Here is a 1,141,946-nt window from a genome sequence, read left to right as displayed (position 1 = left end):
CCTAGTGAAGTTAAAATGCATTAGCTAATGCAACTGATTTTCCTAGTCTAGGTATGTCCCTCCATTAGGATAATCATCATGCAGTGAAAGCACAGTTTAGTGCTGGAATCCATCATTGTCAAAGATAAACCCCTTCCATGGAAGAGGCACATATTACAATTCTTGTTATATTCTAATAGAAAGCTGCATTTCAAAAAACAGCTGTGGTTGCTAAGTGACAGCATTTGTACAACCCTATCTGTAGCGGGGTGGCTACCCCACTCCTAGAATAGAAGGGGTTAAAAGCAGCCTTGGAAAGGGCTGTGGCTGGGGATGGCTGATTGGGGAAGCAGCTGCAGCTGGGCCATGCCCCAATCAGGCCCCAGCTGGCCTGTATAAAAAGGCTGTGAGCTAGAGGCCTAAGGAGTCTCTCTCCAGCCTGGGAGAGAGCAGGGCCTGGCTACCTGCCCGACGGCGACAAGAGCCAGCTGAGTGGGGGTGCTCCAGGCTGGCAACTTCCCCAGGCTGTAGGGCCTGGTCCAAGGCCCATAGAGGTACTGGGAGGCAGAGGAAGGCAGCTGGTCTGAACCCCCTTGCCTATGATGAGTGGCCTTTACACTACAGTCTGCCCCAGGGAGTGGGGGCTTGGTGGTAACTGGTAGTAGCCCAGACTGAGGCAAGGTGGAGATATTGGTTTGGGGGTTCCCCAGGAAGGGGAGATGCAGAGGCAAAGTGTGGGGTACTGCCAGGGGGCAGAACCCCAGAGAAAGGATGGATCACTGGCCTGCAGAGGGCACTCCAGGCTGGAAAAGAGCTAATTCCCAATAACCAGCAGGGGGCGCCACAGGGGTAAGTCCACTCCTTTACACTATCCTGTTCATCAAACAAAGGAAATGAATAGCTACAACCATCACAAACCTGAACATGGCCCACACATAATCAGACACGTTCTTATCAAGCACAAAGAAATGTGTATTTCATCATAACCCAACATCCTTAACCCATTGCTATTCTTTAAGGTTGTTGAGCTGTGAAAGAAAGAAAGGAGGGGAAAAAAAAAAAGCAGGTCCACAACTCTCATTGAAATCAGTGGCTGTAGGTTTGGGCTCTAAGGTCTTCACAGCAAAAACTGTTAATTTCATTTCATCCTATTTTCTTGCAAAAATAGCTGCTGCATAAATTTTCAAGATGAGCTGACAACATGGCAAGTTTAGTAGCTACAAGCCGTTTCTGAGCAAGAGAGACACAAAAATCAACATTTCAAATTAGGGGTTTTGCTTGTTTGTCTTTACTTACTTGCAGTTCAACATTCTTGGTGTCCAGGGTCAATCTGGCAATTTCCAAGCCAAGCCAGAGTGATAGTGGGTTCTAAAATAGAGCTTTACAATAGGTCAGGGGTGGCCAAACTGAGCCTGAGAAGGAGCCAGAATTTACCCATGTAATTGCCAAGAGCTACAGTAATACATAATCAGCACCCCCCTCCCCAGCACCTCCTGCCCACTGGCATCCCTGCTGATCAGCACCTCCTCCTCCCTCCCCATGCCTCCTGCCCACTGCGAGCAGCTGTTTTGCAGTGTACAGGAGACTCTGGGATGGAGCGGGGAGGAGCAAGGGTGCAGCAAGCTCAGGGGAAGGGGCCATAGGATAAGGGGTGAAGGGGGGGGGAGGGCAGGGCAGGGTCTGGGGTTGAGCAGTGGAAAGTTGGCACCTGTAGCTCCAGCCCTGGAGTCAGCACCTATGCAAGGAGCTGCATATTAACTTCTGAAGAGCCGCATATGGCTCTGGAGCCACAGGTTGGCCACCCTTGCAATAGGTGGTGGTTGCAATCTCACCCCAGGAGAGATTACCCACAGCTTTCTATACAAACTACATTTCACAAGGAAGATTCCTGCAATATTCATGACCTATGATAAATATTCCAATAATCTCCTGGGTTTACAGGAGCTCTGGGGGACGCATGCTGGTTTCCTCCTTTCATCCCAATTCCCTGAGAGCCTGTTAGAGGCCCAATATCCTCCCAGTCAATGTTGGTAACATGATACATCTAAAATACTAAAGATGATTTTCTAAGCCAAGGGATAATTGTGCTCGACAGGGTCTGATCCAGCTGGAGTCTTTTCAGTGAGTAATGGAAGTCAGATCTGACTCTTAGCAAACAACTTCTCTTCATTTGTTTTTTTTCAAAATGGCATCAGTGAGCCTCTTAACCCAAGTCTGGGGTGTGTGAGGAAAAAAAGAGAAATGAGTGAGTGAATCCTTCTCACCAATGAAAGAATCAATCCCTTAGTGTTTCTTGCAGTCCACATACACACAAATCACGGGCACTTTATACAAATGTCAAACACCTTTGAAGCCTGGGCCCAGTTTGGCAGTAGCATTTTCTTGGGATAAATAACAAATCCCACCAACAAGAAGGGCACTTCAATTTCTCTGTCTCAGGAAATCATCTTAGTATTAGACAGCATGGTCTAGTGGATAGTGCACTAACCTAGCACCCATGAGACCTAATTTCTATTCCCGACTGTGCCACTCACCTGCTGGAGCAAGTCATTTCACCTCTCTGTGCCTATTTCCTCTCACACCCTTTGTCAGTCTTGCCTATTTAGATTGTCAGCCTTTTGAGATAGGAATTGTCTCTTACATTCACTTGTACAGTGACTGGCACAGTGAGAAAGGGTCCTTTAGGTGCTATCACAATACAATTAACAACAGACAGACTGCTGCTGAGTTCTCAAAGGCTATTAGATACTGCAGGCTGTGAAAGGCCTATATGGTTTAGTGAAACTTGCATTGGTATGGACATGGGAGATCTGTGTAGCAATGCAAATTCCCTAATGTAGACAGGTCCTAAGAAAAAAAGCAAGTGTGGTTCTGATTGGGAGATGCCACCTTTTTGATGTTAATGCCCCTAAAGCAGAGATGTACAAATGAGAATTACAGGGGGCGGGGAGGGTCAAAATCAGAGTACACACAAAGCTCACTCATCCTGGGTATTACGCATCCGATGAAGTGAGCTGTAGCTCACGAAAGCTTATGTTCAAATAAATTTGTTAGTCTCCAAGGTGCCACAAGTACTCCTTTTCTTCCTGGGTATTATGCAACTTCACAACCTCACAGAAAAACCTTGCATGGCTGATGCAGCAGCCTTGCTGGAAGCAAAGATAAGGCAGTTGAATCTGTCCACATCCAATAATCAGTGGGACAGATAGGAAGTGACAAAGGAAAAAAGCACCACCTAGAAGTTAAGGGAAGTGAGAAACTTACAAATAGACATGCAGAAATATATGCATACATGCAAGCCTGCTGCACATGTACACAGATCCATGTATACAATACCCACACAGGTATTGTATAGATACTGCAGCTAGGCATTCAAGCCAATATGAACATGTTCATCTGTCAACATGCATCTTTGCGAATAGAATACACTGGCCCAGTGCATGTGGACATATTTCCTTCAAGGGGCTGATCCCAGTGTCGATAACAGCTCTGTTCTCACACCCCTAAAAACATTTCTAGCTAGATTACTTACTAACAGAAGTTCTGAGACTGCATTCCTGATCTGTTCCTGGCAAAAGCATCACCCAGACAGACGAAACCTTTGTTTCCATCTCCTCCCAATTTGAAAGTATCTTGTCTCCTCATTGATCATTTTGTTCAGGTGCCAGTGAGGTTATCCTAGCTTCCTAACACTTTACAGGTGAAAGGGTTTTGCCTCTGGCCAGGAGGGATTTTATAGCACTATATACAGAAAGGTGGTTACCCTTCCCTTTATTTTTATGACATGTATGACAGGGTTCATTATACATGACTACAGAGATATACGCACATGACCACAACCCCCATGTCAACATGGTAAATGTTTTTAAATCTTCTTCCCATACCAGTAAAATGAGAGACCCTTCTACATCCCATCCATAAAGGCAGCACTCCTCGTACAACCCCTCTGCACCCCATCCATAAAGGCAGCATGCCGTGGTATGTTCCTCATTCCCCAAATCACTTCTCGCCACTCAAGAAGAAAATCAGAATGCCCCTTACTGCCTGGTGCATATCAAAGCTCTGTGTAACACAGGTATCTATGTTCCACAGCACATGCTGGCTAATGCTTTGGGGAGGGTTGTACCTACAGGCATCTGGCTTGACCTCACAGCAATAGCAAATGGAACCAGCTCAAAGATATGCCATTTTTGTCTGCCTGAGGAAATACCATATGCCAAAATGTGGCTACCCTCCACTCATAACCTTGCATAGCACAGGCAGGAGGGCATCCTATTCTAATCACCACTACAGACCCTGCAGTATCACAAAAACAAAAAGTCTTGGATCCAATTGCTCTGATTCCCAACTACACAGACACGGGCCCAGCAGGAATGAGCCCTTTCTGCATTTCTAGATTGGGACTGTCTTCTCCTTTGTTTATTACTAGATCAAAGATGTGTCTCCATGGAAACATCTTAGCGCCAACAGTTTCAGTACTGTGGCTTTAGATCCTGCTTACTGTTTTCAGCTCTGTTTTTAAACTGGAGCCTTGAGATTAGATAGATCAGCATTCACTTCTCTGCATAAATGATTTGATTAGTAAAACTGAGCTAAAAATGTGAGCAGCATACACATGCATGGGAGTGTAATTAGTATGTGTGCATCCATGACAGACTGGAGCAGGGCCAAAATGCAAGTGTGCATGCGTTCCTATACAGATGTTTGTATACTTGTGGGTCTCCCCTCTGATCTGCACAGGGTACATAAGAGAATGGGAATGTGTGAGAGATTGTGAAGGCCCATGTGAGTTTTCATAGAATATCAGGGTTGGAAGGGACCTCAGGAGGTCATCTAGTCCAACCCCCTGCTTAAAGCAGGACCAATCCCCAATTTTTGCCCTGGATCCCTAAATGGCACCCTCAAGGATTGAACTCACAACCCTGTGTTTAGGAGGCTAATGCTCAAGCCACTGAGCTATCCCTCCCCCCTAGTTTTGAAGCTTGTGAGTTTTTGCATTTGGGTTTAGCTGGAAGGTTGTAATTGTTCTTGTTGCATCTGCACCTCAGCATGCATCGGGCACCTCTCGACGGGATTACTGTACCTTAAAACCACTGGGAAGCTTCAGACTGCACAGATTTGCTGGTACTCACCTACTCACTGAAGCATATTACAATCCGTGCTCCCAGGGCTGTTTCCTGTTTGCTTCCAGTGTAATTCAAAGTGGCGGTGGATAGATAAAGCCATAAATAGTTTGGGTCTGGGATCTAGGAGACAGCCTTTCTTTCTCTGCTTTGTCCCCCATAACTGAGATCTAGTTGTGCAATTGACAGGTCCCAGATTTGCTCTGTAGTTTGTCCCCACCTATGGTCTGACAGAGCCCAAGTCATGCAGGCCTTAGAGGAAGTGGGCTGTGAAGGGAGGAGCGCTGGGGGGGTGGAGAGATTGCTATTGCTAAATGAGTCCGGAGATGGTAACAGAGACAATCGACAGCAAAACAAAGTATACAGTGCATTAAATCCTGAGCTACAGGAAGAAGGGACAGCCAGCGACATGCATATTTGTGAAGATGTGCATATGCTAAAGCTTGGGACAATATTAACCCTTCTTGCATCAGAAGCAGCGTCCATGAATTCTGTATTGAGGCAGCCAGGTGCAAGTGAAGGCCAGTGACTTTCTCCTTTTCTTCCCCTTGAAGCCCCAGCTGTCATGACTTACAGACCTGAGCCAGCCCAGGGAAATCAGCCCTAGGATTCAGCAAGACTCCAATTACTTTGACTGAGCCATGCCTGAAACCAAAAGAAGATTTTTAATTTGGTTTAAATTTCTGAGATCTCCAAAAAAATAACGGCCCAGACTGAAGAAAATTCGAGTCCGTGTCAAGACCCACATTTTAAAATGCATATCATGAGATGAGCAAAATGGGTAGGAGGCATCAAGTGATTTAACTGGCTGATAAGAGTGCCAAGCCATACCTAATCAATCCAATTCACTACTGGACTGGATAATGCTCCCAACATTGCTGAGAGGCGGATCCTGCTCCCACCAAAGCCAGTGGGAGCCTTACTATTGCCTTCAATGGGCATAGGAGCAGGCCCTTAATTACCAACACAAATACATTTTTATAATCACATGAAGAAATTCCAGAGCAAAAACTGTGCTGTGTCAAATCAGGTTGCCAATACACAGCCTTATCCCAGGGCACAGGCAGAATATGCTAGACAGGAATGAAATTCACAAAAGCGGTACCCTGCTGTGTCTTATGGCTTCATTATGAAACAGAAAGCACAAAAATGAAGGGATCTGTTGGGCTAATCAATGTTCTGAGTACTCTGACTATGATAACAAGAGTTACAGTCAATGGTGGCCAGGCACATACATTTTAAAAGCAGAGTATTTTGTACTCACATGTGCTGTATTAATTCAATCTGGTTGCAATGAGTGCAACTGGGCATTATGCACCACACCAAGCACATCACCACTGTCATTGAGCCAAGTGCAAACTAAGGTGTAGGTTAATCTTAAGGAAAAATAACAGCCTCAGTTACATCAGGCCACAAGTGAGGTCAAAACAATGAAGACACTCAGACTGAAAGTGGGACAGGCCAAGGGTCTGATCCTCCACTCTTGTACCTTGTATGGTCATTTATATCTGCACCGAATGCACAACGGATGTCAAATGCTACACCGTGCAAGTGATTGGAAGATTTTGGTTCAGTAGCATCTTGCCCCCCAGCCCTTTGCACAGATGTAAATAACCACACAAGCAGCAAAGCAGGGGAGAAATCTGGCACTAGGGATATCCTGCATCTAATCAGTTCTCCAAACACCTGTGCAGTATAAGAGCTAGAAGTCCTAATCTTTCTCAGTGTCTACAAACAACTCCTCCATTACCTCACCTCAAACCAATTCTTATTTTACAGTCAGCTTTTCATCAGGGTTCATTTCTCAGTCACAAACCTCTCTTGTTAAACTGAAATTCTTCCATGAACAGCATTTTGTCTGACTAGACAATTTCCTGTAATAAACTTCTTGTGTTTCCACCTGAGCTAGAGAAAAACTCTCAAAAGGAAGCTTAGAGCAGGGACATTGTTAGGCAGAACCCGTCCACCTGCACCTTATATACACCAGTTAGTTGTACGATCTGAATTTCATGATCTCACTGAGTCAGGACCTTACTGTTTTGTTAAGGGATGCCATCAGCGAGACAGTCCCAGAGCTGAAAACAGTATTGGTTACCAGTTGATACTACGTACTCTGAGTAACAAAACTTAGAAGAATCTCAAACACTTGTTTCCTTTAGTTAAATAACCTGTTCTACCAGAAACAGCTTCTTTAATGCAACCCTCTAGCCCTCTACAAAGTACAGGATTCCTCTAAGAATTTCTCTGCACTAAAGATCAACTATCAAACAACAGTACTTCAAAGGAAACATCTATCCTGCCTGTCTCAAATTAACCATGTTCTACTTAATACTTCAATCAAAAATAAAAAGAGAGATGCTATTTCTGTTGTCTTCATAACAGATCTCTGCAGAATCCCTTGGATATGCAGAGAAACTTCTCAGAAAGTATATGGAGTGTCCAGTGATCACTCAGGCCCAGTACATAAGGAACTTGGGCACCTAACCCTAGATATAGGCACATAAGTCCCATTTTTAGGCCCTGCTACAATTCACAAAACCCCCATTCGGCTGTTGCCTAACCCAGTGGTGGCTAAACTCATGTGGAGCCTAAGGTTTTTGCTGTAAAAGTTCTCTAGGCACCCATGTTTCTGCCTCCAGGCGTGAACACTGCTGCCTCATTCTAGACGTCAGGACCCCTCTGTGCCGCCTGAGCTCCAGAGCGATCCACAGACTGGAGGAAGATAGATGTTCCTCTGCCTATCTCGCCTACAAGGCCAGTGGAGGAGGAGAAGGTGCATCCCTATAGCCCTTAGCCCAGCAGTTAGGGTATTCACCTGGAATACAGGAGATACCCAGTTTAAGTCCCCCCTCTGCCTGATGAGGAGAAGGAACGTGAACAGAGATCAGCCACCTCTCAGGTGAGAGCGCTAAACCTGAGGCTATGGGGTAGTCTGATATGAGTCTTCTTCCATCTCTCCTAATGAAGTTGTTCCACTTTAATTAAATATTAATTGGACCAGAGAGAGAGAGAGAGAGAGAGAGAATCGCCCTCCAGTCCAGTGGCTAGGTCCCACACCTCAGAGGTGGCAAACACTTGATCAAATCCCATCTCCTTATCAGGCAGAGGTGGGACTTGACTGAGGGTCTCTCACATCCCAAGAGAGTACCCTAACCCCTGGGCTAACGGTTGTAAGGGAGGTCATCCTCCTCCTGCCAGCCTCCTTCCCCCTGGCTGCCTAACCTTCTCTCACAAGAAAGTCCTTTGGCGCCCATAAGCTGCCTGACTCCAGGAGAGGGTTCCCAGCTGTGGATTGTAGCCAGAGACAGGCACGTCCCAGCAGCCCGGATTTAAGCACCAAATTCTGAGAGATGGGCAAGGCTTAGGACACACCCCTCATCAGCATCTCCCATTGGCTGGCTTTAGCAGCTCCCCACCTAGCATGCTGACTTTTGGGGATGCCACTCTTAGGCACCTATCACCCCACCCCCCATGCATTGTACAGGGAGCCTAGGTGCCTAACTCAGGCTTTGTGGATCCATTGTTGTTCCAGGGATTTTCTAGGCATCTAAAAATTAGGTGTTGCAATGCCCAGGTCCCTTTATGGATCCAGGCCTATGTACTTGCAAGAGCTCAGCTCTGTGTCCCAGTCTAAGTGTTCTGCATAACAACAAGAACTTCACAGCACCCCACCCAGACTCCCTGTCTAGGACGCTTAGTCCTTAAAAGGCACAGTCCCCAATACCACAAAAAGAAAAGGAGTACTTGTGGCACCTTAGAGACTAACACATTTATTTGAGCATAAGCTTTCGTGAGCTACAGCTCACTTCATCAGATACATGCAGTGGAAAAATACAGTGGGGAGATTTAATACCACAGGATACACATAAACAGTGCCCAAGCTGTAAGATTCCATTTTCCCCACCTAAAAATCCGAAACATTACCCATCCCCCCACCCCCAAAACTGAGTGTCTTATTAAGGGATTGGTTCTAGGATACAGGATCACCTCAAGGAGAGCGATCAGACCCAAAGTATCCACTTCTTAAAACACATCATGTTATGAGGAGCTTGGATACTACTCTGATGCCATGATATAAAAACCTGGATCAGTATTGGGCACCTCTCCAGAGGTACAGCCCAGGGTGGAGCAGAGAAAGCAAAGATGGCTTTAAGCCTCCTTTGGGTCTCTGGAATTCTGAGCCTGGATGGAGGCATATTTATTCCCCAGCATAAATCAGAGCAGCTCCAGAGGCTGCTCCGATTTAAAGTAGCTTCCCACAGCTGCCTATAGGCCATTCCACCAACCCAGCAGGAGAAAAGCGATCTCTAGCCACACACCCTCTTGCCCTACATTGCAGGCTGTACAGGGAACCAGGACAGGCTTCTCTCTCTCACACACCCTGCAGAAGATGATATCAAAGAAAACAGCACTTGATACATTTGCAAGAGACAGTCCCATGCATCAACAATCCTCAAAGAGGCATTGCGCTTTGTAGGCCTGTGGTGCACACTAGCTAATTGGCAGAAGGGAAAAAGCCATTTATTCCCAGGTGGGAGATTAGCCAACGCTTACAAATTGAACTGCCTCTTGTATTGCATGAGTTCTGGCCCCTCTCTGGCAGCACAGAGTCGCAGACATGCACGTCCACACCACAGCCAACATGGGTTCTTTACACTTGCCATGTCCATTACAGAAATTAAACCCAGAAGATTAAATGTCCCCTAAAAACAAAACAAACTGGGACAGAACAATGGTCCATCTAGCCCAGTATCCTGCCTTCTAACACCTCAGAAGGAATGAACAAAACAGGGCAATTTCATCCCCTGTCGTCCTATCCCAGTTGGAAGTTGAGGGACACCTGGAGCATGGGGTTGTGTCCCTGACCATCTTGGCTAACAGCCATTGATGGACCTATTCTCCAGAAACTTATCTAACTTTTTTCAACTGAGTTATATTTTTGGTCTTCACAACATCCCCAACGAGTCCCACAAGCTGATTGTGCGTTGTGTGAAGCAGTACTTCCTTTTGTTTGTTTTAAGCCTCTTGCCTATTAATTTCATCAGATGACCCTTAGTTCTTGTGCTAGGTGATGGGATAAATAACCGTTCTATTCACTTTCTCCACATCATTCATCATTTTATAGACCTCTCTCATACTCCCCCTTCGTCGTCTCTTTTCCAAGCTGAAAAGTCCAGTCTTTTTAACCTCCCCTCACATGGAAGCTGTGCCACGCTTCTAATCATTTTTATTGCCCTTCTCTGTCCCTTTTCCAATTCTAATCTATCTTTTTTGAAACAGAACAACCAGAACTGCACGCAATATTCAAGGTGTGGGCATACCATGGATTTACATAGCAACATTATGATTCTTCTGTTTCATGATCCATCCCTTCCCTAATGGTTCCGAACATTGTTAGCTTTTCTGACTGCCACTGCACACCAAGCAGATGTTTTCAGAGAACTATCCACAACGACTCCAAGATCTTTCCTGAGCAGTAACAGCGGATTTAGACCCCATCGTTTTGTTTGTAAGTAAATTGGTGTGGATTGAAGTTAAATGTGGGTCAATAATATTATTTGTATTATGGTGGCACCTGGAGTAATCAACCTGGATCAGGGCCCCATTGTGCTAGACGCTAACACACATAGCAAGAGCTTATTGTTCAAATAGACAAGAAGAGGGGAAACCAAAGCACAGAGAAGAAGGGATTTGCCCAAGGTCACACAGTAGGTGAGTGGGAGAACTGGGAAAGTCTCCTGACTCCCACATCAGTGCCCATCCACTAGTTCATGCCACCTCTACTAATGAGGGTCAGTTGAGAGGTACCATTCCAAGAAGGGTTTGTCACTTTTAATGTTTTTCAAGGTTGTTTAACTGCTGGTGGTTACAGTGACTCCAACAAAAGAGTAGTCCTCCAGACATCCAACATAGCACTTTAGAACTTCATGCCAGGGGAATTTCTCCTCAGAAGCAAGTGCTCTTAAGGACTTCAATGCAAAGTCTAAGGATCCTCCACCTGATGTTTTCTATTGACGTGGAGCAAATTTACATTTCATCTACCTTTCCTAAGTCCATGTGCTGGTCCTAGTCTTTGTGGTGTTTAAGCATGCCAGGGGAAAAAGATTGTACCTGTTGGGTGGCCAGATCTTCAACTGCTGTTAGAATCATGTACCATGTCAGTCATCTCCTAGACTCAGACGTCCAAGATTTCTGGTGGTGGCTTTAATTTGCTCCTGGATTCAGGCTCCCTACACATTGGTCTAAGAGGAAACACACACACAGCTGGCTACAGCACCTGACACACTGGCATCTCCCGTCCACCTTGTGGTGATCACCACCACAATTTTACAGTGAGCTCAAGTACTTCTGGGCACAATGTCCGTGACTGGTTTAGTAAGAGTCAAGTATACTTCGAATCCAAAGAGAGGAAAAAAGAGTGGATTGGGTGCACAGACTGCCCAGTCACTGTCTGACAATATCCACTCTGAAAGGAAATAGCTGCTGTTCCAGCTAATCACTGCCCTGCAATTAACTAGGTGCCTCTGATAAGCCAAGCTTTCTGCTGAATCAGGTACCACTGCCAGGAATTAAATTGAGTTTGCAATGGAAGAGTTTTTATTTTCTATTAAATCAAAGAAGGGCCAAATCATAGACAAATTCTCCTGGATGAAACTTACCATGGAGTATGAGCTGACCAGCAACTGATGAGCTGTAGCTTTGGAATGGCACCTAATTTCTTGAGGTTTGTAACAATGTGGCTTCCATCTTAGAAAGGAATCATGGGGTATGTCTACCCTGCATTTCAATACCCGCTGTAGTGAGTCTGGGGCCAGGGGCTCATGTGACAGCCTAAAAATAGCTGTTTGTAGAGGTTCAGGATCAGGCTGGAGCTCAGAATCTGAAGCCTGGGGAAGAGGGCGGGTTTCGAAGGCCAAGCTCCAGCTCAGTTCACAACATCTACGCTGCTGTTGTTAGTGCAGTAACCTGAGCCCTGCTGGGTCCGCAGACCTGGGCTCTGAGACTTGCTGCTGCAGGTTTTAAACCACAGGGGTAGACGTATCCACGCTGAAGGTCTTAAAGGACAACAGAATGGCACAACTGGCAAATTTACCAGCATTCTCATCCCCAGAAAAGGTCCATTGCACAGTCAGCTCCAGAGGAAAAACAAACACATTGAGCCTGATCCTCGAAGGGTCGTAAGTCAATGTAGCTTGTTGGAGATCAATAGAGCAATGCTACTTGGGCCAGAGTTTCAGCTGCTGTTAGAGTCCATATCCCAGATCTTGTCTCCAGTATCTCTCTCTCTCTCTCACGTGGTGTGAAAACAGGCCATGGAATGAGCCTTCTCTTCACTGCCACTTCTCCCTTCCACGAGCTCTAGCATTCAGAGCCTCACTCCCTCCGTCCCTATAGCCAGGATCAACACCCTGCCTAACCCACCTCTTGATTTATTTCCTTGCTCTCTCTTGTGTCCTGCCTACAGCTGAGGGTTTTTAAGTGTGGCAAGGACTGGAGGAGTGGGGGCTGGTTTAATTACCTGGGTCCACTGCAGTTTGTTAACTCTTTGCTGCCCTTACCCAGTTTGTGATTTCTGAACCCAAGGGCAGGTAGCATTAAGAGGACTGGGCCATGGAGGGCTAGAAAGGGTGGTAGTTCTGCCTGTCACCTTAGCCAGGCCGTGCCTTAGGCTTTGCAATGCTTTGGTTTGGCTGCTCTGATTAAGACAGAGCATTGTACATGGCATCTTGTCCTTTTCTGTGACCACACTGCTTGCACCAAGATGGAGCACAGCCTACCAAGCTCCTGTATTGCACTTTGAACTCTGGCAGCATTTGGCCCACAAGCCACACTTTGGCGACATATGCTGTGGTGCAGCTTCTCCTGGCAACCCTGCCTGCTACTTCTACCCATCTTAGACAGAAGGACAAGGCCCCAGTCAGATGCTTTCCCTTTCCTTCCCTGCCTATTAGCTTGCTAAGGTCCAAATGGGGGGGGGTCAGTGTCCTGAAGAGAGATGCACCACAAAGAGAATAAAGCAAGAAACGAGAAATTGATCTCATTTCCTTAACATAAGTAACATTTTCTAGAACAGCTATTAACTGACTCAGTGTTCCTGCTGTAAAATAATTCAGAGAGAGCGCATAGCCCCCAGTCCATGAGGGACAGAGGGTGGGAACGGTCCAGTGTATATTAGAGCCAAATGCACACACCAGCTTTCACACTCCTGAGGAAGTGATCCTGTTATATGCTGCAGAACCAAGTATCCAGCGCGCTGGTCTCCAGGCAGATGTGGCTTTGTTCATTTCTCATTAGAAGATGGAATTCAAGAGGGCTTTCGTACTCCTTCCGGCATCACCACATTGCTTAGCCCCAAGCTCATTCAGGCATACAGCTTCTTTGCTCTCATCCACCCCCCAGTCCCTGATCTACACCCACAGCTAGGACAGAATTGAGACTGTCCACCCTGGGCATGGTCAAGGCCATCCCTGCCTAGAGCCCCTGACTTGAAAGCCCCCTCACTAAGGCTAACAGGAGATATTGCTTTCCCCACATTGTTCCACCAAACCTCTTCCCCCATCATCCGGGCTGACGCCTCCCTGGGCTGAGAACAACCAGGGCACTGCTCTTCCACAAGACCAGGGATCCGGGGATGTCCTGGAATGACTATCAACCAGCCCTGCCAGGGATTTGTAATGGCCCCTCAGTTATCCTGTCCTTGGAGAGGTAAAAGTGAGAAAGCAAAGTCCCCTCCACCCCAGCCTGATGGAAATGCTCTTCTGACGCCCCACAGAACTGAGCCAGAAGTCCCGAGGATCCCCAGGGTCAGGTCAGACCCCATACACTGACGCCAGGCCGTCTAAACGGCACCCTCACAACCGCAGCAGCGCCGATGTGAACAGACCCTGCCCTGCAACCGGCTGCCCTGGGACCCTTCGGGGCTGGCGCTGAACGGCGCTTCCCCGAGGGCTGAAATCGCTGCAGACACGTGCTCCGGGGACCCGACCTGCAAGGGGGAGACATTCACCCCGCCACCCGCTTGGGGAATCTCCCGGGCGCTGGTGACCGGGGAGGGGGGGGGCGCTTCGTGGCCGGCGAACGCGGCCCGTTTCCTCCCAGGGAAGGCGCAGATTCCGCCCCCCCCCCCGCAGCACCTCCTCTCCACGGACCCCCCCCCCCGCCTCCCCAGAACAGACGTCACGAGCCCTGGAGCCTCCCCGTCCCCACTCACCGCCGCGTGTCCCTCGCCTCCTCGCCCGCCGCGCACAAGGCGCCGACTGCGGCTTCCCCAGGTACGTCCCGGCCTCTTCGCGACCCGGCTCCAGCTGCGCTGCTGCGGGCAGGAGGAGCGGCGGGGTCCGCCCCTCGGAGCTCGATAGCGGGGCGGGAGAGGAGGTGCCGCGGGGCTCCGTGGGGAAATGCAGCCACCGTCTCCCCCCCCCCCCGACCCCCGCCACCGCGGGGCGCCCGTGCGGCAGCTAGGGGGAACCCACGGCGGTGTGCAACATCGTGAGCTCCCGCCCCTCCCGGGGGGAGCGGGACCCCTCTGCCCCCAGGGGCGGCCGCTGCCACTGCAGGCTGCTCTCCACCCCGGCTCCCTTCTGCTCAGTCTCCGCCTGCTGCTGGAGGGGCTGTGCCGCCCCTCGCCCCTTCCCGGCCGGCGTGCCCGGGGGGGGTCCCGGGCCGCCCCCTGCCGCGCTGCCTGGCTGGGCTCCAGGCTCTCAGGGCGGGAGGGGGGATTAGGAGCCTGGTGGAGCCCCGGCGCCCTGCCCCGGTACCTTGGGCCAGGAGCTGCTGCAGGGGTTGTGCGCCCGGTGCCCGGCTGCTGGCACAGGGGTGGGGCAGCACTAGTGCTTCATTTCTGCCAGAGCTGAGGCCCGGCCCCCCTAAGCCTGGCAGTTCACAGCCCAGGCCCTGGGCTTGCTGCATCAGTTATGAATATTAAAAAAAAAATGCTTAAGTGCCAGCACCTCTTTCATCACACGTTAAGAGCAAGGAGCTGTACATTCCAGAATGGGGGTCAGAATCAGACGCATGGAGGCTGTCACCTGTAGGATTCCCGAGCCCCAGCAGGGATCAAGGCAAATGCTAGCTCCTTGTATGTAAAAGCCCCCTGATAAACCTGACAGGTTGATGGGAAACCACCCCCTTTGCTGCCAGGGGAAAAGGGTTGTGTGCGGTGTATCTATAGCTCCAGCTCCAGGTGGTACAATACTCCTGGGGGCTGTGTTTTGGGAAAACAAGAGGCTTGTTAGCCTCTCCCAGGGTAGAGGCTTTTCCCTGCAATAACGTTAATGCAAACATTTATTAGCCTCTTCTGGTAACTACAGGAGCCGAACGTTGCTGCAGCTCTGGGACTGCCTCAGTAAAGGGGAGATAGGGGAGGAATTGTTACATTATCAGTCCAGGTCCAATGGACTGACCCAAGCAGGAAGCCAGCATGAGCAGAGAGGCTCCAGCTGTCATCAGAACAAGCATGTGCTTTTACATTTTCAGTTTATTTAAAACAATCCTTTGAAGATATGCCTTATCAATTATGCTGAAGGGATTTTATGCAAGACAATGCCCTCCAGTGCTTAGAACACCAGGCTAGACGAGATCTGGGATTTTATTCCCAGGTATGCCACTGGCTGTGTAGCTTTCAGCAAGTCACAGAACTTGGTGTGCCTCAGTTTCCCAATTTGCAAAATTGGTAAAATAACTTAGCTTGGTGCAATAAGCAAGGATTAATGTTTGTAAAATGCTTTGGCATCAGTACAATGCATCTACATTTAAATAAAAATGAAATGTTACCATAACGACTGTCAAGGGGATAAGTCAGAGCACAGACATGTGTATGTTAAACCATTACGATAACACTGCAATTTTATTTAAAAACTTTTAAAATGTTCAGAAACCTCCTAGGGTCCACCTGTAGAAGCATTAGGTCTATCTGCATGCGTGTAGGGAAGACTAAGGTGCCCTGAGCGGTGAATGATTTGCACTTGGGTACTTCTCCAGCAAGATTTTTCTATTAAAAAAGTTCTGTTAGATGATCTCCCTGCTTGTGTGCACATTCAGTTGCTCAGTTATCAGTTGCATGTGAAACAGCCATAGTTTGCATGGGATGGGGGATTGCTCTTGTCCCCCGACTTTCCATAGGTCTATATGCTCCATTGTGTCTTCCAGTCCCTGCCTGACTTTGCAGGATATAATACACATAGCGTTCTATCCACTGACAACTTTGCCCTTCTCCTAGTTTTTCTGAAATGACACCCTGATATAAAGTAGCCAGCAGTATCTCCTATAGGAACAAGGAAGGGAGAATGCAGTCACACCACCACCACATAAATACACATGGTAGCATTTTCAAAAGCACGTAAGTGACTTAACACCTTCAACAGTGCCTACCCCTACACATTAAAATGAGCACTGGAAGAAATAGCCTATTAAAAACTGAATGAAATGATCTACTCATCAGTTCTTTTGGTGACTATTTGGTCCAACTCTATATAAAATAGTAACAGTGACAGTAAGTCCCCCATTTCATTCATCCTACCTGCTGAAGGGTTGTGAGGCTGCAATTAATGTCTGTAAAGTATTTCAAGCTCATCTGATGAAAGGTGCTACAGAAGAGGGTAAAGCATTATTATAACATGATCCATCAGGGAACACAACATATAAAACCCTTGAGAGAGAAGAATGAAGTTAGGGTAATGGATCTGCTTAATACATATTAATACCCAAAGGAGTCTGTATTGGAATCCACCCTTTTCTCCTTTTCAAGAAAAAAAAAAAAACAAAGCAAGTGGCTCCCCTTGAAACCATTCACTAGACCTTATCTGCATCTTTAGGCATCTAAATACTATTACAAATCTAGCCCTTAATCATGCAAACCTTTACTCATGAGGCATTTCTTTGATTTCAATGCAGCTAGCTACATGAGGATGATACAGTAAGAGCTTGGAGGATTTCCTTCCACCCTGCAATAATAAAACAGACTAATCACAGCTACAATGTGGCAGGTAAATTGTCTTACCAGTAATGCATATCTATGCATGGGAAACCCTCTCAGCCATGGGAATGACTCATGCCAGGGAGACTAAATGAAGCATAAAGAAAAGGAGTACTTGTGGCACCTTAGAGACTAACAAATTTATTAGAGCATAAGCTTTCGTGAGCTACAGCTCACTTAATCGGATGCATCTGTTTCAAAGTGACAAACATTTATAATGTCTCCAGGAAAATAAGTCTGAGTAAAATCAGGTGGTAACTGTGGGGATAGGACTCTTTAATTTACCCTTATGGCATGAAGCACACAAGGCCCTGCACCTTCTGTAGCCATTCACCCCAGTGCAAAGTGGGTGCGAAATGACACAGTCCTGACTGGATGGTACTTTACATTGATACAGTAATGATGAGTTAGGCCCTGGTGCATTTTATTTTCTCCTTGAGTAGAGGAGCCTAATCTTGCAAGGTGTTGAGCACCATCAATTTCCTCTGAAGCCAGTGGGAGTAGGAGGTCTTCACCACCCCTCAAGATTGAACCCAGCAGAAAGTTTGTATTCCTTTGACCTCAACAGCTGGGCTCACTTAGTGCAGGATGCATCAGCCTAAACATGGGAATACGTGTAGGCAAGTACCATCGGGGCCAGGGGAATGCGAATTTTGTTTGCATAAGGGTTAAACACCCTGGCTTCTCTTAGTGCCCTCCCTTCCTCTCACAGACCTTGACTCTCTATACATCAAGAGTTCAGCCTCTTAGTCAAAAAGTTTTTTTCAATACATGTCAACAAACAAATTGAGAAAATTGCCTTCCGCCTTGCATCTTCCTTTGTACTGGAAATAAGAGGATTATCTGAAAGCAGCAGTAGCAAGCAGTGATTGCAGATCTTGGGAAGGGACCTACTGAGTGATTAGAGCATTTGCCAATAATTAGCTAATGTTCTTTATATGCACTCTGGGCTTTTCATTTAGGTTGACAGGCTATGAATTTTCTGCACTATGACTACTTATTTACAGTAGAGCACATAATTTAACCAATTAATCAATCATTTTTAACAGACTCAACTAGCATCCCTCAGATATTCAAAGTGCCTAGTTAAATTAATTAGTCTCTAAACACTTCACAGAAATTCAGAGGGGAAGAAACAAAATCCAAAAGATTCCTTCTCGGAATCTGAAATCCATAGTTTGTATGAAAGTGAGTTGAATGATGTATAAAAGAAACAGCTTAGATGGTGGTTTTTAAATGACCTAAACCCAGGTTAGGGCTAGATCATGGAAGAATGCTGAGACAATCCCATGAGGTTCTGGGCATTTTTTCTCCCACTAGATCAACACTACATATAATCTGTTCACCCAGGGCCCAATCCTGTCTCCTCTCAGTACTTGTGCTGTTTTATTCTACAAATGTTCTCAATTATGCCGTTACTGTCACCTCCAAAACACATCTATCCTAGGGAGCAATGTTAATATATTGAGAATAATTTATAGAATTAGAACAAGAATAATTCATAAGTAATTGTCAATTACAGGGAATAATTTATAGGTAGCCAATTTACAAAGAGAATAATTTATGAGCAACTGAATTGCATGTAGAACCATTTACGGATAACTGTCAGCTCTGGAGGGAATATACTGACTATACCCAACTGAGAGATGAAGCTGTATTTTTAGGGAGCGGTCCTGGGGAAAATATCAACCATTAGAATAAAGTTCAAGTCACAAACTCCCCAGTAAAAGTAGTTGTATAATATGTACAATATAGTGTGAAGTCCCGAGGTACCACCAAAACCACACTTACACCACAAACAGCTAATGTTCTTCTCAGAAGGTCCCATCTTACGGCATCTGCTCATCCAGATAACAATGCCTGGGTTGGAGTCTTTCAGCTCATCTTACAGCTCCTGTAAGACTGCTTCAGTGCTCCAAGCCTCTGCTGGTCTGGAGTGTGAGAGATGGAAAGCCAAAGCCTTTCGTTCTAAGTGTGTGTATGTCTCTAGGCAACTGTCAATCCACTGGATCATGGTGTGCACGCTGGAGGTCTAGTTAGGTGCCTGACGAATCTTCTTATGGCTGACAAGCCCAATTTGAGAGTGGCCGCTTGTTACAAATTTCACAGATCCATGTGTTGTCTGAGTTGAAGACCAAGATTACAGCACGCTGCTCTCTTTTTTTCTTGCTTTGCTTCCATCCTCTGGATCAAAGCTGCTTCATGTTGAGCTGCAGCCAGTGCCAGATGTTCCCTCCAGATTGGATGGGATTCTGCGCCCTCCTCCCAGCTTTCTACATGGATGTTGAACAACTTCATATCATTTTTGTACACATTGTGGTATCGCCATATAGGGTGACTCCGCTTTCTAGAGCTGTCACGAATCTCTGGACAAAATATTCTTGGGGGTTCGGTCTACTCCTATTCTCTCGACATGATTGAGCCATTGCAGCCTCTTCTTAATAGTGGTTTCTAAGTGCATCCATGCTGCATGCTTCAGCACTTCTGTGCTTGGTATTTTGTCTTCCCACTTGATTTTCAGGTTCTTGCGCAGGCATCTCGTATGGAAGCTGTTCAGTCTTCCGACGTGCCTAGTGTATATCGTCCAGGTTTCTGAACCAGAGAGCAGGGTGACACCATGCAAGACTTGTAGATTTGCATCTTCACCTTGGGCAATAGTTTGCAGCAAGTGGGATGTTTTTCTAAAAGATCTGCTCTAGGAATTATTTTGGGGAAGTTCTATGGCCTGTGTTATACTGGAAGTCAGACTAGATGATCACAATGGTCTCTTCTGCCCATGGAATCTATGGATCCATCCCCTGGCAGATCCAGAGGGCTGGGCACAGTGTTGTAGATTGTTTCTGAATGTAAAGCTTTGATTGGAGTAAGCCTCCACTGCCTCCCTCTGTGTTACTGTGTCCTCTGCAATCCAAAGCATTGGGGCTGTTGGAATTGGAGGATTGCAGACACAAAGGGATACTGAAAAGGAGTACTTGTGGCATTTTAGAGACTAACAAATTTATTTGAGCATAAACTTTCGTGAGCTACAGATCGCTTCATCGGATGCATACTGCTCATCCCTTTCCCTCTCTGGAGCTCTCCTTTTCAGCCTCAGGAAGGCCACACAAAAATGAGTCACTGTTAATGCTTGTTTACACACATTTAGTCTTTCCAAAGGTTACTTATTTAGTTGTAAAGCATCTAGGACATACAGAAAAGTTATATATAAAATTTGGCCCATGGTATTTATTAACAATAATTATTTATTATTATTTATTATTATTTATTTATTAATTATTTATTAACAAATTATTGTTAGCACTACCCTATAGGGCCACTGATTGTCACTTTTACTCCACAGAAATATGACTGCAGGTGCCATTATCTAGCTGTACACATGGAGGTGGCATTGCATTTGCAAGAGCCAGTTTCCTGGGGCCATCCTCTGGTTCATTATCTATTAACTATTTACATATGCATAGACAAAGAGTACTCCTGTAACAGATATCACCACAAAAGGCAATGACTCCAAGCCAGCAGCACCACAGAACTCTGAGCACCCAGTGATATCTCAGCTGAAATCGTTCGGCAGATTTACCCAAGTGCAATTCCCCAAGTCCCTTGTGAGGCTAAATCCTTATGATTTGATTCACTTTCTACAGGCAGTGCCACAGCCCCAGGGCCTGTCAGCAATGTTGCAGTGCAGACATGCTCAGGAATTCAGCTTTGGGCCCCGAGCTCTGAAGGACGCACTCATCTCTACCAACCCTGCCCTCCAGGAGCTCTATGCCAAAGCCTTCTCCAGCGCAGAGAAACTTTTCCTCTCCGAAGCATACAATCCCCAGAGGACACTCTTCTGCACTCTGTTGATCAGGACTGCCTTCGACTGGCTCCTCAGCCACCCTGATGCCCCTGAGGACTTCGAGACCTTCTATCACTCCATGCTGACGAAGAAGCAGCGTTTCTGCCAGAAGCACATATACCTGCAGCCTATAGGTAACGCAGGCCAGGAGCCAGGGCATCTTTGATGTGGGACACCTTTAAAGAAATGGGAGTTTGTTGTTTTTTAAACATGGTCAACCCTCCATCGTTACCTCAGCCTCCTCTGTCCAAGGGTTGAGCCTGCAAAAGGCCAATGCCACAGCAAGGCCTTTTTGGGCAACCTTTACATTTGGGTAACCTGCGATTGATCATACATAGTGGTGCTAAGGGCTGCCTTTGATCCACAGTAAGGAGCCATTGCTGACTACTGGAGATCGGGTCCCACCCCGAGGACATTATGTGGCCTTGGGAGTGGTTTCTCAATGAATAACTGGAAATACATACATACAAAATGGTGAACTAAGAAAGTGGTCCCAGAGACCTCCCTCACCCCCCCTCCCCAGCTCTCTGCATGGCCTGCCTGCCCCCAAATGACTTCCCGGACACCCCACATAGAGCTAACTTCTTTCATTGGCCTGTCCTGTAAATGACTAGACAGATACTCCCCATAGCACCTAATCCCCTAAGCAGCCTGTCCCTGAGAAACACCCCCAGTCGGAATGACTGGCTCCAGAGAGACCTGGCAACACCCTGAAACACCCTTGCAGAGCTAACCCTTTACCATACCTTTGACTAGCCCCAAATAAATCCCTTAAGACATTTTGACCTGCCCCCGTGTACAAGTAACTGACATCGGTGCTTCTGCTCTTAGATCTAATTGAAGAGCCTGCCGGGATCTCGCTGCTGGATTCCCTCAGAAGCTGCCTAGAGTCTTTCTTCTTGGGCCTTCGCGTCAAGTGCCTTCCCTCTGTTCCCATCTCCTCCATCCGCTGCTGTTATCGACAGAGCCAAGATTCAGACAGAGCGCAGCTCCATGCAGGTAAGGAGGGAGAAGAGTGGAGCCAGCAGAGAAGTCCATCTGGCACACTGGCTCATGGCATCTCTCGGCCCACATTCGCTCCCTTAGGAAATGCCTGTAATATCACCTCGCTGCCTACACAGAGGAGGAAGGGAGGGAAGAGGGAGAAATCCTGTTTTCATGGAAAACGCAGCTTTTGGGTCTGGAAACCACAACAATAACTAGCCAGGAGGACAGTTATCATAATTTTCCTGTAGGTTTTTATTTTTTTCCAGAGTTTTTAATCTTTAAAGTCAGTTTTGCCAGGTCACCTTCCCTCAGCGAGTACAACATGCTTTTAGATTTCATTCTGTTTGACTATTTTATGTCATTCCCTCATTTGTTGCCTAAAGCCAAATTAAATGAATGCCTGGCTGGGTTAATGCACTAGCCTTTCATATGAGGAAATTTGAGTTCAAATATCATTTAGGTCTCAGGTGAAATGGGTTTGTTGATTGCCAGGCTAGTGTTGCGGGACCATTCGTCCACAATGCAAGACTGCCACGCTGCTTGGTACAGCTGGCAGCGCATGCTCCGGAAAGGCCCAGTGCTGGAACAGTAGGGCTGTTGCAGGTCAGGTGTGAGGTGCCCATAGGGAAATTCTTTGCTCTGACCCATCCTTCCTTTCTTTCATGTGTCTTGGCACAGGATTCACTCATTGTGTCTTGGCACAGGATTCACTCATTGTGTCTTTGTCCTTAGAATTCTCTTTCGGCTTTATTCTGTGCAGCAGCATCATCTCCAGGGAAGCCAGGTCTAATGGTGCCCAGAGTAGAGGGAATGGGTGATAAAGAGCAAGGAAAAGGACCACACCCTTCACTCTGGATATTGAGTTCAGCATTTCTACCATCTTATGGCTTGGATTCCAAGTTCCATCCCGGTGACAAGAGAAATGGGAGCTTTGGCATTGCCCTCTGGGCAGACTGGATTTTTACCTTCTCTCTTCCATTTATCCAGATGGAATCCTGACCTTCCTGAAGAACAACAAGCCTCCGGATGCCCTGTGCGTCCTTGGACTCACTCTCTTGGACCTGTACCCCTGTGAGACCTGGAGTTTCACCTTTGGCAAATTCCTGCCAGGACAAGGTGCAAGTGATGTCCCGTATTCTTCCCATGCAGGGAATGAACAAGAAAGCGCTTCACCTTAAATCACTGCTTGGGAGGCAGAGTACCCAGGCCTTCCCCACAATTTTAATCAAACACCTCAGTGGTAGGAAACAGGATTTCCCAATGTAAAGCATGAGAACTCAGGACTCAAAGCCACCAAGAGGCTGGTGGTCCAGGCAGGGAAGGCTGACTAGCTACAAGCTGGTGACTAAACAGTAATAAGTCACCAGGACCAGATGGTATTCACCCAAGAGTTCCAAAGGAACTCAAATGTGAAATTGCAGGACTACTAACTGTTGTCTGTAACCTATCATTTAAATCAGCTTCTGTACCAAATGACTGGAGGATAGCTAAATGTGATGCCAATTTTTAAAAAAGAGCTCCAGAGGTGACCCTGGCAATTACAGCCCGGTAAGCCTGACTTCAGTACCGGGCAAACTGGTTGAAACTATAGTGAAGAACAGACTTGTCAGACACATAGATGAACATAATTTGTTGGGGAATAGTCAACATGGTTTTTGTAAAGGGAAATCATGCTTCACCAATCTACTAGAATTCTTTGAGGGAGTCAACAAGCATGTGGACAAGCGGGATCCAGTAGATATAGTGCATTTAGGTTTTCAGAACGCCTTTGACAAGGTTCCTCACCAAAAGCAAAGTAAGCAGTCATGGGATAAGAGGGAAGGTTCTCTCATGGATTGCTACCTGGTTAAATGATAGGAAACAAAGGGTAGGAATAAATGCTCAGTTTTCAGACTGGAGAGGGGTAAATAGTGGTGTCCTCTAGGGGTCTGTACTGGGCCCAGTCCTATTCTACATATTCATAAATGATCTGGAAAAAGGGGTAAACAGTGAAGTGGCAAAATTTGCAGATGATACAAAACTACTCAAGATAGTTAAGACCCAGGCAGGCTGCGAAGAGCTACAAAAGGATCTCTCAAAACTTTTGGGCAACAAAATGGCAGATGAAATTCAATGTTGATAAATGCAAAGTAACACGCATTGAAAAACATAATCCCAACTATACATATAAAATGATGGGGTCTAAATTAGCTGTGACCACTCAAGAAAGAGATCTTGGAGTCATTGTGGATAGTTCTCTGAAAACATCCACTCAATGTGCAGCAGCAGTCAAAAAAGCAAACAGACTGTTGGGAATCATTAAGAAAAGGGATGGATAATAAGACAGAAAATATCATATTGCCTCTATATAAACCCATGGTATGCCCACATCTTGACTACTGCATGCAGATGTGGTCGACCCATCTCAAAAAAGATGCATTGGAATTGGAAAAGGTTCAGAAAAGGGCAACAAAAATTATTAGGGGTATGGAACGGCTGCCATATGAAAAGAAACATAATAGAAGTCTGTAAAATCATTATTGGTGTGGAAAAAGTAAATAAGGAAGTGTTGTTTACTCCTTCTCATAACACAAGAACCAGGGCCCACCAAGTGAAATGAATAGGCAGCAGATTTAAAACAAACAAAGGAAGTATTTTTTTCCACACAACACACAGTCAACCTGTGGAACTCCTTGCTAGAGGACGTTGTGAAGACCAAGATTATAACAGGGTTCCAAAAAGAACTAGATAAATTCATGGAGGATAGGTCCATCAATGGCTATTAGCTAGGATGGGCAGGGATGGTGTCCGTAACGTCTGTTTGCCAGAAGCTGGGAATGGGTGACAGGAGATGGATCACTTGACTATTACCTGTTCTGTTCATTCCCTCTGGGGCATCTGGCATTGGCTACTGTTGGAAGACAGGATACTGGGCTAGATGGACCTTTGGTCTGACCCAGTATAGCCGTTCTTATGTTCTTAAGCCTTGAGGGGAGCACATGCCCCCAACATTCAGTGCAGTGGAGTGTGAAGGGCTATATTGGATGAAGCTAAAGCAGTTTCCCGTCATGGGGCCTAAGACTAGAGGCAGATGCTGGAGGCTGACGTTAAGCTAAGAGAACCTGTCTCACTTTTATTTGCCTCTTTTTGTAGAGGTGGGTGTCTGCAGCTTTGCCAGGTTTTCTGGCAATTTCCCCCAGCCAGGCTGCACCACCTTAAATCCAGCTACTGGGCGAGAGGAGCTGCACGAGGTCACCGAGAAGGCCCGAGACCGGCCATTGCTCTTCAGTGTGCTGGAGATGGTTCAGTGTTGCAAGGTGCGGTTTAATCTACACAGAAGCCAATGTCCTGCAATGTGGGGTTTATGTGCCAGTAGCCTGTGACAGTTCCCTGAAAGAGGAGTGACACCGACCTAGCAAAAGCCATTGGCAGTTCCAGCAGTGTGCCTATGCTCACATAACACTTTACATCTTCAAAGCACGGCTTAACCATTCTCCACAACACCCCCAGGAGGCGAGTCTAGTAGTTAGAGCAGGAGCTGGGACTCCCCTCCCAAAGCCAAGGCTACAACCCATAATTGGGATCTGTCATCTCCATTTTAGAGATAGGGAGAGGTCATGAAATTTGCCTTACATTACATTGCAAGCGTATGGCAGAACTGGGATTATGAACCAAGTCATCTTTGACTCCCAGTCTCATGCTCAAGACATTAGACCGTGCTGCCTGGCAGGCACTGGGTGGATGAATGGATAATACCTTCTCTCTCCCCGAGTCATTGTTCGTAGTCTGGTAGTCTCTTCGCAGGCAGTGTAGCAGAGTTGCGTATAGCATGTTGTGATGGATTCAGGAGGCAAGGTGTATGCAATTGCATCTCCCTCCAGTGGCTGCTGTCCATATCTGAGGAAAACCTGGCACTAATCCCTTGCAGACCTGCCTGTGCGAGCTCAATCAAAAAGCCTGAGATAAGTTTGCACATATATTTATATGAAAATGTGCTTATAATCCTCATAGGACATATCCACTTCAGTGTTCCTTCCGAGACATCTCCTATGCTCTCTCCCAGCTGCCCCTTCTGGCCTGTTGTATTTCCTCACAGGGCTGGCCTCTGAGCAATAGTAGCAGCTCCTGCTGCTGCAGGGCTGGCCCTGTATCTCCCTCCCTCTCCGCTTCCCCAGCTGGCACTTGGCATTCCCTGCCCTGGGCTCCTTCCCTAGCTCCCTCTGGATTGGACTGGGAGAGGGAGGCAGCCTGACTGGCTGGCAGGGGAAGGAGAGGGACTGGGAAGCTGGGAAGTCAGAGCGTGGTGGCTGCTGACTGAGGGCCCAGCTCTGCCGGCAGCAGCAGAGAAGTAAGAGTGGCAATACCATCCCAGGCCATCCTTACTTCTGCGCTGCTGGTGGCAGCGGCTCTGCCTTCAGAGCTGGGCTCCCGGCCAGCAGCTGCCGCCTCCAGCTGCCCACACTGAAGGCAGTGCAGAAGTAAGGGTGGCAATACCACTGCCCACCCCTAAAATACCCTTGTGACCCCCCTGCAACTCCCTTGTGGGTCAGGATCCCCAATTTGAGAAATGCTGATCTCCCCTGTGAAATCTGTGTAGTATAGGGTAAAAGCGCACACAAAACCAGATTTCACAGTCCCTGACGTGTTTTTCATGGCTGTGAATTTGGTAGTGCCCTACCTATGCCTATGTGCCACCTAAAGGGTCTTCTCTCAGTTCCTTACTAAATCATCATCCAAACTCTCCCTTCTCAGCCCCAGACATTACCTCTGGGGATAGTCTGGGATTCAGGGTACTGAGTTCCCCTCACACCCCAGAAAAGGGTCCTCCTTCTATGTCAGGGTTGGAGTACATTAGTGGAAAAGTCTGGTGCATGTCCAAACAAGGAGCTTGGATTCCTCTTTCACCTCCCTGACTGAGGAAGGGTTGAGCAAGAGGAGGTTGTGGTGAAAGTTTGGTTTGTTTGTTTTTAACAAAAAAGCAACTTTGCTTTCTTGAAGGTCACGTGTCATGAGATCTGCCACCTGATTGGCTTGGGGAACTGCAGATGGCTACAGTGCATCATGCAGGGCGTGCTGAGTTTGGACGAAGCATTGTTGCGGCCCCTGGAGCCCTGCCCAGTTTGCCTCAGGAAGCTGCAGTATGTTGTGGGCTTCAAACTCATCGAGCGCTACCGGGTGAGAGATGGACTGCTGAGTGCTCCTGGGGGCAGAGGGGTAACGCAAGAAGTTCTACAGCCAGGTCGCCCATCTGTGAATCTCAGCCTCTTGCCACTGTGTTAAAGTAAGGGCTGGGCTTAGAATTACACAGAGCTCTCTCCTGGCACTGGGCATGAGTTAGCAAGATATTTAACTCAAGATCCAAAATAGAGAGTGTGGGCATCCCATACACATTCACTGTGACCAGTTCTTCACACTTTAAACACAATCTCCAAAGCTCTTTGCTAATAATAATGGTACAACACCCAAGCACAAAACTATTCTCCCTGTTTTACTAATGAGGAAATGGAGGCAAAGGGAAAGTGACACAAGCAGTGTCAAAACTGTGGTTAGTGTGTGGAAGTTCCTGGGTCCCAGTCCTCTGCTCAGACAGTGCTGTGTGATTTCCTGGCCCATCAAGGAAATGCTAATAGCACAACTAGCTTTAGACACCATCACTGCCCCTTAATGCTAGAAGGAGTATCTCCCTCCAATATTAAAGAGCTGGACTCTAACCATAGGACAGGTTTATTACATAAAGCATCAAAATAAGCAAACCTACAATTCATGCTCAGTGCCCTATTTTATTAGTTGCATCATCTTCAGAGACTGGATTTTTCCAGGCTTGCCTATTTTAAACTTCAGAGCATTGTATTATCACTTTGTATAAAGTTAGCTGTGCAGTTCCAGGAAGTTTTCTAGGTTCTTCCCCCCGCCCCAAGTTCTTGCTCATTCAGCTTGGAAGTCAGACACATTCAGACAGAAGGACGTCAACATGCTTGGGGGAGAACACACTACCTGGTTGTGCTGCCAGTCACTGAGATGATGAGGCTAGAACTAATGCTCTTCATCTAGATCTTGGGCCATGTGCTCTACATCCAAAACTGAGTGGTCCTCAGACCCAGCGTCTCTGGGCTGCTGTTAGCACAGGCCAGAGCAACAATAGCAGCAAAAGTGCCCTCTGCAAGGCATCTCTCTCTTTCTAACAGAGAAATACTATCTGAATTAAATGTTGCCATAACTGATTGCCCTCCACACCTGTTTCATTGCAGTAATTAGCTCAGCTTCTCCACAGCTACAGTGAAAGAAATCTTGAAAAAGAGGAGCCAACTCACTCCTCCCCCACAAATGTCTCAACTGCCTCCAGGACAATAAAGAAGGAACTTGAGTAGACTATATGCAGCGCTATATAGTGGGGTTGTGATAATCTCCATAAGAGTCTTATAGATAGGGCCTTCATCAATGCAGTAAGTGCCTAGAAAAACAGGTTAAATAGCTAACTTGACAGCAGAGGGCACTGAGCATATGGAAGTAAAATCATGTTAGAAAGCAAAGTTGCTTGCAAAGCACATTCTGAGAAGCCACATCTATCCAGTGCCGTGCGTTTGGAATCAGCTTTACCTTTCATTATTGCTTCTTCCAGTTGAGGAATCAATCTCCCTAAATTGCACAACAGCCCAGATCAGAAGCAACAAATATGGCTAATGCCTGGCACAAAGCTGTGCCTTCCCCATAGCAGATAATGCTGCCAAGGCCAGAAACAGCAGCGCAGAAGGGGCAGCAGGTGGAGTTAGGCAGTCTTTCTGTAAGAGGATGAACTCTTTGCCATTAATGGATTTGAGTTTGCACTCAAATATGCTCTATTTTGACATCAGTCAGGGTTTGTTTGATCTTGACAAATTTAGAGCAAAAAAATCCAGGCTGCACTTACGTTACACCAAGTTTCCCTGTTTCCCTTACAGTGTCATAGGCTGTTCTGCACCGTGACATTTCCCTTCAAGGCTCTAGTATAGAAGAGCAACTGGATAGCAACTAAGGGTATGCCTACACTACAAACACTCTGGGGCACTGAGTCTCAGAGCCTGAGTCTACAGATTCAGGCTTGTGCAATGACACTAAAAATAGCCATGTAGCTGTTCCCACTCATGCTGGAGCCTGAGCTCGGAAACTCAGGGTGGGGGTAGGTTTCAAAGAACTGAGCAGGAATGTCTGTGCTGCTATTTTTAGTGCCATAGCGCAAGCCCGAGCCTGTAGCCCTGGCCTCAGAGACTCACTGCTGCAAGCATTTCAGTGTAGCCATACTCTAAGGGCTTGCCTTCGCTGCAGCATAAGCTCGAGCTCAGGCTAGCTGGAGTGAGAGCAGTCACACCGCAAAACACTCAGGCAGCTCAGAGTATCTGCAGCCCCACTGCATTAGCACCCTCATGGGTCAGCTAGCTCAAGTTTAAAGCACCAACTCAAGCGAGAGATGTGTGCGCAAACAGAACCTGGGTCGGGGCAATGCTCGAGTTACAGTTCGAGTAGGGTGACCAGATGTCCCAATTTTATAGGGACAGTTCTGATTTTTGGGTCTTTTTCTTATATAGGCTCCTATTACCCCCCTCCCCCATCCCAATTTTTCACACTTGCTGTCTGGTCACCCTAAGTTTGAGCTAACACTGCAACGAAGATGAGCCCTAACTTACTGCTCAGCCAGTCCCAGCCATTGGGAAGAGAATTGGTTAATAAGGCCCATTAATGATGCTCAGATTGGGGTGTAGCAGGGTTTGGTTTGAAGCAGGGGATATCCCTGTCTCTGTGGAGTTTGTTCCCTCACTGGCTGATGTAAATCAGTGCTGCTAGGGATGACTTCTCTCTGGCTCACTATGAAAGATTTTTTTTTTCCTTTTTGCCTTCAGAATGCAGCAACTGGCAGCTAATTGCAGATGATTACACCCCAGCAGTCCCTAAGTCAGAGGCTTTATTCTCTCTGCCCTCTGCAAATTGCTCAGTGCCAGTTTTCTCACCTTTAAACATCACCAGATCAAACTGCTCCTGCTTAGCCTACAGTGCACTGATAGAGATGCCACTGATGCTGACAAGGACAAGGTGACCCTGTAGACCCGTTAAACTTTTACCCCCAATCGGGGAGATTGCAGATTATGTATTCCTTACGCCACCCGCTCCTAAACTGAACTTCGCACCCCTTGATAATCTGAACCTTATTCCCTGATAACCAGAAACTTCTATGCCTAAAAACTCTTTACTGTTTTCTTTTTACTTCAACATTATCTTAATAAAATCTGAGTAGCGCGGTTCCCTTGTAATATCAAAAAGTGGACTTCAAGCAGTGCTCAATTGCATCTTGAGCAGGTTCCATTCCATGGCCACGGATTTCCACAGGCTCCTGCAGATGAGAGAAGCGTGTGCAGCGTGCCCCCGTCTGGTTAAGCAGCAGAACAGAAAAATGAAGCTAAAACCACACAAACCCTTAAATAGCTTGTGTAAAATGCGCCACAGAGTCTGAAAGATAGAAAAAGATTCCCATCCCCACCCCACCCGCATTACAGGGATTTCAGAGACAGCTCTTCCCTCTTCTTGACTTGAAACAAACAAGACCTTAGAGTTGGTTGAATTTTTCAGTAAAAATAATAATGCAGATTTGGCAACACCAAAGCATTTTGTAACTTCATGTCAGTTTCACCTAATCAAAATGTTTCACTCACATTTTGAAATTCTAAGTTTTTTTGGTTCTAAATGACAGAGTTTTGAATTTTTCAATTTGATATAAAAATCAAAAAGGTTTTAAAATTACCAAAATCAAAAGTAAATGTTTTGATTTTGGTCAAAACAAAATGCCTTGATCAATCTGAAGTTCATTGTTTCCCCTACTTTTTGGTTTGCCAAAAAATTTTCAAAAAATTTCATTTTCAGGTAGACCCAAAATGTTTTCCCCCTGGAATTACCTGAAAACAGAAAAATCCCTTATTCGCACATCTCTACCCAACATCTTTGTGTGGATGTCCTGACTTCAGCTATCTTTTTGCTTGGATACACATGTTTTCCCCACCTTAGGTGCTTTTAGACTGAGTGGCAGTTCTGATTATTCTGGAGTTTCATTGATGTCTTAGGAAATTAAAGAGCCGTGATAAAACCCAGGGTGTAGCTGCGGCTTTCAGACAGCATCACTGCCCCTCCCTCCACTCTGGCCCCTCCGCAAGCTCTGATGCATGTTCCGTTGAACATGTTTAGGGGTGGTCAGGGGTATGTGCACAGCTGGCTTTAACTATATAATAGTGTTCACAGCAAGGCAGAAAGAAAGTCTTTCCTTTGCATTTTTTCTTGGCTATAGGGGATCTCAACTGTTCAGATGCATCCCTGTACACATAGGTGCTGCCGCAACCCCTGGCTTTAAGTGGTTTCCATTATATACACAGGGTTTACAGTTTGGTTCAATGGCTCTCATTGTACAATGGCTCCTGCTATACAAATTGTTCCAGCAGCCCTGTCTGTACAAAACTCTTTGCCAGGGCTTCACACAGAGACTGAAATAGGGAACATGGCTGCCTTGCCCCACCCACTCAACTTGGTCTCTGTACTGCTTCTGTCACTGGCCTGGGAAAAGAAGGCAACTATAGAAGGGGGAATGGAAAGTTCTGGGGAAAGGGACCTCTGCAAATGCCGATAAGGCCTGGAGACTTAGCCAGAGTGCAACACTGATGCCCTCTGCTGGACCATGCCCGGTACCATCCTCAGTAGGAGCAGAAAGCATAGTGCACTCGCACAATTAACTACCAGCCCCATGCTAGTATTTTCTAACTGCTACCACTGTATTTGTTTGAGGAAGTGTATAGCTTTGCAGAGATACCAGCTGGGGAGTAACAGAAAACAAAGATAAGATACATCAGTATGCAAGAAGATAGGAGTGGGGGCGTGAATGCTAAGGAACAAAAAGAATCAACATGTATGCCAACTAAATAGACAAGGAGACCAAATTTTATCAGTTGGCAACTGTCAAGTGCTATGATTAATTCCCCAAAGCCTAAGGAATAAGTGTGCCAGAAGCAAGCAGCTGTTTGACATATTATAGCATGAAAAATTTCTGAGATTTAAAAAAAATATTACTTTCTATTAATTCTTTGCTACAGCCCAGCCTTTCCTTATGTGTATTTCAAGTGAAAAGATGAAGAGCTGCTCTTGAGACTGAAAATGCATGCTAAATAGGAATGAATATGTTCGTGAAACAAGACTCCACAGCTTTGCCACAGGAGCATTTATATTCATGTAACCGAACTTCCCCTAGAGAGATGACACTTGTTTGTTTGTTGCTTTTACACAGATCACATGGCACACAGATTCTAGGGGGGGGTAACGCCAGGGGAATACACAGCTACTTCTCTGCCATCATCTGTAAAGCATTCACGGGTAGTTTACAAAAAGAAAAGGAGTACTTATGGCACCTTAGAGACTAACAAATTTATTAGAGCATAAGCTTTCGTGAGCTACAGCTCACTTCATCGGATGAAGTGAGCTGTAGCTCACGAAAGCTTATGCTCTAATAAATTTGTTAGTCTCTAAGGTGCCACAAGTACTCCTTTTCTTTTTGCGAATACAGACTAACACGGCTGCTACTCTGAAACGGGTAGTTTAGCGTCAGTCTTTTCTAGCAGCAATCACTGCAAGGAATGGTGCAGAACCACAGGCTGTGAAAGTAGTTTTAAGTGTTCCAGGCTCAGTCTCTCCCAAATAGGAATCACCACTGAACGATATTTGGAATGCTAGCAGTGTTATTCTACTCTTGTTACCCTACGGTCAAGATTTTAAAGAGTGCCTAGTGATTTGGGATGTCTGCATTTTGGGATGCCCAACTTGAAATGCTTTAAAAGGGGCCCAGTTTTCAGAGGGTGGGTGCTCAGCACCTCCGGGAAATCACACACCTTTAAAGTGTCTTACAAACACCTCAAAATTGAAGGACCTGAGATTACTTGGGACTTTTGAAAATCTTGGCCAATTTACATTGTTGTGCTAAGTTGCTCTAACATGAAAATCTTTTCCTCCCACCACAGAAACTCTATGCTTGGACTCAAACTATATTGTCTACCAGGCCTAGTCAAGAATCAGACCTGTCAACATCCGAGGACATCCTGCCATTCAGCTTGGACTCTGGGATGTGCTGTGAGAATGACTCTGAGCCTTTAACTTCCCAGTCTGAGCCATTGACACCAGACACTTCCAGTCAAGCCTTCTCCATTGGGCAGGAGCTGGAGCATGACCAACAGTTTGTTTCTCCGCCTGACACACACAGCCAGCAGCAGCTGGGCAGGACCACCAAGACCACAGATATCATTAAAGATTATGAACTATGGCTGGAAACATGCATCGCTGCCCTGGAGAAGAACGTCTCTGAGGAGGAGCTGGCCCAAGTGGACAAAACTGTGGATGCCCTGGCTAAGTGGGAAATGTTTACGGGGCAGCTCCCCACCATGAGAAAGGATCTGCCCTTCCCCAGGGACAATGCAGGGCTAAGGAAAGTCCTTGGAGACAAATTCTCCTCCTTGCGGAGGAAACTAAATTCTAGAAAACTGTCCAAAGCTGAATCTTCCCCTCATCACTGGAGTTGGGAGGAAAACTAGCGCTTGGTCGGACTTATCCTTCTGCAGTCCTTGCTCCTTTCTGGGCTAGGAAAAGCAAGCTCAGCTCATCATTTTGATTTAAGTTTTGTTACATGATTGCCATGCATTTGATCATTCTCACCAGAAGTTACTATCTGAGAAGGAAACAGAAACTCCCTACTGGAATGAAAGATGTTTCTTTTTCTGAGGTTCTGAATATGGAATTCGTTTCAATCATTCAGGCGCTTTAAGAGCTTATGTACATGAGAAAGTTGCACCAGTTTAACCCAAGATGTGAATCCAAACATGAACAAAGCCCTGTGTGGATGCTTATGTTTTGGTATAAAAGTGGTATATTTCAGTTTGGCTTAAGTTGGCTGGGAACTGGTTTATGTTAAAACAAGAGTGTCCACATAGGAGTATGTACCAGCTTAACTAAAACTGGTTTAAAAACTGATGCAAGTTAAACCCATGCAAACTTTCCAATGTAGTCATGGCCTCAGGCCATGGAGCATTTGCGCTCTAAGCATGGAAACTGTTTCTTCATTGTGTTTTATACCAAATGTCTATTTCCAGCCACGTCCCTGGCCCACACGTTGCAGAGTGCACCAAGTACAGGTGCAGAGCTGAGACTTTCTAACCATAGCCCTGTGGAGTCCAGGTGAAGAGCAGACACGTGGTCTGGGAGAAGCAGAGGGGAACAGGCACGTGCCGGGGGTGGGGGAGGGGTAATAGCAAACAAGCAATTAGGAAGAACCTTTTCTACTTAGCCAACATAATCAGTGGTGTTCACTTAAAGGGAACTATTGGCTCCCCTCCTGTTTTAGCTCCAGCAGCTGAAAAGCTGCCATCCCTTCCTTTCCCCAAGATCCGTAAGTCTGTGCTGCACAGGCATGGGTGCCTCTCCCGAGAGAGAGCTGCAGCAGAGCCTGCCTTTCAGTTGGTACTACATCATAACTTTTCAGTTATTTATAGCTCGGTGCTCGAGAGGCCGACAGTTTTTCAAGCCCTGGAATAGTGAGAGATGCGTGTGCTGGCGGAGGCTGACTCTCCTCATTAGAGTCTCAGTCAGAATTCCAACACTGATAATACACTCATCAACTTGCAGCTTAGTGGTTGGAGTTCAGATGGTTCTGATCTAAAAATACCTTGAGTTCCCAACTGTCCAAAGCAGAAAGGAAAGTAAAACTGAGTCCATTACATTCAGCGTGGGGGGAGGCGTTTCCTACCAGGCTGGAGCTTTGGGCTTTAATGAGAATACTAAGCATGTCCCCTGCCTGCCCCCCTACAATCTGAGATTGAGAAAGCCACAATAACCTGTGGATTCCATGGGGGATGGGGGGAAGGGAGAGAGGGGTTCAGGGGAAGACACCTGAGGAAAACTTGTGGCCTGCTAATGCGGGTGAATGCAGGAAAAAATCTGTAGTGACCTAAGTTAAGCTTGCTTAAAGAAAAATGCATAAAAAAATTAAAACCAGCATGATTCATACAAAGAACAATGGGGGTTCTGACTTCTAAAAGACTAATGATGTCAATTACTGGAAAGGCATTTTTTCCAGTCTGCACATCTGGAATCCATGTTATGTGAACACTGCTGCGGCTGCCGCCACCTGCTGGCTGTCTAAATACTAAGGACATTTAAAAAAAAAAATCAATCACTCCATTTAAGATTTTTCATACAAGCAGAAACTTTAAAACAAGTCATACTTGAACTATAAATCCATCCACTAGCCTAAATCTTGGTCTAGAGTGCTTCTTAAATACATTGACTATTTTTTGACAAGAGCGTATTCCTTTTTGCCTCTTTACTGCAGGATCAAGCAAGAGCCAAGTTATAAGGCTGGATTTAAGACAGTTTCCAGAGAGATAGTACTAATGAAAGATGGTGATATTGCTAGAGAATCCAGTGGGGAGTGTGGCAGAGACAGCTCTCAGCTCAGACACAATTGCGAAGGGAATACAGAAGAGGAGTGGCTAAGATGAAGTGCAGAGATATGGAAGTCTCCCTTGCAGACAATGACAAAATCAGAGGGAATGCTTGGCTATTCTCACTCACTATTTAGGATAAGCTAAAAACAGGGAGGGACAAGAAACCTTGGGGCGGGGGGCGAAGGGGTAAGAGTCTGGTTGCTATAGACACTTTTACTTATACAGTTATTAGTAACCTGTCAACAGTATCCCTGCTTTCATGGAAGAGTTTAGATCCTCCTGCTTCATGCTCCACAACCATGGAAATGTTTGCAATAGTAGAATCATGGATACAGCAACCAGTTACCAGTGCAGAGAATCTAGGATCACTCCAGGTAAGGACTAAAGGAGCTCTGGAACTCAGAGCTTCACACATCCACATAGATAGCTGAAGAGGATCCAGGGCCATAATGCAACTTCAGAGAGAGAGAGAGAGAGAGAGAGAGAGGTAAAGCCCCAATGCTGCTCTGCTGAGCCTTCAAGCAGCTGTACCAGTAGAGTCTGTCCAATACAGATCAGTAGACTTTTGTTCATGCAGAAGTATCACATTCCTTTGCAGAAGATTATACTCAGCACCAGTAGATAGATGTCCAGTGAAATCCCCTTCATCGGGGCACAGTCTTTCATTCCCATTAAGAAAATGTCCAGTTAACAGAGACTACTTTCATTGTAATGTTGCTAAGCAGAGAGTGCTGTGTAGCCCAGGAGTTCAGAAATTGTTACTGGTCAGACTCACGGGCAGCGTATGCGCCTGGGAACATCAACTGACAGACCCAGCAGTAGCCAACATACACCAAAATGGGGTGTTGACACCAAAGGTGCAGATCAGTAATGCTTAGCGTACTCACATAGCAGGTCTGATTACCAAGGTGAGCAAGTATCATTACCCACTTAATAGAGATGGAGAAACTGAGGCACAGCATGGTGAAGGGACTGGCCAAAGGTCCTGCAAAAAGTCCATTTCAGAGCCAGGGCACAAAGACGCCATTCTTGCCCTTTCTGTGTGTCACAGCTGTGGATGGATGGAAAAGGGGAGGAGCAAATAGCTGTTAAATTAGATGAAGGCTGCTCTGTTAAAAGGGGTTATCCTTCCCTTTAAGTATCAGTCAGTGCTATTGAGCACACACGGTTTTAAATTACTTCCCTCCTAGACATCTTGTTTAAGGAGAGTGTGCTGGTGAAGACATAGGTTTCAGCTATTATCTGTAGAGGGGCAGGGCACAAGAGGAGGGGATTTGGGTTTAGTAAGTTAATTTGAAGGACCCATAATCAGCAAGAGGTAGATGAGCACTTTATACATACTGTAAGCCAAGAAACTTAGTCGCAACCCACTAGTGGGGTCACAGAGTGTTACAAATGGATCAGGCACATACAGAGCTCCATTGTATTGTAAATAATGGGTAGGAGATCCTGGACCTTTTGTAACAAGTGAAAGATTTATACAGCACTTCAGACCTCAGCTGGGGAGGCTTTGCGTAGGGAAGCAGTGTGGAGCGCACAAAGCTTCATGACCGATGCAGCCCTCATTGATTATTTTGGGAACACCCTCCATTGCATCAGGATAGTGTAAGTGAAAGCACACCACCACTACACGAAGGCAAAGCACTCCTATGGATCTAAGGAGCTCCCCAGGATCCTAGGGAGACCATTTACAGTGGCTTGGTGGCTCATGAACAGAGCAAGGAGAGGGAGGTTGGCATACAGGAGCAGCACTGGCTGCTACCAGAGAAGCTTAAACTGCCCACGAGCAGAACTTTGCTTCTGTGAGGTTAAGCAGCTCCTTTTCGTTGCTGCCCAGCTCCTAAGCTGTGCAGGGCTCTTCTGCAGCTTAGGTAGCAGCATAGGGCAGGCTAGCTACAGTGTATAACTCCCTACCCCCGCAATAACAGAGTTCCACTCCTGCCTAGAAGTCTTCTCTGCCGTACTACCACTGAGAATATCTTGCTGTCCTGAAGCACAACAGGTTTAGAACAGCCTTGGCTACTACCTAGCCACCGTCCTCGTGGCAGCACCTTCAGGAAACCCACCAACTGCAGAGGCAAAGATACAAAAGCACGTAAAATAGCGAGAGGGGTGGTGTGCATGTACACACTGGAAGGGGATAAGATGCCTGCCCTTTGTTTTGGATTTATGCAGACATCTGCCCAGCTGTATCATCATCCACAAGGGGCCTCACTTCCACCTGCTTTCTGAAGTTGCCACTGCAATCTTTCAAATGACAAGCCAAGAGCAGAGATTTCAAGAGTGCTTTAGAGGTGGATCAGCTAAGTTCAACTGGTGCCACATTAAGTGTCTGAATTCAATATACTTTCTAGCCTATTACCCGAAAGTTCAGTGGTGGTTCCAGTATCCATTATGTTGATACTGATAAACACTAAAAGCAGATAGACTATTTTAAGCCATTCTTGGCTTTTCTTAAGCCTATAATTCTCCATCCAGCACCAGTGGGCTTAGTGGTTACTTGACCTTACAAGCTCAAGAAAGCAGAAGCCTCCGTTAGGAAGGACAAGATCTAATGGGTAGATCAGCCTTCCACTGCTAAACCATTGACACCCTATGGATTGTATTTACATCACCAATACTAGGAAGTTACTGTGCCCTACAAAGGCAGGGGAGCAAGAGAAAGGCATTAGAAGGATAGTTTCACCCAACATGGGTGCAACAGCTTGCAAACAAGGGTCTGCACAGGAAAAGAGGGAGGCTGCTTTTTCTTGTAGATGATAACTCCATTAGTTAAAGACAAGGTGCTTAAGGAATTATCTTTTATTGGGCCAACTTTTATGGAAGAAGCCAAGAAGAGCTTTATGGAGCTCAAAAGCTTGTTTCTGGCACTGTTCATTTAACACAAGTTGGGGTGGGTTTTGTTGGGCTCTTTGTTTAGGATGGGGGGGAGGAAGGTGTCATTTTTAAAAGATCCTATTTTTGAAACAAAACCAAAACATTCCTACAACCAAACTTCCTTCAGTTGAGACTACTGTATGGCTGTCCAAGGCTCCACAGTCAGGAAGGCAGAAGTATGGTCCTTGTTAGATTAATAACTGAATAACTCTCCTTTTCATAACCATCACCCACAACTTTAAGAACAGGAGTACCTGTGGCACCTTAGAGACTAACAAATTTATTTGAGCATAAGCTTTCGTTGGCTACAGCCCACTTCATCGGATGCATAGAATGGAACATATAGTAAGAAGATTGTGTGTGTGTGTGTGTGTGCGCGCGCGCGCGCGTGTGTGTGTGTGTATACACAGACACACACACAGAGTGACAAAGTTCTTGGTCTACCTTGGTAGGTCTTGTGCTTATTGGCGGATTTGCTCACCTTGGAGCTTCACGACAGCCCTCAGTTTGGCAGTTTTTCTGAACCCACAGTCCAGGTCGACTCCTCCTATGTCTGACCAGGAGTTGGGAGAATTTGGGGGGAACCCGGGCCTGCCCTCTACTCCGGGTTCCAGCCCAGGGCCCTGTGGAAAGCAGCTGTCTAGAGTGCCTCCTGGAACAGCTGCGTGACAGCTACAACTCCCTGGGCTACTTCCTCATGGCCTCCTCCCAACACCTTTATCCTCACCATAGGACCTTCCTCCTGGTGTCTGATAATGCTTGTACACCTCAGTCTTCCAACCAGCTGCGTTCTCACTCTCAGCTCCCAGTGCCTCTTGCTCCCAGCTCCTCACATCACAAACTGAAATGAGCTCCTTTTTAAAACCCAGGTGCCCCAATTAGCCTGCTTTAATTGATTCTAGCAGCTTCTTGATAGGCTGCAGATGTTCTAATCAGCCTGTCTTAATTGTCTCCAGAAGGCTCTGGAACCTTCCCTGTTACCTTACCCAGGGAAAAGGGGCCTACTTAGCCTGGGGCTTATATATCTGCCTTCTATTACTCTCCTATAGCGATCCTGACTGACCCTGTCACAATACACACATACAGAGAACATGAAAAGGTGGAAGTAGCCATACTAACGGTAAGAGGCTAGTTAATTGAGCTATTAGCAGCAGAAGAAAAAAAACTTTTGTAGTGATAATCAAGATGGCCCATTTAGACAGTTGACAAGAAGGTGTGAGGATACTTAACATGGGGAAATAGATTTAATGTGTAATGACCCAGCCAGTCTCTATTCAAACCCAAGTTGATGGTATCTAGTTTGCATGTTAATTCAAGCACAGCAGTTTCTCACTGGAGTCTGTTTTTGAAGCTTTTCTGTTATAAAATTGCCACCTTTAAGTCTGTTACTGAGTGGCCAGAGAGGTTGAAGTGTTCTATCAGTTTTTGAATGTTACGATTCCTGATGTCAGATTTGTGTCCCTTTATTCTTTTGCGTTGAAACTGTCCGGTTTGGCCAATGTACATGGCAGAGGGGCATTGCTGGCCCATGGTGGCACATATCACATTGGTAGATGTGCAGGTGAATGAGCCCCTGATGGTGTGGCTAATGTGATTAGGTCTTAAGATGGTGTCACTTAAATAAATATGTGGACAGGGTTAGTATTTTTGTTGTGGGGTGTTTGGGTGCTGGAGAGTATTTGCTTCAGATTAGGGGGCTGTCTAAGCGAGGACTAGTCTGTCTCCCAAGATCTTTAAGAGTGAGGGATCACTTTTCAGGATAGGTTGTAAATCTTTGATGATGCGCTGGAGAAGTTTTAGTTGGGGGCTGAAGGTGACAGCCAGTGGCATTCTAAAATTACAGTCCTCACTTACAGACAGCCCCCCAAATGACACCACCACCTATATTTTGGCATTATGTGCCACTAAAGTCTCATCTGTTATGGGATCTTTATATAGGTCCCTTGACCACCATTGCTGGATCTAGATTTCAAACAATGAATATGTTATGAAAAAATTGAAGTTGACCACATCCTCATCAGAAAATCACTCCACAGGTGAAATCTCTGGGTCTTTGGTGGTACAGAAGCACCAGCAAACTCAGACCATAGACTAGATGTCATGCAGCTCTCACTGCAGACATCCACCAACAGTATGATGTCCAGTGACTATCCAAGGATCCTTCTAAAGCTGTGAAATACACACATGCCATCCAAGATCACATATGTAATCTTGGTTTCATCTTGGATGGACTTGGACAATGGAATGAGTAGCAGCAGCAACCCTAAGTGCTTACTTGTGCATTATTCTGATCAAGACCTAAATATTTGACTTGAATGCTTCTTTGGAGGCACCTATATCCCTATTCAAGTCCTTGAAGTGAACCGATTTTCAGAAGCACTGAACACCCACAACTCCCAGTAGGCTAAATGGGAGCTGAAGATGCTCAGGGCATTGGTGGAAACAAAATTCAAGCCAATTCATATACCCGAACAGTGATTTCTCACCTGGGGCATCCACCATTTACAGTTAACAGCCAAGACTCCCATTAAAGAGAGTCAACGTGTGCTTGTACTGCCCTGGTCAAATGGCATTGGCAATGTAGTGTCCATCTACAATTAAGAACTGCGCTAGAAGTTTCAGTCATACAATAAAAGCAATACTCATATAAGGGGGGAAAAAAGCTATATATGTGACCTGCCAAAGTACAAGAGAAGAAAGCTTGAAGGGATTGCGAAGAGTAGGAGCTCAAAGCTTGGTAGAATTAGCTGGTGCTAAGATTGAAATACTGTAAAAGGAGGCCAATAAGGTAGATTATTAAAATTGTCCTAAGGTCAGTAGTTCTACATTAGTGATAAAAAGCAAGTGAGGCTGACAAGGGAGGAACTGGCACCATGAGAGAGAGAGAGAGAGAGAGACACACAGATCATACTGCTATTATTGGATACTACGCAGCTGAAGAGAAATTATTTCTAACAGGTGTTGTCAACTGAACCAGCTTAATCTTCCTTGGCTGAGCTTGAAATACATAAGCACAAGTGGTTCTAGCTGTACCCCCATCAAATTTTAATATTTATACCAGCTACTGAAATTCTACAGGATGAATCTGAATTTTAACAGAGTTCTAGGTAACAATTCATCAGCATTTCCTCCATATGCTATACTAAACGTTCAGTTCTTTGACAGACTCAGGAGCAGCAATTCAGAGGAGAATCAAGGGAAGGACATATGGAATACGTACAGGCTATGGGTAGGTCGGTCAAGCAATTAAAATCAATTAATCACAATTAATCGTGTGATTTAAAAAATTGTGATTAATTGCACTGTTAAACAATAGAATACTATTTCTATAAATATTTTTGGACGTTTTCCACATTTTCAAATGTATTGATTTCAATTACAAACAGAATACAAAATGTACAGTGCTCACTTTATATTTATTTTTATTATAAATATCTGCACTGTAAAAAATAAATATTTTTTTATTCACTTAGTACAAGTACTATAGTGCAATCTCTATCATGAAAGTTAATTCTACATTTGTAAGTTCACGTACAAAAAAATAACTGCATTCAAAAAGAAAACGATGTAAAACTTTAGAGCCTACAAGTCCACTCAGTCCTACTTCTTGTTCAGCCAATCGCTCAGACAAACAAGTTTGTTTACATTTTCAGGAGATAATGCTGCCCTCTTCTTGTTTACAATGTTGCCTGACAGTTAGAAGAGACATTCACATGGCATTGTTGTAGCCGGCATTGCAAGATATTTACATGCCAGATGCACTAAAGATTCATATGTCCCTTCATGCTTCAACCACCATTCCAGGAGACATGTCCATGCTGATGATGGGTTCTGCTCAATAACTATCCAAAGCAGTGCAGACCATCACATGTTCATTTTCATCATCATGAATCAGGTGCTACCAGCAGAAGGTTAATATTCTTTTTGGGTGGTTTGGGCTCTGTAGTTTCCACATCAGAGTGTTGCTCTTTTAAGACTTCTGAAAGCATGCTCCATACCCCATCCAATCAGATTTTGGAAGGCACTTCAGATTCTTAAATCTTGAGTTGAGTGCTGTAACTATCTTTAGAAATCTCACATTGGTAGTCAAATATAAAGGGTATTGTATAGAGTACTATAAAATCCCTCCTGGCCAGAGGCACAATATCCTTTTACCTGTAAAGGGTTAAGAAGCTCAGGTAATTTGGCTGGCACCTGACCAAAAGGACCAATACAGGGACAAGATACTTTCAAATCTTGGGGGAGGGTAGGGGGGGGAAGGCTTTTGTGTCTCCAACTCCATTAGAATTAGGAAGTACTAGCAAGGAAATGTGTTAGTTTACTTTTGTTTTGGCTTGTGATTTTCTCTGTCCTGAGAGGAAGGTGTATTCCTGGTTTACTTTTGTAACTTTAAAGTTTTTGCCCAGAGGAAAATCCTCTATGTTTTAAATCTGATTGCCCTGTGAGATTAGCTTCCCTTCTAATTTTAGAGAGATGCTTCTTTTACCTTTTTTCTTTCTAATAAAAGTTCTGTTTCTTTTAAGAGCCTGATTGATTTCTCTATTGTCCTAGGGGTTTGGGTCTGTGATCACTTTGTAACCAATTGGTTAGGATATTCTTCTCAAGCCTCGCCAGGAAAGGGGGTGTAAGGGCTTGGGGAGATTTTTGGGGGAATAGGAACTCCACGTGGTCCTTTCCCTGATTCTTGGTTAAATCACTTGGGTAGCAGCGTACCCTCCAAGGGCAAAGAATTTGTGCCTTGGGGAAGTTTTACCCTAAGCTAGTAGAAATAAGCTTCGGGGGTCTTTCATGTAGGTCCCCACATCTGTACCCTAGAGTTCAGAGTCAGGAGGGAACCCTGACAGGTACCTTATTTGCATTTTGTCAAATCTGCAGTGAAAGTGTTCTTAAAATGAACATGTGTTGAGTCATCATCCGAGACTGCTAGAACATGAAATAGATGGCAGAATCCAGGTAAAACACCGAGCAGGGACATACAATTCTTCCCCAAGGAGTTCAGTCACAAATTCAAACAACACATTTTTTTACTAGCATCATCAGCATGGAAGCATATCCTCTGGAATGGTGGCCAAAGCATGAAGGGGCATATGAATGTTTAGCATATCTGGCATGTAAATACCTTGCAATGCAGACTATAAATATACCATGCGAACATCTGTTCTCACTTTCAAGTGACACTGTAAATAAGAAGTGGGCAGCATTATCTCCCGTAAATGTAAACACACTTGTTTGTCTGAGCGATTGGCTGAACAAGAAGTAGGTCTGAGTGGACTTGTAGGCGCTAAGGTTTTTACATTGTTTTCTTTTTGAGTACAGTTATGTAACAAAAAAAAATCTACATTTGTAAGTTACACTTTCAAGATAAAGAGATTTTACCTCATACAAGTACTGCACTGCATTGAAAAATACCAATTCTTTTATCACTTTTAGAGTGCAAATATTTGTAATAAAAATATTGAGTACTGTACACTTTGTATTTTGTTGTAATTGAAATCAATACATTTGAAAAAGTAGAAAAACATCCAAAATATTTAATAAATTTCAATTGTATTTTATTGTTCAACAGTGCGATTAAAACTGATTAATCGCAATTAATTTTTGAGTTAATTGCATGAGTTAACTGTGATTAATTGACAGTCAGTTACAGGACAAGTGTTCTTCCACCCAAGTTTTCGTTGTATGACAGCGCTTGTCTTGTTTTTATTAATTTCTTAGAATCGTAGAAATATAAGGCTGAAAGAATCTCGAGAAGACGAAGTCCAGACCCCTGTGCTGAGGCAGGACCAAGTAAACCTAGACCATCTGTAACAGATGTTTGTCCAGCCTGTTCTTAAAAACCTCCAATTAGGAGATTCCACAACCTCCCTCAGAAGCCTATTCCAGAGCTTAACTTCCCTTATAGTTAGAAAGTTTTTCCCAATATCTAATCTAAATCTCTTTGTGGCAGATTAAGCCTATTACTTCTTGTTCTACCTGCAGTGGGCATGGAGAACATTGATCATTGTCCTCTCAGGTCCCTCCATAGTCTTCTTTTTTTGAGACTAAACAAGTCTAGTTTTTTTAAACCATTCTTCATAGGTCAGGCTTTCTAAACCTTTAATGATTTTCGTTGCTCTCTGGACTCCCTTCAATTTGTCCACATCTTTCCTGAAGTGTAGGGCCCAGAATTGGACACAGTACTCCAGCTGAGGCTTCACCTGAGCTCAGTAGAACAATTTCCTCTTGATTCTTATGTACGATACTCTTGTTAATACACCTGAGAATATTAATAATCTTTTTCACAGTTGCATCACATTGTTGACTCATTTGTTATTCACTATAACTTCAGATCCTTTTTGGCAGCACTATCATCTAGCCAGTTCTCTCCCTGTTTTATATGTGGGGACTTGATTTTTTCCTCCTAAGTGAAATACTTTGCACTTGTCTTCTTTGACTTTCAACTTGTTGAATTCAGACCAATTCTCCAATTTGTCAAGGTTGTTTTGAATTCTAATTATATCTTCTGAAGTGCTTGCAATACCTCCCAGCTTGATGTCATCTTCAAATTTTATAAGAATACTCTCCACTCCATTATTCAAATCATTAATGAAAATAGAGACTAGTACCAGATGCAGGACCCCACTAGTTACACCCTCCCAGTTTGACACCACTGATAACTACTCCGAGTATGGCATTTCAAACAGTTGTGCACCCATCTTATAGTAAATTCATCTAGACTGCATTTCCTTCATTTGCTTATGAGAATGTCATGGGGGACTGTGTCAAAAAGCCTTACTCAAATCAAGATATCACCCCTCTCCCCCATCCACTAGGCCAGTAATCCTGTCAAAGAAGGAAGTTAGGTTGTCATGATTTGTTCTGGACAAATCCATGCTGGCTATTCCTTATAAACCCATTATCCTCCAGGTGCCTACAAACTCACTGTTTAATCATTTGTTTCAGTATCTTTTCATGTATAAAAGTTCAGTCATCCTATAAGCCCCCAAGTCCTCTGTGTTCCCCTTTTTAAAGGCAGGTACTGTTTGCCCTTCTTCAGTCTTCTAGGATTTCATCCGTGTCCACCATGAGTTCTTAATAACTGCTAACAGTTCCAAGACTGCTTCAGTTAGGTTCCTGTATTATCATAGTAAGCACGTGAACAAGATTAAAATATTACCACAATTCAGGCCCTGTATTGAAAGATCCAACACTCCATAACAAACAGTATAACAAGTCAAGTTTTAATATTTATAAAATTCATATATACAAAACAGTAAACTAATTCACCAAAACTATAAAATACACTTTTTACACATCACAATATAATTTTATCTAGTACACAGTTTTCATAAGTTGAGACTATCAAGGCAAATAGGCCGCTTGTATGGTAGATGCTGTTCTGATTCTACAAAGACACTTTCATGAGCAATGCCTTTTTCACCTCAACTTATTTTAGTTCGTCACCGTCTTTAAGAAGAAGTTATGTGAATTGTTAGAAATTAAGGCTAAACTCAGGCCTTTCCTGCCCAATGCAGCAAACTCGTTTAAAACTAGTTGTATGATATTGCATAGTATGTGTGCTACAATACCTAGGCACTGTAGGGTGTTATAGCAGAGAAGGTAACATTTTAAAATAGATTTCCAAGATACAGGATTGTGTCACAAAATTAATGAGTGTTTTGTCATTTCTACGGCTATGATTTTGGCTCAGGTATTTTTATTCAAAGTCACAGATAGGATACAGGCGATAAACAATAAATGATGCTGAAGCCTGAGCTCTGCTGTGCGGGGCTGAAGCCCAAGCAGGGCTGAAGCCAAAGAACTCAGAGACCTGTGTTAAAATCACAGAATCTGTGACCTGTGTGGCACTTATAGCCATAATAATTTCATTTGTATGTGATTCAAATCAAATAAAAAAAAAATCAGACAGCTTGTTTAAAAGAGTAACACCACACTTGGCCAATTTTTAAGCATAGGTTTTAGAGACGTTGTGTGCAGTCAGTCATTAATAAAAAGGCGTATTAGCTGTTCTAGTCTATTGGGCAAATTCAAACAACAGAACAGGCTTATCCGGAAAAATGCGCTTTATCCAACAGACTAATGTCTATGAACTGAAACACAACTTCCAAAGCAGACTTTACCACGGGGCCTTTAAATCCTGTGGATTGTTGAAAGATCATTTACTCACTATTGTGTCAAGCATGTGAGTTTAACACGTCCGTGTGAAGCTCTACTGCAAGAGCAGCAGCTGGTTTTGAACAAGATGCCCTCATGTCTCAAAAGTAACCTGAAGCAATCTAACCCCTTTAAAGCTGCTGTCTCTGCATACTCCTCACAATTTAATACCTCAAAGCAAGGTTAACTAGTTTTTAAATTGGGGGAAGGCATGATGACTGATAAGAGGCTTCGATGTCACAAGTTAGGAGGGATTGAGTTTATAGGACCCAGTTACAAACGGTTGGAAACAAAGATTTATAATGGAAGAGCACACAGCTACAGCCATGCCAATGTGCTGGTAGATACACAGCCAAATAGCTTTCCTGGAGTCAGTTATCAAAGAATACGAACTGACTACTGACTGCATTTTGTTTCAATATACAGACAGTATTTAAGCAGAAGCATTTGGGATCTATTTAGAAACTAAATCGCCACTCTCTCCAACCCCCCCAACAATACCCTTTGGCTGTTCACCAGAAAGTCCATCTTGGACGACATCAGTGCAGCTCTTTCCTTCTGACTGTGGTTATTTCCAAGTCAATCAGATGAACCATGGACACACGCCAAGAGCAAGACTGTAGTAGTTTACAGAGTACAGCAAGGCAGCCACAGAACTGCTGGCACTGGAGCCGTCCCGTGTCTCCCTCCCCCGGACACAGAAAGGCAAGCATGTCAACACAGAGACAGAAACCTAAACACTGCTTTTAAAGATCCCATTAAAAAGAGATACAGACTTACAAAGAGCCAAGCAATTCGGAGTCAAGACTAAACTGACTCACACAGAGGCACCACTCAATTAGTTAACAGAGAACCAGCCTCAGTTCTGACTGTCCTAGCTGCCCTTCATCCTCGTTTGTGTTAAACAATTTAGTGTCATTGTTTAAAAAACAAAGTGAATTTAGTGCTCACTAAAAAAAAAAAAATCCGATTTACAGCACCAAGTGGGGGAATCCCTCCAGCTAGCCACAAGAAATACTCAACACTGATAGCAGCAACACAAACATGGAGCACAAACAGGTGCTGCATTGTCCTGTCAACATACCTCAGTCTCAGGCTGGAACATTCAAAAGTGAGAGTGGAGGGGACTTCACGCTTATTCAATTTAAGACTGGCACTGATGAAGCCAATCTTAAAGATATGTCCTAGGAATACAGTGTCTTCCAAGAAGCAGCCATTGTGGAAATCCTTGGATAATAATTCCCTTACCAAAGAGTATAATTGCTTTACAGGAGCTGCTGAAGTATCTTTCTATCCACCAACTATTATTGTGTTACAGAGTAAGGGAGAAGGGACACACCTGTAAACAGTTGGGCTCACAATGGAAGTGCAATCTGAACACCAGGCTCCTTTAACATGGGGGGAGGGGTGATCAGGTCTCAGGCCTACAACCTCACTACACACTTTAATGCATACTGGACAACTGATATGGGGAAAAAGACTAATACTAGCTTGCAAAAATAGGTACTGCCTTCATCATGGGAGATCAGCATTTGATTTATAGCAAGTTGCACTTTTAAAAAATTCATGTTTGTTTGTGTAGTTTTTATTGGAGGATGGCATACAGCTGGTTGCTTGACAGCACCAATAGCTGTTTTGATGTGAACATCTGTTGATAACCATCAAACATCATGCAGACCTCAAGGCTCATTCCATTCAAAAGTTGCATATAAAGGCCACCTTAAACATCTGAGGGAAGTTTTCTGCATGCAGCTTCCTTCAAAGTTAAGAAAAGAATCAAGGCCCCACCATGTAGCATCACTGCTCACAAAGGTAACTATATGGAGAATGCAAAGCAGAAGGCATGTTTTGTTACTGCAATAAAACAAGGGTGGGGGCTGTTCTCTAGACTGCTAAACAAGCAAGTTCAGCTGTTTCAAGGGATTTTCATGATCAAATGCAAGAGGGGCATATCAAATGAGGAGCATTTACATTTTACCTACTGTCAAAGCAACAAGAGCTAGAGGACTGACAAAGTTATAGTTGTGGGCATAGCCTGAAATTACAGAACAAGTTACAGTGCCACTGCCCTATTCACTGGTGCAAACAGAAAGGCCATATTGATATTATCTTTATCAAGTGGTGTTCAAGTGCTGTCCCCTGGCAAGTTTAGGGCACAAGTGGAAATGAACATGGACCTTAGTTTGTCTAAGGATAGGAAAAATGTGTGGCACGAAAGGGTTGCTGATTCCTTCAATGGCTCAGTCTCCATGCTGCAATTTCATTGACCAGGAAAATTCCTTACAGGATACCCCTGTGCTTCTGTCCATTCACCAGTACTTTTCAGTACCAAGTGGCTTATTAATGGGGAAGCAGTGCTTCAGAACATTAGCTTAGAAGCAATTTTGTAGCACCTGTTCTCCAGGGAGGTAGAGCTTGAGTGCATGGTTGGATTTTGAGGGCATGGGGACAGTTGCTCAAAGGCATCATTTCTTGCTGGTCAGTTAATTAAGCAGCCTCAGCCTAGAAGTATGACCGCTACAATCAGCCAAGATATTTTAAAGGAAGAAATAAAAGTTATTCATCCAGAATAAGGCTTGCAGAGATTCAAGATCGCCCCCCCATTTTAAACAACTTTGGATCACAGGTTTGGGAAAAAGCCCGGAGAAAATGGGCTTCACAGTAATAAAACACACCCATTATAAATCTTTACAAAGCACTAGAGGACCAGCACTAAATTGAAAGACTATCACAGAAGTAGGAAAGGGAAGAAACCCATACACAAGACACAAATGAGCTGGACAGACTCAATTAAATCCTGATTACTCTAGGTACTGCCTCATAACACACCTAAAAGCCTTGTGACGCTATCCTGGGCGGAAAGGGGAAATCAGTTTTGTGGATGGACAGATGGGATGCATTTCACATGTCCCAGACTCCATTTCAGCTGCTGTCACAGTGAAATTTTAGTCTTTGGCCCAATCAGCTCCTCCCACACTGTTTAAACTATAGCTCCTTCCATACCAAAATCTCCGAGCTACACAAATGTTCTCCATTCTGTTTGAACTTAAGCCAGCAAATCTGTTAACCCTTCAGTTAGCTTTGAAAAGCCTGAAGAAATGCGAGTCATTGGAAGCTCCTTCAGACACATTAGCAGCACAGTTCTAGGTTTGACAGCACAATTTTAAACAGGTAATTTACTATAAAGTTGGCAAGCTCAAACAGTCTACTCTGCTGTATTACAGGGAATGAGATTCAGATGTGTAGTGACAATGGAAACTAGAAATATTCTTAAGAGCTGTCATTTAAAATAGAGCAGCTGTTAATCAACTCCATTAAATCTGTCACCACAATACCTCGTGTTCCCCCTACATCAAGAATAGTGTTCAATAGGTTGTTAAAAATAGCAGTTACCTATTAAACATGTAGTTTATCAACAATTATAATTAAAATTTTAAAGATAAAATTGTTTAAGCCCAATTCACTTGGTAATTCTAGAGCAGTTACTGCCTTGTATGTAGCTAATTCAAAGAGCAGCTTATTGGTTAGCTACTTTGAGGGAAAGGCACCTACTGGTGACCTGAATGAGCCTTCAAAACATTGGCTTTGACATAAGACACCACAAGATACCAACATGATTTTCAGTATAGGTTCCCATCTGCCACTTTTATAAAACTGATAGTAGATCACATGATAGGGCTCTCCTACTTAAACATGCTGCAAGCATTTCCTCTTTGTCCTTGCTGGAGACAAAACACAGGGAGGAACCTTGTCAGTGACCTGCATGTGCCAAATGAGGGAGAGCGAAGAGCTTTTTTTTTTTTCTCTCTTTTTTTTTTTTTAAAGCATATGTTCAAGGCCTCCACCTGATTGTAGTCCTGCCTGTGATCCATTTCCTGACTAGTGAGTTGAATAATAACTTATGAAGTTTGTAAAAAAAAGAGCTGTCCCTCCCAGCTGTGTTTACCAGCAATCTCCATGATGTCACTGTAAAGTACAATTATTAGTTGTTTCTTGCAAAATAATTGAGCAGATCACCGAATCTTGCTAAAGATTGTTGCACAATACTGAGTTGTACCTTTTGAATTCTACACTAGTAATTACTAGTACCACAGATGACTAGCTTTATTGTACTATTTTTACATAGGGAAATTCAGTAGGGCTTGTATTTAAAAGTATGTTGCAGCCAGGTAAATGTATTTACCACTTTAGAATGAGGCTGACCTTGCAAGAGGAAATCCTGCTAGATTGAGGTTATTTAGATTTTCCAGTGGAAACTTTCAATGAAGTTTCACACTATGACTGGACAATGCATGTTATAACTACACCTGAAAGATGTATACTCACCTAACACAGTAGATAGCTAGTGTCTCCAAATTTCTCTTAAGATGGTTTAATCATGCACCAAACAAAGACACAGGTCCATTCAAACCTGTTTCAAACTAATTTAAGTATTGCACTAAAAACAGTGGTGCACTTGAATCCTTGAAGCAGTCAGTAATATGGCATAGCGTTAACTTACATCAAGGCGTCTCATTTTGCATTAAAGTAGTTAAGCACATCGTATTCCAGTCTAATTTTTGTTTGTTGTTATGGTCAGAAGAGTGACTAAATTACATTTTCCATTTACAAATACAGAGCCATATTGATTACTTTTGACAAAGACAAGTTTGCTATTTTTTACCGCTCTTTGTTTTGCAGAATACATACAGCTATGGTATACTGACCTGAATTGTTTTCTAGTTCCCACATCGAAACTGTTAACCAACTGTAAAGTCTTGATGGTTGGATGATAATGCTTGAGCAAGAAAGCTTGTTACGTTACAGAGCCTTAGTAGAATACACAGGGCTTGCAGTGAGTAAAACATGAGCTAGATCCTTAGCTACGGCTCAGAGGTGCAAAGCCCTATTTTGACTTGTGCTTCATGACTTGTACACAAAAAATTCTCCTCTGCATTTTCTCAACCACAGGGCTCCTGTGTAAAGGGATGGTCCCAGAGCAAAGCTAGGCTGCTCTTACACCTAATGGCCCCAAGGGGACAAAACAGCACCTGAGGATTGATGCAGTCTAGGGGCATCATGATCATGCAGCCCTATGTCCCTACCTTCCTCCTGGGGCCCTAACAGGCTAACGTTATGGTACAAAGCAGTCACACACAGCATGCCAGAAGAACTGGTTGTTTTACTATTACAAAAAAATGAAACTTGTTAAGAGTTGTCGATATTAAACATGGAAATACATGCTGCTATTTTTCAGGGTGCAACTGTAACAGTGAGAGTTTCTTTGGAGAAGCCCATATTTATTAGCTCAGTTCTTTTAAAAATCAATAAGGTGACCAAGAATACAAGACCTCAAATGTGCATTAAAAAGAAGAGTAGTTTCATGCTCCAGTATTGCAGTTAAAGCTATGGCAGACTTCATATGTAAAAGCGAGGCAACTTTTCAATAATATCTGGTTCTAAAAAGGGAATGTTTTCTCAAGAATAAAATGGGCAGCACATTATTCCAAATAGAATACTCAATAAAATAATAAAGTACACAAAGAATCAACTGGGAAGTTAGGCAGTTTGAGTTGACCTGCTATAGCTCTAAAGCCTTCTGTTGAATAGAAACTACTGCGAAGTCTAAATACAGTATCTGAATGCTTAAGTAATGAAGAGTAAACACCTTTAGATCTCGTTTAACCAAATAAAGAGGCATGCCCAGAAGAAATATATTCCACTAGACCCTTAAGCCACAATTTGTAACACCTCATGTTGAAGCATTTACCTTTCCAAATGCAATTACCGTAACAGAATCCTCATCTGTAACAATGCAGAACATTCAAGACAGGACTTGATATTTAAAAAAAAAATAAAAATCACTAAATGTTTAAAAAAAAAAAAAGGAGTAAAATTGGTCCATGGTGAGTAAGACTTTTCTAACTAGACAATTAACTACTGTTTATATTTGAGAAGTAGTGGAAGTGTAATTTTAAAATAAACAGATTTTCCCTATCTGCAGCTCCTAACTGGTTTACTTCACCATACATTTTATATGCATTATATATAACTAGAATACAACCACATCCTTTTCACTCTTGAAGCCAGCACAAAAAGCTACAAGGGCAGCAGACTTCTGCATTAGGAAGCTGCGTATACCACACACAGAGAAATGAACTTCTGCAAGCCACAAAAGGAAGGATTCTAGATTTTATCCAAGTTAAACATGCAAAAACTCCAGAGCAGGGTTCTTTTCAGACCAGCATTTCTCTTGGGATTAAATGCCGAAGTGTTCCTTTTTTGACATGTCATTACAGTTTTAAAAAAGGGACGAACTACAGAGATTCGACTGACTTGATATAGTTAGAGAAAGCCCTTCTGATTTTTTTTTTTTTAAAATAAAATCAAACTATGGTACCAATTGCACTGTAAACATTTGTGTTTGAAAGTTCCCTGGGAAGAAGAAGAAAAAAAAGACACTACAGCATTGAAATAAAAGGCAGATCTTAAATTTTGTTTATGTACCTCATTGTAGTAGACAAGGTTGGAATTATCTGTACACAAAGAAAGGCACCTGATAGTTAACTACGTAAGTTTAGAGAGCTAGAAAGTCAACAGTTCACATCAACATTATTCACAGCCTCTTGCAATTTCACACGTGTACACCATCATCTGAAATGGGCAACTAATTTTGACAGTTTACTCATACTATATATAAATTAATATAGGCTAAAGATCCCATTAACAGATTAAAAATGGGCTAGTTTACAGCAGGGTCCTGCTGTCCAAACCTATCAGTGCAGCTGTAAAATTGGGATCTCAAGAGTGCTGGCTCTTCTTGTGTAAGAAGTGTAAGGTCAGCTGTTAGGAAGTAATCAAGCAGCTGCTCTACCACCAAAAATTTTGCTAAAAAGTTTAATCAGCTTCCACACATTTGGAGATAGATAAAGCCCTATGATCTGAGAGACTGGAGCTTTACAAATACTGCCAACTGCAGGTGTGAGAACAGTGATGAATTTCCATAAACGACACTTCACTAGAGCACCCACTATGTGCAGATATGTGGTCAGATGTTCTAGTACATGCCTCAAGCTGTATTACTGTGGAAGTCAGTTTCCCATGATGTAAGACACTGTATATGTAGTGCAAAACAAAATCTTGTCCTCATCAGCCAGGCCTTAATTTTCTCCTCCATTTGACTTCAGAGTGGCAAGACAGAGGACTCATATAGCCTGGTGGGTTTCATTTATAGTTCTACTGCATTTCATTTATAGTCCTAGACTTGCATGTCTCAAGAGACTGATGCAAGACCTTCAGACAAGAGTTGTGCATTCACACTGATAAGTGGACTCCAGATCCTTGGCAAACACTGCACATGAAAGCAAGATCTGGTTACATATTTCAAGATTACATGTGGAATTGTGATTAATATATTGCCATTTATTCTCTAGTACAACTACCAACCTCATTATAATTTACATTAGTTTGACTGGTTAACTCAGCACCTCCAAACTGCAGAGAAAGGCAGTCTGTACAGTTACTGTCCTTGCAAACCAACAGTTTTCATTAAAAGTCTTCCTTACATAGTTTGTCAAAGTTAGATTTTTCTAAGATAGGAAGGTGATTGTGTTATTCAACATTCCAAACTAGGTGTCAAACCCTATAATGGCCACTTTTTTCAGTAGTGTTACTCGTCAAATGATTCAGTAGCTAACATTAACGTTTGACTCCTTCTGCCTCCATGACTGGCTAGTTTCAGCATTCCTGAGCCAAGTGAATAGCATGGGTCCTAAAACCACATGCAAGAGCCATAAAGATAAAATAAAAGCTTTGACTTATAACCCCTGGGTAGATTTCAGCAAGACAAGGGGTGCTCTTCTTCACTGCAACATAATATCCTTCAGATTCTCTTGAAGGATTGTGTCCTTCACTGCATGAAACACGAAGCGGATATTTTCAGTGTCTATGGCAGTTGTGAAATGATGGAAGAGTGGCTTACTGCGGTTCCGCCGCTTTCTGTCAAAACACTGCACCAAGTAACGCTGAACATCTTCTAGCCTGTGAGGATCACCCTTGAAGTCTGAGAAATACTTCTTAATGCTGACTGTCTTTACCTTCTCTACAAGGAGATCCATTTTGTTCAGGAATAGGATGATAGAAACATTAAAGAAGAGCTTGTTATTGACTATTGTCTCAAAGATGTTCATGGACTCTACCAGTCTGTTTGTGCGTCTGTCTTCCATGAGAACCTGGTCATATTCACTGGAGGAAACCATGAACAAAATAGAAGTTATCCCATCAAAGCACTGGAACCACTTCTGACGCTGAGACCTCTGTCCACCCACATCCACCATCTTGAAAGGGATTTTTTTAATGATGAAGTCATGCTCTACGATCCCCTTGGTGGCTTTTCTGGCCAACAAAATATCTTGTTTGCTGGGGAAATAATTCTGAAAGAGAAAGGAGAATAGTGTCAAATTGCCTCAGATCTTCCTTTTAAAATATGCAATATCAGCTGGCATTTTAAAAATAAAATTCATCATATCTCAATGTAATGATAGCTGTGGGGAGCTATAATGTTCCAGTTCTAGGAGCTCTAGGTGACATCCGATACTGAGTGACCAAGTGAAGGACTTGCTATACAAGGTTAAAATTAATGGACTTGTCAACCAATGGACTGTACATTGAAAATTTGCTGTTGAAAGATGGAGGACTGTGATGGAGCATGTGAAAGTTTATGTACAACTCCAGTACTATCCTTCAAAGTTTCATCCCTTCTGCATATTAAAATTCAATTCACCCGGAAACTACTGTACTATTAGGATATTCTTGCCCATGAAACTATTAATTTGTGTTAATGAATGCAAGTCTCCATAATGTCATTGAAATTATCTTTTAAACAGCTTGATACATTTACAACAACAAACAACAAATATCTTGCAAGCTGTAGTGACAGCATCCTTCCACAGTAGGTATGTGCTTTGACTACTATCACAGGTTTAATTCTGTTGTAAGTATTGGCCAGTCTCACTGCTACCTATGGGAACAACAGTGAAATGGATGAAATTCTTCTGTCTTTCTCTATGCTCAGGAAGATGAGCAGCAGTACATCCCCATCTCACCTTTTCTCCCCATTAGACCTTTTGCAAGAACCCAAGCTATTTTCCCCATTACTGTGGCCCTTACAGGTGGTGATAGTTCAATGGGCAATTCCTTGTAAAGTTCACACTGCTGCTCAGTGCAAATGTGAACAATAGATCAGCATAGGAAGTGGATGTGGTCCAAAGATGGTGAGAGAGGAGACAGAAGAGGAAGATGTGGATTTTTGTTTTTGTTCATGTAACTTTTCATTGTATTCCTGTTTACTTGTCAATACAAAGGCTTAGTAAAACGTCCAAACATATATCAAGTTGCGTAGGCCAAAGTTTAACACATTCCAGGGGAGCGCCGTTTTCTTGATTAAAATATTTGGAACTTATGCTTACTAGTTTTAAACCAGGGATATTAAAGCATCTGCAAGAATGCACTTCCTAACTTCAACCCCCTGTGTACTATAAATAGTTACATCTCACCAGCTGGCCAATCCGATCCAGGTTATCCAGGAAGTATTTCACCGATTCACCCTGTTGAAAAGGAAAGAGATGCTTCTTAAATCTTGTTTCTAGGCTAGCAAATCAAGCAGTTTATTGAATGAAAACCTTTTTTGCCCATTTGCTTTTCCACATACACTGAAATTTAAACACACACATACACAGAAAATTGATGTCTGGACTGGATCCTGATGTGCTGAGAGGCTGTAATGAGAAGAGCATTGTACAATTTACTTTGAAACAAACTGTTGGTAAGAATACTGGAGCAGCTTTAACATAACCATAAGACAGTACAGCACTTCAAGTGGAATGCCTGTAAAAAAAAACAAAAAAAAAACAAAAAAAACCAGACCAATGCACATTACTTATAAAGCAATAAAGAATGTTTACAGCAATAGGTTTGTACAATAAGTGCTCAAAATTCATATACTGAACATGAGCTGCTGCTAGAGCCAGCTCATGCTCTCTCTTAATGCACTGAGTCCTCTTTTGTATGTAGAATCCAGATTAAATATCACTGGGTAACAGTCAGTGGACTACATTTACTGGAAACCAATGCATTTTTGTCTTAAAACTCATGGAAGAGAACAGAAGCACATGCTACACATCATTTGGCAATTTTTGAAGTAGCAATAGGTTTAAGCAACCTGGGACATGTCTGGCTTAAATTTTCACTAAGGAGACAAGCTTGGCAGAAAAATATAGGTTTCTCTCTTTTTTTTTTTTTTTAAGAATTCCTTCAAAATATGGTCCCTCATGAAGGATAAAGTGGTTTTCAAAAATCTAACCAGGTTGTTTTTAAAACTGAAGCCTCTTTTTCTAAAAATATATCAGACTATTGTTGAATTGGGTATGTAATATTAAGCCTCAAGGGTTATTTATATGTATCTTTTAAAAATGCATTTCTTTGCAAGACCTCCAATAAATCATTTAAAATCAGTCAAATCAAAGGTCATTTAAAGTTGACGCACACGCAGGAATAAATTTATACTCCTTTAAGAAATGAAACTTTTTCCATTTAGAAGGAAGCTTCAATTTCACCCCAAAGGGAAAAACAGGAATCTTCTTCCTCAAACCCATCTGTCCTGGAGTACTCCACATGCTAGATTGAGAATCTAAATTAGCATCCACTCCTCTTTGCATCACTAGTCACCATCCTTGCACCTACAAAGTTGTCTGAAGTTTCCCTTCAAAGCCTATCCTTTGCACTCCTGAGGAGCAAAATGTATGCACTAGAGTGTGCTACCAGTAGACTGAACCAAGATTAAGATTGGTAGTTTGCGCTCAAATAGTTACATTCAGGATCATATTTATCCTAGGAGTATAACCTATTATCTCCCACAAGAAAGATCTACCTACTTATTTTTGTATGATCCCCATCACAATAGTGTGTGAGGTGAGAGAACCAAATTCCTTTCCAGAACAAATTAAAAAGGGTACCATGTTTGGAAGAGTCCCATGGAAGACTGGAGAACTCAATACTAATTTACTACAACTCAGCAAAAGCTTTCAGACTAAGAGCCCAAGGAGCCCCTCAATGCCAACTGGCAGAGGGCACACCATACTATAACTATCACACATTCTCCCAACACACAGTTATTGTAATATCTATCTAAAAAGTGTCATGTAAGGTATCATATAACAACTGGTAACACATGAGGTCCTGAAAATCATTTTGTGATGTATATACAGGTTGTGCACAAAGATATGTGTGTGTGTGTGTGTGTGTGTGCTGGAAATATGTTCTTAAAATGTGTTTGGGAGGCAGTGCATAAGCCCAGCCTGCCCAAAACAAAGGAATGTGTATTTAGCTGTCTGACCATCTTGATTACTGGCAGAGGACAATGGAAGTATATTTATATAAACGATAAAGCTATCAAGCAGCAGTTTAGTGAGCACACCAGGGGCAGAGTCTCCACCCAGGAATCCTTCCTGGCTCTTGGGACAGAGACCATGGATCTTACGCAATATAAGGGGAGCAAAGAGACTTTAGAAATCCATCACTTGAGGAACAAAGGGAACAGCACCCTTTGATTCTGTGTAGGTGGATCCCGGGCCTGGAGATGCTACTAACTTGGTATAAGGCAACTGCTTATGCAAAGATTACAGTGTGCTAATATTAGTGACTAGAAGCGGGATTTATTTTGTTTTGTCTGTAACCATACCTGCCTCTCTCTCATTTAGTATCATGAATATCCGGTCTTTGTTAATAAACTTATTCTTGTTTTATTACAAAACCATCTCGGTGCCGTATATTGGAAGTCAAGCACGAGTCTTCAGCTGTTCTAAAAGGATGGTGTGTGCTCCGTCTCTTTGGAGACAGCAAACCTAACAATTTCCGAGTGTTCAGTGAGGGGGATTGGACACTGCAGGGAGATCCCGATGAACTCGAGAACTGGGATTCACTGATTTGTTCCCTCTACAACCCCGCTACTAGCGGCCCCCCCGACCCGGGTCAGACCAACAAAGATGAAGAACATGCTAAGAACCAAGAATATACCAACATGTCATCTGAAGGCTCAAGTGGGGTATCTACAGCTGAACAGCCCAACACACAAATACAGCTACCTACTGAACAAACAAACAGTCTCCAAAACCTAAAGGCAGTTCCTGATGTTTGTTGGTCAAACTTTTCCCATTTATTTAAGTTAGAAAAGATGACTACTGGTGCACCTCTTGCAAAAAAGCTTACAAAGAAGGAAAGCTTCTCACTGCTTCAGTTGGTACAACTAGAGGAGCTTGGTTTGCCAGACTGATCAGCAAAATCAGTGTGAAACTATGTGAAAAGGCTGCAAAACACCAAGCCTCTGGTGCAGCGATATGCAGCAAGCCTTATAAGTCAGTCACTGTCAAAGCCAATTTTAGAAGTATTTAATGAGACTGTTAAGAATGCTAGACTCAATATAGTTTATGTGAACAAACATGGCTGTTGCATCATACTTTCACTTAAACAAGAGATACCTCACACTACAGACAGGAGGCCAAAGTTAAGTGCATTGTCACTAGTTAACCCTGAAGTTGGACACTGGTTCCGAACAAGACCAGCAAATGCTCACTATCTTTCTGCAAGAAACTCAACTGACTGGTTAGAAGCATGCAGTGCAACAGTGAAAGAGACAGCAGTTGAAAAAGTGAAGAACACTCTTACCACATTCAAAAAATCTGCATACATTGCTAATGAATACACCCCTGATACAAATGGGCATCAAGTATTAAGTCACTGTATACGTTATCTTGATGTCAGTGGTAGGCCAGGAGATGCATTTCTAGATGTTCAGGTTACAGTAGACACATCTGTGACAACCCACATCTTAGAATTAAACGCTTGTAAACTGGACCCCAAACAGATGGCACGAGCATTTGAGGGAGCTTCAAACTTCTCTGGAAGACATGATAGGATACAAGCTTTGCTCAGAGGAAAGTGTAACCCTAATCTCTCCTACCCCACACTGCAGAGGCCATCTTAACTTCAGTACCTGGAAAGATAATGGAGCAAATAATTAAGCGATCAATTTGCTAACATCTAGAAGATAATAAGGTGATAAGTAACAGTCAACATGGATTTGCCAAGAACAAATCGTATCAACCAACCTAATAGCTTTCTTTACCAGGGTAACAAGGGGAGGCAGTAGAGGTGGTATATTTTGACTTTAGTAAGGCTTTTGATACTGTCTCACATGATCATCTCATAAACCAACTAGAGAAATACAACCTAGAGGGAGCTACTATAAGGGGAGTAAATAACTAGTTGGAAAACCATACCCAGAGAGTAGTTATCAGTAGTTCACAGTCAAGCTGGAAGGGCATATTGAGTGGTCACTGAAGGGCTTCATCCTGCATCTGGTTCTGTTCATTATCTTCATCAATGATTTAGATAATGGCATAGAGAGTACACTTATAAAGTTTAATAGACAATATCAAGCTGAGAGGGGTTGAAAGTGCTTTGGAGTATAGGATTAAAGTTCAAAATGGTCTGAAGTAAATAGGATTAAATTCAATAAGGACAAATGCAAAGTACTCCATTTAGGAAGGAACAATCAGTTGCAGTCATACAAAATGAGAAATGACTACCTAGGAAGTAGTACTGTGGAAAGGTATTCTGGGGGTATCATAAATGTAAAGGGAAGTCTAACCACCTTTAAATCCCTCCTGGCCAGAGGAAAAAACCCTTTCACCTGTTAAGGGTTAAGAAGCTAAAGATAACCTCGCTGGCACCTGACTAATGAGGAGACAAGATACTTTCAAAGCTGGGGGGTGGGGGGAACAAAGGGTTCTGTCTGTGTGTGTGTTTATTTTTTTTTGGGGGGGGCCGGGAACAGGAAAGGAATGGAGTCTTAGAACTTAGTAAGTAATCTAGCTAGATATGCGTTAGATTCTGTTTTGTTTAAATGGCCGATAAAATAAGTTGTGCTAAATGGAATGTATATTCCTGTTTGTGTCTTTTTGTAACTTAAGGTTTTGCCTAGAGGGATTCTCTGTTTTGAATCTGATTACCCTGTCAGGTATTTACCATCCTGATTTTACAGAGGTGATTCTTTTACTTCAATTTAAATTCTTCTTCTAAGAACCTGATTGCTTTTTCACTGTTCTTAAGATCCAAGAGTTTGGGTCTGTGTTCACCTATGCAAATTGGTGAGGATTTTTATCAAGCCTTCCCCAGGAAAGGGGGTGTAGGGTTTTGGAGAATTTTGGGGGGGTGGAAAGACGTTTCCAAGCGGGCTCTTTCCCTGTTATATATTTGTTAGACGCTTGGTGGTGGCAGCAATAAAGTCCAAGGGCAAAAGGTAAAGTAGTTTGCTCCTTGGGGAAGTTTTAACCTAAGCTGTAAAAATAAGCTTAGGAGGTTTTTCATGCAGGTCCCCACATCTGTACCCTAGAGTTCAGAGTGGGGAAGGAATCTTGACAGAGGGTCACAGCGGATCACAAGCTAAATATGAGTCAGTGTAACACTGTTGCAAAAAAGATGTATTAACAGGAGCGTTGTAAACAAGACATAAGTAGTAATTCTCCTGTTGTACTCCGCACTGATACGGCCTCAACTGGAGTAGCGTGTCCAGTTCTGGACACATTTCAGAAAAAATGTGGACAAATTGCAGAAAGTGCAGAGAAGAGCAACAAAAATGACTAGAGGTCTAGAAAACATGACCAATGAGGAAAGATGGAGAAAAGATTGGGTTTGTTTAGTCTGGAGAAGAAAGGACGGAGGGAACATAACAGTTTTCAAGTACACAAAAAGTTGTTACAAGGAGGAGAGAGAAAAATTGTTCTGGTTAATCTCTGAGGATAGGACAAGAAGCAATGGGCTTAAAATGCAGCACACACAGCTCAGGTTGGACATTAGAAAAAACTTCCTAACCGTTAGGTTAGTTAAGCACTAGATAAATTGCCAAGAGAGGTTGTGGAATCTGTCATTGGGAGGTTTTTAAGAGAAGGTTAGACAATCACTTGTCACGGATGGTCTAGAAGGTAATCCTTAGTACTGCCTTGAGTCCCGGGAACTGGACTAGAGACCTCTCAAGGTCCCTTCCACTCCTACGATTCTATGATCTACTCAACTAGCAGTAGTACAAGTTGCAGAATCTTCAAAACCCATTTTAAAAGCCATTTAACGTCTGTCATCTTTTCAACAAGAGTCCCAAAGGACTGGAAAAACAGAAGATGATGGGACTGATGTGCATTAGTCCAACCTGGGAAAACCAACTGGCTTTCTCATGAGTGATCCTTGGCTGTTGTCTTAAAATTACTGGAACCAGTATTACAGGTTTTGGAAAGTATCTACCAAGACTGGACGGATCTAAGTAGCAAGGCTGGTGGGCTACTTTTGCTGCCACATTTAGAAAAGATAATTGCTATTCTCTCTCTTGTAATTCTACTGTTGACACCACTTGGGTCATTAAACAATACCATCCATGCATCTGCTACAACAGTAGTAGATCTTTGTCCAGCAACAGAAATTACATCTGGATCAATCAGAGATATCCATTGAAAATGTACTGTAAGAGGCAAAGACTTCAGTCCAGAAGTCGGCTAATGAAGACTTATAGTGACTCCTTAAGTGAAGAAGCCAAGAAATGTTTATTAAGCCAGCTGGAGAAAGACACAGACTTGATTCTTCAAATTTACAATAGTGACTTCTGGATTCTACTCAGCTTCTACGTAGCTTTTACAGATGCCTGTCTTATAAAACACTTTTCAGAGTAGCAGCCGTGTTAGTCTGTATTTGCAAAAAGAAAAGGAGTACTTGTGGCACCTTAGAGACTAACAAATTTATTTGAGCATAAGCTTTCGTGAGCTATAGCTCACTTCATCGGATGAAGTGAGCTGTAGCTCACGAAAGCTTATGCTCAAATAAATTTGTTAGTCTCTAAGGTGCCACAAGTACTCCTTTTCTTTTTATAAAACACTGACAGTTGAGTGAAGTGAGGCACTACTAGCAATGGGGCTGCCATGGGATCAGGACAAAATAGAGAATTTGAACACAAAGTGGAATGTCATATGACGAATGAACAAAGATTTGACTTCAACTTTTTTTTTTTTTTTTTAAATCACCGCTAGTGGCTTGATCTGATCTTTATGCTACGTGTCCTGGGATAAAAGAAGTAGGAATTTATCTCTTGGTACTCCCTGTCACGACAGCTACAGGTGAGTGTTTGTTTTTGTCATTGAATAGAAAGAATTTTGTGTTCCAGAAGAAGCCACCTTCTGCCTCATCTTGTGAATGAACTAATGAGCATATCTATTCAAGGATTGAAAGTACCGGACACATGAGAAGCCACCAAAGATTAACGCACTGCATTCAACAAGTTCATTAACAGAGTTGTGCAAAATTACAACAAGAAACCAAGAAGGACGTAGATGTAGTGCTTCATAGAAGACTTGAATATCCAACTTTAATTTGTGTGATGATTTTAAAACAGTTAAATCTAATAAAATGGTTGTGTAACGTTTTTCAGTTTTTACTTTGGTGCCATACAGCCCACCTTAGCCCTCACAGTCTCAACCCTCACCCCCCTGTAAATTCAAATACTTCCCCTAATTTCAATTCTTGGGGAAAGTTATGCCTGCAAGGGAAAGTTTAGACTGGCAGAATCTTGAAGAATTTGCTGGCAAGGCAGACAGGCTGATGTGTCAGGAAGCCGACACACAGCTTAGCAAGAGAGCTTTGCTGCTTCTAAGGCAGAGGAGTAATACAGTGGCTCAGAATTCTGGGCGTCATGAGCAGGACATCACACTAATGAACGGAGACAACGGAGCTCTGACTCATCATTTTCCATCTTCAAGTAAAATGGGAAGAGTTTGATTCATAAGGGATCCAGCACCTACGCACTAAAATGCAAATAGTCACTACTTGTAAGTGATTCTGAAGGATTTATAGATGGATGGTAGGGAGAAATTACTTTTTTCCAGGACACATTTTCTAAACAACAATTGCTAAAATAAGAGCTTCTTCCTTGCAGTCATGAATTTTCAGAAGATGAGTGTAATATCCTGCATTTTCTGGCACTCTTAAAAAGACCGTCTTGTCAAGGCAGCATGGGTTTATGCAGAAGAAATCTCAGACTCCAAAAATAAAACTTCCTGTAGAGCATTAGTCATATGGGGGAGTGGTAGGGCCCCCCCCCCAGAGGGAAAGGTCACTGAACTAAAAGTGTATCTTTCCCTATATCCCTTGTCCTTAACAATGTCTCTAGATGTACAGACTGAAAGTGGGCTGTATCTGAAAACTTCTTTTCTTCAATTACTTTGTACACACATCCTCCCACGCTCAGAACAGGAAACAGCTGTGTGCATGTAAACTGCTGGAATACATAAGTAAGTTTACCTGATTTATTGCTTGTGCCTCCCCATATCCCCCACCTTACACTGATTATTTTGTTACATGTACACTACAGTTTTAAAGTCAAAGCAAGACTGAAGAATAGGGTAGCATATTTAATAAAGCTTTCATCAGTGATTTAGTGGAAACAGAATAATCTTTAGCCTATTTTTTTTCCAGAGCTTTTCCAAAACCCTATAATTAAGGAACACAATTAATCGCTTTTTAAGGGGGTTCCAATCAATGATTTTAAGCAAAGTATTCTCTATGATAAATCCCAATAAGGAGTGTGACTACACCAGAGGGTTGAAGCCCATGCAAAGAGCATAGAAAGAAATGGACAAATCTAAAGAGTTCTGAATATTCTCTCCTAGAAAGGAATGGAAAGAAACTAAGTACTTAACACAAACTACATGACCTCCACATGGTTTCAAGGTAAGAATACCTCATAGCATTTAAAATGCCCACAAAAAGCTGAGGAAGGAGACAGTTTCTACCAGAATAACTTGTCTCATCAGTTTGCCAGTAAATTTTTTTTTTTTAAAAAGTGTTTTCTGCATAACACATAACAGGACCCAAATATAAATCTGAACTAACCCCACCAATTTAACACACTGGCAACGTAAAGTTACTGCAACATAAAAATGGAGGCCGACAAATGGTCCAGTGTTTAGGGCACTAGCCTCACACTCAGGAGCCCGGGTACAATTCCCCGTTTTAATCAAACTTCCTGTGTAATAGGAAGTCAGAATGTCACTGAGCCTGTGCCTAATCTATAAAATGGGGACAATACCACTCCCGTACATCACAGGAATGTTGTAAGAATAAATGCACTAACATTTTGATGTGTTCAGATACTGTAGTAATTGAGGCCATAAAAATACCTGAGATAGAAAACTCAAAGCTGTACATAACAGGTGCCAAAGTTACAAAGTAGCTTTTAAGACAAACAGTATCTATTGTACCAAGTTATCTGCTCACCTTATCTTGAAATTAAACTTCTTTCCCTACACCTATTAGCAGCAATGAAATCTAAAAATACAGACAGGAAGAAGTGTTCCAAATCATTTCATCATGTATGTCAACAGTCTCAACTCCTATCAGGAAGAGCTATCCACTTCAGGAAAGAAGTCTCTTCCAACAATACCTCAATCCTGCGTTCTCTCTAGAGATACCAATACAAACATAAAGCGTTTGGATATGAAAGAAGGCAAGCAAGGTCTCTGAAGATATGTTGTGTGCAAAACAAAAAAGATCCAAATTTATATACACAGACAGACATGTTTGGCTGTTCTACTGACTGCATTTTTGGTCCACCTAGTGTGTAACAGATTCTAACACATTATCACACTCCAACCTCCACATATTCTTGACTTTGCATACAGTTTAAGAAGCTAACAATGGACTTCAGCTCTTTACAGACCTAAGGCTATGCTGGATGACAGCTCTAAACCATTAATCTAGCCATTCTCTCAAATCCCATTTCACTGAGTGAAAATAAGCAACTTCAGAAAAAGCATGTATGGCACAGCCTTATTGAGTAATTGCTATGAAAAAAGCCAGAGAAGATGAATAGTTGGAGGAAAGAGGATGAAAGGAATGTTGCAATAAAGAATATGCTCTGTACAATTTTCTTGACACCAAGAAAAATCCCACAAACCAGGGGAAGGACAGTAACAATTAGATTAAAAAGTGAGGCCAGGCTAAGACAAATTTACACGAAAGGCTGCAACCTTCAGAGCTCACTTTAAAAAAAAAAAAAGTAACTTCCTAAACATTTTAGAGCAGTGGCTCTCAACCTTTCCAGACTACTGTACCCCTTTCAGGAGTCTGATGGGGGGGTCTAGTACCAGGTGACCCAATCACCTAACCCTGTAGTGTCAAAACAACCACCCCTGTATCTTCCAAGCCTTACCATTGTTCCTAATGGCCCATTGAAGCTGATTGGGGAGACACCCACCAGACAGTAGGCAAAGACACACAGTTATAATTGTTACATAGTCAATATTCATAACATCAGATACAGAAATGATACATGCATACAAATTGGATAAACACATTCAGTAAATCATAACCTTTCCAATGATACCTCACATGACTCATCTTGCATAAAACATTAATTATGCCATATTCATAATATTTCTATGAAGAATATGGGGTGCAGTGTCACAATAATTATAAAATAAATCAATTGAAATATAAATATTGTACTTACATTTCAGTGCATAGTATATAGAGCAGTATAAACAAGCCATTGTCTGTATGAAATTTTAGTTTGTACTGACTTCGCTAGTGCTTTTTATGTAGTCTGTTGTAAAACAAGGAAAATATCAAGATGAGCTGATGTACCCCCGGAAGACCTCTGTGTATGTGTACCCCTGGCTGAGAACCACTGTTCTAGAGTTCCTAACATTTGGGCTAATGAAACATTCTGAAAACAACTGCATATGGCAAAACAGACATGGAAATTAGCTTACATTCTACTCAGGGTTTTACCTAACTGATACCATGGTACTGAACACCTTCAACAACTAATTTTGGAATAAAAAAAAAAAAAGAAAAGAAAAAAAATCACTCTCCCTTTGCTTAACATTCTAGTTATGGGATCAAAATACAGAAAACAGATGAGGCCATACACAAAAGTCTTCCTACATTGTTTCAGTAACACCAACTGTATGCAAGGAAAAAGTAATCACACCCTTCTGACTCTTTAGTTAAAATGGATGAAACCTCTTCAATGTGTTTTTAACTCCTGAAATATTCCATTACTTATTTAGAATTAAGATCTTGGCATCATTCACAGTGAATTTTTAAATGCTGAATTTGTTTGTTCTACTTTAGCTGGCACTGTAATTGTGGCCTATGATAGTAACAGCTAGTAGCCTCAGTGAATTAAAGTGCAACACTAATGGGAATACAGTTTTATAGCAAACCCTATGCTCCTTTTTCACCAACACATTTTGCATTAATCTGTGTTGCTCAAAAGCTGGTCTTTCACTGACAGAAGTTGGTCCAATAAAAGATACTATCTTACCCACCTTCTCATGTGAACACCACCACCACAAACATTTAGCTTTAGGCAGTTATGTTAATGCTTGTGCAGCTCAAGATTCTTTATCTATTACAATGGTTCTACATATCAGATAATCCTGGTGAAGCAAAATATGGAGTTAAGTCAAACTGTTCAAGTCCTGCCCCTGACTCCATTTCATTTATTAAAAATAAAAATAAAAATCACAACTCTGTTTTTACTTGTTTTGCATTACTAGGCAACTCTTGGTTAATGCTGAAGTGTTGAACATAATGGCTTCTTAGACTAAGTCTTCCTTAACTCCTACTTTACCACATGGGAGTTATCACAAACACTTGGATGACTCATTCCAGCCCTGCAAATTTCTTCTCCCTTTGCAATGCATATCCTCTAACAGCTTTGCCAACTGGAACCAAGTGAAGGAATAGGAGATGCTGTTCCCATTGTTCAGCAGCACGATGAGTCACTGCACATCTGGGAAATGCAGACATGCAAAGAGCAGGCCTGAAATGAGCCACAAGTCCCACTGTGCAGCAACACGTCAGGTTTTACAGTTCGCTCTTTACAGATTTTGTGAAAAGTAAATTTGCAACTCTAGAAAACAACACAATTAGCTTAAAGGGTGATTTGCAGAAGAAAGGAAGATGGGCCCAAGTGGCCAAGCCTTTCTACTCCTTTATGATGTAATCAAGCAGTCCAGAAATGTCCCTCTCCATCCCCACAGAAGTTTTTCAATTTTAACACTAAAAATTCCAGGCCAGACAAGACCTGAAGACTCTATGGTAACTGGACAAGTGAAATTACATCACAAGACACTGAAAGCTGAAGAATTCAGAGGGAAAAGTTTAAAAGTAAATTTAAACAGTCATTTCCTATTTTGTGAACACCTATTTAAAACCACTGCCAAACGAACACCCCTCCCCGTAAGAATATTCCAGCAAAACCATAACACTAGATTTGATATCACTGATAGTTCTAGAGTAGGAGGCAAGCAGAAAAAGAGTTGGCAAGACATCCCACAAAAATTTTTCAGGCCTTCTATATACAAAAAGCGTACAACCCATTTTTAAAAGATCCTTTGCAGGTCACCTTTAACAGTCCCATAAAAGCTTCATACTAAAAAGATTTACTAGAGGAGAAAGAACAAAAGCATTAACTTAGCACTTGAAGCCTTGGCCAGAAATTCAAAGTAATGCTGGGTTGCTTAGATCAATTATAATGAAATATCAGAATTGTCTACACTATCTAAAAATATAGGTTAATATCAACAGCTACTTTTGAAAGACAAAGTCCTACTGAACTCTGCTCTGAACCAAGAGGACTCAAAATGGGACCCTCTGTTCTATATTTTCTGTTTTCCTTTGTTTGTCCCAAGGCCCCTTTTACACAAAATTAATTTAGCCCTTCCTGATCATTCTGTCTCTGTGAAGCCTAGCTGCTAAATTTAGATAGGACAATTTAAGGTACAGTCAGTCAGTCTTTGCCTGGCCCAGATAAAAAATTAAGCCAGAGACATACTTTAAGAAAGATTATAACAGCGACAGACTCCCTCAAATCATAGCAAAATATTCTCCATCATCAATTCTTCCTTGAGACAGATTGGAGAACAGGGAGAGTCACACTCCTAGACTTCAGCAAATACTTAAAAGCTCAAGGTGGACTAGCAATACAGTGATGAGAATACAATAGTGATGTTTATATCACACCTTGCATTCAGAGGGAACCTTTGTTTTGTAAGGTATTAAGGGGCAAGGAAGGACAGAGTCAGCTATCACAGCCAGCACAAATGACGAAAACTAGCACACCTCAAAAACAAGTCTGAGACTCAGCCTCCAAGAAGTGCATAGATTTCTATCATATGTATACCAGACTTCATATTTGGCTGACACGAAGGTAGAAAGAAGCTGCTCTATTAGACCATTCGTCCTAGCCTTCCTGGGATAACCCATTACACGCTGCACAATATGCGAGGGCCCAACTTCGGGGAAAGGTGCCATTTGTGTACTGTTTAAGTTTGTTTAAAGAAATTTGTTGAGAGAAAAAACAGGTATACATAAAAAAAGCAGGTAACATTAAATGCTAGTATTTCAGAGGTATGAGTATTGCGAAGTCCATTCCACCATACTTCCCAGCAGTCTCTAACTGCTGAAGCTATGAAGTTGGAGGTTATAAATGAGATGCGTTACAGAAGCAAGTATCCACGCTGGCCCACTCACTCAACCACAGTGGAAACACGGCTTGGTAAACAACCATGGGTATGTCTACACAGCAATGTAAGCCTAAGGTTAGTGGGACTTGAGTCAGCTGACCTGTGTCAGGGAACCCTGGACTTGAGCATCTAAACTGCATTTTAACCCTAGGTTAAGGATTTTCTTTCCCATGCTTGAACCTAGGGCTCGTGTGTCCATATAGCAGTGGACAGACCCATCAAAGTAACCCTATCCCAGGGTGCCTGGCATGCCCCTCCCCCACATCGACATTCAGCCTAGTGGTGGGCAACCTGTAGCCCGTCAGGGTAATCCGCTGGTGGGCCATCAGACAGTTTGATTACATTTGCACGGCCACCCGCAGCTTCCAGTGGCTGCAGTTCGCTGTTCCTGGCCAATGGGAGCTACAGGAAGAGGCATGGGCTAGTGGACTACCCCGACGGGCCAAGATTGCGCACTACTGCTCTAGCCCTACAAGTGTGCTGCCCACCCTATTTCCTAACAGTGAAGGTGCTACTGAGGGGATTCAGGTGCCCATAAGGAGCACAAATACATAAACTGCATAATTAGCTCCTTTGGGGTCTGTAGTTTGTGAAAGCTTTATACTGAACTACCATCTAATCTGAGAACTGGGCTGTGCACCTCTAGGCTGAGTTACATTGGCAAGAAAATGCCCATGTGCACCTGCTCTGAGGTTAATTAGGACAGCAGTCTCCAGGGCTGTCAAAGTATTACAATTAAACTTTGCAATTCTTAATTTTTAAAATGGGATATTCAATGAAAGTGATTTTTCTTATTTGTTTTTATTCATTTTTGGCTGTTTGAAGTTTGACAGTTTCAGAGGAAACGCACACACCCCACCCTCCCCCACCCAGCCTGGCTGAAGTGCAGCGCCAGGGGTTGGGGTGCAGTGTGCTCTAGCAGGCCCTGGGATCCCTTATCCCTGCCCTTGACCCACCCCAGAAGGCAGGGATAAGGGATCCCCAGGAGGCTGTAGAGAAGTTTTGGGGCTCGCTCCCGCTGACCGCCCTCAGAGTACATGCTGCCCAGGCGCTTCTGCACATGCAGTCTAGGGAGGATGGGGTGGGGTGAGGTAGGGCAGCACAGGAGCAAGGGACAGAGTGGAGTGGGATCAAGCAGCTGCCTTGCAGGGAGAAAGAGGGGCTGCATGTTGGGGGTCATCCTCCCCAGGCCATGCTAAGCCAGAAGCTTTGCTGCTTCCCCTCCCTGCAGGGCAGCCGCTTAGTCCCTGCTCTGCTCTCTGACCCTTACTCCTGAGCCCTCCTGGGACTACCTATGCAAGGTGCACTAAAATCTGGCTCTGCTCTTGTGACCAGGAAGCAGCTCTCTTTGCAAAAAGCTTCTTCTAATCAGTTTCCATCAAAAATCCTGTAGGCTCTCTAAGAGGGTGCTTGCAGACCAATGTTCAGATGGCAATGCGTTAACGCTGAACTGAGCTGCTGCCATTTGCAAAGGGAGGTGTGGCTTGTTTGCAATAGACTGCACCACAGATTGTTGGCATAGAGGACTAAGGAAGTTTCCCAAAGGAACTCTGGGATACATCCTAAAGACTTCCAGGACCCAAGTCAAGCTAGAACCACATGCACACAGGAAAGCACTAGACTTCAGACCATAGGTCTCCGCTTAATACAGGCTGAGATCCTCCAGCCCTGCAGGGTCCTGGGATCATAGGTTCACACAATTGGTGTGTGGACACAAAGGAGTTAGGCTTGAGCCCAAGCTCAACCCTAGGCTTACACTGCTGTGTACACATACCCAAAAGAGACTAGTGCCTACAAACTATGAAGACAGTGCTTGAGTGGGTGGGTCCCTTTAGTAGGGAATTGGGATTGACAGCATGACACTGCTATTCCTACTTTCCTATTTCAAAAAGAAAAGGAGTACCCGTGGCACCTTAGAGACTAACAAATTTATTAGAGCATAAGCTTTCGTGAGCTACAGCTCACTTCGAAGTGAGCTGTAGCTCACGAAAGCTTATGCTCTAATAAATTTGTTAGTCTCTAAGGTGCCATGGGTACTCCTTTTCTTTTTGCGAATACAGACTAACACGGTTGCTACTCTGAAACCTTTCCTATTTCAGTGACTGAAAATTAAAGGCCTATGCAACATTGCCTGTAGCTTAGCATCCTGCCACGATAACCCCCTTAGGCTCTGAATGCTAACATGCAGCCATGCCTTCAGCCTGTCCTCTTGAACCACCACCCATCTGAAACGGGAAAAATAACCAACCAACAGATGTCAGCAGAAACCCCTCATGAGCAGCAATTGTCAAGCTGCTTTCAACTGCATATGTCATATAAACAGCACCAACCAAAGCAGAACATTTACCGCTGTATAGTCAGATTGGTAATACACCTGGGAACTATGAAAAACTTTACTAGCCAACATTTCACATAAAGCAATACTCTAAATATGGTTTGTTTTGAATGAAAATTGATGGAATCTACATTAGCTATCTTCCAGGGGAAGAAGTACAGTAAAGATGTTTATATATGTTAAGTTAACCCCAAAAGATGCCAAAATTAACTAAACATGCATCTGAAATGTTTAAACCCATTCTGTATCTTATTTCTCTGCTTCAGTGCATTCCAACTCCTGTCTGTGCACTGGGATTTATTGGAACCAGTATGCACTCTGCTTTTCAATCAACAAATAATTAGGAAGTGGAAATTAACCATTTCTCCTCATTTAAGCCATACAGCATTATAACTGTATCAGATCTTCCCCAATACCATTTAGATTTCCTCCTTAACTGCCGACTGAGTTATTGGCTCCCATCCACGTCTCCAGTACTTATCCAAGTTGCTGCTATCTGCACCCTGCAAATACCAATTACAAAAAAATTCACTACTAGTTTCCAAATCCTTAACAAAAAATAAACCCCACCCACACACCACATCCCCTTTCCACTATGTAAGGACTGACAGTGAAGCTATCGAGCATCAGCACCTGCAGAAATCTTAGAAATTTGTCATTTGCCAGCTTGGTACAAATAGGCTATGCAAAATCCTGTTCATGCTAGATAAGCATACGGGCTCTCTGCAGGTGCAGCCATGGCTGCACCTTAGCAGACTTATCTAAGCATTTCATGATAGGGTTCAATGTCAGTTTTTAGTTTTCCAGTGTACAGGTTAACTATTGTGGACTTGATGTTTCAGATATTGGAAACAGTGACAAGTTGCAGACAAGACAAGATAGCACACCGACTGTACTGTGGGGGTCAGTGAGTCAAACCATGCCCCATAATTAAGGTCTAGAGCCATAAGTGGCCTTGTCAAGAGACTATCCCCACATATATATCACCTCAAATGATTTCATATGTTCCACAAAGCTTCTATGAATTGGGGTTTATCCCCCATTTTACAGATGGGTAAACCAAGAATAGTACATTAGCTTATCTAGGTCACAGTCTAAGAGCCAAGAAAAGAATCTGAAGTCTCATTCCTAGTACCTTGTTTTAACTGCTAAACCACAATTTTTTATTTGCACTGTAACCCTTCCTACTAGAACAGCCCTTTTCCCAGAAGTAAAACTGGGAAGAGGTGCCAGTTTTGTGTACTGATGTCTTAACTAATTCAGTCCTACATGGAGGCAAGAGCTATTAGTTCCAGCACAATACCCAGTTGTGAACAGATCAACTCTTTCGTCAAACAAGAATGCAAAAAAGAAAGCAACCTCTTACCAAACTGAGAGGCTGGAAAGTTGGCATTACTGCAATAGTAGAACATGTTTTAGATGTCTTAACTGTGCATTTACACACATTCACATTTGGGTCTCAAATATAAATCTTACCTCAATGTCCTGGGTTTTAATGGGAGTTTGATAACTACAACTTTGTCAGTATTGTACTACCAAGCTACTGATATGTTCTTTGAGCCCTCACTGTAGCTTGAAGTTATGGCTGAATATTCAGTTAATTTTCATTCTCAGTTTCTAGGACATGAGAAATTAAATGGTTGAATGCTATAGATCATTGCTAGGTAAATGATGTGAAGTAATCTGTTTGGTTTGGTCTCCCAGAGGCCTAATGGAAATGGAGACTACCCATTAACAAACAGTAATAGATCCTTGTGGGTAAGTATTTACATGTAGGTTTTTGGACCTACATCCAAAAAGCTTCTCCTAAAAACTCCACTGCAGATACTCAAGACTATCTAAAGAAAGCACTTTCTGAACAATTAAGTATTTCATAATGCTGGTCAAAAGCTTTCAGTGAAGAAGCTACACTTCAGGAGATCTTAGCAGCTCCTATCCTAAATCTTCAAGGAGATTGAGCACCCCTAAGATCACATATTGTAATGTAGTTACCAACACTGCTATTTAAGCAAGCAAGTTAGATTTGAACTGGATCTTTTCACTAAAAGTTAACAGCAGGAGCAGGTATTGGAGCGAACTGACCAGTCGGCACAGCCATGGATGGCCAGATGTCCTGCTATAAAAGCTCCTTTTTAATAGGGGCAGGGCATATTACTAAGCACACAACCCAGTCCACCGGTCTCACAGATATGCAGATTACTGAGTGGGCCTTAAAAAAAAAAAAAAAAAAAAAGTGCTGCCGCCTCCACACACTAAGCCATCTTCTTGCCAGGAGCAACCACCAACAAAATAGCTTTGCCGCTATCTCAGCTGCCACTGTCTACAAGCAGGAAATTGAAGAGATGTGTTTTATTTACAACCAAGAGTGGTGGGGATCTTGGTAGCTTCATAGAGTTTAACAAGCCATTTACATTAAGAATTTGGCATATGTAGCTGTCTTTAGGCCATGCAAATTTCAGAGTAAGGAAAAAGCTGTTCTAGTACTATTTTGTATAGTCTTTCTGCAATATGATGTACTCAACTTGTGGAAATCATTTAGATTTAAACATCTAAAAACAAAACAATTTTCACACCAAGTCATTAGTTCAGCTTCAACCAAAAATCATCACCCAATGCTTTCCATAAAATGAGTTAATGGCAACAGCCTGAAGGCAGGGGTCCAAATTGGCTTTTTGAAAGTCAGACACAAAGGACGAGCATGGAAATTCAACAACCCAACGAAAACCTGAGCTGTTTCCCCTGCTGCTCTTCAGCCATGCCTAGAGTGGGGTCTGCAAAGCCATTTCCTTTGAGGTGCCGGTTCCGAGTTCACTAGGTGAATTCATTCAAGGGGGTCAAGTCAGCACATCTTTCCCTACTAAGTAACCTTAAAAAACCTAGATGAATGTTTAGGACAGGGTGGCCACTAGTTTAGAGGAGGAAACTTCATACCAGATGAACAATATTAATATCCTGTACCCTACTTGAGGTGTGTGAATCCAAAGAATGGTAGACTCCCACCATTTTCTTAAAAAAGACACCCTCTGCACGTATGCAAAAGTAGAATCAGATTTTTACCAGCTGACTCAAAGATTAGAAAAAAAATTAAGTGGCTCATAAGCAGCTATAAATGAAAGCAGTAAAATGAGGTTAGAATGCTGTGCTGCTTTATGTTAATCATTAATTATCCTCCTCAAGCCATACAAAGAAAAATCCCCCGATGAATATTTCTGACAAATACTCTTCATTAGTCTTGAACTTGTGTACACACAAGCTGTAACAGATTTAAGCAAACCAGTTACTGGCACAAGATAAACAGATAATTGGTTTTAAATAGATAAAAACATGTCCACACAAGAATTGCATGTTTAAACGGGTATAAAAATACACTAGTTATACTAGCATAACTGTTTAGAGTGGGCCTTACTTGGTCCACAAGACTGCTCTCCTGAAGGGTCAACTTGAATGTTTTTAATTCATGATTCAAGGATTCTAAAATGTGCTAATTCTGATAAGAGTTCCCACTGAACTGTGCATCTTGATGCATTTTTTTAAATTCCCTTTTAAAAACAAAGGTTTTCTGCTCCACTATTTATGTTTAGAAAGACCTTTATGCAATCCTGAAACCAACATGACTTCACACCAACACGAGGCCCACCCCTTCTCTGTACATATTCCTGCGTGCTGCCTCTTGAGTTTCAGCACCGCTGCTACTGGTTAACACTATTGCTCAGATTGGAAGAAAGGTATGTACAATTAACACACAAAAGGCTATCACGTGCACAAAGCAAGCCCATATTGGAGAGAAAAATTATGTGTAGTCTTTATTCCCTTAATTGTAGAGGTTACTTTAAAGAGAAGTACAATATTTTCAAGTTAATGTGTTCCCGCCTCCCTTCCTTGCTCACAGCAAACAGAAAATGAAGATGACAGACATCTTGTGAGTATGACCGAAGCACAGGAATTCAGCAACATGTTAATTATTCCAATTCTAAAATGTTATTTCTGTATTTTGAAATCTCATCCTGCAGCATTCTGCATACCACCAGATTTACCCCATGTACAAATGGGATTTTTACTCAAGCTTGCAGATAGGTCATCTGGCTGCTTATATCCCCACATCCCCAAGCCTTCTGCTGACTTGCAGTTAAGGATTCAAACAGGATTATTTGAACAACACAGACAGTTTTGGGTATGAGGAGATTACATACCCAGTGTGTGTGGGAGAGATGAAATTGTTTTGGACACACTAACGCCTCATTACTGTATCCAACATCAGCAGTGTGCCTAGCTCACCCACTCAACCTGGTACAGACTAGAGTCCTAATCATAAGTATCCCATTAAAAGACTCTTTCCTGTTGCCCTGCCAACTATCTGAGCGAACACATTGTCTGCAATTGCTGCAAGAACCCTTTTTCTGAAGCACGGAGGTTCTCTGTGGATTTGAGCCATGCATGCCAACCCAACTTTTGATTCTAAATGACACTGACAAACAGTCAAATAAGCACGGAGAGGGAGCAACTGAAAGCAGCAACTTTGATGCAGCTAAAATAAAAACACTCCAAATCTAACTCAGAGGGTGTATCCCAGACCCAGGTTAATGATTGGCGAGTAAGTCTGAATTATTCCTAATCGACAGCTGCCAAGCAAAAATGAGCAACTCCACCTACTGCTTCAGAAATTTATGAAAGCAATTAATTGCTTTTACACAGTATCACGAAACATGCATAATAAGGTTATGAAAGGGAACCTGATCCCATACTTTAGGGTCCAGTTTTTAGCCATTGCACACAAAGTCAACACACTTGTGTGCCCTCAGATGACACTATAAAGATAGATTAATCTAAGACAGAAAAGAGGGTCTTAAGATAGACTGCTCTGTCAACGTAGAGATCAAACCTAAATCACAGCAACAAAGCTTACTAATCAGTTTCCCTTTCAAATTGTTTCATTAGGCAAAGGGATGTGAAATAAATATCCAGGGTCAACTCTCTTCCTCATGGACTGAGAAACAGCTAACACCAGCCATGAGAGAAGTTTGAGCTTGGACCTTTCTGTGGCAGAAGGCCAGCTAGCAAGTTAAATGCTTTCAAATTACTTGCAACGTGCACATCCCCGAGTATTTCACATAATTTTATCTAATCTACCTCTACGCCAATGCAATCATGTTCCCCCAGAATTTTCTAATGCTTTGTCTTATCCAGTTTTTAAAGATTACCGTCAATTTAAAGAGACATGGCTGAAAGTTTCACTACATTTATCATTTGTGCCTATAGTTACTATAACAAAGATTGGAGAGAAGTCTCTCACTTTGTAGATTTAAGATCATTTTTTAAAAAGTGAGTTTCACTGCTGCTTTCTTTGTATACTCCATTTCCCTTGTTTGTATGAGAGAGAAAAATCTGTCATTAAAAAGGGATGATGTCATTGTGAAGCCAAAACCTTAGGGGTAGGTGCACTATCTGAAGTCCATTAGATTTTGAGTTGGACATTCCACTTACATTTTCCTTTTGTTAACTGCACCCTCTTAGTCCTATTTATGCTCAGCTGTACTATCCTAAAGAATTCATCTCCTTCAGTATTTACACCATTCAAATACTTTTAAACAAGCAAAGTTTTCAAACGTGTCTAAGCCCCATTGTTGGTCAGTGAGACTTAGGCACCTACGTCACTTTTGAAAATTGTATCCTATATCCCTTCAGCCCCGTCAATTAATCACTTGCCCAACCTATACAGAGTTTCATTTTCAATCTCTTCAGATGAAAATCCCTGTGGCATGGTGAACTTTCGATTGTTCTTCAATCTATTTTGTATCTATTTGATAATAGTATCTACAGCTAACCACTGTAATCCCAGTAGTGTCTCACTAGTTGTAGAAAGGAACAGCACCTTCCTTTGCATAAACACAACTGGTCAGTTTAAATTACAAGAGTTGACTTATTTTGAAAACTGCTATCATGCTTGCTTCTCCAATAACTACTCAAGTTACCAGAATTTCACCAAGTTTGCTAGCCACTATACTCAATACTATGAGATGTACAACACCCAGACCTGATTTTCATTTATTCCTTACTTATGCTTTGACGAGTATTAATTGTCAATTTGGCGGGTGAGTGTGAACGCGCGGTGGCTTTACATTTCCCCCTCAAAAGCCTCAAGTGATTTGAAACAGACTTGTTTGGTTCCCTGTTCACAATTTCTAGTTTTCTTTTTACTGCAATATCTATGCAGTCCCTTGAAAATCATGTTGTAATCAGTTACACTGATTACGGTATCCAAGGGCTCTTAGTCATCCTTCTTCCATTGCACACAATGTTCAAGTTTGTTGCTTTTTAAAAAAAAAAAAAAAAGTTTCCAACACTTGCTTCCTTGAAACTTAATACTATTGATGATTTAAACCATTTCCTTAGTATGCAGAATTCAAGTAACTTGATCAAGCTCTCTTATTTTTTAGTTTGAAAATTGTTTCTTCGTCATGAAAGATTGAGGACTATTCTTCTACATTCCCTCACTCCCCTGCCCCACCACTTCCCAAAATTCATGCACTCAAAACCCTGAAGGGAATTGTTGCTATGAAAGAAAGTACAGATCATTTCAAACTGCTTCTGGTTTCAGCCTATCGGGAACAAGAGCAAGTGCTGTAGTAACACCTTTATGTTTAGGTAGTAAATTAAATCAGACAGAGAATTCTGCAAGACCAAGGGCTTGTGAGATATTTCAGTTCTCTAGTGGATGGACTAATCACTCAAACACACTATCCTGAAATGCTATTCATTAAAAAAAGGGAATTAATGGAACAATGAGCAATATTTATAAATGATATCCAATCAAAAAGCTCATGTGTTATTTATTCTGAGACCCATTTGCTTTACATATAACACACACTGCAAAAAAACAAACAAAACAAGCAAAAAAAAAAACCTAGAACAAGATTGAAGAAAGGAACTTTGAGAATAGATGAAATATGAATTACAGCCCCATCTGTTTCTTTAACCAAGCTGGTTAAAGTCTTAGCAGCTCATTATTTTAAGATAGAAATATATAGGAAAAAATTATACCATTAAAACTCAATTTATTCAATCTAAGATTTTACTGAATTATTTTCCAAGTAGAATTAAGTGAGCATCATGAAAAGTGAGCAGAATGAAGAGGCTTTGGGGGTGGAGTGGGGGGGCAGACCTTCTTAGGACAAACACCAATGGTTTGTTCGGGAGTGAAGCCAAGTGAAGCACAAGTCCACCACAGTCTGAACTGCAGGAATCTGCGTTGTACACAGAGGAGACATTTGAAAGGTGTCAATAAATTATTTCTCAAAGCAACATGTTTTCCACCTTCTCAAACAGAAAATCTTGCATGATGTTTCCAGGAGCTTTTTTTCAAAATGCTAAGTAAATAGAGTGAATGAAGTTTACTTCACACAGCCTCTTTTCTTTAAGCATAGCTGCAAACTAGTAGGAAGCAGAGAAGAGATTTTGCCCCATTTCTGCCTTTATACTAGTGAATATTCCCCGAGTTACTTTATCTCCTTTTTGGGATGTCAACTAATAGTTAGCCTGTGGAGTTTAGTATACTCCTTAGAGAACAGTGACATCCTAGCAGTTCTGCTCTCTCCACTGGGTTTAATCATCATCTGGACAGCTTGTGACAGTGTGGAAACATCTCAAAATATTTTCTGCAGAAAAATTATACCCATCCTCTTTACCTTTTAAAGAGAAAACCCTAAAAATGATGAGATTAAAAGAAAAAAACTTGACAGATGGATTGTAAACTGTCCAAGAGTTGAGGCAGGGAAACTGTCTGGGACAGCAGGAGTCCAAAACCTCCTTTCTTTCCCCCCAATTGAATACCATGAGGCAAGAGCCCTGACCCACAAGCTCCCATTACACTATTCCAGAGACTTCAGTTTCTCGAGGAGGTAGACTAGGGGTAGTGAATGCAGCAATATTTACAACTGAGAGAATCCTCACAGTACTGATACAGACACTACCAGAATGTACCTAAATTATGACTTAACTGACATCAGAGAGACTTCATGGGATAAGTTTCATCACTAGAATATTGGTATAGAGGGGCATCGCTTGATGAGGAAGGACAGGCAGAATAAAAAGAGAGGATTTGTTGCATTACACATCAAGAACAAACATACTTCTGAGGTCCAGAAGAAGGTGAGGCAGACCATGTGGAATGCAGTTCAGAATATCTGGGTAACGATAAAAGTGGGTAAAAAATAGGGATCTCCTTTATACCACCAAATCAGGAAGAGGAGACAGATGACCATTTCTATCACAAAGAGAAACATCCAAAACAAAAGACCTGCTAGTAGTGGGGGACCCAGATATCTGTTGGGAAAGTAATATGACACAACACAAAATAGTTATTGAAATGTACTGAGACAACTTTTTGTTTCAGAAAATGGAGGAAGTAATGAGGACGACAGCCATTTTAGACTTGATACTGACCAACAGGGAGGAATGGATAGTGAATCTGAAGGTGGAAGGCAATTTAGATGAAGTGATCATGAAGTGACAGTTCATGATTTTAAGGAAAGAAAAAAAAAAGTGAGAGCAGCAGGACAGGGACAATGGACTTCAAAAAAGCAGACTTTAACAGACAGAGCTGGCAGATAAGGTCCCGTGGGAAGAAAATCTAAGGGAAAAAGTTGCTCAGCCAGGACAGCTGGCAGTTTCTCAAGGAGATAGTTTGCAGTTGTTCCTTTTAATATTATCTCCATGTGAAGGATAAGTAAGAACAACAATAAGAGGCCAATATGGCTTCACCAGGAGCTCTTTAGTGACATGAAAGTCAAAAAAGAATCTTATAGAAAGTGGAAATATGGACAACTTGCTAAGGAGTACAAAAGAATAGCACAAGCATGTAGGGACAAATCAGAAAGGCTCAGGTACAAAAATGAGCTATGCCTAGCAAGAGTCATAAAAGGAGACAAGAGGTTCTTTAAATACGTTAGGAACAAGAAAAAGGCAAAGGAAAGTGTCCTCTACTTAGCAGGGAAGGAGAGCTAATAACTGGGGACATGAAGGCGGCTGAGGTTTTTTAAAAGACCAGAAAATGATATTAATGGAAGTGTTGTTTGAAAGACACAGAAGGTAACGGTCTCTTCCTACTTCACACCAGTGAGGCCCCTGCTGAAATACTGTGTCCATGTATGGGTGCTACGCTTTATGAAAGATGTGATCAAATTGGGAGTCCAGACAAGCACCACAAAAGTGAGAAAAATGTTTAGAAAAATCTGACCTATGAGGAAAAGTTTTTTTTTTTAAAAATTGACCATGTTTAGTCTTGAGAAAAGAAAATGATGGGGGAGGAGGGGAACCTGATAAGCCTTCAAATATGTTAAGGACTTTTTAAAGGAAACAGTGATGAATTGTTCTCCATGTCCACTGAAGGTAGGACAAGTAGTAAAACAGCAAGGAGATTTAGGTTAGATATTAGGGAAATATTTTTAACTATAAGGGTAGATAACAGGCTTCCAAAGGAGGTTGTGGAATCCCTATCACAGGTGTTTTTTTAAGAACAGGTTGGACAAACACCTGTCAGAGATGGTCTAGGTTTACTTGGTTCTGCAGGGGACTAGACATGACGACTTCCTGAGGTCCTCCCAGCCCTCTATTTCTAGGATTCTATTAACTACTTATTTCAGCACTGAAATGGGGGGAGGAAGGGGTTTGAGAAAAGGTGAAGGCTTGTCTACACTTTACAGCGCTGCAACTTTCTCGCTCAGGGTTGTGAAAAAACACCCCCTTGGATGCTGCAAGTTTCAGTGCTGTGAAGTGCGAATGTTGACAGTGCACCAGTTCTGGAAGCCGCACAGTGAAGATGTGCCCCGAGAAGAGTGATTTGTGGATGGCAAAGGCAGTAACTGCCTTGAGTGAGATGTGGTGGGGTATTAGAGATGAGGCTAGATTGAATGCTAGGGTGGAGAGGGAGTTATTTCTATCATGTAGCAGAGCAAGCATGTTAGAGTGTAAAAAAAAAAAAAAAAGGGTGGATTAGCAAGAATGATATCAGTAATAGAAATTGTACAGAAAGATCGGTTGATAGCTGGCAGGAACACAATAGATGAAATTAGGAAAATGATTAACGTTTCACTCCCACTTGCATAGTGTCTGAAGATTATAAACTCTTTAGGACAGGGCTTGCCTTGTGTCTGAAGCACGCAGCACACTTTCAGTGCAGCCAGTCATCACTGACATTGCCCTGACCCTTTTAAGTGTTTCAAACATCTGTTCTCATTAGAAAATAAGCATTTACAAATTGATATGCTAGTTAGTAATAAAAACTTAAGTATTTGCATGAGAGATCCTTGTTGTTTACATCTAACATTTATTCTTAGTTGTGTCTTTCTAGCCTATGTCAGGTTAGCCTTTTCAAAGGAGCCGAAGAGAGTTCAGTACCCAAAAATCCATTAAAACTGAGTGGGATTTTGAAACATAGCTCCTTTGAAAACTCCCCACCTTAACTAGTTAAGATTGGTTTCAGAGTAGCAGCTGTGTTAGTCTGTATTCGCAAAAAGAAAAGGAGTACTTGTGGCACCTTAGAGACTAACAAATTTATTAGAGCATAAGCTTCCGTGAGCTACAGCTCACTTCATCGGATGCATTTGGTGGAAAAAACAGAGGGGAGATTTATATACACACACAGAACAATATAAATCTCCCCTCTGTTTTTTCCACCAAATGCATCCGATGAAGTGAGCTATAGCTCACGGAAGCTTATGCTCTAATAAATTTGTTAGTCTCTAAGGTGCCACAAGTACTCCTTTTCTTTTTTCAGTTAAGATTATAGCAGAATAGCTCCACTATAGCTAAGGTTTATGTTTAAAGGCTGACTTTTACATGCTCTGAAGTCCACATGGTTATTTGGATTGCATAGAAACTTGCTGTACCTCACGGAGTGGCAGGTAGGGCTAGTGATCAAAATTTGGAGTCATTTTGATCAATGGGTTCCCAAGATGTAGCTTTTCTTAAAAGTCTGGAAATTTTTTTGTGCAGAACTAGAGATCAAACTATGGCTCTGATCCTAGACAAAATGTCTTAATTGCTAGATATGTACCTCAGCTAGTGTATGGCACCCACTATCTTTGGAAGAACAAAACTGAAAACAGTATTCAAAAATAGTTTCGCTCCAGCCCAAGAGCCTATACTGCAATTTTTAGCCCCGCAGCCCAAGCCTCACAAGCCTGAATCAGCTGACCCAAACTCAGAACTGCAGGTATTTTATCACAGTGTAGGTTTACCCTAAGAGTCACAGGACCCATGTAGCTTTGAGGGAATGCTATGGCCATCAAATCTAAGCATTATCCAGGCACAACAAGTTTAAATTGAAATCAGGGGAGAAATCGGAAATTAAAAAAAAGGAGGCAACTTGCTAGAATGTGTATTTATCATCATATTTGCTTTTTGGGGTGGGGTGGAATAAGTTTTTTTTTTTTAACAGAAGATCAGAAGGCATTCAAATTAAATGTGAAAAGAAACAAAGGGAGGACAGTGGGAATTACAGTTTACAGGGAGGACAGTGGGAATTAGGAAGCAGAGGACATGTGACGGTAACAGGAGGAGAGGGGGTTTGGGACTGCATGCGAATGAGTGACAGAGGAGAGGGGGTTGAGGTTAAGAGTAGGTACCAGGGCATGTGGAAAGAATTGGGCTGGGAAACCTGTCAGTCCCACATTCTCTCCTCATGTGTACCCCAGCATCTTGGGAGGAGGGGGCTAAGTCCCTCTCCCTACCCCTTTGGGTGAGCTGGAAGTGTCTGTCCCTCTTGAGGGTCTGAGCCCCTCTTGCTGTCACTCCTCAGTTAAACCAGGATTTAGGATGGCATGTCAACCTCCCAGCCTCATGTTGTCCCTCTAGGGAGGGTGTGAGTCCCTCTCCCTACCTCCCTTGTGAGCTAGCATCTGGGGAAACCCTTACTGTCTGGGTTGGGAGCTGAGAAAAGATATGCTGGGAGCACACACCAAGAACACAGTGCTGAGTCTGGAGCGAAGAGTTGAGAATAGGCATGCTTGCTTCATATTACAGGCTCTCCAGCACTGAGAATGGGAACACCAACCAACATGAATGGAGCAGTTCACACTTCTCAGAGGGATTGTTTCACGCTGTATTCATCTCCACGGAGGTGCTCTCATTCAGCTAGGAACACTGAGATGAATGGACCCCTTCTTCACACCTCTGAGCCTTTTATACTGCAGATGGACATGCAGAGCACCTCTTCCCTCCAATGTCTCTATCCTTCCTAAAAATAGGTCTCCTTTTTAAAAGGCAATTTCCCAAGGACATCATAATCCCGAAACAGCCTATAGGGTGGGACTCCCTGAGCTGTGGACACAGGAAGCTGGTCCTAGGACTTCCAGGCTTCCAATTCTAGGGCAGGGAACCTGACAGCCCAGAAATCCCCAACTCCAGCTAGGAGCCTAGCAACCCCAAGAGCGCCAGTGGGTTCCCTGCCATGGAGATGTGGACCTTCAGGTTTCAGTGAAAGTTTAGTGGAATCTGCAACAAATACAGTAAAACATTTTGCCTCAATGCATCAGCATTTTCCAAGGAAACCATTTGTTAAAAACATTTCTCGGCCAACACCTAATTAAGAATTTCTCTCTGTTTAAAGGTTGACTAAGTGCTCTATAATCTGCATGCTTACTCAAAATGGGGACACATTATAGGGTTAGTGATCCAAATTTTGGGTAATTTGGAGAAGGTGTTTCCAAGATTTGCCTCCCCCACCAAAAACACTTTTCTTAAAATTCACAGATTCTACCAACTTTTGGGAGGCACACCTGGCTTCTAAAGTTATAATGGCTTAATGGAACAGGAAGGGGAGGGTGAGCTGCAAGTGGAAGTGCAGGGGTGAGAGTAGACAAAAAGACACCACATGCTTGAATTTATTGTCATGACCACATAATAAAACTGTCCAATTTTGGACATAGACCATGTCTGGATTCTCTCACCAGCCCCGTTAGCAACTATGCACAGACAACATTATCCCAATTCCATGATAACGAAGTTTGTTTGGGGGTCAGGGGGCACTTAGGAATCACATAGCAACAATGTTTCATTGTAGAGAAAAACAGTGGACTCTCACTCAGAAAACCTAGGCTCTATTCGTGGCCCAGGTCAACTTGCAGGCCAGTGGCAGAGTCAAGTCACTTCACCTCTCTGTGCTTCAGTTTCCCCAGCTGTACAATGGGGTTAAGGATATTTTTGTCCTTGGTAAAAGTCTTTCATACTTACAAATGAAAAGTGCTACAGAAGAGCTAAGTAGCATTCTCATTACCTGGCCGTTGTTACATCTCAACTGCAAGCCTATATAAATACACCACCGCCATGACAACTAACTCCTACTAAAAACAATTGTCTTTTCTTTAATGTTAAAAAAAAAAAAAGCCTGACAAAAGCCTTCATTAACACAGAATTAAGGTTGCCCAATGAACTATAAGGTGGATAGAAAGTTGGCTAGATTGTCGGGCTCAACGGGTAGTGATCAATGGCTCCATGTCTAGTTGGCAGCTGGTATTAAGTGGAGTGCCCCAAGTGTCGGTCCTCGGGCCGGTTTTGTTCAATATCTTCATAAATGATCTGGAGGATGGTGTGGATTGCACCCTCAGCAAGTTTGCAGATGACACTAAACTGGGAGGAGAAGTAGATATGCTGGAGGGTAGGGATAGGATAACAGAAGGCCCTAGACAAATTAGAGGATTGGGCCAAAAGAAATCTGATGAGGTTCAACAAGGACAAGTGCAGAGTTCTGCACTTAGGACAGAAGAATCCCATGCACCGCTACAGACTAAGGACCGAACGGCTCGGCAGCAGTTCTGCAGAAAAGGACCTAGGGGTTACAGTGGATGAGAAGCTGGTTACGAGTCAACAGTGTGCCCTTGTTGCCAAGAAGGCCAATGGCATTTTGGGATGTATAAGTAGGAGCATTGCCAGCAGATCGAGGGACGTGATAGTTCCCCTCTATTCGACATTGGTGAGGCCTCATCTAGAGTACTATGTCCAGTTTTGGGCCCCATACTACAAGGAGGATGTGCAAAAATTGGAAAGCGTCCAGCGGAGGGCAACAAAAATGATTAGGGGACTGGAACACGTGACTTATGAGGAGAGACTGGGATTGTTTAATCTGCGGAAGAGAAGAATGAGGGGGGATTTGATAGCTGATTTCAACTACCTGAAAGGGGGTTCCAAAGAGGATGGATCTAGACTGTTCTCAGTGGTAGCAGATGACAGAACAAGGAGTAATGGTCTCAAGTTGCAGTGTGGGAGGTTTAGGTTGGATATTAAGAAAAACTTTTTCACTAGGAGGGTGGTGAAACACTGGAATGCGTTATCTAGGGAGGTGGTGGAATCTCCTTCCTTAAAAACTTCTAAGGTCAGGCTTGACAAAGCCCTGGCTGGGATGATTTAGTTGGGGATTGGTCCTGCTTTGAGCAGGGGGTTGGACTAGATGACCTCCTGAGATCCCTTCCAACCCCAATATTCTATGATTCTATGAATGGTATCTCATACCATTCCAGAACATCGAGTTCAGAACACTTCAAAAACTTGGAAAAGCAGGGAATACAGAGTGAAGGTATACAACCTTAACTCCATCCCCATACTCAAACTTGCCTTTCCACTGTCCAGAACAAGAGTTACCTACACCTGTTCTACACTCAGGCAGTTAAGCTATTTCACAGAAAGAATATCACAGCTGCTAAATTTTACAAATCTCTTCGTCATCCTGATGCGCACGATGCTATCCAACACTATACTTTCATTTACTCTTCGTTAAACTTCAGGCCACACTCAGCACCCACCGTAATTGCTGACAATCCCTAGGGTAAGACAACCCCTGTGCCCACTACTGTCACAACATGGCACTGTAAAGAAGTATACTCTCAAGGTACACATGCACCTCTTTCCTTTGATCATACACACAGCGGTCAAAGAGAGGGGCTCTCTCACACACACAGGGGAGCACCCCCCCCCAGATCATCTCATACCAGTCACAGGTCTGCCAGACTGCTCTAACTTACCCCTCTACCATTCAATATAGCTGCACCTAACAGTGACTGCAGCTGGAGCGTATGCAGATAATTCCCAGTAGCTACTGCTAGCTCAAGGGATAGTTAAGTTTCCATGGGTGTGTACCTTCACTCTGCATCCCATGCTTTTCTAAAGTTTAAACTTTGCTGAACTTGATGTTCTAGAAGGGCATGAGATGCCAGTGGGCAACCTTATCTCTGTTAAAGGAATCTGTCAGGGAATATATATTTTCCTTCCAAAGAAGCTTTTGGTAGTTTACACTTACAGCACCGTCACTCTCTCAGAACAAGAGCTCTCGTGAAGGGATTAAAATTTTAGAAGCTCTAATAAGTATCTTTGAAATGAAAGGAAGCATGAGGCTTAGTTTTCAAGATGCTGTAAGCCTCTGTAGCTCCCTCCAACAATTCAGCTTGAAGAAAAGTAACCTACCCCTCAACCTATTCCCTTCCCATAGCAAACAAGCAACATCTGGGGCCTGAGCCTTGCCAGTATCACTCCTCTGGCACCCAGCCCCAGCTTCCCACTGACAGGGCTGGACCTCAAATCCCCACACATGACAGCAAGTGGCCATTTACAAGAGAATGCCAATTTATCATGGTCAGTATATGGAATCAGTGTATAGATGACAAGCCCTCAACTCACAAGCTTGGAACTTTTTGAAATGCAAATGTGGGGCTGGGTATGCAGCATAGCTATGTCTTTACATTCTCTGACTGCAACTCCAGCCACCACTCAGTTCTGTTCACTAAGGTTATGGCGGTGCTTGCAAAAAGCAAATCTAGTGCTGTGACCATATGCTGATAGCTACTTCTGTGTACAGCTCATGTACAGTAAGTCTTTGAAACGTGCCCCTAGAGTATATGCAGCCATCCTTCAGTAGCCAGAATAGGTGTCATTCAGGGAAACATGGTACTAAAGTCTTTGAATCCATGAAATGGCAAAAGGCCATATAATTACAAACAAGATTTAGACAAAGCTGGCCAAAGAACTAAAACATTTTTAAAGCAGAGATACTTTGTGCTATTTTATGTGCATACAGAAAGATTCATTGAAGAGTAGGAATTACTGTAGCAAAAGTGACACCAGGATGTTATGTATCCAGTTAAAAATTAATCAGATTAACTGTATAGGCTCTTTGAAAGTTAACCAGCAACACAATTACATGAATGGAATATGAGCACATTAAACAGGAAAATGATTTTCATAAATTGGAGTAAATTCATTTTGTTTAGTAATCTGAAAGATGAAGGCCAGGCAAATGAAGTAATACTTCTGTAACTAAAGGAACAGAGAAGGTGAATTGCTTTAAGGGAACTCATTTCACAAATCAGAGGGTCCTGCAGAACTACATCTGGGAGCACTGAAAATGCCTTGAGAACCCATGAAGTGGAAGCAGCAAAAGATAATCAACTAAAACTGCTTACAAGTTTATCAGTTAGTGCTTTGAGACTGACCTCTTCACTTTGCAGCTTGGTTTATTTGAAGGAAAAAAAATAAAACCCCAAACAAACATACCACTGATGAACCATATTCTATAAGTGCCTTTAGATCCTCATGTAAGGATAAGACTAAAATTAGGTGTTTAACAGCCATATCTTTGTATAGTGGAGATATTACATGCCTGAGGAAGAAACTGGAGGGTTCCCAGAAGCTGCAGTTCCCAGAACACCCTGAAGGAAGGAGGGGGAAATGTGCAGGCATCTCCATGCAAGCCCGGGATCCAGCATCAGGCTGTTTCTCCCTCTGGATCCCTGGACTCTGGGGGGGCAGAAGTTGAGAGTGTCTGGGCTGGCGGAAGGCCTGCAGCTGGCCTCTGTGACAGGATAGGGGATGTAAGTGTCTGGGCTTGGGGGGCAGAGAAACAGGTACTGAGTTGTCGCAGGAGTTTCTTTAACTCTGTACTCCTGGGGGAGTGTGTGTGTGTGTGTGTGTGTGTGTGTGTGTGTGTGTGTGTGTGTGTGTGTGTGTGTGTGTGTGTGTGTGTGTGTGTGTGTGTGTGTGTGGTTACATACATACTTGCTGACTGGTATTTTGAAATAAAATTACCAAAATAATCAAAACTGGTGTTATTATATAAGGTTATTTTAACAAAAATTTGCAGAATTTTAAGTGCACAATTTAATTTTTTGGAGCAGAATTCTCCCAGGAGTAATATTAAGCATGCATTGGTACCTTGTGTTATCAAAAATGGAGAAATGCCCAAAACTAAGACTGAGACAAACAGGAAAAGCAATGCCATCGCCACACTAAGCTGAAACACACTTGCATCAATGAAAAGTGTAGTCAGGAGCAGATTCCTAGTGCAACTTCTTTATAATCTTCTGATCAGTAGCAGTTTAGGAGGATATTAGTTTTAAAAAACAAGTCTGAAGTTTCTGCCATTAAAAAAAAAAACTCTTGAAAGAATTCAAAATAGAAGATACATACGAGTTCTGGAAACACAAATTTCCATTTCTGCCACTGAGCGTTGACACTGATGTACTGTATGCTGTTTTGTGTGTTCACTGATTTTGTTCACCACAGCATTTCTGTGATCACCACCACTTCATACAAGAATGATGCAAGAACGTAACAGTAACACTTTCATAATTAGTGAGCCCAAGTAATTCAGCTTTTCCAGGACAAAGACTTCCTGTTGCTGTCTGATCAGCAGGCTTCTTTTAATGTGTAAAAAAATAATATTATTGTTTAAGCCTGTAACAAGTGTAGTTAATCCCTATGTTGGAATCAAGTGGGAGGTTTTTCACAAAGTGCCTAGGGACTTAGGCACCAACTTGCACTGAAATTCAATGGGAATTGTGCATCTACTTCCCTTAGGTATACAAATCTGATCTTAAAATGTAAAGATACTTCATTTGACCTCCAGTACAGGAGAATACATTCCTGAAACTATTTCAACAATTCAAGTATTGAAAATTAAGATCTATTTTAATTACTTCCTAAACATGGACACCAAACAGCTTTATCAAGAGCCAACTGGGCTGGATTTCGATCTGTGCAGATCTGAGTTTTCTTGCACACTAGAGAGCCGATTACACCAGTGGATTTTAGCCACAGTTGGGTAGTGGCTCAGTGAGAGGCTGAGTTTAAAGTTTCCTCCCTTGTTTCTCACAGCATATGCCAGCATTTCTTGATAGGAATGCAAAGATTAATTACAGCTGGACTTCCTCTGAACAAATCCCTATACTCAAAATCCTGCAAGATTTAGAGTAGGACTAATTTGTATTTTTGTCTTAATACTTAAATTGTTTCTGTACCTTGGTTGTATGCATAATAAAATTAGAGCCTTCTGCTAGGAGTAGAGAATGCAGTCTCAGGAATTAGGATCCCAAGTTAATTCTTCATTCTAATAAAATCTAAGATTTCATGCTTCAGCAGAAAAGTGTTGTAAGGGAATATGCACTGGTAAACGTGAAAGACTACAGCCATATAAAAAAAGAAAGAGCAAAGACTGGTTCAGCATCTAAGCTAGAAACCCTCACAGGTAATTCTGAAAGTCAAATGTCACTAGACATGAGCTGCAAAGGCAAACAAATGAATCCCGGATAAAGATTGGTAATGTACATATAAGTAGGAAGGATTTGATGACAGGAAGTATTTTCAGAGCAAAGGACAGCCATTATTATGCAAGATGCAAATTATGGTCACAAATTCTGAACACTGGAATTGGGATCAAATTACTTTCCACCCTGAACATACCAAACTCAAAATGAATACTCATCTGCATTTGAAGGGCAGAAGCAGAGACTCCTACAGAATTTATTTAGTGTTATAAATATGAAGCTTTTTACTTACCTCCAAGACCATACTATTTGAACAGAACCAGACAAGCTCTAAACTTTAGCCATTTGGAAGCAAGCAGCAAGCATTAATAAAAATGCCTGGAACATACTAGGTTTATAGACATAAAATATGGTCCCTAACCTGAAGAGTTTACAATTTAATTAGAAAGAATACAGATGAAGGATTGGTTTCAGAGTAGCAGCCGTGTTAGTCTGTATTCGCAAAAAGGACTGCGGCAGGGAGGGGCAAATACCATATAGAAAACCAAAGCAGCCCATCGGCACAGGTTCTCATTCCATATTTTATTTAAACATGAGCTATCCCCAGCAGCCTCTCTAGTCTCCCCTATGTCCATACCTGTTCCTTATTAGCAGCTCATGTTTATCATACAGACACATATTCCTTTTACTCTTTGCCTCATCCTCCCAATTCCCATGCTGACTGCACTTCATCCAGCTGTTGAATTTTGCTATAAACCTAGACTGGAAGCTCTCTGGGACAAGAACTGTCTTTGTTCACAAAGAACTTAGTACAGTTAGCTTTTAACCCGTAGTTGGAGTGTAATATAAAACACTGGAGAAAGGACACTGTAACACAACCATTCTCCAACATTTTAAATTATAGATAAAACAGCCAAGCAGAAGATAACCCTGAAGTCGAGCAAAGGGTAGAAACGTCACTTTGTTGCCCCTATTCTATTTACCAGAGGAGATACCACATAATTGCTCTGTTCATGGAGCAGCTTTTGTTGCATGTGCTCCAGCTTGGGAGAAGAAACAAGCCTCCCTCATGAGGGAAGGATATTGTACCAGTGTTTCATAACCTACATGGACTTCCAACTGATTTCCAGTGAAAGATTATTTCTCTTTGAATACCTAAATGGTTTGAGTCTTACCTACCTTAGAAGCAGGGTTTCTCCTCGTGATGTTCCACAGCATTTATGGTCCAGTGAGATGCTCAAGCTAAGAGTTTTGTTTAAATGAGAAGGGGATACTAAGCAGAAATTTCTTAAAAGTAGCAAGGGGGTCCTCAACTTTGGAGATCACTCCCCCTCAATCCTGAGCTTGGATTTTGGTGACCTTCAAGATAAGTTGCAAAGCCTGTTTAAGGCAGTTTTTGGGGTGGGAGAGTAAATACTGGGAGGGCTTTGAAGTAGGCTACTTGGGGAGGTTTCTGTTGGCACTAGGTCAGTTTGTTGATTTCATTTAATGACTTTTAATCCTGTAAATATACATAGGATTGCATGCCATAGAAGTACAATGCTAAAAGCATGCAAAGTTGGTCTATATCCAGTAATTTGTATAGAATTTTGCAGTTTTGTTTTACATGGTGTCAGCCCTCAAGTTTTAAGTTTTCAAAAAGATACTGCAAGTACAGTACTTTAGGGGACAGGACACCCAAACCCAGGATTTTAAGTCTTGGTTCTGTCATTTAATTGCGGGGTGGCTTTGAGCATCTCGCATTACTCCAGAATCAAGTAGAGAAGTAAAGTATCACTGCTCTCAAGGTCCACCCATAACTCAAGATCCAGCCACTTGTTATGTCAAAGCAAGATGTTTAGCTTGTTTAGATCTTAATATACAAAAGTGGAAGAACTGGAATGTTTTGATCAGCAGTTAAATGGTTAAGTGCTCACATTTAACTTCAGCATTAATGCCCCTTCAAATGAACAGGGGCCAGTTTACATCATTGAAAACTATTGTTTCAGTGCTGTCTGCATACACTACTACATCATATTACAGCAGGTTCACATTCTTCAAATTATTTTCCACAGACATGTGAGGTAAAGACAAATTTAAGTGAAAGTTTAGGTTCTGGAGGACAAGATGCAACCATCAACACATAGGGCTGCTAAGAGACAGCTTACACAGAACTTTACAAATACCAGTAACTGCAAAACATCAAGGCCAGTGCGTGACAAGGATGTTTCTGGCTTGTAGCCCTGTGCTCAACCACTAGGTTATGCTGCTTATAGGGACACCATAGACTTCCACATGGATACTAAAGTGTGGTGTTGAATAGAGATGTAAATGATGTTGTGCAAAGCTTCCCCATGATGCTGCAATTTCACAGAAGTTTTGCAAACTTGAAAAATCCTGGAAATTTTTTAAATAGTTTTGCAATGAATACTGTGTGAAGAAAAGGTTCTCTCTGTAGCTGGCACCTTGTTTAAATTATGCTCAAGATGAAGTAATGAATAGTTTTGTTATTTCTTTGTACATCTTTATCAGAAGCCTCCATGGACACAACTGATAGAATATATAAGAGTAACAGGACTGAAAAAGAGGTCAGTTACAGAACAAGCAACATTTGTAGCCTCTTGCGTAAGTTTATGATTGAACAGTGGTTTGGAGAACAGCAGTTTACGTGTAACGTTTGTTTTATGAACTATTGTACAACAGAGCTAATTCGGCACTTAAAATTCCTGAAGAGCAAATCCACAAGTATATAGAGTTGACATTAGATACACAAATCCTCTTCACCATGATTGTATATTATAGTTATACTATTTCACATAGTATTAAGAGAGCAAAACGCTATCTGAGTCATGCACTTATGTTTAAAACATAAAACCACTGAGGGTCTGAGATGGAGTGAGAGCTTTCAATCCATGTTTCACCTTGAGTACTGGAGACAGACTGCCATATCATTTACATAGAGCATGTCTATACAGCAACAAAACACCCTTGGCAGGCCCACATCAGCTGACACAGGCTCATGGGGCTCGGCGCTATAAAAGTGCAGTGTAGGTGTTCGGGCTTGAGCAGGAGTGGGAGCCCTGGGGACCCGCGGGCAGTCAGAGCCTGAACATCTACCCTACAATTTTATAGCCCTGCAGCTTAAGTCACCTGACATGGGCCAGTTGTGGTGTTTTACTTCAGTGCAGACAAACCCATGCAGTGTTTTGATAAACAATGCATACTACTGAGTTTTCAGATACTGGGAAAGCACCATAAAACTCCATTAGCCTTCACGTGAAGTCTGATATCCAATAGAAATTTATATTTATATTATCAGCAAGTAAATGAAGTGAACCTTTCGGGGAGACAGTGTTCCAAACACAGGGGTCCCATACAAAGACAGGGAATATCAAAAGAACCAATAAAAGAACAAAAAGAAAAGGAGTACTTGTGGCACTTTAGAGACTAAAATTTATTTGAGCATAAGCTTTCATAAGCTACAGCTCACTTCATCCGATAGCTCACGAAAGCTTATACTCAAATAAATTTGTTAGTCTCTAAGGTGCCACAAGTACTCCTTTTCTTTTGGTGAATACAGACTAACACGGCTGCTACTCTGAAACCTATAAAAACAGTTAAGTATTTTTCTTGAGCTTCTACCGCAAACTGCCCCCCCAAAAGGCTTCAGGGGTTCTAGATCATTTATGGCTCTTTGCACAAGGAATTGCATAGAACACTCCCATTAGTAGTAGTTTAACATGAGCACAGAAGGAAGTTTCCTCCTACCTCTGCAACCCGCACAACCCCTCCATACATGCCTCTCATGGATTGCTGCTTCATATAAAAGCTAATTATTTGGTGCTCTCTCATAGGTTCCAAGGTCAGAACAGACACTGTAATCATCTAGTCTGCATTCCTGTAGAACTCCCCCAAAATAATTCCTAGAGCATCTCTTCCCAATTTAAAACTTGCCAACAATAGAAAAAATCACCACAATCCTTGGTAAATTATTCCAATGGTTAATTACCCTCACTGTCAAAAATTTACACCTCCTTTCCAGTCTGAATTGGTCTAGCTTCAACTTCAGCCAGGTTATACCTTTCTCTGCTAGATTGAAGATCCCATTACTAAATATTTGTTTCCCATGAAGGTACTTACAGACCATAATCAAGTCACCTGTTAGTCTATAAGGTGCCACAGGACTCTTTGCCTCTCTTAAACCTTGGTTATTAAGGTAGATTCAAGGAGCTCAGTTTATTTATCAAGGTAGATTTTCTAATCTTTAAGAGGGCTGGGGTGCTGAGATAAAATTCACATTTACAATGACTGAAACAGGATTCAGAGTAAAGAGTAGCAGCCGTGTTAGTCTGTATTCGCAAAAAGAAAAGGAGTACTGGTGGCACCTTAGAGACTAACAAATTTTTTAGTCTCTAAGGTGCCACCAGTACTCCTTTTCTTTTCATGGGGAAATAGTTTTACTTTGTGTAATGACTCATCCATTCCCAGTCTCTATTCAAGCCTAAGTTAATTGTATCCAGTTTGCAAATTAATTCCAATTCAGCAGTCTCTCATTGGAGTCTGTTTTTGAAGCTTTTTTGTTGAAGTATAGCCTCTCTTAGGTCTGTGATCGAGTGACCAGAGAGATTGAAGTGTTCTCCAACTGGTTTTTGAATGTTATAATTCTTGACGTCTGATTTGTGTCCATTCATTCTTTTACGTAGAGACTGTCCAGTTTGGCCAATGTACATGGCAGAGGGGCATTGCTGGCACATGATGGCATATATCATATTGGTAGATGCGCAGGTGAACGAGCCTCTGATAGTGTGGCTGATGTGATTAGGCCCTATGATGGTATCCCCTGAATAGATATGTGGACAGAGTTGGCAACGGGCTTTGTTGCAAGGATAAGTTCCTGGGTTAGTGGTTCTGTTGTGTGGTGTGTGGTTGCTGGTGAGTATTTGCTTCAGATTGGGGGGCTGTCTGCAAGCAAGGACTGGCCTGTCTCCCAAGATCTGTGAGAGTGATGGCTCGTCCTTCAGGATAGGTTGTAGATCCTTGATGATGCGTTGGAGAGGTTTTAGTTGGGGGCTGAAGGTGATGGCTAGTGGCGTTGTTTTCTTTGTTGGGCCTGTCCTGTAGTAGGTGACTTCTGGATACTCTTCTGGCTCTGTCAATCTGTTTCTTCATTTCAGCAGGTGGGTATTGTAGTTGTAGGAATGCATGATAGAGATCTTGTAGGTGTTTGTCTCTGTCTGAGGGGTTGGAGCAAATGCGGTTATATTGTAGCGCTTGGCTGTAGACAATGGATCGAGTGGTATGATCTGAATGAAAGCTAGAGGCATGTAGGTAGGAATAGCGGTCAGTAGGTTTCCGATATAGGGTGGTGTTTATGTGACCATCGCTTATTAGCACCGTAGTGTCCAGGAAGTGGATCTCTTGTGTGGACTGGTCCAGGCTGAGGTTGATGGTGGGATGGAAATTGTTGAAATCATGGTGGAATTGTTGGAGAACACTTCAATCTCTCTGGTCACTCGATCACAGACCTAAGAGTGGCTATCCTTCAACAAAAAAGCTTCAAAAACAGACTCCAACGAGAGACTGCTGAATTGGAATTAATTTGCAAACTGGATACAATTAACTTAGGCTTGAATAGAGACTGGGAATGGATGAGTCATTACACAAAGTAAAACTATTTCCCCATGGTATTTCTCCCTCCCACCCCACCCCCCACTGTTCCTCTGATATTCTTGTTAACTGCTGGAATTAGCCTACCTTTCTTGTCACCATGAAAGGTTTTCCTCCTCCCCCCCCCCCCCCCGCTGCTGGTGATGGCTTATCTTAAGTGATTACTCTCCTTACAGTGTGTATGATAAACCCATTGTTTCATGTTCTGTGTGTGTGTGTGTGTGTATATAAATCTCTCCTCTGTTTTTTCCACCAAATGCATCCGATGAAGTGAGCTGTAGCTCACGAAAGCTTATGCTCTAATAAATTTGTTAGTCTCTAAGGTGCCACAAGTACTCCTTTTCTTTTTGAAACAGGATTCTCTCTTTTTTGCTTAACAAGTCCTATTAGGCCCACGTGTGTTAACGACTGTATCCATTGCTATGGAGCAACACCAAGATACAGATAGCCAACTGAGCTGAGGTATCCTCACACGTCAATTTTTGTGTGCACCAATTTTGGGTAAGAAGTCCCCCGTCCCCCAACACACACTAAAGTGAAGAGCAAATGTGTGCACAGGAAATAGCTTTTGCAAATTCTATCCCTTGTTGTTTGGGTGCAAGAGCTGCTGGATAAAAGGAGTAATCTGCTGCCAGTCTCTGAAAGTAAGAAGTGGAGAAAGAGGGTTGAGCCTATGCCATCCCATTGCTGCCAAAAGAGAGTTGCCATGATTTCCCCCTCACATGCACGGAGGATACCCAGTGCAGGAAGAGGTGAGAGAGTAAATCTACCACCATTTATTGCATCCATAGGGCAGCCACTATTCTTGCACTGAGTTTCCCTAGTATCTTTGACATAGAATGGAGCCTTCAGCTGGACAGGAGGCCACCAAGTACTCAGTCTGATGGACTTGGAACCAGTGCTGTCATGGCTAGCACTCATGGCTACAACACCTAAGCCCTACAACCCTGACATGTTGGTACATATGGAACTCCAGTTTACACAAGAGCACTGGGAATTCTTCACTTCCACGTATTAGAGACAAGCAACCAAGGATTCCGTAATAACAAGCTCCTTTGTGGAAGTAGTCATGCAAATCAAGTATTCTGTCTCCATCTGCTGGCAGGGAGGAATGTATTGCTAGCAGGGAGGAATCTGAGTTAGCACAGAAGACCTGAGAGAACAAGCATTACAGGGTATCTATAGTGAAATGATAAAATGTATTCCTTTCAAAAATAAAGACAGAAAATATGGGGGGGTGGGGGGTGGAGAGTCACATACTGATTACAAAAGAATTCTTATTCTTGTAGCTAAAAAAAAAACGAGGACAGCGACCTGACAATGTAACCAAATACACAATGAAGCTTTTGTCCCAGAACTACTTGCTTGCATACAAGGAACAGAGGAACTTGGGGGGGAGGGAGGAGGAAAGGAGAGGAGAGGGGGTGGGATGTGAAGAGAGTGAAATTGGTTAGCCTGCTTTAGAATGAGAGACACTGAAGCAAAGAAAATACTGCTATTGTGGAATCCACCCACTCAGTTCTAAGAGGCTCATATACCCAGACAGGGATTTACAGGCAGCACTTGAATGCATTGTGTACGAAACAGAAAGTGCTGATAAATGCCTAGAGGCAGCTCCTCTGGTCCAAATGAAGAAAATTTCAGACATTAGGTTATGGTCAAACAGCCATTTTATCCAATAAGCTTTCCACTGCTAAACCAATAATTAAAGTTTAGCATTACAAAGAAAGGCACCTATAGATTAGATTTTTTTTAGCTATAGGTAGTCAATCCATGCATCATATTTTACTTTACTTTTTAGTAACCACTATCTTTTTAAAAAAAATTACACAGTTCAAAAGTAGTATTACTACTATAGTATGGTTTGGTAGACAGGTACATTGCATAATAACTGTACAAAATGTTACTACACAGAGCTCAAGTTTAAAAAACAAAAGAAGTTTAGTGTTAAATCGACTGCAAGACCACCCTGAAGATATTTTACAGCGTTAAGGAAGGTCTTCACTGCAAGCATCCCTAACGCCTTGTTTATACACATTTATACCAGTTAGGTATTAAATGATTAAGTTAAACTGGTGCAAGAGACTGTACAGGCTCTTGTTTCAGTTAAGATTAAAAAAATCAGGCTTATTTCAGTTTAAATCTGTAATTGATTTAAACTAAAAAGAACTAAGGAGCAAATTTCTATGTGGATACTTCTATTTAACCAAGTCAGTTTAAAGTCATGCCTTTAGTTAAACCAATTCAGTTTCTCATATATACAAGACCTATAAATCAACAGACATGTTAAATCTGGTTTACATCTATTTAGACCAATTTAAGTGCCCACGTAGGGATTTAACCAAACCAGTGCACAGGTGTGGACAAGATCTAAACCAGTATCTACAATATGGGGTTATAAATAAGCCTTCCACTTAAACACAAAAAAGCCAGACCACAAGCTACTCCCAGTCTCCATGACCTCAGCTATCAGCCTTTTGCTACATCCTAATGAGATTAGGCATTGCATGAACAGCCCTAAGAGCCAACAAGAGGAAGCAAAATCATTCAAATTATTAAGCAGCAAGATTATTTTTGAAAGGACTTGTCTAGTAATGCATCAATCTGAAAACTAGTACCTATGCCCTCAAGAACATTTTAATTCCATGCACCACATATAGTAGAACCTCAGAGTTACAAACACCTCGGGAATGGAGGCTGTTTGCAACTCTGAACAAATGTTATGGTCTTTCAAAAGTTTACAACTGAACATGACTTAATACAGCTTTGAAACTTTACTGTGCAAAAGAAAAATGTTGCTATTCACCAGCTTAATTTAAATGAAACAGAGTAACAGTTTTCTTACCTTGTCAAAGGGTTTTTTAAAATATTTATTTATTTTAAGTATTTTACATTTAACACAGTACTGTACTGTGTTTGCTTCCCCCCACCCCCCATCTCTGCTGCTGCCTGATTGCATACTTCCAGTTCCAAATGAGGTATGTAGTTGACCAGTCAGTTCGTAACTCTGGTGTTCGTAAGTGTACAGTAGGAACTTCGAATTATGAAGCTTTAATGCAATAAACTACAATTTACTTATATTTAAGGAATCATACCGATTGTATCTGTGTGCCATATCATGGATTATAGTTGATAACTTTGAATTCCTGTCTTCTGTCTTAAATTATGTTATTCACAGCAGGCTGAGTTACAAGTAGTATTCTGTACTGCTATAGATTACATGTATGCCTTTATATACAAAATATTCCCAAGTAATAGTTCTGGGGCCCATAACAGTTTTGTTTCCCTTAATATCCATATAATATATTTCTATATAACCAATTTAAGTCATGGTTACATTATATCAGAGGTTCCCAAACTGTCGGGTACACTGATGAGTTTATTGGAGGACACAAGGACCTGATAGGTCAGCATTAAAGGGCTGGGAGTATGGAGGGGGCTCTGTCTGAGAGGTCTTGGCAGAAGGGACAAAGCTCCCTGCCCATCTCATTCCTCCATTGCTGCAGCCACCCACCAGCTGTCAACCTCCTCTGCTGGGAAGGCTGGCCGGGAGGGATGAGGGGGGAAGAGGATGGGATGGTCTCTGAGAACTGCAAGCCAAAGGCCACACCCCAGGAGTACTGATACTCCTGCCTGACACAGCCCCCTGCTGACTCCAACCCTTCAGTGTGCAGAGCCCTGTCCCCTTGCCTTTCTGGACAGAGTCTGCACAGGGGAAGCAGACAGGACCACGCTGAAAAGCCAGGATCAGGATGGGGCAGTATCCAGAGGGCAGGGAGAGGGACAGTACTCCACTCCCCTCTTGACCCCAGCCCTTCAGCACAGCCCTGTGAATCTTCTTCCCTGCAAAAGGGGAGGGAGAGGGGAGGAGAGAAGAGAAGAGCAAGGACAGGCAGGGAACCAGGACCCAAGAGCTGAGATCACCTGACCACTGCAGGGAGCAGAACACTTCCTCAACTCCCACTGGTGAATACCCCCATGGACCCTCCTACGGGTACTGGGTACCCCTCCCTTTCCCTCCCCATGCATGGGACATGACGCTGAATGGAGGAGCTCAGCAAAAAGAGTTTGGGAATCTCTGCATTAGATGTTACAAATATTATTGACTTCAACATACAGGTGGAGTTCTGGTGTCTTTAGCATGAATCTCTGCCTTCTGTTTGTTTAAAGCTTGTAGCTGAAGTTCAAGAATGCAAAAGCAGCCTTAATTTATAGTCTTGGAAAACGTCTTGTATCAAGGAACTAGTCTTTCCAATATAATAAATTTCAATGCTATTCAGTGATGTGGAGGGAGCATCTGACCTATGTAACAGTTCTCTACTCTGTCACTTGACCCCTCCCCCAGTATACTTAGTCACCTTGTAATATTCAAAAGGTTGTTTTTCTGGTAACTGGAAAAAAAAGTGGTTTTTCAGCCACTTACAAGGGGTGAGTTTCCAATCCCACTATCACAGCTCAAGTAGTCATAAAGTGTTTAGGTCTAAACAGTCTCAGTTATTTAGGATGAGCAAATATAACTAAAGCATTTTAAGAAGATAATAATTTACAGAGTTAGGCTGGCAAGCTGGACACCTGCAGGAAAGACTTCAATCTGCAAATTAAAGGATGTTTAGGTATGCTGAAAATATACAAGATTAATTCATAAATTGTTAAAATTTATTTATCCTAAATAAATTTCCAAGGACTATTAGTTGTGGTGCTGAGGTATATTGGCAAGGGTTTGGTTGTTTGTTTTGTTTTTGTTTTAAATAAAATCCCTTGTGGCATTACCACACATAGTGAAATAGAATATACAGCCTTTTCTTTGGGGAATGAAAAACAAAACAAAACAAAAAAACTCAAAAAGCTTACTAAACTGAAAAAGCTCTCTCACTATTTTGAGAGAGTCACTCCTGATCTTTAAGTCATGTTTCAGCAGAAGCACAATTTTAGAGTTAGAGTTAAAGTTAGAGACTTCTGGAAAAGGGATATAATGGAAGTACTCACAATCTTAACTGTAATGGCACAAAAAGCAGAGCGTTGACATTCTGGCATGGACCCTTACTACTAAAAGACACTGCTAAACAGAAATGTTTGTTTTAATCTTGTTATAAGCTATTCCATTAATTCCAGTTCTTCCTTTTAGGGCCAAAAAAGGAAGACACAGCAATGCTGTAATTCCTGCCCTTAAACTTCAAGCACATTCCATTTCAAGAACTTCAGAGTTTATTTATGCAATTAGTTTTCAGAAATGCTTTTCCAGAGTCAGGCAACAATGAGAATATAAAGAATGGCATATATTATATTTTATGAAGTTATTGAAATTAAGCCAAAAACTTGACTCCTTAGAAAAAGAGCAGAGCTATAGGGCCACTTTGCTTCCTTGTATGAAAGTACTAACAAAAACATTGCAGACTTGTGTATCTATCTGTGAGCACAAGAGCATGGTGCAAGGGAAGACAAAGAATAATTTCTGATATATGCAAATGGGTTTTAGTGCTATGCCTGGTCTAGGTAAATTATTAATGTTACATTACTGTCAGTTGCATTACATTACAATATCTGTTACTTTTACACATCAAGGCCTAGGATGTAAAAGGACAAAGATTATTTTGGACTGACTATTTCCTCCTTAACTATGAACTGACACTGTGTGGGTGGAAGTCTGCACAAGTAACAGTTTCCCATTCCAGACCTTAAAAGTACACAGACTAATCTCAAATCTGGAGAATTACAATCCCAACCGGATGGAAGAGAGGGGCTCTTAAACTCAACATTTTAAGATGTCTTGGATCACAGCAGCACCCAGGAGGGAGTCTTCAGAGTACTTCTCCATTTCCAATTTTTATGTTTGCTTAAATCTAAAACTCTGCACTTGACTTTGCTTCTTTCCCTGTCCTGTCAGTCTCAAACACTATGGTTGCTCAGAGATGGGAGAGGGAGAGATGGAATGGCATTTCACCTCCTGTCTGAGGAGAGTGGTAATACTGATAGTGTAATAGAGTAAGGGGAGGCCCCAACTTGGAATTCACTACTGCTGGGCTCACCTTTGCATCTGGCAATTCTCACATAAGAAGTCACATTCTCCACCACACAGAATTAAACTCCTTTCTTTGAACACAATGTTATTTATTGCAGCAAAGCAAGGAAAACACTATTTAGAATAAACGTCCCTCTTATGCCCAATTTTAGGAAGTCACAACATCTCTTTTCAATGAAAAATAGCAAGTGTTTTATGTGAAGTTACAGAGTGAGAAACATGGAACATAGCTTCTAAGCTTATATATTAAGTTAAGCCACTTAAGTGACTGGTCAGATTTTAGTTATACCACTGTTTGAACTCAAATAGGTAGCCACATCTTGAGGTTATGACAACCAAAAAAACCCAATAAACCAGAAGAGGTTATAGTCCCTCAACAATCACCTCATTATTTGGGGCTAGGGGGAGAGGGGAGAAGACAAGACAGGGGAATAAAGGGTGGTCATCAACTGCTCCAACAGGCATAATAAATACGCAAATAAATAAATAAATAAAATGTTTGTTCAGATCAAAGACAAAAATGTTCAATATCAGAAGTACTCTTATATCCACATTTTATATTGTGTAATGAGTTTTGTCCTGAACTCTAGAAGTCTGTTTGAAAAGAAAAACGGGAAAACCATTTTTATTTTTAGGGTGACATTCAAATACTGCCTCAAGTGCAATCTGCAGATATAAAAAAGGAAAAGGGAAAAAAAAAAAATCCAGGAACAGCTTGGAAAGGGATCACTAACTTTAAAAGAACTGATCTGCAAATAGTAATAGCCTGCCAGCATCAATATAATACAAGTTGGCAAAACTGGACAAATATAAAAAAGCGTGCATTAATCAGTGGCCTACTATGATCAGCCCAACTGAGCAGCTCAGGTTTTTGGGGGTTTTTTGTTCAATCATTTCCTGCCTTTTTTGGTTCCTCCTGTTCTTCCAGACTATCCAGTCTTGTCCACTCTTTCCTACTGCCCCATTTTTTTTTTTTCCCAGTTTGGCTCCAATTACTACTCATTCTTGCTGCTATAGCATGCTCAGATTTATAGCATTGCTACAGCTTGCTTGTATTATGGCCACACACTGGGTTTAGCAATCTGCTTTTAAACTGGATTCAGACTGAAAAAACCCTGTTTACAACTCTTCAATCACCATACAGTTGGATATACTTACCAGCTGATACTCACTCCGACGGCTAAAAGCTTCCTTGATCCCAGAATCCCTCCACAGTGCGCTCAGTGCAGGTACATACAACTGGAATGTGGCAGGCTCTATAGGCATTCCAGCTTTGTTTTCAAAAGCCATCAAAAACATTCCATGCTTCTCGTTCTCCGTGTACTGCCAAGGAATCCCTAGTTTGTCCCGTGCATCAACGAGAACCTTGCAGCCCTGCAGAATGATTCAGATAAAACAGAGTCAGTGATCAAAAAATAAAAATGTAAAGGAACTCAAACTTAAAAGTACATGAAGCTTACAGTGGCACAAGTCAGTAGTCCTGTGGGAGGACAATTCAGAAGGGGATCCAAAATATGCTCCATTGCAAGGAGCAACATATGAAGGACCAAAAACTTTCCTTGTTTCAGCAACTTAGCTGCTATGTATCTGGTGGGGGATGGGGAGAAACACTTTTACAATTACATGGTCAGACAGCAAAGTATAAAAATAAAGACCTATATCAAATGTATACTAGAATATTTTCTGTCTAGCATCTTATAAGCAACTCCCACACCATCACTGTATTATCCAAACACCTACTGAAGCAGACATGTCTGAAACAGCGTTAAGTATTAACATCTCTTTCCACCTGTCCTTAGCAGTTGGATACGGACATCTGTTCATGTCAGAGCCTGCCCCTGAGAAAGTCAGACTAACTTAGCCCCACAAAAGGCAGTTTTAATGAAGATTAATTGAAAGATTTGGCCGGACTGAAAAGCTGAAATAATTTTGGTTGCACACACCTGAAAGTCCTTCAATTCAATAGTACACTCCTATCGCTCAACCCAAATTATTTTTCCTCCCTAAAGTACTTCAGAGACCTGCAAGTCTATTCCGCTTATTAGCCATGACCTGAAATACACAATGTATTGTAAGAGCTACCAGAAAAGTCTGCTGGAATATGAAACTGGCTTAAAAAGGAGGAGATGGGAGCACTCTGGAGGTTATTTAATAGAGGGAGTGTTTTACAAAGTTTTCTTGCTACCGAGCCTGGGGGAAATACCTTAGGAAACTTTGATGGTTGCCATGTAAAAAGAAACAGGAACTCACCAAAAAAACATGATTGTTTGTTGGGTATGTCGCACATGGAGAGCTGGCCACACCTCCCCTCTATGCTTAGAAAGGAGTTGTTCAGCATGGAAGCCAACACCTGTTTTAGAAAGGGCATACAGCATAGACTACTGAAGTAAATTAGACTGGTTTACAGATTATTGTCTCCATGCTCAAGAACTCTAGGTCAAATAAAAAAATGTGAAGACACATGGGACATGTCTATGTGTTTACCACACAGCCTTAAAGAACTAGTGCCGTTTTGCTCAGTCACGTAGTTGGAGTTCACATTAGACGTTATCAATTTTAACTAATTTTAAATTGCCACTGACATTTTTAATGGACTCCTAAAGGCGTTCATGTTGCTGTGAAACAGGGCTTTGACACTGGCAGTGTGGGTTCTAATATAATACCATGTCATTTTCTAGTGGACTTTAAGTTAAATAGCTTAGATCGGGGGTGACCAACCTGAGCAGGAGCCAGAATTTATCAACATACATTGCCAAAGAGCCACAGTAATATGTCAGCAGCCCCCCGCATCAGCTCCCCCCTCCCCTCCCCGCCCCCCAGCACCTCCCGCCCACTGGCAGCTCCACCAATCAGTGCCTCCCCTTCCCTCCCTCCCTGCACCTCCCAATCAGCTGTTTTGTGATGTGCAAGAGGCTCTGGCAAGGAGGGGGAGGAGTGAAGGCATGGCAGGATCAGGGGAGGGGTGGAGTGGGGGCAGGGCCTGTAGCAGAGCCAAGGGTTGAGCAGTGAGCACTCCCCGGCACACTGGGGCTGGAGCTACAGGCTCCAACTTTCCAGAGTTGGTGCCTATACAAGGAGCCACATATTACTGAAAAACCGCATGTGGCTCCGGAGCCACAGGTTGGCCATCCCTGGCTTAGATCCCATTCTAAGTTTGCACTGTTCTCAAGACACCTTTTTTCACCAAGATGGCTGTCTCCAGCCAGTTTGTAGGCAGAACAAGACATTTCAGTTTCTTTGTAATAAATAGTTCACATTATCCTGTGAGTTTTCATACTGCAGGGCTGGGCAAAACAGGCACAGTTTGTTCTCTAATAGCAAGCTTCCTTTTAACTTGCCACAGTCACAAAAAGGGCTTTTGGTGAGCAAATTGCCACCTTCCGATTTCATTTTTCTAACAAATCAGATTTTGCGGGGAGGGGAGGGAGATATCTAGTTCTCTAACCAAATAGTTCTTGACAATACAGAATAGACCGAGTCAGTCTTCATGATTTGAAGTTTTACATAAGGCTTTTATTTCAGACTGAATGCACAAGATAAAGTTTAAATTTGAAAGGTATTTCAATGGCCATTAAAGCACACTCATGTTCAAGAGTTCCATGTAGTAGACATCTAGTTCTTAAAATCAAAAGCAATTTGAATGATGGATGTATCAAGTACAAGGTTTGGTTTTATATGAGCTAACTGACTCATTGGTACAGCATGTCATCTGTTGTAAGCCAATTTAAAAATGAAACTGCTTTGTTCAGAGACGTGAGGGGTTTTTTGTTTTCTTTTAATCACAGAGCACTGAAGTCTTTTTCAGCAGGTTTCAGCCCGAACTTCTAGACCAAGGGTCTGAAGATTCTTGTTTAGGATATTTGACAACACACACACATGCAATCTTGGATTACTTAACAAGTCTGCAGTTAATGTTGAAATACAGACATAAATACCTCATCCGCTCCAGTCCTTTAAGAACACACAGCAAGGATATTGTGTTAAAAAAAATTGGAGGGGGACAGAGCTGTGAGATGTTAAACAGTTTTAAGTGCCATAGAACGTGAGCTTATAATCAAAGTACCTCAGAAACCATTATATAGTAACATTCTTACTAGTGTGGTTTCCCAAATATAAACAGTTAATCTTGAACGACATTCATTTTAATACAACATAATCCCCCAGACATACTATTCAAAGAACATGTTTTTGTGACACCAATAAGAGAGTACAATTCACCATTTATATTCTCAAAATGAGGTACTAAAGATACGCATTTAGGATTTTGATTTATTGGATTGACCCAAAGCTGAAAAGCCTGTTCTCATTTCCAAATAGTTAATTCACCCTCTCTCTGATACATGTCTAAATCTGTTACTATATGTGAAGCTCTCACCATAACTAAGAACAAAGAAGACAACAGAATATACAAGGCTACCTTTCAGAATTGCACAGACTCTACATATTCTTTAAAACTAATCACTTACACAAAAGTACCACTCTGGGAGGAATTCAAAGTCACTACTACTTTTTTTTTCAGAACTGGTTTTGTACTGACCAGTGGAAAACTGCTATTTTTGGACTTAACGTCAAGGTTGTGTTTTATTGTCTATCAATATGCAGAGCAATGTTTGGGGGTTGTTTTTGTTTTTTTAAAGAGGAATGGTTATTTGGGCTGTTCTCCAGGGAAGCTATCCAAAATACAATCACATCAGTTGTTACCATTTCTATCTTCCACGTCTCTAAGTTTGGTTGCAAATATGCATGTAGTGTTCCAGCCCATGCAAGCCAGCTTTGACCTTTCACCTGCTTCGGCTCCAGCTCTCCAGAACCATCTCACTCAGCCCTTTACTATCTAGCTTCTCTATCTTACAATTTTAAAACAGTTTCAACCTTTACCCATCTCACTGCTTCAGCATTTACTTAAGACTCTCTCCAATGAAAGGCTAAATGATGTTACAACAGCTGCTTACAAGATAATGGGAATTCCCAACATCACAACTTCAGTATTTTTAAAAGTTTTTTAAATGTGATATACATTTTATTTCCATACAATTGTCAGCTCCGATTTTTCCCAATTCCACATATACAAAAATATCAAAGGAGTGGAGTTTATTCTAGTTAAGTTTCCCCATCTGTTTGGAAAACAGCCTGACAGCTGACGTGGAGATGTTTTGCAACTGTCGCCTAACAAATGTGACCATTAAACCAGTTTCAGATTCATCCATAGATGCTTCCCAAACTGACAAGTTCTGTAACCTGGGACAAGATTTTCAAGCACAAATAAGTGACTTCAGGCTCCAAAGTCCCAATGAAAGTCAATGGAACTTAAGTATCATTTTCAAAAGTGACTTAAGTGCTTTAAAATTTTTTAAAAACAAACAAACAACATAGCTGGAGTCAATGTACCTTAGGTTGAGTTATCACAGGGTCTACACTGTGGGGGGGGGGGTCGATGGGAGAAATCCCCATCGACTTACCTTACTCTTCTCATCATGGGTAGAGTACAGGGGTCAACTGTAGAGTGATCTGCTGTAGATTTGGTGGGTCTTCACTAGACCCGCTAAATCAACCACCGGTGGATCGATCTCAGAGCGTCGATCCCGGCTGTAGTGTAGATATAGCCTTTGTTAGGATAGAGGCTTTAGACTGATGGTTATAAACTTGAGGTCATTTTAGATCAAGCAATAGGCTGCTCAGACACTTAATACAAATAGTCAGCCAAGATAAGACTACTGTCAAGATGGACAGAAGTAACACCTAGTCACTGTAATCCTATCACTTCTGCAACTTTTTCCTCCACAAAGATGGAATTTCAGAAACAGATATAGGACAAATGCAACATAAGAGAAAGGCAGTCAGATTTTCTCTGTATGGCACAACAGGCCACCCCCTTTTAAAGTATATTCTTTACTACAGTAACTATCTCGGGGGCACAAGTGGAGTTTAGTCTACATATGCATTTATTCCTACTTGTGCAGAGTCTTAAAGATAGAAATGTACCTATCTACCTGTAATGTTGCCTTCTTTAAAAGTAGAACGTGGTGGTCTATGATCCACTATGACCGGATTCTTCCTCCTCCTCAACCAGCCACAGAGAGGCTCCCTCGTCCCACCCACAGTCCCTTCTCTCTCCAGCTCCAATGTAGTACCAGCATGAGTTGTTCAGACAACTGCTTGCCACTAGCTACCTATTCATCTGCCATAGATGAAAAAGGCAGACTGAACTGCAATTAAAATGAACAATTAACCATATCTTCACCTGTATACTTTCTTTGATCTATATATTCACTCATTATGTAATAAGCGAAGATTAAGATTTATGACAAAGCAAGATCCCAATAAGAGGGAATCCAATCCCAAGATTCTTCCATCTCCCTAGAGAAACAAATAAGAGAATGGGAGTGAATGGGAAGGGAAGGACTGAGATTTCCCCATCAACTGAAATTATTCAAGTTAAGTGATGCCCCAGGTTAAGTCTCATGGAGCACCAGGTGCCCACTTCAGAGAAGGCAAAAATGATAAGTAATATTTTTACCTCTCCTCTCTTGGGAACCTGTTGCCCCTTGAACCATTACAACTTGAAAGTAACCAGTAGAATAAGTTTTCACAAAGAATGAAATCACATTTCCCTCCCATCTCAAGGATTTTAAAGAAAGAGAACCAAGAGAAATACTGCAGAACCTTTTGTCCAAAGGTCATATCAGATGAACACAACACATGTAATTTATACCAGTTGGTGAAGGAATGACACAATTCCTTGAACTCTGTACTTTTACGCCCAGGAAGAAGCCATGTGCCTCAATGAGTGAGCCCTCACTGAAATGGAAGATATTTATAAACTGTATACGGGCTTGAAGAACTCCTGAGTTCATCCATCTGGAAAGAGTGAATATGGTTGCTTTATACCACTTTAGGTCCCCCATAAAATCCTAAAAATGGATCAAATGATTAGTTTTGCCTAACCAGAATCTGAATGTTCAGTCTACACCTAAAGTGTGCAACTGTTTCTCCTGGGTATGGACGGGCTTAGAACATAAAGAAGGAAAACAGGCTGACTTACTTAAAAATCCCCAATTTTTTTGCGAGGCAGAAATATTGGTGCAAGTCAGAGACACACTTCATGTGGACAAAACCTCACATAAGGATCCCACTTGGATAAAGATCCCAAAATTGAAATCTCCTGAACAATCTGATGGCTAACAGGAAAGTTACTTTAATAGGAAACATAGCCCTATATATAGTTTGTCAGGCCACCTCTGACCCTCCCATTAAAAACAAAATCAAGCCATTCTTTCAGGACTCCTAATAAAGACTCTTCAGGGACATAGCTTCAAGAAAAAGGAAAGTGCCAGGATGAAGGAAAAGAAAAAAGACAAGGAGAAGAAAAAGGCTGCAAAGCTTTAACTTGTACCTTCAAGAAGCTAGGTTTTTGACACAATCAGTAACCATCTTGATAGAACTCCAATGTGTCTCCTGCATGTGAGACAAACGGGATCCTACTATACTCCATCCAGTGCCTTATCAAATAACTTTGAATTTCCAGCTCAATGCCTGAATCTCTTAGCCCTGGTCTACACTACGGGATTAGGTCGATTTTAAAATGAATGCATCTACACAACCAACCCCATTCCGTTGACATAAAGGCTCTTAAAATCTACTTCTGTACTCCTCCCCAGAGAGGGGAGTAGCACTAAAATCAACCTTGCTGAGTCGAATTTGGAATAGTGCAGATGCAATTCGATGGTATTGGCCTCTGGGAGCTATCCCAGAGTGCTCAAATGTGCCCGCTCTGGACAGCACTTTCAACTACGATGCACTAGCCAGATACACAGGAAAAGCCCCGGGAAATTTTGAATTTCATTTCCTGTTTGGTCAGCATGGTGAGCTCAGCAGCACAGGTGAAAAAGGGAGTCCCCCCAGAATCTCAAATGAGCTCCAGCATGGACCGAAAGGGAGACACTGGATCTCCTGATATATGGGGAGAAGTATCTGTGCAGGCTGAACTACGATCAAAAAGAAGAAATGCTAATATATATATATGCCAAAATCATACAGGGCATGGTGGAGAGAGGCTACAACAGGGACACACACAGCCGTGCCGCATGAAAGTTAAGGAACTCAGGCAAGCCTACCAAAAAAAAGGAGGCAAATGGTCACTCCGGGTCAGAGCCCCATACATGCTGCTTCTATGATCAGCTGCATGGCATTCTAGGGGGGGACCCTACTACTACATCACCACTATCCGTAGACACCTGCAAGGGGAGAGTCTCACGCAACAGGGAGGAGAATTTTGTGGATGAGGAAGAGGAGGATGAGGAGGAGAATGCGCAGCAGACAATAGGTGAATCCATTCTCCCCAGCAGCCAGGACCTTTTCATCACCCTGGATCCAATACCCTCCCAAGGCAGGATCCCTGACCCTGAAGCTGGAGAAGGCAACTCTGGTGAGTGCACATTTGTAACTGTAGTACAGGAGTTAAAAGCAAGAGTGTTTAATGTTTGATTTGCCCTGCAGACTTGGGATGCATTCGTGGCCAGTACAGCTACTGGAAAAGTCTGTTAACATGTCTTGGGATGGAGCGGGAATCCTCCAGGGACATCTCCATGAAGCTCTCCTGGAGGTATTCAAAGCCTTTGCAGAAAGTTTCTCGGGAGGGCTGCCTTATTTCATCCTCCACAGTAGGACACTACCAAGCTAAGCAAGTAGTCTGGAATCATTGTAGCACAAAGCATGGCAGCGAATGGTTCTGGGTTTTGGTCGCATTCAAGCAACATTCCATCTATATCTTTCTGTGTTAGCCTCAGGACAGTGTTATCATTCACAGTCACCTGGTTGAAATAGGGGAATTTTTGTAAGGGAACAGTAAAAGGACCCCATTCATGCTGGGTTGTTTGCGCTTGGCTAAAAGGGATCATCCTGGAGAATAGCCACGTGGCAGGAGGAGGCGTGAAGGGATCATCCCAGAGAATAGCCACACGATGGGGCGGGGGGAGGCGTGTGCTGTACATCCACCTGAAAACCGCAGCCCCTCCTTTTAAACGTGAAACCCAACCAGCATTGCTTGCTGTGGGAAAGGATGGTGCTGCAGTTTGAAACCATTCCCACATGTAATGAAGGTGTAAGAAGCCAACCTCGCGTACCAAAAGGCTTACCATGGCTGCCTGGAAACCAAATTCTGTTGCCCAGCCGTTTGTGATGTGTCACCATACTGGCAGGCACTCAATATAAAAGGCAAAATGCGATCTTGTGCCTAAAGCACAAGTGCTGTCTGCTGTGAATTGCTTGATTCACTGTGAAAGAGTCTCCCTTTTGTTCTCAGAAATGTATCATCTTAAATTTTACTCTCCCTTTTTATCTCCCCCCAGGTGCAAATGTTTTTATGCTCTCCCTATCATCTCCATCCCTGAGGTTATCGCAGATTAGAAGGTGGGGGGGGGAAAAAAAAAAAACACACTCACAATGTCATGTTTTCCAAGCTCATGCAGTCCTCCCGCACTGATAGGGCACAGCTTAATGCATGGAGGCATTCAGTGGCAGAGGCCAGGAAAGCATTAAGTGAGCGTGAAGAGCAGAGGCAGGAGGCGATGCTGAGGCTAATGGGGGAGCAAACGGATATAATGAAGCATCTGTTGGAGCTGCAGGAAAGCCAACAAGAGCACAGATCCCCGCTGCATCTATTGTATAACGGCCTGCCCTCCTCCCCAAGTTCCATATCCTCCTCACCCAGATGCCCAAGAATGCGGGAAGGAGAAGGGGGGGTGTGGCGGCTCCGGGCACCCAGCCACTCCACTCCAGAGGATGGCCCAAGCAACAGAAGGCTGTCATTCAAAACAGTTTTGATTTGTAGTGTGGCTACAATAAGCAATGTGGCCTTGTCCTTCCCTCCTCCCGCACCCCATCCCACCCAGGCTACCTTGCCAGTTCTCACTTTTTTTTTTTTAAATTAAGAAAGAAAGAATGCATGGTTTTTATTTCCTTTGCTAGCTGTGATTGAAGGGGGGAGGGTGGTTGGCTTATTAAAAACAACCAAAGGGGCGAGTTTGCAGCAAGGAGAAACACACACACACACACAACTGTCGCACTGTAGCCTGGCCAGTCATGAAACTGGTTTTCAATCCTCTCTGATGCATAAGGCACCTAGCTGCGCTTTAATTGCCCTGGGGTCTGGTGTGACAAAGCTCTGTCCTTGCCGCCGTGGGTCCCACGTTTCCTGGGGGATTTTGCTAGCCTTAGAGGCTCACTGTGACCCTCCACGTAACCCTTCTCCCTCTAGAGACAAGAGTCACAGTCTACTGAGCTATTTTCATCATAAGCCAGCGAGGGAGGAGAAGTTATCCTTCCTTGCACAGTCTCTGTTGTCTTCCAGTCTCAGTGATTAATCAGGGGGCCAAGGTGGGGGGGAGCCCGGGCCCACCCTCTACTCCGGGCTCCAGTCCAGGGACCCTAATAGTATCAGCTATGCTAGCTGACCTTTTAGAAACATGACATGTACAATTCCCTGGGCTACTTCCCCCACAGCAGCCCTCACTTCCTCAAGCTCCACTTCACCCTTACCTCAGGGCCTCCTTCCTTGTGCCCGATATGGTGTGTACTACTCAGCCTCTCCAACCGCGCAACTTCCTCCTACAGCTCCTGACATGCACACCCACCTGACTAATTGGGAGGCTTTTAACTAGTTTCAGCCAGCCCCTGATTGGCTTCAGGTATCCCAATCAACCTAGCATTCTCCCTGCCTTCTGGAAAGTTCTTAATTGGCCCCAGGTGTCTTAATTGACCTGGAGCAGCTGCCATTTCGCTTATCCTGGTACCAGGGATTTGTTTAGCTTGGAGCTAATATATCTATCTCCCACTACTTTTCTATAGCCATCTGGCCTTGCCCCATCACACTGGCTGCTCAAAATTGGACGCCAAGCGATTTGCCTCAACCTCCCACCCCGCCATAAATGTCTCCCCTTTACTCTCATAGATATTATGAAGCACACAGCAAGCAGCAATAACAATGAGAATGTTGGTTGCGCTGAGGTCTAACCTAGTCAGCAAACAGCGCCAGGGAGCTTTTAAATGTCCAAAGGCACATTCTACCACCATTCTGCACTTGCTCAGCCTATAGCTGAACTGCTCCTTACTACTGTCCAGGCTGCCTGTGTACGGCTTCATGAGCCATGGGTGCAAGGGGTAGGCTGGGTCCCCAAAGATAACTATTGGCATTTCAACATCCCCAACAGTTATTTTCTCGTCTGGGAAGTAAGTCCCTTCTTGCAACTGCTTGAACAGCCCAGAGTTCCTAAAGATGCGAGCGTCATACACCTTTCCCCGGCCATCCCACGTTGATGTCGGTGAAACGTCCCATGTGATCCACCAGTGCTTGCAACACCATTGAGAAATACCCCTTGCAGTTTACAAATGGGTTGGCAAGGTGGTCCGGTGCCAGGATAGGGATATGGGTTCCGTCTATCACCCCACCAAAGTTAGGGAATCCCGTTGCAGCAAAGCCATCTACTATGACCTGCACATTTCCCAGAGTCACTACCCTTGACAGCAGCAGGTCAGTGATTGCATTGGCTACTTGGATCACAGCAGTCCCCACAGTAGACTTGCCCACTCCAAATTGATTCCTGACTGACCGGTAGAGGTCAGGCGTTGCAAGCTTCCACAGGGCTATCGCCACTCGCTTCTCAACTGTCAGGGCAGCTCTCATCTTGCTTCAAGGCGGGGGAAAGCAACACAAAGTTCAAGGAAAGTGGCCTTACACATGTGAAAGTTTCGCAGCCACTCTGAATCATCCCATACCTGCAACACTATGCGGTCCCACCAGTCTGTGCTTGTTTGCCGGGCCCAGCATCGGCGTTCCACTGTATCAACAAGCCCCACTGCCACCATAATGTCCCAATTGCCATAGCCCATGCTTTCAGGAAAGTCTGTGTACATGTCCTCATCACAGTCGTCCTTGTGCTGGCGTCTCTTAACCCAGTGCTGCACATACTCCAGGATAATGTGTGAGGTGTTTACAATACTCACAACAGCAGCGGTGAGCTGAGCGGACTCCATGCTTGCTGTGGTATGGCGTCCCAGGAAAAAAGGCATGAAACAATTGTCTACCGTTGCTTTCACAGAGGGAGGGAGGAAGGGGCGACTGACGACATGTACCCAAAACCACCCGCGATAATGTTTTTGCCACATCAGGCATTGGGAGCTGAACCCAGAATTCCTATGTGCAGTGGAGACTGTGTGAACTGTGGGATAGCTACCAATAGTGCACCACTCCGTAAGTCGATGCGCACCACGGTATTGAGGATACACTCTGCCGACTTAATGTGCTTAGTGGGGACAAACAATCGACTGTATAAAAACAATTTCTAACAATAGACTTCTATAAAATGGACCTAATTTCGTAGTGTAGACATACCTTTAGACTTGAGAACCTGCTTATATTTCAAAAAAGGCATTTTCTATCTATTTTATGGCTTAAGTATATTAAATCAAACGTTTAACAGTTGTGTTTGCATTACACAAATTGCACAGACTTGTGGATACTCAGACGATTTCCCGGCTTTGAGGGCGCTGCAATCTAACGAAGAACTAAGTTTCTATTGGATCCAGTTAGTCTGTTTTTCTATAGCTTCATTGTTTAGTTGTGTTTTACTATTTCCATACAAAGCCTTGTGAAAGGAGCTACCTTTAGATTTAGACATTCGTGAGGGGACGCAAGAACTCCCAATTTGTCCCCAAAAGTGTTAGTGAGGAAATGGCAATTGGGATCCATCTAGTTACATAAACAGCTTGCTGGGAGTTTGTACTGGTATACCATACATAAAATGAGAATTAGGAGGCATAAAGATACTTTCTAGTATCAATGCAGTGCGTCAGCATTCCCTACTTTCAAGCTCAGAAGCAAGTGAGTCACAAAGTTAGTCTTCCCAAACGTAAGGAGAGATCTCATTTATACATTGTTGTTCATTTGACAGCTATGTCTGAGAGAATGCAGATTTGCTGTACTCCAAAATACTTATAAAAAGTGGCTTTTACCACTTTTACAAGTTTTAAAAATTCTTACCTAACCTGGCCCTCTCAAGTCAATAAAGTTCAAGGTAAGGAACACCAAAATTAAACCGCAAGAAATCCTCACCACTCTGGAATGCATCAAAAGATCATATAACACTGTCCTTTGTCAAGGCAATCATAGAGTGACCCCTTGTCTGTCTCTTCCAGACCTTCGCTGGCTGAGCTTTCAAGAGCCCTCCAAGATGCTGTTACCTCTGCCATCACCCTCAGCAACAACATTCTATTTCTTCCTTGCTCTGGAGAGTTTAGTTTGTGTTCTTGTCATAGTGCTATTCCTTAAAGCACTGGTTTTCAACCAGCAGTTTGCATACCTCTGGGGGTACACAGACGTCTTCCGGGGGGGGGGTGTCAACTCATCTAGATATTAACCTAGTTTTACAACACGTTATATGAAAATCACTAGCCAAGTCCATACAAACTAAAATTTCATACAGGGATTTGTTTATACTGCTCTATATACTATATCAGTGTTTCTCAACCTGGGGGTCACAATTTATTTTATAATTATACAGTAAAAAACTAGAAAGTAAGCAAGTTTTCAAGCAAGCATAATGTGCTGAAACTTTTGTATTTTTATGTTTCATTTTGTAAGCAAGTAGTTTTTAAGTGAGATAACATGAGGGGTATGCAAGCCAAATCAATCTCCTCAAGGGGGTACAGTAGTCTGTAAAGGTTGAGAACCACTGCCTTAAAGGAGCCAATAAGCACCAACTCCAAATAAAGTCTAAAAAAAAAAAAAATTGATTGAATGCATAGACAACTTTTGATCATCTGAACCCTAGTAAACCCAGTTTTTAGTACAGCCAGTGTGAGAAAGCATTGCCTTATTAATTCAAATACTGTACTTGAAGAACCAGTAGTTTTATACAATCTAAAATGAGGTCCTCATTTTCAAGTACCGAAGACAAATGTAATTGAAATTCCCAGGCTATCATGGGTCATTGAAGACAATTACTCTTTCGCATGGTTTCCCTGTACACGTAATTCAATAAAAGTATCAATGTATTTACAGAGAATGAGGACTACACAAGCAGATAGCTAATTAACGAATTTAGCATTTCATAAGTTAAAAGCAGATACTTACTAGTATATTCAGGATTTGACCTTTAAATATCTATTACAGTTATAAAGGTTTCATGTTGTAGATAAAACAATGGGTTCTATAGCAAAACTGCTTGAACTAGAATTTGCAGAGCTTTGTGTCAGCCAACTTCTCTAGTTTATTTTAATCCTCATCTATTTGTGATCCATCCCAGGTTTGAATTTGCTTATGTTCACTTCGTGATCAATTTGAAAGATTAAAGATTTGATTAAGTTGGAAAAAAAAAAAAAAAGAAGAGGGTTATGCTACTTGTACAGATACTTGATAGTTCCTGATCTTTTCCTTATGGTGGAAATATTCACTAGCCTTAACAAAAAAACCACTAACTCAGAAGCTTGAGAGCATTCTCACTGAAAGTTCAAAAAAGGTAGATGCCAATGATGCACTATTTTCACTATATAGTATATTTCATGATGAACCCATGAACTCTATCAGTAAGTCAGAAGATATGGGGTACAGTGAAAATCATATTTTCAGCCATTTACTTTGAGACCAATTAGAAATCTCATCAGGAGCTCAATCGCTGAAATTGAGAAATACTGGTACACCCTTTCACTTAGTGCTTGTCTACACTTGAAACAGTGCAGCAGCATAGCTGTGCCACTGCAGTGCTTCAGTGCAGACACTACCTACACCGACTGGAGGAGCTCTCCTGTTGGCACAGGTAATCCTCCCCCCCACCCAAGAGGTGGTAGCTAGGTCAAAAGAAGAAATCTTCCATCTACCTAGCACTGTATGCTGGCGGTTTCGCTGGCTTAACTACATCGCTCAGGAGTGTGGATTTTTCACACCCCTGATCAATGTAGCTGGGCTGACCTAACTTTTTAGTTAGACAAGGCCTTGGAAGAAATGTAGTTTGTTTTGTCACCTATTACTACAGCATTCTTTCCTATACTCCAAATAAGAAGAGTAGACACTATCACAGATGTAGGCAAACTACGGCCTGCGGGCCACATCCAGCCTGTGGGACCCTCCTGCCCAGCCCTTGAGCTCCTGGCCCGGGAGGCTAGTCCCTGTCCCTCCCCTGCAGTTCCCCCTCCCCTGTAGCCTCAGTGCACCGTGCCGCTGGCGCAATGCTCTGGGTGGCTGGGCAGCACAGTTGTAGAGCCGCGGCCTAACACAGCGCTCTGGGCAGCACAGCTGTAGCACTGCCAGCCACTGGTGCTCCAGGCAGCGCAGTAAGGAAGCATGGGGGGTTGGTAGAGGGCAGGGGAGTTCGGGGGTGTGGTCAGGGGCTGGGGTGGTCAGGGGGCAGTCAGGGGTGGTCAGGGAGCAGGGATTGGTGGATGGGGCAGGAGTCCCGGGGGAGCAGTCAGGGGGCAAGAAGCAGGCGTGGGGTGGGGGGGGCGGGTGGATAGGAGGTGGGGGCTGGGCCGCACCTGGTTGTCTGGGGAGACACAGCCCTCCAAACAATTTTGGAAACCTGATGTAGCCTTCAGGCCAAAAAGTTTGCCCATCCCTGCACTATCATAACAAAAAAGGTTTTTCATTAGGAATTGACTTTTCAATTGACCTACCAGATGATTTTCTGCTAAGATCAGAATTTTAAAAAAAAAAATAGGCACAAGCCTAAATCTTGCAATGCATTGGATAAGGAAATCTCCAGATATTAGAATACAACATGCAAACTATGAATGCCCTGGAGGCAGACTGTTTGCTGCTGCCTATGGGCTTTATTTTAAAAAGCCTTTTTTTGGTCATTTGGAATAGATAACACAGGACTAGTTAAAAGTAGGATCTAGTTTGATTTACCAAGCTACAGTACTAACCTGAGCCAAAAAAGCTTGTTTTGTAACATTTTAGTTATACTCATGACAGCTAAAATTTCATTATTAGTATTTGTTTTACAGTAACACATGGGAGTCCGAAATCAGGACTGTATCTTGCCTATTGTCATGCACACCAGTTCACCTACAGAAATCCACATTCACATGAGATGGTGCCTTCCATAAGTCATGGAGAGATGAAAAACAGTTTCTTTATTTTGCTATGACAATTAGCATGGAAAAAAAGGATTATTTCTACTTGCAAGGCAAGTTCCCTCTCTCAGAATAAAGGAGTTTTTTGTAAGTTACCCACTGATCACATTTCTTTAGATAATAACAGAGCAAAATGTTTATTTTAAAAAGTAATTAATTAATTTGGTAGAAAGGAAAGATTGTTACACTGTTTTGAGATACTTCTAAAATGTTTTAGACAGACACCTTTCACATGAAAAGTTATTTCTTAGCTATAACAAAGGAAAAAACCGTAGCGTTTAAGATAATTGTTTATTCCGTTGGATGAAGTCTCATTATTCCAAAAGATCACATACCTTGCTGAAGACAGCCCTACAGATAGGCTGTGATTATAAAGGTGAGGGAAGCAGAGGTAAATACTACAGAGGAAAATAAAGCATTTTTGGCAACCACCAGCTCTTGTCCGTGAAGTCAGCATGGACTGGGAAGAACCAAACAACTCAAGTACCACCAACCTGATGGTTCTACTCAAGCACCTAAGTCTACTAACATGAAATACTATCCAGAGTTCTACATAACTGAATATTAGTAAAGTTTTCTCTATCTGACCGAGGAATTATCTTAAGAAGCCACTTCAAATGCATTTCAGTTCCCTTGTAATTAGCAACACGATTCATTTCCCTACTTTACAATGGATGGGCAACAGAATGTAAGCAAGCTACTCGTGAAGCAATAACCTTCTCCAGGCTTTTAAGCCATTTAAAAAAAAAGTTGTCAGACCTCATACAAAAAAACCTGTAGATGGCCAATAGTTTATATTACACCATTCAAGATAGTATATTCTACATTGAGGAACTGATGTGACAAATGAATGCAGTTCTGCCAACTCTTATGATTTCATCATAACTCTAGCCATGGTTTTTTTTTTTGTTTTTTTAAAAAACCTCTCATGAAAACATGGTGAAGAAAGGTTGCCAACTGATGAGTTTTCACTCATTCAAAATGGCCACCATCTCCTATTGCTGTGAATGGGGCTGACGCCAGCAAGATGGCTGCCACTTCATTACAGTCAATCTGCATGTGGCAATGAAACTGCCAAATCTTACTGTTTTCAATGAAACTGAAGTCATGCCCATGTGCAAAATGGCTATAACTCTATGGTTCAGTGGCCTAGACAGGACACAGGGACTGTGAGAAGCAGCAGACACACTGTACAAGGTAGGTGAGGAGAATGAGGAAGACCAGGAGGCAAATTAAGTGGCTTCAGGGGAACGGGGTGTGGAAATGAGTGGAGCGGGGTCTGGAAGAGTGTGGGAGTGCTACCCATCTCTGGCAGAGAAGTGGGAGAGAGGAGAGAAGCAGGGAAGTGTGCCTTTTTACAAAAGACTAAACCAATTCCATAGTCTGTACTGTAATATCACTGATATGACTAAGTTTTTATATCTTTATCTATAACTCATCAACCCTAAATGTAATATAAGTTGATGTACAAGTGTGAATCATGATGCATTAAGCCAGTGGTTCTCAAACTACTTACCATCCAGTTCTTCTTTTATCAAAGGGAATCAACTAGGAGGGGAGAGTAACAGGAAATGGGTCGTAGTTCCCTTATCTTGGGAGTGAGGGTAAGTGGAGTCTCCATCTGAGCAGCCAGGGAGAAGTGTGCATTTTAGGAGTGACTTTTCAACCTACTACCACCACAAGTGAATTGGTAGAGGAGTAGAGGACAGTTAAAAAGTCAAGACACACTGAAAAAAAACATTATGTTTTTAAAATCTCGTTATTTTTGTTGTCTTGATATTGACAATACTGTGACTGTCAGCAACATCATCACTGTATGCAATGTTGTTGTAGCCATGTCAGTCCCAGGATACTAGACAAGTTGCGTGAATTAATCTCTTATTGGACCAACTTCTGTTGACAAAGAGAGAGAAGCTTTGTTCTTACACAGAGCTGTACTTCCGCAGACCCAAAGAAGAGCTCTGTGTAAGCCTGAAAGCATCTCTCTCTCTCTCTCTCTCTCTTTCACCAACAGAAGATGGTCCCATAAAAGATATTACCTCATCCACCTCATCTCAGCAAAATCACTCACTGAAACACTGGTCTTCACCATGAAGAACTGCTGTAGTTTTCAGACTAGACTCATTTTCCCCATGCTGTATTATATTAAAAACTAATGAAGTGTTGCTCTAATAAATTTGTTAGTCTCTAAGGTGCCACAAGTACTCCTTTTCTTCTTGTAACAAATTAAGAATTTTTGGTGATTTAGTGTTCTGAAGCGGTTGCTTGAATTCTTGAATTTACTCAGAGTTAAAATTCACAAGCTTTTTCCATAGAGCACACCAATGGAGTGTTTAAAATACAGCTCTCTCATTTAATGGAGTGTTTGAATCAGAAAGAAATAGACAAAACCATTAACTTCAATTTTTTTATAGCTAAAACTTAGCCAAATAGATGTTTTACTCTTGATTGCTATAGAAAAAGTAGTAATTTATGAAGTATAAAATATTACAGCCTTCTAGAGAATGGAAGTGTTACTCAGTACAAGAGATATATCCCAAAATGCCAGAAAGATCTTTTAGCATTTGAGTCTTACCTCACCTTCAACATGAAACTTACATCAAGTACTTTATTTGAATGGTGGAAGGATAATATATGTAAATACTTAATCCAGTGCTACCCAGGTGACAGGAGGGTAAACAGTAAAGATGACTACTCTTCCAGACTGCCAAATAAAATATATGAACAAAGGAAAGTGTCATTTACTTAGTCCACAGGAACACAAACATTAAGAAACATTTGGATTAGCTGCGGAATCTCTGTATTTGTAGCAGCAGTGACGTCTGCTTGTCTGCAAACTGTGAAAAGACTTCTTGTCTCCAAATTAATCCAATGAGATGGAGAGATGCAGCAGAACAAAAACTTCTTGCTGCAAATGAAGCTTGCAACTAGAATTCAAGGTAGAGTGACTGCTGAACCCAGAGGTGCAGGTTGGCACAAGCCCTTTGAGAACTTTCAGAATTATGTTAGTAGTTTTTTCATTTAATTTAGATCTTTACAGATCAAGTGCTATGAACTTATGACTGACCTTTAGCGCATAATTGGCTAATGTGTTGAACATTGCTGAATCAGCTTCTAGTGTTCTGAATTTGATGTGTTGATTCTGATATATGAAGTGGATTGAGATCATCCCTCCCCTCATACTATACTGTCATAGTTGCAGTTAGCAGAGGTGCACACAGTGTTGCCAACTCTCATGATTTTGTCATGAGTTTCATAATTGTTTTCTATAAATCCCCAGCTCCTAGACTCAAGTGAATATGTGATTATTCCAGCCTTCATTCTTAAGAAAAAGTAAGTTTCTAGCTCTCGTGGCTGTGAAAAAAGCTTCAGTGTGAGACCCCAGTGTATTCTAAAGGCTCAAAAAGCAGAAGGCAAATAAAAAGAACACCACATCTATTATTTTTTACATAATCTCATGATTTTAAAGCCAATCATGTTTTTTTGGTGAGCCTGACTCAAGAGTTTTGAACATTTTGGGATGGCAATACCACCAACATGAACTCTTGATCTGAAAGGGAGGGGGACTGCTGGTGGAGCCCCCTTGGCTCTAGAACAAAGTCTCTCCTTTCCCCATTCCAAAATAGCCCAGGTCTATTGACCTTTAGAGCACAATGCCAGGTGTTTCTATTTGCATGGAATGATACAAACATAGGCTTTTGAGATGAAACAGATTTGCTAAAAGAGCTGTGGCTCTTTAATTTTGTTTCTGTAATTTACAGAAGGGGTGCTTACAGCCTGTATAGACATTCCTTATTTAAACATACAAACCTCCCCTCCCCCAGAAAACCCAATAAATGAATTATCACATGCACAGGAAGTCCCTGGTTTCAGAGTAGCAGCCGTGTTAGTCTGTATTCGCAAAAAGAAAAGGAGTACTTGTGGCACCTTAGAGACTAACAAATTTATTAGAGCATAAGCTTTCGTGAGCTACAGCTCACTTCATCGGATGCATTTGGTCTCAAGTTCATATTCTGTATGCTAATGGCAGCGACTCCAGCCATCACTCAAACATATTTCAATGGCTAGAGAATCTGTTTGAAATGTAATTGGGTATGGGGTGATTTCTACACCTTCTGTATTCCCTGTGGTTTAAAAAAATTAAATGTGAGGCTTAGACTGGAAAATGTCAATGTGTCTTTACTCTCCAAAGACTAATAATGTTCTGCGAGAACCATATGGGTTCACCGAATGCTATTTCGGATCAAGAGTGAATATTTATCAAATAAATAAGCATCGATAGTAACTGTTGATGGTATTCATTATCCTGTCAGCCATGATGTAGTCAGTTACATTGACCACTTTCTTCCTGATCCAAACAAGAAACTATCCAGATCTACTCAGGGTTGATGGAATTTGGGATTTATTACAGTTATTTTGCATTTTGCAATTTATTAAGTGTCTTATTGATTCTACTCCAAGTGCATTGCAAAGGGCACCTGGAAACAAATTTCAACAACAATGGTCCTCTACAGTTAAGTCAGGAATAAAGGTGGCAATGATTCAGGTAGTTTTATTACAAGAGAATCCATATCTTGAAGACATATTGAGAGAGGACTGAAGAGAACACTAATTAAGTACCAATTCAATCACAAGGTGTAAGGTCTAATTAATTACAAAGCCAGGTGCATACTTCCAAGGGCTGACAGTTCTATTACAGCACTTATCTACTGAATTTTCTTTAATTACAAAGTCAGCTTTAATGTAAGAAAATTCAATAGATAAGACTGTTGTAATAGAACCACATCAGCCCTTTGAGGTGTGCAGCTGCCATGATCGAGAAGAAAATGATATTGTCCTGTGACAGACTAATCAAGAATCAACCACACCTACGATAAATCAAAAAACCGCTAATCAAGAATCAATACCCAGAATATTTTACCTCTACAGTGAAAGACTATTGAAGGTCAAGTATTACTATTCCCTCACAGGTTGCTGAATTCACCCATATGCAAACCCAAAACATTGTGGATCAAGACCATAGCAGCTCGTGGAATTCCCAATAATGAGATGACATTTCTCCCTGGATTCCGAAACTAATATAAGGGCCAAGTGTGTCCAAGGAGAACAATCAGCTTGCTCACATAAGTGCACTTTACAACTGAATGCAACAGTATTCTCCAACTCCACCCTTTCTATTGCCTCATAAAATTTGCATGCGTTTCAGACAAACCTCTGATCAAGCACAAAACTTTCTGTTTGTGCAGCCATAAAGAGAGTGCACATCTGTACAGCATCCTGGAACTTTTCTATTCAAAGTCCACAACTTAAGTTATGGATTGGAGTTTCTAACAACAGTTTCTCTGGAGTCCCTTCCTACTCAAATATTAATTTTTCAGTCACTCAAATTATTCAGGTTGCGGACTGAAAAAAAAATCATCACTCAGTGCTCCTTACAGCTTTAATTGGTTTGGTCCATTTCAATACAGACACTAATTTGAAAAAGCTCCACAGATTATACTTTATGCTTTTTTTAAAGCTGAATTTCTGTTCGAAGTAATCACACGTGCTGGGACAGGCATTGCTTCGGTGTTAGTGGGTAATTTTAATTGTTTTCTCATGCAGTGAAGCCTGATTCATTTCCATTTTTGTGATGCTCTATTTTAACGGTCAAAAACAAACAGAAAATAGCAACAAAAGTACACAAGGAACATCGGAGTTATAACTCACCAGGTCAAAGTACAGCCAGAAGTCCCTAAACCTTCATTAATTGTAGTCAGAGGGAGCAAGAATGGGAGTAGTTATTTTATGTTTGAAGAGTAGTTATTCAGTTTGTTCTTTGAAACTCAGATGGGAACTCCAACAAACATTTTTACAGAATAGCAGCAGCCATTCACCAGGTCTGAAACTTGCAACATGCAAAGACTTCCTCAGTCTCTCCATACATTTGAGATTCTTCTTTAAAAAAAACACACCACAGCAGTTACTCCTGTACTCTCCATTTTCCACTTCCAGAGGGGTGTGCTGAAGTAATGGAGTCTGTGTACTCAAAGCAGAACATTAACACTACTGCTTTTCACTTCAATCAAAAAGTTTCAAAATTACTTTGAAACTTAGCCTTGATTAACAAGCAAAACCCTAGTTAACCAGTGATTATTTACTTTAAACCAAAGTAAGACTAACATATTTGAAGATTGCCCCACAATGCCAGAAAAAGCTAGCAAGGCTCTGAACCATCACCTGTACTATATGGAAAAGTAAATTTTGGATCACAGGTTTACTTATTTCAGCATTTTGTTTTTAAACCATACCTCCCAAAAGGAGAAGTCTAAGAACCATGCATTCATGCTTAATTTGCCACAAGATACAGGAAAAGTAAGAGGCTGTGAAGTCAGAAAGGAAGAAATGGGAGTGTTAGTAATAAGGGAAACAAACCAGTTGACATCAGAGTCAATATGACAAACTACCTGCATCAATTCATGCCATTTTCTTTAATCCATATAAAATGACCAAGTACTACTGTAAGAGGCACTTTAGAAAGTAAACAAGGCAAACCATCAGGAGGGCATAATCTATTCTCTTTCAGAGAGAAATTTAATCATATTGGGGAATAAAAGGTGACCGTTTAATCCAAGATATTTACACTACATTTCTAGCAGAGATCCCAAAACTCTAGAAGCTTTAACTGAACTGCTCATTGATAATGCTGAGAATAGTGTGGAAAAAGAAGCTAAAATGTAGTTCAACTGTCAGCAGTAGGGTCAAGCAGAATTATTATTTTATAATGTTAAAAATGCTTAAATACTGGAGCACAAGACCAGTTGTTTAAATTCACTTAATACATGTTTAAGATTTAGTGTTTGCAATATTGTTTAGATGATCTAGGTATTTCCATTTAGAGTTAATGGATGGTTACATTAGTTTGAAACAGTGTTCCCTCTGATTTTTTATGTCCGCGTGTGGAATAAATTTTGTTATGTGCACCAATATGGAGGTGGTGTGTGACATATCACCTTCATATTGGTGCACATAACAAAATTCATGGGGTGAGGGTGGGGCCAAGGGGTTTGGAGTGTGGAAGGGGGCTCAGGACTGGGGCAGAGGGTTGGGGTGCATGGGGATGAGGGCTCTGGGGTGAGGCTGTGGATGAGGGGTTCAGGGTGCAGAAGGGGGCTCAGGGCTAGAGCAGAGGGCTCTGGGGTGGGGGATGAGGGGTTCAAGGTGTGGGAGGGGGCTGAAGGCTGGGGCTGCAGATGTGGGGTTCAGGGTGCAGGAGGGAGCTCAGGCAGAGGGTTGGGGTGTGGGGGGGGATGATGGCTCTGGGGTGGGGCCAGGGATGAGGGGTTATTATAACCAGGATTTCTCATACAGTTCTGTCCCACTTCTTTTCCTACCCTCAAACATTCCGCTGCTCTTTACCATCATTTTAACTCAGTTTAAGGTAGCACTAAAATAAACACACTAATCCAAGATTCATACTACTCACTTTTGGGTATACTTGAAACCTAGTGAAACTCTTCTCTTCCTTCCCTCCTCCCCCATTCTGGAATACTAGGGGAAGAAAGAGAAGCAAGTTGTCAAGCTATGGATTTTGTGGCCTGAGCTCTCCTTGTGCATTATATGCGCCCACTTCTTCCTGCTGCAGTGGAGTGTAAAGCCAATTCAGGGCACTTGATACCACAGGGAACTCCTTTTTCCTCCCCTTCCTAAAAACCACTTGCCTCATGTTTTTGTAGCGCTTCTTAAAAGCGATTCAGGTAGCGGAATTAAGCTATGAATGGTCTTCCCATTCAGTTTGGATGGAAGCAGAAGCTTCTGAAGGAGTTCTAGACCGCAAGAGTCACTTCTTCAACTTGTGCTTAAAAAGAGAGCACTGTTATAAAAAGGTTATCCTTGGAAGCGCATCTTAAGACATGGAAGCAATTTTCCTTATCTCAGATGATGCACTGGCCCCTCCCTTGATTTTTGCAGGAAATCCTGCAGCAACTACAAGTTTCCTCACAAGTATGTGTCCATGCAGAAGTGAGGAAAGTCCTATACAGATATCTTTGAGGGAGCAACTTTTTTTTTTTTTTTTTTTTAAATGTAGGCAGGGACCCTTCCCCAGAGGGGAACAAGCCCTCTTAGTAGCCCTGCATTTGTATGGAGAACATGGGAAACAGCCCCTGTACACAGCATATATCTATTTTTCTGTGCACAAGGGCTCCTTGTATTCCCTTGGCAACCAGCTTTTATGCACCTGTAGGATTGTTCCAGAACAGTGGTTCTCTACCAGGAATCTGGGGTCCCCTACAGGGGCCACAAGCAGGTTTCAGGGGGTCCGCCAAGCAGGGCGGACACTTGATTTGCTAGGGCCCAGGACAGAAAGCTGAAGTCCCACCATGCGGGACTGCAGCCTGGGGCACTGAACCCTCCCACCCGGGGCTGAAGCAGAAGCCTGAGCAACTTAGCTTTGTATTGCCCCCTATAGTGTGGGGGCCCAAGCAATTGCCCTCCTTGATACCCCCTAACACAAGCCTGGGCTTTTATATGCAGAAAACAGTTACAGCACAGCTAGGCCATAGAATTTTTATAGCATGTTGGGAGAGGCCTCAGAAAGGAAAAGGTTGAGAACCCCTGTTCTAAAACATGACCACCACCTGGTTATTATGCAGAACACCAAAGGCCCCCAGGCAGAAGATGTGGGCAGTCAATTTCCTCAAGCTCTCTACACCTTGAGGATGTTCTTGTACATCATGGCCCTGAACTCCAGCAACTATTCTATCCTCTCACTAGGAAGTCATCATGCCATGCCCAGAGTGCTGGGGTCTCCACAATAAAGATGTAAGCATTGACTGAAGGCCCAACTTCTCCCCCAGTATCCCAATCGGGGTGCTCTCAATCTTGAGGCTATCATGCATAATGTCCTCAACAGGCCTTGGAGCAATCTCCTAGATACATCTCCACAGGTCTTTGGTGTTAAGATGCCCCCAATTCTCTTAAAAACGTTCCTCAAATTACAGCTTTTAACTCCTGTAATCTATGTACACCAATACAGGGGACCTCCCCCACCCATCTTCAGGGTCATCCTCCCGGAAAGGATCCTCAACACTCACTCCTCAGGGGGGAGATCCTTATCTCCCTTTCACTTGCCTTCTTCCAAATATGGGGGGCCCCAACTCCCCTGAGGACGTTCACATCATGGTTTCCCGGAACATAAGCCACCCTTATACCTCCTTCTCCTCTGGGTCTTAGAAGTCTCTCCAGAACCCCTCCATAGGTGTCTGGGCCCTTTGAGAACATCTTCTTGGATGACAATCCAAAAACCCAGGAGGCGCTGTACGCAAACTCACCTTTAGGCCACCCTCATTCATGGCACGGAACCCCTGTACCCCAGCAGCCCCAAAGGGCCAGGTGGCAGCCCGGAACTCCATCGGCCCAGCAACCCTTTGTCCTGCATGGGGTCCCCCCCTCCCACCTTGTCCCCACCCCCCTTGGGGGTGGCTCTCAGCTCGGCGCGAACTCCAGCTGCTGTTGCACCCCGTTCTCTGTGGCCCAGCCCGGGGCTCGCCCGTACCTTGACCATGTTCTCGTAGATGATGGCCCGGAACTCCAGCAACGCCTTCTGGTCGAACTCGCGGCCGTGGATGATCCGCATCTGCTTGAGGAAAGTGGACTTGCCGCTCTCGCCGGCGCCCAGCAGCAGGATCTTGACCAGGCGGCGCACGGCGCGCCGCTCCCGGGCCAGCATCGCGTCGATCTCCCGGCTCCGCCGCCGCGCCTCCCGCTCCGAGTCCCGGCTCCGCTCCTTGCCCTCCCGCCGCGGCTCCCCGCGGCTGGTGGCTTCGGCCGGCAGCAGGCAGCGGCTCAGGGTCCGCACCACCCCGGACATGGCTGCTGGGGACGGGATCGGCACTCACAGCCCCGGGGACCCCACCAGCGCCCCTAGCAGCGGGCGGCGGCCAGCCAGACGCTGGGGACAGCCGCAGCTGAGGAGGGGGAGGGGGATGGGCGGGGCTAAGGGCCGGGCCCGCCCATTCCCCCGCGCGGCGCGGCGCGGCGCGGCGCGGGCACGCTGCGAAGGGGAGGGGCGTGGCCCAGGGAGCCGCTCGGCGGGAGGGGAGCGGGGGAGCCGGCGGGGCGCGGCCCGGAGACCCTGAGCGGGGCGGGGCTGGTGCCGCGGCGCCCCTCAGGTGCCTGAGGAGAACGGGACACGGCCGCGGGAGCGCCGCCCACTCGCAGCCCCGCGGGAGAGGTCGGCCCGGCCCGCCGCTGGGGTGCCTCGGGGTGGGGAGCGCGCCTGCCGCTCCCTCGGTTACTACTAGCCTGGCTGGCCGCGAGGGGTGCGGGCGAGGGCGGGACTTCACTCCACCCACCCTACGCCTCATTGGGGCAACGGGGTGTCAATCAACGTAGCCCGAGATCCGACTGGACACGCTGCACTAAGGGAGAGTTGGCGGAGGAAGGCAGGAGGAGGGGCGAAGAGGAGGAGCTCCAAGAGGGGAGGCGGGGTAAAGGACAGAAGCACCAATAAGAGACAAAGGGGCGGAGTCCCTAAGGAGGCGGAGCGAAGAGGAGAGGCCTTAAAAAGGAGGAGGAGGCGTTGGCCCAGGGGAAAGGGAGGCGGTGTCAGAAGGGGGCAAGAAGGGTGGTGTCACCCCCTCTCCCTCAGCGTCTGGGTTTCACGGTTGTTCTCAGCGTTGGGCTTTTTGAACTCAGTGGTGGTGGGAAAAGATTTGTGTTAAAAAAAAATATATATATAAATATATATATATCTCACAAGCCAGATATGGTGCTCATTTGTCCCTGGATTGCTTTGGGGGGTTGTTCGTTGATAGCTGGAATCATAGAATCATAGAATATCAGGGTTGGAAGGGACCCCAGAAGGTCATCTAGTCCAACCCCCTGCTCAAAGCAGGACCAAGTCCCAGTTAAATCATCCCAGCTAGGGCTTTGTCAAGCCTGACCTTAAAAACCTCTAAGGAAGGAGATTCTACCACCTCCCTAGGTAACGCATTCCAGTGTTTCACCACCCTCTTAGTGAAAAAGTTTTTCCTAATATCCAATCTAAACCTCCCCCATTGCAACTTGAGACCATTACTCCTCGTTCTGTCATCTGCTACCATTGAGAACAGTCTAGAGCCATCCTCTTTGAAACCCCCTTTCAGGTAGTTGAAAGCAGCTATCAAATCCCCCCTCATTCTTCTCTTCTGCAGACTAAACAATCCCAGCTCCCTCAGCCTCTCCTCATAAGTCATGTGCTCTAGACCCCTAATCATTTTCGTTGCCCTTCGTTGTACTCTTTCCAATTTATCCACATCCTTCCTGTAGTGTGGGGCCCAAAACTGGACACAGTACTCCAGATGAGGCCTCACCAGTGTCGAATAGAGGGGAACGATCACGTCCCTCGATCTGCTCGCTATGCCCCTACTTATACATCCCAAAATGCCATTGGCCTTCTTGGCAACAAGGGCACACTGCTGACTCATATCCAGCTTCTCGTCCACTGTCACCCCTAGGTCCTTTTCCGCAGAACTGCTGCCGAGCCATTGGAGTTGCCAATGGCATTTGAAATCAAATCAAATCAGATCAGAGGTATAGTTAAGACTTAAGTAGAAACCCTTACAAAGATTAAGAAAACAGGGTCAGGATTGGTGTATTGAAAGCCACTCGTGAGCTTCTCATTATTGGAACTACACAAGGGCTTATTCCTACACCGAGCAGCTGAGGAGTATTGCTAACATATGCACAAGGTATTAAGTGATGAGCTAAGAGGAACTGCACAGTGCATTAGGTCCTGCTTTAGCAGCCCCTGACGTCAGGGAACAAATTCCTGTTATCTTTAATACATGCAGGATCAGTCCCTCAATGAGAATATCACTGCCAATTCAATTCAAAAGTTATTTGTTGAGTCAAAATGGTGTAACCCTTACAACAAATCTGCAGAGCAATTTTTAATAGACCCATCTCTAAACTGCCACCTAGAATCAAAAGCAGGTTCCTGAAACTGCAAATCTGACAACGTGACCTACACATCAGGAAAAGATAATGCTGCAGAATGAATGTATGTTCAACTGTCTAATGAGAAAACATTCTGCAAAATCTAGAGTAGCAGACACTCATGTACTTTTTAATTATTTCTTAGGCTACTCCTCAGGCCCTAATAAAGGAAGAAATTCAGATTGAAACAGCATGATTGTGACTTTCTTGTTGTAATACCAGTTACTTTTATATTTCAAGACAAAGACTCTAAAATAGAGTTAAGTTTAGGAGTACAGAGCAATAACAATGGTTAAACAAATTATACTTATCTCCAAAACCATGTATTACCAACGCAAGAAATGCAGAATTAAGACTTTAAAGAAATTCATAGAATCTTAGAATATCAGGGTTGGAAGGGACATGTTACATGTTAATGTACAGAAATGCACAGGGAAAACACACAATGAATGTTAAATGCCCTGTATTGACACCAGGCAATAACCATACAATTACGATTAAGGCATTTTAGTGTTTGTCATCCCAGATTAGAGGAGATGGAGTTTTTTCATTTTTTTCTCTTCACAGTGCCACTACAGAACCAGGTTAAAGTTATTAGTTTGCTTTAACTATGTGTTTCCATACACAAGTTAAAACAAAACAAATTGTAACCAGCAGTTAAGACCCTAGTAAACTCTAACAAAACAAAACTCAGTCCTCTCAAATCTCTCCTCTTTCAGAACCATCAGCCTCTATCAAGCACCCTCCTCCACCCAAAATGAGAGCAGAGAAATAGAAGTGCCATGATGATCGGCACATTATTTTGACCAAGGGAGGGGTAGATTCCAAAAGAGAGAGCCTCTCTGAAGAAGGTACCAGGGGCAGAGCAAACTCTTTCAAATCAAGGGGTTCCAGCTCAAACATTTCCTCCAGTAGCAACTGTGGCAGCATAGAACAAAGAGAGAAGCTGTCTTCCAAGTAGGCAGGTCCCAACCTGTTTGGAGTTGAGTTTTATAGGTCAAGACCAACAATTTAAATTCCCGTGGAGAGCAGTAATCAGCAAATGGAGATCATGGAGCACTGGTGTCCTATTCTCCCACCAACAATCAGACTCCAGTTTAAGTTTCCAGATTGACTTAAGGGGCAGCTCTATGTACAGTACACTGCAGTAATCCAGCGCTGAGGTGACAAAGGCATGGATTATAGGAGCAAGAGCTACATCTGAACAAAACTGCTACAGTCTCCTGGCCAAGCAGTGGTGGAAAAAAGCAGTCCTGGATCTGCTGTTTGTGATTCCCTGACAACAGCCAGGGATCCAATACCCTCTGGCTGCAAACTCAAACAATAAATAGCCACACTCCCTCAATCAAGATAGAGAGAGATGTCTCCATATCTTGTTGCTTCTCCCTCCTCTCTTGTGCCCCTCTCAATTATTGAATGCACGACGTACAGGGAACAATTAAAAACAAGCTCATCCTCTCTGGAAGTGTACAGACTGAACATTAACCACACATGATGCTGTTGTGAGCACTCCAAAAAAACCCCTTTTAGTCTTAGTAAGCACAAGAATCAGGAGCAGCAGAGCATAGCATTTTGTCATAAACTGTCCTCTACTCACTATTGCAGGACCTAATTTGGGGGTTTTGTCTTCCAGGACCTTTCCTCTTTATAGGGGTTGAGATGCTGCATTGGACCTATCTCCAAGGGCTGGATGACTCTAATATATTACATGTAATTCACCAATTCAGTCACCAGATGTCACCAATGTCCCACAAAGAAACGAGTCAAAAGAATAAGATGGAAAAATCCTATGGCCATTCAGAGCAGCTGAGAACACAGGTGTCACTCCAGCTGACATCAGTGAGATGTGCAGGTGCCCAGCACTTGTGAAAATCAGGCCCGAAGTGCCTATGAGGTGAGCAGCCTGGTACTTGCTCATTAGCTCCAGAACTCTCCTTTAGTATAATGCTGACACCACTTCCTCTCTGCACTCCAAGCTGATTCAGGGATTCAAGGGATTTAGAGAGTTCAGACAAGTACCAAGCTTAATTTCCCTGGAGACTATGGTCCCAGATGAATTGCTCAGCAAACAAACCAGCAGCTAGAGATCCTCAGCTCCTGTTACTGGATCCACATTAACAATACTCACTTGTGGATTGAAGTGGCTTGTCCAAAGATGGTTCTCGGGGAGCTGTTGGGTGATGTCACAGGGTGGCTTGCCCCTTTAGGGCAATACTGAAGGAACTGCTCCAGTCCACCTGTACTGTGCGTGGATGGGGCCTGATGGAGGACTGCTGATTCCCCTATAAAAGAACATAAGAACGGCCATACTGGGTCAGACCAATTGTTCATCTAGTTCAGTATCCTGTCTTATGATAGTGATCAATGCCAGAGGCTTCAAAGGGAATGAACAGAACAGGGCAATCATCCAGTGATCCATCCCCTGTCGTCCAATCCCACCATCTGACAGTCAGAGCCCTAGGGACTCCCAGAGCATGGGGTTGCATCCCTGACCGTCTTGATGAATAACCATTGAAGGACCTATCCTCCATGAACTTATCTCGTTCTTTTTTCAATCCAGTTTTAATTTTGGCCTTCACAACATCTCCTGGCAACGAGTTCCGCAGGTTGAGTGTGCGCTGTGTGAAGTAGTACTTCCTTGCATTTGTTTTAAACCTTCTGCTTATAAAGGCAGCAGGAAGCTGTGCATAGATGGCAAAGAGGATGGAAAGACTCTTGCACTTAAGACCCTGAAACGAGGGGAAGTTGCCCCACCCAAGAGGACTGGGAGTAGGCTGCTAAAACAGGAAGAACACCCTGCTATCAGAGCCTGAAGGCTGAGGTCCATCCACGTAAAATATGAGCACTGGTGAATTAAGACTGTGCTTGGAAGGAAGGCGGGGAGATCCCTACCAGAAGAAGAGAAGGAGGCGGGGGCAGATATTGAACTGGGAATTCGGCTTGGAGGGCCAATGTGAGTAAAAACTAAATAAACTGGATCCCACAAAGGGAGTGTTCTAATTACCTTTTGAACTGTGCTGTTGATTTATTGAAGCAGAGGCAGGGTCCTACAGAGTGACCTTTGGTCATGAGTGGGTGCTAGGAGGCAGCTGACCCACTACAGGGGGAATGCTGTGGATTGGAGGTTGTGAAGCAGTTGGGAGCTCAGTTGAATGAGGAAGAAGGTAGTAAGCTTGAACCCCCAACATCCCTGTTTTACTCTTCCAAGTTGACCCACTGCACCTAGAAGGCCCAGAAGAGGACACCGTCACAGAAGAGATCACAGGCACAAGGTAACTGAAATGAGGAAGGGTGGTGCCATGGTCCTGCCTACCTCCAGTGCATCTAACAAATGGGCCGGACATGGAGTGGGACAAGTGCTGCAATTCTTGAAAGAAGGCAAAGCTGCCACTTATGGCTAAGCCAGAATTCCTCATAGGGGACTCCATGGATAGCACAACCCCTCCACACCCATGCTGTCCTCTAGTGTTACAGAATTATCTGGAGGCAACATCATCCTATTGTGTCCAGTCAGGAGAATGAGGTGTCACTATCACTTCAGTTCAGAGCTTTGTGAACAGAATCAAAATTAGTAAGTGTTACTTTCATCACACACTGGACACTTACCCATACTGGGGACACTGATTAGCAAGAACATGACATTGCAATCACAGTTGTACCTGCCGGGTACTGGCATTACCAAAGATGCCACTCAGAGCTGCTGTGGAAGACATGTTGAAATGGACCAACAAACCAAGTGACAGCCAGTGTCTTAAACTTCTGAGCCATGTGGTGTTATAGAACTGGGAAACTTGAGAGGAGGAAATGACAGAATATGTAGCAATGGAATCCCTGTTGATAAATCACCTGAGTTGTTCTTTCTTGCCAGTGGTTTAGGCAATCAAACTGAGTCAGATTACCAGGCTATTACTACTTCAGGACAAAAGCAGTCCTGGTTTCTCTTAGTTTAGTTAAAGACACCATAGAATTGCTTTCAGAGTAGCAGCCGTGTTAGTCTGTATTTGCAAAAAGAAAAGGAGGACTTGTGGCACCTTAGAGACTAACAAATTTATTTGAGCATAAGCTTTCGTGAGCTACAACTCACTTCATTGGATGCATTTAGATGGCAAAGCTGAGATTTGAAGGAGTTTTATGATCTGAGCTCCCTTTGCTTCTCTTACATCATGGTGATTGTGGCTATCACTGCCCAGATGAGGAGGTGTTCAGTTTCCAGGTAAACTTCAAACACTTAACTAATCTGGTAGATTTGTAATGTTAAAAGACCAGGCTCCTGTTCCAGTCGCTGTGTTGCCTGTGGTTTTATGTGAATCTCTTGACAGCCTTCTCTCTGTGTATTCTTGATAGCTGAATAAAAAGAAAATGGTCAGACACAAATTAAACAATGAAATTTATGGGGAAGAATCAGAAAAAAATTGGTCAAGTAGAGAGGATGCTTTCTAGAGATCTCAGCAATGGGACCAGAGGCTCAAGTATGGTAATTCAGGCTTCTGGTATTGGAATCTTGACTGGAAAGTCTCCACATGTCTGATCATCCCTAATACAACTGGCTTTTTTCTTTCAGGCCCTATCCTTTAAAGCGCTAGTACCTGTAATCCCCAAAGAACTCAATGTAAATTGATGTCATTCAGCATCCCCAGGATATGAGTCTTAATTATGAATTTGGCTCTTAGCTTCTGCCTTTTTTCCATTTCACTTTATTTTCCCCTACAGTGAAGCCTGGGAATATTCAAACCCCATCCCACACAATTGGCGGTAATCTGGGATCTGAAGTTTCGCAAGATTTAATGGGCTCCAGGTTCATAATTAAGGGCTTCATTGAGCTATTGAGGGCAGGGGAAGAGACATTTGAAACAGGACTGGACAAAGCACAAGAGAACAGGCAACAATCCTGCATTGGTCACAGTAGACTGGATGGCCAGATGGCCCAATAGCACATTCTAACTCTGTGTGATTTCAATACATTTCTATGTTTAGTTATTCCTTCTTTCCCCTTTCTTTTGTTAAATTCACCAACACAGAGTCAGTTCTTGCTCTGTGTAATGTATTCCCAGCAAGCGTTATGCTGTGGATGGTGCACCCACCACTAAAAAGGGCGGGAGCTTGAGACAGGCCTGGAGGGACAAAGCAAGTCTGTTTCTTTTATAAAATTTGTAGCAGAGGGATTTTTTGTCCCCTAGGGGATGAAATAGGAATAAAAGAAATATGTAAGTTGTGGCTCTTTACCCAATTAATCTTCATTCGCAGACTAGTTGGCAGCAGCCTGTTCTTTCCACGCAGCGCCAGCCACTGTCACTCAATTAACTAATTAATTTTCAAAACCCTAAACCTCCTATTAGTCTCCAAATTATTAGAAGTTGAAAGAAGCTGATATTTTTAAATCTAATTTGTGGCTTCCCCATAGAATTTCTGCAACATGGTACGTATTGTGTACCCTAGCAAGTGTCTTGATGAGTATAAGGGTAGGCCTCGAGTGCTCACAAGGCCTAAGTTCTGAGTATAGGGATATCTTGAGAGCATACAGGGACTGTGACTTGTGGTTCTGAGTGCGGGACTATGTCTTGAAAGTACAGGGACTGAACTGCCAAGTTGTGCCGGGATGATGTGTTGTCATCAGAGTACATGGGCCTTTGGGGTCCAAACAATGGGCCTCTCTGAATGTTTGGTTATGTCCCAAGAAAACAGAGGCTGTCTCTTACGTTCTGTCTGGGAGGATGGGTCTTGAAAGCACACAGGGACTGGAATCTGAGAATGGGCATATGTCCTGGGAAAGCACACATAGTGGTGGGCTTGTGGCTTCTGAGCATGGGAGATGCAGCCCTAAGTAGTCCTGTTGGGTCACACTTGTCCGAGGCATGTCTATATTATAAAACCAACCACTTGGTAATAACATGAGAAACGGGGAGAAAAACAACATGGCAAAAATGACAAATGCAAGCTAGGGAAAAGGGAGCACCCTGAGAACGGAACTCATCACAATCACTTCTAAACTATGCCTGTTTTTTTCTGCAGTGTTTTTTAAAATGATTTATTTAGTGATGCCGAGCCAAATATCTCTATGGATAATATAGAGCTTCCCAAACCAGTAGGAAATTAGCAAGGCTTAATATGTGCATGACCTACTAGTGAAGCTCAAATATAAAGGGGACAACAGATGTTCTCTTTGGTTATTCTCTCTGATTCAAACAAGGGCTCTGTTAGTTACTTAAAAAAAAGAAGCCCCGTGCTAGCTGTAAAAAGGTTACAATGATGTCAGTTTTATTAATCTATTGCAGAGCTGTCCAGTGACCTGAATCTTGGAGGTGACACTCACAAATGCAGGGCCACCCACTTGCCTGTCACCTACTTCTTAACACCTACACTTTAGGAAGAATAAAACACTGTCCCCAGTGTTTGCATGAGGTCATTGATGGGCTGGTCTGTTGGAGGTCCAGCCTTGGTGTGGAGATCAATATTCTGCTCACTCTGCCTGGGTTCATTTCAGAGAACAGACAGAACAACCGGACCATGAAGTTGGGTGGTATTTGAGTTGCCACGGAGCAAGTCCATCTCTGAGGAGAATCTGAGCTCTTTTACAAGGAACTCCTGGCTCCCCTCCTCTAATTTATGGTGTGGAATCTGCCCACATAATTTTGCACTGAAAATTGCAGGTGGACAACCTTCTCTTTCCACTTCTACACAATATTTTCAGGGTGTGTAAGTGTTTGCCACTTGAAAGAACGTGCCACTGCCAGACTGTATGCATGTGTCCATGCATAGGGATAACCCTCATTTTTCACTTTATAGATGTGCATCTAACATAGATTTAAAATGCTAGCCCACAGTGCTTGAGAGTCTATTTGGTCCTGTGAAATGTTTATTCATTGTCCCCTGGATGAAGTGATTACCAGCCTTCTCTAGTCTTCTGCAGAGGTTCCTGTGGAAAGGGGACGCTTATTAACAGAAAAGTAAATTTCCAGAACAAAAGTGCAATACTTAGATATTCCTCCATGTACTGACCTGGCATAATGTTGCTTAGCTGGTGAACAGTTAGGAGGTCACAGACAATCGCATGCACACAGACAAGAGATTACCAGCTAATTTGGGATTTACTAGTCTCTGATGATGATGAGGAGGGGACTGTGTAATTTAAAGAAAAGGTAGTAAATGCTGCAGAACCTGGCCAGCTGGAAGGCAGAGGAGAGCTGGCAGAAAGCTAACCAGAGGAGTGATCAGCATTTCACTGAGATGATATGTCTGAGTCCACACAGAGGAGATTAAGTATCTCATCCCCTTAATGCAGAAAGGGATACATAAATCAGGCTTTACTGCAAGCAGGGTGGCAGGGAGTTAGTTAATAATGGAAAAACATATTTCAATTCACAAAGGAAAAGAAATGAGTGAGAAAGTAAACTGGAATAAACAGAAAGCAGTTTGAAGAGCACCTGGGGAACAGAGACTGAGAATCTGGCAAGCAGCCTCAAACTACTTACTCTACAGCAGGGGTCTGCAGCCTCAGTGGATTCACAAACCAGGTGCTGTGTGATATAGCCAGCTGAGTTAAGAACAGAAGCTACTAGTAGCCACTCCAACCTCCCCCAGGAAGAGAGTAAGCTGTGGACCATTCCACTTCAGCAAAGTGGTATTGCTCTGCATTGCCACATAGAAGCTGAAGCTTTTTATGTCCTGTCCAGCTCTCGCTCTCACCAGCAGCAAATCTGGTGGAAAATGGCCGGTTGTACAGACAAACCGGGTTCTGTTGTAAACTAACAAGCTTTTAAAAATAAAAAGCTGCAAATAAAGATTCAATTTAAACTTGGGGATAAACTCGCTCAGCTAAATCCTGACAGGTGCTGAGCGCAAAGCTCTGACTTCAATGGCTAGATTGCACAGAAGCTGACCTCTGGGTTTTACCCACAGGGCAGAATGTGGTTGGTTTTGCTACCAAAACAAACAGACCAACTAAGAGAATTGATAACTTGGTGTGCACCACCTAGTGGCAGTGTTAGAGGGGCAGCTGCAGGTCGGAGTATGGTGGTGAAGCACCTCCCCTGAGTCACTCAAGAATGAAAACTAATTGATGAGCTGCCACTGGACTTTTGCTGAGTTATACCAGCTGAACATATGGCCCTGCGTTTATATATATCTATATCTATATATCTGCCCAGTGGTACAGGAGCACAATGCATGGGCAAATATTCTTCTGGATGAAATCTGACCTGACTAGCCAAGTGTCTATGGTTACCACCCTCTAGTGTCTGGCCCACAAGGAGACTATAGACCCTAATGCTAGTGACAGCTTATTGATGGAGGTTATCTTTTACCTCAGTGGCTCTCAACCTTTCCAGACTGCTATATCCCTTTCAAGAGTCTGATTTGTCTTGTGTACCCCCAAGTTTCATCTCACTTAAAACTATTTGCTTACAAAATCAGCCATAAAAATACAAAAATGTCCCAGCCACACTATTACTGAAAAATTGCTGACTTTCTCATTTTTACCATATAATTATAAAATAAATCTATTGGAATATCAATATTGTACTTACATTTCATTGTATAGTATATAGAGCAGTATAAACAAGTCATTGTCTCTATGAAATTTTAGTTTATGCTGATTTCATTAGTGCTTTTTATGTAGCCTGTTGTAAAACTAGGTAATATCTAGATGAGCTGATGTACCCCTTGGAAGACCTCTGCATACCCGCAAGGGTACACATATCCCTGGTTGAGAACCACTGTTTTACCTCAAGTGATAAAAGCCTGTGTTTTGGGAGCAGAAGATGGTGACTACTAGGTCCCGGGCAGCGGTGTGCAGGATATCTGGTCACTGCTGTGTCTCTATGTAGCACTGTGTCACCTGCCAGTGACACATGAGCATGAGAGACCAGGTCTAGGTTTTCCTCCCCATTCATTATTACAGGAGCACAGCTGTACGGCAGCAGAGCAAGAGCACAACTGTGGGTGGAATGGTGCAAGAGGGAAGTGCGAGTGCTGCCTTGCAGCAACTAACTCATGACTCTGTATTTAGAGCTCTTATTTATGTTCCAAGTTACTTTGCTTGCAGCATTGTGCTGACAACTCCTTGATTCCAAAAGCATTTCAGCCTCTGACCGTGAAGCAGAACAATGCACTGTTCCTGTTAAACAGCCTCCCTACCCCACCACTGTTGTCAGAATGCAGGGATTAGATGCAGAATAATGCAGTCCCTGCTCAAACCTCCAGCTCTAACTCAGTCTCTGGACATTGCTGCTCAGGGATGCTGGAACAATTTGTATAGTGGGGGTGCTGAGAGCCATTGAACTAAACTGTAAACCCTGTATATGATGGAAGCAACTTCAAGCCTGGGGGTGGGATAGCCCTCCCAGCACCCCTAGTTCCAGCACCCATGTTGCTACTGCCATAATTTTGTGAGGAAAGTGCCGCTCAGCGGTTTGAGAACAAGAGCTGGTGAGTCCAATTGAATTACAGCTCTGGGAGGCAGCTGGGATTCCCCTGCGCAGGACTATTAGTGAGGCTAGCCAGGTGTAAGGAGACTGTTGCCCCCTTACTAACATTCAGTGGAGGTATTTTAGTTGCTAGCTCCCAGTACTAAAAAGGGGAAGGGTCGATGGGGAATCAGAACCCTGAGACTGACAGTCCCCAGGAACAATGGGGAGAGGCCAATGCTCCAGGTCAGCCTGAACGACAGGGCGGGCAGGCTAATCAAGGAGTCAGGAGGCCAGGGAGGTCCCGTCCTTTGTGAGAGCTGGATTTGCCTGAGTCAGACAGAGTGTCGCCGAGCTAAGGAGAAAACAGGGGCCCAAGCTGAGCTGGGGAGCAGAGCTGTGCCAGATCCAGAGGGACCAGAAAAGCAGCTCAGAGAGAGCAGACCCTGTCCTGGGAGCAGAGTTGCAGCCCCAAAGCCAGAGGCACAACCCAGAGAGAGCAGACTTGCCCTGGGAGCAGAGCTGCAGCAACCAGAGGCAGAAGGGCCAAAGAAGCAGCCCAGGGAGCTGGAGGCAGAGCAGCAGCAGCAGTGCAGAGACAGAGCGGTGCAGCTGGGGCTGGAGCACTCCGGAGCTGGGTGCAGTGAGCAGCTGGGGAGACGGAGGGGACCCTGGGCAGCAGGCCCAGCACAGGGAAACGCCTCAGCCAAGAGGCTCTGCAGGCCAGGCTTGGATCGTAACCCCGACAGGTCGGGGGCGACACTCTACCACTTAGAGCCTGAGACTGTGTCCAACCCACAGCATCCTTGCAGCACAGCCAGGGCCTGAGAAGAAGGCCTGGGACTTACAAGGAACAGACTGTGAACTGCCCTGATGTTCCAGAGACACTGTTTGTGATGTTCCCTGCCACAGAGTGGGTTGATGTGTTTCCTTTAACCTTTCCCATTTTTCCTTATTCTTTTTAAAATAATTGTTGATTAAATAACTTGCATTTGCTTTAACTTGTATGTAATGGTCAGTGGGTCAGAGAAGTGCCCAGTGCAGAAAGAGTACCCTGGAGTGGGGAAACCCTAGCCCCGTCCTAGGTGACCACAGCAGGGTTGGGGGTCAAGCCCCCCAGGAATCCTGGGCCCAGCCTTGTTGGGGTTACGAGGACTCTGCCAGACAGGAGAGTGGAAGGGGAGCCCTCAAGGGCATGGAGGCTCCTGGGTAAAGGAAGTGGGAGCGAGGACTCAGATCCTTTCACTAGCCCACTTCACCGGGATAGTGCAGAAGCCAGGAAGGTTCCCCACAATAGTGGGACTATTCCCCCGCTTACACAGGGAATTAATTTAATGAAACTGAGATATCATTTATAACCTAGGCTGGAAGAGGAACAGGTGACACAGAGGGGAGTTGGGTGTGGGTGGCAGGACCGGATAGAACAAGGAACCCAGAATAACCCAAATCAAAGTGCCTCCAACAGGAGGGAGCAAGATGACAGCGTTTTTGATAAATCTGGAATGTTTTAGCAAATGGCTGCAATGCAGTGTGGATCCAAGGAAATCATTCCATGTAAGGGTCAGATGACAGAGACAAGGCAGATGACACAAGTTACAAGATGGAGGTATTTCCCTTTGACTCACCACAGCCCGTTTATAATATTTTCAGTGTAATTTGCCTCACTGAGATTTTCCGAGCTGTTGCAAAAGGGACATAAGACCCTTTGGGGACACTTGAGCTACATATCATGCATAAAGGCTGCAACTAAACCTGCTTCTATCACTATGAAAATGTCTGGAGAAATATGATGGTGCTCAGAAGAAGGAGAGGGGCTCAAAAGTGTCCAAAACCATCATAGTCCATCATTCCAGAATCCAATCACCAGGATGTCATGAATAGATAGTATTGACATTCTCATCGGATCATCATGTTCAGCTTGTTTTATGAGGATCCAGTTTTGGCATTAAATGGATATTTACTGGCAGAAAAAAAAAGCAGACAATGCTAAATATCAGTTGAAACAGGGTGAGGTACGGTTTTGTGGCATTCCCAGTCTTGACATCCCCCCATTAGTTCAATATTCTTTGCAATACCACACTAGGGAATACAACTGGGCTCACAGTCAGGCACATGGTTAGCAGGGACAGGGAACTGCGGAGTTCATACCGGAGACATGGAGATGAGAAGATCTAGGGAGCAGTAAAGTGTTTGTTTATAGCCAGGAACACATGATGGATAATTAAGAGGAAGTTACAGTGGTGTTTACAGCAGAGGCTGTCGACTTGGGGCTCGCAGCTGGAGGCCTGCAGCTCAGGGATGATTAGAGTGATATGGGACACATAGCAGAAGGGATGAGTCTTGGAGCTGGCAGCGGGGGGGCGGGGCCCACAGGAATCAGACAGAGTTCAGAAGAGGCGGTGAAAAGTCCCTGGCTTCTTGGCTTTATGTACATTTTTACAGAAAGTAAATCAATATTGCCTCACTCCAGTGCACTTGTATCATATGGCTGTGTTACAAGGTGATCAGGGTTGGAACATGTCTCGTCTGAAATGAAAACAGCTTAACCCAAAGAGATTTTTTCTGCAAAACGTATGAAGTGTTCTATTATCCCATCCCCCCTTGGCATGACCCAGTATTTTATCCTATATCGCAGGAGTTAGGAGGGAGAAAAATCACGTCCTACGACTAAAATGGTAATTCATTGTCATTCGGGCATTTTAAAAGGCTGTTATTGCAACTGGGGCATTAAAATGGGATTTAATATACAACAGCTGGAAATCAAAGATAAGGGGGGTTTCTATGAGACAGAGCATTATAAAAGTAAACACCTAACACAGGGGCTTTGACCCCTCAGATTGGTCACATCATTAGTTCACATACATATGCACTCCTGTGCGCACATGTCTGCATGCCCATTGCTTCTGGAAACTGAAGTTAACCCCTTTCACCACTAGAGGAAGATAGAATTCTTTTAAAAAATCAGTAACATCTTTTGTTGGCATAAATGCACCAAAGAAAGAAAGGAGAGGAAAAATCTTGAAAACCTTTGTAGCTGATTCTGATCCAAGCCAACTGCAGTACATCCTGTACATATAATAACAATAATAAAAAAATATGAATGAACTCGTGCCAGATTTACAAAGATATTTAATGCTTTGACCAATACTGCTCAACTGAATCTTATCCAGACTTCTATACTTGGTCCTGGTTAAATCCATCACTAATGTCTATGTACCTCACCTCCTCCCATCACTCACAAGGCTGTTCTTGTAAAAATACATTTACAATATCAATTCCTCAAATGCTTGTTTCCTAACCCTGGGTGTGCAACTTCACGTGTGAGCAAATATTGGCTTGATTGATAGGATCATCTGAGTTTCCACTGACTGTGACCTGGTGGCCCATTGTGCAATCACTCAACTACTACCCCTCCTGCTTCTCCAGAAACCTGGTAAGAAAACAATTATTTGGTGTAGCCCAAGGACCTCAGCCACAGGAGGTGAAGGGACCATCATAAAAACTCAGCCACTCCACTCAGATGCTATGGGACAGCAGAGCACTATATGCATGTGGTACTGAGAGGCATCTCCAACTTCAGAAAACAAAGGCTTTGGCCAATGGGGCTAAAGGAGCTATCTGAGCAAGTAGCGAAAGAATGGTTCTCTCTGATCAATTCTGCCACACACTGTCAGAAGGTAGTGGTGACACACTCCTTCCCCCTTCCCAATCAGTACAAAACAGCATCTGAACAAGATAAAGCACGTGATAAGACAGAAATTCCTGTCTGAAGGAGACTCACATTTCCAGTAACAGTGAAGAACCACCCATGGAAACTTTCAAAGCAGCTGAATAGTTGTGGTTTCTTTTATGAACTTTATTAATGAAACGGTGCTAAAGGCTTTGTCACCTGACTGCTGCCCCCTCACTCCTGACCTGGGCTAATTATAAAATACAAGTAGAAAAACAACTCTCTCTCATCTATTTTCATTACTTCCCTCCACAACTGCCTTTCACACCCATGACTTCAACCAACCCTGGGCTTCCTGTTGTATTCCTTGAATAAGGCAATTGCAGAATAAGTGCAACCACAGGCTCAGATGATTGAAAATTGCTAGTGTGAAATCTTGGTCTCCAATAAAACCAAGGGGAGTTTTACCATTGACTTCAGTATGACCTGGATTTCACCCCTAGTACCTGGGGACTCTAGGTTCACCACTACTTTATTTATGGGGCTCAGATGTCTATTGAGGGCGATTTGGGGCCTGTTGCAGCCTCAGTGCTCCCTTTCTGGTGCAAATGTCAACTTCCATGAGAACATTTCACTGGCCACTTCACACCACCACCAGCTCCAATCTTTTGGATCCACCCTGCTCTGATAGTCTAGGTAACAAGGAGGAAATCTGCAAAATTTGCTCCAGTCTGGTTTGGAGGTTAAAGTCAAATTGCCATGAATGGTGATTTGGGAGATTAATGGAGATCCAGGGAGGAAGAAGACAGAGTATATTTCATCACCAGCACAGTCTCCATTCTTTCCACTGCAAGACAAAAGTCTCACCATGAAGCTGCCAGACCATCCTTGCCCTGAGCCAATTGTAACCATGCAAGTCCTACAAATCTCCTCAATTTATCCCCCACCTGCTGCAATCCTGGCCAATATAGAGGATCTCTCAGACATAACATCTTGGGCTACGGTTTTCAGGGCACCCATGGAGCTCACTGATTCCAGCAGGATTTGTGGATCCAGCTCTGAAAATCAGGACTTCCATATGTCTCAGAATGACTCCATTTCTATAACAACTCCACTACTCTTTCTGTCCCTTAGTAGAGAAGATGCTGACCCCTAGCCATTGGAGAACTAGTTGTTCTTACTGCCATAGTAGGAATAGCAGGTGCTAAAAAGAGAATTACAATAGGTACCCACCACACATTACAGTTCGATCTCTTTTGAGGCACACAAAGTAAATAATAATAATAAACTATGACGGGAAAATCAATCAGTACAAACGAAGCACTGTCCACGCTGTATTCCAGCCTTCTCTCTCTCACTGTTAGTGCTTTGATTAATGAACAGCAATCTGGTAATGGGGGGAGCAGCTCACCACCAGGGTGTAGAGAAGCAGCAGTGCTACAATGGCAGAGTTCAGACTAACCGGCATGAGGTTGTCTTTAGAAAAAGGCTCATTTATTCCAGGCTTCTAGAGAGAAAAAGACCATTAGCACAGGAGGGCCGGCGCATTCCAGGGCAGAGCTCACCGGGAGCAATGCCTATGGGAGCCACTTGGTTTTCAGTTATGTGTTCTACCTGAATATTTAGAGGCACATTCTGACCCCTTTACTCCCCCTAAATAGAACTGTGCCCCACTAGCAGCCCTATGGAGGGATGTGAGTACAGGAATCAGAATCTGGCCCTTACTACTGTATTTAATCATAAATTTACATTGGTGTGAAGAACTCAGGCTAGGTCAGAGAAGGGACTCAGCTTAATTCCTTCTGGACTATATTTAAGACCAGCTAGAATGAGGTGCAAATCAATGGAGTTATGTCCACTTACACCAGGAATTAATTGGGCTCTTTTCTCCTCTCTCTTTCATCTTATTTTGCTTAATTGTGAATTATTCTTTACTTTTTACAGCTTGGCTTCATTTTCTTCCTTCCTGCACATTCTGGTCTTCTCCGAGCACAATGCTAGGACTCGGTCCGTGTATGTTTTGGCCTTCTCTGAGCACTGTGCTGGGTCTTCGCCCTTGTACATTCTGTCCCTCTTTGAGCGTCACACCAGGAACTGGCTCCCTGCATGCATTGGCCCTTTCTGAACACCACACCAGGATGGGAGCCCTGTGAGTTCTGGCTCTACATGGGCTCTGATGGGACTTAAGTGTGCTTCCATGGGCATTTCCTCACTGTTTTGCTAGAGCCATAATAAATGAAATTACTGCGGGCTGTGCTGATGATTCCTTTTGGTTTCTCCAGACCCCTTTGTTGGCAAAATGAACCGGCTTGTACAGCACTTCTCTCCTGAAGCACAGGGAGCACCATGCTTTAGTGAGGTACTTATAAGAGGAATAGTTAGGGTGACTTTAGCTCAGAGAGGAAGGGACATTCTCCAGTGGATCAGAGGTACCTACCCCTTCCCATGAAGAAAAATAGACTCTGGAAGCATGTCAGCCCTGCAGTTAATGACAAGAGAAGCGAATGGGAGTCGGTGCAAGACAGACGCCATCCTTCTCCTAGATTGCGGTCTGAATTCTTCTACTCTCTTGTTCTGCATTTTCCCTTTTCTCCACCTTCTCCTGAAGCTGATTCCACTGTGCAGATTGAAATAGCAACTTCATGTGACGCTGGACACCCCCGACCAAAGCTGACAGGTTCTGGTGCAGAAAAGGGGAAACTAACTCTTTTAGCCCTTTAGTCTGGGGCCTTGCCCCGTGATGAACTGCGTAGGCTGAACTAGCCCACACATCCTTCCTGATAACCTCCAACCTGTTGTCTGCTATTTACATACTAGCTGATCTTGGTGCTGCAGTTACTTTGCTAGCTGGCTTGTCCTGGCTTGTTATTCCCCCCCAGGCCTGATCTGCACCCGAGGGTTTTCTACATGAAAGCACCACCTCTCCATCTCTCATGAAGTCTGTAGTTTGGAATAAAATCAATACTGCTGTTTGTTGCTAAATTGACAAACGGCTTTTGATGCTAATATCTGATGAAGCAGCTGGGCTGGTACAGATATTTACACTCAGAACAGTTTTTCTATCACCCACCATCTGTTTTTAAAGGGTCTTTTTTCCCTCCAGTGACTAATGACACATTTAACCCCCGAGAATCTGCTTGTGATCTGAACATCAGAGGGTTGCTGCAGCAGAGGAACAGAAAGAGACGGCGGGGGAGGAAGGGGGAGTGTGTGAAACAGGACTCATGCAGGAGCTTCCTGTTGTTCTAAACTTGGCTTACTGGTAAGGTTTTCAAGTCAAACTAGAAACCTCACCTGATAGGGCAGCTGCCACTCAAATGTGAGACAGGCGTATCAGAATTGGTCTGCGTGTTCATTCAGAGCCTTGAGCCTATTTCAATGTATCACTCTATATTAGTGACTCAGTATTGTCCTGTGGCTAGGGCACAAGTCTAGCAGTCAAGAGACCTGGACTCTATTCTTGGCACTGCCACTGGTTATTTAAGCTCGAGCAAGTCCCTTCATGTCTCTGTGCCTCTGTTTTCCCCATCTGTACGATGCAGATAGCAATACCTTCTTTTACAGATGGAAATCCTAAGAGCTAAGTGTTATTGTTCATCTTGGAGACTCAGGGGTGTGGGGTTGGGGCCAGAAGAGATTTCCCTAGAAAGACTCAGGGGACAGTCTCTGAGAGCAGCGGAAAGTATCACGTGGAAGGGTCAAGGATGATCCCTGACGGCTAATGGTATCTCTGCAAAGAGACTGAGCGCTATCTCCAGAAGCATAAGAAAACTCTGTGTGCCTTGCAAGATTCTATGAGCAGCAGCATTGCAGTGGCTGAATCAGATGATCTGCTCAGGAAAGGGACAGAATGGCCACACTGGTTCCATCAGGTATTGTGTGGGAGCTACAGAGCTCTGCCAATAGAACAACTACTACTCCAGACTGAGATGCCTCAACCAGATACTCTGTTAACATGTGGCTAAATGGCCATTTAGCAGCGAGGGCAAAATAACCTGATTTGTTTCACTTGTTGCAAAAATCACATTGGGATTCAGATCTCCCATGCTGAAAGATTGTTGCACTGACCCACAGTAGATTTGCCCACCCACCTTCCCTCCTTTCCTTGTGTGGATAAATCTGATAAAGCCAGTTCTCATCTGGGATTATTGTTGTTGATTACCCCTCCCTCATTTTAAGCATTTGGTGCCACAGACCGCCACACAGGACAGTTCTACAGTGGAGGACCCTGGGGCAATACAAGGGCAGTGCCTGCCCTGAATAGATACATTTATAGATTGGCTGGCCCACAAGAACTTTGACAACTGGAGAAGGCAGTTGCAATGGGAAAAACAAAAGAACTTGTAAGAGACGAACCAAGCATTTAGTGGCTGGCAGTTTTCTTGTACATTTTAATTTTGTTCAGTGGATAGAACAATAGAAACAGTGCTACATTAAAACAGAAATTGTAGTGCTGCACCTTGTTTTACAGGCCCTGTAACAAGACTGTTCTGATGTGTGTGCGCATGTAACTCACCCTCTGATTTACAGGGGGACTAGATGTACAGAACAGACCCATCGGGGCAATAATCCCTGAATAGAAATTGCAAGTGATTTGGGTTCCAAGGATGTTATTTCTCAGAGCTGCAAGTCTCTTAGCACACTTAAAAGGAGAAGTAGTGAACCAGCCACAAATGCAATCAGTAGGTCTAACAATATGGCTGGATTAAATCCCAGTGCTCCAGCTCATTCAGCATTGAACACAGATGCAAAATGCTAGATTGTCACTGTTGCAGAAGCCCTAAACCCCTGGCTGGGCCTTGCCTCCCCAGAGTCATCATGAGATGGATTAATTACTGCAGTTTAAAAGCCCCAATTTTATGTAGCCATTTGGCATGTCCTAATCCTCCTGAGAGCACTGGGTTTACACACAAATTCTGAATCCCACAGCACTGAATTCAGTCTGCCTGGATACAGCATTCTGATTTCAGCACCTGGTCACTGCTATGCTCCTCCAACCTCAGGTCATGAAAATGGTTCAGCATAAACCAACACAAATATATAAGTGATGTACAGACATTTCTATAATAACTGCAGCTGACCTTCATCTAAACTTTGTAGGGAGGAGTCTGCTTTGTGCATGCTCTCCCTCCCTGGCAAATTGTGCTACCACTGCTGTCTGCTATTGCAGAACAATTAACAGGTTAGCCTCCAGCCAGCATGCTGATGCAAAAGAAAAACAAATAGTGTAATAAAGTTTGCATGAAATTCTTAAATGCAACAATTCCCCACTGTGCTGACCTGTATGATACTGACTTATATAATACAGCATAATTTAAGAGTTAGGCAAAGCAGAATGGAAAGTTGTCTTTAGTTTGCTTTTCTTTATTATCATAAATATTGTCCCACATCTGATGACTGTAAACCACTATTAAGGTTACTTTAAAGCTATATAAATAAACTTTAATACCCCACCCATGACTTACTGGTACTTTACCAAAAATATAGTAAACAAAGCTTGTTTTACTAGAGCTCTGTGGGAACCAGAATTTTTGTGTGTGGAAAATTCCATTATTTTTGAGATATGTTTTTGTTCTAAATTAGAGCAAAACATAGAATTTCAAAATTTCCTGTGAAATTAAATTTTTGAAAATGTTTTGTTTTCGGTCAATTGAAACATTTCAATTAGATTTCAACTTAAAAAAATGAACATAAACATTTCAAAACCAAAAATCAAAACATTCCATTCTGAAAATGTCAAAATGGAATGTTTTAACATTATCAAAAGGCTTCATTTTGATTTAATGATATTTAATCAAAATGATCTTCCTTCTGTGGAATGTCTCGATTTTCATGTAATGCACTTTTTGGTGGAAAAACATACCATTGGAACATTTTCAACCAGCTCTTATTGCAATTACTTAAGGGTAAAGAAATAGATTTTCCAACAGTTCATTTTTTAAAAAGATTTTTATTTCCTGGTTCTGTAAGTGTTCTTAGAGAATAAATAGCTCATCAGGTGACAAGGCAATTACCTTGGATGTTGGAAATCTCACCTTTTCAATTTAAGATTTTGAAGAAAGTTGAGACATTTTCCAGCCTCCAATTACAAACCTTCAGCAACTTGTATTTTAAGAGTCTGATGTAAACTTTGCTTATTTACTATAGGCCTATACAAATCAGATGCATCTTCAGTAGAGATGGGCCTGAGCCAAATCTCAGATTCAAACCCTGGATTCCAATTTTAATGTGGTATTGACGCTTGAATGTTTCTTTAATGGACTGCCTTATTGGTACTATTTACTTGTATCGTGGAGCACCTAAAAGTCCCAGTATTAGACCAGGATCCCCATTGTGTTACGTGCTGTACAAATGAAGAACAAAGAGACACTCCTTGAGCTAAAGAACGAATACCCTGAAATTTGGGAAAGCTTGGATTCTACTCTGGATTTCAAATCCCCACACCCAGGAGAGTTCAGACTGGGATTTTTGGCCCATCTTTATTCTACAATAAATTAAACCAATTTCCAATTAGTTGTCTGGTGGGCAATTTGCTTAGTTATTGCTTCTAATCCCTTACAAACTCTGAATAAATGTTGTCTGCTACCCGAGGATAATTAACAGATTGGCTGTGCTCAAAAGAATATCTGGGTGACTGTGGGAGGTGGGGTTGGTAATTTAAAAAGATACATCACAAATAAGAACTAGATGAATCAAAAACCTGGAACTGAGCCCCAACTCCAAGGGTGGATCTCAAACCTATCTCTGGAGCAGGCGGAATCCGAACACAGATGCTGAACACCCTCAAATTTGGAAAAAAACTCATTCACATTTCAAGCCTGCATGTTTGCATATGTTTAGATACCAGAGGTTAGTTTGCCCCATCACAGAGAGGTGGCACTTGGATCAGGATCCAGATCCTCAGCTGGTGTATGTTGTCATAGATAACTCCACTGACTTCAATGAGGCTATGGCAATGTACACCAGCTGTGGCTCTGCCCCTTGAGTTCACATCTGGGGATCAGATGGGGAATAAAGCTTCCAGCCCACCTCCAATAATTCAGCCTGGAAAAATGGATGAGGATTACACATACTACACAGGTTGCCAGACACCTGTGTAAAGGAATTGGGTGTAGTAGAACTGGGAGCTCTGCCTATTGAACTTGAGATGACTCCACTAGTTCGCACCAGCAGACACTCACAATTCCTTGCAGTATCAACAGTCTTGGAAAACACAGTAGGTGCTTTAAGGTGTCAGGAGACTGCATCTCTTCCGTGGAGTCACTCTTTTTACAAAAAAGAATTCGTTCTATCATCTCATCCAACCTCAGTCTCTATTGCCACCTTCCCAAAGTCTGTGCATAAAGATGGTTCAACCCTTGTGGTCTCAGGACATTACAAATACCTGGAAAATGCCACTCTGACATGCAGCCCTCCTAAATGATATTGCCTTAGCTCTTGTAAATGACAGATGACCTCTAGAGAATCATGCAATGTGCTGAGTACCCCAGCTATTTGTTACCCCCTGCCACAGAATGGCTGCGTGTCATTGCATATGTATACTATAATATGGAAATAATTTTGGGATTACAAACTACTAGGAGTGCTATAATCTCTCTACTCCCCACACTGCAGAAGAGGGCAGATTCCCAGCATATGGAGTGGGACAGACAACTAACTATTCTCAGATAAATACTTGCTATGAACAGCTTTTCAAACATTAATGATGTGATGGGCACAGTAGCAGGGAATGAGAGGGAAAATAGGCAATGATTTCAGTAAGGTACCGTAAGAAAAAATAAATAAAAGTACACCACTGCATGTGTAGGCCCAGTCTGGCAAGCTGACCAGGACAGAAAAAAGTGCATCACTGTGGAGAGGCGCCCAGCACACATGAACATCAGAGACACCTCCCAAGGAGAATGCAGTCACTCATCTAGCAACTGTGACAGTGCCAGATGTTTTGCTTGGGCTCTGTGTGCCTTTTTATTACCAACTGCTGCATGCTGGCCTGAAGTACTGAAACCAGGGACTTTGGATGAGCACAGGAACAATGACAACTTTCAGGGTAGAATCCATCTAAAAAGGGAGGCGAATGGGGAGGCATGGATGACTCAAGGGAAAAGGATATACAGCCACAGGTCACTGTTTCATTTATTCCAGGTCAGTAATGGTGCACATCATTATTATTGGAAGGCTGCTGTGAACATTAATTTGGTGGTTTCAATCCAGTGCCTAGTGTACAGGCGTAACATTTTCAAAAGCACATAAGTGGCAAAGAAGCTTACGCCCCACTGACTCAACAGAAGGCAGTGCTTTGAAAATGGGGCCTACATTCCTAAGTAATTTGGACGCTTTTGAAATTTTTACCCCAGCTGTCTACAGCCAAGTGTGATACTCATTGGCTTCCAGTCTGGCAATCATGGCAGAGGCCAAGGACTGAATGGGTCATGAAAACTGAACTTCCCTTAGAGGAAGAACTTCCCCGATCATCCTCTAAAAATGGCCCCTCCCATTCAGAGCAGGCATGTTGACAGATGGCAGTGCTGGGGAAGCATGTAGGTCTCTGGGGTAAATATAGACATCCACTTTCCAGGAGTGTTAGTCCTGCACCCTCCCACAGCACTAAAATTCATCATCTTCTTTCTTGCCACATCCCTATTGGGAGTCAGCGACTTTTATAGCCTTCTTCCAAAACTCATGATTGTATGCCCGACTGTCATGCAGATTGGTCTCTCTGAGGTCTACAGATATTTGGTCTACATACCGAATCTTTGGTCTTCTCTTTTGTCCTCTTCTGTCTACAATCATTGCAAGAGCCATCCTACCGATATAGCTCTCAGGTCTTCATACTGACATAACCTAATCTTCCTCAATTTGTCTTCAATCATCAATCCACATTAGCCCCTTACAACCTCATTACATTTCCTATCATAGAGCATCCAACCATTTGACAATCTCAACATATTCATTTCCATGGCAGAGAACATACTGATTTCCTTTCTTGTGGCTGGCCAAGTCTCTGTTCCGTAGATTAAGATAGGTTGAGTTATAGTTTTATACACTCTACCTTTTAACTATATTGGCATCTATTTGTCACAGAGAACTGGAGTCAGCTCCCATCGTTTGCAACAAGCAGCTTTAGTACTAAAATATGCTTTTGAAATTAAGGATTGAAGTGGTGGGACTAGTAAAATAACAGTAACAGGGATAAACTAAGTGAAGTGTGGGCAGATTTGGAAAGGTTTGATTTGCCATTGGGGTGCTGGGAGTTTGCTTTGTTGAGGGTGCCATGACTAGGCAGGCTGCTGAAAATTGCTAAACAGAACTGAGGTTTAAAGATAAAGGGAAAATTGTCATTTTCATTCATTCCAGGAACAATGATTATTTTCTTTCCCTCCAACATGACTGCACATGCATGTACACACAGGGCTGTGTAGCTGCTGAGGGTATCAGCTGCAGTGTTTCTGTTGCTACTGGGCACCCTGCAGCTTCTTTAATGGAACTTACTCAGCTTCTCTCTTTGGCCTGGCGTGGGGCACTCCATAGATTCCATGTCCTTCAACCTGACCCTCATCCTTTATCTCCCTATAGATTTCACTACTCTGGTCACGTCAGGAGATTAAATGAGTCCATCTTTATACATAATAAATTACCTCAAGCTCCCTCTCGAGATCTTTGGCCTTCTCGTATGTTAAACAGCTGCCGACTCTGAGTGGGGGATCCAGCGCTATGCTGGTAGCAGTGTTCTCATCCATGTCCTAGCTACCTCGCATCTGTGACATTGTTAAACACACAGCTCTGATTCCATTCGACACACAAATTCTGCCAGCAGCAAGAGTCCCCAGCCAGCAAAGATGAAACAGGAGCGGCCGGCATTGTGTCAGAGAATTCTGAAAGCCCCAGCTCCACTTCACTGCGTCCTTTCATTGCCACTGAGCTCCACTTTATTTGCTGCTATGTTTATAGCTGATCTTCGTCTATCCAGATGGTTTTACGCTGCTCTTCCCCAATCTTCTCCTTAATTATTCGGATGAGATCCTCAATGCTGCTCCACATGTCTGCCTCTAGGGGGGCATAAAGGCATGGTAGTGCCTCCAGTTCTTTCTCCTTCTGGCGACACATGCGAAGGAACTCCTCCTCAGTCTCTGGCTTTGGCAACAGCTTCCTGCATCAGATGACCAAGCCGAAAATAAGCAAAATGGGTTTATGTTTAAAGTGAATCCCTACCATCTCCCTCTCTCCCAGCAAGAGTTGATGTAAAGAAGGGCAGAGGAGAGCTAGAACATCACAGCTACTTCGGCCATGTTCTCTCCCACCAAAACTGACATGGGGAACAACGAAGGCGTGCTCGTTGTAGGGAGATCATCACTACTCCAGACCCAATCTTTCCCAGCAGGAATCACTGTAGGGAATGGCACAGGAGTGCTAAGTATGGGGGAGCACATAGATATTCCAGTCCAGTGCCATCCTCCTGCAACAAACATTGCCCTTAGGAGTGGTGATAGAGTGCTGGATTTGGGGAAACTCATAGCTACTCCAGTGGTCATATTTCTAGGGAGGAGTCATGGGAGGAAATGGTGCCATACTGAAGTATTAGATTAGCAAGAAGAAGCTCTCTCTCTCAATGATAAAGTCATTGGACTAGAGTGTTATTCAGTGACAAAGACAGAATAGCAAATGTTTGAAAGATTTGATATGTTACCTGAACCTCTTGATGTTTTTCTCTGAGACTCTGATAAAGATAATAATGGGATATATCTTGGCTTTGATTAAATCCTTTGTGCAGCTTATTCCAGCTTCCAGTAGACAATGTTTATTCTAAAAACAAAGTCATAACAGGGTCATGAGGGAACATCCACAGCACTAATATATCTTGTGATACAGAAAGACATATCTCAACAGGGTCAGGTGAATTGCTCTTCATTCATTAGACCGGATGTAAAACCTTTAAATCAAATGTACATTTCAGGTCCAAACTCCTCCCATGAATTCAAAACTAGCCAATCAGACAAAAACTAATTTTAGTACTCAGTATGAGAGCTCTCCTTTTGCAAAGATTTAAAAATGAGTGACTTGATCTAAAGATAACGAACAAGCTGAAATACCATAAATAAAAAAATAAAGTCATACATATGTTATATATTTACATGCACAGGTGTGGTCTTTGTTCAAAGAGAACATACACTGTAATTTCTTCTGAAAAACAACCAACTACTCACTTTAATCCTCCTTTTTTTCTCCACTGTGTAACAAATACACTGTATTTGAAGCTATCTCTCTGTCTTTGACAATGTTATCTTTATACTGCATATCATTGTCTCTCTCTGTGTCCCAGTCTATCCTTTTCCTTGTCTAGGTCCCTGTCTTTCTTTTGCATTTGCACACAGATGAAATAAAAGGGGGACTGACTAGGGAAGAATGGATAGGAAATGAAAGGTTATTTCACTATGTCAAGGTAGGTCATCACAGAGAGAGAGTGCGAATGTAAAAGGATATGGTTAAGGATCAAAAAGAAAGGAAAAATAACTGCACAAAGCTAAAGCTATTTGGGGAAAGATAAATAGAAATCTGGGAATATGATGAGAAAGGAAGAAAAAAGAAGTTACTCTGAAAACATAAGCCCTTAATGTGGCAGTTAATTGACCACTTTGTTTATGAAAAGCAACCCGCTCTGTAGACAGACTCACAGACAGCCTAAATACTGGCTACATTCCACTCCGCTCACCTTGGCAGTGACGGCCTCAATATTGGCAGGTACAATGCATTCGTAGGTGTTTGGATTCTTCTCTCTGGAAAAGATGACAGTCTCCGTCCTTTGCTTCTTTAGGAACTCTTCCTTTGTTACAATATCTGGAGATGGAGGGGGATGAAAGCAAGGTTAGTAGGTTCACATAATATGTGCACCTTGGAAACTGTCCAGCAGGAATTCAAACAAGACTCTCTGATGGTACAGTGAAAGAAGACCAAGAGTATTTCTGAGTGCTGGTCTCATTTCATTCATTTAATTGAACTGAAGCTTTGGCTCAGTACCTCAAATATGGCCTGCCCCAGTGAATTTCTGAGCAATCACCACAACACAATCAAGGCTCCAAATGATGACAATATGATGCAGTAAAAACTATACCAACACCTAAGATGCAAGAGCAATTATGTTCCACAGCACCAAATCACAAGGCTGGAATATTACATAGTAGCTGAGACAGCATTTCACACAGTAATATGTTACTATATCACCACATTATTACTGATGTTGCCATGGGGCCAAGGCGTCCAAGTGCCGTTGTACTAGGTCTTGGACAACCACATAACACAAAGATGGTCCCTCCCCCAAAGAGCTTACCCAACTCTTGTACTCATACTAAACAAACACTGCAAACCAAACTCTATAGCATTGTACAGAGCCTGCAAATCTGAAAATCAATCTGACTAGCAACAGACAATTTCACTGTCCAAGGTGCATGAAATGCAGAATAGTAAACAAACCATACAAATATCAAAGAGTAAATTAGACTCTTAAAAATGCTGTATTTATATTAGTCTAAGTTGTTCATAACAACACAGACCAGGGTACTGGGATTTCAGAACAGATGGTTTTTAACCTAAGAGTCTCTCTTCATGAGAAGAAAAGCAGTACTTGTGGCACCTTAGAGACTAACAAATTTATTAGAGCATAAGCTTTCGTGAGCTACAGCTCTACTCTGAAACCTCTCTTCATGAGGTAGTTGTGATGGTCTGGGGAATCTGTTTGTATAATTTATTATTTTTGTGTGGGATTATGAATTCTTTGTCTGTAACTCTACCAAACTGCAAACTCCATTTTGAATGTGGGGCCTTGTTACCTTCTCTGTGACCTCTTTACCTCTGTGTTGGACTGAAATTTGAAAGGTTATTGATACAGAGCTGACAACTGTGGGTCATTAACTAAGATGGTCTTCTATTCAAATATAAACATCCTGGACAATCGACTGGTTCCCAACCAGGAAAACTGGTTTGTCAGGGGAGAGATCACCTGGCAATGAAGTCACCTGATAATGGTCTGGGATCATCAGAACATGCTGGTTGAGGAGTCACCTGACCAAAGAACTGAAAGGCTAGGAAAGGGCTCACAGGGAGACACACAGAAAGTGTGGGCAGGAGAGGGGAAGAGGATGGACTGGCCAGCCAAAGTTGGCATGGGTGAGCAGGGGGAGAAGGCTACATGTTTCTGAACACAAATCATGCACTGCAACGGAAGGATGCTGGATGGTCTCAAAGGACTCTGACTCCCTAATGGTGGAGAAACTAAGGCAGTGCAATGCACGTAGGGTTTATTATTTGTGTATAGGGATGTGTGTCTCATGCTATTAAGAAAGAGCAATAATGTGTTAGAATCCTGTGCAAAGTCTGTATGTGCTACACCTTACCATGTGCCCCCAAGAGGAAACCCAGAAGCCTCAAAACTTCAGGTGGAGTTCTGAAAGAGGGTGTATTTAAGCTATGGCAGGAGTCTGAGGGTGTGTTTTGATTAGTTGCTGTGGAATTGTTGCAACTTAAGCTGTTGCATCCCTACTGTATTACTCAGAAGCACTTGAGCTTCAGCCCAAGACCCCAACAATGGGCTAGCTAGCCCAAGCCGGCAGCACCAATTCAAGCTAGAGATTTATGTGTGTGGATGGGAATTGAGTTAGTGGTCACAGTCAAGTTATAACCTGAGGTAACTGTGCTGTGAAGACATATCCTGAAGGCCCAGCTCTGGTTCTAGGGACTGGGCTGTGCAGTCTAAGCTCTTGGGAGGGGGTACCAGATTAAGATCTGTACTCTGAAGGTGTGATAGGGACCCTAAATCAGGGTTGTGACTGTACTCCGTTCATAGTCTGCAGGCTTAAAACACAAGGGATTCAGCACTTGGATCCTCATAGCTGTCTGGTGAATGGAACTCAGGTGGTGCTTAATTGGAGCTGTGACAGTAGTATCCCAGAGCAATCACGGTACAGGATTCTGCTTTGAATGGTAAACAGTTAACAAGAAAGAGTTTCACTCAGAAACCCAGTCTTTGGAGAAGATCAAAAGCAAGATCTTCATGCCCTGGACTGGAAAGAAACCTATAATTGGTTGGAAGGAAGATATTCATCATTATAGCAACAGCTAGACACGAGCTGATCAAAATGTCACATTACCTAGAGTTAAACACATTAGTACTGACAAAGAGCACTCACAACATGCCAGCCCCTGGAGTGTATCATGACAACTATAGAACATACACATGTACAACATTCACAGACACAGCACCTCAGGACCATTTATGATGGATATCTCAGACACATTCAGAATATTTTTACAAATTGTCACATTGCAGGATCCAGAGCTACACTGTGTGGTGACATGGCAGCAGGAGTCCCCAGCAGTTGGCATTTGTGTACCTACAGTAAAAAGGCTTGCTAAATTTAGCATGTACTGCAATCTTTTACACAATTACCTGGCTTGCACATGTTGAATTCCAAGGCACCTCCAGAATTGAGAAGCTTCTGCACCAAGGTCTTTGCAAGCATAGTGGGAGTGAAGAGGACCGGGCGCCTGCGGTCACAGTGGATTGGTCGCACCAAACTATAGGGGATCAGACTTAGGCTCTTATTGATTTCACTTTCTGAATCCAAATCTGAGTAAAGAGGAGACCGTTTACAATCTAGTTTGTTCTTCACCAATACTGGGAGAAGGATGTAGAAGAATCACATATGTTAGAGAAGGGAATTGCATGTTTGGTCATTTTATCAATCCCTCCACCCAGAGCAGTACTGTCCCCTACAGTATATTCTCCAGTGCAATGTCCAGTCTAGTTGTAAATGACTCAAGCAATAGGCCCCTCATCATTTTCCTCGGGAGACTATTTCACAGCTAAATAGACCACTCAGTTAGACATTTTTCCTGATTAACAGCTTAAATTTTCCTTTGCTCAACTCTAATTCACTACTTGGAGTTATGCCTCCTTGCAGGAAGAACAGGAGAGAACCTAGGAACAGTTAACAAAATACGAAGTTTCAGTCCAGCGGACTTGTTTTCAAGTACTATCTTCCCCCTGCCTCTCCAGAAAAATCCAAGGATTTAGTCACATGCAGAAGAACATAAAAATTAGAGATGGAAAAGGCCTAGGGCCTGATTGTGCCCTACCTTTCACCTGTATAGTCATTTAACCTATGTCAAGTGGGTATAAAATGCTGTCATGCTGTTATGTCCTTACCTTCCAGTTTATCAGGCAACAGCTTCATTGCTTCAGAAGAGGTCCGGGCCAGACTGGAGGGATAGCCAGTGACAATGCGGACTCGCTCATTGCTGTTCATACGTTTGTATTTGTTTTCAGACCTGCTAACAAACTGAAAGGAGCAAACAAAAAGGCTTGACCCTCATCCATTCTATGGAATTATATTCTTTATTCTTCCACACATTTGTTTGCTCCATGTCCCCTTCCATTATCACCAGATTTGAATTACCTCAAAAACAAGGCTACAGGTTCACCAACCCTTCCACAGAGCTGCTGGCTGAATTCCAGGGCTATTTTAAACAACGTAGATCTGACTTTTAGCTTTTGTTATTCCCTTGTGGGATTTTTTCCCTCTTGTTCTCTCTACTTATGAGTCATGTTCTATTTCTTTCTCAAAACCCTCCGGCATCAACCAAGTTATTACAGCTGGACTCACTGGGGAGTAGCATGCCCACTATGAATGTTAGCACAGCAGTGCCAGAGACTCTCCCTATTTCTGTACCCTTAACTTATTGCAACTCCCAACTTTTAGCTTGTCAGCACTCAACATTTTTTTCCTATAGCAGAATTTAACACCTAACAAAATGCTTCTTTCATCCACCATCCACCCAAATATTCATTCCCCAACCTGGGCATTCTCTAACCTTCCCAACCATGCCCTTAGGGATTTTTGTTAATAACATGCTTTTCAGTCTAGCAGAGAAAGGCATAACATGGTCCAATGGCTGGAAGCTGAAGCTAGATAAATTGAGATTAGAAATAAGGTGCAAATGTTTAAGTGAGAGTAATTAACCATTGGAACAATTTACCAAGGGTCATGGTGGATTCTCCATCACTGACAATTTTAAAATCAAGATTGGATGTTTTTCTAAAAGATCTGCTCTAGAAACTGTCTGGGGGAAGTTCAATGACCTGTTATACAGGAGTTCATACTAGATAATCACAATGGTCTCTTCGGACCTCGGAATCTATGAATCAAACCATTCACCCACCCATTCTCCATCCTCTCCATGATATCTGCCCCTGCAATTAAAAAGCTATTCTCTTCTGGGATTTCATTCTCCTAAGTACCAAAAGAGTTCGTCCGGTCAAGAGAATTTATTGTCATGCTTCAGATGAGGTCCATTTCAGCCCCTCAGGGCAGGGCTGTATGATATATCCAGATTATATTAATAATGGAGATGAGAGTATTAAAAGCTAAAGGTCCCGCATGACAGGGACAGTTAGAAAGTATAAATCAATCAGATTTCTCATATGTTAAAGCTCTTTGTGACAATCATAAGCACTTGTACAATGTCTCCAACCTGGGAAGTTAGACTCTGAGAGAACATGATACCTGAGAATGTCACAAAGAGATGTCTGAGTCAAAGCTCCCAGTGAAAAATTACGCTCTGATGTTTTGTAGAGGAGAATTTTAACTTTATTACCTGTAAAATTTGTCCCAAAAGGAAGCTTGCACGGGAGAGGCGAGGGCTGGCTTTGGGGTCATTCTGTGGGTCCTCTGGCTGCAGTGTATTCTGATAAGAATTGTACATGAAAAGATCAATTTCAGTAAATTGCAGCATCCAGAAACAAAACAGGCCTTGAGCAGCTATTTGACTATTTACAGTTAAGGAGATAGTGACTCATTAGCATTCATATCCATTACAAAAGTCAAGGAGTGTTCTGTGCAAACTACAGACCTAGCACTGCCTATGATGAGAAACTCTGCTCCTGTTTCTACTTCACCACATGCCTCTCTTCAGAGGAAGCTCTGTGACTGTGTCTGCACTAGAGATTTGACCAGAGGCCACCTGTGCAGTGACTAGTTTGCTGTGGGATGGCAGGGCTATCTGCATCCAGTAACGCTTTTATGCCAATGATTGCCATCTACCCTGACCCTTGATCAGTGGAGACTGGAGGACCATCTAGTGCTTTGCCTTGTTTGAAGTCTAATCCAAATGGTGATTGTAGCATCTCTGCATTATTGGAAGCATTCTTATGTGTGATCCCAAAGTGTGTTAAAGGAGGGCTAGGTGCACACAAGGTGGCTAATACAGCAGAAAACTAATGTACTAGTGTAAATAATAGGAACTCTTGGGACTAAAGGAATAGACTCAACCCAGTATCACTGTGAGTAGGGGAAAAGGTCTGAAGACCTGATGCACAGAAGATACAGTAATCCCACTTCTCTGCACGGGATATACTTTTGGAGGAGACAGATTCTTTGGGCCTGGGACAAAGAGAACTCTAGGGGTTAGATGCTTGTTCAAGATAGGAGAGAAGAAATTCTGATTATTAGCTCTAAAGACATAGCTTCTTCCCCAGGTAGGATTGAGGGAAAGACCTGTGGGAGGTTAGAGGTGTGGAAGACTTAAAGAGACTAGAGACCAGGTAGAGTGGATATTAAACATATGGAGACTTCTCCCTGCCAGCATCAGGAGTTAAAATTACACTGGAGCTAGCCTCTGAGCAGGGAACACTGTGGGTAAAAGGAATGGAGACACAAGACAGTTACCCACAGGGTGGACCAAAGGAAGCTTACAGAGAATGATTCAAAACAGGAATGTAATGTAAAGATGAAGTAGTGATCAATAAAGAATGCTGGAACAATTGGTGTGGAAAGACCCTGGCTGTGGAGACCTACCCGGAGTGCTCGAAGAGTGTTGGATGAACTTTCCGTCTCATCCCTGCTGCCTCTGTGCATCAACCGCTGTAGCTTCACCAGAAAGAGTTGCTGGGCTCTGAAAGAAACAGTGGACATGTGGATCAAGACGCATTTGAGACCATCTAGAGGAAGAGTGGATGCAATGGTCAGTGTTTGGGAAAAGACTAAAGAGAACAGCAATGAGGAATGGCTGAATCATACAGTAAAGACATGGAACAAAATAGTCAGCAGGACTGTGGTACGGAGCTGAGGAAAAGGGGGTCTCCACTGTACATCTTCCTATCCTGCTCTCTGAGAAACTCAGTCTCTTAATAAAATCTGGGATCTCTCCCTCAAAACCCTTATGCTCACCTTTCAACCAAACACCCGTCCTGACCACCAACTCTGAGAGTTGCACCTCCCCCCATTATAGCAGGTACTGATTTACACAACAGTGCTCATATAGTTGCTACTCATGGTCATGGTCACTGTCCTATTTCAGCCTGCATTATGCTCACCTGCTGTAGCTGGGGATGGTCCCCGTTTCCAGGTTCCTGTCAGTGAAAGGGTCAACTCTGGCACACAGCCACTCACACTTCCCCTGGTACATGGTGTCAAGAATATGCACAATCTCATCACACTTCACCGACAGGGAGCAGCAGTCCATCTGGCTAGAGATGTTCAGATTCAGGCGGATGTGAAATGAGTCCCCTGACGTGATCAATCCTTCTTCCAGTTCTGTCAGCAGTTTCCTGTAACCTGTAGCAACAAAGGAAGGAGCCAAGCATGGTCAAGCTGTGGCCAACTGCTGCTGTATTCCTAGGTTTCAATGAGTAGGCACCATTGTGGTAGAAGTTCACCACACTGAAATCCTAGTTTAAATTGATAGGGCACTTCCGAGAGGAAACTCATACTTCTAGAGTGATAGATGGAATGGTCTGGGAGCAGCTCACGCTGCAGGTATCCCAGTCCATAAGAGAATCCTGTTGTAAGGATACATTTCTGGTAGGTTATATACAAAACATCCATAAAACAGTGAACTTCCCAACAAAAACACAGGCTGAAAAGCTTAAGCTGCAAGTATAACATGAGTTCTACCAGGTGGTCTAATGGCAGGCTATTCACTTTATTAGCAGCTGTAACTGGCACTCCCACAATCTGTAACATGCTTTATCTGCAGCCAAGCGGTGCTCAAAAAAGTGTGATATTCTTTTCTACTTAAACATCAAAGGAAAATCAAAGCAATCACTTCCAGCATGATTTGTACAACTGAATTCCCCTGACCAGGATAAAGAAGGGGCCAACATAGCTACACAAGTAAAAAATGAGTTTTGGAATGTAATTTTTAATCCAAAATATCAAATTAATACTACAAGCCATGATCATTAAAACCAAACTCCATTCACCATGCATGCACTTCATCTGTTAAAGATAAGATAAAACTGCAACAGTAATAAACAAAGCAATCTCCTAAGTGTAACTGTTAAATCAGACTTTAGAGGTGTAAAAGAAAACTTAGCACACCATGTTATATCACAGAATATAGTATACAAAAATCATCTGGCGCATTGTGATTATTGTTTCCAATGACCCACTCACTAAGCTCTGCAGACTCTTGGAATGACAGATGTATGGGCTATTTCTGCTTTCAGTTACACTAGTGTAAATCTGGAATAATTCTATAAAAACCAATGGATTTACTCCATGTTTACACCAGTACAACTAAAAGCAGAGTTTGGCTCAGTGGATTCTGATTTAGCAGAGGACTTGCCTTAACTAGAATTCTGGCAATCTGTGATGAGCCAAACTTTAGGTCTTACCTTCATGGTTTGGTTTATACTGGAGTGTTACTGGTCCACTGCACCTCTGAATTGTCCAGTGAGCTTCTTCCTTTGTGCAGGTATCCAAGGGAACGCTCTGATTTTCCCCTTTGATGCAGCCTTCCAACTAGATGAAAGAGAGACTCTTAGCTGTGAGCTCAGTGTGTGAGACAACTATGTCACCCATTACATTCTATAGTTTCTTTCTAGATTAAACAACCTGCCTATTTTTGCTAGCAATGCAATTACATTTAAATTATTTGTCTGTAGCTTCTTTTCTCTCCTCTAGAAATTCTAGAAGTTGATGGTACTGTAACTCCATGATAATCCATGTTTCTCCAGTAGGAGTCACTACTGGGAATGGTATAGGCATGATGGCTTTAGGTTAAGTTGGCAGCTATTCCTTTCCCAGCTTCTCCTATCAAGAGCGGCAATAAGGAAGGGTGTAAGACTCCTGGTGGTGGGGGGAAGCTCATAGTATGTCCAGTTGCTGCAGGAGTTATAGTAGGGAATGGTGCACAAGCCATGGGGCTGGACAAAACACAGAGCTACCACAATGACAGCTTCTCCAGGCAGAAGTGGCTACTGTGTATAACAGTTTTAAGGATAACAGCTCATAGACTTGTAGACATTAAGGTCAGAAGGGACCATCATGATCATCTAGTCTGACCTTCTGCACATTGCAGGCTGCAGAACCTCACCCACCCACTCCTGAAACAGACCCCTAGCCTCTGGCTGAGTTACTGAAGTCCTCAAATCATGGTTTAAAGACTTCAAGTTACAGAGAATTCACCATTTACACTAGTTGAAACCTGCAAGTGACCTGTGCTCCATGCTGCAGAAGGTGGTGAACCCCACTCCCCTGGATCTCTGCCAATCTGACCCGGGGAAAATTCCTTCCTGATCCCAAATATAGTGATCACTTAGACCCTGAGCATGTGAGCAAGACCCACCAGGCAGATACCTGGGAAAGAATTCTCTGCAGTAACTCAGAGCCCTCTCCATCTAGTATCCCATCTCCAGCCATTGGGAATTTTTGCTATTGGCAGTTGCAGATGGGCCACATGCCATTGTCCCATCATACCATTCCCTCCATATATTTATCAAGTTCAGCCTTGAAGCCAGTTAGGTTTTTTACCTCCATTGCTTCCCTTGGAACAACTTTATGCCTCTGATGGTTAGAAACCTTCACCTAATTTCAAGCCTAAACTTGTTGATGGACAGTTTGTATCCATTTGTTCTTGTGTCCACACAGGCATTTAACTTAAATAACTCCTCTCCTTCCCTGGTATTTATCCCTCTGATGTATTCAAAGAGAACAATCAGCCTTCATTTGGTTTGGCTAAACAAGCCAAGCTCTTTGAGTCTCTTCTCATAAGGTAGGTTTTCCATTCCTTGGATCCTCCTAGTAAGCTCTTCTCTGCATCTGTTCCAATTTGAATTCATCTTTCTTAAACATGGGATATCCAGTGTGACATTCTATACCTTGGGGGAGAGTCCTGTAATCCCCATATTCCTCATTTTTATATCATCATGATCTTACATATAAAGCATGCCTTGTAAGGTATCAGGGGAAAGATTATGATCTGCTGAAAGTAATTTCTCTATCCATATATGTATATCATTAATGCATATGAAGTTATGAGAATTGAGTTGTATGGTTGTCACTAAAACATGCTGTAAGTTGGGGAAACAACCAGATATTAGCTCCCCAGATGCAACAGCAAGGAAAGTAACAAATGCCTCAGAGGGTGTCAAACAACCATCAACAGCCATTGTCCAGCAAGGGAGCTACAATTCAATGACTCACCTGCATGAGGCTACACCAGGGGAATTGCTCAACCTTGCCTAGAGACTCAGTAATGCCCACCAGACATGCCTGAATGTGTGTGTTCCCCAAGCACATGGGACTGAGGGTATAAAACAGAACAGAGCAGGCCCATGCTTCACCTTTCTTCTGCCCCAACCTATGCTGCAAGCAACCAAGACATTCGGAAGAAGACTGAAGACTCCAACAGAGGAGACTGGTCCAGATTTAAGGGACAAATCTGTATATTAAGAACTGCAATATCCAGAGGGGTGAGAAAAACTGCTTAGTCTAGTTGGTGCCCAGTCTAATTGGGTTGAGAGTTTAGACTGTGTGCTTATATTTTGTTTCTTTTGGCAACTAACTCCGACTTTTTGTCTATCACTTATAGTCACTTAAAATCTATCTTTTGTAGTCAATCCATTTGTTTAATTGTTTATCTTTACCAGTGGGTTTGCCTGAAGTGTGTGGTAAATTTGCTCAGGTTTTATACAAAGGCTGGTGTATATCCACTTTCCATTGATGAAGAGGCGAACCAATTAATGAATTTGCACTGCTCATCTTGAGCAAGATGGTATATTCCTGAGGTACAGTGCTGGGTGCTGGGGGTATTTGGCTCTCGTGCCTTTCTCCATGTGATTCATGAGTGACTCTGGAAGCATTCATGCAATCTAACTGTATGCTGGGTCTCCACATGCAGTTGTGCTGAGTGATGATAGCCCTCGGAGGGATTTGCTGCAGGTCACTAGCAAGGCATTCTGAGAGACAACCCAGGCTGGAGAGAGTTCAGGGGGCATAGCGATCCCAGGCTGCACCCATCACATCCAGAATTGCACACAGTATTCCAGATGAGGTCTCACCAGTGCTTTGTGTAATGGTACTTCCCTGTCTCTACTGGAAATACCTCACCTGAGGCATCCTAGGACAGCATTTTTCATGACCGCATCACATTGACAGCTCATAGTCATCCTATGATTAACCAATACGCCCAGATCTTTCTCCTCCTCTGTCCTTCCAACTGAAAAGTCCCCAACTTACAGCAAAAATTCTTGTTGTTTGTCCCTAAACATGATCTTGCATTATTAAATTGCATCCCATTTCTATTACCCCAGTTTATGAGGTCATCCAGATCTCCTTGTACAATATTCCGGTCTTCCTCTGTATTGGCTATACCTCCCAAATTGGTATCATTTGCAAATTGTATTAGCACACTTTCACTTGTGTCAAGATCAGTAATAAAACTGTTAAGTAAGATTGGTCCCAAGACCGATCCCCGAGGAACTCCACTAGTAACCTCCCTCCAGCCTGGCAGTATGACGTGTTGTAGTCTCCCCTTTAACCAGTTCCTTATCCACCTTTCTATTCTCATATTAATCCCCATCTTCTCCAATTTACCTAATAATTTTCCATGTGGAACTGTATCAAATGCTTTATTGAAATCCAGATAGATTAGATCTACTGCATTTCTTTTGTCTAAAAAAATCAGTTATCTTCTCAAAGAAGGAGATCAGATTGGTCTGGTAAGATCTACCTTTTGTAAAACCATGTTGTATTTTATCCTGATTACCATTCACCTCTCTATCCTGAACTACTTTCTCTTTCAAAATTTGTTCCAAGACCTTGCATACAATTGAGGTCAAACTAACAGGCCTGTAGTTTCCTGGATTACTTCCCCCCACTTTTTTAAAAAATAGGCACAATATTAGCTATTCCTTTCTACATTGCTGTGTCCATTCTTACTTGATTTTCCTTCCTCTTAATGTTAAAAGCAGACATGGAGATTACATGAGCATCTCCCAACCATCTCCCCCTGAGTTCCTAGTTTAAAGCTCTTTTAATGAGTTGTGCCAACCTCCATCCCAGAAATCTATTTCCCTTCCTACTCAGATGGAGTCCATCCCATGAGAACTGTCTTCTGTCCATGAATGCCTCCCAATGATCAAACATCCCAAAGTCCTCCTTATAGCACCACTGCCTGAGCCATCTGTTGATCATCATAAATTTGTCTCGCCTTCGTTCTCCTCCTCTAGGGACAGGCAGAATCCCTCTTCACATCAAATGAGCCTCCATTTCCTTATATGTTCCAGTGAGAATCTAGCTGTGTCATTTGTTCCCACATGAAGGATAATCAGTGGATTCTTTCCTGCTTCCATTAGGATCCTCTTTGGCCTCAGGTCCACATCCCATATCTTAGCTTCTGGCAGATAGCACACATTTCTGTTCTCTGGTTCAGCTCTGGGACAAGCCTGTGTGTTTTTCTTAGCAGGGAGTCCCCAATCATGTAGACCTGCCTTTTCCTGGTGATGGTATGATTTTCTGGCCTTCCTCCTGTTCTTTCTGGCTACGAGTCCTCTTGTCTTCTGTTCTCCCTTACAATCTTCTGCAAGTCATCCTGTATCTTCCTGAGGCTCTGAACTCTGGCTATCTCCATTGACTCTTCCCCTTTTCTTGTAGGACTAGCAACTCTTCTCTTCTTCCTTGCCCTCCCTCCTTCAGTTACAGCCTGCTGTGCCCCTTCTTCATTTTCCAACTTGGCAAACCTGTTCCTGAGCTCTATTTCTCCTTCACCAGCTGGTCTTTTCCTCAGCCTGGTTCTTGTAGTCACATGCTTCCACTGACCACTCTCCTCACCCATCAGGCTCTGCTCTGAGTCCTTTCAGTCCAGCTTGCATCTGCAAGTCTTGACTTTCCCCTGCAGCCTCCTCTTGCCTTTGCTCCATCATCTTCTTGAATCCCCCTCGAAACTCAACCATAGTTTCCACCTGCATCTCCAGGCCTCGGATCTTCTTTTCCATCCGCTCTATCAAGTGGAACTTCATACAAACAAAGCTTTTTTTAGGTACCCGCTGTAGGATCATGTACACCCCACAGCTTCCACGTCCTGTCATCTTCATTGTCTCTTCCATGGCTTGGGTCACTACCACTGCTGCCTCTGTACCTGCCATAGCTTTCCCATCTAAATTCCTGTGAAAGAAAAAACAAACAAACGAAGACCCAAAGACACACCAGATCAAAATCAGAAGACTACCCATCCCTACACCCATGCTCCCCTTACACACTCCCACTCAAACTCCCCCGTTTACAGCTCTGTTTGCACCTATGCCGCTGGCTGACTGGCTGCCCAATCAGGGTTCTGTTTCTCTCACAGCATGCTGCCTCCTACCAGCCTCTACAGACTGAACAAGAGAAAAGAAACAAGCAAACACACAAGACAGAGATGACAGGGAAAGCTCACGGCCACTCCCGTGCTAGTCTTTTCCAAGGGGTATCACTATAACGAAGGGTGTAAAAGGAGGGGACAGTCACTCCTGTCCCAGCTTCTTCCAGCTGGAGTCATTGTAAGCTGTAATTGTGCAGGTGTCTGGGAAGCCCACAAATACCCCCACTTCCAGACTCTCTCAGCAGGATTCCTGACTGGATCTAAAGATGTAGGAATATCGGCTGCAGAGACACTCAAGTTTTGTCATTACTAGAGAATTAAAAGAAGAAAAAAGAAACAAAGGGGATTAGTGCAATGAGCACACACTGTTCATTGTTTATTTAATGCTCACCAGAAGCAGCTGATGTCCCTCCCGGAGACCTGCTTTCTCTGCTAGGGATCCCAGCTTGACAGAGCTGATGAAGGTTCCTTTGTCATTCCCCCCCAGCAGAGTGATTTCTGAGTTGAGGCTGTCTCCATTCAGTGTGATGCGCTGGATAGTGTGGCAAGAGTTCTTAATGCGACCAACAGACGTCACAGAAGGACGGAAAGGTCTGTGTTCATGAAACAAACAAACAGCTTAGACAATGCAGTTCTCAGCTTCTCTCAACTAGTCTGGGACCAGCAGAGAAATTCTCCACTCAGGATAAATGTGGGGAAGGAATGGGGCATGCAAATGAGCTTTCTACATTTATCAAGCACTAGGATCTAATACCCCTGAGAAATCTGTCCTCTCTGCTACAATACTACATAAGTTGTACTAGAGAGCTGCATCTGGGCACCTCCTAAATGCCAAAACAAGACTGAACAGCTTCAGATATATAATGGCACAGCATCCAGTAACTAGCAGCAGTGAGACAAAAAGGTCACTAGGATGAAGCTACTTTCTTCGTATCACTTGCCTCCCCTGGTTTTTCTGAGATAATCATGACAGTCCATCACAGCCTCAGTTTGCAGGATAAATGGTCCTAACATAACGTGTTGTGTTGCTGCACTGTGACATGAGGACATAAGGAAGCGAACTGCCCATGCAACATTGTGATATCACCATGCCATATGATATCTCAGCCTCTGATATTCATGGAGTGTTCTAATATCTTGCATTTAAAGATGGCAACCCTACCCTGGTAGCCTTTATGCCCCCAGATCAGCCTAGGGCAGATAAACCAGCATCTCCAAAATACCTTTCCAGAGAGAACTTCCTAAAAATGGAGCTGACGTGCTCAAGATCATAGGCTTCCATGCCTTCGGACTGGTGAGAGGAAGAGGAGGAGTGCACTGAGGGAGCTCCATGAGAGTATCTGTCATGACTGTCATCTGAAAAAGGACACAAAAATCAGAAGGAATTCCAAATGCCATGAGGAAACAGAGACTGGGGAAAGGTGCAGGCATAGTTGATCCCAGGGCAAGGATTGGGGAGACACACATTCTTTTGATTCACAGCAGGGAATGGGATCCACCAGCCCTGGAGGCAGGAATGAGAATCCCCCTCATCCAAAGTCTATCTGGTCACTCTCAGCTTCATATTTTTGTCATGCTGTCTATTAAGCTTGGAATAGTCACCTAGTCCTTACCAGCCAAATGCCCTCTCTCTCCTCCAAATCAAATCCCTCCCTAAGACCATTTCTTCAAGCAATCGCTCCCCGCTCCTTCTCATCACTAATCACCACCTTGCCTTTCCTCTTCTGAAGTGCAAACCTGAGCTTGTTCTTGTGCTTTTGTGTCCCATCTTATTTAGACTGTTAAATCTGCAGGACAGAGGATGCATTGATATCTGTAAGGCACCTTCTAAATTAGCAACCCCACAGAAATGGTTTTCCATAAATGCTCCTGGGCCACTGGAACAGTGAAAGAATGATGGAATGTAACAATCCCTTTCAGAAATTCTTTACAAACATTAACTAATGGTCCCAACACCCAAGAAGAAAAGCAGAGATAGACTGAAATACAGAGTCGTTCAGGGACATGCCCAAAGATCACACATCCATCCTGTACCAGAGCCAGCATGAGAACTCAGGAATTCCTGGTTCCCAGTTCCTTGCTTAGTCTACACTACCTCTTCCTCCAACAGCCAGAATCCATTCACCATTCCCTATAGCAACTCCTGCTGGGAAAGGCTGGGCTCAGAGAACTGCTCCACAGCCATTGCCCCTATATCACTTCTCATTGTGACTCCTGCTAAAAGAGATTTGGACTAAACAAGCTGCAGCTCCCTCTACAGCCAGTGCTCCAACACCATTTTCTAAAATACAAGGTTCAATTGTCATTTGTTTCCTTTTCAGCACTGAATGTCACTTCTGGTCATTACAACCCCTGCCAACTGGGGTCTATTCCATATTCCATATGAAAAAAAGAGAGTCTTGTGTGAATTGATTTGGTCTTAATTGTTACATTTTCCAAAAGGTGTGAGGGTGGGAGTCCTTTATATCCCTGCTGAGGTTCTACCTTTGTTAATGGAGGTCAGTGAACATCAGGCATCCCTCTCCTACCCCAGTTCTGCCTGTGATAATGGAAAGCCAGTGCATATCACGTATCTGCCTTCCTCCAACCCTATGTAACACCGACTGACCCTGGGAGCAAACCTCGGGAGCTAAATGCATGAGCCTTTACTATATGAGCTAAAAGCCACATGGCTGTTAGCTAAGACTGTAGCAGACTCATTAATCTCTTTCTAAGCGGTCTCAGTGCCATTAGATGGGACAGAAGACCACATCCAGGAGGTGTAACACCTTTATGTGATCATAGGGGCTGGTGGATAGTATCTGAGTCTGGTGAGTTAAGGAATGATAATCATGGCTCATAGCTAAGGTTACGGACTGGTATCCTCCCCTCACTTACCATCTAGTTCCAAAGTATCATAGGCAAAGCTGTCATTGTCCTCTTCAGCCAGGCTGGAATTAAAAAACAAAGAGAGAGAGAGAGAGACTCACTTTTCAAAATTCAGCCAGTATCGGTAGGCTCTGACCAAGGAAGCTCTGTGATGGAAGAAGGTGTTGAAGGTGGCAGGTGAAACAGCAGGACAGCACCAACAGACTAAGCTTTATAGTCACATGTGGCACAGGGACGAAGAAGGAAGGCTGCATAGGAAACATTATCTAGAGAGGCCTGTGGAGGAGAGAGAGGCGTGGGAAGCAGCAGGAAGTTTCAGAAGGAAGAAGTGTTAACAGAGAGGTATTCAAGGTTCTGACAGGTGGAAGGAAACTGTGGTCTCTGGTGGCCTGAACTGGTTGATCTGCACTTACTATTTCAGTTCTTCTTTTGAACAGTTTGATACAGTGCATGCATAGTACCTGCTTTAGATGGCAATGTGCTTTATTCCATACTGGGTCCAAAATGTAAGGGAAGGGCTTCAAGTAGAGCAATAAAAAAGATTTATTTTGGTTATACCTTTGAAGTGTACTTGCAGTATTATAACAGCTGCACGGGTCTTTCTGAGGGACCTTTGACAATGGAATGTCTGGTGAAATCAGAGGAATGTCTGGGTGTACCCGGCTACGTGCAGAACCTCCCACTCCACAACCATCGTCCCCATCCAAATCATAGAATCATAGAATCATAGAATCATAGAATATCAGGGTTGGAAGGGACCCCAGAAGGTCATCTAGTCCAACCCCCTGCTCAAAGCAGGACCAAGTCCCAGTTAAATCATCCCAGCCAGGGCTTTGTCAAGCCTGACCTTAAAAACCTCTAAGGAAGGAGATTCTACCACCTCCCTAGGTAACGCATTCCAGTGTTTCACCACCCTCTTAGTGAAAAAGTTTTTCCTAATATCCAATCTAAACCTCCCTTTGAAATCAGTAAGATACATCACTTCAATGGAAGTTGGATCAGGCACCATGACAAAATACTAGCCACTTCGGGTCTTGCTGACATCTTTACTAAAAATAAAAATAAGGGGCCAGATTGTGATTCCCTTACAGTTACTGAACAGCACCTTCCTCCACAATAGGTGACTTCACAGGGACTTCTTGAGAAGGGAGTAAGATGCTGCTCATCATGAAGAAGATCAGCCAAGATTAAAAACAATGCAATTTCCATTGGTGTTGACTCTGACTTGCAGCCTCACTGCTGGAAAAAACACAGGCCCAGCACCGAGTCTTATCAGTCACTCCGAGACCTGGCAAACTGGTACCAGCATTGGGCTATTTAGGGCATTGCATTAGTTGCCTTTTTGGTAATAGGCTTTCCTTATTAGACAGAAGGAAAAGGAGAGAGAGATAGGAAAGAGAAGAAATAAGGTGGGGAAGGAAAAGGACACACAGGAGATGACCAAGTCTCACACCAAGCTTGTATTTGGCATTAGCTGGAGTCAATGTAGATGGTGATGTCATCTGGTCCCTCTCTATTGGCCCAGTTAGGACATCTTTCAGGATCGGATGACAAAGGTCAGGGGTCCCAGGAGATGGTGGGGGAGGTAGCCATGATGATGAGGCTTGCTCCTTCCCTATCTCCTGTCTTTTAATCAGCTAGTTTTATGGTAGCCAGCTTACCCTGCTACCTCCAAAGTCTCTTAAGGACCCCAAAAGGGAATGATGGGTGGAATAGCCCATCCCCTTATTATTCTGTCCACCAATTAGGCCTAATTTCCAACACATCAACTTTGGTTCATTAATTTCCGGTCCCACATTTCTCTTGTTTACTAGGCATGATCTTAACAGGCCTTGAATTATATTAGTAGGACCTTTTGTTTAGACTAATTCAGTCTGTTTCCCTATTGCATCTTTTCTCTCCAACATTTCTTATTATAGGTTATTGTGACATTTTATGAACTTTCATTCACTTTTCACTACTGAACTCATAATTAAGGTAAATTTGTAGGCCCAGCCAACTGAGTGATCCAATTGGCTAAATATGTAGACTCTAACTCTGTTGGACACTATGCATATCTGTCTTGCCAGACAGAAACAGAATGTGCTGCTGGGACAGCTTGCATGAAGGAAATGTGAGTCTCTCTCTCTCTCAAACACACACACACACACACACACACAGCGCTCCAAAAATAAACAAACAAACACAAAAAAACACCCCAGTGCCATAACATCTGGAATGAGAGACAGTCATGGGTCCAAAGGTTTGCAAACATGGCAGATACCAGGATTTTAAGATGGCATTATAGTTTTTACTGCATGCTGCCAATGTTAAGTTTTCATTTGAAAAAACTAAGACAAATTTTCAAAAATGGCCACTGACTGTGGGTGCCCAGGTTGAGATACATTGGTTCTGCTTTTAACAGGCGCTGAACCCTCTGCTCCTAGTGACTTCAAATGCACAAGGGCTTGCTCCTCTGAAAACGAGACCCAAGCTGCCTCAGATGGGGCATTCAAAAACGGGGGCAGCCCAACTCAGTGGCCTAAACGTCTATCTTTTTCACATGCTGACACACAGCCGACACTTTGTACGCAGCTGGGCTGCTCGCTCCTCTCAGCTCAGCCATGCTGAAAACTGTCTCAAAGAGATGTGAACTCTGCTTCCTCTTCCACCCCATTTACCTCAATGAGGTGTGAACTTAAGAACCTCTTTGGGACCATTTATGTGTTAATGTTACCAAAGCTCTGGCATTTGCCTATTCTCTCTCCTTTGCCGTTATAGAAATATAAATAATAAATAAATATAAATAATAATAAAAATAGCTATCACATGCAACCCTCTGGCCCCCACAACAGCACAACTTACAGAGGGCACAGTTAAACCAAAGAGAATCAGGAAATGTGAAAAATTAAGTACCTATGGCAACATGTTGTACATTTTACAGTAAACATGTAATGAAACAACCAAAAATGTAATACCCTAGATTTTAAAAAGAAAAATAGAAATAAAAATGCTACGTATGTGCAATGTACCAAAGTTAACATTTTAGTAAGAACCTTAATTTCTGTATTTCTCGCTTTTTAAAATTTCCACTGATGTTAGGAGTGCTGGATGAGTTAGGATTACCAGTTAACATGAATAAATGGATTGCAGTAACTGTTTTTGTAGCCAAAAGAGTTATTTTGAGAAAGTGGAAATCTGCAATTCCTCCCTCAAACACAGACTGGCTTAGTAAGCGCTCTGCTACTGCATTAATGGAAAAAATGACTCTGTTTAATAGAAATGCTTGGAAAAAATTTGGTCACACATGAAACTATTGCGTACGTTAGCTGTTCAGTATATATCAGTCCCCGATACTCAGAGGTTATGTTCTCACTTATTTATCTAGATAGTCACTTTAAAAATTGATACCCTGCGTGACCTCCATGGGTTCAGGTTTGTGTTTTATTTGTTGGTTTGTTTGTTTCTTCCAGGTTTTACAAATAACGAACACTGAATTGTGTTATTTATATGGTATTTCCATGTTGTGCGTGCATTTATATATGTTTTGTTTATATAAAAATAAAGTTTAAAAAAATTTCCACTGTGTGTCCTGAACACTAGTGTTTTGCATTTCCTAATAAAAGACCAATATTTGGTGTGACAACAATAGCAGCAGTTGGGGTGCTACAATCCAATATGAACACATATCAAGGTCAGGTCCCAGGACTTCTGCTTTCTTTTTTTTTTTTTTAAAGGAAGTCTGAACTTAAACGACACATCAGCAATTATGATGAACTGGGAAGTATTTGTACTATTTGTTATGAATATGGTTCAGGCGTCTGTATGTTTGGTTATGATGGAGGTAGTTCCTATGGAGTTTAATCAAAGGAACCAAGAAGGACTGGTAAAACAATGATACAGATAAGAGTTAGTTGAGGAATACCCCCAACTGACTCCATTGAGACTGGAATGGATTACTCTTCCCCAGGTTAAAGCCTGGAATCAAGCCCTACCATCAAAGACCTTAGAAAAGGCAGGGGAGGGTTGCGGAAGCTAGGAGAGGCTGCTCACAGTGTGTCAATGAAAAGCTATCAGGCTGACAAACACAGCAAAAACTGCAGCACGGTCAGTCTGTTTCCCCCTGCCAGAGATGGAGAGAGCTGGGCTGAGGGGAATTTACAGAGGTGTAATGATAGCCATGCATAGGCAGGCCATTCATCTGGTTTTAAACCAGACAGCCCTGCTTTTCTAAATCTTTGTCCCCCGTCGAGTACTGAGACTAAATCACCCGTAGTTTTGTCCAGTATCGGACGAGAGACGCCGTAATGAAGAGTGCACTGCTCTGCCCTTGCCAGTGTGATGTCGCATGCACTGTGTGAGAGAAGTCACGCCAGCAGGGGCAGGGTTGCATGCGCTTCAAAATGGCACCCCCATGCGGCATGACCTGGCCTGAACCATGCACATGAGGTCACAATAAGAGGGGTAGGGTTATGCTGGCAAGGGCAGGGCCCATGCCATTCTCAGAAGTACCAGAATGTCCGCTACTCCAAGAATGTGTGAGTGGCCATCCTACCCATGCACGTAGGGGCTTTTTATTTTTTTAACCCTGGGTTGTATGTACTTTGCACCTTTGAAGAATGAATAAAGAAAGCTTTGTTCTGAAGATGCTTTTGCTGTATCATTGCAAACATATGCTTGTCACACGCACCCCAAGGGAAATTCGTACCAGTGCCAAAACCAAGCTGGGCCTGTATCATTAACATAGTAGGGAGCCATGCATCCAGTCTGAGTCTGGTTGGACCACAGGATTCCACTCAGAATGAGGTGTGGGAAGCCAGGTCAGTCACCTGAGGGTGTTTTGGGAAGGACTAAAAGGGGTAGGAGGCACAGTTAGTTCTAGAGCCTTAACAGCGTTTTTTACCCAGCTTTCACCAACACAGCTACTCACCTGCAATGAGGAGCATCTTCTTTGCACCGTCGGACAATTGAATCATTTCCTGGAGGTTCTGGAGTGGTGGACATGATACTGTGGTTGCGATTTCTCAGGGTTTGCTTTTATTTTAAAAAGAAAAAAAGAAAATCCATGTTAAGTGTCATATCCATTTCTCATTTTAAAAGTCATGAGTGTTTTGGTCTGATGCTTTACCGACAGTCTCTGTCTTATATGGACTAGGATAAACTCATTCCATGGTCACAGAATACAATGCACATGAGCACGTCTGTATGTTCCAACTGTTCTGTGTGTGTGTGTGTGTGTGTGTGTGTGCGCGTGCGCGCATTGTGTATAGACATGATATTGTCTTATGTGGCAATGCAAAGTGGCTGATTCACTGCAGAGTTTTAGCTTTAACCTTGTTAAGTGGGACATATGTTGCATTGTGAATACATGTATCAGAAGATACAGAAAAAGAAGGAAAAATACGTTTGCTCATTCTAAATAAACTAATAGTACCAGTTCATAAACTATTCTAAACTGCACTATAATCAAGACAGTCTAATTCATCAGTGTATCTGACTAATAGTCTCAAGAGTATCCCTATAAAGGCAGCTGAGCTTATTATGAGTGGCAGAGGGCCCCCCCACTGGCTAGTCTAGGCTATAATTTTTAAATTCCTGGGGGCAGCATTTCTTACAGTGCTCTGGCAAGGTGTTTTGTTCTTCATCAGGTCTTTTATTAACACTCGGCAAGATCATTCTAACTACACCTGCTGTGCCAGTGCTCACATTGTGTATAATGGCATGTCTACCTTGGGAGATTATGGGGCTACTGCAGAAATGGATTGGTTAGTGTGTGCAGAAATTAGCAACTACTAGCTGCGCCCCTTCTCTGACCCACTGTGGGTTATGAGCATGAAGGGCATGAGAAACTCCAATAGAATTTCAAATGTTCCACTAAAATCAATTACAAAGCAGACTTTGAAGAAAAGCCTCCACCTCCTACACTAAGTGTTAAATGGAGAGAGGAGATACTGAGAGCCTGTAAAATCCTGTTGAAATATCTTTAAATAAACACAAGCCAGGTATGTGATTCTGGGAAAGGTTAATAACATGGTTCTAATAAAATGCTGGTAAAAAGGATTAGGGAACTAGTGACAGGGCTCTGAGTTTGATCACAGCTGGGCTAGTAGTGCAGAGCTAGTGCTGGGGTGTGGGAGCTCTGAATCACATTACAGGGAAGGTCACAGACAAACAAGGGGCACCCGAAGGCTCCTTACAATTTTGCCAACTTCACAGCTGCTGACTGAGTTATTGATGGAAACAGGATTGGAGGAACTGGTGTCTGTGCGGCTGCTGCTGGCATCAGCCCCATCTTCATCCTGTGTTCTGATTGCTGTGCTCATGAATGACAGAGTCCAAGGCAGAGAGGAAGACATACAGCAGAGACATTTATATTAGATCCGCTTCAGTATAAAATTCTTCCTTACGTTCCCAACAAGACATAGGATTTTCCAACCATTCGGGCTTATCTTCTGTCTGTCCCTTCATTCTCTTTACTAAATGGGAGAGGTAGCTCTCCATTACCTTCTGATTCTATCACCCTTTCCTCCCAATCTTGTTGGGAGATGCTCTAAAGCAGGAATGTGCACACTTCTGGGGACCACCCTGCCCCTCATTCAACCCCCTCTTTAAAACACATTTCTCCTATGAGGTTCATGAACATTAAAGAAATATCTTATTTATATAAAAACTTAAATGAGCTGGAGCTGGTCATCTGCTCCATGGGTGGAGATTAATCCATCTGCTCATTTAACATATTGTGTGTCTGAACTCTACTGATTGTCTGCTAAACATGTAGGCTCCATGGAGCAGTGACCATGTCTTCCTCTACCTTTTGTACAATGCTGAGCATACTGCCTGCACACAAAAATAATGCACATACTCCCTGCTCAAACCATTACTTTTTGTTAAGTGTCTGTTAGTTAAATGCAGGGCACTAGGAAAATTCAGACAGCCAAGATGCACATGGTAATTTGGTAAGATTACAGCTAACTGATGAATATGTAAAAATTAATATCAGCAGTTAAAAATGAGTTAAAAATGGACTCCAGCTTGCCAACAGATAAGGGGACTGTTTAGATGACCCAGTAGATTAGGGGACCTTCTTACTCAAAGATTCCATCAATATTCAGAAACAGAAGAATGGTTTGATGATCTTTAAGGTAGATCTAATTTTGTCCCTTTTTAAATTATAATTAGATAGAAGATTCATGTTAAAAGTAGCTAGAAAGCTGAGACTGTCTATGGGACAGGATAAAGGAGTCTATAGAGTGACCATGGATGGAAAGAATGATCAGACAGCCTCTCGTCAATTTGAAATGATGATTAACATAATTTAGTGCAAAAGAAGACTGTTCCTTAGGTCTCTCAGGTTTAGTTCTGAGTTTGCCCTGTTGGCATGTTTGTTAGAACAAACTGACGTAGATGGACTAGATGAGACAGACTCAGACAGACAATTGGGACACTGGTGCTCTCTCTGACCTTGAAAATCTGATGCTTTGCTTGTATTGATGGGGGATTTAGCTCGTGGTAGCTGAAAGAAAGAAGACAGATATCAAGCCAAACTCAGGGTAGGTGTCATATTCACTGTAAAACAGAGACCTCCCTTCCTTGCCCCTTTGTCACACTGCAGAGCCTATGTGCCTTCATCAAACAGGGCCTGGAGAAGAGTTATTTAAACACCAAATGCACTGCAGTTCCCATATTCTGCAGAGGGAATGACAAAAGATGAAGTGGGTCTCTCGTGACTGGTTTCAACAGGCTGCTCATACAAGAAGCCTCCCTTTGCCAGATAAAAGGAAAAAATGGACCTCTACTGCTCCTGGCAATAAAGGCAGCCGGGGCTCAGAAAAGTTAGGAAAGGCAGAGAGAATTCAGATGGGGACACAGAGAAAGAGCAGCTCATACATTCTATACCAATCTTAGATGGTAGGTTTTTACAATTAATGAATGCAGTGCAGCCATAGTCAGCCCAGTAGTCAGGGAAGTCAAGGGCCTCAGTCAGGCTGCCGCTTATATTTGAATGAGTAGGACATGCTTCATGTAATTCTGAATTAGCTAGCTGATATTGCTCCAAATTTTGTTTATTTCTTCCGATTGTTCCTTCCAGATGATGCCAGCTTTTCCATCAGTGCTGCATTTCCCATCAGCCATTCCACATGTGCTGGGCTTAGGGCATTAAACCAATTTTCAAGACATACTTTTTTCACTACTATTAAGGAGGCAAAGATCCATTTTATTGAAGCCACAGTGAGAATATAAATGAGCAGCACGAGTACGGAGAGCATAGGGGAGGAGGAAAAGGGGGCAGCAATTGTCTCGCAAAACCCCGACAAAGCCTGACTGTATCTCCTCCACAACCCATCTGAAATACACAGTTCTGGCCTCAGATTGGGACACACCTGGATTCCCTTCAGGTTCATTCTTCTCTTAAGTCGAGACTGATCAAGGAGGAAGAATTTATTGTCGTCTGCTGACTCTTCAGAGGTGGAGGAGTCATCTGCTTCCTGACCATTGGCTTTGGGGCCAGGAGCACCAAAGGTCTGGGAAATCATGGTAACCGGCAGATTCCTTGGTAAACTCTAGACATAAAAGAGAGATTTTAGTGATCTTTTTCTGAAGGCTACTGCCAAAAGCATAGCACCACTTCTGGTGGCCTCCCTTTAGTACATCTGGCAGGGTTGCCTGTGGTCCGAGTGAGGCCTGCATGCTCAGTTGTCGTGGTGTTCAGGCCACAGACCTGTAGTTCAAGTGATTCAGCCGCTATCTATCGACCAAATAGATTGTGGTTCAGGTCTCAAACTAGAGACTGAAACTGAAATTCACAGAAATTTCTGTTCGTCTTTAGCAATAGTTCATGGTCCGTTAGCAGTTTACCGATTTGCAAACTTCATTAGAACTAGCTCCTCAGAAAGAATTGTTAGGAGTTTCCTTCCCCAGTATGCAGGTAATCTACCCTCTACATTTCCTCCTCTTCCATTTGGTGTCAAGGCTCAGCAGAAGTGAACTGCCAGTCTCTGAGAGACTATGTGAATGGAAGAGCCAAGTTCCACCCCCTAGCCCTGGAGGGCTTCTCACAGCATTGAAATTGAATAGAAGAGAAATTTTCCGCTTTTTTTCAGGCTGGCATTGCTGCTCACAGACAGAATAAAAATAAAATCCCATCCTCCTCTACATCATGCTGTAACTGAGACAGAGCCATGAACAGAAGAGAGCACAGCGAGCTCTCCCTGGACCTACCTGGTCATGACAGTTCTCCTTAGAGAGTCGTCGGAGTTTGCACTCCAGGTTAACAATGCAAGCCTCCTTTCGGACTGCTTCGATCCGAAGTTCATCGTTCTTCTCCTCCAGCTCCCGGATCTGCTTCCTGTACTTGTCCTTCTCAATCAGGCACTGAGAGTACTGGGTTTGTGCCTCATCTCGGGAACGGAATGCCTGCAGAGGAAGGAAAACACTGCTTCACACATGTGTGCCACATGGGTTCTCATCTTAATTTAGATTGCCCAGTCTTTGGGACAGGGACTGTCTATTGCCGTGAGTTTGAACAGCTCCTAGCACAATGTTTGGGACCTCTGTGCACTATAATAATACAATTAATGAAGATGATGATGGCTGACAATTTTTAGTTGGCAGCAAATGTCGCAGACTGCTTGACAAAAACCTTGACACTAATAAGCAGCTTACTGTGTTGCCATTAAAGAGTCAGCACACACTGGCAGCTGCCACAGAACCTCGAAGAATTTCCCTATACTTAGACTAGTAGATAATAGCAGTATTGCAAATGCCACTACCTAGCAAGTATTTACATTTTTTAATAACAACCATTATATGTAACAAATATAGTGACACTTTGGGTCCAATTACCCCCAATTCCCAGAGGTGGCTTCCAACAGAAACAGAAGAAAGAGAAGATCCAATTTCTCATTGTTACTTCCCCCCTCCAAATGTGACGTACCTGGTCTCGCTCCTTCTCTACCTCCTCGAGCTGTATCATCACTGTGGTCATACGGTGCTTGTACATCTCACAGTCTTTCCCCAGAGTTGAGCACTTTAATTCCAGGTCTTCTTTCTCCTCAAGATACTGCAAATGACACAGACTAATCAATACAAGCAGTACATCAAAGTAGAGGTCTACCCTGCAGCACGGAGGAGATTCCTGTTCACCTCCAGGTGCACACTAATCTATACATTTGCTTATATAAGACATAGACATATATGGCTAGAGTGTAGCTCCATGCTGAAAAGGCATGGCTGTGAGGAAGCTCAGACTACTGCAGTCCAAGCTGATGCTGATGGAGTCTTGTTGTAAATTACCCCCACAGCAGTGAATGTTGTCTATGTGAAAATTAATTGATTTCAAGGAATTGCACCTGCCCTGCCCAGATGACCCTAGACAGATTCATCTGAACAGCTCAGGATGGGAAGTGAGGACTGAACCAAATTGCTACTGCACTTCTCCATCAACAGTCAGCTGCAGGTATTACTGGTCATCGCAATCAGAGATCCCTCAAAGAGATCTTATCCCACTCTTTCAATCCTGTCTTTCTCTCACCTTGTCTCTCAGATCCTCCACATGACGGATTTCCTCCTGGAGATAAAAAATCTTGTTAACCAGCTCCTGGCGGTCCTCTAGTGCCTCCTTACGGTCATGCTCCAAGATATCCAAGATGGCTTTGTCCGAATCTGGCAAGCTACGTTTGCCAGCCTGAGGGGACAAGGTTTAAAGATATAGGATAGGAGGAGAGAGAAACAGAGGGGTGGGGAGAAGAAAGAAAGAAACAGACAGTAGAAGAGAAAATGAGATTGCAGCGGGAAAGTAGGAGAAGGGAGGGATATTTGTTAATGTTTTGAAAGCTGAACAAAGCCCAGCTCACTGTCAGAATTGCTGTGGAGAAGGGGTTGTTTTTACTGTATCTGATATAATTGGATACATTTTGGATGCAATGACAATGAACAGCCTCTCCTTTGCTCCAGGCCCTGCATTCAAAACCTCTCTCTATTAATCAGCCCACACTGAGCACAGAGTTTGCTCTTTGCCAAGGAGCAGGGCCCAAGAAAACATGCAGATGAATTTTTAAAGCATGCAGACTTTGCATGACTTTGCTTAATGAATATTAAACACATGCCTAGAGTCACCAGTGCCCCTGCCTAGAACTAATACTTCATTTTATACAATGTCCAGAAACTTTCTTTTCCCCTTTAGGAATTAAAGTTAACAAGAGGACTGTTGGAGAAATAAATTACATCCAAAAATAACTACATAAACCGGGAATCAAAGACAAAAATCTTAAGCAAGAAAATGCAAATTTATTTTAAAAATACTTATACTAAGTTGGAGAGTCCACTGACATTTTGGTTACTGAATAAAATAAGTATTTCTAAAATAAATTGGCTTTTTGTTATTTTGAGAGTGTTTTGTTTCCATTTTTAGGTAGTTATTTTTTGGTGATTATTTCCTTATTTCCTTGTGTGTCATAGTAATCATCATGTTAATTTTTTAACAGCATACGAGTCTTCAGATTAGATTGCATCTCAATGTAAGATTGGATATTATACCTTTTTTAAGATTTGAGCTTCACCTTGTAGAAAACTAAGGCCTGGTCTATATTAGGAAATTAGGTTGGTATAACCACATCGTTCGGGGTGTGAAAAATCCACACCCGAGTGACACAGTCAAATGGACCTAATCCCCGGTGTAAACTGCGCTAAATCAATGGGAGAATTCTCCCATCGACCTACCTCCTGGGAGATGGAGTGCCTACATAGCATAGGTAGCGTCTTCCCTGAAGTACTATAGTGGCGCAGCGGTTTATGGGTAGGCAAGCCCTAAGACTTCTTAGGCACTGCCAGAGAGGCTACAGATGTGCTCTGGCATAAGAATGAGTTGAGAATCTTTAAAAGGTGTCATTCTAAATTAACTTTTGTTCCTGCAAGGTGCTGAGCACTCACATGTTGCGATAGATCCTGGGGTCTGGCCAAGCCCTGCTTAGCACATCACCTGAAAAGGAGGGCTAAAGTGGCTGTGCCCTCCTTTATGCCCTTCCCTTACCCCCAAACCTGGAGTTGGCCACCCCCGGTGAAGCCCCCAGTGCAAGTTAGAGTAGTTTTCTGCAATAACCCACAAGGAGGTCATCTCAGTAGCTTGTCACTTCTGGAGAGCAGAAACATTCTGAACAGGCCTCCTTTCCCCAGTCAAATCCCTTACTCCAGCGTGGGTGATGACATAGGATTGGCTATGCAGACCCTACACCAGAAGAATCTAGGGAAGCTTGCTAAGGTGGTTTTGCATTGGTGAAGTTGGGCAAAACAACTCCAGCAGAGCAGGATTTGGCTCACTGATTTCAATAGGAATTGAGAGGGCTCAGCACTTCATAGCAGACACTCAGCACCTTGCAAGATCCAGCCCTGTATTTGCATCTAGCTTTACTAGGTTAAGAATTCCTTTTGCTTGTGCATCTGTTTTATACGGGATAATCTGCAGAAAGTTGGGGGCTGTGTAACCTTTTGGTCTTTGCAAACACGGTGATTGGGTTCATTGCAGTTTTGGGGGCACAGCTTCACCCCACATTTCCCACCAGTATAATGGGGGAGAGGGTGTACTGATTTTGAGGCAGAGAGTAAGAGGACGGGGCGTAATTTCTCCTCTGGTTTACCTGAATGATAGATTGTAACTCTTGGATTTTGGTCTTCATGATCTCATTCTCCCGCTCCAATTCCAGAACCTGTTCCTTTTTGGGTCGGTTTTCAATGTCATTCTTCAGCTTCAGTGACTGGTTCCTCTCCAGCTTGCATTCCTCCTCCATCTTATTCAACCGATGCTTCAGCTGGTCAATCTAGGACACCCCAGGAACAAATGAAAAGCAGAGAGAGGCACAGAAAAAAAAAGATTATCCAAAATCATCAAGCCTCTGGTATATGCTTCTCTAAATACACCCTCACCTCTAGCTGAGTGCATACAAAACACGGACTTCATGCTCTTGGAGTGGTTAATTCCCAACAGCTCAATACAGTGCTAGCATGGTATGTTGGAATCCTTGGATAATCCACCATGAAACGTTAATGCATACTTGGGTAACGGTCCCAATATATTACTGATGCTGAAAAAACAATGTTTTTCCTTTCTCCATAGGTTAGGAAGTGCCACCCCTCACAGGGAATCTTACACTAATACACATCATCTCAGCTTAACATTTCATTATGCTGTGAGCCTCTAACCTGGATAAGCAAACAAGTATGAGTTCTACACACCTTTAGCATAACTGAAAATACCACTGAGCCAACTGCCACACTTCATCCTCCATCTGTGATTTAGACCCAAACCAATCCAGAGCATCTCTTTTACCTCTAACTGGAGGTCCCGGCTCCTCATCACAGCCATGTTCTTCTCTTCGCTTAGCTGGGCGTATCTCATGGCCAGGTTGTAGTTCTCATCCTTCACCTTGATCAGCTCGTCATTGTAATTGTTCCTTTCCTCCTTCATCTTGTTGTATCTCTCCTGGAAGGTCAGTAACTCTATATTGTTCAATTTCAGCTGCTTCCTGTCATCCTCCAGCTGGCGGGACTTGGCCAAGAGTTCACAGCGCTGCACATCCTTTGTCTTCACCTGCTGCTGTAGCTTAATGATTTCATTCATTAGGAAATGGGTGAGACCCTCATGTCCCTCCTCCACTGAAAAGAATGAAACAGCCAATCAGTTCCAAGGTCTTTTGCACTGCTCTGGAGCAGGTTAATAATGTGGGTTCAGGCAAAGTTGGCACAGCACAGATGGGGAATAAACAAATGCGCGCACACACACACACACACACACACACACAATACACACGCACACACACACACAATGAAATATACAGACACAGTCAAACTCACTAACAGACACACAAATACCAAACAGAAAAGGAGTACTTGTGGCACCTTAGAGACTAACAAATTTATTTGAGCATAAGCCTTCGTGAGCTATAGCTCACTTAATTGGATGCACTTGCACGAAATGCTCACGAAAGCTTATCCTGAAATAAATTTGTTAATCTCTAAGGTGCCACAAGTACTTCTTTTCTTTTTGCGAATACAGACTAACACGGCTGCTACTCTGAAAAAAATACCAAACATAGACAGTACAATCATCCATATATGCACCCCATCATATATAGTCACTATACACTGACACATACGTATATTTATAGTCATGCATGCACACATTCAGAGTACACACAGACATCATATGCTACTGCATATGTACACTCAAACTCATCTAGTCAGTCTTCACACACATTCTAATACACAGGCATATATACTACAATGGTTAATACACACATATACATGCACCTGGTTTTGGACTTGGTGGAGCAGGTTCATGTATACCCATTGGACCTGATTCTGATCTCAGTTATGCTGTTGCAAATCCAGAGTACCTTTGTCTATTTCAACAGAGCTACCCCAGACTCACATCAGTGTAACTGAGATGAGATTCTGGTCCCTAATTTATTTCCGTGAGGCACCTTGTAATGACTACCATTCTAGAAATGGAGGCAGGCTGGGTAGCACTCCTACTGAAGCTCTTCAACTTCACTCCAGCAACCAGGGGTGTTGCTTTCACCAACAGCTTAGTCAATGCTAGGCCATACCAGACCAGAGAGTGAGAGGTGAGAATGAGCTACCACCGGTCACTACGCCTCATTAACACTTCTCATCTGAAAAAAAAAAATCGGAGTCTTATCTCATGCCTTGACTCCAGCCCTTATTTCCTCAGGGACTGATCCTACTCACCGACAATGGTAGAAAATCTCCGTGTGGGTTCCTTCCCCGTCACCAGTTTGTAGAGTTCAGGATAGTAAAACTCCAGGCTCTCTAAGAAAACTACATAGCCCCTTTGCCCCTTGGTATGAAGGATGTCCAGCAGTCGGCCTAGGGACAATCCAAAAATAGTGCAATGAGAGAGGACACAGGAACAGAATAATCAGATATTGTAACCCTGAGGCCAACCCTGCTTCAGATTTAACAGTCGCTGGCACATAAATACACTCTGGAAAAGCCAGTCTTGTCACACTGTGCGCAGCTGATCTCATGAAGCTATGCCATGTATTCTCTATGTTTATGTGGGCTGTTACTTTGAAGGAATGGGGTAGGGAAGGTAGCGTTTGGATTTGAACCTTTGAAAGACAGTGGTATTCAACACAGCCCACGCTGTACAATACTGAAATGCCAGAATGGCAAACCTTTCCACAAAAAATGATGCTCAAATCAAAGGGTTGCTGCTGACCAGCCCCGATTGATAGAGATATCTGGGCACCTGGCATGAAAGTGATTGGTGCCTATCATAACTGCAATATACTGGCAAATGTAGGAATGAAAGCTTGGTGAGCGCCATTCTGTACAACACAGGCTTGGCTATAGTCACTATTACCAAACAGCTCTTCATTTTTGTGAACATCAGATTTTTCCCCAAAAATCTAACTTAAAATGAACAGAGACCCCTTCGTAGATTTTAATTCTACGCTGGGGTCAGGTCAAACCCAACCCAGGCAATGCAGCACATAGTCTTGGCCATTCAGGAATGAATTACCTGCTCGGTTAATTTTGGAGAGCAGCATATGCGAGTTGAGCACCTCATCCTCATCTTGCTCGTCGATGACTTTACACTGACGCAGATACGGGGTCAACTTGGCTGGATTGATGTACCGGCTCAGCATGTGCCGATTGCACTCTACATTCTCCCACAGGGCTTCCTCCTCATCTTTCAGCATCTCTAGGCAGTCATCCATTTCTGGCTCAGCTCCTTAGGAAGGGAAACAAATCAACACTGACTCAGGGGGGTTTCAGTCCTGTTTACCATTCTGAGCTGTCCTGTCACATACGATGAACTTGGCTGCACCGCTCAGGAATGCTGAAATTGCCCTATATTAAAACTGTTTGTGCTGAAGTGCAACCTGTCTTCAGCTCATCTGAGAAGTGACAGCTTAGAGAGGTTCTAGCTAGACTCTGAACAACGGCATATTGGTCAAGTGGTGTTTCTGCATCCCAGTTAACTCTATGATGGTCCCTAAACATCAGAGAATTCCTCTTCTGAATGGTTACTGTGCTGCAGGAAGTGTAATGGAAGAAAGGGGCCTGAATTTGCAGAGCTCAGCAGCACAAAGACATGCAATCACTAAACTACTATGGGGCAGTCACTCTCCCCCCGCCCCACGCAGGTTTATCTCAGCTTTACAGATTTGAGCACGTACTCTTTCAGGTGTATGTGCCATGTGCAGGTACATGTGTAAGTGACTGCATCTGAATTTCCAAAAGTAGCTGGATGCATGTGCAGTACATGGTGGCTGTCTGTGAATCAGTGCGTGGGCATGAATGTAAGTACCTGTGTGCGTAAAGGTATCTATGTGTGTGTGCATGAATAAGTTTAAATGTGTGTGACACCATCGGAGCACGAAAATGTTCTTGACTCATGCAAATGTGGTCACATAATATTTGACCTGTTGCTAAGCGGTCTCCTGCCAGCTTTTTCTTGGTGACCAGCTCATCTGGGGAGGTTACAGGGCAGGCAATGAGGTGAGAAAACATGTAGCAAAGTAAGCCAGCACACAGCAAAAGAAATCTCCCAGGCATTAGGTAGGAACGCTAGGTACTCTGAATTTTAAATGTTTTTATAATGCACTCTAAACTCAGCAATCAAGTCAGAGTTAGCCATTCTCGATGGCTGGACTCAGCCTATCTTCAAGATGTTAACAGCAGCCTCCTATTATTATATCACAGTAGTGTCTGGTAGAGCCCATCCCAGACTGCAGATCCACTTTACAAACACATAGGGAGAGATAGTTCCCCCCCTGAGGAGCTTACAATCTAAACAGACAGGACAGACAAAGGCTGGAGGAGATGGGGAGCTGAGAGTACAGAGAGATTCAGTGACTTGCACAAGGGGCCATCCACAAATTACATAACTCATTAGGGGTCCTTAACCTGTGTGTTTGTTCCAGCGTTACAAGGGGGTGGGTGGATCTTAAAAAAAGTCAAAAATGTGTTATGTAATTAATGGACAACCCCTAAGTTCACACAGAGAAAGTCTGTGGCAGGAACTGAACCCAGCTCTCCTGACTCCCAGTACAGGGCTTCCAACCCAAGACCTTTCTTCCTAGCGATCTGTTTGAGAAAATAACTTTCTATGTGCGTGGCCTACAATCAAGTGTAATAAATGTAAAGAATGCTGCATACAGCAGATATATCATGTAAACACCACAACACCCTCAGATGGGGAAAGGAAAGGCAGAGACAGTCTCCTTAAAGCTCCTTCCATAGGGCTCAGATCGAGGATGCGGTAACAGATTTTTGGATGGAAGTAGGAGAAGGAAGTGCTCTGGCCCTACTGCAAGCAATCCCCAAAGCACCCTGTCGAGCCCTGAAATCCCACCAGGGACAAAAGGAGGTTAGGGGCTCTATCCAGGAGGTTTCCTTAAGCCAGATATTGAAGCTTTTAAAAGGATAGGTTTCAGAGTAGCAGCCGAGTTAGTCTGTATTTGCAAAAAGAAAAGGAGTACTTGTGGCACCTTAGAGATTAATACATTATTTGAGCATAAGCTTTTGTGAGCTACAGCTCATTTCATCGGATGCATCCGATGAAGTGAGCTGTAGCTCACGAAAGCTTATGTTCAAATAAATTTGTTAGTCTCTCGGGTGCCACAAATACTCCTTTTCTTTTTTAAAAGGATGTGATCGAACAACAATGTGCTGTTCTCCAGGTCTGAGAACAGAGTTCTGCTTTATGAGACTTTTCTTAGTAATCGACTTTTAATCAGTAACTAATTAGCTCAATAGCAATAAACTATGTTCCTTGGGCCAGAAGAGTTCTCTTCAGTGTGTTATGACTTCCTCAGCCTCCAGTTTCAGGAACTGCAAAACTGCCGGCAAACTGCCAGGGAATCACTGGGCTGAGCCAGCCTTTAGGTCTATGAAGCCTGGGGCTGAAAGTACCTTCAAATATGGGGGAACTAGAAATTTGACACCTTGTCTACGTGAGAAAGATTTTTCTGAATATGGTTTACTCTTAGAACTAATGCAGAATAACATTATGACATTCAAAAACCAGTTGGAGAACACTTCAATCTCTTTGGTCACTCGATTACAGACCTAAAAGTGGCAATTCTTCAACAAAAAAACTTCAAAAACAGACTCCAACTAGAGACTGCTGAATTGGAATTAATTTGCAAACTGGATACAATTAACTTAGGCTTGAATAAAGACTGGGAGTGGATGGGTCATTACACAAAGTAAAACTATTTCCCCATGTTTATTCCCTCCTCCCCCCACACTGTTCCTCAGACGTTCTTGTCAACTGCTGGAAATGGCCCGCCATAGGGGGAGGAGCCTATCACTACAAAAGGCTCCCCCCCCGCCGCGCTCTCCTGCTGATAATAGCTCACCTTACCTGATCACTCTTTTTACAGTGTGTATGGTAACACCCATTGTTTCATGTTCTCTGTGTATATAAATCTCCCCACTGTATTTTCCACTGAATGCATCTGATGAAGTGAGCTGTAGCTCACGAAAGCTTATGCTCAAATAAATTTGTTAGTCTCTAAGGTGCCGCAAGTACTCCTTTTCCTTTTACAGTAAGGGAGTATGCACACAGCTTTGTTGATGCTGTCTGTGGTCACTTGGGTGCCTTTGGCAGTTGTTACAGTGCCATCCAAGGCCTTCCTCCCCATGCTGGGGTTTGGTGGTGATCTCCCTTGCAAAAATCCAGTCCAGCTCCTCATAGTATGGACAGGTAGTGGGCGCATTACTGGAGGTTCCATTCTTGTCTTTTGCAAGAGCTCCTTTGTTTTGTAGCAGCACTGGCCTGTGTCGCAGGACTACCCCTTCTCCTCCATTTGTTTCTCCTTGCATCTAGTGATTGCTGTTCAGATCGGCCTGGATGATCTATTCTTGCCAGAAGGCAAGGAAGTCCAAAACTGCCAGATGGGAGCACAAGGAAGCACAGGGCATGGCTGCTATATTGGGTATGCGGCTCCAGGTGTGTGAACTCACCACAGGCAGGAATTGCAAAGGAATGCACTGGCCTGAGTGCCAGCATTTAAAAGAAAAGATGACATCCATTCAAAACAACCCCAGAACAGTAGAGGGCACACAATCCAGATGTGAAGCTATGCAGTTTCGACAGCAGTGGGAGGACTGCCTGATGCAAAACAGTTAATCCAAAATACAGATGTGTTCACAGGAACCTTACACTAAAAAAACTCATTCTGGAATAGTGGTATTTCACTTCCAAAGTAGAATAATAAGTGTGGGATACGATGCCAAAGAATTAAAACAGAAAAAAGTGCGTGTGTGTAAGGTAGTTTATCCCCACCCCCCCCGCAAAAAAACCCTAAAGTTATTCCATGCACACAAGGCCTAAGAGTATCTTAGCTTTCATTCTTTAAAGCTAAATTTCTAGCCCTTTTCCTTGAGAGGATGGACCAAATGTGGGCCAGAGCTTGGAACTAAAGATCACAGGGCTAGTCTTTTGCATCCAAAAGCCCAGTGCCCCAGATCCTTTGATTTTTGATAGGTTCCCAATAAGCTCACGCTGGGCCTTGAGGGAAGCAATATAAACTCTTCTCTGGAGTTCACAACACCCCAGAATCTCTTCTTGCCTGCTCTTTGGAATCAGGAACTGTTACATTCTTTGCCAGTGCTCCCTTGGGACATCACTGAGGATTGGATGATGATTCAGAGCGGAATTGACTCAGCAATACTCTATTGCAGAAATGTTTTCATAGGAATTAAAAAAAACCTCCATCAAGATCCCCCACATTTAGGAATATAAGAATTTCATTATAAAACAAGCATTTACTACACATGCACTGGCCATCAAAAACATCCAAGAGGCGTGGTCCTCCGTCTCCACACAAGAGCCTTTTTGCTTCTTTCTTTACATCTCCCACCTCTGAAGTCCAGCATGACAAACATCCTTGACTCCTCTCAGAGCTGCTGCTTGGTCTATTACAGGGGCTACTGGTGAGTAAAATACAGCACCCTCTTCCCTTCAGGAGCTCAGGGTTTTGCTGTCGTGGGATTCCTTGGGTCTGATTCTGTTCTTATTTACAAGAGTGTGAGCCTGGAGTAACTCCATTGTCTTCCATAGAATTACTCCAGCTGTTCACTGGAAAACTAAATGTGACTCTATGACAGCACCAAATGTCTATTTAACCTAATACTCTATAATGAATTAAATACTAGTGACAGGCTGGAGCCTTGGTGCTCTGGTCAGGAAACAGAGGAGCTCAACTTAAGGCCAATGAAAACTAACAAATTCACTGCATGAGTGGCTAAGCGTTTTAAATGGAGAAGAGACTTCCAGCAGCACACACTTCCTGCATGTCTGAAGTGCATTATTCCCTGCCTCTGCCCTTCCTTCTTCTGACACCTTTGCAGAGAAGCTGTTTTCACTTAAAATAAAAACCAATTAAAATGACAGATTTCAATGCCCTTGAAATGTGTAACCATTTATTGCATCTGATCTTTATAAGCATTCTCTAGCATCTGATTCCAGCACTTCTTGAGTTGTAACTTGACACCTTCAGAGACTATTAAATACCATGGTTTCAGAGTAGCAGCCGTGTTAGTCTGTATTCGCAAAAAGAAAAGGAGTACTTGTGGCACCTTAGAGACTAACAAATTTATTAGAGCATAAGCTTTCGTGAGCTACAGCTCACTTCATCGGATGCATTTGGTGGAAAAAACAGAGGAGAGATTTATATACACACACACAGAGAACATGAAACAATGGGTTTATCATACACACTGTAAGGAGAGTGATCACTTAAGATAAGCCATCACCAACAGCAGGGGGGGGAAGGAGGAAAACCTTTCATGGTGACAAGCAGGTAGGCTAATTCCAGCAGTTAACAAGAATATCAGAGGAACAGTGGGGGGTGGGGTGGGAGGGAGAAATACCATGGGGAAATAGTTTTACTTTGTGTAATAACTCATCCATTCCCAGTCTCTATTCAAGCCTAAGTTAATTGTATCCAGTTTGCAAATTAATTCCAATTCAGCAGTCTCTCGTTGGAGTCTGTTTTTGAAGCTTTTTTGTTGAAGTATAGCCACTCTTAGGTCTGTGATCGAGTGACCAGAGAGATTGAAGTGTTCTCCAACTGGTTTTTGAATGTTATAATTCTTGACGTCTGATTTGTGTCCATTCATTCTTTTACGTAGAGACTGTCCAGTTTGGCCAATGTACATGGCAGAGGGGCATTGCTGGCACATGATGGCATATATCACATTGGTAGATGCGCAGGTGAACGAGCCTCTGATAGTGTGGCTGATGTGATTAGGCCCTATGATGGTATCCCCTGAATAGATATGTGGACAGAGTTGGCAACGGGCTTTGTTGCAAGGATAGGTTCCTGGGTTAGTGGTTCTGTTGTGTGGTGTGTGGTTGCTGGTGAGTATTTGCTTCAGATTGGGGGGCTGTCTGTAAGCAAGGACTGGTCTGTCTCCCAAGATCTGAGAGAGCGATGGCTCGTCCTTCAGGATAGGTTGTAGATCCTTGATGATGCGTTGGAGAGGTTTTAGTTGGGGGCTGAAGGTGATGGCTAGTGGCGTTCTGTTGTTTTCTTTGTTGGGCCTGTCCTGTAGTAGGTGACTTCTGGGTACTCTTCTGGCTCTGTCAATCTGTTTCTTCACTTCAGCAGGTGGGTACTGTAGTTGTAGGAATGCATGATAGAGATCTTGTAGGTGTTTGTCTCTGTCTGAGGGGTTGGAGCAAATGCGGTTATATCGTAGCGCTTGGCTGTAGACAATGGATCGAGTGGTATGATCTGGATGAAAGCTAGAGGCATGTAGGTAGGAATAGCGGTCAGTAGGTTTCCGATATAGGGTGGTGTTTATGTGACCATCGCTTATTAGCACCGTAGTGTCCAGGAAGTGGATCTCTTGTGTGGACTGGAAAACACCATCCTAGCCACTATGGATGTAGAAGCCCTCTACACCAACATTCCACACAAAGATGGACTACAAGCCGTCAGGAACAGTATCCCCGATACTGTCACGGCTAACCTGGTGGCAGAACTTTGTGACTTTGTCCTGACCCATAACTATTTCACATTTGGTGACAATGTATACCTTCAAATCAGCGGCACTGCGATGGGTACCCGCATGGCCCCACAGTATGCCAACATTTTTATGGCTGACTTAGAACAACGCTTCCTCAGCTCTCGTTCCCTAATGCCCCTCAGCCATGCAGAACACAGTGCCATCCACAGCCTCAGAAACAACTCTGACATCATAATCAAAAAGGCTGACAAGGGAGGTGCTGTCGTCATCATGAATAGGTCAGAGTATGAACAAGAGGCTACTAGGCAGCTCTCCAACACCACTTTCTACAAGCCATTACCCTCTGATCCCACTGAGAGTTACCAAAAGAAACTACAGCATTTGCTCAAGAAACTCCCTGAAAAAGCACAAGAACAAATCCGCACAGACACACCCCTGGAGCCAGGACCTGGGGTATTCTATCTGCTACCCAAGATCCATAAACCTGGAAATCCTGGACGCCCCATCATCTCAGGCATTGGCACCCTGACAGCAGGATTGTCTGGCTATGTAGACTCCCTCCTCAGGCCCTTCGTTACCAGCACTCCCAGCTATCTTCGAGACACCACCGATTTCCTGAGGAAACTACAGTCCATTGGTGATCTTCCTAAAAACACCATCCTAGCCACTATGGATGTAGAAGCCCTCTACACCAACATTCCACACAAAGATGGACTACAAGCCGTCAGGAACAGTATCCCCGATACTGTCACGGCTAACCTGGTGGCAGAACTTTGTGACTTTGTCCTGACCCATAACTATTTCACATTTGGTGACAATGTATACCTTCAAATCAGCGGCACTGCGATGGGTACCCGCATGGCCCCACAGTATGCCAACATTTTTATGGCTGACTTAGAACAACGCTTCCTCAGCTCTCGTTCCCTAATGCCCCTACTCTACTTGCGCTACATTGATGACATCTTCATCATCTGGACCCATGGAAAAGAAGCTCTTGAGGAATTCCACCATGATTTCAACAATTTCCATCCCACCATCAACCTCAGCCTGGACCAGTCCACACAAGAGATCCACTTCCTGGACACTACGGTGCTAATAAGCGATGGTCACATAAACACCACCCTATATCGGAAACCTACTGACCGCTATTCCTACCTACATGCCTCTAGCTTTCATCCAGATCATACCACTCGATCCATTGTCTACAGCCAAGCGCTACGATATAACCGCATTTGCTCCAACCCCTCAGACAGAGACAAACACCTACAAGATCTCTATCATGCATTCCTACAACTACAGTACCCACCTGCTGAAGTGAAGAAACAGATTGACAGAGCCAGAAGAGTACCCAGAAGTCACCTACTACAGGACAGGCCCAACAAAGAAAACAACAGAACGCCACTAGCCATCACCTTCAGCCCCCAACTAAAACCTCTCCAACGCATCATCAAGGATCTACAACCTATCCTGAAGGACGAGCCATCGCTCTCTCAGATCTTGGGAGACAGACCAGTCCTTGCTTACAGACAGCCCCCCAATCTGAAGCAAATACTCACCAGCAACTACACACCACACAACAGAACCACTAACCCAGGAACCTATCCTTGCAACAAAGCCCGTTGCCAACTCTGTCCACATATCTATTCAGGGGATACCATCATAGGGCCTAATCACATCAGCCACACTATCAGAGGCTCGTTCACCTGCGCATCTACCAATGTGATATATGCCATCATGTGCCAGCAATGCCCCTCTGCCATGTACATTGGCCAAACTGGACAGTCTCTACGTAAAAGAATGAATGGACACAAATCAGACGTCAAGAATTATAACATTCAAAAACCAGTTGGAGAACACTTCAATCTCTCTGGTCACTCGATCACAGACCTAAGAGTGGCTATACTTCAACAAAAAAGCTTCAAAAACAGACTCCAACGAGAGACTGCTGAATTGGAATTAATTTGCAAACTGGATACAATTAACTTAGGCTTGAATAGAGACTGGGAATGGATGAGTTATTACACAAAGTAAAACTATTTCCCCATGGTATTTCTCCCTCCCACCCCACCCCCCACTGTTCCTCTGATATTCTTGTTAACTGCTGGAATTAGCCTACCTGCTTGTCACCATGAAAGGTTTTCCTCCTTCCCCCCCCTGCTGTTGGTGATGGCTTATCTTAAGTGATCACTCTCCTTACAGTGTGTATGATAAACCCATTGTTTCATGTTCTCTGTGTGTGTGTATATAAATCTCTCCTCTGTTTTTTCCACCAAATGCATCCGATGAAGTGAGCTGTAGCTCACGAAAGCTTATGCTCTAATAAATTTGTTAGTCTCTAAGGTGCCACAAGTACTTCTTTTCTTTTTTATTAAATACCATGGAAACACTTTGGCATCCATCACAAATCACAGGTGTAAATACACAAACTTGGGCTGACTTGAACAGTGATTTGGCCATAAAGAAATAAGACTAACCACAGCAGTTGAGGAATTGCTCTCTGCTGTTCCTTTCAGTGTTTAGTATACAAGATATTCTTTAACAGTAGGAGATCTTAATCCAGTAATAACCTCCAGCTAGTCCTAACTATTTCAAAGGTCTTTGTGGATTCAGAAGAATAAAAGAGAGAATCCCTTTTTACATTAAAAGAAGCATTCTCTTCCCCTCTCTCTTTCTCTCTCAGCCTTCTCCTGGCTGTTTCACACAAATGCACCTTCCTATGTGTTTGCTATTTTTTTCTTCTTGTTATATTTTTTGACTGAACAAATCGCCTCACAGTTAAAGCTCTTCTCTGGTCTCTCTCAGCCTTCCCTCTTTCATATGCCAGGGAATGCTCTCTACTGATCAAGGAGAAAAAATCACCTAGGCTTCTGAGCCAGGGTTCCATAAAGCACTCATCTCCAGGTCAGATCTAAAGCTTCATTTTTAGACAGATAAAATGCTTGGGGTTTAAGTCTTATTCTAACAACATCCAGTGAATGAGTTTAGTGTTGAATCCTGGGGTCTCTTAGTTAGGTGGAAGTCCAAAGGCAGGACAGGCAAGGAGCTTCTCTTAAAAGCAACAAGACCAGCATGGGAAAAATCCTGGGGAGGGAGGAATTGTTATTCTGCAATTCAAGTGAGCATTGCTAAAACACTGTTGTGAAAAAGCTCCCACGGCCAGACTTCTATTCAAAACAGGCAGCGTTCACCATGATGGTGCAAAAATTAATCCCTCCAGCCCCTTAATTGTTTCCATTACCTTGCTCTGAATTCTTGCCACTCTATCAGTCCTGAGGTGACCAGAACCAAACCCTGCTCTCTAGAACTGAGTGGGAGCAAAGTGTTCAGCTATCTCTGTGGGTCACTTGGTTGCTCCTTTGTGAGATATGAAAAAACACAGGGTGCCGTGCAAGTGAGGAAGAGGAGGAAGTTTATTCTGGAAGTGGTGAATTATCTGGGTCTCTTGGACTTCCGCATTTTGTTCACAGATGTTCACAGTGTGGTGGCAGTTAAAAAGAAACCACAACACAGAAAATTCTCATGTTAACTACACATTAATATACAAATGGGGTGGGGGGGGGGAGAGTGGGTTAGTGTTTGATGCTAAATAGTTGAAATAAAAGCAAGGTCTTAAATAATATTTATAAAAAAGAAAAGGGTTATATAAGAAAGATAACGTTTTAAAGCTGGAACCTGCAAGCTGTGTGCCTATTATCATCAGCAACGCTTTGTGTGTTTGTTTTAGCTCATTCTCTTCCTTTGTATGTTTCTTTGGCACACAAGGGACAGGAAGTGCCTTCCTAGCATGTGTTTGCAGAGCACCTAATACAATAAATCATAACTAAGGCTGCGAGTTTGTCACGGAGGTCACAGAAGTCACAGATTTCGTGACTTTCCAGGACCTCCGTGACTTCTGCAGCGGCCAGTGCAACTGGCCCAAGGGCCACCTGAGCAGCTTAGGCAGCCCCTGGGTCAGCCGCAATGGCTGCTGCTGCGGCAGTCTCAGGTCACCGAGCAACTCTCCCCAAGCAGCAGGATTTGGAAGTGGAGGGGGGGGCGGGCTCAGGGCTGGGGCATGGGAGAGGGTGAGGGCTCTGGGTGGCACTTACTTTGTTGGGGGGAGCTCCCCAGAAGTGGCTGGTATTTCTGGCTCCTAGGCAGAGGCGCGGCTGGGGCTCTGCGCACTGCCCCTCTCTCCTGGCACAACCCCTGCAGCTCCCAATGCAGCTCACAGCCAATGGGAGCTGGGGAGCTGGTGCTCGGGGTGGCAGCAGCATGCAGAACTGGCTGGCCGTACCTAAACCTAGGAGATGAGGGACAGGGTTGTCGCTGCTTCTGGGGATGTATGAAGCCAGGTAGGGAGCCTGCCAGCCCCACCAACCCCCCAGGACCAGCGGGGGTCCTGGGCTGCACGCCACTGCCGCCCTCCCCACCAGCACTCATGGTGTCCCAGTCTGCCCCCCTCAGCACCCATGGCACCCCTGGTCTGCCTTCCCCAGCACCCGCGGTACTCCCCGGCTTCCCCCCCTCAAGTACCCCTGGCACCCCTGGTCCGCCCCCCCCCAAGATTTTGTCTGGGGTATTATAGTACAAGTCATGGACAGGTCACAGGCCATGAATTTTTGTTTACTGCCCGTGACCTGTCCATGACTTTTACTAAAAATACCCTTGACAAAAACATAGCCTTAATCATAATAATAATGACAGCAGAGCACTTTTTTCATAAGCCCTCTCTTTGGATAGATGCAGCTTTGCAGTATCAGAGCAACATACAACAACAACAAAACACAATAAAAAGAGAAGGATTTAGTGCTATTTTTTCTCCTAAAGGAAAATGAGAGTGTGAAAAGTGATAGGGAAATCACTTCTCTTGCTTAAAGAACCAGGAAAAGTGTTTTTTGTCTTGACTCTGCCACTAGTTTTTCATATAGCCTTGGGTAGATCATTGAAGGCCAAATGTTCAAAAGTGGCCTCTGAATTGCAGGTGCTGAACTTTAGACAACCACAGTCTAGTTTCAGAGGTTCTGAGCACCCACCACTCTCACTGATTCCAGCTGGAGTTCTGGGTGCTCTGCACTACTGAAAATCAGGCCCCTTTTATTTAGATGCATAAATATGGATTTAGATACCTAACTCTGGGCACCACATTTGAAAAGTCTGTCCAGACAGGTGTCTAAATTTGGATACCCTAAAGGAGGGGAATCTAAAATCAGAGCCTGCTTTTGAAAATTTGAACCTTAGTCCTGGTCTACACTCGTGGGGCAGGGGGCAAATTGATCTAAGTTACGCAACTTCAGCTACGTGAATAACGTAGCTGAAGTCAGTGTACTTAGATCGACTTACCGTGGTGTCTTCACCGCGGTGAGTCGACTGCTGCCGCTCCCCCGTCGACTCCGCCTGCGCCTCTCATGGCAGTGGAGTACAGGAGTCGATGGGAGAGCGCTCGGGGGTCGATTTATCGTGTCTAGACTAGACATACCCTTAGTCTCCTTGTGTTGCAGTGTCCCCATCTGAAAATGAGGATAGCAATAAATACCAACATCACAAGGCAGGATTCATTAGTAACTGCAAAGCACTTTGAAATCCCAGGATGGTAGGTATTAGGGAAGTATTATTTATTATTACTATAATATTATTATTATTACTATAGTATTATTACTTCAGATTCTGAAATCCTCAAAGTATCTCTAGGAGGCTGAGAGCATTGCTGGATAATCAGAGTTGAAAATAGCTATGTTTCTGCTTTACGTAGTTTGGGTGGACACTGAAATAACCACTGCAATCAGCACTCCCTCTCTCTGTCTATAAGAGAGTCAACCAGCTTGCTAAATGCCCCAAGATCAGCAAAATGTAGAAGATATAAAATGACGGACCCATAAAAAATAGAATAGAAAGTTTTAAACACAATATAGTTTTCCATTAGCATAAATATCTTCTATCCACTTCTCTTACTGAGTCAGGCTTCTTGTTACAAATAACTTACAGAGGGAAAGAGACCATTACTAGATTTGCAGGGGATCAGTGAGGTAAAGCCGGGTCCTTGTCATAAGGCATGCCCCCATCCCAATCAGGAAAAGGCTAACAAGCTTCTCTGGGCTCAAATGGTACCAACTCGGCATACCTGCAAAGTGTGTTCCAGCTGAAGGAAGCAAGCTTAAAAAAGAAAGCTTGTCACAAGAAGTAGCAGCAACCAGGAGGAAAGCTGGTGTGTCTCAGAAGTAGTTGACTCTTGCAACAGAGCAGCTGAGAGGGAAACAACTGACTAGCCTCTGCTGCCTACAAGGACTTACTAGACCCAGGACAACCTGACCCAGGTCCATCTGTGCCAGACTGACATACAAATCAGACCTCTATAAGAGAACTCAGAGGCTGAATGTCCCCTTAAGCAGGAGATCCCCATAGCGCCATAGAGTTTGGAGTAAAGTTCCCAAATGGGGAAAGGACTTTGGAATTGAAAGAGACTCAAACTGCTTGAGTGTGACCCAAAGGAGAGGCCCAGACTATCACAGTCGTCACTGCGGACAGTTGAGAGGCACGCTCATATATCACTCAATTTCACTCCCAGTTCACAAGAGAGTTACCCGTTATTCAGTTTCCCTCTTGGTCCACAAGGGAACCAACTATAATTTTCAGTACACATCAGAGAAGCGAGGGAGAGACAATCCAAATCAAACACCTACACTGTGGTTCAGAATACTCTAGAAGCAAACCCAACTCACTGCTGGCAAAAGGAGAGAGAAAGAATTCCTCTTCATTTTCCATACTTATCACTTCCTCAAGAGATTCAGACCTAGAAGAATAATGTCCCTATATTCATGTTTATGTCCTTATGAAATATTAAACGAGTGGAATAAATCCCAGGAAATTAGTTCCTAGTCAGGAGTTGTAAACAGGAGAGAACAACTGGAATGAACCTCAGAAGAATTCTACTTTCCCAACTAATAACAGAACCACGTCAAACTCCATTCCACCAAAAGTGAAAGAATCATGCATGGATGAAGCAAGGATCAATTATTATCATTATTGCATAGTGCTCAGGAATGGCTTTGCACCTCACAGTCTAGAAAAGATGACATGCATCAGAGACAGAATGCTGGAAATTGTTCCACATGCCAAGATAATCTTGCTTAATATCTGAACCAACACACTCTTGCTTATTCCATTTAGTTTTACTTGGGGTTGCATGGGGATTCGCATCCCTAGCTTTAATCTATTTTGTGGAAGGGCAAATTGCTCCTTTACTGAGAACGCTGGTTTGTCCTATGAGATGTTGCGGTGGAGGTCATGTGTTCTCCTAATCAGTGCAATAATATTTAGTATGTCCCTGCAGTGACTTCTGTCCGGAACAAGATTAAGATCCATGTTTTCTGCAGTTTTCTCCATCTGGTAAGATATCTGAAGTCCAGGGCAAACCTACTGTACATTCCTCAAGTCTGTTAGCGTTAGCCCTTCAGAGTTCTTATCAAGTTCTCATACAGGAAGGAAAATGACTAATTTTGTCTGAATAGCAAAACCCACAACAGATTGTAATAGCCCAGACAGGCAGCATCCAATCAGATTTGCCTGCACAACATCCATTACCAATAATAAAAACACAGAAAATGGAAAAAACCCTCCTTCGCAAACAGCGGGGTAGCTATGCTTAGGCTTTTTTGCCACCCTTTCTGTGTGTATTCTCTTCTATGCAGGTATTTCTATCCCGCCCACCACCATAGCATCTGAGCACTCGTTGTGTGAGGAATCATTCTGAAAAGCATCTGTGAGTGACTTAGGAGTCTACATCCCATTTTGAACGCTGTGAGGCTACATCTGCACTTAAAATACTACACCAGCATAGCTGCAGCTGTGCCACTGTAGTGCTTCAGGGTACACACTCCCTACAGTGCCGAGAGAGTTACTGTAGTAACCATTACTGTAGTTAATCCACCTCCCAGAGAGGTGGCTAGGCTGTAGCTCGCAGTAACTAGGCTGACAGAAGAGTTCTTCCATTGACCTAGTAGTGTCTTTACACCAGAATTAGGTCTGTGGATTTTTCACATCCTGAGACATAGCTATGCCAATGTAAATTTTCAGTGGAGTCCAGCCCTAAGACAATGAGACTTGGGCTCCTAAGAGTCTAAGTCATTTTTGAAAATGGGATTTAACTTAGACTCTTCTGAAAGTGTTACTCGTGGCATTTCCCAATACATACTAAGAGAAAAGGTAATGATTAAACCTGTGATCTGGACAGACAACTTGACAAGTGTTACTCCTGGGGGAATTCTGCACCACTGCACAATGCAGAATTTTGAAGAAATTAACGTTGTGCGCACAGAATTTCCTTTTCCCCCCCACAGAAATGGGCTGCAGAGATGCTTGCTGCCATTAGGGCAAGTGCAGAGCCCAGCTCTCAAATAGAAGACAAGGCCGGGGGAACTGGAGGGTTCCCAGCAGCTGCAATTTCCAGTACACCCTGAAGGAAGGAGGGGGCAGTGCGCAGGAATCTCCATGCAAGCCTGGGACCCAGCATCAGGCTGTTTCTCTCTCTGGATCCCTGGCCTCTCAGGGGGGTAAAGGATAAGAGTGTCTGGGCTGGGAGGGCCATGGCTGGGCTCTAGAGCAGAGAGAGTGCGAGTGTCTGGCCCCCCGGCTGGACTCTGCGGGGGAGGGAGCAGAGAAAAAGGAACTGGGTTGTTGTAGGGGTTTCTTTAACTCTCTACCCCTGGGGGAATTTTTGTGTGTGTCTGTATTGTTACAGACATATTTGCTGACAGGTATTTTGAAATAAATTACCAAAATAACTGAAACTGGTGTGATTATATAGTGAAATTTTGACAAATAAAATTTGCAGAATTTTGAAGAATTTTAAAATCTTGCGTGCAGAATTTTTAAGGTGCAGTATTCCCCCAGGAGTGTCTGAAGAAGGAAAGGTGAGAGAGAGGGGAATGCAGAGAGAGACAAAGAGGAGACACAGAGAGATGGGGATGAAAGTAAGAAGGGTTGTAGTAAAAATGGAGAGAGGTGAGAAGCAATTGGGGAGATACAGGGAGTGTAAGATTGGGAGGTCCAGAGACAAACCTTGGCATGCTAAAGATTAGTGTTAGTTCAGAGCATGCAAATCAAGCTAATGGCACAATAATTTTAATAATTTACCACAGGAATTTACTTCATGCATTTAAAAGGATTTGAGAAGCAGCAAGCAGAGAGATGAAAGCTTGACACTTAGTAAGTACTTTAATTTACACATCCTCCATGCTACTGTGCATGATGATGAGGACAACAACAATGAGGATGATAGTGTAATACAAACATGTTTAAAAACTGGATTTTTTTGTTTGAATGCAGCAGTTAGGTGCTGACACAGACACTGTCTTTTTACTAGTGTGTGGGAAAAGCAGAGGTATAAAAAGAGGCTGTTGTCCTTGGGTAGTACCTGGCTCATGAGATACTTGATATAGGGAAAGGTGTTGAGATTGCGGAAAGCCCGTTGCCAGGCTTCACACTTGATTTTAGTGGTGATGAACAGTCTGCTTTTACAACTGGGATCTGGATTCCAACAAGGCTAAGAGGAGAAAGAGTTACGAGTTAAGAGGAAGAGGAGGACAAGATTTCTAGGTAGAGGAAGGTCAATTCGCCAACCTTTCAACTCAGGAGATCTGGGTTCAAAATTCACTTTGGCCACCAGTGCAAATGAGTCCGGTGATTTTAGCTTAGGTCTTATTGTTAAGGCTAAGATTTTGTCACACATATTTTTAGTAAAAATCACGGACAGGTCACGGGCAATAAAGAAAAATTCATGGAAACCTGTGACCTATCTGTGACTTTTACTAAAAATATGCATGACAAAATGGGGAACTGTGGGGTCCCCACACCATCCCAGAGGGCCCCAGCTTGGAGCTTTGGGGTCACCCCACTTCCCATGACTCCCAGCTTGGGGCACCTCAGCAGCTTGTGGTGACTTGGAGCTCCAGGGGAGCCTGTGGGGAGTTGTGTGGCACCCGCCCGCGATGGGTGGGAGCTCCCGGGGGCCCTGCCACCCGTTGTTTGCCAGTGGCTATGGGGCATCTCTACTGCCCATAGCAGCTGGCTATATGGGGTGGGGGAGGAGGGAACCCTGCAGCTCCCAGTTGCCGCGGTCTCAAGTCATGGAGGTCTCTGGAAGTCATGGATTCCGTGACAAAATCGTAACCCTACTTATTGTATATATCTGTGTGTGCGTTCGTCTCCATCATAAACTAGCACATAACTCCGGTACAGTGAGCCTTGGCTCATGATTAAGTTGAATTGACAGAGCTGTGTGGGAACCAAGGTTGGGAAAGAGGTTCATTCCCACATTAGCAAAAGCTCCCACTGCCCTTGTGTGCATTATAGCCGGTTTTCATCAGTGCTATTAGCATCTCCCTTTTATGAGTACAAATAGATAAATATTAAGAGAGAAAGAAATGTAATTGTACTATATACAATTATCATAGGTGTTATTTACTTAAGTTTTGGCTTATTGTAAACCCATATGTTACCTGGGTTAGAACATGCATCCACAAAATTCAAACTTGCAATGTTTCTCTCATCCAGTGAGGTTAATGGGATTCTTGTTGAAAGTACAGTATTCTGTCATTTCCAAACAACCAATTCATTACATGGAATGTCAGACAGTCAGGACCAGATTGTCTCATTTTCCAGGAAGTGTCCAAATTCAGCAAGAAATGAGCACAAACTCATGTGACATTCCAATGAGCAGAAAGGGCCAAATTTTCATCTGTTACATTCATGTAATTCCGCTTTCTTCATCTTGGCCCAGATAAATTCATGAATAATGCTTTACTCAAAAGACTGTATGAGATCCAATATTACCATACTGTTAGGAATGTCCTGTCACACTCCTGCTTACAAATGAGAGTACTACACTGTGGCTAGACAAAATACAAGTAATATGAGATATGAACAAGTGACAAGATGACTGACAGTTTCAGCAGACAGATGGATCTTCGCAGTCCTACTACTCCCAACATATAAGGCAATACAAGACAAAAAAACCTCACCACTAAAATAAAATATCACAACAATTCTGTCCTTTCATGGGAATATGACAGCTATTTCAAACATATCAAGTGCACTATACACAGGTATAATGATTTCACACCTAGCTCTCTATACAGAATCAATTACTTGTATGTTTACCAGCTAACTGTTTACCATTGAATTTGTCGTCCCACAAAAATGCTCAGCATCCTATGGCCAATGATCGTTAACATCTGTGTCCTACTTCTTGAACCTCAGATATATAGTATTCACCTAACTACTTACTCAATTTTGTACCTCCCTGTAATTATGCCTTCGAAATGCCAACAGCTGTAATGTAAAGACTACTCTTTGGTGCACCATCCACTAATTTACTAGTCCAGTTGCTCACACCTTTCTTTCTCAGATCTGCCTGAAGAATGAAGTATATGCCATACATAACACAGGCATCAGGTACCTTTCCAAGCCAGAATCAGTGGGTCAAATGATGGGATATGATGTGGTGCTACAACTTAGCAGAGGGTGTGCTAGCCTCTGGGGGGGGGGCACACACTTACTAAACTGGTGATAGGCTCCATTCTCAGTCATGAAGCTCCTTGGAAATGCCTCTTGATGGGCAGTGCCAACGTTCCTCAGACTGCCTTTGTTGTACCCCTGGCTTAAAGCTGGAAGTATAGCGCCATGAGCTCTTCCCAGCCAGCGGAGCACAAAGCACACATAGAAATCTGGATGTCACTTGGCAAGGAAAATTACCCAACAGATAAAATGCAACACTGCTGAGGAAGGACAATGCCCTGCTAGGAGTGAGAAGCAGCTCCTGGCAGGTTACCTGCTGTTCTGCTGGTTAGAAAGCTGTGCCTTTCATATAGAACTGGCTGAATCTTTTAAATAAGTTTCATCTCATTAAACTGGCTTCCCCCAGTCGTGACCCCCTCTGATCCCCTTTCCTTCCTCTCGCTCTGCGTCCTGCCTCTTCACTTGCTGTTGCAGCGGGACTGTGTGACATAGCTCCGGAAGTGCACACCCACCATCCTCTCTCAGAAATGCTGTGTCTATATATAGCAGGTGGAGAGGTGTTGGGGGCTGCCTCACTTCCCCATTTCTTCTAAACAGAGGCTGTGGGTGACTTTAAAACATGACACCTCTGTAGAGGGAAATCAAAGAGGAAGTGTCTCATGGAGATAGAGAGCTCTGCTCTGGATGTGATGGGGGAGACAGGTGTTACCTGAAAACAGCCCTCTCTTTCGCAGACCTTACAACAGAGGTCCTTCTGCAGTGACATATGCATCAGTGAAAGGGTGGGGAAAAGAGAGATGGAATGCACAAGACCATTCCCAGCCTGGGAGAACATTTCCTTGAGACAGCCTATTAGGGAAGCAGCATGATGAGCCCCACTGTAATGAACTCCTAACTCCTTAACAGGTGCGACTGTACTTTGTTCCTGTAAGCAACGTTCTCCATTAATCATTATCCCACTGCCAGGGAAAAGGAATAATAGCAATACTCAGGACTTTTATAGCAGGTTCTATAGCATCAAACATTACTGTTTGCACTGTGCAGACATTACTTAGTTAAACAAATACCTTTGTGCTGCTTTACCCTGAAACTGTACACATTGCTTTAGCCAAGGAGAATAAGATAAGGTACAAACTCCAGTATTCAGAGTAGCAGCTGTGTTAGTCTGTATTTGCAAAAAGAAAAGGAGTACTTGTGGCACCTTAGCAACTAACACATTTATTTGAGCATAAGCTTTCGTGAGCTACAGCTCACTTCATCGGATGCATCGGAAACTCCAGTATGGAAAAGTTGTTTCCAGAAGGACTAGTGAAACATGGCATGAGATGGAATTCCACTTTCACCACAGAAGAGGCCAGTTGGTACAATTCAGAGTCAAGTTGCATCACTGATGAAGAGTGGAGAAGCCAAGAACTGAACGAGTCAGAAATCTAACTACCGTTTTCTCCTAAGAGAACGTGGTCATTATGAGGAGCAGTATGGGGAAAGCCAGGATGAAGGAGTTGACTGACTATTGACTGAATTCCCCTTTCTCACCATAGGAAAGGAGCAGTGAGGAACTGCCAGATCAGATCAGAGCAGTGCTCCATCTACATGGACACCCTGTTTCTGAGAGTGGCCAGTACCAGTAAAACACCCTTTCTGGATAATACTGTAAAAAAATGACAGGGGACGCAGGTGGAAGAATCCCAATCCCAAACATTTAGGGAGACATTTTTTTAAAGACACAAAGTGCAGACACCTACATCCCACTGGAAGTCAATGGAAATTAGGTACCAGAGTATCAATTGGGCCTTTAAAAATTTCCCCTTTTGTATTTGGTTTCTCTCCTGAAACTTGAGGAACAACAATCCTTACCCATATTTCTTCTAGTTCGTGGAACTGCAGACATTGCCGGTACAAGTTATACGCCTCACTATCTCATTTCACCCACTACCAAGGGTTAATTATGTTTTATGCAAAAGAGCTATTCGCTTTCATTAAACATGTTGCCTTTGAGATCCATTGATGGTTACCTTTTTCTTGTAATCTGAGAATGGGTAAATAATTCCCACACTTGAGGATTGAATTCTTTCAACTCTCACCTCTACTCAAGAGCCTTAGGATTAGATTTTTTTATTTTCTTTCAACAAGTTCAGAACCCACAATCAAGATCATATTTTGCAAAGAGCTCAGCTGCCATGTAAGCAGCAAAATAATGGCTGGTGTGACCCAGGGACCCCTTGGTGTCAACTGGCAGAGGACATAAGGGATGCATAGGAGTTTACAGGGATAGCCTGGATCTGATATCTACATAATAGTGCACCAAAGGGTGGGATGTGAGGGCTTTACCAACAGCTAGTAACACACTGGTTGTCTTAATCATTGCAAGACGTATGTATGGATATTTAAGCAGCTATGTGTCTACACTGAAAACAATATTTTTAAGGTATGTAGGTCATAAGACAGCTCCCCAGAAGATGACAAACAGGTTTGCATCAGGCAGGGGGTAGTAGACACTTCTCTCTCCGGCTGATCATTGTGTGACTTGCAGTTTAATCTTGGCTGGAAAACACTGCAAAGACTTTAGATGGGCTAAACTTCACTAGACAGGAGAGTATATCAGTAATTAAGTCTTGTGTATCATGATGTTATTTTACATGTAACCTTTTGTTTTCAACACTTTGACTTGCTGCTTCTCAAATCTCTAAGCTTTGTTAAATAAACTTTTACTTGTTTTCACTTCAACCATATTTAAGTGCTGTGAGTTAAATAGAGCAGTGATCTGAAGGAAAACTGGTAAACTGGTGCACAATACTTCTTTGGGAGCAGCTAATCTGTGAATACTGTGAGTGTTCAGTGGAACAGGAGCTAGACACTCCAGGGTGGATGCTCAGAGGGCTCAGGGGTTGGAGTGTGCTGATCACTAACCTGCAGAGGGAATGTGGGGCCTGCACACATCTCGAGGGGAATGCTTGTATTGCCGGTGGAGTTGGGGAGCTGACTCCTGGTAGGCACAGACAAGAGTTCCTCATGCTAATGGCAGGTGGTGGCGGGGTGCCTCTCAACCCTAGATGCCCTCAGGAAATATCACAGCTGGACTTTTGAAAGACCTAGCACAGATGGCAAGGATATCTGGTCCTATGTGTCACAATGGGCGGGAGCTGCTGGGTACCAAGCCCTTCAAAAAATCTGGCCCTTATTTAGGTTCCTAAATTGCCTGAGCTCTTTGAAAATCTTGGCTCAATTATAGATGCTGAGCACTTGAAAATCTGTCCCTTAAAGCCTTCTTCAGATGTTCACTTTGCATGAATAGGATGCAGCTATAGAGCACTTCTTGCATACAAAGCTTGCTGGGAGTAGTAGTTTATAGTTCTGGTTTGCTGCCGTATAAACCCTCCACTACTACAGAAAAACTACAGATTACAAGAGGAAGACACTTGGCACCATGAATCAATGCTTATGTGTGGTAATATTTAATCCTTGGGAACCCAAGACATAGACATTCTACTGGTGAGTAGATGGTGATAATCATTGTCAATGGAGCAGACTAAAGTCTTTTTCAACATATTATCTTCCATCACAAACAACCTTTTGAGAGTTAGATTAGTATTTACATCCTGAACCCTTCAAAAAATCAAAAAGGTTCTTTCCCCTCTTCTCAGCAACACTGCTTTCTGAGAAGAGCAAACAGAATTGTTTTTCTTGCATTAAAAAATTAATATAGTGTAATAACTACATGGGGTTTCAGATTAGACTCTCCTTCCATCATTATTTTTTCTATTTATCTTCCTTGTGAAAGCTGGTAAGTTTCATCTTTGCAGACTCTGTACTGCTGACTCAGTGGCCTGAGCCAAAATGCAAAAAAAAAAAAAAAGGGACTATTTAAAAAAGGTTCAATGATTTTATTTTCTCATCATAAATATGAAATTTAATTAGCAGCTCACTGCTAATGAAGTCACCATGGAAAATGAGGTGACAGGCAAGCATAAAACACAACTGTGATGCAGCAGCCAATTTAACTCCTGCTTTTCTCTGCCAGAATTTCAGCTCTTCTGAGACTGTTGTGCCCCATTTTTCTTTCCTGGGAAGGATTCTCTGTCCTTGTGGTAGCAATCACTCCAGTGTGAAACAGCAACATAAACAGTGCAGAAGAACAACAGAAGAGGAGCACTGGGGGGCTTACCAGAGTCCTACAAAATATATAGAAACCTAGTATCCCTCACAAGATTCTTCAGCCCACATCCAGGCCTCTGTGGGCTGTGCACCTTTGCCTGAGGGCTTCCCATGTCTCTAGCTCCCATAGCTCCAGAGGGAAAGGAGGTTGTGTGAAGAGGTAGGGTTCCAGAACTTGGGCTCCAGCCTAAGCCTGAATGTCCATACTGCAATTGCCTGAGCCATCTGACACGGGCCAGCTGCAGTAAAGATATACCCTAAGAGCAAGGGGCTGGTTCCTGGGAGTGTGTGTACGTGTGTTATTCTGCCAGCTCCTCTGACGCGGCTCCTGAGCAACAGAAGACAGAAGTTCTTGCAACTGGGTCTGTGTATCAATGTGAGTGTAAGGGGGAATGAGTGTGCCAGGTTCCTGCACAATCACTCAGCCACAGCTGCCTGAGGTAAGTTCAGAGCAAGGATGCATAGGTCCTTTTTGCCCTGGTGGAGGAGCTCAAATTGCCAAAAAAAACCCCAAACAACCTTGTACAGAGTCATCACTGAAAAGCGGGGAAGCACTGTGGGAGAACACTGGGAGAGCTGAGTGAACCAGTGCAACCACAAAATCTGCACTTCCCACCTACTCTAGCAGTAAAAGGTTGGAAATGAATTGATTGGGGTGAAAATGTTCACAGGAGCTGCCCAGGCTAGTGCAAGTGAAATGATTTCTGGACTATTTGGGAAGGATTTTGGAGCAATGCTGTGGGTGGGCAAGAGTACTGCTGGTACTTGAACTAGCTGTAAATGACAACCTTTTCTCATTGTTGTATGTAGTGTTGTTGTAACCATGTTGGTCCCAGGATATGAGAAAGACAAGGCGGGTGAGGTAATATCTTTTATTGGACCAACTTCTGTTGGTGAGAGAGAGACAGAGTCGAAAGCGTGTCTCTCTCACCAACAGAAGTTGGTCCAACAAAAGATATTACCCCACCCACTTTGTCTCGCTAATATTTTCTAAAGCAGATGGGCCTTAACAGCACTGGCCCTGGTTATATTTAATTCTTCTGCCTTTGTTGCTGAGACTTCAGGGTGGGTCTTGAAATCCTGAAAGACGCAGGAATGAGGTTGCATACAAAACAGTTTGCCTACCAATGTGACATACCCAGTGGCAAGAACCAGCAGCATTCTACCTAGTGTGGATCTGCTATAGAGGTGGCTCGGGGCTCCTGACGATTTTCCAGATGAAACAGGATCTTGTCGTCCTCAGCATGGCCTAAAGGCAGGGAGTTTACATCTCTGATGTTTGTTTGGAAAAGTAAGAGCTTTGTAATGCTGTCCCAGGAAAGTGCCAGGTGCCAATACCTGACTGCTGGCAAAGCCTCTCAGATCAAATCAAGCTCACTGAGTGTTTGCACAGCGCTTTTCAATGGAGGATCACAGAGCACTTTACAAACATTGTTTAACTCTCACAACACCTCCATGGGGCACATAAGTATCATTATGCGCACTTTACATGTGGGTAGACAGAGGAACACCGTGAATTGGCGGCAGAGCCAGGAATGCATCCAGGAATTCTGATGCCCAGTTGCCCTGCTCTAAATACTGCACTGCCCTCCATTTCTCAACATAGATTTTTCCCCAGCTGAGATTGCAGCCCCTATTTATACCATGATGAAGAACAGTGAACAACAACTCAGATTCTGGATTCTATTCTCACCCTCCTCCCTGCAGACAGTAGCTGAAGCTGGATCTGAGCAGGTAAAAAATAAAGAAACCACCTGCCCTATTTTGGCATTCTGGCTACTTTTATTTCCTGTAATTAACCCTGTCTGTTTTTGTAGCCTGCCTGTTCAGAATTACTTCTTACCAGCTGAGGATGTTGGGGGAGAGGGCTGGAAGAGTGATAACACACCAGGAATAATGAAAATGGAGTTAGCAAAGATACAGGTGACTTTTCAGGTTTCCACTCACCAGCAGTGATTAATTTGAAGCTTTTATATGTTAATGTTTTCCTGCCTTCTGCCAGTAATAAATAACCAATATGCTTTAATACCTAGTTATTATTCATCCCTTTCAGATATTTGGATTTTGATTCTTTGCTGCATCTCAATCACATTGAATTTCTTTAACTGGGACAGCTCCATTAAGGCGCCTCTCCAAGGATATCCTGGCAGGGCTGGTGACAGTAATGGATAACACGGCACATGAAAGAGAGAAAAACTACAACACAAAATATTACTAGCCATGGGGAAACATAAGAGAAATCTCCAACATACACAAAACTACATTTAAATAATGTTAGGGATGTAATACAAGTCAATATAACGAGAAAACGCACAATTACGCCTGACACTCCATTCTTAACTTGCTCTATAATGTCTGGGTACTACAGCAAATAAATTATGCTACTTAACCACTGTTTGACATCCTTACACTACCCTAATATAATGTGGTGAGTTAAGAAAGCAATGGCACCATTAACTATGAATTTCTTTGGGTTTTTCTTTTAACTCATCTGTCACAACTTTAACTTTCGTGTGTTAATTTTTTTTGTCTTTTCAGAGGTTTTTTTAGAAGAAACAAAGGGTAACATTATCAAAAGCACTTGAGTGATTTAAAAGTCTCAATCCCATTTTCAAAATTTTAGGTGCTTAACTCCCATTGGGATTTTCATTAAAATAAATGGGACTTTAGGGTTACCATATTTCAGGTTTCCAACAAGAGGACACTGTGGGGGAGGGGCGAAGGGCTCTGGAGGAGAGTACATTTGAGGGAGCTGGAGGTGATACGTGCAGCAGGGGTACTCACTGGAGGTGGTGGTGGGGGACAGCGTCACTCCCTGTCATGGTGGCAGGGCAGCTGGCGCAAGTCCAGGATGCAGCAACAGCTGTCAATCAGCCCCTCTCTGCAGGCCCCCACCCTGAGCTAAGGAGCTGGGGCCTGGGTGGGCGGGATCTGCCAGCTGTGGCTGCAGAGGAATGGACCAATCGGCGGTCAATGCAGGGAAGGGACCCATCAGGAAGCGGTCCAATTGGGGCTCTTTCTGAGCTGCAGCATCTGGCTCTGAAAAAGTCCCAGACATTGCCTGTTATTTGAATAATCCTCCCAGAGAGAGGATGGAGGCTCAAAAACGAGGCAATGTCCAGGAAAACTCAGGTGTATGGTAATCCTACTTATGAGCCTAAACCAGTTAGGTGCTTTTGAAATTTTTATCCCAAATAACATTCATAATCATAAAAAAGCTGATTAATGGACATTCATTTCTAGGATACATGTTCTGCAGTAATCTGCCAATATATGCCAATCCTAACCAGCAACACTTCTACTATACCAGAGCTGAGGAGATCTTGGGAAAATTCAAATTAAATTTGGCAGCTTCAAATATAGATAAGAGTATGCTTATAACATTTGCAGATAACACTAAATGGGGAGGGGGAGAGGGGAAGGGTTGCAAACATGTTGGAGGACAGGATGAGAATTAAAAATGACTTTGAGAATTGGTTTGAATTCAACAAAGACAAGTGCTTAGCGTGTTCCAGATGAATGGAAGAAATTGAAAACAATACTATTGATGAAGAAAGGTGATACAAAAGAACTGAGCAACTACTGTCCAATCACACTCCTCTCACAGTGTATTAAGTCTTCACCCGTGTCATACTCAATCGGACTAAGCAAGATCTTGAAATGCACAAAAGCAGAGAACAAGCTGGTTTCCACTAAGTGTATTCAACAATTGATCACATCCACTCATTCGAAGGGAATGCAGTAGGAGGCGAAAGGTGGGGTGGCCAAGTTTCAACAAAATAAAGATATCCCTACTGAACAATGAACTGCCCATGAAGAAAAGGAAATAACTGTTTAACTCCACTGTTCTGCCAGCAATGATATATAGAGCAGAAAGCTGGTCAATGACAAAAGCGGAGGAAGAAAAATTCGCTGTCACCCAGAGAGAAATGGAAAGGCGAATGTGTAAGATATAGCTCCGTGATCATATACCAAATGAGGAGATCAGAAGGCATACAGAGTATGAACAATGTAGTGCAGACGATGTACGATGCAAAGTGAAGGTGGGCGTGTCATGTAGTCAGCAGGCAAGACAATAGGTGGACAACCCGTATCAGTGACTGAATCTCCAGAGACCACAAGTGACTGAGGGCAGACCGAAAATGCACTGGGCCGATCCCATGACAAAACTCTTTGGCCAGAAATGGAAAGAACATGCTTGCAGCAAAATAGAATTGTGTGGTATTGACTTGTGTTCGTAGAGGGACAGACGAGGACAAGCCAGACAAAGGTGACAAATGTAAAATACTTCACTTAGGAAGGAAAAATCAAAATGCACAACTACAAAATGAGGAATAACTGTCTAGAGGATAATACTTCTGAAAAGGATCTGGGGTTATAGTGGATCACAAATTGAATAAGAGTCAACAATGTGATACAGATGCAAGGTTAATATCATTTTGGGATGCATTACCAGTAGTGTCGTAGGTAAGACACGGGAGGTACTTGTCTTGCTCTACTCAGCACTGGTACATAGCTGGAGCACCAGTGCCAAGCCAGACACCAGGTGACCTCAACTGGAGCACTGTGTCCAATATTGGGCACCACACTTCAAGAAAGACGTGGAGAGTCCAGAGGAGAGCAACAAAAAAGATAAAAGATTTAGAAAACCGGACCTATGAGGAACGGTTAAAAAAACTGGGCATGTTTAGTCTTGGGGAAAGATGATGAGGAGACGGGGACCTGATAACAGTCTTCCAATATGTTAAGGGCTGTTAGAAAGAGGATGGTAATCAATTGTTTTCCATGTCCACTAAGATAGGAAAAGAAGTAATGGGCTTAATCGGCAACAAGGGAGATTTAGGTTAAATATTAGGGAAAACTTTCTAACTCTGAAGGTAGTTAAGTTCTGGAATAGGCTTCTAAAGGAGGTTGTGGATTCCCCATCATTGGAGTTTTTTAAGCAGGAGTTGGACGAACACCTGTCAGGGATGGTCTAGGTTCACTTGGTCCTGCCTCAGCACAGGGGCTGGACGTGATGACTCCTAGCCCTACGTTTCTATGATTCTATCAGTATTCACAAATTCAACCTTTTTTTCTTCTTCTTCTTCTCACAAATCAATAATGGGCCCATTAAAAACAAAATTCAGATATATATGAAATTCAGGCAGGTGAAACCTAGATATCAGAAAAAGAAACAGAAACAAACAATGTTTACAATTTGTCAACTTTTATCCAAATTGGAATTCTATCCCTTGCTTGCCTCCAATAGCTAACATTTCAAATATAGGCCCAGGATCCCATATAGGGTTGGTGACACCTGTAATTTAACAGGCTCAAAAGCCATTTTTCTGACGTTGTCCCTGGTGAAACAGCTTCAGGTTGACACACTATCAGGTTGTGACTTAGCATCAACGCCATGATGATGCAACTTTGAGTCATTGTGGCTTCCAAATTATAGAAAAAAGGTCAGAACCTGTTGCCAGAGGTTTCTGACAACTTGCCAGCCTCCAAAGCGATGGTTAAAATTACCAGCATTTCTGCCCAGACTGTCAGCCATGAATATCATTTTCTGATTGCTTTCTTCAAGTGGTGAGATCAACCTATCCTCAACAGTAATGTATATAAAAGGCCAGCAGATTCTCACACCTGCGCAACACCCCTGAATTCACTGACATTGCATGTCCATAACTGTCACCAGCATTTAACCAGGAGCTCCAACTGTCATTAGCCCCAACAAGCACAGGGGAGTCATACAAACACCAACATGTACAACAACACTCCAAGTGGAGATGCCTCAGAAGTCCCATCCTCCCTTCTGGCCAGAGAGTTTCAGGTAAAAATAAACTGATTCAGTGTTTCCAGCCCTATAGGAAACATAAGGCTCCTTTATTTCTTCTAACAATTAAAGCAGAAGAAAAAAAAAAGCACACCCTTTCTGACTTGAGACAAGAGTTTAAATACTTCGTGTTTCATATTGCACCAACATCTTTCATAGCAAAGGCTGCACAAAGAAGCACAATTCTCCCAGGTCACCAGTGAAACGACTTTGATAATCTCAACAAAGTGGATCTTTGGGTTTGCTACAAAACCATTAGAGATTGATGGGACTGCAATTCTTTGCTCAAGAGAAATCAATAAATAGAAGCTGCTGTGAGGGAGCGAGGTCTGGAATGGAAGAATTCATTCTTGTTCAGGACTAAGGTGCAGTAGTAGAGTTTTGGAAGAACCCATAGAGTGCTGCAAGTAGAAAATAAATAATCCTATTTAAAACACACACAGAGTATAGTGACTTCAGGTGTTTTCCCAGCTTACTTATGCTCAGGATTCAGAATTCACAGAGGGAAATATTTTAAGAGTTTCTTCATGGTTATTTCTAATCTTTATGGAAATGGCTCTTCTGCTTAGGTGTAGAAACAATATCCGGAAACCCATTAACCAATCTAGCGTTGCACATACTGATATTTGTCACAATGATCATTATGTAGAAGTATTTTATGTATCGTGTATAAATTTTTCAGAATTAGTTTATGAACATATGTCCACAACATACTCACAAAACAAAAGGAAAACAATCTGTTAACTGCTAATGGCATCCATATACATACTACCATCATATAGCCTATTCCAGCATTCACAGAGCAAATATCCTATTTTATCCACATTAATGAGGAAAACTTAATCACCAATGAAGGACCTGCTCCAGTGCCCACTGAGGTCAATGGGAGTCTTCCCATTGACTTCAATGAGGTTTTGATCAGGTCCAAAGTCTGTTTTTCTAACACTGATAAGGAACCTTCATGCTTATGAATTTTCTCACAACTTAACCAATTTACTTTAAAATGTTACTATTTAGGAGGGCTTACAGAATAGCGTGATATTCATGCAGAGAAAAAGTATATTTGACTATGCCAAACCAGACTTTAGACACTGGAATCCAAGCATCTGTCATCGCTATATCTATTTACTTTACACAGAGATTCAGTCACTGAAGAAACAAGTACTAAGCCTACAGTAATTTTTTACAGAGCTATAAATTTTAAACTAAAATTTAAACTAAAACCTCTTTAAACTAAAACATTTAGTTTGACATTTCTGATAGACTTCCAGGGATGTTTGACACATTCCTCTGTCCTCTTGAGTTGCTACACAGACCCATCACAGCTGATAACATTGGAAAGCAATGCAACATACAACAGTGAAAGCAGATGAGGTTTAGTGCGGCTTTCACAAGAACTATCCCTCTGCCACACTTGCACAGGAACTACATACATTATGCCCAGCTGTTAACGGTGCTCCTTGTTCTTTACTTTCATGAGCTTTGCAAAATTTACTAGGTTTTTTTGTATAAAAATGGAAGAGCCCTATCTGCCAGTGATTTTAAAGGCAAAACTCCCCACTGATTTCAGTAGATAGTTTTGCATGTGGACTGATGGCAGGATATGGCCCCCACGAAATTTTGTCTCTTCTGGAATCCAAATATTTGGCAGGAGAATGTGGAGGGGAAGAGATGTCTAGATTTAAAGTAAAATCCAAAAACCACTTTTAACTTCAACTGAAGTCATTGTGACAATCCTCCAGAAAGAAGTAATTCACCAACTAGATTTAGGACACGTCCTATGTGAAATGGGTATAACCCAGTTCTGCCAAAGCTGCAATTTAAACAGACTGACATTGTTTTCCCTTTTTGTCTGCAAGGGGCAAAAGTGAGAGGGGGCCAAGAGGAGAGAAAAAAGTGACCGAGGAAGCTAGAACAGACACACTTTTTATTACTTTGTTGGATCTGTGCCACAGACAGCAATCATATAAATCTTATAGCGATCATTATAACTCCTGAGCCATTGAACAAATCACAAGCAGAAAGGTTACTCTCCTGAAAATATTCACCTCCATTAAAACTACTGACCCAGAAAGGAGGGTGAAGGCAGCATTTCTGAGGAAATGTTGGGGCGGGGGAGATGGAAGCTGTTTTACGTGCACACTTGTAAAAATCCATCATCTGTACTGAAAATAAACTTATTCTTTTTCTTGTTTCCTTTTTTTAAAAGTACAGGTACTGTACCCTCAGCAATGAGGGCAGCACTCTATGAGCCCAATCCAGCTTCTGCAGAAGTCAGTGCGCAAAGCTCCTATGGGTTGCCAGGGAAAAGTCAAATGGAGAACTTTATTAAAAGCTGACCCTACTATCTTTCTAGTAACTGTCTGATTTACGGAAACACTTTTTGTCAGTTTCTGATGTGTCTTCATAAGTTCATCAAAACTCTTGACATTGGAGGATGGAGCATTACATTCTGGGGGTGAAATTCCCCTCTGTTACACTGTGGGAATGCTCCTGACATCAATAGAGTTGCACTGGCAAAACCATGGAGAATTTGGCCCAAGGTTTATGTTATAACCAATAAAGGGCTTGATCTTGCATTCCATGCACGCCCAAGGAGTTTGGGGTGCATAAGGAGTCAGGATTGGGCCCAAAATGTGCTAAAAGTCTGTTAAAGCAAAAATTCAAGATAGTTTTTTATTATAAATAGTACACTGGAAATACCACATTTGCTGTTTTTGCAGCATTGGAGATTGTCTATAGAGGGGGCTGGCGGAATCTTGAAGTTCTCACAAAATGCCTTGGAAGCTCGTCCCAGAAAACACCAGACTCCAAAGGGGATGAATTTGTATATAATTCAGAGAAAATAAGGTCTGGTTTACACTACGGATCTAAATCAGTATAACTGCATCACTCAGGGGTGTGAAAAATCCATACCCCAGAGTGATGTAGTATATTGACCTAACCCCCAGCATAGACAGCACTATGTCGGTGGAAGAGCTTCTTCTGTCAATATAGCGGCTGCCTCTTAGGGAGGTGGATAAACTGTGCCCAGGGGTGAGCTTTCTCCTGTTTACATAGAGCTTCTTCATTCAAGTGCTATCGAAATGCAACTGCACTGATGCAGCATGTTAAATGTAGACCTGCCTTAAGTGTTTAAAAAACTGTTATTTGCTTTTTAACGGGAGTCATAATTTGCCCAAGTAGCAAAATGAAGATTCAGAGAAAAACTGTCTAAGCCCCTCATTTTCATAAGTGGTCCCAATTGCCATGCTGCTTTCCCTTGGCTATGAACAGGCAACAGCTCTTGGTCACTAAAGTTAAATTAGTTGGGAGAGTTTGTTCAATGAAGGGTCCAAGTTTAGTTGCTGCAAATCAGAATGGTGATAAATTGACAGAGGTGCATGGATGAAGACTGAACTGTTTCCACATACATTCTAGGGTTTGTTATTCACTTAGTTCAGGGCCATCTCTTACTGGAGACAGTGACATGAAAACGTCTTGGAGTCAAAGACTTATGTCCTGATTTTCCATTCTGGAGTAACTGTTCTCAGTGCAGTGGAAGGGAAGGCAAAGTGGCTTTAACCTTTAGACCTATATTGGAGCAGACCGGGGAAAAGCTAGGGGTTAAGAGAAGTTGTCCATGCAAATTCAAAACTTCTACTAGCTACAATGACAAAGAGCCCACCTCAGACCCCTCCTGGTAATTAATGAAGCCACTGTAAGTAAGCTCATGAACTGAATAACAGCCAAGACAGATTGACAGAGCCAGAAGAGTACCCAGAAGTCACCTACTACAGGACAGGTCCAACAAAGAAAATAACAGAACGCCACTAGCCATCACCTTCAGCCCCAACTAAAACCTCTCCAACGCATCATCAAGGATCTACAACCTATCCTGAAGGACGACCCGTCACTCTCACAGATCTTGGGAGACAGGCCAGTCCTTGCTTACAGACAGCCCCCCAGTCTGAAGCAAATACTCACCAGCAACCACACACCACACAACAGAACCACCAACCCAGGAACCTATCCTTGCAACAAAGCCCGTTGCCAACTCTGTCCACATATCTATTCGGGGACACCATCATAGGGCCTAATCACATCAGCCACACTATCAGAGGCTCGTTCACCTGCGCATCTACCAATGTGATATATGCCATCATGTGCCAGCAATGCCCCTCTGCCATGTACATTGGTCAAACTGGACAGTCTCTACGTAAAAGAATGAATGGACACAAATCAGACGTCAAGAATTATAACATTCAAAAACCAGTTGGAGAACACTTCAATCTCTCTGGTCACTCGATTACAGACCTAAGAGTGGCTATCCTTCAGCAAAAAAGCTTCAAAAACAGACTCCAACGAGAGACTGCTGAATTGGAATTAATTTGCAAACTGGATACAATTAACTTAGGCTTGAATAGAGACTGGGAATGGATGAGTCATTACACAAAGTAAAACTATTTCCCCATGGTATTTCTCCCCCCCCACCCCCCACTGTTCCTCAGATATTCTTGTTAACTGCTGGAAATAGCCTACCTTGCTTGTCACCATGAAAGGTTTTCCTCCTTTCCCCCCCCTGCTGCTGGTGATGGCTTATCTTAAGTGATCACTCTCCTTACAAAGCATCCGATGAAGTGAGCTGTAGCTCATGAAAGCTTATGCTCTAATAAATTTGTTAGTCTCTAAGGTGCCACAAGTACTCCTTTTCTTTTTGCGAATACAGACTAACACAGCTGCTACTCTGAAACCAGCCAAGACATTGTTACCCTGGGGAGAGATTTTCAAAGGCCAGTTACTTATCAGATGTCCCAGCCTGCAACTTGGTGCAGTGAGAGGGAAACGCTCTGAAATGGGAGATCTGATTACCTATGGCGATTGTACTGTAGTCCCACAATCCTTGCAGGAGGACATAATTAAAGGGTACACGAGACATGCCAGGACCTCACAAAATGTCAGGTGTGGTGGCCCAACACACAGAAGAACCTAAAATGCCAGGTGGAATCATGCAGAATGACTAAAATGGTGCAACTGAAAGCGTGGGGTGGGGTGGGGGGTGAAGAAGGAGGAGCAAGGGGAGCTACTAAGACTTGGGAAGGGCAGGGAGCTGGCTCCAGTCTGGGAAGAGGCTTCCTGGTAGTTCCTACAGCTGTTCCTCTGTGGTTGGTGCCCAGTGCCCCCTGAGCTCCAACACACACTTCTTAGCTACTGGCCCTCTGCCGCCTTGCTCAGGTGCTGGTGCCCTGTGCTGTCCCCCACCCCAGCACCTGATGCATGTGTTCCTGCCCCTCCCCCATGCTGGGCGTCTCCTCCAGGACCCACTGTGGCTAGTGTCTGAAAGATACGCTCAGGCTGGGCTGGGGAGTCCTACCTGCTCCCCGGTGGCCAGCCTGATCTTGTGCACCTTGGTGGCCACTCCAGCCCCTCCTTCTGGTCCCCCTCTTGTCTGCATGAGATATTGTGGGGGTGGAAAACATCAGGGGGCAGAAAGATAGATCTACACCCCCAATATTTTCACTGTGGGGGCACTAATATCCCCCCTTCCAGTGCCCCTGACTCAAAGTACTTGTCATGCCTACAAAACTAGCCAACAGACCATGAGATATAATAGCATGAGCAGGGGAGAAAGGCTCCCAGAGAGTTGATTGCTTGTGATAATATTCTCAACTTGTAGAAATTCTACTTTTCAATAGGCCCACAAGTCAACAGGTGACAGAAAAATTAGACTGCAGTTGTTTCAGCATTCCGGAAGGAATGGTCACTGACAAAAGGCCAGATTGCCAGCTCTGCATCCCTGAAACTCTTGGGATGCTGTCACATTTCAAGCATGCTATTTGCAGCCCCTCCCCCCCCCCCCCCCCCCCGCCATCCACAAGATTCTACTTTAAATCTAGACATCTGAGAGAGCAGGACAGATTGCTAGAAGAATTCCAGAACACAAAGACCCCTTGTTACTTCCGCTGGGATACGGGGCAATTCCCTTGCTTTACACTGAGAAATCTGAAATCAGGACACAACCGCCAGCCCTGGAAGTAAATCTTCATCTTAAATGGCCCTGGTTTAAGGATGTGAGGGTGAGAGATGTCAAATCTGAGAAGCCTCAGGCCTTGCTTTTAAGTGTCACAATCCAGTCCAAAACGTATCCAACTTAAACCAGGACACAATATCAGCTGTTGTCACTGGGTGTACTTTTACCGCAATATCCTACCTGTTTGAGATGGATCAAAATTCTCAGTACAGAAGAAACAGGGAGCCTCTTCAGCTGTTTCTAACCCCTGCTGAATTGTTGTGAGGTTCTGGTAGCAATCACACCATAGTCTTAATGGAGAGACACACACTGATCGGAGTCTACATCTTTGGGATTTGATAATCCAAGAGAATCAACAGGACAACCTCCTCCTCAAGGCTCAGAAAGTCCTGAGCAGAACCTTTGCAGTCAGGCAGAGGGAACAGTATAATTGTTTTCTCTGTTTTAATTAAGTTCCTTGTCCAGCTTTTGAAGCACAGATCTTGTTCTATGATTCTTTACCATTCTCCAAGGACAATTTGGACCAAACCGTTCCCTTTCTCTGCCCACCCTCACTCCCACTGCTCTGCTCATACAGCCTGCAATGGAAGGGGAAAGCACAGATATTGCAGTACTTCCTCCAAATTTCCTGCAGGCACCACTGGGGGATGCAAAGGCAGGGAGGCAGCAGAGAGCTGGACCCCCCGGGTGGGCTCCGGTCCAGTATGGCAGCACCAGGAGTGAAAGGGAAGAAACCGACAAAGAAAAACTGGGGGAGAAGAGCAAATAGGAACATGGGGGAAGCAGGAAGGTAAGTGGGGGAGACAGGAATACATGGGGGAAGGGCTGGGCCAGAACTTGGGGAGCAATGGGAGGACAGAAAAACTGGGAGGGGATGAGGGTAGAGATAGAAACTGTGGGAAGAGGAGAACACTTGCAGCAGGAGAGAATGGCTCCTTTTCAGAGGAGCCCGTATGTATGTGCAAACGTGCATGGAGAGGAAGCAATGTGCGTATAAAAGGAGATACAAGAAGGCTCTGTGCTTGACAATCAGTCAGTGTGGGGAAGGGGGAGGCTGTCTGTTATGTATTAGTTAGAGAGTTGGAAGAAACCTGCAAAGGTGTGTGTGTGTATGTGAGAGAGAGAGAGAGAGAGATGGGGGGAATTTAAGGGGGCTGGGGAGCTTTTGAAACAAATCCTCCAAGTGTGGACAGGTGCAAAGGGAGGCAGCATGTGTTTGGAAGGGTAATTTTGGGGTAAAGCAAGAGCAGTGCACAAGACTGATTTTGCAGGGCAGGCAGCCCTATGTGTGAGAGAGATTTTAGGGAAAGGAAGTGGAGAGAGACTAGAGGAGGGGAAGAACAAAGAGATGGGAAAGGGGAACAAGACAGAAAAGAACAAAATAATAGAGGGAGAGGGGAGAGAAATTAATAACTTGGGGGAAAGAGGTACAGCCCACTGCAGAGGCTAAAAAAAGAGGAAGGTGATGGAGGAGGATGAAAGGAAAAATCGGAACAGTTGTCATATAATAGAGAAAATATGTTGGATGGAAAATAGACGTAAAAAGATGGCAGAAAAGATAATAGACGATATATCAGGGTCAAAGAAAACAGAGTGGAAGAAATGAGAAATACAACTATAAAGCAAGAAAACATTCAAAGTGGTTTTATTACTTAGAGGAAGCATAAATCCTCAAACAAGAGTTTTACAGAAAGGGGCAGGATGGATTGTACTGTGAGTGGGAACAGAAACTTCCCTAGCGCCAGCCCTGCTCAATCAATCTCCTTCCCTCTCACCTGCCCCCTAATTCTTCCTCCTGATCCCCCGAAAACATTTTGGTATGTGCTTGCACCTATGAATGCAACCTGGGCTTCATATATCTGTACATGCAAAGTGGAGCTAGACCTGCCGAGGGTGAGAAAGGAGCTCGCAGAAAGACTATCAAAGAAGTCTCCTCGGAGGTGGGGAGGAGTGAAACTGGAAGCTGCAGTGATCAGAACCAAGTGCCATCCCAACCGACAATGGTGTGGAGCTGGTCTGGCAGGTGGCTACTTTCCTTACCTTGGGTGCTCATGAGTGACCAGGCTCACTTGCTGTCCTGCCTCTGGGTGAAATTCACTAGGTCATCTCCACGCACTTGTCAGTATCCTTCTCCATGAGCCCTAGAGAGGTGAACCGTGCTCTGCATCTGCTGGGACGGAAGGGAATGGCAAGGGCCAGAGCCCTGCAGACAGCCAAGAGTCTAGGGAGAAGAGGGCTCTGGAATACAGGATGCAAGTGCACCAGTGTCAGAATGAGCAAGTGGCAAGACAGAAAGTAAGAAAAAGTGTGTCACAGGCTGGGAGGGGCGGAGAAGGAAAATGCAAAGACCTGACAGGAAACCAGACTCTATTAATCTGCACAAGGTTAAAAAAAAAAGAAGAGCATCCTCTGCTCTGCAGTATAGGGACCGCTTGCAAAGGCTTCTGGATGCAGGTGGAAGCAGAGCCCGGAGGTGCGCACTGCAAGCAAACTCCAGCCTCTAAACTAGAAAGGGATTGGGCAGCCCAGCAGCAGCACAACCACAAACTACAGCTTTGGGTGGAAGTATCAGATTGCCTCCCTGCCTCTTATGAGTCTGCCTGCATCACCAGGGCTCAGAGTCTGCACAATCTGTTCCCCTTTGATGCAAAGGCAGACATGGCAAATGCACATGTTTCAGGTACTGCTCCTTTCCTAGCACAAGGTAATACCCCTTCCCTGCCCACAGCCCATGCCAGCCAGAGAGGGAAAGGGAAAGGACGAATGGACACTTCAGCCTACAGTGAAAAATAAAAGTTTCAAGAGCAGCAGTTTCAGGTAGAGTTTGGGGGTTCCAGCGTTTCCAAGTTCCAGAGGCTTCTCCAGGAGACATCCACCTTATTAGCTGCTTGTTCATTTTGTTGTTTTTAAACACGGGGAGGAGAGGGGGAATTTAAATACTATTATTTTTAAAATAACATTTTACATGTTTTATCAAGGAGGAGAAAAATCTCTGTTGACTTCAGTATGAAGCAGGGCTTTGACTTGCCGAACCTCTGCAGGCTTGATGCTGGGCTGCTGGCTCAGGGCCATACGTGGGCAAACCCCCATATACTGGGATCTCACTGAGCACCTTCACCTTCCAAAATGTGGAAAGAGGCCTCTTACCATAGGCACAGCCATGAGGAGTATGGGGACATGTCCCCTCCATTTCCCTTCCTTTGCTGTTCTGCTGGTCCAATATTCCCAGCACTACCCTTCTTGCCACAGCTGACATCGTCCCCCAGGAATGCCCACACACAAGGGCTCACATCACCCTCTAGCCAAACATCCTCCACGTCACTGCTATGCTGGGGCCAGCACAGCCTCCAGGGGGAACAGAATGCAACAGATGGTGGCAGTATAGTAGTACACTAACTCCCCAGCAGGGGGCACTAGGGCAGGCATAGAGCTGGACCCACCTTGACGCTTCATCAGGAATCAGCACCAGGAGTTAAGTGGGAGTAAAGAGATAGATGAAGAGGAGACTGTGAGTATGTGCGTAAGGGAGCCACCATGTGTGTGCCCCAGTGTGTGGGGGGAAAGAGACACTGGTGTGTTTTTATATTTGCTGGGCGGGAAATAGGAGACTATGAGAGATGCTAGACTAGTGGAGAAATCAGAGAGACTGGAAATGGGGAACATAGAGAGAGAAGAGAGCAAGGGCATGGGGAGAGACCACTACATTGGAAAAGAATGAGGAAGGGAGAGAAGGAAAGAGGAACAGTTGGTATGCTACAAAGAAAAATACAGTGGACAGAAGAACAAATGTAAAAAGCCAATGGAAAAATACCAAGACACACAACAGAGTCACAGACAACAGTAAAGGAAGTGAGAGGGCAAAGTGAAAAGAATGATTAAAAGGCAGAAAATGCAAGTCTCAAAAACTTGTATTACTGAACAGAAAACTTAAATCCCTAATGAAAGTGTTTTTAGAAAGGGGCCAAATGTGCTCTGCTGGCTGAACTACATTTTCTTAGCCAGCAAAATGGCTAGGGCCAGCCTGCCTCTTCTTCCCTGTCCTCAACTTTAATTCATCCTGTTGGTTCCCCCACTTTGCATCCACACCTGTGCCTCTTTCTTTGATGGCTAGGGAGCAGTTGCAAAAGCTCCCCCAAGGGGAAGGAACCAATGAGGGCTCAAACTGAAGGGGAATCCAGTTTCCTGTTAAAATGCTGTAATTACTTTAATAAATAGAACAAGAACCCAAAGATCAAAGGATACTGGAGTTCCTCATTTTCAGCAGAGAGCTGCAGTACAGTACAACACACAGCCCAGTACACCTCTCATTACCGCCTTCTGTTCCAGTTTTAAATGAGGGCCATCTTTTATCAGACCTCTCACAAACATGTCCTCTTCAGCTTGTGGTGAAACCTCTGTACTGCGTGTGTGCATTTACAGAGAGGATTGGTGGGAGACCAAGGAATGCTGCTCAGCTGCATGCTTCCTTCTTTGAGCAGGAAGAACCCAGTTAGAGGACTTGGGGGATGGGAGCGTGAATCGACCCCACAATGTTTTGGCACTTGCTCAAAGTTCCATAGGCCTCAGAGCTGGAGGGGGCCATGACCCTACTATTTTTAAGCAATGGTCCTGTTCTACATCAGTACAACTGCTATTGGAGTGGTCCAGAGTGTCGCTCCGGCTGCATGCCACAACGCCACTGAAGTTGACCCAACTGCCCTTTCATATGGACAGAGGGGCAGCCGAGCCTAGGGGTGTTGTGACCAGGCGCATGGGAAATCTGCCTAGAACTTGACTCCTGGCAGCGCTGGCTCATGTGCTGGTGACTGAATTACAGTCAATTAGTGCCTACATGGGGAACAAATACTTAATAATGGACTCTTCAGTCTAACAGAGAAAGGTACTACATAATGCAATGGCTGGAAGTTGAAGCTAGACAAATTCAGAATGGAAACTTGTAAATTGTTTCAGGGTAGCAGCCGTGTTAGTCTGTATTCGCAAAAAGAAAAGGAGTACTTGTGGCACCTTAGAGACTAACAAATTTATTTGAGCATAAGCTTTCGTGAGCTACAGCTCACTTCATCGGATGCATTTGGTGGAAAATACAGAGGGGAGATTTTCCACCAAATGCATCCGATGAAGTGAGCTGTAGCTCACGAAAGCTTATGCTCAAATAAATTTGTTAGTCTCTAAGGTGCCACAAGTACTTCTTTTCTTTTTATGTAAATTGTTAACAGTGAGAGTAACTAACCATTGGAACAACTTAACAAGGGTCATGATGGATGCTATGTCACTGCCATTTTTAAAAATTAATATTGGATATTTTTCTAAGAGAGACACTAGGAATTATTTTGGGGGCATTCTATGGTCTATGTTATATAGGATGTCAGACTATATGATCGTTCTGGCCGTGGAATCTATGAAGGAGAGAGGGGAGGTTTCCTGGCCTAGAGAGAGCTGGACTCTCAGAGGGAGGAGGGAAGCTGGAATTTGCCTCGTACCCTCCCCAAATATCTGAATTGGTGCCACTGGCAGAAGTGCCATTTAAATACTGCATTCTAAGAGGTTCTGCAGCTTTTGGGGAAGTGTGGCCAACAGGCTGGGGCAAAGGAAGGAAATAGAAGAATATTTTTGAGAAAACAAGTATAGTATTAAGTTCTGTTTTATGCTTTCTACTCTTTTCACAGAGGAAGCTGATATGCAGATGCACCAGGGGAACCATTTGCAGCACAACCACTGGGACTAGTTATGCCTGTAGCTCTCACTTCCACACAAATACCAGGCAGTTCAGAGCTGAGATTTCCCAAAGATCTTTCACATAAATGCCAAACCATAGTTCCTTTACAACACTGATAATCCCTCCCCGACTCCCAGGGGGAAAATGGGTTGGAAATAGGGCATAAGGGAATTAGGATCTGTTCCTGGTTTGTTTTGCAAGGTGCTGTTTGGTAAACATAAACAGTTTTCAAAAGACTCAGTAACTTGTTTTAAAGAAGAGCCGAGCATTCACTGGGCTCAGAGTGGGGTCTTATAGACTGGTTAATTATCTGCTGGGGCTTTAGTAACCCTAAGGATCCTGTCACTGAAACCTGCAATGATTTAAAATTATCCTAATCATAAAATGGAAGCCCCATACACTGAGATTAGCCCAGTGTGATCCAGTCCCCAGACACAAGGTCACACTCAGTCCCAATTTCTTTCATTAGAACTTTTTTTTACCGTTGATCCCGATTTTCAGTGTCATGGAGAAGGCTCTTGAGCAAGTGGTAGTTTCTTAGTCCAGATTCACTCAGCCTGGTGCGGGAAAGTGTAAATTGCATCTCTCTGACAAGAAGGGATCTGGCATTGGAAGAGGAAATTCACCAAGAGGGAACATAGGTGGTGTGTCAACTACCGCTCTTCATCAGGATAGCTATAAGAGAAGAGGAGTTTTAGTTTCCTTTGGTGGCTCCATAGAAACCCTGACAATGGAGGCTGGTGAATGAGTGCGCCCTTCGGCTGCCCTGTCCATAACCCTTTCCCCAACCCAGCCCCACCCACTTTTGGGACTTTGCTCATGTCCTGCAGTATCCCACTATACCTTCCCTCCCTGTAGGACTTTATCCATTGAGAACCTTGTATCTGAGTTTACATCTTCAGAAACCAGTATAACCCGGAGGTGAAGCTACCTCATTTGGTCTACCAGGGTGGCCAAGCAATAGAGTGGATTTAGCACATTAACAGAGTCCCTTGTTAGGTTGCTGGATTTGCTTTGTATGCATCCTTCCCATTAATGCTTCCAAGACATAAACTAGATCTCTTGTGGTCTGTAGGGAGGCATCCTCTCTTTGACTAGGCCATAGGAGCTGTGCAAAGCATCTCTCTCCACTGGAAGATCCTCTTTGCACAACTTCCCAATGTTCCTCTCTTTCCATAGCAATTAGATCACTGGCACCCAGGGAGGCATTCTGTAGTCCAGCAATAAAGCTGCTGAATGTCTTTGGATATTCCCATGCTGGAGAGCTGACCAGAATCAGCCATGGGATGTAGAAAAACACTAAACTACCCAGCTCTTAAATTGTCATCTCTGTGCTTCTCTTCCTTCTCCCCAGACAGTAATCCCAGCCCATGCAAAAACTGCCCTTAACTTCTAGAAAATCTTTCCTTATCAGCATAATAGTTCTGAAAGTCCCTGGATATAAGAAATGCATTTCACAAGCTATTGATCTGAGAAATAATATAATGCATTTGTCCTGGAGGTCATAGCTCTGTGCTCCTGTATATATGGTTAACACAACTCCTTTACAGCAAAGAAAGAGAACGAATGAATACCTTTCATGTCAGATATGTCAATTTCCTGCAATATCCTTGAAGAGCCTTATTGTATTACGTTTATGTATTATTGTGGGCCAGGATTGTGTGTATCCTCTTTAGTGGTGAAATGTGACAGAGGTGAGACCCGGGAGTTCAAAAGACTATACTGAAATTGTACCTGAAAAGTATTGACTTTTGGGACAATAAGTGTTAAATCGATTTCCTGGGAAATCCCTAGGGAAAGGTTAACCCAAATTCTCCAAATCCAGTTATACAAAAATCCAGCCTTTTGAAGCAATGCCCGCAGAGGGTAATTGTCTGCTGATTATCTGTTACAGAAGGCCAAGAGCAAAGGCCAAACTATATAAAGAAATAGATGATCTGCCCAGATGTTGTTCTGGATCTAAGACATATGAACTTTAACCATGGGGAAAGCCCAATTCTGGGTTTTGAAGGACTGAAACCTACCAGAGTCCTAGTTTGGAGTTGGGTGTGGCCTTTGATAAGGTTTTAGCATGTGTGTAGGCTCTTTTATTTTCTTAATATGTTTGATCTGTAATGCTTTTACTGTAAGAATAAATGTGCTTGCTTAGAAGGAGCTGTCTAATAACTTATAACTGTGGGCAATACACGGGTCATAGTCCTAGGCCTTTTTAGGCTGTCTGGCTTGTGGAGCTATAACAATGTAAGTCAGGGAGCTGGAAAGCCTTAAAATCGCTGGTCAGGAGGGAGAGAGACATGGGTCTCCACCCGAGAGAGGTGATGGTTGGGAGCCAGAGGTCTAAAGTGGGTGCCCTTGGTAGACCATGAAGGGGGAATCCAGGCATATTTTAATATTATTAGTGCTTTTAATTATCCTAGATCAATGGTTTTCAACCTGTAGTCCGTGGATTTCTGGGGGTTTGCAGACTACGTCTAAGATTTCCAAAGGGCTCTGCACCTCTGTTAGAATTTTGTTAGGAGCTCACAACTGTAAAAAGGTTAAAAACCACCGCCTTAGAACATCATACTTAATTAAAGATATTCATAATTTATTATGTCCCTCTGGAGGTTTGACTCGGATGTATTTCCCCATTCATTTCACCACCCTGTGGACAAGTAGCTGTTAAGCCTTCAGCTCTAACATCAGAAATGCCCCTTGATCTTAAAAAGCAATATTCAGGTGGATTTTTGTAACACCTATGGGAATAATGGTTTAAATCCAGCAGGAAAATGTTCCCATCTGTATGCTTAATATACACATTCAAATAGTGTTTCAATTGCCTGAACTATGAAATATTATGCTAGTGAGGCATATATCACATGGGCAACACACAGTATAAAATTTTCTTTCATATGACTATACAGGATTTTATGTATTTTTGCACAAAATTTGTAGCCATTAGTGACTGGCACATTATTATTCAATCTAGCAGTATGTGCCTGTTCTTAGCACATTCACCCTTTTTCTGTAAGGTGTTGGGGTCAAATCCCACTCCAGGACTTTGGTTCGTATTCATCAAGACCTCACAGTAAAGTAATGATGGGTGGCAATTAGAGATGTAAAAGGTTAAACGGTTAACTGGTAAGCATTAGGCTTACCGTTAACCCTGGTGACCCTGCACCAACCAGAGGGACCCCAGCCCCGGCCACGTCAGTCCAGCGGGACTCCAGCCCCAGCTGCAGTGGCTGCTTGGAGTTACCCCAGCCCCAGCTGTGCCAGGCCAGCCGGAGTTACCTCGTTTAATGGTTAACCAATATCATTTTAATCATTTAACTGGTTAACTTTTTAAACCGATATTTACGTCCCTAGTGTCAACCTATCAGAAGAGCAACCCTCAGCTAAATGGTGAACTCGGATCCATTTGCCTGCCTCTGGGGTTGCATAGGTGAAGGTTTAAGATACTATGGCAGTCTTTCCAAAAGAATACGGGTTTATTAATGTCTGATTCTAGGCTAACAGCCCCATGCTGCTACACAGACATTAGTTACTAATGCTGTGTGTGAGCTATTTCTCAGCACGCTAGCTGCACTATTGGTTTTAATTATACTTTCTATAGGGCTTCAAATGCAAGGATCTTAGTTTTACAGATCAAAAATTTAGCCTCACAGCAATCCTGCGAGATAAGTATTTGTATCCCTGTTTTATAGATGATGAAGCTAACTCATACATAGGGAGGTTAGGAGTCTTGCCCACTCACCCAGGAAGTCTATAGTGAAGACAGGAGAAGAACTTAGGACTCCCAGATAGCATTGGTCAAAAATGCCAATTTTTTGGTCTTCAAAATTTCCCATGAATATATTTGGTGAAAAATGAAAAAAAAATAATTAAAAATAATAAAAAAAAAGTTTGGTTTCCAAAAAAATATTTTCGGTTATCTCTGCCCACACAGTGTGTGTTTGGGTCTTGTAAAACAAAAATATTGTCCAAAACCTGAAAACATCCAGTTTCCATTTTTCACTGAAAAACCTGAAAATGTCATTGTTGTTGAACCCTTTGTTGTTAAAAAAATGTTTCCACTATAGCTCTGATCAGCTCTATTCCCAGTCCGTAGCCTGAAGCACAATGCCATCCTTCTGTCTATGCAGTGACTCCACTGTTAATACATACTCTTAACGGATTAAACTGGGAAGAACGTTAGGACACCCAGAGTGAGAAGGCCACTCTATCAAAATCTGTCGAGCAGCACTCGGGCTTGGCAGGCTTCTTGTTCCTTTATGTTAAAGTGGAAATTTTGCAGTCTTCTTCACAGGTCAACATTTATTTTAATTAGTAATTTGCCTGTATTTTTAATGGAAACAAATTGAAAACATCTGCACAGTCTTAAAGATTGTGAGTTATTGTTAATTTTCTCTCTTTTTAATTCCATAAAGTTTGCATAAAAGATCAGGAGGAAGCAAATCTTTGCTAAGTGCCATACACAGGGAGATCTACTACATCACAGACATAGTCATAATAATAATAATTAACTAATCCAAACCCCTTTAAGTTCTGTGGGGAGGCAGGATTCAGTTTAAAATCCTGTTTCTGAGCCCCCCCGTGGTGTTAGTTCCAGTTTGGGTCTGAAATCAGAAGATACTTATTTTCTGGGCCCATTCAGCTGCAAATACAACAGCTGTTTTTATGAGAAATCTCTTGAGATCAGCTGATCCCACAAAATTTCTTATGTCAAATCCCAAAAGAGCTTGAAAATGTTTGCTTGCTCCTTATTGGACCCTAGTCTTTTATCTTAATTTAGCTTCCAACTTGAACCGTACTCTAAATCTATTTTGCATTTATAAGCAATTACGTTTTTAGAGGATCTAGCCAAATGTAAGATAGGTAGCGGGGAAGTGACTCAGAGAGAACTATTAATAGCATACCCAAGTAAAATCTTCTACAAATGCATCTCCAATGCAACTATATGAGTAAGTTTGGGGAACAAACGTGACATAACTCTATGGCAAATTGGAAAAAAAACCCAAACCCTGTAATTCCAAAAGTGGAATGCCATAGGAGTCTACCACAGAGCTGAAAATAAGTGCTATCTGAGGAAGACAGGAGCTGATGCAATTGTAAAGTTAAAATACAAGTAGATCCACCTGGCTATCAATTACTGTTTGAAAAAATAATTGTGTTTCATATTTATTTACATCCTGTCAGATTTAGACTTCCCTTGAATATCAAAATTGTAAACGTTTCTCTTTGTCTATAAATACAAAGGCTGAACTTCAGAGTTATAATGGGAAAATATCCCTTGTGGAAAGGAAAACCGATGAAGACAGGGACATGCAGTAGAAGTTGCATTAAGGTTGTTTGAATTTCCGTCATAACTGTGGAGGGTGATACATTCATTTTGGTTATTGATTGAAATATTCTCGGGGTGTTCCTGCTACTTCCCTTTTTTATTTGTGGGTGTGTGTTGTTTCAAAGCATGAAACTCTTCTTTTCCACCCGAGGATATTTGAAGTAAGCACTATGCTACCCAGCATCAGTACACTATGCATCAAGTGGCCTGCCAGGCTATTTTCTGAGCCGAACCTCTCATACGAAAAGCAGTAGCCCCAAATGTCACATATTCCTATGTCATATCCCAGGGCAACGGAAAGCCTTCAGGCGGACACTTACTGTTATAGCATTCAGAGTAGCAGCCGTGTTAGTCTGTATTTGCAAAAAGAAAAGGATAACTTGTGGCACCTTAGAGACTAACAAATTTATTAGAGCATAAGCTTTCGTGAGCTACAGCATCCAATGAAGTGAGCTGTAGCTCATGAAAGCTTATGCTCTAATAAATTTGTTAGCCTCTAAGGTGCCACAAGTACTCCTTTACTTTTTGTTATAGCATTGTCATGGGAAATCAGCAGAAAAACAAAAGGACTTAATCAGAAGTTTGTCACTTAATTTCAAGGGTGAAAAATGTAGATCCCTGCTTGTCCAGGACTAAAAACTGCGAAGAGGGCCTGAAGGTGAAATTCAATGCCATTGGAAAGACACTGAATCCCTGTAGTGGTCTGTAGTGGCCGCTCCCTCTCAGGCTTGGAGGGAGGCCACTCTGATTCCTGCATTAGGCAGAAAAAGCACTATTAATGAGCAGTGTATATGCCCTGACCCTTTGTGTGGGGCCGAGGAACATGTGGTCTTTAGCCCAGCCTCCTGGCTACGGCAGACAACAAACATAATCTGGGGCTCTGACCCTCAGGCTGGGGCAGAGCAACAAGCAGTCTTTAGCTTCAGCCTTCTGGCTGGGGCATGCCACTTACAAGGTACAGGCCTTCTGACCTAGGGTGAGTAGGCCACCATCCCAGGGGTGGGGTTGACAGCAGGCAGACCCTGGCCCACCCTACTCCACTAGGTCCCAGCCCAGGCCTGTAACAGAGGCAGGTGGTCCCACCAGTGGGTCAGCAGGGATCCCACCAAACCACACTGAGTCATTTCCCGGCAGCACAACTGGACTAACATCTGGTTCCCCGGGCTACTTCCTACTGTCCTCCGTTGGCGTGACTCCGTAGTCTGCAAGTCCTCAGACTCTTCTGGGTAAATGGTGGACGGCAGTCCCAGCAGGTCCTCTCTGCATTCAGTCCTCCGGGCACAGGGTGCTACAAGGCTCAGCAGCAGGGCCATAGCCCTGCACTGGGCTAGAGATATAGGCCTCCTTTCCTGGCTCCCACCCAACTGAATTGAAGGGCCCGCCTCTGAAACTGCCCGTCCAGCCGCTCTGCTTCCGGCTCTGGCTTGGCTCCACCCACCGGGGGGTCTGTAGTGGCAGTTCCCTGTCAGGCTCAGAGGGAAACCACTCATAGGCGCCGACTCTGTCGCTGCTCTGGGGCTGGAGCACCCACAGGGAAAAATTGGTGGGTGCTCTGCACCCACCGGCAGCTCCCCGTCCTGCCCCCCCACCTCAGCTCGCCTCTGTCTCCTCCCCTGAGCGCATCATGTCCGGGCTTCTCCCCATAACTCCCAGCGCTTGCGCCATGAAACAGCTGTTTCACGCAGCAAGCGCTGGGAGGGAGGGCTGAGGAGGGGAGGCGGGGTCGGGGTGGGAATTTGAGGAAGGGGTTCAATAGGGGCAGGGAAGGGGTGGAGTTGGGGCGGAGTTGGGGCAGGGACTTTGGGGAAGGGGTCGGAATGGGGACAGGACAGGGGTGGAGTTGCGGTGGGGCCGCAAGCATCCACTGGCGCCGGGAAAGTTGGTGCCTATGAAACCACTCGGCCTCACTACAGTCCTACAACTAAGGAAATACATTAGTAGCTTGGAGAAAGTAAAAAACCAAAGGAAGGAGAAGCTGGTCCATGTTTTGTTTTAATAAATCTATCCTACAGCTGACAAAACATCAAGGCACTGAAGTAAAAATGATCCAATATACACAGATGATGCATGGATGGTTGGGAGGCAAGAGCAAAGACGATATTAAAAAACTAAATGGAAAAGCCTGGCTTTGAAAATTCTGGATACGGGATATTAATATAAGAATTAACTTTATGGACCAATCTAGCTTCAGTAGAAAGTGCAAGAAACCCTGTAATGGAGTAACCTGCCCATAAATAGAATATAAATGGCAAAACAAAGGAAAGATGTTACATGTGCTGAGAACAAGCAGAATCTATTATCTTCCACTTTTCACCCTATTCCTCACTTGTAAAGAAACCATTGCAGGAAGAGGGATTGGAAGCCACTAGACCGCAGGGCAAATGTGAAGGGAAGATACACTTAGTTTAGGACCTGGAGTCTGCAGAAAAAATTTGGGATAGGTTAGTAACTTGACGGCAGTTATCAGGGTCCAGAGACCAGTTTTCAGATCTTTGGACTATGATATGAACATTTTGTTATAACTGTTATTTCTCTTTATGGGTTCATTAAAATAGGACAAGATTCAGGTAACAAGTTACAGGGTATTCAGAAGTCAGTTTAGATGCAGTATGTTTGATTGTTCTATGACTTGTTGCTTGTGAAAGATTTTATCGTATTTGGTTCTATTTGTTCTTTTCAGGCTCTCATGTTCACTTTTTAATTGTGTGCCCCCCAAGGGAATGAAACTAACTGTAAGTCTGGAGGAACTCTCAAATAGCTTATAAATAGCACACATATTTCACTCACTATTATACTTACATGCGATTAAACATGGCTGTAAAATTATATGGCTGCTATTTATAAACCCGTAACACCTAGTTTTACTTGTGTTTTGTTCTTATGTTTTACATTTTTATAGTCCTCTTTGAAACAATGGTACTGATAGGTAGAAGCTAGGCTCCCTCGATGCATGATATGTCTATGAAATTAAATAATTTTGTGTGTGTGTGTGTATGTGTATATATCATTTCCATCCAGCCTGGTTCCAATGCTTTTTACACACACTACACATTGTAGGCCAGATTCTGATCTCCATTATATACTATAAATTGATCGTCACTAGGTATGGCCAAGTGGCTAAAGCAGTGGACGGGGACTCAGGAGATCTGCCACTGGTTTTCTGGGTGACCTTTGGCAACTAACTTCCCTTCCTTGACCCTCAGTTTCTCCATCTGTAAAATGGAGGTGATGATACTGAGCTCTTTTGTGAAGTGTTTTGAGATTTAGGGATTAAAAGCCAGGCCTCATTATCATAATCTATGGAGTTACTTCAGATTTACACTGTGGAACAGGTCAGAATGTACTCCACAATATGTAACTGAAATCTAAATGTATACAAAGACTGAGCACAGGTGTTTTTTGTGTTCACTATATAACTCCAAGTTCCCTTTATGATGATGATTTATTACAGTAGTTCCCAGAGGCCCTTATCAGAGCTGGCGAGGCACTGCACAAATTAAGTCCCCAGTTCAGCAATTTATAATGTACAGGGAGACTGCTGTGCCCCTTGTGGCTCCCTGCCGGCACAACGTTCTGCCTGCACATTGTACATTGCAGGTTTGGGATCAAGGAGGTGGACACTGTCCCTTCACCTACAAGCTTAATTTCAAAACAGAATTTGTGCCTAAATTTGGGGTAACCTTTAGTGAAGCTCAAATGTTCTGGAGAAAACATACACTTGCCCAATATAACTATTTTGGAAAGACAACCATTATGCATCCATAATTTTATAGGTCACGTAGCTCTCAGAAGCTTCTCAGCAACCTTCAAGATCAAGCTCCTAATGAGTACAATACAGTGCATCTTGGGAAACGATTTCATCTTTGTCCAAGATGAAATAGCTTTTTCTCAGTATTTTATTTTAGTGGTTACAGCTCTGTTGCATCCTGTTTAGCACTACCCTTGAAGGCCACTCTGAAACTAAAATTTAGCATCATGTGGTTGGCCACCTATTTGGTGGTAATACCCTCAGAGAGGATAGTCCTTGCCAGCTGCACTGGCTTCCTCTTCTCTTTCAACTGAAATTCAAGATGTTTGAGAAAAACCTATATGGTTTGTATCCTGGCTACTTGAGAGAGCATCCCTCTACTCATATATTGGCCTCAGAGTTGAGGTCATCCAAGGCAAGCACAGCTATCTGTCCAAAGACTGAATTAGCAAATGGTACTGGTGTGATGTTCTCAACAATAAGTTTTGTTCTCTGGAATTTGCTTCTCTGCTTCCCAGAGCATGTTGACCTTTAGACACAAGGCAATGGGAGTACCTTGGCACAAGCTTTTACCTGGGAACAGTTGTATGGGGGATATTTCTTTCACTTCTGATCTCCATTATATACTGTAAATTGATCGTCACAAGGTATGGCCAAGTGGCTAAAGCAGTGGACGGGGACTCAGGAGATCTGCCACTGGTTTTCTGGGTGACCTTTGGCAACTAACTTCCCTTCCCTGACCCTCAGTTTCTCCATCTGTAAAATGGAGGTGATAATACTGAGCTCTGATACTGATAAAGAATATTTTTTTCACTTTTGGCTTTCATTAAAACTGTGTTCAGAAATGGGTTCATTTTATAAATTAAATACATATGCTGAATATGGAAATTCATTTGGAAGAAAGTTAATTAAGAGAAATGAACAGGTGGTTGCCTGGGGCAGCTTAATTTAACTGTGTATTTTGCAAGTGGCCGTGGGCTTGGAGGAGACTATATTTTCCAGTTGTATTAGGGCAACAATATGCTATAATGCCTGAGACCCCAAGGAGCCCAGGAACGGGTGCTCAGCTCTCTTTCATGGGAGTACACAGCTGGAACACCCTGTTAGACAAACCATAAAGTCCTCTCATTCTGTGACAGTTTATGCACTGTGAAGACATGGAGAGTGGGAAGGATTTATTTACAAGGAAAAAAAAGGTCTGCATTTTTAATGGGCTGGGAACCATTACATTGAGGTCAACTTCAGTCCTGACTGACAGAGACATGAGTGAGACAGATGGCAAAATTGTGACCAGCTTTGGAAACAAAAACAAACTACCACCCAAATCCTGCAAAGACCCCAGCAGATGCCCTCTCACCCGACCCCTAAAACAAACAGTGGTTTAGTTTAAGGCTTTATTTGAATCTGGTTTTGTCCGGCAAGATGTTTCTGAACAGCTCAGTAATATGTGACTGAATTTCTTGAACACTTGTAATTTAGTTCAAATTGCACACTAAAACAAACAAGATTCATACTTATATTCAAGTGTACTGCAATACAAGCAAAACTAACTTAGGTAAATAAGATCCTACTGTCACAGTGAGCATGCATGCATAAACTATTCTGTACAAAAAAAATAATCCAGAAACAGCAAGTACCCAGTAATAAAGAGAAGCACTACAGGTTTTATTTTTATTTTCATGCTGCAGACAAATAAAGACAAATAAAGAGAGGAGAGGAGGGTGGAGTCATTCTCACTGGGGTACAATTCAATCCAATGTATTTTTGAATACAGACCATTTAACAAAATGCATCACTTGTATTTGTAGGTAGAGACTGTAAAGTATGCAGGTCACAATATAGTATACAGGCAGCATCTGCAGACACAACAGCAGTAATGAACAAGGGTACAAAGGATAAAGCTATGCCTACTCTTAAACCACTACAGCACTTCTGTAGCTGCAGCGCTTCAGTGTAGCCACTCACGACAGCGATGGGAGGGATTCTCTCGTCACTGTAGTTAATCCACCTCCCCGAATCATGGTAGCTAGGTCAACAGAAGAATTCTTCCATTGACATAGCGTTGTCTACACTGAGGGTTAAGTCGTCCTAACTACATCGGTCAGGGGTGTAGATTTTTCACACCCGAGTGACATCGCTGGATCAATTTAACTTTTTGGTGTAGGCCAGGCCTTAATTTCATGGAAAATAACTGAACAAGGGGAAACAGCCAGACTGCTTTTGGAGCCTCTTTTGATGGTTTTATCGGCAAGGAATAGGAGCTGGGGCTAGGCAGAAGAGAGCGCACTGGAGATGGAATTTTAAGGGAGTCAGAAAGTCAGTAACAAACAAGGACATTCGAGGTGATGAGGGAAGCATGAGATGAAGAAACTGCTGCCCACTGTGGAGAGAGAGAGAGAGAGATGGGGCATAGAAAGAAATCTTGTACATAAAATCTCTACGAGTTGGGCTGGAGAACAGGAGGAGATAGTGAGGTATGAGAGGCTGAAGCTCAATCCCTAGAGAACCACAGAGACTAAGAGGAAGACTTTCTACCAATTGTTTGAAATGGACAAGGAGTTAATATTTCTGAACAGGAGACGGGCAACAACCGTAAGTAACAGTACTCTGCACCTCCATTAAGCCTTTCCTTTGAGACTCTCAAAGCACTTTGTCTCTAAATAAACTTCACCCTATGGGGCAGGTAGGTAACAATTATTCTCCTCCTGTCATAGCTGGGTAAAGTGGGGGAACTGATAAGAACAAAATTTGCAAAAGGCTGCATGGGAGAAAACTTATCTGGGTGCCAATACACGGGCACAAGCTGGAAAGATGCAGCTAGATTGTGTTAGATCACAGCCAAGTTCCCTGAGCATTCTAGGATTAGTGTTCTCCAGGTGAGTCCTGATTCCCAGCCCCTCCTCTGACCACTAGACAACACTTTTCTGATCTTCACAGAGAACACGCCCAAATTCCAAGCTGCTATTGTATAAGAACATGACGACCCTAATTGAGTCCTCAACATGTGTAATTAGAGATAATTACAGTCATACACAGAAAGAGATGAAGTCACGAAAAAAAGTGTTGACAGAGGAATGATCAGCCTAGGATTAGATACACAGGTGGGGGATCTGGAGCTGAGTAGTTAGCATGGTAGAACTGGGAGATGTGAGAAGCAAACGATATGTCAGAGTCAAACCAAACTCCCATGTTAGGTTTCTGGCACTGGGGGCAAATATAGCAGTGGAGGTAGTTTCACTGGGAGCACATTTATTGCCATTCAGAAGGATTTCAGTTTTGGATGTGTTAAGCCAAATAATCAGAAGATATCATCTGGGGGTAGGTCCCCAGGAAAAATCCGTATGAAAAATCTCTGGATTAACAACCTAACCCACACTGCACTAATTACAAATAGAAAGAGGGACTGAGATGGAACCCCTGGGATTTCTTTAGTGGCTACATATCTGGGATCAACTAAAACGTTCTGGGCCTGGCATATTAATGGAGTGCACACACGTGCACTGAACAGCTGGAAATGGGGATCAGTTGGCAAAAAAAAGTATAACTATGTGGACAGGGAAGCAAAAGCAAAGGATGAGGCAGTGGTCTCACAATAGGCTATTTTCCTGATCCTAAAAGCTACCCTAGTCTAGGAACAGGCCTGAGACACTGATTTGAGAAAGCCAAGACCCCTGTGCAGGGCTTATCCTGAAGATAATAGATTCTACCTCAGGAAGGAAAGAATTAAATGAATTTCTCTCTCATACACTCGGATGACTGAGCAAGAAAAACAGAGAGGACAATGGTTGCCATTTTGTCTCAAAGAAAGAGCCTCATTGATACTGACCTACATGTGTAGGAAAATGAGGACATGACACTTTGTGCAGAGACACATAAAGCACAGGAATACATAGTACTGAGACCTCCCTGCAGTGCCCCTATAAGACAAAGTACAGCTTGATACCTATTTGCCATATAGTTGTGCCCTGACTTTCCTTCAGCAGGGGAAACCATGGCTGACACCCCATCAAACTCAGAAAAAAACCCTAGGACTATAGCAAGTAAGTAAAGGATTAGTAGTGATGTATTAACAAGAGAGTGAGAAGAAAGACTTGGAAGATGTTCACAGTGCTTTCGGCTGTAATTCTCTCTTTGCAGAGTCTAGTCCAAAGTGACAGCCCTTGCTGGAAGCTAAAACACAAGTGTTCAAAAGGGTGGAGAAGTGGATTTCACTTTTATTTTTTGCTGAGTTGAAAAGTGTCACTTTTCATTTTATTTTTATAGTTGCTTGAGACCACTGCAGCTCGCCCCATATTGGCTGTCTCTGCCCTGGAGAAAGTGGATGACATCTGAGAACGCAATAACTGTGTGGTTTATCGGCCCATTACATGGTATCCTATGAAAACTACCACAGGCTTATCTATAACATTTGAGCTCTATGTCAGCTAGATGAATCAGTGAACTGGGGGATGGCTACATTTGTTTATATAAATCTTAATAATTTTACATTAGAGAAGCAGGAGGACGATGTCTGCTCTGACAGGTCTAATAGGAAACTGTGATCACCACAGAAGATGTTTGAGGAACTCAATGCCCTTGAAACGAGACAGGGGGAGGAAGGAAGAGGAACCAGGGATGTAGAGCAGAGCAGACCAACTTTATTTTTGGAGTCCAGAATAGACACATTTTTGGCTACTCAGAATGTCTCCATATGCTGGGGGTGAGGTGGGGTGGGGAGGAGATACTGATTATTTCTGGCATAACCCCAAAGGCAAAGTTGGGGCACTGGAACAGTCAAATAATTCGTTTTGATTGAAGACAGATCTTAGATTGACCCACTGCAGATCATTTGATGGAAGAGGCACCTTTGGGGATAATGGCACCTTTCTTTTCCTCCATTGATTCTCTAGTGCTCCCAGGGGAGAGAAAAGGGGGCAATGCCTGGCCATACTACTGGATAGGTCATGAGCGAAGGCTAATTAATTCTGTCATGGTGCAAATAAAGAGAGAAGAAAAACAGTAAGGAGAAGTGTTGGCAGCTACTCTGTGCAAATGAACTTTACCAGGGCTGCATTCACAAAGACCATATGATTTAAGCAGAAGCTAAATCTCTCGCTCTGCAGCTCTCTCTAATTGAGATGGAACAACTGTCCTAGACAGTCACCTGGGAAAAGATACAATTATAGTTAGGAAAATACAAAACCACAATTAATATTTTAGGACTTGATCCAGCAAAGATTTAGGCAAATGTTTAATTTTTCACACTGTGAACAATCCCAGTGAAGTCAGTGAGCTGCTCAGAGTTAAGGCTGTGCACAAGTCTTTGCAGGATGGGCACCTTGGTTTGGATTTTTAATATCATGTTACTACATGAAGGTGGCAGATAGACATGAAAGGCTTTAAAAAAAAACAAAAAAGTCTTTTTAAAATAATTAAGATTCAAGAACCCCCATAAGCCAGACTGATTAACGCTTGTTCCTCCCTGATGACACCTGAAGAGAGGATAACATTCTTGCTATAGTAAAGGATTAAAAGCAGTACTGGGAGGCAGATCTCTCTGCTGGAAAAAGGGAATGCAGTGTCATGTCTCAAAACAGGAGCATAAGGAATAAGGGCCAAATTCTCAACTTATTTACACAAGTGTAAATCCAGAGTTATTTCATTGGCTTCATTGTAGTTGCTCCATATTCACACTGGTGTATCTGAGATCAGAATCTGGCCTCAAATAAGCACTCATTCTGCTGTGGGTCATTTCCAGCACCAGACTTCACCAGTGTGAAACAACCCAAGGCCAGCTCAGGACCACAGTTGCCAACTTTCACGCGATAAATAAGCACAATAAGCCAAAAATCAAGCTAATCCCATTTCAAAACAAGGCCAAAACAAGCCAATCCTTAAGAACCCCAACGCTCTATGTCAGAGGTTCTCAAACTGTGGTCCGCGAGCTCCATTGAGGTGGTCTGTGGACAGTTTCCTCTAATGTGCACACCTGGGCGGCCGCACACGAGAGAATGAATGGCCACCCACTGAATTAGTGGAGCCTCACAGGTGTGGTTCCACTAATTAGGTGCCTGGACCCTGGAGAAGATGCACATGTAAGGTGAGGTGGTGGCCTTGGGGGGGAATAAGAGGTAGATGGGAGGGGGAAGTGGGGTGAGAAGAAAGGGTGAGGGGAATTTGGGACATGCAGGGCTGCGGCGGCCAGAGAAAGAGGCGACTTTCCCCAGCTCCAGGGCTGCGGCTGCTGGGGAGAGATGGCCATCCTTCCCAGCCCCAGATTTGTGGTGGGAGAGAGACCCCCACCTCCTTCCCAGCCCCACCTTGGGGGCTGCTGCGGCAGGGTAGAGAGGACACATCCATCACATTAGAAAGGTAAGACTACTGATATTAAAATATGAGTTATGTGCTTTTATTTGTAGAACAAAAAACCATTAATTATTATTAAGGGGTTTTTTTATATAGCACTTTTATCCAAAGTGCTTTACAATAGTTAGCTAATGGAAAGATCATTATGCGGTCCGCCGAGATCCTCAGCAATTTTCAAGTGGTCGGCGAAAAAAAACTTTGAGAACTACTGGTCTATGTGACTAGATCCCCCCCGGTGTGCAGTCTGGGACTGTGGTGAGCCTGCTGTGCACCCCTGACTCTCCCCCACTTGTCCCTGCTTGCCCCCGGCTCCTGCTTGCCCCCAGCCCCTGCTTGCCAGGAGCCAATCAAAAAAAGGAAGCAATAAGCTACAAGCAACAAGCTACAAGCCAAAAACTAGCCAACAAGCAACTCACAAGCCAATTAAGACAAAACCAAGCCCAACTTCTGCATTTTTTTTGCAGGCTTGGTATGTCTGCTCAGGACAGAATGAAGGAGAAAGAACCTACAGGATGCGTTTGTGCAGGTCTGACATTCCATCCAACAGAGGGTACCTGCCATACATACACACACAAATGTTTATTACCCATGCAACTGATGTAGAGGAAAGGGGAGATTTTTTTGCATGTGAAAAAATAGGTGAAAACCAAAGCTCCTTCATGCTGCGTTTGTAATGGTGGCTCCCTCTGTTGCAATGCCACAAAGTTCTGTTAAAAACAAACAAACAACCAGGTATCTTACATTATTTCCCTGTGGCTGTAGTGCAGATCATTTCAGACATTAGCTTTTTATTCAGGAAGTTAATAATTTCAAATACCTTAACAGCACAAAAAACATAACAAAACAAAACAAACACTAGACTGGAAGTTTGAAAGGTCTGATTTAAACTCATAAAAATTAGGAAACTCAGAGTCAGAAGGAAGGCTTTCAGGCTAAAGAGAACTCTAAGATATGTTTCACTCTCTGTTAATTTTTCAAATTTGTTTTAAACTAAATTATTGACTCTTCCACTTAAAAAAAATATAGTTGAGTTTAAACAAAGGCTTTCGCCCTAGAGGGCGTCTCACCCTCTTACCTGTAGAGCCCTGCAAATCCACAGATATCCACTTTATATCCACTTCTGCGGATCATTTGTGCGGACCGAATACAGGCACAAATTTTGTATCCAGGCAGGGCTCTACTTACCTCTACTTTCAGTTCCCATTTAAACCACATGGAAGGGGAGGACTTACCTTGGATATTTTAAAGGTATCCTTAACCTCAAAAGCTTGACATATGCTCCTCTCTGAGAGACAGAGTTGATGGTCCAGGAAAGATGGGGGAGTCACCTGTTGAACATACAGAGCCTGAGAATCTGAGTTATGCAGGTTCAAAGCCCTTGGACCACGCACGTGCAATGTACAACTGTCTCTGTTCTCTCTCTCCTACTAGTGGCAGGCAGCAAAGCTGTCTTAGAATGGTGCCTTGGTGATATTGGTTTCTCCTCTACTAGCTGTACCCATGTGACCCTGACTCCTTCTGCCTTCTCCAGGTCAATCCCTTTTCTCAGGTGCTTCCTATGACACATGGATGTGGATGGGTGGGGCTGGTGGCAGCTAAATGGTGGGAAGGAAAATTCTGCATGGTCATCTTTCCCACCAAACTGTACAATGGAGGGAAACAAAGTGCCCAGACTGCTGAATTTGACACTGCAATACTTCTCCATCACCGGAGATTTTTAAGAGCAGGTTAGACAAGCACCTGTCAAGGATGGTCTAGATAATACTTAGCTCTGCCATAAATGCAGGGCACTGGACTAGATGACCTCGCAAAGTCCCTTCCAGTCCTACAGTTCTATGAGTCCTGTGGCCACAAGCACATCAAGTCAGTAGAATCTCACAAACTCTCACTTAGCTACTCCAAAAAACTATTGTTACCTTGGACATTTCCCAGTTCAGGAAAGATGTGACAGATGAGAGCTCTAGCATGGTCTCTTATTACAGTGACTTTGTTACGTTTACAAAATATGCTGCAGCACATTTATTAGTGTTGTGAAGTATTATAAATAATTAAAACTAAGCCAAACTTGTCAGAAATAAATGAATAAAGCTCATTTTGCAACGCAGCATCCCTGATTTATTTTTTATTGTGTTCACTTACAGCACTTACTAATTCACAAAATTCAGTATTCCACAATGGGTCTCCCAGTCATTAGCGAGGTTCTGCTACACAGGATTATGTTTTCACTACAGGCTCAGCTAGGAGAAGTAGATGAGTTATGAGGAAAAAAAAGCTTTTATTCAGAAACATATCTTCAAAAATAAATATCGGATACCTAAAATTACCAACTAAGTTAATTGCTTCTTGGATAAATGTTCTATTTTTTTTTGCACCATTCTGGAAGCCTCTTGAGGATCTTATCTTCTTTTATCTGAGACTATTGTACTTCTGGGTATTGCAGTACATAAAGGTACATAATATCATGTAGAATCACATTCTAATAATCACACATAATATTAAAGACAACCACAGCAATATCTACACCTCGTGGGAGTGAGAATGCTTAATCCTGAATATCCAGGCTGCTGCTTGACTTTCAATGTGAGAAATATAATTAATGTTGCTTCTTTTTAAAGTTTTGTTTCACAGGTTTGTTGTGTCATTGTCTGGTTCACGGATATATTTTGCAAGACAGCTGTGCCCAAGCCTAGGAGAGGATAAATATGCATATTGCTTCTGTGATGTGACCAGTGATATGAAGTCATGTTGACATGGAAAAACCCTGCTTTTTCTGCTTTGTTTCATATTTGTACAAAGCAAATTCTGTCTGGATGCTTATGCAAACTCAGGGGCAACTTCTCTCAGTACCTGTGTAACCCAACTGAAAGCAATAAAGTCGCCCCGGTGTCAGTGAGGTTAAACGTTCAGCCCACAATCCTTTTTACACATGAACAGATCCAGTACAAATGTACTACTACAAAAGGTACAAAAGGTGAATGTACCATATATAAATGCCTAAGCATGCATGACCAGATGAGGTCCTGGAGTCATTTCGGACCCTTCAAACCCCATTCATTTCACAGCATACCAGCACCTCATTGTGGCTCACTCCGTACCAGAAGTTACACCTTTCACAGGAACAGCTCACTGGCCTTTCGCTGGAAAAATGCCCAAGCAAATTGGTAAGAGTCTGAAGTCCATGTGAGAAATGCAAAGTGCTAATTTGCTCTCAAGCTTCTTGTCTTATTCTGCCAAAAAGTTCCAAAGCTGCCACATGTTTTTTTAAAGCTGTATATTGAATTAATTCATTTAACTAATTCACACTGTCTAAATATGAATTATCCTACAAGAATTCTCATCTACCCTTTGTGAGATTTCTCAGGCTCATTTAGTAAGGGTCAGTAGTTTTTACTGCACATATGCAGCCCTTCTGCCCATCAGAGCTGGCAGCAACAAGGGCCGGGCTCAGTAGTTGGGCGCCTCTAAGAGGCAATACTTCCCCTCTCGCAAGCACAGAGTCTGAGTGTAGCAAAAGCCTTTTAACAACAGAGAGAAACAATGTGGCATTATGTTGGGGAAACACCACCAACAGGATTCATAACACAACACATGAGCAAAAAACCCACCCCAAGCAATTTGGGGCATGTCCTTTCCTTTTGGTTCTTGAGTCCAGCAACCCAAAGTCACCCAAAGTCCAACAACCCAAAAGTCTCTGGTCAGTGCAGCACCAGAGCTCAAAAGTTTATCTGCAGAGTTTTACCTCCCAACCTGGGTGGAGGTGTGTGTGTGTGTGTGTGAGGGGGTTAAGGGGCACCTTATGTGGTCCAAAGCTGATTGCCCCATCTCTCCATGGGGCACCGCTCCGCTCTACCAGCCATCCCAGGGAATCGCTCCTCTCTGCCAGCTGCGCCCCATGAGCTGCTCCAGCCATCCCACAAACTGCTCCGCTCCTCCAGCCGCTCTGCTCTGCCAGCCGTTCCATGAGCCGCTCTGCTCTGCAAGCTGTCCTGCAAACTGCTCCGCAATATATCTTCAGGGTCCCCCACTACTTAACACAACACTCAGTGATTTCAGCTCTTAGTAAGTTTAGCTCTTTTGTGATTTCAGCCTGTAGTAGGGGAGCATCAGTGCTGGTACACCATTGGCCCAAAGTGAATTCAGCTCAGCAGCCTGTAACTAGACTCCTAATAAAAAGAAAAGGAGTACTTGTGGCACCTTAGAGACTAACAAATTTATTTGAGCATAAGCTTTCGTGAGCTACAGCTCACTTCATTGGATGCATTTTTGCGAATACAGACTAACATGCTACTCTAAAACTAGACTCCTAATAGAATCAAAATTAGCTCTGATATGCCACAGTGAAAAGAGGAGGAAGTGCAATTAGCATGTAAGGCCCACACCAGCAGCCCCATATCACCAGGTATTAATACCTGTCCCCAGCCTCTTTCAATTCACTGATTTTGGAACCCATGTCCCTTGCCTAGCAAGTGCTACTTAGTTGATGGAGAGTCCCTCCATCATAACAAAAGGCCAAGTTCAGTTCCACTGTCCTTGATTCACATAATCAGGATAATTACAACTTATTCTTCCTGCCCCAATAACAGAGAAACCAGGGATCCCACAGTAGCCAAAGTGACCATTTGGGCAGCTATGGGCTCCAGCCAGGCGGGGTGGGTGTGACTATGCAAATGAGATCAGCCCCTGAAGTTCTTTTCCACAACTTGCCACAACTCACCACCAGATGTCAGGGTGGAGCTCATCCTGACTCTGCTTACACAGATTTTCCACTGATAGCATTTTTTTTAACCCTTGCTGAAGTTTCTCTGAGATGAGCTATTCCTTCATGCCACTCAAACAGGATAAATCCCTTCAGACACTAGGGATGGGAGTGGTCCGGGAACAAGAGCAGGGGAGAGGGAGTCCTGACTCCCGGGTTCCATAGGTGCTGACTCCGTGGGTGCTCCGGGGCTGGCATGCCCTGAGTGTGCCATGTCCCCACCTATCTCCCCGCATTTCCTGCCCGGCCGCCGCCAACAGCTGTTTGGCGGTGTTAGCACACTCCAGGGAGTGGGGGAGGGGGAAGAGGATAAGGAGCGGGAACATGTCGCACTCAAGGGAGGAGGATTTGAGGAAAGAGTTGGAATAGGGGCAGGGAGGAGGCAGAGCTGGGGCGGTGACTATGGGGAAGGGGTTGGAATGGTTTGGAATGGGGGCAGGGAAGGGATGGGGAGAGTCGGGGTGGGGGGGCCTCATGGAAAGGGTGGAGTGGGGGCAGGGCTGGGGGCAAAGGTGGGGGTCGAGCACCCAGGGAAAAGAGGGGAAGTCGGTGCCTATGCTAGGTTCTAGTTCCAAATCTGCAATTAGCTTGCTATGTGATCTCAAGTCACTCTTCTGGCCCTCAGTTTATCCATCTGTAAAATTACAGTAAACATGTATATCACAGGCCTTCTGTGAGAATTAATGGTTCCAATTTTGCAATCTTTGTGTTGTCATAACTCTTACCAAAGTCAGTGGCAGCTTTGCTAGCATTAGGCTGCCAGGCTGGGCACATAGGCCTCTCCTGCAAACAAACACTCACTAACCTGCATAGTGTTTTCTGCCCTGAGTAGTCTCTGCATTGACATCAAGGAAACCACTCGTGGTAGTAACCACTACATCCAAGAGTACACATTCACAGCATCAGGCTTATCATCTGGAAAACATATTGAGATCCTTGGATGAAAGAGCACTCTGGAAGAAATCCAGCCTTCACCTCATAACTGCAAAGGCTCCACCCAGTGGAACCAGTGTGCTCTGCTGTGCAATGGAAAGTGCTCAATGTAGGGAGAGTTCAAAGGAGATGATCTCCCACTATGCAGTATGGAGCTTGGTGAGCTGCAGGAGGGAGGGAGTGAACACTCATGGGGCTTAGTTGGCAAAATGTGAGCAGACTGGGGGAAGCAGATCATCCTGTCCTACCTCACAGTGGGAGACAACTGGCCTACTCCAGCCATTGGGCTAGCAAATTCTTCATGGAATAGCTGACAAGCTGGTCTGCATCTTGCAGAAAACAATTTCTTCCTCCCCTCTCCACACCTAGTACCCGATCTAGCTCCCATTGATCTCAACAAAAGGAATCCCAATGACTACAATGGGAGTAGGAGCATGCAGCTGGCTACTTGTGGCATGAACTGAGCTCTGGGTTTGAGCCTATATACAATTATTATTCCAATCTGATGATCTTTATGCAAGTCCTGGATTTATTTTATTCTTATGAGCCATTACGTAACAGAGCATGTGATGCAGAAATTAAGGAACTAATACCATTACTGCTGCCCTATAGTGCATGTTCATATGGCTGCAAATGTACAAAATGTCAGCTTATATCAAGTAAACTGAAGATGCTTCTGGGCCCAATGGAGCATTACAGTGATTTAATTTGTAAAAATTATCTTTCCCAATAATTACGTTTCTAGTGCCGTGCTTTCATCACTCAACAGTTTGTTTTTCAAAATTTTTCCTTACTGACTTTTAAAATCTACAAATAATTAATGCCAAACATTTAACAAAGCTACAGAGCTTGAGCTCGAGCTCTTGACACAGATAACAGTTTTTAAATGAGCAAGTTTATTATGGTTGAACTTTTACACAACCTCCAGCAGTGGAGGCATCTATTTCTTATAAACGAAACAGCTCTGTTATCTATTTCAAGGCAATTAATATTAGTGACTCAAATACTGAGATTCAGGCCTCTCAAATGTCCCTTATTTTGAGGGATGTCACTCAGTTTCAGTCCCAGAGTTCTCCGCATTCCCTTTTGTGTCCCTGCACTTTTAGTGTTGCAAATTATTTCCTCAGAAAGAATCATGAAACCAAGATTACATAAACAGCTATTTACACTACATGAATGAATCTCAGAGTTGTAAGTTTCTGCCACATGTAAATTTTTTGTGTCTCTCATTTAGAGTCTTTGTCACACACTGCATTCAAGTGGGGAGGTTGAGAGGTATGCTGATGTGATGGTCATCATCTAGGCCAAAACACCATGGCTTGAACTGGGAGCATTCAGAATTAAGTGCATGAGTCTTCAGAACTTGAGATAAAGATCTAAGCTCTCTGGGCAAGATTGTAACAGATTCTAATCCTCTGTGCATCAGGCATAGTGAAGGACACATCATATGCACTGAACAGTGGATTATATACTTCCCTAGGATAGAGGAAGTCCATCTTGAGGATGAGAGTCTCACAGCAGTTGAAATCCCAGATGAGCAGTTATGTGATGACCAACATATTTTCATAAATCACTATAGCTTGAACTAAAGAACCAGGCTCCCAAGCTAAGAGCTGTAACAGACTCATTGCACACAGAAAAGGGACACATAATACACACTGACTAGTGAGTTACACTGTGACTTTGGTTCAGTCAGCCATATTTATGCTATCATAGCTTAACAACCCACACCAGTAGATAGCTGCACAGAAATACACAAATACATTACAGTGTCCATTCTTCTTTGTTAAGGAGACACTGTTTTAACTTTTTTCATTCTAAGCTTTCTAATACTCTATTAGAACACTAGAAAAAATCCCACTTAAGTGGTGGTAAGATTTCCTTTGACAAACAGAAGTGGATCATATTATCAGATCATGTACATTGTCATATCTCCATTAAAATCAATGGACTTTTACAATGGTCAGTTTAAACCAGACGAGAATCTGGCCATAATGAGATTTATTTTAATGCATTTGTAATGCTGGTTGAAATTAACATGAATTTTTTCTTTGTTTGCTCATCTCAATAATAAATTAGGCCAGCATAATGTGCACAATGGGCCTTTCATCTATGTCCTAAATAAATATTAGCTTAAAAAAAAAAGTTTCTCTGGATTGTAGTGATTGATTAGAAATCCTGGAGCATTTTGGAGCAGATTATCCTATTTTTAAAATCAAGTATGGGGCCTAATCTACTTGACAGAGTGTCTAACTCAGAGCCCCTTTACATGTCAGAAGACTTATCAAGTTAAAAGTTAAAGTGAAAAAAGAGGGGTCACACATCAGCTGTAGATTCACAGCTGAAATAAACCACAGTTACTCAAAGTGTTTCAGAGACATCCCTTCCTAGGAGGCCTCAGCAGTATTCTTCAATTATAAAGAATCTCATAACTGGAGGTATTCAGAAAGCTTCCGGGTATAATTTATCCTGTTCTAATTTATTAGAATGTCTCTCTATATCACTTTTCTTATTTTAACAAAGAGGTCTTTAAACAAATAGAACTAAAGGTAGATTTAATTTATTTCGCCCAGTAAAGAATCCTTGAGAAAATCAATTCTCCTTTACAAGGATATCCTGGCAGGTTGGAAGCCCCATTATTACACTATTATACCTTTTACATCCAAGTTTATGTGACATATGGCATCGTTTTTCCTCCACGATTTCAGAAAACTATGTTTAAACAGCATTAAAGGTCTAACTTCAACTGACAAAAGTCAGGAAAAACAAAGTGAGTGCTGACAGCCTCTTTAACTTGCCTATTATAGATGGAAAAAGCAACATGAGTGGGTAAAGAGCAAAGTGTTGGCAATAACGTAGAATTCCCTAGCTTTTGTCAATTCACACCAAACCCTATATGTTATTTAAACAGAGAGCATTTTCTCTTTCCAATGAATGGGGATCTATCCATGTAACTCTCATGGAGTACTCAGTATCTGGGCTGTTAGGTCCAGTCTTGCAGTCTTTACACAGATAAAACTCTCAGAGAAGTTAACAGGCGTTTTGCCAGCCTAGGGACTAAGGCCCTGATTCAGCAAGCATCCTTGTTTAAGAATGCAGTTAAGCACATGCTTAAGTCCCATTTAAGTTGATAGAATTTAAGTATTTGTTTAAAGTTAAGCACACTTTCCTAAATCACAATCTAAGGGCTGCAGAACGGCGCAGTGGGACTATCATTAGAAACTCACTACCACTATCGGGTATCATCAACCCTGTATTTCTGCAGCCATGTGATCAGCTAAGTTTATGTTGTACCTTCCATCACCCCACCCGCACTCTGTCTACTAAGTCATTGCCACTGGCACTATTTCTGATCACCTAAGCCTCTGAGCAGCTTCCATTTCATTTAACCAAAAGAACCTTCCACAAAAGGTATTTTCTTCTTTCCTCCCATGTGTTTAATTTCCTAACCCAAAATTACACTGATCTAAGATCCAGGATAGGTAATATTTAGTACTGAACCAGTGATAGATTTTAAATCTGCTGGCTAGAAATATGTGCTGCATTTCAATAGGGAGATGGGAATCCCCATGTTCCAGTGGCATAAAGTTTTTGTTTTAGAGGGTTTTTAATTTTATTCTAGTTTTTCTATCATTCTGAGGCCTGGTAGATGGTAACTAAGGCAACTTGGCTACACAGGTGTAGGGATATAAAAATAATGCCAATGTGTGCCAATGCAACTCTAAGAACAATTTAAAATAACCTCTACAATAAAATGAGGCATAAATAGAATACATGCTGGTGAATGATGATATAAAAGCATTTGTCTGGGATGACCTGGTTGTATTCAGGGGAGGAATCCTACTCCTATGGTCCAGGCTGCGTCACCATAGTTGATCTCTTGACACCTCTTTGCTACAGTAACGTTGCTTCTGGCCTTTTACCATGCAGCACCAAGGAGCCAAAAATTATGCCCTATAGCGTAGAAGCAGTGGTGGGAAAGATAGTCTAACACAGGGTTTCTCAAAATTTGTTGCACTGTGACCCCCTTCGGACAACAAAAAATTACTACACGACCCCAGGAAGAGGGACCGAAGCCCGAACCCCGCCGCCCTGGAGTGGGGCTGAAGCCAAAGCTTGAGGGCTTCAGGCTTCAGCTTCAGTCCTGGGTGGTGGGGCTCAGACTTTGGCTTCAGCCCTGGGCTGCAGCAAGTTTAAACACCAGCCATGGCGACCCCATTAAAGCGGGGTCACAACCCACTTTGGGGTCCTGAACCACAGTTTGAGAACTGCTGGTCTAACAAACTAAGTACATTCAGGTTCCAATGCTACACCCACCTCCATGTCCACTTGATTGTAGATCCTGGACCAGGCTCAACAGGTGTAATGCCCAGGGTGGGCTAGGGGACAGTCCAGAGCAGCAGTCAAGTGTGTGAGGGTGGTCCGATAGCCAGTAGGTCAATCCGTATCAGAAGCAGTCCGGGGCAATGATCAGAGTTCTCACAGAGGTCAGTAGCTGGAAGATCCAATCCAAGAAGCTGGGTCAGCAGTTAGGGAGATGAGGTTAGGCAAGGCAGCAAGACTGGGGACAGTGAGGCAACAGGGCAAGGCACTCTAGGCAGCAAGCAATGGGCTGCTGCTCAGACAACTTCCTCTTCCTGTTTGGCCCTTTATATAGCGCGGGTACCCAATGAGAGTGCTGCCTGTCCATCCAATCAGTGACCTGGGGAGTGGCTGCTGTGAGTCTGTAGCCTTTAGCACCAAGGCTGTTGGTCAGGGGCAGCAGTGCAGAGACAGCAGCTCAAGATATCTGGTTTCCTCCCCAAGTTGTGACTATGGTACAGCATCACATATAACAACTCATTGTGCTGGAAGAGAGCCCAGCCCAATATCTGGAGGGCGGTCTACAATGCCTAGCTTGCCTTGATACAGAGATCCTCCTCTGGTTACAGAACCTGGACCTCGAGCTCTGATGCCTGCATATGAAAGATAGAGAGACCGAATAACTCATATGTGGCTCCCTCCACTTGTGAGAAATGCAGCCAGGATAACTGCCTCATGTCAGGGTTTCAGGATTTATTAGGTCCTAGAACAGCCTCCAAACTCAAGCCTTTTGGCACTAGATGCAGCCATGGTGGTTTCAGCCCTAAGGGCAGGGGTGAAGCATGGGCAATGTGACAATGCAGGTGAATCTCTGCCTACCCTGTGTACTGCTCGGATGGGCTCCAAGAAGCTGGGGGAGAGAAGTCATCAAATGCAAGGGTCCCTGGAACCAGAGTTACACAGATTCTACTGCAAAGCCCCACTTCCAGCCCCAGGGTTCCATCCCGGTGACTCCCATGTAGTTCCTCCACCAAGGCTTTGGGCAAAGTAGAGTACAAATGTGTAAAAGTTAATAAAACCATTCAAAACCTCTCAGCCACACTTATCAATCATTGTAAATTTCACGTCAGACTTGTAGCAACTGTTGCCAAGAAAATACATATTTGCATCTACAGTCACCAGACCTTGACCTTCTAACTGTAACAAAATAAGGATCCAAATCTGCAATCCCTTATGCGACTGGTTGACTTCAATAGGGCTTTTTACATGAGAAGGTTTTCAGGGTTGGGCTTAGCCTGACATAAGGCATGCCCCTACTTTCCCCTTGTTTTAAATCTACATTTGCATTATCTATTTTCACTGGCTTTTAAATGATTTTAAATAATTATTAGCTCGGCTGCCCCAGATGGCTTTTCATTTTAATGTTATTGTAAAGCAGTGGCCTTGGTATGATAAAGCTCTATAAAAGCTTGTTATTTTGGTTAGCAAATAAACCCAAGCATGGCTGTGATATTTAATTCTTCTGCTTCATATAATGCTCTGTTGAGAAAGAGGCAGAAAAGAAAAAAAATAGCTGTGTGAGGCATGCTATTAAATATAAAAAATACGTGTGCACGTAAGAAATAACAAGCAGCTGTGAATTACAGGGCTATAATTCCATCAGGATGTTCTGATGACATCATAAACCATGGGAGAGAAGTTCAAGTAGATTGTGTAATCAGCAGAACTCAGAGCAGGAATTATAGCCCTGTAATTCACAATTGGTCTGCTTTATATTTTACATAATACATAATACATATTTTACATAATACACTGATATGACCTGCCTCCCCCAGAGTCCTGGATTATGACAATTCTCCCCACTCCCATACTCTTTGATAGCTCCTGCTGAGGCCTCCCCAACTATAAACGCCATCCCCAAACGGTTTCTGTTTCTGCCTGCTTTCCACCAAAGTCCCCAATTATTATCACTACCAACTCCCCCATTCAAAAAATGACAGCAACCCCTACAGCTCCCTACCCCAAAAAACATTCAGTTTCTGAGGCTGCCTCTTTCCAACAGTACCAGAACTGGGCTACATTCTGCTATCATGCCACCAGTGAAAACTTGGGGAACACCACTGAAGTCAATGGAACTACCCGGGATATACACTACTGTAACTAAAAACACTCTGGCTCACTGCCTCCAAACCAGCCTACCCCATGCCTATGGCGGTTATCATTTTAGTGCCACTTCAACCTACCTCTCATTCAGTGTAGTTTATCCTGTCTCTCCAGCATCAGATCCTTGACAGGCACCAGACTACTTGATCTTGACTGCTCATGGCTCTTCTTCAAACACTGTTGGAGAGTTCTCATAGGTGCGATTTTGTAATTTATGAGTGCAACATCACACAGATGAACGTTGATTTGAGTGCATGCTATCACACCCACGATTATGAGGGCCTTTTCCAGGAGCTGCAGTGTCCACAGCACTGTAATCAATATATCATAGTTCATCCACATACTAAACACCCTGCCTCAAACCCCCCCAACACTATTTTTAGAGAACATTAAGGTTGCAAAGCTAGACACCCAACAGTCAAAAAATTACAAGGTTAAGGATGTCCATGAAACCTTAGTCCATGAAACCTTTAACTTCCAATAAAGCTTAGAGGGGGTTGGGTGGAGAACTTCCTTAGGACTTGTTTACGTCGGGGTATCCAGGAAAATTAACTCAAATTAACTAAAGGTGTGATTTTAATGTAGATGAGTTAAACTGCATTAAATCCCTGTATAGACACACTCAATCAGAATTAAAGTGGCCTTAATTTGGTTTATCTTAATTCATTTTAATTAACTTCCAAACTGAATTAGGAATCCAATTCTTACCTGTGAATTTCCATTCTAGGCTCTCCCATGGCAGACAATTTTCACAGTGAGGCATTTACCATTTCATGACAACTGGAGACAGACCAGATCTTTTCTTTGAGCCTGAGTATAGGACTGCCCCTCAGGAAGAACTCTTCAGAACAATAGCTTCCAATACTAGCTATATAAAGGTTCACAGGTGCTATTCAATTCCAACCATTTGCAGCAGAGCCTTGACATGAAATTTAGGGATTGCTCAGAGGAACACCCTTTTCCCTTTCAAACTACTTTACCAGCAAGCAGTAGCTAGAAAACCTCCCCTGAACATAATGTAATCCTCTGAGTGAGGGTCAGCATGCTTGATGTGGCAGTATCCTGGAATGAAAATTCACAAGTAAGTTAGAATTTTTCCTCTCTCAGTCCTCTCCATGTCATGAAATTTCCTTCACACTGGGATGTAGCAAACAGTGTCATTCCTAGGGAGAGAGGATGATTCAGTTTACCCATGTAGAAATGAAAAGGCATCTAGTGGTTACTGGAGAACCCTGTTTCATAACACCTTTCTACCAAATGCTGCACCAGCAGATGTGAGGACGTCAGTTCTATAGGATTTGAGAAAGTATGGAGGAGATGCCCCGTAGCACCCTTACTGATCTCCTCATAAGATGCATGTGATGTCTCTGCTTACAAAACAGCTGCACTTTTCACAGAATGCATAGTACTGAGAGTGTCGTACCTGAGGTTTTGAATGCCTCTTCTATATACACCTTTATTCCTTTGTAGACTCTGTTTCCATCTAGCTGATGCAGGTCTCCTTCCTTCAAACCAAAAGGCAACAATACCACTTATTATATGAGAAAGACTGTGGTGACGGAGATGGAGGCCGGGTTAGTTCACAGAACAACCATGTTTGACAGAATGTGTAACCAAGGTTTCATAAAGAGCACACCAAGTTCCAAAACCCCCTTTGGCAAGGCAGTGATGAGTAGACAAGCTACCTGCACTGAGAAAAGGACAAAAACTAGCAACGTAATGGAGTAAGGTAACTTTATTAGGACTTATGGCCCACAGATCAAACTCGTGACATGTATCTGCACATGGGGCCAATGAAAGTGGTAGCCCTCAGTAATCGGTTGTGTGCCAGTGACTAGAGATTTTTATGGGTTTCTTATTGTGTAATATATGCCGGCAGTTCCTGACTTGTCTTTCCAAAAGTTGATAGCCTTGAGCCCCAGGGGTAGGCCATCTTGTAAAAATGCAAAACTGTCCTTTGCGTCAGCTGACTTTGACTTTGTGTGTGTCCTTTATATCACCAACATCTAGATAGACCCCATTTGTGAATTTCCTCCAAAATGCTAGGAAGGTGTTTATTACCTTCTTAGAATGAGTGACTATAGTTCCTTCCTCTCAACTCCCCAGCTGACAACTTAGGCAGCGCTAGATATCGGTGCAGGATAGGTCCCTGTTATACTGTTTTGTATGGGTGTATTAGGAGCTTGAGAGGAAGTTCCAATTACATCTGACTAAGGTCTGAGAATCAAGATCTGAGGATTAATGAGAAGATGACTGTAGTCATAGTGGCCTGTTCCTTTACAATCGTCTTTACCATCTTTACTCTCACTAGCTGCAGGGAGGAAAGCAAAAAGGACACCTTTAGTCCACTGAGGTAAAGATAAAGCTACGTGATAAAGTGACCATAGCATCCACTTTTGAGCATCTCTTCCTCACACAGTACTTCCTTTGTTTTTTTAATTGAGTTTTGATGGAAATCAGTTCCATCACTAGGCTTCCAGCCCGGACAGTGATGCACCGAAAGGCTAGCTGATCTAGACTGCATTACCTCGGTTCTAAGTATGTCTTACTGAGCCAGCTGACTGTTCTGGGCCACGGTGCTTGAAGCACCACAGGTCTGGCAGGAGTACTCTGAGAAAAACGAGGCTTGCACACAGCTGTGAGTTATTGGCTTTACTGAAGGTTAGTGACTCACCTGCAACGGGGACTCCAAGCGTTGCAGTCTCGAAGGCGGGGAACCCAGCACACGGGAGCTCTGCCTGGGACGGAGTCCAACGGAGGGGCAGACAGTCAGCATTAATAAGCACTACACAAAAACAGCTCATGAATATAGAATTAGGTACTTCCCAAAGAGGGGGGCTTTCCGCTACCTGGCGAAGAGCCATGCAAAGTAGCTATGTCCTTCAATAACTATCTATATCCCACAATAACAAAGCAGCTGTGTCCTTCAGCACCTATCTATGTCCTACAGTAACCTCTCGGCTCGAGAAAGCGGAAATTGCCTAGCTAGGCCGTAACAAAGTCTTCCGCAGTCCCTTACACTGACCTTGACTTTTCTTTTTGGTGTAGAATCCTGAGGAATAGATAGAACTTCTGCCCAGGACATGAACAAGGCTACTTTCTCTAAGCAGTGCTGAAGGTTTGCTGCCTTCATAGTAGTTGTATAGATATCATGCTTAAGAATCATCTGCTGAAAATGGAGGACTGAGCTTGGGGGCCATAGTATGAGACAGGTTATACTATACAGCTCCTCCTTGGGCCACAACCTCCCCAGAATCACATCAGACTCCAAATATGTTCCCTCTATATGGAGTCTAGTATCTGCCCCGATGACCAGCTTCTCTGGACCTAACATCAAATAACATTAAGAATGAAGTCACCAATGGGTTCTAGTGACTATCTTCTTTATTAAAGAGGCCACAGCAGGCTTAACCTTAGGCAGAATAATGAAGATATTTTAGTACATTTAGGTACAGCAAGTTCCTGATAGGGAATTCCTACTCCACTTAAAAACCAACCTTCAAAATCCAAGTGAAGAAGAATTACACAGCTCTTCAACTTCACCTGGTCGGTGGGTGGTGTGTACAGCACTTCATTTTCTGAAAACATAAGACGTCCATGCATGCTTAATTCTGGGAAGCTTAGTTGAGAGGCCAAGGCATCTTGCTGAGAGCCCCAGCTTGAGAGAGCTCTCGTTCTCTTTAGAGGAGTTAGAGGAGACACTCTCTCATGAGAAGTTTTAAGACTTTGTGCTGCCCCTTAAGGAGCTGGTTGTGAGCAATATCCTTCACCAGTCCCTGAGCCAAACCCCTTCAAGAAAGAAGAAGGGCCCCTGTAAAGGCGACAGTGTGTTACTAGGCAGATTGAGAGTCTACAGGCATGCATCCTGTAAGTCTCCCTAAAGAAAATAGTAGCCACTTTATGACCTCCTGTGGGACCCCTAGAGGCTGGAAGGGGAGACAAACTTGGGCCATCTCCGAGGGAGGGGGATCTGAATCACTTCTCCCCATGCTGCCTGCTATGGGGTCTCAGCTGAGTGGGGCTCAACCACACAGAATGAGGAATGAACCAGACCCAATGGAGACAAATGATTCATTGGTATCAGCAAGGTTGTAGGAGCTGGCACCTGCTCTTTTGCAAGTAGAACAGCTTGTTGGAAAGGGGAATGAAGCTTTCTCAACCATCTCAGACCAGACTTTCCCTACGTGCTGGCTGGGAGCAGGAATTTCTTCCTCTTAGTTGCTATGGGACAACCTTGCTTTCACCTAATATTAGGGGCAAGAGAAACTTTCCTGCTTCTTCCACGAGCTGTGGAAATTGGGGTCCCATGCTGAGGGGAAAACTGGGGAGAAGTTTTCTAAAGCCCCCCTCCCCCCCAGTTCCATTCCACTGATTCCGACTTGGTCTCGCTCAACTACATCAGTGTGGCTCTTGCCCACACAACAGATGGGAGATGGGTTTCACTGTGTCCTGCTCAACTGTCTCAGCATGGACGGTGCCCACTGTCACACACAGAGCCCTCAGTAAAGCACCCTCTTCCGGACACTTACCAGACTGCTGTGTTGGGTCCCAGTCCACGGAACTCTCATGCTTTAAGCTTCCCTGGCTCTCAGCAGGCTGCAGCAGGTACATTTCCTGGGCACAGGCGCTCGTCTGTTACCCTTTCATGGAAATGGAACCACACAGACCAAATGCCCTCAGCCCCCAGGACTAGCGATGAACTCCGCCCTAGATTCCCTTGTAGGTTAAGCACACCCTTTCTCAGAACATTCGCGGTGAGGGTACTATGAATTTACAGTTTAACCTTTCAGGGACATCTGATAGCGAAAGCAAACATACATTAAAGGCTTGTCTACATGAACATTGAGTTCATGGCAAGCTGGAGTGTGAAATCTACCCTGCACAACTCTGTCTATGTGCACCCTGCTAATGTGTGCTAACATTTCACGAGTATGCTTTAATATACTCCAGTTTCATAGAATCATAGAAGATTAGGATTGGAAGAGACCTCAGGAGGTCATCGAATCCCATCTCCTGCTCAAAGCAGGACCAACACCAACTAAATCATCCCAGCCAGGGCTTTGTCAAGCTGGGCCTTAAAAGCCTCTCAGGATAGACATTCCATCACCTCTCTAGGTAACCCATTCCAGTGCTTTGCCACCCTCCTAGTGATATAGTTTTTCCTAATATCCAACCTAGACCGCCCCCACTGCAATTTGAGACCATTGCTTCTTGTTCTGTCATTTGCCACAACTGAGAACAGCCAAGCTCCATCCTCTTTGGAACCCCCCCTTCAGGTAGTTGAAGGCTGCTATCAAATCCCCCCTCACTCTTCTCTTCTGAGACTAAATAAGCCCAGGTCCTGCAAAAGGAGAGGAGGTCCCTCTCCTCATAAGTCATGTGCTCCAGCCCCATAATCATTTTCGTTGCCCTCCGCTGGACTCTCTCCAATTTGTCCACATCCTTTCCGTAGTGGGGGGCCCAAACTGGACGCAATACTCCAGAATTGGTCTCACCAGTGCCAAATAGAGGGGAATAATCACTTCCCTTGATCTGCTGGCAATGCTCCTACTAATGCAGCCCAATATGCCATTAGCCTTCTTGGCAACAAGGGCACACTATTGACTCATATCCAGCTTCTCATCCACTGTAATCCCCAGGTCCTTTTCTGCAGAACTGCCTCTTAGACAGTCGGGCCCCAGCCTGTAGCAGTGCATGGGATTCTTCCATCCTAAGTGCAGGACTCTGCACTTGTCCTTGTTGAACCTCATCAAATTTCTTTTAGCCCAATCCTCCAATCTGTCTAGGTCCAGACAGACCCTATCCCTTATCCCTACCCTCCAGTGTATCTACCTCTCCCCCCAGCTTAGTGTCATTGGTGAACACTAGTGAACACCTGGCCCACGTCAGCTTAGTGTCATCCGCGAACTTGCTGAGGGTGCAATCTATCCTATCGTCCAGATCATTAATTAAGATGTTGAACAAAACCAGCCCCAGAACAGACTCCTGGGGAACTCCATTTGATACAGGTGTAGCTGTCTCTAAACTAACTCATGGGAATGATGGTCAGGATACACAATAAAAATGCCTATGTATACCTCCTTATAACTATTGCTTTTTTATTTGCTGCAGCTAAGTGATGGATGCTTACAAAAATAAGTATTGTTAAGCCTGTAACAACAGTCACTGGAGTCAGTGGATAGTGACCTGGCCATGTGACACGAGGCAATAAACTATTACCCCAGCCCATGTCAGGTGACTAGGGCCAGGAAATAAAGAGCAGTCTGTTGCCAGCATTCCTCTGTGTCAGGCCTTTATTACAAAGCCCTATTTCCAGCAGCTCTGGATTGTAATTGGGGGAGGCAAAACATACTATATCCCTCATACAGAAGCACAGCCTAAGAATAAATTCCAGCAAATCATTAACTCCACAAGAATCAATGAAAAACCAGAGGCCAAGCTGTATCTATACAAGATCAGAATTTCTTTATCACTTGTCCTATATATAGACACACACTGTTAATTCCACACCAAAAGCTATTATCACCTCTCAAGCAGCATGTCAGAAGTGCTAAGCCAGTGACCACCATCTTTATCTTTGTCTCAGTCTTCATCCTTCCCTCCCCCACCTCCAGCCCTTACAGAAAAAGCAACTACTAGTCCACCCCATGAAGCCATGCTGAAGGCCTTTTCAGTCACTATTGATGGACCTGGACCAGTCATTTTTGCATTTTTCATCTTTATAGCCTTCACATCAAATTCAGAGTAAAAACCGAAGAAGGTCTAATATGCACCAAAGGCAGAACCAAAAAATGAAATCACCTTCCAACAAAAGGGCCTAGGAAAAAATATGTATACTCCCTCTAAATTCCCTGTCCCCACCTTGCAGGTTTGCTTTGACATCTTTAATCATTTTCTGTATATACTATTCTTTAATGAGTGATGCTCAAGGAAATACAATACCCTTGAGAAGAGCATGTGCAGTATTCTAGCATGAGGGCATAAAAGAACAGGAAGAAAGGGAAGGGCTGCATTTGTTTGTGTTGGGAAAGATCAAATAATAGGAAGACAGAGTGAAAGGGACTGGGGCATAGGCAGTCTTACTTAGCAGCTGCAGCTGGGTGGAGATCTGGCTACAAAAGGGACAAAAGTCACCGGGCCAGAGTTAGAGGGAATTGTAAGACCTGATTCCATAAACAAGAGCCAGGGTCAGAGACCAGAAATAGTACCAGGTTTGAATCAAGAGACAGGAATTGGGGTTAAAGTCGGGCTGGTGTCAGAGTCCAGAGATGAGGCAAAGTCCAGCATAGTAACAGGTCAAGGTCTGTATGGTTGCCCAGACAATTTCTGGGGGCAATCCCTGGGGTTCAATATGGGCACTGGGCCAATCAGAGGGCCGCAGGGTATTGTCATTCTGGGTCTTCCTGGCAGTACTTCCTGCAGTGCCTATTCTCCACAGTGCTCCCTTTGTCCCACTAGTCAGCACTTCCTTTACAACAGCACTACTCCCGAGAAAGCTGCTCTTCTATCGCTAAAACATGTGACACTTTTGTCACATGTGGTCTGCTGAGCTCAATTCTAATTAGGCTTAACTGGGGGGCCTCTTGTACAGAGAGAGTTAGGCCCAGAGGGAATGATTCAAAGCTAGGATGGGGAAGATTACAGAAGCTTTACACAAAGCGTGAGAGGATGCCTGACGATACTTAAGGAAAACATCCCTCCAGTTGTCATCACAGACGGTGTAAATATTAGCTATGTGAACTGGAATAAAAGGGCCATTGTCTGAGAGGATGCCAAGTGATAGATAAGAATGGGATCATTCTCAATTTGCATACAAATTAACTAATATTTTCCCCTTCTCACACAGAGTGTGAAAGGCCAAAGTCTCTCTTTCACCGCCAAAACCTTCAAGGTCTTTCACAGTTGAGTCCAGCTTATGTTTTATTTTTTAGACAAGTTGTTCATGAGCTTTGCTAGCACATCTTAATCCTGATGAGCAGTACCTGCCTTATTGCCAGCTCCATCAATTCTGCCAATATCCTTCAAGCAGCAGCTCACTTTTCCAGTCCCAGCACACCAGCTCAGTCAATGAGCCTCTACCCTGCTCTGGAGTACCCCTTATACTTCACACCCAGTCTTGCCTCCTCTTCCCCTCCACTCGGTCAGTAGCCTTCAGATCTTTGTAGTTCCCCTGCTGTTCTAACCGTAGTCTCTCAAGCTGTTCTGTCAATGCACCAAGGTACTAACCTGCAGGACCTATGTAATTTCAGCCCTGGTTAATCTTAAACAATCTAAATTCCACAATAGGATTGTATGTGATATAGTTCTGTGAGATCAGGTAATTTCCTCCCTGAGTTTATGATACATTTCAGTGATGTGCTTCATTGTCTGTTGCAGAGGCTCACAGCAGTAAGGAAAGAGGAGAGGGAGCCAGCTAGATGGAAACTTTTGAAATCCAGTGACAGCTCTTTTGTGCTTATTGATCCCTCCCTTAGTTAAGCCTGTAGCCCTTTCTCATGTTGTTCATACAGCAGATGGCTAAGGCTGAGAAGTCAGACACCATGTGGTTCCACTGAGAGCAGAAGCATTAGAGAGACTATAAATGCGAATTAGGAAAACTATCACTTTCCAGATTGATTTTTATAAAGTATTTTAATATTTCAAAGAATTCCTTCTAAATGTTTAAGAGCTTTAAATTAGAAGCTGTAACCTGATCATAAATTAAAAGCCAGCCTTTACCAGTGAAAAGCACTGCAAAGTTATTTATATGTTCATAATTTATTTCCATTTCCCACCAAGTTTTCTCTGGAGACTATGATTCTCATCTCCAAGAGAATTCTAAGAGAGAATACAACATTCATGCTAAATCTTCTACTGTACCTAATTTAAGTATCTGCAACACTTGTCATTTGTCCTCATGCACAAACATCCATCCAAAGAACATGAAATTTTAAATATCAATAAATATTCTGATGTCCACACAAGCAGAGCATCTAATTTCCACATCAGAACTCAGACAAGTAGAAATACAGGTGCATATTCATATCCAAAAGGAATTTCAGTTGATGCAAAATCTCAAGAGAAGAGCTCTAGGTGTGTGCAGGAGCAGTGTTAATGCAAGTTTCCCTCTACAGATGCAAATGAAGCTCAGACTCACAGTTGTGCAAACAAGGTAAGATTGAGTTCTGTATTATTATATTATTTGTATTACAACTCTCATCTGAGTTGGGCACCCATTGTGCCAGTTATAGTACAGACATACAGAAAAAGATAGCTGAACATCGGCAAGACTGGGGGGGATGCTGGTATGAAGAAAAAACAAGCTGATGAACTTGCCTCCTCTTTGATATACCCCACTATTGAGGGCACCTTCCCTCAGACTGTTAAATAATTTCACAGCCTTGGGATTTGCTTCAGGCTTCTCAATGCTAATGGGTGTCCTAATAGCCATTGCAACAAAACACACCCACTTCCATCTGTGACTGGCTAGAAAACTGAGCCCCATCCAACTGGCCACAGTGTTTCACACATTTCTATTCTGTAAGTCTCATGTCTGCAACTTGTTCTATTTAGGAATGAAGACACCCACCCTGAGTAAAGCCCAACTAATACAAACCATAGCAGCCCAGCTACTCAGCAACATAGGTCACCATTAACACATCTCCTAGTACTCTGCTCTCTGTGCTGTTTCTTTATTTACTGCAGAATGCAAATTAAGATCTCTGTCCTAATATTCAAAGTTCTCCATGGGTTTCACCTTAGCTATCTGAGAAACCTTTTCCTCTGTAATTATGACCTCTCATGACAGCTACATTCCACTAGAACAATGAAACTGTCACCAAACATACGAAAGCTTGTAAGAACAGGAGGCAGACTTTTCACAGAACCTGGATCTACACTCTGGAACTCATTGCCACCAGAAATGAGAACGACCATGGACCTCACCACATTCAAAACGAAATGCAAAACTTTTTTTTTAAACTTAGCTTCCTCTCAGTTTCTGCACTCATATGAGACACAATATCCAACTCATTTACAAACTCTAGATGCAAACACCATTTTATATAACCCTACTTAATCCCACCAATGCATTTGTATACATTATTTGAGTCTTCTGACAGTTGCTCATAATTAAACTTTCTAATTAGATAATATGATTAGATTAAACAAACACAGTTTACAATAACACCCCCCCACACACACAAAAATCCTCCACCATGCTAAGTACTCCGATATCGTGGGGATGGGGCCCATAGAAATAAAGAGTCAGACAGACAGCAGTTAGAATTACTAGAGACACGATTTTGATCATGCCGTAAGAGCTGGAAGAAAAGTACAGTCATTGGGTTTGCACACTACAAAATATCTACAAATCCTCACATTTAAACATCACTTTGTTTCATTTAAAAAGTCTCCCTACTTTGTTCCATATAAATTAAAAGGTAGATGATTCACCAATTTTCATCTTGGTTCCACAAGTTATTTCATGGCACACCATACCTGCCAAACCAACAGCTTTAAAGCGCCACCTAATGGCCTTAGAATCAAGTACATATTTACGAGACTTGCATAGCAAATAAAACCTGGAGAGAAAGCAGCCACATTGTTTTGGGATTTTCTTTGCATTTTTGTAAAGGATTTATCCAAATGCCTGGCATGTCATTAGTAATTCTGAAGGTCTTCAGGGGAATAATTCCACAGTGGCTCCTTAAAACTGTTTGATAAACAAGCATTTTGAGTATGATAATGAGGTTAAAGCCATAGAAGAATTAATTAGAGTGGTTACAAGCTGCTGAAAACTTTGATACTCAAGTTGTCTTTGTTTAGTTACAATTTGACTGCCAAATGACTGCAATTTCATACGCATTTGTGCTGAGTGGCAGTGACATGCTCAGCCCTGCTAAATTAATCTCAGTTATTTCTTTTATTTATTAAAATATTTGCACAGGGCAGGATCAGTTTAGCTGATTAATCTATTTAGCAATGCAGCCCTGTTTTCAAGGTAGGTTTGTGCCTTGAAAGGCATACTGAAAATACATATATACATACATACTGGAGCCATGGGATAACATTAACAACTGTGATATAACTCACAGAAACTACATGAGAAAATTATAATTACATTACAAAAGAAATACCACAGTAGCATACACTAATGCACTTAGCTGTCAAACAAACAAGGTTCTTTAAAATGATTGAGTATTGAAAAGCATTACAAGACTGATAAACAGATACAATTTATTTTATGTAACATCTTTCATACTGCAGATCACAAACTACTTTATAATAATTTATAAATGCAGGTATTACAAATGTTGTGGAAGAGCTACATGTTAAATAAATGACTTACATTTGGTTACGTACTTACAAATACAAAGGAGGTAGTAGAATTTGCATATACTCTGCAAATTAAGATACCTTTGGATCAATTCCAGTTTACTATCATTTGGGTACCTGGTTACATTTCGGGAAACAGGTTCAGTGGAAGATTTAGAAAATAGAGATGTTTGGGTGGGATTTCATGGGGTTTTATCACAAACAATACATCCCACTATATGGAATTTGACGGCAAGAGGTTCCCTCAACACTATATTTATTTCAAATATCGCAAAATATACATGTACATAATACTTTCCCTTTGTTTCCAACAACATACCTAAATGAAGCAAAAGCAGCCCTATACCTCCACAATAATAGCAAATGAATACAAAATCAGATAGTAAATTTAAGTCTGTTATTTATTTTGAAATAATTGATAGTTGTTTCCCATTTCCTTTCAAACAGCTCTGAGTTCTGTGTTGCTCTTGCTGAGACTTGCTTCATTATCAAGTTTAGGTTGAGCCCATTCAGTCTTTGGGTCCTGCCGAGTTAGTGCATGCCATCAGAATTGCTTTTTTTGGCTAGCGTTACCAACAGTAACAGAGCAATTATATCTGTTTTACGGAGTTGCAACACTTCAGTAATATCTATAGGATACCATTGTGATAACTGAGCCTACAAATTTGTTCTAATTGTGAGCTCAACTGTAAAAAGTATGTTAAAGTTCATAAGATTTCAGAATAGCCTATAACAACAAATATTGATGAGAAAAGATATGAAAAGGTGACAGAAAAACTGAATTAATGTAAACAAAAAGACCTACTAATATAACTAAAGGACTATGTGAAGATCACGCCTGGTAAACAAAAAAATGTGGGTCCAGAAATCAGTGAACCAAAATTGGTGTGTAAGAAACGAGGCCTAATTGGTGGGCAAGGTAATAAAGGGATGGGCTATTCCATCCCTCACTCTCTTTTTAGGCCCTTAAAGAAAGAGACTTTGTGGGAAAAATAAGAAGAACAGATGGAAGCTACTGAAGCAAGCTTCACTGTCATGGCTGCTACACCCCCATCATCTGCTGGGATCCTATGCCTTCGCCATCTTGGTCCTAAGGGATGTCCTGACCAGACCCATCCAGAGAGAGGAACCCAGATAACATCACTACCTATTCTGGTTCCAACTAAATCTCAAACACCACCTGGGATGAAATTGGATCGGACTTTAACAACAGCTTCAGCCCATCTCAACTAACTTCTTCTCTTTTCCCCAAAATGACAGTTATCATCATCTCTGATGCAATCTAAGAGACTGTCAAACAAGAGGCTTTTCCATTTAAAAACTCTCTCCACCTAAGGGGAAAGGGATGCTGTTAAAATGAAAGCCATATTTAATACTTACTCAAATTTTTTAACTGTTTTTACTTCTTTTCTTCACCTTTAATAAAAGGTTAAAAGGATTTTTAATGATGTGTTTGTCATGGTACTAAACAGGCTGAGGTCTCTGTATATTAAAGCCTGAACCTTGCTTAACATTGTTTAATGGTGCACAGTGACTGGGTTATGTTAACACCTTTGGCTCATTTATTCCATCTAAGTTAATACAACAATTGTGGTATTTTAGGAACAAAAAGTTCTATGGTGAGCCTTAGGCTTATATAACTGACACAAACACAGTAACACTGCATGCTTAAGCATTCCCACACTTGGTGGTAGTGACCTCCGATAGAATGGAACTTCATTTATAGTGAAGTAGGATGAAAATTCTAAATTCCATGCATTCCAGTTTGTGCATTTAATTCCAGTCTAGTGACCCTCTTCTGCTTATTGTAAAGTTCTTCTGTGGGGAAGAAAATGACAATTATAAGAGGTTTCACTTTGCTTGGAAGGAGACAGATGATCTTACTTAATGCGGCATTTGAAAGAGATGCAAAACCAAACTAAATTAATTCTGTGAACACACAATGAGATATGGTCCAGGCTCTTTTATTTGCTTAAGGATGCCTGTTAACTCATTACTGACTAATATTTTATGTCCTTCCATACTGATATTCCAAACTGGAGCCACATAGGCCAGGTCCTCAGGTGTGGCTGAGAAATGCATAGAGCAGGGGATGCAAAGGCGATTTTATGCCACATTCACATTCTCTTTATACCGATCCAGCTGTGCACCAGACCAGTCCACCACCATAAATTAGAACAGCCCTAAGACTACTCCATCTCCTATATAGGCAGCAAGGGATATAGGGGACACTGCTAGCTTTCTACCACTAGAGGATCTACCTTGCATTGGAGTGATAATCTCAGGGACAGCTTTGCTGGGTTCAGGGAGATACTTTGCCATGATCACAGCAAAAAGCAGCCATAATAGGGAAAATTTAGGCCACATATCTTAGGCTCCTTTACAGAGGATGGGACTCCAGTGTGGTCTCCAGCACAGGATCTCTCCTACAAAATCTTTAAGCACAAGGACAATGCCACACTAACAGAACTAGACACGCAAGGATGTAAGCTAATGAAGACTTAATTCCCTTCTTCTGCTGGCTATTGATCTTTGCCATGAAGATGGAGCTGGCACATGTGATTCAAACCATGCTGCAGGCTGCACTAACTGACGGGACCAAAGGGATAAGGAAAGAATGAGCTGGTCCAGAACCACAGCTGGATGACAGGGCTGGCCTTAGACAGAGGGAACTCAGCTGAGCATTTGTTGACACTTTGGCTTTGTGTTTGCTTTCTCCATTTCACCACATTCACACTCTGGAAGTTTTGCACTGATTCACACTATCCCTTCTCCAACAATAGCACCCAGGGGCTGCAAGGTCCCCTGCCAAGCCAAATAATCACTTCCCAACAAGGGGTGCCAGGCAGTAACTTGGGGCCTCACAAATTGTAAGCCCAGCCCTGTCAAAAGATAAATAAGGGTTTGTCTCCACCATAAATGGAGCATGTCATTGCAGCACATGTAGACACACTCAAGTTAGCTGTGAAGCCATGGTAGCATGGGTTTCAGTGCGTGCTAGCTACCTGAGTAAGTGTTATGCTATACAGTACCCAGAGTCCTAGGTGGGCTTGTACATCCTGCACGGAATCCCGTGCTGCCACATCTTCACTGCTATCGACGTACCTGAGCTTGGATATCTCTACATATGCTGCAATCAGACTGCCATACAGACATAACCTAAAAGGCAGAAAATTCCCCAAAGGGATTGAAGAGTCCAGGCTAGAGGCATTTCTAAAGAGATGCAGTTAAAAAAAACCAACATGGTATATGCATATGTGTTGTCACTACCTTATTACCAGTCAGTGCTGGTGCTACAGTCATGTACACTAAGCCTTTAAATGGCAGCAGTTTATCTAAGTATTATACTCAACCTGCCTTGTATTGCGTCACTGGTATATTTTGCTAACAAGTGGAAGATGCATTCATTACACCTCTAATTACAGCAGGAATTGAACCAAATGCTCAATTTTAGTGGAGACTAATTTCCACTGCAGGTGTCCGTAATTAGCAGAGAATGAGTCCGTTGATGTTTGCAGACACAACCTTTCCAACTTTTTATTTGGAAATAAACTTCCTGAATATACAGCTCCCCCTTAATGTATGTGTGTAACTTTCCACTGTAATTCTGCATAAATATTTTAAAATAAATCAATAATGGTTTCCTCCAGTGACAGAACATAAATGAAATTTGCAGGGAAAAGAAAAAATATTTTTAGTGAAAACTGCATGAGGTTTGCATGGAAATTCTTCTCACCACTTCCCCTCCTGTTTCCTATAATCATAAATAATTCACCACCAAAATCCCCTGAGCAGGGACTGAACAAATGAAATAAACACAAGACCTGTAGATATCTATGTGCTTTGCAAAAGATGTAAACAAAATTCTATTTAAAACTAGATTTTCACTTGTTGGGAAACTTGCATATAGATGGAATTGTGCTTGAGAGGCTGAGATTGATTCCCTTATCAGGCTCGGTAAGTTGGCTATAACAAAGCAGAGCGTTTGCAGTGAGCTCCTATATTTCAAACGTGGGGAAGGAAAAGTAATTGCACAGAGATGGTTACAATTCATAGTAAACATACGTTACTAAAACAGGTGAACAATTCAAACGTCACATATTTGCCAAGGTAGGGGACTGGGCCAAGCTTTCTGCTGTCAACTGCAAGATGTTGCTAGACCTTCCTGCGTCTGTCTCATCATTCTCCAAAGATCTTGAAGGCAAAGAACCTTGTTACTGAATAATCCAGTTTTAGATCAGTGGAATACAATTTGCAATTGTAGGATGATGTTGTATACTTTCATGCTACTGGTGTCAATATCACTCATCCCCTCCTCCCTCTCTCCCCCGCAGTTCAAACATAATTTCTAGTAGAAGAAACGAAGCCATCTAGACAGAATACTGTTTCAGATTGGGAGCCTGTTGAGGCCGCTGCTCCTGCGGTGACGCCTCTCTGATCTCTAGGGGTTAACTTGAGAATTACAGCTTGACAGTGGGATAGTATCTTCTCAAAGCAATAATAAATAATAATAACCACCAAAGTGTGAACTTGCTTAACTATTTTTAGTTCTCATTACAGAGACACAATTAGAGCACTGCCTGGAGACATGTACTGTGTGACAGGCACCGCCTCGGCCCTGTCACAGCATTGCATTCTCCCCTCACTGAAGTTGGTGTAAATCAGGAATTGAAGTCAATGGAATTACATCAGTGCTGAAGTAACTTGGAGGAGAATCAAGCCCAGCGTTAGGCCAGAGTGCATTAATCCTGACCTGCAGCTGCCTCTTTTAATCTACTAATGGGTGATACTGAAAGGAAAAAGAGTCAATAGAGATAGATAAGAAAGGAAAAGCAGAAAGAATATAACAATAGGAGGAAGGGAAGAGCTGTAGAAAGAGAAGGGTGACAGGCATCTTATCAGAAACACCACCTTTGGTTGCTCACATTGAGGGTAATGAACTTAGAAAATCCAACTCAGGCCAGGTGTCAGGAAGTGGGACAAGTGACAAGAACCACCTGACCTGGAAAATGCATTTGAAAATAATAGATGGAAAGGGCAAAGCATGTTGCATTTCTTGTGGCACAAAAATTCTCCCTGATTGAATCACTTTTTTTTTCCTCAGAAGGATTTAGCCCACAGCCCCAGAATTAGGGTTCAACCCTCGTAGCACATCCATTTGTTCCTCTCCTCCCACCATTTACCTGTGAATTAACCGCAAAGACAGCACGTGCTCAGCAGGCACCAATGGAACCTGCTCCAACTACTGCTTGTCACAGCCCAGTCCTGGGTTTTAACAACCTTTATTTCAGTTTCCTGATCTAAAACTTCTAAGTTACCTCTAAACCACTGGGATGGCCCCCAATAAGCTCTTCTTGTCACTTCATTCCTGACTAGCAACTCCTTAGCTGTTCTAATCTCAGGCCTCTCCTGAGCTACGACTGCCAGGCACGCTCAATACCTAGGCCTAGATTCCCAACAGGTATAAACTGACATAGCTCCACTCAAAACAACGAAGCCATGTGGATTTACATCAGCAGATGTTGTTTCTGATGTCAAAAATGCTTCCTAAGGGCAAATTCATCCATGTGACTTAAGCCAGACATGAACCTAGGTTGCCATAGATAAAAGGTTTATGCATTAAATCACAGCTCATCTACTCCTAAATACTGGTATAAATTCAAAGATCATTTCCCCCAGCATGTGCATTGTGCTTTGAGATAATTTACCAGCAAGTTAGGGGAAAAAAAGAAAACTGGAGTTCAGGTCATTACATTATTCTGCTGTTGACCCTATTTGTCCCAAAACAGCCTGTATGCTGAAGGACGCTTTTGTGTGTATTGTACTGGAGACAGTCATTACTGATTCATCTACAGGGCAAAAACACCAGTTTTGTGAGGCCACATTTATTGTGTGGTTTGGTATTATCTGTACAGGGGACCCCAAATCATATTAATTGTGAGACAACTGCATGAAAACTAGGGCTGTAGCAAGGTTCCATCACACAGTTACAACAAGGTTTTGTCCCATCTACACAGGCAAGACCAAATCACATTATGACACTATGAGGGGGCTATCATGTTATAATACTGTAGCTGTCCTGCTGAGTGCTTGCAGATGTTGGGGACATGCAGCTTGGTTTTCCATTGGAGAAGAAGTCAGTGTCATGGAGGCATTTTTAAAGCATACCTTGTTTTATTTAAATTATATACATCAGTTCTTGAACAGAGGTGGTCACAAATGGTATGCAGAAAACCCATCTTTAAGAAATCTCAGCCCAACATCAGTGCCCAGTTTTTAGGGAGCAATTCTTATGAATTATTTGCCATAAAAATTGACTAGCTAGAGAGATGAAGGCACAGAACAAACTCTCTTGATATTGGCAACAGCTCCTCCCAAAAGAAACTACAACCCAAAACAATCAAGAATATAGCATTTCTTCAAAGACTCAACACTAGCTGTTAACCATACCATATGATGATCAAAAATCCAATTTGTGGCATAAACCTGGTCTTTTGTAGGAGATGAGAGAAAACTGATGTCATCAAAGGGAAAATATCTCAGCTTTGTGAAAGATTTGCATGGGTAAATTCTGCAATTATTAAAGGTACCTCCAGGCAATCCAGTTAAATTCAATAGGGTTGCATGGGTATAACTCAAGATAGAATGTAACCTGCAATTCATAATCTATTCTGTATTCTCCTGGAGTCTGTAGCTGTGTTGTGCTGATATTTAGCTGTTCTATTATGAGCTTCTTACTTTGATATGAATGAATACATTGATGATAGAAAGCCTGGGCAAAGTTAAACTCAGGGGGACTGCAAAAGGGTTTTTTGTTTATTGTTTAAAATTACTTCAAATCCCTTCAGTGGTTTTATTTTGGGCACCAGGATTTTTTAAGAGATCCAGAAGAACTTGCAGAAAATATCAGCTGCCTATCTCACTTTGAGTTATTTTTTTTCAAGCAGTTTGTTGCAAGATAATTAAATATACCCCACGCTAACAAATTCTGTGTCTGTGGAAGCAGAAGTGAGAGAATTTGCTAGTGAAACAAAATAAAACAGTTGTAAAAGAAGATTATGTCAACGGGTTGTGCTGCAGCACTGATCTTTGGGAGATAACACCAGTAGCCCACTCCTCCATCCCAAAGTTTGTGGGGGAGAGGGTACACTGATGACCATCTTCTGAAGTCCAGAGATAGCAGGATCATAGAATGTAGCAATTCATTCAACACATATGCACACCATCAGTTAACTGTACATATGCAGCATGGGATATCAAGTCACAATATTCAGCCCTCGGACCATGGGTCTATACTGGGCCAGGTAAGACTGCAGCTGCACTAAATTTAGGTAGGATATTTTTTACTGTTCTAGAGCCCAGTGCAAAGTATCCAGTTGACAACAGTGAAAAAATATATGCTAGCATGGTTAAGCCACTATAGTGCTTTGGTATTACTGACTATTTGGCTGGGTGACATACTGGCAGCAAAATTGAAGGTCTGAATGAACATGGAGACTCAGTGCTCACTGGGTTGCATTTGAAAAGGGGATGCCTACCCTCAAGTCCATTGACACAGCAACAGATATGCTCCAAAGCCCCACTGAAGTCAAAGAAAGACTCTCAATGGGCTTTGAACCAGGCCCAGTGTGGGGAAATCCAGGAGGACTAATTCCCTTTTTGCTTCAGCAAAAGGTATCCCTGCCAGGTCGAGTTTAGGATTTAGTTGATGAAGCAGGGTTAGGGGAACTCAGGACCGAATGCACATAAGAACTAATTTCCGTTTCATCCCAGGACAAGATGATCCACCAGATGGGAGCTGGGGTACAAAGATGGAACAATATGGGGGAAAAACAATGCTGAATGCAGGGAGGCTGAATGGCCTTCTCATCCTAGGAGGGAGAAGTCACACCAGGTGAGTGGTGCAGTGCACTGGTAGAGGATTGTGAAAGCCCTTGGTTGATTTTGCTTGAAAATTCCCTTAACATCTGCTTTCTTCATGTATCCTTATAAAAGTGATCCTCAGCACAATGACAACAGCGCATCCTGTTTCTCTTCATCATTATTGTGAAGCTTTACTGGTGGGGAGGTGCAGTTATTGTCAGTCTTCAGCACTAGGTCAGGTGTGAAGCTCTCCTTTTCTATCCTCTCTCCTTGTCTGTTAATAAGTGAGAACCAGCTTGTGCTGGAAATGACTGATCCAAAAGACTGGAGAAGTTTCATCTCTCCCATCATTCCAAGTAACTATTTCTAACTTCCCTCAACAATCAGACAGCTCTGCTGCTGCTGCTGTATTGTTTGCATTTACGGCTCAGTCCTGCAAGGTGCTGAGTACTCCCAACTCCCATTCAGCACCACAGATAAGTATTCAGCACATTGCAAGATCAAACCCACAGAAAGCAATACCATATAAACTCACTCTCTCCAAAGCGTGAAATCTGACTACAGGCCCTGTGTGAAAGAGCCATTGCCCTACCCACTGCCTCATGTGTCTGCAAAGCCTTTGCTGCGTAAACAACAACAACAACAATCTCCCCCTCACATTTTGAACCTTCTTCTAGCCAAGCCATTGGGCCAAGTGAATATAAAACTTTAAACATAAAGAAGCAAGCAAGCTCTCATTTGCAATTTTCTCCCAGTAAACCCGCTAACACTGAAGACAGCGTTACAAATTCTCAGAATATTTAACTGCAATCAAGGGATTACCCTCCATCATTATCCTATAATGAAGAGAACAGGTTAATAGCTGTCCCTGCCATTTCTAAATAGAGTACTATATAATTATGGGTTGTTAACGCACAACCCTACCACAGCATATCTGTAACCTAACACAATAACAGCAGTTATGTTTCACAAGACACTTTGATTTCTTGTAGTCTTTATGAGATTTTAGTAATCACAGTATTTATGGGAGGTGGGGGGAGGAAGAGGGTAAATCTTTTTCTTCTTCTTTTTAAAAAATTTTTGTTTACCACACAGTTCTTACAACTTTTCTGACATGCGAGAACTGCCTGGGGGAAGCCAGTCTCTAGCAAAGCAGCCAGTAAGCAATTTATTTATGGTAAGAACCGGGGTGTAGTTACAAAAAAAAAAAAGGCACATCTCACTTCCCGGGTGTGTGCGCGATTATAAACAAGTGATAGAATGATGACCAGGAGCTGGCCTTTAATAACCCCCTTCCCTTCCAAGCACTTTAATTTCTTTTCCTCCGTATAATTCCCCTGACCACATACATCTTTCCTTTCCTTTCCTTTCCTTTCCTTTCTTCTTTGTAATGTTAACAAGGGAGAGGTGCCAGTTGACTCTTGTTATTTGTACCTTGCTCTCTGGCTCCTCCGGTCTGACAGCAGCTGTCCAGCTGCAGAGGGATTTGGGGTGGAAAGGGACATCTGCCATGGTCTGTAACCCGAGGGTCCCCCCACCCAGCACATGAGATGCCTAGTCAAAGGCCAAATGCTGATCTTGTTTGCCCAGTGCAATCCCAGTGACTTCAATACGGTAGCACAGGCTGCAAGCAAGGGTGACTTTTTGGACCCCAGTGGGAAATAATTGGGTATATGTAGGAGGTGCCCGTGTTGCATGGGCCTAAAACAGCATGAGCCCAATTGCCCAACAGAGCATAAAAAAGGTGCATACAAATATTCATGATCTTAGGGAGGGTTCAGTTTAACCCTCCTATCCCCTCACAAAGTAATGTTCAATAGCCCTTTTCACTGCATGCCCGAGTAATGAGGGATGAGATGAAGCTGCCATAAGTGCCTTTCTATTATGACAATTCTTAAGAGAATAAGAGGCAAGAGCCAGCACTAATGAGATTCCCATAGGGGTCTCCCCCATACCATTCAGGCAAAGTGTCCATTGGCTGCAGCAAAAGGAACACTGCAGGCATAGCATTTGCACTGGCCTAGATGGGTAGGGCATGATGCAAACAACTTGTCATAGGTGACTGCATGGTTTTCCCCACAGTAAAATGGGTGTTAATTACAACTATTACAGAGAGGCAGCATGAGCCAGTAGAGAGTGGCTGCCAGGTCCAGCTGGTCAACTTTTTTTTGACAAAACTTGCCCTTTTGTGCAAACTGAAAAGTTTCATGAAAACATATTGGTTTCAACAAAAATTTAAAATGAGATGATTTTTATGGTCGAGGATGGAATTTCTGGTCAAAACAAGAAACTGAAATCCCTGAATAGTCATTAGCCCAGTGATCGGAGCACTTGCCTGGAATGTGGGAGACTCAGGTTTGTGTTGCTGCTCCATATCAGACAGAGTGTGTGTGTGTGTTCTTCTAACACTACATAGCCAATGATGGAATTGCAGGGCCACTGTGCCACGGCCTACAAGCTTACTGCATAATGTATCAGAGTCTAGACTACAGTGTTCCCTTTGCTTCTTTTACAAAGGCGCTCCTCCTGAACCTGTCCCATGGATGGGTGAGAGAACCCATCTCCCCTACTACCCTATACCATGTGAGCAAGTTAAAACTGCTGGCAGCAGCTTTAACTTGCAGCCTCTGTATACACTGTTTTACATGGCTTTTGGGTGCAGCATGTAGTGACCAGTATGGACCCCACACCTGCTTTTGTTTGACAGTGTCCCCCTTCCTAACCAACAATTCTCTCATATGTACAAGTTCCAAGAATAGCTGTGGCCTCCCTCACCCCTCTGCTGAAGGAACAAAGGGTCTATCTTACATACTTGCCTAAATCGTGGGGATCAGCTATAGGTATTTTGTGAGCAGATACCCTGACTTCAATGGGAGCCAGACCCCTTATGCTAGGGTGGTACATACTTATGAATGTAATCCAGCGTTTCATCTGTAGCTTATTTCAAGGGAGGGTCTTTGCTGCAAGGAAATGCACTCCCACACATATTCTCTTTCCTCCCCCAGCCTCCTCACACTCTACAAATGCTCCTGCCTTCACATGACTCTTTGCAGCATACTAATTAAATATTTCAAATGGTTTTATCCATGGTTAAGCAACGATAAAATTTTAATGATTTAATTAGCAAGCTCCAGGAAAAAAAATAATAATGAAGAAAGGCGGGTGCAACTGTCCTGGGCTTTCAGTGTCTCTCTTTCATGTTGCATTAGAATTGCAGGAAGATGCAACACTTGACAACCATTCTCCTACTGTGCTCTGCAGCGGACACCCCATCCCAGGCCCTTGGGGAGATTGTATTGTAGTGAGTTATGCCAGCTCTCAGCTGTGTGTCAAGAAGGGCATCTCCCTAGCACAAGGCGGTAATTTGCCTGTAGGGGGAAAACAAATCAGCTCTCGTTTGGCCCATTAGCCTTGAACTGAAGTGGAAAAGCCTGATGCTATTTTCCAAAGGATAAACTGAAAACAGGTTCTTTTTAACATCTCCTCAAGATTTTGGTAATTTTCTTTATGGTTCACTGCTTTACTCTCCCAGGCCTCTGCGTTCAGGACTTATTAAAGGAAATTCCAGTTGTTCTGTGTTACATGTTTTGGTGGAAAAAACTAATTATCCTGTTTGAATAATTTACTTATTATAATTTGGATATTTTTCTTCCGCTTTCTTCTCTCTCTCAGATTAGTCTGTGCAAATTGCTGCACAGGTATTACTGACACAGATCACGATACAAAGACTGTCTGAGTCTGCCTCTGGGATACAGCTATTCCAATCAACCCTTTCTGCTTCCCCTCCCCAACCACAGAGAAGTCAGTTATAATATTCTTCTTCATAACATGCACTGTGCTCTAATATGCATATTGAATACCAAAGGCAGGCTAGGAGGGGGGAGGGCAGAGAGTCTGGATTGTTCACTCATTAGAAAGTGTCCCCTGTTCAGAGATGTTAAATATGCCAACAGGCAATCTTACCTCTCAGTAGAAGTCAGAAGGATGAATGGTGTGCTTTGCTACTGCTTTAAGAGTTAGAGAGGAGACCGAGCACAAGGAGGGCACAGAGAACATGCATTTTACAGCAATTAGAATTTCAGCCCATTGTAATTTATACATTTATTTAATCATTGTTTTAGTTTAGAAAATTTGCAGTTGGCAGAGATCTCATTCTGTCAGATGCCACAAAGCCTGCTCCAGAAAGACCAAGGCTTTGTTCACAACTGGTTATTGGAAAAAGTGGTTGCTGTGCAGTCACTCAAAGCACTGTGATATCTATATCTCATTATAGTCATTCTTGTCAGTCAGACTCCCCCGTAAGAAGGAATAGTTGGTTACGATCTATGTATGTGTGTGTGTGTGTGTGTGTGTGTGTGTGTGTGGTTACCTACATGGTACTCATTTGTTTTGCGCTATATTTTATTGAATCCACTCTATTCTAGTCTGGTTCTTATACAATGCTCAGGCGTAGTCTCCACCTAAAAATTAGACTGACCTAGTTAACATCACTAAGTGGGATGAAAAATTTTGCACCCTCTGCAACACAGTTGGATTCACCTGACCTGCACTGTGGACATGATTAGGTCAGCGGAAGAACTCTTCCATCAACATAAGCTACCACCTCTAGAAGAGATGAATTACCTACATGGACAGAAAAAACCCTTCTACTCTGACACTACAGTTGCACAACTGCAGTGCTCTAGCTGTGCTGCTGTAGTAAATGTAGTGTAGACATGTCCTCAGCACCATGACATCTGGGCATCACCTGTGCCTTTAGTCTGCAAGTCCTTTGGAGCAGGGATTCTATTCTACTTTTGGCACATTCAACCAATTGTAAACCACTGGATACAACTAATAGCACTATAGAAATTATTAATAATAAACCATTGTTTATTTATTGTTTACCACCAAGTGATAATATGGATGGTGAGGCATCTGGAAAGATAAGAAGAACAGCCCAGGGAGCAGCTGTAGAATTTATATGAATGTAGAGAGAGATTGGACTGAGTACCACGAGTTCTACTTAAAATTCAAACTTCTGGTTTTTGGCTTCAGAAGCAAACTGGGTGATATGTGTATATCCTAAAGTTCCTTTTTCCTGCACTTTTTTATACTGTTCCCTGACTATGAACCGCATGCTTTTCAACACCATTCTTTTCCCCAGCGGGAAAATGACAAGAAGAAATAAGGTGCACATATCAAAAGTGTTGCAAACCATTTTATTCTGTTCCACTTCAGCTGATATTTTCCAGTTCATCTGTTTTGTCCAGCCTCCCCCTGCCCAAGAGTCAAAGAGTTTGATGTTCTGGAGCCAATGGAATTATGCTGATTTACACTAGCTGAGTATTTGGCCTTTTATCTTTAAATATTAAGTAAACAAGAATCATGACTTATACTCCCAGTATTTAGACTGGATAAGACGACAGAAGAGCTTCAGGCCACACCAGACCCTTGTCGTCTGTTACATTTTTTTGCTGATCTTTCTCCAATACTTAATGGATCCACAACATCCCTGTCATTCCTAGGGAGCCTCTGTCTTTTCCCCCTACTTTAAATAACCCAAGTCATGGCTACAATTTTTGCATGAGAAAGACTAGGTGGGGTTTCCTTTGGAGACCCTCAGTATTAACCCTTAATCATCCGTAAGGGTTTTAACACAAGGCATGTCCTCCCCCACAAAGGATAGGTGCACAATCTCAGCATTGATCCTTACCCTGATGACCTGGGGACTGAAAAACAGGGATGGGGAATCAAAGTATATCTATCTTCCTAAGAAGAAAAGGAGTACTTGTGGCACCTTGGAGACTAACAAATTTATTAGAGCATAAGCTTTCGTGAGCTACAGCTCACTTCATCGGATGCTGTAGCTCACGAAAGCTTATGCTCTAATAAATTTGTTAGTCTCTAAGGTGCCACAAGTACTCCTTTTCTTTTTGCGAATACAGACTAACACGGCTGCTACTCTGAAACCTATCTTCCAAAGGATTTTCTTTAGTGTCTATCACTGTAACATCTAACTATTACCATGTAGCATTGTACAGCACTGCCACCTTAGTTCATTGATGCTAACAATGGATTGAAGCTTGTGATATAGACAGGCACACACTAGTCATTTGTGGCCTGTTTTTCAGAGGTTCCTAGTGTGACAGATTGACAATTTCCTGCAATGTCTCTGAATTAAGTTAAACCTTATTGAATAAGGGTTTATACCTTTGGGGTACATTGTATAAAAACTGAAATTGTGTATATGTTATTGTGGCATTGTACATATCTTCTCTAATAGGAATGGGGATGCTAATATATTTCCTCCATTATCAGCCCTTTGGAGCCAACCCCTGGAAGGTGCACATATCCTTGTTCAAACTGGATTCTCCAGGGACCAATAGACAAAGAAAGGGTTTTTGGATAAATACCCTGGTTTTAAACTGGCTCAAGTCCTTCTTCCTGATTCAGCAAATGGACAGGACCGCTGGTCCACAGAGGGCCACGATCCTTAGGTTAGGGTTGAAAAGGGCATACTGAGGTCCCATCAGACCGAGTGCTTGTTCTGAGCTGAAGCTAGGATGAAGTGGTAGCCACAAGGAATCTCCCGTGGGTGGGGATTTGAAGGACTACTCCTGCCAGAATCCATGTTAGGGTTGCAGTTAACTGTAGTAAACATATTAGCATGTGTATAGGTTCTTTTATTGTTTTAAATAAGTTTTCTCTGTAATGCTTTTTATCTTAAGAATAAAATAAGCTTGACTAGAAAGAACTCTGCGGTACTTAAAACTGTAGCAATTACATCTGTTGACCATCTCTGAAGAGAAAGCAAGCATGTGCGTTGGGCAACCTGTTTGTGCTGGGAATAATGCAATGAAGGCAGGAAACTGTACAGCCTGGAAATACCTCCGTCAGAAGGGAGAGAGATGCATATCTCCACCCAAGAGAGGTGTGGGTGCCCTTGCTGGACCATTGCAGGGAAATACAGGTACAATAGCCCTGTGACAACTAGCACCCAAAGATCTTACTGAAGCAAATGTGTGTTCTCTGTAGAGGAGTTGGTGAGGAGAGTTGGCAGGAGAGGAAAGAGGAGCCACAGAGATATAAAATATTTGGGATCCATGCATCTTCTCTGGCTTTCCATACACGTTAAAACACTGTGATTATTTTCAGTCCTTTCGAAAATGGAAAAATCTTAAATTACAGGTGAGATTGACACTGATGAGAACATGGCCAAGGCATGGAGACTCCACGCTAGAATTACTAACTACTTTGCTGCATAGGCATGGTCTGTTTTTAAGAACTAAGCTGGACAGAAGCAAACCATCAAAGTGTAGCGATATCTTTAAAAACCTCAAGCAGAGATTCTCAAAGTGGTTTGCTTTAGTAAAACATCTATCTGCATTTCCATTATAATCCCTGTTTAATTCAACTGTAAAAATTTTCTTGGTACTGAGACTTGTAATTTAAATTCTTAGCCTGGGAATAAATTTTTACTTTACACATTTTGAATATAAATTCGGCAATAGCTCAGTTAGAGGAGAACAAAATGGTCTCCTAGAAGTTTACCTGTTACAGAAGTTGGGAAGAAATGGGGGATTTGCACATTTGAACAGTGAGAAAAATCCCATTACCACCCTGGCTGACTTGTGCATATGCATGATGCCTGACATGAGGAATTAATTCAGAGGTTACTAGATATTCTACAGCTTTGTCAAGAAATATAGAAGGAGTAAGAAAATTTAATAAGCAAACCTTATGAATGAAACTATATTTGAGCACTTTGATGAGCTTAACTAAGAAATGCTAGAAAATTTCCATGGAATCAAGGTCTTGGTCTTTATCATTTACCAGTCTGAACTTGGGATACTGAAAAGATCACCTAAAATCTCCAGGATGAAGACTGTGGTCAGCAACTCCATTCCTCTGGAACAGTGGAGATTTATGGCGCCAACATAAAGCTCATTTGTGCAGGACTCAGAGCTTTCTCAGGGGCTGGTCTAAGATTGTGAGATGAACTCCCACAGGGAGTAAGAACCACCATAAACATCACCAATATTTAATTCTAATTGGGTCTTTGCTAATAAAAACACACGGCATGTCATACATTAATTTAAAAAAATCAAAATATTCAAAATATTGTTTTTTAAATCCACAAATGATTTTCCCCCTGAGGAGAGGCTGAGAGAAAGAAAGATCAACCATACCTGACAGAGGGTAGTTATATCAGTTAGTGGACTTCTAGAAGGTCTCAGACACTGTGATGATGGATGTAGTACAAGAACATTAATAGAATAGAACAGAACCTATTCATCCCTAACTGATTGGAAAAACAATACTCTCATCCATTATTCTTAGCATTCCTTTCTGATCTCTCTCTGGGTGAGGGGTAGGATGTTGCTTCCCCTCCAATCATGGTTACAGAGTGAACTGCACCACTGTCCCATCTCTGAGGGCAGTCCCCTCTCTCAGCCCAGGTGACAAGCCCCAAGCTTTCACCTCTCTCAGGGTGGACTCACATGGTTCTCTCACTCAGACTCAGTCCTGGCTTACAGGCCCCTGTGTACTAATGATTACCACCTCAGAATACCTGACTTAGGTTCAGTACCTATAGCTCTACTCTCTGGGGCTTATGAACAGTGGCATATACACAGGCTTTCTGATTTTTGGTTTTAACTGATAAACACAGATAAAACTTGCTAATACATACCCCCTCCTGCACCCCACCCCTCATCCCTGGCCTGACCCCAGAGCCCACATCCCCAGCCAGAGCCCTCACCCTCTCCCACACTCCAGCTCCCTGCCCTAGCCTAGTGAAAGTGAGTGAGGGTTGGGGACAGCAAGCGATGGAGGGAGCGGGGAGGGAGCGAGTGGACGCCGGACCTCGGGATGGGGCAGGACAGGGACGGGGCCTCAGCTGAGGGGCTGGTGTTCGTTCGTTTGTGTGATTAGAAAGTTGGCAACCCTACTTTGAGGGTGTCAACAAGGGTGATCCAGTTGGTATAGTATACTCAGATTTTCAGAAAGCCTTTGACAAGGTCCCTCACCAAAGGCTCTTAAGGAAACTAAGCAGTCATGGGATAACCCGGAAGGTCCTCTCATAACTGGTGAAAAAGATAGGAAACAAATGATAGGAATAAAAAGTCAATTTTCACAATGGAGAGAAATAAACAGTGGGATCCGCCAGCACCAAGGATCTGTACTAGGACCTGTGCTGTTCAACATATTCATTATTTCTGGGAGAGAAAAGGGAGAGAATAATGAAGTGGTAAAGTTTGCAGATGATACAAAATTATCCAAGACAGTTAAATCCAAAGCTGACGGCAAAGAATTATAGATCTCACAAAACTGGGTAACTGGGCAATAAAATGGCAGATGAAATTCAACATTGATAAGTGCAAAGTAATGCACAATGGAAAAAAAAGTCCCAAATACACATCTATAATGATGGGTTCTAAATTAGCTGTTACCAATCAAGAAAGAGATCTTGGAGTCATTGAGGTAGTTCTCTGAAAACTTCAAGGGTAACAGAATGTTAGGAACTATTAAGAAAGGGATAGAAAATATGACAGAAAATATCATAACATCACTATATAAAAGCCTGGAGTGCCCACACCTTGAATACTGTGTCCAGTTTAGTTACCCCTTCTCAAAACGGATATAGTGGAACTGGAGAATGTTCAGAGAAGGGCAACAAAGAAGATCCAGATTATGAAATAGCTCGCATATGAGGAGAGGATAAAAAGATCCGGGCTGTTCTGCTTAGAAAAGAGAGGATTAAGGGGTGGGATATGATAGAGGTCTAAAAATCATGAATGGTGTGGAGAAAGTGAACATAGAAAAGTGTTATTTACCCTTTCCCACAATACAAAACCCAGGGTGAAATTAGTAGACAGCACCCAATGAAATTAATAGACAGCAGGTTTAAAGATAAACAAGAGGAAGTACTTTTTCACACAGTGTACAATTAACCTCATGCCAAATGCCATGGGATGTTGTGATGGCCAAAAGTATACCTGGATTCAAAAAAATAACTAGATAAATTCATGGAGGATAGGTCCATTAATGGCTATTAGCCAAAATAGTCAGGGATGCAACCCCAATCTTGAGGCAACCCTAAACATCTGACTGACAGAAGCTGGGAGGGGAAGACCGGGGTGGATCCATGGGCACCGACTCCGTGGGTGCTTTGGGGCTGGAGCACCCAGGGGCAAAAAATGGTTGGGGGGGCTGCCAGTGAGCGCTCAGCACCCATCAGCTCCCCCCACAGTGCCTCCCACCCACTGCTGGGCCCCCCCAATCAGTGCCTCCCTCTCCCTCCCATGATCAGCTGTTTTGCGGCGTGCAGGAGGCTCTGGGGGTGAGGAGGGAGGAGCGGGGATAGGGCAGGCTTGGGGGAGCTGGTAGAATGGGGTGCAATGAAGCAGGGCAGGAAGGGGTGGAAAGAGGCGGGGCAGGGGTGTGGCCTTGGGGAAAGGAGTGGAGTCGGGGTGGGGCCTGTGGGCAGAGCCGGGGATCAAGCACCCCGGCACATTGGAAAGTCAGTGCCTATGGGTGAACCTCTCAAAAACTGCCCTGTTCTGTACACTCCCCTTGAAACTCTGGCACTGGCTACTGCCGGAGACAGGATACTGGGCTAGATGGACCGTTGCTCTGACCCAGTATGGCAGTTCTTATTGTTTAATTTTCTCCTTGTTTTTCCTAATAGCCCCTTTTGACTTAATTCCCTACATTCAGGAAACTTCCTTTACAGCTATTCGACAATGGTATAATATATGCAGTAGATGTAACTAATATGGAACAGGCCTATGTCCTCCTTCCCACTCCCTCAATCAATTTTATCTTCATTTCTCTATTGGATTATATTGATTACTTTAGAATTTAAAACTGACAAGATCTAAAAAGAATTTAAAATACAAAATTTAAGGTTGCATGAAGGGACAATTATGTCTGAGTTACCATCTGACTTTTGCCAAACGCTCAACAATCACTCCCAAAACATCTAGAAAGTGGTTTACACAGAAGCAGATCAGAAACTGGATACTGGCTATCACAATGGCTGGACATATGATCAGCCAATGATAAATTTAAGATAATTTTTTCATTTTCTTCTTTTGTAGAAATTGCTTTATTGGAGATTCTGTTAAAACTAATTACAAAAAAGAAAGTGTGAAGCGAGAGAATGGAAAATATTCCATTGAAAACCCCTTGAAAAAGTCAGAATGCACCTTTTCATATATGCACAGTTTTTTTTCTTTCAGTCTGTGTAAGTGGATTTTAATTTTACTGCAGTGACTGTCTATCATTGCTCTCAAAACATTCTGGTAGCAGCATGAGGCAACACAAAACTGGAAATGACATAGTCCTGGATATAAGACAAGTGCAGGGTTGCCAGGTGCCCAGTTTTCAACTGGAAAGTCTGGTCAAAAAGGGGCCTGGCAGTGTCCAGTCAGATGTACTGACTGGACACCAAAAGTTCAGTTATTGTGGGGCGAGGGGAGGCGCTGGGTCATGGTGCTGGGGCTGCCTCCTACCTGAAGGCAGCTCCTTGTCAGGCTGCAGCCACTCCTGTCTCAGTCCTGGAGCAGAGGGAATCCATGAGGTGGAGATGATCCAGTGAGGAACTGTGGGGGAGGAGCAAATGAAAGGTATGGGACCTTGGGAGGAAGAGGTGGAGCGGGGGGGTGGGGGGAATTGGAGGAAGAGATGGGAAAGGGGCAGGGCCTCAGGGGTCCAGTTACCAGCGATGAGAAAGGTGGCAACCCTAAACACATGACTGCAAAGTGCTGAAGGTGGCAGAATCCTGGACATATGGTATAGTCCCACAAACTTCTGGAAATTTGTTCAGGATGTTAGGCACATATTCACAAGCTGCCAGAAACGCCATGTTCCAGCATACATAGCATAGGCGCACAATTCCAGACATGCCAATATTCATATGTCCTCAGAAGAAAAATGTGTAATAAATCCTGAACAGCAACTGTGCCCATTCACCATACAAACAGCATGTGTGTGTTTTTCCACTGTCCAGGAATCTCATCGATAATCCTACATATTGTTTTCCATTTCCCCTCCAGTATTATAATTTCTGTCAAACTGCTCCATCACCATAGAGCCTAATTGTGAAATGATCAAACAAAGAATAAAGGGACAAACTTGCCAGACTTGACTTTGACTAGTTCCTATTTTCTTTGTCTAGGTGAGTGTGATAGGTATTTCTTCTCCAGGCCTTAGTGGACTATCGACTTGGGAACACACCATTATTTGTCTCCTTCTACAGTTCCCCACAGCTGAGAGCTTGCATTACAACTATTTTCAGCAAACTAGAAGACTGATATGAGACTTCGTGAAGGAGTGTGAAAGACTGGCTGAAGCCTACAACTGGGTTACCCGGAGTGTAATCAAGCAGGCCTTGTCCCACTCTAGGGCTCAGCAATTTAAACAGAAGCAGGAAGCAGCAGAGCTCTGGCGAGTCCAGGCAGGCTACAGTGGGTGGTGGTTTCTCTCTCCGGAAACTAGTCTTCAGGAGTCTATTCAGTGACTTGGTTTTATGGATTTTAAGTTTGGGATCTCTGAACCAGGGTCCTGATAAACTGTTTATTGTAATTATTCCTGTCTTGAAACCTTGCTAACCTAATTAAAGAGGGACATGCTATTTGGTTAATGTTTGGCTTCTCCTTGCCCCAACTGGGGGAAATTATGGCAAGGACACAGCTTTTCTGGTGATCCCTCAGCAACCTCCTCTGAAAAAGCCCTTGAGGTCAATACATTTAGGCTGGAATGGACCCAGAGAAGTGAATTCCAGAATTGAGCTTCTTCCATGGAAAAAGTTCTGGCCTCAGCTTCCATATGAATACATCTAGGGACCATCTATCAATTAATCCATCTCAGACTATTTCAAATGCCAGGGTAAGACATGAGGAGAGAAGTGGTTTCTAAGCTACCAGGACCCACACCATTACAGACATCATACTGTAGATCCAATTCAACACCTTGAATTGTATCCAAAGACTAGATGGATGCCAGGGCAATCTACAGAGAACAGGGATAACTTGGTCCATTATGTAAGTAGCAAGTGGCATTCTGTGATCTTCAGCTGTAGTCCCAATATAAAGTACACTGCAGACATCCATTCTGGAAGTGATAAAACTACAGATTATTGCTGTGAGGTCTCTGGATTATGATTCTCTGAGGTCTCTGGACTGTGATTATTTTAAAGGTAGAGGAACCCAAATGAAATTCAAGGAAAACAGGTAATATTTCAAAATTCTGAACACTTAAAAAAGTTTCCTCTGCTTAAATTAGTAAATATTTTACTTAAAGATTTACACAGGAAATTACATTTTCCTATAAAAAGTTACTGTGCCAAATCCTGAAAGTAAATTAAGTCATTAAAGTGTGAAAGTCTTTTTTATATTAAAATCTCAATGCAACCTTAACTACAGATTCCTGCCAATGCCTATAAAATATCTAATGTTACAAAACATTGGCCAAAATTTTCCAAAATGGGTGCCTGAAGTTAGACTCCTAAATCCTTTTTGCCTGAAAGCTACTAGGCACTCACCGCTTTTACAAATCAGGCCACTTACGTGCCTATATATAGACTTAGCCATTAAGTAAATAATCATCACAAGCCTCCCCCCTGCTATCAAGTATTAATATAATCTGAGTTAGTAATATTATCTTACGCACCTATAAGTTTTGTTTCCAAGTGCCAATACCCCCAGGTGTGTTGTGACATTTAATCCATCACTCTGCAAAGTGCTGTGAGATCCCTTGATGAAAGGCACTAAAGATGCGTTTCCAGATCCTTTTCAGAACTCTGGGAATATTTAAAAACCATTGGAGCTAAAAGGAAGAAGGGAGACCCCTGCAAAGCCCCTTCTTCCTCTGTGATTTACAACACATGCTCTCCAAAGGAAATATAAGCAATTCCCGTTTATATACACTGCCAATCAGAATTCTGCCAACCGGAGCTCTTTTCCCTCTACCTATGCTCTCTTCTATTTTTGTTTTTCTCTCACACTCTTTCTTCCCTTTAATGGTAAGGAAGGCAGACCTACTATAAGATGTGTACTTTTGAGGAAAACAACATACAGCACCTCACTTCTAGCTTATTAGGACTATTTTACTTTATTAGTCTCTGTACATATGCTTGTTTCTTTTAAACTTCTTTTTTTTTTTGAAAGATAGCATATGCTGAAAAAAGAAAGGAAAGTATATGTTAAGTCTGGAGCCACCAAAATGGGATAAAATAATTAGGCAATCTTCCAGCAAAGTCACAGTAGAAGGAAAGCACTAGCTTTTGTTGCATATTTGATCTGTCCAGAGCTTTTTCGTATATCATGACATCTGGTTTATAGCCTTGGTGCCCGATTTAGTGAATAATGAAGATTGTCTCATTAACTCTATTAAATAAACAAACCAAAATGTTCTAGTGACTGCACAGTTTGAAAAGGCTATCTCTACACTGAAACTAGAGGGGCTGCTCCTTACTGTAAAAAGCATGGCTGGTTTGCAAAGGTCCAGTTAGCCGGTCTCAGGATACTCAACTTTCAGTATAGAATGAAACTGGAGCTGAACTTCTGCAAAACAAAACTCCAGTGCCCTGTTGCTCTCACGCTGACTGGAAAACTTAGTCACTGGAGAAGCAAGAAATAAAATACAGGGGGAGGGGTAAGTAGACAATAAAACCTTTTCTTTTCACATATTTTCATTTGCAGATTGATATTAAAGCTTACCGAGTGGTTTTTAGTTACATTCAGACAAAACCTTGGCTTCAAGTTTTCCCTATGAAGCTTTAACTTCACTCGCTGAGAATAAATATTGCTAATTCTGCATAAACAAAAATGCCTCTTCTGAATTTTTTGTAATTTTAGTTTTTAAAAAATGACAATGGTGTAGCAGTGAGGCAGAGCAGTGCAGGGAGACCAAGTGGAGCACATGAAACTGTTCAAGCTTTCATGCGGGATTCTTGCTTAAGAAGAGGGAGAAGTGGGTAAGCAGGCTGAACTCCTAAGTACATTAAAACAGTTCTCTGCCAAAAGGAAAGCAAAAAAATTACACAGCACTTAAATGCTGGTATAAATCAGAGGAAAATCCTCTGACCTGAATGGAGTTACAGTAGGTAAAAGTGTTGTAAGAGACAGCAGAATAATGCCCAACATGTGCAAAACAGTTTTCTGCTGCAATACACAGAGGCCAAAGCCACCCTACACTTCCGTTCTAATATTCACATACATACCTACACAAAACCCCCTCTCCCAGGTGCACAATGTGGGATGGACAGAGAAGGAATTCCATTCCACTGAGATAAAAGGTCTCACTCCTTGTTGGCCAGGTGTTTCTGATAGTGCAGTGCTTTAAGCTCCAGGTGTATTGCAACAAATTAAAGCCACATTCAACCTATTCGTCATACTGATCTCCCCCGTCACCAAATTCTCCTCCTCTTCCTGATGAAGGCAAAAGATCTTTCAAGCAACAGGCCTCTGACATGCTGTAGTTTGTCCTATGTTATCTTTCCGGTCTCATTTTGGATGGGTCTCTGCTTATCTACACTGATAATAGGGTCTGACAGAGTTGCCATTTCTCGGAAGGGGTGGAAAGTAGGACAGAAAAGCCATGCTGGCTTCATACACATACACAACCATATAAAGGCATACACGCTTACATATAGAAACACACTACATAAAGAGGATGGTAGGAAGTGAGAGATATGAAATTGATAAAGTCACCATGCAACTGGTCTCCCACACATTTGTAATGTGGTATAATGGCCATAAATATAAGGATCTACCAATATGTTGCTTCCTGTTCTGTAGTGGGTTTCTATAAGACTTGGGGAGAGATAAGGAAAATCTCCCAACAGCCCTCCTTAGCACAGAACATATATGTTACCATATGGCTGCACTGCTACCCACACAACCTCCAGCCTATAGCTACCTCTGCAATACCTAATATTTCCTAAGATCTCTAAACAGTAGATTATCAAAAACCAATGCTAAACAGAACTGGGAAGGACATATGTAAAGGAAAAATGGCCATGCAACAGTAAGTCACAGAGCTATTGGCAGGAGCATCCATGCTACATAGGACATGGGGGGGGGGGGAGACACAGTGAGGAAAAAAATGTTGGCAGCCCTTAGGAAATGAGGAACGCTCACTGTATATGGTATGTCTCCAAATCAGGTTCGCTGACTAAGACAGCACTAAATACACAGACCCTCAGATGGAAGGTGCAATAAAAGTGCAAAGTATTGTACCAACGATTATGCCAGCTGTGTAAACATGAAACCATCTGCCACTGTTAGAGTATAATACATAGGAGATCTAGGACAGCAACAGGCTCAAAAACATTATCTTCCTAAGTAGATGAGGCTGGATTGGGTCCTAGCCTCACTGACAATAGATCTGTGGGTTAGGACACAGGCTCCTATGTCTTTCCCAACAGAACACCTGCACTTAGGGTCTTGGATTAATGGGTTTTATGATTATGCCTCTAATGCTCTCAGACACCGCATGAGGTACTTGAATCTCAGGGGATGACAACACTCCAACATAGCTTTGCCGTGGATGTTGGCTTTCTTCACAATTTCCACCATAAAGGAGATTGTGCACACAACAAGAGAAAAAACAGCAATATTGTTTTTGTGGCCTAATAGTATCTGATCTAAAAATCTTGTATTGCTTTGTTTCTGCTTTGCTAACAGTGCATTGCAATGTATGTCATGTCAAACTGTATCACATTAAAGTATGCCATACTCTTACAGTACCTAATATAATGTCACAGTTACTATAACAAATATACATTACTTCAGACTGACTATTCACCATCAGTGCATATGGGAGAGATCAAAACCTCAACTCATGAGGAATGAATGCAGCTCAGTAACATGCAGAAAACAGGAGCTGGGGTAGTTTCTATTACTTATAGCTAGGTTATTATTCTGTGTCAGTAATGCTGTCTTGCAGAGGTTACTGCAAACACTGACTATTAATTCTTGTAAGCAGACTAACCACTTGTGCAACATATTGGAAAATGTACATTATAAGGAAACAGAGAATGCTAAGGCAGACATTGATCTACAAATCTAAAAGGACTAAATCAGTTTCATATTGTGAATGCTTAGCACTTATATTGTGCCTTACATTTCCAAACACTGTACAAATATTAATTCTCAAGAATGACTTATTTTTGAAAACAAAAATAGTAACATCTCAGTGATATCTTGTGTCCCATTATTAAACTGTGGATGCTGCAAAGATTATATATTAATCCATAAAATTGTACAATTATGAAAATCCACAATCCACTTAAATGCAAACTGCTTATATACATAGCAGGCACCCACTCCAAATCTTCCTCTCATGAACCACATGTTGATTCTCCTTCATAAAATGTGTATATTGTTTATGTAAATAACCCAGTTAAGTGCTTGCCTAATTGTGTCACGATTTGCCCTCCCCTATACACTGTGACTGCATAAATATATAGGTAAAATGCACAACATTGGTGGAATGTGAAAATGCAGCACTTGCATGAAAAAAGTATCACATGGACTGCTAATTCATCAGTGTTATTGTGACATACTATGAAAATCAATCTGTGGAACTCATCGCCACAAAAATCACATGCCAAGAAGTTAGTAGGATTCAAAGAAAGGATCAGACATTTATAAAGGTAATGAGATCATCCACGATTACATTAGATAGGATAAAAATTATAAGGGAATATAAAGCCTCACGCTTCAGGGCATAAACCAAACAATTAACTGATGGGGGTTACTAAGGACTTTTTCTTACAGACAAACTATTCCTTAAATGTTTGTTATGGGCTTTCTTGCACCTTCCTCTGAAGTACCTTGCATTGGCTACTGTCAGATACAGGATATTGGTCCAGGTGGACCAGTGTTTTTGATTCAGTATGGTAATTCCTATATCCTAAAGAGCAACTATCAATGCTTTTGTAACATTCATTGTGAAAGCCAATATCAATCAAAATGAAGTCCAATACAGTAACTAATGTTTTTTAAAATGAATGTACAATAACATTGACAGTGTTAATAGTTTAACTGAATTTTTATTTTGAAATGTTTGTATTAAATGTGACACATGGGTACAATACACTACTATGGTTTAATTCTTTTTTTTTTTAATCTTTGCTTCTAAAAAATTCAGTAACCATGTTACAACACAGTGGTTTTTTATACAGGAGTTATTAAGTGCTCATTAACATACTGTATACTTTTGAGCTACATGTATACTTTAGTAACAACCACAATTAAAAATCTATTCCTTTTGGTATCTTTTCAAGCATGGAACTGCCTTATTTAGATGAAGGCACACTGTGCATATGTGCAGACTACTGCGATGGCTCAAGAACTATGCAGATAAGAGTGCACTGTATATACACAAGAACAAAAGAGAGTGTTCCTCTTCTCATGTTCATATACTGTAAGGCGTTTTCCATTGAACTGTATTCTCTTGATGTCTGTCTCTCTCTCCCCCTTTCACACACACAAAAGCACATACATGTTGTCTACATTTTTCAAACTATAAACTTTTCCCACCTGCAATGTAAAGTTATAAGTGATAGCCACTGGAGGCTAACTACTGAGAATTTCTTTATATGCACTGAAAAAAATACATAGTTTCTTGGCTAAATACTAAGGTTTTAATTAAATCACAGGGTTCTACTGACATTTATAACTTGCTCCAGCTTCTATGATTTCAGCACAGCACCATCTTTTGAAAGACAGACTGGTGCTCAACTATAAAACATGTATTATTCTAAACATACAAATATGGTTGTACCCACATGAGCATTAATCTAAAGGAGAGCTGTTCTTTCTGGTGAGAATTACTGATGCTATTCACCAGCATGAAACGTGTTTCCTTGGCTGTGGGGGAGGAGGCAAACCTGCCTTATATTAAAAGGCAAAACCATAATTGAAACCAGACCAAAAATGTTTCAGATCAAAGGTTAACTTTCTCTTACTACTATTGCAAGATCTTGTACTTTGTACTGTAAGGAAAGGGTGTTTGGGTTCTAGTAAGTCTTGTAACATGAGCTAGCAGCACCCTTCCCAGAGGGCAGTGTTTTCATGGGATATATTTCATTGTCATAAGCAGCATACAATTACAGCTAGAAAAACCATAAGCTTGAAAAAGCTCAGGGAAAGCTTAAAGAAAGCCAATGGAAAAGAATTAGGCCACCAGGGGGGAAAAATCCCTGATAATGAATATTAGAGGAGATAATGACAATAAGGAAAAGAAGAAAGAGATGTTATTTCTTAACTGTGCTTTGGATTTTTTTTCTCGAAGTCCCCAACCATCCTTAGTTCAGCAAGAGAAATGTGATGTATTATACATATAACTGCAGCCTCTCTCACATAGCTATATGTTTCTTGAACACACACATTTGTTTTTGTTCCTTCTAAGTAGGCAAAAGCGATGATATTTTGGGAGGGAGGGAACAGAGACAAATCACTTGAAATTAAAAGGGAATGGAGAAGAGAGTTCACTTGCATTAATTCCCATTCACAACCACCTTCATGCTTGAGCCAGAATCATTCCTCTCATCTTTATTATTATTGCCTCTTTTTCTGATACCAGAGTCCCATTCTGACACCAACATAGTCCCTCTGACAAGCAGCAAAAGGCATTGGAGCCTTGGAGGTCAGCTTCCCCATGGAGAAGAAATCAGTGATGTAAATTCTGGGTATATTATAAGCATAACTTGCTTTATTTACACACATATACCAGTCCTGAAATGAAATGGTCAATCAGCACGCAAGGCTATCCCTCCCAGAAATCTCAGCCCAACACCAATGCTCTGTTCCCAGGGAGCAACTCTGCCATAAGAAGTGACTTTAACAAGATCCTCTTTCCTCAAATTGCCTCACTACAAAAACCTTGTGTTACATAACCCAAAACTACGAGCAACTCAGCATGTCTTCCTAAGGGTCAAAACTTGCTTGGACACTAAGAAATATATCTTGAGATACTGTGCAACAGCTCCACCTGGGGACACCTGCCATTATATTATTTGCATGATGCCTTGCACTGACCACTGTTACTATGGGGTCCTTATGGAAGCAATAGGGGTTAAAGAGAATCTTGAAGGAAGAGAATGGGGCCCCTGTCATCACCAGTTTCTTTACACTTCATCGCACATGGATGGAAGATTTTTGACTGACACTTACCAGGCTATTACCAAAATGTTCAATGCTTCCATGAGTAACCTCTAGTGAGAGGTTATTTAAGTTTTTCTTATGTCAACAACTCTGCTTAGTCTTTTAACAGCTTGAGATAAAAAGGATGGCACTTGGTACGGTTCAATAGTTTCACTGGTTTCCCTATTTGGGAATTAGCACTGACACCCTATTGCTCTTCAGGGGAATTTTTTCCAGGTCAATTCCCAAGTAACACTTCAGCAGCAGCAGCAGCAGATCTCTCTTTCTCTCTCACTGGTCTTAGACAATTCCAACAGAACTTGTTAGGCCTAGAGAAGAGGGACTCGTAGTGGTTGCGGTCACCAATGTTTTTTAGAAAGTGTGCATGTGTGAGAGTTGATTTTTCATCCGGCTAGTAACCCAGGAGAATGGCAGAGGAGGGATGAATATGGGGATTATTGCAAAGAAAATCCAATAAATAAATTAAAACATAATAAAAAAAAGCAGGTTTCTTGGATGTGGTTAGGGTCAATACCATCCAAGAGAAACAATCACAAAGGAGAAAGCACACTAAGTCAAATTTTATACTCAGTCCCAACCATCTCTGTTGACTTTCAGGGGATTGTACAGTTGTAACAAGAACTATAATTTGATCCTTTGAGAGGCAATAGGAATCAGGCAATCTAGTTAATTTTTGGAGCGATATGTCCTCAGGAAGCCAACATAGGGCCCAGATATAAACTTTTATCTGAATCCAAAACCAGCCAAAGTACCCCTCCTCCAGCTGAATATTTCACAAAATCTATACAAGTAGGATGAGTTTGTACCTAAGTAAAGACAAATCTGATTCTAAATACTTTGAGCCCAATTCTCTACTGCCTTGCACCTTGTGTAGTTATTTATACCTATGCCAAGTGAGTGTAAAATGCCACTGTTGCCAATCACTTTTATTTATTAATTATTTAAATGAATCCTGTTTTGGAGGAGCAGATTTGATAGATGAAAGTCCCACCTGTACTTTGCATGCTCTGGATCCTAAAGACATAACACTATTGTATGTCACACATTCATCCTTCTGCACTGAAGCTCTGTCAGTTTTAATCCTAATGCATTATCTCCCCTTTTTGCTTTGCTTTACTATATTTGTTTTTTGTGTGAGCATATTTTTTAACTTTTAGTCAGGCCAACACAGAAGCAAGTCAAAACATGCTCCTAACCTAATGCCAGCTGATTTCATGTGGGCTGGCTAGTAGCCAATCTCCTAATGGATTTTTCTGTGGTTTGCATGAATAGAGGTCACAGGCTGAAATCCTGGGAAACCAGCAACATATTTCCATAAATGCTTGATAATCTAAATCCAAAGTAACTGAACTCTCTCTGTTTCCCCAAGATAAATAAGATGAGCTGCCTGACCTTGCTTTCCATTCCAAGTTTCCATCTGGAATAGGTCAGAGATAGGATTTCCTCAGTGGAGGGAGCCAGCCTATTGCACACCCTTCCTGGTTATTTGCAGTGCACCACAATCCCTGAGTTACTAACTTCAGATCCATGAAAGAGACTCTTTCCGTCACCACTTTTTTCACCACTTTTTAAAAAAAGTCTTATCTTTTTGTCCATTTTTTTGTTTGCAAGAATGGCTGATCTTTTTGGGGGGAACCATTGAGTCTGGGTTGTATATAAATATTATTTGAGTTTGTAACAGCAATCCTGATGCTACAGATGGATGTCACAAAATTGATAAATATAAATTCCATCGCATAGATGGACCCCAGCCACAGCAAAAAGTGGTATGAAAGTGAAGAATGAGATACCATACATCTTTTATACACAGGAAGATTTATGATTCTCTCTTCTACAAGGCATCCAAGCCTAATCAGATAACCTGATACTTCCTTCTCTGCCAAGGGCACCAGAATATCAAGAGACTCTTTCACTGTATGAGAAAACTGGACAATGAGGTCAAAAGAGGCAACTTGTCTTTCGTTATGAGCAACTACTTTCTCCATAAACACTATCTACTTGTTTCTCAGATAAATACAGAAGGCCAAATTCTGCCTGAATTGTACAAATGCAAGCCCTGTCACATTTTTTGTTGTTGGTTATTTGAAATCAGTGGGATAGCTGAGGTAAATGAGGTTAGAATTAGGTCCTGAAAAATATTTAACTGTCTAATGTACTAGCCCAGTTAACAGTTTCACGTTTGTTCTTCTACAGTATGGGGTAGTTCCCTCCTACTCACATTTAGCCATTTAAACTCTGAGCGCTACTTTCCTAGGCTTGGCCCCAACTGAAAATCAACCCTGAGGAACTCCCATCTTCTCGGTTCTAGAGATTGCCACTTTTTCTGTCATCAGATTTCACCACTCCAAAAAATGGTGGTTGCAAACATCAGATTCTGACCAGAGGAACAAGTAAATTGCTTCATTTGAGTCTGATGCCAACACCACTTCTTGCAAGGAGGACTTTGCACAATGAACAAATACCACTTCTTTTCCCTGTCACTTCACTTGGACTAGTGGGTGAGAAGAGTGAGAGGGAAGAGTGGTATTTGCTCATTATACAAAAAGCCCAAGTGTGTCATTCCTATTTAGTGCCTGATTTTCATCAATGTATGCAATAGAAGAATCCCACATCACAAGGCCAAAGCATTCAATCAGTCAGCATTCTGTGGTTTTCCTATTGATCCTTTTCAAACAGGGAGAAAATGTTCAACCTTGAAGTTCCTGCACATCTTCCCCTTTCTTTGCAATGAAATCATCCAAAGATATAAATGATTGTTCTAAATAAAGCTCAGCCTTGCTGTAGCAATATACATGTCTGCTAATGTATGTGACGGTCAGCCAAAATAAGTTAACCGCCAATAAAAGTCATTTTAATGAAATTAATTATTCCCATGTCAGCTAAAAGAGACAGGTGCACTGTCACTTTTCCTTCACCCAGACTTAGCAGAGCAGCGTGACAAAAGCTGGGAGTGTTCACCTGTACTGGAAATGACCCTAGCTTGTAATATCAGTCCCTCCCATTCATAAACATCAAATTTATACACACAAAACAAGTGAAAAAAATTACAGGATTCTTCAGGTTTATGTGCTAGGCAGCCACACCTCTAGGTATCTACTTACCTCACTAGGCAATACAGCAAAGCATACTAATGGAACTTTTAGTGCAGAGTAGCAGAGTCCAGAAAGATGTGTGTCGTGGATGGCAAGCTGGTGTGCTATGGACTTACACCTTAGCTTGCCGTACACTAGGTCTACCTACAGACAAATCCTGAATAAAGAATTTGAGAAACTGAAGGAGATAAGTAAAGAAGCCCCAATCCTGAGGTACTATGACAGTTGTCCACAGAAACCTCTAAAGAGCATATTGGCACAGTCCTCTTACAGCAGTTCGGTCAAAACTAGAGACCAGTAGCTCATGTGTCATAGGCACTAACAAAAACTGAGTGTCAATATGCTCAAATAGAGAAAGAGGCTTTGACTGTGCCCCATACATGTAAAAAGTTTCATGTCTTTATTTATCGAAGCCTATGTTAACTGAAGCTGACCCCAAACCATTTATTGCCATTGCTGGAAGGGACATGGCAAACATCCCCTTCAGAATACAGATATTATTTTTTCAGCTACAAATGCATGATTTTCAAATTAAATATAAATCTGGGAGAAAGTTGGTGGTTCCAGACACACTCTCTAGAGCTTTTGACAAAAATGCAATGGATAAAAGTCCAGAGCTAGATTTTGCATGTCAATCTGATTTAAAAAAACCCGTCCAACCTCAGACGAAATGTGGACTGTGATTGTCAGAGATACTGGTCAGGATAAAATCCTTCAGCAAGTAATTAAGCCTATTAGCACAGAGTGGCCAGGTCAGCAGGTTCTCAACCCCTATTATCAATTTAATGGGGAGCCTTCAGTACTCGATAGGACCTTTTCTAAAGGCACCAGGTTGGAAAGTCCTCCTAAAGTGTTACATAAAAATATGACTAATTGAACATTGTTTAGTTATAAGTATTTGTAATTGTGATATATTAGTTGTTCGGTTTTTTTAAAGTATTTATTGTTATTAAATTTTCAGATGGAAAGGAAAAATGTGGTATTAGGGACCACATCTTTCTCTAAGAGACCTTTAAGGGCTGAGTTTCCCATACAAGAACCTGGATGAGGTGCTGCAGAATTTCATATTGTTGTCATGCAGTCAGTTGGCACTGATCACAGAATAAAGCAAAGCTTTTGCAAGCACCTTGAACTGCACAGTCAAGTCACTCATGCCAGGCTTTTCACAGCACGGACAGTGAGATCCTGAGCTGTAGAGCGCTTCAAATCTGCAGATATTCGCTTTAAATCTGCAGACCGTTTTTGCAATTGCGGCTAAGATGCAGATACAAATTTTGTACCTGTTCAGGGGTCTACTGAGTTGAGATCCTGTGGTCTGAACTCCAGTAGTTCTGAGCACTCACAGCTGCAATTGAAGTATATGGGAGGTATGAACATATAAATTTGGGTACACAAAATTAGTGGATACTTTTGATCTTAATCTCTCTGTGCCCCAGTTCCCCACCTGTAAAATGGGGATAATGCCTCCTCATTTCACAGAGGTGTGGTGAAAATAAATTCATTAGTATCTGTGAAGCATTCAGCTACTATTGTGATGAGCACCACAGAAAAGCCCACAAGGAAATTAGTAATCTGTCCTCAGAGTGGGGTTTGAATAATGTGCAGTAAATAAGGCATGGGGCCACACATCGAACAATGAAAAGAAAAAAGTATATTGAATAGTAGCTTGTTAAGTGATCACTGTCCATCCTGTGCACTGCATCAGGTTGGGGTCTTATGTAAAAAATAGTATGTGATCATGTAATTAAAGACAGTAAAGACCATATTTTGTAAATTACTGGGCATATTTACAGTTCTATATATGGATAATTATTAATTATTTAGACTCTGGTTATGACTCCATAGTTAAGACTGAATTTCATTGTGCACCTAAAGCAGGGATTCCATGTCTTTGCTATGTATGAAAAATAAGTGTATCCTCCCCAAACTTACAGCACTTACTCTGTGTTCAGAATGAATTCTCAGAATTTACAAGTAAAAGCATTAATTTTTTTTATAAGTTAAAAATAATTAAAAACTGGGTCCTACACTAAGATAGAGTTTAGGTTGAGAGTACATATCAGCAACTTAAAGGTAAAACAAACAAAAAATGTTGTAATTATCCCAAAACCAAATATTACAAATCTTAGCATTAACCACAGTCTAAGAGGTAAAACTTAAAAGAAATCCAAACACGACAAGGTTTGGAAAAGAATAGTTAAGGCACCCACCCTTCATTCTTCTCTGTAGTGACACACTGAGTTGGAGGGAAGTATGTTAAAAAAATCAAATGCATCTTTAAAAGTCAATTTAATCTAGAACTACAAACATGAAAATCTCTTAATCATAATCATATAGCTATTGCATGGTGTCACTACACGAGAAAGTTAAGGTTGTTTGTGTACCTTCACTCTGCATTTTCAAACCTTAACATATTTGGATTTCTTTCAAGTGTATCCTTAATCTGAATTTTATAGATTTGTAATGCTTGGTTTTGGGATAACTACAACTTCACATCTAATAAAATAAATAAATAAATAAATAAAAATCTTTGACCCCATTTGCCTCTCCAACTACCACCTAATTTCTCTTCTTCCTTTTGTTTTTAATTTCACAGAATGTGCTGATTATAAGTGCTGTCTGAAGTTCCTCTCTTCCAGTTCCATCCTAGACTCTTTCCAGTCCAGCTTCTGCCCCTTCCATTCCACTGAAGCCACTCTTGTTGACATCTCTAATGACCTCTTCCTAGTAAAAGCTCAGAACCAGTACTCCATCCTCAGCTTCCTTGACCTGTGAATTGCCTTTGACAAAGTTGAACATGCTCTTCTTGAAATCTTGTCCTCCTTTGGCTTCCAAGACTATGCTGTCTCCTGGTTCTCCTGCTTCCCCTTCTGTTGCTCCTTCAGTGTGTCCTTTGGAGGATACTCCTAGTCTGCCCTCCAACTTTCTCTGGGGGCTCCACAGGGCTTTGTCCTTGGTCCCCTTCTCTTCTCCCTCTATATCATATCTCTGGGTAATCTTATCTGCAATCACAACTTCAGCTACCATCTCTGCTGATGACTCAGAGATCTACCTCTCTTTCTACTCCAGATCTGTCTTCTTCTGTCCAAATGAAAATCTTGGCCTGTCTCTCTTACATTTCGTTGTGGATGTCGAGCCACCAACTCAAGCTAAACATGGATACAGCAGAGCTCTTAATCTTCCCTTGCCCCACAAGCCTTCCCACTTCCTCCTTTCTGGATCATGGTGGACAACACCACTATCCTGCTCATCATGCAGGCCCATAACCTGGGCATCATCTATGCCTTGGACTTAGCTCCAGGGGTACGTCTACACTATGAAATCAGGTCGATTTTATAGAAGTTGAATTTTAGAAACCGATTTTATAGAGTCAATTGCGTATGTCCACACTAAGCGCATTAAGTCAGCGGAGTGCGTCCTCACTATCGTGGTTAGCATCGATTTACAGAGCAGTGCACTTTGGGTAGCTATCCCACAGTTCCTGCAGTCTCCGCTGCCCATTGGAATTCTGGGTTAAGCTCCCAATGCCAGATGGGGCAAAAACATTGTTGCGGGTGGTTTTGGGTACATGCCGTCAGGCCTCCCTCTGTGAAAGCAATGGCAGACAATTGTTTTGCGCCCGTTTTCCTGGGTTACCTGTGTAGACACCATACCATGGCAAGCATGGAGCCCGCTCAGCTCACCGTCACTGTACGTCTCCTGGGTGCTGCTGGCAGACGTGGTACTGCATTGCTACACAGCAGCAACTCCTTGCCTTCACAACAGACAGTGCAGTAGGACTGATAGCTGTCGTAAGTCTCCTGGGTGCTCCTGGCAGACCTCGGTGAGATTGATCAGGGATTCCTGGACAGACATGGCTATCCTCCTCTTAGTGCACCCAATGGGAGCCAGAGGCTCTAGGTCATTCTCTTCTTTAAGTTTTGTCTCATGGAGATTCAGTCCTGCCTAGAATATCATGCAAGCTTCTGCCTCAGGCTGCTCTCCCACCTGGCAGCACCGTGCGGTTGCACCTACCCCAGCCTACCCCTTGCTTCCGTGGCTCATGAAGCCTGGACAGTAGTAAGGAGCAGTTCAGCCATAGGCTGAGCAAGTGCAGAATGGTGGTAGAATGTGCCTTTGGACATTTAAAAGCTCCCTGGCGCTGTTTGCTGACTAAGTCAGACCTCAGCACAGCCAACATTCCCATTGTTATTGCTGCTTGCTGTGTGCTCCAAAATATCTGTGAGAGTAAGGGGGAGACGTTTATGGCGGGGTGGGAAGTTGAGGCAAATTGCCTGGCGTCCGATTTTGAGCAGCAGACACCAGGGCGATTAGAAGAGCAGAGCAAGGCACGCTGCACATCAAAGAGGCTTTGAAAACTAGCTTCATGACTGGCCAGGCTTTGGTGTGACAGTTGTGTGCGTTTCCCCTTGATGCAAACCTGCCCCCTTTGCTGATTTTAATTCCCTGTAAGCGAACCACCCTTCCCCCTTCGAAATAAAGTAACTATTGTTTTGAAACCATGCATTCTTTCTTTATTAATTAAAAAAAAAGAGATAACAGACAAGGTAGCCCGGGTGGGGTGGGGGTGGAGGGAAGGACAAGGCCACATTGCTTATTGTAGCCACACTAAACATCAAACTGTTTGAATGACAGCCTTCTGTTGCTTGGGCCATCCTCTGGAGTGGAGTGGCTGGGTGCCCGGAGCCTACCCCTGCATTCTTGGGCAGCTGGAGGCGGCTATGGAACATCGGGAGGAGAGTAGGAGGGTATACAATGGATGCAGCGAGGGGGTCTGTGCTCTTTTTGGCTTTCCTGCAGCTCCAACAGATGCTTCATCATGTACGTTTGCTCCCCCATTGGCCTCAGCATCGGGTCCTGCCTCCGCTCTTCGTGCTCACTGTAATCCTTTCCTGGCCTCTGCCACTGAATGACTCCATGCATTAAGCTATGCCTTATAAATGCGGGAGGACTGCATGAGCTCGGAAAACATGTCATCGGGTGTGAGTTTTTTTTCAACCTTCTAATCTGCGATAACCTCAGGGACGGAGATGATATGGGGAGCGTAGAAACATTCTACACTCTACGATTCTGGGGGTCTGCATGGTCACCTGTGCTGTCATTTTTAAATCGACCTAACGCGGCTAAATTCGACCTAACCCTGTAGTATAGACCAGGCCTAGGTATTCTCATCCAGGGTATGTCTAAGTCTTGCCAATTCTTTTTGCATAACATCTCTAAGATACAGCATTTCCTATCTATCCACACAACTAAAACTCTCATCTAAGATCTCATCATCTCAATTACTGCAACACCCTTCTCTCTGGCTTTGACAACTGTAATCTTGTTCTGCTCTCCACCACTCAAAATGCTGCTGCAAAGATGATATTCCTAGTTCATCACTTTGACCATGTCATAGCCAAGATGGTGAAGGACACAACCCCATGCTCCAGGTGTCCTTAAATCTTCAGCTGCCAGAAGCTGGGACTAAACGACAGGGGATGGATCTCTTGATAAACTGTCCTGTTCTGTTCATTCCCGCTGTGCCATCTGGCATCAGCCACTGTCGGAAGACAGAATTATGTGGGTAGATGGACCATGGCTCTGACCCAGTATGGCCATTCTTATGTCACTCATCTCTTTGAATCCCTCCTCTGGTTCCCCTTTCTCTGTGGCATCAACCTTTAAGCTGCTTGTATTCGTTTCAAGCAGAAGTGCAATAGGTGGGGGAGCTGGGAATCTGGGCTCCTTCCTTGGTCTCTGACCGGAGCTGGCTGATTTAATAGTTGAGCCCCTTCCCTGCTGGCTTAAAGCAGAAGTAGCTGGGCTGAATTTGAGTGGTGTTGTGACCCTGTGCACCAGGTCACAATACCACTGCTACATGGACAGCTGGGCCAAATTTGAGTGGTATTGTGACTCTATATGCCTGCTTGGCTCCCCCTACTTTTGCAGTCTTTCCAGCGAACGTGGACACCAGACACCCCCCAGTCCCTAGGGAAAAACAGAACAGGAGGCACCTGGAAACCCCAGTCCATAGGACTGAGAGAGGACTGGATCCAGGCTTTTGGTGCTTCCTGGAGAAGCAGAGATGCAGAAGGAGGATAGGGTCTGGGTTCCCAGAATTGCCTGGCACCTGGTAGGGATGGTGCTCTTCAGCCTTACCAGCTTTCTGGATATGAGCTCAGGGCTGGGTATAGAGTGGGGAGACTAGGGGCTGGGTGTGGGGCAGTGTCAGAGGAAGACCATAGGGCAGGATGTGGGACCGCAGGAGTGGAATGTGTGCAGAGCTGGATGAATGGGGGAGAACGTGGAGCTTGGTGCATGGGCAATGTAGGGGGAAAGCATGGGTCTGGTTGTGGGGACAACAGGCAGGAGTGTATGGAGTTAGGTGCAGAGTGGAGAGCATGTGTCTGGGTGCAAAGATAGCGTGGAGGGCTCAGGGCTTGTGATGGGAGAGTAGCAGGGGGAGAGCTTGGGGCCGGATGCAGGGGCAGCAGCGGGGAACATAAGGGACTGGCTGCATGGCAGTGGAGGGAGAACTCTTGCCTCCTCCTCAGGAAAATTCTGCTTGTGCCCCTACTTTCAAGGCCCTTCACAGTTAATCCCCACCCTACTTATCAACTTTCAGTTGTTATCGAGCTCTCCATGCTTGCCTCCAATTCAGCAGTCATGCCTAGTGATGAAAGCAACAGTTCAGCCTACTGGTTAGAACTGGGTCCAGGTGGCCAGAGTGGAAGAAATGAGTCACGAGTCAGTACTGAAAGAACAGAAGCCAAATGCTAGAGCCAGAGGAGGTAAATCAGCTCCTTAAGCCAGAGCTAGGGGTCAGGGCCAGAAGTCTGAAGCCAGAAGGGAGCAGGGGCTGGAGCGGAATAGAGACTGGAAGCAAGTTGAAGCGGGTGCAGGGACTGGAACAAGGGCAAGCTCAGCTCTGGGCATGGTATGCGTTGAGCAGCCACTGAACTGCTGTAGGGGCCAGGCCTATAAACAGGACTTCTGAACCAGCAGGGCTGTGGCCACCCAGAGTTTTAAGGCAGTGCAGCTGGGCTCATTAGCAGTCTAGCAGCACAGTTATTCGGGGAGCAGGCCAGCAGCTGTTCCTAGTTGGTCTGGTCCCTGAAACCCTAGATTCCAGCCTCCACCACCATTGTTAAATATTCAAACACTGTTGTGCTTTCTCCCATCCTGACCCACTTGCTTGGCAAATACTCCCCCTAAGCATTCACAAAGCCACCTCATTATTCACCTTCAAATTCCCCCTCAGAATTCTGCTTTGCCATGATGCCTACCAAAAAATTGACAACGATTAGGCTGCTACTGTGCAGCCTTTAATGTTGACCAATATTTGCCACTGTTTACTTATACTCCTCCATCTTTTTCTATCCATTTGTTGTCTTATGCTTACATTGTAAACCACTGGGGGAAAAGGACAGTCTTTTTGTTCTGTTTTTGTACAGCACCTAGCACAATGGGTCCTGGTCCATAACTAGGGCTTCTAGGGGCAATGATAATACAAATAATAAAATAAATAACAACAATAATGTTTTTTACCCTTAAGGTTACTGATCTGTACTCTCAATCTTAACTCCATTTTAACCTAGTTTTTTGTCTGGAAATATACAGATTTGCTGTATTATCATAATGGTATATTGAAGATGACAGCTACATATTAGTGGTGGAGGAGTTTAGCCATACAGCAACTTATATATGGATAGGGAAAGATCATAATGCTCTAGACAAGGCTTTGTTGCTGAATAGATTAATCTCCTTCTGCACAGAAGTACTTTCTTTTTATCACAACATTCCAAGAGAGAATTGGAGAATATACTATTTTATTTTGCAAAACTGTTGAATTGTGCACTTGAGATGGTAAATATGGACAGCATGATAAACAGACTGTTTTTATTCCAGGAAAATATTTTGTGTTGATGTTTTTTGTCATAAGATGCATAGAAATAGCTGTCCTGGGGCAGGACACCATTGCAATCAAGTTGTCAAGTTTAACACAGATATGCTATAGAAATATCTTTAATAAATAAATTAAGGGTTGTGGCTACTTGCAAAGTAGGATACTTGCTATTTCACAGGCAGTTCAGGCATTTTTTTTCCTGTGCAATAGCAGGTTGCCATAAGACATTTAGAGGGTGATTTTCATCACCTGCAGGATAAACAAACCCAAGTTCCCCACCCTCAATCTCTTTCCCATCTATGTTCTCACACATCAGCACACTAGTGAGGACATGTGCCCTGTCAATTTGTTGGGCTAAAGCACTGGTTCAAACAGATCTTAGAATACAACTTCAAGTTTACTTCATGCTGCTGCCTGTTTTATTATTTGGAGATTTGAAAAAGCTTGGGGGAAATGAACATCCAACTTAGAATGACATAACAAAAGTATTTCTTCCCTACCTGCTAGCATTTGCACCCTCTTAATGTATTTGCTTCACAAAGGATAAACAATAGGATTTTATAGAAATACTCCGTTAATTATTTGATCTGCATTATTCTCTTTTGCCTAATCTGATGTGAAGTATTGGGACACAACAGAAGTGTTAGGAGAAATATTCTTTTCCTTGTTGTCATTTTTGGGCAACAAATATACAGTGGGATTCTATTTGTCTGTGGCTAAACCACAGAAAAATGAAGGTATGATCAACAGTTAAATTGTGTAATATCAGCAAGGAATTCACAACAGTGGGTATTTTGTTCTCATCACTTCTACAGTTGGGAAAACTAGTGACAGTAATTAGCAGTAAGTTTGGTTTGCAGAGCAAGGGATGAAGGAAATAACGTCAGTGCAGCTGTCTTTTTCACAGGTACAAGGAAAGCAGAGCAGATGCTCAGCTAGGCTACTTTGTCCAGTTGGCTTCGTGGACAGCACTGGAATAGTCTTGACAGAGCTTTCAGTCATTTGGATGTTGTTATGGAACTGCAAAATTAGAGCCAAATTGGAGGTGGTGATAAAAGAAAAGAAAAAAATTGCTGTTTCTCTTCAAATATATTTTAGTTGTTCGCCGTATGCTTGGAACAATAAAAAACAATGGGTAGCAGAAATATTAGGAGCATTTAGCCATTGTCATGGATTATTTATATTTGATAAGATGGTTTAAAGAAAGAATACTGTAACATCTTATTTTCTCTTCTATGTTAACTTGTGAAAACATGCTGTAATTTTGGGTCTGTGAAGAAATTCAATACTGATCAAATATTTTGCTTTTGCTTTCACTTGTCACTTAAGCTAATGTAATATATGTCCAAACCTTATTATTTATTGTACTCCAACGACCCTTGTCCACATTTAATATTTTATTCAGAGTAGCCTACTGATTTCAGTACAACTGGTCATGGAGTAAGGCACCACTCATCATGGGTAAAAGTATCAGAATCAACTCCTTGGGGTGTGGATGGAAGGGAGAATGGAGAATAAAAGAGAAGAGCTAAATACTTTACTTTGCTGAATATAGGCCCCATCAAAAACACCAGCAAATATTATCCTGGAAGGACTGCTGCAATCTCTACTATGCAAATGAGTGCCCTACAAAAAGCTAATTACAGAAAACTAGTAACCAGAAGACAAAGGCAATACACTGTTTAATTTAAACAATTCTCTAATACTGTCATCAGCACACCATAGTTCATGCTTTGTAACTAGTAACTGCTCCAGAATTAAAGAATTATCATATTCTTTATCATATCATTAATCATATTTATCCACCCTTGAGTAAAGTTTTTCAGCTGAAGTTTTTATAGTGTGGCATGATTTTAAATGGAAGGAACATAATGGGGTTAACATAGCTGAGTGCCAATACTTAACAGCCTTTTAACAGAAACGTTTGTCATGAAAGAAAAGTATAAATGAAGAACAAAAACCCCTACAATTTGGATAGCAGTTAAGAGACTCTTATTGATGTGAAATTCTGCACTAAAATACAGCTAGAAAGCACTTGAACAGAAAACAGCAGTGGAATTTGTCTTTACAGAGAGCAACTTGTATGGAAAATAAATCACTAAGGGCCAGATTGTGCCACCCTTACTCATGTTGAGTAACACCTCACTCCACTAACTGTAACTGATTCAATGGGACCACTCGCAGGGTGACATACTACTATGTGAGCAAGGATAGCAGAATCTGTCCCTAAACATGGTATTGACTGCAAAATATTCTAATATATTGTTACATATTTCCCATGGGATGAAAACTTTCAGATGTTCTATATGTCTGTGGACATGTGTACAAGCTTTACACTTTTGTTAATTTTATGTCTGATTAATGCAAAACTTACAAAAACATATTTTATAATTAACATTTTTTGTCATTAGAGACACCCTGCAAAGAGACTTTGCAAACATATCCAATTTCATCTATAAACAGCACATTAAGTAATTTTAAAATCATTTGGAAAAAACCCTAAAAACTTAATTACAGAATTCAAATTACAGAACTTATTCATGCCAGCGTTAAAAAACAAACAGATCCTAAACAATTCTCCAATAGAAATTACTGACCCATTCTTGAAAAGTAAATCCAAGAAATACAATTTGTCTCGAGGCTTTTGATAAGATTTTAATCATTTAAAACTTTGCTCAGTAAGTAATGCTCCAAGACAGTTTTGATCCATTGATGAGTTCTATCTAATATATTCCCTAAAGTACAGTTCCCCTAAATCTATTAGACATTTACAGCCTTTCAGAATGTGCTGCTTAAGATGCTCTATCACACTGTATTAACTTGACAAGTAATGTAGTGCTATCTTTTATTTTCATAGAGAGAACTATATTTGACCTTGAAACTACTAACAGTAGTTTACTATAACCTCCCTTAAAGGGCCTTTGTGATATATTGCCATTAGATATCATACTGGACTTCCAAGACTTGAATATATCCTTATAGGAAACTATAGGATTTCTCACCCTGGACCAGATCATTGGTCCATCAAAATTCAGTATCTTGCTCCTGACCAATACCCAATGCTTCAGAGAAAGTCAAAACAAAAAACCCCTTCCCATGGTACATCTAGCTAATTATTCAACACTATATCCCTGACCATCTGTCTTTTGTTCTGTAGTTTCTACATAAAAAGAAAAAGAGTACCGGTGGCACCTTAGAGACTAACAAATTTATTAGAGCATAAGCTTTCGTGAGCTACAGCTCACTTCATCGGATGCATTTGGTGGAAAAAAAAAACCTACATAGTGCCTAATACTGCAGAATCTTAGCATTGACTCCTGTGGTGATCGCTTACCACCCGCAAACATAGATGCAATTTCTCTTCTCTTAACATATATGATTACAAATATTAGTGGTCATAAATTATCCTTCCCTTATTTGTTCCTCAGCAGCTTCCAAAAGAGCACCCATATATAACTGCACTCATGTAAACAGCTGAAATACATTAAGCATAGTTGTAAACTCACCTTTCAATGGCCTTTGTAAGTTTATGCCTCACAATAAGCTTCCAGGAATAAGAGTTATTTGTACATTAATATTCACCCAAATAAACCCTTTGTTCCAAATAATTTAACTATACTTAGCTATGTAGAAAGACAGTGAACTGCACTGACCAGGAAGAGAGATTTGCTCTCATCTTTGTTTTTCAGAACTGCTCTCCACTCAAGTGCTTATCAGCCAACCTGTGCTATCATGCCACCAAAATGCAAATAAGATTAAAAGAATCCATCTCCTTCACCTCTTAACTGTGCTGCTCTGAAGGAAAAAGATTTCAATGGATATAAAAGAAAATCTAAAATTAGAACCATTTAAAATGGTCTTTATTATGAAAATGCTGTATCTGCTGTGTTGGGTAACAATATAGGATTTATTGTTTGGTTGGTTTTCTAGGGAGTTTATGGTCAGCTATATTCTAGTAATTTTCCAAGGATGTTTTTAACTACTTGTAGCTAAGATAAAGAACCAGAAGTGACTATAAACCTGCACAATTTGTCACTGAAATCATCCAACATGTGTAAGTAAAGAACAATGTCTCCTCATATAGCACCAAATTCTGCTCTAAATGACATTGGTTTAAATCTCGAGTAACTCCTCTGAAATTAAATCCTGCAGAGATTTACACACATGCTTAATTTTAATCTTATGAGTAGTCCCATTGGACTATATGGGATTCCTCTGGTGCTTAAAGTTAAGCATGTGTGTTAAGAGCAGAGCTTTATTTTGGATTTACACCAGTGTGACCAAGTAGAAATTGTCTCAAAATTACTTAGGAGTGGCCTAACAGCTCCAAGTATGTACAACTGTTTGATGAAAACTCTTACTGATTACATGCAAGTCTCTCAGACTTCAAACATCCATAACAGGAGTCAGACTTCATTAAGATACTCAAATGTTTAAAGCTATTTGCTTGGGCCAAAAAAAGATGCATTTTGTAAAAAAACTAATTAAGAGTGAATGAAACAACTCTCTGAACATATGGTTTTGAGTTTTGCCAACATTCAATGCCAATTTATTTTTTATTAATCTATGCTTGTAAGATGTCTGAGCCACTCTGTAAATCCTCTCCTTTCGAGAGGCTAAAAACAGAGTGTCTCTGGAAACAAAAGTAGGACGGTGTCCTTGATCAGAGGATGCCACGTTAGGAATCGCACTGCAAAGCTGCTTTTGTCAAATGTCAGAACTAAAAAGGGAGACTGCAAAATATTTCTTTATTTACATTTTTAAAGCTCTACTTGTTTTGGATTTTTCTTAGAAGATTTAAATGTCTTCCTTCACCAGTTTAGTTCTTACCTTGGCTACCAACATGTTTCCCCCACCCCCCTAGATTTCTATTGATACATGGAATTAATATATCTTTCTTTGTTTACTTTGCTTGTTACCCAGCTTCACTGCTCTCTGAGCCCAACTGCAGTAGGTGCTGAGTGCCATCTATTCCCATTAACTTCTACATGAATTGAGGGTACTTAGCATCTGACAGTATTGGGTGAAATTCTGGCCCCAACGATGTCAATGGCAAAACTCCAATTGATAGAGTCACGATTTCACCCCAGGTTAACTAATTGCTCCTATATGTCTTGATCCTTCCTGTACCAAATGAAGTTAATGGCAAAACTTCCATTAAATTGCAGTGGTGCAGAATCACGCTCACAGAGCTTGAAGAGGAAACATAAACATTATTTTTATGTAGGGCCAACATATAAACATTGGATTTTGAAAAATTTCTTTCAGTAGGAAGGAACAGATTTGTTTAAACTTTTAATTTATAGAATTTTTATAAACAAACAACATATTATGACATTTCACAACTCCCAAAGCATGTACTCTGCATGCTTAAAGTGCTGGATTTAGCAAGAATCATAAATAATATCTTGAAGAAAGGGAGTACATCTATCTTATCTATTTCATAACTTTTAGGTCACTGTTTATTGCTGGGGAGAACAGAAAAAGAGAGGGGAAAAAAGATGTCAGTGATTAAAACAAATGTGTTTACTACAGGAAGAAAAAATAATAGATAAACTGAAGTAGTTACACATTAGTCATAGAAACAAGTCAATGTCCCATTAAAAAGTCTGACTTTTCTAACTTTATTGTCTCCTTTCATATGGTAACAGCGTCTACCCAGTTTGGTGAACATTCACTAATAACGTAAGAGTCAGTAGGCTGTATTCCTTCGTTTAAAAACAATATTTTAAATGTTGTACTGCTGCTTTACAAAATACCTGCACCTCAGGCAAAGTACAACTCCTGGGCTACTTGATGTATTGCAGTCAGTATGTCATAAGATTATACTCTGATTAAAGGGAACACTGGAACATCAGGGGAATGCTGCAGGAGTAGGGAAGCAGCAGCAAAACATTTTATGTGATGAGAAATAACACACTTAAGAAGTATTATAAAGAACACAAGTTAAAGCAATATATTTCTGCTTTGACTAGGGCTGCTTTTGGGTGCACAGTTTGTTTCTGCTAGTTTGTACAACGTGGTGAAATCTCTGCACAGGATCTCTCCTATACATCTCAGTAAGGCAGCAGCAAATATCCCTTGAGGGTATGTGGACATTTAAAACATAATGCAGAGCCTCATAACCCCAGCTCTTAGTGGACTGTTGGCTTCATGCTAAGCAGTCCATGATGAGAGTCTCCAACACTGGCATTTCAGCAATGACTTAGGAACAACTGCCCCTTTTCTTCACCACCCACTCTTATTCCTGACTACTCAAATGTATTATAGTTCTTGTTTAAAACACCCAACAAAATAAGTGCCCATACACGACTCATGTTGCTATGCCACCACTTTCAGCTAACAGCGGCTTAGAAGTCTGATCACTGAGTAGCCTAGCCTACCCCCATACTGGGATTCTCAGAGGATTACTGTGTCCATGGAGTGCTGTAGGGAATCATTTTCATCTTGTACTGGTAGATTTGCTCTTTCTCTACATCTTTACCACAGATACCCTGTTGTTATGGTTTGTTGCCAGACTGAATATAGACTCATAGACTTTAAAGTCAGAAGGGACCATCATAGAATCATAGGGTTGGAAGGTACCTTGAGAGGTCATCTAGCCCACTTCCCTGCACTCATGGCAGGACTAAGTATTATCTGACCATCCCTGACAGATGACTGTCTAACTTGCTCTTAAAAATCTCCAGTGATGGCGATTCCACAACCTCCCTAGAAAATTTATTCCAACACTTTACCACCCTGACAGTTATGAAGTTTTTCCTAATGTCCAACCTAAACTGCTCTTGCTGCAATTTAAGCCCATTGCTTCTTGTCCTACCCTCATAGGTTAAGGAGAACAATTTTTCTCCTTCCTCCTTGTAACAACCTTTTATGTACTTGAAAACTGTTATGTCCTCTCTCAGTCTTCTCTTCTCCAGACTAAACAAACCCATTTTTTTCAATCTTCCCTCATAGGTCATGTTTCCTAGACCTTTAATCATTTTTTGTTGCTCTCCTCCGGACACCCTTCAATCTGTTCATGTCTCTCCTGAAATGTGGCATCAGAACTGGACACAATTCTCTAGTTGAGGCCTAATCAGCATGGAGTAGTGGAAGAATTACTTCTTGTGTCTTACTTACAACACTCCTACTAATACATCCCAGAATTATATTTGCTTTTTTTTTTTGCCACACTGCAATCATGATTTTGTGCATCATGATAATCTAGTCTGACCTTCTGCACACTGCAGGCCACAGAACCTCACCCATCCACTCCTGAAATAGACCCATAACCTCTGGCTGAGTTACTGAAGTCCTCAAATCATGATTTAAAGAATTCAAGTTACAGAGAATCCACCATTTACACTAGATTAAACCTGCAAGTGATCCGTGCCCCATGCTGCTGAGGGTTTCTGCCAATATGACTCAGGGAAAAATTCCTTCCCAACCCCAAATATGGCAATCAGTTAGACCATGAGCATGTCGGTAAGACCCACCAGCCACACCTGGGAAAGAATTCTTGGTAGTAACTTAGAGCCCTCCTCCAGCATCCCATCACCAGCCATTGGAAATATTTGCTACTAGCAGTCGCAGATCGGCTACATGCAACTGTAAACACTCATCATACCATCCCCTCCGTAAACTTATCAAACTCAGTCTTGAAGCCAGTTAGGTTTTTAATTTAATTTTAAATCTAGAAGGGACAATTACGATCCTCTAGTCCAGTGGTTTTCAACCTATGGTCTGCTGACCCCTGGGGTACACAGAGGTCTTCCAGGGGGTACATCACCTCATCTAGATATTTGCTTAGTTTTACAACAGGCTACATAAAAAGCACTAGCGAAGTCAGTACAAACTAAAATTTCCTAAAGACAATGACTTTTTATACTGCTTTATAGACTACACAGGAAGATGTAACTATAATATTTAAATTCCAATTGATTTATTTTATAATTATATGGTAAAAATGAGAAAGTAAGCAATCTTTCAGTAATAGTGTGCTGTGACACTTTTGTATTTTTATATCTGATTTTGTAAGCAAGTAGTTTTTCAGTGAGGTGAAACTTGGGGGTAACACAGGAGAAATCAGACTCCTGAAAGGGGTACAGTAGTCTGGAAAGATTGAGAGCCACTGGTTTAACGGGTCTGCAAAAGGTTGTTGTTACCATAGAATAGTGGTTTTCAACCGGTGGTCTGTGGACTCTGGAGGTCTGCAGACTATGTCTAAGATTTTCATAGGGGTATGCACCTCCATTCAAAATATTTTATCGGTCCACAAACAAACAAACAAACAAACAAAAAGGTTGAAAACCATGGATCTAGTCTGAAATGCTTCATCACAAAGGACAAAGAACCTCACACAATAATTTCTGCATCAAATTCCTAACTTCTGTTACAACTATAGCATGTCTTTTAGAAAGGCATCCAGTCTTGATTTAAAGACTTCAGGTGATGGAGAATTTGTAAATTGTTCCAATAGTTAATTAACCTCTCTGCTAAAAACTTGTACCTTATTTGTTGTCTGAATTTGTGTAGCTTCAACTCGCAACCCTTTGGTCTCATTATACCCTTGTCTACTAGATTAAACAGCCATTCACTATCACAAATCGCTTCCCTACATAGGTGCCTGAATAACACTGACCTGAGACTGGGTCCCCATGAGACCCCATTAGAAACACCTCCAATGGATGATGATTCACTATGTATGATTACTTTATAAAATCTATCACTCAACCAAATGTATGATTTCATTAAAAAAGTATTAATTTGTTGGACAAGATAATTTTCAAAAAAATCATGTTAATTGGCATTGATTAAGCTACGATCTTTTAATTATTTACTAATTGCACCCCCATCTCAGCCTTTTCATAATTTTGTCTGAATAGATGTCAGGTTAACCAGCCTATGGCTACCTGAGACACCCTTCCCTTTTTAAATACTGCTACCACATTAGCTTTTTTCTAGTCCTCTGGAACTTCTCCAGTGTTCCAAGCTTTGTTCAAAATTAACATTAATGGTTCATAGAGCTTCTTGGACAATTCTTTTAATATTCTTGGATGTAAATTACCCAGCCCTGCAATTTTAAAAGTGTTTAACTTCCTCCCTAGTTGCTGAAGGAATAGAAAGTATTTCATTGTCACTATAAGATAAGAACTCATCATTCTGCTTCTTGCCACATAAAAAAGAGAACTGTAATAGAAAAGAGGGGTGACTGCAGGTCTATTGTGCAGCAGCCTAGATACCAGCCCCCTACCTTTTATCAGCCATATAGGTGAATGTTCTGGCATTTGTGGGTTGTTGCATTATAATCTTTATTTTACTTTAATATACTGTATGGGCATACATGTTACTATTGGGTATTGGAGTTAACCTACATTTGGTACATTTTTGTTCTCATAAGATGGACTCTGAAATGCTCTTCAGAAGATCACCATGAAGACCTGCAATGTGCACGCTCTGGAATATGTTATGGGCCTGATTCAAAGCTCACAGGAGTCCATGAAATGACCCCTATTAACCTAAATGGGCTTTGGATCAGTCTCTTCTATGGATATAAATCAGAAGTAACGCCACTGAAGTCCACAGAGTTGGATCAATTTAAACCATATGTTAATGAGAACAGAATGAGGCTCTATATTTTCTTAGTGCTCCAGACTTGGCTGGATCCTGTTTTGCTATTTGTTAGATGCTGCAACAGGTGCACAGCTGTGACTATTGAGAGATTTATACGTCAGGGCAGCTCCCCATGCAGTTTTGTAACGATGAGGGCTCTGTAGGACAGCTCTACTGGGGAGCTCCTGTACTAGCGATGCTTGATCTTAAAATACTTAAAAACTGATGATATATACACACACACACGCACACGCACACACAAAAAATCAGGAACTATATCAATTTTAAATATGAAACTTAAGGTTTACCATGATTATTTAGAGTGGTATGTTTTAAATGGAGCTTATGTTCATAAAGCAGCAACTGTAAAAAACTTCATACAGTTTCCCCTCAGAAAATGCTAAGAAGGCCAATGGCATTTTGGGGTCTCCAAGTAGGGGTATTGCCAGCAGATTGAGGGACGTGATCATTCCCCTCTATTCAACATTGGTGAGGCCTCATCTGGAGTAGTGTGTCCAGTTTTTGGCCCCACACTACAAGAAGGATGTGGAAAAATTGGAACGTGTCCAGTGGAAGGCAACAAAAATATCAGGGGACTGGAACACGATGAGGAGAGGCTGAGGGAACTGGGATTGTTTAGGCTGCAGAAGAGAAGAATGGGGGGGGGGGGATTTGATAGCTGCTTTCAACTACCTGAAAGGGGGTTCCAAAGAGGATGGATCTAGACATTTCTCAGTGGCAGCAGATGACAGAACAAGGAGTAATGGTCTCAAGTTGCAGTGGGGGAGGTTTAGGTTGGATATTAGGAAAACTTTTTCACTAGGAGGGTGGTGAAACACTGGAATGCGTTACCTAGGGAGGTGATGGAATCTCCTTCCTTTGAGGTTTTTAAGGTCAGGCTTGACAAAGCCCTGGCTGGGATGATTTAGTTGGGGATTGGTCCTGCTTTGAGCAGGGGGTTGGACTAGATGACCTCCTGAGGTCCCTTCCAACCCTGATATTCTATGAGCTTATTCATTCCTGTTCTCCCATCTTTCAGTCAATAACTGTTTCTGGCACACAGCTTTTTCTTCTTGATCCCTCCCCCCCGGGCCCAAAAGGTAGCTAGAGACATAAATGGTAACAAGAAAACATTCTACAAATATGTTAGAAACAAGAGAAAGACCAAAGACAGGGTAGGCCATTTACTCAATAAATAGAGAAAGACAATAACAGAAAATGTGGAAATGGCAGAAGTCCTAAATGCCTTTTTTGTTTCAGTTTTCACCAAAAAAGTTAGTAGCTATCAGATGTCTAACATAGTGGGGTTGGACCTGTGGGGAAAGAAGAAGTTAAAAATTACTTAGACAAGTTAGGTGTCTTCAGGTCAGCAGGACTTGATGGAAAACATCCTAGAATGCTGAAGCAGCTGACTGAAAAGATACCTGAGCCATTAGCAATTATCTTCGAAAACTCATGGAAGATAGGAGAGATTTCAGAGGACTGGGATAGGGCAAATATAGTACCGATCTTGAAAAAGGGAAATAAGGACAACCTGGGGAATTACAGACCAGTCATCTTAACTTCAGTTCCCGGAAAGATAATTGAGCAAATAATCAAGCAATCAATTTGCAAATACCTAGAAGATAACAAGGAGATAAGTAACAGTCAACATGCATTTGTCAAGAACACATCATGTCAGACTAACCTAATAGCTTTCTAAGACTTTTGATACTGTCTTACATGACCTTCTCATAAGGACACTAGAGAAATATAGCCTAGATGGAGCTACTATAAGGCAGGTGCATAACTGAAAAAACATTCCCAGAGAGTAGTTATCAGTGGTTCATAGAGAAGCTGGAAGGGTATATCAAGTGGGGTCCATGGTAGAGTTGCCAACTTTCTAATGGCACAAAACTGAACACCTTGCCCTGCCCTGCCCCCCTCTCACTTGATCTCCCCTCCCTCTGTTGCTCGCTCTCTCCCATCCTCACTCACTTTCACAGGGCTGAGGCGGGGGGTTGGGGTGTGGGAGGAGGTGAGGGCTCCAGCTGGGGGATGTGGCTTCAGAGTCAGGCCAGAAATGAGGAATTCAGGATGCAAGAGGGGGCTCCAGGCTGGGGTAGGAAGTTGAAATGTGGGAGGGAGTAGGGACTCCAGTTGGGGGTGTGGGCTCTGGTGTGAGGCTGAGGGGTTGGAGTGTCGAAGGGGGTGAGGGGTGCGGACTCTGGGAAGGAGTTAAGGTGAGGGAGGGGGTTCTGACCTGGGGTAGGGGTATGGGAGGCTGTTTAGGGTACAGGCTCCAGCCAGGTGGCACATACCTCAGGCGGCTCCCGGAAGCAGCCAGCATGTCTGGCTCCTAGGTGGAAGAGCCAGAGGGGTCTGTACACTGTCCGCACATGCAGGTGCCACAACCGCAGCTCCCATTGGCCATGGTTCCTGGCCAATGGGAGCTGTGGAGCCGGCACTCAGGGCTGGGGCAGTGTGTGGAGCCCCCGGGGCCACCCATCTGCCCAGAAGCTTGACATGCTGGCTGCTTCTGGGAGCCATGCAGAGCCAGGGCAGGCAGGGAGCCTGCCTTAGCCCTGCTGTGCTGCTGACCAGACTTTTAGTGATCTGGTCAGCAGCATGGACTGTAGCCGTCAGGATCCCTTTTTGAACAGGCGTTCCGGTTGAAAACCAGATGCCTGGCAACTCTATCCATGTGGGGATCACTCCTGGGTCCAGTTCTATTCACTATCTTCATAAATGATTTAGATAATGGCCTAGAGAGTACATTTATTAAGTTTGTGGATAATACCAAGCTCAGAAGGGTTGCAAGTGCTTTGGAGGATAGGATTAAAATTCAAAATGATCAGAACAAACTGGAGAAATGGTCTGAAGTAAATAGGATGAAATTCAATAAGGACAAATACAAAGTATTCCACTTAGGAAGGAACAATCAATTGCACACATAAAAAATGGGAAATGACTGCCTAGATAGGAGTACTGCAGGAAGGCATCTAGGTGTTACAGTGAATCACAAGCTAAATACGAGTCAACAGTGTAACACTGTTGCAAAAAAAGCAAATCATTCTGGGATGTATTAGCAGGAGTGTTGTAAGCAAGAGAGGAATAATTCTTCCATTCTATTCCGCACTGAGAAGGCCTCAACTAGAGTATTGTGTCCAGTTCTGGGCACCACATTTCAGGGAAGATGTGAACAAATTGGAGAAAGTCCAGAAGAGAGCAACAAAAATGACTAGAGGTCTATAAAACATGACTTATGAGGAAATATTGAAGAAATGGGTTTCTTTAATCTGGAGAAGAGAAAACAGAGGATACATAACAGTTTTCAAAATACATGAAAAGTTGTTACAAGGAGGATAGTGAAAAATTGTTCTCCTTAACATCTGAGGAGAGGACAACAAGCAACGGGTTTAAACTTCAGCAAGGGAAATAGGTTTAGGTTGGATATTAGGAAAAACTTCCTGTTAGGGCTGTCAATTAATCGCAGTTAACTCACATGATTAACTCAAAAAAATTAACTGTGATTAATTGCAGTTTTAATCACACTGTTAAACAGTAGAATACCAATTGAAATTTGTTAAATATTTTTGGATGGTTTTCCACATTTTCAAATATATTGATTTCAATAGCAACACAGAATACAAAGTGTACAGTGCTCACTTTACATTATTATTTTTATTGCAAATATTTGCACTGTAAAAACGATAAACAAAATAAATAGTATTTTTCAATTCACCTCATACAAGTACTGTAGTGCGATCTCTTTATTGTGAAAGTGCAACTTACCAATGTCAATTTTCTTGTTACATAACTGCTTTCAAAAACACAACAATGTAAAACTTTACAGCCTACAAGTCACTCAGTCCTACTTCTTGTTCAGCCAATTGCTTGAACAAGATTGTTTACATTTGCAGGAGATAATGCTGCCCTCTTCTTATTTACAATGCCACCAGAAAGTGAGAACAGGCATTCGGATGGCACTTTTGTATCCCGTATTGCAAGCTATTTATGTGTCAGATACGTTAAACATTCGTATTCCCTTTCATGCTTCCGCCACCATTCCTGAGGACATGCTCATGATGCTTGTTAAAAAAATAATGCGTTAATTACTTAGTGACTGAACTCCTTGGGGGAGAATTGTATGTTTCCTGCTCTGTTTTATCTGCATTCTTCCATATATTTCATGTTATAGCAGTCTCAGATGATGACCCAGCACATGTTCATTTTAAGAACACTTTCATTGCAGATTTGACAAAATGCAAAGAAGATACCAATGTGAAATTTCTAAAGATAGCTACAGCACTCCACCCAAGGTTTAAGAATCTGAAGTGCATTCCAAAATCTGAGATGGATGAGGTGTGGAGCATGCTTTCAAAATTCTTAAAAGATCAACACTCTGATGCGGAAATTACAGAACCCGAACCACCAAAAAAGAAAATCAACCTTCTGTAGGTGGCATCTGATTCAGATGATGAAAATGAACAAGCGTCTGTTCGCACTGTTTTGGATCATTATCAAGCAGAACCCGTCATCAGCATGGATGCATGTCCTCTGGAATGGTGGTTGAAACATGAAGAGACATATGAATCTTTAGCACATATGGCAGGTAAGTAACTTGCGAAGCCAACTACAACAGTGCCATGCAAATGCCTATTCTCACTTTCAGGTGACATTGTAAATAAGAAGAGGGCAGACTTATCTCCTGCAAATATAAACAAACTTGTTTGAGTGATTGGCTGAACAAGAAGTAGGACTGAGTGGACGTGTAGGCTCTAAAAGTTTTACATTGTTGTGTTTTTGAGTGAAGTTATGTAACAAAAAATTGACATTGGTAAATTGCACTTTCACAATAAAGAGATTGCACTACAGTACTTGTATGAGGTGAACTGAAAAATACTATTAGAATCATAGAATCATAGAATCATAGAATATCAGGGTTGGAAGGGACCCCAGAAGGTCATCTAGTCCAACCCCCTGCTCAAAGCAGGACCAAGTCCCAGTTAAATCATCCCAGCCAGGGCTTTGTCAAGCCTGACCTTAAAAACCTCTAAGGAAGGAGATTCTACCACCTCCCTAGGTAACGCATTCCAGTGTTTCACCACCCTCTTAGTGAAAAAGTTTTTCCTAATATCCAATCTAAACCTCCCCCATTGTAACTTGAGACCATTACTCCTCGTTCTGTCATCTGCTACCATTGAGAACAGTCTAGAGCCATCCTCTTTGAAACCCCCTTTCAGGTAGTTGAAAGCAGCTATCAAATCCCCCCTCATTCTTCTCTTCTGCAGACTAAACAATCCCAGCTCCCTCAGCCTCTCCTCATAAGTCATGTGCTCTAGACCCCTAATCATTTTTGTTGCCCTTCGTTGTACTCTTTCCAATTTATCCACATCCTTCCTGTAGTGTGGGGCCCAAAACTGGACACAGTACTCCAGATGAGGCCTCACCAGTGTCGAATAGAGGGGAACGATCACGTCCCTCGATCTGCTCGCTATGCCCCTACTTATACAACCCAAAATGCCATTGGCCTTCTTGGCAACAAGGGCACACTGCTGACTCATATCCAGCTTCTCGTCCACTGTCACCCCTAGGTCCTTTTCCGCAGAACTGCTGCCGAGCCATTCGGTCCCTAGTCTGTAGCGGTGCATTGGATTCTTCCATCCTAAGTGCAGGACCCTGCATTTATCCTTATTGAACCTCATTAGATTTCTTTTGGCCCAATCCTCCAATTTGTCTAGGTCCTTCTGTATCCTATCCCTCCCCTCCAGCGTATCTACCACTCCTCCCAGTTTAGTATCATCCGCAAATTTGCTGAGAGTGCAATCCACACCATCCTCCAGATCATTTATGAAGATATTGAACAAAACGGGCCCCAGGACCGACCCCTGGGGCACTCCACTTGACACCGGCTGCCAACTAGACATGGAGCCATTGATCACTACCCGTTGAGCCCGACAATCTAGCCAGCTTTCTACCCACCTTATAGTGCATTCATCCAGCCCATACTTCCTTAACTTGCTGACAAGAATGCTGTGGGAGACCGTGTCAAAAGCTTTGCTAAAGTCAAGAAACAATACATCCACTGCTTTCCCTTCATCCACAGAACCAGTAATCTCATCATAAAAGGCGATTAGATTAGTCAGGCATGACCTTCCCTTGGTGAATCCATGCTGACTGTTCCTGATCACTTTCCTCTCCTCTAAGTGCTTCAGGATTGATTCTTTGAGGACCTGCTCCATGATTTTTCCAGGGACTGAGGTGAGGCTGACCGGCCTGTAGTTCCCAGGATCCTCCTTCTTCCCTTTTTTAAAGATGGGCACTACATTAGCCTTTTTCCAGTCATCCGGGACTTCCCCCGTTCGCCACGAGTTTTCAAAGATAATGGCCAAGGGCTCTGCAATCACAGCCGCCAATTCCTTCAGCACTCTCGGATGCAATTCGTCCGGCCCCATGGACTTGTGCACGTCCAGCTTTTCTAAATAGTCCCTAACCACCTCTATCTCTACAGAGGGCTGGCCATCTCTTCCCCATTTTGTGTTGCCCAGCACAGCAGTCTGGGAGCTGACCTTGTTAGTGAAAACAGAGGCAAAAAAAGCATTGAGTACATTAGCTTTTTCCACATCCTCTGTCACTAGCTTGCCTCCCTCATTCAGTAAGGGGCCCACACTTTCCTTGGCTTTCTTCTTGTTGCCAACATACCTGAAGAAACCCTTCTTGTTACTCTTGACATCTCTTGCTAGCTGCAGCTCCAGGTGCGATTTGGCCCTCCTGATATCTTTCCTACATGCCCGAGCAATATTTTTATACTCTTCCCTGGTCATATGTCCAACCTTCCACTTCTTGTAAGCTTCTTTTTTATGTTTAAGATCCGCTAGGATTTCACCATTAAGCCAAGCTGGTCGCCTGCCATATTTACTATTCTTTCGACTCATCGGGATGGTTTGTCCCTGTAACCTCAACAGGGATTCCTTGAAATACAGCCAGCTCTCCTGGACTCCCTTCCCTTTCATGTTAGTCCCCCAGGGGATCCTGGCCATCTGTTCCCTGAGGGAGTCAAAGTCTGCTTTCCTGAAGTCCAGGGTCCGTATCCTGCTGCTTACCTTTCTTCCCTGCGTCAGGATCCTGAACTCAACCAACTCATGGTCACTGCCTCCCAGATTCCCATCCACTTTTGCTTCCCCCACTAATTCTACCCGGTTTGTGAGCAGCAGGTCAAGAAAAGCGCTCCCCCTAGTTGGCTCCCCTAGCACTTGCACCAGGAAATTGTCCCCTACGCTTTCCAAAAACTTCCTGGATTGTCTATGCACCGCTGTATTGCTCTCCCAGCAGATATCAGGAAAATTAAAGTCACCCATGAGAATCAGGGCATGCGATCTAGTAGCTTCCGTGAGTTGCCGGAAGAAAGCCTCATCCACCTCATCCCCCTGGTCCGGTGGTCTATAGCAGACTCCCACCATGACATCACTCTTGTTGCACACACTTCTAAACTTAATCCAGAGACACTCAGGTTTTTCCACAGTTTCGTACCGGAGCTCTGAGCAGTCATACTGCTCCCTTACATACAGTGCTACTCCCCCACCTTTTCTGCCCTGCCTGTCCTTCCTGAACAGTTTATAACCATCCATGACTGTACTCCAGTCATGTGAGTTATCCCACCAAGTCTCTGTTATTCCAATCACGTCATAATTCCTTGACATCACCAGGACCTCCAGTTCTCCCTGCTTGTTTCCAAGGCTTTGTGCATTTGTATATAAGCACTTGAGATAACCTGTTGATCGCCCCTCATTCCCAGTATGAGGCAGGAGCCCTCCCCTCACAGACCTTCCTGCCTGTGCTTCCTCCCGGTATCCCGCTTTCCCACTTACCTCAGGGCTTTGGTCTCCTTCCCCCGGTGAACCTAGTTTAAAGCCCTCCTCACTAGGTTAGCCAGCCTGCTGGCAAAGATGTTCTTCCCTCTCTTCGTAAGATGGAGCCCGTCTCTGCCCAGCACTCCTCCTTCATGGAACACCATCCCATGGTCAAAGAATCCAAAGCCTTCTCTCCGACACCACCTGCGTAGCCATTCGTTGACCTCCACGATTCGACGGTCCCTACCCAGGCCTTTTCCTTCCACGGGGAGGATGGACGAGAACACCACTTGCGCCTCCAACTCCTTTATCCTTCTTCCCAGAGCCACGTAGTCCGCAGTGATCCGCTCAAGGTCATTCTTGGCAGTATCATTGGTGCCCACGTGGAGAAGCAGGAAGGGGTAGCGATCCGAGGGCTTGATGAGTCTCGGCAGTCTCTCCGTCACATCACGAATCTTAGCCCCTGGCAAGCAGCAGACTTCTCGGTTTTCCCGGTCAGGGCGGCAGATAGATGACTCAGTCCCCCGGAGGAGAGAGTCCCCGACCACCACCACCATTGGTATTGGTTGAACAAGAAGTAGGACTGAGTGGACTTGTAGGCTTTAAAGTTTTACATCATTTTGTTTTTGAATGCAGGTTTTTTTGTACACAATTCTACATTTGTAAGTTCAACTTTCATGATAAAGAGATTGCACTTCAGTACTTGTATTAGGTGAATTGAAAAATATTATTCTTTTGTTTTTTACAGTGCAAGTATTTGTAATCAAAAATAAATATAAAGTGAGCACTGTACACTTTGTATTCTGTGTTGTAATTTAAATCAATATATTTGAAAATGTAAAATACATCCAAAATATTTAAATAAATTGTATTCTATTATTATTTAACAGTGCAATTAATTGTGTGATTAATCACGATTAATTTTTTTAATCACTTGACAGCTCTACTTGCTGTCTGTCAGGGTGGTTAAGCACTTGAACAAATTGCCTAGGGATGTTATGGAATCTCCATTATTGGATGTTTTAAAGAACAGATTAGACAAATACGTGTCAGGAATGGTCTAGTTATAATGTAGTCCTACCTTGGGTGGAAGGGACTGGACTGGCTGAGCTATTGAGGTCTCTTCCAGTCCTACACTTCTAGAATTCTATTTTCTTTTAAGGACCCTAAAACAGAGTGATGTGCGGAATAGCTTATCCTCCATATTAGTTTGCTTACCAATTACACCTAATTTCTGACACACCAATTTTGGCTGATTGATTTCTAGTCCCACACTTTTCTGGTCTACTAGGTGTGATTTTAACACAATCCTTGAATTACATCAGCAGGGCTTTTTTTGTTTGGAGTTATTCAGTCTGTCTCCATTTTGCCCCTTTCCCACCCATCAACATTTACTGTTATAGGTTATTGTGACATTTTATAAACTTTCACTCAATTAGGGTAAATCTGTCAGCTCAATTATTACAAGAAAACATTTTAAATTATTACTATATCTGGATAAAAAAGCTGTTCAGAATAAATTAAAGTAGTGTTATAAGAAGCGACCACACAGTTTCGATGCTTACTTTCTTTTTTAAGGATTCATTTTTACTTTTTTTACTGCAATATTCCCCCTTCATTTCATCTGCCTTAGTATTGTTGCAATTGCAACATTCTGCCATTTGGTTAAGTTAATTACAGTTGAGTATCGCTATGGCTTTTTCAAGGAACATGTATTTCAGATCATGTTTACTACTGAAAAGTGACAGTCTGAATTTGAATCAAATGTGCACTGCCAGATGAACTTTATTACACATTAAAATACATTTCTACAACTTACCTAAAGAATGTGTAGAAACAGCCCATTGGAAAATCTTTGTAATTAGCTACTTTTAAATAGATGACAATGGATATGGACAAGTCAGAATTTCTGTTACTGGGAAATATTCTTCCCTTCCAAAGCAAAGAACTGTCCTATTGACCTTGGGTCAAAGACTATACTTATTGGTACTCCTGAGATGGGAACCATACAAATGTACACAGCCTGAATTGCTATTTAAATTACTTTTCTGTATGTATGAGCAGGATACGAATGGCAATAAGTAATCAGGTGAGCAAAATTATTGTTAGTGTTCTTCTTGCTCTGACTCCAGGCCTAACTTGACTACATTCAAAGATATAGTCTATTGGCCACCTTTAAATGAGTAACTCCATGAAGAAGGGAAGAATCATGTCACTCAGAAGAGCAAGGCTTGAAAAGCAGAGAGGTGCTGATTAGATGCCAGGTGAATAATGGAGAGTCAGTTCAGAGAAGGGGTGAGTTGATGTGTGCAAGGATGCATCCAAGGAGAACAGTGGCAACAATTAAATTATTTTGGCTGCTAAGGATAAGAACCTGTTGGTGAAGATCCTCAGCACCAACTGCCTGGGAATAAATATACTAAATGACTTTAATATTGTGCCAACACCCCAGAACTTGTAAAGACAGCTAGCACATTGGCTTATCTGCTTTAATCCTCTGTCTTCATCTCCTCTGAGTCACACAATCCACCTGGAATTATGAGATTTAAGTTTGATGCCTAAACTTGAGCCATCAGTAAATTCGGAAAATTCTTGTATATGCAAGTATATGCACGCACAAAAGATTAGCAACCAACAGAATATAAAGCAACAGTTTAAATGCAGGTAAAAATCCTGCTGAAATCAACAATTCCACTGGATTTGAATCTTAGTCTAAATCACTACTAATTAATACCTTTTTATATCCTTCCAAAAGAAAAATAATTTACAGTTAGGTCAGGAAGCCTATACTGTAATTACTATAAACACCTAATGTGTGTTTAGAAACGTATGCTCTCATTTGATGATCCATTTATTGTTCAAGTCCTCATAATAATTGTTTTCATCTTTCTCTCTGTTATATCTTTATTACCTTGTATTAAACATGATTTTTTAAAAATTATTCCATTATAATCATGTCAACCAATTAAAATAATGCAGCCTTGTAATAATGGAATCAATGTATTTATTTCTGTGCATTTTTCAACTAACAATTACAGTAACTCTTTATACTTTACTCCATACTTTAGTAAGTATATACTACATTTATTTTAAATTATGTTTTCTTTGTATATGTTTATATATTTCTTTAAAGAAAAATACTGATAATGTAACTTCATAATATCAAAATTCAACAGGTATCCTTCCTTATGCAAGATAAAATATCTATGAACAGAACATATGTATATCATACATTTTGAAACAAGTCTTGTATTTAATAAAAATATTATCATTTGTACTTCTATAGTGCTTTTCAAAACACTTCAGAAACATTAACTGAACCCTCACAACACCCTTGCAAGGCAGGTAAGTGATACACAGGGATTATTTCTTCCACCATTAAAATGCAGCTCTCTCTGCGGTGAAATTCAGCACCTAACAGTGCAAATGAATACTCCATAACAGTTTAGGTCAGGAAATGAAGAAAAATGTGATGATCTGAAACTCCACTGGAATTAAGGTAAGAAGAATATAATCCCTGAGCTGCCTTTTTGCCAGAACACTGAGGTCACCTCTTCTCATATAGAAACTGCCATGGAATCTTTAATTATTACAAGTGGTCAAGACTTCAGTTTTGTGTCTCGCCTTAAAGACGGGACCTCCAGCAGTAGTACACTCATAACATTATGCTCAGGCATTGGTTCATTAATGGCTCAGGGGGTAAGTGTACTGAATCACCAGCACCTCTCCCTGCAGCCCTAGGTGTTCCTTGGAGGTCTCCCATCTGGCATGACCCTGCTTAGGTTGACATATTACTGCAATTCAATATGAAGTGGTATGACTGCAGGTTTAAATGCAATTTATTAGAAGCTTTCTCTTTTGTACATATGATCAATTTTTACTTGTATTTTAATCTTGATCAATAAGTAGATTCAGAGACCAGCAGGCAGATGCAAAAAGAAAGATAAAAATTTAAGAAATTTAATATGATGGAAGAAGTATGGTATAAAGGTTTGGTACAACCTATACATTTTGTCTGTGCCTATAGTACTTATGGACAATCCCAGCCATTGCTCAACTTGCTCAGGTCACCTTTGCCTGGGGCATCGTCTGAATCATGAAAGGTAATCATTGCTACCCGTTGCTGGATGTCCAGACCGATTGGTGTTTGAAGACTGCAGACTTGTTAAAATAAGTCTCTCTCTACATTTTATCCAAACTCGTCTGGAGTAGAATCATTAAAGCCCCTGTAGTCTTCCTCCTGGAGGCTCTAAGAATGTTTTCAAACATCTACATTTCAAAAACGCAGAACCTGTTGTCTTGATCCTTTATGTTACTCCACTAACTCTCTACTCCACAAAACACAGCAGGGAAACATGGCCAGGTCATTGTAAATTTCTTCTGACAGGGAAATGGGATGGCCTTGTGTTACATTGGCATAATGCAGAAGATGGGGGTAATTCAGAAGCTACACTTACCCTTTTCTAGAGACTGTACAGACACCGTCCAAATCTGCTCATCTGGCTTTTGAATATATTAAACACAGCTGTGTTAAAGCACTATGAGGATAGGTCTTAAACTCATAAAAGCCATGAAAAGTGGAGTTCAGTCAGTCTGCTCACTCTGCCCTTAACTCTTACCGCTGTGCCTTAGTATTGTGGCTCTACTGTTCTCAGATTCCTATGTCTTGGCACAATGGTACTACGCAGTACCATTAACTCTGAATTTGCTGGCATCTTGGAACTTAGGTTCCAATGCCATCCAGAGTCTGAGCCTATCTTCTATGGTTAACTGCTTTTTAGTAAATTAAAACTAAACAGAAGAAAACAGAAGACTGTTACTGTGTTTGTGTAAAAGGCATTATAACTCATATCATATTAAGTTCTTTAACCCCCTAGAATTCTATCTGAATTCTTATTGTTATTCCTGAGCTGTTTTCTTTGCAAAAGACACTTCCAGAAGTATGGTGAGGTCATTGTATAATGCTTCTCATGGGATTCCCAGCTATGTAATGTGATATTTTTTCATTCTCTTCCAATCTTTATTATTGATGTTGGAGCAGATTTACACCATTAAAGCAGAGCAGCTGGCTAGTGACGCTTGGGACTACCCCCTTGTTTAGGAAGATTTCAGACCCTCCAATAGTTTACTATACTCAGACTGATTTAGTGGGTTGCAAAATAATCCTGTTTTTAAAACAAGTTATTTTTCAATCACATATCTGTTGTTTTCTAAAGCTTTGTCTCTTGGGAAGAAAGGAAGAGTATTCAAAGTAGTATAAAATCTTTTGGGATAACCATATAGTTAAGTTAATGCAATTGTTTTTCCTAGTGATAAATTTGCACTGTAATTTTAGATTAAAGCAAAATCCAAGTCTAGGAATAAGCTCCAGCACTCAGGAAGCTGGGAATTCTTATTGTCACCATTGTACAGACAGGTGTTGTAGAGAACCCTTCTGTGTATACATCAGAAACTTGAATTGTTTAGCAGCTTATTCAAGATGGAGCAAGGAAGGCCTGGATGGAGATCAGAGAGCAAAATATGATGTTCAAGTACAAGAGGATAAATAGTGTTCTTGAGAGTCTGAATATTAAACCTATGCTGGTGCCACTTCTTTGTTCTATGGTATTACCTGTCAATGTAGAAGTGTCTTTCCTCTTATCTTTCAAAGCTATTGCTGTTTTTTTCTTTACCAGCTATATTTTCTGAGTACAGTAAAACGTCAAAGAAAACATCTTGGTGAAAAATACTATATGCTGGCATAAAATTAGTCAGCAATGCCTTTTCTAGAAGAATGTATGAAAGGCAATGACTAAGTTTAATTACAGGACTAACATAAGCAACCAAATCATAGTGATTTCCTGGTTGGAAGACTAGAATTTGGTGTGATTTGCAACCTTGCAATTTAGTATTATCCATCAGTGAATGGGATAGTTTTAGGAAAGTAAGATGGGATATATTTGTTGAAAAATAAATATAATCAGGCACATTTGAGATACTCTCTCCACAGGAGTCTGACTGGCTGACAAAAGTCACAGCTGTAGCAGTATTCAGTACAAATGTATGAGTCAGGACAAATTAACTATTTGTGACAAAATTATAAAATTTTTGTTAATGTCAGAAGCATAGTTACAACAAATACACCCAAGCCATATGAGTAACATAAAGATGCAAGTTGTCAATTTGTTGCATGGCAATTTGCTTCTCCCTTCTCTTTTCTACCAAACCAAGAACTGGGTTTATCTTTAGTTAGGTTCCTCCATAGAGTGGTTGTATGATCCTTCTTTTTTAGCTAAACAGCTGCCCTTAGGCAGCTGACATCTCTTCAGTAGGTGAGTTTTCTATTCCTTCCCCCACCTTTTCTCTGCCCTCTATTCCCAATGTTTCTCTATGCTCTAATCACGTATATAAATAAAATGATGCAATATTCTACGATGATACAAAACTATATAGCTTACAGTAGAATTGGTATCATGTTTGCATTTTAGTCATTTTTAAATTACAGGATCTGCCTCATATTTATCTTCTTTTCTCCATTATCTGCCTGTCTTTTTACACCATTGGCTCCATCTCCTTCTCTTCTATGCTTCCCCCCACTACTGGTTTGCCTTCATAAATCTCCAATAGTTGTCTTGGTTATATAGGAGAGCTGATCTACTGCCTTTCCTGCCACTGGTTCAGCAGTTTGCTCCTCATTCATAATGCACATTAGGGAGAGTGGAGAGCAGAGAGCAACTGGAATGGTAGCATGGAAACAGCAAAAGCAATATTACCAACATCCAGGCAGCCATCTCACATTGCAACACTTAAAAAACCCCAAAACCAATTCTCCAAAACAACAGAGCTGCATTTTAGAGACATAGATCTTGTGTTTAAGGCCAAAATGGTATTGTCTTAAATTGTCTTAGCTTAATACAATTTAAAAGCCTTCTAAACACTTGTTAAGATGAAAGCTAACATCTTTGAAGTCAGGCTGGTCATGTTGTAGCCTAAGTTCCGCTCAGCCCCATTAGCTGGTATCCAAATATGTTATTCTGTGTCTTAGCAAACCAGGTAAGAGGGCTGTTCAATTGTGTTAAACTAACAAGATTGAAGAAAACACCATTTTTGCCCTTCAGGAGACCAAAGGCACTTTACCAGATCAAAAGAAAGTGATCAAACACACACTGCCTTCCTACTGAAAATACAGGGGGGGAATAATTTTAAAGAGACATTATCAGGTTGCATAGATTTTTTTTAAAAAGCAGATGCCTTTATTTGTTACTAAAAGCACCCTGAAATATTAATTTTAAAATGTCTTAAAACTGATTTACTCTTATTTAGAAGATGGTGTGTTTATTTTTTTTAATTTCACTCAACTTCATATGCTTGGAGGATGAAAATTGACTAGTTTAGTTTAATTTTCCTGTTTTTAGACACCAGCACAATCCTGTGGGTTTGAGACGACTATAAATGAATGTTTAATTCCAAGGAAAAACATGGCTTCAGTGAAAACAAAATTATGAAGACAAACATATTAATGCTAGATTTTCTATAACTCATCTTTTATAAAGCCTTAATTTGGGGCCTAAACTGCCCGATGATTATTTTAACAACCGCTACTTCTTCAGTAATGATAACCACTTTCAACTTTACTAGAACTTAAATAGAGAGTACCTGAGCCTTTCTTCTTATATGCAGGGATGTCATTTCAGGAAAAAAAAAAGAATTAGGGTGTGTGGCTAAGTTGCATCAGCACACAAAATATTATATATCATATTATATCCTCCAAAGTCCAGGAGCGGAGCTAAAAAGTGGAGCACATACACCTATGTCAGGGGGAAGTTGCCCTATAGCAAATGACACCCACTGATTTCAAACTGACCTTAAAATCTGAAACGCAACTTCCAGACTTGTCAGGCAGATCTACAGTCATAATACTGCTTTGTAGTAATTAAAAACCCAATTAAGTGTATTATGCATTTCCAGTTAGGGAAAATTAGAGCTCCACCCCCCCTCCAAACAACTAGTTTTAAAACACAGTTTCTTCCCACTGCAGTGAATTGTTGATAGCTCAGCAGAAATTATAAACACAGTTGTACCCAGAGACCAGTTCTCTACAGTTTAAAACAGGCTTGGCTCAGCTTGTACTGTAATGAAAACAGACCTAAGGGAGGGATGAGTATAAAAGTAGAGCCTTGAGTTTTATAATTATTCACCTGTTTCATACCAGAGAGGGAAAATGTGCTGGGACACAGTTTATCATGCATCTGGTTGTTAATAAGGTTGGGGCTGAGATATAGCTTGTATCTTTCGGTTACTAGGGAGAGGTTACAGAGCACTGGGGTAGCCTAGATCCCCTGTTAGTGGATATGAACACAGTGGGATATCAATATCACAGAGATGTTAGATACTGGAGTGGAAAGAGTTCATTTGTAGGGGCAGAGACATACTATACACTAATTCAATAATGGAAACAGAGAAAGCCTGGAGAAAAGCTGGGATATATATAATGCATTTATTAGATAATAAGTGGAAGAAGCAAAGAATGTGCAGGGCACTGGATATCATGAGCCTGATACTGACTGGGGGTGTTAGCTGTAGCTCACGAAAGCTTATGCTCAAATAAATTTGTTAATCTCTAAGGTGCCACAAGTACTCCTTTTCTTTTTGCGAATACAGACTAACACGGCTGCTACTCTGAAACCAATCACCTATTAGTTACTGCATAGGGAAAAACGTGCACACGTGGCTATTAGATATCCATGAACCTGTTACACGTTAGGGAGTGGAAGGGGCTATAGATATATTGCACTTGTCGGATACTATGTAGGAAGAAGATTGCGCAGGTGTGGGGCTGGCAGATATCATGCACCAGTTTGTGAGGTGGCATGGGAGACTTTCCTTTTTATTATGCAAGAAAACAGGGGAGCGTGGAAAAAGAACTGGCTTAATTTAAATGCCTCTCATTTCTTTGCCAAAGCTTCAAGCCAACCCCTAATAAATACAAAAGCCTCTTACATTTGACATGACAGTTTACTGTGTGCCCCTGGTGAATCCAACGCAAGAGGTACCTAGCCGAGATATAAAAAAAAAAAAGTTGGGCGCAAACCTAGTTTAAACATTTGCTGGTATATCAAATAAAACAAAGCTCAAGAACTTTGCAGTGCTGCTAGCCCTTGCACGCTGAGAAGCACCACATAAAGAGAGAAAGGGGGGTGTTAATTTGTACCTCTAGGCTCCCTGGTTTTCGTCAAATCCCTCTTTTTGCTCGCTGCTGCAAAAAATTAATAGCTGCAGGGGATGCACAGACAGACAGATTCTTGGCCAGCAGCTACAGCAGTCTCACCCATTCTTTGCTGGGCGTGCCTACCCTGGCGGCTGCAGAGGCTGGCTTGCAAACCTAGGGGGCGCAGCGAGCGCGAGGACCAGGGGCAACGTTCCAGGGGGCTAGCGCGCGCGGCCGTTAAAGAACGCCTCCCCCTCCCCCACCCCCCACGCGTCTTCTGGCCAATCAGTCGCCTGGCTGGAGGCGGTGCCTCGGGAAGGGGCGCGGGGGAGGGAACAGAACCGGTGGAATGGAAGGTCGGGACGGCGAACGTTCCGTGCGGCTGCTGGACGGTCCCGCGCTCGTTGCCAGCCAGTGTGTGAGGGGCGGGGAGCTGGCCTCCCCCCTCCCCGCGCCTGTACAGAACGGGCGCGCAAACCTGTGTGAATACACCCAACCCCCGCACATCGCCTGCCTCTGACAGCCAGCCCCCCCCCCCCCGCCCCCCCACCACCTCTGCTTGGCCCCGGGAGGGATGTTTCCCCCACACAGACCCAGCCCTCCTAGGTGTAGGTCAGGGTCTGAGGGAGGAAATGGGGCGGCTGTGGGAGGGTAGGGCAGGTGGTGAGATGGGGTGTTTATGGCTGGGGAGGAGAGAGGGGAGGTGAATGTGGATTGAGTCAGAGGGGTTGGGGGAGAAGGGAGGTGCTGAGGTAGGGGACACGAGAGGAGTGTCCGGACGCAGTGTAAAGTGGGGGTGGGGTTGTGAAGTGTGGGCGAGAGGGGCAGGGTTGATACCAGGTGATACAGAGCGAGAGGCGAGGAAAGTTCAGGCTCAGGCTTGTGGCGGGCAAGGGCGGGAGCTGGCAGGGTTTTTGTTTGATCCGTTTCCCTCCTTGGTGATTTGTTTTACTTTTGGTCCTGATTCGCTTTTTATTATTGGTATTTTAAGAATCAGGACAAAAATCTGTGCAGGAAAAAACCTCTTATAAAAACTCCCCCCCCCCACACACACTCTCTTTAAGGAGGTGAGGGAGCAATTCCCACTGTTTGTTTAAATGTTAAACCTTTAGTGTTTACTTTTTATTTTTTTTTTATTGTGTAGGGGTTTATTGCTGCTGCTGCTGCTGCTGCGATAGAGCTTCCCCCCCTTGTGTTTACAGCCTCTGCGAGGGAGAGACATACAGGAAGAACCAGGAGCCCTGGGCTGAACAAACAAGGAACGTAGGAGGAGTCCATATAAGCAAAGGGACTGGAAGGATTTCACATTGTTGCTGCTTGTTTCAGGCGATTTTGCGTCCTCCTCCTTCTTGAAACGCCCCAGCAGAGGGTTTCTTTGTTGCTTCCACAACCGAGCAGAAGCAAATCCTTTGCATGTTTTTGGAGGTGGTTTTTACTGCGGTTCCCTTGCAAGAAACAGACCAGCACCTTCTTGCTAGGAGGGAAATCTGATCAACTGAGGTTTTCCCCACCTCCGGCTGAGTGTGAGAGTTCGAGTGACACCCCCACTGGCCTGTAGCTGACTTCAAATCTAACTGGAATCACGGCTAGGGCTGCTAAATTTACCTGGTCAAGAACCCTTCAAACCCTCATATTGATGACAGATTTGTAGCCAAAGGAAAATCGGATTAATGTAATTGTGAAGCACTGGGGGGGATATCTGGAGACTATTCTGTCTGCATGGCTAATCTCGAAATTGTCTGAAATAAATCCTTAGTGCGAGGAGTAGTGCGGTATTTCCCCTTCGTTTTAGGTTTATTTTCTTCTTATACAAGAATTTAACACTTCTGTAGCAGGGGTTTCACGCGGAATGGGACACATACAGAAAACTAACCTGCTCCATAAAAATCACAAGTGGGAATAGTTTCCGTCATCTTTGCGGTATGGGAAAGGTGCTCTCTGAATTGTCTGCTAGTGGTTCTCTAGATGGATCAATTTCTCTCTGGTTTTGCTAGCGATGTGATGAAGGATCCAGATTTATTGGAATACTAACGCCAATAAACTTACTCTCTCAGCGTTGAAGGCATTGGATGTGACAGTGCAAAGAAACATGTGTTTCACATTTCTGCCTGGTTGTTTCGGTGCAATCAATACCTCCACAAGATATATTGATTTAGATGGCGATTATAACACAGTCATGCACACGGCGTGCTGCCTTCAGGTTGCATGCAAAGTGAGCACAAATCACCGAGTCCTCCGTTCTTGTAAACCGGGGGTTTCTGTTCCCCCCAAACTTCAGGATGAAGGCAAAGGGCGATCTCCTCAACCCACCAAAGAGAACCCGGCCTCGGGGTGTGGAGTGATCAATGGCCAAAGAGCTGACAAAACTGTCATCAGGCAGTCGGATCGACTGGGGATCCGTGAAGAAATAATGGTTGGAAGAAAGGTGGATCGAGACATTATTGCACGAAGGAATAGCTGGAGAGACCGGATGATGATAAAGTTAAACTTCTGTTTCTTCTTCTGCCGCGGATGGTGGGCGTTTCTGTTGATTCAGCTCCACATGTTGCAAGCACTGGCACAAGGTAGGGCTCAGAGACATTTTTGTTTAGAGAAACGCTGCATCTGCCCCTTAAGACGTAGAAATCCTGTTAAGGCATGAATATATCCTTTTGCTTTAATCACAGAGAACAAACTTCAGAAATCGTAATTAACAATTGATTTACTATATAATGGTATTTTATTTATAAACAGCCCTTTCTTTATAGGAACAAGCGTTTACCCCCTTGCCTAATTCTGTTAGTTTACTACCCCGTGTCGACTCTCTAGATAAGTATTGATAGGTATATCGGGACCTCGCTGTTAATCGTCACACAACCTTGCCTTTTATTTAATCGGAGATAAACGTACGTTTCTGTTATTTCTTAGGCAGCAGAAGAGTTAACTTCTGTGTGAGTTTAAAAAAAAAAATTGTGACCGACATAAATTGTCAAGAGAAACGGACTCATAAATTCACCGACAAGAATTTAAATCAGGCATGTAAACAAAAATCTTTAAAAATAGTACCAATGCATGTGAACTTCGATTCGAGTCTTGTTCATTTCTTAGATTGTTAAAAAAACAACGGCGATTCGTATCTGAGTATTTTCAAATCAGAGATCCTTGGTGTCAAATGAGTGTCTTGTAAACAACCAATAGACTTCAAATATCAAGAGGCAATCACTTTCCATCTACATTTGCCTCTTTAAAAAAATATCCAAAGGCAGGGTAATTCTTAATAATCCTCTGAGAGAGTAAACAATAAGTGTTAGGCTATGGCATTACGGTTGGCTGAGCAAAATAACATGCAGAACAAATGCAGCTTTCACTTTCTTTGCTGTTTTGTGTTTTATTGTTGAGTGTATTGTGTGTGCTCCACTAGTGTGTTCGTCTCTATAGGGTGGGTGACGAGTCAAAGATTAAAACTCGGAAATTAATAATATCTTTAACAGGGGAAATGAGTCCTGTGAACAAATCTTTAAAATAAAGTACCCTCTCTGTTTTGATTAACCCTGTATTTAATAGATGTTTACCAATTTCATTTTTAAAGTCTAAAACAGTATGTCTTGATTTAGTCAACTAGCCTTTTACAAATAAAATCAATGCAATGGTTTGCTTCTCTTTGAACGGTTTGTGTGGGTGCTCACTAGCGCTTTAGTTTTTGTACATAGGGGAGAATGCTACAGCTAAAGTTTAATAACTGGATATTCTGTTGAGGGAGAGGGCTATGAAACCAAGTTTGCTGTAATCTGTCAACTCAGCCTTTACTATTGCACCCTTTCAAACATTTTCAGCCCCAGGGTATGGAGTAGTTCTAATCCAGTTTAAAAGTGAACTCCACCCTCATAAATCTGTGTCTCTTTTTTGAAGTTTTGTTTATGCTGTCATTCCTATTCCCAAACTACGTGTGCTGAGGCCTGCAAACCTTAACAGTGGGTATTGTTATAGCAAAACAGAATGTACTTAAATCTAGTTAATGTAATTTTCTGCAAATTATAATTCACATTTCTTCTCTTTTTTTGTATCCTTGATTAACGTCTACCAATGTGACCTTTTATTTTGAGAGGCAAATATTTTAAAATATCTATTTAAATTAGACTTCTTGAGACTAGCAGCGAAGCCAGTTTTACATGTAGATTCCTGAATCAATTAAATTGACTCTTTAAAAAAAGATTTTCTATGAATAGTAAAAGTAACCTTCATCTTGCAGTAAAAACTATGCACATACACGTGTACAGTACTTGAAATACTGAAACAATATTTGTTTTAGTGCTATATTTCAAAGTTTACTAAGCACATGCAAAATGCATCTTTATTGAATTTGTTTGGGATTTGTACAAAGTCTAGTGTTACAAACTATCCTAAACTTTAAAAAAGCCCTAACACCAAATCAGTTTATTAAATGTATAGGCAAAGCATTAATTAAATAAGCAATAGGCCTGCGAGGGGGCAGAAAGATAAACTACTTTCTCCTTCAGTAGAAAAGCACTTGTGCAACTACATGGGGTTGGGATTTAGTAACTATTAGTCCGTGAACTATGAACAATTCATTCAATGAGGTACCAACAAAGGTTGGGCTACAGGAAGGAACCTGGGCATTGCAGTGCTGTGGGTCTGGGCCCCTAACTTTTAGATGCCAAGAAAATCACAAGAATACTACTGTGATCCACAAAGCTGAGTTAGGTGCCTAGGTTCCCTGTACAGTAAAATGGGGAGAGATAAGCACCTTAGAATGCAATCCACAAAAGCCAGCATGCCAGATAGGGACCTGCTTAAACTTGTCAGTGGGAGATGGTGGTGAGAGTGGTGTGTCCTAAGTCCCATCCTTCTGTTGGAGATAGGTGCTTGAATCTTGGCTGCAGGGAAGCACGATCTCTCTGCTTAGCAATCCATGAATGGAAATCAGGCTCCTAAGGTGATTCTTATGAAAATGAGTTAAGCATCTGCCTCACGCCATACAAGATGGCTGCAGGAGGAGGTGCTGGTGGTGCTGCCATCCACTTTATAGCTTTTAGCCCAGTGGTTAGAGCACTCATCTGGGATGCAGGAGACCCAAGTTAAGTTCCTCCATCTCTGCCAAAGGGGAAGAAAAGATGTGAACAGGGGTCTCATCGCTCAGGAAAGTTTAGGGTGACCAGACAGCAAATATGAAAAATCGGGATGGGGTGGGGGATAATAGCCTATATAAGAAAAAGACCCCAAAATCGGGACTGTCCCTATAAAATCGGGACATCTGGTCACCCTAGCAGAGTTCTCTAACCACTGAGCTATGGGATATTCTGATGTGGGGCTCCCTCAGTGTCTCCTGCTAAAGCTGCTTCAGTATGGATGAACTATGATGCAGGGGGACTGGACCTAGGGTCACCCCCATTCCAGATTAGTAATCCTAATCCTAATCACTGGACTAGCGAATCCATCTCACATTTTCTCTCTCTCTCTCTCTGGCTCAGTGACTATTGAGGTATTTATCTACAGTGGAACAGCCATTGGGCCAAAAAGCGAGAGAGTATGTGAGAATGATTCTGTAGTCCAATGGTTAGAGCACCCATCTGGGTGTTGGGCAAGCCTGTGTTTAGTCCCCATACTCTGATCACTATTTCGTTATTTAGCCACAGTGGAAAAGCTTGAACAGGAGAGACTGAGGAAGCCCCACATCAATATATCCCATTGCCCACAGTAGTAGTCCTTTTAAAATGTGATGTAATAAAAAACACCAGTCTTAATGCAATGCACTTCAAACAGGTTATCACAAATTTTAAATTCAGTGACAGGTTGCTGTTCTCTATGCTTTCTGAATTGTATGATATATCCATCATTTTTATATCAAATTGAAAATTCACATTATAGAAGATATATCAGTTTATGACAAAAACTCATGTGTCTTGAAAATGAAAGTTCTGGTACAGCTACACAAGGTTTCTAATGGGATGATGAGTTGGTCATATGGACAAGAGTATTACATGATTCTCTAATCTTATTATCTGATAAAAATAAAATAAAACTTCTAAATATGAAGTCTGTGGCTGTTAGGATCTGAAGGTCCTGATCCTGCAAATTACTCTCGTTGGGTGGATCCCTGTGACTATGCAGAGCCCCACTGATTGAACAGAGCTCATTACAGGATTGGGCCATGAGTGTTTAATAGCCCTGGTCTACACTACGAGTTTAGGTTGAATTTAGCAGCATTAGATCGATTTAAACCTGCACCCGTCCACACAACAAAGCCATTTTTGTTGCTTTAAAGGGCTCTTAAAATGGATTTCTGTACTCCTCCCCGACAAGGGGATTAGCGCTAAAATCGACATTGCCAGGTCGAATTTGGGGGTAATGTGGATGCAATTCGACGATATTGGCCTCTGGGAGCTATCCCAGGGTGCTCCATTGTGACCGCTCAGGACAGCACTCTCAACTCAGATGCACTGCCCTGGAAAAGCCCCACGAACTTTTGAATTTTATTTCCTGTTTGGCCAGCGTGGCAAGCTGATCAGCACAGATGACCATGGAGTCCCAGAATCGCAAAATAGCTCCAGCATGTACTGAACAGGAGGTACTGGATCTGATCGCTGTATGGGAAGATAAATCCGTGCTATCAGAACTCCGTTCCAAAAGACGAAATGCCAAAATATTTGAAAAAATCTCCAAGGGCATGAAGGACAGAGGCTATAACAGGGACTCCCAGCAGTGCCGCGTGAAACTTAAGGAGCTCAGGCAAGCCTACCAAAGAGGCAAACGGCCATTCCGGGTCAGACCCCCAGACATACCCCTTCTATGATGAGCTGCATGCAATTCTAGGGGGTGCCCCTACAACTACCCCACACCTGTACATGGACTCCTGCACGGGAGCCTCACGCAACAGGGATGTGGATTTTGGGGAGGAGGAGGTTGAAGATTAGCGCACAGCAGGCAAGTGGAGAAAACATTCTCCCCGAGAGCCAGGAACTGTTTATCACTCTGGAGACAATACCCTCCCAACCCGGGCTCCCGGACCTTGAAGGCGGAGAAGGCACCTCTGGTGAGTGAACCTTTGTAAATATAATACATGATTTAAAAGCAAGCATGTTTAATGATTAATTTGCCCTGAAGACTTGGGATGCATTCGTGGCCAGTACAGCTACTGGAAAAGTCTGTTAACGTGTCTGGGGATGGAGTGGAAATCCTCCAGGGACATCTCCATGAAGCTCTCCTGGAGGTATTTCCAAAGCCTTTGCAAAAGGTTTCTGGGGAGGGCAGCCTTATTGCCTCTTCCATGGTAGGACACTTTACCATGCCAGGCCAGTAGCACGTAGTCTGGAATCATTGCATAAGAAAGCATGGCAGCGTATGGTCCCAGTGTTTGCTGGCATTCAAGCAACATCTGTTCTTTATCTCTCTGTGTTATCCTCAGGGGAGTGATATCATTCATGGTCACCTGGTTGAAATAGGGGAATTTTATTAAGGGGACATTCAGAGGTGGCCGTTCCTGCTGGGCTGTGTGCCAGAAATCATCCCCGCTGTTAGCCACATGGTGGGGGTGGGGTGTGGGGGAAGGGGTGAAGCGATCATTCCAGAGAATCAGGTGTGTGTGGGGGGGTTTAGTTGGGTTTGTGCTGCATGGTAACCTGAAAACTGCAGCCCCTCCTTTTAAATGGCCAACCCATTTTAAATGGCCAACCCAATGGGTGCTTGGTATGGGAAATGAGGGTGCTGCTCTTTGAAACCATTCCCACATGTTATGAAGGTTAAAGAAGCCAAAAGACTATGGCTTACCATGGCTGCCTGCAAGCTGAAGTCTGTTGCCTGGCCCTGCGTGTGTGAACTCTCACACCAAACCGGCAGGCCCTCAATATAAGAGGCAAAATGAGACCTTGTAAAGAAAGCACATGTGTTATGCAATGTTAACAGCTTGGTTCACTGTGAAAGAGTCTACCCATTGTTCTCTAAAATGTGTCTTTTTAAATACTACTCTCCCTTTTTTCCCTCCCACAACTGCAAATGTTTCAATGCTCCCCCATCATCTCCGTCGCAGAGGCTAGCACAGATAAGAAGGCGAAAAAAACACACTCGCGATGAAATGTTCTCTGAGCTCATGCAGTCCTCCTGCACTGAAAGAGCCCAGCAGAATGCATGGAGGCCGACAGTGTCGGAGTCCAGGAAAGCACAAAATGAATGTGAGGACAGGAGGGACGAGCGAGAGGATAGATGGCTGGAGCAAGAGGAGAGGTGGTGGCAGCATGATGAGAGGAGGCAGGAAGTAATGCTGAGGCTACTGGAGGATCAAACTGATATGCTCCGGCATATGGTTGAGGCGCAGGAAAGGCAACAGGAGCACAGACCGCCACTGCAGCCCCTGTTAACCAACTGCCCTCCTCCCCAAGTTCCATAGCCTCCTCACCCAGACGCCCAAGAATGCAAGGTTGGGGGGCTCCGGGCACCCAACCACTCCACCCCAGAGGACTGCCCAAGCAATGGAAGGCTGGCATTCAATAAGTTTTGAAGTGCAGTGTGGCTTTGTCCTTCCTTCCTCCCCCACCCCTTCCGGTCTACCTTGGCGGTTATCCCCCATTTGTGTGACAATTAATAAAGAATGCATGAATTTGAAACAACAATGACTTTATTATCTCTGCAAGTGGTGATCGAAGTGGGGAGGGGAGGGGAGGGCGGTTGGCTTACAGGGAAGTAGAGTGAACCAAGGGGGCAGGTTTTCATCAAGGAGAAACAAACAGAACTTTCACACCGTAGCCTGGCCAGTCATGATGTTACCTGGGGCTCTTTTAACCCAAAGCTCTTGGTAACTTTTATTCTGTGCGAGGTGGTGTCAGGAAATAAATCAGGGGAGATACGGCTGTCCGACCGATAGATGGCTGGCACAAACAGGACAACACAAGAGTGCTTTCACTTAAAGCTAAACTTTACTTAGTCTCAAGCACTTATACACACATCTGCAACAGGTTAGTAAAACACCTCCAACCCTTGATAATTACCAAAGCTGAGTGTGGCTCTCGAGTGGCACAGCGGCAGCCCTTCTGCTAGTGGGGAACACAAGATGCATCCAGAGGGAGAGTCCAGTCCTGAAGAGTCCCACTACCTCAAACTTTTCCTCCTTATTTATACATTAGTAATAGAATTACATGTCCCTTAAAGAAAACTTGTTAAGCAAGCAGTTCCAATGGGCAAGCAAGAGGCTCCTTCTGATTATCGATTAACCAGGTGTGGGTTTTTCCAGAGTTTGCAGCCTTGAGGCCCCAATAGACATTCCTGGGGCACATCCTGCTCTTCTAAGATACATGTATCGGCAACTTCAACAAAATTCTTATTAGGAAGGACATGGGATCAAACTGCCCTCTCTCTGGCACCCAAAAACCCCCCTCCCCTCCTGCCTTGGTTAAACTGAGACTGCTGAATGGCCAATTTACAGCCTGCTGACTTGGCTGCTTTTAGCAATAAGCCGTAGTGGTTTCAGGCACTTTACTGGTTTGCCAAAGTCTCCCTGTACAATGAAACTGGTTTTCAAAGCTTCTCTGATGTGCAGTGCGACCTGCTGTGCTTCTAACTGCCTTGGTGTCAGGCTGCGCGTATCAGTGGCCAGGTGATTTGCCTCAACCTCCCACCCCGCCATAAATGTCTCCCCCTTACTCTCACAGGTATGGTGGAGCACACAACAAGCATTAATAACAATGGGAATATTGGTTTCGCTGAGGTCTAACCGAGTCAGTAAACTGCACCAGCACGCTTTTAAACGTCCACCATTCTATACTTGCTCAGCCTAAAGTTGAACAGCTCCTGACTACTGTACAGGCTGCCTGTGTTTGGCTTCAAGAGCCATGGCATTAAGGGATAGGCTGGGTCCCCAAGGATAACTATAGGCATTTCAACATCCCCAACGGTTATTTTCTGTTCTGGACAAATGCTGCAGCCATTCAGACAGACCAGCGTTCCTGAAGATGCAAGCGTCATGTACCTTTCCCGGCCATCCCACGCTGATGTTGGTGAAATGTCCCTTGTGATCCACCAGTGCTTGCAGCACCATTGAAAAGTACCCCTTTCGGCTTATGTACTGGCTGCCTTGGTGCTCCGGTCCCAAGATAGGGATATAGGTTCCGTCTATCACCCCACCAAAGTTAGGGAATCCCATTGCAGAAAAGCTATCCACTATGACCTGCACATTTCCCAGAGTCACTACCCTTGATAGCAGCAGCTCAATGATTGCGTTGGCTACTTGGATCACAGCAGCCCCTACAGTAGATTTGCACACTTCAAATCGATTCCCAACAGACTGGTAGCTGTCTGGCATTGCAAGTTTCCAGAGGGCTATTGCCACTTGCTTGTGAATTGTGAGGGCTGCTCTCATCTTGGTATTCTTGCGCTTCAGGGCAGGGGAAAGCAAGTCACAAAGTTCCATGAAAGTGCCCTTACACATGCGAAAGTTTCGCAGCCACTGGTGATCATCCCAGACATGCAACGCTATACGGTCCCACCAGTCTGTGCTTGTTTCCTGGGCCCAGAATTGGCGTTCAATGGCATGAACCTGCCCCATTTCTACCATGATGTCCAAATTGCCAGGGCCCATCCTTTGAGAGAAATCTGTGTCCATGTCCTCATCACTCTTGTCACCGCGCTGCCATCGCCTCCTCGCCTGCTTTTGCAGGTTCTGGTGCTGCATATACTGCACGATAATGCATGAGGTGTTTACAGTGCTCATAACTGCCGCGATGATCTGAGCGGGCTCCATGCTTGCCCTGTTATGGTGTCTGCAGGAGAGCAGAGTGGCAGCAGAAGTGGTCGTTAGATGATGATGGTTTGCAGCCCTACTGCACTGTCTGCTGTCAGAGCAGGAGAGCACAGTGGCAGCAGAAGCGGTCGTTTGGTCATTCGATGATGATGGTTTGCAGCCTTACTGCACCGTCTGCTGCCAGAGCAGGAGAGCAGAGCAGCAGCGGACGCGGTCGTTCGGTTGTTTGATGACAATGCTTTGCAGCCCTACTGCACCATCTGCTGCCAGCAGCACCTAGGGACACAACAATGGTGGCTGAGCTGAGCGGGCTGCACGCTTGCCGTGGTATGGCGTCTGCGCGGAAAAAAGGCGCAAAACGATTGTCTGCCGTTGCTCTCACGGAGGGAGGGGCGACTGACAACATGGACCAAAAAACCACCTGCCACAATGTTTTTGCCCCATCAGGCATTGGGAGCTCAACCCAGAATTCCAATGGGTGGTGGAGACTGCGGGAACTGTGGGATAGCTACCCACAGTGCAATGCTCTGAAAGTCGATACTAGCCTTGGTACTGTGGACACACTACGCCGACTTAATGCACTTAGTGGGGACACACACAATCGACTGTATAAAATCGCTTCCTAAAAATCGACTTCTATAAATTTGACCTAATTTCGTAGTATAGACATACCCTATAGTGACATATCTACTAGTGGATTGGAATTGAAGTACTACTGTTTGTTTAAATATGTTGGAGGTTGCTAAAGGCTGGGATACATTTTGGGGAGTGTCTTTAAATACTAACAACAAATGATCTCACTTTTTATTAGGATTGAATGAATACCTTTTAAAATTTGACAGTAATGTGTAATTTTGAAAAAGATAAAAACCATTGCAAAGCTCTAAGCATTTCTTAAGAAGAAAAACAGTATCTTAATATTTAAAGAAAGAGAAGTTTGTCTAATTCTTAGTTTAACAGAGATGAAAGTGTAATTTTTCATGCCACTTTATCAAATTTATAATTTAAAATTGTATAAGAAGCTGAATCCTTATTTAAAGTGGTATTAATATCCATTATGCTTTTGATAGAACCTGAACGTGAAATGGATGGTTGAGGAATGTATTTTCATGGGGTATGGTTTTTGTTAATGCCAGTTTGTAATCTGGTGAGATTTGTAAACGTGTTAAGTGCAAAAACTTGTGAAACAAATTGTACACTGCATTTGATACCAAAAGAGGTTGAGGAACTTGCAAAGGATACTTAGCAAATTATGTCAAGAGATAAATAGTTGTGTAAGGGGAAAGACAGGCAGGCAGATGAAAGGATGAACTTATTGGAGAGCAGAAGGTATGGCAAGTTAAATGTTAGGAGAGGTATTTTTAGCCTTATGCTATTTGTCAGAGGGCCATCAGATCACAATACATTTTCCTTTTGTGTTTCCTTTTCTTAGTACAGTTTTTATGTTAGTTTTCAAATGTGTGAATTCCTCTTCCTGTACATTTAAATAGATTTATTAAAATGAATTCATTTGTATACTTTGCTAAAAAACTTAAATCTAATATTCTAAGCATCATACATAGCTGCTAATTTACTCATATTTTGAGTGAAGTGCCTCAGAAAAATTAATAAGAGAAGACCTTAAAGGTAGTGTGAGAGAGGATGGAGAGAGTATATGTAAGCCACACCATAGATATTGGTCTTGTTGGTTAATGCACTACTGGAAGGTGGATGACATAAGAATCCAAATGGAATTGTGTGATAATAGGGGTTTATACTCATGCCATTGTTCCATAAGCTGCATTTATAGGGCCAGGTCATCAACCCCCACTAAAGTCAACATGCACTACTATAGTGGTGCAAAGTGACTGTGAAGAGGTCCTAAAGGAGGAGCTGAGGATTCGTACATTTTAGGGTAATTGTCAGATGCCTCTTGTGGCATCATCAGTGCAGAGGGCATGGTTGGTCCAGCAAAGGTAGAGTATGATGCTCTTGACTGTTTTTGGACCACTGGAAAATAGGCGACTGTTTTAGCTGATGTAAGTTCAAACAGTCTTATGGCCTGATTCACCTCTGCATTACTCCGTTTTATGCTGATGTCACCGGTTTCATTGAAGTTAAGTTACAGTGGTGTAAAACTGGAGTGATGCAGTATTGAATCAGATTCTTTAGGAAAGTTTGAACCAAATCTGTTCAGATGACATTGTGATAAAAATGTTGAAAAAAAATCAAATGTTTTCTGCTTTAAAATGCCCTATTTGAATCAACATAAAACTTCAGATTCAACATATAAGAAAATTATTCCTCTTGTTTTCCCTTTCTCACCTATTGATGATATTCAAAGGAAACCAGCAAAGCTGGTGGCTTTTCTTCTTGACGAAACACCTACTGTAGGATGTTGGGAATAGACTGCGAAGTTAGTTTTGGGGGTTCCCCAAACCATCTCACGCAACTGCCTCACAAAGTTGTGATGTCTGCATCTTCATATCATGCCATTGCTTCAGTGTCTGATGGTTCTGCCTTGTTTTTTTTTTCTTTCCCTTGTGCACTGTCCTTTCCCTTGAGTAGCTGGGACTGTTGATGGTAGTGGGGGAGGGAGAAAGGTGGAGGTGTCTTCCCATGCATCAGATGCATTCAGGTGAGTCAAATTCTTCACGATTTTCCTCATGTTGTGCTGGAAGCTGCTCAACTGAAGAGAAGGAATTTGCAACAATCCAAACAGCCTCACAGTTTTGTTTTTACTGTTATGGCAGTTGCACAACGTAACTGGGAACCTATGTCCACAGGCTTCTTTGGCCCCCATAGGCTAGCCTTTGAAGGTTCTGTTAAGGACTGTGACTAACTCACAAGTTTCAGCAATAATCTGACAAATGTTTGCTTACATTTGAAGATTGTCTGGATGACAAAAAACTCTAGAAACTTAAAAAAATCTGATTTTATAACAAAACAACTAAAGTATTCCAAAATTAGGGGGAACTCATGATTTCAAGCTGCTTGAGCTTTTGTGGCTGTCAGTTTTTCAAATTTTGCCATTCTTAGGAGTGCATACAAGTATGTGCATCTCTATAACACATGTTCTGATCAAATGTGGGAGGACTTTAATGCATTTGGCAGTTTTGTATTTCAGCTATAGCTAAAATATGAACTGACTGTATTGTAGTTTTAGGCCCTACTGCTGTAATGAGCTTTGTGCCAATGGAGTCCCACTGAAGTTAGAGATTCTATAGTGGCTCTGGTATATGCCTATCTAGAGCTCATTGCAAGCATGCAGAAAAATTAATTATTTCAAAATAGTTTAAGGAGCAGATTGATGCTAAGGTTGCCCATGAAACCTTAATTTGCTCTCCTAGTGTTTGCATTTTTGACAGTCTTTAATTACACAGTCACTGTGTTGGGGTCCCTGGGGTGCAACTTGGACTATGGGAGCACTGAGCCTTCTGTCCCATCAACCTGGGCTGCCTCTCACACTGTGATGCTGTTGGCAAGCTACAAACCTCTGGCAGGTAATGCACTTACACAGAAAGGGACACATCTAACAGAGTTACATGAATGATCTCTCCACCACTCATGAACCAACAATAGAGAGGATCCAGCCAATTGCCCCTTGCTCCCGATCCTTGCATCTCAGAACTGTACCATCTTGCACTGGTCAGAAATGTGGCCAGTGTAAGTTCATTACCCAGTCCACCCCTCCTCAATGTGGAGAGGACACACACCAGCCTTTGTAAACTGAGCTGAGATTTCCCAAGAATTTCAATCAAAACACACTGTTGTAGGTATAATATAAAATACATTATTTATATTTAGATAAATATAAAAACAAATTTATTAACTACAGAAAGATAGATTTTGAGTGATCACTAGCAAGCATAGAGATCACAGTTGGTTACTTAAGAAATACAAATACATTTGCAGTCTAAATTATATAGGATTTGAATCAAGCAGTGTCTCACTCTGACAGATGGTATGAACAGGTCACAGATCCTCCATGCATAGGCTGGAGCTGCCTTCCAGCCCAGAACCACCCTCCTCCAGTTCAGTCTTTGTTCTTCAGTCATGTTTCTTTCCAGGTGTTGAGTTGTGGAGTAAAATGAGGCCAAGGATGATGTCACTTCTCCTCTTTTATAGTTTCTTCCAGCTTGTTGGAAAGATCTTTTGCTATGACATGAGTCAAGCAGTGTCCATTGTATATGTGCTCCCTCTGAGAAGTCTCCTTTCGATACAGTTTCTGGGAGAGTGGATTCTTTCCTTGATGTCTGTTGATGAATAATTAACTGCTGTCTGGTTACTCCATTGTTGTACCTGAAAGGCTGATTGTGGGTGTTCCCAACCTCACGACATATTTCAGTAACAGACACATAGCAAAACTTCATAACTTCACATACAATGATAGCACATACAGTCCAATAGGATATTAATGTTCAACATATCAGGACTTTTAAAATGATACCTCAAAAGGAATACTTTGTACAAAACATAGCATAATTATATGACAGTGGTGAATATGGAGGTTCCAGGGTGCTACTTTGAGGTTCAGAGTGTCACAGTCACATACTATTTTTCTTCCAAACAGGACTTCTGCCTCCTTTAGTGCACAAAATGGATGGTGCTCATTTAATGGGAAGCTATTCATACATTGTTTTCTCCTCAGTGTCCAAGATGTAGCTCTATGTCTTACTTACTGCATTGTACTCAGACAAAATTCCCTGATAGACTTTTCTGTCATACTCTTCATTATAGTATCTGAGTGCTTTACAAATATTTATTTATTTTCACAACACCCCTGTGAGGTGAGGGGATATTATCTATAGGTGAAGAACTGAGGCATAAAGAAATTGAGGTAAAAATTATCCACTAATTTTGGGTGTCCAATTTGAGAATATTCTGCTTTTTCAGAATATTTACCTTTATATAACACTCAAAGCAGAGCTCTCATTGATTTCAGTTGTAAGTGCTCTTATCACTTTTGCAAAACAAACCTCAATGTGTCAAGTCAGGTACCCTAAAAATGAGGAACACAAATAATGACCACTTGTGAAAAGTCTGGTTTAAGTGACTTGAATAGCATCACACAGAAACTCTATAACACAAGCAGGAATAGAATACAGTTATCCAGGGCAGCATTCAGCTGCCTTAACCATGAGACCATCCTTTCTCTTCCTACAATCCCCTGCTTCATTGACTTTATGCCTTATAACTTCTGCAACAAATGAAGCAGGAATCTATAGTCTGTTTCACCACACAGTCTTGATTTATTCCTCAGTGAATGAGGCAGGGCCCTTATGGAAAAATTAGAATGTGATCATGCAAATAAAGACTGTTATAATGCATATTGTGACAGGGTCAGGCCAGATGGCTACAGGAGAGTAATAGAAGGCAGATATATTAGCCCCAGGTTAAGTAGATCCCTTTTTCCTGAGTAAGGTAACAGGGAAGGTCCAGAACAATCAGGAACCTTCTGGAGACAATTAAGGCAGACAGGCTGATTAGAACACCTGCAGCCAATCAAGAAGCTGCTAGAATCAATTAAGGCAGGTTAATCAGGGCACCTGGGTTTAAAAAGGAGCTCACTTCAGTTTGTTGTGTGCATGTAAGGAGCTGGGAGCAAGAGGCGCTAGAAGGTGAGAGTGCATACTGTTGGAGGACTGAGGAGTACAAGCATTATCAGACACCAGGAGGAAGGTCCTATGGTGAGGATAAAGAAGATATTGGGAGGAGGCCATGGGGAAGTAGCCCAGGGAGTTGTAGCTGTTGCACAACTGTTCCAGGAGGCACTCTAGACAGTTGCATTCCACAGGGCCCTGGGCTGGAACCTGGAGTAGAGCGCGGGCCTGGGTTCCTCCCAAACTTCCCAACTCCTGGTCAGACACAGGAGGAGTTGACCGGGACTGTGGGTTCACGAAAATGGCCAAACTGAGGGCTGCCGTGAAGCTCCAAGGTGAGCAAATCTGCCAATAAGCGCAAGACCCACCAAGGTAGAGGAGGAACTTTGTCACAATATGTAAAAGGGGGAGGGGGGCAAATTAGGATTGCATAGGCAACCTTAATTCTGGTATATCCTAACTTTTTAAACACTTCATTTTGCAGTCTTAATAATGTTGTTTTAACTTAGGTTTATGTGTTTAATTTCCTAGGTTTTTAAGAAAGCATACTGACACCCACCCCTCTCTGAAATTTTGTGCCACAGTGCAGACATGTCCCCAGTACACTCCCTTGGGGTCAGCTGTGGTGCATCTGAAGAGACCTGCCTCAATTTTCCTCCAGCCAGAGTATAAACAAACCCCAAACAAACTTCAGGTATTCAGGAGCACCTTCCCCATAGAATTTATTTAACAAAAAGTCCAATACAAAGCCTCAACTTCCTGGCTGAGAGATTCAATCAGACCCAATCTGTCTGTCCCCCAGTTGAGTCCATTACTTACTTCCTCCCCGGGTCTTCATCAGGTTTCTCTCCTGATTAGTTCAGGCTCTCTTGCTCTAGGAGTACAGCTTCAACTTAGTTCAGGCTCTCTAGGAGCTCCCCTCCTCCAAAACTTTCTTTCTTCTCATGGGTCTCCTCTAACTGAGCTGTCATAAGCCTTTATTTAATTGGCTTCCTTATTTAATTAACTCACTGTCATACACCTAAGCAGTTAACTAGGGGATTAATTGGATTGGCTGAATTCCTGGGTGAAGGATGTCAGAGGTGGGTAGGGCTTCTGACCCCTTCACGTGGCCAACTACCCTATGTCATTATGTTAAGTGGCATCATATTGGTAGCCACATAGTTCAGCAGGATTAGAATCTTTAGATCCACCACACAGACCCGTCACTTGAACTAATGGAGAAACCGATAGCAGTAGTAGGTTGTCATCTTCAGTATGGATCAGCACTAGTATGGTATGGGACACTTTATCAGTGGATTTCACAGATATTAGCAGATGGTAGAGGAATGGTGAGAGACAGGAATCTTGGGTTCTTTTCCAGGCCCTGAAGTGGAGTATGATCTGGTGGACACAAACTCTTCTACCCATTTCTCCCATATGTGGTCCCTTTTGACCCATCTGACTACAATTTCCATATCCAGCATGTCCCTCAGGACATCCTGTTTCAGTCTTTGTTTCCCCACCTATCTCTGTTCCTGTCTCTTTGCTCAGTTGCTCCTTGTCCTCAATTTCCTTGCCTAGACTTTCCCAGTCCTGTCCCCAGGCCAGCTCAACATCCGATCTATTTCTCCCCTACTCTGGCCTCCATTAACCCCTCCCTGCCCACATTCCACATCCCCATTGGCTCCTTGTCCAATCTCAGTGTCCCATTCCCCTTTCCCTCTCTTCCCTGGCTCCTTGTTCCAGTCTTCTTCCCCTGCTAGTCCTAGTTTTCCTGCCCCGCAACCTGGCTCTTCATCAGATTTGATTCTCCTCCTTCCCTCACTTCCTTCCCCCTACTCACTGTCTCTCAGGCCCAGTCTCCTTGCCTAACAAGTTCCAGTCCCCTTTGCCTGGCTGTTCCTTATCCCACTCTCTCCTTGTCCCATATACTCCTCCCCCCCCCCCCACCCCGGGTCCAACTCTTGTTCCCTCTGCATCTGAATCAGGCAACTTTCTCCTCCATGTTGCCTGGCCGCAGCATGGGATCTGAGAGCACATGAGAGACAGTATCCTAGCTCTCAGTTCACATGCCCAAACATAGAGGTTACATGGCTTGCAGCAGCCCAGAGCTGCAGTGGCATAGAAAGCCCTGCTCACTTGGCTGAATAACGCCCAGTGCAGATGGAATTATTGGGGAATTTAGCTGCTAAATCTCAGAAGTCTCTACTGTACAAATTGTGATGATCAAAGTCTTATAACTTGGCCAAATTTGGGCAGATTTTCATGGGAACAGAGAAAGGCACATCTCTGATACTAAGAGCATCTATCCGTCTTATTTAACATCTTTGCTCCAGAGTGCTAAAGCTTTTCACAGAAAAGACTGCCAGAATTTTTTAACATGGCCAAGACATTCTTCCCCCCCCCCCCGCCCCCACACACATTGTTTTCAGAAACAGCTGAAACGTTTTGTCTGAAATTTAAAAAAAAAAAAATCAGCCTGAGGCAGACACCTAAAATAGAATAGATTCGCCAGTTGGTTAAACTTTAGCAAAGTTCTAAGCAACTGAAAAACAGAGTGTTGGGCAACCTTCTTAATAGGGATTGATGCCAGCTCTATTTATAATCCCAACTATAGCTATTTTTCTTCATACAGCTAATTTTTCTTCATAACTTACAACTCTGGAATCCTATATTCCATTGTTAAACAATTTCAACAGTGTCCTTTCTATAATTATTTTAGTTTGCTGTGAAAACATATAAAAGTGCCTATCCAAGACTGTAAGAGTCTTTTCCAAAAATTTAAAAAGCTGTTAAATCAAACATGGCAAACAGAATAGTTAATAGTCCACAGATGCTGAGGAGTAGTTTTTAGATGCAGATAAATTTTATAATCTTCAAATGTGCCATTATTATTAAGGTAAAGTGACCCAAGTTTTATAAGACCCAATGTATACTTTGATCAGTATCATCTCCACTTTCCCTAAGTGGTTGGAAATCAATTCTTACATTGGCTGCTCAGTCATAACAATGGAAGAAGCCTATCTATGGTGTGCCATGTACTTGAAGATTAAGAACATAAGAGCATAACATAGTCTATCAATCTGAGGCCAATTGTGTGTCAGCATGAGCTGCCAGAAGGCAATAGGAAAAGGTTTAGAAACATATCTAGAGGTGGTCTTAGCACTTGTCGGGATAGGACTGGCCAATAGAGCACTGGGAGGTGTGTTGGGCCCAGGTCCACAAAGGAGCTTAGATGCCTAAAGCAAAGATTTAGGTGCTACTGCCACCCACAAACCACTCTCATTCAGCTGTTACCTAAATCTGTAGGCAATTAACCTTATTAAGCACATACTTTTTGGCTGTAAAATTTCTCAAAGCACCTAAGTTTCTGCCTCTTGGCATGTGCATTGCTGCCTCAGGTTGATTCCTGGACACCAATGTCACGCGTGAGCCCCATCACGATCCTCAATTCAGAAAAGGTGGATATTTGTATTCTTCCTTCTATGTCGCCTGTGGGACCTGATCCCATAAGTATGCTCAGAGCATGTCTAACTCCACTCAAAATGACTAAGAGAAGAGGAGGCCTATCCTGTAGCCCAGTGGTTTGGTTATGGGAGACCCTGGTTCAATTTCCTCCTTCCCCCTGAAAAGGAGGAGGGATTTCCCAGGTGAGGGCCCTAACTGCTGGATTATGGGATATTTTGATGAGCTCTCTCACAGTCTCTCCTACTGAAGTTGTTCCACTGTGTATTAAATATGCAATGGACCACAAAGCTCACAAGAGTGACTTTGTAGTCCAGGGGTTAGAGCACTCACCTGAAAGCTGCTTAAATCCTTTATGTGGTGGGGGAGGATTGAATGGGGAGGGTCCTACCCCTGGGTTAACAGGGAGTCTGCCTTCCTCCCTCCTGATGTCTTGTGTAGAGTTTGGTGTATTTTGCTACCATTCTGTGGAGAAACAGCTTAGGCACCTGTTTTCAGGAGAGGGTTCTGTGGGTTGCAAACAGAGATAGGAGCCTCCTGCTAGCCTGGATTTAGCAGGACTTGAGAAGGGCAGGGTTTAGAACACACCGTTTTTGTCAGAAACTGTGATTGGCCAGTTTCAGCAGCTCACTACCTAGTGTGCAGGCCTTCCATTCCAAGGCCCCTATCTTTCTCCATGCATTGTATAGGGAGCCTAGGCACCTAACACAGGGTTTGTAGATTCCAGTGATTTTCATGGCACCTAAAAGTTAAGCATTGCAACACCTAAGTCCCTTTGTGGTCTGAGCCTTGGTGCTGAAAGAAGAGTTGTACTCTGCCTAGGGTGACCAGACAGCAAGTGCAAAAAATAGGGACGAGTGGGGGGTAATAGGAGCCTATAAAAGAAAAAGACCCCAAAATCGGGACTGTCCCTATAAAATCGGGAGATCTGGTCACCCTAACTTTGCCTGAAAACGTCTGGAGTATGCAAAGAGCGAGTGTGCTATTGTGGGGGAAGGGTCTTGGAGGAAGGAGTCTCGTAGACAGTGGCTGTGAACCTTTCCAGACTACTGTGTCCCTTTTAGGAGTCTGATTTGACTTGAATATCCCCAAGTTATACCTCACTTAAAAACTACTTGCTTACAAAATCAGTCATAAAAATACAAAAGTGACATAGTACACTATTACTGAAAAATTGCTTACTTTTTCATTTTTAGCATATAATTATAAAATAAATCAATTGGAATATAAATATTGTACTTTTACATTTCAGTGCATAGTACATAGAGCAGTATAAACAAGTCATTGTCTGTATGAAATTTTAGTTTGTACTGACTTCACTAGTGCTTTTTATGTAACCTTTTGTTAAACTAGGCAAATATTTAGATAAGTTGATGTACCCCCTGGAAGACCTCTGCATACCCCCAGGGGTACATGTACCCTTGATTGAGAACCACTGTCCTAAGACAGTGTTGCACTGGGGCTATGCTTATCATTTTGTCTAGGGGAGGCATCCAGACATAAAGATCCAGACATTATGTGAGGGGGTGTACAGTTCTTTTAGCAACTCTGGAGATTCTGTGGCTACAGTGTGTTCCAATCCAGTGGTGCTATCATGGAGAAGACCTTACGAAACCAGAAAATAGCATGGTATTTTTTTGGATTAAATTCCAGCATGGATATTCAGAGTCCTACCTTGGAGAGCCTCTCTCATATGAGGTAATTGGGTGGACGAGAATCTTAGAAAGAAACTGGACTGTTTTAATGCTGGAAGGAGAGAAGGATTTGTAAGCTTTCGTGAGCTACAGCTCACTTCATTGGATGCATTTGGTGGAAAATACAGAGGGGAGATGAGCTGTAGCTCACGAAAGCTTATGCTCAAATAAATTTGTTAGTCTCTAAGGTGCCATAAGTACTCCTTTTCTTTTTGCGAATACAGACTAACATGGCTGCTACTCTGAAACCTGTGAACAAGAAGTGAGCAGCATTATCTCCTGCAAATATAAGCAAACTTGTTTGTCTTAGCGATTGGCTGAACAGAAAATAGGACTGAGTTTTACATTGTTTTATTTTTGAATGCAGTTATTTTCTGTACATAATTCTACATTTGTAAGTTCAACTTTCATGATAAAGAGATTGCACTACAGTACTTGTATTAGGTGAATTGAAAAATAAATATTTCTTTTGTTTTTTTAGAGTGCAAATATTTGTAATAAAAAATAAATACAAAGTAAGCTCTGTACACTTTGTATTCTGTGTAATTGAAATCAATATATTTGAAAATGTAGAAAACATTCAAAAATATTTAAAGAAATTGTATTCTATTATTAACAGTGTGACTAATTGCACTATTTTTTTAATCGCTTGACAGCCGTAATAACAATACAAAAGTGACACAGCTCACTATTACTTAAAAATGCTTACTTTCTCATTTTTACCATATCATTATGAAATAAATCAATTGGAGTATAAATATTGTACTTACATTTCAGTGTATAGTATATAGTGTAGTAGAAACAAGTCATTGCCTATATAAAATTTTAGTTTGTACTGACTTTGCTAGTGATGTTTATGTAGCCTGTTGTAAAACTAGGCAAATATTTAGATGAGGTGATGTACCCCGGGAGACCTCTGCATACCCCCAGGGGTAAACGTAGCTCTGGTTGGGAACCACTGCCCTAGGGAGCTGCCAAGCATTTCTTAAGTTGGAGGCTTGAAGTATCTAGCTATGTTTACTTGTAGACACTTTATTGTTAATTAATTGGTTTCCACTAAATGCATCCGATGAAGTGAGCTGTAACTCACGAAAGCTTATGCTCTAATAAATTTGTTAGTCTCCAAGGTGCCACAAGTACTCCTTTTCTTTTTGCGAATACAGACTAACATGGCTGCTACTCTGAAACCTTTTATTAAATAGCTGTTACAATAAAATATTTTGCTCTAAATAGGGCTTCCATATGCCTTTGCAGATCTATGACTTGATCTGTGAAATGCTCCATTCTTGGAACTCTAATTGATTTCAGTGGGAATTAGTGCACAGAGCTTTGCAGGATTGACCCCACTGGGCTATAGAATTGGGAGGGAAAGAGTTTCTCTTAGTGTGCTTTTTACCTTTATTTCTTAACAAATACTTTATTGCATTAAAACTCACCTTGCTATTGCAAGACCTCTCTGCATTATTATTTGGCTTCTCACAATGATGTTGTGTATTGTATTTTACATATTACTATTCTCATTTCAGAGGTATTATTTTACTGTGTTTTGCTATAAAAATAGAAAATATTGTTTAATGTTACTAGAATATTTTTTGTTCCATACTTTGTTGCCAATCCTGTGGCTTACCTGTGTGTTGCGAAACATGTACAAAAATATATTTTGCCCATAAGATTCAATGTTAACAGCCTGCTCACTAATATTTAAGTATAGGTTTAGGTTTTCAAAAATGCGCAGTGTTGGTAAAACTCCCACTGACTTCAGTGAGAACAGAGTTAGTCCAACATTGTGCTTTTGAAAATCCCACCTTTTATGTTGCACAAATGATTGTATGTGTTGATGTAATGTAGTACCCTCTGGCAGTTCAACTATACTACAAGCTTATTTTTTAAAATTAAAATGATTGAAATACAGAGTGGACATTTAACATAATACATTTGGAAGTTTAACTAATGGAGTTAAGTGACTAGTTGATCAACTAAATCCTAAAAAATAAAAAAAAATCTTGAATGGATGTACTTAAATGTACGTTTGTGCATTTGAAAACTATACATGAGGATGGAATTCTGTCAACACATGTCCATTTAATTTTCAGCTATGTCTCAGGGCTGCATTTTCCCTTTTGGGGAGATTTTCCTCCTCAGCTCTGCTTCATTTCTGAAGTGTTTGCAATGGTTGGTGCATTTTTCTAATAAGGACAAGGCCCTAAGTTACAAAGTGTAGTGGGGAAGGACCTACCAATCTGAATAGGCTAGCAACTAAAAGCATTTATGAATTCACCTTTTATCTCTGGAGACTTCGTTTCAAAGATAGGTTAGGTCATAATTGAATGAGTTTGGTAGTCTCAAACTAGTCCCTATTAGACTTTTTTCTAAATTCCTGAAGTGCAGTATAAGTTGACTTGATAACATTGCATATTCTTGAAACAGTAGAAGTGTTGGAGGTTAGGAGGGGTGAAGTTTGTTGACAGAACTGCTAAAAAGAAACTAGCACTGTCTATACCATGCCTATTTCTAGCCAGTTCTGCCACTTCCATCACTGTGTAATGAAATTCACTCCCCAGCATCTCCTCCACCCAAAATAATTAATGGGGAATCAATTGTGTCAACAAAGTGAAGTAGTTAATTATTTTATGCTAAAGAAAATTTCAGACATGTAATTAAACAAATCCAAAAATCAAGCAGAACATATTTATCCATTCAGTCATTTAGAATTCTCAAGTATTAATGAACTGGAAATTGGCACAGGTAGTTTTTGTTTTATTTTTTAACACAGCTAATGTGTTACTTCTGAAGATTTGGTACTTCCATCTATACAAGCCATCACAGTGATATAAATTGTCCTACCAGCAGATGGAGAAGGGAAAACATTTCTGTGACATGGTCATCCCGCTCTCTAAAGGTGACCGACTAACCCTCTTGATTTGTTTTCAGATCTCCTCGCAATCTGGCTAAGCAAGAGTGCGCACACTCTCTATGTAATTAGAATTACCTTTGGTAATTTCCTCACAAATCTTTTACTTTTTAACAGGATTAAGTAGATTTGTTTTGGATGTTCTGTAATGAAGTTTTATTTTCCCCTCATGCTTTTTGGAACACACTGTGTGGAGGTAATTGTCCAGGTGCAGTGTGTTCTGCTTTTTCTTAAATGGGTAGAAGCTGAATAATTATCTCTTGAGTCAAAGAGAGGATAGCTTCTTGTCCATTGACTCAGTGGAAATAGACTTAGTGTGTGCTAATGCCCATGGTTGCACTGATTCTGCAAGACCCCAAATCCGAACATGACCTCCCAGTGTGATGCTATGGTGAAAAGAGCTAATGTAATCCTGGGATGCATAAACAGGGAAATCTCGAATATGATTAGAGAGGTTATTTGCTTGTATGTTTGGCACTCGTGTGATGGCTGCTGTAATATTTGTATCCAGTTCTGATGCCCACAATTCAAGAAGGATGTTGATAGATTGGAGAGGGTTTAAAGAAGAGCCACAAGAATGATTAAAGGATTAGAATGCACGCCTTATAGTGATAGATGGAGCTCTTTGAGTGTATTTAGATTAACAGAGAAGGTTAAGGGGTGATTTGATTATAGTCTATAAGTACTGATAAGAAGAACAAATATTTAATAATGGGCTCTTCAGTCTAGAAGAGAAAGGTACAACCCAATCGAGTGGCTGGAAGTTGAAGCTAGACAAATTCGGATTGGAAATAAAGCATACATTTTTAACAGTGAGAATATTAACCATTGTAACAATTTACCAAGGTTCATGGCGGATTCTTCATCACTGAGTATTTTAAAATCAAGATAGGATGTTTTCTAAAAGATGTGCCCATGGAATTATTTTGGGAAAGTTCTGTGGCCTGTGTTATACTGTTACAGGAAATCAGACTATAGGATCACAATGGTCCTTTCTGGCACTGGAATCTGTGATTATATGAAGTTGGTGTATGACAGAAGATGCTTTGAGCTCAATAGGTTGTTGGTACATCAGTTCTGCTATAGACGTAGTAGCTAGTGGAGTAAGGTGAAACCTTTCTGAAGGAAACTCCCGGATGTGAATCATTTCTGTTTTCTTGGTTGCTTACTATGCTGTTCCTTGAAGTTGATGTGGTCATATCAAACAAAAGATTAGTAACTGCCAGTGATTTTTGGGAAGGGAGTCCTTCATCAGATTGATACTTTAAAAAAACTCTGTTTTGCAATTTTTTAAAATGTTGTTGAACAAAATAACATGCAAAAGTTATAGGAAATGTAATAAAACAGCAAAATGTATCATAATACATCTAATTCATCCAAAAAACTGAAAACATTTTCCTAGTATAAGATTATGCTGCTGGATTCTTTTTTCCTTTGCATGCAAATAAGGTCCTGGATATTTTTGCAGATAATGACTTGTAGGCTAAGCTTTTAGTTCAAGACAGACCCACTTGGCAATGATGGTGATGACATGGAGAAAGGGGTTAATTCCTGCATGGTATATTTCCCTTATTTCATTTCTTTTGTGGCCTTGATCCTGATCTGTAAATGCAAAGTTTTGCCTGAAGTTTTAGAATTCTTAAAGCTCTCAGATGAGTGTGGCATAAAACACAGGGTGGATGGATAGAAAGCCATTTTGTTCTGTAAGTTCTATTTTCCCTTTTCCCAAATTTGTCTTGTTGGGGGGGGGGGTGTGTGTGTGTGTGTGTGTGTTGGGGGGAGCATATCAGCATATATACCACGGTGATCAGCTCTCTACAGGAACATAAATTCCTTTCCACTATTTCGGTGTCATCATGTGGACGTTGCTAATAATACAGCAAAATATGATAATACAGATATGGATGATAAACAGGAATGATGATAGGAGGAAGGATGGCTTTGTAGTGGAGTAAGACTCTGCCACAGGCTTTCTTTGTTATCCTAGGCAAAACACTTAATCTCTTTGTATCTCAGTTCCCCATCTGTAAAATAGGGATAGCATGTCTATTTTGTCTATTTAAACTGTAAACTCTTTGACTGTCTCTTTCTATGTGTTTGTATCGTTCATAGCACAATGGAACCTGGATCTTATTTGGGTCTCTGGTTGTTAACATAATACAAATAATAAAAAATGTGAACTCAGCAAATACAAGTGGTACAAGAACCAACAACCTGATAAGGGGGAAATCCTTTATGACCAGTTTATGCTAAATGTAAGAAGGGATTATAGTGTTTTATTATTGCCATACCAGATATATTTTGAAGTTATACTCTTTAACAAGTATAAGGTATATATGCTGATTAAGCACATTCTTAATTTGAAAGATGAGTTGCTAGAGGAGGAAGGTTGGCAGACAGAGAACATACCTTGGCTGGCCAGAAAAGCAATTCTACTTTTTTACATTTCAGCACACTATCATTACTGCTTGAAGAGAGAGTAGGCTGCTCCAGATAAATCATTGTCCTTTAGACACCTTGCAAAAGATAAGACTGATAGCCTTCAAGAGTAGACTCTTATGACTCAGGTGTTACCAAGAAAACTATTCTCCAAGTCAATTGGGTAATGAACCTCATAGACCAAAAGGCAGAGAGGAGTGTTCCAGGGTCTCTGTACAGATGGCCAAGGCAATGAGGTTACAATTAGAATTACAATGTGGGGGGGAGGAATGTTTACATAACTTCTTATGAGTGGTTTTGAATCTGTATGTGAATCTTTAGGGAACAGTATTGTACCCAGGGAGAACTGCTGAAAATTAGGCCATTTACCACAACTGAGGTACCGTATAAATATCTTCCTTATAGTCCCTTACTTACACTTCAGCACATACAGTTTGAGTATGTTTGTACTACTATAACTACAATATTTCAGTAGTACAATAAGTGTTTTATTACCTTTTTAATATACTTATTCTGTACAATAATGTTAACAAGACTACATATGACTTTTGACTTTTCTGAGCAAAACTGAAGAACTCTTTTCTCTGGGGGATCAACCCCTTTTATTCCTGGTACAGACTATTTTCTACTATGTCTCATAACTCTTCCATTCTGAGATTCAAAATTAGGTAAAGATCAACATCTGTTAGTTCAGAATGTTGTGGTCATGACAACAAATTCTTGTATCCCCTTAGTATTGTGTACATAGGAAACATGCCCAGTGCTTTTTGTGTGTGTTTTTTTTTTTTTTTTTTTTTTTTTTTTTTAAAGAAAATGTCAAGGAATTAATGAGGAAAACAAAAGCATTTAAAATTTTTTGAAAGAAAGTAGAATATATTTATATATACCAATTATACACACACCATACGCACACGAAATTTATACTGTTCAGTTATACGGTACTGTTTTTGTTTATAGCCATTTTTAAAAGAATGTTTATGGACTAAGATACTCTCAAGAAGATACAAGAAATGGGGCAAAAATAACACTTAATGACTAGCTGGCTTAAGTTACTGATTGTTTGTAGTGTGGCCTAAGGTATAGAGTGCTGAAGTGGGCCTCAGGAAATCTGAGTTCTTCTCCCAGAGCTACCACTGGCTTGTATGTGGCCTTGGGCAAGTCACTTGTTCAGTTTTGCCATCTCTAATATTGGGATAATAATACTAACAGCATTTGTAAAGTGCTTTGAGACCTATGAATGAAAAGCACCGTGTAAGAGCTAGGTATTATTATTACAGGGAGAAAAGAGAGACTTTTTTTTTTTTTTTTATAAGAAGAGAGCTATCATTTGAACTTACCTTAGTGTGAAGGCCCTTTGCACCATTTAAGCCTTGTAGTGGGGGCTGCCAGCAGATTGGCCCTACTAGGAAGTCTTCTCACTTCTTGTCCACTGTGGTGCAGTCTTCAGGCTGGCATCACATAGACTACTGAAGAGGGAGGCAATGGAGGTTTCAAAGGGGAGGGGCCACAGGGGATGCATTTATGCTGATACAATGTCCTAATGCCTTATATGTGGGTGTTTCAGTTTATAAACTGGCATAGCATCTAAGGTGGGGGGCTTACCCCTGACTTTTTGAAGTGGTGGTGAATTTCATGTGCCCAATACTTTGCCTGAATAAAGACTGATTACTTGGGCTTTATGAAAGTAAAGTGACTTCCACTTATTTATGTGCTTTTACATGTAAAGACATATTAAAGGTATATCAAACTTTTACGAGGAAGAAGTCTAAAATCCACTTCTCTTTTCAAGGTTTGGTTTGGAAAAATATATTAAACAAAAATGCTGCAAAGACCTGCAACAGTAATGCAGCCCTGTGCGCTCAGAGAATCACAGTTTTACCCCTGCTTTCCCCTTGCTCCAGGGGGACAGGCATCTGCACCAGCATTTTTGCTGGTACAAATTGCTTCTCACTCTGTGGTTGCTATAGGGCTAAAGCTCCACCCCCTTCCCACCTCTGCCTGTCCACTTCCCCACATGTGCACAGGAGGTGTAGTAGCAGCCTGATGGCAGCTGCTCTCCCCTTTGCACAGGCTCTTGTGATGATGCAGCCTGCTTGGGAGTGAGTCCTTATAGCTCTTTTCTCCTCTGTGTGGGTGTGCAATAAGAAATAAATCATCCACATATAAAAATATTATTTACTTCTCTTGTTTACAACAAGTTTAGTTTACTTAGATGCCAAGTAAGGCTGATCCATCCAACTTCCACATTTCACGGGTCAATATTTTAAGGCATCCTTGACACACATTTGCACTGTGCAAACTTGTACTAATAGTCAAAATTAAGTTTGTCATGCTGGTTTAAAGTCCCTTCTTCCTAGCTGTCGGACACAGAACTAAGTCGTTAGTCATTCTCTAACTGAAATCTACACAGAATATCCTATCTGTGACCTATCTGTGACTAACATTATCTGAAGCAGGACTGTTATTGTGCTGGAAGACCAAGTTCACAACAGATAATCAGAAAGATTGTTACATGATGAATTATCCCAGATGTTGTTTTTTCAAAAGTGTCAGATAACACTAAGAGGCAAAAGATCAAAAGCAGTAATTTCTGTGCTACCTCTCCTGTCAAGTCATTTTTATTATCTCCAAGATGTTAGATTTTTTCTTTTTTTTTTAAAAGGGAGTAGTAAGAGTTGCAGTATTTTTTATGACATTATGCATGCATGTCATTGAAACAATAGGCATGGCACACACCTGTTTTTTAGAAGTATATCACAAAATACTGTTTCAGAGTAGCAGCCGTGTTGGTCTGTATTCGCAAAAAGAAAAGGAGTACTTGTGGCACCTTAGAGACTAACAAATTTATTAGAGCATAAGCTTTCGTGAGCTCACGAAAGCTTATGCTCTAATAAATTTGTTAGTCTCTAAGGTGCCACAAGTACTCCTTTTCTTTTTACAAAATACTGTAATCGTCTCTTTGTCTTTTTTTAAACAAATATTTCCTAGCACACTAGGTATATTTAAAATAGTTAGGAAAATGATTACAGTTTACTTTTATCAAAAGTGCATCCTGAAATTCTCACAGCGAGATCTGATCCTGCTCAGTTTGTGGGGCAGTCTTTAAAGCTGTCAATCATAAGCTGAGCCTCTGGAAGAACTAATCCATTCGTTCATTGTGAAAAATTTTGCTCATGTAAAATCATCTGAAATTCCTGGTTTGTTTTTTTATTAGTGTAGCACCTTTATCCATCTAGTTACCTCCTTTTAACCCCAGTCTCCTTATGGATTTTGTTGGACAGGCCTGGGTTCATCTGGATCTTGACCCCACCTTGCACCTTCCTGGCAGAGTCACTAGAGCAGGTTGGAAGGAAAATTGTAACCACAGGGTAACCCTCACTTACTTGCCAGATAGTTGGATACTCCCAAGAAATAACACAAACACACAATATATATTCAACAGAGTAATTATATTAAAGAGGAAGTAAATATAACATGACAGGGTAAAACATTACTCTCAAGGTCACCAGTGCTTCAATAGAAGGTTCTGCCAGGATAGCCACTCCCATCTGAGCTTCTTGAGGTTTGGATGCTGGTACTCAGAACTGATCCTGTCTTCATACCAACGTTTAAACTCCAGGTTCTGGAGAGCACAGTAAATTGTCCTTCCATCCTTCTCCCCAGCTCCAGTGCAAAGAGAAATTGTGGCATACTTTGAACATCCACAGAGCTCTCCAAACATATATTCACCATGCAGCTCGGTTCAGGAAGACGAATGTTTTGTTTGTGCTTTCTTATTTTGTGTCAAAGGGAAAGGTTTCAAAATCATCCATTTTTAGGTGGCTGAGGTATTGTATGATTTTGACATGCAATTCAAAAAGTGTAACTTAATCTTCCAATATCAGAACTCACTCTCTCAGAACTGTGGCAACTTCATGAGCAGGAAGATTATATGCCTCATATGAGGAAATCTGTAAAGCTGCCATTTAGTCTTATGTTCTTCAAATTCAGCCATCTGAACATCACTCATTGACTGACGTTGTCCTTTGTACATGAGTGATCCTCCCTGTAGTAACCCAGTAACTATTAGGAAAGGCCTGTTGCCTTCTGAATCTCTTCATAACTATAGATAGTTGACCCACCTCCACTCCAGTGGACACTGCTGTGAAAATTCTACTGTCATGAATCTGTGGATGTTTTTATGAATAAAAATAGGAAAATTATCTCTGTCTTACTTGAAAATTTACTATTTTAGAGTAATGAGGTCCACAAATCCACCCCACCCTGAATGGGCTGTTACCTGGGGAATGATGTGGGATTATTAATTGGTACTCAAGAGTTTGGTTTTTTTCATTCAATTTGTTGCTCTGCAGGAGGATTGTTCTGTTTGTCATAATGCTTAATTTTTCCTTACCGATATAAAATGAACAGTTTTCCTAGGCTATGGAAATGTTTTAACTGGCAGTTTGTCAGAGGTGGAGCCATATCTCCCCTGTCACTGATTGATAGGTTTAGTCTGCCTCCAAGGTTTTATAGAGCAGAGACCCAACGTTATGGATTTATGGACCTTATTATTCCAAGAAAGGAAATTCCCAGGTAAGCAATGGATAAGTTTTCTTAAAGTATTGTTACCTGACAATTTTATTTCAAGGTCTCCTATGCTCGTCTTGATACTCACCCTTACAGGATTTAATATTGATTTTTTATTTTATTCTAGTGAAATAGAATAGATTTTTATTTTATTCTAGTGAATTTAATTGTACGCATATTTATAAATGTACTGTTTTCAAAACCTCAGCTGAGGATTCTATGTCAGCAAGTGCAGAAGGATGTCAAATTCAAAGTTCAAGTGCTGGGCAGTTTGGTATCAAAGGCACTCTGTGAATATAACATAACAAAGATAAGTTGGGTTTTCAATCCTGTCCCATCTTCCTTATGAACTTATAAACAGTACCAGCTCCTGACACATATATCAATGCCAGTCAGTCTGGATTAATACAATCCAGTCATAAATGAATTGTTGGGTAATAGATGATCAGGTAAGAAATAAGCCTATTTGAGACATGCCCTGCAGGTTTTGTAGAATTTAGCCCAAAGCGTTCATTCTGTATATTTGTACTGTACATTTTTTAGATTTCCTAACTTTGAAATGAGCAAGTGCATATCTTCTTTTAGGAACTTTCTGTATTTTTTCAAAGTGCTATTGTCATAGCACTTCTTGAATAAACCAGCTCTTGTATGAATGTGCACTATTGTGGAATAAGCATTGGCTGTCATTTTCTTTGTATTAATGGTGTACTTGTGGTGTGTTTACTTGGAAATCATTGCAGCAAGAAGTGAATAGGCATCAGTACTTTGGTAAATTATGGCATACTCCACAATCTTTATTCCCCATCTGTCAGTGATTGTTAGGGCTGGGTACAGCTCGCCCATTCAGTTGTCAGTTGCATTGAATATTGAGTTAATGCAACACCAAAGTCTATACATATAGTAAAACTGTTCTGTGGCACCCATCAATGAATGACAAAGTGGATTAATTCCCAGCTTGCAAAGGCAGTAGGCATTACATCATTAGGGAAAGGAAAAGCAATTTTATTATTTTTGTAGACAAATTATCTCTTATATGTAAGAGAAGCTGTGAATTAACTTATTTTATAGCTATTTTTGATCTCTTACATAATTCGGTTTTTGTTTCAAAATGATATTTTAAAATCTCTGACTGGCTCTTTAGTATTCTTGCTACACAGGTTGATTTTTCACATATCTTGAGGGATGTTTCTTGTCACGTGGGGTCAGGTTAAATAATTGTCTCTCTTTTGGCCTTTTTTATCATCTGGCTGTTCAGAAGGATGGCCTTTAGGGTGCAGTGTAAGATGGGAAATACTGTTCCAGCGGCAATAGCTTAGCATTCATTTCCCCCCAAACACTTGTCACTTGGCACAAGTAGAACTGAGAGAAGCAACAGGGGAACTGTCTGAAGCAGTGCTTTGAGCAAGGAAGAAAGAAAATACCCTGAAAGCAGAGTTAAGATGCAGAAAATGGCATTTGTAACCTTCAGATGTGTGCATAGTGTGTTCTCTTAACATAGGCCTTCTAATGTGTCAGTTTTCATAATATTCATTTTGAAGTCCTCCTTTCTCTTCATTTTTATGATTTGCTTATTCCCAGTTTGTTATCTGCTTTAACTTTTGAGAACTCTTACTGTATTAAGATTCTTCTGATAGTTACTGTGTTGAAACTTCTAACCTCTGCATTGATGATTATTAGTACTTCTTGAAGGATTGCTTATGCAGTGCTGAACTGGATTCTAGACACATCAAATTGCCAAATACAGTAGATGTTTATTTCATTTAATCATATTAACTTGTTTTAAATTAATCTCTTCAAAATTCATCAGCTATCTATTTCCTTCTCTTCTTCATTTTAGATGTCTATTTTGTAGAATGTGAAAAATTGCACTGTGGTTTAATAATTTTCCCATTATTGGCTTCCCATTTGGACCATAATAGCTATTATTCTACACATATACATATTCCCCCTGCTTCTTTGTTAGGTGTCAGAAACTGAGTGGAAGGAGTGACACTTGAAGTAATCAGCTGAAAAATTGTGACCATCATAAACAATAAGATGTCACTCAAAAGCCAAATGATATATCATAGTTTGGATTATTTTTCATTTTCATTTAAAATAGGTATGTTAATGTATTTTGTATGATATGTCATGGAGTAACGTGAGAAAGTAAAAACTATTTTTGTGATCTACATTTATGTACTGCTGGGTTTCAGATTTCTAAGCATAATTAAAATTTGTTAATGCATCTAAAGGAGGTTTCATTTTAGCTTATTTAGGGCAGAGCCAAAAGTATAAACTCCTTCTGTAATCATGAATGCAAATCCCAACTTTCATAAATCTGTGTTGTCAACTGTAATATTAGCGTAAAAACACTGGAGTGCTTATTGAATTATCCTTTGTTTCTGTGTGTGTGTGTGTGTGTGTGTGTGTGTGTGTGTGTGTGTACAATAGTTATATCAGAAACAAAAATTATGGGGTTGCGGCGATGCTTCCTTTTAAAGAAACAGGTAGCTACAAGGAACAGGTTTCAAACTTTTTTTAGCCTTGGCTATGAGTTTGATAAAGGAGGGCCTATCATGTTTGGTCATTGCACATGCTGTTAATGTTCGTAAAGAAATGAAAGAGCATTAAGTCCTTTACATATAATATTTGGAAACTTCAAATATTTTGCCTAACGCTATACACAGAAAAGTGAATGCAGAACTTGTATCTGGTGTGAACTTCCAGTAAAGTCTAGGGCAGTTCCCAATAAATTCTTTGGGCATGTGGAAACTAATGACATTTGAATTAGTGTTGTAAAAACAAAGATTGTGGCTTGATTTGATTAGCATTGTAATTGTAATATTTTCATTTGTAGTTTAAAAATGTAGATGATTTTAATTTCAGCTTGAATATACCCCAGTCAAACTGCCTCAGTCCAGGTGTTAAATTATCATTCAAAATAAAGTTTTTTTTTAATTTGAAAATATTCTTTTAAAGGATTATTTTACATTCTGTGAACTCTTTCGTTGATGGGATTACTGATACAGAATACTTAAAATTTTATATTTTAATAGGGAGTTTTAAAAGCATGACTTGCACTGGTCTGCAGCTTTTAAGCTCTTCATTTTTTGTCTAGATAATTAATTTGTAGAACAGGGCTTACTAATAAGTATCACTGAAGTTATACAGATTGATCCCAGTAAAGTTCCATTCTTTAATGTCAATGTGTAAATTGTTCTCCTTTCATTACTATTGTTCTGATCTAATTTCTTGCACAGATATAAATCCCTTTTTTGTGTGTGTGGAAAGGGATATGGTTCAATAGGGTTCAAGAAATGAAAAATTAGTCTGTCCACTTAAATTGTTAATGGGCACTAATTCTTTTTCCAAGTAAAGAGTAATTTTAAATGTAAGGAATTCATAATGGATCACTTATCTTTTTGGTCATGTAGATTTTATTGGTGTTCATAATAAAATAATATGGTCTTGCATTTATTTAAGAAAAAGTTATGAGATTCCTGGATGCTAAAAAGGTTCAAGGGGATAAAAAAGATTGTCAAATTTGGGGGGGAAAAAAAAAGTAAACATAGAGGAATAATTTATTTGCATGTTTGGAGCAGAGGGAAGGAAAGGGGAAGTTTATGAGAGAGTGTGTCTTCATATGTGTAATACATATTTTTAAAAAATGAATACTTAACTAAATTTCTACACTTGGCTGAAAATTAATGTGTTCATTGCAGAATGCACTGAACAGTTTGATGGCTCATTTAGTTCACTACCATTGTCTATTACTGCAGATAATTTTTTTACTAAATTAAAATTACCTGATGCACACAGTCATACGCTTTAACCAGTTCTACTGGGGAAAGTGTAAACTGTTGACTAAAATTAAATATTTTTTCCAAGGGTTATGTCTTAAGTCTTAACTTGAAATGCATATTAATGTAAGTGTCTTAGACAAATACAGTCGGTTGAATATTGAATGAGAAGTGTGTTTATTTAATGTGATTGAAAGGCCCAGTTTTAATAATTGGATCATCAATAGAAGGTGAAAAATTTTACAATGAAGAAATAAAGCAAGAGGATTCAGTACTCTAAAATCCATTTTAAATGTAATCATTTGGATATTTGGATTTATTTAAAAAATTTAGAAAAAAATGCAGGATATCTGATTAAAAACTGAAAACAAGTTAGTTGTTTTAAAATAACATTACATTAGCAATGGAAACTAATAAAGAACTAGCATAACATCTTAAAAATCAAAATGAAGTCTATCCTCTTTCAGAATAATAAAGAGGACACAGTCTGACTATGGAGGCAGCTTCCACTTCTTCATTGTCGGGCAGGTATGTCTACAGTGCCTCCTGTGGTGACTGGGTGGAAATCCAAGGACTGATGCCCATCCTGACAGGAGCAGCAGTGGGAGTGGGGCTGACCTGGGAGACCTAACTTTGCTTCAGCAGCTGAGTTCCAAGACAATTTAGACAGGGAAATGGAGGAGAAAGAGAAAATAAAGCAGAGGATTTGGCCTAGATCATGAGGAGTTCAGAATTTTTCTATACTTGGACCAGTATTCCAGGATTATTCTGATACGTGTGTCCCTCACTCATTAAAAAGAAATATTCTAGTCTCTTCCCTTCTCCTTTTCCAAGATCCAGAGAAGAGACAATCATCATTGTGATCCTTCAGCAACTCATTCGGATAGGGCTTATTACCCTGGTTTGGGTACATTTTGGTTCTCAAGAGGATGGAATACATATGCCTTTCCTGGACTGAAAGTAGCTAAACCAATTAATTAAATTATAAATGTTGAAGGTAGGCAGTCCTTTTACATGATCCTATCAGCCATAGATAAAGAGGAATTTCTTGCATAAGTTTCTCACTTCCCCATCCCCACTGCTCCTTTCTCCCACTCCCTCGAAGTACCTTTCAGTTACAGTATGGCATTTGTATTTCCAGAACCAGTCCCTTCTTTTCAGCCTGTCCACAGTTTCCTGTATATTTTACAAAAATAATGGCCCACCTAACAGAATGTTCATGTAGGAAGCATCTTCAGGTGGCCTCATCAGAAGATGAATATAATCTTCCTATTCAAGAACACAGAAACAAGATCCATGTTGTACTTATGTTTCCCATGAAAGGATCCAAACCTCTTGTAAGTTCTGTACCCACTTTTATTCCTGACCTTATAACAGTCCCTCCTGTCCATTCTTTCTTGGGCAAGACAGTTTGGAGAGACTGGTACCCTTCCCCTTTGGAGTAAAATCATTCCTGAACTGGTGGCTGGACAAATCCCCCTTCATTGTACTTAGCAAATTCACATTACTGTTGATGTCAGCTTCGTTGTGTGGGAGGCCCCATTCAGCTCCTATGTTAGTGCACGGGAAATCAGTTAGCAGGGTGAGGACTCTCCAAATCAATGCTCTGGAACTTTGAGCAGTCTACTGCACTTTTCTGTCCATGGAAAAAGTCATGTCAGCATCATTACATTTTGGTTCATGTGGACAAGCCTATCGTATTCCTTGTTCCTGCTTTTTGACCACAGCAGCTAGTCAATGTTTGGGCCTTGGGAATGTTTCCAGTTGGAAGTAGAAATTGGTGATAGTCAGGTATTTCTTTGCTACAGTTTTGTTTATTTAAAAAGAATGTACAAAGTCCTGTCTCTGAATACAGAAGAACTAAAGGAGCAGTTTCTTAGCTCACAGCCCCTCAGTCTTAGTCAACATTAGATCCTAAAACTCTCTTTCTCTACTTTTTTTCATACCACATTGTGCTTACAGGTTCCTGCTTGGCTTTTTCTTGCCTCTTTTCCTCCGCCTCTCTCTGTTCTTGTTTGTGATGTCAGTATTTCTGTTCTCTCACCCTCCCACATACACCTGTCCGAAACAATACTGAGCCCAAAAGCTCCTGGGTGGATTCACATACACCTTTGTCTTAGGTGAGTCTTATTTTTACAGTTATCTTAGGTGTGAACTCACCCTTCAATTATCAACCTTAACGGGGCTTTTAACCAACCCATAACACCCATCTAAATAGCCCAGGGAGAATCAAGAGTAGCCCCCTCCTATACAAGTTCCTTATACTGTTCATGTGATCAGAGAATAAAATGAAATCTTTGATGGCTCTGTATATTACAGTAAAGCAAGATCAATAGGAGAACAGGCTAATGAGTAGTTGTTTATTTCCGGGACAGTGATCTCACAGGTACATCATCTTGGGACTGATCACCAAAATGGGCTCTCTATCCTTGGACCTGCTTGCGTATCTTAGATATTGCCATAGATACCCTGGCTTGGCACATGGACTTAACCATATTCTGAATAGGGGAGTTTGCTTACAAATTTCCACTCTTCCCGCTAATCTGGAAAGACTTGGAAGATTGCCAATGGGGAGCATTTTTCATGGTTACTAACTATAGCTTCATAGTGGCTGAGATGGTCCTGGTTTATTTATCTTTATCTCTGAGGGCCATTGAATTAGCCAGCAAATTATCAATAGATTTGTTTAAGTTGCAACCAGTTACACCTTTGTGAACCCTGTGAAGGTAGTGGGGCAGCACAAATACCACTGAATGAGATTGCACAGGTATAACACAGGACCTAATTTCTCATGTATGTACTTTTATTACTGGTATTGGTGTTCCAAAAGGAAAGAACCCACGTTGACTTTCATCTGCTAGGTTGAGCAAGATTGTCAGTTACCAAAAAAAACCCTTTTTTATTTGCAAATAGAAATCATTGAAAGACAATAATCTTGGAAGCACATTACGAATTTTACAATCTCTTTTCAAAGTAGAACAGAGTTTTAAAGTTCAGGCATGAGCTATTTCAGTACTAAGGGACAATACTGGAAGGTTTCATACGGTGAAAATTGTTTGTCTTCCAAGGCAGTCACCTATCTTAGGCCTCCACTTATTATAATTTATTATTTATTTATGTAGCACCAAAAGTATGGTACACTAAGTGCTTTACAAATAATTTAAAAGACAAGGTCTCTAATCTCAGAGTTTATAGAAAACTCAGTTCCCTTCCTGAAGCCTAAATTCAATCTACCTGTAATGTTGGGACAAGATTTTAAAATGTGCATATACCTGACTTGCATATTGGGAGTTGCATATGTACAAGTTGAGCTTGGATAAATTTGCAAATGTGAAAAACTAGCCCTTGGAAAGTGGTTTATTTAATGGGCATTTATTGGCTAGAATGATGGAGTTATCAGCCCTTTTCTGTATTCTTCCTATTCTGAATTGTTCATTCTTTAGAACACTCTTTGTCCTTTGTACCAGTTTCCTCCCTAAAATCAGTCTCCCTTCCACTTAAAGGAATACTACCAATTTAAAACGCACATTGCTATCTAAAAATTTAATAACCATAGTTAAAGCAAGTAACACCTAAGACTTCTGGAGCTAAGAGAATTAGGCATTATTTCTACTTTTTTTTAAAAAAGTGCTTACCCTGTGCATTTGACATTCTGTATATAATTGGTTTCACTTTTTCCCTTATATAGTCAGTCAATGTGCCCTTTATTTAGGTATGTTCTTCACACAGCAACAAGGGAAAGTAAAACATTTAACAAAATAGGAAAATGTGATAATTAAATCAGCAACTTACGGGAGAACTTAGAGGCAGATGTAATATTTGATACCGCTAAGTTCATAAAAGTTATTAAATTTTAGATTGACAGATACCTTTAAAATAAGGAGCTGTTCTGCTTAGTGTCTATCCCAATCTGAAGGGAGGCTGGAGAGGAAAAAAAACCTGGTTGAGGTTAGACATGCACAGGATAGGGTTATTAAGCTTGAGCACATCAGAGTCCAGGAAATTGCCTTAAAAGTCACAAATCAGACCCCTAGAACTTATTTTGTTCTGGACATATGATAAGCTCTGTGAAGTTGTGGGCATCCATTGTTCCTGTCATAAATAAGGCTCATTTATCCTCTTTCATATCCTTTTGGGCTGAAAGGGGAGATGCTTCAGCTGAGTAACTGTGCGATGTTGTTACTTGGTGTTTCCACTCCATGCTTTCACTAAGTACTTTCACCTCATTGTGCTACTTTCAGCAGATGTCACCTTTGTGAATCATTACCTCTGATCAGTTTTTTAAAAAAGATTTGCTCTTTTCCTTTTAATTGGAGCCACAGGTTAATTTTGTTGTTTGGGGCTCCTTTTCTTGAGTTCTGAAGTAAGTATACGTTACTCCCACTCCCCCCTCAACTCTTAATTTTATGTAGGCTCTGTTTAACTAAGGGCTCTTTCTCTTCCCCTCCCTGCCTTTTTGTGGGTTTTTTTGGGGGGGGAGAAGGAAGGAATACTATGCCAATTCCATCTCTTTGCACTGACAACTAGGATAGGGAAAAGGAAATTTCATACTTGCTAACTATTTTCTGTGTTGTAGCTCCACCAATCAAAAAGATATGTGACATCAAAATAGTTGTTACTCGCTAATCTAAAATTTTACATCACTGTAAATCTTGCACTGGAGAAGAAAAGATGGTGAGGCTTGGCTCGCTGTGGGGAGTGAACTTGGAAGAATTCTATTGTGTGCCACTCTGCCTAGCGGATGGATAAGAAGGAGCCCAGCATTGCTGTGCAACTCATTTACTAGTTCACAGAAAATAATTAATAGATAAATTTTTTTATCAGAACCAAAGTCCTTTTTTTGTATTTAGCTACTGGGAATTATTCTAGTTGACATATCTTAAGAATTAGAAGGGATTTTTCTTGTCCTGTTTAAATTCCTGGCTCACTGTTGTGCTTAGACCACAGGTGGGTGGATGGATGTCAATGAACCTCTTTCCACTTTTGACACCTCTCCAGAGGTAAAAGTGTAGCACATTTAAAACAATATGTTACTAAACTCCTTGAATCCAGGTTTTAATTATGTGGTCTGACGTCATACCACAAGTTATCACTCAAGTTAAAAAAAATGAAAAGCAACACTATTAACGTTAAAGAGCAGTTATTCTGAGATTCTGCTGCCACTAATCCCAGTGAGTGAATACTCTCTTGTCATAATTTCATGCCTTCTGCTTTGCTACTTGTCAACATATCAGCAAATTTTACAGAAAGAACATAATTTTGCCATCTACAAGTATATATAGAAGCCTAGTGTTAGTGGTCCTCCCTGTTTAGCATATTCATTACTTGTGAAGGTTGCTGTAGGAACATGTAGAAATGTGGACTTCTCCGCTTCTATGAGTTGCCATAAAAATAGAACTTCTTTCTTCCTAGGTTCAGTTTGGAAGATTGAGGAGCTCGTGATCCTTTTATGTTAACAATCATGTATGTACCATTCCATGTTTTCTCTGAACTGTAGGTCAGCTTTATCCATTTTTTGCCTCTGGCGCTCCTCTGAATACGAAAGGATGTTACTCTTTCTATGAATTAATCTATTTTAAAAGTTCTGTTGCCTTAAGATGCTGGATCTAATTATTCTGCCTGTGCTGTTAGAAGACCGTTAATGTTAATTTTGTAGGTCCAGCAGTGCATCAACAATGAACTACAATGCTAAAATGAAAACCCAGAAAGATATACTGAATGTCCCCACTAACCAGACACTTTTAACTTTACTCTTTTATGTTCTTTTTAACTCCTTTTGTGAAATCTTTAACACATCAGCACTTTCTGGTTTGCTAATGACAACCTAGAATTCATCCACAGCATCACTGATACCTGATGTATCAAGTAATCTAGGGTAGTCAATTCTTATATTTAGCATGATTGGTCTCGGAGGAGAGCTGAATAATTTAAGGAAGTTTCAGCTTCAAGTAAAAATTTTAAAAATATATTGCATTAATATTATTTGGCATATCATTGCTTTTTCTGCTGAAATATTTCTACAGTTAAAAAGATAAGTGATAAATCATTCTTCTTTGATTTTTGTTAATAACTTCTTGTGTGGATCATTAATTCCTGCATCCCCTCCACAAAAAAATAAAAATAAAAAAGCTTAATGGAAAAAATGGTATTGAACAGAGAAATAAAATTTACTTTCCTTTTTTAATAATAAAAGTAAAAACCAAAAATCACATTGCTGCTTTTTTTATTATTATGAGCGGCAAACATTGTTTTCCTCATTAACAATTTACCTGGCAGTTGGCATTTAAATGCCCAGTGGATCTACTCATCAAGCCTAAAGTGTTTCAATTCCCAGCACTGTCATGACAACAGGCTGTAAATCATTGAACACAGGGCTATACCTATACAGTTGATGTTAATTATGTATTTACACAATTTGCAGTGTCAATAATATGGATTTAGAACTTCCAATTATTTAAAGGGATGTAAAAGATTCTTATAAAAAAGGATAATGAACATTCAGTTTCAGAAGAAGTTTGACAACATAACATAATTTTAAACAAAGAAAAATGGTGTTCAAAGGTTTGAAATAGAGATCTTATGTATTTCTATATTACTAAACAGTTTAGGAAAAAATGAAATAGGTTAGCTTGGGTTTGTAGCTAAGGACATTGTTGTTTTAAAAGAATTGCACAAGACAAAACGTCTATATATATATATATATATACTGCCCACTTTGTACAGAATAATCTTTTATTTCTATCATGCTGTGTGTGTGTGTGTATATAGTGCAACTTAGTGGGGTAGACATGAAACTACTTTTCTATTTAACAGAAAAAAAAATCATAAAACACAAAACTGAGGATTAAAACTTTGAAGACATTTGTGGTCAGAGTATACTAAAGACTAAACCATTCTCATTCATGCCAGCTCATGTAGAAGTGTTGATAAGGACATTTGAAAGGTGAATAACTTGTGGATTCTTAGAATAGTACCTGAGGAAAAGAGAACTTCAATGTCTGGATAAGCTGAGAGGAATTTTTTTAAACTTCTTCAGTAATTTTCATTAATAAGCTAAAATTCTTTTATAACTGGTCAATTTATACATTTTTAAAACAGTTAGGGACTTGTGGTTAATTTTGTATCAAGTGATTGGCTGGCATAAATAATACTGGATATAATGCAAAATGTACATTTAATTAATACTAGTAGTTTCTTTCTGAAAGATTGGTATTGTAGTTATCCTAATTTAACATCAGTATATATTGTCATCTAAGGCAATATAACAAAATACATGTGGAATTTTCAGTTACATTTTTATTGGAAAGTAACTGTAAAAGTTCATAGAGATTTGTTACTTCAAGGCTGAACACCCAATGGAGATGAATGCAGCCTGAGACAATAACTTTGAAACGTATGAATTACTCCATGTCAGTGGATATTTCTGTCCTCTCTCCCCAATGCTGGAGAGTTTCTGATATGTGTTAAGCAAGCCTGTTCTCAGCTCTTCACCCAGTGTCAGTAGTGTGGTGGTGCATGGTCTGAGCATACGTATTCTAAGCTTCCCACCTAGAGGGGCAGGGCTTCCCAAAATGCTGAATTATGTGGGCGGGAGCTCTGGGACCCTCCCACCCTGCAGGGTCCTTGAGCCCAGGCTCCAGCCTTAGCCTGGAAGACTACACAGCAATGAAACAGCCCTGCAGCCTGAGCCCCACGAGCCCAAGTCGACTGGCACAGGCCAGTCACAGGTTTTACTTTGCTGTATAGACATACCCTGGGTTCATTAGCTGTTGTTGCATAAACACTATCAGAAGCATCACTGAAATTGTATCTCAAATTGAGATGCAAGCGCACGAAGGTGCTTTTTCTTCTATGGAAATTTCTAGTCTTATTTTACTTTAATACAGACTGAGGCCTGGTCTATACTTAAAAATTAGATTGACCTAGCTACAGCGCTCAAGGCTGTGAAAAATTTAGTACCATGAGCACCTAACCTCTGATGTAGGTTGGCTTAACCTCTGGTATAGATGCAGCCACATTGACAGAAGAAGTCTTCTGTCGCCCTATCTACTGCCTCTTGAAGAGATGGATTAATTAGATTGATGGGGAAAAAACAACCCTTCTGTCAATGTAGGAACATCTGCACTATGGTGATACGTTGAACTGCAGTGCCGTAGCTGTGCCACTGCAGTGGTTGCAGTATGGACATGGCCTCAGTTGCACAATCACACTCCTTCAGTATGGCTGAAATAGATTTGCTTCATTTTGGTTAATTTTCTAAAGGCAAATTAACTAAAATACTACAGTGCTGCAATTCACTTCAGTCTATGAGCTGGTCTACATAGGGACACTCGGAAAAGTTAAGAAGAATTGACTAAAGGTGGAAAGCTAAAGTGCATAAATTAAAGCTCATTAAACCTGTGTATAGACATTCTCATACAAAAGAAAAGTGACCTTAAATCACTGCAATTTAATCCTCTAACGCAATCAGGCAAACAACTACACTGAAAGAAATAGATGTTGGATTAGAAATCTTCCTCCAAGGAGGATTAAGCTACAGTGAACCATGGCCATTTTATGTCTGAATGAGGAAATCCACACAGGGATTTAATGTGCTTTAATTTATGCACTCTAACATTCCACCTTTTAGTTAATTCGTCTTAACTTTCCTGAATATTCCATGTAGACAAGCATTATGAGCCTATTTACTTTTTCCTGCTCTACTACTCCAAATTCTCAAGATGGTCTTGCTAGTACACTACCTAGTACACTTCACCCTTCTATGTCAAGTAGCTTTGACAAACCTGTTTCAATTGCACTGAAATTTGAAGAGATTTACTAACTTCATAACCAGTTTCATTTTTCAGATGGATATGTAATTGTCCTTATCTTTTCTTCTTGAGCTGCCCTTTAATTGTGAAGGAGAGGGAAAAATACAAGCTGTTTCTTCAGCACAGTCTCCTTCTCCAAGCTTCCAAGATCAGTGTAACTAGCTGGATATGTTTTACAAACGAAATAATATTGTCAATCTGTCCAGGATTAAAAATCCATTCTTCCTATTCTGTGGAAGCCTCTTGGGCAGAGGTGAAGCTGGTCAGGAAGAGCTGTACAACATGGCAGTCTGAGCTTCCCTAAATATCTACATAAAGTACTACAGACTGGATGCTTTCGCTTCTGCTGATATGGCCTCTGGTCAGGGAGTGCTCAGGGTCTTTTTTTGCCCATTATAGGTTTAATCCTTCTCAATTTTGTGCATTCCCTGCATTTTCTGGTGTCTTAGTTTAGCAATCCCAGAAAGGGAAATATTCAGACCTCCATTAGCTTTGAACAAGAATACTAAAGATGCAGAAACAGATTTTACCGTGCAATTGGATTTCTATATTTGATTATTCCAATTTATTTCAGAACTACTTATCTGAGGATAGGCCAATAATTCATTCTTTAGGATAAGTTAAAATATAAGGTTTAGTTTTCTTAGCCTGAAGTTCAGCTGCATTCTCCTTAGTCTCTAGTAGTTAAGTTTAAAATATTTTGTTGTTGAGAGAAACTGAAAGTTAGTCACGTTTACAGACAGGTTATAAAGAGTATGTATTCTACCATATTATAGGATGTAGCTCTGGGAATGCTATATTAACTAGTATGAGCAACTCTTGGAAGGGAGGGCCAGCAGAGGACACCAGAGATAATGCCTGTTTATTGGTTATTTTCTGCTCAGTGCATGGATGAACTTCAAAGTGCAATCTGTCAATTCTGAAATTCAAAAGTCAATTATAAAGTAATATAATATTAAAAATATAAATGGCTTTACATACAGCACCCTCCTACCTTTTTTGGCAATGGTGCCTTATAAATTATCTAAATAAATTTATTTAATTTAGTTGAAGTATAATCTCTTAATAATCTTATTTGCAGTATAACCTGTCTTTTTATAATACGGAAAGGATGCAGGAGGACTAGTTTGAGGCATTTCAAATCACCACAGAATCACTTTACCCTTTACATTGAGAATAGTTTTTTAGGTTAATATTTATAAGGTATGCAAAAACAGTACGGCTGACATTTTTGAATATTTTTCAGTTTGTGAACATGCACAATAAAGTGCTCCTATCAGGCTGTGGGTCTCTTACCAACACTTTAAATTACAATCTATAATACATATCCCAATCAGCTTCACCCCTTTACAAAAATCTAGTATTCTTTAAATAAGACAAACCCACATCCCTTCCCATGTGAACCCTAACCCTCCCCAAAAGTCAGGTAGACTTTGCAGCATGCCCAAAGGTCAGCAGATAATGGGGCAATGAATTCCAAACTCAGGAGGTCCTCAGGAAGAATACCCTTCCAACCCCCTCTATTATACTATTGTTTTTCCAATAATAGCTTGTGTTGATGGACTTTCCAGTTGATGTTAGGAGAGTGTAAGAAGATTTATGCCACAAAACTTCTCATTTTATTGAAAAAAATTTCAACACTTTTATTGAACACTAACTTCCTACTGCCTATGCTTGGCAAAGGAGAGAATTACTAGTATGCTGTCAAAATCCATAGAGCAAAGATTATATTGTTTTACTGGTGCTTTGCATTTTTTATTTCAGATTCCTGAACTTGGCTCATTCTGTCTATGTTCTGCATAAGTTTGGGTTTTTTGTCCTGCATTTTTACTAAATATATTCTGCCACAGCTGAAATTGTTTCATGAGTTTACACAAAGTACAGCTTCTCAGTTGCATACCATGTTCCAATTTCTTAGGTCTTTTCTCCAGAAGCTCTGCTGCTGCAATACCATTGAACAACTTTAAGCAAAATGATAAAATGTATTTTCTTCCTAAATTTGTGAACTCTCATTCTAATTAAGAAATTTTAAAACAATATACTTATGTTTAATTAGGAACAATATAGTATAACTTATGCAGAAAAGTATGAAAAACAAACTTATTTAACTATTCAGCATCTCTGGATTCAGGATGCCATATGTAGACAAATTTCCTTTTTCTTTTTACAGGATACATTATGTTCATTTTAATTAGAAATAAATGGTAGTTTTCTTTTGATGCAGCCTTCTCACCTGAAGTTGTGTGTTCTTTTTACCTTGAGATTCAGTATTTTTTCTTCTAACTTCCCCATGTTTTCTCCACTGGCCTTTTAAAGAAAATATTGACAATATTAAAGAGAAGTAAGATGTATTCTTTCTTTCAGCTATTAGTCTACTTTATTATACCCAATTTGAGCACAGCCAGGCATCCTATAAGGTGAAGAATTCATCTTAAATATTTGAAAGTATGTTATAGTATTTCACTTAGCAACAGTACAGTTAAGATTCTGTTGATATTGCCACCACAATGCCACCTTTTTGATGTTTAACATATAACAGGTTAAGTAGTATCTTTATTTGAATTTGACCTGCAGGATACCAACTCTACATCTTTAAATTTCCATTTGTTACAGTGTAAACCCAACTACTATATGCTTCAATGCCAAGTCTGGGAAGTGAACTGACAACAGCATAGTAACAAGCTTTGACAGTGTCACATTAAATTTTGTTGTTTGTTATCCATATGGTTTTGTAATGAGATATTCATCTCCACACGTTAAGATTATTTCAGTTCTGACCATTTAAAAATTACGTATCACACTGGTGAATAGAACCAGGAGTACTTGTGGCACCTTAGTGATTAACAAATGTATTAGAGCATAAGCTTTTGTGGGCTATAGCCCACTTCATCGGATGCATAGAATGGAATATATAGTAAGAAGATATATACATACATACAGAGAAGGTGGATGTTGCCATACAAACTGTAAGAGGCTAATTAATGAAGATGAGCTATTATCAGCAGGAGAAAAAAAACTTTTGTAGTGATGATCAAGATGGCCCATTTAGACAGTTGACAAGAAGGTGTGAGGATACTTAACATAGGCAAATAGATTCAATATGTTTTGTAATGACCCAGCCACTTCCAGTCTCTAGGTAAGAATAGCAGTTAGTAGCTTTCCGGTATAGGGTGGTGTTTATGTGACCATTGCTTATTAGCACAGTAGTGTCCAGGAAATGGACCGCTTGTGTGGATTGGTCTAGGCTGAGGTTGATGGTGGGATGGAAAACACCATCCTGGCCACTATGGGTGTAGAAGGCTTCTACACCAATGTTCCACACAAAGATGAACTACAAGCTATCAGGAACAGTATTCCCGATAATGTCACGGCAAACCTGGTGGCTGACCTTTGTGACCTTGTCCTCACCTACAACTATTTCACATTTGGGGACAATATATACCTTCAAGTCAGCCAATATGCTAACATTTTTATGGCTGACTTAGAACAATGCTTCCTTAGCTCTCGTCCCCTAACGCCCCTACTCTACTTGCGCTACATTGATGACATCTTCATCATCTGGACCCATGGAAAAGAAGCCCTTGAGGAATTCCACCATGATTTCAACAATTTCCATCCCACCATCAATCTCAGCCTATACCGGAAACCTACTGACCGCTATACTTACCTACATGACTCCAGCTTTCATCCAGGACACACCACACGATTCATTGTCTACAGCCAAGCTCTAAGATACAACAGCATTTGCTCCAATCCCTCAGACAGAGACGAACACCTACAGGATCTCTATCAAGCAATCTTAAAACTACAATACCCACCTGCTGAAGTGAAAAAAAAGATTGACAGAGCCAGAAGAGTACCAAGAAGTCACCTACTACAGGACAGGCCCAACAAAGAAAATAACAGAATGCCACTAGCTGTCACCTTCAGTCCCCAACTAAAACCTCTCCAGCGCATCATCAGAGATTTACAACCTATCCTGAAAAAGGATCCTCACTTTCACAGATCTTGGGAGGGAGACCAGTCCTCGCTTACAGACAGCCCCCCAACATGAAGCAAATACTCTCCAGCAATCACACACCACACAACAAAAACACTAACCCAGTAATCTGTCCTTGCAACAAAGCCCGATGCCCACTCTGTGGCACATATTTATTCAAGTAACACCATCATAGGACCTAATCACATTAGCCACTCCATCAGGGGCTCGTTCACCTGCACATCTACCAATGTGATATATGCCATCATGTGCCAGCAATGCCCCTCTGCCATGTACATTGACCAGACTGGACAGTCTCTACGGAAAAGAATAAATGGACACAAATCTGAAATCCGGAATCATAACATTTAAAAACCGGTAGGAGAACACTTCAACCTCTCTGGTCACTCAGTAAAAGATTTAAGGGTGGCAATTTTGCAACAGAAAAGCTTCAGAAACAGACTCCAATAAGAAACTGCTGAACTTGAATTAATATGCAAGCTAGATACCATTAACTTGGGTTTGAATAGAGACTGGGAATGGCTGGGTCATTACACACTTTGAATCTATTTCCCTATGTTAAGTATCCTCACACCTTCTTGTCAACTGGCTAAATGGGCCATCTTGATTATCACTCCAAAAGTTTTTTTTCTCCTGCTTATAATAGCTCATTTTAATTAATTAGCCTCTTGCAGTTTGTATGGCGCTATATATATATATATATATATATATATATATATATATATATATATATATATATATATATATATATATATCTATCTATCTATCTATCTATCTACTTACTATATGTTCCATTCTATGCATCCACGAAAGCTTATGCTCTAATAAATTTATTAGTCTCTAAGGTGCCAGAAGTACGCCTGTTCTTTTTGCGAATACAGACTAACACGGCTGCTACTCTGAAACTGGTGAATAGATATATATTAAAATGTATACATTGAGATTCAGGCAACTGAAAGTTATATTGCTGTTCAGACCAATTAGTGTTTTGCCAAAGCACTTAAATGGTAGTGGCCCCACAATATTTTCAGTTTCTATCCCACTGAATTCCCTTTTTTGAAAACTTTCTCTGCATTTGACTGGCATATTAGGTTATACCATGGTGACAGGTACATTAGAAATACTTAAGATAGATACTTCAGATAATTATTGCAAACACCACTGAGGACAGATAAAATACAAAAATGGAGATAGCTGAGAAATGTAGTATAAAATTCATAGATTCCAAGGCCCAAATGGACCATTGTGGTCATCTAGTCTGACCTCCTCTATAACACAGGTCATAGACAGGTTTCAGAGTAGCAGCCATGTTAGTCTGTATTCGCAAAAAGAAAAGGAGTACTTGGGCACCTTAGAGACTAACAAATTTATTTGAGCATAAGAAAGCTTATGTTCAAATAAATTTACTCTCTAAATGCCACAAGTACTCCTTTTCTTTTTTCAGGTCATAGACTTTCCCCAATATAATTCCTAGAGCATATCTTTTAGAAAGACATTCAATTTTGATTTAAAAATTCAGTGAGGGAGGATCCACCACAAATTTTGGTAAATTCTTCCAATGATTAACTACCCTCACTGTCAAAAATTTAAACTTTATTTCCAATCTGATTTGTCTAGCTTCAACCTCCAGCTATTGGATTGTGTTATACTTTTCTCTACTAGATCGAAGAGCCTATTATTAAAGATTTGTTTCCCATGTAGATACTTATAGACTGTAATCAAGCTATCTCTTAACCTTGTCTTTGTTAAACTAAATATATTGAACTCTTTGGGTATGTCTACACTGGAATTAAACACCTGTCACTGGTCCGTGTCAGCTGACTTGGGCATGCAAGGCTAGGGTTGCAGTGCTACAAAATTGCAGTGTAGACATTTGGGCTCATGCTGGAGTCTGGGCTCTGGAACTCACGATGGGTAGGTGTGACGGGTTGGGTCACAGAAACCTCCTTGGGACTGCCACCTGATGTGCTAAGACTACCTCTGAGCCTGTTTTCCCTGCCAGCTTGGGACTTCAGTGCCATGCCTGGTTGTGCCAGGCACGCTAGCCTGCTACAAACACAGACCCAGGTCTGAACCATGTCCCCCAAAAGCTGCAGGCTTAACTGAAAACAGCTTAAGAAGTGCTCCTGTCTCCAACACCCAGATGCCCAGTTCCCAATGGGGTCCAAACCCCAAATAAATCAGTTTTACCCTGTACAAAGCTTATACAGGGTAAACTCATAAATTGTTTGCCCTCTATAACACTGATAGAGAGGTATGCACAGCTGTTTGCCCCCCTCCCCCAGGTATTAATACATATTCTGGGTTAATAAGTAAAAACTGATTTTATTAAATACAAAAAGTAGGATTTAAGTGGTTCCAAGTAATAACGGACAAAACAAAGTGAATTACCAAGCAAAATAAAATGAAACATGCAAGTCTAAGTCTAATACAATAAGAAAACTGAATACAGATAAAATCTCACCCTCAGAGATGTTTCAATAAGCTTCTATCACAGACTGGATGTCTTCCTAGTCTGGGCACAATCCTTTCCCCTGATACAGTCCTTGTTCCAGCTCAGGTGGTAGCTAGGGGATTTCTCATGACTGTATCCCCCTTTGTTCTGTTCCACCCCCTTATATATCTTTTGCACAAGGCGGGAACCCTTTGTCCTTCTTTACTTGTGCATTGGTTCCCACTCCTTCTAAATGGAAAAGCACCAGGTTAAAGATGGATTCCAGTTCAGGTGACATGATCACATGTCACTGTAAGACTTCATTACCCACATGCCAGCACACAGGTATACAGGAAGATTTACAAGTAAACAGAGCCATCTACAGTCAATTGTCCTGGCTAATGGGAGCCACCAAGATTCCAAACCATCATTAATGGCCCATACTTTGTATAATTACAGTAGGCCCTTATAGTTATATTTCTAGTTTCAAATACAAGAATGATACTTACATATAAATAGGATGACCACAGTCAGTAGATTATAAGCTTTGTAATGATACCTTACAAGAGACCTTTTGCATGAAGCATATTCCAGTTACATTATATTCACACTCATTAGCATATTTTCATAAAATCATATAGAGTGCAATGTCACAGTAAGGTCTGGGCTACAGCCTGAGCCTGGATGTCTACCACTGCAGCTTTATAGTCTCACAGCCTGAGCCCTACGAGCCCTAGTCAGCTGATACAGGCCAGCTGTGGGTGTTTAATTGCAGCATAGACATACCCTTTCAGTCCATCACTGTGCATGTTTTCTAATCCTTTAATTATTCTTGTGGCTCTTCTCAGAATGCTTTCCAATTTATCTACATTCTTGAATTGTTGGTAACAGAACTGGAAACAGTATTCTAGTAGTGGTCACACCAGTGCCATATGTAGAGGTAAAATAACTTCTCTACTCCTTAAGATTCTTCTGGTTATGCATCCCAGAATTGCATTAGCCCTTTTGGCCACAGAATCACATTGGGAGCTCATATTCAGCTTATTATTCACCATGAGCCCTCGTATGAGATTCAGCATGGAAAAATGCAAGCTAATACAGCTGGGTAAAATAGTTTGAAAATTAGATATTTAGTAGCATGGAAGTATTTGGGAACTGTAGATTGCAATGAACTATCAATATGATAAGGTAGTGAAAAAAACCCCAACAACCCAAAACCCAGTACAAAGAGACACCATTCTATAAGATACTGGTAAGATCACAACTTGAATTCAGTGTACATGTCTGAGCATCTTACTACCACAAAGATTGACTGATGGGGGGATATTCAGAGAAAAGAAATAATAATGATTTAAGAGCTGATGGGACTGATCTATGTGCAACAGAAAAGTTCTATGTATTTTAAAAGATTAAAATATATATGCTAATTAAGGTAGTGGGAGGAAGGAGTGAATATAAATATACAGTAATTAGGAGAATGCACAAGTAAAGAAGGACAGTAATTCTTGAGGATGACCTAATGGTTTGTAATGAAAAATATTCTGACAAAACTGAGTAAAGGAAAGTTTAAGGAATCACTTTATAATAGTGAAGTCTATGTTTCATAGTTGGTATCATTGTCCCAAGAACGGTAGTGTAAGTCCATCCCTTGAATAATATAAAACTAGACTGGACAAAGCACTTGAATGTATGGAATCTATTCACGCATTTAAAATTAACACTTTGTAAATGTATTTTTTTAAGTTTCCAGGTTGCTGCCTCGTATTGCAAACACAGAAGTCATTTGATAGCTTCTCCCTACTGTTCTTTAAAATGTTTCATGGAAACTAATTGGCTAGTTCAAAGAATGTCACCAGACTTTTTGGACTAATGACCTTCCTAATCCATGTGGTGTCCTTGATTAGGGTTCAGATATATAGGCTTAAATCGCTCTTAACAAGTAAATTAACCCAAACTAAAATCCTTAGAAAACCAGATGGAGATTCCCAGAGCACTCTATTTTGTCTTCCTTGATTGTTTGTTTTCTTCCAACCAGTCTGCTTAGATGATAAAAGGATTCATAGAAAAAAGGATTTATTATCTTATAAATTCTTTTCTGAGAGGCCTATGTTACAACAGATGTCTGCCCTACAATTCAGGGATTTTTTGTTTTGTTTTTAAGACTGTACTTAAATCTTGATGGATGGAAGATCTCAAATAGAGAGAGATGGATTATGTGACATTTCTCGCTTCCATTTGATTGATCATCAATGGAAAGTGAAAATAGTCACAACTTTCAAACATAAAGATTGTCTTGAGGGAACGGTGGATAATCGGTCTGTAGTTGAGAAATCATATTTCCAGAAAGGATAAAGGAGAGACATATTTTTCTTTACAGACTCACAATTGCACAATATTTACAGTGCTGTCTTAGCCTTATTAACATTAGTTAAAACAAATACTTACCTGGAGAATGATTGCAAATATAGCGGCTGCGGCACTGATTGATTGCAGCTGAGATGTATATGACAGAAAGTAGGGAGAAAGTGAGTAGACAGCAAGAGAAGCAGTGTGAGTTTAGCCCTGGGAGGAAGCCAAGAGAAAGAGTTTCTTTTGGATAGAGTACTTGCTGTCCTCTGGTGTCCGTGTCTTTTGGCAGGACAGCTTGTATGTTCTAATGATCTCCAAAGTCTGTGTCGGTGGGGGCTTTTTGCTCCTGGTAGGTTCAACCATGCTGGACTTGTCTGTGGGGGAAAGGCCAGACAAAACAGATGCCCTGGTCCTCCAGGTTGGGGATTTGGCACAGGGCTAACAATCCTATCCCGTAAAAAACAAAATATGTTACGGAAACAGTGCCATACCTGTTGACCATTGACAGAAATTGACCATTACTGTTTGTGATGGCCTTCAGGAGTCAATGACCTGTGTGATTGCCAGTGGTGAAAGCCGAAAGGAAGCCACTGGCATGAAGACTGAAGCGCTCAAAATCCAGACAAAAATCAAACTTGTTTTTTGGAATGTATGGACAATGTACGAAACAGGGAAGCTAGCTCAGGTCACAGCAGAGATGAGACACTTCAGCTTACACATCCTGGGTATCACCAAGAGTAGATAGACGGAATCAGGAAGGTTAACAACAGCCTTGGGAGAAACTTTGCTGTATTCTGGACAGGATGATGGACAACCCTGAGGGTGTTGCCATCCTTTTGAAGAAGGGAATGGAGCGGTCCCTGCTTGAGTGGAAATCCATCATCAGCAGACTTATGAGAGCTAGACTGAAAAGGAAACACAATAATATCACCCTGATTCAGTGCTATGCTCTGACAAATGACAGTGATGAATAAGCAAAGGACAAATTCTACCTTACATTACAGATGGAGTTAGAGAGAGTATCGTGCCATGACCTAACTATCGTCATGGGAGACCTGAATGCCGAGGTCAGTAAGGACAACATAAAGAATGCCAGAGCAATGGGAAGACATGGGTGTGGCACCATGAATGAAAATGGAGAAAGGGCTTGTTGATTTCTGCAATATGAACAATCTCTAGTAAACAGCCTCCCTCAAGCTAAAACTGAGACGTGTGGGTTCACCAAACAAGTGACATAGACATTATGACATTAACAAGCTAAAGTTCCCTGAAATACAGAAAGCCTTCGTTCTGCAATTAAAAAACAGATTTCAGGCACTTGAAGACCTTGATGAAGAGGAAGGGAATGCAGATGAGGAGATCAACAAGAAGTGGACAAAGTAACAACAATCTATAAACAGAGCAGTGAAGCTTTTCTAGGCTATCAGCAGAAGAGAAGAAAGGAGTGGATTACACCCAATACCATAGAAACCAGACGAGCCCTGAAGAAAAAAATTTTAGACACAGAAACCCAGAAGCTAAAGGACAAATACCAAGAGCAGTATAGCAAGGCATACCAGGAGGTCAAATGCCTTGTGAGAGCAGACAAATGACATTATATTGATAATCTGGTAACACGGTCAGAGGATACAGCTGCTCGTGGTGAACAAGGAACTATCTACAAAATGACGTGCTTTATCAGTGGTAAACAGCAGACACCAACAAATATTCTCATTGGGGACAAATAAGGCCACCTACTGACAACAGAAAAAGAATAAGAAATGCACTGGACAGAGCATTTCAAAAAATTGCTGAACAGTGATCCACCTAAAGAGGAAGCAAACATCCAGAAGGCAGAAGATCTTGATATTAACTCAGAAACCTCAACTAAGGAAGAGATCATTCAAGCCGTCAAGTCCTTAAAAAATGGGAAAGCTCCTGGCAAGGATAACTTTAATGCAGAATTGTTTAAGGTAAATCCTGAATTAGCAGCATCTATCCTGGCCCCTCTATTTACATCAGTCTGGGAAAGGAAAAAAGTGCCAGATGACTGAACCAATGGGGTAATAGTGAAGATACCAATGGAAGGAACTCTCAGTGATTTGTAATAACTGGTGTGGTATCACACTTTTATTTGTGCCAAGCAAGATACTGCATAAGATGATAGTACAGAGTATATCAGAGGCAGTTGATAGTATTCTCAGAAAAGAGCAAGCCAGTTTTCGGAAAGAGTGTGGATGCACAGACCAGATCTTCGCTCTATGAAACATAAATAAATAATGCTTAGAATTGCAACGGCAACTCTGCATAAACTTCATAGACTTTGAGAGAGCTTTTGATAGCATTCACAGGACCAGCCTCCGGTGCATTCTGTGGGCATATGGAATCCCTCCCCGTACAATCAACATCATTAAAAGCTTCTATTCCAACTGTACGTGCAATGTTGATCACAGTGAGCTCAGTTTTGAAGTCAAAACAGGAGTATATCTGCATTTCTGTAATCCTCTTCAACATTGCCATTGACTTCTATGTGAACTCCTCACATCTGAGGAGTTCACATAGGAGTCTCACATTGACTCACATCTGTGAAGTCCAGGTCTTCAAGGGATGAGAAGGGTGTTCATGCATTGGCATCCTCTTGGCATGTCTTCTGTTGTATGTCGCATTACCCAGTCAATCAAAGTTTGAACATTTTGTAAACCTCAGAAGGTGTTTGGTGGCCTGATTTTTAAATTGTCATAAAAGTAAATCTTGAGTATATGGGTACAGCGAAATGTTTATTTTCCAACATGATAATTATCAGACAAGAACTGTATTCCAGACAACTTGGCAGATGGTGCTCTCTTAAATATGAGTTGTGTCAACAAAAAGAGACAGCTAAACAAATGATAACCCTTAAGGGATAGAACAATCTCTGTCTTGCCACTGTCCCCCAACCCACTCTTCCCCCTGCCCCACTATTTTGTTTTGAAAAGAATATTGAAATGGTAATTTTGGTCCAATTATTGAAAAATATTGCATTTAAAAAAATTATCAGTGCAAATCTTTCCAAGTTCTCAAAACTCTCTAAAAAAACACAGCATACTTTGGAAGCTGATATTTAACATGTAGTTGCATAGATGATGTGTGAAAAATACACTCTGCCTCAGGTCAAGTGAATATCAATTGCAACATCATGAAGATGCTGACATACACTTAACAGAAATGGTTCTTAACTTGTAGTAGAATTAACTTGTGCAGGAGAAGAAAATTAAGTTTACTTAAGAGGTCTTGCTATATTTTGATGTTAGAATTATTTGGCTCTTAAATGCTTTATCAAGATCAAAAGCTTTGTCCGTTGCCTAGAAAGAGATAATTGTAGGAAATCATCAAAGTTATCCTTGACTGACAGAGCAAGAAACATCTGTTAAGAAAACTATCCCACTTTGAGAAGTCTTTGGTCTTTAAGAAATGCTCAGCATACTGAATATTGGATTCTCCAGTGTCCATCTATGCCATCCCAGTCAAGTGAGTATTTTCCTTCTTTTCTCAATGGGTAAAGACAAGGAAACAGTTTAATATTACTCTCTATTGGGGGGGGGGGCTTCCTCCTTGCCATACTCCAGTTATTCTTGTTTCCATAAGGTGAAAAAGCTTGCCTGACTTGAGTGTCTTAGCTTACTAGGAAAGGTAGATAACACTTCAGTCTCTCTGGTCATTGGATTACAGACCTGAGAGTGGCTATTCTTCGACAAAAAAACTTCAAAAACAGACTCCAACGAGAGTCTGCTGAATTGGAATTAATTTGCAAACTGGATACAATTAACTTAGGCTTGAATAGAGACTGGGAGTGGATGGGTCATTACACAAAGTAAAACTATTTCCCCATGTTATTTCCCCCCCCGCCCCCCACTGTTCCTCAGACATTCTTGTCAACTGCTGGAAATGGCCCACCTTGATTATCACCACAAAAGGTTTTCTTCCTCCCCCCCTCCCCCCCCGCCCACCTGCTGGTAATAGCTCATCTTAAGTGATCACTCTCCTTACAGTGTGTATGATAAAACCCATTGTTTCATGTTCTCTGTGTGTGTATATAAATCTCCCCACTGTATTTTCCACCAAATGCATCCGACGAAGTGAGCTGTAGCTCACGAAAGCTTATGCTCAAATAAATTAGTTAGTCTCTAAGGTGCCACAAGTAATCCTTTTCTTTTTGCGAATACAGACTAACACGGCTGCTACTCTGATACTTTGTTCTGTGTGGGGTTTTTAGTTTTAGATTAACTAACTTAAATTTTGTTTGCTCCTTTAATGGAACTTTAGTAAGCTCTCAAAAGTGGTAGACATTTCACAGAAAAAAGAATATCCGCCATCCCTGCCTTTAAAGCTTACAGTCTAAATTTGATAAGACAAAAGTAGTGGTGATTATAAACAGACAAAAAAGGGAGAATTGGCAGAAGGACAAGGGTTTAAATAATAAGATAACATGATTATTTAATAAGGCATTTATACTTCTCAATAGATCTATCTATTAGATCAGTCTGTGAATTCTTTTTACATCCTCTTCATAGGTGACATGGTGTAACTGAGTTTTTAGTGCTGATTTGATCCGAGGTGAGGGAGCTGGCATGGTGGATCACATCTGGAAGGGGCTTTAATGCATCGAGGGCAGCATAGAAGAGGCATGAGATGGAAGTAGGATATAGAAATGGGTCATCATGGTTGGCTTCACTGGTGAAATGGAAAGAACTGAAGCGTCTCTCTCTCTCTCTCATATATGGCATCTGCAGAGCAACATTCTATAGATGCAGTTGTAGGTCCATAAGCCATTTCAAGGCCTTCTCTGAGATGTTGTGGATATGATCTAATTCACCTTTGAATCCATATTTGGGGCAATGCATTATGATGTGTTCGATGGGTTGGATGTTCTCACCTTAGTTGCACAAAGGGGAGTCTTTGATTCTTCACTTGTACATCAAGTAGCTGCATCTTCCATGGTTTGTTCGGATGCAGTTCTATGTGGTGCAAAGTCTGTGTGGCAGGTTGAAACTGGGAGAGTGGCTTGTCGGGTCAGTAATAGTGTGCTTGTTTGGAATGATAGACGAGGTCCAGACACTTTGCCATTCCCTGGCTGGATGCAGAGACATGAGGTGATCACCTGTGGTCACATGAGGTGATCACCTGTGGTCCATAGTGGTTTTTGTGATTTGAGGCATTGTTGGGGTAAAGTGAAGGCTCGCATCAACATTATTCAAAAGTCAGTGGGAACAAGCTGGGGATCAAGTGCATAGCTGCTACCAACATGCCTTGGGCCTGGTGTGCTCAGTTGCAGAGTACTGTGCACTGGTATGGACAAGAAGCTGCCATGCCCAATTTGTGGACAGGGAGAGGAATCAGACCATGCAAATCATCAAAGGAATTTTAAAATCAACATCTCTACCATAGCTTTCTGTATTAGCAAACATTGAACCTCTAGCTATCTGCTGAGATATAGAAATAGCACGAGAACTTAAATGTACCAGAAACTATCACCCATCCATCTCCCTCCACCTCAGACTGGAGCATGGTGCAAAAGAAAAGAAAACGAGGTCAGAGATATAAGCTGACAATGTTTGCTGCTTCAGGATAGTTATCTGTGAGCCTAATGCTCAGAAAGAGACTAGCCTTGTTCCTCTTTTTTTCAACATGTGTAGGAAGTACCTCTCATGTTGGATGGAAATAAGTTATTGGCAGCTCAGTGGGTGAAAGTTCTACTGACTCAGGGTGGTAAATGCACCATTTTGAGATAGAAAAAATAATTTCCTCGTAAAGAGAGTGACTTGCCTGAAAGCTAGAAGCTCATGGTACTTTCCACAAGGGTGAAGGGAATCAGTTATTCAGCAGATGAGTGGATTTGTAGACATTCGGACTCAGGCTGGAGCCCAACCTAGGATCCTGTGAAGTGGGAGGGTCTCATAGCTCAGGCTGCAGCCTGAGCCCAAACATCTACATTGCAATTAAACAGTCCCTTAGCCTGAGCCCCGCAAGCCAGAGGCAGCTGTCACGGGCCACCTGTGGGTGTCTAATCTGTGGGTGTCTGAGGCATAACTGAGGAGCAACTTGTTGATGTTTTGAAATACCTTTAGTGGGGAAGTAAAGGCATGTTTAGGTGGCTCTGTCTTCCTGCTTTTACATAGGAGTTCACTAAAAACAGGAGGATCCTGTTTTCTATCATCAGGAAGCGTTTGAACCTTATTTTACATATGTAATGACCTCATTCTAATCCAGTGTCTCTAGTGGTGGGGGTACCCCAGAGAAGTCTCACACACTGTGGTCTATGTGAGCAGTGGTTTCCTAACTGAATTGGTTTTGCATCATATTATTTTAACATCATGTTATTTATCAGCTAGGATATTTCTTTTTATTCTGATCAAAGAAATAAGTCAGAATCTCTTAATGGGATACTTAGACTTTGGTGATAAAGACAGTATCTTAACTTTTCCATTTCTTAATTTCATCCCATGAACTCTTACTTATTCTACTTCTATCTACTTGGTGTTGTCAGATGCTTGTAGACGGTTATCATATCCTCCCACCCAGTAATAAATTAGCTAAGATTTGCTTATTTAATTCTCTTAATTATTCCTCATAAAACAATCCTCACAATTTTTTGTCATTCTTTTTTGAGCTTGCTCCAATTTGTGTCTTTCCTAGAGCTGAATGCAATATTGCATGTCCTGTGCCTTGGTTTTCTCATCTGTAAAATGGGGGTAATGACAAGGATCTCCTTTGTAAAGTGCTTTGAGATTTAAAGATGAAAAAGCACTATATAGGATTATGCATTACTATTGCATTCTAGGTGTGATCCATTGAAATCGTATAGAGGAACTTGCCTCAGTACTCTGACATAATATTTCAGTGCATGCAGCCCACAATTTCATGTTTTTTGTTTTGTTCTGTTTTTTGAAGTGCTGTTTTATTTTTCCTATTGACTGTCACCCTCAGGTCACTTTCAACATTAGTACTTCCCAGATTTCTTTCTTCTACTGAACATTTTTTGTATTTTGCATTTTTCCTAAGTTGTACTAACTTGCATTTTGTCAAGATGGATCTCATATGTGCTGCCTATATTTCCAACTTCTCTAAGGCCATGATCCAACAAAGTGCTTAAGCATGTGCTTAACTTTCAAATACATTAACTTCAAGGAACTAGTCGTATGATTAAAAGTGAACTGTGTGATTGAGCATTTCGTTGGATTGAGGACAAGATCTCTTTGTTTTACTATTATGAAGCAGCATACCACCACAGTTCAGATTGCATCCATTCTATTATCCATTTTGAGATAGATGATCAATTTCAAATACCTATTGTACTTTGTGAACTGCTTGGATTTTCCAGGACATTTTGAAGAAAATCCTTTGTTATAACTAGAACTATTTCAAAGAGCACCATATGACCAATTTTTTAAAAGGGGCTAATGTTTTCTTCAGACTCTTTTTAAAATGTACTAGAACAGTATGAGGTATTAAATGCATATAATGTTTTTCTACAAGAAATTGGGAAGAATGTTTATTAAAAGGCACACCATGTTTTGTATAAATAAATAAGGTTAAAAGTTACTATTTTGAATATCAACATAACTTGTGTTGACACAATGTTACTGATGACATAAAGTATGAGGACCTCATAGGTGTTATGTTGACACAATAACAGAGGATTTAGGATGAAACAGTGTATCAGACATACTATTTAGTATGATTTGAGAAGACTTCAGAAAATATGATTGTTACCCACCATGCAAGGATCTGATCCCAACACAGCCCCTCCTTGAGGTGTTGCAGTGGATTTGCATGAACTCACTCAGGTCCAGTTACTCCAGGAGGGGCATTCCATAGAACTCTGCCAATGATGGGTTCTGAGTTGTGTGGCCAAGCCCTTCTGGATGCTTCTCCCTCTTTTAAAATTCTAGGGAACAAATAAAGTGCTCAGTAGCAGCAACAGTAAATAAACAAAAGAAAAAAAGATACCAAGAGTCACAGCCAGGATCGCCCTTCCTGAAGAGGGGCCTTAGATGGGCCATAGTCCAACTCAAAGTCCGCTAGTTCTCTAGCAAAAATTATAGATTACAGTCTCCTCACTTCATCCCAAGAGACCTGCTTTCCTTTTAGTTAAGGGCATGGGCTCTGCTTGCTACCAGGCTTCTTCCTGGGAGCTGAGAAGCTCAGCAATCTGCTCCCCTCTCAGAGGTACTCCCTATGGAGCTGAGTCTTCTCCTTTTAAACTCCTCCTCCATTCCTACATGACTTGCAGATGCAGTGGGGCAGGGCTACTCCAGCCCAGAGCAACTCCTTCATTCCTGTACGCCCCATAACACCACCATAAAGTTATTTTTCCTCCCTTGGTATTCTGCTGTTAATTGATTTAACTCATTAGACTGACCTCACACTTGCTAAAGCAACCCCCCATTCTTTCATGTTTTTATACCTGCTCCTGTAATTTCACTCCATGCATCCGATGAAGTGGGTTCTAGCCCGTGAAAGCTTATGTCCAAATAAATGTGTTAGTTTCTAAGGTGCCACAAGGACTCCTCGTTGTTTTCACCCTAACACCCTGAAGAAATAAAGTGTCTCTTTATCCCTCTGTTGGGCTAGACCACAGGTAGTGATTTATGAGTCTGCTTCTGCCTTTACGTAATGAATCTGGTCCTTTAGCTCATACACTACAGACACATGCTTTTAGATCCAGATGGCCCAGATTTAATCCTTGCAAACATGTATGGAGATTTCATTTTTTGTGGACCTCGGATATTGGAATGATCTTCCCTTGCTGGCCTGCTTTGCAAGTATGCACTAAAACAATTAGGTTTTTGTGTAGCCAATAGAGTGGAGACAATTTGTAATTATGCCCCTATTCAGGTCTCTGGATTTAAAACCATGAGCCTTTATTGTTTGAGCTGAAATACCAGGTCCATTAACTCAAAGACAGTACCAGACTCATAAAACTCAATAGGTGATGTAGCTGTTACAGGGGAACAAAGCCAAACTGTGTTAGCATGGATTACACAACATTTTCTGTAGCAAAGGAGGCTCAGGGCATTTTGGAATAACCATTACATTACTATGGTGGTGTACAAAATAGGGTCAATGTATTATTTGTTGACAAAATTTTGTTCATGTATTAGGAAGCATGATTGATGTCATTCACTGCTGGCTCTGAGTGTCAGGAAGCTTGGTCTCTCCCATTGGAGCCTGTGCCTCTGTTCCTCTGTCCCACCCCTGTTTGATTCTCCTCAAAATCCAGATTCCAACCTCTTTCACCCCACCTTCTGCTTCTTCCTCAGGTGAACAAAAAGGTACCTAGTTTGTGTTAATGTAGTCCTATAGTGCTATGCTAGCAGGGTCTACACAGGACAGTTAGAGTGAAACACTTCAGAGCACTCTACAAATCACACCCCCATAGTCTGGACTGCAGTGCCATGTAGACAAGCATAAAACCAGCAATCACTCATGTAAGTGTAAGGTTTTACTGCCTTGGAAACTCTTCTGAGGAATGCTGCTAAAGTTAAAGGCTATTTTATGACTGGAATAGTTCAGCTTAAAATAAGTACTGGAAAAAATGCCGCTTCTCATTCCAAGTGTCCACCAGTCCATGGAAATTAGAACCTTCACCGTGAATACTGAAGGGATTTCTTAGAATTATCAGTGCTGGCCAACTAGAGCCCGCTCTCAACATGTTCTGTTTAGAACATTCTGCCCTTGTTGTGTGGACAGACAAAGCACTTCAGCTGATACCCAGCTTTTCCTTCGGGAGAATTTTCATATTTCTCTGCTTTCAGTTTCCCCCATAATTTCCAACTGTTATTGAGCCACAACACAAAGCAATCTGTCAGGACAAACTAGAAAAATTAACTGAAAATAAAAATCCCTAAATTTGGCAGATCAAGAAGATTCCACTGTGATAAATGAAGTAAACCTTTATAACCGTGTATAAATGGGTTAAATTTCTAGAGCTCAGATTTACACAGAAAGAAACCTTACAAGAGAGACAGAATTTTCCTACTCTGTCTTGTGTCCTGAAATGTTAATGGTCCAAGTATTGCTGTTTCTGAGCAAGAGTTGACCTCTTAAAATGCAGCTGCTTGAAAAAATACTCCAGGGAAAATATCTTGCAGAGAAGCTAGGCACATCAAAAAATATCATTAGAGTAAGTGAAAATATCAATTCTAATAGCACTTCTATTGCACTTGCATCAGGGACCTTGGTACTCCTTTCTGAAATTTTATGACAGGTTTCAGAGTAGCAGCCGTGTTAGTCTATATTCGCAAAAAGAAAAGGAGTACTTGTGGCACCTTAGAGACTAACAAATTTATTAGAGCATAAGCTTTCGTGAGCTACAGCTCACTTCATCGGATGCATTTGGTGGAAAAAACAGAGGAGAGATTTATATATACACACACACACACAGAGAACATGAAACAATGGGTTTATCATACACACTGTAAGGAGAGTGATCACTTAAGATAAGCCATCACTAGCAGTGGGGGGGGGGGAGGAGGAAAACCTTTCATGGTGACAAGCAAGGTAGGCTAATTCCAGCAGTTAACAAGAATATCAGAGGAACAGTGGGGGGTGGGGTGGGGTGGGGTGGGGGGGAGAAATAACATGGGGAAATAGTTTTACTTTGTGTAATGACTCATCCATTCCCAGTCTCTATTCAAGCCTAAGTTAATTGTATCCAGTTTGCAAATTAATTCCAATTCAGCAGTCTCTCGTTGGAGTCTGTTTTTGAAGCTTTTTTGTTGAAGTATAGCCACTCTTAGGTCTGTGATCGAGTGACCAGAGAGATTGAAGTGTTCTCCAACTGGTTTTTGAATGTTATAATTCTTGACGTCTGATTTGTGTCCATTCATTCTTTTACTTAGAGACTGTCCAGTTTGGCCAATGTACATGGCAGAGGGGCATTGCTGGCACATGATGGCATATATCGCATTGGTAGATGCGCAGGTGAACGAGCCTCTGATAGTGTGGCTGATGTGATTAGGCCCTAGGATGGTATCCCCTGAATAGATATGTGGACAGAGTTGGCAACGGGCTTTGTTGCAAGGATAGGTTCCTGGGTTAGTGGTTCTGTTGTGTGGTGTGTGGTTGCTGGTGAGTATTTGCTTCAGATTAGGGGGCTGTCTGTAAGCAAGGACTGGTCTGTCTCCCAAGATCTGTGAGAGTGATGGGTCATCCTTCAGGATAGGTTGTAGATCCTTGATGATGCGTTGGAGAGGTTTTAGTTGGGGGCTGAAGGTGATGGCTAGTGGCGTTCTGTTGTTTTCTTTGTTGGGCCTGTCCTGTAGTAGGTGACTTCTGGGTACTCTTCTGGCTCTGTCAATCTGTTTCTTCACTTCAGCAGGTGGGTATTGTAGTTGTAGGAATGCATGATAGAGATCTTGTAGGTGTTTGTCTCTGTCTGAGGGGTTGGAGCAAATGCGGTTATATCGTAGCGCTTGGCTGTAGACAATAGATCGAGTGGTATGATCTGGATGAAAGCTAGAGGCATGTAGGTAGGAATAGCGGTCAGTAGGTTTCCGATATAGGGTGGTGTTTATGTGACCATCGCTTATTAGCACCATAGTGTCCAGGAAGTGGATCTCTTGTGTGGACTGGTCCAGGCTGAGGTTGATGGTGGGATGTGCATCCGATGAAGTGAGCTGTAGCTCACGAAAGCTTATGGTCTAATAAATTTGTTAGTCTCTAAGGTGCCACAAGTACTCCTTTTCTTTTTGAAATTTTATGCAATGCCTCCAGCATTCAGCATGAGGAAGAAGACATTGTACCAAGTTTTTCCTTGGCTAAACAATCTGTCCTCAAAGAATATGGTCATAATATTACCATTTCCTCTGCAATATGAGGCTATATTGTCTAAAGATGAAGATATTCAGAAAGCTGCCTCATCCCGAATAAGGAATCTGAATTCCTAATTTTACATTTTCTGCTCTCTTCTGACAAGTCTTTTGGAATCTATTCACTCAGGAAAAAGTAGGAAAACTGGATCAAAAAGTAAAAATAGAAATAAAAGGTATTGATTTTTGTTTTTCTTTGGATATCAGTTTAAACGGAGCCATCAGTATATAGTAATTATGCCCAAACTTCAGCACAGGATAAGTAAACACATAATTAATATCCATGCACACTCTTCTCAAAGTGCACAAATATTTTGGGGAAAAAGTCAAACAGGCTTTTGAGAAGTTAAATTCAAGAGAGGTATCAACTCTCATTCTAGAATTTCTTAAGATGGCATGAATATAGGCTTGAGACATTGCACATATGGCAACACTTAGTATTCTTGGTGAACGTGGAATTCCATCCTCAAATTATAAGATTAATTTATTCTCTTAACTTACACTATCTTCATCTAAAATCTCTAGACACCATCAAGCTCTGAAAATAAATACAAATGGAGAACAGCCCAAAGTAAGGGGTGTTGTGGAACTCTCCTCGGGGATACAGTACTTGATCAAAAATTCACTAGAGTTTACTGAAACTCTGTTTTAAAATGAAAAAAATTAATTGAAGTATGGGACAGTGAGCAAAAGATCAGATTTAAATTGAAACTTTTTTGTGTTAAGCTATTTAGTTTTTTTTAGCACAAGTTAAATGAAAATTGAAGTGCTAAAAATAGTTTTAAGATACATATAGTTCTAATACGCTGGTCTAATAAAGTGTAATAAACAAATTATGAAATTTACATTCTAATACCTAGCAGTTACAGATTCATGGTAATATGAAGCTATTCAATTGCAATCCATCTGAAACACATTTTTTATTAAGGGATATACATATAATATGGACTTTGTGACTGATTACTTATGCAATTTGTTTCCAAATGAATACCCTTTATAAACTACAGCTTATGCAATATAGAGGATAACTTTACATTGACTCAAGAACCTCTGAGGTAATATTATTTGTTACATAACATTACTATTGACAGTATGTGACATAAAAAGGACCTTTAGAATAGAGCCGAAAGAATGTTTTTAGAACATTTACGGTAAATGTTCTTTAAATCCTTAAAACCTTTAAATTTAAAAACAATATTAGTGGCTTTTATGAACACAAATATTTGTTTTCTCTCATTCTTGATAACTAAAGTGTTATATGTTTGTGAACGTGAAAATCTTTACTGTGGGTTAAAAGTTTTGCTGTGAAGGACTGCTTTTCATGATTTGCCAAAATCCAAAGTACAATCAGTCTTTTAAAGGAAGGACTCCAAATCTGGTTCTGAAGGAATCCATGGATATATTTTTTAAAGCAAATTGTTCTTGTATTTACCATAATTCTGTGGTTAATTAGTGAGAACATTCATTGTGCTGATAGTTTTCACTCCTTTTGCTTAGCAGTAATCCTGCCTGTTAGCATGCAAAAAAAAAAGTGAAAATCATGATATTGTAAATGTCATTGTGATATGGATTATGCATTTTTGTTGTTAAATGGTTAAAGAAAAGAGACAGAAAAAATGGGAAAGATAAGTTTTACTTATACACATAAGATAGCTTCATAAGACATGAAGTGAGTTGACATAGGAAAATTGAAAGATAGTAAGGCAAAAACTAAGTTCAGAATTTAGAGCCCATCAACAAAACACTTCATAGGGTATCTATGGGAAGAAAACTTTCATGGTTCAATTTGAAGTGTAGAATTATTAGAAATGAACTGTATCATACGAGATCATAAATTTCTTTATGAATTGGTACCATATGTCAGCCTGTCAGTTTGCAAGTATTTACAGAATGAATATGTCTAACAGATACATCTCATTACAGCTTCTATTTTGATTATCAGAAAAACCCATGTAACAATAAATGGGTAAGAAACTGAATGAGTTTAAAGGGCAAGTGTAGTTTCAGTTGCAATTGCAACCTAAAAGCCCAAAATTGTAATTTTTAAAGCTTTTTATTAATTCTTCATTTTATTATGTGAGGTGAAAGAGATGGCAGGTTACATGGAATGAAGGAGTAAGAATTCATACAGGAGAAGGATTCTGTCATGAGAACAAGTGTTGTATGTTGCTTTGAAGTATTGTTCAATTTTTCTTTGTGGACCAAGAAAATAGCATTTCTTTGTACTGCACTTTATTTAATATTTTAACCAAATCTTACTACTCAAAACAAGATTATACAATCTGAGCTAAATTATGTAATTTATGCACTGCCCTCCATTGTGGGCAGTAAAGAGTTTCCAGAATGGATTGTCCCTCATAATAGCTTCCAATAGATGAGTGAATGCAAGGGGGGCAGGCATGCTACATCCACCCTTAGACTGATGCAACATGCTCCTCTCTCCATGTCTTACTGGAGTAGTTTGCTCCTTCAGAGACACTTAAAAGGGATCAGTCTCTGCATTCCCCTTATTATGGGGAATGTGATTTCCCGTAGTCCTTGCACAGCAGGCACAAAGCTGATGGAACCACTACTGTACTAGCATTCCCATCTCAGCACACTTGCATAAGGCTCAGGTATAATCTTAGCCCTAAGTGTTTTGGCTTAACAACTGGAGAACATTCTTTGTCAGAAAGCTCTTCAAATGGAAGCATTGCTTCTTAAATTATCTTTTTTTATTGTTTTCATAGTTGGTGCATTAACATTTTCTGATGATTCCTCCTGTACTTTTACTGCACCAGTAGCTTGCATTAGGGAGTGCTTTCTGTCCCATTGGCAGACTAGAAGCTTGCTACGGGCATATGCACAATTAAGGTATTATGTGTTTCTAAAAAATAGAGCTGTCTTGTGGGAGTCCTAGAAAGATACTGGTGAATCTCTTGGCAAATCACTACCTGATATACTTAATTGGTAGGCAAATAATTTCCCAGTAGCAAAATTTTATCTTTCCCATTTATCTTCAGTGAGCTAATGTATAAAAATAATCTAATTTAAATAAAAATATAAACAAATGACACAACAAAGAAAAACATAATGGGTTTGATTCTTGACTGACTTTCACTTTGCATAGTCATTTACCCCTGTGAAAAGTGAGTTCACCACCCATGCAAATTAGTGGACAGTTCTGGTCAGTTTTATAGTCATAAGTGTAGTGACTATGCTAGTTGCAAGGCAATGGAGAATCAGGCCCAATAAACTGGATTTTTGTTATTGCTGTTTTGTTTCAGCTTGGTATGTTTGGAGAACTGAAGTCCAGCTCTCCAAAAGTCAAAGGAGGCTGTCACATTCCAGGATGCAGTCCAGATCAGTGATGGGTTGTGTAACCATCTGCCCTGCAAACGTAGCTACCTCACAATGCTTTGCTGTTGTAGTCCCAACCTGGGTTGCTCACAAACAGTAAAACAGCATAAAAGTCACATCCTGAGTATCTGTGTATAGCTGCAGTCCTGGTACAGCAACTCTGATCCCAGCAGCCTATCAGCAATACATCAGCAACATTCCAGCATCCAATAGCCTTTGTTACTACTTGCAGGCTGAGCCCAACACACTCCCAGTCCCAAATTTTCCCCAGATTTGTTCTGAACTGTCCAACATTCTGGACAGTTCAGATATTAAAGGTCTGTTGCCCTGTAAGGGGTCAATATCCAACAGCATGCTCCTTTAAATGGAGTCACCAAATAGCTCACTTTAAACACAACACTGAATTAAGTTTGATTAAAAAATAAAGCAAGTTTACTTAACTACAAAGAGAGATTTTAAATGAGTACAAGTATAAGGTATTAAAGTCAGAAATGGTTACAAGAGAAATAAAAATAAATGGCTTTCTAGTAGCTAAAACTTAACAAATTAGATGTGGTTCAAGGTAAAATCCTTACCACATGTTCCCAGCAATATTGCTAATACAATTTTTGTGTCAGGATCTCCCCCAAAATCAAAAGGCTGGTTCCTTTGTCTTCTTAGGTGAAAGAGAGAGAGAGAGAGAGAGATAACCTGGGGTGTTTTTGCCCTTCACTTTTATAGTCCAGTCATCCATTGCAATGCATTTTCCTGAGGGTTACCCCTAAATGAAATTCCTTCCCTCTGTGAAGATGGAGACATGGAGTCTTAGGGTGAAAGAGGTTCCATGTTGTTGCTTGCTATAATGCAGATCAATCTCTTCCTGCCCCCCTTGGTTGCCAAAGAATGTCCACTTGACTGGTGATTGCCAGTCAACTTTGATACCTGGTTAGAGGTGTCAGCTTGTCCTTTGCCTTTGAGAAACTGGTTTACTCACTCTTGCTGTCCCAAGGATCCTGTTTACTACTTATATGTAAATTGAGGTAAACATACATTTCTTTGTTTAGATTTAGACCTGTTTAACAACTTTTGCCTAGTTAGGGTTATGTGTGTTTGAACATGGAGGGATCAGTTCTGGATCCAATTTTGTTCAATATCTTCATGAATAATTAGATAATGGCATAGAGAGAACACTTATAAAGGTTGGAGATGATACAAAGCTGGGAGGGGTTGCAAGTGCTTTGGAGGATGGGATTAAAATTCAAAATGATCTGAACAAACTGGAGAAATGGTCAGAAGTAAATAGGATGAAATTCAATAAGGACAAATGCAAAGTATTCCACTGAGGAAGGAACTATCAGTTTGCACACATAAAAAATGGGAAATGACTGCCTAGCAAGGAATATTGCGGAAAGGTATATGGGGGTCATAATGGATCACAAGCTAAATATGAGTCAGCAGTGCAACACTGTTGCAAAAAAAAAAAAGCAAACATCATTCAGGGATATGTGAGCAGGGATGTTGTAAGCAAGACACGAGAAGCAATTCTTCTGTTCTACTCCATGATGATTAGGCCTCAACTGGAGTATTGTGTCCAGGTCTGGGTGCCACATTCCAGCAAAGATGTGGACAAATTGGAGAAGATCCAGAGAAGAGCAACAAAAATGACAAGAGGTCTAGAAAAGATGATGTATGAGGAAAGATTGAAAAAATAGGGTTTGTTTAGTCTGGAGAAGAGAAGACTGAGGGGGGGACATGATAACAATTTTCAAGTACATAAAAGGTAGTTACAAGGAGGATGGTGAAAAATTGTTCTCCTTATCCTCTGAGGATAGGTCAAGAGGCAATGGGCTTAAATTGCAACAAAAGCAGTTTAGGTTGGACATTACGAAAAAATTCCTAACTGCCAGGATGCTTAAGCGCTGGAATAAATTGCCTCAGGAGGTTGTAGAATCTCCATCATTGGAGATTTTTAAGAGCAGGTTAGAAAGTTACCTGTCAGGGATGGTCCAAATCAGGGGTTCTCAAACTGGGGGTTTGGATTTTTTGCCTGGATTAAAAAACCAAAAAACTTTAAGAAATATGTTTTCTGGCACTGTCCCTACAGAACTCAGTAATTTCAGAAAGTTTTGTTTTGGAAAGTAAAAAGTAATTACTTTTCTTACCTTTTTGTGGACTTTGATCACGACTAGAGTAGTCAGATATTAGCAGGTCTGTGTATATTGTTTTAGCTTGGGAGAACCCTAACAGAAACTGGGAAGGGGGAATCTAGCTACCTCTATTCATTTAATATATTTGTAATAAGCTATTAAGCTCCTTTATGCAGTAGTCCCCAAACTTTTAATAGAATAGTATAGTAATAGAATATGTCTGCGCTTTCCCTGGGCCTCGAGTGAGGGCTGTGGCCAGGGACCAGGAGTGAGGGCCAGGAGAGAAGGCCGTGGTCGGGAGCCAGGAGAGAGGGCTGCGGACGGGAACCAGGAGCAAGACTGGGTGGCACTCCCTCCCTACTCCCTTGTGGAGGCTGGCCTGGGCCCTGCCATGCCTTTCCGGATTTTCCTCCGCATCCCCCTATGGGGGTGCATCCCACAGTTTGGGGACCACTGCCTTTATGGAACCAGGTAGCTGAAACAGTAGAGGCATCCAGCCAAAACACAGGCATATGTGGCCAAAACAAAGGCATGTGTGAGTGCCCTCAGGAATTTGAACTACATGGGCACAAGGGCATCCCTGGGGATTGCTTTAGTAGAGGGGAGTTGGTCTATAAGAGAAGCAGGAAAAAGATCCATAGTAGAAGAGAAAGAAAAAGAAAGCACCAGACACAGAAGCATTGGTAGTGTGACCCTGAGAAAAGCTAAGAGAACTTTTGGTTTAAGTGCTGGCTGACAGAGGCTTTGAACTATGAACAATAAACTATCTGCTGATGTTTGATTCCTCCTGTGTTCAAGGAAACAGGACTTTGTACATCAAAGAAATAACTGACTCTACCATCAAATCTTCTCATAATGGAAACAATCCACAGGTCCCACATCGTGGCTAACTGCTTGAGTCAAAAAGGGGTAATAGTTTTTTGTAGCACACTGGACCTAATCACAGTTGAGACACTCTCTTTTCTGTGATTTAGGGCATGTCTATACTTATGGCTAGACAGATACAGAGGTGTCGATTTAGCGGGTCTGGTGAAGTCCTGCTAAGTTGATGGCAGGCACTCTCCGGTTGACTTCTGTACTCCAGCTCCCCGAGAAGAGTAAGGTAAGTTGGCAGGAGATCATCTCTTGTCAACACAGTGCAGTGTAGACACTGCTGTAAGTTGACCTAAGTCATGTTGACTTCGGTTACAGTAACTTACAGCTTACAGCTGTAATGTAGATGAGCCCTTAGTAGTGCTAAATTCTGTGTATGTTTTAACAGGTTGCAAAATCATGCCTTCGTGTATGATTTAATGAAATAAATCTAATAATTGGCCACATTTTAATATATGTTTAACACTCTGTCAAATATTTGCTCTGTGAAGATGGCAAACACAGTAACATTTTCACAGTCTCTTCTGATTTGTAACAGAGAAGTACCACCTGCCATTTATGGGCTGCAAATAGATACCTTTAGCACTTCATATTCCAGATTTATGGATTTTCAAAAAGCTCCCTTTATCTGTACATTCCTGAAAAAGATGACAATGATCATATACCACATGTGAACAAAGGCAGGGGAAAACACATGAAACCAGTTTACCCGATAGGAGGGTGCGTGTGCGTTTGCGTAATATATATACTAGGGGTAGTCACATTAAAAAAAAAAAGGGAGGGACGGCAACAAGTACAGGATAAAATACAAATGAATTGACAGGAAATATCTGAAAGAGGAAAACATAACAAGTTAGTATGTTGTGGTGGAAAAGTATATAATTAGAGTGGGAATCACAGAAAAGTAAATGTTCCTTTTAAAACATCAAAATTCTTTGAACTTTGAAAAATAGTATGTAATAAAATTTAGTTATAAAATTAAATACAAAGAAAAAATAATCTATAAAATAGAAACAAATTTGCACCCAGAAGTTAAAGGAGATGGCATTTTAAAGTAATATGCCAAGGAACTAAAAAAAAAAAAGGCATTGTGCCAATTTTTGCTGTTTATGATATATTAAAAAGGTCTAAAAGGTGTGGTAGGTTTGAGTTTTTAACTTTTTCTGCATGGTTTTTAAACTTTGAAATAACAGGAATGTTAAATATACTCTTCCCCGATTTTGTTGGTGGATCAGTAGGAGGAACAAGATATGTTTATAACATCTTAACTGAAGTGCTTAGGCTTTTTGTATATTTTACAAAGGCTTCATTGATTCATAATGATATAACTGAAGTTAAAGATTTCAGAGTGGTAGCCGTGTTAGTCAGTATCAGACTTGCTAAGGTCAATTCACACTTGGTAAGGCAACTCCCACCCTTTTATGTATTTATACCTGTTCCTGTATTTTCCACTCTATGCATCTGATGAAGTAGGTTCTAGCCCACGAAAAGCTTATGCCCAAATAAATTTGTTAGTCCCTAAGGTGCCTCAAGGACTCCTCATTTTTTTTTTTTGAAGTTAAAGAGGTACGGATCAAACAAACACATGTGGAAACTGACAAAAATCACTTCCCCTTTAACCATCTCAGTTTTCACTCTTACTTGTGCTCTTATCATGTCATTATATTATTCCGATAATCTTAATATAAAGAACAGTTTTAGACTTTTTTATGCATAATGAAAAAGGATTCAAGCTCAGTTTGTTTATTTTAACTTTGTAGGTTACTTTAATAATTAAAAAGAAAAGGTGGACTTGTGGCACCTTAGAGACTAACAAATTTATCTGAGCATAAGCTTTCGTGAGCTACAGCTCACTTCATCGGATGCATCTACTAGTACTAGTTTTAGTATGGGGATGCTTCCTATGGTCATCTTTTGCTGCAGTAGAAAGAGGTGTGTAGCAAGCATTCCATATGAACTTATCAGTCAAAAGTTGGGGGGTCTTTGAACTGTTTTATTGACAATGTATAACCCAACATATATCCTTTGACTAGTGGAAAAAGCAGGACATGTAGGAAAGTGAAGAAGCACAAGACGGCAGCTGAAACTACTGCAAATGCAGCAATGTTGTCAGGAATTTCCATTTCCTTTAGCTCTTGCCCCCTGTGACGGTTGTCCCGCAATGGTACTGCGAGAGTTAACTCTACTGTCTGGGCCGAGGAGGTCACGACCCCGCAGCCCTGCTGGGCATGCTTCGGCTGGAGACTAGGTATAAAAGGGAGCAGCTTAGCTCATTCAGGCTGACTGCTGAAGAGAGAGAGGATGTACGGTGTGAGCTCCAGCCCAGGAACCACAGAAGCCCCAGATGGCGGAAGCCAGGGACGCTGAGGCTCTGGAGGACACCCAAGGAGTGGCAGAGCTGTTGGGAGCCATGCTGACCAAGCAGCGCAGAGACCCCGGAGATGCCGGGACCACGACGTCAGGAACCGGGTAGGAAGTAGCTTTGGAAGACTGGCTGTAGTGCCGAGTGGGGTCAGCATGTTTTGGGCGGATCCACACAGCCCCATGGAAGGGGTAGTTATATGGACTCTGGCCACTAGGCCTACGCAGCCCTGACAGCAGCCCTGACCGAAGAAAGGCCTCCTGACTTTTGCTATTACATATTTTGCCATTATCGAGAAAGTTTGCTTGGAAGAAGGCAGAGATAGATATGACTATCAGAAAGAATGTAGGCTTAATTACCTTAACCCTCTAGGTCAACTGTATAAGCAAACAGTATTCAGAATAAAGTCTTTAACCTTTCCATAATGCATTAGACCATTTAATTTTTTAGATACAGAAATCAATTATTTTAAAAAATGAGTAATTTGAACAATGGTTGATTGCTAAAATGTATTATTGCAAAGGGAATTATCTTTTTAATTATGATTTGGAGTTTGATATTTAACTCCTGATTCATCTGCTTAATGAAAAGTAGTTGTTCTAATTATGCTGTATTTTTCACATAGTGATGAGAAAAGGACCAAGTTCTCAACAAAATATAATAGAAAAAGTAATATCTAATATGTGTTTTGTGAGTTTGAGGGTTTATGCCAAACTGATACTGGTTTTTATTTTGAACATTCTGAAAGAGTATATAATCAAATATAATACATTACACTCATATATTTTTCTAGCTAGTATTTGGCTTCTAATTCAGCTTTGTACGAATGCTACAATTAAACATTTGGTATGTCTCTAAATTCCCTCAGTAGCTCAAAATTGGTATTCGGAAAACTGTAGAGTATGCAACTTCATACTTTTTAATTCAGATTTGGCTGCCAACAATAGCACTTTTATTTGTCCTTCAAGCAAAATAAAAATTCCCAATAGTAAATCATTGAACTTTCCGCCAAGATTAGTTGCAAGTCTCTGTGTAGTCAGTAGTTTTAAGTTGAGTGTTAATAAACCCATAAAAATGACCATAAAAAGTTTAAATTTAATTGCTGCTGGGGTATAAAAAAAGGATAATTATTCCAATGAGATTCCCTGCCCCAGTTAGCTCTAACTGAAGTGTGTATTCCCAGAAGGTATAGATTTTGTAAGGGTCTTTGAGAAAGCAGCCCTTAAATATGGTAGGGCAGAATCTCCGTTTGTTTGGTTCGTGCTGCTGTGGGGTGGTGGTGGTGTGTGTGCTCCCTGGTTAATTTCAGGTGAGGTGACCTTGTGTATTGCAATCTGTTCTGCTGCTTCCATCCAGCTGACTGACAATGCCATTTTCACAATATTTCTAGCGTAGACAGTGTGAACTTGATAGAGTTCAAATCCATGTCTCTTTTTGGTAGCGCTCTATAGCAGTTAATTTAGTTTGCCTAAATAATTCCTGATGTCATAGCCCAGCATGAATGTATGCAACAATTTGAGCTCAATTAAGTTTTAATTTATATTTCTATCCCATTTTAACAAGTAGTGACATCTTCAACCATTTGCTTTATCTAACTATTAGACTCACCCTTTTTCATGCCATAGGAAGAGGCCAAAATCTAAGTAGCCTGATCATATTTATCTATTAAATATTGACACATTGTTCTATATCAATGTTTTCTGACTGTGGGACCCTTTCTTCTTTAAAACATAGTTGGTGACAGTACCATTGCTTCTCAATCTCCTGCGCTTACTACCTCATTCCGTTCAATCGCATACACTTTTAAAAAATGTTGTTGCCACTGCTATTTAGAAAAATCTGATCAACTTTTGCACAATTGATCAGGGATCATTTAAGACCAAGGTTTGCTCCTTGGTACACAATTCCAGTCTTATATAGTTCCACCCCTCCCTGCCCCCACCATCCCCCATAGCGTCATGACTTCGCCTTCTGATTTCTAGTCATTATCATTTCAAGAGTTAGACACTAAAACTGATGCTAGTATATAGCTCTAGATGCTCAAGAGAGAGAGTAATAAGAAGGTAGGAAGAGTGTGATCAAGTGAAGCAATATTTTAATTCTCTCTCAAGTTAGCTGCCACTGATCCTCAACTGCTGGGTTGAGCCCTTTCATGGCAGTGTCAGGAGGTAAGTACAGCAATTAGTCTTCCTGAACCACAATGTGAAGCAGACTGCCCAACACCTGTCTGATCCACATTTTCTGCTCCCCAGCAGGAGTGCATAGCACTTCTGTGCTATTGCCTTTAGAAAAAGAAATCTTCTTCCTACTTTTTTTAATCCAATTTTTTTTAAATAAATCTCATTGCTTTTTCTTCTCTTCACTCAGCAGCATGCAGAGCTGTCATGTTTTACACTATTTTTAGAGCAGTAAGCTTTCAGAATTGTAGAAAGTAGAAAAAACAGCCAGGTATAAGGCAATCTCTCTCAGTTCTTAAGGTTCATCTTCTTGGATTCAACCTAACACTCTCTATATTAGGGGATTTTTCACATCCCTTAGCGATGTAGCTGTGCTGATGTAACTTTTCAGTGAGACCAGCCCTTAGAAAGTAACAGGAATAAAACCATGAGTGTTCTGCAAATATCCTGCTTAGGGCATGTCTCCATGAAGACACTTAGGAAAGTTAGGGCAAATTAACTAAAGGAGTGAAATGAAAATCCATTAGTTAAAGCCCATTAGACCCCTGCATGTTCACTTTTCATTTACAAGTACAGTGGCCTTAGGCCTGTTCTACACCTAAAATTTAGGTCAACCTAGTTATGTCGCTCAGGGATGTGAGAAATTCACACCTTTGAGAGATGTAGTTAAGATAATCTAAGCCACAGTATAGACAGTGCTAGGTCAAAGAGAGAATTCTTCCATTGATTTACCTACTGCCGCTTGGACAGGTGGATTTAGTACAGTGACTGAAGAACCACTCCAATCACTGTATTTCTACAGCTGCGCTACTGCTGCATTTCTAGTGTAGACATAAATTCACTTTAGCTTAATCCCCTAAACTAATGCCTCTCCACTTCCGAATAAGTGTCCACACTGGGGTATAATGTGCTTTAACTAATGCACTTTAACATCACACTTCTAGTTAATTCATTTTAACTTTCCTGAGTGTCTGTCAGACCTGCCTGTAGAAGCTGAACTTTGTATGTCAAGCTGTTACAGCTGAACCATTCAAGCCACTAGTGAACACTGAATATATAAATGAATGGCTAATGTCTTCAGGAATTGGAGTCCCTTCACTACCTTAGCCTGCCTAAAAGACGAATATTAATTTCAAATGCGGCAAAGACTAAATTAAAGAGAGGAAATTTTACCAAATGTTTCTATGAATGTTTGAGGATTTTAATTATGAAAACTCAACTGTGGTTGATTTTTGAATGGAAATTACCAGGAAGTTGTTATCAAGCTGTGACAAAAATGCTTTAAAGGTCATACACAAAACACAATTATATTTCTCAAATGAAACAATAACATGCATTGTGAAAGCAAAATAATTTGAAGTATTTTTGGTGCTGAATAATGCATTATGACATTTGAGTTATTTAAATAAATCAAAATGTGTTGTTCTTCCTCTTAGTTGAACTTTTTCCCTTCCACTTTGGTATGTTCTTTAAATACAGATGTTAAAAGTCTCAAAATTTAGAGGTATAGTTACCTTACCTGTTCGTAGGGTTATGCTAGACATACCCAAAAATCTACTTGTTCATTCTTCAGTGAAAATGTTGCTGTTCTTATACCAGTATCTTTGAAACAACTTTTAGTTGAGTAACTAAGCTTTAAACTACCTAATTGTTTATGGTAGAATGATAAAATATATTCCATTAATTATATGCTTTCATAATTTTTAATTATTTTATTGTTAGTTTTATAAAATGCATCTATCAGAGTCCCAGAGTGAGTTTACAATTAAACTATTTTAAAAACACAACTATTTTACAATGTCTGGTAAATAAGTGTGACTAGTATTTTAAAAAAAGAACTCTCACAAACATGTCCCTTTTTGTCTGTAATAAGACCATGTACTGAGATAGATGTAAGGGAGAGAGTGAAGGATGAGGAAGACAAGTTTTGGTCATTCTACTTAAACTAAACTGTTTTTTTCCCCCATAATTCAGGAAAGAGGCAACAATCTTACATTAAGCAATACATGCTAGAAATGTTTACACTTTGTTTTGGACAACTATATAGAGCATATTAATAATATAACAGAGCATTCCACTTGGGTAATTTGGAATGAGGGGGAGAGCATAATGGGGAATATTTTATGAGGGTATTTTCTCCTATTAAAAAAACCCTAACAATTGTGGCAATCTGATAAATTCCAAAGGAAAAGGATTTTGCTTTTCAGATGTATTTTTTATGAAGTAGGGGTAAAAGTAATTTCTGGGAGGGATGATTTAGCAATATTTAGAGAGGGGGAGAAATCACCCCAACTCTCACTTCATTTGATGTCAGAATCTTTTTATTGAAGCTTCCATGAACTCCATACCCTGTCCATCACATCATTGCACCCACACACCCCAGCTCAGGAAACAGCCTGAGTAAAAAGGCAAGGCTTACACTGTATTACTGAAGAACAGCACATTTGGTCTCTGTCTAGGACCTATAAGTTTCACAGTTGAAAATTTCTCTTCCTTTATATAAATATAATACCTTATCAATTAAATATGTTTATTTAGATATTTAAAACGTGTTTATAGTTTACAAGTAGAAAACTGGATGGAGCAGTGCAGAGATGTAGTAGGGGATCCATGGGGACAGTGGTCAAGAGCCAGTGTAGCTTCTGACAGTCTGTAGTAGGGCTAAGGTTCTAACTCATCAAACTATTTAAGCATTCATATATGTAAAGCCATCTTATTCAATAAAAAACGTAAGAATTGACTGAACTATACACATGTGCTTCATTCCTATTGAAGTCAATAGAGCTAAAACACACGCTTGAGTGCTTTGCTTAATAGGGATGGGCTTAAAACCCATTCAATATTCAGTATTTGCAGAATTGGGGCCTAGGAGAGGAGCTTCAGTCTTTTTTACTTTTGGAGGTTATGACCCTAATAGCATTCTAGTGCCAAACAGCAAGGGGCTCACTGGTAATGAGTTTCAGCTGCCCTGAACAATTCAGCGTGCCCCAACTCACTATGGTTATAATCTGTATTTAAAAGGTGTCATGTCATTGGAAAACTAATAACTCATTGAGTATTACTATTCTTGCATGATGTATGTACATAGTATGTATTAAGAATTATGGCTATCCACTGTAATTATGCCTAAAATGTGTTTAAACCAGGCATGTCAGGGGGTGTTGGTAAACAGATCTACCCTAGACAAAGGAATGTATTTTCTTCTCTGACCAGCACAATCATCAGGCAGAGACAATGAAGGTCTGTTTACATATTAGGTAAACAAAGCTATCAAGCTAACAAGTGGGGGAGCAGACAGCCTGGTCTGTTCTCCAGCTGAGAAGAGAAACTTTATCTGGGCTATCAAGACAGGAGGCTGAACCTCAAGCAATAAGCAATTGACTCCACTGATTGTATACAATATTACAGTATTATAAAAGTATAACGAGTGAGGTGTTTGATGAAAGACTGACACACTGGTTATGAATATCATCATAAAAATGTATGTGTTAATATTATATAAGGAATTATGGATACTCACTGATATTAGGCTTTACAGTCTGTAGCATGGCATAATGTAGATGAAACTGAGCCAAACCTGAGTGGCACTGCAACCCCATGCACCTGATCGTAATGCCACTTAATCAGATTTGGAGGAAGTGGGTACAGGGGCTTGTGGGCCATGAGGACTTGGGGGTAGGGAGTCTCAGGCTGCTGGCAGGGGCGCCTGAGAGGAGTAGATGATTAAGCTTTCTTGGTTCTTGTTTGTAGATTTTTCAAAATAGCTTGTTCAATCATCTCCTTTATATTTTTGTAAAACAGAGTCTAAGATGAAAGGTAGTATTTTTGCATTTGGGTCATCTTTGTAGTATGGAAAAAGAAGGCAAGATCAATAATTTTTTTTTACATAGAGTGAAAGAGACCTTCTGACACAAATACACCTACAATCTTTTAAGTGTGTGACCCAAATAAATAAATAAAAATCAACAGTTTGTTTTCTCATCAGTCACTATTAAATATACTCTGACTTCTGTTAAAAATAGAAAAATTCACTACCTTTGAGACAGAAAGGTTATACTCACAGGTTTCAGAGTAGCAGCCGTGTTAGTCTGTATTCTCAAAAAGAAAAGGAGTACTTGTGGCACCTTAGAGACTAACAAATTTATTAGAGCATAAGCTTTCGTGAGCTACAGCTCACTTCATCGGATGCATCTGATGAAGTGAGCTGTAGCTCACGAAAGCTTATGCTCTAATAAATTTGTTAGTCTCTAAGGTGCCACAAGTACTCCTTTTCTTTTAAAGGTTATACTGTTTCCCTGTAAGTTAAACAGGGTCTAACAGGTTGATGATATTCCTTCAAAAAGATATAAATGGAAAACAAATGTGACTTTTTATATTGGAGTCCCTGAATTAGTGTTTGCTGTGCTCTATCCACTTCTGAATTATGTATGGATGTCCCTAGGTGTATTTTATATGTGTTTAACTGCAATTTTATTTAAATGCCCTTTTGGTACCTAGTTATTTATTCTCTATATATTTTTGCATTGTTAGTCTGTCAGTGGGAGGGATTTTTTCCTGTGAAAACATAATTATTATGACTTTGGAATATGGTAATATTGGACTTAGTACTTAGATCCGTAAGGAGAATTACTGAAAATCTTTTATTATGCTTGTATTTTTATAGATAATATGATGGAAGACAAGATGTTATTGTGGCATATGACATTTAGTTTGATTCGAAGACTCTTTTTAAAAAAATATAGACTGCATCATTTCAAAATGGTATTTTTTTTCTTTTATAGTCAGATCCTGTATTCCTAATGATGAACTACTTTTATAACCCATCTGCCACTTGTAAATATCAGGAACAAAGACCAGGTTCACTCTGATGTTTAAGAGTCCCTTTAAAAATAGATCAGTGGTTCTGAAACTTCATTGCATCACAACCCCCTTCTGACAACAAAAATTACTACATGATCCCAGGATGCGGGACCAAAGCCTCAGCCTGCCTGAGCCCTGCCACCCTGGGTGTGGGGCCAAAGCTGAAGCCTCACCATCCCATCTGGAGATAGGGAGGAGTGGCGTGCAAAGCCAAAGCCCAGAGCTTCAGCCTGGAACCTGAGCCCCGCAGCCCAGGGCTGAAGCCCTTGGGCTTCGACTTCGGCCCTAAGTGGTGGGGCTCAGGCTTCAGCCTCAAGCTCCAGCAAGTCTAACACCAGCCATGGCAATCCCATTAAAACAGGGTCAAGATCCACAGTTTGAGAACCACTAAAATAGATAATTTGTCTGGTTTGAGCTCCTCTCTACAGCCATACTCATACTTCTGGTTCCAGGGAGAAAAAATAAATACCTTGGTCACCTTTAACAGTATTTATCTTCCCCTCTTGCAGGCACACACAGGAGTCTTGGTAAGTGGGAGGAGAACTAATTTTATTTTGGGGGAGAAAGCAAACTAATTGGTGTAAGGTCCAGCCCCCGCAAAACTCTGTGTCCAAGCAAAAGCCCTATCTAGGCTTCATCCACAAGTCCTGTCCAACCTAGTCTCAATCAAGTAGGCTTAGGGTTCCATTGAGCTAGTCCTCTGAGTTGTAGATTTGCTTCAGCCTGCCATTGTTCAACTTGATTTTCTCTGGGACCTAGCTCCCATCTGGCTTGCTCCTGCCATTCCATAAGGTTGGCTTGGGTCCATAGCTGCTTGCTCTCACCTGGTACCCGGAGGAGTCCAAAACGCTCAGGTTGAGCCCCTCTTTTCAGAGCCAAGATGAGACCGAAGGAACCCCATATTCTTTCTCTGTCCATCTTGGGCCTGTATACCCGATCTAGTCCCCAGGATTTCCAGATCAGAAGTCCTCATTGAATAATCCCCCATGAATTTATGCATTCCCTTTATTAAACAGATAGTTACATAGCTTATTTAACACAGTTTGAGGGTAGAATATGGGGAAACTGCATATAGTACAGAGTTGAGCATTTTATGGACCTCCTCTGAAGCACATCTAAATTATATCAACAGTTAGGAAGATTACTCATTTTCCCCTTTTTACCTATTGGGGGAGCCAGAGATTAGAATGTACAAATGACCTTGTCAGCTGGTATGAAAACATCATCAATCCTCTCATTTCATTTATAGACAGAGTCAAAGAGTTGTTTCCACAAGCCTGCCAGCCTTACTGCTTACACTTTCCTTTGCTGCTTTTGATGCAGAACAGCACAGGAACAGGATTTAGTTCTCTCTGCTTTGAAGAAACTGACGGGACTGTTTTGCCTACAGGCAGTGTGCATATCATTGTCTTTCTTCAAGGAACATTCGAAATTTATCTTTTCTGCAATTAAGCCTTTTCTCTGTGGGCACACAATAAAAATAAGTAGTTTTCAAAGTGTGGTATGTAAAACATGGTGGTCTGTGAAGAGGTGACCATTTGGTATTAATTCTCTGTTTCCATCTTTTAAATTATATGCAATTAAAATACACTAAGTACTTCCAATATAAGCAATTGTGGTAGCTGCTACAGGAATATTCTACAATCATGAATAGGAGGGGAAGTGGTCCATGGAAAATCTGTCTATAAGAATCAGAATGTACAAGGAAAAAGTTTGAGAACTCCCGATCTAATTGCTTTTAAGGCTCTGTGTGTAGGAGGAAATACTCTGTTCCACATCTGTGATGGCCCACCACTTCCAAAAGCACAAAATGTCAATACATTGGCTGGAAAGAAAAACAGGAAGTTCCAGGTGCACACAGCCAAAGCATAGCTATATTGAGATTGGAAGCTTAACTTTTAAAATTGTTTTTATTTTGTTTGATCAGTAGGAGCAGTCCCCTCAAGCACTACCAACTTCTACTCTCATCTCTTCAGACACTTCTAAAACAGACAAGGAACCTATGGGAGGTCCTACAGAGTACTTGAGGCAACCAACACTATAAAAACTTAGAGTTAAGTCATCTCTACTGCAACTTTCAAACAAGCCTCTTTCAAAACTGCCAAAACAACTGACATCAGAGAAATAACTTATTTCCCCCTAGCCTTCTCTTGAACCTTCATGGTTCTGTGTCAGGCATACCTTTTTTAGACAGCAGCAGTTTCTTCCCACAGGAGGGAAGCCCCTCCTCTTGTCTTGTTAGATATATTGCAACATGAGGAGAAACAGATATCTTTTCAATGCCTGGCTTTCTGCCATCTCCACTTTCCCTCTCAGACTAGAGTATCATTTCAGAGAACAGTTTTCATGGTATTATCCTTTGGGACCTCCGAGCTTTGAACCCTTTGGACAGCCTCTCCAACCTCCCAGAACCTGCAGAGGATAACCAGGAAACTTCTCAACCTTTCAGAAACCTTTCCAGGCCATAAACTCCCAAGAACTTCCTGCTCAGAGACCTAGACCAGGATCTCTCCTAGCTAAAGGTTAAAGAAAGGTCTTCCTCCTTTTTCTGTCTTCACAAGGTAAAGTGGAAATGGAAGTTGCCTACTGCACAATCTTCCCCATCTTCAAACGGAGAGAATCCAAGTTCTAAGTCTGTAATAAGGAAATATAAAATTGTCCATATCTGTAGAGGCTTCTGAGCTCCATCCTAAATCCAAAAGACAGAAGCTTTACAATATTAGGACACAGGTATACTATTTTAGGAAAAAGATCCCCATTAAAAATGGAGGAAGTGGAAACAGTGCTCCTATGTTTGTAAAAGTGCATGAGGAGGAAACCAGTTTGTGTAAGATTAGAAGACACTATAGTAATATTTCTCAATGACTAGATGTGTGCATGCAGCAGGCTGATGGCACAGGAAGTAAATGGTATGCTCAGGTAAGCACAAATCAGCACTCAGTAGAACTCTTTATCTCACCTTTCAAAAGTATGAACAGACAATCTAGGGGAATTGATCCTCAATAAATACTACTTTGATAGTCTTCTGATCTTCCATTAATGGGGAACATAGATGTGATGGGAACTAGTTTCTACTAGAAGTTTCTAAGTCTACAATAGGGGTTCAGAATACAAAGCAGAGGGAAATTTGAGGATAAAAAAACCTCTTCATCAGGGTATTGCATGATTCTAAATTTGTGTGCTGTTGGAGCAAAAGTAATGCACATTGGAAAACATAATTCCAATTATACATATAAAATGATGGGATCTAAATTAGCAGTTACCACTCAACAAAGAGATCTTGGAGTCATCATAGATAGTTCTCTGAAAACATCCACTCAATTTGCAGCGCCAGTTAAAAAAAGCTAACAATGTCATATTGTCTCTATATAAATCCATGGTATGCCCACCTTGGATACTACATGCAGATGTGGTTACCCCATCTCAAAAAAGATATATTAGACTTGGAAAAGGTTCAGAAAAGGACAACAAAAATGATTAGGAGTATGGAACAGCTTCCATATAAAGAGAGATTAATGACTGGGACTTTTCAGCTTGGAAAACAGATGAGTAAGGGGGGATATGATAGAGATCTATAAAATCATTACTGGTGTGGAGAAAGTAAATACAGAAGTGTTATTTACTCCTCATAACTAGGACTAACTAGGACACTATCAAATTCATGGTCCAGTATGGTCAATTTCATGGCCATAGGGTTTGAACATTGGTAAATTTCATGTTTTCAGATGTTTAAATCTGAAATTCCACGGTGTCATTACCATGGGGGTCCTGACCCAAAAGGGGATTGTGAGAGGGGATGTCGCAAACCTGCTGTAGGGGAGTCATGGGATTGCCACCCTCACTTCTTTGCTGCTTCAGAGCTGGAGTGCAGAGCTTCCTGTAGCTGCGGGAGGTTCCCAGAGGTGGAGATGGGTCTGATCTCCCTCCCACCCCCCTGAGCAGCTGTGCAGGGGATGGACAAATCCTGTCTCTCCCCAGCCCAGCCAGAGCTAGGAGCTCCCTTTGCTGGGGCGCTCCCAGCAGCACAGGGAAAATTGGACCCAACTCCACAAATCTCCTCCAGCTGCAAGAACCTCTGGGGCTGCTGCCCAGTCCCAGAGTGTCCTGCAGCAGGGGGAGGCACCCAGAGGTGGGTCTGGTCTACCTCCCCCCCACCGGGGATCTACAGAAGGATCTCTCAAAACTGGGTGATTGGGCAACAAAATGGCAGATGAAATTCAATGTTGATGAATGCAAAGTAATGAACATTGGAAAACATAATCCCAACTATACATATAAAATGATGGAGGTCTAAATTAGCTGTTACCACTCAATAAAGAGATCTTGGAGTCATTGTGGATAGTTCTCTGAAAACATCCACTCAATATGCAGCGGCAGACAAAAAAGCGAACAGAATCGTCACAAAATTGGGGTTGGGATGTGGGAGGGGGTGAGGGCTCTGGTAGGGGCTGGGGATGAGTACTTTGGGATGGAGGAGGCTGCTCTAGGCTAGGACCGAGGGGTTCGGAGGGCAGGAGGAGGATCAGGGCTGAGGCAGAGGGTTGGAGTGTGGGAAGGAGTGCAGGCTATGACTCGGGGTCCGGGGTTTGGGGTGCAGGAGGGTGCTCCAGGCTGGGGCAGGAGCACGGGGAGAGGCTCAGGGGTGCAGGCTCCACGCGGTGCTTACCTCAAGAGGCTCCCAGAAGCAGCACATGTCCTTCCACCAGCTCCTATGGGTAGGTGTGGCCAGGGGGCTCTGCACGCTGCGCCATCTGCAGGCACTGCCCCTGCAGCTCCCATTGGAGCACTGGAGGGGACCATTGGAGTGGGGCCATTGGAACTCGTAGGACCCAAAGCGGGGCCATGCCGCTGCTTCTGGGAGCCACGTGGAGTGGCCCCCGACCCTGCTTCCCAGCTGGATCGCCAGCAAGTAGCAAGCCCCAGACCCTGCTCCCCAGCGGGAGCTCGAGGGCTGGCTTAAAATGGCTGGCGGGCTGTAGTTTGCCCACCCCTGCTTTAGATAATCACTTAACCTTCTCTTTTTGAATATGCTGGGGAATCCTCCCTTACTTTCTTTTGGAAATTTTTCCTGTTAGCCAGGAATCTTAGGGCTTGTCAGTGAGTGTGATTTGTAGAGCTGTTTAGTGTGTTATGCTCTAACTGCCCCCTTTAGAGCCTGCTGGTGTGAAGTAAAAGGCACCTAACCTTAACGTGAACTAGGTACCTTTTAGTTTGCCCCAACAGGGTCTATGCAGGGCAGTTAGAGTGCAGCACATTAGAGCACTTGATATATTACATGCCTCTAATTTGCTTTGTTAGTGCTGTGTAGACAACACCTCAGTAAATTTGGGGACTGTATTCACCTGGAATGCTTATGTGCCGTTTTTCCCAGATAAGGTGATTTCAGGCCTGAACCAGAATCTGGTCCCATAAATTTGTTTTTCACTTGAACCAATCTATTTATTTGATTTCTGTGTGTGCCAAGCCTTTCCACAACTAGAAGAATCTGTTGCATGCCTTAGATTGTTTATGCAAACCGTATCCAGGAAGAAAGTCAATACAATTTCATAAATAGTTGGGTGATCTAAAAAGGCGCACAAGTCATCCATAATCACTGTTTTCATACAGATAAATTCAGTACTTTGGCTTGCAAATTGTTCATAAAATATTGCCCTCCTTCCGTGATGGCTTGCTCAGGCAGGCACATGGCTATTTCTTCTGCAGAACAGCACAGTGCTTCATTCCAGTAAATTTGCTCTATGACTATGTGGTCTTCAGTGTATTCTTTTATCCATTACTTGAAAATGCATTCTGTTTTTCGTCTTGATTCAGTTTTCTTGATGTTTTAAATTTCCCTGCCATTTGTAGAGATTGTTTTTACTGCTGGCTACTTCCCAGATGTAATGGAACATGGAGCAACAGGTGCTCACCAGGGAGTACGATAAAATGTACTTACCTACCCAGCTAAATTACCCAGTAATTTTTCCTTCTCTGTAGTGGACACATGGTGTTCCCTGAGACCCCAGCCTCACAAAATCTTCCATTAAATTCCTGTTGCAGAGGAAATATCTGTCTTTATTTTTTCCCTTTATGGAGCATTCCTACAGAGAGAAGGAGAACTCTTGGATTTCCCTGATATTGGAACCAGAGTTTGCAATGTCTTCATTTCCATTTTGGTATAAGAAATGAATAAGTAGATAAAAGATAAAATTTCCTGCCTACAGTTGGCTAATTTTTTAATGTTTGTTTATAGAATATATATAGTTTGTTTTCTCAGCTTGGTCAATTGGTTAGGGAGTTAGAGAGGTAGTAACTTCTCTGAGTGGCAGTTGGTGGAGCTTATACATTGTGAAGCTAGAGAGAGAGGGGTTTAAAAAACAAAAACACCCCCTCCCCCCACAAAAGAAGAAGAGCTTTCTTTTGAAAGATGAGGAGGAATAATCCTGTTGTAATGGATGATGGAGTACCAGGTGGGCGCTTTAGAGGAGGAAAAGTTATGAATGGGCAAACAATTGTTACTGTTTTTGAATAAGAGATCCTTCAATGTGTTCTCAATCCTTTTCAGGATGAAGGTGGGTATAACTAAGTAAATACATAAAAATTATATGTAGATATATGTAAAATTATTCCTTTTGGGAAGTAGTAATTTCTGCATGCACAGTTAATTGAAAGTAGAGTTTGATGTATATTTCTAATCCCAGGTCAATTATAGTTTGAGTATGGTCTTTTCATTTGTCTCACAGTCATCTCTGTAGTTCCTTTATTTGAAAGGACTATTTTTGCATTTATTGACTATTTTATAACCCTCTGTATGTGGTTAGTGGTTGTTAAGGCTGCAAGTCCGTGACTTTCCGTGACCTCTGTGACTTCTGCAGAAGCCAGTGCTGGCTCCAGCTGCCTGAGCCAGGCAGCCCCGGGCTAGCAGCAGCAGTTTTGGTGTGTGGGAGGGGCTCAGGGCTAAGGGCAGGGGACACTTACCTCAGGGTGGGGACTCCCTGGCTCCCACTGGCATGGGCTCTTCAGGTCCTAGGCAGAGGGGCCAGGGGGCTCAGTGTGCTGCCGGTGCCCTCAGGCCCCACCCCTGCAGCTCCCACTGGCTGCAGTTCCCAGCCAATGGGAGCTGCCGGCGCTTGTGGTGGGAGCAACGCGTGGAGACCCCTGGCTTCTCTGCCACCTAGGAGCTGCAGGGACACACAGAGCTGGGTAGGGAGCCCATGCCAGCCCCACCAAACCCCCCCCCCCAGCACCAGCGGGGGTTCTGGGCTGTGCACTGCTGGCCCTCCCCCAAACCGTGGGGTCCCTGGCCACACACCGCTGCCCTCCCCAGCACCAGTGGGTGTTCCTGGCCACCTCCCCCAGCACCCACAGTACCCCACCCAAGCTTTAGTTAGGGGTATATAGTAGAAGTCATGGATAGGTCACGGGCCATGAATTTTTGTTTACTGCTCATGACCTGTCCATGACTTTTACTAAAAATACCCATGACTAAAATGTAGCTTTAGTGTTTGTTGATCACTGCTTGCTACTTTGAGTTATGATTTCTGTTCAGAGAAGTGGATCCATCATAAGAGAAAAGGAAAGTTTGATTTCATATATGTAGTGATTCATTGTTCAGGACAGACTCTCTCTGTGTTTACGTAGTATTTATTTACTTATTTATATTTATACAACAAATTAAAAGGACTCCTCTTCTAGACATCCCTGTCATAATTTATATAAAAAAATAAGTTAAATCATCTGCAGAACACCAAACTCCATCCCCACAAATCTGATTTCCCTCAGAAGTCCACCTTGTAATTTACCCTGAAGATCAATAGATTTGGGGTTTTCAGACCTAGTGGAGGGATCTGTTCTGTAGAGATTTGGCTTAACATAGGATTTCTGTCAAGTCAGGAGAAGAGGAAAAGTCAAATGGAGCTAAAAATGTCACAGAATGTCATCAACATAATGCTTATGTTTATTTAATCAATTTAAATGATAATTGTCCTATTTGTTGCATCTTCTCACCTTTGGAAGTACTCCTCTGGGAGAATCATGGTTGATTGAGCCATCAGGAAGAGCTTTCAGTTCTAATTTGACGCACAAATGAAGGAGGAACTCTGCCTAACCTCCATTTATTTGACTGGATGGACATGCTTTATGATCTCTATCCAGAGTAGTAGATCCATACTGGGAAAAATGAAATTACAGGAACCACCGCCCTTCTTTTGTCTTTCTAATAACTCACTTTTAATTAAACAAACTGATGATTTTCTGCTGGTTTTTAATAGAGTGAGAAGTAGTTGGTAGTTCTTTATTCAGTAGTTCAATAACTTTGTAGTAGTACATCTAAATGTTCTTATTTTACATATAGTATTTGTGTTTCAAAATTCCTAAACTTGTTATCTGCAGTGCCAGATCTTTTATTTTTATGTTTGAAGTAATAATTACACTTTTTGTGCCTTAGGGCCCTTGCTAGATATTGACATAATTGAATCTGTGGTGGTGTATGTCAAAATGCACCTTTTCTTTTATAAGAATTATATTAAGCTTTTTTATTTTAAAAACAATAATTTCCGACTACTCTCATATAACCCAACTGAAAATATATCAAATGCCATTCAGTCTTTACACCTTGTTTTTATTGAATAATGTAATTACAGAATTTCACTGGAAAATGAAGTTACTTATTTTTATTGTTTTTATACAGGATTTTATGTCTTTCTTTCCATAGTTGTTCTAATAGAAAATTGAAAGATAAGTGTCTTTTGGGCTTCTTATTGTGGGATTGCCTTTTTAAAATTTGATGATCTAAAAAGCTTATAACCTGTACACACTTATATAACCCCAGAGCAATTCTCAACATTCTGTTGATTGTACTGATTATCTTCTTAGCCTTATTGCTCCTGAATTTTTAAGGGGGTTGTGGTATTTAGAAAGTTAAGGGAAACTCTGAACTGATTAATAAAGTCATCATTCAAATATAAGTTTCAGAATATGGCATTGATTATTACTGGGTAAATTTAGATGGTGAAGAAAGAGAGGGATTTGTAGCACTGGCTAAAATCAGGCATAGTATGCATATACATTATACTCATTTTGCCTAAATAGCTCTTCTAAAATGTTATAGTACCATTGCTGCCGTCTCATTTGCAGTCACACCTAAGTAGGATATTGTGTGATTGTATTTAGGATCACGTCTAAGCAATTGTATCAGATAACATAGTGGCTATGTAACGTGGACAAAGGAATAGCATGAGACCACTTACACCAGGGGTTCTCAAACTTTTGTACTAGTGACCCCTTTCACATAGCAAGCCTCTGAGTGCCACCCCCCTAATAAATTAAAAACACTTTTTTATATATTTAACACCATTATAAATGCTGGAGGCAAAGCGGGGTTTGGGGGTGGAGGCTGACAGCTCGTGACCCCCCCATGTAATAACCTCGCGACCCCCTGAGGGGTCCCGACCCCCAGTTTGAGGACCCCTGACTTACACCCTTTCTCTTGTTTTAGGTTGGAATTTGAATCCAGCTTCTAAGAGGTAAAAAGCAAATGCATGAAATTGTGCTATCTGTAGTAACATCCTTGAATCCTGAGCATAATGCAGGACTCCCTAAAACCTTTCAAATGTACCAAGAAATGTCTTCTTAATATAATTTAATAAAAACTAGCTTCCAAAATTCTTCTGTGAAGAGTAGAAATTACCTTTTTATATTTAATCAAATTCATCTTAAAGGTAACCAGAAAGTATTGTTTTAAATTACTTTACTGTAGTGTTATGTACTGAACACCAAACAAGAATATGAGGGGCATTCAGAGCACAGATTATTGTTAAAGAAAATTCTCTGCATCTACAGTATACTGGTTTGGAATGATTTCAAGGGCCTTTCATTAGTTCTTTTTTCTATAACATCTTGTGTTCTGCCTGCCACAGTAAAACACTAAACAGTTAGCTCCTAGGGAGGAACTTTCTTCAAAATTTAACCAGAAAATAACTGGCTAAAGGAACAGTAAATATGCTTTCATTAATATACACAGCTTGTGATTAGAGTACCACTGACAAGTCTGGCAGACAATTCTAAGACCTTCTTATTTGGTCTTGGCTCTAGAGGTACAGCTCCACAAATTGGTGGTTTGACACATTGTGGCCTGGCCATCAACAGACTTAAGTCTTTTAGTCTCAAAATGTAAGACTTCCCATTTTGGGCCTATTGAGTCATTTGTGTGCATCGTAATAGATAATTCCTCTGTAGCCATCTACAGAGATTTTGCAGGGATGAACTCATGCAGCTCCATTGATGGCATACCAATCCACTGCAAATATATCTTGGGCTTTGTCTATGCTACAGGGGAAATTCGATCTAAGCTACACAATTTGAATTATATGAATAGCTCTCCCATCGACTCCCCCTACTCTTCTCGATTCTGTGGAGTACAGGAGTTGATGGGAGAACAATCTGCAGTCCATTTAGCAGGTCTTCACTAGACCCACTAAATCGACCACCGATGCATCGATCGCCGCTCATCGATCCCCCAGTAAGTGTAGACAAGCCCTTGGTGTATATGGAGGTAGTGTAGGCTAATAATTCTGTAAGGGAGAATGTTAGACTCTGATTTAGTGGAGAGATGAAATGAAAATTGTGAAGTCAAGTATGTCTGTGAGTTATCATCCATGAATTTAAGGTGCGGAACTTAATGCTGGATTTAGAAAAAAAGAGGATCCTTTTATAAAGAAAACAAAAAAGTTTAGAGTCACTTTTGTGCTGATAGGTTTCAGAGTAGCAGCCGTGTTAGTCTGTATTCGCAAAAAGAAAAGGAGTACTTGTGGCACCTTAGAGACTAACAAATTTATTAGAGCATAAGCTTTCGTGAGCTACAGCTCACTTCATCGGATGCATTTGGTGGGAAAAAAAACAAACTTTTTTTTTTTTCCACCAAATGCATCCGATGAAGTGAGCTGTAGCTCACGAAAGCTTATGCTCTAATAAATTTGTTAGTCTCTAAGGTGCCACAAGTACTCCTTTTCTTTTTGTGCTGATAGTTGCTGTTTTATTGTCCCTATTTGAGGTGTATAGCACAGAACTCTTCTGTTATGTAATTAAAAACTCCTAATATATATGAAATTCTTCTTTAGAAGGGCACTTTTGCTGTGCTTTTTATGTGGAGGGGAATAAAACAAAGCCCTGTAATGGTCTATGGCAACTGTTGCTAGGTGCATTTGGAGACTTTATGGGAAACAGACCTACAGTACATATGTAATGTACATTTATAATGGCAAATAGAGTTTGCTTCTGAAAATTACTCACAAATATGATTGCCTACAAGTAACAAAAACAGCACTTCCTTGGAATTGTGTTCTGGGATTAACAGAAAAACACTATCTCTTGTGGGACTGTGGAAGTTAAAATTCACCTAATAATTCATGATGTAGCAGAGCAATAATGTCAAACCATTAAGTGCATGGGTTCTGGGCCTCTTTCAGTCTGCAACTCCAGATCTACCTATGTTCCTCCCACACCCATCTTTCACTCTTATCTAGGAGTTCTTTGTATATTTTCAATCTAAGACCAAAAATGCTGTGGTACATCATAATTTATTAAAATAAATTCAGATTTTCGCAATATGTACATTGAATGTAATTGGCCAATTTCACATTAAAATATATAATTTATACATTGTTATAAGATGTCGTAAACTTCACATTCCCCAATGTTTTTATAACTAATACTTCAGGATGTCACATATAGCCCTAAAAGTGGTATAACATTCAAAATTAATAGAATTTCAATATTCAATGATATATAGACCCTGATACTGCTGTCAGGATCTATGTGGGTGGACCATTATCCCCATGTGGAGCTTAGTAATTTAGATGATTCTGTTCAATAATTCAAAACAGTAAAACAAAATATTATCAAAATATATCCAGCTCTGTATATGCACGTGCATACACAATATGAAAAATAGGGAAACAATTTCTTTAGCAAAATATGTTAAAGACAAACAATATATTTATAAAACACTCCTCTTGAATGTGAGTTATACCATAACTGATTAATCACTGTTTTTTCCGAAGTAGTTACATTGGAAAAACTAGAAATGGGTAGAACAGAAGAAAATGGGCCTAATTCTTGGGGCTGGCCAAGCTATGCTAGATACACTATCTTGATGGGGAGGTTTCAGAGTAGCAGCCATGTTAGTCTGTATTAGCAAAAAAGAAAAGGAGTACTTGTGGCACCTTAGAAACTAACAAATTTATTTGAGCATAAGCTTTCGTGAGCTACAGCTCATGCATCCGATGAAGTGAGCTGTAGTCACGAAAGCTTATTCTCAAATAAATTTGTTAGTCTCTAAGGTGCCACAAGTACTCCTTTTCTTTTTGATGGAGAGGGGAAGCAATCATCTGATTCCAGTCCATAAATTAGAATAGCCTCAGTTTATATTCTGAAGCTTATTTTTATAGCTAGGAGTCTGGAAACCATTTATTTTTAAATGAAAGCTTTAGAATCTGTAGCATATATCTCAACTCTCTGAAGACAACTTTTGATTCACCAGGGGGTTGAGCATTGGTTGGGGCCTGAAAATATTTTCTAGCAGCTGTAATGCTTACTACTGTGAATAATCCTATCTATAGCAACATCAGGTGAGGGCACCTCTCATGAGCATCTCTTCTGGTCAGGCGTGTCTGCAGTCTTTAAACAGTCCTGGCCCTGGTATCAGGCCATACCCCCAGTGCTTCCTCCCTGGAGGCAATGGTTTTGCCCTCTTGGCTCCAGGTGGGCCTCTTAGCAGTTCAGTCCCCCTTCCAGGGGTTTATAACTGTTCAATTATAGGCCACTTCCCCCATGGCGTATAGGGGAACCTAGGCCCATCCACTACTTTAGGTCCCAGCCCAGGGACCCTAAGAATAGAGGCCACATGCCACCATGTCTCTTTAACAAAACTGCTTTCAGTTCCCTGAGTCACTACCCCACATCCCCAGCCTTCACTGATGCTTCACCTGTAGCTCAGGGCTCTTCTGTGTTCAGGCCCAACAGCCAGCCAGGAGCTCTTTCTTATTCCCCCAGTCCCTGCCAGCACTTAGCTGTCTAGGGTGCTGCCATTTCTTTTGGCCAGCTCAAAGCACAAACTGCACCCCTCTAGCTCCAGCAAGGAACTACCTGTCTCTGGCTCTGAAGCTCTTTTTATATGGCCCTCCTGGGCCCTCATTTGTTGCTCTCTGCAGCCTCTTTGGTTGGCTAGCCCTTTGCAGCCTCTCTAGGCCACTTGGAACACTTAACTTCACTGCTCCTTTCCTGGGATGGGTGTGGCAGGACCCCGTGGCCTCCAGCAGGGGGCTTCTGAGCCTAGTCCACCCCATCATAGCATCTTAAATAGTTTTCTGGAAATATCTGATCAGTTTTCTAAAAATAATGCTGATGGGGTTAATCAACTTGTCATGATGGAATAATTTTCTTCCTTATAAAAATGAACAAAAATTAGACACTAAATAATGGTTGGTACACAACTAGGATGCTCGCCATTTGGAGACATAGCTGCAGTCACTATAGAGAATTTTTTTTGCCAGATAAGCTATGAGCTTAAGAAGTTAAATGTTATGCTAAGACTTTGGAAAACAGATCACAGTGTACAGTGCTGCATTCAAATAGAAGACATAAACAAGAAGAAGACAATAGAAGACATAAACATTAGCTGCACCATATAGGTCCGTTTGCTAAAACTCTTACAGCTATTGTGTAGTATATGCAGAGTTAATAAACTATAAACACCCTTAAGTTTTGACACAAACATTAATTTATTTCTTTTAGTGAAAACAGTTCAACTAGCGTTTTAATTTAGAAATTTACATTTCCTTTTTTCCCCTCTCTCATTAAGAGGGTCTTCTGTTATCTTTTTCTTCTTGGTGGCCATCAGCTTGGCCAGAAGGGTCTCTGAAATCAAGGCCCTTACGTTGGAAGTGCCTTATATGGTGTTCTTCAAGGACAAGATCCAACTGCGCCTCCTCCCGGCCTTCCTGCCACAGGTGGTGTCACAATTCCACAGCAACCAGACCATTTTCCTGCCAGTTGTCTTTCCGAAACCTCACAAGAACTCGGAGAAAACGGAGTTTTCTTTCATTGGATGTTAGGTGTGCCCTCACCTTCTATACTGAGAGGATTAAATCCTTCCGCAAATCCACACACCTCTTTGTAGCAATAGCAGAAAGGATGAGAGGGTGTTAGCCCAGAGGATCTCGTCCCAGAGAACTGCCTGTATTTGGGCTTGCTACAAGCAGGTGAATGTCCTGCCATCAGCTTGTTAACTGTTCACAAGAGCACAGGCTTCATCAGCAGTGTTCCTCACACAGGTTCCAATCCAGGACATCTGCAGGGCTGCAACCTGGTCATCAGCATATATCTTCGCATCTCACTACACTATCACCCAACAGGTCTAAGATGACACCAGATTCGGGAGAGTGGTGTTACAGTCAGCATGTCCATGAACTCCAAGTCCACTTTTTGGGTACTGTTTGTAAGTCACCTCACATGGAATGGACACGAGAAAGCACTCGAAGAAGAAAAACAGTTACTACCTTTCATAACCGTTGTTCTTCAAGGTGTGTTGCTCATGTCCATTCTGTGACCCACCCTCCTGCCCCTCTCTTGGAGTTAACTCGCAAGAAGGAACTGAGAGGTTGCCTGGCCAGTGGCACCCCTTATACCAGTGCATAAGTGTGTGGTACCAGAGGGTTCTAAAGCCAGCCTGACAGGTACCACTGAGGGAAAAATCTCTGGTAGTGGTGCACATAGTGAGTAATATATCTTGAAGAACAACAGTTACAAAAGGTTAGTAACCATTTGTTTTCATCTGCAACTAGCAGGTGGAGTCAGGAAAATAAATCAGCAATTTTAAAAGTTGTGGAGACACAATACTAAAACAAAAAGAAAAGGAGTACTTGTGGCACCTTAGAGACTAACAAATGTGTTAGTCTCTAAGGTGCCACAAGTACTCCTTTTCTTTTTGCGAATACAGACTAACACGGCTGCTACTCTGAATACTAAAACAATTACCATCATTTACACTGAAGAAGCAAATGCAGCCATTTTGTTGATAACACTGACATTTGAGCTCAATTTAACATTCTGTCTTGTCCTCACTTGAAGTAAGACAAAATTTCATGCTAAACCATACCTGTATAGAATACTAGATATGCATAGGGAATGTCAGTTAAGAGCAATAGATTCATATTAGGAGAATTAAAAATTAAAGGTAAGAAAACTAATCGTGCCATTGTTCTGAAATGGATGCACAGATCAAGACAAAAGCCATAACTCATGATACGTAGCCTGAGGAAATGCATATCTGGACTGTTAGCCACCACACAAGTGCAGATGTAGGAATTTCCAACATGTTCCTCCATGTCCTCTGGAAATTGTGTAATAACCAGGTAGAGAGCTGTCAGTCCAACACAGAGGGCACTTAAAGTGCTAAGGCCCACCTGATGCCTTTGGGACATAAGTAAATTATTATAGTAGTTGTCTGCCTGGGCCCTTATTAAGAGTTTTCCACCCTTTAACTGAAATTGCTTAAGGCTTTGTGGGTTCAGGCAGGTTTTGGTGAGGAAGTAGACTGCCAGTGTTGGTTCAAAAATGCTGTACTGCTGATATAAAACTGTTGCCAACAAAGTACAAGGGCAGCTTGGACAGAAGCATCACTCTGATCTTGAGAAGACAAATTCAGGTCCTAAAACTATTTTGCTGAACTCTCTTGATATATCCACAATCTGTTGGACAGCAAAGTAGGGCATAGCTAAGATTCTGGATACATGAGCAGAGGAGTTGCTGCTGAACAATATTGGTGGGGAGGTAAGAGAAGAAAACCTCTGATGCTAAGAGAATATGTCCCAAGTGCTCTATTCCATTTTCAAAGAAGAATATTTTCTGAACTGGAAAGCATAAGCAGGAGCCATTTGTTGTTGCTGTTGGTCTGCACAACTGCTTCAATCACTAACAACAGCTGTGGATTTACTGCTAAGTTACGGGGATCCCTGCCCTGTCCCCAACATGCTCCAGTGAAGATCTTCTCCTTTCCAGATGGGTGTGGGCCAAGCTAGAAGAAGAAGAAAATGTGCAGGAATAAATAAAGGGAAACTTGTTTGTCAGGATAAAAATTCCCTTACAACAGACTGTCCCGCAGGCAGCAGCAGAAGAAACATTTGCCCCTCTCCACAGAGGCAGACACTGATGAGGACACAATCAGTTCAGCAAATACACTATCAGGAGGAACTTTTTACCTCCAAAAAAGGAATTATGCTTCAATTTTGCAAATATTAATAAGTTATAGGTCCTGTTCAGAAAAATGGATCTGTTACAGAAGAAAGTTGTTTCCTGGACCCTTTTGTGGTTTAATAATTGTCTAGCAAACCTAATAATAAACTTCCTTGAACTTCTCAAGCAGAAGTACGGCTGTGCAAGTTCTCTTGCTAGGGAAAGGTTATTATAGCACTGGATTGACCTGTCAAGTAGAAGAGCAAAATCCATAAATCCAAGTTACTGTAAGAAAATTGCAGAAATCTGATTTACAGGTCGGATTTTTTTCATAATAATAATAATAATAATAATAAATAAATAATTGATAATAAAAAGCCCTAACCATATTGTGTGTGAGGAGCGATTGACATTTTAAAAAAAGATTATCTTTAATCATTTTTTTTGGCTAAAAATATCATATATGGCTTTTCTAAATCTTGTTCAGCAATCTCCATTCATGTTTGATAACTAGTGGTGTGAGCTCATAAACTCTGCTGCTGGCGAGGAAGCTTCTCATTAATCCAATAGGTATTTTTATTAAGCAAATGAGAACCTTATGAACTGTTTTTCATTTTGTGATGAAGCTTTTCGCTCCAGCAAGTTCTGAGGTGTATTTCTATACTGAGTTTGCTGCAGATATGTTTTTTAAATACTAAGCCTTTGGTCGATGCAAGTTACGTGGGTGTACAGCTGCCAAAATTAGTGTATTGCGTACCTCTTGCTCCCCTGGCTCATGAAGCCATATACTGGCTGCCTTGATAGCACCAAGGAAAGATTCAACTACCAGCTAAGCAGGTGCAGAATGACAGTTAAAAGTGCGTTTGTTAGATTGAAGGGAGGTATACTCACTGGATTAGATCTCAGAGAGAAAGAAATATCTCAACGGTTACAGCTACCTGTTGTGTGCTGTGTGATATTTGTGAGGCAAAGGGAGAAAAGTTGCGACTGGGGTGGAGGATGTAGGTGGAACAGCTGTCTGCTGAAATTCCAACATGGAGCTTTGCAACTAAAGGAAGTCTTGAAAGACCTCTTTTATGGTCAGCCTGTGCTTGTCTGCATTCTGGCCCTGAGGGTTTGTGGGCTGTTAGGAATTGTGTAGTGCTTGGTGTATGTTTATGGATATAATGCTGTGTCTTATAATGAACCTATGAACTATTCTATTTTGCTATACATTTATAACTATTGCACTCATTCACTGAAACTATGAATTATGCGGTGCTGACTGTACATTTACACATATGACAGTATTTTCTTAAACCTATGAGTTCTCTGGTGCAGTACACATAGAATACTGGATGCTCTGAGTACTGCTATACATTCTGCAGTATGTGTGGTGAACTAAGAAAGATGAATTTATTTTCAAAAATTGAATTTTATTGACCGTCAAAAGAAGTGGAAAAAACCACTGTACAAATAAAATAGGACACTGCAATACAAACTTCCAATTTAAGTGAACTGAACATTCTGTGGGTGTGGAGGGGACACCCCTCAAGGTCACAATGGTAGCAACTACAAGTAAAACAAACAGATGTATCATTGTATTTATAGTCATAACGGAATGTAAAAAATAAGTATCAATATTCCCTTCCCCCATTCCCACTACATTTTTAAATAAACCTCTGCACAGCAACACTCTCCAGCCCAAGCCACAGTGAGTATTGCCCGTGAAGGGGGTAGGGAGAGGAGAGAAGGAGGGCATTAAAATTTTTAGTTGCATGAAACAATTTGGTCCCTATTTTCATGGGTACAAGTATACGGCAATGGCACTGGAAAAATGGCACTATTTTCCACAGGCGGTGGTGATTTTAGCTGATATCTCACTCCTGAGGATCACAAAGGCACAGAGAATGCAGCTGCTGCTGGCTTCCTGAAGCCACTAGACTGTTTACTGCAATGCGTGCCAGCAGAATTTATCATGAAGTGGTGTGAGAAAGTGCACTGCTGCAGAGGAAGAAGTAAGGTGGTTATCCCTAGACACCTTTGGGAGAGGATTGCAGAGTACTTCTGTGAAAGTTTTATCAAGATCTCTCAGGAGGATACAAGGGACATCCCTATGTACATCAACAAACTGTTCCGCCTTCTCCCTCCCGCCCCCATCCTATAGGGGAATGAAAAGCAGATAACAGCTTTACCTGTTTTCGTATGCTACCTCTTCTCGTATGAATAAAAGAACGAAAAGTTGAAACGTGTGTCTTTGGTGACTTGGAACGGGCCCGATGCTTTCTTTACATTTAAACATTGCAAGGGAAGATTCATACACACACCTGAGGTTCCTTCCCCTGCATCGGGCTTGCCCATGCTTGGCTGATGGGGCTGGTTAGACTGCAGGGGAGTCTCAAACAGGTCCTAGCTTGCAGCATAGCTGGATTCCCCTTCGCGTACCTCCCCTCCCCTGCCACGTTTTCGTGCTCCTACTCCACCTTTTCGTCCTCTTTATTCATGGCAGGGTTCTCTGTCTTGGGCTCCACTCAGGTATCCACAGTGGTCTGTGGGGTGCTAGTGATATCTCTGCTGAGTATGGTTTGTAGGTCATCGTAAAAGCAGCAGATTTGAAGCTCAGCACCAGATCAACTGTTGGCCTCCCTGGCCTTGTGGTATGCCTACTGTAGTTCCTTCACTTTCATGTGGCACTGCTGCTCATCCCTGGCCAGAATGTTCATACCTTGGTGTCTAAATTTAGGCACCTAAATCTAGGTGCCTTTGTCTGAGTAAATGACCAGATTTTCAGAGGCTCATGATGTGAAAGTCTGAAAAACAGCTCCCTTGCATTACTGCAGCCACTTACACACATGCTTCACTTCAGTGGGACTACTGGTATGGTTAAAGTAAAGCATAAGTGTTTGAAGGACTGGGATTATATTTCATTTTCTAAATATGGATTTAGTTGCCTGACTTTAGACACTCACATCTGAAACTTTTGGCTGAGCTTCCACCAATATGTATTATAATTTTGTTGGAGCTGCATTTTCTTTTGCTTGAGATAAAAGGTGCTAATTCAACTGTAAAAAGTCTGGTAAGAGACCAGATTCTTGGTAGTTTAACAAATAATTTAATATGGTAGCCTCCTCAACTAGCATTTTATACTATCTGTAGGACAAAAATGATATTCAGATCCCCAAAGGGATCCTGCCAGACGTGATTCAGAGCAGAGGTGTATTCAGCTGTGCTGCTTTTCTAATAAAGAATTTTATTGCTGATCATTTGCAGTCTGTAGAGTCAGGCTTGTTGTTACTACTTATAATTTGCAAAGAATACTGAATAAAACCATTATATTTTAGGAATTTTCTTATACCACATATAAGATTTCTGTGTAGTCATCATTAGCATTTCTTTTCAATACATAAGTCAGGAAAAGATTAAGTCAGTATACTAAACAGATTGAAGAGATCTGAGAAATTTCATGTGTCATTTCCCTTCAACTTAGCAAACTACATTTATTTTCAAATAAAGTGCTCTAATATTACTTTATGTAAGTGGACTGGAAAAATTGGTTGTCTTAAAAAAAATTAGTTTCTGTCAAAAAAAACTGTGCTCATTTTTGCTTGAGGAAGGAACTCCAGGCATCACAAGTGTTTATTAAAAATGAAGATGACTCCTGTGGTGACAGCAAATGAATGACTTAATAACACTACCTTCTTTAAAGTTACCATTTTAACTCTGTATAGCAGAGGCTTTTGAGAAGTGACAAGCTCCAGCTCTTTCCTTGAAGTAATTTTACAGAGGATGTTTGACTGCTACCTGCAGTTTCAGAGTTATAGTTGTTTCTTTCTCACATATGTAAGAAACAGATTGGTGTGCTATAAATGCACTCAAGTTTAACTTTTGCTTTCTTTAAACTCACACAGTTGCATTACCTGTTAGAGGAGTAAAGTAATTTAGTGAGTGAAAAAGCTACCATGTTTCCAAAAAATTTCCTGATTCAGTTGTTTTGTGGGAGATTCTTCAAAAACATTGTAATAATTTATTAAGCAACTAAATGCTTATTGGGGCAGGAACTTTGTCATTTTATGTTTTTATAAAGCAGTATGCACACCAAATATACTGCATGAATAATATTAACCTTTAAAATATAAATAATTCCTGTGTAAACTTAAAAAATTGAGGATGTTTAATGGTAAAATGTTATTGCTAAAAAGCTTAATAATAATGTAATTCTTCCTGAATGGTGCTAAATAGAATATTTCAGTAGGTTTTTGGATATTACAAACTCCCTTTCAACATACCTGAGGAAGCTTGGTGCTGTATATTTCCAAAGAAGGTGCCATTGTTACTACTATACCATTTTGCCTTAAAAAATATTTTTAAATCATCTGGTAAATCCAAGACATATTTAGCTTTAATTCTCCAAGATCTCCTGTGCTCTTGCTCTTCATTGGGCTCATTTACCAGTTTGGAATTAGTAGGAAGGAGAAGGCGAAGCTCAGGTCTTCTAGGTCGGGGTCTTCCTGTGTTAGTATGTATTTTATTAGTGTTTATCTTGGGACTGTTGAAAAGACACTTTTCTGGGATGGCTCTATTCTCAGCATGGTTTGTGATATTATTTACTGGGAATGAGCTGTGATTTACTGGGAAGTGGGAGTTTAATACTAACTACCTGTTTGGGCAATTTTTAGCCTGCAGAAAGCAAATAGTTACTTGTTTTAAACCCACCCTCCTCATCCCAAAGGAATTTAGGTATGGATCCCTCATGCCCATTTTAAAGTGGTTATTTACTGCAGTTATGTTCCTCCATGGTGAGGAAAACTAACTGGAATTTTGGTGGTATTTACAGACTTGGGAGCAGACTTTATTCAGACTTTTATTAGTAACAAAACAAACAAAAAAGAGTTCCCACAAAGAGCACACTGCTAGTGTGATCTCAGAATGAAGCATTTATCAAATAAAGCATATGTTTAATGTTACTGATGTTTAAAGTTACTGTGGGAGGTAGTTGCTCCTTTTGTATTTACTGTACAATATATAAAAGTTACTTTGCAGTAAATACTTTCCTTGTGGGGAAAAAAGTTCAAAATAGCTTTGTATTACAAAGGCATAATTTAATTCTAGTTGTAATCATGAAGTTAAAATCAATACCACTTTTCTAGAGCACTTCATATAGAAGCATATTCTTAAATACAATGGTATAATCAATAATCAATTGGACACTTCATTTTTAGTAATTAACTTTATCTAGTAATTTTTCAAAAGATCCTACATGAGCTTATACCATACAATAAAGCTCTTTCATCTCATTCTATTTACAGATGGACACAAACTTAGACAGGACAAAAATTACTTTCTGGATTCTGGATATATATGTTTTTTCATTTGCCCTCCCTGATTTTTTTAATTGTCATCCTGGGAATGAGGGTTCAAAAGGTTAAGGCCTAGCTACTTTGCAACAATCAAATCAACAGTATTTTTTGAAAACCAACTTGTTAGCAGATCTGGCACATTCAGGAATTGTGTAACTGTTCTGGTAAAAATATTGTTTGCAGTCTAGTTGAAGCCATGTTGATTCCAGGATATTAGAAAGGTAAGATGAATGAAGTAATATTTTTATTGGACCAACTACTGTTGGTGAAAGAGACAGAAGATAGTCCAATAAAGGATATTAACTCACCCACCTTGTCTAACTGGTATAAATACAACATTTTATTTAATTTAAAAATAGGACAAAAGGCTATTACACGCCAATTTGTTAGTGGGTAGCTTCCTATTTTCATACCTGGCCTGGCAAACTAGCTTAGATCTTGAGTGTCTCCCACCATTTTAAGAGGACATAGCTGCAAGGGAGTGACTCCAGGCTCTGATCAGAATACTTTTCTGAATTCATTCACCCCTATAAACATAATGATATAAAAAACAGTGCTGAACTTCACAGATGAACTTGATTTTAAATAAAATAGACAGGACATTTTTATTTATGTCTTTGATGGACAGCCTTTTCTGTGACACTTATCACTGTGGAACCTTAGTGCCTGACAACTATTGATGAATTTATCATTTCAACACCATTGTGGGATGTGAAAGTATTATTTCATTTTACAGATGGGGAACTGAGGCACAGATGGATTAAGTGATTTGCCTAAGGTCACTCAGAAAGTCTGTGGCAGAGCTGGAAATGGAACCCACATCTTAATGCATACTTAAAGGCAACAAAGCAGAGTTTTCCTTTTCTTTTGAAAACTGAAATTTTTTTTCTATTTCTGAAGAACTGATTCCTCATACTGACAAATTTCCTTCAGCAGAGTCAAAACTAAAAACATTTTTGCCTTGCCTTGTTTTCTCTAACTGTATTATCTATGTTCAAAGTATTTAAGTTTAGTAAAAAAACAATGATCTAAAACAATTTTTTTCCCAGAATGATAGCTCTTAGAAATGTCAAGAGAATGGTTGGTGTTGTTTTGTTTCAAACAAACATTCACTAAGGGCTAAGTTCTGCCACTCTGGCTTATGTTGAGTAGTATCTTGCTAAGTGAGTAGGGGTTTGTTCTATGTATGCTTAGTCATAGAATCCAATTTCTTAGCCTCCATTTGAGAAACCTACTGATATAAAATAATCCTATAAATCCGCATACCCCCCCCAAAATTAACCCAAACCAAAACAAAAAAAAAACAAAACAACAAAATAAGGGACCAGTCTTGGTCTGTAAAAGCAAGGAAACCCAGTTAATTTTATATAGTGTTGGGTGCCCAGTCTAATTATCTCATTTCCTCCTGTTTCTTAAGAATAGTGGAGGACAAGTGGTATAGCACTAGAAGAGTGGAGGACAAGAGATATAGCACTCCTGGAGAGTTCACTAGGTGAGATATATGCAGTGAATCTATTTGCTTCTGCTTTCCATTCTAGTAGCAGACTTTAGTGTTGCCAGAAAAAAAAAATCAGTCAATTTGGCAATCTGTCACACATACCTCAAAGCAGGTTGCAGTGGTCCTAGCAAAAAAGCCCCATTTCTCTCACCTGCTGATGGTAATGTGCAGAGGAATAGAGGAGGGAATAGAGGCAAGAAGATGGGTGGTTCTGCCAATGTAAGCAGTATTATGAGAAATGTAGCTAGCCTGTTGATTTCCTCAGGGCACAACTCCCTCTCATGGTAGTGTTAGTATGGGATGATGTTTTTCTTTTGGACACATCCTCAATCCTGGATATGTGATGGGAAGAGATGGGGAGAACAGCTTCTTCTCACATTCCTTTTGACTGAAGCTGCTGCTGAAGTTGGAAATAAATACAACTTCCCCTCCGCTTATGCACTGAAGAAGAGGAAGGATGTAGACAAGTTTGTGACAGTTTGAGGAATGTCTCTGTCTATGTGCAATTATGAATTCCATTTGTTATTATGAGCACTATTTATGTAGCAAGGTGAGAGAGACCAGAACCAGAAGACTCAGCTGGAGGAGTGGGGAGAGCATGCATAAACCATTAGGAAGTCTTGGGAGGTTTAGCACTGATCTCAGAGTTGAGGGCAGTTGGACTCCAAATTACCATATTCAAAACTTGAAGTCTGGCCTGAGAACCCAGAATGAGAGAGAGAGAGGATCTGGACACTACTCAGGCCCAGCTGGTATATAGCAATGATGGGCAACCTGTGGCCTGTAGGCTGCATGCAGCGCATCAGGATAATGTGATTGCGGGCTGCAAGACATTTTTCTGATTTTGACTGTCCGCAGGCACAGGCCCCCGCAGCTCCCAGTGGCCGTGGTTCACCATTCCCGGCCAATGGGAGCTGCGGGAAGTGGCGGCCAGCAAGTCCCTGCGGCCCGCTGCTTCCCGCAGCTCCTATTGGCCAGGAACGGCGAACCACAGCCACTGGGAGCTGTCGGAGGCCGTGCCTGCGGACATTCAATGTCAGCAAAGTGTCTTGTGGCCCACAATCAGATTACCCTGATGGGCCACACGAGGCTCACTGGTCGCAGGTTGCCCACCACTGGTGTATAGCATGTGAGATTCAAAGGTTGGATCCAACACAGTAGACCTGTGACTATCCAGTAGGACTGAATCAGCCCGGACTGTATCAAAGAGTCCTTCCTTTAAAACGAACGAACAAACAACCCCACACATACAACACCAGGAAGGCAAATATCAGATATTTTTTAGTGCAAAATTCTTCTGTCGTCTACCGCACTGTGTGAAAGCCACTTGAAAGATCTTCTTATCCATATCTATACTTCAGGATGATTTGATAATTGATTTGGAGTTTTATAAACAGAGAGCTTAACTGACAAACCATTCAGTAAGGTTGGGATCAACTTTCCGTTTTTTCAGTGATTCACACTGAGATGGGTAAGACATCAGTGAAAAAAATACCAGTAGAAGTTTAACTGTACTTTGGACTCAAAAATACGTCCATTTCTGGTCTTAGTTTTGTCTGTTTTTAATTCTAACCAGTTTTTCAATACTCTGACTCTGCCAAGTCAAACAAAATATGAAAGAATGACTGTCCAAGAAAATATTAATCTCTGAATGGCAGGCTCTAGAGACAACCATCTAGTGCAAACACGCAGGGGAAACCTCTTGCCATGCCAACGTAATAAAGTAAAAAAAAATCTTTGGCGTGCTGCTCAATGCTTAGCTGACAAGCAGATGTGATCATAAATTTTGAGAACAAACTCAACAGCAGCATCTTACTTATCAGTCACATGTCTGACAGTGTTGTGGATTATGGGAGCAATGTAACTGGCTTTGAATAAGATACCTTAGAAGTCTGACATTTCAAAATGTTGCTAGAGTCACTATTAAACAGGCCTCCCTTTTTTTTAAAGTAACATTCAGGGTGAGAAAATGACCAGTCAAAGTATTTAACTGTTTTTAATTTTAGCTATTTTGAGACCCTGTATTCTTTCCCTTTTCTTCCTGCTTACAGGAGGAGTTGCTGTCTTGCTGCTCACATGCTTTCTAGTGTCATCATCAGGGAGCTGGGGCCAGAAGAAGCATTAAGGGGGTAACATTCTGCTAATGAAACAGCAGTCTAAGTAGTACAGTGAAGAGTGTCTTGTACCAAAGGCATCTAGAGCAAGAACAGTGGTTCCATCTGCTTTTCACTTCACCGAGATACTGCCAGGCAGGAAGCCAGTGTGATACAGAAAAAATAGGGTAGTGTAATTCTTTACATCTCTATATTTTACTCTTATTAGAGCTAGAAATAATTATAATGTTTAGCTAGGTGCCTTTACAAAGAAATAATCTAATAGCTATGATTAAACTTTCACTTGGTAAAGTTATTCGTGTTTGGAAACAAATGACTAATTTCTTATATGGCAAGGAGCATATATAATAGAATAGTGATTTGGAAATATCAACTACAAAAAAGTCTGTAAATAAAGATAAAGAAGTAGCAGAGGGCACCTGAAATCATTCTTCGTTATTGATAGTGATTGTTGTCCGGCAGGCAGTACAAAGAACTGCAAATTATTCATTTTGTGTCTGTACATTGATATCAAGAAAAACAATTACTAGGCAAATTTCTATTTCCTATTCAAGAATGCCCCAGGAAATTTGTAAGGGATGCTTAACGGAAGCAGTGCTTTCAGCACATATTTCTACCCTTCAGATTCTCATCTGCCCCAGCTGTATTTACATCAATACTAATTTTGGTCTTTGCATCACTGAGAACAAGGGGAATATACTTATTTCTTCCATCTCGTGGCATATTAATAACATTACAACTCATAGAAGCCACATTCAGAGCAGCGATATCTTGGTGGTTTCATCCCTTAAAACCTTGTAGTTTTAAGAAACTTGGACTAGAGTACTCTGAATCCTGCTCAGAGCCTGGTGTATCTGGTATTTACTGGTACAGTATACACACTGTAGTGAGAGTATTCCAATAACATATATCTAAAATCTTGCACTATTTGTCATTTCAAAATGGAAGGGAAGCAGTTTAGCATCTGGACAACCAGTGGCATAAGGTGTTTCTTGACTCCCCTCTGGAGGATCTCTTTGCCTTAGGGAATCAGTTTTCTCCAGGAGTTGTATCTCTCACAGAAAGTAATTCATAATGAGAAAATGGCTCCAAATTAAGGAACATTTAAGATGAAAAGTAAAACAAATACTGTACTGAGCACTGTGCAAGAAGACAATTGCTGATCTGGAAAAGAAGCAAGTCTTACAGATAAATTTAAAGCCTCCATACTTGCTCTTGGACCTTAAAGAGGTGGTTCCACAAACCAGCAAATCAGGGCAGTCAAACTAAAGCCTGTTCTTGAGTTAAGTGGTATGACTTTAAAAACTAGTGAGTGAAGAACCTGGTGTTATATGACTTTGGGACGCAGTAAATAATTTGTTATCCCCAACTTGTCCGGTCCCAGTGTACCATTTCAAATAACTTTTTTTAAAAAGATGATTATATTACACATTCCACACACAGAAAATGTGTTGATGGAGAACAATTAATTATTTAAAGGGGGACTATTAGCCTCTGACTTGGCAGGTGTAAATTGTGAAATGATTTTCATCACCCCAAAAGTGATAATCAATCAGCTGAATATGTAGCGCATCCCTAGAGCTCTATGAAGCCACTAGATGGTTTAAAGCAGAGACCTAGGTTTGTTTGGCAAGATTTTTGGCTAAAGAGTTTTTAATATTTAAACATGATTCATCAAACTCCAAAAAGCTTTCAGAGGCTTTAGTGCGAAAAGAGGACACTGAAATAATTGGTAATAGTGAAGTTACGTAAAGCCCTTAATTCAATCTCATTGGGAAAATTTTCCCTTCTAGAATATCCAAAATAAATTCTTCATGGACAAACTTTTCAGTTGCATGAAAACCCTTTTTACCTTTGGCTGGCACATCCTATGGACTGCTGAGCCTATCTAGGATTTCTTCCTTATCTCTACATGCTCCCCCCTCATTCTAGATATTTTGGCAATTTATTACTTAAGGGATTACTATGCAGATACCATTTTTTCTAAACTGGCATACAGAAACTGGCAAAAAATAAAATTGTACTTGCTAACTGACTTGCTGCATTGGCAGTGTGCCATTTTAGAATGATGTTGCTTGTAAAGAATCTCACTATAGGTATTACATGTTGAGCTAGCTTCTTATAGCACTTACTTCCGTTCTCTACATGTTGATGGTTTCCATCGCCATGACAATTTTCAAATATTGCTAACAGCTTGTTGAAGCATTTATTTGAGAATGAGCAAAACTCTGGAAGTCTAATCTGAGGAAAATATTCTTTTAGGAGGTTTCCACTGGAGAGTGCTAAACAGTCCCCTTTCGTGAACAGGATACTGTTGCATGTGCAAATGTACTGCTGTCCATTAGTCCTGAAGGGGGATGCACCTGGAACAGTAAGACAATTAACTGGAAAGGTCTCCATGAATGACCTGCACAGAGATGGATTTAAGCAGCAGGCCACTACTTCATGAATTAAACTCTGGGGTGGGGTGTGATACCCCCACTCTTCAATCTTACATACCAGGCATTTGACTGGGTCCACTGTCGGGTGAGAGGGCTCCCAATATTACTAATTACTCAAGTTAGACCCTCCTTGGCCTATCCCATCTCACTTCTGAATCCTGTCACCCTCGCCCCAGATGGAGGTTGCAACAAGCTAAACAGTCTTACCTTTCCTTATATTAAACTTTCAAGTCCTAGTCTTTTCATTATGATGCAAGGAATGCAAGAACCCTCTGGATCTTAGACAGTTTGGCCTAATGGGAAAAATTCCTTCTTGATCTCAAAACGTGTCATCAGTCAGTACCACAGCATTCTGAAAAACACATCTCCCGTACTCCCCCTAAGGTGAATGAGTGAAAGTGGGGCAGCTAAAGGGGCACGATTCTTTTGAAAAGCCCAAGAAGGGTTTAAATAGAAGGATGAGGAATCGGGGTGTAGTGCAAGAGCCAATCAGCACACCCAGTCCCCCCTGCCTGGCCAATGGAAGATCGAGGACCCAAGGAGGAGAAAATCCAGCTCTTCCCTCCCCAACCTTGCATTCTCCCTCTCCCCTATACCCTTTCTGGGCACTGTGTCTTATCCCTTCTGAGCTGACTAACAACCCTTCCCTTGAGAGGTAAAACTCCAAGAAAAGTAGATCTGAGAATTCTGGAAAATTGCAATACCCTCATTTGTAACTGAATCCAAGTCACCCTGATGAAAGATACCAAAGTACTGTCATTACAGTCAGTGACAATAGTTTGCTCTCTACTTCATATTCCTGTAATGACAATTCAGATCACTATAATGAGTAGACAAATCTGTATGAAGGGAGTGTCATACCTTTTCAAGTTTTCATAAAGGATTGTGATCTGAATAGCTGTCAGCCTGAAGGGACAGAAGGGTTTGTGACCCATTTCAGAAGGAGAATACTCTGGAAACAATGGAAACCCCCACTGAGTTCCAACAAGAACAAAAGGCAGAAAGACTGGCTTCCTAAGGATTCAGTCATCTCACTGTAGAATAAAATATCATGTAGGAAACATGACAGACTTCATACATAACGAATCAGAAGAGTAGAAGAGTAATTCTGAATCAGGAGGTAATAATTATATTGAGGTGAGCACAAATTAATGTGTTATCAGACCTATGGGTTTAAGGTATAAGACTGATTAAATTCAAAGTAATTTAATCTAGTTAAAAGGGTGGATACTAGGAAAGTTTGAAAGATCTAGAATAATTGACCTCTTTTAGGCACAGAAGATGAGCCACAATGTTCAGGTGTTAAATACGTTACCTCAGAATTGGTCCAATTACCTGATTTTTCACATATTTTTTCTCCACAGTTAATTTTTTTTTAAATGTACCTAATAAAGGTAGTTCCCAAGTGGCCCCAAAGATCTGGTACTGAAATCTACCATTTAAACAGGAAATTCTGAACTAGGGCACAGTATTTATCCAGACACCATTAAACTGAACCTGGTTATTGAAAAAGCTGCCATTCATTTTCCTCAATGGACAACACCTGCAGCATGATCCATTCCCGATTTACCTTGGTGTGACATTGGATAGGTCATTAATGTACTGCAACCACTTGAGGAAGATGGCAGCCAAAGTCAGCACTCAGAACAACCTTCTCAGAAAATTGGCTGGTTCAACCTGGGTTGCGACTGCATGGACACTCAGAACATCAGACCTTGCCCTCTGCTATTCAACAATAGAGTACTGTCCTCCTGTCTGGTGTCGCTTATCTCATAAGAGGCTGGTCGATGTAGAGTTTAACAAAGCTATTGGTATTGTTACCTGGATTTTACAGGCAACTCCATTGCCACAGCTACCAATACTTAGTAACATAACACTGCCCCATATTTGCCATGAGAAGGCCTCTTTCATGCTGCTGGCCAAGATCCATTAGAATAGTGGCTTGCTTTTGTATGCAGACCTCTTCAACCACTCGCCAGCTCTCCTGTCTTCTAGATGCCCTTTATAGTCATTTATGCCACCACAGGATATGACAGTGGAATCTGCTTGGCGCAACGAGTGGTCAGCAGCGACAGTTGTTAATCACTCTCTTGTCACTGACCCAAATATCTGTCCACCAGGTTTTGAGTCAGCAGTGTGCCCTTGTTGCCAAGAAGGCCAATGGCATTTTGGGATGTATAAGTAGGGGCATAGCGAGCAGATCGAGGGACGTGATCGTTCCCCTCTATTCGACACTGGTGAGGCCTCATCTGGAGTACTGTGTCCAGTTTTGGGCCCCACACTACAGGAAGGATGTGGATAAATTGGAAAGAGTACAACGAAGGGCAACAAAAATGATTAGGGGTCTAGAGCACATGACTTATGAGGAGAGGCTGAGGGAGCTGGGATTGTTTAGTCTGCAGAAGAGAAGAATGAGGGGGGATTTGATAGCTGCTTTCAACTACCTGAAAGGGGGTTTCAAAGAGGATGGCTCTAGACTGTTCTCAATGGTAGCAGATGACAGAACGAGGAGTAATGGTCTCAAGTTGCAATGGGGGAGGTTTAGATTGGATATTAGGAAAAACTTTTTCACTAAGAGGGTGGTGAAACACTGGAATGCGTTACCTAGGGAGGTGGTAGAATCTCCTTCCTTAGAGGTTTTTAAGGTCAGGCTTGACAAAGCCCTGGCTGGGATGATTTAACTGGGACTTGGTCCTGCTTTGAGCAGGGGGTTGGACTAGATGACCTTCTGGGGTCCCTTCCAACCCTGATATTCTATGATTCTATGATTCTATGATCTGCCAAGGCACCTGTAGTCATCTCGAAACCGGTTTCAAACAGGACAGGGAAACTGTGTGGCCAATCTCTTTAAATGGGGTTTTCTAATGACCTGCGATGCAGCTGTGGTCAACGTCAGACTATGTTGCATATCCTTGATGAGTGTCCACTGACATACTTTGTCATACATCTCCACCTGGCTGACGATGACACCATTAAATGGCTGGGCAGATTGCACATACGCTGTTATATGAGAAAGGATACTGCAATTCTCTGTTATGTTAATCTAAGTAAAACCTCAACTCAAATTATTCTGGAGTCTGCACATTGGGGGTATATTGAAAAAGGGATGAATCCAAGAAAGCAGAAGATTTCATAGATATCAGTTTTTACTTAGGATGGACTTACTTACTTCTTAGGCCCTAGTGTTAATATGTTAGGAGTGCAGTGTGATGCTTTGGGAGTTCACCCAGACCAGTAAGGGGCTCTGTCACTACCTGCCCTGTAACTCTCACACAATGACCTCACTTTGGCTTCCGCCAGCCTGGTTACTCCTTGCAGGGAGACACCAACAGCCCTTCCAGTCCTAAAACTACCCAAAACCATCTCCCCTGCAGTGTCCAGTCCATCTTGCTGTACCCTCACAGAAGTAATTAAGTTTGCTATCTCCAAAGAGACAGAATACATACCAGCCTGTTATTTAGCTGAAGGGCCACAGTTCAGTTTAATACACAGCACTGAGATGTTTTTGTAATATAGTTACAAGTAAAACAAAACAAAACAAAACACACTTTCTAGTGATAAAACTTAACTTCAGCAAGTTACAATCATTGTCTAAGCAGGTTTATCACCTATAGTCAATTCCCAGAGACTTCAACCCTCTTGCCTGAAGGATTCACCTTTCTCAGTTTACAAGAGCTCTGGTCTCTTATGTCCCCCAAGTGATGAATGCCAAAATGGCTTTCTGCCTTTGTTTGTATTTCTCCAAAACCTATTGCCTCTGTTTCAAGAATTAGGGAGGCTTCCTGGGGGTGCAAGCTACATCTCCCATCATAATAATTAAAACTGCAGTCTTCCCCCTCCCGCTTGTTTAGTTTGATGGCTTTATTTACCTTTTATGTAGATGTACTTTTCATTGTCCTCTGAGGTGTTACCTGTCTCACTTTACATGGGAGATACAGAAAAATAGGCAAAACAACTTTCCTGTGGCTAGGACAGGCTGGGTGTATGCACTGCTTGCAAAACACCTTTTAAGAACATATTTCCAGGACACATCTATAATTCATTATACTCTGCCTATACATACATCATGCAATAATATTCATGACCAGTGAGTTACTGGATTGCATATGATACCTTACATGACATCTTTTACATACAGATTATGACAACACTATGTTTGGCAATGAGTGTACCAGGCCTGATGTGATTTATGGCATGGTGTGCACTCTGCCAGTTGGCATTGAGGGACTTCCTGGGTCATATGCATAGGTATGACCCAGGAAGTATAATTGCACTTGACAGTTACATTAGCCATTTGATACATCCACAGAGTAAAAGATATCTAAAAGCATCAAATGGAATAAAACCCTCACACATTAGAAAATGTTTAATTTGGGCACTGAATTGAGTTCTTCAGGCTATTATGAGTCAACCATTTGAACTTTTAAAGTTAATTTGAATATATTTTCCATTTAAATTGCTTTTACTCATTGCAGTAACATCAGGCAGGGATCAGGCAGATCAGAGGGATTGTTTCTTTGGAAGGTCAGTACTATGTTTTTCAACAGTATAAAATAATCTAGGAATCTCACCTTAATTTATTCTTAAAATATTCGAAAGATCACAACAGCTTCTGTCATACTCATGTGAGGAGAAATTATGGCATAGACTAGTTAGTAGAGTGGTGAAGGTGCAAATTAAAAGGACAACTGTATTTAGAAAGATGTGTGCTCTTTTAGCAACATTTCATCCTAATGTCAAAGGTAATAATGTGTCAAGATCATTTATTTTCAGTTGGAACAGGGATGTATTTTCAAAGCATAAGTATTTTCAAAGGTATAAGAATTCAGTCAACTAGAACTATAGCTATCTTGGGCAGATAACCGTATGTACTTTTAGTGTAAATATGCAGAAATATTGTTTGATCTAATATTCATATTTGTGATAAGTTTAGTAAACCGGATTGGTTCTAAAAGCCTCAGTTAATGCAGTATTTGTAAGATGTGTTCTACATAAGGCAGTAACTCAGTAAAAAACAATTAAGATGGGGATATTTTATCATGCTTCCTTTTATTCCCTTACTTTCTGTGGTTAGAGGCTTGTTATGACTTTCTCCTCATATAGTTCCAATGACTGTATCACAGAAATGTAGAGAAGTAGTGGCACATGGTAAATATGAATTGGAATCCTGCTTGCTGGCAGGACAGAAAAATGTTGCTATCTTATCAGCAATACATTTTCTCCCTGTTTAGAAATAAGAAATAGTGTGCTGCAAAGATAGTGACAACTTGAAAAATAGTTTTAGTATAAACTGATTAAATTTTTGTAGCTATTTGGCTCCTGTATTTCAAATTCAAGCATAATTTAAGTACAATAATTGACAGATATCAGGCATGCTAACAAAATTTTGATACTCTGTATATTTTCTATTTGGTAATTCACTCTACAGAAAATGAGATCTGTTTTTGTCACAAAAGGCTTATTAATGAAGGGGATGATGACTAGTTACACAAAAACTGGTATTAGCTGGATATGAAGTTTAAGTAATTTATTTTATAGCTGGTATGTAGAAGAGCTGTACTAGCCCAGTACTTTCATGCCCTTAATGCCATCATACAACATTGACAAGAGGAAAACTAATTTTATTGTATTTCTCTGGGTAACCTTGAAGATACCAACTTTATATTTTTCAGTGAATAATTGTGCCCTCATTTTAAAGTTCCATTTCATAAAGCTCTTGTGCCACTCAGCTAGCATTAGTCACAATTATATAAATCCACATAATGAAATGCAAACAAATGACTTCAAATTGCATTAGTACCACAAGAAGTATTAACTATCCATAAGGCTTATGGACATGCATGTACAGCATTTGTAAACTGAAAAGGATTAGCATCAAAATACGGACATAGAGCTGTTGTTCATTAAAACAGCATTAGTTTATAATCTAAGATAAAAAATGCCAGGTTGGAAGATATAATTCTATACATAATAATTAGTTCACATTGGAATCCTGTCAGCTGAAAAGTTCACTTCCTGAAAAGCTTCACCGATCGTACTATTAGAGTCATGATACCTGATTCAGACCTCTGAAATCACAAACTTGACTTCTTCATTCAATCTGCCTTCTTAAATGAAAGAATACATCAGGCCTAGAGGCATTCCTTTAATTTTGAGAAAATAAATTTGTAAATATTCTGATATGTGATCCTTGAAACTTAAAGTTTTTACAGTACTGATAGATATTGCCTTAGTTTTAATTATTTTGGGGTGGGTTTTTTTGGAAAATATGCTAGACAGAAAAAACTGTACAAAATCCTTTTTCAGAGTTTAGTATTTTAGTAATATTTGGTCAGAAATCGGATTGAAAGGTAAATTATTCCCAAACTTGCACAGAAACTAAAAACTAATTAGGAACTGCTCTGTTATCTTCCCATAATTCTTAATAATGAGTCTAAAACTTCTCAGCCAGACTGGTTAAAAATACACAATTGCAGGAAACCTTATGCCAAACAGGATGGGCTATTAGGCTCTACTCTGTAGAGAGCCATCACAAGACCTGTGTCCCATTTAAATTCCATATTTTAAGGTCTTAAGTTGTGCATAGGACATGCTGAGTCTTTGCCCAGGGGAAAATTTCAGCCATAGACCCTAGTTCATAAAGGTACTGAAACACATGCATAACTTTAAATCTATGAGTAGTCCATCCTTAAAGTTAGGTATATGATAACTTGATGAATAAGGCCCTTAGTGAGAAACACACTTCAGGAAGACTAACAAAATAAAATGAATACATTTTACATTTGCTTTAGGAGATGAATGCTAGATCTGTTAAGGTGTAGGCAGATTTGATTTCATTATCATGCCAAATCCCAAAGGGATGTGGGCTCTATGCATATCGAGTGCCACCTGGATCGATCTCTGGTTACGTCCTTAAGGTGGTGTGGCTGGATATCCAGTGTCTGTCCATCACTAGAAATCTTTATCGCACTACTGAAGCATTTGACACCCATGTAATCAATGGGCATGTAGTAGCATTCCTTGGTAAATATGCTTTGGAATTCTTTGATCTTCCACTCAGATAATAGGTCCATGCCAAGAAAGCTGCCAAAACTGAACCCATGCAGATGGAGGTGGTTGCTGAGTTCAGCTTCAAATATCTTCATTTCTGATCCTCTCCTACCTCTTAATATGGAGCAGCTGATGAAGACAGTGAGAATGGAAACATCAGTCAAGTATTCTTCAGCGTTCCTCAGTGCCACATTTCGCTTCCATACAATAAAGTTGATATAGTCATGGTTCTACAGATTCATAGATTTGTGGCAAGCTTGATGTCATGATGTCCCCACAGAGTTTGGTGAAGGACCTTAAAAATGGCAGCAGCTGCTTTTATCTGAATATTCATGTATTTTGAGCATTTTCCAGCACTGTCGATGATGTTGCCCAAGCATTTGACAGTTGCTGCTTCTTCAGTGTTCTGTCTGCACAGGTTAATGCTGAGCTGATTTTAATTTTGACCTGGAGGATGCTTGATGAAAATGTCCAGGGATTTAGTTTTATCCAGATTAATAAACAGGCAGTATATGCTGCTACTTGCCTGACCAGACCAACCATCAGCTGCAGCGATTAGCCAAACTGAGCCAGCAAGACAACATCATCAGTGTATTCCAGATTTCAAAGCAGAATAGTGTTGAGCTCAATGCCACAGACAGCTGCCTCCTCAAGCTTATCCATCATCCAATCAATGCCAGTACTGAACAATAAAAAGAAAAGGAGTACTTGTGGCACCTTAGAGACTAACAAATTTATTAGAGCATAAGCTTTCGTGAGCTACAGCTCACTTCATCGGATGCATTTGGTGGAAAAAACAGAGGAGAGATTTATATACACACACACAGAGAACATGAAACAATGGGTTTCATGTTCTCTGTGTGTGTGTATATAAATCTCTCCTCTGTTTTTTCCACCAAATGCATCCGATGAAGTGAGCAGCTCACGAAAGCTTATGCTCTAATAAATTTGTTAGTCTCTAAGGTGCCACAAGTACTCCTTTTCTTTTTGCGAATACAGACTAACACGGCTGCTACTCTGAAACCTAGTATTGAACAATGATAGTGACAGAATGCAGCCTGGCTGATCTGCCATGGAGATAGAAAACCTTGCCATGTTTCTGCCATTGATGCAAACACAGCTTTCTGTTCTGTTATAGAGCTCTTCTATCAATAACATTCTCTTCCTACCAATTCTGAGTTGCCTCATCAGATCCCACAAACTTGCTTGCTGTGCTGATCAAAGCACGGATGGAAGTCTTTAGAAAGTGCTATGCATGGTTTATTGAATTCAGCTATCTTCTCAAAAAGTTGTTGCAAGGTAGAGATCTGGTCAGCAGTGGAACTACCAGATTTAAAGTTGCACTGAGTATCCAGCCAGTGCCATGAAGTCTGCCTGTTGATTGAAGACATTACCAGGGAAGTGAAGACTTTCCCTGGTGCCGACAACAGTGTAATAACTCTCTAGTTGTTACATTCAACTTTATCACCAGTTTGACTTAGCTGAATGATAAATCTGCCAAACTGTCATAGAAGTTGCTTAAAGAAGGAGAAAGACTAAAAGGAACAGCATGCTGTATCCATAATTTCATTGACTATGCAAAATTGTACAGGTAAAAGTCAGTTGTGGAAATAAACTCACTTCAGCCTCAACGAATGAGAATAACTCAGATTGATATAATATCAGACTATCAGAATAATATCAGACTGAATTTCTGAGGGCTTGTCTACATGATGATGGGATAATGTGCACTACAGGGGTGTGATTTCTATAGCACACTAATATGCTGTGCATTAATTGGTCCATGGAGATGCTGCTGGTGTGCACTATGGGTATGTTTACACAGTGAAGAAAAAGCCACAGCTGGCCCATGCCAGCCGATTCGGGCTCACAGGGCTCGGATTGTGGACTGTTTCATTGCTGTGTAGACTTCCGAGCTTGGGCTGGAGACTGAGCTCTGGGACCCTCCAACTTCACAGGGTCCTAGAGCCTGGGATCCAGCCTGAGCCTGGAAGTCTACACAGAAATGAAACAGCCCCACAGCCCGAGCCCTGGAGCCCAAGTCGACTGGCATGGGCCAGCTGTGAGTGTCTAGTTGCTGTGAAGACATGCCCTAAATGTTCCTAGTGCACTTTAACATAGTGCTACTTGAAACAGTACTTGTTAAAGTGCATGGGGAACTTTTAGCATGCACCAACAGGGCAATGCACAAAACATTAGTGCTCTTTAGAAATTACATCCCCATCATGTGCATTACACCCCATGTAAACAAGGCCTTAAGAACCACATTTGGAGAAAAAATGTCATTATCATTTGATTATTTGAAAGGAGTTTGGGGGCAGAAGCCGGATCTTATTTAAATAATGGATTAAGCTATTATTTGGTCCTGGACATTCAGTCTGACCCTATATAGGGCCCTACCAAATTCACAGTCCATTTGGATCAATTTCATGTCATAGGATTTTAAAAATAATACGTTTCATGATTTCAGTTATTTAGATCAGAATTTTCACAGTGCTGTAATTGTAGGGGCCCTGACCCAAAAACGAGTTGTAGGGGGATCGCAAGGTTATTGTGGGGGGGGGGGTTGCAGTACTGCTAACATTCCTTCTGCACAGCTTCTGGCTGGGCGTTGTCTTCAGAGCTGGGTGCCCGGCCAACAACCACCCAGTTCTGGCTGCCAGTTCTAAAGGCAATGTAAAAGTAAGAGTGGCAATACTGTGACCCCCCTAAAATAACCTTGTGATCCCACGGCAACTCCCTTTTGGGTCAGGACCCCCAATTTGAGAAACACTGGCCTCCCCCATGAAATATGTATAATAAAGGGTAAAAGCACACAAAAGACCAGATTTCATGGTCTGTGATACATTTTTCATGAATTTGGTAGAGCCCTACCAATGTACCACTATATTGATTAGGTCCTGTATGATTACCCACAGGACCAGTTATAGTATACCAATCAGGGAACTGCAAGAACTGTCTTGGTGAGAATGTCCAGTCTTTAGGACAAAGACCAAGGCATCACTCTTGCAAGCTGCTGTGTATGCAGAATAGCTTGCAGGATCAAGGCTTTGCATATAGTAGTGTGGAACTACTAGAGAGGATATATTTTTCCTCAATTAAAAATTATTTTAAAGTAACAAGCAAACTTCTCATTGTAAACCTCAACTGTAGTATCAAGCCAGCAACACTAATAACATATTATACTGTAGCCTTCTGTTTTATGGATGAGAGTGTCTATCTTGCACAGAATGGGTTAGCTTCAAGTCACAGTTGTGGGAAATAAGACTAGTATGACTGACTTTCACATTTCTACACAAAAATTTCATAAATATGTAAGGAAGACAATCCAGATTGGATTGGGCACCTGGATGTAATTGTAAGTTTTATAAACAGAACAATCAAGAGCATGACTTTTGTTTGATGCTAGTCAACACTAATTGTCTAGTGCCTTTCCAGGAAACTCTTCCACAGACTTTTTTCCTTCTCTGGAGAGCAACGTGTTGTAAAATTTCCTTTCCCGCAGGCTTAGAGTAGGTTTCTCAGGGCTTTATTTAATTCTCTAGAATGTGGATCTCAGGAAGGTGCTCTGCAAGTTCAAACGGACTAGATAACGTCACCTCAGTCAATCCCATGGTTTGATGTCCCCTCAAATTTGTGATTTGCAGTGTAGATGTATATAGTTCCTACTATCTTGTTCCCGTTCTTGATCTGTTCAAAGCACTCCCTCTGCCCAACAAACTTCTTTTTGAGCTACTATAGTTTATGATATCAGCCTATTGTGAGTTCATTCCAAAAATATATTACTATGTTCAGCTTCACCAGCAGATTACCCCTGATATCTTTTAAATTAAATCTTAGGAATCATAAGGAAGAAAAGTCTGCATTACATAAACGTCAGAAAAGCACTTAGCTTCCTTTGTTGCACAGTCTCTCAGTCTATTCAGTCTTTTCTATTTAGTACTCAGGCAAAGTGATTTAAAAGTTGAAATGTGAGTGGAATACTTCTGACATGGAATGACAATGGAAAAGCCCAAAGTCATTATTTCTCTTGTTTTTATTGAATATAATTTCTTTTTATCTGAGTTCTTCACTGTGTTAAAACTACAAATACTTGATCATCCAATTATTGCACCTGGGTTGCGTTGTCATTGTTGAAATTTGTCCTTCCAGTGAGCAAGTCATTCAGCAAGGAGAGGGGAACTGAGCAGACCAAGTTCTTGGAATGGATAATAGATAAAGACAATCATTTATAAAGTTTAAGTTTTATAGATGGTGTGACAATGAAATAGATTGATTCCCAATTTTCTTGGAACTAAACTTTGTTATTCAGCTCCTGGAGTGTATGTTGTATGTATCAACTAATTTTAATTAGGATATACTGTTAATTTAATGTTTTTCTGTATTCTACTGTTAGCTCCTACAGTAATAGGAGATCAAATTAATCATATGGCTTCATATAGTGAATGTAGAACTAAGCTGGCTTGTTCCTCTTGAAACCTAAAGAGTCCACCTTTTAAATTTGCCTGTGTTATAGAGGAGTAGTGTAGTTATGAGGTTTTGCCTAAGAAAAGGCTTAGACAAAAGTCACTGTTTATCCAGTTCTTTGGTGAGTCTTCTACCAGCACGAGGCATAATGGATCCATTCATCAGGTTTGGGTGATCTGTGCCTGAGAGGAAGAGTGAGGGAACATTGCTGTATGCCACCTTTATGCCTCTCCAGTATTGGTGTTACCCAGGAGCTGGTTGGGTCTCCATCACAGATTAGAACAGACTCAGGACTGCTTTAATTTACAGCTGGATGTAACTGCTTTCCAGGAGCTATTCTGCCAGCAGAGAGTTGCTAGCATTCAGTGACATTCTGCCCATTCTCCCTTGTCCCCCACGCTACACCTCTGACAATTTAGGTCAGATTTGAGTCTTCTTTGCACTGCTGGAATGACACAAAGCAGCTTTAATGAGAGGCTATGATATGATTCTGATTGGTATTTGGTATGAGTTTAGACTGCCTTCAGATATGGAAGTATTTTAAGGTGTTATTTTTGTGTAATCTGATTTACTGAAACTTACTCTGATTCAGATTCCAGAGGTGCTTTTAAGGGTAGGATCTGAAACCTGGTTGTAATCATCAGTAATCATCCCTGATGGACAAGACTCTTAGGACTCCAGCTGCAGAATTAATGATACTGCTTCTCCAGCTAGTGAAATAGTTATTTTAAGTTCTGCATTGATTAATCTAATTTACCAATACATTTACTATTAATTTTGCCTTTAATTTTAGATTCTCTGTTTTCTCTAATAACTCAGATGGTGAGCAGCAAGATTGTGGTCAGTAAGCTTCCTTTCTGCAAGTATAAGATAGAATTAAAAAGATTTAAGGGATAAATTCCTCATTTGTAAGTACAGTATATACTATACAGTATGCTATACCAGAGAATTAGTGTAATTATGTTCTCATGATAGTTGCCAAGTAGAATGCTACAGTTTGTAGCCTAAGTTTTAGAGTTACAGTTGCTGATATCATCTAAACTACAAGTAAGGGATGTTAATATGTAGATTGAAAGAAGTGGACCTGAGAAAATAATGTTTTTCACTGGTAGACTTGCTAGATAGTTTGGAATCAGAAAAGTCAGGTGAAAAGGATTGCTTTTCCCTCCTTTTGTCTATATTAGGTGTTCTCAAACTTCATTGCACTGTGACTCCTTTTTGACTACAAAAATTACTACCTAACCCCAGGAGTGGGGACTGAAGCCTGAGTCTGCCCAACTCCCACTGCCCCGGGCAGGGGGGGCCAGAGTCCAAGCCCCACTTCCCTGGGTGTGGAGGGCCACAGTCTAAGTGCTTCAGTCCCAGGCAGGGGACCTGTAACTTGAGCCCCATCTCCCAGGGCTGAAGCCCTCAGGCTTCGACACCAGGCAGTTGTGCTCAGACTTCGGCTCTAGCGACCCCATTAAAACAGGGTTGCAACCCACTTTGGCATCCCAACCCACAGTTTGAGAACCGCTGGTCTATATTATGAGGAGTGGTCTGTCTAAAGGGGAAATGTTAACTATTTTGAACAGTACTACTTATTTTATTTTTATGAGTTACTCTTAATTCAAGAATCCTGCCTATCACTTGATGACTTTAATATTGTCCTTGAGGAGCTTCTTACGCAAATAGGATTGGCAGATGCTCTTCTGGTTTTCCTAGCTTGGTAACTGTGAGAATGAATCACACTTCTATTGTTTCTGTTAATACTGATCCACAGTACACACATTTTTTGTCATTTTTCCAAGGTTAGAATAATAGAATATCAGGGTTGGAAGGGACCTCAGGAGGTCATCTAGTCCAACCCCCTGCTCATACTTACATAGAATCTCATCTTCTGACTAGTGATTACATATCTTCTCCAAAATTATTTCTTTTATAGTCCCATTGGAAATTACTTAGGGACTATATAATGTCTCATAAATCTAGTTGTCCCATTAGGTTGCTGATTGTTGATGGTATTTTTTTAAATGATCTGTTAACTGATTTTTTATAAAGACATTTTACATACCAAAGAAGCTATGTTAGTATGTGTAGAGCAATACAGTATGTTGCTTTCACTAGTAGAAGATTGTAATAAGTTATCATAGTGAACCTGAAATAAAATGAGTCAAAGTTCATGGCATTTATAAATTGTAAAGAATGCCAGAAACAACAAAAGATTAGCATAAATTGTTAGAAGTTAAAACTAAAACTAAAACTAAGTTCATTGTTAAGAACTCTCATTTGTCTTAGTTGGTGAAATTTAGCTACTATACAGTAAAAAAAAAAAGTCCTTTCAAAGAAGAAGCTGGCATGGCAGTGAAGTGAAGATGAACCTGAAGACATGGTTGTCGGGACAGGAATATATTATTTCAGTATCTAAATTAAAAAAAAAACATACTGAAGCTATATATTCCTGTCCCTGCAGCTCTAGCCAAAGGTTCATGCCCAGTTCAAAGCTGTATATAGCTTATTATTGAAATTTTTTTGCATAATAAATATTATACTGCTAATGGACAATGACATGGATCATATGGAAAAAACAAAACTTTGTGAAAGTTCTCATATTTTATAAAATTAAATTTTAGATAATCCTCTGGAAAAAAATATTGAGTGAATGGATAAAAATGACTCTATAGAAGAGTGATTACCAAATTATAATTTGCAGACCACCAGTGATCTGTAGATCTTTTGCTGGTGCTCCACAGTGAGTTGACATATTATATGGTGCTGACGCTCCTCCTTGTGTGCAGCTGCTAAATAGCATTTTAAAAGATCAAATAGATTCCTAATATTGTTTAGCCATTTAAGCAGTTGCTAAATTATTGTTTATTTGTATTAAGGTTGTGCATAGCAGCCAGGGCCCCGTTGTACAAACATGTAACTAAGAAACAGTCCTTGCTTCCAGTCACAGGAATGTTATTCAATTGTCAACACAAGGGAAGGTAGTGTTCAAGGCGCTCGCTCTGTTAAGACACGATACAAACAGAAAATGCTTAAGGGATAGGATAAGAGAATCGGCTCTAGCTAATCATGTGTATTCCATTTTCTGGATTCAAATAGTAGATTTGTCATTAACTGGTTATCATGGTTAGTTTAGGGCTCCGTGAAGTCCTACAGCACATCATGGAGGATGAGTGGAAGTAGATAATAGAAAGACCATATGTCTAATCTTAGACCCTATGAACTGTCAAAAATGATAGAAAGATTGGCATGTATTCCCAAAACATAAAAAATATAAGAACATTAAATTGGGTTACATTTGGATGCAGGAGGGAAACTGGCATCCTAGAAAGGATAAATGCCTTTACATCCCAATGAAGGGCAAATAGAGAGTTTCTTAAATATTTGGAATTTTTTTGTGAGGGACTGGTCCAGTTCTCAGTTACAAACTATATGTGCATTTCATAACAGGGAGCCTCTGAGGCTTTTGTTAGGAATTACAGAAAACAGAAATTGAATCAGCCAGTAAATCTTTCCCTTAAGAGAGGCGATGAAGTGATTTTAATACCCAGTTAGTTTAATAAGACTTAATCAGATTCACCTTTATCCCTTGCAGACATCCCCATGAGTGTTGTCATTTTTGTATACCAGTTTTATGGGGGTCTTGTTAAATTAGTTTGGTTACAGTTGGGACTTAAAATTTTACATACTATCTGCATTATACGTATAAAAGATTTCACTTCTGAGTATTGTAATTGACGAACATATTACTTCCTCCAGGTAATTCAGAATGGACAGTGATCATTTCTCTCTCAAATTGCTGTTAGATGTAGAACTCATGCGTCTGGCCCTTCAGCTCTGAAGAAAAGTTAGAGGAAACAGAAAATTGAGGATTTTACAGCAGATACTTCTGTGACAGTTTCCCCCCGGGGTCCCACCACGAACTGGGATAACACTGAGTTCCCCTGACCCACCAGCCTGGGCTCCCTTTACACTGTACTGCTGTGACCAGCCTGCACTTTCACCAGCACACATACAGGTAGGGACACACCCAACTGCAATTACAGGCAGATGCTGTGAGCAGCTCTGCATTGGAAGGCTCCAGCTAGGGAACTTACCAGCTACTCAGGCATGCACCTCATCTGGAGTATAAACCCAAAATTATACTGTCTGGTGCTGCACAGGGAACTGTACAGTGTAAGCTCATGAAATTCACCTACCTCAATATGGAGAGGAATACACAACAGCTTTCTGCCCCGAGTTATGACTCTCACACACTGGTTTAGACAAAGTAAAAACAAATTTATTAATTACAAAAGATAGATTTTAAGTGATTATAAAGGCTAGCAAACAGATCAAAGCAGATTACCTAGCAAATAAACAAAAACATAAACAAAGCTTAATAGATGAAATAGATTGGATATGAATAGCAGATCCTCACTCTAAGTGATGATATAAGCAGGCTGCAGATTCTTAAGGGGCAAGCTTCACTTGCCTACGGCTTGGGATCCCCAGATGTTCCTTTCACAGGCTAAAAATATCTTTAGCTTGGGTCCAGCACTTCCCCCAGTTCAGTCTTTGTTCCTCAGGTGTTTCCAGGAGTCTCTTTGGGTGGGGAGTCAGTGAAGAACCAATATAATGTCACTCCCCTGCCTTATATAGCTTTAGCATATGGTGGGAACGCTTCGTTTCAAAGCTTGTTTCCCATGCCAGTCAGTGGAAAAATACTGATATCCCAAGATGGAGTCCAGCACCAGGTGACCTGATCACATGTCCCTGTAGTGTCCCAGTAGCCATGACTCGGAGGCTGTCTGCAGCATCCTCAGGAAGGCCCCCAGGAGGGAGATAAGCTTCTTCTAAGGCCTATTGCTTTCTCTAATGACTCTTCCCCATCCAGCTTTTCAGAATGAAAGCATCTTGTCTAGTGGGCGTTCCTCAAGTGTAAACACATTTGTAATACAGATACATAGTCAATATTCCTAACTTCAGATACAAAAATGATACATGCATACAAATAGGATAATTATATTCAGTAAATCAAAACCTTTTCAATGATATCTCACATGATCTATCTTGCATAAAATACATCATAACTATGTCATAATCATATCATAATAATATCACTGTGAAGAATATGGGGTGAAGTGTCACAACTTCTATTACAGATATTTGCTGTGCAGTTGGGGCTGATGACATTTTGTGAATGAATAGACACATTGACAGGTAAAGTGTGCTCACAGGAGTAGGTACTGTAAATATGGCATATCTGACTCTTCTAGACAAAGCCTGCTGTGGGCTGCCTCCATTGCTTTTGTATGAATTTTTCAGTTAGTGGTTATTTCAAAATTGGGTGATAATGATATTTGTGTACTCAACAAGTCAGAAATAGGTTAAAATTCACAATCTCCAGATCTGCTAAAACCAAGGAAATGGGAGTGATGAAAAAAATGATAAACTTATTGCAAATTTTTGTGTATTTTGAGGAACAATCTCTGTGTTGGTTATTCCTATTAAACAGTAATGTATGGTTTTGTTGAAAGCTAAGAAAAGTTTTATCTGTGGTAGGACTTTGGAGAAGCAGTTTAGTTTTAAGAAATTCTCATGGGATTTGGCACCAACAAATGGAATTCAGAGTAAATACTGAAGTTTGTGTAATAAAAAGCAACTAGAAAGCGTATTTTTAAGCAGCTTTACTATTTTATCTTTAATTCTGCACATTAATGACTTAAACTCTGTCCACTGGACGTTCACTTCATGACCTGCAGCAACAGCAGCAGAAGCTTATACCTTAATTTTACAACAAAAATATCTATCTTTGGGGATAGTTAATGGACCAAATTTTTTACTCCTGATAACCCACTGGAATTGCTAGGGATGTACAGACCTAAGTGAGGGAAGAATTTGGCCCAGTTTTCATATAGAAGGTAAGGGCTTAAATGTTTCTTGGTGGACACCAATTTTTGATGCTCTTTTTAGTGTTATTAATCAATCTGGCTCTTTTCCTAAGATACTGAGATATAAATATTATAATTCCAGTTTTGAAGGAGGGTGATAAAATTGAACCTTCATGTTATGGACCCATTTGCCTTATTGATGTCACAACTAAATTCTATGCAAGGTTTTTTCTGACCAAACTATTGCAGTAAGAGGCTGAAGTTTGTTATTTTTGTGAAGAACAGATTGGCTTCTGGTTTTCTTATTCTGTTATTGATCAGTGTTTTGTATTGTCTCCCTTGGTCAATAAATATGTAAATATCCCAAAATCAAAAGCTGTATGCTGGGTTTGCTAACCTTTGGGCAACCTTTGATTCCTTACATAGGAATCTTGTGAGCTGCAAGATTCTTGAAGAAGGGATTAAAAATGAGCCTGAAGTAAGTTTGAATTTTCTTATAAGAATCCTTCACTTCTCTACTGTCTCTCAGGACAGACAACATGGGGCAGAATTGAGATTGGGACAGCATGGGGCAGAACTTCTTCTCTGAGTAGTGTCTCTATGAGTGCTCCATATAGGTGTATCTGCGCCCCTGCACCTCTAATTGGAAATTTCAGGTAGCAGTGTCCATTCAGCCCACACATTTGCTCTCACTTATGCTATACTATCATGTATTTAGCTGTAACACTTTGAGTACCTTTCCCAGACCCAAAGAAGAGCTCCGTGTAGCTGGAAAGCTCGTCTATCTCTCTCACCAACAGAAGTTGGTCCAATAAAAGATACTAATTCACCCACCTTGTCTCTCTAATATCCTGGGGCAGAGTGTGTTAGACCGTGAGGCCTCCAGCAGGGAGCCTTAAAGGAACTGTTACACCCTGTCACAGCTCGTCAGTATATCTATGTAATATTCCCCTACCTGAATAAACAGATCACAAGGGGTTATTAAAAGAAACCAATCAGAAAAGGTAAAACAAATGCCTGAGGTAAGAAGCATTCCCTCAAACAATAGCTAGGTTTATAGCCTTGACGAGGGACTCCTCAGGTTCCAGTGCTGTTTGGTCAAGGCTGAGAAGAGAGAGATCAAAGAACACTGATCTGTTGAAAGGTGCCCTTGGGAGAAAAAGAGCAGGGAAGGGTCAACAGGCAAGCTGACACAGAGACAGCAGGCTGACTGAGAACCAGGGTCTATACTAAGCAGGTTATAACTTTGTCCCCAGGATAATGGCTGTTATGTCCACCTAGGGACTTGAGTGGAATAACAAGCGTAGATAAGACAGTATGTGTATAGGTTTTTTTGTTGTTTTACATTCACTTCTCTGTGTACCTTTGGGCAAAATAAAACATACTTTCTTTTGGAGACGCTGCTGTGTGACTGTTACTATCAGCAGGCTCCCAAAGGGAAACTCCTGCAAGCAACAATCCCATAGGGCCTACAAAGTAATAGAACATGGTTGGCAACCAGAAGGATGTAAGCCAGAGACCCATTGTTGCAATGAATCATAAAACTAGTGTCTATTTAGTTCATGGTTTTTAATGTCTAACAGAGATATGAATTTAAATTTAAATAGCTCATCTTTTGAAAGGGTTGTGGAGCTTTCCTTTGAGAATGAGGACAGAGGTCAGATATGGACCTTCAAAAAGATGAGCTTGGGAATTTAAATTCATAACTCTGTTATATACTAAAAACGTGGCCTAAATAGAGACACTGGTTTTATGGTTCATTACAACAATTTATAACAAACCCTACTGCCTGATAACTCTTAAATTCCCACTTCATTTTAATTGATTTTCTACAGAATGTGTGAACCCCTTATGCTTAACAATCTGTCCCAACTTGTATTTAGCACAGACACTCTGGCTATCTTCCCCAGACCTGAAGAAGAGCTCTATGAAGCCTGAAAGCTTCCCTACCACCTGCAGAAGTTAATTCAATAAAACATTATCTCACATATCTTCTCTCTCTCATTAGAACTATCAGTCACATTGTTTATTTCTGTCATTTGTCATTTAAAATGTAACAGTGCAGCCATGTTGTACATGTTGGATTATAATTGTAGCATCGCAATTAATTCTGTTCCACTTTGTACAGTTCCCCACCCCGAGAAATTCACACAAACATCTTCTTTTTTTTTTAAATGGACACTTGTTCTGATACTTGCAGCCTGAAATGACTAGAATATTTTTTGTCAAATGTAGTGGCTCAGGAAGAACATTGTAGTGTTTTGATGAGTTTTGCTCACTCATAAGTTCAGTGCTCCAAACTGACTCCTTGAGCTAATCAGCATTGTTCCTTTAAATGGTCATATTGGCCACTTGTAAGATTCTTTATCTCCCTTTTCCAAAACAATGTTAAATCAGATGTATCGCAAGTACTGACTACTCCTTTCTACTTTACCATGCCACTACTTAGTGTTTTCTCTCTAATGTTGTGCATGTTTTGTTCGATTGTAAAAAAAAAAAGTTCTATTTATTGGATACCAAGTATATTAAATTTTATTATTTGCAGTTCTTCATACAACTCAGAGATAATCATGCTTTTAACAATTAATTTTATTTCTGCTGAGATTATTTAATTTTTACAATATTTTAAAAAATAAAGTAGAGGAGAGACATTGCCAATTCCCTGCGCGGGAAGAGGTAAAGTGCACCCAGTCTTACTACAGTTACTCTCAGTGAAGAAAGAAAAGGAGTACTTGTGGCACCTTAGAGACTAACAAATTTATTAGAGCATAAGCTTTCGTGAGCTACAGCTCACTTCATTGGATGCATCCAATGTGATTTAGCTGATAAATAAAGTCACCATGGATTGGTATTGATTTGGGAAACCAGTGTTGGAGCTATTCTCAGCATTTGGAAAAACATCACCTAAGTGATTTGGAAGCTTACTGTATTATCTCTATATAGTTATCACTACTGTAGTTATAGAGCTCCAAGTAGTATTTTAAAACAAAATTAACATTTTGTTAAATTTAATTGAAAATTAAAATTAAGTTTAATTGAAAAACTTTACATATTTTTAATGTTATTGACTGAAAGCTTTGCATGAAATCTTCAAACAAAAATTAAAAAATAGCCCTAATATCCTGTCTTCAGTTCATTTAATTGAAGGAAATAATACTCATAGGACAATTTGACATTGTATGTATTGTGAGTTTATGCTGTATTTTTCTTATCTCTAATTTGCAATGAATCTTTGACATTTAGTTTTAGAGTGCACAAACTAGTTTTTATTGAACAAATAAATGACAATAGCTTGTTTCACTTGTAGGCTTTATACAAAGTATACTCTGAATATCCCTAAACCATGGATACATAGTTTAGATGGCCACAAACTATTGAGATGTCTATCCTGCAAACTCTTATGTTCACACTTGAAGCCAATGGGATTACTCATGTTCTTAGAATTAAGCACGTGCATAAGTATTTGCTGGATCAGGGCTTCAGTGAGTAACTTCTGAAAAATTGAACTTAATGATATAAAACGTAAGTGATATAAAATCTGATATGTATAAATGACAAATGATTATCTGTTTCATATGTAAGGCCTAAACTAGTTCAATAAAAGGCTTATTCTGAATGATTTATCCCTTTTCACCATGGCTGACCATTTTAATTATGTGAACAAGGAAAGGAACAGAGTTTAATTGAGGCTTTAAATTCTAGCAGGAGATGTGTGTGCATGTTATATATTTCTCAATGTACCACCTTCACTTACAAGATTATCCCCAGGAATCATATATTATAATAGTTTCATAGTTAGTGAACGTTAGAGTAATGTAAAATAAAATAAAAAGATTAAGTAAATGTCCTAGGCAAAAACAGAATAACTTCAATCATTGCCAAGGTTTATCTAAATCTTTCAGATTATCACAGTGTTACTGTAAAGTATAGTAATTCATTTCAACACTAGATAGGTTTATTACTTCTACTGTAATTTCTTTGTAAGCAGTATATAGGTGTGTGTGTGTGTGTACACACACAAACACATAACATATATACATTCTGCCCCCAAAAAAGTGTGTGTGTACACATATACACACTTAATTCAGGTTTCAGAGTAGCAGCCGTGTTAGTCTGTATTCGCAAAAAGAAAAGGAGTACTTGTGGCACCTTAGAGACTAACAAATTTATTAGAGCATAAGCTTTCGTGAGCTACAGCTCACTTCATCGGATGCATTTGGTGGAAAAAACAGAGGAGAGATTTATATACACACACAGAGAGAACATGAAACAATGGGTTTATCATACACACTGTAAGGAGAGTGATCACTTAAGATAAGCCATCACCAGCAGCAGGGGGGGGAAAGGAGGAAAACCTTTCATGGTGACAAGCAAGGTAGGCTAATTCCAGCAGTTAACAAGAATATCAGAGGAACAGTGGGGGGTGGGGTGGGAGGGAGAAATACCATGGGGAAATAGTTTTACTTTGTGTAATGACTCATCCATTCCCAGTCTCTATTCAAGCCTAAGTTAATTGTATCCAGTTTGCAAATTAATTCCAATTCAGCAGTCTCTCGTTGGAGTCTGTTTTTGAAGCTTTTTTGTTGAAGTATAGCCACTCTTAGGTCTGTGATCGAGTGACCAGAGAGATTGAAGTGTTCTCCAACTGGTTTTTGAATGTTATAATTCTTGACGTCTGATTTGTGTCCATTCATTCTTTTACGTAGAGACTGTCCAGTTTGGCCAATGTACATGGCAGAGGGGCATTGCTGGCACATGATGGCATATATCACATTGGTAGATGCGCAGGTGAACGAGCCTCTGATAGTGTGGCTGATGTGATTAGGCCCTATGATGGTGTCCCCAGAATAGATATGTGGACAGAGTTGGCAACGGGCTTTGTTGCAAGGATAGGTTCCTGGGTTAGTGGTTCTGTTGTGTGGTGTGTGGTTGCTGGTGAGTATTTGCTTCAGATTGGGGGGCTATCTGTAAGCAAGGACTGGTCTGTCTCCCAAGATCTGTGAGAGTGATGGCTCGTCCTTCAGGATAGGTTGTAGATCCTTGATGATGCGTTGGAGAGGTTTTAGTTGGGGGCTGAAGGTGATGGCTAGTGGCGTTCTGTTGTTTTCTTTGTTGGGCCTGTCCTGTAGTAGGTGACTTCTGGGTACTCTTCTGGCTCTGTCAATCTGTTTCTTCACTTCAGCAGGTGGGTATTGTAGTTGTAGGAATGCATGATAGAGATCTTGTAGGTGTTTGTCTCTGTCTGAGGGGTTGGAGCAAATGCGGTTATATCGTAGCGCTTGGCTGTAGACAATAGATCGAGTGGTATGATCTGGATGAAAGCTAGAGGCATGTAGGTAGGAATAGCGGTCAGTAGGTTTCCGATACAGGGTGGTGTTTATGTGACACTTAATTCAAGAGAGGATGAAAGGTAACCCTACTGAATTTTAATGGATAATTCTGAGTCTTCTTACCCCCAGCACAGAAAATATTCAGATTAAACAGGACAGCAACTAATACAAAACTTTCATTCAGCCAGCCTAGCTTCACTTCATTTCCATTCCATTGTTTTCTCAGTCTCTCTCCTATCTTGCTGGGATGAGGCAGCAGAATACAGTCTTTCCTGCATTCTGAAGTGGCTTCTGCCATCATGCCAAAGTAGCAATCTGGGTTTCCAAGCTGCCCAGCCTGCACCAGGGAGGACAGCCAGCTTCGCAGGGAATCACATTAGCTGGAGTGTCCCACTTGGAACAGAGTGCCTGAAACCTGTTAGTTGACTCTCCTCCTCCTATCATCTGCACAGCACATTAAAGTGATCTTCACCTCAGGGGTTGTTGCTTGACTAAACAAGGACTTTGCCAGATCAAAGGTGAATATAGGGAACCCCTCTTTCCCCCCACTCCCATGTAGCTCCTACAATTGGGCCTCCCCAGAGTGTTACTTCATTTTGGTGGGCAGAGAATAATTTATCTCTAAGTTCTTCAGTAGGATAGCCAGGTGCCTGGTTTTCGACCGAAAAGTCCAGTCGGAAAGGGGATCTGACTGTGTCCGGTCAGATCTACTGACCGGACACCCAATGTCCAGTTACTGCAGGCAGGAGAGACCCATGCCAGCTCCTATTCCGCCAGGGCCACCTCCTACCTGTGTCAGGCGGCTGCAGCTCCCAGCCCTGGCTCCACAGGTGAGTCCCTCCTGACCTGGATGGGGGAGTGGGAGGGGAAAAGCAGTGAGCAACAGGGAGGAGGGGAGAAGAAGAGTGGATGGCGTGCAGGGCCTCAGGGGAAGAGGCAGGGCGGTGCCTCACGGGAAGAGGTGGGGCGGGGGAGGTTCCCGAACTCCTGCTGGAATGTACAGTTTTTAAATAGTACCAAGTTGGCAACCCTATTCTTCAGTATGCCCAGGCCTGCTTTTCCCCCGTTTCTCTGCTATTCACATGGGCAGAGAAGTGGAAAGTTCTGTTTTCTTGAGTCTAAAGTAATGGTTATAGATGTTCACAAAAGGATTTCTGAAAAAAGACGAGAACATTGTTATTAAATATGTACCTGGTACATTTAAGATTCACCCATTGAGGAACAGGAAGATGATTTATCATTCTGTTTTTTTGGATGAAGCCCAAAGGGAGGATACCTTGCCTATCTACTCTTCAGTTAAAAAAGACTGACAATGCTTGTTGGAAATCCCCAGATGCCATAGTTTATGTGGCCACACCAGTGAGCGAGCAGTATAGTGTAGACAGTGAGTCTTAGGAGCTCTGGTAATCAAACCTACTTCACTCTGGATGGATCCCTCAGTGACAGCCTGTATGAAGCCTTGTATGAGACCAACGTTTTATATAAAAGCGTTTCAGGAAGAAAGATCGGTTTCCTCTGTAGGACTTTTGAGTTGGCTGGGACTCAGCTAGAATGATTTCTTTAGGCCTCTTTTATCTCTAGAGCTTGTGTACATGGTAGGGCTCAAGGGGGCAAGATTAGTTTCATTTTCCTTATGTGGGGGCTCAGGTTTAAAAAGTTTGTGAAATGCTGTTCTAATCCAATGCTTTCTGAAAACGCAGTTTTAAGCTAAAGAACCAGCAGCTTTGTTTAATATGACCTATCAGAGTAGAAATCTACATAGGCCAGATAAACTCTTAAGTGTTTTATCTGAGGAGACACTTTGTCTTGTCTTAAACCTCAGATTTATTCTTGAGGGAATATCATTACTTTAGTCAAAAGCCTGAGTCCATTATATGTAGATATTTCCATGACTTTGGATGGTTGTTTCTTTCCAGGTTCAAACTGGTCAGCTAGAATGACAATAGAAAAAATATTTCTCATCAGGAATCATAGTTTTTCCAGCATTTCCTCTGGAAACACAGTCTTGGTGCCTAAATAAAAATGTTTTGCTGCATGGGTCAGTCTCTGGCTCTTTTATGATTTGTAGAGAGACAAACCTATAATCAATAAAGTATATTTTAAAAGATAAAGGTGTATCAGTTCATAATTGATATAGAAATCATCACTGCAGTTTGAACTGTTTTCTATATGACAGGCTATTTTACTTCTTGTTCTACAACTTGTTACTTCAATTGAAGGATGTTAGTGTGCAGTCATTTTTTATGTTCAAGCATATCAGTATTAACCTACTTTGCTGAAGTTCGTTCAAGTTAAGACCTCCCTCTCATAAATCCACTTGGGCTATGTCTAATCAAGTTATGGTTTTAATGATATCCTCTAAAAATTAATTTATAGTGTCTTTCTCCACACATGCTGGAAAGCCAACTGGTCTAACAGTTTGCTGATTTTTTTTTTAAATGCTTGCTACTTCCCAGTCTTCAGGCAAGGGGACCATTAGCCCCTGTTACTGAGTCCATTGATCATTAGCGTTTGTGGCCCACTGTGTCATCACAGCTCTCTCATAGTACTAGCACCCCCTTCTATCGGTCACGCTGGAATTGTGGTGGTTTCTCTGCCAGTTAACTTAGCCCTCTGGCTGGGTAACCATCTTAAGTTCACACCTTTCAGGTGTCCAAAGTAAAAAGTCACCAAAATGTCTTAATACAAAAGATCCTTCTCTCCTCTCTCTGGCTGTTCCTGTCTTTGAGGTTCAGCCTGCATCCCCCTTCACTGGGGCCAGTAGCAAAACCCAGTCCCACCCTTGACTCTGGGTTTAAGCACAAGGCCCTGTATAGCACAGCTAAGTCAGCTCCTTTTTCTGTATCATGGTTTTCCTTGAGCCATTTCCTATCTTGGCTCTTTACTTCCTCTCTGGATCGCCCAGTCTCTTCACTGTTTTGATCAGGATCTGTTCCAGGCCTCCCTGCCTGGGGAGCTTGCCTTCCTACTCTGAGTTTCGTTTTCTTTCCTGCTCTGACTCTCCTTCCAGCTCTTTCCACAGTTGCACCCTGTCAGTGCTTAAAATCTGGCTCCTTTTATACAGGAATCACCTGATTCCTCACAGGCAGGGCTAATCCTATAATTAGGGCCTGATCAAATTCAAGGCCATGAAAAGTGCGTCAGGGACCGTGAAATCTAGTCTCCTCCCCTGAAATCTGGTCTTTTTTGTGCTTTTATCCTAACCTATATAGATTTCATGGGGGAGACCAGCGTTTCTCAAATTGGGGGTCCTGATCCAAACAGGAGTTGCAGGGGGTTGCAAGGTTATTTTAGGGGGGGTCAAGGTATTGCCACCGTTATTTCCATGCTGCTTTCAAAGCTGGGTGGCTGGGGAGCGGCAGCTGTTGGCCAGGCACCCAGCTCTGAAGGCAACACTCTGCCAGCAGCAGCACAGAAGTAAGGGTGGCAATAGAATACTAGGCCATACTTACTTCTGCGCTGCTGCCTGCAGAACTGGGCTTTCAGCCAATAGCCGCTACTCTGGCTGCCCAGCTCTGAAGGCAGCAGCACAAAAGTAAGGGTGGCAATATCATACCGTGCCATCCTTACTTCTGCGCTGCTGCTGCTGGTGGCGGCTCTGCCTTCAGAGCTGGGCACCCAGCCAGCAATCACCGCTCTCCAGCTGCCTAGCTCTGAAGGCAGCGCCGCCACCAGCAGCAGTGCAGAAGTAAGGGTAGCAGTACCGCAACTCCCCCCTACAATAACCTTGTGACCCCCACCCAACTCCTTTTTGGGTCAGGACCCCTACAACTACAACACTGTGAAATTTCAGTTTTAAATAGCTGAAATAATGAAATTTATGATTTTTTAAAAACCTATGACTGTGAAATTGACCAAAATGGACCATGAATTTGGTAGTGCCCTACCTATAATCAGGTTTGGCTTAGCCCTAGATTCCCCAGCTATGGGCAAACCATCCTGTTACAGTCCCCAACAGATACTGCTTATTCCAGTTTATTGAGAGAATCCTTTATCCCTCAGTAACATCTTTTTGGACAGCCTGTACAACATATGAAAAGGTTTTGACATTTTTTGATCTAGAGCATTTTAGAGTTTAGAGCAGCTTGTTCCAACTATAGTACATATGTGCCTTTTCACTCACTTCCTTTCTTCTAAAAATATGGCCAGATCTTGTCCTTCATCTCTTTGTGCATTTTGCCCTTCTCTCTCTGTATGAACAGGGGACGGAGATGTTCATCCACCTCCTCTGCACTGTCTTTCCTGCTTTTGGGGTCCAGGAATCTCACTTATGGCTGCACTTAGTTCCCCCAATGAGCCCTTGGGGAATTTGACTAAAAGTTAATGCTTTGTGGAGTTTTTGCCTTTGCTTCTTGGTCCCCTCCTGCATGCTTTACCAGTCGTCAGGCATTGGGCAAAGATGTGTGTCAGCACTCCTGAGGAATAAGGCTTATTTTGAAACCTCAACTGGTACTTCTTCTCTGAGACCTCCAACTGGTCCAAAATACCAGCCTTCATAGCCTCTGTGGCTACATCTTCATCCAGCACCCGGTATGTTGCTTGTGCCCATCCCATCAGAAAAAGGGCCTGTGAAGGGTTGGATCACAGAACCCCCTATGGACTGCCACCTGATGTGCAAGACTACTTCTGCCCCTGCTTTCCTGCCCAGTCAACTTAGGACTTCAGTGCCTTGCCTGGTTTGAGCCAGACTCGCTAGCCTGCTGCAAACCCAGACCTAGGTCTGGACCACATCCCCTAACAGCTGTAGGCTCAATTGAAAGCAGCTTACAGAAGTGTTCTTGCCTTTAACACTCAGATGCCCAACTCCCAATGGGGTCCAAACTCTAAATAAATCCATTTTACCCTGTATAAAGCTCATAAACTCATAAATTGTTTGCCCTCTATAACACTGATAGAGAGCTATGCACAGCTGTTTGCCCCCCTCCCTCTGGGTTAATTAATAAGTAAAAAGTGATTTTATTAAATACAGAAAGTAGGATTTAAGTGGTTCCAAGTAGTAAGAAAACAGAACAAAGTTAATTACCAAGTAAAATAAAATACGCAAATCTAAACCTAATACAGTAATACAACTGAATACAGATAACATCTCACCCGTAGAAATGTTTCAATAAGTTTCTTTCTCAGACTGGACACCTTTCTAGTCTGGACACAATCCTTTCCCCTGGTACAGCTCTTGTTCCAGCTCAGGTGGTAGCTAGGGGATTCCACTTTGTTCTGTTTCACCCACTTATATATCTTTTGCATAAGGCGGGAGTCATTTGTCCCTCTGGTTCCCACCCCTCCTTCTCGGTGGAAAAGCACCAGGTTAAAGATAGTGACAATTCAGGTGACATGATCACACGTCCTGTGAGACCCCCAAGTCTTCATTCCTCCCAGCCTGACGCACAGGAAGGCCTGCCTGCAAATAGAGCCATCCACAGTGAATTGTCCTTGTTGATGGGAGCCATCAAGAGTCCAACCACCATTAATGGTCCACACTTTGCATAACGACAATAGGCCCTCAGAGTTATAGTTTATATTTCTAGTTTCAGATACAAGAGTGATACATTTATACCAATAGGATGGCCACACTGAATAGATTATAAGCTTTGTAATGATACTTTACAAGAGATCTTTTGCATGAAGCATATTTCAGTTACATTATATTCACACTCATTAGCATATTTTTTATAAAATCATATAGAGTGTATCACAGGGCCAAACAAATATCCCTGGATTCCTTCCAATAAGCTTCAGTAACTACCAACTCAAAAATGATCAGGTAGACAGTGTGTCATCTTCCAATCCAGTTTGGGAGGGGCTAAGACTTAATTAAGGCCTGCTTTTGTGTTAATCATCCTGTGAAGCACCTGCTTGTTAATTGTTAATATTGTCCTGGAATTGTTAATATTGTTGCTATTGAGTTATAGCCTGGACTTATTGCTCCTTCATAAACTGCAAAAAACATTCTGCTGTTGCTTCCATGATTCCATCATCTATTCAGGATCTTTCCATTCTTTGGACAGACAATGTTTCATACCACTTCTGGTACCATGTGTAAGCAGCTGGAGTGCCTCCTATGTTCCAGACAGAGTGTACAAACCCTGGATTTGATGAAAACTTAGCTCATTTGTGGGATTTTTCTTAACTAACAACAAAATACAAACCCAAGCCTAAGTTTTCTCTTGATAATGGACATCTATAGGGTTTTCTCCCGCAAGACCCCCAGAGTTCTGCTCAAAAAGTTACTCCAAACATTCTTATATGCTAGGTTGGAGCTAATAGGTTGGAAGGCTATGCAGAAGAAATGTATTTAAAGGAAATCTGAATAAACTCTTGCCCCCAGTTTATTTAGCAGAACCTGTTCAATGTAGTCAAATATTCTTTTTTTTTCTCTTTCTTTTTAAAAAGAATCCCAAATGTTCTTGATTAAAGTTGTTCTGGGCATTGTATTACATGGTGAGATAGCTCTGTTCCTGAGATACAAGATACCAGAAGATACAAGATACCAGCAATGCCCCTCTGCCATGTACATTGGCCAAACCGGACCGTCTCTACGTAAAAGAATCAATGGACACAAATCAGACGTCAAGAATTATAACATTCAAAAACAGTCGGAGAACACTTCAATCTCTCGGGTCACTCGATTACAGACCTAAAAGTGGCAATTCTTCAACAAAAAAACTTCAAAAACAGACTCCAACGAGAGATTGCTGAATTGGAATTCATTTGCGAACTGGACAGCATTAAATTAGGTTTGGATATAGACTGGGAGTGGATGTGTCATTAAATAAAGTAAAACTATTTCCCCATGTTTATTCCCTCCCTCCCCCCGCCACTGTTCCTCAGACATTCTTGTCAACTGCTGGAAATGGCCCACCTTCATTATCACTAAAAAAGGGTTTTTTTCTCTCCTGCTGGTAGTAGCTTAACAGATCACTCTCGTTACAGTGTGTATGGTAACACCCATTTTTCCATGTTCTTTGTGTATATAAAATCTCCCCACTGTATTTTCCACTGCATGCATCCGATGAAGTGAGCCGTAGCTCACAAAAGCTTATGCTCAAATAAATTTGTTGGTCTCTAAGGTGCCACAAGTACTCCTTTTCTTTTTGCAGAAGTCCATACTGTAATTAGAAAGTTGGTCTCTGGCTTGAAAATCTGCCTTGGAATTGGTCCTCTTGAGCATAAGTGCCAATGACATTTTTGAGATTATTTCTTTGGTTTTGTTAAATTAACACTTGAACATAGATACCCAGAGACATTTATTCTGACAGTCCAATTGTAGACACTGTTAAGTAAAAGCAAAAAGCATTTTTGAATATAAGCCTCTTGCATACGCTCAGACATGCATTTTAAAACAAAAATCCGTTCTGTCTCTGAGTGTTCTCATTAAAGGCACTCATTATCACATCTTGGAAACACTGAAACCTATACATTAGAATGTTTCAAATAGTCTTCAGAATCTAACTTTTTTTTAACATTTATCTGCCAAGTGTATTAATTAAGTAGTATGTGACCCATCTATTGCGACACTCTGTCTCTCTCTAGTGGTGACTGGATTACGTATAGAGGTTTATGAGCATGCTACAGCCTTGGTTTACAGAGCTAACTCTTTTTTAGCTAAAGCAGTAGAGGCTCATGCTTTTAGAAAAAGAGGTCCCAATTTCAATCCCCTACTGACAACCCACCCAGCAGTGTGACGTTACAAGTACATAGTATTCTATACCCATGTTTGAGTTCAAAAAATGTAATGCTTATATTTCAGAATAATCCAAGAAGTAAATATTTGAATGCATCAGGGACTTTTTTTTCATTTTACATTTACTTTGATCCTGGAAAGCATAGTAATGAGAGACTATAATATTTTACTATTTGAGCATTTTAGTTATTGTTACCAATTTGATTTCAAGGCAGGTGTCACAGGAAGAAACCAGTTATCATACAGAAAATTTTAATAATGGATGGTCAAGCTTGAGTTGAGAAGTTCTGTTAGAAATGAACCACCATTGCTCACTAACCAAAAAATACATTGTACCTTAAGAAAGAAAAACTGTGGGCCTTGCTCTACCCTCTCTCTCACCTTGTGTCTCCATTTACACCTGTGCAAATTGGATGTAAAATGCTACTATTCTGTTTTGGTGGCATTCTATACCCTCTTTGCCCAGGTTTAAGTCATGGCACAAGGTACAAGATGATGAAGAATCTGGCCTCCTTGTTTTAAAGATCCTCTCCCTGCCTTTCAGTTATTGTGGATAGTAGATACATTATTGGAATTCAATGACTGATAATTTGTTGGGCTTCTGTTTTCCAATTAAAACTTATATCTAATGTCATTCTGCTATGAGTTACTGTAATTTTGAGTAATTTTCTGAAACTCAAATTGAGATTAGCCATCTGGTCACTGGATTTTTTAACACCCTGAGGTTTTTTAGTTCGTTTGTGTTTTGGTTTTTTTTTTCTTTAAACATTTGATTAAATATTACTATTAGGAAACCCATTTATCTGAAAATGAAAAGTGCCACTTCTTAGTGTATGTACGGTGTTTGTTCTTTATCAGCAGTACTTAACTTTTTTAAAGTAGTTCTCTGCTTAAGAGGAACAATTGTTAGCATGACTAAATTCCAGATTTAGTGGTTATTTCCAGGTTGGTTTTCCAATGACATTATTTAGCGAATGCCAAGGTTTTCTTCTTCTTTTTTTTTAATCCATTGACCTTTTTTAGGTTTTGTACTCTCCATTCTGCTGCCTGATTACTTAAGAATTCACTGAATAATTTGCTTGAAGGCTGTTCTTTTTCGTAGCCACTGGCATGAAAATGCATCTGTCTGTCTGAGTGAGGTTCTTTGATCTTCAGAGAGCTTTAACTAAAAGCAGATTAAAAAGAAAGCTGTCAGGCAATTTTTTTCCTGTGAAACTGGAAGTACTTCCTAAGATTTCAGGTCAGGTGAGGCTTTCCCTTCTCAAGAAATTAAGATTTGGGAAAGTGTTTTGACCAGCATTCTGAGATACATAAATGTGTGTGATGTACAGCTTTAGTGCTGTGCCAAAAACAAATGCATGGCATCATATAATCATATGTTAGTTAAAACCCAGAGGGATAATGATCCTGCTAACCCCTGGATAAAGTAGTATTTAAAAACCTCATTAAGAGCCTAGAGTCCAATAAAGTAATTAAAACTGAATCTGTCTCTAAGTAGTCTGAATTTAATTCCTATACTAAGGTGCTGATTTGCAGATAAATCAAGTGACTCCTTAAAGTTTTGTTTGTTTAGTTTATAGGATAAGGACTGCAAAAATTTACTCTGCAAATCTTGGGATGTCTTGAAATCCACTGCAGCAATATGAAATATTCTTTTGCCTACAAAAGAAGGAGTCTTAATTAAAAAACCCACATAATTATATCTTTCTCTTTGTTTTTCTTTTGAGCCTGTGTATTGATAGTAAAATTATAGAATTTGCTCTACTGAATCAGACTGTTAATCTGCCTATAGTAGTCAAATATTTTGCCTCCAGTAGTGGCCAATTCCTGGTTCATCAGAGAAAAGCAAAAAACTCTTAGGGCTTGTTTACACTTACAGTGCTTCAGTGGTGCAGCTGTACAGGTACAGCTGGGCCACTGTAGAGCTTAGTGAAGACATTACCTACACTGACAGGAGAGCTTCTTCTGTCAGCATATGTACTCCGCCTCCCTGAGAAGCAGAAGCTATGTCAATGGGAGTGTTAATTCCAACTGGAGTTTTAAAAGCGGCAAAGAGTCCTTTGGCACCTTATAGACTAACAGACGTGTTGGAGCATAAGCTTTTGTGGGTGATGACATGCATCCAATGAATTGGGTATTCACCCACGAAAACTTATGCTCCAATACCTCTGTTATTCTATAGGGTGCCACAGGACTCTTAGTCTGGATCTGTAAAAGTGGCAAACATGGCTACCCCTCTGATACTGGACTTTTAAGTTATTCTCCATAAGTTTTACTGACTAAAACAATTTAGCATCATCATCAAATTTCCCCAGATTGCTAACCATTTATTTCTATAAATCATGAAGTTAATTAAAACACTGGGGGTAAATACTCCACCACTTACCTTTCCACTTTGAGGAGAACTTTTTTCAAGGGGAAGTGATCTGTAAAACAGTAGTACTATAGTATTTTCTTGTGTCCCTTATTTCACTATAAACTAGGGAAATCTGATTATTTTATTACACAATATAAGGAGTTTGTGTTACTTCTAGTACATGATAGTTTTTATTGTCCTTAGTTTTAGTAATTATTTAACAAAAGTATTTTGATTTTTATACACAAGTGCTTATTAATTATTTTATCATGAGAAAAATGAGTGAGATCCAAGTGTTCTATTAATGCATTTCAATCTGGAAATTTTCTTATAATTGGCTTGGCAAGTGGAATGAGTGAGATTAATTGCTAATGAGAAGATAAGTATAGTAATTTTTGCATGATATAAATCTGTGATTGTCAGTAGGTAGAAAAAGGGAGTTAGATTATTTTCCACGAGACCTTGCTGCTTTGTGAGAAATCATTAACATCTTCTGATATTGTAAATTAGGTTATTTCACACCTGTATTTTTATCACTAACCATTAATGCTCCAGCCACAGATTCAGATGTTTTGCTAATTAGGGAGACATTAATGAAATAAGGGATATGAACAATCATTTATGGCTTGTTCTAGTAATCTAAACAAAAACCTAATTGCATAAATTTATCTTGTACGTCTACCCTTTGGCAGGATATTTGTGAAATACAGCAAGTGTCAACTTTTCACAAGCAACAGCTGTGATCTATATACATTCACAAGTCTTTCTAATGTCAAATTGCAAATAACTTGACTTGACTCATTATATGAAGTGATAGATTATTGGCTTGTTGAAATCCAGGGGCTCCTGTAAGCAAGGATTTTGCATTTATGCTCTGGTTCATTTTACTTGAATTATTTATATAGCTAGTTTCTGTTAGGTAACTACTGTGTGTTATTATTCTGAACTTCTACTGATTGTTCACAGATTTCAACATTGTTAAGTTTCTGTGTGAACAAAATGAGGCACTTCTCATCTCCTGTTTCAAATTCAAATTTATTGTCCTCATCCTCAAGGGCCTTCAAAATCCCTGACCCTGCCTAACTCTCAGCTTTCATCTTCTCCTCCTGTCTTTCTCAGTGTTCTCTCTACCCAAACCACCCTGGCATGGTACCGTTCCCTATTTATTGCCTCTTAATGATTTCTGTATCAAATTTCCTTAATTTACAAGTAAAAATAGTTATCTAATTAGCAGCCCTGAGATATAAGAGTCAAGCTAGCATTTTAGCTTCTTATTCATCACCACCAGTAATGAAGTCTTTACAGACCAAATCGTACCCTCGCTGAGACCTGTGCAACCCAACTGACCTCAGTGTTTTTACATAGATTTAACTGAATAGAACATAACAAACAATTCTGTTAATGCACAAGAAGGAATGGAATCTAGGTCATTGTTGCAGTTTGGGGCAGTTCAGGCTTTTGGCTGTCCGGGCTCGAGGCTTCAGCCCCTGCGGCTCCTGCAAATTGGCCAGGGTCACCTGCCTTAATCTGTCCCTGGCATAGACTCACAGCTAAAAGCCCACAGCTGGGGCACTCCGAGCAGCATGAAGGAAATCCTACCCACCTCCACCTCCAGGGGAACCTCCTCTAACTGCAGGAAGCTGGGAGGGTGCTGCCTTCAGAGCTCAGCTCTGCAAGCAGCACAAAATTGAGGGTGGCGATTTGGGGATTCCCCCCTACAAAAACTTTGCAACCCCTCCCCCTGATCCCATTTTGTGTCAGGATCCCTATGGTTACAACTCTATGAAATTTCAGATGTAAACATCTGAAATCATGAAACTGACCAATTTTAAAACCCTCTGGCCATGATATTGACCATAAAGGACCATGAATTTGGTAGGGCCCTAATTATGTATTAGTCTGAGATACGGTGAGGATATGAAGGTTTTAATAGATACTAACATCTGAAAGAGAGACCTTTTTTGCCCCAAAGCCTGTGACTTATATCTCTTTCTTGGCCAATAGATGTTATTACATTATCTATGTTGTTCAGAGCTACTCAGGTACAAATTTGGGAAAGAACTGAAAAACAACATTTCAAAAGACTTAATTAGGCATTCCATCATTTGGGGGGTTTAGTTATTGTAAAAAGTAACAGGATTTTTTTCATGAATTCATAAAACTAGGAAAAATTCTAAGAAAAAAGGCAGGATTCTTTTTTAAAGCAAAGAAATATCAAAAATTTGCCACCTTTGCAAGCTTATGAAAACACAGAAACAATGTTAAATTACTAGTCTCAAAATTACACCAGTTAATTATTCCAGAGCTAAAGTGCTAAATAAAAAAGTGAAGTAAACAGTTTTCTTAGAGGAATGTTCTTGGAAGAAAGTTATGGTTAGATAAAAATCTTGCACCAAGGCGTGTTATGAAATAGTGCCCACTATGTATGAAGCAGTCAAAAGTTAATACACTTGTAGAGCTAATTGCTGGATTTTTTAAAAAAAAACTTACTGTTATCGCTTGTTTCTTTGGAGGGACTGATCAGAAATGATATACTGTCAGTTGCCTTCTAGCTGGAATTATTTTGATGTTTAGGTTTAGATTCCAAATAACTCAAATCTTTCTTCATGGAAATTACCACAAGTGTAGTGTATTCTTGTCAGTAGCAGTTTGATCCTATAGCTGCTAGGTTTCTTTAGCAAGTAGGCAGATACTTTAACATGAATGATGGGTTATGAAATTCCGTTTATAGGGAGTAGACATATTTTAGGTTAATAGTTCTTATAACTGATGCCAATTAAAGGAAAGAAAATGAATTATTTTTCTCTTGATAGCTCTCCTTGAATAGCTGTCTCCCTGGGATTGTGGAGAGATATTTGCTAGCCATGCCTACTAATCTGTGATATCATATCTAGTATGAAAGGAAGTGGCATGTCCCTGTTAAGGCTTTTTATACTTGCACTATTGGCCCTAGGGAAATTGTTCTTGGCTTTTCTGTATCATTTAAGATGTGTGTAAAGGAGCTCACATCCAAGTGTTAACTATTTTGAATAGAACACCAGCACTGATTCAAAAGTATTTTTTTGTCTCTAGTGCCAGAATTAAGAACTTCTTCTGCCAGCTCTCTACTAAGGCTCCCAAGTACTGTTCACAAACTCCAAGCAGAAAGATAAACCAGCTCAGAACTTCTTCCACTGATCCAAGACCCACCATGTTAAAGCACATAAGAGAAAGGAGTGGTTTCTCAAACAGCCAGAACCCAAACTTTTGAGGGCCAGTCTTTGAAGAAATAGCTTAATATGTTCTCTGAAGTTTGAGTCAGAAACTTCCAAGTGATTTTTAAGGTTAACCTTATGTAGAGCATATTGCAGTAATCCACTCCTAAGGTAACAAAAGCATGAGTAATTATGGCAAGGTGAATATCAGAGGGAACAGGTGATGATCATTTTATCAAGAGTAGACAAAAAAGTAGCATAGGCCATTAAGGCTATGTGGCAATCCAGGAGTAATTATGACCCATAAAGTACCTCTAAATTGCTAATCTCATGGATAAGTATGGGGGAGCTCCTTCAGTAATATTAGAAGACCTCCCCACCTGTGTGTCCTGCTTTATGATCTAGAGCAGATGCTTTTGCCAGCTTATCAGTGTCACCTTCTAGTTGTCTGGCTTGACCTCAAGCTTTCCTGCTTTTCCCCCTACTTTTTTCTTGCATTCCTAGATCCCATCTTTTTCCACACGAAGGTTGTTCAGTATATCCTGCTGTGTTGAAGTACCATTCCTGATGAGAATAAAGGATTGATGGTTATTCACTCTAAAGATGTCCTTGTTCTCTTTTGGGTACTGCTCCTTCTGAACACATTGAACATCTCACACATCTCTATTAGCTTAAATATAATCTTTCTTTTGTACATTCAGAAAAAAAATACCAAACTAATACTAAGCCTCTTCCCTTTGTACCTACAGCATGAAGAATTAACCTTTTTCTGAGTCTTCCTGCTGAAACTTTCAGTGATGTAGAGCCGAGGTGCCTTTACTTTTCCTGTTGGGCACCCCTTACCAGTAATGGAATCTATCTGTGCTCCCCCTCCCCCATTACTTTACAGTTGGCTCAGCAGAGAGGCTTGGGCAGACAACAGAGCTAGGGGCAGAACTGGGGATGGGGGAGAAGCTGGGGCTAGAGCTGGGCAAGTAGCAAAATGGGAATGAGGGCAGAGGTGGGCTTGGGATGGAGCAGGGGGAAGAGTGGAACTGGAGCTGGGATGGGGCTAGTGCAGGGGGCAAAGTGGAGCTGTGGCTGGGGATGGAGAAGAGTTGCAGCTGGGGCCGGAGCTGGGCTGGGGGCAGAGTGGGGCTGGGTGGCGCTTCTGCCCCCTGTGGGGGCTGGCCTGTGCCCTGCTGTGCACGTCCTCAAATGTTCCTCTGTGTCTCCCTACGGGGGCATGCCCCACAGTTTGGGGACCATGATGTAGAGGGAAAGGGTAAAGAAACAAATATCAATTTCCCTATAGGGATCATTCAACTCTAGAAGTTCTGTTATGGATAATAGCAATTGAGCATGTGAAACAGTTTAAACATTTCTTTAGAACTTGTCTTATTCTGGAGTACGTAAGAATGGCCATACTGGGTCAGACCAATGGTCCATCTAGCCCAGTATCTGTCTTCTGACAGTGGTCAGTGTCAGGTGCTTCTGAGGGAGTAAACAGGACAATTTATCAAGTAATCCATCCCCTGTCATCTAGTTCCAGCTTCTAGCAGCCAGAAGTTTAGGGACACCCAGAGCATGGGCTTTCGTCCCTGGCCATCTTGGCTAATAGCCATTGATAGACGTATCCCTAATTATTTTTTTAACTGAGTTATACTTTTAGCCTTCACACCATCCCTGGCAACGAATTTCACAGATTGACTGTGGGTTATGTGGAGAAGCATTTCCTTATATTTGTTTTAAGCCTGCTGCCTATTAATTTCATTGAGTGACCCTGGATTCATGTGTTATGTAAAGGGGTAAATAACACTTCCCTGTTCACTTTCTCTGCATCATTAATGATTTTATAGACCTCTAGTCTATCTTCCCTCAGTCATCTATTTTCCAAGATGAACAGTCTCAGTCTTTTTAATCTCTCCTCATATGGAAGCTGTTCCATACCCCTAATAATATTTGTTGCCCTTCTCCATACTTTTTCCAATTCTCATATCTTTTTTTGAGATGAGGTGACCAGAATTGCATGTAATATTCAAGCGGTGGCTGTACCATGGATTATATAGTGGCATTATGATATTGACTGTCTTACTATCTAGCTTTTTCCTAATGCGTCCTAATAGTCTGTTAGCTTTTTTTTACTGCTGCTGACCATTGAGCAGATGTTTTCACAGAACTATCCACGATTACTCCAAGATCTTTCTTCAGTGGGAACAGCTTATTTAGACCCCGTCATTTTCTATGTATAGGATTGAATTTCATTTGCCATTTTGTTACCCAGTTTTGTGAGATCTATCTATAACTCTTTGCAGTCTGCTTTGGACTTAAATATCTTGAGTAATTTTGTATTGTCTGAACATTTTGCCATCTCACTGTTTACTCCTTTTTCCAGATCATTTATGAAGATGTTAAATAGCAGTGATTCTAGTATAGATCCTTGGGGTACCCTAATATTTACTTCTCTCCTCAGTGTAAACTGGCTGCTTATTCCTTTTTGTTCCTGTACTTTAACCAGTTATTGGTCTGTGAGAAGACCTTCCCTCTTATCCCATGACTCCTTACTTTGCTTAAGAGCCTTTGTTGAGGGACCTTGTCAAAGACTTTCTGAAAGTCCAAGTACACTATATCCACTAGATCACCCTTGTCCACATGTTTGTTGACCTCCTCAAAGAACTGCAATAGATTGGTGAGGCATGATTTCCCTTTACAAAAGCTGTGTTGACTCTTCCCCCAACGTATCATGTTTATCTGTGTGTCTGATATTTCTGTTCTTTGCTATAGTTTCAAACAGTTTGCTTGGTACCAAAGTTAGGCTTGTAAATTAGGCCTGTAATTAACAGGATCGCTTCTGGAGACTTTAAAAAAATTGATGTCACATTAGCTATCCTCTAGTCATCTGGTACAGAGGCTGATTTAAATGATAGGGTACATACCATAGTTAGTAGTTCCACAATTTCATATTTGAGTTTCTTCAGAACTCATGGGCGAATACTATCTGGTCCTGGTGACTTCTTACTGTTTAATTTATCAATTTGTTCCAAAACCTCTTCTACTGACACCTCAATGTGGGACAGTTCCTCAGATTTGTCACCTAAGAATGGCTCAGGTGTGGAAATCTCCCTCACATCCTCTGCAGTGAAGACCGATGCAAAGAATTCATTTAGCTTCTCCACTACAGCATTGTCTGTCTTGAGTGCTCCTTTAGCACCTCAATCATCCAGTGGCCCCACTGATATTTGGCAGGCTTCCTACTTCTGATGTACTTAAAAAAAGGTGGTGGTTAGTGTTTGTGTCTTTAGGTAGCTGCTCTTCAGTCTTTTTTTGCTTGCCTAATTATACTTTTACACTTTACTTGCCAGAGTTTATGTCCCTTTGTTTTCCTCACTAGAATTTTACTTCCAATTATTAAAGGATGTCTTTTTGTCTCTAATCATCTTTTCTCTATTTAGCCATGGTGATGTTTTTTGGTCCTCTGATTTTTTTATTTGGGGTATACATGTAATTTGAACTTCTATTATGGTGTTTTAAAAATATTTCCATGCAGTTTGCATGCATTTCACTCTTGTGACTGTTCCTTTTCATTTCTGTTTAACTAGCCTCCTCATTTTTGTGTAGTTCCCGTTTTTGAAGTTAAATGATGGTGTGGTGGGCTTCCTTGGTATTTTCCTCCCACAAGGATATTATATTTACTAATTTTTAAATTTATGTTACTACCTTTTCATAAATGCCTTTTTAATACATAACATTTTTGTAGCACTTTATATCTTCAAAGCATTATTCAAACATAAACTAATGCTTAAAACAGTCTTTTGAGGTAAGTGACTAACTATATTACTATTATCCCATTTTACTGATTGAGACTGAGGAACAAGGAGACTAAGTTATTTGCCCAGAATTAACCAAATGAGTCAGTGATAAACATGTTCTTCACTTATGTTAGTTCATTGTTACTTAACTGAAATATAGAGCATATTGTTCAAAATTCTGTTGCCTCTAAATCAATCAGTTTCATATGTACACTTATCAAATTATGAAATAGCTATTTAAAGTTGCTTTCAAAATGATGGAGAGAGTATTAAATTGAAACTTGAACAAAATCAGCTAAATTCAAAAGCTGTTGCAGCATGTATCAAAAGCTTAATGTGGTAGTGAAAATGAAACATCAAATGCATTTTTTTTACTGTTTTCAAAGATGACAAACCTTCCCCAGAAGAAACTTTAAAAATGTAGTTAAGCATACAGTATATGAGGATGCTTTGTAAAACAGATACAAGATGATTATGTTATTGCTGTTAGCTAATCGTTAGTGAGGACAAATTTGTGGCCTGATCCTGTAAACATACACATGAGTAATTTTATTCATTGTCCCTTGACTAATAAAGTATGGTAATATATTTACAGATATTGGGAAGAGATGTAAGAAAGCACCTTTGACTTAGCCATATTTGTGAAAATCCAAGGAATACTTATACTTGATTGGAATGTTTTATTTGACAATTTGATTAATATATGTAGGTATATGGATTCTAATATAGCATCCACCTCTGTCATAATTTTTAAGGGTTATTTACCCCAAGAAGCACTGACTTTTTCAACAGCTTTCTTAAGGTTTAGAATTAATAATACTGAATATTAAAATACTAATGCTGGGGCTACTTGATACCTAATTACCTGAAAGAGCATCTTGTTCCCTGTGATATACTGTCATACTTGGGATCAGCAGAGAAACTTGAGCTGGAGTTCCCTCAATACAATGGAGATGGAATTGCTAGCAGGGCATTCTCTGTCAAGTGTCCTCCATTTTGAAAATTCCCCTCCTCTCCCACCTGGTCTGTCATACCCCAGATTGGTTAACTTTCCAGGTACTCTTTGTTGAGGATGATGAGGAAGGTATTGGCTGAATGGAAATTCTTTTATTTATGTTGTAATTTTTAATTTATGGGATAGAGAACCAGAGCACTGGATATGTGCCTGTAGATGTGTTTTAATTATTTGAATAAATAAATCAATTTGTCAGTGCTCACAATGAGCAATTTTATGCCTTCTTTGTCTAACTTATAAGATGTGCGTGCATGTGTACATACTCACATACAGAGTAAATGTTTAGCAGTTCTAAAATAATGTTAATATTTAGGATTTTCTTTAAATATCCTTGTACTCTCTGGGGAAGAGAGATTATGTAAAAAACATTATGTAATCTACTATTAAGTGTCAGAGCCCTGGAATTCTGTGGCAGTTCAGTGCAAGAAGAAAACTTTTCACATATTAGTTCAGAAATACTGATGCTAACTATCCCTGTTTCCCTTTGACAGTGCACTATGAGTAAAATAACATAGGATTTGCAATGCCAGATTAGATCATTGGTGTCTTTTACTATATTCTGCAGAATATGTGAGAATTTAAACATTTTCTGGCTCTCCTGACGTTCTTCCCTTGTTTCACAAAATAATCTGACCCTCACTTTAAATCCATTGAACCAGAAAAATTAGCTTACATTGCTAGAAACATAAACATGGACATCTTTTTCATTTTTGAAACTTAAATTTTGGCAGTTCAACATGATGTTTATAATTCTTCTGGACAATGCACGAAAGGCATGACTGTCCATTCACATTTTTAGCAGGGCAATGTAGGCGGGTATGAGTGGTGCTTTAGAAATAATTATGACCATTTATATCATTGATATATTACTGTTATACAATTGCAACAAATCTTGTACACAATATGTCATGTAAGGTGTCAATGGAAAAGTTATGATTTGCTAAGGATGCTTATCCTGTTTATATGCATGTATCATCTTTGTATCTGAAGTTGTGAATATTGGCTATATACTGGTATCATACACATGTGTTGTTTTCCTGGGTAACACCCCCCAGATAGAATTTACATTGAGGCCGGACAGAAATATATTGATGGCCCATCAAAGACACTTATTTCTCACAAAGGGCCATAGAATAAAGTCATCCCACCCAGTAGGTCTTCCTGCAGATGCATCAGACTCCGAGAGGCGAATAGCTATCCCTTGGAAGTCATCAAAGCATGTACGGTCATATGATATGCTCATGTGTCCCTAGACTCCATCTTGGACCAGTAACTTTCCACAAACAGAGGCTGTTGCCTTTGTTTGTGACAGTAAAATTCCATGCACATGGCAGAGAATATAAAAGGACCCCCCGAGATATCTCCATTTTGTCTTAATTTCCTGCTGCATTTCTCTGGGCTGGATTTCTAACAAGGAAGCTTTGGACAAGGACTGATGAACCCCAGTATGTTTGGGTAAATCCAGAGAGACTTTTGCAAGCTCACAGTTTATTCCATCACTGCTATGTTTCTGATCTATGAACAATGAAAAATTACCTGTATGTATATGATCTATTAATCATTTACAACTCTCTTCTTTTCTTTTATTATTAAACGTTTAGTTTTTAATTACTAAAGGATTGGCATCAGTGTGATTCTTGCATAAGATTTGAGTTACATATTGACCTGGCTAAGTGGCTGATCCCTTGGGATTAGAAGGCCCTATATTTGATGAAATTGTTTTTCAGTAACTACTCATCATAGAGTCTAGTGTCTGGGTGATGGGTCAAGGTCTGGAATGCCTAAGGAGACTGCATTGTTGGCTTCTTGTTAACCAGTGTGAAGAGACAGAAGTTTACTTTTGTTAATCTAATGATAGAATAACCACCATTCTGGAGTGAGTCTGCCCCATTTCTCAGCAGTCTGTCCTGAATTTGGTATTCTCAGCTGTGACCCTCTGAGGCAGGGTGACTGTATGCTCTAATAAATAAAAGGAGATTTACTCATCCAGGAAGAGAAGATTCTTGTTAACTTTGTTTCAGTAAATATATCTAGAGATATCTAGAGATATATTTAGTCAAATATGCCTGTTTCCCCTTATGAGAGAAGAGGGACTATCCTATAGTTTGCAATGATATAACAAATCACAGGAAAGAACAGACATGCACAAAAACCATATTTATTAAAATGGAGGAGACCAGCTGATCATATATCATGATTTAAGCATGATTTCTGATCTCATACTCTCTGAGATTAATAATTACAAGATAAAAGCCCTGTATTTAGTACTGTATTCCTTAACGGATTTGGACATTTATTTTACTTTACAGTGATTTAATATTTATTGAAATTACTGTGTTATATGTCCTAGTGCTCCTGGGGAAATTCTGAACCATTGCATGTGTGCAGAATTCGTGTGGCATGCAGAATATTTCCCCCACAGAAAATACGTTCTGCCAAAAAGGTGTTGTAGTTACTCCTTTTGCCCACCAGGGGCTGCTGTGGTGACAGAGCAGAGACTAGCCACTCCCCAGCCAGTCCCAGCTGTGGAAAGGGAGAGAGCAGTGGCTGCCTTCCTCACAGCGCCCTGCCTGTGGGACCAGGTCAGGAGGCAAGGGATATAGGGGGATGCACAGCTTGGGGCACATGGGGCTGCTGAGGGTGTCACAGACTGGGGTTCATAAGGGCTCGTGGAGGGGAACAGATGGGGCAGGGGCTGGATGGGAGTGTGGGCACAAGGACACATGGGGATAAGGGGGTGGCTGAGTGAAGATGCAGGGCCATATGGGGATTAGAGGGTGGATGAGTGGGGATGCAGGGCCACATGAAAATGGGGGATGGGGTGTAGGGACACATGGGGGAGGAGGGTGGCTGAGTAGGGGTATAGGACACATGGAAAAGGGGGCAGATGTGTCTGACTGAATGAGAGAAGCTAGGGGTCAGACAGGGTCTGCATGGGGAAGGCTCCCTAACAATTGCTCCCCCCCCAAAAAAACCCTGTTACATACTTCTCACACCCAACAACCCTTCAGGTTCACACCCAAGCTCCTTCCCAGCAATTACTTCCCTCTCCCTCAGCTCCTTTGTTACCCCTAACTCCCTCAAGCCTTTTCACTGCTTCTCAGGGCTGCAGGAAATACATTTATGTATTCTATTTTAAATGAATTATTACTCGGAGTAATATTACTAGTAAGGAATCTATTTGTCAAAAAAACATTTCCAGAATCTTTTTTGTTGTCTATATTGTTACAGACATACTTATTGACAGGTATTTTGAAATAAATTACCAAAATAATTGAAACTGGCACGATTATGTTGTGTTATTTTGACAAATAAAATATGCAGAATTTTGGAGAATTTTAAAGTATTGTGTGCAACATTTTTAATTTTTTTGGCACAGAATTTTTAATTTTGTGGCACAGAATTCCTCCCGGGTAGTCCTAGTCACTATGGCTATTTTTACTATTAACAGAATTTATACATCTAAGCTAAATTGCAATATCTGGAAATGTGAGAAATTTTGTACTGAAATTATATGAAATTGATTCGGTGCTATATACTTGGGCTTTGTAATTTTAAAAATATGATTCAATAAACTTTAGCTAATACTCAGAAAGTTTTATGCACGTTAGCACATCAGAGACATATGCTATATTTTATTTTTTAATTTGTGCTCTTGTATACAAACACTTAAAGAGAAGTGTAGCTCTAATTTCCTTAGTGTACCTTGGGAACATTTTAAAATGTCAGAGCAAATAGTTCTTATTTTTCTTTTCATTGTTTCACATAAAACACTTAACACTAATGGAAAAGTTAGTTTCAGTGAGTAATTTGTCATATATAAATTATATGAGAAGTGTTCCATTCAAATGGTGTTTGAATATTCTTGGTGTTTCTAGAATAAAATATGTATTAGTACTCAGGCTATTAAACATTGCAGGGCTACGTATTACAACTATAGCTTGAGGGGAAATAGACATACTGTACTACTTGTTTTCACTTGAGTGATATTAGTTCATTTATTTTTACTTTGTTATGCTTTTAGGGAAATAAAATAACATTGTGAGGAAGGTTTTCAGGAAAAAAAATGGAGTTTAGATTTTAATTGATCTGCTGAAGCAGGTATCTACAGCCAATGCTGACATTTAAGCAGGATGGAAGTTATCTGGATGGTCACAAAATCTTGAAGACATTGATAAGGACAACCATGGCCACTGGGAGCTGCGGGCGGCTGTGCAAATGTAAACAAATGGTCTGTGCGTGCGGCCCACAAGCCACAGGCTGCCGACCACTGTGTTTGTGCTCATCCCCTGCTCTCACAAACCAGGCATTTAACTGGTTCCAGTGTGCGGTCACAGGGCTCTCAACATATAACCGATACCTTGCAATAGACAGTCCTTGGGTTAGGACTCAGCTCACTTATGAATCATCCTCTTCCTCCCCACACAGTGGTTACCAAAAGGTCTCCATCTCCTATAGGCACAAGATCCACCAGCAAAATCCTGGGTGTCATTTACCTCTGGGAGGTGGACTTTTTAGCCTTTATCCTCTCTAGACACCAGACACAAGTTGCAATGAGCTAAACAGTCTTACCTTTCCTAGTATTAAATTTTAAAGTCCTGTTGCTTTGAATCTGACTGTGTTTCTGTAACGCTGTAAGGAAGACAAAAGGACCGTCTGGACCTCATCCAACTTGCCCCAACAGGAAAAATTCCTTCCTGATCTTAAACCAGCCAAATGAGCATACTCACAGCATCCTAAAAACACGGCTCCTATACTCGTAAGGGGAGGCAGGGTGCTGCAGATAACAGAGGCAAGAGGCTTTTAAAATGCCCCAGAGAATTTAAATAGGCAGGGCTGGGGGCATGCAAGAGCCAGTCAGTCTGCCCAATCCTCCCAACCCCAGCCAATGAGAAGGTGGAGGACCTGAAGAAGGAAGGGGCCAGCCTTTGTTTTGCCAAGTAAGTGTTCTCACATTCCCACACACACTCACATTCCCTCCTGTCCAACCAAGATCCCTCTCCTACTGAATGTGGGCATGGGGTAGTGGGGTGTTTTTGTTTGTTCTTGTAAGTTAAAATTCTTGTAAGTTAAAAAATTTTAAAAGTGTGCTTAGCCTGCTTTGCACTTTTTTATCTCATAATGATATATGATGTATATCACCATTCATAAGAACTTTGATTGTATAACTATAGATATAATATCTGCTTTATGATGAAAGGAATGTAACTTAGTAGTCATTGCTATTCTATAGTGAGTTTCTGAAGCAGCAGGAGAGAGATTATTTTGCAAATTGTAATATAATACCAGATATGATCTAGCCTGAACCTGTAATATCTGTCCCCTCACAGAAATGACATTTAATTATGGTAATATCTTTCCTGATAGCTGATACACAGCATGGTGTATGTTAAAATTATGCAGTTTGTAGTAAAATATTTTAGAGCATTGTTTAAAAATATAAAGAATGAAAATGTTCACACTTTGGGGAAAACTCTATGAAACGTCTATTAAGTGTAGGGACAACAGCTTGGGGTTTGTTTTCTTTCTTTCCCCACAAAGGTAAAATAATTTGACAAACGCTGTCAAATATGGTAACCCCATCTAATTCCTTCACTGCACATCTTAATCCCTGATGGACTCTTCTCAAGTAGATGGGCTGTGAGGTTAGGGAGTTTTTAGATGTGACGCCTTTGCAGCAGTATCCCACTGACAGATGCAGTGACCTTATCATACAGACAGCTTTATCCAGTGTGACAGCCCAGCCATCTGGCTTGTATCGATTATAATTGATTTAAAGAAACTGATCCTCCAAAGCTTGGTGCAGTTAAACCCCACAGCTAAACTGACATACGTTTTATTTGGAGAGTTGAACCTTAAGGGTTTTTTCCTTTCATTACAGACTGATTTCTAAACCACAGTTTTAAAAAATGGTTGTAAAACAGTCTGCCTTTGTTTTTTCAGTACATTTAAAACTCGAGACAGAGGCAGTTCAAACTCCAGGGAGAAGGGACGAGAACTGGAATTCACTACTATTGAAATAGCTAATGACTGCCAATTTTTTAAAAAAATGACAAGCTCTTTTGTATGCTTCCACAAATTGAGGATAAATGTACTGTTCAGTTCTCCAACACTGTTTACTGCTTCCATGAAAATATTATGTTACATATATATGTGTGTGTGTATATATACTGTGACAAAGTTCCTCCTCTGTCTTGGTGGGTTCTGCGCTTATTGGTGGATTTTCTTGCCTCAGAGGTTCATGGCAGCCCTCAGTTTGGCCACTTTCATGGCTCAAATCTGCTGTTCACTCAGTTAGCCTCATCATTGGCCAGCATGGAAAAATGAAGAAGAAAAATCCCCGCAGTCTCTGCTGATCCACCTACTGGATCGGGGAACATGCCAGAGACCTTCCCCTCTGGTGGAACCCACACAGTCCAGTTCAACTCCTCCGGTATCAAGTAGGGAGTTGGAGGGATGGGGGGAACCCGGGCCCGCCCTCTACTCCACATTCCAGCCCAGGGCCCTGTAGATTGCAGCTGTCTACAATGGCTCCTGTACCAGCTGCGTGACAGCTACAACTCCCTGGGCTACTTCCACATGTCCTCCTCCCAACATCTTCTTTATTCTCACCACAGGACCTTCCTCCTGATGTCTGATAATGCTTTTACTTCTCAATCTTCCAGTACTACACCTTCTCATTCTCAGCTTCTTGCGCCTTTTGCTCCCAGCTCCTTGCACACACCACAAACTGAAGTGAGCACCTTTTTAAAAACAGGTGCCCTGATTAGCCTGCCTTAATTGATTCTAGCAGCTTCTTGATTGGCCTGGTTGTTCTGGATCCTTCCCTGTTACCTTACCCAGGGAAAAGGGACCTACTTAACCTGGGGCTAATATATCTGCCTTCTATCACTCTCCTGTAGCCATCTGGCCTGACCCTGTCAAAATACGTAATATGTATATAACTGTCCACAACCCAGCTATGTCTTATCATAATGTATTTCATCACATAGGTAAGTGAAAAATATATAACAATGCACACAAATTATATGCAACAATATACATACTGGCTGTGCCAGTTTTCTCCTTTAAGTTTTAAATCACAGAACCTATCTAGAATAATCTTATCTATAACTTTTTAGTTGTATTTGCCTATGCAGTTCAATAGATTGTATTACAATAAAACATCTGGAATATTTTATTTTAATTTTGAAATCTGTTACTTAACATTTAATCAAAAAGTAGTATTTCGAATAGTGAAGAACTGTAGTATTAGTTTCTGGTATGAGACCAAGTCCTGGAGAATGTCTGGCTTAGGGGTGGGAAAGTTTGGAGTGAACCATACACTGTGAAATGTTACTATATAATCCCCTCTATCCTGAAGGATCCCAAAGCACCAAACAGGAAACACTTCACCTAATGTTAGAGTGCTGCCACCTCTGAGTAGGAATGTAGCAGATGTTTAACAGTGTACAGTAATGCTACACAACAGTTTAAAACAGGTGGTGAAGAATGTTGTATTTGAAAGAAATTGCAAGGCAGTCAGCATACTGCAAAGATTGAATGGGCATGGAGTCTAAATTATTCTCTCATTTCTAGAGTTGATCCCTTCAGGTCAGGTTTTAAGTATGTTATCTGTGCAAACTTGCATACCTGCTCACTGATTATACCTGTTTTGTGGGTAGAGAGCTTTAGTCTGCAGTGCTGTCAATTCAGCACTTTTCAGAAACTCTAATGGGGAGATGTTCAAAGTCACAAAGGAAAGTTAGAAGTTAAGTTTTTAAGTTTCATCCAAAAGATGACATTTATGATGCCACAGTGCCCATTACATCATCCTTGAGAGAACCACTTTCTTGAGGTCTCAGGACCAATGGAAAGAAATATTAAAATTTACCTGTGTGGAAACAGGCTGGGAAATCCAAAAAAAGACAACATAATCATGGTGCAGCAGAGTACTATTCTTCTGAAAAATAAGAATGTAAGGAACATGAAGGGGCCAATGTGTCTTCACTAGAATACTTGCAGATCTGAAGTTTTTAAAAGATAAAACTCCAAAATACACAATCAGTACTGTAAATGGAAAAGGGGAGAGGTATCCAAACAAATGCACTGTTTATTAAGACTTGCAAGAAAAAGATAAAGAAAAGGAAAAAATAGTTAATGATAACTAGATGTGTTGAGGGATTAGGAAGAGTTTTTATGCATGGTGAGAAAGGTGCTGTGAAGAAGGGAGTTCTATAAAAATGAAAGGGATAAAATTAATTATAAATTCAAAAGTAGCTAAAATACCAAAGTCCTTTAGAAAATATTATTCAAAGAGAAAAATAAAGCAAGCAATTTAGACAACTAAGAAATGTGGAAGACCTTACAAAATAGCTATTGATAAAAAGAAATTAAAATATGTGTTTAGGTAACCCTCCCCTCCCTCTGAAGAAGGATAGATGTGCTTCCTTGTGGAAGGAGGCAACATTGCCCCTAACATTTGATGAAAGTTACTAGAATGAAGTGTTTCAGAGTAGCAGCCTCGTTAGTCTGTATCTGCAAAAAGAAAAGGAGTACTTGTGGCACCTTAGAGTCTGACAAATTTATTTGAGCATAAGCTTTCATGAGCTACAGCTCACTTCATCAGATGCATTCAGTGGAAAATACAGTGGGGAGATTTATCTACACAGAGAACATGAAACAATGGATGTTACCATAGACACTGTAACAAGAGTGATCAGGTAAGGTGAGCTATTACCAGCAGGAGAGCAGGGGGTGGGGGAAAAACCTTTTGTAGTGATAATCAAGGTGGGCCATTTCCAGCAGTTGACAAGAACGTCTGAGGAACAGTGGCGGGGAGGGGAGTGGAATAAACTTGGGGAAATAGTTTTATTTTTTGTAATGACCTACCCACTCCCAGTCTTTATTCAAGCCTAAGTTAATTGTACCTGATCACTCTCTTTACAGTGTCTATGGTAACATCCATTGTTTCATGTTCTCTGTGTATATAAATCTCCCCACTGTATTTTCCACTGAATGCATCTAATGAAGTGAGCTGTAGCTCACGAAAGCTTATGATCAAATAAATTTGTTAGTCTTTAAGGTGCCACAAGTACTCCTTTTTTAGAGTGAAGTGATATACTGCTTTTTTCTCCAGGAGCGTACCATGCTGCCTTTGCTAGTTTCACAGGTTTTGTGGGCCTGGGAACTTGGATGGCATTTTGTTTTGGCATTTGGTTACGTTAGATTGCCAGATTGACCATCTATAATTAGGTCTTCTAGTCAAAGTGGAAATGGGGAGGGGGAGAAAACTGCAAATGTTCCTTTTGAAATTCTGCAATAGAGTGGTACTGTGGGTCCAGTTACATCAGCTGTAGAAGGTCAACTATAGTTTATCTATAAACACCATAGATTAAAATCTGTTTCAGAGTAGCAGCCGTGTTAGTCTGTATTTGCAAAAAGAAAAGGAGTACTTGTGGCACCTTAGAGACTAACAAATTTATTAGAGCATAAGCTTTCGTGAGCTACAGCTCACTTCATCGGATGCATTTGGTGGAAAAGACAGAGGGGAGATTGATATACACACAAAGAGAACATGAAACAATGGGTTTATCATACACACTGTAAGGAGAGTGATCACTTAAGATAAGCCATCACCAGCAGCAGGGGGGGGGAAAGGAGGAAAACCTTTCATGGTGACAAGCAAGGTAGGCTATTTCCAGCAGTTAACAAGAATATCTGAAGAACAGTTCTCTGTGTGTGTATATCAATCTCCCCTCTGTCTTTTCCACCAAATGCATCCGATGAAGTGAGCTGTAGCTCACGAAAGCTTATGCTCTAATAAATTTGTTAGTCTCTAAGGTGCCACAAGTACTCCTTTTCTTTTTATTAAAATCTGTGTTTCAGGAGTATAGTTGCCAGTCTTGATGATGGTCATAGTAGTACAGATTTAAAAAAATGTTTAATAAAACTTGATAGTCAAAAATACTTAAAACAAAAAATAGTAAACACTGGTGTTCTGGGAATTTGGCAGCTAACTTTTTGAATTAGTACAGTAAGATCAATAGACTCATAACAGCAAAAACATTTATGGTAAAGTAATCCACTTTTTGCTCAGCTGTCTTCATTTGCTATGGCATGGTTAATGTCTTATTTCACTGTGCAAGCTGCATGTACTGTGCAGCATTGTCCTCTGACCCAGAAAGGTAGCTAGTGGTTGAAATATCAACAAGTCACTATCTAAAATGCGAAAGAGACCCTGCTTTGACCTCCATGCTGTGTGTACCTTGAAAATGTCTTCAGGTTCTTATAGAATCAAAACTTTGGAAAATATAGGTGTTGAAAGGTGAAATCCTTTAGTGGCTAAGAACATTTCATTTGCAGATCAAATCTTTTTATATTGATTAGAATTGCTTGATTGCAAAGTTAATTATTTAAAATAAGATTTTCCCCCTTTGGTCTATTATTACATATTGCTTTATTAATTTAAGAATTTCATCATGTCATTATATATGCAGTTGTGTATGTATTATATTATACTATTAAGCACCTACTTGAGCCAAAAACAAAACTGTGGAGAATTCAAACTAATGTAGTTTGCATTTCTAATGCATTTCTGTTGGACATCCAGCACTATGCATTTCTAAGCACCTTGCAAAATGCATTTCTGTCAGATACCCTGAAATCCCACAAGATTCTATAGGATTCCCCAAACTGCATTGCACCATAAGTAATTTAAGGTGATGATATTTTATACAAGCAGAACCCTCTAGAATAGCTGTGTTTAATTGCTTGACTGCTGCTGAATTTTAAACAGACTATACCTGTCCTTTTGCGCTACCTGCCTAATATAACAGGTGTGTCTTGTCATTCTGTTGATTTGAGTATCTCTGGAAAGCTGCCTCAGGGCTATTGAAGTGAAGAACCAGCAACAAAAAGATTAGATTTCTGACAGCTTTTCCACTATTAAATCCTGTTTTTAATGATTTAGAATTTTATGGCCAAATTTTGTTCCCAGCTAAGTCTTGGGGTAATAGCATACTTTTTGCTTATCAAATGTATCTAGGTTTATAACTGCAAAAAAGTAGCAGTAATTTTTGTGTGTGCGCTCGCATCCTTTTAAAAAATGGATCTATTTACTGAATTGAAATGTAGGGTAACTAAAAACTCCAAATGTTTTTTTGTTCTTAATAAAGAAAAGCAGTTTACTGCAGTTGCACATGTTTTCAATGATAAATATTAAGTATTCATGGGTAACTTTTGTACGATAAATACACTGACTCAATAAATGTACTTCTAATTTGATACCAGCAGTTGGCAAGCATTATCAAATACTTTGGGTGTCTTTCACCTTACTCAGGAGCATTGATTTAGGGATCTTCCCTTAGGGTCAGATAGGTATCTCACATATCAAAAATTGAAAACTGAAAGGGGAAAGGAGTGGGGTAGTCTTCAGTCTCTCTCCTACCATGTTTCCTTTGTAAGGTAAAATAACAATAAGAATATATTGTGATTTTTCTATTTCTGGCAGTATTATATATAGAAGAATGTTAATAAAGATTCTTGTGTTTCCTTTTTGGGGTTATACTCATATTTGTGTAATGTTAAAACACCTAAAAAAAATTAGATGACTGCTAAATTGTATAAAACTTCCTAATGGGAAAGACCGTATAAACACTGGACCTCTTGTTAACCCTCCTGTTTGGGGCAACAAACTATCTTGTTAGGTACGGAGTCTCCTTGACTCTTAGCTCTTATGCTAAACTTGCTATATGAATGCAAATTAAGTACAATTTTAAAACTTGAATAAAAAAAATTTATGTATGAAATACACAGTCAGTGTAAAAAGAAAAGGAGTACTTGTGGCACCTTAGAGACTAACAAATTTATTTGAGCATAAGCTTTCGTGAGCTACAGCTAACTTCATCGGATGCATTTGGTGGAAAATACAGTGGGGAGATGCATCCGATGAAGTGAGCTGTAGCTCACGAAAGCTTATGCTCAAATAAATTTGTTAGTCTCTAAGGTGCCACAAGTCCTCCTTTTCTTTTTGCGAATACAGACTAACACGGCTGCTACTCTGAAAACAGTCAGTGTATTTATACACATTATCAAATATTCAGTGTTTCCAGTAAACATCATTACAGGCAGTGATGAGCTGCCAAAATCTTAACAACGGGTTCTCTCCTTACCCCACGAGGGAGTCGTTGCCCTCCCCTGCCCACCACTCCTGCCTCATCCAACCCCCCCTGCGTTCCTTGACGCTCCCCCCCCCAGACCCCTGCCCCATACACCTTCCTTCCCTGTCTCCTGATTGCCCTCAGAACCAGGCAGGAGGGTCTCATGGGCCACCGTAGTGGGTGCCCACCCCTAAGAGCCAGAGGCACCTGCCGGGGAGCGAGGTGGGGAGTCCTGGTGGTGCTTACCTGGGGCAGCTCCCAGGAAGCATCCAGCAGGTCCCTTTGGCTCCTAGGAGCGGGGGAGCATAGGTGGGGGGGAGCAGGAGGAGCAGCCGCTCCTCCACTGATCATATCAAAAGTGGCGCCTTAGGCGCCGACTCCCTGGGTGCTCTGGGGCTGGAGCAGCAACAGGGAAAATTTGGTGGATGCAGAGCACCCAGTGGCAGCTCCCTGCCCCGCACCCAGCCCCAGCTGACCTCACCTCCGCTCCGCCTCCGCCCCTGGATGTGCTGCCCCGCTCTGCTTCTCTGCGCCCCCCCACGCCAGCTTCCCGTGAATCAGCTGTTCGGTGGGAAGCTAGGGAGGGCTGAGAAGCAAGCGGCGGCTTCCCGCTCAGGCTGAGGGTGGCGGAGGTGAGCTGGGGTGGGGAGCAGTTACCCTGCGTGCTCCCTCCCTTGGGGTTACCTGCTGCGCTGTGGGTGGCCCTCCTCGCACCCCCCCCATCTCACTCCTCTCAGCTCACCTCCGCCTCCCTGGGCCTGAGCGGGAAGCCGCGGCCTGCTTCTCAGTCCACCGCGGCTTCCCGAGCGAACAGCTGATTCGCGGGATGCCTGGGGGAGGCGGAGAAGCAGGGCAGGGCGGTGCGTTCAGGGGAGGAGGCGGAGCAGAGGTGAGTTGAGGCCGTGGGTGGGGCGGGGAACTGCCGGTGGGTGCTCTGCACCCACCAAATTTTCTCCTTGGGTGCTCCAGGGCTGGAGCACCCATGGAGTCGGCGCCTAAGGCACCACTTTTGGCTGGTTATATTTAGAAGCCCTTTTAGAACCGGTTGTCCCTCGCAGAACAACCGGTTCTAAAAGGGCTTCTAAATTTAACAACCGGTTCCAGTGAACCGGTGCAAACCGGCTCCAGCTCACCATTGATTACAGTCATTATTATAAATGTAGCCTATTTAAGTAATTCTAATGTCGTTAGACATGTTCAATGCAGTGTGTTAGATAATGACGCTATTGTTTTGTCTACTGTGTTTTTTTTTAAATTAAAATTACATAGAATTGTTGGGAAACTTACCACAATCATGTCCTCACTTGCAACTGGGGAATGAGCATAAAGTAGAAATATTTAAATTATATATAATTGCTAGGTTCTTGACAACAATTTAGTTAGCTCAACAGAGAGGGAAAGGGGAAGAATGGGGACTCAGGGATTCAGTCCAGGATATTAAAAGGAATTGGATTATTTGGTTTACAGTATCCTTAACAGATTCAATTTCAGCCAAAGATAATTAAGGTCTTGTCAAAGTTGTGTGCATCACTGACAGACACACAGAAAGACATGGCTCCCAAGAGGTCAGTAAAATGATATAGAACAACATCGAGTAGCTGTTCAGAGATTTAACTGGTATTACATAGATTTAATGAGAATTAATATTTTTAGAGTTTTTCTTCACTGATGTTTGTTCATTAATTATATTATTTTTCTTAAAAATTGAGTTGAGTGCTTGAACTATAGTAATCCCTCAATGTTTTTGATTACTCTAGTACCTCTCTAAAACTCTCAACATTTCTCTGTATAATTCTTCATTACTGTAGGTCTGGATTCGATTTTAAAGCCTTTTTATGCAATGAACACCATTGCAGCTAAAGTCAGTCTGGAAATGTTTGGTTTCATTATTATTTGAAGCTACACCAAGCTATATTAACTGGAGAAATTCACTAATCTACCCTTCAGTTCACCATCTCAGCACAGACTATTGTTACCAATTTCAGCTCACTGATTTGTTGTCTACACCTTATATGTTGCAAAGGTCGTTGACTGGCAGTACTTTAGGGGCTCTCCTCATTTGCCAGACAAGGATTCTACCACAATATCATAACCAAAGAGGTTCTTTCATGATGCAGCACAGAACAGACTTATTTCTGTTTTCTTTTACATAGGTGATCTGCTGGAAATCCAGGTCATCTTTTAATATGAGTATGGAAGCTATTTCTTCTTAAGCAGGAAGACAACAGGAACAAAAATCCCCTGAGTAATCAGGAGTTGGTTGAAGTCTATTGAGAGTTTAGAATTGCAGCACCCTTTTAAACTATTTTAACTGCTTTGATGGAAAGGAATTGCTTGCTATAAAAAAATATCACAACTAAATGATAACAGAAACTTCCAGAGGGAATAGATAGTTCTTTTGGAACTCATACAGAAACTGTAAGAATTTTGAAAAAAGAAAAGGAGTACTTGTGGCACCTTAGAGACTAACAAATTTATTAGAGCATAAGCTTTCGTGAGCTACAGCTCACTTGATGAAGTGAGCTGTAGCTCACGAAAGCTTATGCTCTAATAAATTTGTTAGTCTCTAAGGTGCCACAAGTACTCCTTTTCTTTTTTGCGAATACAGACTAACACGGCTGCTACTCTGAAACCTGTAAGAATTTTGAGAGAGACTTGATACAGCAAGAAAAGATGCTGTAAATGAAACAGAGGAGAAGGTAGACTTAGACAGGCTAATCCTTCCTCCTTCAAGAGCAGTTACTATTATAGGAATCAGAGTAGCAGCCGTGTTAGTCTGTATTCGCAAAAAGAAAAGGAGTACTTGTGGCACCTTAGAGACTAAACAAATTTCTTAGAGCATAAGCTTTCGTGAGCTACAGCTCACTTCATCGGATGCATTTGGTGGAAAAATTTGGTTTTTTCCACCAAATGCATCCGATGAAGTGAGCTGTAGCTCACGAAAGCTTATGCTCTAATAAATTTGTTAGTCTCTAAGGTGCCACAAGTACTCCTTTTCTTTTTATTATAGGAATAGCAGAATGACTATGCCAGGCATCTGGAGGGTACCTAAGCTAAGGAAAATACAATTGCATTTTGCCATAGGAAGAGAAAAGTTACCAGCAGGATGGTGGCTATTGGAAGCAGTAAATCTGGGGTATTCCTTATTACTTGGGAAGTTTCCAACTGTTCATGGTAAATACAGTCTTAGGCTTCCAACAGCCCCCAACAAAAGCATATAAAGGAGTTGGTGACAGCCTGTTTTTTGTTAGAACTAGGAGTTATAAAAATCTTAGTCAGAAATTCTCAGTACTATATTCAGTTATTTTCATTGTAAGAAATCTTGAGTGTCATATTCTCTCTCAAGAAACTCAGCAGATGCATAGGACAGTCAACATTCCAAATCGATGCTGCATCCTGTCAGTGAACTATGATTTGTACTGCCTCTTGACTTGCGAGGACAGGATATGCTCTTTTGTTACCCAAATCTGTTATCTTCAACACATTTAATACATTATTTAAACAAATATGAATGGGGATTCTGAAATCCATAATAACAATCTTTTAGAGTACTTCATAGATTTCTGTAAGATCTGCAGAGGTTATCTACACATGCCTGGAAGGTCAGGCAGCAGAAGAGTCCACTGGTTTTGTTATTTTTCACAACCATTATCAATATTGAATCCTTCTGTTTGGTCTCTAAACAACACATTGAGTCTTAACAAAGCTTCTAGTGACTGTATGGGCAAAAACTAGAGGAATTCACCTCAAGGGGTTCATATTTACCCATAATAATTTATTATTGCTCAGGGAACAAGCCAAAGAAGCCACTGCAGTTCTGAGGAATTAGAAACTCATCCTAAAATTGTACAAGTTCCACCTGAAGCTGACGCTTCACCACTTCATTGGACAAAGATTAATGTACATATTGCTTCCAGCAGAGGTTTCCTAATGGAGAGAGGTGTTTCAAGGTGATCTAAATACAAGTCTCTGTTAGACTATGAGGTACGAGGTACAATCAGGCTCAGATTAAAAAAATTTCCATTTGACCTTTAAAAATGTTCATGAGGAGCAATTGGTGTTTTCTCAGCATGTCACCGCTTACGACTCTGTTACAAGTCCACTATTCAAATAAAGGTGTCTGATTCTATGTGACATTGCTTTCCAAGCTGAAATTTGCAAAAATAAATCAAATTAAATAATAAAAGCTACCTTGCTTTTGTGATGTGAACCTTTTGTAAATGGCATAGCACTTCTTCATGTCTTGGTGTACTTTAAGGTAAATGGTATATTTACTCAACCAGGAAGAATAAAATTATTACTTGAGTTATATCATTACCTTTTTCCTTTGAAAGGTCACATCTAGTGGATTGGTTCACACTCTTTAGTTGTCATTTCATCCTCACTTAAACATCTATTTAGCTTTAAGCATGAGAGTAGTCCTGTTGACTGCAATAGGACTACTTGTGTGCTTTGCTAAATCAGTGCCAAAGAGACATTATGGCATAGGAGGCAGATAGTCCTCGACACACTCATTGACCTTAGAGAGATTCTGGGGAGAAGTTCCCTTCCAAACACCACAGAGAATTACTATCCCATCTGAAATCAGTCTTAGGGAAACAATATGTGAAACTACTCAGCCCATGCACTGTCTACAGAAAATGAAAAAGACAACAATATCAGTATCCTAGAGATTTAAGCAATACAACTGGTGCTTTTATAATTATAGTGCCTCCTTGAGAAGAAAACTATTTTGCTAATGTCAAATGTGACAAAGCTCTGTCCTTGTCTTGAAAGCTGTGTTGTGTAGGGGAACAGCTTCCAGGTACCAGATTCCATAGTCCAGTACAACAAGCACATGTCGGTGGCCCTGAGCTCCAGGGGCCCTACCAGATCCATGGCTATCCGTTCAAAAGCAACCTCTATTACTGGAAGAGGTATCAAAAGAGCCCTCAAGTGAGGGCGAGAGCTATGTAACTGACACTCCGGACAAGAGGTGCAGTATCGCTGGACATCTTCATATACTCCTGGCCAGAAGAACGTCTGCAGGATCCGTGCCTGGGTTTTCTCTACTCCTAGGTGTCCTCCAAACAGATGACTGTGGGCGAGACTCAATATGGCTTTTTGATGTTTTCGTGGCACCAAAAGTTGTTGTATCTCTTGCTCCTGCATTTATACCACATGGTACAGGAGATCTTTCTTCACTATAAAGTAAGGTCTAGGACCCTGGACCTTCCCATCCACAGGTATCCCCTCTTGGCCACCTCTTTCCAGGCGTTATCATATCTGGAGTCCTCTGCCTGGTCCCACCCGAAAGTCTCTCTCCTGGAACTAAACTGCCCAAACTCCCAGGGGCCGGCTTCTGCTTCTTCCTACAGCTTGCCACCATCATGGCTGGGGGCAGCCTCTGGCTCACCTTCTGTGGTGGAAGTTTCTCTGTTGGCTGCTTGCATCCATCTGCCTACTAGGGAGGTCTTCTGGCCCTGGGTCAGGATCCGGGTTCCTAAGGCGTTCCTGGCCTTCCTCTCTTTTTTTGGTCTTCTGGGTCTTTCAGGGGGCTGAGAACAGATCCTGAGAAATCTCAGTGAACATCGGGGGTTGACATTCCTCCGGTGACGAGTCGCTGTCCTCAGGGTCCCCACCTCCCTCCAGCCTTTACTCTGGGGGGAGTAAATTATCAAACCCTGGATAGTCCCTCCCAATGACTACAGGATATGGGAGTTTAGGAACTACGCCCACGGTCACCTCAATGGGATTCCCCTGAACCTCTATCTCCACCGGGATGGTGGGGTAATGGCTCACGGCCCCATGCACGCACGTCACTGCTACACATTTGGCTTGTAGCAGCTGACTACTTTTTACCAGCTTACCTGATTATGAGGAAGATAGCACTCCCAGAGTCCATAAGCGCTATAGTCTCTGCTCCGTTTATCCTCACTGGCCTGGTATAATTATGCGGGGCTAATGCGACTCCTGCAAGGTGGATAAGGGAGCATGGGACCGCCCAATCCCCCAATTTACATTTCATCAGCTCCACGGTGCTGGGACACTATGCTGCTATGTGTCCCCACTCCCCACATGTATAACATCTATAATTGCTTTTAATCACTCCCCTTTCCCAGGGGTTAAGGGGTTTAGTCTCGGGGTTCCCCCCACTCAGGCCAATCCCTTCCTTCTTGGGTCCCCGCTGGTTTTCGGGCCCCCCCTTCTTCCACCTAGGACTCCCCAGGGGTTTGGCTGCCCAACCTTCCAGGGTTGGGGTTGTGTGCTTGCTTTGAAAGGGGCCTTTCTTGGGTTGTCAGGTCAGTTCCCTGGCTGTCATCTGTCTTTCTACCAGTGTGATCATCTCGTCGTAGGTGGACTGATCATTCTGGCCTACCCATTTGCAGAGCTCTGGCGGCAGTCCCCGCATGTAATGGTCCATGACCAAAGTCTCCAAAATTTCCTCCTGGCTGCACACCTCAGGCTGTAACCACTTCTGTGCGAGGTGTATGAGGTCAAATAGCTGGGACCTCAGGGGTTTGTTCTCTTGGTATTTCCACTCATGGAACCTCTGGGCCCTTACTGCTGCCATCACCCCGACCATGCTAGGATCTCTGCCTTCAGACGGGCATAGTCAGTGGCATCCATGGCAGGCAAGTCAAAGTAGGCCTTCTGGGCCTCTCCACACAAAAAAGGGGCGAGAATGCTGGCCCACTGCTCCTGGGGCCATGCCTCACGCTGAGCAGTCCTTTCAAATGAGAGGAGATATGCCTCTACGTCATCTCCTGACGTCATATTTGGCAGACAACCAGTGGCCCTCAAGGTTTGCGTCCCGTTGGACCCCCGGGCCTGGGTGGTGAGGATCTTTAGCTGGTCCACCACCTCTCTCAAGAGGACACGATCTTGGGTCTCCTGGCTCATCAATAATTGATTGCTTTCCTTCTGTAGCCACATAGACTCCTGTTGCTCCATTGCCTGAATTGCTGGGTGGCCTCCTGCTGGGCTGCCATGGCTTGTACCAAAGCTTTTACCATCTCCTTCATTGTGGTACAAAGCAAACAAACAAACCAAAAAAAAAAATCCAAAACCCCAGTGCACTTTTTTTTTCAACCGCTTTCTTCTGCCAGGCTGTGAATGAAATTCCACTGCTGAAACCAATTGTGACAAAGCTCTGGCCTCGTCTCCATCAGTCCCACATTTCCTGGCAGATTTTGCTAGCCTCAGAGGCTCACTGTGACCTTCCACATAACCTTTCTCTCTCTCTAGAGAGAAGGGTCACAGTCTACTGAGCCATTTTTATCATAAGCCAGCGAGGGCGAAGCTATCCTCCCTTGCACAGTCTCTGTTGTCTCCCAGTCTCAGTGATTAATCGGGGGGGGGGCAAAGGAGGGAGCCCGGGTCCACCCTCCACTCCGGGCTCCAGCCCAGGGACCCTAATAGTATCAGCTATGGTAGCTGACCTTTTAGAAACATGACACGTACAATTCCTGGGCTACTTTCCCACAGCAGCCTCCACTTCCTCAAGCTCCACTTCACCCTTACCTCAGGGCCTCCTTCCTTTGTGGTGAGGTGAGGTGAGGTGAGGTGAGGTGAGGTGAGGTGAGGTGAGGTGAGGTGAGGTGAGGTGAGGTGAGGTGAGGTGAGGTGAGGTGAGGTGAGGTGAGGTGAGTCTCTCCAACAGCATAACTTCCTTCCACAGTTCCTGACATCTGCATCTACCTGACTAACTGGGAGACTTTTAACTAGTTTCAGCCAGTCCTTGATTGGCTTCAGGTGTCCCAATCAACCTAGGGTTCTCCCTTCCTTCTGGAAAGTTCTTAATTGCCCCCAGGTGTCTTAATTGACCTGGAGCAGCTGCCATTTAACTTATCCTGGTACCAGGGATTTGTTTAGCCTGGAGCTAATATATCTATCTCCCACTACTTTTCTATAGCCATCTGGCCTTGCCCCATCACACAAAGTACACCACTGTGGTGGTGGACAGGTATAAAAGGAATCAGGCTACCAGGGAATTAATGTTCCTGTTTCAGTGAACAAAATAACATGTTTTCAGTGGACAGAAGAACAAATTCTCTTGCTCATGGCCAATCACGTAAAAGGCACTCTGAATAGGATGGTAAAGATGTTCATCTGAAGCATGACAAGTCCAGGGAACTGGTCATTGAATCCTGCAGTATTATGGTTGATAACATATGAATTTCAGACAACCACACTTTTGCTATGCTTGCAGAGGTGGACAAGTATTAAACTCTGATTAATCAGTAATGGAAAATAAGATCAGTGGATTCACTAATCCAGGAGTGATAACCTACTGTCTAAGGTTTTAGGGGTATAGATTAGGGGATAGAATGGCTTCTGTATGAGGAGAGATTAATAAGACTGGGACTTCTCAGCTTGGAAAAGAGGCGATTTAGGGGGGATATGATGGAGATCTATAAAATCATGAGTGATATAGAGGAAGTAAATAAGGAAGTGTTATTGACTCCTTCTCATAATACAAGAACAAGGGGCCATCAAATGAAATTAATAGGTAGCAGGTTTAAAACAAACACAAGAAAGTATTTTTTCATACAATCCACTGTCAACCTCTGGAACTCCTTGCCAGAGGGTGTTGTGAAGGCCAATACTATAATGGGGTTCAAAAGGGAGCTAGATAGATTCATGGAAGATAGGTCCATCAATGGCTATTAGCCAGGATGGGCAGGAATAGTGTCCCTAGCCTCTGTTTGCCAGAAGCTGAGATTGGGTAACAGGGCATGGATCACTTGATGATAATCTGTCTGTTCGTTCCCTTTGGGGCACCTGCCATTGGCCACTGTCAGAGAACAGGATACTGGACTTGATGGACCTTTGGTCTGACCCAGTATGGCCATTTTTATGTTCTTATAAAAAGAAAAGGAGTACTAGTGGCACCTTAGAGACTAACAAATTTATTTGAGCATAAACTTTTGTGAGCATCCGATGAAGTGTAGCTCATGAAAGCTTATGCTCAAATAAATTTGTTAGTCTCTAAGGTGCCACAAGTACTCCTTTCTTTTTGCGAATACAGACTAACACGGCTGCTACTCTGAAACCTGTCCTTATGTTCTTATGTTTACCAGAGCAGTACAGATTATTAAACAGGACAAGGCCAAAGTAATCCTACTTTCCAGTTTCAGCTTCCTGGCACATTAGACAATGGTTCTGAACTGACATTCCTTGCATCCCAGTGTGACACTGCACCCCATATTTGTCATAGTAATATTATGATGATATGATTATGGCATAATTATGATACATTTTGTACAAGACTGGACATGTAAGGTGCCATTGGAAAAGTTATGATTTGCTGAATATGATTATCCTATTTGTATGCATGTATCATTTTTGTATCTGAAGTTATGAATATTGAGTATGTATCTGTATTTCACATGCTGTCACACCTGGTTGACACCATTAAGCAAAATGCTTCCAGTCTAAATAGCTGGTTGTGAAGGGCCCATTCAGGATAATTGGCCATTAGGGAAAACAATAGGCCTCAGGAAAAGCTTATCCCCCACCTAGTGAGCCGTCCTGTGAATGTTTTGGCCAGCATGTAAGTAATGGCTGCTATGACTCTGCACGGGCATGTGACCAGGCCACATGACTCTGGACTTCATTTTAGGATGTCTGTATTTTTCCACAAACTGGTCTGGGAACCAAGTTTGAAACAAAGGGATTCCGGCCCTATTCTAAAGCTATATAAGGCAAGGAGTGACATCATTTGTTGGTCTTCACTCCCCACACAAGAGGACTCCTAGAAATACCTGAGGAATAAAGAGTGAACTGGGAGTACTGCTGGATCCAGGCAAAAAAGATTTCTAGCCTGTGTATGGAAAATCAGGTTCTAAAGCAAATGCAGCTTGTGCCTTAAGAATCGGCAAGACTGCTTGTATCATCACACAGGGTGAGAGACTACTAATTCATATCCAATCTATCTAGTATGTTAAGCTTAGTTTGCCTTTTTGTTTATTTGCTAGGTAGTCTACTTCGATCAGTTTGCTGTCCCTTATAATCGATTAAAATCTATCTTTTGTGATTAATACACTTGCTTTTGCTTTATCTAAACCAGTGAGTTTGAATAAAGTGCTTGGAAATCTTAGCTCAAGGGGAAAAGGTTGTTGCATTTCCTCTCCACATTCAAAGGAAGGCAAACTGGATAATAAATTCATACTGGTTGGGGTTTAGACCAGGGCAGGATGGTACAGTTCTGGGGTCCTAGGCTGGGAAACTGGTAGTTATTTTTGCTGTAGCCTCTCTGTTGTTGGTAACTGCAGCTGGTTGTGTTCCTACCTGTGTGAATGCTGGTGGAAGTGTAGTACTGGGAGTGGTTCTGCAGCTTGTCACAGGAGCACAGTGTGAGAGGGAGCCCAGGCTGGTGAATCACAGGGATCAGTGGTACCCCAGTTCCAGGTGGCATCCCAGGGGGAACCCTTCACACCTAGTTTCTGCTACAACCACAGAATAGTCTGCTTAGACAGAGAACTTTCATATAGAGGAATTCTGGAAGCCACGTCCTAGCTACTGTCTACATAAGGTATTTCGTGAGCTACAGCTCACTTCATCGGATGCATTTGGTGGAAAAAACAGAAGAGAGATTTATATACACACACACAGAGAACATGAAACAATGGGTTTAGCATACACACTGTAAGGAGAGTGATCACTTAGATAAGCCATCACCAACAGCAGGGGGGGGAAAGGAGGAAAACCTTTCATGGTGACAAGCAAGGTAGGCTAATTCCAGCAGTTAACAAGAATATCAGAGGAACAGTGGGGGGTGGGGTGGGAGGGAGAAATACCATGGGGAAATAGTTTTACTTTGTGTATGACTCATCCATTCCCAGTCTCTATTCAGCCTAAGTTAATTGTATCCAGTTTGCAAATTAATTCCAATTCAGCAGTCTCTCGTTGGAGTCTGTTTTTGAAGCTTTTTTGTTGAAGTATAGCCACTCTTAGGTCTGTGATCGAGTGACCAGAGAGATTGAAGTGTTCTCCAACTGGTTTTTGAATGTTATAATTCTTGACGTCTGATTTGTGTCCATTCATTCTTTTACGTAGAGACTGTCCAGTTTGGCCAATGTACATGGCAGAGGGGCATTGCTGGCACATGATGGCATATATCACATTGGTAGATGCACAGGTGAACGAGCCTCTGATAGTGTGGCTGATGTGATTAGGCCCTATGATGGTATCCCCTGAATAGATATGTGGACAGAGTTGGCAACGGGCTTTGTTGCAAGGATAGGTTCCTGGGTTAGTGGTTCTGTTGTGTGGTGTGTGGTTGCTGGTGAGTATTTGCTTCAGATTGGGGGGCTGTCTGAAAGCAAGGACTGGTCTGTCTCCCAAGATCTGAGAGAGTGATGGGTCCTCCTTCAGGATAGGTTGTAGATCCTTGATGATGCGTTGGAGAGGTTTTAGTTGGGGGCTGAAGGTGATGGCTAGTGGCGTTCTGTTGTTTTCTTTGTTGGGCCTGTCCTGTAGTAGGTGACTTCTGGGTACTCTTCTGGCTCTGTCAATCTGTTTCTTCACTTCAGCAGGTGGGTATTGTAGTTGTAGGAATGCATGATAGAGATCTTGTAGGTGTTTGTCTCTGTCTGAGGGTTTGGAGCAAATGCGGTTATATCGTAGCGCTTGGCTGTAGACAATGGATCGAGTGGTATGATCTGGATGAAAGCTAGAGGCATTTAGGTAGGAATAGCGGTCAGTAGGTTTCCGATATAGGGTGGTGTTTATGTGACCATCGCTTATTAGCACCGTAGTGTCCAGGAAGTGGATCTCTTGTGTGGACTGGTCCAGGCTGAGGTTGATGGTGGGATGGAAATTGTTGAAATCATGGTGGAATTCCTCAAGAGCTTCTTTTCCATGGGTCCAGATGATGAAGATGTCATCAATGTAGTGCAAGTAGAGTAGGGGCATTAGGGGACGAGAGCTGAGGAAGCGTTGTTCTAAGTCAGTCATAAAAATGTTGGCATACTGTGGGGCCATGCGGGTTCCCATCGCAGTGCCGCTGATTTGAAGGTATACATTGTCACCAAATGTGAAATAGTTATGGGTCAGGACAAAGTCACAAAGTTCAGCCACCAGGTTAGCCGTGACAGTATCGGGGATACTGTTCCTGACGGCTTGTAGTCCATCTTTGTGTAGAATGTTGGTGTAGAGGGCTTCTACATCCATAGTGGCTAGGATGGTGTTTTTAGGAAGATCACCAATGGACTGTAGTTTCCTCAGGAAATCGGTGGTGTCTCGAAGATAGCTGGGAGTGCTGGTAACGAAGGGCCTGAGGAGGGAGTTTACATAGCCAGACAATCCTGCTGTCAGGGTGCCAATGCCTGAGATGATGGGGCGTCCAGGATTTCCAGGTTTATGGATCTTGGGTAGCAGATAGAATACCCCAGGTCGGGGCTCCAGGGGTGTGTCTGTGCGGATTTGTTCTTGTGCTTTTTCAGGGAGTTTCTTGAGCAAATGCTGTAGTTTCTTTTGGTAACTCTCAGTGGGATCAGAGGGTAATGGCTTGTAGAAAGTGGTGTTGGAGAGCTGCCTAGTAGCCTCTTGTTCATACTCCGACCTATTCATGATGATGACAGCACCTCCTTTGTCAGCCTTTTTGATTATGATGTCAGAGTTGTTTCTGAGGCTGTGGATGGCACTGTGTTCTGCATGGCTGAGGTTATGGGGTAAGCGATGCTGCTTTTCCACAATTCAGCTCGTGCACGTCAGCGGAAGCAGTCTATGTAGAAATCCAGGCTGCTGTTTCGACCTTCAGGAGGAGTCCACCCAGAATCCTTCTTTTTGTAGTGTTGGCAGGAAGGTCTCTGTGGGTTAATATGTTGGTCAGAGGTGTGTTGGAAATATTCCTTGAGTCTGAGACGTCGAAAATAGGATTCTAGGTCACCACAGAACTGTATCATGTTCGTGGGGGTGGAGGGGCAAAAAGAGAGGCCCCGAGATAGGACAGATTCTTCTGCTGGGCTAAGAGTATAGTTGGATAGATTAACAATATTGCTGGGTGGGTTACGGGAACCATTGTTGTGGCCCCTTGTGGCATATAGTAGTTTAGATAGCTTAGTGTCCTTTTTCTTTTGTAGAGAAGCAAAGTGTGTTTTGTAAATGGCTTGTCTAGTTTTTGTAAAGTCCAGCCACGAGGAAGTTTGTGTGGAAGGTTGGTTCTTTATGAGAGTATCCAGTTTTGAGAGCTCATTCTTAATCTTTCCCTGTTTGCTGTAGAGGATGTTGATCAGGTGGTTCCGCAGTTTCTTTGAGAGTGTGTGGCACAATCTGTCAGCATAGTCTGTGTGGTATGTAGATTGTAATGGATTTTTTACCTTCAGTCCTTTCGGTATGATGTCCATCTGTTTGCATTTGAAGAGGAAGATGATGTCTGTCTGTATCTGTGCGAGTTTTTTCATGAAGTTGATAGATTTCCACCACACACCACACAACAGAACCACTAACCCAGGAACCTATCCTTGCAACAAAGCCCGTTGCCAACTCTGTCCACATATCTATTCAGGGGATACCATCATAGGGCCTAATCACATCAGCCACACTATCAGAGGCTCGTTCACCTGTGCATCTACCAATGTGATATATGCCATCATGTGCCAGCAATGCCCCTCTGCCATGTACATTGGCCAAACTGGACAGTCTCTACGTAAAAGAATGAATGGACACAAATCAGACGTCAAGAATTATAACATTCAAAAACCAGTTGGAGAACACTTCAATCTCTCTGGTCACTCGATCACAGACCTAAGAGTGGCTATACTTCAACAAAAAAGCTTCAAAAACAGACTCCAACGAGAGACTGCTGAATTGGAATTAATTTGCAAACTGGATACAATTAACTTAGGCTTGAATAGAGACTGGGAATGGATGAGTCATTACACAAAGTAAAACTATTTCCCCATGGTATTTCTCCCTCCCACCCCACCCCCCACTGTTCCTCTGATATTCTTGTTAACTGCTGGAATTAGCCTACCTTGCTTGTCACCATGAAAGGTTTTCCTCCTTTCCCCCCCCTGCTGTTGGTGATGGCTTATCTTAAGTGATCACTCTCCTTACAGTGTGTATGATAAATCCATTGTTTCATGTTCTCTGTGTGTGTGTATATAAATCTCTCCTCTGTTTTTTCCACCAAATGCATCCGATGAAGTGAGATGTAGCTCACGAAAGCTTATGCTCTAATAAATTTGTTAGTCTCTAAGGTGCCACAAGTACTCCTTTTCTTTTTGCGAATACAGACTAACACGGCTGCTACTCTGAAACCTGTGATAAGGTATTTGTAAGTCACCTATCACCTTGGTATATAAACATATGAAATTATGACATTTCTGCCTACAGTGACACAACATACTCCTAGGGGAATTCTGCACCACTCTGCAGGTGCAGAATTCATGTCCCCTGCAGATTCCCCCCCCCCACCGAAAAAATGTTCTTCTGGAAATACACTTCAGTTACATCTTTCACCAGGAGCTGTTGTGTTGGCAGCCAGCTCAGGGGCTGGAGCAGCCAGCCGTGGAGAGGGGAGGGGGGCAGAGGCTACATTCCTTCAAGTGATATGCCCGCAGGGCCAAGTGAGGAGGCACAGGATATTGGGGGGATGGACAGAGTGGTGCACATGAGACTGCTCAGGCTGGGGGTCACATAGATTGGCATTCAGAAGGGCTAGTGAGGGAAGAAAAACTGGGATGGGGACATAGGATCCAGTGGGATGACAGCATTGAGCCATGATCTGAATGGGTGGGGTGCAGGGCCACAAGGGGATGGGGGGGAGAAGGGGTGTTTGAGTGGGGGTGCAGGGACACATGGGGACAGAAGAAGAAGAAGAGGAGGAGGAGGAGGAGTGTTCAGGAACACATTGGGACGGGGAAGGAGGAGTGACTGAGTGGGGGAGCAGGGACACATGAGGATGGGCAGATGTACCTGACTGAATGGGAGAGGCTATGGGTCAGCTGGGGTCTGCATGTGAGAGGCTCCCCAACTCCCTAACAATTCCTCTCCTTCCCCTCCCCAGAAAAAAACCTGTTCCATACTTCTTCCACCCACACCCAACAACCTTCCAGGTTCACTCTGAGGCTCCTTCCCGGCAATTAATTCCCTGTCCTTTAACTCCTCCATTACTCCTGATACCCCCAAGCTTTTGCACTGCTTCTGAGGGTTTTGGAAAATACATTTCTGTATTTTATTTTAAATGAATTATTACTAAAAGTTGTGTATTAATATGACTATTAAGGAATCTATTTGTCAAAAAAACAATTCCTGAATCTCTTTTGTTGTCTGTATTGTTACAGGCTTACTTGCTGACAGGTATTTTTTTTTACAAAATCACCAAAATAATTGAAATTGGCCTGATTATATTGTGACAGGTTTCAGAGTGGTAACCGTGTTAGTCTGTATCAGCAAAAAGAACGAGGATACTTGTGGCACCTTAGAGACTAACAAATTTATTTGAGCATAAGCTTTCATGGGCTAAAACCCACTTCATTGGATGCATGCAGTGGAAAATATAGTAGAAAATATATATACACACAGAGAACATGAAAAAATGTGTGTTGCCGTACACACTATAATGAGAGTGATCAATTAAGGTGAGCTATTATCAGCAGGAGAAAAAAACCTTTTGTAGTGATAATCGGAATGGCCCATTTGCAACAGTTGACAAGAAGGTGAGAGTAACGGGAGGGGTGGGGGGAGAAGAAGCATGGGGAAATAGTTTTACTTTGTGTAATGACCCATCCACTCCCAGTCTTTATTCAAGCCTAATTTAATTGTCCAGTTTGCAAATTAATTCCAATTCAGCAGTCTCTCGTTGGGGTCTGTTTTTGATGTTTTACGGTTTGGCCAATGTACATGGCAGAGGGGCACTGCTGGCACATGATGGCATATATCACATTGGTAGATGTGCAGGTGAACGAGCCTCTGATAGTATGGCTGATGTATTAGGTCCTATGATGGTGTCCCCTGAATAGATATGTGGACAGAGTTGGCAACGGGCTTTGTTGCAAGGATAGGTTCCTGGGTTAGTGTTTTTGTTGTGTGGTTGCTGGTGAGTATTTGTTTCAGATTGGGGGGCTGTCTGTAAGCAAGGACTGGCCTGTCTCTCAAGATCTGTGAGAGTGATGGATCGTCCTTCAGGATAGGTTGTAGATCCTTGATGATGCGCTGGAGAGATTTTAGTTGGGGGCTGAAGGTGACGGCTAGTGGCGTTCTGTTACTTTCTTTGTTGGACCTGTCCTGTAGTAGGTGACTTCTGGGAACTCTTCTGGCTCTGTCAATCTGTTTCTTCACTTCAGCAGATGGGTATTATAGTTGTAAGAACGCTTGATAGAGATCTTGTAGGTGTTTGTCTCTGTCTGAGGGGTTGGAACAAATATGGTTGTATCATAGAGCTTGGCTGTAGACAATGGATCGTATTCTCTGTGTGTGTATGTATATATATATATATATTTCCTGCTGTATTTTCCACTGCATGCAGCCGATGAAGTGAGTTTTAGCCCACGAAAGCTTATTCTCAAATAAATTTGTTAGTCTCTAAGGTGCTACAAGTACTCCTCATTCTTTTTGCTGATTATATTGTGTTATTTTGACAAATAAAGCATGCAGAATTTTAAAATATTGTATGCAGAATTTTTAATTTTTTGGTGCAGAATTCCTTCAGGAGTAATAACATATCAAGCAGCTTGATTACTCATCAAGAGGGGGATGAAAAAGGGGAGATTTTTGGGCAAACTGACACCTAAAAAAAGTTTCTGTTTATATGCCATATATTGTTTTTCTGACCCAACATACTGTAGTGCCTTTAATATATTCAGTATAGGCCATAGCACTTTAAGTATCTTTTAATTTCATATTTACACAGTGGTGCATAAAAGTACCAAAGTGCCTTTAAAATTTATTCTATTGCCTCATATATTACAGTCAAGGATTTTTTTGTTTTTCTTAGCAGGATGGGAAATGTTGCATACAGTTTGACCAGAACTGGATGTACAACTGATTTTTCAGTTGCTGGCAGTTCTGGAAAATAATATTAAAAAAATTGTTTCATGTCAAACCAAAAAGAATTTTTAAATTGTGATTCTAACAGTTAAATAAAATTAAGTTTGGGTTGAACAAAACATTTCATTTCTATTTCAATCATTTAAAAACATTTTTGATTGTTTTTTTTAATTAAAGAAATTTTTAAATGAAAAGTCATTTTGAACTGCAAAAAATCAAAACATTTTGTTTCAATGTTTTGGAATTTAAAAAAAAAATTTTAAACTGAAACAATCTGGTGAAATGACATGAATTTGTAGAATGTTTCAGTGTTGCCAAATCTGCATTTTTGTCTCCTCCCCACATTTTTACCCAGGTCTGTTTAACTTTAACTCACAATAGCAAGGAAATTAACAGTTAAAGCTGGACATCTGGACCAGTGCTTCTGCCTTCATTGGACACTGTGGCTGAAATGTTCAAACTTGGGTGCCTTATATTAGGCACTTAAATACATATTTAGCTCCTAAATAAATTGCCTAATCTTCAGGAGCTATGAGGACCTACAACTTCTTTTTTTAATTAGTGGGCATTCAGCACGAAACTGCTTTTTTAGATTTCTAACTTTAGGCATCCAGGCCTGAGCATTTTGGCCTGTCTTTTTCATTTTAATAGAATATTCTGAGTCAATGCTTGTAAAGTTGACCAGAATTGTATATTGTATACTTATTCAATATTTATTTAAAAGCACGTTAGTAATTTAATTAGAAAAAAACTTTAATTTATTTTACTGGACTGAAACTTGAACTTTGCTTTAGATTTAATTCATGGCAGTCTAAAGAAATGTTTCAACTTTTAAATTTTGGAAACTGCTTTGTGACCCTTTTTAATAATATTACTTCTCTTCCAACTTATCTCTTACTTGGAGCTTGATTTTGTGAGCTGCAGAATGCTCTGAATTTAGGACTGGGGCCTTGAAGTCAGTTTTAAATTTGTGGTTATGACTTCTGTATTCATAGGAATGTGATGTCTCAAAGAGAGAAGGTTGACATCAAGCAAGAAATAAGCAGCAAAGACAGAAGCAATAAAGATCTTGTTTTCACTCACCTGTTCCTAGTCATAAAATGCTTCAGAATTAAAACACAAAGTATGACGTGTAAGAAGTATCACTAAAAGAATTTTTAGTGAGGTGGTAATGGAGAAAAAGAGATCACAGTGCACGTGCTTCATAATGGACCAATGGAGTTCCAGATGCACTGCTTCATAACTCATAATATCCTTTTTTTAAACATGGTTTGTGGTCTAATAGGATTTGTGTGAATCCTGATGTGGTAAATATGTCCTCGGGGACATCTGTAAGAAGAATTCACATCAACAAGTGTCTGCCTTTCTATGGCGATCTGATTACTGTGTTGAAATTACAAGCGGCATTTTAGACATGGTTACAGGTGCTGTTTGGATCTAAAACTTCATTTTGGAGCAAAAGATCCCCAAGGGCTGGTTTCATTTATTTAATTACATTTTACAAGACATGGGTAATAGTTTTAGATCAAAGTATAAAAACCTACTTCCAGGCAAATTTGTAATGTAATTCAAAGTCGTAAATTGCTAAACTCTATAACATTTGTTTCACATGGCAGATGAAATATAGAGATGTGGATTGAAATTAAATAATAGAGTTCAAGCTTCATATTAAAATAAATAAGCTGAAAAATATATCTTTAATTTTAACAGCAGACCTTTTTGAGAAGATAGAGGTATAACACTACATGAAATAGTTCCTAGAAAGCCTTTTAACTTTACTTTTCCTTTTTTAGTCCTGCAACCTTAATATTTTGGACAAAAGTTGGATTGTTGTGAATCTAGTATCTTTTTAAAAAATTATTTGGTTTCAAATGGATCTTACTGTAGTAAGGCTGATTTCATCAGTTTTACACTCTCCCTATTTAGATGAGTATACAGCTATCTTTATAATTTTATTTTTCGTATATAAACCATGGAAAGGATATTATATTGTCTTTTTGCTGAAAAAGAAGTTCCTCAAGTAGTTTCCCTGTCCCAGGGTCTTGGGACTTATTTATATCGCAAGCATAGCACAATTCCTCTGTTAGGTCCCTTTGAGCTTGGAATTTAGATGACTGCAGTTTTTTTCATATCTGTTAGGTATCTTTGAGAAGTCTGCCATATTATCTACTTAATCTTAGTGATTCTCTCAGCGCAGCTAAAAGTTGTGATTCATCTAAGTTGTTTTCTGTCTTGTGTTCTTCCACCTTCTTAAAATTTAGTCCATCTAAATAAAGTACAAATACAGAACTTCTTAATATTCAAACTGTTATTGTTTGGAACTTGAAAAAGAACAAAAATGTATATTTCAGATACTAATTTTTAAATTTACTTGAATTAAAAATTAGGGTTTATTAGATTTAAAAATTATTTCTTAAAATGGAAATAAATTGGTAGTTATTCTTTGATTTACCCTTTATCTTAGGTTTCTCTATAGTACCTATCAATGTTATAAGCAAGCACTTTGTCATATGGTTATATTTAAATTTTATGGTGAGAGTAATAGATGTATCAGTAAGTCTTTGCAAGGAGGAAACGAGACTCTTGGGGCCAGATTCAGTACTTAAGCACGTGCTAAACTTTACACATTTGAGTAATACCAATGACTTCAATGAGAAGTCCCTATGTAGTCACATTGACTTTGAATAAGTTGCTAGTGTATTTTCCCTGTTCCGTGCTCTTGGGAGCTGTTTAATCATTTCCTTCAATAGAACTACTTAAATGCTGAAAGGTAGGCAAGTGCTAAAGTACTTTGCTTAGTCTGAGCCTCTGTGAGGAAGGTACATAGCTGAAGTGTGGGTAGTGAGGTTTTTGATGATTGCTTGTATTTTCTTTTGAGGGGAAGGGAGATCTGATCAGCTAGAGTTCATTAGGATCTCTGTAAGGGAGTGGTTGAAGGGGCATCTCTGGAACAGAAGCAGTACAGTGTGGTCTCTGATGGGAAGTAAAGAGTATTTGTGAGTCCTTTGTGAGTATAAGAGCTTATGGTTTCTAGAGTTTAAAGGCAAAGAACAGCAGAATCTAGTGGCATAATCCCCTTCAGATATAACTTGCTGTGAATTGAGTGGCTTCTCCTTTACATCCCTCAGCTCTACTTACTGATCTGTTTTTTAATTTGTCAAGAGACAAAGGTTACTTCTTGCCCCTCTACTGGATCCATTGTGAGTGTTTCCTTGATTAAGAAAAAATGTGTTGGCTCCTTCCCTTTCCTCATCTCTTGAGTTACTTCTTTGTGAGTATTTTTACTTCCGGTTTAATCTTTTATTCTTTAAACTTGCAGTTAATAATTTAGGGAGTCTTTTCTTTTGTATCAGTCTGGAGGTCTCAACTGAGAACCCACAGTAAAAATATTTAACTCTGTTTCTAAAGAGCTGTCACCATATTTAAGCCCTTTTATGTAACTAAGAATTAAAGTTGCTCCATTGTAGCCTTCTTTTTCAGTTTCTTTATATTATCTGGTATCCTTTGATCACTATTAATAAAAACAAAACCCAACTATTTATTCATTTATCTGTCAAGAGTGGATGAGTACAGTTTGGGAAACTGCAAACTACTTATATGTGGTATTTAAAAGCACAATGTAGTACCAAAAGGTAATGTTTCCAAATGTTTCTTGGCCCAAACATGAATGGATCCATCTTATCAACTACTTGCAGGACTATTTTACTAGTGGTCAGGACTGTTATCCTAAAGGCTAAATCAGTGGCTCTCAAACTTTTGTACTGGTGACCCCTTTCACATAGCAAGCCTCTGAGTGCGACCCCCCCTACCTTATAAATTAAAAACACTTTTTAAAAATATATTTAACACCATTATAAATGCTGGAGGCAAAGCGGGGTTTGGGCTGACAGCTCGCAACCCCCTATGTAATAACCTCGTGATCCCCCGAGGGGCCCTGACCCCCAATTTGAGAACCCCTGGTCTAAATCAATGTGGTGCTGAGAAGGTATATGAATAATCTGGAATTTTAAATGTGGACACCCATTTTTTTCAGTCTCAGTAATGGCTGATGGTGTGATTACATCTCAGCCTTTTCTCCATGGGCAATGGGTATAATAGGCCAGGAGAGGCTAAGCTTCCCCAAACAGCTAGGCTGTGGCCCCACCCATGCTCTGGGTGGCTCAGGCTGGCCGGAGCTCAGGGCGGCTTGGGCTGGCCCACAGGCTTTGGCCAGCCGGTGGCCTGGAGCTGCCAGCAGCCCGGGGTGACCCAGGACTTAGGCCCAGGACTAGGGGCAGCTGGGGTGGGCAGGGCACAGGCCAGCCGGCAGACTGGGGCTCAGGCCAGTCAGTGGCCTGGGACTCTGGGCAGCTGGGGTGGGTGGGCTGGAGCTCGGGACTCCTCCAACTCTGGCAGGCAAGGCAGAAAGGGCAGGGCAGGGGACTAGCCTCCACAAATAGGGGGTTCATGTGTCACCCATGCTCTTCTCAGATCCAAGTTATATCTGATTTACATTTGTATAAGCAAAAGGAGAATCAAGCACATTGTCTTTAATTAATTGGCTCAGCTCAGCCACCCAAATATTTCTTGTAAATCTATCATTTAGAAGAAAGCTGTTATTTGGAAAACTGTAGTCTTTTCTATTTTAATTAAAAAGGAAGGGAGGGTCCTCCACATTCCTGCCAGAGGGTTCAGCATATTCCAGTTTTCCCTCAACATAGTTTTTCAAGCAGAAAACTGGACAGGTCTTCTTTTGCAGGCAGTCATTAACTCATTGATGAGCTGCAGTGATTATTACTGAGTGCCATGAGGGATTTTTTCTTTCATTCCAGAGAACTCCAGCCCCTGATTGCCCAAGATTTGAGCCTTGGATGAGCAATCTAGTCAGAGTTTCTTGCTGAATGGCAATGCAGAGCAATGCAGTTAAGACTGTTGGGCTGAATTGTCTACAGTTCTGAAACTATCAATTTTGCCTGCTTCACTTCTTTAAATAGAAAAAAATTCCCAAATCGAGTTGCTGGTCTGAGTTGTAGACTCACCAACATACTTGTAGTTCTGAGAGTTTTCATCCAAGTTTTAGCTTTAACTGATTTATCCAGCTTCACTGAATTAGAGTTTATTTCCATAGAAGACTTTAAAACATCTTTCGCCTCTTCTACTTCCGTTTTTCTGTCTTAATACACAAATCTCTTTTGAATGGACTAGAAATCTCTGGACCACAAAGCTTGGCCATCCATATGGATAAAACCCAGTCTTTTTTTCCCCTTCAGGAATAGTTACCTGTTGTGACTGTGGTGGATAAAAGACAGTTGAAGCAAGGGATAGTGCTAGGTTGCCTTACTCTCACTAACACTTTTTTGTGTACTTGTGGCACCTTAGAGACTAACAAATTTATTTGAGCACAAGCTTTCATGAGCTACAGCTCACTTCTTCGGATGCATGCTGTGCAAAATACAGTGGGGAGATTTATATACACAGAGAACATAAAACAATGAATATTACCATACACACTGTAACAAGAGTGATCAGATAAGGTGAGCTATTACCAGCAGGAGAACGGGGCGAGGGGGGAAACGTTTTGTAGTGATAATCAAGGTGGTCCATTTCCAGCAGTTGACAAGAACGTGTGAGGAACAGTGGGAGGGGGGAGGGGAAATAAACATGGGGAAATAGTTTTACTTTGTGTAATGACCCATCCACCCCCAGACTTTATTCAAGCCTAAATTAATTGTATCCAGTTTGCAAATTAATTCCAATTCAGCAGTCTGTCGTTGGAGTCTGTTTTTGCAGTTTTTTTGTTGAAGAATTGCCACTTTTAGGTCTGTAATCGAGTGACTAGAGCGACTGAAGTGTTCTCCAACTGGTTTTTGAATGTTATAATTCTTGACGTCTCATTTGTGTCCATTTATACATAGAGACTGTCCAGTTTGACCAATGTACATGGCAGAGGGGCATTACTGGCACATGATGGCATATATCACATTGGTAGATATGCAGGTGAACGAGCCTCTGATAGTGTGGCTGATGTGATTAGGCCCTATGATGGTGTCCCCTGAATAGCTATGTGGACACAGTTAGCAACGGGCTTTGTTGCAAGGATAGGTTCCTGGGTTGGTGTTTTTGTTGTGTGGTGTGTGGTTGCTGGTGAGTATTTGCTTCAGGTTGGGGGGCTATCTGTAAGCAAGGACTGGTCTGTCTCCCAAGATCTGTGACAGTGATGGGTCGTCCTTCAGGATAGGTTGTAGATCCTTGATGATGCGTTGGAGAGATTTTAGTTGGGGGCTGAAGGTGATGGCTAGTGGCGTTCTGTTATTTTCTTTGTTGGACCTGTCCTGTAGTAGGTGACTTCTGGGTACTCTTCTGGCTCTGTCAATCTGTTTCTTCACTTCAGTAGGTGCGTATTGTAGTTGTAAGAATGCATGATAGAGATCTTGTAGGTGTTTGTCTCTGTCTGAGGGGTTGGAGCAAATGCGGTTGTATCGTAGAGGTTGGCTGTAGACAATGGATCATGTGGTGTGGTCTCGATGAAAGCTGGAGGCATGTAGTAGGCATAGAGGTCAGTAGGTTTCCGGTATAGGGTGGTGTTTATGTGACCATCGCTTATTAGCACCGTAGTGTCCATGAAGTGGATCTCTTGTGTGGACTGGTCCAGGCTGAGGTTGATGGTGGGATGGAAATTGTTGAAATCCTGGTGGAATTCCTCAAGGGCTTCTTTTCCATGGGTCCAGATGATGAAGATGTCATCAATGTAGCGCAAGTAGAGTAGGGGCATTAGGGGATGAGAGCTGAGGAAGCGTTGTTCTAAGTCAGTGTAGGGGACTGTGGAAGACTTTGTTACGGCCTAGCTAGGGAACTTCCACTTTCTCGTGCTGATTGTAGGACATAGAAACCCAGCTAGAACCGGCCGTCAGCCGGTTTCAACTGCTTTGCATGGCCCTTTGCCAGGTAGCGGAAAACCCCTTTTGGAAAGTACCTAATTCTATATTCATGAGCTGTATTTGTGTAGTGCTTATTAATGCTGGCCGTTTGCCCCTCCGTAGGATTCCGTCCCAGGCAGAGGTCCGGTGTGCTGGGTTCCCCGCCTCTGTGACTGCAACGCTTGGAGTCCCCGTTGCGAGTGGGTCACTAACCTTCAGTAAAGCCAATAACTCACAGCTGTGTGTAAGCCTCATTTTTTTCAGAGTACTCCTGCCAGGCCTGTGGTGCTTCGAACATCTTGGCCCAGAACAGTCAGCCATAAAAATGTTGGCATACTGTGGGGCCATGCGGGTACCCATAGTAGTGCCACTGATTTGAAGGTATACATAGTCCCCAAATGTGAAATAGTTATGGGTGAGGACAAAGTCACAAAGTTCAGCCACCAGGTTTTCCGTGACATTATCGGGGATACTGTTTCTGATGGCTTGGCTGCTACTCTGAAACTTTTTTTTGTGTTTAAATTCTCACTCTTCTGAAGTTTTTTGAAGAAGAGAAGAGAATAGACCATCTAATCCAGGGGTTCTCAAACTTTTTCTCTCTGAGGCCCTCTCGACATGCTATAAAAACTCTAGGGCCCAGCTGGGGGGGGGGAAGGAGGGAGCTCGGGGCAGGGGTCTTAGGCTTAGGTGCAGTTTGACTTCTGTTGGTGTGCGGGGGCCAGTGGGGCTCAAGCCATAACCTCATGGCAGGGTCCAGGGAGGAGTGCCACCTCCACCCCCCGACTCACTTCAGCAGGCCACTCGCCTGTTTGGGTTGTGGGGGGCAACCAAAAATTATAACTCGTAGGTTGGGGGGCTTAGCTCAAAAAAGTTTGAAAACAGCTTAAGGCACAGGAAGGGGGTAGCTAGGAGCTGTGTGCAGGCAGTGGGGTAGCTCAGGATGCAGGGAGGTGTAGCTGGGGCTGTGGGTGCAAGGAGGGGGGTGGCTAGGGGCTGTGTGCGGGCGGGGGGTAGCTCAGGGTGCAGGGAGGGCATAGCCTCAGGGTGCAGGGAGAGGGATACTAGGGGCTGTGTGCTGGGAGGACTTCCCTGCAGTCCCTGTTCCCCAGAGGGGTCTGCCAGCCATGAAGCCTGGTCTCCCCAACTGGGCTGCTCTTACTGGCTGCCTCTGCGGGAGCAAAGGGAGATGGGACTCTGGAGCTTCAACTCGGGGCACCAGCAGGAGAGGAGGGAATGCTGCCGCTGCCTGCTCCATGCACCAGCCAGAGCAGCAGCTGCCCCGCATTGCCCGGTTTAAGGGCAAAAACAGCAACCGGCACATTTTCCCACCAATAGCAGTTACCTACTGAGCCCACTCAGTTCGGTTGAGCATGCTCAGTACAACCTAGATAGGAAATTCGGCCAGGGAGCTGTTTGTGCCACTACACTTGGGACTTCAGCCCCACAGGGGGCGCCGGCGAAAGGAACTTCAGCTTGTGCCTCCCAGCTTCAGCCCCGCGGGGGGGTAGGGCGGGAGGCAGGGATCGGGACTTCAGCCCTGCGTGCTTGAGCCCTTTGTGGGGGCGGTAGGGCTAAGACTCTGGGTTTCAGCCGCATGTACCCCTTGAAAGGGCTCACGGACCCCAGGTTGGGAACCACTGATCTAATCTACGTGTCATAAGAGGTAGAACAAAGACAGGGTTTTAAATCAACTAGCTGTGCAAGTACAGTATATCTATTTGTATATGATTGGAGACACTTGAGTACATTTCTGTTAAAGATTTCTTGACTCTTACCAATCTGTACTGTATCTATATCGGTTTCAGAGTAGCAGCCGTGTTAGTCTGTATCCGCAAAACAGAAAAGGAGGACTTGTGGCACCTTAGAGACTAACAAATTTATTTGCGCATAAGCTTTCGATGAATGCATCCGATGAAGTGAGCTGTAGCTCACGAAAGTTTATGCTCAAATAAATTTGTTAGTCTCTAAAGTGCCACAAGTCTTCCTTTTCTTTTTGTATCTATATAGACATCAATAGGCCATTTTGATAATAACAAATCCTTAGCAATGCAAGAAGAATTTTTGATAATGTCATGCATTTTGGCTTGGTGTCATCACAAGTAGTATTTATCAAACTTTTAGGTATTATACAAGTATTTAAAGCACCTTCTACTTGGATTCTTAAGAATTATGGTTGAACAGTAAATGAAAACAAATGTCCTGCATTTTTCTAGGATTGTAATACACTTGATAACCATACTTAATTCAGATAAAGAGAGAAAATTTTAAAACTGCAGGTAGCCTCACTGATTATCAGGTAAAAAGTTGTAGTATTACTTGTAAATGGAGAAAACTAGTTCTGAAGGCAGTGTGGCACCATTAGCACCACCTTTATGAAATTCACATATATGTCATCGTTTGAGTGGATTCAAAATCTTCTATGAAAATATTGTCCTCTAGCCCTATCTCACCCCAACATCCACATCCTCCAGTCCTGCTCTCATGCTGTGGAGTGACTCTGGCAGAAATTCTGTGACTAGGCTAACATCGTTCAATAAAAATTTGTTCTCTCCTTCTTCAGTTCTGCCATCTTCCTTGCTAAACAATTTTACTTTTCCAACTTAATTGAATCCCACATCCACAATCCCAGCTGCCTTTTCACCACCCTTAACTCCCACCTCAAACCCTCCATTCCCCCTGCTTTCACTTTTCTGTCCACACAGGATCTTGCTGAGTTCTTCAAAGATGAAAACTGAGAAAATATAATGTGTCCTTTCCCTTCTTCTCAGCTTGCCTTTCCTTTCTACAATTCTCACCTCTTTCTCCACTATCACAGACACAGAAGGTGTCTGCTCTCCTCCCCTAACTCCTCCACCCTCCCCAATGACCCCATGCTGTCCCCATGCACACTCAATCTCTCCCTTACTCTTCTCCTTAACTTCTTGCTCCATCCCCTCACAATACAAATGTTTTAGTTTCTTCCATCTTTAAACCCCATCTTTTATCCCATTTAACTCTCCAACTACCAATCAATTTCCCTTCTTCCTTTCATCTCTAAGCCATATTGAACACCCTAGCTACATTTACAGTTTGAAGTTCTTATCCTCCAGTTTCATTCTACACACTCTCCAGTCTGGCTCTTGCTCCTTGCACTCCACTGAAACTACGCTGGCTGAAGTCTCTAATGACCTCTTCATAGCTATAGCTCTGAACTGGTACTCCCACTTCTCATCTTCTTTGACCTGACATCCGCCTTTGACAGTCAACCATGCACTTCTTGAAATCTTGTCCTCCCTTGTTTTCCATGACTCTGTCCTTTCCTGGTTTTCCTTCTACCTCTCTAATCAATCCTTCCTCATGTCTTATTGAGGATCTTCCTTATCTGCCCTCCAACTTTCTATGGGAGTTCCAGAGGACTGTCCATGGTCCCTTTCTCTTCTCCTTCTACACCTTATCTCTGGGTCATCTCATTGGCAAACACAAATTCAACTGTCATCTCTATGCAGATGACTCATACATCTGTGTCTGCTCCAGATTTGTCCCCTTCTGTCCAAATCAAAATCTTGGCCTGACTCTGTGACAGCTTCTGGTGGATATGTAAGCCATTAGCTCAAGTTCAACATGGCTAAAACAGATGCTCCTAGTTTTTTCCCACCTTCTCCACACAAGCTCTCCCCACTATCTCTTTCCTCAATCACTGTGGAATATACCACCATCCTGCATGTCATGGCCAGTAATGTAAGTGTCCTCTCATACATGTTATGTCTAAATCTTGCTGATTCTTTTTGCATAACATCCTTAAGACACAGTGTTTCCTATACATCCACACAGCTAAAACTCTCATCCCACCTCTCATGATCTCATCTAAATTACAGCAAAATCCTTCTCTTGGGCTATGACAAATGTAGTCTTGCCTTGCTTGTATCTATTCAGAATGCTGCTGCAAAGATCATTTTCCTAGCCTATCACTTTGACTATGTCATTCCTCTCTTTGCATCTCTCCATTGTCTTCCCCTTCTTTCTGACATCAAACGTAAGCTGATTGTCTTCACTTTCAAGGCCCTTCATGATCGATCCCCAGCCTATCCTCTCATATTTGCTATTGAGCTGTCAATGCTTATCTTCAATCAGCCCATGATGCCAGTCTCCATTGCCCACTTGTTAAAATTTTCAAACAAGCATCTTTGTGCTTTCTCCGATGCTGCCTTTCACACTTGGGAGATACTTCCCAGAAACACCTACAAAACTACCTCATTATCCACCATCAAATCCCTCCTCAGAATTCTCCTTTGCTGTGTTGCCTATCAAAAACTTGACAAAGATTAGTCTGCTGGTGTACTGAGATCACTTCCTATCATACAGATCATTATTGTTGTATTGTTTCCTTATACTCTGTATATTCTGTATCCATCTGTTATCTCTTGTCTCATACTTAGATTAAAAGCTTCTTGGAGTAGGAACTGTCTTTTTGTTATGTGCCTGTACAGTGCCTAGGAGAATGGGGTATCGGTCCATGACTAAGGCTCCTAGGTGCTCTGATAATAAATATCATAAATACTAACAGTAATAATATAATATTTCACAGGGGAAATCTCAGTCAGTAGAATCTTGAATCTTATTTATTTGGATATCATATAAAGTCTAGAGGGGATGTATAAATATGGTAAGACATTATACATACATACAGATTAATTTCACCATGAAATATGAGAATAATCACAAATATCAATATTCAACAATTAAATGTAGAGCTCAGTTAAGACAATGTGCTTGAACTTCCAGTTATAAAGTTCAATAAGGAAATTATATTTTATCTATTATAGACATATCAAATGGGAAAACTCCATTGGGTTGTTGATTACTGGACTTTAAAGAATATCCCAGGCTATTAAAAGAAAATAATGAATAATAACAAAAATAGTATGTATGAGTTGTCATTTAAGTCTTTACATATTATTAACAAATTTGATGGCAACTTTGTTATGCAAAGACAACTGCATCTTGTACTTATCAAAATAAACAAAATAAACAGTCTCTTGATAAAGTAAAATGACACAAAGGAAAACACAATATACATATAAACAAAAGAACATTTCAGAATAAACCACATCCCGGTTATCCATCAGTTCTTAAATTAACTGGGTAATAACCTTTTTTCAAATAGACAAAGGCACATAAGAATTTTATATTCTATCTCAAATTCATCTTGGATATAAGTTAATGTGCACATCAAAAAGGAAATGAGAATCTAAGCAAACACCTCAGTACTTAAATTCTTGCATAGAGTGTAATAATATCCCATCAAAGAAATGAATACTGAAAGAGCCTATGAATTTAACCAATTTGCATCTACAGCCAAATAACAGGCAGATTTTTTTAGGTTTTTAAAAGCAGTATATTCTTTCTTTTTTTTTTTAAAGGAAAAGGTTAAAGGCTAGCAAAATCCAATTGTAAATCTTGCAATATAAATTAATAGGACTGAGATGATGATGGTGATGATAAGGTGTCAATATTATGTCTATTATAATTTTAGCACTAAGCAAAATTTAGGAAAAATATATAGAAAATGGAAATTAAAGGGCCTGAAATGGACTCTTATGGTTATTCAGTGTAGCTATAAAATGAATAAATAATAGTCAGTCCTACATTGTTTTGTGCTTTTCTCCTGCAGAGTAAAGAGAAGAGAGCACAAGTTAATTAACAAATCTTACTTGCATATATATTGATTTAATCTGTAATAATCATGAAATAATAGGAAATAAAGGGTATTAAGCCATGTTAATTTTAAGGAACACAGCAGTGAATTAATGTTAATTTATGGTCGAAAACTGGAAACATTTTGTGTAGAATAGTAAGGATAACTTCTTTCAGGGTTCAGAGTAGCAGCCGTGTTAGTCTGTATTCGCAAAAAAAAAAGGAGTACTTGTGGCACCTTAGAGACTAACAAATTTATTAGAGCATAAGCTTTCGTGAGCTACAGCTCACTTCATCGGATGCATTCTTTCAGGGTAGAGCTCTCTTAAGGTATGTCTACACTAAACCTGGAAACAAGCCTCCCAACCTGGGTAAACAGACTTAAGCTAGCAGGGATTGAGCTAGCACTCTAAAAATAGCACTGTGGATGTTCCAGCTGCGGCTCTCAGGATCGTCTGAGCTCCAGCCGAAGTTGGAACATTTACATTGCTATTTTTACTCTGCTAGTTCAAGTTCCGCTAGTGTGAGTCTGTCAAATTGGACTGGGAGGCTCACTCCAAGCTGAAGTTTCGACAGACCCTCATGGCCTGATTCTACAACCCTTGTCATATTGATTAGTATTTACCCATGTTGTCCCAGTAGAGTTACTTGCCCATATGCTCAGGGTCTAATTGAATGCCATATTTGGGGTCAGGAAGGAATTTCCCCCTAGGTCAGATTGGCCAAGACCCTGGGACAGTCAGGTTCGTCTTCCTCTGCAGCATGGGGCATGGGTCACTTGCAGGTTTAAACTAGTATAAATGATGGATTCTCGATAACTTGAAGTCTTTAAATCATGATTTGAGGATGTCAATAACTCAGCCAGAGATTAGGGGTCTATTACAGGAGTGGGTGGGTAAGGTTCTGTGGCCTGCAATGTGAAGGAGCTCAGACTAGATGATCAGAGGTGGCCAAACTACAGCCCGCAGGCCTCATCTGGCCCATGGGACCGTCCTGTTTGGCCCCTAAGCTTCTGGCCTGGGAGACTAGCCCCTGGTCCCTCCCCCGCTGTCCTCCCTCCCCTGCAGCTACGCGGCTGCGCGGGCTATTCTCTGGCCACTGGGGCTGCGCACTCATGCAGGGCAGTGCGTCTGGCTCCAGCCGGGCACGCGGCTCAGACATGCTGCTCTGAGCAACATGGTAAGGGGGCCGGGGCCAGGGGGTTGGATATGGGGCAGGGGGTTCCGGCGGGCAGTCAGGGGACAGGGAGCAGGGGGTGGCTGGATAGGGCAGAAGTTTGGGGGGGCAGGGGATGGGAAACAGGGAGGATTGGATAGGGAGTGGGGTCCCGGGGGGCCTGTCATGGGGCGGGGGTGTGGATAGGGGTCGGGGCAGTCAGGGGACAGGGAGCAGGGGGGTTGGAAAGGGGGTGGGGTCCCGGGGGTGGTTAGGGGCGTGGGTCCTGGGTGGGGGTGGTCAGGGGACAAGGAGCATGGGGGGTTGGATGGGTGGGGGGTTGTGAGGGGGGCAGTCAGGGGGTAGGAAGTGGGAGGGAGCAGATAGGGCGCAGGGGCCAGGCTGTTTGGGGGGCACAGCCCTCCCTACAGTTTCACATCCCGATGTGGCCCTCGGGACAAAAAGTTTGCCCACCCCTGGACTAGATGATGGTCCCTTCTGACCTATGAGTCTATGAGTAAATGCTACTCAGTGTCAGTAATGGTTTAAGACAGGGGTGAGGAACCTTTTTTCTATCAGCGGTCACACACAGCCCAGAGTGGCGTGAGGGGGTGGAGGCTCGGGGCTTCCCCCGCAGCAGGGTGAGCCAGCACTTGTGGCTCCAGCCCTGGGGGGAGGCACAGGGCTTCCCCTAGGCTCCAGGGTGGAGGCAGAAATGAGAGGTTCAGAGTGCAGGAGGGGACTCCGGTCTGGGGCAGAGGGTTGGGGTGCAGGAAGAGGTGAGGGTTCCAGCTGGGGGTGTGGGCTCTGGTGTGGGGCTAGGGATGAGGGGTTTGGGGTGCAGGAGAGGGCTCTGGGCTGGGACGAAGGGGTTTGGAGTGCAGGAGTGGGCTCAGAGCTGGGGCAGGGGGTTGGGGGGCAGGAGGAGGTTCAGGGAGTGGGCTCCAGGAGGGAGTTAGAGTGCAGGAGGGGGTTCCGACCTAGGGTTCAGGGTGCGGGCTCTGTCTGGGCGGCACTTACCTTAGGCGGTTCCCAGTTGGTGGTGCAGTGGGGCTAAGACAGGTTCCCTGCCTGCCGGGGCTCCGCGCTGCTCCCAGAAGCAGCTGCCATGTCCACCCCTAGGTGGAGGGGCCAGGGGGCTCTGTGGGGTGCATCCGCAGGTGCCACCCCTGCAGCTCCCATTGACCGGGAACCATGGCCAATGGGAGCTGCAGAACTGGCGCTGCTGACAGGGGCAGCACGCAGAACTTCCCTGATCACTCCTGCTCCTAAGGGCCACAAAGACATGCCGATCACTGCTGGGAGCTGCGCTGAGCCATCCAGACTTCTGGCAATCTGGTGAGCTTGGGGGATGCTGAGGCTCAGAGCTTCCAATCTGCAGTGTGCAGACTTGCTGCAGACCTGAGTAAAGGAATCAGTGGGCCGAATCCAGCCCATGGGCCGTAGGTTCCCCACCCTTGGTTTAAGAAACATGATCTGAATCTGGAGCACTCTGCAATTTTATTATTCAATATGTACAACATTGTGTGTATACCACTCGTGACAGTCTTTTATGCCTAGCTTCCTCACCCAGTCTTGAGTGTGTTCCCAAGAAAAATACCTTTCTGTTTCCATGGGCCTAATTCCTTTTCATTTTCCATCACGTAGAGCAGCAGTTTCTTCTCCAGCACCATAGCTAGATGATGTGAAAATGAGCATAGATGCAATTTCATGTATAAAGATTGTATTAGTTGATCTGATTTAATATTATTGACAGACTGATTCAAATTTACCCATAAATTTTCTTCTGTTTCCAAAGAGATTTAATACATAGACTTATACAGGTAAGAAGAGGAAAAGACTAATTATATCCACCAGTGCTTTCTCCTGCAAATTCAGAATTTAATCAAGCCTCTTAGCCCCTGTTCAGCTGTTAGATACTTTTGCAGTCAGACTAAAGGGATTCTTTCTTTCACCAAGAATGATGCAATTTGCATACAGTCTAATATATGCATGTCTCACATGTATCTGTCCATTTTCCAGCATGTTCCAAGGTGCATTTCCAAGATGGAATGAGTGTTCCTTATTTAGTACTCATGTTTTTAAGGGTTCATTTCCTTTTCATCTTTTACTTTGTCAAGCCATATTTCTCCAGTTTACAGTACTGATTATTTTGGAGATGAAGTTTTTCTGCCCATATTTTTTGCCTAGTATGTTTAAAAGTACATTATTTTAGGAAGCTGGGACAAAATCTCAGAATGCTTCTGCAAAATCCTGTGCAGTTGATAATAACTAGTTAGTATGGATCCCATGTTTTTCTTGAATTAACAGAGGAAACCTGTTACTACCGTTTGACTCTGCACCCTGGATTTAACTCATGAATTTAAATATATATTCTTAACCAGAATTCAGTATGAACTTTATTTTTACAACTCAGATCTCCTACCTAAAATAGTTCAGCAATATGGTTTTTAACATATTTTAATTCAGCAATAGGATTTTTACTAGTCCTTCACACTTCTTGTAATCTGTTGTTCCCAGTTTAATTTATTATAACATTTCACATTATCCATTATTGTAACAAGCACACTGACAACTCTGTCTGAACTACATATTATAACATTAAATTACATTGCACTATATGTTTAAGTAGAGCTAAACAAAATCCTGTTAGTACAATGCTTATTATGATTTTACTTTAATATCAGCAGGACTTCTCTAAAGAGTGTAAATTACATCCAGATGATACGACATCCAGTCTCTTACATTTCTACATTTATTGTTTAGTTTAGCTCTCTAGTTTAGTATAGGCCAAATGCTACTACCACAGGGTTTCAAATGAACTGATAGATGACCAGAGGTGTCTTGACCAGACCTGCCCACCTACTCTTCCTAATCCAAAGCATATGGCATGCTCCAGGAACTCCCTCCCTCCCCATGCCTTAGCTTTTTCATATACATTATAAGATATGAATGACGAGAAAGAGACATATAAGGGGTTTCCCTTTCTTATTTGTCCACAGTTTCATGACATTGGGTCTCTGCTCCATGCAGCCTTTGAGGCAGACAAAACCTGTCAGTCATTGGCAGGGGAGATGTGGCTGTACCTCTGACAAACTGCTAGTTTTTTGTCTATCTCTTTAGCTGCAGGTAGGCAAACCAGCTCCTCCCTGCTGCAGAGCAGATTTAAAAAACAAAACTTCAATTGACTTAAGATCTCGATGAGATTGCCCATTTTCCTGTAGTTATTGGGACTCTCCATACCTCCTCACCCTGCTCACCCAAGCAGAGTACAGCATGGTAGGGAAGAAGAAAGGAAAAGCCAGAAACTGTGTGTTCTGCACCTCTCCAGTGATTGTGGCTAAATGGAGATCTGTGCCTGTTGAGTCTCCTGCCCCTCTCAGGCCAGGGAAGCATATTCTGAAGCCTCCCTCCTCAATTAGGAGAACTCCCAGAAAGCAGCCAAATCCCCAAAGTCTGTCCCGGGACCCTCCAGAACAGTGGCAGTTCCTTTCCCACCCATGCTGTGGAGGGAGCATAGGTTGAAGCACAATATGAAAGGGCCAAAGAAGCTTCCTGCCCATCCCCTGCAATCTTTGTTCACAGCAGCAGCTGTCCAGCCCCTCACCCTGTGGCTGCTGTGGCAGCCAGAAGGTACTAAAGTGGATCCAGAGCAGACAGAGCCTGGTAAGGAGCCCTTGCTATGAATGCCTCCCTCCATTCGACAGCATGCCCCTCTCTGTCAGATCAGCTCTGTCTGCCAGTGCAGCAAGCAGGCAAAGGAAAAGGAAGAATACCTGTGTAATACGGAAACTAAGACCACTAAGTGACATTACCCCTCTGATTCCAGGCTAGAACCTCATTTTCCTTTAACAATAAAATTATAAATGAGGAATGGGAACTTCCAGGGAAGGCCAAAAGGCTGAGAGCAGTGGCTAGACAACACTGTCCACTAATCAAAATCAGATCTGGCCTCCCTCCCTAAAGTTTATGCAGTCCTGCCCTCTCTGGTTAAGGACCCAACGATTCCATCAGAGGAGTCCCTGCCATCAGAGAACCTTCCAGATAGGAGGGTTGAATCATCAACAAGAACAATTTTTGAAGCTTCTTCAGCTGCCTTTAGAGCTTTGAGCGCTACTGATGTAAAGCACTATATGGTTTTGCCAGACTAGCACTGTCTAGCATGGGTTGAGAATCTGGCTGACACAGTACCACTAAAATACAGAACAGCCTTATATCTAGGCACATCTCTAAAAAGATATCCTTAGCTGCTACATTGGTATCTGCGGCCTTCCTGGTTGCTTTCCAATATGCTGCGAGGGCCATGGACTACAATGTGGTAGCATGCTGACATACATGGCTCTGGAACTGGAAATCAGACCCACTGGCTATGCTGCTTTTAGCTACTTCAAGATTCTCTGAGGGCAAACTATTCAGTGAATCCATGGATTGGGTGTTATTGGGTGTTGGATTTATCGGAAAAGTCAAAGACCTTAGTCTCCTCAACAACCAATGAGGGAGAGAGATGGGAGAAGCTGAGGAATTTCATCAAAAAAGTCTCTTCTGGAATCAGTGGTCTCCTGTGTGGTTATTCTCAGTGATCTCATGCTCTCATGAGGCTGCTATAGAGCTTCCTCTCATCCCTTCATCAACAATCTTTTATCCACCTCTCAGTGAAGGTCTTTCTCCCCAGGAGGATTCTCAGGTCATTCAGATGGTGGATGAATCCAAACAATTGCAAATCAAACTTTCCAATAGGTGCGACTGTCAGGACATTTATCACCACAGATGACAGCCTGGAGGGTCAAGACACACTGATGGAGCCCAAGCCTGATCCAAACAAGAAAGGAATACCATATAAACCAGTGAGCACTCAGGGCAATCCATTATGATCTTTAAGCTCTGCTCTCAGATCTGGATCCCTCTCATTTGCTGATCATGACATAAAACACCTGAGCCATGTCATACTTCAACAGACAAAGGGGAGCAATATCTACAGTCCTTCAAAGGAAAGCTCACCTGTTGATGACTTGGGCAGAGGAAAATCTGTAGTCACTCTGCTTCCTTGACATCCCAAATTCACAGTAGTAAATGCTATATCACATATTAAAGATTTTCAGGACTGGGTCATAGGTATATAACTTTTATTTTGAACTTTATAGATCAGCTTTCCATATAAGAGGGTTATCATTTCATTTACTTGCAGCCATTTTTCTCTTCACAATGGCTCCAAATGCACCGCAATTTGATTATTAAATTATGTTCAGAGCAATTGGATTAAATATATGCAGTGTGCTGCTATCATTGAGCCCTGGATCTTATATAATTGTGAGTTACAGATGTGTAATGATACTTTGCTGGCATGAACCTTGTTTTCTTGTCTCTATTAGAGCATTTTATTGCCCTGTGTGAAATTCTGCAGCTTGAAACAGTTCAGCTATTGGTTTTTAACCTTTTTGAGCCATTCTAGAAACTAACAAATGTTGTACAGAGAGTTGAATGTCTTCAAGGAACCAAGAATAATAAATCCTTCAGATTGCTCTCATATATTAAATAGGATCTCTTATAAAGCTAGGAAAAAGATCTTGAGTACTAATTACTTATATTAAATTAGTCCAGTGTGCTAATTTGTTTTCAGAATAATCCCTTAATAAAATAAAACTCTGTACTTCAACTTTCATTATACTGATTGTGTGTTAAGTATGTGTATTTCTCTTTCCTGCAAGAAAAAAATAATGACAGGAATGGTAGAGAGGGTGGATGTAGTTTAAAAACTGATAAGCAGCAATAAAGAATATTTTGTTCTTCATGATCCATTGTTGATTTCTGGATCATTCCTAGTATAAAGAAAAGGAGTACTTGTGGCACCTTAGAGACTAACAAATTTATTTGAGCATAAGCTTTCGTGAGCTACAGCTCTTCATCGGATGCATTCGGTGGAAAATACAGTGGGGAGATTTATATACACACACAGAACATGAAACAATGGGTTTTATCATACACACTGTAAGGAGAGTGATCACTTAAGATGAGCCATCACCAGCAGGAGAGGGGGGAAGGAGGAAAACCTTTCATGGTGACAAGCAAGGTGGGCCATTTCCAGCAGTTAACAAGAACGTCTAGGAACAGTGGGGGGCGGGGTGGGGTGGGAGAAATAACATGGGGAAATAGTTTTACTTTGTGTAATGACCCATCCACCCCCAGTCTTTATTCAAGCCTAAGTTAATTGTATCCAGTTTGCAAATTAATTCCAATTCAGCAGTCTCTCGCTGGAGTCTGTTTTTGAAGTTTTTTTGCTGAAGGATAGCCACTCTCAGGTCTGTAATCAAGTGACCGGAGAGATTGAAGTGTTCTCCAACTGGTTTTTGAATGTTATAATTCTTGACGTCTGATTTGTGTCCATTTAGTCTTTTACGTAGAGACTGTCCAGTTTGACCAATGTACATGACAGAGGGGCATTGCTGACACATGATGGCATATATCACATTGGTAGACGCGCAGGTGAATGAGCCTCTGATAGTGTGGCTGATGTGATTAGGTCCTATGATGGTATCCCCTGAATAGATATGTGGACAGAGTTGGCAACGGGCTTTGTTGCAAGGATACTTCCTGGGTTAGTGGTTCTGTTGTGTGGTGTGTGGTTGCTGGTGAGTATTTGCTTCAGGTTGGGGGGCTGTCTGTAAGCAAGGACTGGCCTGTCTCCCAAGATCTGTGAGAGTGATGGGTCGTACTTCAGGATAGGTTGTAGATCCTTGATGATGCATTGGAGAGGTTTTAGTTGGGGGCTGAAGGTGATGGCTAGTGGCGTTCTGTTATTTTCTTTGTTGGACCTGTCCTGTAGTAGGTGACTTCTGGGTACTCTTCTGGCTCTGTCAATCTGTTTCTTCACTTCAGTAGGTGCGTATTGTAGTTGTAAGAATGCATGATAGAGATCTTGTAGGTGTTTGTCTCTGTCTGAAGGGTTGGAGCAAATGTGGTTATATCGTAGAGCTTGGCTGTAGACAATGGATCGTGAGGTGTGATCTGGATGAAAGCTAGAGGCATGTAGGTAGGAATAGCGGTCAGTAGGTTTCCGATATAGGGTGGTGTTTATGTGACCATGGCTTATTAGCACCGTAGTGTCCAGGAAGTGGATCTCTTGTGGGACTGGTCCAGGCTTCTACATCCATAGTGGCCAGGATGGTGTTTTTAGGAAATCACCGATGGATTGTAGTTTCCTCAGGAAGTCAGTGGTGTCTTGAAAATAGCTGGGAGTGCTGGTAACGTAGAACCTAAGGAGGGAGTCTACGTTGCCAGACAATCCTGCTGTCAGGGTGCCAATGCCTGAGATGATGGGGCGTACAGGATTTCCAGGTTTATGGATCTTGGGTAGCAGATAGAATACCCAGGTCGCTGACTTCCTGAGGAAACTACAATCCATTGGTGATCTTCCTAAAAACACCATCCTGGCCACTATGGATGTAGAAGACCTCTACACCAACATTCCACACAAAGAAAGACTACAAGCCATCAGGAACAGTATCCCCGATAATGTCACGGCTAACCTGGTGGCTAAACTTTGTGACTTTGTCCTCACCCATAACTATTTCACATTTGGGGACAATGTATGCCTTCAAATCAGCGGCACTGGTATGGGTACCCGCATGGCCCCACAGTATGCCAACATTTTTATGGCTGACTTAGAACAACGCTTCCTCAGCTCTTGTCCCCTAATGCCCCTACTCTACTTGCGCTACATTGATGACATCTTCATCATCTGGACCCATGGAAAAGAAGCCCTTGAGGAATTCCACCATGATTTCAACAACTTCCATCCCACCATCAACCTCAGCCTGGACCAGTCCACACAAGAGATCCACTTCCTGGACACTACGGTGCTAATAAGCCATGTTCACATAAACACCACTCTATATCGGAAATCTACTGACCGCTTTTCCTACCTACATGCCTCTAGCTTTCATCCAGATCACACCACACGATTCATTGTCTTCAGCCAAGCTCTACGATATAACCGCATTTGCTCCAACCCCCCAGACAGAAACAAACACCTACAAGATCTCTATCATGCATTCTTACAACTAGAATACCCATCTGCTGAAGTGAAGAAACAGACTGACAGAGCCAGAAGAGTACCCAGAAGTCACCTACTACAGGACAGGTTCAACAAAGAAAATAACAGAACGCCACTAGCCATCACCTTCAGCCCCCAACTAAAACCTCTCCAACGCATCATCAAGGATCTACAACCTATCCTGAAGGACGACCCATCACTCTCACAGATCTTGGGAGACAGACCGGTCCTTGCTTACAGACAGCCCCCCAATCTGAAGCAAATACTCACCAGCAACCATACCCCACACAACAGAACCACTAACCCAGGAACCTATCCTTGCAACAAAGCCCGTTGCCAACTCTGTCCACATATCTATTGAGGGGACACTCTCATAGGACCTAATCACATCAGCCACACTATCAGAGGCTCATTCACCTGCGCATCTACCAATGTGATATATGCCATCATGTGCCAGCAATGCCCCTCTGTCATGTACATTGGTCAAACTGGACAGTCTCTACGTAAAAGAATAAATGGACACAAATCAGACGTCAAAAATTATAACATTCAAAAACCAGTCGGAGAACACTTCAATCTCTCCGGTCACTCGATTACAGACCTGAGAGTGGCTATCCTTCAGCAAAAAAACTTTAAAAACAGACTCCAGCGAGAGACTGCTGAATTGGAATTAATTTGCAAACTGGATACAATTACTTAGGCTTGAATAGAGACTGGGAATGGATGAGTCATTACACAAAGTAAAACTATTTCCCCATGTTATTTCTCCCCCCCACCCCGCCCCCCACTGTTCCTACGCGTTCTTGTTAACTGCTGGAAATGGCCCACCTTGCTTGTCACCATGAAAGGTTTTCCTCCTTCCCCCCCCGCTCCTGCTGGTGTTGGCTCATCTTAAGTGATCACCCTCCTTACAGTGTGTATGATAAAACCCATTGTTTCATGTTCTCTGTGTGTTTATATAAATCTCCCCACTGTATTTTCCACCGAATGCATCCGATGAAGTGAGCTGTAGCTCACGAAAGCTTATGCTCAAATAAATTTGTTAGTCTCTAAGGTGCCACAAGTACTCCTTTTCTTTTTGCGAATACAGACTAACACGGCTGCTACTCTGATTCCTTGTATATCTGTCATTATTTCTTTAAACAGTATCTAAATGAGGCATAGTGTGATGGACTGGGTTTAATTTAAAGAAGAAAAGTGGAAATGACATCTAAGAAAATGAGGGGCAGAGCAATTGGTGGCAATGTAGAAGAGAGCAAAATAAAATGCAACAACAAAGCAATGCTGGAGAGCACTAAGCACCTGTCACAGAAATCTGATTGGAATATAGGCAAGATACAGAGTATGTAAGCAAAACTTGGAGGGGAGTAAAAACAGTTTGTGCATCAGAAAGAAGCTGGGAGCCAACTTGAAGGGAGTTGGCCTTCTTCAAGTAGCTGTTAGAATAGGCAAATTCTGAAACGAACAAAGCTCTTTGGAGAAAATCTGGGAGAAAGATGGAAACTTTTGAGTACCCACGTCAGTAAGCATTCCAACTGATTCCCAGCTTGCCACCAACAGTGCAGAGAAATTCTTCTGTGTAAGTATAAGAACCGTGTATGCCAGACACTAGCCAGTTGTAATGTTACTGGAGAATTTAAGAGTGGAGTTCCAAGGACAAATCCAATGCAAAGCCAGGATGTATGACTGGATATGACCAAGGAAGAGAGTATATTATTATAAAATGTGTACTTTATAACCTATGTATGACTGAGAACCAACAATTTTGAAGATGTGCATAGAGAATGCTGGATGAAGTCCCAGAGATTCTTTGACAGGTGCAAAGGGTATTGCAGGCAATGACCAATGGGAGACTGAAGAGAAAGACATTTGGACTGAAGCCGGGGCAAATAGCAGGAGCAATGCAGTTCTGTTGTTTTATATGCCTAAGAAATTTCAGACTCTACTAGCTGATTCTTATTGCAATCTGAGCAACTTTGTCATGAACTTTGCAAAGCAGCCTGTTTAGTTTGTAAATCATCCCTGTGCTCTCTGAGTAGCTTGACCAGATGTCCCGTTTTCAAAGGGACAGTCGCGTATTTAAGCCCTCCTGCAGGTGTCTCAACTTTTTCTTTAAAATGGGCAAATTGTCCTGAATTTTCTGTCTCCCTCTCCCCCCACATCAGTACTGGCAGGTCCGGCAGCTGGCTGGATCTCCCCACCAGTGGTGTCTGGGGGAGACTAGTGACTAACGTTGTGGGCAGGTGTGCAAGGTTGGTGGCAGGGCGAAGATACAGTGATGGGGCCAGCTGCTCCCCGTACTGTCCTTCAGCGCAGCTCCCGCTGCATGCTGTCAGCCAGCAGAGCCCCATCCCATTTCCAGCTGGCACTGGCTGCGCGCTGCAAACTGCAGTGGTTGGGATGTGTTGGCAGCTGGTTACATGTTTCCTCTGCTGCCCACCCATTGGCCTTTTACGTGCTTCCTCCTCGCTGTCTTCTCCCTGCTTTGTCCCTTCACCACCCCCAGCCCTGCTGCTCCTCCATATCCCCCCGCAGCCGGGTGTGTCCCACTCCCAGTGCTGGGCAGAGAACCAGTCCCGGTCTGAATGCTCAGCTCACCAACAGCCTGGCTTCTCCCACTGCCTCTGGCTGGGCCGGTGCCCCAGGAAAGCCCAAGACCCTCTGGTTCGGCCAGGAGGAGCTGAGTCCTGCATGTGCCAAAGCCCCACACAGCGCTGGCATGGGGAAGCCTCTCCGCCTCTCAGCTAAGCTCTGGAGTGGCGGGGGGACGGGTGGGGATTGGAGGCGGAAGCGATTTCTAATCTGTTCACATCCCCAACCTGCAGGCTCCACCACTGCCCCTGGGGCAAGGGCTTAGCACCCTCTTCGCCCACCCTTCCAGGATCTTGCCCCCAGGGAGCCTGGGGCTGCTCCATCCCCAGGCATCCTCTTCTCCTGAGCCACCTCTCTGGCTGGTTTGCTGAAGTCCCTGCAGGCAGGTTCCCTGGGCCCTGGTGCACAACGCAACCTTAGGACTTAACCCCTTCCTGCCTGCATTGTAGCCAGGGGACAGGAGGTGGTTGGATTATGTCACTGACCACCAGCAGGTTGGAGGTGTTAGCTGCCTTTCGACACTGTGGGGGCAGGAAGGGACAAGCTGCTTCCAGCCACATGGAAGCGGGGGGGGGGGGGGGAAAGAAATGAGCTCTGCATAGATACAGGCCTGGTCATCCCTTCCCTACTTCTTCCTCCCATGTGGCTGGAAGCAGCTCCCGTCCCTTCCCTCCTACACAGTGCCGAAAGGCTGCTGCTGGCCACATTTTGGGGTGAACCCTGGCAGAAATCTTGGGAGCGGGGGCATGTGACCCTGCATGCCCCCCCATGTGTTGTCTCAGGAAGATGTGGTGCCAAGTACCAGGAGAGGCAGGTCTGTCCTGGAGTTTCAGCCAGGCATGGAGGGTGGAGAGCGCCGGGCAGGAAGGGTCATGTCAATTGGTCATCCACACTGTGTGAGAGAAGTGTACGGGAGTGTGTGCATGTCATCCCTCCCCCTGTGTGAGGGGGTGGGGGAGGGGAGGGGTGTGTGTGTGACCCTTCCCCGTGTGAACCCTAAAGCCTTAAAGATAAGAAGGTAAATAAAAAGAATCCAACTACGCAGTATTTCTTTTTAACAGGGGCTCAGTCAAATTTATGTTAATTTGAACATTTGTATGATTGATTGCTGTTGAACTTGCTTGAATACGAGTAATTTTACCAGGTGTCCTGTACTCACCATAGGAAATATGGTCATCCTATCTCTGAGGTTACCTTATACCCCAATCTTTGCAATAAACTGAAACCTTAGCCAACCTGAGTAAAGTACTACCAGTCATTGAGACAGACTGTGACATTTGGCCATTGGCTATACTGATCAGGAGACTTTTTGCTTTCTGTTCCCCATATTTTTTGAGTATCAGTTCTCAGACAGCACACAAACTTGCACATACTGGTAATACTTCTGAAAAGAAATATTGCCTCACAGTAAATGTTTGGACTTAATGAAGCTACTGCTGAAGTCCGTACTGGCTGTTTTGAAATTGCACTGGCCAAAAGTTGATTGTATAGAAATAATAGATGCATATTCATAGTAGTTAATGTGAAAGAGCTGTTAATGTTAATAGTAAAACTTTAGATTATTTCAGAAAGTATTGCGAAGTGTTTAAAGCAAATCTAGTGACAGGGGAAATAAATTACTGATTATAAATGGTTAAAATCCTGGGTCTAATTTAAGATAATTTTTGTAATCTTATGAAAAACAAAAATGATAATTACTATGTATTTGTTTAATGGAATAAGGGCACACTCCAACAATTGTTTTGTTGTGTAATAAATACATATTTGCTTTACAGAATTTAGTCTTGAGAAACCATTAATTAATAAGAACCATTAATGGTAATGAGTATTAAAAATTGTCATTTTTGTCTAAAAGAAGAAAAAACCCCTTGTTTCTTAAAATAAATAGTCACTCCTGACTGTTAAAATTATGTGTGATTTGAATCTTTCTGGACAGTTATTTTTAAAAGCCTAATCAAGGGATAATCTACAGCTCACAATAAAAAGTATGTGCACAGATGCTAGCTGGTCAGATAGCTACTGAAAACACAAACTTTATAAGTAATTAGTCCCATACAATTTGATAAAGTTGCTTTTTAACTTAGTTACCTGTCACTTGAATTGACAGTTTTATCGGAGATAGGTGACTGCTGCAATATTCAAAATAATTTATAATTTTGTATACAACATTGCAGCTGTAGCTCATACATATAAAAAGATAAAATATTTAATAAACTATGCAAAGTTAATGACAACTTTTTAATATACAAAAAAGTTTGTGGGTTTTTTCCTTCTTGAATGACAATGCTCATGAGGTGTAGCCTGGGTGGCAATATGAAGTCAAAGATGGCTTTAGGCCAGCTTTCTGCTTTCCAAATTCTGGGCCTGGTCCCTGATTCATCCTCCCAGAGCAGTGTTATGGCACCTCAAATGGACACACGATGGCTGCTGCACAAGTCCAGGATAGCTGGAGTGTAGTGTGGTTTGGCCATGCTCTCTCCTGTCCTAGGGCATGTCCCTAGTATACACCACATTGGAAACTGCTTGGCATGGTGGTGTGAGGCTTACCTACCAGCCTTATCCACTGGGAGGACTGCTTTATTAACGGGTGATGTTTATTCATGTATTCTTCAGAAGGTTTGCTTCTATGTTTTGGCTTTATTTTAATTTTTTGCTTTCCAATGCTTTTTCATTTTTAGACTAGATTTACAGGAAGATATTGCCATTGTGGTATTCCGCTCTCTTTAATTTATATTAGGGTTTTTACTTAAGTCAAGGTTCCTTCCCCACTCTGAACTCGAGGGTACAGATGTGGGGACCTGCATGAAAGACCCCCTAAGCTTATTCTTACCAGTTTAGGTTAAAAACTTCTCCAAGGTACAAACTTTGCCTTAAGAAGAAAAGGAGAAGGTGTGACACCTTAGAGACTAAAATATTTATTTGAGCATAAGCTTTCATGAGCTACAGCTCACTTCATCGGATGCATGCAGTGGAAACTACAGTGGGGAGATTTTATAAACACAGAGAACATAAAACAATGGGTGTTACCATACACACTGTAATGAGAGTGATCAGGTAAGGTGAACTATTACCAGCCAGAGAGTGGGGGAGGGAGGGCAGAAACCTTTTGTAATGATAATCAAGATGGGCCATTTCCTGACAGCAGGATTGTCTGACTATGTGGACTCCCTCCTCAGGCCCTACGCTACCAACACTCCCAGCTATCTTAGAGACACTACTGACTTCCTGAGGAAACTACAGTCCATCAGTAATCATCCTGAAAACACCATCCTGGCCACTATGGATGTAGAAGACCTCTACACCAACATTCCACACAAAGAAAGACTACAAGCTGTCAGGAACCGTATCCCCGATAATGTCACGGCAAATCTGGAGGCTGAACTTCATGACTTTGTCCTCACCCATAACTATTTCACATTTGGGGACAATGTATACCTTCAAATCAGTGGCACTGCTATGGGTACCTGCATGGCCCCACAGTATGCCAACATTTTTATGGCTGACTTAGAACAACGCTTCCTCAGCTCTTGTCCCCTAATTCCCCTACTCTACTTGCGCTACATTGATGACATCTTCATCATCTGGACCCATGGAAAAGAAGCCCTTGAGGAATTCCACCATGATTTCAACAATTTCCATCCCACCATCAACCTCAGCCTGGACCAGTCCACACAAGAGATCCACTTCCTGGACACTACGGTGCTAATTAGCGATGGTCACATAAACATCACCCTATACCGGAAACCTACTGACTGCTCTGCCTACCTATATGCCTCCAGCTTTCATCCAGATCACACTACACGATCCATTGTCTATAGCCAAGCTCTACGATACAACCACATTTGCTCCAACCCCTCAGACAGAGACAAACACTTACAAGATCTCTATCAAGCATTCTTAAAACTACAGTACCTACCTGCTGAAGTGAAGAAACAGATTGACAGAACCAGAAGTGTACCCAGAAGCCACCTACTACAGGACAGGCCCAACAAAGAAAATAACAGAACATCACTAGCCATCACCTTCAGCCCCCAACTAAAACCTCTCCAACGCATCATCAAAGATCTACAACCTGTCTTGAAGGATGACCCATCACTCTCACAGATCTTGGGAGACAGGCCAGTCCTTGCTTACAGACAGCCCCCCAACCTGAAATAAATACTCACCAGCAACCAAACACCACACAACAAAAACACTAACCCAGGAACCTATCCTTGCAACAAAGCCCGTTGCTAACTGTGTCCACATATCTATTCAGGAGAGACCATCATAGGGCCTAATCACATCAGCCACACTATCAGAGGCTCATTCAACTGCATATCTACCAATGTGATATATGCCATCATGTGCCAACAATGCCCCTCTGCCATGTACATTGGCCAAACTGGACAGTCTCTACGTAAAAGAATAAATAGACACAAATCAGACGTCAAGAATTATAACATTCAAAAACCAGTCGGAGAACACTTCAATCTCTCTGATCACTCAATTACAGACCTAAAAGTGGCAATTCTTCAACAAAAAAACTTCAAAAACAGACTCCAAAGAGAGACTGCTGTATTGGAATTAATTTGCAAACTAGATACAATTAACTTAGGTTTGAATAAAGACTGGGGGTGGATGGGTCATTACACAAAGTAAAACTATTTCCCCATGTTTATTTCCCCTTACACGTTCTTGTCAACTGCTGGAAATGGACCACCTTGATTATCACTACAAAAGGATTCCCCCCCCTCCTGCTGGTAATAGCTCACCTTACCTGATCACTCTTGTTACAGTGTGTATGGTAACTCCCATTGTTTTATGTTCTCTGTGTATATAAAATATCCCTACTGTAGTTTCCACTACATGCATCCGATGAAGTGAGCTGTAGCTCACGAAAGCTTATGCTCAAAGAAATTTGTTAGTCTCTAAAGTGCCACAAGTACTTTTTTTCTTGTTGTGGACACAGGCTAACATGGCTGCTACTTTGAAACTTTGCCTTGTCCTTGAACCGCAAGCTGCCACCACCAAGCATCTTACACAAAGATGAGGGAAAGGGCCCAGTTGGAGATGTATTCCCCCAAAATATCCCCCCAAGCCCTACACCCCCTTTCCTGGGGAAGGCTTAATAAAAATCCTCAACAGTTTGTACAGGTGAACACAGACCCAAACCTTTGTATCTTAAGAACAATGAAAAATCAATCAGGTTTTTAAAAGAAGAATTTTAATTGAAGAAAAGGTAAAAGAATCATCTCTGTAAAATCAGGATGGTAAATACCTTACAGGGTAATCAGATTCAAAACATAGAGAATCCCTCTAGGCCAAACCTGAAGTTATAAAAAGACATAAAAGCAGGAATATACATTCCATTCAGCACAGCTTGTTTTACCAGCCATTAAACAAAAGGAAATCTAACGCATTTCTAGCTAGATTACTTATTAACTAACAGGGGTTGTGAGGCTGCATTCCTGATCTGTTCCCAGCTAAAGCATCACACAGACAGACAGACCCTTTGTTCCACCCCTTCCAGATTTGAAAGTATCTTGTCCTCTCATTGGTCCTTTTGGGCCAGGTACCAGTGAGGTTACCGCAGCTTCTTAACTCTTCACAGGTGAAAGGGTTTTGCCTCTGGCCAGGAGGGATTTTATAGCACTGTATACAGAAAGGTGGTTACCCTTTCCTTTATATATATGACAACTTATTTTAATAGATGAACTCCAGTTACTGAATTTCATATGGGAAATGTAGCTCTTCCCGTCAGCTTGTGCCTGCATTCTGGAAGTTAGAAAAGAGTCAGCAGGAGGAGAGTCTCAGGAGGGATTTGTGAATGACAGCCTGACATAAAGCAGCTGACTGTTGTCCATTATAACAGGAGAGATTGGTTTGTAAACTAGGCAAAACAGAGGAAACTTTTTTACATCAGGTCAGTTTGCAGCACTGATTTGGATACAGCTTACTGTCATTCAGGAGATTATTTACTGAGGACTGGAATTTTGTCTGTGTGCATGGGGAGGAGAAAGCATTATGCTTACACTTCTGCCATCTCTTTTTCAACAGCTGCCACATCTGTGAAAAGAGATATATCATAACCATCTATACTCCACAATTCAAGCAGTTACTAATACAGTTTTCAATTCTGTATACATTTGACATAGTCTGCAGCTTTTGTATCATTTAGAATAAAATTATGTAAATATGTAGTTTTTGCTTTGGAATTACAGACTGAAACTGGCATGCATGAAATCATTGAAGTTCTGAAAATTAATCAAGAGTGGTTCTGGAGTGAAACCATATTAATTTTTATTTAATTATTTATTTATTATAAAGCCATTAATCCAATATAATTGGATTAGAAAATTTTGTTTGTCTTTTGGCATCCTCTAAGTACAAAGTCTCAATCTCCTCCAGCAAGGGAATATTGCACTTCTTTATATTTTAGGAGAATTTCAGTATAGAGAATTGAAGCTCCTCTGAAAACGTTGGGGGCACACCATTAATTTTCAATCAGTGTTCATTGCAGAAGCTCAGAAACCCAATATCTGTCAAATTAAAATAGAAATTTGAAGCCCTCCAATTATTTCCAATTGCTCAACTTGCAATATATGGTTTGATTAAAATATATGCTTCAATTTGAGGGTGAATCAAGGTGCAATCTTGTATAATGACTTAAAACACCCAGGATGTAAGTTTTTTGCTTTGTTTTTTAAGTTCACCTTCATATAAAGATGAGAGGCTGTTTCAAAGTCATGTCTGATTACAAACTCCAACTCCCTCAGGCTCAGATATGTAACAGTTTCTTAATATATACTAAGTAACGACTCAAGAGGAACCCAATTTGTTAGGAAAGAAGGTGCTCACATGTTAAGGTGGTAAAGCTGCCATTTCTCTGATGTAAGTGTGGTAAATAAAAGAAGGAAGGATTTCTTGAAAATACAAGGTGGCACCTGATAAGTGTTACATAACATACTAGATTGTTTCAGGTGTATCTGGATTTCTTCTTCTTAATGTTATGTTTTAAAATTTACTGTTAGAGCAATGGTTAACCACTGCACTGGTTAATAAGACCACGTCAGAACTTTCACTGCAAACTGGACTTCTCAGACTATTGAATCTCTGAACTCAGATATAAAATTTCTCTTTGGGTTGTAGCTTGACATTCAAGACCTCAGCTTGGAAACATTTTTTGTTGTTACAGAATTTTTGGTTAAACAATAAGCTTTATTTTTGTTTTAGTATTAGAATATTTCATAAATGATCAAATAAAAAAGCAATTGGCCAGTTTTTAAATGACATTTGAAACTCCAAATAAAAACTGTTTTTATTTTTAAAAATTGAGTATATAGTAGTATAACTGTTTTCAATATTGCAAAACAAATAAAACAGTAATATTGTAATGAAATTGCTGGCTGCAAGTGTTGGGTTACTTCTCCCCACCCTGGTTGAGCTGGAGGGAAAGTTCTAGCCAGTGGAGTGGATTATGTTACCCAATTCAACAGTTAGTGATAAGAGGGCTCCATGATCACCAGACTAACAAGAAAAGGAGGAATTATCCTCAGATCAGGAGGAGATCAATCTAAGGAGGAACCTGCATGACAGCAGGAGCAGTAGGCTAGAGGGAAGTCTGGACAGTAGACTGAGTGGGAGCTGGAAATGGAAAACTGAGAGCTGAGCTCACTGTTCCCTCTAAGCTGTGTGCGTGTGCACACAGATCTTAAACCCCGTGCACATGGTGAAATACCATGCGCAGTCCGGCTTCGTCAGCTTTTTTTTTCTTCAGCGGTGGCACAGAAGAAATTTTTTGCGCACGCGGCCTGTTAAAAATTAGAGGGAACACCTGGGCTAGTAGTAGTCACAGCAGGAAGATATAAGGTTGTAGCCTGTAAGCAGGAGGGCAGTGTAGAGATATTACAATGAGACATGTTCACACTTATACCCCTTTACTAGACTGTCCCTATGAGCTGCGCTAGGAGCTATTGGGTTGGTCTTTTATTTTAACTTAAACTAGCTGTACCTGGATAATTTGCACTGCTTCAATTCCAGCAGCGCTAGTAAAATAATTCTCTGTTACACAAAGTGTGTGAATGTTTATGGGCAGCTACTGAGGACTAGTGATAGAACTGTCTAAAGGTTGGAGTGCCTGCATTGCTCCTCTCTGGGAACTTGGTACCCAGAGCATGCTACCCAGCATCTAAAGGGAACTGATGTACTGTAACATTCACAGTGACACATTGCAGTATGATTGGTTATGTTATCTTACTCATGTTGCCCAGTGTCACTTACAATTTTAAAATATTTTAGTTGTAATTTTTTCTGCATTAGATAGTATCCTATGCAGTGTAGTCACTGCCACATATATTTTTGGGCATTTAACACAGAATTCTCAGTCGTAGACAGAAGTCCACTGTCTGATCCAGAAGCTGCACGCACCTCCACATGTGAATAATTTTATTCATATGAAGTGTGTGCAGGTTGGTCCATTAGGATGGCTGTGGCTATCATCATAGCTGCTTCCAGTGCACTCATTTGCTTTCAACAATTTTCATGGCTAAAATCCATTAAATTGAGCTGGTAATGTCAAACAATGATGATTTTTCCAAAAGAAGTCTTATACCTAACATGACAATCTCATGGAAGAAACTGATATATTTTGTAAAACGTTACAACCTTTGTAACAGAAATGTCTAATTCCAGATTTGGGTTTTTCCCCCCATGTACTCAGTGTCTCATAGCGAATATGTACCAAATATCATGACGATAAGTCAAGGGGAATGCAAACATTAATTGTATCACTTCACCTTGTACATGAATCTGTGTCATAGTGATGTTATAGATGATGCATAGCCACTCACAGATAAATTCACTTGTTTCCATTTTCAATTCCATGTAACTTTTTCTTAAATTTCAGGCTGAAATTTTCTCGGTCTTGTCTATGCTTGTAGGTGAATGTTTTTGGAAAGTTTGAACAATAACTGAATATCGAGAGGGGGGCAAAAATAAGGTGTTGTCATTTAAAATTAATTCACAAAATTGTTATAATAGCTTTAGAACCTGTTATTAGGGTTAGAGACATGAAATTTGGTATAGAGATAGTCATGTGCCTTTTAGTGGTCCTTGGAATATCTGCAGTGATTAGGGTGAATTATAGCTGTTTTTTAAAAAAGTGTATTCACAGTGATTTCTTTTTTTAACCCATATGGGTTACTTTCATTAATGATCCACTAATATTCTATTAGAAATTTACATGTATAGGTAATTAGTCATTTAACTCTGATGTATGTGGAACAAAGGGGAGTTGTGAGGCAGTATTTAATTACACAGTTGCATTCTGTGTTTTTCTTCAGTATTGATCCCTGCTTTGTTAGGACATAACCCGACAAGAAGATGAACACCCCAAACACCCATTGAAATCAGTGGAAGTTAAGGGTGGCCAGCACTTCACAGGAATGTTCAATCACCTTTCAGAATGGAGATCTCAATATTCAGGTTGGACGATGTTTGGTGAATGAAGCAGGGACTTGTATTGAAAAATAGATCCTAGGTGTCTGTCTCTTATTTTTGGCCAAATTTTATTTGTAGTTACTATAATGTAACTATGAATTTACTCCAGTATGATGGAAAACATATTTGAATCCTCACTGGCAGCTCACGCATCGAACCGTGAGGATAAAATTGAATATTAAACAGCTGCTTTCAAACTTTTAAATATTGTGATTATGTGGAAAAAATAGTGTATGACATGAGTTCTCAACCTTTTTCCTTCTAAGGCCCCCCCAATATGTGATCAAAACTCCATGGTTCACATGTGCCACAACAACAATTTTTCTGCAGGGGCCAGCATTAGGGGGTAGCAAGCAGGGAAAGTGCCTGGGGCCCTATGACACAGGGGGCCCTATGAAGCTTAGTTGCTCAGGCTTCGGCTTCAGCCCTGAGTGAAGGGGCTCCAATGAGTCTAACGCCAGCCCTGCATGGTGGACCCCCCCCCAAAACCTGTGTGCAAATCCCCAGGGGGCCACAGACCCCTGGTTGAGAACTGCTGGTGTATGATATACCAAGCACAGTATCAAAATGCATACTCTCAAGGGAATGCTACCTTAGCTTTGGCATTTTCTTACACTCTAGTTACCCGCAGGCTACTTCCCCAAACTGCACTTTCCAAGTTGGTTTGCAGACAAAGAAAGGGAGTTATTGCAGCTGCTCATGTGTTTTCCTACATCTTTGCCTGTTTCCTCCTAGCTACAGAGCAGCTGCAGTAAGGACTCTATACTCTCTGGGACTGGGAGGAGCATATATTGACTTTTTTGATGGTGTTCTCCCCACTGCTTGTTTCGTACATTTCACATCTATGTGCATTAATAAGTTGGGAACATTTGGTTCTGAGTTTCTAATAAAAGTTTGATTCTTCCGCAGAACACATCAATAGTTTAAGCTTCATTGACTTCAAGGATTCTGATTTTTTTCTACATTTAAACTGAGTTTGTATCATTTCAATTCTTGATAAAAAGGTGTTCTCTCTTATAACTGCAGTTGACAATGCCTTTACAGGATCAAATTTAATTTTTAAATCTTTCTTGAGAGGTACTTACAGCTTTTAAATTCTCTTGTCTGGATTCCAAAGAAGTCTTCCCCTTAGAAATCCAAGGACCATGTCCATTCATCTTTGCTTTTGAATGGGTTATAGCTGCCAGAATAGATTTTAAGTGAAATTTTCTCTGCAATTTGATCTACACTAGAAGACTCATTAGAAATAACAACAGGGTAGAAGTGGGAATAATAGCTGCCGTGGATTTGTAGTTCCTTCACCTGACACCAAGGTCTAACCTTAAGGCTCAAGGAAGACTACTGCTGGCTTAAGTATTCTAGAGATGTGTGAATGCCTGACACCATCACACAAATATTCAAGAAGAAATACACCAAGGAAATGACTAAGAGATAAAAAAAAGTCTAGAAACTAACATTTAAAAAATGAAATCTCAAGCAACATTCACACAGTGATTATTGTGTTCACTGAAATGCAGTTCAGACAACAGATTCAACATCATGGGCCACCTGTTGCATAGTATTTAGACTACAAAGAAGATTAAACCAGGCTCACTCTGGGATCTGGCTGATTAACTCAATTAATGTTGGTGGGGTTGAAATGTGTTTTCCAAAATGCTTAACTACTGGTTTTTGCACATATGTATTCATGCTATAGCCTATATTGCTTCTTCTAAAGGCTATTAGCTTATCTTATGAAGTCCTGTAAAAGTTTGGAAATGCATGTCCATTATATAGTATTGTAAGCGGTTGGAAATCAGGACAGACAGAAGTTTTAATGTACATTAGATTGCATTATTTAATGGAGTTTCTGACTGGTATGAGCTATCATTTTGACTTTCCAGGTAAAATTTATGTCGTATCTTAGCTCTTTTCATAATACATATTATAACAATATGGTTTATAAAAGAATCTTCCCTGTAGAGGCTTTCTGTGATATTTGCTAAATAAGGCCTGAAATGGACAAAGTTTCAGATCAGAATTGTTAGTTTGCTTCCAGCTTTTGGTAGATGTGCTTTTATTGGTTTTGGTTTTGGTTTATTTGTTTGTATCTGTAGAGTCTTTGTAGTAAAATAACACGGGGATAACAACATGATAAATTAAAATACTTGTCCCGAAATGGAGTTTTAGAAAGAGCTATGAAAAATATTGGCACTATGTAAATAATTAAACAAATAAAATGGATACAACATCATTACAGGATGAAGTATCTTCAGCAGTGTTTCCTCTCCCCCTTTTAGGGCCAGAGATTGAGTGTTACTAGTTGCAAAAATGCATGAATCATTAAGAGTGATAATTTCAGAAGTGCTCATTGTTGGCTAATTGCTCCCAATGAAGCCATTGGGAGCAGAGTTAGGCCATCATTGAGTGCTTTTGAAAACCTCTCCATAAAATGATGTGTTTGGACAAAAATATCAGATCATTGCTGCCATTTTCACAATCTGATATCTATCAGGTCATGGGAATGTAGATCTCCAGCTAAATGTTGGCAAAAGCAAAAACACTTCTAAAGTTGTAAGGTAACTTCTGACATTTAAAAAGTTGATTAACTTAATCCAGAAATAGTAATATAGCCAAATGGGAGAAAAACTGAACTTAACGGCACAATTTTGAATGTTTTCTGCCTTTTTCCCTACCATCTCTATGTATTACTCTATATTATTGTAACTGGTTTCAGAGTAGCAGCCATGTTAGTCTGTATTCGCAAAAAGAAAAGGAGTACTTATAGAATCATAGAATCATAGAATATCAGGGTTGGAAGGGACCCCAGAAGGTCATCTAGTCCAACCCCCTGCTCAAAGCAGGACCAAGTCCCAGTTAAATCATCCCAGCTAGGGCTTTGTCAAGCCTGACCTTAAAAACCTCTAAGGAAGGAGATTCTACCACCTCCCTAGGTAACGCATTCCAGTGTTTCACCACCCTCTTAGTGAAAAAGTTTTTCCTAATATCCAATCTAAACCTCCCCCATTGCAACTTGAGACCATTACTCCTCGTTCTGTCATCTGCTAACATTCTGTCAACTTGTGGCACCTTAGAGACTAACAAATTTATTTGAGCATAAGCTTTTGTGAGCTACAACTCACTTCATGCATCCAATGAAGTAAGCTGTAGCTCACGAAAGCTTATGCTCAAATAAATTTTAGTCGCTAAGGTGCCACAACTACTCCTTTTCTTTATATTATTGTAGTAGTTCTTTTACTGGGAAACATCAGAAGATAGCATATCTCAGTGAGTAGTATTATTTACTATGCTTGTTTTTTCACCATATATATATTAGCTTCCATGGCTATGTGAATGTAACTATTCACAAGTTTTTCTTTTAGTAACAATTCTAGCAGTTGCCATTAAGATGTAGTGTAGTTATTCTACACGATAACTTAGCTTTCCAACCTGATGATATCTGCTGGAAGAAAAGTGTAAGCTATTGTTTTGATCTTTCATTTTTTTGATTAAAAGTGAATTTAACAATTGTGTAATATGTGACAATGTATGACATCTTTTTACTTCGATAAAATTAATCCTTAGTGTAAACCTTGAGCAAAGCATTTGTAACTGAAGTAATATTGGTGAAATATTTTCTGAAATAAGTTTCTATTAGCAATATTATTTCACACTAGTAAACAGAAAAACTTATTGAAACAAAAAACTTATTTATCTTGATCTACAGTTTCCCTCTTTCTCCAAGTAAACTCTGGTGCTAAGTTCCTTCTTTGCATCATGTTGTTTGTGTTATCTGGCCCTAGAACTAGCTAAGGAAACAGGATCACCTCAGAGCAAGGTTGTCTCTATGCTAGTGTTGAGCTGATGTAGTTCCCCCTGATGTAGGGAACTGATGTAGTTTTATGCTGTTCCCCCTCCCTGCTGCCAGAGTAGCAACAAAAAGGTCGCACTGCTGAGATGCTGTTGTGTCATGCGTATCCTGGATACACTTTCAGCTCTCTAGGGCTTTTTGCAGGCATTGAAAGTTGTAGGTCCCTGAAGACTTTTCTACCTGGATTCTGGTGGAATACCCCAGCACATAGTCTGCAATAGGATCAAGGGAGCCCTGGACCTGTGTTGTGAAGATTAGCCATACTCCAGGCTCTGGCCAATTAACTGAATTAATGCAGAGGAGTTGAAATATGTTGTCCAATAAGTTTGAGGCACAAGAATTGTGTGCAAGGAAGTAATGTTTTGTGTTGACTGGTGGGCTCAATAATGTATCATTCACAAGCTTCCATTCCACCACTTTTTTTTGTGTGTGTGTGCATCTTTCAACAGACAACAAAGAACAGATATTATCTACCTTGGAATAATGGCATACTTCCAATTTCACAGTACATGATAGAGTGATTTTATTCTGACAGCTGTCTACTTATGGACAAAGAGAGCTGCTGTGTGTCTAATTCTTTTTAATGTTTGCAAAATATAATAATATGAAAATTATCTCTTGTACCAAAGAAAATCAGAATTCTTCCCAGAGCTGACTGCTTCACACCTTACAGCATTCAGTGAAAAATAGATATCATTGCTCTGGTATAAAGACACATCATCAAGCACACAATGCATGCACACTGATTTATAATGGTTGCTTCCTACTGGCTGTTATCAGAGACGTCTTTTGCCTCTGTGTAGTCTCTATGTATGGTTTTGTTTTTTAAAATGCTTATAATATTGAGTGCTACATCACAAAGAAGCTGAATATTTACTTTCACAGAAGAGCTGCTATGATTCATTACCAACAGTGAATGATCCTAAAACTAAATAAAAATACTTTTCATACAAGCAAGAAATACTATGTGTGTAGCTTAAGGAAGGTTTATATATTATTCTAGCTTTTACCAATTTTCTTCTGCAAGCAAAGTAAAGCAAACTAAGAAGCAAGGTACAGGAACCGTATTCATAGATTTAATGTTTCCTCAGCTCAAAGCTCTGTAAGAAAAGGAGCCATCCGTACAGGGCAGATGTTGGAATCCCAGTCTTATAAACACTGTATCAGTGCCAAAGTGAAGCTCACCACACCCTCATTTAAAAATCATTGTCTGATCTAAAGATATTGCATTATGTGTTGTCTTTCAAGTCCATTAAACAATACTTCAGTTGTGATGATAGTACCTCTCTATTCATTCATTCATTCATTCATAGATTCATTCTAGCAGTCCTTAATGCATATCTACCTAATGAATAGAGCTGACTGAATTATTCATCCAATACAAATTAAAAAATAACAAACTTATTTTTGTGAGCCGATTCTCCTTTCTGTGAATATATTTATCTGTGTCTGCTGAATAGTTCAGGTAGACAATGGATTCAGTCTGTGGATTGATCATAATTGGTTCATTTCAACTGTTTGCTATTTGTTATTTGTGGTATGTAAATGGTCATCTTCGTCACCAGATATTGTTTTTCCTCCCTGCCTATAGGGCTGAATGCTTTTAAACAAAAAAACAAGAAATCACTAATAATTAAAAAAAGAATAATTTTGTTTGCACGCACAAACCCATGTATTTTTATGAAGAACCGTCATTCATCAAACATTTATGTGAACAAAAAGCTGTCCATGCCTGTTTGAAAAGAGCAAATAAAAAGGGGCACAAACATAGTCAAACAAAGTAACACTTGAAAAGATTATTTGTTTTTGCAGTATTCAACTAGCTCTGATCCCAAAGAAAATGGTGCATGAAGATGAAGTGTAGCTATATTTAAGAATGTGTTAATAGTATGAAAGTAACATTTTTAGTTTCACCAGCTAAATGGTTGAAGTGATTTTAAATAGCAAAGAAAACAAAGTCAGCATTTATTAAACTGCACATTTATGCAGGTTTTAACCTTTACATTTTAGTCTTTCTTTTGGAATGATTTTGGTCTCTACCTCTAGCCTTCAGATGGGTCTGTCTATTTGAAATTGTTTTCAGCTGTCAAGAACAAAATTAAAGATGTTGGCAAAGGTTGGCACAGATCAGGGTAGGTCTTCTTATTACTAGGTACCACACATCATCCTTCATTTTCAGAATGTCTGGTCTTTAGTGTTAAATGTTAAATCTCATATGATTGTTGCCCACAAGTATCTAGTAGTGTTTAAATGTATAATTGTGTGCTTGTGTAATGTGAATTATTTTGGTCTCCTGTACCCTTGCTGCTTGACTAATGGCCACTAAAAGTGAACTTTCAGAACAAATGTAGAACAAGTCAGGCCTGGCTCTGTTGTGTTGATAATATCAATTTGACAGATGTATTCTGAATTTTGCCTGCAACTATTTAAAATGGGAAGCAAAGTCTGAAGTGTTTTATCTGAGTTTTTTATTATTATTTTATTGCTTGTAGAGGCTAATATTGCACTTATTTTCCCAAAGAAAAACAGCCTTTCTTATAACGCACTTGTGGTCCTGTTGACTCCCAGGTGGAATAATGTATTTTAGTGCACTTTCATATAACTTTACTGATTAAGAGTTTACCTGCAATAATGCACAGGGTCCATTTTCTTTTAGAGTATTATAAACCAGTGGCCAAAAGGCCAGATGAAATAAATGTTATGTTTATGCAGATTATTAGCAAAATTTGTTGGCTGGAAGCAATAAAGAGGGGTTACTAAAGTCACTCCAGAGCTTTGTGTACACAATTTCGTTATTTTGTCATCTAAAGATAAAATCTGCTCTGGTCATATTTTATTTTGTTCATCATGTAAATCACTTAAGCAAGCTCCCCCCCCCACCCCAATAAAGCTATATTTGATACTTGTAAACTATGGAGTACAGTTATACAAATAGCAGATTGTGGCCAGATGTTGCAAGCTGAGAAGAAACACATGTAGAAAACTATATAATGCAATTTAACGTATGTTGCTTTAATTTAAAACTTATCAATTTTGTTGTTGGCCTCCTGATTTGGCACTTGTCCAATAAGTGTTTTCTGTAATCATAGAACATGCTAATTTAATGTATTTGCACCTGAAAGCAATTTCAAAACTGCCACATGTTTAGTATTGCCTCAGGATGTTAAGCAAACAAAAAATGCAACTAATTTACATTCTAGTGAACCAATAATAATGTGTTATTATTTCAGTCTATTTTATTTTAGGTCAGGCACAAAGATTTCTGGGTAAGCATGTATTTTCAAAGATCTGTTATTACAATTAGATCCTGAATTGTTTGTAGTCAAAGGGAATCTTTTCATAAACTACATGAATATAAGATTAAAGGAGTTGCTTCTTTTGCTGAAAATTGTATAAACAGACAATGTTCAGATAACACTCTACAATTTTTTTAAAAAGTAGATAAAGGTATTTAGAATGTGAAGTAATTTTAAGATGGTTCAATTTTCAGTCTGCAATGCTTGGCTTACTGCAAGCTATTTTTCCTTCTGTAATTTGAATGCTAAAAATAGTAAGATCAGGTATATTCAATGTACCGTTCCTTTCTTGGTGCCTTAGTTACATTACAAAAGAAGGTGAAGGAAAGCAAGTGTCCATCACAGAAAGCAGCTCATTGTCTCAACCTGTCAGTATCACTGTGATACCCCTCCCAGAAAATGTGTATCCTGCCTCACCTGTTAGTTCATTTTATAAGCTCCTCTATCTTCACAGTAGGTAATGTAGCAGAGTATTATCATAGGATTACAACATCCATTGGTTTACATTACAAAATACATCTTCATATTGTATCTGACTAAAGCCTCTGAAATCATTTATTTCTAAATGTACAAAGATCTCTTTTCTCCTGTTACCCAACATATATTGACATTTCCATTGAACTTCCCCTATGATTTTTTTCTTTAATTTTTCTTGTATTGGTATAGAGTATATTCCTTGTATTGATTTTTCTAAATCTTTTTCTAGTTCAAAATTACAATAGCCTCCATGCCTTCTTCAAATGAATGTTTTTATTGTATTGGTTTAGGTTGGTCAAACAATTGCTATGCATGCATATGGTTTTGTCTTGCAGTTGGGTATATGATAAATTGTAGAGGCTAACAGGAGAGATGGGCTGCTCTGCGAATCACGAGACTCAAGAACATACAAGCTAGGTTATCTTCCAATTGGCTTAACACCAAATATCCAAAACTTGAAGTCAAAGTTAAGTATTATGAATTGGGGGGAAGCAGTAGATGTGACATGTCTAGATTTTAGTAAGGCTTTTGATACAATCCCACATGACACTCTCATAAGAAAATTAGGAAAATGTGATCATAGATGAAATTATCATAAGATGCATTCACAACTGGTTGAAAGACCATACTCAGAAAGTAATTACCAGTGGTTCACTGTCAAACTGGGAGGGCATATCTCGTGGGGTCCCACATGAGTCAGTCCTGGGTCCAGTACTAATAAATATTTTCATTAAGGACTTGGATAATGAAGTAGAGAGTATGCCTATAAAATCTGCAGATGACACCATGCTGGGAGGTGTTGCAGGCACTTTAGAGGACAGGATTAAAATTCAAAATTAAAATTGATGAATAGTATAAATTCAACAAGATGAAATTAAATAAAGATAAGTGCTTTACTTAGGAAGGAAAAATCAAAAGCACACCTACAAAAGGGGGAGTAACTGGCTAGGTGGTGGTACTGCTGGAAAGGATCTGTGGGTTATAGCGGATGACAAATTGAATGAGTAAACAATACGATGCAGTTGAGAAAATGCTAATATCATTCTGGGTGTATTAACAGGAGTGGCGTATGTAAGACACAGAAGTGATGAGGCCTCAGTTGGAATACTGTATCCACGTTAGGAAAAAATGTAGCCAAACTGGAGAGAGTCCAGAGGAGAACAAAAATGATAAAAGGTTTAGAAAACCTGACCTATGCAGAAAGGTTAATAAAACTGGGCATGTTTACTCTTGACTGAAGGGGGACCTGATATAGCAGTTGTGGACTGCTATAAATGAGGACTGTTATAGATTGTTCTCCATGTCTACTGAAGGTAGGACAAGAAGAAATAGGCTTGCAGCAAGGGAGATTTAGGTTATATATTAGGCAAAGCTTTCAAATTATAAAGGAAGTTAAGCACTTGAATAGGCACTCAAGGGAGGTTTGGAATCCCCATCATTTGAGGTTTTTAAGAACAGGTTGGACACATACTTGTCAGGGATGGTTTAAGTTTACTTGGTCCTGCCTCAGTGCAGGGGCTCTGGACTTGACGACTTCTTGAGGTCCCTTCCAGCCCTATATTTGTATGATTCTATGATCATTTGGAAATTTGTTATTTTTCCCTTATGTCCCCATTGGTGCTTTGCTGTAACAAGAGGTCAGAGCTATTGCTGGGCAGTGAACTGTTCTTAATTGTAAAAACATTATCTTCTTTGAAATAGTTGGCAAGTGTATTTCCTCAGTGAAATAAAAAAACACATTACTTTTTTTTTTTGCTTTGTTCAGTGGCAGTTTGCTTATTGGGAAAGAGCATATTATTAGGATACATTTCAGTTATCAACGTTTTCCTTATCTAGTGGACCTGACAAGAGTGACCTCAGAAGAGCAGGTTTCAGAGTAGCAGCCGTGTTAGTCTGTATTCGCAAAAAGAAAAGGAGTACTTGTGGCACCTTAGAGATGCATCCGATGCACCTTCCGATGCATCCGATGAAGTGAGCTGTAGCTCACGAAAGCTTATGCTCTAATAAATTTGTTAGTCTCTAAGGTGCCACAAGTACTCCTTTTCTTTTTTCTCAGAAGAGCAGTACACTATAATGTAGTACCAGTAAATATGTGTAAAATGTCAAGTATAGCCTTCTCAGTCTCCCACACAATTTGCAGAATAAATTATTTTCATTAATAGCTTTTACTTTTTATAAACAACTTTGTTGTTTTATTTTACAAATCGGTCTGGTCCAATTTCTAAAGTGTTATTTAGATGATGCATTTTAATGTATACAGCAGAAACAGATGACTGAAGGGACTTCTGAGATCTTGCAGAGAATCAAGGAAATCAGTGGTACAGTAGATTGTCTCCTGCAGAGAGTGATTTTACAAAACTGGCAGACATGCCCAGGGCTCACTCTCTACAGGACACAGGGGCTCTCGTAAGTCAAGAGTTAGAATTAAGAAAACCCTGTTCTGTTTGGTTGTAAACTCAAAAAGAAGGGGACAAATACTTAGACACCGTACAGTGTCTAATTTCCTAATTCTTAGAGTGGTTCTGCATATTCCCACTTATAGGTTTTGTGCCTCCCAGTGCAGCCTAATGGTAGAAACTTCTCCAAGCAGTGCTTGTTGGAACACATGTGCATACCCTCTTATTCCTCCCTTCAGCATCATCTTCACATGTCCTGAGGGTGAGGCTCTGCATTCTCTGCCACCTCAGTTCCTTCCAACTGTTGCACCAGACAAAAGTGAATTGATCCTGTCCTTTGGATCCGAGAGTTTCTCCTACTGAGTGCCTCTGGATAATTTATAATAGTTTAGTTTAGCGCACAGTGTAGATTAAGGTAATTATAGTTAGTTAGCAAAATTTGTAGGTTTGGTTCCATGTAATCGCAGAACCAAAGAAGAAGAAGCAGGGATTTAACAAATGTGCTTCATATCCAGTTGTATTCCTGATGTCAGATGACCACATTAGGTGCCTTAAGTGCCCCAGGGAAGGTCATTCTCTTCTGAGTTGTCATAAATGTAAAGGGAAGGGTAAACACCTTTAAAATCCCTCCTGGCCAGAGGAAAAACCCTTTCACCTGTAAAGGGTTAAGAAGCTAGGATAACCTCGCTGTCACCTGACCAAAATGACCAATGAGGAGACAAGATACTTTCAAAAGCTGGAGGGAGGGAGAAACAAAGTCTCTCTCTATCTGTTTGTGTGATGCTTTTGCCAGGGACAGACCAGGAATGGAGTCTTAGAACTTAGTAAATAATCTAGCTAGATATGCGTTAGATTCTGTTTTCTTTAAATGGCTGAGAAAATAAGCTGTGGTGAATGGAATGTAGATTCCTGTTTTTGTGTCTTTTTGTAACTTAAGGTTTTGCCTAGAGGGATTCTCTATGTTTTGAATCTAATTACCCTGTAAGGTATTTACCATCCTGATTTTACAGAAGTGATTCCTTTACTTTTTCTTCTATTAAAATTCTTCTTTTAAGAACCTGATTGCTTTTTCATTGTTCTTAAGATCCAAGGGTTTGGGTCTGTGTTCACCTATGCAAATTGCTGAGGATTTTAATCAAGCCTTCCCCAGGAAAGGGGATATAAGGTTTGGGGAAGATTTTTGGTGGGAAAGACATTTCCAAGCGGGCTCTTTCCTGGTTATATATCTGTTAGATGCTTTGTAGTGGCAGCAATAAAATCCAAGGGAAAAAGGAAAATAGTTTGTACCTTGGGGAAGTTTTAACCTAAGCTGGTAAAAATAAGCTTAGGAGGTTTTCATGCAGGTCCCCACATCTGTACCCTAGAGTTCAGAGTGGGGAAGGAACCTTGATATGAGCGTTCTATTTCATGGAACTTTACATCCAGAGCACATAAGGAACAGGAGAACTTAATGAAGCTCTTGCTGCTAAACTGTTGAATTTTGAGGGATTGTCAAATCTGAAGACTAAGACCTGTTTTGGCTCTGGTTGCTTTGTCTAGCAAAACTGAGATACCTAATGGATCCCAGAGATCAGGATCTTTGTCAGATCTGGCTCCTGTTCCTGTTACATCAGATCCTCCTCTTAAAGCTGTCAAGGCATTGAAGGCACTGTCTAGCTAGCTGCTAAAGAACCTAGGTCTGTGTTTGTGTCTGTGACTGTGGAGTTGGATGGGCCACGCTGAGAATGCCAACTCAGGGCAGACTGGAAGATTTAGGGCAGACAATCCCCAAGATTGGTGATTTATTCTATAATTAGATTCACCAAGCCAGTAACAAAACAACTGCTGTAATACACACTCATTAATCAGAAGTCATATACAGTCCCCTTTAGGCAATCCAGCGTTTGGTTCGCATCTAGACAGCCAAGTCTAATATAGCGAGGGGTTATCAAAAACCTTATTCAGCATACTTAAAGTTCTACTAATCCCAAAGGACCAGACACATTTCCCACCAGCTCAATGAATATTTCAGATCTTACCCAAATGCACACTTACAGCCAATCATTAATTAAATCTAGAATTTATTAATAAAAGAAAAAAGAAAGAGAGAGAGTTACATGTTAAGAGAACAATATACATACAAATGTGTGTGAAGTCAGTTTCATAGCAGAGATGGTGAGGCTGCTGATTTGTAAAAATCTTTATGGAATCAAGTTAAAAGGTTATAGTCCAATAGGCAGTTCAGATGTTGAGTCTGTTAGAGTTTCTCCATGAGAATTCCAGGGTAATCCAGATGTATACCTGGAGACCTCAGTCCTATGGCTTAGGCCTTCCCTGTTAAAGTTTAAGCAGACCTGAGATTAAAAGGATCAGACCCGAAGCTTCCTTTATAGTTGAAGTAAGCTGTGCACTCACATGTAACTCCACCTGGTAGGCTTTGATTCATAGATATTAAGGTCAGAAGGGACCATTATGATCATCTAGTCTGACCTCCTTCACAATGCAGGCCACAGAATCTCACCCACCCACTCCTGCGATAAACCTCTCACCTATGTCTGAACTTACTGAAGTCCTTAAATCATGGTTTAAAGACTTCAAGGAGCAGAGAATCCTCCAGCTAGTGACCCATGCTACAGAGGAAGGCGAAAAACCTCCAGGGCCTCTTCCAATCTGCCCTGGAGGAGAATTCTTTCCGACCCCAAATATGGCGATCAGCTGAACCCTGAGCATATGGGCAAGATTCACCAGCCAGATACCCAGGAAAGAATTCTCTATACTAACTCAGATCCCATCCCATCCAACATCCCATCACATGCCATTGGGCCTATTTACCATGAATATTTAAAGATCAATTAATGAATCAATTGATGAAAGTGAGCCGACAGTTTGATTTCTACTCAATGGGTCCTTTCTCAGACAATACAGTTAGCAATAGCCATTCAAACAATCAAGACAGTTCACTATGTGGAATTACAAGTTTCAAAGAGAAATGAGGACAATAATATTATTATACCACAAGTCCCATCTAAATGTAACAGCCCCTGTTGCTTTCTGAATCAAATGAATACAGTAATGAAGCATTATGAGACCTGAACAGGATTTTAGCATCTACAAGCTCATTAGAACACATTGTTAAACTTCTAACAAGATACATATAAACACAGTCAAATCCATTTAGCATCTGCTCTTAATTCTCTAACAATACAGGCAAACATAAAGATAAGAGTCTAGTTAACATGGCTTTGATAACTAGCTACAAGGAATGGCCCTGTTTACCATGGCAATACCCTTTTGATATGTCCTTAAGGGTTGCTTCCAGGTCACCCAGATTGCTGATTGTTTAACCTTCACTGGTTCAGCATTACAGTGTCATTGGTTCCAGTTGTGTTGGTTCAGAAGGCAAAAGTTGAGGCAGAAGAAGGCCACTCTAAGCAGTGCCAGATGTGTATGTCATACTTGTCGGATCCATCCAAGTCTGACACGGCCTCTGCATTTCCCACTCTGAAACTTAAGATGGTTCCTGGTTTGACTTCAAAGCCCAGATGCATGTGGAGCTAAATCTCATTTTGGATCCAATGCTCTCTAGGTCTATGGGATCAGCATCATCATTCATTCCTGTGCCAGGGCCATCCTCAGATCTGAAAAGGACCTTTGGTGTGATGGCTAAGGTTGATTGTTCCACTTTGGAGCATTCCTCAGATCTGAGTGAGAGACTAATGGGGGAGAGGACGAGAGGCTTCATTGGTTCCTAGATCTGCATCCCCTTCACCTGAAAAGAAGGGGAGAGCAGAAGATATTGAGAGACTTTCTCCAGCTCTATGTTTGCCTCCTCCTTCTAAGACTCCTACAGGATCACCAGGCAGATCCTTCTCACCTATTTCTCCAGTACTGTTGTTATCTCCACTGAGGTCTGTAGTGGATCCAAGGTCATACCCTCAGTGGGAGGAGGCTAGAGGAAGAGTTAAGACCAGAACCATACTGCTTTATGCTACTTAAGTCTGGGTTTCCTCAGCCTTTTGGACAGTTTGTCACTCCTCCTATGGATATGTTTCTGGATTCCAGCTATTGGAGAGATTGGCAGTCCTGGGTGCCAAAGCCTTATTGGATTCCACCACCTGAATTCTTAAATGATCCAACTTATGGGTTGAGATATGACATCTCATATGATAAGGATCTGGTGGCTGGGGAATTCTTGGATCCAGTTCTACTAGATCTATCTGCAGCCCAGGCAGTAGTGCCTCATACTGTGTGTGAAGAGGAGGATGAGGAGGCTTCTCTTTTTGAACAGGATCAGATGGATACAGACTTCGATCCTGATTTGTCACTTGGTGAACATGTGGGTATTGCTTCTACATTGTCTGTTTGTGAGGATGATTTTCAGTTCTATGACCTAGTGGATCATATGGCATCCACTTTGAATTTACCCTTAGTTGCTTTGGAGGAGGTGTCACATCTGGTATTTGACTTTGTTGTTGCTCCTTCCAGGAATAGAATGTTTTTACCCTATACTTGGTGGTCTTTTGCCTCCTGTTTGTGCTACCCCTTCTTCTTGTCGTATCTATCTAAGAAAGCAGACAAGATGTATCAGATTCTTCATGAGGAGTTTTTGAATTTTCACTCACTCCAAGCCAAATTCTCTGCTACTGCCAGTAATAGGCTCAGGTCAAACCCATTCGATTTCTTCAGACAGAGAGGGGAAGAAGATTGATGCTCTTGGGAGGTATTTTTTTCTTCCTATTCTCTTGGATTTAGGGTGGATAATTACCAGGCATTGATGGCCTATTAACAATTCCCTCTGTGGAAAAAGATGTCTTTGTTTGTGTAGGATCTCCCAGATTATAAGAGGATATTAGCAAATGCAATATCAATGGAGGGACAAAATGTGTTGAAGCAGAGTTTTGGGGCTTCCTTTGCCTCTGACTCTTCAGCCAGAGAATGGACATCTGCTGTTACTTTGAGGAGGCATGCATAACTGCCTTTGTCTTCACTGACTGTAGATATTAGAGTTAAAGTGGAGGACTTCCCTTTTGAAGATCTTAGTCTTTTCACTTACAAACTATTAAATTTTAGAAAATTTGAAAGAAACTAGATTGATGCTAGAAGGAGACGGCCTATTCCTTTTTGTTATCAGAGGCAGTCCTATCCTCTGTCCTCATCTTATTGTTCATCTCAGATATTAGCATCAATATCAACAGACTATGTCTTCTTCACAGTCCTAGAATAAAAAGAAATCATTCTGATTGGGAACTGCAATCAGTCAAAACTATCTGCACCTTCCTCTTTGACTTTGATGAATACAAGGCCTCATATTTGATGTGAGGTTTGGGAGTTGTGGGCCAGTTAGCAAGGGAGCATCCCTTTGTGTGAAGACAAGCTAGCCCATTTCATCAACAGTTGGAGCCTTGTTACACTGGACAGGTGGGTCCTAGAAATCAAACTAAAGGGCTGTGCAATAGAATTTGAAAAATTACTATGACAGTCTATACCCCAAGTTCATCCTTTTACAAAATTATACTGTGACATTCACCGGGTACAGTCTGGACTGTTAAATAGCTGTGTCCCCTCAATTCTCCAATCTAGAGTGCCTTTTACACTGCTTTGCTGTGAGAACAACCACTCCTGATCCTGCTCACACACAGCCTCTAACATGCAAAATTACTTCCAGCTGAATTACATGAATGTACTGAAGAACATTCCTAATGTACTGCCTAGTGGTTAATCCCCTGCAGCTCCCATTGGCCAGGAATGGCAAACTGCAGCCACTGGGAGCTGCGGGTGGCCGTGCCTGCAGACGGTCAATGTAAACAAACTGTCTCATGACCCGCCAGCAGATTACCCTGATGGGCCTCATGTGGCCCGTGGGCCACAGGTTGCCCATGACTTCCCTAGATGCTAGAAAGATTTTAGCCTATTATTTAAATAGAAATAAGAGTTTTAGGAAGTCATCCAGGTTATTTGTTTCTTATGCTAAGAATCACATGGATTATAATGTATCTGCTCAGACTGTTTTCAGTTGGGTTAAACAATGTATCATTGAATGTAAGAAGTTAGTCTCAGTCCTGGTGCCTTTTGCTGTAAGGTATCATTCTACTGTGGTCATGTTACCATCTTTTGCTTGTCTTAAACATATTCCTATTCAAGAAATCTATAAGGCTGCTACTTGGAAGTCAGTCCATACCTTTACTAAACATTATGCTTTGAATCTGGCTGCAAGAGTGGATGCTAGATTTGGTAGAGTGGTGCTTCAATTGTTATTTAATTAGGACTCCATTTTCCTTCTCATAAATTTTCAGCATTGCTTGCCAAACTACCCACAAGTGGAAATATGCAGAGCCACTCTGTTCATGTTCACACTTCCTGCCCACCTTCCCCTCTTTCTGAGAGTCCTATTATGGTTTCTCTGCGTTGGCAGTGGAAGGAACTGAGGCAGTAGAAGGTGCAGCAGCCCCTTATATACCTTTGCCCTCAGGACATCCGGAGATGTTGAGAGGAGGGCCAAGAAGGAGTGCACATGCTCTCTGATTGGCACTGCTTGGCAAAGATTCTGCAAGTAGACTGTACTGAACAGTGCAAAACCCATAGACATGAATATGCAGAGTCATCTTGAAGAACTCCAGCTACAAGTAAGCTTCATATTTTCTGCAAGCAGGACTTGACAAGGTTCTTAGTGTTTGATTGGTTTAGGTTCCAACAGAAACTAGTAGATGTTTCAGGGGTTAAAGAAGAGAAAACAGTAGAGTCTCATCCAGATCTTTTCAGAGAATACATAAGGCGCAGTCTGTTTTCAGGTCACTGGTACCACTTAGGAATTTTAACCTTGTTTCAAGAATTCAAATGGAGCAATTTTTTGAACAAGATTAGTATTAATCATAACACTTCTCATGCCCAGAAGTATTTATGTTGACGTGGGGGGTGGGGACTACAATACAATACATGCATCATACAGTATGGAACCATGTCTGTTGTTTTTTTTCCCCATGAAACTAAAACTAGTGTGATACTTCACATCATTCCCCTTTATTTCTCTGGCTTGATAAAGGAAGTGGTATTTTACTTCATTCTATACCGAAGATTCCAAAATCAGAGGAATATGTATTAGGAACAGGAGCCATTATGGAAAATGTTTATAATTTTGAACAGATTGTTGACTTCCAAATGGGTCAGAAAAGAAATGCTACAGTTCAGACTTAACTGAGGTTTTGTAAATAAGTGAATGTAGTTGGTATATATAGTATGTTGAGTGGAAAGAAGGATCCTGATAATTTCAAACTCTGTTCTAATAGAGAACTGGCTAATTTGTTGACTTACAGATCAGAGATTTTGGGCTCGAAATGCAGGTCAGTTGCTGGGCTTTGTTAGATGGTAGCTGGCCCTCTGAAGGGGTCAGAGGCCCAGCATACCTCTGACAGGCTCCATAAGGAGTAATGAGATGACTCAAGTTCACCTGGGAATAGTTATCTCACTGAGTAACTGGGAGACAGTTAATAGTCAGAGAAGGACCTGGGCATGATAAAATGTTAAGGACCTCAGAAAGACTCCTGAGGAGAAAGGAAACTCTAGAAGAAGGGAGCTCCCAGGGAGTCTGAACCAGGAAAGAGCTGTGCTCCTAGGATAGAGAGACTTCATTAGGTGGAAGCTGTACTTCTCAAGGTTGGGAGATTATGCAAGGCAGGGTCTGTGCTCCTGGGGCAGGGAGCCTGAGTCAGACAGAAACAGTGTTCCTAGGGCAGGAAGCCAGAGTTAAGCAGAAGTAAATCTTCTAGGGCAGAGAATGTATAGGGGGATTCTGGAAACATGGCGGCCTACCTAGGCTGGGAGCCTAGTGAGCCTATCGGGCTGGGAGCCTGGAAGAAATACTTCAAGAGAGGAGAGGCAGATACAGAGTGGACCCTGCCTAATATTTGGAGTGGTCCTGGAGAGATTTCAATCTTAGAAGAAGATTCTACCCAGGCAGCATCAGGAGACCTGAGGTGGGAACAATCAGATTGATGTGCCTGAACAGGGGTGAATACTGAACTCCAGGGAGGTGGCAGATGGGCGGGGTGGAACTGACTGAGTCCCTTACCCAGGAAGCTGAGATAGAAAGGGGGTTGTGTATGCAGTTGAATACCAAAAGCTGACCTGGACTTGTTTTCACTCTAGGTTGAGGTTAGTCAAAGCATGACTTGCCTGCAGTGCTTTGCTTGCCTATGGGGGTGTGTGCCAGGGTGACTGTCCATGTCTTTACAGGAGATTAATAATTGTTGTTTCATGAAACATTAGATACTGAGGCTCCCCAATAGCAGGTTTTCAGCATGCCTGTGTTGATCTCCATTGCACATTGAGAATGGGCACATAAAAAGCTTTTGCGTAAGTACAGTATTGTCAATTCCAAACTTTCAGAAATCAGTGTCAGACAGTTTTTGAACTTCTTGGTTTGTTTCCTAGCTTTTCTCCACAACTAAGAGGGCTAGACGTTTATTTTAATGAAATTTGAGATTCTAATATAATTACATTACTCTAGGACCTGGGGCTTTGCTACAAATCTGATAGGTGCATCTACTAAAGTCCTGAGAGTTTCCAATGCCATAAGCATCTTGAGATCAATTTAAGCCTATTTCATTGCATATCTGAAATTAATTTCTAATTGAATGTTCAACTTTCAGTGTTCACACCCTTAGATGCTTAAGATTCTTGAGTAAATATTTTATTCAATATTAAGATTTTTTTCCCCATATGGCTTTAGGGAACGAGTGTATTTGTGTTATAGGAATTAAAATAGTCTAGTCTAATTTGTTAATAGTACAGGCAAACAACTTTTTTGTGGTGGTTTTGTTTGTGTTTAAGCTATATGGATGAGAGTCAGCTGAACCTGAACTTGAAACCTTTTTCTAAAATTGCTGTACTGTTTAGCACTTTTGTAAAGTTGGGTTTTGCTACAGGACTTGAGAGCTGCAGTTGAAATATTACTGATTAACAGCTATGACATCAGTTTTCTCCTGAGTTGAATCCACTGTGTGGGACTAAAGTCATAACTCTTCGGCATTTCTTCTTAATCCAGCAGAATGGAGTAAATTTCCTCTTTTCCTTTTGAAACATAAAGTTCTTCCTGATATGTATGTTGAACTGACCAAGTCTTGCATGGTATAGGTGTCTCCATGGAAGAGAGCTGATGTTTCCTCTTCTGTTCTTTATGATACAGTCTGCCACAGAATGCCTTTTCTCTTGGCAATGAATGTCCCTTCTCTTCCTCCCCCTCTCCAGGTATCTTGTTTTTGGAATGTATTCCCTAAGCACCAGAGGTTTTTCCTCAGGTTTACCTACAACCAGCAAAGTTGAGCGGCTCCTCATTTGCTCGTTCAATCTTGCTGCACAATAGATTGTCCCCAAATGAGAGGTTCAGAGAGAATATCGGAAGGAGCTTGTTTAGGCTCAAATTTCAGCATAACTTGCTATGGAACTTATCTTCTTCTGCTATAGAAGTCTTCAGTGTCATCCCACTATTTCATCTTTGTAGTTGTGGCTCATGGTTGTCTACTTGTATGAACTCAGGTTTTCTGAAGTGTTGTGATAAGCTGTCATTAAAGTCTCTTACAAACAGCCAACCAGGGACTCTCCTTGTTTTCTAATTTTCATGGCTTTTACTTTGGTGAGAAGGTTAAGTGTGCAGAAATTCTGTTTTGTAGATCTCTATTTCCAACTCTTTGTTAGGGTGCTCTGCAGGCCAGCCCTAGACTCTATCAAACTTGTATAACTGAGCTCCACCAAAACTAGTTGATTTTTCTCTTCTTTTCCCAAAGCCTTTTGACTACTTAGAAGTGCATTTTCACTTTGGTCTGGACAATTTTAATCAAAACCATTTAAATCTGTGTTTTCTTCTGGTGTTTGCAGTCCCATGAAAGTATTACATTATCCTCCAAGTCCTGCTTTGGCAGACAGACCAAATTATCTGACTTTTTTTTCATTTGAGTTTGCAGTTTATTAAAAATATAGTGTAAATCCTATTTAATCTCAGGCCAGTGCTAGTCTGAGAAGATTGCTCAGTGTGGGGTTGTGGTTTGTTTTGTGTTTGTTTTTGCTTTGGCTTCACCCATAGTCACCGGTCTTTTCTTTATTTGCAGTGATTATTGTTTCCTATTTCATTACTCTCACTAGGTGATTAATGGATGATAGTCACTGCTTTCTTCTTCCCATGACCTTTGTCCAGGCAGTGGATCCAACTAAGGAGATCCTGGTTATGTCTAATTTAGTTTTCTGTATGAATTTGATACAGCCTGGGATTCTTTCATTTTCAGGTCAGAACAAATTAAGCTGAAATGTCATGTCAACACAACTGTCTGTTTCTTTAATTCTAAATTCTAATTTTTCTTGTGTTGTGTTGCTTAACCTTTGCAAATACTATGAGAATGTCATCATTTTAGGAAGCATGTCATAGATTCACAGCGTTTAAGGCAGACGGGACCATTAAATAATCTAGTCTGACCTCCTGTATATTGTCACAGGTCATTAAATTGACCATTCTGTATTGAGCCCAATAACTTGTCTGACTAAAACATAACTTCCAGAAAAGAATTTTGTCTTCATTAGAAGACCTCAAGAGACATAGGTACTGGAATAAGGTATGCTGGGGGTGTTGGCTTGAAGTGGTTTCCATGATATACTGGGCTTACAATTTGGTTCAGTGGCTCTCAGCACCTACACTGTACAAATTGTTCCAGCACCTCTGTCAAGAGATGGAGAATACACCATTTCCACTGGTAGTTTGTGTCATGGTTAATGGTCATACTCACAGTTAAAAATCTGTGACTTTTTCTAATTTGAATTTGTCTAGCTTCAACTGTCAGCTATTGGTTCTTGTTATGCCTGTCTCTGCTAGATTAAAGAGACCTTTAGTACACAGTATTTTCTCCCTTGTGGAAGTAGTTATGCGCTGTAATTAAGTCACCTCTCAATCACAGTTGCCAACTTTCACATGGTAAACAAGTACCCTAACTTTCACAATAAGCCAAAAGTCATTTCAAATCTCATTTCAAAACAAGGCCAAAACAAGCCAATCCCTAAGAACCCCAACACTCTCTGTGACTAGATCCCCCCCAGAGTGCAGTCTGGGACGGTGGTGGGGCCCTCTGAGGACCCCTGACTCTCTCCCCCCCTTGCCCCTGCTTGCCCCCCCCACCCCTGCTTGCCGGGAGCCAGTCAGAAAAAGAAGCAACAAGCTTCAATAAACTACAAACCCAACAAGCTACAAGCCAAAAACTAGTCAAAAAGCAACTCTCAAGACAATTAAGCCAAAAACAAGTCCAATTTCTGCATTTCCTCCCTCCCCCCACCCCCGGATTTGGCATGTCTTCTCTCAATTTTTTTTTGATAAGATAAACGGATTGACTTCTTTAAACATCTCTACTCTTCAGTTTTTCAGTATTCTCTTTTTAAAAAGTTGACACCAGAACTGGATACAATGTTTCACTGTCTGTCTAACCAATGCCATATACAGAGAATCACCTTCCTCCACCTCCTCCCCTGTTAATTCATCACATTGTCCCTTTTTGCCCAAGGATCCCTTTTTGCTTTGGATCCTGATCATTCTTCTTATGGTGGATTTTTATCACTTCTAGGAGTGAGTTGCATTGTCAGAACGTTCATAAAAGAGATCTGATCTCTTGGGCTCAGTTTTTCTTTTGTTTGACCAACAGTTGTAGCACTGTAATTGAAATTATAATGCTGTCTGCATTAGGCTAATCTAAAATATGATAGCGATATACACTGACATCAAAAGCAAAAGATGATCTATGCAAACATTAAAACAAATTGTAACATCTATTTTCAAAATGCGGTTTTAAATTCTCTCTCTGGCTAGCTAAAAGTTAACCTTGTCTTGCTTTGAAACAAATCTTATTTTTTTTTTCTTGTCATTTGAATGCAAGTATGTCATTTACTGAGGTTAAAAAGAGCAGCAAATGCATTTATCTATTACTACACTTGACAAGCTAAATAACATTTTATGTAAGAAATATTGATTTATAAAATGCAGTACATGTAATTGACATTAGAACTGTCAAAAGATTAAAACAATATTAAATTATCTTTTGTTTATAATCTGAAGAAACTAAATAATGGACAAGTTTCCACATTAATAAGCTAAAAGCATTTCTGCCTTGAAATATGTCAGGCTGAATTGTGTTTTCAGGTTCCATGAAATGTTTCATCCTATTCCTGAAAAGTATAAATTAGGTGTTTTGTTTATCACTCCTTATGAAGGCAAAGTTGCAATAATAATATATTACATATTCAGGATCAGGTTAGTAGTCCAAGAACCTGGCTAAAGATTCTGGCTTGCTGGCTGCAGAACTCTCTTCTGAGTGTGCTAGAAAGGGTGATCAAATTTCTAAATGCCTATTTCTTTCTGGTGCTTCCCTTGTGTACATACTTGGTATGAAAGATCTTCTATTGCGAGGGGAGTCCATATTTAACTATACCACAATTCATAGGTGCATTGCACAGTTTCCAATAATGTGAAATACAAAGTCTAGCTGCTTGACAAATTAATTTTTATTGTTTTCTGTTTAAAACATGTGGAGCATGCTGGGGGCCTGGGAAAAAGGGATCTATGGGCCCTCTTAATATGAATGTGATCTTTGTTTCCCAGTTTTAATTTGTCAAGGAAAATAACATCTGTGTGTCCACAAGACTTCTCCCTTCAGTCTCCTCTGGAGTACCTTTTAAACCTTAAGTTATTCCTGTATTCTCTATTTTTCCATGTTTTCCAGTTTTAATTTTGTCTTTTTTTCCCAATTATTTGGATTCTTTCATCTAGATTAGTAATCCTTTCGAATTGCTCACTTAATTCTATCTCCACATCTGATATTTTCCCACTAATCTAATTTCATTTTTCATATCTTTAACATAAGACCAGGACTCTTCCCTCATCTCCTTATCCGTCTTTTTAATTTCTAACAGCAGTCCTTTCAGGTCAGCCTTGGTGACTAATGCTGCTTCACCTGTCTCCATTGTTTGCAGGAGGCAGAGTTACGCTCTTTTGTGACTCTGTGTTTTAGTGGGGACAGATTTTTATGTTGGAGGACTCCTTTCCTTTGTTGGCTTTCCTCCTTGCATGTTACACCTCTTTCATGGTGTCTGCTGCCACATTCTTTCCCAGCCACAGTAGTACAATTTGACTTATTTAATTTTAAATCTCATTGCATTCATCCACTGTTTCCTTATAGGACAACAAAGGTCCAGTTCAACATTTGAAAATGGCAGAGCCATTTTTGCTGATGGCACTGGATTCTGTTGCTGGATTTTTATTACTGACACACTCTGTATCTCAAAGTGGCACCCTGGAACCCCCATATGCACCACTGATATTGATTTGTACAAAATATGCTTTGTGAGGTATCATTTTAAAAGTCTTGATCTGTTGAACATTAATATCCTGTTGGATTGTATGTGCTGTCATTACATGCGAAGTTGTGAAGTAATGCTGTATGTGTCACTGAAATATGTTGAGGTTGGGAACACCCAAAACCAGCCTTTCAGGTACAACCAAGGTGTAGCCATCAGTAGCCAGACAGCATTAATGTCTCTTCAACACCGATCAAGAAAAGAATCCACTATCCTAGAGACTTCTCGAAGGAGGCAGGTACGCCCTGGGGGTAGACTAACCCACATCACAGCAAAGATCTTCCAGCAAGCTGGAAGAAAATATAAAAGACAGTAACATCACTTGGCCTCTCTTTTCCTGCCCCCCAACTCAATACCTGGAAGAATGACTGGAGGATGAACACTGATCTGGGGAAGGGTGGTCCCAGGCTGGGAAAAAGTCCCAGCTTGTGTATTGAGGATCTGTAACCTGCTTGTACCACAGTCAGGGTGAGACACTGATTCAAATCATGTTTAGTTTGTAGAACTTAAACTGTGAATTTATTTTTGTTAAGTAACCAACTTTGATATTTATGCTTGCTACTTATAATCACTTAATCAATCTGTAGTTAATAAATCTATTTTATATTTTACCTAAAAAACAATGTTTTGGTTGAAGTGCTTGGGAAATCCCAGCTCAGTTTACAAAGATTGGTGCATGTTCACTTTCCTTTGAAGAAGCTCACGAAAGCTTATGCTCAAATAAATTTGTTAGTCTCTAAGGTGCCACAAGTACTCCTTTTCTTTTTAAATAATGAACTTACACTTGCCAGGCTTCTGATCAGTGCAGGATAGTACAGTTCTGGGGTGCAAGGCTGGGGGAATTGGCTGGATCCTCCCAACTGATTCATGAGTGGCTGGGAGATCATTCATGTAATACAGTTGGGTGTGTCCCTGCCTGTGGATATCTGTGTGAGTGTCATGCTTATCAGAGGTTTGTAGCTTGACATCAGCATCACAGTGTGAGAGTCAATCCAGGTTGGTGGGTTTGGAAGGCTCAGTGGTTCCACAGTACAAGTTGCTCCTTGGGAACACTCAATCACCCAGAGGCTGTTCTTTGGGACTAGAATTTGCCAGATTTCTTCAGCCTCCCTCCCTCTAATCCCTGCACAGATCAGTGGATTCAGGTTGCCTTGGTTCTTATCCTCTTAACCTTTTTCATTTATTCCCCTCTTATTTCAGAGAGCAGGATTAAGCCACCATCTTGTCTGCTGGTTTATCCACACCCCTCTTTAGTCAGTATTGTTAAAAATACTTTGTCAGAAAATATATATGTGCCTAGGGATGACACTAAAATCTTACTTGGATAGCTTCCTAAAGGATCTACTAAAGTTGAGACAAACTTTGTGCCAAATTTCCAAGGGTGCTTTGATCTGGCCTTGAATGTTGTGTCTGCTCTTTTGTATGGAGGGGGTATGTATGTGTGCTGCAATATAGGTATGTGCAGATGCTTATTTTTGAGGGCTCAGATGTCTATGTGGCTGTTATTGTTGGTTACAGGTTCAGATGCAACTGGGGGATCTGAACCAAAGATTGTTGAAGTTGATGGGGAATTTTTCCATTGACCTCAGTGGAGTTTGGATCGTGCTGCTTGTCAACATTGATGCCCTAATTCAGCAAATGACTTATGTGAATCATCCCATGCCTACTCAGCATAGCTCTTAAATCAACTACAATTAGACCACTCAGATGCTTAAAGTTGAGCATGACTTTAAGAGATTTATTGAATCATTCCTTCCCATATATATACATTTTGCTAGACAAAGACAGTAACAAGTTGTGTACATAAAATAGCAATAGTAAGGAATGCACATAATTTTATAACAAAGAACAACTGTGCATAAACCATTTCCACTTTAGCTCCTAAAGACTGTGCCAATAAACCTATGTTACCTTTCATAGATATTCTCAATTGCTTTGCTATTTGGAAATCAGTATCATGGTGACTTTCTCCTCATAATATGGAATAGGCCTACTTACTTGGCTTCCAGGTCTGGCAGTGCCTCTGCTGTGCCATTGTTTGCTGCCACTGCAATAGGGTTTCTGTTCTTGGATTTACAGAATTGGAGGCTCCATCAGCAGCATAACCTTATGACTTATAGTATGTGATCTATAATATCCAAATAAGAGTGTTTGTTTGCTGCTCTGCCAAGGGCAGACTTTTGAAATGAACACGTGTTCTGAATTTTTTCCTCTTTTCAGCTGTATTCAAAGGGGTCATTCGGATCTCTGATAATGCAGTGGAGCGTGTTCAGCACAAAGTCCTTAATGCCCTATTGGAAAGCAATAGATTACATGGTACCAAGGCTAGCTGCTCTCTGAAGTATTGGTGGAAGTCTTTCTGCAACAAGCTTATTTCCTGTTCAGTCTCTATTGAGGAAGAAACTGTCTTCTGCCTGCTGAGATTTAAACTTTAACAACATATTTTCTTCAGAACTCTGTAAGTCACTGGAAACATTACCAGATATTAAAAAATCAAAACCATGATTTCCTATTGAGTCCAGCCTGAAGTGTTGTAGTTTGCTGTATTTCTTTGTTCCCTCCTTCCTTGATTTAGTAACATTTTAGGACAGAAGGAGGCCATATGATGCTCAGCTCATTCACCTGCTTATGTAACATTTATATTCTGTCATGCCTTTTTTATTTAAGTGCATTTCTAACTTTCTTTAAAATATGTTCATGTTGCAGCTGCCTTCAATACCATTTTTCACAGATTAGCTACATAAAGAAGTTCTTAGAGCCTGATCCCTTTTTTTAGTGTTGGTTCTTATCCTTTTGTTTCTGAGCCCGCCACCTTTTTTAACTGTTTAGAACCATCCACCATAATCTTTCTAATTAACACAGAATAAATCAAACTTTTCCTAAACTCTGCTTATAATTATAACCCCTAGATTCTTTATGTATCCCCACTTCTTCTCCCTCCCCCACACATTCTGTCCTATAATACAGAGCTGAAAATTGTGAAATCACTCCATAAGTGATCCCACTGGCTCTTAGCAAGGATGCTGCAATGGGAATAAAGCACACGTGAAAAGACTGTGTTTACAGATGTTCAGAATAGAAATAAAACTCTAGCAACTACGAGAGGTTGAGCTCTTATGTTTTCTCAGCCTGCAGAAAACCCTAACAGAGCTGAGTGAGCTTGAGCCACATTGTGTTCTTGTATGATACCATGGCAGGCTGATGTACTGAGGCTCTTGCTGGATCTGCAGTGTTTGGTTAAAATGTCAGTGACTTATACAAACATGAACTTTTACTAAATTGCAGCTGCTGAAGCAGATCTAATTGCATACCTGAAACACTGGCTCTTATTGCCCAAGTGTAGGCCTTTATTTGGTTTTTTTTGTTTTGGTTTAGTTTTTTAGGTACTAAGAGCATTTGTACTGAGTTTCCATTCGATAATCTTGTAGCATTCAAAGAAGCTAATAACCTTGCATTAATTCTGAAAGGGCTATGGGAAGTGTACAGTTTTCATGAGATGATGGGTTCTCTGTTTGAGTTCTAGTTAAGGGACAACTACCAATAATCTATTTCTATTAAGACTCCAATTTTGTGAAATAGAGAGTAAAATTCTTCTAAATATCAGGAGTCTTCCCACTTATTCTCAAGGCAAATACTCAACTAGTCCTCTTTAGCTTTTATTTCTGCTCATTAGAGGAAAGACTTTTCTGCCAATGTCTTGCTTTGCTTGCAGCAGATAAACTTGAAGGTTTATTTAAAATGAACAAGAATATTGAGATTATGGATTTTCATAGTAGAATCTGGAGTTTAATTTAGTATGTTTCTGCAAATACAGTGAGAAGATAGCATTGTCAAATAGCTAGAGAGCAGGGGGCTGGAGTCAAGAGGCTGAAGCCTGCAGTTGCCAGCAGGGACTTTCCCTCAGGCTCATAAGATGGATTTTAATATCTACTAGGGGGCAGGAAGAAGAGCGCTATAACATGGCAAAATACCATTGCAAAACTCAAGAATTTTAGCCCCATCCTTTTAGCAGGTGATGATAATGATCTGCTGGGAGTTAAATGTCTATTCCTAACTCACTGTTGTAGCCACATTGGTCCCATTATATGAGAGACACAAGGTGTGATCGGTAATCTTTCATTGGACTAACTTCTGTTGGTGAAAGACACAAGCTTTTGAGCTCCACAGAACTCTTCTTCAAGACTCTTTTACTAACAGAAGTTGGTCCAATAAAAGATTACTTCACCAACTTTGTCTGCCTGTCTGTCTCTCTCTCGGAAATGGCTTATTACCCCATCCAAATATGAGTGGTGGGAGTTGACCTCTCTTGGGTTGAGCAATCAAAGATAAACCCAAGGAGCAGCCAAGTCTAGGGAGAAATGTTGGTTTGGTATTTTTGTGTGTGTGTGTCTGTGTGGGTTTTGTGTCTTTGTGAATAAAGTCAAGCCCCAGGAAGCTTTTGGTTCTCACCTGCTACAATTTATGTGTACTGTGTTTTGGAGCAGGATGGGGACACCACCTGCTAAGAGACTCTGATAATCTTAAAGTTACATTATTTGTTACATTTTCTTTGCCACACCATTAATAAATGTTTAAAAGGCACTCAACAAGGTGAGCCAAGACCCTAGCAACAGTATTCTGAACATAAATTACTATTAAATGTGTGCGTTTTGTTTTTAAACAATTGTAATTTCAACAAACCTATTCTCCTTCTCTCTCTTTGCTTGACAGTTTCTCAGTTTGATCAAATGCCCTTCTTAGGAGGGTGAGAGAAATCACTTTTAGTTCAGATCCTTGGATTTTGTTACAGGCTGTTCTTGGCTTATCTTAAGCCAAGAAGACACACAGAGGAGAAAGAATAGTAAAATAGAACACCTGGTGCTGGGTTACAAATCTGTTATTGAAAAAACCACATGGACCTATCATTCAGGGGTGCAATTCAGACCAGTGATGGGTTGTCATGACCTGCTCTGTAACCCTGGATGCCTCACAATGCTTTGCTGCTTTAGCTCCCAATGTGGGCTCACAACTAGCCCATCAGCATACAGGTCACACCTTGAATGTCTGTATATAGTTGCAGCCCAGCTCCAGCAGCTTGCCAGCAACATACCATTCACACTCTCTAGCTTCCTCCAGCCTTGGTTACAACCAGCCAGGTGACCCCAACAAAGTCCCAAATTTCCCCAAAACCATATGCCTGGAAGTGTCCAGCCCTCTACTGGACACCTCAAATAAATAAGATTTGTTGCTCTTGTAAAGAGACACAACCACATCACAGCTTATTAACTTAACTGGGGTAAGTACACCCTTTCATTTAAACACTGCACTGAGTTGGTTTATAGTAAAAAAAAAATAAAACAAATTTTATTAACAAAAAGACTTGGGTTAAGTGATACTAAGTAAAAAGGAACAAAGTTAGAAAGGGTTATAAGCAAATAAAAGTGAAAATATGCATCTAAAAGGCTCTCACATGTCATTTTTCTTCCCAGCCATGGCTAACTTACAACCTTCCTTAAAAGTACATGGTGCTGGCTTCCCTTGTTTTCTTGGGTGAAAGATTTCTTGCCTAAGCAGGTTTCTTGCCTCTAGTCAGTTCCAGAGACTTCAACCTCCCAATTTGGTTAAAGGACCCATTCTCCTCAGCTTGTTCTGGTCTCTTGTCTGTCTAGTGATGGATGCCAAAGATGGCTTCTTTCCTTGTTTATATCTTTCAAAGTTCAATGAACTTATTTCAAGAGGCAGGATGACCTCCATACTGTTTTTTCCCTTCCTCTGGGCTTCCCATCCCCCTATATGACATATATTTAAATAGGTTTTCCATCGTTTTTTGATATCACCATGCTTAGTTTACATTGGAAACTGGTATATAGCTGTGGTATTCCCTTCTGTCTGGGCACACTGCATAGCCTAATATCAACAAACATCTACAATTCCCCACATAGTGCCAGTATAATACATTTCACAATGATATCACCAGTGTTATTAGCTTTCAGAAAATACCTCACTCTATACAATCAGTTTATTCAATTGCTTATCACTTGAGGTTTAGCCCCTTGTCTTTATAGATCTCTCAACCTTTGAAATGGATTCTCCTGAAAAGAAAACCCCAGATCAAGCTTGCCTTTCCTGCTGGTGTAGGCACCATACTGTCTTCTCCTCCAGTTATGTGTGAGGTTTGCATCTACTCCTTGTTAGCTTGAGGGGGTCTGTCTACTGCTTGTATGTAAAATGAGGTAAACACAGATTCCTTTGTTTAGGATAGACCTGTTTAACAACTCCCCTGAGGTACCTGATTAACACACCCTTTACTTATAACTCCATTATATAGTCATAATTTAATACCTATTGCATGCATACATACATCACACAAGAATATTTATGATCAGGTGAGATCAGTTTTAAAATCTCACAAGGCATATTTTGTTCAAAGATTACTACAAAAGTACATATGCTGTGAATACAGGGGTGCTTAGTGTCACAGAATGGTGTTGCTTTTAGCTTGCCAAACTAATCACCGTAAAATGTGGCAATGTTAGATTGTCCTTGTTGGCAAAATGAGCATATTACTAGACAGAAGGTAGTAAAAGAGAAACTGAAATGGGAGAGGTGGAAATTGACATGCTACCAAGGGAATTTCAGAACCTGAGGTTAACATCCCAGGAATTGCTCAGAATTTAGCCATGAAGATAGTGATGGCACCTAGTTCCCTTGTCTGGTCAAGACATATTTCAGGCTTAAGAAAAAGAAAACGGAATAGTATAATGGCACATCCCTCTCAGCGTTTGGTGGTGGTAAACAAGATGGTGATATCCTAAGTTCTAAACACAATGAGGTTATTGGTCATCCTCAGCCCTTGTGACAGTGCCCAGCTCCTATAAACATTCTGTTTTGTACACTTACAAGTCAGCCTCCTATTGGTTCATAATTTTATGATTCCAGCAGAACATACCTGTTTAGCCTTTGATTAATGTAGGCTGCAAAAATGCCAAGTCACTAATAACAAGTTCTTTTACTCAGGCAGCTACTTGAGATGTTCTAGGAAATGAGATTGGTGAATCACGTACAGAGAAACACTAAGACTTTTTGTTTAGCACTTACATACACACAAATACAATAGCAACCATAGAAAAGATAGATAAGTGTAGCAAAATGACCTCTTGCATTGCACATATTCACAGCTTTGTGGAAACCATCAGAAGTGAAGATGGAAAGAATAAGATGTGGAGAAGCATTAAGTGGGAATGAAAATGTCATTCCAGTGTCTCAAGTAGGGGTTGGTCTGACAGCCTTTTATATAGGATGGATTGATTTGAACCAACACTATTTAACTCATGATTTTAAATCACCAAGTGGAAAGCCTCAATTTAAATCAATTTTAATCAACTTTTCTATTTTTACTTTAGTTATTTTCAAAAGAGAGGTGCATTCTCACTGGTTGTTTTAAACATTAAAACATGTTTTGATTTACAAGCAAATAGTCTTTCCTCTAGATTTGGTACATATTTTTGCAGTGTAGGAGGATACATTAACTATATACATTTAAGCAATGTATATAGGTTAATATGTATAAATGCTTATGGTATATTTCAATATGTTAGAAAATGGTAAATTTTAACTTTTTGCTCATGATTTGTCAAGCTGCATTACAATGGTTACTGGAATTTAATTAAACAAGATTTTTTTTATTAAACAAAACTACCTTAAATATTTTGGATACTTAAAAGCTTATCAAAACATGTTTCACATTTACAACTAAATGATTTATTAAGAGGAACCCAGATATTAACTGTAGTCAATTAAATAAACTGATTTCAGGTCAGCCTAGGAAAATTTTCAAATATGACTAAATGAAAGGTGACTGGAGCTTAAATTTCTACTTGCCTAAGTCTCTGGAAAATGTGTCTAAGTTACTGTCATAAATATAAAGGGAAGGGTAACCACCTTTCTGTATACAGTGCTATAAAATCCCTCCTGGCCAGAGGCAAAACCCTTTCATTTGTGAAGGGTTAAGAAGCTAAGGTAACCCCACTGGTACCTGCCCAAAATGGCCAATGAGGAGACAAGATTATTTCAAATCTGGAGGGCGGGGAGGACAAAGGATTTTTCCTATCTGTGTGATGCTTTTGCCGGGAACAGATCAGGAATGCAGTTTTACAACTCCTGTTAAGTTAGTAAGTAATCTAGCTAGAAATGTGTTAGATTTCCTTTTGTTTAATGGCTGGTAAAATAAGCTGTACTGGATGGAATGTAGATTCCTAGTTTTGTGTCTTTTTTTTTTGTAACTTAAGGTTTTGTCTAGAGGAATTCTCTATGTTTTGAATCTGATTACCCTGTAAGGTATTTACTATCCTGATTTTACAGAGGTGATTCTTTTACCTTTTCTTCAATTAAAATTCTTCTTTTAAAAACCTGATTGATTTTTTATTGTTCTTAAGATCCAAAGGTTTGGGTCTGTGTTCACCTGTACAAACTGTTGAGGATTTTTATCAAGCCTTCCCCAGGAAAGGGGGTGTAGGGTTTGGGGGGATATTTTGGGGGAATACATCTCCAGCTGGGCCCTTTCCCTCATCTTTGTGTAAGATGCTTAGTGGTGGCAGCTTGCGGTTCAAGGACAAGGCAAAGTTTCAAAGTAGCAGCCATGTTAGCCTGTGTCCACAAAAAGAAAAGGAGTACTTGTGGCACCTTAGAGACTAACAAATTTCTTTGAGCATAAGCTTTCTTGAGCTACAGCTCACTTCATCGGATGCATGTAGTGGAAACTACAGTAGGGATATTTTATATACACAGAGAACATAAAACAATGGGTGTTACCATACACACTGTAACAAGAGTGATCAGGTAAGGTGAGCTATTACCATCAGGAGGGGGGGAGGAAATCCTTTTGTAGTGATAATCAAGGTAGTCCATTTCCAGCAGTTGACAAGAATGTGTAAGGGGAAATAAACATGGGGAAATAGTTTTACTTTGTGTAATGACCCATCCACCCCCAGTCTTTATTCAAGTCTAAGTTAATTGTATCCAGTTTGCAAATTAATTCCAATTCAGCAGTCTCTCATTGGAGTCTGTTTTTGAAGTTTTTTTGTTGAAGAATTGCCACTTTTAGGAAGATGTCTCCAAGTGGGCTTTTCCCCTGTTCTTTGTTTAACACGCTTGGTGGTGGCAGCATACGGTTCAAGGACAAGGCAAAGTTTGTACCTTGGGAAAGTTTTTAACCTAAGCTGGTAAGAATAAGCTTAGGGGGTCTTTCATGCAGGTCCCCACATCTGTACCCTAGAGAACAGAGTGGGGAAGGAACCTTGACAGTTATGTAGACTGTCCTTCAAACTTTTAAAAGTAGTAGATCACATCCTCCCCCTTGTCATTTTTATTTCTAGCCTAGAAAAGAGAGTTGAATGAGTTAGTCCAAATTCTTCCTGTGCCTGCAAAGGAGGCTACTGCTGTTAAAAGCTGGTTTAGCACTTCAGCAAACTCTGGTTCCAGTTGCTTAGCTAGTGCCTTCCAACAGTTCAGTGGTATGACTTTCTTTAAAATATCAGCAGGAAACCTGTATTAGGTAGCTGGGGTACATACACCCCATGACAGAAGCTTTGCTCATGTAATACCATAATGTGAGAATTTCAAATCATAATAGTATTTAAAAAAACCAATCAGGTATCTTAATGGTGATTTATCTGTTTTGAAATATACACTTGGAGAATGGCAGTAAAACATTTGTTTAATTTAATTGGTGTGTTCAACGATTTATCACACTTACAGCCAAAACAATCTGAATCACAACTAGCCAACATATTGGCTAGAACAGCCTTCTTGCAGAGCAATACTGCTAAGGAGATGCCAACATGTTAATGTACCTTTGACATTGTAGATGGTGATCTTCTGCTGTGTCTCAACACTGTATTTTAAAAGTTTGAACTCAAGCACAAGACTAATTAAAAAAAATCTGGACTCCTGAAACTAAGCCATTCAATTTGGTCTCTATGCTGTAAGGGCCCAAGATTCAGTGCCTGACCTTCCCCATACTCCTAAGCCATACAAGATAGGCAGGTTCAGTTGCACAGGGGAACAAATCTTCCATCCAGAACTTGGGGGGGGGGGGTTGGGGGGGATGAGGGGAGTTAAAGGGATAAGAGATGGAAGTTTCCTTTTGAAAAGAAGGAAGAGAAGAGACTTGGGATGAGCCCAAGCCAAGGCATGATAAAAAGAGGTCTTGATTCCCCAGGAGGTTCTAGTTATCAGCTGTCAATCAGTACAAAGCTGTTTGCACTCCATGCCATGTGCACTGAAGCATCAGTAGTAAATGTTACACCAACATTTTAACCTGTCTTTGATGGGGTGTTGCTCTTGTCTGTGGTTAAAGATTTGGCACTGTTGACAGTACTGGCCCTGGAAATGAAAATTTCTGTTATCTCTGTAGCATTATAGGTATGAGAAGTATAACTTGGTGGAATCAAGACCATTATCCATAGAAGAAAAATCCATAAAGGGAAATATAAATATATGAGTTTAATTTTGATTAATTCATAACATAAGACTCTGGATATTATTCAGCATGATACTTTCAAAATGTATGTAAAATAACGATGATGAAGTGTTTTCTTTTTGATTTCATTATTTTGCTTGTTTGCTTTTTTATATATTTATATTCCATTTCTTTTTATTACATTCTTCTTTCAAGCTCACTGAAAAGATTTTTCTTTCTTTCTTTTAGTCTGTTAACCCCATGCTGTTCCACTTTGGTTTTCTTAACTCTGTTGTTGTTGTTGTTGTTATTTTATTTTATTTTTAAAAGTAAGCTTAAAGTAAATGGCTATAGATTTGTGTCATCCAATTAGTCATCTATGACCAATCACAACCATTCGCCAAACAACAGGAGGGACTGCCTTTTAGTGCTCTTCTTTCCGTGTTGCTCAAGTTGGCTTACATACACCCTGCTTCTTCAGCACAATCCTTATCAAGGTTCACTTTACAGACTAGAAATAAGATCTTGAGGGTCAGATGCTGCAGGACAATTTCTGTACAGATAAATGTCCCTGAAAGGAGCTGGTTCAGGTACAAAGCTCCTACTTAAGATCCGTTGGCTCTTTAGATTTAAGGCACTCCTCTATCTAAGGTACTCACAAGGACCCACTTACCATAGTATTTGAGCACCTCATAGTCTTAACTTTTATTTATCTTCTCAACAACCCTAAAATAGGGAATTGCTGTTCTTCCATTTTACAGAAGGAGAATTGAGGTGCAGAAAATCTAAGTGAGTTGCCCAAAGTAGAGACTTCAACCTAGATCTCCTGAGTCTCAGGCTAACACCCTTACCACTGGACTATCCTTCCTCTCATTGTGCTTTGAATCTGAGGTGAATACTTTTTGAGATAACAAGTATCACAGTTTAGTGGCTGTTTCCCATGATATTGTATCTCAAGAATGGAATCCAGTTGCCAGACGCCTTTGTCATTTGTCTCTCATCATTATGAAGTAATGTTCCCTCAGTTAAATTTTTAAGATCTCAGCAGTGGCCTTTAGAACTTTTGCTCCCAGTCCATTCATTACAGGGCTATGCAGTTAGACCTCCTTTTCCTCCTGGAGTCTAACGCATTTATTTGAACATAAGCTTTTGTGAGCTACAGCTCACTTCAGTAGCTACTGTACTATGGTACAGTACTACTGTAGCTCACGAAAGCTTATGCTCAAATAAAAGTGTTAGTCTCTAAGGTGCCACAAGTACTCCTTTTTTTTTGTGGATACAGACTAACACAGCTGCTACTCTGAAATCTTCCTCCTGGGATTCTCTAGTTGTAGAACCTTTGCCTGACTGATTTTTCAGGGCAGATATTGAGTATTGGACAGCTAGCTTCTTTTATCTGATACACCATACCTGCTAGAGCTATCGAGAAATATATAGTAGACAATCAAATGCAAAATAATTGTATTGTATTTATATAACACCATCTACCAAAAGGGCGGAAGGATGGCCCACTGGCTGGGATACTGGCCCAGCTTCAATTCCCTGCTCCACCATGGACTTCCTGTATGATCTTGCACATGTCACTTAGCCTCTCTGTGCCTTAGTTCCCCATCTGTAACATGGGGATATAGTTCCCTACCTCACAGGGTCCTGAAGACGACACTGGCACTGCTGGGATAAAAAACTGCCCATTGAAACATCCTGAAAATGACATCCCTACAACCAAGACAGTCACAGGTTACTTATATCTATCCAAAGCATAGGGTAAGGCTAGTTTGCTGGTATCATCTGGGCATATCTCACCAAATTATTTCCCTGACATTACCTTGGACCTTGGTGCCCTTCCATTCTTCTTGTAGTTTAGTCTCCTGTAATACTTTAGTCTAATCCAGGTTATTGGGTTCAATACAGGGATAAATGGATGGAATTTAGTGGACTTTGATGTTCAGGAGCTCAGACTAGATGATCAGGTGGTCCGTTCTGGCCCTAAATTCTATGACTATCACTGACTTCTTTCAGAGAACTTTACATATGTTGATGATCTTGGAACTACAGTCTGAGATAAAAATCCATCCAGGCTCTTCATGTGCTGGAGATAGAGGGAATAAAAGATAGGTAAAATGGCTAATTGGGCAGTGTATTCCAGTTGTTGGTGAATCACTCGGGCATAGGAGGAACACTGACAGATTTTTCAGCAGATATCCAAACCATGAGGTATGATTGTTTGATCCCATTTTGAATTCAGTTAGTTGTATGCCGTGTCTCTCTCCTGCTCCTTTAGGAGGGTGCTGAGAAAGATGAATTAGAGCCAGACAACTGTCATGTTAGTAGTGCCAATTGGTGTCTAAAGAGTTTGGACATTTTCAAGAGGCCTGAAAACCAAAGATGACATAATCCACCATAAAATCTGCTGTGCCTCAACTCTTTCCTGCATCCCAACTGAAATCCACTTTTGCTATCAGCCCTTGAATATGAAAGGACCATGCTAAAGAGACTGGGGATCTCTAAGAAAATCAAGAAGATTCCATTAGCATCTTGGTAGCATACTGAATATAGTTCAGGGTATACTTGATGTGTTGTGCTAAGAAACCCCATTCAGCTACAAATCTGACATCTTCACTGTTCTGTCTTTCCTGCTTGCATGATTTGAAAAAGGCCTTTCCCTCTGTTTTCTGGTTTATCATCCTTAGAGAGGAAAGGTTGGAGGTGTTCTTGTGGGTCCCCATCTCCTTGCTTCTTAAACTGTCAATCTTTCCCCCCCCCCTTACACACCCAAATGGATCTTCCTTACCTCCCGGGAGCCTGATCAGAGCCCCGGTTCTCTGCCTTCAAACTGTTTTATTTAAATCCCCTCTTCCTCTGTCCTGAAGATTGGTTTCTTGGGGACCATTGCTTTATGTAGAAAAATAAGGAGTACTTGTGGCACCTTAGAGACTAACAAATTTATTTGAGCATAAGCTTTCGTGAGCTACAGCTCACTTAAGCTTATGCTCAAATAAATTTGTTAGTCTCTAAGGTGCCACGAGTACTCCTTTTTTTTTTTTTGCGAATACAGACAAACACGGCTGCTACTCTGAAACCTGCTTTATGTAGGTAAGTCTAGGACTTAGCAACACGCCCCCACAGTTTGTTCGTGGGATAAAGTAACCTGTGCTTATCTCAATTTCCTTCCCAAAGTTGTTTTTATCCACTTTTTGTCCACAGTTATGGCTTACTTCTGTCCATAATCCTTAAGCAATGAAAGAGGAATTATGGCATAGTCTCAACATATATAGGGCTTTCCAGTTTTATTTAGACAGAGTGTATAACTTCAGGTGTTCTGAATCCCCTTTTGTTAACTTTGAAGGCTAGAGGAAAAGCCACATAGTTTCTGTATATGTGATAGCAAGATGGACAAATTTTCCCTCCTACCCTGTGTAGTACACACTGAGCCTTACTCTGTTTGAATATTGCACCGTTCTGGGATGAGAGAGGAAAGGTTACAATAAGGGAATTTAGGGTAGTTTATGTTCAGTTCCCTGCATCTAATCTCTAGAAAATAGGTTTGATATTCCTGTACCTGTGGCTATATCCTCTGGTAGATGCATCTTCCATATTGTAACTACTCAGCCTTTCCCAAATAGTAGTCCTTAGTTTGGGGCCCCAGCTGTCTTCTTTTAATTTGTTTGTGTCCTCTTAGTACTTCAGTTGGAAAAGTTTCTTTCTATGAGATCAAGATAATTATAGCATCTTCTGCCTTTTCAGAAAAGGGTTAGGGGAGTTAGGTGTACAACTCCCTCTGAATTTCAGTTTCAGACAGATTTACCAGAAGCTAAAGCTCCAGTCAGGTCAAGAAGAGTTGATTACCAGAATAAAACATATAAAAAGAAGCAAATAATGTGAATGTATAAGGCTTTGGTGTGCAGGAAAAATATGCTTCTGGGCTATGCATGTATAAACGCTGCTTTTGCTTCTAAATTATACCATAGCTTTTTGGTGGTGAGGGTGAAAATTAATTAATTGGTTTTATACAGTTAAAATGTACGTATTTTATTAATATGTTCAATTTTGCTTGTGTAGCACTGTGAATAGAAGGGAGGGTTGAATGGAATACACAAGCACAGAAGTACTCACTTGAGAAGAAAAGGAGTACTTGTGGCACCTTAGAGACTAACAAATTTATTAGAGCATAAGCTTTCGTGAGCTACAGCTCACTTCATCGGATGCATTTGGTGGAAAAAACTTTTTTCCACCAAATGCATCCGATGAAGTGAGCTGTAGCTCACGAAAGCTTATGCTCTAATAAATTTGTTAGTCTCTAAGGTGCCACAAGTACTCCTTTTCTTTTTGCGAATACAGACTAACACGGCTGCTACTCTGATCACTTGAGAAGCTGAACCAAACTTCAGTGCAGTGAAACTGAAATAGTGCCTTAAAGGAACTTGTCCTGGGGCTCCTTTACTTCTTTTGAGCTCTGCTGAACCTTGAGTTGCCCCGGTCCCTCTTTGGATTGGGCTTTTCTGTCTGTCCAACAACTGAACTAATAAAGAGAGACTCCCTGTGTCATGTTGAATTGCTCAGTTGTGTTCCCACATTCTAACTTGTTTCTGCATCCTTCTTTTCTTCTTGAGTCAGCTTTCCTCATTCTGGCTGAACTTATACTTCCTAGAGTGGTTATTCTGGGTCTGCCATATGGGAGTCACATTTAACTTCCCCCAATAGTCCAATTTGAAATTTAAATGCCTCCCACTTTAACTGCCTCTATTCAACTCTGTTTAAAACATGCTTTGGGGGTATAAGTATCACTATACTCTCTATAAATGAACACCAATACTGAAAATATGGCTAGTTCTCCATGACACTACACTTGGCTTCGAAGAACACACAGTCTTCAAGGCTTTTTGGCTACCTTTTCTTTTAGAAGCTTTGCTCAGTATTTTATTTTCATTTTTTCTTTTAGTGAATTTTTAGTGATTGCTGATTACATAATTGAATTTGTTAAACTAATGGTGAATGCTTGATGAGAAAATCAAGAATAAAAGATTAGAGGATAAAATGACTTAAAAGGTTTAAGTAAATTTTCTGGATCATCAGGATAATTTATATCGTGTGCTATATTTTTTTAAAACATTCCAGTAGGTCTATTAAATTTTAGCTTCAAAGAAAATTTGATTGAATTCTGAAGACCGCTTTAATACAATACCAGCTTGATTATAACATTTGAAATCTGAAAAAAACCTCTTGGTGGGCTGCATCAGTAGTGAGGTTTTAAATCATTGTGGATAAGGCTAGGTGCAAAGTTTTGGACAGTAGTTTTGCTCTGACTTTTAAATAAAATTCTTTTTTAGAAAGGGTAAAAGCTTACATAAGAGTGAAGTAACAGGAGGATTTTTTACCAGCATAATGTCTGCTTCTTATTAACATGGATGTTGAAAGAAACCACTGAAAAATAGCTTATTAGGGCAACTGTTTATTTTGCTGATGTCCATTTCATTGGAGATTAATCTCACTGGATGGCTCAATAGTCTCATAAGGAAGAAATAGGGCAAATGGTCTTATTCCATGCATTTCTTTACACATCTGTGGTTAGCTTGGTTAAACAAAATCTGCCACTTTATGTACTTAGAAAAACTGCACGAGAATGGATATATGTACTTGAATGCTTTTTATTATTAGATTGAAGTATTAAAATGTATTTATCCAGTTATATACAGTAGAACCTCAGAGTTACAAATACCCCGGGAATGGAGGTTGTTCACACTCTGAAATGTTCGGCACTCTGAACAGAACATTATGGTTGTTCTTTCAAAAGTTTACAACTGAATATTGACTTAACATAGCTTTGAAACTTTACTACGCAGAAGAAAAATGCTTCTTTCCATTTATTTATTTATTTATTTATTTAGTACTTTAACACAGCACCCTTCTGCATTTCCTTCTTTTTGTTTTGTTTTTTGGTTTGTTGGGTTTTTTTTTTTGTGTGTGGCTGCTGCTGCCTGATTGTATACTTCCAGTTCCAAATGAAGCGTGTGGTTGACTGGTCAGTTTGTAACTCTGAGGTTCTACTGTATTTTTTCTTATTATTGATTCTCTGTTTACAGCTTTCAATACATTTTTACAAAAGTTAGACATATTGGAAAGAAATTTTCTTTCTTTTGCCTTGGATGAAATTGATGGGATTTGATTCCGTATATCTGACATGTTCTGTACCAAGTAAGACAAAAACTGTAGAATCTTATTAATTTGCTCTAATCACTGACCCATTTGGAATTAATGAATTGTTGAACATTTTCAAAGAAGTGGGAAAACATAATTTAAAAACCCCAGCAAGGATGATAACATCATAGAATGCACTGTCCATTTATTTTAGTAATAGCTATGTGGCTGGGTTTAATTTATGACAGTTATAAAGCAAAATACCTGGAAGTGTGCTATGACTTATTATGCTAAAGTATTGAAATCTTTCTGCTGTTAAAACTTTGAGAAGTTTCTTTGCGGTAATCTGTGCATTTCATAATTTTCACAGTTTTACTGTTGTACCAAAAATTATCTACAAATGAAGTTTGGGTGACTATTTACCAAAACAAGAAGAGATCCATAATTTTCATATTGATTGACTGATCAGAGAGATAACAAATAGTGCATTAGCTCTTTCCCTCAAACTGTAAAGCTAAAACTTTCAGTCCTTCAGTAGTAAATCCATGCAGTGTGCTGGAGAATGAAAATGTTTGAGTTTGATATAAAATAAGTTTTTAAAGGAAGATTAGCAGTTTTAACCAAAAGGTTAGTCGCCCTGGGAAATTCAGCTGTCTAAAAACCAGAGTGCGATTAATAAAGGTCCCACTCAGGCTGATTGCTCCATTCATACTGAGATTTCTAATCCTTCCTCAGCTAGACTCTAACCTGATTGATAGTGCTTATTATGATGGCTTAATAAATTTTATTGTCACTTTACAAGAACGTTTTAGAGAATTGGTGTGTTAGTGGCACCCCTTGTTTATGGTACAATTGATTCTTCTGGTATCTGGGGGTGGATTATTATTTCTTTTTTTTTTAAAAAAAAAGGTAAGGGAAAATAAAAGAGAAGGTCAGGTTACAAAATAGATTAGTCATTCGGTCTCTCAGCTCAACTAGTTTATAAAAAATTTTTTGGGGGGCCATTCTTTGATGTCCTGTTGTCAGTTTGACAATTAAGTATTCAAGTTAATGTGGTAAAGTAGATAATGCAAGATATTTACTTTATTAGTTCCTTTATGTAGACTATATATTTAAATTCTTTAAATTTAAAAATATAATTACATTGATAAATTATTGCTAAATCATTGGCAAAATAGAAGCATATACATAAGAAAAATATAAGATCTAAATTTTAATGTACTAGAATGTACTATAATTAAAACCGCTGAACATCTAGGGTAAACGTTGCCATTAAAAATATAACCACCACCACCACAACAAAAACCTCATGCACTGCTAGAATATAATCTTTCATTGATTCTTAAGAACAGTATTGCCACAAATTGGTAACATAATCACAAGATGTCTATTTACAAAAAAAAGTGGGGTGGAAGAATGAATAACATCTGAGTTACTTTTTTTTTTTTTTAAGAATTCATATCAGAAAGTATAGAATAAGATACAGTAGCATCATTGTACAACCCAGTTAAGTTAACATTAATCATAATATTATTACTTTTCATTTTAAAAAGTAAAAAAAATAATAAATACATATTATTGTCTAGAACAATAACACCAAATTTGGTTGGAAAAAGTACTGAAATTTTTTTTTAAAATGTAATGAAAACAAAACTTTATAAAATGTAACTGAATTCAAAAATCATCTGGCATAATTGAGTAGACATTATGACACCCAGATAGATATAATTTTCCTCCTTAATAATTTGGAATATCCATGCACTTCTTCATAATTCTTTCTCTCTCTCACCACTAATGGGCATAAAAATCACAATAAAAGTTCTATATTCAATCAGAAGAATTGGGTATGGCAGTGGAGTGAATAGAGCTTATTTTAATATGGATTTTTAAGTATTAAAAATGATAAGGAATCATTCAGAATGTGATATTAATTATAAAAATGTAATTTATATATCTAATTCTATGAGTTTTTAGGTAATACTAACATATGAATGCTACATACTTTGGTATTGTTTTCCAGGAGCTCAGCTTTTATGATCTAGAGAAAAGTTAGAGTAATAGAAATGGGATGAAATTTAATAGTGCAAAGTGCAAAGTCATGCAATACAGAGCTATCAAAGAGTTTTTGTTATAAGCTGGGGCTGTATCAGTGGGAAGCACAGAGGAGGAGAAAGACCCATATGTATTGGCTGATCTCAGGATGACTATGAACTGCCAATGTCATAAGACTGAAAAAGGCCACTACAGTCTTAGGAAGCATCAGGTGAGGTATTTCCAGTAGCGATGAGGAAGTATTAATACCATTATACAAGGCACTGGTGAGGCCTCACCTGGAATAGTGTGTGGAATTCTAGTCTCACATGTTTAAGAAAGATGAATTCAAACTGGAACAGGTGCAGAGAAGGGCTTCTAGGAGGACCAGAAGAAGGGAAAACCTACCTTATGAGAGAAGACTCGAGGAGCTTGCCTTTTTTAGCCTAACCAAAAGAAGGCTGAGGGAGATATGATTACTCTCCATTAATGTATCAGATTAATAAATACCAGAGAGGGAGAGGAATTATTTAAATTCAGTGCCAGTGTGGACACAAGAACAAAATAATATAAACTGGTCATCAACAAGTTTAGGCTTGAAATTAGGTGAAGGTTTCTAATCATCAGAGGAATGAAGTTCTGGAACAGCTTTCCAAGGGCATTGGGAGCAAAAAGCCTAATTGGTTTCAAGACTGAGGCTGATGAATTTATGGAGGGGGATTGTCTGATGAGACTTCCTACAATGGCTACAGTGCCTTGCTGGCACTTACCTCTCAAAGGAGCTCTGGCATGAGCATCTCCATTGATTTCACCAGCAGCTATATGTTGGGTTCCTTTCAGGTTTTTGTGTTTGATTTTTTTTCTTCCAAAAATTGCTTTCACACCTGATTAAACCTCTATCTCTTCACATTTTTTGTACTGAAACTTTGCGATCTGGAAAGCAACATTTGTATTTATGCACTATTACACTAGGGGGAGCTGAATTTTGTAGACTTCCTTGGTGAATAACTTGGTCTAATTTAATTGGAATTTCGCTAGTGCATAAAACCAGCGTTAACTTATACTCTACTGGAAAGTAATATTGCTATAGTTTAATACTGATAGGAACCTAATTTTATGAAATGTTTAACTGAATAATCTGACAGACAAAAAAGCAGTTTTGACTCAATTCCGTATTGACTTTTTTTCTTTCAAGCTCTATCTGGACAGTAACATATTCTATTAATGGGGCTCATTTTGTATTCAGTATCAGGTCCACATTTTGTGTAATGAGGTAAATGTAGAGTTTGTCTTAGTTTTCTGTTAGAACCATCCTATATGAAAAACAGAAATTCTTTTATATTCTTAGGTTTTTAAGTTGCTTATATATTTTTAATTTGCCCTCACAACACCCATGTGGGTAAGGGAAGCATTATTACCCCCAAATTACAGCTGGAAAATAAAATATAAAGAATGAAGTCCTGGATTTCATACAGGGAGATTAAGGCAGTTTTTCACCTGCTGTAAATTGTCATAGCTCCAGAAACTTGAGCAACCGCTATGACAATTTAAACTAACTGAGGCTCTGCCCCAAGTGACTTACCCAAGGTTGAACAGGAAGTCTATAAAACAATTAGGAAGAGAGTCCAGATTCCATGCACAAATAGGCCTTGCATGTTTACTAAACAGGCTCAGTACCATTAATGGGGTATTTTGTTAGTGTCATTTTAAATAAAAAGACATATCCAGAATAAGAAAATCTGAACATTCAACTTTCTTTTGATCTGTCTTTTCAGTAGTGGTTTATTAGTAGTGGTAATGTCTAGTTTCAGGTAGTTTGGTAGTTGATGATAGTTTGAACTAACTTGACTGTATCCGTGATTAGATAATATCGGCCAGATCCTTCTCTAGTGAATGTCAGTGGGTGTGTGTTTGGGCTCAGAATGTTTCAGAATCCTACTGGATATTTCCTTCCACATGAAAGAGAAGCATCTTTTGTTTGCATTTACAACCCCTAATTTCATCTAATGGAGTATTGTTAGCAATTGTGATCCACAGAAAAATAAGAGTTTGCATGCTACATCTATCTGACCCTTGAACGTTATTAAAACACCCTAATTCAAAACCTGTGGTTGGTCACAGAAAATATAATTTAAGACACTGTAGTTAGAGACAATATTGAAAGACATATTAATCTTGCTATTTTGTAAGATGTTTTGTTCTAAGCTGATCTTTTGTAAGAATTATTCATTTGCCCTGAGACTTGTCCTGCTGTGATGATCACTTCCGTTCAACCTTGGTTTTCTGCTATGTTTTTTTCAAAGGGATTTTTAAAGTTTTGTGAGTGGATTTAATGTTAATGAAAGTAAGAAACTAATAGCAATGGCTACTACCAGACACATTAAACACAGATGTAGGCCCTGATAAGATTTCTGTTATATACCTCTGATGAGCAGAGGCTCAAGAATATGTCCCAGGTTGTCCAGTGCTTTTGCCATGTAAATAAACACCTATGAAGAGGAGCCTAGGCTGAGGATTCCAAACTTGTTTTTAACTTGTGAACCAAGCAACATTTTAACCAGTAGCATGTTTCTAGATACAGATGGTTGATGCTTAGGAGGTTGATACTTAAGTACTGGACCAGCCTAGTCCCCTATTTTATTAAATAATTTAGGAGGAAATTGGCTAAATATTGGTGGCCTAAAATCAAGGATAATATCCATTTTCATAGTCATGAAAACATTTTTTTCTCTTGTATGTTTCAGATGATGTTGCACCCTACTTCAAGACTGAGCCTGGTTTGCCCCAGATCCATCTAGAGGGGAACCGTCTCGTACTCACGTGCCTTGCGGAAGGCAGCTGGCCCTTGGAATTTAAGTGGTTACACAATGACACTGAAATCACTGCCTACTCCACTGAATATAAGTAAATTGATTTTTTTTTAAATATCGTTTTAATTGCAATTTTTTTTGTGATTGCACTTAGGAAAGATTTGCTTTTACTCACAATAACACAGTGTGCTAATGATGACAAGCAGTGCCAATGCATCATGAAGAAAATTGGAACAATGGCACTATATAAATAAAATGTGATGCTATGTACAGTAAATTTAGTGGAACTTTGAAAGTGTCTTGCTGTTTTGTTAAAAGAATGCTTATAAACTTGCTACAAATCAGGCCCTAAAATAGGAATGCAGTAGAAGGGAAATGCTTACAATATCATCTTCAAAGATTTCTTAAATGATGCCTATACAAGTGTACTCACCTTTGAAAATAGAAATTTTCCTGGTACAGTAGTGTCTTCTAAATCAACAAAAAACCTGTGGTTTAAATTAAACAAAAGGCTTTTCATTTCACTCTCCATTTTTATTTCACTCTAGCTCCTATTCTAGTACCTTGCTTCTCCATTTTGGAGACCAAGTATGGTGGGTTGAAAGCAGAGCAAAATTTTACACAGTTGTATGTTATATTGACTTAGCTACATTCCCCTAAGAGAGAACTGAGTTCAGAGGGGCTATTGTCCTGGCCAAGCAGGAAGAAAGACAAGATGCAAGGAATGTGGTTTTAATTCGGCCTCAACTACCAAGCAAGAAATTGTACAGTGCAGGTCATCATTCCCTCCGTAATCATTTCCATGTGTTTGGGGAGAGCTGCCATCAGCCCTCCCCTCTCCCGTTCTGGCCCCAACTCATTGCTGGGACCCCTCAGCCTTCCCCTCAATGAGGATTTAAAGGAGCTGGGGAAAGGAGGTTGAGTCCCCAATTTACTAGATGTTAGACACTCCAGCTCCCCTTCCTCAGCTTCCCTAGGGGGTGACTTCCCCTAAACCCAACTCCCTGGTTTACCAGGGAGCTATTCTTCCTTATGGAACAAGTATCTGCACTGGACACCTCCCATCTGCTAGGTTGTGACAACCAAACCAGGCCACTGACCTGCTGTGGGGAAGGAGTGGGGGAAGCCCACTCTGCCCTGGACAATCTAGTGAGGGAAAATCCCTTTCCAGCGGAAACAAGTAACTAGTGCAGATGATAAAACCTGTTTATTTTCTGATTACATGGCAGGGAGGATGGGTGCTGCTGCTTCAGGGTGAAAGATGACTGTCTGCTGGGAATGGAGTAGAAATACCCCTCCCCCAGATGCACATGGGCCAGTGGCCCACCTGAGCTCATTTCAGTCAGTCCCTGACTCAGGTGAGGCTCTCCCATCCTCCCTTCTTTAGCCCAAAAAGGGAGATCCCTGAAAGTAGCCAAGAATCTTCTTCTCATTGGCCAGACAAAGCCCCCCTGCATTCAAAGTTATAGGAAGTGCAGAATGAATCCTGTAGTATAAAATCACCACTCTTTTTGTTTCTGCTTCTATGAATGTGAAGTTTAATTTTGACATTAAAAAAAGCTGCATCCTTCTATTTACATACTCAAGGTAAACAAAAATGGTTCATAACATTGTATGTGGGAATAATGCCAGTGTGTACATTCTGATAACTATATATTTTAGAGTTTTATGCCACTGCCCATCTCCATGATGTGTGAATGCCTTCCATGTGACATCAACAGCAAAGTTCCTGGACTTCAGGATGTATCTGGCACTTCTCTCTTCCTGGGCTCAGATATTTATAACTATTTTATATATTCGCTTTGATATCACTGCTTATATCAAAATTGCTTCTTAAAAATCCCTGCTCACATCAATAATTGTTCTTGTAATTCAGTTGCATAAACAGACTAACTCATAATTCATTTTTGTAGCTTTTTCAAAAATATAATTTACTAATATTCAGCATAATTTTTCATATTCTCTGCACCTCCAATAACAGCAACAACAGACTTTTAAAATGTTGAACATTTACATTGGGGAGGAGGAGGAGGTGACATCTAGGCACCTGTACCATAAAAATGCACAAACGTGCACCATTTTTAAACAGTATCCACAATTGTAAAGAATTAATCTGATAATACATCCAATCAAAATTTACCCTACAGCAGTTTTCAAGGTAACTAATACATAGTTATTAGAATATAAGACTTCACATATTGAAAGAAAGCCAAACAAAAATATGGGTAGCATTTCTTCTTTTTATTAAAAAAAAGATTTTGAATAAAGTTACAAAAATACAAATTGGTAAAACAGTAATACAATGCAAACTGGTAAAGCTTCATGCTGGCCACTTGAATACTTTATGTGACATATATATTTTCCTAGATTTGGGTTTTTTGAAATTGGGTTTTACATCATTTAGAATAAATTAAATGCAATTAATAAAATGAAGTTTGCTAATCTAAACTTTCACCTATTTCCATTTCTCTACTCCCTCCTTTTACTCTCTCTTCATAAAATCATAGAAAGTAGAAATGAGAGAGCCCTATCAAGTCTCGTTGATCTTTTAGCAACACAGGATTGTTACCTATCGAGAGTGTCTCCATCTTTCTTGGATTATTTTTTGGATTTTTCTGCATGTCATTATTGTTTTTCTGTTGCCTTTGCACCTTGCAAAGCAAGGCATTTTAGAACATACAGTCCCCATACTTATGTAGGCCACACCTCTTTCATAAACATGTAGGATAGCAGAAATGTGCATTACAGGGCTCTGCTGGCCACATTGTGGTCACCTTCGCAGAATACAGAGTTGCTGGCAGTGGAGTATTATTTTAGGATACAGTTGCCACCAGAGTAGACATATAGAAGGAAGCACTTCCGTTCTCTATCAATCAGGTAAGTGACAGTAACTCACAAGGGAACATTTTCTCATAATCTCTCCTTCACCTCTTCTCTCAGGAGTATGTTTCTTAGTTCACAATACTGGTTGTTCTTCTGTCTCTTAAGATAGTTAAGATAGTTGTTCATAGAATCATAGAATATCAGGGTTGGAAGGGACCTCAGGAGATCATCTAGTCCAACCCCCTGCTCAAAGCAGGACCAATCCCCAATTTTTGCCCCAAATGGCCCCCTCAGGGATTGAACTCACAACCCTGGGTTTAGCAAGCTAATGCTCAAACCACTGAGCTATCCCTCCAGTATGGAATGGGTCCATTTTAATTCCATTTATACTTTCAGCTTTGTTTGAAGGGCTGCAGTGCTTTGGGGCTGTTTGTGGCACGACTGGAATGACCATTTCATCACAAAGCATTAAAGAAACACACAAGCAGCTGTACCTCTTGCAGTAGAACACTGTAAATCGGAATACTGAAGTTAAATCACTTTGCTCTGCTTCCTTCACTGGATAGTCTCTTTGCAGTATCTCATGCCAGCATCACAGCTTCTCTTCTTACAGACAGTACAGATCCAGCCAAATTACATACCCAGCAGACTGTAGTATATTTATGGAATAAAGCCTGTTCCCTCTACTGAAGAATATAATAACCTAAGTATTAAGTTTTCCTACATTATCTACTTTATTGACATGAAAAAGGGTTTTGTGCTATCCCATATGCCTGTATTCTTGGAAGAAAGAGGTATTCTTGGCTTAAGTCTCATCTACTTCTTTTAGGAGTAGCTCTGTTAACATCTTCATCCAAATCTATTCTTGTCTAGTATAGAAAGACAAATCTAAATTTCCTTACTGTGTATAAACTTAGATAGACTTATCATTTCTCTGATTCTACAGTACCGGGGAAAGACTTTCATTCAATGTATTTCCTAGTACACAAGAAGAAGCATGGCTGGAAACCCATTGTCATTCTCCACTATCTCAACCATTTTATTGGGAAACTAGTTTCCAGTGGTGACACTGGCACATACCAGGGTGGATAAAAATCAATGATTTTTTTTAAAAAAAATGGATTTTTGAAATTTAAGTTGGATTTTTTTGATAAAATGCTTTTTGAAGGAAAAAAACTAAGATATATTATAGCTCAAAGATATCTCATCATGGAATAGGAATTATAAATTCTAATTTGATAGTATAAGACAATATATTCATGTAATGTTTAATAAACGTTTTGTAAATGAGTTTCAATAGTACATGAATTAGGGACCCAATCTTATGGGGTTCCAGGGGCTTCTGTATAGACTATGTAGGTTAATCTTTCTATCTACCCAATGAGACTCAGCGCTCAGTCTAGAAGATACCATCAGAGATGCTTAGTTTTGAAGTTCTCAAACTGTGGATTTGGGTCTCCAGCGATAACATGCTTGTTAACAGCAAAAATGATTTTAAATAAATAATATATAGAGGTGAGAAATAACAGACCTCAAGGCTATTGTCCCTCTGCAAATTTATGTACATAGAGTCAATCCCTTACCTCTCTCTAAAAGTGCAAAGTTTCAAAAAGTTAAATGAATAGAAGATTGTTGGTGAAAGAATAGATCTGGACAAGGAGAATAAGTCTAGAGATAAATGTGAGAAGGGAGGAATGGGCAGTAGAAACAAAAGTGAAACTGTTTGTTTGAGCACCATATTCCAGAAGCCTTGAGGTCTTTCTGAGTGTAGCCTTCATTGATTTGAGATCTACCAAACCATTCTCTCACTAGAAAGGAAAACCTATAATGGCAGCAGGCCATAAAAGACACCCAGTTTGAGAATAAGAACCATTCAAGAAATATATGTTTGCTGATGATGTTTTGAAGAAAGACATACCAGTGAACTGGTGGAAGTCACATAAGCACTTGGATTCAGAGACTGTTGAAGTGATAATCTCACTTTTAACAGCAATAGCTTCTTCTGCCGGTATCGAAAGAATATTTTCTTCTTTTGGACTAATTCATTCCAAACTGAGAAATCATTTGGGACCTGAAAAAGTAGGAAAGTGTTCAAAAACAAACTGGAAAATGAAGGTGAGGACGACTGTGTTAGCTGCAGAAACCAGTATTTTAAGTTTCTCATGTTGACCTGGCTGACATAGAGATTTAATTTGTTTGTTTTTTTTTAAATATTTCATGTAACTATTTTAGTTAAAAACAAATTTTAACAAAAACAAACCTGATTTTAAAAAACTTGAATGTTTAACTAAATTCAAAAAATCATATGCTTGTTTTATTAAAATATTATATGTTTGCTGTTGAAGAAAATAATACAGTATATATAACGTTGTTGCTTTAGTTAAATAAAACAATTTAAATGTCTGTCTGATGATGTTCTCCTCCTAATACAGTATGGCAAGAAAATCCTCCAAATATTAATGATTAACCTGTTGAATTGGAGATATTCATCTCCCAATGACTTCATAAATATCTGCTTCAATGACCTTTGGTAAATGAAATAACCAAACAATCATTCATTTTCTGATTTAGCTGTAAAACTAATCTGAAATTTTCATAATAAATCACTTAAAAATGTATAGTGTGTACCTTCTAAAAATGAAACCTACATCTATCTCTGACTTGTGAAGAATATGTATTAAGGTTATAACTACCAACAAGAATGCACTTTTATGTAGAAATCCATGATTAAATCGAGTCTTCCTGGCTAGTGATTTAAATCAAATCCACCCTGGCACATATCATCCCTAGAAAAGGACATGTGCTTTGCAGCTCTTGATATGAAGGGCATGTACTTTCAGGTGGACATTCACCCTGCTCCCAAATGTTTACTCAGGTTCATGGTAGGATTCGACCACTTTAAATACAGAGTAATTAGAGTCTTTGCACAGTATTGTCTTAACACAAATGATCCTGAATGAACACCTTACGTTCTCCAGGTTAGAAATTATGTATGCAGAGCATGGCTAATTATGTATGCAGAGCATGGTTTTTGTAGTGACTTTGCATACACTAGTTCGTCTGACATATTTATAGATGAACCTTATAACTTTGTGGCATGAGATAGACACGTCACAATGAAAAACAAATCAATACTGGCTGATATTGGCTAATACACATTAGCATGCATCAAGTCTGAACTAGTATGTCCAAACTTCAGACATTATTTCCCCCCCCGTTTTTTTTTTTTAAATTAGAACAAGACTCCTTGGATTTCATCCACTGCCTTTGTCCCAAATTTCAGAGTAGCAGCCGTGTTAGTCTGTATTCGCAAAAAGAAAAGGAGTACTTGTGGCACCTTAGAGACTAACAAATTTATTAGAGCATAAGCTTTCGTGAGCTACAGCTCACTTCATCGGATGCATTTGGTGGAAAAAACAGAGGAGAGATTTATATACACACACACAGAGAACATGAAACAATGGGTTTATCATACACACTGTAAGGAGAGTGATCACTTAAGAAAAGCCATCACCAGCAGCAGGGGGGGGAAAGGAGGAAAACCTTTCATGGTGACAAGCAAGGTAGGCTAATTCCAGCAGTTAACAAGAATATCAGAGGAACAGTGGGGGGTGGGGTGGGAGGGAGAAATACCATGGGGAAATAGTTTTACTTTGTGTAATGACTCATCCATTCCCAGTCTCTATTCAAGCCTAAGTTAATTGTATCCAGTTTGCAAATTAATTCCAATTCAGCAGTCTCTCGTTGGAGTCTGTTTTTGAAGCTTTTTTGTTGAAGTATAGCCACTCTTAGGTCTGTGATTGAGTGACCAGAGAGATTGAAGTGTTCTCCAACTGGTTTTTGAATATTATAATTCTTGACGTCTGATTTGTGTCCATTCATTCTTTTACGTAGAGACTGTCCAGTTTGGCCAATGTACATGGCAGAGGGGCATTGCTGGCACATGATGGCATATATCACATTGGTAGATGCGCAGGTGAACGAGCCTCTGATAGTGTGGCTGATGTGATTAGGCCCTATGATGGTATCCCCTGAATAGATATGTGGACAGAGTTGGCAACGGGCTTTGTTGCAAGGATAGGTTCCTGGGTTAGTGGTTCTGTTGTGTGGTGTGTGGTTGCTGGTGAGTATTTGCTTCAGATTGGGGGGCTGTCTGTAAGTAAGGACTGGTCTGTCTCCCAAGATCTGTGAGAGTGATGGGTCGTCCTTCAGGATAGGTTGTAGATCCTTGATGATGCGTTGGAGAGGTTTTAGTTGGGGGCTGAAGGTGATGGCTAATGGCGTTCTGTTGTTTTCTTTGTTGGGCCTGTCCTGTAGTAGGTGACTTCTGGGTACTCTTCTGGCTCTGTCAATCTGTTTCTTCACTTCAGCAGGTGGGTATTGTAGTTGTAGGAATGCATGATAGAGATCTTGTAGGTGTTTGTCTCTGTCTGAGGGTTTGGAGCAAATGCGGTTATATCGTAGCGCTTGGCTGTAGACAATGGATCGAGTGGTATGATCTGGATGAAAGCTAGAGGCACGTAGGTAGGAATAGCGGTCAGTAGGTTTCCGATATAGGGTGGTGTTTATGTGACCATCGCTTATTAGCACCGTAGTGTCCAGGAAGTGGATCTCTTGTGTGGACTGGTCCAGGCTGAGGTTGATGGTGGGATGGAAATTGTTGAAATCATGGTGGAATTCCTCAAGAGCTTCTTTTCCATGGGTCCAGATGATGAAGATGTCATCAATGTAGCGCAAGTAGAGTAGGGGCATTAGGGGACGAGAGCTGAGGAAGCGTTGTTCTAAGTCAGCCATAAAAATGTTGGCATACTGTGGGGCCATGCGGGTACCCATCGCAGTGCCGCTGATTTGAAGGTATACATTGTCACCAAATGTGAAATAGTTATGGGTCAGGACAAAGTCACAAAGTTCAGCCACCAGGTTAGCCGTGACATTGTCGGGGATAGTGTTCCTGACGGCTTGTAGCCCATCTTTGTGTGGAATGTTGGTGTAGAGGGCTTCTACATCCATAGTGGCTAGGATGGTGTTTTTAGGAAGATCACCAATGGACTGTAGTTTCCTCAGGAAGTCAGTGGTATCTCGAAGATAGCTGGGAGTGCTGGTAACGAATGGCCTGAGGAGGGAGTCTACATAGCCAGACAATCCTGCTATCAGGGTGACAATGCCTGAGATGATGGGGCGTCCAGGATTTCCAGGTTTATGGATCTTGGGTAGCAGATAGAACACCCCAGGTCGGCGCTCCAGGGGTGTGTCTGTGCGGATTTGTTCTTGTGCTTTTTCAGGGAGTTTCTTGAGCAAATGCTGTAGTTTCTTTTGGTAACTCTCAGTGGGATCAGAGGGTAATGGCTTGTAGAAAGTGGTGTTGGAGAGCTGCCTAGTAGCCTCTTGTTCATACTCCGACCTATTCATGATGACGACAGCACCTCCTTTGTCAGCCTTTTTGATTATGATGTCAGAGTTGTTTCTGAGGCTGTGGATGGCACTGTGTTCTGCATGGCTGAGGTTATGGGGTAAGCGGTGCTGCTTTTCCACAATTTCAGCTCGTGCACGTCGGCGGAAGCAGTCTATATAGAAATCCAGGCTGCTGTTTCGACCTTCAGGAGGAGTCCACCCAGAATCCTTCTTTTTGTAGTGTTGGCAGGAAGGTCTCTGTGGGTTAATATGTTGGTCAGAGGTGTGTTGGAAATATTCCTTGAGTCTGAGACGTCGAAAATAGGATTCTAGGTCACCACAGAACTGTATCATGTTCGTGGGGATGGAGGGGCAAAAGGAGAGGCCCCGAGATAGGACAGATTCTTCTGCTGGGCTAAGAGTATAGTTGGATAGATTAACAATATTGCTGGGTGGGTTACGGGAACCATTGTTGTGGCTCCTTGTGGCATATAGTAGTTTAGATAGCTTAGTGTCCTTTTTCTTTTGTAGAGAAGCAAAGTGTGTTTTGTAAATGGCTTGTCTAGTTTTTGTAAAGTCCAGCCACGAGGAAGTTTGTGTGGAAGGTTGGTTCTTTATGAGAGTATCCAGTTTTGAGAGCTCATTCTTAATCTTTCCCTGTTTGCTGTAGAGGATGTTGATCAGGTGGTTCCGCAGTTTCTTTGAGAGTGTGTGGCACAAGCTGTCAGCATAGTCTGTGTGGTATGTAGATTGTAATGGATTTTTTACCTTCAGTCCTGGAGCCCCGACCTAGGGTATTCTATCTGCTACCCAAGATCCATAAACCTGGAAATCCTGGACACCCCATCATCTCAGGCATTGTCACCCTGATAGCAGGATTGTCTGGCTATGTAGACTCCCTCCTCAGGCCCTTCGTTACCAGCACTCCCAGCTATCTTCGAGATACCACTGACTTCCTGAGGAAACTACAGTCCATTGGTGATCTTCCTAAAAACACCATCCTAGCCACTATGGATGTAGAAGCCCTCTACACCAACATTCCACACAAAGATGGGCTACAAGCCGTCAGGAACAGTATCCCCGATAATGTCACGGCTAACCTGGTGGTTGAACTTTGTGACTTTGTCCTGACCCATAACTATTTCACATTTGGTGACAACGTATACCTTCAAATCAGCGGCACTGCGATGGGTACCCGCATGGCCCCACAGTATGCCAACATTTTTATGGCTGACTTAGAACAACGCTTCCTCAGCTCTCGTCCCCTAATGCCCCTACTCTACTTGCGCTACATTGATGACATCTTCATCATCTGGACCCATGGAAAAGAAGCTCTTGAGGAATTCCACCATGATTTCAACAATTTCCATCCCACCATCAACCTCAGCCTGGACCAGTCCACACAAGAGATCCACTTCCTGGACACTACGGTGCTAATAAGCGATGGTCACATAAACACCACCCTATATCGGAAACCTACTGACCGCTATTCCTACCTACATGCCTCTAGCTTTCATCCAGATCATACCACTCGATCCATTGTCTACAGCCAAGCTCTACGATATAACCGCATTTGCTCCAACCCCTCAGACAGAGACAAACACCTACAAGATCTCTATCATGCATTCCTACAACTACAATACCCACCTGCTGAAGTGAAGAAACAGATTGACAGAGCCAGAAGAGTACCCCAGAAGTCACCTACTACAGGACAGGCCCAACAAAGAAAACAACAGAACGCCATTAGCCATCACCTTCAGCCCCCAACTAAAACCTCTCCAACGCATCATCAAGGATCTACAACCTATCCTGAAGGACGACCCATCACTCTCACAGATCTTGGGAGACAGACCAGTCCTTGCTTACAGACAGCCCCCCAATCTGAAGCAAATACTCACCAGCAACCACACACCACACAACAGAACCACTAACCCAGGAACCTATCCTTGCAACAAAGCCCGTTGCCAACTCTGTCCACATATCTATTCAGGGGATACCATCATAGGGCCTAATCACATCAGCCACACTATCAGAGGCTCGTTCACCTGCGCATCTACCAATGTGATATATGCCATCATGTGCCAGCAATGCCCCTCTGCCATGTACATTGGCCAAACTGGACAGTCTCTACGTAAAAGAATGAATGGACACAAATCAGACGTCAAGAATTATAACATTCAAAAACCAGTTGGAGAACATTTCAATCTCTCTGGTCACTCGATCACAGACCTAAGAGTGGCTATACTTCAACAAAAAAGCTTCAAAAACAGACTCCAACGAGAGACTGCTGAATTGGAATTAATTTGCAAACTGGATACAATTAACTTAGGCTTGAATAGAGACTGGGAATGGATGAGTCATTACACAAAGTAAAACTATTTCCCCATGGTATTTCTCCCTCCCACCCCACCCCCCACTGTTCCTCTGATATTCTTGTTAACTGCTGGAATTAGCCTACCTTGCTTGTCACCATGAAAGGTTTTCCTCCTTTCCCCCCCCGCTGCTGGTGATGGCTGATCTTAAGTGATCACTCTCCTTACAGTGTGTATGATAAACCCATTGTTTCATGTTCTCTGTGTGTGTGTATATAAATCTCTCCTCTGTTTTTTCCACCAAATGCACGATGAAGTGAGCTGTAGCTCACGAAAGCTTATGCTCTAATAAATTTGTTAGTCTCTAAGGTGCCACAAGTACTCCTTTTCTTTTTGTCCCAAATTTGGTGATCTTGGAGGTTGAAGCAAATGTTATTTAGCTTATCATAAAGGTTTTTGAGCAGTAGCATGATCTAGTTTTCTATCTGGCAATCTCGGTATTTTGATGTGTTTTTAATTTTAGGGGGCCACATTTTACTTTAAAAAACTATATATAAAAGTGGCTAAATCGGTAGATGCATAAGGCTCTGGTAACATATTTTGAATAGACATTAATCTTTCCAACAGCTTTTTTTTTTTTAAACGAGTATTTTTTTTTCTGAATTTGCCTTGTATTGGCACCTTTATGGCCACAGCTATAAAAAGCCTTTCTCCAGTGCTTATTTTGTGCCAGGTATGCCAGGGCTAAGCCTGGTACCTCTAGGCTTGGTAGTTTATATCCCCAGCGCCGCTGAGCATGCCACGTCAGTTATTAAAGTAAAAAATTGCTTGAGACCTGGGACCTACTTGCTTGAGCTTCGGCATGTCTTTCATTACAAATTAAGCACTGATTTTCTCCAGCAGCCACACCGTCTTTTAACTTACATTCTGCATTTAAAAAAAAAAGGAAATTTGAAAAAGTCTTCTAATGAACTAAACTTCAACTTGCAGTTCTGCATAGATCTTTGGTCAAGGTTTTGTCCTTGAATCCCAAGATCTCACAATCACTCTGGCTGAGTGAGCCCTTATGTTCTGGAACAGAAGCTTTTTAGGTTTCTTTGCTACATGCTACTATCCATCTTGCAATAGAAATCTTCTAGGCAGCTAGTCTCTACTTGGCTGTTACATTCAAAACAAATAGGCTGTCCATCTTTCTAAATTACTTGCAGAAACTTTAAGTGCCCTGCTGGCATCCAGACAATGGAAATTCCTTTTCTCTTGTGGCTTAGAATGCATACAAAATGAAAGCAAAATAATCTCTTGATCACTGTAAAATGCTGTTCATTTTTGGGTTGAAATTATATTTGGATCAACTTTCTGCTTATGAATTTTGAAAGTATTATGTTTCTGTCTCTAGCAGAAAATGCTGAAGCTTTGTTAAATGTGGAGAACATAACATAAAATGGCTTTTTTTCAACAGCTGAATGGATAATCATGATTTAAAAAAATAAAAATCAGTTTTTTGGATTACAGTATTTTTTAAAAATATGTAATCATTTTATTTATATTTTGATGATTCTTTGTGTTCTTCCTATTTCATGGTCTTAAATCACTGAAGTAGATGTTTTGTAATTGCTTCTTTAGTTTCCAAGTTTTAGAATTGTAAAATTTCAGATTTTATAAGGCGGTATTTTCTGCTAAATTTCATACATAAAATGCTTATATCGTCTAAAAAAGACAAGTCTGGGGCTTTATTAATATCCTTTCTGTGAGAACTACATAAAATCAAATCCAAAATTGATAAGCAAATATCCCATGCTATATTTTCATACTACATGACCTTCTGATATATTGAACTTCTAAAAGTCAAGAAAGCTGAAGAGATTCAACCTGGCTAAACCTCTTTCAGCATTTGCAGTTTGAAGTCAATGGGACTTGTGCTCCTATGTCACTTGAGAGCTTTTCAAAAACCCACTGTCAAGTGCCTAAATTTGGACTAAAGAGCCTAACTTTAGGTGCCTTGTAGGGCTGTCAAGCGATTAAAAAAATTGAGATTAATCGTGCTGTTAATAGAATACCATTTATTTAAAATTTTGTGGATGTTTTCTGCTTTTTCAAATATATTGATTTCAATTATAACACAGAATACAAAGTTTATTTTTGAATACAAATATTTGCACTGTAAAAAACAAAAGAAATAGTATTTTTCAATTCACCTAATGCAAGTACTGTAGTGCAATCTCTTTATCATGAAAGTTGAACTTAGAAATGTTGAATTATGTATAGAAAAATATCTGCATTCAAAAACAAAGCAATGTAAAACTTTAGAGCCTACAACTCCACTCAGTCCTACTTCAGTCAATCGCTCAGACAAACAAGTTTGGTTACAATTTTCTGCCCACTTCTTGTTTACAATGTCTCCTGAAAGTGAGAACAGACATTCTCATGGCACTGCTGTAGCCAGCGTTGCAAGATATTTACATCCCAAATGTGCTAAAGATTCATGTTCCTTCATGCTTCAACCACTGTTCCAGATGACATGTGTTCATGATGATGACGGGTTCTGCTCGATAACAATCCAAAGCAGAGTGGACCAACGCATGTTCATTTTCATCATCTGTGTCAGAAGTCACCAGCAGAAAGTTGATTTTCTTTTTTGGTGGTTCGGGTTCTGTAGTTTCCACATCAGAGTGTTGTTCTTTTAAGACTTCTGAAAGCATGCTCCATGCCTCGTCCCTCTCAGATTTTGGATGGCAGTTCAGATTCTTAAACCTTGGGTTGGGTGCTGTAGCTATTTTTAGAAATCTCACACTGATCGCTTCTTTGTGTTTGTGTAAATCTGCTGTGAAAGTGTTCTTAAAATGAACATGTGCTGGGTCATAATCCGAGACTGCTGTAACATGAAATAGATGGCAGAATGCGGGTAAAACAGAGCAGGGAACATACAATTCTCCCCCAAAGAGTTCAGTCACAAATTTAATTAACACATTATTTTTTTAACAAGCATGGAAGTATGTCTTCTGGAATGGTGGCCAAAGGATGAAGGGGCATACGAATGTTTAGCATATCTGGCACATAAACACCTTGCAATGCTGGCTACAAAAATGCCATGTGAACGCCTGTTCTCTCTTTTAGGTGATGTAAACAAGAAGCGAGCAGCATTATCTCCTGTATATGTAAACGAACATGTTTTTCTTAGCGATTTGCTGAACAAGAAGTAGGAGTGAGTGGACTTGTAGGTACTAAAGTTTTACATTGTTTTGTTTTTGAGTGCAATTATGTAACAAACAATCGACATTTGTAAGTTACACTTTCACAATAAAACAATTGCACTATAGTACTGGTCTGAGGTGAATTGAAAAATACTTTTTATTTTGTTTATCATTTTTACAGTGCAAATATTTGTAATCAAAATAATATAAACTGAACACTGTACACTTTGTATTTTGTGTTGTAATAGAATTCCACATATATGAAAATGTAGAAGAACATCCAAAATATTTAATAAATTTCAATTGGTATTCTCTTGTTTAACAATGCGATTAATTGTGATTAATTTTTTTGATTTAATCATGTGAGTTAACTGCAATTTATTGACAGCCGTAAAAATGGTCTATTTTGTGTGTGTGTGTGTGTTTAAAAAAATTCATTATAACTTTAATGTATTGGACATCTAAATAACTTTTCATTGTTAATGCTGAAGCAATTCTGTTTTGAAATTACAGAGATTTTATACCTCTAAGAGGGAAGTTTTTAATAAAGATGCAATTTTAGCCTCATAATTCTGCAGTCACATATGTTCATATTTTAAGACCATGAATAATCCCATGTAAATCACATGTAAGTCATGTGAGTGAAGTTATGTTCCTGTTTAAGTGTTTGCACAATCAGGGTCTTAATTTTCAATTTAATATTTATTTCCTTTAGGAGTTTGGGAAAATTCAAATACAATTCCCTAGCAGTAGTGGCATTTGAAAACGGTGTTTATAATTTAGTTCCCGATAAATTTGCAATCATTTTCAAATTAAATAAACTTCAAACTGATTGAAATCACCTTGATTTCAGTTGCTCCATCATGTTTGACTGCTTAAGGGTGTCAATTAGAGATTAAAATGGAGTTTAGTCGATGCTCGAGCATTTTTTTTTCTGACTGGCCATAATATACTTGCTGTTCTCAGAAATGTCAAGTTATCTAGACAGTGGTATCGCATTTGCATGTATATGGATCTGAATATTTTGGATTTTCTGGTAATGCCACTAGCTTCTTAATGCCAGAGATCAAACAAATGGCATATTTTGTGTTGGTAGTGTTCTTTACCCACACCAAGCCTTAGAAAATGTAGGTGAATGGCTCAGGTTGGAGCGTGTTTTTAGACTTCCTCCAAGTCCATTTTTCAGAATGGTAGCCATGTTAGTCTGTATCAGCAAAAAGAACGAGGAGTACTTGTGGCACCTTAGAAACTAACAAATTTATTTGGGCATAAGCTTTAATGGGCTAAAACCCACTAAAACCAAGTCCATTGAGACTGCAAACTGTCAAGACTGGACAACTAAGAAGTTAGAGTTCAACATCTGCTTGAAAACTTCTGATTTAATAGAATCATTGAATTGTAGGACTGGAAGAGACCTCAAGAGGTCATCTAGTTAAGTGCGGTGTACTCATGGCAGGACTAAGTATTATTTAGCCATCCCGGACAGATGTTCTCTAACCTGCTCTTTAAAATCTCCAGTGATAGAGATTCCACAACCCCCGCTAAGCAATTTATTTGAGTGTTTAACAACCTTGACAGTTAGGAATTTTTTTCTAATGTCCAATGTAAACTGCCCTTGCTGCAATTTAAGCCCATTGCTTATTTTACTCTCCTCAGAGGTTAAGGAGAATATTTTTTTCTCCCTCCTCCTTGTAATCATCTTCTAGGTACTTGAAAACTGTTCTCACATCCCCTCTCAGTCTTTTCTTCTCCAGACTAAACAAACCCATTTTTTTAAATCTTCCCTCATAGGTCATGTTTTCTAGACTTTTAGTCATTTTTATTACTCTCTTCTGGACATTTGTCTTTCTTGAAATGTGGCTCCCAGAAATGGACACAATACTCCAGTTGCGGGACATTGATGTCCATATTTCAGCTCTCTTTGAGAGGGTATTTTGTAATGAGGTCTTGACATGGCAATAAGGAAAATGGCTCTGAGCAAATGACCACTGCATAAAAGATAATGCCTGGCTAAATTTGGAGATTGCCTCCAGGGACTGGCTTGGATTCATGGATCCACAGATATTCAGGAGTACTTAGGGAAGTATAGGAAGAATGACTTCTACTCCTACATCTGTTACCACTGAGGTCTGGAACTGATGATAATAAAACTTGAATTCATATTCCCTTTGTCTGAGACTGAATAAGTTCCGTTCTTATGATGTTTCTAGCAGAAGGTTGGAGAAGAAAAATATTCCTGAAATTAAGAGTCTTTCCAGTTCTGAATAGCAGATGCCTTTCATAGGGAATCTCGTTAGTCATTTTTGTAAACCAAGATCTGAGCAATAAAAGTTGGCAAGCAAAGGCACTAGTCTCTGTGATCAAGAGTCATATCACTGGCTCCCCATGGCACTGTGAATGAAGTTCAAAAATCTTGTCCTTGCTTTTAAGGTTCTACATCATAAAGTTCCTGTCTAGATCTTTTTCTTTGTCTGTTTAGCATTCTTCCTCTTAACCTCCCGACATGCAGCCAATCCCCCAGTTATACCAACCTTGATTTCCATTTCATCTGCTTCCATAAAAGGCTTTTTGCCTTCTTTCATGCTGCCATTTGCTCATGAATCACTGTTCCAAAATATTTTGGAACCTTTTGCCTCATTCAGATCACTTTTAAAAGCATACTATTGGAGCATTATCTACAAAAAAAGACCCATGTTTACACTCAGAACAGAAACTAACAAAAAATATGTTGAACCCATATTACGTACGTATACCTAAACCCAAAGACTGTGGAATCGGCTCTATAATCATCTCCTTCTTAATCTCTCCTTCCCAATGTATGTTACAGCTTCACTTGTCTGATCCAGCATCCTCACTGTAAGAATTTTGGGTAGGGACTTGTCTTTTTCTTTTTTCTTCCTTTGCAGCATATGGGAGCATTTATTATTATTTTATTATCTAACACTTATATTGTGATAGCATCTAAAAGCCCCAGCCAGGCACTGTATAAACATATAATAAATGACAATCACTGCTCCAAAGTGTTTACAGTCCCAAAGCAGACTGGGGTGGGGAAAATGGGGTAGCAAATACATATTTGTGGGTGCAATTAAATAACTAACAATAGTTATAGTATAATTGCGATGTCAAATTTAACTGTTACCAGAAACTGATGGGTTTCAGAGTAGCAGCCATGTTAGTCTGTATTTGCAAAAAGAAAAGGAGTACTTGTGGCACCTTAAAGACTAACAAATTTATTTGAGCATAAGCTTTCGTGAGCTACAGCTCACTTCATTGAATACATTCGGTGGAAAATACAGTGGGCTCTGTATTTTCTGTGCCCACTGTATTTTCCACTGAATGCATCCGATGAAGAGAGCTGTAGCTCATGAAAGCTTATGCTCAAATAAATTTGTTAGTCTCTAAGGTGCCACAAGTACTCCTTTTCTTTTTGCAGAAACTGATGGTATCTGAATTCAAGGGGACAATTTGCCATTTTAAGACTGTGGATGCTTCTGAAAATGAAAACCTGCCTAAATCACAATACCATCCTTCCATCCCTTCATGAGGACTTGATGGTATAGGTTCCGTTGTTGAAATAGCAGCATCCACCTTTTGGAGCTACTGACCAGAACCTGTATTGGGAAATGGGAAAGAGAGGTATATGGACTTTCCCTGAATGTACCATAAATAAAATTCATTTAAACTGAAATGATCAATAACCACAGGATGCAGGTGGACATCACAATTAATACTCAAGTGTGAGGCAGTAAATGCATTTAATTAGATGGGATCATACATATCCAACCAAGGAGGCCGCTCCAAAGAAATCTGAAGACTATAGATAGCTTGCTCAGCCATTGTCCCCCTTTCAAAAGTGTGGAAAAACCATGGCATCTTGAAATGTATGGGGGTTTGACTAATGAAAAGCTTAGTTTTTCCATATTGATGTGGTTCCAAGGAACTTCTGATCAGAAGAAAATTGAAGCCATTGAGATGTGGTGCTGGTGAGGACTCTTGCATCTCTTTTGGACAAAAAAAGAAAACAAATGCTTGTTAGAAGTATTATAGAGAAATGAACTCTGTTGTCAGAAATCAACAAATGCAAACTTATGTACTTTGGTCACATCAGGCGTAGAAATGGAAATAAGAGAAGTTATCATGGAAAGCATGGTGATGGGTCATCGTAATAGGAGACAGCAAGCAGGGAGATGGATAGATGATTTGCAGCAGATCACTGGGAGGTCAGCTGCTGAGTGTGTGATGTTAGAGATGGATTGAGAATACTTCCAAAAATTCTACTATGTCACCAGTATTCAGACATGAATAAAAGCTATACGCTTAAATTGAAGAGCCTAGAGCTAAAATTTTGGACCTGCTTGAAAACTGGATGCTAGAGGAACTGAGAGATCTTCTCCTTTTTAAAAGAAAAGGTTTAGTAGGTTTCTAAGACACTTAAAATGTGCTCATAATCCAATAGAAAGTAACAGAATGATCCCCCCCAAAGTGTGGGAAACTAACTCTCTCATACATCCAGTTGCATTTAGGAGTTCCATTCTTGTTCTGGATATCTGATAGGTGAATGGGGTTGAAAAGGAAAAAGACCAATGGCTTGAGTCCACTGCATTGGGTTATAAGTTGTATAACAACTTCCTGCCACAGTATACTTGCTTCAAGTGTAAGCCGATATCTGCATTATTTTAGAGCATATGCTGCAAAGATTTGTGCCAGAAAGTGTGTCTCCACTTGCCCTGTGTGACACATGAGAAGACAGTAGATCCAGAGTTAGAAGCTATCCCTTAGGTGGATTTAGATGGTTTCTTCTTTGCAACCTTTAAAGGGGTTTAAAGGGTTTTCATTCTGATACACAAGTAAGTCTGAGAAAAGGACATCAAAGCAGCACACTTCTGATCCAGTCGATCTGGTCTACTGGCAGGAAAACTAGCTTTGCAGACCTGGCTTGCTGCAGATGAACACAGGAAAAACGAGTGTTTTAATTTTGGCTCCATTTAAAACACAAGGGGGGAAAAATCAATAGTGGCCAAACAGAAAATAACAAAATATTTTAGAAAAAGTAAAATAAATAAATTTTAGCTTGTAAGAGCTATAAACTATAAAGGAAAAATAAAAATAAAAATGACTTGTCAATGTCCAGTTAAGTCACATTTTTTGTGGTTTATGGTGTACAGCTTTAGTCTTCCTCTTAGCAAAAGAGAAAAAAATTAGTCATATTTGATTGCTGAAACTTGTCGATTTTAATTTATTGATTGTAGTCTACCTTACCTAGATACAAATGTGTATTTAGTGGTAATTATAATACAGTAATCATAGCTGGATACTCAATTCTATATTTATTTTTAAAAATGACTTTCCCTACCTCCCTCATTTTCATTGCATTTGATTCTGTTCATCGATTATTTGTGTGTGTGTGTGTGTGAGAGAGAGAGAGAGAGAGAGAGAGAGAGAAAATGAACACCTTTTCCTCTAATGGAATAAAATTGTAAAAATTAAGTCAGCAGTATTACTTTTCCTTATTTTTTCATAAAGGATTTAATTAATCCTGTCATAAGATCTCCAGAAGGTGACCGGAGGGTATATGTACTTTGATTAATATTTATTTAATGCAGGATTATCTATATTACTCAGATGTTTTATTCATATTAAAATTGTGCCTATCAGTTGATTTTCAGGTTGACTAGTCGGATATAGTTGAATGAAGAAGATGAACAATTAGTAGACTAAGTGACTTTTAAAGTGTGCTGAGGGGCAGAACAAATACAATATATAATGCACCTTATCTGTTCAGTACTCTTATGAGTTAAGTTGGTCGCACAGTATAGTAAAAGATTTTCCATATCTGAATTTTAATGTTATTGGAAAGCTTTCCCAATGCCATTATTTAGATTTCTGTTTTGTTATGGCACCTCTGGGAAAAGTATTAGACTTTTCTTGCCTTATGGATGAAGGTAAATTGAGTTGAGGGAAAAACTCAAATCAATACTACGAGGCAAAATGTTGAGTCTAGTTAGTCTTATCATAAATGGATCTTAAGACTGTAAGTTTGCCATACAATTCAAATATTTCGTTCTTGGATCTAGTACAGGATGTATCGGGATCATTGATAATTTGAGAGTGCAAGTCATTTATCCATTTTTGTTCATGGGAAAGAGGTGCAAGATGTGCATGAGGCAATGTAAGATGTTGGAGTAGGATGTAGAAACTCAACACACAATTTAAGAGTGGCTAGGACACTCTTCTTAAGGCATAACCTATTTTTGGAAATAGATAGTAACATTTTCATCCATAACAGAAGATATGTTATAACTTTGCCTTTCTCTTTGTGTCTCACAGATACATTATCCCAACCTTACAGAGGTCTCATGCTGGGTTTTATCAATGTGTGGTGCGGAACAGGATGGGAGCGCTCTTGCAAAGGAAATCTGAAGTTCAAGTGGCATGTATGTGTTATCTTGTAACTTATTAACAAGCCAATTAAGTTTTTATGTGCAGGAAGAACAATATAGCAATAATGTTTGTCAATTCGTTACAGGTATGTCTTGAGATAAGTCTATGTTTAAAAATTGTTATATTCCAAGAATTTTCACATTGACAGTGGTTGCCATCTGGTAGGAAAGTTCGAACTGGAGCAGTGTGAAATGTGTGCAGCGAGTACTGAATCACTCAAACCGAGACTGGATTAGAGGCTTGCTATGGTTTACCTTCCAAATCTCATGGGTCTTTTTGCACAGCCAGTAAGCAGAGCTGACTTCCCCTTCACACACAACTACAGTAGACATAATCAGGCCAGGTAAGGCCAGGGCCTTCTGGGAAAGGAAAAAGAGGGATCTCAAAAAGTGGTTTAAAAGGGGAGACAATATTTTGGGGCTAAACTATGGAGAAATGAGCCCCGCCCCCAAAAAACTAAAATGGCACAAACATGGAAGAATAATAGAGGGAGTTGACAGTTTAAAGTCACTTATAGCTGAGCTTTTAGTGTGTTGGAAGTAAAGAAAGAAACTTTGACCACAAGCAAGGAACAAGAATTTACAGGAAATCCATAAGGATTTTGAGACATGGTAATACCTTGGTGATTATGGCCAGCAAAGACACTACTCTCTGAGAGGGACGATTGTCTTCTCCAATGAATCAAAACACACAAAAAGGAGCTTTGGAGCTGATTTGTCATGTAGCTGATATAATGGGCAGGCAAGCACTGATTGATTGTTCTTGCTTTCTGTGTCCTCCAGTTTTAGCAACAGCTCCTACTTGCAATGCCTTGCTCCTGGAGGGAAATAGGGAGGAAAGATGTGTCTCAATATAGTTTTAGTTTAAACACACTCTTCTCACAGGAGTACTGAGAAAGGCCTCCTAAGAATCCATAAAAGTTCTGTGGTACTATCAGGGCCTTGCAGGAGAAGAAGGAACCCTATATAATTCCCTAGCTAACATGCTAAACCTAGTGGAGTGCTACCTGCTCCTGGATTTAGTATAGGGCCAGCTACATCAGAAGATGGAGGATTTCCGTTGGCTGCTGTTTGTGGGGGAAAGGATGTCAGACAAATTTCTAGCCCCAACACGACTCTTTTGGGAGACAGTGGCCCTACTGCCACTGTCCTCTCTTCCTGGTCTCCAACAACAGAAAATGGAAAGAGCAGCCAGTTATCACACTTTACTTCCACACTCCTTCGAAGACTCTTGGGAGGGAGACAACTAGAGACAGTAGGAGGATGATAGGAGAACACCATGCCTTTCCCCAAAGACATCAATTATAGAGGCCCTAGAGCATGAAGGAGGCATGGAGCTATTAGGAAGACAGGTAGAGAATACCCAAGGAAGAGGGAGGTGGGATGTTGCCTTGGAGGTTCCAGTTAATTACCCTTGCAATAGAAAATTAATGGGTTTATTCACAGTCAATACCTCACTAACTAAACTCTGAGATTCTGTTCCTGAACATGATTGCGAACCAAACTTGTATGATGATCATATCTGTAGTTCAGAATACAAAGGCTGTCAGACTTGACCTCTGATTTGATTTTTGACTTTCACTTGGAAATGTTAGTTGATTTTGTCAATCATTGGTGCTGAATTACTTGACTTGGCTTGTAAAATATGAAAGATGTCATAATTCAGTGTACTTTTGCTCTTGTTTCCTCCATTAACATCTATAAAATATAAATCAAATAACTTGTTTGAAAGTATTTTTAAAGAATCAGACTGTGATCAATTCATTACTCTTTAAAAAGTATGTTTGAACATATGCCAGCTTTGGACTTAAATTCAGCTTCTTCCTTCCAATCCTCCTCCTTTCACCAAAACAATAGCATTCTTTGGAAGTAAATATTTCAAAATCTATAAGTAAAGTACCATTTATTTGTAACACTACATGTTAGCTGTTTGATGCATAGGATACTGTTCCTTAGGGTACATAACTGGAAGATCAGCAATAATAAAATAGATAATGCTTGATAAATGGAAGTAAGATTAAGTAGATGAGTTGAATTCTTTTAGTCATAACCATTTTCAAGTAAGTGAGTAGACTGTTCTTTAAAATGAAAAGTTGTAATGAGAATAATACATTGCACTCATACACTCTTTTACAGAGTTCAAGTAATTTATCCCTTAAAACATCAGTCTCTAATAAGCATTCTTATTATCTCAGTTTTACAGATATGGAGATTGACACAGAGGGTTTAAGTGACTTGCCCAAGGTCACACAGCAAGTCAATAGCAAAACTGAGATTATGACTCATAGACTGAGCATGGAATTGTGATTTCCCAAGAGTGTGCTGCAGTGGCATGGTGATTTTGCAGAAAATAAAAGTACTATACAATTGTTTTCCAATTAAAAAAAAAGAGAGAAGACAGGAGTGGAGGAGATAAAGCATGAAGGATAATAGCACAATTGGAAATGTGGTGTAAGGATAAATTTGAGCGTCTCTATTCTGATAGTTATACCCAAATGGTCAATAAATGCAATTTCACAAAAAACAGTGAATTCCCAAATCAGACACATCCTTAGAAGCACAACTTCCATCTCAGAAGGACAGAATGAGTCCTGCTCATTTTAGTCTGGTTAGTATTGTCTGTAATAGCAATCCCGCAAGATGTGATGTTCTACACCTATAATCAAATGGTACCCAAGAAAGGTGTGAAATTCTTTCCTACCTTTGAAAACAAACAATAAAAATTACAGAAATTATTTCTTATTTGGTCTTCACAACTGACTGTCCCCTGATTAGTATACATGAGGGACAAATATGTCAGCTACAGTATAAAGTAGTTTTTGAAAAATCACTTTGATCCCTTGTTGAATTATCTCTGTAAAATACAATCATTAAAACTGAATTCTATTGTAATATTAATCTGTCACCATTAAGTTTTAAGCAATGTGCATGCAAGGAAGTACTTCACACTTTGTAATGTTTTACTGGTGTCACTTTCACAGTATAAAAGTCCTCCAATTTTTTTTCAATTCATGCTCAGAAAAATTAATTGAGATATAAATGAATGAAAAAAGATGTTTATAAAAAAAATGCTGACCAGTTCCTTTTGGGCTTAAAAATTCCTGAATTCTGAAGGCTAGACCAGTTACATGACAGTGAGATTAATTAGAACTATCTACATGGTTCAAATCATCTTTTCAAGTAGGTGATCTGATTAGGTATAAACAAAAATATGGAGCAACAGTGCTGATTATGTCTGAATAAGTAACTTGCAAATCACAAAGATGATTAAAGACAAAACAAAAGCAGGAAGAAAAAACATAGTATTTTTAAAAGGGTTTTAGTATCTTATTTCCATTCTTAGACAGGGCTGCAGGTTCATGTTCTTCTGCCATCCCTGCATCCCTTTCTGCTCCAGAGAACTTCAATACTGACCTCTTGGCCTTTGGGAGATGGGAATTCAGTGGGGAAACCAAAATAGTTATTTCTGTACACCAATTTGTAATTTATAGAAAAATAAAATGTATACAGATTTTTAGATGGCAGAGTAGAAACCTGCAGCTCAAAGACAAAGCTCAAAAGACCAAACAAAAGCAGGAAGAAAAAAATGCAGTGTTTTTAATGGACTTCCAACTCCCCGGTCCTTGCCGATAAAAATATAAACAACATGAGTGCACTTGTGGGAGGACCTATAGTAGAAGTTTGCATTTAAAAAAAAATGTCAAATACATAGATTGGGTGTTTGGATCATGGAAGGAGGCCAGAAGAAGCAACAGCTAATGAAATATTGCAGATAACCATGGCCTTGATCCTGCAGTTTTATCAAGTGGGCACACAATGGTCCATCAGTGTGAATCTAATTGGCTATTGGTGCAACTAGACCATGATACAGTTATGCCTGTGGGTGTAACAATAGACTGAAGGAGTATCATGATCAGAAAGATTTGGTAACAAGAAACCTGTGCTAAAGACTTCATAAAACATTTACACTACTTTTGCATTAACATTACAAACTATTTTATCCAATGTAAGAATATATTCCAAAATTATTTGTACATTAAAAATGACACTTTCCGGCTTAAAAGAAAAGTCCGTTATTGCAATAGGACACGTTAAATCGTGTAGCAGTGCTGAATGATGCACTTGTGTGCTCTGGAGTTACTGTGTTTTGCCTTGTGCCTCACCATACACCTGAAATCAGCATTAATCAACACCATTGTCAGATCTTTTTACTTAATTATGGCAATGCCGTAAAATATAACTTTTTCTCTGATGCCTTTTAAAAAGAAAAAGAAAAGAAAGGGGAGAAGAAACCTCCAAAACTTTGAATATAACTTTTCTCTTCAGATATGGGAAATTTCATGGACACAGACCAGAGAAAAACAGTGTCACAAGGACAAGCTGCAGTTCTAGCCTTCCTGCACATCATCAGCTATCCCAGACCACAAGTGACTTGGTTTAGAGATGGCCACAAGATTATTCCAAGCAGCAGAATGTAAGTTGATGTGAAGTCCAAACAATTAAAGATGTGAAATCTGACTAATTACATTTGACAACAGCTTACATTTTAAGCAGACTAATTAAGGTTGAAAGAAAATTAAGTAGTCATGAAGTAGCTCTTCCCAAGTTTGAGATAAATGGCTACTTCAAGACTGGCTCTGAAATTCCTAAGTAATTCAACAAAATAATTCATGTGATCTTAATGGTGGTTGTACAGCAGCGGGCAGTGGTAATGGAGAATGGCTGTTTTCTCCTCCTCCCATTCATTTTTGTGATGTGCTTTAGAGAAGTGAGTGTTTGTCCCTGGATTGTATTTACTTGAATGCACTAATTTAATGAATGCTGGTATTTACTTATAAGGCTGCATTTTATATTGAGCTCTGCTTGATGCTATTTTCCTTGACAATAAAACTGTAATCACTGATTATTTCTCTTTATTCTTTTATCCTACTGGCAGTTTTATCTCCTTTGGTCTAATTAGCAGTTCATCCACTCATGGCAAAGTTGTTGCACTGTGATTAGCTAAGCATTATCTCAAGGTGTACTAGTTTATCCCTTACCTAAGACATTTAAAATGCCAATTTCTATCATTACACTCATGTGTTTATTTAAAGCTTTGTGTGGTCAGCTGGAGCATTAAAAAAATGTATTTGTCCCTGCCTCTTTGTCAAATTTAATAGAGAATTACTGGGTTTTTTTTGGAGAATGAGAATTTCTAAGGGATCCAGTAGCTGGCAGCTTATGGTGAGAGATATTTTTAGGTTCCAGGATGGCTGCTGAGCGCTAAGAGTTCTTAGTAGGTAAAAAAGGCTTTTGAGTTTGACTTTTTATCTGGAGAGTCATATTGTGTTATAAGAGCATAAGATAAGCCATACTGGGTCAGAACAATGGTCCATCTAGCCCAGTGTCTCTGACAGTGGCCAGTGCCAGATATTTCAGAGAGAATGAACAGAACCAGGCAATTTCAAGTGTTCCATCCCCTGTCATCCTGTCCCACCTTCTGGCAGATGGAGGTTTAGGGACATCTGGAGCATGAGGTTGTGTCCCTGACCATCTTGGCTAATATTTTACTGCAGTCCATTTATATACTTTGTAAACATGAAAGCTAGTGTTACAAGCTCTTTTGAAAGTCAGTTGGAATTAGTGTGGTAAAGGATGTGGAGCAGCTCTGTAATGAGTTATGACTATATGGCCTGCTAATTGGGGTAGTTACTGTACAGCTATATTCAGTTATTGGAATATTTAGTGTATATATGTTGGTTTAGTTTAATAGCAGCTTGTTAGGGAAACAAACTGGAAGCAGAAACAGTATGTAGTTCCAGATGAAACGTCTCCTGGTAAACACTTCAGTGGGGCTAAGAGACAATGCCTGAACTCTTTACCTGTGACGAATATTCTCACTGACACCAGTCAAGTTACAAAGTTTGTTTTGCCAATACTGGGAACAAACAGATCAAAAGAGCTACAGGCAGCTAAAAAGTCTCTTTCCAGAGGTCAGGCATTTCTTTGGGAGCTGTTTGCAGGGAACAGATTGACACAAGCAGATACCTGTTTGCGTGTCTGAAGAAGCAAAGCTTTCTTAGGCCTTCCATCAAAGGGTGGGAGAACTTTAGGTAAGATAGATATGCATATAGGCTGGCTGTTTATTTTAAAATCCTATTTCTTGTATCTTATGCTGTTTCCAACTGTTAAGGTTAAACAGTACTTTGATCTAAGAAGGCTGTTTTGCATCCCTGTGTTAATCACTGGTCACAAGCTCCTGACAGGAAGAACTGCAGGTATCAAACCTAGTCAGACCTATTGGGATAAGTGCAATGGATACCAAAGTACCGGTCTAAGAGTGGGAGAATCACAGGATTCCATCTTGAGAGAAGTGAAGGCATGAAATCTCAGACCTCGGGGGTGCAGTCAGAGGCTAGAGAAGGTGTCAGATGTACACCTAGCCCTCTAAAAATCAACTTGGAAGTTTAGCCTTGACCTCACCCATCATGTAGAAGATGGAATATTTGATTCTGGAAATTTTGAACAATTCCTAAAGGAGAAGGTTAAGGTCAATGGAAAAACTGGAAACCTGGGGAACATAGTTCACATTGAACGTTTTAAGAACAAGATCACAATCATATCTGAGAAGCAGTTCTCTAAAAGATATCTGAAATACCTCACAAAGAAATATCTCAAGAAGAACAGTCTTCATGACTGGCTTTGTGTGGTCGCATCTGATAAGGAGACAGGAGCTGTGTGACTTCCAAATCAGTCAAGATGAGGATGGATCAGAGTCTGAGGAATAAATGAAGCTTTTACTGAAAGCTTTAGTCTTTTGTATGCTGTTTAAGAGTATAAACATCTATTTATGAAAGCACTTCACCTTATTGGTGAATAAAGGTTTTGTACACTGTTTCAAAAAAAACCAACTGTGAAAATGTGTAATGCCTCCCTTATGGGGACTGAACTACTTGCCTCTGGGCAAAAGTTTTCTGAGCAGCAGCCCTCCAATTTTAAATAAGGCCTTATATACGCACAAGTTGTATCAATTTAACTGAATCAGTTTAGAAACTGATTTGATTAGATTGTTTTGATCCTTTGTATGGATGATCTTAAATTGGTTTGAGTGCCTTATTCCTAAATCAATACAAATCACTTTATATCCTGTTAAGAGTGTCCACAGAAGGGGTTTGCACCCCTCTACCTAAATCAACTAGTCAATCAGCTACAATATTTCCCAATAGTGACAACATTACACTTTATGCAGGCTGATGAAACATTCAGGGCATGTCTGCACTGCAATTAAAAACTCGTGGCTGGCTGATGCTTGCTGATTGGGCTTGCAGGACTTAGGCTAGGGGGCTATTTAATTATGGTGTAGATTTTGGCTTAGGCTGCAGCCCACACTCTCGGATCCTCCCACCTTACAGTTTTCTAGAGTCCAGGCTCCAGTCCAAGCCCAAACATTTACACTGCATTTAAATCACCTCTTAGCCCAAGCCCCACAAGCCTGAGCCATCTTGCATGGGCCAGCCATAGGTGTCTAATTGTGGTGTAGACATGCCCTCAGTGCACGAACTGGAGAGAGCATAGGTGGTTATTCCATGCTGAAACTTCTCATTACCACCCCCAAAGAAAAGTTGACACTTATTTTTTCACTGTAACATCATTTAAGAAAACCATTGGCTCAAAGACCTATTGGAACTGCTTCTCATTTACACTAAGGCCCATCCACTGCTTTGTCAGTGTAAAGTGGACTTAAAGTAAGCATACTTTAAAGTTACACACCCTATAAGGTCCCTTTATATTTCCAGAATGGTGTAAACAGGTGTTAGTGTAAATGACAACTAGGCCCATTAGGAATACAGGGATAACTACCATAATTCAATAGAATTTACATCACTGTAATAGAAATCCAGGTGAATGTACAGGTTTTGTCATTATTGTATAAACGTAAAAGATCAAAATTAATAATAGTTATGCAAAAATATTCTTCAGCAGTTGGTAAGAATCTGTCATTTAATTTTCCATTATTGACATTAGCAATGGAGTTGACATAGCAGTTTTAAAGCAGCTAATGCTCATTAGTTTAAAAAAAAAGCAAATTAATCCTTTCAGTTTTTTTCCTGCCAGTGTGTTAATGTTTCAGTTGAGCTTGTTCAGCATTCCCATCTTTATTTGTTTCTGGGGAACGCAGGTAGCAGAAGATATTATTGCATTGTAGTAAATTCTGGCATCACATTATTATTTTGGAGGTATTTTACAAATATATTGAATAGGACTAGCCTTTGTTCTTTTTCTTTTCTAATGTCAACTTCACATTTTAGCATAGTCTCCAGTTGTAACAGATACTTCTTGAATTTAGAATAAGCAAAGATAATAGACCAATTTCTTATTCCTCTTACTAGGTCAGTTGGTTAGACTGGAAAAAAAAAACATTGATTCAATGGATAGATTAGTCTTCACGTTCTTCCACAAGTGAAAAGTCCTGATGATGATCCTACTGTGCGAGAGTGCAGAGCTGTGATATTTACTGGGATGGGGCTTCCTTTTGAGATACAGATAATTTCTTTCAAATAGAGTGGATTTTAATTAATTTAAATGGCAATGAAACTCATGGTGGAAAGATTATTCGAATCTGATAGAAAATAACTGTATTAATTCAGATGTTAACCAGTAGCTTAGCTGCACTGATTAGATAACAAATTCTTAAATTGTGTTAAAGCCACAGGATATAGATCAGAATAATGGCTTAATTTGTACAAGCTTTTCACTTTCAAATCCACTCTCTGAAGATCTTTAGTTCCTGCTGCATGCAATCACAGGTGGGCTGATGTAAAGATAACACAAGCATATGGAGCTCATCATGTCTAGTAAGAAGCCTTTCATGTAGTCATGAGGTTGCTGATAAAATTCCTTATAGAAGATGACTGATATGCCACAGAACATTTATTCAAGTAAAACAATGGAGTATATTTACAGTATTTCAAAGTCCCTTGAAACCTTGAAAGGGACGTGGACTTCAGTGAGACTTAAGCATATACATACAGTTAAGAACATGCGTAAGTGCCCTACCTAAAAAGGGATGCTTTCCTAAATTGAAGCCTTTGTGATTTTTACTGTGGAACCTCAATTTTGCATAAATATTTATTTTTCATTTATAGTATTTTACATTCTTGATCCCCATGCCTTTTCTAGATAAAACAGTAAAGTTTTACTCAGTACAATCCACCCTAGCTGTTTCTGAAGTGCTGCTCAGCATCACAGTCTGGCTATCAGAAAAACCTGACAACTTCATTTGGACCATGGCCAGTAGCTAAGATCAAAGAAGAGTCTGGCCTGTGGTGTTTGTAGGATGGAAAGGGAGGCTGGAGGCCATAGTAAAGATAAACTTGCACTCTTTTGGATGGGAAAGGGGAATGAGGGGGAATCTGCTCTTTGATATAAACACAATCAATGCTCTCCTGGAGAAAATCTGGGTCAAATTTGTTCACTGATTCATAGACGATAAAGCCAGAAGGGACCATTGTGATCATCTAGTCTTACCTCCTGCATAACACTGGTAACAGAACTTCCCTGTTGAAGTAGAGCAGATATTTTAGGAAAAAAATCTAATCTCGATTTAAAAATTGCTAATGATGGAGATTCTATCACAGTCCATGGTAAGTTGTTTCAATGGTTAAGTACTCTCGTTGTTAAAAATGTGAGCCTTTATTTCCAATTTGAATTTTGTCTAGCTTCAACTTCTAGCCATTGGATCTTGTTGTACCTTTTGTCTGCTAAATTGAAGGGCCTCGATCAAATTTCTGTTTCCCACTCATGTACTTATAGAATATGGTCAAGTAACTCCTTAACTTTCTCCTTATCATGCTAAATAGATAAAGTTCTTTGAATCTAATTATAAAGGGCAGGTTTTCCAATCCCTTAATCATTCTTATGGCATTTCTCTGAATCCTGTCCAATTTATCAACATTCTTCCTGAATTGTGGACATGTAACAATTTAGATGGCATATAGGGGCCCAAAGATGTTAATATAACCCAGTCCAATATTAAATGTTTTTTTTAAAAAGGCTTGGTACACAGAGACCTCAGCCTTCTTAGTACCATGGCAAACTCCCCACTAAAAATCTTTTTTAACCTTTTATTAAAGATAAAAATGGAAAATGGTTATAGCATTTGAAATATAAACTATTAAATAAGGCCTTTTTTTTTTTTTAAGCTACATCCCTTTTTCCTTTTCCCTTTAGCTGGAGAGAGTTGTTAGAAGGAAAAAACTTTTGTTTTGACATTTTCTTAAATGGTATTAAAAAGGATAATAACTTTCCTGGGGGGGGGGGGGAGAAGTTAGTGGAGATGGGCTGGAGCTGTCGCTGCTGCTGCTGTTAAAGTCTGCTCCTGTTTCCTAGAAGACTAAACAAGACGAGCACACACACCCGAAGATAAAAAAGAACAGCAAAGATAGAAAATGCAATCTCTGGTGTTGGCTCTCTCTTTGTTACTGCTGGAGAAACAGGCATAGCAAGCACATGGTCTTATCAGTCACCTAACAAACTTATATCTGCATCAGGCTGTTCAGGGCATTGCTTGTAGTTGCCTTTTTCTGGTCACAGGCTTACAGCAGTGTTGCAAATATACCGTTTTGCCCGGCTAAGCCAGACTCTTATTACACAGAAAGCAAAAAGAGAAGGACAGGAAAGAGAAGTAATAAGGTTGGGAAGAAGACATGGGGGCAGGGATGAGGGGAGATGGTTTCACATCCCTGGTGATATTCAGCTGGAGATAGTGGAGGTGGAGGCATGGGCGTCGGATGTAATAGGCTGGACAACTGGGCCACGGTGCCTGCCCCCCCCGAGATCCTCACCACCATTTCCATTCCACCCCCCACCCCAAGGTCCCCGCTGCTCCCCATGTCCCTTTTGGGGAGTGAGGAGCGACGTGGAGAGCCAGTGGCCATTGGAGTGAAGAGGCTCAGTTGGGCACTGCTGGGGCAGGCGGCTTGGCAGGGGAGTGGGCCCTGAAGGGCTTGGAGGAGCTGGCGCTCGAGGAGGCTGCCGGTGGCTCTTGGTGGGCCAGGGGGAGGGCCGTCAGGGGCGGGGAGAGCTGGCGGCTCAGCCTGGCCCAGCCCGGCACTCGGGGAGGCTGCTGGCTCAGCCCGGCCTGGCTCAGCGCCCAGCCTGGCACTCAGGGGGTCCAGTGGCTTGGCCCGGTGCTTTAGGAGGCTAGCCCAACTCTGGCGGTGCTGGGGCCAGCCTGGCACTCAGGGGGGCTGGTGCCAGCAGCTCGGTCTGGTGCTGGGGTGCGGGACACATGTTAAATACTGTAAAGCCAAGAACTGATTCATGCAGAACCTGACTAGAAACACATCTACTTGATGATGATTCCCTGTCAACAATTGCATTTTGAAACTTGGCAGTTAGCCAACTTTTAATCCATTTAAATGTGTCTCAAGTTAATTTTGTATTATTCCAGTTTTTTAATGAAAATGTCATCTGGTACCAAGTCAAATGCCTTACAGAAGTCTAAGTATATTACATCAACACTATTCCCTTTATCAACTACACTTGCAATCTCTTTAAAAAAAGATACGTCTTAATGGGCTAACTGGCTTCTTTCATACTCCAGCAATTGTTGCTTTCATACTGCAAATTGTAAATAAGGATTCCAAAGTTAGTTTATGTTCTGAGACCAAAGAATTCAGGCACTGGCATTGCAAAGAGCAGGCATACGTTCATTTACCTTGCTCCATTTACTTTGCATAACAAAAAGTGGGAACAGTCTTGCATTAGACATGTAAACAGCAATATCCTCATTTGAAAGTTCCAATTATTTGAATTTTACCTTTACACATTTGTAACTTCTTTTTCTTCCTTGGAAAGTGAAATGTATAGACTATCAGTCTGGGATTTTTTGTTCCACTAGGAGGTAATTTCTACTGGTGTTTATCAGATTAGTATGCAAGAACATGTTTTATACCATGCTAGGCTCCTACTTAATTGCAGGTTCTTGTCTTCAAATTGCATCCTGTGGCCTACCTGACAAGAATGTTAGCAGAATCTACTTTTATATGCTGTTTTCGTTGTGTGGTTTTCCTTGAGATATGAAGTTTATGGTTTAAACATCTAAAATTTCTAGTTAGTTTTGCAGTAGTATGCTTTCCTAATAATAATCTTAATTGTTACATCTAGGGGGTAAACTGTATCCCAGGTGATTTAGAAAACAATATAATGCATAATTGCATATATTTAAATAGTTCAACATCCATTAACTTAGTACTCTTTCACTTCAATTACTTTAAGAAAGATTTGTCTAAATTTAGCATTTGTAATGGAAAGAACATAGTGATGTCAATGTTTTTCATTTTTACTGGACTTTTAGTGTACATATTTATTTTTATTGACTTATGAAATAGTGGCTCTGTGTTAATACTTCTGTTAAGTTGTGGTTGTCATTCATCAGCTTCAGTAAAACTCTTGATAATTCTGAAAATGGAGTATTGGTTTAAATGTATAATAAAGTCAATCTGTCACTATACACATACATATATAATGATAATGCCATAGATTGGGCCTTTTAAATATATATTTAAATATTTTAACTTAATTTTATTGAATTTTTATATAGCATAATAAAAAAGAAACCCTAACATTATAGCAGAAGTTACCAGGGCTCAGGTAAATATTTAATTATTAAAAGGTAATTTGAAAGGACTATTACAATGTGTTCAGGAATGAAATATTTTAGATATAAGATCCGAGCCTTGGAATTTTTTTTGCAAAATAGCAAACTAGGTTGGGTGGATGATAGTTCATTTTGCTGTGATTTAAGTTGAAAATGAGTTGACTCATTTTATAATATAATAATGAACATATCTGTCTCTGGTGTTTTTCTAAATTCCAGTATAAAAATATCTTTGTTTTTCAAACTAAAATTTTGTGTCAACAGTAGTTTATAGTGGTCCTGATGCAAAGCCTACTAAAGTTAGTGGAAGTCTTGCCATTGATTTTCAATGGATCAGACCCATTGTGCGCTAGTTAAAGTGTATTTCTGAATATTTGTTTATATTTAGAAAAATTTAGACTGCAGGTGTAATATATGCTTGTTTCACATTACTGACTGCGATAGTGGCAACAAGAATGCAAGTAGGGTTAGTTCATCTTTTGTTATTTTGCTATAATTCTTTTAAAGGCAAAAATAGCTTTTCTTGTGAGGTGACCTCTCTTTGGCCTCTAAGGATTTGGTTAAACTAATTGTGATTTTTTTTCCATTTCTTCACTGAGATTTTACTGCATTTTATTTCATTTTCTAATGGTTGATATTTATTTTTTTTTATTGTAGTAAATGTCTAGTATTGAATTAATGTCCCCTGGTGCTTTTAAGCACTAACCTAAGTGTGCCCAAAAGATATCATTCATGGCCTGTTGTATTTTGGGGGGTCATGTTTGCTTATAGTTGTAGAAATTGCTTGAAGATTTCCTCAGAAGTTTTCAAGGTCCAGTAGACACGAAGAATCTCCTGATGTCTTTCAAGTAGATTCCCCACTGGGATAGGATCCTGCTTTAAGATCTTCCTCTTCAAAGAAGCCTCAGCATGCTGTGTCCCTGAATGAAACTTTGAAATTATTGAAGTGCTCCACAAATAGAGCTTAAGCAGAGAGAAAGGAGAGGTGTTAAGGCATTCAAGAGCCCTTTTGGAATGATGATATGCTTCATCCTCAGTATTCTCTTTAGATACATGGTCCTCAGCATTATTTGTTGAAGGGTTTATAAGATAAGGTTTTGAAAAGCAGTCTCCAAATTATCTTCTTATGAAGGTACTCAAGGTACAATATAAGGAAAGTCTTAAAGAAATTTGCTTAAAAAACCCCCCAAAGCCCAAAAACTAGAACTGGTGAAAACTATACAGAGTGGATTTATTTAAGGTTCTTACTGACTCCAAGAGATCAGGAGAATCACAGCTTAGAGAGAAGCTAACAGAGAGTTTCTCCAGAATTTAGTAATTGAATCAGTTATTAACAACTTGGAATTTGAGGTAGAGGAAATAGTGCAGTACCAAAATTGCTGATGACATTTCATTTGTTAATCATGATTAGGGAGGATTATGAAGAACTCCGGAGCATGTGATAAAACTAGGTAACATGCAACATGATGGCATTTAAAATTCAGTATTCAAATGCACAATGGTGTGCCTCAGAAGGAAGAACTTAAAATACTCCTACATCTTGTTAAAGTCCTGAATTATTTGTAGCCTCACAAGAAGTAGTATCTAGATATCATTGTGAACAGCTCAGTGAAGACACTTGCTTTAGCTATTGTAGCAGTCAAATAAATACATTTTTGTTTTGAGGCAACTAGATAAGAATATGGACAATATTCTGTTTCCATAATATAAAATAATGGTATATTCTCACAATGAACACTGCCTGCATGTTTAGTAGCCTCATATGGAAAAAAAATGACAGCGGCCGAATAGAATGACCTAGTGATTGATGTGTGATGTTGCACTCCATATTTTTATAAAAATATTTTTAGTTTAAGTGTGGATATGATCTAACTTGAATATGCTTTATGCACAAAGTCTCTTGTAAGGTATCATTACAAAGCTTATAATCTGAGTGTGGTCATCCTATTTGTATAAATGTATCATTCTTCAGAGTAGCAGCCGTGTTAGTCTGTATTCGCAAAAAGAAAAGGAGTACTTGTGGCACCTTAGAGACTTAACAAATTTATTAGAGCATAAGCTTTCGTGAGCTACAGCTCACTTCATCGGATGCAAATGCAAAAGCTTATGCTCTAATAAATTTGTTAGTCTCTAAGGTGCCACAAGTACTCCTTTTCTTTTTGTATCATTGTTGTATCTGAAACTAGGAACATGAAATATAACTCTGAGGTCCTATTGTAATTATGCAAAGTGTGGGCCATTAATGGTTGTTTGGAATCTTGATGGCTCCCGTTATCCAGGACAATTGGTTGTAAATGGCTCTGTTTACTTGTAAGACTTCCTGTATACCTGTGTGCCAGCAGTGGGTAATGAAGTCTCACAGGACATGTGATCATGTCACTTGAATTGGAATCCATCTTTAACCTGGTGCTTTTCCATTTAGAAGGAGGGATGGGAACCCAGAGAGAGAGACAAAAGATTCCTGCCTTGTGCCAAAGCTGTTAAAGGGGGTGGAATAGAACAAGGGGGCTGCAGTCATGAGAAATCCCCTTTGTTACCACCTGAGCTGGAACTAACAAGAACTATACCAGGCAAAGGATTAGGCCCAGACTAAGCGGGAGTGTAGTCTGTGAAAGAAGCTTATTGGAACATCATCTTTTTGCGAATACAGACTAACACGGCTGCTACTCTGAAACCTGGAACATCTCTGAGGGTGAGATTTACCTGTATTCAGTTTCTTAATGTATTAGGCTTAGACTTGCATGTTTTTGCTTTATTTCACTTGGTGACTTACTTTGTTCTTTCTAAAAAAGAAAAGGAGTATTTGTGGCACCCTAGAGACTAACAAATTTATTTGAGCATAAGCTTTTGTGAGCTACAGCTCACTTCATCGGATGCATTCAGTGGAAAATACAGTGGGGAGATTTATACACACACAGAGAACATGAAACAATGGGTTTTATCATACACACTGTAAGGAGAGTGATCACTTAAGATGAGTCATCACCAGCAGGAGGCGGGGGGGAAGGAGGAAAACCTTTCATGGTGACAAGCAAGGTGGGCCATTTCCAGCAGTTAACAAGAATGTCTGAGGAACAGTGGGGGGTGGGGTGGGGGGGAGAAATAAATAATGAAATAATGGTGACTAGCCATCACCTTCAGCCCCCAACTAAAACCTCTCCAGTGCATCATCAAGGATCTACAACCTATCCTGAAGGATGACCCATCACTCTCACAGATCTTGGGAGACAGGCCAGTCCTTGCTTACAGACAGCCCCCCAACCTGAAGCAAATACTCACCAGCAACCACACACCACACAACAGAACCACTAACCCAGGAACCTATCCTTGCAACAAAGCCCGTTGCCAACTCTATCCACATATCTATTCAGGGGACACCATTATAGGGCCTAATCACATCAGCCACACTATCAGAGGCTCGTTCACTTGTGCATCTACCAATGTGATATATGCCATCATGTGCCAGCAATGCCCCTCTGCCATGTACATTGGTCAAACTGGACAGTCTCTACGTAAAAGAATAAATGGACACAAATCAGACGTCAAGAATTATAACATTCAAAAACCAGTTGGAGAACACTTCAATCTCTCTGGTCACTCGATTACAGACCTGAGAGTGGATATCCTTCAACAAAAAAACTTCAAAAACAAACTCCAGCAAGAGACTGCTGAATTGGAATTAATTTGCAAACTGGATACAATTAACTTAGGCTTGAATAGAGACTGGGAGTGGATGAGTCATTACACAAAGTAAAACTATTTCCCATGTTATTTCTCCCCCCCCAACCCACACCCCACTGTTCCTCAGACGTTCTTGTTAACTGCTGTAAATGGCCCACCTTGCCTGTCACCATGAAAGGTTTTCCTCCCCCTCCCCCCCCGCTGGTGATGGCTCATCTTAAGTGATCACTTTCCTTACAGTGTGTATGATAAAACCCATTGTTTCATGTTCTCTGTGTGTGTGTATATAAATCTCCCCACTGTATTTTCCACCGAATGCATCCGATGAAGTGAGCAGTAGCTCACGAAAGCTTATGTTCAAATAAATTTGTTAGTCTCTAAGGTGCCACAAGTACTCCTTTTCTTTTTCCGAACACAGACTAACATGGCTGCTACTCTGAAACCTGTCTTTGTTCTTTCTGTTATTACTTGCAACCGCTTAAATCCTACTTTTCATTCTTAATAAAATCACTTTTGTTTATTAGTGAACCCAGAGTAAGTGCTTAATACCTGGGGGAGCAAACAGCTGTTCATATCTCTCTATCAGTGTTATAAAGGGGGTCAATTTATGAGTTTACCTTGTATAAGTTTTATAAAGAGTAAAACTGATTTATTTCGGATTTGGATCCCACTGGGAGCTGGTTGTCTTGGTGCTGTAGACAGGAGCACTTGCTAAGCTGTTTTCAGTTAAGTATGTAGCTTTGAGGGCGTGGTTCAGACCCTAGGTCTGTGTTGCAACAGGCTTGCGTGTCTGGCTCAACAAGGCAGGGTTCTGGAGGTCCAAACTGGCAGAGAAAATGGGCTCAGAGGTAGTCTCAGCACATCAAGTAACAGTCCCAAGGGGGTCTCTGTGACCGAACCCATCATATGATGTCTGTCAATTAATCAATGGACTAGAACTGGTCAATTCCTTTGTTCATGTCCCTGTTGTTGCTATGAAAATCTTTACATATGTCTTTGTATGTAGTTAAAATTACTGCAGTTTTGTTGTCTCCTTGCTAAAGCAAAATAGTGAAGATTTTAAGAGCAATCCCTGTAACTATAGCTCTAATCAAATATATCAGTGTAGAAGATGACAAAGGTGAAAAAAGTCTGAAAATTACTTATTAGGCTTTGAATCTAGGTTAGAATGTTTTGCCTTGATGGTGACAGTTCAGTGTAATGTTCCATGTACAGATTTTTCATTTGAAAACAAACATCACTTCATTTTACATGAGCAGATTCATTGCCGACAATGCATTTCTCTACAAATATTATCCTGTTACACAATTTACACTGGTCATGCATAATTGCATTTCACATACACCAGATAATACTTTAATTAAAACGGTGATAATTAGCATGTATATTTAATCAACAATAAATTCTGAGATTGCCAAGTCTTTAGTGCATTAGCTGAATAATACTTAACTTTTTTTAGCAGAGTTTCTAAATCTGCAGTTATGAGTTGGCATGGGCAGCTCTTCTGAGCAAGACAGATGATAGTACAGTACCTGAATAATCTGGGCTGTCTCAGTATATATGCAGTTGTACAGACTTCACATACAGTTTAAAACCAACCTCTTTTAATACTTGGGAGATGGTGTTTTCTTTGGGGGAGAGGGGACTCATGGAATTATATCCTTAAACTCATGAATACCCTTTTTCTTTGCCAAATGCTGCATAGTCCAAAGTCCAGCCAGGACTAGAAAACAGGTGATATAAAGTTTTGTTATTCCTCTAGAGCATCTACTGTGAAAATTATAGGTAAATCTTCCAACTTTTGCTCTAACACAGGTACAACTTGAGCAGTGCTAGATAGTCAGAGAACTAGTGCAAATGGTTTGCTATTATATGTGGTGGAAGAAGGACACTAATACTTCAGAATAAAGGAAGCTGGGATTATTCTCTCAGGCTGAGTTGACAGGATTCTATCTCTCTGTTCTACGGAACCTGGGTTCATCCCTTTGCTCATAGCTTCTTCTGGAATATGTTCTCCACTGGATATTAAATGTATAGCTCAGAGATGATTTCATTACATGGAAGGACTTTTATAGACTACTTTACGTTTTGTACTAGAACTAAAAAGTGCAAGTACATCTGTAGAAAAAAAGTGAATTCTTGGGGCATGTTTATTTACTGTGATGGGCTTCTTAGACCAAACTGTACCTGTAAATCCTTCAGTGCAGTCTTCAGTAGTCATAGACTCCAGGGCCAGAAGGGGCCATTGTGATCATCTAGCCTAACTTGTATAACACAGGCAATAGAAGAACTTCCTCAAAATAATTCTTAGAGTATATATATTAAAAAAAATCCAATCTTGATTTAAAAATGGTCAGTGATGCAGAATCCACCATGACCCTTGGTAAATTGTTCCAATGGTTAATTACCCTCACTGCCAAAAATTAATGCCTTATTTCCAGTCTGAATTTTTCTAGCTTCAACTTCCAGCCATTAGATCATGTTATACCTTTCTCTGCTAGATTGAAGAGCTCATTATTAACATAGATTGAGTTCCATGAGTCTATAGCTATGAGGCATATTTTCTAATCCTTTAATTCTTGAATACTGCCTGCAGATGTGGGCATCTCGTCTTAAGAAAGATATATTGAAATTGGAAAAGGTTCAGAAAAGGGCAACAAAAATGATTAAGGGTATGGAACAGCTTCTGTATGAGGAGAGATAATACTGGGACTTTTCAGCTTGGAAAAGAGACCACTGGGGGGGGATATGATGGAGGTCTATAAAATCATGATGGGTGTGGAGAAACTAAATAAGGAAGTGTTGTTTACTCCTTCTCATAACACAAGAACTAGTGGTCACCAAATTAAATTAATAGGCAGCAGGTTTAAAACAAACAGAAGTATTTTTTCACACAATGCACAGTCAAGCTGTGGAACTCTTTGCCAGAGGATGTTGTGAAGACTATAGCAGGGTTCAAAAAAGAACTAGATAAATGCATGGAGGATAGGTCCATTAATGAGTATTAGCCAGGATGGGCAGGGACGGTATCCCTAACCTCTGTTTGCTAGAAGCTGGAAATGGATGACCAGGAATGGATCACTTGAAGATTACCTGTTCTGTTCATTTCCTCTGGGGCACCTGGAATTGGCCAGTGTCTGAAGACAGGATAGTGGGCTAGATGGACCTTTGGTCTGACCCAGTATGGCCATTCTTATGTTTTTATGTTCTTAATCATTTTCATGGCTCTTCTCTGAACCTTCTCTAATTTATCAATATCCTTCTTGAATTGTGAGTACCAGAACTGGACAGTATTCCAGCAGTGGTTGCACCAATGCCAAATATAGAAGTAAAATAACCTCTATTCCTACTCAAGATTCCCCTGTTTATGCATTCCAGAATCACATTAGCTTATTTGGCCACAGAGTCACACTGGGAGCTCATGTTCAGCTGATTATCCACCACAACCCCTAAATCTTATTCAGAGTCACTGCTTCCCATTCTTTAAGTATGGCTTACATTCTTTTTTCCTAGATGTATACATTTACAGCTGGCCATATTAAAACACACATTGTTTGCTTGCTTCAATTTTTCCAAGTGATCTAGATTGTTCTGAATTACTGACCTGTCCTCTTTTTGTTATTTACCACTTTCCCAATTTTTGTGTCATCTGCAAATTTTATCTGTGATGATTTTGTGTTTTTCTTCCAGGTTATTAACAAATATATTAAATAGCATATGGCCAAGAATTGACCCCCATGGTACTCCACTGGAAACACACCTGCTCAATGACGATTCCCCATTCACAATTACATTTAGCCAATTAGCCAGTTTTTAAATCCAGGTAATGCATGCTGTTAACTTTATATCATTAAAAATTAGAATAAAAATGTTCTGCAGTACCAAGTCAATTGCCTTACAGAAGTCTAATTACATTACATCAACATGATTACATGTATCAACCAAACCTGTAATCTCTTTAAAAAAAATATCAAGGTAGTTTGGCAGGATTCGTTTTTCATAAACCTCTGCTGATGCTTTAGAGCAACACAGTGCAGGAGACTATGCCGTTACTGAATTTGAGTACTGAATACTGAATAGAGATCAGCATTTTGTCTGTATCGCCACAGTTTGTTAACCATAGATGTGGAGCTGGTGAAAGTAAGGAGAATGGGAAGCTAATCCTCATTGGACAGGAGCCTTTTAGTATTAAAGATGATTCAGTTAACTCTGTAGGTTAGGAAGTTGATTTACAAGTTTGTGTAGGTTCTTAGAGGCAAATGGATTTTGAGAGTAAATATAAACTGCCAAAAGAGAATGAATAACATTCCTCTTTCAAAGAGTACCCATGATATATCTTTTCAAGAAAGAATCTCCAATTTGTAGGTAGGAAGATTATAGGATTTAAAAACAGAATTTGAGTTTCACTTCTGTGATTTATGTTATCAGAATTTTTTGAGATTAAGTCAAATAACTATAACAAATAGTAGGTTTTATAAAAGCATTATTTCTTTTAGAGATGACTGGATATCTACCTCACCCTCATATATTGTGCTTTCTGCAAGTGAATTATTCTTATCGTAACCAAGACAAAATTTGCTTGGCTGTTTTTGCAACAGCCGTTCTTGGAAGTTGGTTGTGCAAACAGAAGAATCCTGCGTTTTGCCTGAAAAGTTGAAATACTTCAGATCTATACTCTTGTGACCACCTCACATAGGTTTACTTTTACAGAAATAGATGCAAAATGCTTGTGACTTATCAAATGATACACTAGGTAATGCCTTGTGTTTACCAATTTTATTTTATTAATTGAAACTGACTCATGTAAAATGCATCTGTCAGTACTGGTTGCTGCAGACTATGATGAGACATTAATTTTGTTCTTGTGCAGACGCAAGCAAATCCTGTCTGGTTCAGATACCTAGTAAATATTTTTATGATGCGTAAAGATGAGTAAATTAGTAATAACATGATGGGGATTTGTGTTGAATTATTTTAGAATCCTGTCAGTTTGGGGAAGATTCCTTTTCATATAAAATTTTTTAAGCCTAATTCAGAAAAAAAAATACAACGTTCGGATATTTTGTGGCTTTTTTGGTCAATTTGCACCAGGTCAACTTTGAACAAAATTCAATTTGAGTCATAAGAATCTGGTCCATGGAAATAAATGTGACGCAAACCATACATTAATTAAAGCTGGAGAGGAAGGAAGGAGCTGGCAGCCTGCCTGTGGCTTATCTCTGATCGTTAGTTGTGAGTGGAATCTCTAGCTGTTTTGTGTCTGGCCTTCATCTAGGAGATTCAAAATGAATATAAATAAATTGTAAATGCCTAGTCTGAGATTTCATGGGTCTGTTTGATCTGTAGGAGAAGCATGATTTTGTCTCTGGTGAAACCTTTTGATGGAGCCTAACAATTAAAAGTGAGAAAAACATTGCCTCAAAATACTCATGTAGAAATCCATCTCACTGATGTAAGTTAAAATTGTCCCCTCTTTTGTGAAAGTGTGCACACATATTTAAATATTGCATGAGCGTACTATTATTTGCTACTTTACAGAAGTCACAAATTTGGTAACATTTCAAAAAATCACAAGGGAGATGGGGATCAAGCTGTCTCGAGTGTCTCAAAAGTGTGCATACCACCCTCTGGGCAGATCGTTAAGAAACAGGTTATAAACCCAAACTGGTTGTGAGTTCTATGCTTAGATTTCACCAACAAAGTATCAAGTGTGAATTCCTCAGGCATTATAATAGCTTTAACATGGAGTCACAGACAGACCCCTTGGTACTCCAGTCTATCTTGCCACCCAGGCAAAAGTAATAGAAGCTGCTGTAATATGCAACCTCTAGAAGTCCTTTAGGGTTAACCCAGGCCAAGCACTGAGAACCTTTGCTTATGCTTAGAAATCTTGCCCACACCAAGTCGAAGCAGCATAGAGACCTAGTTGTTTCTTGCCAGGGGTTTTTATTCCCTTCCTCCCAGAGTTCAAACTGATGAGATGAGTTCACTCGCGGGGTCTGCTCTTCATGGGGTGCAATGAACAAAGTCTTTCTCCTTTGATTTTTCATGATGGCTCATTTGGTTTCAATGGGCCTTCTTATGTGTTGGTCCTAACACCTTCTGTAGGAGCCCTGCCATTACGTTAATTAATGCTTCTTTCCTGTTTAGTGAGTACACAATTATGGAGGCTTACAATGCAAACAGTTGATCTAACCTGATAACATGGGGTACATGCTAAGGGAGATTAATACATGCAGTATCCTACAAACATTTCATAAAGTCTAAACACATTTTTATACATCTAATACCTATTTTAATAATACTAACACACAGGTGAGTAAGACTGGTTTCCAGCTTTGCGTTCATCAGTGTTCAGCTGGGGCCTAAGGGCCTTGGCATGAGTTGGCACTTGGTCTGCCAGCATCACAATGAGTTCCTGACCTGAGGAGCCTACAATATAAGGCCCTGCCTCTGCAAATTCTTATGCATGTGTGTGAAGTTGTATGTGTGTTTGCAGGATTAGGGACTAAATGATAGGCTTGATGGAGACATAAGGATGTGACATACATTAAAAAGCAGGGAGAATGAGGAAGGACATGAGTTACAGATACCTGATTATGTAGATATTCAGTTCAGGCAACTTCTTACCTGTTGTAGGAATATGTATTACTGGCTATTACATTTCTCAAGGCAGAGTTGGGGATAGAGTGGGAGGGAATGGTTTAAAAGAAACCTATGTTTGTTATGTTTTGTGGGCTACTCTCACACATGATTGGGGGTACCTTACTGAAATCAGTCAAACAAAAGATTTTTGTGTACAATATAATAATTTATAAATTCTTTCTTTGAAAGTTCAAACATACACTTTGAAAGAGACTGTTTACTAAAATGTCTTAGTGGTGCTGATGAAACTGCATTTGCAGTTGTCATTCAGCAACCAATGACGTTTGCAAGAGTTACCAACTTTGTTTGTGGCTTCCAGCTGCCATGTGTTCTTATTTTCACTCCCTTAGGAATACAGGAAAAAGAGTGAGGTGCTTTTATAATAGATGCTGGTTCAAAACACTGATTATTTTAAAGCATCATTTCTCATTTTTGGCAATCCATCACCTGTTTCCATGGGAACCATAATGGGAGCAAACAGCCACCAGAAGCAGAGTTTATTGGAACACTTGTAAATTTCAGTGACTGCTGGAAGACAGCTGCAAATGCTGTTTTCCCAACAGCACCTGCAGACACTAGGACAGAACACCCTTCCAAAGCCCAGTGTTAACTTTGTAAACATTTTACTTTAAAAAAACCTTAAAATAAGGAAAACATCATATAGATTTTTCTCTTTATTTTTCCTAACCTAGCATAAGTGTTAAGATCAGGGAAAAAGTAAACTGGCCAATAGGTCCCAACACATGGAGTTAGTACTGGATAGTTGCCATCAGAATCCTTGCAAGCTGAACTGCGTGCTTCCCTTTATACTGTCCATTAAACAAATACATGTAGTAAATCATTATAGCAGTGTGCATTAAAATGTTGTTTCATTGTGGCTCCTTACTGAGAAATAGAGCATTACAAAAAAGAAAATTAGGCAATTAGTTGTATACAATATCAGCATGCATATCTACAACTGACCAACAGTTTATCATTTTCTCATCTCCTTTTTTATTAGAATGCCGTAGCCTTTTAATCTCCTACTATATGGTGCAAAATAGAGACAGAGTCAGTTGGGATCCCTAGCAAAGCTGTTCTATTACAAGGTGTTACACTCCACAAACTACCCTACCCTCATCTTCCTGACACTACTCCGTCATGTCAGCCGGATGGGTCCCAGGAGGGGGTGTAAGCGGGTGGAATAAGTTGTGTACTGATAAGTGTGCTGATAGAGAGACTCAGTGAAATAGTGGATGGAGGTTTCTTGTTAAACAGGAAGAGAGAGGAAACTGTGATGTGCTCCCTCTAGGGCGAAGATGGCAGGGGAGACTTCTTGATTTCCCCAAGGCCTTAGATTATCACCACAGAGCTCAGATAGCATGAAGCATCTCATAAAACTAATCAAGAGGGTAGCAAAAAAACAATCTCCGTCTCCAGCTCCACCTGTCAGTTGCCAGTGTCCTGAATCTTCCTTCTCAGTCAAGCTTCAGGCCAGTGTACCATATATAGACAGCACTTGTTGCTCTGATGGATGACCCTAGCCTGCCCTCAGACATGGGAAATACATCCATATTCATTCTGCTGTAGTTCTCTATGGTATTTGATAGCACTGATCACAAAATACTCATATCCCATCTCCAAGAGGCTGCAGAGGTAAATGGAAATGCCCTGAAAAGGTTCAGATTCTTCTTGTGTGTGCAGGAGACAGGATTTTCACTGGAGCTGAACCTAGACTATGGATGTCAATACCTCAAGAGATAATAATTACCACTGAATTAACCACTTTCAGAACTAAATGCAAAACCTCCCCTCTTTGACTTTGCTTTTCCTCAATAATTTCTTTACACCCAGAGTCACAAACTATAAACAATTCAAGCTATTTCTCCTTTAGGCTGGGAAGAGGGCTGATTATTCTGATTTCTTTTTAAAATACTTGGGTGGCATTCAGACACTATGGTGACAGGGATACATAAAAGTACTTGGATAAGCAGGTGATACCCCCCACAGTATACAACACTGGAGAATGAGCAATGAATGTCATGCTAGCATTTTAACTGTGTGCCAGGGCCTGCATAAATTGCTTTCCCCCCACCCCTGGTAGATTTGGCAATATTGTCTAAACTGACTCTCAGTAGACAAACAATACAGTATTATGATTTTTTTTTTTGCTAAGATACCATTTTGATTAGAGGGGTGGAAATATGACCTTGTGAATTGTCTTCACAATGTGTTGAATATTTAGACTTCCATCAGCAGGGGTAAACTGATACATTATTGATAATTTAATGGACAAGTAGTTTGCAAAATCTTTTTGTTTAATGGAAGTAAAAAGAAGTGAAGGTTTAATAGTTTAATGCCTGATAGCTTTTAATCCATAGTTGTCAGTGTTAATTTCATTGAATAAAAAAAGTTCACTGCACTGAGCTTTACTAATCAAGATGCATAAAGGTACAATTTCACTTGTCACCTTCTTATTGTACATGATAAACCAATTTTAATTCAGAAAAAACTCCACATGGGAAAAAAGGCCATTCCATTGAATTAAGAGCTAAAATGTTAACGTCATTTAAAAACGTATAGTTTTCTCTGCTGAAAAATATCTAAGCAACCTCCTGATATATTGCATTTCAAAAAAAAAGGTTATGCCATGTGTAGCTCAGGTCATTGATTATGCCATGCCTTTTAGAAAAACAATTAGGAATCCGGTGGCACCTTAAAGATTAACAGATAGTCTTTAATCTGTTAGTCTTTAAGGTACCACCAGACTCCTCATTGTTTTTGTGGATACAGACTAACATGGCTATCCCTCTGATACTTGATGCCTTTTAGCGTTATTGTGTTATTTATTGGTAGAGGCTAATGAATTATGGGTACTCTGAGAGTTCCCAATAGGATATTTGCTTCATCTTTTCAAATAAATGACAGTAGTTATTGCTAGGTGCTATGTGTTAATCATCATCATAGCAAAATATATGTTCATTAAGTATTCCAAATATTTTTTTTTCTGTTCTGTGGGTAAGTTTGTGTTAGGTAATGACAGGCAGGTTTTTATGTCAGAGCATAATAGACACCCAAATCATTTTAAACAATTTGTCTTATTTTATCTGAGGTCCCTTGAGTTATACCAAGACCATATGCATTAGGTTAGAATGGAGAAACAATACGAAAATTGATCTAAAATGTCCAGATAGATGCAGATTGATCCACTAATCATTTAAATCTTGCAGTCCCTAAAGTTTCATTCATGCCTGTGAAATAACATCATAGTAGTGTCTTTCTTGGACACGATTATCAAAGCACTTTAAAAAATCTGGATTTTTTTTTACTTCCATGTTTTAGCAAATGGTCGTCAACGTTTCACTCTCATGGAAATGTTGAATGTCTCCTCTTAGTAAACAGACAAAAGGGATTTACTAGAACTACATAAAATAATCTGAATTTGTACTTTATAAAATGCTAACATAAAATGTAGTCTTACCCATTTTTAAATTTAATTTTGGGGGGGGGGTCAACCTTTTTTAAAAAATTCCCCCATTTTGATTCTTACTACTTATTCCAGTAGGGTATCCCATTTCATTAACAGAGCCATAACTCCTGATTTATTGGCAGTGGGAAGTAACCCTCCCACTTTGTGTCAGCTCAGCTATGCTTGCCATGAGGATGCGGTCAGGGCTATGCTCACCCAGTCCCCACCCATATGCACAGGAGGGGAAGTAGCAACCTTGCAAAGGGTGATCTTTCTCCCCCATGACGCACAGCAGCAAAATGCCCTTTAGCAGAACAGGGAATAAAAAATACTAGATATTATTCTTTGGTATTAAAAGGTTAAAAAAGCTGGACATTATCCATAATATTAGTTAGAAATTAGAAATTTAACTTGACTTTGAAATAAAAGTAATAAGTCTCATTTTGTCTTAGTCTGGTGGTAGCAGTGGCATTTTAATTTATATGAAAGTGAAAATCAGAGTCTACTAAAAAAGAATAAAATGGGGTTGCACAATAGCTCAACAGAATGGAGAGAAGTAAGTCACTGTATACTTTAATATTAGTATTAATAGTATAATAACTGTTACTACAGCAACTAACACTTAGAAGCCCCAGTCATGGATAATTTTCAGAGTAGCAGCCGTGTTAGTCTGTATTCGCAAAAAGAAAAGGAGTACTTGTGGCACCTTAGAGACTAACAAATTTATTAGAACATAAGCTTTCGTGAGCTACAGCTCACTTCATCGGACGCATTTTCATTTACATGCATTTACAATGGAGTCATGGATAATGACTCCATTGTGCTATGTGCTGTACAAACATAAAATAAAAAGATGTTCCACGACCCAAAGAGCTAACAATCAAAATATAAGGCAAGAGACAGCAGGATGGATAAGGCAGACAGGGAGTACAAGAAAAACAATGAGGAGTCCAGTGGCACCTTAAAGACTTAACAGCTTTCGTGGGTAAAAAAACCCACTTCTTCAGATGCCTGTATCTGTAATTTTCACTCCATGCATCTGAAGAAGTGGGATTTTTTTTACCCACGAAAGCTTATGCCCAAATAAATCAGTTAGTCTTTAAGGTGCCACCTGGACTCTCTGTTGTTTTTGTGGATATAGACTAACATGGCTACCCCTCTGATACTAGAGAATACAAGGAAACACTGAGATGACAGATCAGCAAGATAAGCAGTAGTTTCAGCGCACCAGCTGCCTAGTCATTGTCAGTTTTGGGGTTTTCTTTGTAGGCATCATGCCAGTGGAGTGTTTTAAGGAGGGTTTTGGAAGAGGATAATGAGTTAGTTTTGTAGATGTTTATGAGCAGCTCCTCCCAAGTCTGAGGGCAGCATGGGAGAAAGTTTAACAAGTGGGCAGTGGAGGCTGGCACCACAGGTCAAGTGGAGGCAAGGGTCAACATCTCAATAGCAAATGAGAGGTGATAAGTAGAGTGGGGATAGACTATGGAGGACCTTGAAAGGTTAAGACAAGCACTTTTGATGCAATAGTGAAAAGAGAGCTAGTAGAGGGATGCAAAGAGAGGGGAAACATGGTCAAAGCGAGAGGCAAGGAGGATGCAGCAGCAACATTGCAGCAACATTGGACAAGATTGCATTTGTCAAGGCCAGAGAGAAGGATGTTGCAATTATCGAGATGCTGGGCTACTGGGTGACCTTGGGCAGGTCATTTCACCACTCTGTGGGCCTCAGTTTTCTCATCTGTAAAATGGGGATAATGAAGCTTACTTCATAAAGCACTTTGAGATCTATTGATGAGAGGTTCTATATGAGAGCTAGGTGGTGGTGGTGTTATTATTTATTCTCTCTCTACATCTCTTGGCCAGTTTCTGATACCTGACAACATTTTGCCTCGTATCCTATGACTACTTAGTTTCTTAAATAGCTTTTGGTGAGAGACTTTGGAAAGACTTTTTGAAAATCCAAATAAATTGTCATCTGGTTCTCTTTTATACACTGGTCTGCTGTCATTCTTTAAGAATTCAAGTGAAGAGCCAATTAAAGGAGATGAGAAAGTGTGTGTGTGTGTGTGTGTGTGTGTATTCATTTATCATTACTGTGGAAATTCCCATTCCAAAGGCACTTTCACGGTGATTCAGTGTGGACTTAACAGAGACTGAATCCCCTAAAGAAGAATCCTTAAGTCATTTTATATTCTTATATATTAAGGACACAAAACTGCAAGGTGCTGATCCAGCAAAGCACTTAAGCACATGCTTAACTTGAATGCATCCATTGCATTCACATGCATAAGTATTTGCAGAATCTGGGTTTAGATTGTAAGATTAAAAAAGTACACTTGATTAAGTATAAACTAATCAGATCAAACCAGCACAGTTTTTATCAGAGAAGATTATGCAGCTCTTACATAAAGATTATGCAATTCTTATAGTTGATAAACTAGGAAATAAAATGACTGAATGTATAAAATTTACTAGGATTTTAAAAAAAAGAACATTTGATAATCTCACTCAGAATAGACTACTAGTGGTGAATAATAAAGGTTTTTGAAGAAAAAAAATTCCAAACTCCTTGATAAGGTTCCAAACCAGGAAATCAGTACACTATATATATTATCCACTGTTTAAAACTGAAACAAGCTTTGTATTTAAATAAAATGCATATAACCACCTCAGTAATAAGAATAAGAATACTTCCCCCTTCTATGGTGGCGTATTTTCTGGAGCTCTCAAAAATTCTGAGAAATCTGAACTGCAGACTTTCTGGTTTCTTTGCCAGGCTAAATGTCGTCATCATAAATACAGTACCATATGCTTGAGTTTGAACGAACTATTTCATTTTATATGCTTTTTTCATTCCCATGCTTTATATTATGGTAATTGCGGTGTCACTTATTGTTGCAGAGAAAACCAGAAAATCTGGTGCTCAGATTTCTCAGGAATTGAAGAAGCAATTTTGTAAAACTACTGTGTTAATTACATTTTTTTTCAAAATAGCCATTTAATAGATTCTGCTTTTGGAACCCTACAAACATATTTTTAACTTGGAACTCTTCAGTTTATCTTTAAGGAAAATGTATAACCACAAGACAAGGGAGTGAAGTCTTGTTGCAGATTAAAAACTGCCAAGCAATAGGAAACCAAATTATAGTTGATGGTTGCCCTTCAGAGTGAACAGAATTTAATAACATTGGTACTGGGTCCAATATTTTAATGTATTCTTTAATAATTTTGGGCGAAGGAAGAGACATCCAGTTGGTTAAATCTGCTGATGACATTAAGTTGTTGGTTTTTAGTCAAACTTTGTAGGACTGAGAAGCTCTAGGTGTTTAAACTTGGTTGATTGGGCAGGTGGATGCCTGAAAAAAATTAACTTGAGTAAATGTAATATATTGCACATTGGCAAAAAGTAGTATAAACTTCTCAAATACGCTGATGGGCTTTGAATTTGTGGGATGCCCGGAGGGAAAACTATGGATAGCTCAATGAATCATTATGGATAGTTCAATGAAGATATCTGTCCAGTGGGTTGTGGCATTACAAAACAAATAGGATGTTTGGGTGCCTTAAAATAGGGACACAAGATATAGTAATGCCATTATACTGAACTAATGGTATGCTTTCATCTGGGGTAACGTATCCTGTTTTGGACATCTTCCCTTAAAATATATATAGCAGGGATTGAGATAGCACAAAGAATGGCAATGCAAATGGTTAAAGGTATGGAAAGACTATTCTCCATAGAGGACATAATCTATTCTGCTTTACACTCTGGATCTCAGTTTACTTCAGTGGTAATCACCGCTGAATTTGGACTTGTCTGAGAAGATATCAAAAATGCCAGGATTATTCTGTACTGAGGCACAATATTCGAAATAAAGACACAATGAAAATGTATTAGTCTCTTCTTTTAGTGTGTCAATATATCAGAGCAATGGTTTACTAAATAGATTTAGAACAAATAAAAACAAATATTCCTATATTCATGTCCAACCTGTAGAATTCACTGCCACAGGAGGCCTTCAGCTCAAATGCTGTAGCTGGCTATAAAAACATTGTTGGAACTTTTTATGACCACTAGTAACATAGGAGCTAACATAATGATAAAATTAATCAAATCTCATGCTTCAGGGCATATGCTAATACTTACTAACCTACTTCACAGGGGTATTGTGAGGATTAATTAGTTCATGTGTGTAGAGCATTTGGAATAGTACTGTATAAGTGTTCAGTGTTACTACATGCTGATCATCTGAGAGGCACAGGAAGTAATTTGGCCATGTGTATGACACTGTACAAATGAAAACATGCATTAAGAGTTTTTTTCACCTTTTCCTGATGATGCCGGTATTGGCTACTGCCAGACTTTTTAGATCAGTTATATAGTCCCATATAGCATGCGCTACAGTATGTTCCTCTAAATCATCATATCTGGCAGTTTCTACCTTTTTTGGCACTATGCAACTTGTGTATGAGCAACAGTCTTCCTATATCGCAAAATTTGTAGCAAAGGCAGGACTTAAAACCCCTCAACATTTTACATGAATTTCCTGACAAACTGCCTAAATGGCCAGTTTACAGCCAGAGTTACAAAATTGACACAAACTGATGCATAGATGAAGGGAAAGAACAGTTTAGTGATGATGCTGGGTATAGAACAGGTTGAAAATGTCCTACATGGGGTCCTAAAGGTATTGCCTGTCTCTGTCTGAAGCAGACTGTAGTATCACCTAAACTACAGTATTTCAATTCAGTGGTAGTGAACAGTGTCTTTGTGAAGTACTTTATGGGGTTTGTGTAGTTAGTACTACTTTTGGATGAAAGATGTATAAGAGTGAAATTTATAGACTCATAGACTTTAAGGTTAGAAGGGACTATCATGACCATCTAGTCTGACCACCTGCACATTGCAGGCCACAGAGCCTCACCCACCCGCTCCTGTAATAGACCGCTAACCTCTGGCTTAGTTGCTGAAGACTGATGAAGATCCATGCCATTCGTGAGTTACTAGGTCTCCTGAAGCTAAATGCCAAAAGAAATGATGGATCTGCATGAAGTCTTGCCCTTTCATTAACCACTTCATCCAGTCAAAAAGAAAGTTAAGAAGTGAAGAATAAAATTGTCAAAGGAAGGATAGCAACTATATGGCTCTTTCTGAGCACATGTTCAGTGGAGTTTTCCATCCCAGCCAAGGAAGGCCACTCTGTCTCCAAAGAAGCTCTCCATTTTCCCTACCCACCTTGGCCCCTCAAAAGGTGTCCTGTAAAGCAGTGGTTCTCAAACTTTTTTTTCATGGACCACTTGAAAATTGCTGAGGGTCTCAGTGGAGCACCTAATGATCTTTCCAAATGAAGTTCAGGAGGGCACAAAGATGGTTGAAAACGACCTTAATACCCCTTCCTCCTGACATGCAAGTTTTGTGTTGCCTCGCTAAGAAGCACAACAGAAAATCTCACTTTGCTTTAGACAAGGCCTTAGAGACATTAACTGTGACTTGGAAGAATTATATGATCTTTGCCTTTTAGTAGTGTGCCATTTTTGAAAAACATTGTCTGGCAAAATCCATTGTGGAACAATTGTATTGTTTTTTTTTTTTTGGCTGTGATTTTAGCCTTTCAGTGTAAACATAAATGTGTTTTAGTTAACGTTATTTCCAGTTAGGATTATACTCTCTGAAGGTTCAAGTTAAAGAAGCTGTAAGGAGCTAATTTAGTGCTTGATCGCCACTGCAACACACATATTTAAACCAACACTACAATGTAAGGCAAGCTCACAAATGAGACTATTAATAGAATTAGTGATTGTGTTTTGAGCTATGGGGAACTGGAAGCCTCTGAATGCCCTCCCATAGCCAGATTGCTTTTGCAAACAAAGATTTCCTCAAGTTGATTTCTACTGGATAAATATGGTGACAATTACTTTATAAGGGTTGGTTGTGGATAAATGTTTTTAGTATCTGATAGTAAATATTAACCCTTTTAGTCCTTTACTTTTTGTATATTTGATTTATACATTATTCTTTTGCATCTTTAGATTATAACCAAAGAGTATGTTGAATTCTAAGGTCCAAAACAATGGTCCTTGATTGATAAATAACTCCATTCAGGAATTCTATGTGTTAGACTGTATTTAACAATCTTGGGCGCCTCTATGTCCATAGAACTCCAGATAGTCTGGGAAACTATTCCCTTTATATATATGTGCTTATTTAAGCATATGTAAACCTGGGAAACTGATAAGGGATAATTTTCACAGCAGATAAAAAGGAATAATTATGGGGGAAGAAAGACCCACTGAACTATATTATCTTGTTAGTCCTCTCTGCTGTAAATAATTATGCCTTCACACATAAATCAGGCAAACTAAGAATGTATACAAAAGACATCAAAACATATTTCTTTTGGCAAAAAAGGTTTTCTTTGTTTGGAAATCCTGTATAATGACACTAATATGGGAATTTAGTTGGGGAATGAATCTGCTGCATCCCTCCAGATACAGTGAAGGAGAGACATATAACCAGCTCTTTATCTTCAATCATCATCATCACATCAAAAGGTGATAATGTATCTATTCTTTCAGTATTCTGTATAGTTCTCTCGGTATTCTATGTAGTGTTGTACTAATCTCTGATTAATAATCTTTGATTAAATAATTCCAATTGAGCCCCTTATTCGACAATCTTGAGTCATAATTAACTCAAACATGCAACAATGTGCCCTTATACGCAGGGATGTTATTAAACTCCATGGCTACTTCTGTTCTCAGAATTGAAAACTAAAAAAGATATAGCCTCGTCTAATCTAGGGTGTCTGGATGTCCTGATTTATCTGTCCTGAGAGGCTGCTTTGATATTCGGACTGATTTTTATAGAAATTACATTTTTGTCCTAGCTTCAGCATACTTCCACTAATATTACAATGTTGAATCCACATTATTCTTTCTGGAGCAGTCCTTTCTCCCAGCAGCACACCCTTCTCCCTTACAGGAACACGAGGCCCTGCTGCCTCTGTCTTGGGCTCTGGTACTTCACCGGCTGGCTTCCCTAGTAAAGCATGGGTACATTGGTGCATCTGATACAAGTGCCTCTTTCCTGCCTCATTCAGCTGCTCCAGCCCAGCTGCTAACATAAGCCATGCCACAGCTTCTAAATCCCTTCTATGTGTACACCCTCTTTTCTTGACAATATTAAGAGTCCCTCATTTTAAAAGAGGCCATTTGAGGAGAAAAAAAGTATTGACAGAAACACAATACAAAATGTTAATTAATTTCTGATGTATTGGTTCTCTAATTGCCTTGTTAAACAGAATATTGAATTTAGAATTAACGTTTAATTGCAAGTAAACTATTACCAGTAAAAGAAAGCATTTCAATATTTTAAAACCTGTGTCAGATATCAGAGCCGTTGAGATGGGAAAGACCTCTGATATTATAATGCTGATTTTCTAAAGAAAATATAATTTATAGTCACAAAATTCATTCCATATATTAAATGGCTCTTTTGGATGTAGCACTATATTTTAAAATTTCTTTGAAGAGCTTGATCAGGAATGGTGGCTTCTTTTTTTTTTTAAGACTGAAAATTAGAAGGTGAAAGAGAAATGTTACTTGTATTTCTGTTTCCTGAATTTCCCTTCTCTAACAGTGTGAGAACAATTTCTGTAATGAGAGTAGACTGAGTGAGTGAAGTAAAAGTCATCCATTCCCTGCCAGCATTCTACACTCCCTTTGGAAAATAATGATAATGATTCTGTGCGAGATTGTGGTTTTTAAATTGCTTGTCTGCTAATTATAAGAAAAGCCAAGATACGGAGATCTGTGTAGTGCTAATTACTTGTGCCTTTCCTGCCCAGTGTAATTTACAGTACTTTTTTGGAACGTCACTTGCTCCTCGAGTACTTCTGCTTGAGCTTTGTTTCAGACATTCAGATTTCATCTTCAGCTAATGAAATAGAGGAATCTGGCAAACATTAGGGCAGGTTTTCCCCTCCTTTTTCCCTGGCCCCTTTTGTGTGCTTCTTCCCCCACCTGGTCTGATATGTGCTGCTGGGAATGGAATGCATATTGCCACAGCTGCATATTTCCCACTCGAACCCAGGCAGTACAGGCCATTGTGTTAGGCCTTGTTTACACTACACTTATTCTAAAATCTCCCATTGGCTCAGCTCCAACATGGGGAATACCAGTGTAGAAGAGGCACCAGTGACCACGAGCATTTTAAGCATCAAATTCTACAGACTTGCTAGGAGTGGTTAGACAGCATGATGCTTAAAACTCTAGGAGCCACTTGAAGCCATTGTTACCACCAGTGAAGTAGAAGTGCTGAATGCAGCAATTGGAAAATTTTGGCCAAATTGTACATATCCCCTTAAATACAGCAGTTGTTTTCTGGCTGCATTGTTTTGGTTTACCTTCCCTATCTACTCACCCTACCTCATTTTCCCACTCACTTGCAATGTCTGGGTTTGAGATGCCCACCAGTTGCTATATAACACTGGATTCATGTTCTGTGAAATAAATGGATTCCCTCTTACTATTTTATTAATGAAAAGTTTGGATTCATGTCATGTAATTCAAATCACGTAATCACATTATTCCAGGAGCTGGGTCCCTAGGTATGGCTTTATAATGCTCTGGGTGTTATGGGAGTCAGACCCTTCTGCCACAAGACTCTCAAGTTTCTCTCTCAGATTTCCGAACCAGGTGCTGGGAACCCAAAAGGCACAGTAATTGCTCTGTTTGACAGTAATGCAGTGTGTGAATGTGAGGGCAAACAGTAGCCAAAACAGGGTAACTAGTGTGAATGCACTGCATCATGGCTCTTTATGCTACTGGAGTCCCATCGGTTAAGTTAGCAATGGAACAGTTCTCTTGGGTAGATGGGTGCTCAGTGTCAGGGCCCATACTTTTAACCCTTCCTTTGTTTCCAATTTATACCACTCGTCATCAAAATGAATTCTTAAAAGGAAATTTTCTGTGTAACCTTATGTCATGCAACAAACAAAACAAAACATGGACAATGATATATGGAAACCCCAAGCTCCTTAATACGTTTAAATGTTCAAAAGGTAGCTTGAGGACTCTTACTGAATGTGAAATCAATATCTCTTATTTCTCATTATAATCTAAAGTAATTGCATTTATAAGTAACATTCAATTAACATGAGTACTACTAACTTTGAGTATTCCATTCACAGGTGTGCTATAACAGATTGTCCTAACCTGATAGCAACCAATGACAATCTTCTAGGCGCTCTAATTGGCCTTCAGAAATGAAGAGTGGAGTTTTACTAATTTATCAGTCAAGTCTGTTACAACTCATTATATAGCTTTATGTAATCATAAATACTCTTTTTATAAAGAATTAAAAGAAGGTAATATACATAATGCCAATCATCATGGGTTTATGGAAAAAAGATCTTATCAAACGAACTTGATATCTTTTTTTATGAGATTACAAGTTTTGTTGATAAAGGTAATAGTGTGATGTCATATACTTAGACTTCTGTAAGGCATTTGACTTGGTACCACACAACATTTTTATTTCAAACTAGAATGATAGAAAATTTGACACGGCACACATAAAATGGATTAACAACTGGCTAATTTACAGGGCTCAAAATTTAATTATAAACAGGAAATCATCATGAAGCGAGTGTGTTTCTAGTGGGGTTCTGAAGGGATTAGTTATGGGCCCTATGGTATTTAACATTTTTATCAATGACCTAAAAGAAAAGAAAATCATCATTGATAAAGTTTGCAGGTGACAAAAAGATGGGGTGAATGGTAAATAATGAAGAGGACAGGTCACTAATGCAGAGTGATGTGGATCACTTGGTAAGCTTGGGCAGAAGCAAGCAACTTGTCTTTTAATATGGCCAAATGTAAAGTTATTAATCCAGGAACAAAGAAGATAGGCCATACTTACAGGATGGGGGACGCTATCATAGGAAACAGTGACTCTGAAAAAGACTTGGGATCAAGGTGGATAATCAGCTCAACGTGAGCTCTCATTATGATGCTATAGCCAAAAGAGCTGATGCAGTCCTTTAATATGTGAACTTGGAATACTGAGTAGGGGTAGGGAGGTTATACTATCTCTGTGTTTGGCACTGGTGCAACCACTGCTGGAATACTGTTTCCAATTCTGGTGTCCATTATTCAGGAAGGATGTTGATAAATTGGAGAGGGTTCAGAGAAGAGCCATGAGAATGATTAAATGATTGGAAAACATGCCTTAAAGTGATACACTCAATGATCTCAATCTATTTATCTTAACAAAGAGAAGGTTAAAGGGTGATACACTTGGTCATAGTGTATAAATACCTACCTGAGAAACAAAAAATTGATAATGGGCTCTTCAGTCTAATCAACAAAGGTATAACAAGATCCTATGGCTGGAAGTTGAAGCTAGACAAATTCAGACTGGAAATAAGATGCAAGTTTTTAATGATGAGGGTGATTAGCCATTGGAACAATATACCAAAGCTTGTGGTGGATTGCACATCACTGGCAAGTTTGAAATCAAGATTGGATGTTTTTCCAAAAGATACACTCCAGTTCAAACACAAATTTAATTCAGAAAAGTTCTATGGACTATATTATACAGGAGGTCAGACTAGATAGTCATAATGGTCCCTTCTGGCCTTATAATCTGTGAATCTATGAATTATGGCATAAACTGGTAAATATTATGAATTCATGGACAAGTAAGGATTGTACGAGTACCATGTACTTACCAAGGGAGTAGAACTGGGTGAATAAACAATTTTTTGGTTTGTTGGCAACTTCAAAAAGTTGAAAAAAAAGTAGTTTGGATTTGAAAGAAACACTTCATTTCAGCAAAATTGGAATGTTTTGTTATGATTTTGACCATTTTTAAACTTATTTGAAATTTTAAAAATAAATTATAAGAGATTTTGAAATGAAAAGTCATTTCAAACCAACAAATCTACACATTTCATTTTGAAAATTTTCATTGAAATCAACATAAATTTGCCAAACAAAGAAAATAGTATATTTACACCATGACTAAATCTTACTCTTAAAATTTGGATTGGCTTGGATGGAAGAATCTAAGACTGGCTAAAAGACATTGAACATAACATCAGCTATAATGGGTCAGATCAATGGTTCATCTAGACTAGTATCTTGTCTTCTGACTGTGGCCAGTGCCATATGCTTCACAGGGAATGAACAGAGCCAGGCAATTTTGAGGGATCCATCTCCTGTCGTCCTGTCCCAGCTGCTGGCAGTCATAGATTTAGGGACACCAAGAGCCTGGGACTTGAATTTAGTCCTTATAGGTCATATAACATGCTTATAGGTCCACCATATGAGCCCCTGGCTCGGGCACAATTAGAACATCTCTCTATCAAATCATTCTTAATAGCTAGCACGTCTTCTAGGAGAGTTAATGTACTTACTGTTTGATGGCCACTCCCCCCCAACAGGACGGAATACAGAGATAAGTTGCCATGAGGCCTCAGGTAGCTTTATGCCTATGATGTCTCAGAAGAGATGTACTGAACACTGCTACTGCTTCGCTAGGAAACCAGTACCTGTGGGGTTGAAGGCACACTCCACGAAGGCCAAGGCTACTTCCATAGCCTATTTAAGAAAGTTCCCCTGGTACAGATTTGCAAAGAAGCCATTAATATGAATGCACAGAGGCAACTCTCTAAGAACAGCTACTAGTAAGTAACCTCTTCTCTCTTTTTTTGGTAGTATAACAGTATCTACACTAGGGCTTTTGCTGATATAAAAATATCATAAAAATCACACCTATAACCAATGTTACTATAACGGTAAACGTTTTAATTATAGACTTTGCCTGAGATTGTGGTGGCCATTTTAACAAGTACGTAATGCGAAAACAGATCCTTGGACTCTCTTACTACCTGTGCATCTGCCCAAGAGTTGTCATAATTTGTCCCATTGTCATCATGTTGAAATGCTTTGAGATTGCAGTAATATGAAGATAGTTAATCTTCCCATTTCTCTTGAGTCTGAGTGGACTATGTGTCATTCCACAGCAACACTTGTTGTCTGATTACAAACAACACTGAATTACAAATGAACAACATAGAGCAAGGGAAGGTTTAACAATTTGTTCAAAGAAGAGGTTAAGTAAATGTGGTGGCGGTTGGGGGGGGGGGGGGGATATAGTGATTGAATCAAAGCAGGCTCCACCTGAACCACTGCTCCCCAGAGCTCAGATTTCACAATCTCTGCCCCACATGAAGAGGTTCCAATCTATGCCAGTTTCTACCATTGGTGTGGATAGTGTCAGACAGCAATTGTGTGACCTTAATGAGTAAAGGAAAAGTAGGTTAAAATAGAAAAATATTTTTTTTCACTTTCCACATGAGAAATCCATTGCACACTACAAATACCTATAATTTGTCCATGGTGAATTACTACATCCTAAATTAAGAAGTAGGCATACCTATGGTTATATTAAATAATTGAGGACATTGTTATACTTGATTTTTAATTCTGGAATCACCCCCTTTTGATCAGATGGTGCTAATGAATGACAGTTTCTCTAAAACCAGAGTTTGCAACCACAATAAAGTTTCTGAGATTTCAGCACTCAAAATCCAATTACATTAAATATTAAATTGATTGTGCACTACAATGTACTTATACAACTTTAAAAAAGAGAGTGGAATGAACTAAAGATTTTGCATTTTTATGCCCACCAAGCATGCTGCAATGAGGTTCACTGGTAAAATCACATGAGAAAAACTTATATAGCAACTGCCTGCACTTTGCCTGGCTCTAGTAAGTGTCATAAGTCTTTGTACTAGTGAGGGGTATGGTTAGACTAACAGCAATGCTATGAAAAGGGTGTGAAGACCAAGACACAGCATGAGAAAGGATCTACATCTAGGAATACATTTAGCAAAAAGAATTAATAGTGATCAACATCTGGAGACAAATGTGGTCCTGCAGGAATATGTAATCTATAAAAGCAAAGAGGATAATAAAATTCAGGGTAGAAATAAACGATAAGATTAGAAGAGACATTTCAGCTTTTGAGCTCTTCTTATGGCTGTAGGAAAATAATTCTATTTTTTTCCACAGCCTGAAATGGTCTCATGGCCCTAAGTGTCACCTCTTATTTTGTTTTCCCTTACTAGTTTGAATTAACCCTTTGTTCTGTCTTTTGCAATCTGTGCACTGCTAAAAAGTAGATTAACTGTTTCTATTTTTACTTTTAACAATCTTCTTGTTTTCTATCAGTCTAACTAGTTCATGAATTCAAAGATGAATAGATTGGTTTATGCCATCCACTTACAAATGCAATCAAGATAAGGAAGAACCATAAGAATAATTAAAAGAGTTGGAGAGAGATATGTTTTATAGCTTCTGTTAACAGGAAACAGTTTCCTTCTCTCATCGAACAGAAGTTCTTGACTCTTTCCCCATTCCATTGCACAATTGTTTTAAAACCCTTAATACACTTTTATTGGATAATCTTGATTAGAATAAAATCTCACAAACAATTGTGTCCCCTTTTCTATTCCCTTCCAGGCCTAGCATCATGTAGTTGCTTTAAATTAATTATACTAATGCATTATTTTGTCAGAAATCAGTTACTCACGTACTATATGATTGAATCAAAGTAATAACTTAAAATAATAACACAGAGCTTAATTGTTTTCAGTAAGTCTTGGAGATGCATGCACTTTTTATATTTTTGACCTTTTGTGTTCTGATAAAACTCACTGATCGGTGCTTAGGAAGATTTCTTAGCTTGCAAAGTGAACAGAAGCACTGTTTATTACAAGCTTTACAATCTGCCTACTAGCGATATTGATCATGATAGAGGTGTCTTCTTTTGACTGACATTCCTGGGAATGTGTTTTTTAGTCTTTACAAGGGTGGCATGACTGCGATAAGAAACAAGAATGGGTCTTTTACTGTTGTTACAGAGACACTGATGTTTCCTGCCATTGAAGTGTATTGATTTTTTTATTTTGGCTTGCATCATAAATAGGCTTTGGAAAAAGGTACAACTCAATGATTGTTTACATGGCAGAAAGAGAATCAACTTACTTTTAGTTTAAAATGCAACCTCATTGCTGCATTGATTTTATTTAACTCCTGTTTGTTTGTGTGTACTGATCTAATGTATAATCAGAATCACTAAATAGGGAACACAGTCAGTAACTACCATTATGTGTTATCTAACAATAGCAGGAAAGTACAGGGTTTGTTTTCAAAAGCACAGTGTAAAACTTGGCTTTAACCTTTTCAACTAGCTATTAAAATAGCTAACAATAAAAATCTAGTCACCGTGTTATAAGAACATAAGAATCGCCATGCTGGGTCAGACCAGTGGTCCAGCTAGCCCAGTAACCTGTCTTCCAATAGTGGCCAGTGCCAGATGCTTCAAAGGGATTGAACAGAAGAGGGCAATTTATTGAGTGATCCATCCTCTGTTGTCTAGTAGTCGGCTTCTAGTAGTCGGAGGTTTAGGAACACCCAGAGCATAAGATTGCATCCAGGACCATATTGTCTAATAGCCGTTAATGGAGCTATCCTCCATGAACTTCTCTAATTATTTTTTAAATCCAGTTATACTTTTGGCCTTCACAACATTCCTGGCAATGAGTGTCAGGGGTTGACTATGTGTGGTGTGAAACCCTTCCTTTGGTTCATGTGTTATGTAAAGGGGTAAATAGCACTTCCCAATTCACTTTCTTTAAAACATTCACGATTTTATCATTTCCCCCCTCAGTAGTCTCCTTTCTAAGCTGAACAGTACCAGTTTTTAAAAATCTCTCCTCATATGGAAACTGTTCTGTACTCCTAATACTTTTTGTTGCCCTCCTCTGTACTTTTCCCAGTTCTAATAATCTTTTTTTGAGATGGGGTACACACAGTATTCAAGCTGTGGATTTATATAGTGGCATTATGATATTTCCTGTCTTATTATCTATCAATTTCCTAATGGTTCCTATCATTCTGGTAGCTTTTTTGACTGCCACTGCACATTGAACAGATGTTTTCAGAGAACAATCCACAATGACTCCAAGATTCTCTTTCTTGAATCATAACTGTTCATTTAAACCCCACAATTTCCTATCTGTTGTTGGGATCATGTTTTCCAGTGTCCATTACTTGACATTTACCAACATTACCTTTCATCTGCCATTTTGTTGCCCAGTCACCTAGTTTTGTGAGTTATTCTTTGTAACTCTTCCCAATCTCCTTTGAACTTAACTCTTTTCAGTAATTTTTATTGCTGCAAACTTTGCCACCTCAGTGTTAACCCTTTTTTTCAGATTATTTATGAGTATATTGGACAGAACTGGTCCCAGTACAGATCCCTGAGGAACACCACTATTTACCTCTCTCCATTCTGAAAACTATTTATTCCTACCCTTTGTTTCCTATCTTTTAACCAATTACTAATTCATGAGAGGGCCTATGTGCTTATCTCATGACTGCTTAGTTTCCATAAAAGCCTTTGGTGAGGGTCAAAAGCTTTCTGGAAGTCCACCTACACAGTGTTGACTGGCTCATCCTTGTCCACATGTTTGTTGACCCCCTCAAAGAATTGTAATAGATTGGTGAGGCATGATTTCCTTTTACAAAATCCATGTTGACTCTTCCTCAACATATCATGTTCATTTATGTGTCTGATAATTCTGGTCTTTACTATAGTATCAACCAATGTGCCTGGTACTGAAATTATGCTTACCGGTCTATAAGTGCCAGGATTGCCTCTGGAGCCTTTGTTAAAAATTGTTACATTAGCTACCCTCCAGTCATCTGGTACACAGGCTGATTTAAGCAATAGGTTACATACCACAGTTAGTAATTTTGCAGTTTCATATTTGAGTTCCTTCAGAATTTGTGGATGAATATCTCTGGTCATGGTGATTTATTGCTGTTTAACTCACTGATTTTTTTTTCCAAAACCTCCTCTACGACACCTCAATCAGGGACATTTCCTCAGATTTGTCACCTAAAAAGAATGGCTCAGGAGTGGGGATCTCCCCCACATCCTCTCTATTGCAGACCAATGCAAAGAATTAATTTAGCTTCTCTGCAACAGCATGTTCTCCCTTAAGTGCTCCTTTAGCACCTCGATCATCCATGGGCCCCACTGACTGTTTGGCAGGCTTTCTGCTTCTCATGTACTTCAAAAAATGCTTGCTGTTAGTGTTTGTATCTTTAGCTAGCTGCTCTTAAAATTTTTTCTTGGCTTGCCTTATTATACTTTTACACTTGATTTGGCTGAGTTTATGCTCCTCTCTATTTTCCTCAGTAGCATTTTTCTTCCAGTTTTTAAAAAATGTCGTTTAAATGATGTCTAAAGGCCTCCTTTACTCTGCTGATTAGGCATGGTACCATTTTTTGGCGCTCTTACTGGGTTTTTTTTAATTATTATTTGAGGTCTACCTTTAGTTTCAACCTCTTTTGTGGTGTTTTTAAAAAGTTTCCATGCAGCTTGCAGGCATTTCACTCTTGTGACTGTTCCTTTTAATTTCCATTTAACCAACCTTCTCATTTTTGTGTAGTTCCCCTTTTTGTAGTTAAATGCTATTCTGATGGGTTTCTTTGGTTATCCCCCCACAAGGATGTTAAAAGTAATAACATTATGATTGCTATTACTGAGTGGTTCTGCTATATTCACCTCTTGAACCAGATCCTGTGTACCAGTTAGGACTAAATCAAGAATTGCTTCTCCCCTTTTGGGTTCCAGGACTAACTGCTTCAAGAAGCAGTCATTAATTTTGAAGGCTCTGAGATGAGTTCACTCATTTATTCCACCAGTCACAGGGTGGGTGAACCTTTTAGACTTTCTGCTTTGTGTCTAAAAATATCAGTTAAAAATTGTCAGGAAGACTTTTAATTGAAAAACCCTAATCATGACAAGTGCATGTATTGGTATCAGCCTGCTTCAAGGTTGAACCATCTTCCCAAATGATCTTTCTGTGTAATGTATTATATTTGCCATGGTTGTCCCTGGAGAAATCTAGCTCCCTGTTAGTACTAGTGTTTACTACCAAACATTTATTGTTGGAATCCTTTCCATTGTATGAATTTTACTACCTGTCTCCTCCAGGATTTTCACAGGTAGTTCCCAACCTACTATAATTTGCTGCATCGTTTTCAGGATTTCTTTTTCTTTTCTTTTTCTGACCTGCTTTTCTTCCAGGTGAAAAACAGGAAGGCCTGTATATGTCTAGATTTTTATAAAGTAACCCATCACAGTGATATCTGACCACCCACATTCAAGATTTTTTTCTGTCAATCACCCAGAGATGTTCCCAAGAGACTGCTTTTGTCCTTTGTATCAACACTCTTCGGTGATTGCATTGGGCTGGTTCACCATGGCTCAGTAAACCGTAACCTTTCAATGGTGGCTATCACCCTATGCTCTAGAATCTAAACTTTATGAATTTTTTTAATTAGTCTGTAGCCTTCCTGGAACTTGTCTTCACTAGCTATTTCACTTGATTTATGATTTGACTGTTCTTTTTATCTCACTAACAGTCCAGATACAAAACACCTCAACTGTGTGTGGTTGGTGGAATTACTTGAGACACCTGGCATATGTAGAGGTATAGGGCAGATCTTGAGTGAACTTCACTTGAGAGCTGCTCACTTGAGCTATCTCTAGTATGGACTCAGGTTAGCACTGTGACACAACAATCAAGAGTTGCTAGTCCTCCAATGCCTTCCCACAACTCCCTAGGATTCCCCCCCTCCAACCTGTGATCTATCTTGCCATCTACCTATTCTCAGTTCCCTGGTTAGAGGTCACATACCACTGAATACAGAGCTGCATCTTGGTCCTCAGTTGCATGTAGTTTCCTGTACCAGCAGCTTCCCGCATTTCTGGTACAGAGCTCTGCCTTTCAGGAATGCCTGCTGTGAAGTCATAGAATATCAGGGTTGGAAGGAACCTCAGAAGGTCATCTAGTCCAACTCCCTGCTCAAAGCAGGACCTAATCCCCAACTAAATCATCCCAGCCAGGACTTGATCAAGCCTGACCTTAAAAACCTCTAAGGAAGGGGATTCCACCACTTCTCTAGGTAACCCATTCCAGTGCTTCACCACCCTCCTAGTGCAAAAGTTTTTCCTAATATCCAATCAAAACCTCCCCTATTAGAACTTGAGACCATTACTCCTTGTTCTATCATCTGGTACCACTGAGAACAGTGAGCTGCTCAGTGAGCTGCTAGGTGGCCAGAGACTGAGGCTATGTCTACATTAAAATGCTAAAGTAACACAGCTGTATACTGTAGCTCTGCTGCTGTAGTGCAGATACTTACTACAGCGACGGAAAGGGTTCTTCCATCGCTGTAGTAAATCCACCTCAACCAGACTAGCAGTGCCTACACTGGGGCTTAGGTTGATTTAATTACATTGCACAGGGCATGACATTTTTCACATCCATCAACTGGATAGTTTAAGCCGCCCTAGCTTTGTAGCGTAGACCTGCCTGACACAAAGGCATTAGTGAAACTTTTGTCTGAGGCTAGCAGGACCCATAACTTCGGGAGAAAGAAAAGAAATGCAAAGCTCTGCCAGGAGGTGTTTGACTATAATAAAATGTGAACGGAATACATACCTATGCCATGATATTTGCCTGAGTATGCAAACACATGGAAAAAACCACTGAGAGATGTGTGGATTGCCGCATTCATATCAATGGAGTGTCAACATGGAAGACTTAGGATGACAATGTAAATATTAACATTTTTAAACAGTATCACCAGTGATCAAAACACACAAGAAAGAAGTACCTCATTTTTGTATTTCAGTATATGTCCACATTGTAAATAAAAGGTGTGCTCATAACTCAGATTGGCTAATCCATGTTAACTAATTCCAGTTAAAATAGTAGTGAAGACATAGCAGTTTGACTTTTAACTTGGGTTAGTTAACAGCTTGAATTCAGCTCTAGGCTTCCCTATAGGCTTTAATTCTAGCTGCTAATATGAGTTAAAAGATAAGTTGCCATATCTTCATGGCTATTCAACCCAAATTAGCTAACTTGGATTAGCTAACCTGAGTTAAGAACACATCTTTTATTTGCAATGTAGACATACCCTTAAAGCTTGTCTGCATGGGAAAGTTATACCAGTATAAGGTTGGGTGTACATTTAAATCACTCTGGTTATAATTTGGTAAAGTCCCATATGGACAGTTATTCTGGTATAAGAGTACCTTTTTCCAGTTTAGTTTATTCACTAACTTTGAGTCACTTTGGAAGCAGTTTAAGCTAAAATGAAAAAAGCCACTCTTATTCTGAATATGAGCATCCACATGGTGTGTGTGTGTGTGTGTGTGTGTGTGTGTATGTATGTGAGGCATTTATACCAGCTTACAGCTATAGCAGTCTAAGTTTACTGGTATAATTATACTGGTATAGTTGGAAAATTTTCCCATGTAAACAAGCCCTTATTTTGGTGTCATTGCTGAGTGGAATTTGTGAGAATAGCATACTCTTTTTTTCTCCAGTCAGACCCCTTTTGCTCTGGACCAGACCCTTCTTTAAGTGACTTTACCAGCTGCTGGCAGGACATGCTTGAAAAAAAGGGAAGAATACAATTGTGTAATATAGGCAGCTACTTCTTCTAGGAACATACCCTCTTTAGAGGACAAGGTGGCATGACTCAGCTCAGTTTAAACTTCATCAGATCCTTAGAGGGATTTTTTGTTTGGAGAATTTCTCCCCTCCATCTTTTGTAGGTTAAAATGGAGCAAGGAAATGAAAAGAAATCTCCTTGCAGTTCTCATGATGGCAGAAATGCTTTTTTTCTTTGTGTGTGTGAGTGGGAGGAGGACACAAGTAGATTTAAAAGACGAGGTGGACCACAGCAGTGGTCCAGTCAACTGAACTTCATCTGTAATCTGGTAATTATGTTACAATTGTATAAACAAATAACACTTATGTTATGTTTGTACTTAATGATGAAACTGTTGTGATTAGTTGTAATTGCCTGGCGCGCATCCTGCAACCCTTACTCATATGCATGAATAGCCTCATTAAACTCTATTGGGTCCGCTCTTGTGGGTGAGATACTACTCACCATGAGAAAGGATGCCAAAACCAGAACTGGTCAGTAAAAATGTAATAGTAAAAATATGGGGATAATTAAAAAAAATCTTAACCACAAACAGATGTAATGATCAGAGCAGCTTTTATATCACGTTACACTTTTCCTTTATTGGCAGTCTTGGCCCCTAGGAAAGTATAGTAATTTCTTTATCATCAACTGAATCTTAATCATCACAAATTCATTGTCATTCGGAATAAAGAAAAATGTTAAAACCAGGTTTTTCACTTGTGTTTTGATTAGAGTAGAAAATAATGGGACTGTTTAACTGCAACTATATAGTGTTAAATCTTGTGAAAACACTTTGATTTTAGCACCAGCTTTGATTTTAGCACCAGTTTGTTCAATTCAGCTCAGGTTTAGGGTTAGCACTTAGCAAAAAAATGCTACTGCAGTGCTAGCAGAAATCTGTATCCGTTTTGGTACTAAAAAACAGTGTTTATTAATTTTGGATCAAGATTACAAGCTGTTGAGTGAACTCAACTCCCTTTGAAATTAATGGGAGTTGAGAGAGCTTAGCAGTTTGCAGGATAGGGTCCTTTATTAATTGAGTGGGTGTAATTTAGACAGGAGAAAGGTAACTATTTAGAAACTAGACATTGCCAAAATAAGTATTTAGTAGCACAAAAAGATAATGGAAGCGTGTGCTCTACACATCAAACTTTAAATCACTTTAGCTAATATGGCAGTAAGTTCAGGTTGTATTAATTTTCTATAGTCACAAATACAATGCAATCGCTGAGAGCTAGATTGACTCTAGCCCTGCGCTGATGTTTTGTGGGTAGAAGGGTTGTCCTTTCCATCTCCAAATGCCCAGGAACTTGTACAGGAGTGGTCATAATCTCAGGACTTGTTTATTTGGGGAAATTGACCAGAATAGCTATTGTGGGATAGCTATTTCACAGCAGATATTCCAGAAAACCTCCCTTTGTGAATGCTGCTGTTTTGAAATGAGTGTCCATCTGGGGAGCTATTGTGGAACATCTGTTTTACTTTAAATAATTCACACCCTACCTTACTCTAGAAAAACTTCTCTGTGTAGACAAGCCCTGAGTAAAAGCTGAATTCTGATTGTTGTGATAGTCTTCTTAAAGGGAGAGGGATCATTGACCTCCCTTTCCCCAGTGCAACTGGACCCTTTCAAAGGACATAGCAGTGATCACTTGATATGTACTCCCCTAGATATCTGAGAGCCAGGCACAATGCATGTGAGACCACCTACTAGAGGACTATACTTCCACAGCTTTGCTGTCCATTGCTTTCTGTAGCTTTGCACAACAGTCTATCCTTACATTGCTTGCATATATTCAAGCACTCTCTTTTCATGTCAGTTTCCATTCCTTAAATCATGTCAACATCAACAAGGAAAATAACAGTGAATTCTTACTTTTGTTAGCATGTACCCATAAATAGACTACTCAGCTCACATTCAGTACCTGACAAGGATGTTCAAGTGAGAGGCTTTTTTTAATGGAGAAAAAGACAGGATAAAAACACTTTCCTATATTGGGAAACACTTTACATTGATGCTTTTAGGTAGATTTTATAAATCTGCCTGTCCGTTAAAAAAAATCTTTTCAATGAAATTTTGATTGTCTGCTACTAGTTGTGAAGTCGTGAAAAGATATGTAACGTATAATAGCAGAGAAAGATAAGATAAAGGGCCAAATTCAGCAGTGATAAGTAAGATTGTTGTTAGAACCCCTTCCACTAGTGGATACCCTTTTATGCTCTGCTAGCCTCTTATGCTATTCTGTTGATGTGTGATGGGGTATAAGTGGTCATATTGTATGCAGGAGAAATGTGTAAGCTAAAGTAACCATAAGTCCTACCATTTTACCTTTTGTACCTTTTTATACTTCCAACTGCTCAGGTTACAAGTAATACACAGTTAAACTCCCTCACCCCTTGGAGAAGGATTAGGTAGGTCTAAGGAAATAGGGGATATAATTTATACCACAATACACACCATTTCTGAATTAGGCCCTTTTGTTTTTATAACAGAAAATATGTATCCAGGGGTATAGGGCTCTTACTGAGTTGAAGGTTTACAAATATTCTATGGACCTTGCAGGGCTTAAAGAAAATCTGAACTGACATAATGAGATGTGAATGGATGCTGAGTTTGTCTTTGGAAAAATCACATACACAAAATATTCATTTCTAAATTAATTCAATAGAGCATAATATGAAACAAAGATAGGTGCTGCTATTCCAACTCACTTACTAAGATTGTGTTGGAAAGTACTAAATTGTGCCTGTAATTTGCTTGGCATTTTTTTCTCTCTTAGACTTGGAGCTGAAGGAAAGCCTATCAAGTAATAATAAACTTTGGGTATTAGAAAGACATCAGCCAAGATGGATTGAAATATGTAGTCAAATATTGTTTCCCTTCCAAAATCAGGGGATATGATCTTTCCTTCTTGAGCAAACATAATAACAGTTAATTAACCAATAACCCCATTTGTAGTTTTAAACAATGTTTGCAAATACCAAAGGCTGAAGGCCAAACTATTTTTGAGATGTATGAGACATTTATACTGGTTACTCCTGATGCATCTAAACTATTTCAGTTTATATAGTTGGGTCTTTGGAAAGATAAGAGTTCTGTCATCAAACTGCTTGTCTATTCCTTTACAGGAACAGATGACAATCATCTTACAGCTATGGTTTGTCAGAGTGAAAAATGCCAAAAACCATGCATATTCATCTGCACCCAAAATAACCTTTATTTGGCCATTGCTAATAGCAGCATTGAATTAAGTATGCTGTGACATCTTAATGGCTTTCCCTCTATTTACTGGTACATATACCAAACACAAAAATGACTCCTAATCCACACCACTTCCTTTGTCCATATATTTGCATGCATGCATGTTTGTGTGTGTGTTTGTTATGTACTATAGAGGCACCATAGTGGCTCTGTAATTAAGGTTGTTTTAAAATTTTAAACTTGCAAATTTCTTACACTATATTATTCCTATCTAAGAATCCTCCTCCAACTTACACCACTTATTCTTTTTTTCAGAGTAGCAGCCGTGTTAGTCTGTATCCGCAAAAATAAAAGTAGTTGACAAAAATGTGTGAGGAACAGTGTGTTTGTGTGGGGGGGAATAAACATGGGGAAATAGTTTTACTTTGTGTAATGACACATCCACTCCCAGTCTTTATTCAAGTGTAATGTAATGTAATGTAAAAAAACTTCAAAAACAGACTCCAACAAGAGACTGTTGAATTGGAATTAATTTGCAAACTGGACACCATTACGTTAGGCTTGAATAGAGACGGGGAGTGGATGTGTCATTACACAAAGTAAAATTATTTCCCCATGTTTATTTCCCCCTCTACTGTTCCTCACACATTCTTGTCAACTGCTGGAAATGGCCCATCTTGATTATCACTACAAAAGGTCTTTTTTTTTCTCTCTCCTGCTGGTAATAGCTCACCTTACATGATCACTCTCGTTACAGTGTGTATGGTAACACTCATTGTTTCATGTTCTTTGTGTATATAAAATCTCTCCACTGTATTTTCCACTGCATGCATCCGATGAAGTGAGCTGTAGCTCACGAACACTTATGCTCAAATAAATTTATTAGTCTCTAAGGTGCTACAAGTACTCCTTTTCTTTTCACTTATTTTTTGTGTGCAGAATGAAAGTTCTGAGTATTTACAAGAATATCTGTTAAAGTATATGCATTTTAAAAGGTACACCTGTGCAAAGCAAGTGTAAAGAAGATGAAAAGTGGCATCATTCTCATTTGGTAGTATGTTGTACTCACCCTGCAGAGGTGAAAGTTGGTGGAGAATGAGGCCCTGAGGTTTTGCCATTTTTATGGTAAGAGTGATAGATATGTTCTATGCATACAGCTGCCATCTGGGGTAGATACTGAAGCCACTTTCCCATTACAGGCTGCATCAGAAATCCACACAACGGGCTATGCTACCTCTTGCTTACTTTTGGATGATCCATACTCGCGTCAGAGTTTTTGCAGAAAACTGCCTTGATATTTCTCACTAACTCTTACAAAGACTCAAATTTACTCAACTTGTTAATTATTTACTCAGTCTATGAATTATGTTGCCATTATTTAAGATTTATGTTACCATCCCATCAGGAGACTCCAAGCAAGACTGGGGCCCTATTATGCTTAGTGCTGTACAAACACACAGGTAGATGCAGTCCCTATCCCAAAGACCTAACAATCTAATAATTGACTCAAAAGAACAACATGAATCCTTCAAGACAAGATTTCATGTAGTGAATGTGCAATTAGTATGGATCAGAGCTGTGCTTCTCAACAAGTACAAATTACTGGGCTAGATTCACCACTGTGATACGCCAGTTCCACGCCAGTGTAATTCCACTGGAGTCAGACCACCATAAAATTAGAACAACAGAACGGTGAATCAGGCCCTCTTGTTCTGTGGTGTTCAGATAAACCTAGTGTATTGTTTCCCTCCCTCCTCCCCCCCATGACTACTTCCCTGCCGTGTAAGTTCCTGTTCTTGCTGTACTGCAGAAACCTATTGATATCAATGACACTGTGATGCTGTCATGAGATTTATTACTGTGGAAAGGAGAGGCAAAACAAATCTTAATGCAGAAGGAAACAAAATGGGTAATGAGAATATTTTATAGACCATAATTTCATTATTCCACACCTCAGAGCTTAATCAGATGGTCTAATGTAAAACGGTGTTAGAGAAGGTCAGATTGGAAGGACACTACTCAGTATCTATAATGAGGACAGCGAAGAGGTCAGAATTTAAAAGGGCAGTTAGATTTTTGCAAGAAAGATAAATAAAATACCTCTCCCAGCATACATGGTTATTTCATGCACTTAAAATTAAGCATCACCATGTAGTACAAGTTCTTCTGTGAAAAGAAGAGCTGCAGATTTAGAAAAGTGTGTCAGGTCTTTTGTGTGAAGGAAGTGCTGAATTTAAAAAAAAAGAAAACCTTTTGTGCTGTCAAAGATCACAACATAACATTGTTTCCACATTCCTGTTTGAAAACATATTTCACTGTATCTTCTTGGGTGCTCGCAGCAACCTACATTGCTGGTGGGATGGGAGATCTGTAGCAATAACAAGAAACTGAAATTCAAGTCTGTGATTCTGAGAAATATCTCAATCTTTACCAGAGTTAACAAGTTTTTTTCTTGTAATATCAAAGTAGAGAGGAAACTCTAACAACTAGGATTACATGGCTATTTATTTCTTTTCTGTTAAAACTTAAAGTCAAAAGCATAGTTCAGATTTCTTTCACAGGAAGGTATTTATACATAGTTATTCATGGGTGCTGCTTGGGCCACTGTAAAATAGTGTAGATATGTGCAAGAAGGGGAGTTAGACTCCAAATGCCTTTTCATCTGTAATGTAATTAGTTTATTCACCAAGACTAGCTATGTGGGTATATCCTTTGAAAGCATTGATTAAAGCACTTTCCATGGTTACCATCCACTTCCGCTTGAATGGTGAAGACACCTGCTTGTTGCAGAGTTAAGTGGAATAGAATCAAACCTCCTGTAAGAGGTAAGGCATTGTTAACAAAAACCTGCTTGGGTGGTACTGTCTTTACCCATGGTCCTCAAGCCCAGCTCCCTTGGGGTCATTGCAACCCTCTGCTTAGCAGCCTGCTGATAGTACCTTACCTGGGATCCAATAGTACAATTAGCAGACCCCCAGAGTGGCTGGTTGGCCCACTAGCCCTACTTAAGTCAGCAGCAGGAACAGGAAGCTGTTTGAACAACTGAATTCTCTCCTGCTCTGGATTGTGTGCCTTTTACTTCCATTGAGTGATATCCTGACCTCTGGTTTGTTTCCTGCCTTTGAGCCCCTGGTATCCTGACCCATCCTGACTCTGATTCTTGACTTGTGGTTCTGATCTCCAGTTTGTCTCCTGTTCCTGGGATCCTGACCCAGCTAACTTGATACTCCAATAGAATCATAGTCTCTAAGGCCAGAAAGGACCATCATGATCATCTAGTCTGATCTCCTGCACATTGCAGGCCACAGAACCTTGCCTACCCACTCCTGTAATAGACACATAACCTCTGGCTCTGACTAGTAGGTCTGGCTGCTCATGATCTGGCTGTCACAGGTACAAGAGATAAAACAAGCAACTTTCCCAGAAGCATTAAGAGAACTGGCATGTTTAAACATTCTTATAAAAGAACTATCAGTATGATAGTCCTCAAAAAGAAAAGGAGTACTTGTGGCACCTTAGAGACTAACAAATTTATTTGAGCATAACCTTTCGTGAGCTACAGCTCACTTCATTGTATGCAGTGTTGCATCCGATGAAGTGAGCTGTAGCTCACGAAAGCTTATGCTCAAGTAAATTTGTTAATCTCTAAGGTGCCACAAGTATTCCTTTTCTTTTTGCGGTTACAGACTAACACGGCTGCTACTCTGAAACTTATGATAGTCCTGTAACTGATCGGGTCGGGGGGGTGGGCGGGTGTTAAGAAGATGTGTGCTAGTTACATTATACTGGTAAAATTCTGATTTTTTTTAAAAGCTATTTATAAGGCCTCATCAAAAACCAGTTGAAGTCAGTGTGCAGGGATCAAAAGGGAAAAGAGTCCAAGTATTGTGGTTCTACATAGCGTGTAGGAGGTTAACATGGACTGTGCAGGAAGAAGAAGTCACCTTAAAAGAATAACTAAAGCACATATTTTGCTGTTTTGAATTAAATAAAAACATACAAACCAGAGATCCATAACAAGAGGCAACTTAGTTAGGTGTCTTGTAGATTATTGCTTGGAGTACTTAGTGTATATAGGAAATTTTTATTTTCTATTGATAGAGTTTATGAGATGGTTTACAAATACCTCATGGTTGAAGGGGTAAAATTGATTTTTATAACTTGCCTTCCACAAGACTTATTCTGTGTTGTGTAGGGCTGTAAATTTTTACAATCCATTTACTTAATTAATTTAATAGACCTATTTTTTTCCTGTGATGTATTCCTTCAAGGGGTTTAAAATTCTTTTTTTCCCCCCGATTCCTTTTTGGTTAGCTTTTTTCCCCCCTTCCCAAGTCTTTTGCTTTAATACTTACTTTCAGAATATAAAGACTTGAATATATTTTTACTTGATGGCTTCACTGTATTTTTAAATACAAAAATATGGAGTACAAAATATCATAAATTGCATACCTTTAGTATCTGGCAAGGTGACAGCAACAGAAGAGAGGTAAGGATTTGGGGGCTATTTTTTTTTTACAGTGATGCCCAAAACATGGATCCATGTTCAAAGAATCTAAAAGGCATTGGTGTGGAAAAACACTTTTATTCTTATGTACCTTTTGTCTCTTTTTCCAGAGTTTTGAGATTCTGCCAGTACCTAAAATTCTACTGTGGAGTTGCACCATTTTTGATATACCTGTTTAGGATTTTAGTTTTCCAATAGTACACCAGCCTCAGGAAAAAATGACTCAACTGCGCTCCTTTTCATATGCTTCATGATATATTATATTGTGCAGATTATATAGAGAGACAAACCTTTATCCTTTAGGGCTTGCCTTTTTATAAGAAAGTGATAAGGTTTTTTTGTTGGAAGAATAAATACCAACGATTGCAATTATCAGTAGTAGCAAGCATTTAAATGGTATATATATTAACTTTTTTTGTCACTTTAGCCTCATGTCCTGCCTATTTCCTCTCTACTGCTACCCCATGGACACATGCTTTCTCTCTCTCTCTCTCATTATATGTATGAAGAAAAGGAGTACTTGTGGCACCTTAGAGACTAACAAATTTATCTGAGCATAAGCTTTCGTGAGCTACAGCTCACTTCATCGGATGCATTTGGTGGAAAATACAGTGGGGAGTTTTATAGACACACACAGAGAACATGAAACAATGGGTTTTATTATACACACTGTAAGGAGAGTGATCACTTAAGATGAGCCATCACCAGCAGCGGGGTGGTAGGGGGGAAGGAGGAAAACCTTTCATGGTGACAAGCAAAGTAGGCTATTTACAGCAGTTAACAAGAACATCTGAGGAACAGTGGGGGGTGGGGTGGGAGAAAAAACATGGGGAAATAGTTTTACTTTGTGTAATGACTCACCCATTCTCAGTCTCTATTCAAGCCTAAGTTAATTGTATCCAGTTTGCAAATTAATTCCAATTCAGCAGTCTCTCATTGGAGTCTGTTTTTGAAGTTTTTTTGTTGAAGGATAGCTACCCTCAGGTCTGTAATCGAGTGACCAGAGAGATTGAAGTGTTCTCCGACTGGTTTTTAAAGACTGTACCTACAAGATCTCTATCATGCATTCTTACAACTACAATACCCACCTGCTGAAGTGAAGAAACATATTGACAGAGCCAGAAGAGTACCCAGAAGTCACCTACTACAGGACAGGTCCAACAAAGAAAATAACAGAACGCCACTAGCCATCACCTTCAGCCCCCAACTAAAACCTCTCCAACGCATCATCAAGGATCTACAACCTATCCTGAAGGACGACCCATCACTCTCACAGATCTTGGGAGACAGGCCAGTCCTTGCTTACAGACAGCCCCCCAATCTGAAGCAAATACTCACCAGCAACCACACCCCACACAACAGAACCACTAACCCAGGAACCTATCCTTGCAACAAAGCCCGTTGCCAACTCTGTCCACATATCTATTCTGGGGACACCATCATAGGGCCTAATCACATCAGCCACACCATCAGAGGCTCGTTCACCTGCGCATCTACCAATGTGATATATGCCATCATGTGCCAGCAATGCTCCTCTGCCATGTACGTTGGTCAAACTGGACAGTCTCTACGTAAAAGAATAAATGGATACAAATCAGACGTCAAGAATTATAACATTCAAAAACCAGTCGCAGAACACTTCAATCTCTCCGGTCACTCGATTACAGACCTGAGAGTGGCTATCCTTCAACAAAAAAACTTCAGAAACAGACTCCAACGAGAGACTGCTGAATTGGAATTAATTTGCAAACTGGATACAATTAACTTAGGCTTGAATAGAGACTGGGAATGGATGAGTCATTACACAAAGTAAAACTATTTCCCCCTGTTATTTCTCCCCCCCACCCCACTGGTCCTCAGATGTTCTTGTTAACTGCTGGAAATAGCCTACCTTGCTTGTCACCATGAAAGTTTTTCCTTCTTTCCCCCCCGCTGCTGGTGATGGCTCATCTTAAGTGATCACTCTCCTTACAGTGTGTATGATAAAACCCATTGTTTCATGTTCTCTGTGTGTGTATATAAATCTCCCCACTGTATTTTCCACCAAATGCATCCGATGAAGTGAGCTGTAGCTCACGAAAGCTTATGCTCAAATAAATTTGTTAGTCTCTAAGGTGCCACAAGTACCCCTTTTCTTTTTGTGAATACAGACTAACACGGCTGCTACTCTGAAACCTGTCATTATATGTATGCTGTGCTTTCTCTCTCACTCTCTTTATCTATATCTCTTTATCTCTCTATCTATCTATGATGTGATTTTAGCATTTTTAAGGGCACCCAGAGCATTGGAAGGGATTCTGTTGCTTGGTTAAGAATCAAAATAAGTGTTGCATGGGTACTGTAGCATCTGATCCCCTTCTCCCTCCTCTTTCAGTCATGGTTAGGAACATGTACCAACTGTTTCTAACTAGTTGTCAAGATTCATTAAGAGTTGTACCTGATTTTTTCCTTCCCATTTAGGGCAGAACCAACAGTTTTCATGATTTTTTTTAGTCCTTGCCTGCCCGAAAAGGACATGGCCTCATCCAAGAATCAAGTATTTTTGCATGACTGTTACTAGTTCATTGGGCCTGCCTTATTGCAAATGTGTGTACGATGGCTGAGAGTTTCCTTATATCATTCATATATCACTAGCTTTAAACATTAAAGGTGTGACTTGCATTTGAAACATTCCGTATTTTAATCTGTACTGAGTGTGCTGCCAAAGTAAATCATTTGGAAGAAATCTTCTATAACATGCTACCTGAGAAGCATTTTCTTACAAGCCACAGTGAGTGTCATTGAAATTAGTAAGATGGAGTTCTCTGTGGTGTATGGCTTTGTATATCTGAATACTTTGTAATCATTTGAAGAAGCAGTTGTTTCTAGGAATTCAGTCATACTCCATTGTGGCTAGGGATCAGAACTCTGACATAGTATGTTTTTTCTCATCATCATTAGCTTCCTCCTAACAGGTTAGGTCAGATTTCTATTTGTCAAACAACTAGTTTCAGAATAAGAAACAATACAAGCCTTTGGCATCCCAAAGGAAAACTGAACTTTATAAGTAAAAGTTAAGTTATTGATTTGATGAAGAAAAATCAATTTCCACAAGAATATCTTTTCTTGTGTATAACATTCTTTGCAGACATTTGAACTTTGTGAAAATATATGGCTGGAGAATTTGCAAGTTGTTTGGGAATGTAGTTTCTGAATAGCCATCGGTGGTATAATGAGAGCTATGAAGAAGGGTCAGAAACAGAATTTTATTCAACTGAACTGAAACTTTTATAAGCAAACTGTTATTTTTAAGCCACTGTCTCGGTTGGTACATGCTGGGGATTTGTGTCAGGTTCATAATTGAATATTGTACTTCTTTGTTTCTGAATACCAATAGTTATTGCCTTCCCCCAACAAATTTTATTCTTTCTGTCATAATACCTTTAAACCATATCAGGAAATTTAGCATACATTAATAGTTACCTTTTATTTTAGATAGCTTGGGAGATGATGTTGTATGTAGTGAGGAAGAAAAGCTTTTAGAAAAGAAATGCAAGAATTTTAGCTTATTATGTAGTGAATCATTTCAATGAGGTGCTGGAAGTTTTCCATCATTAATTTCATTTAATGCCTCTGAGATAAGCGGATGGAGTTTCTTTTCCTGGGACGCTTAGGTAGGGGAATAAAAAACAATTCTTTCCCTCTACACCCATGCCCTCTTTCCCTCAGCAAAAAAATGTTTGGTTATCCATGGTGTACTGAATAATATCAGCATGACTTGGTTTCCAGGCAACCAGAAAACCTTGTCAGTGGTAACAATACGCAATGAATAACTAACTCCAAGATGATGAAAGAAAGGGTCTCGTTTGACAAGATAGCACCTGTTTCATTGTAAACAGTCAGTGTTGAAATAATGATGGCATTAGTCAGGGGAATACAGGAGGTTCAAAAGGGTTTTTGTGACTTTGAAAGTGAATTGCAGCACAGGGAGCCATCACTAGTTTCCTCTTTAGAGATTAGTTGTTATGCCTGTTATTTATTTGGTATCTCTTTTATGATTTTTTTTCTCCTCCTAATCTCTTTCTGAACTCTTGCTATGGCTGGTTGCAAATATGGATGGGCTTACTTCTGAAAAGTGAATTTATCTAACAATATGACTTGTAATAAGGTATATGAAAGCTCTGGTGTGTAATGAGAAAATGATTACGATGTTGGCAGAAATGTTTCAGTTAGTGATTGTTCCCAGGTGTGTCATAAACAATACTTCACTGATCTTAGTTAGCTAGTACATTAACTTTTCTCCTGCTGAACTGTCACCCCTTGCAGTTATATAGCAGGTTAGTAGATTCATAATCTTGTGGAGTGGAAAGATGCAAAAGAAAAGTAACTGGAATGTGTGACAGTGTAAAAATGGAAGAAATACAGACTGAAATGATCTAAACAGGGACCAAGTGTGAGGGAGAGTGAAGGCATAAATGTAGAGAAGCTGTGGAAAACCCAAAAGCAGTGCAAGCATAAGAAGGCAGGAAAATGTGGAAATTACAGAAGCAGCTCAGTAAGGGATGAAAAAATGTAAAACTGAAATATTCAGATGAAATAATACAGGTCTAAGACAATAAAGTAGAACTTAAAATTTTATCAGGACGGAACTAGCAGTATAAACATTAAGGGACATGACTTAGGGAAACTGGATGGATTAGGAAAGGGTTTTGATGCCTCATGTGACTGGTATCCACAGCAAGTCCTTTCATCTCTATGTCAGTTGTTGAAATCTAATCCAAGTTGTTGGTGACCAAGATTCATTGTCATGTTATGGTGATTTGGTGAGCTATGTGAAATGAATTTGTGGTACCTGGTTGTGTCCATCAAATAAGTAACAGATTGTAATGGCTTTTGATCACTGCCAACTGCGGCTAGATGTGCAATAATGAAGAGGTAAAAAGCCCCATATCCCTAGTCTATCCAATCACCTTTGTCAAATTTAAAAAAAAATAGCATGGAAAGGGGAGAGAGGGAAAACGGATGAGATTTAAATGACAAAAGTAGACAGTAAACTGGGTTGTAAAAAGCAAACACAAACAAAGTAAACAGAAGAGTAAAAGAGGGGCATTAATTGTATGTGGAAAGTACATCACCTTCTCCTTGCAGTTCAACTTTGACATGCCTCTGACTTGGAAAGGAGAAAGCAATTGGAAACTGGTTTGTCTGTGAAGAAGCAAACCTGGAACTGGAAAAAAAAGTAAACTGGTTTGTATTTGTATTGAAAAATAAATGGTAAACTGGAATTAGGTATCAAATGGAACCTCAGAAACAGGACATAAAAAAAAGAAAGACTAACAGAGCGACAGTTCACCCTTCCCTTTGTGCTCTACCACTTTCTTTCCAGTTCCATCTAGCTTCACCTTCTTCTGTTTCTGGTGTTGCCTCCTTCTCCTTTGTAATTTGTTCAATTTTATCATAGCAGCTCCCTCCAAGTGTTGGGTACTATGCCTTTTCCACTCTAGCACAGCATCTTCCCTCACCTTCTCTGTGCAGTCTAGATTGCCTGTTTTCACCAAATCAGTAATGGAGGTGTGATGTTGGGAGGGTCTGAAATTAGAACATTCAAGAGCAGAAAACTAGAAATTGAGAGGGATCAAGAAGGGAAACAAAAGAGGCTGGAATGTTTCACAACTGACATAGTAGGAAACTGAAATGACTTTGAAATGGAATGATCAAGTGACCACAGATAGGCAAAAATTTCTCTACTTCATCAATTTTAATGCCCAAAATTTGAGAGATTTTTTGATGTTTTTTTGTGAAATATTACCCAGAACAAATTCCCAAACTTCCATCATAGATTCAACTTTTCCACAGTGTACTAACTTCGCTGTTTTTCACCAATGAGCACAGCTTCTTATGACCAGGTGATCAAACTTCCACCATGGCTTTGCCTCTAGGCAACAAACATACATGATGCTGGAGTGTGACAGAATACAAAAATAAACTATCTCAGGAGGGAGAGAGGGGGATTTGTGTATAACTTTCCACCCTAGAGGACTTCAGAAAGGACAGAGTAGGTTCTAGGAGAGTTTCTGGGGGTTCAAGGAGTATTGTGTGCTTGGTGTTTATATGGGGAGGTGGGGCAGACCTACACATTGTATCAGTCCTGAACTTTGTATAGCTTTTCAATTTTAATGCTAAAATAATAAGGCTTTCTGATAGCCTCTCTCCCGAAACTAGAAGAGAAAATGCACAAATTTGCTTTTCTTAAAGTTGGGTAGAGATTTTCTTTGGAAAGAAATCTTTTCATACAGTTCAGCCTGCAATCAAATTGGAAAATATTAGAACCATTTGATGATGCATGCACATAATGGTACATGCAAAGTTTGAGGAAAGCCTCCAATTTTTAAACTGTTAAAATTCAAATGCAGTTCAATAACTGACTTAAAATACTAAAACTGCTTCAAAGAAAGAAATGGATATAGTGAATGGATATAGTGGTGTTGCTTTTGAACTTACTTATATGGTGGACCCCATGGGACTGCTCAGTTATATTTCCTAAGGCTCTGGTTAGGTGTGAAGTGTTGATGGGTTCCTAAATTGAGCTAGTCAAATGTCAGTTTGAGACTGATTTTTTTCCTGCTGAAGTTACTTTTGTCTGTTGTTTGCAACCAGCAGTCAAAGAGTGGAGTGTCAGTGTCAAAGAAAGAAAGGGGGAATCTTTCCAGAGTGTACCTGTTTATTCACCTTCAATAGAGTTAATTAATACTTACTTCAGAGTTATTCAACCTGTTCCTTGCATCCCCAGGAGTGGCTGGAGTAGCCTGGACTCTTTCTTGTTCTTCTAATTCACCTATATCCACTTCACATAAAGAAGACAATACAAGCGGAACTGTTGCCTACAAAAAAAGATGTAACTTTAGCAATTATTTTAAGAACATGAAATAAGTCTGTCAAGAAAACAGACAATGTTCAAGACTCCTTAGTAAAACAAATTTCAGAAGATATTGTGGTAAAATCTGTGGCTATCCATTGGACTAAATTGCAAATGTTGTGGGCAGGTGTAAAAATGCTAATTGAATATTGAGACAAAGTGGGTGAGATAATATCTTTTATTGGACCAACTCTGTTGGTGAGAGAGACAAACTATCAAGCTTACACATTACCTTCAGTTGTATGCAGTGTTGGTTCCAAGATATGAGAGAGACAAGGTGGATGAGGTAATCTCTTTTATTGGACCAACTTCTGGTGGTGAGAGAGACAAGCTATCGAGCTTACACATTATCTCTCACCACCAGAAGTTGGTCCAATAAAAGAGATTACCTCATCCACCTTGTCTCTCTCATATCTTGGTACCAACACTGCACACAACTAAAGATAATGTTTGTTTTCAGAGAAAAGCTCAAAACACTGAACATTATTGAGAATATAGAGACAGAAGTTGGTGGAAAAGTTCTAATAGTTTGTCAAACTTCACTGGCAGAGAGAATGATTGGATAATCTCTAACAAATATTAGCAAGGGAACAACTAAAAATAGTGAGTACCCTTAAATAGTGTCCTTTTACCTCTTTTTACTGTGCTGATGTTAGTGTTACTCTTCATTCTCAATACATTAAATATCACAAATACCGTAAGTATCTTACCCACTGTTAAAACACTATAAGAAAACTTTCTTTAGGGTATTCGCTGTACACTCAGCATATTTTCAAGAAGATCTGAGATTTATTGAGGGGACTCCTCCATCTTCTTGTTAAAGTATGTTACTTGCTGGTCAAGTGTAAAAAGTTATTTTCTATTTTGGCCATTGTGAGGGAATGATAAGTATTTGTCCCAACAGAACAGACATCAAATCCTTGCATTGGGTCAGATATCAAGAGGAATGCTATAGTAGCACCTCTGTCAAGCAGTAGCAGAGGTCAGGGCCTTGCAGGTAAATTTCCCATTGGAAGAGAAATCTGTGATTCTCTCTTTAGTGTAACTTGTTTTATTTACACTACATAATGAGTCTCTGAATGACCGAGGAGGTCAGCATGCAGGTAATCAGTCCCCAGCAGTTAGGCAATCCTCTCTTTCAGGAATCTCAGCAAAAACACCTTTGCCAGGTTCCCAGGGAGCAACTCTCCTCCACAAATTCTCTCTAATTAGAGAGGTTAAGGCAGAGAGCACATTTTACTACTGTTTGTGATAGCTCTGCCTAAAAGAGCTGCATCACAAAACTAACAGTAACACAGCATTTCTTCAAAGACTGAACAATGCTCATGTGCTAAGAAAAAAGTATGGCAGCACCATCTGATTTCCACCATAACACTATTACTGTTTTTCTGATGATAGAGAATGGATCTATGAGAAGACTCAGCTCATAAAATATTTGTTCCCTAAGCAATGCAAATCCGTAGATAATTTTTTTCTGGTGCATAACAAAGGGATATCTGAATTAAGCTCTGGGGCCGTATTTGTTTGTTATATGGATGAATTGCTGTCGTTCGTTAAAGAAAAGAGAAACCCACTATTTCTACTGAGTGAGAACTGGATCAATCTCCTGAGATCAGTATCAATGATCATATGGCAGGTAATTGAATTGGGACATAATTAATCCTTCTCACAAGATGAATTTAATGCTGTTTTCTTTAGGTAGTGTTTGAAATACTATAATACATTGCAAGATAGTCTTTGCTTTATCAATTTAGAAAAAGTATTTTGAAGTGGAGACGGATGATCTACTCAGTTTCTGCATAGGTTTTGGTTTGGTTTGTTTGTTATAGATGTGTGGGTTGATTTTTTTAAAAAGTTTTTGTTTTTTTGTTTTTGAGAGAGAGAAGCATTTCCAACTTGTTCCTTCAACATTTAGAACCTGATTCTCCACGGCAGTCATCCAACCTTTCAATGTAACACCATGAAACTGGAGTAATGCAGCAGTGAATCTGGAGCATGTTCCTTTTACAGAACTGCACCAAGAAATTATCTGTTTCAAGACTGATTATATGCACATATAATGAATATGGGAAAGTGGTATAACATTTCCTAAAACAGATGTTTCATATTAACATTTGACGCAAAGTGTGGGGGTAAAAAACACTTGGACAAATTCTTTTCTGAAGCCTAAAGAATATTCCCAAATAAAATTAAGAGAATATAATTGCCATAAAACAGCTTGTGGTTCAATGGCCTGATCCTGAAAGCTGCTTCCAGCTCCCACATTGTCAGGCTATGCCGGAAGAAAGACAGAAGACAATGGATGTGGTTTTATTAGGCGTTAAATTTATTAACGGTCTAGGAGTACCTGGCAGATATAAGTGTACAGTGCAAGTAATTCAGTGATGACTTCAATATATATGTGCGGGAGTTTGTCAGCCCTAGCCTTTACCATCGTGGTCCCCAGCCAACCTCCTGCTGGGACCTTACCATCCCTCCTTTGAATGAGGGTTAAGGTGGGCTCAAGGCCATCCCTAGACATTTTAGTGCTCTACACAGCCCCTCCTTCTGCCATGGGGGCGGGGGGGCTGGCCCAAGGCCTCCGCGTCGGGGCAGGAGCAGGCTTGGGGGACAGGGGTAAAACTGCCCCACAGCAAAGGCCGGCAGAGTGGACCGGGTTGGGGCCAGGTTGCTCTACTTCCTGCTGATTGCAGGGCAGGCCTGAACCAGCATTCACAGGGTGGCGGGAAGTGGAATGACCTCAGCCCCAGCCCACTATGCTCTGCTCCCCTGGCTCCCAGCCTTGGGGGGCAGGGGAAACCACCCCGCCCCAGCACTCACCGGCAGGAGGGCTGGGAGCCGGCGGAGCGGAGCAGGCTGGGGCCGGGTCGCTCCACTTACCGCCGCCTGGAGAGTGTGGGACACGTCTGACTCCTGCTCTGGGGAAGAGGTGGAGTGGGGTGGGGCTGGAGCAGAGCAGGGGTGGGAAGAAGCAGGGTGGGGGCAGAGGCTTTGAAGAAGGGGTGAAGTGGGGGCAGCTTTCCTGAATGGCTCAGCCGTCCAGGGGATCGGGCTGGCCGCTGGAGCAGCTCTCAGCTGCATAGGGCCCCAGGAAATCTGGGGCAATTTGGTGCCCCAAATTTCCTGGTGCCCTACGCAGCTGCATAGTTTGCGTATGGGTAAGAATGGCCCTGGGTGGGCTATAAAGGAAGGGGACGGGGGTTGGCTCCCTGCCATGCCAGTGATAGGAGCCCTGAAACCCCCTGTGTCCGCTCCTTTAACAAATACCTCCTTTAAATACTTTACCAATCAATTTATCTGATCACTGTATCCCTTCCCTATGGAGTACCTGCACTGGACATCTTCCCCACATCAATATAATGAGTTATGGTATCATAGCCTAACTCCCATTCCATGTTTTCCCCCATATACCCCTCCACTCGTATCTGCTGTGGAGAAGGCAAAAAATAAAAACCCCACTTTGCCAAGGACAATCTGGTGGTGAGGGAAGAAATTCCTTCCCAGCCCCCCAATGAAGGAGTGACTAGTGCAGTGCCCACAGTGGATCCTGAGCAAACCTGGCATTTTACCCCTTACATGGGTGGATCCTGCTCCCTCTGGTCCAGGTAAAAGAGGGCTTCTTCTGCCCGGCCTGTACTTATATAACCTCCTCTCTCTTCTGGTGACCTGAAGATGGGTCAGTGTCCCCAGGCTGATCTCCTCTGCAGCTACTGCAAGATCACTCCGTGCCTACTACTTAAATAGGTACACACCTTTCTCCAGCAAGCCAAACAGCTCTCCAGCTTAATGGGCATGTGTGGTCATTGACATCAGTAGGAGTTGTGGGTGTTCATTCAGCACCTCTTTGGCTTTGAATGATTGAATCCAATGTACTAACATTGATATATGTTCAGGGATTGACATCACTGACAAAACTACCACATTTTTTTGGTAACAGTTCTAACATTTTATTCCTGAAGATTGGCATCTTGAATCTTACAAAACAAACTAACCTGGATTTTCCATGTTTAGGAAGTATTATCATTATGTAATAAGATCAGATTTACCACCTCAGTATTTCATATACATTGGTAATGTAAAATATGCAAACTAATTTTCCATCCATCTCAGTCTGAATGCTCTGCAAATTCATGCTTCAGTAATCTGATCCATTTTAGACATACAGTCCAAATATCGTTACCTGCAAACTGCATGATCTCCTATTCCTTAGATATGTTTTATTTTAAAGATTTGAGATTAGGGAGTGAGCTGGTACCCTGGGGAATTTTTTTTTTTAATTCAGGGAGCTTTTCCCAATGCCGCTTATGAAAGCTTTTTCAGAATCAGATCTATCTGAAAACTTCCTTCCATGGTGTTTCACCTAATTCACAGCGAGAAAGTACTAGCGCTGTCTAAAACAGAAGTTTGTAACTGCACTTTCTCCAACATTTCTTTTGTAAATGGAGTGATCATCTGTCAGGTTTTTACCTGATAAAACACAAGCAATGTTCAACATCCTGGTTAAGTGATGGTTCCTCTTGGGTAGCTTAAAAACAACTTAAAAATAAAACTCTTTCAGTGTCTGTCTCTCACTATTTTGACATAGTTTGATGTCTGATTTTTCTATGACAAACACTTATTCAGCACATCTCAAAGAAGTTAGGGCAGCACAGGGGAGGGAAAGGTCTTATACAGGAAGTTCATTTTTTATTTTCTTTTTTAAAACATTCAGAAGTGAAATGCAGACAAAAGCAGGCGGAGGAGAGGGGGGGCGACCCTCTTCATTCTGTTAGTGCTTTGAGGGACAGAATTTGGTGGTGGAATGGGAAAGTACCTATAGTGAACTCCTAAAAGGACTTTCTAAAGATGATACTTAGCTACTAGGGAAAAACATCAGAGTAAAGAATTGTGGTTGAATAAGGAGGTAGCTTTACTTTTAATGTTAACTTGTCATTTCATAAATTACCTTCCATTTTATTAAACCACATAAAACTGTGCAATAGTAGATATGTTGTTGAATTCTCCTGTACTTATCCTTCATTTCTATGAAGAGTTAAGCTTTGAGTTGTATGATCAGTTGGTTAAAAGCCTGCATTTCAAAGGCCTCTTAGGTTGAAGGAACAGCTACAGATGGGATCTGAGCTTGTGCTTTTGCTTTCCAAAAGCCATGGCATATTTCCCATTACCCAAGAGAGCTGACAAATTCTTTCATTTGAACAGTTAGTAAATATTGCCTTCAGGGGGATATGTTTGTGCTCAGCACCTTTGAAAATCAGCCACTTATTTCAGTGTGTACAGGTAAATATGGATTTAGGAACCTGTCACAGGGTCACCCACCACACTGGTGCCTCCTGCTGGCCATTTTGGGAATTAGCTCTGGTCAGCAGGTGTGCCCTCTGGTGGTGGCAGCTCTCCCATCTTTGTCTCTGCCTGCAGACCCACTGCAGTTCAAGTCTCACTGCCTCTGCTTCGTGACACAGCCCTCTGGAAGGGGGGAAACCTGGATTGTGACAAAGTCTAACCACTTCTCACAGCAGCTTGGCAGTCCACAGCCTGGCTGCTTCTTCAGTGGCAAGTGGGTGGGTAGGTGGAGGGACGCAGGCCTGCCCACTATTCTGGGTCCCAGCCCAGGGACCCTGTAAAGAACAGCTTCCCACTGCCCCTCCTTTCTTTCTCCACCAGTCTGTCTCAATCTCCTGGGCCACTTCCCCACAGACCCAATACCTTCAGCTCTTGTCCCTTCACCCTCTTCCCAGGGTCGCAGGCCTACAAGTCCTAGCAGCCCTCTAGGAAACCAGTTTCTCCCCCCCAAGCTTCTTGCAGCAGACTGCCTTGCTTTGGCCTGCAGCTTCCTTTTATATGGGCTGGCTGGGTCCTGATTGATTGGTCCAGTGGCTGCCCTAATTGGCTGTTTCCTTGCAGCCCTCCAGGCTGGGTTTTAACCCTATCAGGGCCAGTGCGGGGAAGATGCACCTAACTGTAGAGACCAAGTGTGGTGTAAAGGCGCATCAGTCAGAGACTGAATAATGAAGTTTCACTATGAGATCTCATCACAGCTTTCAGGGCTGGGTTTAGTCCCAAAACACAATCTCAAAACTACTGGATACTAAACAGCTGAGGCCTTTCCAACTTCATCCCTTTAGTAGGTCTTCCTTGCTACTGTGGAGATACCCATAGTAGGTTTCCCCTAACATGGTTCTCTCCTGTCTTCTCTTCCTGCCTAAGAGGCAGAAAGGCTTACATCTGCCTTGTTCCAAGTTATGTGCCCTGCAACGAGAGCTCCCAAATTTAAAGGATTCTGAATCTGTAACAGGGGCACTGGGATGTGCAGATGTGTCCCAAGGCCCGTATCATTACACCATGACTGAAATTTTTGCCTGAGTTAAAAGCCCAAATCTACTTTAATGTCCAACACTTTTCATTCTATTGCAAATTGCATTATGTTGTAATATTCAGTACACAGTTCTTCACAACTATGGTAATGGAAAACCAACCCTTGAGTTGCAACACTGACTTGCAACCAGAAATGGTACATTCAGAATAGTTGCAATTTTTACCTTTAACTGTTCAGCCATTATTAAAGTGATTGGAGACCATCATGTAAAATTGGAGCTTTGAGTAATAATACTGTGAGAGATGAGGATGTGCTTTCTTAGTAAGAGCCTGCTCACTTCCCCAAAGTTGATTTACATGCTCTCTTACAAGTGCCTCAGAAACAGAGTGTGAAAGTCAGGGAGAACTGGAAATGTTGTAGTTTGTCTTCCCCCAGGATACTGGTTAACACAGAGAAGAATGACTCTTCCATGCCAGAGTGATGACAATAGATTATTGTTTCAGTTACTCTTTAGCTGATGCTTGTAATTTTATTAACAATTTTTTCTGGTTGTAAATACCATCCTTGTCTAATCAGCTAGAAGTATGAAAGGAAGCAGAGGAATATCTTCTGGAATCTGAGCAGAAAAGCTGTTGCTTTGAAACTCTGGAGGATACAGAATAGGATGGTGTAACAGGGTTACACTGTATTAAATGGAGGGTAGATCCACAACTCAGGAGGAGTGTTCTAGTGAGTAAATAAAACAGGGATTCAGCAAACTGATAAAGTAGTTTATGATCACTGCAAGGGAAAAGTTCTGAGGTGAGCCTAATAGAGATCAAAGTAGATACAGATATAGATACTTACAATATTTTATTGAGCAACTAGGTCTCTTTTGCAGTTTTTTCATTGCCATGCTGTCCACGCATTTATTTTGACATCCATTTTAAATGGAACAACAATTTAGAGGAATTGAACTTTATTAATGATTACTTATTATCATGTATTATTATTGTTATTATGATTTATTATGGTAGTACACAATATACTAGGAACTTTATAAACATACAGAAATATATAGTCCCTGTTCCAAAGACCTCAAAGTCTGAAAGGAAAAATACAATGAGTAGTGATCACAGTAATGGCTAACATGCAATGTAAATTTCATGTTTTTGTTTTCAATCCTGCACTTATAATCTCTTCCCAGCTGCCTCTCTACTTAATCATAATTAGTTGCCAGTTGCCTGTAGAAGTAACAACAATAATGAGTCTTCTTGAGGGATATGAATGAGGAACATTAGATTCATGTTGAAATTTCCAGCTGCATTGAAGGTGGGTTTCTGGAGGATGATATATCTCACACTGCTTATGTAGTTATCTGTTCTATGAGTTGGCAAACATACAAATGCACATACATATTCTGTATCCCACCCTTTCTATGTTGTGTTCAATAGTAAGCTAAGTCACACTGAGGATACTTATATTGAAAAAGGCTCACAGAATGTGTTTTCAGAGTAGCAGCCGTGTTAGTCTGTATTCGCAAAAAGAAAAGGCATACTTGTGGCACCTTAGAGACTAACAAATTTATTAGAGCATAAGCTTTCGTGAGCTACAGCTCACTTCATCGGATGCATTTGGTGGAAAAAAAGAATGTGTTTTGGCTCTCTTATATTTATTGATGCTTAGATACCACAGTGACAGGTGCCTTAGAAACATCTAAAATAGATTAAAGGTCATTCATATTAGTAACTTTGACTGTAGAAGCAGTCTATCACCCAAGAGAAAACAAATGTGGTCTCAGTCTTCTGGCAGAGATGACAAGATTAGTATGAAATCTATCTGGTAGGACTCCATTCTACCAACAGGGATTAGGACAATGAGATTAAGGAATCAAACCAGTTCGTGTTACAATCCTAAGGCTATTATTCATTAGTCCTGCTTAATAAACATAGAGTACCACTGTGGGTAATAAACATAGAGTACCACTGTGGGTAACAAACATCTGATTCATCATCATGGTCTATGCATACATTGCATGCAATGTATCATCGTGTGTGGTACCTTACACTGTGACAAAATATATGTAATAGTGACTGATGCTCAAGAGTGAGTTGGCATCTACAAGGAAGCATTAGTATGTGACTAACCTCTTCACAACAATAGCTTGAATTTCTTACATACAAACTTCATTTTACGCAAATGCCTAAAAGTGTCTTCTCAAAATATTCTCTCCCCTCCCATGGGATCAATGCCCTTATGATAAGGATACTCTTTTACACAAATCCTCATTAACTGAACCTTTCCATACATCTTCTATCCACATCAAGCACTATCAGTGTACAGATTTCACTAACACAGGAGATAGATAACAGAAATGTGTATCAGAGTAGCAGCCGTGTTAGTCTGTATTCACAAAAAGAAAAGGAGTACTTGTGGCACCTTAGAGATTAACAAATTTATTAGAGCATAAGCTTTCGTGAGCTACAGCTCACTTCATCCAAATGCATCCGATGAAGTGAGCTGTAGCTCACGAAAGCTTATGCTCTAATAAATTTGTTAGTCTCTAAGGTGCCACAAGTACTCCTTTTCTTTTTGAGAAATGTGTATGGAGTTGATAGCAGCGTTTATTAATACATCAGCCAAGCTGAAGCTCATCTCGAGTGTCCCAGACTGCAGCTTTATAGACATTGAGCATCATACTGTTTTCAGTTATTCCAGAGTAAATTCAGTGTAATTCGGTTGACTCAAGTGGAGTTATGCCAGATTGTTCTTGGTGTAACAGAGCAGAATTACACCCACTGAGTTTTCCCATTGGCAAATATATCTGACTGAATGAAAGAGAAACGTATATTTAAAACAAATAAAAATACCCTGCAGTTTAATTCCTAAAGCAGCTTATAAGACTTTTAAAACTTCTGCTGGAAAAATCTATATCTACCTTTATACCTCCTTTTTTACTCACTGTGGACAAAGTCCCTAATTATGTATTTTATATCTGATAAAGACAGATCAGTAAAAATTTGTTTTGTTTAGTAGTTATTTTTCTTTTACTCTGCATCACGAAGTCATGCACACATACAGAGTATAAATATATGTGTTCTGTAGATCTGCAGAGATCTGTGCATACAGTATATAATGTATTTCAAATGGCTCACAATTTTACAGGTTTTATTAAGAGTCAGATAAACTTGCACTGTATAACTCATGTAAAGATTTATTTGAAATCTGAACTGAATAGATTTTTTGGAAGCGGGACACATCTGACACTAACTTTAAATGTATTTTAATCTGAAAGTTAACTTGCCCAGCATTAAGCACATGAGTCATTCCATTATGCGACAACTCACAGGTGTGAAGTTAGGCATCTACTTAAAATAACTTGTTGAATCAGAGCAATGTAAAACAATGTAAAAGTGGCACCTTCTTACAATGCAGTTCTGTTCCTTGAACATGTTCAGTCCTATCTATTTACTTTTTGTCAGAAGTAGGCTTTTACTGTTTTTATCTTCTGTTAGCATTGTGGCACCAAAACCAGCTATTGAAATGTGAGACGGATTCTTTTCTGAGTTTTGCTTAATCAATGGAATTGCTAATTAAGTTTCAAAGCCAAGGTCAAATTCTTCCCTGAGTTACTCCTGTGCTACTCTAGAGGAGACAACCAATTACTCATGTAAAATCCTGTGCATTGTGATCAGTGGTTACGCAGGGGTTTTTCAGGACATAATTTGCAGACTATAAGGTTCCACAGGTGCAACGAAGCAGAATTTGAGCTGCAGAACCTTTATTACTGATGATGATATACAAGAAGAGGGAGAGCCCAACTTGATTCTCAAATTCATTTGGAGTTTGCAGGGCTGGTAACTAGGAAAAAAAATCCTTACTTCTGAACTGAGAAAATTTAATCAGGATGTAATTAGTAAACAGAAATCTGCAGTGCCATATTTGCAGTCATTTTTTCAGAATAGAATCACATTTTAAACAGAAAGGATGAGTTCAAAATTATCCAACATATAGAATAAGGTTGAAGGGTCCTTTGGGGTCCATTACATCAAAGTGCTGCAATGATTGTACGTTTCTAGACAAAATTTTACCAGAAAAATTATTCAGATGAGAAATTAGATGGCAGAACATCATTTTTATTAAAGTAACTTAAAGACCTTAGGTTAGGAGATCTTTAATTTTGTGGGTTTAACATCCTTGACACTTAGTAAGATTTGGGACCCATTGTAACAGCTGCTTTATTACATGGCATTTTAATTGACTGCCTTAGGGTAATATTGAATTAACAGAAGAATGGTAAACTATTGATGTTTTCTCCTTCTTCCCCTCTTCCCCCCCCAACAAGAAATCTGCAGGTTTTTGTTTCTGATGGTACAATTGATTGATATGAAATAAACATACAGTTAGTCTTACAAAGCAGTTCAACATCAGTTGGTCAAACACATTCTGAATGGAAAAGGTACAGAGCTGAAGTTTGCCAAGCTGCCTTTCTTAGGCTGCAGAAATCAATTGCAGTAGAGCTGCAGTTGTTTAAAAAGGGCTTGCAATAAATCCCTGTTCCTGAGTGGTGTAGGCAAATCTGTCTTCTGTATTATGGTTTACAGGTTTACAAATGATGCTAAGGGGAAGAAGTGGGGGGGGGGGAACAATTGGTTTTGTAGCTATAAGAAATGATGTCTGTTGGTGATTTTGGTGTTACTAGTACAATTGCCAAAAATTCTTAATCCAAGATTTACATATCCTGCAGGAGTAAACAAAGTTCAGTATGTACTTTCAAAGTCATCTGAGAACAGTAGTTCCTGAAGACAGCTTGTTAGTAGCTTTCATTTTGGGATAGGCATATTAGTGTCACTTGTGAGACTCTAAAGTTCTTGTCCCTTTAATACAGTACAGTGTGGGGGAAAAATAAACCAGCTAAATTAAATCACTAAGGAAGTCTATGATGTCTGTGAGTGCAAGAATAATAGTCTTTAGTCTATGCCAAAAGAATGAGAAGTGTGACATTTGTAGGAGAAAATGTGTAAATAGTAAATAATAAATACCCAAAAAGTTTTCCTTACAAAACTTTCTCAGTGTAATATTTTTCAAAGTGAGCCATTTTTCAAACTTATTCAACCTATTTTCTACACTATGACATCAAAAGGAAGATGACTCTTTATAACACATCATCAAAACACCACATTCTGATGACATAAATGATCAGTGAGAGCTGTTTCTGGGAATTCAACACAATAAGAGCTTTTTAAATAGAAGGAACTTGATGTCAGAATCCATCTCACTTGCCTCCACTGAAACAAGCACAACTAATTTTGTTTGTTTGAAGGGGTGTGGATTTTTTTAAGTCTTGTTGTTTGTTTGTTTCTAAACTGAACACCAGTTGTGGGCATACAAAAATTGAACTAATTAAAGATCTGTTTATCAGCCTATACTTCTGCCATTTTTCTGCCTGTCTTTTGCAATATGGAATTGGGATTTATTAAATTTCCATTAGGGGATACTGCTACCATTAGTGCACAGGGGAGGGTTTTTTTTTTGCAAATTATTATTAAAAAGCTGTACAAGGTTTACACAAAGAAGTCAGTGGAGGGTGGGGGTATGTTTCATGCTCTTACATTACTCTCCCTAAAACTCTGAATCCTTCCTTTCCTTTCCCATCCCTTGTCTCTTCCCCATTAGAACCCATTCATGCACTGACTCTTCTATTTGCAAGTCACATTCTAAAATGATACAAATGTAAATGTTAAGATACAATATGCTTCTAATGGGCTTTTAGTTCCTAAAATTGAAATTAAATTGTACTTGGCCCTATAAGTTACATTTAAACTATGTTAAAGGTTATGGTGCAGAACAATGAAAGACACTTTGCAGTGAAGGTCAAGTGAAATATTACCATAATTTATGAGGCACAAATGGGAATGACAAAGGATGAGAGGTGGAACCCTCTGATGCCTAGCTACTTCATGTTTAAATATGGACATTGGAGTAAAAAGAAAAATCAATTGCTTTTGGAACTGAAAATAAAGAGAATGCTACAGTCTTTGAATGTTTAAGAAGAGTCTGAAGTTCAAGTGGCATGTGCATGTTTAATGTGGATTTCTGCTCACTCATTGCAGTTGCATTAGAAATGAGTCTCCAATAATCAGACACTGGAAAATGCAGGGCCTGACTCCTGTGTTGTAGTCCTTGTACAAACAGTCTCATTGATTTAATGAGAGTACTGAAAAGGTTGCTGAATGTAGTCCCTAATATCTCACCTGTAGCAAGTATCTCCTGTCAGACACTGAGTCCTAGTCTACACTACAGAATTAGGTCAATGTAAAGGAGCTGACATTGACCTAACTCTAAGCATCACGCTAAAATGTAGCTCCCACCAATGTAACTCGCCCACTACACTGACTTAACTCCACCTCCGTGAGAGACATAGCACTTAAGTTGATGTAGTTAGGTCAACGCAGTATCCGTATAGACCCACTCCTACCGTGAGTTATTGACTGTATGGTGGGAGCCTGTAACCGCACGCTAGATCCATTTAAATAGCTGGTATGGAAGAGAGGGTAGGAATACTGTGCCCCTTTTCTTTGTTAATAAAGCTGTGCCTGTTGCTTAAATCCATTGCTGTTTGTCTTTTGCCCATGTGTCCTGATCAGTCAGTAACCCAGAGCTCTCAGAATCTCTTTACAGAAATTCCCCTCCTTGTCCTACACTTGGCAAACCCTCTACCAGCCCTTTGCTGCATGCGTAGGGAACCCTGTATGTTGCCAAAATAGAGTACAGGCGAGAACGGGAAAGAATCTGTCCCTTGAATGTTAACCTTTTCCCAGAAAGGTTGTTCTGTAGGGTCTGTCTTTTATGCATCAATATGTGACTCCAATTAATCACAAATCTCTAGCCTCTGTTATTCACAGGTATCTAAAAGTTCTATGTAAATACCCATAGATTAGCTCTCTACTTTTGCTACATACTGGCACTCTATAGTATTGTGTAATCCTTCTGCAAGGTGGAGCCAGCAGCAACCAGGATTGCATTCAATATCTAGGGGTTCCTTTTCAACAATGCAACACAAAACTGGCTCAAGCCCCCAACCAGTAAGCTGGGAAAATTACGCACCACCCTGGGTGGCAATACTGAGAGGCAATACTATCCCACTCGCAAGCACAGAGTCTGAGTGTAGAAAAGAAACTTTTAATGAAAGGAGAGAAGTCACCCAACATTAATTAGGGAAAACACCACAAACAGGATTCATAAACATAAAACTGTGAACAGGATACCCATCCCAGAGTGCGTGGGGCAGTGCCTTCTGCCTCATGTTCTTGAGTTCTACAACCAAAAGTTCCTTTAGTGTGCCCCCCTCTGCTCCATCACCATACCCTACTCACAGTGGTTATCCTTGGTCAGTGAGGACCCAGGATTCAGAGATGCATCTGTGTGAGTTCACCTCCCACCCTGGGAAGAAGGCACCTTGCTTGTTCCACTATCTGAGAGCTTGTTCTGGCTGGCCGCTCTCGCTGGCCGCTCCTGCTGACCACCTGCTCACTGCTTTTGCCAGTTGATCCTGTTGGCCACCTGCTCACCACTCATCAGTCACTTTCTGCTGCCACCTGCCTCTCTGCTGTGACCTCTGCAGGTCAGTCTCTCAGTGATTTTTAGTTCTTTGCAGACTGGGCAGAAACATAGTTCCACTACAACTGATTTTAGATCTGATTGAGCATTTAAAATAACAAGGAGGCTTCCAATGAAGCCTGTTTAGCTCTTTCTTTTAACAGTGGGGAGGAACAGGTTAAACAAGACCAGGGACCCTTGGGGAGAGTCCATATCTCTTGGCTGAGACACCTGTCCCTACCCCTCTTACTTTCACAGGGATCTGGCATTTGAGCCCCTGGCTTAATGAGGTCCTTTCAGCTCAGGGTGACCCCCTCATTTGGGACAGGTTAAGCACAGTTCTGCTCCTCTTTATTCATACAATAATGACAATATTGATAACAGCATTTCACTACCCCTGCATTCAGTACTAAAGTGATTTGTAACCCAACACCAGCCAAAGTTGATCACTTTGAGCAACACACCGCTCTATCTGCTGGATATCTAAGCAGAATAGGTGTGTTCATGTAAATGCAGTTTGCTCCTGAAATCTCTTCCCCCGTCCCAGCTAGCTGCCCCGGGAAAATTCATTCAGACCCTCCTTACATGTGCTTTATGGTATATGATATCCATGTTCTCTGCAGTATTTTTAAAATTAACTATTGCAAACTCACTGTAAAAGGAAAACTGCTGGGAGGCGCTCATGTGGTGTGTGAGTATTTGATGTCTCTGGAGACTGGTAATGGGATATTGAATCTTTCACATCTATGTCTATGGTACTGACTCACTCAGGGACCCATATGAAATGAGCTCATTATGTGCTCTTGTAATCTACAGTACTTGCAGCAATCAGTCTAATTGTATAGACTTTCCTACTGGACTGCTAGCTGAACTCTTCTAAAAAGGCCAGATGTTCACAGAAGAGAAAGCAAATCAGACAAATTTCAGCAACTAATTGGAGGACTCCCAAAAGAGTGGCATGAAGATATTAGGACCTGTCCTGAAGAAATTCATGCCTATGCAGAGGGCCAGCACATGGTCTGTTCACTATTTAAGCTCCATTTTAACCCTGCTTAAACAGTGCATATACCTTTTTTGGCCTTCTGCACAGGAGTGACTTTCCCTGTCTGAGTGCTTGCATATTACTATAGGTTAAGTGAATTGGATTCAGTTTCATCTAGGAGCACCAACATTTGTCATTAATTGTAGCAGGCAGAAAATGTTTTGCTTTTGTTCCTCTTTAAAAAGAATGTACTGAAATTTGGCCATTTTTACTTCTGTCTTTTCTCTGGGGATTTGTGTTCTGACGGAGTAAAAGCTGGCAGCAATATTGCATTGTATTCTGACACTCTATGAGTAGCTGTAAAGGAATAATAGAGGAAGGCAGAAAACTGGAACCACGCAATCAGATGTTTGTTCATTTTGTGGTTTTGAGCAGAAATTGTTAATTTATTTGGAGCTGACTTCAGGGTTTTCTTTTGGGGAAAAGTTCACACAGTCATAATTTCCCCCTGCATAGGGCTTCTTCTCCTCTAGTATCATTGCAGTTCCACATATTAGCCACAGTCAACTTTGAACATACTAGGTAATTTATTGTGCAAATTCTAATAACTTTATTGTAACTTTGCATTAATTAATGCCCATGTATAATAAAACCTTTTGGAAAACTGCAGTATTATGTCCCATATTAAATTCTGCTAGGTCAATTTGGTTATCTGTTGTGTGGCTTCTCTGAACTATGATAGCCTCTCATTTGCCAGTGTTAACATGGTGTTTCTACATTTCCTAATTCCAATTTCAACCGGGTACAGTATTTACATTCATAATCTGTTAATGTGGTTGCTGCTGTAATAAAAAGAACAACAAAACCAACTATATTGATTGTACTGAGCAGAGTTGCATTTAAAAATACAGACAGAAGATACCCATTCTCTGCTTTCAGGGCTGTACTAGAGAATAAACTCTAAATTAATTTCCCTTTCTACGAATCTTTTAGAGCTATCTTTTGAGCAGCCTCAGTGAAAACTTCATAAAGCAAATTTGAACTCCTTCCAGTTATAGAAACTAGAAACAGGACAAGGCTTTATTACATGAGATGTTCTTTGTGCAATGCAAATGTTTTGCATACATCATTTGAATTTTTTGTCTCAAATATTTTATTTAAAGTAATAAACACTTATACAAGCCCTTATTCATGAAAATCTCTATAAGGATGAAATGGGAAGTCTAAAAAGGGAAGTCTGCATTATGGTACCCACCACAGTCATTCAGCAAAGGTAACAGATAAGATTACTGTACGCTTATACTACATAGGAAACAACAGTAAACAACAAAATTATAAAACTACCAACTCCTAACATCAAAAGTTAGAAACCAAAATGTGCATCACATGGAGTTTTACAAGTGCACATCTTTCAGAGTAGCAGCCGTGTTAGTCTGTATTCGCAAAAAAGAAAAGGAGTACTTGTGGCACCTTAGAGACTAACAAATTTATTTGAGCATAAGCTTTCGTGAGCTACAGCTCACTTCATTGGACGAACATCGGAATGCATCCGATGAAGTGAGCTGTAGCTCATGACAGCTTATGCTCTAATAAATTTGTTAGTCTCTAAGGTGCCACAAGTACTCCTTTTCTTAAGTGCACATCTGTTACACTGAACTGGCTACTGTGCATTTGTATACCACTGCCCTTTACTGTATAGACTTTGAACTTCTGAACTGAGTCATATAGCTATAAGTTAATGGAGATTCTCCTTTAACTCAGGTGGGAGGAGCCAATGCTTTTGGAAAAGAAGAATTCAAGTTCAAGCTATACTTCTGCTGTGAAATTGAATGGCCATTGTATGCATCGTAGTGACAAACAGGACACCTTAGCATGGTAGCCGTGTTAGTCTGTATCAGCAAAAACAACCAGGAGTCCTTGTGGCACCTTAGAGACTAACAAATTTATTTGGGCATAAGCTTTTGCTGTAGCCCACACAAGCTTATGCCCAAATAAATTTGTTAGTCTCCAAGGTGCCACAAGGACACTTTAGGTTGCCCTAGATTTGTTACACTACAGTGGAAGGCAGGTAGGAGTCAGGAGTAGAACACACAGACTGGAACCTTCAGTTTAAATATAGAAAAAATATTGTGGTTTGGCAAAACTGAGTTTTCCATAACAAATGATACCAATGTATTGTATAATCTGATCTTTGTTCACTTTTTATATATTCCTCTTTGGGAAAATCCTGAGATCCAAGATATTTTTAGAGCACTCTATTATAGACTCAATAGATGTTTTGATAATTCTAAGATAACATATATGCTATTATAACAGGGAGAGTAGTTTGAATTGGGTTATGAGGCCTCTGAGGGTCTCACCTCAGCCCATTGAACTCAGTGCTGCCAGCCATGAGTCTGTCTCAAACCCCATTGGACAGGAGGAGCTAGAGGGAAACCCTCCTAGTGGATGCCCAGGCCCCTCATGAGGGTTTGAGACAGACTCATGGCTATTATAACAGAAAACAAAGGATTTTTTAAGAAGATTGACAATGAACAAATGTAATTGAAATTCCTTCCTTCCCCCTCCACCCCTCCTACTACAAGGCAATTATTTTAGCAAGTTTGGTTGTGACCTTATTTAGACAAAGGTGTGGTTCTAGAAGGTTCCTTTTCCTCTCTTTCCTTTGGATCAACAAATATATACAATAATGTAATTTATGTTCACAAAAGCGTAATTATATAATAATTCTGAAGTGTGCTTCCAAAGTTAATGCTTAAATCTGTTAAAGTTTTATAAATGGTAGGCATACACTGTATGTACTTGATAACACATATTTTGATTATTGAATAATATTCAAAACATTCCACAATTATCTGTAAGCCTATAAGTATTGAGCAGTAAAAATATATGTTGTGCTAAGGTCAAACATTACAACATTGTAAAATCACATTTAAAATACCTTTAGAATCATCCTGTTGTAGAAGCTCATCAGTCAAACAAAAAAATGCCACTTCTGAACCCTCAAGTTGTGAAATTGACTAGGAGAGGGAGAGCACTTGCAAATAAGCTCACAAATGTACTATTCTCAGACTTCCTGAATTCCTTCTCCTGGCCCTAAAAGATATGAAATTACTTGAATTCCTGATTTGGAAAACCGTTCAGTATAAACACAGGTAATGTTGAATGGGCTCCTCCCTGATTTGCTTCAACATTACTTTTTAAATAACAAATTAGCGTGTTTTGAGAATGGCTAAAGAATTAGAACTGCCCTGATAATCAATATATAGGTTTCAGAGTAGCAGCCGTGTTAGTCTGTATTCGCAAAAAGAAAAGGAGTACTTGTGTACTCAAAAACAGACTGTTTTTTCCACCAAATGCATCCGATGAAGTGAGCTGTAGCTCACGAAAGCTTATGCTCTAATAAATTTGTTAGTCTCTAAGGTGCCACAAGTACTCCTTTTCTTTTTAATCAATATATAATTTGCCTAGACACAGATCACTAGCCATGACCAAATCACTGTCTTTCATCTTTGTTATGATGTTAGAGTGGTGGCCAGCCTCTTCAGCCTGAGACCCAAACATTATTTCAAAAAGTTCAGGATGCCACATTTAATACTTTGGGTCACATTCTTTGTCCTGTTGTTCCACTCCCTTTGCACCATTCAGAGAGCTCATGGGAGTAGAAACAACCCATGGGTCCCTTGCACACTTCTCTCCTTCCTTGCAGTCCCTGGAGTGTGGGGAGAGAGTGGCACACTACACTCTGGCTCTGCCAAGCTGGCATATGGATTCTGGGGCTAGAGCAGAGAATCATAATTGATTTTTGGTTCCCAGCTTTGCCTCTGTTTACTCTTTCTTCATCTACTATGAATGGCTCTGAATGTGTTGTGAAAGAGGAAAGCTTCATTCAATAGGTGCCTCAGACTAGGGGAGTTCCCAAAGTCAGAGCTGCTCTTTTCCGCCAGTCCCTCTGTTGCAAGAGCCAGCCAGCAGGGGACTGCTGAGCAGCTGCAGCAAGGAAGTGACAGCAGCTGCCCAGAGCTGCACTTCCTGCTCAGACCAGAGCTGCTCCTGGGGCTGCAGGAGAAGTGGTAGGAAGCATTTGAAGAGACATTGCTCCATTCAACAGTGCTGATTTAAACACTTCCCTTTACAAAATACAAGGCACAGCTCAGGGAACATATTTTCAGTTTATATTCACTTTCTTCAGTTGTTCAAGGGTCACAGGTGACTTCTGGGTTGCCACAGGTTTGATACTACTATTCTAAGGCAGTGAATGCTGCCATTAACTTATATCGATTGTCAAATCCTAACATGGCTGCCTAGTAGGGTTGCCAACTTCGTAATATTTAAAAACTGGACATTTCCAGCAAGAGTGCTGGAACCTCTCCTCCCACCTCTTCCCTCTGAGGTCCTGCCCCCGTCTGACCTCTTGCCTCAAGGCCCCACCCCCATTTGCTCCTCTTCCCCTCATCCTCCCTTGCTCACTGCTTTTCCCTTCTTCTCTCCCCACGGCCCAGGTCGGGAGGGACGTGCCTGCACAGCAGGGCCTGGGAGCTGCAGCTGCCCAACACAGGTAGGAAGTGGCCCCAGCTGAGTAGGGGCAGGTGCAGGTGATGACCTGGTGCCTCCCCACCCACAGTAACTGGATTTTGAGCGTCTGGTCAGTAGATCTGACTGGACACAGTTAGATCCCGATGTTGACCAAACTTTCTGGTCAGAAACTGGACACCTGGCCACCCTACTGCCAAGGTAACAAAATGTAAATTAGTAGTAATAGAAATCCATAAGGAGCTTATATGATTTGTATGATGCCTTGTGAAAACAAGCAGCCTTCCATTTTGATTATGTGTAAATATCCTTCCCTCTTGCCTAATGACATCTCTTTCTCCGGGTCATTATTATTTTGTTTTGTTTTACACACGTAAGCATTTTAGGGCAGAGTTCTGTATAAGCTCGGAAGCTTGTCTCTATCACCAACAGAAGTTGGTCCAGTAAAAGATATTACCTCACCCACTTTGTCTATTGAGGTTGAAACTTGTCACGGGTACCTAAGTCCATAATCAGATATTTAATAATAACAATCCTAAAGCCATCCTACAACTAGTTGGGGAGTTAGATGCAAATAAGTAAATAAAATGCTCTCCTACAGAGCACTGCCTTGGTGATTTTTGCAGTAGCTCAAGAATAAAGCTTAAGAATTTAGTTGTGATCTCTATGAAATTCTCTTCTCTCTGTAGAGAGCTAGCTGTTCAGCCAGGATAAGATATACTTCCACTTTAAGAAGTATGGGGTTTTCTCTGAGAACAAACTGGATAGTAGTTGAGCTGTGTAGAGTAAAGGAGTATACTCTTTCCCCTTTTCAATCTGGGATTACTAAATCAGGCATTTTGCAGCTGCTGAAGCAAGATCCTTGTGTCATTGTCACAGGACAAACTCTGCTTGAGATCCTTTTAGTACCTCTCAAGTGCTCCCTTCGGGGAGGGAGAGGGTACACCTTTGTACCTTCATCCCAGCTTGAGCAGAACCATGAAATTCAACCACTCACGGACTGGATATCTTGGCAGCAGCTCAATATTTCTCAACCATGTTAATGACACAGGCCCAACTGGGTGTGGCAGCTGTAAACCCTTTTACTCTGCAGGTTTATGACTAGTGAGCTGATTAAAGCAACTCAAAGCATCTTCAAAACAAAGTATTCATTCACCCACAAATACAAAGGGTAAAAACAATGGTATATTTCTCCTTATCTAACCCTTCATCTTTCCTTGCAAGCTTTGGTGTATTTCATCTAGTGCTGTGCAGTTACCTCTCTGTATTCGGAGAAGCAGACTGCTGCTGTCTCTCTGCATGCCTGTCATGCCCTAAGCAGTCTCTAGACCACTCACTCAGCCCCCCCCCCCCCATTTTCTAGGCCCAGGGTCCTCTAATGTTTATTAGCTTACTTTTGATGCTAGGCTTAGTCTTGGGAAGAGTAAACCATTTTTATCTTGGCGGGAGTCGGGTAGGGGATATTCCCCAATAAACTGCTTCTCCATTGTTTCCTCAAATACTCTTATCTGTGTCACCGTTTTACCTGCCCTGCTTGGTTCCTTTAACAATCCCTTTTAACAATCTAACTTCATAGCGAATACCCCATCATAAACAAACGCTGACACATGCACAATATTAACAAGAAATAATACAGAGATTTCCCAGCATGTAACACCTTGTAAGAACTGCCTTTAGAGAGTGTGGATATTAAAAGCAAGCAATCTGTGGAGCTACTATGGACCAGCAGTCAGAGAAACCACTTTCTCTGTTTTGAGACTGACATGTTTAAAGAAGTCAGGATTTTTAAAAAGTGTGGTGTTACTGGTAGTGTTTAAGGCTCATCAGGAAAGATTCTAAAAAAGCTGAAACCATTTATTTCTTTAACTGACTGAAAATTAAAACAGCTTTACTAATTTCAGCAGTTGGTTTGTTTTGTGTTAGACAAAACACATATATCCAGCTGTTGTATTTTCTGTTCCTGCCAGGTAAGAGCATGATGCACAGACTAAAGGAAGTGCATCACAAATGCTTACTGTATCAAAGCTTCCGTGCACAGTAGCAAAATCTCATTGTGTATATTATCTTTCATCTAGGTTCTTACACCACACCCATCACTGTGTATGTGGCTTCTGTGCCTCAGTAAACTGCATACCAAAAATCTATCTTCATTGTGCAGTTGCAGGTTTTGTGGCTTATTGAAAAGTAGCTTAGCAAGAATCTGCTGTATTGCACTACGTGGTCACTTTGTGAGTCAGACTTTCTGATGGCTCTTATTGTAACAAGATTTTTTTTTAAATTTGGTACTATTGAGCAAGCTTTGTCAAGACCTTCCTGTACCACCTTAGTCTACATTCAATGGGGGGTCTATTACAACTGGTACATTTGGAAATATGAAAACTACTTATCTGTGCTTTGTTTTTGAAGGTAGAGTACATGGTTGGAATAGATACTCACTTAGCCATCCACAGTCCTTAAGAGATAGGGACATAGTTTTGTCTGAGGTATTATGGTTTATTATTTTGAAAAGAACTGAGGAGGGGAACTTAATGGCTGTTAGCATGCACAGGTTGCAGACCTTTGAGCTTTGAGATCTGAATCTGCACAAGATTCACAGGGTGGTGTTCGTTTATTACAACTACAAAATCTCATAGCACAAAACGTATAGATGAATAACTTGTTAATGTATCAAAATACTCATTTTAAGACATTAAGAGCTACAAAAGAATATAATTATTTAATATGCTTAATACATAACACTTAATATGTTCAACATTGAATATCACAAAGCATAATGGCCATAGATTGTAGCTCCAGTAATAATGGTTTTATATGCACCAATTGATAGGAGCTTTTAAGCAGACCCCTGAATTCTGCCCTTTGCAACTTCTAGGCAGATTGGTGCTGTATTGATTCTGTAGTCCTTGTCAGCTATTTGGCAATCTCATTTTTCTATGTGTTTTGGCAGAGATGAACTGCGTCGTTTTTAACCTTCTGCTCTCCTGCCACTTAATTAGCTGTTGGAAGCAAAGCTTGAATAGGAGAGTAGGCTTTGAGGATACTATTTCCTCCATGGTCATATGCCTTTTCTCTCCCAAGAGCTCTTGAAGCACGGAGATGATTTAAATATATTAAAAGACTAAAGTGAAATCAGAATTTAAATAGTTGCTTTTTAATTAGTATTAACATTGTTAGTTTCCATAACTACCATAGAAATTCCCTCCAGGATGACACTTATTTTACAGATAATCTTTAATTTAGAAGAAATTATAAGATTCTGCAAATATTTGTAGAGACATTGGCACATATTTATTAATTAATGGCCTGGGCCTGCAAACATTTAAGCACATGAGTATCTTTATTCATTTGACTAGTTCCATTGAACTCGATGACTTGTTGATTGTTTAATATTAGTATTGCTGTAGTGGCTAGAGGTCTCAGGAATCCATTGTGCTAGGCACTGCATACACATATAATGAAAAGACAGTCCCTGTCCCAAAGAATTTATAATCTTAGTGTATGACAAGAGACAATAGGTGGATACAAGAAACTGGAGAGAGCACATGGTAACAGTGAGTCTAACATGATCAGTGTAATAAATAGCAGGCACACCCACTGCTTGTCCTCCTAGACATTTTCAGCTGTTTTGTTCACAATTGGTATAGCTAAGATTTGAAGGAGCATAATGTAATGGCTTTGTGCATTTTTACAAACATTTCCTCCCCCTCCTGGGAGAAAGTGTGAAGGTGCTTGTAGGAAAATTTGAGTAATGGCCTATAAAGGCTGGCACCATTTAGCAGAACAGAGGTAGTCATCAAGTAAAGTTAGTCACATGGTTGCGCTGGCAGGAAATGGCACTTAGGCATGCAGTGTGCATACCTACAACTATGTGAGCCTCGGTGATGTGTAGAAATGCTTACCGTGCATACACAAGCTATGTAGCCGCACACATACATGGCTAATTAAGTGCATAACAAGCCATGTGTACACACAAGTACACAATTTCTACAAGCATCTTAGGTATTTGCATGCCTAATTTTGGTGTGTGTTGATTTGGAAAATCTGGTTCAGAATTTCTAGCACAAGGGGATGCAGAACTGGAGAGATTGCTTTTCCCAATCAGGTACTAGTTCTCAACATAGAATGGTACCTTGCATTTTTTAGAAGTGGTGTGGTAGAACAATAACAATCTTAAAATGAAGCTGCTTTTATACCAACTGGCTAGTTTTTACAGTATTTTATCCAATCAGGATTTAATTCCATTAATCACAAAGTAACAACCATAGTGCATCAGCCTGCATTCTTTGAGCCCCCAGCCAAACACCTTCGGAAGTTAATGGGAGTTAGCAATGGGCAAGGAATGCAGGATCAGGCCCACAGTGCAGCAAATCTTTCATATCCCTTTATCTGCAAGCAGGTTCTTACAGATATAAAAACCTCCCTAGGAAACTGCTTAATCTACATTAAATGAATACGGATGTGACTCAAAGCAGGAAAAGAATTGAAATTCACAGCTCTGCGGGTTTAAACTGCCGACTTTGCATACTACTTTAATGCTACCCCGGCGTGCTTCGTTGAGCCTGTGCAGATGATTTGATCCTAAATTGTGAATTTCCATTCTTATGTGGATGTATGTTTCATCCTTACAATAAGAATTACCACAGAAGACCATTCTGTAAGCTCCTTGGGGCAGCAGAGATTCTGCCTCTCTGTAATAGATAGCTACAGTAAAACTTCCAGAATTAAAGGGCTTTTTTAGTTGTTGATGTTCCCTTCAGCCAGTGAAGGATGGGGTTTCTTCAAGCCACCAGCCCTCCTTCTTCACTCAGATGGTGTTTGTGTTGCTGGTTCCTGTCACTTTTTCTTCATACCTGGATTGGTAACAGGCTGTATCTTTCTACAGAGTGAAAAACTGAAAGCTTGTTCCAGGATATGACTCTCTAGTTTCCTCCTCTGCAGTATGCAAATATATGGCAAAGAGTAGAGACCGGGAGGTGAGGGGGGAAGACATTTGTTGTACTCGTGATTTTTGAGTGAAGAGTACTACACTGAACACTTTCAGAATATTGTCTAGGGAGCAATACCTTTAGCTCTGCTGAAATGTGATTCTCCGATTATAACGATCCGTGTTCCATGCATACACTACTAACCTGTTTGAGGCATGGGGAATTGAATCTAAAATAGCTGCTTCAAAAACTCAGGCTGTCCAATGAGCTAAAGGAGCAATTTGAACACTTCAGTCGGAACAGGGATCTATAAAGTAGCAGATCTGAGACTTCTCCCATGTCACATTTATATTTTAGCATGCATATGCATAGTGCACAGTCTGACAGTCTTTTAAAAAATTACATGTGGGTTTTTTGTCAATGATCCCCAAGATTGCTTAGAAAGCTTATTGAGGTAAAAACTGAACTTAAACATATCAAATACCCAGAGAGAACCTGCTTCAATACAGGTTCCAGAGTAGCAGCCGTGTTAGTCTGTATTCGCAAAAAGAAAAGGAGTACTTGTGGCACCTTAGAGACTAACAAATTTATTAGAGCATAAGCTTTTGTGAGCTACAGCTCACTTCATCGGATGCATTTGGTGGAAAAAACAGAGGGGAGATTGATATACACACACAGAGAACATGAAACAATGGGTTTATCATATACACTGTAAGGAGAGTGATCACTTAGATAAGCCATCACCAGTGGGGGGGGGAGGGAAGGAGGAAAACCTTTCATGGTGACAAGCAAGGTAGGCTATTTCCAGCAGTTAACAAGAATATCTGAGGAACAGTGGGGGGTGGGGTGGGGGGGAGAAATACCATGGGGAAATAGTTTAACTTTGTGTAATGACTCATCCATTCCCAGTCTCTATTCAAGCCTAAGTTAATTGTATCCAGTTTGCAAATTAATTCCAATTCAGCAGTCTCTCGTTGGAGTCTGTTTTTGAAGCTTTTTTGTTGAAGTATAGCCTCTCTTAGGTCTGTGATCGAGTGACCAGAGAGATTGAAGTGTTCTCCAACTGGTTTTTGAATGTTATAATTCTTGACGTCTGATTTGTGTCCATTTATTCTTTTATGTAGAGACTGTCCAGTTTGACCAATGTACATGGCAGAGGGGCATTGCTGGCACAAGATGGCATATATCACATTGGTAGATGCGCAGGTGAACAAGCCTCTGGTAGTGTGGCTGATGTGATTAGGCCCTATGATGGTGTCCCCTGAATAGATATGTGGACAGAGTTGGCAACGGGCTTTGTTGCAAGGATAGGGTTGGTGGTTCTGTTGTGTGGTGTGTGGTTGCTGGTGAGTATTTGCTTCAGATTGGGGGGCTGCCTGTAAGCAAGGACTGGCCTGTCTCCCAAGATCTGTGAGAGTGATGGGTCGTCCTTCAGGATAGGTTGTAGATCCTTGATGATGCGTGGGAGAGGTTTTAGTTGGGGGCTGAAGGTGATGGCTAGTGGCATTCTGTTATTTTCTTTGTTGGGCCTGTCCTGTAGTAGGTGACTTCTGGGTGCTCTTCTGGCTCTATCAATCTGTTTCTTCACTTCAGCAGGTGGCTATTGTAGTTGTAGGAATGCATGATAGAGATCTTGTAGGTGTTTGTCTCTGTCTGAGGGGTTGGAGCAAATGTGGTTATATCGTAGAGCTTGGCTGTAGACAATGGATCGTGTGGTGTGATCTGGATGAAAGCTAGAGGCATGTAGATAGGAATAGCGGTCAGTAGGTTTCCGATATAGGGTGGTGTTTATGTGACCATCGCTTATTAGCTCCGTACTGTCCAGGAAGTGGATCTCTTGTGTGGACTGGTCCAGGCTGAGGTTGATGGTGGGATGGAAATTGTTGAAATCATGGTGGAATTCCTCCAGGGCTTCTTTTCCATGGGTTCAGATGATGAAGATGTCATCAATGTAGCGCAAGTAGAGTAGGGGCATTAGGAGACGAGAGCTGAGGAAGCGTTGTTCTAAGTCAGCCATAAAAATGTTGGCATACTGTGGGGCCATGCGGGTACCCATCGCAGTGCCGCTGACTTGAAGGTATACATTGTCCCCAAATGTGAAATACTTATGGGTGAGGACAAAGTCACAAAGTTCAGCCACCAGGTTAGCCGTGACATTATCGGGGATACTGTTCCTGACGGCTTGTAGCCCATCTTTGTGTGGAATGTTGGTGTAGAGGGCTTCTACATCCATAGTGGCTAGGATGGTGTTTTTAGGAAGATCACCAATGGACTGTAGTTTCCTCAGGAAGTCAGTGGTGTCTCGAAGATAGCTGGGAGTGCTGGTAACGTAGGGCCTGAGGAGGGAGTCTACATAGCCAGACAATCCTGCTGTCAGGGTGCCAATGCCTGAGATGATGGGGCGTCCAGGATTTCCAGGTTTATGGATCTTGGGTAGCAGATAGAATACCCCAGGTCGGGGTTCTAGGGGTGTGTCGTGCGGATTTGTTCTTGTGCTTTTTCAGGGAGTTTCTTGAGCAAATGCTGTAGTTTCTTTTGGTAACTCTCAGTGGGATCAGAGGGTAATGGCTTGTAGAAAGTGGTGTTGGAGAGCTGCCTCGTAGCCTCTTGTTCATACTCCGACCTATTCATGATGACGACAGCACCTCCTTTGTCAGCCTTTTTGATTATGATGTCAGAGTTGTTTCTGAGGCTGTGGATGGCACTGTGTTCTGCATGACTGAGGTTATGGGGCAAGTGATGCTGCTTTTCCACAATTTCAGCTTGTGCACGTCGGCGGAAGCACTCTATGTAGAAGTCCAGGCTGCTGTTTCGACCTTCAGGAGGAGTCCACCCATTACACAAAGTAAAACTATTTCCCCATGTTATTTCTCCCCCCCCACCCCACCCCACCACCCACTGTTCCTCAGATGTTCTTGTTAACTGCTGGAAATAGCCTACCTTGCTTGTTACCATGAAAGGTTTTCTCCTTTCCCCCCCCCCGCTGCTGGTGATGGCTTATCTTAAGTGATCACTCTCCTTACAGTTTTCAGAGTAGCAGCCGTGTTAGTCTGTTTTTGCAAAAAGAAAAGGAGTACTTGTGTCACCTTAGAGACTAACAAATTTATTAGAGCATAAGGTGCCACAAGTACTCCTTTTCTTTTTGCTTCAATACAGAAATAAAACCCCATCCAACTGCAAACCCCTAGTTGTCACCTACTATGCCACACTGGAACCTGTGTGGGGTATCATCAAACAGCTACAACCCATACTTGATGGAGACTCCATCCTGAAAGAAATTTTTCCTGAACCCTTTCTTCTGGCCTTCAAACAACTCCCTAACCTCTCAAAGCTCATTAGAAGCAAGCTCCCCCAGACCAGGACACACCAACTCAAAGCAACATCAGACCCTGCTGGAAAAACTGATTTAATACCTGCAGCCATATCTCCACTGCTACAATGATCAACATACCCCACAACACACCTTTCAAGATTCATGGATCCTATACATGTCTATCACAATATGTGTTGTACCTCATTCAGTGCACTAAATGCCTCAATAACTATGTAGGTGAAACCAGACAATCACTTGTGCTCTTAGATGAACTCACGTAGGAAAACTATAAAAGACAAAAACACCCTATCACCTGTGGTGAATGCTTTTCACAAAGTGATCACTCTGTATCTGACCTATCTGTCCTCATCTTGAAACCTGCACAACACTTTCAAAAGAGGAGCCTGGGAGCTTAAATTCTTAACTTTGCTAGACACTAAAAATCATGGTCTTAAACCATAATTCCAGTGTCTTTATCAGATTTAATAATTTTATTAAGATGATGTTGAAATTTAAAAAAAAGGTACAGAGTTTAAGCATAGAAGTTTCTGGTTATCCGGGAATAAGGTACAGATTATCAAGGGGTGCAAAGTTCGGTTTAGGATCAGATGGCATAAGGAATACATAATCTGCAATATCCCCGATTGGGGGTAAAAGGTTGATAGGTCAAAGTACAGACATTGAGATACGGGGGTAAGTTGTTCATATAATGACTATGTTCAGGTGTGGAGTATAATGAATGGATATGATGAAGAGGATGGATTTACCCTCATTTGGTGAGATTTAATGTTCAGTGAGTTTATAGTTCCAGTTCATATGGTCCAATGGAAAAAAATCTCTCAGTCCCTTTCCCATAGTTGATGCACGATGTCGTTCCGGCTCACACCTCCTGGTACTGTTGGTGGACGGTGATGTGTTCAATATAGATGTCCCTGGACCATTGGATGGTGTCCGAGACCATGAGGCGCCACATGAGCCGTGTGTAGCGTCGACCAATCCCACAGGTCCGTAGCACATGCTCGTTGCAAGGGTCCCAGGCGCCCGGGGTTCCAACGATCGGGGCATCCATCTATACCTCGTAGCCCTTCGCTCTCAGGGTGTCGGCCAGGGGGGCGTATATTTCCAGCTTACGAGCTCGGACTTCATGGAAGGCCAGGGTCCTGTTCTCAAAGGAGAGCATGATGTGACTACCACGTCAGGTCGCAACTGGCTGTCAGTACCGGGGATGTCACAGTTCACAGCGACTTTCCCCAGTTGCGGTGTGATGGCTTTCACCAGGCGGTTCTGGATGGCATTGTGGCGCAACTGCCAGGCTTTTGAGTGGGGCTTGCAGCTGCACAGGACGTGGGGCATGGTCTTCTTGGAGTAGCCGCACTTCCTGCAACGCTTGTCTCGGTTCCCATGGCGGATAGCTCCGTGGAGCAGGAGGCAGTTGAGCCGGGCACAGTGGATGAACTGCCAGTCGGCGAAACGGGTGAAGCTGCCCCCGGTGAGGAAGTGGTTGCTGGCATCCCATTTGCTGGTCAGTTCGAAGGCTTTACCCTGGCCTGGTTTACACTTCAGGTTTCCATGTACAGTGAGTGGACGGCTGCCTTCAAGGTCTTTCCCAGCATGCCCCTGGCACTCGGGATGATGATGGCGTTGTCGTCGGACCTGATCTGCAGCACCAGGACTCCCAGCTCCTGGCGCTCCTTGCAGCACTCCACTCCCAGCAGCAGCCAAAGCGCTTTCCCAGGCGATGCGTGGCATCGTGAGCGTGGGAACACAGTGAAGTGATGTCGCGCCCGTCCCGTCCGAATTTGCCATCCAGAGAACCGCTCAGGAAGGTGGTGATGTCTTGGTTGGAGGCTATGACTACAAGGTGTTAATGGGCCATTTCACCTTGAATGGTCCCTTAGCACGTATTCTAAGTACTTATGCGAAACAATCAGCTTAACCTTGTATTTAGCTCTGACACTCTGACTACCTTTCCCAGACCTAAAGAAGAGCTGTGTAAGTTCAAAGGCTTGTCTCTTTCGCTAATGGAAGTTGGTCCAGTAAAAGATATTACCTGACCCACCTTGTCTTTCTAATATCCTGGGACTGACACTGCTACAACAACACTGTGTACAACCCATCAGGTAGCCAGTAAGATTATTTTTGGGGTTAAATACTAAGCACTCTTACTGTGGGTTTTTGGCCACTTCTGTGGCCATTGGAAGATGTGTTCTGATAGGTTCAGTCTCAACTGATGAAGGACCGACAGTCTACACAGTCTACGCTATACTTACCATTTTACTTTGTGTCTCATGCACGCTTCTCATTAGGAAGACACAGCTTAACTTCCTTACAAAATCCTGCTTTGTCACTAATTGGAAGCAAGTAATTTTTGCTTTGAAAATAAGTAACTTATTGGTTCATTAACATTGTTCTAGTAAGATGGGATGAGTACATTTTGTGTCTGGGCTAGTAAATTGTCATGAACGTTTATCTTGTAAGACTCAGATTCAAAGCAGTCTGATCCACGACTTAGCCATAGTGTAGGTGGAGCCCAGGGATGAAAAGTGAAAGAGCAACATAGCCATTCTACTTTAGTTCCCCATTCTGTCTCCTGTTACCTCATTCTGAGCCTAGGACAGGTCACACTTACTTCTGTATAACTACGTTGCTCAGGGGTGAGATGTTCCAAGCTGATGGGAGAGAGCTTCTCCTGCCAACATAGCTACCGGCTCTCACAGAGGTGGAGTTATTAAGCTGAAGAAAGAGCTCTCTCCCATTGGCTCTGTGTTACAGTGGCGCAGGTGCATTGGTGCAGCTGCGCTGATGCACGTTTGTAGTGCGTACATGTCCTGAGGGGTTTTCAGTCAATCTTGCCAGGCCAGGCCCAGGATAAAATAATTCTGAGGGTTGTGCTTCACTGTCAGCCTCATTTCTGGATGGCCACATATCCGTTCTGTGCCTTCGTCTGGTTTCCTTTCAGTGATACCACACCTTTATTAAGTCACACTTTCTCCACCTTTTTAGTTGTTTGCTGCTCTTTCTCTTCATTAGCACTGTTGCTGCTTCCCTCCTCCTCCAGGATTTTAATCCTTTTGTGACTAAATTTAAATGTTCAAAATCCAGAAATGTATCTAATTAAAGGAATTGGCTGAATGAGTGGGTAATATTTTTGCACTCATCTGCTCTCTTCTTCCCCTCCCCTTCCCAAAAGAAGGTAACACGCAGGAACTAATATTATCACTTAGAATATGAGTTGGATAATTCTAAGTGTAAGAGAAAGTGTTGTCTGCATTCTTCTTAAGCTGCATTAGGAATGAATGGAATTTGTTTTTATCTAACCTAAGTAAGATGTAATGTAACCTTTCATTATTCATCTTTGCAGTAATAATCAAACCATCCTTTCAACATTTACAAGGTTTGTTTAGAAGAAAATGAAATAAATACATTTATCTTGTTATTTTCAACTGAAAAACCATCTCCTCTTTCATGTTCTATTCCTGCAGCAAAGGAATAAGGACATTTTAATGTTTTCCTGCATCTATTTGTATGTTTTTATTGTGTTGCAGGATTAGTAGATACCTGATGCTGCTGTTATATAAATGTGAGTAAGTGAGGCGAGATTCTCAGTACAGAGTGAAGTGGGTAATATAAATCAGTAACTTAAGGTGATGGCAAAAAAAATGAGGAGTACTTGTGGCACCTTAGAGAGTAACACATGTATTTGGGCATAAGCATTCGTGGGCTAAAACCCACTTCATCAGATGCATGGAGTGGAAAATACAGTAGGAAGATATATATACAGAGAACATGAAAAGATGGGGGTTGCCATACCAACTCTAACGAGACAAATCAATTAAGGTGGGCTATTATCAGCAGGAGAAAAAAAAACTTTTGTAGTGATAATCAGGATGGCCCATTTCAAACAGTTGACAAGAAGGTCTGAGTAACAGTAGGGGGGAAAATTAGCATGGGGAAATAGTTTTTAGTTTGTGTAATGACTTATTTACTAACCATTAACTCAGCAATGACACCTCTTCTCCAGATGAGGGGATTCATAGCCAGCAACATTCTGCTAAGTTGTAGGAGCAAATCCCTAAAACTTGAGCAACAGAAGTGTCCACAGGTGAAAAAAATTGTAGTACAGGCTCTGGGGCATGTCAGGCTTTCATTTCCTGATCTGACTGTTATCTAGAGTTATGTGTATTGGTGATACAGAGCACATTCTGTTCACAGCTCAAGAAACGTAAGACAGTTTGGTAATTCACAGGCATATATATTTATTGGGATTTGTAAATTCTTATAACTGAGTATTTTCAACACTGAGGATAAAAAGGCTGTACATGGCACATTGTAGCCATAGACCCAGAAAAACCAAATTCCATCCAATGACAACACATCAGTGTTCCACTGGACTGCTCACTGAGCATATCTTTTATGTATCACCCAACATATCTGAACAAAACAGTCTTTCATTTGCATCCTCTGAGTTCCACATTGCCCTTCACGTTAAGGAATATGTTGTGCTTCCAGTCTCAATATTCAATAGTGCTGTGACAAAGGGGATTGAAGCTCTTTGCTCCCCACATATTTGACAGATACTTTTAAAGCAGAAGTCGCTCTCATTCTATCCTGGGGCTGGCAAGATCGACTGAAAAAGCTTTGTTCTTCTAACATAATCAAGCTATACTGGTCTAAGGAATTCAAGTATTTGTTACTATCCTACTGAAAAAAGAAAAGGAGTACCCGTGGCACCTTAGAGACTAACAAATTTATTAGAGCATAAGCTTTCGTGAGCTACAGCTCACTTCATCGGATGCATTTAACAAATTTATTAGAGCATAAGCTTTCGTGAACTACAGCTCACTTCATCGGATGCATATCCTACTGAAGTGAACTTTATGTCATTACCTCACAAGTCAAATAGGCTATAAGTCATATAAACAACCAATCTATTGATTTAATTTAGAAATAAACGGAGTTGATAGATTACCTACCTTTCTGTTCTTGGGAACATAGCCCAGGCTGAAATAAAAAATCCTATGATCTGCTGTGTTTTAATCATACATAATCCAAATTTTTGTTGGTCATTGAACTCATCTTTTAGTTTATGGACTCGAAGGCTACACTTTGGTTTCAGGTACAAATACAAATGCACTCTTTATGGGGCTACTTCTCAGAATTTCTAAGAGGCTATCTCTCAGAACATTTGTTTTTAAAAGGCACTGACATAAGTGAAGTTTCATGGATACTAATATGTGTACTATTGCAACTGGTGGGAAGAAGAACTTCTGATCGTAAGGATATTGAAAACATAAGGCCATTTCATGCTTCCCATATCAGTACATTACTCCTGGGGGAACTCTGTGCCAGAAAAATAAAAATTCTGCGCACAATATTTCAAAATTCTGCAAATTTTATTTGTCAAAATAACACTACATAATTATGCCAGTTTCAATTATTTTGGTAATTTATTTCAAAATACCTGTCAGTAAGTATGTCTATAACAATACAGACACAGAACAAAATTTCCTGAGGAGTAGAGAGTTAAAGAAACCTCTATGACAACCCAGTTCCTGTTTCTCTGCCCCCAGAGCCTAGCTGGGGGGCTGGACACCCACAATGCCTCCCCCTCAGAGCCCAGCCATGCCCCCCCAACCCAGACACTCACTCCCCTATCAGAACCCAGGGATCCAGAGGGTGAAACAGCCTGATGCTGGGTCCAGGGCTTGTGTGGAATTTCCTACACACCACCATCTCATTCACTCGGGGCGTGCAGGGAACTGAAGCTGCTGGGTACCCTTTAGCTCCCTCTCCTTCCCCCTGGTAGTGTCGTCTTTGTTTGAGCTGAGCTGGGCTCTGCTGGGTCCAGTGGCCCCTAGTGGCGGACAGCAGCACTGCAGTTCATTTCTGTGGGGGAAGGGAAACTACAAAAAACATTTAATTTTTGCAAAATTGTGCATTGTGCAGTGGTGCAGAATTCCCCCAGGAGTAGTACATCCAGAGAATTCTCTGCCAGCAGGTCCTTCTCTGTTACTATAGGAGGGGATGACCTGATCTTTTTTGATACAATTTTACTTTCTCTCTTAAACATTGGTAGGTTTCACCTTATTCTGTTCACTTGTTAGGGTTTGGAAACCTTGATCTGTGCCCTTGAAGATTTGACCTCTCATTGGGTATCATTTCTGCTCATTTTTACATAATCTCAAATTTTTAGAATTCTGCAACGAGCAAGTTATAACACAAACTATGGTGTACCGTATCATTATACTTCTAAATATCTAAAATACTGTAGAGATCCCAGGTGGGTCAGGCATTATCTTTTATTGGTCCAATTTCTGTTTGTGAAAGAGACAAGCTTACACAGAGCTCTTCTGTATGAGTCCTTGGCTTTCTGTCTGACAAAGAATTGATTATTAACTGTTACTAATTGTATAGAAGTCATTACATAGAATGTCACAGATATCTTAGTGATTTGGTGGTCCCCTCCATTCCCAGAGCTCCCTGTATTCTGCTTCATAATAGACTTTTAAGAACACCGTATGGTTGAAGATCATGTTTGCTTGCCATCTTGCTTACCATATATCTTGCCTGTGTTATAAATATGGAATCGTTAGTTCATTTTAAATCTCTGTTAAAGTCCTATTTGTTTACTCATCTGTATTCTACCCTTTGTTTTGTAGTTACTGGATTAAAGCGCTCTGAGGTGTTTGCATTGAGGGCACCATTCAAAGTAAAGTGGATGATGGACTGACTTGAAAACAATAGTACAGAAGAGAGGCTTTCAGCAGAGAAACGGAATTTACAGGGACCAAGATAAACATATCCATTACTGAATATGTACTTAAATTAAATACAAAATTGTTCAATTCGAGAGATAGGGGGATTGTAGTTGGCAAAGAATTGCAAAACCACTAGTTATTGGAAGACAAGTGTTTGAAATATAAATACGCCGTGAGTAGGTGGATAGGTATAATTAAAAAGATATTAAAGGAATTTAAAAATGAGCAGGCAAAAAGAAGTTGTCTTTAGCCTGCAGTCATAACAAAACTTCTGATAGTCAAACTGAAAAGCAGAAGTAAGGAAAATTAAGACTAATAATAACAACATTCATATAATCCTTTACATCTTTGAAGTGCTATCCAGACTAACAATTTCATCCCCAAAATACATTCCTGAGGTAAAAGTGTCAACCCCATTTTATTAATGGCAGAACAGATGTTGTGTCACACTAGTATGTATGTTGATGGTGGGCAAGTAGCAATATTTGTGCAAGCCCTCAGATTTGTACATAAATAATGAGCATCAAGAAATATTAAACTCTTTATACTCAACAGCAACAGCAGAAGTACTGGTCACAGCAAACTGCAATCTTTTACAGTGGTACCACCAGCTACTACTATATTGCTCTTTAATTTAATGTCATAATAAAAACTTGTTTGAATAAATTGCTCTGTCATCACCCCGTACCACTGTACCTGTCCTACTTAATATGGAGCCCTGAGATTTTTAACACATGTGACACTTGTTTCCTTTTAGCATTCTCGTTGTTGTTTTGATTTTGGATGATATGGAGGAAAACTAGTGCTTGTGAAAAGGCTGGATTACTGGACTAACAACCCTGGAGAATAAAGTCTTCAGGTACATCACAGGCTATGGCAGTACATACTTCTCCATGCTACCATATCTATTTGCCCTAATTCTTTTCTCCACCTATAGAGTTGAAAAGTAGTTGATAGTTCCTGTCTTCATTCAGTTCTTCACTTGTCTGTTGAGATAACCAGGACCACTGCCAAGTTTGGAAGTAGTTTTTGTGAAGTGGACATTTGTCTTCTGAGAGCTGAGGAAGAGTGAGGCCACTAGTTCACTTACTAATACCTAACATATATAATAGCACCTTTTTTATCATGAAGGATTCCAGAATGACCTACAAACAACTGGATACTCCTTCTTCGACATGTAGTCACATCAGGATGTGAGGTCTGCAGGCAGATTAATAAATTCATAGATTATAAAGCCGGAAGAGACCACTGTGACCATCTAGTCTCATTACACAGGCCATAGAATTTCCCTGAATTAACTCCTGTTTGAACTGGATCATATCTTTTAAAAATTTCCAGTGCTCAAGAGTCTACCACAACCCTTGGTAAATTGAACCAAATGGTTAATTACACGCACTGTTAAATTAAGTTATTTCCAGTCTGAATTTGTCTAGCTTCAATTTCCAGCCATTGTTATACCTTTGTCTGTTAGACTGAAAAGCTCTCTATTACCAAATTTCTGTTGCCCATGTAGGTACTTATAGACTGTGATCAAGTCATGCCTTAACCTTCTCTTTTTTTAAAACTTTTTGCTTCTTGAATTTGTCACCATAAGGCATGTTTTCCAATCATGGCAATTTCATGGCTCTTTTCTGAACCCTCTCCTGGTTTTCAACATCCTTCTTGAACTGTACTCACCAGAACTGGACACAGTCTTCTAGTAGTAATCACACCAGTGCCGAATACAGAGATAATATAACCTTTTCTCCTAATATAACCTTTACTCTTACTTGAGATTCCCGTTTATATATCCCAGGATCTCATTAGCCTTTTGGCAACAGAATTGTATTGAGAGTTCATGTCCAGCTGAGTATCCACCACAATACCCAAGGCCTTTTCAGAGTCACTGCTTCCCAGGATAAAGTTGCCCATCCTGTAAGTTTGGATAGTTGGCACAAAACGCTACCCAACTTGTGTGGATGTTGTGGGAGGAATAGAATTTTAGCCAAGAAAATTGGGCAACATCTATTGGAAAGATATAGCTGAATTGTGTTTGTCAGGATTTGAACCTGTGACTCCAAAAAGTATAGATGCTTCAAATACTGTGGTACAAATGGTTAAAACCAAACATTCTTGAAAAGCCATGGGTAAGATTCTGCTTTGAATTACACTGTGAAAACGGAAACAGTGTGTTCAGGGGAGAGTTACAGAAACAAATGTAAAATGGCAGAAGCAATGCCAATGGCAGATGCAGAATTGGCAGTAAATAGATGTAGGGGCATCAAGATTAGCAATGTTTACTTGTATTTGTATCTTAAAATTGGCCCGCCAAATCTCAAACTAATACAAATAGCCTCTTGCTCATCTTTAGTGTAGTCAGTTAGCTTTATAGATCAGTGACCTGTGAATACCTCCCAGCAGCCAGATTGTGTTTAAATAATCCATTTATATATAAGTATTTCCACTATTCCTCTCTAGTGGTTGCTAGCTATGCCCATAGCAACAGATAGTGATGTTTCAAGTGGAGTTCAATGGGTTGATTGTATGATAAACCAGAGAGAGAGCAGAAAATAGATTATTCTGTTGACACACACATACCTGAATTACAGTAACAATTTTATAAAAGAAAAAAGACTTGAAAAGGAAATTGACTTTTTCCCAGAATTTCTGGCTTCTACTCTTGACAGAGTTTTCTGGTTTAGTTTTAAAGTTTGGGATGTGTTCTTTATAGTTTGAGGAACACTGTTACAATAGCATGTTCAGGAGAACAGTTGTTATTACACCGTGATTCAGATAGATACCATTTGCATACTGTGATTCAAGCATAGCAATTACAGGCACTGACATCTGCTGGACTGAGCTCTTGTTACTTAGCAATAATTAAAAAATTAACAAAAATTTCTTTTCTGGGGGGAGAGGGATGATTATGTCTCTTTAAAGAAGAACTAAAATTCAGGGCAAGCTTGAAAGATAAAGAACATTTAAACAAAACCTAACTTATGTCGCTTGACATTTTCTGTATTCATTAGTTTATTATAGAAGACATTTGCTGTGAATAGGAGCTTTCTCTTTCACTGTACAGCATCTCCTTCACAGTTCTGCTATGCTGTCATCATCCTGTATTTAAGGTATCACTCTGTGATGTCCCTGAGGATGCTGCTGCTTCTTCATCCACTCTGTTTGCAGTGGGAAGGCAGCCCTGCCTCAGTTGTCTATTTCCCCCTTTTTAAAAGGTGGTTACACTCAATTTTATCTTGCCCCTCACTTTGCAAATAAAGGCAATATATGGGGTGCTAACTAACATAGGCATAATTTAAAAAATATATTTGAAATAAGTATTTTGGGGAACACCTCCTGAGAACCCCCATTCCCAAAGAAGGAATGAGCCTTACGTCTTGTTGTAGTACCTGAGAGAGAACCCTTATGGCTCCTTCCAGGCAGCAGGAGCAGGGAGGGTCTTTCGTTGTTGACAGCTCTCATGATTTTATCAAAGTCTTGCAATATTTGGTGGCTTTTTTAAAGCCACAGTGCCTGAAATCATGTGATTACATGAGAATCTCAACTTTCAGAGGTTTTTTTAGAAAATCATCTTGGCTGCAAAGGAAAGTTTGAAAGTATCTCCTGAGAGTGAGCTAAAAACGTTTTTAAAAAACAAAGACAAAAAATCCAACACTTATATTTTTAGGCCAATCCCCTGATTTGGGGGCCTTGTCTCATGTTTTTTGAATGCTTGAAGTTCATAATACTGGGCTGTCAATCCAGGAACCCCAATCTCTAGAAATACTTAATAGGGAGTAGAGGGAGAGGAGTAGATGCCACTGGAGATATAGGCATGATTGGTATACCAAGAGGGCTCTGCTATTTCACTAGTAACATTCCCTCTAAAACAGTACTGGCATGGGGAGTGGAGCTCATGATGGGTATAGGAGGAAGTGTAAGTCAAAGCAACAGCTGGGGCAGTCTCTCTGATTTCCTTTCTGCTGAGGCAGTCAGAGCTGCCCAGCTTCAACTCTGCATTTGGCAGGTTGGCCCCCTAGGCTAGAAGACAACCAGTTAAAAGGTCTTAAGACATGTTATCCTGTACTTCAATGAGAGTTTTCAATTGTGTTAAACTAACTCAATTTTGCTAACATAATTGAAAAAAACCACACTCTTTTTATGCATCAACTCATCCTTGGGTACAGAGCTGCAGGCTGAGGAGGGATATGTGCAAACAGTGCCTCAAAGGGTTTTTAACTCCCTTTATATCCTGTAGGAGGATAAAGATGAATAGCATAGGAGAGCAGCCAAGTAATGCCTGTCTTCTGTTGTCTTATTTCCTGTGTTTTACAGGCTCTGTAAGAATAGAGATCAAACAATAGAACAACAAGTGGACAACCAGCTTCAGTTTTAATCCCCAGATTATCTTGGTGGTTCCTAATGTGCACTGGAAAATTCTGGGGGAAAACAAACACTGTAAATGATTGATATATTGCAGTTAACCCATTAGCTTACAGGTCTTTCTCTCCTCTGCTTGGGGAAGGTCTTAGGTATGCTGTGAAGGTAGTGTAAATAACACACAACTGTAAATAAATTGCACATGATGTTGAACCAGCAAAAGGGTCTCCAAGTAATTTGTGGACTGAGACAGAGGTAGGACCAAGGCAGCCCTGTTACATGGGGGAGGGGTTAAGTAAACTGGAGAAGTCTCCGTCTCACAGTGTTTACAGCTAATCTGTCCCGATTGGCCACTAGTATCCTACCAATGCCAACACCGTTTTTGGTTCCTTTTCTTTACTGTAGGTCAGCTAATTGGTTTTGTTTGGACCGTTTTGACTGAGTTTTGGGAAATGGCTGTTCCACCTTATACGTATGAATTCCATATTTCTTTTGTTAAGTGTGAAAGTAAAAAAGAGGATACTCTCTCTTTTTAAAAACAAATCTTCATGAGAAATCTTGACTGGCTACAAAAACCCTAGAAATAAAAAAACAGGCTGTCAGCTAATGACTGTCCAGAAGGCCTTTAAGCAGAAATATCCAGAAGTTAGAATTTAGTTTATGTTCTGTTTAGTACACTGCATTAATTGATTTATGCAGTATTAAACATGTGTGTTTGTGTATGTATTTAATAAACAGCTGTTTTGCAGTATTAAGTACCTGAAATCTGAATATTTTGTTCCGCTTAAGAATGAGATCTGTCCAGGACCCCTCATGCTCTGTTGCTACAGTTATGTTATAATATAGCCAACTTCATAATACTTTAGTCTAGGATTGAGTCCTGATGAAGGTGAGCTCTTAGTTTTATTTAAACATATATATTTTTCTTCAGTCATTAATAATTACCAAAAGTGCCAAGGAAATTTTGGAGGAAAACATGGTGAAATTCTTGCTCCACTGAAATTTGAAAAAGATTCCCATTGTCTTCAATGGAGCCAGGATTTATATATATTTATAGCCGGATAATGTATATTTATATATGATATTACTGCATATGTTCTGAGGCCAAAAATCCCTCTGGGAATGCTTTAGTATTTACATCATCATTACTCTATAATCTCTGCATTTCTTAGTAAAATCATTGTTACTGGTGGGGTATCAGCCCTTGTGGAGAAGGATCAGCTCTGGTTACATTTATATAAACAAAAGTTTTAAAAAGAAATACAGATTTTCTGGAATTAATGTCTTGTAAAGAGGGTTTTGATGTTTGTATTAGCTGGATGGTAGCATTGGAAAAGAGGCTTTATCAAAGGCCTTTTTACTAAAATATTGCATTTTGGAGCTTGAACAGATGGCTCTGTTTTAAGCAGAGGCTGAATCAGGTTATTCGGTGGTTTTGGTTTTATTACTGCAATGATTTAGATTTCCAACATCTGTTTATCCACCAATCTGTTAACTAACAGTCTAGCAAAAAATGACTTTCTGAAAATTAGTCCCTTACATTAAAAATTACTGTTTCTTTCCATTGGTTGCGATTTACTATGCAAAAATCCAACAGTTTAGTAATCTGAAGATTTCTTTGGGATATTTTGTTAAATGTTAAAAAAAATCCCTTAGTAAATTTATCTTAAAATTTCCTTTGCCTTTCATTCCTGAACAGTGGCTATATGCTAATTACCCACTATTTTGGGAATTCTCAACCAATCACTTACACTAGTTAAATCAATAACAGCAAGGTAATTATGCATCACTCTTTCCAAAAGTGCTGCATCACCTATAAGGCTTTTGGCTACAACTGTAGCTGGTATTGGATCTGCCTGAAATGTATTCCAGTATTTAAAAACAATCTTCCTTATTGCTGTATCTTTTTGGAATAACTGCAATAGGAACAAATATAATATGCATGGTCTTTAAAGATACTATCATTATTATTTAATAGGAAATTTCTCTTTATCCTGTTTGCTTTATTAAATGCAGTATTGAATACATTTTATATCCTCATTCTGTAAATCTATGAAACATTTCCTTTGATTCAATTTCCAAGTCAATTAAGCTAATACAGTTCCATTCAAGATGGAAAAATTGACCCACAGGGATATTTCCTATATCTTTTTTTAATACAAACTTTCAAAATGTAATACCATGGGCCAATTCTATGCAACGACACTGCTCCAAGTTAAACCAGCAGAGGATCTGGCTCTCTGTCTTTATCAGGAGGTTGAACTGTCAATAATTAACGGTATCTTTACAAATGGTTACTGTTATCTGTCTTCTGATTATAAAGTCAAATTGTCATGGATAAAATATAACAAACATAGCTTCTATATAAACAATCTTCCCACAGTTATTTTGTTCCTCGTTGTTCAGCATACAGCAGTTGGGAATACATGTTCTTTCCATTGCTGTCCCTTTTATGAAGAAGAACATTTCTCCAAAAATAAAATAACTGTGAGTTAAAATTAATGGAACCAGACCATGCAAAAACACTATAAGAGGAAAACTCCTTATTGATCTATTGGAGTGAGAATAACTCACAATGTTCACAGGCTATTTGAGTAATGTTAGTATGTAAACTTTTTCCATCTAACATAATCATTCATTTACACCTGCAAATGTTCCTTTAACATAGATGGAACAGAATTTTTTGCATTTGTTCATAATTTTGTTACATAATTGATAATAAGAAAAATCCAGGTCCCTTGATGGCACCTCAGAGAGTATTTCTAAAATGATAGGTTTTCCCAGGGGGTTCACTGAAAGCATAATATTTTAAAGAGAACATGTTAGATGATACTGTTGGGAACTCAGGCTTGTATCCTTTAAAATTTTTTTTTTTGCTTATTTTACTTTCCTAGTCAGTGGGACTAATACCAATACATCAGGTTAAGCACATACGTACATCTCTGCAGACTCAGACCCTCAGCTGTGAAATCTTTTTTTCTAATAGCAATGTATTCATTATGATAGGATTCAGTAGTTAGTTCATCAATGCCTTTGAAATATTGGGCTTGTGTTATGAGATAACCATTGATTTAAAAAAACCCGTTTGTTAACAATTGTAAAGTCCCATTTCATATCTTTGGCAACTGCTCTTTTGCAAACAATTACGGTATACAGAGTAGCAGCCGTGTTAGTCTGTATTCGCAAAAAGAAAAGGAGTACTTGTGGCACCTTAGAGACTAACAAATTTATTAGAGCATAAGCTTTCGTGAGCTACAGCTCACTTCATCATTACGGTATAATTTTCTAATTTATTTAAAGCTCTCTTCTAGAGTCAGTTTATGAGGTGGGTGGGATACACATTCCCCGATTTTTTGAGAAGCTATATATATAGGCACTGACAGAGGAAACTGTTAGTGCTAGGAGATTTAAATTAGGATTTTTATTTTAATATGCCCTCTAACTTCTTCAGTCTGTGAACCTTGTGAAGTAGTGAGATAAATATTATTATTCCAATGTTACAAGTGAGGAAATCAAGACACAGAAGGATGAAGTGATTTGGCCAAGATAATAAAGGGTTCCATTCTACCACCCTTACTCGTGCTGAATTATACCTTACTCCACGATGAGCCCCATTAATTTCAATGAACTAGAGTGTGTCTTGTCCTACATAGCTGCACAGGGGAGTAAGATCCTTCCACTCCCACTAAACATACCCAGCTGTGAAGCTGCATAGGACCAGTCCAGATAGCAGTTCTAGCACAGCTGAAAGAGCAGAAGACTGCATGCATGATATTGCTTTATGATCAAGTGGACAGAGAGGGTCAGAAAGAGAGCATAAATATATATCCCCACCCATATAGGCTAGCCAGAACTGTGGGGGCACGCAGTGGGGATCAACAAAGTTACTTCCTTCTGAGTCTGGGCAGAAATTCTGCCCCCAACCCATATTCAGGGCTATGATTTAAAGGTACCCTTGAGCCTAGTGGACTACTCAGAGTACTGTGACAATCGGTGGTAGATTTGGGCCCAATGTTAGGAGTTTCTTGCTTCAAGTCCCATATTCAGATCACTAGACTGTGCCTTTATCAAAGTCAACATAAAAATGACTGCTGCCTGACGCACAGCTCTGCCACTATAATTCTATGGGGTTCCTATTTAATTTTTATTTTATCTTTGAGCTTCTCATGTCCTCCTAAACCCTCTATTCCAGTGTTTCTCAACCTTTTTGATACCAGGAATCAGCTTGTTGCCTTCCTAAACTGTGTCAGGGAGACCTCAGGGACTGGCACTAGTCTACAGACTGTTTTTTGAGAAACACTGCCCTATCCACACTAAGACCATATCATGTCAGTGCCTCTTAATGGCTCCAACTCTGGAAATCCCCCAAAAAACCCCAATTCTGAACATGAAGTTTAATCTTCTAGGTGGCAGAATATTGTGCTCCTGTTATATGGTCAAATCAGAATTCCTGATCTTTTATAATTTGTGAATGTGGCATTCTGAATAGTTAATACGACTGCCTTGCACCATTAGTGATAGCAGCGCTCTTGTTTGGTCTGCGTTGTCATTACAAACCAGATAAGGAGAACTTAACTTGTGGAAAGGAACAGATTCAATGGAGAGGATATATTTATTCCAAGCACTTAAATTTGTACAATATTTGATTTATATTTTATCTAATATACTCAAAAGATTATACAGCACACGTAAAATGCAAACAAACTGATCTTACTGCAGTATCAATGATTAGCACTGTCTTACAAGGTAGTTTATGAAGACAACTGTTATGTAGCAGCTCTAAGAAAGAGTAAATTATATTAGATCATGACATTTATTGACTCCCCTAGGACTACACCACTACCTACTACAGAACAGTGCTGTGCTTTCATACCTGGTTTAGATTAAATAGTTTTGCTCTTTGCTGCCTCTATATACATGATTCTTCAGCTGAGCATGTTAATTAGTCTCTTGCTCTTTTTGTATCTGTAACTGAGATAATTACGCAGGCCATAAATATAGAATATTTATCTTCTGAAATTCTATTGCCTCTGATTTTTAACTGAACTGGGTACTCTTATTCCCAGAGTGCTGATCTTCTCACTTTCTGAGAATGTTTTCAGTCAAACTGGATTTGCAGCAAAATGGTGTTTGCCAGGAGCATTGACCATAATTATATGGGTTACCTGTTCTAACTCTTTCTCTCATCATTCCTTAAATAACTATTTATTTTTTATATATCACTTATTGTAGTCTTCTATATCACTGGAATCATCTTAAACATGGAAGAGAAAGAGAAAAGACTCAAATATCACACACCCAAAAGTTCTTGAATCCTTCCTGTGGTTGTGTTGAAGATAAGGTCTTGCTGTTGAGTTCCACGCATCTCTGTTTGAATGACCTTTGAATATTGTGTAGTCCTGCCAGGTTCTATTCAGCTTATGCTTAGTTACTATCATTGTTCCTGTTTTAACATGATGCTTTGTTTTCCTAAACAGAGCTATAACACTGGAGAATCAGCTGGTGATCCTTGCAACAGAAGCAACAGATGCAGGTGGTTACTATGTGCAAGCAGTCAATGAAAAAAATGGAGAGAACAAGACGAGTCCATTTCTTTATCTGAGGGTAGCGAGTGAGTATTGAAATCTCACCAAAATTGCTGTGGTATTGAGGTCACTGAAAATGTTCCCAAAGATCGTCATGCTGAACAGAATTTACTAGCAAAGAAATCCTGAAAGGAGCTATCCTTCTCCTGGGAGGTATAGAGCACACTCAACTCCCAGTAAAGTCAGTGGGAGTCCAACATTAACTGGTTTTACACAAGATTTGGGGTTTGGTATAGAAAGACCTCAGCCTGCTTGGTACCATGGCAAGCACACCATTAATAATCCTTCTTAATGTTTCATTAAAGATACAGAAAAGAAGGAAAAACAGTTAAAGCATTTGAAAAATATTAAGTAAGGCTTTCATTTTATCAATATCTCTTGTTCTCTTTCCCTTTAGCTAGAGGGAGTTTTTAGAAGGAAACCCTGCATATTTGACAGTCTCTCAAATGGTATTAAAGATAATTACTGCCCTTTTAGGGAAAAGAGAAGAAGTTAGTTGAGATGGGCTAGAGCTGCTGCTGTTGCTGCTGTTAAAGTTCAATCCCATTTCCTAGAAGACAAAACCAAGATGTAAAGCCACAAAAGGGGAGAGAGAAGAACAGTAAGGATAGTAAATGCAGCCTTTGTCTTTGGTGTTGACTCTCAGTTTCAATCTCATGGCTGGAGAAACAGAGGCATAGAAAATGGTTATATTAGCCACTCTGAGACCTGGCAACTCGTACCGGTATTAGGCTATTTAGGGCACTGCAGTTAGCGGTTTCTTTATGACCTGGTGAGGACATCTCTCAGGATTAGGACAAAGAAGGCCTGGGGTCCCAAGAGATGGTGGTGGTTGTTGTCAAGCTGTCTGGAGTGACTCGGGAGCATGAGTACCAACTTCAGGTCAGGCTGTTAAGAAGCAAGGCACACACCCCAAATTGGTTGTGAGTTCTGTACTTAGATTTCACCAAGTGTCAAGTGTGAATTCCTCAGGCACTACAACAGCTTTAATAGGGAGTCATAGACAGTCCCCTTGGAAACTCGAATTGATCTTACCACCTAGGTAAGCTTGCCTTTGTGAAAAATAGTCCTTTGCATCAAAAAGGGTTACTCCCTGTCCCAAAGGACCAGTCACTCACCCCAGGCATGATTTTAACATAGTCCTTGAGTTTTATCAGAAGGCCTTTTTGTTTGGATTAATTCAATCTTTTTGTCTCAACTTTTGTACCTTTTCCCTTCGACATTTGTTGTTGTAGGTTTTTGTGACATTTTATGATCTTTGACTCACTTTTCACAGATGAGCTCACAATTAGGGTAAACTTGTAGACCCAGTTATCACAACAGGTCCTTCTGAACAATCAGCCAGTTGTTTTTGAACCATACCATACTAATCTGGGGATAAAGCTTGACCGCTTTCTGGCCTTTCAACAACAATTGAGAAGGTGTGTACTACTGTCCAGTCAAAGGTTGCATTGCTCCACAGGCTTAAGTAATGGGGGGGGCAAGAAACAATCTCTGGCATACTTCTAAGATCTTTCATTTATCCTATCAATATTGCTTCTGTCTTATCTGGGTTGAGTCTCAACTCACTGTTATTAACAGCCTAAGGCTGGCGGCACTCTGAAAAGGTTGGCATGGCAACATGTGGATTGGATGAAAAAGAGAAACAGAGCTTTGTGTAATCTGCATTGTGATGATTGTGCAGCCCAAATTGCCACACCGTCTGCCCTATTTGCTTCACACATGTATTAAACAAAAAGGTGCAAATCAATGAGTAGTTTCACCAGCTGTGGAAGTTTAAAGCTCAAGTCAAGTTCCATTTTCTCAGTTATTGTTTTCCCAACTTTGGACACCTGGAAAAAGTGCTGAATACCTACCTGCTAGAAATTGGGACCCTTTAAGGTGTCAATTTGACCACCCAAAAACTGAGGCACACAAAATAGATATAATTAAAAATGTAGCCTAGAGGTCCAATCCAGCTCCCTTTGAAGTCAGTGGAAATATTTCCATTTATTTCGAGGGCAATTGATCAGGTCTTAGATGACAAAGGAGCAATTTATGAGCTCTGATACCACAATGGTGAGTGCTATGGAAATATCTATAATAAATTAAACAGAAAAGGGAGAGAATTATGCAAATAATAGAAAACATGCTTGATGGGTTAGTGACTGCTGGTCTTTTTGTTCTGAAGAGGTTTCATAGTCTTATCTCACAAAAGCTAGAGTGAATTATGATTGTATCCAACAGACAGCACGGTAAGAAAATGTCAGTTATATGTCGAATGCAACCTGAACCAAGAACTCATAGATTAGTCATCAATTTAAAATGTCTTGTCTTCAACTGAAAAACCTATTTACAGAACTAATAAGTCGTGATTTTTATAAACTATGTATCCCAGCTTCTGTGTAAATCAAGGAGGAATTTTGGCTAGTAAAGCCTGGGAAATAGGAATTTGTGTTCTGTTACCATTTCTGTCACTTGACTTGCTGTGTAAGTTTGTGTAGGTCATTTAAACTCTCTGATAAAGATCCTCAGCTGGCGTAAATTGGTGACTTCAACAGAGCTCTGTGTTGGCGTAAGGGTATAGCCCCAGTATGCTGCTGTTGCTATATCCGTTTATACCAGTGATGGGGCCTCCCCAATTTAATATAGCGAGTATAATAACCAGCAGTCTGATGGGGTGTTGTGAGGCGTAATGTTTATAAAGCACTGAGCTCCTAGAATGGAAACACTATACTATTCAGATGGAAATATTATTTTCATCATAAAAACTGTGGAACCTTGCATATGTGTGATTTCACCAGTGTCACATTACTGGTCGAGCTCCCCTGAAGGACAGTCACTAAGCTGCTGTTTGGACCCACACATTGGGCCCATGGGCTTTTTAAGCTCCCCTGGGTCTCAGTGGGCTCCAGCCACCATCTTTGGCCTGTTTGGCACACTTCCTGCACAGAGACTCTGTCTGCTGTCCCTTTTTGGCCCTGTGGGCCAGCTGTGCGAGGCCCCAAAACCAGTGCAGTGCTAAGATTCCCCAGTAACTTAAGCACATGATTTCCCGGAGCACCATTCTTGTGGTCACTCTGGTTGATAGTTTACCCCTTCAGGGACATGTGATACTTGAAGCAAATAGACACAAATTTGGCAAAAGGATTTCTAATACTTACTTTTTATTTTAGATAGCACAAGAGACAAAAAACCATCCATGCAAAATAAGAAATATCTGCACCCCATTCTCTGCTTCAGTTTCCTCATGACTTAAGTTTTCTTTGGGATTTGGTAAGAGTCCTCTAGGGAGTCCAAGATCCTTCCTCTTTCCATTCTCTTTTAAATGGTTTCTCCTTCAGAACATGGAGTCTCCTGTTTGACCCTGCAGCCAGCATCCTTCAGGTTGACTTTTCCAGCAATCAAAAAGCTTCCCTTTCTCTCGGGAAACATGCCCTTTATTCTTGTCCCCCAAATTTCTCAGCCTCTATGGTTTTAAGGGGTTGTACCAACATCTTGGTTCCTTTGTTCCCCTCCTGGGGATTTTCTGCTCTTTCTCCTCGAGAGATCTGGAGAGAGCTGGTTTCACCTTGGCAACAACCTCCCCATTGTTCTGCAAGGACCTGGTATATTCATCTGTTGATAGTCCTTAATGACTCTGATTCAAATATAGGCACTCAGTTGCCACTCCATCTTCTAAGCACAAGGAGTATCTATGAAAATAACTAATTTCTTGAGACCAAGTAGCAATATAACAGTAACCGAGTAAACTGATAGGTTTCAGAATAGCAGCCGTGTTAGTCTGTATCCACAGAAAGAAAAGGAGTACTTGTGGCACATTAGAGACAAACAAATTTATTTGAGCATAAGCTTTCGTGGGCTACAGCCCACTTCATCGGATGCATGCAGTAGAAAATACAGTAGGATGATTTTATATACACAGAGAACATGAAACAATGGGTGTTACCTTACACACTATAACGAGAGTGATCAGTTAAGGTGAGCTATTACCAGCAAGAGAGAAAAAAAACCTTTTGTAGTGATAATCAAGATGGGCCATTTCCAGCAGTTGACAAGAACGTGTGAGGAACGGTTGGGGGTGGGGGGAGGGAAATAAACATGGGGAAATAGTTTTACTTTGTGTAATGACACATCCACTCCCAGTCTTTATTCAAGCCTAATGTAATGGCGTCCAGTTTGCAAATAAATTCCAATTCAGCAGTCTCTCACTGGAGTCTGTTTCTGAAGTTTTTTTGTTATAATATTGTGACTTTTAGGTCTGTAATCGAGTGACCCTTGAGATTGAAATGTTCTCCGACTGGTTTTTGAATGTTATAATTCTTGATGTCTGATTTGTTTCCATTTATTCTTTTACGTAGAGACTGTCCAGTTTCACCAATGTACATGGCAGAGGGGTATTGCTGGTACACGATGGCATATATCACATTGGTAGATGTGCAGGTGAACGAGCCTCTGATAGTGTGGCTGATGTGATTAGGCCCTATGGTGGTGTCCCCTGAATAGATATGTGGACAGAGTTGGCAACGGGCTTTGTTGCAAGGATAGGTTCCTGGGTTAGTGGTTCTGTTGTGTGGTGTGTGGTTGCTGGTGAGTATTTGCTTCAGGTTGGGGGGCTGTCTGTAAGCAAGGACTGGCCTGTCTCCCAAGATCTGTGAGAGTGATGGGTCGTCCTTCAGGATAGGTTGTAGATCCTAGATGATGCGCTGGAGAGGTTTTAGTTCTTGTCAACTGCTGGAAATGGCGCATCTTGATTATCACTACAAAAGGTTTTTTTTCTTCTCCTGCTGGTAATAACTCACCTTAGCTGATCACTCTCGTTATAGTGTGTATGGTAACATCCATTGTTTCATGTTCTCTGTGTATATAAAATAGTCCTACTGTATTTTCCACTACATGCATCCAATGAAGTGGGCTGTAGCCCAGGAAAGCTTATGCTCAAATAAATTTGTTAGTCTCTAAGGTGCCACAAGTACTCCTGTTCTTTTGGGGTAAACTGAGTTGCAAATAATTTTAATAAAAATAGAGAAATTTCTCACATTCTCCACACCACATTTCCCCACTCCTATCCATATATGATGTATATACCATTAGTGATATCATCATCAACTGGTTCCTGGTCCTGTTATCTACTCTCTTCCCTCTCACTCACTCTCTGATATACAGGAATAGAGTAATGCTTTAGCACAGATCATCAGATCACTTCCTGAAGACTTTGGTTTGTCAGTGGAAATAAATAACATACTTTTGATCTATCAGACTTGGCAGAACAATTAAAGATAGAATTGTTCATTAAAGTAAGGCCATCACAAAACTCTGATGCTTCCTCCAGGGGCACACACTATGCACCTGAGCATAGTGAAGCTTGAAGCATCTTTCACATGTAACATAAGCCAGCTGGAAGTACAGTGGTAAACAGGAAATTTCTCTGCAGTTTCTACCACTTATAGATGAAAGTAATTTGGAGTTTATGATGCTTCTTGATGAAATTATGGGTATTCTAGAACCCAAGCTTCATGAAAGGCAACTATAAGTAAGTATCATGCATTCCTACAACTACAATACCCACCTGCTGAAGTGAAGAAACAGATTGACAGAGCCAGAAGAGTACCCAGAAGTCACCTACTACAGGACAGGCCCAACAAAGAAAACAACAGAAAGCCACTAGCCATCACCTTCAGCCCCCAACTAAAACCTCTCCAACGCATCATCAAGGATCTACAACCTATCCTGAAGGATGACCCATCACTCTCACAGATCTTGGGAGAAGGCCAGTCCTTGCTTACAGACAGCCCCCCAATCTGAAGCAAATACTCACCAGCAACCACACACCACACAACAGAACCACTAACCCAGGAACCTATCCTTGCAACAAAGCCCGTTGCCAACTCTGTCCACATATCTATTCAGGGGACACCATCATAGGGCCTAATCACATCAGCCACACTATCAGAGGCTCGTTCACCTGCACATCTACGAATGTGATATATGCCATTGTGTGCCAGCAATGCCCCTCTGCCACGTACACTGGTCAAACTGGACAGTCTCTACGTAAAAGAATAAATGGACAAAAATCAGATGTCAAGAATTATAACATTCAAAAACCGGTCGCAGAACACTTCAATCTCTCTGGTCACTCGATTACAGACCTAAAAGTTGCAATTCTTCAGCAAAAAAAGCTTCAAAAACAGACTCCAACAAGAGCTTGCTGAATTGGAATTAATTTGCAAACTGGATACAATTAACTTAGGCTTGAATAGAGACTGGGAATGGATGAGTCATTACACAAAGTAAAACTATTTCCCCATGGTATTTCTCCCTCCCACCCCACCCCCCACTGTTCCTCTGATATTCTTGTTGACTGCTGGAATTAGCCTACCTGCTTGTCACCATGAAAGGTTTTCCTCCTTCCCCCCCCCTGCTGTTGGTGATAGCTTATCTTAAGTGATCACTCTCCTTACAGTGTGTATGATAAACCCATTGTTTCATGTTCTCTGTGTGTGTGTATATAAATCTCTCCTATGTTTTTTCCACCAAATGCATCCGATGAAGTGAGCTGTAGCTCACGAAAGCTTATGCTCTAATAAATTTGTTAGTCTCTAAGGTGCCACAAGTACTCCTTTTCTATTTCCCCATGTTTATTTCCCCCGCACTCCCTACGGGTTCTCGTCAGATGTTCTTGTGAACTGCTGGAAATGGCCCATCTTGATTATCACTACAAAAGGTTTTTTTCTCTCTCACTCTCCTGCTGGTAATAGTTTACCTTAAGTGATTACTCTGGTTACAGAGTGTATGGTAACACCCATTGTTTCATGTTCTCTATGTATATAAATCTCCCCACTGTATTTTCCACTGAATGCAGCCGATGAAGTGAGCTGTAGCTCACAAAAGCTTATGCTCAAATAAATGTGTTAGTCTCTAAGGTGCCACAAGTACTCCTTTTCTTTTTGCGGATACAGACTAACACGGCTGCTACTCTGAAACCTATAAGTAACCAGAAGGTGTGATCCCCACATATGTAGTTGACTGACTGAGGTTTCTGCTGTCAGTATATAATAAAATGACAGATGATAAAATAGTACTTTTGTGGTATCACTTCAATAAAAAGGTGGAGTTCTGAGAATCCAAGCTATACTGAGATTTAGCTATTAACCTAAATAGAAAACTATAGATAATAAGAAACACTACACCAATATAACCCAGTCTAGGAACTTTAACAATGTGCAGTTATATTGTCAATCTCTCTCCAAATATTTTATGAAAAATCAGAAAGAGCATAGCCCTGGTATATGAGTGAAAAGGCAAGATTGCAGAAGGTGGGCATACGTAAGCTGTTTTGACAGCATAGACACTGCTGGTTGAATTGCTTTTGCAGCACTAATCATCTGGAACTGCAATTCAGGACTTTGCTGTTGGACCTTCTTGTTAAGCTGTGAAATATTGAGGTGCATGTCATTTCAGTAGATATATTAGTAAATTAGATATTCTCAAGACCTAGTCAAACTGCTAGGAAATATAGAGCGTTCTTCAGACTTGGACATCTTTTTTTGATGCTGGCTTTGTAAAAACACAAAACAAGATTGATGAAAATTGTAAAAACCTTGCCAGCTAGCATTTCTGAAGAGTCAAATGATAATAAAGACAATTATCATTTAATGAAGATAAATTTCCTCCCTGAGCATTGGGAATGTAAAAAGGAAATCGTTGTGCAACTGGTAAGATTGGAATAGTTGGGGTCTAAAAATTATACTCCCTGTTATGGTTGTATTGTAATTAATTTAAAATACAAGGATGTCATATTATCATTCCTAGCTTCCACTTGCAGTAAGAAGGTATTTTATTCTGTGGTGGTAGTCACCTATCAGATGAAGCTAAATAGACCTAATTGTCCCTGGCTGAAACCCATTTAATTATTCAATTAACTGTTATCAAAACACAAAATTTAAAAGACAAAAAATATTCAACTTCAGAACGGCAGGGTACTGATTTTTCCCCAAAAGTATTTGAACAATAAAATAAAAAGATCTTATTACAGTACAAGATGTTTAGGTCACTATCAGAGTCCATGGAGATCAAATAACTATAAAAGGGTTTTTACACAATGAGCATAACATTTTAGAAATTAATTGCAACAAATGGAGGCAAGGTATTTATTTAGTTTTGGGGCCATATCTAGATTCTTTTATCACATTCCCATCCACACTTCATGGCACCCCAGCTTCATCTTTCCTTATTTTCTTTTTATTTAGATAACTAAAAAAAACCTCTTGTCTTAATTTCCTTGGCAAGAGCTAATTCTGGTTAACTTTTAGCAATTCTCACTTTTTTTCCTACCATTTTCTAAGCTCTGGGATGTAGCTTTCTTTGCTGATCAATCCTTTCTTCCATTCCCTATAGGTGTTCTGCTTTCTTCTAATAATATTTTTGAGGTGGTTGTGCGTCCAGCTGGGTCTGGAGCCTTTCCCTACAAGTTTTTTCCCCTTGTTTAGGATGCATTTATTTTGAAACACTTCCCTCTATCTGTATTGTTAGGAAGATAAATCATTAGCAGGTCCCGAGTCAATATTTTCTTTTCAAGAAGGAAGAGTTCCGAAACTATAATTTCTCTTATTCACCATCAAAGTTTACTGCAAGCTAGAAGAGAGGATTCACTTAGAGGTTTTAATGTGAAGTCAACAGATGTTGAGTGTATAGAGAGGGGCATTTGAAACATATTGTTGCATGAATTTTTCATAGCTAACTCCAGCATCTCAGGTGTAGGCAGAAAAAAGGAATTGTCAAGACCCTCCTGAGAAAAGACATTTCTATTCTGAGGTCAAACTCAAGTAAGCTCTATGAACTTGTCACACTGTTTTTAGTCCTTGCCATGGGACTTTTACATTCACTTAGCCTCCATGAATTAGTTCTGCCGAAATAAAGTTAATGCTTCAATAAGACATCTTTGTCTAAAGAAAAGGTATATGGGATGGAAGCTGAGAAGAGAAAATTACATTTCTGAGCCATGATTGTACTTTATAAGCCGTCCATTCTGATCAAATGTGAGGAACGCTCAGTATAGCCCAACTCTGGGTGCTCTATCAGCTGTACCATTTTTATTTCTTTCTTGAAAATAATGCCATTTCATTTCCCCTCCTTTTCTTCACAATATTTAAAATTTCTCCTTTCCAAGGAGAATTTCCAGGAAGACTATCATTGTGATTGTTCCATCTTATCAGGCTGGTCGATATGTGCCGTTCATTCTGAGAATTGATTGGCTACAACTTAAATAAATTTCAGAGGGAGGGCTAGATGTTTTCTTAAAAGTCAAATATATATTTACAGTAATTGAAGTTATAAAAAAAAAGATTCCATTAAAATGTTAAAGGTTTGACTTTTAAATCACAGAAACAAATATTAAAGTTGGACTGTAGCTGATCAAAGCTAGGAATTTTAGTGAAGGTTGTTATCACTAATTTAACCCATTATAGCTACCTGGGATATTGAATCTGATATGTTGATATTGGACTACATCATATACATTAAATTGGAATAATGGTGTGCATTTAGGACATAATGGCAATCTTAAACTCCAAATTTCATGACTCCCTTTAGATTGTCACATCTTTTCCTGTAAGGAAAGCTTCTCTGCTTTTTATCAACAGCTGTATAGAAAATAAATTATGTATTACAAAGAATATATCATTAAAATATTGAAATAATAAATATTAGCTAATAATTATCTCTGGAAGTTTCATCTCTCTTCTGGCCTTATATTCTTTTAGTTACTTTCCTTCCTGTAGAATAGAAGGCAAAGTGACAATCTTATGTCCCTCTGTTCCACTTCACTATTTTGGCAATGCTTCACCTTCCCAGCAGGTTGCATTCCACACATTTCACATCTACTGTGCTTCCCTGGCCCAGATTGAAAACATCTCCCCTGCTGATTTGAATTTGAATTCCAGTTGACTTCAGACCTGGATACTGGTATTCAAGGCTCACACAGCATGAGGGGAAAGTGAGACTGAACTCCAGACCAAGGAATGAGGTAATGAGCAGATAAGATCAACTTATAACTACAGTGTTAATATTTTCAAAGCCAATATCATTATTTTTGATAGTAGATAATATTTCTGCAATAAAAAAAGGCAGGTGAAATTTTCTTTAAAGTGACAAAATAAAACTCCAAATCTTTGAAGTTTGAGAGTTTTCGATTTCTAAATCAGCATAACAAAATATTTAAAAATCAGAAGCTGCATGTCTGTGAAATGTATCATTTTAAATATTATTACACTGGCAAACGTGTATCCAAATTGCAAGTTTTTCAAAATGACTACTCTTTTCTTGAATTGGGTGAGCCACTCCCAGGCTTCTCACTGCTGCTGACTGTAATATGGAAAATAAGTGGGTGGAAGAGGAAACAATCCATCCCTTTTCTCCTAGATACAGCTAGAACAATCATAATAATAGGGGGCAGAGCCTCTCTCATTGTACATTTTCATCGTTCCAGTGACTTCAGTGGAGCTATGAAAATTTATACCCACTAGAGATCTGCCCCGTAGTGTGTATAGATTATGCACATTTCTCAGCCAAATAACTGGCTTTGTTTTTTGAAAACCTAGCCCTTATTTTAACATGGGTTTATATTATATATTGAACTTTGTGAATGTAGATCTATATATCTAGCTATATAATACATATGTATAATATATCTAGTTGTCACCTAAATCTTTTATTTATATCTGACGCATGCAATTAATCTCTCCCTCTCTCTAATCAGTTTTGCTATTACATTTATTGGAGTGATTTATCTCCTATTTTTGCCACTGCTCTGTAAGTGATATGTAAAGATAAGAGATTCTTAGAGGACACAAACAGGGAAAATAGAAAATTGAATTTACCTTCCAATCATTTTATAAAATGTGACATACATCAATTATACATGCCAGCTAGGGTAATGCCATGTTGTACAAAGCATGATGATTTTCTGGAAGACCATCATAGCAGTAGTGCCAAAAAACTTTTATACACAGAAAAGTTTTATTATGACAGTGGACCTATAATTTGCAACTTACTGATGTACCTAGAAAAATTTTTTTAATTATGTTCTGCAAATTATGGTGAAAACATACCAAATGCCAAATGAATTAGGCTTGTGTCAACATCTTAAAAAGTACAGGCACTTCAGTGAGATATAGCATATACATTTTTATGTCAGTCAGGCCTTGAGATAAAGTAAATTCATACTACACTTGTAGGGTTAATTTTTAAGAAGAAATTAAAAGCATGAAGAGTATATGAATGGGTAGAAGAAATGGGTAATTAATAATCCTGAGTCTCTTCAGAGATGGGATAAATTTCCTGTCAAGTAACCAGATAGTTCTGTTCTAGGTACTGTACAACTAGCAAAATCTGTTTACACTTGGTTCTTAAATATTTGGGTTAGGATACATAAGTTCAGATTCTCAGCTGTGGCTGAGGAGTGCTTGGCATAGTTGAGGAGGGGGCAAAAAGATGGCTTAAAGCAATATTTGGCTCCCTAATCCTGGAGCCCTCTGGTCCCTAGCATAAATTAGAGTGGCTTTATTATAGTCTTTTTCTTGGATAGTCGCCCTGTACAGTAGCCAGGGTATGTGCATAGGAGCTACTCGGGCAGCTCTATGCCACTCAAAAATCCGCTTAGTCTGGGAGATATCTTGTGCGGCCTCACTGCTGCATCAGTTTCAGGGCAGCTTTGGATCATTAGAGTGGTGGAGAGCAGCTTGAGAACACTGGAGAACCAGGGACATTGACCCTTGTAAATCAGTTTTATTTTTCATTCTGATAAAAATTATTTTCATTTCATTATGCTGACTGGATGTTCAGAAAACCATAGATGCTGGAAATGGTAACAGGAAAAGGATTACCTCCTACATCCAAACTCACCAATTAATAGTAATAAAAGATGTATCATAACACCAAGAAACATACTCTGTTCTGCTTTCTACTGAGTTCTTCTCTGGTTAGATATATTTCAGAGTTAAATATTGCAGTAATAAAGCTATTGACAAATTGCTACTTGTCACCTTGCTACATAGGTCCAGCTATATCTCCTTGGAGTGTGAGATCTCACAATAAAGCAGGGTCAGGCCTAGTTATTAGCTGGATAGGAGAACTTCCAAGAAACTGCTGTGTGCTGCAGAAATGATAATGATCATTGAATAGGTGGCACTTTCATGACTATGTCAGTTTTGAACCAGTACACTATCATGCCTTGAGAGGTCATAGGGCTGCTTGAAGATGGCAACTTTTTGATGGGAAATAAAACTAAGTTCTTATCCACTTTTGATCATTCAAGCTCTCATGCCAGTTTTTAGAAATCAGGAGTTAACCTTAATATTCTGGACCAAATCCATCTTAAGTGTATTCTGCCTACCAAAAATCATGTGTGTAGTTTCAGTTGGCTACATCATTACTGCATTTCCTAAACATTATGTGCTGTTAAAGAGCTGCAACCTTGCATCCCTGAATTGTCTGAATTTTTCCTGTGTAGGAAGTGATAACTATGTATACTTCAAGTTTGCAAAATACTTTGGGATCTTTGAAAAACTCTTTATATGCATTAGTAATAATAATAAATTATATATTATTATTATTATTTTATTTATTGGAGTAGATGAGCCATTAAAACTGAATAAGAATATCCCATGCTGACCATTTCCTGGGACTGTATGACTAACGACAAATAATTTAGAACCATCAGTTTTTCTCAACAATGTATTCCCACCCAAATGATCAACATAAACAGAAAATTTTTAAACTCCCAGATAAGAGTACTTTATTAAACCTGCTTTAGAAGCATTTATAAAATGTTTTTAATCAAAATTTTATATTCTCACCTCTACCAAAGAGAAAAAGATGTTTTGGTTTACGTTTTTCTAGGTTGTTTGATTTTTGTTGTTTTTTATTCTGTGAAGTCTAAAAAAAAATAGCTTCTGGAGTCCTACATATCAGTTTATCATCTTCTTTTTCTTCAATGCTTAGCTGAATGGTCTGCCATAGCAATCATTCCCCATTTGGTCCATTCCTGTGCAGCCACAAGGGCTTAATGGGTCAGGAGTCCAACATCAGAACAGACTTGATGCATCCATGTGATAGGGGGTCAGTCTCTAGGCTGCCTGTACCACTCGGTGGAATTTTATCCCGGATGTTACAAGCTGCCCAGAGAATGGCAGTAGCCAGTATGTCTTGTGATATTTTGGTGACATGTCCAAAAAGCAGAAGATGCGGACGATGGCCCCAGGAGCCTGTAGACCGGAGCTACCATAAACGTCTGTGTTATAAATGAAGTCATTCCACTTTATTCCCAATATACGACATTGGTGTTTTGTGTGGAAAGCCTCCAGCTTTGCGCAGTCTGAGTGGCAATAGTGTCCACGTTTTGCATTCGTGTAGCCGTATGGAGAGGAAACAGCTCAAATAGATCCTGAACTTGGTTGTCATGCTGAGATTGTCATGCTGCAGATGCTGTGATGCCAATTCGGTGAAGAACCTCTGTATCAGAGTTGGAGGAAACTGGTGAGTATAGAACCCAAATAGCAAAAGCTGGAGACTGCTTCAACTGTTTCATTATTCAAGGAGATTGGAGTTGTGGACCTGACATAGGTTTTGCAGCTTTGTCTTTGACCATGAACCATGGAGCCCAACCTTGGCCAACTCTGGCCTCGCGAAACCAGTCAGCGCTTTTTACTAGAAGAACAATGTCATCAGCATAGTCAAGGTGTGAGAGCAAGAGATCACTAATCTTAATGCCTATGGACCTAACGGCATGCTGCATTATGAAATCCGTTGCCTGACAAAGGAGTTGAAGGCAGTTATGAGCTGCCAAAATCTTAACAACCAGTTCCTTTCTCACCCCACGAGGGGGTCATGGCCCGCCCCCGCCCCCCGGGACTCCTGCCCCATCCAACCTCCCACGTTCCTTGATGCCCCCCCAGAATCCCTGCCCCATCCACCTCCCTCCCTGTCCCTTGACTGCCACTGGAACTAGGCAGGAGGGTCTCGTGGGCCACCGTAGTGGATGCCCACCCCAGCCCGCCCCTAAGAGCCAGAGGGGCCTGCCAGGGAGCGAGGTGGGGAGTCCCAGCAGTGCTTACCTGGGGCGGCTCCCAGGAAGCACCCAGCAGGTCCCTCTGGCTCCTAGGGGCGGGGGAGCGTAGCTGAGGGGGAATAGGGGGAGTGGCTGCTCCCTCCCGATCACATCAAAAGGGGCCCTCAGGCGCCAACTCTGTGGGGCTCTGGGGCTGGAGCCCCCACAGGGAAAATTTGGTGGTTGCAGAGCACCCACCGGCAGCTCCCCTCTCTGCCCCGCGCCCGGCCCCAACTCACCTCCACTCCGCCTCCGCCTCCTCCCCCTCCCCTGAACGTGCTGCCTCTCTCTGCTTCTCCGCCCCCACACTGGCTTCCCAAATCAGCTGTTCATGTGGGAAGCCTGGTGGGGGGGTTGAGAAGCAAGCGGCGGCTTTGCGCTCAGGCCCAGGGAGGCAGAGGTGAGCTTGGGTGAGGAGAGGTTCCCCTGTGCCTACCCCCTCCCAGGTTACCGGCTGCGGCGCGGGCGGCCCTCCTCACGCCCCCCCCCAGCCCAGCTCACCTCCGCTCCGCCTTCTTGGGCCTGAAGGAGAAGCTGCTGCCTGATTCGCAGGAAGCCGGGGAGGAGGTGGAGAAGCAGAGCAGGGCGGTATGTAACTCAGGGGCGGAGGCGGAGCGGAGGTGAGCTGGGGCCGGGCGTGGGGCGGGGTGGGGAGCTGCCATTGGGTGCTCTGCGCAATTTCAGATCTCATAAATTTCCAAAGGTACACATCAGGAGCCATATTTGCCTGTAATGTCAAAAATTCTAGAAGCTGTAGCCTTTTCTGTGATATTTACTGAAGACCACATTAACTTAGAATTGCTATATTAAGGAGAGCTAATCACAATTATTTTCTGGTGGTATGAGACTGCAACAGCTCTATGTGATTTTGTAATAAAATTAAGATTATATGCTATCAGTTCTAGGAGTTATAGTATGAAACCATATAGGTATCTTGCTCAGCTTCTCAGTGATCTTCATGTCAAAATATAATCATCATGTAATTTCTTACAAATGAAAAGATGTAATTTAAAATGACATGTTCCAAGGATATGAACAGGGCTCACATGTTCCATCTTCCAAAGTAAACAGTTTAGGAGATATTTGACAGCAAATAAGTTGAGGTTTTCTTTTTTATCTACCCCTGTATCAAAAAAGTTTGCTTATAAGTCTCTCTCTTGTTTTATGCATATTTATTTCTTAGCAGAGTAGCTCAATATAATAAGCAGTCACTGAAAAATAATTCTATTAATGAAGATTATGATATAGCTGAGAAACAGTATATTTTAATAATCTACTGCTTTCCTCTTGCATTTTTGACAAACATAATCTGAAAAAAATAAACTTCTGAAAGATCAGGGATTATTATTGTAATAGATGTTCATGTTAAAGAGTTTCTTTTTAATCTTTCGTCAATATAAAACACATAACCGGAAAAGGAATAAGCCTGGAAGTGCTCTTTGTGTTCTGATGCCCAGCACTATCATTCTGACAGCAGACCTATTTGCTGGGAGTATAATATTATTACTATTATTTTATTAGAGCTGGATAAATTCATGGAGGTTAAGTCCATTAATGGCTATTAGCCAGGATGGGTAAAGAATGGTGTCTCTAGCCTCCGTTTGTCAGAGGGTAAAGATGGATGGCAGGAGAGAGATCACTTGATCATTACCTGTTAGGTTCACTCTGGGGCACCTGGCATTGGCCACTGTCGGCAGACAGGATACTGGGCTGGATGGGCCTTTGGTCTGACCCAGTCTGGCCATTTTTATGTTCTTATGTTATTAACCATGTTTATTACAGTAATGCTTAAAGGCCAACCAAGCATGGTGCCCCCAGTATGCTGGACACTGGACAAGTATATGTACTCAACTGTAAGCTATATTTGCAATGCCATGCAAAAAGGCAATATGAATATATTTAGATTGGAAAGTCAAGCATTCGTAAGATAAGAAATGCCAGATTCAAGGTTGCCCATGTAATCTTAACTCTATCGTTTGTGCATATGCATTATGATACTACCTGCAATATGATCACACCCTATTTTTTCCAGTCGGGCCTCTGCTTCATTCAGTTCACAAAATGGACAGTGCTTAATGAATTAGCGAGGGTTCTGCAGTGGGTGAAGTTATTGTCTGTAGGACTCTTACAGAAGTTGAAAAGTGTGCAGTAAATGAGACATGGAGAAAATGGATAGTCTTGTGGTTAAAGCATTTGGATTGCAACCCAGGAGGAGAATCATAGAAATGTAGGGTGGGAAGCGACCCTGTGAGTCATCTAGTCCAGCCCCCTGTGCTGAGACAGGGCCAAGTATAGCTAGACCATCCCTGACTAGTGTTCATCTAATCCATTCTTAAAATCTCTGAAGACGGGGATTCCACAACCTTCTTTGGTAATCTATTCCAGGGCTTAACTATCCTTATAATTAGAAAGGTTTTCCTAATATTTAACCTAAATCTCTCTTGTTGCAGATTAACCCTTTACTTCTTGTCCTACCTTCAGTGGACATGGAGAAAAATTGATCACCATCCTGTTTCTTATAGCCTTTAACATATTTGAAGACTATTATCAGGTCCTCTCTTAGTTGTCTTTTCTGAAGATGAAACATGCCTGTTTTTTTAAATCTTTCCTATAGGTCAAGTTTTCTAAACCTTTTATCATTTATTTTTTTGCTCTCTTCTGGCCTTTCTTCAATTTCTCCACATCTTTCCTAAGTATGGCTCCCAGACACACTTTAGGAAACAGTACTCATGCTGAGGCCTCACCAGTGTGAGTAGAACAAAACGTTTACCTCCTGTAAAATACATACATTTTTTAATATGCCTCAGAATGATGTTAGCCTTTTTTGCAACTGCATCACATTGTTGACTTGTATTCAGTTTGTAGTCCACTATAACCCAGATCCTTTTCTGCAGTACTACTGCCTAGCTAGTTATTCACCATTTTGTAGTTGTGCATTTGATTTTTTTTCGTTCCTAAGAGAGGTACTTTGCATTTGTCTTTATTGAATTTAATTTTTGTGAATTCAGACCAATACTCCAATATATTAAGATTATTTTAAATTCTAATCCTTTTCTCCAGAGCACTTGCAAGTCTCCCCACCTCCCCAGCCTGGAGTCATCTGCAAATTTTACAAGCATACTCTGCACTTCAATAACCAATATTTTCATAATAACTTGACTAGTACTAAACCCATGACAGACCCATGAAGTCCCCACTTGATAGGTCCTACTAGTTGGACAGTGAACCATTGATAATTACTCTTTGAAAATGGCCTTTCAACCTGTTATGCATCCACCTTATATTAAAATTTCATCTAGACCACAGTTCCCTAGTAGCAAAAGTCTTACTAAAATCAAGATATACTATGTCTACAGCTTCCCCCTATCTACTAGGCCAATAACCCTGTCAAAGAAGGGAATTAGTTAGTTTGGCATACTTTGTTCTTGACAAATCCATGTTGGCTATTACTTATCACCCTGTTATCCTCTAGGTGTTTACAAATTAATTTTTTAAATCAGATGTTCCAGTATCTTTCCAGATATTGAAGTTAGGCTGACTAATCTGTAATTCCACATGTCCTCTTTGTTCCCCCTTTTAAAAGAAATGTATTATGTTTGCCCTTCTCCAGTCCTCTGGAACCACGAGTTATCGAAGGTAATCGATAATTGTTCCAAGATTGCGTCAGCTTCTTCCTTATGTATCCTAGGATGAAGTACATCAGGCTCTGCCAACTTGAATACTTATCTAAATATCCTTTAACCTGTTCTTTCCCTATTTTGGATTGTGTTCCTTCCCCCTAGTTGTTAATATTAATTGTGTTAAGTATCTGGTCACAATTAACCCTTTTAGAGAAGATAAAAGCAAAATAGGCATTAAACACCTCGGCCTTCATGATGTCAACCATTATTCGCTCTCTTTCCCTGCTAAGTAGTGGATGTATACTTTCCTTCATCTTTCTCTTGCTCCTAATGCATTTAAAGAACCTCTTCTTAGAGCCTCTTATGGACCTTGCTAGACATAACTCATTTTGTCCTTCAGCCTTTTTGATCTTGTCCTTGTACATGTTTTTGAGGGTGCCTCTGACAACATGTATCCAGCCGTGCCTTCACCACTGAGTGGGTTTATCATGTATCCCTGTCAGTGATCATTTCACAGCTATTAAAGAAGGTAATTGGTAGTGAGTGAATAAAGTTGCAGATGGTCTTTTCAAGGTGATTGCAAATATTAAATCAAGTCTTTAACAGATAGGTGAAAGGGTCTGTGAAACTGAGAAGAGAATATTCTGAAGATCATTGCAAAAAATTGGAATAGTTGCATTTGCTACTTATCTGCCATGCCTCTCTGGTCATCACAAAATGCTGGGAAGCTTGGCAAATTGCAACAACATAAGACAAATGGGCCTACTGAAGAGGAGGAACCAACTATGTATCTGGGGTTTTTTTAGATTGTAAATCCCTCTGGGCTGGGATTTTTTACTTGTAACAAATCTAGAAATGTACTTTGGTGTTTATTATCCCATGCTCATCATTAAGACTGAGCATCTACAGATCTGAATAGCCCAATGCACACCTATGATACTATACAATTAATAACAATCTTGATTCTCTCCTCCTCTGCTATTCGAATCATAAGTGATTATGACAAATGCTCACTTCCACATAATCTCTGCTTCTGCAGCACAGAGAAGAATGACTATTGAGTGTATTTTAATTTTAATATGGGAAACTTTGTGTCACAATAAGAAAAGGCTATTTTGGCAATTTTATTTTAGCTAAGCATGCATTGCCTTTTTTTAGATTTTAGATTGGAAATTTAGAAGAGACAAAACTTTGATAGAAGAAAGAGCTTGAAAGGAAGTGAATTCCAACATACTGTTGTGGGGGAAATTGCTGTTAACCTTGCTGTTGAACCTGACCCCATCCCACTCTGTGACAAGATCTATGCACTATATGCACCATAGGCAAGAGCGGTAACGCAAGAGGCCTACAGGCCTGCATCCTGTAAGACTTTGCTTAAGCTAGGAGCATTTGCATATGCTGGGCCATGGTATTTTGACCCAGATAACAAACTAGGCCAACCTCTAGCCTAGCTCAAGTCCCTAGCTGTCCATTATATGCAACCCCCACCCCCAACCTGCAAAAGCCCCTAGACAAAATGCTGCCACAAGCAAGCCACAGATCTTGATAACAACGAAGTGCGTCAGCACAGTACTAATTATGAAACTGTTTACTTTGGCTCGTTATAAGGCTTTATTAACAATGCTTGAGTGATAAAAAAAATTAAGGAAATGTATCATTTGACTTGAATGTAAAAAACTATATAAGACTGGTATTATAGAGGCAAGACAGAGAGAGACCAGGATGCCACCTGCGTGTGGCCATCTCTGTCTCCTTCTCCTTGCATGCTTGTATTCAAATAAAAGAACCTCAGACTGTTTGAAGCAAACAGATGGTGTGACTTGTTCTCCACAGCACTGTGTCCTGCACAATTATATACATGCTACAATGAGAGTCTGCAAAAGAGGCTTCACATTGTGTTTAATGCAGTGGCTTTAGGAAGTTGAAGACTTATGGCTTCTTTGTTGTAAATGTCGTGACTATAAATCAGATTCTGATTGATGTCCTGCTTTCAGACAAAAAAAAAATTTGCATGGTTGCATATACTTCAATCATGTATTATTACAGTATTGATCTCATCTTCATACTGGCCTATCTAATCTGTGGTTGAACTGTAAAAAGCCATGGGATTTATTGTGAAGACTCATGTAAGTGTATTGTGTGTTTATCATTTATTACCTTTTGTTTGACTGGAAGCAATTGGTTTGTTTAAATTTCTTTTTTTAAGAGAATTCTTCTCCTTATCTAAACTTTGTTGCACATTTTGTGAGTCCATTGTTGTGTTAAAAATCTAAAATGTATTGTTTCTTCAACTAAATGAATATTATTTCATTCATGGCAATTTCCCTGGTAAATTTGATCCACAATTCTGTTTTTCTATTCAAGTAATATTTATTTTTAGTCATACTGCTTAGAGTTGTGTGCTTGCATTTGTCCAGACAAATTGGAGTATTTGTAGTATGCAAGTGTTGAAAAAGCTGTTCTAAAAAAAATCAAACATTAATTATTAGTCCAGTCCTAGTGAATATAACAGGCATGTTTTTGAGGAATGGACTGTTTAAACAGATGATCACCACTCCAATTTAGCTGGGAAAAGGCAAACTCCACCTTTCACTGCAAATGGAAAACAGCCATGAAATAACAGATTTAAAAGACAAAGCAATGAGAATTTGTTTCCCATTTAAAAAAAAAATCCATGCATAAACCCATGCAAAAGCAATAGGTTGATCTTTGACACTATTATGTTCCTTTGCTCTGAAGACATCTGGTACATTTCCAGCTATGAAAATAATTTGAGTAGGATTTTGGAAACTAACCAAACATTTGGTGCCACTCTTAGGATTTAAGATTCTGCTTCTTATGCCCTTTCTTTAAAATGAACAGCCTATACCATAAGGTATGTAGGAATTGATGTGTATAAATATGTCCTAGAGCTATTTCAAAAGAATGTACTATCCCTTATATTAGAATGAGAAGTTTTCAAAATTTCTATCTTCCAATCTCCTTAATTGCTTGAATCAATCTTAATAAAATTGTAGTCCTTCCTAAATATTAAGTGCATTACAATTGTTGTTATAATGATTTCTGCAAGATGGTTAGTGACTTACTTACCAGATTGATATGTTTTAGGTGGTTGCCATGACTGAACAGTACTATATCAATGTTGTCTTAAAATAGGGCATAATTCCTGTATTTTACAACTGTATAGATGTAGGTTTAGTTTAGCGAACTGCAATTCATTGTGAGTAACAGATAAACTCAATTTTGCTTTCAGATGCACCGGTATAACCTAATCAATTCAGTTGAGTTCAGTATTGTAATTGAGGTTAGCATTTAACAGTGCCTTCTATGGGCTCAACTACTGATCTCAAGTTGTGAAGGACCTAATGATAGTGATGATTTAATTCTCCTTTAAAAAATACATTGAAGTTTTGACTTGGTGCTCCTGAACAGATGAGGAAAATAGCTATCACCCAGAACAAAATGATGGAATAGGTATGCCTCATCAATTTGAAAGAGTTTGAATTCAATATGTGGGCCCAGGAAAGTATCTCCTTTTGTAAGATCTTTATTTGAATGGAGCATTTATCTTTTGATCAATCTAGTGGAAAATATAATTTGAGCTACACACTTTTTAGATTTTTATATTATAGATATTGGGGGACTGGTTCTGCAAACATTTATGTGAATAGTTCTTTCTTAGTTTATGGTTTCTTTGGCTTTGATGGGACTACAGACCTTGGTAAGGACTACTCATATGAGCATTTGCAGGACTCTTTGCATGTAGTCTGATGGGATACTACTGTATCTCAAGTCAGAAAAAAAGGGGACTGTTCTCATTCAGATACAAAAACATAACTCAGATTGATGCTAAGTGAAAGTGCACACATACTGAGGTGAGAGTACAACCAAGAAAAGGTATTAATTGAACGTTTGGGCTGGAAGAAGAGTATCTTCAATTAATAAATGGATTGTGAAAAGCATTAGTATGAGGGGCCAATCACAACAATGCAATGTGAAAGTTCAGTGGACTATCTCTGGGTGCATGTGGCTTTGCCTTATATTTATGAGCTTGTTAAAGAAATCCCAATAAAGGTAAATGTGAATTGGTAAATTCCAGATTTAAGTTTATGCATAAAATCTTAACCCCTTATAAATTATATGGATTCTAAACACTGTGAAGGAGGCATGCTAGAACTTTTGATTATCTGCTGTCCACTAGTTTTTGGGTAAAGATATTAAATGTTTTGTATTTATATAGTTTAAACCAGTGGTTCCCAAACTTGTTCCACTGCTTGTGCAGGGAAAGCCCCTGGTGGGCCAGGTCGGTTTGTTTACCTGCTGCATCCGCAGGTTCAGATGATCACGGCTCCCAGTGACCATAGTTTGTTGCTCCAGGCCAATGGGAGCCTTTGGAAGCGGCAGCCAGTATGTTCCTCGGCCCACGCTGCTTCCAGCAGCTCCCATTGGCCTGGAGCAGCAAACCATGGCCACTGGGAGCTGTGATCGGCCAAACGTGCAGATGCAGCAGGTAAACAAATGGGCCTAGCCTGCCAGGGGCTTTCCCTGCACAAGCGTGGAACAAGTTTGGGAACCACTGGTTTAAACTGTTATGTTGGAGCTGTGAAGGGCTTGGATACTTCAGAAACTAAACTAGAGATATTGTCTGTGTTGCCAACAAAACAAACAGTTGTATTAGACAGGATGAGAGAAGGCAAGAAACACCACCTTTGATTAAACTGTGGATGAGAAATCAGATATTATGTTCATTGATGGAGAAGGCAATTTGCACTTCACAGGCTAATTCAGAGAAAAAATATGGAATCTGGCAGACCTCTTTGGACTTCGTAATGTCTGCTGAATTCCTGTTTCAAGTATAATGCAGAATTTATTTTGATAAATTACTTTGGGACAATTATATATTTTGGTTATAGATTGGAATGTTGCTGATATCCTGCCATCACCTGTGTTGCACATATGGTCGATAAAGTAGCTGGGCTATTTATTTCTTCTCATTGTTTTAAAGATTCCATCTATCAGTGTACATTCATAAATAAATCTTTCTTTTCTAAAAGGCTGTTACAAATGCTCTCAAAGGGAGTTTATAATGGAAAAAGTGACAGACCCTTAACTATGGTCGCAATGAAAGGCACGTGTGTGCGTGTGTGTGTGTGTGTATACATGAGCATGTGCAGAGAAAGGTGGGAAAGGGAATGGAATAATAGCCTGTTTTCACAAGTCTGGAATGACTCCATAACTTCCAAGTGGAGGAGTGACCAGAAACCGCAAGTGAATTGTGTTAGGGAATTTCTAGCAAAATGTAGGTAGATTGTATATTTTGCTCCTCACTTTTCTAGTGTAAATGCCTGCTAAGAGAAGGAGTTTTTAATTTTGTCAAAAGATTTTAAAAACTGGTTTGTGGTCAGTGAAACTTAAAATACATAGACTATGAACATGCTGGTATTATGGCTAATAGCTCAGGCAATTCTCTAAATGAATCTTTTCATGCACAATTTCTTTAGGATGAATATAATCATTTCTCTACACTACCTTTCAGTACTTTACATCCAGTAAAGATGTTATCTGGAAAGGAGTACTGTGCCTTTAAAACAGAAAGGTTTATGAAGTCAACTGACAAATCTTTATTGAATTCTCTAAAAGATAGGAATTTAATTAGGTAGTCATCCTGTGTTAGAGTTTCATATGGGACTGATAATTTGTTTCAGTTTCATGTTAATGTTTATAATGTTGTAAGCAATCTTGGTGATTTTCGATCTCTCACTGCAGCACTTATACTAGTTTCATGATCTATCAGTAGGGCTGGAAGTTCAAAACTAATCTCTGTATTACAGTTATAGATATTAGATTTGTCACAAATGGTTATCTTTAATGGGATAATATTCTAAAAATATTCATCACAAGTGAACTACCATTTAGATCAGTAATATTTGTGATGTGAACACTTGCCAATCATATTTTAATAAGAGCATTGCAAACAAAGTCGGATTAACCTGCATGAGTTATATGATTTATAGGAAGGTTTATGAATGACTATACACACCACACAAGTCAAACTTTCTGCATAGACAGTCTTTGTGTCTCTAGAAGTAGTAGTCTTTGAAAAAACACTGGACTGCAGTCAATCACTTCTACAATTTTGCTCTGTTTAGCACCTTAGTTTGCATGCCTGAAATCATTCTAAGAGTTTTATAGACTATATGTACTATTAAGAATAGTGTATTCTGTGAAATATGGTAGTTTTTGAAAAATCAGATGGGAACTAGGTTTATTTTATTAGAAGAATGACAGCAATATGTATTATGTGGTGTCAATGCAGACACGGGTACTGAGATACGAGTTTTAGAATGGAAATAGAGTTGAATTGAATTGCATGATCAGTGCAGAAAGAAGGGAGGCATGCATTAAAGTAGTTGTGTACTAACTCTGACTTCCACAGATGGAAAGAGAGTGCTTATGTTTAGTTCCATAGTTACTCACTTTGATGAGCCTTAAGAATAACATTGTAAGGCTTTTCTCCTTTTTATCTTTGATCGCCTTGAGATCTGTGTAATCCTTGTTTTAGAAAGGAATCCTGGCTAACAGCCCATCCAGATTTGTAAAGCTGATCAACACTGCATGATAGATGGCATAAAATACCATAGAAGAATTCAGATCTTGTCTGGAGGTGAGGGGGTGGGAATGCATCAGAGAAGCACTTATAGCTCTGGATGCATTGCTGCTATCAGGCACAGCAATTGTAAACAGTCCAGCTTTATGAGCCTTGCAAAAGATGGAGAGCAGTAACATTTGTTTAAAGAATACATTGTATGCAGTCCACTCAGAAGCTGTCAGTCATTTCAGGAAAGGATGAGAAGCCTTTGTAAGGAACCTGACTTTTAAAGGGTTATTAGAGATAAGTCTCCTCCTAAATCAATCTGCTGTCATGAACAGGGAGGGTCATTTGGTGTATATTGAGTTTTACCCTGGTTTGGTTGAGGTAACTGACTGTTGCAAGGTGTTTTCTGTTTCTTGTATGATCCTCAGTTTACCACCTATTGCTATGGTTTCACGAAACTGTAAGTGAATAAGAAATGTGAAAATAATTCTTAAAGAAAGCTAGTGTTATTTCAGTGCTTGGAGAGAATTTGGTCATTTATACAGGGATGGATTTATGCTAACTTGGTGCTCATTCAACATGTGATTGTTATTATTATTATTTATTATTATTATTTTATTATAATTTTTGTGAATGCTTCTTTACAAGATGCCATCATGACCCTGAAGTAATTCACAGAGACGGATTTGTAAAACATTCTGAATCAATTAAGGCGTTAATCAGCAAGCAGCAAACTTCAGATGGTTTCTGGACTAATTTTACCATCTCCCATCATCATGAACCTAAACTGAGAAAAGAAAACAATTAAAGGGGATGTAATTATCCTCCTGATTAGTGAATTAGAAGAGTTTGTGTTTATTATGTCCCTGTGTAAAAGGGGAAATCGGCTTTGAAAAAACTGCTGCTGAAATGCTAAGGTTTTCAGAGCAAAGTTTAGATGTTTGAGAGGAAGATGCAGTCAACGACTGTAACACAAAATGGACAACAACATATCTAGTTACTAAGCTTGGGAGAGTCTGGCATCTCAGCTGGTGCTCTGCACGATGCTATGCAAGACCTGAGTTTGAGACTGTCTTTGGTGCTTCTGCTGTACAGAATAATTGGTTTCACCACACATTTGGGCTTTTGAAGCAGGACTTCAGTAACCATTTCTTTTCCAAGCTCTCCTCAGATGGGTCATTGCAAATGACCAAACAGTGGTAGTCTCACAGAGGCCAGCGTGCTTGTATTTAAGGCTGTGTGTAGCAGTGCTGGGTAAGAAATGGTGGGGCAAAATGCACATCTCAGTGATCAGGTTGGCAACTTGCTGTGACATACCCAGGGTACTATCTTGACTAGTGAGTGCTTATGTCACTCTTGACCTCTAACCTGGGATGCCCTTTATACTGCTTTGCCCCTGTAGTCTCCAGTTCTGGACTGCTCACAAACAGCCTCCAGCATGCAAGTCATTCCCAGCTTGGTCTGTGTGTCCAGCCACACCTAGGATCTTATATGCTTATACTGCAGGGTGACCCCAACATACCCATACTCCTAGATTTCCCCCCAGAAATGGGTCTTGTACTTTCCAGCCCTCTCATGGACAGCACAAGTTTATGCAAAGTCCATCATTTTATTAATAGAAATGATATGCGCATATTCTTTTATCTCAGATGGAGTTTCCCAGACACTTCAATTCAAATACACTGGATTAGATAAAGCAATAAAGCAAGTTTATTAACCACAAACAGATTTTAAGTGAATACACGTAATAAGGCATAAAAGTCAGAAATGATTACAAGAAAAATAAAAATAAAATGCAACAGTGCCCAACTTAATAAACTAGGTTAAACTCAAAGCAAAGTTTTCTCTCTGCATGCTATCAACAGTCTTATTGGCTAAACTTCTTGGACCAGGGTCCCTTTCCCAGTTTGTTGTTCCTTTGTTCCTTCTATAATGACAGGTTTCAGAGTAGCAGCCGTGTTAGTCTGTATTCGCAAAAAGAAAAGGAGTACTTGTGGCACCTTAGAGACTAACAAATTTATTTGAGCATAAGCATCTCCCCTCTGTATTTTCCACCAAATGCATCCAATGAAGTGAGCTGTAGCTCACGAAAGCTTATGCTCAAATAAATTTGTTAGTCTCTAAGGTGCCACAAGTACTCCTTTTCTTTTTGTTCCTTCTGGTACAGTGAATTGATGGACAGAGAGAGAGCAAGGAGGAGGAGGGGTACATTGGTGTGTCTGCCCCTTCTTTTTATAGTCCTGTCTTCCCTTTGAGAAGCATTTCCATCTGGGAGCATGGCAAAAAGCAGAGGGTGGCCAGGAATTCCATGCTGTTTCTTTGCTAAGATGTAGATTTTTTTTCCCCACTGCTGCCTTTTCTTCTAAAGAATAGCCACTTAGCAGGTAGTGGCCCTGTGACTGGTTCCCCTTGGGGTGCCACCTGGAACTGGGGTACCACTGAGCCCTCCTGACCGACCAGCCAGGGCTCCCTTTTACACTATACTCCTGTGACAAGCCACCAAGCCCTCTCCAGGCTCCAGTCTGCACTTTCACTAGCACACATACAGGTAGAGACACACCCAGCTGCAGTTACATGCAGATACTCTGACCAGCCCCTGCATGGGAAGGGTCCAGCTAGGGCAACTCCCAGTTCCTAAGGCACAACCCCCTCTGGAATATAAACCCAAAATTATAATGTCTTGCACTGCACAGGGAACAGCACAGTGTAAGCTCATGAATTCGCCCCCTCCCTCAATGTAGAGAGGAATGTGCAACAGCTTTCTGCCCTGAGTTATGATTCCCACACACTGGTTTTAGATAAAGCAAAAACAAGTTTATTAACTACAAAAGATAGATGTTAAGGGATAGCAAACAGATCAAAGCAGCCATTACTTGGAAGGCTCCCCTGGGGAGATAAGCGTCTCCTAAGGCCTATTGTTCTCTCTAATGACCCTTCCCCACCCACTATCTAGGCTGAAAACATCTTGTCTAGTGGGCGTTCCCCAGGTGTAAACACATTTGAAATACAGATACATAGTCAATGTTCCTAACTTCAGATACAAAAATGATACATGCATACAAATAGGATGATCATATTCAGCAAGTCGTAACCTTTCCAATGACACCTCATATGCCTTGCATAAAATACATCATAATTATGCTATAATTATATCATACTAATCTCACTATGAAGAATATGGTGTGCAGTGTCACAGTCTCATTGACCTTGTTTACACCTGTCTGAGCTGTCAGCTTGCTGTATGTCTTTGAGGAACTGGTTTGGCCACTCCCCAGACTTGGAACATGTTTTAGGGCTTGTCTACACTGGCAACGCTAAAGTGCTGCTGTGGCAGTGCTTTAATGTGGCTTGTGTAGTCATGGCAGAGTGCTGGGAGAGAGCTCTCCCAGTGCTCTAAAAACCCCCATCTCCAGCGTTGGTGCACTGTCTACACTGGCGCTTCACAGCACTGAAACTTGCTGCACTCTGGGGGGGTGTTTTTTCACACCCCTGAGTGAGAAAGTTGCAGCGCTGTAAAGTGCCAGTGTAGACAAGCCCTTATTAACACCATATGGTGACTCTTCTAACTTTACACACAATGTTGCCACATGTCTTTTACCAGGACAATAATGACCAGCAAATTATGAGTTTTCAAATGATACCTCTCAAGGCCTACTTTGTAAAAAGATTATTACAATAGTGGACACAGGGTTACATTCTGTCACACTTGCCCAACCTAGGATGCCAGATTCCGCCTGCCACCAAAATTAAGTGATTGTTAAAAAAGAAAAATTTGGTAGTTTGTTTTTGAGAAGGGCTTAGAAATATTATTTGTTAATTGTTTCTTGAAAGAAAAATTCAAGTTTCTAGGTAATAACCATCATGAAGATGTGGCTAAAAGAAAGGCAACTACATCACTGTGCATCCTGTTGAGCAAATGTGAAGGGTCCCATTAGAGATATGTGGTTAATGATAGCTGGGTTCCTCTAGTCTTGCTTTTTTCATGTTATCTCAGTTCCTGGCAAATTGAATTCTTAAGGTTGGATTGCTGCATTTCAGGACCACTTACCTTTTCGGGCCACTCTGCAGCCCATTTTGGTGAAGCCCCAAAAGCTCTGAATTTAAATAATGGGATCATAGTGAACTAGGGAAGCCATCACATCTTAGAGTGCATCCCCTGCAAGTGCAAGGTATATTTGTAGTCCCTCAGTACCTGTGTACAATGGAAAAATAATACTGAGATTTCCCTCTTATCCTAACTCTCCTCCACATGTCCCACATTTGAAGCTTTTTTTTTCTTTGTTTTAAGATTTGGGAAAATTAAACTCTCTTTATCTCTCTTCTCCTCTCTCTCTCTAAAAATCAGAAAAATATCACCCACTTTAAGTGAATCCAGACTGTGGAAATCAAAAATTCTTTATACTTTGTGGCCTGCATAGACAGGACCCATCTCTCTATTCCTTTTCAGTTCTGTCCCATTTCAAAGGCTTAGCACCCCTGGCCTTTGCACTCCCAACTCTGACACTACCAAGAGGCCTGAGATTTTTTTAAGGCAGTCCTGAGGGAACAAGACGTCCTTAAAAGCCTTGAAATCAGTGAGGCTTTGGCACATATGGAGCAGCTTTGCGGGGTAAGGTTCTTAATGTGCAGTCTGATTCCTCCATGCATCTGCCACAAACTCCTATGCCAGACAACTGCAAAGTATCTAAGGCCAGAAGAGGGAACAAGTAATGAGTCTAGAAATGGTATGTGTATTCATGGAAGGAGTTAGGAGAACAATGTTGGAGATTTCCTTTAAAATAGGAAAAGAAAAATCTGTGATTCCCTAGGAGACTCAAATGATCAGTCCAGAGCTTCTTGTTAATGTGCTGCAGTTGGTACTTGACATCACATGGCACTGGAGCATGAGCAGTAAACATCTCAACAGCATTTCATCCTATCCCTTCTGAAGTGGCAACATTGTCTGAATTGGCCTCATGCAAGAGATATAGGTAGATTGGCGGGTAGTGAAGTGGCAACATTGTCTGAACTGGCCTCATGCAAGAGATGTAGCTAGATTGGTAGGTGGTGGTGTAGAAGTTACACAAAGGACATTGACGCAGTGATCTACTGTACGAGTCAGTGGATAGTCAGGTTTTAGGTATGGTGGGAGAAAGCTTAGGAACATATCAGAGCAAATTCATGGTCTGCTGCCACCACCAGCAAAATTCCTATGCGTTCATGGTTGTGGGAGGCGGAAAAAAATGTGAAGATACGTATAAAAAGCATTGTTATTTAAAGGGGTCTGTAAACGAACAGGAATTAATTAAGAATTAAGCACTGAAGGGTACATGAGGTCCAGGCACTGGCAACAAAGGTATTTACAGTTCATAGGTGAAAATCCACAAAAAAGTATGTTAGCTATGTGTCAAATGAACTGATAAAACTGCGGTAAAGATGATTTCACTTGTGTGTCGCTTCTGTTTTGGCCTTTGTGGAATTTTTCTAACAATTTCAGTTTAAATGAGGACAAAATATAGAAAGATTTCAATTTACTGTAACATTTTCTCTTATACTCTAGTTTTTGTTTCTGTAAAAAGACTTTATACTTCTCTTACTGCTTTTCCATTGCATTAGCTGGGTTTTTGCTTAACTGAGAGATAAATAATAGTCTGCTAGGAGATGATATTTATCCTTTTTATCTTCCCAGAGCTGATCAGAATCCACAGATTGCATAAAACCTCTCATAAACCCCCTTTTTACAACTCTACTGTAATTTCTTTTTTGAATGTTTAGCAGAATGTTAATCCTGACATATTTAGATGCCACGATGAAGGATTGCCACTGCATTCTGTGCAAAGTTCAGAATAAATGTCCAGAAATCTGGTGACTTATAGGTCATTTACAGTAATTGGACATAAATGTAATCAAGTAATCTCAGTATTATCCAGCAGGAATGATAACCTTTATTGTTTATTAATGAACAGTAAACAAACCTATCACCAATCACTGATTCTGAAAAATTTGCCATATAATTTATTCTAATAAATGGTATCTGTACAGAAAGGATGAGTCTTTTGATAGCACTGAGGTTATTAAATACTGTTGAGAAAAATCTTCAGTGTAATGAGATTAAAACTGTCTACATAAGGAAAATAAATTTATTAAAGAAGAGAGAAAGAGAGAGGACTGCATTATCAATGTTGACTTTATAGTGTTGGCAACACCCAATTAATGGCTTACTGTTTTTTTGAGACTTAATTTACATTACCGTTAAATGAATTAAAAACTCAGTAGATGTACAAATACCAAATAATACCCTATCCGCCTGCTAGAACACAGCCAGTACAAAGACCCAACAAGGCTCTCATTTATGCAGAATAACACACATTTAATTTTAATTGTATTGTAATTTATGCTGCTTTAATGAATATATTTGGCTTTCAATACAATAAAACTGGTTATCACATTATTATAAAGGTAATGATCGACGCCGTTGTCTGCTGCATTTCACTTTTCAATTAGGAGGATCCATAATGATACATATGTGTGAGAGAAGTGTATATAGATTTCCTAAAGACCTTCAGTTTTACTATTTACCTAATTAAGTACTGTATGTTATCTGCAACTGATGCGTTATGCTTCTTCTGGTAGGATCTGGAGTCCTCTTTGAACACCACCTTCCCCTGCAGGTGCAAGAAACAACTGTACCTACATTATTTGCCTCTGTTATATAATGCAGCAAGATGAAAAAGTAAAGTCTGCAGTGTCCGTGATCTACAAATAAAAAATAAATTATGCTATCAGGCGCATGCGAGTAGCTGGTGAAAGGGAAATCTGAAGTCTATTGACTTTTGTCATTAGTGAATAGGATCATGCTAATTGTGACTTGTTCTGTTTCTGGAATTCATCCTGTAGGGTCTTTTCCTTTTTTAAACAAAGGAAATAGAAAGCAATGTGTAACATTGTTGTGAACAAAGATTTTCCCTGTTTTTCCTCACTGAGAAGCTCAGATGTGTATGGGCAGGTAGAAGAATCTGCCCAAAAGACAGTCTCTCTGCTTAAAGAGAGAGATTATGGTTGAAATAAGTTTTCAAGTTAAATTAAAAGCTATCATAGCACAATGTCTGCTTCATTGTTTTTTAGTTCCTTTTATTCCTAGTGGTAAGAAAAGTAAAAAGCTATTAAAATTGATATGAAAAATGCTAGGCAGGGTTTATTGTCCCCATGATAGTACATTTCAGAATGTATCTTTTGGCTTTGTTTTAGATAATTTTGCAATTGGGCTGTCATCCTGTGATTAATGTGATTTTTGGATTGTGGACTGTCCTTTCCTACTGTTCGTGTCCCTTGCTTTTCCAACCAGGCATAACTTGTAAAAATGTGCACTCATTCAGTAGCTTTGTCACTGTTGAGACTTCGTACATGCTCACAAAGCAAACAAAAGTTATTGGTGAGTCTTTTGGGGAAAAAGTCATGCTTTCCTTTAGAATGTTTTCTGTGTTTCTTAATGCAGGCATGTTTAGTGTTCGCTGTATGGAGAAATTTATTGCATCCTAGAGAGGTAGAGCTCAGATTTCTGAAAAATACCCTAAAATGCTGCAATATAAAATCAGGACCAGGGAGAGGATGGCATATCTCCCAACATTTAAAGTGACTAAAGCGGGACGCAGTGCCACTCTGGTTTGGCCCATCTGCCTCTCTGTAGATAGAGACAGAGAGGCAGACAGGCCAAATTTAATTGGCGTTGCGACCTCGCACACAATGTTGCAATGCCACTCAAATTTGGCCCAGCCACCTCTTCATAGATAGAGATGGAGGGGTGGTTGGGTCTAGGGGGTCAAAGCAGGACAGTCCTGCAAAACTTGGAACTGTTGGGAGGTCTGGAAAGGGGTTAACTTTTTGTGCAACATTTTACCAGTTTGTTTTGCTCAGTTTTCACTTCCTTGTAGGCTTCCAAGGTTCTGGATGTTTCTCAGGTTGGCTTTCAAAATGCACTTCTAACTTGAGATTTCTAACTTTTGAAATGTTGAGCATTGGATCTCTTTCCCAGAAGTAACATTGTCACCATCTTTAGTGATTTTTGCTTGTGGAAAGAAAACATGGAAGGGATAACGCAACACATAGACATTTATACACATGTTTATAATCTATTTTATACTATACCCAGATACACACACCAGGTATGATGGGGGCATGAATCACTTGTGCAATATGCACACTGATTTCTCCTCTACAAGAGATAGGATTTAATGATGATTTCCGTATGTCCCAACATTCCCCCAACTCGTAGTCCAGCCAGCATGGAGGGCTAAATTGAGATGTCAACATCCTCAAGAAGGGCAGCAGTTGTTGGGAGCAGTACATATAAGAGAAGATTAGTGAGAACACATAAATGCAGCCATTCCATTTTTTAAAAAAAAATGAGTCAAAATACAATGGAGAAGGCTCAGCCATTCAGGGTAATAGAAATAATGTCCATGTGACTTATGAACCAACCACAACCGACCAATCTAGCTTGATATTTAAAAAGTAACATGAAAATTTGCTATCAAATTTTCAGTGATCCTAATAAAATACGAGTGTGTATAGCATGAAATTTACTCATACATTTCTGACATTTAATAAAATTGCTCTAATTGTTTGGACATTTTGCAAACTTGTGAACAGGTAAATTAGGATGCAAAAAATTGCTACAAATATTTCTCCAGTTAGAAATTGAGTTGATTCTGGAAAATTAACCATCTTGCCAGTGTATTTTTTCCCACCTGGTTTAATGGAGTTTTCAATCAGCCTAAGTAGATGAATGAATAGGTGCTTTACAAATCTAAATAAATAAGGTTCCCTTATATTTATTTATTTATCCATTCTCTTTTTTTAGGTTTATTGCAGTTATAATTACCATCCAGAGCTCTGAGCGCTTTCACAACTGTTAAAACTCGGTGATTAAAATAGTCACCACATATTATAATAATATGCCCATATAATTCTAACTCACCAACCAATAATGAACATTAGATTCCTGTTAGATTCCACACCATATACCCTTCCTCCTCCACAAATGCTTGATTGAAAAGATGGCCTTTGAAGTGTGTGTGATGTTACACTCCATATTCTTTATGTCTATATGCTTATGATCTAGATATGACATAACTAAGATGTACTTTATGCAAGATGGCTCATGTAAGATATCATTGAAAAGGGTATGATTTACTGAATGTGATTATCCAATGTATATGCCTGTATCGTTTCTGTATCTGAAGTTAGGAATAGTGACCATGTATCTGTATTTCAAATTTGCCCCTTTGGGTGTCACCCACAACTAGTCCTTCAAGTATAACATAGAAAAAGTCAGACTGGGCTGGTGGCCTGTTAGGAAGAAACAACAAGACTATGAAGATACTAATCTCTCTCCTTCCTGAGAGTCCCTGGGACTAGCTGTGACACTACTAGGTATGGGGGTCCTGCCACCTAGTCTTAAACATTATCGTGGACTTCTAGTAATTTTCCACTCACAGGAGGGGGAGGTCAAGTTTGGGAAACAAAAGGCTTCCTGCCTTATGTAAATTATATTTAGGGCTGGGAGGGGAGGCATTCCAGACTCTCCTCCATCGCCTACACAGGTTCTCTCAGCAGTTCTTCTTCTTGAAGGGACAAAGAAACCAACCTGAAGGGAAAGGTAGGGGTGAGTCCAGACTGAGACAGGGGTCCAGTCTGTAAGAAAATAACTAGAACTCTGAGCTATAGAAATTCTGCATCCTGCCTAAATTCAACATTTAGGGTGTGAAATTACATTTTATAACCTGTTTCTTTTGATAATCAAGCTTAGTTTGCGTGTTTTGTTTTATTTGCTTAGTAAGCTGCTTTGTTCTGTTTGCTACCCCTTTAACCACTTAAAATCTGCCTTTTGTAGTTAATAAAATTTGTTTTGTTTATTATTAAGCCCAGTTTATGTAATTTATAACTGGGAGGGGCAAGAAGTTGTGCATATCTCTCTTCACACTGAGGAAGAGGCGAAATTTGATGAGTTTGCGTTGTGCATATTTTTCTATACAGTGCAAAACAATATACTTTGGAGTTTATCTCCCAAAAGGGGTGTGTGCATGAGTGCTGGGTGAGCCTTCTCACACACAGCTGACTTCAGTCTGTGTCTGCAGCTGGGTGTGGCCCTACCTGTGTGTGTGTGCTGCAAGAGGCCGGAGAGCCTAATTCAGTAAAACAGGGAGAGGGAATCCAGGCTGGTGGAGCTGGAGAGGCTCAGTGAAATTCCAGTACATCAGGTGACATCCCAGATGGGAGGGTGGGGGGTCCAACCCATCACACTGTGTCCAAAAGGTTAATGGAGTTGTGTTCTGATGGGGCAGTTGTGGAAATGCTTGAGCCACTGCATGAGTTCCAGACCCATGGGCGAAGAATTCCTGACTTGCAATCCTCAGCAGTTATGGGCAGCCTGGTGTGGAGTTCTGTTTCTCTTTCTCTATGGCGCTTGTGAGATGGGGAGGGCTGGGTGTGTTTTTCCTGCTTTGTGTCCTATAGTTTAATGAGCTACATCGTATACCTGGGGTTGGCAGAAAAGGTGTGGAGGGAAATTACAACAGTACTACTACATGTTTTACAGTTTTCAGAGTAGGATCTAAAGTCCCCAATCAAAATCACGGTCCCATTGTGCTAGGTGCTGTAAAACACAGAATAAGCGACAGCCCCTGCCTCAAAGAGCTTACAATCTAAATAGACCTAGATGTAGAAAGGGTGGAAGACAGCAAGTTGTATTATCCCCATTTTACTGTGATGAAGTGAGGCACCGAGAGATTAAGTGATCAGCTAAGGTCACACAGGGACTCTCTGGCACAGCCTTTAATTGGACCTAAATGGATCTCTTGGCTAATTCCTTAAGTACTTGGTCACAAATGCCCTGCTTTTCTAATCTCAAATTTCATTGTGATGTACCTTTGCTCTCCAGTTGCCTACCCTGATTATTTAAACTGGATTTCTTATGTGATGTTACCTCATGAAAAGATTGGAATGAACTAGACAGAGGCCAAAGAGGCAATGTTTGGATCCAGATAAGGTTTAGAGGAGAGTTTGGGTTATGAGTCAAGCTCAAGGCTGGCACTGAACTAGATTGCAGTTCAGATTTGAGAGTGCTGAAATCTCTTATGCTCTTCTCCTGAGATTTTGCCCCAATGTGATAGAAATCTTGTGAAATGAAGTTCTGCCATCTTGAATGAAAGAATCTTACAAGAAGAGTCATATTAATGAGATTTCAGCAATTTCTGAGACCGAAAATAACATTTTCCTGTTTTGGATCCAAAGCAGAAACATAAGATCAAAAATGACCAAGGTTTTGACTTTGAATCCTCCTTCTTCCAATTGTAAAGGGATTCATATTCAAGGTTCATGATTTGAATCCTTATCTAGTATTTAATTTCCAGAAAAAAAATGTTTATGGTGCTCCTATATAAAGAACAGAGGAAAAATAACACGAATCAAAATGTAGTTTGGTCACTTATGCAGCAACATCCACAGTAAGATTTGGAATTGGCAAAGCAGGACATTTCAGACCCAGCAGTACCTTTAAGAATCAAATTAGGTGGATTGAGTGGATTTTACTGGATGGAGAAAAAGTCCTCCTTTCAAAGGAGTACATATTTTGGATACTTGGGTTTATTATGTAATTCTGGAAATTTGCCCACAGATGGGTGGATTTAAAAATAAATCAAAAAGAAGTAAATTCTCTTCATACACTTTTATGTTCTCCTGGTGATAGCCAGTTTGATTCTTCAAACCATGAAAAATTGGTAGGTTGAAATGAAATAAAAGGAAACAATGTTTTAGGTTTCTGCTTGTCTGATAAAACAATGAGAGAAGAGCTTGAGTCCACATCACTTACCCTAGCTTGTTTTTTTTCTCTTTGCAGTATAGTGCTTATTTAAGGCCAGCTAGTGGTCCTGGAATCCCACTTTGCAATATAAAGGTAAAACATCCTGAAAATTATATCTTGCAGAAGTAGCATCATGCCCTTTGCATTGCAATGCTGCATTGTGATGTGAATGAGCCTTGTGATGAGGATAAGTTTGGCCTAGAGAACATACTATTAAAAGTGGCAACACTGCTTTCACATTTGCATCATGTATATCAATTGCTGCTAGGGTTGCCAGGTGTCCGGTTTTCGACTGGAAAGTCTGTTTGAAAGGGGCCCCGTGCAGCGTCCAGTCAGTACTGCTGACCGAACACTAAAAGTCCAGTTACCACAGTAACTACAATCGGACTCTGCTGCCGGGAGGGTGGGAAGAGCAGCTGCTGCTGCTGGATAAGGAGGGATCCTGACAGTGCACAGCGTTTGAGGAGTGGGGCCAACAGCTGGGCTTACCACCCATAACAGCCTATCCTGCCTTCTCAGCCTCTTGGGGCCCTGGCTCTCTCCAGCCCCTTGCTCCAGGTACTGACCCCCCAACTCTGCCCTGCCATGCCCCAGTTGGGCAGGCAGGCTCTGCATCAGCCCCTCCCAGCCCAGCTATGCAGGCCACACATGAGTGTCAAGGGAGGGGAGCGTGAACAACTTTGTGGGGAGTGTAAGGGGGGGGGAGTGAGTGATGGGGGGGGCATGTAGTCTCTGGTTTTGAAATACTGGAAAGTTGGAAATCCTAGTTGCTGCTGAGAACTCTGGATGCTCCCCTCTCCCTAGCCATCTTGAAGATGTTCTGATTCAATCTGAACAATGCTTCCATTTTTTTCTGGGGGAAACTAATGCAGATTTTTCTCTTCCTTCTGTATGCAAGAATGGCGCTTCCTCCCTTTATCACAGGGTTTAACATTCTTTAATAAATAAATACTCCTTAATCCTCTCTCCAGGAAAACTCCCATAAATGAAAGATTTGTCTGAGTAATATGTGAGCCAGGAATACTGAATAGGGCCTATAATAATCATAGCAGAAGTTTTTAAAAGGAATCCATTGTTCTAATGTCAGATCAGGGGACTCTGACTTTTGTAATATCATAACAGTTAGTTCTATCTCTTTCTCTGCTACCATGCAATTATTTCCCTTATTCCCCTTTTACATTGCTGGAACAAGCAAAATTAGAGGTGGAGAGAGGGCTACTGTTTGTAAAACCCCTTATTAAGAAGGTGCTTTGTTTCAGATTTTCAGACCGTGAGCTGCTGTCTGGCTTTAACTCTAAACTGGAGAAAGACTCCAACCCCTTTTTCGATCACTCGTAGCCATCCTGCCTCCATTCATAGACAGAAGCCTAGGGTTAGTCTTGTTGTTCCTCTGATAGCTTTCACAGTCTCTTTGTTGTCTCTGGTTAATGTACCATATTTCTTTTCTCTCCCCCCCCCCCAAACAAATGTTGCCAGGCTCGAAGTGATTCTCCTGCTTGTAGAAAAGTTATAGTCTGGGATGGAGCGTAACTGTGCTCTGATTAAAGTGATTAAAACTATATACAGCATGCATAATTAACCTTTGCGCTGGCTGTCATGCGGAGCTGATGCATGGAGCAGATACAGTATCTATCCATGGCAGGAGGCGTATGCTACATGACCATTTTTTTTCCTGGAGAATTTTAATCACTTGAGATAAAGAGCCAGGAGAGAGAGATCAAGGCTGTATCCTCTCAATGGCTTTATAATTTCCCCACTATTCTACTGCTGGTAATCAAGAAAAATAATGCTGCCTTAATCCTGGATGCCAAGGTCAATCATCCCTGAGCATTTTGATAGTAAGGATGTCATTATGAAAATTTTTAATGAACATAATTTCCCATGCATGCTTTGGGGGCAGGGATGCGTATGGGGATTTCATACTGGTCGTCCTCTAAAAAACTAATGCAAAGGGTTCCCCTTCATCCCTGTTCCTGGTGAAAAAAAGTTAAAAAAATAATTGGTCTGTTTTGGAAGTAAATTCTTCATGTCTGGTCAAGGCAGCCACATGAGGCAATAAGCATTTGGAAGGTACAGTGGGAGGACAACACCAGGCAGTCAGCAGGTGAAGAGAGGCAGCAGGAAGGCTGTTCCAGGTGATCAGCAGGTGGGCAAGGAAGTACAAGGATCACAGTAGACAGCCATTAGTTCCCTTCCTGGAATTATGCCAAGCTTCTGCACAGACGTGCAATAACACTTTAGAGCCACATGCTCCCTTTTAAGAATGTGCAAGATAATGATCTTTTGGGTCACTGCTCCTGGTATGACCTTGCCAGATGGACATACAAACTGGAGAGAGGCTGCTGGGTCTCAGAATCCTGTTGCCTGGCTGGAATCTATTTTGTCATGACTTTGGAACATAGGAACATTGCAGAGGTCAGGTTCCTGCTATCGTTAACTGGCACTTTATTCATTTCATTAAGTGAAAAGGGTTTTTAAAATCTGTTTTTCTAAAAGCCTGTATTCTGAATACTTAAAAAGCCTGCAGTGTAAATTATATTATTTACCATGACATTTAATATAATCCTGCAATAATTTCAAAAATATAAAAGAAGAAAAGGAGTGTCCATCCTTAAGACTGAGTACTCCCATCCATTACAGTAACTAAAAAGACAGACATGGGGTTAGTGCTGCAATTATTAGTAATATGGAATGCATGCTTTAAGAAACTAAGTCTATTCTCTTGGTTTTAAGAAAAGGAGTACTTGTGGCACCTTATAAACTAACAAATTTATTAGAGCATAAGCTTTCGTGAGCTACAGCTCACTTCATCGGATGCATTTGGTGGAAAAAACAGAGGAGAGATTTATATACACACACACAGAGAACATGAAACAATGGGTTTATCATACACACTGTAAGGAGAGTGATCACTTAAGATAAGCCATCACCAGCAGCAGGGGGGGGAAAGGAGGAAAACCTTTCATGGTGACAAGCAAGGTAGGCTAATTCCAGCAGTTAACAAGAATATCAGAGGAACAGTGGGGGGTGGGGTGGGAGGGAGAAATACCATGGGGAAATAGTTTTACTTTGTGTAATGACTCATCCATTCCCAGTCTCTATTCAAGCCTAAGTTAATTGTATCCAGTTTGCAAATTAATTCCAATTCAGCAGTCTCTCGTTGGAGTCTGTTTTTGAAGCTTTTTTGTTGAAGGATAGCCACTCTTAGGTCTGTGATTGAGTGACCAGAGAGATTGAAGTGTTCTCCAACTGGTTTTTGAATGTTATAATTCTTGACGTCTGATTTGTGTCCATTCATTCTTTTACGTAGAGATTGTCCAGTTTGGCCAATGTACATGTCAGAGGGGCATTGCTGGCACATGATGGCATATATCACATTGGTAGATGCGCAGGTGAATGAGCCTCTGATAGTGTGGCTGATGTGATTAGGCCCTATGATGGTATCCCCTGAATAGATATGTGGACAGAGTTGGCAATGGGCTTTGTTGCAAGGATAGGTTCCTGGGTTAGTGGTTCTGTTGTGTGGTGTGTGGTTGCTGGTGAGTATTTGCTTCAGATTGGGGGGCTGTCTGTAAGCAAGGACTGGCCTGTCTCCCAAGATCTGTGAGAGTGATGGGTCGTCCTTCAGGATAGGTTGTAGATCCTTGATGATCTCTTGGTTTTGGTTCTGGGTTATTTTTAGACATAGAATATTCAGTTTTGGAAAAGCAATTTTGTACTTACAGCTCAAATTAGTATGAGGCATGATTAGGGTGATTATTCCATACTCCCATGTCTTACACTATTGGTCGAAAAAAATATTCAACCCCCCCTCTAGAAATATCTGTTGTCACAGATCGCTAGATCCTGGCCTTCTCTCAATTTCACCAAGGTCTCAGCTTAAAGTCAAAGGGATATTAAAAGAAAAAGCATTCAACATAAAAAGGATCTTTGGATGCAAGTGAGGTAACTTAACCTCTGGCATCCAGACTCCAATGTATCCTTAACAGTACCAAGCTCATTTACTGCTAGTCTGAGCATGAAACAACACTGATCATTGTAGAAAAATATTAAATGCAGTAAAAAACATACCTGAGTAAAAGTAATGTTAAGATTTTGACTTAATCCTACAAAAGCCAGAAATTTCAGGGTTAAGGCTTCTTATTCCTCAACTCCCACTGCTATATCTATTGTTATTGCAGCCCATATATTGTATCTATGATCACATACTGTTCTCAGCCTCTAGGAATACCTGGGCAGACCAGTTAGCTTCCTTGCAATTGTATGAAATCCTTTATCAGGCCTTTAAAATCCAGGCTATTGGGATTCAGGTGGCATCAATTCCTGGAAATACAGGAGTTTTGTAATATTGGCCTTTGTAATTTAGCACTTTCATAGGAGGATGCAGAAAATTCATGATGGAAGAAGCTTTAGCCACTGGATTTAGGTAAGATGGTGTCACAGAACTTAGATTCTCTAGAGACAATGCATATTGTTTTTATCTTGAATATGGAAGTTTGGGGCTTTTTATGGCAAGATGAATTACATGATCTAAAACATCATTCCCCCCGCCCCGCCACAGAGAAATGACGGGCACAGCCGAGAAAGTTTTAATAGCTTTTCTGAGTGATAGTTTGGTTTGACCAAAACAAATGGCAGCCTCTCCACACAATATTTTTTGAAACAATAATATCCTATAAGAAGATAGTATATTAAATGAAGCCAATTCCAATCCTTGCTATTCTGTTTGCTGAAGTATTTGTAGAACCAGCCTTTTGCTAAAATAGAGCCTATTTTATTTTTTAAATAAGATGCTTCTCATGTACATATTGCACAGGAAACCAAATACAATCTTTTTGTATATCTGCCTAATTGTATTTGTTTATTTTAGAATGTATTTGAGGATAGTGCTCATTACATAGACATAGACACGGATATGCACATTAGCACTGGATCACATGTAGTGCATATAGCAATTAATGTGCAAACAAACACAACAGGGTTGTTGCAGTGGAACCCAAAATGGGCTAGGTGTTTTCCAAATTTACAGGAAGACACAATCCCTATTCCAAAGAGAATACAATTAAAAAAACTGCAAGTAAGTCCTGAGCTGCAACATTATTGCTACTTGAGGCCTGAGTTTATACTGAACAGAAATGATAATGGTGCAGAATTGTGTGGTACCTTTGTTATGTGAGCAAACAGGCTTTTTTTTTTTTAACTGAAGAACAATGTATATATATTTTTAAACTTACCTTTTTTTTCCTTCTAGATACCTCCACTTGGTCTTTCCTGTAGGAACACAACTACCACTGAAAATTAGGCCACTTATTTAAGTACCTAACTCCTGGAAGAGTTTTGCCTCAGGCCATAAATGCCAGTTGCTCATTAATTCCCCAGAAATGCCATGGGCTAAGGTTGTTATTGCTACTCTAATTCATTGTTTTGTTATTAAACAAAACAAAAAAGAACTTGTTACCATTTTCCCATGGAGTCCTCATTTCTTCTGAGAACTGCAAGGATAATCAGTCTGAATATAGCACTGCTGTGGTATGAGGATTTTCTAGATAATTAATATACATTCCAATGGCCAGTCAGGTTTCCTTTCCTCAGTTCCAACCTGGAATCTGGGTTATAATTAAGAGCTAATGTCACTGGAATAGAACATTGTCACAGGATAATGGTCTCCTGCTGCTAGATAAATGTCAAGGCAAAGCAAGAGGTATTTCTGAAATAAAAAACATCAACTGCTATGGCATTATTAAACCAAGTAAGTGATATAGCAGGAATTATTTTGTCAGATGAATGCAGATGCAGAATGGTTAGTTATTCATTGTTCCATTACTGACTTGCCTAATTTGGAGCAACTAAAAGAGCTAACTTACTGTATGCTTCAGGAAAGCAGATGGCAGGTGAGCCATACAAAAGTTTTGTTTTTGGTTTGTAAAGGGAAATATTACTTTAATAACCACCCTGGTTTCTGATTGTCTGAAGTTTTTTCTTTTAGTTTCTAGCAGTGAATAATTGTCAGGTGTTCAACATTCTGAGTGTCTGACACACAGGAAGAAATAATGTGACTCGAGTTGAGTTTCTGGTTGTCTTCTCTGTGCTGTTTGTTATGAAGACAGTGGGTGAATCCCTATTCAGAAGAGACTGACACCGGTCTAACCCAATATAAAGTTTTTCACTGCATCCGAAAGTTTGCCCTCTGATAGCCCCGATGTTATCTGCAGCAGTCTGTACTAAAAGCAAAAAGGGAAACAAAATGAGCCATGCAGAATAGTTATATTGGCTAATTGCCCTACAGTGGATTTTACAAAGGCTTTTGCGGACCAGAATACAGGGCACATCACTGAATAAATCAATAGCAATACATTAATAGACTACTGCTCAGTTCTTCATTCACTCAATGAAAATCCTTGATAATGACATTTTGTTCAGTATATCATTTCAAAACAATAGTCGTTTCACCACAATGGTAATGGCTTTGATAAATTATACATGAATGGGATGCTTGAAGTTAGACTATAGATCTGATTTGGGGATAGCAGTATTCATGGACAAAATGGTTCTCTTAGGACTAGATGTTGATGTACTAATATGTTGGTACTAGAGTATTAAAATTTGAGTAAGAAGTTTATAATTTAAGACCCTCAACAATATACAGTAGTATTCCAAAAACGACAAAGCCAGAGGTACATTTCAAAGATTTTTATCTTTTTTTACATTGATATCTTTGTGTATCTACTGTGAGATAAATTGTGCTTAATTTATCTTCTCAGTATACTGTAATTGAAAGTAAAGCTGGAGTAGACAAACTCTGATGTGATCTGAAATCTGAAACAGTTAAAGTTTGCTTTGAACTTATTTAGCAATTTTCATCCAAGGATCCCAAAGCACTTTACTATTACTAATATTAATAATTATAATAATACTTTGTTCTTATATAGAGATTTTTATGAGTATCTCTCAAAGCACTTTACAAAAAAGGTACATATCATCCCAATTATCCTTATGTTACAAGTGGGAGATGGAGATACAGAGTGGTGAAATGACTTGCCCAAGATCATCCTGTAACCATCAGTGGCGGAACCAAGATTAGATCTCAGATTTCCTGATTTCCAGTCCAGTGTGCTTACCACTAAATAAAACTGACTCCTAAATACAAGGAAAGTTATTTTCTAGAGTATCTAATAGTTTGCACTCAAAAATGAATCTCTACTGTAGAGGACAAGGCAGTGGTCAGTCTGAGTGATCAGAGAGGAGAGCACATATCAGCACTGGTCAGATGAAAGCTCAAGGCAAGGATGATGAAATGGAAATAGAGACAAAACTTAAAGGCAAGTTCTACTAACACTGAGATCTTTTTCAGTGAAAGATGAAAAGGTGGTATCTTAGATCACATGAATTTTGTTCTTTCTTTTCCTCTCCCAACCCTTAAAAAATTGTGGTATTTTGAAAGAGGCCTCCCTGAAATTTTTATATTTTTCTTTGTTACGCCAACTCTAACCATACTAAACTTTCCCACAGTGCATCAAGAGTTCTTATGGGCATGGTCAACTTTGTGTGTTAATGTCACAGGGCCAAATTCCACATTCACTTTCACCAGAACAATTTCATTAATGACCAATTAAAGGGGTAACTGAAGGAAGAATATGGCCACAGACTTGACTGCAGGTGTGAAATATTTTATTGTTGGGATTCAGAGGATCCTTGGCCATGTTATACTCCCTAATGTCTGCTAGAGCATCAAACAATAGCACATCACAGACAGTGCTAAAGAGAAAAAGTGGAATAGATTTTGCCTTATTTCCCTTAAAATAGTACAAGAAGCAGACAAATCTTAATAACAATCCCCTAGCTTTTAGGCTGGGAACAACTATTTTTTGTTGATACAGAATCAACCTATTTTAGGTGATTTGTCTGGCAAAGAGAATGTTTATTAAAATCAGCATGTTTTCAACAGATATTAGCAGCAGTTTATTTTTAAAATATTCTGCAATTTTTTCCATCACTGGATTATTTTGATTAGTTCCCAACAAATGTAGGAGAAACAAATATTACTAGTTCATCATGGCACTCAATTTATCTGCAAATGCAGCTAGTGCATAATGAGGCTTTTTTTGGCAGGATCTAAGCAATAAATTGGAATTATAGGGAAGATAACATAAAACTGAAGAATAAAATTTTGGAAATTAGGTAATGGGAAAAGAAAGGAGTCAATGCGCAGAGAATTTATGGGTGCAATTCCCAGTAAGGTTAACAGGAACTGTTCACATAAATCTCCCCCACATAACAATACCAAGAGGACATCCCAAACAAATTATAGGTATGAATAAACAACAGGATAGGTACAGAATGTGATGCAATGTAGGGGAGTATGTTTTCACTTTGATTTGCAGGGATTTACATGCAGGGTTTTGTGATTATAAAAAATGGTGAATGAATATAACACATGCAGGAGCAAGAAACTAATAACCATGGTTTGAGCCATGCATCTTGCAAAAAGACAGCCCTTTACATTCTTCCCCTACATAGATCTGCCAATGCCCCTGAATCCTAGCCATTAAAAGTCCAGTCGGGGTGCTGCAGGGCTAAGGCAGGCTACTTCCTACTTCTGCCACTGTGCTGGATCCTGGAAGGGGCCAGCAGCAAGTCCGGCTCCTAAGCAGGGTTGGCCATGGGGCTCCATGTGCTGCCCCCACCCTGAGCACCAGCTTCGCACTCCCATTGGCTGGGAACCACGGCCAATGTGAGCTGGGGGGGTGGTGCCTGTAGGCGTGGGCAGCACGCGGAGCCTCCTGGCCTCCCTGCCTAGGAGCCTGACTTACTGGCTGCTTCCGGGGTGCAACGTGGTGCCAGGAGAGGCAGGAAGCCTGCCTTAGCCCCGCTGCACCGGTAACCGGGAGCCATCCAAGGTAAGCATGTTCCCCAACCCTGAGCCCCCCCAAATCCAGAGCCCCCTCCTGCACCCCAAAACTCTCATCCCCGGCCCCACCCCAGAGCCTGCACCCAGAGCCTGCACCCCAACTCCCTGCCCCAGCCTGGACTCCCCTCCCGCACCCTGAACTCCTCATTTCTGGCCCCACCCTGGAGCCCTCACCACCCAGTTAGAGCCCTCACCCCCTTCTACACCCCATCCCTCTGCCCCAGCCCAGTGACAGTAATTGAGGGTGGGGGAGAACGAGCCACTGAGGGAGCAGGAATGTAGTGAGTTGGATGTGGGGTCTCAGGGAAGGAGTGGGAAAGAGGACGGGCCTCAGGGAAGGGGTATGGCTAGGGTGTTTGGTTTTGTGCAATTAGAAAATTGGCAACCGTATCTCTGGCTTCAGGTATGTCTATACAGCCCATAACAGCAAGCCTCCTAGCCCAAGTCAACAGACTTGGGCTAGTGGAGCTCACACTAGCGCTTAACAATAAATGTCTAAAATGTGCTTTGAAGTTGTGGTTCAGGCTTGTGCTTAAGTTCACTTCCTCCCTAGGCTTCAGAGTCTGAGCTCCAGCCTGAAGCAAGGCAACAGCATCGACTGTACTAAGAACTGTGTAGAGCTGGGTGTCACCAACATATTGATGGCACTGTAGTCTGACACACTTCAGAATCTCTGCTAATGATAGTACAGAGTTTAGAGGCTGAATGCAAAGTTTCCAGTCTTGCAAGAAATAATGGAATACAGCAGTTAAAATTATAATAGATCTGGTTTTCTTTGTGTTTGGAGAAGGTCAGTTAGTGTTGTTTCAGACGCTAGTAAGAGGGTACAGAGAGTGAACAACTGAGCAGGGGAAAAGCCACAGGGTGAGAGACAAAGGCATGAGGACCTTAGGAAGCATGCGGGCTAAATAAACCACAGGTCAGAAGTAAAGAATTTTGCTGAGTAAAAAGCAAAGCAAGACAGAGGTAGAAAAAGACACAGAACTGCAGAAAATATCTGGCTGAAAGTCCTGCACAGATGACATGGGATAGATTGCTAACCCACAAAGATCTCTGGCCATCTATCACCTTTCTCCATCATTCTGGCCAGCAACCCAGGTGAGGATAATTTCCTTCTAGATAATATGGTGATTTGTGCTCGAGGTAGATTAGATTGGACAGATTTTTGGTCACATTTTTAGAGCTAGGTCACTTTATATGTGAGTGTATATTGTACTTCCCACTGCAGAATGCACAAAAAATGTGTGGCTATTAAACCAGGGTGGTTTCTAAACAAAAAATATACAGTATACGTATTTAGACACTTGGGAGAAACAAAATGTTTGGGAATTCTTGAATCAGAAAAGCAACAAATGAGCACAGATTATTGTGTGACAAAGCCTACAGATGTCCAGAATCCCAGTTTCAATGAAACCTCAACACCATAATTGGTGTAGATCCTGCTTACCAATTCTTAACCCTTAGCCTATGAACATTCATAGATTAAACTAGGCAGCTCCTTTTTTAGTTTTACTTCATCTCTGCTGCATTTCCTCCTGGGGCCATCTACAGTACATTTTCTAAGATTTAGAGAACGAGTGAAAAATTACAGAAAATGAAGCACCACAGAAATATTCTTTTAAGGTGTTGGTTTTATGAAAAGGAAGATAGGACAGATTGAACTTTGGGTCAGTTTTAATTGAAACCACAGTGGTCTTCAACCTATAAGCTGTTGAATGCCTTTTTGACCCAGAAGTCAAAAACTGTGGGTTTTTGGCAAAGTTTGTTGTTATTGAAACTTTTAAAACATTTTAATATTTCTTACCCTAATTAGGTTTTTCTGTACATGGCAGCTAAACAAAAGGCATACAGTGAATTACATTAAAAGCTAACAGATTTATTTGGGCATAAGCTTTTGTGGGTAAAAAACCCACTTCTTCAGATGCATGGAATGAAAATTACAGATACAGGCATAAATATATATTGGCACATGAAGAGAAGGGAGTTACTTCTCTTCATGTGCCAATATATATTTATGCCTGTATCTGTAATTTTACCCACAAAAGCTTATGCCCAAATAAATCTGTTAGTCTTTAAGGTGCCACCGGACTCCTTGTTGTTTTTGTGGATACAGACTAACACGGCTACCCCTCTGATACATAGTGAATTACATTGATGTTAAATGTTACAGCTAAATGCTCTTTTTTGCAATGATATTTGTCAGTTATTTAACAGCTCATAGCCAACTTCAGGGGAGTCTAGGGGATGAATTGAAAAAGGATTATGTATCCAATAGAACTTACAGGAAGAATTTTAGGTGCATAGAATATAGTTACTGTAACTAGACTGTGGCCAGGACACCAGAGTTAATGTACTCTTGTAAAATGTACTGTGGCCAGGACACCAGAGTTAATGTACTCTTGTAAAAAGTCAGGAGATCTCAGTATCCCACCTCAAAAATTGTATCTTCTTTACCCTGGAAGTCACTAACGCCATTATGGAGCATTAGTTCAGTACAGACTCAGAGGGAACAGTGCTGAGAATTTTTGTCAGACATAATTTTATATTAGCATCAAAAGGCTTTAAAAATCATTCATTTATTTATCATTGAAAATTTGGGATTCTGCTCTTCATTACTTGTATTGATATGTGTAGGGTGTGATCAAGCTATTCTGTAACATTAAAAGTTTAAAGTTTTTCTTGTTAAAATTAAAATAAATGAAGAAATTTGTTAGGATATCTAAGAGGTATTTATCTAGCAAAAGAAATGAAACTCTGACTTAACCCTCCTGCACTTTCCTTAAATTGAAACACACAAAACTAGGTTTCAGAGTAGCAGCCGTGTTAGTCTGTATTCGCAAAAAGAAAAGGAGTACTTGTGGCACCTTAGAGACTAACAAATTTATTAGAGCATAAGCTTTCGTGAGCTACAGCTCACTTCACACAAAACTAGTAAGCTCAAAAGGTAACCTGTCAGCTGTGTTTGGGTTGAAGACATACATGTGAGATGTGGGTTGATGTGAATGAATTCTTTCCTCTAACCCAATGACTTTATTCAAAGTTTTTCCTGCTGTTAGATACTACTAAGCATAGAAATGGATAAGAATCTACCTCTTCAAAACATTTCAGAGAAGAGTAATCAATTTCAGAACACTAGCAACTCTGGGAGCATCGGGGGCAGTCACAGGAAAAGAAAGCAGAGAGAGAGAAATTGTTGTTGTTTGCATATGTGGAGTACCAAGGGGAATTCAGTTTGTTTTTTGAAAAGCAGGCTTTGCAACCTCTATTTTGAGAAATGCTATGTGGACATTAAAAAGTAATTATTGTTTTGAGGAAGGGCACATTTTTGTTTACCAATGTTGACGGTGTCTTTTTAACTCAACTTGTATCTAAACAATGCAGGAGCGTAATAAGAGAGTATAATGTTGCATATCATATGTGCTACTCACTACTAAGGGATGTCCCTACCCAGGACAGTGATAGTCTGAAATGCCCTAAATACACTGCAGCAATTGCATTTAGTTGTGGATGTTTTCAAGCTCAATAATTGAATTGATGCCGTTCCTTATATCCTGGGATCTAACTTTACTTTTTTCTTTTGCCCTCATGTCTTATTTATTGATGGGAGGCAGAAATTAACTGTATCTTTTTAAGTACTAGTACCCCTAGAAAAGTCTGCAATACATGTGGTGTACAATGTTACATAGAAAGCATAAATTTACTAATAAATAAATAAGGGCTAGGTGCACACAAATGAATAAAATGCATTCACAGACTGAAAAGCTGTCTGAGAGGAGACACTGTTAATTTTTCTTGAAAACAGTGATTGAAGAACTATTTCTTTCTTTGCTGTAATGGAATGACAAACTATATGAATGGTTCTTTGGCACTGTGCTGCATCAGCAAACAGTCTTCATTTGATTTTTTTTTCTGTGGAGTGTGCAGTGTTTTGTGTCTCTGTTCAGCAGCCCATGTGCAGAATCACAGGGTTATTTTTTTCTTATTTTTTTAAGACAAACAAAACCAAAGTAGACTCTTTTGCTATGCTGTTGCCTTACCCTAGCACAATAGTTTATTTATGGCCATCTCTTATCGAAAATGTTGTTAAGCAGAATTAGATACACTCAAATTGCTCTGTGCCTACAAAGGCATTCTGTATTTACCAGTGAATTTGACTGTGCTAGTAATATATCTGCATGTTATAAAAGCGGGACAGGGTCATTAAAATACAAAGCTATGGAAATAAATGTCTGATTCCTTATTTTTTACATAACATAAATGTGTGTATGCCATGTACTGTGTGTACCTTGTCACCCTGATCATGTATCACTTTTGATGCCTTGCTCCTTCATCATTTTTGCATCCAGTCTGAAATAGCTCTCCTGGTTTTCAGAACTCTCCACAGACTTGCTCTATTCCATCTTTCTGATCTCTCGTTCATTTCTCCTCCCAGTTTTTTTGTCTGTGCAGTCAGTCATAGAGAAGGGGGGAAGGGGAAATGCTCAGGAATTTTGCAGAAGCCCATCATTACCCATAGAATTTAGTGGCACTACAACTAGTAATAAAAAATCTTGACCTGGCTTTCTGATATCTCCTAGTGGATGTCTATTGGTCAGCTAAAGCTCAACATGGCTGAAACAAAGCTCTTAATCTTTACTCCCAAGCTCATTTCTCCCCAACTCCTTTCTTAGTCACTTGATTATTGTGGTGATAGTCTCTCAATCTCTGTAACTATGGACAACACCAACATCCTGCCTGTCACTGAGGCTTGTAAACTGGGCATCATTTTTTTACTTGGTCCTCATATCCAGGCTATGTCTAAATCTTGCAGAATTGGTCTGCATCACAACTCAAAGATATGGCTTTTCCTATCCATCCATACAGCTAAAATTCTTGTCCGGGTTCTCATAAACTCATGTCTCAATTACTTCAATATCGTTGCAAATGTTTTCCTAGCCCACTGTTTTGATCAAGTCACTCCTCTCTTTGCATCTCTCCACTGGCTTCTCCTTCTCTATAGCATCAAACTGCTTGTCTTTACTTTCAACGCCTTTCGTGGTCTATCTCCACCCTCCCTGTACTGTCCTTTGCTGTCAAGATGTCGACTCTCCCCTCCAATTGTCCATGATGCCAGCCTCCATTGCCTGCTTGTTTGTTTAATTTTCTAACAAGTACCTTAACGCTTTCTCCCATGTTGCCCCTCTCATTTGGGAGGAGCTCTCTGTAGACATCCACAAACCTATCTCATTATCCTCCTTCAAAACCCTCCTTAAAATTCTCCTTTGCCATCATGCCTACCAAAATCTTGACAATAGTTAGGTTGTTTGTGTGCTAAGAGCACTGCTGTCATGCTGATCAATATTATGTCATTGTTTCCTTCTACTCCCCTGTCTGTCAGTCTATCCATCTGTTGACTTTTGTCTTATACTTAAATGGGCAGAGTGACCATCTTTTTGTTCTGCATTTGTACAGCAGCTAGTGCATTGGGGTCCTGGACCATGACAAGGGCTCCTAGGCATTATGATGCTAAAAATAATCAATAATATTATCTTTGATCAGCTTTCCTCTGAGCCTCATGTCACATTTTCCCATATTGGTAGAGGGAGAAACCCTGATTGATTGATTTATATTTTTATATCGATTTCTTTGAGCAAGATAACAATGGTGAACTAATAACCTATGGGTCAAGTTTGCTGGAATATAACACATCTGAAGATCTGGATATCAGTAGGTGCATACTTCTTCACAGCTGAAATTCTGTTTGGGAGCCTTAAATCTTAGCATTCTAGAAATGAAAAAAAATGTATTAAATTAATTAAATAGTACTGGATTTTAGTACTGATCCAAAAATAATATAATATCAGTGTAGTAAACTATAGTGTTTTGGACCATTACTAAAGAATAACCAAATTATTAACTACTTACAAATTGAGTTACTGACACCAAACACAAGTCTTTGCAAAAATGAGGAGCAACAAAAGTTTTAAATGATTTGCTATGCCCAGTCCATGATGAAGTAATTAGCCCTAATGTTTTGCTGTTTTGTTGTGTTCTTAACAAACTCTTTGGCACATCCTTACTAAAATATAAATATTAAAGTTAACATTTCAAGAAGAAAGTTAACATTTCCAAAAACTCAGTATATTCAAATTTAGAGATAAATTGGCTCTTGAGGGTCTTGCAATTTGTACATGTTTAGTTTTGTGGCACAGGAAAGCCCCTGTATTGAAAAGCTTTATTATTATTATTATTTATTATTTATTAAACAATCCAGATTTTGATACAACTGCCCTGTATCATGAAAAAAAATCCTAAAATACCAACATTTAATGATGTGAAAACTTTGTATCACAACATGGCAACAGTCTTGTCCCAGAAAACAAAAGCGGTAATCACATTTTGTGTTTATCCATGTTTTTTCAGCAAACGTACAGTTAGTTTAAAAAAAAGTGATTTTTTAGTTGCACTTAGATTGAAGTGCATGAAGATTACAGGACACTATTGAGTAGAATAGTTTGTCCCTGGTTATATTTTTTCTGTGAGATAAGTTTTTCTTGGAGATATATTGAGCTCTCACATCTGTGAAAGAGGGAAAGTATATAAGGAAATGTTTACTATCTTTGGTTCCTTTGCTGTACAGTTAATGTATTTTATTTTATTCAATCTCATGACAGATTTTAATCTTTTTTTTTTTTTTTGGTATTTCAAACACCATACAGAGTCTCACCTGGATTACACTGTGACAGGTTGTAAATTAACGTCTTATATGATAAATAATTATTTTGCCACATTGTAATTATAATTTTCTGATATTGCCACCTTTCTTATGTTTATAAAAATTGTTTAGAGCTTGGCTGCATAGTAGATATTATATAGTCCAGCTTCATGTACACAGTTGTGAAGTTCAACGTATTCCAAATCCTATTTTTTTAATAGGGCATAAATGGATAGAACCAAGGGAAGACGTAGATGAGAAGTATCTCTGTAAGTCTGAGATACCATGGAATGATTACAGTCAGCTCTGATTTGATGTCAGAATTATTGATTTCCAACCTTGCAATATAAGATGAATTTACTTAATTCAGTGAGACAGAAAGAAGAGTGTATTGGGGAAAGAAAATCACAATGGAGTAAGAGACCAGGAAAATGGCAGGAGAAGTACTATGGGCTTGTCATTTATTGTTTTATTTCTTTTTGTAATACTTGTAGTTGTGCATGTGCCTAGAATATAGATACCTCATTTTAAAAGTCCATAACAATAAATAGTACAGGAAGAAGTATATCAGTGGTGCGGGGAGGGAAGCAAGGCTGACATTCACCACCAGCATAAATAGGTGTAATGCCATTGACTTCCAATTAAGCAAGTGATTGAATAGGCCTAGGGAGACAGATAGAGAGAAGTTTCAGAGTAGCAGCCGTGTTAGTCTGTATTCGCAAAAAGAAAAGGAGTACTTGTGGCACCTTAGAGACTAACAAATTTATTAGAGCATAAGCTTTCGTGAGCTACAGCTCACTTCATCGGATGCAACCGATGAGATAGAGAGAAGGGAAAGGATGATGGCAGAAAGAGACAAGGGGAGATATACAAAGATAAGGGGCACAGACTGAGGGAAACATAGAATGGAGGTGAGGACATAAAGATGTAATAAATGGTTCCAGATAGCTCTCTTAGCAATGCAGTGCTCCTCCAGTTTTAGCCTCTTCTCAGTCCCTCCCTTGGCTTTCCATAGTTTGGGATGCACAGGTGAAACAGGGTGTCCTATGAAAATGCAACTCTTTCTCCCTTCCTCTGAATCATAAGCCATTGAGTCACTCATTCTCCACAGATCTCACCTATAAAGAGTCCTCATTATTTTAGGCTAAATCTCATCAACCGTTTCCTTCTCATGTTCCTATATTCTTCCCTTCACCTATGAATGTAATTAGTATCTAAGATAGCTCATCCGCACTAGTTAATGCTTTGAATTTATCTTTTTCTTCTACTCCTATCACCTTGTTGCTTTGGCTTGCAGTGTATATACCTATTTCTGTAAAGGGTTTTGATTTTATCTCTTTCTAAAATATTTTATGATACTTTATATGAAAGAGCCTATATAAAAATAACATGCATTGAATGGAGTGTGTATATGGACACAGATAAACTATGAGATTGTGACAGAGAGTGCAAACAGAAGTTTGCCTATTTAAGGGAATTTTCATGCTTCTATAACTCACATTTCTTAGATCTAAAAACTGAAAGGTTTTCAATTGCTCAATAACAGCATCTAATTGCTTTGCTATTTATAAAAAGGAAAATAAAAAAATTCTAAAGCATACAAGTTCAAAAACCTGCTGCTGTGAACACCCAACAACCTTTTACAACAATAAGTTTATAATGATTTTTAGCCTGAGGAGGAGTGATGTGCATTTGTGGCAGCCAAATTGACACGATAGAGTATAACAGCTCCAAAAGAGCTATTACAGCCTTTTGGGTAATTAAAAGCTAGATGGAATATTGAGAAATGATCCGTGCAATCTGATTGGCTAATTTCTTTGCTTTTTGTGGATTTAAATAATTTTTGACCATTTTATCATTTTTTCATGTGAGTTCATGTTGTTTAAACCACCATGAAATCATATTCAGGCCCAATGTTATTTGAACTGAGTTCAAACTTTTGCTGCTTTTTGTGTATTCTATATGTAATTTTTAAAAAAAGAAAAGGAGTACTTGTGGCACCTTAGAGACTAACAAATTTATTAGAGCATAAGCTTTCGTGAGCTACAGCTCACTTCATCGGATGCATTTGGTGGAAAAAACAGAGGTGAGATTGATATACACACACAGAGAACATGAAACAATGGGTTTATCATACACACTGTAAGGAGAGTGATCACTTAAGATAAGCCATCGCCAGCAGCGGGGGGGGGGGGGGGGGGGGAAAGGAGGAAAACCTTTCATGGTGACAAGCAAGGTAGGCTAATTCCAGCAGTTAACAAGAATATCAGAGAAACAGTGGGGGGTGGGGTGGGAGGGAGAAATACCATGGGGAAATAGTTTTACTTTGTGTAATGACTCATCCATTTCCAGTCTCTATTCAAACCTAAGTTAATTGTATCCAGTTTGCAAATTAATTCCAATTCAGCAGTCTCTCGTTGGAGTCTGTTTTTGAAGCTTTTTTTGTTGAAGGATAGCCACTCTTAGGTCTGTGATCGAGTGACCAGAGAGATTGAAGTGTTCTCCAACTGGTTTTTGAATGTTATAATTCTTGACGTCTGATTTGTGTCCATTCATTCTTTTGCGTAGAGACTGTCCAGTTTGGCCAGTGTACATGGCAGAGGGGCATTGCTGGCACATGATGGCATATATCACATTGGTAGATGCGCAGGTGAACGAGCCTCTGATAGTGTGGCTGATGTGATTAGGCCCTATGATGGTATCCCCTGAATAGATATGTGGACAGAGTTGGCAACGGGCTTTGTTGCAAGGATAGGTTCCTGGGTTAGTGGTTCTGTTGTGTGGTGTGTGGTTGCTGGTGAGTATTTGCTTCAGATTGGGGGGCTGTCTGTAAGCAAGGACTGGTCTGTCTCCCAAGATCTGTGAGAGTGATGGGTCGTCCTCCAGGATAGGTTGTAGATCCTTGATGATGCGTTGGAGAGGTTTTAGTTGGGGGCTGAAGGTGATGGCTAGTGGTGTTCTGTTGTTTTCTTTGTTGGGCCTGTCCTGTAGTAGGTGACTTCTGACCCAGTTACCAAAAGAAACTACAGCATTTGCTCAAGATACTCCCTGAAAAAGCACAAGAACAAATCCGCACAGACACACCCCTGGAGCCCCGACCTGGGGTATTCTATCTGCTACCCAAGATCCATAAACCTGGAAATCCTGGACGCCCCATCATCTCAGGCATTGGTACCCTGACAGCAGGATTGTCTGGCTATGTAGACTCCCTCCTCAAGCCCTTCGTTACCAGCACTCCCAGCTATCTTCGAGACACCACTGACTTCCTGAGGAAACTACACTCCATTGGTGATCTTCCTAAAAACACCATCCTAGCCACTATGGATGTAGAAGCCCTCTACACCAACATTCCACACAAAGATGGGCTACAAGCCGTCAGGAACAGTATCCCCGATACTGTCACGGCTAATCTGGTGACTGAACTTTGTGACTTTGTCCTGACCCATAACTATTTCACATTTGGTGACAATGTATACCTTCAAATCAGCGGCACTGCGATGGGTACCCGCATGGCCCCACAGTATGCCAACATTTTTATGGCTGACTTAGAACAACGCTTCCTCAGCTTTTGTCCCCTAATGCCCCTACTCTACTTGCGCTACATTGATGACATCTTCATCATCTGGACCCATGGAAAAGAAGCTCTTGAGGAATTCCACCATGATTTCAACAATTTCCATCCCACCATCAACCTCAGCCTGGACCAGTCCTCACAAGAGATCCACTTCCTGGACACTACGGTGCTAATAAGCGATGGTCACATAAACACCACCCTATATCGGAAACCTACTGACCGCTATTCCTACCTACATGCCTCTAGCTTTCATCCAGATCATACCACTCGATCCATTGTCTACAGCCAAGCGCTACGATATAACCGCATTTGCTCCAACCCCTCAGACAGAGACAAACACCTACAAGATCTCTATCATGCATTCCTACAACTACAATACCCACCTGCTGAAGTGAAGAAACAGATTGACAGAGCCAGAAGAGTACCCAGAAGTCACCTACTACAGGACAGGCCCAACAAAGAAAACAACAGAACGCCACTAGCCATCACCTTCAGCCCCCAACTAAAATCTCTCCAACGCATCATCAAGGATCTACAACCTATCCTGAAGGATGACCCATCACTCTCACAGATCTTGGGAGACAGACCAGTCCTTGCTTACAGACAGCCCCCCAATCTGAAGCAAATACTCACCAGCAACCATACACCACACAACAGAACCACTAACCCAGGAACCTATCCTTGCAACAAAGCCCGTTGCCAACTCTGTCCACATATCTATTCAGGGGATACCATCATAGGGCCTAATCACATCAGCCACACTATCAGAGGCTCGTTCACCTGCGCATCTACCAATGTGATATATGCCATCATGTGCCAGCAATGCCCCTCTGCCATGTACACTGGCCAAACTGGACAGTCTCTACGCAAAAGAATGAATGGACACAAATCAGACGTCAAGAATTATAACATTCAAAAACCAGTTGGAGAACACTTCAATCTCTCTGGTCACTCGATCACAGACCTAAGAGTGGCTATCCTTCAACAAAAAAGCTTCAAAAACAGACTCCAACGAGAGACTGCTGAATTGGAATTAATTTGCAAACTGGATACAATTAACTTAGGCTTGAATAGAGACTGGGAATGGATGAGTCATTACATAAAGTAAAACTATTTCCCCATGGTATTTCTCCCTCCCACCCCACCCCCCACTGTTCCTCTGATGTTCTTGTTAACTGCTGGAATTAGCCTACCTTTCTTGTCACCATGAAAGGTTTTCCTCCTTTCCCCCCCCTGCTGCTGGTGTTGGCTTATCTTAAGTGATCACTCTCCTTACAGTGTGTATGATAAACCCATTGTTTCATGTTCTCTGTGTGTGTGTGTATATAAATCTCTCCTCTGTTTTTTCCACCAAATGCATCCGATGAAGTGAGCGCTAGCTCACGAAAGCTTATGCTCTAATAAATTTGTTAGTCTCTAAGGTGCCACAAGTACTCCTTTTCTTTTTGCGAATACAGACTAACACGGCTGCTACTCTGAAACCTTTCTGATTTCAAAGACACTTGTTGTATGGTCTAATGTCATGTATAGAAGGTTCATAATAATTTCCATCAGGAATGAAGCTAGTGCTACTCTGGCCATTATTCAATTAGTTATGAACCTAAAACTGCTGAAAAACAGGCAGGACCGCCATGTGGGAGGAGTAAAAGTGACAGATTTGCTCCCTCCCCTCCCCCCTGTTTGAGAGGGCACTCAAGTGACACTGTGACCTATTGCACAGAGTCACAAGGACGGGCAGCCAGGCCAAACCTGAATGGTGCTGCAACCCCATGAGCCAGGCCCGGAGTGGGGAGCTGGGCCCAGCCCTGCAGGATAGGAGCTGCTCCTGCAGGGTGAGTGTGGGGAGGGGCTCACTCTCCAGTTCATTCCTCCCCAGTCTTCCTGAGGCCACCCCTCAGTGGCAATTTTTTGGAAGGATGGGGTAGGGCAGTTTCAGATTTTGTTCCAGGCACCCAAAAACCTCTTTGCACCCCCAAAAATAGGAAGTCCAGAGAAATGCTCAGGGCCTCAGTCCTGCAAATACTCGTGCACATAAGTAGTCCAACTGATGTAAAAAAATAAATGTGTCACTGCTTCCAGGATCAAAGTCAAAGTAGTGAACAAATAAGAATTTAAAAAATCAAGTCTATGTTAGTACTGGTGAAATAAGGCTCTTTTAGTCATCTGGGAAACCAGTAATATAGAATGAAATAGCACAGGGAGGAGAACTTTATATATACACCACTACAGACAACATTGTAAAGCCACCATAGAACAGTAAGATGAAATACCAAGTTGGGTTTTTTTCCAAAAATAGGAAGTGAGAATTCATCGATTTTTATTTTCTTTTAGGATCAACAGTAGTTCAGGATTATTTCTTGAAAGAACTATTGAGAAAGCAAAACTTTAACATCGTCAAAAATACTCCAGACAAACAGTCTTAGGCTTCTTTTATATCACTCTTAGACCTTGTTTTGTTGGATTTTTGGAGTGGAGCGGTTGGTTGGTTTCTGGTTTTTTTTGATTGGGCACAGGGGGTTGTCTGGATTTCCTGAGGGATTTTTGGCTAAATACATGACACATTTTATTGTCCTAAACCCACTCTGTATAAAAAAAAATTGAGATCTTGAATTAACCAAAATCCCCGGACCCATTTAAAATTCTCCTTAGTAATCACTCTGGCTTTGCCAGCTTCTGATCAACTGCATCTCTCCCTCTGTGGAATGCTTCTAAGAATCTTTAAAGATGGCCAATTTTTCATGTCTGTGATCTATTCATTTAGTGTTTCCTTTTGTCACAGACAGTTATGGCTGCTCGGAATTTGTAGAACTAATAGCAAAATCAAAAGAGGACAGAAGTCACAACACAGAAACGGGAAAACACTGTGCAGTGTTGCTGACTGACAGGCATCCTATGGAGAGAGTTCTGTTTGCCAATCAGCAGAAACCAGTTACCTATTTCTACTTAGGGCTTCCATTTTCATTTCAACTGCCAGACATAATTTTAATCCATACCTGAAAGGCGTTTTATATGTGTGAAAGTGACTCTCTCCTTTCACTAACATGTCTGTCTATCTATCTAGAATATGTAAACTTAACAATTTATGGCTATAGTGGTGGAGTCGTCTGTTTTGTTTTCAGAAGACCCCTGTTACACTTTTCTGTTTCTTTTGCTGAGGTGAGAAGGTTCTGCCCTAATTCCCCCTCCCCCGATAGTAAAATTGTAATGATGGTATTAATTCCAAAGCAAATCTAAATGGGGTTATGTTGACTAAAATTAAAAACAGTGTAACAGACTGGCTGACTACAGGACCAGTTAGTTTTAAGTAGATAACCTGGGGCCATATCTCAAACTGTTTTATACTAGCTGAGCACTATGTTTCTACAATCTAGGAGCAAATGTATTCCTATTTAAGATAGCTGGGGTATACAGGAAAGAAATACATACATTTTCACTTTATTTTATCTTTCTTTCACTCCTAAGATTTTCCTGTTTATCTGCACTTCTCTTGTAACACCCTACAGTCACTGTGATATAACAACTTCAAACAAGAAGCAGCACAAAGTAGAGGTTTGCAGGGGTGGGTGATGAGTGGGAAGGGAGACATGAATTTTCCACAGCCACAAGCTTCCATTTTCTTCTATTGAAGCAACTGCCATATGCAGTGAGGGGTATTCACCATTCATATTGCTAAAAACAATTACCCATCTGTTCCCTAGAGGGTAAAAAGCCAACATGGGATCCAAGAGACTTTGTGCTCCCGAACCCTGGTCTTATCTGGGAATACCAGATAGAAGATAAGCAGTACATTAATGCAAGCAGCCACTGTACTGGGCAAGTAAGGTGCATCTAACAATTTATTCATAACAATGCTGACACTTCCCGTATTACAGAAATAATAACAACAAAGAGCCCTGAGTAATAACTTCCCCTTAGTTTTCTTTTTACTGTACTTGCAGTATTCTTGCAGTATGCATTTATATACTGTATATAAATAGATACAAAAACCCACACCATCTTTCAAAAGAGAGATGCTATTTTATTCTGACTTCAGAAAATTAAATGCTTATCCATCTGTGGAATTATTTTTGAATGAATATGTTTGTAGGCTTTGTTTAGCTGGCTTAGTGTTTACCATTTTGGAATGCTCTATGTATTCACAGTTGTTTTGTTCTTGCTAGAGTGGAAATACAGCAAACTATGTTTTTCTCCTTGCTGAGGTCTGAGGCGACCTTCTAATATAAAATATCCAAAAGTTTGGTAATCACAAAGGCTGCATAGGGAAAGCATCACATTTGGAAGAACTTCTGTGCTTAAAAATGTTAGGGGGAGGGGGGATTTCTTTACATTGGATAAATTATTTCTCATCTGTTTATGGTTCTGCCCTGCTTTTAGGTTTTACAGTACACTAAATATGTAAATGAAAGATTTTTATTTGCTTCTGGAACTCTATGACCTACACAACTTATTAAAAATTTTATTTCTTTGTGGAAGAGAAGAGGGAAATGGCCTGGTTTGATGAGGTGAATGGGGAACTTCAAACCATATGGGGTGGACCTCTGGCCCCTCATAACCTATTTCTTAAAATATTATTCTGACAGGTCATTCCATATGCTTGTTTTAGTTAGTTGTTGGAGGAGGCTGTGGAGTAGCTTCTTGTTGTTCAGTTCTGTTCCCATTATGAAAATCATCAGAAACAACAGACCTTTGGGAGCAAGGTAGTAAGCTGGATCCCAAAACATGTTACACATATAAATAGAATACAGCAAAAGTTGACCTTGAGCTTAAAATGCTGTACATGTGTGCCTTTTGTATTGAACAATGTTTTGTTCAGCAAACAAAAAATAGCTATGTTAGTTCAATTTTCTAAACAACTTTGCATAACCCTTCCCCTTCCCCTTCCCCTTTAATAAATGGATTCATGTTTATAAATTACAGGGTTTGAAGTGGTGTTATGTGACGTTTTCATGTATGAAAAGCATTTAGATGTAACTAAATTTCTTCAAGGACCTGGGGGTGGGTGTTCTGTGGATGGATTTGACTAACACATCGCTTATCCAATGACTGATTTTCCTTGGTGAATCACGTATCATGTAAAGAACAGATGGTTTTTAGAAACTAAAGCTGCCTTTTTGTCATTGGAGACATGGATTCTTTGATTTTTATTTTTTTAAAAGCATTTAGGACTTTTGATATTTTACTTTTTCTGTCCATGGGCAAGTGGATGAGAGAGTAAACAGTTTCAGTGAGAACCTTAGGAAGCTGCCATGTTAAAATCTGGACTACGTGGAAGGATAAGACAGATAAGAAACCCTCACAGCCCTCGTCCTGCAATCAGATCCCCATGAGTGGACCTTTGCACCGGTGCAGAGCCGCACTGACTTCAGCAAATCTTGCCCTGGCTGCTCAGGGAATAATACCAGTGTCAAGGATCTTCCCTGGGTCTTTTGTAATGTAATATGTTAACTATCTAATCACTGAACCACTAAACTAACGAGTCAACATTCTCTTGATTTAGTGCAATTCAGATGACTGAGGAATTTGTTACTGTTCTGAATAATTAGGATAAAAATGGCATTTAGAATGTGATCAGTAACAAATGCACTCACAGACATCATGGTGATGGCAGTAGTATAAACAGATGAGAAGGGTGGACATCTTTGATGTAGTCTGTGTGAGCTCTAATTGGTTTTCTACGTGCTTAATTTGTAATGAAAGAGGTGCCAGGGCTCAAGCAATTTTTTTACTTTCATAACTGTTTCGGCAAACCTAGAGGTGCTGGGGCTATGAATTGCCAAGCTTAGAGGTTGGGACTGGCAAAAATTAAGCACTGCTTTTCTATAAAACTTGATTCAGGAATAGTGAGGGGACTCTCCTTGTAGCTCCCAAATCTGCTCACTTTACACATATGATGAAGTCCCATTAGCTTCAGTAGTACTCAATGTGACTATTGTGAGAAGGATTTGGCCCAATATTCTATAAAAAAAAATTCCCTTCCTGAGCAGAAATTCCACAGAGTTTTGGGCAGAGAGGCAGGAATCCCCTACAGATTCTGCCTGAATGAGGTGCAGATCTCTATTGTTTCTGCTAATATCTTTTGATTAGCATTGACACTAACTGTTCAGGTTTCCCAGATTTGCAAAGAAAGTATGCTCTGACTTTGCACCATTTATTTTCAAAGCTGAAAATCATTTACATTAAAGCAAGTTAATTAAAAAAAAATAAGTCTTTACGTCAGAGAATTTTGTTACTCATCACCTGGATTCTTCCTTTATCTGTTGCAGCCTGCCATTCAAACGTTAAACTGTGAATGCATCGAATTTTATAAACCAGAATTGTTTTAACAGTTAAGGCCCTGATCCACCTCCATGAACCTTCACACCCACCTAGATTTCCTTTGATTTTAGCGAAACTCTGCGCGAATGTAAGGGTCAGCATGGATATTTTGCAGGAAAAGGGACCGAACTGAACTAGATATTTCCTTGGCAGCAGCTGTTTCAATTTTTATACCCAGAAATTAAGCTATTATTTAATCTTACCTGATTTCTGAAGTAATTTTATCTGAAAGTGGCTCCTCACCCCTTAAAATGACCCTTTCAAAGTACAGAGTCAGCAGAGTTGCTTTTCTTTATCCCTGTCATTTTTCTTAGCCCAAGAAATGGCAGATGAGAACATTTTCCTTGTTACATCTCATTCATTTGAAATGGAGGTGTGTTCAAATATGTTACAAATGAGGGGGGAAAGAAACAGCTAGATAGTTTGTCAATTGTCATATTTTATTTATTTTCTCTTGTTAAATAGAAGAATCCTGAAGTATATAAAATGAGATAAAAACGGTTAGAAAGACAAGGTGGGTGAGGTACTATCTTTTATTGGACCAACTTCTGTTGATAGAGACAAGTTTTGAGCTTACACAGAACTCTTCTTCAAGTCTGAGAAATGTATTCAGAGTGTCACAAGGTGGAATAGATTGTTTAGCAGATATCTAGTGCACTAAACACCCCAATAGCTACTATCGATGAAAGAGATAATTGCTATGCTCTCAAATGAACTCTCACAGAAAAATAATAAGACACAAACATCCTATCACCTGTGGGTGAACACTTTTCACAAAGCGATCACTCTATATGTGACCTCTCAGTCCTCATCCTCAAAGGAAACCTGCACAACACCTTCAAAAGATGAGCCTGGAAGCTTAAATTCATAATTTAGCTAGATACTAAAAAAAAAAAAAAAAAAGGACTAAATAGAGACACGGTCTTGATGGCTTATTTCAACAATCTATTACCCACTTAATTCCACCACAACTCCCCATCTTTTTCTCTTCCTTTCTGCCCTATGACTGGAGAGATATTAATCAGCTACTTCACCTTGAGTGGTCTCTTGAAGTATGTTTTAACTACATACGCTGAACAATCTGTTCTACCTTGTATTTACCTGTGACACTCATTTCCCAGATCTGAAGAAGAGCTCTGTGTATGTTTGAAAGCTTGTGTCTCTCATCAGCAGAAGTTGGTCCAATAAAAGATATTACCTCACCCAGCTTGTCTCTCTAATATCCTGGGACCAACACGGCTACAACAACACTGCATGTAAAAATCATTGTACATATGAAGATGAAATTGAAAATAAAATGTGGCACTATATTCTCTCATTTTTCTTCTCTTCCTGCTGTTGGACAGCAAAAAGTAAAAGGTCCCACATCTAGGCTTCCATGAAAGCTGTCGTTACCTTTGGTAACACAACCACGTCTGGCACCCAGCCCTTCCTCTTTGTTTCTTTCCTCAGTTTTGGTCACTCTACTACTGAACCTCTCTGGCCTCAATTTAATGTTTTAGAGCAGATTTTTTGCTTTTTGTATTACCTATTCATCAGATTAATTGGCAATTCTGTTATGCCTTTGTTTAAATTAGAAACACTAACAGGTAGTACAATAAATTAACTCAAATCCATTGTTGAGAAAGGGGGTGATAAATACATGAAACGGGTACATGAAACACATGGGCTAGAAGAAGAAAATGGGGTCCTGTTCCAGCAGAAAGTGACTCTTAATGTTTGCCCCTGATGTTCATATGCAGCAAAGCACCATTTTCATAACTTTTGGAGAGCTGTCTGTGTGAACCTCCCAAACCTCCCAAGGACATGTTGTTCCTTGACTTTAGCAAAGCTTTTGACATGGTCTCCCACAGTATTCTTGCCAGCAAGTTAAAGAAGTATGGGCTGGATGAATGGACTATAAGGTGGATAGAAAATTGGCTAGATTGTTGAGCTCAACGGGTAGCGATCAATGGCTCCATGTCTAGTTGGCAGCCGGTATCAAGCGGAGTGCCCCAAGAGTCGGTCCTTGGGCTGGTTTTGTTCAATATCTTCATAAATGATCTGGAGGATGGCGTGGACTGCACCCTCAGCAAGTTTGCAGATGACACTAAACTGGGACGAGAGGTAGATACACTGGAGGGTAGGGATAGGATACAGAGGGACCTAGACAAATTAGAGGATTGGGCCAAAAGAAATCTGATAGGTTCAACAAGGACAAGTGCAGAGTCCTGCACTTAGGATGAAAGAATCCCATGTACTGCTACAGACTAGGGACCAAATGGCTCGGCAGCAGTTCTGCAGAAAAGGACCTAGGGGTTACAATGGACGAGAAGCTGGATATGAGTCAACAGTGTGCCCTTGTTGCCAAGAAGGCCAATGGCATTTTGGGCTGTATAAGTAGGGGCATTGCCAGCAGATCGAGGGACGTGATCATTCCCCTCTATTCGACATTGGTGAGCCTCATCTGGAGTACTGTGTCCAGTTTTGGGCCCCACACTACAAGAAGAATGTGGAAAAATTGGAAAATGTCCAGTGGAGGGCAACAAAAATGATTAGGGGACTGGAACACATGACTTATGAGGAGAGGCTGAGGGAACTGGGATTGTTTAGTCTGCGGAAGAGAAGAATGAGGGGGGATTTGATAGCTGATTTCAACTACCTGAAAGGGGGTTCCAAAGAGGATGGATCTAGACTGTTCTCAGTGGTAGCAGATGACAAAACAAGGAGTAATGGTTTCAAGTTGCAGTGGGGGAGATTTAGGTTGGATATTAGGAAAAACTTTTTCACTAGGAGGTGGTGAAACACTGGAATGCGTTACCTAGGGAGTTGGTGGAATCTCCTTCCTTAGAAGTTTTTAAGGTCAGGCTTGACAAAGCCCTGGCTGGGATGATTTAGTTGGGGATTGGTCCTGCTTTGAGCAGGGGGTTGGACTAGATGACCTCCTGAGATCCCTTCCAACCCTAATATTCTATGATTCTATGGTTCTATGAACCTGTGTTTCCTCCTCCTGAGCGGGTGCCTATTTCTCTTATTTTAGGGTATCATAGAAAAATATAACCTCAATTCCACTGATCAGTTATTTTTAAATCTTTTTAAACCCAAGCAGTCATATTGCAGATTATATCATTAAAAATACAAAAAGGTTCTAGTTATTGACCATGGAAAGGGAATCAAAGTATCCAGCTCCCCCTGCTGGCTATCTGGAACAGGCTGAAATACCTGTTGCTTCTTGTTTGCTTTAAAGAAGACTAAAGCTAATTGATACCATTGCTAGACTATAGCTTTTGTTCCCTTGACTAACGTTGAATACGATTACACATTCCATCCAGTTAGATATTTGATATTAAAGCTATTTGAAGAAATGAAAAGCCACCTGAGTGTCTTCTAGATAAAATGTCTTGGGGTATATATTTTCTCAAGTTAAAAGCCCTAATGATGTGTAGGATGATAAGTTTCTTAGCAAAAAGAAACCCCTCACTGTGCATGGGGGAAAGTTAGGTCAGTGACAAAGACTGAACTTCAAATTGCTCTTTTTGCACACGGAGTTGTGAGAAGGCAAGTTCAGAGTGTAGAACAGAAATTTTGTCTGCGTTTGAGTTCTTCTGCTGAGAAATAACAGAGAGCTGTATAACTAAACAGAGTCTTAATTTCCTCAACACTACATGGGACAATGTAAAGAATTTATTTCTGGAATGTTCTTAAAATACAAGCCTGGTTCATGAACTTGCGCAGGAGCAGAGGAGAAAGCAAAGACCCTCTCCCCTCTTTATACAGGCAGGAAGAGGTCACTCACAAGAGCAGTCCTTGTATTCCCTGCATCTGGGGAGAACAACGACTGTTCACTTCTGCTTTTCCTCAGAGCAGGATCCTGGAAAAAGAGTTGGGACATGACTCTATGCCCTCTCCTAGCCTGTCAATACAGGACTGGTGCACTGTGGGGAATGACGGAGCAGAGTGCTTGCTCCCTGAGTGCAAGGAGTGACCTGGAGAGATTGCGCCAGCATGAGGTCCAATCACTCTGGTGCCTCTTTTGGGGCAGTGTGACCCTGCACCATCCCCCACACAGGGCTCTGACTTAAAAAGCCAAGATCTTGCCCAAAATGTATTTTCTATAGGTAAATTAAATCTCTGTGGAGCCCCATAAATTGTCTCTTATTACTCCTGCGAATTGGACTCTAGAGAACTCCCTCAAAGATTTCAAAAGCTTCTCAGCTCTGTATTATATGCTCTGTCATATGTAATATAATATATAACTAGCCTTGTTGCCAGGGTATCTGAGGCAAGTTTCCTGGTGGGTGGAGTTCAGTTCTCCATTAATCTTTCCCTAGGGCTAAAACTAACAGTTCTTTCTGTCTGCATGAAAGTCATTACAAAGAAAAAAATACTTTTTAAAAATGTGTAAGGCTGTTAAGTGTTTAAACATTTGGACATATTTATACAGTGGATTTTAGCTTATTTCATTATTTCATGTTTCTGCTAAGCTCTTGTTAGTTTGTCTATATTGTCTATAAGTCTTCTTCAAATTTGTCAGACAATGGAAACAGCTCACATAAAATATTGTCTTGCATAAGAGCTATGGGTTTACATGATTAATGTATTTCTGTTTTCTTATAGAAAGCTCTGGATCCTGAAAACACTTCTGCTTGTGCTTAACCTCAGGCACATGAGCCTTCCTATTGAATTCAATGGAACTAGTGACATGCCCGAAGTTAAGCACATGCAGAAGTGTTTGAAGGATCAGAGTTTTACAAAATATGTTATTGCTTTTACGATTTCAGTATTTGAGGGGTACTTCACTTTTCATTAAAAATTGGGTGTACTTTTGTAAAATATATACTGTATATAATACACGGTGAAAGAATTTGATTGCATGTGATGCAATCTTGATTGCCACTAGTTTGAGGTGACTGCATTTCTCATGAGTAGGCTTGGTGTAGGAGTCGATTTTAATCTATAACTGTCTGTAATTGTACATTTCAGCTGATGCACTGAAAGTGACCAAAAAAAATATCAATTGGTGACAGTGAGCATGCTTGCAGGGACTGGGTATCACCAGCCCCGCAGCTGTGACGTGAGTCCTCTCCAGTTCCGACGTCACAGGAGTGAGTGAGCAGATCCCTCACAGCAGAGGGCCTTCTGCACTACTTCAGGGCTGGTGACACCTGATTCCTGCAGGCACAAGGTGCGGGAGGAGGCAGATCCAGCATGATCACTTTATTACATGACCCCAGGAGGAGAAACTGAGACCTGGGCGGGCCTGAGCCTGCCACCCCAGGTAGGGGGCCCAAAGCCAAAGCCTGAGCCCCACCGCCATGGGTGTTGGGATCAACGCTGAAGCCTGAGCCCCACCGCCACTGGTGTTGGGACCAAAGCTGAAGCCAAAGGACTTCAATCCCAGGTGGGGGGCCTGTAACCTGAGCTCTGCCATTCAGGGCTGAAGCCCTTGGATTTTGGCCCTGGCCCTGGCCCCGGGCAGTTAAGCTTGGGCTTTGGTCCCAGGCCCCAGAAACTCTAATGCCAGCCTTGGCATCCCCATTAAAATGGGGTCATGACCTACTTTGGAGTCCCGACTCGCAGTAGGAGAACGACTGAAATAAAGATACTGGATTTATGGCTTACTACAACAATCTGCAACAAACTAACACTCCCCCCCTTCCTTCCCTCTCTATGACCGGAGAGTTGTTAATGGGTCACTTTATCTCGAATGGTCCCTTGAAATATGTGTTATCTACTTTTGCTAAACAATCTGTTCCATCTTGTATTTAGCAGTGACACTTTGAGTTAGTTTCCCAGACCTGAAAAAGACCTTTGTGTAAACTCGAAAGGTCGTGTCTCTCACCAACAGTAGTTGGTCCAATAAAAGATATTACCTCACCCATCTTGTCTCTATTATCCTGGGACCAACATGGCCACAACAACGGTGCATAGAAAACCTGAACAGTTTCTATCTTACCTATCTGAAATTTTTGGTCCACTTCTCCCAGGTTGCATTGAAAAATGGTTTACATGCTGTTTCTATGGTATTATTTCCTTTCTATCTAAATTTAGATGTTCTGGTACTTTCTGAAATTGTACTTTGTAGGTTTCTACAAAAGGATTTCCCTTAAGGCATATTATGGGCACATAGGTATCCAGTACATGGTTACAGTAGTGTTGAGATTTATACTTTCTGAGAGCCTTTAGTCTTGCTTCATCATGTATTGACCACACACAATGAAATATTATGGATTCCGTCCTGCAAAGAGAACCATGTGAATGCCCCTGCTGAGACCCATTTGCAGGATCAGGGCCATAGTGTATTTCAGCAGGTGACTCTTTAGTTGTACAAATGGAACTTTTTGACTGTGCTTGAGTATGAACTACAAATTTGTATGCTGCCCAGTTAATGTTTGTACAGTGCTTTGAAAATTCAGTGTTCTATGTATTTCTACGTATTATTTCGCAACTGACATTGCTAGGTATAGTACCTAGCAACCAAGCACCAAGCATTGTGATGAGCCCCATATAATGTGAGAATACAGCATATTATACTGGATATAGTAACAGGCACATTAACTTTCCATTAGATAACAGTTAGAAGAATATTGGCTTTTTATGTCATGATTCAAAAGAAATATACTAGATCCAGATCTGTATCTTCTTAACCCCACATGTTCAAAAACCATTATCAGACGGCTAATTCTTCTAATAGATTTATTCTAGGACATTGTGTGAATATGGCTAAAATTCTATTCATTAGTGTTCTCATTACAATTAGTAATAAAGAAGTAAATGAAGCCTTGCCTATATTACTCTTGTTGCAAGGAAAATAAAGTGCACTTCTAGCTCTTGTGCTTATCTGTTTATTGCACAAAGAGCCTGTTTCATATGGTGAACTCCTGGACAGTAGCACAAAGCCTACTTCTATTCTTTGGTTGTTTTTGGAGTGGTGTGAGCCAGTCCTCCAAAGGTGCTGATCAGCAGTGAACATGGTTTGCTCCTTTTATAGGTGGAGTAAGTAGTAAATAATGCAAATTAGTACCCTGCTTGTTGACCTTTCAGCATTTACTTCTGCTAACTTTCCCCTCACACAAAACCAGCAGAGAACAGTTATTTACCACCTGCTAATAGCCAGCCCAGCAGTCCCAGTGATTTTGCGAAAAGAGTTCTGAATTGAAACAGAATTAAAAATCACCAACAATTTAAATCTTTATGGGATCTTTGGCTATAACTGTTAGTGGTTTGCTGTGGGTATAAATACAGTGAAAAGGAGGAATTACTAAATGCTTACTTCAGGAAAGCACCTCTGCTGAGGATGCCACTTTGGCACAGGCCCGAAGTTGAACACTTGCTTAAGTGCTGTTGTGAACAGGGATGGACTTAAGTACTTCTGGGGCCTGAGGCTGAACTACATGCTTTCTTCTCTCATTCTGTGCCTTCCACAGTCGGCTGAGAATGTGTTAAAGAGTAAAAATCTTGTCACTGTGAGATTTAGAATATTTGTTTTGCAAAATGTTGCTTTCTTCTCTTCTCATCCACCCACTCTCATTTTAAATGTCTATGGGACCTTCTACTAAAAGCCTGTTCCGTCCAAAATGTGAAGGAGAGAATCAAAGATTTTTTGAAGCACTAGATAAACACAGAAATTTCTTTCCATTTTCTGCTCTTTGTGGCTATATCATTGTGTCAGAGACAGCAGAGTTTGGTACCTTTTATTTGCCGGTTTCCCATTGTCATTACCCATAATGATGGATTTTGCATTGGTAAGCCTCCTTAGCATAAAGCGTTTGATGAGCCAGTTTGGATTTGCCTCAGTTTAGATGTATTTTCATTTCTTTTCTCTATAATTCCTTTATTGAATTCTTTATTTTTGGAAATCTTTCATTATTCTTTTATTCAAGTTACCCTCCCACCCTTTCCTCCCCTCCAAATGAATAGCTAGAAGCAAGGCAATAACACTTTGGCATTTTAATTCACTTATTAAATGCATGTACAGAACATTTTAAAATGAAACAAGTAAGGCACCAGCCTTTTTATCATTTTTCTAGTGTCTACTGACTGTTGCATAAGCTAAATTATTTACAGTTTGATGCCTCACAAAAGAGAAGCAGATTTGGGTTATTTACTTCTCTGATAAGAAAAAATGGATTGAAGTTGCTGTGATATGTTCCTTTGTTAATTTCATATTTGCTCCCTGGTGTACAAAATCTTTTTAAAGAACTAATGCAAGTACTGGCAGGCTTTTTTGAAATGGTATGGAAGTTGTAAGATTAAACAAAACATGAAAAGGTCTTAAAATATAAGTCAGCGAGGGTTTGATAAAAATAAGTGCTCAGCAGTTGAAAATATTTAGGATGCTTAATTTGTTTGCTTTATATTTGGGAGTAGTCCTTGTGAGTTATGTGTTTTGAATTATTGTCAGCAGGGCATTTTGAAAGTGTGTGTTTGTACAATATAATGAAAGTAAATGAAAATGACCATACTGAAGATCTCCTTCTAATGAGGAGATTAAGATGCATGATAAGGTTGAAGAGTGAAATTTGCAGCTCTGTCATTTTCTGAGATCCTTTCCTGGAATGTTTAAGTCATTGCTGTTTGCAAAAGTACAGTGTTTTCACAAGGTTTTTTTTCTGCCCTTTGTAGATGCCAACAATGTGTCTGACACCATGGCTCCTGTCATTGTAGTCCCTCCACGCAACACCAGTGTGGTAGCAGGGAGCAGTGAAATCACACTGGAATGTGTGGCCAATGCAAGGTATTGTAAATATAGTAGTAGTAATAATAAGGAACTGTCCTCTGCTAAAAATGGAGTGAGAACCTCTTTTTTATTAATTTCATGGTTATAATAAGCAGAACGTAGCACACAGCTTGCTTTGCATGACTGATAAGGAATCCATATTACTTGTTTAACACGTAGATTATTTCTGGGAAAATAAGAAACTCGACATAATTACTTTCCCACCTTTATTTATGCTGCAACAGAGTAAAAATGAGAAGGTAGAAATGTGACATTGGCCCATCAGCAAACACTCTGTAACAGGCATCCATAATGTTAGGGGTTAATCCTATGATAGTTATAGATTCATATTCTACACTAAATTATGAAGGGGATCCTCCTATTTTCCTCACCCCACACAGATAAACTGAACAAGGCAGAATACTGCAGTTATCTGTTACAGCTGTTCTCAGCTTACAGTTTTTACAATTAACTTTTTGTACACACCATAATGTAGAGTGTAGGTTAGGAATCTCACTAAAGGCTAGAAATTGTTCCTGCGAAAGCCAATTGAGTATTGGGAGTAGGCTCGAATCCTAAGAGAGATAAAGGGCTGGGGCCTTTGGATGATAAGAGGTCCAGCTGATTTCCTCTCCCTCTGAAGTCAGAGATGTTTTTGATACAGTTAGTGCTACCTCTGTAACTGTGCTATAATGAAAGCCTCTCCCATGTAGCTGAGTCCCATAGTAGTATTTATTTTTAATGTTGTTTGCTTAGACAAACCAAATCATTAGTGCTTAAGTTCCATTGCTATAATAACAGGTTTCAGAGTAGCAGCCGTGTTAGTCTGTATTCGCAAAAAGAAAAGGAGTACTTGTGGCACCGGTGCCACAAGTACTCCTTTTCTTATTGCTATAATAATTAGCCATCTTTGTTCAGTAGTACTTGAGCAGTCTGTACTCTTGATGTGTGATTAAGACCTCAGAGTTATGTCTGAATTTATTTTTAAGTGTCGATCAATCTGCCAGGGATATTGGGAGAGTTAGGTGAGTTATATTCTCTGTGTATTCTCAGTGATAATCTGAATGTTTTTTACTCCCACAGACCTGTTGAGAAACTGAGCATGATCTGGAAGAGAAATGGAATAAAAATAAGCAGTGGGGTTAACAGTTTTGAGAGACGTCTTACTATCACCAATCCAACCACTGCTGATATTGGGATGTACTTCTGTGAGGCAGAGTTGAAAGACAGCACTGTTGAACCAGCAAGAGCAAAGGCCTTCCTCTCTATAATGGGTAATTCTGAAAGCAGTCTCTTTTATAGTAAAGCAGGGTTTGGACTCAGGTATAATAGGAAATAGAATTGATATTTTAATATTTCATCAACCTTACATCTGAACCTCTCCTCAGTGAATGGGACAAACAAGGTGAAGTGGGATTTTCTTCCAAATTAATTCTGCTGTTCGTCTCCATGAATATAAATTAATTAACCATACTTTTTTTAAGCATTGATGTGACTCTGAATACCCTTTGAAACTTAAATGTAATTGTGAAGCTGGGGAAACCCAGTAGTAAAATCCTTATCATGAAGCTTCCACATCTTGGCTTTTAGCTACATTAAATCCTGATTAACTTCCAACTTGCTTACTTCTCGCTTTAACATGTCATGTTGCTGTTTTTGCAAGAGGATCTTTTAGGAGAGCTTTTGTATATTGCCCTTTGCAAATTCTAGTCCCAGGGTGAAGGACATTCCCAGGCACATGTGCTGGCCGATTTTAAATGAGAAAGAGAAAGACGAAAGTTGAACTTCAGTGTAACAAGCCATGTCTCCAGTGCTTAATTTGTAATGAAAGAGGTGCTGGGGCTCAAGCAATTTTTTTACATTCATAACTGATGCAGCAAGCCCAATTGTGCTGGGGCTATGAACTACCAAGCCTAGAGGTGATGGGGCTCAGCCCTGGCACAAATTAAGCACTGCATGTCTCTGCTAGTCTCTGGGCTCTAATACTTAAAGGTGCATTGTTACATTCAGGCTAAACTTTTAAACTATAGCAGCTTACTAAATGCCCATGAATTTATCATGGACTTTTTTATGTTTCTTTTCCAGTTTTTGCTAATTAGCAACGTGTGTGTGTGTGTGTGTGTGTGTGTGTGTGTGTGTGTAAATTAAGCTTTCTCCAGCTGGGGTTGCCCATGTGGCCCTTGACTAATTAATTGTGGCTCAATCTTTGAAGCTGCTCTAGGTGCTAAACTCCCACTGATTCCAGTGGGGGTGCTCATTACCACACAGGAGGGCCTAAACACCTGGGAAGATCAGGCCTCAACAAGATCCATTATCCATCACTTTGGAAGATATTGTGAAGGCTCAAGCATTAAACCTGTGGCTTTATTGAACGGATTAGGCAGGAGCAGTCTGGTTACAATTCAGAGGAAATAAAGATCTTGCAAATCGAGGTGTAGGGATGCTCATTGGGGAAACAACTAAAGAAATGCAGAATTGTGTCTGGCTTGATAAGAGAATGCATACTGTAATAATACAGTAGTTTTGCTCCAGTCCTTTAAATATGGAGCTTTTCTAAATGTTGGTGACTAAATGAAAGTCTCTGCTAGCATCAGGTTTTTTTGTTGAGCACATTGGATACTTTATCAAGCTTGGTGGGATTTCTTAAAAGGAAAAGAAAAGAGAAGCTTTTGAATTACAAGCCACTGCTGATTTCAGACTCTGGATCTAATTTGATTCTTTATCAGATATCAGGACAAACGACAGCCGTACAAGTATCCTAGATAGGTAGATTATTGCTTTGTTAATGACACCCTGGCTGTTGATGTTGATCAGAAGTGATACATATAGTACTTATTGCACATTATAGTTTAAATGGAAAATGTTATATTGTAAGACTCTCGCATATAGGCTCCGTTCTGTAAAAGTGCTTTAAGGCACTTTATGTAAGATGAGAAATAGCTCCTTCCTCTAGCAAGATGTGTTCCAGTTTCATTTTGCAGCACTCTTTCCATTTATATTTAGATCCTCCTATATGAACTTCAGTTCCAGCTTCTTTCCTCTGTATACAATTTCTTACCATTATTACCTTGCGGCCTCTCTTCCTTTAAGGAGCAGGGACACAATTCATTTATTTATGATTTTGATTTAAGCCCTTTTTTATTCATAAGATTTTATTGTGACGAGTTTAATTTTGCTGCTATGCTGTCAGATCCTGCCTACTGTAATACCTAAAGCAGCCTCTCAGTGTAAAAGGTACTTAAATATAGTTAAACTGAAACTGAGAAAAAAAATCATTGGGGACTCATAATAAAATGGTGATGCCACCTTTGATTAGGAGCATGTCTACTCTCTTCTTGTTAGATGTTTTATTTATTTCTATCCCAGTATTAGGGGGCCGTCAGGGAATGAAGTTATGAAAAGAGCCGTAGATATGAACAAACAGATGAAAGAAAGCAGAAACAAATTGGTTACCAATTACTTTTATTTTGTCCTGATGGAACAAGACACTCTAGTTGCAGGTGTTTACTCAATGTGTCAGCATTACCTGTTACGTTTCTTTATTTATGAGTTTCTTGAACAGCAGGATGGATGTCTAATTCCAAACAGGAAGCAGAATCAAGGGATTAGTAATTAATTCATGAAAGAACTATTCAACCTCAGAGTTCCAAAATGGAACAGAGCCACTGTTTAATTAGCAAGGGAATGGATTCTGGAGGAAACTGGAGACAAGACTCAAACAGCAGAGGCTCCTTCTGCTAATGGGATATTCTTTCTCTGAGCTTTCTTTCGAGGTGTTTCCCAATCACTTACATTATTAAAATCTGTTTTAGTAGCACTTACAGGGACTCAAGTATGTCTGTCTATTTACATGTATAAAATATTTGTAGAATGCACAAATTGATACCATATCACATCAAGAGCTGCACTTCTGGGCAGGATAATATGGAATTAATTTAATGAGCAATCTCATGCTTACAACAAAAAACTGTGTTAATTGAACAGTTTTTATTTTTTAAGTTATTATGATATATCAAATGCACATGCTCAGACGATATAGTGATGAGAGCCATATAAGTACTGGATGGATGCATACCTGGCTAGGTAGACCCTGCAATTACCATATTGAACAGCAACAAGGAGAAGATATCAAGAACATTAAACAGATTTAAAATAGACAAAATGTTATAAAACACATGATTCTTTCCATTCCCCAATCAATATGTCATGCAACTAAGAGCCCGTTCCAGAGGTACTGAGCATCTCTAGCTCCTGCCGATTTTTAATAGAAGCCAAAAGAATCCAATGCTGAAGGGCTTGTGGTCAATTTAAACCCCTAGTAGAACCTGCAAGAATGTTCTTTTTAAAGTACACTTGAGTTGTATATTAAAATCACACATAGAATTTGCAAAATCTGAATACATAGTGTATTAGAACAGTGCATTCACAAGTATAAAGCCTGCTAGCCTCTTGCTACACTGCCATTTTCCAGTGAAGGTGGAAACGCTCCTTCTGACATCTTCATATTATTTCAGCAAAGATAAACTGAGGCAGTTCCAAATTCTGGTTTTATTAGCTGCAGATGTTAGAAATTTTTTAAAGGGTAGCATGTTCCTCAGTTCGCAGAGTAACAGTTTGGGGAAGATTTGTTGCAGACTAGATAAAAGCATATTTATTTTACCACTAACCATCTGAAGATTGTTATTGAAAGAGTCTGCTCATGACCAAACTCATTTAAAAACTGAGCTAATTTTCAAAAATCCAGTTTTTCAAAAATCCAAAAATTTGCGCCAGTTCTTCAAATTACTTTAACAGTTATTTTTAAACTGACTTTTTCTATGAGAGATTATAAATTCCAGGACGGAGAAAGTGTGGAAAATGAAAATGATTGTGCTTTAAAGCAGACAGAGATTGAAAACAAAATCTGAACAAAATGAGAGAGAGAGAGAGAGAAGCAGCAATACAAATACATCAGAATAGTCTTTTAGGACAGAGTAGCAGTATAAAATTTTGTGCCAAGTATAAGGGAATTGAAGAAAATATGATGGAACAGAGGAAAATTACATGATGGAAGATTAATCTTTCTTCAGTATTCTTTCTGTAGCTGGAAGCTTTGGCCAGCATTTTCTTTCTTTTATTTTTGTTTTCCTTCTTTGTTTTCTCTTGAGAGAGGTTTTGTATCCTAGCTGGGTATGTTTATTTCCAAGAATAAGCTCCTAGGGGGCAATATGGAACAAAAGATGGGAGAGACGTCTAGGCCTTGCCCCTTTTGTGAAGGCTGCATGGAGTTTTATCAGGCACCAAGGGTACAGCATTGTGAGTCCACAGGATTCAGAGGCCAATCTGAAAACAATTATAAAGTTAATACAGAGGGCTGACCTGGTTGGAAGCTGAGATGAACTACAGTTTGGTTGCCAGTCACAGATAGGTGGCCCATCATGACTCCCCTCAAAGTAAGAAGCAAAGACACCACAAACCAAGCCTAGAAACCAGAGGAGGGAATTTTAGTTAAGGATTCTGTTTTTTCATAGAGGAAATAAAAATACAATACATGGCCCTTTCAAGGCAGGAAATTCTGGGAGTTACCTTGAATATAAAAGCCACTTGACTTGCCCAGACTTGAGTTCAAGGGCTCAGAAAGGGAAAATCTTTGGAGAGATTACCTAAAGCATCTGGAAAGAGTAGACATGAGCCCTGCCTGGTTGTGCCAGACACACTAGCCTGTTACAAACCCAGACTCAGGTCTGAACCACGTCTCCCAAAAGCTGCAGGCTTAACTGAAAACAGCTTAAGAAGTGCTCCTGTCTCCAACACCCAGATATCCAGTTCCCAATGGGATCCACACCCCAAATAAATCCGTTTTACTCTGTATAAAGCCTATAAAGGGTAAACTCGTAAATTGTTGGCCCTCTATAACACTGATGGAGAGATATACACAGCTGTTTGCTCCCCCAGGAATTAATTGCTTGCTCTGGGTTAATGAGTTAAGTGATTTTATTAAATATTAAAAAGTAGGATTTAAGTGGTTCCAAGTAATAGACAGAACAAAGTAAATTACCAAGCAAAATAAAATAAAACACACAAGTCTAAGCCTAATACAGTAAGAAACTAAATGCAGGTAAATCTCACCCTCAGAGATGTTCCAATAATCTTCTTTTACAGACTAGACTTCCACCTAGTCCAGGTCCAGCAATCACTCACACCCCTGTAGTTACTGTCCTTTGTTGCAGTTTCTTTCAGGCATCCTTTGGGGTGGAGAGGCTATCACTTGAGCCAGCTGAAGACAAAATGGAGGGATTTCCAGGGACTTATATATTCTCTCTCTTGAGGGTAGAAACCGCTCTCTCCCCCTGTGTAGAATCACCGCTACAAGATGGAGTTTTGGAGTCACATGGGCAAGTCACATGTCCATGCATGACTTAGTTCTCTACAGGCCGAACCATTGCCCACATGTTAGCCCGAACGTTCCCAGGAAAGCTCAGATTCATCTATCAAGGTCCATTGTTAGCCAAGTACTTCCATTGACTTGAATAATCCCTTCACACTATGTTAGAATCATAGAATCATAGAATATCAGGGTTGGAAGGGACCCCAGAAGGTCATCTAGTCCAACCCCCTGCTCAAAGCAGGACCAAGTCCCAGTTAAATCATCCCAGCTAGGGCTTTGTCAAGCCTGACCTTAAAAACCTCTAAGGAAGGAGATTCTACCACCTCCCTAGGTAACGCATTCCAGTGTTTCACCACCCTCTTAGTGAAAAAGTTTTTCCTAATATCCAATCTAAACCTCCCCCATTGCAACTTGAGACCATTACTCCTCGTTCTGTCATCTGCTACCATTGAGAACAGTCTAGAGCCATCCTCTTTGAAACCCCCTTTCAGGTAGTTGAAAGCAGCTATCAAATCCCCCCTCATTCTTCTCTTCTGCAGACTAAACAATCCCAGCTCCCTCAGCCTCTCCTCATAAGTCATGTGCTCTAGACCCCTAATCATTTTCGTTGCCCTTCGTTGTACTCTTTCCAATTTATCCACATCCTTCCTGTAGTGTGGGGCCCAAAACTGGACACAGTACTCCAGATGAGGCCTCACCAGTGTCGAATAGAGGGGAACGATCACGTCCCTCGATCTGCTCGCTATGCCCCTACTTATACAACCCAAAATGCCATTGGCCTTCTTGGCAACAAGGGCACACTGCTGACTCATATCCAGCTTCTCGTCCACTGTCACCCCTAGGTCCTTTTCCGCAGAACTGCTGCCGAGCCATTCGGTCCCTAGTCTGTAGCGGTGCATTGGATTCTTCCATCCTAAGTGCAGGACCCTGCACTTATCCTTATTGAACCTCATTAGATTTCTTTTGGCCCACTCCTCCAATTTGTCTAGGTCCTTCTGTATCCTATCCCTCCCCTCCAGCGTATCTACCACTCCTCCCAGTTTAGTATCATCCGCAAATTTGCTGAGAGTGCAATCCACACCATCCTCCAGATCATTTATGAAGATATTGAACAAAACGGGCCCCAGGACCGACCCCTGGGGCACTCCACTTGACACCGGCTGCCAACTAGACATGGAGCCATTGATCACTACCCGTTGAGCCCGACAATCTAGCCAGCTTTCTACCCACCTTATAGTGCATTCATCCAGCCCATACTTCCTTAACTTGCTGACAAGAATGCTGTGGGAGACCGTGTCAAAAGCTTTGCTAAAGTCAAGAAACAATACATCCACTGCTTTCCCTTCATCCACAGAACCAGTAATCTCATCATAAAAGGCGATTAGATTAGTCAGGCATGACCTTCCCTTGGTGAATCCATGCTGACTGTTCCTGATCACTTTCCTCTCCTCTAAGTGCTTCAGGATTGATTCTTTGAGGACCTGCTCCATGATTTTTCCAGGGACTGAGGTGAGGCTGATCGGCCTGTAGTTCCCAGGATCCTCCTTCTTCCCTTTTTTAAAGATGGGCACTACATTAGCCTTTTTCCAGTCATCCGGGACTTCCCCCGTTCGCCACGAGTTTTCAAAGATAATGGCCAAGGGCTCTGCAATCACAGCCGCCAATTCCTTCAGCACTCTCGGATGCAATTCGTCCGGCCCCATGGACTTGTGCACGTCCAGCTTTTCTAAATAGTCCCTAACCACCTCTATCTCTACAGAGGGCTGGCCATCTCTTCCCCATTTTGTGTTGCCCAGCACAGCAGTCTGGGAGCTGACCAAATCTGCCTTAGGTACTTTCTACAGCAAACACTTTAAATACAAGCATAGAGCCAAAGCTCATAACTTCAGATATAAAAACGATACATGCATATGAATAGGATGAATACATGCAGTAGAACATAACCTTTGCAAAGATATGTTACATGGCATAAAACATATTCCAGTTATGTCATATTTACACTCATAAACATATTTCTATAAAGCATTATGGAGTGCAACATCACACTGGGTGTCTAGGCACACATCCCAGATGCAGATCCTGTGTCAACATCACTCTTGGCACTGGGGACCCTGTGGTCTAGTTGCCTTGACCCTGAAACTAGAGCCAGCTCCCAAGCCTTCCCAGTGGCTGTCACATGCTGTCAGAGTTCCTCCAAAGCTGTGGGTGGACCCTCTAATTTATTGTTTTCCTCTTCCATGGTTATGTGACTGTATCACCAAGTGACACCAACTCTTCAAAGGAATTTTTAAACACACCCTTTAATTTTAGACAGCAAAAGAAATACACAGATATAGGGAAAAACGAAGTCTGGATGAAAACCCCTGCCTCAGTTTCCTCACCACTCCCAAAAGCTCTTTGGGATTTGGTCAGAATCTTTTCAGGGTCCTGGAACCCTCCATTCTTCCTTCATCTTCTGCCCAGTCTTAATCTGCTTTTGTTTCTGGTCATTCCTCCCAAAATGGCTGGTGAGAGAGAGCCCTTCTTTTATAAAGTTTGTCAGGTAACTACCATAATTGATTTCAAGTCCTTCATCATGGGATCTCACTTGGAAGAAAAGGTTTATCTGGGCAGTAGCTAACTCATTCTCCAAGGGAGCTTCTATTTGAACAGGACAAGATGTGTCAGGTTAACAATCTGATTACTTTGAATTGCCCTCTGTCAGTGCCTTTATGAATCCCAGTTCAAGATGGAGGCAAAAAAGACAACAGGGAAGGCACAATGCAGTTTTACAATCAAAATAGTATTCATGAAACAAAATGGAGGTTGTACTTTGATATAGATACATACAGGCATATACTAATTCATGACACTCAAAAAAGCCCATTTCAGAGGGAAATAGAATGTTTTCCTTTTAGGTTGCCAGTTTGAATTTGGTTCTAGATCTATTACCATCTGATGGCTATTAGTCTCAATGAACACATTTGTGTCATCAAAAAAACAAAATAAAACAAAACACCACCACAAAACCCAAAACAAAACACCATCATAACTGGTTGTCATGTTGGCAATTAGCAGCTGGAACTTGCATTGCACTGGCAAAGAGGCTAAGGCTCCAGTCCAGCAAAGCCACTAAGCACCTACTTCACTGTTTCAAAGGATTGGGGCCCAAATTATCGTTTTCCATGCTGTACCTGTTCTGTAGATAAGCAGAGTTCACTTTCCAAGGCTGTAAACCTATAGTACTTCGTATAGTACTAAAAAATCATTTAAGTATGCCTAAAAACACATGTAAATGATTCAGTGCGAGTTGGTAGCAATTGCAGTGATATATTATGTAGGGTTTTTGGCTGCTTACTGTGGGTTCAGTTGTCCAAGGTATTAAGCACTCTATCCTTGGTCTCGCAAAGCACTTAAAAACATTTTATTTTAAACATGTGAGTAGTCCCGATTAAGCCAATGAACTACTTTAATATTACTAGCCCAGATCATTCAAATATCATGCATCAGATCTCCAGAAATCATCAGATTGACTTTAAAATTATGAAATGTTAACAAATAAATTCTGGGTTCCTTTTATTTGTCTTCTGCGTTTCGAGCCTTCAGACTTCACATTTTTAAGCTTTCCTTCACAACCATGAGGACTACAAACTTACTCTTTTTCTTTAAGTGAAAGTTGAGATTCTTATGTAATAACTTCATTGCAGGAATTGGGACCAAATGTAACAAAATTTGCAAAAAAAGTCACAAGAGTTTGCAACTGTGGTACTCTTGTGTTTAAAGTTAAACATGTTCTTTTGCTGGATTGCAAAGAGAGTGCTCAGCAACTTGAATCATGACAGGTTTCAGAATAGCAGCCGTGTTAGTCTGTATTTGCAAAAAAGAAAAGGAGTACTTGTGGCACCTTAGAACTATTTTACATTTGGGGACAATGTATACCTTCAAATCAGTGGCATTGCTATGGGTACCCGCAATGCCCCACAGTATGCCAACATTTTTATGGCTTACTTAGAACAACGCTTCCTCAGTCTCGTCCCCTACTGCCCCACTCTACTTGTGCTACATTGATGATATCTTCATCATCTGGACCCATGGAAAAGAAGCCCTTGAGGAATTCCACCAGGATTTCAATAATTTCCATCCCACCATCAACCTCAGCCTGGACCAGTCCACACAAGAGATCCACTTCCTGGACACTACGGTGCTAATAAGCGATGGTCACATAAACCCTATATCCTATATCGGAAACCCCTACTGACCGCTATTCCTACCTACATGCCTCTAGCTTTCATCCAGATCACACCACACGATCCATTGTCTACAGCCAAGCTCTACGATATAACCGCATTTGCTCCAACCCCTCAGACAGAGACAAACACCTACAAGATCTCTATCATGCATTCTTACAACTACAATACCCACCTGCTGAAGTGAAGAAACAGATTGACAGAGCCAGAAGAGTACCCAGAAGTCACCTACTACAGGACAGGCCCAATAAAGAAAATAACAGAACGCCACTAGCCATCACCTTCAGCCCCCAACTAAAACCTCTCCAACGCATCATCAAGGATCTACAACCTATCCTGAAGGACGACCCATCACTCCCACAGATCCTGGGAGACAGGCCAGTCCTTGCTTACAGACAGCCCCCCCCAACCTGAAGCAAATACTCACCAGCAACCACACACCACACAACAGAACCACTAACCCAGGAACCTATCCTTGCAACAAAGCCTGTTGCCAACTCTGTCCACATATCTATTCAGGAGACACCATCATAGGGCCTAATCACATCAGCCACACTATCAGAGGCTCGTTCACCTGCGCATCTACCAATGTGATATATGCCATCATGTGCCGGCAATGCCCCTCTGCCATGTACATTGGTTAAACTGGACACAGGACATAGACATTCTCTATGTAAAAGAATAAATGGACACAAATCAGACGTCAAGAATTATAACATTCAAAAACCAGTGCAGAACACTTCAATCTCTCTGGTCACACGATTACTGACCTGAGAGTGGCTATCCTTCAACAAAAAAACTTCAAAAACAGACTCCAACAAGAGACTGCTGAATTGGAATTAATTTGCAAACTGGATACAATTAACATAGGCTTGAATAGAGATTGGGAGTGGATGAGTCATTACATAAAGTAAAACTATTTCCCCATGTTATTTCTCCCCCCACTTCACCCCCCACTGTTCCTCAGACGTTCTTGTTAACTGCTGAAAATGGCCCACCTTGATTATCACTACAAAAGGTTTTCCTCCTTCCCCTACTCCTTCCTGCTGATAATAGCTCATCTTAAGTGATCACTCTCCTTACAGTGTGTATGATAAAACCCATTGTTTCATGTTCTCTGTGTGTGTATATAAATCTCCCCACTGTATTTTCCACCGAATGCATCCAATGAAGTGAGCTGTAGCTTACGAAAATTTGTTAGTCTCTAAGGTGCCACAAGTACTCCTTTTCTTTTTTGAATCATGACGTCTATGACCTGCACTGTGATCCTACAATGAGTTTTGGTTTTATGTTCAGCTTTTCAATTTGTGGTTTAGAGTAATGAACGAGACTTCATATGCAATATATAACATCTTAATATGTGTGTTATCAGTGTTCATATAGCTGGGCATTCAGGATCAGTAAGGTTTACACATTTATATTATTAAAATGTAAGAAATCACTTGGACAGTTCAATTTATTGGTTTTGCCTTGTAGATTTCTAGACAATTTCACATCTTTTCCCCCTCATTCTCTGCATAAACTTTGAAAACTGATTTTTTTGACTTTGTTTAAAAGGAATATAGAAATGTAACTTCTGTAATGGGTCCTTAGAGGAATGCCACTTCTCTACATTGGAGAGAACATTTTCTAGTGGTTGGAGCAGAGGAGGGGGGATTGGAGTCCTGAGTTCTAACAGTGGTTCTTTTACTGACTTGATGTGTGGGTATGAGTATGTCACTTAACCTCTCTGCAAAATGGGTGTAACAACACTTAGTATACCACCAGGAGTACTGAGAGGAATAGTTAATTAATATTGTAATGTAATATACATTGGGATTGTTGTATGATTTTATTCTATTTATGAAAACAAGTCATGCCATTTAGTTAGTACCAAGTGTGCAAGTCTGGACCGTGGAATTATTTATATGTTGTTTGGGTGGGGTTGAGATGTAGACAGCCTAAAGCTGCGTTGGGCCGTCTTTAACCCACTACACTTTTTCTTGTATTCTTCAAGAGGAAAATGCATGGCAAATCATATCCCCTTTCTGTATTTTCCACTCTTTTAAGAGGCAATCAGTGCATGGTGTTTGTGCTTAGTTATGCTATGATAGAATTGTAGTTATAATAAAATAAAATGCTTCTGAAAACAGTACTCAGATGATAATCACATTGAGTAGAGTATGACAGTTTTTAGTTACCATGATGATCACTGCAACCTTAATGCCTGTGGGACTTTGACACGATACTCCTGAAATTTTATCCTGCATAGATTAAGTAGTTACATGACAGTGTGTTCTACAATCCCCCGTGTCTAGTCTTTGTTTAATGCAACCTATAATGTCTTTTGTTTAGTCCTAATGATAAACTGTCCATTTTGTTGGTTATTACTGCATGTTCAATTAAAGCATTACATCTGTTTGCTTTCAACAAATAAAACTGTTAGGGTTTTTTTTTAATATACTGTGCTTACTTTCTGATATAGGGTCACTGACATGGTATGGCACTTTATTTGACATGCTTCATTACTTCATGAGAAGCTGGTGTTTAGCTTAGATACGGAAGCAAACTATTCTATAAAATAGTATGTTGTAAATATAAACCTTTATGAACCTCTTGGGATGGCCCTTCTAAACAGAGAATTAAAACATTCCATGATTCAAACCTATACAATGAAAAGTAGCCCCTGCACTGAGTATTAATTTGTGGTGTGAAACCCTAAATTTAAATTGGCATTGGCTCAGCTATCTTTGAAATTCATATTCATCATAGCAAAAAACAACAAAAAACCTTCCCATGATCCCCAAACAGGAGATGAATTAGGCAATTTGTATTATACTATATTAAATACAGCATTTGCGAGGAAACTATATTAAATTCTTTAAATAAACTTCAGTTTTCATTTTGTTGTTTATTTCCTTTCTGTTCTAAAGAGCCACCCTATTTCACTGCTGAGCCTGAGAGTCGAATTTTGGCTGAGGTGGAGAAAACAGTGGACCTCTTATGTCAGGCAATGGGTGAGTGCACAGTACATAAAGTATATGAAGCTGCTTAAAATGAGTACAAGCTTGGAAAAAATAAATGCACCCTCTGTTGAACAAAGCACCCAATACCAATTCCTATCATTTTGGGGTAGATTTTAGTCAGCTATGACCATTTACAGCAGCTGAGGAGCTGCCCCTTCGCCTTTAGAAAATTGGGCTGTTCTTTTAGTTTTGTTTTGTACATGTAATACAAGTAACTGGAATTTTGGTATAAGAGCTGGGTAACATTAATGCTGCTTGTCTGCTGGGCAAAATAGCCCCTGCTCCTTCTCTTCATGTTCCTTGCTTTAGGATACTTTCTACAACTGTAGTTGGCTAAAAAGGATTAGGGTCTCGAGCCAGTAAATTAACTGAGGTAAAACAATGGCTTTGGGACTCATAACTTGGGACGCCGAGAAACGATCAATAATTCCAATACTTAAACCTCCTTGTTGAAAATTATGGTGCTTTTACACTGAGTAGAAATGTCAGTTGCAGTAATGTTCAAGTGTAGTTACACTTCTACAGAAGCACTCTTTCTTTCCGTTTTTAATTGGAAGGTGTTTTAATGCCATAACAACCCTCAAAATACGTACTACTAGACTTAAAATGAAATGCCTTTTTTGATACAATTCCAAAGGAGCAGAAGCATTCCCTCTAATTAAAAAACAGGAAGCATCATAATCTAGAGATTAGAACAATGAACTGCAAGTTTCTAACCTTGAATATTATGTTAGACTCTGCCACTGAATTGACTTATGAACTTGGCAAGTCATTTAGCCTCTCAATGCCTCAGATTCCCAATCCTGTGGAGGTCTCTGCACTCAGCCTTTGCGCACTGTGAGAGTGTGACAGATTAATTTCACAGTATAAGTAGTGATTAACTATAAATAAAATTGCAACCTGCACAGACTAGCTTTTTACTTCCTCATAAATGGAGTTTCAGTATATCCAACTATACTGTAACCAGGCTGTGGTGTATATCTCTTGATGCTTTGTACATTTTCAATGCACTTTTTTTATCCTGTTCCTTATTTACTTATAAAAAGTACGGAGCTGCAGGCCTCATTGGTGGTATTATGGGAGTGCAGTTAATTGGACTACAGTTCTACCTATGTAGACAAGTAGATGGAAGGATACTTGTGGGATACATCAGCAGCACCACTGGGAGATGGTGGTGCTATAAAAAATAAATAACAAAAATAATAATTTAAACTTCTCTAGTCTTTAATTCATGTTCTCAAATCACTTACAATTGCTAAAATTCAGAACATGGCTATAAGATAGTTAAAGATTGTTAGCCCTATTTACAGGTGGGAAAACTGAACCACAGAGTGGTTAAGTTACTTGCCCAAAGTCATATAGTGAGTGGTAAAGCCAGGAATAAAGTCCAACTTTTCTGGCTCCCAGTCTCCTCTCTAACCATTAGATTAATTTTCTAATCTTGGCAGAGTGCTTTGGAAAATGTATGGCACTCTATAAATGCCAAGTATTATGATAATTTTATTTTATGAGTCTTTAGATCACATTGCATCCCCTCAAATAGCAAGGTAGGACTAAGGGTTGGCAAAATGCCTACATGGAGGAATAAAGATCTTTAAAATGTTTCCTTCTCTAGATTTTCTGTTAGGAAGGCTCAGGGAGAAATAAAGACAAAATTCATAATTGTTTTTTCTATTTTTAAAATTTTCATTGCAAAATGAAAAAAGGGAATTTTGTACAATTTTAGAGGCAATTGTCTCTGAGAAGATCACTAATAGCCCAAGTGAATGCTATTGACCGGCTCCTAAATGCTTAGATAAGATCCTTGTTTATCTATACGAGATAAGATTCATAACTGTGGGGTAGGAGAACATATCCATGTCTGAAACATAGGAAATAAAGAGATGGTAATATTCAGTTTGTCAGCTGAGGTAGTGATAGAAAGGTGTATTTCACAATGATGATAGGATTAGGATTTTTTTTGCTAATATTGTTAGTGGGAAGAGATTTGAGGAATGATTCTAATGTTAAAGGTAGGGGTCAAAGTATTGAATGCCAGGTTTCATTATCGGAATGCCCATCAAATTTAATGTGTGGGGAAAATGGAGTTGTTATTATTTAAACTTGAAATCATTTCCAGCCTCTTTCATATCAGGAAGACTATTCCATTCTGTTTCTTCATTACTCAGTGATAATTTGTATTTGCCCTGGGGATTTTCAAAAGATGAATAACGCTCACACTGAGAATTCTGAACAATAGAGTTTATACTAATTTTGTATATGGGCTGTTGTATGAAATTGAAATTGTGCCTATTGCATGGTGATACAGTGCATCTATTCATATCAAACACCATACACTATGTACAGTGGATTTCTTTCTGAGATGATTATCGGCTTCAGGGGTGATTTTGGCAACGGATGCATGTTTGTATAAACAACATTAGGATGAAACAAATATTCTTTTTCTGATACTACTTATTTTTTTGTACATTTTTATTTGGGTAAATATAACTTTGTCCGCACCCAAAGGATGAGTAAAATTGAAAGGAGACACAAATTGACATGTCATATTAGTAACTTTGGGAAATTCAAAAGAATGGTAATATTGTGCTCTTCTACAGTGCCTCCCATCTAGGGATTTCAAAGTCTGCTAACATTAGGGTGAAATTCACTGTCTGCCCAAGGCTCTATGCATCACTTGGCCCCATCCTAAGGGCTTAAATGAGGCAAAAGTCTTTCACTAGAGTGAATTTCACTCATTAAGGAATTAAACCTCACAGCTGCCTGGTGATGTAGGTAACTACTATCCCCACTTTACAAATGTGAGACACAGAGATTGCTCAGCACCTCTGAAAATCAGGCAACTTCAGTTCCCATTGACTAATTCAGTTGCCTAGATATTATTGTGATGGGTGCATTAGAGATGTATAAGGTAGACAGATGGATGACAGACACGGATTGTAATGGGGTCTACAAACCCCATACTGAGGATAGATGGGAGAGTTGGGGGGAGGAGAGTCTCTCCTGTTTAAAGCAAACAGCCCGATCCTACCCCCATGCAGCTACCAGAGTTGCCAGTCATGGAGGCAGGCCCCCACAGCTGCAACCAATAGAGAAAACAAGGCCTGCTATAAAGAGGAGAGTTAAGAGCTAGCAGAGGAGGCAGAAAGATCTGGGGGGTAGCAAAGAAGTGACAATGCCGCCTCTAAGAAAACATCCAGGCAACTGCAAGGCCTAAAATTGAAGGATCGATAGAATTAATTGGTGGTGAGGGTCCAGGAACTGACCTGACTGAGAACAAACTAAGGAGGGTCAGTCAGGAGAAGCAGAGACCCGTCCAAAGACCACACCAGGAGACAGTGACTCTTACCTTAGAATCAGTCAGTGGTTCAGATTCTGGGCTGAGTTCCAATTGTGCCCGTAAGCTCAACACAGCTTGTGGTGGAGACTAGGGGTGGGTCAATGTAGTTTGAGCATTTATGCCCTCCCAATCTTGGGGTCATCCAGTTCCATCATAAAGTAAAGCAACTTTACAGCCTCTTTACTTTAGGCCTTTGGAGGCTGTTCAGGAAGAGCCAGGGACTGCTGGAGTGGGAGGAAAATGCAGGGATCATGCTGGAAGTGGCATAGGAGCTTCTATGGCTACCCTACACCACTGGATAACTCCACTAGGAAGGGGAAATCCTCCACTGGCCCGAACTGCTGAATTTACAGCCACTTTTGGGCAGCAGACTGGTGTGAAGTGGCTACAGCATAAGTGAAAACCTGTGCCAGTATTTCTATATAAATGTGCATGTAAGAAAAGAGTAATATGCAGTAGGAGGCGTTATTTTTAAGGTTGGATTTCTGTTTACACTTTTAATGCACAAATGTTTCAACCACGGGTGAAGTAGAAAATGAATCAAAATAAAAATTTTAAAACAGTCATACTGAATACAATATGCTGTTTGTACATTATCGCTTAAAGATATACTGTCAGTTATCATAAAAGGGTGGTTAAATTAAGAATTAAAATACCTATTACAGTCACTTCAGCATTTCATTGCTAATTTGTAATTTGTCATTTTCTTTTAATTTTGACAATTTGACTGTAGCGGCATATAAGATTTTTATTCAGGATGAAACTACACTATAGGAATTTCTATGTCACAGCGTTGCTATGGTTTACATTTACATGATTTTGTTTTAAAACATTTTTCCCAAAGTGTGGTGTGAAGTATGATTATGAGGAAGAAAACATGATAGAGTTATCTCCACACTCTATCATTATTTGCTGTTTTTGTCATCACTTTCTACAGTATATTATTGTCGTTGATAACATGACCTGTATTTACCATTGATCAAACAGTGCTTTTGTACTATATCTATCTATCTGTATCTATATCTATTTGGGTGGGGCAAGTTAGGCTACACTGGGCTCAATTTTGTGCTCAGATATTTGAATATAGCATTGCTGTGTACTTTGATTGTACAGAATATTCAATGATCTGCAAAGAATAATAGTGAATTGGTTTTGTTCGATATGTAGGCATTCCCGTTCCCACTCTAACCTGGTATAAGGATTCTGTTCCTATCAACGAGCTACAAAATCCTCGTTACAAAGTGCTAACGAATGGGGGGCTGCAGATCCAGGGACTGCATCCTGATGACTCCGGAATCTTTCAGTGTTTTGCCAGTAATAAAGCTGGAGAAATACAGACTCACACCTACCTGGATGTAACCAGTGAGTAAGGAACTATGGTAACGATTAATGAGAGCAATGTTCCCATTTCAGATAATTGACTGAAGGGCCACAATCATTTGTATAGTCTTCTGGACAGCTTTGTGGGTGCAGTGAATTGATTCAGATTGATTGAATTAAATCTATAGAGGCAACACCTGCACTTCCATAACCTTGTAAGTGTTTTAGAGCTAATGCACTCATTGTGGCCTGATCCAAAGCACATTGAAGTCTATGGAAAGACTCTCATTGACGTCAATGTGTTTTGGATCAGGCCCTTATTGCTACATTTTAAAAAAAAAGTTGGGGAGGGGAAATTGGGGTCTCTCTCTCTTCCTTTTAGTTCTATGGTTGAGTTTTCCTATTATAATGCTTTATATAATTCATGCTACTGTTTTTTGATTGTGTAGGATGAGACTTTAGGTAGATTTTGCATGGGGGAAAAATCGCACACAAATTCAGAAGTTTGAAGTTAAACATATTTTTCAACAGTAAAAACCAAGATAAATGTTTTAGTTACTGAATCACTCTGTCATCTTATTTGTTGGGAAAATTCCATGGTTGCCAATGTAATGAGCTTTTTTTAAGTTCAAGGACAATATACAAGTACTGACCAGAATTCTTTGGGCTTTAGAAAACAGATCTGCAATAGTTCGATATCTATGTGGGAAGTGGCAGTAAAAAAATGTAATAAAGTGCACCTGGGGGAAAATAAGAAAGAAAAAACAATGTATTGAAAAGACAATGTATTGAATGAGAATCAGATTCTAACTATTTTTGGCTGACATTTAACTTTGAAAGTTAATGTCATTCTCAAGTTACTTTTCATCTTAAAGAACTCTGTATTATGAAGATGAAAGCAAATAGTTTTGTTTATCTAGATTTCTGTATTCCCCAAAACACTAATTTTACACCTTTCCACTTTTATCATTAAGATCTCTTGCTTGTACTTGTACAAGCACCGATAGATTTTATTTTTCGTTTAGGTAATAAACTGTGTTAGATCATTCCTAGGAGATGAATAATGAAAGGTTACAGTCACTGCTGAAGGGTTTTTATTTATTAGTGTCATGTCCTTCTCCACGATCGGCTCTATAAAAGTGGAAGCAAACCACTCCAGGATGATAGTTAAGGGATTGTTTTGATAGATGAGCCAATGATTTTTTTTACTTTTTTGATTCTAGATATTACACCAACATTTACCCAACCTCCAATGGACACTACTGTTACAGAAGGGATGACTACAGTATTAAGCTGTGAGGTTACTGGGGCTCCAAAACCTGCCATCACATGGAAAAGAGGTAAACACTTATTCTGTTGTGAACCCATAGTGAATTCCTGCTCTGTTTTCTCTTCGGATACTTTGGGAGAGTCCATTCAGCATGTACTTCTCAATTTTCTCTAGTTTGTTCTGTGCAAGAAGAGGGTGTGGGTGTGTACGCACGACTGTGTGAGCACCTTGTGTGGTTTTGTTACTTAATCTTTTGGAATTTCATCGATTAATTCATGCAGTGCAAATAAAAAGAGTCATGCTGTTTTGTCCTCCTATGTTTCAGGGAACCAGATCTTAGCCAGTGGCTCTGTCCAGATTCCCAGGTTCATTCTTCTTGAATCTGGTGGGCTCCAGATCACTCCCGTCTTCCTCCAGGATGCTGGCAATTATACCTGCTATGCAGTCAACTCTGAAGGAGCCCTGAATGCTTTCTCTATCCTGACTGTCTGGAGTAAGGATAATGTTTTGTTTTAAATCTAACATTAATCAAGGATTAATCAGTTTTTGGTGTGCACTCAGGAAATTGTCAAACTATTATGCAGTTCCATTTTATAGAAAAACTTGTACAAATTAATAGGAATAATGTGTCTATTTAAAGAAATCTTTCACAAAAAGGATAATTTGATAGGATGGATATAAATTTTATATATTTGGATAGCTATTCAGGATGTTTTTGTGAAAGAAACTGAAATTTAATAAAAGAATTAGTGTATGATCTCACATACAAAGGTTTTACACTGGTGTAATTTCATTGGTGCTGATTCATTGGTGCAGTGAAAAGCAGCCCTAAAGCTGACAGAGCTGGCTACTTCTGGATTCCCCCTACCTAAAAGAACCTTCAGATGATATAGAACAGCCCTCATAGCTTCTGTGCCACCAGCTCCCTGACGGCTGCCACAGGGTGTGTGACCATAAGATCATAAGGGATCCCTTGCTTATATAGTTCCCTCTAACAGTTGTTGACAGCCAGTGCAAAATACATCAGGCTTCAGATGCTCTAAATTGATTTAGGGATCAGCCTGGTACCAATCAGACTCAGGTTTGGCTTGCCTTCCACCACTACCTGGATTTGTACTGAGTAACCCCTTAGCTGGTCTACAGAGTCTGACCCATTGACTTCACCTGAGTTACTCCTGGTGTACGGGAGATGAGATACAATCCCACTGTGGGAAATCCAAGCTACAAGTTAAAAAAAGGAACGGTTAACATGTTGCCATTAACAGCAGGAAAAAAAATCCTGAGTTGAGAATAAAAATCCTTTTTATAAAAAGTATATTGCTCTCCTCTCCTTCCCTCTCTTCGAAGTGCAGCGTGGGGACTGATTATCCTTGGGGTGGATGGTGCACATTTTACATCTATTCATTCCCAAAAGAATGTAAACATTCCACCCTTATGATCTTGAGCGTATCTGTGGAATATACTGGCAGTAAATGTAATGTAAGACACACTTATCATATATGGATGTCGTATTGATATTACTGACTATGCATATGGTTTAAGTATTAGGATGTATTGCTTGGTATTCAGATGTATTTAATGGAGCACAGCAGGGAGTCTCCATTATAATTCATTTCTCAATGGATCAAATACCTGTAATAGATAGGGTCCCTGTTCATTTTTTCTCTCTTGCTGAACTTTTATGATTGAATATAATTACAAACTACATGTACAGCAATGAGAACTCCATTACAGAGCTAACAATCTTACACAGGTACAACAGAAATAATACTGACATAGTACATGGTATTCATAGACTCATAGAATATCAGGGTTGGAAGGGACCTCAGGAGGTCACCTAGTCCAACCCCCTGCTCAAAGTAAGACCAATCCCCAGCTAAATCATCCCAGCCAGGGCTTTGTCAAGCCTGACCTTAAAAACCTCAAAGGAAGGAGATTCCACCACCTCCCAAGGTAACACATTCCAGTGCTTCACCACCCTCCTAGTGAAAAAGTTTTCCTAATATCCAACCTAAACCTCCCCCACTGCAACTTGAGAGCATTACTCCTTGTTCTATCATCTGCTATCACTGAGACCAGTCTAGATCCATCCTCTTTGGAACCCCCTTTCAGGTAGCTGAAAGCAGTTATCAAATCCCCCCTCATTCTTCTCTTCTGCAGACTAAATAATCCCAGTTCCCTCAACCTCTCCTCATAAGTCATGTGTTCCAGCCCTCTGATAATTTTTGTTGCTCTCCGCTGGACTCTTTCCACATTTTTCACATCCTTCTTGTAGTGTGTGGCCAAAACTGAACACAGTACTCCAGATGAGGCCTCACCAATGCCAAATAGAGGGGAATGATCATATCCCTCGATCTGCTGCCAGTGCTCCTACTTATACAGCCCAAAATGCCATTAGCCTTCTTGGCAACAAGGGCACACTGTTGACTCATATCCAGCTTCTCATGCACTGTAACCCCTAGGTCCTTTTCTGCAGAACTGCTGCCTAGCCACTCAGTCCCTAGTCTGTAGCACTACATGGGATTCTTCCGTCCTACGTGCAGGACTCTGCACTTGTCCTTGTTGAACCTCATCAGATTTCTTTTGGCCAAATCCTCTAATTTGTCTAGGTCCCTCTGTATCGTATCCCTACCCTCTAGCGTATCTACCACTCCTCCCAGTTTAGTGTCATCTGCAAACTTGCTAAAGGTGCAATCCATGCCATTCTCCAGATCATTTATGAAAATATTGAACAAAACCGGCCCCAGGACCGACCCTTGGGGCGCTCCACTTGATACCAGCTGCCAACTAGCCATGGAGCCATTGATCACTACCTGTTGAGCCCGATGAACTAGCCAGCTTTCTATCCACTTTATAGTCCATTCATCCAGCACATACTTCTTTAACTTGCTGGCAAGAATACTGTGAGAGTCCGTATCAAAAGCTTTGCTAAAGTCAAGGAATAACAGTGTTAGTAATATTAGACATAGTGCATGATGATTGCAATGTTGTTGTACCTGTGTTTGGTCCTAGACTATTAGAGAAAAGGTAGATGAGATATGTTGGTGAGAGAGACAAGCTTTTGAGCATACACAGAGGTTTTGTTCTTTGTGTAAACTCGAAAGCTTGTCTCCCTCACCAGCGGAAGTTGGTCCAGTATACGATATTGCCTCACCCAGCTTGTCTATAATAGTATATCTCTACTTGTACAGATCTGATTCAGTTGATCATCTCTTGTACACCTGTGATTTCTCATTTGTTACGGGTTATCATCTCTACTGGAATTTGGGACTGCATTCCTTTTATCCATCCATCTTCCACACTTTACTGTCTGCCTACCTGTTTCAGCTGATGATATGAGCTGCCACCACCTCTTTGCTGAGCATAATAGAGATCTTTCACATTTGATCTAGTTGCTATAGTTACAAGCAATTATTATGTTCTGTGTCTCCAGAGGTGTGTGAATGAAGATAGTTTTGCAATATTTGGGAAAACACCTCTTTCTTATGAGCAAGGCCGGCTCCAGGCACCAAGCAGGTGCTTGGGGTAGTATTCGGAATGGGGTGGCAGTCCATGTCTCACGGCAGTAATTTGCCGCTCTTCCTGCTGCGGCGGCTTTTGGGCTACTGCTCCACCACTCTTCCGGGCACGGCGGCAATTTGGCGGCAGTTCCGCCGCTGTTGCAGTGGCGGCAATTCAGCAGTGACTGCTTGGGGCGGCAAAATTGGTAGAGCTCCCTTGCTTATGAGGAACATTCATACTCCTTGAAACTGCTCCTCTTCCACCCTGATTGCTTAGGCTTGATGGGATACGGTGCAATTTACATTTTGTGAATAATTTTTAGAGTATCTTCTTTCCTTGCATGGTTTTTGACTCCAAATAGCATGACTGGGCTCCTGAACAACAGTATATTATTGTTGACTTATATGGCACCATAGATGTTCTTGATACTTTATGACTTTGGGATTGCCAGTAACTGGTTGCAGCAAAGACAACAAATAACATTTAGTACTCCTCTAGCACTTTTCATATTCAAAGCACTGCCTGCAGATTAACTAAAAACTGCTCATGCTGGTGTCCTCTGCTGCTTCTCTGAAGTCTCTTCATCACATACTTAGGACCTCACCTTTACATAGTTAAATTAGATTTGGGGGTGGGGGAGAGAGAGACAGATCCACATAAAGTAGTCGTAAGAGTGTCCTGCCTGTTAGATTTAACTACTGGGCAACCTTCCATATGCCATACAGAGAGCTTCACGCTCTCACACTCCCATTGCCAGAGTGAAAGAGAGCTTCTTGCCCTGAGTGACAAATAACTCATTCATTGCCTTTTGAGAAAGACAAAATAAAAGTCTGCAATTTTACCTGAACAGTGGCTTCTGTTCTTTTCAGATCGCACTTTTATTGTTCACCCTCCTGAAGATAGCACTGTTATTAAGGGAACCACAGCCACTCTACAATGTGAAGCAACTCATGACCCTAGAATTTCAATCAGGTTGGTGGTGTCCATTATTGTTTGTGTGGCTTATCTGAACTTAATTTTACAAACTATCTGAGTGTCATTAGGTGAGAAGTTTCAGGATCCCAGATTTCAGCATCAAACCCTTGATTACTGCATCATAAGGTTGTAGACTGCATCATTAATCACATAAATTCCATTTTCTACTTCAGTCTTATGTATTATTTACAATGAGCTATGTTCCACTTCATGACTTCAATACAGCCTTCCATGATTTTACTGTCAAGGTTAATACACTATCAATAAAACCAACTTGTCAGAAGCTGCTACTTAATGAGAGTAAAGCCCAAAGGGATCAAATAGTACTTCAGAAGTGTTTACATTGGGGGTGCTGAACCTCTAGGAGAGGGGTGTCTCCACTCTCTGAAACACTTTAATAACCAAGGGCTAAATTCTCATTTAATTTAACCTGGTATAATGGAGAGCAGAACTTGCCTCTAAACTAGTGGAGCTGCACAGGATTTAGAGGAAGCTTACTGCTTTTAACAAAATGACAGCATTGAAATATGCACAGTTTAAAGGCACCACACATGAATGAAAAAAAATTATTTGTGGCTCTGAGGATTGTTTTCAAAGTGTTAGAAAACAGTGCAGAGAACCTATAAAATTGTGTAAACACTTTTAGACCATACTTGATTGTAGGGCTATGGGCTGTGTATACACATGTTTTGTAGCTGTATACATGTATCTAAATCTACACACACAAGGCTAGATCCTCTGGCATGGCAGCTACTTTGTATTGTGTTACTGGTGTAATCTGACAATATACCTGGTGTAACTAGCTCAGGGAGGATCAGTTCAGTGTAAGTGTGATCCTATACCAAACAGAGGGGCTCTTAAGCCACATTCCTTCCCTTCTGCTGTCAAAAAGTATGGGGGGTGTGGCTGGAGAAATGGGGAAGTCAAGGTGGTTCTATTTTACACTGATACTGGGCTGCATTTTTGGCCCCTTTTGGTTTGAATAATAGGGTGAATGGTCTGCACCAAATATCAGCTGGATCAGGAGAGTGCAAAGGAGAGCTTTAAACAATCTTTGCACATATACCACCTCCTGACTTTCACTTTTTGCATTTTGGCCACACCCAAGGATCTGGCCCATAAACACATACAGCATAAAAATCAGAGTTGGGTAAATACTTGTGGAAAATTTTTACAGTATTTGCTTAAATTGAAAAAATGAATTAACTTGGGCCACAACTTCCTTGCACCACTTTTGTATTCAATTTTTGAAAATATTTTTGCGACTGAGTTTTACTTGTACAAACACCTACTGGAAGGCTATTTTAAGCTTATGTTTGGGCGTCCATACCTGAAATGAGAAAAGAAGTACTTGTGGCACCTTAGAGACTAACAAATTTATTTGAGCATAAGCTTTCGTGAGCCACATGCATCCGATGAAGTGAGCTGTAGCTCATGAAAGCTTATGCTCAAATAAATTTGTTAGTCTCTAAGGTGCAACAAGTCCTACTTTTCTTTTTGCAGATACAGACTAACACGGTTGCTACTCTGAAACCTGTCATACCTGAAATGGTATTTTTTTATGGAATGGGATAGTGTTTGATATCACAGAGATAATGAAATGAGTCAGATGAAGATTCAATCATACTGCTTTTACTAAGAATGTGTATTAAGTTACTTGCAGTACAGTACTTCATAAAGGCTTTACTAGCACCTGTTAAAGATGGCCTACAAAATTCACTCATAATTTTGCCACTCATGGGTATTATACTCATTCCCTATAGCTATTCCATCATCTATACATTGTTTGTGTATATCATATTTTCTTTATAGTCACTGGTCTGAGATCGAGGTCGGAAAAGTTTAAAGGTCTTGAAAATATTTGTAGTGGTCTATCAGTTTAGCGCCATTTTTACTGTAGAATTTTAACAGCTGATATCTCCTTGTTGTTCAAATCTTTCTAAGCTTTCTTAGTTGTACTTGTTAACATTTTGAAATATTGTAACATCCAGGTATGTTTGGAAGAAGGACAGCAAGGTAATAAACCCATCTAGCAGTTCCAGAGTTACAGTAGAGAAAGGTGGTACCCTCCTTATTAGCCAGACCTGGTCAGGTGACATCGGAGACTACACCTGTGAGGTTATTTCTTTCGGAGGAAATGATTCGAGAAAGGCTCGACTAGAAGTGATGTAAGTATTCCAGTTGTCTGGCTTTTGATGGCACATTATATTTGGTTTTTAATTCTCTTGAGCATTTTTGTACTGTTTGTTTCTATTACTTTTTTAAAGAAAAAGATTAGCAAGAACTGGCTTAAGACACTGCCTTAAGAGTTTTGTATTTGCATGCCATAGTGCATGGACTTCCAAACGGCAGAAGCCAGTTAGCCCTCCTGGGAGCCACCATGTATGGACATGTGTGCCTGCTGTAGATGTTTTGACAAATAGCAATAATAGCTCAGCTCCAGGGACTTGAAGTTATAAAAATGCATCTCTTCGTTTTTTTTTCTTTCCTCACAGCTCAACAGATCTCAGAACTGTTGGTCTCTGAGGTATTTTTTATTCTCCTGCTTGCTTTGCATTTCTAAATTTTTAAGTAAAGTTTCCTCAACCACATGCATTTCTCGGCTCTTAATGGTAGTTTTAAAAGACCTTTAAAGTGCAGTCTTCTGCAAAAAGACTGTTTAAAAAAAAGTCATTGTGGGATTCTGTATCTTCTGTCTGTATCCCTTTAGATCAAATATGATCAGTTTACAAGTAGGATGTCTTTTTCTGTCTGCTAGCCCAGCATATTCAGGCTATAGTCTGAAAATCAAACTATTTTCTGGCTTGTGCATCATCAACAATAATAGATAAATATTCTGCAGGCCAAATTCTGCCTTCAGTTTTACCAGTGGACCAAATTTTGCTTTCACTTACACCGATCTAAATCCAGAGTAACTCCACTGAAGTCGCAAAAAAGAAAAGGAGTACTTGTGGCACCTTAGAGACTAACAAATTTATTTGAGCATAAGCTTTTGTGAGCTACAGCTCACTTCATCGGATGCATTCGCATTTTTGCGAATACAGACTAACACGGCTGCTACTCTGAAACCTGTTCACTGAAGTCAGTGTAGTACAGAAAGCAGAATTTAGCCCATTATCTTCTGTGACAAAGTTCCTGCTCTACCTTGGTGGCTCTTGCGCTTATTGGTGGATTTGCTTGCCTTGGAGCTTCACAGCAGCCCTCAGCTTGGCTGTTTTTCTGAATTCACAGTCCAGGTCAACGACTCCTGTGTCTGACCAGGAGTTGGGAGGATTTGGGAGGAACCTGGGCCTGCCCTCTACTCCGGGTTCCAGCCCAGGGCCCAGCGGAATGCCGCTGTCTAGAGTGCCTCCTGGAACAGCTGTGTGACAGCTACAACTCCCTGGGCTACTTCCTCATGACCTCCTCCCAACACCTTCTTTATCCTCACCATAGGACCTTCCTCCTGGTGTCTGATAATGCTTGTACATCTCAGTCTTCCAACAGTCCATGTTCTCACTCTCAGCTCCTAGTGCCTCTTGCTCCCAGCTCCTCACACGCACACCACAAACTGAAGTGAGCTTCTTTTTAAAACCCAGGTGCCCTGATTAGCCTGCCTCAATTGATTCTAGCAGCTTCTTGATTGGCTGCAGGTGTTCTAATCAGCCTGTCTTAATTGTCTCCAGAAGGTTCCTGATTGTTCTGGAACCTTCCCTGTTACCTTACCCAGGGAAAAGGGACCTACTTAGCCTGGGGCTAATATAGCTGCCTTCTATTACTCTCCTATAGCCATCTGGCCCAACCCTGTCACATATCTCCCACCTCTGCTCAACACTACGGGGTTGGGCAACTTGGGACGTCAGGCAGTGTACTTGTGACAAGCCATCTGCATTGCCATAGTGTTATATGGTGAATTGGAAAGGATATAGGGACAGGAACCATCTGGTCACCCTTGCGTTCTTCTCTTTATTTCGCTGCATCCACTGGAGGGGTGCATGGTCGGTCACAAGGGTAAACCGTCATCCCAGAAGGTAATAACATAGTGTTTCCATGGCCCATTTCACAGCTAGGCACTCTCTTTCAACCACGGCATACTTCTGCTCTCTTGGGAGGAGTTTTCTGCTGAGGTAGAGGATTGGGTGGTCTTCATCTCTGACCATCTGCGATAGGACAGCTCCCAATCCTACTTCAGATGCATCTGTTTGTAAAATGAATTCTTTGTTGAAGTTTGGGGCTATAAGCATGGGGTTACTGCAGAGGGCTGTCTGTAGATCCATGAATGCTTTCTCTGTGGCATCTGTACACTTCACCATGTCTGGATCCTGGGCTTTTAGCAGGTCTGTCAGGGGATTCGCTCTGATAGCAAAATGGGGAATAAATAGTCGGTAGTACCCCACCACACCTAGGAATGCCCGGACTTGCTTTTTCCGATTTGGTGGGCCAATTTTGGATAGACTCTAGTTTGTTTAGTTGGGGCTTGACCATGCCCCTTCCTACAATGTAGCCAAGGTACTTAGCCTCAGCTAGCCCTATAGCACACTTGGCTGGGTTGGCTGTGAGGCTAGCCTGTCTTAGCGTGTCCAGAACTGCCTCCACGTTTCCTAAGTGGGTTTCCCAGTTGAGGGTGTGAATAATCACATCATCCAGGTATGCCGCTGCATAACTGGTATGGGGCCGTAGGAGCTTGTCTGTAAGATGCTAGAAGGTGGCAGGTGCCCCATGCTGTCCAAAAGGAAGAACAGTATATTGAAACAGACCCTCTGGTGTAGAGAATGCCGTCTTTTCTTTCGCATCTTTGGCAAGGGGAATCTGCCAGTATCCCTAAATCAAGGGTGGTCAAAAATCGGGCATTACCCAGGCAGTCAACTAACTCATCAATACAGGGTATGCATTGAATCTGGATATCTCATTCAGCCAACGAAAGTCATTATAAAACCTAGTGGTGCTATCGGGTTTGGGCACCAACACAATCGGGCTTGACCACTGACTGGTGGGACTCTTCGATGACTCCCAGCTCCAACATCCTTTTTACCTCTGCCTTGATCTCCTCCCTTTTTGCTGCTGGGACCTGATATGGCCTTAAAGTTACCTTTGCCCCAGGGTCTGTGATAATGTGGTGATATGCTTCGGTGGTCCGGCCTGGTTTGGTTGAAAACACGTCCTGGTATCAGTTGATCATCTCAGTTACCTCCTTCGTCTGGTTTGATGTCAGATCAGTGGATATCCTGATCTGCTCCTGCATATTATTTCCCTGGATAGGGGTCTCTTGGGCCACTATACATGCCTCTCATTGGTGCCAAGGCTTTAAGAGGCGATAAATTTGTTCTCATTTCTGGCGTCCTGGCTGCCGAACCTTGTAGGTTACTTCCCCTATGGGTTCAACCACTCCATAGGTTTCCTGCCATTGGGCCAAAAGCTTGCTTTCTCCCATGGGTACCAACACCATCACCCAATCCCCTGGTTGGAACTGTCGGACTTTTGCCTGGCGATTGTAATGGGTTCGCTGGGCCTCCTGCGCCTTTTCCAAATGTTCCCGTACAATGGGGGTGACGCAGGCTATCCGTTCTCGCATCTGCAACACATGGTCAATTATATTGCTCCCCTCATTAGGTTCCTCTTCCCAGATTTCTTTTGCAATATCTAGTATGCCGGGGGGGGGGGGTCCGTATAATAATTCAAAGGGGGAAAATCCAGTTGAGGCCTCAGGTACCTCCCGTATTGCAAACATAAGGTAGGGTAATAGGGTGTCCCAATCCTTCCTGTCTCGACTTACCACTTTCCTTATCATTGCCTTGAGGGTTCGGGTAAACCTTTCTACCAGCCCATCGGTCTGCGGATGATAGACTGAAGTTCTCAGGGTATGTATATGGAGCAGTGTACAGAGGTCCTCCATTAGCTTCGACATAAATGGGGTACCTTGGTCTGTTAATATCTCCTTTGGTAGTCCCACTCAGGCAAAGATCCCCACCAACTCTTTAGCTATCGCTTTAGAGGCCGTGTTCCGCAGGGGGGCGGCTTCTGGGTAGCGAGTAGCATAATCCAGAACGACAAGTATATATTGGTGGCCCTGGGCTGTCTTCTCCAGGGGTCCCGCTAGATCCATGGCTATTCGCTCGAAGGGGACCTCTATGATGGGAAGGGGTACTAAAGGTGCCCTCAAGTGGGGATGGGGACTGTGCAGCTGACACTCCGGGCAGGACACACAGTACCTCCGCACTTCTTCATGTACTCTGAGCCAGAAGAATCGTCACAGGACCCATGCCAGGGTCTTCTCTATCCCCAAATGCCCCCCAAAAATATGACTATGGGCCAAACTTAATACAGCATTCTGGTGTTTTTGAGGTACTAGGATCTGCTGTACCTTCTGCCCCTGTACTGGTGCAACCCAGTATAAGAGATTCTTCTTCATTATGAAGTAGGGTCCTGGTCCCTGGGTTTTCCCTTCCACGGGGACCCCATCTATTTTGGTCACCTCCTTCCTAATGTTGTCATACCTTGGGTCTTCAGCCTGGTCCTGTCCAAAATTTCCTCTTCTGGGGCTAATCTGCCCGAGATCTAGGGGGCCAGTCTCTGTTGCCTCTACTGGTTCAGAGGTGTTAGGGTGTGGGTCACACTCAGGTGCTTCTCCCTCCTGGGTGGCCTCCTTTTCAACTGCTTGGGTCTGCCTACCTACGAGAGCGACCCTCTGGCTTTGGGCCAGTATTCGGGTTCCCAAGGCCTTAGCTGCCCTTCTTTCCCTTTTTGTCTTTCTACGCTGTCTGGGAGCGGAGAAGAAATCTGGGGATATTTCAGAGAAGGTTGGGGGTTGACAGTCTACTGTGGATGCCTCACTACTTTCAGGGCTTCCCCCTTTCTCCAATTCCCCTACCGGAAGTAAGTCTCCAAACCCTGGGAAGTCCCTCCCTATGAGTACTGGGTATGGGACTTTAGGGACTACACCTGGTGCTACCTCAGTAGTGTTCCCCTGAATCTCGATTTTTACTGGGATGGTGGGGTAATAACCAACTGTCCCATAGGCGCATGTTATCTCCGTACGCTTATCCCACGCTGACTACGCTTCACGAGCTTCCCCGACACAAGCGTAATAGCGCTCCCCAAATCAACCAATGCTGTGGTCTCTACCCCATTTAGCTTCACTGGTCTAGTTTACATATGTGGGGTTAGTGAGACCCCCACAAGGTGGATTAGGGAGCATGGGTCTGCCCAGTTCCCTAGGTTACACTGAATAGGCTCCTCGGCATTGGGACACTGTGCAGCGTAACATCTGTATGGAGTCCTAGGAATTTCCCAGTCTCTTGGCTTGGGTAGTCTAACATCATGATCCTCTTCCTCCTCAGTGCTACGACTCTTTGTGGCTTCTGGTGGGTCTCCAGCCCCTCTCTTTTTCCATTTGGGTTCTCCTGGTGGCCCAGTCACCCAAGCTCTAGGGCTTGGTGCTGCTAGTTTAAACCGGGGTGCTTCTTCCTTAACTGGTCAGGTCAGCTCCCTTGCCGTCCTTTGCCACTCTATCAGCATGATGACCACTTCGTAGGTGGAGGGTTCGTTCTGGCTTACCCAGGCGCGAAGGTCTGGCGGTAGTCCTCTCATGTACCCGTCGATGACCAGAACCTCTAGTATCTCCTCCAGACTCCAGGACTCAGTTCGTAACCACTTTCGTGCGAGATGGATGAGGTCAAATAATTGGGACCACGAGGTTTTGTTTTCCTGGTACCTCCACTCATGATGTCGCTGGGCCCGCACTGCGGTCATTACCCCAGATCTGACCAGGATCTCTGCTTTCAGCTGGGGGTAGTCTGACGCAACCTCTTCAAGCAAATCATAGTAGGCCTTCTGAGCCTCCCCACACAGGAATGGAGCGAGGATGCCAGACCACTGTTTTCGGGGCCAAGCCTCCCGCAGGGCTGTCCTCTCAAAGACCAGGAGGTATGCCTCTACATCATCCTCCTGTGTCATTTTCTGCAGCCAATTGCTGGCCCGCATAATTTGCGTCCCATTGTGGCCGCGGTTCAGCTCTGTAAGGGCCTTTACCTGGTTTACCAGTTCCCACAACATAGCCTGGTCTTGAGCGGCCTGGTCCATCAGCAGGCGATTAGTCTCTTGCTGCAGCCGCACAGCCTCCTGTTGGGCGGCTGCCTGGACACGAGTAGCCTCCTGCTGGGCAGCTGTAGCTTGTATCAGTGCCCGCACTACCTCCTCCATTGTGGTGAAAAAAAATAAAAATAGACCCCTTCCCTTCCCCCCCCCTTACAAACACCCTCCTTCTTCCGTCGTGCTGTGGACACCAGATCCCACTGCTCACGCCAGTTGTGACAAAGTTCTTGCTCTACCTTGGTGGGTCTTGCACTTATTGGCAGATTTGCTTGCCTTGGAGCTTCACAGCAGCCCTCAGCTTGGCTGTTTTTCTGAATTCACAGTCCAGGTCAACGACTCCTGTGTCTGACCAGGAGTTGGGAGGATTTGGGAGGAAGCCGGGTCCGCCCTCTACTCCGGGTTCCAGCCCATGGCCCAGTGGAATGCAGCTGTCTAGAGTGCCTCCTGGAACAGCTGTGCGACAGCTATAACTCCCTGGGCTACTTCCTCATGACCTCCTCCCAACATCTTCTTTATCCTCACCATAGGACCTTCCTCCTGGTGTCTGATAATGCTTGTATATCTCAGTCCTCCAACAGTCCATGTTCTCACTCTCAGCTCCTAGTGCCTCTTGCTCCTAGCTCCTCACACGCACACCACAAACTGAAGTGAGCTTCTTTTTAAAACCCAGGTGCCCTGATTAGCCTGCCTTAATTGATCCTAGCAGCTTCTTGATTGGCTGCAGGTGTTCTAATCAGCCTGTCTTAATTGTCTCCAGAAGGTTCCTGATTGTTCTGGAACCTTCCCTGTTACCTTACCCAGGGAAAAGGGACCTACTTAGCCTGGGGCTAATATAGCTGCCTTCTATTACTCTCTTATAGCCATCTGGCCCGATCCTGTCACACTTCATTAAGGACAGAATTTGGCCCTGACATTATTATTTAATTAACAATTCTGATGATGATGTGTGAGCCAGAATAGAATGTCCTTCATTCACCCTTAGCTGTGTTGATTCTGTCTAACAGGAGTAAAATGCAATAGAATTGTATTGTATTGGTATCACTCAAGTCATAAGCTATGACTCTGATGTATGTATGGAGCATATCTGTTGAGTACGAAGGTAATGTTTTTATATAGTCATTTTTCTGAGTTAAATTGCACTTTAGTGTAACTAAAATAGTATCTGTTTCTGCTGGTCATTCCTGATAGTCTCTTAGAGAAGATTCTTATGGTTCCTCTTACTGGCTGGCAGTGTAATGTGTTCCCATCTGAGATTTGCTACATGGAGCTCAGTTTTATACAGCATTACTCACAGTGCCCAGGCTAGATCAGATGCCCATTTTGAGAGAGCTATCATACTTTCTCTTGTTAAATAAGCATTCTTCCACTCTCCTCCTGGAGTGCATTTCTACTGCTGGGTAGTCTCCAACAGTGGGAATTTTTGAGGACCATTCCAAATATATTACCTCCTCTCAACCGTCTTCACTTTCGATTTATCCAGACTTCTTTGGAGCCTTTGTGGGCTTTGGCAATGAGTGTGGTATTTTTTTTTGAAAGGTGGACAGGTGAGAGGGGGGAAAGCTGCCACATCTTTATAACCAAGGCTTTGAAGCCAAGCTACAAATCTGTGTTGACATGTGTCACACTCCTGTGTCTTAAGTAATCTGAATGGTTCTCAAGTCTGTTCAGCAAAAGGCAGCCTTTTATGTTGTGTTCTGGAGCAGCTGCACCAACAGATGCATTCACCCCCGAGGATGGTAGATAGTGTTAATGTCACTGCTCGCCTCTGGGGGTTTTATCAATAAGTAACAGTGTTACACCCCATAGAACTCCGGCCAGTGGAAGTTACCTGAAAGGGGCATATCTCTCAAGTGTCCTGGGCCTGTCCCTCTCTGCAATCCTATCTACTTTCTACTCTGCTGGCTAGTTTTGGGTCCCCATGCAGAGTGGAGTCCGTTGTCACTCTGTCCTCGCTCCTTGGGGATATTCTGCTACTGATAGCCTATACCCAGGCTTCTACCACAAGAATCCAGGGAATGGATCAGATCCAGTCTGTTTAGAGAACTCCAGTAACTGGCAAGTCATTCAGTTATACTTTTGAATTGTAACATTTTTATCTTAGTGAGATAAAGTACTGCAAGAACACAAAGGAATGCTGTGTTTTTTGACAACTTGCATTATTATTTGGCTCAGTAGCACAAATCCTCAAAAAACAGAGACATATATAATACAATAGAAGTGAAATTGAGAAGAAAATACTTGGGAAGGAAATTCTTGAAGTAAAATTTTAAATTAAAAAACAGCTGCTATATGCATGACAGATCTAGGCAATTCCCTATTCTCACAAATAACTCTTGTGGCGAATATTAACAAACACTGGATGCACATTCTTATCTGTGAGCATTCACATCAAAGGCTTTGGCCAGATGCTCAAAAAGAGGCTCTCAATCAGTGACAGCCTTGAGTATTATATCTTAGTTAACTTTTCAATCTGATAGAGTTGCCTCCTTCCTCCACCCTGGATACCTGTGTATCTTTCCTCTACCTCTGTGCAATTAGAGGGATATTTTCCAAGTGTCAGGATCCCAACACAGGCTGCCAAGGGACAGAACGGGGCAAACCTGAGCCTTAGGAGTAGCTGAGGAGTTCATAGTCAGTGACAGACTGGGGTAGATATCAAGAGTCAGAGTCATGTTTCAGGATCCAAGATAGGAGGTGAAGTCCAAATCAAGCCGAGGCCAAGCCGGGAATTCAAGACCAAGGAGCAAGAACGGTCATCATGGCTACAGAAGATCTGTGCTGTTGCCTGGACACTGCCTGGAACATTCTATATAGTGCAGGGAGAGAATCAGGAGTCAGGGGGCTGCTGTAGGTCAAGCCATTAAGGTGGAACTTCCCATCGTCTGTGTCAACTATGGGTCAAGGAAAGTGGAGCATAAGGTGATTACAGCTGCTGTGGATGGCAGCCTGGAGTTGCCAGCTGTCTGGTAGCTCTACAAGCCTGGGTTCTAGTCCCATGGGGCCCTACATTAAGGTGTAAAGGACACAAATGCATTGAAAGTCAATCAGTTCAAAGTCCATATTTGCCACAGACTTTGTGTGACCCTAGGCCATTTAATATTTCTTTGACTCAGTTTTCCCATCTGTAAAATGAGAATGTTACATAACCCTAGTAGACCTCCCTCTGCTGAACACTCCAGGCTGTTGCGTTTGGCCTCCACCTCAATGGACTCCCTGTGCTTTAGCCTTCCCTTGATCTGAGTAGGCTGCAGCCTTATTTCTTTCCTTGATGTCTTTGGCACATTTCCTAGGCACAGGAGCTCTGTCCATTCCCCTTATGGAAATGGGACCATGAGGCCCAGCTGCTCTATGCACCAGGACCAAGTCTAATCTCCCATATTCCCTAATAGTATAAGCACACCCTCTCCCAGAATTCCACCCTTGTGGGCACTCTGGAGTTACAGTTCACTTCTTCAAGGACACATGATGGGTTCAGCACATAACCTGTACAGACTTTGCAAAGGTTTCTAAACACAATTACTCCTCTTTGCTTTAGCTAGCACAAGAAATATATAGTTCTAGACAAAAACAACAAACACATGCTTCCCTGCTTCAGATCTCTCACTAGTATTTAGCATTCTCTGAGCATAGAGCAAAATCATCTAAGATTCACCCCACTTTTTGCACTACTTCTCCTTCTAATCATGAAGTGTCTCTCTCCTGTCAGACTGTTTCCTTCTCCTCACTTCCAAAATGGCTAGTGAGAGATCCTGTCTTTTATAACCTCCCGTCCCCTTTGTCAGATGACCCTCTGTTCAGCCTTATCACATCATCAGGTGATCTGTTGCTTAGTAACCTCTCCTCTGGAATTCAGACCAGAAAACTGGTGTGCCATGGATTAGGGTAGCAGCCAACAATTTGTCCAACGGTTTGCCATTTGAATGGATGATTGTCAAAGTTAAATGTCCTTCTGTTATTAGCCTTGTGCCAGGTGCATGAATTTCTCCTTTTGCAACTTTTGGATTTTAGCTCAATATGGAGACAAAAGATAGCAGACAAGACAACCAAGTTCCACATTCAGAGTGGATTTTGCAGTCAGGTACAGATATACAAAAAATCCCCAATATCAACTAGAATTCATAAGCTGCACATAGGCAGATTCCCTGAATCATCACAAGGAACAACAAAGCTTCCTTCTCCAACCCTTTGTCTGTCTTGTCTATTTAGAATATAAGCTCTTTTAGACAGGAGCTATGTGTATATGTGATGCCTAACATAATGGGTCCCCTACTATGATACAAATAATAGATACCATTAATTGGTGCAAACAGTACAGAGTGGCTTCCCTGATGCATATCACTTATAATATGAGGTTTAAATTTTTGATTTTATGCTTGCAAAATTTTCTCAATTGCAAATAGAGAAACATGTGCAGATCTTGAATGCTGAACTTCTATTTCTGTTGCATCCAAAACTCATAATGTCTGATCCTGAAAGTAATTGTGAGTAATAGAGCATGCCAGCTTCATTCATCTTATCTTTATAATCCTGCCCAATAAGAAGATATACACAGAGGAAACTTTCCATTTTCCCATAGCTGAATAAACTCAGGGAGATCAGGCGGGATCTCTCCAGACAATAAGGTTTGCTGATTCCAACCAAAAGTATGCTAAAGGTTCTGACATTACCTGCTGCACCATACTCTCCTCCCCTACCATTCATTTGAGGAATATTTTTTTGTTGAATGAATGAATGTGACTGAGAATCATGGTAATACCCTACACTGTTGGGAAAACAAAGATTTTGGTCTTTGGGGAGATTTTATATTCCCCCCCCACCGCCCCACTACAAAGGAAATTACTTGTTAAAAATTTGGGGGGGGGGGGGAATACCCATAATACAAAATAGACAATTTATATTTGGCAGCCATTCATCTTGCTAGCTTTAGTCCTTTCTCAAGAGTTTTCCACTTCCCTTGTTCTTCCCCAAAACTGGAAATCAAGGAACTGGAGCTAGCCATTTACAGCAGATATCATCCTATGGACTTCAAAGTACTCCTAAGTATTTCCATTGTCAGTCACTTGTCAGGGGAATTTTGGTACCAGATAAATAATGGTAGTTCTTAGCAATGTGCAGTAACAAAAATCAAAATGACACCTAATTAAAAAGCCATTTGCTATGGATTCCATATCCCACAGGCCTCTAATATCTTGGCAGTCCCTTGCCTTTTCTACCTTCAGTCTGTGTGGGATGGAGCAGAAAACCCCACACCAGCAGAGAATGGGTTAAAGGGAGCCAATAGGCCCAGCTAGTCCCACCCTGCTACAGCTGCTATTCCTGCAGCCAATGCCAGGCCTGGAGGGGGAAGAGACAGAGAAAACTCTCAGCTCAGGGCTGACTGGCGAAGACATGGGATGCAGTTCCGCATCTCTGTGGCCATGACAACCAATGAGAGAGAAGTGCTGCATCCCTGACTGGAAAAGACTGTTGAGGAAACTGGGGAATGCCCAATAGTGATTGGACTTTATTTACTTGAAGGACATTGTGGGGCCACAAAGATCACAAAGGGCTGAAGGTCATAGAAACACACAGCGAACATAGGGAATATAAACTTCCTCCCCCGCACTGAGCTACCTGCAACTGTGGCAGGAAGCCAGAAGGGTCAACCAGGGAGCGTTAATCCAGGCAAGCCATTAGAGAATTGGTGGAGAAGGTGTGCATTGACCTCGACCCTGTGTAAGGGAGTTGATCAAGCCTAAAAACCAAAAACACAAAAAGCCCCCGAAGACCCACACTTCAAACAAACGTGTCCCTACCTTGCTACAGTGGATATGGATCATTTGCTAAAATGAATAGCCAAGCAGAAGGCACAACAACAGCAACTCTTTCAACAAATGGCCAACCAGCATCCGTGGCAACTACAGCAGCAGCTTGTACAGCAGGTGGTCGCCATATTACGGATATCCACCACACCGGAGCCTATAAGCCTCAATCCAGCAGTGGCCCCTGCCCCTGTCAGGCTTGTAGTAAAGCCTGCAGAGCTGCATCCTGCTTCTTTGCCAGTCAGCCCTGAATTGAGCCAAGTTCTTTCCTTTTCTTCCCCCTCCAGGGCTGGCATTGGCTGCATGTATAGCAGCTGTAGCAGGGTGGGACTAGCTGGGCCTTTAGGCTCCCTTTATCCTTCTCTGCTGGTGTGGGATTTCTCTGCTCCTCTACACTGTGTATTTCACAGTTTCATGGGAACAGGAAGGAAGTCAGGCAGAAAGCCTCTTCCTCTCTAAGGAGAAGATTTTAGTTGTTTTCAAGCTCTCTATTGGGCTGTAACCCAGGATATAAAAATACTGACAAATCCAAATTGAAAAAAAAAATAGAAAACTATTTTTAACTATTCACCATCAAATGTAAACTAACAATAATGATGGTTAATTTTTAAAAGTATGTGCATTTTTAGACCAAGAAAAAAGAGTAAGATACAAAAACTCTCCCTCAGGCATCTGTGGATTTGACCTCAATGGAGGTAAATCCAGTGTTGGCTCCAGGACTGAAATCAGAAATAAATCTGTCTGATTTGACTCTGGCCAAACTTGTAATTTCTCAATACAGCCATGATATAGGCTTTCAAGAAGGCACGCTCACCTGAGTGTCTGTTCTCTGTATGGAGTACAGTAATCATTCCTGTGTTAGGAGTTTGGTGAGACAAATGGGAAAGCTCTGAACAGAAGACAGGCTCTTCATTTAATATGTTAGAAACATTTATGACGATGCCATCAAGGCAGTGTGATTTGTTAGATTTCCTACCTTGACTTCCTAGGAAGTTGTTAGGCCATCAGCTGAGCTACCTCCAGAGTTTAACCTCTGGCAGTTATGAGCTGACTCAATATTACAATATTTGTTTCTAATATTATTCTCTAGCCCTATCACTATGACTGCACATTCATTCTTGTTTGTGTAACCCCTATTCTAATTGCTTTGTCAGAGTCCCATCACATGATCTCAGTGGCTGTCTCAACCTCAGACATGACAGTATGAGGCAGATGCAAAACTATATCACCATAGCAAGTCTTCTTGTGGAAGTTATGGAGAAAAGTGACCACACCTGAGTCCTTAGCGTGAGAGGTGCATGGTCTGAGCTCATGATATTTCTTATGTGAGATCTTCATATATTCCTATTTGTAACTTGAGAGAGTGAGGGAAAAAAATCAGTTCTTGAATTAGACGAATGACAACTGTCCTAGGAATGTTCCATGCCCCATACATCGTTGTCCCAAATCTCGTTCACTTCCTTGATTTGTTAGAGGCAGAACTGTCCTTAGTGGAACTCCTCTCAATCTAAAACACAGTTTAAATTATCATGCAAGCACATGACTTTCAGTATGTTTAAGCAGCAAGGGAAAGCAATTTCTTAAAGAAGAAAAAAGCACCATTCTCTTTGGGAGCATGAATATTCATGACGTTGATGGGGATTCATTTATCATTTCCTTGCACGCTTTCCTCTTCCTTTGCCACCATCTCTTATGTACAAAGTATAAGTAAGTGGGGAATTAATATTTGTTAATCTCCACTTTGGGGCATTTCCGAGAGAGCAATACACTTCCCCACTCCAATTTCTTTTTAATTTTAAATGTTCATTTCTCATCAGGTGTGTTTCTTACACACACTCTGTATCTGCCTCAGGGGGGCTTAACTATGTGCACACCATCTGTTGCTAGACAAGGTAGACCCTTAAGATTAAAGGAAATTACATTAGTGGTGCTAGGTGTATTGCATGAAAGTTAAAGTTCATGGTGTTAGGGCTCTCTGTGAACAGAGCGCACCTCCCATTTCCTTCACTCTGCTAACTGATTGTCCCACATATTAGCATTATCATTTGGTGTGAATCTGACAGAATAATAAACTCAAACCAAATCCTAAGAAAAAACATGTTTAAATTCAGTTTATGCTTAAAAAGAACATTAACTCACATATCACTACCCTAGACAAATCTCCTGGGTCTCTAGACAAGCTTGACAGTCTCCTTTTTATCTGTCAGAAAGCCATTTTAGGTCCCTGGACAAGTTTCACCACAGAACGGAGAGTGAAAAAGGATATGTCCATTTTCCTCTGTAAAATCGTTCAATACTTACCCCCCTAAAGAAAAATGCTATCCTGCAAACTCTTCCCCAATCGTATAGCTTCTTATATCCCCAAATGAACTTAAATGCAACTCTCTACATTTACAAGAAAACAGGATTAACCAATCAGTATAAATACTGGCAATATCCTTAATACATTCAAATAATTGTTTATGAAGTGCTTAATAAAACACTTATTTGGGTGGAGATTGTTGCAACCCACCCCACCCCCTTGCCCCCCCCATAGCCACTGCTCCTATGCAATGCCCTGTGCTAGTGTCTTCTTCTGGAAGAGTCTGGGGCTGCAGCCCATCTCGGCCCCATTCCCCACAGGGCCTTGTGATAGATGAAGGAGGGCTGTGACATTGGTGAGCAGCTACGCAACCAGCTATTAGTTTGTTGGTTTATATGTGCAGGCGAAGGAGTTTGTTGTGCTTTTTAGAGAGCAGTAAATATCCAGCAATTTAATGAATTAAGAAAATAAATGAGTACATTTGCTAATTCAAGAATGTCAAGTACAATTATGGCTTTTTGCTCTGACTGGCATAGATCAGCAATAATGGATGTTGAGGAAGAATTTACAGTCAGCTCTGACAGTGGGAGGAGAGGTAGATCAAATGGGTGACAACCAGCACTCACTCTTCTTCTGCTTTCCCTGACTGGGAGAGCTTGGCCCTCAGGGACTGAGATGGCAAGAAATAGAAATCAGGTTTATAAAATATAATGACTATCCCTGTTTTGTATGTGTTGTAGATCAGCATTCAATGAATGCAGCAGAATTTGGTTTCCGCACCTCATTGTACAGCCTCCATCACTTTCAGCCAGTGAATCCAAATGAAGTATTTTTTGTGTCGCATATATTTTTAGGAATTGCACTTTTTAATTGAGGTTGTGGGGTTTTTTTCTTAATGTTTCATTTAGTATTTCCATGGAGTTTCTGCAGGCATTTTCTCTACATTTTCTGCTTGGATGCTTCCAAAAATCAATTTTATATGAGGAAAAGATTCTACCAATGACAGTTAAAAGCCTTCATCCACCAGTAATCAAGCTGTTTTTTGTAGCCTAAAAATACACATGCTAATTTTGATTACTAACTCTGTTTGGATAGTGTCAATGAGTATGAAAAATTCCATGTTAAATAATGTCTCTCGTGTGTTTTATTTTGTATATGTTTTACTTCTATGCATTGCTAGGATATCCTTGGGTTTTTTAAAAAAGAAAAAAGTATTAACCAAGTTGTCTCAATTTAAAAAAAAAAAAGTTTGAATTTGGCTTTTTCCACAGCAAGTCACAGTTCCATCAGCTGTTGCACTGTCAATCATAGGAATCTCGGCATAAATTACATTTTAGAAACAGGACAAAACTGGATAATTCAGAGATCTATTTTATTTATGTATTTATTTTTCCAGTGGCTACTGGTACGTATACAACTATCGGACTGCACAGTCTCAATGAGTGGATGATGATGGTGTAGGGAGGTGGGGTTTAGATTCATTAGGAGGTGGGGAAACTTTTGGGAAAGGGAGAACCTATACGGGAAGGATGGGCTCCACCTAAACCAACATGGAACCAGACTGCTGCCACTTAAAATTAAAGAGGTCATAGAGCAGTTTTTAAATTAAGGGCTAGGGGAAAGCTGACAAGTGGGGAGGAGCACGTGGTTCGGACAGAGACATTCCTTAGGGGAGGATCTATTAATGGAGATTCAGTATGTCCTAGTAAGGAGGAGAGGATGGAAGATGATAAAATACAGGTAGGATCTGATGAGAAACAGTCAAATGAAAAAAATCCCATTCAATTACAGCAGACAGCTAAAGAGAGACAAGTTTTTAAAGTCCGTATATATTAATGCTAGAAGTCTAAATAGTAAGATGGTTGTACCAGAGAGCATCATATTAAATGAGGATATTTATATAATAGGCATCACAGAAACTTGGTTGAATGAGGATAATCAATGGGACACAGTAATACCAGAGTACAAAATATATCAGAAGGACAGAACAGGTTGTGCTGGTGGGGGAGTGGCACTATATATGAAAGAAAGCATAGAATCAAATGAAGTAAAAATCTTAAATGAATCAAACTGTACCATAGAATCTCTATGGATAGTAATTCCATGCTGTAATAATAATATAGCAGTAAGGATGTATTACCGACCGCCTGACCAGGATGGTGACAGTGACTGAAATGCTTAGAGAGACTATTAAAATAAAAGAAACTCAATAATAATGGGGGATTTCAACTATCCCCATATTGACTGGGTACATGTCACCTCAGGACAGGATGCAGAGAAAGTTTCTTGACACCTTAAATGACTACTGCTTGGAGAAGCTAGTCCTGGAACCCATAAGAGGAGAGGCAACTCTTGATTTAGTCCTAGGATCTGGTCCAAGAGGTGAATATAGCTGGACCACTTGGTAACAGTGACCATACTATAACTACATTTAACATCCCTGTGGTAGGGGAAACACCACAGCAGCCCAACATTGTAGCATTTCATTTCAGAAAGGGGAACTACACAAAAATGAGGAGGTTAGTTAAACAGAAATTAAAAGGTACAGCACCAAAAGTGAAATCCCTGCAAGCTGCATGGAAACTTTTTAAAGACACCATACTAGAGGCTCAACTTAAATGTATACCCCAAAATAAAAAAAACACAGTAAGAGAATCAAAAAAGTTCCACCGTGGTTAAACAACAAAGTGAGAGAAGCAAGGAGAGGCAAAAAGGCATCCTTTAAAAAGTGGAAGCTAAATCCTAGTGAAGAAAATAGAAAGGCACATAAACTCTGGCAAATGAAGTGTAAAATATAATTAGGAAGGCCAAAAAAGGATTTGAGAAACAGATAGCCAGAAACTCAAAAAGTAATAAAAAAAAAAAAAGTTAAGTACATCAGAAGCAGGAAGCCTGCTAAACAACCATTGGACGATTGAGGAGCTAAAGGAGCACTCAAGGACGGTAAGACCATTGGGGAGAAACTAAATGAATTCTTTGCATCAGTCTTCATGTAGGGTGACCAGGTGTCCCAATTTTATAGGGACAGTCCTGATTTTTGGGTCTTTTTCTTATATAGGCTCCTATTACCCGCCAACCCTGTCCCGATTTTTCACACTTGCTGTCTGGTCACCCTATCTTCACAGCTGAGGATGTGAGTGAGATTCCCAAATCTGAGCCATTCTTTTTAGGTGACGAATATCAGGAACTGTCCCAGATTAAGGTGTCAGAGGAGGTTTTAGAACGAATTGCAGTAATAAGTCACCAGGACCAGATGGTATTCACCCAAGAGTTCTGAAGGAACTCAAATGTGAAATTGCAGAACTATTAACTGTAGTCTGTAACCTATCATTTAAATCAGCTTCTGTGTCAAATGACTGGATGATAGCTAATGTGACACCAATTTTTAAAAAAGGGCTCCAGAGGTGATCCCAGCAATTACAGGCCGGTAAACCTGACTTCAGTACCTGGCAAACTGGTTGAAATTATAGTAAAGAACGAAATTGTCAGACACATAGATGAACATAATTTGTTGGGGAAGAGTAAACATTCCACTGAATGCATCTGATGAAGTGAGCTGTAGCTCACGAAAGCTTATGCTCAAATAAATTTGTTAGTCTCTAAGGTGCCACAAGTACTCCTTTTCTTTTTGCGAATACAGATTAACATGGCTGCTACTCTGAAACCTGTCATTTTTTTTGTAAGGGGAACTCATGCCTCACCACTCTACTAGAATTCTTTGAGGGGGTCAACAAGCATGTGGACTAGGGGAATCCAGTGGATGTAGTGTATTTTGATTTTCAGAAATTCTTTGACAAGATCCCTCACCAAAGGCTCTTAAGCAAAGTAAGCTGTCATGGGATAAGAGGGAAGGTTCTCTCATGGATTGCTAACTGGCTAAATGATAGAAAACAAAGGGTAGAAATAAATGGTCAGTTTTCAGAATGGAGAGGGGTAAATAGTGGTGTCCTCCAGGGGTCTGTAGTGGGACCAGTCCTATTCAACATATTCATAAATGATCCGGAAAAAGGGGTAAACAGTGAAGTGGCAAAATTTGCAGATGATACAAAACTACTCAAGATAGTTAAGTCCCAGGCAGACTGCGAAGATCTACAAAAAGGATCTCTCAAAACTGGGTGACTGGGCAACAAAATGGCAGATGAAATTCAATGTTGATAAATGCAAAGTAACACACACTGAAAAACATAATCCCAGCTATATGTATAAAATGATGGGGTCTAAATTAGCTGTGACCACTCAAAAAAGAGATCTTGGAGTCATTGTAGATAGTTCTCTGAAAACATCCACGCAATGTGCAGCAGCAGTCAAAAAAGCGAACAGATTGTTGGGAATCATTAAGAAAGGAATAGATAATAAGACAGAAAATATCATATTGCCTCTATATAAATTCATGATACGCCCACATCTTGAATACTGTGTGCAGATGTGGTCGCCCCATCTCAAAAAAGATATATTGGACTTGGAAAAGGTTCCGAAAAGGGCAACAAAAATGATGAGGGGTATAGAACAGCTTCCATAAGAAGAAATATTAATAAGACTGGGACTTTTCAGCTTGGAATAGAGACGACTGAGGTTGGGAGATGACAGAGGTCTATAAAATCATGACTTGTGTGCAGAAAGTAAATACGGAAGTGTTATTTACTCTCTCATAACACAAGAACTAGAGGTCGCCAAATGAAATTAATAGGCAGCAGGTGTTTTTTCACACAATGCACAGTCAACCTGTGGAACTCTTTGCTAGAGGATGTTGTGAAGGCCAAGACTATAACATAGTTCAAAAAAGAATTAGATAGATTCATGGAGGATCGGTCCATCAATGGCTATTAGCCAGGGTGGGCAGGGTATGGTGTCCCTAACCTCTTTTTGCCAGAAGCTGGGAATGGGAGACAGGGAATGGATCACTTGATGATTACCTGTTCTGTTCATTCCCTCTGGGGCACCTGGCATTGGACACTGTCAGAAGACAGGATACTGGGCTAGATGGACCTTTGGTCTGACCCAGTATGGCTGTTCTTATGAACAAGTCTGATGTTGTATGAATGTCTAACCTTCTACAAGCATCAGGACAAATGAAGTGTAGATTGATTTTCTGTGGGATTTATCCCTTCATTTTTTCTTTTCTTTTAAAATAGTGAGCTGCCTCACTCCCCTCAGAATCTTCTGGCCATCCTGAATTCTTCATATAGCCGCAGTGTGATGCTTTCCTGGGTGCGTCCCTTTGATGGAAACAGCCCGGTTCTCTACTATATAGTAGAGTTGTCTGAGAACAGTAAGTGGAGTCAATACATTGCAACCTCTTGTGTTTCTTAACTATTCAACCTTCATTTTAGGCTTAGCTTTTACCAGAGCTAGTGACAAAATATTAGTGCTATTTGCATATCCAGAGAAAAATATGGTCTCCACTCAGAACTGGGAAAAAGAACTCCTGAGTTTTAATCTAGATAAACATGCCATCAGAAAGGTTATGAAGAAAAACAGGCATGGTCTGGTGATTAAAGTAATCAGCATACCTGGACTCCATCCCTAGCTCTGCTAGTGAATTGCTGTACGATCTCAAGCAAGTCACCTAACCTTTCTATGCCTCAGTCCCCCACCTGTAAAATTGGGATAGCAATACTTTTTCTCTCACCCTCTGTCTGTTTTTTCTATGTATTGGAAAAGGGATACCCTCTTGCTTGGTGTTCATCAACCAGGCAGAGTGACATCAACCAGGCAGAGTGCTTTGAAGTGCTACTCATAGCCATTGTCATGGAAGCAACTCTTGAAGAGATTCTTGATGGGTGATTCCTAGCCTATTTAGTATGGAGCCCCTTAGAACACTCTGGAACAATGTGCAGGTGCAATGTGATGCCTGCTGGAGGCACTGCTGATTAGGTGGTCAGCCTCCTTCATCAGCTGAAGTTTCTTAGAGGCCTTCAGGTGTAGCCTTGCAGTATTCCAGTCTGGTGGTCTGAAAGGCACCACACAGTAATTCACCTTACAAAATATGTAAGAAGTTCAGCAAAGGTCTGAGAGAGTTCTGCAGAAGTCATATGAATAATACCTCAGAACTCCACAGGATCATCTTAACTCTTACACATGGTGAGATAGCTCCAATAATTTTTATCTGAAGGCATTTTAATCTACCACTGAGTAAATCTCATCACAAATCATAGATATGTGTACTTGAGTCAGATGGAAAACAGCACAAAAAAAACCAAAAACCCCAAACTGCTTGTGTTCTATGAATGGAGTACCTTCTCTTCAATTGAGAATTGTCTCTCTTCCAGGACCACTCTATACTATACTGTACGCTTTGAGTTTTCACTGTTTGTTTTTCTACATTGCTTTCATGTTCTCTCACTTCATAATAACTTGTTTACACAGGGCAGAGGGGACTCCGAGTTCCTGAATGTCCATGCCCTTGTTTCAGTCTTCTCCTTTTATGTATTAATACTCATTTGCTATAGATTCCAAAAGGACCATAAGCAATGTCAGCAGTGAGTTTGGTTTGTATCATTGATTTTAATTAGTGCACAGCTTCACTGTCTCCATCTTTTTTTTTTAATCTTGAAATGTATTGATTGTGAATTATTTTCATCTGATGAGTATATGGTTTAGCCTTAGTTGGCAGCTACCGATTTCCTACTTGAGGTAAGCTTGGCACCATGTCTCTTCTGTCTTTTTTCAGCAGTGTTACTGATCAGTGCTGAATTGTGATACAATACTGTTGACATAGCTTTGTCTCATACATGTTTGTAAACAAATTCTCCCTTTGTTTTTCATAGACAATTTTCTTTACATTTTTTTTCTGCCTGTTTTTTTTGGGCCACAGGTACCTTTTCATATACACAAAATATTGGGGATTTTTTGCATATGCCCTCCATGACCTCATTTGCTTGCATCTGTAGCTCTTTTACTGTCAGCAGCAGTACAATATGTTAGGTATCCTATTCCCCATTTGTTGTTATATAGATGAAGATTGGTGGAGTTATTACTTTTCAGTTCCCAGTGATGAACAAAAGTCTTCTTTCTGGATTCTGTGCAATTTTAATACACGGATTTCATTTTGCAGTGTTATAGTTGCCAATGTGTCCTAGATTTTGTTGATTTTTCTTTTGACTGTTGTGGTTTGAATAAATTTCTAATAGCTTTAACATCCATTGCACATTTTAAAGAACATATAGTGAGTGAATACATAATAAAGGTATCTGTTATAGAAAACTAGCTGAAGAAGGCTCAAAATAGTGAATGAAAATTTCAGGGACTAATTACTAGCTCCACTGAAGAATGGCGCATTGCTCCACGTGGCATGGATTAAAGCTCTTTTCCATTGGTATTGGTGCAGTAAAGAGATGTAAACAACTGATTTTAATTGGGCGGGGGGGGGTATAGCAGCAGATTGTATAGATGGATTGCAGAAAAAGCATCTGATTCTATTCACCTTATCCACCTAATCTTTAAAATGAAGTATAGGTACCTGGCAGGATACAGCAGTTTTCAGACTGTAATTAGTCACAATAGACCACCACCATGGGTGATTTTTGAGTCACAGGGCTTCAAAAATGTTGCATTTGGGGAAAATGTATAGTTTCTATCATAAAATACATTTTCTGGGAAACAGTCCTTAAGCATTCAAACTACATGCATACGAGGGTAGGAATCCGCATTCACAATAGACATTCCAAACAAGTGATCGTGTGGCTTACTGTGGATTTGTACTGGCATCATTCTGTATGCCTTCATAACACGGTTAGCCACTGCTATGGTGTACCTAGGAATTCTGTGTTGTATATGTCTTGGAAGAGTTGGAGGTTCATTCATGTTATTGCCAGGGTGTCAATGTTTCTGGAGTTAATCAAAAGTTACTTCTACTTGGTAGCTATCTGAGCAAGTGTCTGTGGAGTTTTGTTGGATGCAACTTAAGAGAGAGCCTGTTTCTCTTTTACTATATTCTTGGATATTTGGGCCTTGAGATATAATAGGATAACTCAGAGCCACTTGATAATGTGGTAAGGACCACATTAAATCCTTGCTCCTAAAAAAAATATATGCACACGCTTAACATTAAGTCTGTGTATAGTTCTACTAACTCAGTAGATTTCCTCAAATGATTAAAGATAAGTAGTTGCATAAGCCTTTGCAGGATCAGGACTTAAATATATATGTCTTGAAGGCTATTTGTTATGACCATGACTTATTTCTACATAAGGCTTAGAGAATGGTGGTCCGTAAGGCCTTAGAGCAGGGGTGGGCAAACTAGGGCCTGTGGGCTGGATCTGGCCTGCCAGCCATTTTAAGCTGGCCCTTGAGCTCCCACTGGGGAGTGGGCCTGGTGCTTGCCCTGTTCCCATGCTCCAGCCGTGTTGCAGGGTCAGGGGCTGCTCTACATGGCTCCTGGAAGCCACGGCATGGCCCTGCTCCGGCGCTCCAGCCGTGGTGTAGGGTCTGCTCCACATAGTGCCTGGAAGCAGCAGCACAGCCCCCCCTCTGGTGCTTCAGCTGGGGAGCAGGATTGGGGGCCGCTCCACATGGCTCCTGGAAGCAGCGGCATGGCTCCTCTCCGGTTCCTACACGCACCAATGGCCCTGCTCCAATGGCCCCCTCTGGCACTCCAATGGAAGCTCTAGGGGCAGTGCCTGCAGACAGGGCAGCGTGCAGAGCTGCCTGGCTGCGCCTCTGTGTAGGAGCCAGAGAAGGGACATACCACTGCTTCTGGGAGCTGCTTGAGGTAAGTGCCGTCCGAGCCCCGCCCCTGCATCCCAACCCCCTGATCCCAGCCCAGAGCACCCACCTACACCCCAAACTCCTCATCCCCAGCCCCACCCCAGAGCCTGCACCCCCATCTGGAGCCGGCACCCCTTCCCCCACTCCTTATCCCAGCCCTGATCCCCCTCCCACCCTCCAAACCCCTCGGTCCTAGCCCAGAGCACCCTCCTACACCCCAAACTCCTCATCCTCAGCCCCACCCTGGAACCCTCACTCCTCCAGCCCAGAGCCCCCTCCTGCACCCTGAATGCCTCATTTCTGGCCCCACCCCGGAGTCCACACCCCCAACCAGAGCCCTCATCCCCTCCTGCACCCCAATCCCAATTTTTTGAGCATTCATGGACCACCATACAATTTCTATGCCCAGATGTGGCCCTCAGGCCAAAAAGTTTGCCCACCCCTGCCTTAGAGGATGGTGGTCTCAGACCAAGTGAAATCCGTAAAATTACATTTGAATAATAGATCCTATTGGATTCCTGCAGGCTGGTGGAAGCCTTGAACTTGAATCTTTCACATTCTCAAATTGTTATGAACACCGATGTATTTGGGGAGACAAGAGAAACTTCAGCACTTTCCAGTAGTCCAGGCTATACAATAGCATCTTAGAAAGGGGAGGCATCTGAAATATAGTCCAGAGCTATGGAAATCAGCTTTCTGCTAAGAAAACAATGGTTTTATATCAACAAGCAGGAAGGAATAGGACAACCATCTTGAGTCTTTTAACTCAGTCGATATTCCCTAAGAACAGCAGGCAGACTTTGAATGTGTAGAAGAAATTCCTCTTGGTAAGTCACTTGTTTTAGGAAGGAATGTCACTGGTGTCAAATAAGTGCCTCCAAAACAGAAATTCTTTGACAATCAAAACAGAAGCTCTTGACAGCTCAAGAAATCAAATGGTAAAGTATAGAGTCACTTTCTTATTTTCATGCAGTTTAATTTGAATAAAAGATAAGACAGACTAATTCAAATAGCCAGCATGTTTGAGTAGATTGACAACTAAATGAGAAACTTTTTCAGCCAACAGCAATTAAATTGGAAGACTGAGTGAGTGGAACCCAGAGTATGTTCTGGGCAGCTTAAGTTAAATGAAAGATTAGCACTGTCTGCTCAATATAATGGACGTTTATTTAATAGATTGACCTGGCAAGTCTTCTGTCACCGTGGAACTTCTCCAGGCTTTCTGGGTCAGGAGACTGACAGTAATCCCTGAAGGAAGGGAAAGTGGGTGTTGAAATTTTTATGGAAGGTTTCCTATGTCAAAATTGTTCTTCTACATGGTAAAACAAGTTTCTTTGCAATTCTGTTTTGGCTGTGCATTTAAGCTGGAAGAGCAGCCTTTCAAACGGTTTAGTTTATTGATTGTCAAGAGAAGACTTGCTATTTAAATTTTAAAGATACTCTGCAAACCCGCTGTATCCTCTGCTCCATGAGCAAGCAAATCCTCTCCAAACCACTTTTCTGAACAAATCAGAGTACCCAGGAGATGAATAGGGTTCATTTATATTAGTTTTCAGTTTAATCTCTCTTCCTGCCAGATCTTTTATCTTCCACCAGGAGAGGAAAAAGAATAAATAAAGTATTCTACAGCTGCAGTATATAAACAGACCAGAGCCCCAAGGTGCTGAGGAGATTAATAAGCCCCGTTGTTGAATCAAACTGTTCACTAGATCGAACTGTTTGGGTTAAGCACTCTCAAGTGGTGTTTACACTAGCAGTAAACAAATGAAACTGAATTGTTCCAGGAAATGGGCCAGTGCGGATTAGCTCATTTAAGGGCATTCAGCATTCTTGTTTGTGTGTGCTTTTCCATTTTCTTGATTAAGTGGCTTCAGGGAACTTACTAAAGTCAGCCATACCTTAACTCCTGCTTCCCATTAATTTTCATTGTGCACTTGGGTGTAGTAAGGTGAACAGTTTGGCCACGGTCATAAGGAGAAGTTTATGAAAGGCAAAGTAAAGGAGTGCAAAGAGAAAACTTAGCCTATGGTTTTCATAGTTAATAGGGGTAAGCATATTCTCACAATGTAGTTTGCTATCAAGCTCTTGTAGTCAAGATCACTGTTAGCAAACCTTTGCCAAACAAACACCTACTGGTGTGAGAAATCTACTGTTCTGCAAGTATCTATCCAGGATTCCTACTACTTGCTGTATCAGGAATCACATTAAGATGACTTTGCTCTCAGAAAGCTATTACTATAGTAAATATATTTTGAATAATTAAAAGATGCAGCCTTTATAGCCCAACTGGCATCAAGTCTGAGGGGGTTTTAACTAGTTAAAGAACCAGCCAGCAAAGCACTGAATTAGTGATTTGTATGTTGGTGTGACATTTAACACATTTGGAACATCTCATCTTCATTTGCAGGCAGTGTATGGTTTCATCTAGGTGATCTGTTAGGGACTGCAGTGTAGTTCTGTACCATATGCACAGATATGTTGCCAAAATCTCTGGCTAGGTCCTTAGTTGTTTTCAAAAATGTTTGTAATTTTGAGTTTGGAATGTGAAAAGAGATGGTATTATTAAAAACTGAACAAGTCTTTAAATCAGCTGACAAGAACCAAATGTCACCTTTTCTTGACTGCCCCAATCATGCCATGCTATGTAATAGAATGCTAAACTGTATATATGTTCAGCTACTAGGTGGCACTGTAACACATTATTTAAGCTACCCTCAGCCATACTTGGCAGAGCATTAAAGGAACTTACAGTGAACAGCTGGTATGTCCCTCTCCGAGAAGAAAGCTGTGGCCACTTCATATCTAGTACACAAGCATGATCTGCTAGTAGCAGACCTGCAATCTATCATGTACAAGAAATACATGCTGTGGTGTCAGAAGTAAACTAGTCCCAGAGGAAAACAAACAGAAGGAACAAAATCAACAGAGGTTGCAGACTGGAAAAAAAAAAGCAACAAAGGATCTCATCAACATGCCACTCTTCAATGCCTTAGCGAGTTTCAGCTTTGACAGACCTTCACAATGGACAGACTGGAAGCAGTATTTTGCATGATTATCAGTTGCTACAAAACTCTAAGGAAAATGAAGAATTTATGCTATTGGGGAGGAGGAAGAGCACATCTTTAAATCCTTTGCCTTTACTGAAGACAGTCAAAAAGATGACTATGAAAGTGTTCTGGCTATGTTTGATGCATACTTTGTCTCAGAAACAAGTGGTTTATGAAGGAGCATATTTTCATCAAATTTCAAGGGCCAGGGGAAAATGTTGAATATTTTTAGGAGTTCTGCATGCATTAGCTGAAAACTGATTTTCGAACGGCAAAACATGAAAATATCAGAGACAGGCTTGTTAGTGGGTTAAAAGATAAAAATTTGTCACAGCAGGTGCTATTTTAAATAGACTTAATTGTACACACAGCTATTCAAATAGCCAAGCAGTCTGAGATGGTGAGACAGCAAAACCAAGAGCAACTTATCAAACCTGAAAAACAATAAACTAGCTTGGATGCTGTTAACAGATGCAGCATGATTGCTACAAGTCATTACCATAAGAACCCGGAGGCAAGGAGAAAACTCCCACACTATGAGGGACAAATTCCAGTCAAACAGCAAAGCCTTATACTCAAAATGTGGAAATAAATCATATCCCATGGGATGAGGCATGTCCAACCAAAGGTGCAAGGTGTAATAAATGTGCAAAATATGGATATTTTGCAGCTGTTTGCCACACTAAAACAATCAAGGAGCTTCATATTATGAACAATGAAGAACCATTGTTTCTGTGGATCTATCATGTGTGATGACTAATGCTAAGATTTTGTCATGCATATTTTTAGTAAAAGTCACGGACAGGTCACTGGCAATAAAGAAAAATTCACGGGGGCCAGTGACCTGTCTGTGACTTTTACTAAAAATATCCATGACAAAATGGGGAGCTCAGCTGTGGGGTCCCCACATGGCCCTGCAGTGGCTAGGCAGCTGCAGGGGTCTTCTCGAAGCTCCAGGTCCCCCACCAGCTGTGGTGGGCTTGGAGCTCTGGTGGGGTGGGGACCCTTTACCTCCCAGCTGTTGCAGGCTGAAGTCACAGAAGTCGCTGGAATTCAGATTTTGTGACTTCTGCGACCTCTGAAAAAAATCTTAGCCTTCGTGCTGACAAAGAGCCTATCTAGCGAGTGAAACTTAATATTCATTGAAAGACTTTAAAATTGACTCAGGAGCAGATGTCACAGTTATCTCCGAAGGGACTTACAATAACCTTCAAACCTCCCTGCCACCCCCGGAGCTGAAGTTACCTGACCCAGCTCGGACTTGTCCTGGAGGTATTTTGAACTGCATGGGTCAGTTCACCACAGAAACAATAGCTTTGCATTCAGAGTGCATGTGATCAAAGACTAGGGTTACCATATTTCAGATTCCCAAAAGAGGATGTTGCTGGAGGGGAGGGATGGTGTAGGGGGTACAGTTCGAGGTGATAGAGGGAGAACCTGTGATGGGGGGTCCTAACAGGTGTTGCTCCCTATCATGGTGTGAGGGCAGCTGGTGCAAGCAGTGACATCTGTCAGTCAGCTCCTTCCTGTGGGACCTCCTCCCCAGGGCTGGGAGTTGGGACCTGGGTGGGTAGGATTCAGCAGCTGTGGCTTTCAAAGGAATGGACCAATCAGCTGCAGGTGGACAGGAGGGACCAATTAGGAAGTGGATCAATCAGGGCTCTTTCTGAGCTGCAGCTTGTCTGCTCTGGAAAAACCCTGGACATTTCCTGTTATTTTGGAAAAAAAAAAAAGTCACCTGAACAGAGAAAGAAGGCTCAATAAAAGAGGCTGCATCCAGGAAAACCTAGACATGTAGTAACCAGGTCAAAGACCAACAACCTTCTTAGGCATGATAGCCATGATGGGCCTAGTTTAAAAAGGTGGAAGAACTCAGAGAATTTGAAGATATTGGACTTTTGAAAGGAGATCCAGTACAAATAAACTTGAGACACAGTGTAGTATACAAACACCTCTACCAGACAGACTTTGAAAGAGATTAGCTCTAGATTTATGCTAATTCAGAAGACATCATTATCTGATCATACTGGTCTATTTTCCAAGTGCATAGACATAATTAACTTGAAAGACAAAGCATGATGCAGTGTTATTAAACTCAAGTGCACTTCTGCTCACTTCAGTATTACAGAACAACTAGTGACACACAATGTACTACAATTCACTGCAGTAGAACTTAAGTCATTCCAAACTAAATATGATTGATCATATTACTAACAGTCCACATTACTCACAAGTGAATGGAGAGGCTGAGAGAGCTGTAGAAACAGTCAAGAAAATCCTCTTGCTGGAAGAGCCATTTCTTGCTCTGAGTTACAGATAACAGCAAAAGTAGCTACTGGATCTAGTTCTACACAACTTCTGATGGGAAGATAACTCAGTAGTACTGTTCCAACTTTGGAGATAGTCTTTTCCAAAGTGGCCAGACATGAAGAGAGTTGCCATTTGGATAAAAAGGCAACATCATGCACCACTCAGAGAACTACCAAGTCTAGAACCTGGTGACTGAGTTCATGTCAAATTGGAAAGAGAAAAACTTCAGCTGTCATACAGAAAAAGAATTCATTGCTTAGATCATATGTGATGGAGGCCAACAGTGGAGAGTTCAACAGAAACTTAACATCTACAGTTTGTTCAGAACTCAACAATCAGAGAAAATTCTACAGATGGCAGACATAGAACAAGAAGATGATGATTCAAAGATTCCAAATGGAGCACAGCCAATTGTTGCGGCAAATGGGCAGCCAGATGACAAAGTTGCTATGCATTCAGGTCATGTAATTAGAAAACCAGTATGATTCAGAGACACTTAACAGATTGATCTGTACTGAACTTCAAAGACAGCATGATAGTGTAAATTTTGTAAATGGTAGGAATGTAGAATTTAAGGGGGAGATATGAATGCTAACCTGTATTATACTGATCTGTCACAAGGTGACACCGTGTATACCATACCTTATTTAAGCTAACCTCAGCCACATCTGTTCACTATAAGAAGAAAGCTCTGTGGCCACTTCATATCTGGTACAGAAGTGTGACCTGCTAGTAGCAGCCCTGCAACCTGCTGTGTACAAGAAATATATGACATGCTAAGGTGAAAAGATGACAGAATATTTAATTTCCAACATATTTCATTTTTCACCTCTGTGAAACTTGGGAATGTAATTCAGGCAGCAGAGAAGCTCAGAGTGTGAAGTATGCAAACTGACAGTGGAGGTTTTACACTACTGCCAGAGCAGTTTATTCCAAGGAGCCATCCTAAGAAATGATTAGACTGAAAATAAGACAATACATCTGTAGAAAACATCCAGGCATGTAGAAGGCTTCCCAGCTCTTGCAGCAAAGAGCTAATTTGGGTGACAGAGTCACTCTTCTACACCTGCTAAAAAGCTGGGTAGAAAAATGTTGTAGACTAGCTGCGAATTTCATTACAGCCCTTCAGCTAGAGACTCATAGGTGTGGTGTTGTAATGGCCTGCTAAACAGATGGGTCACGAAATACACAGCCCATCTGTCTTTATTATGCTCATTTCCTCTTTTATTAAAATGTTAATGAATACAGTTTTTAGGTATTACACAGTGACAAGTGTAGCATCCCTTTCCAGTAGACAAACGTGCAATCTATCGAACCATGGGGGTAGACAAGAAGGTTTATTTTGTTCCGCTGAGGAAAGAAGGTTCTAAAGTTCCTTTGAGGAAAGAAGTTAAAGGAAGCATATTGCAGTCAGACACTCACTCACTTCTTAAGGGTTTTTAATAAGCCCCTCAATATTATTAACGTGTGTGTTCCTCCACCAGACTCTCCCTGGAAAGTGCATCTATCAAATGTTAACCCTAAGATGACCAGTATCACTGTGAGTGGATTAACTCCAGCCCGTACCTACCAATTTAGGATATGTGCTGTTAACCAGGTGGGCAAGGGCCAGTACAGCACTGAGACCAGCAGGTAAAGTAAAAGTAGACCCCTATGTAAAATGCACAGCATGTGAAGTAACCCCTAATCCATCAGTCGTTCAGTATTGTTAAAATGAAGCTACCTCTTGTATCACAGTGGGGGCGGGGGGATGTGGGCACTCAGCGGATACCCCTAGTTACATGAAGTGCCTAAGAACTTTGAGCAGTATTTAGCCATACTGGCAGTTAGCAGCAGCAGCACATGCTGCATGCATTGGGGACAGAGGTGCATCCATCTTTGCAGAGTAACAATCAAACAGGATCATAGAAGGAGATAGAGTGAGTGCATGTAGGGCCAACATATTTTTTTCCTGTGGTTTAAGACTTAGTGGTTAACTCTGGACTGGGCAGAGCACTCACCCAGTCACTGCATGTCACTTCTATAATTACTTCAGTTGTGACATAGAAGGATGGCTTCATCAAGTTAAGTTTCAGATGCATCCCCCTTCCTTTATAAACCAAAGCTTGCTATGCGCTTGAATTGTAGAACAGCTGAGGTTTAAATGGCTTTTTCAAAATGTAGGTGTTTGACTCTTTCAATATTTTTCATATCAGAGGAGTCACAGATTCTGATCTGAACTCTAACTCATTCAGGCTTGTAATGTTTTTATGTAGTTGCAGCAGCATGGGGGATTCAGACAGAATAAGGTTACCTCAGCTGTCCTTGTTGCTTGCTTAACTGATTTTCTATTATGTTGATTTGTTGTAACTATTTCATGCAAAGTCGTCAGTAGTTTGATCAGCATTATGCTTCTTTCTAGTCTTTGGACTTTAGTAAATAAAGCTGGTTCACATTTAGTGGACACATAAAATGAAAAGCTAGAGCTTTGTTTTTATCTCAATGCCCACATCCCATCACATTCTTTTGTGCTTAGATTGATGTTACCTGAAGAACCGCCCAGCGCTCCTCCTAAAAACATAGTAGCCAGTGGACGTACCAATCAGTCTATCATGGTTCAGTGGCAGCCTCCTCCTGAAAGTGAACATAATGGGGTTCTCCATGGGTACATCCTAAGGTAAGTGATTTGTGCTCTAGCCTAGAGGGATCTTAATATAAAATCTGGTACTAAATGTCTTAGTGTGTTAGAGGTGGACATCCTAGCGGTGTGACAAATAAAAAAGAAAGAATGTTTAAAAGACAATTTCTAATTTATCATTACTTATTTGCACTGTGCCATATGTGTGCATAGTCCTTTGCAGACAAAGCAAAGACTCCCTACCGCAAGTAGCTCATAATTTAAGTCAGACATATCACACAAGTGGAACAGTGGCATTCTGGGTTTTGAAAGAACAAGGATTCTGCCAATAAAGTAGATGGCACAGATCAGGTGAGCCATGGCCAGATTAGTGTTTGGAATAGAAAATAAATTAAGTAAATAGTCTTTGTGCAGCCCAGCTATACTAAGTTAATGAAAAGGGACTTCAAACGGGTAACTGAAAAACATTTATTTCACCCAATTTTCCCCCACTTATGTATGGAGAGGGTGTGGCTCCTAAAACAGGTATCATCATATTGAGAGATTTCCCAGAGGACATTCATTTTCTAGTCTCTCTGGGAGTCAGTAACCAGTCCAGCTGGACTCAGCAATTCTATGGTTTCAGTTGGCTCTCTAACTGTCCCTGCAGTAACAGCAGGCAGTGTGGCATTCACTCTGCTCAGGAAGGCCTTGTCTACAAGGTTATTTTCTGGAAAATCTAGCATTGCACAACCACTGGTATAGCGCCATGCAAGGTTGGCATTCAGTTTAGACAGAATACAGATTGCTGGTGGTATTTTTACCAGTGTCCTCTAGATCTGCTAAAGGATATGGTGGTAAAAACGCTCGTGCCCTGTTTACACTAGTGTTACCACTTTGCTACTGTTGATGGAGCTGCTTTGGTGGTATTGCTGAGAGTGGAAATTTCCTGCCAAGCCTAGTGCAGACAGCTGAAGAATTGACAGGTTTCAGAGTAGCAGCCGTGTTAGTCTGTAAGAATGTTAACCGTTTCCCTGCCACCCAAGTAATGAGGTCCGCATGACCAATCACAGAGGATACAGTGTGGTTTATATAACTTTTGACTATATGCCTGCACCCCAGCTTTCTCACCCGGCAGTTTTCCAAATGTCAAGTAGTAAAAAGATGTGTACACAACACACTGTATTTGGTGAGCTCTCACTATAGTAAGCTTTGCCCTTCTATGCTTTCTACACCACCTCTTTCTATTGTCATCTTTTTCTGTGTTATATCTATTTTGTAGACTATCTGCTCCTCTGGGCAGGGATTTGTCTGCAGCAGCTATGGTGTCATGCACATCTATGGGTCCGTCTATAAATAACAAACGGTAACTGTAGGCAACAGTGTTTGCACGCCATCAATCTTGGCCAGTTTACTACGTTTCTTGATGAAAGCCTGGTGAATCAAAATTGAAATATGCCAAAGACTAAAGCTGAAGCTTTGAGTTCGGATGGATTGCTGGGGAAAGCTGCAGGCCCGTATTCTCTACTGGGCACAGACATAATAGAGGGGGGCAGCCCTGCCGAGCCGGTTGTAGTTCTCTGGTTGTGGTAGAACAGGAGGTGTCCTGCTCTTTGCTTACACTACTGAGGTGCCTAATGGCAGCGTAGCGTTACGTTTGGTGGAACTCAGCTCTGCCATGCCCCTTTCTGCCGCTACTGTGCCGCTTTCTCCCCATTTATTCCAGGGTTGATGCAGGAGGTTATTTTAGGAGATTTCCCTCTGCAGAGGAAGATGTCTTCACTGGGAATTTCTGGTTGGTAAGCAACCTTGGTGGATCAGAGAATGTTAGTTTTCTTTGGGCGCTGATATACTGTTGAATGAGTGGGATCAAAAGGCACTCTAGTCGGTCAGCTAGTCCATTCCTTTACTTTGTCACAGGATTGGTTTAATTATTCCTAAACTGGCCCTAATAGATTGTTAGTTAATCTGTCCTTAAATACCTCTGGAGACAGCAATTCCACAGCCTCCCTACCCTTTGAACTTGTTCTACTGTCAGATGTTTTATATAACATGTTGACTAATTTTTAGGTTAAACATTTCCTTCTGCAGCTCATACAAAATTAGCATAATTGATCTCTGTCCTCTCTAACATCCCTTTTCATATTAGTAGAGAGTTATCCAGTCCATTGGTATTAGTCTGTGTGAGTTTGTGGAAAACATTCTTTAGATGTTTAAATTATTGTGTCTAGGCTCCTGAGTAGGGAAACAAACCATTCAACAGGAATTTAAAATTGTCATACAATAAAACTTTCCCCTGTAATATTCCAGGATTCTTCTTGGGATTCAAAATGTGAAGGTTACAGGAAGGTATCTGCTGTTAAAGTGATTTTCTGTACTAGTTTCAGCTGAATTTGACTACAGTAGCTCTGTATTAAAGGTGCCTTTTGAAATTAAGGATGGAAGAGACCCACTATAACATCAGGTCCATTGCTCCGTCTTTGCAGCAAAGAGTCCCATCATAGAGGATGTATTGGAATTAGTGACAGATGCTTGATCTTAAAAGTGTGGGTGCACTGTACAAAGCCTATAACAATATATATCAAAGTGTATATATGGTGAGAAAAGTCACTAGGACATTACATTTCTGAACTGGCCTTTTTCCTCTGCTCTTTTTCTCCCCAGCAGAGTGTTGTATTTATAGGGGTGTCATGCTAAGAGCACAATAGTTTAGACCACAGGAGCACTCCAGATTTTTGACTGTTACCTGTGAGAGAAAAAGAGTGCTGAGCAAAGAATTGACATTGCCAAGATTCATACAACCTTCCTATCATCTCATAAGTGGAGGAAGGGGAGGTCTTGTATTGAATGGAGGCAGAGAGCCACCTAATAGCCCCAGGGAGACATCCTGACATTGCTTTGCTATGTTTTCCTTGTGATTTTGTGTTAATATTTCATGGAGCTATGCTGATGTAGTCTCACAGTACAAAACATGACCAAGTCAGGAAGCCACACTGCTCTCCCAACTCTTTGGGGTTGTTGGTATCACTGCTATTGGGTGATCAAGAGCTGCATGGAGATCTCTCTAGGAACAACAAGAATTAGGCCTTGTCTAAACACAGGGATTGCACTGATTAAACTTATATTGGTTTAAAATCGCACTGTAAATGAACTAATGAAACTCTCTCATGTAGATAAGCCTTTAGTTATTGTTAAGCAGGGGCTGACTTAAAACAGCATAAAAATAGTATGATGAATAAAAATCCAAACATTCCCGTATTTGCCTTTTCACAGAATAGCAATGCTTCATTTGCAAGACATAATGCCATTTGGTCTACTTATTTCTGATATGTTGATTAGCATATTGTAAGAGGAAATGATAGAGAACAGTGGATTCTCAGAGTGCAAAAGGACACACCAAAAAAAGGGCTCTAAAATATGCATCCAATTCTATTTTCCATAACAACTCCTATAGAGAAACATATTCAATTGCTCCACCTCTTTGGCAGAGGTTCATCACTATATAGATATATTACTAATACTAATTTGGCAAACTGTTTCATCTCCATATTACCATTCTTCTTCTGATTCCCACTCTCTAGCAAGCTCTTCAGTCCCTAGGCAACCCATTTCAGGCCTTGTTATAATCATTCTATGAAAGTGGGTTCCTGTTGCAGGCTTGAGCTGACAGTCCCTTAGACCAGAAGGTCTAAACACTACCGAGATCATCTTGCTTTTCAGGTTTAGAGACTGAGGAAGAAAACATTTCTCAAACTGATTTACATCAGCACCCTGATAAAAATCCTGTCCAAGATTTTTTATACTAAATCACAGCTTTTACTAGACAAGCCACATTTTAAAAGCTATAATTTTTCTACAGCCATAAAGCAGGATAAAATGCCAGTTTTGTTTAGCCCTGAGCATGTAATTTCAGTGAAAATCAGATTATAAATACTACAGCAGTCAAGCAGGGTATGGTCTTATCAGGGGTTAGGGGTTTTTTTTGGAGGATGTTCTATTATCCTTTGTATAATTCTGCAGTAAAAGTTTGAATATTGCATCTTCAGAGAACCTGTTTTGCTAGTCAGTGCATTTGATAGAATTGATGCCTTTTAACTGACTGCATTGAATTTCCCTTTTCTGTATGCAGGTATCGCCTGGCAGGCCTCCCTGGAGTGTATCACTACAAGAACATCACTAGCGCAGAGATTAACTACTGTTTGGTGAAAGACCTGATCATCTGGACTCAGTATGAAATCCAGGTGGCATCTTATAATGGAGCTGGGCTGGGAGCATTCAGCAGAGCAGTGACAGAGTACACTTTACAGGGAGGTGAGCTCCACTCTGCTGTCTAAACTGCAAATCCTTTGCAGTCACTAATTTTTTTTTTAGACAGTGAACAAATAGTGCAAGGATTTGTCATACGTTTACCTTTATGAAGGGAAACATACTCTAGAGGCAGGATTGTACAGGAGAGATTTAAGTGAGATAGAGGCATTTACCAAGAGGAAAAGGGAGCCATAACTCTTATTTACACTAAAGCTCCTTTATACCTCTCTGGCAATATACAGGTGCCATGAAGTGGGTGGGAATTACATTACTTTTACACCTACTGAAAGGCATATTTACACTACTGGATCAGTATGAAGAATCCTTAACATAATTGAGAGTCAGGCCCTTAAGATTTCCAAGATTGCAGGACTGAATTTTGTGCAGTAGACAATCTCATGATCTCTGCTTTAGTAGGTCATAAAAACAATTAAACTATTTTAAAAACTAAACACTTTTACAGTGCATGCTAGTTTATAATCAGTGAAGTATATGTAATGGTTTGCTAATTGTTGATAGGAGTACATTGATGTGAATAAATGTATTGAGTTGTAGAGAGATTTTAAAAATAGACTGTGCAAGTGCAGCACCAGTTTGCCAAGACAGTTAAAGAGCAAGGAAACAGTCCAAGTTATCTCTCAGAGATAGCTGCTGTTATCTTTCCTTAGTTCACTATCTGTCATTTGTAAGGATATAAATCCTCTGTTACAAACAAAGTGCAGTTGGTTCTGCATTCAGTTTGACTGGTAGAAGTATTTATAATGCAGGACAATCTGCAATGCCCTATTTATCTTCATGTAATTCTTACCTAGTACAAATGAAAAAGCTAGATGTACCCTTTTTAAGGTAATTCACAATAGCAGTAAATAGCTCCATAATGGATGTTGCCATCCCCTAATGCATGCCTGCGGATGTTCTTGCGGATATCCTCAGGCTTTCAATCCATTTTGAAAACAGTTTGAAGCCTTTTCACATTTGGAGTTGAACAGAGGGGAGGCTGCACAGCTCCAGTCTAATCTGAAGCAGAGTTAGTATCATGTTTCCTTACGTTAAGAAATGTATCATGTCCTATGCCACTCTCCCTGCAACTGGAGAATGTACAGACACCTGTTTGTGACCATTTATCACTGCTGACTGTGCCTCCTAAACCAAGCCAGGAATGTAAATCAGAGCATGGGTGGAAACTGTTTTATAATCCATAATATAGTTTAAAGATGAGCTTAAGAAACCTGCATCTATGCACCTTGCCCACCTCTCCACACACACACACACACACACACACACACACACAGTGATTCAGGTTGCACTGGCAAGAACCTTCCTGTCTGTGGATAGCAAAAAATACCTGGCATTAGTTGAATGTGCCATGCAATCAAAACCCTGGCAGCAAATGAGTGCTGAGAGCAGATCAATACGTTAATATTGAATTCCTCTCCACCTCCTAGGCCATGTGAGCTGTGGCCTTACCCTTGAATGCATATGAGTGGACTTGTTATATAATTGTATTATTTTTGGCATTTAGTAGTGGCAGCCCAAGAACCCATAGTTGACTATCAGCTGCTTGGAGCTCTTTTAAAATAACTCGTGGCTAGAGTCTAAGTGAGAATGTCACTTGTGAGATGCCTGAAGACCTGAACTCTCACAGAAACTGAGTTATAATGTCAGTCAGCTCCTTTGAGTTGTATTGGCAAAGCATGCAACATCCTGGAGGTCTAAGGGTTTGACTGTTTCAAATCCCCAAAAGTCTTAGTGGGATATTCAGCATAACCCTTTGGGGGGGGGGTGCGCGTGCGCACGCCTTTCTGCATCAGGGTTTCTCCAGCTGTTCCTTACTACTTTGATGTTATCTTTGGTAGGGATTTGTGCCAACTTTCTGCACAGAATAGCTGTTGTTCATTTGAACAGAGTCCTTCAGGACTTTTCATCATTGTGTGAAAAGTTCAGGCTTCTGAGTATCTCTGCACAGAAGAGTTATTTCATATACACAAGTCTTTTGGAGGGTGATGCAAGTCATCTCCCTTGCTGTGTTTGGTCCAGGAGAGAGAATTTTTCTTCTCTTCACTCTGGGATCTAGCACTTCGATCTCAACCATCTTATTGACTTCTTAGGTGCTCTCCCTTTGAACAGCTCCTCCCAAAGTTAAATGCCAGTCCATGGATTTACATTAGCCTTCAAGTAACTTACATAGTAAATGGACATCACATTACCCACCCACTTTCATAGCCCTCAAGGGTCACCTTTGTGATGTGTCTGAGAGACTGTGGCTCCACACTGAGGAGAACTACACCTGGGTCTCCAGTGTTCAAAAGCTGCTGCCAAACCCCAAGGAGAAAGTTATAATTTCAATATACATCTGTCTGATTTTGTAAGGAAACAGACTTTAACATTGATCCCATTTCATACCATTTTACTCAAGCTATTTCTCCGACAAGTGCAGCAATGAGAAAGAATTTGTTGTTTTAAATGCTTGGGAAGTGCTATGGTAATGGGAGTATGGGGGCAAGATAGGTTCCTAGGTGGCCTACTGTACTTAGGATGTGTAATATGGAAAATGCCCTCCAGTTATGGAAGGGCAAAACTCAAAACTACTAACACTCAATCTTCAGACATTATGGACATGAGCCATACTACCAGGCAAATTGACTCAAAATGTTCTTTTTAGAGGAGATAAATGAGATTAGTAAAAGACAGAGGGCCAATAATGCGAACAGGTTGAAGAATCATGCTTGCCCAGCACAACCCAGAACTACTAAGATTATGTGAACCCTGCTCTATTTTCTGCAAGAACTGAAGTACCAGAGGAACCAGGAGAAATGGTGCCCATCCCAAAAGAAAATGCCTTCGTGACCTACTCAAAATAAATTTGATCACTTAACATTGCTTCAGGAAACCAATAGGTCTACTCTAAATGAGCCAGCTGGAAAAGAGAGGGGTCATTCATGCTGGTCCTGAAACATGAGGTTTAAGTTGTTCTCCGATGAATTCTTTTTGACTGGAAAGAATAGAGCAAAAGGAAATAGAGACAGTTTTTAGGTCAGAAGAGACCACCAGATCATCTATTCTAACCACCTGTGTATTGCAGGCGGTCAACACCACCCAGCACCTACACACTAAACCCAACAATCAAAATTAGATCAAAGTATTCAGTCAACACACCCTGCTCTCATGAGGGGAGGAGACTTAGCAGCCCTCTCGGTATTCATGTTTTATGTGACAATTCACCATTTTTCCTCCAGCTGATAGCAGGAAAGTTCTGAGGGCCAGTCTTGTAGCCCAAGGTTCCAAGACATGGATATGCAGTCTGATCTTTCTTCCAAAGCTGTGCAGTTTAGAGACGTCTATTGGATGCATCTGTGCCTATCATAAAGATTAGGAACAGTTGAGTGAATGGTGCTTCTTGAGCTCATGAAAGGTTGGAACCACCAGATTAGTGAATCCTTGACAGACATGATAGGGAGAAGCAGAAGAGCAAGAGGAGTATACTGAAGATGTTTCCTCCTTAGCAATATGAAGGGAGTCATAAAGGAAATCTCGTTCCCTTTCATTGAAAACTTGCCAGCAAAGCTGCCTTCTGTGTGTAGAAAATAGTCCTGAGGAAGACATGTAGCTGCTATCCTTGAACCAAGAGTATCATCTCCAAGTGTTGGGTTCTTTGTTCTTTAAAAAATAGATTTCTCCCTGTTATTCCTTTAGGCCAAGTTGTTGAAACAAAGAACAAGAGGCTTGCAGAGGGGAATCTGCTTAGAGCAGGGGTGGGCAAATTTTGGCCCAAGGGCCACATCAGGGTTGCGCAGCTGTATGGAGGGCTTTGTAGAGAAGGCTGTGCCTCCCCAAACAGCCTGGCCCCTGCCCCCATCCACTCCCTCCCACTTCCCGTCCCCCTCAGAACCCCTGACCCATCCAACCCCCCCATCCCCATCCCCTGACCACCCCCAACCCCAGAACCTCCACCCCATCCAACTGCCCCATATCCAACTCCCCACCCGCCCTGCACTCCCAGCTCCCTTACCATGCCAGAGCTGGCCACACCGCCACATTGCCCAACAGGAGCAGCAGGCCAGAGCGCTGCCCGGGTGGTGGTGTGGCCGTGGGGAAGGGGGGGGGGGGAAGGGCCAGGGGCTAGCCTCACCAGCTGGGAGCTCAAGGGCTAGGCAGGACAGTCCCGCGGGCCATAGTTTGCCCACCTCTGGCTTAGAGCAACCAGTTGTCTACTGTCAGATTGTGACCTGCTGCTTTATGATTTATCAAGATGGGAGGGAACAAGGAGCTCACTTCCCCTTTATGCCCCTACACAGAAGGGGCACAGAATTACAGCCCTGGATCTCAGGCCAGGTGCTTAGAGATTGAGGCAAAATTCTTTCCAGAGCTCCCACTGGGGCTCTGCAGCTTAGCACCTGAAACTGCTGCATTAAAGGAACAACCAAATTCTCAGATAGAGAAAAATCTGTGAGCCTGCCTGATTGAGATGTGAAAGTTGGCATCCTGAAAGCTAGGAGCTTGGGATCTTTCTGCATGCCTTTGTTGAAAATTTATATTTAAAACTGGTAGTCTATCTGAATCAGTGTGTGATTTAAATGCCTATTCACACATAGCTAGAGACATGAACATGTGTTTATCCTTAATTCCTTCTTATTCCCATAATCTTGTTGGCCAACCCCATTTAATGGCTTTTATCTACAGTGCCTCCATGACCTTTTCTGCTAAGAATAGTTTTAGAATGTTTTAAAATTCAAGCAGTTGAGTTCTAATACATTTCTAGCCAAATTAACTTTATGGGAGGAATATAAAAGTTGGTTCTGTCATGCCAACTATGCTCTGAAATTCAGGGATGTCTCAAAGGTGTCACAAATTTGGAGCTGTACTCCAATGTGAGATCTTCAGTATAATCACAAACATGACCAAAATTAGGTTTTAAAAAAATCCAGCATGCAATTACATAAGGATTTCTTTGTAAATACTTTGTGTTCAATAAAAAACAAACATGATTTAGCCAGATCTGCATGGCTAAATACAGTGTATAATTAGAGATACCTTAGTTGCCAGTTTCAATCTCTTGCTACTTACTGATGATTTAATTTGGAGCATTGTTTGAGAGATCGGCCATGATGTAAATGTAGCACAGCTCAGTTCATGTTTTAATATACACTTGTTCAGATAACCATGGAGGTCAATTTTAACTTCAGCACATAAAGAGAATTTAGTATTATGCTTTGAAGTAAATTCAGGATTATATTGCCACATTTTTACTGATAAAAATGGATTGTAGTATGCTTATTGTATGCAATAAAATTAAGCTTATGCCCATTAGCCAGCCTTGTTCTCTCTATTTTTAAAATGCATTAAGATATAGATGTTGATTTTCTATAAAGAATTCCAAAGATAAATCATATCATAAATCATGCTTTCCAGCATACCAAAGGCTTTATTTTTCTTGTAATAGGTATTTTTGGACTAGAATGATTTATTCTAATTTCAGAACATTCATAAAAAGAAATGGAAAAAATGGTTATCCACATTTCTAAAACTTTTGTAAATACTTCTAACTATTTGCCTGGCCTTCTTAGAAGTTTACTAGCATGAGAATTATAAATGAAATCCCATGTTTTTAGGGGCCACGCTTTTTTTCGGTTAGTAAATTCTCAATGCTGTGGCAAATGACAGTTCCCATAATGCAGATTTCCCAGTTCCTGAAAGGCCCTCTGAACTCTTAGGATGAAATCCAGGCATCACTGAAATCAATGGCACCAGGATTTCACCCTTAAAGAAAAAGGTGATGTCCAACAAAATCCAAAATAGGAATAAGCTGGCAATGTGCAGGATACAGAAAATGTTTTAGAACACCTTTTTTTAGAAATGTGCTGTTAGGACTGGCTTGATATTTAACTATCATATATCCTGCATAACAATATTCAGTCACCTTACATATATTCATTGTACTCTTTGAACAAACTATTCCTAGTGGTATTTTCTGATTTATATGAATGTGTGTTAGAATTTCATTTTTCAGTAGGCATATCTGTCAACCAAAAACATTCAGATTTTACACACACACACACACACACACACACACACACACACACACGAATTAATTGAGAAGGAAAAAGGGGAGAGGATGATGCTTGATTTACCTCCCCCCCCCATGTCAAAATACCATGCAGGAGGATATTACAATCCATCAATGAGCTGTTGTCAAGGTTGATTCCCCACTCTGGCACTTCGAGTGCAGAAGGTGGGGGCCCCGCAAGGATTTTAAAAATTAATACTAGCCACTCCAGGCTTGTATTAAACTCCAAGGGTTACAGCTTCTTTCTGACCTTGGATGGGTAGATGCTGCCACCACCCAAGGGCAGAAACCCCTTTGAAAACAGAAAGGTGCACTTGGGAATTCCTTCCTTTGGGATACCCTCAAACCCTTCCATACAGCCGTCTGGGGAAGAGCGGAGAAAGAAAAACAAAGGAAATCAGCTGTTGCCACCAGCTAAGTAAACATGCACAAACCTCTTAGGACTCAAAAACCCAGTCCTGCTTTTAAAAAAGGTAAATATTTATTAAAAACAAAGAAAGAAAATACATCTGGAACTTAAGCTTTTTGCTAGATCTAAAAAAAGTTAGAAAAATTAAAACATCAAGATAGCTCTCTTGAGGTTCAGCTTAAAGGTTACAAGCAAAACAAAAAGCATCTGGAGTTAGCACAGAGGAGTCCACAAGCCAATAAGAAATAAAAGAAATAACCCTTATTGCACCTTTCTAGACATTCCCTAATTTATTTACATTTCTGGGGTTCAGATAAGCAATCTTTAGGTATGATCTGATGGTTTTTCATACCTGGCTTAAAGCTTCTCACAGCATAATTGCTCTCCTCTTTCCTAGAGGAGGACAACACACAGACAAAAGGAAGCCACCTCCCCACATTTTAAAAAGTTCTAGCCCTCCCATTGGCTCTTTTGGTCAGATGCCCACTACTTTCCTTTTACCTGTGGGCTTGTTAACCCTTTACAGGTAAAGCAAGTAGAGAACAGCTACTAAGAGGAATTTTATAGCTAACTGACTGGCTGGGTGTCCATAAAAGGGAGCTCCCCACTCCCCTTCATTTATCACAGCTGTTCATAACTGTCTAATGTCAAACTAAGTGTAAATGATGTTTAAAACACTTTTCTCCTATAATAGGAAATCTGAAAAATATATTCTAAAAATAAATCAAGAAATATACAGGAAGGCAGGAGTTTTAATTTAAAAAATAAGCTTTTCTAATGTGAGCCATCAAATATACAAAACACTACACAGGGAAGCTATGAATAGGACTATACACACACCACAGGACTCTAGTGACATGACAGGTTTCATCAGAGTTTTTGATAAGAGGTTTGTTTATGAGTGTTACAGGGCAGGACTCACCATGGTGGTGCCTCCTGCTAGTCATCCTGGGAACTAGCTCTCGACCATTCCAGTCCCCGTCAGCTAGTGGCATCACGCCTGCCATCGCTGCTGTCTCCACTCTTTGGACCCACATCACTCCCCAGACCGCAGCATCCTCTTCTGGGCATGGCTGTCTGGCTGTGCCCCACTCTGCTTTCTCCCTCCCTTCCAGAACAGGGAAGGGCAATAGTCCTTAATCCCACCACTTGCTTCAGCAGCCAACTGCAGTCCAAAGTCCAGCCCCTTACCTCAGGTGCAAACTACAGTCTGGATACTGGTCACTCTCCTCATTGGCAAGTGAGGTGCAAAAAGAGGGAGGGGGAGAGACCCAGGCCCTCCCACTACTCTGGGTCTCAACCCAGGGCTCTTATATCCAGCAGCCACCTACTGCCCTCCTCCAACCTGCTGCCTATTTTCCCTGGGCCAGTTGCCCCATAGCGCTAGAACCCTTTCAGCCCTTGTAGTAAGGCCCCAGCCTGGCAGTGATCAGCCAGAAGCTCACCCTCTCATTCTGCTCTATATATGGTGTTTCTTCAGGCAGCTAGTCCTCCTCCCTTACCTTCCAGGAAGAGATTCCCCTCTGTTCTGCTAAGCATTCCTTTATATATGGCTCTCGCTGGCCCTGATTGGCTGCTCCAGCAAGCCTTCCCCTTATTGGTGGGCTCAATAAGCCTTTTCCTGGTTACTGGGTTCTGTGCAGCCTCCCTGGTGCTGCTTTTAACCCCTTCTCCCTGTGTGGGGCAGCTGCCCCACCACGATGAGGGATAATATTTCCTAAGCTATGTATCATACAGCTGTAATGCTATCAAAACATTCTCATGAATCTCTAAACCATAAGAACTTTATAATGGCAAGAGATAGCATTATAAGCCTTATAATGCATACTGGGGATTCTAATATATGGTAGGAATAATGTCCTACTTTCAGTGGTAATTTAGAGCATTCTGACCCCGAACTTGCTGATTATGTAAAATCCATGAGTAATGACATCAGAAGTCAGTTTAAGGATATAGAATTCTGCTTAATCAATGTATGGTGACTAATGTTACAGTGTATACAGAAGAGCAAAAGGGTAGTAAAGATGTAACAGAAATTTCAAGCCATTTGAAGTTACCAAGGAATTTCAGTGACATAAAACTAAACAGAAGAATGATGCTTGTGTAGTTTATAATGTCATTCCTGAAATGCTTGGTTTATTCCCCAATTTTCCTTTGTAGGGCCTATCGGAGGAGATCCTCAACTGCTATAAATGTGTCATGGCTCCTTTGGCTTCTATGCAGCTGGGACTATGTATACCAGCTGAAGATCTGCTCTCTTATCATTAGCTGATTGTGAGTTTTAGTAGTTTGGGGTAGGTTGGTTTCCACTAACATTTTTATTTCCACTGAGCGTAGCTTCTGGTGGATAAATAATTGTTTGTGCTTTTTCAGACCTTCTGGTGGCTTGTCTTGCTTTTTAGTTCCTCCATAGCAAGAGGATTTTCCCACAATGCCTTTGAAGCTTTAAAAGCTTATGACCTGATTTTGAAAAGCAAGGAGCAATCACAACTCTCATTGGACTTATTGGGAATTGGGGATATTTCTCAGACTCAGGTTATTAATTTTTACTAGAAAAGTCCCATTTGAACGTAATGAAAACTACTTTTAAAGCATCAAAAACAGTGGTGGAGAATTTTTCCCTTTATGGAATATAAACAAACATGGCCACCAATGGATAGGTCTCTGACAACATCTATGATTTGTGACCTATATTATTTTTGCTAATTTTCAATGGGTTTTGGCACATCTCGGTTGAATATGCATTTATTGTATGAATAAATACCATGATAGGATGGAAAAAGCAAAGGAGAAAAAATACTTTATTCCAGGGGATAATCTGTATCCCACAGGAGATTTCTTCATCATACATTTTTCAGAACAGTAAATGATATACAGATGCAGTCTCCTTATTATGATTCTTCAGTTAGAATTTCTATATGTTCACATTATATCTTTGCTTGTCTACTTAGAGGGCTTGTTTGATTTTAAAGGGCTTAGGGAATTTCTTCATGAAACCATTGGTTGCCCTTATAGCCATGGATAATTGAAAGAGATGTATTCACCTATCATCATCTAAGCTTCTGTCTCAAATCTCTAGGAGAAGCTCATCGGTGGAATAATAAGCCACAAGAACTATTTCATCCCCTCCCTTTACCCATTAAAGGAATCTCCACTAGAAAATGAGAAATAACCCAATTACCTTTCTCTTTAAGTCGCTGCTGGGCACCAAAATCATAAATCACACATCCCTTTTCTCAGCACTGATGTTATTTCCTGTGAATCATGAATGGCAACTAAAGGTTTCTAAATTCATCTCTTCTTCTCCTCCCTGTCATTCCACCCCACCCTCAATCTATCTTCCCTGCTGACTTTGAACAGTGCCTACAGCTCCACCACAGAATGTGCAAGCTGAAGCTGTGAACTCCACAACCATCCAGTTCCTATGGAATCCTCCACCACAGCAATTTGTCAATGGTATCAATCAGGGATACAAGGTAAACCAAAGTTTGGATCAAGGCAGCATAACTTTCTTGATATATAATTTTCTTGGGGCCAAATTGGAGAATTCCATGTATCTCCAGAGCCCTGCTGTATATCATCAGAGACAATGTCTTACATCAGAAGGAAGCTTATGTTAAATTAAGTGAGCTGTTGTCACTGCTAACATAACATCTGCTGATTATGTAAATTCTCACTGAGAGGACGGGAACATTCGATCGGTTGCAAATCCTAATTCCTTTGATACTAGGATAGAGATTTTCAAAGGCATAAATGGGAGCTAGGTGCCCAGTAACTTGGACAGTCAATGGGAATTGGGTGCATAAATGACCTTTGTGCCTTTGAAAATCAATCCCTATATTTCTATCTACTCTAAGGCAAAATTGCCACTGACCTCAGTGAGGCCAGGATTTCACCCTAAATTTTCACCTCTTTTTTCCAGTTTCCCATATTTTAGATTTTCTCTTTTGTTTCAATCAGAAGCACTTAACACATGTAATTCCAACGTTCAGTCCAGCAATTTTGGAGACTTTTGTTGCATAGCTCTTTATGTAAGTTGCAAATTCCTTTGCAACTGTATAAAATGACTAAAAGCCTGATATATACCTATCAACAAATAGTAAAAACTTTATTGAAACTGTCAAAACCCTATTTGCTTGGATTTCTTTAATCCCATTACATTGCAACAGCTTTATAGTTCCTACTTCTCACGGGAATTCTGAATTGTATTATGTCGGGCATGGGGACAACATTTCTGCCACATTTTTATCTACCACATAATTTTTTTCATGCTTTATAAATTACTGGTTGAAGTCAGGTATCTTTTCTTTTCGAAAGGGTTTCACCAATTACATCTTTCACTGGCACTTTATAGGTCTGTTTCTTAAAGAAACCTGTAAGGTGCCTAAATATAAATGCCCTGATTTTCAAAACTGCTGAGCACCCAAAAACCCAGTGAAGTCAGTGGGAGCCACAAGTGCTGAGTATATATGTGAAAAAGGCTAATACAGTCCTAGGATGCATCAGGAGAGGTATTTCCAGTAGAAACAGGGAAGTGTTATACAAGGCACTGATGAGACCTCATCTGGAATACTGTGTTCAATTCTGGTCTCTCATGTTTAAAAAAGATGAATTCAATCTGGAACAGGTGCAGAGAAGGGCTACTAGGATAATCCAAGGGCTGAAAAACCTTATGAGAGGAAACTCAAAGAGCTTGACTTGTTGAGCTTAACCAAAAGAAGGTTGAGGGGAGAAATGATTGCTCTCTACAGATGCATCAGAGGGATAAATACTTGAGAGGGAGAGCAGTTATTTAAGTTAAGTGCCAATGTGGACACAAGAAAATTGGCCATTAACAAGTTTAGGCTCGAAATTAGGCAAAGGTTTCTAACCATCAGAGGAGGGAAGCTGTGGAACAGCCTTCCAAGGGAAGCAGTGGGGCAAAAACCCTAACTGGCTTCAAGACTGAGTCTGATAAATTTATGGAAGGGATGGTATGATGGGACTGCCTATGATGACATGTGGCCTGTCAGGGACTTCCAGTAGCAAAAATCCCCAACAGCCAGAGACAGGACACTAGATGGGGAGGGCTCTGAGTTGTTACAGAGAATTCTTTCCCAGATATCTGCCTGGTGGGTCTTGCCCGCATGCTCAGCAGCTAACTGATCAACATATTTGGGGTCAGGAAGGAATTTTCCCCTAGGTCACATTGGCAACACTGGGCGTTTTTCACCTTCCCCTCCAGCATAGGTCACTTGCAGGTTTAAACTAGTGTAAATGGTGAATTCTCTGTAACTTGAAGTTTTTAAACCATGATTTGAGGACTTCAGTGACTCAACCAGAGGTTATGAGTCTATTGCAGGAGTTGGTGGGTAAGGTTCTATGGCCTGTAATCTACAGGAGGTCAGACTAGATGATCACCATAGTCCCTTCTGACCTTAAAATATATGAGTCTATGAATAGGTTACTTTAAGTGCTCAAATATGGATATAATAACCTAACTTTTGGCACGCAGCTTGTAAAAACTATGGCCATTTATTTTTAAAACATACTTTTTATTCTCTGTCGAGAATTGATAGTAATGTACAGACCCATCCAGTGAACCCAGTAACAAGATTATCCTCAAGTTGCACAATGATAGAATTTACATTGTTTTCACTGTATTGTTTTTTGTAATTGGACTAACAAGGTCTTGGCAATGAAGTGTGTTGTGAAAAGAAACAACTTTTAATGAGTGTTAATCTATATTTAAATTTTCTCTATTCCAGCTCCTGGCATGGCCAGTGGCTGCACCAGAGTCTGTGACCGTGGTCACCATTGCTCCTGATTTTCATGGAGTTCACAGTGGCTGCATTACCAACTTGAAGAAATTCACTGCTTATTACACATCAGTTCTGTGTTTCACCACACCAGGGGATGGACCACAAAGCCCGCCACAGCTGTTGTGCACTCATGAAGATAGTGAGTATAGCCTAGTCCAGCCAGAAATCACCTGCAGTGCCTGAAAACGGTTCTGCTAAAGGTGATGGCCAAAATTTTCAAACCTTGGTTCCCAAGATTAGGCTCCTAAATCCATATTTAGTCACATAAAAGAAAGTGACCTGATTTTCAGAGGTGCTGAGCACCTGTAGCACCCACTGAAATCAATGGGAGCTGCAATTGCTTGGCACTTCAGAAAATCAGGCCACTAGAAATTTAAAATATTTAAATATTCAAATATGGATTTAGCAGCCTAAACTTAGGCACCAGAAGTGAGGGGTTTTTTTTGCCAGTAAGTACTTTGAAAATGTAATTACTTTATTTATTTGCATGCTACAAATGTTTTATACAAATATTTTTTATGTTCAAGTATTTGGAAGGTGAGTTCATTGTTCTGATCCTGTCTGCCAAATCAGACTCAAATCTGTACCAAGGGATGAAAATGAGTCTGGTAGTTCAGTGTGGAGGTTATTTGCTGCATCTCAAAACCCATACATTTTAGCCCAATTTGGTTCATGTGGAGGTGTCTGTTCAAGAGAGGTTTAGGATTGATATGTCTGGAGGGGTGAGGGTGGGGGGGTTGCTGTAAGTCAAGATTAAATTGCAATGGCAAAGCTGTGTGAAGGAGGCTTGCACAATTATCTGTCATCACTAATCTTAGCTCTGGGCAGTGTTTTTAATCCTCTTCCTCTCACTGAGCACTGTACTGAGAGCCCAAAATTTAAAAGTCAGTTAGAAAAAACTGCTTAATATATCCAGATTACCTAGTGGTTTTAGAAATATTGTTTTGTCTTAATAACTGTTGGTTAGGCTAGTCATTGTTCCTGCAAAGAAGAGTCTGGGTATGGGCAGCATAAGCGTGCAAGAAGTAAGACTTCAAACTCTGGCCCAGTTGTCCATGAGAGAGTGTTGAAAGAAACTAGCTACTTATCCAGAGAAGTGTGATATCTTTGTGCTCAAAGAGCAGATTTCCTGCTGTTAGAACTTTAAAACATTAGCAGATCACTGAAACAGCATTATAACTGTCAGGAATCTATGAGCCAATAATTTAACCTCATACGTGTTTTCCAAAGGATTAAAGCTGGAAGACCAGGAAGAAAGAAAAGGAGTACTTTTGGCACCTTAGAGACTAACAAATTTATTTGAGCATAAGCTTTCGTGAGCTACAGCTCACTTCATCGGATGCATTCAGTGGAAAATACAGTGGGGAGATTTATATACACAGAGAACATGAAACAATGGGTGTTACTATACACACTGTAAGGAAAGTGATCACTTCAGATGAGCTATTACCAGCAGGAAAGCGTGGGCAGGGGGGAGGAGGAAGAAAACCTTTTGTAGTGATAATCAAGGTGGGCCATTTCCAGCAGTTCACAAGAACAGTGGTGGTGGTGAAGGGGGGAAATAACATGGGAAAATAGTTTTACTTTGTGTAATGACCCATCCACTCCCACTCTCTAAGGAGAGTGATCACTTAAGATGAGCTATTACCAGCTGCAGCCATCCACAGTCTCAGAAACAACTCTGACATCATAATCAAAAAGGCTGACAAAGAAGATGCTGTTGTCATCATGAATAGGTCGGAATATGAACAAGAGGCTACTAGGCAGCTCTCCAACACCACTTTCTACAAGCCATTATCCTCTGATCCCACTGAGGGTTACCAAAAGAAACTACAGCATTTGCTTAAAAAACTCCCTGAAAAAGCACAAGAACAAATCCACACAGACACACCCCTGGAACCCCAACCTGGGGTATTCTATCTGCTACCCAAGATCCATAAACCTGGAAATCCTGGATGCCCCATCATTTCAGGCATTGGCACCCTGACAGCAGGATTGTCTGGCTATGTAGACTCCCTCCTCAGGCCCTATGCTACCAGCACTCCCAGCTATCTTCGAGACACCACTGACTTCCTGAGGAAACTACAATCCATCGGTGATCTTCCTGAGCACCATCCTAGCCACTATGGATGTAGAAGCCCTCTACACCAACATTCCACACAAAGATAGACTACAAGCCGTCAGGAACAGTATCCCCGATAATGTCACGGCTAACCTGGTGGCTGAACTTTGTGACTTTGTCCTCACCCATAACTATTTCACATTTGGGGACAATGTATACCTTCAAATCAGCGGCACTGCAATGGCCCCACAGTATGCCAACATTTTTATGGCTGACTTAGAACAACGCTTCCTCAGCTCTCGTCTCCTAATGCCCCTACTCTACTTGCGCTACATTGATGACATCTTCATCATCTGGACCCATGGAAAAGAAGCCCTTGAGGAATTCCACCATGATTTCAACAATTTCCATCCCACCATCAACCTCAGCCTGGACCAGTCCACACAAGAGATCCACTTCCTGGACAGTACGGTGCTAATAAGCGATGGTCACATAAACACCACCCTATGCCGGAAACCTACTGACCGCTATTCCTACCTACATGCCTCCAGCTTTCATCCAGATCACACCACACGATCCATTGTCTACAGCCAAACTCTACGATACAAACGCATTTGCTCCAACCCCTCAAACAGAGACAAACACCTACAAGATCTCTATCAAGCATTCTTACAACTACAACACCCACCTGCTGAAGTGAAGAAACAGATTGACAGAGCCAGAAGAGCACCCAGAAGTCACCTACTACAGGACAGGCCCAACAAAGGACATAAGAGAACGCCACTAGCCATCACCTTCAGCCCCCAACTAAAACCTCTCCAACGTATCATCAAGGATCTACAACCTATCCTGAAGAACAACCCATCACTGTCACAGATCTTGGGAGACAGGCCAGTCCTTGCTTACAGACAGCCCCCGCAACCTGAAGCAAATACTCACCAGCAACTACATACCACACAACAAAAACACTAACCCAGGAACCTATCCTTGCAACAAAGCCCGTTGCCAACTCTGTCCACATATCTATTCAGAGGACACCATCATAGGGCCTAATCACATCAGCCACACTATCAGAGGCTTGTTTACCTGCGCATCTACCAATGTGATATATGCCATCATGTGCCAGCAATGCCCCTCTGCCATGTACATTGGTCAACTGGACAGTCTCTACGTAAAAGAATAAATGGACATAAATCAGACATCAAGAATTATAACATTCAAAAACCAGTCGGAGAACACTTCAATCTCTCTGGTCACTTACAGATCTAATCGCTTACAGATCTAAGAGTGGCTATTCTTCAACAAAAAAACTTCAAAAACAGACTCCAACGAGAGATTGCTGAATTGGAATTAATTTGCAAACTGGATACAGTTATTGTATTTGCCTAATACTGAGTAAGTGGTATGATTTTTTAAAGACTCTACAGAGAATAATTTCCTTGGAGTTGCAATTGCTAAATGGAGAGCTGCCATTAGGATATTTGTACATACTGCACGATCTGTGCATTCAGAGGACACACCAAATCCTTAGTGTGGCTCCAGGACTTGAGTATAGGGTGACCAGATGTCCCAATTTTATAGGGACAGTCCCGATTTTGGGGTCTTTTTCATATATAGGCTCCTATTACCCCCCACCCCCATCCCGATTTTTCACATTTGCTGTCTGGTCACCCTACTTGAGTATTTGAGCTTGGTGCTTTTATGTGGATTTCATTTCATATTTCACTGGACACTTCTACATGGTGAAAAATGATGCAGACTTTAAATCTAAAGAGAACATGATTCTTCCAGACTACTGCTCACACTTGGGTTACTTTCTGCCTTTCTTTACAACAATGCTTGTTTATTCTTCAAAAGAATTTGTTTGCCGATCAGTTGTAGATCAAACATGAACTGACATCCAATGAGACCCAGCTTTTGGTGGCTTAATATAACCCATGCCATCTTTTCAGAATTGTACAACAAAATTAAAATTGGACTGTAACTGCAGCAGCAAATTGGATTGCAACTTTGTGGGTAAGGATATCAAGGCCAGGGATATAGATACCCACTCCTGAATACTGCATACCTACTATTGTTAGATATTCCTGAGATTTGTACCAGAGTAGCAGTTCTTTCTATAATTCTTTGACTACTGGCTTTGACTACTGGAGAATGGCCTCAGAGGTTTCCCTCTCTGGGATTGCACAATTGCAAATGTGGCTATAGCCAGCCTACTGGCAGGCTTTCTTTTTTCATGGTGGAAAGGGAATGAGAAATTGCACAAAAGTGAAGAGGAAATAAAATACAAATTTGCAGCCCAGAAATTTCCACCTGGTGTCAGCAGAGCTGGAGGACAGCAAATTTGGGTAGGAATCCAGGTAACAAAAAGCACAGTGAATATAAAGTAAGCCAAAAGCTCCCTTTTCCAGTTTATCAATTGAAGAGAGAACAGCAAGTTGGATCAAAAATCAGTCAGGTTGTCTTCCCTGAAGATCAGAATTCAGGGAGGATAGTGTATTCTTGATAGTCATTCCCTTTTGTAGTCTCATTGTACACCAGGGAACTGAACATTTCAAGAGCTCTTGAGCTACACCATAAAAATCCTTTAAAAGTTTTGCAAAGTTATGTACACTTTACAGAAGGTAGTTACTATTATACTGGAGATTTTTTAGAGCTGTTTTGCAAGAGTTTATCCAAGAGCAGATTGGATAACACTGACCTTGATTTGTGAAGTTAAAAGATCCTACCCAAATGGGAATTCTGCTGATACTGCTTCTGCAGATACAAGGCCTGATAACTCAGCCCCTGCAAAGGCAGAGAAAAAGACTATAGTCTACATGATATTGTTGAGGGAGAACAGCAAATACAATTGCTTTTCAGGATCCAGCTAGCTTGATTGTTCTAATTAGATTAGACCAAGAAGAGAGATGGAGAACAAATTGTCTGTAAATCTCCTGCTGCCAATCTTTTTAGTTCTCTGCACAGTGAGGATGAGGACTGGATAAAATAATTTATGTGATGATAGCCAAAGTGATTCTTAACACCTTGCATTCCCCCTCTCCCTTGCAGCTCTTACAGATGTCTCCTGCTGGTTTCCACTAGCCCTGTCTCAGTGTTTTATTTCTTCAGTGCTAACCTTGCCACATGAATCACATCCAAAGTAAATGGGGATCTCCTGTTAACAGATTTCCCTTTCTGATTGCCAGAGCCAGGAGCTGTGGGACACCTGATTTTCACTGAGATTCTGGACACGTCTCTCAAGGTCAGCTGGCAGGAACCTGTAGAGAAAAATGGCATAATTACAGGCAAGTATCAGATGTTATCCTTTAAAAGAAGGTGTTGGAATGTATTGTTGCAGTGAAAAAAATGGGCTGGATAATAGAACATTTTGAAAGAGCTGCCTACCAAGAATGCCACTTCCTCTTTAGGGTAATTGAAATGTCAACTAGGGCATGTTGGAGAAGGCACAGGTCCAGTTACCACCAGTCCATGATTGTGGCCACTGAGAATGCACTTGGTATTAGAAATCAACTCCCCACAGAGTCTTCAAGCTTGTTAAATCTCCCGCCAGTTCCACCTGCATTACTAGATTTCTGAAACTCTTTGAGACTCCGTTTGACCCTTGGTGCTAAGGATCAGGACCTCTTGATGCTGAATTTACAGCTGGGAAATCCTGATTGGCAGTGCTAAGAGGTTACAATTAAGATGAAATAACAAGTTAGCAGAGTCCTTCACACTCCGATCAAGCAGTCTGGCTATGGGTCATTTGACAGAAAGACTTGAACATTATTGCTAAAATATAGAATATATAACAGCACAGGTTTCACACTCGCATGCTACTTCACCCTTTCCTGCTATATATCCATATACTGTACGTCAATGTGGTTGGGAGAGCAGCCATTCACTTTTCTGTCAAGGGGAGTACATACCTGAGAAAGTTCATGCAACTTATCCACATCAGTAATATTGTCATCAGATGGAAAGCCTTAGAGAAAACAAACGGTGTAGAGGACGGAAGATCTGTTTGTCAAAGGAGTATGATTTTTCAAAAATTGGCTTCATTCCAATTTTGAAAAAGCCTGAACATTTCAAAATTCTCTGGTGACAGGGTATATAAACCCTACACTTGTGTGGAAGGGTATAAGGCTGCTTTGGGCTGGAGTGACCCTGCCTCTCCGCATTGGCAAATGATGCCAGGACTGGAGCAGGAGTTAAAAGGAGGGAGCTCCACTCAGAAGGGGGCAACCCTGGAAAAGGAACAGGCTGTTGAACTTCTCCAGTCTCAAAAAGAGGACGGAAAGTCAATAGAGCCTCTGCCCTTTGTGAAGGAGATGCGGATCACTTGAGCTAAAAGGGGGGAAAGACTGAAACTTGCATTGAAGACCCAGTAAGCGCTGAAGGAGACTACAATGCTTCCGGGACGCTGTAAAGTAAGGGAGGCCCATATCCGGAAGGGAGCTGCCTAGTGTTATTTCCCCTTCGTACCTTTACTTGACCTCATTTGCTTACTGCAGGCTGTTTTGTTGTTTCTCCTGAGAGGAGAGGAGACAGCCAAGAGGCTTTATCTGGCAGGTTGAATGCTGGCCCGCTAGAAGGACATACCCCTGCAGCACCCACTGGGGTGGGGGTAATTGCACTCTCACCGTGCGCTCCCCACACAGCTTCTAAAGGGGGCACTATACTATGGACAGATCCATGACATCTCTGCAAAGGAATTTTTTTTAATTGTTTTGGGTCAATGAAACATTTTGTTTTGACAAAATTGCAACATTTCATTTCAAGATTTTTATAATTTTGTATTATATTGAGCAGGTGTACCACATTCTGATGGCTCTGAATAGAGGTAGCTCTTCTGAAGTGTTGCTCAGAGAAATCATGCCTTCATCTCAGTGGTCTTGGGGCAAAAACTGATGGTTGCAGAAAGCAGATCTGTAACCGTTGGATAAATCTGGCCAAAATCTTCAAACCTGGGTGCCTAAAATTAGGCACCTGAATCCATATTTAAACACCCAAATAAGTGGCCTGGTATTCAGAGCTGTTAAGTGCAATCAGCTCCCACTGAAATCATTGGGAACTGTAGGTAGGTTTGACACGCGTCCCGTTTTCAACTGAAATACTTGGTCAAAAAAAGGACCCTGGTGGCTCTGGTCAGCACTGCTGACAGGTCCATTAAAAGTCTGGTTGGTGTCACAGCGGGAACCTGGGGCTAAGGCAGGCTCCCTGCCTGCCCTAGTTCCTGGCAGCTCCTGGTAGCGGCCGCCATGTTGCTGCAGCCCGTCGACGCATGGGTGGCCAGGGAGGCTCTTTGCGCTGCCCCCGCCCTGAGGGCCAGCTCCACAGCTCCCATTGGCTGGGAACTGCGAGCAATGGGAGCTGTGGGGGGCAGCACCTGCAGGCACGAGGGCAGCGCGCAGAGACTCCTTGGCCACTCTTGCATCTAGGGGCTGCAGGACTTGGTGGCCACTTCCCAGGAGCCACGGTAAGCACTGCCGGGACCCCACACCCCAAACCCTCTCCCACATCCCAACCCCCTACTCCAGCCCAGTGTCTCCTCCCACACCCAAACTCCCTCCTGGAGCCCGCACCCCCCCAACACCCTACTCCAGCCCCCTCCTTCATCCCAAACCCGTCATCCCTGGCCCCACCCCAGAGCCCATGGCCCCAGCCCAGAGCCTTAACCCCTCCTGCACCCCAACACCCTGCCCCAGCCCAGAGCCCTCTCCCGCACCCTGAACCCCTCATCCCCAGCCCCACAGATGGGGACAGATGGAGACAGATGGAGCAACAGATGGAGTGAGCGGGAGTGGGGCTTTGTGGAAGGGGCGGAGCAGGGGTGTTCAGTTTTGTGCGATTAGAAAGTTGGCAACCTTAGCTGTAGGGTCTCAGCATATCTTAATAGAAGGGCACTTATTTAGAAAACTAAATATGGGTTTAGATGCTTAACTTGATGCACCCAGATTTGAAAATTTTGGACCATGACATTCTTTGAGGATAAACTTTAAAGATAAATATTTTCTCCAGTATTTACCAGTTACATATATTCAGTTGTGTACATGAATTCAAGTGAAGTATAAAAATAAAACGTGTAAAGAAACCCATTAGCCATATCATTTTCAACTGTAATCTCCTCACCTCTCATAAGGGTCAGGCACTTTTGCCAGTTTGAGTAGCTATGTTCAGTTATCTAATTGCTCCAGTACTTTGAAGTGGATATGAAAATCTTCTTTAGTTCCTGTCATAAATGCTTCTGTGATATTGGGGATTATTTCAAACAGAGGTGAAATTCTATCCCAGAGGTGAGTACATTTTGGTTTGGGGATAGGGGAGTGATTCCTGGCTGTATGTTTACTAATCTGATTTAGCCTGTCATTTCTGTTGCTGCCATCACTGTAATGTCTAGCATAACATGCTAACTATGTGAAGTTTGTAAAGCATTGTGGGTTCCTTTGGGGTGAAAGGTGCTATACAAATATAAGATAATATTATTATTACTATTGAATGGTTTCAGAGTTGCTTTGAAAATTCCCCCCAAATTAACACTGCACTTAGCAATCTGCCCTCTGCATAGCAGATCACAATACATTTGCTGCTCCAGAACTGCTCTGCTGGAAACAAGCTGCCATCTCCCAGAATGATTTGGAAACCTTATGGAGCGAGATGATGGGCTGTTTCATACATAGGGTAAATTGTTTTAGAAGAAAAGAACTAAAAAAAAGCGCTGTTGTTTATGAGGAAATACAGGCAGGAAAAAACATGGCAGCCAAGGTTTATAACTTCCCCTTTTAGTGGTGTACATTGTGTTAAGGGTGGGAGAAAGGGATGGCAGAACCATTCATTTCCCTGAATGGCTCAAGGCTTTTACACAGTACTGCTTAGAGATCTAAGAGTGCTTAGAAAGCCACTGCTTCATCACTTCTGCTCATTGATATCATTTACTACGGCTCCTTTTTAATTCTGGTACATGGAATGAGAGGAAAACACAGGGGGCATAGCAAGGCAGGCAGCTAGCCTGCTCTGCTAAACTGCCCATAGCTCTCATTGTAAATTTCAGTATCTTCCTCTCTCCTTCAGTAAACTCTGATTTATGAGAGCCTGGATGTAGATGGACAGTTTGTGATTGGATGTACTGGTCTCTTGTAGAAAATTTACTCCAGATCAACAGAAAATTATTTCTGAAACACCTCTGGTCGTTAGTTTTGGTTAGACAGCAGTTTAGGGAGAAGGTGTAGTGCCAAAGCATAAGGAAGACTCTGTGTTACCTTTTGTATTCTCGCTTACACTCAAACCAGATGAAACCATTGCTGCCCAGCCCCATTGGACTCCACTGCACATATCCCTGGCATAGATTATGTCTGTAAAAAACAGAGGGCATTTTTTATAGCCACATGTCCCGTCTGTCTGTCACTGGTGTTTAAGTGCTATGTCTTTTGGATACTGTTTTTGGAGTTCCTTTCCTTCATTGCTGTGTGTGTTTGTTTTTTTATCTTGCCTGATTTCACTAGGCTTTATTTGTGTGGGTGTGGGTGTGGACGTGCATTTTGGTTTGTGTTTTTGTATGGATAGTCTCTAATTGTTTTATTATTGGAATTGAAATATCCACAGTCAATGCTGCCTCTGTTTTTGCTCTAGATTGGTATTGTAAATGATACATCCTGGTGTATTTTTCCTGGTGACTCTTTTTTCAGCAAATAAAACCATCAATAATACATGCCCGATATGCAGCAAAACTGGATCTCTTTCCACATGCAGTATGGCTTTGGAGTAGTGATGGGCACCCCATAATATGTACAGAGGTAATCCTCAAAATCTGGTGGTTAGCCAAAGCTTCTCCTAAACATACTACATCAGCAGAGGAAAGTTCACATTGTTTAACTTAGGACAGGATATTGTCACTTGTCCTTTGGGCACAGATGGATGGGAAAAACATTGCAAATCCCTTATTTATCTTTTAGTTTAAAAACATCTTCAAACATTTTATTTTGTTTGTGCATTATGGGTGAAATCCCCCTTTCCCCACACACAGCCTCAATAATCAGGATGCTAAGCAGGAATGGAGAAAATATCAGCCCTCTCCACAAATCATGGGCAGATTGTAGGGCTGCTGTGCAACTCCTCTCTGACCACTACCCCAGCTTTGAACTGCCCTTTGGCAGCTTCTGGGCTAAGAGTGGCTACTGATTGTGTACCTCCATGCAGCGGTTTTGAGTCACAGGATCCTGCATAGTTGCAGTTTTGTTGGTTCACTTCCCAATCCCACACTCACCATATTGGTCTATTTGGAGCAGCAGAGTGCCCTCCTCTGAGGTGTGCAAGGGATGAAGAAATTCCCCGTGAGATCATTCTGCCCATAACCCCATCACTGGGCAGCAAAGAGTGGGGAGAGCCTTGCTCTTACTCTGTGTTGCTGTGACCTTCACCCTTTATTAATAGGTCAATAGACCTCTTGTTCAAAGTCTGCATCCTCATAGACTTGAAGACTTTAAGGTCAGAAGGGACAATCATGATTGTCTAGTCTGACCAGCTGCACATTGTCAGCCACAGAACCTCAACCACTCACTACTGCTCTTAATGATTTTTTCAATAACTATCTGTGCTACAAAAAGTATGATCTCTCTGGGAAATAATACTGCTTGCTTCATGAACGTTAATGAAACCCCACAACACCTCTGAGATGTAAGTTGATTATTATCATTCCCATTTTACTGATGGGGGAAACTCAGGCACTGAGTGTTTAAATCGCTGATCTAAGGTTAGCATTCAGGAATTCCTGGTTCCCTCTCCAGGTTTCAGAGTAGCAGCCGTGTTCGTCTGTATTCGCAAAAAGAAAAGGAGTACCGGTGGCACCTTAGAGACTATTTGTTAGTCTCTAAGGTGCCAACGGTACTCCTTTTCTTTTTGGTTCCCTCTCCAGTATCTAATTTGCTAGATCATGTTGCTTCTCTGAAGTAAACACTTCTGATTAAAATCACTGGACATTTTGTTATTTCAACTTGTACGTATTAATCACTTATAATGTTATTGCTGAAAACAATGTGAATTGTCTGAGTTCAGCACTGGGAGATATTGAGGAAGGCATGTGGTTGGAAGGCCTGGTTTTCCCTTGCCAGTGTGTTCCCAGTACAGTCAGAGGGGTTCCTTTCTAATACTCATTTGAATCACATCCATTTCCTTTGATTTCAAGAGCTGCATGTATTTTTTGCCCTGAGCCAAATCACAGGGGCTGACACAGTAAGTTCAAATGGGCTCAAGGGAGAATAAAGTTGCCATAGGAGTAGGAAGAGGCAGAGCAAGCAAGGAGAACGAGGAAGAGAACAAACACATTCAGAGACAAAATCAGGCTGTAGAAACTTTTGAAAGTTCCTGGAAGGCAAATGGATATAAAAGAGATAAGACGTGAAAGATTTAACAGGCTGGTTCCAATAGAAGAATGAGGTGGAGGGTCAGGCTTTGTAGGGATTAGGATGATAGGTTGGCTACACTAGGTTTTAAAGGACCGGATAATGATTCACCTTGCTAAAAAGTGTGTGCAGCAGGAAGCTATGGGGAGTCAAGGTTTTTCTGTTTCTGTAAGAGCCCCACCATGTTCCTGCAAGATCATTATCACCTGATTTGTAAGTATTTCTAGATCCTCAGCCTAGGAAAGGAGTTGCCCTGGTAGCTGTGCATAGATTTTTCACTGAAGTTTCCAACTACTTGCTGGTGAGAAGAGTTTGAGTTTTTCAGTGTCTCTTCTTATTCATTTTTTAGAGTTCATAAATTGAAATCCCACCCTTCGGAGAAAGATTATTCCTGGGATTCCTCAATCTTTTTACTGTGTATGCTACATACTGATAGAAGGCTTTTCCATGTAAACCACCTCCCTTCCCCTTTGCAATTTCATGGTCACATGATATCCCAGTGGCAGCCACAATAATTGCTCATGTGGAAAAGTAGTATTGGAAAAGTATGTATTTTTAATTGGCCTTAATGCATTAAGTGCGTTTTCCTTTCTGTACAAAGGTATCCATGCTGGAGGAGAGCCAGCAACATGACCAGCTAACTCTCCACAGCCCACCTGCAGCAAGTGCTCCACCACAGTTTGTGAACATCTGGATTTCCATAGATAGGAAGACAAAGAACACGCCATTGTTACAACTCCTTGACTTCTGTGTAATTGTTTTCTAGGCTACCAGATCTCCTGGGAGGTGTACAGCAGGAATGACTCTCGTCTGGCTTGCACTCTAGCCAACACAACCCTTGAATACAAAATCACTGGGCTGTCATCTCTCACCACCTACACTATTGAGGTGGCAGCTATGACTGCAAAAGGCACTGGGTTGGTCACCTCCTCTACCATTTCCTCTGGAGTGCCTCCAGGTTGGTAAAACTACAGAGAATGACCCAAAGTATACTGACTCCCGGGTGCGGCCGTTTCCAGGGAACACTGGTTTCCTGAGTACAGTAATAATAATTCTTTTATTTTTAACGATGAAGACACAGTACAACATAATTAAAGAAGTATAGAAGGGATGGACAAATGAAAGGGAAAGGTAATAAAATAGATACTTATTATAGTATCTTTCTGCATTTATAAAGTAAAAAAAGATAGGGGGCAAGCAGTGATCGTTATTAAAAAATCCAAATAAACCACAACTTTGGGGGGAGGGAATTTAGATGCTTTTTAAAAATGAAGAAAGATTTTTCTCTTTGTAAGGATTAGAATTGCAGTGTACTTGGACTGTAAGATATTTGTGTGATGCAAATAAAAAAATATTTACAAAAGTGGGACGTGTTGGCATGCAAGAGATCTTGTAGAAGAAGTAGTTCTACATCCTAGAGCTTAAGTTGCAATAGTGGGACCACTAAAATGGGAGTGGCAATGTACAGCTACCTGTCAAGATGAGATTCAGGGGAGGAGGTCTCAAATGCAGTAACACTGTTTGACTTAGATCTGCTTTGAAAATCTAAGTCAGCTTGGCTATTTACTCTGAGGTGTCAGGTCTCCCTCTGGTGTTACCTAAGATTTTCACTTCCTCTAGAGCAGTGCATGGCCTGACTCCTTTTGTGCATTCTGATGTAGATGTGTCGGTACGTTTAGACTAGTTCAGTGCAGTTCGCCTTCTTGCACTCCTACAAATATATACCAATACATTTTGTCCCATTTTGGCAAGGTCATTTACCAATCATACTTCTTGTGAATATGAAATATGAGTCAAGAAATGCTGTGTGTTCCTGTATCCTCACAACACATGCCATAAAAGTCTCCTGTTTTAATTTTGCAATTTTTTACATAGTACAACATTATGAATGATTACTAATTATAATAATAATACTTAGTACTTTGGTAGTGCAGTTGGAGTTTCTATGCTGCTTAGAATACAATCTACAAAAAATGTATTTTGTCCAATTTTACACCTTCTTGGGGTCTGACTTTGTTGATAACTCAAATACCAACATAAAAAACCATGTACAACTCTACCCCAATATAACGCAACCCGATATAACACAAATTCGGATATAACGCGGTAAAGCAGCACTCTGGAAGGGCGGGGCTGTGCGCTCCGGTGTATCAAAGCAAGTTCGATATAACGTGGTTTCACCTATAACGCGGTAAGATTTTTTGGCGCCTGAGGACAGCGTTATATCGGGGTAGAGGTGTAGTTCAGCCTAAGCTTTCTGCTTAAGCTTGGCTGATCATGGGATTTCTCTGCAGAGACTTCTCTGTTCTATACCCCCATTTCTTCTGCCTAAAGAGTCACTCCCACCTAACTTATTTCCAACATGTAGTTAACAAACCTGATCTGCCACACTGAGTCAGCAGATACTGGTCAACATTTCTCTGCAGAGTTCCAACAACTCCTAACTAGGTAGGTTCTCAGAAATCCCTATTCCAAGAACCTTCCATATCATAGACTCATAGACCTTAAGGCTAGAAGGGACCATCATGATCATCTATCTGAGCACCCACTCCTGTAATAGGCCCATAACCTCTGGCTGAGTTACTGAAGTCCTCAAATCTTGATTTAAAGACTTCAAGTTACAGAGAATCCACCATTTACTCTAGTTCAAACCAGAAAGTGCCCCATGTTCCACAGCGGAGAGAAAGGCAAAAAACCCACAGGATCTCTGTCAATCTGATCCAGGGAATATTTCTTCCTGACCCCAAATATGCTGATCAGTTAGACCCTGAGCAAGTGACAAAGACCTAACAGCCAGACACCAGGATCTCAGAGTCTCTTACTATCATTTATATATTAAGCCTCTATACATCTTATGAGGTCGGTAAATATTATCTCCATTTTATAGATGGGGAACTGAAGCACAGAGAGTTTAAGTGATTTACTTGAGGTCACACAGCAATTCACTAGCAGAGTTGGGAATGGAGCCCATGTTTCCGGACCATTTTAAACACGAGACCATGCCTCTTTTTCGTATGTAGCTTTTATGGTGTGATGTTAATCTAGATTCTAAGGTCCTCAAGACAGGGATATGTCATTTTATTAGTCTGTAAAATGCCATGCATACATATGGTGCAGTATAAACATTCTAATTATATATGTCTGTGTGGAAAATTAAAGTATTCACTCTATTATAAGTGATATACTGTACTACTTGCTGAAATATTGAATGTCTACTTATTGATCTGCATACTTGTTCTCTAAATCCCAAAGTATTTCTATCCTTTTTAATTTGTTTTAATTTCTACAGAACTTCCTGGTGCCCCATCTAATCTGGTTATTTCTAACATCAGTCCTCGCTCTGCCACGCTTCAGTTCCGGCCTGGGTATGACGGGAAAACCTCCATCTCCAAGTGGATAGTAGAGGGGCAGGTACGTACATGACAGAAATCTGTTGATGAGGTTCCTGATCAGTAATAGATCATCTGAATCTTCCACTGCTATTCAAATAACATTTTTATCAGCTTCAGATACTAGGTCTTGACCAGTGGACTGACTGTTTTAGTGATGTTTGGTCTCTTGGGAGAGAAAGTAGAGGTTAAAACGCAAGAGAATTTAGAAGGGTTAGCCAGGAATGGAACAACCAGAGAGAGAAAGGGGTGGTCTGTATGTTTTAATTTCTGTGCACAGGCAGAACAAAAAGATCAACAAAGGAAACACAGGAGCAAACTGAAGGTTTCTTGTGTGGGTCCTAAGATATTTACCATACATAATATATCCGAGAGGTCTCATCCTTTGAATAATTCACATGGACCTTTGTAAGGAGCTTTGTATGTATTTTCAGGAAAAGGTAAGATGAAACATAAACTAAGCGGCAAAGAGTCCTGTGGCACCTTATAGACTAACAGATGTATTGGAGCATAAACTTTCGAGGGTGAATACCCACTTCGTCGGATCCTTACCATGTAATGAAATATGCCTATGTTTCCTATCAAGGTCTTTAGATATGTATAGGGTGAATTGTCTTCCTTGTTAGTTTTAAACAATATTCCTCCTGGTTTCTGTCATTATGCCTTGGAGGAAATAAACATTTCTCAGTTGTTCTCCTGACAGATGAGTTGTGCTTCTTCTTTTCTGCCCACAAATCTTTATAAATAATATAATCTGTTCTTAAAACCCAATGTTCACTTTCTTCAATCAGTGTTGCCACTTTAGATATCTTGATATAGTTCATTCACTTGGTGATGAGATCATTGTGAACTAATTGGTACATTTTGATCCATTGACATACACTTTATTGCATATTACAAAGTGAAATGGTGAAACTTACAGTCTGATGGTTTGGCACATTCTGAGCAGCATCTTTATCGTGGGACACCACAAGGATGTTGCTGGGAACTTGTTAATTCGTGAGCTACACTGGATCACAAAACACCATTGAAATTAAATGAATCTCAAAGTCTTAAAACAGCTTAACAACAATTAAGGGCAAAATCCTCTCCTCCACATCCATGGAGGGTCCCAGATTCAACAGAGCTTAGAGGCCTTCTGCTGTGCCAGGTAAGGGTATTCTTGGAACCCCAACAGGAATCCACACAGTAGGCATGCTCTGAAGCCACGCTCTGTGTGAACTCCCTCACAAAGAGGGATTTTGTGGCCAGGGGAGATGCAGGACCTGGATGAGGAGTGGAAATAGTGTCTGCGAAAACACAGATCCACCAGCCATATTGTCCTCTGTAGAAAGGATCTCACCAGTACTGACCATGGAGTAGCACTCCTACTGCTGTACAGCTTGGGAGTGAGGAAGGCTTCCTCTTCCATTGCTCTCTTCGAATGTCTCGTCTGCACCAAACCTAGCTATTTGGACTTGATATGGTGGGAGGACTTGCCCGTGAAGGCTTTAAAACTGTTACAGCCCACAGTAATGATTTATATTCTTTCAGATCTTTTCCCTTCACTGACCTAACTGCATTTTTAATAGCATTATTTTTGTGGACAAGGTCCCCTTTTAATTGTAGCATTCTATGAAAAAGAACCCAGCTAAATCAGGGATGCTTTGAGCCTGAGATTTATCATTCATGAATTACTGAAGGAATGTTTCCAGTCATTGGTGCATCTGCTGAAAGCCCCTAGTGCCATGACACGGAAACAACTGCACGTTTAAAAATAGAAATTGCTGGTCTGAGCAAGGCGCTCTTCATGCCTCTGGCAATATAGTGAGCTGAACAGCTTCTTTTGCTTCTTGTGTTGTTATATTTTACCTTTCAGAGGCTCCGTTTTAGGGTAGTGTTTTTCCTTTGTCATTTCTCCTTACATTTGAATGTTACAGTTAAAGCACACATGGAAACAGCCGGTTATTTTCAAATCTAAAGCTTTTACTGTTTCTATCAACTAGAATCAAATTTAAACCTCTGATTTTCACAGTATCACAAAACTGTTTTAAACTGTCATCTCTGCAGCAGTCATGATGGTGGTAATGGCTGCTGTACCAATACAATTACATTTCATTCCTAAAATTAAAATAAATAAACACTTAATGCTTCTTTGTGCATTATAGCAACATAATAGCTGCTGTGCCCAGAGGCTCCAGCCTCCAAATTATTCCCCTGTGGTAGGGGGATGCTCAGTGGTTGCCTGTTTAGGGGGCATTGCCAGGGGAAATGAGGTGTGGCTATTGGTAGCTAACGTAGATTTGAGTAGCCTTTAGGTTGCTCTAATGTGTGTCTTAGCTCCAGCCTTTGAACAGAATGCTCCATGCCACAGCTGAGGATCTGGCCTACAATCTGTTATAAATGCAGCAGTGTGTCTTAGATAGTACATTGGTCCTGGATTCCATCACCTCTGAGATGACTGAGGGCACTTGAGGGAGTCACTGCTAATTTACTCTCTTGTAATTTAGATCAGAATCGGAAGTCAATATCCGTATGTGAACAGGAAGGTTTTACTGCCTGCTAATGCTTGGGTTCAAACTTCTGTATTTCTGCTGATAGTGGAATCTTTGTCACCTGAGAAATTGTGGGGGATGGAGTTCTCTATGCCGCTTTACTCTGATAGTGATCTCCTCAGCTTTTCCAGGAGAAATACAGAAGTCTGAATTGTATTGGTATTGGCATATAAGCAAGGAAGAAATTAATTTTGCAATGCATTGTTTTGCTTGAAACTGTCTTCATTAGTCTGCACATGGACAATGCTAGATTACCGATTAGGATACCTCTTAAACTTCTTATTTATGTTCTTTTGGAAAACATAAAATACTCCAACATAATTCAAGGACTTAATTTGGCAATCCTTACTTATTGGAGTAATCTTACTCATTATAAGTAGTTCGATGGTCTTTAGTGAGACCACTTGTGTCAGTCAGAATTATTGGACTGGTGCCAGCCATATATCACATCAAAATATCTTGTATAAAAAAGATTTAAAAAAAAAGAAATACAAGCTGTAGGACTCTAATAGTAGCTAGTTAGTTAAATTTAGGAACTTAAATAATTTGATTTTGTTTTCATCTTTTTAAAGTCTTTGGAGTTCCTCTTAAGCTTCATACCTGACAAACCCATCTCAACTGTGTGGGTGTGCAGTGTACATACATTCCATGGAGTGCTATTGCCTGCTGTATATTTGGATCACTAGCTTTCTCTTATGCAGAATTAAAAGTGTTCTTTAAGTTTCAGTTTTCAGTGAGGGAGGTCATTGTTTTAGGCCCACAGGCAAAGAATATTTAGCCCATGGTTGTGTGCTGGATACCCACACATGGGCCAGATTCTGTAAGATGCTGACCATCTTCTGAGAGGTGCTGTGCACCTTTTACTGGCATTAGCTTCATGAAGGAGGCAGCATGGGTCAGTGACGAGGTCACCAGTCTGGGCATCAATGGCTCTCAAACCCTTCAGGAACTGCTTGGCACCTTGTAGAATCAGGCTCAAGAGGTGCTAAGGAGCTGTTATTATCATTATTATTGTACTGATTGGCTTCAAATAGACACCATAGGGAAAATTCTTGCCTCATTGAAATCAAGGGGAATTTTGCCATTGATTTCAATGGGTCCTGGACTTTACCCTTGTACCCAAATTTAGATCTTTCCCCAAATATGGAATTTCCCCCCAGAAATACATGGGTTTGGTCAATATTCAGTCTTTGATCATGGAAAGCTTTGAAGAACAAGATCTAGTAGAATATCAAGGCTAGAAACAAGTGCTTATATGCCAGTAGAAATCTGGGAGTTCCCTTCTATTCAATGGGGTGGCTGTTGTTTAAAACTCTAGTAGATGGAAACATCTGATACTCCATTGTGACACTTGTATGGAAAGAGTTTGAGAGGTCAAATTTTATATTCTAATGTAGTGGTTTTCAACTTTGTTTCATTTGTGAACCCCTACAAAATTTCAGATGGAGGTGTGGACCCCTTTGGCTATCTTAGACATAGTCTGCGGACCCCCACAGGTCTGCAGACCACAGGTTGAAAACTGCTGTTGTAATGAATGAAACCAGATTGGATGTGTGTAACTCTTTAATTGCGGAACAGATATAAAACCAGGTGTCTTATGTGAGCAATCACAACCAGCCAGCATGGATCATGTTTCAAATACCGAGAATTAATTGCTTGTGGTGAACTGTCTGCAGCCAAAAAGAATGGACGAAAAAAGTACTGATTAATTTAGAATAAAGCATCAGTCTGAGGAAACTGCAATATGCTCATGAACATTTCAAGAATAGAGAGAGAAGCTGATTTTGTCAAATAAATTATTCATTGTGAATAATTCATTAGGGCCAAATTGTGACTTAGCTAATGCAGTGCAATAAAGGCGTACCCCCTTGCAAACCCACACTGGCCATTTGCATCATGGATAACAGTGCATTAGGACAAAGCCACTATTCCCCCCACCCCCATGTAGGTGGGCTGCATTTTATCAAGTATAGATATATTACTATTCACTCTCTCTCCGGAAGTGCAGGGGAACAATCTCCCTCCCAGGCTGTAGCTCCTGGGGCAGCACAACAATGTGGGCTCATTACAAAGCATGACTGAGGTCTCATCTGACCTAAGTATGGTATTGTACTCTCACACTCTGTGTTTTATGGGAACTTGGTAACCATGAGGTTATTTTCCTTTATTTCTGCTTCTGCAACCATGGAATAAGTTTAATTTACTTTGAACTTTTGACTTCATCCACTGCACTTGGGCCACTATTCCATCTCTATTGGGTCTTCTTCCAATATTCCAAATCTCTGAGCCACTACAAACAACTTCCATCAGTTGTTTGTAGGCCTGTCAATTAATCACAGTTCATGCATGTGATTAACGTAAAAAAAAATTAACTAGATTAAAAAATAGTTGTGATTAATCGCACTGTAAAAAAGATAAACAAAAGAAATCTTATTTTTCAATTCACCTCATAGAAGTTCACTCAGTCCTATTTCTTGTTCAACCAATTGCTAAGACAAACAAGTCTGTTTACATTCACGGGTGATAATGCTGCCCAGTTCTTATTTACAATGCCACCTGAAAGTGAGAACAGGCGTTCGCATGGCACTGTTGTTGCAAGTTATTTACATGCCAGATATGCTAAACATTCATATGCCCCATCAGGCTTAAACTTATAGACTCTAAATTTTTACATTGTTTTGTTTTTGAGTGCAGTTATATTAAAAAAAATTCTACATTGGTAAGTTGTACTTTCACAATAAAGAGATTGTACTACAGTACTTGTATGAGGTGAATTGAAAAATACTATTTCTTTTACTTATCTTTTTACAGTGCAAATATTTGTAATCAAAGATAATAATATAAAGTGAGCACTGCACACTTTCCATTCAGTATTGTAATTGAAATCAATATATTTGAAAATGTGGGAAACATCCAAAAAATTACAATAAATTTAAATTGGTATTCTATTGTTGTTTAACAGTGTGATTAAAACTGTGATTAATTGCAACTGTTTTTTATCTCACGATTAATTGTGATTATTTTTTTAATCATTTGACAGCCCTAGTTATTTGTATATATAACAACACCCTGCCACCAGAACATTTCCTTCTTTCTTCCAATATATGGTAGGAGGCTAAGTCAGATAGGAGCAGGTGCAGGACATATTATATTCAATTTTTGGATGAGTGACCTTTTTAAATGTCTAATACTGCATGAACTCTTTGAGCTAAAAACACTTGTTTCATAACATTGGGGTGCTTGGAATCCCAGCTTGCAGATAATATGCTGATTCCCTCCTCTTGTCCACTGGTGTATCTCCACTGAGGTCAATGGAGTTACTCCTGATTTGCACCAAGGAAAGTGAAAAGAGAACCGGAACCTTTAATTCTAACTTTGGCTGGGATTGCGATATCAAACATTAAAATCTCATCACCCTGATTTATAGTAAATCGACATGGCATATTTCTTAACAGGTTTATTAAAATTTATTAGCAGTGCTTTTCCTCTTTCATTTTGTACAGCTAAACCCATAGTACTGAAGCAAACTGGATTTCGAAACCAGAAGTACAAAAAATAGTCAGAAGACCATTTTAAAACATTTTTAAAATTGGTTTTCTGTGAAACAACCAGCATTGGCAAAGTAGAGAAGGGTGTGGTGTGGACATGAAGGCTTTATTGACATCTGTTCAGAATAACTGACTTGTGGCTTTGCCAATGATGAGTAATGTGGTCATTGGAAACTCATGTCAATAAATCCTTCATATTGCCAAACATCACTATGTACTCCAAGATATATTCAGTGCCTAATATAAAGGGCATATATGCTACTGATTTTGGAGGGACAGTTCCCTACCAAAAATAGGTTTTAGATTCTGTCTGTTGTTCCTCATTGTTTCACATTTGTATTCTCTCCATGCTGCAGTCTAATTTCATCCTGTTTCTCTCTTGCTGGATTTCTTGGGACTCTGGCAAAAGTCCTGTGTAAATGACACCACAGCGAGAGTGTCTTGCTGGGTGTTTTGCCCATCCCATCAAAAATTCAGTAGATTATTATTACATTAACAGCTGCCAAGTTTGATTCACTGTGGGTATCAATAAAGCTGTCACAAAGTGAGTAGAAGACTTGTGGCAAAGTATGAGGTCCCACTGGGATTGGGTATTGCAGGGTGTCATGGTGTAACTGTCCCCTTTAAGGGGAGATGGGGCCAGCCCGCCTCCCCCAGTCATAAATAATTAGTTCCTTCCCAGGCTGAGGGAATGGGACTAAGAGGGTCAGGTGATAGGCTAATGAACAGCTGGTCCTCATAAAAGAGCTGAAATAGCTCAGTTTGGGCAGGAATCACAAGGAGCAAGTTGGGCTCCTACCGAAGCCCTGAGTCAGTATCTGCAGGAAGTTGGGTACTCCAAAGGAACCAGCCTGGGGGCCAGTGCTCTATCATGGACAGGGAAGGATGCTCAACAGGGGCTGAGAACAGTACTTCAGGAGAAGTAGCCCAGGAGGCTGAATGTTCTACACTGGAGCAGGGGAAGGGTAGAAAAGGAGCCCAAAGGTGCCAGGAACAGGGGCTCGCAGGTAAAGCTGAAGAAAAGCCCACAAGGGAGGGAGAACCTTTTTGTTTGGGCCTTTTCTTACCCCCAGAAGGGGGTAAGTTTGTTTGGCTGGAGGGCCAAACTACATCTCCTAACTGACCAATGTGTGGAAGGCTGAGGAGACCCACCTCAAGGAAGGAAACTGAGGCAGGGAGCACCAGCTGTGCCACACTTAAGCAATAGGAAGCTCTACGAGGTGACCCACAGGGTCTCAGAACTGTGGGAGTATATACCATATGTGCTGAGCGACAGAGAGCACACACAAAGTATTTCTGTTGGTTTGAGAGAGATTTCCTGTGCATATAATGGAGAATACCGTTAGAACTGGAAAACAGATTTTCAACCCAGGAAAATGTTTAAGTGCTACCACAATATGGAGCCATAATTCAGTGAATTAAGAATGAAGTGCTTACTTTGACTGAGAATTACTCATATTTCACGGGTTAAATCAAAGCCTCAACGTCAATGGAGCTATTCAGATTCATCCACTGTATAAGGTACTTCTTCTCTATTTTCACTTTAGAGCTTGGTAAATAAAGTGTCTGGAACTCTGACAGTTTTACACTTTTGCCAATCTTTAAATCAGAAATGGCTGAATCAATTTTAAGTATTCTTTTGTAAGGAAAATATTGCATCTTGGTTGATCATAGGATGACTATGAGCTGCCAATGTGATATGGCTGTGAAAAAAGCTAATGCGGTATTGGGATGCATCAGGAGAGGCATTTCCAGTAGGGATAAGGAGGTTTTAGTACCATTATACAAGGCACAGGTGAGACCTCACCTAGAATACTGTGTGCAGTTTTGGTCTCCCATGTTTAAAAAGGATGAATTCAAACTGGAGCAGGTACAGAGAAGGGCTACTAGGATGATCCAAGGAATGGAAAACTTGTCTTATGAAAGGAGACTTAAGGAGCCTGGCTTGTTTAGCCTAACTAAAAGAAGGTTGAGGGGAGATATGATTGCTCTCTATAAATATATCAGAGGGATAAATACAGGAGAGGGAGAGGAATTATTTAAGCTCAGCACCAATGTGGACACAAGAACAAATGGGTATAAACTGGCCACCAGGAAGTTTAGACTTGAAATTAGACAAAGGTTTCTAACCATCAGAAGAGTGAAGTTTTGGAATAGCCTTCCAAGGGAAGCAGTGGGGGCAAAAGATCTATCTGGCTTTAAGATTCTACTCGATAAGTTTATGGAGGAGATGGTATGATGGGATAATGTGATTTTGGTAATTAATTGATCTTTAAATATTCAGGGTAAATAGGCCTAATCTCCTGAGATGGGATATTAGATGGATGGGATCTGAGTTACTCAGGAAAGAATTTTCTGTAGAATGTGGCTGGTGAATCTTGCCCATATGCTCAGGGTTTAGCTGATCGCCATATTTGGGGTCGGGAAGGAATTTTCCTCCAGGGCAGATTGGAGAGGCCCTGGAGGTTTTTCGCCTTCCTCTGTAGCATGGGGCATGGGTGACTGGAGGGAGGCTTCTCTGCTCCTTGAAGTCTTTAAACCATGATTTAAGGACTTCAATAGCTCAGACATAGGTGAGGTTTTTCGTAGGAGTGGGTGGGTGAGATTCTGTGGCCTGCGCTGTGCAGGAGGTCGGACTAGATGATCAGAATGGTCCCTTCTGACCTTAGTATCTATGAATCTGACAACCTCTGTACCAAATTTCCTCCCAAAGTGACTTCAAATGCCTGTTTATAAACCTCTACAATGAAAACTCTCACATACCCTGAACTATAGCAGAACACAAGTTGCCTCTATAACATATACAGTATGTCTACACTACAGACAGACACCCACAGCTGGCCTGTGCTTGCTAACTCAGGCTCTGGCTAAGGGGCTGTTTAATTGCGTTTGTACTAGGGCTGCAGCCTGAGCTCTGGGACTCTCCTACCTCACTGGGTCCAAGCCTGAATGTCTACACAGCAATTAAACAGCCCCTTAGCCTGAGCCCCACAAGCACAATTCAGCTGGTACGGGCCTGCTGTGGATTTTTAATTTCAGTGTAGATATCCCCATGGAAACATGTTCCATTTACAGCAGTTAGTACTTGATAACCATTCTCAGGTTTGGAACCATTTCCACTCTTTGTATTAGCATTTCTTGTAAAAGTGAAGAGGCGAACACCTCTGATTTTTCACTCCAATATTTAATGATGATTTTCTGGAATTATAAATCTGTACTGTTCTATATTGTCTGATTTCTAAAAGCTTAGAACCATAGAATCATAGAATATCAGGGTTGGAAGGGACCTCAGGAGGTCATCTAGTCCAAACCCCTGCTCAAAGCAGGACCAATGCCCAACTAAATTGTCCCAGCCAGGGCTTTGTCAAGCCTGACCTTAAAAACCTCAAAGGAAGGAGATTCCACCACCTCCTAGGTAACGCATTCCAGTGCTTCACTACCCTCCTAGTGAAAAAGTTTTTCCTAATATCCAACCTAAACCTCCCCTACCGCAACTTGAGACCACTACTCCTTGTTCTGTCATCTGCTGCCACTGAGAATAGTCTAGATCCATCCTCTTTGGAACCCCCTTTCAGGTAGCTGAAAGCAGCTATCAAATCCCCCCTCATTCTTCTCTTCTCCAGACTAACCAATCCCAGTTCCCTCAGCCTCCCCTCATAAGTCATGTGTTCCAGTCCCCTAATCATTTTTGTTGCCCTAAGCTGGACGCTTTCCAATTTTTCCACATCCTTCATGTAGTGTGGGGCCCAAATCTGGACACAGTACTCCAGATGAGGCCTTGCCAATGTCGAATAGAGGGGAATGATCACATCCCTCGATCTGCTGACAATGCCCCTACTTATACAGCTCAAAATGCCATTAGCCTTCTTGGCAACAAGGGCACACTGTTGACTCTCATCCAGCTTCTCATCCCCTGTAACCCCTAGGTCCTTTTCTGCAGAACTGCTGCCTAACCATTCGGTCCCTAGTCTGAAGCGGTGCATGGGATTCTTCCATCCTAAGTGCAGGACTCTGCACTTGTCCTTGTTGAACCTCATCAGATTTCTTTTCGCCCAATCCTCTAATTTGTCTAGGTCCCTCTGTATCCTATCCCTACCCTCCAGCGTATCTACCTCTCCTCCCAGTTTAGTGTCATCTGCAAACTTGCTGAGGGTGCAGTCCACACCATCCTCCAGATCATTAATGAAGATATTGAACAAAACCGGCCCCAAGACCGACCCTTGGGGCACTCCGCTTGATATTGGCTGCCAACTAGACATGGAGCCACTGATCACTACCTGTTGAGCCCGATGATCTAGCCAGCTTTCTATCCACTTTATAGTCCATTCATCCAGCACATACTTCTTTAACTTGCTTGCAAGAATACTGTGGGAGACCATATCAAAAGCTTTGCTAAAGTCAAGGAATAATACGTCCACTGCTTTCCCCTCATCCACAGAGCCAGTTATCTCGGCCTAGAAGGCAATTGATTAATCAGGCATGACCTGCGCTTGGTGAATCCATGCTGACTGTTCCTGATCACTTTCCTCTCCTCTAAGTGCTTCAGAATTGATTCCTTGAGGACCTGCTCCATGATTTTTCCAGGGACTGAGGTGAGGCTGACTGGCCTGTAGTTCCCTGGATTCTCCTCCTTCCCTTTTTTAAAGATGGGCACTACATTAGCCTTTTTCCAGTCGTCTGGGACCTCCCCAGATCGCCATGAGTTTTCAAAGATAATGGCTAATGGCTCTGTAATCACATCTGCCAACTCCTTTAGCACTCTTGGATGCAGCACATCCAGCCCCATGGACTTGTGTTCTTCCAGCTTTTCTAAATAGTTCCGAACCACTTCTTTCTCCACATAGGGCTGGTCACCTCCTCCCCATGCTGTGCTGCCCAGTGCAGCAGTCTGGGAGCTGACCTTGTTCGTGAAGACAGAGGCAAAAAAAGCATTGAGTACATTAGCTTTTTCCACATCCTCTGTCACTAATTTGCCTCCCTCATTCAGTAAGGGGCCCACACTTTCCTTGATTTTCTTCTTATTGCTAACATACTCTTAATATCTCTTGCTAGCTGCAACTCCAAGTGTGATTTGGCCTTCCTGATTTCACTCCTGCATGCCTGAGCAATATTTTTATACTCCTCCCTGATCATTTGTCCAATCTTCCACTTCTTGTAAGCTTCTTTTTTGTGTTTAAGATCAGCAAGAATTTCACTGTTAAGCCAAGCTGGTTGCCTACCATATTTACTCTTCTTTCTTCACATCAGGGTGGTTTGTTCCTGTAACCTCAATAAGGATTCTTTAAAATACAGCCAGCTCTCCTGGATTCCTTTCCCTCTCATGTTATTCTCCCAGGGGATCCTGCCCATCAGTTCCCTGAGGGAGTCAAAGTCTGCTTTTCTGAAGTCCAGGGTCCGTATTCTACTGCTCTCCTTTCTTCCTTATGTCAGGATCCTGAACTCGACCATCTCATGGTCACTGCCTCCCTGGTTCCCATCCACTTTCACTTCCCCTACTAATTCTTCCCGGTTTGTGAGCAGCAGGTCAAGAAGAGCTCTGCCCCTAGTTGATTCCTCCAGCACTTGCACCAGGAAATTGTCCCCTACACTTTCCAAAAACTTCTTGGATTGTCTGTGTACCACTGTATTGCTCTCCCAGCAGATATCAGGGTGATTGAAGTCTCCCATGAGAACCAGGGCCTGCAATCCAGTAACTTCCATTAGTTGCCGGAAGAAAGCCTCGTCCACCTCATCCCCTTGGTCTGGTAGTCTATAGCAGACTCCCACTATGACATCACCCTTGTTGCTCACACTTCTAAACTTGATCCAGAGACTCTCAGGTTTTTCTGCAGTTTCATACCAGAGCTCTGAGCAGTCATACTGCTCCCTTACATACAATGCAACTCCCCCACCTTTTCTGCCCTGCCTGTCCTTCCTGAACAGTTTATATCCATCCATGACAGTACTCCAGTCTTGTGAGTTATCCCACCAAGTCTCTGTTATTCCAATCACATTATAATTCCTTGACTGTGCCAGGACTTTCAGTTCTCCCTGCTTGTTTCCCAGGCTTCTTGCATTTGTGAATAGACACTTAAGATAACTCGCTGATTGTCTCGCTTTCTCAGTATGAGGCAGGAGCCCTCCCCTCTTGCGCTCTCCTGCTTGTGCTTCCTCCTGGTATCCCACTTCCCCACTTACCTCAGTGCTTTGATCTCCTTCCCCCGGTGAACCTAGTTTAAAGTCCTCCTCAGTAGGTTAGCCAGCCTGCTTGCGAAGATGCTCTTCCCTCTCTTCGTTAGGTGGAGCCCGTCTCTGCCTAGCACTCCTCCTTCTTGGAACACCATCCCATGGTCAAAGAATCCAAAGCCTTCTCTCCAACACCACCTGCATAGCCATTCGTTGACTTCCACAATTCAACGGTCTCTACCCGGGCCTTTTCCTTCCACAGGGAGGATGGACGAGAACAACGCTTGCGCCTCAAACTCCTTTAGCCTTCTTTCCAGAGCCAGGTAGTCTGCAGTGATCCACTCAAGGTCATTCTTGGCAGTATCATTGGTGCCCACGTGGAGAAGCAGGAAGGGGTAGCGATCCTAGGGCTTGATGAGTCTCGGCAGTCTCTCTGTCACATCCAAGCTCCTGTGAATCCAAGCTCCTGGCAAGCAGAAGACTTCTCAGTTTTCCAGGTCAGGGCAGCAGATAGATGACTCCATCCCCCTGAGGAGGGAGTCCCCGACCACCACCACCTGCCTCCTTCTCTTGGGAGCGGTGGTCATGGAACCCCTATCCCTAGGACTATGCATCTCAAGCCTTCCAATCAGCGGAGTCTCCTTCTGCTCCCTTCCCTCAGATATATCATCTAGTCCACTTTCCACATTAGTACCAGTGAAGAGAATATGAAAACAGTTGCTTACCTGTATCTGCATTGCTGGTACATGGATGCTCCCCTTTCTTCTTCTGGAGGTCACATGCTGCCAAATTTCTTCTCGTCCTTCTGTCCCCGCTGCGCAGCCTGCTCTGAATCTTCAGAATGTTGTGTCTGTAGAAGCATATCCTGACATCGGTTCAGGAAATCTTCAGTTTCTCTTATGCAATGCAGGGTCGATACCTGTTTCTCCAGACCTTGAACCTTCTCTTCCAATATGGAAACCAGGTTGCACTTTGTACAGACAAAGTCACTTCTGTCCTGTGGAAGAAAGACAAACATGGCACATCCTGTGCAGGTAACAACAGCTGAATGCTCACCATCCATATTACCTTCCTTCTAAGAGCTTCCTCAGGTGCTATAGTAACTACTCAGAGAAGCCTGCAAGATGAAAGCCTCAGTGGGCTCTCCCCAGGCGAACTCCCAGGCAAACTCCCTCTGTTAGCCTCTCCGCTGTTTGCGGCTCAGCTGACTGGCTTTTTATAAGAGTCAGGCCCATTCAAGGCTCACCTGCGACAAAGCACTCCCAGTTCACTACCCTCTCAGTGATAATTCTCTTGATAAAGGGACTGGATGGCTTATCATTATGTGATGGCTGATATTTAGTGTCTTAAAAGGAATGAGTTGATGGGCATTATTATATTTGTAATGCTGTAGCACACGCAAGCCCCAGTCAGGATTGCAGACCCATTGTTTTCAGAGGCAAACTGCAAGATAGTCCCCTGAATTGAAGTGTTTACATTCAGATAGCAACCGAAAGGTCTGCAAGGGGCATTATAAGCAGGCGGCATTCCAATGCTGCTCCTAACGTAGTACATACATGTATCTGTGTGGGTCTTTTCTAGACTTAATCCTTTCCTAGCGTTGCTTTTATTGTTATCTGAAACAACAGCAACAAAATATAAGCCTTAACCTAAACTTCCTCCTGTTCCTAAAGAATTGTTTTCCCTGAAGGACCCCTCTATCCCTGCCCTTAGTTCTCTCTACCTGAGGGAGCTCCTTTTATACTTCTTTGTTTGAAGCTGATAGGACACTTCTGAACTGACATCAGAGTGATTTAGCAAAAATAACTGCATCTTTGTGCAGAGTAGGTCCTAGAACCATGTATCAGGATGAGTCACCAAAAAGTTCTGCATCTCTGTATGTGGAACCTAGGATGCTGTTAGAGACATCAAAACTCTTAAACACAAAAGTCCACCTTCACACATTCTGCTGTAAGCCTGATTCCTAACATTACTGCTAAATTCATAAATTTTTACCTAATTAACAGTGGCCTATAACAGTATTTATGTCTGTCCAGTCATCCACAGCACCCTCCAGTTGTCTTCATTTGGCTCTTATACAGGGGAAGTGCACTCAGAGTCCTACTGTTGACTTCAGTGGAGGTAGGATGAGGTGCTGTACGTGGAAGTTGCCCTGCTGCTGGTACCAGAATACTGGAAGATGGGTGGGATGTTGCCGGGTTTCCACAAAAGGAGTTCTCTGAGTCTGTATACTATTTTTCTTCATAGTTCTGTTGAGAGACCTGAGCATCTCCTGCAGTTGTTTGCTCCTACTCCTCCTCCTTTCATCCCCCTCCTTGTTTTTATCTTTCACCAGTGTACAGGTCTAAGCAAGGTTAATAATTACTGTCTGTAAAGCCATTCTGCCCATAGCCACCAAGGCCCTGAAGCAGGTAATATGCCACCTGTTACCCAGCTGGCTTTAGAGTGAGGAAACTTCCAATATGCCAGACTGGTCCTGGGTCTGCCTTTTCTCAGAGACTGCACCAATCATCCTTATCTGATACAGAAAGCTTTGTTCTGATATGGGGTCTCACTTAAAACATCGTTTCTGAGTCTCGCCAAGATCTTAAACACACAGAACCTTCACTGTTATCCAATCAGTGAAAGATCCTTAATGTCCAGCTTCACAGGCAGCTGGTAAATGCATACCTGCAATACAGGCAGGAAATTGGACACCTCTCAAGCTTGATTCAGTGTCAATTGTTTACAAAGTCTCATGGGCCTCTGATGGTGAGCCATGTGGTCCTTAATGTGTATTAATGACCTGCCTGCTGCTGCATATGGATTGGAACCTGTGGTGTGTTTTGCTGTGCAATAAATATTCCAAAGGGCTATTATTGTTCTTAAGTTTTAAAAAGAAGAATCTAAATCACTGCAGGAGACAGAAAAAGAAATTTTGCTGTCTTTGAAACATTGTAGATTGTTACCGCATACTTACTGCGGCACTTTGAGGTGATACCATTAAGAGCCAGGAGCCTTTCAAAAATAACCATTTACCAAAGGTTTCCGACAAAATTAATCAAAAACTCATTTTAGAAAGTATTCTCTGCTTCTGCCCTAAAAATTCAGCACCCTCCCTATTTGGAGTTGTTAATGAAAACTTTTCTTTTTATCAGATATTTATTCCTTGGGCTCAGTCTGGGGCTGTTCAATTTCAGAGTGGAGATATGATATGTGATGCCTTCTCTATGCTTCTGTGCCCTGGTACTTTGCAAAAATCTCTGTAATATAAAGAATTGGGATCTTTGCACAGAGCGTTCAAAATTTCCCAGACTTTATTTTTTCTATAAGAAGTTTCTAGTTCTTTTCTGTGAAGTTACCAATGATCTCCTTGGGACTGGCCCTAGGTATCTGAGAGATCTCCTCTCCCTCCATGACCATGACTATCCATGAAAGCTGTTGTCCACCAGAATGATCACAAAACCAAACACTTTCTGAATCAAGTGTTAAACTCATTTCTTCAGTTTAACTTTCCCTCAATTTCTCCATTCACAAGCTCATAGACACACAGCCCACCAACTCATACCCAAACAAACAAGAAACTTATAAATTAATCAAGCTACTTCTCCTATAGGAAGAAAGAGAGAATGAGGTAGAGATTTATTTCTATTTTAAATAGTTAGCAGTGCTACACACTAAAGTGATGGGGCCATGTAAGTATCTTGATAGACAATGTACACGAGTACACAGTAGCTGTCCAGAATCTGTCGCCATAAAGAGTAAACAACAAGAATACTCGTTTCCCTCCTTTAAAGAGGCACAGAAGGGTAAGCAGAATGCAGAATTCCTGTATGGTGTTATGGGGTGTAAGATTATATTAGAGGGCTCTCTGCTGCACTCCTGAGTCACCAGGCTAATAACTAATCCTCCTAACTCTCTTTTCCAGCTCCCTCCCAAGATCCTTGATATCGCTCTATCAGGCCTGACCTAGTCTTCAGCATACTGTTGCTGCCAGCTTCTGAGACCCAGTGCCAGACCCTGGCTCCCCTCTTATCCACTGGTGTCTCTCTATTAAGTCCTGATTGTTCCTACTTCAGTTTTTCCCTGGAGATGGCATGTGGAACGAAATACTTTAAATTCCCATGGCTGTTCTGCCCCTGCTAGCAGTACACTAGCTGAGGGGCTGTGCTGAGCTGGCTCTTGGCCACAGACAGTGGTTAATTAATACAGAGTGCTGTGTATAGAGGAGCGTGGTCTCAGCACAGCACAAAGCTCCTTTGTTCTTCATCTTCTTTTGTTCTCTGTCTTCATTATTGAGGGGCCCTTGCTTTACCTCCACTCAGACCTGGTTAATCTGCATCAGTTACTGAAACTTATTCTGATTAAGTCAACTCTTCATTTTTGTTATAACACTAGTGAACACTTTTGCCTTATAGATACTAACATGCACATGAATCATACATGACTTTAGCCCTCTTTACTCTGGATTGTTAGGATGTGTCTTTGCAATAGGCCTCACCAGTGAATCAAAAGTGAAATCCTAGCAGTGATAAGGAAGGCTAGAAGTGCCACTGTTTCATATTTAACATTGCTGAGTGCCACAGCACATAAAATAAATGTTAGCTAGTTACTCTTGATTTAAAAAGAAAAGGATGAAAGCTTATGCTCAGATATATTTGTTAGTCTCTAAGGTGCCACAAGTCCTCCTTTTCTTTTTGCGGCTACAGACTAACACGGCTGCTACTCTGAAACTCTTGATTTAAAGGTATCCGCCCTTCCACTGCAGCAATTTCACATCGCCAGTGTGGACATTGTGTTGTCTGGTTAACATTTGTTCCTGCACTTCTCAACTATAGGTTGGTGTTCTAGGAGAGGAGGAGGAGTGGGTGACTCTATATGAGGTGGAGAATGACCCTCATGCCCAGATGCTGGAGATACCAAACCTCATTCCATACACTCATTACAGGTGAGAACAGCTGGTAATTAAATGCAGTATCAACAGCCTAGAAAACTGTAGCATGGAGAAGCTTTTCTATTCATAAGCAGCTGACTGTAGTTTGCAATATGAATGAAAGGCAAAAGTTCACACCCCATAACAGTTACAACCTGTTTAGTGCATTTAAATTTTGACCTACGCATAGTAAAATAACTAATCGTGATGCAAAGGGGAATAAAGCAACTAAATGGGCTATTGAGTAACTTCTTAGATCATGAATCTGAGGCCTTATCTATACAGAAAGGATGCACCAGTTTAACTAAAACTGATTACAAATCAGTCTAGTTAAACTGTCACAATCTCCTTTCTACACACTTACATCAGTTTAAAGATGCTTCTATTGGTTTAGCTTAATTTGGTAATTTAAACTGGTGTAAAGCTTTGCTTACAGGAATTCACCAAATTACAATAAATCAATATATGTAAAGTTTAAACTGATTTTAGTGCATCCAATGTAACTAAACTGGTGCAGTTTTCTAGTATTGACAAGGTCTGAGAATGGGGATGCCCAATCTTAATGGAAAATGCCTACATTAAATTGCGTACTAATAAAAGACTTGGTAATCAGGGACTTCTGGCAGACAGGGCAAAGCAGTTTGCTATAGACACTGTCCACTTTCACACCACTGAAAGGCCTGTTACCTTGGTCACATAATAATGTGAATTGCTAAGCAATAAGATACAAACAAGGTGAAGATTTTATCATTTGTAATTAGTTCAGTGCCTGTGCACTAACTTTCTTGATTTTAGTAAAAACCACCAGAGCATATTGGACTCTTCCTCCCAGTAGAGCTTATTGTCAATCAGTTTTATCTGATACATACGGACCTGCCAAGAATTTCTAAAAGCTATTTCCAGATGTGGGAGATTTCTAATAAGGCAATTTTAGAAAAAAGTGTATTATCAGGATATCTTTGTAGTCTTTCATGATGACAATGGATAGTCACTGGGCCAAAGAAAGAGATGAGAAGGATTCCATGGCCTGGTAGTTAAGGCACTCATGTAGGATATGGGAGGCACAAGTTCAAATCCCTGCTCCAGTGACTCTTTAATTGTTTATATAAAAAGGGCAGCTTCAAAAGGAGAGACAGAGAGCCTCATACCAGAATATCCCCTAGCCCAGTGGCTAGACCCCTCTCTGGTAATGGGGGAGCTCCAAGTTAAATTCCTGTTCCTATGTTAGGTAGAGGGGGAACAGAGCCCAGGTCTCCCCCCATCCCAGCTGAAGGCTAAAGTTAATAAGGGATGCAGCATACCATCATCTCCTCCTCTGTGAATCTAGTCCTCCTTTCACTTTTCAGGAATTTTGACAAAAGGAAAGGAAACAGAAATGTTCAGGTCTAAGACATTTCAACATTGCCAAAATGTTTCATGGAGGTTCAATTCAATCTTTTCAATTTGCCGAAAAATTTCAAAAAACATCATTTTCAGTTTGGCCCCAAACCATTTTTCCCCCAAATTGCCTGCAAAGTAAATATTCACTCAGCTCTGTTCATAGGATCATTGAAAGAGATGAATTTCCCAGCTGTCATCAGATCCTTGAGGTTATCAATGGTACTGTCCTGTCAGGAGAGCCACAATGTTAGTGCTAGAGCTGGGTGGGGGGGACTCTCTTGTACTACTTAGCCTGGTGGATAGGGTACTGGCCTGGATGTGGAAACTCAGATTTAAGTCCCAGCCCTGCCTGAAGCAGAGTGGTCTGGGATGAAAAACTCTGTTTTGAATAAGACAGAGTAGGGATTCAAATCTGGGTCTCCCACATCCGTGGCCAGTGCCCTACTATCAGGCTACCTACATGCTCGCTCGCTCGCTCTCTTTCTCTCTCTGACATTTCAACAAAATTCTGTTTTTGTGAAAAAAATTGCAAATTTCAAAACCTCAAAAATTGCTGAAAAACCAGAGTGGTCTTCCTGCCAGCTCTAGTTACAGCACGCTGAAAGGATAAATCATGAGCCCTAATTATCAGTTAGACAGATTTTGTCAATTGAGCTTCTTTTCTACACTCTTTGCCAATGTTTGATTGTGAAATTAGGGACAAAGTTTGTTTGATGTATTGCTTTTAATGCACTTCCTAAAGTGATCAAAGCAGATAGATAAATGGTGCTACATAGTCTAGCTCAACCCTTATCCAAGTCCAATCATTAGAGCCAGATTTCCACTGTTCCATATAAACAAATTGAACAGCTACATGCTAGCCTCAAATAAATGGAACTGCAAGACCTTCCTGTGTTTGTCACCTGTGGGTATCTGATGCCTACAGCAAGTCTTAACTTTTTTGTGATTCCTTATGAAGTTGAAAAAGGCTTTCATGCCTCTAAAGGGACTCCTGCTGTAGAAGAAATCATTTGGAGCAAACAGGATGGCTTTTAAGCTGTGTGTCCATATTAAATAACTTAATCATTCCTTGTGCAGGAAAGGAGACAAGACAGTCCACAGAGATATATCAGTCGTCATTGAATTGACCATTGAAGGGAAATATAACTGATGCATTTCTGATATTTTCAAGGACATTATGATATCCAGATACTGATATTTATAACATCCTTTCTGAATGTAACACGAAGACATCACAATGGAAAATCAGTTAATTCTGGCATAATCTCCTCAAATTTGGTATAATTAACAATCTCCTTATATTATCTGTCTGTTTCTAATAGACACTAAATTAGTCTAATTTTGAGGATCTTGCCATTGTTGCAGTAGTGGACAGGGTGATGAATTTAATGGGCATTCATGAGCAATGGCATTTTGTCTCAAATTGGTGACAGCCTGGTTTTCTTTCATATTAGTGTACTTCCAGGCAAGAAATAGCATTTGTTCAGTTTTCAGGTTAGCTTTGCTTTGGAACATGTTTGCACTGTGCTTTCTTTATGCTTTAGATTCCGGATGAGACAGGTGAATATTGTCGGCCAAAGCCCACTCAGCCAACCATCTCGTGTCATGCAGACACTGCAGGCACCACCAGATGTTGCACCAAGAAGTGTTACTGTACGCACTGCCAGTGAGACTAGCTTGTGGATCCGATGGATGGTGAGTAAATGTAAATTGGAGAGTCTGGGGGAGATGCTGACATTTGAGGTGTCAGTTTCCTCAGAGAATGTGTCCAAAATTCATGAATTACTTTTTCATTCATTTGACCTGAAGAGCAACAGCAAAAATATTCCCTTTCCCAAATTGTCTGAAATCTGAGATTTATCTAAGTGCTTTACTAATCAGCAAAATTCCCCACTGCCCTCGCTTACAAGGGAAATATATGCCTTGTTTAAAAGGCAAGAGATGTGAGTGCCTTAGCTTTTGAGGCTCTCCATTTCCTCAACTTCAGTCAGCACATACAGGCAATATGAATACTTGAGCTAATTTGCTGCTTCTTGCTGCAGAGTTCTTCACTGAGTTCTGATCACTAAAATATGGTGATCTTGCAGATACTGATATCAAGAGATGTTAGCTAGATTGGGAGGGAGCCATTTGAGATCATTTTTTTTTAAAAAAAAAAGGTTGATCACATGATGATGAAGGGAAGATGAAATGGGTTGTCCATAGGAAAAAAACCAGACTATGTTGTAATGATAAATTGTTAAAGAACTAAAATTGTAATAAGTAAAATGCTGCTTCTGGGTTACACTGGTATATATCTAGAGTAACACCCTTTATATTTAGAGAGTTACTCTGGTTTTATGCTAGTGTAACTGAGAGAAGAGTATTTCCATAGATACCTACACATCACTTATGTGGATACTGTATCCAGGTGATCGATTGCTGAGCTATGTGATAAATTGTGGAACCAGGTGATTAATTGCAGAGCCATTCACCAATTAATTTATCATGCACCTTTGACTGCCTCAGTTGCCCATGAAAATATCTCACTGGGATTTACTCGAATATTCTAACTCCCTTCAGATAGTCACCTTTCTAAATTATGACAGGTTTCAGAGTAGCAGCCGTGTTAGTCTGTATTCGCAAAAAGAAAAGGAGTACTTGTGGCACCTTAGAGACTAACATTCAAGGCACTGAATTTAGCCGTATAGAGTGGAAATCTGTCAACTTCATGAACCTGTCATTATGCAAGGCACTGAATTTAACCGTATAGAGTGGAAATCTGTCAACTTCATGAAAAATCTCTCCTCTGTTTTTCCACCAAATGCATCCGATGAAGTGAGTTGTAGCTCACGAAAGCTTATGCTCTAATAAATTTGTTAGTCTCTAAGGTGCCACAAGTACTCCTTTTCTTTTTTCTAAATTATAAATCTGACCCCAAAATAGTTCCTTCTGCTGCAGCTTCCCCCTCCCCCACTCCAAAATGTGACTAGATAGGAGTAGTATTTCATTGGAAAGGCGAGATCCCAGCTTCCAAATGGCACCCAGAACTTGTCTAGACCTTGAAGGGTGAGACATCAGACTTATAAATGGGACATTAGTATGTATAGAAAAGCTATTACAGTTCATTTGGTCATTGAACTGCATAACTCACTTGTGGCTTCACATATGAGTAACATGCTCATCCCTAACCCATGCAATCACACCTTAATAGCATATCAGACCTTCATATCTGTGGTCTGTACTCTGATCATTTAAGAGCATTTTAGGGGATTTTTAAAACTTTCATTAGGACTGTTTTATGTTCATCTACCTGTACAGCTAGATGTCTTATTTACCATGAGACCAACAGTGCAGAGGACAGAGGGAGCCACAAACACATCTGAAAATGACCCAGTTTAGCTTTTCTACACAGCATGATGTCAGCATTTTAAAGAATGATATCGCTGCCCTTCAAGGCCAGCAATGAGTTTTGTCACCCTTTGGGAACTTCTTTCCAGCTGAATGAAGTTTACATTTCTAGTCCTACTGGGCCGCAGGATAGAATACTTTAAAGCTATGAAATGTTAATGTAGAACAAAACCTGTTACTGAAGCAGTGTTGAATCTTGCTCATACTTGATCTCATACAGATATAATTTTAAGGGGGAAAATCCACACTCGGGTGGAGCAGGTGATGACATTTCTGGGGTAGGTAAATTTTTCTTTTAAGAGTCTGATGCTGCTCAGGGAGTTGGAATGTTAGAATAAATCCTAGTTAGATGGATTAATAGGCAGAGGGCCAGTGAAACAGTCTGAGGTGCATAATAAATTTATCACATGGCTCTGCAATTTATCACTAGTTTCCACAATTTATCCCATGGTTCTGCAATTTACCATATAGGTATTACCTCCACATATATGGAGTAAGGGGTGTATGTAGGTGTGGGAAGGGCAGAGAGAGGTGTTATTTGCTATAAAATGTTTAGGTAGGGTGGCGTGGAAAAAAATTAAAAATATTACATACAAAATAAAAAAATATTATAAATGGTCAACAAAGGTAAACAAAATGTATAATAAACCCTCAACCTCTTACAATTCTCTTACCTTCTTGGAGTATTTGTTAAGTATATGAGTACAAAAGGCCATGACATATGATTTGAAAAGCATAGTCCACCCATTCTGTGCAATAATTTTGTGCTCCTCTTCTTATTAATGGCCAGCCTCTCCCTGATGCTCAATATAATGGCAACCCAGAGTCGGTGGGCTACAGGATAAAATTGTGGCGTGTGGATCTGCCGTCTCCAGTGCTTATGAAGGTTATTGGTGACCGGCTAGAGAGAGAATATACTATTGAGGATCTGGAGGAGTGGGTAGAATATGAACTGCAGATTCAGGCCTTCAATGCCATTGGGGCAGGACCATGGAGTGAGGTGGTGAGAAGTTGCACACGAGAGTCTGGTAAGTAACAGGAGTATATGTGCTTCTATGAAGAATGGGCTCAGTGTATTTCAGTATCTTCAGCCCTTTCCTTCAGCCTCTCTTTCTTGCAGATCTACTAAACCTAAAAGTACACTCTACTGATCCATTGGTGGTAAAAAAGACACAATTGCTAGGCAGGCAGCTTGTTGGGGAAGATTTTAAATGAAGTAGATAGTAACCAAAGAGAAAACTAATGATCTGAGCTACCAGTGCCACCATCCAAAATTGTGCCCGTAGATCTGCATAAACGTAACCCACATATGCGCATGCTAACAAGCTCATAGAAATTGTTCTGTCCACCTGATCTGAGTGTGCAGATATATTAAACTAGTTTAGAGACTTCCAGTTGCCAGAAGAAAGCAGTCTCTATAATATAAAGGTAGTAATAAATAACTGGTAACTGTAGCAACAACAGAAGCTAAATCTTGCAAAGCTGTTAGCTAGGGTACTTCAAACAAAGCTTCTTTCTCAGACCCAGCCTGCATGCCTATGATGTAAATTGATTTTATATTGCAGGTGAATAATTAGATGGAGTGATCCTACTTGGATAAAATACTCAATAGTAAAAGTGAATTACTCTTGCATGTGACCTTATTTAAGCAATGCTCATATTTGTTATTTTTCTTCAAAATCATTTAAACTTGAGTGCTTTGAAACTTAATACTGTACATGCTGTGTGTATATATGCACATCTGCTTGTATGTAAATAAAGACAATGTGCCAAAACTACCAATGGAAGCAACAGGTGCTCAGCATCTTGTATGATATGGTCTCCTGGTTCAGGCAACTAACCTTTGAACTAGCTAAAGGTAAAAGGCTAAACAAACCCTTTGAGCCCCTTCCTTTTAAAGTGCTGGGTTTTTCCTAGTAACTGGAGTGTTATTGCTAGGGGTATTTTAAACAAGACGTGTTTGTAATGGAGTTTGAGATAGTATGACCCAGAATAAAATAGTTTTGAAGATCTCCATATCATTATAAGGAGATAACTGCATTTCCTCTTTCCTCTATTGCTGTTCAAACAATTCCTCTGAAAAACAACAGATACTGAGATTAAGTGATTTCATAAAACCTTGGGATGATAGTGGTCCAGATCATCCATTAAAGATCAAAGGTTCCATGTGTATATTTCAGCATTTTCTCTCCCAATGTTAAAAAAATATTTAATTTGGCAAGCAATTCTAGAGGAGAAAGAAAGAAAACTGGAATCAAAATGATGCTGAACACTCGTTTGGGTCATAAGGTCTAGTTTGTTTGTTTTCCATGTATTTTCTTTGGTGATTGTATCTGTTGCGAGAATAAAGCATCTTGGTGCACAGTTAAGAATCATACATTAGGCTGCATCTTTTCAGAGGAAGTGACACAAGAAAACAAATGTTGGTGGAGCAATCTGCTGTGTTGAAAACAAAAACTTCATCAAGGCTGAAATTAACCTGACATTCATGGGCATGGCTGGGCTAAAGTGTGAGTAGGGTACCCCTAAAGCCGGGGCGTGGAGAGAGGGGATTCAAGGCAAAGCAAGTCCCATCAGCCTCTTCTTTCAGGGAGTGAGCATAATAGTAATACTTAACATTTATACAGAGGTCTATATGCTCAGAATGCCTTACAAAAATTCTCCCAACATTCCTGTGAGGTAGGTAGAAGGTGGGTAAGAATTGATATCCTATATTACAGATGGGGAGACTTAGGCTGATTTTAACTGGAATTGTGGGTGCTCAGCGCTCTTGACAATCAGGCCAAAGTTGACTCATCCAAGGCCACGCAGTGGCAGAGCCAAGACCGGAGCCTGTATTTCTCAACTGCCAGTGCAGAGCTCTAACTGACAGCCCAGGGTGGCAGCCTGAGAAGTGAGTTCAGGCACTAAACTCATTTTTGGTATCCTATATGTCAATGCAGCTGGATGAGTCCACGATCCTTATTAAAAAGAAAAATTGCATCTGGATGACTGTTTATTCTAAGATGTGTGATTATGTCACTGTTAGCTAAGCATATGTGCTAACCGTAATTTGCATGTCACTGCAGCTACTCTGTCTTTTAATGCATTTCATTATAAAGAAGGCTTGAGGCAACCAAACAGACTGAATATGGAGAAGCAATACTGGGATTGGTTGGGGAATGGCTTAAGAGTAGACAGCAGGAAGGATGAACAAAGTGAAAGGAAGATCCACATCCTGGATACAATAACAGGTTGTTGAAGAGGGGAGAGAGATGAATTTGGGCTTCAAAAAGGACAGATTTTATTGATCCAAAATGTTTTTATACTCTGGGAATTTAAATAATTCAGTTAATTTCACTGTGTAATATAATCACAGAATGACAATTTCCAAACTCTGTTTCCACTCATTGCGATGGGAATTGATTTTCAGGATTACATATTTCATCTACAGAAATGTTAACCAGACCTTTACAGTGTTCATACAACCTTGATTCAAATATTTCTTTCTTGATCCATAATCTCATGTTTTCACATAATTCATCTCAAATGCGCCAATCCACTGCCCTAGTATTTGTGGGCTCATAATGCTCCCTGATTATGTGGCTGTGCATAGCCACTTGTCTTACAAAATCAGCTGCTACACAAGCACAGTCATGTATCTGTGGGAGGATCAAGTTCTTAGTGTTTCAGACATTGATCCTCATGAAGCAATTAAGATGCTGAGATAAAGCATTGCTTTATTGCAGAAATAGGGCCAAAACCTCAGTTGGTGTAAAGAAGCATTGCTCCATTGTTGCTGATGGAGCTATATCAATTTACACTGGCTGAGGATCTGGCCTATAATGTCTAACTCGCTTTATAAACAAAGAGGGTTTTATGGTGCAACACTATTATTTTTACCATAGCCATAGGTCTTAACCCTCACCTCTAACTAACATAAGAGTTACAAATTATCAGCTTTATTTTTACTTTCAAAATGTGACAATGATTCAGTTAACTTAAATGAGCTAATACAGGGAACCAGTGGACCACTCCACATGTGGCATCTTTTAAGACAACTGAACTTTCCTGGTCAAATCTAAAATAGCGACCAATAGTTTCTAAGGATCGTCACTGACTTAGATAAAGAGATGAACTATGAATCTTTGTTGCATTTTCAGTATGAGAATGTTCAAGTCAAGACAGGGATGTATGGTCCCACCACAGTGAGGCACTCCAGGTACAATGGACAGAATGAGGCTATGGTGATGGTGAATGTAACTGCAAAACCATGAGCTTCTGCTAAGGTCCAGTGGAAAATAACAGTAGATTCTCTGTAGTTTCCCATGTCTGATCACATAAAGTACCCTGTGCAGTTGGCATTACTTCTGACTACCTCATGGAGAACAGTAGATTGTCTCAACATTTAGCTTCAACTTTTCATCTCTTTTTTTCAACATTGTATTCTGGTTGTGGCACCCGATGAAAAACAACCATAAATTCAACTACCTTATCACTAAACACAATACACAAACACATACATTCACTTTCCCTGTCTAATGATCATCTTGAATCTGGTTCCTCCTTGGAATAGAAACATGACCATCAAAAAAAGAATTGCAGTGGAGTGCCAGAACAGACACAAACTAAAGATTTGGTGAGCGCTTGATACACAAAAAGAGCTGCCATTTAGGTATTGTGCTTACATTCCTAAGGTAATGTTTGAGGAAATATTTGTCCATTACTGAGAAGTGAGAGATAGCATCAAGAGTCTGGGCTAGCAAATCTTCAGAAAGCTCCATATCTTGCATTGTTAGACTTAGACTTCTGCTAGTAGTAATAAGTGATCATATACACAGTCTAAAGATGCATGCATACACTGCGGGGACAACTTCAGCCACAACCTTCTGTGAACTCTGGAGAACTTATGGCAGCTGACCAAAAAGCAAAAGATTATTCATAAAATAAAGAAGTCTTCTCTTGTAAAAAGAAAGATTCAAAGCAAAGAAAATATGAATAAATGTGGCTAGAAAAAGGCTGCTTTCCTTTACACTTACTCTGATTCCTTTCCCTCTCCCTCCAAAGTAATTCATGTGGGAGTAGCTCTTTGTGAAGATCTACAGATAAAGTTATGGCAGGGATCCAGACATTCATGGCTTCTGGCAATCTGTTTTCCTTTAACATAATTGTATCCTTGTGGGGGATAAATCTAGAAGAAGATAAAAAACACTTTAGCATAGAGGGGGGAAAAAATCTGATTTCAGTCTGCTGCATTGTCATGTGATGGTGCTGTGTTCCTCTTGTCCCAGGTAATTGGTAACAGGGAAATTGTTTCAGAAATGACTGTATATGCGGTTAACCTTCAGTGCACTGGGATGCGGGTTGGTGATTTTTTTCCCCCAATATATATTAATTCTTGTGTCATACTCATTATACTGTTCTTGCTGCTTATAGCCTCAGGAGAGAGCCCTCCAAAACAGCTTTTCTTCTGCTTTCATTAGGACTGTAAGGAGGGTGCTGGCTTTTTCAGCAGCATTGCGCTCTCTTGGTGATGCACTCAGAACCTTATTCAAGCTTTCTTTTCCACGTGTGCCTGTGTAACAATCTCTTCCTTGGCAAATGAATGGTCTCTGAAGCTTGATAGGTGTATCATGCTTTTAAAAAGGATTATGCCCTTCAGACAATAGAAATGCACAGAAAAAAAGATGAAAGGGCTGAAATAAAATCTTGTTCATTGAACCTTTAAGAGCAGCCTCCAAATTTAATTGCATAACTGCATGGTGTTAAACTTGTGGTTGTGTAGTTCTTCTGTGATGCCTGGAGAGGTAATATAGTCAGAGGATGCAGAATCCCTCCGCTCTCAGGTTAGTGAGGAGTCTGTAATGTCAGTTGCAGTCATATTTCTAGTTTCATAAGGCCCAATAATCACATATTATAATTTAAATGAAATAGGCATGTCTTTCTTTTATACCCTGCTGATCCAAGCTGAGCTCCTCAGTGATAGATCTACAATATTGTCATTTTGTACATTACACCCTAATCAAAAGGCTTGCAGGTTGGAGCAGTCCTCAGTGAATCGGGAGGTCTGGGCTCAATCCAGAGGCTGGAATTATTGCCAGTTCTAGACAAGATGCTATAATTTCCTTTCAGATAGCATAGGAAGCAGGGCAGATGTAAAACTTCTTGTTGGAACAGATTTGCACCTTCAGATAAATTTCCAGCATATAAGGATCTCTAGCTTTCAACACAGGGAAATAAAACATGTGACAGAGATATTGAGAAAGATATTTATATTAGTCCAATGCTAACTTGATTCTCATTATTATAAAGTATATAGAATGCTGAGTGTTTAAATCCCAATTTCCATCTTTATCATTATTTTATAAAAATAAAACAAATGAGCACCCAGGAATGGACTGTCCATAGTTTAGAACCTTTGCTTGTTCACAAATGTCATGATCTGCAGGAAAAATTAGGGTAGAAGGAGGGATAGAGCTAGGAAAAATAGGATGCGATTTAAGAGGGGGAAATATAGGATGAATATCAGAGAAAAATGGAGATTCATCTGTTTTAGGCTGTGGAGAAGTCTTGCAACGGACACTGAAAACTAGACTAAACAAGACAGATGCAAATGCTCTGTAGAGAACAATCCTGAGCTGGCAGGGCGATGGAGTAGATGACATAATAGATTCATAGATACTAAGGTCAGAAGGAACCATTCTGATCATCTAGTCCGACCTCCTGCACAACACAGGCCACAGAATCTCACCCACCCATTCCTACAAAAAACCTCACCTATGTCTGAGCTATTGAAGTCCTCAAATCGTGGTTTAAAGACTTCAAGGAGCAAAGAATCCTCCCTCAAGTGACCCGTGCCCCATGCTACAGAGGAAGGCGAAAAACCTCCAGGGCCTCTCCAATCTGCCCTGGAGGAAAATTCCTTCCCGACCCCAAATATGGCGATCAGCTAAACCCTGAGCATATGGGCAAGATTCACCAGCCACATACTACAGAAAATTCTTTCCTGAGTAACTCAGATCCCATCCATCTAATATCCCATCTCAGGGGATTAGGCCTATTTACCCTGAATATTTAAAGATCAATTAATTACCAAAATCACATTATCCCATCATACCATCTCCTCCATAAACTTATCGAGTAGAATCTTAAAGCCAGATAGATCTTTTGCCCCCACTGCTTCCCTTGGAAGGCTATTCCAAAACTTCACTCTTCTGATGGTTAGAAACCTTTGTCTAATTTCAAGTCTAAACTTCCTGGTGGCCAGTTTATACCCATTTGTTCTTGTGTCCACATTGGTGCTGAGCTTAAATAATTCCTCTCCCTCTCCTGTATTTATCCCTCTGATATATTTATAGAGAGCAATCATATCTCCCCTCAACCTTCTTTTAGTTAGGCTAAACAAGCCAGGCTCCTTAAGTCTCCTTTCATAAGACAAGTTTTCCATTCCTTGGATCATCCTAGTAGCCCTTCTCTGTACCTGCTCCAGTTTGAATTCATCCTTTTTAAACATGGGAGACCAAAACTGCACACAGTATTCTAGGTGAGGTCTCACCAGTGCCTTGTATAATGGTACTAAAACCTCCTTATCCCTACTGGAAATGCCTCTCCTGATGCATCCCAATACCGCATTAGCTTTTTTCACAGCCATATCACATTGGCAGCTCATAGTCATCCTATGATCAACCAATACTCCAAGGTCCTTCTCCTCTTCCGTTACTTCTAATTGATGAGTCCCCAACTTATAACTAAAATTCTTGTTATTAATCCCTAAATGCATAACCTTACACTTCTCACTATTAAATTTCATCCGATTACTATTACTCCAGTTTACAAGGTCATCCAGATCCTCCTGTATAATATCCCAATCCTTCTCTGAATTGGCAATACCTCCCAGCTTTGTATCATCTTCCAACTTTATTAGCACACTCCCACTTTTTGTGTCAAGGTCAGTAATAAAAAGATTAAATAAGATTGGTCCCAAAACTGATCCCTGAGGAACTCCACTGGTATCCTCCCTCCAGCCTGACAGTTCGCCTTTCAGTAGGACCCGTTGCAGTCTCCCCTTTAACCAATTCCTTATCCACCTTTTGATGTTCATATTGATCCCCATCTTCTCCAATTTAACTAATAATTCCCCATGTGGCAAGGAATCAAACGCCTTACTGAAATCTAGGTAAATTAGATCCACTGCGTTTCCTTTATCTAAAAAATCTGTTACTTTTTCAAAGGAGATCAGGTTGGTTTGACACGATCTACCTTTTGTAAAACCACGTTGTATTTTGTCCCATTTACCATTGACTTCAATGTCCTTAACTAATTTCTCCTTCAAAATTTTTTCCAGGACCTTGCATACTACAGATGTCAAACTAACTGGTCTGTAGTTACCCGGATTACTTTTTTTTTCCTTTCTTAAAAATAGGAACTATATTAGCAATTCTCCAATCATTCGGTACAACTCCTGAGTTTACAGATTCATTAAAAATTCTTGCTAATGGGCTTGCAATTTCAGGTGCCAATTCCTTTAATATTCTTGGATTAAGGTTATCTGGGCCCCCCTTCCATTAAGCTGTTTGAGTTTCGTTTCTACCTCAGATATGGTAATATCTACCTCCATATCCTCATTCCCATTTGTCATGCTACCATTATCCTCTTTAGCCTTATTAAAGACTGAGCCAAAGTATTTGTTTAGATATTGGGCCATGCCTAGATTATCTTTAACCTCCATTCCATCCTCAGTGTTTAGCGGCCCCACTTCTTCTTTCTTAGTTTTCTTCTTATTTATATGTCTATAGAACCTTTTACTATTGGTTTTAATTCCCTTTGCAAGGTCCAACTCTACTCGACTTTTAGCCTGTCTCACTTTATCCCTACATGTTCTGACCTCAATAAGGTAGCTTTCCTTGCTGATCCCTCCCATCTTCCACTCTCTGTATGCTTTCTGCTTCTTCTTAATCACCTCTCTAAGATGCTTGCTCATCCAGCTTGGTCTACAACTCCTGCCTATGAATTTTTTCCCCTTTCTTGGGATACAGGCTTCCGATAGCTTCTGCAGCTTTGATTTAAAGTAATCCCAGGCCTCCTCTACCTTTAGATCCGTAAATTCTTCAGTCCAATCCACTTCCCTAACTAATTTCCTTAATTTTTGAAAGTCAGCCCTTTTGAAATCAAAAATTCTAGTTGCAGATTTATTTTTGTTAATCCTTCCATTCAGTTTGAATTAGCTCATGATCACTTGAGCCAGGATTATCTCCTACAACCATTTCTTCTATGAGGTCCTCGCTACTCACCAAAATTAAATCTAAAATGGCATCCCCTCTAGTCGGTTCAGCAACTACTTGATGAAGGAATCCATCAGCTATCACATCTAGGAAAATCTGAGCCCTATTATTATTACTAGCACTGGTCCTCCAGTCTATATCTGGGAAGTTAAAGTCTCCATGATCATGCAGTTTCCATTAGTATTTACTTTATTAAAAACATTAAAAAGGGCTCTATCCATATCCAAATTAGAGCCCGGAGGTCTATAGCACACCCCAAGCACTATCGTAGGAGAGGCTCTACTAGTTATCTTCCCCAATGTAATTTTTGCCCAGACGGACTCTGTCTTATCCATTGCATCACTTCTTATTTCTTTATATTCTACCTCATCATTGATATACAATGCTACTCCACCACCTTTACCTTTATTTCTGTCTTTCCTAAACAGCACATACCCTTCAATACCTGTAGTCCAGTCATGACTACTATTCCACCATGTTTCTGTTATCCCTATAATATCTGGTTTCACTTCCTGCACCAGTAGCTCTAGTTCCTCCATTTTGTTACCTAGGCTCCTCGCATTAGTGTACAAACATCTTAATTTTTGCTGTTTGGACTCGCTCACATTTTGTACCCTATTAGGCACAGTCATTCTACAGCCAGTATAACCTATTAGACTAGTATCCACACCGCCCTCGCTCCTTATATACATTCTCCTACCCACGGCTGGATCCTTTCTTACTTCATCTTCTTCCCTCTCAATGCTAAAATCTGCTGTGGAGATTATCCGGACATCTCCCAACCATCTCCCCCAAATTCCTAATTTAAAGTTCTCTTTATCAGTTGTGCCAGCCTCCATTCTAGAAGTCTATTTCCTTCCCTGCTCAGATGAAGTCCATCCTGAGAGAACTTTCCTCTGTCCATGAATGCCTCCCAGTGGCCATATATCCCAAAGCCCTACTTATAGCACCACTGCCTAAGCCATCTGTTGACAGTCATAATCTTGTCACACCTTTGTTGCCCTTCTCTAGGAACAGGCAGGATCCCACTAAAGATCACCTGTGCCTCGATTTCCTTAAGCGTCTTCCCCAGCCTAGCATAGTCTCCCTTAATACTTTCCAGCGAGAATCTAGCCGTATTGTTTGTTCCCACATCAAGGATAATTAGGGGATTCTTTCCCGCTCCCTTTGGGATCCTTTTCAACCTGAGGTCTACATCCCATATCTTAGCACCCAGAAGACAGCACACCCTTCTGTTCTCTGGATCAGCTCTAGTTACAGGCCTGTCTATTCTTCTCAATAAAGAGTCTCTGATCACATAGACCTGCCTTTTCCTGATGCTATTCTCCAGTCTCTCCCCTGTTCCCTCTGGCTGCAAGTTCTTTCCATTCCTATTTTCCCTTATAATCCTCTTCAACCCATCCTGTATCCTCCTGGGGCTCATATTTGGTGTAGTCTCCCTTGACTCTTCCCCTTTTCCTATAGGACTAGCCTCTCTTCTCTTCTTCCTTGCCCTTCCACCTTCAGCAACTACCTGCTGAGCCCCTTCTTCGTTTTCCAACTCTGCAAACCTGTTCCTAAGCTCTATTTCTCCTTCACTAGCCCGTCTTTTCCTCTGCCTGGTTCTTTTAGTCACATGCTTCCACTGACCACTTTCCTCACCCAGTCTCCCCTCAAAATTCCCCAGCCCTGCTTCCATCTGTAAGTCTGAGCTTTTCCCTTCAGATACCTCATGTCTTTGCTCCATCATCTGCTCCATCATAAACTCAACCAGACTTTCCACCTGCATCTGCAAACCTCGGATCTTTTCCTCCATCAGCTCTATCAGACGGCATTTCATGCAGAAAAAACTCTTGCCAGGTCCTCCCCTCCAGGATCGTGTACATACCACAGCTTCCACATCCAGTCATCCTCATTGTGTCTTCCACTACAGGAGTCACTCCCACAGCTGCCTCCGTATCCATCATAGCCTTCCCACCTAAATCCTGTTAATCTGGGAAACACAAGCCACACCAAAAAGACCACCCCCCACAGCAAAAACAACCCCCAAACAAGCACCACAATACAAACTCCTACTCAAACTCCCCTATTTACAGCTCTGTTTGCTAGCTCCTGTGCCGCTGCAGCTGTCTAATAGGAAAGACCTGTCATTAATGTCTGTGATTCCATATGATTGCAGTTCCTTCTGCTTCCCCTGAGAATGTGTCAGCTGAAGCTGTAAGCTCCACTCAGATCCTACTGACATGGACATCAGTACCTGAACCAGAGCAGAATGGACTTATCCTGGGCTACAAGGTACACAATTAAGATTTCATGCTGTCAAGTGTTTTAATACATACGCTAGGCTGTTTTTCCATTTGATAGTTATTATCTACCAGATGCATATTAATTTACCCATTTCTCTTTTGAGAAGGGTCAGGAAATGTGCTCTTTTTCAGAGGAGTGATCTGATTGGTTTAGGGTTTGTCTATACTTGGAGCTGGAGATATAAACTACACTAGCTCTGATCAAGCTAGCATGCTAAAAATAGTGTTGCCACGGTGATGTGAACAGCAGGAGCGGGCTAGGTACCCCAACTTCATACAAACTCAGATGGGTATGTACTCGGGGCAGCTAGCTTCTCCTGCTGCTCACATCGCATGTCTACTTTCTGTTTAAAGCATGCTATGTCTCCTTGAACTGGAATTTACACCTGCAGCTCAAAGCAGAGACTATAGAAAGGGATATCAGTCAAAATCCTGGAACAGGCTTGCCCATACTCACCTCATCATCCCAGATCATTGTAGTTCAGTCACCAGAGATCAGGGCAAAGTATCCAGCATAGTTGCGTTGTTTCTAACAATGCCCTCTGTCTTCTAAAGTCATAATCTCTCAGGTTCAAGCATGCAGTATCACTGATTTCCCTTCACATGTACAGCAGTTCATGGCTTACCCTCTGTGTTATATACAGCCAGTGCTCATGTCTATGGGATTACCTATTTACTCTGTTCAAAAGAATGCAGTTGAATCTGTTGTTTTATATTTTAAGATCAGGAAGAACTCAAAATACATACAATCTTTCTTGCAATCCTTTTGAATAATGATTGATAACCATACTTTTTCTGTTGTGTTTATTCTTGCAGATTCTGTTTAAAGCAAAAGATTTGGACTCTGAACCAAAGACCCTAATAGTGAGAGGTAATCATACCCAGTCTGTCCTGCTGGCCAGCTTGCGGAAATATGTGCTTTATGAGATTCAGGTGCTGGCGTTCACACGTATTGGAGATGGGGTCCCTAACTTCCCTCCAGTCATAGAGAGAACCAAGGATGATGGTGAGTTTATGGGTCGCTCAAGTGTTCTTCCCATACATTCTAGCATTTCTTTTTAAAATCAAAGCTGTTTTCATTATGCAAGCTTTAAAAATATAGCCTAGATTTGCTAACAATTTTAACATAAAGAATCTCATCCTTGGCTAGTGTCAATTAGCACAATGTTGGGGGCAAGCTGAGGTTCTGGGCCCAAAAACTGAAAACATTTCCCTGCATAATTGACAAAAGCAAAAAACTCTATTTCTCACTCATTCAAACCTCATACAGTTAATTCCAGGCTGGAGTGAAGTTGGACAGTCCAATTATGAATTTCTACAGAACTGCAATCTTAGCACTAAAAAAAGAAATGCTATAATAGGACACAATAGACAAATTTAGCCCTGACTGGGCCTGAAGGAGATATGGACTTTGGCATTCCAGTAAGAGGATCTATACCAATGTTCTGCAAAAGAATACCCTGTGCTGCCTTTACCGGACAAGGTACTTTGACTGAGCATCAGGGAATGAGAGAAGTCCAAATGCATGCACAGCAGTGAGGGGGTTCCCCCCTTCAGTTCTCTCCTTAGCCATTGGCTGGGTAAGGGGGAATGGGGACAGTTGAATGCGTGCTGCGTTCCCCTCCCCACCTTGCCTATTTGAGCCAACTGCATGGGCAGTCCTGGCTCAGGCATGCTGGCTGCTGCAGAAGTCATGGAGGTCACAGAAAGTCAAAGAATCCATGACTTCCGCAACCTCCGTGACAGACACGAAGCCCTACTTATAACACTGTTATGATTGCTGACTTGTCATAACTTGCACCTGGTGTCCGGGAGTAAAGGCGAGAAGAGCCAGCTTCCAGAGGTCAACAAGACCTCCAGGATTGTGCAGCTGGACCTTGCTATCATGAAGTAGAAGAACTTTGAAGTCTTTGAGGACTGAGGTTCCCCTCTCATGCGTTTGTGGCCTCTGTCACTCCAGCCTCCTTACGCGGAGAACCGGGGGAAAGGGGTTTAACAATTGGTGAATAAGGGTGTACCTCAAGTTATTTTTTGGTTTGTGGTAAAAGCCCTGGAACCCTCACTGGAACAAATTAATTAAATGCCTCATATGTGAGAGTGGGGCAGGCAACGAAGTGCCCCTCCACAAGTTAAAATTAATAAAGTTGCAGCCTGCTGTTTAAACCCAACCCACAGGTCTGTCAATCATTCACCTTCTTGTTCTGGTCAATAAGAGACTGATCTTTGAAAAGTGACCATATAAGTTTCTCTTTGTAATCCTCCCCTCCACAATGCTTCCTATGAGCTCAAAGATTCCTCTGTGCTTTGTGATGTGTTGAAAGGACTAGAGCCACCCCCTGTTTCTGTTTTAACTTGTCTGCGTGATGAGAGTATACCTGGTGTATTTTCACTGAAGTTTACATTAGCAGTAAAAATATTTTTCAGCTTTACAGATGTCAAACACTTAAAGGTGACCATTTTCTCTGCATTTTCAGTAGAGTATAAGCAAGTATAAAGAATGTTGAAAACTCTTTTTTTTGTATTCATCCTAATAAAAATAAATAAAAATAAAACCCCCAAAATGCTTTTGGATCTAAAGCTTCCAACAGAAATTAAATAATTGTAGATTTTCATAAGCAACTTTATTTAAGTAATTACATTGGACTGAGAACATGTTCAGATTTCTGATTTAGTACAATATTTTCTGCAGTCCACAGCAAAGCACTAAGGATGTGAATTGCACATAGGAAGAGCGCAATTACTCCCAATCATTGCTTTAGTCATTCTCCTAACACACTAGTTGTGTGGTAACTTGGCCTTTTTCTAAGAGATGAGGCAGAGAGGAGATTATTGTAGCAAAACTCTACAGGGAGATAGTGCGTTCACTGAATTCCATAAACCAGAATGTAATGAGAAATGTTTAGGTTGTTTGTCAAAAACAAGCTCATTATACCAGTTCCCTCCTAAAGTACATGTTGGCAGATGACACAAATTGTTCTTCCATCTTCAAACTCCTGACATAAACATGTTGTGTCTTCTTTCAGTTCAATTTAATTAAAGGTATCATCAGTGAGAGTGCAGGTGAGATTTGTACTTAAGGAGAATTTCAGAGCCTGTGTATTTGTGAATTCGCATAAACTCACCTTGTGAACCTGAGATGGACAACCTGGGTGCCAGCCATCTGTGTTAATGGGCTTCTGACCTCACAAAGGTTCTCAAGCCTAGACACGCGTACAAAATGCATATGTAAAATCAGAAAGGAGTTCAAAATTAGGGCTGCCAGCATAGTTAGACGATATTATTCAGTTTCAACAGGCATGAAGGGGATTAAGCTGACACATTATCTCTCTGTAAAGGTAGTTCAGTGCCTCGCACCCCAGAATATAATCAACTATGTAGTGACTTAGATGAAGTGTGTAATCTGATTGGCTCACAGGGATTCCCAGCTATGCTGTTATGAGATCATTCTCACATAGGTCAGAACTCATTTGTCAAAGCATCCTTGTAACACACTTTTATAGGCACAGCAAAACATTCGTGGTTACGGTATTATATTTACTATTCTGTGGTGCTAGAGGCACCCAGCCTTTCACAGAATTCCTCACCATAAAACCAGTGTGTGTGCATGTACAGCATCATAAACTCACAGCCATCTCTGGAGTTCTGGTTAGATACTGCTTGGCCTTCTGTATAGAGCAGACAGAGGAGTTTTTAAAGAAGCAGCTGTTACAGTTCCTTTGGTACGTAATATCCACTTTTGTGATTTCTGTTGTTCTTTTCAGCCCCAGGACCTCCTGTAAGGCTGGTGTTCCCTGAAGTGAGACTGACATCAGTACGAATTGTATGGCAACCACCAGAGGAACCCAATGGAATTATTCTGGGTAAGAGAGGCAACATTTAAATTTTCAAACACAATGGTAGGGAGAGGCGGAGATAGAACAGAAGGAGAACTATGAATATGTGCTTATTCTTCCTCTTGCTTTCAGTACTAGAAAGCACATCCAAGCCAGTTCACAGGTGAACAAATGAAAATATTACATTGCTGTCAGCTGAGACGTGTGGTACCCCTTGGTGGGATTTGGAAGGGTCAGTGAGATTCTGTATAACTAATGTAACACTCTTCTGATCCCCAGGGTGTACATTTGCTTGAGTCAGATGCACATGTCATCTCATGGCACTATATTTAAATTGTCTCCCATTTTTCTGTTTTGTATCCTTTTTAGATGAGTATTTGGGGAGTTGCCCACTACTTTATGGCAAGGGAAGAGTTGGTTTTTCCCTTGTGATGCCAGGACCACCTAAGCTCTTAGTTGTATGTGTTCTTGTGTTTTGCTTTATCACTTTTCTTTGGAGAATACCATCTGTCGGGTCACAAGGAGTTAACTCACAATTAGCTTTTAATCAAGAGCAATTGTAGTAGCTAACTCAATGACAAGAATCTGTGAAATATCTTCTCACCTTTCCTTTACCCTGACCTCTCAAGATGGCTTTCCAGCACACAAACTAGCAATCACTTTTACAAAAACAATGGGATCTGTATGAAGATTACAATATATTAATCCATTCCTGCCTCTAATAATAAAGTACTGAGTAGTTAAATAGCACTTTTGTCTTCAAAGCTCTGGACTAATGTTAATAATCCTCCCACCAGCCCTGGTAGGTAGGTAGGGATGCTAATTCCCATTTTAAAAATGGGGAAATTGAGACCCTGACTTCTCATCTTGTACTCATTCTTTTTGACTCTGTTGCCTCGGTTCTGTCCCTAGTGTTACCTGGCATTGCTGTAGTTTGGGTTTGTATTTAGAATTCTGAGACAATTTTCCATAGCATTAGGATAATTTTAAGGGAGGCCCATAGTTTGGGTTTTATTAAGTTGACAATGTCCCTTTAAATTACAGGCTTTTTTTTTTGTTTGCATTTTGTTCAAATCTTGAGTCAATCGCTGTAGAAAGTGCTCAGGTTCACGTCCTCCAAAAGTACTCAAGTGAGGAAATCCTGGCACCTGAAGCAGCAGGAAAGTCATCAGATGTGATTTGAAGGCAGCTGCTGCAGGGATCTCCTGAACACAAGAAAAAAAGTCTTTGCGTGAAAGTTGGCACCAGTTAGCTGTCAGAGACAGAACCTGCAGTATGAGGTGTTGGGTGTCTGTTTTTTAAATAAAGGAGAACTACCTCCTATGTGCTTATTTCCAGTGGAAACTTGGATTTGAAGCATAGAATGTGTCTACAGAAAACCCCAACTGATAAAGAATATTGGGAAAATATAAAAAATACTTCATAAACTGTGCCTCTTCTGTCACACTATGCCTCATTGCTGATCTTTGCCTTGTCTGTTTAGATTGTAAGCTCCTTACAGGAGGGACTATCTCTTATTCTGTGTTTGCACAGGGCCTAGCACACTGCAGCCCCATTCTTGATTGACTCTTAGGCACTACCTCAATAAACATGATAAATAATAACCTGAGGGTCCAAGGAAGGAAGTAGTTAGTTGGCAATGTCACAATGAAAGGCTAAGAATTACCCACATAAGGTATTTCTGATCTCTTCTAACAAAAGAAGAGTACCCCAAAAATATGTGAAAAATAGTATAGCACTGCAACACTGTTGGGAAATGAAGGTTACAATTTACTCTTTTTTCCTGTATTGTTTTTTAAATCTCCTTACTGAAGTGAACTTTTAGAAAGCAATTGTAACCATCACAGCCAAGTGTACTGAACTGGAAATGTTGGTGAAAATAGGTTAATAAAGTTCTGGAGGGCGCCCTGCAAACCATCAGTGATGCTGGAAAGAGAAAATGTCTTTTTTTCCCCCAAGAGCAACATTAGAATCAAAGGCTTAGAATCAATGTTTCTGCTCTGCTAGTGTGGCCCTCTGAGCATACAAACACCTTTGTAGCTAACATTTTTGTAATCCATATTAAAACATGTTCTAGCATTTCAGAGAGGGATTAGCAGCATGCAACACTGGCAGGCACCTAGAGGGAAAAATACTTGTTTGTTTAAATATTTTACTATGGAGAGCTGCAGATATTTCTAACTCCTCTTTTGGGAGTGTTGAAGTAACCACCTGGGCCCCTACTCTTCTTTCTTTTCTGCATTCCATCCACTTGCCACGAGACACAGTTCTTTTACATACTATTTAAACAAAATGATGCATTACTATGGATACGTGCTCTTCATATCTGTGAGCGGTTCACTGAGAATGAGAGCTCATTCGGCACTCTTCCAGTCTCTGGTTAGTATTCCTCATGGTATCCGTGTGTCTAACATTTACCTGCAGCTTATTGCAAAACTGTGTGTAAGAACTCATCTGAGAATTAAAACAAAAATTGGATGTAATCCATTTTTGCAAATTCACATTTTAATCCTGTATTGCATTTGCACACACCCTGGCCCTTAAATAGCACAAATGGTAAAATAAACAATCAGGCAGGCTGTAACTTTCCAATATCATTCAGCTTTTCCTAAGTTCTATGACAAATTAGTGAGTGTTTATCACTCTGATGCATCATAGCCCATGTGAGCAGTGCTGTCGGTTCTGAAAGGTTTTGTATGGTGACGAGCTTGAAAGATGCTTTAGTATTCACCGTCTGTAGTCATTCTCCTGCCTGTTTGCTTTGGGGAATCAAGTGGTTGTGTTACAGTGACCTAACATTTAACAGGCAGTTTAAACTGTTGCCTTTTATTCAGTTCAGAAAGCACAGGCATATGAAGCTGATTGCAGACAGGCAAAAAGTATTTTAAAAGATGCTCCGGCAAATGTCAGCACATTTAAAAAAAAAGAAATTCTTAAAGAATGTATCTACTTTTTTGTTATGCACTCTGGGCCTGATTCAAAGCCCACTGAAGTCAATGGAAAGGCTCCCAGGGATGGTAGTGGATTTAGGGTTAGGCATTATTTGGGAAAAGAGTAAGGAAAAGGCTAAAACAACTTAAAGTTAGTCACAGTTTCAAGGCAATTGCATCTGTATTCCTACTCTAGGGTCCTGGCTCCTCAGCCATCACTTCTCTTGGGTAAAGACCTGTGTTTCTCTCTTCCCTTCTGATGGGTTTTTCCAGGCTGCACAGCTCCCTGCCTACACTGAGATATTTCCAGCAAGCCAGATTACCTAAACAGGCCAGAGTCTGCACTTTGCTTCTCTCCAGAGGCTATGAACAGCTGTAATTGCACTCACAAATTACCACAGCTCTTTGTAGGCAAGCACATTTATTCTTAAGGTTAAAGCATTCAGAGAAAACATTAACAAAAGTGAACCTAGACACATGCTAAAAAGCTTACAAGAAGTCACCCCACCTGCAGCCTCAGGCTGTGGTAGGTGTCAGTCCTTCAAAACCCACAACTATTTTTTTCCGGGGTTACAAGTTCATTACGAGGTCAGATTCAGAACCAGAACAACGAGAAATAGTTCAATCTTCCCTTTATATAGTTTGAGCCTTTGATCTTGGCTTCACATAACAGGTGATCCAAAAAACAATCACCCTCTCCAAAGGGCATAGCTTCAGAAGGCTGGGGGTTTTGCATAACTGGATGTGGGGAATTTTCACTCACCTCTCCCTAGGTATTCTCCCATCAACCTAACTGCTACCTCATGGGGAAGTGGATTACCTACACTGATGGGACACGTGCTCCGATCAACCTAGGTAGTGTCTTCACTGAAGCACTGCAGCATTATCATTGTAGATATTGCAAGAAATTGCTGTATCTGTCATGGTTACTGTGATTGGCCATTTGGAATATTGTTCTTCTAGAATATCTTCCTGTCCCAGAAGACTTACTTGAGCCACCTCTTAAATCTTTTACTCTTTTTTCCCCATGACCCTCTGGTTTCTTATATCTGAAAAAAGCCGTATTGTCTGTGTGTAATTTTTTTCATTTGCAATTAAGTTATATTCATATTTCACTGACTCCGTTCAGTAATCTTTCCAGCTCTCCTCTCTGCCAGATTTCTGGCACTCTTTTATCCTTTGTTCCTTTCTGAGCTTCCTTGTTCCTCTGCAGGAGCCTTTATAGCTCCTTTCACAGTTATTGCTACATTGCTTCTTAATGCCCTGAGGCATGTATTAATTTCACTTTGAACACTTTCCATTTGCCTTGTTTGATTTTACCCAACTCTTCCGCATTCTTCCATCCTTTTATTGCTAAAATTCAGCAACCTAATAATTTTACCATTTTAATTTCACTTCATCTTAACTTAACCCAGCTGGCCTGTGACTTAGACCTCCATGCTTCAGATATTGCCTCTGTGTCACTCAAAAACAAGACAAGACTTGCTGTACCATGACTGAGCGTCTGCTGGGAACTCTGGAACATCAAAGGATGACATAATAGAGAGTGACCCAAGAAACCAAAGATGCAGATTCCAACTATCTTTCAGGTGCTTTAGTGATAACAAGAGTGAGTTGGGCTTCAGATGTGGACTTCTAAGGAAACATATGAGGGAAGAAGGTTGGAGTCTCTGGTTGCATCAACTCTTTTTGAAACCACCAAGAAAGGGAATGCTTTCCCAGACTGCCAGCCAGCAAAGCAAATGTGGGAGAGAATGACGATAGCTTGTATTTTTTCAGATTGCACTGAAGGAGTTTGTATAGCTGTCAGAGACAAGTGAGTCTACTTGTTAATCTTCTAAACAGTTAAACTAGCATTAACAGTAGTGAGAATTTGTTCTTCTAAAAACTCGGTTATTATAATTCCCTGTATGTCAATCTATTTCCTTGATTCATTTGTACATCTGTCTATCATTAGTCTTAGCATTTAGTAATACACTTTTTTCTTTGCATTCAGGTCTAATACTTACAACTTTATAGTTGGATTAGAATAGGTAGGAAAGTGACCAACAATAATTTGCCTTTGATAACATACTTACCCTTAACAACTAGATAGTGAGTTTGCTTTTCTCTTAATATTCCATGTTTTGCCTCCACGCTCTAGTCTTGCTGTTTTACTACTTGTTCTTATCTTCTCTTGTTGAACTTCTTTAGCTATCTTATCTGCCACTTCCTGCATTGCTCTTGCTACTGTATAAATTCCACAATGCGTCCTTTCTTCTGTTTCCCCCACTCTGGTCACCTGTATCTGTGCTCTCAATTCTGCTTTCTGTACATATACAGAAACAGAAAAGATCACAACATATTCCTTCCTCTTCTTCCTACTGATCTGTCTTTCTCTGGACTTTAAATAAGACAGACTACTCTAGGTTAAAGATGCTAAAATACCATGTGGTGAGTGCAGGACGTGGTGATGAGTGCAGGACGGATGAGAGGCTCAGAACTATAGGTCAAAAGGGATAGATTATATATAATTGCCTGAAAAGTGTAAGGCTGGACAGTTCAAAGTTGGGTGCCTCTGAGACATCACTGGGAGTTGTGAGTGCTCAGGACCTATGAAAATCAAATCATTTTTTTTTTTAGGTACCTAGTTTTAGTCACCCAACTGTGAAAATGTTAGTCTAAATTTCCTGTTCGCACTAAAGACCAGTATAGCTTTGAGAGAACAAAATGGAATGTCTTCTGGCTCATGGGTCATCAACAGACTTGTTAACTGAGCCCTAATTGCACCCTCTTTATTAGTGATGCAGCAGCCAGAAAGTACATAGCTTGACTTTCAGATCTTAGGATGAATTTCAGAGCTATAAGCTTTGAAAACCATCTTTATACTCATAAAATGAAAATATTTGATCTGGAAGTCACAGAGAAATGTAACAGGGGTGCTAGCCAACACCTGGAAGAGATCTATATGACTACTCCTCTATAAAAAGCAGCCGGAAGTTGCAATGAAGTGGGGAGAGATCAGGAAATTGTAGAAACTACAGCAAGTGTGAAGGGCTTCTGTAGGGGAGATCTGAGATCAAGGGTGTATCAGAGAGGATCCCAGGCATCACGAGGCACCTGTGAGGAAACCCAGATGACGTTTGTGTCTCAAAGTATGGGGCCTAGATGCTGCTTCCCAAAGGCTAAGGCTCCAGCAAGGAAGAGCTGGGAGGATGGACTGTGACAACTGTCTGGGAGAGAAGAGCAAGCTGTGCCTGTGAGAGAAGGCACCCGCACAAAGTATAGACTTTTGTGTGACGATGGTCTTTATTTTGGGACCCTGTGGTCTGTTAAGAACTATTTCTGTTATTAAACTGGTTAATGACATCCCAGGCAAAGAATTGTTTCTGCTACTAAACCCGCCCCAGGCAGAGGTGGTGTTAATCCAGAGGGAAATCTATGTGTTGTTCTTAAGGGACCCTGAAGAGAGGGAAACAGAGATAGGATGTTGCAAAGCAAGTTCTGGTCATGAAAGGGTGCTTAGGAGATGGCCAGTCCTGTTACAAGAGACAGTAAATGTAGAGCCTCACCGTATCATGTTACAGTCACTGTTCATAGTAGAACAGCACTTTAAACCATACGCTCAGGTTTCTAATCTGTGCTATCTCAGATGGCCCTATAATGTTTCTGAGAAAATTACCCAAGCTCTTATTATTCTCCTTATTTTCCAAAGCCAGAAGTTTCAAACTTGGGTGCCCAAAATTAAACACCGAAATCCATGTTTATGCACCTAAATAAGTGACTATATGTACAGAGGTACTGCAACTCACAGCCCCCAGTGACTTCAATTGAAGGAACAGGTAATCTGAAAAGCAAGCTGGTTATTTAGATGCCTACTTTTATGCACTCTGGTTTGAAAATGTTGGTCTTTCAGTCTATCATCTGTATACGTCATTATTCTTATATGAGCTGAAACCATTGGCTCCCTCTCTCTTTTTTACCTGCTGTCTAATTTGAATAACAAGGAAGACTGGTCTCCTACCCTTGTCCATGTGTAGCCACAGGGTCTGAAACTCTGGGTCACAGTAGCATACAGTACTAGCATTCAGAGTCCCACTGCTAATCATTGCCACAGATTTCTTTATAGCCTCCAAAGAAAAAGACAAGGAAATATAAGGAAGAGAAATGCCATCAGTAACAACATGGAATAGGATGGCCCCACCTGGATCACCCTTCTGCAGCAGGCCATGGCAAGACAGTCTCATTTGCCTTGGTTTCCCCTTTCAGAGTCCACATAACTCCATGCAGACTTAACCTCTAGTCCATCAACATTACCATTACCAAAACATAGCTCAAATCATCCCCACCAAAAGTCCCAAATAGTCTTTTTCCCATACCCAGTGTATATAGTTCTTAAAACCCAAGACATCTTGCCCCTAGCTGCCCCACATACCACAGACTGACACCTTCAGTCATGCCTGGACACTGTCAGTCCTCTCTTTTCCTTGTTCCAGGACAGCCACCCCAGCCCTTCCAACTGGAGTGTAGCCCCACTCTTCCTAGCAGGAACCCCACAGCCTTTCTGCGGGGAGCATCTTTCACTTCCCCTAGTGCTCTCATGGTTACCCTGGGTTCAGCTTTCCAGCCCTGGGGATGTCAGCAGGTAAGCTCCTTTGCCGCTCCCCTGTCTTCAACTCTCTCTGGTCCTGGCTCTCTGACTTGGAGATGCCAGCCAGCAAACCCCTCCTGCAGTTCTCCTTGCCTTCCACTTTTCTAATTGGCCAAATGGGAGCACCTGCTCTCATACCTGGGAGCTAGACCTATTTCATTTACTGGGGCCAATCACCCTATGACACCCCATCTCCATCATCACCACTGTCTGCATACACATATAACACCATTTGTATCCCAGGTAAATTCTATGGTTCACAAGATAATACACATACTCATATATAGAATTCACTCTGAAAAGAACATTAATTCTCTATTTGTGCATCTTCTTTCTTAGTTGAGTGAATGACAATCGCTGCAGTTTCCCAGTGGGAGATAGATGCCATCAATTTTGCCTAATGTCCACTAATGTCCTTAGTTTTCCATGCATTGACCTTCATGTATGAAACACTCTTTCTGCTCTTATTGCAGTCAAGATTTAGTAGACATTCAACGCTGTAGCGGGGATATAAAGTCCAGGGGGGGAAATCAGTCTTGTGTCTCTGCAGAGCTGTTTGTATTTCAGAAAATCAGCAAAGGTTTGGCAGAAATCTGTCACAACTGAGTTCAGCTGTTTTATTTTGTAGGGTTTTTTTGGCCATTACCCTCTCTCGCGTAACTTGATGAAGCATTTAATAGTTCTGACTTTATTCAGCTTGGACAACAGAGCACCACACAAGTTCTAGTATGAATTGATTTTGGAACATAGCTGCTGGACTAAAAGTTGCCAATGCGCTCCAGGAGAAAGAGAACCTGGTGCAGTTGGTAGTATTTCCAGAATGCGTTTGAACATTTGGTATTCTCTCTTTGGGGGACAGTTGTCGTTTGTGGTGTGTGAGAATCCTGGACACACTAGTTTGCACAGTTGAATCATTAATAATGTGTGATAAACTGTAAACTCATAACCATCAGAAAGGTCTGAGAGGAGATTAGAGTCGACTGAGCAGAATCTACTAAACAGATGACGTGCGGTATCAGCTTTTCAGCATACGGGGTATTTTCCAAGCAGGACCCAACAGTCTCCTGATCTTCTTAAAAAATAATGAGGAGTACTTGTGGCACCTTAGAGACTAACAAATTGATTTGGGCATAAGCTTTCGTGGGAAAGCTTATGCCCAAATTAATTAGTTGATCTGTTTAAAATGTAGGTAAAGAAACAAGCTTTCATGGGAAAGCTTATGCCCAAATAAATTTGTTAGTCTCTAAGATGCCACAAGTATTCCATGTTGTTTTTGCTGATACATACTAACACAGCTACCACTCTGAAACCTTATCTTCTGCAGTGAAGGAGAAGAGCAGGAACACCAAGTGACTAAAAGAAAGAGGCTTGTACCATCAACTAAAGCATGAATTCTAGATCTACACGTGGGCAGGAAAGATTAAAAAAAAGATATCTCCAAACAGATGTGAGAATTAACTGAGTGTGAGATGTGAATGTTGCATTACCTAAGCAATCTGAATACCCATGTTTTAAAAAATTCTCAATCAGCATGCTCTGCTCTGCAGTAAATGTGTATGGGTCGGAGGGAGGGGAACAGTAAGGGGAGATTAGTTTCAGTGAACTGACTTGGCCTGTCAAAGTCAATTGTGTGGACTCTATTGGTTCCTGTGGCATTCTCTCAGTGTACCAATATGCTCAGGAAAGATTAAACTGTTTTCACATCCCAATCTGGTGAAGGATGAAAAGTGAAACGAGTTTCATGGTGGATTAATACTCAGAAGGCCCTTCCATTCATCACAATGTGTGTAATTTCCCTGATAATGTACTGCATCTGGCTGGGGGAGGGGGTGTTATAAAGCTGAATTACTTTGTTTTGCCTTCAGATAAATAAGTAATTAGGATGAACTAATAGTCTTGGCATTTTTCCCCCGCTAAAAGATTGAAAAACAACCCTAACCTCTCTTCGCTCTTCTGCTTTTGTTGCTATGAATTCAGGATATCAAATTGCGTACTGCCTGGCAACCAGCAACCCTAACAAGTTCACCACAGTGGAAGTTGGCTCAACAGTCAGACAATTCACAGCTACCGATCTCAGCCCTGAGTCTGCATACATCTTCCGGACATCTGCCAAGACCAGACAGGGCTGGGGAGAGCCTCTGGAAGCCACAGTAATCACTACAGAAAAGAGAGGTAATGCCTGCAGCCATCATGGCTTCACTAGTAAAATGAATGTGATATACTGTGTAAAAGAGGATTCTCAGAGATTGAACTTTTCCCACCAAACAGTGTGTTGATCATGCACAACCTCCTTCTGCAGTCAAATATTTTCTTTCAGGTCTTTGCTGATCTTCTAAATAAAACATTTAGGTCGCAGTCTCAGGGAAAAAAGAGGATTAATTGCACTAATTAGGAGAGGCAGCTGTGAGCAGACACTGTGCAGGCTTCCCCCACACTGCTCTGCCACTGCATTTTAGTTCTGACCTAAGGAGTTCCCTGTTATTCCATTCTTTGGCTCTAATGCACACTGCCAGGGCACCCCCAGATTTTAATCTGGCTCGGAATTATTAACTACATTCCTACAAGTACAAGTACATACATACTTCTGCCCTCAATTTACACCTGTGGAACCTCATTGGTGACAGTGAGGTTGCACAGGTGTAACTGAATCCAGTTAAATACCAAGGAGATGAGTTCCTCAGAAATATTATAGAAAAAATAAGATATGACAGACTCTGATCTGTAGAATTTTTGGTACTGATATTTTTACATATGCAGGAAAGAATCCCACTTGCCTTGAAGATCTTCAATTTAATCTGTGGATCTGACAGAAAAACTTTTTTTTTTGCTTATAAATGAAGAAAAGTTGATTGGCCTCAAAGAATATAAGCATGGAAGTCCAATATACCAATTATACAAAATCACTTTTCAGAGGAGAACCACAGGCGGCAATAACAATAAAGCCCCAACATAAGCAAGCCTGAATGTTCAATTGGTAGCCCTCCTGCCTTGGAGTAAAATGATTGTGGGATCAGCTTGCAGACTTTGGCTCGTGCCTAGTTCTGACATAACAATGCAATACTAGGGTGTTTTGCATTTTATTTCTCAGTTCATAAAATATGATTGTCCAACAAGTTCTAGATCTGAACCTGAATCTGAATCCTTCCTGTACCATCAATGTGAGGGGCATGAACAAGGCTCCACCATCCCTGTGTATCTTGCTGTTCTCTGGAATGGCTACTTTATTGTGTTTCTATAATTTTTTTACAAGCATACCATTGTTGACCTATTGCTCCACCCCCAACCTGGAGGACCAGTGGGGCTGGGTTTTTTTGTCTGGTCCCTACCATTTGACCTGTCCAGCTTGGGTGGCCCTCCCAGCAGTTAAAACTTCCACTGGCATAGCTCTCAGGGACAGTGGAACACACAAGTTTTCCCATCACATCAAGGTGCTGTCCCCAGGGAAGGAAAATAGCTGTAGAAAAATTTTAAAAATATACATGCTAACAGTCCCATCCATCTTACGGACTGATAAGCCCAAGTGGAAGGTTAAACAATGCATGGAACTTTCCAGTAAAGTGTAGATGAGAACCCCAATGTCCTGGGAAACATTGTCTTTCTCAAAAATAGCCATTCTAATTTCCAACGCTGCACATTAGCTGTTGCTGAGCACATAATAGCTCACTGCATAATTCCCACTTTCACTGCAATAACAATGTTCTCCATTATCATCAAGCCCGTAGGGATATCTTGAATGTGAGAGTTATTATATAAAACAAAACCTTTCCCTCTCTAATAGCTGGCTTCGTGTCCCTGCATGTATCCCATAAAGTTGAGACCAGCTGTCTGGTCTGTGTGTCTGGGAGAGAAAGAAAAATGGTATCGCTCATATTAATAAGATGAGAGGAAATGCATAAGGTACAGCTGTTCAGTTAGAAAACAAACCAGAATACGAGAGTCTTTATAGTGTATGCTTTCATGAATGAATACTCACTTCTCCACTAATAAAATTCACTTAATATCAAATAAAGATGGAAGTTTCAAAGGAGTTTAAAGTAGATAGGCACCCAAGTCTCATTGAAACTCAGTCGGGATTGGACACCTGACTCTTTTAGGCCAGTGGTAACTCCGCTGGATTAGAATGGCCCATGCTGTGAGCTCAGCCTCAGTCTTGAAATGGTTCAGCAATAAACAAACTCCAAATATGGCTGTCCGCACCTTTCAACTAACAAGTAAACATAAAAGGTATCTATTTTGTTGCAGTGTTTTAAGCAAAGGCTCTGATCTGGCCCTGGGATTCTGGGTTAACACTTAGGAGCTCCTCTTCTGTCCCAGGACTCCCCCATGACAGGAGGTGAGGCAGGCAAGCCTTTTGAACAGGACTGCTAGCTCCCGATTGGTCAGTGTCTCCTCTTGGCCCTTTCAGTCCCCTGAAGGAATAAGGCTTTTTGGTTGCCCAGCCTAACTGGATTTTCCTTAAAATGGGGGGTATCAGGCACTGCCATCTCCAGCAGGAGGTAGTGAAGGCATGATAGACCCCACTACAAAGGTTCCTATGAAAATCCAAGTCTAAGACTTTATATATGTGGTGCTTGTCATGACTTAATTATCACAAGGTGCTTCGTGGCAATAGTTATAGCTAGACAGGTATTTCTTGATCCTTTGGATTTACACTTTACTATAATGCCCTTCAGGATAGTGAAACCTGCTGGTTAGAGCAGAGCTGATGAGCCTTGAGATTCTCCATTGTTAAACTTAACAAGAAACTCGTGCGCCTGCCTGTGAAAAAATTCTGTTGAGTCATGTGAACTGGCTTAGCTACTTCTGCAGGAAAGTAAACCTTTGAGTTTGCTTGTGGATAAACTCCAGTAATTCCTCTGTAGGAATAGTTTCCTACTAAAAATCAGGGAATTTATTTAAAAAAAAAGAAGATGGTAATGGGTCATCAAGACTTTAACAATAGACTAAAACCCTGTCATGGGAAACTGGATACAATATGTGATCTGCCGAAAATTACAAGTCGGTTAAAGTTTACCAGATGAGAGTATTAAACCCTGACAAGACTTTACCAGCTACTCACTTCCTCTGATAGAATAACCCTGAACACCTGTCTAGTCCTGCCAGTGCAAAACAGTGACTTTTACGTTTAACTCTGCAATGCACACTACTGGCACTTGCTGACTCTGCATAGCTAATAGCTCACAATTCTTTTGGCATTCATGCATCAGCAAGAGCGTGCTGCAGAGAAATGCCAAGCTATAAAGGAAATGTTTTGAGTTGGGGTGGGGGGAGAGGGAATAAAGTGCTCTTCATACAAAACTAGGAGAAACATGCAATCAGAGGTGTGTGTTTATGGAAACAAGTGCTGATTAAGTTGAATCATATCACTTCTTGAAGGCAAGTCACTGTGGTGTTTCCAGTCAATTCCTGCTTTATTACATGCCACACATTTTAATCAGAATCAATAAACTTCATGATAAACAATTAAACAATTATTTCTCACTCTATTGAGTTTCTCAGTTGAAATCAATGGGGTGAGCAGATACACTGACAAGGTAGAGGAGATCTATATTCAAACTGTTAGATACTGGCTTCTGCAGCACCTGCATTCCCATTCTTCACCTCATATGAAAGATATTAACCATTAATTGCTCTGGAGAGTTCCCCATCTGCACTGGGACTAGCTTTCTTGCCTCTGCAGGCTCAAGATCAATAAGTGTGAAGGAAGAAGGAGGGGTGGGTCTGACCAGTGAGCTGAATGAGGCACTTAGACTCCCAATTCTCCACTCCACCAAGCTGTGCTCCAACATCGTGAACAACAGCAGCCACAGGAAGATGGGTGTGATTTCCAGATCTTTGACCAGTTGGCTCAAGTGAAAGTTAGAGTAACAATGTGGCCTCTTTTACTTCTGCTGCTGGCCCATGAAGGGTAAGGCATAGTGAAATTTGACCACCACACTCCAACACACCCTGACGTATCCCCTCCTCCCATGTATGCTGGGGCAAAGGAGCAATTCTTTGTCCAAGAAGGTGTATGTAGAAGGTGCAGGTGTTCTCTGGTCTCTAGAGATATAAAATGCGTTGATTACAAGATCAGCTTCTCAGTATCTGGCTATTTGAGGGCATGGCCACCCAGAGGTGTCTTTTTTTCCTAGGGAGACAAGAATCATTCCTAACACTCCTCTTTGCAGCTGAAACTTGAGATATGGTACAGAATGTCTGCTTCACTGTTTCATGCAGCAAATCTAAAAGCAGCAGTAATCTGTTGCATTGCATCTGGGAAGCTCCATGAGCACCTCTAGATTTGTGCTAGCTGGGGTTTCCTCCTACAGTAATACCCATTGTTTGTTTAATTGCAGAGCGGCCAGCGCCTCCTAGAGAGCCAAGGGTACCCCAGTCTGAGGTGTCATCACAGAGCCTGCAGCTACAATGGGTTCCTGGTAGTGATGGATCTTCACCAATACGGTATTTCACCGTGCAAGTACAGGAGCTACCAAATGGAGAATGGCAAACCTATTCCTCTTCCATCAGTCATGAGGCAACATCCTGTGTTATTGAGAGGTATTATATAACTTCAGAGTGTCATAGAAAGTACAATACTTACCATTCCAAATATTTTATAATTTCAAAGCACTAAGCAAACATTAGATAATGAAACCTCACAACCCTTCTGTGAGGCTGGTAAGTAATGGTCACTATCCCTGTTTTAGAGGTGGCAAAGCTGAGATACACAGGTTTAGTAACTTGCCTAAGGACGTCCCACAAATCTAATTCAGAGTTGATTTTGTAGTTAACCATTTCTAGGCTCCTCCCCCAACGTTTAGTATACTAGACGATAGAATCATAGACTTGTAGGACTCGGAGAGACCTCGAGAGTTTATCTAGTATAGTCTCCTGCACTCAAGGCAGGACTAAGTATTATCTAGACCTGTGGTTCCCAAACTTGTTCCACCTCTTGTGCTTTCCCTGCACAAGCAGCAGAACAAGTTTGGGAACCACTAATCTAGACCAATCCTGACAGGTGTTTTTCTAACCTGCTCTTAAAAAACTCCAATGATGCAGATTCCACAACCTCCCTGGGCAATTTAGTCCAGTGCTTATCCGCTGTGATAGTTAGGAAGTTCTTCCTAATGTCCAACCTAAGCTGCTGTTGCTGCAATTCAAGTTCATTGTTTCTTGTCCTATCCTCAGAGGTTAAGGAGAACAATTTTTCACCCTAATCCTAGCAACAATCTTTTATAAACTTGAAAACTGTTTTCATGTCCCATCTCAGTCTTCTCTTCTCCAGATTAAACAAACCCAATTTTTTCAATCTTTCCTTACAGGTAAAGTTTTCTAGACCTCTAGTCATTTTTGTTGCTCTTCTCTGGACTTTCTCCAATTTGTCCAGATTTGTCCAATGTGGCACCCAGAACTGGACACAGTACTTCAGTTGAGGCCGTATTAGTGCAGAGTACAGCGGGAGAATTACTTCTTGTGTCTTGCTTACAACACTCCTGCTAATACATCCCAGAGTGATGTTTGCCTTTTTTGCAACAGTGTTACACTGTTGACTCATATTTATCTTGTCATCCACCCCCAGATCCCTTCCCACAGTACTCCGTCCTAGGCAGTCATTTCCCATTTTGCATGTGTGCAACTGACTATTCCTTTCTAAGTGTAGTACTTTGCATTTCTCCTTATTGAATTTCATCCTATTTACTTCAGACCATTTCTCCAGTTTGTCCAGATCATTTTGAATTTTAATCCTATCCTCCAAAGCACTTGCAACCCCTCCCAGCTTGATATCATCTGCAAATTTTATAACTATACTTTCTATGCCATTATCTAAAACATTGATGAAGATATTGAACAAAACTGGATCCAGAACTGATCCCAAGATATGCCTTTCCAGCTTGACTGTGAACCACTGATAAATACTCTCTGGGAAGTTGCTATAGTTGCTCCATCTAGGTTGAATTTCCCTAGTTTGTTTATGAGAAGATCATACGAGACAATATTAAAAGCCTTACTAAATTCAAGATATAACACATCTACCACTTCTCCTCCCCCCACCGCGCCCCATCCACAAAGCTTGTTACCCTGTCAAAGAAAGCTATTAGGTTGTTTGACATGATTTGTTCTTGACAAATCCATGCTGACAGTTACTTATCACCTTATTATCTTCTAGGTGTTTGCAAATTGATTGCTTAATTATTTGCTCCATTATCTTTCTGGGTGCTCAAGTTAAGATGACGGGTTTGTAATTCCTTGGGTTGTCCTTATTTCCTTTTTTATAGATGGGCACTATATTTGCCCTTTTCCAGTCCTCTGGAATCTCTCCCATCTTCCATGACTTTTAGAAGATAATTGCTGTCATGGAAGACGGAGCACTGACTTATTAGTCTGCCCAGGGATATAAACAAATTGCTACTACCCTTTGTCTAACTGTGCAGGAAAAAGAAAACTTGAAGATTGTAGGACAAATGCAGACCTGATTCTTTGTCCTCAGTGGAGTTACATCAGGCCTGAATTATGCCTGGTGTCTTTCTAGTCAAGGCCTCTGAAATCAAGAAGACCAGCTATGTATTTTGGAACTGACATTGTAGTTACTGAAAACCAAAGATCTGTATTTCAGGAAAGACCATTTAAGTTGCTGAAGGAGAGTGTCAGTTTTCTAATAGGGTAGAACTAAGGAAAACATTTCTTCTCCACCTTGCTAAAAGCATTTTCCTGGGGGAATCCAGAAAAGCAATATTTCATGTGCCACTAGACTATTGCCCATCCCTCAATGGCTAATCATCCTCTGAAGGAATGTGCTACCCCTCTAAAGGAAAGACTGGAGCCTGCAGCTGGGACCGCCTGGAGTGTAATCAAGGAGACCCTGTCCTAGGGCTGAGCTATATAAATAAAAAGAGGAAGCTCAGCTGGGGAGTAGAAGCCATTCAAGCTGCATAAGGTTTTTCCTCAGGCTCCAGCAGACCAGGCTTACGAGACTTGGAGGGTTGGTGTTATGAACTTCAAGTTTTGGGAGCTCTGAACCAAGATCCAGAGGTGAAGACCTTATGAAATTTGTTGTAATTGCTCCTTTCCTGAAGCCTTTTTATAAAGGGACGTGCTGTTCTGTTAGTGTGTGTTGAGTTCTCCTTGGCCTGAGCTGATAAAGCAAACCTTTTGCTGCCCAATCAGGAAATTAAGGTGGGACACACCTGCAACACAGCACTGGGACATGAAGGAGTGCAGAGGGACGGCTCACCCCTTTACACATTCCTTCCCAGTAGGTTTTTGGACCTGTAGTCACAGTTGCATTTGCTGGTTGGTGGACAGATACTACCAATTAATTAACTAAACTCCTCATAACTTGTAGCCCTGAAATTGAAGCTCGTGAAGATAATTCGAAAGCAAATCTTCCCCCTCACCAAGATAGAAGAAGCTTTGCTAAGGTTATATCTGTTGGAAGTTGCTCTTCGCATATCTTAAAGCCATGCGTATACAGAAGAACTGTAGTGAATCTGCAGTCACAGTCCATACTAAATAATTCAGGGAATAGCATTAGCTTGAAATTTAATAGGAATGAAACATGCCAACCTTGCAGCATGACAGAGGATTAACTGGGAGATTGGTGGCCTCAGGGTTAATGCCAGCTGTGCTATTGATTCACTGAGTGGCGCTGGGCAAATCATCTAACCTCTCTTTAGCTCAGTTTCCCTATCAGTAAAATGAGGATGATAGTCTTTAGCTGCTCCACAGGTGTGTTGTGAGGATATATTAGATAAAATACGAACAGCGCTGTGAAGATCTGAAACACTAATATTCATGCTGAATTGTATTATTATTAATATGCCCTGCCCTTTTCCAGAACCAAAAGCCACCATAGATATGTCTGTGAATCATAGCTATGGCTATTCTGTAGACTATCAAGAGCACAGAATGCCTGTTTTTAAGAACTCTGTCCAGTCAATATTTGAGAAGGTGATTACAACAGTGGAGAGTCTGAGCAAATCCAGTGCTACTAGGAAGAAGGACAAGGCAGATAGAAAGGGAGGAGTCTTAAGAGGAGATGAACTACTCTAATAATTTCACTTGCCTTTGGGCAGGTTCTTAGTAAGAGGTTTGGTCTCAGACAGCTTTTGAAGAGAATTCGTCCCTCATCCTCATTGTTATGTTTTACAGGCTGAACCCATTTACCTCTTATAAGATGCGTCTGAAAGCAACCAATGATATTGGAGATAGTGACTTCAGTGCTGAGACAGAAGCAGTCACTACTCTGCAGGATGGTAAGAGAGATGGAGAGGGAATATGATCCTACCCTTGGAATGGGATGGGGCATGGGTAGATCTTGCTATAACCTCTAGAACACACTTTCCAGTGAATTTAATTCCATTTTGTGCCTTAGACAGTGGTATCCACCCACTTAAACACAGTTCTGTTCACAAACAATTGATATGGATGGTAAAGAGCTTAATTAATAACAGGCAGCTTTAAGTGTTCTGGTGTGCCCTCTGAAAATGAACGATGTTTTCAGGAGTCTCCAAATGGAATTAAACTCTGTTTCATTGGTTTTCAAACTCTGTGCCAACCATTATCTTTGCAGAAATTGAATAATTTACAAGGGATCATTAAAAATAAATGTGGAACTGTGCATATGTTTGAAGAAATGTCTTCAATTGTTTTCACTCATGATCCACATTAGGCTGCAGTCCATCCAAATGGCGGAGGTGTGTTTAATTTATTTTGAGTTTAGTTACAGGGAATCCAGAACAGTTTGGCCTCCTTACAATCAAATGGGTAAAAACTGCAAAAGAGTCTCACCTCCTTAGCAAACTGTAATCGTTTATTCTGCTGAGCAAACCTAGTGCATTCCACTGTGGAGAGCTGTGAGCTCCTGATAAGCTTTTCCTTCTTTATTCCCGAGATGATACATACTGGGTGTTGAGAGGTAGCCTAGACAGAGAGGAGGTATGGTAGGTAACTGTCCATGCATAGGAGTACTCTTGTCCACTCTCTTTCCATTGAGCAACCTAACACTGAAGCTGGGACAGAAAGGTCAGTAGTGAAGGAAGGAGGGGTTGTTGAAATAAGTTTTCTGTGTTTTGCTACACCATTATAACCTTTTATTATGTTTTGGGTTTTGTTTAGTTCCAGGTGAACCTCCACGCTCTGTGTCAGTAACTCCCCACACTACCTCCTCTGTCCTCGTTCAGTGGCAGGTAGGTAAAATACAAAAATTACTAGAACATTTCTACAGTGACCTAAGATTGATGAACCTTGTTGGCCTAATGGCACAATGCAGTGAATAACTTCTCTGCAAAGCCAGTATTATAGCACACTAGAAAGACTGCAGCCTAGTTCCCTGCTGCTGATCCAGTTATATATTATGATGAAAGATGTAAATTTCTGGTTCCTGGCTTTTACTCTAAGGGGGACTGGGTAGTTATGCACCTTGAGGGAGACAGGAGACATAAAGGGGTTTCTACAGATGCCTGAGAATGTTTCTCTTACAAGTAATACTGTCATCTTGCTGATATTACTAGGTATCACAGTTTGCCTGTACAATACACTGCAGAGTCATTGTCAGAGTTCAGAGTAGCAGCCGTGATAGTCTGTATTCGTACAAAGAAAACGAGTACTTGCGCCACCTTAGAGACTAACAAATTTATTTGAGCATAAGCTTTCGTGAGCTACAGCTCACTTCATCGGATGCTCAAATAAATTTGTTAGTCTCTAAGGTGCCACAAGTACTTCTTTTCTTATTGTCAGAGTTGGTAAGGATCAGGGAACAAAAATCTCATTCGGTTCAGAATGCATATAATCTCCTTCAGTTGATAAAACAGGCAAATATGCTGTGTCTGAGACAACATTTATACTTCCAAGGAATTCCACAATTCCAAGGAATTGGGCTCTTTCTTTTTGAGGTCTAAAGAATGGAAGGGGCTCCAGAATAATGGATGCTGAGAGTAACCATGCCATATCTGCTTTAGAAATATATGCATTTTCAGTTTCTATCCTATCTTTTCAGTCTGGCCTTGATCTACTTAGATTTACTGGAACTCTTTGTATGCTATTACCCAAGACTTCCTCTTGCTAGTCAGCATTAATGTAGAAAACCCAATGGGTTAAAACAAGGTATCTGTTACCTGTGCCAGAAATTCTGTCCCACCCCATGCCTAAGATAGACTTCTGCCCAAATAAGAAGTGCATCTTTGACAGGTTGGATTCTAGCGGAAAACATACTGTTTACAGTGTAGATCGGGCTTCCTGCATGTTGGAAGAATTTTCTTTGATGTATGAGGGCCTGTTTATTGCTATGCAACTGTAATTAGAAGGTCTGGCTATTCAAATGAGTAGTGAGCACATTTTCATGCAGCAACACACTTTGTAACTCTCTCACTTTTAGTGCATGTTGACAAATGGAAGACATATTGAACAACTTTACCAATGGAGCTAGTATAGATATCAATCAATTGCCCCACTTCCAAATCAATGTAGTCCTTTGCAAGGACAAACAGGGAATGTAAAATGTAATGCACAATAAAAAAACCCACATTTGTCCAATTAACTGATTATTGGGGGGTAATTAATGTGAAATAGGTGGTTATTTAGGTAACTAGATGCTTTTTATTTCATGAAAATGAAATGGGATAGTTGTACCAGAGCCATGTCAAGGGAGTTGCAGGCGATTACATGTTATTTCTACATGTCTTATATGGGATCTCAGTAATTCTGCCCTACTTTATTTTTCAAATAAATAAAAATCTCAAATCCCACAGTAGCCTACAATTAACAGGACATTCTACAGCAGTGTTAAAGAATAATGTAAAACTGAAAACACCAGCCAGTCTAAATGGGGAAGAGGGGAAAGAAGAGACTGTAGAGTTCCAAGCAAAGCTTAATTTTTAACTTTGAATTTTGTTAATAACTCACAAAACAAAATCCAAATGCACTATCTGTATTTGAATCCACTCATAGACTTTAAGGTCAAAAGGGACCAGTGTGATAATCTGGTCTGGTCTCCTGCACATTGCAGATCACAGAACCTTACCTACCCACTCCTGTAATAGACCCCTGATCTCTAGCTGAGTTACTGACATCCTCAAATCATGGTTTAAAGACTTCAATTACAGAGAATTCACCATTTACCATTTCACAATCCTCTGTAGCATAGGGCACAGGTCACTTGCAGTTTAAACCTGCAAGTGACCTGTGCCCTATGCTGCAGGGGAAGGTGAAAACCACCCAGTGTCTCTACCAATCTGACCATGGGGAAAATTCCTTCCCGACCCCAAATATGGCAGTCGGTTACTCCCTGAGCATATGGGCAAGACACACCAGGCAGATACCTGAGAGAGAATTCTCTGTAGTAACTCAGAGCTCTCCCCATCTAGTGCCCCATCTTTGGCCATTAGGTATTTTTGCTGCTAGCCGTCCAATCATACCCTCCCTTCCATAAATGTATCAAGTTCAGTCTTGAAGCCAGTTAGGTTTTTTGCCCCCATTGCTCCCCTTGGAAGGCTGTTCCAGAACTTCACTCCTCTGATGGTTAGAAACCCTTACCGAATTTCGAGCCTAAACTTGTTGTTGACCTGTTTATATCCATTAGTTCTTGTGTCCACATTGGCGCCTAACTTAAATAACTCCTCTCCCTCCCTGGTATTTATCCCTCTGATGTATTTATGGAGAGCAGTCATTTCCCCTGAGAGTCTCTCTTGGTTAAACAAGGCTAAACAAGCCAAGCACTTTGTGTCTCCTCTTATAAAGTAGGTTTTCCATTCCTTGGATTATCCTACTAGCCCTTCTCTGCACCTGTTCTAGTTTGAATTCATCTTTCTTAGACATGGGAGATCAGAATTGCACACAGTATTCCAGATGAGGTCTCACCAGTGCCTTGTATAATGATACTAACTCTTTCCTGTCTCTACTGGAAATACCTTTCCTGACGCATCCTAAGACTGCATTAGCCTTTTTTCACAGCCACATCACATTGATGGATCATAGTCATCCTGTGAGAAACCAATACACCCAGGTCTTACTCCTCCTCTGTCACTTCCAACCAATAAGTTTATAGCAAAAATTCTTGTTGTTAGTCCCTAAATACATGATCTTGCACTTTGCACTATTAAATGCCATCCCATTTCTATTACTCCAGTTTACAAGGTCATCAAATCTTCTTGTTTGATAATCAGATCCTCCTCCATATTGGCAATACCACCAAACTTTGTGTCATCCGCAAATTTTAATTAGCGCACACTCACTTTTTGTTTGAAGGTCAGGAATAAAACTGTTAAATAAGATTGGTCCCAAGACCAATCCTTGAGGAACTCCACTAGTAACCTCCCTCCCGCCTGACAGTTCACCTTTCATTATGAACCATTGTAGTCTCCCCTTTAACCCGTTCCTTATCCACCTTTCAATTCTTATATTAATTCCCATCTTTTCCAATTTAACTAATAATTGCCCATGTGGAATTGTATCAAATGCCTTATTGAAATCCAGGTAGATTAGATCAACTGCATTTCTTTGGTCCAGTCAGTCCACTTTTTAAATGTAACTGGTAGAAAACAAGTCCTTTCCATCAAAGCCAGTTATAATAATAATCTAAGATTGATTTTAAAAGTTCTAAATGATGTTACAGTTAACTTCAAGATTGTGTATCACTTTACTTCCACCTTTGACACAAGAGTTTCTGTAACTCACATGATATAAACAAATTGTTGTTATTACTACTGCACACCATCCAGGCAGCCACTCATAATCACTTTACCTACCTCAGCAGATCCCTTGGGCCTTTCTCCAGATAGATAAAAATCCTAAATAATCCATTACATCAAAAGCGGACATTTATCCATGAAAGACTGATAGGAGTGGAAAGACCTGACCTTTCAGCAAAGTACCCTTTTCAAGGAAGAATCATCATTTTCATGGCAAAGAGAAAAACATCCTGGGCCATTTATCTTCAGAGTATCCCTGTGCTAGATTTGAAGGAGGAAAGGACTGGGGAAACATGAAAGCATAAATACAAGTTGGTTGTCAATGGATTCATGTGGAATTAAATAAATATCCTTTAATTAGATGTATAACGTAACGTGGCGCATTAGTGTCCCTCATATACTCTTATTCAACAGTGTTTACCTTTTTTTACATGATATAGGAAATGGTACAGTAAAGTATTTGTCCATAAAAAAGTGTCTCATGTTTTTAGAAGTGCTGTATGACACTTCTCACTAATTAAAAAGAAGCTGCATATGTTGGATGTAAGAAAGGGCCTTGCTATTCTACTTTGACAGGACTAGACCCCTCACAAAATTCTCCAGACTCTTTGTGGCTTACGGGGAGGGGGCTAGCGGACAAGTAGTGTCCATCTATCCAGATGGATAGCCAAGTGCATCAGATCATGTTATAGACTGGCAGGGGCACCTCTTCCTGGCAGCAAATTAGCACATTGCACAAGGGCACCAGCTACGTCGGTGACCTCTTTAGTGTGCATACCCCTCAGAGACATCTGCAGAGCAGTAAGTTAGTCTTTTCTTCACACATTCACAACGTGCAAGTGACCAGGGATGATGCTAGCTTTGGCAAGGTGCCAGTGCAATCACTCTGACTGTGAATGCCTTGTACCTGCCTCCGGGAAATTCTACTGCTTAGGAGTCACCAGCTGTGGAATGTGATAAGGACTATCACTTGATATAGAAAAGGATGCTACTTATCTGTACAGTAATGGATCTTCTTCAAGATATGTAGTCTATATACATATTCCATCACCCGCTCTCCATCGTGCTACTGCAGACTCCACAGGCCAGGGGCTGTGAAAGCCGTGGAAGAACTGAGGTGGGCGGGACAAGTCCGCCCCTTATGCTGTCATGCAAGCTCCTGAGGAAATGAAAGATGCATGTGCTACCCCTACAGGCACTGCTAACTAGAAAGTCCTTCAACACATGCACACTGGTGTGGTGCAATCACCAGCTGTGGAATATGTTTACAGACTGCACATCTCGAAGAACGTCTGTTACGGCACAGGTGAGCAGTCCCCTTTTCTTTCAGCCTTAGGTTATGCACCAAACCCCCCAAAATACCTTTTGCCCTAACACAGAGGCATTTTTTTTCCTGTAGTACAGTCAATTCTGGTGGATGTCTTTTTGTTGGTGGTGGTATGGAGCAGGGGGTGTTATGTTCTTTTTTTCTTTTCATAGCAGTATGCTAGACTGTTACCAAATTCTTCTTTAAATTTCACAGTACTTGCCTCTCTCCCTGTTTTAAATGGTTGAATTATTGGTTTTCACTTTCTTCTTTAAAATTACACAGGGTGTTACCTGGTATTATCACTACATTTCACCCAAGTAGTTACTGTTTCAGTGATGGACAAAGATATTTCTGTGTAAAGTTTTCAATGTACATGGAGATCTTTCTGGAATTTAAAAGCAAGATCATTATAGCTACAGGCATTATCATTTACCCTTTCAGTTCCTTGCTGCTTAAATTTGAGAGCAGGGATTTTTAGAAAATAATGGATCAAGGTCACTTTTCTTCTCTGCCGCATTAAAACTACAGTGAGCTCCTGGAAAAAAAAATTTTTTTCCCAAACCATCATGACTCCCATGTCCTGTCTATATCTAAGTAAGTCACTCAGATAAAAAAATCTCCTCTCAGTATAATGGATTTCTTAGGCTTTTTTATCTCTGGTTCGAGAAGGACCTGGGGGAATGCAGTAGCATTCATCTGCTGAGATATAAGTACTATTGAGTGGCAGAGTATGTTCTAGGGAAATAACAAGTGTATGGTTGGCCAGCCTGATCGCCTTACATAATTACCATATAGCTATGCCAGAAATCCATATTTAGTTCTCAAGTTTAAATTTCTTGTTCTTCAACTTAGCCCAGTATCCAAAATGGATACCTTGCTGATGTGAGAACAGCAATGTTGGGCTCCATTCACTCCTCCTCAACCATAAAGAAGATTCTTTGAAGCAGGAGGCTTGGAGTGAGTGGAAAGAGCAGAATCCTAGGGGTCCCAATATATTATGTGCAAGACTCCTTGGGGAAAAAGAAACATAGTCTGAAGGAGTGTTATAAGTGAGACTTATCTTCATGGCACAAAAAGGGAGAGACCGTAAACATCCTTCACTTCCTACATCGCAGCTATTCTCATTCCTTGTGTGTTTCTTTGTTTGTTATAGACAGACACATGTGGCTTGAGGGATATGTATTCTGCACTAGCCAAATGTAAATGAGTGGCAGTACCTCATATGGAAGTAGGGCCATTACCAAAATACCTGTTTTTCAGCTAATTAGTTAAAACTACTGATCCTTATTCCGCTTCTCATCAGCTACTCCTCATCTCCAACCATGCTGAATCCAGAAGCTATCCTCAAGGAGAACAACCAGGAGAGAATCGCTGTTTAATAATAATGCTGTTGCCAAAAATTTGAATTCCTCTTCTGTGGCTAAATGTGTGAAAAATTGGCTTCCTTTTCTGCTGTTTTTGTACCAGGCAATGTGTAGCCACATCTGTGTTTTTTTGCCACTGGTTTGTCCAGACAATTTGTCACACACAGGATCTTGTGCATTCAGGATGTAGGACGCTCATGTTCGTGTGAATCATATAAGCCATGGACTACTAAATCCAGAGCATTTTTTAACTTCTGTCTCTGAGTTAAAATAACAACGATGCCTTTAAATGTTGTTTTATAACTTCCATGAATGTTTTGCTCTTGTATTGTTGAGGGATCTGTTTTCACCATAGAAGTTTGAGTCCCTGTCGCACTGAACCCAGACGCTGGATAAGACTGTCTAAACCAATGTCTTAAACTGTCTGATGTTTGTTGCATTGAACTTCTTACCAAGCACGTTCCTAATGTGAACTTCTTGCAGCCACCAAAGGTTGAGAGTCTGAATGGCTTGCTGTTGGGGTATCGGATTTATTACCGGGAGCTGGAGTATGAAACTGGGCCTGGAACAGAGTCCAAGACTATTAAAATCCCTTCAGCTCTACGAGCTGAGCTTACACGTGAGTAGACACACTGCTGTATTAGAAGCTGATAATCCACCATTCCATCAGAGTCCGCACCCCTCATTACTCAGTGGAGAGGAAGTAAAGATGTGCCACGGGTGCTAAATTATTTAACACTTAAGTACAAAGGGCAGAGATGCTCAAAGATGCTATTAACTATGGTCTAATCTGCATTATATTTAATGGCACACTCCAATCCATGCCAGCATGCTTGAAGTGGCATTTTCTCTCCCTCTTTGTTTCTCCTCCCTCCATGCATACTCTGATTTCCTGCTTTCTCCTATTTCCATCTGGTGGTTACTGTGGTACACTGCGTTCTGGCTTCATACACAAAAGGTAGCAGATACATTTTGGAAAATGTATTATTTCAGTAAAGGGTTTTATTTATTTTTTTCCAGTATAACCAAACAGCTGATGGGACTATTTAAAGTTTCTAAGTGTTTATCATTATTTAGGGAGAAAATGGAAAGGAAAAAAAATAAATAAAAAGCAAAAAGAAAAGGAGTACTTATGGCACCTTAGAGACTAACAAATAGTCTCATCATATTGACGTATAGGTTAACAATAGTCAGGAAACATTTTATTGATGGAAAGAATACTTAGAAGGAGAAGAGTAAGAGAAAAATGAAGAGGAGATTTAAAGAGAAGAAGGAAAGTAGGAAGGAAGAATAAGGCATAAGAATCAGGTGGGAGAGGAGGATCAAGTAATGGCTCAGTAGCCTCAGAAATGTGGACTAGCAATAAAATGTCATCGTGACGGATAAGCTTCTGTCATGATTGAAATCAATGGGATTACTCTCAGCGTTAAATACTACTCATTGTGAGTAAGGGTGGTACAATCTGGCCCAGCAGGATTTACATAATGTGATAATGTCTTGCAGCATTTCTCAGGACTGGGAGAACCCATTCAGGCTGTCTCCTATAGACACTGTTATGATGATATCTATAGAGAGTAGATTTTCTTAGAAATAGCTTATGCATCAAATTCTGTCCTAATTTACAATGGGATTGTACATAGTGTAAATCAGGGCAGAATGTGGCCCTAAAGGTTCTATAGCTGATTTTCTAATAGTATAAATCATCCTACTATGCTTTTTCAGGAAAGTCAGAGAGAGAGAGAGAGAGAGAGAGAGAGATTTTCAAAGAAAATTCCCTCTTCTCTTAAAGCAATACAGTGATATTTGTACCCATGCTTACCTCTCTTCCACACTGACCTGCTGTTTTTATACAGTTTATTATTACTGTAAATACCATGAAAATGAAACTGTGGGAAACTTAGTTTATGCTTTAAAGAAATAAATCCCATATAATTTTAAGCATTAGCTGTTTATGTCCCACATCTGGGGATTTTATCCTATGATGCTCCACATTTAAGCTTTGTTAGGCTGAGAACTAACAATTCATTGCGGTGTTGGGATTTTTCCCCATAGAATTTGCCTCCCTTATACTGATTTGTTCTATTTAATCTAAGGAATCAGTACATTTCCCTGTGCTGTATATTTGTGTGATTCGCTCTGTGGAGATGAAATGAAACAGCCCCTTGTGAGTGAGATGCTTTTGATGTGTTATGAGAGAGAGATGTTATTTTATTGCCCTTCAAGGTAGAGTCCTAAAGCTCAAACTGTGTACGTGTATGCTGCATCATTTCCCTCTGTCTCTGCTGTACATCATTTGCAATAACTGTTTCCCTGCACTGTAACAAGCTTTCTGCTTTGCTTACCCTGAATAGCCCAAAGCAGCTTCCAGACAGTGAATAGCCCCTCGGCATTAACGACGTATGAATTAACACGTAAGTGCACGCTGCCTTGACTTTTTGTAATGGTTGGGAATACTCTATGGGCAAACTTCTATGGTTCTCCTCACTGAATCATGCAGAAACCAACTCCAGATTAATGACTTGGCGTCCTTGAATTCCTTTTCTTTAAATGCTTCTTTCCAATATATCAAGACATTGATGATGCAAGTAGGTAACAGTTTAAAAACAAGGCTGCTGGGAAATTGAAGCATTATTAACTCTAACATCTCAGTATTTCTGTTGCTAAATGAATTCTGATTGTGTTCACCTCATATTTCACAGTCCATCTGAGTTTAGTTGAATCACATCATTAGTCCTTTGATTCGAGCACTGGGATGCTCAGGCACTACCGCAATTAGAGGGCTAATTTAGAAAGGGCCCAAAGAATGTGTATGCAACTCAGAGGTGTGTTCAGTTGGAAATGAACAAAACAGTGTTCGACGGAGTTAAAAGGCAAGTTGCTTTCTGGTGAGGATGGTTCACTAGGCAGGTTTGGCCCCAGGCTTTTAAGTTACAGATTGTTGGGGGGGGAAAGAAGTGAAGCCCCAGCCCCAAAAGCATTCGGATGCCTGAACTCGCATATGTTCTGTTTTCCTGGCATTGAAACCCTTCTCGTGATTTTTTAACAACAGCAGCATTAAAAGTTCCTCTTTGTGAGCTAACAAGTGCTGCAATTCCTATCAAGATGGCTGTTTCCTACGGTATATCAATGTTTTATTTATAGGCTGGCAAAGCCTTAGCGATGTATCAAAAAATCATCTCCTGTGTATCTGAAACAAGTCAGAGATGCTGGACTCTGACTCAGATATGTGGGCAGAACACTTGTAAGTACTTCTGTGAAGCTGAAATTAGAAGGACCCCGGTGATCAGATGCATTGAACCTTTACAGAACTATTGGCCTGCCATGAGCCACAGAGCTGGGGTGTAGTGTGATTCATAGATGACAGAGAAAAGGTATTGACAAGGGGAAAAATTCAGACCCATATTCACAAACACACCTGTGTGAATAAACTCAGTGCTGATTAAAGTACAATTTTATTATACTATTGATCTGTCTTTTAGGTGACCCTTTTAGGTGATAAATATTAACTGTAAAGTCTGTTATTTCATTTTCAGATGCAAATCCTGGAACTCTGGGCGGCGGCAGCCAGCCCTCTGTGAGGGTATTTCCATGATTCTATTCTGCCTCTTGTCTTTCCCTTGTTTATTAATTACCCTAATGCCATGGGTTTTGCTAGGTTCTTTTCTCCCTGCTCTCACTCTTTCCACAGCTGTTAGTGTATTTCCTAGGGTCGGGTAAGAAATTGTTGCCCAGTGGCCAAGTGGCCAAATGGAGCATAGAAGAAGTTGATCTTGGAAAGAGATTTCAATGTTCAAACTGTGATTGCTGCAAGAAAAAGAATTCTGTGCAGCCCTTTGAATAGGACTACAAATTCCATCCATGAGCCTCCCTCTGCACCCCGCTTCAGCAGCAGCAAACAGTAATGATGCTGCTGTTGACTGTTCCCAAGGTGAAACTCTTTGAGGTTGGGGGAAGACCTGCAGCTATGAAATCTCCCACCGGCAGACATGAGGATGAGTCTTTTGAACTTTTGGAGCACAGTGCAGAGTCCATTCCATGCACATGCTTCCCCCTGAGTAATGGCAGCTGTGGAATAGCCCAGCAATGTTTCCTCCCTCTAGTCACCCACCAAGTATTATCCCTTTTATGGAAGCAGCAAAATGAGGAAGCAATAGGAAAGTCAGGTCCTTTCTTGGGGCAGATATTGTGTCTTTCATAATTCTGGAAGTACAATGATGATGTGTGAATTAGATATGGCTATAGCCAGGGAAATACTAACTTTTCAGTAACTTACTGTTTCTAATATTCTAGCACTGTATCGAGTGAGAGACAGAATTCTGGGTATAAAGAGATGAGAAAGTATTAAGTGGGATGTTAAAAGTGCCCATTTTTTTAATCCGCTGATTTAAATTTCCAGAGCTGAAGAAATACAAGAGATATGAAGTTGTAATAACAGCATATAACATCATTGGGGAGAGCCCTACCAGCACACCTGTGGAAGTGTTTGTTGGTGAAGCAGGTAAGCAAATGGAAAATTAATTGATTTAAATGGCACCTGAGTTTTTTCACACTTTCAAGGTAGTTGAGACAGGAACTGGGGAATTTGAGAGATTCCCCGGATAGCTATGATTCCTACACAATTTTCCACAGCACCTCCTGCTAGCAGAGGTTGGGACTGGAGTGCGATAGTCGTTTGCTGTTCAGAAGCCAACACATCTAGAATACCCAGAATAAAGAAGGAAAATACCTCTTGGAGAAAGAGGAGAACAACTGTTTTAGCAATTTCCAAAAGATTAACATCTGTACCAAATTAGCTGGGAAAGGGAAACAGGAAGTGTGAGGAAAAGGTGACTCAATTTAAAGAAGTAAAAAGTGGAGATTAGGAAAACTATAAGGGAAAGGAAGAGGCGTCAGAAAACAAGAGAAACATTGGAAGTAGACCCTTTTCTTACAGCCCTTTTGCATGGCAATGTTTTCTGTACATGCACCCCACAAATAAATCTTGATACGTTGAATCCATGGAGGGAATTGTCTCCAGCTTATTGGTAGCTCTGGAGCTGAAGTTCCCAGTCACCCACAACACAATGAATACTCTTTACCTCTGCTTCTAATTTAACCAGCTGCAAACCCTCCCTCAGCACCTAGATATCTGTCTTGCCATGCAACTTTGCATTACTTAGCATGGATCTAGTACAGAAATATGCACTGCACTTTACAAAGTATAACTTGCAGATCAAGGTACAGTCCCTGTCCTAAAGGGCTGAGAGTCTAGAGGCATAAGTCATCACAATGCTCATAACCAGATGCTTACTATTTGAATGCTTCATGAAACAGGGACCCTGTCCCGCACAGTAAATTTTGCTGGGAGAAGATAGGACTGGAGAAGCTGTAAGCTTCCTCAGCTAGCACTTCCGTACCATTCGCATAGCAACTTCTCCCATTAGAGTCTCAGGTAAGATGGGAATCCACCACCACTTGGTCTCTTGCCCAATCAGCTATATGAACCAATTTGATTTCACTTTTGCTCTTTTTCTTAAATCTAAGATTTAAAGGTTTGAGTTTGAACTCTAGAGATGGCTTTTTATTGCTACATTAAATACTAGATTTCTGTGAACTAAGAAAAAGAAATTATTAACTCTGTTTAATCTTTTTTATTTCAGACATAGTTGTAATGTTCACTGTTATATAAAACTTCATCAATTAATTAGAAGCAGCCCTGCTCTCCAATTACAGCTGGAGATACTTACATAATTGAGATATTTCAGAGTAGTAGCTGTGTTAGTCTGTAGCCACAAAAAGAAAAGGAGTACTTGTGGCACCTTACAGACTAACAAATTTATTTGAGCATAAGCTTTCGTGAGCTACAGCTCACTTCATCAGATGCATGCAGTGGAAAATACAGTGGGGAGATTTTATATACACAGAGAACATGAAACAATAGGTGGGCCATTTCCAGCAGTTGACAAGAACATGTGAGGAACAGTATGGGGGGAAATAAACAAGGGGAAATAGTTTTACTTTGTGTAATGACACATCCACTCCCAGTCTTTATTCAAGCCTAATATAATGGGGTCCAGTTTGCAAATTAATTCCAATTCAGCAGTCTCTCATTGGAGTCTGTTTTTGAAGTTATTTTTTGTTGAAGAATTGCGACTTTTAGGTCTGTAATCGAGTGACCAGAAAGATTGAAGTGTTCTCTGACTGGTTTTTGAATGTTATAATTCTTGACATCTGATTTGTGTCCATTTATTCTTTTACGTAGAGACTGTCCAGTTTGACCAATGTACATTGCAGAGGGGCATTGCTGGCACATGATGGCATATATCACATTGGTAGATGTGCAGGTGAACGATCCTCTGATAGTGTGGCTGATGTGATTAGGCCCTAAATGTGATGGTGTCCCCTGAATAGATATGTGGACAGAGTTGGCAACGGGCTTTGTTGCAAGGATAGGTTTCTGGGTTAGAGTTTTTGTTGTGTGGTTGCTGGTGAGTATTTGCTTCAGGTTGGAGGGCTGTCTGTAAGCAAGGACTGGCCTGTCTCCCAAGATCTGTGAGCATGATGGGTCGTCCTTCAGGATAGGTTGGAAGAGATGGGTCTTTGATTTGGTTTTGGCTCTGGAGACCCATTTTAAAAATATCACACAATAAAAAGTGAGGGTTGCCAATACTGGGAATGGGAGCTCACTAATCCACTGAAAGATATAGATTATCATACCATCACCAGTGGCACACACATAGACAAAAGGAGACCAACACCAGTTCAGCATACCCTAGCTAGTCTATTGATGAGTGCTGTTAAATGGCTGCTGCATTCAATCCCACAGGTTGTAGTATGTGGTGAGTAAAGTGAGTCCTTTTGTAGTTTATACCACTCTTCTAGAAGGAAGGTGCCATAGAGAGACAGAGATGCAAGGTATATATTTGGGGGGAATATGTCATTTCTAAATTTAGAATCCACTATTCTCAGAAAGTTAAGATCTTCTGACATTGTTTTCATCTTTATATCTAGTGCAGCATGGAGCACAGTCAGCACCAAATTACTACTACACACTCATTGATGTGCAGTTCAAACAGTCTGCATTAAGGGGTTATCTTTAATCTCTATCCTCTATATATGGTGGAACCAACTTTCTGCACAGGAGGATTACCTGAAGATCTGCCCCTTTCCTCTCCGTTAGATTTGAATTATTCCTATTTGTTTGGATTTTATGTATTACAATAATGCTGCTTTTCAGTACTCGGACAATTTTTTTTTAAATGCCCTAATAGATGAAGAGATCTGTGGGTTACCCCAGATCAAATCAAATAACCCAGTAACAACACAACTATAACAAGACAAGAAGGAATCACCTCCCCTCCAGAATCCTACACCATCACTACTAATCAACCTTACCCAATATCCATCTCCTCACAGGCAAGGGTCCTAGCCATTGGGTACCCATTGTGATGCACTTGGCAGTCAGGGCAAGAAAGAAGATGACAATATTTGTGAGTGCCACATGCTTGTTGACAAGACTGGGCAGTAATGGTGATACTCTGTCTTCTGACTTGAGCAGTGAAATCGTGGGGTAGATGCAAGCAGCTTTTTCCTAGGGGACAAGCACACAGACCAGCAGATTCCTCTTCTCAGTGGACTAGAAGATGCTTGTAATGGTCTAATGTTGCCTTTTAGATCCAGCCACAGCTCTGCCCTGCTCATTAGTAAACTGTGTGCAGCTCCTCACAAATGACAGAAAAGTGGAAAACTGCTACTTACAGAAATTAGAAAGGGAGTCACAGCCCCTTTGGCAAGCCCCCTTCTCTCCTTGTTAATTCATTTAACAGTTCAGCTGTCAGGGTTCCAGCTTTGTCGGAAAGCCAGTGACTGTTCAGTGAGAGCCTAGGTACTGATGTTAATCCTAGTCCTAAATACAGAGATGCTACCAGAGATGGTGGTCTGCTCGAATGAAATAAAGATTCCTTTACAGCTGCTGCTATGCCAGGAGCATTGGCTTGTTGTTGTTATCTGCTTGTGGGGTGGGATCTGGAGTTCCAATATCTGCATAATACTTGAATAGAAATCACAGATTTAGGGTAGTCATGTTTTCCCTAATTTAGGGAGGTGAATAAAATAGAAAGCAGCAGTACAACTCCTTTGCTAACAAGCATGCACACACTGGTGCTTCCTCTCATCCAGCAGAGCTGCCCTGGATGAAATATAATGGAATTCTTAATTTTTTCTAGCAGCTGCTGCTGGAGGTGTATGTTTGTGGGGAGGAAGTCATGGAAAGGGTGAAATATGCCAAGAAATACTTTCCTTTAAACAGGGGACGAAGGCACTTGTGGGAAGGGGAAGGGGAAAGTGACGCATGTCATTATAACTGATGGTGACATTGACGACCTTCACGGGAGCTGATGCATCTGATTTTTTTTCTTTTTAATTTTTTGAATAATGAGCTCTGACTGCAGACTCGGCACAGGAAGCAAAAAGACGCAGCCAAGGACTGGGAGATGCAGACCCCCTTCCCGGGAGTCCTGTATTGAAATGCTACCTTGGCTGCTAACATCAGCTTTTGGGAAAGTACCTGTCTTGCTTTCACTTTGTCTAATGAAAGTTGCAGTCTGGACAATAATAGGACCATTTCTTCCCCTCCACCACCTCCTGACTTGAATTTGCCCCCACAGTACAAAGCTTACAGAATCCAAAGCAAATATCTTTTCCCACTGTTGCAAGTAATTATTTTCCTCTGCCTCCCTGCCTGCAGCACCACAAATGTCCCTAGAGCTCGTGAACTTGTTTATTTTTCATACCCCAGTCTACCTGCATCTGAAGCACAGGATAATAATGCACCCCAGAAAGCTTTGTTCCTCTCAATTACAGCAGGAAAAGCATTCAGATTCTTCTGGGATGCCTCTAGACTGGTACAGACAGGCAAGGAATAGAAAGAGGCTGGGGAGTGCCAAGGACATGAATAGGAGATCGAGACTTAGGGGAACACAAGGTGCAGTGGGGGGAGGGGGGCCTGAATATCTAGGTGGGAGAATGTACTGTGCTCAGGAAGGAGGAGCAGGTAACAGCATTTTGGGGGATGAAGGCTAAATTCTAGACATCGGTTCAATGCGGTGAGTTGCTACCAACAGGGTGCTTTCTGCCTTTGATTCTTGTTTTGCTATGGGAGGAGGATGTGGGTGCAAGGACTTATCCTCATTGGCTGTTTTCATTCCCTGATGTAAGCCCTCTCCATTACTTTCAAATGTCCTTCCAGAATGGCCAATTTGGCACCATTTCCCCACACCCGCAATTACTTTGAGGGAGAGGAGAGGGAATCTTCCCCCACCCCCCATCTCAAACTTCCCAGCCCTTACAGAGAAAGGGCTTTCTTTTGTTCCCTTTCCAGAGTGTAGTTGAAATGATGCCTCTGGAGAGAGGTCCGGGGAAAACCAACACTTCAACACATTACAGCTGACAACTTCAGTCACTCTAACTTGGCACTCTTAGCTGCTTTCCCTCTATCTGTGTGGGACATGTGTGTTGCAGCCATAGGTGCTGGAAATAGAGGGCTGAGGGCGCCTCAGCACCCCCTGGCTTGAAGTGGTTTCCATCATATACAGGGTTTACAGTTTTTGTCAATGGCTCTTAGCACCCCCTACTCTACAGATTGTTCCAGTGCCCCTGGTTGCAGTTAAGTATGTGAATGACTGTGTGTCTGCAGATTGGAATTATAGTGCTGCCAGCGATGCTGTAAGAGTTAGTTGGACATTTCCGCTCTAAACCATTTGAGGGAGGTTACATATCTTTGCCATTTCAAATTGCATCAGTTTAAAATGTAGGGTGCAGTTTGTCAGCCTAGCTGCCATTTTTAATTCTGTTAAAGAGATCAGGGTGGGGAACCGGTTTCATTTTGGTCAAGCTTTAAACAAAGAGCAGCTTGCTTTAGCACCCACACTGCCTAAATAAATCTGCACTATAATATCTTGTACTGGCAGCGGGCTGATCCCTCTTGGCATGTAGAAGTACCAAACTTTTGAAATGTAGGAAGTATTTTAATTTTAACAGTTATCTTCTGACTGTGAGTAAAAGGCTTCTTTGGGTGAGGTGCGGGGAATAAGGAGTATGTAAAATGTTGATTTTCTGTTTAAATCTGAAGGGGCTGCAGAGCCTTCATGGTGGACAGTGGTACTGGGACATTGCCATTACACAGTGTGGGGTGCTGTTCTCCAGCAGAGATGTTAAATCCTTCCCTCAGCTTCTTGAGTAGGGAGAGGTTTCGGCTGACTCCTTCCACCTTGCTGCCTAGTTTACCTGCCTGTGCTATGCCATTCTGCTTTGCATAGGGGCCTAGCAACAGCAGCAATGCGTCTATGAAACTGACGAACAGTCTGGTCTCTGAAGCACTGTACTGGGGTTCAGAGTTAAGGATTGCTAGCTAGTTTCCCTGACATTGCTGCTTGAAAGAATGGAGTGAAAGAGAAGCAAAACAAGAAAGGAAAAACACAGGAAGATGGAAAGAGAAAATGGAGGGGAGGGAGAGTGTTCTATCTTGACTGGGGTTTCCAGTCGCATACCTTTCTCCAACCTCTTGTGCCTTACAAGAAGCCAATAAAATAATGGCTTATATCTTATATCTAAATGGCATGGCCCTCTGGGTGTGTGATCAGCCAGACTTTACAGGTATTGCCTTGTACCAGCATTTCTCTGGTGAATCTGTCAGCTTCTGTGAAATGTTTTATGCTTCCATAGTCTCATTCTATACATGGGCATCACTCTGGGTTTGCCTGCACTAAGCCCAAATGAGACCTATAATTCACTATCGATGCAGTCTCACTTGTGGTAAAACTGGTGTGGATAGTGCACAGCATCTCTTTGGACCCTGGAAGGTTGATGAAAACACCTGAGCCTTGCCTACGTTAGAGTTTTCACCACTGCACTGGAGTTGCATTGATGGCAAATTATGGATATGAATTGTACCAATCTAGACAAGGCTTATCTCTATCTCCTCCTTCCGTCACCCATCCAAGCTACTCTGTTAGAGGTAATTGTAGGATCTCACACTTTTTGTAGGAGATCAAAGAAGTTTATTTATTAAACATCCAAACTGAGTAACTTCAGCTCTGTAGATGTTATAATAGAAAGGGAGAATCTAACCAGGCCAGTGCAAGTCCCTGGAAGAAGTGTCCTAATGTAAATGTGTCAAAAAGATATCCCTGCAGGTTGCTGGGGACTTCAATCCATTGTCAAGATAAAAAGGAAGGAACCAGGAGTCATACTGCTGTCAGAGCACATTATTCTACCATATAGAAAAAGGAATTTTAAAACAATGCATTGAAAAATAATGTCAAGATTGAGACATAGTTTTGATATTTTTATCTGACATATTTAATTCCCCATCAAGAATGCAGAGGCTTACTGAAATCATTTGCTTTATTTTCATGCTGCAAGTAAAAGCAGCTGACTGAACACCTCATTAACAGTTCATTAAGCTGTTAATATCAGTCAAACACAGCCCTCGGTACAACACAATGCTTTATACAGTGCAGCAGTTTCTTGTTTAGCTCTGGCTTAATTGCCACCTTCTATCATTTTGCGATCCAGGAAAGATGTTAGTGTCCGAGCTAAAGAGATAAACGTTTTTTGATCAACAGAGCCTACCATCTTTTCCCCTGTTATCATTTATTTATGTCCCATTGTACCATACTTTGCCATGCAACTCTTGCCTGGACGATTAACTTACCTCTTACAAACCTGACAGTCCCCTGGCAGCTCTCAGCAATGACCAGCTGAAGACATAGACTGTAGCTACACTAGCATGTTTCAGAAAAACTACCATCACTGCACTACCACCAATGTAAGCAATGGTGGGAGTACTAGTGTAAAGCAGTTGATAGCATTAATACTGTTGTGTTGTATAACCTTGATAGGAACTAAGTACAGGGACAGAGGATGCTGTGGTGAAACTATTAGTGCCCAGTAAAGCTGCATCTGAACTAGGTCTCTTTGTTCTATATTTGTCCAGGGCCTACAATGGTGGGGTCCTGGTCCATGACTATGGTCCCTATGTCCTACAGTAATACAGTAATAAAAATGATAGGAAATGTGCTGGTGGATACACGGCCTTAATGAGAAAATTAGCAAGACTCACTCAATGAAAGCAAAGAAATTAATTTCCCTTAAAAAAAAACCCATGAACAAGCACTATTAAAATAAAATGGGCCATATATTGCATAGATAAGGTTGGGGCTGTGACAAAACCACCTCCGCCTTTGGTTTATAATTCATATTCAAGCCTGGATAGGCTTTAGAGTTGGACTATGGTTGGCTCAAGGGTTAACCTTGCAAACAGCTTTTGTTTCCTCTCACTTTCCCCTCCTGCTCTGCTTGCATAAACTCATCCTAGGATAAGTGAGCAAGGTATTGTGATGTTTCTCTTGCACACCTTAACTCCCTATGATCCTGCCATCTCACTTTTCCTCCCGTGTGACTGCTGTGAACCTAGGCATAGGGGAATGTTGTTGTTTTTGCTTTCAGATTTCAGCATCCCGGACATTGTCAGGCACTGAACTGAAGGCATTCTCAGCCATTTATCAGGGATTGAAAGTAAAAAGACCTTGATTTTCCTCATGAAAATGTGAATTAGCAACCGACTGAAATTATATGGCCATAGCAAGAACAAATATTCAAGCTATGAAAAGCTAGCTTCCACTGAGTGCAAGAATGTTACAGTGAAAAAACTCCAACACCCAGAAAATGCAGGGCTTAGTCTTTCCCCATTTGGACCCCAAACTCCTCCAGTCACATTAGCCTCATTGCAATCCTGCAGCCTCAAATGAACTAGATTTGGCTCCTGAACCCTAAATGAGCCAAAATTGTGACCTCTTGTCTGATTCACTTCTAATTTTGGAGAGAGTCTACCTTACTTCCTGATTTTCCCTGCTAATTTTGAGACTGATATGTTGTTGTTTTTTATGTAGTGTTGTAGCCTCATTGGTCCTAGGATATTAGAGAGACAAGATGGGTGAGGTAATATCTTTTATTGGACTAACTTCTGTTGGTGAGAGAGACAAGCTTTCAAGCTACACAGAGCTCTTCTTCAGGTCTGGGAGTTTTCAGAGTAGCAGCCGTGTTAGGCTGTATTTGCGAAAAGAAAAGGAGTACTTGTGGCACCTTAGAGACTAACAAATTTATTTGAGCATAAACTTTCGTGAGCTACAGCTCACTTCATCGGATGCATTCGTTGGAAAATACAGTGGGGAGATTTGGGGTCTGGGAGTGTGGCTGTTAGATACAAGGTGGAACAGATTGTTTAGCATCAGTGGTTAACACGTGTTTCAAGGGACCATTCAAGGTGAAATGGCCTGTTAACACCCCTCTAGTCATAAGGAAGAAAGGGAGGGAGGGAGAAGCAGCTGTGGGTGTGTGAGGTTGTCAGAGGGTTACAGATTGTTGTAATATGTCATAAATCCAGTCTCTCTATTCAGTCCATGATTTTTAGTATCTAACAAAGTTTTGACATTTTTGTGGGTTTTGAAATTTGAGTGTTGGATGGTGTGTGTAAAATCAGGCTTTTAATGGGAACTCTCTCAAGAACTGAAGACCATCACAAACCTCACCACTTTCCTTTCACCTGGCATTTGCTAATATAAACACATAGCAACAGGTATAGATATATTTAAAAAAAAATCCACCTCCTGCCCACACACACACACACACACACACACACACACACACAACCAAACCAGTACACTTCACTGCATGTGCTTCTCCCTCTGGGGAGAAGAGGAGAGAACAAACAATAACTGACAGATGTTAGACAGCTGAACTTGCTACTGGAAGGTGCTCAGATACTATGGTAATGAGGGGGGCATAAGAACCTACATAGAATGAAATAGAACTCAGCTGCAGCCTTAACGATTTGAGGGGCCAACACGGTCAAGGTGAGGAGTAGCTTCATTTGTTGTGAGGATGGAGTTCCCATGCAGACTAAGTAGTCTTTCTGGCTTAAATATGTACATACATTCTCTTATAGTGCAAAATACCATACGGTCACGTCACAATGAATAGTCGGGGCAGTACCAGCTTCTTCCAGTGTGGGAGCTTAGCCCCCCTCACCACAATGCCTGCCCTTCTCCATGGGCTCCAGCCCCTGCTCCTCCTTTCCCCCTCCCCTCCCTGAGGTCCTGCCCCATAACCCCATCAGAGGGCAGAAGCTGAAGCCAGGCAGTGTGGACAGTGCTCGCAGCCAGTAAGAGTCGCCTCGGCAAGGGGGACCCAGCTCTGGGGCTGGCAGAGCCCTCGGGCTCCAGGGCTCTCTAGAGTTGCTGCTCCCCAGACCCTGAGGGCTCTGCCAGCCCCAGAGCTGGGTCCCCCCTGCCGAGGCGACTCTTACTGAGGTCCAGGGAACAATAACTGTAGAGAGCCCTAGACCCTTCACCTGCCCCGGATGGCGTGCCCTGGCGGGCATGGTCATAGGCCAGGGGCTGCTTTCAGGCATCCCTGCCCAGGCTTACTTCTCTGCTGCTGCTCCAGTGCTCTCTCTGCTCTGCCTTCAGAGCTGGGTGGCTGGAGAGCAGCAGCTGCTACAGGATGGCGGGGGAGCTAAGGCAAATTTGGGGTTGGCTATAACCCTCACCACCGCCCCTGCGAATAGAACCCACAACACAAGAACCATTGGCCAGCAATCTTCCTCCACGTTTCACCGTCTTCACACAGTTCTGAGAGGCATGCCATACCACATCCCGTCCAGTCAGTCACATTGTCAAACCACACTTTCTGTGGGCACCTCCAAGCACCTGGCACCAGATCCTGCAAAACTTACTTTGGCAAGCTTCCTCTGCTCATCAGACCCAATGTCTTGCAAACTCAAGTTTTCTTCTTTGGCTTAAATGGAGAAATGCTGTTAGAAGATACTGTACATTACCATTATGTTAAACATAAAGGACTTCAGATCCAAACCATAACTATGCTTTCCAAAGCCGCAAAAGTGGCTAGTCACCCCGTTATTGCTAGAGGACATACCACGTTTGTATGTGAGAACAAAGAACAAATAACTGTATAGCGCTCAATGCCACTGAATAATGCATTCATTTGGTCTGTTCAAGACGAAAAGTCATTACTCTTTCTCCAATCTATGAACCAAAAGGTGCATGTGGACAGCCCAATACTCTGTTAATAGCATCAGATTTGAGACTCTGGTTTGGCCCTTTATTCCTAAGGTGGCAGGAAATGAGTCTGTATTGACGCAGCCCATGGTGGGTGATGGGGAAGGGTGTAGCAGTTCTTGGCATGGGCGACTCATGGGAGGGACACAAAGGGGGACACCAGCAAAAGCCTCCCCAAGTGACCTACCATATGACCCCACACACACTCATGACTCCTCCCTGCCCCCAGCCCAGGACCCTGCGCCATCCTTGTCCCCTCCTCATCCCACATTACGAGAGTGAGGAGCTCTGTCCTCCCACTGCGCCGGATACCAATGTCAGGCTAAAAGAAGGCAGCCCTGCACCGACAGCTCCTCCGGCATGGCTGTACTTCCCCCAGCCCTTCCATGTAGCTGCGTTTCCTGGGGCCTGTACAGCCCTGCCAGAGGACAGGACTGGTAGCTTGGGGCGGTACCAGCACAGCCGTGCCAGAGGAGCTGTCAACACAGGGCGCTGGCTCCTGGGAGCAGTGGTCCCACACCAGCAGCTCCTCCGGCACAGCAGTACCGGTACCTCCCCAGCCCTGTCCTCTGGCTGGGCTGTACCGACTCTAGGAGATGCAGCTGCGTGGAAGGGCTGCGGGCAGGGAGAGGGCGGTACTGGAGGAGCTGTTGGTGGCGCAACGTTCTGCTCCTTTCGCTGTTGTGGTTCCCTGCTGACTGTGCACACCCCCACCAGGCATCTGGAGAGGGGCATGTGAACCTAGTGACCCTCCCAGGTGTCGCCTTTGGGGTACCCCAGGCTATATGTCATCTTGTTAGCCCCTGACTCTAGCAAGAGGGAGTCTTGCCTGTGATAGCTGGGTGTTTGCTCCCTAACACCACCACCCTATGCCTGTCTTTGCCTTGCAGGTTAAGATTTTTAAGACCAGGTTAGACAAACACCTGTCAGGAATGGTCTACATAATACCTAGTCTTGCCATGAGTGCAGGGGACTGGACTAGATGACCTCTCGAGGTCCCTTCCAGTCCTATGATTCTATGTCCCTGACTCCCCTTAGATCATTCCCCTGTGATATCCAGCTCCTGACACTGGGTCCTTACAGAAATCCCAGATCCTCTGCTCCCAAAGGAACAGTGTCTGCAGTTTACTGGTTTTACTGTAAATCATCACTCCTGTATCACACACAGGACTTGTGAGCAATAAAACAAAAGAAAGTTGATTTAAGAAAGAATAGTGATTCCACTACAATAAAGAGAGATTAATGAAAACAAATGGTTATAATATAAAACAAAATCATAAAACATGGACTAGGGCCTACACGGTTACACTTCCCATCTAATGAAGTAGGTTTTCCCCTTCTGAGTTCAGCCTGGCTTGCTTCTCAGGAACCAGTATCCAATCGTTCATGAAACACCCCTGCTCATCAAGAGGTCTCCTCAGTGAAAGAATGCAGGAGTGTCTTTTTCTATCCTGTGACACATTGAGTGGATCTTTACCTTTTTTCATGGACAGTGCAATCCCCTGTCAGTAATGTTTCTTTTTATCTTCAAGTCCTGTCGATTGTTTGCAGCTGTCTTTGATGGTTTTCCATTGACTGTTCTAGGATGGGGCAAAGGTAGACAACTGAACCTTGCATTACATCATCTGCTGATAAGGGAGAGGTGATATATCCCTCCTGCTTGAATGGGTCATGAATGAGACTAACTTTTACCCCAAGGCCATAAGGCATAGTTTCAATACAGTAGATCTTCCAAGTTATACACGCCTCGGGAATGGAGGTTGTTCGTAACCCTGAACAAAACTTTATGGTTCTTTCAAACATTTACAGCTGAACATTGCCTTATTACAGCTTTGAAACTTTACTATGCAGAAGAAAAATATTGCTTTTAACCATCTTAAATTAAGTGAAACAGAGACAGAAACAGTTTACTTCTTTCCCTTTATTAGTTAACCCAGTACTGTATTGTACAGTATTTGCTATTTGCTTTTTTTCTCTCTCTCTCTGCTGCCTAATTGCGTTCTTCCAGTTCCAAATGAGTTGTGTGGTTGACCAGTCAGTTCACACTATGCTTCATTGATAAATACCATGAAAGTGATGTATTAGGGATAGTGAGTTTGTCAGGTCTGAGGCAGGAGTTGCTTGTAAAGAACAGTGAACCCTTTGCCCGTTGGCACCAGTGGGTCTCTGCATCACAAAGGGCATGTCATTGTGTTGCTCTACAAGGTGACTGTATGTAGGAAACAGTCCTGCTATGGCAGAGATATGAACTAGCTGATGTAACAGTATTTTTCATTTTTAATTTCTGAGATACAGAAGTGGTGCTGACTGATGTGATAGGAACCCCATCCATTTTCCTTTGTCTGAGAGACAGCCCTCGTGACATAGGGTATTAAGGGAGTGAGAGGAAACTGAGGAAGGTCAGGGGATTCTAAGGTTTCTCTTCTACTCCAGGAGGAGTTGGCTTTTATACCAACACTCTTTGGTATTTAATGTATGGTTTTATACTTCATTTTACACTTGCTTTGGTTTGTCAGTTTTATCCTATAGCCCTGGCCCTCATAGCAAGTGTGTCTGGGATGATGAGGTGAAGGAGGGAGCCTTTCATTCGAGAGGATGAAGGGAAAAGAACAGAAAGGTATCATTTTAAAATGCATATTCTGCTGTGACTGAACGGTACCCATGTATTCTAATTTCCCTTTGATTTTGATAGGAGAAAAGATTACATGTAAAGATTACAGCTGTTTTAGCTCCCCCTAGTGACACTTTGAGCTATACTGAATCCCTAGCAAATGAAATTTTCAAGGATCAAGGACAGGATGGATTTTGCAGCTTGGGTCTGTAATTAACAGTCATTTAATTAAATGATATAGTATTCAGTATTACCATCTGCAAGAAATTGAAAATCATGATTGGGACCTCCCAAAAGCCATGAGATTTAAACAATATATATATTGTGTTTTTGAATCTTTTGATTTGTGAGCGTCTCCTGCCCATCCCCAAGCTCTGTGCATGCATGTGTGTGTGACAATTAGTGTTGACACTCTCCCAAATATATTGGGTAAGGTGATTTTGGTCCCTGTTGTTGGAGCTCTTACCCCCACATCTGCCTATCCCCTACCCAGCAATTAATACCATTCCTCAGTTCCCCCCCCATCGGTTCTGTCCAACCAGCCTCTCCCTCAGTTCAGCCCCATCCCATTGGTTCAGCCCCTCCCACTCCATTGCTTCCACCCCGTCAGTTCAGACCTCTCCCAGTTGCCCTCTCAGTTCAGCCCCTCTCAGTTCAACCTCCTGCCCATCCTCACCATTGCTCCTCCTGGGTTTCTTCACACACAAACAAACCCCAGGCCTGGGGGCTGCTGAAGGGTCCCCTCACCCCATTTCAGGTCTGTGGGGGGCAGCTCCAGGGGCTCCTTCCTGTCTGCCCCTTCCGAGGCCAGGAGCTGTAGTGGGGAGGAGCAAAGGTGTCAAGGAGTAGAGGTTAGTAGAGAGACTCTGCTGGCTTCCAGCAGGGATTAACTTCAGGAGGAGGCTGGAGCTTCTTGCAGCACTCTAAGTCGGCTTCAGTCCCCATCACTCTCAGAAAAATGGCAAGAGTTGGCAACACTGATTACAAGGAACATTCCCTACATTCTTAAATTCTGGCTATTCTCATGCTTTGCTAACTTCCCTGATAGGATCTCTGAGATACCCTAACTGCCTCTAGAGGGAGCTAAAATGGCCTGTTTTCAATGACATTCTTGAGTAGAGAAATCCATATATTGACTTACAAGGTAAAGCAGGTCAATACTGGGGAAGCTGGGATCTTTCCTAGTTGATACAGACAGACGCAAACATGGAGGATACAATATATATTTGGCTAACAGCTCTCACATCCCTGTGATACCAAACATACCTGGACACCTATCCTGATGAAGAGCTAGCAAAGCCTCTCCTTAATAGAACTATATATGCACCTCTATATATACCCATAAGCATGTGAAAAGTCTGTGGACCTAATTCTACACTCACTCTTACTGGTTATGCACCACTGCAACACTACTGACTTCAGCAGAGGATTAGAGAGACAAGGTGTGTGAGGTAATATCTTTTATTGAACCAACCTTGATGAAAGAGACAAGCTTTCGAGCCTACACCATGCTCTTCAACCTGAAGAAGAGCTCTTTGAATGTTTGAAAGATTGTGTCTTTCACCAACAGAAGTTGGACCAATGAAAGATAATACCACATCCACCTTGTCTCTCTTATATCCTGGGGCCAACCCGGCTACAACAACAAGTTGACACTGTTTGCATGAAACACCCCAGTCTATCAGCAGATGTTGATCCTGCTAATAATGTTAAATGGATGCTGCTGACTCACAAATGTAGGTGACTTATTACCCCATCTGGAGATAAAGATAGTGGGAGTGGCCCTCAACAAAGATAGGAACTAGGATGTGGGCTGAGCAGGGGGAATTGTGGGGGCAGGCAAGCCTGAGGAGAAGACCTGAACAGAACTTTGTTAATTTCTTGGTTAATAAAGCCAGACCCCAGGAAGGATGTGAGTTTTGACTCCCCATAAGGATAGACTTTGTTTTAATGCAGATCAGAAAAGGCACCTTCTCACATGGTGTTATCCTAATTTATACTGGTGAAGTAAGGGAGAAGAGAATCAGGCCAGTATGATCACACAATGTCAAACACCCAGCAGTGTCTTTGCCATATATTCTTGCATACTTGAACAACCTTCAATACATCCTTGGGGCTGAATTCTGAATTGTGCTCTCAGTGGAGGTGACTGTACTCTCAGGCCATGTCTACACTACAAAATTAGGTCAAATTTATAGAAGTCAGTTTTGTAGAAAGCGTCTTTATATAGTCGATTGTGTGTGTCCCCACACAAATGCTCTAAGTGCATTTAGTCGGCGGAGTGCGTCCACAGTACCGAGGCAACCGTCGACTTCTGGAGCATTGCACTATGGGTAGCTATCCCACAGTTCCCGCAGTCTCTGCCGCCCATTTGAATTCTGGGTAGAAGTCCCAATGCTTGATGGGGCAAAAACATTGTCGTGTCGTGGGTGGTTCTGGGTACATATCGTCAGGCCCCTCCTTCCCTCCCTCCCTCCCTCCATGAAAGCAACAGCAGACAATCATTTCGTGCCTTTTTTCCTGGGTTACCTGTGCAGACGCCATACCATGGCAAGTATGAAGCCCGCTCAGCTCACCATCACCGTATGTCTCCTGGTTGCTGGCAGACGTGGTACTGCATTGCTACACAGCAGCAGTTCATTGCCTTTTGGCAGCAGACAGTGCAGTATAACTGGTAGCCATCATCATTGTACTCCAGGGTACTCTTTTAGCTGACCTCCATGAGGTCGGTAAGGGGCGCCTGGGCAAACATGGGACTGACTCAGCCAGGTCATTTCCCTTTTAAGTTTCGTCTCATGGAGATTCAGTCCTGCCAGCAGCCCTACTGCACTGTCTTCTAATGAGCAGCCAGGAGACGACGATGGCCAGCAGTCATACTGCACCATCTACTGCCAGCAAGATGTATAAAGATAGATGAAGTGGATCAAAACAAGAAATAGACCAGACTTATTTTGTATTCATTTTCTCCTCTCTCCCTCCCTCCGTGAAATCAACGGCCTTCCAAACCCAGGGTTTTGAGTTCTATCCTTGAGGGGGCCATTCTGTTCCTCCTTGATGCAAAGCTACCCACTTTGCTGATTTTGATTCCCTGTAAGCTAACCCTGTAAGCCATATTGTCAGTCACCCCTCCCTCCGCAGAGCTACGGCAGACAATCGTTCTGTGCCCTTTTCCCTGGATTGCCCAAGCAGATGCCATAGCAAAGCAAGCATGGAGCCCATTCAGCTCACCGCAGCAGTTATGACCATCGTAAACAACTCGCGAATTATTGTGCAGTTTATGCAGAACCAGCACCTAAAAAACCAGGTGAGGAGGTGACAGTAGCGCAGTGACGAGGACATGAACACAGATTTCTCTAAAACCGCAGTCCAGTTTGGAGATCATGATGTCACTGGGGCAGGCTCATGCCCTGGAAAACACCAATTCTGGGCCCGGGAAACAAGCACAGAGTGGTGAGACCTCATAGTGTTGCAGGTTTGGGATGATTCCCAGTGGCTCGGAAACTTTCGCATGCGTAAGGGCACTTTTATGGAACTTTGTGACTTGCTTTCCCCTGCCCTGAAGCACAAGAATACCAAGATGAGAGCAGCCCTCACAGTTCACAAGCGAGTGGCAATAGCCCTGTGGAAGCTTGCAATGCCAGACAGCTACCGGTCAGTTGGTAATCAGTTTGGAGTGGGCAAATCTACTGTGGGGGTTGCTGTGATGCAAGTAGCCAACGCAATCATTGAGCTGCTGCTATCAAAGGTAGTGACTCTGGGAATGTGCAGGTCATACTAGATGGCTTTTCTGCAATGGGATTCCCTAACTGTGGTCGGGCTATAGATGGAACGCATATCCCTATCTTGGGACAGGACCACCAGGGCAGCCAGTACATAAACCGCAAGGGGTACTTTTCAGTGGTGGATTGCAGCACTGGTGGATCACAAGGCACGTTTCACCAGCCAATGTGGGATGGCCGGGAAAGGTTCATGACGCTCACGTCTTCAGGAACTCTGGTCTGTTTAAATGGCTGCAGGAAGGGATTTACTTCCCAGACCAGAAAATAACTGTTGGGGATGTTGAAATGCCTATAGTTATCCTCGGGGACCCAGCCTACCCCTTAATGCCCTGGCTCATGAAGCCATACACAGGCACCCTGGACAGTAGTAAGGAGCTGTTCAACTATAGGCTGAGCAAGTGCAGAATGGTGGTAGAGTGTGCATTTGGACATTTAAAGGGTCATTGGTGCAGTTTACTGACTTGCTCAGACCTCAGAGAAACCAATGTTCCCATTGTTATTGCTGTTTGCTGTGCGCTCCACAATCTCTGTGAGAGGAAGGGGAAGATGTTTATGGCAGGGTGGGAGGTTGATGCAAATCGCCTGGCCTCGGAATACACACAGCCAGACACCAGGGCAGTTAGAAGGGCACAGCAGGAAGCGCTGCGCATCAGAGAGGCTTTGAAAACTAGTTTCATGACTGTGTGACACTTCTGTTTGTTTCTCCTTGATGAAAACCCACCCCCTTGGTTGCCTCTAAATTCCCTGTAAACCACCCGCCCTCCCCCCTTTGATCACAGCTTGCTTGCAAAGGAAATAAAGTCACTATCATTTAAAAAACATGTATTCTTTATTAATTGATTATAAAAATAGGGAGATAACTCACAAGGTAGCCTGGGTGGAGTGTGGGAAGAGGGGAGGAGGGAAGGAAAAGGCCACTTTAAAACTTCTTGAATGACAGCCTTCTGTTGCTTGGACTGTCCACTGGGGTGGAGTGGTTGGGTGCCCGGAGCCTCCCCCACCCTGCGTTCTTGGGTGTCTAGGTGAGGAGGCTATGGAACTTGGGGAGGAGGGAGGGCGGTTAAACAGGGGCTGCAGCGGCAGTCTGTGATCCTGCTGCCGTTCATGAACCTCCACCAGACGCCGGAGCATGTCCGTTTGATCCCGCAGTAGCCACAGTGTTGCCTCATGCCTCCTCTGATCTTCCTGCTGCCGCCTCTCCTCACATTCATCGGCCACTTTCCTGTACTCTGCTATTGTGTCCCTCCAACACATTCTGCTGAGCTCTGTCAGTGCAGGACGACTACATGAGTTCAGAGAACATTTCATCCCACGTGCGTTTTTTTCACCGCCTTATCTGAGATAGCCTTTGAGATGGAGGAAGGAGGCTTGAAACATTTGCAGCTGCTGGAGGAAATAAAGGGAGTGAAGTATTTTAAAAGATACATTTTACAGAACAATGGCTATACTCTTTCACGATGAACAACACTATTCACATTACATAGCACATGTTATTTTGGTACAAGGTCGCATTTTGCATCTTATATTGAGTGCCTGCGGCTCTGGTGCTAGAGATCACACATGCAGTGCCCGGCAACAGAATTCAGCTTGCACGCAGCCATGGTAAGCCATAGTCTTTCGGCTTCTGCAACCTTCATAACAGCAGCGCCCTCCTTTCCCATACCAAGCAAAGCACTTTGAGTTGGCCATTTAGTGTTGCGGTTTTCCTGTTAATGTGCAGCAGCAGAAACCAAACTAACCCCCTACCCATCCAATTCTCTGGGATGATCGCTTTACCCCTCCCCCCACCACATGGCTGGTATCAGGGAAGATCCCTGTTAGCCAAACGCGAACAGCTCAGCGCCAATGCCCACCCCCCACCATGTGACTAACTGTGGGGAGGATTTCTTTTCAGCCACATGCAGACAGCCCAATAGAAACGGCCACCTCTGAATGGTCTCCTTAATTAAATTCCCCTATTTCAATCAGATTACTATGAACGAAATCACTCTCCTGAGGATAACACAGAGAGATAAAGAACGGATATTGCTTGAATGCCAGTAAACACTGGGACCATACGCTGCCAGACTTTGTCATGCAATGATACCAGATTACTTGCTACTAGCATGGCGTGGTAAAGTGTCCTACCATGGAGGACGGAATAAGGCTGCTCTCCCCAGAAACCTTCTGCAAAGGCTTTTAGAGTACCTCCAGGAGAACTTCATGGAGATGTCCCTAGAGGATATCTGCTCCATCCCCAGACATGTTAACAGACTTTTCCAGTAGCTGTACTGGCCACGAATGCATCCCAAGTCCTCAGGGCTACTTAATCATTAAAAAACACTGGCTTTTATAACATGTATTTTCTTTAAAAAGGTACACTCACCAGAGGTCCCTTCTCTGGCTCTGTTGGGTTGGGAGGGTATTTCAGTCAGGGTGAAAAAAAGATCCTGGCTGTTGGGGAGAACAGTGTGCCTTGTGCTCTCCTCAAGCTTCTCCTCCTCCTCCTCATCTTCCCTATCCGCAAAATCCTCAGGCATGGCAGAGAGTACCCCAACATCAGAGTCCATGGACGGGGTGGGATAGTGGTGGCCCTCCCCAGAATGGTATGCAGCTCAGCATATAAGCGGCATGTCTGGGGCTCTGTCCTGGAGCATCCATTTGATTCTTTGGTTTTCTGGTATGCTTGTCTGAGCTCCTTAAGTTTCATGCAGCACTGTGTTGCGTCCCTGCTGTAGCCTCTGGCCCTCATGGCCTCGGAGATTTTTTTGAAATGTTTTGGCATTTTGTCTTTTGGAACGTAGTTCTGATAGCATGGATTCCTCTCCCCATACAGTGATCTGATCCAGTACCTCCCATTCAGTCCATGCTGGAGCTCTTTTTCGATTCTGGGACTGCATGGTCACCTATGCTCATGAGCTCTGCATGATCACCTGTGCTGATGACCATGCACGGGTGGTCATCAGCACAGGTGACCATGCCGAGCTCATCATTCACCTGCCAAACAGGAAATGAGATTCAAAAGTTCCCAGGGCTTTTCCTGTACACCTGGCCAGTGCATCCAAGTTCAGAGTGCTGTCCAGAGTGGTCACAATGGTGCACTGTGGGATAGCTCCCGGAGGCCAATACCTTCGAATTGCATCCACACTAACCCTAATTCAAAACGGCAATGTTGATTTCAGTGCTAATCCCCTCGTTGGGGAGGAGTACAGAAATCAGTTTTAAGAGCCCTTTATGTCGAAAAGAATGGCTTCGTTGTGTGGATGGGTGCAGGGTTAATTCGATTTAATGCTGCTAAATCCAACATAAACTCGTAGTATAGACCAGGCCTCATTTACACAAGTTTCACACTGATTTAACTCCATTGACTTTAATGCGGTTCATCCTAATTTACATTGATGCAACTGAGAGCAGATTTTGGCCTTTGGGTTTAACCCTGTCTATTCATTTGTAGGTTTCAGAGTAGCAGCCGTGTTAGTCTGTATTCGCAAAAAGAAAAGGAGTACTTGTGGCACCTTAGAGACTAACAAATTTACTTGAGCATAAGCTTTCGTGAGCTACAGCTCACTTCATTGGATGCATCCGATGAAGTGAGCTGTAGCTCACGAAAGCTTATTCATTTGTAGATACCTAATGTTTGTAAGACTGTTATTGTTCCTCCCAAGCATACTGCTGACATCAAAGGAGAAAAACAAAGAGAAAAGGAATAAGATATGTTTTATTCTTTCCCTTCCGTCCCTTTCCCACCTGCTCTGTACCAGGTCTGGAGACAGTTTGACTGTTCCATAGGAGGCGTTCCTTTTGGTCCGGATATATGTAGCCTTTTGACTGACAGCCCCTTTGGCCCATGAGATAATCACTTTTAGTTCTTTATTAATGAAGTAGAATCACATGTTTCAGCAGCAGCAGAAAAAGCTACACCCTGTCTTTGTCAAGTGAAAGTAGTTCCTTGTGAGAATGCATATACGTTTGTGATATTTGTTCCCAGTACTACTATATGAGTCACTCAGGCATTTGCTGTGGGCATTATAATCATAGTAACTTGTGATTCCCCTGGGCAATAACTTAAGATATGTGTTTACAGATGACTCAGTGGAAACTGTGAAACCCACTTTAAAAGATCAATGAGCATTCAGGAGAGAGAACATAGCAACCCCATCTTAAATGGAAATGGAAGGGATTGAGAGGGGAAGGAACTGGTGGAAGAAAATTACCTCTGCTTGACTCACCCTCAATTTTACAAAGGGTCTTAACAAACTAATCATTTTTGTTGTATTTTTGTTGAAAAATGGTTGCTCCTAAATCTGGGGCTGTGGGAATTCTACTTCTGGTCCTGTTTCGTTTGTTATCAAAAAATTTTCTAATGTAAACTTGATCTACAGTACAATGAACATGATCTCAATCTCTCTCTGTCTCTGTACACATGCTCAGAACATACATGTTTTTAACTCAAAACATTGCGGGACACACTCCTGGTACCACTAAAACAGCTGGGGACATTGTGTTTACTTATTATTTAGAGCAGCTTTTACTTACTTTTTTTCATGCTGTCTGTGTCCTGTAAAAATGCATTAGAAGAGCAAAGAATATATTTGCATATGCTTCAAGTGCAGAATACAAAAGAGAGGACTGGCTTGGTTACAGGCCAGGATGCTGAACTTATAGCAGATGCTCTAGGGTCCCAAACACCCTTCTCCCCAGGGTTCATTCTCTTCCTCCTCAAACCCCTGCCTAGCAGTGGATGTTGGTGCATCTTTCTATTTCTATTAAGGTATAACTCTGCTAGCCTTTTCTCAGCGTAAGGTCTCCAGGCTATGTGTTTAGCATCGTGGGGATGTGAGAGATGTTATCCAAGTTTATGCTGAATCATCCTCCCTTGGGTTTATATAGACTAGGAAAGGCTCCTATTTTCCCCTGTATTGATCTACTCTATCAAATAAATCAATATGTGGATTTCTCCACTGAAGAATGTACCACTAATAACTGGCTATTTCTGTCTGTTTTAGCTCCTCCTAATGGCAGTTAAAGCTTCTCAGAGATTGTCTGAGGAAACCATATCATGTGCTGAGACTTCTTTCTTTTAGACCACAAAGTGATATGACCCTGTTTGAGCTAGTACCTGGCATATCAATAACTTTTGAAGCGAAAAACTGATACCCAAATAAGAAAATAGTGTACAATTTAGGTCAAATGACCCTATATTTGTTAATTGTATTATTTTTGAGAATTCAAGGATATAATATATATGTATTCTGTGTGTATGCATGTCTATATTATTACATATATAAAATTAATATGGAACTTGTGTACTTAGAGGGATATCGCCACATAATTTAGTCCCAAAATGTGATCTACCTCAAAATGGCTAGAATTGGGTGGAGAACATCCTCTAGATTCTGAACATCTGTTTCTAAAAGATCCCATTCTGTCAGTGTTTCATCTCTGGCTGTTTCTATAACATGAACTAACTAATCATCCTAGTTACACAGCTATGGTGATAGTGTCAGTGTTGCTGGAGGAGATGCAATAAATAGTATGACATACCACACTTTCATTCCACAAAAGTGCCAGCTTTGATTGCCCAGTTCAAAAATTTTCTAAGAACCATCTTGGTGCTGTCTCCCATGCTGCCCCTTGTGCATGGGAGGAGTTACTGCAACATTTGAAAAGCTGTCTCTTTGTCGTCCTTTAATTTATCTCCTTAAAACCTTCCTCTGTTGTGATACCTGCAAAAACTCCACAATAATTAGGCAGCTGGTTTGCTGTGACCAATGCTTGTCATGCTGATCTCAGTCATCTCATAGCTTCCTTGTGCTCTTGCCCCTTCGTCTAGGTTTTTTTTTAATACACCTATTCTCTACAGTCTTATACTGTAAAACCTTTAGGAAAGTGGATATCTTTTTATCATATGTTTGCACAATTTGTAACACAATGAGATCCTGACTTCTAGATGTTAGCATAATACAAATAATGATTAGAGGGGAATTAAAGCAGCCGGGTTAGTTTCAAGCTCTTGTTAAAGAACAGAAAAATATAAATAATGCTCACTAGATAAAAAGGGATCAGATGTGTTAGCAAAATAGAAACACAGAACTGTTTGAAACTTGTGGAATCAAAGAGAATCATCCTAAATAACATGCTGCAGTCCATCTTTGTTTCATTGCATCTCTCCCCTCAACTTTCATCTGAGTGTTATCTGTTTAAAAAGCAAGCTCCTGTGGGCAAGGATTTTGTCCTATACTTGTCTTTAAATTGCCTTGTATAATATTGACATTATATAAACAATAATAAAATAAGTAGAGAGAAATTCTCAGCTACTCACAAATATCACAGACACAACAGTAGCAGCAGGGTGCATTTCATAAAGAAAGTTATTATGTTTAAACAATAAATCACAAGGATTTGTAGCCTATGGAGTGCTACAAAGCATCATAGTAACTGTCACTAAGAAAAGAAATGAAAGGCCAACTGCAACATCATATTGGTGAGAAGTTCCACGTGCCACACAGCCTTTAGAGGTAACACCCCACACTAACAAGACATAATGCTGGGCTACATATGCAACAATGTTTTGTTGTGTTGGGTTTTTTTGGTAATTCTCCCATCATTCAAGTAGATTGTAAAGCCAGAAGGGACCCACTGTGATCATATATCTACTCTGACATCCTGTATAACACAGGCTATAGGGATTCTCTGAATTAATTGCTGTTTGGACTAGTGCATAGCTTTTAGAAAAGCATCCAGTTGTCTTTTTAAAATTGCCACTGATGGAGATTCTACTACAACCTGGGGTAAATTGCTCCAATGATTAATTGCTTTCATTGTTTAAAAAAAAAATGTGTTCCCCATCTCCAGTCTTAATTTGTCTGACTTTAACTTCCTGTCACTGGATCTTGTTGTACCTTCATCTACTAGATAGAAGAGATTATCAAATTGTTGTTCCCCAGGTAGGTACTTTAAACTGTGATCAAGTCACCCCTTAACCTTCTCTTTGGTAAGCTAATAGAGAAACTCAAGGAGCTCAATCACTGCAAGACATGTTTTCCAATCCTATAATCATTCTCATGACTCTTCTCTGAACACAGTACCATTTGTCAACCTCCTTCTTGAATGGTGGACACCAGAACTGGACATGGTATTCCAGTAGCATTCGCACTAGTGCTAAATACAGAGGTAACATGACCTCCCTACTTCTAGTCAATAGTCTCCTGTTTATTTGTCCAAGGATCATATTAAACCTTTTGGCCACAGTGTCACATTGGAAGCTCATGCTGAGCTAATTATCCACCATGACCCTCAAGTCTTTTTCAGGTTTCAGAGTAGCAGCTGTGTTAGTCTGTATTTGCAAAAAGAAAAGGAGTACTTGTGGCATTTTAGAGATTAACAAATTTATTTGAGCATAAGCTTTCGTGAGCTGCAGCTCCCTTCATCGGATGCATCCACTGAATGCATGTGATGAAGTGAACTGTAGCTCACGAAAGCTTATGCTCAAATAAATTTGTTAGTTGCTAAGGTGCCACCAGTACTCCTTTTCTTTTTAAGTCTTTTTCAGAGTCACTTCTTCTGAGGATTGAGTCCCCCATCCTGTAAGTACAGCCTACATTCCTGGTTCCTAGATGTATAGTTTTACATTTGGCCGTACTAAAACACACATTGTTTGCTTGCTTCCAGTTTACCAAATGATCCAGATTTCTCTGGATCAGTGACCTGTCCTCTTCATTATTTACTGCTCCCCTAATTTTTGTGTCATTTGCAAACTTTATCAGTCATGATTTAATGTTTTCCGCCAGGCTATTGATAAAAATGTTAAATAGCATAGAGTTAAAAACTGATCCCCGCGAGACACTACTAGAAACACACCTGCTCAATGATTCCTCATTTACAGGTTTCAGAGTAGCAGCCGTGTTAGTCTGTATTCGCAAAAAGAAAAGGAGTACTTGTGGCACCTTAGAGACTAACAAATTTATTAGAGCATAAGCTTTCGTGAGCTGTACTTGTGGCACCTTAGAGACTAACAAATTTATTAGAGCATAAGCTTTCGTGAGCTACAGCTCACGAAAGCTTATGCTCTAATAAATTTGTTAGTCTCTAAGGTGCCACAAGTACTCCTTTTCTTTTTCCTCATTTACAGTTACATTTTGAGACCTGTCAGTTAGCCACTTTTTAATCCACTTAATGTGTGCCATGTTAATTTTATATCAGTCTATTTTTTATCAAAATATAATTCAGTACCAAGTCATATGCCTTAGAGGAGTCTAAGTATATTGCATCAACAGTGTTACCTTTATTGACCAAACTTGTAATCTCATCAAAAAAGATATCAAATTAGTTTGACAGGACCTATTTTTCATAAATCCCTGTTGATTGGCATTAATTATATTACCCTCCTTTAATTCTTCATTCATTGAGTCCTGTATTAGCTATTCAGCTATTGATGTCAGGCTGACCAGTCTATTTACCCAGCTTGTCCTGTTTATGCTTTTTAAGCACTGGCACAGCATTAGCTTTCTTCTAGTCATCTGGAGCTTCCCCACTGTTCCAACAATTACTGAAAATCAGTGTTAATGGCCCAGTGCAACTCCACCAGTGCTAACAATACAGGGAACTCTACTGTACCCTGGCCACTGCATATTTTAACCACCATGTTATGTAAAGGTGATTGGCACTTGCAGCTCCCATTGACTTTGCTGTGGGACAAAAATTAGGCCACTTACATTTTAGGTGTCCAAATACAAATGTAGATGTCACACTTTAGGCACCCATGTTAGTAAATTTTGGCTCCAGCTTTCATATTTTTGTGTCTCCATGTGGTATTGTTGATTTGCTGTCCTTGTGCCATTCTATTAGCATCATACCAATCCATAATTAGTATTATTACTGTATTAATTAATTATACCATCTGCTCATTCAACTCCTTACTCTGTCTCTGTGTGGCTGAGTGAGTTTTTAAAGACAGCAGTCTCAAAGGTAAACTGAAATCCTATTACAAAAATAAGCGCTTGCAAAAAGCTACATGAGATCCCAAAAAAGTATACATGTGCAGACTTAGAAATGACAACTAAGTACATTTTTCAAAGGAATTGAAATGCTTTTTATTAGCCAAAAGCTGAGTTCAGGCCCTCAGGGTTCTGTGTCTCTCCTGATAAAGTTGATAATGTCACTAACACCTAAACCAATGTCAGGGATGCAGTTCCCACTCTGCTTTATGTTTTAGTGAGGCCAGCAGCTATGAAAAACTGAATTCCTAGAAGGTGAAAGGCCTTTCAGCTCATCTTTAAAAAGTGTTTGCTTCTACTGGTAAAGTCTGCCCATGCATTCAGTGAAGGTTTTGGGGTCTCAAACAGGAGTGATTTTAGGGATGTGTTTCATTCTTTTTAAAATATTTCACTTTGCCCCTAATGTAATGTGCTGTCTGCAGAGCGTCAGGCATGTGCAGCACTATTCTGCTGTCCCTGTTTATTTCAACAGGAAATCTGTGCATGTAGGGAGAGTGAAGCATCTGAGTTTGAAAGTTGGACAGTGAGATAGATTCATATGGCACCAAACCGAACATAATTTGCATGTCATCAGGATTCTGGGATTATAAATAGGAGCATCGGGGTGGAATGATCACTGGCATTTTTAAACATTGTGTTGTCTAGACATGCTCTGAAAAGAGTTACATGACACGGTTAAAATGGCAGGAGCCTGTGTAGGCTAGCTCTGTTGTTTGCAGCATAAGAGCTGCACTGGTTCTAGCCCAGCATTGGGATTTTGAAGAAGAATGCTAGTGTAGATGTAGCCTCAAAGTACAATCTCTCTGTCAGTACAATACATCCAGTTGTGTCACTACGTAGGACAAAAGTAGATGGTAAAACGGATCTGTTTTTCTCTGTGGTTATGCATATTTCTGTTTTCCCCAATATGTCATCATCGCCAGATCTCAAAGATGTATTTGCAGGTTTCTATTGTATAATATGCTCGATTGTGTGCTCTGATGTGTGCTATAAAGCCCTCCACATCTGATTTCAGAGCAGCAGCCGTGTTAGTCTGTATTCACAAAAAAGAAAAGGAGTACTTGTAGCACCTTAGAGACTAACAAATTTATTTGAGCATAAGCTTTCATGAGCTATAGCTGACTTCGTCGGATGCCTTCGGTGGAAAATACAGTGGGGAGATTTATATACACACACAGAGAACATGAAACAATGGGTTTTATCATACACACTGTAAGGAGAGTGATCACTTAAGATGAGCACATCTCCACATCTGAGAGTTTCAGGTCTAAGGTAGCAACATGAAGTTGCACTGAACATAGCCATCAGGTGAGCTTACTGCTATGTTCACATCACCAGTGAAATCGGGAAGAGGGGTTGGATTGCAGAGCAGCAATTAGATGAGTTCACTTGACTAAACAAGCCCAGTTTGTGTTTTATTTATAGCCATTCTCACCTCCTGCATTTGACACATCCAACTGAAAAAAAACACTAAAAAATAGTAATAAGCAAACAGTTTAAACTGAGCACCAGGATAATGACCCTGCTCAATTTTGCCTTTCACATTTTAATTGTACAACAATAATTTTGCAATAGGGTTGCCGATGGCAAACAGGCAAAAGACATTAACTTTATTTATGTTTTGGATTATTAATGTGGCTGTTAAAATTCCTCCAGTTAGTTTTGATTGAATTGTTTTTTGTGGCTTTTTTGTGCGATTCTGTCGTTTAATGGAGCGGTAAATACAAATTTCTGATAATGAGCCCAAGCATCTGTCACAACAACCTGGCACTGATTATTAACATTTCCATTAACGGCAGGGTGGGCAGTGATAATATGGAAACCACACAGTTAGAACAAAATAAATAGTTGGTGTCAGGCTGAGTGGGTGTTAATTACTATTTTATTTTATAACCCTGGAAGGCAGGCGGGTACAGGGAGAGTCTGACTTATGAAGGTCATTCTCTCTAAAGAAAGAGCTCTCTAGAGGAACAGATAACCAGGGCTATCTTACTCGGGCGGTGAATATTTTATCACTTCTATTTACAATCTATAAATGGGCAGGGAGCTCAGACACTGTGGGCAAAGGCTGCAATACCATCTGCACATGCACAAGGAGAAGATAGGAGTGGTATTGTTTTATGCTCTGCCCTCTCCTTCCCATTTTGGGAGCTCAAACAGGACATGTTTAGACATCTTTTCTGTAACCAGAACAAGTGCTGTTTGTTAAGAGCTGCTGTAGGCTAAGACAGGATCTAGGAAACAGACCATCCACACCAGTCACTTGGGAAGAAGTTTCACTTGCACTGAGCTGGATCACAGAAAAGGGAAAAGATTGTGTGACCCAGGTGCGCACCAAGAGGAGAGATTAGTTTTCTGGTATGGTGCAGTACAAAGAAGGAGAAATGGCAAGCATGTGAATAAATTACACATTCAGCCAGAAAGAGACACAATTCCAGTCTGTATTTATATTTGAAGATACAATGAAACCAAAACTAAAAAGTATCAAAATCCATTTACTGTACAGAAAATATTACTTTCATTGGTTTGTTTCTAAAATGTTCTGGAGATAATTTGAAAGATGCTAGCCTTTTAAAGATGCACTCCTCTTGCTTTTTGTGTTTACAGCCCCAATTGTCTGAGCTTCATGGCAGCAAACTGCAATAGCATAAACAGGACATTATGGTGACTCTAAGGAGAAAGGTTGGGGAAATCTGAGCTACTTCTCTATATGTTTATTTTCACCAATTGGCCATTCAGGAAAGCAAAGTCACCGTCAAACATTTGCCTTTGAAGCTTAGATGAACACAAATAAGGAGATTTTTCTCTGCCATTTCTTCTTAAAGAACTGCCGGGTGGACTGAGTGTGCTCAGCTGGTCTGTATGAGACAGAGAACACAGCCACTTCCAAGAGGCCCAAGTGATTCTCATTCCACACGCACTGCATGTGTTTATCTGAGACTTCTCTGTGGTGTTAGATGGATTTAAAGCTGATTCTGTTTCTTAGCTCACTTGTGGCATAAACAAAGAGACTAACCTGGTTATTCCATAAATGGAAGAGTACAATTTGGATATCAGTTTAGTTCTGCTTGTCACTATTAATTCTCCTTATTTCCTTCTCTTACTGTCTCTCTCTCTCTCTCTCTCTCCCTCCCTAGCACCAGCAATGGCCCCACAGAACATCCAAGTAAATGCCCTTACTGCGAGCCAGCTAGAGATCACCTGGGACCCACCTCCTGTCGACAGCCAAAATGGGAACATACAAGGCTACAAGGCAAGACCTTTTTCCTAATGCTTTCATTATCTCACTTGGCTTCAGAATTACCTTTGCTGCATGAGGCAGACTAAGGCAATACTCAGGCTACAGTAACGAACATGGCATTGTGTCCCAAAACCAGAGGGAGAGAGAATGAGGCAGAGACAAAGAGAAGGGGGTATTACTGTTCAATGGAAATTCAGTGCATACAGAGAGTTGGGGAGCTCAGTGTAGGCAGGCAACATGTCTACTCCAAATACCAAAGGCACAGGAAAAGTGGGGGTGGGAACTGACAGCTGTTATGAGACATCAGGAAATCTATAACTTTCTCCAAGCTGTAAGAATGAGCCATGTCAGATTTCAGAGAGTTTATTTCATGTCCTTAACTTTTTAACAAAATTAAACAGTAGTATTTATTGCACTTGGTTTGCAGAAACACAAGGCACGTTGCAGAACCATCTTGTTTTGTCTCTCCAGATGGGAGAGGACCCTTTGAAAGTGGAAGTGGGCAAGACTACAAACGCTGGAGGTTGGCTTGAGTTCAGTGTCTGGCTCTGCCTTTCTCCATGTATCTAGGTCTGCAAGTGAAGGAAAGCCGAGCCAGTGAGAGAGAATAATCTGGCATTACTTCTTGGCTGTAGCAAGCAATGATATATATCAATTTATACATTTTCCCTCTTGTATGTGTATAGATAGTTCTAATAGCTTAGCTTGTAGAGCCAACGTAGACTCTTGGCTCGGCCCTGACTTTATGCCCTGGTCTGTTGTATAGTTGTCATTGCTAGGCCTATCCACAAGCCGTGCTACCAATGGCTCTGGAGGTAGCCTATCGGAATCATCATCTCTGGAGTTTAAATTGTATGGCTGCAGGATAAGTATGGGAGAAAAGGGGAATGGGGGGGGAAGTATCTACATGAAAGCTAAAGAGAGAGCGTTTTTCAGAGGAGATGGATCTGTGTCCGGGACTAAGGACCTTCTTGTGTAGTTTGTAGCCATACCAGAATGCCAGCACTAATGGGCAACTCACACCTGAGAATGGTTTGGTACCTGGCCACTTATTCCTGTGTTCTGGAAGGTCTTATTTAATGTCATTAGGCCATGTCACATTGTCTGTACGCTATTTTTAAAAGGCCTTTCTCAGGAAACTCTTTTTGAACCCAAGGGGACTTTTCCTCAGTAAAAATAAAATAAGGCCTTCAGGATTGGGCAAAGAGTGAATAATACTATTATACCCTATAACTGAATGGTCCAAAGCTAAAACTGCCAACGTCTTACTGGTCATGGGGAAACGAGTACCTGTTTTACAGACTGCATCGCAATGAGACTGTAATCTGAGTGCAGGATTGACTTCAACATCTCTCTGTTCTTAACAGATTTATTACTGGGAGATGGACATCCAGAATGACACTGAGAAAGTGAAGGTCCTTTTCCTCCCAGAGACAACAGTTCGGCTGAAAAATCTGACCAGCCACACCAAATACATGGTCTGCATATCTGCCTTCAATGCAGCAGGGGATGGACCAAGAAGCAGCCCCAGGCAGGGCAGGACTCACCAGGCTGGTATGAGATTATTTTTCTTTTTCAAACCACAGTTTAACCTGTTTAGAGATAATGATCATATAACTGTTCATTCTGTGTGTCTAAGGAAACAAAATACAGAGCTATAGTACGGTTGTGTTTTAGATCTGATCGTTGGGTAAATTATTATATTGTATTGTTATTATGCTTAGGCAAACGATTTGGATCAAATCAGATTCAACCCTTTGGGAAGGGATTTCAGAATTGATGCTGCAATATGAAGTAGAACAGGCTGGGATAGCAATAGAATCTCTGTCACAAACTGGTCCAACAAAAGGCTATCGACCTGATTCTGATCTTACCACTGGAGTAAATTAGGAGTAACTCAGATGAAGTAAGTGGAGATACACTGATAAAACGATGCGAGAGAAGAGTCATGCTCTTTTTGTTTTTTATTGGGCCTCTGGCATTATGTACAACTACAGTAAGTAATATCTGTGCTGGAGAAGCTGATCCCAGAAGGACACGTATTCTATCGATGTTCTGTAGTCATTAGGTTCTGTGAGAGAGTGTGCACCAACAGCAGACTCCCTCTTAATGTCTTTCTGCCTCTGAACCCTCACTTTTTTATCACTGGGGAAGACTATACAATGCCCTTTGGTTCTTTTTGGGTCACATTACTAGCCAAGAAACTGATATACCGCAATGGGAGACTACATCCCCATCTGAAACTGAAGATTGTTGCACAGGATTGAGAATGAAATTCACCCCAGTGCAGAGAGCACACACAAGGCACCGTTCACCATTTAAACCCTCAGGGCCAGGCTGGCCTTGCTCCACCATGCAGTGGCAAAGGGCTGCAGCAAGCAGCACACAGTAACAGTCCCTGTGCTCTGGGATAACAGAAAATGCCATCTGTGTGCACAAGATTTGCAGGCCAACAACTCCATATCAAAAGTTTAGCTGCTTAGTCAAACTGAGACCCCAACATGAAAGCATGTGAACGCTGATGCATGCATGTAAGCTGGGGATTTGCATGCACACATACAAACAGTATACTTGAGTACAGACCTGACCAGCACATGCACTTTGGGCATCTTGTGTGTTCAATTCACATACAGCCACTTAACCACTTGGACCAGAAGCCCTAAACCTTTGATGTTTTTCCCTGACTCATTTTTATGTCTTCCAATCCCAAAAAGGTTGTAGAAAAGGCATTCTCACCGTCCTGGTGATGCAGTCATTTGGAATTGAAGCTCTTTGCTGTTCTCTTATGTCATTCCTTCTACATCTTTGTCATTTTCTCATCCTAGCCTGTTTAATTTCAGTTTTGCAATTTAGTGTCTGCTGATTTTAGAACACTTTTTATATTTCCAATCAATTACAGGAAGACCTGATGCTGTCGATAAATCCTGTTCTCATCTTATTTCCTTTAGATTCATACTGGGTAATAAATACCGTTTCATAATACGTATATCAGAGTAAATATTCCTGCTGCAATTCAGTGTGTTTGTAATCCTTTCAGCTCCCAGCACTCCTAGCTTCTTGGCATTCTCAGAAATCACTTGCACTACACTCAATGTATCTTGGGGAGAACCGACGGCAGCAAATGGAATCCTGCAGGGTTATCGAGTGGTGTATGAGCCCTTGGCACCAGTCCAGGGTAAGTAAGCCCCAAAGAACCTATATATTCAGGCTAGGGAAAAAAGCACCATCATGTCTTTTATCTCTGTCAGCTTGCCATTCTTCTCCATCCAAGCTCTACATGTAGCTGTGACAATTTAGGAAAAGTGTGGGTACTCTTTATGAGATCTTTGTGAGATCATGAACTCTGTGTATGTATCTTTACCAAGCTGCAAAATCCATTTTGAATGTAGGGCTAGTTACCTCTCTGTGGTCTCTTTAGGTATGTCTACACTGCGCATTAAGCCCAGGCTCTGACTCCGGTTTGAGCCCAAGCACCCTTTTCATCCATGCACATTCAATCTGACTCGGGTCAGCGAGCACTGAGGGCCCTGATCCTAGGGCCTTGCTAGGAGGGTGGGTCACAGCCCAAGTCCCTCTGGCACTCAGGTTTAGGGCCTGTCATTTTGCAGCTCAAACTGCAGACCTGAATCAGAAGACCTGCATAGTGTAGTAATGATGTGTTAGCACGGCTGTGAGACCTGAGTTCGGTGACTGTAAGCCCAGGTTTACATTGCAGTGCAGATGCTCGAGCATGGACTTGGAATCACTGAGTTCACTTACTATTTTTATTATTTTATTGCAAGTATTATTTTGGTATAGATTTGTGTACTTCTCCTGCTATTAAAGAAAGAGTAACGCTGTGTTTGGGTCCTGTGCAAAGTCTGTCTGTTTTGTAGACTACACCTGATTGTGTGCCCCTGAGAGAGTTAAACTGGAACCCAGAAGGCTCACACCTTCGGTGAGATTCAGGGAGAAGGTGTGTTTAAGCTATGGGGGAGCTATGGGGCCTGCCCTGGTTCCAGGGACTGGGCAGTGGATCGCATGGTCTAAACTCTCAGGAGTGGGTGTTTGATAGAGATAGGCACCCTGAGAGTATGCCTGGGGACGCCAAGACAGAGACAGTGTTCAGAGCTCTGTTCAGACTCCAGAGACTGAACACACATGGGATCCAGCAGCTGTGTCATAGAATCATAGAATATCAGGGTTGGAAGGGACCTCAGGAGGTCATCTAGTCCAACCCCCTGCTCAAAGAAGAACCAATCCCCAATTTTTGCCCCAGATCCCTAAATGGCCCCCTCAAGGATTGAACTCACAACTCTGGGTTTAGCAGGCCAATGTTCAAACCACTGAGCAGCAGTCTGGTGAGTGGCCAAGAGAGGGTGCCAGCCTGGAGCTTTGACAGTAACCATGTGGACATGGGTGGTTGGGGCAACTGTGGATGTTCCTGCTTACTAAAACTGTTCTGTACGCTATATAACTGTAGAATACAGCTTTTTTCCATCCTTTTTCATTCCCCTGCAAAGATGTATTTAGTGTGTTCTTGAGTGGCTTAAAAAGCCATTACACAGCCATTGTTACTCTCTGTGGTAGAATAGGAAACTCAACATATTCGTGTCCTGACTGTCTTCCTGCGCTTCAACCCAAAACTGCAGCATGGGTCTTGCCACAGAATACCCCTCACTGAGTCCCATTTGTGTAGCTGGTGGTGAACTATATCATTTGTATCATAAAACAAGGGTCGTATTGGCATCATGTGTGTTAGCTTTCAGTGGCACCGTGACCACTTTAGAAGAGGAGAATGGCAATGGTAGAGATTTCATTGTATCTGTGTGTTTATACTGAATTTTCAAATCACATTTTTAACCCACTAGATATAATCCCACCTGATGACAATATGACAGTCACAAATGCAATATTAATTTGCCAGAAGATCAGCAGAGAAGGAATTGGCAATCTCTCTGAAAACAAATGTAAAATCATTCTAAAGATGAGTTAGAAAAGATTAAAATGTTTAGGGAGGGAGTTATAAATATTTTTTATATTCCTAATACATTTCCAGTCATTCAATAGGATGTCTAGCTTTGGCAGAGTGACAGCGGGTCGAGTAATTTCAACCATTGCCAATCCATTTTAAACTTCTTTCAGAAGAAATAAGGATATTAATCATTAGCATTTGTTTCTGCTGTAAGGAATAAAGTTTTTCTTTATAGCTGACTTTCCATGTCTTGTGCATGGGGAAAGTCATACTCAGAAATGAAAGCAGGAGAATAAAAGCACTTTCACCCTTTGTAGAGTTTCAGCATGAAGAGCTAATGCAGAACGGATGCATAATTCTGACCAGGAAATGTGGACAGGGCATAAAGAACATTCAGATACCTTGGAGTTCTCCTGCTTCTTATTCTCTCATACGTAAAACTTAAAGGGAAGCCATCTTTTATGTGGAAATATTAGTGTTTCAAGTATTTTTGTCGGGTACTGAAATAGTTCTTTCATGAAAGCAATTGGGCTTTCTCAGCAGTCAATCAAATCTCATGCTTCGGTGTATAATCTGATTGCTTGTAGGGTTAGGAAGGAATTTCCCCCTCCCCTGCCCAACATCTACAGATTTGCACAGTTGGCAGCTGCATTACTTGTGAAGGGCTTGCTTTTTCTGAAGCATCAGATTCTGGCTTCTGCTGGAGACAGGATATCAGACTAAATGGATTACTGATATGGCAAAAACGGTGTGTCTGATCAGTTGCTGGTGATGGATGTCAGGGTAAGGGGATATTATGCAGCTGCCATTACTGTGTACAGTGGAGGAGCACAAATTGATGAACCTTCATGAAAAATATACCTGCTAAAAATTTCTGGAGCTACCCAAGTACTTAACCAGTTCAGAGGTCCTTGAATGGGCAATTCACAGAGTTCAAAGTTGCCCTCAGGATTCCAGCAACCTGGGATGGGTAAAGTCCAAGCTAAAAGCACCACCTAAAAAGTGGTCATCAGGGACCCAATTCACTTGCAGCTGGATGCTGGAGAGAACAGAAGGAGCTGCAAGAGGACTGCAGTCTCAAATGCACCTTGATCCACCAGAACCCATTCCTTGTAGATGTGTTGTCCCCCTTTCACTCACAGTTGGCCAAGAAAGAAAAGTTCATGCTCCAGTGTTGGAGATCCCATTGCTGAAAATAATAAGAAATGTGTGATGTGTGTGTCTGGGTACTGTGTTTCACAGTATATCTGTGAAAATACTCTCTGGATTATCCTGAACTTCTGTTTCAGTATTTGTAGTTTTCCCTTTTAACTAGTTGGCATGGATGGCAATTACAATGTGGGGGGGGGGATAAGAAAAAATGAGACTCCAGGAACACCCTCTCATCTCCATATTTGATAGCAATAAATCATTTTCCCTTCCTCTGTTCTACTTCTCAGATCCCTCTCTCTCCTTGTGCATCCAGTTTATCCCACTCACCCTTATCTTCACCATTTTCTGCTCTTCCCTACCATGCCTGTTTGTGCTGTCTTCTTTGGCAGCCCCACTTGTACCCTGAATTCTACCAAATTCTCCTCCCTAAATCTGTTTTCTTTGTCTCCTCTTCCAACTCATGATTTTGTGCCTTTTCTCGTAGGACTTGGAACAACCTCTCTCTTACTGTACTCTAAGCACCATTTAAAACCTTCTTCCTATAAAAAGAAAAGGAGTACTTGTGGCACCTTAGAGACTAACAAATTTGTTAGTCTCTAAGGTGCCACAAGTACTCCTTTTCTTTTTGCGAATACAGACTAACACGGCTGCTACTCTGAAACCTTCTTCCTATAGTATCTTCTCTAGTGCTGTCTTCTCCACATCATTCATATTTAGACATGTACAATTTTATGTTTTACCAATAACTGACAACAAAACTACGCTGGAGCCTTTTTTTCAGTTTAAGGGTGGGAGGGGTGGAAAAGCTTGTTTGAAATTTCAGAGGTTCTTGCTTTTCAGTGTTTTGTTGGATTATGTCTCCACATTTGTCACTGAGAAATTAAATAATATACCTAGATGTAGAAGGAGAAGTTTTGCAGCTTAGAGCTTTTTCTCTTTTAAATAAGAAAGGATTCTTTGAATAGGAAGTTGTAACTGGGATGAAATTTTGATCAAAAACCCTTTGGAAAACATTTTTTAATTTAACTAGTACAACTGCATCTTGAAAATGGATGATAATTTGCATAAACTTTACATCAAAAACTGGAAATTCTAATCATAATGTATTTCCCTGAATACTGCAAAACTAGTATACTCCTCCTGACAGAGCAACTTCTCTTATTTGTGTGGAAAGGGCTACATACATTTATTTCACTAGCAAATATTAAAAGGACGTTGTCAACTCAGATTAGCCCCAAAAATTTTGTAAAACAATTTGTACAAAACTTAAGAAATGTTTCCATGTAATTATATTAGAATATTCCAGTGAAAACAGTTGTTTTCAAATAATCACGCCTCTGCAATTTTGCAACCTACATAGGGCATCATTGAGAACCTGAATGTGAAACTGACTCTAAATGTTAGTGAAAGAAACTGAATTGATTTTCATTGTTCTATGAGAGAGGAATGCACGTGCGAGAAAGTGTTGCATAAAGAGTGAAAAGTAAATTGAATCCTTTAAATTCTTTCAGGCTTAATCCAAAGAGATGACAGTAACATAGTTAAAGTAATGTGTGTGTGTGTGTGTGTGTGTAGAATATAGGGGTAAGGCTCTACAAATCACAGCACAGAAATCGCAGCACTGGGGAATGTGCCACTGAAGTAGTTTTAAGTCACATTTGCACCCTCCTGATCCTGGGCTCCTCCAAGAGTGGGAGAGGCTCTCAGTGCAACTCAGACAATCTTGAGGATCTGTCTCAGCTATGACAACCTCCTGGGGCTGCCCTGTGGGCCGTAGTGCTGCCCAGAATCTCTTCAGTGCTGCATGTTACAGCGCCACCCCTGACACATTACTCCCATACCCAGTCTTACCTCTGGGGGTCCACCCCTTATGCCATGGCTTGTGAGGGGGTCCTTGGAAGACAGCCTTATGTTTCTGCCCCATGACTTTTAGGGCCCCTTTATGCTACTCCAGCCCTTTTCCCCTGAACAGTGGGGAGGATCTTACTGTCCCGTTAAATTAAAATGCAGCTGATGAGATTCACTACTGCAGTGCACCTTGTGTGGTCATTTACTTCAGTGTAAAACACTACTGAGTCAGAGTGGTAACTGTTTATACCCATGGTGCACTCACTTCACACTGGTGTAAATGAAAGTACAAGGTACAGGGCAAAGATGAATCTGGCACAGTATTTTTTTGCTTGGACTAGTGTTGCAAGGTACATGGCAAAGAGACACCACACAGAGAAGGTCTGGCTTAGGAAGAGCTGTGCCGCTTGCAACCCTCTTCATTTACCGCCTCCTTTTTTCCCAGTGTAATTAGTGAGGTTGCATGTAGTCTCATGGTAATTTCCCAGTTGTGTTGTAAGGTTTTTTTCTTGTCAGCACCCACTTATCAAGCTTAAACTCTAATTACACTTATCTGTGCTGAAAATTGGCTATTATCACTATTTAAACTCCCACTAATTGTAAGAAATACTTTCTTAGCAAACTGTGAGATAATTTTACTTATCTAGACATGATAAGCTCTGCTCAGTTGCTTTTTTGCATTGAGACTCTCTCTTATTTTTCATCTCAATGGCTACTCCAGGGGTGAGTAAGGTGGTGACTGTGGACATAAAAGGAAATTGGCAGCGCTGGTTAAAGGTCCGAGATCTCACCAAGGGGGTGACCTACCTATTCAGAGTGCAAGCCAGAACCATCACCTATGGACCTGAGCTACAAGCCAACATCACAGCTGGGCCAGCAGAGGGTAAGTGCAACCTTAGCAACATGCAACAGACCAGAGCCAATTACATTAATTCAATCCAACAGCAGGGAGTAATACAGTGTATGCACAAATACATTTCCAGTCCGAAGAAGAATTGAGTCACAAGGGCTCTAGGCATGATTTAGTGGGTTCATAACATTCCATGAAAAACGTTTTTCCTTTTTTATGAATCCAAAAAGACTGACTGCAAAAACCTATGCAAATAAACTGAAAGACAAACCAACTAGCCAAGGGAATTCAAAGGCGTGCCTTGACAGCATGATCCTCATTCTGATTGCACTGATCATACTCCTGATTCAGACCTGAATTAATCCAATATAAATCAATGGTGTTTCCTGGGTGTAAAGCTGGTGAGAATTCAGAAACATTCCCTTGTGTCTTTATGCTTTGGCTTACACACATGAATATATTGAGTGGGGAGCAGCAGGCTTAACTTCAGACTCCCTGACTTGTTGGTTTGTGCACCAAGATTTTTTATTGTTAAACAGATGATTCATTTTAATCATTATGTTTACAGCAAGAAAAATTAAAGGTCTTACAATGATCTCTGCCTGACTGGTAGTCTTTAAAGCATCTGTGCAGTATTCATGCACGAATCTACTTTGTGTCTCCCTGCCCTCTTAATCAAACAGAAGCTACCCTCCACCTCTCTCATTGCACTCCTCCCTTGTGATCTCATCTTTTGAAGGTGCTATATGATCATAAATAGCTCTCCTATAATGTTTGTGCAACAGTTATAATGTTCTTGAAATACCTTCCGTACCATGTAAATGCGATGGTGATACATGATGCTGCAGTTTAACTCATCCTCATGCCCACATCACAGGCGTTATAACTACTGGTCGGATGTGCTAATGACATGGTATTGAATGACTGAACAGGCACCATGTCTTTGCTACTGCTCTCTGAGTTTCCAGGGATGGTGCTGGGGTGACTCTGTAGGCAGGAATACCAGGGATAATGTTTGCAAAGATGTAAGTGGTGAAAGTACAGGGGGTTTTGTTTTTGTTTTTGTTTTTTTTTTGGTCTGCTTAGTTGACGTGGGTACCCCTGTAAAACCCAGCAGCTGATATTTTAATCTGTGGTGCTCGAACCGGGGAAGATTTGAGCCTATTAAACTGGTTTACCCTGTGTATATATTTGGCTTCTGTGTGTGGTTTTTATGTGCATATTTCTGAAGATGTTACAAAGTATAATGTGATCACCTCTCACACCCCCTGATGTTTGCTATTCTGGCCTCATCCCTTAGGGTCTCCTGGTTCCCCTCAGGAAATTCTGGCTACAAAATCTACTTCTGGGCTGACTCTGCAGTGGACTGAGGGAGATTCAGGGGACAAACCCACAACTGGCTACATCATAGAGGCACGGCCATCAGGTAGGAGGAACTACTGCTGAGGAAAAAAACCCCATAAAACGTGGACAGGATTTGGCGGTGGGAACTTGTTCCCTTTAGTCCACACCATAGTCCTAGCCACAGTGTAATAGTTTGGGAGAATTTATTTGTCCAGGAAGCAGAGGAATGGGACCTTTTGAAGAAAGATAAGAAAGACACAGCTCTTCTTTTCTAAATGCCCACCACCAAGTGTTTTTGACATAGTTCCTATTTTTGCCTTCTGTAAACATATTGCTATGTTAATTGTCATATTTCCTCCTGCTTGGAAATAGTCACAGAAAATTGCCATGAGTACTGTGCCATTTTTCCTCATATGTCACCAACAAAGCTTCCAGTTAAGGAACTAAAGTTATTCATAATTTAAAATAATGTACATGTATGCAGTCCCTTTAATGCAGAAGGATCCTCAAGCACTTTGCAAACTGCATGTTTGAGGATCACAGATCCACCACTGAAATACACCTCTTCTGGGCAGAATGCAGCAGCTATTCTGTATCAGTAGAAAACATGGCTTTTTGCAGTGGACGTACAGAATAACATCTCAAGTTCATTCTAGAGGAGGAATGTGATCAAGACAACAAAGTTATTATGTCAAGGGATCTTTATTGACTATGGATACATCTGCACTTCGAGCTGGGGGTGTGATTCCCAGCTGGGGGAGACATCCCCATGCTTGCCCCTAAAGTTAGAGTTTAGCCACAGCAGCACAAGAGGCTAGCCGCCCCAGATACATGCCTGTCAGAGACCCTAGGCATGTATTATCCATCCCTGTACTCGCACTGATTTGGCTACATTTTGGTTTTAGTGCGCTAACTCAATGAGAGCTCGCATGGGTGTGTCTCCTCAAGCTCCGAATTCCAAGTTTAGACACACCATATAAGGGTCAGAGCCTCATTTTTGTATCTGCTCTGACAGATGGCACTTCAGCACTGTCATTCTAACTAATGCTGGATGTTAATTCGGACCTGTGTCAGAGAGAGGAGTGCCACCGATGGAATTCCACTAAGGTTTTTCGTTAGCACTCTCCCAGTACGGATTAGCTAAACCATAGACTGAATTATTGTGATCTTCAGCCCTAGGGATACAGGCTTCCCTCGTGAATTCCAAGGTTCCACTGTGATTCCATTACCTTTTCCTAATTTCGAGGACTCAACCTTGATAATGGTTTTCAAACAAAGCTAATAAAATATGCACATTCTTCAAGGATTGGAATGTCCAAGTTTAACAAGGCCTTGCATGGACTGAGTTTGGGCCCCACTGCTGCATCAGTTTCCCTTTCTGGGGCTTCCCAATAACTGCACCCAGACTTCTGTGAGTTGAGCAACAGCCCATCTTGGTTGGGGTGGTTTATTAAAACAATGCAGTTTAAATGTAATATTAAACTAAAACAAATTACCTCCCACCCCCTCCATTGTCTCTTCAGCCCCTTACTGGTCTCCCAAGTTCTTTCCACAACCCAGTTCCTGCTGCCTAGCATTTCTTCAAACCAAGCTTCTTAAAGCTGTTGACCCTCTTAAAGTTTTTGTTCCTGACCCCACTGCAGGTAGCTCCAGCCAGGCCTTTTCCTCTGACTGGTGGGGAGAGCCTCTTTCCCACTCCTCTCTGACCTTGGTCCTCTCTGGATCCCCGCAACAGCCTCCTTGCAGGTGTATCTCCCCAATTACCCTGGTATCAAGACTTCAAATCCCAGCTCTCTCACCTTCCCCAGATCACTCAAAGCAAAGGTGCTGTCAGTTTTATCCCAGACTCTGGGCTTCTCTGAAGAGACCTCCTCTAGGTCTTTCTTAGTCCCTATTTTCCCTCAAAGGGAGCAGACCCACTCTTATAGGAAGCCTCATCCCCAGATTGCCATCATCAGATATTCCGTCACCTGACCCAACCACTGGCCCAAGCCCAAACTCATCAGCTAGGACCAGACAAGGCACAGGTGGGGCTAAGTCAAAAGCCCTTAAAGGGCCCATCCTGTAACACTCAGACAAAACAGTCATTGAACTTTTACCAGTCCAGGCAAATGGTGCTCAATAAAACAAGAGTATTTGAGAGTGAGGCCTACATCCCACTTACCTATCACATACTAGCAAGAAAATTTTAAGTGCTGTGCTGAAAAAACAAGCATACATAAACTATAGGAGATCCTTTAGCTTCAACCTTTCTTTAAGATATCCTGGTGAAGCCACTGTCACTCACATCTCACTGTAGATGGCTAACCCCGAGCTCTATTGTTTTCCCCTAACACTGTGGAAACAAATTACAAGACTTCAGAAGGAGCATTTCCATGTAAGCAGATAACACTGCAGTGCAATGGCTACACCACAACTCCCTCTCATTGCCATTCGTGGCTCATCATTTAAGTGTATGTTTTACATTCACTGCCTAGGGATTCATAGAACGCAGGCGCTTTATGCGGAGAGAATGATCTTTCCATGGCAAGCCTGAGCCACATTAACTCATCCTGGCCCTACTCTACTGAGCCTGCAAACAAACAGGGAAGAGGTCTCTTAGTGCTCCTGCTCTCAGGATCTGATTGTTAAACCATTTATTTCCTCCTCAGATTATTTTAATCCTATTCATGCTGCTGTAGCACATGAACTGGCCATTTGGATGCTACGTTCCAGTTATTAGTTCTGGTTGAAGCTGTAGAGAGCGTGAAATGTGATCCAAGTGAGGAGAGGGACTAATTGCAATGTTAGCTTATTTCATGCAGGCTTCAGCTTCCTTTAAATATCTCATTCTTCCTCATCTCTGCATGCAGGAATTTGCCATCTGAATTTAGAACTCCGCAAAAGAAGGGGGCTAATTTCCACTGCCCATGCTGGGCATTTCAGAAAAACATCTTTTTTAAATATAATGCTAAGAAGCTGTACCTGTCTTCTGGGTTGTTACTGAGCAATGAAACGCAGGTTGGAGAGACTTTTTGGTTTTGTTTTTAAACAGTTGCTGTTTCAGAGAAGAGCAGTTGACATGTGCCTTTCACATACAAAGCAAGAAAGGGGAAGTCTCCATCTTTCTGTGACCAAGAACAGAAGCATCTAAGAGGCAAATAAAAAATTTTAGCATGATGTCAATATTTAAACACTGTACCATTACATTAGGGCTTTGGATCTCAGGTGTCCTCTGTTATAGGCCTCATTACCCAAAACATTAACTGCCATATCATCTCATTTATCCTGCTGTAGCTCTCTGCCAGAGCTGCCCTCCACCAGGGAAGGAGGGGTCTTAGTATAATAAACCCTGGCCTCTGCTCTGAGTTGCCACTTCGTCAGGTTGTTCTTCGCACTGCTCTGTTTCAAGAGGCCCTTCTGTCCTGCTGCCTTTTTCTTTTTATATACACAGGTAAGGGTATTTATCCTGCCTCTCTGCTGTTCCCCTGGATCTATGTCAGGTGACCAGCCTGCCTACCTCCTCCACATCTAGCATATAATTCGGACACTGGCACAGAACAGACAAAGCAGCATTTTTTCAGAGATTTCAGGGCAAGTGGGAGAATTTTCAGAAAAACAGAGGTCTCTCCCCTCCTCCCTCCATTCTGTGGCAGGAGAAATAGATTCCAGCTCAGTTCCTCCTGCGTTACAGTAAATCCATTGGGCACTCTCACAGTAAATATCACCTAGGCCACTTGTGTAATGTGTATCAGATCATGCCCTCTGCTTTTATGTGCAGAGAACAGGTAGAGAATGACAGACCTGTCCAAATGGCTCTAATTTTACCACAGGGAAGAGTTAAGTGGCTTTATCTGCATTCTGCAACACTGTGGCATCCCATGTGCTTCCCCTCCATGTGACTGAAGACTTGTGGCTGGTGAGGAGAGGGGTGTAGTCTGGGGATCACCATTTTGCACAGAGTTGTCCCCCTCCAAGCCCACAGCTTTCCTCATGGATGATGTTGCAGACTCCCCGCCCCCTGCTACTGGCCTCCCAAAAGGTTCCTGAGGGATCCATGCTGCCATGGATATGTGGAGCGAATGGTACATAGGCATTGTGCCTTAATGCCTATGTTGGCCTGTTGCAGATGCTCTGAGATCTGTGGGATTTCCTTGCAGATCATAGGATATCTCCAGGGTAGGCAGGCCATGGATCTGCCTGCTTTGTGGGACAGACACCCAATGCCCAGGACAGGATGATGCAAAGTTTCCTGGCGCTGACCTGGTTTTTCCCTGTAGAAGGGCATGGCTTAACCCTATAGTAGGAAAATGCATTTAAACATGCTTCCAGTTATCATGGTTTCTAATATAGGCCAAATAAGCCCCAAATAGCCATGAAGCCCGTATTTAGAATATAGACAAATCAGGCAAATATTGTATTTTGTCCTCAAAATTACTCTTCCCAGAGGGCAGACATTTTCGGGAAGAACCGTTCCACTCAGCATGGGGGTTTTCCCTCCCCTAAATGGCTGAGACATTTTGTTTCCCGGAGCCCTGTGGAATGATCTCTCTCTAGCTCATCTCTGGTCTCTTGAGTAATGTTTCTTTTTCTTTCTTTCTTTCTTTTTTTTTTTCATTTTCTATTTATTTTTAAACAAATAAGTAAATTCCTTGTTTAACATGGACACAAACCAGCAAAATTCAGTAAATTCAAAGTGAAGGATGCAGCTGCATCTCTGGCTCCTGCCATGGGGCCTTTCATTTGCTCCTGCTTCCAAACTGCGTGCAGTGACAGTTTGTCAGCCTTCACTTTCCATTCTTGTCCTTTTGTTAGTTGGCATCATAACCCAAATCTTTCCCTTTACTCAAGAAATTAACATTTTAATCTTGTCATTTGTGGGATGAACACTGACCAAGTACAGGAGGCCCTAATGATCAGTAGATTCTATTCTTGTAAATCTCCTGATGTCTGATTATTAGTAAGTTTTACAACACAGCTCTCCAGTTACACAAAGAAAGAAAAGCTAGTGTTTCAGAAATGAATAATTGACAGGTTTCCATCTAGCCCAGCTCCAGCATGCCAGTCCTTTGTCACCTAGCCTGTCTTATAAGAACCAGAAGCCTCTGTTACTGACTGACAGTTTTATGCAGCATAGAGACCCTGATTAATTGTCCATGATATCAAGCTTTTGTGTTGGTGTGGCGTCTGTTCGAACACCTGCAGTGCACAACACTGCTCACCGTTTCAGAGGAATAAACTGTGTGCGTAGCCGAGGCTCAACATGATGATAGGTAGGAGGGGTTAGTGTCTTCTAGAGTGATTAGAGCCTTCTCGCCACACACATGCATATGCCTCTCTACACTGATGGAGAAATCGAAGCTGGAAGATAGAGATCAGATTCTTGTGTCAGCAGGAAATGAGGCTGGGCCTTGATGCGGTGCAGCATTTATAAAAACAGGAAGCAAAAGAAGATTTATTTTTCAAAGGAACTCTCCTTTTGGTGTCATATGCTTACCCCTCCTATCGGATTCCACGTACACAATGAAAGGTAATAAGAAATGAAGGAATGGACAGATGTTATTGAGGCAAAAGCAATTGAGAGCAATATGACTGCATCCCCCATCGCCAGCTGTGCTGAATCTCACAGTACGTTAAACAGGAATTGAGTGGGACAAGCTAGCCTTGCATCTGTTTTGGGGGTGTTAGTCACTGGTGCAAACTTTGCTTCTCTCATTGGTTTCTCTGCACTGGTACACTGTTGAGCTATTAGTTTTTGGCATGCAAATCCTTCCTTACCATGACCTGTGTGGGAAATATTGTGCACAGTATGCTAATGATTTTCCACTTAATACAGAAGCCAATCTGCCCCCCCTCTCTCCCACTTAGATATCTCATTAATGATTCTCTCTCCCATGAGCTGCTGACATTTATAGCAAATGTATTTTGGGGAAGAGGGAAAGTTAAATGCAATGAGGGATTTCATAACTACATACTGCGACACTGGATAGTAAAGTTTGCCATCAAAATAAGATGTCTTTTTAACCCGAATATGCTGTCCATCTACAGGCAGACCCAAGTATTCCTGTCAGGAACAGGACAAAGTCTTGTTGGCCAGGTCTTAGTCTTGCAAACCCAAAGGACAGGATTGTGCCTGGTGCGTGCATGTGTTGCGCATTGCAGAGAAAACAAGGAGCCTTCCTCCACCTTCCTGCCTGCAGTGCATGGGTTAGCCCCAACTGCAGTCCTTCCTAGCATTAGCTTTCATGAGCTACAGCTCACTTCATCGGATGCATTTGGTGGAAAATACAGTGGGGAGATTTATATACACACACAGAGAACATGAAACAATGGGTTTTATCATACACACTGTAAGGAGAGTGATCACTTAGGATGAGCCATCACCAGCAGCGGTGGGGGAAAGGAGGAAAACCTTTCATGGTGACAAGCAAGGTAGGCCATTTCCAGCAGTTAACAAGAACATCTGAGGAACAGTGGGGTGGGGGTGGCGGGGGGGGAGAAATAACATGAGGAAATAGTTTTACTTTGTGTAATGACTAATCCATTCCCAGTCTCTATTCAAGTCTAAGTTAATTGTATCCAGTTTGCAAATTAATTCCAATTCAGCAGTCTCTCGTTGGAGTCTGTTTTTTGAAGTTTTTTTGTTGAAGGATAGCCACTCTTAGGTCTGTAATCGAGTGACCAGAGAGATTGAAGTGTTTTCCAATTGGTTTTTGAATGTTATAATTCTTGACGTCTGATTTGTGTCCATTTATTCTTTTACGTAGAGACTGTCCAGTTTGACCAATGTACATGGCAGAGGGGCATTGCTGGCACATGATGGCATATATCACATTGGTAGATATGCAGGTGAATGAGCCTCTGATAGTGTGGCTGATGTGATTAGGCCCTATGATGGTGTCCCCTGAATAGATATGTGGACAGAGTTGGCAACGGGCTTTGTTGCAAGGTTAGGTTCCTGGGTTAATGGTTCTGTTGTGTGGTGTGTGGTTGCTGGTGAGTATTTGCTTCAGGTTGGGGGGCTGTCTGTAAGCAAGGACTGGTCTGTCTCCCAAGATCTGTGAGAGTGATGGGTCGTCCTTCAGGATAGGTTGTAGATCCTTGATGATGCGTTGGAGAGGTTTTAGTTGGGGGCTGAAGGTGATGGCTAGTGGCGTTCTGTTGTTTTCTTTGTTGGGCCTGTCCTGTAGTAGGTGACTTCTGGGTGCTCTTCTGGCTCTGTCAATCTGTTTCTTCACTTCAGCAGGTGGGTATTGTAGTTGTAAGAATGCTTGATAGAGATCTTGTAGGTGTTTGTCTCTGTCTGAGGGGTTGGAGCAAATGTGGTTATATCGTAGAGCTTAGCTGTAGACAATGGATCGTGTGGTATGATCTGGATGAAAGCTAGAGGCGTGTACGTAGGAATAGCGGTCAGTAGGTTTCCAATATGGGGTGGTGTTTATGTGACCATCGCGTGTTAGCACCATAGTGTCCAGGAAGTGGATCTCTTGTGTGGACTGGTCCAGGCTGAGGTTGATGGTGGGATGGAAATTGTTGAAATCATGGTGGAATTCCTCAAGGGCTTCTTTTCCATGGGTCCAGATGATGAAGATGTCATCAATGTAGCGCAAGTAGAGTAGGGGTATTAGGAGACGAGAGCTGAGGAAGCGTTGTTCTAAGTCAGCCATAAAAATGTTGGCATACTGTGGGGCCATGCGGGTACCCATCGCAGTATCAGCCACCAGGTTAGCCGTGACATTATCGGGGATACTGTTCCTGACGGCTTGTAGTCCATCTTTGTGTGGCATGTTGATGTAGAGGGTTTCTACATCCATAGTGGCTAGGATGGTGTTTTTAGGAAGATCACCAATGGATTGTAGTTTCCTCAGGAAGTCAGTGGTGTCTCGAAAATAGCTGGGAGTGCTGATAACGTAGGGCCTGAGGAGGGAGTCTACATAGCCAGACAATCCTGCTGTCAGGGTGCCAATGCCTGAGATGATGGGGCGTCCAGGATTTCCAGGTTTATGGATCTTGGGTAGCAGATAGAATACCCCAGGTCGGGGTTCTAGGGGTGTGTCTATGCGGATTTGTTCTTGTGCTTTTTCAGGGAGTTTCTTAAGCAAATGCTGTAGTTTCTTTTGGTAACTCTCAGTGGGATCAGAGGGTAATGGCTTGTAGAAAGTGGTGTTGGAGAGCTGCCTAGTAGCCTCTTGTTCATATTCCGACCTATTCCTGATGACGACAGCCCCTCCTTTGTCAGCCTTTTTGATTATGATGTCAGAGTTGTTTCTGAGGCTGTGGATGGCATTGTGTTCTGCACGGCTGAGGTTATGGGGCAAGTGATGCTGCTTTTCCACAATTTCAGCCCGTGCACGTCGGCGGAAGCACTATATGTAGAAGTCCAGTCTGCTGTTTCGACCTTCAGGAGGAGTCCACCCAGAATCCTTCTTTTTGTAGTGTTGGTAGGAAGGTTTCTGTGGGTTAATATGTTGGTTAGAGGTGTGTTGGAAATATTCCTTGAGTCGGAGATGTCGAAAATAGGATTCTAGGTCGCCACAGAACTGTATCATGTTCGTAGGGGTGGAGGGGCAAAAGGAGAGGCCCCGAGATAGGACAGGTTCTTCTGCTGGGTTAAGAGTATAGGTGGATAGATTAACAATATTGCTGGGTGGGTTACGGGAACCACTGTTGTGGCCCCTTGTGGCATGTAGTAGTTTAGAAAGTTTAGTGTCCTTTTTCTTTTGTAGAGAAGCAAAGTGTGTGTTGTAAATGGGTTGTCTAGTTTTTGTAAAGTCCAGCCATGAGGAAGTTTGTGTGGAAGGTTGGTTCTTTATGAGAGTATCCAGTTTTGAGAGCTCATTCTTAATCTTTCCCTGTTTGCTGTAGAGGATGTTGATCAGGTGGTTCCGCAGTTTCTTTGAGTGTGTGGCACAAGCTGTCAGCATAGTCTGTGTGGTATGTAGATTGTAATGGATTTTTTACCTTCAGTCCTTTTGGTATGATGTCCATCTGTTTGCATTTGGAGAGGAAGATGATGTCTGTCTGTAGCTGTCTGAGTTTTTTTCATGAAGTTGATAGATTTCCACTCTATACGGCTAAATTCAGTGCCTTCAGTCAGTCGGAGAACACTTCAATCTCTCCAGTCACTCGATTACAGACCTTAGAATGGCTATCCTTCAACAACAAAACTTCAAAAACAAACTCCAACAAGAGACTGCTGAATTGGAATTAATTTGCAAACTGGATACAATTACCTTAGGCTTGAATAGAGACTGGGAATGGATGAGTCATTACACAAAGTAAAATTATTTCCGCATGTTATTTCTCCTCCCCCACTCCACACCCCCCCCCCACTGTTCCTCAGATGTTCTTGTTAACTGCTGGAAATAGCCCACCTTGATTATCACCATAAAAGCTTTTCCTCCTTCCCCCCCACTTCCTGCTGGTAATAGCTCATCTTAAGTGATCACCCTCCTTACAGTGTGTATGATAAAACCCATTGTTTCATGTTCTTTGTGTGTGTATATAAATCTCCCCACTGTATTTTCCACCAAATGCATCCGATGAAGTGAGTTGTAGCTCACGAAAGCTTATGCTCTAATAAATTTGTTAGTCTCTAAGATGCCACAAGTACTCCTTTTCTTTTTGCGAATAAAGACTAACACGGGTGCTACTCTGAAACCTTCCTAGCATTGTGCAGCTCTGCGTGGGCTGGTTTCCTAAAGGGCACAGTCTGGCCCAAACCAAGGGTAGTTTGAATCTGGGTTCCATTTCATACAAGTCCCCAAAGTTTGGAATGGGGGATGTGAGGTAAATGGCTCCATTTTGGCCCAGCTTCAGGAGGCAGTCCCCCTAGGATTGGAGCAGAATGTGAGCCAAAAGTGGAGGTGGTCAGAGCAACTGGAATTTCTCTGATACGGCGGTTCTCTGAAGAAATGCCCACCAGCAAACTTCCATGGATAACCTGATATAAACTTGCATCTGAAGAAGTGGGTTTTTTACCCACGAAAGCTTATGCCCAAATAAATCTGTTAGTTTTTAAGGTGCCACCGGACTCCTTGTTGTTTTTGTGGATATAGACTAACACGGCGACCCCCTGGTACCTGATATAAACTACAGCTGTGTCCTCTCTCTGCCACCCTCCCCAGCATGGCCCCGGGGCAGGGCAGAGGCAGAAATGCCACCATCAGTCTTTAGGGGGTAATTTGCCCTTGGATGCAGGCTGCACTCTGAGGTTGACTTTCCAGCTCCCTGCAGCAGCTCTGCTGAATTTAGCACACTGTCTATACGAATAATTTCATGGACTATTTTAAGAACAACAGCGAGAGAGTGGTAGATTTGTTTCTGTTGAAATTAGTGTTGGAAAAATCGTTATTTATGCTGTTATTTTTTTCCGCCATCTAAGCAATTTGCAGTGCAAATTAATTGCTTTTAAACCAAATCACAGTGGGCTGAAATTCTGTATCAGTATTTACAAATCTGTTTTTGAATACTCATTCAGTTCTAGCAATTATGACAATATTTTATAGAATCAGATGCAGGATCTAGTGTCAGTGATTGCAGCAAATGCTCTTTCAAAATGTATCCACACTCCACCCACTTCAAGTAAAAAACATTCCAACCATTTTTTATTACATTGTTAGCTTTGCATGGTGAAAATAATCTAGTTTTACACTGACCTATATATGGGAAGTCAATATCCTGTTTTACACATATTGTAAAAAAAGTAATTTTTTACTGGTGATGTCAAGGAATTATGACGTGATTGGAATAACAGAGACTTGGTGGGATAACTCACATGACTGGAGTACAGTCATGGATGGTTATAAACTGTTCAGGAAGGACAGGCAGGGCAGAAAAGGTGGGGGAGTAGCACTGTATGTAAGGGAGCAGTATGACTGCTCAGAGCTCCGGTACGAAACTGTGGAAAAACCTGTGTGTCTCTGGATTAAGTTTAGAAGTGTGTGCAACAAGAGTGATGTCATGGTGGGAGTCTGCTATAGACCACCGGACCAGGGGGATGAGGTGGATGAGGCTTTCTTCCGGCAACTCACGGAAGCTACTAGATCGCATGCCCTGATTCTCATGGGTGACTTTAATTTTCCTGATATCTGCTGGGAGAGCAATACAGCGGTGCATAGACAATCCAGGAAGTTTTTGGAAAGCATAGGGGACAATTTCCTGGTGCAAGTGCTAGGGGAGCCAACTAGGGGGAGCGCTTTTCTTGACCTGCTGCTCACAAACCGGGTAGAATTAGTGGGGGAAGCAAAAGTGGATGGGAATCTGGGAGGCAGTGACCATGAGTTGGTTGAGTTCAGGATCCTGACGCAGGGAAGAAAGGTAAGCAGCAGGATACGGACCCTGGACTTCAGGAAAGCAGACTTTGACTCCCTCAGGGAACAGATGGCCAGGATCCCCTGGGGGACTAACATGAAAGGGAAGGGAGTCCAGGAGAGCTGGCTGTATTTCAAGGAATCCCTGTTGAGGTTACAGGGACAAACCATCCCGATGAGTCGAAAGAATAGTAAATATGGCAGGCGACCAGCTTGGCTTAATGGTGAAATCCTAGCGGATCTTAAACATAAAAAAGAAGCTTACAAGAAGTGGAAGGTTGGACGTATGACCAGGGAAGAGTATAAAAATATTGCTCGGGCATGTAGGAAAGATATCAGGAGGGCCAAATTGCACCTGGAGCTGCAGCTAGCAAGAGATGTCAAGAGTAACAAGAAGGGTTTCTTCAGGTATGTTGGCAACAAGAAGAAAGCCAAGGAAAGTGTGGGCCCCTTACTGAATGAGGGAGGCAAGCTAGTGACAGAGGATGTGGAAAAAGCTAATGTACTCAATGCTTTTTTTGCCTCTGTTTTCACTAACAAGGTCAGCTCCCAGACTGCTGTGCTGGGCATCACAAAATGGGGAAGAGATGGCCAGCCCTCTGTAGAGATAGAGGTGGTTAGGGACTATTTAGAAAAGCTGGACGTGCACAAGTCCATGGGGCCGGACGAATTGCATCCGAGAGTGCTGAAGGAATTGGCGGCTGTGATTGCAGAGCCCTTGGCCATTATCTTTGAAAACTCGTGGCGAACGGGGGAAGTCCCGGATGACTGGAAAAAGGCTAATGTAGTGCCCATCTTTAAAAAAGGGAAGAAGGAGGATCCTGGGAACTACAGGCCAGTCAGCCTCACCTCAGTCCCTGGAAAAATCATGGAGCAGGTCCTCAAAGAATCAATCCTGAAGCACTTAGAGGAGAGGAAAGTGATCAGGAACAGTCAGCATGGATTCACCAAGGGAAGGTCATGCCTGACTAATCTAATCGCCTTTTATGATGAGATTACTGGTTCTGTGGATGAAGGGAAAGCAGTGGATGTATTGTTTCTTGACTTTAGCAAAGCTTTTGACACGGTCTCCCACAGCATTCTTGTCAGCAAGTTAAGGAAGTATGGGCCGGATGAATGCACTATAAGGTGGGTAGAAAGCTGGCTAGATTGTCGGGCTCAACGGGTAGTGATCAATGGCTCCATGTCTAGTTGGCAGCCGGTGTCAAGTGGAGTGCCCCAGGGGTCGGTCCTGGGGCCCGTTTTGTTCAATATCTTCATAAATGATCTGGAGGATGGTGTGGATTGCACTCTCAGCAAATTTGCGGATGATACTAAACTGGGAGGAGTGGTAGATACGCTGGAGGGGAGGGATAGGATACAGAAGGACCTAGACAAATTGGAGGATTGGGCCAAAAGAAATCTAATGAGGTTCAATAAGGATAAGTGCAGGGTCCTGCACTTAGGATGGAAGAATCCAATGCACCGCTACAGACTAGGGACCGAATGGCTCGGCAGCAGTTCTGCGGAAAAGGACCTAGGGGTGACAGTGGACGAGAAGCTGGATATGAGTCAGCAGTGTGCCCTTGTTGCCAAGAAGGCCAATGGCATTTTGGGATGTATAAGTAGGGGCATAGCGAGCAGATCGAGGGACGTGATCGTTCCCCTCTATTCGACACTGGTGAGGCCTCATCTGGAGTACTGTGTCCAGTTTTGGGCCCCACACTACAAGAAGGATGTGGATAAATTGGAAAGAGTACAGCGAAGGGCAACAAAAATGATTAGGGGTCTAGAGCACATGACTTATGAGGAGAGGCTGAGGGAGCTGGGATTGTTTAGTCTGCAGAAGAGAAGAATGAGGGGGGATTTGATAGCTGCTTTCAACTACCTGAAAGGGGGTTTCAAAAAGGATGGCTCTAGACTGTTCTCAATGGTAGCAGATGACAGAACGAGGAGTAATGGTCTCAAGTTGCAATGTGGGAGGTTTAGATTGGATATTAGGAAAAACTTTTTCACTAAGAGGGTGGTGAAACACTGGAATGCGTTACCTAGGGAGGTGGTAGAATCTCCTTCCTTAGAGGTTTTTAAGGTCAGGCTTGACAAAGCCCTGGCTAGGATGATTTAACTGGGACTTGGTCCTGCTTTGAGCAGGGGGTTGGACTAGATGACCTTCTGGGGTCCCTTCCAACCCTGATATTCTATGATTCTATGATTCTATAATTCATAACAATGGTACATTATGATAACTTCATTAAACTCTGAAAATGCTGGTGAATAATGTATTGGTCTGAATTTTAAACATGACAGAAAAATTACCTATTCGTTAGTATTTCTCAAACGTGGACAGAATAATAAAATTTTCAGCCTCCTTGTTCAGTCCACTTGGGACTGCCAATCATCTTGATCGGAACAGATGCAGTGTGGGGGACACACAGCGCATTACAAATTAGTATTTACTTATGGCAAAATTAAAACATTCACATGGAAGTGCACCTACAGCATAAATCATTCAGTTCTGCCCATTATTTCCTGTTGCAAAGGAATAAGCTAAGGGCCAAATTCTGCTTTTACTTACACTGGTGTAATTCTGGAATAACTACAATGACTTCAGTGGACTTGTGAAATCTAGAGTAAGTGAGAACAGATTCTGCTTCTGACATTGCAGCATTGGAACATGACACCAATGATAATGCTGCTGGCTTTTACTTTACTATTATACTGGTGGCACCTCTAGTCAGAAGGAATCATGGATGTGATAGACTCTCAGTGCAGAATGCTTTCTTTCAGTGCAAGTATCTCATACACTGTATTTGTGCAGACTTTGTCTTTCTATTTTTATATTGTCATTAAGACGTACTGGGGGGGAATGGAAATTAATTACCAAAAATGTTAAAATAAAATTAATAGTCATTGGGCCAGGTCCTTGAAGCCATGCCAGTTTACATCAGCTGAGGATCTGGCCCATTGTCCTCAACACTGCAGCTTGAATGTTCCTGTGGCAATAAGCACTAGTCCCTAACACACAAATGGTACGTATATTTCATCAGTGGGAAGTTAATGGAAGCGGGAGGTATGCCGGTCATCTCTGGAAAATAGGCCACTTAGCCTGACTTTAGGGTCCAAAATTCAAAGTTGTTGGCCAGAGTTTTTAATCATAGTTGTAATTTTTTATCCTACCACTGGCCGTGACCATCTTGTTGAAAATGACCTCTTTTCATTGTGCTTCAAGTAGATATGAGAATATGAACTATGTAATAGGAAAACAATGTGATACACACTCTGGATGGTTATCAATATAAATATTAGTATGGCTATTGAATATCTAGATTATCTAATTGTGCACATCTGGGGTATAGAACAGGGAGGATTTCGTCACACTATCTGTAAGTTCTATCTGTAAGTTTCACCCATGTGAAGGTTTCATGTTTGGATCCTGACATAATGTAAAAGTAATCACAACCTAGAATGTGTGGCTCAATAGCCTATCACATTGGTTTGATTTATTTGCTGTGTTGGACAGCAGTAGTTCAGGTATGCACGGAAATTGCCTCATGTTGAAACACATGATTAATAGCAACTCATTTCCACAGAACAGGAGAAAGAGTGTCCAGTACTAACGCTAATGATGCTCTTTTTGTGTGTGTGCTGTTTTCCTAGATGAAGGACTGTGGGATACGTTTGTGAAGGACATCCCCCGCAGTGCTACCTCCTACACGGTCGGTCTGGACAAGCTAAAACAGGGGGTGAGCTATGAATTCCGAGTGGTTGCAGTAAATGAATTTGGCTATGGAGAACCAAGCATCCCATCTGCAGCAATATCAGGTAATCATGCATTCTGTATTATACTTTCTCCACCAGGCTTCCTTTGTGGGGAAAGAGGAGAGAGAAAACCAGAGCCAATAGTTAAAATAAAGCACTGAGGCCCTTCTTAAAAACTGTGCTACTTTCCTTTTATGCCATGAAACCTCATTGAAATCATGTTAAAACCAGAATGATGCAATGATGAATCAGATGCTGATTTTACAGTGGGCCTTTCTCTCAATGAAAACCATTTTGTTGGAAAACAGGTGCCTACCACTTTAATATTTGCTGAAGAAACTCCCCCAGGAGACTGCATGTAAATTAGCATGTATTGCAACATGACTATACAGTTTGTGATTTGTTAGCTTTTTCCCCCTCCTCAATTCCCTTTCTGTTTCTTCTCTTCACCTGGGTCCATTCCCTCCCCAGTCTCCTGGGGTAGATATTTCTGTGTTATTTTGTATATATTGCTCTCAAAAATGTGCTAGGTGCAATTTACTGGCAGAGTAAACTGTATCCTTCCACTGGCAATTCAAATTCTCTGAGGGCCCTACCCAAAACGCACGGACCTCAGTGGAAAGACTTCCATCACAGCATCAGACCCTAAGTCTATATGGGTTGGACTGTTGATGTTCTTCACACACCTTCCTGCCAGCTCTCTGGTGGTTATCCCCAGTGTGTAGAGATGTGGCCTGATCACCCTTCAGAAATCTCTTTGAACTCAGAGTTCAAGACTTGCCAGAAGGAGAGTGATGGGACTTTGCGAGGTAAACTAGGCTGATGCTTGCTGTGTTCCATTGGTATCTCCGCAGCTGGAGTTTGGTGGCCTGTTGCAGAAGCAGGAGAAGTGGCCCTGGTTAAGGCCTTGCACAGGTGTCTCCTTACCCTTGCTTCCTCCTTTCAAGTTGCTTTTAGGCAAACTGTTAAAACGGCTTTGTGATTCAAAATTCTGGAGCTTCCTGGGGGCCTGGCAGTGCCAGTATCTGAAGCAGGACTTATCTCTTTGCTCCTGGTGTAAAGAACACAAATACCCCACAACAGTTGCACAGCAGAAAGGGGAAATAAATGGTACTATTGCTGTTGCTATTGTATTCATTCACTTCTTTGTCCCTGGGTAACTAACCACTTAGCCCTTATGAACTATCTCTGGATTTCCGCGTGAACTGTCTCATTGCATTCCTCTCCAAGCACAAGGGAGAAAGGGAACCCACTTCACATAATAGCGTGTTTCTCCATTCTGTCGTTTCACAAAAAATCTCAAGGGATGTTCTGTAGTTGGAATCATGTCAGCCCCGCCATCCTCTCTTCCCATTAGCAGTTGTTTCCTCAAAGGAACTCATAGAGTTTCCCGTTCGTATGTTCTCCACTTGAGCAGAACAATTTAGTTCACTTCCTTTTGATGCTCTAAAGTTTATCTCAAATTGCAGCCTGAAAGAAAGAAGTTTCTATTGAGACTCACAGGCTTAAAAGCTGTAGAGCATTACAGAATAGTCAGCCTTGCTGGCACAGCTGGATGGTCCTTTCAGCCCCCAGCCTGGCCTGTACCACTTGTCTTTTTGGCTTTTTTGGTCCATGCTGGCCTCCCAGCACTGGGGAGATGGCAACCGCTTTTCACTGCTACAGAATTCCCAGTGCCCTGGGATGAATCAGGCCCCTCACATCATAAGGCTCATAAAACGGCTGAGTTTAGATCCAGGGAATCTGGGCAGTAAAGTGCTCTTCAGAGCCGTAAGAAAGCTAGAAGAGGTGCGTGGCTCAGTGGTCTGGGTTCAGCTAGGGCTTTGGTCCCAAGTGAAATAGGTTTCTTGGAATCAGCCATTCGAGCAGGTATTTCTCTGTCTCGCTAACTACAATGTAGTTAAGCACAATTGATAATCTATGCCCTAGTGGGAATGCTGAAATGCCCTGAAAAAGGGGATGACTGGAAAGGAATAATAATAATAATAATTAATAGTTACCATTTTTAACCAAGGATCTCAAAGCACTTTACAAAGAAGAGTAAATGTAATTTACCTATTTTGCAGTTGGGGAAACTGAGGCATGGGTGGAGTTAAGATGGGCCACATCAAATCTGTGGGTAGGAATAGAACCCAACTCTCTGAATAGCCAGAGTGCTGCTGGTCAGGATGGTTTAAACTGACAGCAGGTGAGGGATAGAGCTAGAATAGCAGAGATGTTGAGAGTTTGGGTTGAGGCACATTGGCACAGGAGAGTGCTTGGACATTACCCACTGGCACCAACTGTATCTTTGCGAGTGCTGTTGGGTGATGTTCTGGGAAGGCCCAATCCTCCAAGTGAAGTGACATTTGAGGTGAGTCAGCAGGGCTCTTTTTGGACTGGAGTATCAGAGGCCAGGAAGACCTGGGCACTTTGGAATTGCTGTGGGAGAGAAATAGGCACAGGACCTTCCTCTGACACTAATCCAGCCTCTTAGCCCCATCCTTTTCTGAGAACTAACAGGGGAACAGATTTCAGTGTGGAAAAGGTAGGGAGATGCTAGTGGGGCTTAGGGAAGGAATGTGTAGGAATTTTTATTAGGTGGAGGGGTCCTAAACCTTTGTTTATTCTCTCTGTAGCCCAAGTGGAAACCCCTTTCTACGAAGAATGGTGGTTCCTGCTAGTGATGGCTCTGTCTAGTCTCATCTTCATCCTGTTAGTGGTGTTTGCGTTGGTCCTGCATGGCCAGAGCAAGAAATACAAGAACTGCAGCACAGGTGAGATAGTGGCTCCATTTCAGTCCCTCCCATGCCACGGACGTTCTTTTTCCATTTGAACCAGTGACTCCGGCAGTGTGAAATCTCTCGCTCTCTGTGTTTCTTTGGAGCAACCAATCAGGTCTCTTTGATCTCTAATCTGGGAGAAATGGCTTGTGCTTTTCCATGGGTACACCCCATATAAATATTTGTGTGGGGGGATGTATTTACAAAGCACGGATGGTGCTGGGAGTAGATAATATCCCATCGATGATAAATGGTGTATGTGGGTACCCTATGTCTCACCTCTGTTCGTTAGTGCTACAGTTGTCATGGCAGTGAGGTCTCATGGCTGACCTGAATTGCTGAACTTTAAGGCACTATAGTATAATCTGAGCCCCAGGCCTCTTAATTTGCCTTTAGGAGTGATTTTTTGACAGTCACCTCTCTTACAGAAAACAGGACCAGCTGGTCCATCACTAGGAATGTTTAAATGTTCCCCTTTCAAATCCCAGATCTCTGGCTGTGGAGCTTTTAAAATCATTTTTGCCTTTCCCCTCTTTAGTAACCTGAGTTCTGGCAATGTTGTTAGTGTTCCTGTTTCTCCAAAATCCAAGAGACAACTATGTTAATTCTCAGGTGCTAATCGGACTAATCAACAGGAGCGGACAGCAGAAGTCCTAGCTCTCCTGATGCTGAGGGGTTAATAGAATAAAGGGATATGGAAGGAACCTCCCACTTCCCCTGGCAGCATTCAGTGGTTCAGCCCAAAGGAAAGATTTATTTTTTCTGTATAAATTCACTTCTAACAAGTGTTAGTAAAGCAGATTTTATCCCCATGGGATTTAAAATGTATGAATGCCATGGCATTTTACCAAGCTAATACTATTACATATTCTTATGCATGGCACATAGAAAATCTCTCATCTTCCTACTTGTGCTCTACATTTGGAGGACAGACATGAAAAGACAGTTCTGATCTGCACTTTCTGATATCCATGTTCATACTGAGCCTTAATGTAACATTGTAATTGAAGATGAGGATAAAATACCTGTCTACAGCAGACTGGCAATATGACACCAGCCTTTCTGCCCAAGACACCAGCAGAGCTCAGACCTGTGGAATTACACACTATGAGCATCGGAAAAAATCTCTTGCCATGTCTTCCTCTCTTCTTCCCCCCTGCCCCCTATCTTTTGTCTTTGTTCTTTACTTCCATCAAGATCTCTTTAATGACCTAAAAATCAAAAAGGAATCATACAAAAAGTGGGAACGTGGACAAACTGCTAAGGAGGAGAGCAGAAGAATAGCACAAGCATGTATGGACAAAATGAGAAAGGCTCAGACCCAAAATGAGTTACAACTAGAAAGGGACATAAAAGGGAATAAGAAAAGGTTCTTTAATACATTAGGAGCTAGAAAAAGATGAAGGAAAGTATAGGTCCTCTACTTAGCAGGTAAGTAGAGCTAATAACTGATGACATCAAGAAGGCTGACGTGGCTAATACCTATTTTGCTTCATAGATTCATAGATACTAAGGTCAGAAGGGACCATTCTGATCATCTAGTCTGACCTCCTGCACAGTTCAGGCCACAGAATCTCACCCACCCACTCCCATGAAAAACCTCACCCATGTCTGAGCTATTGAAGTCCTCAAATCATGGTTTAAAGACTTCAAGGAGCAGAGAAGCCTCCCTCAAGTCAACCATGCCCCATGCTACAGAGGAAGGTGAAAAACCTCCAGGGCCTCTCCAATCTGCCCTGGAGGAAAATTCCTTCCCGACCCCAAATATGGCAATCAGCTAAACCCTGAGCATATGGGCAAGATTCACCAGCCACATACTACAGAAAATTCTTTCCTGGGTAACTCAGATCCCATCCATCTAATATCCCATCTCAGGGGATTAGGCCTATTTACCCTGAATATTTAAAGATCAATTACTTACCAAAATCCCATTATCCCATCATACCATCTCCTCCATAAACTTATCAAGTAGAATCTTAAAACCAGATAGATCTTTTGCCCCCACTGCTTCCCTTGGAAGGCTATTCCAAAATTTCACTCCTCTGATGGTTAAAAACCTTCATCTAATTTCAAGTCTAAACTTCCTGGTGGCCAGTTTATACCCATTTGTTCTTGTGTCCACATTGGTGCTGAGCTGAAATAATTCCTCTCCCTCTCCTGTATTTATCCCTCTGATATATTTATAGAGAGCAATCATATCTTCCCTCAACCTTCTTTTAGTTAGGCTAAACAAGCCAAGCTCCTTAAGTCTCCTTTCATAAGACAAGTTTTCCATTCCTCGGATCATCCTAGTAGCCCTTCTCAGTACCTGTGAGGAAAGTTTAGTCTTGAGAAAAGAAGACCAGGGGTGCCTGATAACAGTCAAATATGTTGAGGGCTCTTATAAATAAAGATTATGATCAGTTGTTCTCCCGGTCCACTTAAGGTAAAGCAAGAAGTAAATGGGCTTAATTGGCAGCAAGGGAGACTTAGGGTTAGATATTAGGGAAATCTAATTATAAGGGTAGTTAAGCTCTGGAATAGGTTTCCAAGGGAGCTTATGGAATCCATTCATCATTTAAGAACACCTGTCAGGGACAGTCTAAGTTCACTTGGCCCTGACTCAGTGCAGGGGTCTGGACTTGGTGACTTCTTGAGATCCCTTCCAGCCCTACATTTCTTTGATTCTATGATTTGCCCCATCCTGTAATTTCTCATTTTCATACCTTCTCTCCATTGCAGCTCCAAACCCTTTTTCTCCTTCATTGTCCACCCAGCTGTTCTCTCTTTCTCTGCTCTCTTTCCTTCCTCACTTTTTTCTCTTCCCATTTGTCTCCTGCTCTCACTTCCCTCCTCTTTTATCTTTCCCTTCCCCCCTTCAGTCAGTCTCTCTCTCACCCCTTTTCCTGGTCCGCAGCCCACTGCTTATCTTTTGTCTCTTTTTCTCTCCCACTCCTTGCTGAACTATTCTACAACTATGAAAGAAGGGAAAGAGCATTATGGAAAGCAAGGATACAAAAGTAGCCATAAAAGGAAGGACGAGGTTTGACACTTGTTTGTAGTGGTTCTTTAGGTTATCACTAGGCATGTAGTTGGTGGGGCAGTGCCTTTGTCTTTGCTGATTGTTTCATTGTTTGACTCCAGGTAAAAACATCTCGAATGTGGAAGAGTCAGTCACACTGGATAATGGAGGCTTCACAGCCCTGGAGCTCAACAGCCGACACCTCAATGTAAAGAGCACTTTTTCCAAGAAGAATGGGACGAGGTAGGATGACGGACCCTCTTTGTCTCAGTTTTGGCCGTAGCGTTCAGTTATTGCCTAGCTTCATACCTACCGCAGGACAAGCAAAAGGGATTATGGGGTGGAGCTCTGTTTGGAGGATATGGTGAAAATTGTGGGCTAATAGCTAAGCCTCTGCCCCAGAATGCAACATCGGCCCCAATGTTAGATGGCATGATCAATGATTAAAGAGATCTAGGCCTGGAGTGGGACACTAAACTTCTCATTTCAGGGTTGAGGTAAGAGACTGTGGTTTTGGAGTTCAGAGGGGGGTGGGAACTGGTAGATATATTGTGTCCAGGTATGAAAAGGATTGTAGGACATGTAGTTCACCCATTATTTAATGTGCCATATGCTTTCTCCTGATGTTCACCTAGGTCCCCTCCTCGCCCAAGCCCTGGTGGGCTGCACTACTCAGATGAGGATATCTGCAACAAGTACAATGGAGCAGTGCTGTCTGAGAGTGTGGCCCTGAATGAGAAGCCCTTGGAAGTGTCAGAATCAGAGGTGAGTACATCCCCTATCCCTTGCCTCTCCTCCCATCAAGCAGTGCCAGGTCTTGCACAGTCACTGAACTCACTGCATGCAGCATGTTCTCTGGAATCAGATTTCCATGCCTGCATTATGCTACTTTTGCATCAGTTTTTCATATTCAGGCACAGTACTTCAGGGTGCTCAAACCTTAGGGTCTTATGGCCCCTCCCCTCTAGAATAGCATCTGTCTTTAAAACTGAAATGCCGTGGTGAAGAATAGTGAGCAGGTGCCAACCAGAAAAACTTGGGGTCATGTCAGATATTTCATAATCTCCCAATATTATTAATAAAAGGCAAATGCAAGCAGTTGGCTTCACTGGTTAGGCACTGAGCTTCCTGCTCTCGCTTTGATGTTATCACCCTGAAGCTCCTGGAAAGAAAGCATGAAAGCACATGCTGTGAGAAGTCCATAACCAGCTCTGCGTATCTACTGACTGAAGTGACATTTAATCAGAAATGAATTTCACATCATGGAACTGGCCCAAATGTGGGAGATGGTTTGGAATTTGACAGTGAGTTTCTTTCACAGCTGCTAGGCAATTCCAGGCACTACTGAGGTTCTGTAGAGTGGGGTCCTTTATTTGTAAAAATTCTATGTTACCTTCTGTTCAAGAATCTCTAAGCATTTTACAAATGTTCATTGTGATTAAGCCCCACAATCCCCTTGTGAGTTAAGTAAGTATCCTTGTGTTACAGATGGGGAAACTGACTCACAGAGGAGTCACTTTCCACAAGATCACATAGCAAATCATTCTTAGAGCCAGGTTCAGGTTTTCTGATCCCAGTCCTATACTCTAACCACAAGGCTACTGTGCCTTCCTTTCTGTTTACTAGTGGTTTTCAAACTGGGATACACAAGCTCTTGGCAGGGGGTATGCAAGAAAATTCTTATAATGGCTGGCAATGCATTTTATTGAGTAAAACTTGGCAGTCTAATCCTAGATATATTATAACCCCATCTCGGATGGGTTATGGAGCAGACAGACTACATTATCTGGAAAGGGGTACGCAGCCTAAAAAGTTTGAAAACCATGTATTCTGTGAGGAAGACGGTACTGTGTGCTATTGCTATGTATTTGATAGTCCTCTATTTTCTGTCTCACATTCCCTTTATGAAGCGCTTATAGTCTGTATAAACTCAGCAGCAGCCCTGGCTTAAAAGGCAGGCTTTAGAACTGGCAGTGAGGAATGTACACAGAAAGGTACATTTGTCTCTAAAATTGGGTGCTGTCAGCTGAAATCTTGATGAATCAGAGCAGACAGCACAAGAAGCAAGAAGTGGGCCAAAATATTCCAAATCTGACCCTTCCGGCAAGAATAAACCAAAAGCAGCACGGGGGGAAAGAAGATGACAGTTTTCATCTGCAGCTTTTCTGCACCTGCAGCTACAGCTGCTTTTTTCTTTTCCTTGCTGGTTTCCTTGCTCTGACCTCTTGTTAATTACCCTAGACAGCCTGCCATTTTATGTTGCCCTGTGACTGACCCTCCGTGCAGTCAGTGTTCCTTGTTGTAGGTCAAGTAAGTTGCTCTCTTTGTGATGTAGACATATTATCTATAGATTAAATCCATGATATCTGTGGTCATGTCCCTGTAACAACCCATCATGAAACCTGCCATTAATATGGTTTGTGAGCATGATTATGAATTTAACACTGGCGCTTTCTGACATTTAATTTCAATATTCCATGTGTTGTTTTCTGTATAGTGCACAAAAACCGTCTCACAAGTCGTCATTTCTGCCATACATAAGTGGGCACCGTTTACACAGCATAGACAGAGGAAAGTGATTTTTATCCTTGCTGTTTCCTTTGTATTCCTTTCTGTGCATGCTTCTATGCAAACAAAATGTGCCACCCATTTTCCCTTGGGGCTTAGATATGCAGCCCCTCTATATAGTGACTTTGATGCTTGCTTCTTTTTCCGTGGGGAATGCTTTTAGGCATGACATGTTAATAGGCTGCCAACAAAGGTATCAGTAGGGGATGCTGCCTTTTGATCAGCCTGGAAATGTTGTTTAGTTTACGATCGTTGACCGCTTGTATCTTACAGAATTTGAGTATCTTTTATCTCTTCCTGTTTGGTGTTTTCTGTTCATTTCGTTTCAGTTCTCCTGGGGTTTCTTAGGAGATAAGCTTTATTTTCCCAGGATTTCCGTCATCTTTAGCAGAAAGAGATATTCTCCATGATACAGATGTCTCGTTTTCATGTGGACTCTGCAGAGGCTCTGTCCTTTGCAGCAGGAGATGTTCTGATACTATTTTCTTCTCATGCCTCTTTGTGTGTGTCTTGGATTCCACTTAATACAGTGTGCAGTTGGCGAGCTAAGGTCAAAATTGTGCTTTTTGCTTTCAGCCCAGATCTCATCTTGTTGAATTTTTGCTTTAACCTCTTAGCCTGAAGTGCCAAGATTTGGCATGGTGGAGAGGGAAATCAGCTGCCTCCAAGTCCCATGGGGTCACTCAGATGTGAACAAGGCCATCATAAGAGACTCATGGGCTGATTCTCCACAGTTAGATCAGAACACAGCTGCCTGGGAGCACTGCCTCTGAGCCCCCCAGGGAAGGAAAAAAAATGGGGCAAGAATATACAGTATTCAAATATGCATATATAAAAATACTAACATACACTCCATGTCCTGGAAGCCAAGTATTTGCAATGTTACAGAGAGATGGAAATGATTTAATTGGCATCTACAGTAGATGGGGCAGTCGAGTAATGAGAGTAAGTGCCAAATGATAATTAATGATAAAAAACCAAAGCTCTTGGATACAAGCTCAAACAGGTTAGGCTCTCTGCAGATACCTTCAGGAAGTTCTGAGGTATGTGTGTAGAGAAGTCGCTTGGCACAGCTCACCTTTCACCAGGCTAGGGGAGGAGCCATCATTTTTGGGGAGGTTGGAAGGTTATTTGTTTTTTGTCATTTCCTAAAGAGTTTTCCAGAATCTGATGCTTTCACAAATGATCTGGCCATGCTGAATGCTAGTGCTTACAATGGTACATTGATCCTCTATGCACTATAACTGAATTGTCGTTTCTCAGCTCTGTATGAATATAGTCTGTTATTCACTTATAATTCATTATTGAGAAGGAATTAATTAGTATCCAATAAAATTCTCCCACTGATTTTGATGAAGATGGTACCATGTGGAAGCCAGCTGTAGATGGCACATTAATAATAAAACCTACCTCTCCCAAAGCCTACGTCTACACTTCATGCCAGGGGTGTGATTCCCAGCTCACATAGGCATACTTGCGCTAATTCTCATCACACTAGAACGCTAAAAATAGAAGTGTAGCTGTGGTAGCACAAGCCACAGACGAATGGGCTAGGTGCCCCAAGTGTGTATTCACGAGGTTCAGGTGGGTTTGTGCTCCAGGCAGCTAGCTCAGGCCACTACAGCCGCTGCCGGTGCTACTGCTGCTACACTACTCTTTTTAGTATGCTAGGTTGGTGATAGCTTGTGTGCGTATTTCTATGCAAGCTGGGAGTCGCACCTCTAGCTCATAGTGTAGATGTACCCTCAGTGAATAAATATCAGAGTGTCCACAGACATCTCTTTGCCTGTCTGTTTCTTTGTCCTCTCTCTTGCTCCTTACTCTCATTGTGGCTGACTTGTTTCATTTCACCCAGTAGGGTGCAGCCGGTTCATGCAATCACAGGGGAAAGTGATGACTGATCCTGATACCGTCACTCGGCAATGAGATGAGCTATTCATAGGGCAGGGAGGAAGAAGTGGAGAGTGAGGAAAAAGTAGATGTCACATGAAAAAACATCCCCAGCTGTGCCTGTATTGGTGCAGGCTGCCGGCTGGTCTGCTCCTATTTCTACTGAAGTCATTGGCAAGGGCTGCTGTTCTCTACATTGTTGGTTATAAATGAACATATACGTCAACACTTCAGCTCCAATCACTTTTTAAGAAATTTGACAACCCAGAACTATTTTCAAATTTCCCATAATATTAAACCACTGGTCCCTTATTTGTCTCCTAAATAGTATTTGTGTCTTTCATCTTACCAATAAAATACTTAAATTGTCAGGCATTTTCTTTTTTGTTGCATAATCATGGTAAATGGCTGCATACAACAGTGAAAACAAATAATAATAATAATAATAATAAAAAACCCTACAGCATTTCCATGTACTCAATAGTTCTGAATCATTAAAAATAATATATCCATTCCACAAATGATCCTGTAAGCAATCTGGGTCATAATGGGAGACAGTAGGGGAAATATACCTTGATACGCCCTGGTTTACCAGCACAGAGAGAGACCCAGGACTTGAGCCGGGAGAAACTTTTTGGATAAATAGTTTGTTCACTGAAAAATGCAGTTTTGGTCAACCTGAAACTGTTCCCAAATTTTACATGAATTCACCAAATAGTTTTGGCAAGGAGGGAGGGTCCGAGAGCCTAAACTCCAGCCCAAACCCAACTGTCTACACTGCAATTTTATAGCCCCGTAGCCCGAGCCCACAAGCCCGAGTCAACTGACACGGGTCAGCATGGGTGTTTTATAGCAATATAGACATACCCTATGTAACTTGTATCATCTATGTCTAGCCTGGAGGTTGCCACCTTTCCTTTCAGCTATGGACTTTGCAACTATTATCCATGTGTAAGCAGCGTCTGAATGAACTCTCCGCTGACAGCTAGTTGGGAGGGGGAGAGACTTCAGGAGAAAACTGTACTTACATGAACACATCTACTCTGCCAACGTACCCAGCAGATAGAGCTGTGTTGCTCAAAGTGATCAACTTTGATGGTGTTGGGTTACAAATCACTTTAGTACTTAATGCAGGGGTAGTGAAATGTTGTTATCAATGTTGTCTTTATTGTATGAATAAAAGGGAGCAGAACTGTGCTTCACCTGTCCTTAATGAGGGGGTCACCCTCAGCTGAAAGGACCTCATTAAGCCAGGGGCTCGAATGCCAGATCCCTGTGAAAGTAGGAGGGGTGGGGATAGATATCCCAGCCAGGAGGTTTGGATTCTCCCTAAGGATTCCAGGTCTGGTTTAACCTTTTCCTCCCCACTGCTAAAAGATAGAGCTAAATAGGCTTCATTCCTTTTGTTGATTTAAGTACTCAATAAACTGAAATCACTTGTGATGGGACAGTGTTTCTGCCCAGTCTGCTGAAAGCTAAAAATCAATAAGAGACTGACAAGCAGAGGTCACAGCAGAGAGGCAGGTGGCAGCAGAAGGTAACTGATGGGCAACTGGCGAAAGTAGTGAGCAGTTGGCCAGCAGCAGCGGCCGGTGAAAATGGCAAGCAGGCAGCTGGCACAGTGGTCAGGTGGCAAGCAATTATAGCTGGCAGGCAGCCAGGTGGCAAGGGATCGTGGTTGGTGGGTAGGCCACCAGACAGGAACAGCAGCTGGTGGGCCAGCCAGTCAGAGCAAGTGCTCAGATGGCAGAGCAAGCAAGATGTCTTCTTCCCTGGTAGGAAATGAACTCACACAGATGCACCTTTGAACCCTGGGTCCTCACTGACCAAGGATAACCACTGTGAGTGGGATATGGTGAGGCAGCAGAGGGGGGCATAGTAAAGGACCTTTTCGTTGTAGAACTCAAGAACGTGAGGCAGAAGACTTTGCCCCATGCACTCTGGGGTGGGTGTCCTGCTCGCAGTTTTATGTTTATGAATTCTGCTTGTGGCATTTTCCCTAATTAAAGTTGGGTGACTTCTCTCCTTTCATTAAAAGTTTCTTTTCTACACTCAGATGCTGTGCTTGCGAGTGGGGAAGTATTGCCTCTCAGAGGCACCCAAGGGTGGTGTGTAATTTTCCCAGGTTACTGGATGGGGGATTGAACCGGATCTATGTTAAAAAGGAACCTCTAGATATTGAACCCAGCCATGGCTGCTCTCAGCTGCACCTGGCAGAAAGGTTACACATGCTTTTGTTGCCTCAGGATTAGACTATTGCAATGCACTCTACATGGAACTACACCTTAAAACCATTCAAAGACTGCCGCTGCTGCAGAATGTAGTGGCATGCTTTCTGAGCAGGACATCTTGCTGGGAGCATGTGATACCAATTGTGATGGGTTGCCCCCCACTTCAGGGTGCCACCTGATGTACTGGAGTCCCACTGAGCTTGCCCGTTTCACTAGCCTGGGCTCCCTCACCCTGTCCTGCAGTGCTAGGCCCTCAAACCTCCTGTAGCACACACACACAGATAGGGACATGCCCAGCTGCAGAAAGATACAGACACTGATTTCAGTTCTGCATGGGAAGAATCAGCTAGGGGATTGCCCATTACTCAAGTGCCCACCCCCTCTGGAGTGCAAACCCAAAATGGTATTGTCTTGCACTGCATGGAGAACTGTATAGCGAAAGCTCATGAAAATCATCCCCTCCCTCAATGTGGAAGAAGATATGACAGCTTTCCTCCCCCTCCCCCAGTTATGAATTGCACAAACTGGTTTAGAGAAAAAAAACAAGTTTATTAACTATAAAGGATAGACTTTAAGTGACTATAAGGGATAGCAAACAGATCAAAGCAGATTACTGAGCAAATAAAACAAACAGACAAACTAAGCTTAATATATTAAAGAAACTGGTTACAAGTAGTAATTTCTCACCCTAAATGTTGGTTTAGACATTCTTTTCACAGGCCAGACAACTTTTACAGCCCAGGCTCAGCTCTTCCGCTCCCCTCAGTCCCTGTTTCTTAGATGTTCTCAGCAGTCATCCTGGGCGGGGATTCAGTGAAGAATGAATCTGATTATCTCACTTCCCTGTCTTAAATAGGATTTACATATCGTGGGAATCCTTTGTTTCCCAGTTTAATCCCCAACCCCTACTAATGCAAAAATACTAGTAGTCCAAGATGGAATCCAGTACCAGGTGACATGATCACATGAGCCTGCAATGTCAAAGCAGCCAGGAGTCAAAGATTGTTTGCAGCATCCAGGAAGCTTCTCAGGAAGGTGGGAGATGAGCATCTTCAAAGTCCTATTGTTCTCCCTAATGGCCCATCCAGGCTGATTGCATTCTGTCTGGTAGGTGTACCCCAGGTGTAAACCCACTTGTAATTGTTACCTAGTCAATATTCCTAACTTCAGATACAAAAATGATCCATGCATACAAATAGAATAATTATATTCAGTAAATCACAACCTCTCCAATGATATCTCACATGACCCATCTTGCATAAAACACATCTTAGTTATGCCATATTCATATCATAACAATGTCTCTATGAAGAATATGGGGCATAGTGTCACACGAATGCTCTGAGATCTGCACTAGCTGCCTATTGGTTTCCAAAGAGAGTTTAAGGTATCGGTTACCTAAATGGCCCAGGGGACCAGCCAGCCTGAGAGATTGCCTCTCTCCCCATGCAATACTGCCATAGCTGCAGTCAGCAGAGGCACTAGAGATGGATTCATGTGTTATAAGACTGGAACTCCCCTTAGATCTGAAATAGCCCAAATTTGGTGACATTCCAGGCATGCCGCAATAGACATCTGTTCAATAGGGTTTTTGGATGAGGCTGAGAGTTTGCTTCCCAGGATGATGACAGGGTGGAAAGGAGCATTTTGTCGTTTGCAGGCTGGCTGAGTACCTTTTGGAAAAATTGTTTAATGCTGTTGGGTTTGGGTTTGTTGTAATTATTAATTATGTGTCAGGATGCCTGGAGTGTTGTGTAGACATCTATTTTATTATTCAAAGTGAAATAAATAAGTAATAAAAGTACAATAGCTCTGGTAGTGCCAACCCATTGTTAACAGCAGTAGGATATTTTTTGCAAAATTTCCATTGTAGAAAACACTACTATGTTATAAAAAGCTGCTCTGCAAAGATTTTCAAAGCACAGTGGTTAAATGGCCTAAGACCTGTCTACACAATGTTGCTGGGAAAATGGCCACTGAATTTACTAGTGTCAATGCAGCGTTACTGACAAAGGAATAGGATGAAGGATGAGACATCCTTTTTTAACAATAGTTTACAGGGCATCTGATGCTTGTTTTTTGGGAAATGCTAAAGGGTGATTAAAGAGGGATTTGAAGGAGGAGAGGGCAGTCGTGTGGCATACAGGAGATGAGTGAACATGCGTTTGCTGTTCAGTGTCACAGATCATAATGACATGGAAACTTCCTAAAGATACACCAACACTTTATAAACAATGCCAGTAACTATAAATTGCAAACTCTAGTTATCCATATATCTGTTGTATTTCTTAAGCAACTACTGCTTTGATATCTAAAGACTTTCAGAAACAACCAGACTATCAAAAAAGAGAAAAGCAATTTTTGCATGACAAGCCCAATGGTGTTAAGAAAAGACCTAAATTATGGAAATTTTTGAGCAAATATTTGTCCATTTTACATGATGTCTGTTCTTGGTGGGAATAGAAATACAAGACAAAGGTGCACCTGAAATGCATCCCTCATGCAAGGCTTTGCCTTTGTCTCTGTGTTCTGATGAGATCTACAAACCAGTTGAGATTCTGTCTGCTGGGTAACAGTAGCACCATTTCAAAAGCAGGGCAGACCTACAAAGCTTGTTTGATTGTTTTCAGGAGCTTCCAGACTCCAGCTAGCTGGTGGGGGGAGGGGTGGGTGCTCCTTAGCGAGCTAGCCACCTTGCACAATTGTTTGATGGAATAAGAATCTATCTGAGCACAGACTAACACATGGACCATCCCAGGAAAGCAACCCCACCACTTTGGAAATGCTCTCTTTCAGGCCTGGTGCTCAGTTATCTTTCAATACTGCTAGTTTTGTAAAAACAAACTCATAAGGTGCAATAAGGACAATTGTTCTGTGCTAGAAATCAAATGTGATTTTGTTTAATTTCCTTTATAACGATGTAACTAATTTCAAAAATCAGTGGGGCTTGTGAGCAAAACACAGTGACATGCGGGTGCCTCAGTGTTATCATCATAAACACTGGAAAGCAAATTTGGCTCGAGCCAGGGGATTTGCATGGATATTTTTTTCCTACATATCGAAATGTGATAGATACAGAGAAACTTTTTCTGCTCAACATTTAGTAAGATTTCACTTGTCTTGAAATTGAAACTGTGAGCATTTTGATGAAATGATTGAAGGCTTTTTATTTCACTGTGATATCTGTACATTCCCTTGCATCTTCTGCTGAATTGGAGCTTGTTACGTGTACAGCAGTACTCCCAGTGAATCAGAACAGATCTCTGTCTCTCCTCCAGCCAGGGTTCATTTCTCTCCAGCCCAATTCCACTGTCACAGAGCTGTGCTAACTCAAAGCACCGTACTTTTCTACATGTGCTGCACTTAGACTGCAGACCTGCCTATCCTGAAAATACAGGCTTGTGGTGTATGTGGTGGTGATGGTGGTGATTTTGTACAATCTGTATTAGTAAGGAACAAGCTAAGTCCTGGATGCTTATGGCTGTTTTCTCTCTAATGCTGCAGGCCACTGACTCGGATTATGAAGATGAGGTGCCAAAGCACTCTTTTGTGAACCATTATATGAGTGACCCCACATACTACAATTCTTGGAAGCGTCAGCAGAAGGGTGTGAAGCACCCAACGCCCTACAGGTACGAAGAGTGCGCGGCGAGTGAGACAGAACCCTATTTCCAGACTGTCATCACAACGCAGAGCACAGGTGGGGTGTACACCCCAACAGGACAGCCTGCTCCCGGCTCACGGACTCCAGTGACAGGGTTCTCCTCCTTTGTCTGACACTGGGAGTGATGTGACAGCACAGTGGAAACTCCTGTGGAGATGAGAATGACCTATCACAGTGACTGTGTGCGTGATCGGTGCAGTGAACTGTGGGTAAATTTCTCTATCAGGGTAGAACAGAGGTGAACATGAATGAGTCTATTTTTCTGAAGACAATCAACTCTTAAAACCTGGAGCTGAACTTGCTAAACTTTTGTTTAAAAAAAATATTCTGAAAAGGTACAATTTTAACCACTTGTGAATAGCAGGGGGGGTTTTTAACCACTTTTGTAGCACTGCTTCAGGAAGCAGTTCCCCTATTCTTCTTCTTTCCTCTTTCCAACCAAGGAGGTGAATTCCCTTGATGCAGTATGTGACTTTGTGATGTAATTTGAGGAGAAAACACAGGAAACCTCCCAAACTCTCCTCCCACCCCCCATCAGGATCAAGTAGGAATATTTAAAGAGGGGGGAATGTTTTTCATGAAAAACTGCAACATTCTTTCCCCTGCTCCTTGTCACCATTCTGCTTTCACCTTAGAAACACCAGCTGATTAGTTTACAGTGATATCACTTCTCTTGCTTATAGGTTCACTATGGGTGTTTCTGATAACGAATATCTTACCTGCTTTTCTATCCTACTCAAACAGGGTTTTTGAATTACTAAAATATTCCCACTTCCGGGCTCCTCTAAGAGGAGACAGCTTGAAAGCACTGTAGGTGGTACTGGGTGAAGCAGTAGGGTGTTGTTCTAATGTGGGGTCCCTTTGTTCTTGGTGTGGCTCTAACCCTCCTTTGGTAGACTGCATGTGCCATTTCAATTGCAAATTTGAAAGGGAAAAATAGCAAGCAGAGGGAAATTTGAATGAACATGACAGTTACAAACTGGGGGACCTGCTAATTGATAGATTGGTTTTCAGTAATCAAAGTTGTCCTTCCTTGTCGATAGAAGCCAAGCGCCTTCCTCCCTGACATGTCGCTCTTACTTGATTCTGCAGCTTTGCCCACTGCTCTGTAAAAAGTACATATTGTTAATTGTGTCATTTTGATTTTTATTTGATACAAAGACACATCACACAAAGGGGCTGAGTTTTGTTGTCCACAGGTGCCTTTTATTGATTGTTGCAGCTTTGTACATGAGAGAAGCAACAAAATGTCTCCAAATAAAGTTCAACGGGTTTTCAAATGTTAGGGTTGCGAATTACCTCATGCACATTTACAGGCTCCGTCTGTGCACCAAACCTCCAACCTTTAGAAGTGAGAGAGCTTTTTTTGTTTTGTTTTACATCTGTTTTGTACTGCCCTGTTTTGTACTGCCCTGACCCGCAGAGCTGCAGGCTTTTACCCATGTCTGTTTTGTTTATCAGCAAGTGGTTGTTTTCAAGGGGAAACTGTCAGTGATTTAAAGAATCCCAGTCCAGTTTTTGGATTTAGCAACAGTCCTGTAACACCATTTCTACATGAGGTATTTGAAATTACTGTGGACTAATCATGTCCTTGGCATTGCTGCCATCTGGCATTTCCTTCCAGATGTGTTTGGGGAACAGCCATGAAAAACTGGCACTGTTGCAACTTATTAAGGCTCCTTTAGGGCGGGTGTGGAACAGCCTTGGCATTACTATCATTGCTATTTGTCCACATCTCTCAGCAGAGGCGTGAAACAGCTTTGGCATTGTCTCGGCTGCTCCCTGCCAATGGCCTTTAGGGCAGGTTTGAAACAGTCATTGCATTATTACTGCTGTTACCTGCCAATGCCTCTTCAGGGCAGATGAGGAATTAGTTGGGCATTGGCACTTCTTTTGGACAGGTGTGGTACAACCACAACCTCAGCACAGCTGTTACCTTTTAGTGCCTGCTCAGGGCAGGCGACCTTAGTACTGCTTTATCCTTCACTACAGTACTGCAGCTCTAGGTGCATACTCTGTGTAGCCTCGACATTGGATTTATGTTTCTTTCCAAACACTCCGGAAAAGAAAGTGATTCCAAACCAAAAACTTGAGAGAGTGCGTTTAACAGCTTTTGAAGTTGAGATAACTATCCACAGTTCTTGGGCTGGAAAGTGTCTTGGAGAGACGTGCTTGAGGGAAGAAGGGAGCATCCCTCTCTTCCACTATTGCTTGTGCCTGGGGCTCCACAAGGGACAACTGGAACTTACTGTGAAGGTGAATGTAGAAATGGAGAACATGGAAAGAAACAACTGCCTTTCTGTGCACTTTGACTATTCTCTTAAGCCATATGGATATTGTTTTAATTAATTAACTGAAAAGAATTTGTTTGAAATCTATTATTTGAATTTTTGTTTTGTTTCTTGGGGAAAATTACATGAGCGAGGGTTTTGCTTTGATTTTTTTAATAGCCTCATTATTTCCTGTGATTTGATTTTTTTCACCTTTATTATTTCCTGTGTCTGAGTACATATTTTTAGATTTGTTTTGGTTTGGTTTGGGATTTTTTTGTACAGAATTGTTTCTACAATGTAGCTGCCCTGGCAATGTGATTGCTGTTGGAATTTTAGTAACTCCACTGATCCAATAGCTTTGAGGGATGATGTTACCGGAAGCATGTTTCAGGGCCCTTTCTGGTAAGATATGTGGATTAGAAGGGCTTAGATCCAAACCTGGAAAGACTTAGGTCCAAAGTCAGTCTTAGTTTAAGCAATTGATGACAACCATTAACCATTAACCATTGATGACAACACCAGGTCTGAATGTGGCATAGGAGAGAGCACTTCCTGGAATAGTGCTACCACCACATTGCTTTGTATCCCAACTTCCATTCTCATTGAGCAAACAGCTAGTGAACAGTGCATGATAAAAGGAAATGAACATTAATGGCCACCATTCCCCTGTGGCTTGAAGAGGGGAACGGTGAGAACTTGATAGGGTGAGGTGAAGGGAATATACCTCCTTCCTTAAGCCCTTCTGCTAGTTAACTGTCAGGAATTTTGTTGAGTTTGCTGAGGGCCTGCTGAATTGGCTATATGAGAACTCTGTCTCCCAAATAAAAATGTCAAGTGTGATTCTTTTAGGACCTGTTGACACTAACAGAGTAAGTTCTACTCAGTTCTACTCTAACAGTCATTTCCACATCTGTACATTTATTTAATGTACCCTATCCATAAAGAATGGAAGTGCATGGCATTAGTTACTCTTAGCAAATGGGAATATAATGTGCATTACCCCTCCCATTACCATGTATCATAGTTAAACACATGATGAAGCTGAACCTCCCATCATCTGCTGTTAGCATTCTGTAGTTGAAAAGGTATGATTAATAGTTGTGTTTTATTTACTGGGATTTAAGCAAAATTGCCATGTCTGGCAAGACGCACCCTTAGTTAGCAAGAAAGTCCTGTTTCAAAGCTGTGATCTTTGGGGATCAGATCCTTTAAAAGTTATGTTTCAAGTCTGAGGAAAGCTCAAGACACAATTCCACATTTTAGCCGATAAGAATTGAATATGCAAATAAACTAAAGCACACTATAGGCTGAGATAGCTGTATGTCAAAATCCTTCTATGCATCACATCCACCTTCCATCATATCACTGTTCAGAATAATCTTTTAATTCAAAGCTTACATTTAAAAAATCTGTTTCGCTCTTTTTCTTCCTCCCTCCCTCATGAATCTATTAAAAAACAGAAACAGCATAATTAACGAGTCCATGCAGGAGCACAGAGGGACATCTCTGATCTAATGGAAACATATTTTTCTTGTGGTAGCCTTCAAATATATCAAACCTCACACAGGAAAACAGTGCATAATATTACACACCCATCTCTGGGCTCAGCTGACACTGCAAACCACTCAATGATGTCATCTTTGATGTGAGCATATAACCTGAATCTCAAGTTACCCGTATAACAAATCTAACTATGTTGGAAAAACTCACACAGATTAAAAACCCCTCTACAAATCTTTTGTATCATTTCTGCATAATTCTAAGTATGTATTTTTCTTAACCTCTGATTCTGTTTCATAAACAACATTGTCCCCCACCAAGCCTCAATCATTCACTCACTCTTTTGAAATGCTCTACAAGATCTCTGTTTAATGCATCAACTGAGAAACAAGGTGGGTGAGGTAATACCTTTTATTGTACCAATGTCTGTGGGTCATAGATACAAGCTTTCAAGCCACACAGACCTCTTCTTCAGGTCTGGGAAAGGTACCCCCAGCATCACAGCATGATTTTTAGTGTCTAGTAGAGTGTGTCCTGGTCTGTGGGGAGCTTGTTTCTAGTCTTCAAACTCCTCTGGCCTTTAAACAACACCCCAACCTTTCCAAGCTCAACATGAAAAGGAAGCTCCCCACAGATCAGGGAACACCAACTCAAAGCAGCAACAAACCCTGCCAGAACAATAGATGCAACATCTGCAGACATATATCTGCTGCTACAATGACCAACAAACACCCCCCCATACACCTTTCAAGACCCATGGATCCTCTATATGTCTATCCCAACTTGTGGTGTACTGCACCTCATCCAGTGCATAAATGCCCTACTAATAGCTATGTGGATGAAAACAGATAATCACTGTGCTCTCACATGAACTCACACAGGAAAATGATAAAAGATAAAAACACCCTATCATCTGTGGATAAACACTTTTCACAAAGTGATCACTCTGTATCTGACCTCTCAGTCCACATCCTCAAAGGAAACCTACACAACACTTTTAAAAGAAAGCCTGGGAACTTAAATTCATTACTCCGCTAAACACTAAAAATGCACTGAACAGAGACACTGGATTTGTGGCTAATTACAACAACCTGTAACCCACTAACCCCCTCTTTTTAATCTTATGACTGCAGAGGTCTTAATGGGCCACTCTACCTTGAATGGTCCCTTACAAATGTGCTAACTACTTATGCTACACAATCTGTTCCACCTTGAATTTTGCAGTGATGTTTGGAGTACCTTTTCCAGACCTGAAGAATAGCTCTATGTGGCTTGAAAGCTTGTCTCTCTCACCAATAGAAATTGGTTCAATAAAAGATATTACCTTACCCACCTTGTCTGTCTAATATCGGGGACCAACACAGCTACAGCTACTGCGTACAATAATGAATGTATCAACCCAAATTCCTGACAATTGGTGAAATCATGTGCTATGCTGCAGTACTACTGAAGAGACAGGAGAGGGCACTGTTTCACTTTAATCAATGACAGCCTCTTGCTTTTTTCTTCATGGTCTGCAGTTGCCCAGGGACGTGAATGGAAAGGGGTGAAAAGTTCCAACAACATTTACTAAAGGAATCGTGTTGCTTTTGGAAGTAATTGCTGCCACTGCAGAGAAGGAATATTTGAAAAAGGGGACTGGATATTTACCCGTGGGAAATGTTTTGCCTTTATCTGAATGCTAAAATATAGGCCTGTGACATTTTCCAGATTGGCTGAGATCTCATTTGAGTCCATACTCCCAGGTCAACATCAGAGTGCTGCAGGACTTGGTAGGAGCAAGCATCTGTCTTTGGCTCCTACATGTGAAGATGCACTGACTATCCTTATTATTGCTGCCCTCAAGAAATCCATGGCTTACACAAAAGGCTCCAAGCTGCTCCTCAGAAAGGAAGTAGAGGTAGCTTTTTGTTCATACATAGCACTGCTGTCTTCCTCGTTTACTCTTCACAATCCTCATAATCAAAACACATTAGTCTGTGATCTGTTCACTCTTTGCAGAAAATGAAATTATCAGGATATGAAAATAAATTGCTTTCACAGGCCTACTAGAAATCAGCTGAGTCTTGAAAATGAGGGCTGTACAAGAGACAGAGAGCGTGGACGTGATTTCTGACACTGCTTTCTGTCTGAGAGCTCCTCCATAAATAGCCAGCAGCAGGGTGTGTGCATTAATGGAGTACTTGTGGCACCTTAGAGACTAACATATTTATTAGAGCATAAGCTTTTGTGAGCTACAGCTCACTTCATCGGATGCATTAATGGATGAGCTGTGGAGGAGAAAGGCCATTACAGAACTAGGTGCTAGTATGCGCCTTGTGTTGTATATAGACTGGGAGTCAAACCTCAGTGTTTGCCAGTTTCCAGTTAAGTGAGACATAGTAATATATAACTAAAGCTCATTTGGGGAGCAGAGGTGGTGTTGTTTTGTGTACACAAAAGCCACTGATTAAATTGGTTGTATGATAATACCATCCACTGAAACGTTCTCACTGCAGGAAGTCATCCGCCAAGTTTGGAGCTGAGTTATTGCAGGACATGAAAATGATAGGGAGATGCACGGTGAGTCTGAGATCTGCCATAACTCGCTCAGAAAGGTTCTTCATCTTTGTAGATAACCCTCCACCCCCAATAGCCAAACAAACTTGGTTTGCTTTCCAGCTACTGGAAGTGGAGTGCCTGCACTCATAAGCACACTCACCATGCATGGGACAGATGGAGGAGGAGTGGATTGGATCAGACAGAATCAGTCAATGACCTTCCATATACCTGGATAAGGGCTGTACTTCCACTGTGATGTTTCAGGATCTGACCCAGAATTATTATCCCCTCAGAGCTGCCACAGGCACCTTTTTAGTAGTGTCTTGTTCCTCGAGGTCAGTCGTGACTTGTTAGGAGACTCATGATTTTCAACCCAGTTAGATTTGATCATTGATCTTGGCGCTTACATCTTTGGATTTGGAGCCTGAAGCAGGATTGCAGCATTTTATAGCAAAGGTATCTCCATGCATGTCTGTTTCTGTGCTGCACACTAAGCCCAGGCTCTGACTCAGGTTTGAGCCCCAGCCCCTCTCTTCCATCCACACACAAATCAGTCTGACTCAGGTCATCAAGAAGTCAGGACCCAGGTCCTTGGACCCTGCTTCTGGGGGTGGGTCAGAGCCCAAGTCCCACTGTAACTCGGGTCCAAACCCTTTCATTTTACAGTGTGTATGCAGGTCAAGCCGCAGTCCCAAGTCAGATGGTCTGAGTAGTGTAATATGGACATGTTAGCATGGCTGTGAGACCTGGGTCCAGCAATTGTAAAACCAGGTTTACAGTGCAGTGTGGATGGGCTTGCAAATACTTGGTATATCTACACAGCCATTAAACACCCCCATGGCTGGCCTGTGTCAGCTGACTCGGGATCCTGGGGCTCAGGCTTCCCTGACCCGACAGGGTCCCAGAGCTCGAGCTCCAGCCTGAGCCCAAACGTCTACATCACAATTAAACAGCCCTCCTTGCCCGACTCCTGTGAGCCCGAGTCAGCTGACACGAGCTAGCCATGGGTGTTTAATGGCAGTGTAGACATACCCACCAGGTTCACAAGCCCAAGTCCCACAGACTCAGGCTTAGTGTGCAGAGCAGATATACTTAAAGGCATCTAAGGCAAGTCTGGAAATGAGATCTTCCTAGTAAATGCGACAGGTGGAGTCTTGCAGGTAAGGGTATGGTATGTTTTCACTAGACCTAGCGTACTGTATATGTTAACCCCGTGAATAGCAGGCACTGCTGTGATCTATGTCTATATGTAAGCGGGGGAATAGTCCCGCTATTGTGGGGAACTTTCCTGGCTTCTGCACTACCCCGGTGAAGTGGGCTAGCCAAAGGAGCTGAGTCCTCGCTCCCACTTCTTTACCCAGTGGCCTCCCTGCCCTTGAGGACTCCCCTTCCACTCTCCTGTCTGGCAGAGTCCTCGTAACCCCAACAAGGCTGGGCCCAGGATTTCTGGGGGGCTTGACCCCAAACCCTGCTCTAGTCACCTAGGACAGGGGCTAGGGTGTCCCCACTCTGGGGTACTCTCTCTGCACTGGGCACTTCTCTGACCCACTGACCATTACATACAAGTTAAAGCAAATGCAAGTTATTTAATCAACAATTAATTTTAAAAAGAATAAGGAAAAATGGGAAAGGTTAAAGGAAACACATCACCCCACTCTGTGGCAGGGAACATCACAAACAGTGTCTCTGGAACATCAGGGCAGTTCACAGTCTGTTCCTTGTAAGTCCCAGGCCTTCTTCTCAGGCCCTGGCTGTGCTGCAGGGATGCTGTGGGTTGGACACTTGCTCCGGTGGTGGCCTCACGCTCTCAGGCTCTAAGTGGTAGGACACTTCTTCCCAGTGTCGCCCCCGTCCTGTCGGGGTTACGATCCAAGCCTGGCCTGCAGAGGGTCTTGGCTGAGGCGTCTCCCTGTGCTGGGCCTGCTGCCCAGGGTCCCCCTCCGTCTCCCCAGCTGCTCACCGCACCCAGCTCCGGAGTGCTCCAGCCCCAGCTGCACCGCTCTGTCTCTGCACTGCTGCTGCTGCTCTGCCTCCAGCTCCCTGGGCTGCTTCTTTGGCCCCTCTGTCTCTGGTTGCTGCAGCTCTGCTCCCAGGGCAAGTCTGCTCTCTCTGGGTTGTGCCTCTGGCTTTGGGGCTGCAACTCTGCTCCCAGGACAGGGTCTGCTCTCTCTGAGCTGCTTTTCTGGTCCCTCTGGATCTGGCACAGCTCTGCTCCCCAGCTCAGCTTGGGCCCCTGCTTTCTCCTTAGCTCGGCCCCACTCTGTCTGACCCAGGCAAATCCAGCTCTCACAGAGGACAGGACCTCCCTGGCCTCCTGACTCCTTGATTAGCCTGCCCGCCCTGTCGTTCAGGCTGACCTGGAGCATTGGCCTCTCCCCATTGTTCCTGGGGACTGTCAGTCTCAGGGTTCTGATTCCCCATCGACCCTTCCCCTTTTTAGTACTGGGAGCTAGCAACTAAAACACCCCCACTGAATGTTAGTAAGGGGGCAACAGTCTCCTTACATATACAGCGTGAGGTCTCAGGTAGCAGAAAGGTGCAAGAAAACTGTACATTGAGTTTGTAGCCACACAGTTGTGGCTCTTCAAATGGAAATTGTCTTTTGATGCGTCTGCTGTCAGCTTAGGAAGTAGAACCAATGTTTCATAGCTTGTTTCAAGAATTAGTCTCTTTTTACTGTACTGTGGTAATTGGGTCCTGCTTTTACTTTGGGTTTCTTTTCTTCAGGATTTGACCTGTTTTTTGTCCCACTCCTGTTGTTAGCCTCACTCCCACCACTCCCCTTTTTTATATGAAAAAATTATTTCTTCTTTTGCAAAATTGCTTCTGATTAAAAGAACCTTTTTTTGAACCTGAGTGTCCTGGGTACATTTGTTTTTGAAAACTATTTGCTGCAAGCTATCAGTTATTTTTGGTTTGCAGAGAGTTCTCAGTGTCTTGCCAGTACACTCTTGGTTTAGCTCTCAGAACAGTGAAAATCTAACATGGTGAAATCACAAGCTGACAGTTCTAGACTGTAAAAGCTTATAATCAGTCTCCTGCTGCTTTTCAGTTAAAATGATACTTCAAGTAGTTTAGACCCAAAATGTGATCAACTTTAAATTGTTGTTATGGTGCGATAAATTTCCTCCAGATTCTGAATATTAGCGGGAGGGGGAGCAGCCAGGAAATGGAAAGCCAAACGGCATCCATTTTGTGTGGTTCCCTCCCTTCACAAGACACATCTGGCCTCTCCCTGCAGGCTTTCAAGTAGCAGTGAATCTGTTCCCAGAAGTGTGCTGATGTTGATGGGGCCAGATCCTGAGCTGGTGTAAATCAGCCCAGCTCTGTTGATTTCAGTGGTGTTCTGCTGATTTATACGAGTTGATGAGCAGACAGTAGAAAATCAGCGGCGCTACACCAATGTACACTGCTCAGGATCTGGCCCCAATATCAGTGTTTGTCAAATGGAAGAAAAGAGCCAAACTTCTAAGGAAGGCCTTTTATTTTCCAGCTCCTGCAAGGGACATTATAAATAATGCAGCTTTGTATAAACACAGCGGCCCTCTGTAGCTGGTAGCTCATCATAACCCAGAGATATCAATGTGCCCATTTTGAAGATGAAAATCCTCTCTCTGCAGAACAGTGCGAGCAAGACACTATTCTACAAAATTGCCACAAAAGGCAGCCGTGCTTTTTGAGGTCATTCAGCTCCAAAGCATATCCTCCTCCCACTTCCAGCCTTCACTGTTTTCAGCACACGTTTCCCCTGCACATGGTTTTGTGTTTAATAGCAGAGCATGGATATAAACACTGCAGAATGTAGGAAAGCTGCCATGGCATTCGCAGCCTAAACAATCTCACAGAAAAATGGCTTGGCTGCCTGCCCCACTCTGAACAGCACAGGCAATGAATGACTTGACTGAATCAAGAAATCTGTTTTGGTTGCTGACTCTCTCCCTGGTAACTGTGTCATTGTTTCCTCCTCTTCACCATGTAGTTCCACTATGTAGTAACCATTTCCTCTGTGGTTATTTTACTTTGCTCTCTTCCCTTTTAATTTCTCATTTTTTAAACTTTTTTATTGAGCTTACCCTTCCGGTTGATTTTCTTTTGTATATTTTCCTCCTTTGCTTGATTCACTCGTTATTTTCATTTCTTGCCCATTTCTTCTTTCCCATCTTGGCCCTTCTATAAAACCAAAAGAAACATTTTTATAAATGCACATTTATGTTCATTTGGATGCACATGGCTTAGAGAAAAGGAGTCCTCCTTCCTCCAGCCTTGTCTGGCCATTACAAGCCACGTACAGCGTGAAGGAATGGCTCATACTGTGAAGCAATTACATGTTCTTAACAAAGTATTTTAGAGGGGAGACTTATCTCTTTTATATGATTTGTAGTCTGCTTCCCACCTCCCCGTCTAAAGGCCTCTGCCCAGTGTAAACGTATGTTCCTCCCCATAACTGCCGCACTTCCTGTCTGGTGTTTTTCAGGAGTATAGCGTGCTCTGCTTCTCCACAAGCAATGGTTGTAGCACCCCATAACTGTGCATGTGCACACAATGCTGCAAGCATCGGGATGAACTGGAAAACCCAGGACAACAAAACTAGGGAGCTGAAGCTGCAACTGTCCTATATCGAGAATAGGGCAGAATCCTGTAGTAGGGGTCTCCATTGGAAAGAGGTCATTGTATAAACACTTCAGACTCTCTTAGTGCGTGGGTTCCTAGATGAGACTGGAAAGAGGCATATTTGTTCAAGACATTGGTCCTCTGCTTTGGAGAAAGGAACTAAGTGCATCTGCTTATTTCCATTCATGTAGAAGATCTGTGGACCAGGTGTAAGGGAGAGCTCAAAAAGCAAGGAACATGTTGACTAGAGGCAGATGATTACTGGCTGGGGGTAAATCAGGCCAAACCATGTCTGAGGGGTACAGGGAATGGGCAATGGGGAGGGAACCAATTTGGGGAATGTCTACTGAGGCAGAAGACATAGGAATGGAGGTGAAAAGATGGTAAGGAGTTTCCAGGCAGGGTGTTGTGTAGGACACAACTCAGAAATAAAGACTGGTTGGGCTTAGGGGCAGTAGGTAACCTTGGTGGCACAAGACACCCCTTAAAAGGAAAAATAATTGAAAATATGTTTAAAAGAGCCTCAAATATGGGGCAGGTGCTGGGCATACAGAAAATTTTGCCCTAACTGAATATGAGCTTCAGGATCATAACTAGCCACAATAAAAGCAACATTTTTGAAGTTAACGTGTCTTTTGTGTCTGAAATGATTGAGTATCTGAACAGCAGCAAAAAGGTTTAACGTAACGGGCCAATTTCTCTGCTGGCTTAACTCCACTGAAGCCCATGAAGTTTGACTAGCAGAGAATCTGGCCCCATAAATGGAGAAGTTAAGAAAGCTCCAGGGTATGAGATTGCAACAAAGATAAAAGTTCAGGAAGGAGGAAGCAGCCAGCACAAAGCCTATAATATCATGAAAGGATATCTCCCCAAATTGTTTAATAACCTTGCAACTGATGAGGAAACAGCTTCCTACAGGTTTTACTCAACAGCATGTAATTTGGTGACAAAGCAGGAGATGCTGTCTGAGGCAATGGCAATGAAATACATTTGTCCTGCCCTTTATTCTGGTCCTTGTGAAAAAGAAACCATACATAGGCAAGATGTTAATTATTTGTGCACTATCCAAACAGAGAACTCATGGTCAGGTATAAAGATAGCCATTAAAGGAAGTATATGTAATATTATTGGGCACCTACATAGCACCTTCCTTTCAAGGATGTCAGCATGCTTTACAGTCAGTTAACATAATGATTTCATTCATGCTGTACCAAGTGAGTTAATTAGCCTTTTATCAACTCTCTGCTCTTAAATACAAATATTTTCTTGATGTTGGGGTAGTTTTTTAGCCATTCACACTGAGGGTCTGGAGGGTGTAAACACCAAGGGGATGAGGAATGTTTTTGATTGACCCTGGGTGCAGGAATAGAACTAGGAATAATGGGAAGAATTTGAACTATGGAAAATTTGGTGTGAAGTGCAGGATACATTTCCAGACTGATCTATTAGCTGTGGAATGATCTCCCAGGAGCCGTGAAGAAAACCCTATCATCTGGGTCATTTAAAACTAAACTGGACAAAGCAGCTAAGAATAGGGAGCAATCCTGCATTAGCCATGGCAGGGACTGGACAAGAGGTGGAAGAACTTGGCATAACAATCCATGTTGTTATGGATGCATGAAGAACTTGGCAAAACAAGTATGAATTGACTAACACCTAGTTGACTGACATATGAGGACTCATTTATTAGTTCATGCAGGTGTTGCCGCCTCATGGAAAGAAATTAATGAGGTAGGAGAAATGTGCTTATTTCTTTCACAAGTAAGTAAGGCTTAAAACAATCTATTAATACTCATGTTCCGTTGCTATGACAAATGCTTTCCCAACAGGATGAGTGAGCAGCTTCCACTCACCCCTGCTGTGCTTCTCAAAAGTAGCACACCCATGCATGCCCTGATCTGTTGCAAGCAGCACAGCTTCCTAATGTGATAACTATGCTGAAATAACTGCAGATCTAAGAGGTTACATCACTCACCGATGAGGTCGCTGTTTGATCAATAAGCATAGTACACTCTCTCTCTCTCTCAAAAAAAAGATGGCTACTTTATTCACAGATACTGGAGATGGCAAGGTAAAGTACAGATTCTGCTCTTAGTCAATGGGTTTAGATTAACGAAACTGAGAACAGATTCTGGCCCTAAAACTCAGTGTTGCCGACTCTTGCCATTTTTAATTGGGAGTCTTATGATATTTGATGTTTTTCTTAAATCCCCAGCTCTTGGGGTGAAGAGATTATGAGAGAATTCATTTAACAAAAAAAGAGTTTCTAGCCCTCCTGGCTGCAGAAAAAACTTGTCACTGTGACCCGAGCGCACCCTAGTGGCTCAGAAACCAGAAGACAATGAACCCAATGTTTGTTTTTTAAATCTCATGAGTTCCTAACCCAATTTCATGATTTTTTGAGGCCTGACTCATGATTTTGGAACGCTTGGGGGTTGGCAATACAGAACACCCCTGACAAAGTATAGGAGAGTGTTTTGCTCAGTGGGTGAGGTCGTACAACACGAATTCATCGAAGTGATGTAGTTGCTTTGGCCATGTTTTTTTGAACTGTTTTGAGTGACTGCTAAGGGGAGCCCCAGTATCCTGAGCAGAGCTGTTATTAAAGGATTGCCTTCTTGAGATGTAGTCTCTCTTCGTGGAGGGGGGCGCGGAGTGTGAGCAGTTAATTTCATAAGAGCTGGATGGTAAATACAAAAATGGATGGCCAGGGTACCATGATGCAGAGTAACTAGAGAAATAAGCTTGAATTTCTAAAAATGTATGAGGCCGCGTTCAGTGGGCGCTCTGGCCCAGGACTATAAAATTTTGAAAGCTTTGATCATAAAAAATCATTTGTTGTGCTTCACCGACCAGCTCGAAAATTTCCAGATAAAAATGCAAACGTTCCATTCTTACAGAAACCAATTTGCAACACAGTGTAAGGAGTAAGTGCTATCTAATCTCTGGCTGTCGAGGAATTTCTAGCATGCTCATCCTAATGTCTGAGCACCCGTGCTGCTGTCTAGCTCATACACAATGTTTACACAGTAAAAAGAGGATGCTGTTAAACTATGCTTGTTGTCTACAATGCTCGACCATGCAAGAGACTCTGTGTTGATTCCCAACCCTAGCATCTTGATTCCTGGGAATGGATGTGTGCAGCATTTTGCATCGTTCCATAGTAATTTCCTCTCTATGAATCACTGGCAACCAAAGGACATAAAGCAGGTGACAGTTTGGAGACAGAGACCTGTTAGACCCCTCCAGAGGATGATGAAGACTTCCTTAAACTCAGACGATTGTGTGCATACCAGGCTGGAAGAGAAATATCTATCACAATATATTCATGACTGGTCACTATTTAAGGAGATGATTCTTCCTCTTCATCATCCCCCTCCCATCCCTCAGTCTGGCTTTGGAAATGCCCTGCTTATTCTGGAATAAAAGCAATTTTTATTCTGGAATAGATTGTTCACCCAGGCAGCTATTCCAGTCAAATTCCCTAGGTAGGCACACCTAATATCTGTCTACACATGACTTTCCACAGCAGCACCAATGAGCATTAGTTTGGAATTCCACCACCTTATCTCCTCTGTCCTCTCCCTTCACCTCCCGGATATTTCACTCAGTGATGCTGTTTGAATCCTCTTTCAAAAGGACTCTGCTTGCTGGGAAGATGCACAGTGCACTATCAGGAAGCTCAGATTTAAACTGTGTCTGAAGCGCAGACGACACTGTTAAGATGTACTCCATGGCATTACAAATGCGGCATCTCCACCCTGCCCCTGAATGGGTCTCTGGACTGCACTGGGTTCTTTGATCGTAGGTGAGCCAAGGTTACCTGCTTGGAGGCTTGAGACAAGGAATGCACATTGCCACTCGGCCGTGCAAAACGCCTTCCAGGTATGCAAGGGACCACAAGGAGCTGGGCCCTTATTTCAATTTACTCCTTTCTGGCAAAATCATTTTCCAGTTATAATTAGGTCAGAAAGAGAACAGCTGAACGACCTGCCCCTGGATGCAGCATTTGATCGCATGGAGAGTGCTCTAGCCTTTCTGTTTTTTATAAATTACTGTGTGCTGTAATTCTGGCTATGAACTATAATTCTCTCTCTTCACTGGGAAATTACAGAGTATGGAGGGGGAAATGCTCTTGAGCTGTCAGCACTTCAGGAACAGAGCAATTACTGATTTAACGGAAATAGATTCTTGCTTGGGCAGAACAGCCTGTGGTATCGCAATGCAGAAGTGATGGGAACATGCAGCCATGGTTGGCTTTGTCCTGGGGTCCATGAGAAAGAGGTGAGAAGTGAACGCCAACACTCAGTCACTCCCTGAAAGTGAAACCCTTGGAGGAAGTTATACATCTCATGCTTGCCTGGGGAGTCTACATATTCAGGAGTGAGCAAGAGGCTCATTGGAAGGTGGGGTTAGTGGGAAAGTGCTTCCTCGTCTGGAAAGGAGCATCACACAGAATAATCAAAGGTGGGGCAGTCAACTAATCTAAAGTTGCTTCATTAACAAATCTTAAGTGTTGCTTTCTTCCGTGGGAGATCCTCGTAGCTGAAGAGCAATGGGAGAGGGGGGCCTCAGGGGACTTCTCTCCCGCTGGTCATCCTCTAGCCCATCCTCCCCTGGGCAATGCAGGATTGTTCCCACAAAGCTCTGTTCAGTCTAGTATTCAGTGGCCTGAGTGGCAAGGATCCCACTGCCACAATGTCTGTAGTGGCTCACAAGCAAGAATACCAACCCCAGGACTGATAGTGCACAGGGCACAGACCCCAAATTGCTTGTGAGTTCTATAATTAGATTTTGCCAACCAAGTAACAAATATGAGCTCCTCAGGCACTGCACAGCCTTACCATGGAGTCACAAACAGTCCCCTTGGGCATTCCCATCTATCTTGCCACCCCAGCAAGCTTGACTCTGTGCTAGATGGTTACTTTACATCAAAGATCACAACATATTCAGTTACTCCCGTTTTCAAAGGCCCAGTCACTTAACCTAGGTCAATTTGCACCTTAGATCACACACCAGAGACAAATGCTTGTAGCCAATCTTGTAATAAACTAACTAAAGGTTTATCACCTAGGAAAAAGAAATGAGAATTATTTACAAGGTTAAAGCAGATAAACATACACCCACAAATGAGTTGCAGTCTTAGGTTTCAGAGGGTGATACAGCTCCTGAAATATGCCAGTTCTATATGTCCAATAGGGCTAACCCAAGTTTGTCCTGGAAATCTCTTGCTTATGTTTAGGAATCTTTGCACCTTAGAATCCAAACAGCATAAAAAGACCTAATTCCTTCTGGTCATGGATTTTCCCCCCAGCCTTCTAGAGTTCAAGGTGATGGGATGAGCACTTCTGCCACAATGACTCATTTGGGTTCAATAGGCCTTTCTGATGGGCAGGAGATAATGCTTGCTATAGAAATGCAGCATTTTGCATTAGGTGATTTTTTTCCCATTTGGTGAGTTACAGCATTTCAGAAAAAACATTCGACAATTATAGAGCAAACACTTAAGTATTACTTTATAGCGTGGGACGCAAATAGTATAACTAGGATTAATGCTTGTAGGATGCTGCATGTCTTCCATAAAGTCTAAACACATTCTTAGAACACTACTATGTATTTTGACTGTACTAACCCACAGGTGAGGCAGACTGGTTTCTCAATATGCAAGTATCAGTGTTCAGTGGGGCATGGGCATGAGCTGGCACCTGGTCTGCCAGCATCACACCTACCTTTCCCTGGGGGAGGCTATTCCAGTGTTTGCTAGGGTTGATTTTACTGATTGTATATTTGCTTTTCTCCCTTATCTGTAGGGCCCTACCAAATTCATGGCCATGAAAATGCATCGTGGACCGTGAAATCTGGGGTCCCCCATGAAATCTGATCTTTTATATACTTTTATCCTACTATACAGATTTCACAGGGGAAATCAGCATTTCTCAAACTGGGGGTCCCAACCTAAAAGTAGCGGGTAGCGGGAGGGGGGATGTCACAAGGTTATTTTAGGGGGGTTGTGATATTGCCAACCTTACTTCTGTGCTGCCTTTAGAGCAGGGTGGCCAGAAAATGGCAGCTGCTGGCCAGGTGCCCAGCTTTGAGGGACGCACCCTGCCAGCAGCAGCACAGAAGTAAGGGTGGCAATACCGCGACCCCCCTACAATAACCTTGTGACCTTCCCCTCTTTCGGGTCTGTATCCCTACAGTTACAACACCATGGAATTTCAGATTTAAATATCTGAAATAATGAAATTTACAATTTTTAAAATCCTGTGACCGTGAAATTGACCAAAATGGACCATGAATTTGGTAAGGCCCTACTTATCTGACACCTCCCCAGTTTTGCATGTTTTCAAAAATAATTGTCAATCTAGGAAGTTCATTAGCTATTTCTCTTAACACTGTAGGATCCATCTCCCTGGGCCCCTTTTGAGGCCCATTTGTGCTACAGCTGCAGCTGTAATGTTATGGTCACCATAGTGTGTTTATAAATAATACGGTTCATTTGGCAGTCTCTCTGAACCCTTGAAGGGCTATTTGGACATGTTCATGGAAGCTGCCTAGTGGGTTCTCAGAATGAATCAGCCTGTGCCCCTAGAACAGTGGTTTTTGCATTCACAGCTTCCTACCATGCTGCTCATACATTTCTGAATCAGTGCAATGTAGGAAAATTGGGGCAACTATCCTATAGTGTGCCCTAGAGAGCACCCTGAGAAGGACACAAAGCAGCACCAGCCACATATGGGGCAATGCACTCTGGGATGTCCGTGGCACAGAGAAATATGAGAGCAGAAGAAAGACCAGCCAAAATGATTGTATAGACATGATTGAATAGGGTTTCCTGTCCATATTGCAAAATAAGGGTGCTGAACTGGTTAATGGCTGAACCATGCACCTGCTAAAGACTCTGGCAGGGGAGAAATATTGCTGGCTACCACAGTTACTATCTATGCAGTGTGTGGACGCAGTCAGACCATGCCACTAACTGTAACAAACATAGGCGTGGTACTGGACCTTTGTCTGGAGTTGTATCTGAAACCTTGAAGAGTTATTTTGACACTTAGTGGAAGCTGCCTGCTGGGTTTAACTGGGTTCTCAGACTGAATCACCCTGTGTCCCCAAGCTAGAGAAATAATCCTTTATATCACAGTGCATCTAGTGGAGGTTCACATGCATCTCTCTATTCACTGGGGTCCCGGGGCTTTATTTCTTATTCAATAGGGAATGAATGGCACACTGTCTGTAAAATTCCAGTAACAATGGCATGGGCGGCCAGGGAAGAAGACTTCTTCTGACTATTCAGGAATCTATAGCATCCTCCATAGCTAGAGACACTTAACCCCTCAAAGATACCACTTCAGTTGCAAGCCACCTTCTCTAATAGCTAATGATGCACTGAAACAGAGGCTTGTACTAACTTGGTGAGGTTCTCGGGGTGAATGGCTCTCCAAGAGAGCAGGAAACCAGGGTTCTATTTGTCTCTGGCCAAGGTCAAGAACATACATGGTATGTTCCATAAAAGGATGAAGTCACACCGGAAGCGTGCAGTTTGTCTATTGTAAAACTGCTGATTCCCACAGCTATCATCACTGATCTTTTGAACAAAAAAGGAATCAACTTTTTATCTATTGATATAATGTTACTTCATGAATGTTTTGAAACACCCCTGCCACATGAGATTAGTGGAAAGTCATGCCAGTGCACTAGTTAATCAGTAAGGCAGTTCGGGGAGTGCCATGTTTGCTGTTCACCTACCATGGCGATAGCGTGCTGTTGGTGTCATTCTTTCCTTAGCAGCAGAAGGTAAGTCCTTTGGGCCAGGGACTATCTGCCCATGTATGTGACAAGTGCCTAACCCATTGTCGGTGCTACCATAATACAAACAATAATACAGCCCTATCTCAGATGGGCTCTCATTCAAAATGTTGATCTTCGCCCTTCCCACCACCTCTGGTCCCTCTCATCAGCAGACAAGGTCCCTATTTCCCTTCAAAATATGGAGCTGGCAAGCCATCTCAGCAAGGCCTTCAGGGAACCAAGACTCCCTCATCCCTCCCCACACCACCAGCCTAACTGTGCAGGCCTGTGTCGCTCTAAATATGAAGGGCCATGTTCTGGCCTTTCCTGGTTTAGACCCTGTTGATTACAATGGGGTTGCACAGGATGTATGTTAGGACAGGATTCAAAACCTGGCCAGATTTTTACCTAGAGAAGGGACTGATAAACCCCAATAATCTCCTCCTGAAGCACTGAGGCCTATTCAATAAAGGTACTGAAACCCTTCTCAACTCCCCAAGACAAGTAACCACAGAGTCTGGATAACCTATCCTTATGCTATGAGAAATAGGATATTTCCCTCTTTAGGTGCCAAATAGCTGGTTTTCTTAATATTCCATGGTATGGCCGAGTGAAAAATCTGGCCCTTGGTAAAGTGTCAGTCTTTGCATTTGGTGCTATGGGATAATCTCGGTGGATTCCGGGGCGGATCTCTTCCCTTTAGTAAGGGGTTTTCTATCACCCATGTTCAATGAAATCACTCCACCTTGGAAGCTCAGTCTGGTGCCATCTTGTTCTGTCAATTTTTTTTACCCAAGGTGGCATTTTTGGTTCTGATTCTATCAGCCAGGAAGCTAGGACAAATCACATTTACTTTTCTGGCAGATTCTCATTTGTCACCAGTCACCCTCCCCGAGTAGACTTGACTGCTGTGCCCAGTTCCATCCCAAAGAAGAATCCTGGCTTACACCTTCATCCAGAGAGCACCCCTCCATTCCTTCTGCTCCGACCCCTGTGGGAAAAGGAAAGGTCCTACACTCACTCAGTGTGTTCCAACCTGAAAGTATAAAGGAAAAGACAAACAACTCTTCTGCGAACTGATTGCCCTTGTGGCTGTTTTGGAGCAGCATATAAAGTCCCCTTTCTCAGAAGGAAATGAAAATCTGAGAAAGGATCCCTGCACCCCCAATCAGCGAAAGTCCAACAGACTAAGGGGATAACCTCTATGTAAGAGCTTCACAAAGCAGCCGCTGGAAGTTCTTTGCTAAGGCCTGGTACAGGGATCTGGCTTTCCTCTTCTGAATGGCTCACTAAACAGAGTCCACTGTTAGGGTTACTGCAGTTAATTACTGCAGGAAAGATATTTTCTCCCAAACAGTACAAAAGGTTTCTGTGTGAGCTGTTCCAATGACCTGCCCAGTTGTTATTCTGTATCCCTGATGCATGTTAACCATTTCTATTAGTTTGATCATTCTAGAGAAGTTGGTTTCCTATGCGTGACGGCAGCAGTGATGCCTTCTGGTGGAAGACTCTTCTGTTTTCTGATATGTCCCATACCCGGTGGACCTATTAGCATGGATCATTGGACCTAAAGCCCATTTTGCAGGTAGGGAAACATTTCCCTGTATGGAAGGTGCTACATTGAACTAAATCCTCTTTTGAACCCATCTCCTCCTTACCTTCTGTCTGGGCCAGTCCACTCTCCCTCCTTGGGGAAACTGGCTTTGCCATCAGCTGCTCTCCTGTGATTTAGCAAGGAGGGAGATGAAAACTGGAAATATAAGCTGGGTTCCCACTAAGGCCTGTGAGAAAAATCACAGCAGTCATTAGCAGAGGTTATTGGAAAAATCAAAGGGTTTGTGCGTGGGAGATGGAGCGCAGCCAGCCCTTATTTGGGATATTTACTACTCTTTTACAGAGCTGTGCTCTCTCAAATGGCTTGTTCTTCAAAACTGAACACTGGCTAATTCACCTCCCTCCCCATAACTGTGGTCTCTAGTCTGTTTTCTGTATTAAGCTGGATATAATTGCTCTGAGGTTTGGAAGAATCGGCATCATATGACAAGTGGGAAGGGTGGCTGCATAATCAGCACTTTTGTGGCGCGTATGAGGTGAGAAAAATAAAAGAACCAGATTTCTGAAGGGCAGAAAAGGAAGCTGTGAAAAGTTCCTGCTCTACCTTGGTGGGTCTTGCGCATTGGCGGATTTGCTCACCTTGGAGCTTCACGGCAGCCCTCAATTTGGCCATTTTTCTGAATTCACAGTCCTCCTATGTCTGACCAGGAGTTGGGAGGATTTGGGGCCCAGGCCCACCCTCTACTCCAGGTTCAAGCCCAGGGCCCTGTGGAATGCAGCTGTCTATAGTGCCTCCTGGAACAGCTGTGTGACAGCTACAACTCCCTGGGCTACTTCCCCATGGCCTCCTCCCAACACCTTCTTTATCCTCACCATAGGACCTTCCTCCTGGTGTCTGATAATGCTTGTACACCTCAGTCCTCCAACAGTCCCCGTTCTCACTCTCAGCTCCTAGTGCCTCTTGCTCCCAGCTCCTCACACGCACACCACAAACTGAAGTGAGCTCCTTTTTAAAACCCAGGTGCCCTGATTAGCCTGCCTTAATTGATTCTAGCAGCTTCTTGATTGGCTGCAGGTGTTCTAATCAGCCTGTCTTAATTGTCTCCAGAAGATTCCTGATTGTTCTGGAACCTTCCCTGTTACCTTACCCAGGGAAAAGCGACCTACTAGCCTGGGCTAATATATCTGCCTTCTATCACTCTCCTAAAGCCATCTGGCCCGACCCTGTCACAAAGCGAAAGATTAAGAGCCAGAGTTTCCAGCCCAAACATTCCCAGTCAGCCCTGATCAGCGGAGAGCTGGAAATTTGTTACAGCCTCAGAATTTGGAATCAGCCAGGCTCCCCCAGTAACGGACTGACTGACTAGCAAATAAATCACTGTGCACGTTATGGCCAGCGAGAACCTGTGGCTGCCTGTGATCTTGTCCTACCAGAACCAACACCACTTCATCTCTCTTTTGTGTGGGCTTTAGCTAGAAAGCTTCTGAAGCTTCAAAAAGACTGGCACTGGATGTGTCTTATGGTGTGAAAAATAAGAGCTTGGGCACAATACTGTAGCCTCCCCAACATCCCTACCAACCCCGGGCATAGGTCTACACTGCAGCTGGGGTGTGCTTCCAGCCTGGGTGGAGAGACTCATGCTAACAGGGCTGAAGCTGGCATGCTAAAAATAACAGTGTGCGTGGGGGTCTCATGTCCACCCGCCTCCCTCAGCTTGAGAGCCTGAGCTACAACACGCACACTGCTGTTTTTAGCAAGCTAGCTCTCGCTTGAGCCCCACTAGTGTGTGTCTGTCTTACCAAGGGGGCATGTCTCACTCACTCCTGACAGATATAAGAGAGCAGTCCTATTGAAAATTCCAGGGGAAGTGGGCAGGCATAAGCCCCCCCACAGCTAAAGGACCCTCCAGGGAGGATCCACTGAGCCCAGGAACTCAACTGATTACAGGAGACAACCAAAAAGAAAAACAAGGATAGGTGTCAAGGTCAAAGGGTCAAAAAGAGAGAACCTAAAGGGGACACCGAGCAGAGAACCCCGGACAGCGCCATTGCTCCTCGAAGGTGTCAAGGGAGCTAGCGGACGCCGGCCAGAGGAACTCCACCGGGAAGTGTGAATGGAGGGAGGACCAGAAATAGGCCCCACAGTAACAAAGAGTGGAAGGCAGATACATCAGCCCTAGAATGATGAAGGCCCTGTTTCCTAGGAGCTGAAAAAGGAAACTAGAGACGCCTGCGGTCAGTTAAGTGCTACCAATGACCTTTAAAAACCCCTCTTCCCGTGAGAGAGGGGAGGGGAGAGACAGGCTGCAGCCAGGGTAGTCGCAGCAGGAAGGAAAGGCTTCCCCTGGGTGGAAGGCTGTCTCCCCTCTCTATAGGGAAAGAAAGTAAGATAGCTGCTTGGGGAAACACTGTAACTAGGAGCCGGTATAGGAGGGTAACACCCGGAAGAGGGGCTTGGGGAAAATATTTCTGTTTGCGTTGTGAGTTTGGAGGGGGTTTTTCCCCCCCAATGAGAACTTTTTGTGCCAACTCTGAGGCCCACCATGTAAATAAGGGAAAATAAAACCCGAGCAAAGAGAGAACTCTTCCAGCATAACCAGACTGGTTTACCCCAGACCCCCTACTACCCAAGGGAGAAACGCTGAGGCCAACGAGGCAAAGGAAGTGCCCTGCCACACTTCACAAGAGAACAGGACCTGCCAGACAAAACAAATTGCCTTCTGCAGCCACAAGCCCAGAGTGGATGGGAAGTCGTGACCCGTCTCCAGGATACAGGTGACAGAAACCTGGCTGGAAAGCCCTTTGCTGACATTGGGAGGCTCTGAACATAAGTGCCACTTGCTAGATTTGCCAAATGGCCTTTTGGGCCCTGTGAGTTTGCTTAACATCCGATGAGCTTCCTCTCAGAATCTCACTCTAGTCAGGTCTTCCCAGGACCCAGGGAAGGAGCAGATAAGTCACCAAAACCATCAACATCTAAACCATATGGTGGCTTGGAGTTATCTGTCCTGGCCAGCATTGTTCCACCTGTCTTGCCTGCCCATGCTGTGCTGGAGGGGACCTGCTCTGCCATGGACAGCACTGTTATGTCTGAGGTAATACAGCCTTGGAGAGTCCAGATGCAAAGTGGAAAACCAGCTCTGTTCAGAGAGGTTAATTCAACCATGCAAGCAAGAGGGAGTCTGCTCATGGCTATAGAAAGAACTCCCCATATCCGCCCTCTAGGATACTGAGTGAAAGGACAGTCAACCACAAGAAAAGAAGCAAAATGTCATCAGGACAAACTCCCAAAGCCTGAAGCAAGGACTCTGTTAATAATTAGCTCCTGAGACCTGATATAATCTTTGGTTATGTCACCTTATGGCCCTGAAATAGTTCTCATGTGCAGGGCCAGCTCTACTGGTTTTGCCGCCCCAAGCAGGGGAAAAAACCTGTTGCCGCTGAATTGCCATAGCGGATGGCAGGGGAGAGAGAAGCTTCCGCCAAATTGCCGCCACAGCCAGCGGAACCGAGAAGCTGCCGCCAAATTACTGCTGCCACAGAAACTCTGCTGCCCCTTTCTGATTGCCGCCCCAAGCACCTGCCTGGAACTGGTGCTTGGAGCTGGCCCTGCTGCCTGTGTGGCCATTACGTATCTCCCACGCCTGAGGAGATACGTAATGTGAGGAGCCCAGCCTGACAGCAGCACACCGGTGGAGATGATCCCTTTGTCCAATTTTTCTTTGCAGAGAGGTTGAATCAATAGCTCTGAGGGATTCAGGTGCCAATAATGGTACTTTAAATGTCAACTATTACTGTTAACTATAGCACTGCCTGTCTTTATGTATCACTATCACAGCAGGTCGGAAAGGAATGGGAGTATCATACTGCAGATTTGCCCAGGCTTCTCATTTTGCAGAGGCCTTTCACTGGGATTGAAGAGGGTTGCAATTGGTTGCAGTTATCTAAAGAGGGGGCTGTAATGAGGGTCACTCACCACTGGGGCACCTTCTTATGGCTGTGTGTGGGGATTAGTGCCTTTCAGGCTAGGTGCCTCCTATTCCAATAGATGCTCACACCACGTCCCTTCTCGCTCTCCAGGGCTTACAGTGCTCCCCCTTCAAGCCTCAGCCCTCCGGCAGATCACTGTATAACCCTGCCCTTCTGGAGCATCAAATTCCCATTGGATCAGCTGTCCACATGTTGTTCCAGGCAGTCATCTGGTTCAAGACCAAGTCTTATGCCACTTCCCCAGTGGCTGGTAGGGGAACCTGGCCCGTCCACTATTCCGGGTTCCAGCCCAGGGACCCTATGTTCAGCAACAGTGGCTTGCTCCCAGACCTTGTTGCTATTTCCCTGGAGTCCTTCCTACATCCCGTCTCTATCCTCTGCCCTCTCCCCCTGGGTTTAACAGCCAAAACTCCCTCCTCCCAGGGAGTAACTGTAAACTACTTCCCCTGCAGTCCTCTCCCATTCTCAGCTTCATCCCTTTATACAGACCCAATCTGCTCCTTTCCAGGTGAACGTCATCTTCCATTAGGCTTTATTGCTCTCTGCCAGATGCAGCATACAAGGTTAATTGACATAATTTAACCTGCTTTGCCTCGAGTGGGGTGGACACCCCATCACAGGGGCTCAGCTTTGAAAAGCTTGGGAGACACTGCCTTAGGCCATGTACACTACAAAGTTTGGTTGACAGAAGCTACATCTACATGCAGCTGCCGCCTTTTGTATATTGCTTGGGCACATGCACACTTTGTTGCTTGTGTCGGCATTGTGCGTCCACACCATGAGCGGTTGCGTTGATGGAAAATGCTGCACCCGATGGGTGGGTGTCCCAGTGTGGCCTGTGTCGCAATCTGGTGCAATCACTTGTGGGACATGTTCACAGTGCTGTGTGGCATAACAGCGGTTCACCCAGGGATTTCTGGGAACTAGGGGTCAAATTCCTACACTTCTCCAGCCTATCATGCTCATTCCATCTCATAATTCTTGTACCATTTAACAAACTTCCACAGTCCTGTGCACTGCTTTTCGGTTTCTCCACCATCTCTCTGGCAGAAGCATGGACCCTGCAGAGCTCAGCACAATTCTAATGACTGTTGCTGATACAGGACACACAATTGTACTATATTTGTGGAACCTTGGTGAGTATTGCTACAATCAGTTGTGTGAGGAGGAAGAAGAGAAGATGTTCGACAGCAGTGATGGAATGCTGCTGGACACAGCAAATAAAAATACCAGGTTGCTGCTGGCATTCATGAAGCAGCTCCACATAGTGTCTTCTGGGCCCAAGACATGAACACTGTGTGGTGAGATGGCACAGTAATTTAGGTTTGAGACAACGAGCAAGCAGTGGCTGAAGAGATTTGGGATGCAAAAGGCCACATTTCTGGATCTGTGTACTGAGCTTGCCCCAACAGTCCAGTGCAGAGACACCAAAATGAGAGGTTTCAGAGTAGCAGCCGTGTTAGTCTGTATTCGCAAAAAGAAAAGGAGTACTTGTGGCACCTTAGAGACTAACAAATTTATTAGAGCATAAGCTTTCGTGTAGCTCACGAAAGCTTATGCTCTAATAAATTTGTTAGTCTCTAAGGTGCCACAAGTACTCCTTTTCTTTTTACCAAAATGAGAGCTGCACTGACAGTGGAGAAGCGAGTGGCAATTGCATTCTGGAAGCTTGTAACACCACTTAGTATCTATCACTGGCCATTCAGTTTGGAGATGAAAAATCCACAGTGGGGACCACTGTTATTCAGGTGCACAAGCCATTATTTGTCTCCTGTTGCACATGACTGTGACTCTTGGCAATGTGTAGGAATCAGTGGATGAATTTGCAACAGTGCGGATCCTGAGCTGCAATGGATTGAGAGATGGGACACATCTCCTTATTCTGGCATTACCACCACCTTGTCAAAGAGTCCATAACTGTGGTTATGGAAATGCTGGGGGATCTACTGTGGGCTGGTGAGGGGAGGAGGAGGATGTTCATATCTTTAAGAACATAGGACTTTTCCAAAAGCTGAAAACAGGACATTCTTCCCTGATCAGCACATTTCTATTGGCACTGTTGAAATGCCAAAAGTTGTTATGGCAAACCCAGCCTACCCCTGGCTCATGAAGCCATACACTGGCCGCTTTGACAGCACCCAGGAAAGATTCAGCTACCAGCTCACCAGGTGCAAGATGACTGTTGGATGTGCTTTTGATAGATTCAAAGGTCACTGGCAATGTTTACTGACTAGACTGGATCTCAGTGAGGCAAATATTCCTGTTGTTAGAGCTGTGTGTTGTGTACTACAGAATATCTGTGAGGTAAAGTGGGAAAGGCTACTAGCAGGAGGGAGGTTTGAAGTGAACTGACTATTTGCTGAATTTGAACAGCCAGACACACGGACTATCAGAAGAGCCAACTGTGGAACTATAGAGGTCTTTTAACAGTCAGCCAGAGCAGTGCTGTGTGATGCTTTTATGAACTAGTGAGCCTTGGTGTGTACAGAGCTTAAATATGGGTGGGTTATTGACTCCTGTTACAAATTTTGTAAAGTGGTATTTATGCTTGGTGTGAACTAATAAACAAATTCCAAGTTTCCAAAAATATACCTTTATTGTGTGCCAAGAAATGGGAGACAACATGAAAGAGCAAATACACAAGTTAAACACGTTTTAGCAGCACTGTAAGAAGCTGATCCATACTTGTAAAACCCAAGTAAAGGATAAACGTGCATATTAAAAACATATGACAAGGGTTCATTCATGTTACAACACATGTCGTGCACTGTGCCTGGGGCTGACCCTGCAGTTATCACTAGTCACTCGAGGTGTAGTTAGGGTTCTCCTGTTTTCCCCAAATGTGCAGTGGCCACGAGGGTAAGGGTTCATGCCCTGCTGCCACCTGGTATGTTGGGGGTTACAGGGAGCAGCGACCATAGGATCTCCCAGGAACTGTAAAAGCTGCTGTGCCAGGAGTCTTTGTGCGTGAAGCTCGATAATGTTCTGCAACAGCTACATTTGTTGCCTGACCAAAGCCGTAATGTCCTGCTGCACCTCTCTGTCCTTTTGCATCTCCTCTCACAACAGATTTCTCCATTCCTAGTCCTGCTTCTTGCTCTCAGCCACCTGCCCCCCTCCAATCCCTGCGTTCACTGTCAGCAGCTGCAAGCGACTGAAGGATCTCGCAGAATGTATCCTTTCTGGTCTGCTTCTTTCTGCTCCTGACCAGGTCAGACATTCAGCAGGTGTGGAGGGGACACCGTTAAAGGCTACCATGCCAAAAGCTGCTGATTAAAACAGACAGATACGGCATTAAATTTACAGTTGCAACGGAAAGGGAAAGACAAGTCTCAACATTCCCTTTCATTATTTCCATAAACACCTTTCATAAAAAGTGGTAATTGTCACTTTAGCTTTGGAGCACCACTCTGCAGTGCAAGTCATGGTGAGTATGGCCTAGTGGGGGACTGGGGGCAGGGGGAAGGTCTGTTGCATGGAAGGATTAATCGCTGGGTGCCTCTGGGTGTGAGTATAGTAAAGAGTAAAGTGCAGTGAATATTGCCAATATTTTCACAGGCAGTGGTGCTTTGGGCTGATGTCTCACTCCTGAGGGTGACCAAGTCACAGAGAACCCAGCAGCTACTGATGTTCCAAAGCTGGCCAGGACCATCTGCTGCTAACCTGTTTACTACAATGGTGTCAGCACAAGTAGTCACAGAATGGCATGGGAAAATCTCCTATCGCAGGGAAAGAAACAAGGCCTCCTTCCTTAGAAATGTTCTGGAAAGGATTGCAGGTATATCCGTGAAAGTTTCAGAGAGATTCCTCAACAGGATAAAAGGGACATCCCTGATCACATAAAAAAAGTAAAAAGAAAAGGAGTACTTGTGGCACCTTAGAGACTAACAAATTTATTAGAGCATAAGCTTTCGTGAGCTACAGCTCACCAATGCATCCGATGAAGTGAGCTGTAGCTCACGAAAGCTTATGCTCTAATAAATTTGTTAGTCTCTAAGGTGCCACAAGTACTCCTTTTCTTTTTGCGAATACAGACTAATACGGCTGCTACTCTGAAACCTATAAAAAAAGTACTCCACTTGGCCCCTGCCTAGCCGAACAAGCCAAAAAATGGAAGAGCTGATGTTGCCTCCATCTCTTTCTTCTCCCTCTGTCCAAGCACACGACATTGATTTTATGCGGACTGTATAATCCAGACGGCCAGAATAATCTGTATGAATTTATTTTCCAACATTTCACAAGGAAAGTGAGCAATCAAGTCAATGCCTTTGTTCTCTAAACACGCAGTGGGGATGGGTGCCATTTTTAAGTGGGGAAGAAGGGGCGGGGGGGAGAGAGGGAAGACTTGGGGCAATGAATAGGTAAAAAAACACCTAAGTGTCCACAGTCCGACGTGGGGTGCTAGTGGGGTACCAGCCACATATGGCATGTAGTTCACTGGAGAAGTGGCGGATCTGCCAAAGTTTCTTTGCTTTTGCCCCTGCTGCTGTCCATCCCTGTCCTACCCCAGTTTCAGCATCCCCTGTGCAAGCTGCACATAGATATCTATAAAAGAAAAGGAGTACTTGTGGCACCTTAGAGACTAACAAATTTATTAGAGCATAAGCTTTCGTGAGCTACAGCTCACTTCATCGGATGCATTTGGTGGAAAAAACAGAGGAGAGATTTATATACACACACACAGAGAACATGAAACAATGGGTTTATCATACACACTGTAAGGAGAGTGATCACTTAAGATAAGCCATCACCAACAGCAGGGGGGGGGAAAGGAGGAAAACCTTTCATGCTGACAAGCATGTAGGCTAATTCCAGCAGTTAACAAGAATATCAGAGGAACAGTGGGGGGTGGGGTGGGAGGGAGAAATACCATGGGGAAATAGTTTTACTTTGTGTAATGACTCATCCATTCCCAGTCTCTATTCAAGCCTAAGTTAATTGTATCCAGTTTGCAAATTAATTCCAATTCAGCAGTCTCTCGTTGGAGTCTGTTTTTGAAGCTTTTTTGTTGAAGTATAGCCACTCTTAGGTCTGTGATCGAGTGACCAGAGAGATTGAAGTGTTCTCCGACTGGTTTTTGAATGTTATAATTCTTGACGTCTGATTTGTGTCCATTCATTCTTTTACGTAGAGACTGTCCAGTTTGGCCAATGTACATGGCAGAGGGGCATTGCTGGCACATGATGGCATATATCACATTGGTAGATGCGCAGGTGAATGAGCCTCTGATAGTGTGGCTGATGTGATTAGGCCCTATGATAACATTCAACATTCAAACATATAACATTCAAAAACCAGTTGGAGAACACTTCAATCTCTCTGGTCACTCGATCACAGACCTAAGAGTGGCTATACTTCAACAAAAAAGCTTCAAAAACAGACTCCAACGAGAGACTGCTGAATTGGAATTAATTTGCAAACTGGATACAATTAATTTAGGCTTGAATAGAGACTGGGAATGGATGAGTCATTACACATGATAAACCCATTGTTTCATGTTCTCTGTGTGTGTGTATATAAATCTCTCCTCTGTTTTTTCCACCAAATGCATCCGATGAAGTGAGCTGTAGCTCACGAAAGCTTATGCTCTAATAAATTTGTTAGTCTCTAAGGTGCCACAAGTACTCCTTTTCTATTTCCCCATGGTATTTCTCCCTCCCATCCCACCCCCCACTGTTCCTCTGATATTCTTGTTAACTGCTGGAATTAGCCTACCTGCTTGTCAGCATGAAAGGTTTTCCTCCTTTCCCCCCCCCTGCTGTTGGTGATGGCTTATCTTAAGTGATCACTCTCCTTACAGTGTGTATGATAAACCCATTGTTTCATGTTCTCTGTGTGTGTGTATATAAATCTCTCCTCTGTTTTTTCCACCAAATGCATCCGATGAAGTGAGCTGTAGCTCACGAAAGCTTATGCTCTAATAAATTTGTTAGTCTCTAAGGTGCCACAAGTACTCCTTTTCTTTTTGCGAATACAGACTAACACGGCTGCTACTCTGAAACCTATAGATATCTATATTTCTCTGGCTGATCCTTAGTTTTTCCCCCAGGATGAGGAGATCCAAGAGTTCTCACCTGCTCCAGGCAGGAGCACATCAAGTAGCATGTGTATGGAGCTGGCATGCTCAGTTGCTTGCCAAGGTGGGCTAGTAGTTGTGCTCAGGGCTTAAATTCAGCTGGAGCTCATTAAATATTTTCACCCCCCTGGAGTTTTAATAGCATGTGGTGGTGGGCCCTCTGGGGAATACTCTATGAGAATTTAAGCTCTGGTTGTGCTTGTCAAAGTGGGCCCTCAGGAAAAGACATTTTAAAAACAGGCTGGGGAAGGGGGAGGATAGAAAAGGGGGAGAGGTGGACTTCCAATGTCTGTGACCCCTGGCCAATGAAGTTCAAAATTGTGCTTGAAGCAACCACTGTTGCAGGGACAGAGGCATTGTGGGGGAGCTGCTGGAGGTCTATGAGGGTTGATGCAGGTAATGCAGCGTCTACACTTGCCCTGTGTCGATGGAAATAGGTTGACTGTGGCTCTGCGTTGTTCAGGGAGGTGGTGTTATTGCGTCACTGTAACGGGGTACTTGTATCGGTGAGAGACAAATTTAGGTGCAGACACATGCAAAAACTAGGTCAAACAAGTCGGCTTAGGTCCACCTAATTCTGTAGTGTAGACCAGGCCCTAGTCTGTGTCTTTCTGACCAAGAAGAAAAGGAGGACTTGTGGCACTTTAAAGACTAACAAATTTATTTGAGCATAAGCTTTCGTGAGCTACAGCTCACTTCATCACATGCATCTGAGGAAGTGAGCTGTAGCTCACGAAAGCTTATGCTCAAATAAATTTGTTAGTCTCTAAGGTGCCACAAGTACTCCTTTTCTTTTTTGCAAATACAGACTAACACGGCTGCTACTCTGATTTCTGACCAAGGAACCTGAGCTAATCCAGCTGCAGAGACCCATTTATCATTCCCTCTTCTCAGTGGTTAAGATTGTTACATTGTCTCAGCAGGTTCTGGCCAAGATTTCCAGACAACAATCTAAAGCAGTGGTTCTAAACCTGCAGCCTGCCGGTGGCCCAGTCAGCACACAGCTGCGGCCCATGAGACATCATCCCGGCCATACAGGTAGTATATATATTGTGTGTATGAGGCCCACATAACACATACACAGCTGTGTATGCGGCCCTCAATGGTAAATAGGATGCGAACCACAGGTCTAAAGACAGAGGGTTGTAGCAAAATTAGACAAGAAAAGAGAGTGGGTAGGTTATAGGGAGACAAATGGTCTGCTTCACCCATCTAGCCTGGAACCCTTTGGCTGGGTGCCACTTGGGGAGTTTCTGTATAGCACATCCTCTCGTCCTGTTCTCCTCTGACCCCATTCTAGGCAGCATGTCAGAGAAGTGGCTTTTTATCTCCATGTAGCACTCCTTCAAAACTTGATGCCCAGCACTGTTCTATATCGCAGGTTAGTTCAGAATGCTTGGAACCCCTAAGACTAGTCCCCACTCCACTCACCTAGGTGTTCCTATCAGCATGGGTAGACGAACAGAAACGGCCTTTTGGGTGCATTCACTGTTGCTCACTGGTTTAGCCCTCCCACTGTAGTCAGAGCAATGAGGTGGCCGTGCGCTGCATTTCAAGACTCCAGCACAGGGCACCTCTCTAGCTTAGGAAAAAGGGAAGGCAGCATGAGGGATCTTACGGGTAGGTTGGCTACAGGCCAATAGCCTTGCTAAGGCACCTCAGAGCTCAGAGGATATTGAGGGAGGTGATGCAAAGAGAAAGCAGATACAGTTGTTCTCAGGCACTCAAGGGAGAAGTCCATTTGAGGGTTAAAGATTGTGCAGTGAGAGTAAATAACAACTTAAGTCATGTGACCAGAAACATCCATTGCAGAAAACCTGCTGTACTCAGCTGGAGGGCTGAAAAACTTTATAGAGCAGAGAAGCCTCTTTGGAGCTGAGAGTTGTTCGCTTGGAGCAGACAGGGAGTTGAGATGAATTTCCTTCCGAGTTTATCCCTAGAAACCTGGATTTTACTCATTGCCTTTGTGAGCCTCTTGATGCTGTAAGTAGAGCTCCACCTCTAACTGGCGACGGGACAGGGGATCTTTTGTGGGGTTTGGCCAGCACTTGCAAGGCTTTTGGGTGAATTTAGCGGAGGAGCAGACGAGGGAATTAATGGACATTCAGCTAGAGAAGAGGGACAGGCCTTCCTAATAGGGACGTGCACGGCCTTCACTGGACTTCAGGGAACTCCTTATGGTTGGAGAAAAGAGAAATAGGGGGAGAGGATAATACACAGAGGAGGGGGGAATACCTTTTGCCAAAGAAACTTGGCAGAAGACACTCTGGTTTGCATCTTGTTTACTGTGAAGCAGAGCTGGTCCTTTCGGTCCCACAATCCTGTGGGCACAGCACCTCCCCCCTTCAGCTCCCCAGTTTGGGTTGGCTATAAATACAAAGACAGAACCTGACTTTCGGTTTAGAAAAAGATAACATCTCTCACTTGTTCCACAGGGACCCTTAAGGTAGGTCTGCGCTACAACGGTGCTGCCAGCGCAGACACTTGCGACAGCAACAGAAGGGGCTTTTCCATCAATTCAGAGAATCCACCCGTTTGAAAGGTGGTAGCTGAAGAATTTTTTCCTCAGTCTACCTTAGGTTGGCTTAACTACTTCTCTCAGGGGGTGTGACTTTTTCACACCCCTGGGCGACATAGCTAGGTCGACCTACGTTGTAGGTGTAGACCAGACCTTAGAAATGTACCTAATGCACTAGTGGCTTGCAAGCTCTGTGGTAGCCATAGTTCAGCAGGCAGCATGACCTCTAATTGCAAAAGGTGGTAGCCCAAAAATATGAGAGGCAGTGAGGTCTAATGGCAAGGGACCAATCCCAGCTTGGATACTGACTCTCTGGGGCTTCAGTCAGGACACACAGGCCAAAGTGCTCAGGCTAAGGCTATGTCTACACTGTTATTAGACATCTGCGGCTGGCCTGTGCCAGCTGGCTCGGGCTAAGGGACTGTTTAATTGCGGTGTAGATGTTCCGGCAAGGAATGAAGCCCAAGGTCTAGGATGCTGTGAGGTGAGAGGGTTCCAGAGCTCGGGCTGCAGCCTGAGCCCAAATGTCTACATCACAGTTCAACAGCCCCTTAGCCCAAGCCCGGTGAGCCCAAGTCAGCTGGCACTGGCCAGCTGTGGATTTTTAATTGCAGTGTAGACTAAAGTAGGTCCCCCAGAACGGAAAGGGGAAGGTTTACGTGGCTAACCTTACAGCCCTGTTTGTAAGTGCTGGCCTCCCCTCCAGGACTGAGGCCTGGAACTCCTCTGGCTTCTCTCCTGGCTCTGTTGTTGTGGGGAAAGATGGTGTGTCCAAAACAGTAACAACCACCCTTTATACTGTATTGAAATAAAATCTAAATGCTTCTTGCAAAAGAAGCAATGCCCCATTCAGGTCTTTCATGCTGCTTCACTGAGCTAAGGTAGCAAAAGCACAGGGAACAGAGAGGGGCAATCCACTCTGCAGGGTCTCGTGCCCATCAGCAGGGTACATCTGGGATCTTTCCAGCTCACCCTTATCCAGCAAGAAGGTGTCATGTCCCCGCACCAGGCACATTGGGGCAGGTTTCCAAATCCTTCGTACCTGCTGGGGATTCCCATGCTGCGCCCTTTACACGTTGGCAACGGAACGCACTTTGTGCCCTTATAAAAAAAATTACAAGGGTAACAGCTCCAAACTGCAGAGCCCCTGCTGAAACTGCTATGCTTTGGGCAGTGACTGTATGCTGCTTTGTCGGAGCACTCTGACCTGCATTTTAAACACCTGCACTACTTCATGTAGGAGGCCACGTGGAGTAACATGGCAAGGAAGCTAAGGCAGACTATTGGGACCATCTGGAAGCTGACTCCTTGCTGAGCACTGCAGGGGACAGTATCTGTGCAGTGATGAGCTGCCAAAATCTTAACAACGGGTTCCCTCTTCACCCCACGAGGGGGTCGTTGCCCACCCCCGCCCCCCGGGACTCCTGCCCCATCCAACCCCCCTGCGTTCCTTGATGCTCCCCCCAGGACCCCTGTCCCATCCATCCCCCTCTCCTGTCCCCTGACTGCCCCCATAACCTGGCAGGAGGGTCTCGTGGCCAATGTAGTGGGTGCCCATCCCACCCCTAAGAGCCAGAGGTACCTGCCGGGGGGTGAGGTGGGGAGTCCCGGCGGTGCTTACCTGGGACACCTCCCAGGAAGCATCCGGCAGGTCCCTCTGGCTCCTAGGGGCGGGGGAGCGTAGCTAGGGAGGGAGCAGGGAGAGCGGCCGCTCCCCTCACTGATCACATCAAAAGTGGCGTCTTAGGAGCCAACTCTCTGGGTGCTCCGGAGCACCCCCTCTGCTTCCGCCTCCTCCCCTGAACGCGCTGCCCCCCTCTGTTTCTCCCCATCCCACCCGCTTCTGCCTCCTGCCCTGAACGTGCCCCCCCCCGCTTCTCCGCGCGCCACCCCGCTTCCGTCTCCTGCCCAGAACACGCCGCCCCCCTCTGTTTCTCCCCGCTCCCCGCCGGCTTCCCGCGAATCAGTTGTTCAATGGGAAGCCAGGGAGGATTGAGAAGCAGGTCGGGGCTTCCCGCTCAGGCCAAGGATGGCGGAGGTGAGCTGGGGCAGGGAGCGGTTACCCTGCATACCCACCCCCCTGCCCGAGCTCACCTCCGTTCTGCCTCCCTGGGCCTGAGTGGGAAGCCACTGCCTGCTTCTCAGCCCCCCGGCTTCCTGTGCGAACAGCTGATTCGTGGGAAGCCGGGGGGGGCGAGAAGCAGAGGGGACGGTGCATTCAGGGGAGGAGGCAGAGGTGAGGTGAGCTGGGGCCGGGGGTGGGGCGGGGAGCTGCCGGTGGGTGCTCTGCACCCACCAAATTTTCCCCATGGGTGCTCCAGGGCTGGAGCACCCATGGAGTCGGTGCCTAAGGCGCCACTTTTGGACGGTTAAATTTAGAAGCCCTTTTAGAACCGGTTGTTCCTCGCGGAACAACCGGTTCTAAAAGGGCTTCTAAATTTAACAACTGGTTCTAATGAACCGGCGTGAACCGGCTCCAGCTCACCACTGTATCTGTGACACAGAGAGCTGGTACAAGGCCCTCCACGCTGTTCAACTCTTGCATAGGGTAAGCACTTAGGGGCTGCAAGCTGATCTGTGAACAGCTGAAAGCCATGGTAAGAGCCTCTGCACTGGCCCCTTGTAGTACCAGTCAGAAAGCCATGCATGGGCTGCTTTACGCTGATCCCGTGGCTACTGTATCCTGCATGACTAGCGCTGAAGGGATGTGGAATGCTGCCACATTCCAGCCCATAGACAGGAACAGCAGCTGCCCCTCACCCTAGCACTGGACTAGGGGGTGGGTCCTCTCCCCTCACTCCACCTGCATGGAATATGATCATCTGGGCTTTAGTTGGGTGGAGAGGATTTTGCCATATGGAGAATGGCACAAGAAGGTAAATGCGACTGCAACACGCTTATACCCTTCTCACTAGACAGAGAAGGAGACAACTAGACAAAGCCCTGCTCCTTCGTACATGCGTTCTCTCTCCATTATTTCAGAAGTACCTAAGTGACAGTGACAGTTGTTTAAACCATCAGCACGAAGGCCATTCACATATAAATGACCCTATCGCTCATGTGTTTGCTCTCTGTTTGCTCCGCAGCTATGGGATCTGGCCATACAGATTCTTTAAGAAGCTGGGTATTCCAGGGCCAAGGCCTCTACCTTTCATCGGAACATTTCACGAATACCGGAATGTGAGTGGTGGGAGTTTACGCTACCTGCCCATTCAGAGGATAATGGCTCTTAGCTAACCTGTGGTCGTAGGGTGGGGGGGTGTCTCTGCCTTGCTCCTGTGGGAAGGTTTAGTAGAGGGTCTATGCCTGTTGTCTATAGGAGACTCAGGGCATTTCTTCATGGGGACCTTCAGGAAAGTTAAACTGAATTACTTCAAGGCATGATTCTGAAGTTCCTTAAAGGGCCACTTTACTTCTGAATGAAGAACATCAACAGAGGGGTTTAATTTGTTTTAAATAATGCACTTTAAAGTCACCCCTTTAGTTAATTCATCTTTCCTGAGTGTTCCCGTGTAGATGTTCCCTTAGAGAGGAGAATTGTACCCCAACCATGGGAGCAACTTGGCTTCAGAACTTTAGGAGAGGGGAACTGATGTCAAGTCTGTATTGTGGTTCCTAATTCGCCATTGCTAAACTCTGGTCTAGAGTAATAGTTAGGTCAACATAGCTACACCAGTCAGGGGTGTGAAAAATCCACACCCCTGACTGACATAGTTACACCAGCCTAACCACCCGTGTAGATGCATTTTTGTCCAAGGAAGAATGCTTCAGTGAGCTGTAGCTCAAATAAATTCATTAGTCTCTAAGGTGCCACAAGTACTCCTTTTCTTTTTGCGAATACAGACTAACATGTCTGCTAATCTGAAATCAGTTGTTGTAGCTACCATTGTTCTGGGAGGTGGTGTTGCTGCCCCAAGAGAAAAAGCCCTCCCGTTGGTATAAGCTGCATCTATGCCACAGCGTTATGTTGGCATAGATATGGGCAATGTTGTGCAGACCTACCTTAAGACAGCAGTTTGGTTGGGTTTTTTTTTTAAAGACGAGGAAGCATTACTCAAGCCTGGGTTCTTGTGTGTCCACCCGATCCAGACATGGGCTCTACACTCAGTCATTTCAGATGAAGCCTTAAAACTCAAAGCCCTACCTGTTCGGCATAGACATTAAAGGTCTCATGGCCCTTCTGGCAAGCCCAGCAATTACCTGGAGTCCTTGGCTAGAATGTCCCCTCCCTTCACTATTTTGCAGCATGCTGTGTGTGACTCTGGAGGAATTGCTTTCCATTGGGGCTTGTAAAGCACTGTGGGATCTTTTGAGAAGATACGGCCTCAGGAGGTGTAAGACACTGCCCCCGGGCACTGGCGAAGTTGGTGATATATTTCACCCACCTCTTTATTCTCAGCCACCTGTTTTCCTCCCTAGTTTCTCCTCCCCCACTCTTGGTGCATCCCTGCAGCAGCTAGGGACCTTTGGAAACCAAAAGCTCAAATTTGTGTACAATGTTCCCAGCCCTGCTTGTTAAGGGACAGAGCGCCATGGCTCTTCATGACTCTGGCATCCTGTGTGGTCGTGGTTTGCACTAGCTACTGAGGAGAGGCCAGCAACAGTCCCTGCAAAAACCAAGCTTCTCTCAGGTATGTCTGCACAGCTGCTGGAGGTGTAATTTCCAGCTCAGGTAGATGAAAATGCACTAGCTTCAATTGAGCCAGTGTGCTGAAAATAGCAGTGTAGCCACGGCAGCCTGGCCTAACCGCCCAAGTGTTTACCCAAGGTCTTGAGTGGGATTGTACTCGGAACAGCTAGCCCACCTCACTGCCCATGCCATTCCAAACATTACATTAAGAAAAGGAGGACTTGTGGCACCTTAGAGACTAACAAATTTATTTGACCATAAGCTACAGCTCACTTCATTGGATGCATACAGTGGAAAATGGCCCACCTTGATTATCACTACAAAAGGTTACCCTCCTCCGCCGTCCGTCCACGCTCTCCTGCTGGTAATAGATCACCTTTCCTGATCACTCTTGTTACAGTCTGTATGGTAAGACCCATTGTTTCATGTTCTCTGTGTATATAAAATCTCCTCACTGTATTTTCAACTGCATGCATCCGATGAAATGAGCTGTAGCTCACGAAAGCTTATGCTCAAATAAATTTGTTAGTCTCTAAGGTGCCACAAGTACTCCTTTTCTTTTTGTGGATACAGACTAACATGGCTGCTACTTGGAAACCAAACATTATATTGAATCTTTTGTTAATTACACTTTACACCTGAGGGGAGGAGAGATGTTCACGTCCGAGAAAGATACACGGTATGCCACGGGAAATAGCTTGTCCCTAAAATGCCCCTAAAAATAAAGCATTGACAATTTTTTCATGTGGTTTTCCCTTATTTCCATCCAACAAAGATGGTCATCCTAAGTGTAGGATGGATTCACACTTAGGTTGGATTCACACTAAGGGATTGTCTTCCCTGCAGAAAAAAAGGTGTGTTAGCTAACTCAAGTTAAGAACACACCCTAGTTTTGGCAATGAAGACGTATCTGCTCTTCAGGGCAGCCCATCTTTCCCCTCTGCCCACCTGACCCATCTCTGCCATTTATTTCTAGTTTGCTGCAGAGAATTGTATTCCAATGAAACCCAAGCTGCGGCCATCCTTTGCTCACTGTTTACCTGCAGACATCTAACCTCTCTGTCTCTCTCTGGCAGGGAATTCTGAATTTCGACAAGAAGTGTTTCCAGAAATATGGTAAAATTTGGGGGTGAGTTTTCCACTGCACAAAATCTCTAATTCATGGTGAGATCTGGGGAGCCCCCAAACAGAAAGATTACACCCTTTCAAAGGGCCATTGGCCATTGCAACCTCTTTTTCTCCACATAATGCTCTATCTTGGCATTTTAATTCCTGCTGTGGTAGGCTAGATCACAGGGGAAACCCAGGTTCACCAGTCTCAGTTCCTCTGTGCTGAAAATATAACTGAGGCTACTGGAACACACTGAAATCTTCCGTTGTGTCTCTCAAAGGCTCTTTGTAATGTGGAGTGCTCATCTCAAGAGTGTCCCCTTGATGCAGGAGTTTTCATCTTTAGCACCCCTGGCAGGCTATCTGTTTTTGGGCACCATTCAGCCCCTCCTGCTGAGAAGTGACTAGACCCAAAAATAATAAATGTCCAAGTGCAGTCCAAAGTCCCAGAGTCAGCCTGTCCTCTGGGTACTGTGCTCAACTCTTCCCTGGGGATCCACTGCCTTTCTCCAGCTCTGTCCCACCCAACCTAAGTCTCCCTGAGGCCTCTAGACACTAAGGGTACATCTACACAGCGAAGAAAAACCCGGGCTAGCCAACTCGGGATCGCGGGGCTGTTTCATTGCTGTGTAGACTTCCAGGCTAGGGCTGGAGCGCAGACTCTAGGACCCTGCAGGGTGAGAGGGTCAGCAAGCCAGCCCTGGTCAGCTGGCCCGGGCCAGCTGCAGGTTTTTCTTTGCTGTGTAGAGGTACCCTAACAGTGCCCTTTGCAGGAGCCTGCTTGCCTGAACTCTCTCAGCCTATTTATAAGGCCCAGGTGTCTGTGGAGTTATCACTCCATCCATTTTCAGTCCCATCCTCTCTGGCTCACAAGCTAGGATCTGATTATTGCCCAGGTGGATTGAATGTGCCCAACTGGCCTTTAACCCTTTCACCCTATCACACTCTTCTCTCACCCTTTGTTTCCGGATGGGGTTGTAACGCTCTGATCAGTGTTGGGATGATGGCAGATAGAGCTCTGATCTTTTGTTTGCACAGCAGCTTAGAAAATAGCCCAGTCCTACCCCCTCTGGGCCAGATTTGACATGGCACTACAGCCCCTTGTGCCAGCTAAGGTTGTAGGGCAGGCATGAGGGCCCCCTCCAGGAATGCCTCCAGCACAGGGAGCCCCTAGACGTGACTCTGAAAGCTAGGCGGAGCTGCTCCCCTACAATCACCGGGGCATTCTGGGAAATGGGGTGGGGGCATAGCAAGGGTTGGAGGAGGCATGGCTGGGCCCAGCCTGCTCCTTGAAGATTCAGCTCCCCTGCCAACCCCCATAGGGGTCATTGTAGTAAGACACAAATTTGAGCGGTTCTCAGGGCTCCTGTACCTGTGCTGGGTGTCCCAGGGAGGCACAAACTGCCTCTCTCTGTGCTCTCCCTTGTTCCTCAGCAGCAGCACTTTCAGAGATGCCATTTCTGTCTGTGGAGTGCTTCCCCTTTCACCTAAACCTGAGATAATAGCATCTCCAGTCAGTGCAGTCCAGACTGTACCCTTGTGCTCCGAGTAAGCCTTTCCAGCTTAGGAAGGGAGACTGCCTTTCCCCAGCTTTACAACCCCCTCAAGAAATCATGGCTTCTAGATCCCAAAATGAGCCTGAAGCCTTTGAAGTTGCCATTCTGTCTGGCCCTCACAGAGCAGAGCCCCAGGCTGCTGCTGCAGGTTTTTATCTTGCATATCAGCTCCTCCTACAATCAGGGCTTGAGCTACCTTTTAGTCCAGACTGCCTCTTTCACAATGCAGGTTTTGTGTGGATAGAAATACAAGAGGCTTTCTCATCACATTTCCCTTAGGATCCTCTCGGAGGGAAATTGTTGCACAAAACTCTGAAAAGTTTCATGAGCTCAAAACATTTTTAAAAGATAAAAGTGCTTGTGATATCTGAGACACACACATGCACCCCTGGCTCTCCCGCTCCTGGGCCCAAGCCTTGGATTTTAATGTATTTCTGCATACTTCAGTTTGAAAACAGACACTGCAGATGTTTGGGTTTTTTCCCCCTCTGTTTGTCTGAGAAGCTGTGCAGAGAAATCCATTTTTCTTCCATTTGGGCTAATCAGGGTGGATTTATTAACACCAGGTAGCAGCAATGAGGGAAACAAAGAGAGATCAGACAGCACAATCAGTACAGTGATAATTAGCACCCCCCTGCCCAAACACATCCCGCTTTGGCAATGCTGTTCTCAGCAGTGCAGATATTTGCTAGAAATGCTAGATATCAATGCTTGGAACTATTCCTCCACCCCCATTTCTCCTTTTTACTGAGTGATAAAACAAATCTTATCCCTTTTGATGGGTTTTAGGGGAGTTTGCAGGGGCCGGGGGGGGGGAAGGGGGTGAGAATTGAGGCCCGTTGGTATTGGGCATTGTAAATTAGTTTGGATGATTATTTATTCATAACTAAGCCAAGACACTCCTGCTCTATCTGATACACGCAAGGGATTGATTCAGAGTTTCTCTTTGGCCTAGATTTTTTGATGGCAGGCAGCCAGTCCTGGCTATTCTGGACCCTGTAATCATCAAAACCATCCTGGTGAAAGAGTGCTATACCCTCTTTACCAATCGCCGGGTAGGTATCCAGTATAGGCCTTTCCTATGCAGACCTGATGCAGCATGTGTGTGGTGGCAGGGTTTCTCCTAGAGCAATGCAAACTTTCAGTAACACAGGCTGCTCACAGGACAGGCCTGGGAGACAGGACACCAGCGTTCTATTCCCAGCTCCGCCATTGACTCACTGTGTGACCGTGGGCAAGTCACGTTCCATCTCTGTGCCTCAGTTTCCCCATTTATAAAATAAAGGTAATGACACCGATCTCACAGGGGGTTGTAGGGCCTGGTTGATTGATATTTGGAGTGCTTCAGTTCAAATATACTGTAGCATTGCACATAATTCATTCCTTCACCCACCAGGCAGAGAAAAGCCTTTGCTTCCATATTGCAATAGTACGATAATGGGCCTGATCCTAGAGTTTCCTGGTGCAGGCAGCAGGGGTCCCATTGCTAAGTCATTGTGGGCACAGTCAGAGTTCCATGTTCAGGACGACCATGTGAATGTGCTGGTTGAAATCCTATGCACTCTATAAACAGGTACCTTTTACTTTATTCTCCCCATTTAGGTCTTAGGTCTAAGTGGAGATTTTGAGTCTGCCCTTACAATAGCTACTGATGAGCAGTGGAAAAGGATCCGGTCTGTGCTCTCTCCAGCATTCACCAGCGGGAAGCTAAAGGAGGTGAAGTCCAGATTACATTAATAATTCCAGCTTGGGCTAGTGGCTTGAAGGCTATTTGGGTTTGGTGCCTCAATACAGAGCCACCTGGAAAATCATCTTGCTGTGCCACCCGTCCCCTTGCCGGACTCATTTTCCAAAAGGGCCTCCGCCAAAAGCAACCATCCTTATGGGCATTTCAGCAACACGATGTTTTTTTAGTCAGGGTGAGGGTGGTGGGTTTTTCCCCATTCTGCCCCTCATCATGGCTTTCTCAGTAAGGAACTGACCTCTGGGGAATGAAATGGCTACATTCTCTTTCCAAGATTTGACATACAAGGGTATGGCAATCTGTTGCCGGGGATCCCACCATTGACCTGAGATTTCTTCTTGCTGATCCTTCTTCATGAAGAGGAAGGCAGCACAATGGGTAGATCTTCAGTCGGAGCGCTGGGGGTGCAATTCCAATCTTGAGGAGATGTATTTCTGCCAACTGAGATCCAGCTAGCATGCTAAAAATACAGTGTGGCCATGGGAGCATGGGTGGCAAGACAGGTTAGCCACCCCAAGTGCGTACCCATCTGAGATAATAGGTACATACTCGGTCACTCTCACCGCCACAGCTCGTCACCTGCACACTGTAGAGCACCACCCTTCTTTTACCTTTCCGTAGGCTCAACGCATAACGCCGGTTAATTTAGTCAACCTGCCCTTACCCAGTTCTTAGGATTCAGGGCATAATCTTCTGCGGGTTTGTGGGGCCTTTTACCAGTGAAAGATCCTTACACAGTAATATCCTTAACCTCTATTTATTAACAGTTATCAAAACACAATACACACACTAAGCATACAATGTTCACCACTCCCAATAAGGCGGATGAATTTTTCCTGCTGGCCAGTCAGGGTCAGGTCATCTGGGGCTCCAGCTTCTGCATGATATAATTGGCAGGGTGTTGAGGTCTGTTAGCTCTGATTTTGGGCCGTGTCCTGAAGTTAGGTTCCAAAGAACTTCCTTTTGGACCCCAGTTTATATAGTGAAACTTGAGTCCTCCTTAGCTGTACTGTAACCAATCATTTTAAACTAAAGTACTACCAAACAGTATTTTTCACCAATCACAGCCCATTACAAAACAATTCTTTAACCAATCACACCCCACCACCTTAGTTGATTTAAATCTTGCAAAATTAGTTATTCAACAGACAGAAACAATTAAAGAATCAGAGACCTACAGATAAAGTTTACAAATGGTGCAAATCTAAATGAAACACTTTGATTTTGTCAAAATGAAACATTTTGTTCAGCCCAAAATGAAATGTTTTTCAACTGTTCGGTTTGCCAAAAATTAAAAAAAAAATCTTGTTTTCAGTATGACCCAAAACTGTTTTTTCCCCTCGATTTTTGGGAATTGCCCCCAAACCAGAAAATAACATTATTTGCCCAGCACTAAGAGTGGGTGCTTGACCGCTGATGCAAAAGAACATCCATCTCCCTTTCCACACTGTAGTCTGGAAGTGCACTACATGGGTTTCTCAATCCTTTTCAGCTATGCTCTCCCTTCAGGAAAGATAGCTACAGAATCTACCCATGTCACTGATGGACAGCACGTTGTTGGCCTTTGCACCACGTGGTGCTTTCTGAAGGGGAAGCTGGGTGTGTTGTTGCGGGGGACAGAACCCTTTTTAGTTCACACCCAGATGATTCGGTGGACAAACTACAGAGATAAGAGCAACCCTGTTTTTTCCCAACCATGTCTGAGCCCTGGCTGTAATGATGCCCCTCTCAAACCAGAGTATTGATCATTATTAGGGGACAGCCAGCAAATAGCAAGGCTGAGTTACCTAGCGGTGACCCTGCCTCAGGAACCGGAAGGCATCTGCAATGCCTCTTGCTTTGGTTTGCATTTCAGATGTTTCCTATCATGAATCGCTATGGAGAGATTTTAGTGAAAAACATCCAGGAGAAAGTGGATAACGATGAGTCCCTGGAAATGAAGAGGTGAGTAGCTTTGTTGGGCTGGCAGGAAAGAGCCGGTGTTCACAACACGTATGGGGAGCAAGTCTTGGGAGTTCATAAGGGAGCCTCAGCCCCAGAGTTTGGTTTGGCTCTAGCTTACCCTAAGCATGCTGCATTTCGTCTCTGTGAAGTATAGCTGAGTTGGAGAGGCCATGATAGCCTTCACACAGCATCTTCCACTCAAAATGTCCATCACACTGTAAAGATGAGTTTACTTTTATTTAAAATACACATGGATATCCTGATGCTTCCACAATAGGAACCAGGCCCCCACAAAGATATTTCCACATTCCCACTTTTCTCCCCCACCTTTCCTGAGATGTGACATGAAGACGATCTCCATAACAGTCCTGCTCATGGCACGTTTCTCGGTTGCACGCTGCCCCTCTCTGCCCGGATCAAACCAGACCAGTACTAGTCAGTACATTTCTGTGGTTTTGTCACTCTACCAGCTGTTGGAGGGTAGGAGTAGGGGGGCACAGAGTCTTGCTGGGGATGGGAGAAATCAGGCCTTTCCTAGAAGCAAGAACAACCTGCAGACGGGGAAAAAGCATTTTAAGGTCATTTTAACAGTTGCTTTTATAGATGAGAGGTGTGTAACAATGCTGGTTCTGGCGGGACTCAACTGAGAGTGCCAATTCAGGACAAATTGCTTAAAGCAGGGCCAAGGCTGAGGTTTCTGTGCACACCAAGGCAAACCAAACCAGCCAAACACAGAAGACTTTGGTTTTACCCCACTGGCTAACCACATGTCACACAAGCAATTCCCTTAGACACCCCAGTTTCCCAGTATCACCACCAGTGCCACTCGTTATGGGGACAAACGGTTAGGAAAACCAATACCCCAGTAAAAGAAAAAAGGTTCTCTCGATCCCAAAGGACCAAGCCCCAGACCCAGGTCAATATACAAATCAGATCTTACCCACAAATCACACTGTTGCCTATCCTTTAGAATCTAAAATCTAAAGGTTTATTCATAAAAGGAAAAGATAGAGATGAGAGCTAGAATTGGTTAAATGGAATCAATTACATACAGTAATGTCAAAGTTCTTGGTTCAGGCTTGCAGCAGTGATAGAATAAACTTCAAATCAAGTCTCTGGAGTACATCCACAGCTGGGATGGGTCTTTCAGTCCTTGGTTCAAAGCTTCAGTGTAGCAAAGTTCCTCCAGAGGTAAGAAGCAGGATTGAAGACAAGATGGAGGAGCTGCAGCAGCTTTTTATATTCTCTTGCCATGTGGTCTTTCTTTCTTTGTTCCAAAGACAAGCTGTCCATCACATGGCCTGGAAAAACCTCAGAGTTCTGTCCGTAGGCATGTCCCTGCATACCTTGCTGAGTCACAAGGTGTCTCTGACTTCTCTCAATGGGTCAGTTGTACAGCTGATGGTCCTTCATGGGTCATCAAGCAGGCTAGGCAGAGCTGACACCAACTTCTCTGGAGTGTCACCCAGAAGCATAGCATAAGTTTGAAATACAGACAGTATAGAGCCAATATTCATAACTTCAACTACAAAAATGGTACACACATATAGACAGCATAATCATTGTCAGCAAACCATAACCTTGTCTTAGACACCTCATTTGACCCCCTTTATATAAGATTTGGTGCCACTACAGGACCTTGGTTGCAATGATGATCTATAAGGTCCCAGATTATGTCAATAATGTCACAAGGTTCTTGATCTGAAATGCTGATGGAATTTAGAGCATGTTCTTTGCTACCGTGCAGTTCAGCTCCATCCACCTACTATCCAGTGTGCTGGGCTCATAAAGAGAGAGATTGAGGGCAATTTAGTCATAAAGGGAACTGGCAAAAACTGGGGAAATGTGTCCTGTTCATACCCAAACTGGGGCAAGGACTTGATTTTGACAGGACCAAGGTGCCAGGGTTTGGGGGGATATTGAGTCCTTGAGGAGGGGAAGTTCTCTGTGCTGAGGATTCTCCCAGGGAGGATCCATTTGTCCTGCTGAGTTCCTTGCATTCATTTTCTTCTCCTCAGCATCTTCAGCACCTACAGTTTGGATGTGGTGGCCAGCACTTCATTTAGTGTGAACATTGACTCCATGAACAACCCCAACGACCCCCTTGTCACCTACATCAAGAAGTATCTCTCATTCAATTTCTTTAACCCACTGCTCCTGTCAATAGGTATGAGGATCCTACACACCTAAAGACTCAGACTCCTAGATTAGTGCCTTAGGGCCTGTGTACCCTATCACCTATCATCTCCTTTGGGATTTCAGGGTCCCCTTCACTTTTCAGGCGGTGCTCAGCCCCTCATATGATCAGGCCCTCCCTGACAGATTTGTAAAGATACTTATATAGAGAGATTGTCCCCCATTCTTTTGGCCAGCTCAGTCTGCAGCACCCAGGAAAAATAGCTGGATACAGAGATAAGATGGAGAATTTTTATTCCCTTGGCAGGACAACTACACTGAATATGGCACCACAGTTGGCTAAGTAGAGGGGTAAAAGTCAGGAGATTCTCAAGTGAAATTCCCACCCACCCCACAGTGGTGGACTCCTGTTATCCCTCTTGACCAGGGGTCTGAACTAGGTGAAGTAAATTGGGAGTCACCAGTTGTCATTAGAGCCAGAAGCACCGGAAAAAGGTCATTTGGCAGGCTAGTTGTCCTTGGCGAGTTACCCAGACCCTGCCCCCTCTCCCGCTGTGCCTTGGAGCACACATCCTACTGCAGCCCTCTTTGCTGAGCTGCAGCCTGTTAACCACGAGGGGAACTGTTTCCTTTCTCTCCTTTTCAGTGATGTTCCCCTTCCTCATCCCAGTGCTGGAAAAGATGAACATGAGTCTGTTTCCCTCGGGCTTCCTGAACTTTTTCCTCAACATTATCCAGCGCATCAAGAAGGAGCGGCGGAAGAATGACCACTCGGTTAGTCTGGCCCACCTCATCTTCCTTAGCATGCATGCACTTGCTCTGAGAGTATGACTAAGTTGGAGAGGTAATTTCCAGCTCCAGGAAACAGACCCGTGCCAGCTCCGATCGAGCTTGCGTGCTAAAATTAGAAGTGTGGCTGCAATAACTCAAACAGCAGGAAGGGCGAAGTGCCCTGTCATAAATATAAAGGGAAGGGTAAACACCTTTAAAATCCCTCCTAGCCAGAGAAAAAACCCTTTCACCCGTAAAGGGTTAAGAAGCTAGGATAACCTCGCTGGCACCTGACCAAAATGACCAATGAGGAGACAAGATACTTTCATAGCTGGAGAGGGGAGAAACAAAGGTTCTCTCTGTCTGTGTGTTGTTTTTCCAGGAACAGAAAAGGAATGGAGTCTTAGAATTTAGTAAGTAATCTAGCTAGATATGCGTTAGATTCTGTTTTGTTTAAATGGCTGATAAAATAAGCTGTGCTGAATGGAATGTATATTCCTGTTTTTGTGTCTTTTTGTAACTTAAGGTTTTGCCTAGAGGGATTCTCTATGTTTTGAATCTGATTACCCTGTAAGATATTTACCATCCTGATTTTACAGAGATGATTCTTTTACTTTTTCTTTAATTAAAATTCTTCTTTTAAGAACCTGATTGCTTTTTCATTGTTCTTAAGATTCAAGGGTTTGGGTCTGTGTTCAGCTATGCAAATTGGTGAGGATTTTTATCAAGCCTTCCCCAGGAAAGGGGGTGTAGGGTTTGGGAGGATTTTGGTGGGAAAGACATTTCCAAGCGGGCTCTTTCCCTGTTCTATATTTGTTAGATGCTTGGTGGTGGCAGTCATAAATTCCAAGGGCAAAAGGTAAAATAGTTTGTACCTTGGGGAAGTTTTAACCTAAGCTGGTAAAAATAAGCTTAGGGGGTTTTTCATGCAGGTCCCCACATCTGTACCCTAGAGTTCAGAGCGGGGAAGGAACCTTGACACACCCAAGTAGAATTGCATCCAAGACTCTAGGTACGTTCTCAGGTGGCTAGCCCCTCCCGCTGCTCATGCTGCTGTGGCTATGGTTCTGTTTTTAGTACGCTAATGCAATCGGAACTAGCCCAGGTATGTCTCCTCACGCTGAAAATTGAGTAGTCATACCCTTTGTGGGGAAGGTTTCTGAGCCCGTTCCCAGAGGCAACACTCCATAGTAGCTCTCAGTTTGTCAAATTTGGGTGAGACTGGATAAGTGTCCTGCTCAGGCTTTCATGAAAAGAAAGTAATCCCTTTGCTCAAAATGGGTCTCCAGCCTGCACCTTAAGGAGCCTCCTAGCCATCATACTTAGAGGTCTTCCTTCACATCTTCCTTATACTGCTGGACTGATGGAGGAACTGGGGCTGAAGCATCAGAGGGGAAGCCTGTGAAGGTGTGATTATAGCGCAGGTGAGCATAGCCCACAGTAGCTTTAATTTAGTTAGCATGGATAACAGTAGTGAAGATGGCAGCATGGGCTTCAGTGCAGGCTAGCAGCCCCAGTACAAGCATGCAGGAAATCCTGGGTATGTACTCAGGTTGCTAGCCTGCACTGAAGTCCATGCCACCATGTCTTTACTACTATTGTTACCTGTGCTAGCTAGATTAAACCTAGCACAGGCATGCCTACCTGCACTGCAAGCACACCTTCCTTTGTGCTGTAGATCTGCCCTGATTCTGTCCTTCCATTCCCAGGTCCGGGTGGATTTCCTGCAGCTGATGGTTGACTCGCAGAGCTCAGATGGCAGCTCTGAATCTAATGAGAAGACACACTCCTATAAAGGTAAGGCTGCAGGCCCCTCCTCCTCCCAGCCACTAGCTGGGATATTTCATATAGGGTTTTGGAGGGGCAGGGTTTAGTACACATCAGCAGAATGACCAGAAATTCCTTCCCTCCCACCCCTGCCAAAGCAAGTTCTGTGCTTTCCAGAAATCCATGCTGTGATCTGGATCTCTCTCAGAAATAGAGAAAGAGAATTGACAGCTGGAGTTTCAGAGATGCTGAGCACCCACAATCCCTACTGAAGCCAATGGGAGTTTTCAATTCTCAGCGCTCTTGAGAATCAGGACAGTAATGATTTGTGCTGCATATGAAATGGGATAGAATCAAACCTAATGAGCGAGGGGCAAATCCAGAGGCAATTAATCAACCAAACTGGAGTGTGAAATCTGAGTCAAAGCCAGCAGGGCAGATATCTCAGGAGTTGACCCTAGGTGCTCCAAGTTGCTATAATTTAAAAAAAAAATCCTTATTTCTCTACCCTTGTCTCTTGCCATATCCTCCCGTACTCTGCCAATGACTTTAGTCTTGATCACTCACTTGTCCGTCATTCCCATCGCTCTTCTCATCCTGTCTTCCTCTGCACATGGAATGCCCTCCCCAGAAAGCCAATAACTACTCTGCCTTCCTGTATGCCATTCCTCAAGACCCTATAGAAGAAACTCGGCCAGCAGTAAAAGGGAGGCCAAGAGAAATCAAAGAGTTCAGATGTAGCTATTATATTTTAAAACAATGCATAATAAAATATAAAAATGTGTGTCATATAAGTAAAATTTGGACATAGTGTGACAGGCTTAGGCCAGATGCAGGAGCTGGGAGCAAGAGGCACAAGAAGCTGACAATGAGAAGGCGTATTGCTGGAGGACTGAGGAGTACAAGCGTTATCAGACATCAGGAGGAAAGTCTTGTGGTGAGGATAAAGAAGGAGTTGGGAGGAGGCCATAGGGAAGTAGCCCAGAGAGTTGTAGCTGTCACGCAGCTGTTACAAGAGACACTGTACACAGCTGCAATCCACAGGGCCCTGGGCTGGAACCCGGAGTAGAGGGCGGACCCGGGTTCCCCCCATCCCCCTCAACTCCCCATTTGAGACAAGAAGAGGTGACCTGGATTGTCGGTCCCATCAGAGAGGAAGGTCCCTGGGCTATCCCCCAACCCACTAGGTGGGTCAGCAGAGTCTGCAGGGATTGTTCTCCTCCCTTTCCCCATGCTGGCCAGTGATGAATAAACGGCAGGTTTGAGACACTATCAAAAATGGCCAGACTGAGGGTTGCCGTGAATCTCTGAGGCGAGCAAATCCACCAATAAGCACAAGATCCACCAAGGCAGAAGATGAAATTTGTCACAATAGCTTGATTTTATCCCTCTCCTTCTTTGTTTGTAAGCTCTTTGGGTTTGTGTTTGTACAGCACCTTGCACGATGGGTCCCTAATCCTGACTGTGGCGTCTGACACTGCTGCAGTAGAATTGTTAAATAATAATTATTGCAGCGTGCTGCCAGCATGCTTAGCACAGTCCAAACCTTCCCTCAGGAGCTTGCAGCTCACCTCAGAGCCTAGGGGAGAGTGTCAGACATCTGTCCACCTATGAATATCTCTGTTATGTTCTTATATTTTCAAACCCACTGTGGAGCAGGAGTTCCGCAAACCCACTCCAGAGCAGGGTCTCTCCTACCCCTGCTCTTCAGGCTGTTGTGTTGCAGTGAATAAACTCAATGGCCTGTTTCCCACCTCACGGACGCGGATGTGACACAGTTGATTTTAATGGAGTTACTCCTGATTTACACCAGGGCAAGAGGGGAGTCAAGTCCACCACTTGCCGCTGTTACTTATTGGATTCTAGAGGGGTTAACCCATGTCAGATGGACCTTTCGCTGTTGTGCTTAAATGATCAGCAAAGGAACTGTAGTAAATGAATGCCTGGGTAGGGCTCTCAACTGAGCTGGGCAGTGTATAGGAGGGAGGCTTCACCCTCCCTGTGTGCTTTCTTGCCTCTTTTTCCAGCTCTGTCTGACAAGGAGATTGTGGCGCAGGCCCTTGTCTTTATCTTAGCTGGTTATGAGACCACCAGCGTCACCCTCAACTTCCTCTCGTATAACCTGGCCACTCACCCCGACGTGCAGCAGAGACTGCAGGAGGAGATTGACGCCGCTCTTCCCAACAAGGTTCGAGAGGTTTGCAGTGCTCTGTGTCCAGCAGATGCACTCTGGTCCCTGCCGTGCGGGGGCTGAGCTGAACCTGGGTGGAAGGCGGAGCATCTGTTCTGTACACAGAAGGTTTCCCCCACCAGGGCTGTCAATCCTACACCATGCACCATTGTGACCTGGGCTTCCTTTGGCCATAGCATCCCAGTCTTTCGATAGCATCTGGGTACATCAGGGAGTAGAGACATCTAGGGAAGTTCCCTTGTGTGACCTGCCTGTCTGTACCAGGGGGCACCTGGAATGGCGAGTTAGGACCAAGGATGGGGATTGAGGGGACCTCACTAGCCCCAGTTTAACCATTGGCATCCCCGTGCTGCAGTATTTAAAGGAGCAGCCCTCTGGGTCAGCGCTGTACCAGTACCTCGGCCTCATGCTAGAGGGCGCTGTCCTGCTGGAGATGGACATGACAATTTGCGCCTGGGTCGCATCGTCATCCCGATTTGTTTAGCATGGCTATTGTGCGTATACGCAGCCAGGCAAGCCCTGAGATGGCCTCCTCCGTACCTGAAAATCTGTTTCCCTCTGCCTTTCCCTCCCCAGGCTGCTCCCACCTATGACGCCATCCTGCAGATGGAGTATCTCGACATGGTAGTGAATGAAAGCCTCAGACTCTTCCCTGTAGGTGGGCGGATCGAAAGGGTCTGCAAGAAAACCATTGAGATAAATGGAGTGACCATTCCAAAAGGCACCGTGACAATGATCCCAGCCTACGTGCTGCATCAGGACTCGGAATATTGGTCAGAGCCAGAAGAGTTCAGGCCCGAGAGGTAAGGGCCAGGGAGGGGGAAGAAATGCTGCTTCCTCCTGAAGTGTGTGAGCGAAAATGGCAGCAAAAGTGGGGGAAGCGTGATTATAACTTTTAAATGAGGCATTTATTAATGTCTGACATCCAGTCCTACCGTTGCTACGCGGGGAGTTTTATGATCTACATCCATAAACTGTGCATGGAATTTAATGAACTGTATTGAAGAAAATGACACTGAAACCAGCTCTCAGCAGCTATAGCACCGAGGGGTTTATGGCCAGACATTAAAGCCAGAGCAATAGGGTGACTGGCACAGTGCCATGCAGATCAGCAATGGAAGGGCAAAGAGGTGTCGAAAATAAAATTTAATTTTCCAGTTCACATTATGAAATGTTCCCTGCTCAGGAATTACTGATGGGTCAGACCCTGAGAAATGAGGCAAGAATCTGATGGAATTAGGTGGCCTAACCCTCACTGGATTGCAAAAGGCCCAGCAGCCATTCCGAGTTGGCACAGAGAGCCAGGAATAATTCTCTCTCTCAATAATGATATTAAGAGCTGACATTTATATAGCAGTGTTCGTGTGAAGAGCCCAAACTCTACAAACTATTGCAGACTAATCCCCAGTAATTGAAATGCACCCACCTCTGGAGTGAAACAGGGCAGCTGTTTAACAGTGCGTGGCAGCACCAAGCCAAAGTTGAGGAGCAGACGTGAAGAATAACATGTCCAGCTGAACCTGCATGAGGAATCTTAGACAGACGAAATGTAATTACCCAACTGGATTTATGCACAGTGATGAGAACTGTGCTAGATGGCCAACTCTGCTCTAGTATCAGATACATGGCTGGCAAGTGATACAACTGATGGAAGAAAGCACCATTTTTCAATAGATAACGTAAAAATGACTAAAGAACTAGAAGTTCCGCACAAGTTATTCTGAAGTCAACTTAACCTCTTTGCGATGAGCTCCAAACAGCCCTCCCAAACTAGCCATGGTAGGGCCACCTCAGCAGTTGGATGGGCAAGATCCAAGGAATACCTGCCATTCTGTGTGTGCGCTCTGGGAAGCAGTGTTGGGAATTCAGCAGGTGGAACACGATCCTCTGGGTCAGCAGTACACCTGTACCTCAGACTCAAGCTAGAGTGCTGGCCTTCTGGAGGTACTGTTGGTTCATATGCAGTGTAAAATAGAAATTTTGTCCACTTGTGGTGATTAATGTTCCCATGCTGCTTTTCATAAGAGTATGGGTATTCTGGCTAAATTCCAGCCTGTGGTATAATAATCTACCTTGCCTACAATTCCCCATTACAGTTAGATACAGTATTCTTCTTCACTTCCTAGTCTAACCATTTGTGTAGTGTTGTTGTATGCCATGAAACAGCTGCTCCATTCTACCCCAGAGTTTGTATTTCAATGGTGATTGTAGTGAGCCTTACCTAGTTTAATCACAGGTTTCAGAGTAGCAGCCGTGTTAGTCTGTATTCGCAAAAAGAAAAGGAGTACTTGTGGCACCTTAGAGACTAACAAATTTATTAGAGCATAAGCTTTCGTGAGCTACAGCTCACTTCATCGGATGCATTCGATGAAGTGAGCTGTAGCTCACGAAAGCTTATGCTCTAATAAATTTGTTAGTCTCTAAGGTGCCACAAGTACTCCTTTTCTTTTTACCTAGTTTGTAGATCCATTTAAATCTGTGAAGTACTTTGGCATGGAAAGTGCTATAAAAATGTAAGTTGTCATTTTGACTTAGGATTATTGAAATGTTTCACTGGCAAAGCTCTTTTATTTTACGGATTCTGTCTGGTTTGCAGCAGAAAGAAAGAATATCTCTTCTCTTCTGAGCAGCATGTCTCAAAAGCAAGCTCTTGTACAGACCGGACAGGGAGATACACTTGCTCTGTTTGTCCATTTACTTGTTATAAGAAGAAGATCTAGAGCGGTTTTTTGTGATATGAACTCTGGGTTTAGTTTCTGGGACAAGAGGAATTTCAACTTGAGTTCTGAGAAGAGTTACTATGAAATCACAAAAAGAAAAGGAGTACTTGTGGCACCTTAGAGACTAACACATTTATTTGAGCATAAGCTTTCGTGAGCTACAGCTCACTTCATCGGATGCAAGTATATTCACAAGTATATTCTGGGACTTCCTGCTCATTTGAAAGCCGTGGAGATATACAACTAATTCTAGGCACCAGCATGGAAAGGGGTGGGAGGGTGTTGTATGTGATGGAGGAACATGGAAAATAGATATGTTCTGATTGAAATATGCAAAACAGGCCTTTGCCTCCTCCCAATCCATTGAGCATGCCAAATCCAACAAAGAGGACAGGTCCTGAGACAGTAGTTTCTCCTAACTTGTTTGTTCTTTTCTCTGATTGGAACCAGGTTCAGTAAAGAGAACAGAGAGAGCATGAACTCCTACATTTTCCTGCCCTTTGGAGCTGGTCCCAGGAACTGCATTGGAATGAGGTTTGCCCTTCTCAGCCTGAAAGTGGCCATGATTGTGCTGTTGCAAAGGTTTTCCTTCAGAACCTGCAAAGATACCCCGGTGAGAATCTATCCTTGTATCTGTATTGTTTGTTTTACTACCTGTGACGGTCTTCGCTTGTGGGGAGTGTTGCCTAGTGGCCGGGGCTTAGGCCCTTCGACCAGCAAAGGGGATTTTGATAGGGGAGCCCAGCCCCTTCCACCTCACCAGGCTCTGGCCCAGGGCCCTGTGAGGGAGACACAGGGCTCCAACACCCAGAAGAGCCTTAAGCCAGCCCTCCCTAGGTCACCCATCTACTGTCCGCAGTTAGCAGTCTGTACCAATAAACTGAGTCCACATGAGAGAGGGTGCCCCTGACGCAGATCCTCCCCTCCCTCAGGGAGAGAACCTACCTTCCCTCAGCTCTTCCCTCTGGAGCTGGGAGTTGTAGTTCCTTGCTCTGCCCCTAAGTGAGCTGTTCTGTTCCCATCTCCTCCAGCCTGTGCATCTTTTACATGAGTGGTAGGGCAGGGCAAGCTGAATCCAGAGCAGCTCCTTAACCCCTTGTTGCCCAATGTAGGATTTGTATACCCCATCACGCTACCATAGTCTCGTTGAGATAATCACATGTGCTCATTGTCACCTGTGTCTCAGAACAGATGGGGCACTGTGTCTCACACACACAAAATCCCTTTCCCCATTCAGAGGCTGATAGATTCTGGAGCACTGAACCTGGTAGGCAGAGTTGGTTTTACCGTCACACTACGAAAGCAGGAAGGTTTCACCGTGGATTAGAGGCATGTAGTGGTGTTAGGGTTTTTTTTTTGTCTGTGACCATGGTTATTTGGGCATCCGCTAGCATTGAGTCTAAAAGGACCCCAAGACTGTGAGCTGATTAAGGGTACATCTACATCTACTCATTAAAAATATACCCACAGCAGCGAGTCTCACAGCCCAGGTCTAAAGAAGGGTTTACGGCACTAAAAAGAGCCAAGTAGACAGTCCTGCTCAGGCTCTGAAGCCAGAGACAAGGGTGGGTTTCAGCTCCTGAGCTCCAGCCCGAGTGGGAACATCTACATGGCTATTTTTAGCACCATACCACAAGCCCCGGGGGCCTGAGTCTGTAGAACTGGGTTCTGAGACTCACTGCTGTGAATGATTTTTGGAATGTAGACATTTCCTTAGACATCTGAGAACAGATACCCTCAATATTGGGAGATCTTATACAGAGGCGGCAAATTCTTCAAACTACCTCCTTCCTCCTGTCAGCATGTCCTCAGTCTTGCTTGGGCTTCAGCTTCATACATGTACCGACTGAGCAAGGCACTCAGAAAGTTGGAGATGGTGCTATTTATATTTGACATAAAGTAGGTGCAATTTCCTATTTGAAAGTATATGTCAAATAATCCCTGCTGTAAGCTCTTTGTCTGTAACAGCTTTGGGAGCAGTTTGTTCTGTTCCCAGGCTAAGCGAGCGTTATTCTTAGGTTTTCAGGGCAAGTTCTTGCAACTTCAAATTCTAAATTGGCTTTCTGTGAATATTCTACAACGTTCCAGTAGAATGTGCTATTTCCAAGGACGTCCTTGTCCACGAGCTTGTTTGCTGGGGGAAGATGAGCCCAATGGCCAAGAACATGCTCAAACCAGATTTGTTTGAAAAAGCAAACAGATATTTACAGAAGTTTTTCTTGGCTGTGAGTGCTCAGCTCTAAACTCTACTGATGTGAGCTGCCGATAACTGACCTGTTACCCTGGACGTGAAAGACTGTAACAGCCCATTAACAATCCACTGACCTACCTGGCCTCCCCTGAGTCTAAAGACACTTTTCTAGTCCTGAAATGGATCTGTTCAATTTAATTAAAGGAAGACTATTTAAACTTGTATCATATCACTAATGCCAGTAGCTTTATGTAGCTCCTCCGGCTTTCCCACCAAAATACCACTCCAAAATATATGCCCAAAGAAGCTGTTTTCCCCTTAGGCTCAGTGATGCAGGCTGTGCTGAGAGCCAAACTTCAGACATCAGGAGGTTACTCAGGATTCCTGGTAGAAGCCCATATGAAGCCTGAAGCAACCTGTTGCATTGTTGATGTGTTCATGTTGTCTTGTTGGAAATGAAGATGCTGGTTATCTTGCTTGCACTGGTGAATCTCAGCCGCATTGAATCCCCTAGGAGCTAGACAGGGAAATAGACCATCTCCGCCCATCCTCTGCCAGTGCAAGACTGTTCCCAGCACTACATCTTCTGCTGCTGTATCCAGACTAGTTTTAAAAGTTTCATGGTTCGATGCTTCCAGCCTGTCCTTGGGACAGACAGTTCCACAGCCTGGTGCATCTCACTGACAGGAAGTTTCTCCGGCTATTCAGTCTGATAATCCTTTCTTAGTTTCGTTCCATTACTCCTGTATGTCACACACAATACCTCTCCCTCCTTAGTGTTTACACTCATCAACTATTAACAGACTGGTACCTTGTCTCTGCTTAGTCATTGCTCAGCCAAGCTTGACAGATTTACCTTGTGACACCTTTCCTTGTATGTCCAGTTCCCTCATCAGTTGTGTGGTTCTCCTTTGAGCTCCTCCCAATATATCAATATCTTGGGGGAGCCAGAATTGAAGGCAATATTGCTCCTGCTACTGGAGAACATTATACCTGTACTGCACCCTTCTCACTGGACCTGTAGCAACATATTTGGCAACAGTGGGATCATGAAGTAGGTCAGAAAAATGCAAATGAGTGAAAGCAAAGGGTGTGAGACATGAGTGGGTGCTTTGTAGGGTATGTCCACACTTGGAGCTGGCAGATCAAGGATACATATTCATGTTAGCACTCTCTGAACTCGCATGCTAAAAATAGAGTGTAGCCTCTCTGAGTGCGTGTCCGTCAGAGACCCTAGGTATGTACTCGGGGCAGTTAGCCCCTCCTGCTGTTCACGCTGCCATGGCTACCTTCTATTTTTTGCATGCTAGCTTGATGACAGCTAGAGCCTGTATGTCTGCTCAAGCTGTGAATCATAATCCCAAACTGACATGTAGATATTCCCAGGGTGTTGGGCTTTTGTCAGAAGGAGTATAATGTTTGCTGCGTCCCTCCCTAGCTCCCCACATTCACTGGCTTTCTTTTCATTTTTCTCTACTAATGGTAAAGATCCCTCTGGTGCTGGACCCAAAGCGTTTCTTGCAACCCAAGAAGCCAATCATTCTGAAGATGGTCCCCAGAACCCATGTTGATCCAGAGGAGTAAAAGAATTTGCAACGGATCAGAGACTGCTGCCAGCTGCTCCTTCCGCCTCGTTCGTCTCTCTGTCAATCACATGAGAATAGGAATGAGCCATGTAAAACTATATAGAGAAAGCAAAAGCAATATCTAGAAAAAGCCCCAGGTGTCATGAAAGCAGGGCCTTGTGACTATACAGCATACCAAATTTGATGGGCCCTTCTGTCCAATAGGAGATTGTGCTTGGCTTTTCTACCAAAAAAACCCACACAAAGTACAGGCTGAGCAGAGTTCAATTTTTATAAAACAATAATCGAGCCCAGGCCTGTTTCTCATTGATATCAAAACCCCTTTACACTGTTCGGAGAGTCTAAAGGGACCTTTAAGGGTATGCACCCGCTTTCAGGCCCCCTTACACTGCCAGAGGAGGGTTTAGCGTAAATGAGAATCAGGCCTTGGGCACTGGGACAGAAACTGTGTCACCTCCCATCTGGCTAGACACATCCGAAGTTGAGGTTGTTATGACTCCGTATAAAAATCACATGACCCAGGCCATTTTACACTGCTGCATGGGTAGATGTACCTGAACTAGCTTTAATTTCACTAGCTTGAGTAATAATTGCAGCGAAACCAGAACCACCAGGGCTGTACAACTGCACCTGGGGCACAAGCAGCTAGCCTGTGCTGCTGGGCTTCATTATTTAATTTGAGCTAGTTCAAAGTGAGCTCAGCTATGATTACACATGCTCCAGTCACACTTTTGACTACAGCGTAGATGTACTCTTAGTCTATGCTATGGACGCTACAGTGGCATAGCTGCAGCTACACCACTGTAGCATCATAATGTAGACGCTTCTGACATCAATGGAAGGGGGTATTCAGTCAGTGTAGGAGGTAATCCACCTCCCTGAGAGGGAGTGCAGCTGAAGTCTGACATGAGTATTTAATACATGGGCAGGGGGGGAAGACCTCATTTTTTGGAAGACAGCATTAGGAAGGTAAATGAATCGTCAGGCTGAAAACGGGACATTTAACGATAAGTAACTTAACGATAAGTAAATAGGTTAGTAGGCTGAAAAGACAGAACGTCAGAGCCAGCTAAGAGAAGAGGGAGAACACCCCGGGGACTATTTACTATGAACTAGATAGCAAGGGACAAAATAAGTTAGGAATGTAGAGATGAGGTAAAGAGGAAGTCAAAACATAGGCAGCATGTGGACAGATGCACACGGTACAGGGATTGGTCTCGGAGGGAGCTAGGTTGATGAAGGAATTCTTCCATCTGCCAAGCCAGGTCTACACTGGAAGTTAGGATGGCTTAACCATGGTGCTCAGGAATTTTTCACACCCCTGAGCTTCATAGCTAGGTCGATCTACATATTAAGTGTAAACCAGTATCAGATGTCAAAGAGCCTGCTGGCCTCAATGGCTATGTAATCTGATGCTACAATAGCACTGTCTCTGTTGCTGCATCAGAGGTTTCTACTTGGTTTGAAAGACTCTTCGGTGCTGTTTCTGACCCTAGTCCAAAGTCACTGCCAGTCTTCTGGGCGATCTGATGCTTTAGAAGGAGAGGTTGATGTTCATGTTAGAGGATGATGTTGGGTCAGGTGGGTCTCTCTCTCTCTCTCTCTTAGTGCCGGTCAAAGTTGTGAGGTTTCCTTTCATACATTCCCCTTACTGAGGCTTTGCTTCTGCTTGGTTACTTCACACCAGTGTAGCTACACATTGCAACCCCCTCAGATCAGATGCTGTATAGTGGTATAAAACAGAGCTTGGAATTTTACTGGGATAAGCTGAATTGATGCCAACCCCATTTTGTAAAAGTGCAGTGTGTCCACACTAAGGGTTTGCCCCAATGTAAATACATCAGTGCTATACCAGTGCAAATTACCCTAGTCTAGGTGAGCCCTGAGTACCCCTCGTATCATGACCATCACCCTTTTTGCTGAGCACTGCCTTTGAGACACCAGCAGCACTGCTAGGTTCAGGTACTTTTATGAAGCTTTTTGGATATTGGACCCTGCTCAGCAATTTTATTCAGACATTGTCAGTTTCTTCTGGCACTTTTATTGAAATCAAGGGGTAGAGCAAATTTCCCATATGTGATTGTTGCTGTCTATTTTGTCCCATTCCTATTTCTTGCCAAGTTGGCCCTATCTTTTTTCTGGTTTTACAACCCCCGGTGGGTGGTGACATCCAGGGCTATTTTCCTGGATCATGTGATGCTGCAGCATTATGGCTCTGTCAGGTGTTAAAGTGACTACACCCTTGCAGGAAGTAATGCATGTTTCTCTAGACCAATTTCTAGAGCTGACTTAGCTAGATTCTGGTATGTTTTAGGTGGCTGTTATTACTGAAGACTTGTAACATACCTCAGCTTGCAGATGAGTTAACTAGAGCAGCCTAGTTACCATAAAGCAGTTACCATTTATGAGCAGTGGTTTGCAGAGTGGGAGTGAAGCATATTATGTGTTCTTTCTGTTTGTTTGCTTATTGTATCCAGTGGTCTCCTGTGTAATATCTTTACACAGATATTAGCCCAGTTATGATTTTTTAACTTTGTTCTCTATTATTCCATTTTATAACTTTGATTTGAATTGTAGTAATACGGCAAGGTGCAGTGCTGGGAAAGACCTGGGTTTGGAAGAAGGATCTCTCTCTCTGTTGGATACTGAGAGCAGAGAAGGCTCACTGAACCTTGTCGTTCTTAGATTCCAAATGAGCATAATGCTGAATGCTCTGTATAATATGTGGTGTGATTTCATATTTACTAATCCTAAAAGGATAATTAAAATAAAAATCAACATAATTCCTTATAATTTTCACTGAGATGATGTCAACATCTGATTCCATTCCCCCCTCTTCCACACACAAATCAATCCTTTTTCAGGGCATTGGAGCCAGTGTCCGTGCAGTTCACATAATCTCGTTACATCTCCCAAACTCAGCAGGGTTGGGCTTTGTCATTAGCTAGGTGGGAGACTTCTAGGGAAATCCCAGGTGATGCAGGGAAGTTACATTAATGACTGAAATGGGGCCCCTCTTCCCTCTGAGTCAGGAATGAGCAAATACCCCAGTATGAATCAATGAACTACTGGAGGTGCCATCTTTTAAATAAGATGTAAAACCGAGCTCTTGACTTTCTGAGATCTCATCCCTTGGCACTTTCCACAAGAGTACAGTGTTCTAATTATTGTATCTTTTCCAACTCATAAATTAGCTAGGCATATTCTGTGATATAATACATTTCACATCCTTTTATAAAATTTATGGCACATTATTTCTATGCACTATTTAACAGCTGCCACGGTTTTCCCTAAAAGTGGCTGAATTTCAGGATGGGAGAAGTGATTTACATATATACTTTACAATCTGTAACATTTGCAATGCTCTTAGGGATTCCTGTGTGATGGAAAATCATTATTATAATCAAACTTTACCGTAGAACACAAAGCATTATGGCATTATGTCAGCAGCAGGAAGAGCCACTTCTGGCTGCAGCTTAGAAACACAGATCCTAAAATTGGATACTTCAGAATCCTATTAACCAACAGAAATATACCAATCCTTCGGAAAAGGCTGCGTAAAGCTCTGGAGACTGTCTAAATGGCTTTTATACCAACCATCAATTTTTGGAGCTTTCTTCTACTATTGCGTAGTGGCTGTCTGTACAGGAACACACGTTATTTTCTCAATACTTGTATCCTTGTGGAATTGGGTAAAATGCTACATTCAGGAAACATAACATGCTTTCTATACAGGATGACATTCCCAATATAGGGCTTTCCTTACCTAAAGGGAGATAGAGGAGGATTTTTTATTTTTATTTTTTTAATTTTGGGGAGGTTACTGCTTCCACCTTTTGTTTCATAATCCTCAGTGATGCTGCTTCTACCTGAGAGCAAACACCTTTACATATTTTAAGCTCTTTCTCTCCTCTCTCTTAAATATAAGGCACATGCAGCTAGACCAGGAAACACTGAGAGGGAGCCCAAGCAAGGCTCAGCCCTCAGAAGGGAGAGCCAAAAGGGGGAATCCACTGACTCTGTGGTGCCAAGACTCAGGAGGTTCTCTGGTCCCTGTCTTGAGAGGTGCCCCAGTCTGTCAGATGGAACAGTAGCAGGACCCAGTATTGCAGTTCAGGAATCACAGCTATGAATTAATAACTCAGCTGTATTTTGCTGTCTGCTGCACAGAAAGCCACGTCCCAACCAACCATGTTCAGCTACATGTCCAATATCTTTCAAAGGGTCTTTGAGAACAGCAGAGGTGCTCTTCACTCACTCCATTGCTATATTGGGTTAAGTCACATGTCTCACAACTAAGCCAAACACACTCGTATGTATAAAGTACAACCTTACTGATAAGATCTTTCAGGATAGTCACTTTCTTTATCTCTCTCTCTCAAGCAAAGCATTGCAACAACATAGTAATATTAGTAATATACAGTTTACTTTTCTGAGAGTGTCAAAGGAGTTCAGCCACTGTGTTTGTACCCTGACAAAGCTGTGTTTCTACCCTGACAACCTTACCCTGCATCATTACCGCTGATTCAGCTTAAAGTTTCCACAGTTTTGTTGATGCAGCACAGCTCTACACATGAAGAATTGGATGGTGAAACTCACTCCACCCTGTCTCTTGGTCACAGTGCATTTACACTGAATTCAAACGATATAATAACTGAAGTGCTGATACATGTGACAAGCTTTAGACTGAATTCAACAGGCTTTAAGAATAAAACTGCAATCACAGGATGTTACCCTCTGACAGCTGCTGGGGCTTATGTGAAATGACTCCATGGTCTCACCCAAGTTAGTTCTCAACAGATGTGTGTTTATATAACACAACCAGCAGCAGTCAGTTTGCTGAAGGCAAACAGGGTGTAACCGTGCCTCAATGGGTCACAACCGAGAATGCCAAAGTCAGGCCAAACTGCTGAGAAATAGGGCCGATATACCCCAAGACTGGTGGTTAATACCCCATAGGATATACCAAACCAGCAACAAAAGTAAACTTCTGTTTCACCACATTGGCTAACAAGAAATCAGGAAAGTAGTTTCTTTAGGTATTCCAGTCCTTGTATCCCTACCAAAACCACTGGATTTAAAGTTGAGTGGTTCTTTAAAGCAGTCTCATCAAACAAAAGGTTCTTCTGATCTCAAAGGACCAGCCACACACGCAGGTCAATATAATACTTAGATCTTATCCAAAAATCCCGCTGATGCCAATCTTTTAGTATCTAAAGGTTTATTTAGAGAGAGAAAGAAAGGTGAGAGTTAAAATTGTTTAAAGGAATCAAATATATACAACAATTTCAAAGTTCTTGGTTCAGGCTTGTGGCAGTGATGGAATAAATGGCTGGCTTAAATCAAGTCTCTGGTTGCTTCCAGATCAATGGAAAATCCTCAATCCCTTGGTTAGAATGCTCCCATTAGCATAAATCCAGAGGCCTGAGCAGGAAGGAGGCTGGAGCAGGAAAGAGGCAAAATGGAGGTGTTTCCAGGGCCTTTTATAGCTTCTGCCATGTGGAAGGAAACCCATTGTTTCAAACAAAGCCCTCAGGCCAGCTAATGGAAAATTACAGGTAAAAAATGGATTTTGGAGTCACATGGGTGAGTCACATGTCCATGCATGACTTTGCTTAGTCATGGCAGAAGTCATTACCTATACCTCAAACAGCATGTTCACAGGAAAGTCCATTCAGGGTAGGTGGGTGTCTTCCATTGTGAGTTAAATGTTCTTTTGACGGGCCATTCAATTTGAATAGTTGCTCCAAGATGTGCTGGCTAACTACCTTCTGGGCGTTACCCCAGGAGCGAACATTTGAAATCCAGGTACAGGCCAATGCTCATAACTTCAAATACAAAAAATGTTACATGCATACAAATAGCATAGGCATATTCAGCAAATCATATCCTTTCCATAGACACCTTACTTCACAACCTTTGTACAATATTTGTTGCAATTATATAACAGTGGTAGCAACAATTATCGACATGGTCATAGTTTAATCAGATAACGTCACACAGGGTAAAGATTGAATGAGACGGAACCTGAATTCCCTGATCAAGTGATCTGTCCAAGGCAACATGCAGGCAGCATGGGGTAAATTTGTACCTATTGTGCCTATTCTCTGGATAAACAGAAGACTTCCATTTCCAGTGCTGGGACCTGCCACAGACAATAAACTCTTGTCAAACTAACATAAATGATCACAGTGCAAGAATAAATTCCATACTGTCGCTTTTTGTCATTCAAACTTTTGTCATGGGGGGGAGGGGCTGTTTTCACACCCCTGACCAACAAAAGTTTTAAGGATGGAAGTGCAGTGTAGACAAGGGCTCACGCTTCCACGGACTCGCATGATATTGTTGAGTGATTCAAATAGGTTTAGGCCAAAGTATAAGTGTGGGATTCAACTTGGAAACAGTCATGTAAATACTTCTGGATTACGGTGCAGAATGTAGGCTGGAATTGCTGCTAATGTCCCTAAAGCTAGGATGAGAATCCAGGTCTCCTGATTCCTAGACCAGGGCTTCCTATTGTAAAATCTGTCTCTAACATCCTGCAGTTAGCACATCCCATATAAACATCCAATTACTCCTTCCTTGAAGCACATTTATATGGTTTTCGGGACATGCTGAAGCCCTTGTAAAAATATTTTGATCGTTCATTTCTAAATGACACGCTTTAATGCTCTATAGGGATAATGTACCTGTCTGACAAGTTACAGTGGAATGTACAACGTTAAGTAAAATATAGCTGTGTAACCACTTTTTTACTGTTTACGTAAACATGTAGGTTAAATGTCATATATCAAAGTTCTACTTCTGATTGAAGGCAAAGGCAAATAGCTATGTATTCCACCATCACACCCAGCACACAGCTGCTTGCAATTAAATTACTGGAAAATCCTAGCATGTCAGGATGGAAAATAGTGTTAGATAAGAGCTACCAAGTCCTCCTGACACTATAGGGTTGGTCCCTACAATATAATCTCAAATGTTTAATCCTGGCTAGTTTTATATGTACCAGCAGTGGGCCTTCCATCACCTCTTTGGCAGACTGTTCCATAGGGAGGCACTGCTCTTCCTTATAGCATGGAATACAGACATTACCAATAAGATTAATGGATGTAATAACTTACAAACATGCTACAGAATCTAAACACTGAATACATTCTTATAAGACTAATATTTATTCTGAGCAACACTAACACATAAGTGATCTGGTTTCCAGCTATGAGTTTGTCAGTTCTTAGCTAATGCCTGTAGCCTGGCAAGAGCTGGCACTTGGCCTGCCAGTGTCACATAACTGACAAGTATTGTTATGTGATACCATTAAAGTCATCATTTGACAATATCAAGACCACATGTAATTCCTCGCCCGATTGGTTTTCAATAAGAAAAGGGAGACGTACTAATCCAAAATGAAAAATGGATCAAAGGCTATCAAATGTCTTATCTTCTTAATCTGCTTAACAAAGGGATGACTGGGGTTGATCACTGAGTCAGTATCAGAGGGGTAGCCATATTAGTCGTATTAGCCGAATTAGTGGGTTTTTTACCCACAAAAGCTTATGCCTAATGTGATGCGGCAAGGCCAGATGGCTATGGAAGAGTAGTGGGAGATAGATATATTAGCTCCAGGCTAAACAAATCCCTGGTACCAAGATAAGTGAAATGGCAGCTGCTCCGGGTCAATTAAGACACCTGGGGCCAATTAAGAACTTTCCAGAAGGCAGGGAAAAGGCTAGGTTGATTGGGACACCTGAAGCCAATCAGGGGCTGGCTGAAACTAGTTGAAAGCCTCCCAGTCAGTCAGGTGGGAGTGCATGTCAGGAGCTGTAGGAGGAAGTTGCATGGTTGGAGAGGCTGAGTAGTACACACCATATCAGGTACAAGCAAGGAGGCCCTGAGGTAAGGGTGAAGTGGAGCTTGAGGAAGTGAGGGCTGTTGTGGGGGAAGTAGCCCAGGGAATTGTACATGTCATGTTTCTAAAAGGTCAGCTACCATAGCTGATACTATTAGGGTCCCTGGGCTGGAGCCTGGAGTAGAGGGTGAGCCCGGGCTCCCCCCCGCACCTTTGTGCCTGATTAATCACTGATCTGGGAGACAACAGAGACTGTGCAAGGAAGGATAACTTCTCCTCACCTCCCTCGCTGGCTTATGATGAAAATGGCTCAGTAGACTGTGACCCTTGTCTCTAGAGAAAGAAGGGTTACGTGGAGGGTCACAGTGATCCTCTGAGGCTAGCGAAATTCACCAGGAAATGCAGGACCCACGGCAGCAAGGACAGAGCTTTGTCACACTAAAGAAATATGGTAGTCTTTAAGGTGCCACCGGGCTCCTCATTGTTTCACTGAGTCAGTGTTTACAGTAAATGAGGTAATGACATCTATAGCCAAGCTGCAAGGTCCAAAGGTGCTACAAAGAGAAAGAAAATGGAAGAAAGAGTGATGTCTTGCTGGGGTGTTAAGGCTACTTCACCACGGAGAGACGTCTTTGAGATGCCATGGCTACCTGACTCATTATCATTCTGCCAGCTGTCTTTCTCACACACAACCATTCAGCCGTCACACAGAGAATCGTACACATCATGCAGTACACGGGAATTAATCAGAATAGAAGTTCAAATCTCAAGTGTTAGCTCTTGTAGGCTAGGCTAACTGGAGTTGGAGTGCTGCAGTCAACTTCAGAGACGGTGAGGTGGTCCCTGCTTCTGAAAGGAATGGCATTCCAGAGGAGGCTTTGTTCCACTCTAAAGTACACTGGTGCAACATGAATCTATCTAAGAGACAAGGACACTTCAATCAGAGAGCAGGTGTTGTGCCCAGTTAACCACGTGATTCCAAATAGCTACTCACTCTCTAACAGCAACATATGCATCATTCCCACTGTCTTCGGAACATGTTGCACTAGTACCTCTCCAGAGTGCAGTATGGTGGGAAACATCTGAAATATAATCAAGACACCACCCTGTATTTGCTTTACAATAGAGAACATGTTATTGAAAAGCATGACCTGGGCAATGTCTTATGGCATCCACTACCACTTGTCCAAAAACATTCTCAGCAATGAGTCTAAGCTCCTTTCTCAGTCAGCACTCCTATCCCATTTCCTACAGCATTCCTCCTGGAAGAGGCTAGAACTGGGATAGTAGTGAGCTACACTAAAGTGCTCTTACACTGTTCTTTACTTTGACTCTTGCTGGGAGAGGATAGGACTTATGAAAGTGTTTTCTGGGTTTAAAACCAAACTTTTCCCTAATGTCCATATTTGAAGGTTAAAACTGAATATGTTGGTGATCTGATTTTGACTGGAGAGACCCGTGAATTTTAAATGTCCTTCACAGAGCCATTGGGTTAGTTTGTGACTGATCTCCTGGGTTATTTACCTCCTTTCACTTCCCACTGGTGAAGCTCAGAGAGAGCATGGTTTGAATCTTCTTCCATTGTTCATCTGTGACACCTGAAATGGTGAACTCCAGTGCTCCCATTAGACCAAAGTTCTGAGAGAGTGGAGCCCAGGTTGAGTTTGAAATTTAGAGTAGCTAAAAGTACAATGAATTGTCCTCCTACTCTTTCTGTCACTGTAGGGTAGAAAAAAGTATGAACTATTGAAGCATTTGGAGACCAAAAGTTCTTAATTATACAGCTCAAGCAATTTACATGGCAGCTGTGAGATTTGGAATTTGGCAAAAGTCATCTAGAGAGAACACGACTAATACCGCTTTAATATAATTCTCAAGGTATGAGAAGTAAAATAGCAAGCGTTATTGTACAAGACCTTTAAACAGAGAGGCATGTTTGAGAGGCTTGCTAGCACTTAATAGCCTGTAATACTGTATGCTAGCTGAGATCCTGGGAGAAACTACTTAGGTCAACTTCCAGAGCATGGTAGAGGACCTAAAGGAATCTACAAAATCTGAATTCAAAACTATGAGAAGTATGGGATTATATACCATTATATGCAGATTATATCTGCCACCCCCTTCCCCCACGAATGTTCCCCAGCCCCCACTTGCTGCCCCTGCTCACCTCCCCCAGCCCTGGAGCCTGCAGCTCATGCTGACTCTGCCCTGCCAGCTCCCCGCATCAACTGTTGCCGCAGGGTCCGAGTAACCCCCATTCAATAATGACAGGGCAGGCTGCCCTTACCCTGCCCTTCCGCCCTAGCCCTGAGCCTCTCCAACACCCCAAACCCAGCCCCAAACAGAGGGGGGTGGGTTCTGGGCACCACCAAAATTTCTACAAGCCTGCCACCCCTCATTATATATTACATTTTACCCAAGTTAAATGTCATTTATTAAAAGGCTGCCCAATTCCCCCCAACAAGGTTAAATTTGTCGAGAGGTTCTCACAATCCTCCATAGTCTTTATTAAATTAAACACAGCTTTATCGCAGCAAACATCACTTTCTCCACTTTGTGACCCAAATCATTAATGGATACATTTAAAAATTAATAAATAAGGTGATGTGGTGACTAGTTAGGTTAATTCTCAAGACTGGCTCCTTTGGATACCTGGGATCCAGCTTTCTAGCGAAAAGTGGCATGTGATGGGGTTTCCCCAGCTTTGGCTCCAGAAGGGCAAAAAGCCCAACAACAATTAGAGACATTCTCCACCTGGGGGTTGATTTATTGATTGCTTCCCAGCCAGAGGGGGCAGAGTTAGGTGATGAGCCGTTATTCATCTGGACCTTATATGAAGCCTCAGGGAGCTGAGTTGGAGAAACACTGCAGAAGGGATAGGACTCTCCTGTAAGGGATGGCCCAGTAGTTTGGGCTGGGTTGTGGCTGGAGAGATGAGCCACATGCACCTCTGCAACAGGCTATGTGTCCTGAGGCTGGTGTTTTGGAAAGGGAAGAGGGAATAGATGGGATCCACAGGGAGAGCAGGGTCCAGGGTGGCCAGCACGGGCTGCCTGCCATTGGAATGCCATTAATCTATATAGGTTTCAGAGTAGCAGCCATGTTAGTCTGTATTCGCAAAAAGATTACTCGATTAAAGATTAAAGATTCACTCGATTACAGACCTGAGAGTGGCTATCTTTCAACAAGAAAACTTCAAAAACAGACTTCAATGAGAGACTGCTGAATTGGAATTAATTTGCAAACTGGATACAATTAATTTAGGCTTGAATAGAGACTGGGAGTGGATGGGTCATTTCACAAAGTAAACCTATTTCCCCATGTTATTTCTCTCCCCCACCACACCCCCCACTGTTCCTCAGACGTTTTTATTAACTGCTGGAAATGGCCCACTTTGATTATCACCATAAAAGCTTTTCCTCCTTCCCCCCCCCCCCACTTCCTGCTGGTAATAGTTCATCTTAAGCGATCACTCTCCTTACAGTGTGTATGATAAAACCCATTGTTTCATGTTCTCTGTGTGTGTATATAAATCTCCCCACTGTATTTTCCACTGAATGCATCCGATGAAGTGAGCTGTAGCTCACGAAAGCTTATGCTCAAATAAATTTGTTAGTCTCTAAGGTGCCACAAGCACTCCTTTTCTTTTTACAGGGGGCTATGATTTGTTTTGTTTTTGGGGGGGGGAATGCTGAATTCATTGGATATGTGTGACTCTGCATGAGCCAATGAGCTCTCTCCACCCAGGACACCACAGTAACCAGGAGTAAATGTGTGGACTAGGTGAGTCTAAGATTAGGATTTTTCCATGCTGGGCGCACCATGCCATGTACACTTGCAGAGAGTAAAGTAAATCCTGTGGTTTTATCAAATAGACAATATCTATGTGTCAGGACACTCATGCATTGTGCCTTCTTGCTGGAATTGCATGCTCCCACCAAGTCTGCAGGTTTCCTTGCAATTCCTCAGGCACTGACTGCAGCTAAGGAGAGCAGGGAGACTGTCTCCCCTCAGAGCTGCCCATAGGGGCATCTTGCCTGTGAGGTGCTGTAGGGGGATAATCGGGGTGGGTAGGCAGAAAGAAGCCATGTGTGCAGGGGCCTTAGAAGAAAGCGAGGGGGACAGAGACTCGAGGGGAAGGAGCTGAGGGAGGACTAGAGCTTTGTGGGGCATGGAGGATGGGCAGAGGGGTATTGTGGAGACTCGAGGAGGCATGGGCTGTATGGGGATGGAGTCCTGAGGGGGAATAGGCCAGGGGACGCTGGGAGGTCATGGGGAGCTCCAGGGGAACACGGTGTGAGGGGAGACGGGACTCAAGGAGGGGCAGGGTTGAGGGGACACAAGGGGGCATGAGGAGGAGTCAAGTCAGTTTTATTGCGATAGAAGGCTATTCCCCCCAAGATTTTCCCATATATCTGAAAACACTCCTCACTGAAGTTCATGAACCCCTGCAAGAAAGTGGGGGAGGGAAACTGGGGTTATGAGCAGGGTTAGCCAACAGACCTGTGCCAACAAGGGAGTGTAATTACTCAGTCAGCACAGGGGTTGTGCCGCTTTAACACTGGAAGCCTCATGTAAGTCACTTTACAGTGCTCCAGGCACATTTCAAAGGAAGACCCCATTTCTTGAAGAAAATGAATGCCCAGAATCCATACCTGCAGAGAAACGAAGAAAAGTTTGTGTGAAAGGTGAGCTACAGTGTTATAGGGAGTAAAATGTTGTGTGGAACCATTGGATTGCCATATAAACTTGGGAAGCTGGAAACCCAGGCTGCATTCCCGGGGAGAGGTTTCAGAGTAGCAGCCGTGTTAGTCTGTATTCGCAAAAAGAAAAGGAGTACTTGTGGCACCTTAGAGACTAACAAATTTATTAGAGCATAAGCTTTCGTGAGCTACAGCTCACTTCATCGGATGCATCCGATGAAGTGAGCTGTAGCTCACGAAAGCTTATGCTCTAATAAATTTGTTAGTCTCTAAGGTGCCACAAGTACTCCTTTTCTATTCCCGGGGAGGGTTTTCCCCACAGTCAATGCCAGTCCCTCAGCAATGTGTGGAATTACCTCAGACCTACGGGGTGGGTGAGGGGGTGTTTTAAATCTGGTTTTATTATTTTTAGGACGTGAGTAATGTAAATGGTATCTTATAGTGCAGGAGAATGTGCACAGCGTGGTAATCCGTCATTAAGCGTTACATAAAGAGCTAAAAAACGCAGCCCCGTTGATCCACGCTCATCTCTCTGGTCTACTCATGTGTTTCAGGCTGTGTGAAAGGAGTGTGCATTTGACTGGCAGTTGGTTCAGTGCTCTGCAACTGGCAACACAGGAGTGATTGGCCAGGGGTGGGGAAAGGGGAATGGACTGCTAGCAACATTGGAGTTTGGGAAGGAAAAAGTAGGGGAACCCCAGATCAGGCAGGAGAGAGAGGTTGCCGGGATGGGGGAGGGGGGGAAGGGGGGAGAGAAAATGGGAAGAGCAAAAGAGGAAGCACAGGGGAGAAACAACAAGATGTATTAGTCTGTGAGTGTAGATGGGATCGCAGAAAATGTCAATGGAAAAAAATCATCTAGTCTATACCCCTCTAAGCGCAGTGTCCAGCATCTCCTTCCCACCCCCTCCCCTGGACAAGTCTGTCAGGAATTTCTGCATCACGAACAAAAGTAAAACATCAGCAAAGCACATTTTCAGAAGCAATAAGGAAAATTATACTTGAAGTGCCAGCAGAGATAGCAATATAATAAGAATCCAGATTTCTATAGAAGGAAGCTCATTTTCATTCTCTCTGTTATCCTCTGTCTCTCGTCTTTACTTTTCCCTGAATTCATGTGGGTCTGTGGTTAAAATGAAAGGCACGGTGCTTCTTTTTGCTTCCTCTCCACTATGCCTCACTGTCACTCTGTCAACACTTTGCTGACATGTGAAAGGATTTGAGAATGTACATTTTGGGGATAAAGCAGAGTCCATAAGGATTTTGCTACCACCATTTGGGGATGCTTAATAATCAATTTCAGAACTTTTTTCCAGAGTGCACAAGTTGCTTTTTCTCAGTAAATCCCCCTACTAATGTTACTTTCTTTCTGTCATGCTGGTATGAGAAAGATCCTGTACTGCCCCAGCAAGCTCCTTCTCATAACAGGAATTAGAATGATTACAACTGTCTATATATTATCTAGAGAACCTGAAAGTATGAAATATATTTAGAATAATCTTAAAAATTGTGGTAACATCAAGTGCTAATGAAATGGATCAGATTACTAGGACTTCAGTCAGTCTTCTGTGTGTCCTCAAATCAAGTAGATCATGACCAGAATTAGTACAAGCTACCTTGCACTGCCCTGACAATGTCCTTCAAGCCGCTCCCATAAAGACCACCTCTGAATTTGAGAACAGAGTTTATACTCCATTCCATTCAGTCCTCTCCTCTACTGAGATTGGAACATGCGGCTGGTTTTTGTGATTTGGACGTCTTTACTCTAGGAAAAGGACAGAGACAATCAGCTAATTTCATCCTGGTCAGTGACTAGTCATAAAAATGGTGGTAGTTTGAGGACATCATTGACACGTGTCTGAACTGTACGTGTGAACCTGAGGTTAAAGGCTCCATCTACAACTATCTGTACGGTAAGTGTATGGGAACACTATATCTACATTTAACTTAATATTTCACTAGTAATAACTATTCTCCAAGATAATGCAAGAACTACAGTAAACATAAACTTCTGCTATTGGCATTTAATCTTTTCCATCCCTCTGCAAATGTCGAGAGGCTAGAAGATGACAGGTACCCAGTCATTACTAGCATTTCTACAACACCACAAGTCCTTCTCCACTCCTCTATTCAGGCCCTCTTCCTTGAAAGCCAATAGAGCTCTCAGATAATGTGCCTAGCCAGGCTTAGGTTGGTTCAGTATGACAACTCTTGGACTTCACTTCCATGACTGAAGATGACACACAAGTCTGGAAAGTGTTGGGATACGCGGGAACCAGCCTAAATAGTCAGATTAGTGTTATGCAGTTAAATCACAGTGGCTCTAATTTTCTTTCTTGCTACCCCATAATACACATAGTCTCATGTGCCAGTGGTGGCAGGTTATAATTGACCCGTACCAGGGAATTATTCATATTTTTCATTCTTGAAAGCATAAACAGCATATACAGTTAAACTACTTCATTTTTATGGACTCCATGCCTGTGCTGTTCTTACTGTATTGTGGCTAGATTAACAGTTTCTCATTCTAATTATCGTCTTTAGGAGCTTATGTTTCCATCACTAGACGCTATGTGAATCCTTTTCTGAATCTGCTAACTAGCCCAAATGTGATTTTTCTGGATATGTTTTGCTATTCCTGATCTTTCTTTCTCCTTCATCGTGTCTGGAGTGGCTGTTCTGGTAAAATCTGGCACTCTTCTGAGTGGGGGGAAAAAACATTCTTCATCTGCTGCTGTTCTATGGATCACTTTTGTCTATTTACTGGCCACTACTTGTGCCTTGCACCAATGTGGTTGGTTTGTGAAATGCTAGAAGATTGGTCCCCTCCCCATCTAAGAGGTAGAGTCCCTACCCATCACTTTTAGCTGAAAGTTTTCTAACTCCTTGCCTGAGATGAATGATAGTTTGAGCAACAGAATGCAGCCTTTCCAGTATTTTCCAGTAAGCTGTTCTGAGTGTGTACCAAGACACAAGCAACAATTGCTTATCAACGAAGTCCTTTTTCACTCCTTTTTATCTTCCCCTGGGAAGTCTTCAGTGGCTCCATGGAACCCTGAGTAACACTTTAATTTCTCCCACTTTGATTCTTGCTCCTATTTGGGGGCATCTTGTTGGTGCTGCCATTCTGGCCAAGAAAGATGATGGTCCTTAATCAAGCAGAGAATTGACTGTTGAGTGACACAAAGCATTGCCTCTCCACATGGGCCAAGGGCGCTCGATGCTCCAGCAGTGTTCTTAAAAATATTTCCATGCATTTGTTTGTAAGCTGCTTTTACCCAGCCAGAAAAGATATCCCCTGTAACCAAATAACTAACTGGGGTGGGAAGAGAGAAGAGATGAAAAATATGTGAAAAAGTTCCTAGAAGAAGAAAAACTACTGTTACCAGGTTAGAAAGAACTTAAACAGATTTTGAGGATATTCTATTGCACAGTGAGACGGAATAAACTCCTCACCATCCTCCACAATTCATTTTAAGAAAAATCTCTCCAAGCGCTGATTAAAATGGGTAAAGAAATTAGATAAAAGAAACATGTGCGAGAAATGTTTGAAGTCATCTTGTTAATTTTTTCATAGTTTAATTGAACAGCTACAGCCATATTTTGTCCTTTATACAAGATACGAAGTCATAAAAAGATGATGGAGCCTGTTTACGGTAGCTACTAACAATGGTACGGCATGTTCAGGCCCACACATTTAAGCAAAGAGAATCATTCCTGCATTATAATTTAACGACTGGATAGTAATAGTTTTCCTGTGGCAAACAATGGTAACGACAGTCTGGAATCTGTCGGTACATTTCTAGAGCATCCATTACCATGGTATCTGGGCAGCATTGATCATAGCTAGTTAATACTGATGTTAACAGAAACTAACACTCCATCAGGTTCCTGTGACTGTTTCTGAAGGTGTCAAAGGAAGGATACCAGTAGACCTATTCAAACTGAAATCCATTTTGGGTGCAGGGGTTGGTGCATAGGTATAGATTTGGGGTGAATGTACAGTTCATGACAAAGCACAATAGTCTTGCACCTTGAAGAAAACACTGTATCTGAAAAGTGCTGTGGGAAATACAAGAATATGTACTATTTTTTCCTTTAGTTTGTGAGGTATCCCAGGGGGAGCTAATCTGTAGAACATCATGAAACCAGAAGGATGTTGACAGAACAACAACTGCTTCACTTGGCTAAGGAACAATATCTTCATGAGGTTCTAGCCAGAAATAGAGGAAGCATTTCTTGCCCAAAGTACAAGTGTAGCGATACGATTTGTGACAACTGTGGCGACTCTTGTGCCCAATCGAACAACAAGCAAAACAAGAGGTGGTCATGTGGGAAACTGCATATCAAATCTATCTAAAAGGCTTTTTATCATATTTACTTCATTCATTTGACCAAGTGGATTACAAGATAGAAATGAAATTAGTAGTACAGTGTGGAAGTAGTTTATTAGATTGAGTCCATGCCTATCGCTTTGAACTGAACTAAGCAATTAATCTTGTCATCCATACAATGAGGACTCTCGTCACAGATTGTTTAGCACACACATGCCAATGCTCAGAATGTCTAAACACAAATTTCCAATATAGTTTATCTTGTGTATAGTCGGAATGAAGACCCATAAGACAATTGGTCTTCTGTTGATTAAATGGGAACTTCCTATAGCCAGTGCTCAAATTATCAAATATTTGCCTAAAGCAATCCCATTCATCAAGATATGTGGAAGTTGTATTATATGTAAAGCAAATGCTTTTGTTTTGGAGATTCTGAGCAGGATAATGATCAAATTTACCAGAGATTGAATTGAGTAGAAGATGCTATTAATAATTTCATCGGTCAAGACTACATATTTCTTTCAAATGAAAAGTGATGAACTTCATTCATAATATAAAACAGACAAAACGAGCTCTGCTCAACATATTTTTATTGATTTCTGTCATCTCTGTAAATTACCACTTTATACAATAGATACATTACACAGGCGATTAGTTAGCAGAATATAGCCTAACTAAACAGTTTGTTTGCTGAACTGTATCCAGGCAAGAACTATTTGCACTATTCAAAAGGAATTTAGTCATGCACCCATTTTTCCTCACCAATATTCCCACTCAATAATAATAAAAAAAATAACTGATTCCTGTTGGTATCAAACAAGTCTCTTCTGCATCTTGAAAGAGACTGTACTTTTCTCCCTTTTGGGAAGGGATACCACTAAGAGAGAGCCAGACTTGGCCTGCACTGAAATTTAACAGCGCCTGACTCAGCACGGTTGCCAGCAGTCATGTCTGTCAACAAGCGTTAGGTGTGATTGAGTTTAATTAGCATGGTTTGCCCTTGTCCACGCTCACTGCTAATTGTGTTCCAAGCCCATTCAGCTAACACAATTGCTGACAACTCTGTTCAGACTTGATTAAATTTCATACTGTAGACCAGGTAGCAGAGGATAACTTTGTGAATGAGCTGTTCTTTAGTGGAATCTTTACTTTGTAAATACAGTTCATACAATCAGAATTAGAAAAGCCATTTACTGTATAATTACTGTCCAATGACTCAGATTGGATTTCTGACAAACATGCTTTTTATATGCAGTGTAGTTGTAGCCATGTTGATCCCAGGATAGTAGAGAGACAAAAGTGGATGAGGTAATATCTTTTATTGGACCAGCTTCTGTTGGTGAGAGAGACAAGCTTTCCAGCTACACAGAGCTCCTCTCCAGGCCTGGAAAGGTGCTCAAGAGTGTCACAGCTAAATACAAGATTGAACAGATAGTTTAGCACAAGTAGTTAGCACATATTCTAATGGTTCCTTACCTCACCCACTTTCTCTGTCTGTTTCTCTAGTCATGCTTTTCTGTGAATATTTAGCAACTGTCTTCTGAATTAAGCTCTTCTGGGTCTACATCACCTTCCCAGAACAATGTGTAAATCCGTTGGTACAGCAGCTATTGGCCTCTGAAGAGCTGCTATAAAACACCACTGGATTTTACTCCTTCAATTCTGTGGTTCTGGAGACTAACTTCAGAATAATAGGTTCCACTGGAGTTATGAATCCTTTTGAAAGTAGTTTGAGAGGTATCTGCAGCAATTAGAGAAGATCATTTAGATCCCACTGAATAAAAAGGGACAGATAAAAAGGGGACATTGGACAGAGGCATTTTGTCCTTGGGAATTGGACTGTTTCTGGCCTTCTAAGGAACACAAACTCTTGTATATCTGTGTCACAGGTCTTTGGTTTTCCCTGTTTGAAGTTTACAACAAGATTTGTGCTAAATATGGATATTTCTCTTCACAGTGGCTTCATGCAAATTTCCTGGGGTTCACAGCCTTCCCTCTACCACTCATTTAGTTGACTTGTAGGTTTAAACCAAGCCAAAATCTCTAAATGAAACTCATATTGAAAAGGTTTGCCTGATTTTGGGGTAGAGGCAGGCCTGGACCAAACCACATATCCTAATGGCTTATTTTGCACATCAGAGCATTCCATTAATATTTTGGCTAGAATTTGGTGAAGGTAAAATTGAAACTATCAGCATATATATACACACACACCACTGCCTTTAGGTAGAATGGTCTCTTTCTGTGTAGTCCTAGTGAAAGGAAGTGAGTTGAGTCCTGATAAAACTAAATGAATCAATAACAAACATTCACTTGCCTTCCTATAACAAATTGTCCAAGAGAGAATTTTTTGGATGATCATATGGGCACCTGCTGAAATGTTATTTCTGGAGATTGGTTATTTATGATCATTCTTACAGTCCCTTGCTCCCTTTGTCTCCATGATTCACAGCTAAATATTTCTTCAGGGAAGGAGATAAATGTGCATTTCTGAATAGCAAGGTTCCTAGTTCCAGGGAATAACAGATTCTTGACAAAATCCTCTCTAATATGTCTGTGTCACAGTATGTCTGCGTTATAGTACTCCTAGTTATGGTTTGTGAAGACCTTTGGCTTTCATATATGTAGTGTTCATCTCAACAAGAGCTTGTTTCCTGCTAAAAATGTTTAAAGCCTGTGACCTTAATATTTGTCAAAGTGGGTTATGACTTTGCATTGGAAGTCTGGCAATATTTTGACTCAAACCATTGTTTTCTTAGGAAAATGTTATGTAGGCAACTGAGTAAAATGGGGGTTTGGACTTCGAAGGAGCCACTTTACTAAACAGATGAAGGATGAGCCATGATTTGCAGAAACCTCACCTTAAGCTGCCTAGGGACTTGAACAACAAAAACAAGGACTCATTGATAATGTGTAACTGGAAATGAGTCAAGCCATTTCATTTCTGTATGGAATACTATGCTGATATCAACTAATGTACTTGATTGAAGGTTTCCACTAAAGCTGATTAATCCTTCTCCCTCTCCTCTGCCCTCTAATTTCTCTCTCCTAGACATCAAAGCCCGTTGCCAACTCTGTCCACATATCTATTCAGGGGATACCATCATAGGGCCTAATCACATCAGCCACCCTATCAGAGGCTCGTTCACCTGCGCATCTACCAATGTGATATGCCATCATGTGCCAGCAATGCCACTCTGCCATGTACATTGGCCAAACTGGACAGTCTCTACGTAAAAGAATGAATGGACACAAATCAGACGTCAAGAATTATAACATTCAAAAACCAGTTGGAGAACACTTCAATCTCTCTGGTCACTCCATCACAGACCTAAGAGTGGCTATCCTTCAACAAAAAAGCTTCAAAAACAGACTCCAATGAGAGACTGCTGAATTGGAATTAATTTGCAAACTGGATACAATTAACTTAGGCTTGAATAGAGACTGGGAATGGATGAGTCATTACACAAAGTAAAACTATTTCCCCATGGTATTTCTCCCTCCCACCCCACCCCCCACTGTTCCTCTGATATTCTTGTTAACTGCTGGAATTAGCCTACCTTGCTTGTCACCATGAAAGGTTTTCCTCCTTTCCCCCCCCTGCTGCTGGTGATGGCTTATCTTAAGTGATCACTCTCCTTACAGTGTGTATGATAAACCCATTGTTTCATGTTCTCTCTCTGTGTGTGTGTGTGTGTGTGTGTGTGTGTGTGTGTGTGTGTGTGTATATATATATATATATATATATATATATATATATATATATATATATATATATATAAATATATATATATATATATATATATATATATATATATAAATCTCTCCTCTGTTTTTTCCACCAAATGCATCCGATGAAGTGAGCTGTAGCTCACGAAAGCTTATGCTCTAATAAATTTGTTAGTCTCTAAGATGCCACAAGTACTCCTTTTCTTTTTGCGAATACAGACTAACACGGCTGCTACTCTGAAATCTCTCCTAGACAGTCTTTTTCCCCTTTCAGATTATTCCCTTGCAAATTTCAGACTACTTCACATTATGTACATTAAATAATGTGTATAGTCTGCCGTGTACTATACCTGTACGCTTTGCACCTTGTGTTGCGTATTTCTCTTGCACTATATTCCACTGTTATAGCCAAATAAATTGAGGCAGTTTTATATTAACTGTTTTTGTAAATAACTGCATATAAATCTGGATTTCTCACTGGAGTTTCTTTGCAGGGTCTGAAGGTGAAATTCTGCAGCAGACTGGTGATAGCAACTTTCATGGAGAGGAGAGCAAATCTCATCCCAATGCAGTTCCTGGGTCCAGCTCCAAAGGGCAGGTACATATAAGGATCCATAGTCTCTTTGTTCTCTTTACTGAACCTGGTTCCAGATACAAGCACATGAGTGTTTTATACAGGAACTGAGATACAAATTCTTGCCTGCTGTAACTCCATTGATTTCTGCAGAGCTACCCCAAGGGTGACTTCACCTGAAATGTCTTTTTTTTAAATAGAGAATGTGCTCAGTTTTGGGGTGCAGAAACATGTTCTGGTTTTAGAAATAACTTGTATTTGCCATACAAATGGTCTAACAGTTACCCAGCCCCTTGCCATGTGGGGGCATTTCAGTTCAAGATCAAAGTTCTATCCTTTCTCCCCAGGACTTCATGGGAACTTCATGAAAGCAAAGTCAGGGATTGCTTCACAGCACCAGGGCCCTTCCTGGCCTCTACAGAGGATGTCCTGAAGAATGGCTGAACTGTCCTGTTTCAGGCAGGAATGAATCTTGGGATGAGTTTGGGTGGGGAAGAGGCTATTTCAAATGGGAAAAGTTGGCAATGTTTCATGAAAGCCCAGGGGCTAGCTATAAGAACTTGCAGGGCTAAAACTAGGACTGTGGTCCCCTGATGCCTCCACAGGAGGCTGGGCTCCTGTGGGAAGGCTCTGTAAGGCTGAACCCAGAAGGAAGTACTGCTCAGAAGATCCTGAGTGGCAGCTCCTTGCAGTCCACTGATTGGCTAGCATTGGTACTTAAGCCACGCAGCCATGACTGGGAGTTGTCTGAGCAACAGTACAAACTGCCTGGCCGTCTTGCTTCAGACCCCATGCGTGAGAGATCTCAGACTCCGGCTTTTGGCCTTGCCTGTCTCTTGATTTACCCTCTGGCCTATCTTGGACTCTGACCCTCACATGGGCATTGTGAGATTTAACTGACTAATTTTTGTAAAGTTTTTTTTAAATCCTCAGGTGGAAAATGCTATAGGGGTGTGAAGTATAATTGATGTACTGATAGGGAGTATACACCGCTGGTCTCTACCAGATGGAATGTCAGACTACTCAAATATGTGCAATCATGACACCCTCTCACTGGCTAATGGAAGATGTAATGCCTACTGCTGCTGAAGCTAATGAGGATTCTTCTTAATTCGAAATAAAGCCAGTGTTTTTTTGGACAAGAAGTTCCTGACTTTTGGGTACACTTTTGATTATATCTGTTTGGCCATAGAAACTTGACAAAGTACATAGAAGTGTCAAGTGGTGTCAGAAATGAATTTCAACCTCAGGCTGGACAGGAAAGTGAACAGCAGAAACAAAGAAACGAAGCTGACAATCAGCTTCTATAGGATACAATGAGTTTTCTTGTGGCGGTTCAGTTGATAGTCCTTAATACACCTGAGTGAAAGTTCTAGGCAAAGCTTCTGCAGAATAATGAAGTCCCATTAATGCTTTTGATTACCAGTTATATTCACCTTCCAGCTGTTAATGTTGCATTGCAACAGTACTGCCTCATCATGGCATGGTCTGTCATTGGTCAGGTTACTGTAAAGTGTAAGTGCAGGGCCATAGACATCAGTCAGCTAGATCAGGCAAAATGTTTCTCTATATCTTCTATATGTGACTGTTCTAAAGAGGAGTGGCACTTTGGAAACATGAGCATGGAGTTCATAAATGAAAGACCAATAGAACTCAGGCACAGTTGCTCATATTGGGTATATAATCTTGCTCCTGTTGAAGTTAATGGGGATTTTGCAATTGGCTTCGGTGGGAGCAGAAGCAGGTATTCTGATATTCTCTGAAGACTCTCTGCCTGTCTTGTTACAAACAGTTATGAAGGTTAACCATGACAAGGAATTTCTTTGCAGGAGACCGATATTTAAGAATGAATTTAAAGATGTCAGTACTGTATATTACTACTTCCCTATCAATATAGGTTCTGTACCTTTCAGGTCTGAACTCCTCTGGTTCTGGCCAGTATTCTGGGATACGCTGTAGAAGGAAGGATGGGATCATAATCACAGTGCCCTTGCGAATGGTCACTCCATTTATCTCTACATCTTTCTTGCAGACCCTTTCAATTCGGCCTCCAATAGGAAAGAGCCTGAGGGTTTCATTCAGTGTCATGTCAACATACTCCATCTGCATCAAGGCATCATACGTGAGAGGCGCCTTTAGTGGAAAGCAAAAATGTTTGTCAGGCATGTGGGAGTTTACACATCTTGTTTTAATCTGATCAGGATTAAAGCCATCCTGTCCTCCCCAATTTCTCTTGTCAAAGTACATGTCCTAGGTATACTGGGGGTACATGTCCTAGGTATACTGGGAGTTCACCTTGATTTTCCTTTCCTCAAAGTTAGTTAACAGGAATCTGTGCCCATTTTCCTTATGCTGAAAGCGTAGATGGAAAGGGACCCCACCTAAACAAAAGCTGTATGAAAACAAAGCTTGTAGTTAAAAATCGGCAGCTCTGAGCCTCTTGCTGTGGCCAAAATATTGGTGAAAAGTGGCTTCAGTGGAGAGAAGCTGGTACAGGAGCCCAGTGTAAGAGATTATAAATGCAAGTTGGTACCCGTGAAAATGCGATGTTACCATATTGCCCTGTCACTGCTCCATGTCTCCCAGCCAATCCCCCCTCAATACTGTGCATACCCTTTCTCTTCTTACTCTCGCCCCTTGCCTCCTCCTTTGCCTCTACCCCATAAATACCTTATTGTTGAATAGCAGGACTGAGCAAACAGATGCAAATTGTCCCTTTTAATATGCATTGTTGAATGGTGGGATTTTGATGAGAGATAAATGACTGAAGTTGGTGGAAGGGGGGAGACAAAGACAAACAGATACAGAGAAGACTTATATGTGGGTTAGTGAAGATTTCTTTTATTGCCTTCTCACTGTTCTTCTGAGCTCCCAAAGGATTGGTGAATCAACACTTAGAATATTTTTTTAATACAACCATTTAATTTCTTTAAAGAACAGTGTTGCTGACTTTGAACTAGAGGAGAGGGATTTCCCATAAAGAGATGCTACATATCACTGATGCTACACATCACAATACTCTTACCTGGTTGGGAAGAACAGAGTCTATCTCCTCCTGAAGCTTCTGCTGTACATCGGGGTGAGTAGCTAGACTGTAAACCAAGTAGCTAAGAGTGGAGCTGGTGGTCTCATAGCCAGCAAGAATAAAGATAATTGCTTGAGCCAGAATCTCAACATCAGTCAGTACTGTGAAAAGAGATTATAAACGGACAGAGAAGGTGAAGTCCAAATTCACAGTATGTAAACTGTGCTGTTTGTGGCACAGTACATAATGTATTTTATATACATACACACAGATTAGGAAGGTTTCTCTCATTGTCCCATGTGCAGGAGTATAGGGTTGAGGTAGGTGAATTAGATGCTAATAATTGATTTGAGTCCCTGGTACTGAGAGTTGGCTTATTCAGAAAACACCAATCAAAACAAGGAAGTCAAGTTTGCTGTAGTTCTTCTGCAAGTATTATAAATTATAGTTTGCTTTAATAAAAAGAAAAAATCATGTAACATGTATAATCCTGCCACAATCCCCATGAAAGGTTCTCCTGATTAATGCAGAAGGGCCTAAAGAAATTACTAATTGCAAATTATGAGTGTATGCTTCATCCTGTGGCCTGATGAACCTCTTTGGCAGCGAGTCTGGTGTAAGGTCACTGAGCTCACTACAGCCCTGAAACCTGGAGTGTAAGGCAGAGACCTTGGTCTGGAGTTGGTGTAATCATCATATCCTGTAGATCAGGGAAAAGACTACTGAAGGGGTTAAAATGAAAATGTCTGTGTTTGGATCTCAAGCTCATCCCTCACCCCGAGACTGGAGTTCTACAGGGAGAGAAAGTTCTGTCCCTGTGTCCCTCTGAAATGACCCTGCTAGCTAATGAATGGTCAATTGCTGGGCTCCAGAGCCAGCTGTGTCTTCTCTTTAGGCAGAGAAGGGGTGTCAGATGTGAGGCTTTTTGAGGATGGTGTGAGAAAAGGAAAAAAAAAAAAAAAAAAAGAGTGGGGGGGAATCTCTCAGATCATCTACCTCCATCCACCCCTGAAAAGAACTGAGACTATTTGCTCATAGTGATAAGAAATACAATGCTGACAAACATTTGGGGGGGCGAGGAGGGGCAGCTGGTCCCTGGGTATATTGATACATACCAACCCAGTATCTTTTATTGACCAACCCTAATTAATATGCTATAGAAGATGCCATGGAATGCACTTTTTTTTACTGCAGGAAAGGAGACAAGTTACCTATTTTCTATAACACTGTTGTGCACATAAATGAGTACAAGTCTTCTCCCCAGCTGCACAGGATGAGCAATCCTATTCCCCTCAGTCCGGGAGCCACCAGAGGCACTCATGTTTATAAATAATTTCATGGTTTTACCTTTATTTGGGTGATCCAACCCATCGCTCTTGTGACTGGTGTTTAAATTCTGGGAGTCAATCATCATCTGCAGGAAATCCACTCGGTCCTGGGAAGAGAAGTAACATTCAGAAGACAGCTGACAGCAAAAACAGCAAACTTGGACTCTCATTCTCACAAGGAGCAGTGAGCAGAGCCTAGAACAACAAAGCTAAACCTCTTGTGGCAAAACACCTTGTTTGCCTCAGTAGGCTCAGTCCTTTTTAGCCTTAGAGACTCAGGTTTGGGGCAAGGTGAATCCTTATAGGTGGCACAGGGTCTTGCTACTCCTCTCCTCAGTCAGTCCTTGTGCTTATTTTCCTTCCCTCCTGGGGAGGGAGTGCAGCCTCCCTACTGGGAAGGTTTGGTGTCTTGCTGCAAACAGCCTCCTGACAGCTTTCCTGCTCCTCTCATTCCTTCACTCTCCCCCTCCTACCACCCAGGGGAGGGTTTAAAAAGGTCCCAAGTAGTTGGAGTCAGCTGAAGCTAACTGGTTCACTAGCAACCCCTTTTCCAGCTGAACCTTATTGCCCCCTGGTGTTCTCTCCTCAGTGGATTGGGAGGGGCCTTTTAAACCCCTGGGACTAATTACTACCCCCCTTTTGTAGCTGTTTGTCCTGGGTTTACCACATATCTCCCATCCCCTCTCCCCCCGCCCCCGCTCAACACTACGGGGATGGGCTACTTGAGTTGGCAAACAGTCCACTCTCGACAGGCCATCCGCATTGCCATGTTGGAATCCAGACCTATGTTGTACTTTGAAGTGGAACGGTTGAAGCGATAGGAACCATCTCGTCACTCTGGCATTTTTGTCTTTATTTTGGTGCATCCACTGCAGAGGGGCATGGTCCGTGACAAGGGTAAACCTCCATCCCAGTAGATAGTAGCAGAGGCTTTTCTACAGCCCATTTTACCGCCAGGCATTCTTTTTCGATGACGGCATATTTCCATTCCCTAGGCAGGAGCTTCCTACTGAGGAAGAGGACGGGGTGTTCGTCATCCCCGACCATTTGTGAAAGTACCGCCCCCAACCCTACGTCAGAGGCATCGGTTTGTAGAATAAACTCCTTCTCCCAGTCTGGGGCCACGAGTATGGGGTCAGTGCAGAGGGCCGTCCATAGATTTGAAAAAACGTCTTCAGCCGCGGTTGTCTATCTTACTATGTCTGGGCCCAGAGCTTTCGTTAGGTCCGTTAATGAGCATGCCCTGGTGGCAAAGTGGGGAATGAACCGTCTATAGTACCCCACTAGTCCCAGGAATGCCCTGACCTGTTTTTTTCGGAGTGGTCGGGGCCACTTCTGTATAGCTTCTAACTTGTTGAATTGGGGCCTCCCCACACCCCTCCCCACTATATACCTGAGGTATTTGGCTTCAGCTAGCCCGAACGAACACTTGGAGGGGTTTGCCGTCAGCCCCGCCTTCCTCAGGGTATCCAGCACTGCCTCCACCTTCTCCAAGTGTGTCTCCCAGTTGGGGCTATATATGATAATGTCGTTGAGATACGCTGCTGTGTACTTGCCATGTGGTCGCAACAGTTTGTCCATGAGCCTTTGGAAAGTAGCAAGCGTCCCATGCAACCCAAAGGGGAGGATGGTGTACTAAAATAGTCCCTTTGGAGTTGCAAAGGCAGTCTTCTCTTTATCGGCCTTGGCCAGGGGGATCTGCCAATAACCCTTGGTCAGGTCAAGGGTAGACATAAACTGTGCTTTTCCCAATCTGTCAATTAGCTCATCTATCCAGAGTATAGGGTACACATCAAGCTAGGACACCTCATTCAGCTTTCGGAAGTCGTTGCAGAACCTCACGCTGCCATCCGGCTTAGGCACTAAAACCACTGGACTTGACCATTGGCTATGAGAGTCTTCAATGATTCCTAAGGCCAGCATTTTCCTGACCTCTGTCCTGATCTCCTCTCTTTTGGCCTCCGGGATCCGGTATGGCTTGACATTCACATTCACTCCAGGCCCTGTGAGGATGTGATGGTGAACCTCAGTAGTCTTGCCTGGCTTTTCTGAGAACACATCCTGGTTGCATTTAATCAGGCTGATCACTTCAGATCTTTGCTCCGGAGTCAACTCCGGGAATATTCCCACTTGGTCGGGCTGGTTGCTTTTGGGGGATGGTGCCACTAGCGCAACCACATGCGCTTCTCTATCCTGCCATGGTTTCAGCAGGTTTATATGGTAGATCTGCTCCAGCTTCTGGCGACCTGGCTGTCAGACCTTATAGTCGACTTCTCCTATGGCTTCTATTATCTCATATGGCTCCTGCCACCTGGCCAGGAGCTTGCTCTCTGCCGTGGGTATGAGCACCATTACCTGATCTCCCACCTGGAACTTCCAGGTCATTGCTTGGCGATTGTAGTATGTCCGTTGGGTCCCTTGGGCCTTCTCCAGGTGTTCATGCACAAGGGGGGCGACTTGGGCTATTCTGTCTTTCATTTGCAATATATGTTCAACGATGTTTCTCCCGGTGTTCGGCTGTTCTTCCCAGCCCTCTTTGGCCATGTCCAATATGCCCCTGGGGTGGCAACCATATAACAGCTCGAATGGGGAGAATCCAGAGGAAGCTTGGGGAACCTCCCATACAGCAAACAGCAAGTAAGGCAGCAGGGCGACCCAGTCTTTTCCTTCGCGACTAACCATTTTCCGTAGCGTGTTCTTCAATGTTCTATTGAAGTGTTCGACAAGACCATCAGTCTGGGGATGGTAGACTGACGTCCTAAAGGTCCGTACATGGAGTATTGCACATAGGTCCTTCATTAACTTAGGCACAAAGGGGGTCCCTTGGTCCATCAGGATCTCTTTAGGTATCCCTACTCTGGAAAAAATCCAGACTAATTCTTTGGCTATGGTCTTGGACATGGTGTTCCATAGGGGTACGGCCTCGGGATATCGGGTGGGATAATCTAGTACTACCAGAATGTACTGATGACCCTGGGCTGACTTCTCCAGTGGCCCTACTAGATCCATAGCTATTCGCCCGAATGCGATTTCAATAATTGGTAGAGGTACCAAAGGGGCCCTTAGGTGTGGTCGGGGCCCATGTAACTGACATTCTGGACAGGAGGTACAATATCGCCGGACAGCCGCATAAATGCCGGGCCAAAAAAACCTCTGCAGAATCCGACAAAGGGTCTTATCTACCCCTAGACGGCCCCGAAACAGATGGCTGTGGGCCAGATCCATCACGCCCCTCTGATGCTTCTGTGGGACCAAGAGTTGTTCTACATCTTGCTCTTGGACCTGAACTACTCTGTATAGCAGATCACCCTTAATCACATAATATGGCCCTGGGCCCTTGACTCTCCCCTCCACTGGGACCCCATTTACCTCGACTACTTCTTTACGAATATTGCTGTATATTGGATCATTGGCCTGATTCTGACCAAAATTCCAGAGTGAGGCCCCATTTGTCCAAACTCAGAGGGATCTACCTCTGTCTCCCCCTTGGGGAAAACCCCTGGCTAACTGAATGGATAATATTCTTTGGTTCCATCATTGAAAAAGTCTTCCTTACAGTGGGTGTGTCTCTCTTGCGCTTTTCCTTTATTTTGGTGATTGACTGTGCGAAGAATTCCAGGGCATCATTTGGGAAAATGCTCACATTCAGCATCTTAAGAAAAGGAGCAAGGAATGGAAATACATCTAGAGTAGAGCAAAATTCATTGTGAGAGTGAGGCAACCTGGGAAAAAAAATCCATTTCCTTAAGTTATCAGTGGAAAAATATAATCAGAACAATGACATTCTTAGCTGAACCAGGCACTGAGCAAGTACATCCTACAGTTCAGTGATTCAAGTCCAGCTCCAGATAGTAGAAACCTAGAGCCCAATTCACCCCTGGAGCAAATGGGCACCACTCCCATTTACATGGGCAGATGTGCTGACATGGTACAGTGTGTGTACTACCCAAAGGCAACAGGGAGTTGAGAGGGATAATCCCTCCCCAAATGCAGTTTCTTCTTGAGCTCTGCCTGGGGCAATGCAGCTTCACACTGCCCCTTACTAAGGTTGCTGCCTCACTGCTACAAGTGTATGAATACCTGCCCCAAGAACATTCCAGTCTCTCAAGCAGGACTGGATTAACTCTCCTGTGGGCCTGGGGCTGTTAGATTTTTATGGGGCCCCTATATATGTCTATTTCCTAATTTAAAACAAAATGATCACAATTATGGCATTGAGGCTATTAACGTTATATTAAACTTGCCTTTTAATTAATATAAAGCTGTTCTGTGGTTACATTCAGTCTTAATTTAACTATATTCTACATGTTTTAATTCAAAATAGCCTACTTCTTACCTTAGAACTGCTGTTATATTAGTTTCCTTCTGGGAGGGAGTTTGGGTGCAGGAGGGGGCTCCAAGCTGGGGCAGAGTGTTGAGGTGCAGGCTCTGGTGCGGGCTCTGGGAAGGAGTTTGGTGTAGGAGGGGATTCTGACTTGGGGTTGGGATGCAGGGGGGGGTGCAAGTTCCCAATCAATGGGAGCTGCAGGGACGGTGCTGGGGGCAGGGTCAGCATGCGGAGCCAGGGCCGAAGAGACGTGCCACCAGCCAGCCACTTCTGGGAGTGGTGTGAGGCTGCAGCCTGCCTGAGCCCCACTGTGCCGGGGCCCCGGGCTGCAGTCTCTAAAGCCTCTGTGTTAGTCCGGCCCTGCTCTCAAGCTGTGTGTGTCTGGTATCTTTTTGCCATTGAGACTGGGGTCGATTATACTCTGTGAGTGCAGGACATTCCTCCAGCTAGCACTAGCAATATTCCACAGAAATAGCTTCCCACCCCAAGAAATCTTTGGAAAAACCAAACTAATAACAAAGCATGGCATACTCAAGATGAAAATATTGTTGCCCTTTTTGTCCTGAGCAGCTAGTCAAGCTTTGGGGCTGGAACTGGTGATAATCAGGCATTTCTTTGAAGCAGTTTTGTTTATTTACAAAGACTGTACAAAGTCCTGTCTCTCTGAATGCAGAAGGAACCAAAAACAAAAGAAGCAGTTTCTTAGCTAACAGCCCCCAAGCCTCTGTAGCCAATATCAGACCCAACAGCACGCTCTATCTTTTTCCATGACCAAATTTGTGCTTATAGGCTCCTGCTTGGCTTTTTCTTGGCTCTTTTCCTCTTCCTCTCTCTGTTCTTGACTGTGACCTGAGTATCTGTGTGTACTCCCACACCTGCTGGTCACAAGACCCAGTTGAACCCATTGCCCCTGCGGAGCTAGTTACTGGGCAGATTGTATTAGGCTTTGTTTTAGGTGTGGCCCCTTAAGTGTCTCTTACAATGATCTTAAATGGAGGACACACTCACACTTCAGCTTGAATGAGGCTTTATCTCAACCCATAACAAGGTTTCACCCAGCTCATAACAATATTCTGGAAGCTTTTGAAGTTTCTTTCAGACTGGCTTGAATGTTCTCAAATCCTTTACTGTCCCATACCCTAGGAACCAGCTCCAAATCTCCACTACACTGTTGTGACCCTTCCTACCTGCTATACAATAGAATGGCCAAATGTTGGTGGTCTTTGTGTCAACACAACTCCACTGACTACAAAAAATCTTGCCTCTTCTAGAGATTACCATAACCATTGGGCATAGCATGGGTATAAAGAAGTATAATTTGACACAGATAAGACCATCCCAGTGTAATCATAGGACTGGGAGGGACCTAGGAGGTCATCTAGTCCAGTCTCCTGAACTTATGGCAGGACTAAGTAATCAAGGTGGAGAGTTTAGTTTCCCTAGACATTGGCTAAGGTATAGAATGGAGCAGTATGTACTGTTGTTGCTCCACTTATCCTTACTGAACGTCTGGATCACAAACTTGGCTGGAGTTTTCAATGAGCAGGAGCCAACTTACATATCGAAATAAAGAATATGAAAGAGAAGTCAAACTTCGCTAGTTTCTTAACCTCCTTCACAAATGGGTCTTGGGGGTTGTTCATGGAGTCAATATTCACGCCAAATGAAGTGCTTGTGATAACATCCATGCTGTAGGCACCAAACACACTGAGAAAAGATGGAAAATAAAATACTGATTGTGGACTTAACATTTGAAATAGGTGATTATAACCTTTGACTTGCTTCCCATATGACACCTCCTTAAAGAAAACAAAACCCTCAGGAGGAATTCTCTTTCCTTTTTCTGAAAACAAAGAAAGATATGCAATACCAGTATTGCATCTGTGAGGAAACAGGCAAATTTCCATAAAGCCTCATACAGAACTAGCATAGCCTAGAATCTCGTAATCTTCCTCGGGGTATTACACAGTTATTAGCTCATGTGTAGGTATTCTGGTGGCCTGCTCAAGTTCTGTGATTAGCTTGTCAGCAAATCGCTGTGGCCCTTTAAGCCCTAATAATAAGACAGTGTAGTCTGTTTGTTCCAGTAGTAAAATCTGTGGTTTTGGAACCAAGTATGCTAAGTTCTGTCCCCCATGCTGCATGTATGGTGACAATGAATTTATTACCATTAGTTTTATTTATTATTTGCACGCCATTAGTACAATATACTTGGTGCGCCCCAGACAGACACAATCCCTACCCTGAAGAGCTCACAACCTAAAAATCACACAATATCAACAGCTGTTGTCTGACAAGTCCCAACCTTGCAGGACAGAATTACTCACTCTTTAACAGCTATGGGTTCATCCTTTTCCACTTGCTTCTGAACATTTCTCACCAAAACCTTCCCATAATGCATCATGATGGGAAACATCTGAAATATGAATCAGAGCACACAAATAAAAATGTCCTATTTATAGATAATATAGTATGGGGAGAATCATTCTCATAAACATTCACAAGCATCATGTCTTTTGGCTTTCTGGCATTTTCATTTTAATCCTTTTCCTTTTTCATTAGGAGGTGCAAAGGAAACAGCTGATTTAGTAATCTGATTCTGACAGAAGAGACCAGACCATTGTGACTATCTTTGCCTCAGTGCTGTCTGCACTGACCCAATGGTTTAGTTTGTGACTGCTCTTCTGGGTTTTACCTTCTTTAGCTTCCCACTGGTGAAGGCTGGAGAGAGCACAGTGCGAATCCTCTTCCACTGCTCATCTTCAGCGATGGAGACAGCCGACTCCAGCAATCCTGTTGGACCAAATCTCTGGGGGGGAAAGGCAAAATACAGAAAGGCTCATATCTAGCTCTCATTGATTGTTTCAATTGAGTGGAATTTGTCCTGAGTGTTTTTTTTGTATTCCCAACTTCAGTAAAGTATCCTAATAGGTTCAGCTGCTTTTGAAGTGCAGTAAAATAGGTTTCTTTGAGAATCAAATAGGTTTCTTTGAGTTATCCTATTCCAACTGAGCTTTTTTTCCCTCCTTCTTTAGTGCAGGAGTGGAGTGACATGCACTGGGAAATGAGTTTAATCCTAGATGTACATTCATTCTTATACACTAAGAGACTCTAATGCATACCAATACTGTGTGTTTCTAACAGTAATTGAGATTGTTTTCATTTAAGACTTTATTATGTCTTAATGAAGAAGGTTAAAGATTGGAAACCTACCCTTCGGTTGGTAAAGGTGGTGTAGCACTCTTTCACCAGCACAGTTTTAATGAGTGTAGAATCCAGGATGGCCAGCACAGGCTGTCTGCCATCGTAAAACCTATGGAAAAATAACACATTGCAAAACCCACTACTGTCAATGGAAAATAAGGAATTAAATGGAAGATCCTTCATCAAATTTTCTATGATGGCTACAAGATCTAGTCTTCATGAGCTTTTTATAGTTAAGTCTGTGACTGGATATGAAAAACAGAAATATTTTTTCTGTAATCTCTTTCATTTATAGTCATCAAGGTCCTACTGGTAACAATAGGTCAAGGATTTGTAGACAGAAATGTGGTTTTTAAATTGATGATGCTCATTTAATTTCATTCCATTCCTCCTAGTTATGCCTTTTTCTAATCGTCTCAACACTTCCACTGCCTCCTTGATGTTTATATCCTTCAAATACATGTAGACCATTCCCTACAAGTCCTCATTTTGCCAAGCAATACATACTCAGTTCTTTAATCTCTCTTCATAAATCAATCCCTTCGTTCCCACTGGAGCTAGACTAAAAATGTTCCTGTATTAGATGTGTATTGAAAATATCTTTCCAAAACCAGACAAAAGACACAAGTTTTTCTGTGACACAAGCACCTTGTCCTGGTCATTAGGGAGCATTTCTACAATGTAGAAATAGAAAGTTTTTTACAAAAAAAGAATGTACAGCAGGATGTCACCTTGACTCATAACACAGTGGGAAAATTACGAGATTTCTTCAAGTTTCTTTGCAAATCTTAAAGAAAAGATCCAGGCGTACAGGGGACCGAGCACCTCCAATGCCCACTGCAATCCGTGGCAGTTTAAGGTGCTGTGAATCATCAGTTGTTAACTCTTGCAATTTTAGGCATTTGTGTTAAGTTTCTGATCGTGTACCAATTTCTGGCATCAAACTCATGACTTTTGCCCTTCTTCAAAATGCCCACCATTTCCTATTATTTTCAAAGTGTTTGAAGCCTGAGGGTGCCCTTAATGAAGATGGCTTCCATATCCCTACTTTGCGTGTAGAAGCGAGGCCGCCTCTAGTAAAGATGTTTGCTCTCTCACATTGTTTCCAATGGGCTACCCTCAGGAAACATGGCTGTCCTTGGGCTCTGTACTGGGAATTGTAAGGACACAATGGGAGGGAGAGAAGGCAGGAAGATGGCTGGTGCAAGGATATGTGGACTGCTGTAGGGAGAAGAGTAATGTTGGTTGCCGAAGGAGACTAGGGCAGAGGAGGCTGTAGGGAACAGGAGGGAAGATGAGCAAGCTCGGAGAAATAGGAGCGGCAGAGTGGAAGACCCACTGCATATCGTGCTGACTGGTATTGTCTCATTGTTTCCTTGTCCTGTTGTCTTTTGTCTTATTCTTGGATTATAAACTCTGTGGTAAAGCCTGTCTTTTTGTTCTGTGTTTGTACAGCTCCTACCACAGTGGGGTCCTGGCCATGACTTTGGATCCTATGTGCTACAATAATACATAATAATAATAATAACAATTAATGGGTAGGAGAGTTTGTGGGGAAAAGGAAAGAAAACTGGGGGGAGGGGGAGCATTTAAAGGTATTTTCCCTAGACTCTGAAACTCTTTCAGAGATGTTACAGTGAATAGATATATACATTACTGAAAACAGCAAGGTGTGTTCCAGGTTTACAGCCTGAGTTATAATCATAGTGACAAAAGGTGAAGTGAACATCCAAAGCAGAATAACACTGATGGTAATGCAGATGTATTGCCCTTCATCAGATCAAGGTCAAGACAGATGTGACAAGGCAGATCTATCACTCTATCTTAGGTGCTATAGAACAGTGGTTCCCAAACTTGTTCTGCCACTTGTGCAGGGAAAGTCCCAGCAGGCCGGGCTGGTTTGTTTACCTGCTGTTTCCACAGTTTTGGCTGATTGCTGCTCCCAGTGGCCGTGGTTCACCTCTCCAAGTCAATAGGAGCCGCTGGAAGCGGCGGCCAGTACGTTCCTCGGCCCACGCTGCTTCCAGAAGCTCCCATTGGCCTGGAGCAGCGAACCCTGGCCACTGGGAGCCGCGATTGGCCAAAACTGCAGATATGGAAAGTAAACAAGCCGGCCCGGCCCACCAGGGGCTTTCTGTACACAAGCGACAGAACAAGTTTGGGAACCACTGCTATAGAAATATCCATCAGCTACAGTATTATGGTTGTTTCTCAATGGAGTATCTGGGGTATATATACCCTTTGTCACAGGTTTTAAACAAGGAGAATAGGACACCTGACTTATAAACCCTGCTGGATCCTGTTCCTATTAAAGGCAGTGGGAATTTTGTTATTGACATGACTGAAAGCAGGATCTAGTCATATGGATCCAAATCTGAACACCTTTCATCTGACAGGCCAGGTTAAGCTCTATATAACATGATGTTAAGATCCCCTCTTCTGGCAGATTATTTTTCACCATCTGATTTAGATTTTGGGTGAACTTTAAAGACCCTGAGCTGATGAATACTGTCTAGTAAAATACTTACCCCCAGATTTTCCCATATTTCTGAAAGCAGTTTTTGTCAAAATCCACTAAACCCTGCAGAAGAAATGTTAAAATGGAATTAGAAGTGGAGGAAGAGTACTCAGGCAAAAATTTCAGCAGCTACATGGCAGAAACTGCCTAGGGACTCTTGAGGATCTACACTATGAGCAAAGTCTGCCTCAGATAAACGGGCACATTGACTTTGATGGTTAAATCATACATATACCTGTGTACATAGTTCAGCCTGATGTTCGGTACTGTGATTTCTTTTTTAAACCACAAACATAGCTGGGTTGGCTTGATGGGTCTGCCTGTCTGCTGGGTCTGCCTGTTGTTTGGTGGGTCTACCTGTCATTCCAGGGATGAGCTGGAGGAAGGAAATATTCTACCGTGTTTGGTTAGGGGCGTTCAATCCAACAGATGCCCAAGTAGTTTAGTAGTTAATAAATAAACAAATAAAAATTTCCCAGTCATGCAGATACAGTGTAATGGTCACAAGGGACAGCATGCTGCCCTTTTAAGAAGGAGCCATGTACTTCTCCTTTCCCCGTGCCATATAAGGAGGAAGCAGGAAGCCTGCTGAGATGGAAAAGTGAAGCTAGAGCTGGCAGCTAGGCTGAAAAGACTCCCGTATAGGCTGTTCCTGAGGCCTGTGTGATTTCCCAACGACCTTGTGAGCAACAAGATCCTCCTAAGAACATCATTGGATATGTGTGCCCATATGTCAAACCTGAACTTAAGGAGACTGTAAGTAAATGACAGGTTTCAGAGTAGCAGCTGTGTTAGTCTGTATCCATAAAAACAAAAGGAGGACTTGTGGCACCTTAGAGACTAACAAATTTATTTGAGCATAAGCTTTCGCTCAAATAAATTTGTTAGTCTCTAAGGTGCCACAAGTCCTCCTTTTCTTTTTGTAAGTAAATGGTATACCCCAAAAAATTGGTGTAAATGTAAATGGTGAGTCTGCAAACCAGCTACATCTGTTTGTCTTTTTTGAGTTAGCACCAAGGCCTCATTGGGTCCTTCATTTGCGCTGTACAGAATAGGTGTCATGGTCTACATTACAGAGACTCTGTGCTGTCTTGGGTCTTCACTTGCCAGCAGAGAAGCTTGTACAGGATACATCCATCAGTGCAGTGTAAATGTTTTGGCACTGTAATATGAGGGACGTGTATTTCTGGAGCCCTCAGTCACTTACTTTGCTATATTTGAAGACAGTCCCAAAGAAAGGCAGGGGTGTTGGCCCAGGAATACCCAGTTTCTTAAATAAACCATATGGCCAGATCCCATATCTGTAAAATAATAAGAATCTGAAGGTTACATAACAGTGACAATAGGCTGTTGGGTCTCAAAGCTATCCAGGGGCAGCGGAGCTGTTGCACTATAACAGGAATGAAGCTGGGGAAAATTTGGTCCAAAAATTAGTATTTTGTAAATCTGTTTAATAAACACAGCAAGTGATAAGCTTCACTGCTCTAATGGACCATCAAAGAGCGAGCCCTGAGGTAAAAGCAATCATCTCATAAAGGAATAATTGTTCCAATAGAATGGGTCCTTCAAGCCATTAGCAAAATGCAAAAGAGAAGCCTCTCTAGGCTCATTGCCAGCACAGGGAGAGGCACCAATAAAGGGAGAGAGAAACACAGGGGGGAAAAAAAGCTTACATATATTTATTACAGACAAACCAAAGCCTAGCCAGACATTATGTCCCGAGTGGAGCTTTTATAATGCTGCACTTGAGTTTCATGTATTGTTCTCCCTGTGCTTAGCCCGATGTTAGTGCAGTGGTGTGTCGGGGAGCCTAGTCTGATGGGTTTCTGTTTGGATTTTGTTGACAGCTTTGCAGATTTCTCTCCTCTGAAGCACCCCTTTTTTGGTGTTGTAAAGTTACTACTCCTGCCTCAGGGCTCTCTGCTTCTCCGTGGCGATCTAGGCTGCAGCATTTTGAAGCTTGTCTTGGGCTGTGTTGAAAGAGCATTTCAAAATATTTGTTTCTGGATGGAGGTTACCAACTTCCCATGGAAGAACTTTATCACTGGGTAAATGTTATAGCTCTAATGTTTACCAAGGAAACCTTAGCAGAGGCTTTATTTAGGCCAGAAGAAAGTGGGGGGGGTTGGGTTAAAAAGGGTAAGTATATTGAAAGGTTGACTTCTTACTGATACTGTATTTTATTGTGCATCATACTGACATTGGAAATTATACAAGATGTTTATCAATATTTATAATTCATAATTATATAATTATAATTCAAAGGATCCCAAAGCAGTTACAGACTGAGCAATAGTCACCCCACTATCTAGCCCAGATTCTGCCACAGTAAATCCTAGAGGAAGTCCTTGAGGCTCAAACTCTTCCTGGATGCAGGAGGAGGTTGTGGTGGGAAGTGTCCACATCCTTCCATCTACTGGAGGCTCCTCAAGGCTAGTGCTGCCCAAAAAATGTATGGTGATGACTCAGAAATCAGTGTGAGTGGGAAATAGACAAATTTAGCACGTTCCCTCAACTACCTCTACCAGCAGAATTACATTGAAAGCCCAATTGTGATTTAATGTGCAGAAAACTCAGATGGGAGGCAATTACATCAGCATGCTTAGCCCTTCCCCCAGGTGCATAGAGGTAATAATCAAGTTTGCTGACCCAGCATTAAAATGATACCAACTCTGGAGTTTTGCATGGCCTAGCTACCAGTGGGTATAGTACAGGCCTGCGAGTTAGGAGATACATGCTCTATTTCAGGGACTGTCGCTGACTTGCTGTGTGATGTAGGGCACATCAGTTACTTGTTTGTGCCTCTGCTTTCCATTATACAAAAGTAGGATGACAGTACTTCTCTTCCTCACAAGTTGTCAGCATGCTGCTTTCATTGATGTTTGTATAATGTTTTAAGATCCCCCAAACAGATGGTAACAAACTCCATGCCCGGTCGAAATCAAATGGGAATTTTAGGATAGCAGGAGTAGAATGACCTAATTTGAAATATTGCCAGGACACCGCAGACTAACAAACACACTTGTAACTGAAATGTGATCTGCCCAACCTGTTCCTTTCCACCTTGAGAAAGGGAATGGTGCTCCAATTTCATCCCTGTAGGTAACTAGGAAGTTTTCATGTGAAAACAAAAAGAAAACACTTCATTTTGATTTGTCTGGGATCTAAGCTACCCCGGAGCTCAGTGTAGGAGTACAAAAAAATTGGACAGTACAGCGGGGTGAAAAATTTCAGCATTTGAAATTTCAACAAATTTGTCAAAATTTCAAATGTCAAGAACAAAATGGTACAAAATTGTGTGACTATTTGGACCCATTTTTAATTATCTCTACTGACTAGTGCATGGGCAAACCATTGCCCTTCTCTGGGTAGAATCACAACTGTTCAAATCTGTGTGTTGCCCTATACTTCTAACAGCTAATAAAGATTCTCCTTCAAGTGGGTTGTACTTTCAGAGCAGAAGGATTTAGCTTCTATCACTGTTGTCACAGGGAAGTTCAGAATAGCCATGGGGTGCAGCCAAATGACACCTGGGAAGTCCTAGGTGGCCACAAGTTTGATAAAATATCAGGGTTTGGATAAGCAAAGGATTCAAACTGAAGAGCAGAATGTATATGGGGGCAGGAGGGAGGGTTTGTCCTTGGCACAGCCCATCTCAATCTAAGTCATGCAAAGATGTTCAAGAATTAGGTGGTCACTGTCTTGGAAGCCAGATATTACTGAGTTGTAGGAGCTGGATAGTTGCCAGTGTAGACCAGATAAATGGACTGTGCTAGTGACCACATAAATCATTAGGCTCTGTGCTTAAAAACCTGCAGTCTTTGTCTAGTTCTGTGATAGTCTCTATCTCTGCTGCTTTTCCTGCATCAAGGAAGATAGTTGGGAGGAGCAGGCTTAATAAAAAGATCCCTCAGCAACTTTTCAGAAGCAATGAACTTCCAACCTCTTCAAAAGTATTTCTCCAAGAACCCCATGCACACCCCAGTCTCCTTCAAGCCATTAAAGGAAGAGCAGCATTGGCAAGGGAGAAAACTAGGACCCATTGCCACCCTCCAGATTGTCCTCCTGGATGTTGTTTTCCTATATTGTCTTTCTGCTACTCTTTACTGTATTGTTGAAGTGTGTGTGTGTGTGTGTGTGTGTATTTACATATGTAAATTTTTATAGTACTATATATGTAAATACTTCTATTTACTGCATATTCTAGCTCTACAGAAGCTTTAAGATTGTAAACTCTGCGAGGCAAGGATTATCTCTTCCTGTGTATTTCTACAGCACCTAGCACAACTGGTCTGTGATCCTGTTTGATGATTCTAGGTGCTACTGTAATGCAAATAATAGGAAATTATAACCTCCACAAAAACCCTAGTAGACAGCTCTGTAACTAACCTAGCAGATACAGGTATAATGAGATCCAAAGGTTGGAAGCTGAAGCTAGACAAAATTCAGACTAGAAACAAAGCACAAACTTTTAATAGTGAGGAACAACTTACCTAGGTATGTGGTGGATCCTCCTACAGTTGCTGTCTTTAAATCAGGACTGGATATCTTTCTAAGAGATCTGCTATAGCTGAAACTGAAGTTATGAGTTTGATGCAGAAATATTGGGGGAGATTCTTTGGCTTGCGTTATGCAGAAGATCAGGGCTAGATGATCATAATGGTTCCTTCGGGCCTTAAAATACATGAATCAATACAAGTGTCCCACACAATCACAAGGGGATTGTTATTACCTTCATACTTTGTAACCAGATCATAACAATTCACAAAAATACTCTGTTTGCAGATCTCCCTAGATTGGATTATGGCTGGACCATCCCTTTGCCAATATGTCTTTCGAAAAGGTTTGCTAGCCAGAGAGCCCTTTGAGTTCAGAGGCTACAGATCCTACAGCAGTGGTTCTCAACCAGGAGTCCGGGGCCCCCTGGGGGGCTGCAAACAGGTTTCAGGGAGTCCACCAAGCAGGGCCAGTGTTAGACTTGCTGGGGCCCAGGGCAGGAAGCCAAAGCCCCACCATGCAGGGCTGAAGCCTGGGGCCCTGAACCGTGCTACCTGAGGCTGAAGTCGAAGCCTGAGCAACTTAGCTTTGCGGGGCCCCCTGTAGTGTAGGACCCTGGGCAATAGCCTTGCTTGCTACCCCCTAACACCGGCTCTGGCTTTTATATGCAGAAAAAAGTTGTTGTGGCACAGCTTGGCCATGGGGTTTTTATAACATGTTCGGGGGGCCTCAGAAAGAAAAAGGTTGAGAACCCCTGTCCTACAGGACTGACATACAGGTTGCATTTCAGGAGACCACTGGAATTAAGACATTGACAGTTCTCAAGATCTTGAAGAAAATACCACAAGAAGAGAAGCTTTAGTTCAATAGAACTTTACTTACAATATCAGGAGAGCGAGAACCGTGATCAGAAGAGCCCAGGTCTCAAAGGAGGAATGTGGAAGGAAGCTCATCCTAGCTCTGTACTCCTCTTGCTGACGAGTCTAACTTTGTTTTTTCTCTTCTCTGCCCTGGATTAGGTTAGCGCTCTAGGGAAAATAAGAGAGTTTCACAATTTTGTCTGCTACTCATATGATTCAGTGGCCTCTAAATGACCCTTGGTTCTCCCTTTATTTCACATGAAAGGGGAGGAGGAGTAAATGCCAGAGCTAGTGGAAAGAGGCAAATCCAGAAAGGTTATGTTATTTTATGATGTAACAGCACCTGAAAGTAATCTCAAAGATCTTTAAATTTCTTCATAACAAATAGTTCAATCTATAAATAGTCAGCAATTCCTAACCTATGTGAGGGAAGTTCCTTTATTATGGTGATAATCTCATAGACTTTAAAGCCAGATCATCTAGCCTGACCTCTTGCCTAACACAGGCCAAAGAACCTCATCCAATAATTGCTACATCAAATGCATAACTTCCATTTGAGCTACAGCATCTCTTTTTAGATTACAATAAAGTCATTTTAAAAATTCAAGAATAATTATGTTTATTTAGTATCCAAATGCCTCAAATCTCCTTAAGGGAAATAAATATAAATACAGTTACAATTTAAAAAAATAAATCCTGTTCCCATTAAAATATTTCTAAAATCAGGCATCAGAGCTGGTTTGAGCAAGCGTTAGAGTTGCAGTAACCATACTATCACATCTCCCATGATCCCATCAGTTTAGTCAGAATTTAAAACTTTCATTTAAAAAAAAAAGTTGCTAGCCCTACTGAAGAAAACATTTCTAATGTGAGCCAATTCAGTAATGACCTCCTGAGTCTGCAGGCAGAGAGACTGAAACAATGGGCATGATTCTCCACTCTCTTACACCAAGCTAACATCAGTGACATTGGTCATGATTTATACCAGTGTGACAATGTGAATTTCCCATTCATGAATGTGGGGGTGTTCACAATTTATACATCATCACTACTGATTGTTGCACTGAGTAGAATTTGGGCTCGTGAGCAAGACTTGAGGAGAGCCATTCAATAAACCATTTTCCACACAACACAGAAGTGCCAAACAACGAAAAATGTTAAGATATCTGCGTTAGGCTCTCCCTGAAGACTAGCACAGGTGTTCTCTGGTGCTTATGGAAGGGGCTTCTTGTCCACACAGATTTTCTGCAGAAGAAGATTATTATGTAGGAAGGTCGGCAGTTCGAACCATGCTGGGCTTAATTGCCAGAACAGTAGGAAAGGCAACAAGAGTGTCCTTCAGGTAGATTGGCCCGGTATTATTATTTACGGCTGCACTAAGAATAGAACATTGATGCAAGTACATTTGCTTCATGCTAACTGATTAGAAATGACCTTTTTAAACAAAAGACCTTACTGAATTCTACTACAATATAAATTATAGTTATTAGGCAAATCAAACATCTGGGTGTTTGCTATGTCATTTTGCTGATGGGTGGAGTGATGGGTGGAAAACACCAGAAAGCACCATGAATGGCAGCATCTGATCTTATTTCAGGAGGATCCATATTGCTTTCCACCTTCCCCTGGCTTTTGCTGAGAGCTTTGGATACAAATCAGTCCAGATTAATGTCTATTAACAACAAATGTCTTAAAATTATTACATGTGTTATGTAGACAAGTTAATGACAGGATTAGGTAAGCATGTGGCAAATTAGTATCCTATTCTCCTTAATGCAGGGAGATTGGACTCTGTGATCCAAAAGGCATTTTCCAGTCCTATTATCTAGGATTCTATCATAACAGTGATTGGCCAGCTCCAGGATCAGGGAATTAGTTGCCAAGGTTGTGCATGCCACCTCCTGAGCTATGCAGGAGACTGCTCAGACCCAGTTCAGGATATGGAGTGGAGACTTGATTTTTTTTCCTGGCTTTCCACAGCAGCCAGTTCTTTACAAAGCAATCCGAGACGAGCTGATACCCCATAATCCTATTTATTGTGTTTTTAAAGGTCAATCATGTGAGTCCTCAAGTGAAAAAAGAGTCCCTTTAGCTTTTATTGATATTGTAAATACCATATCCTGTCAACAAACTGGTGTAATTGTAAGGGCATGCAAGTTCATTAACTAAGAGAAACTTTCTTCTATCTTATGCAAACAAAGAAGAAGGCCATAAACTGAGCTATCAGCTTTTCTCATTTCCAAACCTAGATCTCCTGTAGAAATTGCTATGGGAGGAGCTCTGGGGGATGGTAAATCCCTTGAAAATCCTCTAGCAGGGGATCCTCTGGGTTCCACAGGAGCCCAGGGTCTTCTGTGATGAGGCTCTGAACTTCAATGCCTCTTCTAGGACCACTAACAGAGCTCCTCAAGTCCCACATAGTGTGATTAGCTTATTTAGCTGGTTAAATAATAAAGCAGAGATCTCCATTGGTAACAAACTCAATAATATAAATACCTTGTGTTCATTTTAACAATTTCAATTCTGCCCACAAAGAAAAGGGAAGAAGCGACCATCTTATAATGTCATAGTGGTTTTATTATGTAGTGTCTGCATGGGATATATGGGAGAGGTTGTGCACGCTGGGGTATGTAATTTCCTTGCAGATTTAAAAAGCATATGATCTTTCGGAAATGTCCACTATGTGTCAGTAGATTCCAAGTGATTTGGCATCCTGATAATTCTCCAAACCGATTTATTAATGCCAGCAGGGGAAGACTGAAGAATAAGAATTCCCAAGTAACAGAAAAAATCATCTGCATGCAAACTGCTCTTTTGCTCTTTGTATACCTTTTGTTTAGTTGTAGGCTTGCAAAGATGGACTACTTTCTTAGACTTATTACTAGGTGCTCAACAGATAAAAGGGAGAGGGGACAACCTTGCCGCATTCCTTCTTCCAGCTGAAATATATGTAAAAGAATTCCATTTGTCAGTGCCTTTGCAAAAGGGGTATTGTAAAGGACTTCAGCACAGTTAAGAAAAATTGGACCAAAAATTAGTTGTGCAATTAACAAGAGACACTCTACCCTATCAAATGCAGCCCTAGGGAATAACTTATTGATGGAATACCTAGTAACTGGTCTTGGTGAATTAAGTGAAATATTTGTCTTTTGCTATCAGCAGCAATTCTGCCTTTCACAAAACCAGCTTCACTTTTGTAACTAATTAAAGGGATTGCAGCATTTACCATAGGTGCTGGAGCTAGGGATAGTGGGGGTGCTGCCGCACCCCTTGGCTTTAAGTGGTTTCTATTATACACAGGGTTTACAATTTGATTCAATGTCTCTCAGAACCCCCACTATACACATTGTTCCAGCACCCCGTCATTTAGGCAGGCTGCTAGAAGTTTGGTGAATATTTTCTATTCTGTATTTTCCAGAGACATAGGAAGGAAATCTTACCAGTTATGACCAACTTTACCTTTCTCCAAAGTTAATAAGAGTCGTTCTTGTATCATTATAAACACTCCCCTTTTGAAAAGTTTCAGCAAAGACTTTAAGTAGGATGAGAGATATCTGTGCAGAAAACCTCTTCTAGAAGCTTGCCCGATAACCAGGTACCAGTGGTAGGTTACCAAGGTTTGGATCCTGTATTACTTTTTCACTCTCTTATACTGATATAGGATGTCCCACTAACAATACTGGTATGATGAAACAGTATTTTAAAACGCCTTTGAGAAACCAATCAAATTTAATTTGGTCAATTTAATTCTCAGAGCAAATAAGGCTTAATAAAGTTTTTTTTAAACTACTCGTGTAGATTATAGTTCAAGAGTGACATTACCATTCTGAATTAGGCTGGGATTCAAGAAAGCATCCATGATGAGGAATTGCAATTAAGCACTTCCTTCAGCACCCATCCTCAATAGGGATGGACTTAAGAGTCAATGAAGGACTGTCTGTGGTTAGAGCACTAGTTTAGGGCTTGGGATACCCAGATTCAATTTCAATTTCTTTGCTCTGCCACTACTGTGTGACCTTGGGCACGTCACTTAGCCTCTCTAGGCCTCAGTTCCCCATCTGTAAAATGGGGATAATAGCACTGCCCCACTTCACAGGATGTTGTGCAGATAAATACATTGAAAGATTATGAGGCACAGGGATACTACAGTGAGGGGGCCATATAAGTACCTAAAATAGAATTACTTTGCATGTGCTTAAGTGCTTTCCTGAATAAGTGCCAGAATTATGAGATGTTATTAACAGCTTGTTCCACTTTCAACTTTTTATCTTTTTGAGTTATTGGGGTGGGTTTTAGAGAGGAAGTAAAACAGAGATGTGCCCTTAACTTAACTCGCATGCTATGTTGCATTTGGAAAACAAATAATCTGACATAGAAAAGGTTTGGCCACTGCAATGCAAGACCTGATGCAAAACAATAGTGCAGACATGTCAGCTGTATGCTATGAGCATCAGTAGGAAAGGACGACATCTTAATAGCAGTAAAACTGATATAAAGTTGATAAAAAAAGAAAAGGAGTACTTGTGGCACCTTAGAGACTAACAAATTTATTTGAGCATAAGCTTTCGTGAGCTACAGCTCACTTCATCGGATGAAGTGAGCTGTAGCTCACGAAAGCTTATGCTCAAATAAATTTGTTAGTCTCCAAGGTGCCACAAGTACTCCTTTTCTTTTTTGCGAATACAGACTAACATGGCTGCTACTCTGAAACCTATAAAGTTGATGTGAGGGATCACAGCCCTCAAACCTGTGCCTGTAGGTTCCTAGCTAGTGCACAGATCACCTGAGCCACTGGAGAAGGGGGCTAATGAAGCTCTAACTCACAAATGGCCCAACCCACAAACTTCCTGATTGGGGGAGTTCTCCAGCCCCACCAGTTGGCTGGGATGCACTATTTAAACCAGAAAGAGGCACAGGAAGTTGTCTGAGCAACTAGGTGAATCCTGGTTGGGTACTGTCATTGACCCTGCCTACTTACCTGACTACTGTCCTCCTTATCCCAGACCCCTGTCTGTTCCCGGTTCTTGCTTTTCTGCCTCACTCCAGATCCCTGCCTTTATGCCCCTTCCCCTGATGCTGACTACAGCTCCAACTTAGCACCTGACTCTGACCGCCCCAGTTCCTACAGTTAATGTTGTGAATTAACATGGACTTCTTGTTATCCAGAAGATAAACAAATGGGATGTTGCAGCCCAGACAGTAGAGACTCTGGATTGAAAAGGAATAAACTCACATAAATAGGGTAACTAGCTGGCTAGTAGATTGCACAGAGTGATCACCCATATCACATACCCAGGCAGTTTTTTGATAGCTGAATAAATACCAAAAGCAATGGTGGTTAACAAAGAACTTTAGAAAGTTCTGGGATATGCAGGGAGCAGCCTGAGTAGGCAAAGCAGTTTTATGTAGCTAAGCCACTGTGGATGTAATTTTCTTCTAGAAGATGTATTAATGTTATTTTGTTACATATCATATATATATGACTCCATGTGCTAGTGCTGGCAGGTCATAGCTGGCCTTTGCTGGAGAATTATCCATATTTTTTGTTCTTGAAAAAATGAACAGCATATAGTGTCTACACAGGAGTCGAATGCAGTTTACCTACTCCACTTTTAATTCACATGTAGTTAATTTGGATTAATTTTCCTGAGTGTTCTCATGTAGACAAGCCTAGCGTGTTACCATATTATAGAGTGAGCATCATTATGACATTTATGACATGTTGTTTCTAGTGATTTTTATTAACAAGAAGCATTTCTTGCCCAAAAGAGGAACTTAGTAAGTTATATTTTGTGTGTTTCCTGTGAATATTCTACCTCGTCCTACACCAACCAAAACAAGTTCTGTGGAAAGGGCATATCAAGTATATGCCCAAAAGGCTAGGTTTTTGTGATCACACTTATCTGAATCACTTGACTAAGTGGCTTACAAGATAGAAAGAAAATAGATTTAATAATTTTATTACGATGATGTTAAAATAAAAAAAAATGGTACAGAGTTTAAGTGTAAAAGTTTCTGGTTATTAGGGAATAAGATACAGATTATCAAGGGGTGCAAAATTCGGTTTAGGGTCGGATGGCACAAGGAATACATAATCTGCAATATCCCCGATCGGGGGTAAAAGATTAGCATGTCAAAGTACAGACATTGAGATATGAGATATGACGTATAATGGCTATCTTCAGGTGTGGAGTATAATGAGTGGATACGATGATGAGGATGGATTTACCCTTATTTGGTGAGATGCCTACCTCTTATCTTGAGGATCTCTTCCTATCAGTTTGACCTTACTAAGTGATTGATCTTGCAACCCATACAATAAGTAGGGCTCATATCACAGAGTGCCTAGCACATAGCAGTGCCTTCAGTGTTAATAACAATGCCTAAATAGAGCAACTTTCATTGCAGTCATCTTGTTCATTGTCATATGACTCTTCCTTGGTCTCTCCCACATTCAGAATTTTGCCCTGCTTTATTGATTAAATGGCAACATTGTGTAGTTAGTGATCAGATTAATAACCCTGCCCTAAAGTGATCCACTTAACCAAAATACTAGGTAGGAGTCATATTATTTGTAATACATTTTACAGTAGGAACGGAAGCTTTGATCAAGTTAAATGAAGGACCAAATTCAGTAAATTAAATGAAAGATGCTCTATGTGGATAATTTCAGGGGTCCAGACTGAATATTTTTTCAAGGCAGAAGTGAACAAATTATTCAGACTATACAACAGAGAGCTCTTTCACAAACATTTGATGAATTCTGTTCTCTGTACATGTTACATGCTTTTGTTCCATTAAGATATGACCCAAGAGAGATTTGATTTCTAGGATAATCTCACCACATCCCAGTAAATTCAACAGCCCAACAATTTATACACACTTCTTCAAATATCAGTACAACTCACAAAACTCTTGGCATTCACCCGCTCCTGACCCCAGTAGCTCTATTCCAGCAAAAAAGTTCCCACTGCCTCTTTGATGAGACAGTAATTCCCTCTCCAGATGAAGGAATCTCACTAGAAAGGAGTCAGAGAGGCAGAGCTGTGCCTTAGTAGAATTTTTCCTTTATATACATTCTCTAAATCTGAAGGTATAAAAGCTATTTACAGTCACTGTCCAGTGACACAGGTTTACATTTCTGATAGTCACAATTTTTCTGTAGATATTTAGTGAATGCCTTCGGAATGAACAGAATCTCTTCTTCTGCATCTGTTGCAGAGACCCAATGATGTAAAGCCTCTGCTAGTATTCTGGAGAGCTGCTGTGAACTCTGTTGGGTCTTACTCCTCAGGGTGTGAGGTATAAGCTCTGGGGACTAACTTCAGAACAATAGGTTTCTCTGGTATTATGAATCCCTGGGAATTCAGCTTGAGCGGGATCTGCAACATTAGCGGAGAAAAGAACATTTGTAGCCCAGCAAATAAAATATACACAGATTATCAAAGAGACATTATGCCTTTGTTTTCCCTTGTTTGCCCAAAATCCAGTCCAGGTTCCCTCAAAACCTGCCCCACCGTTACTATAAGTTTTAAAAACTTGGACATACTTTTGGTTTTCTATCAAAGCCCCAGTCCAGGAGAGTTTACTCCTTGCTTGGGGTTTTGTTATGGAAGTTTCATCCATCCCTAATGAGCCCAGACCTGGGAGGTGCTGAGTGCCTCCTGGCCTCAATGGAAGCTGCAGGGGCTCAGCATTTCTTATATCCAAGGCCTGTGATGGGGTCTACCAAGCCTTCGCTGCCCCCCTGCAGGAGCCATCTCTGCCTTGACACAGCCAGAGAAGAGCAAAAGAGGTTCTGGGTTTGTTTGAGACACATTCAAAAAGAAGATGAAGGACGAGGTCTGACTTACAGATATCTCACCTTATGCTACTCAGGGATTTGAGCATGGAAACAAAGACACATTTCTAATCATAACTGGATAGGAGTCAAGCAATTTTATTCCCCTATGGAACATGGTAACACTGTCAACTAAGGTATTTGAATGAAGGTATCACTAACGGTGATTAACCACTTTCCTCTCCTTTCTGTCCTGTAATGTTTCCTTGGTTGCTATTTTTTCTCTCATAGAATTACTCCTACAATATATTTTAGAATACTGTATACTACACACAGGCATGCAATATACAATCTGCTATGTATTGCACTTCTATGCTCTAACATCTGTGTTGCACATTTATTTTGCATTTTTCACCATCTACCATCTGTTTACCCAAATAAAGTATTTAAAACTGTTTTTAATTAACTTTTTCCAGTGAATAATCATCTGGTTTTCACATCTGAGTTTTCAAATGTAAATCTGGGTTTCTCACCTGGGTTTCTTTGCAGGGTCTGAAGGTGAAATTCTGCAGCAGACTGGCGATAGCAATTTTAATGGAGAGTAGAGCAAACCTCATTCCAATGCAGTTCCTGGGTCCAGCTCCAAAGGGCAGGTACATATAAGGATCCATAGTCTCTTTGTTCTCTTTACTGAACCTGATTCCAGTCAGTGTAAGAAAGAAATTAGGGAAGCAAAGAAAAAGGAGGCCAAGTATCTCTCTCTCTCTCTCTCTCTCTCTCTCTCTCTCTCTCTCTCTCTCTCTAAAAGAACCTCTGATTGTGTATTAGAGAAACTTTGCTTTTATAACTAGCACATCTTTTGTTATCCCAGCAGTCTAATAGTTACACAGCCCCTCGGCTGTTCAGGGTAGGGTGAGGCGGGGTGAGGCAGAGGATCTGAGTTATAAAGCCTAAATTATGTCCTTTGCACCCAGGCTAGCAGCATCATGAGTTCCCACTCTTTCAAAATGACCACTACTTCTTTCCCATTTTTTCCTGATAGAGTGAAGCCAGCAGTCATCTTTGTTAAGAGCAGCCTGTTGTTTCAGTCCTATTGGGAACAATGGGAGATAGGTGGCCATTTTGAAAATGACATCTAACTGTGGGCGAGTATGACCTCAGTCCCCCTGAGACTAGTGGGAGATGGTATCAGTTTGAAAGAGGGCAGTTCTACATTTTCTATAGAAATTCTGTAGTTCTAGAATTCTCTATAGCAAACCCCTTCTGAAGGAAAAACTTTCAGTGATGAATACTAATGGGAAAAATTACCTTTAATCATAATGGTTTTCAAATGTAGCTTATAGAAAAGATTTCAGTGAGTTCTGACTATATGGGAAGTTTTGAAGTGTCAGTATTATTCTGTTGTTGAGATGGGAGAAAGAAATAGTCTGACAATGGGTGCTAAATTTCTCAAAAGGACCAATTTTTTAAATTAATTTTAACTTCTAAATTAATCAACCAATGTACTTGTACAATCTCAGATAGCTCACTCTGTACTCAGAGAGTAAGTGCTGTACTTCTGAGGAGAATATGCTGTATTCTTCATGTGTAACAGAGTTGTTAAATCCCTGCTGTAAGTGCAAAATTCAACTCAGCCTTAACTATGGAATCATGAGTGGTGTGTCTTCACAATGATGAATCCTCTCCAGCTTTTGTATTGGCAAACAGGTGTTAAGATTAAACACAACAAGAATTTGTTTGTAAGAGACTGATATTTAGGAAAGAAGTAATATAAGTAAAAGAGATAATTATATTGCTCATTCCCTATTGATATAGATTCTGTACCTTTCCGGTCTGAACTCCTCTGGTTCTGGCCAGTATTCTGGAATATAATGCAGAACAGAGGGTGGGATCATAACCACAGTGTCTTTTGGAATGGTCATTCCATTTATCTCTACGTCTTTCTTGCAGACCCTTTCAAGTCGTCCTCCAAGAGGAAACAGCCTAAGGATTTCATTCACTGCCATGTCGAGATACTCCATCTGCATCAGGGCATTGTAGGTGAGAGGAGCCTTCAGGGGAATGGGAAAAAGGTTGTCAGGCATGTGGAAGTCTAGATCAGATTTCCATGTGATCAGTGTGGAAACCACGTCTTTCCCTCTCATCTGTTACAGTGCACATTCTACATTCAATGCTGAACTGAATGTTCAGTATGAACCTAAGGATTCACCTTAATTTTCCTTTCCTAAATAACGCAAGTTACTGGAAATCTCTGCCCATTTTTGCAAACAAAGTTTGTACTTAAAATCAGCAATTCTCTGAGCCTCCTGGTGTGGCCAATGGATTTTTGAAAAGTGACATTTCTTGAGACATGTGGAAGTCCTGTGTAAGAGATCACAAACACCATAATATAAGTACCCATGAATAATAGTATGAATTTCCTGAGTTGTTCCAAGAATACTCCATGTCTCCCATCTAGCATCTCTTTTCCATGAGCTTAACTATCTACTCCTGATCACACGTTGTTTCCCTTTGCTATTGCTTCATAAACAATTCATTGTTGTTTAGCAAGTTAAAGTAACTAGAGGTAATTTGCCCCTTGCTGAGTGTGTGAATTCTGATGAGACAGATAAATTGGTAGCAAAAAGGGTAGTATGGGGAAAATATATAGACAAGCAGAGATAAGAAAAACAAGATGTGTGTGTGTGTGTGTCTGTGTCTGTATATAGTGGTATAATATACATATATAACTCAGTAAGGATTTATTTTATTGTCCCATGGGCAGAGTTACTGATGTGGGTTTGAGATTGGGGATTTAAAAATTGTACTAAAGACTGATTTGTAATCTCTGGTATTGCAAGGCTACTGTTATCCATGTTCACCATCCCCTCTGCCACCCTTCCCCTCATATATCATCTGGAGATTTTGAGAAATGCACAACAGCTATTATGCATGTAATAGTTATGGTGCGGAGTTTGCAAGATTGTCGTAGTATATTATTCTACACATGGTACTATATGTAACACATCTGAAATGAACATATGCCATTTTGGATGCAAGTCATTGGCTCTCTTTTTAGTGAAAGCAGAACTTTCTTAAAGTGTGCCCATCAAGAGCTTCCACAGGATAGCAGAGTCAGTGTTTGTTAAATGGTAGTTTTTTAGCACATGTATTTAACGTCTTTAAAGGACAGTCTCCTTAACTGGATTTAACTAGAGGAAAGAAACTGGCTTTAAAGCAGCTCTATGCAATCACTGAGCAGCCAACATTCTCTTACCTTGTTTGGTAAAACTGAGTCTATCTCGTCCTGCAGCTTCTGCTGCACATCAGGGTGGGTGGCCAGTTTGTAAGCCAGGTAGCAAAGGGAGTTGCTAGTGGGCTCATATCCAGCAAAAAGGAAAATAAACGCTTGTGCCAAAATCTCAATATCAGTCAGGCCTGTGAGAAGAGAGGAAAACAGGTAGAAAAGTTGAGGCCCAAACATTATAGCACATAGGCTGTGCTCTTTGCACATCGCGTATTTTATAAAAGTATAGATGGCCAACAATTTATTATTATTAAGACTAAAAAATTTTCACGGAGGTCGCGGAATCTGTGACTTCCAGCGACTTCTGTAAATTCAGCCCTGTCGGCCGGGAGTTGCGGGGTCCCCACACCGCCTGCTGCAGCAGGAAGGACCCGCAGCTCCTTGTGGCTGCAGGCGGCGGGGTTCTCTGCAGCTCCTGGCGGATGCGGGTGGCAGGGCTCCCCTCGCAGCTCCTGGCAGATGTGGGCACCAGGGCCGCAGCTCCCGGTTGATACAGGTGACGGGGCCACAACTCCTGGCTGCTGGCAGCTCCTGGTGGACATGAACAGCGGGCCCCCCCCAGAGCTCCGAGCTGCTGCAGGCAGTGGGGATCCCCCGCAGCTCCCAACCGCACAGGTGGTGAGTTCCCCTTGAGCTCCCAGCTGCAGCAGGGGCAAGGCTGCAGCTCCCAACTGCCTCAGGCAGTGGGGGCTCCCCCACAGCTCCCAGCCACCGCAGGGGCTCCCCCACTCCTGGCTGCCATGCGGGGAGGGGGCCCAGAAGCTCTGCGTGGCAGCAGGGTACCCCGGAGCTCTGAGCCACCGTGGGCACCAGGGATCCTTCAAAGCTCCCAGCTGCTGCAGGTGGCAGGGTTACCCTGGAGCTTTGAACAGGGGGGACCCTGGAGCTCAGAGCGCCCCCACAACTGCCCAATCTTTGCAGGCGACATGGGGACCCCGCAGGTGGGCTCCCCATTTGGTCAGGGATATTTTTAGTAAAAGTCAGGGGACCGGTCACTGTCAATAAAGAAAAATTAATGGAAGCCCATGATTGGTCCCTGACTTTTACTAAAAATATCCCTGACAAAATCTTAGCCTTAATAATAATAATAATTATTATTATTATTATCATTATTATTATTATCCCATAGGCATGGCTGATGGGTATGGTGGGAAAATTAAACAGGGACTAATGATTGCTTTGTAACCTCTGGCATGATCATAGAATCCCAGGGTTGGAAGGGACCTCAGGAGGTCATCTAGTCCAACCAGGACCAATCCCCAATTTTTGCCCCAGATCCCAAATGGTCCCCTCAAGGATTGAACTCACAACCCTGGATTTAGCAGGCCAGTGCTCAAACCAATTGTTGATTGGTGTATGCAGAACACACAAAGCAAAATGTGGGTTCCTGCCAAGTTTGCTGTGGTTCATTTTCAGGTTATCTAACCCAAGTATTCTGTGGTTACATAAATGTCACAGGACACCTGCTATCTCCCACTCCTGAGAAGAACTAAGGATATTTCTAACCAAGCTGTAATTGAAGCAGTTGTATTTAAATGAATTGTGAATAGTGATGCAATGCAAACGAATAGCTGGGGAGCAGAGCTGGCCTTTGCCTCTTACCATATTGGCAGGTACCAGCTCCATATTTTTCACTGGCCAAGACTAATGATTATACAGCAGGAGTTGGCCTGGAATGCATGTCTTCTGTTCTACTTGTGGAAAAAGTGTTACATAAAAGTGATGATCACTTGTCCCCATCTAACTCTGTGCTGGACAAAAATGTATGTATAGTTCAGGTGAGTCAACAAGTCCTCTCGTCAGCTGGAGACAGCAGGATGAACCATTTATTTCCTCTCCAGTAGGACACCTGTTCCTATTCCCCTCACTCCAGCAGCCCCCAAAGGCACTCACAAGTATGAGTATTTTTGTGGTGTTACCTTTATATGTGTGAATCACTCCATTGCTTTCATAGCTAGTGTTAGAGTTCTGGGATTCGATCATCAGCTGCAGGAAATCCACTCGGCCCTGGCAAAAGAAGTAACCGCTCAGTGGAGAGCTGGTTTGGTGAGAGATCCCCAAGGGAAGGCTCACAAAAATGGGTCTCAGAACACAAAGGTTGTATTTTAAAGTCCCCAGGAGTGGCCAGAGAGGACCCAGCAGAATGTAAATGCCTTTCTTGTTACAGTGGGTCAAAACATGAAACTCTTATGCTTCTGGGAGGGTTCCATCTGCCCAGTCCCAGAGAGATGTCAGCAAAGACAGCAGACTTGGTCTCTTGCTGTCACAAGGAATGATCACTGCGGAGCTAAACTACTTTTGTCCACTTTGCAAAGCACCCTCATTAAAATAGCAGTGCAATTTTAGGGGAAAGTAATAACTACATCTCAGTAAGTCACTTTTACAAGGAGCTCCCTTAAAACAGGATTGCTCTGGGAGAGATGAAGTCCAGCAGGGAGATAAATCTGATTCTGTCATTTTTGGAGAGTGAAGACTACCTCTTTTGGGGACTGTGCTCCTGAATACCACAATATCAATGACACTGCACTGTGTATTGATGCACAGCTCTACTGCTTGCTCAGTGGAGTCTCTCTCTCTGTCTGCTTCAGCTCTCCAAGTCTACTCCTTCAGGTAGTTTTCTGTAAATCATAATCTTTGCACGCCCAAACTGCAATCCAGTTTGCATGGGTTTTACCCTGATGTAGCCTGAGATATCACACACTATTGTGGTCCTTTGCTAGACTCTAACTCAAGCAAGTAAGTGTTTTTCACTTGGGCTAATTGAATAGAGAATGTTCTCTGGCATCATGACTGGGAGAGTCCTGCTTACCCCTTTGGCATCTTTTTTACGGTCCTCCTTCATCCTGGCAATTGACTTTGTGAAGAATTCTATGGCATCTTTGGGGAAAAAATTCACATCCATCTTCTTAAAAAGGGGAATGAGGAATGGGCATACAGCTAGAAGGGAGACAAAAATAACTGTGATTGAAGCAAGGTCCAGGGAATAAAAGTCCATTTCACCTAAGATATCTATGGTAAAATATTAATTAGAACAACTGGAAATGTTTATTAGAAAGATGAGGCTGCATGTAAATGATGGCTCTATTTGATCATTTCTCCTATGCCCTGGGGAGTTCACTGAGGGCCTGTCTGCCACCATGTTCCTCGTGGGGCAGTTGGGCTCCACCCTCCGTCTTCTCAGGTTTCTGCACAAATGATATAATTTAGCCCTAAATGTAAATGAAAGCAAAAGGAACATTCCACTATTTCACACCACGTCTGACTGGAGGCACTGTCATTGAGACTGGTGAGTCATATTCTGAGTGCAGGACATTCCTCCAGTTTGCACTAGTAATACTACAGCGATATTGACCAGAATTAAAATAATCCAAAAGTTTTGAAATTCTTCCAGTCATTTCAGACTGACCTCAGTGTTCTGATATTCACTAACATCTCATGTCCCAGCAAACATCTCCAAATCTTCCCCACAGCATTGTGATCCTTCCCACAACCTATAGACCAAATTCTTACTAGCACTTGCATAACTCCAGATGATTCTCATCCGTGGGATTGTATGGGTATAAATTAGAGCAGAATTTGTCTAAGGTGACCCTTGAGACTTTTATCCTTGGCAGTAAAGTTGCCTAGTCATTGGCTTATAGGCTAAGGTATAGCCACTTGTATTGTATAACCAATAGACCACTTGTCGGATTCTGATGCTGAAGTCACGGTTCAAAACGAAACACTTAAATGGAATTTTTAATGAGCAAGAGACAACTTACATATCAAAATGAAGAGTGGGTCAAAAAAGTTAAACTTCACTAGCTTCTTGATTTCCTTGACAAAAGGATCTTTGGGGTTGTTCATGGAGTCAATGTTCACACTGAAGGAAGTGCTAGTAACAACATCCATGCTATATGCTCCAAAGATGCTGAGAAAACACAGAAAACAGAACACAGATAGGGGAGTTAACGTATGAAATATGTAATTACAACTTTTCCCTCCCTTCCTATATTGCATCTCCTTAAAGAACAGAAAACTCTCATGAGACTTTTCTTTATGCTGTTGTAAAGGGGGGGGCAACTCAACACAAGTAGAACATCTAAAGGGAAAGGGATAGAGTTTCATGAAGTTTTACCTAGAGCTCTCAGAATCTAGACTCTGGTAGCCTTCCTCTGGATATTACACAATGTAATGTATTGGCCTATGTGTGTGTATCCTCTGATCGAATCAGACTTATTCAAGGGCCTGTGAATATCTTGTCAAGTGGCTGTGGCCTTTTAAGAGGCTATGAGCCCTAGTCCTGCTGACAGCTGATATTAAATCTGTGTGCTCCAGTGATAGAATAAATGAGCTGTCAAAAATAAATAAAAATCAAATAATAATATATTATTTATTATTTATTTATTATTTGTATTCCAGTAGTGCCCAAACATGCTGGGTCAACACAGGCAAAAAGATACAGTCTCTGCCCCAAAGAATTGACCATCTAAGAACTTTCATGGAAGCACACCTTTACAAACAAATTTTGTCTGACCTCCAAGTCTCGGCTTTGGTCCTCATGTATTAAATCATAGACCTTAGAGATAGTAAAGGTCTGTTAGACCATCCTCTCAAACTCCTTGCCAGTGCAGGGTTGTTCCCTACACAACATTTTGTAGTGTTTTTTCCACTCTAGTTTAAAATGTGCCAAACTTTGGGGCGTCCATCAGTTCCCTTGATAGAATGTTCCACAGGTTTCACCCCAGGGAGATTTTGTTGAGATTTAACCTAAATTTTCCCTTTTAAATTTCATTTTAGCCCTTCAGATAGTCCTGTTCATCACTTCAGAAGTCTGGTTTATCCAAAGAACAGCCTGCATTGCCAGTAATGAATGAACCAAAGAGTTGCTAACAACATTTGTTGTTCCTGTTCCTGGCAGAGTTACTCACTCCTTAACATCCATGGGCTCATCCTTTTCTGCTTTCTTCTGAACATTTCTCACCAAAACCTCCCCGTAGTGTTTGATAATGGGAAACATCTGAAATACACATTACAGGACATGACTTAAACATATCAAATGTTACTTCTTCGTTAAGCCTAGCTTGTGAAAAAGCGGAGGGGAGGTTCATTAATACTTACAGACCTGATCCGTTTCTACTGTCAGGGGCTTTTTGTTTTAATCCTTTTTCTTTCTTTCTTTTTTTTTTTTTACATTAGGAGGCACAAATGAAATAGGCCAGTTTAATAATTTGAATCGGACTAAAGAGACAAGACCATTATAACTATCTAAGCCTGAATGCTATCTGTGCACTGACCCGAAGGTTAGTGTGTGACTGGTCCTCTGGGTTTTACCTCCTTTAGCTTCCCACTGGTGAAGGTTGGAGAGAGCACAGTACGAATTCTCTTCCACTTCTCATCCTGAGCTATGGAGACAGCCGACTCCAGCACTCCCACTAGACCGAAATTCTGGGGTGACAAAGGCAAGTTTATAACTGTCAAGAAGCTATTGTGTTTCTCTACTAAAGATAAGAGTGCACAAAGCAATCCTTTTCCCTCCCCATGTACACCCACACATACACTTCCCCAAACTGGTTACACTTAGGCAGATATACCCACAAGAAGACACCAAGTCCACACGCACTGGGGGAGACCTGTACAAATGTATACACACTAACTCAGACTGGTGCACATGCACTTGTGTGCACACACACACACAATCAAATTCAGCTCTCATTTATATTGGTGTAACCGAGAGCTGACTTTGTCCTAAATACTTTTTTTTTATTTAATAAATAAAAATAAACAACCTAAGCAGCTTTTAAAGTGTAGTCAACCAATTTTCTCTGAGAGCCAGGGGATCTAGTTCCAGGTGAGATCCCCCTGCTCTCTTGTTCCTTTAGGGATATGCAGTGGCCACTTAGATTAATCCCAGCTGTGCATTCATTCCGAATGCATCTCTGAAAAAAATCTTGTGTATCCCTACAGAGTTAACTACAGTATTTGATGTTCTTATGGCTTTATTGCATCTTTCTGATGAATATTAATGATTACAAGCTTACTCGCCGGTTGGTAAAGGTGGTGAAGCACTCTTTCACCAGCACAGTTTTAATTATTGTAGGATCTGTGACAGCCAGCACAGGTTGCCGGCCATCATAAAACCTATGGGGGAAAAGAAATAAAAATCCATGATTAACTACTATCAGTAAAAGTCAGGAGTTAAACAAAAGCTACTTCCTCCCTGGTTTCAGAGTAGCAGCCATGTTAGTCTGTATTCGCAAAAAGAAAAGGAGTACTTGTGGCACCTTAGAGACTAACAAATTTATTTGAGCATAAGCTTTCATGAGCTACTGCTCACTTCATCGGATGCATTCAGTGGAAAAACTGGTGTTTCTCTGATAGCTACAAGTCCTAGTCCTTATTAGCTTCTATAGTAAAGTGCACTGACTGGAAATACAGATATACAGAATCACAGAAATTAGAGATGGAAAAGGCCTTCGGGCCATCATATATTCCTGCCTTTTCCAACCACTGTAGGAATGTTTCCTCTGAGAGACTATGCCTGTCTGAATAATCTCTCTCACATACACATAAATATCCCCAAAATACAGCATACCTGTATCTTTTCTGAAAGAGACCCAGCATCATATTTTAGTCACTTCAAAAAAAGTAAGTTAAATGGAGTTTTAGGTGCAGTGCTACACCCGTTCCCAGTTCCCCCTGTTATGCTTACAGTATTACAGTTGTGTTTTAAATTAGTTTTCTGTTTCTTGTAGTTGGATTAAAGACCCACACAAAGAATAGGAGGAACTGACTATCCAGGGGAAATGGTGAAAATGACTATACACAAAGTGCTGTCAAATGCACATAGTTAACAAACTGAAGCTACAGAGAGAAATACTGTTTTTTCTCAACTTTCTTTCATTTATAGTCATCTAGGTTCTACTGGTATCACTAGTAAGTAAAAGATTTCGGGCCAAGGTGTCATTTTTAAATGGGCGATGCTCATTTAATTTCATCCCATTCCTCCTAGTTGTACTTCTGTCTGCCGCCCTAAACTCCTCTCCTTCTTTGGTGCTTATGCCCTTCAAATGCATATAGACAGCTCTCTACAGTTCCTCATTTTCCCAAGTAAAACATTTATTCCTTTCAATTTTTCTCAAATCAATCCCTCCCCTCTCACTGGACCTAGAATAGGATTTTTCCTGTAAGAGATTTGTACTGGAAAATCTTTTCCAACAAAGATCAATAGCACAAATTTTTCTGTGACACAAGCCCCTCACGTTGTGTCATGCATAATTTAAATTATAACAAAAGGTTTATCATAATCAAATAATGTTCAGCAAGATGTCACAGTAACTTATCACACAATGTGAAACAAAAAGATTGCTTCACTTTTCTTTTTTTTTTAATACAAACATTAAAGAAAGGGTCCAATCCTGTAGAAGGCCAAACACCTTCTAAAATCAATGAGAGGTACTGAACACAGAGCTACTGAATCCTAAAGGCAGTAGGTACCTTCACCTTCACTCTTTGGACTATACATTTCATGACTCTTACACTCTGTTATGATGTTAGCAGATGTTAAATTTGTTCCATCCTTTTGATTCACGTACTTGAAACTTTTCAGCTGGTTGCACTGAAATATACCTGTAGATTGGCTTGAATTCTTATTATAAATCATGGTTTTAAAACCAGATTTTTAAAGATTTATTATCCTATAATGGACGTAAGGTAAATGTGGATTTATATGGGTTTTTGAATGGATGGGAAAATGTTATAAGGGCCAATTGAATAGATTGCAGAAGATACCAGAGCATGTAGCCCAAGTAATAACCGCAGTGGCAAATGTAGGGAATATTCAGTGTAGAGTAAGACCAGCGGTAATGCAAATGTATCATGCTTCAGCAGGTCAGGGTTAGAGACAGAAACAGAGTTGATAGAACTGGGATCTGTATACAATAACGGCATATCTGTGTAGTATCTGGAATACATATACCTTCCTTTACAGTTTGCAGTCCAGGAGAACTGGACTTCTAAGTTACAAATTTCCTTTTATTTCAACGGTAGTTTTGCCATTAACTTCAGTGGGAGCAGAAGCTGGCAGTCTGCATCTGATATGGAACAGCTTTCATGTGAGAGTTTAGATTAACATGTACATAGCATGTCTGTGGCATGGATCCTGCAGTCAGATCCATGTGGATGAATGCTTGCATCTGGGCGCTGCCCCATTAATCTTTTTGGGGTTCCACATGGAGAACAGGGTCCAGTTACAGGATTCAGGCATTTGTGATCTCCTCTTCCCGTGGATTGTTTTTACCCTCGAATTTGGATTCTGACTATAGGATAATGTGAAGAGAATACCAAACAGTATTGGTTGGTCAACATACTCACCCCCAGATTTTCCCGTATTTCTCATAGCATGTAGTGTCAAACTCCAAGAAACCCTGCAGAGAGAGATTGTTAAAATGGAATTAGAAAAGAAGCAGGGTTTCCAGGGGAGGGGCTGGGAATGGGGCTGTAGTGGGACTAAACATCTAGAGCTAGCAGCCAGGCCAAGCACTCCTGTGTGCAGCTCCTGAGACTTGTGTGACTCCTAACGTCTTTGTGAGGGATAGAATCCTTTAAGAACATAGCTGGATCTAGTTATTCTAGGGGTGTATCATGCTTGAGGTTAAGAAGTCTGTAAGTAAACTGTTTGCAAGGAATTCAATAAATAGTGACAGCAAACCAGCCACCTACATGTGTTCACCTGTTTTGGGCAATCACCCCGGGACTCACCATGCCCTTCACACTATAATCTCCATTACAGAATTGTTATCCTGCATTGGGTCCTACACACCCTATGCATTAGCGCAGAGCTTAGCACACAGAGAACTCATCAATGCAGTGTACAAATCTAGCTATTGTATGATGAAGGACATATATTTCTGGAGCCAGGAGAAGACTTCAAACACTCACTTTACGATACTCCAAGGCAGTTCCAAAGAAAGGCAATGGCTTTGGGCCAGGAATACCCAATTTCTTGAAAATACCAAATGGCCAGATCCCATATCTGTAAAAATAACAGAAGAATCTGAAGTCTTCAGGACAATAATTGCAGTGATGTTGGGCCTGAAAGATCTCAAAGCCTATCCAGGGGAAGTGAAGCTGTTGCATTAGCTCAGGAATGAAGCACCCACTCTGGAAGCTGGAAAGTGTGGTCCAAAAAATTTGTGCTTTGTAAAGCTATTTAATAAACATAGCTAGTGATAAACCTCACAGCTGCACCACAAATCTTTGGAGAGATAGCCCTGAGGTAAAAGCAAGCCTCTCATAAAGGAATAGGTAAAAACGGGGTCTTCTCGACCCATTGGCAAAATGCAAAAGAGAAGCCTCTCTAGGCTCATTGCCAGCTCATGGAGAGGAGCCAGAAAGTAATGAGGAAATGAGAACAAAGCTTTTTTTTTGCAGAGAAATCAAAATGGAGCTGGAAGTTAAGTCCTGAGCAGGGCTTTTGTGACAGCTGTACTTGAGCTTCATGTATTGTTCTCCCTGTGCTTAGCCCGATGTTAGTGCAGTGGTGTGTCGGGGAGCCTAGTCTGATGGGTTTCTGTTTGGACTTTGTTGACAGCTTTGCAGATTTCTCTCCCCTGAAGCACCCCTTTTTTGGTGTTGTAAAGTTATTACTCCTGCCTCAGGGCTCTGCTTCTCTGTGGAGATCTAGGCTGCAGCATTTTGAAGCTTGTCTTGGGCTGTGTTGAAAGAGCTTTTCAAATACTGTATTTGTTTTCAGATGGAGGTTACCAGCTTCCCAAGCAAGAGCTTTGTCACTAAATGAATATTATAGCTCCCATGTTTGTCAAGGAAACCATATCAAAGGCCTTGTTTGGCCCAAAACAACAGCTGCCATACAGCTTGACTTTCTTCCAGGTGACTCCTCCCTGGGGAACCAGGAGCCATGTTGGGGTAGGGAGCTGTAACTTACACCTCTCTTTATTATTACTAGGTTTCAGAGTAGCAGCCGTGTTAGTCTGTATTCGCAAAAAGAAAAGGAGTACTTGTGGCACCTTAGAGACTAACAAATTTTGTACAGCTCACAAAAGCTTATGCTCTAATAAATTTGTTAGTCTCTAAGGTGCCACAAGTACTCCTTTTCTTTTTATTATTACTAGTTAGCATTTGTATGATGGTCATGCCTAGGAACCCCCGCTGAGATCAGTCCCATTGTGACAGGTGCTCTACAAACACACTGTATGACAGTCTTTGTCCCCAAGAGCTTACAGTCCAGACAGCCAAGACAGACAAAGAGTGAGGAAAAAGGAAACATCATTATCCTCAATTTGCATGTGGGGAACTCTTGCCAGAGCATTTGCCAGTTTGGATGAATCTGGGCCAGGTGTGCCTGTATCTACAGGGAATACTTGCTCACCACTGTACTACAGCGATCTCTAGGGTTTAGCATTGCCTAGTGGGCTTAGCATGGGCCTGTAAGAAAGGAAATGTGGGCCTTTTTTTCAGGGTATGTCACTGGCTTGCTGTCCACTCCCACCCTCTAAAGTGCTCTCATGGATGCTGTTTTCTTGCGCTGTCTTTCCACTGATCTTGCAGAGCATGTGTGTCTAATAGCATGAGCTAGTGCCATTTACTGCATATCCTCTCTGTAGAGCAACCTTTAGATTGTAAGATCATCAAGGACCATCTCTTACTACATGTTTGCATAGCACCTAACATAATGGGCCCCAAACCTAGCCAGGCCCTCTGTTGACAGCTGGAGCTGTTGACATCCCTGTGTGTGAGCCTGACTGCCAGCCCCCATTGCAGCCTAGCTGCAGCTCTGCTCCCACACCCAGCCTCAGCCCCTGGCCCTGTCTCTGGCCCTGGCCCCAGACACGGTCCCAGACCCACCCCCAGCTGCAGCCCCCAATCTTGGCCCTCTTACTCCTGACCACATCCCTTCCCCCCCACTTCCCCGGAACTGCAGCACTGCTTCTGGCTCCGGGGAGGGCGCAGACAGGGCATAACTCTCAAAAGTTTGGGGGCCACTGCATTAGAGGTTTTTAAGAGCAGATTAGACAAACACCTGTCAGCAATGGTCTAGTTATTACTTAGTCCTGTCCTGAGTGCAGGGGACTGAACTAGATGACCTCTTGAGGTCCCTTCCAACCCTATGATTCTATGAAAAGACCAGTAACATTTAAATTAATAGTGGCTCTCCTTCAAAAATTTGAAAACAGCACAAGTAAAAAAGCAAAGTGTAGAATTATACTTACAGTATCAGGAGAAATAGCAGTGCAATCAGGAGAGCCCAGGTCTCAATGGAAAAGCTAGGGAGAAGGTTCATTTTAGCTCTGTACCTCTCCGTTTCTTGTTCTCCGTCTAACTTCTCAGTTGTTGGTTTTTTTCCTCTCTCTGCTCTGGTCAGTGTTGGGACTAGGGAAAGAACCGTGTTGCAACTTTTTATCTTTTTGTCTCTAATCACGTGGCTCAGTAACTGAATGAAACTTGAGCTGGTCCTTTATGTAATCAGAAGGGTGGAGTGAATGCCAAAGATAGTGAAAATGCCAATCTAGACAAGTAATGACAGGTTTCAGAGTAAAAAGAAAAGGAGTACTTGTGGTACCTTAGAGACTAACAAATTTATTAGAGCATAAGCTTTCGTGAGCTGTGAGCTGTAGCTCACGAAAGCTTATGCTCTAATAAATTTGTTAGTCTCTAAGGTGCCACAAGTACTCCTTTTCTTTTTGCGAATACAGACTAACACGGCTGCTACTCTGAAACCTGTGATTATGCAAGGTTTCAGAGTAGTAGCCGTGTTAGTCTGTATTCGCAAAAAGAAAAGGAGTACTTTTGGCACCTTAGAGACTAACAAATTTATTTGAGCATAAGCTTTCGTGAGCTACAGCTCACTTCATCGGATGCATTTGGTGGAAAAAACAGAGGGGAGATTTATATACGCACACAGAGAACATGAAACAATGGGTTTTATCATACACACTGTAAGGAGAGTGATCACTTAAGATGAGCAATCAGCAGCAGCAGCGGGGGGGGGGGGGGAGGAGAGGAGGAAAACCTTTCATGGTGACAAGCAAGGTAGGCCATTTCCAGCAGTTAACAAGAACATCTGAGGAACAGTGGGGGGTCGGGTGGGGGGGAGAAATAACATGGGGAAATAGTTTTACTTTGTGTAATGACTCATCCATTCCCAGTCTCTATTCAAGCCTAAGTTAATTGTATCCAGTTTGCAAATGAATTCCAATTCAGCAGTCTCTCGTTGGAGTCTGTTTTTGAAGTTTTTTTGTTGAAGGATAGACACTCTCAGGTCTGTAATCGAGTGACGGAGAGACTGAAGTGTTCTCCAACTGGTTTTTGAATGTTATAATTCTTGACGTCTGATTTGTGTCCATTTATTCTTTTACGTAGAGACTGTCCAGAAGAATCTGTCCTATCTCGGGTTCTCTACTTTTGCCCCTCCACCCCCACGAACATGATACAGTTCTGTGGTGACCTAGAATCCTATTTTCGACGTCTCCGACTCCAGGAATATTTCCAACACACCTCTGACCAACGTATTAACCCACAGATACCTTCCTACCAACACTACAAAAAGAAGGATTCTGGGTGGACTCCTCCTGAAGGTCGAAACAGCAGACTGGACTTCTACATAGAGTGCTTCCGCCGACGTGCACGGGCTGAAATTGTGGAAAAGCAGCATCACTTGCCCCATAACCTCAGCCGTGCAGAACACAATGCAGAACACAGATTGCAATGTTGCCTGGTTCCTGGCAAACTAAGCTTAATATATAAATAGATTGGATATGAATTACCAGATTCTCACCCTGAGAAATGATACAAGCAGGCTGCAGATTCTTAAGGGGCAAGCTGCACTTGCTTTACAGCTTGGAATCCCCAGGTGTTTCATTCACAGGCTAAAAATCCCTTTAGCACTTCCTCCACTTCAGTCTTTGTGCCTCAGGTGTTTCCAAGAGTCTTCTTGTGTGGGGAATGAAGAACCTCAGATGATGTCACTTCCTGCCTCATTTAGCTTTAGCATATGGCGGGAACCCTTTGTTTCAAAACTTGGTTCCCAGACCAATTTATGGAAAAATACTGACATCCCAAGATGGAGTTCAGAATCATGTGGCCTGGTCACATGTTCTTGTAGAGTCATAGCAGCCGTTACTTACAGGCTGTCTGTAGCGTTCTCAAGAGGACTCACCAGGTGGGAGATAAGCTTCTCCTAAGGCCTATTGTTTTTCCTAATGACCCATTACCCTGAATAGGCCCTTCCCCACCCACTGTCTAGACTGAAAGCATCTTGCCTAGTGGCCATTTGAAATACAGATACATAGTCAATATTCTTAACTTCAGATACAAAAGTGATATGTGCATACAAAGAGGATAATCATATTCAGAAAATTATAACTTTTCCAATGACATCTCACATGACTTATCTTGTATAAAATGCATCATAATTATTCTATAATCATATCATCATAATATCACTGTGAAGAATATGGGGTGCAGTGTCACAGAGTGATCCCAAGTGAAGGCATGAGAGTTGTATTGAGCAGGAGTAAGAATGGATATTGTGCAGTAAATGGTAGCATCCCTTCTCTAGTGGCCCAATCAGCTTCTGTAGAATTTAAGGTTTTGTTTTTAAACAATTATGTTTCTAGTCCTAACAGTTCTGAAAAAAATGTACCTACCACGACCCAATACAATACTGTCTGCTTTCATCTGTAGATCATCTGAGATAGAAGCTCTAAAAGAAATCTGAACTGCCCCATTTATCTCAGTAGGGGGGCTAACAATTTTAAAGTCTACATTTTAGAATAGTCTACACTCTTTGATCACTGATCATTTTAGCAGAAACATCCTGTTATTCTGGGACTTGTGAGCAGAGATTGTCTAGGGGTACCATAACTTCTAAAAAGTCTCACCTGTACCCAGGAACCAGGCAACAGCCCTCTCCTCATAACAACCCAACACAAAAAACATGAAACAAAAACTAAAAACAGATATGTTGTAAGTATTTCCCTGAAGGATGGCACAAATATATTCGGGTGCTTATGGAATGGAAATAGCATTCCAGAGACACAGGCACATGGTGTAAGAAGATTATTAAGGTGGGCAGTTCTAATGCAGTTAGTTGTCAGAATAATAGGTAGGGCAGCAGGATGTGTCCTTCACGTAGGTGGGTCCTATGTTATTATTTAGGGCTGTACTAAAAATAAGACTTTAAAGTGTACACACTTCCTTATAATTGACATGTGGTCTTTAAAAGATCCCTTAATGAATTCCATTGCAGTCTAACTTGTAAGTATTAGGAGCATTAAACGCCTGGGTGTCTCCAAGGACATTGCTGTGGTTGCTGATGTGTAGATTGATGTCTGGATAACATCAGAGAGCATCATGAGTGGCAGAGTCTGACCATATCTCAAGAGGATCTGTATTTCTCCTTGCCTTCTCCCAGCCTCTGCTCTAACCTCCAGATACCAATCAATCACAGATTAGTGTCTAATAACAGCAATCTCCTTAAAAGTGTGACATGGGTAGACAAGTTTTTGACAAGGTTAGATAAGTTTGTGGCAAGTTGATGTTGGTTCTTTGATGCAGGTTAGACTGCTTGATCTCTAAGAGGCCTTTTCCAAGCCTATCAGCTAGGATTTTATAACAATTATTATTTTCCTTTTTTTCTCCCCTTGCAAAATTTGTCATTTTCTTGCAGTGAATTTAGTGCTGACTAAAGGTGCCAGAGTCACTATATCAGAAAGCAAGAGATGTTGTTTATCCACAGAACAAAAGTGCTGTTAGCTTTACCACTCCCTCAGTCCCCATCTCCCACTCAGACCTGACCATCTTGTAAGGGTAAAAGCAGTTCAGACTCCATGCTCGTTGGGGTCTTGCCCTCACTGCTGGAATCGCCAACAAGACTGACGGTGCCAACCCCGAGTATTGGTTATGCGTTGGGGACACAAGACCAACTGGACTGTGTCTATTGACTTGTTTCAAACTGGCCTTGAAACAGCTGATTGATAATAACTTCTGGTCATATTGATCTGGGCCAGATGAAAATCAGTGACCTAGAGATGAGTGATTCAAACACCCACCTCCAGTTCCCTGATTCATCCACTTAGGGACATAACTTTACACACACACAAAATTGTGAGGCATGCTTTTCTCTTTGTGTGCCTGTCAACAGCCTACTGCATTTGACTCAATGTGAATCAGCCTGGATGTTCTCCTGATTCCAGGAAGTGAGCAAGGTGTGGTCTCTAGGCATATTATCTCAGCTTCTGAATGGTAGAGAAGTAGATTCCGTAGTAGATTCTGCGGTTTGCAAAGTTCAGCTATTCAGGCAGCGGTGTGAGAGCTCTTTCCAGCAAAGCAAGTCACATGCATTTTAAATCCCCTGGCAGCTACTGGGCAATGTAGCCAGGGAAGTTGACTGGCTCTGATTTTACATGGGACATAGGGATGCCACAGGTCAGGCACGCAGAGTGGCATTCTCATCACAGGGGAAAGTGCACTGTGGAATCATAGAATCATAGAATCATAGAATATCAGGGTTGGAAGGGACCCCAGAAGGTCATCTAGTCCAACCCCCTGCTCAAAGCAGGACCAAGTCCCAGTTAAATCATCCCAGCTAGGGCTTTGTCAAGCCTGACCTTAAAAACCTCTAAGGAAGGAGATTCTACCACCTCCCTAGGTAACGCATTCCAGTGTTTCACCACCCTCTTAGTGAAAAAGTTTTTCCTAATATCCAATCTAAACCTCCCCCATTGCAACTTGAGACCATTACTCCTCGTTCTGTCATCTGCTACCATTGAGAACAGTCTAGAGCCATCCTCTTTGAAACCCCCTTTCAGGTAGTTGAAAGCAGCTATCAAATCCCCCCTCATTCTTCTCTTCTGCAGACTAAACAATCCCAGCTCCCTCAGCCTCTCCTCATAAGTCATGTGCTCTAGACCCCTAATCATTTTCGTTGCCCTTCGTTGTACTCTTTCCAATTTATCCACATCCTTCCTGTAGTGTGGGGCCCAAAACTGGACACAGTACTCCAGATGAGGCCTCACCAGTGTCGAATAGAGGGGAACGATCACGTCCCTCGATCTGCTCGCTATGCCCCTACTTATACAACCCAAAATGCCATTGGCCTTCTTGGCAACAAGGGCACACTGCTGACTCATATCCAGCTTCTCGTCCACTGTCACCCCTAGGTCCTTTTCCGCAGAACTGCTGCCGAGCCATTCGGTCCCTAGTCTGTAGCGGTGCATTGGATTCTTCCATCCTAAGTGCAGGACCCTGCATTTATCCTTATTGAACCTCATTAGATTTCTTTTGGCCCAATCCTCCAATTTGTCTAGGTCCTTCTGTATCCTATCCCTCCCCTCCAGCGTATCTACCACTCCTCCCAGTTTGGTATCATCCGCAAATTTGCTGAGAGTGCAATCCACACCATCCTCCAGATCATTTATGAAGATATTGAACAAAACGGGCCCCAGGACCGACCCCTGGGGCACTCCACTTGACACCGGCTGCCAACTAGACATGGAGCCATTGATCACTACCCGTTGAGCCCGACAATCTAGCCAGCTTTCTACCCACCTTATAGTGCATTCATCCAGCCCATACTTCCTTAACTTGCTGACAAGAATGCTGTGGGAGACCGTGTCAAAAGCTTTGCTAAAGTCAAGAAACAATACATCCACTGCTTTCCCTTCATCCACAGAACCAGTAATCTCATCATAAAAGGCGATTAGATTAGTCAGGCATGACCTTCCCTTGGTGAATCCATGCTGACTGTTCCTGATCACTTTCCTCTCCTCTAAGTGCTTCAGGATTGATTCTTTGAGGACCTGCTCCATGATTTTTCCAGGGACTGAGGTGAGGCTGACCGGCCTGTAGTTCCCAGGATCCTCCTTCTTCCCTTTTTTAAAGATGGGCACTACAATAGCCTTTTTCCAGTCATCCGGGACTTCCCCCGTTCGCCACGAGTTTTCAAAGATAATGGCCAAGGGCTCTGCAATCACAGCCGCCAATTCCTTCAGCACTCTCGGATGCAATTCGTCCGGCCCCATGGACTTGTGCACGTCCAGCTTTTCTAAATAGTCCCTAACCACCTCTATCTCTACAGAGGGCTGGCCATCTCTTCCCCATTTTGTGTTGCCCAGCACAGCAGTCTGGGAGCTGACCTTGTTAGTGAAAACAGAGGCAAAAAAAGCATTGAGTACATTAGCTTTTTCCACATCCTCTGTCACTAGCTTGCCTCCCTCATTCAGTAAGGGGCCCACACTTTCCTTGGCTTTCTTCTTGTTGCCAACATACCTGAAGAAACCCTTCTTGTTACTCTTGACATCTCTTGCTAGCTGCAGCTCCAGGTGCGATTTGGCCCTCCTGATATCTTTCCTACATGCCCGAGCAATATTTTTATACTCTTCCCTGGTCATATGTCCAACCTTCCACTTCTTGTAAGCTTCTTTTTTATGTTTAAGATCCGCTAAGATTTCACCATTAAGCCAAGCTGGTCGCCTGCCATATTTACTATTCTTTCGACTCATCGGGATGGTTTGTCCCTGTAACCTCAACAGGGATTCCTTGAAATACAGCCAGCTCTCCTGGACTCCCTTCCCTTTCATGTTAGTCCCCCAGGGGATCCTGGCCATCTGTTCCCTGAGGGAGTCAAAGTCTGCTTTCCTGAAGTCCAGGGTCCGTATCCTGCTGCTTACCTTTCTTCCCTGCGTCAGGATCCTGAACTCAACCAACTCATGGTCACTGCCTCCCAGATTCCCATCCACTTTTGCTTCCCCCACTAATTCTACCCGGTTTGTGAGCAGCAGGTCAAGAAAAGCGCTCCCCCTAGTTGGCTCCCCTAGCACTTGCACCAGGAAATTGTCCCCTACGCTTTCCAAAAACTTCCTGGATTGTCTATGCACCGCTGTATTGCTCTCCCAGCAGATATCAGGAAAATTAAAGTCACCCATGAGAATCAGGGCATGCGATCTAGTAGCTTCCGTGAGTTGCCGGAAGAAAGCCTCATCCACCTCATCCCCCTGGTCCGGTGGTCTATAGCAGACTCCCACCATGACATCACTCTTGTTGCACACACTTCTAAACTTAATCCAGAGACACTCAGGTTTTTCCACAGTTTCGTACCGGAGCTCTGAGCAGTCATACTGCTCCCTTACATACAGTGCTACTCCCCCACCTTTTCTGCCCTGCCTGTCCTTCCTGAACAGTTTATAACCATCCATGACTGTACTCCAGTCATGTGAGTTATCCCACCAAGTCTCTGTTATTCCAATCACGTCATAATTCCTTGACATCACCAGGACCTCCAGTTCTCCCTGCTTGTTTCCAAGGCTTTGTGCATTTGTATATAAGCACTTGAGATAACCTGTTGATCGCCCCTCATTCCCAGTATGAGGCAGGAGCCCTCCCCTCACAGACCTTCCTGCCTGTGCTTCCTCCCGGTATCCCGCTTTCCCACTTACCTCAGGGCTTTGGTCTCCTTCCCCCGGTGAACCTAGTTTAAAGCCCTCCTCACTAGGTTAGCCAGCCTGCTGGCAAAGATGTTCTTCCCTCTCTTCGTAAGATGGAGCCCGTCTCTGCCCAGCACTCCTCCTTCATGGAACACCATCCCATGGTCAAAGAATCCAAAGCCTTCTCTCCGACACCACCTGCGTAGCCATTCGTTGACCTCCACGATTCGACGGTCCCTACCCAGGCCTTTTCCTTCCACGGGGAGGATGGACGAGAACACCACTTGCGCCTCCAACTCCTTTATCCTTCTTCCCAGAGCCACATAGTCCGCAGTGATCCGCTCAAGGTCATTCTTGGCAGTATCATTGGTGCCCACGTGGAGAAGCAGGAAGGGGTAGCGATCCGAGGGCTTGATGAGTCTCGGCAGTCTCTCCGTCACATCACGAATCTTAGCCCCTGGCAAGCAGCAGACTTCTCGGTTTTCCCGGTCAGGGCGGCAGATAGATGACTCAGTCCCCCGGAGGAGAGAGTCCCCGACCACCACCACCCGCCTTCTCCTCTTGGGAGTGGTGGTCGTGGAACCTCCAACCTCAGGACATCGCATCTCATGCCTCCCAACCAGCGGAGTCTCCTTCTGCTTTCTCCCCCCAGACATATCATCTGGTCCACTCTCCGCATTGGTACCTGTGGAGAGAACTGAAAGCGGTTAGTTACCTGTGTCTGTGTTACTGGAACCCGGACATTCCGCTTACCTCTTCTGGAGGTCACATGTTGCCAAGCTTCTTCACTGGCCTCTTGGCTCCTCTGTGTAACCTGCTCTACATCTTTAGAGCTTTGTGCCCCTAGAAGGCTATCCTGAGTTTGGTCCAGAAAATCCTCAGTCTCTCGTATACAACGCAGGGTCGTTACCTGTTGCTCCAGACCTTCAATCTTCTCTTCCAATATGGAGACCAGCTTGCACTTTGTACAGACAAAGATGTCTAACAGGACAGAGTTATGGGTGGAGGGAGACGAGATTGATCTGTTACAGCTGGATGGTTAGAGAGTGCCAGTCAACAAAACAATACTACCAAGTATCTAACCCATTACAAGAACTGAACCATGTATCAGACTATGCAGCTAGTATGGGTGGATAGGATACATTGATTATTAAAAAGAAAAGGAGTACTTGTGGCACCTTAGAGACTAACAAATTTATTTGAGCATAAGCTTTCGTGAGCTACAGCTCACTTCATCGGATGCATTTGGTGGAAAAAACAGAGGGGAGATTGATATACACACACAGAGAACATGAAACAATGGGTTTATCATACACACTGTAAGGAGAGGGATCACTTAAGATAAGCCATCACCAGCAGCAGGGGGGGGAAAGGAGGAAAACCTTTCACGGTGACAAGGTAGGCTATTTCCAGCAGTTAACAAGAATATCTGAGGAACAGTGGGGGGTGGGGTGGGGTGGGGTGGGGTGGGGTGGGGTGGGGTGGGGGGGAGAAATAACATGGGGAAATAGTTTTACTTTGTGTAATGACTCATCCATTCCCAGTCTCTATTCAAGCCTAAATTAATTGTATCCAGTTTGCAAATTAATTCCAATTCAGCAGTCTCTCATTGGAGTCTGGTTTTGAAGCTTTTTTGCTGAAGGATAGCCGCTCTTAGGTCTGTAATCGAGTGACCAGAGAGATTGAAGTGTTCTCCAACTGGTTTTTGAATGTTATAATTCTTGACGTCTGATTTGTGTCCATTCATTCTTTTACGTAGAGACTGTCCAGTTTGACCAATGTACATGGCAGAGGGGCATTGCTGGCACAAGATGGCATATATCACATTGGTAGATGTGCAGGTGAACGAGCCTCTGATAGTGTGGCTGATGTGATTAGGCCCTATGATGGTGTCCCCTGAATAGATATGTGGACAGAGTTGGCAACGGGCTTTGTTGCAAGGATAGGTTCCTGGGTTGGTGGTTCTGTTGTGTGGTGTGTGGTTGCTGGTGAGTATTTGCTTCAGACTGGGGGGCTGTCTGTAAGCAAGGACTGGCCTGTCTCCCAAGATCTGTGAGAGTGATGGGTCGTCCTTCAGGATAGGTTGTAGATCCTTGATGATGCGTTGGAGAGGTTTTAGTTGGGGGCTGAAGGTGATGGCTAGTGGCGTTCTGTTATTTTCTTTGTTGGGCCTGTCCTGTAGTAGGTGACTTCTGGGTACTCTTCTGGCTCTGTCAAGAATTATAACATTCAAAAACCAGTTGGAGAACACTTCAATCTCTCTGGTCACTCGATTACAGACCTAAGAGTGGCTATCCTTCAACAGAAAAGCTTCAAAAACAGACTGTTCAAAAACAGTGATATTTTCTGGGAAGAAAAAAATTATTTTCAATAAAACACCATTTTTCAGTGGGAAAATTTTTTGATTGAAAAAATTTGACCAGCTTTAATTACTATAGAATTATAGCCTTTCCATGTGGGCTTACATTGTTTTTAAGGTATGATAAAGTGAGTCCAAAGGAAAGGACAGAGTCCCTTTACCTTTTACAGATATATCCGTTAGTCACAAAAACTTAAGAAGCTGAGTAGCTAAACACACACAGTCCTATCTTATGCAAACAATAAAAGGAGATAGGGGCATATAAGAGAACAGCAAAAGATAACAACTTTTCTCACATCCAGACTTAGGGTAGATCACCCCTCCTGTAGAAATGCACTGGGAGGACATCTGGATAGCAAAGAACTCCATGAGTAGGGGCTCCCTGGGATTCACTTGACTCCAGGGCCCGTCATTCACAGGCTTTGTGTCCCAACTCCTGGTTCAGTTCCCTGGCGTTGAGCTTCCTTTGGAGCCTCACTGTCAGGGCTTACCTCCCCCATTGCTCCTTAAAGGGGGCCTCTCAATGTAGAAGGGGATATGGGAGAGTTATTGTAATGTCAGGCCATGTTAGCTCCCTCCTGGTTTTTCTGTAGCATGTGTGTGCATGCCAATGAAACAACTGTCCTGGCCTTCCTACCCAGCCAGAGTTCCCCAACCGCACAGATGGGGCACCACAAAGGCAGAGACTGGGGGAGTAAGTGTTGCGAAAATATGACTGCTCACCGTGGAAAGTGTGTGTGTGTCAGGGTGGGAGGAGAACTACAAGGAAAGTACACTCTGCCCCTTTCCCCAGCCTAATACTGGCCAGACAATCTGGTCCCTTTTGCCTTATTTCATTGGCAGAGGGACAGTGATCCTGGGATCCTTTGTGCATTCATGATAAGACACTTGCCTCAGGTTAGTGGAGGACTGAGAGTCACCATTTCGTTCCCTGAGGTGTAGAGTTCTCCCATGAGAGGGACACTCTTGGATTTCTTGTTTTCAGAAACTGGACTCCAGTGTTTACAGTGCAGAAACTCAGTGATTTATGTACAGAAAATGAGAGATCAAACTGAAATTCTCACTGCTTCAGAGTTTCCCATTTCTCCCCTCAGCCCCACAGACTGCCCCTTTTTTCTGTTCAGCCACTGCAGGTCGGTCGGTCGTTATCCTGGCACTTTCCGCACCATTCATCATTTTGACACATCCCTCTCTTAACAAGAAAAGGACTACTTGTGGCACCTTAGAGACTAACAAATTTATTTGAGCATAAGCTTTCGTGAGCTACAGCTCACTGTATCTCATGAAATCTTATTCTCAAATAAATTTGTTAGTCTCTAAGGTGCCACAAGTGCTCCTTTATTTTTTTTTTTTTCAGATACAGACTAACACGGCTGCTACTCTGAAACCCTCTCTTAACAGACATTTCCAAGAAGGTTTGTATCCTGTCAAAGCCCCAAGTCTGAATTGCTTTTAAAAGCCATACTTTACAACAAATTCGGGAGAGAACTGAGCTGCCTTCCCACCACTAATATCTTTAAGCTGCTCAAGCTAATGTGATAGCGTCTTTCAGAAAAGAAAAATATTACATTAAAGTGTCCTGAGAGCATCCCAATTCCCAAATAACTTTTTATATGCTAATTTGTATATATGTTAAATTGCTTCCATATGCTCCACTATCTTCCCCGACTTAATTGATTCTCTCCAGCCAAGCCATAATATGGGGTTCAGTTGCTGCATAGGCAAATGCTGATGGCTGGGAGGAGGAACAATTGATTTTCCCCTGGCCTCCGCAAAGTTTTGGTGAGCCATGGTAAAATATTTCAAAATGAAGACTAAATCTTGGTTTAAGTGATAAAAATACACTGCTTCTGGACACAGGGAAGTAAAGTTGCTGTATATCTGAGGGTCTTTAATGATAATATATGACCACCTAGCTGTAGATAACGTCAGTACTCCGATTCAGGCATACTTCCTTGGGTTTTAAATCCTCCCTGAATATGCAGAAAAATGTAATGAATTCCCCTGGACGCTAAGGGCCACATCCTGAGCTTTGGAGCTATGTAGAAAGTAGGACATTTTTCAGATGTTTTGCCAGTTAAAGTCATAACTCTGAAGCTTACCAATCTTTTTTCATCTCCTTAAAATATGTAATTATATTCTTTCTCATTCTTTAAACCATACCATTCTCTGGATAATTCAGTAATTGTCAGAAGCACATTTTGCTGCCCAATCCAGTACAAATGAGTGTTTCAGAGTGTTCCAATTTAGCCTAATAGAATTAACTGAGAGTAAGTAAAAGAAAGAATTTGTCTTCTGCTATCTCTGCATCTGAACACTTAATGTATGATGCAATAAAATACAAGGCACTCTCTCAGAAGTGAGCAACAGGAAATATCCTGCACAAATGAAAAATAGATTACCAACAGGGATGTTAGGTTGATTAAGCAACTGTTAAGCAACTGTTGATTAAGCAAATGTTAGGTTTGTCTAGTAAAAAATGCTCACAAGGCAGGTTTTCTTGGTAGCCACAGAAGCAGATCATCTGAACAAGGTATGGAAGAGTGTGAACTGTGAGGTTCCCAGGATATTCGTGGAGACTGGTGGTTCTGTGGTACAACATAGGGTCATCTGTTATAACCAGCCTGAGTTTTTCAGGGACGATGGAATACCTCTGTCAAAAGCAGCAGCCAACATCTGGACTGTGAGGGACTGGATCAGGCAGGCAGGACTTCTGATACTATGCAGTGTGGGTGGAGGTGCAACAAAACTAATCACTGGCACCCCAGTGGCCAGTTTCCAGTGTGGTTAAAAGAATAAAAGGAAAAGTTCCCGGAAGTAAAAGATCTGGGATGGGCCTTGTGCCCATGAGATAGGGGGAGACCTTCTGGCTTTCATGGACCGAGGTAGTGGTGGTAGGACTCGGATGAGCAGGCTGTGTCCCAGGAGTAGGCTACCCTGAGTTATGGGTAGGGCCCTACCAAATTCGCAGTACATTTTGGTCAATTTCACGGTCATAGGATTTTTAAAATAGTCAATTTCATGATTTCAGCTATTTTAATCTGAAATTTCATGGAGTTGTAATTGTAGGGATCCTGACCCAAAAAGGAATTGTGTGTGTGTTGGGGGGGGCAGGGGGGAGAGGGGGTATGGTACTGCTACCCTTACTTCTGCACTGCTGCTGATGGTGGCCCTGCCTTCAGAGCTGAGCAGCTGGAGAGCGGCGGCTGTTGGCCGGGTGCCCAGTTCTGAAGACAGAGCCGCCACCAGCAGCAGCGCAGACGTAAGGATGGCCTGGTGTGGTATTGCCACGCTTATTTCTGTGCTGCTTTCTGCAGAACTGGGTCCTCAGTCAGCAACCGCCACTCTCTGGCTTCCCAGCTCTGAAAGTAGCAGCGCAGATGTAAGAGTGGCATGGCATGGTATTGCCATCCTTAATTCTGCACTGCTGCTGGCGGGGTGCTGCCTTTAGAGCTGGGCACCTGGCCAGCAGCTGCTGCTCTCCAGCCACCCAGCTCTGAAGGCAGCACAGAAATAAGGGTGGCAATACCGTGACCCCCCTAAAATAACCTTGTGACCCTACTCCCAGAACTCTCTTTTGGGTCAACACTCCCAGTTTGAGAAATGCTGGTCTCCCCTGTGAAATCTGTATAGTATATTGTGAAAGCACACAAAAGACCAGATTTCATGGTCCGTGACGCGTTTTTCATGGCCGTGAATTTGGTAGGGCCCTGGTAATATATTATGTGATAGGAGCCCTGAAACCTCTGTGCTGGAACCACTTAAAATGCATTATATGTGAGAATAGGTGGGACAGGACAGGTAGTGTCCCTCCCTTCTGTTAAGTTTAATATAGTTGTGGCCTGCTGCTTAAAATCCATCCCTGCATTTGTCCTCATTCACAAGCATGTCCAGATCAAGTCTCAGCTGTATTTCCCAATTCCAAGATCTTCATTTTACAATCATGGTTTCTAGGCAGTGTCATCATCCTTCCCAGATGGAGGGAGGGTGCCAGCCAGGAGGGCTAGACTATTATTCGGATGACTATTGCTTTTGGGTGTACAGGGCCATAATTTCTGCCGTGGAAGCGGTTATGAAAATGCTTTGTTGTCATTACACAAAGCAAACCTCTTCTTGTGTATGTTAAAACCTGGTACAGTGGGTGCACTTGAATCATTCAAAATGGTGGATGGTGCCCACTGTAGTTGTTCAAATCAGATAGTTAGGCATGAGATTGCCCAATTTCATATGCAAAGGGATGTATATTTTGCCCAGAGTATGAATAAACCAATATCTTCTAGGATCTGGGCACAAATGACTATGCATTATTATTATTCATTTTCCCTACCATAATTCCAGTTTCCCACAGTATGGCTCATCATACTATAACCATAGGGGAAAGGTTAAATTTCCATTCAATCATGGTCACAGTTATACTAGGTAGTAAGAGTTGTGTGATTTTAAGTCTTTATAATAATAACAAATAAGTGGAAAGTCTGGTAATACCTGCAATAGGTGGGATTTTAGGTCACAGATCACTTTTATAACTAGTTTTGGTAATATTTTTAGTTCCTTTGTGCCTTTTGTAATGTAATGGCTGTGAGTCACCACTGCCCTCTGCTGGATGAAATCAGACTTACATAAGGGATTGTAATCATGTCACTAGCGGATTGCTTGGGGAAATAAATAAACACACGCGCGCGCACACACACACACACTAAAACTAACAGCAGCTAATGGAATGTTTCTTTACCACTCAGTGGAAAAGGCGTGTATGGTTTGTTTTTAAA

General features: G+C 41.6%; 8 protein-coding genes and 4 long non-coding RNA genes across 18 annotated transcripts; 7 read left to right on the top strand and 5 right to left on the bottom strand.

Moving 5' to 3' along the window:
* Nucleotides 1–14,313: 14,313 nt before the first annotated feature.
* Nucleotides 14,314–33,811, top strand: AMZ1 (archaelysin family metallopeptidase 1). Of its 2 annotated transcripts, none has more exons than XM_038419536.2 (7): nucleotides 14,314–14,374; nucleotides 20,718–21,051; nucleotides 21,749–21,916; nucleotides 22,892–23,020; nucleotides 25,037–25,200; nucleotides 26,882–27,058; nucleotides 32,905–33,811. In XM_038419536.2, the coding sequence occupies exons 2-7, from the start codon at nucleotides 20,748–20,750 to the stop codon at nucleotides 33,469–33,471; spliced, it is 1,509 nt and encodes a 502-aa protein (XP_038275464.1). In that variant the 5' UTR covers nucleotides 14,314–14,374; nucleotides 20,718–20,747; the 3' UTR covers nucleotides 33,472–33,811. The 2 variants fall into 2 exon arrangements, with proteins under 2 accessions (XP_038275464.1, XP_043349525.1); XM_043493590.1 differs by lacking the exon at nucleotides 14,314–14,374 and adding an exon at nucleotides 16,995–17,086.
* An 11,644-nt stretch (nucleotides 33,812–45,455) lies between these two features.
* Nucleotides 45,456–127,742, bottom strand: GNA12 (G protein subunit alpha 12). The gene is made up of 4 exons (XM_038419513.2): nucleotides 127,202–127,742; nucleotides 102,700–102,915; nucleotides 55,944–55,994; nucleotides 45,456–54,821 (listed from the first exon to the last, which is right to left on the bottom strand). Exons 1-4 carry the CDS (start codon nucleotides 127,514–127,516, stop codon nucleotides 54,252–54,254), a joined length of 1,152 nt encoding a protein of 383 aa, XP_038275441.1. The 5' UTR covers nucleotides 127,517–127,742; the 3' UTR covers nucleotides 45,456–54,251.
* A 21,431-nt stretch (nucleotides 127,743–149,173) lies between these two features.
* Nucleotides 149,174–222,231, bottom strand: CARD11 (caspase recruitment domain family member 11). Of its 5 annotated transcripts, none has more exons than XM_043493651.1 (24): nucleotides 221,694–222,231; nucleotides 185,711–185,923; nucleotides 184,915–185,052; nucleotides 183,494–183,819; nucleotides 182,805–182,984; nucleotides 180,704–180,856; nucleotides 180,107–180,232; nucleotides 179,392–179,586; nucleotides 178,554–178,733; nucleotides 177,634–177,685; nucleotides 176,370–176,485; nucleotides 175,103–175,206; nucleotides 170,203–170,255; nucleotides 168,549–168,681; nucleotides 167,717–167,918; nucleotides 162,359–162,485; nucleotides 161,057–161,297; nucleotides 160,539–160,635; nucleotides 159,340–159,429; nucleotides 157,892–158,024; nucleotides 157,133–157,312; nucleotides 154,403–154,527; nucleotides 153,380–153,495; nucleotides 149,174–152,842 (listed from the first exon to the last, which is right to left on the bottom strand). In XM_043493651.1, exons 1-24 carry the CDS (start codon nucleotides 221,704–221,706, stop codon nucleotides 152,638–152,640), a joined length of 3,498 nt encoding a protein of 1,165 aa, XP_043349586.1. In that variant the 5' UTR covers nucleotides 221,707–222,231; the 3' UTR covers nucleotides 149,174–152,637. The 5 variants fall into 5 exon arrangements, with proteins under 5 accessions (XP_043349586.1, XP_043349584.1, XP_043349585.1 ...); XM_043493649.1 differs by having other exon boundaries at nucleotides 157,133–157,360; nucleotides 221,694–222,035; XM_043493650.1 differs by lacking the exon at nucleotides 221,694–222,231 and adding an exon at nucleotides 204,380–204,490 and having other exon boundaries at nucleotides 157,133–157,360.
* A 67-nt stretch (nucleotides 222,232–222,298) lies between these two features.
* Nucleotides 222,299–226,161, top strand: LOC122456051. The gene is made up of 3 exons (XR_006274674.1): nucleotides 222,299–222,333; nucleotides 223,869–223,926; nucleotides 225,320–226,161. It is a non-coding gene; the product is annotated as an uncharacterized LOC122456051 (long non-coding RNA).
* Nucleotides 226,162–330,187: 104,026 nt separating this feature from the next.
* SDK1 (sidekick cell adhesion molecule 1) lies at nucleotides 330,188–1,014,402 on the top strand. Of its 2 annotated transcripts, XM_038420360.2 has the most exons (46): nucleotides 330,188–330,478; nucleotides 331,015–332,434; nucleotides 586,208–586,367; nucleotides 606,321–606,427; nucleotides 610,760–610,907; nucleotides 711,282–711,415; nucleotides 781,622–781,733; nucleotides 782,799–782,989; nucleotides 795,221–795,304; nucleotides 799,821–800,015; nucleotides 801,197–801,313; nucleotides 801,569–801,736; nucleotides 805,614–805,716; nucleotides 807,711–807,887; nucleotides 827,025–827,161; nucleotides 837,440–837,587; nucleotides 838,471–838,611; nucleotides 842,681–842,862; nucleotides 852,693–852,808; nucleotides 855,080–855,272; nucleotides 860,384–860,482; nucleotides 867,342–867,533; nucleotides 869,865–869,986; nucleotides 887,029–887,138; nucleotides 890,048–890,198; nucleotides 892,684–892,921; nucleotides 903,312–903,427; nucleotides 904,255–904,444; nucleotides 907,200–907,298; nucleotides 916,809–917,003; nucleotides 921,170–921,371; nucleotides 924,963–925,066; nucleotides 925,929–925,999; nucleotides 932,654–932,789; nucleotides 934,522–934,581; nucleotides 936,567–936,668; nucleotides 965,789–965,904; nucleotides 967,260–967,446; nucleotides 968,930–969,067; nucleotides 974,568–974,729; nucleotides 975,997–976,122; nucleotides 990,968–991,132; nucleotides 993,688–993,825; nucleotides 996,955–997,075; nucleotides 997,468–997,597; nucleotides 1,007,026–1,011,947. In XM_038420360.2, exons 2-46 carry the CDS (start codon nucleotides 331,960–331,962, stop codon nucleotides 1,007,296–1,007,298), a joined length of 6,831 nt encoding a protein of 2,276 aa, XP_038276288.1. In that variant the 5' UTR covers nucleotides 330,188–330,478; nucleotides 331,015–331,959; the 3' UTR covers nucleotides 1,007,299–1,011,947. The 2 variants fall into 2 exon arrangements, with proteins under 2 accessions (XP_038276288.1, XP_043349191.1); XM_043493256.1 differs by lacking the exon at nucleotides 934,522–934,581 and having other exon boundaries at nucleotides 330,189–330,478; nucleotides 1,007,026–1,014,402.
* LOC122455975 lies at nucleotides 407,165–415,069 on the top strand. Its single transcript, XR_006274530.1, has 3 exons — nucleotides 407,165–407,179; nucleotides 408,958–408,960; nucleotides 414,885–415,069. It is a non-coding gene; the product is annotated as an uncharacterized LOC122455975 (long non-coding RNA).
* Nucleotides 612,864–613,215, top strand: LOC119862429 (60S ribosomal protein L22-like 1; the record flags this gene model as incomplete). The annotated part of the gene is given in 2 exon segments (XM_038419149.2): nucleotides 612,864–613,141; nucleotides 613,143–613,215. Coding segments are annotated over 2 exon segments (336 nt in total), but the record flags the coding sequence as incomplete, so codon positions are not given.
* Nucleotides 648,494–664,583, bottom strand: LOC122455976. Its single transcript, XR_006274531.1, has 3 exons — nucleotides 664,573–664,583; nucleotides 656,932–656,934; nucleotides 648,494–648,587 (listed from the first exon to the last, which is right to left on the bottom strand). It is a non-coding gene; the product is annotated as an uncharacterized LOC122455976 (long non-coding RNA).
* A 24,885-nt stretch (nucleotides 1,014,403–1,039,287) lies between the features above and the next one.
* Nucleotides 1,039,288–1,067,620, top strand: LOC119862865 (cytochrome P450 3A21-like). The gene is made up of 13 exons (XM_038420285.2): nucleotides 1,039,288–1,039,504; nucleotides 1,043,126–1,043,219; nucleotides 1,045,746–1,045,798; nucleotides 1,048,291–1,048,390; nucleotides 1,048,938–1,049,051; nucleotides 1,050,935–1,051,023; nucleotides 1,053,042–1,053,190; nucleotides 1,053,806–1,053,933; nucleotides 1,055,640–1,055,727; nucleotides 1,057,725–1,057,885; nucleotides 1,058,465–1,058,691; nucleotides 1,061,059–1,061,221; nucleotides 1,064,288–1,067,620. Exons 1-13 carry the CDS (start codon nucleotides 1,039,434–1,039,436, stop codon nucleotides 1,064,381–1,064,383), a joined length of 1,533 nt encoding a protein of 510 aa, XP_038276213.1. The 5' UTR covers nucleotides 1,039,288–1,039,433; the 3' UTR covers nucleotides 1,064,384–1,067,620.
* An 8,292-nt stretch (nucleotides 1,067,621–1,075,912) lies between these two features.
* On the top strand, nucleotides 1,075,913–1,085,593 carry LOC122455974. The gene is made up of 3 exons (XR_006274528.1): nucleotides 1,075,913–1,076,014; nucleotides 1,076,822–1,076,919; nucleotides 1,085,492–1,085,593. It is a non-coding gene; the product is annotated as an uncharacterized LOC122455974 (long non-coding RNA).
* LOC119862704 (cytochrome P450 3A8-like) lies at nucleotides 1,081,841–1,105,555 on the bottom strand. The gene is made up of 13 exons (XM_043493255.1): nucleotides 1,105,353–1,105,555; nucleotides 1,101,181–1,101,274; nucleotides 1,099,984–1,100,036; nucleotides 1,097,465–1,097,564; nucleotides 1,096,947–1,097,060; nucleotides 1,096,579–1,096,667; nucleotides 1,095,810–1,095,958; nucleotides 1,093,481–1,093,608; nucleotides 1,089,944–1,090,031; nucleotides 1,088,597–1,088,757; nucleotides 1,087,478–1,087,704; nucleotides 1,085,476–1,085,638; nucleotides 1,081,841–1,083,009 (listed from the first exon to the last, which is right to left on the bottom strand). The coding sequence occupies exons 1-13, from the start codon at nucleotides 1,105,421–1,105,423 to the stop codon at nucleotides 1,082,917–1,082,919; spliced, it is 1,530 nt and encodes a 509-aa protein (XP_043349190.1). The 5' UTR covers nucleotides 1,105,424–1,105,555; the 3' UTR covers nucleotides 1,081,841–1,082,916.
* Nucleotides 1,105,556–1,111,632: 6,077 nt separating this feature from the next.
* Nucleotides 1,111,633–1,127,804, bottom strand: LOC119862703 (cytochrome P450 3A9-like). Its single transcript, XM_038419876.2, has 13 exons — nucleotides 1,127,607–1,127,804; nucleotides 1,125,316–1,125,409; nucleotides 1,124,749–1,124,801; nucleotides 1,122,417–1,122,516; nucleotides 1,121,710–1,121,823; nucleotides 1,121,307–1,121,395; nucleotides 1,120,158–1,120,306; nucleotides 1,119,206–1,119,333; nucleotides 1,118,316–1,118,403; nucleotides 1,116,367–1,116,527; nucleotides 1,114,935–1,115,161; nucleotides 1,113,644–1,113,806; nucleotides 1,111,633–1,112,712 (listed from the first exon to the last, which is right to left on the bottom strand). The coding sequence occupies exons 1-13, from the start codon at nucleotides 1,127,675–1,127,677 to the stop codon at nucleotides 1,112,614–1,112,616; spliced, it is 1,536 nt and encodes a 511-aa protein (XP_038275804.1). The 5' UTR covers nucleotides 1,127,678–1,127,804; the 3' UTR covers nucleotides 1,111,633–1,112,613.
* Between the last annotated feature and the right edge of the window lie 14,142 nt (nucleotides 1,127,805–1,141,946).

Source organism: Dermochelys coriacea, chromosome 10 (assembly GCF_009764565.3).
Source record: "Dermochelys coriacea isolate rDerCor1 chromosome 10, rDerCor1.pri.v4, whole genome shotgun sequence".
NCBI lineage: Eukaryota > Metazoa > Chordata > Testudines > Dermochelyidae > Dermochelys > Dermochelys coriacea.
Note: the sequence above shows the minus strand (reverse complement) of the source record. Positions and strands in the feature narration are given on the sequence as shown.

Bases quoted from the DNA above. Each gene is read 5' to 3' on its own strand.
- AMZ1 (XM_043493590.1), top strand. The intron at 25,201-26,881 runs GTGCGGTTTAAT...GCTTTCTTGAAG, and splicing joins AGATGGTTCAGTGTTGCAAG to GTCACGTGTCATGAGATCTG. The intron at 27,059-32,904 runs GTGAGAGATGGA...CTCCCACCACAG, and splicing joins AACTCATCGAGCGCTACCGG to AAACTCTATGCTTGGACTCA.
- GNA12 (XM_038419513.2), bottom strand. From the start codon at position 127,516: ATGTCCGGGGTGGTGCGGACCCTGAGCCGCTGCCTGCTGCCGGCCGAA. The intron at 102,916-127,201 runs GTACGGGCGAGC...ATCATTCTGCAG, and splicing joins TCTACGAGAACATGGTCAAG to GGCTGCAAGGTTCTCGTTGA. The intron at 55,995-102,699 runs GTAAGTATATCC...CCTTTTCAACAG, and splicing joins GTCGGAGTGAGTATCAGCTG to GGTGAATCGGTGAAATACTT.
- CARD11 (XM_043493648.1), bottom strand. From the start codon at position 203,742: ATGACTGAGAATGGAGCCTATCACCAGTTTA. The intron at 167,919-168,548 runs GTATTTTGGAGA...TCATGAACACAG, and splicing joins AGGAAGTTCTCTCTGGAAAG to ACCTTTCCGTCCTTCTGTGA. The intron at 153,496-154,402 runs GTGAGCGGAGTG...CTTTGTTTTTAG, and splicing joins TTGAGGCCGTCACTGCCAAG to AATAAACATTGTCTACTGGA.
- SDK1 (XM_038420360.2), top strand. From the start codon at position 331,960: ATGTGTTTCACATTTCTGCCTGGTTGTTTCGGTGCAATCAATACCTCC. The intron at 860,483-867,341 runs GCAAGTATCAGA...ATTGTTTTCTAG, and splicing joins GAAAAATGGCATAATTACAG to GCTACCAGATCTCCTGGGAG. The intron at 934,582-936,566 runs GTAAGTGCACGC...TTAAATTTCCAG, and splicing joins AACGACGTATGAATTAACAC to AGCTGAAGAAATACAAGAGA.
- LOC119862865 (XM_038420285.2), top strand. From the start codon at position 1,039,434: ATGAATTTCCTTCCGAGTTTATCCCTAGAAACCTGGATTTTACTCATT. The intron at 1,045,799-1,048,290 runs GTGAGTTTTCCA...TCTTTGGCCTAG, and splicing joins AAATATGGTAAAATTTGGGG to ATTTTTTGATGGCAGGCAGC. The intron at 1,061,222-1,064,287 runs GTGAGAATCTAT...CTAATGGTAAAG, and splicing joins GAACCTGCAAAGATACCCCG to ATCCCTCTGGTGCTGGACCC.
- LOC119862704 (XM_043493255.1), bottom strand. From the start codon at position 1,105,423: ATGAGCTTCCTTCCACATTCCTCCTTTGAGACCTGGGCTCTTCTGATC. The intron at 1,096,668-1,096,946 runs GTAAAACCCAGA...TTCATATTTCAG, and splicing joins CCAGTGGGAAGCTAAAGAAG to ATGTTTCCCATCATGATGCA. The intron at 1,088,758-1,089,943 runs GTAAAACCATGA...CTCTTTTCACAG, and splicing joins GTTGGATCACCCAAATAAAG to TACTGACTGATGTTGAGATT.
- LOC119862703 (XM_038419876.2), bottom strand. From the start codon at position 1,127,677: ATGAACCTTCTCCCTAGCTTTTCCATTGAGACCTGGGCTCTCCTGATT. The intron at 1,113,807-1,114,934 runs GTACAGAATCTA...GACTGGAATCAG, and splicing joins GAGGAGTTCAGACCGGAAAG to GTTCAGTAAAGAGAACAAAG. The intron at 1,112,713-1,113,643 runs GTGAGAAACCCA...CTAATGTTGCAG, and splicing joins GACCCTGCAAAGAAACCCAG to ATCCCGCTCAAGCTGAATTC.